This window comes from Dama dama, chromosome 13 (assembly GCF_033118175.1).
Source record: "Dama dama isolate Ldn47 chromosome 13, ASM3311817v1, whole genome shotgun sequence".
In the NCBI taxonomy this organism is placed as follows: Eukaryota; Metazoa; Chordata; class Mammalia; order Artiodactyla; family Cervidae; genus Dama; species Dama dama.
Window position 1 is genome coordinate 62,416,508 of NC_083693.1, and position 1,152,162 is coordinate 63,568,669.

The 1,152,162-nt window shown below is 44.1% G+C and overlaps 22 protein-coding genes, 3 long non-coding RNA genes, 8 other non-coding genes and 2 pseudogenes across 73 annotated transcripts; 15 read left to right on the forward strand and 20 right to left on the reverse strand.

The window, feature by feature from the left end:
- Positions 1 to 3,834: 3,834 nt before the first annotated feature.
- Positions 3,835 to 30,271, reverse strand: TGM7 (transglutaminase 7). Its single transcript, XM_061159235.1, has 13 exons — positions 30,176 to 30,271; positions 16,716 to 16,898; positions 15,621 to 15,866; positions 14,912 to 15,030; positions 12,708 to 12,836; positions 12,449 to 12,626; positions 10,034 to 10,172; positions 8,674 to 8,777; positions 7,997 to 8,239; positions 7,197 to 7,523; positions 6,664 to 6,824; positions 4,452 to 4,585; positions 3,835 to 4,201 (listed from the first exon to the last, which is right to left on the reverse strand). Coding segments are annotated over exons 1-13 (2,124 nt in total). The 5' UTR covers positions 30,177 to 30,271; the 3' UTR covers positions 3,835 to 4,041.
- Positions 30,272 to 48,269: 17,998 nt separating this feature from the next.
- On the reverse strand, positions 48,270 to 55,167 carry LCMT2 (leucine carboxyl methyltransferase 2). Of its 2 annotated transcripts, XM_061159250.1 has the most exons (3): positions 52,018 to 55,167; positions 50,097 to 50,316; positions 48,270 to 48,486 (listed from the first exon to the last, which is right to left on the reverse strand). In XM_061159250.1, exon 1 carries the CDS (start codon positions 55,165 to 55,167, stop codon positions 53,113 to 53,115), a length of 2,055 nt encoding a protein of 684 aa, XP_061015233.1. In that variant the 3' UTR covers positions 48,270 to 48,486; positions 50,097 to 50,316; positions 52,018 to 53,112. The 2 variants fall into 2 exon arrangements, with proteins under 2 accessions (XP_061015233.1, XP_061015234.1); XM_061159251.1 differs by lacking the exon at positions 50,097 to 50,316 and having other exon boundaries at positions 48,271 to 48,486.
- Positions 55,065 to 82,601, forward strand: ADAL (adenosine deaminase like). 3 transcript variants are annotated; one of them, XM_061159255.1, is made up of 13 exons: positions 55,065 to 55,203; positions 55,435 to 55,592; positions 63,053 to 63,276; positions 63,521 to 63,651; positions 64,144 to 64,204; positions 69,240 to 69,327; positions 71,235 to 71,316; positions 73,637 to 73,763; positions 74,808 to 74,888; positions 76,793 to 76,931; positions 78,507 to 78,607; positions 79,648 to 79,844; positions 82,016 to 82,601. In XM_061159255.1, the coding sequence occupies exons 3-12, from the start codon at positions 63,217 to 63,219 to the stop codon at positions 79,831 to 79,833; spliced, it is 1,056 nt and encodes a 351-aa protein (XP_061015238.1). In that variant the 5' UTR covers positions 55,065 to 55,203; positions 55,435 to 55,592; positions 63,053 to 63,216; the 3' UTR covers positions 79,834 to 79,844; positions 82,016 to 82,601. The 3 variants fall into 3 exon arrangements, with proteins under 3 accessions (XP_061015238.1, XP_061015236.1, XP_061015237.1); XM_061159253.1 differs by lacking the exon at positions 82,016 to 82,601 and having other exon boundaries at positions 79,648 to 80,227; XM_061159254.1 differs by lacking the exon at positions 82,016 to 82,601 and having other exon boundaries at positions 55,129 to 55,223; positions 79,648 to 80,227.
- Positions 60,025 to 60,131, reverse strand: LOC133068749 (U6 spliceosomal RNA). Its single transcript, XR_009695696.1, has one exon. It is a non-coding gene; the product is annotated as a U6 spliceosomal RNA (small nuclear RNA).
- Positions 81,397 to 93,869, reverse strand: ZSCAN29 (zinc finger and SCAN domain containing 29). 5 transcript variants are annotated; one of them, XM_061159247.1, is made up of 6 exons: positions 93,731 to 93,869; positions 92,097 to 92,532; positions 91,486 to 91,690; positions 88,837 to 89,532; positions 86,341 to 86,808; positions 81,397 to 84,536 (listed from the first exon to the last, which is right to left on the reverse strand). In XM_061159247.1, the coding sequence occupies exons 2-6, from the start codon at positions 92,409 to 92,411 to the stop codon at positions 83,650 to 83,652; spliced, it is 2,571 nt and encodes an 856-aa protein (XP_061015230.1). In that variant the 5' UTR covers positions 92,412 to 92,532; positions 93,731 to 93,869; the 3' UTR covers positions 81,397 to 83,649. The 5 variants fall into 5 exon arrangements, with proteins under 5 accessions (XP_061015230.1, XP_061015229.1, XP_061015227.1 ...); XM_061159246.1 differs by lacking the exon at positions 93,731 to 93,869 and adding an exon at positions 93,046 to 93,496; XM_061159244.1 differs by lacking the exon at positions 93,731 to 93,869 and adding an exon at positions 93,008 to 93,496.
- On the forward strand, positions 93,735 to 128,382 carry TUBGCP4 (tubulin gamma complex component 4). The gene is made up of 18 exons (XM_061159252.1): positions 93,735 to 93,874; positions 98,955 to 99,083; positions 102,579 to 102,701; positions 103,088 to 103,141; positions 103,559 to 103,615; positions 106,407 to 106,486; positions 108,140 to 108,341; positions 110,946 to 111,111; positions 111,355 to 111,479; positions 118,281 to 118,331; positions 118,740 to 118,845; positions 120,917 to 121,024; positions 121,447 to 121,585; positions 123,671 to 123,848; positions 124,277 to 124,411; positions 125,866 to 125,982; positions 126,606 to 126,745; positions 127,384 to 128,382. The coding sequence occupies exons 1-18, from the start codon at positions 93,797 to 93,799 to the stop codon at positions 127,394 to 127,396; spliced, it is 2,001 nt and encodes a 666-aa protein (XP_061015235.1). The 5' UTR covers positions 93,735 to 93,796; the 3' UTR covers positions 127,397 to 128,382.
- A 707-nt stretch (positions 128,383 to 129,089) lies between these two features.
- TP53BP1 (tumor protein p53 binding protein 1) lies at positions 129,090 to 217,696 on the reverse strand. Of its 6 annotated transcripts, none has more exons than XM_061159239.1 (28): positions 217,560 to 217,696; positions 197,036 to 197,220; positions 196,750 to 196,843; positions 196,436 to 196,520; positions 188,645 to 188,772; positions 187,897 to 188,055; positions 187,454 to 187,553; positions 185,762 to 185,925; positions 184,123 to 184,252; positions 183,320 to 183,414; positions 180,575 to 180,780; positions 172,417 to 173,743; positions 167,698 to 167,817; positions 166,726 to 166,929; positions 163,281 to 163,338; positions 161,049 to 161,141; positions 155,085 to 155,568; positions 151,391 to 151,543; positions 141,213 to 141,484; positions 140,423 to 140,572; positions 139,697 to 140,127; positions 136,972 to 137,163; positions 136,343 to 136,558; positions 134,398 to 134,613; positions 131,119 to 131,213; positions 130,451 to 130,650; positions 129,789 to 129,934; positions 129,090 to 129,432 (listed from the first exon to the last, which is right to left on the reverse strand). In XM_061159239.1, the coding sequence occupies exons 2-28, from the start codon at positions 197,210 to 197,212 to the stop codon at positions 129,245 to 129,247; spliced, it is 5,883 nt and encodes a 1,960-aa protein (XP_061015222.1). In that variant the 5' UTR covers positions 197,213 to 197,220; positions 217,560 to 217,696; the 3' UTR covers positions 129,090 to 129,244. The 6 variants fall into 6 exon arrangements, with proteins under 6 accessions (XP_061015222.1, XP_061015221.1, XP_061015223.1 ...); XM_061159238.1 differs by lacking the exon at positions 217,560 to 217,696 and adding an exon at positions 197,794 to 197,918; XM_061159240.1 differs by lacking the exons at positions 167,698 to 167,817; positions 217,560 to 217,696 and adding an exon at positions 197,794 to 197,918.
- Positions 129,382 to 131,241, forward strand: LOC133068156 (uncharacterized). The gene is made up of 2 exons (XR_009695456.1): positions 129,382 to 129,498; positions 131,013 to 131,241. It is a non-coding gene; the product is annotated as an uncharacterized LOC133068156 (long non-coding RNA).
- Positions 217,697 to 218,183: 487 nt separating the features above from the next.
- On the forward strand, positions 218,184 to 238,502 carry MAP1A (microtubule associated protein 1A). Its single transcript, XM_061159256.1, has 7 exons — positions 218,184 to 218,421; positions 219,382 to 219,483; positions 227,335 to 227,417; positions 227,677 to 227,817; positions 228,044 to 236,408; positions 236,542 to 236,762; positions 236,950 to 238,502. Exons 1-7 carry the CDS (start codon positions 218,184 to 218,186, stop codon positions 237,103 to 237,105), a joined length of 9,306 nt encoding a protein of 3,101 aa, XP_061015239.1. The 3' UTR covers positions 237,106 to 238,502.
- On the reverse strand, positions 219,947 to 221,474 carry LOC133068158 (uncharacterized). The gene is made up of 3 exons (XR_009695457.1): positions 220,704 to 221,474; positions 220,347 to 220,493; positions 219,947 to 220,134 (listed from the first exon to the last, which is right to left on the reverse strand). It is a non-coding gene; the product is annotated as an uncharacterized LOC133068158 (long non-coding RNA).
- A 1,215-nt stretch (positions 238,503 to 239,717) lies between the features above and the next one.
- On the reverse strand, positions 239,718 to 279,707 carry PPIP5K1 (diphosphoinositol pentakisphosphate kinase 1). 5 transcript variants are annotated; one of them, XM_061159262.1, is made up of 32 exons: positions 279,639 to 279,707; positions 274,278 to 274,373; positions 273,831 to 274,005; positions 273,201 to 273,396; positions 272,661 to 272,751; positions 272,349 to 272,434; positions 271,893 to 272,047; positions 271,660 to 271,761; positions 271,039 to 271,200; positions 270,775 to 270,896; positions 269,462 to 269,563; positions 269,154 to 269,240; positions 268,960 to 269,035; positions 268,735 to 268,844; positions 268,566 to 268,648; positions 268,049 to 268,180; positions 267,750 to 267,871; positions 267,286 to 267,468; positions 265,306 to 265,447; positions 264,889 to 265,112; positions 264,449 to 264,576; positions 264,128 to 264,242; positions 263,857 to 263,964; positions 263,123 to 263,239; positions 262,803 to 262,967; positions 259,952 to 260,042; positions 256,900 to 257,025; positions 256,128 to 256,190; positions 252,685 to 252,867; positions 251,092 to 251,229; positions 244,303 to 244,416; positions 239,718 to 241,723 (listed from the first exon to the last, which is right to left on the reverse strand). In XM_061159262.1, the coding sequence occupies exons 3-32, from the start codon at positions 273,975 to 273,977 to the stop codon at positions 240,744 to 240,746; spliced, it is 4,650 nt and encodes a 1,549-aa protein (XP_061015245.1). In that variant the 5' UTR covers positions 273,978 to 274,005; positions 274,278 to 274,373; positions 279,639 to 279,707; the 3' UTR covers positions 239,718 to 240,743. The 5 variants fall into 5 exon arrangements, with proteins under 5 accessions (XP_061015245.1, XP_061015242.1, XP_061015241.1 ...); XM_061159259.1 differs by lacking the exon at positions 252,685 to 252,867 and adding an exon at positions 277,847 to 277,937 and having other exon boundaries at positions 279,639 to 279,655; XM_061159258.1 differs by lacking the exon at positions 252,685 to 252,867 and having other exon boundaries at positions 279,639 to 279,703.
- Positions 279,708 to 284,452: 4,745 nt separating this feature from the next.
- Positions 284,453 to 290,505, forward strand: CKMT1A (creatine kinase, mitochondrial 1A). 5 transcript variants are annotated; one of them, XM_061159266.1, is made up of 11 exons: positions 284,468 to 284,646; positions 284,822 to 284,946; positions 285,419 to 285,740; positions 286,376 to 286,574; positions 286,777 to 286,872; positions 287,256 to 287,477; positions 287,628 to 287,713; positions 287,819 to 287,942; positions 289,603 to 289,737; positions 289,939 to 290,064; positions 290,260 to 290,505. In XM_061159266.1, exons 3-11 carry the CDS (start codon positions 285,592 to 285,594, stop codon positions 290,371 to 290,373), a joined length of 1,251 nt encoding a protein of 416 aa, XP_061015249.1. In that variant the 5' UTR covers positions 284,468 to 284,646; positions 284,822 to 284,946; positions 285,419 to 285,591; the 3' UTR covers positions 290,374 to 290,505. The 5 variants fall into 5 exon arrangements, with proteins under 5 accessions (XP_061015250.1, XP_061015249.1, XP_061015248.1 ...); XM_061159267.1 differs by lacking the exon at positions 284,822 to 284,946 and having other exon boundaries at positions 284,453 to 284,557; XM_061159265.1 differs by lacking the exon at positions 284,822 to 284,946 and having other exon boundaries at positions 284,468 to 284,651.
- A 261-nt stretch (positions 290,506 to 290,766) lies between these two features.
- STRC (stereocilin) lies at positions 290,767 to 308,730 on the reverse strand. Its single transcript, XM_061159684.1, has 29 exons — positions 308,688 to 308,730; positions 307,643 to 308,428; positions 307,529 to 307,553; positions 305,305 to 306,556; positions 304,034 to 304,096; positions 303,839 to 303,949; positions 303,501 to 303,667; positions 302,929 to 303,115; positions 302,676 to 302,791; positions 302,278 to 302,410; positions 301,721 to 301,903; positions 301,381 to 301,419; positions 301,067 to 301,234; positions 300,864 to 300,929; positions 299,877 to 300,002; positions 299,533 to 299,591; positions 298,621 to 298,744; positions 298,395 to 298,507; positions 295,684 to 295,819; positions 294,990 to 295,186; positions 294,715 to 294,805; positions 294,343 to 294,499; positions 293,490 to 293,659; positions 292,671 to 292,826; positions 291,925 to 292,067; positions 291,589 to 291,737; positions 291,278 to 291,375; positions 291,049 to 291,196; positions 290,767 to 290,855 (listed from the first exon to the last, which is right to left on the reverse strand). The coding sequence occupies exons 1-29, from the start codon at positions 308,728 to 308,730 to the stop codon at positions 290,767 to 290,769; spliced, it is 5,295 nt and encodes a 1,764-aa protein (XP_061015667.1).
- A 5,623-nt stretch (positions 308,731 to 314,353) lies between these two features.
- Positions 314,354 to 330,740, reverse strand: CATSPER2 (cation channel sperm associated 2). Of its 2 annotated transcripts, XR_009695458.1 has the most exons (14): positions 330,674 to 330,740; positions 329,837 to 329,983; positions 328,926 to 329,099; positions 328,262 to 328,330; positions 323,476 to 323,648; positions 322,811 to 322,966; positions 322,414 to 322,538; positions 320,853 to 321,031; positions 320,537 to 320,636; positions 320,158 to 320,214; positions 317,277 to 317,485; positions 316,740 to 316,907; positions 315,037 to 315,374; positions 314,354 to 314,932 (listed from the first exon to the last, which is right to left on the reverse strand). XR_009695458.1 is itself a non-coding variant. In XM_061159268.1 (13 exons), the coding sequence occupies exons 2-13, from the start codon at positions 329,979 to 329,981 to the stop codon at positions 315,343 to 315,345; spliced, it is 1,587 nt and encodes a 528-aa protein (XP_061015251.1). In that variant the 5' UTR covers positions 329,982 to 329,983; positions 330,674 to 330,740; the 3' UTR covers positions 314,354 to 315,342. The 2 variants fall into 2 exon arrangements, 1 of the variants encoding a protein (XP_061015251.1); XM_061159268.1 differs by having other exon boundaries at positions 314,354 to 315,374.
- Positions 330,741 to 330,869: 129 nt separating this feature from the next.
- On the forward strand, positions 330,870 to 349,966 carry PDIA3 (protein disulfide isomerase family A member 3). The gene is made up of 13 exons (XM_061159269.1): positions 330,870 to 331,160; positions 336,418 to 336,496; positions 338,557 to 338,674; positions 341,624 to 341,731; positions 343,236 to 343,365; positions 345,694 to 345,810; positions 345,964 to 346,089; positions 346,642 to 346,824; positions 347,662 to 347,770; positions 348,288 to 348,416; positions 348,944 to 349,023; positions 349,377 to 349,434; positions 349,653 to 349,966. The coding sequence occupies exons 1-13, from the start codon at positions 330,994 to 330,996 to the stop codon at positions 349,764 to 349,766; spliced, it is 1,518 nt and encodes a 505-aa protein (XP_061015252.1). The 5' UTR covers positions 330,870 to 330,993; the 3' UTR covers positions 349,767 to 349,966.
- Positions 337,246 to 337,352, forward strand: LOC133068555 (U6 spliceosomal RNA). Its single transcript, XR_009695533.1, has one exon. It is a non-coding gene; the product is annotated as a U6 spliceosomal RNA (small nuclear RNA).
- Positions 349,967 to 351,249: 1,283 nt separating the features above from the next.
- Positions 351,250 to 354,608, reverse strand: ELL3 (elongation factor for RNA polymerase II 3). Of its 3 annotated transcripts, none has more exons than XM_061159270.1 (11): positions 354,376 to 354,608; positions 354,107 to 354,142; positions 353,643 to 353,758; positions 353,315 to 353,516; positions 353,146 to 353,225; positions 352,938 to 353,013; positions 352,581 to 352,845; positions 352,449 to 352,491; positions 352,170 to 352,341; positions 351,926 to 351,970; positions 351,250 to 351,847 (listed from the first exon to the last, which is right to left on the reverse strand). In XM_061159270.1, the coding sequence occupies exons 1-11, from the start codon at positions 354,505 to 354,507 to the stop codon at positions 351,737 to 351,739; spliced, it is 1,278 nt and encodes a 425-aa protein (XP_061015253.1). In that variant the 5' UTR covers positions 354,508 to 354,608; the 3' UTR covers positions 351,250 to 351,736. The 3 variants fall into 3 exon arrangements, with proteins under 3 accessions (XP_061015253.1, XP_061015254.1, XP_061015255.1); XM_061159271.1 differs by having other exon boundaries at positions 352,581 to 352,770; positions 354,376 to 354,606; XM_061159272.1 differs by having other exon boundaries at positions 352,581 to 352,755; positions 354,376 to 354,602.
- A 13,042-nt stretch (positions 354,609 to 367,650) lies between these two features.
- On the forward strand, positions 367,651 to 369,468 carry SERF2 (small EDRK-rich factor 2). The gene is made up of 3 exons (XM_061159284.1): positions 367,651 to 367,783; positions 368,403 to 368,511; positions 369,135 to 369,468. The coding sequence occupies exons 1-3, from the start codon at positions 367,777 to 367,779 to the stop codon at positions 369,196 to 369,198; spliced, it is 180 nt and encodes a 59-aa protein (XP_061015267.1). The 5' UTR covers positions 367,651 to 367,776; the 3' UTR covers positions 369,199 to 369,468.
- Positions 369,469 to 370,459: 991 nt separating this feature from the next.
- SERINC4 (serine incorporator 4) lies at positions 370,460 to 375,438 on the reverse strand. The gene is made up of 12 exons (XM_061159119.1): positions 375,044 to 375,438; positions 374,387 to 374,563; positions 374,038 to 374,216; positions 373,529 to 373,608; positions 373,207 to 373,300; positions 372,740 to 372,951; positions 372,318 to 372,413; positions 372,070 to 372,196; positions 371,614 to 371,686; positions 371,140 to 371,188; positions 370,851 to 371,004; positions 370,460 to 370,655 (listed from the first exon to the last, which is right to left on the reverse strand). The coding sequence occupies exons 1-12, from the start codon at positions 375,143 to 375,145 to the stop codon at positions 370,460 to 370,462; spliced, it is 1,539 nt and encodes a 512-aa protein (XP_061015102.1). The 5' UTR covers positions 375,146 to 375,438.
- A 175-nt stretch (positions 375,439 to 375,613) lies between these two features.
- HYPK (huntingtin interacting protein K) lies at positions 375,614 to 376,984 on the forward strand. Its single transcript, XM_061159283.1, has 4 exons — positions 375,614 to 375,911; positions 376,245 to 376,300; positions 376,638 to 376,689; positions 376,828 to 376,984. The coding sequence occupies exons 1-4, from the start codon at positions 375,750 to 375,752 to the stop codon at positions 376,921 to 376,923; spliced, it is 366 nt and encodes a 121-aa protein (XP_061015266.1). The 5' UTR covers positions 375,614 to 375,749; the 3' UTR covers positions 376,924 to 376,984.
- Positions 376,985 to 377,387: 403 nt separating this feature from the next.
- MFAP1 (microfibril associated protein 1) lies at positions 377,388 to 389,510 on the reverse strand. The gene is made up of 9 exons (XM_061159282.1): positions 389,280 to 389,510; positions 385,470 to 385,689; positions 384,200 to 384,329; positions 383,744 to 383,931; positions 382,896 to 383,004; positions 382,632 to 382,792; positions 381,570 to 381,729; positions 379,043 to 379,132; positions 377,388 to 378,949 (listed from the first exon to the last, which is right to left on the reverse strand). Exons 1-9 carry the CDS (start codon positions 389,356 to 389,358, stop codon positions 378,767 to 378,769), a joined length of 1,320 nt encoding a protein of 439 aa, XP_061015265.1. The 5' UTR covers positions 389,359 to 389,510; the 3' UTR covers positions 377,388 to 378,766.
- An 80-nt stretch (positions 389,511 to 389,590) lies between these two features.
- WDR76 (WD repeat domain 76) lies at positions 389,591 to 444,286 on the forward strand. Of its 9 annotated transcripts, none has more exons than XM_061159274.1 (15): positions 389,591 to 389,728; positions 391,064 to 391,120; positions 391,380 to 391,480; positions 392,300 to 392,710; positions 403,573 to 403,665; positions 404,712 to 404,767; positions 415,430 to 415,556; positions 416,743 to 416,847; positions 416,935 to 416,978; positions 419,374 to 419,527; positions 426,879 to 427,037; positions 434,469 to 434,686; positions 435,333 to 435,485; positions 437,311 to 437,364; positions 442,794 to 444,286. In XM_061159274.1, the coding sequence occupies exons 3-15, from the start codon at positions 391,418 to 391,420 to the stop codon at positions 443,047 to 443,049; spliced, it is 1,893 nt and encodes a 630-aa protein (XP_061015257.1). In that variant the 5' UTR covers positions 389,591 to 389,728; positions 391,064 to 391,120; positions 391,380 to 391,417; the 3' UTR covers positions 443,050 to 444,286. The 9 variants fall into 9 exon arrangements, with proteins under 9 accessions (XP_061015257.1, XP_061015261.1, XP_061015256.1 ...); XM_061159273.1 differs by having other exon boundaries at positions 389,603 to 389,708; XM_061159276.1 differs by having other exon boundaries at positions 389,603 to 389,708; positions 391,380 to 391,474.
- Positions 444,287 to 444,452: 166 nt separating this feature from the next.
- TRNAA-CGC (transfer RNA alanine (anticodon CGC)) lies at positions 444,453 to 444,524 on the reverse strand. The gene has a single exon. It is a non-coding gene; the product is annotated as a tRNA-Ala (tRNA).
- Positions 444,525 to 446,552: 2,028 nt separating this feature from the next.
- On the reverse strand, positions 446,553 to 779,847 carry FRMD5 (FERM domain containing 5). 4 transcript variants are annotated; one of them, XM_061159286.1, is made up of 16 exons: positions 779,666 to 779,847; positions 491,741 to 491,845; positions 487,746 to 487,788; positions 487,441 to 487,519; positions 478,418 to 478,515; positions 476,021 to 476,144; positions 473,223 to 473,310; positions 465,343 to 465,431; positions 462,339 to 462,402; positions 461,707 to 461,798; positions 459,014 to 459,088; positions 458,390 to 458,458; positions 457,464 to 457,570; positions 450,832 to 451,172; positions 449,898 to 449,949; positions 446,553 to 449,556 (listed from the first exon to the last, which is right to left on the reverse strand). In XM_061159286.1, the coding sequence occupies exons 1-16, from the start codon at positions 779,765 to 779,767 to the stop codon at positions 449,480 to 449,482; spliced, it is 1,605 nt and encodes a 534-aa protein (XP_061015269.1). In that variant the 5' UTR covers positions 779,768 to 779,847; the 3' UTR covers positions 446,553 to 449,479. The 4 variants fall into 4 exon arrangements, with proteins under 4 accessions (XP_061015269.1, XP_061015270.1, XP_061015268.1 ...); XM_061159287.1 differs by having other exon boundaries at positions 446,553 to 450,652; XM_061159285.1 differs by having other exon boundaries at positions 446,555 to 451,172.
- On the forward strand, positions 503,773 to 503,874 carry LOC133068542 (U6 spliceosomal RNA). Its single transcript, XR_009695521.1, has one exon. It is a non-coding gene; the product is annotated as a U6 spliceosomal RNA (small nuclear RNA).
- LOC133068655 (5S ribosomal RNA) lies at positions 572,713 to 572,819 on the reverse strand (annotated as a pseudogene).
- On the reverse strand, positions 652,375 to 652,481 carry LOC133068767 (U6 spliceosomal RNA). Its single transcript, XR_009695713.1, has one exon. It is a non-coding gene; the product is annotated as a U6 spliceosomal RNA (small nuclear RNA).
- Positions 779,848 to 848,195: 68,348 nt separating the features above from the next.
- Positions 848,196 to 848,299, reverse strand: LOC133068559 (U6 spliceosomal RNA). The gene has a single exon (XR_009695535.1). It is a non-coding gene; the product is annotated as a U6 spliceosomal RNA (small nuclear RNA).
- Positions 848,300 to 882,957: 34,658 nt separating this feature from the next.
- On the forward strand, positions 882,958 to 940,469 carry DGLUCY (D-glutamate cyclase). The gene is given in 18 exon segments (XM_061159120.1): positions 882,958 to 883,060; positions 892,862 to 892,923; positions 893,137 to 893,282; positions 895,496 to 895,606; positions 897,086 to 897,278; positions 898,486 to 898,596; positions 898,598 to 898,637; positions 899,974 to 900,095; positions 903,542 to 903,757; positions 910,839 to 911,022; positions 918,454 to 918,553; positions 922,851 to 922,891; positions 922,894 to 922,992; positions 930,172 to 930,306; positions 933,311 to 933,340; positions 933,343 to 933,458; positions 938,370 to 938,530; positions 940,445 to 940,469. Coding segments are annotated over 18 exon segments (1,995 nt in total).
- Positions 923,767 to 924,600, forward strand: LOC133068467 (myosin regulatory light polypeptide 9-like; annotated as a pseudogene).
- Positions 940,470 to 944,758: 4,289 nt separating the features above from the next.
- GPR68 (G protein-coupled receptor 68) lies at positions 944,759 to 971,680 on the reverse strand. 3 transcript variants are annotated; one of them, XM_061159290.1, is made up of 5 exons: positions 971,655 to 971,680; positions 950,300 to 950,345; positions 948,920 to 949,101; positions 946,958 to 948,090; positions 944,759 to 946,729 (listed from the first exon to the last, which is right to left on the reverse strand). In XM_061159290.1, exons 4-5 carry the CDS (start codon positions 947,990 to 947,992, stop codon positions 946,577 to 946,579), a joined length of 1,188 nt encoding a protein of 395 aa, XP_061015273.1. In that variant the 5' UTR covers positions 947,993 to 948,090; positions 948,920 to 949,101; positions 950,300 to 950,345; positions 971,655 to 971,680; the 3' UTR covers positions 944,759 to 946,576. The 3 variants fall into 3 exon arrangements, with proteins under 3 accessions (XP_061015273.1, XP_061015272.1, XP_061015274.1); XM_061159289.1 differs by lacking the exons at positions 948,920 to 949,101; positions 950,300 to 950,345; positions 971,655 to 971,680 and adding an exon at positions 969,734 to 969,869; XM_061159291.1 differs by lacking the exons at positions 948,920 to 949,101; positions 950,300 to 950,345; positions 971,655 to 971,680 and adding an exon at positions 959,841 to 960,101 and having other exon boundaries at positions 946,598 to 948,090.
- On the forward strand, positions 970,019 to 981,738 carry LOC133068173 (uncharacterized). The gene is made up of 3 exons (XR_009695459.1): positions 970,019 to 970,180; positions 973,554 to 973,614; positions 980,606 to 981,738. It is a non-coding gene; the product is annotated as an uncharacterized LOC133068173 (long non-coding RNA).
- LOC133068557 (U6 spliceosomal RNA) lies at positions 970,667 to 970,772 on the reverse strand. The gene has a single exon (XR_009695534.1). It is a non-coding gene; the product is annotated as a U6 spliceosomal RNA (small nuclear RNA).
- A 2,222-nt stretch (positions 981,739 to 983,960) lies between the features above and the next one.
- On the reverse strand, positions 983,961 to 1,126,104 carry CCDC88C (coiled-coil domain containing 88C). 5 transcript variants are annotated; one of them, XM_061159292.1, is made up of 30 exons: positions 1,125,956 to 1,126,104; positions 1,125,094 to 1,125,194; positions 1,116,087 to 1,116,195; positions 1,063,595 to 1,063,664; positions 1,047,572 to 1,047,630; positions 1,046,721 to 1,046,804; positions 1,043,853 to 1,043,993; positions 1,043,298 to 1,043,482; positions 1,042,558 to 1,042,639; positions 1,042,012 to 1,042,170; positions 1,034,864 to 1,035,010; positions 1,034,063 to 1,034,207; positions 1,030,255 to 1,030,439; positions 1,026,163 to 1,026,300; positions 1,023,416 to 1,024,465; positions 1,021,013 to 1,021,140; positions 1,019,385 to 1,019,526; positions 1,018,796 to 1,018,984; positions 1,016,740 to 1,016,901; positions 1,015,336 to 1,015,613; positions 1,011,771 to 1,011,914; positions 1,009,462 to 1,009,648; positions 1,007,148 to 1,007,293; positions 1,004,504 to 1,004,593; positions 1,002,774 to 1,003,012; positions 997,416 to 997,604; positions 993,535 to 993,603; positions 991,280 to 991,348; positions 990,020 to 990,309; positions 983,961 to 986,195 (listed from the first exon to the last, which is right to left on the reverse strand). In XM_061159292.1, exons 1-30 carry the CDS (start codon positions 1,126,013 to 1,126,015, stop codon positions 985,197 to 985,199), a joined length of 6,036 nt encoding a protein of 2,011 aa, XP_061015275.1. In that variant the 5' UTR covers positions 1,126,016 to 1,126,104; the 3' UTR covers positions 983,961 to 985,196. The 5 variants fall into 5 exon arrangements, 3 of the variants coding, with proteins under 3 accessions (XP_061015275.1, XP_061015276.1, XP_061015277.1); XM_061159293.1 differs by lacking the exon at positions 991,280 to 991,348; XR_009695460.1 differs by lacking the exons at positions 983,961 to 986,195; positions 990,020 to 990,309; positions 991,280 to 991,348; positions 993,535 to 993,603 and adding an exon at positions 999,652 to 1,000,113 and having other exon boundaries at positions 997,464 to 997,604.
- Positions 1,126,105 to 1,137,840: 11,736 nt separating this feature from the next.
- On the forward strand, positions 1,137,841 to 1,137,913 carry TRNAE-CUC (transfer RNA glutamic acid (anticodon CUC)). Its single transcript has one exon. It is a non-coding gene; the product is annotated as a tRNA-Glu (tRNA).
- Positions 1,137,914 to 1,152,162: the final 14,249 nt, after the last annotated feature.

The following is a 1,152,162-nucleotide window of genomic DNA, read 5'->3' on the forward strand; positions in this document are numbered from 1 at the left end:
TAGGAGAAAACTTGGGAAGATTCTTGGAGGAGTTTGGGAAACAGGTAAGAGGGCGGGAATGCCAGTGATGACCTTGATTCTAGTAAGACAAATACAAGTCTTTGGAGGAAGAAAAACACAGATGGGAGAAGAGAAATGGAAGGAGCAGGGAAGGGCTCCTCATAGGGAATGGGTGGGATACTCGAAGCCCCGTGCTCCCACGTTGGCCCTACCTTTTCTTCCTATAAGACATTTTCTCCTGCTTCCCTTGCTTTCTCGGACCCTAAATTTCCCTCCGCAGGAACCTCATTTGCCAGCATCTGTCCACCCTGCTATCAGCTCTCTGTGTCCCCAGTCAGCTCCTACAGTGTGCGTATACACTTACATACACAATTGACTGTCTGACCCCCCCTGCTTCCACCTTCAGTCCAGAAAGGAACTCCTCCCCTCTCCTTTTCCTCCTGAATCTCTGGTCTTGGTGAGTGAGGACAGTGTCCACCCAGTCACTCAAGGGGAGACTCCTTATCCTTCTCTGTCTTCCTGCCCTCGCTTAGCCTAGCAGTCACTAAGCCCTATCCAGTTCAACTCCTGGTTAATCCTAGTTAATTCCTAAAACTGACCCCTCTTGCCTGTGCCCTTGGCCCTCCCTTCATTGAATCCCCTTGTCTGAACAGCAACTCCTAGCCAGTCTCCCACCCATTCTTCTTCCGAATGAGTCTTCTTCCAAACTTCCGAAATAAGTTTTCTGAAATGCCGATTCAACCAGGCTGCTCTCTGCTTTAGATCCAACAGACGGTGAAGTCCAAACTTCTTAATATCACTTTCAGAAGCCTTCAAGATCTTTCCCCTCTTGCCTGAAGTCCAGGGAGGCCAAACCCCATCAGTTCTGGCCCCCTAGTTCTCCCGTGCATGCATTGCGCTCTCTCTTCTCTCTCTGAAATCTTCACCCCTCACTTGTCTACTTTCTGCATCCAAGCTCAAGCTTCCTGACACTCTTTACCACACCAGGTGCTTCAGGCTGCTTCCTTTTACGTTCTCTATCAGTCTAATCCCACTTGACATTATAAATACTTACCTATCTTTCCCCCAGCTCCCCTTGAGGGCATGGCCTGTGTCTTATTGACATACAGGGCTTAATCATGATAGTGGTTAATAGTAAAACCACTGGAGAACTAACTAGTAATAGCTTTCAAAGAACTGTTTTGGTTTTTCATGTGCACTATCCCGCTTAATCTTCACACAGTTATCTAATGTCTTTAATATTGTGCTTCACAACTTACAGATACACTTTCTCATTTGATCCTCACAGCAACCCTCTGAGGGGAGGTAGGCAGGCACTGCTATAATTGTTGTTAGCATTTTGCACCCCGAGGGAGCCAGGACTTCATCCCAGAGTTCTTTGCTTTATATCAGCACGAACCCCAAAACCCCCTGCCAAGAGGACCTGAGAACAGTCTCCATGGACCCCTCCTGACTAGCAGTCAGGAGCCGGGGTGCTTGTCTGTTTGGGCCTCTCTGTTCCACGGCCCCAGCACTTCTTGTGCCAGTTTATCTGGGGGTGCCGTTGCCTGAGCCACCCGGCCTCACAGGGAATTAGGGTGAGGACAGAGAGGCAGGGTCGCTCAGGCCCTAACCTCAGGGTGTGAGGTGGCAGTGGGCATGGACCCATGTCCTGGGGATGGGACCTTTGAGACAGTCAAGCTTGTCCAAACAAGCTGGGGAAATGAAACCAGACAGGCTAAGCACGTGGAAACAAGAAAAGAGAACATTCAGAGTATGCTTTTTAAGCCAGCTTTTAGGTGGAGAGAGAGGAAATTATTTGAAAGGTCAACTGGGAAGGCCAAGGTGGCTAATATCCCCACCCCCTCAGAGGCCCCGGGACACCCAGGAAGAATCCAGTCTACAGTTCCCCCTCCAGTGACACAAGTGACCCAGCCAGGGAGCTCTATGCCACCAGACCTGCTGGGCGGGAGGGGCAATGACTAAACAAAGGAGGACCAGCAAGGTTTCAGATTTCTGCAGGCGCCAGCCCAGGTTCTAGGTCCCCCGCCCCAGGGGAGGGCGGGAAGCCACCCGGAACACAGCAGGGACAAGCACTTAATGGGGACGGGCGTCGCTGGCACCCAGGGTGGGGTGCAGATGTGCAGGCTCCTGCCCTACCTGCCCAAAGAAGCCTGCGAAAACAAAATAAATAAAAAGCAGAGAGGAGGAAGAGGGGAGGGGAGGAGGGTGGTGAGAGGAAGCAAGTGAAACTTCGGAGCCACCAAACAGGAGCAGGGAGGGGCGGCAGGTCAGGTCGAAGAGCCCACCCTGAGAACTCACAGGAAGGCGCTCTCTGTTTCTGTGCTTCTGGACTTTCTGTTTCCCCGCAATGGAGCTAGGTCTAATTGCAACAGTAACTTTAGTTTTTATTTTCTTATTGAGATATGATTGATATATAATATTGTAATAAGTTTAAGGTGGGCTTCGCTGGTGGCTCAGATGGTAAAGAATCTACCTACAATGCAGGAGACCCGGGTTCAGTCCCTGGGTCGGGAAGGTCCCCTGGAGAAGGGAATGGCAACCCACTCCCAGTATTCTTGCCTGGGATATCCAAGGACAGAGAGCCTGGTGGGCTACAGTCCACAGGATCACAGAGACTCGGACACAACTGAACGACTGATACACACACATGTAATGATGACTTTCAGAAACAGAATGAAAGGGGGGAAAAGACCAGAAAGATATGTGGCAAATGTTAGCAGATATTTCTTTTGGGGTGGGGAAGCGATCAGTGATTTTTCTTTTTTTTTCTTTTTCACTTTTCTATTCTTTCCCAATTATCTAAGATGAGCACACATGATCTAAAGCACTACAGGAAGAAAATACAAGAGTGGCTCCCTATCCTTAAAGTAACAAAAACACACCATATGAATGAAGGAAGAGAAGCTGAGTGTGACTTGGAAGAGGAAGAAAAGATTCGGGACAGTGAGTGGGTGAGGAAGTAAGAAGGGGAAATATGGGGCCAGGGAATGTGAGGGCCTGTTTAGGGGGCAGCCTCTACGAAGTACTTCCCAGGCATCCTGGGACCGCCCCGAGTGGGCCCTGCCTCATCGTCCCCAGGCTCTCAGGCCAGCAGCAGCTTCTGCCTGGTCCCGGCAGCGCCACGGTCACTGTCCTCCCAGAATGCGTAGGCCCTCCTCCCCAGACCTCCCTCCAGCCTCTGCTGTGGACTTGCTGAGATGATCTAAATGGAGAGAACTGGGATCCAGCATTCCAGAGAGGCTGATTTAGAGGAGATCACATTGCACTGCTGCGGGGAGCGGCTTGAAAAAGCTGACTCTGGGAGCTGCCTTGATTGATCATCAAGGGTCTGTTCGCAGACATAGCTCTCTGTCCCGCCACCCCTCTGAAATTTACTATCCAAGTTAACTCCTAACAGACCATTAGTGAGCCTTGAATGTACACAAGGTGCAGATAGATGGCTTTGCACGACTGCCCTTAAGATAAGTAAGATGCCTTTGGCGCCAGGAGAGAGCTCTGGTTATTGTTATCTTAAAGATGATGTACATGGGGAAGAATTTTCTTTGTGATGCCTCTCTTCTTGGTTTAGTATATATGTAACCCTGAGAAATAAAGAATCATCGTTGACTGCAGCGATCCTCTCGACCCCATCTGTTCTGTCTCCTTTTTTCTTAGCCTAAAGGAACGCGTAGTGTTGCTCGCTGAAATCTTCCGGCTGGCCCGGCACACTCTCTTGTGGCCGGCGCCCTTCTAGGAGGAGAGAGAACACAGGAAAGGCCTGGCCACAGAGGACTATAAGCAGTAAGTAGCTTGTTAGCACAGAAAAAGAACACGGGTGATAAATAAAGCATTTTTATTGTCTCTTCCCAAGATGCACAGAGCTTCCCTTCGCCCCCAGGTAGGCCAGGAAGAGGACAGCAAGGAACAAAGATAAAACACACCTCCAGGAGGAGAGAGCAAGGTGGGCGTGAGGGGTGGGTAGGGGGCTGAAAGGGCGTCTGGAGGTGGGGCAGGGGAGGAGCTGGGCAACTAGAGGGCCTGAGGAGGTGAGCATGAGGCTCAAGGAGCCCTGGCTGCAGCAACAAAGATGTCCTTGTATCCCTTGATCTCTTTGATCTCGTTGCTGCTGACGAGGACTTGGAGCTGGCGGGGTCCGGCTTTGATGGGGTAGAGGTCCACTTGAATTTCGATAGTGTGTCCGGCCACCAGAGTCCCGAGGCTGCGGGTCAAAAAGGGCCTGTTAGAGCCTGGAGTAACTGCTGGGGTGGGTATTCTGGATTCTGGTCTTGGTCAGTAAGCACCTCCCACCCCACCCTACCCCACCCACACCACTGACCGACCTCAACCTTTTCTGGAGGAAGGTGGGAGCAAGGAGGCATCATCCAGGAGACGAAGGACCATCCTGTGACCCCATGAGACTCCCCTTAGCAAAGACCAGCAGGAGACAGGTGGGTGGCCCTAGGACTCACTCATTTGATATCTGCCCATTGATGAGGCCACTGCCTTCCAGCACCATTGTGCAGTGACTCAGAGCCACCGAGAGGGTGTTGGTGAGCGAGACGTGGACTTTCAGTGCCTTGCCCACCTCAGCCCGCTCAGACACCTGTGTGGGGAGAAGACAAGGATATTGTGGGGATGTGGCCTCATTTCTGCACTCAGGTCAGCAAACTCCATCCATCTGTTGACCACCAGGGACTGCTTATTTAGGGGTTAAGATGCTGCAGGGGAGAGAACAGAAGCCCAGGGTATTCGTGGTTATCACATACCCTGGCCTGTCTTGGAAGCTCACAGTACTTCTGGAAGCCACCACCAATGGGGAATTGGTACCAAGTTGAAATCTATTCCCTCCCCATCATCTAGCTCAGGATGGCAATTAGATTTCAACTTTAAGTGCCAGCTCCAATCTGTTAGTTGTGACTGATAGGAATGCTGTGTTAAAAGGATCTTGAGATTATCCTTCAATTAAAAAAAAAAAATGATCTTGAGGACAATCCAGAGTCAGTGAGAGTTGTGATTGATTAGTAATGTCTGACACAGGCATGGGATAAGAAAGTGGTGTCATATGTGCCATCCATGTGCCACCAATGATGTCATTCTGAGGCCAGGGTCCCAAGAAATGTTAATGGCAGAGCCCAGACCTGACCCAGGTGTTCCAGACCCCAGCAGGATCTTTCTCCCACTCTGCCCTGTCTCCATGTACATTAGCAGACCTACTCTGAGTTTTTCCAGGTGCACTCAGTCCATCACATGTGAGGGCTGTGTCATAGGGCAATCATGACTTTGGTCTGTGAGTGGGAGGCAGGGATGCCATCCTACTCACTTCTTGAGCCATAGTGCCTAGCACAGTGCCAGCCATATGATGGCTCTCTGGTAGACAAGTGTTGAACGGAAATGACTCGACCACCCAGATCCTACTGGGAGCGTGTTCTGGCTCAATCAGAGAATCACAGAAAAGGAAGAACACACTGTGGCTCCCCTGGAACTCAAAGAAAAGAAACGAGTCCTTTATACTCTAGTGAGCGTGCCAGAGCTGAACAAGATCAAAATAGCTTTGGTATCCAGCAGAGTCATACGAATAATTCCATGGTTCCTTAGCAATGTGCTCGGTTGCTCAGTCACACCCAATTCTTTGCAGCCCCATGGACTGTAGCCTGCCAGGTTCCTCGGTCCCTGAAATTTTCTAGACAAGAATGCTGGAGTGGGTTGCCATTTCCTACTCTAGGAGATCTTCCCAACCCAGACATCGAAGCTGTCTGTGTCTCCTGCGTCTCCTGCATTGGCAGGCAGATTCTTCAACACTGAGCCACCTGGGAATCTCCTTCTTACCAACGGGGACCAGTTAATAGCCTAGTTGGCATCTGCTGTGTCTGCAGTGGATCCTGCTGTAACCAGGGCTCTGTGTGGCGGGCAGGGCCTCACTTCAGCCCCAGGCTTGCGTCTGCTCTTGTGATTCTGCCCGGTGCCCCCACGCCCCACCGTGGGAGGGTGCCTGACGACCTCACGGCCCAGGAGAAGACTGTCACGTGGCCAGATGGTTTATGACGTGGAGTCAGTCGGTTCCCATTCCCCTTGGGGTGGAGCGTGCTATTTAGGCAAATCCACCAGGTGTAGAGTCAGGTGAGGGTTAGGCTGTGGGTGAGTCTTCAGGTAAGAGGGAAAAGTGGCGGAGGGAGGCTTCAGAGGGAGGAAAACCCTGGTGATAGGAGCTGGGCATCATCCCCGCCCTCCTCCACTGACCCTTACTCCACCTATATTCATTCCTTGTGCAATGGCCTCGCCCTTCCCTCAGGCCTCTGAACTGGAGATGTGAGGCTCACCTTTCATTTGTTTCCCTCTTCCTTGTCACCCCTGTCTTATCAGATGACAAGGAATTTGGCCTGAATCTCTCTCAAACCTGTCTACTCCATCTTCCAGACACTGCCTTTCTTGTCTCTTTGCCTTAAAATGCGTTCATTTCCACCTCACTTCTCTAGAGTGTCTTCCTGTGTATCCTCCATAAAATGTCACCTCCTCTGGGAAGCCTTCCCTTTGCACAGAGCACAGAGACGACACCATACTGCACTCTAATCATCCATTTGGTGTCCAGAGCAGGGACTGTGTCTTGTTAGCTGCTGTACCCCCAGCCCCTGGGTTGGCTGAGTCAGAGGGCCCCCCAGCCCCTTCTCTGTCCAGATGCCTTACCTCAATAGATATGTGGGGAGGCTCTAGGGAGATATCTTTTAAGACCAGCATGGACTTCCCTGTCTCCTCCACTTTGGCGATGCCAGACACGCGGATCAGCTTTTCATCCGTCAGCTTGTTTCTGTAATTGTTGTAAGGTAGCGCAAGCGGCCACTGTATATCTAAGCACAGACAAAATGCATTTTGAGTCCAGAAATGGGTCTCAGAAAGAAAGAGAGTGAAAATGTGTATGTGTGTGAAAGAGAATCAGTGTGCATCTACATGTGTGTGTGTGTGTGAGAGAGAGAGAGAGAGAGAGTGCTTACCCTGCACCCCAGCCCCCTGAGGTCACTGCTGTTTCCCTGCTGGCAGCATCAGAGGTATAGTACCTGGCATTCAACCTCCTGTCAACAGCAGCTTCACTGCCTGATGTACGTGAGCATGAGTGTATGTGTGTGTGTGTGTGTGTGTGTGTGTGTGTACTGGGGGTGACTTGTTCATGGCCCCAAGCTCCCTTCCCTGTAGATGCCTTTCCAGGCCTGCCTCATACTCACCCTCCCCAAAGTCCAGGGTCAAGTGCACTTTTTGTCTCCAGAGGGGCTCCCGGGTACCACCGTTGTGCAGCAGGGTCTGTGCACAGAAGCCCACCACCAGGTGGATGGGCCCCCGGGGGTGGGCTCTGTCCGCCACCCTCCGGGCATGCAGCCTCAGCAGCAGGTCCTGGCCCCACTCAGGCTTCCTGGTCAGGTGAAGCTGCAGCTGCGCCGGCTGGCCCACAGCGCCCCCGGACCCCAGCAGATCTAGGAAGGGTGAAGAGGTCCTCCGCACACCCAGCATTTTCTGGGAGGCCTTCATAAACACAGATCGCTCCTCAGGGGATCCTGACAGAAGGGAGAGCCAGGAAAGACATCAGTGGGGAGGAGTCAAGAGGAACAATGACCTTCTTGGGGAAACAAGGCACCCAGAAACTCCCAGGCCCCCTCCCGAAGCCCCAACCCCAAGAATAGCTGCCGAAGGAGATGATACAGCCTCACAGCTGAGAACACGGGGATGGGTATTGCTAGCTGCTGGGCTCAAACCCTCGCTCCGTCATGGTCCCTTCACCTCTTGGTGCAGGGTTCTGTCACATATAACCCAGGGATATCTCCTTGCCTCATAGAGTTGCCAAAAATTGGGGTTAAATGAGTTCCTGAATATAATCACTGGACGCTATTCTTAGTTGTCTTTTGAGGAGGAGGTGGTTGGGTTAGGTGGTGATGGTTTACACGTGAGAGTCATCTTCAAACCCCTTGCCAGGCAAAGCAAAGGAGGTTACAGCTGCCCGCCTCCCTGCAAACCCTGGGGTCCCAGGCACCTTCTGGGTACTTGTAGGAGCTGGTGATGTTCTGGCGCTGGTCTGACCCTACCATCTTGGTGCTGATTTCCTTCCCGATGGAACTGGTGTTATGGGCCAGGATTTCCTGGGCCTGGCCATCCTTCAGTAGCCAAACGACTTCATCAGCGTTCACCTCGGCATACACAAATGGGGTATCGTAAGGCAGATGGACCTCCCCTTCCCTGATGGCCTTCACGGAGGCAGGGCCACAGCGGAACAGCCCTGGGCAGGGAACAGGAGTTGTGGACCACTAACTCGGCTGCTGACAGGTGGACCAGGGCCAGTGGGGCGTGGCCATGGGAGGCAGAGGAGGGAGGTGGGATGGGGAGAGGCAGTGGCGTCAATGACCCTCCTCCACACGGTGCTCTCCAGTTCCCACTAACTCATCTGATGCTCACAGCCACCCTGGGAAGCATCATCCTCATCTTCCCCCCGTTACAGGGGAGCAAACGACTGAGAGGTCCAGTGACTCACTGGCCCACCCAGCTGTCAACGGCAAAGTTAGACCCCTGACGCGAAGTTGTCTCTGCTACGACTTTGGAAAGTGGACGAAGTGGGAAAGGCATCGCTCCCTTTTGGCCTCCTGCTCACGGGGTCAGTCACTTTGATTGGCCTCCCCACAGAGCCCAGGCCCTTCCACAGTGGTCTTCACTCACCGCTGCTGGTCTGCTGGGGAGTGGGGTCCAGAACCTGCCACCCATTGTATCCTGGAGGGAGATCTTTCCGGATCATCCAGCACTCATTCCAGACATGGAAATTCCTGCAGAAGGCAGTAAGGAGAAAAGGGCTCACATTTTCAGAGGATTTGCCAGGTATCAGACCCTATACTGAGTGCTTTATATCATTGTTTCTTCTATTTTTTTTTACATTTTATTTGGAAGTAATTTCAAGCTCACAGTAAAGTTGCAAGACAAGGATAAATACCACCCATATACCCAGTTCATCTATCGTTAGCATTTTGCTCCATTTGCTTTAGCACTGGCTTTCTTTCAGGTGGAGATTTCCTAGAATAGGGATCTTCCTTTACATACTCTTATACAGTTCTCAACTTCACACATTTAGTATTCATACTTTATCTACCTTATGGTCTATATTTCAGTGTTGTCAGTTGACCTAATTATGTCCTTTATGGCATTTTTTTCCACCCAATGCAGGATCACACATTGCGTTTAGTTGTCCAATACCCTTTATGTCCTTTGAACTGGAAGAGTTCCTCAGGCTCTGTTTTTATCACACTGACAGTTTGAACACAGTCTTGATTGATTCATTTTATCAGTGTGGCCCTCATTTTGGACTCACCTGATGTTTCCTCATGATTAGGTTCAGGCTGTGTGTTCACAGACAGAATTCTACGTGAGTGTATGTCCTCCCCAGATACACTTCTGCTCATTGAGCCAGAGAAGTTTCAGCCCTCGAGGAGCTCAGAGAGGGAGGGAGTGCCAAGGACAGCAGCTAATTCTGATACAATTCAAAGGTCTTACCTGGAAACTGGCTGGAAAAGCAAAAACAGGAAATGAGATTTTGGGTAGAAGAGAGGAGAAAAGGAACCAGGGGAAGCTACCAGAGATAAAAGAATAAAGGGACACATAGAGACACACACAGATGCCAGCTGGGAGGGAGAGTAGGGCAGGCAGAGGAGAGGTCAAGAGAGATCAGAGTAAGTATGCAGAGACAGCTAGTCCTGGCTTTGCCCTGAGAGAGAAACAGAGAAATGTCCAGACAGGCAGAAAGGCTCAATGAAGGAAGAGTAAGATGAGGTCAGTATTCAGAGGGCACACAATCTGTTCATTTGGTTGCCAAACTCACAATACATTAACTCATAGTCTTCTATGTCTGAAATGAGCTTGAGGTGATGATCTGATTAGCCAGAACTGCTTTCTGGCTGAGGACTTATTCTCTGAGCACTGGCAACAAATGTATGGGGCAGTATTTCCTTAAGGCCAGAAAGCATCAGGTCAGAATTTTCCTGCCCTACCTGGAACGGAGCAGAGATCTGCAGGAGACAGTGCCCCTTACCATATTTTGTCTCGTTTCTGAGTTGGCAGCATCTCTGCATGTTGGTCATAGTAGGTGTCGATGGTCAAGTTCGCATCCGAGTTGTGTGCAGAACGGAAATTGGAAACAACACGGGTTGGAACACCTAAGCATCTCATTACTAAAGAGAGGAAAAGCATGGGGAATTACCAAATCCATTTCAAGCAGAATCACTGGTCTCACGTACATACTTTCTCAATTTTAAGCTGGAGGAGACAAAAAGGCCAAGGTGCTTGCAGATCCGTACCTATACCTCCTTTATCCTCAGAGCACCACACCCAGGCCCAGAAACCTTGTGGCCTACCTGTCCTATCCATGGTTTCCATTCCACCAGGAGAAAGAAATCACTTGAGGGTCACTTAAAACAATTAACAACAACCCAATTGATCATTTAGGGCTTTTCCCATTTAGCAGCTGTCCGAACCAAAAACAGAGAACCTACACATTTGATAAGTTGAAAGAAAAAAAAAAAAAAAATGAGACCTGTGCTGTGGTCAGAAGAGAAGAGGTGTGACCTTAAGTAGATGGCTTAACTTCTCTGGGCCTTAGTCCTTAGCTTATATGTAACAAAATGGAGCTGGACCAGATGATTTTCAGTTCTGAAATTCTGGATCTGTAACTCAATTCAAATGAAAGGGTTTGAAGGAGGTAAGAAAGAAATCAGAGTACAGATAGAAGAGCAAGATAGATTTATAGAAATACATGGAAGACATCAGCAACAAAGGAAATCTTGCATGGAGACGGAGGGAATGACCATCTTTGATAAGACAACAGCACCCTCTTGTGGCTTCTTTGGAATCACACAAAGCAGACACACCTCCTTCAAAGACACTATACCATCCTACTGCCACCCCCAGACACAGCTGATCAGGGGCAGGTGAAATTAAGCCAAGAGCCAGATGTGACCTTTGAAACATAGGTCCCCACCTCTAAAGGCAAGGTGAGGAGTTTAGAGAGAGGTTTATCCCACCCCTAAGGAGCCTGGCATGATGCAGTGCATGGGGTCACGAAGAGTCAGACATGATTTAGCGACTGAACAACAATCCTTCTTAGGAGCAAATGGTGCCCATTGAGGCTGCTATGGGGATGCCAATGCTTTGAAATGTAAGGGGACTATTAAGATTGGCCAGACTTTTTGTTTCGATTCATTCAAGAGCCCCAAAGGATGCCAACAGTCTGCAATCACCGGTCCACTCCTAGCACAGCTCCTGGGCTTTTCACAAATCTTTGGCAGGGGTGAGAGTCAGACCAGGGCTGCGAGTGGCCAGAGGTAATTTGGCAGGAGCCGCTCTCCCCTCATGTGAAGGCTGTAGATTCTAGGGCCTGGCAGTGAAGAGGCCCGGGGGTGGAGCAAAGAGGCAGACCCAGACCTTCTCCCTCTCTTCACAGAGTCTAAAGGCCTGAGCCCTCCCCCTTAACTCCTGCCTGGTCGGGGACATCCCAGCCTAAGGCAAATCTGGCTGTACTAAGTGCTGGCACTGTGCGGAGCATTTTCCAGTGAACACAGATGAGCACAGTGAGGTCACTTGATTTCAGCACTCATATTTAAACCTCTCCGCTGTCTGCAGCACCTGTCCATAACTGCCAAGCTGTGTTGCCCTTCTCATAAAACTCTAGAACTTTGGCCGCCGTCTCTGCCCTTCCCACTCTGTGCTCCCTCCTTCTCCAACTCAGAGTCAGCATATCGGTTCAGTAAACATTTCTCGAGCCTCACAGTGGGACGGGCAGCACTGTACCAGGTACCCCTGCCTCTTGGGGGAGGATAAGCAGGCACCACAGTGCTTTCCATCTTTCCCTCATATTCACAGATAATCTGACTGATGACCTGGGACTAAATTATAAATAACTGATAAATGTATAAAACATGGATGCTCCTTAAGGGTAGTTAACAAAGTAGCAAATCTCTTAATTGTAACTCCTCAAGAATCTCTCAGTGGTGTTTGGGAGGCGGCAGCTCTGCCTACAGGTGAGATCAGGTTTTCCCAGATCATCTGCTGGCACCTCAAGCTCCCCCCAACTTGCCCCTGACCCCAGGCTCATCTTGAGCTGAGGAGCCTGAGCCAGTGGCAGAAAGAAGCCAGTTTTGCCTCCACTTTGGGACCAGAAGCTCCTCTATCCAGGTGACCATTCTAATAGTCTAACTGCTCCATCAAGGAGTCTGTGGAGTGATTGCAGCAGGTCAGCCCTTCACTGGATACTGCAGGGTTCCATGAGGCTAGTGAGTGTGCTGTTTAAGAGCTGAATGTCCACGACTCCTTAGCTGTAGGGCTGTAGACAAGCCACAATTAACCAAGGTGAGATAGAGACGATCCCAGCCCGACCTCAGAGGGTTATCGTAAAGAGTCAATAAGCTAGTCTGCATTCCCACCCCGTTCCCACCCCGCCCTCCTCACTCACCCGTACACATCACAGCTGCAAAGACCCAGCACTGCCCGTACTTCACAGGCTGCCCGCCCCTGGCCGCCCACTGCCGCAGGATGGCCACGCTGCCCGTCCACGCCAGGGGGCTGACCCCCCGGGAGTAGTCCTCTCCCCAGTTCCCCTGCAGCACGCCGCTGTCGTCGTTGCTGTTGATCTAAAGGGGACAGACAGATGGGTTTCCGCGGTGCCCCTGCTGGGGACGCTGGGGCGGGGCCGGGGAAGTTTCCGGTCTTACCATGGCGCTCACCACCCTGCAGATGTACACCACGTCGTTCCGCTGCGAGTAGTCTTTGGACGGGTTCTTTAAGAAGTACAGGCTCTTGTTCAGAATCTCAAAGCAGATATCTATGATGTCTTCTTCAAACTTGCCGGGGAAGTCACGGAAGAACAAAGAGAAGAGTAAAAAAGTCTAGAATTCTGAAGCCAACTCAGTAGCACTGACTCTTAGGGATGGTGTATATGTGGTGGGGGTAGGTGCTAAATATCAGACCAGGTCCTGCCTTCAAGGAGCTTACAAGTCAAGTTGGGAATGTGTGAGATTCAGGATTTGAAGAACTAACCTGTGTGTTTCTGATGAAAAATGCAAATGTAATTTAGAGAGATGAGAGTCAATTTAAAGGAGCAGAAGACTACTGGAGCTGCTGGTCTTGGAAAGACTTAAGTAGACAGGAAGAGCTCTAGGTAGGGGTGTTCACTTGAGGTCTTTGGGTGCAGTGGGTACCCGAAACAGGCTCAGAGATTTTCTTTCTGGAGGACTTGTGGGGTTAGGAAACGATCAGATGGATAAATGTAAGGCTAGGCATGTGAGGCGTGAGAAGAGCATGGACAGCCTTGAAGGCAGGTAGAGGGTTCAGCATGGATGGTGTGGGCACAGAAGACAGTGTAGAATCAGGACATACGACATATATTTGTACATGCATCCTAACCCTTTTGACTATCAAATGCCCTGGTAGTTTTCTACGTTTCAAAAATGTATACAGGTTGTTAGGGAACAGGAAACTGATCTTCCTCAGCAAGGTTCCCTGCTTCCTGCCCCCACCCCACTCTCCCCTCCCAGGGTGTGTGGACAGGGCTGAGAAGGCAGTGGGAGGCAGAGAGAAACTATCCTAGCCATGGCTGGAGGTGGAGAGTAGAAAAGTTGCCCGGAGTCAAAGGTCCCCAGCTGTGTACTCTAACTGGATAATTAGTGTTATTAAAGAACTGCATGTATTATTTCAGTTATAACAATGGATTGTGGTTTAGTTTTTCAGAGAGTCATCATCTTTTAGAACTATAGTTGGAAGTATTAGTGAACTAAATGATGTGGTAATTTGCTTCCAAAAAATTCAGTGATGAGGTAGGAGGAATGGAGGGAAAGATACCAGGGATCAGCAGTTTTTCTGTAAAGGACCAAATAATAACTATTTTAGCCTTTACGGGCCATAGGGTCTCAGTCTCCACACGCAATTCTGCCATTGTGGCGTGAAAGTAACTACAGATGATACCTCAGTGAATGAGCATGCCTGCGTTCCAATGAAGTGAAGTGAAGTGAAGTCGCTCAGTCGTGTCTGACTCTTTGCGACCCCATGGACTGTAGCCCACCAAGCTCCTCCATCCATGGGATTCTCCTGGCAAGAGTACTGGAGTGGGTTGCCATTTCCTTCTCCAATAAAAGGGTATTATTAGACACCAAAGTTGGAACTTCATATAATTTCCATGTCAAAAAATATAGTCAGCCCTCTGTATCAGTGGGTTCCGCATCCATGGATTCAACCAATAGAATCAAAAATATTAGGGGAAAAAAATTCTGAAAAAAACAAAAAAAGAAAAAAAAAATTCTGGAAAATTCCCCAAAAGCAAAACTTGAATTTGCTGCACAATTCCAGCAGCTATTTACATAGCATTTACATATTTTTAGGTATTATAAGTATCTAGAGATGATTTAAAAGTACATGAGAAGTTGTGCATAGGTTATGTGCAAATATTATACTATGCCATTTTATATAAGGGACTTGAGCATGCTTGGTTTTGGTATATGTGGAGGCATCCTGAAACCAATGCCCTGAAAATACTGAAGGATGACTGTGTTTTGTTTTGTTTTTTAATTTTTGTTTTTTGGTAGTTTGAAAAGTATGAAAACCATTCTAAGCTCTTGGGCCATGCAAAAACAGGCAGTGGGCCACAGGCTATAGTTTGTAAATCCTTGATACAGATGAAACAAGATTCACCATAAATTGATCACTATTGAAGGTAAGAGGTTCATGGAGGTTCATTAGAGTAGCCTGTCTACTTGTATTATGCTTTAAGTTTTTCATACAAAATATTAAAAACTGAGAAGAAAAAGCATTTCCCCTTCCTTCCTTGTGCCTCTCACTCTAGCACTACACACCCTGACTTCTATTAGTGGTACTTCATGAGCTAACAGAGTTGTCTAAGGCCCACTTCAGGTGACAGTGTTACCTGCCCGTAGTTCCAGGGCCAGGGGGTGATGAATCTTTCATGACCCTTGTAAACAAAGCCATAGTCCATCATGATATATTCCTGCAGCAGTGTTTCACTTGGCAGGTAGACGTCGTCCTCTGAGCAGTTAAGAGTAGCAGAGGGGACAAAGCCCCAAACCAAAAAATAAACAGTAATAAAATTAAAAAACAGTAACAACAGTATCTTCCTGGATAATCAGAGAAGCAATGGGTTGATGGCAATAGAAATCCAGACTGGGCTCCTAAAAAGTCTATGTGCTTTTCTAGAAGCCAGCAATATAATCTATACTTTAGAAAAAGATCATCTTCTATTGGTTTTAAAAGCAGCAAGCTGATCTTAGAGATTTGGAAAATATGGATGATGGAAAGAGGACAATGAAGATCACCCCTTCCCACTACTGAGACACCCATCATTACATTTTGGTGTAACCTGTCTGCACTTTCTTTTTCTGCACATATATGTAATTAAGATCATATGTGTCCCATTTCCTAATCGATTTCATTTAACGTCAAGCCATGAACTTAATTTATCATGCCATTAAAAATTCTCTGTGAAGGTGATTTTTAGTGAGCATATGGTAACACACTGCATAGATGTCCAGCAGTTTATCTTCGGGACTTTCTAAGTAGACCCTCACAGAGCATTCCCAATGGATCAGTTAGCATTACAACCTGTGAACACGTTATACCTGCACTCCAAGGGTTAAAAAGTAGGATGAAGGTCCCCAGAGGGTGGGTCGTGCTATGACTTGGGTCCTGAGAGATCTCCATCTTCAGAGAGTAGGGACCAATGACTGCACTGGGAGGTGTGAAAAGGGAGACAAAGAGCGAGTTGGCCTGAATGGTGAAGTCAGAAGCACTCCAGCCGTTGCCTTGTCGGGCCTGGGTGAGCAAGAAGGTGGCTCGGGTTCCCAGCAGCTCCTTGGGCGCTGGTCCTGCGTAGGAGAGAACAACTCTGCAGTGAGGCTCAAAATCTATGTGACATGATTGCCGGGGAACTGGAAGGACCCTTACCTCCTCCCACAACTTGCTAATCCTTTTACTGCCACTGGGTGTCCTTGGACAGACACTTAACATCTGTGTAGTGATGGTCGTGTCTGACTCTGCAACCCCATGGACTGTAGCTCACCAGTCTCCTCTGTCCATGGGATTTCCCAGGCAAGAATACTGGAGTTGGTAGCCATTCTGTTCTCCAGGGGATCTTCCTGACTCAGGGATCAAACCCAGGTCTGTTGCACTGGAGGCAGATTCTTTATCATGTGCATGCATGCTAAGTCGCTTCAGTCGTTTCTGATTCTTTGCGACCCTATGGACCATAACCCACCAGGCTCCTCTGTCCATGGAATTATCCAGGCAAGAATACTGGAGTGTGTTGCCATGCCCTCCTCCAGGGGATCTTCCTGACCCAGGGACTGAACCCATGTTTTTTATGTCTCCTGCATTGGCAGGTGCGTTCTTTACCACTAGTGCCACCTGGGAAGCCCCTTTACAATGTAGGCCTCAGGTTTTTCTGTTTTTATTCTGTAAGATGGGATCATAGTAGTACCCACCTGAAAGTCTTGTCACGGATTAAATGAGATAATGTGCATGAATTTTTAGCACAGTGCCTGTTGCATATTTAAAAGTTGTCTGTTATTGTCACAATCTTAGTTGGCTGAGTCAGCCAGATCTTAAGTGGACTGATAGGGATCTGGGGGTCCCAGGAGAAAAGAGGGGAGGGTGGTTCAAAAAGGAGAGGCAGGGGCCCTATAGATGAACTTTGCCTTGGGGAGGGGTGAGCTTACCTGTCTCAGCCACAAAGGTGATGGAGTCCTTCTTGGAGTGGAAGGGACGGTTGAAATGCAGCTGGATGGTGAAGGACTGGCTACGGCGCACGATGAGCCGCTGGAGGCCCATTTCCTGTGTGTGATGCTCCTGGTTGTTCTTGGCGCTCTGCAGGTCAACGGACCTGAGCTCCAAGGCTGCCACTGCGGGGTGAGATGGGGCAAGGGGACAGCTGTGGCTTCCTGGGCTCAGCATCCCCAACACTTTTCGACATTTCTGTTGCACCTGGCTCTGACTCGGTTATGATTGTTGTCCAGATCTTAGACCTCTGCACCCTGCTGCCTAGTTTCAGGACTCAGAGAGCAATTCAGCACCATGATTCCAGCGACCTCTGAACCTAGCTGAAGAACTGGGGTCCCAGACAACACAACATTTCCAGGTAACTGAAAGTTAACCCTTGAAGTGCCGTCTTGTAGTCTTAATCGCTTTTGCTGACAAACTTTCTAAAAATTGCTCTATTATCCTGATGATAGAAGAAAGAGCATACTAAAATCTTGTATGAATTAAGTCAAAGACTGGCGGCTACAGTCCACAGAGTCCCAGAGAGTCAGACACGACTGAGTGACTAGCACTTTCTAAGTCAAAGAACTGACTGGAGGCTGGACCTCAGCTACAGGCAAGTCCCTGCTTGAGGATGTGGGTGCAGGTGGGTACCACAGGGTTATTTACAGCTTAATTTCTTACTTCTCAGCCACGTTCCAGGTGGATGAGGGCCCTGGCTGCTGGCTAAGATGCATACTTAGTGTATAATCTTAAAAGTCTCAAAGCATAATAGGCAAGGTGCAAGATGTCGCCATCTTGGCTGTGAGACCTTGAGCAAGTCACTTAAGGTCCCTGGACATCAGTGTCCTCGGCTGAAAAGTGGTGACAACGGTGTGCCCACCTCCTAGGGTCCACGTGGGCATTAGGTGAGGATTCACACGTAAAGACCTTAGCATAGTGGCAGGTGCAGGCTGAGCACTCAGTCATCAGCAGTTGCTCTTAGCACTGGTGGCCTCAGGTTGTGTTTGCTTTGCTGTTTTTGCTGGTGATAAAAATTCATTCAGTCCTTTCCCCCCAGTAGTACATGAGTTACCTCAGTGGTTCTAAACAGGGGAATTTTTGCCCCCTGGAGGACATTTGGCAAAATCTGGAGACGTTTTTGGTTGTCACAACTGGGGGAGAGACTGCGACAGGCATCTAGTGGGTGGTTGCCGGGGATGCTGCCAAACAGCACCTTAAAGGAAAAACTCATGTTTGCTCCAGCCAGGATTTGTGCCATTTGCAATTTGAACTCCTTTTTCACAAAGGTTCTTTACAATTTCGCTAAACGAGTTCACTTTGATGGTTTTAGCCTGTCTTTGTTACCTGGTTGAATTTTTTTTTTTTTGAGTCCTAATTCTTTCACCCAAACACTTTTTCTTGCCATCTGGGAACTGGCTAAACTGTCTTCCAGGTTGTTGTCCACGTCTTTGGTCATACGATGATTTAAACATTAAGGGTTAAGTCCAAGGCCAGTGGAGTATTACCGTTGGAGCGTCCTTCCACATTAACACTGAGCTATTAGGAAATAGTCTAAGTAGAGTTGTTCAGCTAGCTGTGACTACGTCTAATTCTTTATGTGAGGAAACTGGATTAGGTGTTTTGTTTTCTTTTTTTTTTGGATTAGGTGTTTTTATATTTTCTTCACAGTCTAAAGTCAAATCCAGCTTTCATTTTGCATCTTTCTCACAAATTTGTCAAACATCTGGCTGAAAACAGAATGTGTACAATGCCCCCTTGACCTTTCCCCCCCAGCCCAGTAACAATCTTTCCTTGAGGCAGATTCAAAGATGAATCACTGGATCAAATAGTACAAAGTTTTTCAACCTCTTAAATGTAACATAGGCACTTAAATAGTTATATTATTGGAACCAGAAAATTCAGGGCACAATCCAAGACAGATGACTGTGAATAATTAGACATCATTTTGTAAACATTTCTAACCTATTAGTAGTTTGTGAAATCAATTGAGAGAAATGTGACCAATATTTTTTTTAAAGAGTAGAATAGAAAATATCACAATGCATCCTACATTAATTATATTCACTTAAAATAATTATGCATTTAGCTCACTGAAGTGCTTTTCATGTCAGGGAGACAGTGACTTCAGAGAACCAAAGGGAGGGCCTTCAAGAGAGGAAGCAAAGATAGCCAAGAGGATCAACAAGAAATTCAACAAAACAGGAAATCAAGCAGAATTAATTAGTAAAAAAAAAACTGTAAAAAACAACATGGTAACGCCCACAAGGCTGTCTCACCTTGGCCACCAGCCCACAGGGGTTAATGACGAGTAAGATTAGAAATAAGCCGCGGCTGCATGACTCCTGGTGCTTGACTAACACAAAGACAAGGATATAGAAGGATCAAAATATATCCCCATGTATTATGAGTCTTAAAGTGAATAGAGACTTTAGAGCAGCTGTCTGCTTGCAATGAGCTCTGAGGTGCTAACCTCTTGACCTCAGAGACATCAAAACACTTGGACTGCCCATGTCCCCCTCCATGTCCCCCTCGGGTCTTGGCTCAGACGTAACCATCACACAGGGACTTTCTGACCACGATGCTCCATCCTCTGCCCTGTGATCATCTGCCATCACAGCAGCCTTTTGCCTTTCTGCAGAGCACACTTCATAGCATCTAGAATCAGTTTCAGGAAGCAGAAACCTTGGCCATCTTCTCACCCCTGGGCCCCTCCCTCATTGCCTAGAAGGAACCATTGTTCCTAATTGCTGATAATTGCAGCTGATGTTCGCTGAACGCTTACCACATGCTAGGCACTGTCTGAAGCATTTGCTGTGTCTGAAATCATTTCCGTTCTCTCAGCCACTCTGGGATGGAGGTGCTCATATTGTTGCTGCCATGCAGCAAGGACAGAGCTGGGATCAAACCCCCGTAGGCTGGCTCTAGAGCCTGCCCCCTTAACCTCCACAATCTCCTGCCTTCCCTGGTGGGTGCTCGGAGATGTTTGCGTGGATGGATGTGTGTGAAGTACAAGGAGAATAACCTGGCGGGATGACAGTGGGGCTGTAGAGAAGGAGAGAGAGAGAGGCCTTCGAGGGCAGCAGGGCCAGGATGAGGAGTGGCTTGACTCCAGGCTGAGATGCTGCTATTTGCTCAGTAGTAATGTGTGTAACGGAGAAGGAAATAGCAACCCACTCCAGTACCTTTGCCTGGAAAATCCCACGGATGGAGGCTACAGTCCATCGGGTCGCAAAGAGTCGGACACGACTGAGTTACTTCACTCACTCACTCACTCAATTTGTGTAACTCCCCCTAATGGGAGGATAAAATGTTACACCTTTTTGAGGGCAGTTTATCAACATTTCTTATGAAATGAAAGAATGCCTTGAAACAAATTCCTTTGATCCACAAATTCCTCTTCTAGAAATTTTTCCTAAGAAAAATCATAATTTGTGTGTAAAAGTATAAACATAAGGATATTCAATGCAACCCAAATATCCTACAATAAGAACTGGATGTTGTTGTTCAAGTTGCTAAGTTGTGTCCAACTCTTTACAAGCCCATGGACTGCAGCATGCCAGGCTTCACTGTCCTTCATTATCTGTCTCCTGGAGTTTGCTGAAACTCATGTCCATTGAGTCGATGATGTCATCCAACCATCTCATCCTCTGCCACCCTCTTCTTTTGCCTTCAATCTTTCCCAGCATAAGGATCTTTTCCAATGAGTCAGCTTTTCACATCAGGTGGCCAAAGTAGTGAAGCTTCGGCTTCAGCATCAGTCCTTCCAATGAATATTTAGGGTTGATTTCCTTTAGGTTTGATCTCCTTGCAGTCCAAGGGACTCTCAAGAATCTTCTCCAGCCCCACAGTTTGAAAGTATCAATTCTTTGCTACTCAGTCTTCTTTATGGTCCAACTTTCACATCCATACATGACTACTGGAAAAACCATAGCTTTGACTAGACGGAACTTTGTTGGCAAAGTGATGTCTCTTCTTTTTAAGATGCTTTCTAAGTTTGTCATAGCTTTCCTTCCAAGGAGCAAGGGTCTTTTATTTTTTTATTTTTTTTTAGCAAGTGTCTTTTAATTTCCTGACCACAGTCACTGCCCACCATGATTTTGGAGCCCCCCACAATAAAATCTGTCACTGCTTCCACTTTCTCCCCTTCTACTTGCCATAAAGTGATGGAACTGGATGTCATGATCTTAGTTTTTTTAATGTTACATTTTTAGCCAGCTTTTTCAGAATTGAATAGGTAAAGTTTATCCCTCTCATCCTAATGTAATCAACAAAAGGACAAAGGATATGGGGAAATAATTCATGCAACTTTAGAAAGCAACACAGAAAATTTAAAAAAAAAAAACAGTATGTTAACAGATTAACTGCAGGTGGTAAAATTATGGGAAATTTTTCTTTCCTTTGAGTTTTTTTCTGTCAGCCCAGTATTTGCTTTGAACATGTATTCCTTTTGTCTTTAAGGAAAAGTGTTGCTTTGATTAAAGGCAGGTTTTTGAGGAGTGTCACGATCACAGCTGTGTTTCAGAATTAATCCAGACCAGAGGGAAACAAGACTAAGCTATGGAAAAAAAAGACTAAGCTATGAAGGGCAGTAAGAATTCCATTGCAATAATCTAGGCAAAAGGCTAATGAGATCTCGGCAAAGGCTTTGGCCGGAAGAAAGGAGGAACCACCCTGGTGTATGCGAGGGACTGGTGGCCACAGGCACGCACGCTGGTAAACCTCTGGTGAAATACCTTGACTTCTTGGGCTTCCTAAGGCCTTGGCTAATTTGGATGCAGACTAGGGCAAGTTGAAAGAATTCACTGCCCATAACGTCCCAGGCAAGCAGGCTACTAATAAAGGTCAAGAAAGCTCCAGACAGAGGTAGTGAAGGGGACAAGACAGCCCCTGGTACAGTCAGCAGAGGGAGCGGGCACCTGCCATTGAATGTCAGGTGGACTCAGCTCCTTTACTTCTCCTGCCTTTGTCCCTGCAGTTAGTCCAATTCTCCATCAACGTTTTTTATTTTTCCACTTCTCATTGTTATTGTCAGTTTGGGACTTTGATTAACACTTCATTCTTTCTCATCTCTTCCCTTTTAAGAAATATGAAAGGGCACTTCTGTGTGAGAGCTTACAAAGATTCCTATGTGATGAGATTACTACTGAGCATTTCTGTATAAGGATGAAAATGTCTCACTACCTAAAGATGCAAGTCCAAATTCCTTAACCAAGCAGTCAAAGCCCTCCATGATGGGGTCCTAACACATGTATCCAGCCTTACCTCCCCACAGCCCATAAATAAACCGTACTTCCCCTGTGTGTATTGGGGCCTCCCAATAGATTGAGCCCAGCTTTACCTCTGGATGGGCCTGCCCCTCCCCACCTGTGTGTGTCCGCATTGTACCCATTCTTCAAGCAAACTCAGCATCCAATTCCTTATGAATCCTTCCCTGTTATTTTAGGATGGGGAGCACCTGTAACAAGTTTCATATCTTGCTGACATTTACTGAGTGTTATTAAGTGCTGGGCTTTATGTGTGTTATGCATTATCTCTCTCTATCCCTACAACTACCCAACAAGATATTACAAATTCCGTATTACGGGTGAACAGACAGAGGATTCAGGAGGTTAAGTAACTTGCCTGGGATCACCTACCTAGTAAGTGGCAAAATTGTCATTTAAACCTAGACAGTTTGATTGTAGAACCTAGTTCTTAAGTTGGTTTGGAGGTTTTCACTTTCTTTTACTTTCCAAATAAATGACTATTGTGCTTTATTCAAATAAAAACATAGCATACAGACCTGAGAGGAGCAACTCTGGTGGAAGAACTGGGGTGGGGGTTCCCTTGACTGCCCTGTAGAGCCCTGTGGGTCTGAAGAACACAATGGAAACTGCAGTCCCTCTTAACCTCCTCATCCTACATTGCCAGCAAATCAACGAAGAACAAGCTCCAGCACCCACCTGCCCTGCTCTTCAATTTCTTAGGCTTTGAACCACTCGTCCATCAATTAATCATGTCCTACTATGTTGTTTCTTTGAAACATTATTTTCATTTAATGGTGTCTACGTGATTATAGTGTTTGATTGCTTCCACTCAGTACTCAGCAATTCAAATGGCTGCTGGCAGGAGAAAGCGTTACTCGACTGGCTGTACAAGTTAAATTATTAGGTCTTTTACAGCAAATGTAACAAAGGATGAATATCCATTATATATAAAAGTTGCCATAAATATTAAGAAGTCTTGCTATAATCAGAGAAATGCAAATGAAAACAATAATGAGATTCCATCTTTGATCCATTCAGAAATGCTTAAAAGAATAACAATCTATTTTGTGAGGGTATATGGAAATGGACTGTCTCCTATATTTCATATATGGTGTGAGTATAAATTCATATAGACTTTGTAGAGAAAATTGATTGATACTGAAGGGTAGCAGATTATGTCATCCCCAATACACCACTTTAGGATAAAGATTATTTTGAGCTGGAGGCAATTGAGAAGCATCAGATAAAAGAAAAGCTCTCTGCCCTCTGCTATTTGCCTAAAAGCAGGACTTAATTTGTGAAGGCTCCCCAGGCTTCCCCAGTGGCTCAGTGGTAACGAATCTGCCTGCCAGTGCAGGAGATGCAAGAGACGCGGGTTCGATCCCTGGGTTCGGAAGATCCCCTGGAGCAGGAAATGGCAATCCACTCTAATATTCTTGCCTGGAAAATTCCAGGGACAGGGGAACCTGGTGGGCTATAGTCCATGGAGTCGAAAAGAGTCAGAAACAACTGACTGAGCACGCACACCCCCCTCCCCTCTCTACGAGGAAGGACAGAAGTTAATCACCAGAGACAGCTCTAGACCCTCATTAACCCAGAGATAGCCCCAGAGAAATCTATATAACAATGTATTAACTAATCCTTATCTTCCATTAGTTCCCTCCTATAATTTACCTTCCAACAATCTACTGCCCTAGAAACTCAAAGTCCTTCTCTTTTGTTCTGTCCTTTTGTCATTTTGTAAAAATGTATGTTCTCTTGTTAACATGATGTATAAGCCCAAGTTCTCACCACTCCTTTGAGTAACTCATCACAGAGTGCTTCTTTGTACATGTGCAGTGCACATGTTAATAAACTTCTTTTTTTCTGTTAATCTGTCATTTGCTGATCTAATTTATAGGTCCCCAGCCAACAAGCCTAATTGGGAGAGGGAAAAATGTTAAGTTTTCCCTCCTCTACAAATATCCATCAAAACTTAAAGTGGATATTGTATTTGGTCCAATAGTTCTTCTTTTAGAAATCTTTCACATAAATATTTGTATACATATGCAAAGTTATATCGACAGGGGCATGTATTGTAGCATTGTTTATAAGAGAAAAATATTGGAAACAATCTAAATGTCCAGGAATAAGGCATAGTACAAAAAAATAAATTTATTAAAGAAATTGTATTTATATGCCCAGAATGGAAAACTGTAATTATTTAGACCAATTGATGAACCAATATGCACCAGCCTGCAAAGATTTCCAAGATATATGATTAAGTTTTTTAAAAAGCAAGTCATCAAATAATATATATTATATAATCTTATTGTATAAAACAATTTTATATAACCCAGTGTTATTTAAAAGCAGTTAGCCAAATTGTTGACAGTTCTTTCCAATGAGGAAGGAGGAGGATTGGGAGTACGTTGTACATAAAAGGGGACTTGGGGATTTTTATCCTAAAATATGAACTTTTTACATTTTATAACAAGCATTTTTGTGTGTGTGTATTACTTGCTTAGTTAAAGCATAATATGTTAAAAGATAATATAACATTTTAGGCTTACAGTAATTGGGGATAGCCGAGGGGGGAAATACCCTAGAATTTAGCACAAGAGTACCCTGGAATCTAGCATAAGAACAAGTCTCTGGAGAAGGCTCTACTAAACTCTGGCTTATATAAAAATACCGTGCGCTTCTCTAATTCCTAATGGTTTATATAATTCCTAATAGTTTATATAATATATAATTTAGAACACAGCTTTAAGAAATGCACACTCCATCTTAGTGCGCTCCCCTGGCAGGCCCGGTGAGTCTGTCTGCCAGGCTGACCTGGCCTGCCAGGCCTTCCTTCTCAGTCCCAGCAGCAGAGTGGCTACAGCTCTGAGGGGGCCCGAGCTCAGGGCCAGGACAGCTCTGTAAGGAGCAGCCGGACCAGGAGAGATCTAGGATCCTGGAGGTGGTCCTCCCTCAGCTCCAGAGTCAGCCATGGAAACGACCTCCCGAGTACCAAAGGCACCCTGTGGGCCTCCTCAGACTTTCCAAAGTCATTCCAGTCCCAGGATGTTAAAGCAAAGATGGTCCATAGCTTCAAGGTTAAGCTGAATCCATTCAGAAGAGAAGGAATGACTGTATGATTGTGCCAAGGTCTGATCGAAGATGAGGAAACAGGAGGAAGGGGGCAGATTGAACAAAGGAAGAGCATCAATTCAGGGTCTCCTATCTCTGCTGTTCTCCTCCTACCCTCTCCAAACGCCTCCCTTCTCTTGACTTAGCACCTCAGAAAAGTCAGATTCCCAGTACTCACCCTGATCCATCTCCCTCCTTCTGTCAGCCAAGGCCTTTCAACTAATCAGCATTAAGACTCTAGACCAACTTGGCTCTCTAAGCATTTAGTCATCTCACTAGCACCTTTCCCTCCATCCTGAGGCGGGTGGGGCAACCATTTCCTCCTCCTCCTCCTAGTACTCCTCCTGTTCTTACGTTTCCCGTTGTTCCGGGTACATCTTAGCTTAAGGAAAAGAGCTTCTGTCGAAAGCCTTTTTTAAAATTGCTGAGGGATTTGTTTCTGAGGTCTCCTTTTTAAGCTGAGAGTGAAGTGATGTGGAAGGCAAGGCGTGGTTTGGATCTGTCACTTTCTGCCTTTGTCACTTCAAGGCTTGGGACCCAATTCACTCTAAGTCAAGGAGAGAGATGAGGAAGGAACGGAGCTACCCTCTGGAAGGTTATTCACGAATAGCCATAGGACCAGAGAACTTTGCATCTTGCATCTTTAATGAGTATATTAAAATGGTGTATTATTGTGCTATTGGTTAAAAATGAAGCTGACAAACTTTCCAAGGACAAGGGGGAATGCCTATAACATAAGGATAACTGGAAGAAAAAAGCAGGAAAGAAACAATGCAGCTTATTCCAATGTTGTAAAAGCTGTTATTTATGCAGGTGGACCCATTTTTAAAAGACAGAAGTAAATACCATAAACTGCTCCTTTGTGAGAGCAGATTGTAAATGATTGCGATTTCTTGATTTATACTTTTCTTAATTAAACAAATCCACAGTGCGAGGGTAGGTCTTCCCTGCTGGCTCAAATGGTAAAGAATCTGCCTGCAATGCAGGAGACCCAGGCTTGATCCTTCGGTTGAGAAGATCCCCTGGAGAAGGGAATGGCTACCCACTCCAGTATTCTTGCCTGGAGAATTCCATGGACAGAGGAGCCTGGCAGGCTACAGTCCATGGGGTCATAAAAAGTCAGACACAAATGAGTGACGAATGCACACACATAGTGCAAAGGTAACATGTTTTAATAAGGGAGGGGAAAAATTTTTTTTTTTTTTTCCTGTACCACTCAGTATGTGGGACCTTAGTTTCCTGGCCAGGGATTAAACCCATGTCCGCTGAAGCAAGCACAGAATCTTAACCACTGGACCACCAGGGACATGCCAGGAAAAAAAAAAATTTTTTTTTTTTTTTTTTTTAAGAAAAAGTGAGAAACATAGGAGGAGGACCATGGCTGGAGATCTGGGCCTGAGTATTCTACCAGACTGACAGTTTAAAGAGAGAAGCAGAAGCATCCAGTCAACAATCCTGGAGGAAGCATTTAGTTTGGTAAAATAATAGTGATGCAGAGAAAACAGAAAGATATTTACATATTTACTGATCATTGTCCAAGGTATGTAAGAGGCGCCTAATTGCCTGGGTTAATCTGTATGATTCATCACACATTTCTGTGCCTATTATAACGAAAGCTTTCTGTCCTATCCTTTGCCTTTTTAAAATGTGTTGAGTGTGTTAAGGAAATAGTCCTAGTTGGATACACTGAACTTACTTGTGTTGGAGGGCGGTATACATTTTGGTAAATTTCCTTCTCGTTATTTTGTCTATGCTGAAATGGTTTGTTTTTTTCCCATAGTTGCAGTCATCCTGTATTTTAAGATAGAACTTGTTTAAAGTGACAATTTCCATATAAGACAATTTGCCATTCTACTTGAAAATATGGCCTTAAACAATATAATGACTTTTGCCTTGTAAAATAAGCTTTTATACTTTTAAAATTTATTTGTTATTTATTCAAACCCTTCAATTCTTATTTGGGAGCTTAGGTGGGAAAAGAGGTTTTCCTAAAATAACTATAATATTTTTATCCAGGTTAACCAAACAAATTCCATTTTGTCAATCCTGTTGGCCCCATTAAGACTGAGTGTCCCAATTTCCAGTACTATTTTCCTTCCCTCCTTCCTTCATTTTTATAAGAACTGATGACTGTGATGTTGATGGCATCATTTTAGTAGTCTTGAGACACACAAAGTTATTAAAAGCTGATCTTTAACCTCTTGTTTAATATGTTGGTGGAGATAAAACACACATAAGTATTCTCTACAGAGGACCCTGCCCTGAGTAGCAGGGTCAGAACCATGGGGGTCTTTTAGGGAGGAGCTCAGGAAAGGCTTTGTGATATGTGAGTAGCCACTGGTCATGAAGGATGAAGAGGATTTGAGAAAAACAGAGAGACAGAGAGAGAGAGAGATGGTATGAAAAAGAATTTCCAGGCCAAAGGCACAGCTTAAACAAAGAAGGAAAATGGGGAAAGATAGGGCTTCTTCTGAAACTGGCATGGGAATTGTCTGCATCGACCAAAGAGAATAAAAGCAAAGGGTCAGAGGCTTGGAGTTTCAAAATTGTAAAAAAAAAAAAAAAAAGCTGTTTTTCCTTCATTGCTTTAGAAATTAGAGTCTTCTTGATGCTGGTGATTAGTTTTAAAAACTTAACATCACCCATCAAATTGAGCTCTTGATTACTCCCAGCTTTATTTATTACACTACTTACGTCAGCTTCTTCATTCTTTTTTTTAATTGAAGTATTATTGATTTACAGTGTTGTGTTAATTTCTGCTGTATGGCAAAGTGACTCTGCTATACATGCATACATATACATTCTTTTTTCTATTCTTTTCCATTATGCTTTATCCCAGGATATTAAATGTAGTTCCCACACCAGCCTCTTATATGTGCTGTCACTCCACCTGGAATGTAGCCAGGTAACTATATGGGGCAACTAATTTTTAATTAGGTTATAATCAATTGATTAAGTTATGATCAATATTCATTAGTTTTTATGGCCCAGAAATACCACTCCTGCAAATATAGCTGGACGAAACTGTAATTCAAAAAGATACATGCACCCCTATGTTCACAGCAGCTGAAACATGGAACCAACCTAAATGTCCATCGATAGATGAATGGATGAAGATGTGGTACATTATACAATGGAATACTACTCAGTCATAAAAAAGAACAAGATAATGCCATCTGTAGAAACATGGATGCAAAAAAAAAAAAGAAACATGGATGCAACTAGAGATTGTCATACTAAGTGAAGTAAGTTAGGAGGAGAAAGACAATATCATATGATATCACTTATATGTGGAATCTAAAACACGGCACAAATGAACTTATCTACAAAACAGAAACAGACTCACAGAGAACAGACTTGGGGTTGCCAAGAGGGAGGCAGGAAGAAGAGGGATGGAGCAGGAGTTTGGGGTTGGTAAGTGCAAACTACTATATGGGGAATGGATAAACAATGAGGTCCTACTGTAGGGACCTAATGTAGCACAGGGAACTATACTCAGTCTCCTGTGATAAACCATAATGGAAAAGAATACTAAAAAGAATGTATATAGTGTACAACTGAGTCACTTTACTATACAGCAGAGATTGGCACAACACTGTAAATCGACTATACTTCAATAAAAATAAAATTCGTGATGGTTTTGCAAATCATGTTCTTTGACCATATTATATTCTGTTTATAGATTTTTTTTTCCCCTTAAAGACTAATGCCCAACACAGTCAAGTTTTACATTTAGTTTCAAGGGGAAAAAAGCCCTTTAAGCATAGAATCATTTCTGTGTTGATAAAAGACTAACCTCTATTAGGGTTAATCCACTCGATTTGTCCTACAAGACAGCAAGCTCTGAGATCTTTAACTCTAAAATAAATACAGACACATTATAATCCTCTCGTGGCTCCACACCCTTAATATGTGTTTACTGGGTTCTCCACTTGAAGATCCTGCAGTCACTTCAGATTCAGTATCTTCAAAATTGAACTCGTTAGCCCCACCCATCCCCCAGAAATTCATATAATTTCTTACTCATCTTTGTAAATATTACAAAATTTCATTAGTTGTTTGGAACCTTCTGTTTGAAGGTCTTGTGACCAGCTGGAGAGAACAGAGGTGTCTGAATTAGGGAACCTGATTTAGGGTACTGCTCCAGCCCTTCTTAGATTGTTTGGCTTTATTGAACCTTGAGCAAGGAAGTACTGATGAGAGCTTCAGCCCCGTGTAAAATGGGGCTGAGAGAGTAGTGCTCAGTTCATGGAATTCCTTTGAGAATCAAGTGGATAGTGTTTGTGGAAGTGTTAAAGTGCTCTCCAAACATTAGCCAGTTTCACTGATAATAGCAATATTTATGATCCTTCAGATTGTGCGATTCATGTTGCGTGAAAGACCACGTGGCAAGATCTGTTGCTAAGATGCTCAAGGAGACATTCATGACCACAGAGAAATTGTCATAGCCAAGTCCAGCCTCTCAATCTGTCTTGTCAGTACTCCTGGCTAGATTATTCTCAAGGGAACTGAGGAACCCATGGGTAAGTAAACTGATTGGATCATACCCTTGCCTCAGACTTGTCACTGGTTTGTATTGCTCCACACGTTCTGCCACCACTTTTACCCTGACCAGATCTCCATCTGTATTGCCCTCAGTTCTACCTGATTTCTGATTTTTTTTGGTGGTTTGCTCAATTCCCAAATTAAAGTCTTTCTCCAAGCCATGCCCTTCTCTGGGCACACTTTCTACCTACTCTCTAGGTCTCAGCAAAAATGTCAGTCCCCACAGAAGCTTTTTCTAACTAGCTGAGGCCCCACACTTACTCTCTTGAAACTCTTGGATCCTTCTTCACAGCACTGATCACACTCTGAATTTGTCACCCCCTCACACTTTTCTTTCTGTGTGTCATCTGGATGATCCCACCTGATTCAACTAAGCCCGCTACAAAATAGCATTTTCTGTACTATCTGAATTAAAACAACACCAGTCCTTTCCCTATGAAATCAGCAGGAAGTCCAAGAAATTCCTGGGATCCCTTCCCCATGAGTCCTAGAGCATCCCCAGGGTTGCTTACTGTTTTCCAGAAATCCTCCTGCTCTCCTGACAGCTGATGCCTGCTTGAAGACTTGGAACTCGGCCTCACTCTTTTCAAGGATGAATTAGCTGGCTCTGCCAGGCTAGAGGTTCTTGACCAGCTCCATAAACCTGGGAGGATGGCAAAGGCCTTCAGTTATAAGGCAGGGAGGGTGGGGCAGGAGGGCTTAGTGAAATCAGCCACGCCTACTTGGGATCAGTTCCTGAACCCCTGCTGCTGAGTCTGGGTTTCTATCCAGACAGCCCCTTCCTGGTAATGAGCTGCACCTGTCTTGTCCTCACTTGCCTATCTGATCTCAGTCTGGACCACTCCAGGCCATCAAACTTGTTTTAATAACAACTAAACATCCAAGGGGAGTTAGTCATAGTTGGTCCCTGGGTACCTTTTCTTCCAGGATCTTCTCTTGCCCTTCAAAAATGATGGAGGAAGAGTAAAGGAGGAATTTTGTCTAAGCAGCTAGAACCGGGTTGGAGGTTATGCCTATCAGACCCATCCGTTTGTCCAGCCAAAAATATTTTTATTCTTTTATTAGATATGTTAATCCCATCAATTATGCTACAATCATTTTTTGTTACATCTTCAGGCTGCGCATCATCTGATTTCCTCTACTTCTTTCCATTCCCACCCCAAAGCAAACATTGTCAGATCAGTTCCCTGCTTAAACTCTTCCACATCTTCTTATTCCCCTTAGAGTAAGATCCAAAAGATATAAAGCAGTCCCCAAGGCCTTGCCTGTTCCAACTTCTGTTTTCCTTCTCCTCTCTCTCTGCTTTAGCTATCCGTTCATGTGACAAATCTTTGCCAAGCATCTAAGTGCCAGGTGCCGGGGATACAACAGAGAACAAGACTGATGATGTCTCTTCCCTCGTGGAACTTAGACTTTAGTGGGGGAGACTACATTTAAATTTAGAGTCAATGAACAATGAAGTGAATGGATAAATAGACAAAATATACTCAGGTGGGGATAACTGCTCTGAAGAAAAACAATAAACAGGGGGATGAAAGAGAGAATATTTGGAGACAAGATTCTACTTTAGATATTGATCTGAAACTAAGTGACAAAACAAACCTAGTTGTTTGAAAATAGGGGCAGGAAGCATGAAGTTCAAAGGACTTAGGCCTGGAAGCCGGGGTGCAAGGAGTATAGGGGTAAAAGAGGTGGCGAACTTTTGTAGGAAAAGGGCAGCCAGTGTGATGGGTAAGAAAGGTATGGGGAATGACTGGACGGGATCAGTGAAAAAGGAGGGGCCAGATCTCACTGTAAACTAAGGGTAGGAGTTTGGGATTTCCTCTGAGCTCCCCTGGTTCCTTGGGCACATCTGCTCTAAGCCTTCTGACATGCATTTGCCTGGATTGTTCTCCCCTCTGTGGTTCTCCTACCTAACTTCTCCTCTTTCTCAGAACTCCAGCTTAAACATCCCTTTCTCCTGAATGACTTCTTTGATAAATGTTCATGTAATTTGCATGCGTTCAAGTAATTTGCATGTAATTTTCACTTATTCATTCCACAAAGATTTATTGAGTGCCTGCAGTGTTTCAAACATTTCATGCAAAGATGGGCACAACAAAGGACAGGAAAGGCAAGGACCTAACAAAAAGCGGAAGAGATTAAGAAGAGGTAGCAAGAACACACAGAAGAACTATACAAAAAAGATCTTCATGACCCAGATAATCACAAAGGTGTGATCACTCACATAGAGCCAGACATCCTGGAGTCTGAAATCAATTGGGCCTTAAGAAGCATAACTACAAACAAAGCTAGTGGAGATGATGGAATTCCAGCTGAGCTATCACAAATCCTAAAAGATGATGCTGTTAAAATGCTGCACTCAGTATGCCAGCAAATTTGAAAAACTCAGCAGTGGCCATCAGACTGGAAAAATTCAGTTTTCATCCCAATCTCAGAGAAGGACAATGCCAAAGAATGTTCAAATTACCATACAATTGCACTCATTGCACATGCTAGCAAGATTATGCTCAAAATCCTTCAAACTAGGTTTCAGCAGTACATGAGCCAAGAACTTCCAGATGTTCAAACTAGATTTAGAAAAGGCAGAGCAACCAGAGATCAAATTGCCGACATCCACTGGATTATAGAAAAAAGCAAGGGAATTCCGAAAAGACATCTACTTCTGCTTCATTGACTATGCTTAAGCCTTTTACTATGAGAATCACAACAAACAGTGGAAAATTCTTAAAGTGATGGGAATACCGGACCACTTTATCTGTTTCCTGAGAAACCTGTATGCAGAACAAGAAGCAAAGTTAGAACTGGACATGGAACAATGGACTGGTTCAAAATTGGGAAAGGAGTACATCAAAGCTGTATATTGTCACCCTGCTTATTTAACTTATATGCAGAGTACATTATGTGAAATGCTGGGCTGGATGACTCACAAGCTGGAATCAAGATGGCTGGGAGAAATATCAACAACCTCAGATATGCAGATGATATCACTTCAATGGCAGAAAGTGAAGGGGAACTAAAGAGCCTCTTGATGAAGGTGAAAGAGGAGACTGAAAAAGCTGGCTTAAAACTCAACATTCAAAAAATGAAGATCATGGCATCCAATCCCATCACTTCATGGCAAATAGATAGGGGGAAGTGGAAACAGTGACAGGTTTTATTTTCTTGGGCTCCAAAATCACTGTGGACAGAGACTGTAGCCACGGAATTAAAAGATGTTTGCTCCTTGGAAGAAAAGCTATGACAAACCTAGACAGTTTACTAAAAAGCAGAGACATCACTTTGCCAGCAAAAGTTCATCTAGTCAAAGCTATGGTTTTTCCAGTAGTTAAAGCTATGGTTTTTCCATAGCTTTATGGATGTGAGAGTTGGACCGTAAAGAAAGCTGAGCACCAAAGAATTGATGCTTTCAAACTGTGGTGCTGGAGAAGACCCTTGAGAATCCCTTGGACAGCAAGGAGATCAAACCAGTCAATCCTAAAGGAACTCAACCCTGAATATTCATTGGAAGGACTGATGCTGAAGCTCCAGTACTTTGGCCACCTGATATGAAGAGCTGACTCATTGGAAAAGACCCTGATGCTAGGAAAGATTGAGGGCAAGAGAAGAAGGTAACAGAGGATGGTTGAATGGCATCATTTATTCAATGGACATGAGTTTGATAGTGAAAGACAGGGAAGCCTGGCATGCTGCAGTCCATGGAGTGGCAAAGAGTTGGACATGACTCAGTGGCTGAATAACATCAAATGTTTCCAAGGGTTTCCCAGGTGGCTCAGTGGTAAAAGAATCTGCCTGCCAAGGCAAGAGTCAGAAGAGATGCTGGTTCAATCCCTGGGTCGGGAAGATCCCCTGGAGGAGGAAAATGGCAACTCACTCCAGTATTCTTGCCTGGAAAATCCCATGGACAGAGGAGCCTGGAGGACTATAGTCCATAAGGTCGCAAAGAGTCAGATACGACTGAATAACTGAACACGCATGCATGCATGCTTCAAGAGGACCTCGTCAGTCTGGTGAAGGGTGAAGGGTGAGGACAGGAAAACCAAGAGGTGGTTGTCCCAATAAGCCAAACAAAGAGTGTTTCAAGAAGCAGACAGTGCTTATTGGAATGAGGTGCTGACAAGTCACCAAGTAACACAAAGTCTAAAAACTATCCATCAGTTTGTGACATAAAGACTACTATACCTTAGTGAGAGATGTTCATAATGTGATGGGGGAGAGGAAAAGATACTGGAGAGAGTTGAGGACTGCGTAAGAGGGGAGGAAATGGAGAAAGTGAATGTGGGCAAAGTAGGAATTGACTTTCTTTCCTTTTGCCAGGCTTTACCTTTGTTCTTTTAAAAATCATCAATGAAGGAGGAATTTCAGTATGTGGGTAGGTAGAGGCCAGTTGAAGGGGATTTTTTCCCACTGTCCCTTTATTTTCTATTCAAAACCATATTCAGTAATATTTAAATGTGACCCACCTTTGTTTCAGTCCTCTGTGGATGAAAATTCATGTTTTTTCTCCCTTTCCTTTTCCAAATGTTCAAGTGGACCCCATACTTTATGGGAAAAGAAATACACAGGATTTCTTACACTAGGTGATTCCTTCAAAGAGAAAGTAGAGACAGAAATTATTTATAGATATAACATTGGATCTAATACCATCTAATTCCCTCATTTGAGACCTATCATAGGCAAGACTTGCATTTTAACATGAAAGAGCAGGTTGGCATGATTTGGATAGAAATTTCTTACCAGAATTTTGGAGCGATGTTACATATTCTGCTTGTGGCAACATGAGAAATCTGTCATCTGAATAGATGTGGCAAATTTTAGTTTAACTTGCTTTTGTTTTTTGTTTCCAAAAAAGTGGAGAAAACTTCTCAACAAGATAAGATGATTTTCAGGAGAATATTAGGTATATAAAGGGCAATTTGCCCAAGAGTGTCCCCAAATAACAGCTCTTTTAAGAAGTTTGGTTGTGAGAAAGAATAGCATCTGGAGAGGTCAAAGGGGGGATTTCCCCTAAAGTTGGAGGATTGAGCATGACTAGGTGCTAATGGGAGAGAATGAGTAGGAAGGGATTGGCTACATGATAGAGGAAAGAGAAGGAATAATCCAGGAGCCTCAAACTCAAATGTCTAAGGGGCCAGTAGGTGACCTAAATGAATGATACAGTGAGAAGTAAGAAATGGAGAGTGGCAGAAACCGCAAGACTCTGGAGAGCACAGGCTCCTTCTAAATACTGGCCTAAGGCACAGGGGTGGCCTAGGGGTTGATGGAACTGTTCTTGATGGTGATGGCAGTATATACACAAATGTATGTCTTGATCAAAACTTGTGGAGTTATAGACTAAAAAGGAAAGGTTTTACCTTCAATTTTCCCTTATTTTAAGTAAAATAAAAATAAAAGGAAAAAACCTATATAGGTCAAGCATAGGATATGTCTGTGGGCCACAGCATTGTTTTATGGCCTCTGGAATGTTTGAGAGGATTGTTGTTCAGTCGCTCAGTCGTGTCTGACTCTTTGTGATCCCATGGACTGCAGCACACTAGGCTTCTCTGTCCTTCACTATCTCCCTAAGTTTGCTCACACTCATATCCATTGAGTCAGTGATGCCATCCAATCATCTCATCTTCTGTTGTCCCCTTCTCCTCCTGCCCTCCATCTTTCCCAGCATCAGGGTCTTTTCCAATGAGTCAGCTCTTCCCATCACATAGCCAAAGTATTGGAGCTTTAGCTTCAGCATCAGTCCTTCCAATGAATATACCGGGTTGATTTCTTTTAGGATTGACTGGTTTGGTTTCCTTGCTGTCTAAGGGACTCTCAAGAGTCTTCCACACCACAGTTTGAAAACATCAGTTCTTTGGTGTTCAGCCTTCTGTATGGCTCAAGTCTAACACTGAGAGGATAAGGCTCCTTAAAACATATGAGGAAGGGGACCCAGATGTCTGGTGGAGAGATTTGCTTCAGATGGAGGAGGGAAATGGTCTCCATGGTAACGGGAGGACCTGTAGTAAGGGAGTGAAAGCAAGCAGGTGAATGTGGCAGGAATCTGAGGGATTTTGGATTTGATGCCTTCAGTTTTGCCAGTGAATCAGGAAGCCCAGTCATCTGTTGACTCTGTGGTGGGAAGTGGAAAGTCACATACTGGAGAAGAGTAGCGATCGTTTGATACACAGAGATTTCAAAATGGAGTAGGGGAATGGAGTAGGGGAAAAATGATAGGATTGTCAGGCAGAATTTCACGCCCTTCTGAGGTTGGTGGTTATACTAATCAAGCTCGAGTTCAGCTGGAAATAACAAGAAAAACACACCAAAATAATGATGTCTTTAAAAAAAAATCAAAGTTTATTTCTCTTTCACACAAAGAGATTATGGAGGTAAGACTCAGTTCATTTCAGTTCAGTTCAGTCGCTCAGTCGTGTCCAACTCTTTGCAACCCCATGAATCGCAGCATGCCAGGCCTCCCTGTCCATCACAAACTCCCGGAGTTTACTCAAACTCATGCCCATCGAGTTGCTGTTGCCATCCAGCCATCTCATCCTCTGTCATCCCCTTCTCCTCCTGCCCCCAATCCCTCCCAGCATCAGGGTCTTTTCCAATGAGTCAACTCTTTGCATGAGGTGGCCAAAGTATTGGTGTTTCAGCTTCAACATCAGTCCTTCCAGTGAACACCCAGGACTGATCTCCTTTAGGATGGACTGGTTGGATCTCCTTGCAGTCCAAGGGACTCTCAAGAGTCTTCTCTAACACCATAGTTCAAGAGCATCAATTTTTCGGCACTCAGCTTTCTTCTTAGGGCTGGTATATAACTTCATCAGGGGTCAGAATGACTACTTTTTGCTTCAGCATCTTGGCTCTTGGCTTCCATCCTCAAGGTTACCTTATGGTTCAAGATGCCCTCAGGGGCCACACTGGATGGTAAGGGGTGGCTCTTCCACTGAATCAGATCTCTTACACTTTACTGCAGCAATCACACAACATTTTCCCTTGTTTTGTGTAACACAGACACTTGGCCATACCTGCGTATAACGACAGCTGGGAAATACAATACTTTATGCCTGGCAGCAGTGTTTCCAACTAGATATCAGTTCTCTAACTAAAGAATACATTTTAGAGTACGGAGTTCGTAATCTCTACCACAGTGATCTGCGCTGCCTTGTGCTTTTCTTCTCTGGTGGAGATCATCTCAGGATATGGCTTTGGAGAAACCTGGGTGTTGGTTTTACCAGGGGCTGGAGTTTTATCAGATGAATTGTAAAAAAAATAAAATAAAAGCCCTGAGGAATAAGAATCTAGAACTGCCTTGAGAGAATGACTAAAATTATGAACCATAGATCCTAAACTAGATTTGGAGACAGGTGAGGCATTGGCTTGAGCTTAGGCAAAAGCTTTACTGCTTTCACAGATATCTTGGTCTCAATCTGTTGATCCTCCATCTTTTCCCCAACCACCATTTATGACCCCATAAGTAACTATAAATAAATCAATAAAATAGAACTCCTGTGAAGGCAGAAACTTGGGATGTTCATTAGATTTGGAGACAGGTGATGGCAGGTGGAAGCTGATGGATAGAGAGAAAGTAGAAGCCTGAATTACAGACATCCTGATGCTGCGGAAAAAAAGTTCCTGTGGAAGAAATTGAGTGGGCAGGAAGTTGTGTTGGGGAGGTGAATTTAGGCTGTGGACAGACAGCCGCCAATCATCATTTTAAAGAAAGGAAATGGGACGACCACACCCTGAACCTCAAGTGAAGATCACGGAGTGAGAAGAGTCCACCAAACTTCTTTCCCATTTCTCTCTCTTCCACGTCTACTTCCTGCTTCTATGAGTCTGGATCTGTAGTATTCCAAATCAAGGGTGCACATTCAAACACTAGCTTCCGTCTCCCATTCTGCATCTTGAAGTTCACGTTAGTCCCAGATCATTCTGGGACCTGTGGAACCAGGTCTAGGCTGGACAGTATGTCAGTCTTCACTGGAGAGGCATTTCAAATACTTTGAGGAAGGCACTCCAAAGAGCAGGGCGCTCTGAGAGCCTCACTCACCCAGGTCTAAGTGTTTGAATGTGCCCTACTTGCCACACTCCATGCAACACACTTGCTTCATTTGATCCTCATAAGCCCTTTGTAAGGTGGATACTGTCATCAAACCTGTTTTACAGATGAGAAAACTGTGTCCCAGAGAGATTATGTGACTTCCCTCAGGTCACCCAGTGGTGAATCCAGGCTCTGAAATGTCTTCTCTTTCTACATCCCATATTATTTGCCCGTGAAGGGTCTTGCCTTTTCTACTTCTACTAAAAGGGCGTGTGCTATTTCTTTGCAGGAGTACGGCACTCTGCTATTTCCTCTGTTGCTGACTGAGTACATCTCACACCCAGTTTCTGTGAGTAGGTTTTGGCCATAGGCAGAAGCCCCCCTCTGATCTCTTGACAGAGGAATAGGAGACCTCCCCTGGTTTGCCTCCATGGTTTCATAGCTCCTAAACTCCTTCTCATGTCCAGGACTCCACCTGTGCCTGACAGTGCCCTGATTGTTGTCCTGGTGAGATTCAGCTCCCATGTGCAATAAACTTGAGCAGCTGCTTGAACAACTTTTAAAACCAGAGAAAGGGCCACCAGGCTTGAAGATGGAAGGTTTATTTAGTACCTGGCAGAAGGTCAGGTTACAATCACTCTGTGTAAGTCTGTGGTGATGTTAGTGATTATTCTGGTTCGAAATCTTCATTGGTTGGGACAGACTTTGGGCAAAAATCATTAGGGTAAGGTGTGGCTGTTCTCTAATCTTGGCTGATGAAACCTGGCACCTGGGCAAGAGGCCAGGTCAGAATTTAAGCACTGCTGCATGGCTAAAGCCATTGTTTCAACACTTTCGCCAAGAGCCCTAAATGAGAGATGGCTTCATCTCTTGAGAGGCGTTGGCTTGGGGTTACGCAAAAGCTTTACTGCTTTCACAGATATCTTGGTCTCAATCTGTTGCTCCTCCATCTTTTCCCCGACCACCATTTATGACGCCATAAATAACTATAAGTAAATCAATAAAATGGAACTCCTGTGAAGGCAGAAACTCGGGATGTTCATTAAAGGGAGGGCAATGGGAAGCCCCATCTCCTTGTTATCTCAGCGTCCTGAAGGAAGGAGAGCATCTGGACAGTATTCAGGAATCAAACAAGGTGTCTGGGGTGTCTGGTAACTTCGGCAACCCCTCGGGGCTGGGGCAGGGGAGGTGCTGAGTGTAACCATGAATTAGAGTCCCAAGGTTCAAAACAGCAGCTGTTCCTACTCAGCCTAAAGCCAGAGAATTTCTCACAGACCCCTGAAAATGGCACTTATCTGTGATCTCAAGAAGGGGTAGGGAAGATACCTCCCAGAAAGGTCTAGTATCAGGACAGACATCATTTTTTCTACATGGGTAGTTATCCAGGATCTGCAAGTTAGTTTCCCCTCTTAACTTTTTTAAAAAATATTATACATATGAAAGTTTTCTTATTTTATTTATTTATCGACTGGCTGTGCTGGGTCTTTGTTGTGTACACTGGCTTTCTCTCGTTGTGGTGAGCAAGAGCTACTCTTCCTTGTGGTGCGTGGTCTTCTGATTGCAGTTACTTCTCTTGATCCAGGGGCTTCCTAATGGCTCAGTGAGTAAAGCATCTGCCTGCAATGCAGGAGACGTAGGAGACGCAGGTTTGATCCCTGGGTTGGGAAGAGCCCCTGGAGAAGGAAATGGCAACCCACTCCAGTATTCTTGCTTGGAAAACCCCATGGACAGGAAGGCCTGGCAGGCCACAGTCCAAAGGGTTGCAAAGAGTCAGACATGACTAGCACACAGGCACGTTGTCTCTTGGTCCAGAGCACAGCCCTAGAGCATCTGGGCTCGGTAGTTGCAGCATATGGGCTTAGCTGCTCTGTGGCATGTGGGATCTTCCCTGACCAGGGATCAAACCCACGCCCCTGTGTTGGCAGGCGGGTTCTTAACTACTGGACCACCAGGGAAGTCCTTTAATTTTTTTTTAAGCTAGTTTTATTTTTTTTATTTTTTGGCTGTGTTGCACAACATGTGGGACCTTAGTTCCCCAACAAAGGCTGAACCCATGCCTCTTGCATTGGAAGCATGGAGTTCCAGCCACTGGACAGCCAAGGAAGTCCTCCACCCTTAACTTTTGACCTATGTAGCAAATAATGTAATAGATATGAAATGAGGAGCTAAAATGAGTCTGGTTTCTAAGGTACCTGATGGAACAGAACCAAAATTTCTGGATGAGAGAATTGACTTCCAGGCTAACTCACTCCCCAGCACTTGTCCCAAAACTTGGCCATCCCAGTTGGTTTTCATCAAGTTATGACATATAGACTGGGCACTTGGGGCGGCTGCCTGCGTCCATCAGCCCCAGGAAATACCACACATTTCCATCATAGTGTCACACTTAGCTGTTTGTCCTGGACAAAAGGACTTTGGTTCCCCCTTGATGGCTTCTGTTTGGCTGCTGCAACAGAAACCAATGTCTCGGTTGTTTGACTTCACTGTGGCATGAAATCATGGGCCTATTAAAGGAGTAGAAACAGTGAAGGGTTATGTAAGGTTTAAATCTCAAAGTCAACAGAAATGGGTTTCAGGTTGCTGGGCTGACAATGCCAAGAAGGGAGTTTTGGCATTTCAGGGGCAGGGTTGATGCTGCCTGTATGGCCTGTCTAACCAGCAGCCCATTGTCAGAGTCACTTCTGTAGGTGCCAGCGCAATTATTCCAGTTTGGATCTTTAGCTTCAAAGGCATTTTGTGGTGATGGTGGTTCTTACCAGGCAGATTAGTTCAGTGGTATGGGATTCAGTCCAAGCTTTGGAACTATCCAGAGATTGGATTACTGCAGGATTCTCAAACTTGTGTTTGAATCCATCTCTACCATTAGCCTGTATCCATGAACAAATTACATCCTTTTTTTCTAAGCCTCAGTTTCCTCATCTTCAAAGGGGACATGATAATAGTACCTCTTTACAGGGTTGTGAGGATTACAGGAGATAATACTTGAAACACTCTGGCCCACTTCTGGGCAGAAATGACTCTCAATAAATAGAAGTGATTGTGACTATTTAAAAAGCATTTGTCTGCCCAAGTAGAAGCCTTCTCTTTTCTTAACCTTCCTTATTTTTGCTGAAGAAGCTGCCAGCCAGGACTGCAGATGTTGACCTATTGGTAACATACTTCATTACCAGTCATCCCATCCCATTTCTGGGTAGTTCAGCCACTGTTCTAATTTGATTGTCTATCGTGATTATCTCAGCAAATGAGATAATTTGCTGAGGTTTTTTGGTAATAAAGAGGAAAAACTATGGGTTGTTGAGACCTTATTTGATATAATAAATAAGGAATGGTGAAGGTGTTTGTTGAGTAACCATAAGGCTGAGTCCATCATCTGAAAGTAGCTAAGACTTGTCAAGGACTTGAGATGCCACAAAAGTTTTCTGTTGAGTGCAGAACCGTGATGGTAACTTATGTGCTCTAGATTTCTAAATTCACCCTTTTTCTTGATGGAGTAAATGTCCTCAGTGACAGGAAGAGAAAATATGTTACTTAAAAAATAATTTAATCATAGTGTAAATGCAACAGAGAAGATTCAGTTTAACAAAAATAATGTTTTCAAATTCGAAGATTGGCATCACTCTCCACCCGGTTAACTAAAAGCTTAAATGTACAGATTATATCTAAGATACCCACTGTGTCCCATTAAATCCTATCCAAGTCCTGAGGAAACTGACCTGTGTTTGCCATACTGACACACTCAACTTATCCCAAACAATTCATTTCTGCTCTTAAACTGCCTCTGTCCCAACTACCTATTCTGTCGATGGTGTTACCGTTTTCTAAACCACACCTAGAGATCTTCATGAGGTCTCTAATCCTTCCACCACTTTTCTCTGTGTTCAGAAGCCACCTGCTCCCATTGCTGCATGATGGTCAAGCAGACTGGTTAAGATGGGCTTGGGACTTCCCCTCGTGGTCCAGTGCTTAAGAATCTGCTGTCCAATACAGGGGACATGTGTTTGACCCCTGGTCAGTGAATTAAGATCCCACATGCCGTGGGGCAACTGAGCCCCTGCACCTCAATTAGAGAGCCTGTGTACCACAAATTACAGAGCCCCTGTGCTGCAATGCAAGATCCCACATGCTACAACTAAGCCCAGAAGCCGCCAATAAATAAATAAGATTCTGGCACTTCTGTTTTAATGCATTACCACCTATAGCTGTGCCTTAGCCTCTCTGTACCTCAATTTCCTCATCTTTAAAATAGGAAAAATAAACATTAATTCCTCATAGAGTCGCTGTGATAAATAATTTTCAGCATACTGCCAGGACATTGTAAGTACTTGATTCAGTTCTGCTACTGATTTTATTATTACAAATAGTCTAGGATATGTTCCTTCCCATCTATTTTTATTGCAAATGCTCTATTTTAAGCCCTGTCATTTTTGGCCTGGGTTACATATTGTTATTCACTCACTAAGTCACCTGGCTTCCCAGGTAGCACGAGTGGTAAAGAACCTGTCTGTCAGTGCAGGAGACACAGGAGATGTGGGTTCAATCCCGGGTCAGGAAGATCCCCTGGAGGAGGAAATGGCAACCCACTCCAGTATTCTTGCCTGGAGAATCCCACAGACAGAGAAACCTGATGGGCTACAGTTCATAGGGTCACAAAGAGTCAGACACGGCTAAAGTGACTCAGCATAGTCACTAGTCATGTCTGACTCTTTGCGACCCCATGACCTGCAGCATGCCAGGCTTCTCTGTCCATCATTATCTCCCTGAGTTTGCTCAGACTCATGCCCACTGAGCCAGTGATACCATCCAACCATCCATCCTCTGTCACCCCGTTCTATCTTGCCCTCAATCTTTCCCAGCATCAGGGTCTTTTCCAGCGAGTCAGCTTTTCACATCAGGTGGCCAAAGCATTGGAGTTTCAGCATCAGTCCTTCCAATGAATATTCAGGGTTGAGTTCCTTTAGGATTGACTGGTTTGATCTCCTTGCTGTCCAAGGGATTCTCAAGGGTCTTCTCCAGCACCACAGTTTGAAAGCATCAATTCTTTGGTGCTCAGCTTTCTTTATGGTCCAACTCTCACATCCATTCATTACTACCAGAAAAACCATAGCTGTAACTAGATGGACCTTTGCTGGCAAAGTGATGTCTCTGCTTTTTAATACACTGTCTGGGTTTGTCACAGCTTTTCCTCCAAGAAGCAACCATCTTTTACTTTCGTGGCTGCAGTCACCATCCACAGTGATTTTGGAGCCCAAGAAAATAAAATCTGTCACTGTTTTCACTTTTTCCCATTTATTTGCCATGAAGTGATGGGACTGGATGCCATAATCTTCATTTTTGAATGTTGAGTTTTAAGCCAGGTTTTCCATTCTCCTCTTTCACCTTTATCAAGAGGTCCTTTACTTCCTCTTCACTTTCTGCCATTGAAGTGGTATCATCTACATATCTGAGGTTGTTGATATTTCTCCCAGCCATCTTGATCCCAGCTTGTGAGTCATCCAGCCCAGCATTTCACATAAGGTACTCTGCATATATAAGCAGAGTGACAATATACAGCCTTGACATACTCCTTTCCCAATTTTAAACCAGTCTATTGTTCTATGTCCAGTTCTAACTATTGCTTCTTGTCCTGCATACAGGTTTCTCGGGAGACAGATAAGGTCATCTGGTGTTCCCATCTCTTTAAGAATGTTCCACAGTTTGTTGTGATCCACACAGTCAAAGGCTTTAGCATAGTCACAGTCAATGAAGCAGAAGATGTTTTTTGGGAATTCTCTTGCGTTTTCTATAATCCAGAGCATATTGGCAATTTGTTCTCTGGTTCCTCTGCCTTTTCTCAGTCCAGTTTGTACATCTGAAAGTTCTTGGTTCACGTACTGGTGAAGCCTAGCTTGAAGGATTTTGAGCAATATCTTGCTGGCATGTGAAATGAGTGCATTTGTACAGTAATTTGAACATTCCTTGGCATTGCTCTTCTTTGGGATTGGAATGAAAACTGACCTTTTCCAGTCCTGTGGCCACTGCTGAGTTTCCAAATTTGCTTGCATAATGAGTGCAGCACTTTAACCAAATCATTTTTTAAGATTTGAAATAGCTCAAATTGAATTCCATCATCTCCATTAACTTTGTTCTTAGTAATGCTTCCTAAGGCCCACTTGACTTCACACTCTAGGATGTCTGGCTCTAGGTGAGTGACCACATCATTGTGTTTAACCACGTGGTTAATGTGGTTAATTAACATCATCGTGGGTCATTAATAGCCTTTTCGTACAGTTCTTCTGTGTATTCTTGACATCTTTTCTTAATCTCTTCTGCTTCTGTTAGGTCCTAGCCATTTTTGTCATTTATTGTGCCTATCTTTGTATGAAATGTTCCTTAGTAACTCCAGTTTTCTTGAATAGATCTCTAGTCTTTCCCATTCTGTTGTTTTCCTCTATTTCTTTGTATTGTTCACTTAGGAAGGCTTTCCTATTACTCCTTGCTATTCTCTGGAAGTCTGCATTCAGTTGGGTATATCTTTCTCTTTCCTTTGCCTTCCACTTCTCTTCTTTTCTCAGCTATTTGTAAGTCCTTCTCAGACAACCATTTTGTTTCTTGCATTTCTCTTTCTTGGGGATGGCTTTGGTCATCACCTCCTATACAATGTTATGAACCTCTGTCCATAGTTCTTCAGGTACTGTCTCTACCAGATCTAGTCCCTTGAATCTATTCATCACCTCCACTGTATAATCATAAGGGCTTTGATTTAGGTCATAACTGAATGGCCTAGTGGTTTTGCATACTTTCTTCAATTTAAGTTGGAATTTTGCAATAAGGAACTGGTTATCTGAGCTACAGTCAGCTCCAGGTCTTGTTTTTGCTGACTGTATAGAGTTTCTCCATCTTCGGCTACAAAGAAGATAATCAACCTGATTTCAGTACTGACATCTGGTGACATCCATCTGTAGAGTCATCTGTTGTGTTGTTGGAAGACAGTGTTTGCTATGACCAGTGCATTCTCTTGGCAAAACTCTGTTAGACTTTGCCCAGGTTCATTTTGTACTCCAAGGCCAAACTTACCTGTTACTCCAGGTATCTCTTGCCTTCTTACTTTTGCATTCCAGTCCCCTATGGTGAAAAGGACATCTTTATTTTGGTGTTAGTTCTAGAAGGTCTTGTAGGTCTTCATAGAGCCATTCAACTTCAGCTTCTTCAGCATTAGAAGTTGGGGAACAGACTTGGATTACTGTGATGTTGAATGGTTTGCCTTGGAAAAGAACAGAGATCATTCTGTTATTTTTGAAATTGCCACTAAGTACTGCATTTCAGGCTCTTTTGTTGACTGTGAGGGCCACTCCATTTCTTTTAAGGGATTCTTGCCCACAGTAGTAGATATATTGGTCATCTGATACTGGTGTCTTATTTACCCTGCTTCCAGATTTCCCTCTATTTTCCTGGTTAGTTCTTCAGGATGAGAAGACATTGATTCAAGCTGCTAATGAATACACATTTGCTGTGTTCCTCAGGTTTATATTTTATATCTCTTCTACCTTGGGTAAGAGTACTTTGGTTCTTCACCTGCACGTTCTTTTCCTCAGGTCTCCTGAGAGCTGACTTTATAGACCATATTTCTCATCTTGTAAAAAGCAACATGAATAATACCATATATCTTAGTTTCACAATCTTAGTAACCTAAGGGACTTGAAGTGATTCTTACCAGATATAGCAGGAGAAGGCTCTCAGTCATCAAAGAGGACATTCATCATCTGAGGAACTGTCATGCAGACACTAGCTGAACAAGAGTCATGCACAAGACCTATCCATCACTTGATTCTATGCCCCTGAAGTTAGCTTTCTTTGTGGTTATGAAAATTTTTATTTAGAACTTTTAGAAAAGCATGCAATGTGACTCCAGCATGTTTAGAAAGTCCTAGAAAATAAATGTAACAGATCTTGCTTTTTAAAATATTTCCATATGAGCATATGTACAATAAATAGCAACAATAAGGGTATTTTTTTTAATCTATAGCCTTTTAAAAAATTGAAGTATAGTTGATATACAGTGTTGTGTTAATTTCTGATATACAGCAAAGTGATTGTTATACATACATATGCATATTATTTTTTCATATTCTTTTCCATTATAGTTTATTACAGGATATTGAATATAGTTCCTCTACATATAGCTATATACAATAGGACCTTGTTGTTTCATTTTTTAATTTAATTTTTATTTTAGAGTATAGTTGATTTACAATGTTGTGTTAGTTTCACTTTATGTATAGAAAAGTGATTCAGTTATCTATTTTATGTATAGCAGCGTGTATCTGAAGAAGGAAATGGCAACCCACTCCAGTATCCTTGCCTGGAGAATCCTATTGACAGAGGAGCCTGGTCGGCTGCAGTCTATAGGGTCACAAAGAGTCGAACACGACTGAAGTGACTTAGCAGCAGCAGCAGTGTGTATCTGCTAATCCCAAACTTCTAATTTATCCCTCCCCACTCTCCCATTTGGTAACCATAAGTTTGTTTTCTCTGTCTGTGATTCTGTTTTGTAAATAAGTTCATTTTTATCATTAACAATAAGGGTTTTTTTTTTTTTTTTTTTTTAACAATAACGGTTTTTTAAATGACCTGTTGGCTAACACATAACAAGATATAGAAACTTCAGTGCTGTGTGTTCTAGTTGAATTGAAACTGGTGTGAGTCTAGGTCATCAGCTCAAACCAAAAGTGGCCATAGGCAAGTCTTAGCCAAAATGAAAAAATCAAAGGAAACTGGGATAGAGCATGAGTTTCAGGTTCAAGTCACTATGGGGTAAATCTTCATAGTTAAGAGGCAGCTAATATGATTGTCTTCTACCAAAACAAGAAAAAAAATTACCAAAATAAGAAAAAAATTTCACTGTCTGTGGTTAGGCAACTAAGGTCCCATATGCTGCAAGGCAACTAAGCCCAAGCTCTGGAGCCTATGCTCTACAGGAAGAGAAGCCTGTGCCCCACAACGAAGGCCTAGTGCAGCCAAAAAAGAAAAAAAAGATATGAGGAAGGTCTGGCTCCAAAACATCAAACCCTGACAATAAGAGATCCCTGTTCAATTCCAGTGTTGATCGTGTGCCAGGTGCTAGGAATACAATGGTGAATGAGATACTATTTCTACCCTCAAGGAGCCAGGGTAGGGGTAATACCTAGTGGGAAAATATGGGACTTCCCTGGTAGTCCAGTGGTAGAGAATCCGCCTGCCCGTGCAGGGGACACAGGTTCAATCCTTTCTCCAGGAGGATTCCACAGGCTGCAGAGCAACTAAGCCTGTGCACCGCAACTACTGAAGCCCATATGCCTAGAGTCCGTGTTCTGCAACAAGAGAAGTCTCCACAGTAAGAAACCTGTGCACTGCAACTAGAGAGTAGCCCCTGCTCCTCACAACTAGAGAAAGCCTGTGTGCAGCAACTAAGACCCAGCGCAGCCAAAAATAAATAGATAAATAATTTAATCTGTATTGACATTAGAAAAACACAATATAGATGATAGTTACAAGGTGCTCTGGCAATACAGAAAGGTAACACATTCCAGCCTGAAGGGGTAGGGGGATTAGAACCAGGGAATGCTTTCCAAAGATAAGCCTTGAGTCACGTAGGAGTTGTATGAAAAAGTTGGGATAGTGAGGTTGAGAGTACGGTCAAAGAGGCAGCATTAAAAGTCTGAACAGTAAGAACACTGTAAGTAAAAGAATGGAAGCATGTAACAGTATTCTGTCTTTAGGACCCAGGTATACCTTCTTTATAACTGGGATGTCAATAAAGAGAGATGGCATGGTAGGGGGTGCAGTTTGTGAGACAGAGAGTGTCAGATTCTAGCTTTATGAAAAAGTAGCTAATGAAGAATTACAACATATGTATAATAAAAATTAATAGAAAAAAATGAAAATCAGAAAAAAGCAAGACAATGGGGAAAGTGATGGCAAAGTTTTTTTCCTCCCTAGGTTGCTGATGTATCCAGGAATAAGAGATATCAGTTTTGCTAACTTTTCCTGAGATTCAATTCAGTTTAATTCAGTCGCTTAGTTGTGTCTGACTATTTGCGACCCCATGGACTACAGCACACCAGGCCTCCCTGTCCATCACCAACTCCCAGAATTTACTCAAATTCATGTCCATTGAGTCGTTGATGCCATCCAACCATCTCATCTTCTGTAGTCCCCTTCTCCTCCCACCTTCAATCTTTCCCAGCATCAGGGTCTTTTCTGGTGAGTCAGTTCTACGTATCAGGTGGCCAAAGTATTAGAGTTTCAGCTTCAGCATCAGTCCTTCCGATGAATATTCAGGACTGATTTCCTTTATGATTGACTGGTTCGATCTCCTTGCAGTCCAAGGGACTTTCCTGAGATAGCAAGTCTAAATGTGAATCAGAGATTGATGCTCTTTTCATTCAGTTCAGTTCAGTCGCTCAGTCGTGTCCGACTCTTGGCGACCCCATGAATCGCAGCATGCCAGGCCTCCCTGTCCATCACCAACTCTCGGAGTTTACTCAAACTCATGCCCATCGAGTCGGTGATGCCATCCAGCCATCTGATCCTCTGTCATCCCCTTCTCCTCCTGCCCCCAATCCCTCCCAGCATCAGGGTCTTTTCCAATGAGTCAACTCTTCGCATGAGGTGGCCAAACTATTGGTGTTTCAGCTTCAGCATCAGTCCTTCCAATGAACACCCAGGACTGATCTCTTTTAGGATGGACTGGTTGGATCTCCTTGCAGTCCAAGGGACTCTCAAGAGTCTTCTCCAACACCACAGTTCAAAAGCATCAATCTTTCGGCTTTTCATTAGAAAATCCTAAAAATGTGGACAAAGAGGAGGGAATGAGAAAAGCTGTATGTAGTGTAGTATCCTAAAAATCATTATTACTACAGTTTATTTCTCCATCTTAGACTGCCAATTAGGTGACAAATGACTTTTCACGTAAATATTAGGGCAAGGTCTTTCCTCTCCCTCTATTAAACTTACTTATAGAGTTCCACACCAAGTCATGCCCAGTGAAGCATCAGTACATCCTAGGAAGATCCTGTGTTTATGTGCTCAAAAGAGTATTTAATTGCACATTCCTACTCCCTCAGATTAGCCTTTTGGCAAAGTGAGCTCATTTCATTTCCAATGAATAAGATTACCATGGTCCATTGTTGAGTAAAAGGGGATGAAGATAAGCTGGAAACTCAGTCAAGGAGAAGGTTCAAGAGTATCCTGCAAAGCTAGGAGTAACACAAGAAAGTCTACTACCATTACCCAAGTCAAGGCAGTTGAATTTTAAACAGGAAATGTTTAAAACGTGAATGCCTCCCAACAACACATGGTGATTAAAGGAATTCTGACATCTACTTGTACATGGTAGGCACAATGGTAATATTCAGTAAATTTATAAAATTTATTCAAATATGAGTGTCAGATTGGACCAAGTATTTATTGAGTATCTACTATGTTGGAGATAGAGAAGTGAACTAGACATAATTCCTCCCCTTAGTCAAATAATTCCCACTTTGGGACCAGGCACTTAAGATCACTGTCCAAGAAAGATAAGAGAGTAGTCTTGTAACTAAACCATGGAATGACAGAACTTGTTTGTGTACATAATTATTGACATCCAAGGAAATCTCAGCCTACCCTAAAGCTGATTATAATTTTCATAATTTCTGCTCTATGTATTCTTTTTCTCTCTTTAAACATCAAATCCAAATATGATTAGCAAGGTCATAAATGACCTCCAAAATCACTGCAGATGGTGAGTGCAGCCATGAAATTAAAAGACATTTGCTCCTTGGAAGAAAAGCTATGAACAGCCTAGACAGCATATTAAAAAGCAGGGACATTACTTTGCCAACAAAGGTCAGTCTAGTCAAGGCTATGGTTTTTCCGATAGTCATGTATGGATGTGAGAGTTGGACTATAAGGAAAGCTGAGCACCAAAGAATTGATGTTTTTGAACTGTGGTGTTGGAGAAGACTCTTGAGAGTCCCTTGGACTGCAAGGAGATCCAACCAGTCCATCCTAAAGGAGATCAGTCCTGGGTGTTCATTGGAAGGACTGATGTTGAAGCTGAAACTCCAATACTTTGGCCACCTGATGCCACCACTCATTGGAATAGACCCTGATGCTGGGAAAGATTGGAGGCGGGAGGAGAAGGGGACGACAGAGGATGAGACTGTTGGATGGCATCACCAACTCAATGGACATGAGTTTGAGTAAACTCCGGGAGCTGGTGATGGACAGGGAGGCCTGGTGTGCTTCAGTCTACGGGGTCGCAAAGTGTCAGACACAACTGAGCAACTGAACTGAACTTGCCAGCCTAATACTATTTTATACCCCTTTCTTCATCACTGCAGTCAAAAAGCTTACTTAGTTTTAATGTCACACTAGACATCATTGAATGGTCCCTGTGATTAATAACTTACCTGTAACTAGTTCTTCTCTTAATCACCAGACTGTCCAAAGAGCACAGGCTCCTCTCGCACAGGAAGACAGTGATTGATTATATTTTGGGCTCACATACAGGAGTGTTTTCCAGAAGATATCTATTAGGATGGGTCCTAGAGTAGGTGTGAGTTGTTTGAGGGTGAATTTAGGATCACAACATGAATATGGAATAGAGCAGGACTTCAAGGTCTGAGATCACTGAAAGAGAAGGACACGCAATGCCTGGGCATTGGAACACGTCTCTTACATGTCAACTTCCTAATATCAGTAAGGAGGTTTAAATCTGCAGAATGATGAAAAATGAACATTCTGTAGCAAAATCTAGAAAACACATAAGGAAGTGACAGTTCTGGCCTTTGAAGAACATACCCTACAAGAGTTGTTCTTAACCTCATTTTCATATCCTCACTAGTATGTACAGTGTTTTTGAGATCCTGACAGAGCAGAGATGCAAAATAAGAAATTCCCTTCCTCCCTTAACTAGTTTTTCTGGTCTAAAAAGCAGCAATCATTAAATGAGGAAAAGGGCTTTTACTAACTCTCATAATTACCCCAGTGTCTCCATACCAGAATTTTAAATATTCAAAGGTGAAATGGAGAAGCAAAAGGTACAGTCCACGAATTCAGTTCTTAATCTGACCCACATCTCTTAACTATTGCAGATTACTCTTATGAAACCAGAATCCAGCACTACTGAGTGCTGCTCCAAAGGCACAGAGTTAATGTTACTGACAGAACTCTTTAAGTGTTCTAATGACTAGAGCTTGAGAAATGAGTAAGTCCTTAACTGAGTATGATGCATATATAGGGTCAGAGGTGGAGGGCATGCTTAATCTGATAATCACGCAGAAAATGTGGATAATTTCTCCGGGGAGAACAAGCCCAATTACTCATAATGCGCCATACTGGGCAGCACTTGAGAGACTAGGCATCACTAGTAATTTTTGTCTGGCATACATCCATGTTTTCCTGACATCCCCCCACTCCAACACTCCTCGCTCCCCCGGAGCTCTGTATTGCCCAAAAGTGATGATAATAATGATGGTTGATGGTACCATCTAAAAGATAGCATAATGGAAGGCATTTCCAGGACTTTGGCATTATTTCTAGTTTCAAATTCTGGTACTAACTGCTACAGAGCTGAGAACACACATTTCATCAATGTTCTGCTTTGATCTGCTTCTGAAAGCTGGAGTTAGGCTTGTGGTGAACAGTAAATACACAGCAGCCTTTTCCCTTTCTGGTCATGGTCCTACCAAGTTATTAACACTCAGTACCTAATCCACCGACAGCCTTGTTAGATGCCTAGCCATGGTAAGCTCTTTGTTTCTCAGGACTCACTAATAACTTCCCCTAAAAGGGCTCTTGCAGTCTCAGGAGAGTTGAAGTTAGAAGACAACACTTTCTTCAGCTTGTCTTCTCCTGAGAGCCTTCATGTAACAGAGCCAACAATGCCCTCTCTGTGGACTAGGCTTGTGTTTGCTACTTGGTTTTCATAGATTACTTTATATACAAAGCTGTTAATAGAAGTACTTAGGGGAAAAGGATTCTAGGTCATACTAAGTCCATCAAGATGTTAACATCGATAGTACTTGTAGAATCTCAAATTAAATTATTAAGATTTCAAGGATTGAAGATGAACAAGAAATACTGAAGTGGTAAGCTTACTTAAGCAAGGCCATTACCTTTTGAGACATGAATTTACAAGGTATACACAATTTCGATGACAAACTAAGGCTCAAGTTTTAAGAATGAATACCTAAGATGTTCTATGGATCTCAGAAGGCTCACCAGGAAAAATGGTTCTTTGAAAGGGGGTAACTGAGAAGAGTTTAATGAAGATACTAATTAAAAAGGGATGAGCAGGGTTAGGTAAACAAAGTCAAAATGGTGAAGTACCTCAGTGGAGTCCAGATCTTTCTGCAGTGATGGAAATGTTCTACGTCTGCATTGTCTAATTCTATAACAATTAGTCACATGTGGCTATTGGACACTTAAGATGTGGTTAATGCAACAAAGATGCTGAATTCTTTGGAGTGATGCCGAGTCAACTCATGGTGTGGCTTTTGACTGAAGAATGCAGCTGCTGCCAACTTTCAGCCTGCTGGGGAAACACTGGGAATAGCCTGGCTCACTCTTCCTGTCGAACCATCCTTCTCTGCTACTTGACTGATGGAACTCTCCAGGAACCAGAGAACAAGAAAACTCATTGATGCAGTTCATAAAGGTTGACCTCCTGGGGCACAGAACATAGTGAAGCATGGAGTGTAGATATGGAACAAAACATTTTCATACCATGTACAAACTGAGCTGAGAAATCAAACCGTTTTATCAGCATTTATAAATATAAACAAGTATGGAACTAGTGGCAAAAAAAAAAATTGAACAAAAGCATGTGTCTCAATAAAGTCATATAAATGTCTTATTAAAGCTATCTGAGCTCTCTGCTGAGCTAAATGGCGCAGTGCTTTAATCAAACTGCAACTGGGTTCATTTCAGGTTTCGTACATGAAGAATGAAGTCAAAACCATGTCCCTTCACCCATATTCAACCTTGTGTTCTTAGCAGGGATCTGTGTGAAACTTTTTCCAAGGTCCCATTTAAAATCACAAAGCCTGGGAGTGGGAAGTTTTTCACTTTACTTAGGCGAAAGGTCATTGTAACTCAATAAATGGGTAAACTCAGATTAGAAAGTGGGAGGAAGACCAAGAAATTAGATATGGGGATCCAAAGGCCCCCAAATCCTACTCTAGGACTATATGACCACTCCATTTTTGTACTATCTTTTGGAATTTTGGTGTGTTTAAAAAAAAAATTTCCCCCCCCCTTTCTGCACTGAATAGCAGTGCTAAGAAAAAACCAAAAACAAAAAAATGAGTGGGAAGGGGGAGTGGTACTATGCAAAGCCAGAGTCAAATCCTATTTTGGAAAGCTTTATTGTCCACTTTAGTGGGTCCTGACTATAAAGGAAGTCCAGTCTTTAAGTGCCAGTCTTTACTGTCTAGCACTTAAAGAAGAAAGGTCTAATGTCACTGTATGGGGGTTGAAGTAGGTGCCAAAGGAAAAGCAGTTTCCACCACCTCCAAGGAGCAGGAGCTGTTGCTCTTCAGGAAAGAGGATGCTGGTATGATTGTGTAACATTAATGGCCATGGCACACATGTTGTGTCAATCCGATACTCAAAGCTCAATCCTGTAGACAAATCAATAACAGTCACTCCAGGAACTGCGGAGGAATGAATCCAGACCCCTCCAACCAGCAAAAGCTTCCCATTGTCTACATGAGCTGTGTGGGAGTACCTTGGGGTAATGGGAGGCTGGATAGCTATGGATTCCCAGAGGAATCCACAAGTGATTGGTTTCAGAAAGAATACAGAGCTCAGTGGCTCCTCAGAAGCACCCAGACCTCCAGCAATGAGGGCTCCCCCTTGCCAGCTGCAGGCACTGTGGGAATGCCGACCTTCAGGTCCTTCTCCCTCCACTGGGATGCTAACCCAAGTCATTGTTCCCACGTGGAGGAAATGCCAGCCACTTAGTACAGGTTCTGCCACACTGCGGCCCCCATACACAAACAAATATTTCTGATTCTCACAGGACACTTCTGTTGTTGAATGGCGCCAACGTGACAAGGTGGAGTCTTCTGGACTGAACTTCGTGACTGTTACATTTGGGTCCTCACTGCTATTATCCTCTTTCTCACAAGAAAGTTGGAGTATCCCCAAGGCTGGAGTTACTGGGGACAGTCTCCCTCCTAGAACCAGAACCTGAGTATCTGAAAGTCTTGTCATGGTGTGATAAAGGCGTCCATCCCACTGAGCTCCAGTTCCCCAACTGCCTATCTGGTTGCCTTTCCATTCAAAGTCACTGTATCTTAAGAGCATATGAAACTTGCTCACTCGGCAATGTCGCCCCTCCTGCTCTCCAAATCCTCCTGCACTGAGAATAACGCCTGGGCTCAAAAGGACAGAGGCGTGGCCATATCTCCTAAGGCCCGGGCCCTGCGTGTCCCCAGTGACTACACTGGCAGGGAAGACTCCTGAAGGGGGAGCCGGATCTATCCGAGGCAACATCTCTGAAGGTGGAAACACCAGAGTCTGGGAGAGGCTGTCTCCCCGAGAAGCGGCTAGAATGAAATAGTGGGCACACTTCAGATGCCACTCCTCAAACTCGTCAAAAGGTTCAAGATTTTCCACGCGTCGGCGTTCTTCTGCGGGGAGAAAGCTGCGATAGAATTCATTCAGGTCCATGGCGCGACAGGCAGTCCAGCCGGCCTGGAGGAAGCGCTTCTGCTGGGCCTCCGCGTCGGGAAAGCGGTCAAGGCCATGAAGGGGAGAATTTAGGTGCCGAAAATGTTGCTGCATGAACTCGCCAAAGGCGTCCTGCGGTCTCATCTGCTCGTAGACGACGAAAATGGCATTAGAAAACCGCTGGGCGGCCCAGGCGATGAGGGCCGCGGCATCATCCGGCTCAAGGTAGGTGAGCACGGCCTCAGCCAGGAGCAGGGTCGGGGCGGCCGCGTCAAGACCGGCGGCAGCAAGGGCCTGGTCCAGCCGCTGCAGCTGCCGCAGGTCCAGGCCCAGGATGCGGTAGTCTGAGCTCTCAAAGCACAGATTGGACCCGGGGTCTCCGCGCTGGAAAGGCCCGGTTAACGCGCACAGATCCGGCGTATCTCGAATCCTCTGCGCTTTGCGCTCGGCCACGTCCGGAAAGTCCACCTCCCAGACAGCAGCCTCTGCCAGGCGGCCGGCAGTTTTGAGGCGAAAATACAGTGAGTCTGAGCCGGCGCCCAGCGACAGAATCTGCGCGCGAGGGCTGCCGGGGGCCGCGCACGTCCGCTCTACGAAGGCGCGCACGCAGTGCCGCACGGCGCGTGCGCGGACGTAGTAGCCGCGGTGGATGAGCGGCGCGCGGCGCGCCGTCCCCGGAACCAACAAGGCAGCAAAGGCATCGTGCACGTACCCGCGCGCGGCCAGGGAGCTCTTGCTGAGCGCGCTACTGTCGTTGGTGCTCTGCACTGCCTCAGCCCGACGTTCACGGCTGCGCGAGCCCATGGTCAGGGGAGTCAGGAGCTGCGGTCCGTCGGAGTGGTGAGCTGCCCTTTGGTCCGGTAGTATCCTGTACCCGCAAGTACAGCTCGCGGACTCGGTACTGGGCGGGGCCGGGGAGGGGGCGGGAAACAACGCCCCGTTTCATCTCTTCCTCGGATAGGCGGGCGTCACTTCCGGGAAGGGCGCGCCTCTCCAATCGGGATTGAGTATGCTGCAGCTGGCGCTGACAGTCGGCTGTGATTGACATTTCTTTGATTTTCTATGACCAAGGTTTCGCGGGAAGACTGACGTCTGCGGCTTTTTGTGGACACGTGGACTGTGTCGGGGAAGCGCGGATTGTCACTTTTCTACAAGCCTTCCTGGCTGAAACGAAAAATTTTCTTAAGTTTTCATAAGCTGACTCAACTGTTGACAAAAAGCTTTCAGAGGTGAGCCTGTGGGGGCTGACAACCCAGAAATCCTTGTAATGCAGCGCCTGCATTGAGTGTCTGGTAGCGACAAAGCAGGGTTAGGACCACGAATTTTAGGGGGCAGGGAAAAGAAACGGTCTTTCCTTGGATAATAACTACGAATACGGAGAGATCACATTTACGTCTGAAAACAAGTTAGTGAGGCCAGGTACAAAATAAAGAAACCTTTACAGAAGTTGTGATTCACCCAATCAGTGTTTCCCCACAAATGTATACTGTCAATTCCCTTGTATCCCAGGCTCTGTGCTAAGCTTACAGTAAGTAAACCAGTCAGCCTCTGTTTCTCAGCTGTAAAGTGATACTCCCCTCCGCGTTCAAAGTTCTGTCTTCTTGGATAGAATTGAATATGTCTGTGGAAGAGGGAATCACAGAAGAGAAGTGATTATTCTTTCTGAGTCTTGGCAGTTTAAAATAATCAAGTTTCTACTTTGAGTGTTTGGGAGTCATCACCAGTAGGAAATCACTTGCAAAGATACTTGGGGGATTTGTAACTTATTAATTGGGATTTGGTGACTGTGGGAGCTTAGAAGGAGAAGGAAATCAGGATGTCTCTTAAGTATGGTTACCTTGAAGCAGTATAGCATAATAGTGAAGGGCATGAGTTTTGGAGTCCAGCTGATTCGGATACTGGAACTGTGTCATTTAGAGCTCTTGGAATTTAAGAGCTCTTAGTGACTTTCAGTTCAGTTCAATCACTCAGTTGTGTCTGACTCTTTGCAACCCCATGGACTGCAGCATGCCAGGCCTCCCTGTCCATCACCAACTCCTGGAGTTTACTCAAACTCATGTCCATTGAGTCGGTGATGCCATCCAACCATCTCATCCTCTGTTATCCCCTCCTCCTCCCACCTTCAGTCTTTCCCAGCATCAGGATCTTTTCAGATGAGTCAGCCCTTCGCATCAAGTGGCCAAAGTATTGGAGTTTCAGCTTCAACATCAGTCCTTCCAATGAACACCCAGGACTGATCTCCTTTAAGATGGACTGGTTGGATCTCCTTGCAGTCCAAGGGACTCGCAAGAGTCTTCTCCAACACCACAGTTCAAAAGCATCAATTCTTCAGTGCTCAGCTTTCTTTATAGTCCCAACTTTCATATCCATACATGACTACTGGAAAAACCATAGCCTTGACTAGACGGACCTTTGTTGGCAAAGTAACATCTCTGCTTTTTAATATGCTGTCTAGGTTGGTCATAACTTTTCTCCCAAGGAGTAAGTGTCTTTTAATTTCATGGCTGCAGTCACCATCTGCAGTGATTTTGGAGCCCCCAAAAATAAAGTCTGCCGCTGTTTCCACTGTTTCTCCATTTGCCATGAAGTGATGGGACCAGGTGGCATGATCTTTGTTTTCTGAATGTTGAGCTTTAAGCCAACTTTTTCACTCTCCTCTTTCACTTTCATCAAGCGGCTCTTTAGTTCTTCTTCACTTTCTGCCTTCAGGGTGATGTCATCTGCATATCTGAGGTTATTGATGTTTCTCCCAGCAATCTTGATTCCAGCTTGTGCTTCATCCAGCCCATCGTTTCTCATGATGTACTCTGCATATAAGTTAAATAAGCAGGTTGACAATATACAGTCTTGACATACTCCTTTTCCTATATGGAACTAGTCTGTTGTTCCATGTCCAGTTCTAACTGTTGCTTCCTGACCTGCATACATATTTCTCAGGAGGCAGGTCAGGTGGTCTGATATTCCCATCTCTTTCAGAATTTTCCACAGTTTATTGTGATCCACACAGTCAACGGCTTTGGCATAGTCAATAAAGCAGAAATAGTTGTTTTCCTGGAACTCTCTTGCTTTTTCGATGATCCAGCAGATGTTGGCAATTTGGTCTCTGGTTCCTCTGCCTTTTCTAAATCCAGCTTGAACATCTGGAAGTTCACGGTTCACGTATTGTTGAAGCCTGGCTTGGAGAATTTTGAGCATTGCTTTACTAGCGTGTGAGACTTAGTGACTTTAGGGAGAGCAGTTTCTGTGAAACAGTAAGGGCAGAATCCATGTTTCGGTGAATTGGGAGATAAGTAAATGGAGGCAGCTCAACGAGTGTAGCTCAGAAGGAAAGAATAGACAGGTCAGTAAAGAAGAATGGGGGATAACAGAAAGTTGTGTTTTTTGTTTTTTTTTTTAAGGTGGAAGCAAGTACTGTATTTGCATATTGGTTCCCTAGGAGAAATTAGCAAGTGGAGAGAGGTTGACTTGCGGAAAAGTGAGATTAACTAGTGGAGTAATGACTTGGAATAGACAAGAAGGAATGGAATATTGGGCATAGATTAGTCTTGGGAACAGGAGACTGAATCCTCTTTCTCTGACTCATGAAGGAAGAAGGGGTATAGATACAGATAAGATTAAGTGTGAGGGAGGGCAGAGAGAAATACAGGAAATTCATGCCTAAAGGCTTTTGTTGTCTCTGTAAGGCTAGTGACTGAGTTGTAAAGTTGAGTGTGAGGCAGCTGGGTCTAGCGGAGCTCTTGAGGAGTTTAAAATTGCCCTGAAGGAAATGGGAGAAGGACTCCCCTGAGTTTGCTGGGCTTTGAGATGTTCATTTCTAAAATGAGGGGATTTTTTTTTTTTTTTTAATGCTGCTGCCACAATACAGATGTTTATTAAGGATTAAATGCCAGAGAAGTTTTAAGTATCACAAATCTTGGAGCTCTGTGGTTGTTACCCATTGTGTGATCAATTTCTAGCCCTCAATACAGTACACTCTCCATTCTCTGGACCCTGGCCGTTGTTACGAACAGCTATAATTTTGGGTGTCACACGTAACCCATATCTCTGTGCTGCCGGAGCATGTCCCGCAGATTTGTACTGTCCTGCATAGAGGAACTACAGAGACGATAATTTAGAACTTTGGTAATCAAGTGAGTTTTACTACTTGGAACTACGTGTTCATACCTAACTAGCTGTTTTGCTGACAGCAAGATGTGCCTGCCAGCTCTCTGTAAAGTGGATCTAGGTAATAAAGTCAAATTTTTCCTCTAACTTTTGACTCCAGAAAAGCTCGTTGGGTTTCTCAGTATAAAATGAGGGGATTAAGTGAAGTGTTTCAGGGTTGATTGAGAGTCAGAGAGAAAAAAAGAGGGATGTTGGACTTTGGACAAAATATATAACACTGTAGAAATAAATTTTTATATGACAAGTTAATCAGATGTACCTGATATATTAGAAATACTATATTTTTGGTAAAAAACATATCAAGAAAAGTGATTCAAGAAGAAAGAATGGAGCAAAATTTGTGAATTGGGTACCTTACAGTTGTTTTCTGGTGTGTGCGTGTGTGTGTGTTTCAACTGCACCACAGGTGTCTCCTGGAATCTTGGTTCCCTGACCAGGGATTGAACCCATGTCCTCACAGTGAAAGCACAGAGTCCTAGCTACTGAACCACCAGAGAATTCCCTCCAGTTGTTTTTTTCTCCCCTCAGGTTATTTTTAAAAAATCTGTATATTTTTCTGTAAAATGGGACAGTAATACCTCATAGATTTTATGAGAATTAAGTACAACTGCCAACTAAGACATTTAGCAGAACATCTGGCTCATACTGAGTGCTTAATAAATAGTAGCAAGTGTATTATTATTCTGAGTTCCCTTTCGGGGGCAGGGACAGAGGGTGGGGAGGAAAAAAATTCTCTGGGAAAAGAGACCACCTGATTCTGGCTTTGCTCTAATTTGATAAAATATTGGGACAAATGGATTCTGAACCACTGGACCACCAGGAAAGTCTACACTGCGATTTTCTCAGGGTATATGCCCAGTAGTGGAATTGCTGGATCATATGGTGGTTCTGTTTTTGATTTTTCAAGGAACATACTGTTTTCCACAGGATCTGTATCAGTTTACATTCTGACCAGCAGTGCAAAAGGGCTCTCTTTTCTTCACACCCTCTCCCGTATTTGTTGTTTGTAGATTTTTAAAATTATGGCCATTCTGACTGGTGCAAGGTGATATGTCATTGTAGTTTTGATTTTCATCTCTGTAATAATTTGTGCTGTTGACCATATTTTTATGTTTTTAGAAGCGTAAACTCAGTGACTGTGGATTTCTATGGCTGTCGAGTCCTGTGTTGTGTGTATGTTAGTCACTCAGTCATGTCCAACTCTGGAGGAGCCGTGGACTGTAGCCCACCAGGCTCCTCTGTCCGTGGAATTCTCCAAGCAAGAATCCTGGAGTGGGTAGTCATTTCTTCCTCCAGGGGATCTTCCTGACTCAGGGATCGAACATGGTTCTCCTTTGTTTCAAGCAGATTCTTTACGGTCTGAGCCATCAGGGAAGCATCGAGTCCTATATAAACCATTTTCTTAATTGCCCAATTTAATACCTTGGTAGCTTATTTAACCCTTCTCAGTGTCAACTGATTGATTTTTTTTTTTCTATTTTTTTTTAATTTCTTTTAAAAAATATGGAATGCTTCACGAATTTGCGTGTCATCCTTGCGCAGGGGCCATGCTAATCTTCTCTGTATCGTTCCAATTTTAGTATATGTGCTGCCGAAGCGAGCACAACTGATTGATTTTTAATGTGGTAAAAGTATGTATTTTGCAAAGTTACTGCAAGAATTAAAAATAATATTTTTAAAAGCACTTGCTACCTAACTGGTAAGCTCTGAATGGAAACTGCTATTCTTATCAACATCATCATTAATATCAGAACCCAAAGGGTCAAGGTGGCTACTTTTAAGAATCACAAAATTTCATTTCATTTGAAATGTTGTCTTAATTTATAATTGACCTTCAGAGGTAAAGGGAAATTAGGATTTATTTATCATCTACAATGTGCTGGGCACTCTGCTAGATGTGAAACTGCACTCTTTCTCTGGTGGGACCCAGCCAAAACACAAATTGGAATTCAAACCCATGGACTGGGACTTAAACCCATGATCCCCTGACTTAGGAAGGACTCGAACCCACTGTCTTTTAATTGAAACTGCTCTTACCTGGTGTTAGGATTTACTGATGCTCAGGTCCTTTTGTCTCACTGCAGAAAGAGTTCAGTGAGAGCAGAGTGGCAGGCAAAGAATGAGTGTATTAGCAGAGGACACTTGTGAGAAATGCAAATGGACGGATGAAAAGGCTCTGCCCCAGAATCACCTTCTTCCTCATTCATGGGCAGATGTCAAGACTTACATCATTAGTTCCTCCTTTGGTTCTCTGTGGTTTAACCAGGACTGTCATGGTGCTATTTAAATCATATGTGTATTAGCAAAAGGGTGGTAACATATACTAAAATATGGTAGTTCATTTCAGGTTTCAGTATAATGTCTCCTCTTACCTAGTGTGTTTCTCCTTTCACCTATATTTCTGTCTTGGCTATGTGTAGAAATGCTACTCTTCAAGGAGTATTAACTCCCTGACTTTGTATAACAAGATTCAGACCCCATATCTATGGTCTTGTGTTTTTAACTATCAGGATCTCTGGCTTGAATGTGTCTGGCACTTGGATGCACCTAGTCTTCCTTCAGGGTAAAGTAGATTGTTACCAGGTTACTGGATTCTTTTCTTGAGTGGTCTTTAGCTTACAACAGTCTCCCAAACTCCCTTAAAATTCCCTTTCTGTTTTTAATAATCCCCTAGTGGGATTTTTAAACTATGTAATTATCCTGCTCTATCCCTGGAGCTTCCCAGGTGGTGCACTGGTAAAGAATCCGCCTGCCAATGCTGGAGATGCAGGAGACACAGGTTTGATCCCTGGATCGGGAAGATCCCCTCGAGGAAGAAATGATAACCTTCTTCAGTATTCCTGCCTGAAAAATCCCATGAACAGAGGAGCCTGGCGGGCTACAGAACATGAGGTCGCAAACAGTCAGACATGACTGAGCATGCACGCACTCACCATATCCCCATCAGGTGCTGGGGAGGTAGTATAAGCCATAGTCCCTGTTTTTAGGAGGTTTATATAGTTCTGGTGAGGGAGAAAGACAAATCAGTGATGTAGACACAGTGTGATAAAATGCTGACTTAGACATGCTCACTGGGTTATCCAGGAGGATAGAGGAGGTGAATTTAAGTTACTTTATTAATCCTCCCAGCTACTCTGCTTTTTTGTTTTTGTTTTTTTTTTTTTGAAGCATAATTGCTTTACAGTGTTGTGGCGGTCTCAGACTTATATCACTGTGAATCTGTCATAATTGTGTATATATCTCCTTTCCTCTTGAGCCTCCCTCCCCCCACACCATCCTGCCCCTTGAGGTTGTTTCAGAGCGCCAGGCTGGGCTCCCTGTGTTATGGAGCAGCTTCCTGCTGGTTATCTATTTCACACATGATAGTGTATGTATCCTGAGTGTTCATTGGAAGGACTGATGTTGGAGCTGAAACTCCAAATCTTCGGCCACCTGATGCAAAGAGCTGACTCATTTGAAAAGACCCTGATGCCGGGAAAGATTTAAGACAGGCGGAGAAGGGGGCACAGAGGATGAGATGGTTGGATGGCATCACTGACTCAATGGAGTTGAGTTTGAGTAAACTCTGGGAGTTGGTGATGGACAGGGAGGCCTGGCGTACTATGCTCCATGGGGTCGCGAAGAGTTGGACACGACGAGCTACTGAACTGAACTGAAGTGTATATATGGCAGTGCTACATTCTCAATTTCTCCTAGCCTCTCCTTTCCCCAGCTGTGTCCACAAGTTCTTTCTCTACATCTGTGTCTCCATTTCTTCAATGTAAATAGGTTCATCAGTACTGTTTTTCTGGATTCTGTATATATGCATTAATACATGATGTTTGTTCTTCTTTTTCTGACTTATTTCACTCTGTATAACAGGCTCTAGATTTATCTACTCTGCATTTTTATCGAATTTTTATCCCATTTTTTTAATCCTGTTTTTACAGTTAAGGACACTGAAGCCTGAAGCTAAAAGTGACTTAGGGCCACACACCTACTAAAGGGCCGAACTGGTACAAGGATTAACTAGGTCCATCTGATTCCATTGCCTCTATCCTTTCTTTATATATTTTAAACAGTTCGAAAATGTGAACTTTTGAACCCAAAGTAGGTCTTATAAATTTCTAGTTTTAGACATAGTTTTGTAGAAAGTGCTAATAAGTAAAAGTATATACCGTACTTGTAAAGGTATACATCTTCCTGGGTTGGGAAGAGCCCCTGGAGAAGGAAGTGGCAACCCACTCCAGTATTCTTGCCTGGAGAATCCCAGGGACACAGGAACCTGGCGGTACAGTCCATGGGGTCACAAAGAGTTGGACGCAACTGAGCAAGTTAATCCTTAATCCTGTACATCCTACTAAATTTCAGATTTTAATCTCCCTCTTATCAGCTTGAGGACTTTTCTTATTTCTAGTTCAGGTTGTTGGCTCACTTAAATTATTAATAGCTTTGGAGAGCTTCTGTCGTTAGAGGAATAAATTAGCAGAACCTGTTTCTTTGCTTTTGCGTCAACATCTAAAAATGTCCACATTTGTTTAAATAGGTGAAACTGATCCCAGAACTAGGATACTGTTTATCTTATCAAAACGGGCGGAAGTAAAGCAGTCTGAAGGAAGTTCAAGGTCACCAAACTTACTGACTGAACTACATTTAGTATTCATGCCAAGAATAAGTGGCTGGGGAAAGACCTTGCTATTCTGCTAAATCATGATGGAGGCAGAAGAACAGCCATGGAAGACAACCTTTTACTCAAAATTACCTAAAGTGGTAAGAATTCAACCACAAAATTCTGGAGTGTTGCAAAGTATAATGACTTCTGTGTTGCTTCTTTTCACAAAAAGAGAAATAAATTTCATAGGTAGAATTTGCAAACTTTACATTTTACAAGTTATATAGCTGCATCTGTTAGGCCATTTGCTTAGTGCAGTCTACCAACATCAAGCACCTGCTGCAATTCTGTGACTCTAGTGGACTTGAGAAGATTTTTACTGGTTGCATTCTCCTGTTTTAGGAACTTCATGCCCACTTGAATGGATCCATTAGTTCCAATACCATAAAGAAGTTAATAGCCAAGAAACCAGATCTTAAAATCCACGATCAGATGACTATGATTGACAAGGGAAAGAGAAGAACTTTAGAAGAGTGAGTTTGAGGGAGTTTGTGGACACCCTTCTTTCTTTCTCTATTTTGCAATTGTAAATAGTATGTAAGGATTCAGATTTTTGTAGTTAAAGGAATAAGGTAGCCATCTGGTATGGAGAGTATAACTTGACAAACAGTATTTTTTCCAGCTGTCAGACTGTTGACAAATTTTAGTGATTTGTATTGTTTATGAAATTATACTATATTGGAATATTCTTTAGATTTGTAAATATAGACTTCTTGATATTTTTCCTCCCTGTTTCCTGCTTCCACTTGAGATAGGGGTTGTGGGGGTGAAGAAGGGAAACTATTGTTTTTCACTTAAAAGTAACATTTAATTTTCAGTCATTTGATGATCCATCCAGATCAGTGTAATTTTTGAGAAACCTATTGTGTTGTTCCTTATAAATATATAATTACTACTAGCCTAAAATCAATTAATTTAGTGAAGTTTTTGATGACTAAAGTATGTCAAAACTTTTCATATTGCAGATGCCTCCAGATATTTCAGATTATTCATCTACTTACTACTAGCCCTGAAGATGTTCTAATGGTGAGAAATGAAGCAGTTTTTAGACTGGTTTAAAAATTAGTAAGTAATTGATGCCCTTCTGTTGTTGCACATGACTCAAGAGTCTGATAGAAAATATTTTTTTGCCTTTTTTATGGTAACTTTTGAAAAACAACGTTAAGACATTTGCCTAACAGCTAATATCAAAAGACTATATTAATTGTAAATGATATGAGGAAAGAACCAAGATCAAAATCTTCTGTTAGGTAGAAAATTGAACAGTGTGGAGGAGAAAATCTTGTCCTTTTTTTCATATATGTATAAACTCTATATAATCATATCATATGAAATATCTGACCACAGGCTTTACCTGAATTGCTCGAGATACTTTGAACTTTCTGGGTGGACATTATAGAGAATGAAGACGTTCAAGAGGTGCTTAGAGACTGAATTATTAATCCTTTGGGAAACTGTGCCTTCCCTCTGGAGATGAAGGGCTAGAGGACTCCTCTGTGTTCCCATAGCTGGATAACTGGCTTTGTATCAGATTTGTATCATTGATCTGATTAGGATGGCATTTTTAAATGTTCTCTTTCTAATTGGAGAGAAGCAGAATCCTATCAGTGTTCTTAACCCTTAGGAAAAAAGCACAAAGTAAGAAATGCAAAATAAGAAATATAACATAATGTGTTTTTGGAGAGGTAACATTTGACTGGTCAAGAACAAATTTTTCTCCTTGGCTGAAACTGATCCTCTTGATAATTATTAAGTAAATTAATCACCTTTTGGAGGAAGGTTAATTCTAAGAGTTTAGCAGAAGTTGACAAGAGTGTCCCCAGTGTTCCAGGCACTCTTCTAGGACTGAGAGACAGAAAGATCGACGTGGTCCCTGCCCCTCAGGAATCCATAGTCAGGTTGGAGAGACAGACCCATAAAAGGATAAATCCAACATCAAGAGGTAAGCTCTGTGTTGGAAACATGCACAGGGGTTTATAGGAACCTGGGGAGCATTTGTTGTCTTATCAGCCACTCAGCAGGTCCCGTTGAACCCTGCCAGGGATGTCCACCACAGGAGGCTTTGTCTCATTCTCTGTTGTTGAGTGGAACAGAGCAAAACTGATTACATTTTAGATTCTGAGAGTTCCATGGGTATAATATGCCACACTCATTGTTTCTTTTCTTTAAAAGTTGGTAAGAAGCTTTAATAAATGAACCTTGTGTGGGAATAAGTCAAGGGATTGTTTATAGATATGGGACTGAGTGTATGAGGATCACTTAACAGTCTCGTCAGAGTGTAATCTCAAAAAGAGAAGATTGAAATGTGGCTGAAAAAGCATTAACTATTACATGTGCTAGATTCTGTGCTCAAAATGACTTTCCTGTAGTGGTCATTCTTATTGCTCCCTTTTTGCAGATGAAAAAAACTGAGGCCTAAAGAGGTTAGACCTTGTTCAAGGTCACTCACCATGATTAAAGTGGCAGAATTGACTGTTTTGTCTGATTCCAGAGTCCATGTTCTTTATTATTTGAGATGTGCAGTCTTACATCTCTGGAGTAAGCGGAAACTTAACTGTGAGGTACTCTATCTGAAGACAGAACTTGAGTCGATGTTCTCAGTCCAGAGCATAGGAGAACAAAAGAACAAAGCCCAAAGAGCCAAGAGCTGACTGCAGTACCTATTGCTGCCTGGAGCAGAAAGGACTGAATCTGGTTGACATGGGGAAGGGAAGTCACTCCCTAGAGAAGTGTTCTTGGATATGAGCTAGAGATGATTCCACAGGTCTCACTGTGGCCTAGCGAAGTCTTCCTTCCACGGCTCCCAGTCAGTACTTGCCAGCAACCTTCTGTTGTTCCTCTAGGTTTCACAGGTACCTCACCGCCAGGAAAAGGGATGCCCTGGATAGTAGATATGATCACTTCACACCTTCCCTTCACCCTCGTTGTCAATCCACACATTATCGACGGGCTTCTACAGTAGTCTCCTGTGAGCTGGGGTAGTATGAGTGGGTCTTTCTGGATCCGCTTAGTTAAGGAGTGAAGGTGAGATCTGAGTTCCTCACAACTTGCAGAGACGAGGACTGTGCTGTGGTGGTGGAGTGGCAGCAGCGTGGGGTTTCTGGAACACCAGCGCCACGGGTGGTCTAGTGCCTTTGATGGTGGTACAGAGGCTGCAGGGTCGTGCCTCGTGGTGGAGGAAGCAGCAGTGTCTTGCTTGGTCCAAGGGTGTCATGTGATTTTGAATGCATTGTGTTGTCCTTGTTACTGAGCCCAAGCTCTCTCTGCTTGCCACACAACAGGCCAATAAATTCAAGAGATGAGGGGCTGAGGCAAGGAGTATGACTTTATTGGGAAAGCTGGCAGATGGAGAAGATGGCAGACTAATGTCTCAAAGTAACCATCTTGTTGGAGTCTGGATGCCAGTTTCTTTTATAGAACAAAGATGGGGAGAGGTGAGGGATTAAGGTTAAAAATGCTGTTAATCTCACAAATATCTTCTGGAATGGCCAGCCTCCAGGAGAGGATATATTAATTTTTTTTTCTTTCTGTAGCCAGCCACAGGTGGGCAAAGTCCTGAACAAAGGCATTTTGGTTTGACATTAAGGCAGAGGTGGGCAGGGTTCCCTGAGGCAGGCCATTTTGTATGCTTATAATAACAAAAGCAACATAAAGCAAAGGTTAAAGTCGAAGAAACAGATCCAGCATGGAGTCAAAATTGGCTATTGCCTGTGACATCCTGAGCTGTGTGATCTCTAAGGCTGATTCTCCAGACCTCCTGGTGAATCTGAGCCACCTGTTATGTGCATGTTGTAATAAGTTCCATTTTGGCTTCAGTATGGAGAAAAAAGATGAGGCCCAGACCTTGGATTGCAGTGAATCCACCAAGGTGGTGCCAACCTGTCAGGCACTGTCTGTACAGTCAGCCAGCCTTGTTCCTCTGCCAGGACACTGCATCTGTGTGCCCATGTGCATGTGGGCAAAGCAGGTTAAGAGTAGGATACCAACTGTAAGGACTGACTAGGGCTGGTTGTCACAGCATTTCTAACCTGGTCCTTTTTTCTCCTAGGTTTTTACATTTTAGGTAATGGCAATGAAGGAAAACATGCCTTCAGCCTTTAGATATCATTTCTCTTGGTCGTTTAGTGATTTTTTGGATTGTTGAGTTTAGTGATTTTTGGATTGTTGAGTTTTCTATTAGATTGTTGAGTTTTCTATTAGATTGAATCGTTTTTTAACTCAAATTTTATCACCCATTTTCTTTGCCTAAAAGAATCTTTCTAAGTACATTTGGGGAGAGTTTAACCCTGCCAAAAGAAATTCTTGAAAAGTTCAACTTATCCCTAAATAACGTGAATAAGAACCTGAAGCCATGACTTTATTTTTTTTAATGTATTTTTAATTGAAGGATTATTGCTTTACAATATTGTTTTGGCTTCTGTTGTACATCAGCGTGAATCAGCCACAGGTATACATGTGTCCCCTCCCTCTTGAGCTTCCCTCCCACCTCCTGCCTCATCCCACCCCCCTAGCTTGTTACAGAGCTCTGGTTTGGGTTCCCTGAGTGACACAGCAAATTCCCATTGGCTATCTAGTTTATGTGTGGTACTGTAGTCTCCATGCTATTCTCCCCATTCGTCCCACCCTCTCCTGCTCCCCACTCCCCCACCCCGTGTCCATGAATCTTGTCCTTTACGTCTGTGTCTCCATTGCTGACCTGCAGATAGGTTCATCAGTAGCATCTTTCTGGATACCACATATATGCATAAATATGTGATATTTGTTTTAGTTTCAGACTTACTTCATTCTGTATAATAGGCTCTAGGTTCATCCACCTCATTAGAACTGACTCAGATGCATTCCTTTTTATGTCTGAATAATATTCCATTGTGTATATGTTCCACAACTTCTTTATCCATTCATCTGTTGACAGACATCTAGGTTGCTTCCATGTCCTAGCTATTATAAATAGTGCTGCATTGAACATTGAGGTACGTGTATCTTTTTCAGTTTTGGTTTCCTCAGGGTTTATGCCTACTAGTGGGATTGCTGGGTCATGTGGTGGTTTTATTTCCTAGTTTTTTAAGGAATCTCCATACCATCTTCCATAGTGACTGTATCAGTTTACATTCCCACCAGCAGTACAAGAAGGTTCCTTTTTCTCCATACCCTCTCCAGCATTTATTGTTTGTAGATTTTTTTGATGATGGCCATTCTCACCGGTTTGAGGTAATATCTCATTGTAGTTTTGATTTACATCTCTCTAATAATGAGTGATGTTGAGCATCTTTTTGTTTGTTTATTAGCTCTCTGTATGTCTTTGTTGGAGAAATGTCTGTTTAGGTCTTTTGCCCACTTTTTGTTTGGGTTGTTTGTTTTTCTTACATTGAGTTGTATGATCTGCTTGTGTATTTTGGGAATTAATCCTTTGTCAGTTGTTTCATTTGCTATTATTTTCTCCCATAATGAGGGTTGTCTTTTCACCTTGTTTATAGTTTCCTTTAGTGTGCAAAAGCTTTTCACTTTAATTAGGTCCCACGTGTTTATTTTTGTTTTTATTTCCATTACTCTAGGAGGTGGGTCATAGGGGATCTTGCTGTGATTTATGTCATACAGTGTTCTGCTTATGTTTTCCTCTGTGAGAAGCCATGACATTACATGGTACATCAGTACTGCCTAATCATTTTAGCTGCTTATTTCTATATGTAACTTTCCAGTACTATACACTCAGAGATGGTTTACTGGTTTTAGTTTTGCCTCATTTCTCTGTTTTATCAGTCTGCTGTTCACTAGGAAACAGAGAAATGGTTAAAAGGGAAGAAGAGAAACAAAAGGTGGCAGGGGGTCGTGCAGATTTGGATTTGACGTGAGAATGAGGAGGGTAAGGGAAGCTGTTGGAAACATGGTAGTTTTGTCACAGCCTCCACTAGGGGTGTGAAAAGCAGGTCGCTTTACCTTATGGGAGACTCCACCACTCCTTGCAAGTCATTTAAAGCGTGAAATAAAGCTGTAGCACGTGGCATTTTCATTGGGCCCCTTACACTGATGTTATCAGTATTCTGTGCATTGCTTTTATTACCAGGTGACAAAAGATGTCATTAAAGAATTTGCAGATGATGGTGTCAAGTATCTGGAACTAAGGAGCACACCCAGAGAAGAAAATGCTACAGGTAGAATCTAACTATTGATACTTCTCAATATATGTCTGTCTTTTTCCTTGGGCTTTGATCATGCATATGCCTGCAAAGTTGAGACTATGCAGCATTTACCGTTACACTGTTGTAAAAGTAGGGTCAAAGGTCCATATCTTCCGATGTATATTAATGACATATGTTATTGATGAGTCAGTCTGTTATTCATAAGTTAAAATACCAGGTCAGGTATTATCTGTTGAAGGGAAATTAAAAGGGCTGCAAAAATTTCGTTTATTCTTGTTTGCTCTTCTCACTCTTAAAAGAAGAACACTTGTTCCTTATAGCTGTGTGCTTAAATAGACGTTGGTTCGTGTTCCCTGCATCAAGTGCTTGTGACACAGTGCCCCTGAGAGGATGTAGAATTGCGTTTCATGACAGTCACTGAAATGAAGTTATTCAGTCTCTTCTTGAGGACTGATGGTATCTTAGGCCAGGAGCAAGCTGTGATGTGGTAAAACCTCTCTGGATGGAGATGAGTGGATCTGGATATGGTCTGGAGAAGCTTCTTGGGGCCCTCTTTCTGTTGATACAAGCAGCATCCAGAGGTATTCTGTGATGTCCTTGGATCCTGCTTAGCATTTTGTGCCCTGATAATGTGTAGCCAGCATCATTCAGGAGGTGAAATTTTAAACTACATATAGTAAAGTAAGTATTGAAATGAGATAAGCAGAAGATTCTTTTGTTTTTCATTTTTATTAGAATATAGTTGATTTACAATGTCATGTTAGTTTCTGCTCTACAGCAAAGTGAATCAGTTATACATATACATATCCACTCTTTTTTAGATTCTTTTCCCATGTAGGTCATTACAGAGTATTGAAAAGAGCTCCCTGTGCAATACAGTGGGTCCTTTTTAGTTATCTGCTTTACATGTAGTCACGTGTTATGTGTCAATCCCAATCTCCCAATTATCCCTCCCCCTGAACAAAAGATTCTTATTTCACACTTATAAATTTTAGGATCAGTTCCAAGTTATGCTGGTGAGGATAGTGAAAGGGAAGGAGAAAAGCAGTACATAGATTATTCGTGCTAGTTGACTCTTCAAATGGAGATTCAAAGGGAACTGCTAACTGAAATGTGCAGAATAGGGGAATAGTTAAAGTTTAATGGAATATTTGGTAACCATTAAAAATATGTGCAAAGACACTTTAATGACCTGAAGACATGCTCAGAATACAGTGTTAAATGAATGAATAGGATACACATACACCTAGTAGCATCTCATCTGTTCAGAATTGTATTTTTGTTGTTGTTCAGCCACCAAGTCATATCACTGTGTGTGCATGTGCGTGTGTGTGTGTATATATATATATTTGTTGTTGTTCAGTTGCTCAGTCGTGTCTCTTTGCGACCCCGTGGTCTACAGCACACCAGACTTCCCTGTCTTTCACTAACTCCCAGAAGTCTGCTCAGACTCACGTCGATTGAGTCAGTGATGCCATCCAACCATCTCATCCTCTGTTGCCCCCTTCTCCTGAACCAGGGTCGACCTCAGGTCTCCTGCATTGCAGGCAGATTCTTTACCGTCTGAGCTGCCAGGGAAGCTCATTAGGTACAAATGGCATTCACTAAAGCCTGCATATGCAGGAGACACAGATTCGACCCCTGGGTCAGGAAGATCCCTAGAAGAGGAATCAACCCACTCCAGTATTCTTGCCTGGAAAATCCCACGGACAGAGGAGCCTGGCGGGCTACAGTCCATGGGGTCGCAAAGAGTCTGACGTGGCTGAGAGACTGAGCATGCACACACGTCCGTAACTCATCTGTAACCGTACATTTGTCACACAGAAAGCGAAATGTCATTGTTCATGTAGGAATACGGTTGTTGAAGGATGAAATTGTTGATGATCTCTTTACAAATGTTTTATTTGTGTCCTTTCCAGGAATGACTAAAAAGACTTATGTGGAATCTATACTTGAAGGTATAAAACAGTCCAAAGAAGAAAACGTAGACATTGATGTTAGGTGAGAAACACTGTACCTTAATGGTCACCACTGAAAATACTAGGATGTGACAATTTTAGTCTTTTGAGCATGGGTATAACAGATCTTTATAAATCTGTTAAAGTCAAGAACTTTGTTGTTTAAAGTTGAGAATACAATTATGAATTTTTTTCCCCATGGCAGTAAGGTTCTGAGTCCTGTTGCTATAGTGAAGTGTGGCTTCTCATGGCTCTTCAACAAAAATCCAGACTTCTTCTTGGGCCCTGAAAGGTCCCACGTGCTGCCTTTCTTACTTCAGCAGCCTCATGTGTCCACTGGTCACTCACCACGCACTGACCTTCCCCCTGTTCCTCAAAGAGGCCAAGACAGTCGTCCCACGTCAGCACTTTTGTACTTCCTGTTGCTTCTGCCTAGAACACTCTACCATATCCTCGCATGGCTGGCTTCTTGTTACTCAGGTCTCATGTGGCTGTCCCTTCTTCAGAGAGGCCTTCCTTGACCACCTTATCTAACATGCCTCCCCATATCTTCTAGTTACTCCATTTATTTCCTTTATGACATTCTTCTTAACAAAATCAGAAATTTTCTTGTTTTATTTATATATATACACATTCACCCACTAGAGTGTAAATTCAGTGAGGCCAGGGACCTTGTCTTTTGATTCACCAGTACTTAGAGCTGGCACATAATTAGGGCTGAGTAAGTCCTTGAAGGAAGAAAAAAAGAAAGCTAGCTGACTTTCTGGCTATAAAATCTGTCTATAACATCTCTTAGTTAAGCTTATCTAGATTGATACCCTAATTAAAAAACAAAAACAGGCAAAAGACAAGAATTCAGAAGAGAAAACATAGAAATGGCCAATAAATGTATAGAAAACTATTTAACTTCAATAATCAAACAATTTTGTTTATTTTTTAGTATGTGTTAACTTTTTTTTTTTGGCTGCTCCAGGTCTTTATCGGCATGTGGGATCTAGTTCCCTAAGCAGGGATCAAACCTGGGCCCTCTACACTGGGAGCTTGGAGTCTTAACCACTAGACCACTAGGAAGGTCCCACTAATCAAATAATTTTTTAAAAATTACAATACCATTTCAATAGGCATCCCCCTCCCCCCCAAAAAGTAGTAACCAGTGTTTGTGAACTTGTACACTGTTGGTGAACATAGGTAATTAATAAAACTTTTCTAAAGAGCAGTGTGCATTAAGATCTATAAATGTAATTTCCATATGACTTGTCTTGGAAAAAAAAAAGTTTCAAGTATGAAAACTGTATTTCTCTCTCTGATCCAGTAATTCTTTTGTAGAAATGTATCCTAAGAAAATGGATTGATTAATGTTAAGATTCTTCATGATAGTGTTATTTATAACAAAAAGTATATAACATCCTAAAATGTCCAGCAATCAGAGGACAGTTACATTATGTTATATTCATGTGATTTATATAGTTTTCTAACATTTAGTGGCAGGGAAGATTGTTAAGTGGGAAAAAAAAGACATTGAATTTTATATATAGTTGATTCAAATTTTGTAAATAAATATATGTTGGAGGGATTTCTTTATTTTGTGAATAAATAGATAAACTAATAAATGCTGGAGGAAAATTGCACAATATTAACAGGTTCTCTGGGTATTAGATTCCTTGTAGGAATCCAGCTAATATATGAAGAATGAATTTGTATCAGCTATTGGATACATGTTAGAATACTACCAGTCTTGTAACCCATAATAAAATAAGAGATCTAAGCCTTCTGGTGAAGGAATCACCACCTATTAATTCCTCTGGCCTCTATCGAATCTGATGTGATTAAGCCTCTAGACTGGATCCAGTTTCCAATTCGTAGGAAATACAAGAGACAGGAGAACATGTTAGCAACATAGGGATTCGATCAGCAAAATCAGACTGTGGGAAACTCTACAGGACAAATGATCTGGTTTCTTCAACAAATAAATTCAAGAAAAGAGGCTGGGGAGAGGTATGAGGTGAAGGGTGGGAGAGGGGGGCGGGAAGTGGCTCTACATTACAAGAGACTTGAGACATTGACCAAAACAATGTGTGGACCTTAGTTGGATTCTGTACCAAACAGACTAAAAAACAAATACATGAACAACAACCAAAACAGGAAATAATCAGAAGTTTGAACAGTAACTAGATATCTGGTGCTGTTGAGAAATTTATGTTTCACTCCCTCTGCCAAAGTAAGATGTCAAGTCAGTCAGGCTGTACTTCTCCAATAAGATACATTGCAGGTAGCTTGCTGTACCTCTCTGGCCATCCTCAGAGTTGTCTTTTTCATCTTCACAATCAACATTCATTTTCAACTGTGTTCTTCTTGCATTAAAGGTATTTGATATCAATTGACAGAAGAGGTGGCCCTTCAGCAGCCAAGGAGGCCGTTAAACTTGCTGAAGAGTTCTTCCTTTCTACAGAGGATACAGTTCTTGGCCTTGACCTCAGTGGAGACCCTGCAGTAAGTTATTTTTCCAAAATATGTTTTATTTCTAAAAGGTAGAATCAGTTTGTGGGATAAGGATTAGCTTGGGGCACCTTGCATTCTCCAGAGGTTCAGCAGACACCCTGTGTGTATGAAGCCCTATTCTGCCCTGGATGACCGGAATGTCCACAGCAGCTGCTCTCCAGGGTTCTGTGAAAGAGTTAAGCCCTCTAAAAAAAGGAAAAGAAAAAGATTTGTATGACAATATGATTATTTTCTTCATTTTTCTAAAAATGGTACCCAACTAGTACCATTCTACATACATAGGAGAGAGAGTTGATTTATTACAGTTCATGTCTAATGCTTAATTAATACTTAACTGTGGGTAGGGCTTAATTATCTCACAGAAGACCCAGTTGAAAAAAGCTGGCCTAGAGCTTCTTGAAGGTCATATTCAAGCAGGGTGTCTCAGCTGTGGCACCTCTGACATCTCGGGCCAAAGAATTTTTGTTGTAGGAGAATGTCCTGTGTATTGTAGGATGTTTAGCGGCATCCCTGACCTCTTCCCAGTAGATCCCAGCACCTTCTTAGTTGTAACAACCAAAAATATTTGTAGACATCACCAAATGTCCCTTGAGGGGCAGAATCACTCTGGTTGAAAATCATTGAATTAGAGTCCTATGAACCTGGTTCTTACAGCTTTGACTAAACCTGGGCTGTTCTGGCCTTGTTTCATCGTCCATTTAATAGAAGCTTTCTTTACCAATCATACTTGATCCTGAATCAGGTGAGTTCTCCTTAGCTCTAGATACCTAGATAACCTTCCAGAAATAGAATTTGGGGACTGTTATATCTAGCTTAGCTGATTCACCTGAGGTTCACTGATACTTGAGATTCTTGAGGGCAAGCACAGTGGCTTTGCCAACTTTGAATTCCCTAATTTTGCTATAAACAAAATGTACAGATGAGTCCATCTGCCACTTTATTTCCTGCCATTATTCCTTTGTTTATTGAGACAGAGTAGTCAGTTGTTCAGTTTGCCTAGACTCTTATATCCTCATTTTAACTTCTATCTTCAAGGCAGGACAAGCAAAAGACTTCTTGGAACCTCTTTTAGAAGCTAAAAAATCTGGTCTGAAGTTGGCACTGCATATTTCAGAGGTAAATAATATTGTAAAATTAGGCTGGAGAGGGTAGATTACAGTGGAAAATCATTAATGGAAATTAATAATCACTTGTACATGGCTAAAGATAAACCTGTCTTGGAAAAACACTTTTAGAGGGAAAATAGAAATATTTTTATGTAAATTATAATGATAAAGGCACAACTTGCCTTAGTCCCTGGAGTTACCGTTTCTATGTTGTTATAGTCCCTGGGTTGACTTACACTACAGTTGTATCCTTAGAACAGCTCGATGACAGCTTGTTTGAGAAAATGCATGAATTTTTATCAGCAGTCTTGACATCAGCAAACCAACACTGAGAAAAGCATGAGTTTGCCTCGCGTGTCCTTACAGGGAAGGGACCCGAATGTATCACATACACTGGCAGGAAAGAAAGCAGCTCATCATCCTTTTATAAGGCCCAGAGGGAGATCGGGTGCCCTATGGCCCCCAAGTTGACAGCAAGAGTGCAGGGCAGATCATGCATGGACAGTAGCTGGAGGACAGTCACTTCCGTAGTCAGCATGTCCCTGAGAGGCAAACGAGGGCTCTCCTGCACCTTTCCATTTTATAGATAGATTTGCTTTCTTACCTCAGTCCTTCTGCCTACTTAATGCTTTCTTTTATTAACATACAAAAAGCTGTACATAATTAAGGTATACAACTTGATAAATTTGGATTTAATTGTTTCTTGAATGCAGGAAATATTACCTACTTACTGCACATGATTATTTTGAGTATGAGATGGGGTGATGATATAAAGATTGAGGCAAAAACTGGAGCTTCTTGTCAGTACTGAGTGTTTTTCATGTCTACAAGCAGAGTCAGTAATCTAGTAGCAGAACTTGAAGTCTAGGATCTATGTTTCCACACTCTGATCAAAATGATCCTTCACACAGAGGACACCCTCTAGATGACCTAGCTGATGCCAGATTGAAGCCGTCGGTCAGGGTGACAGAACAGGCAGCCTGAGGCCAGTTACCTCTGGTCTTTGCGCGCAGCGTGAGAACCTGCCCTTACCTTAGTTTCTGTTCTCTTATTTGATCTATTGGATGGAAAACGTTTCATTTCGACATGTTATGGTCATTTGTCTTTTAGGCTATCTGAGAGTTGAAGAGAATAGCTAAACACACGTTTTCGTGGTGGTTGTGGTATGCACACAGGGAGCCTTGTCCAGATGAAACATGAATGCACTGTGTGTGGATGGAGTCTAGGCCCCAGAGTCAGACAGAGCCAGGTTTCACCCTTATCTCTACCATTATGCTAGCTCTGTGAGCTTGGACAGCTTTTCTTTAAAATGCTTTATATTTGGACAGCTTTTCTTTACAATGCTTTATATTTTTAGCTACAAAAGTTTTATGTACCTGAAGAAAATCGAAGAGTAGAGAAATAGTATAAAGTAGAAGTAAATAAATAAAAAATGGAAGGTCCCCTTCAGTTCTGCTGCTGAGTTGATCCTGTTAACAGTTTTGTTTTTATGTTTTTCCAGTTCTTTTTTTAATATGTGTGAAGACATGTACACAACACAGAACACACGTATGCATATAGACTTGTGGGATTTTGTTATTGAACACTTAACTTTTTGAGTTTTGATTTCTTTGTCTTAATACTTCGTATAATTCTTGTGAGGTTTAAAGCAGAATGTATGTGAAAAGTCAATAACTACTGGCTCTTTAGTTATTATCATCATTGAAATGAATCCAGAAGAATATTGGAAAATGAACAGGAAGATCAAAGGCATAGAAGAAGGCTGGAAAGTTAAGTGACTCAGCTTTCCAGAATGTCTGCAATACCTTCTCAGAGGGACAGAGTACCTGGCTGTAAGGGAAAAAAAAAAAAAGTACTTCTAAGAACCACTGAAAGAGGTTATTGATGCCCTCATCTCCCCTTCTATTTTTTGAGATTCCAAACCAAAAAACAGAAACACAAGTACTCCTGAACCTGTTCCCTGACCGAATCGGGCATGGGACATTTCTCAACTCCTCCAAGGAAGGATCCCCGGATCTGGTGGACTTTGTGAGGCAACACCAGATACCGCTCGGTAAGGCTTCAGGTCCTCCAGGCAACTCTCTGACCCTTCCTCCCCCGCATGCAGCTTGCTACCCATATGTAGAGAAACACTGTTGTGAATATATAGATATTATTTAGAAATGAAGTGATGCTTTCTCAACCTTATCTAAGTAACAGGAAATTTTATTAATAGCTCCCATTAGAGTATAAAAGCTCCATGAGAGCAGGGCCCTCATCTGTCTTTTTCACTGTTGCATTCCCCAGTTCCTGGAACTCGGTATTTATTATATTGAAGTAATAAGGATCATCTGTCATTTTGGAATGACTTTAACCTGTTTACTTATGTTATGAAAATGTATAACATATATTTAAAGATTAAGACGTCTGCAAATTCCAAGTATATTTTTATATGTCTGTTAACATCACATACTTGTCTGCATGTGTATACCAGGAGCTATTTTTATTTAGCAACAAATATTTATGAAGTGCCTACTCCCTTCCAGTCACTATTCCAATTGCTGGGAATAGAGCAGTAAAAAAAACAGACAATGTTTCTTTCTCAAGGAACTTATATTCTAGCATGGGTAAGAGAGACAGTAAGCAAATACACAAGAAAATATCAGTGATAAGTTCTTTTCAGAATATTAAACAGGCTGGTAGAGTAGTGATAAGCTAACCACTTTTGATTGGATGGTTGGGGAAGGCCTTTCTGATGAGGGAAAGAAGCAGGTGGCTGAAGACCTTTTTACTGAATGATGAATTCACCACACTTACAAATGTAACAGTTTGTAGTAACACTTGTGTGGGTGTGCTTTTTTAACTAATTTATAGTTTTTCAGCAATTCATAATGGGTGAGATTTTTTTTTTTCTTTTTAATAAAGAAATTTTTAAACATCCACAAGAGTAAAGAATCTTGGAAACCACTTGCCTGGTGATCTTACTTGGAGTGGTGTCCCGGCTCTGCAGTCAGCAGGGGCAGGTTGGGTTTCCCATTCCTGGGACTGAGTGGCCCTGGGTCGCAGCCGCCTCAATCAAAGGAACAGATGCCATCAGTCAATTCAGCGAGGCATTTCACTCTGGCTGGAGAGCTGGGCACAGCGTCTCAAGGCAGGAGTTTTGTAATCATAGAAGGCGTTCTTAAGATAGACTTCTTTGCAGGAGGCAATGAATGGAAGGAGTTGAGACGTTTTCTTTCTTTTCGTGGAAAAGGTCCATTTCTACTCTTGGAGTTTTATAACATGCAACCCTCAAGCATTGCAACTGTTTCCTAACCTTTACTTCAGCCTCCACTGTGGAAGTGCAGCAGCCCTGTGAAGGGTCCGTTGTACTCCCCTCTCACGCTTCCCTGCCTTTGTCATGGTGACTGGCTTATCACACTCCTCTTTCCTCTCCTTTTTCATAAAAGAAAGGGGGAAAGCACATGATTGTGAAGGGGATAGTAATTCCCTGCCTGGTACAGCTGCTGCTATAAGCCACAGCACATGGTAGTTTTCACATGTAAGAAAAGGTCAACTACTAAAAATTAGCATAGCTTGGAAAGATTTCTCATGTATCTCCTAATAGGTCTTTTAATTAGAAGCTTCTTCCTTTCCCCCCTCGTTCTAGAACTTTGTTTGACCTCGAATGTCAAAAGTCAGACAGTTCCATCTTACGACCAACATCACTTTGGATTCTGGTACAGCATTGCCCATCCTGCCGTGATCTGTGTAAGGTGTTTTGCTCCCTTTTAGTCCCAGAGTTGCCATAGGTCAGGCGTTCACTGTCTAGCTGGCTGCCTTGCACGCCAGGGGGTGGTGCCCAGGGGGTGCCCAGGGGGTGGAGGAGTGAGAGAGGAAGGGGGCGTGAGAGGCTGCAAAGGTGTGACTGTGGTTTGGCTCTGCGGGGGAAGGTCCTGGAAAGGACCTGGGGGAACAACAATACCGATGCCCAACACCCACCTCTTGAGATAATGCTTTCATTGATTGGGGCTGAGTCCTGGGCACAGATGCATTTTAAAAGCTCCCTCAGTGATTTGCACATGCAGCCATGGTTGAGAGCCCCTACTCTGGTGGTCTATGTTCTTAAAAAGAATTCATTTGAATCAGTTCTAATGAGATGGATGAAACTGGAGCCTATTATACAGAGTGAAGTAAGCCAGAAAGATAAAGAACATTACAGCATACTAACACATATATATGGAATTTAGAAAGATGGTAATGATAACCCTATATGCAAAACAGAAAAAGAGACACAGAAGTACAGAACAGACTTTTGGACTCTGTGGGAGAAGGCGAGGGTGGGATGTTTCGAGAGAACAGCATCGAAACATGTATATTATCTATAGTGAAACAGATCACCAGCCCAGGTTGGATGCATGAGACAAGTGCTCGGGCCTGGTGCACTGGGAAGACTCAGAGGGATTGGGGGGGGGCGGGGGGGGGGGGCGGAATTGGGATGAGGAATACATGTAAATCCATGGCTGATTCATGTCAATGTATGACAAAACCCACTACAATATTGTAAAGTAATTAGCCTCCAACTAATAAAAATAAATGAAAAAAAAATCAATGAACAAGCAAAAAAAGAAAAGAAAAAAAAAAAAAGGATAAACAAGACTGTTCAGTTACAAATGTGCCTGGATACATTTGTAGGCCCCTGTTTAGACTCTTAAAAGCATGGTAAATAGGAAAATACTCTCAACAAAAGTTGAGAGTTATTTTTTTAAAGTCATTTCCGCGTTCATTTTGAAACTTTCTTACATTGACAGACGGATGATAAGGGTGTTTTTGCTACACACCTTTCTCAAGAGTACCAGCTGGCGGCTGAAACATTTCATCTGACCCAGTCTCAGGTGTGGGATCTGTCTTACGAATCCATCAGCTACATCTTTGCTTCTGACAGCACCAAGGCTGACCTGAAGAAGAAGTGGAGTCATCTGAAGCCCCATTTTTAAGCTGTAATGAGGTGAACTACTTTTGAGTATATATTACAACCTAGATCTTCCTGCCACATCCCACTTAGTTAGCCTTTCCTCCCTTGGAACCATAGCAGCCAAGTGCTGCGGACTCCGACACCAGCACCTTTCCAATGGTGGGTGCTCAGTAAGTCCGTCTTAAACTGCCTGAAGGCTCTGAGGGCGTCCATGGCTTACCTCCATGCTGCTTTCAGGAAGGGACTTGAATGCTGCCGCACACTGGGCTCCCCATTCTAGCAGTGGTTTTGCCTTAACAGTCCCTCTTCACTAGAGATCGTGAAACTTCAAGAAAATCAAAGTAGGAAAAGTTTTGGAATTGCTAGTCTAAATAAATTGAGGAGAGAAGGGAATACAGATTGTTACCAAAACCTTTAATCTGTCTGGCTTGTGATGACAGCTCTGTGTTTTGTTGTGCCTCCTTTAATCAGACTCCCTTCAGTATTCCCCAGAACGGTGGACTCCAGGCTACACTGCATACCATGGATTTTTGTGAATCCCAGTAGCCAGGGTTAACCTCCGTTGGGTGACCCTCGTGACAGATCAAGCTAGCTGCTGAGGTCTGCCTTTGCCCTTCTCATGATTAATCCTTCTGGAGTCAAGATACATTTTACATTTTGAGTTGAATAATGGTGAGATAACTGATCCATTCTCATGCTCATATCTCATCTTCCCTTCCGTACCTTGTCACCATAAAAATAGTTCTCTATAGAGCGGACAGGACAGCACTATACTCAGGTTACAGTAAAAGAGAAATGGCAGTGTTCTCTATGTATCTATGTATACACACACACATATACACCTGTATATATATGAACCTGTGTATATGTGTGTGTTCAGTTGTATGGCATTGGCCATAGAGAATAAACAATAAAGGGAAGAAGGATTAGCATGGGGAAAATAAAAAAGAATAGCACTAGGAAAACAACTCATGAGAACAGACACGACTGTCCAGCTCCTGCTAAGACATTCTTGCTTCCTCTGCTGCACATGCCAGCAGCCTGTCCCCAGGGCCTTACAGGAACTAAAGGGAGGGGTGCACAGATCCTCTTGCTCTCCCAGCAGCGGACTTGGCTTCTCTTTCTTAGAGCGTCAGAAGGCTATGTATTATTTCTTGCTTCTTCCATCCTCAGGAATGGCAGTCAATGGTTTGTGAGTTAGTTTGAGATAAGATTGGGTTTTCCCAGGTAAGAATTTTGCCTTTGTCTTATTCATTTTGCACATTTTCTTCATCTGGAGATTGGAGGGCTGGTCCTGGGTCTTTCAAGATGGACTCATGCTCCATGCCCAATTATGATGGGTCCCAGTGGATTGTCCTAAAGGATATGGATACAGATTCTAAGGAAGAAGTTTCATTCTGATTTGTCTTTTACCACATTCTAATTTGTCTTTCAGCCTAGAACATAAAGATTTAGACAGGCATACTTATAGCAGCCCCACACAGGGAGCCAAAAAAAGCAAGTAAAGATTTATCTTTTCTTACCAGGAATGACTTAATCATAATTTGCATATATACATTAAAAAAAACCAAAACACCTGAAGAACCACTGGGCACTTTATAATTTTTATTAACTTGGTATCCCTGAGAGTCAAATTAAGGTGTAAACATTGTTCTGCTTTACACAAAGGGAAATGGAGGCAGGCTGACTCACATGTAAAACATCAGGAACCAGAATTCATATCTGTTGATCCCACAACCAGTGCTTTTTCCACAAGACTATACACAGACATACTGAACACAGTACTCTCATTTTTTAAAAACATTACAGCACACTTCCTAAACTATCTCAGATCCTGAGGCATTGCTTTACAGTGGTATTTCTTGTTATCTCCCTGTTTAGGCAACGTAACTGAGACACCACCTCCCCTTAATTCCTAAGACTTTGGAAATTCCCTCAGCACCAGAACTCAAATTTATCATTCGTCTGCCACAGTAAGCTATGGATTTTAGAATATCCTATTTCCCCATTTCTCTCCCAGATCTCATTCCTATCTGAGAGCTCATTAACGTGACTGTGACACGCTACTTATCTCAGACCTTAGCCATTGCGCATGTTCTTTCCTTTGACCTACCAGTCGAAGTGGCTTCTCTCAGGATACTGGCTCCTGACCTTTGTCTCCCATAGGAGCTGGTCCCCTAAAACTGCTCATCTTTCTTACCCAGGGCCAGTCAGCTGTTGCCTCGTCAGTAAGTGCAGCACAGGACCTGATGTATTCATATTCTGGGGGATGGAAGCCCGTCTGTGATATTCCTGGCGCTCCACGTTTCAGCTGAAGCAAGTCCCTCTCTGCCCCCTGCGCAGCCCTTATCGTGCTCCCCCTCAGATTCTGTGCTACTCTGAGCTTTGTCTCACCTCCCCACAGTCTGCCCTTTGCCCTCTGCTCCCTTGCTCCCCGGTTTTCCCATGTCCCACCCATTCAGCATGCGGTTTTACAGTTAGTTTTGGAAAGTTCATCTTGCCCAGGAAACCTTCCCTCTGGGCACTTCCTGCTTCATGAAACCTTCCAGATTAAAGAGAAGAAAATACCTCTCATTTTTCCCCCAAACTCTAATGCTTTAGACCTTAACTTCTATGCATAGTGTTACTACCTCGCTTTCTAAGTTCCTCTAAAGCCGCTGCAGCAGTACGCGTGCGGTTTGTTCGTGTCGGTGTCACCTGCTGCAGGCTGTGAGGACAAGGAGGGGGTCTGTTTAACTTGTGCTGTACAGGCTCATACTACTGTGACTATGTGGGCGGTTAGTTCAATACCATCTTTATGATATCAGAAGTACACCTGTTTGAAGAGCTGCTTTTAAAAACAGATGTATACAGTTGAATATGTGTGCGTGTGTGTGTGTAAATATTGTCAACTCCACTGACCAAAGATAAGTTGTCCTCCTTACCATTAGGGTAAAGGGTTTTTGGCACAAAGTGGTCTGTTTTCCCAGTCTGTGGGAACATGGCAAGTGGCTTCTGCTCACTGCACGTTAGTACTGTGTCCACAGGGTGCGTGACACTCACCCAGGTGTTAGGGTGTGTGGATTATGGCAGTCCCTCTGGCAGCTCTTAACGGCTTTCCCTATGACTGCATCCACTTGCCTTCCTCTTTGGGCTTCTGGACCACAAGGGACAGACAAAATTTAGATGAGACAGACCAGAAAAAAAATCACACTAGATGCTGTAAATACCATGTTACTCTATTCCAGAGCTTCTGTGGCTTTGAAGACAGTTAGAAATCCAGGGTTCTAATGAGGTTAATGAGGTTTACACTGTTCCCCCATGTAGCACACCTAGATTCTTGACAAAATGGTTTATAGGTCAGAACCAGACTGGACACTTAAAGGCTCCTTCTTTAAGGTAAAGGAGTGTGCGTGACAAGTATATCATTCTGAGCACAGACTTAAGTGAGCAGGAAAAAAAAAAATCATTCTTTTTTGCATTTCCCTTACTGTATAAAGAGTTAGACCCACTGAGAATCCTCACTACTTCTCTGTGAAATGCTGCAGTGTGGGTTTTTCTAGTTGAAATGCGACTGAACAGCATGATGAGTAAAGGGTACACATCAAATTCACAGGGTCCACTACCGTGTCCCCTCTCTCAGGGGAACAACACAGGCTCTGAGAGGAACGGGTGTTACTGTAGAGGGAACCAATCTTCCTTTCATTCTTAACACTAGATCCAGGAGAAACACAGCAACAAGCAGTGGGGTAAATTCTAGACTGTTTCCTTAACTAGTTGGACACAGATTAGGAGATGGATCTCACTACTGGAGAACTGTTTCCAAACAATTTCAATACATGTAATGAGGCTGTTTTTCTCATAGATCCTCAAGGGCTGACTTAGGTGCTGGCTGTGACAGAAGTTTCTCTCGTGTGTGGATCTCTCGGTGCTTATTAAGAGCGGAACTTTTACTGAAGCACTTGCCACAGTCCTGACACCCGTAGGGCTTCTCTCCAGTGTGGGTTCTGTGGTGTGCACGTAAGTCAGAACTCTTGCTGAAGCTCTTCCCACAGTCGGGACACACGTGGGGTCTCTCTCCTGTGTGTATCCTCCGATGTGCACTGAAATGAGAGCTGTTATTGAAACTCTTCCCACACTCTTCACACTGATAGGGCTTTTCTCCTGTGTGGGTTCTCTGGTGAATGATAAGGCTTGAGCTCTGATTGAAGCGTTTTCCACACTCACCACACTTATACGGTTTCTCTCCTGTGTGGATTCTTCTGTGGGTGATGAAATTTGAGCTGTCACGGAAACTTTTCCCACAGTCAAGACATTGATAAGGTTTCTCTCCAGTGTGGATCCTCCGGTGTCTAATGAGGCGAGCGCTCCGACTGAAGCTTTTCCCGCAGTCGGCACATTTATATGGATTTTCCACTTGATGGGCTAGCTGATGCATAGGGTGGGAGTATGGAGCAAAGCTTTTGCCGTATCTCAGATATTTATAGGATCTCTCCCCCAAGTAAGATCTCTGGTGACTTGGAACTTGACCCAAACTCCTTTCAGGGAACGCTGGTTTTCCTTTGCTCTCTCCTGGGGTGTCTTCCCACTGTCTTCCAGGTCTGCACTCACTCTCATTGCCTTTCCTTTGATTAAGATGCCGGGGAATTCTCCTCTCAGACCTTGCAAGTAATGTCTTATGTAGTTGTACTTCCTCAGAAATATCCCGTTTTAGATTATCTTCATTCTCAAATCCAGCCTCAAAACCTAACGTAAGAAGAGAAATTTAAAAGTTACCCATTTTCTCAATTATTATGTGTGAGTGTGAAGTAAGTATGACATTGGATGACTTAACATAAAAATTAGGGTGCTCTGGATCCTAAATAACTACTGTCTGTTAAGACCTGCTATTTGGTAATCTGTCACATGCCTCTCATCTACAGGGGAACTGATGAATATGTTCTTTTAACTCTTTTTCCTGGATATCTGGTATCTTCAGAAAATCCTCTCAGTACACCAAGAAAAACCTGCCAGATTTAAGATAAAACCATCACTATGATTATGCAGGAAAGACACTTTCTAATGCTGTATTTTAGCCTCATCTCAGGCCTGTCACGGTTTACATTCTTTGCCGGTAACTAAAGGGGTAAGAAAGGAATGCCCAGGGAAACTGGGGAACTTCCTATATTGAGGAAGAGCTACATGAGTCCTTTTCACCCTCAAATTCTGTGTGTTGAGAATAAAAACAGGGTAGAAAGATATCTGTTCTCTTTCAAAGAACAAAAGGCCTTCTGAGACAGAAACTTTGGTAGGTGCTGTCTCTTTCAAACTTTCTCGTTGCCCATGAACAAATAATCACTAGATGTTCCAAAGCACTACTATAATGCCCAAACTAAGCTTTAATATTCCTCTAAGAGCCAAATGCCAGGCTTCCCAGGCCTAGGCCATGAGAATTTGTAGATACTTGCAAAGTTTCAGTTTGCAAATTTAGTTTGAATTTGTAGAATTTTCACAGGTTTCAGATAAACTCTGGATCCCAATTCCCTGGACTAAATCTGAGAACATGTGCCCCTTAAAGCACTATTTCTACCCAGAAGCCCAGTGTTAGGATTAGACCCATGAAATGGAGGTTCATTATATTAACTGAAATCTCAGAAACTTAAATATGTGACTATAAATTATGAGCCTCTGAGAGGGGTACTTAGCATCTCCTAAACCTCTAAGCTGTTATTTAGTGGAACATGTTAATAGCTCCATGGAGTTGATGCTCTGTGGAGCACACTTGAAGAATGCAGATCTAAAGAATACTTTGGAAAAGAAAACTGTTGTTTATCAAATGCCCCAGTACTGTGCTAGGTGCCTCACTGTGGTACTTCACTTACATCAATCTTGTGAGGCCGGTCTTAATATATAAGCAAAATTACAGGGTTAAGTAACTTGCTTTAAGGTACTCAACTAATAACATAGTCCATATATATACAGTCATACATACATATATATGTATGACTCCAAAATCAGAATTCTTCCTGCAAGGAGGGAAGCCATAATGAAGTTGTTTTTTGGTTTTTTTTTTCTTTCTTAAACAGATTCAAAGGGTCAGTTCCCTCAGAAATTTCAGACTTTGGGTAAGTGTGTCTGAAGAAAGATTATCAGGTTTTCATATATATGAATAAAGCAGGCATACAGATGGTATATAAGCTGAAACTAGAAGAAAAAGAAATGAGAATGAACTTTAAAAAACCAATTTCATGTACTATGTGTACATGACACGCTGTTTGGGAAATGTTAGCTTTCGGAGTCCCTGCTAGGTAACCGAGCAGCTCACATACAGATGATGGCACATTTACAAAGTCTGCAGCCGTCTCGGGTCGATGCTACAGTCAAGTGGAAAGGGGATATAAACTAGCTGCTTAGACAGGAAGCCTGGAGAAAAGAGAAGGTGGTCACAAGAAGAATCCCTGAGTATTGGGTGTAGAGGCCAGTTCTCTTGGTCCTCAATCTGATGATTTTTCTCCTGGATGCCACTGCCTTCCCTTTGCTATTTCTGCGTTAAGAAGTAAGAGGATCTTACCGCTGGGGCTCTGAAATAAGACTGGAGCACGGGTCAGTGCCTCTGGAGGTATCTCAGGATCCTCTTCATCATCTTCAGAATCATCTTCTATGGCCTCGACTGCCTGCTCGGCTTGCTTTTCAGCTTCAGCCTCACTGGTCTCCTGCACAGGGCATAAGGCTATCTCTTTTTCCTGGCCCTCACTGGGCGGGGCAGCAACCCTGGCATTCACCAAAGCATCCATCTCTTCAAAGAAGGGACAGGTCTCTGGTGCTTGGCCATTCTTGACTTTCCGATAGCTGGTCTGTAGGCTCTTAAACTTGGTCCGACACTGTTCCGGCGTCCTGAGGAAGCCATATTCCCATAACCGCTCAGCCACGGCTCCATACAACTGGCTGTTGCGGTGACAGTTCCGGAGGGCTTCGTAAAACTGAGTCTCACTAAGAATTGCAAGGTAGGTCTTCGTCTCTTCATAGCCCCAGTGCACACCTACCACCAGAAGAGAAGTTTTAGCACCACTTAATGCAGGGCTTTACAGCCTCAGTTCCTCAGTCCTAGCATCTGCATCATGAAAAGTCGCCTAAGCTTGGGCTCCTAGGTGAGAAGGTAAGAACGGCTCATGTTTCCAAATCAGTGCAGACTCTCAGGATGTTCTGCTTCTCTGGCCCATATCAATTTCACAGAGACCTTGATTCCTACATTCAATTTAAAAGGCCTTTTCACCTGATCACAGTAGTGATCAATATGTACACTGAGGCAAGTGTACAGAAGGCGTTGCCCCATCCTTCTAGTAGTTCTGGAGTTCTGATCCTAACTAGAAAATAACTGGTTAGAAGACCTACAGTAAGTCACTGTCAGCCATGAGCCATCCTTAAATTCTCTGATCAATCTTTTCCTACCAGCCCTACTTCCTTATAAATTAAGTCTCCCAAAGAATGTCTCAAAATCCCAAGGAACAGTCTCTTTCAGATTCATACTGCTGCCTAATCCACTCCCTTTTATGGCCCTTCTTCACCTGGCCACAGTCTCAAAAAGCCAGCCCAACAATAGCAAAGGCCTGAAGGGTACAAGGTAAGAACCTGTGGTCATGCACCTTCTTCTTAGTAGCAGAGGACTGGCAGAGCCAGAAGGAGGGAGGAAGCAGAGCAGAGAGCACCTCCTGGTCCCCAACGTGGGCAGAACTTCATCAGGATGACTACAGACTCTGCTCCCTGTAGGTCCCTCAAGCTAAAGGGAAGGGAGAGTCCAAGAGCCTTCCTCCCACTTGAGAGCCAGGTGGAGACGACACTGCTTCCATTATCCTCCACTCTCTGCCATGAAGCAAAAGGGAAATAATTGGAAGACAGAAGAAAAGCAGTGGAAAAAGACAAAAAGAACAGAGATAAAGAAAGTAAAGGCAGCTGGCACATGGGCCATGTTTGTGATTTACCTAAATTTATTCCAGTGACAAAAAGGGAAAGAGAATTATTTTTTTTAAAGAAAAAAGTACAAGACAAGAAGACTAGAACAGAACAAAAGTAACGACACATAATGAAAGGTGGAAGGAACAGATAACTGTTCCCAGTAGAACTGCAGCTTTGGAGTTAGCGCTCCGTAACTTAGAGTTGAGGACACAAACTGAAATGTCCCCTAGCTGATGAGTGGGCAGGGTTACAAACAAAGCCTCCTGCTTCACGTGCGGCTCTTCCCATAACAGTGTAGTTGTACAGATTACATCAATAATAATGTGATATTTAAAGATGGGTCCATAGGCAAATAATATTTCAATGGAGTGTTAAACAAGATTCTTGCTGCAAAACTGGGTCCTGTTAAAATGCCAATATGTGATGCAAATCTCATAGAGGAAACACAGAAAATATTTTCCCAACTTTAGGCAGTCCTTCCCTATGCTCTTTTAAGTAAAAGTAGTGAAGCCGCTCAGTCGTGTCCGACTCTTTGCGACCCTATGGACTGTAGCCTACCAGGCCCCTCTGTCCATGGGATTTTCCAGGCAAGAGTACTGGAGTGGGTTGCCATCTCCTTCTCCAGGGGATCTTCCTGACCCAGGGAATGAACCCAGGTCTCCAGCATTGCAGACAGATGCTTTACCATTTGAGCCACCAGGGAAGACCCCAAGGAACACATAATAAACTGAGCTTGGAGGGTACAAATAAAACACCAGTTCATATAAGGCACTCAACAGATACTGTTTCTCCTTAAAGATACTATACTGCTAAGATTTTCTCAGCCTTCAGTGATTTTATAATAGGGAAAATATATTTTAAGAAAGAAACAGAAGGAATGGTACTCCTTTTCGGGGCTCACTTGAATTTTGAGTGTATTTCTTTATAGTATCTAATATTTTCTTTACTATTAACTCACTGGTCTTCCCACAAGAGAATGAAATACATAGAGAACTGAGAAATGCCTCTATTCTCTTAAGTGACAAAGCTGGCAAGTGACATTAAGTTTCCTGACTCCACACCCAACCGCATAATTCCTCAGTCTAATCCTAAAACACCAAGAAGAAAAGCTTACCACTTGGGCTACGGAAAAGGACAGGTGTGGTGGAGCTGTCAGGGTCCTGGGAGGTGGCCTCCTGGCCCACTGCGTCACTGTCAGACTCTTCAGCCATGGCCGCGTCTCCCTCTGCATGGTGCCAGCCCTCTGGCTCTGGCTCCTCAGTCTCGGCATCACTGCCTCCCAGGCCAGAGTGAGAGGCCGCCTCCTCCAGGCCATTACTGGGCAGGGCAATGACCTGGGCACTCATCAGGGCTTCCATCTCTTCAAAGAAGGGGCAGGTCTCAGGTGGGTGACCACTCTTGACTTTCCGATAATTCTTCTGGAGACCTTTGAACTTGGTCCTACACTGCTCCAGGGTCCGGAGGAACCCAAACTCCCGGAGCCGCTCAGCCACAGCCCCATACACTTGGCTGTTGCGATGACAGTTTCGGAGAGCCTCATAAAACTCTGGCTGACTGAGAATTGCAAGGAGAGTTCTGGTCTCTTCATGGCCCCAGTGCACACCTGCCACCTTCTCATCCTCAAGGACCCAGGGATCCTGGTCCGCCCAGCTGCTTCTCTCTCTCCTGGATGGTAACAGATCAGCAGGCACTCGTCTGTCTTCTATGTGACTGCCTCTTGGGAGTTCCTTCTCCTTGGAGCCCAGATCTGGGATCCATGGCTCTCCTTGCTCCAACTTGGAGACCATGCTGGATTTAGAACATGGAAATCCTGCTTGCAGGGAAGCAAACAAAGGATATCATAGTTTGGAATGATCATAAAAAGTATCTCTTGAGTTCAGACTTGCTTTTTTTTTAATCCAAGAAGTTTATAAAGAAAAGTAAGAAAATGTTTTTAGAAAGATCAGTGGGTTGAAGAAAGTGAGGAAAATACATAAAACCTCAAAAAATGAGAAATACTTTCCAGAGCAGGGTGACAGAGGAAAGTGTCCTCTTGTGTGTTCAGAGCAGATAATTCTGCTCCAAGTTACTGCTCGGCTCTCCTGACTGCTTGTATGCAGGTCCTGGCACTGCTGAAAACAGTCACCTCCTGCCTCCTAGAGAGCTGACTCTTCAACGATGTGGGGGTTAATCCAAGTAGAGCTCACAGTAGGCCCTCTGTATCCACGTTCCTCCACATCTGCAGACTTAACCAACTACAGTACTGTAGTAATTACTATGGAAAGATAGCTGTGTATAAGTGGACCCGTGCAGTTCAAACTCATGTTGTTCAAGGGTCAGCTGTACTTGGGGCTAGAGAATTAAACTCAAGAGTGACTGCAAGGAGACTGTCTTCAACTGTTCCATTTCTCTCACACTCGGTCAGTAACTTCTAGAGGCTTTTCCCTTAGTATATCCTTTATTCCTACTGCCACCATCTAAGTCTAGACCTCTTATCTTCCCTCACCTGGGTAATGCAGCAGTCACTGCTGTACCTAACTTGGGGCTCTTGCTTCACCAGCTCACATGCTATTTGTACTGCCAAACGCTAACCTGAGTGTCTGCCATGCACAGCCCATTCATACCATACTCTTCTCTCCAGAACGCAGCACACATTCACCACTCTGCCTTGCCTTTCCTTTAACTCCCTCCCTTCTATGCACATGTAACCCATTAGTGCCCCCCTGAAGCCTTCCAAACAGCCTTCCCTTGTCTCCTACTCTACCAAGCCCCTACTGTACTCACACAACTGAGTAACAAGTCATTGTTTGGCACTGTTTCAATACAGTTCAGTTCAGCACATATTTATGTTCATTCTTACATTCTCAATCATATTGTAGGCTCTTTGAGAGGCACCTGTCTTTATTCCAAGTACCCTGTATGGTGTTGAGCACATGGTAGGTGTTCAAAAACTGATCGATTTTGCAAGTGGGGTTGAGGGACTGCATCTGGATTACTAGACAGAGACCACTACCAGCCTGGCTATAGAGAAGGCTGGTGTCTGGGATGATAACATCAGAATTCAGAACAACCTCAACAAGTTAAAGAAGTGTTCAAGGAAAACAACGTACAAAATGGAGCTCAGCAGAGTACAAAAAAGAAAAACAAGTTCCACAAAACCAAGTTTAAGAATAAGAACCAGGCACAAAGACAATCAGGAAGAGACCTGGGAGTATCAAGTGAATGATAATCATTAATTTGAGTTATACTGCAAGAAAGTATAGTGAAATACTGAAATAAAATTCTTAGTCTGCCTCTACCTGCCAAACCCTCACTGGAATAATATATATAATGTAATTCTCCACAATTAACATGATGTTTGAAGAATTTTTCAAAGGAGAATAACAAAAACTTAGTAGGTCTCAAGAATGGAGCTTCTGGGGAAAAGCTTAAAGAAACAAATCTAGTTTAATATGGAGAAAGAAAGTGACTAAAGGGAAGATATGCCAAGTATAGAAAAGAATTTTTATCTAGAAAGTTCAGACTTAGTGTCATCATTACCAGGAGAAAAGAAATTCCAAGTCCTGGTAAAAACTATAGAGAGCCATTCTCTGGCAGACTTATCAAAAGAGGAAGTATAAGAATACTTCTGGCAGCAGAGAGCTCAGCTACTTGCCTTCAGGAGGTCTGCAACAGCTCCATGCTATTTCCACCTATTCCTGAAATCCCTTTCCCACTCACTGCTCCCAACCCTACTTCCCAAATTAGAACGGCATCCTATCTTCCCAATGAATCTACTCCTCACCGCTCCTTTGAAAAGGTCTGAGCTTCTCCTTTGGGTTCATCTGCTCCTGTGGTCCCAGGTCTGGGCTTCTCGCCCTCTCTTTCTTGGGTACACCCCTGGGCTGGGGTTCCACTGACTCCTGCCGAACACTTAATAACTCTCGTGATGATTTCAGGGGTGTCATCTTCTCCAAGCGCACTTCCTGCCCCTTCACAGAGACTGTGACCTGGAAACAACCCCCATGAATTGTCACTGCAAGGTCATAATGAGGGGTATTCCCAGAGGAGTCTAATATCCCAAAAGAGATCATCCTTTTGGGACATGGCTAGGGTTGGGGTGGTGGTGGAGGGGTTGGTTAATAGAACAAGGGTCTTTCTCACTCCATTACTGTTAGCTTAGAGCACCTGGAACTCCAGAACAAAATAGTAAACCAGTTCCACACTAAAAAAGAATTCCCCTCTCATTATGCTGAAAAGTTACATTCAGGTGGCATCTCCCAATAAGCTGTCTGAAAAAGTTTGCCTTTTGAAGGACCAGAAGTAGGACATTGCTAATGGAGACTGTGCCTTAATTTGGTCTTTTATCCTGCCCCTTCCCAGTCACATACTTCTGAATTCCCTCCCCCTGCTCACCGAACGTCCAGGTCTTCCAGGCTCTCTTTCTAAGTCTTCCACCAGAGTCACTGCCTCCTCTCCACTTTCTGGACATTGCTTTTGTACCCAGTTCTGGATCTCCCCAGGTAAGACGGTCAGGAACTGCTCTAGCACCAACAATTCTACAATCTGCTCCTTGGTGCGCACCTCTGGCCTTAGCCAACGACAGCAGAGTTCCCAGAGTTGGCTGAAAGCCTCCCGGGGCCCAGCCACCTCCTGGTAATGAAACTTCCTGAAGCGCTGTCTGAAGGCCTCAGAGTTAGAGCCATTCCCTCTCAGGGTGGGTTTGGCCATGGTTCACAGCAGGAAGCAGCGTCCCTTCACTTAAAGGTCTAGGTTCCAGGGCTTACACCCATCTTCCCATGTCCTTGGAGAATCACCTGCAGATGAGTCTCTCTCTGTAAGCAGTTTCCTCCTAGGGCAGAGAGAGATGGCACTATCAGAAGGAATATATGTCTATAGAGTCTTGCCAGAGCTGGCCTGACTGCCCATATACTCCAGGGGGTCATCTGAGGTCAGGAAGTCAAAACTGAGCATGAAGGTGAGAGACCATTCAAAGGCTGCATTTCTGGGCGACACCCAGGGCAGCCCGGAGAAGCAGCAGAGGATAGAAAGTACTGTCTACTCTTCCACCGCCCCCAAATCTGACCCACTGAGCTCCCCTGACCAGTGAGTTGGAATCATTTGGGAGACGTGGAGCTCGGGAGGGTCTAAAGGCAGGTCACCATCCTGCTGAAGGTAACAAAAAGCCTCTGTCCAGCGGGTCGCAGCTGATCGCCGACCTTCCCCAGGCCTTCACAGCCCACCCCGCTCCCTGAGACTCCACCGCTGCCAATTCCCACCCCAGACAAAAACCAAGTACTGAACACTGGGTCTCTGTTTTCCCTCACAGAAGTAAGCGCTCAGTAAACATCCGGGAACTACTGACGGGAAACCTCGCGCATTGAGAAGTTGATTTTGGCTCCTGAAGCGAGGTCCGGGTGGGTTTGATGAGAGTCACACTCAGTTGGTGGAGAGAGGAATTCCGAGGGGGCAGTAGTCATGGGTCTCCTGAGGACAAGCTCGGGTGGTGGCCAGGCGCTCCGAGGCCTGCGAGGTTCGCGAGCGCGGAGCTCAGGTCTAGGAGAGGTGGGTGCTGGGTTCCGGCCTCTTTGTCTTCGTTCCCTCCGGCCAGTTCACTCTCGGAGCCGTCGTGAGTCCTTCCAGAGGCCTCCGACCGGACTAAGGCGCCCTGAGAGCACCCTGTGGCCCACACCTAAGAGCTTCTCCCTCAGGCTATCGCTCAACCCGCTCGCATCTCTGCCCACCGGCCAGCCTCACCCAGTCTGGGTCTGGCTCCAGCCCGGGCTCGCCAGCCTCCCAGTCCAGCTTGCAAACCGGAAGTCAGAGTGGGTGACACGGAAGCCAAAGGCGCATGCGCAAGGGCAGCTCCCGCGACTCTTGCGGGGCACCCGCTGCAGCCGGCGAGTGGGCCCGGCTGAGCGCGGCGCACTTCCGGGACGCGGCGCGCCGAGTGCTTCCCGTCCCGTCTCCCCTGCAGTTGTCTCGGCGGGACAGGAGGAACGGTGCGTCCCGGAGACTGTGCGCGCGTAGAGAAGGGAGCGCTCGCCTACCTGGTCGCCAGCTAAGGCTCTGGAGGAGGGTGCGACAGATATAGGGATTCGAGGTGCGCCGTGAGAATGATCCACGAACTGCTCTTGGCTCTGAGCGGGTACCCAGGGTCCATTTTCACCTGGAACAAGCGGAGTGGCCTCCAGGTACTGTCCGGCTCAGAGCGCGGGAACTAGCGAGCTCGGAATGGGTGGACCCGTGCCAGCGCTTGGGAGGAGGAGTCTGAGGGAGCAAGAAGGCGGGGCTGGCAAGGACCGAGGCGTGGGGAGCGTATCCCCGGACTGGTAACCTGAGGGCTGTGCCCTAAGGGCTTAAGGATGGTTTAGACACCTGGAGAGGGTTGGGCCTAAGCGGAAAGCGGAGGGTAGACCCCTATTGGCTCTGCCTTACGGGAGGAGGGAATCCCGGACCAGGACTAATGTTGAAGTGTCTGGGCGAGAGTTGCTGGAGAACTGATGTAAAAATGAGAGAAGCCCTTTCTCCCATCTTCATGCTTGCACAACGTTTTAAACTGAGTTTTGAAAGTTAGACCAAATACACAGTGCCTAATATACAATATGGAGAAGGAAATGGCAACCCACTCCAGTATTCTTGCCTGGAGAATCCCGTGGATGGAGACTGGTAGGCTGCAGTCCACGGGGTCGCAAAGAGTCGGACACGACTGAGGGACTTCACTTTCACTTTACAATAAGGATTCAGCCAGTTTTGTTGAATGAAAAAGTGAGTGTTTTCCTTATTACTCCTTGCCGGGAAAATTTCTGCACTAGGAGATTTGGAACGGGGGAGGCCTTTCATGTATCCAGGGATATTCAAGGTGGCTATGTATATACTATATGGTTTACCTGTATGCTTTGATCTTCACAACCACCTATCTCCATATCAGAGATTAATTCCCGTGTCAGGGATCACATAGAGATTAATAAGTTTAGGATCTTGAACCCAGTCTGTCTGACTTCAGTATTTGAACCACTCTTTCTGCTTCTGTTTCCAGTAATATTATCTAATCATTTCCATAACTTAGTAACTTAAGTAGTGTTGGCCCTAGTTTACAAAAGAGCAGACTGAAGCTCAGAGGACTTTATGGTGGCTGGTCTTAAAAAAGCAAGATTTGAAACTAGCTCTGTCTGATCACAAAGCCATGCCTGTTTGTATGAGAATTGGTAGTATAAGCTGTGGAGGAGCAGAAGAATTATATTCTTGGTTTTTACAACTTATAAATCAAACAGATTCGTCTTTTATTATTTCTTTGCACCTGTAAAACTAGCACAATGCCAGGCATGTAGGAGGAAAAGACTCAGAAAGTAATTGTGTGCGCTTGACTATGAAGAATATGGGAACAATAGCTGCCTTCCTTTTTTTCTTTTTTCATTTTTTTTCCCTTCTTTTCTTATAAAAAGTCTCAGTTGGATATTTCCCTCTTTAAGTTCTCAGTTTTAAAGTTACCGTCTAAGAAAAACTTTCTCTAACCACCTCTTTAAGTATACTTCTAATGCCATTATTTTCCATCACAGCAACTTATTTCTCTTAGAGGACATCATAGCTCATATGATTTATTGTTGTTACCTACATATATAGTCTTTCTGTCACATAGGTTGCCCATGGGATCAAAGGCCACAGTGGTCTTCATAGATGTTGCAGAAGCACTTAACAATTTCTGCCACATAGTAGCTATTAAGATATTTGTGAGGAATTTCCCTGATGGTCCAGTGGCTAAACTCCACGCTCCCAATGCAGGGAGCCTGGGTTCAATCCATGGTCCAGGAACTATATCCCACATGCCACAACTAAGAGTTTGCATGTCAAAACTAAGATGCAGCACAGCCAAATAAATTTTTTTAATTAAAAAAAAAAAAAGGTACTTGTGAAAGAAAAAATTGTACCCAAACCAGCAATTATTGCATACTTTCTTCAGAACAGTGTTTTTCACATTTGGATAAAGGGTAAAATTGTCATGAATGTTCTGTGTTGATAAAAATAATTTTATTGTAATATAGAATATGTACACACATTAAGCTAAGTATAAACTCAAGCATATTGCTCTTGAACAACTGTAAACCCAATTATCTTTACAAAGTAAATCTGTCAAATTGATAAATTCACATTGACAATCTCATGCATCTTCTCAGTGTTGGCACTATTGACATTTTGGACTGGATAATTCTTTGTTGTGGGGACTGTCCTGCGCATTATAGGGTGTTCAGCAGCATCTGTGATCACTGCTCACTAGATGCCAGCAGGACCCCTGGCAACCAAAAATACCTCCAGACATTACCCTGTCCCTTGGGAGCAAAATTGCCCCAGTTGAGAACCATTGAGCTAAAGCAGCATATACTTTTGTTTTGCTAAACCTAAATTGTCAACACTTGAGTTTAATAGTAGACTGATCTTGCTGCTGATCTGGCTATTTTCTATTTTGACTTCAGTAACTGTTCATATAAGTAGGTTATACTAAATAGTACCAATAACTTTAAGGTATCATTTGCTGTTTCAGAATAACCCAGACCTTGAACTTTTCTAAAATTCCTGCAACACTGTGAAAATGCCAATTTTAATAGTAATGTCACTTAATAACTGAATAGAGCTGTCCTAATAATAAAAAATTGCTGACATGTATTGAGCACTTGGCTGTGTGCTTGGCACATGTGATTTACATATTTAATCCTTAGAATTATTATCTCTACTTTATAGGTATGAAAGATGAGGCACAGAGGGGTATTCCTTGCCTAAGATTTCAAGGAAGTAAGAGGCAACTCAGGGATTCAAACCCAAGCATTCTGACTCCAGAGACCAGGTTCTTAAGCACTATGTCATGCTACCTCTTAAAAGTTATTAACTTGAAGATAGGGTTAACATTGTGTCATTAAGTCTACTTTAAATGGACTCGTAATCAAATTATTGTGGAATCAGTGACAGAAGAATTCTTTTTTGCCTATTTATTACATTTACTATTATATAAAAATGGCTTCCACAAAATACAATACAGTATGAATATGAAATATTCTGAGTTCCTTGTGAGTAGTAAATATATCTGACTTTGCTCTTTATTTATGGAAAGTTAGCACAGTGCCTGGGATAAGTAGGTGGTCACTAAAATTCAGTTGATTCTCCAAAGAAGATATTCAGTGGCCAGTAAACAAAAAGATGATCAATAGCATGATTCTTTAGGAAAATGCACAATGAGATATCACTTTATACCCTTTAGGATGGTTATTACCAAAAAAAACCAGAAAATAACAAGAGTTGGTGGGGATGTAGAGAAATTAGAACCCTTGTGCATTGCTGGTGGAAATGTAAAGTGGTGCAGTCCCTGGGGAAAAAGATATGGCGACTCCCCCAGAAATTAAACAGAGAATTACCAAATGATCCAGCAGTTTTATTCCTAGGTATATAACCAAAAGACGTGAAAGCAGAGACTCTGATAGGTATTTGTACACCATGTTCATAGCAGCATTATTCACAGTAGCCCAAAGGTAGAAGCAATTTGTCCATAGACAAAGGAAGTGATTAAACAAAATACAACACATATCAGTGGAATATTGTTGTTGTTAGTTAGTCTGAGTTGTGTCTAACTCTTTGGTGACCCCATGGACTGTAGCTTGCCAGGCTCCCCTATCCATGGGATTTCCCAGGTAAGAATACTGGAGTGGGTTGCCATTTCCTCCTCCAGGGGATCTTCCCAACCCAGGGATGGAACCTGCATCTCAGCATTGGCAGGCAGATCCTTTAACACTGAGCCACCTGGGAAGCCCACAGTGGAATATTATTCCAGCTTAAAAAGGAGAGATATTCTAACATGTGCTACAACATGGATGAACCTTGAAGACACTATGCTAAGTGAAATAAGCCAGTCACAAAAGAATCAATATTGTAAAGCAGTCCAGTTCATAGAGACAGAATCAGAAGGGTACTTGGCAGGGTCTGTGGGTTAAGGAACAATGGAGAGTTACAGGTACAGAGTTTTCATCTGGAAAGATGAAAGTTCTGGAGATGATGGTGGTGATGGCTGCCCAACAGGGTGAATGCAGTTAATGCCACCAAACTGTTCACTGGATAATGGCTGAAATGATAACTCTGTGCATATTTTGCCATGAATTTCTTTGTAAGTTGATTGAATGAATATATTCTCTCACTACTATTTTTCTGCTTGAACTGCTGTGAAATCTTTATATACCATACTAAGTTATCATTTGGCCATGGTTTAAATTAAAAATTTAATTTAAAAATTTTAAAATTGAATGAAAATGTGGACAGTAAATTATATGTCCAGTTTTAAGGTGCTCTTACAGATTATAATATGCTACATTAACTTTACTTTTTTTTGTTCTTTTAAGCTTTACATTTTACTGAAATGAAAACAAAATTTAAAATTTCATATAGAATTTGTAAATCCTATGAGTATGTCTGAGAAACCCCTGGAGTGTGCAGATCCAAGTTAGAGCAATATTGCTTAAGAGACTTTGTTGCAACCAGGTCAAAAACCCCATATAGCCTTATAGATCATCCCAGGAAGAAAGATTTCATAAGAAATAGGTAATATGCTCAGCCATGAAAAAGAATGAAATCTTGCCGTTTGTGACAATGTGGATGGGCCTGGAGGGTATTATGCTTAGTGAAATCAGGCAAAGACAAATACTGTATGAAGTCACTTACATATGGAATATAGAAAACAAAATGAACAAACAAACATATCAAGACAGAAACGGATGGTGTAGATACAGAGAACAAATGGCCATTTCCAGAAGGAAGAGGGGTAGGGTGAGGGATGAAATAGGTGAAGGGTATTAAGTACAAACTACCAATTATAGATGAGTCACGGGCTTGTAATGTTCAGCACAGGAATATAGTCAGTCTTTTGTAATAACTTTGTACAGTGTGTAATCTTTAAAAATACTGAGTCACTACATTGTACATCTGAAACCAATGTAACATGTATACTTCAATTAGCAAAAAAAGAAATAGGTGATAGTGGCTGCCTCTGAGAAGGTTGACTTATTTTTAATGTACACCATTTTGTATTGTTCAAATTCTTTACCATGCATTACCACCCATTTCAATAAGTGACTAATTAGGCTAGGGCTAGGGAATAAGGTCTTTGTAGTGACTTGAAAATTTTTTGTTATCCAGAACTTATCGATCTTACATAGGCATCTTGCAAAGAGAGACAGCAGTTGTAGCGAGCAGTGACTAGCAGGCATCAGCGTTCTTAGCATTCTTCTTCTCCTCCAGGTGTCACAGGACTTCCCATTTCTTCATCCCAGTGAAACCAGTGTCTTGAATCGACTCTGCCGGCTGGGCACGGACTACATTCGCTTCACCGAGTTCATAGAACAGTACACGGGCCATGTGCAGCAGCAGGTAGGTTTCTGTTCTCCAAGAATGGACACCTCCTGCGGGCAGCGGCTAAGTCAGACTTTTAGTGATTCCGTTGGTAATTCATGTGACGTGAGTGTTAAGAAGTAATGAATGTCTCACCCCTGGAATTATTCACGTGTAGGGCAGGTGACTCTACCTCCAAAAAGGGGAAAATATACGTGGGGACCAATTTAGGCAGATTGAGAAAGTATGCTTTGCCCAAGTTTTAGGAACCTAAATTAAATCAGTTTGAATTGGATCGGAGTTCCAATTCCAGAGGTGAAAACACAAGGCATCATTTTCAATTCCTTTGTTGCTCTGCTTCTAACTACCTTAGTCACATTGAGGCAGGCAATTCAAATCTTGAGGCTTCATTTTTTTCATGTGTAAATAAAGTTAAACTGGAGAAGGTTCTTGGCATGTGGTGAAACTTAATAAATATTGTTCACTAATATGAATTGGAAGTCAGTGCTTTATAGTGTAGAAGCCAAAGTTTCATGTCCTGTCCATCCCTCACTGCCTGTAGACTGCTCGGCAGCAACCTGAGGCTCGGTTTCCTCACCAATAAAATGGGGATGATAGATGGTCCCTATCTCTTAGGCTTGTGGGGATTAAAAAGGGAGTTCATGTGAAGTGCCTGGTGTACCACAGACCCACAAACGATTTTTAAGAGAAGTTTTAAAGTTCTCTTTTATTTTTAACAGTCTGCAGTTCTGTCAGTGGTAAGTAAAAAGATTGCTGTGTTGTGTGACTGATTCAGTGATGACTGTTTCCCAGTAGAAAGATTGATTCTGGTCGAAGAGAAAGGCTTCTCTTCTAGAAGGGTGCTTTTCTGAAACAAAGGCAGTCAGCACCATCTGCCCCTTCTGTAAGCACTTGTCAGACCCTTGGTGGTTTTCTATGGGGCAAAGATGTTGGAGGATAATGCCTCATAAATGTTCATTTCTGGGACAGGGATTCTGGTTCTGTCAAAGAGATTTTGTTGCAGAGAAAGTACATAAGCTAAACTTGAATTCAGAATCTAATCAATGCTAGTTTGCTATGAAACATAATAATAAGAACACAATGATCAAATTTGAAACCTATGTATATCCTGATACAGATGAAAAGGGCTCTAATTTTAAGTGTTTGTAACTTTGGGGTTTGTGTGGTGGCTCAGCAATAAACAATCTGCCTATAATGCAGGAGAGTGAAAAATTTAGCTTAAAACTCAACTCAGAAAACTAAGATCATGGCCTCTGGTCCCATCACTTCATGGTAAATAAATGGGGAAACAATGGAAACAGTGACAGACTTTACTTTTTTGGGCTCCAAAATCACTGCAGATGGTGACTGCAGCCATGAAATTAAAAGACGCTTGCTCCTTGGAAGAAAAGTTATGACCAAGCTAGATAGCATATTAAAAAGCAGAGACATTACTCTGCCAACAAAGGTCCATCTAGTCAAAGCTTTGGTTTTTCCAGTAGTCCCGTATGGATGTGAGAGTTGGACTATAAAGAATACTGAGCACCAAAGAATTGATGCTTTTCAACTATGGTGTTGGAGAAAACTCTTGAGAATTCTTGGACAGCAAGGAGGTCCAAGCAGTCCATCCTAAAGGAAATCAGTCCTCAGTATTCACTGGAAGGACTGATGCTGAAGCTGAAACTCCAATATTTTGGCCACCTGATGTGAAGAACTGACTTGTTGGAAAAGACCCTGATGCTAGGAAGGACTGAAGGCGGGAGAAGAAAGGGATGACAGAGGATGAGACGGTTGGAAGGCATCACCAACTCGATGGGCCTGAGTTTGAGTAAACTCTGGGAGTTGGTGTTGGACAGGGAGGCCTGGTATGTTGCAGTTCATGGAGTCGCAAAGAGTTGGATACGACTGAGCGATTGAACTCAACTAACAATGCAGGAGATGTGGATTCCATCCTTGAGTTGGAAAGATCCCCTAGAGAGGAAATGGCAGCCTGCTTCAGTATTCTTGACCTGGGAAATCCCATGGACAGAGGAGCCTTGCAGGCTACAATCCATGGGGTCGCAAAAGAGTCAGAAGTGACTTAGTGACTAACAACAACAATATATCACTTTAAGAAAACCTAACCTCTTCTGTATTCACGTGACTACGTAGATCTTATATGTGAATTCCTACTTTTCTAATTCCTAAAGCTATTTGTAGTACCTCTTATTTATTTATTTTTTGAAAAATAAAAAGCAATTTCTCTTTCATTTTGTGATAAATGAAGACATTCAGTTCTCTGGAATGATACAAGATCAAAAAAAAAAAAAAAAAAAAAACCTGCCTGGCTGTAAGCCAGTCTGTTTCACCCTATTCCCATGTTCTTATTATAGCTGTGAACATTTATCTCCAGGAATTTGCTAGTATCCTTTGTGGCATCCTCTGGCTACACTGTGCCTTATAACCCCTGAGCCCAAGCTTCCGACCACATTTTTTGCTTAATCGTCCTATGGTATCTACTGCCACCAGAGCCTGACCACCCAGAAAGGCTAGTCATCATGGCCTCAAGTCAGCTGTTAGCTGCAGTTCCCCCATGTAGAAGAAGAAGACTGCTTTTATAGAAAAACTGCAGCTTTATTGAAAGACAAACCATATTTGTAAATAGCCTCTTGGTGAGCTTCTTCTAACTTCCCGTGTTGGCTATCAGATTCGTGTTTTTAATGAATTGCCATGGGAGACAGGAGAAGGGTTGTTAGGAGGAGGACTGAGGTCATTTTATTTATTCAGTAAATAGTTACCCTCTCTTCAAAGAACTGTGCTAGGAAATGAAATGCAAAGATGGATAAAGTGTGAGCCCTTGCTTCATGAAGCTGTTGGTCTAGTGAGGGAACAAATAATCAAAAGTTCAATTCCAGCACTAAATAGAGATGCTATAAAAGCAACAGAGGGGAGCTATTGATTCTCTGGGGAGAGTTAGAAAGGGCTTTGCAGGGAAAAGATGTTTGAGTTGGGTCCCGCAGGAAGAGTAGGTGTTTGTCACAAGCACGAACACACAGTTATAAGCAGAACACACTCAGATTCATGGAGGTGCGAGCAAGAAATAGGGCACATTCGGGGAACTGTTGATTAATTTGGAAATAAGGATGTAAAGTTGAAAGCAGTGAAATAATTTTGGAGAGAGGGTAAGGGCCAGAATACAGAAGTCACTGTATGCTATATAGAGGAGTTTAGATATTATTCTTGGGTAAGAGGAAGCCACCAAAGGGATTTAAGCCAGAAGTTACAAGGTTAGAACTGAGTTGTTGAAAAAAATCTAGTGACAGTGTAGAAGAATACCCAGTTTGTAAAATCTGAGCCACTTGGAAATTAAAACATTATCACATTTTTAAAAGGTCAGGACTCAAAATCTGTCTCTTCAGTCAGATTTTCCTCTCATGGAAACACTATTTGGATTGGAAATTATTTAAGCAAAAATAATGCCATTAATAAAGGATAATGTCTTCCTCCGGTTTCAGGCTGTGAGCTGAAAAGCTGACTTCTCTTTGTTGATTTCAGGATCACCATCCATCTCAGCAGGGCCAAGGTGGGTCACATGGAATCTACCTCAGGGCCTTCTGCACGGGGCTGGATTCAGTTTTGCAGCCTTACCGCCAAGCACTACTTGATTTGGAACAAGAGGTGAGAAGAGACATGGGAAGCCACACCTCTGGGACTGCAGATAAGGGCATGTTCCTGATCTGAAATGTCCTCTGATATGGTCAGGTAGAGAAGAATGAGCCATTTTCTGCATGGCTAGAGGGTAAGTTTGTTCTCTGTGACTGCCCAAGCCATGGTCAGAGTGGCAGGTGGATCACGGCCGAGGTTCCTGAGTGAGTTTCGAAGAGCCCTAGCTTTGGTTTTGTTATCATCAGAAAATCAGAATTAATTATCTTCTGTAAATGATCAATTCTCAGTACCCTAAAATGAACCCTAAGCCTACTCTCAGATTCCCTTCTAGTTTTCACAGATGAAATAGACTCAAGATACTATATATGGAGCCCTAATCACAGTGTTTTTTGTTGCAGTTCCTGGCTGACCCCCATCTCTCCATATCACATGTCAATTACTCCTTAGATCAGGTAACAAATGCTTTGGAATCTGTTGATATCATTGGAATACTCTTAACTCAGGATATTATTTTTGAGAACTTTTTTCCTTCTGGTTTCAGAGCCCAGCATTTGTTATTTCATGTTTTCCTAGATCAGAGCTGTTTGAAGAGTTCCACATTTAATGAAAACTTACTCTCTGATGTTAATGCTTTATATTGGTCTCAGTATTAACAAATATGCGCCTCAGACATGGAAACTGCTTGTATCTGCCATTCTCTTTCTATCTACAGCCAACCCCCATGTCAGATTGCCTTAGGATCTTGGCTGTTCTGTGGTATTGCCATCTTTATGATAAATGGGACTGGTTAGAAACAAAGACATTTCCTGAGTTAATTTTTTTTCCTTGTGCTTGAATATATACCATCCTAATCATTCTCTACTTTGTAGTTCCAGCTCCTTTTCCCCTCTGTGATGGTTGTAGTAGAACAAATTAAAAGTCAAAAGGTGAGTACTTTTTCCTTTTGCTGGGATAAGCACCAAGGACATAATCATAATTCATTTTCCTTTACATTCATTTTTGAAGACCCTAGTTTTCAGTAGTTTTTATTTATTTATTCATTTATTATCTGCTTGGGTATCATGCTAAGTATCAGCAAAGCAAAAATAAGTTATGACCCTGCCCTTAATCATCTCCTGGTCCAAAAGCTGGGGGAAACGGTAACAGATGTCCCCAAGAGTGCTGCTGGGTAAGAGGATAAAGCTATGGATACTTGAAGGTGAGAGTTTTTTATACTAAGGATTCAGAACTTTTGGATATGGATCTTGAGAAGCAGAAAATTAATCCTTAGAAAGAAGGTAATAGTTTATTATTAGGGTGCTGGCAGCTTTCTGAGCATTGTTAAGTCATTGGGTGAAACCCAGCTAGCTGTTCATTAGTTAAATATGCCTCTTATCACAAGTTTTTATCATATGCATTGAGAAGAGGGTCTCTAGTGTCCAGAGAATGTCTTTTCTGAGTAGGATTAATAATTCTGAGATGCTTTGAGATTTTTACATTAGAAGAATCTGCTGGTTCATAATTGGATTAGAAAGGACAAATAGATTAAATATGTTTAGTTTATTCCTGTTTTTAAGCTGGTTTATTTGTGCCTTGAACATAACTAGTTAACTAGTCAGTTTGCCAGATTGCTACTTCTTTTTTTTTTTTTTGCTGTATACATCTAGAAACCTACACTCTGCTGCATTTGTTCCGTGGCAGCAAAGTCAGTGGGGACAGTGCTCTCTGACCCTGCAAAGCTGGTTGCCCTCACCAAATAACATCAAGCTTTTATTGCGCACTTGTTGTATACCAGACACTGTGCGAAGTGCTTCACATATATTATCAAGGTCAATCTCCTAAGGAATCAAATAGGTTAAGGAATGTAATTCAGGTCACATATGCATGCATGCGTGCATGCTCAGTTGCTCATTCATGTCCAATTCTTTGCAATCCCATGGACTGTAGCCCGCCAGCCTCCTCTGTCTGTGAAATTTCCCAGGCAAGAACACTATATAGGTTGCCATTTCCTCCTCCAGGGGATCTTCCCAACCCAGGGATCAAACCTGCGTCTCTTTACTTTTCCTCCGTCGGCAGTCAGATTCTTCACCACTGCACCACCGGGGAAGCCCCTCAGGGTCCTACAGAAAGTAGTCAATGGTACAGCTAGGATATAAACCCAGGGCTGTCTGAGTCCAGACTGTGCTGTTAGCTACTCTCTAAACTGTCTCCCAAAACTGGAGGGGACCTTCTAGGTAAGTGGGGTTAGCGTAAGAGTCCAGGCACGGCTGCACATCTCAGTTGACTCTGAGCTCCCATTGGGAAGGAGAGTGGAAAACGAGTAGGGGGATTGCAGATGGGCGAAGCTTCCTTCCTGCCGGGGAGGTGGTAGGAAGCTGAGTGCTAAGGCTCTAAGTAAATGAGGCTGTGGGTGCGAACAGGTGAGTGTCCACAGACACACCGGGGTCCTTTTAGAGTGATGGAAATGTTACAAACCTGGGTCATGTTGACAGTTGCACAATGCTGTAAATTTACTAAAAATTGTTGAAAGTACACTTAGGTGAATTTTTTGGTATATAAAGTATACCTCAGTAAAGCAGTTTTAAAAAAATAGAAGCAAAAGGACATTGAGAGAGGAAGCAGGTTTTTAGAAAAGTGTATACCTTATAAGTAGTCTGAATTAGGCCTTAATCTGAAGTAAAGAGCTTTCTTTACCTCTTTGCTTGGAATTTCGAAATGATTCTGGTTTCCTTAGTGCAGTAGTTCTCAAACTTCACTGTGCATTAGAATCACCTGGAGCTGATTGTTAAAAGCAGATGGCTGGGCCCCACGCCAGAGATCCTGATTCAGTAGGTCTGGAACGAGGTCCAAGAATTTGTAGCTCTTAAAAGTTTCCAGGTGATGCAGATGCTGCTGGGGATGGTGCGGGCTGGGGAAGGACAGGGAGGTGGAGGGTCCATACTTAAGAACAACTGTTGTGATGTTGTGATTTATAATAAGAAAAACAGATTTGGTCTTTTTCCCATTTCTGGCGCAGAGCTCCTAAAACTCAGGATTTCCTAAGTAATAAGAGCAATAAAGGCATCTTGATATGCATAACAAACCCCTGTTTACCACACCTGAGCTTGTTAATCAGGTGATTTTGGGAAAACACCAGAATATGGGCTGGTTGCCAGGGGAACCAACCCTGTGATTGGAAGGTTAGAACTCGCAGTCCTACGTTTCCCACTGGACCTTTGGCGAGAAAAGCGGGCAGAGGGCAGAGAGCCGGGGAGGCTCCATAAAAACCCGAGAGGATGACGTTTGGAGAGCTTCCAGGTTGGTGAACCAGAGTGCCTCTGTGTGCCACCGTGCCCCGTGAAGCTCGTTTGCTCGGGACCTCGCTGTGTGCATCCTTTCATCTGGGTGTTGATTCGTATCCTGCCGTATCCTTCCTAATAAATTGATAATCTAGTGGATAAATGGGTTTCCCGAGTTCTGTGAGCTGCTCTAGCAAATTAGGGGAACCCAGGGATTGAGTTAGATTGTAGGACCCCCAGCTGGTGTCACAGAGTTGCTTGGTGGTGTGGGGGACCCCTCACCCCCACCCCACCCATACACACACTGGAATTGGAGTCAGAATTGGAACTGTGCATAGATCTTAGGAGTTTATCCTCACTCTTCGTGGATTTTGCCCTCTGGATTGAGTATAGAATATGAGATTGTGTTATATGAACTATTAAAATGGAATTCAGCTTGACAAGGCTGTATTTTCCACAGATTCACGGCTGTCAGATCCTGGAAACAGTATACAAACACAGCTGTGGAGGCTTGCCTCCTGTTCGCAGTGCACTAGAAAAGTAAGTCGTGCTTCACTGGGGCAGGGAGCGGGGAGTGGGTGGTTAAGTGACCCGACTTGGCCCAAGTTCTGTTTCCAGGTTATCTCGGGTTCCCCTCTGGGGAAGGTTATGACCAGGATGCAAAAGCCCGTGAGTACAGGAGCCCGTGTAAGCCTTACGGTGACTCAGAAACCACAGAAAGGGGATTCCACGGTGTTGAGTGTCCAGGCTGGGACGTAGCTGCCTAGGTGACCTTGAGGCAATTCTTCAATTTTGGATCTTATTATCCTTAGAGAATTTCTATTAACTATTCCAGATGATGCTTAGCTGTGTTTAAACATGTGTATTTTGAGTAGCTTTATAATCCTCTTAAAAATTTTACTCTAACAAAATTATCCAAAAGAAGAAAATAACCATATACACAATCATTATTCATTGCAATGTTGTCTGCTACATTAAGAAATGAGAAAATTACCAGCAATAGAATGCTGAATAAAGATATATTCACTTGATAGACTATAAAGCAATTAAAATTACAAATTCTGAAACAACATGTAAAAATATTTTTATAATACTAACTGAAAAAAGGATACAAAATTCTATCTATCTTATGACTGCAACTATTAAATAAATGTGGAATGTGATCAAAGGCTTCCTGTAGAATGTTACACAGTCTGGATTTTTCTGATTATTTCCTCATGAGTAGATTCAGATTGAACATTTTTGGCAAGGATACTACCGAGGTCGTATTATTTCCTGTTACAGCGTATCAGAATGCACACAAAGCAACTCTGTCCCATTACTGGTGTAAAGCCTCATCACTAGGTTTAGGTGTTTTCCACCAGGTCTGGTTTAGAGGAACATTTTCCGCTTTGTCATTGATATGTTTTCTGAAGTGTGATCCCTTGAGACTGTGTGACTATCCCATTCTCCAACAACCTTTCTGCATTTTGTAGGATAATACTTTTTCAGGTATATCTACCTCTCACATACTGGATCTACTCTCCTTATGTGATTCCAACAAAAGTAAAAACTTACTTAATACTGTTAGCCAAAAAGAGACTCCTATGCTGCTAAGTCACTTCAGTTATGTCCGACCCTGTGCAACCCCATAGATGGCAGCCCACCAGGCTCCCCCATCCCTAGGATTCTCCAGGCAAGAACACTGGAGTGGGTTGCCATTTCCTTCTCCAGTGCATGAAAGTGAAAAGTGAAAGTGAAGTCGTTCAGTCGTGTCTGACTCTTCCAGACCCCATGGACTGCAGCCTACCAGGCTCCTCTGTCCATGGGATTTTCCAGGCAAGAGTACTGGAGTGGGGTGCCATTGCCTTCTCCAAGAGACTCTATAAGTCCATTTAATTTTAACAGGAATCATCCATTTTGAAACTTATTTTACTCGAGGGAAGAAAATGTGCCTCTTCTAAAAGACGATCAGAACCCTTAGTGAGCATTTCAGACTTCAGTATATAGGCTACGCATTTGGAAATTTAACTGCTTAGTTCATCCACAGAGATTGAAGTTAAACTAGCACATTATTTTTACCTTAATTGGTCCTTTCTCTTCTGACTGACCAAACTCTCAGGCCTCTGTTTATCCTGTAGCAGTTTAAAGCACACCATCTGGCTGTTGTCCTCTACATGAACTTCTAAGGCTGTTGCTGTCCTCTCCACTCAGGATCCTGGCCGTGTGTCACGGGGTCATGTATAAGCAGCTGTCAGCCTGGATGTTACATGGACTCCTCTTGGATCAGCACGAAGAGTTCTTTATCAAACAGGGTCCATCTTCCGGGAACGTCAGCGCCCAGCCAGAAGAGGATGAGGAGGACCTGGGCATTGGGGGACTGACAGGAAAACAGCTGAGGGAGCTCCAGGACTTGGTGAGAGCCCAGCAGGAAGCCTAGCCTGCTCCTGCCAGAAGCTGGACAAGTCGACAGCTAGATGACCTTCCAGGGACTTGCCCCCAGCTCATCATGGCCTGGGCACGTTCCATAAATTCTGTAGATGTAGACAGTTGGCTTAGCTTAATACTTGAACTTAATGCCTAACAGTGTGAGACTCTAAAGTAGAAAATACATTTGTGAGATTCCTTTTGTTTCCCCTCTTCCTGGTATATGCATTGAGGAGACTAATAATAAGTCTTGTCCCTTTAGGTAGTCTTGTTGGTACCCAGAGCTTTTACATTGCAGATTAGTTTTGATTAAGCTCCCCAAAGTCCTGTGTTGTTCTTATCCATTCACTTATCCTGTTACATTTTATTGTTCCAGGTGCCACAACTGCATAAACAAATAAAATGTAGTAGTCCCTGTCCTTAAAGAGCTTACAGTTAGTGGAAGATATATTACACTATACTAAGTGCTCTGGACGAGCGAGTGTGGGTATTCTGGGAACATGGACGTAGAGTAACTAGAGTGGAATATATGTCTTAAGTGCAAAGAGTTTGGGAGAGCGACTTCTCTGGTGGCTCAGTTGTTAAGACTGAGCTTCCAATGCAGGGGGCGGAGGTTTGATGGGAACTTCAATCCCATATGCCACATGGCCAAAAAAAAAAATTCCAGGCAGAGGGAAGGACTATGTAGAGTACAGAGGCTATGAAGGACATGGATCATTTGGGGAACCATTAGTAATTTAGTTGAGATGGTCAAGTAAATAAAGACTGAAATATAGACTGTACAGGACAGTTGGAGGGGATGTGGGAAGTGGCAGCCAGTGAAGCTTTTGAGATGAGCAGAGATAAGATCATGAAAGCCCTTGTAAATGATGGGAAGGAATTCTGACTTAAGCCTGAAAAGAGCTGGGAACCACGAAGAATTTTAGGCAACAGGTTAACACACCTCTGTATGTTACATTAGACTTCATGATAGATCACTGTAGAAACTGCGGGAAAACATTTTTTAAAAAATTAAGATTAGCAGCAAGTACAATAGTTAGGAGAATGGGACATTATATATACTCAGTTGCTTTAGTCGTGTCCTACTCTTTTCGACCCCCATGGACTGTAGCCTGCAAGGCTTCTCTGTCCATGGGATTCTCCAGGCAAGAATACTGGAGTGGGTTGCCAGTTCCTTCTCCAGGGGAGCATCCCGACCCAGGGATCAAACCCAAGTCTCCAGCGTCTCCCGCATTGCAAGCAGATTCTTTACTGTTTGAGCCATCGGTGAAGCCTGTTGGGGACATTAGCTGAAAAATAACGGTGGCCTGCACCAAGGATGGGAACAGTAAATATGCTGAAGAAGAAAGAGACTTCAGTGATATTTAGGAGGTGGAACAGGCAGGCTGTGGTGATTGATTGGCTAAGGGTCCAGAGGGAAGCATCAGGGATGATGCCCAAGTCCCTGCCTTTAGTGATAGGCGAGTGGTGATGGTAAGGGATGTGGATTGCTGATGGGAGAGGGCGGGGGAGAAGATGTGTCTTAACTCTCGACACACTGAGATACTTGTAGGAAATGACCAGTGGGCTGAGCCTGGAGCTGATGAGAACAGTCTGGCTTAAAGATAGTTTTAGGAGTTATCAGCATATGAAAGTTTCTAATCTGAGGTCCACAGGTGGCTTCAGAGGTTCTGTGAAGTGTATGTTTCCATGTTCTTCTGGAAGATCCATTGCTTTTATACTTGCAGAGAGTCCCGTGATGCAGAAAGATTAAAAATACCTGTTATGATCAGTTCAGCCTCAGAAGATGTGATTGTTTAGGAAGAGTGTGGATAGCGAGAGGGAAAAAAGGGTCTTGGGTGGTGCCCTGAGGCACACCAGCACCCAAGCCCAAAATTGAAAGGGTGGACAGCAGAGATCAAAGTCAGGAGAATGGAGCTTGGGGTTCCTTATCCGTACCCTGGATAAGGGTCAAATTAGCAGCAAGTCAGGGACCTGGTTGGTTAGATGGCAAGAATCTGGGACTTCACAGGCTAGATTAGTGGTTCTCAGACTGTAGAGTGCCCAGCATCACCTGGAGAGCGTATTAAAACATGGACTGCTGGGCCTCACCCCCCAGGTTTTCTCTAGCTCTGGGAACGGGCTTGAAATTTTGCATTTCTAACAAGCTCCCACGTGAGGCCAATGGTACTGGCCCAGGAGCCAGGTTGTGAGAACCACATGGCTATATGACTCAGGCCTCGGTAAAGAGCTGGGCAGAGCAGACATGCACAAGATGCAAACCTGGAAACAAACAGATCAGTTAGTCCATGGTACAAACAAGAAGACTGAGTTCCAGGCCTACTGCACAAGCTTTTACATAGTAGTCAAGGCAGAGTGAGAATGAAAATCCTAATGTTAATAAAACCACTGTTATTTCCACCATGCTATCTTTCTGTCTAAAAATGGAATGTCTTTCTCTAGCACTGGTGATTTAATAATTATGCAAGTTCAGATTTAAAGTCCCTGCTTCCAGAAACTGTAAATCGTGGGTTGGGAGAGCTGCCGGATATCCCCTTGTTTCCCCTTTCTCACTTCATACATTATCTCTGATGTGGGTTTTTTCCTTGCCTAGCGCCTGATAGAGGAGGAGAACATGCTGGCGCCATCTCTCAAACAATTTTCTCTGCGAGTGGAGATTCTGCCGTCCTACATTCCAGTGAGGGTTGCTGAAAAAATCCTCTTTGTGGGAGAATCTGTCCAGATGTTCGAAAATCAAAATGTAAACCTGACCAGGAAAGGTAGGAATATCCTTGCCCGAGGTTCGTCCATCCTCAAAGGCATAGTTGACATCATGCTGGACCCAGAGTCGGCCTGGGCAGAGTGGGTGGCTAGGGACCTTCACGTTGTGAGATTCCAGCACAGCCAGGATGTACATGCTTGCCCGAGAAGCAGGTGAAGGAGCAGCAGCCCCGGGAAGAGAGCCCAGTCGCCTGTGCGGGTTCCCTGTCTCCTGTTGACTTTGAGTGATTTCCTGTCCTAAGGATCCATTCTGAAGAACCAGGAGGACACTTTTGCTGCAGAGTTGCATCGTCTCAAGCAGCAGCCCCTCTTTAGCCTGGTGGACTTTGAGCAGCTGGTGGATCGTATTCGCAGTGCCGTGGCCGAGGTTGGTCTGTCTTCATATATATGTAGTTCATTTTATGTATCTAGTTGACTGCACTTGTCTTCGTTGTGGTGCATGAGTTCTTCGTTGCTGCACTCAGGCTTTCTCTGGCTGCAGTGAGCAGGGACTACTTTCTAGTGGCGCCCAGGCTCTGGGGCTCTTGGGCCTCAGTAGTGGTGGCTGCTTAAGGGGCTTAGTTGCCCCGAAGTACATGGCATCCTAGTTCGCTGCACTGGCAGGCACGTGGCATCCTAGTTCGCTGCACTGGCAGGCACGTGGCATCTTAGTTCGCTGCACTGGCAGGCACGTGGCATCTTAGTTCGCTGCATTGGCAGGCACGTGGCATCTTAGTTCGCTGCATTGGCAGGCACGTGGCATCCTAGTTCGCTGCATTGGCAGGCACGTGGCATCTTAGTTCGCTGCACTGGCAGGCACGTGGCATCTTAGTTCGCTGCATTGGCAGGCATGTGGCATCTTAGTTCGCTGCACTGGCAGGCACGTGGCATCTTAGTTCGCTGCATTGGCAGGCACGTGGCATCTTAGTTCGCTGCATTGGCAGGCACGTGGCATCCTAGTTCGCTGCATTGGCAGGCACGTGGCATCTTAGTTCGCTGCACTGGCAGGCACGTGGCATCTTAGTTCGCTGCATTGGCAGGCACGTGGCATCCTAGTTCGCTGCACTGGCAGGTGGGTTCTTAACCATTGGGCCAGCAGGGAAGTCCCCCTTAGTATATTTTCTTTGGAAGAAAACAGACTAGTTTCCTAGAAATTGAGTACTTGATTTGTTTCCTCTTGGTGTGATTAGAACTTAGCTGGGAGAGAAGTGTTTGAGAGAGTTGAAGGGCAGGAAGTAGAAAACAAAAGCATTCTCTCTGTTTTAATAATACAGGTGGAATTGCCTTAGCCTTTTCCCACCTGACCGGAGTTTGATTGTTAGCTAGTCAGTTAATTAGTAATAAAGGAAGATCTTGGTTTACATTTCGGACAGACAGCCTTTTGAGTCCATTGTATAGTCGGCAGTGACTCCAGGGAACCCACTGATTCTGACTAAATTTAGTGCCTTACTTATTATTTTAGTAATGGCCTCAGCATAATCTATCATAGGAAGGCAGAACAAGTAATATTTTTCCATTCTTTTTTTTCCTTTTTTTGCACTCCAGCATTTTAAAAATTTTTTAATTGGAAGATAATCACTTTACAATGTTGTATGAGTTTCTGTCCTATAACAGCAAGAATCAGCCATAGTTATATACATCCCTTCCCTCTTGAGCCTCTCTGTCTGCCTCCCATCCCACCCCTCTGGGTAATCACAGTGCCAGGCTGGGGTCCGTGTTATGTAGCGGCTTCCCACAAGCTCTCTGTTTTACACGTGGTACGATATGCATGTCAGTGCTACCTTCTCACTTCGTCCTACCCTCTCCTTTCCCCACTGTGTCCCCAAGTCCATTCTCTCTGTCTCAGTCTCCATTCCTCCTCTAAAAATAGGTTCATCAGTGCTGCTTTTCTAGATTCCATATATATGCATTAATATATATTTTTCTCTTTCTGACTCACTTCAATCTGTATAACGGGCTCTAGGTTCATCCACTTCAATATAGCTGACTCAAATTCATTCTCTTTTATGGCTGAGTAATATTCCATTGTCTATATGTACTGTATCTTCTTTATCCATTTGTCTGTCGATCGCCACCTAGGTTGCTTCCGTGTCCTGAAAATTGTAAATAGTGCTTCTGTAAACACTGGGGTAAATGTGTCTTTTAGAATCATGGTTTTCTCAGGGTATATGCCCAGTAGTAGGATCGCTGGGTCATATGGTAGCTTTATTCCTAATTTTTCAAGGAATCTCCATAGTGTTCACCATAGTGGCTGTATCAATTTACATTCCCATTGACGACAGGGCTCCTTTTTCTCTACACCTTCTTCAGTTCAATAGTTCAGTTGCTCAGTCGTGTCTGACTCTTTGCAACTCCATGGATTGCAGCACGCCAGGCCTCCCTGGAGTTTACTCAAACTCATGTCCATTGAGTTGGTGATGCCATCGAACCATCTCATCCTCTGTTGTCCCCTTCTCCTCCTGCCTTCAATCTTTCCCAGCATCAGGGTCTTTTCCAATGAGTCAGTTCTTCGCATCAGGTGGCCAGAGTCTTGGAGTTTCAGCTTCACATCAGTCCTGCCAGTGAATATTCAGGACTGATCTCCTTTAGGCTGGACTGGTTGCATCTCCTTGCAGTCCAAGGGACTCTGAAAAGTCTTCTCCAACACCACAGTTCAAAAGCATCAATTCTTTGGTGCTCAGCTTCCTTTATAGTCCAACTCTCACATCCATGCATGACTACTGGAAAAACCATAGCTTTGACTAGACAGACCTTTCTTGGCAGAGTAATGTCTCTGCTTCTTAATATGCTGTCTAGGTTGGTCATACTTTTTCTTCCAAGGAGCAAGCATCTTTTAATTTCATGGCTGCAGTCACCATCTGCAGTGATTTTGGAGCCCCCAAAAATAAAGTCTCTCATTGTTTCCCCATCTATTTGCCATGAAGTGATGGGACTGGATGCCATGATCTTAGTTTTCTGAATGTTTTAAGCCAACTTTTTCACTCTCCTCTTTCACTTTCATCAAGAGGCTCTTTAGTTCTTCACTTTCTGTCATAAGGGTGGTGTCATCTGCATATCTGAGGTTATTGATATTTCTCCCGTCAATCTTGATTCCAGCTTGTGCTTCATCCAGACCAGCGTGATTAACTTAACAATATAAAATAATTACATACAATTTGTGGAGGTCTAGCAGGGTGATGCGGTAAGTAGGAGTGCAGACATACACGTTTTCATCCACTCAACCAGTCTGTGTCTTTTGGTTGGTGCATTTAGTCCATTTACATTTAAGATAATTATCGGTATGTATGATCCTATTACCATTTTCTTCATTTTTTGGGGTTTATTTTCTGTTGGTCTTTTCCTTCTCTTATGTTTCTTGCCTGTAGAAGTTCCTTTAGCATATGTTGTAAAACTAGTTTGGTGGTGCTGAATTCTCTTAACTTTTCCTTGTCTGGAAAGCCTTGATTTCTCCATCAAATCTGAAGGAGAGTCTTCCTGGGTAGAGTATTCTTGGTTGTAGGTTTTTCCCCTTCATCACTTTATTCTTTTTTTTTAATCATTTTATTGTAGGTTAAAGTGAAAGTCGCTTAGTCATGTCCAACTCTTTGTGACCCCATGGACTATTAGAGTCCATGGAATTCTCCAGGCCAGAATGCTGGAGTGGGTAGCCTTTCCCTTCTCCAGGGGATCTTCCCAACCCAGGGATTGAACCCAGGTCTCCCGCACTGCAGGCAGATTCTTTACCAGTTGAGCCACAGCTCAGCCACAGGGAGTGGATGAGCCACCCTCTTCACCACTTTAAATATGTCATGGCATTCCCTTCTGGCTTGTAGAGTTTCTGTTGAGAAATCAGTTGATAGCCTGATGAGAGTTCCCTTTTATGCTGTCATTTTCCTCTTGTTTTTAATATTTTATCTCTATCTTTAATTTTTGTCAGTTTGATTACTATGTGTGTTCGGTGTGTTCCTCCTTGGGTTTATCCTGCCTTGGGACTCTGCTTCCTGGACATGGTTGACTATTTCCTTTCCCATGTTAGGGAAGTTTTCAGCTATTATTTCTTTAAATATTTTCCTCTGGTCCTTTCTTTCTCTTCTCCTTCTGGGACCCATATAATGCAAATACTGGTGCGTTTAATATTGTCCCAAAGGTCTCTTAGGCCGTCTTCATTTCTTTTCATTCTTTTTTCTATATCCTGTTCTGCGGCAGTCATTTCCACTATTCTGTCCTCCAGGTCATTTATTCATTCGTTATTCTGCTGTTGATTCCTTCTAGTGTATTATTCACCTATTTGTTTTTTCTTTGTTCTTCTAGGTCTTTGGTAAACATTTCTTTCATCTTCTCAATCTTTGCCTCCATTCTTTTTCCAAGATCCTCAATCATCTTCACTGTCATTATTCTGAATCATTTTTCTGGAAGGTTGCTTATCTCCACTTCATTTAGTTGTTTTTTGGGGGTTTTATCTTGTCCCTTCATCTGGGACATAACTTTCTGATTTTTCATCGTGATTAACTTTCTGTAATATGGTTTTTGTTTTAGCCGCTGTGAGACTGTGCTGCTGCTTGCTTCTCCTGCCTTCTGATGGAGTAGGCTAAATGGCTTGTATAATCTTCCTGATGGGAGGGGCTGGTGGTGGGAAAACCTGGATCTTGCTCTGGTGGGCGGAGCCTGGCTCAGTAAAGCTTCAATCGGTTATCTGCGGACTGATGGGGTTGCACTCCCTCCCTGATAGCTGTTTGACCTGAGGCGACCCTGCCCTGGGGTCTGCGGCCCTGTGGTAGGGCTGATGGTGAACTCCAAGAGCATTTTCGCCAAGGGGGACCTTCCAGTGCCCCTGTCCCTGTGGTGAGCCCCTGCCAACCGACCCTTTGCAGGAGGCCCTCCGAGACTGGAGTCTCTGTTTCCCCCAGTCCTGTGGAAGTTCTATAATCAAATCCCCCTGGCCCTCAAGGCCAGATTCCCTGGGGATTCCCAGTCCCTTTGTTGGATCCCCAGGCTGGGAAGCCTGACATCAGAAACTTCACAACAGTGGGAGAACTTCTTTGGTATTACTGTTGTCCAGTTTATGGGTCACGCACCTGGTGGATATGGGATTTTATTTTATTGTGACTGTGCCCCTCCTGCCGTCTCTCTACAGCTTCTTCTTTGTCTCTGGACGTGGGGCATCTTTGTTTGGTGGGTTCCAGCGTCCTCCTGTTGATGGTTGTTTAACAGCTGTTTGCAGTTTTGGTGCTCTCACAGGAGGAGATGAGCACCCATCCTTCTACTCCACCATCTTGAACTGGAAGCCTGAAATTTTTTTCATTTCTCTACTTACCATCCGTATATCTTCTTGGAAGCATCCAAACCTTTTTTCCATTTTTTATTGGAAAAACTTTACTTTTTTACTATTGAGTTTTGAGTCATTTATGTATTCTGGATTTGTAAGTCCTTTATCAGATACATGACTTACAAATATTTTCTCCCTGTGACTTGTCTTTTCATTCTCTTAACAGTCAAGAGCAGAAGGTGTTGATTTTGATTAAGTCTAGTTTTATCAGTTTCTGTTTATTTTGTGGTTTATGCTTCTGGTGTTGTGACTGAGAAACCTTTGCATAACCCAGTGTCACAAAAATGTTCACCGTTTTCTTTTAGAAAACTTATAGTTTTTAGTTTCAATTAGGTTCATAGTCATTTCTAATTAATTTTTTATGTGGTGCAAGGTATAGATCAAGTTTTAATTTTTTGTATATGCATATTCAGTTGATCCAACATCTTGGTTCTTTTTATGATTTATTTTTGTTTATATTCCTGTTATCCTTGCCTCTTAAGCATATTTATAAAGAGTATTTTAAATTTGGGGAAAAAGCAAGAGGAGGGTTTCTGGTGACCTAGTGGTTAGGATTCCAGAGCAAACAAACTGTGATGCAGTTGCAACAGAAGCCTTGGCCAGTCTTATGGAGAGTTCTGAAGCTAGAATGGCCCTTCCAGAGATGTCCCAAATTGAGGTTAGAGGGCTAGGCCATTGTTCCTCTGCATCTATCAGAAATTGGTTCCTCAGGAGGGGACCATGGGGCAAGGTAGCTCCCTTCAGCCAAAAGCACCAGTAACAGAGAGTACTCTCTGAACAGTCAGCGTATGGAATGTCTCAGTCTTACTGGGGAGATCTGGGCGGCTAACTATACTACCCCCCCCAGGCAGTTCTGAAACTTCTCCAGTGTTAGCTGCAGCAGCTGTTTAGTCACTCAGTGGTGTCCAACTCTTTGTGACCTCTGCACTGTAGCCCACCAGTCTCCTCTGTCCATGGGCTTCTCCAGGCAAGAATACTGGAGTGGGCTTCCATTTCTTTGTTCATGGGATCTTGCTGACCCAGGGAGTGAACCCACGTCTTCTGCATTAGCAGGCAGATTCTTTACCACTGAGCCACCTGGGAAGCCCATGTATTATCTAGTCTGTTGTACCTCTTTTACACCTCCCATGTCTAATTATTTTGACCCATGTGCTTACAATCCCGAGGAGGTGAGCTGTTTTGTCTAGCATTGTGTACTGGAGAAGGGCGAAAGGCCAGTTCCTAGTCTGTGTCAGTTCCAGTGAGAGAGGGCAGAGAGTATGAGCACCCAGGTAGAGATTCCAGGCACACTGAATCAACACTGATCACTTCACTGGGCAAATCCTAGTCAGGGTCCTTTGATGCGGTAATGGCTATACAGTGGATTTTTTATATTCATCATCAAGCTTGCCAGATTCTCTTACAAGTTCTAATAGTTTATGTCAGTTCTCTTGGACTTTCTATGCAGGTAGTGATATTATCTGACAACAGTAACAGTTTTGTTTCTTCCTTTTCAATTAATTTTTTTTCCCATGTTGACAAGTCTTTAGTACAATGTTGAATGACTTTAAAGGAATTTCTTCTAATGTTTTTCTGTGAAATAGGTTGTTTGCTGTGGGATTTTGGTATATACCCTTTATCAGAATAAAAAGATTTCCTTCTAGTCTTTGCTTTCTTTCTAAAATCATCAACAGATGTTGTTTTATCAAATGCTTTTTCTGCATCTACTAAGGCAATCGTGGTTTTTCTTTTTTAATCTTTAATATAGTTATTAAAGTTATTAACTTTAATAAATTATATTCATATTAAATTTTTAACACATTGCTGGATTTTCACAGAACCGTTCTTTGTAGGAGTTTTCATTGTAACGAAACTTTGACCCTGTATTGTTGGTTCTTCTCACAGCATCTCTGGAAGCTGATGGTGGAAGAGTCAGATTTACTGGGTCAACTGAAGGTAATAGCTTAGCTCTTCTTTTAACTCTTAAAATGATGCCTGTGGACAATGCCTTTATTCTCCAGCATCTCCTGAGGGCACTGGTTGCCTATCCTGACTTCTAGAGTGGCTTTTTATGTCCTCATCCAGGTGGGCAAACTCCACCTAACACTACAAATTTACTCTAGCACAAAGCTTCAGCTGTTTACTTTCTTCTGGCATAACTGTTTTTGTTGAATAAATGATATCAAAGACACGCCAGTCATCCATTACCAAGTATGCTCCTTTAAAATGCCGAAACCCCATGTCCTTTTGTAAGCTGGGCTGAAACAGATGAAACTGGAAATTATATGCATAAATTTCTTAGGATAGTGAAGAGCTCCTGGCCTTGCTGGTTTACTGAATTAAAAATTGAAATTCTTTCTGCAGATCATTAAAGACTTTTACCTTCTGGGACGTGGAGAACTGTTTCAGGCCTTCATTGATACAGCTCAACACATGTTAAAAACACCACCCACTGCAGTAACTGAACATGGTAATTGCCCCAGGGCCTGAGAATTACCAGCTTACTGAAGTCCCAGGGTTGTAGGGGATGGCTTAGCTTGCTGCTGAACCATTTAGGGCTGGTCCATATTTAAAGTAGCCTGGTGAGTTAGTGTTTCCAAAGACAGAAGGCTGCTCAGGTATGCTCACACTGTTGTCACTGGGAACGACCTCAGCTCGTGACCCTTCCTGGAAGAGGCAGTACAAGTTTTCAAATGAATATAGCAATATATTTCTTTAAGTCTGTATTGAATTTGTGACAGTATTGCTTCTGTTTATGTTTTGGTTTTTTGGCTAGGAGGCATGTGGGATCTGAGCTCCCTGACTGGGGATCAAACCTGCATCCCCTGCATTGGAAGATAAAGTCTTAACCACTGGGCCACTGGTGAAGTCCCTGTAGCCATATGTCTCTCAAGGGACATATTAGGACATTTTGTTTTGTTTTGTTTTGGCTCAGCCATGCAGCATGCTGAAACATAGTTCCCTGACCAAGGATTGATCGAACCCCTTGGTCCCTTCATTGGGAATGCAGAGTCTTAACCACTGAACCACCCAGGAAGTCCCCATATTGGGACTTATTGCCTCTTGTTGTATTAGAACTCTTTAGGTTGTCAATGATGGAAAATAACCTCGGTAGAAAGGGGGAGTTTATTTGCTATTGTATCTGTAACTCCAGTGGGATAGGGATATTTGTTGTTGTTTTAGTCGCCAAGTCATGTCTCTTTTGTGACCCCATGAACTGTAGCCCACCAGGTTCCTCTGCCCAAGGGATTTTCCAGGCAAGAATACTGGAGAGGGTTGCCATTTCCTTGTCCAGGGGATCTTCCTGCCCCAGGGCTCACACCAGTCTCCTGCATTGAAAGGTGGACCCTCTACCGCCAGGCCAGTGGGGAAGCCCGTGGGGATGTAGCTGGGCCTAAGAGCCAGGGACTGCTAGGAGTCTCTCCTACCTTGTCTGTGCCTCGTGTGTGCTCTCTGATGGCCTTCCAGTTCCATCTGGCCACATGGCCACCAGCAGCTCCCAGAACATACATCACAGTCTGATGGGGGAGTCAAACCCGGTCTCTCTGGTAGCAGGTTAAAGGATTCCAGGGAAGGGGTTTTGATTAGTCCAACTAGATCGTACATCTGTCCCTATATCAAAGGGGTCAGACATGAAGATCTGCTTATCTTGGGACTTCCCAGCAGTCCAGTGGTTAAGACTCCAAGCTTCCACTGCAGGGCGCACTGGTTTGATCGCTGGGGAATGATAATCCCACATGGCTCACAGTGCAGTCAAATTAAGTGTCAAGTTAAGTTCAATTAAGTGTTAACCATTCCCATCCGAACTACATAAGAGTTAGGTAAGGCTGAGTGTCAAAAAAGGTGTGGGAGAGGTAGGAGTGAAAACAGGGTTACCATTTTTCTAGCTCTATAAAACAATAGACGTCCAGTGTACTTACGTAGGACTTTCTAAGTTGCAGATATCAGAAAACTCAATTCAAATTCCATTCACTTCCAATTCAGATTCACTTAAGCAAAGGAAAAAAGAACTTGTTCTCATAATTGAAAAGGTCACAGGTATAATGGCTCTAGGCAGTTTGTTCCAAGGCTCACCTGATGCCTTCAAGACTTGGTGTCATTCCATCTTTCACCTCTGCCTTTTCTGAGACAGGCCTGCTCCATATGGTAGCAAGATGGCCTATAACCAAGTTCACATCTTTACTGACTTTATCTCACAAAAAAAGAGAGCTGCCCTCTTTCAGAATCTGAATAGAACCTCTGGATTGGCCTGGCTTGGGTCATGTTCATATCCCCAAACAACATAGTGTGACAAGGTAGATCACTCCTGGGTCACCGGCCCCTGCTGGAACTACATGGATTGTTGTCGGCCAAAGTGATTCTCCAGGGAAAACCAGGATGCTCTTATCAGCAAGAGAAGGAACACTTGCTAGTCAGGCAAAAGCAACGGCAGGTTACCGTATTCTGTCTTGAGATGGGCGGGCTGGGAGAGAGGCGGGGAGGAGGAGCTGGGCTGTGTCACAGAGCCAGGCCCCCACTCAGCCCGCATGTCCTCCCCGCAGACGTGAACGTGGCCTTCCAGCAGTCAGCACACAAGGTGCTGCTGGACGACGACAACCTGCTCCCCCTGCTGCACCTGGCGATCGAGTACCACGGCAAGGAGCACAGAGGTCTGCCTGCTGCACGCGTCTTCTCTGCGCCTCCTGGTCACTGTCTCTCCCGCTGCCCTCCACTTCTACAGAAACCATGTCATTTTGAACCTCAGAAATCACCTAATCCAGCGCCCTAATTTTACACAAAAGAGAAGGGAAGTCGTCAGATGCTAAGAGACAGCCAGGCCATGGTTTTGTTTTCATCATGCTGCTGGAATGGTCTGTTTATTTATAGCTGCCATTCTTTACCGCTGAAAAAAGAACCTCTGAAAGATCTCCTGCGAGAACCCCGCACGGGCGTTTTCTTGCCTCCTACAAGTCCTTTTGTGTCCCCTTTCTGCTTCTCACACTGTCGGCTCAAGCGAGCGCTCATCTCATGACTGTTCTCACCTTATTGAAACTCTGGTTCTAGATGAGCAAAGTCATCTCTCTTTTAACAGATGCTACTCAGGCAAGAGAAGGGCCTTCTCGGGAAACTTCTCCGCGGGAAGCCCCGGCATCCGGCTGGGCGGCCTTGGGTCTTTCCTACAAAGTGCAGTGGCCACTACACATTCTCTTCACCCCTGCTGTCCTGGAAAAGTGAGTATTTCTGTTTCTCACAGGTAATGTTTATCCAGCTTACTTCCACGGAAGAAAGTATCAGGAGTAGAACTGGTGGGAGCAAGAGAGCCAGCCGACAGATTAACAGTCTGTAAATCAGAGGCTGCCCACTCTGATGCCTTCAGGGGCCAGAGACAACACTAATAAGCGAAGCTGTAGGTGAGATGGCAGTGAATGCCGCAATGACTGGGAGGGTCAAACCCTTCAAGCCTTTTTTTTTTTAATTGCAAAATAAGGAGCAATTTGGGCTTCCCAGGTAGTGCAGTGATAATCTACCTGCCAAAGCAGGAGACACGGGTTCAATCCTGGGTTGGGAAGATCCCCTGGAAGAGGAAATGGCAATCCACTCCAGTATTCTTGCCAGGGAAATCCCGTGAACAGAGGACCCTGGCGGGCAACAGCCCATGGGGTTGCAAAGAGGCAGACACAACTGAGCACGCACTTAAGGAGCAATTTACAGGCGGCCAGTGTGTGGCCTCTCCTCATCCTCCCCATTCCTGTACACAAGCCTCAACTTTTGGGGGCAGAGAAGCTTAGGGTACGAGAGACTGCACAGACAGAGCTGGTTTAGGGAGAAGACAAGCCCACCTAAGTGAGCTGCCTGGACTCTCTCCTGAGAGCATCTGTAGGTCCCAGTCCACTTTTCTCCTCACTTCATAGGCTCCTAACACCCTTGAAGAAATCAAGCTCAGAAGTATTTTCTTAAACATTTTATCATGAAAATTCCCAAATAAAAACAAAAATATGGACTGTAACAAACTCCCATGGACACAGCATCCATCTCCAGTAACCAGCCATGTCATGCTGTTTGGTTCATCTTCTCTTTTTGGCCAGAGCTTTATAAAGCAAATCCCAGACATCATTTCACTCCACCACTATGCAATTCAGAGAAGGAACATTTTTTAACATAACTGCAATGCCATTATCACACCCAATAAAAGTAACAATATTGAAGTTTCCCTTATTATCTAAAAAATGTCTTTCTATGGTTGGATTTGTTCAAATCAGAATCCAAACAAGGTGTATGTACTATTTTCAGTAGATTGTTCCATTAGAAATAAACATTTTTTAAAGCCAGATGGAATCAGGTTCTTATGCAAGCCTACCTAAGAATAGGTAAATAAGCCTATTTCCACCAGGAATTGGCGGCTCTTCCCATGCATCTTCTCAATACAGGACTCAATATCAGACAGCTACTTAAGAGCTCAGTGAGGGGAGCCCTTGTTTTGTTTTTTTAATTGAAGAACAGTTGGTTTACAATGTTGTGTTTAAGTTTCAGGTGTATAGCAGTGATTCATATTTTTCATATTCTTTTCCAGTATAGGTTTTTAAAAGATATTGAATATAGTTCCCTTTACTATACAGTAGGACCTCCTTGTCTATTTTATATACAGTAGTAAGTATCTGTTTAATCCTAAACTCCTAATTTATTCTCCCCTCCCCAGGGAGCCCTTAATTTTTTCTCTTCTCTGGTCTTCAGGGACACAGAATCACAGTAACTAAAATCCTTGGTTCCCAACACATTCTTACTGGTCCATGCAAGGCCCTCCTCCCATCCTTCTTACACACACACCATAAAACCACTTCTAGAAGAAAACCTACTACACTGGTCCTAATGTCTGCCTACCTGTGTGGTCCTTCTCAGCCCTGCTTCTGTGCCTCCCTCAACCCTAAGTGACCACTATCCTAAATCCCGTGTTTTCTATCATTTTTATATAGTTTTATGTTCCCCCAAAGTATACTTTTTTCTACTTAGTTGTTATAAGCATTACCAAAAAGATATCAGGCTATATGTAGTCTTTTCAGTTTCCGTTTTTTATTCACAGTCCTATCGCTTGGAGTCATTTTGTAATGTATAGGTAAAGTTTTTTTCATTTTGATGGCTGTGCAATTTTCCATCATAGAAATAAACCAGTTTACCTGTTCACATTTCTAGCCTTTCTAATATCCTTCCTGCTTTTTGGGGACAGGTGGGTAGCACATAGTCCTAGGGTCTGTCATGTGGGCGGAGGTGGGGGAGGGGGGTGACGTTTTTATCTTCAATAGTCCGGTGTTCCTGTCCAGGTACAATGTTGTTTTCAAGTATTTGCTGAGTGTGCGCCGGGTGCAAGCTGAGCTGCAGCACTGCTGGGCCCTACAGATGCAGCGCAAGCACCTCAAGTCCAACCAGACCGATGCGGTCAAGTGGCGCCTAAGAAACCACATGGCATTCTTGGTGGATAATCTTCAGTACTACCTCCAGGTCTGTGTTGCGGGATGAACAGAAGGAAGGGGTATGAAAAATAACCCAGGTTGGCAGGAGTCACTGAAGAAGAATCCTGCAGTTGGTGAAAAACTGAGGTCTGAAAATCCATGGATTTTATCACTATATCTGTTTCTTGGGGGGCATTTAGAGGAAAGTAGAAATAAGTGGATGAAGGAGAATGAAGAGTCAAGGGCCTTAACAGTCATGCTGTATATTTACTGGTGAACCTAGTTTGCTGTAACTTTTGGGATCTCACAGGACTTAACCATGTCAATCAGTGGAGGGAATAGGGGGAAGGAGGGATCTGCCAAGACACTGGAGGTGGGCAGGGACAAAGAATTTCTATGTCATTGCTCAGGCACCTTAATGTCCTTGAGTCCTTAGACTGAGCAAGGTACTAAAATGATTTGTGTAACTATATCAAGGTAGATGTGCTGGAGTCTCAGTTCTCACAGCTGCTTCATCAAATCAATTCAACCCGAGACTTTGAAAGCATCCGATTGGCTCACGACCACTTCCTGAGCAATCTGCTGGCCCAATCCTTTATCTTGTTGAAACCTGTAAGTACAGCTGGTTGTTGCTTCTAGCCTGACTGATCACTTAGACACGCTGACTTGCCAGGATAGGGGGAACTATCATTAAGCAATTTTTCAGTCTCTGTCTTTAGACATTTTTAGCAATTTACAATTGACAAAAACTAAGAGGGAATACTAAAAAGAAACTTAAAATGTCTTTGAATTTCTGAAATATTATACCATAGGACCTGGTGAGCAGCTATAGATAATATATGCTTACCCCTCAGAAGGAAGGATTTTTGTTTTTTGCGGCATGTGGGATCTTAGTTCCCCAACCAGAGATCAAACCTGTGCCCCCGCTGTGGTGGAAGTGCAAAGTCCTAACCACTGGCCTGCCAGGGAAGTCCCAAGAAAAAAGAATTTAAAGAAATTTTTTAAAAGCTTTTTTGATACCATAGAAAGACTAATGAAAAGCACATAGAGTTTACTTTCTTAGCAATCTTTTATATCAGGATGGACCAGTTTGGAACTTTTTTTCAGACAGCTAGAGTAGTGTCTCCTTCTGTGTATGTGCGTGTGTGCCTATGTACATACATATATATCTCCTTTAGGGAGGTTATTCTCAACCTTGGCTCCACATGAGATCATCTGGGAGCTTTTTAAAAAAAAATCTAGGCCCTACAGCACTTACATTAGTAGAACCCAGGCTCCAGTTGTCACCAGTCTTAGAAAGCGTACAAGCTGATTCCAGTTCAAGGATAAAAAAGCAAAATGATTAAAAGCACCCCTAGCAATGTTTTGTTTTGCTTTCCTAGTAGTTTCTGATAGAATAGTTATGCCTTATCTCTGACGGGAGCTAATCGTTATTCCTCAGTCACACTCTTTTGTTCTGGTATTTGGGGCCATTTTTAAAGGAGAGTGAGTTCTACAGATGCCACTCCAGAGGGTTCTGTGAATTGAAAACAACCAGGAACCAGTGTGGCAGGGAGACTGTCCTCACGTGGGATGAGAGCATGCTTGGGGAAGAGCAGAGTATCAGAGCAGGTGACCATCATCAAATGTTTATTGAGTGCTTACTGTATGCAAGGCACTGGGGATACAAAGAGGTATAGTCATGGCTCTGCCCTTAAGGAGCTCACAATCTAGTTGGAGAAACAGGACTTACATACATCACAGATCAGTAACAACCACAGGGGGCCTGAACAAACGCCAAGTGGACAGTACAGTAATACAAAGGCGAGGGAAGCAAGGGGTTGCTAAAGGCTACAGTGGGAGTGGGCACAAGGGGAGCGCCCCAGGCACGGGAACAGCACTGAGAGCAGAGCTCGGTGGGCGCACGCTTGGCGGGTCCAGAGACGGCAACCGACTTATTGTGGCACAGGCGGAGGTTTCGTGCAGGGTCTTTGCCCACAAAGTGGGAATAGGTTAGCTCTTATTGTCCCAAATCTTTCACAGATGTATCTTCCTTTTTCTCCTAATGCCAACTGTTTCCTGGGTAGGTGTTTCACTGCCTGAATGAAATCTTAGATCTCTGCCACAGCTTCTGCTCACTGGTCAGTCAGAACCTGGGCCCACTGGATGAACGTGGGGCTGCCCAGCTCAGCATCCTAGTAAAGGTGAGTTAGCCTGGCCGCTGGCCAGGGGCAGCCCCGTCCAAGGGGCACAGGTGGTTCTGCATGTGGGGGATCACGGTCTTTCCCCCAGTACACACACACACAAGTAACAAGATACAAAGGTAAAAAATGTTTTATCAGTTTTTGAAGCAGGTAAGTATGTGCTGCTTTGGTGTTCAAATGCAGTTAAGCCCCAAATGGTTTATTCAGCCACCAAATACACCCTGGCTTTGTTCTTGCTTTCTAACATCCAACCTCCTTACTTCCTTGAACTAAACCCCCTATTTCACCGAGATTATAATTATCTGCCTGTAACACAGGCAGGTCTATGTTATCTGAAAACACAGGTTCTCACCAGCCCAGTACATAGCAGAATATACTCACTTAAAGCTGGCTGCTAAATTCCTACTGAGAGTGAGAGTACTTTCATGGAAATTCAGTGTTCTGTGGACTCAGTACAAAGAAGTCATTTTTGGAGTCAACAGAAATGGGGCTGTCGGAAGGCCAGTTAGTGCTGTGGAATTTTCAGGAAGACTTTTCCAACGAATCCCCTTGGACCCCTTCACTCCACATGGGTGGTTGGTAGATCTAAGAGGCATGACACAGCTTAGTCCTTCTCTCTGCAGGGTTTTAGCCGCCAATCTTCACTCCTATTCAAGATTCTCTCCAGTGTTCGCAATCATCAGATCAACTCGGATTTGGCTCAGCTACTCTTACGACTAGATTATAACAAATATTACACCCAGGCTGGTGGCACTCTGGGCAGGTAAGGACAACCGCCTCTAGGGCGCTCGGTGGATTGTGTGTGGCTTTTTAACGAATTGTAGAATTCCAGAGTTGGAAGGAGACTTTACCCATCATCTAGTCCAAACAAAGCAAGGCTCAGAGAAGAAAAAGGCTGTGTCTGATCATCAGCGAAGATTATTTTCCAGAAGTTGTTGAAGTAAATCCTTAAATTCCTAATGCTGAGATGGACTTTAGATTCTTGGCTGAGTCGTGCACTGCTGTGCTGGGAGGCGGCACGGCTTCAGTTCCCAGTTCTGACGTGAGCCAGCTGCTCGGCCTTAACGCCTCTTACCCCCGGCCTCCTTGACCCTCAGAGCTTTTGCTTCTGAAAGGAGGGAACCACTGCTTCACACTCTACACTTTCAAAAAAATCTAATAGTGATAAAAAAAAATCTAATAGATTCAGTGGTAGGTGGCTTCTCCGATGTCTGTCTCATTCAAAAAAGCACTTACTCTTTTTCTCTCTGAAATGTCAGGCAGATTCCTCCTAAGTGATTTTAGCAAAAAGAGTTTTAAGATGAGATTGTCTAGATCACAGGTTGCTGCGATTCATACTTTTTTGAAGAAAATCTCGGAAACGCATGACATTTTGATGCAGCTCTCTTTTTCTTTCTATAGTTTCGGGATGTGAGAATTTCTGGTCCACAACCTGAAATAATCCCACTGCACTGTGACAGAAGATTGAAAACAAACATCCCCTTTCTCTCACTGGCCTCCATACATCTGCAGCTACTGGAAAAGCTCTGACTTCTCTCCTAGAAGCCATTACTGAACATCCACGGGTGCAAGTCCTTCCCCTTGTTTCTGCATGGGAGGGGCCTCTGCCCCACCCCTCGGAGTTCTCAACTCACCAAGGAGGACTTGTAGCTTCGGCCCACCCACTGACCAGGCAAGGTCTGTTACACTGGGAACATTTGTTGGAGGTTACCTACTACATGCCTAGGTACTGTTCAAGCTTCGAGAGAGACAGCAGTAAGTTACACAGCTCAGAACATAATATGGCTCATGTGAAAAAGGAATTATAAATAGGTCAAATGCTGGATGTTACCACTGAGCAAGAAAAACACCAGGTAAGCTAGGTTTCCCCACAGACCTCCTTTCCTCTTTCAGAAATTGAAATGGAGAGTCTCCCATCCTTAAGGGTCTTCAGCTGTGACTCTGAAGAATTCTACTGGTAACTTCCAGTTGTTTCAGACTGTTAAGAAGGTAATTCTGCTGCTGACATATTTTTTTTTTTAACAAAGAAAAAAGGGTCCTTAAGACAAAAAACTGTTAGATCTCAAATACTGAAAGATGCAGGTCTGATTATCCCTTCTTAGAAGAATCACAGGAGTAATATGCCCAGCCATCACTGATAACCATCAATCTTCATATCAGTATGAGCCAAAATAAATATGCATTGGACAACTGCCTCCAAACTGAAAGATAATTCTGGCCTCACTGTGTAGCCACTCAGTCTGGCCCTTGTCCATCCCTACTACTACCACATATAGATGTTTATTCCCTGTAACTGTCAGCTAAAGATGACCCACTGCTGCCTCTGGAGCAGAGGTTAGCATACTATGGCCAGCCACCTGTTTTTGTAAATAAAGTTTTATTGGCACAGAGCCACACTCATTTGCTTACCTATTGTCTACGGTTGCGCTCATGCCGTCATAGCAAAGGTGAGTAGTAGTGACACGCCAAATGGCCCACAAAGCCTAAAATATTTACTATTTGGCAGGGGGGAAAACAGAAGGTATTAGAGATTTAAGCCTTGATTTAGAGGAGAGGACATTTAACAGGGATGATGCTAAGAGTAGAAAAGGAACAGCTTCCAACTGTGACAGTAATAAAATCCTGACGTCTAACTAGAGCTGCTAACATTTCCAAGTGTTATTACTGTTTCTCATGTTTATCCTTGCAGCAGGTCATCAAGTTTAGAGTCACCAGCCATTCACAACAACTGGTCCTTTTTAGCTCTGAGAGTATAGCACCCACAAGTCAGCTGTAAGTAAGTTCAACTCTAAAGAGATTTCTTTTTCACCGCCAGAAAACTAAGAGCTGTGCCCAATTCGACTCAGCTTTTGGCACAACTATAATCTGGGTCTATTATAAAATCAGATTTTGGGAAGTAACTGAATTTTAGACAACCCAGGTTAATCTTCTGACAGTGATACCACAGATAACTATAAAAAGTTCACTGTCTTACTTTCCTTGGCCTGCTGTCCTACAGCAAACAAGTCCACTGAAAACTGCAGAGAAGTTACTGTGTTTGTCTTGCTATTTGTTCTGAGCTTAAGCTCAAAGAAATGGATGAAGAAATCCCAGTTACTACAACCAAAGAGATTCAACATTTATTTTATCATAAAAGTCCAGCAAATAAAACTATATACAAGATCCATGCAAGGAATCCAGTTACACACAAGACACATTTAAAACCTGGTTAAAACACAATCGCCACAACAGCAGGGAATAAAACCAGTAAGACCAAGTATCCTTAGTGAGAAACATAATCGTGTTTATATTTTGGATGCTGCTTGAATCCAATTCTCTCCCCAACAATGAGGCACTGGATCACCCACTCTTGTGACACCACAGGCAGCTGCAATGCTTCAGCACACTTCAGCACCGAGGCTGGGCATGAGGGGTCCGTCACCACCACGTCAAACACCCCTAAAGCAATATCTGCAGGGAGCAGGGGAAGGTGGACGAGGAAAGGAGACTCAATTTAGCCCTCCAGTAAAAAGACAGGTAAGCCTTCTCACCAGTGTATCCCACTCTGCCCCAATTAAAGCCCTTCAGTCAAACACGGTCACTGATCACAAAGTGGAGAGCTGTGCTCACTAGATGCTGGCCTTCTGTTTAGCAAGTACACAGTGGACACCAGGAGAAGCACAAACAGCCCAGTGCTTCGCTCATGGTGGCTCACCTCATGAAAGGACTCTTTTTCTTCTCTCAGACTGACCTTATGTGCGTTTCTATTGGGCCTGAGACCTAGAGCTAGGACACCCTTGGCTCAGTAACACACGGTTCACAGGTACCTTTGTTATGGGCACTTGAATGGTGCTGCTTCACAGAGGCTGCCCCCCCAGTCATGAGGATCTCGGACCAGAGCTCCAGGAAATTCTGCTGTTGGTCTGATACCAAGAGTACCTTCAGATCCTGGAAAGGGTTTTCACGGGGTTGCCTACGGAGGAGTCAGGGAAACAGCATGATATCCAACAATAGATAATATCCAACAACCGCCTTTCTACATAGGGACTCGGGTACATCTGAATGCTTTCAAAAGCCCTGCTAAGGAAATCACCCCTTCCCTCTTTCTTTGAATGATGTGCCTTCTCTGGGATCCTGACCTTCTAATCTCCCCCTTCTGATTTCCAGATTTATCCTAAGGCCAAAAATCAGTCAAATCACATTTCTGGGCCTGTATTTTTAAATGTCTTGCTTAAAACTTAGTCCCCTCACCAGACAAGTTGAGAATATTGAATCTACATGAAAATCTCACATGTTGTTAAAAAGGTCCCTAACCATATACTCTAGGAAAACAAACTAAATTGCAAAAATAATCTCAAACTCAAATTCTGTCGTGTATCCTAAGACTGTTCCAGTTTCTAGAGATACTTACTCTCCCACTGAGATTCTCCCCCCCTGGAAGCTTGCCGTCTTCCTGTCTGCTGCTCTGGAGGGGCTCACAGCTACTCACCAATCCAGAATCCTTTGCTCCTCAAGGCTGTACCCAGCTGGCAGCAGGTAATTGCGGTAATTCTGGAGCTGGTTGGCATGGCAGCTGTCATGGACCCAGACATGAGACACACAAGGAATCCCACTGGCAAGGCACAGGAAGTACTTCCGGGTTCGACAGTGCTGATCCGCAATTAGGAGACACTGGTAGGCGGTGTTACACTGGAAAAGGCACAAAACCAGGGGGTCTGGTGATGGCTATGGGAAGCCGCTTAATAGATTCCTTAATGAGTCACAGAGAACAGAGCTGAACACCAGATACTATCCAAAAATGTGACTGAGTCTGTCGTCCTACTCAAGGCCTCTTCTCTCACCCAAGCAGCTTCCCTAGATCATCTCCGTGCCTCATCTGCAGCTTTCTAAATCCTCAAGGGACAACCACACCCCATGTATTTTAGCCAGTACCGTGAAAAAGATTTCCGTTAAACACAAATTTTAATCTGCTTTTGCCCCAGCAACAGAACCAATGCTATTAAATGTAACCCAAGGTTCTGACTTCTCTTCCTTATACAACATTTTGGCAGTGTCTCAGTTCCCAATCTCTACCAACTCTATCCAGCCACTTCTTGGTCCGGCAAGTGAACTTGCATTACTGCCTCTCCTGGGAAGCTACACAAAGGAACGCCTTACCTGGGCTTCATTGAAGTCTTCAAGAATGTAGCCAGCTCCTGCTCGAAGCTGGCATTCTGTGTACTGCTTGTTGAAAGGAGGAATTTCTAAAAATTCTATTAAAAAACATAACCAAGATAATAATCACTACCAGTTGGTTCATTTGCTACTTTATGCCTGCTTCTTACTGTCCTCTTTCCTACTCCCCAGTTATCTCCACAATACTGTATCCCCAAAACAGGTAAAGGGCTTCCCCGTGGGTCAGAAAGACCTGTCATGAGGCCTACAGAAATGCTGCCCAAAAAGAGGGCAGGAGCAGGAAGGGCAGGGAAGATGGGAAATGGAGGCAGGTCCTAGATCTGAGAAGAGCAAAGGTTTCTGCACTAAGAACATGTCAGGGCACTGTGCCCGGGGACCGACACGCACCCTCCAACCCATCAGGAAGTTCTTCCGTCTGTCTGCCCTAATCTCTCTTGCAGACTAAACCTATGTCCTCTAATTCTGCCTTCTGTGGAAATGAAGAATGGCCAATTAGCACTTTTTATAATGAAGCCTTCAAATGTGCCCTTCATCAGCATTTTACTCCCTATCCAGTAAAACTCTGATAAACCAAAATGCTCAAAGAAAATGGGGTTTCTAAAATATAATTAACTGGAGGTTAGCCAGAAGGGCCTAATTCAACCTTTTATTGCAAACTATCTACCTCTGATGATCTTGAAGTAGCTCAGGACACTGAACATCAGTGACTGCTCTACATTCTTGAGGGTGAAGCACAAGTTATGAGAGATGAGGCTGAAGTTGTAATGACCAAATGTATAAAAAGTTCAGTGCCAGGACCACTCCCTTCCCCCACTCATACCAGAAGGAGGACGTGCTGGAACAGACCCCCGCAGAGGCGCCCCCACCCTCTGGTGCCCTCCCTGCTGCCGGAGCTGCTCAGGCAGTGTTGGTGCCCAAACTCAAGCCTCTGTTCAGGTCTCACTGACCAGCCTATTTGCTTTTCTTGCTCTTTTCTTGATTCAGCATTCTCCATATTCTCAGAATGAAAACTCAAACTAGAAACTGACTAGCTGTAAGAAACTCAGAACCCAGCAAGACTATTTCTCAGTTTTGCCCTGGCATCCTTGGCCCTTATCAATATATCACATCACACTTTTTGGCACCAACACTCTACTGCTGAGTCACTGCCAAGACCCCCAAGGTCCTTTATTTTTCTCAAGACGTCTATTTTATGTCTCCTTATCCAGAACTGTTTCTAGTCCCGACCTGTTTAGCTTTTAATCCCCATCTATATTTCCTTCATTTGTGTAATCAAATATTACCCTACCTCGGCAGTCCATTTCTAACTTTTCTCAGTTTGGATTCAGTTTTAATTTGGACTTCATGAGTGGCCCTGGTCAATCAGAGGCTAAAATGAACAGATTTTTGCTGCATCATCTAAATCAAGGATGAAGGTACCTAACTCTGAAGTCAATCCCTGTGGCTGATGGGTCCCTGATAATGTGCCACCTAACGAGATCAGGTGCCATATTCTTAACTCATTACTAAATATGTCTCACAACATGGATTCAAATATTTTACTGAGCTCCTGATACAAATAAAAGAGATTCCTGGTTATCTGCAAGACATATCACATAGTTTCTTAAAAGCTTATTAGTAAAGGACTGTTCTAGTACAAATGTCCCCTGCTTCCTGAGATCGTGGAACCCTAAAATATACTATATACCAAAAATATCAAAGATTCTGGTACTGCTGGAGCAATGTGTAAGGATGAAGGAGCAACATAAAGCAGACATTCATCATAACTACATTTTCCACAACGAACATGGCCTGCTCCCTCTTAAAAAAAGGTCCAAATTCCTCCTCACTTGAGACATAACCTATCCCTCACTCATGGTTGTTAAGAATGAGATTAAAAATATTTGATATATCTGCAAGAGGGGATGGAAGGAATTCTCAGGTTTCTAAGATCTCACATAGGCTCACAGATTTTTAAGGAATCTGACAGTCTGTATCTCATACCAAAGTGAGTTTTCTTAGGCATTCTGTATCAATCAACAAAACATCTACAGAGCTGCATTGTGAAGTCCTAGTCTAGGAAAGGGCTAGGAGTGTGCTGGAGAATGAAGCCTAGAGTCCAGCAATATTGTGAAAGCAAAAGAAGACAAGACCACAAACATGGTTCTGATACCTTGACATACCCAATCACTTATGATCCAAATCAAACTACATCCTTGGCTAGGAAACCCCTCACACACCTGAATTCTGTCTGAAAAACTACGCCTGGATCACACTTACTCTTGAAACCCCTCCACTGGACACCCGCTCCCACACCCTAAAGCCTCAATACTGATAACCATTTATGCACCTCCAGATAGTATACACTTCAACCACAATTCCCTGACCACCCTCCCCACGTCCCCATACAGAGCTCCACAGAGCTGTAGCTGGTGAGATAAAGTTTTGGTTAATTAGGAAAATCAGCCACACACCTGAAGTGCCAACCATCCCAGATCTGCAGTTGGTGCTGTTTTCTGATAACCATGTTCCCTAATTCACTTCCCTCCTGCAAGGCCCAGCATTGGTGAGAGGTCTAACTGGGAGTGTTAGCCTCAGCAGACACACATGGATACTGCGCTGTCACTTGTATTACAATGGACGCTTGTACCTGCCCAGTTTTCTCACCTAGATCACACACTCTTTAGACAGTTTAAATAATTTTTACCTTTCCCCACTGCAGCCTTCACTCAGACCCTAAGAGACAACACAGAAATGCAATGTGTAAGGTTTAAGGTTGAAGAGACGTACAGAGGGGAAAAGGCCTAGAGGCTGCTTGTCCGAAATCACCCGGGACCCTGAGCCCACCCTGCCTAGTCTGACACACAGACTCAAGAGAACGAACTTCATTCCCACATGTGTCTTCTTGGGCCCAGAGAACCCCAATGGGAAGGGCGGCCGGGTATTCAGGAATCCGACTGTGCTGGAGAAAATGGAGTTCTCGGTCCCGAGTCCACCGCTACTGTGGGGTAAAAAGCAATTATCTGACCTCTTGTAGCTTGTTTTCTCATCTGTAAGATGGATAAGACCTACCTCCCATCTGCCTCACAAGGACTATTTTGAGGAACTGCTAACAGAAATTCTGTGAGAGCAGTCTATAAACCACAAAGCAAGCAGGGTTTTAAATTCGTTTTCCCTGACCCTGACACTAGTTGCCATGTGCCCCGCCTCCTCAACATGGTTCATGGAAAGGAAGGACGCACATGTGGGTGTTAGAGCCCCCAGGGCTTCTTAGGGCCTTACCCTCCTCTTCCTCGCTGCTTCCTGTAGGACCATCTGGCAATTTGGAGCGGCTAGCCAACTTGTCGCTTGTTGTGGCCATGGTGAGGAGAAAGGCATAGCCCAGAAACAAGGTCTTGTTGAGGGGCAGAGGCCCTCTCTGCTCTTCCAGGGCAGAGGGCTCACCCGGGTTGTCGCCACTCTCACAGGGGCTCACAAACTCTCCTGCCCCCACCGCACCTGGGAAGGACAGAGGCACAGGGTACAGACCACGGGCTGGGCACAGCAGGGTGGGCAGGCGATGTCCTGCGCAACTTTTCTGAGCTATTAACCAAAGACCAATCCTATGGCCAACAACCTGGAAACAAACTCACAAGGCAGAAGGAATTCCCTGGCAGTCCAATGGTTAGGACTCCACAGTTTCATTGCCAAGGGCCTGGTTTCAATCCCTGGTTGGGGAACTAAGATCCCGCAAGCCATGCCACTTGGCTCAGAAAAATTTAAAAAAAAAAAAAAAAAATTTTTTTTTTTTTTTTTAAACAGTGCAGAGGAATTCTATGTATTTAAATTTTACAGTCATAACAATGTATACATTGTTTTCACAACTAGCATTGTTTTTATAGAGCCAAATCAAAAACTTCTGAAGTCACCTGAAGAAAGGGTGATTCTAACACAAAGTAAAAGTGAAAAATGATTGGAAACCTTCAGCCCACATTCCCTGCCTAGTGCTATTTTGAAGCAGCCTTTAAAAAGGTGGGTTCACCAAGAAATGTCCCCAGCAGATACTCCCCCCTGTCCCTGAACCTCACCAGAACAGTGCACAGAATCCTTGGTAATAAAGTGCTTTTACATGTTGACAGAACCGTATCAAGACAGCCTGCTTCAACTGCCCCAGTTTCCAACACCTGGGAATGGGAAGTGAACCGGCCAGTCCAGGACTCCCGGAACACCCATGTGTGGAGTGCCCCAGTAGGTCCTCGAGGAAAAACACAAATACCTGGCTTGGAGAAGCTGAATCTTGGCTCATTGGGAGGCTAAGATGACAGTCAGGGTATGCCTCCCTAAAAATAAAACCAGCAGCAAGAGAACAGTCTGATGTAGCATGTACAAGCCTGGACTTCACAGTCAGACTGCCTAGGTCTGATTTCTGGATAACTGTGTCACCTTGGGAAGTAAACCAACATTCTGCCTTAGATTTTTCATCTAGAAAATGAATTCTAGCACCTGTAACTCACAGAGACTGTATGAGGTAAAATGTATGAAGCATTGAACTCCATGCCTTACATACCCTGAAACACAGCAGAGATATTAAATAGATACAGAGAAGACACAGGAAACAAAAGTGCCAGGTGCCAGGACATGTGACGATAACCAACTTCCTCAGTTTGCTAGACTTAAGAAAGCGCCCTGGGGCAGACACCGGAGACGCTACCTCTGTGTCTCCAGCATCCAGAGGCTGTGCCTGGGTCAGCACAGACCCAGTAAACAACAGATGGACTGAACTTCTCTACTAACATGCAGCTTGAGGGATTGGAAAGGGACTGTTTGGGGATTAGTGTGGAAAGGGGAGACACAGGCTAAGGTACCAGCTTTCAACAGGACATGTAGGAAAGCCAGAGGGTCCTGAACACAAGGGAGAGGGGAGCAGAACTTCCAGAGGAAGATGGTGCCAAATGAAGGAAGAGGTCCAAGAAGAACTGCATCTCCTGTGAGTCTGCCTAAAATCCACTACATATTTCCTCTCCCTCCCAGAACCGACACAGGGGTCGAGGGATGTTTCCAATCAAAGCCTGCCTTCCTTTCTGGTACCCAACTGGGCTCTGCTGGGAGATGGAGAGGTGGGTGTATGTGGGCGCCGACTCCGTAATCAGGAAGGAGCCCCTGCTTGTGCCAGGCTCCACCTCTCCAGCAGCTGACCCTACATTCTGCCGAGGTCTGGGGGAGAAGGGGGGTAACAGGGAGCACTCACCAGGCTTCACAGTGGCAGATTTCCGGCCTCGCTTGGCAGGGGACCGCTCCTCTTCAGAAGTGACGAGCTTCCTTTTGCCCGAGGGGACCCCTGTGGTGGCACGAGGACTCTCTGGGACCTTTCGGGTAGGGGTTGTACTGCTGCTGCTGGAAGTGGTGGGGGTGGCTGGGGAGTTGATGTTACTTCGCCGTTTCCGTTTCCCTTCCACCAAATTGTCTGCGATACAATGAGCCAAAGGCAGGTCATCTCCCATGGTCTGAGGCCCTGACCTCCAAGAAGCTGAGCACAGCCTGATTTAGAAACCACCACACCCTCTCCTCCACCTCCCACATGGGCAGGAAATCTCTTCCAAGGCCACCATATTTTGTTTCAGCTTCTGCCATGACTAAAGTGTGTTTGGTCCTTTACAGAACTAGGGACAGAAAAATCTGAGGACTTACTATTGAGTCCTGGCAAGAAAACAAGAGATATGCAGTGGCTCCCAATATCTGAGAGTTCATTACCATCTCACAGACCACAGAGGAATAAGACTGAAGGAAGCTTTACTTCCCCTTACTCTGAAAACCACTACTCTGCCCATGAGTAGGCCAGGGGTCCAGAGGCAGCAGTTCAGGAAGCCAAGGTCTTACCTAAGCTGATATCTGCTGCCTTGGTGAGGGGCGTTACCGCCTCATATGGGCCCAGGCCATACTGCTCTCGCAGTCTGTTTCCTTGCTCCAAGGACAGGATGACAGCCATCCGCTTGTACCACTTCCTTTGGCCTTCTTTCTCAATGCTGTAGTAGAGCTCTCCAGACTCCTTCCTGTGCCCTTTTACCACTCCTGGGTGGGGAAAAAAAACATAAAAGCAGCCTGTTTAGGCTGCTCGGCATCTTCTCAGAGCAGGCCTGAATCAGGGAGTTATAGGTGGTCCAAGAGAGGACTGAGGTTAGGACTGAGCAAACTCCTAGCCGTCAAGCCCACAGACCACCACCACTCCGGATGCATGCAGACACCATCCAGGGATTGGAACATGAAGGTTCCCAGCAGCAGGAACCCTCTAGTTACAAGATAAAGGTTCCTAAAGCCAGCCTTTATGGGTTGTTAGCAATTTCAAATGGTTCTCAAAATGAAATGCATGTGGTTTCTTAATGGTCCCATTATAACTTACTAAACCTTTCCTTCTTCGTTTCTTTGGAGGCTGGGTGTTAATTCTTGAGTTAAGTCACAGATGAAAGATGACATCATCTCAAGAGAAAGCATGAGTCTGTGTAGCAAAATCGAAGTAGAAATACAGAGCAGAGAAAGGAAGGAAATAAATCCTGCCTCTGCTCCCTAAGCTTCCCTCTTTATTATCTGCTTCTCTGATCTTGCTCTGATTCAGGACCTAAAGATAAGGCCTCCAGATCAGAAGGAACTCTGATTCAGAGTTCCAGATCAAAAGGACACTGGGCTAGAATTCAGGAGACCTGAGTCTAGGCCTAATTCTGCTGCCACCAAGCTGTGTGATCTTGGGCAAGACCCATTTCCAATGCTATGAAAAAGACACCTATGTAAAGATAAATATAAATATAAAAACAGGGCACTAATGTGAATACTTTCTCATTCCTATGAAGAGAAAAATCAGTGTATTCTTTCCTGTTAGCCAGTGCTTGAATGAAGGGTTAATAGAAACCCAGAGCATGTACCAAGGAAGTGGGGAAAAAAAAAAGGAGAAAGCAGGCCTTAGTTTTCTCCTTATCTCTGCCACAGAGTCAGTCACTCTCCCCTTGCTTGTTCATTTGCTGGCTTAAATCTCTATCACCACACTAAATCCTCAAGAACACAAGGCCAAGGTCAACAATACCCTTCACACTAATGAAGCAGTCTAGTCTAACATCAGTAGACAGCCTCAATAAATGGGACCCAGAGTCCCCTTCCCCTGAATACCACAATTCACACAGGATAGAGAACCGTCTCTGTCTTAAGAGGGCCTAGCATGGACTTCCAACAGAGGCTTTACACTGGAAAGAGGAAAAATGCATTTGACACAAACAATGTAAGTCACAGGCCATAAAAGATCTCAATCTATGTGCTACTGATGCTAAGTGAAGCTAAGTGTTACCCAGAACTAGAAGGTGAGGTGGTTCATTTAACAATGAAATAAAGCAGCAGACAGCAAACTACTGAGGAGTCCAAACAAAACAAAGTCTGAAGAGACTTCAACCGACACATTTTTGCCCAGTATCCCAATCACTGTTCCAAAAAACCCCTGTTAAAGAATGTTTTTAAATGACAAACTCAATGAAACATGTATCTCCAAATCACCTCATAGAAAAGAGGCAGTCCATTCAAAGAATGGACACATGAAATAGTCATGACAGGCAGAAATCTTTCACCATCACCAGTACAGGGGATTGGCTACTTTAGTTTAAAAAAAAAAAAAAAAGAGGCATGACTTCTCCAAACCAGAGAATAAGTGGTGAGTGTGCAGACATACAAACACAGCACTAACAACTTTTTCCTAAGTGCAAATATCTCAATATATCTGCCACTCTCACCAACTTAAGGTTCCCACCAAAACAGGTACTAAGTTTACAAGTCAGAGTTGAAAGAACAGAAAATGGAAAAGGAAAACCACTAACTTTCAATGGAGAAAGTTGGCAAACATCACCTTCACCGGTGATGAAGGTGAACATCACCAGAGATGCCCTCTGGCTGTCACCGACTCCCCTCCCACACTCAATGTGATGAGAAGGGCACTTCACTTCTGTAGCATTCTTTTCAAAAACTCACTAGCGCCAACCTAACCAAGAGAAAACATAAGACAAACCCAAACTGAAGGACATTCAAAAAATACCTGACCAGTATGTACTCCTCAAAACTGTCAGGGTCATGAAAAACAAGAAAAGGTTCAGAGATTGTTACAGATCCAAAAACAAAAGACATGTGAGGACTAAAGGCAACATAGTAATCCTGAACTGGATCCAGGAACAGAAAAAGGACACGGAAAAGCTGGTGAAATCCCTAAGTCAGGAATTGAGTTAGTGGTAAAGTACCAAGGTAGTATTCTTCACTCTCACAAAGGTGCCAGGTTAACGCAGAATGTTAACAACAGGGACGGGGACGCTGGGCGAGAGGCACAGGGGGCGTCTCCATGCTGTCAGTATCTGCGTGTTGCAGATTCTGCGTGTATATAAATTTTTTCCAAACTACAAAGTTTATTCAAAAATAAACGAAGGGAGCAAAGAACAGCAGACGACAGGGGTGAGAGGACGCAGTGTCAGGAATGAAGTTTCTGACTAGAGGACATGGAAGAGCACTGAGGCTAGAGTGAGCGCTGCTGGTGTTAAGAGGACCACAGAGGCGTAAGGAGGGGTCTGGCTTCTCCCAGTACCTGCACTGAAATACTCATCCTCCGAGAGGGCGGTCACTTCCGTGTCCAGGGGGATGGGGTCACACAGCAGGATGTCTTTGCCCAACACGTCACACTCGTACCCATCATCAAAGAGCAACTTGTACTTCCCAGCTCCGACATCTCGTGTGATTTTTCCAGAGTAAAAATAGCCATTGGATGACCACTTGGCTACAACACGGAGCCCGACAAAGCTGTTCCCTGGAGAGGAGGCATCTAAGCCATCTGAAGGGCCAGCAGCAGTCTGGAATGGAATCTCGGGAGAGTCGCTTCGACGCAAAGCACCAGCACCCGTGTCTGCCCGTCTGCTGGAGTCTGGCGCTCGAGGCATGATACGGGTGAAGGATTTATCGTCCGGCGACATGCTAGGTGAAATGTCCTCTATGCCCAAGGGGCCAGGCACAGCTGTTTCCCTAAAGTGAGATAAGAGACAGGAGAAGGCAGTGAGAATAAGCCAAGAGCAGTACGGATCTAACAATTTTCCCACTCCTCTGGCCATGGGTCTCCAGCCCGCTCGCTGCTAACCCCATCACAGGCAGAAGCCTGGTGTCTCAGGGGCCTCACTCTGATCCCGGCCCACTCCCCAGTCAGTGCGGGCCCCTCTTCTCCCTCCTGACACCCCACATACTCTCTGCTCCCCTCTCTTCTCTCTACTCCCTTTTTTTCTGAACAAGTCACAGACTAGTGTATCTCACACTACCCGGGTACCTGGTTCCAGTGGTCCGAGAAGGCGGGCGGCCCCTTCGCCCGCGCCCACGAGGCGTGACTGGAGCCTTCCCTGCCTGTCTGATGCCAAGGCCCGCATCACCATCCTCCTCACACACTGGCGTCCCTGTCTGACTGACCCCTTTTCTAGGACTAGAGAATGAAGACAGGTTAGTCTGAGAGCACCTGCTACCGGATCCTTTCTTCACAGTCTCCCCTTGGTCCTCAAGACTACATGCCAGGCCAGCAAGGGCTGAGCCTCCAGGGCAGCAGGAAGCTGGTCCACACACCCACCACCAAGTTAGCTGGGAGCGGGAATCCTTCTACATGCCAGTCTAGACCCTCCTGACAAAGCTTCCTACTGCTGCCCTCAAAAACAGCACATCCACTCCTGCCCTGCCTTCTCTTGTACTTCAGGCTCTGGGTACCTGCAGAGGAAAACAAAAGGCTAGGGCACGTGTCAGGTTGGGGCCACTACCCCGGGCTTCCTGTGCCCCCGCCGAAACCCCCAGAGGCCGCAGGAAGTGGGGGTGAGGGGCAGGAGCCTGCACCAGCCTTCCTGAGGGCCCCTCACCTGTTTTCCACAGTTTCTCAGGAGGTCTACCTCCCACAGGGCTCCCCCCACCTCCCACGCAAACCCCAAACAGGAGAGGAAGGAAAAGGGGAGGAAGAGGAGGAGCTGATCGAGCCTAGGAGGATGGGGGACTTCCCATGACTCCCCTGTTCCCGTGACAGTAACACGTCAGCAACCCTGCCCCTGCGGTGGCTCTCTCTCTGGAGACCCTGTCTGCACCTCAGCTTTCCTGGGCCTCCTCGGGAGCTGGGCAAGGCAAACTCGGCAGGCTCTGTCCCGCTGGCTTTCCCTTTGGGCTGTCCGGCTCCCCTCCCGGAGCTGCCGCTGCTGTGCATGGCGGACAGGCTCGTCCCGCTTGACGTGCGGTGTAAGCTGGAGGCCTTGGAGGAGAAGGAGCTGATGTCCCCCAGGTCCCCTGAGGAGCCTCCAGTCTGTGAAGGGGAGACTTCCGTTTCGCACTCCTGACATTCTACGATCGGCTCTTCGGTCTCCTGCAAAGAAGAAAGGGGTACAACGGCTTGGAAGCGCCACAGGAACATAATGCTCCTGTAATGACTGGAGAGTCCTAGATGGCAAGAAATTTCAGTTTAGAGAGGTGGGAATTAGGAAGGAACTTTCTGGAATAATGGAAAGGTTCTGTTATCTTGCTTGGAATTGTGGTGACATATCATTGTCAAAACCACTGAACTGAACATTTAAGACCCATGCATTCTATAGGGAATATATACTTCAAGAAAATAAATAAACAAAGGTGATACTAGATCAGGAGGAGGGGACCTCTATTACCGGGAGCTAAGTTAAATTGTCTTTTTACTGAACCAGTTCACAACCGTTGGCTGCCGAGATGCCACCAAGATCCCAACGCAGAGGAGAGAGGTAACGCCCTAGGTGAAGGAATGCAGGGGAGCAGGCAGGTTGGCGGGGGGGGGGGGAAGAGTGGTCAGGACCCCTTCTGGGTACCTGATTACAGCAGTGGGCAGCCTGACAAGTTGTTTGAAATTAGGTATTTCAATATGTGAACAAGGAAATTAAAAATCACAGGCAAAACCAGATATAAAATGGTATTACTGTTTATAAAAATGAAGACCACAAAGATAGTAAGCAAAATATATGAATTTCTGATACCTACAGAGGACAGGAATATCGAACTGACTTTATCTCACTCCTGTGCCTGCTTTGATGGATTGGTAGTGGTTGCCTGGAGCTCAGTTTGAAGCAGCCTCTGAGGCTAATCCCCAGACTTAATGAGGAAAGGCTCTAGAACCGACTGGCAATGTCCCCCCTGGCACAAGACAGAGATTATAGGGCAGTTGCTGCCCATCTGCCTCCCTCCTCTAGACTGTCCGTGCATGATCGTGCCGGCTGCCAGAGAAAAGATGGAGAGACAAGCAGAGGACAGACCCTCCCCTCAAAGAGTGTACAGTCTCTCTGGGCGACAGTACGCAATGTGCACAGGCACACACATTTAAATAATGATATTGATTAAATGATTATTTTTCACCACTCCTTTCTTGAAAATCTCTTCTCTAAAATCCATAAAGTCACTTTTTCTTCTTTTCATCCTACCTGTTCAGCTAGCTCCACTTGTTTTTGGCTCCTCTTCCTCTGCCTATTCATTTTAAATTAGTATTTCCCAGGAGTCTGTTCTCATTTCTCTCCTCACTCTTCCGTGTTTTCCCTGGCCAGCCTCACATGACTTATTCTGACCTGTCTACCAACAACACAATGACGACTCAGCGCTAAGCTCTCACATACAAATGCCTACTGAACTCTTACCCTTGGATGTACCAGGTACACCTGTATCTTAACTCCTCCAAAACTCAAACTGCTCTCCATTTCCTTGCCTTCAATGAATCCTGGATGTCCCTAGTGCCTCTCACATCCCCTGCAGCTTTCTGTAGCAGGGTCTGATTCTCCTTAACAAAACCTCAATCCCTGGTTGGGGAACTGGATCCCATACACCACAGCTAAGAGTTCACATGCCACAACTAAAGATCCTGCGTGCAGCAACTAAGACTCAGCACAGCTAAATAGATAAATAGAAATAAATATTAAAAAAAAAAAGAATTTGGAGATGAGAGGCCTCCTTGCCCCCCATTGCCATTAACAGATGATTTCTACCTCCCTGCTCCTTGCTCCTACCAAACAATCCATCATCTGCCATTCCGTTAAACTCTCTCCTTGCCTCCCTGTTACTCACCCACACCCTCCCAACCCTCTCACGCATGAACACCTTACACACCGGTTCACAGCCTCCCCTTTTTCCCCCATGTTCATCATCATTTTTGAGGCTACCAACCAACTGATGACCCATTGAGCAAGAGGCTTTCCTAATCTAATCACACCATTAACCTTTTCCTCTCCTCTACCCCAGCATCTGCATCCACCAGCATCATTACCAGAACCTGTACCACCTCCAGAAATCTCACCCCTCTCCACTCACCAACTCCTATCATTTATCTCCTACTGTAGCCAGATCTGAGTCAGGATCATCTGCCAAGGTCACTGAACTAAAGCATGTGTTGGGAGCCCAGAACTTAAGTCAACCCCTTCTCGTGAACACAGCAAGCAAGCAGGGTCAAAACCAGTCCAGTGGGCTGGGACTCCAGGCAGCTTCTCAGTCAGACAGGAGACCCAAAGAGCAGCAGTGAACTACACCTGCTTTTGCAACTGTTCAGAAGTTCAGGCCTTGCTTTTATGACGACTTAGGTCCAGGTTCCAAGTCGGCCTGTGAAGATCTTTTTAATGCATTTGCTTATTCTTTTTCCTGTGTTCTCTTACTAGATACAGAGGCCACAGTAAGACAGAGTAGCAACCATCTTCTTTCCTGGATTTATCCTCCAAATAGCACAGTGCCTGCCACAAAAGTGGCTCTAAATAATATTTACTGAAGGAAGGATCTTCTCTCATAAACCAGTGTACTATTTATATTCTCCCAGTAAATGGTACCACCATCTATTTGGCTTCCCGGATGGTTCAGTGGGTAAAGAATCCGCCTACAGTGCAGGAGACAGAGGAGACGTGGGTTCGATCCCTGGTCGGGAAGATCCCCGGAGGAGGAAATGGCAACCCACTCCTGTTTTCTTGCTTAAAGAATCCCATGGACAGAGGAGCCTGTTGGGCTACAGTCCAAACAGTCGCTAAGAGTAGGACATGACCGAGTAACAGAGCACACATCTATGTGCCCTAGCAGAAAGCCCAGGAATCATGTACGGTTCCTCCCTCTGCCAATAATCCCTGCGGTCAGGAGCTCAGCAGCCCATCAATCTCGCCTTCTGCACGTATTTTACATCTGCTTCGCTCCTCCCAATCCCTGCTGCCACTGCCCTAATCTGACACTCTCTGCCTCTGGTCAGAACTTTGCCTCTAGCCTCTCCTGTTCCAATCAACTGTTACGCTGCTCCAATTAGACCCTCCCATGCAAATCTGAGCATATCATTTCTTTCCCCCAAATTCTTTAAAGGTTCTCCGTCACACAAAAGATAAAAATCTAAAAAAAAAAAAGAAAAGATAAAAATCGAAACTCTTTTCTATGGTATAAAAGCCTCATGCTCTGGGCCCTCACCAACCTCAAGCGCACCCTCTCTCATCATTCCCTACCCTTCGTTCTTGTTGCAGCCTAAATATTCACTCAGCATGCCACGCTGTCTGCAACACTTATAAGCTCCTTCACTCTGCCTGCAATGCCCTTTCTCCCCTGCCCCTTACCCGCCACACTCGTGAGCGTACATCTTCTGCGAGGCCTCTGGCCACCTTCAGGTAAGCGAACAGGCTCTGTGCCCTCTTTCTCACACACCTTTCCACGCCTCTACTGCAGCGACCACAAGTTCTGGATTTCCTGCACGCCAAGTGTAAGCTCCTAAGAGAATAAGCACACTGTCTTTTTATCTTCGTAGTAGTGCTAGGAACACAGCAACAAAGAAGTTGCTAGTAAATAAATGAATAAAAGACGATAATCAAAGGCTACAAGAGATGAGGGGAAGTTCCCAGAATCCTCTGACCTCGACCTGTCCACCTTCACACCTTCAGCCTGGCTGCCAGCTGGACTGTTCCCACCTGTGTTCTCTTTCCTTTCGGCCTCTGCCTGTGCCCGCCAAGGCTTCTTTGTAAATGAAATGTCCTTTCCCTGAATCTCTCAATATCTAAAACCACTAAGTTAGACCTCAGTGTTCAACTAAATTACTTTCTGGCCCTCACCCAAAGGATTTGTCAAAATTCCCTTCAGACAAGTTTCTTCCTCTTCTCCACTCCTACACAGACCTTCCTTTTGACACATGTCCCTTTCACTCTTAAAGAGATCGCACACTGCAGTAGTCAGGAAGGCAGGCTCTGGAATCAGACTCCCTGGAATAAATCCCACTTCCTCTGTTTATTAGCTATATAGCAATTAAGCAAGTGATTTTAACTGCTATGCCTCAGTTTCTTGAGTGCAAAATGAGAATAATATCTACCTCATACCTTAGTTGTGAGAATTAAATAAGTTAAATCACTTAAAAGTCCTGAGAATAGTGCCAGGCATATAGCCAGTGACCAATAAATGTTCAGTTCAGTTAGATCAGTCACTCAGCCATGTCCGACTCTTTGTGAACCCGTGGACTGCAGCACGCCAGGCCTCCCTGTCCATCACTAACTCCAATAAGTGTTAGTTGCTATTGTAATTTTATTTAATTACGGCAGTGTTTCCCAAACTATGTAACATAGGGATATAATAAACATTACTGTAAAAAATGTTCAATGGTCAAATAAGTTTGGGAAATTCTGGGTTACACAATAAAATAAATATCTTTACTATAAGACTTCTAAAGGCCTTTAATGTAATATGCACTGTGAATTCCCACAGTGGGGAAAGGGATGGTTACAGTTCTTGGTATTTTCTCAAACTTAATATTTATGACCATGGTATTTTTTTCCCTCTCAGAATATCTAGCAAGCCTACTATTTCCAGATATATACTTTAAAAAGCATCATAAATGCAGTAACGAAGTAATATGTGTAACACTTAAAACAGCACCTGGCACAGACTTCTCTGTAGACTACAACAGTTACAAAAACTTGTCATGAAAGCAAATTGTTTTTCTATAAAGCTGCTAAATTAGTAATTTCTCCAAAATAGCAATAACATTGAAAAAAATTTTGTAAACATAAAATTGAAGGTAGCATTCCAGTTCAAGACGGTGGAGTAGAGGAACATGCACTCATCTCCTGCGAGAGCACCAAAATCACAACTAGCTGTTGAACAACCACTGACAGGAGGACACTGGAACCCACCAGAAAAAGATACCCCACATCCAAAGACAATGATGAGGCCGCAGTGAGATGGTAGGAGGGGCACACTCATGATAAAAATTAAACCTCACACCCACCAGGTAGGTGACCCACAGACTGGAGAAAGGTAATACCAAAGAAGTTCTCCCAGTGTGTTGTGAAATTTCTGAACCCCAAGTCAGGCTTCTCAGCCTGGGGATCCAACAAAGGGACTGGGAATCCCCAGGGAATCTGACCTTGAAGGCCAGTGGGATTTGATTATAAAGACTTCTACAGGACTGGAGGAAACAGACTCCAGTCTTAGCACAAACAAACCCTTGTGTGCATCACAAGGCTCAGAGCAAAGGAGCAGTGAGCCCACAGGAAACTGAACCAAAACTACCTGCTAGTGTGGTAGAGTCTCCTGTGGAGGCCTGGATCAGCTGGGGCTCACCACAGGGACAGGGGTGCTGGCAGCAGCTGTCTGGGAAGGTCCCCTTTGGCATAAACCCTCTTGGAGGTTGCCATTAACCCTACCAAAGAGCCCAAGGCTGGGTCACCTCAAGCCAAACATCTATCAGGAAGGAAACTCAACCCCACCCATCAGCAGATAACTGGATTAAAGCTTTACTGAGCAAGGCCTTGCCCACCAGAGCAAGACCCAAGTTTTCCCACCAGCAGTCCTTCCCATCAGGAAGCTTACACAAGCCTCTTAGCCTCCTCCATCAGAGGACAGACAGAAAGCCAAGAAGAACCACAATCACACAGTGAGTAAAACAAAACCACATTACAGAAAGTTAATCAGCATGAAAAAGCAGAAAGTTATGTCCCAGATGAAGGGACAAGATAAAACCCCAGAAAAACAAATAAATGAAGTGAAGATAGGCAATGTTCCAGAAAAAGAACTCAGAATAATGATAGTGAAAATGATTCAGGATCTCAGAAAAAGAATGGAGGCAAAGATTGAGAAGATGAAAGAAATGTTTACCAAAGACCTAGAAGAACTAAAGGAAAAAACAAAGAGGTGAATAATATACCAGAAGGAATCAACAGCAGAATAACTAAGGCAGAACCAGATAAATGACCTGGAGGACAGAAAGGTGGAAATCACTGCCACAGAACAGAGTATAGAGAAAGGAATGAAAAGAAATGAAGACAGCCTAAAAGACCTCTGGGACAACATTAAATGCACCAATATTCACATTATACAGGTCCCAGAAGGAGAAGAGAGACAAAGGACCACAGGAAAATATTTGAAGAAGTAACAGCTGAAAACTTCCCAAACATGGGAAAGGAAATAAACAAACCAAGTCCAAGAAGCACAGGGTCCCAGGCAGGATAAACCCAAGGGGGAACACACTGAGATACACAGTAATCAAACTGACAAAAATTGAAGACAGAGATAAATGTTAAAAGCAACAGTGGAAAAATGACAAATAATATACAGGGGAACTCCCACCAGGCTATCAGCTGGTTTCTCAACAGAAACGCCACAAGCCAGAAGGAAAAGGCATGATATATTTAAAGGGATGAAGGGGAAAAACCTACAACCAAGAAGACTCTACCCAGCAAGACTCTCTTTCAGATTTGATGGAGAAATCAAAAGCTTTCCAGACAAGCAAAGTTAAGAGAATTCAGCACCACCAAACCAGCTTTATAACAAACGCTAAAGGAACTTCTGTAGGCAAGAAACAGAAGAGAAGAAAAAGACCTAGAGAAAATAAACCCCAAACAATTAAGAAAACGGTAACAGGATCATATATATCGATAAATACCTTAAATGTAAATAGATTAAATGCACCAACTAAAAGACATAGACTGGCTGAGCAGATGAAAACATGTGCATGTGGAGCCCATTATACAGAGTGAAGTAAGTCAGAAAGATAAAGACCAATACAGTATACTAACGCATATATATGGAATTTAAAAAGATGGTAACGATAACCCTATATGCAAAACAGAAAAAGAGACACAGATGTACAGAACAGACTTTTGGACTCTGTGGGAGAAGGCGAGGGTGCGATGTTCTGAGAGAATAGCATTGAAACAAGTATACTATCAAGGGTGAAACAGATCACCAGCCCAGGTTGGATGCATGAGACAAGTGCTCACGGCTGGTGACCCAGAGGGATGGGATGGAGAGGAAGGTGGGAGGGGGGATCGGGATGGGGAACACATGTAAATCCATGGCTGGTTCATGTCAATGTATGGCAAAAATAATTACAATATTGTAAAGTAATTAGCCTCCAACTAATAAAAATAAATGAAAAAAAAAAGAAAACATATGTATGTATGCATTTCCACTCACCATATCACTGTGTGACCTTCCCCCAATTGTATGTAATTTAATTACATACAATTAAAATTGTATGTAATTATTTTATATTTACAGTTAATCATGTTCCCATTATGGTTTGCAACTGTAATTATATTTTATTTTTTATAATTATCTTTTGATTGTGAAAAATGATAAACTTTTTTTTTTTTTTAGCTTTCTTTTCACAAAACAGTTTATTGACCTACCTCACCTGGCCGGCCACAGGGCCCTTGGGCCAGGGGAAGTATCAGTCTAGCTGCAGTTCGGCTGGGCTACAGCCTCTGCCCTGCAAAGAGGGTGATAAACATCTTTTATTATTGTGATTATGTAACTATTACTCACCTAATACCACTGTATCATGATTGGTCAACAGAAACGTTATGTAATTCTATATCATCTAAACCATCATTTAATAGAAAAACCTGTAATCACTATTTAAAATCCATATGCATATCAGAATTACCTTGAAATTTTTTGAAAACTACAAATATCCAGGTATTGATTCTTTTTTTTTTTTCCAGAGGTCCAGGTATGTTTCTAATGGGCAGCCATGTTTAAAAATGACTGGACTATATGAGGATCTTTTACTTTTATTGTTTCAGTTTTTCTATTTCACATTCAGTGCTCCCATTTCATTCAGTTTATGTTTTCCAATTTCTCCATCTCTTTTTTTGATGTTCTTTCTCAAGCCTTTATCAAGCATAGCAGAAAAGCTTTTGTATACATATATATAATATATATATTTTATAAAACATATGAATTTTTGCCTAACTAAAAACTTTATGACATTTTGATTCCACTTGTTTGATTTAGCATGAATGGAATGCTAGATTTCTAATTAAAAAAAAGATATACAACAAGCAACAAAGGTTTACTGTCTAACACAGGGAACCTAGTCAATATCTTATAATAACCTATAATGGAAAATAATTTAAAAAATAACATACGGGTATATGTATAACTGAATCACACACACAAAAAAGAATTCTCTTTCTGAAATTTAGTAATGTTTATCTTCTTGCCAATTTTTCTAAATGTCCTATGGACATCTAATAACAATGCATGAGATACAAAATTTTAAGTATATTTCTGTAGGATATGCTTAATATAAATTAATTAATTATATTTAAATTATTGACATTAAAGATGTTCCTATTATTTCTTCACTTGATAAAATATTCTCAGAGAAATGCCAATATGTCTATGATTATATATTTTTTCTTTCCCCTTATATTTCTTCTGATATTTGCTGTATCTATCTTTCTTTGTTGTTAAAAGTGTTTAATGGTTTATGATGTCTATCTTCTTTGTGAAACTGTATCTTTTATCATTAAAAATATTCATCTTTGTTTCATTTAAAATAAAAAAAATTTTTTTTAATTGAAGGTAAACCAGCATTTTAAAAGAAATATTTCTGGCATCTGGTGTATAATGAAGAATATAAGACAATTTCTCAAACTAAAATTAAATACTTGCTGACATGAGGGCCATAATGGCCCATTAATGAATAGCAGCAATAATATGTTCCACTTAAACTACTTACCAGTTTAATTCTCCCAGAGCACAATCTCCTATATGGCTAGCTGCCAGAATTAAAGAAAAGCGCTTGACTAAGGGATAACATAGCTATGCCTCTTGTCAATTACTAAAATGGTTCCTGGAGGAACTCCCCAGTGTTCCAGGGGTTAAGAGTCAACCTGCCAGTGCCGGGGACACAGGTTCCAACCCCCGATCCCGGAGGACCTCGCATGCTACAGAGCAACAAAGCCTGCACGCCACGACTGAGGCCGCACTGTAGAGCCCTTAAGCTGCACCTGCTGAAGCCCGCAGGCCCTAGAGCCCACGCTCTGCAGTAAGAGAAACCCCCACAACGAAGAGCAGCCTCCACATGCCGCAACCAGAGAACACCCACGAGCAGCAACAAAGACCCCGTGCATCACATAAATAAATATTTAAAAAGTAAAACATTTTATCATTTTATGTACCAAGATATTAACATATGTGGGCTTCCCTGGTGGCTCAGTGGTAAAAAAAATCCACCTGCCAATGCAAATGGGTTCGATCCCTGGATCAGGAAGATTCCCTGGGGAAGGAAATGGCAACCCACTCCAGTATTCTCGCCTGGGAAACTTCATGGACAGAGGAGCCTGGCGGGCTACAGTCCATGGGGTTGCACAAGAGTCACACATGACTAAGTGATTAAATAAGAACATTAACATATACACCAGATATTAACATATGTACCAAGAAAAAAAGTGCCAGATCTTTAATTCTAGAAAATCTAACCTCAGCCACTGTTAGATCTAAACAAAGTCAGCATACAACACTGTCCACTGTAACAGTCAATAAACATCAATATTCCACTGACACTGGCAATGAGTTCATGGTGAATTCTACTAAAAAATAACTAATACTAACAGGCTCATAACCACACATGGATGGAGACCAAGATCAATGAGTAAAAAATGGTAACGTGAGAAAACAGTAAAGAAACAATGAGAAAATACATGCTGCTAAGCAGGAGATTCTAAACTTCATTAGTTTCCAAGGATTAAAAATAACACATAAAATCTTTATACATGACAGAGAATCACCACTCTGTTCTCTATAGATATGGAAAGTATGATGGGACTGGTTAAATGACCAAAGGTCAGACAGCAAACCCATGGTTGGGAAAAACAGAACTCTAACCCAGTTCTTAAATCTTTCTCACAGGAGGAGGAAGGGAAACGAAGCATTAGCAGCTAGCTGCATAGGGAAGAGGGATGGAGGCAGAAAACCAGGGTAATTTTTCTATTGAAAGAAATCTGCCACATAAACCCAAAGTATGTATTACCTCAGTTACTTTTCTTTCTACTTCTGTTCCATCCACATAATACACGTCTGTGATGACACGAGTGACAAGCGTGCGCACCTCACGAATTGTTCTCATGTGGCGATGCAAAACGTGGCCGTGCGGGGGCTGAGGCATATCAAACTCTTCCTCTCCCTATGACAGAAAACAGAGCGCACAGGCATGAGCCTCACTGCAAACTGGCAGACTCACAAGTCAACCTCTTAATGACGAGACTGTTCACAGGTCCCATGAATCTCGGGTGATGGCATTTTCCAGCTGCCTTGTTTCTATTCACTTATGGGTAACACTAGGGATGGGCCAGCTGTCTACTGTGAGGAGTTTGTATGGGTTTCACCTAACACCCTATTTCAGTCTAAATCAAAATCATAACATCTAGCATTTATATCTAGGATTTTTAAGTGAAATTTTGATCCCCTAAAAGCACATTAGAGATTGTAATCCTTCTGATCCTGTTGCTGATTATCAGCATACAATTTACACTTGCAAGAGGTCTTCAGATAAAAGAAAGGCATTCTTTAGAACTTTATATAAAACAGAATAAGATCTGAAAATCTCAGTGCAGTCTGTTTTTCCTGCATTAGTAAGTGAAAATTATGGTATATTTATTCCTGGAGCAAGACACATTGATTTCTCCTAGAATTAAATATGAAATATTTAATGTATTCCAAATAATAGATTGTAACTAAAGAGTTGAGCTAGTGTCCAGAAACAGAGGATATTAGCAAAATTAGGATTTGGTTATCTAGTTGTATCATAAACAATAATCAGTTACATAGTTTAAATGAGACCTTACATTTTTATGACTATTACATACATGTTTTCCCACAACATCTGTATCACATTCATCCGCATCCACAACCCCAGCCCTCTACACCACAGCTCTGTAGCTGTGAAAGGAAACGCACGCTTCTTTCTCCCACCTGACTTCCCCTAGGGTAGACTGATACTACTTTCCGCAATCAGTGTCAAGGTCAGTGTCAGTGTCAAGTGTCCTTCAGAAGAGTTACATGCGCCACCGCAGTAACGATGAGCTTGGTTTTTCATTACAGTGTGGTAGTAATTTACCTAAAGTAATTTATCTGAAGAATTCCCAGTCCAACTTCATGTTAGGGTGAAATATCTACGAAAATTATGTGAATAAATACAAATAAAGTGCATGGAAACTTATTCAACCAATTCCTTAAAATGCTTCTGTCTATACAAACAACTCTGGTTAATGAAGGGTCACGGGACTGGTCTGTCACACACCAGTCACCAGGGTGCCCCTGCATAAGAACCACAGCAGCCTGGACCTGCCAGCTGCCCACACGTGATGAGGCCCTCCATCACAGAAGTCTAATAGCTTTTGGTGTGCCTTACGTATATCCTTAAAATCCAGCTAAAAACCTCCCTGTAGTCTTCCATTACAACAGCCAGGTAAATGATCACATCAAGAGAAATACCTAAACAAACATGTCTAGGGGAGTAAGAAAGGAGAGAAGGGAAAGAGAGCAGATAAAAAGAAAGTTACGCTTACTCTCTTCAAATAGTATTCTGAAAAGAGGTTCCTGTAAAGATACGTAGCTTGAGGATCTTGTTATAATTAAGGGAAAACAAAATGAAAATAAAGCCACACTTCCACTTCACAGAAAACCTGGCTGCAGGCCCACCTGACACACAAATGGAAATTTAAGGAATGTCACAGGTAGGCTGCCTATGCTTTTCTCTGAGCCTGACCTGAGTCCTACCCAGACTGTAGGAGGTAAAAAAGCACCAACATTCAGATGTCCATACAGCCTTACATTTTCTAATCACTCTTCAAAAGATGGCATACCAATCCCAATTTCTGTTACAGTACCCATCATTTATATTTTTTTTATTGTGGTAAAATCTACTTAAGGTAAAAATTACTGACTTTAACCACTTTTAAATATACAGTTTGTAGCATTATGTACATTCACACTTTCACAAACATCACTGTATCCATTTCTCCGTAACTCTTTTTATCGTCCCCAACTGAAACTCTGTACCCATTCCCTATTTGTATTTTTGAGCACTCTTCTTTCCTTGGCAGGAGGAACTAGCTTTTAAATGTGCTGTTTCTCTCTGCATGACACAGGAGTAGCATAGCGTAAGTAATGTTGTGTTGGTAACAGCTGCAGTAGTGGTGTTTAAAACAATAATCAATAGGTTGTAGCAGCAGCCAGTACATACTGAGCATTTACTGTGTGTCACACCCTGTACTAAGGGCTTTGCAAACTTAATCTCATTCAACTTTCAAGACATCTAGATGACGTCTGACCCCAAAGCCTGGGCCTTAATCACTCTGGCTCACTCACTGGCTCCTCATCGTCACGACACAGGAGCAGGAATTATTTCCCTAGATGACAGAAGGAGAATATGAGGAAGTAAAGAAAGACACAATCTAGTGGCACTCATGTGATTGCTGTCTTTAAGATGCAAGTTTTAACCCTTGTTATGAAGGCAGAGAAACCAAATTATTATGTGGCAGAATACAAGCACTTTAAATTAAGGGTGAAAAAAAACAGCTGCAAAATAGGATCTGATGTGCTACAGCCCCTATATCCAAAAGGCTATGTTATTTTGAATCTGTATGAACTGATAAGGTCTTAGGTCTCAGAGAGTGTTAGTATTAAAGGCTAATGTAAACAGAATTTTTGGAGAGGCACGGATAAACAGAACAAGACTACACAAGCTATGATTAAAAAATAGAAAAGCAACATAGCATAATGAAAAGAATACCGATTCTGAAGTCAGATATGCTGAGTTCAAATTCCAGTTCTGCCACCTACTGATGGCAAAATCTTGGGCAAGTTACTTAACCTCTCTTCAGCTTGGTTTCTTTACCTGTGAAATGGGAATAACAACACCAACCTCATGGGTGGTCTTGAGCACAGTGCTGGTATACTGTAGGTGTTCAATGAATAAGAACTATATTATTCTTATAAAACAAACAACCTGGGCCATTCAAATGAGAGGTACATCACTAGTACAGCTTTCCTAGGCAGATTTCAAGTGATGATGCTCTACTGAAAAGGCAATTTAACAGTGGTTACTAATGAAATTTTATGAACTTCCTCTTGTTAGCATGTACATTACTACCACCACTTCTTACCCCTCAATTTTCACTAGTTCCTACACATCCCTACTCTATTTCCAAAAACCTGTTCTTCCAGTCTCATGTTCATCAGCCCCAATACTTTTCTTTCCACTGTATCTACTCTTAGCCTCTTTCTGCAGTCCCTGGTTACCTGGGAACTTTCCCTGTTACTGCTGTTTCCAATACTGTGATATGCTATCCTTCACACGTCTTCTAGTCCTTCTGGAAACCACAGTGAAATCAACTTGGGGGAGAAGCAGTTAGCTCTGATGGTTATAAAGAAGAATGAAAAATGACAGAAGAAGACTGAATATAGAAAAATATCACAGGACCCAAACTATACTCCTGGCTTTCTCATCCAGTAAAGACCTACTTCACAAACTCTAACACCAAAGACTGTATATAAATAGTCTGGCTATAGCTACTCATAATCTCCACCACCCTGTCTCTTACCCTGGATAAACTGTTCTTGCCTTTTAACCACTGGTCTGTATAAAACTGTTAAGAGTTACTGTTAAGCAGAAGTAGCACAGCTTGACCTCTCGGGGCCCCGGAGGCGCCCTGCGCGCTCACCTGGCTGTGGAGCGACTCCGTGTCGTCCCCAGGGGCGCCGGCCGGTCTCTCGCCACTCCCCTTCTCGGTCTGAGCTGCGGCGTCCTGCCTCCCAGAGCTCTGGTCCACTGTACTGGTCCCTTGTTCACACACGTTCTGTACAGTCTGAGTCGCTGCTGAAACAGTTTCTGGGACCCACAGGGAGCGTTCTATGGTCTGGATCCCTACGTTATTTTGGCTGGGCCTTGCAATCAAGGCCTTACTAGGCTTCTCCTGCCTGGGACTCCATTCTCCCTCCTGGCCTCCTGGCCGATCTATCTCCATTGCTTCCCCTTGAGGACTGGAGGGCTCCTGTGTGCCCATCTGCTGGGAGGGAGGGGCAGCAGGCTCTCTGACAGGACTACTGGGCTTCACGGGCTGTTGACTCTGCCTGGTTCCTTGGTCACCTTCCAACTTCCCCTTCTCCTCATCATCTTGAGTATTTGGAAAATGGAGCAAGTTTCCCCTGTAAATGAAGCACATAAAGAAACCATGTTTAAAAAAAAATATATCAAGTAAGAGTGTGTGTGTGTGTGTGAGTGTGAGTGTGTTTGTGTGTCAAGGGAGAAACCATAATTTGATGATCTGAGAAATGCAGGGAAGGGTGAAAATAAGGTGACCAAGTATGTCACCTTACAAGATTTCTCATCATAATTTCATTCCTGTGAAAAAATAATGGTACAGAGGATTAGTCCACTACAACAGTAAAATAGCCACAATATTTCTCCTCTCCATTAGCTATGGAGAGGAACTCTGAAACCTGACACAGGAAAATAAGGTCAACAAAAGATGTAAACCATTACTGAAGCCATAGACAATGAGGGCACTTTAGGGATCTACCTTAAAAGAGATCAACTAGGTCGAGATGTCTCATTTGGCTGTATTAATGGTTCCAACATTCCTTAAGTGGCTCCCAGCAATCTAGATACTGTTCATTACCCCCTTGACTAATAATTTTAGGAAAAGAAACCCAATCTTTAAAGGAAAGAGTTGTAGGTGAGATTCTAGTTTTGCTAGCTATATGGCAGCATCTACAACAAACCATTTCAGAATGATTCAGTTCTTCAGAGTATTCCTTTTCATTAATCTTCCCATTTGGCTATCAGTGATTTATCTATATGTCCCACAAGCATTTGATAAACGTCTCCTACAAACCAGATACCATGAAGCCCTGAGGCTCAAAGTAAGTGCTTAATAAATTCACTTTCAACAAAAGAATGTTCTCACAATCAATTTACTGCAAAAATCTACTTACAGATTAAATAAACTAACTGTATTTAATATAACTGTGTTCATCTAGAAAATGTCCATAATATCTTTTTAATAAATCGTAAGTTCAGACTCCATGACATAAATCACAGCAAGATCCTCTGTGATCGACCTCCTAGAGTAATGGAAATGAAAACAAAAATAAACAAGTGGAGCCTAAGTAAACTTAAAAGATTTTGCACAGCAAAGGAAACTATAAACAAGGTAAAAAGACAATCTTCAGAATGGGAGAAAATAATAGCAAATGAAACAACTGACAAAGGATTAATTTACAAAATATATAAGCAGCTCATACAACTCATATCAGAAAACCAAACAACCCAATCAAAAAGTAGGAAAAACACCTAAGTAGACATTTCTCCAAAGAAGATATACAGATGGCTAACAAACACATGAAAAGATGCTCAACATTACTCATTACTAGAGAAATGCAAATCAAAAACTACAATGAGATAGCACCTCACACCAGTCAGAATGGCCAACATCAAAAAATCTACACACAATAAATGCTGGAGAGGATGTGGAGAAATGGGAACCCTCTTGCACTGTTGGTGGGAATGTAAGTTGATACAGCCACAATGGAGAACAGTGTGGACACTCCTTAGAAAATTAGGAATAAAACTACCATATGGACCCAGCAATCCTACTACTAGGCATACACTCTGAGGAAGCCAAAACTGAAAAAGATACATGTACCCCAATGTTTACTGCAGCACTATCTACAATAGCTAGAACATGGAAGCAAGCTAGATGCCCACTGACAGATGAATGGATAAAGAAGCTGTGGTACATATGCACAATGGAACATTACTCAGCCATAAAAAGGAACACATTTGAGTCAGTTCTAATGAGGTCGATGAACCTAGAGCCTATTATACAGAGTGAATTAAGTCAGAAAGAGAAAAATAAATGTTGTATATTAATGCATATACATGGAATCTAGAACGGTGGTACTGATGAAACTATTTGCAGGGCAGCAATGGAGACACAGACATAGAGAACAGACTTATGGACACAGGGCTTGGGGAGGAAGGAGAGGATGGGATGTACAGAGATAGTAACATGGAAACTTTCATTACTATATGTAAAATAGATAGCCAATGAGAATTTGCTGTATGATGCAGGGAACTCAAATTGGGGCTCTGTGAAGAAAGCTGAGCACCGAAAAATTGATGCTTTTGAACTGTGGTGTTGGAGAAGACGCTTGAGAGTCCCTTGGACTGCAAGGAGATCCAACCAGTCCATCCTAAAGGAGATCAGTCCTGACTGTTCATTGGAAGGACTGATACTGAAACTGAAACTCCAGTACTTCGGCCACCTCATGCAAGAGTTGCCTCATTGGAAAAGACCCTGATGCTGGGAGGGATTGGGGGCAGGAGGAGAAGGGGACGACAGAGAATGAGATGGCTGGATGGCATCACCAACTTGATGGACATGGGTTTGAGTAGACTCCGGGAGTTGGTGATGGACAGGGAGGCCTGGCGTGCTGCAATTCGTGGGGTTGCAAAGAGTCGGACACGACTGAGCAACTGAACTGAACTGAACAACCTAGAGGTGTGGGATGGGACATATGTATACCTATGGCTGATTCATGTTGATGTTTGGCAGAAACTAACAATTCTGTAAAGTGGTTATCCTTCAATTAAAACATAAATTTAAAATAAAAAAAAACAAATAAGTCACAAACTCAGTGAGTTACTGTACTATGAACAACAACATACTAATGTATTTTTAGATTCCATTAAATATACAGTAGGCTCAGGATTCCCTGGTGGTCCAGTGGTAAAGAATGCCCCTGCCAATGCAAGGGACACAGGTTCTATTCCTGGTCCAGAAAGATCCCACATGCCGTGCAGCAACTAAGCCCATGAGCCACAACTACTGAATCCTGTGCACCTAGAGCCCATGCTCCGCATCTAGAGAAGCCACTGCAATAAGAAGCCCACACATAAGAGTAGCTCCTGCTGACAGCAACTAGAGAAAGCCCATGAATAGCAACGAAGACCACACGCGTGTGCGCATGTGCGTGCGCACACACACACACACACACACACACACACACCCACCCCAGAATGAGGGCTCTCCTCGTGGCTCAGACAATAAGAATCTGCTTGCAATGCAGGAGACCTGGGTTCAATCTTTGGGTTGGGAAGATCCACCGCCAGAATAAAGACAACAAAAAGAATCCATTCTGAACTAATCATAGAAAGACATCTGGAGTGTTTCAGGCTGCCATGTTTGACAAAGCATAAACTGAGATATACCCAGAAGATAAATTCAGGGTGACAAACGGTCTAGAAACTATGTATCTTGCTGCTGTAAGTGTTTGGCCACAGAAAGATAGAGGTAGCCATCTAGACAGAAAAAGCTGTCTCCAACTTGGGAGGAGCTCTCACCCTAAGAAGCTGAACGGACCTGGGCAGACAGAAAAAGGAAGCATGAAGAGTTCTTTAGGGCTTGCTCTGCATCTTGGAGAAGAAAGGAAAAAGGAGACATTTCTGAGGTTTCTATCTTGTATAGCACAGCCTACCACAACAGGAGATCAAAGCAGGGTTTACAAGAGAGTTCTGGCCAAAGAGAGCCTGGTATATTCAATGCAATTGGTTGTTAAGAGCTTGGGTCCTATCTGTCAGGAACCTCAACTGAATGAGGATATATGGCCCAGTAAAGAACAGGTAAGAGTAAAATCACCAGAAGACTGATGAGCAACACCAACCTGGTTTATAAGTGAACACACATACAAATTACTTAGCAGAGTGCTAGATACACAGCAGATGCTCAATCAGTATTAGCTGCATATGACAAAGCATGGACTGAATACACATTTGAATCTTTAAGACATCTAACATATCAACACCTAAGCAATAATAAAACTGAGCCAAAAGCTAGAAGGGATGGGATTTGACTTACCATTTTAAGAATTCAATTGTATTGTTCCCACCCCTAAACAAGCCTAGACATTTTACCTCATAAACTATTTATTTAGGGCAAAACTTCTGAATAGAATTTCAGTTTTAAAACAAAGCTTCATTTTATTTTTGACTTTTTAATTCCTAATTTGACAAATAACAGGCTGCCTTTCCCCCCAAAGCTGTTAATCAGAACAATTCCTCTCTCTCTAAAGACTAAAGGTATCTCATTGCAACAGCAGCAACATTCAGCAGATTCCAGTCAAATATCAGAATTTTGTTACTCATTTTTCTCATATTAGCATCAAATAAAGGATGTGCAAATCACACCTTCCTCCAAGAAACATCTATCACAAAGATGTGTATATTAAATCTCCCACAAAACAATAAAGAAGAAAATTTTAGCACCAGAAAAGAGACAGACAAAAGAAATTCAATAATTTTAAGAAGGACCACACTTCCCTTTCTTCATTAGTTTCGGCTACACAATTCTACTCTGGTCACTATATGTTAGTTTAGAAACTGAAGCCAAAAAAAAGCAAATTATAGCAGAAAAAGCCTGGGTAAAATTAATCCAAAGTGAAATGTGGAAGAATAAACCTCCATATTTAATAAATGTCTAACCATTCTGTTCTCAGCATAGGCAGGTCTGTCTGAGGGGGAACTGGAAACAAGATCACCTGAATTCTCAGGCCCTTCTTCCATCAAGGTTAAACAAAAATCACCAGCATCCTAGTCTATTATAAACCATCTAATAAAATAGGAAGGCAATACAATGCAATCAATAAATTTCCTAATTGCTAGGACAAGACCACACTACTTTTGAAACCATACAAGGTGGTACTTCACCTAACAAGTTTCCTGATAAAACAAAAGATGTGATCTGGACTATCTGATTCCCAAGAATACCAACAAGTTCACATGTAATCATCAGAATGTTTATAGTAAAAGCACTAATGTGCTTCTCTTAAATATTTCTACCAATAAGGAACACATAAATTATGTTGCAGGGAATCAGAACTCGAGTGCAAAGAGTGTAGGTTTAATCCCTGGTTGGAGAACTAAGACCCCCCACAAGCTAGAGAAAACAAACAAACAAACAAATTATGTTGCAAGTAACACTACTAAGAATATACCTGATGACAAAACATTATTATAGTAGCTAATTACAAATTACTGAATTCTAGATCCAAATTTCTAATGAAGATACAAACTTAATCCACTGCCATTACTTATTTCTCCTACACGAAATTTAAGAACCATACATTCCAAACAAGATATTTTTCTAATACAGAAGAAATATTTTGTAACTCAAAAAATTTTTCCAAGCTTCACAGCTGTTCTAAGAGATAATGGAGTAAAGAAATTATTGGAAAATTTTAATTCCATCAAGCCTGATAAACTTTAAATTTGAGCTGTCAAACATCCCAGTTTTGCTGTATGGGAAACTAATGGAAAATAAAAATTCTGTCCAAAACTAAGTAAAAGAGAATAATCTTAGAAATTCAGGATCATATATTTTTATAAGCTGTGAAGACTGAATCATTTTAAATTGATAGAACTGGCAGATAAAGACAAAAATCTATCTATAAAATACCTAATAAAACTCATGACATCTCATTTATAAATCTACCTAGAATATGTCACAGTCCCTCAAATAAAACAGTAAGTTCAAGTTCACAAAACAGCAGCAGTATATTCTGGATTTTGCTACCAATCATTTTGTGAATCCATATAGCCCAAAAGATGCTATGAAAATAATGCTCGCCTGATGGGTGCAGAGGAGGAATTCTGACTTCGAGCCTCATCCTCTTGCTGGGCTTCACAGACACAGCTAAACACAGACATGGTCTTCTGGGAACTAAGAAATAAATTAAAGCAATACACTGTGTTAATTGTGAAAGGAAAAGTACCTCTCTGGAAATTATCCTTTTAGATACAGAGAGAATAAAATTCTTTCTCTGAATCTGAAAAATCTGAATACCAAATATTTGATGACATTAGGAATCAATGCCAACTTCAAAAGCATGATAATAGTACTGTGGTTAAGTTCAAATTAAAGAATTCTTATCTTTTAGAGACAGCATTAAAATATTTACAGATAAAAATGATACAATGCTAGAATTAGCTTTTAAAAAATCCAGTGGAGTGGACAGTGTGGGGAGCATTTATAAATGAATCAAGACTAGCTATAAATTGGCAATTTTTGACCCTGGGTGATGAATACATGGTAGGTCATGATGCCATTCTCTTTACTTTTGTATCCGCATGAAATCTTCAATAACGAAATGTATGAGAGAGACAAGATGGAAGCAAGCAATCTGAACAGTGTCCAGCTACAGACAACACTTAAAAACAGAGTGGTATTGTTTCACCTAAACACAGAGATGGCATTTAAACTACACTAACCGAGTCCATCACCAACTCGATGGACATGAGTTTGAGCACGCTCTGGAGCTGGTGGACAGGGAAGCCTGGCATGCTGCAGTCCATGGGATCGCAAAGAGTCGGACACAACTGAACTATTGAACTGAACCGAACAGAGCTTACTTTAAACTATGGTGAACTCAAAGGTAAAGTCAAAGATTCTTAAAATCTGGATTCTCCTATGTAAAATTTGCTTCACAACAATATCACTGAATCTCATTCTGTGGATCCTCCAATCCAACCCTCTGCCTCGGGTTTTTCCCTATTTTTCCATCCCTACATTCCACCCAAAGGGTCCAGAAGGTTTTAGCAGCATATACTGTTTCCTCTTAACAAGTACATGTACAAAGGGATAACAAGTTGTGCAGAGTTTAACAATTTTGTTAAAACTGAAAGATCAAGTATGAACTCCACTTTCTTCAACACATTAGTCTTCAACTAATAAGGAGTCAAAGGTACTTACCTTTCAAATTAAATATGTAAAAAAACAAAATAATTAATCTCTCTAGACATAGCTTAGCACAAATCAAAGGATTTAGATGGATCAGACACTTACAACTGAGGATCAAATTTAGTCCACAGACAACTTGTCAACAACAATGTTAGGTAACCCACCAAGCAGGAAATTTTATTTTTAAAAATTCAGGCCACAGGATACCTGACTGTGTCCAGCAGCGCATTGTTATTTAATGTGACATAGTGACTGTATGTTTACAAAATGGAATAAACGTGTTGTATGTATAAATCTGTTAATTATAGTTTTAATAAGCATTTTTTATGAAGTATTTCATAAAAAAAATTCAGATTTCTCTTTAAAAATTTAAAGATTTCACAACAGTAAGTCTGCATGGTAATGACTGGCTGGAAATGAATACAGGCTACCCCCCTTTAAAACGAGACACACGATCAGTAGGCCATCGTTGTCAACATTTCATGCTCTTGCACCTAGACTGCTTTACTTATTTATAGCACCTGTCTAGCCTGATTTAAGAATCCTCACCTATACTTCAACAACCACTGTTAGTATTTTCATACTGGATGACTCACACAAGAAACCCATGAAACAATTCTATTCTCATGGCCACCAGATGGCAAAGCTTACCACTAGAGCCTCAGGATGGGGTCATATTCAAACTATGACAGCGCTGGTGACAAAGCAAAAACAACAGGACTGTAGCTAATTTGGCAAGCAGAAGAGAATATGGCCTGAGGCTAAGGCTGCCAAGGGCAACCCTCGGAAAGAATAAGGTCTACGGCTACCTAGTGTTAACTTCCCGTTTCCTCACCAACACTAACAACAATCTCAATCTCACACGCAGTAAAAGAAAAAAGGCACTCTCACATGAACGGAAGGAAGAAAGGGAAACACCATTAAATATCTTAGTTCTAAATGACAGCAAAAGTTTTATTAAAGTATTAATAAGAAAGCCTACGGTTAGATTCAACACACTGCTACATGGTTTATGCTCAAGTTTCATTTCAAATTTTTTTCCTCTCTTGATAAATTATCTTGCCCTCATTACCACTGGCTTTGTATATTAAACTCCTCTAAATAGCAACCAGCTCTGGTTACCTGGCAACAGCCTCAGCAACAGCAGTAGATCCATTTTTTCTTTCACCAGTTGCTGGCTCTGAATTAAAAACAAAAGAAAGGAAAGAGAAACAGAATTCAGTATCATAACTTAAGACCATCTCTTAAAAACCTGCTCAGCCCCAATGATACTCTAAAATAATGCTTGAATTTCTGAAGCTATTGAAGGCCTCTTTTCACTATGACATTAAAAAAAAAAAAAATCATAAAAATAAAAACCTGATCTACTAGTATTTGCAACAAATAAAAAAAAGGAAATAAGAATAAAAAGTGAACATGAAAAAATTTATCATTTAATGACATGTCTTTCTCACTTCCACCGATTTTGACCACTCAGTTTCTCCAGAAATACAATATAATGAATTACTAAGAAGTAAGATTTAAAAATGAAAATGAAATTTCTGAATTTCAATTCATCTCTTCTAAGTAAAAAAATATCACGTAGTAAAAAAAATTCTATTTAAAATTTTCAAAACAAACTTAAAGAAACTTCTGAGAAAGTTTATAAATCTGAAACTAACACAACATTGTAGTTCATTTCTACTTCAATAAAATCTTTTTAAAAAGAAAAAACTTTAGTAATTATGCAGGAAAATTGCACAAATTTTAAATAGTGTTAAGAGAACCCACACACAGAGGGTAGTCAAATTCTTCCCAAAGAGCTTTTGGGACAGATATTTGAAAAATAAAACAAATTTTCAAGAAAGAACCTGTAGTAAAAAATTAAAGGTCATACTGAAAAAAAATTCTATATTCTCAAAGCAATGCCACAGGATTAAAATGTGTTCATTTACCATTAGCTCTAGCCTTAGAAAAAATAATAAATACTCTAAAACAGTCATAACTCAATATGATTTGAACAGTTCATCAAGGAGGCAGCTGAAGCTTGGTGGTCAGAGGTCTGGCTCTGAAACAGAAACCTGGCTCAGGCCCTGGCTCCAGCATTTAGCGAGCCGTCCAAGCTGGGGATAAACTTCATCTTGAGTCAGTTTCTGCATCTATAAAATAAAGACAAAATAGGACCAACCCAGGGACTCCCTGGGTTTCTAGTGGTCCCTGGGTTTCTAGTGGTTAAGACTGCACTTCCACTGCTGTGGACTGGGGTTCAACCCCTGGTCTGGGAACTAAGATCCCACAAGCTACACGACCAACCCTCAAAGGTTTGTTGTGAGGATAAAATGGGGAAAACTATTAGTAGTGCCCGATTATCAGGAAAGGTAGCAAAATTTACTAATATGGTCATCTTTAACATTTAGCTCCATTTAAAGTGAAAGTGAAGTCGCTCAGTCATGTCCGACTCTTTGTGACCCCATGAACTGCAGCCCACCAGGCTCCTCCCACCACGGGATTCTCCAGGCAAGAATACAGGCAAGAATACTGGAGCGAGTTGCCATTTCCTTCTCCAGGGGATCTTCCCAACCCAGGGATCGAACCCAGGGATCAAACCCGGGTCTCCCGCATTGGAGGCAGACACTTTAACCTCTGAGCCACCAGGGAAGCCCATTTAAGGTCTTCCCAATTGTAACTTCAAATCTAAAGATTGAAAGCTATCATGTACTCTCTTGCTAAGTCCTATCTGATTTCAGAGAAGATGACAATAATGATGAAAACATGTTATACTTTATTCCTACTGAGGTTCTAAATTTTCAAATCAATAATCACTGAGAAGCAGAACTGCACTCTAATTCAGAACCAGACTTCTGGTTCTTGGAACTACTTTGAATTCAGGCTACTTCATTTTACTAGCTGTGTGACTCTAGGTAACATGCTCAACCTTTCTGTGCCTCAGTTTCCTTACCTATGAAATGATAACAATAGGATCTACTTTACAGGTTTGTTATCAGATTTAATGAGCTGTACATGTATACCATATATAGGTGGCATACAGTAAGAATTCAAAATACATAGCTAAAATTTCTTTTCTTCAATCTCATAGAATCAGAGCTCTTATCAGGTCCACCCACTCTATCTGCAGTCTTTGAAAACTCCCCTTTCATCTCTCTCTCTCTCAAGAATCTCATTTTTAACCCATTTCCCCTTTGGAGATTTCCTTTCAATCTCTAGACCTGCTTAGGTATCCCTCAGCCTAAAAAAAAAAAAAAAAAAAAAAACCTCCTTCAGTTCTATATCCCCCTCTAACTTGCTGTTATTTTCTCTTCCTTTCTTACATAAATTTCTCCAAAGTAGAATACATTTGCTGCCTCTTCTCCTCCCCTTTACTCCTCAATTACCGTCAGTACAGGTCCCACCCTAACCACTGTACTAAAATAGTTCTTTCTAGAGTCACCCAATGGATCCTAACTGCCAAGTCTAATGTACATTTCCAGATGTATCTTTCTAGACCTCACTTCTGCATGTGACAGTTTCTTTTAACTCTCCTCCTCATAGACTTCCATGGCTTTATCCTCTCCTAGCCCTCTTATCTAGGAATATTCCTTACCTAAGACAAGGAATATTCTCCTTATCTAGAGGAATATTCCTTTACAATCTCCTTGATAAAACTTTTTCCTCTCCTAACTCCATTAAACCCTATTTACAAACTTACTAGTGGAAGAATTACAAGCTTTAGAGTCAGATGGATCTGATTGAAACTCCTGCTCCACCTCTTACCAATTACTGTAACAGTAGGTTTAAAACCTCTCTTAGTCTCAGTTTTCTCATCAACAAAATGGAAATAGAGAGATTTACTACAGAGTGCTATCATGAAAACAAAATATGGATGCAAAGTCATTCTATATTTTTTCTTGTATTATTTCCATATTTAACTGGTCTCAAGATCCCCTCTATTCTGCTATTCATCTCTCAAATTCATCCCCTCATCTCTGTTCCACCACTAATGATCCCACTTCCTGGTTAAAGACTGCATTTGCCAGGCAGCAGAATAGAAAATGGGCAAGGAAAGGAATAATGCACAAATTTTTCAAACAAGCAACTGATCCTTTAAAAGAAGCAAATCTGACCATATTACTCCCCTGCTTAAAATTCTTCAGCTTTTCAGCATGATGTAACAGGCTTTTCAGAATCCAGTCCTGACTTTGCAGCCATTCCCTTGTACCTTCTCTGTATTCCAGCCATACCAAACAACTTGCAATTAATGTGGGAAAGTCAACTTAAACCTACAACCTGAATCCACAATCCTACATTTTCTAGTCACTTCTGAACTCAGACATTTCTGACTATGAATACCAATTACTTTATACAGACACAAGTTTAACACAGAGATACAAGCAGTGCCATAGAGATTATAAAATGGAGCACATTCAGTAACATGACAGTGACTAGCAAAAACAAACAATTAACATTCATGAAAATAAGCCTTTACAAATAACATTTATAAAAGTTTCAATCATTAAAACCAGAAGAAAAAAAATAATTCCAGAAGATCTGGAGTCACTAGTTACCCAAGATTAACATAAATAAAACTTACTTTCCAGGCTAAACTGCAAAGACTCTTCACTTGCCTCAGTCTCAGGACTGACCAATTTCATTCTCAGACACAACTGATCACCCATTTCTGGGGCAGCCCCAGAATCTCCTTTTTCATTCCCAGGTATGGGATCGTTGGTCTCCACCATGCTTTCTGACATGACATCACTGGTCGTTATGGTGCTTTCTGGATAGTTGCTAATACCTGAAAGAAGGGAGGTAGGGGGAAGAAAGAAAGAACACTAAAATACAAACATGAAAAATAACAATTCAAAGTCATCAATTTGTCTGTTTGGCTCCACAGCTCTGCAGGATTGAAGAGGATTCCTAGGATAGATCCTGTCACAAGTATCAACAACTACGCACTAGTACTGACACCTGGTCTTAAGAAGAGCAACAGGATTCAGTTCCACTTCTGCATCTGGACAAAGGATGCTGCATGAGCCCTCAGCCAACCCACATCTGCCAGCATCAGGCATAGGTAGCAGGAGACTCCAGACGGCATGACTGTTACCTCCCAGCACTGACTAGAGAAAACAAATAGGTTAATGTAGAAGACTACTAGCTGCTTCAGGGAAGGAGGATCTAAATTTTCTTGCCCTGTCAAGCAGCAGCAGACTGATTAGCCAGGGTCCTAAGTAAACAGTACTTCTACCCTACCTGCTGTCCCTTTCTTATAAAACAGCTCTAAACCATTGTTTAACACTCAGATACTATGGCCTTGTAAGTAACAGAATAAAATCTTCACAGATATTCTTCCTTCCTTCCTTCACTGCATCCTTTCTTTCCTTTCATCACTGCTCACATTTCCTGGGAGTTAACTCACGGAATCGGACATCATATCCTTATTCTTCCTAAGACAAAAATCAATCTCATCAGGCAGGCCCAACTCCTCAGATATAAGAGAATCACTGGCACACAGAACAGTATCTCAGAAATTCTGCTTTAAACATCATTACATTTAATCACTCACCAATAGGAGTACTGTGTCTCTTGGGCTCCAATTTTAGGTGCCCAATAAGAGGTGGAGTTGCACCAGTCAATGGTGGAATAATATCACCTTCTTTAGGCAAAGTAAAATGAAATGGCGTTTCTGGAGAAAGCAAGAAACAAACAAACAAAAAAAAACCCGATGATAAACAAAAAGGAAATCAAAACAGAAGTACAAAAAAGGCAAAAGTGAGGAGAACTGCAAGAAATCTCTCAATTACTCTTTTCCTTTGCTCCCCAATTCTGCCTCATTCCCAACCCCCCTCCCCCTCATCAGGCCTCTCAACCAATGACCTACTGTTCTCTCTGCTCATCAACAGAACTGACACAAGGTGGACAACAAGGGAGCAGGCAAACAGAGGAAGCCCAAAAGCTTGGAGGCCCTGAGGAACATGGGGTCACAAGGAACACAAACATCTGAGCGCCAAGACAGGAAGGCTGGACGGTTTCAAATCTAGACATCTTAGTTTTGTGTAATGTTATCTCAAGGAGTTCATTTATAAGCCTTACCAATCTGTAGGATTTCTCTACGTTAAAGTCTGATGTTAATACTTATAACTTGCAATCTACTCATAGAGCAGACAAAGGATTTCTTGGGCTAAAAGGACTTCAAAATACTCATTGGTTCTAGAAGAAAGATATAGGTTTCACAATTCAGCAGTACTGACCAGTTCTAGGCCACAGCAGTGCAATAGTAACTCTCACATATATGAGCATTCTCATTGTAGACATACTGATCATTATCAAACATTTGTCTAGAAACAAAACTTTATTAACTAGGTCTCCATTCCAAATTTCTAATCAGAATTAGCAAATGGCCAAAATCACATTTTCTGAATTCCTATTTATCTCTTTTAACAAAATGACTAAATTTGGGAGAAAAAAAGAATTATGCCAAACTGCTATTCTTAAACCTGGCATGTGAAAAGTTGTACTTAGTTTCCTGGAATGGCTCAGAATAACTATAATATGGCTTACCCAGTCACTATGCCTTGTGAAAATTGTTTGTCTAATGTCCTTTCCACATCACCAAGCAATTCTCTGATTCCCAGGGGACATTTAGTGGATGCCGTACAAAGTTAATCCTGACACTGTCTACCCAGTTAGTGTTAGTCACTCAGTTGTGTCTGACTCTTTGCAACCCCATGGACTGTGGCCCACCAGGCTCGTATGCATGGACTTCTCCAGGGAAGAATGCTGGAGTGGGCAGCCATTCCCTTCTCCAGGGGATCTTCCCAACCCAGGAATCCAACCCACGTCTTCTGCATTGCAGGCAGATTCTTTACCATCTGAGCCAACAGGGAAACAGAGACAGCATCAAATCTCACAAATTAAAGGCTCAGGCCCACAAGACTGCCCCCACTTCAGACACCAATCAACAGTCCAGGCTATTATCTGTGCTTCTAACCTACCAGCTCTGTATCACAGGTTCCCACAAGGATGAAAAGTTCACATGTGCTGCTTAAGAAACTGTGAGGCACAGAAGTGGAAAGTCTCAACGTCCCATCTAACTGGCAAAGAATTCCACCATAATTATAGCAAAATGAAATGGGCTGGTAGGTAAGCATTCATTTCCTGGCAATTGTTTAAAAAGTAAGTCCTTCAAATTAATAAAGAACTTAAAGATACAGAATTAAAAAACAAATACACCTCACAAAGCGTCATACACTCTAAAGACTACTTTACAGAATTTTCATTTCCAGAACAACCATCTGTTCTCTCTCTTGACAGGAACTATCCTTCACATTATGATCAACCATTCAGACTTTTTAAGATCTGTATATAATCTTTAAGTCGAGCCTTCTACATGACAAACCAGAATATGCGAATGTAATATGCAAGAATTACAGAAAATTATTTATGAAAAGTTATCTTAGCACTACTGATCTGATGCATCACTACAACCTAATAGATACTGGTTTATACAGGTAGCAGTGCCATTATCTGGTCTTCAAAGCCTAATTTCTGGATTATTACAAGAGCCTATCAATTACTTTGCCTGCCTCAAGTCTCCCTTTTTCCCCAACCCACAATTCTTTCTGTTCAACAACTAAAGCAACCTTCCTACAAAACATGACTTAGATTGATAACGGTACTTAAGATAAAATGAAACTATAAAAATCTTTAATAATACAGAACACTAGGTCACTCAAGACAGTTCTTTACCATAACTCAGCAGAATCAGAAAAACGGTATCATACAGTTTGGGGCTTCCCTGGTGGCTCAGATGGTAAAGAAGTTACCTGCAATGCGGGTGACCTGGGTTCCATCCCTGGGTTGGGAAGATTCCTCTAGAGGAGGAAATGGCAACCCACTCCAGTATTCTTGCCTGGAGAATCCCCATGGACAAGAGGAGCCTGGCAGGCTACAGTCCATGGGCTCTCAGAGTTGGACACGACTGAGCGACAAGGCACATATCATACGGTTTTTACAGGAGGTAAAAGCACAGACTTAGGAATCAGGAGACTGAGGTTCCAGTCCCACTTCAATCATTAACTACCCACATGACTTTAGGAAGAAGAGACTGAACCCAACACCCCCTAACCTCCTTTTCAGCTCCTTTTCATTTCTTGTTCTAAAAGGGGGGGAAAAATATGAACATCAAATCTAATGAAAGGGAGCAATTCTGAGATGAAAAAAGTACTAATAATCACTCCTAGACAAGAGGTATAAACTAGAACCAGGAACATTCAAAGGTATGATCACCCATACTAATAGCCATGATGCTACCTTAACACTGCTTCTCATTTCCATTATCTTTAGAAACTTGCTTTCTTAAGTCTGTGTTTTGGTTTTTTGGTTTGTTTTGTTTTTAAATTATACTGACTTCGGGCATTCAGAAAGTCTGAATTCTTTTCAGCTAATATCAGACATGATATTCTAGAAATATTTCAGAAAGAAGCTATTATTCTCATTCTGGACTGTATAAAATAGATAAAGGGACTTTCCTGGTGGTCCAGTGGTTAAGAATCTGCCTGCCAATGCAGGGGACACGGGTTCAGTCCCTGGTCTGGGAAGATTCCACATGCGGAGCAACTAGGCGACACAACTATTGAGCCCATGAGCCGAAACTGCTGAAGCCCGAGCACCCTAGAGCTACTGAGGCCCGAGCACCCTAGAACTACTGAGGCCCGAGCACCCTGGAACTAGTGAGGCCCGAGCACCCTGGAACTACTGAGGCCCGAGCACCCTAGAGCTACTGAGGCCCGGGCACCCTAGAACTACTGAGGCCCGAGCACCCTGGAACTAGTGAGGCCCGAGCACCCTGGAACTAGTGAGGCCCGAGCACCCTAGAGCTACTGAGGCCCGAGCACCCTAGAGCTACTGAGGCCCGGGCACCCTAGAGCTACTGAGGCCCGGGCACCCTAGAACTACTGAGGCCCGGGCACCCTAGAGCTACTGAGGCCCGGGCACCCTAGAGCTACTGAGGCCCGGGCACCCTAGAGCTACTGAGGCCCGGGCACCCTAGAGCTACTGAGGCCCGGGCACCCTAGAGCTACTGAGGCCCGGGCACCCTAGAGCTACTGAGGCCCGGGCACCCTAGAACTACTGAGGCCCGGGCACCCTAGAGCTACTGAGGCCCGGGCACCCTAGAGCTACTGAGGCCCGGGCACCCTAGAGCTACTGAGGCCCGGGCACCCTAGAGCTACTGAGGCCCGGGCACCCTAGAGCTACTGAGGCCCGGGCACCCTAGAGCTACTGAGGCCCGGGCACCCTAGAGCTACTGAGGCCCGGGCACCCTAGAGCTACTGAGGCCCGGGCACCCTAGAGCTACTGAGGCCCGGGCACCCTAGAGCTACTGAGGCCCGGGCACCCTAGAACTACTGAGGCCCGGGCACCCTGGAACTAGTGAGGCCCGAGCACCCTGGAACTAGTGAGGCCCGAGCACCCTGGAACTACTGAGGCCCGAGCACCCTGGAGCTACTGAGGCCCGGGCACCCTAGAGCTACTGAGGCCCGGGCACCCTAGAACTACTGAGGCCCGGGCACCCTAGAACTACTGAGGCCCGGGCACCCTAGAACTACTGAGGCCCGGGCACCCTAGAACTACTGAGGCCCGGGCACCCTAGAACTACTGAGGCCTGGGCACCCTAGAGCCAGTGCTTTGCAACAAGAGAAGCCACCACGAGAAGCCTGCTCACCACAACTACTGAAAGCCCAGCAAAGCAACAAAGACCCAGCACAGCCAAAAATAAATGAAACTTTTAAAAAATAAAATAGACAAAGCACACAAACTACAACTTTCCCAGTTAAAGGTTTAAGATGTATATACGTTGAACCAATGTCAGAAACTGAATACCCGTAAGGAAGAAACCACCACGCTTTTTTAGAACATGATTTAACTGTGTAAGGTAATCAAAAAAGGTCCCTGTACTTTAAGGCCACTGTCGAAATATAAAAATATGGAGCAAGGCTGGGACTTAAGTAGAAAATACCAGATTGGTACAATTTTCTAAATACTTAGAAAATTCATGCTAATTACACCTGAGTTCTAAAGCTGATAAAAACCTCAAATGGTCTCTGATTCCACAAATAATTAAAGCTACAAAAGAAAAAAAACCATATTTTAATTACTGGCTGCTCACAAACATAAATCCAAATTCATTTTCAGTCCTGATGTAACAAGTATGAAGTTCTTGCCTACCTTCCATTCCAAATTATACTTTGGTTGGAAACACAGAACAATTTACAATCACACTTACCACTAGAGCTTTCACAGAAGCTTTGTGAAGCCTGGGCAGAGGCTTTCTCCAGTTGCTGGGCCTCGACACCTGAGTCCACGTGCTCTGCCTTAGCCACTTTTGAGTCTTCCCTTAATGTGCTATCGGTTCTCTCTTGTGGTTGGGTCTGCTGCATTTCCTGCTCAGGTCCTGGAGTACCATCTGCTCTCACTAAGGTCAAAGGAGGCTGTGAAGAGTCTGCCTCTACAGGTTCCTTTTCTGCAGTCACTGACTTCTGATCTCCTTCATACTCTGCACTCTTTTCTTCTTGGATATCTGCTCTATTCTCAGTACACGGTTCTATTTCTGGGGCATCATCCTCCCACGACTGAGAATCTGAGCATTTCTCCACTCCCTCTAAAGGTTCAGAAGAGACATCAACTCTGGGAGATGGTTCCTTCACATCTACAATGACAACACTCGAGTCCTCTGAAGTAGCTTCTTCCCATGCTTCCTGATCCTTATGTTCCAATTCCTGTTCAAGTACTGGAAGCTTCTGGGGAGAATCAATACTTATCACACTGGCTTCAACTTCCATAGCTTCCTGGCATTCTTGTTTGGGGACTTCCTTCCGAAGACCCAGCCCTTGTGACTGAGTTTCAGTCAGAGAAAGATGCAATGTGACACTCTCTGTATTTTCTTCTTTGGGCTCCTCGCATTGACTTTCACAAGGCGTCTCAGGGATTTCTTCCACCTCAGACCCTGAAGACCCCTCCTCCGGATGATGTTCTTTAATTTCTATAGCTTCCTCCTGATCTAACACACTTGAGAGTGCCTCAGATCGAGTAGCTGGAGAGGGAACCGCCTGACTACCTGAATCACAAGTGAGATCAATACAAACGTCTTCCGCTACAGGTTCTTCTCTGCCTTTGCAACTGGCAGATAAAATACTAATGTCATCCCTGGTTTCTGTGTTATCCCCCTTTGCTTTATCATCATTCTGCTTCAGTTCTACTTGGCCCTCTTGTGCAGGATCAATCAGGATACTATCATTTTCAGCACGAACAAGTTTAGAATTGAGAACCGGAGACATGGGTTCAGTATCCTCAATCTGTGTATTTTCTCCATCTTCATCAATCCTGTGAGAACTCAAGCTTTCTATCTTTGGGGACTGGCTATACTCACTTGTAGAAAGCATTAACTTACAAGAATCCCCTGTCAAAGAAAGTCCCAGATCCTCAGTGGAATTCTTTGGTTCAGTCTCTGAAGCTTTAGAACACTCAACAGTCAAAGATGAACTATGCAAATCTCTACCCTTCTTCTCATCACTTGATCGTTCTTCCAAACTTGGAGATGGAATGAAGATATCCTAAAGAACAAAAACAGACAAATAATCATTCCTTCATAATCGTATTTCTTTTATACCTAGTCCTTCAATTCTAAAATTTCTAAATCAGTTACACAAGAACTTTAAAACTCTAGGGCCATAACCTCAGAAATACAAGTCATAATCACCAGTCTTTTTTTCATCAACACAAGGCAATGTTTAATGCTGTTCTTGTGAATCATTGATCTAGAATAAGCACAATCCAAACAAAAACCTACAAGTATTCAAGTAGGTAGAAAAACACTTAAATTTACTGCGTATCACTACTAAAACCACGCCATACCCTGTATGATGGGCCGTTAATCACGTACGAATCACGTGAACATAAGCCTACACAGTCCACTTCAGGTCTCACAAAGTGGGAACACATATTGGCGTAACTCAGAGATACTGCAGGTTCAGTTCCAGACCACCACAATAAAGCAAGTCACACAGGTTTTTAGGCTTCTCAGTGTACATAAATGTTTAAACTATGCAGTCTAAGTGTGTAATTGCATTGTGTCTTTAAAAGATGTACATACCGTAATTAAAAAAAATTTTTTTTAAATACTAAACATCGACTGACAATTCTGGATTGCCACAAATCTTCTATTGGTGAAAAAACAAATTATCTACAAAGCACAATGAAATGAGGTATGCCTGTTCTTATTTCATGTCCCACTATTTCAAAACGTGCTGGCACTCACAAAGCAAATGTTAAAATGCAAAGTTTATGATAATCACATTAGTCAACAGACACCACTACACACCAACATGGAAGGCTGAAGGCAGTAGTAAGATCACATCCTGTTGGTGAGGATGTGGAACAACTACAACTGTCAAACTGCTGGTGGCAATGCAAAAGCTACCACCACTGAGGAAGACAGTTCGGTTCTATCTTACAAAGCTAAACATACATTAGTGTTACAATACGATCCAGAAATTGTACTTGTAGTTATTAACCTCAAAGAAATAAAATCATAAGTCCACACGAAGATGTGTACACAAATGTTCACAGCAGTATCAAACATCCAAAAACTAGAAGCAACCCAAATGTTCATCAAGAGGTGAATAAATTGGGGATATCCATATCACAGAATAGTACTCAACAATAAAAAGGATTAAAATATTAATACATGCCAGAACGTGAATGAATCTCAAAAATTAGCTAGGCTAAAAAACTCACACAAATCATCATACACTTATCATTCCAATTATAAGAAATTCTTGAAAAGACAAAACTGTAGTGATGGAAGGCAGATGACGGGTTGCCCAGGGTAGAAGAGGGTATCGGGAGGGTGCGAGGAGGGATCAATTGTAAAGGATTATGAAGAAGCTTTTTAGGGTGAGGAAACTGCTCCATCCTTCGATGGGGATGATGGTTACACATTTGTATACAACTACCAAAATTCATCAAACTATACACTTAAAATGGCAGTCTCATTTTATGTAAATAACATCTTAAAAAAAATTTAACTCAAAGCTTAATGTTTTTATGTAAGAATTTACATTTAGGGTGTTGTTTTGCTCAACATAAATGCTAAAAAGCCCTAGACATAGCTGGTAAGGCATTCATTTCCTATGATTTTTAAGAGAATCAAAGTATGTTGCCAAACATTCTGTGCATTCATTAACTTCTGATATTTTAATGTTTGGTCTATTTACCCTTTCAGGTTCATATACTCCTGCATAAAATTGGTTCAACATTTCTAATGGCAATTTGACAATCCACAACAGCCTTGAAACCTTATATACTTCTAAACAAAATAATTCCATTTCCAGGAAATTATTTGATGAAAATACACTGAGATTTAGCTACAATGCTGTTCAATACTAAAATTATTTAGAAAAGGCAACAATATGAAATATCCTAAATATCTACAGGTAGGAGATTCATTTAAAAATTATGATACACCTAACACGATGGAAGACTTTATAACTTACATAAAATTGTACATGACTATTAAAAAAATATATAGAAAAACAGGCTATGCATTAAATAGAAACATTTTCTAGTTAAAGAAGTATATGAATATATATTTTATTGTGGTCTATACACTTTTACATAATTTCCATGTTTTTTAAGTTATTAATAATACATACCATTAAAAAGTTACAAGCAGTTATTTGAGACAGGATAACTGATGATCTTAGTTTCACTTTTTTGTATGTTACACACATTTTATAAGAAATTATGTATTTTTTTAAACAAAAAGTCAGTCAATTCACAAAGGCTTATAGATAAGACATTGCTAATAAAATTATAAATAACAGTTGTTTTTGAAAGTCAAACTCATATAAAAATAACTACCTCAAAGTGAGCATTTACAATGTGCAACCACCACCTCTATCTACTCTGAAAACATCTTCATCACTCCAAAAGGAAATCTGATACCCATTAAGCAGTTGCCCCCATTCTGAATATGCTTTAAGAGTTATCAAAGTAAATATTTATGTGATTTTTTTACAGAATTTTTTCAATATATGTATAATTTCTGTCAGCAAAGTAAAATTTCAGGGGCTAACCAGCCTAACAATAAACTTTATTTCTTAAAGGCTGACTGGATCTAGTATCTGGCCCCTAATAATCTCTGAAGGCTTAGTCAGAATAAAGTTAAGTGGGGGAAAAAAAAAAAACCCTCAGGGCTCTGAATAAAGACTAATGAAGAACTGTCAGGACTTTGATCAATGAGTCAACCAGTCTAGACTCAATACAGACCTAAATCCATAGTACTCAAGCAGTCAAAAACTGGTCTCACACAGAGTTTAAAAGCCACTAATAAAATTGTCTGTATGTGTATCAAGAATGAGAAAGTGTTAAATATCAAACTATTTTCTGCTAATCCTCTCCTCAGCCCTCACACCCTGGTGAAGGATCAAAAAGGCTATGCAGTTAACAAATATATTAGGGAAAAAAAGAAAGAAATACATGAAATTACCTTTATCTCAGTTTTCTCTTGAGTAATCATTTTATTATAAACAAACAGATCTTACAACATCAAAATTAGGTTGACTTGGACTCCCATAACCAATGTACAGAAAAAAAAAAACCAGATGTACAAAGGTGAGCCATTAAGAATAACATAAGGAGTTTGATACACAATGAAAAAGTATGGAGCTTCCAAATAAAAACAACGGATTTAATACATAGATTAACTTTTTTCCAAAATCCCACTAAGGAAATGGTACAGCCAATTTAAAAAAAATAAATAAATTTTCAAGAAAAAGAACACAAAGAAAAGATAACCACAGTAAAATTTTAGAAGAGTGGTCATCTATTCAGCAGACTAGTGAAAACTTAATTCCTAAGACAGCAGTGGAGAAAGCTAAGATGTAACCCAAATTACACCGCAGAATCACCATGCCCCAAAAAAGATTCAGGACTTGGCAGCAACCCAGGTAACTCCGGAAGTGGTGATGAGGGCAGAGCTAAAATCAGGAGGACTGACTGGCTGGCTGGAAATCTATTTAAGAAGCAGTTTAATCCCCAGATCCTCTCTCCCTGGCCCTTGTCCTCCCTGGAGAGAGTAAAACAGAACATCCCTGAACTGGAGGACAGGGGGCAGTTATTAGAAAGTACCATACTGGAAATAGGGAGGTTAAATGAAAATTGACATTGAATAGAACCTACACCTGTCTCTCAACACTCCCAGTCCCCTTTCATCATAGATTTCTAAAGTAATTGCAGACAAGAGGGAACCTGAACAAGATGAGATAAATCAAGATACTGACATTAGGAGACCCCAGAAACGGCCCTACAGATAACACTACAGTAAATACCAGAAACAAGAAGCACCAACCACTAATTCAGAACTTCTAATCAGTTTTCTAGGATTTCACTCTTAAAGGAGGTGGACAATCAAGGATTTACCATCACGCTCTTAAATTAGAGGAAAGCCTCTAATTTAAAAGTGAAACATACAACTAACAAAACTAAAATCTATTTGAAGAAATAGTGACCATTACAGGGAGAAAACTTCTCAAAAACTACTATTAATATCATTAGGGAGATAAGATAGTATACCCATAAAATGACAAAATGCTAATCTTTTTTTAAAAGGGAGAACATTTGAGAAAAAAAAAGAAGTATAGAAATTAAAAACCCAAGAGTAGAAATTAATAGCGCAGAGAAAGGTTAAAAGATGGTTAAACCTGGTAATTGCACTCCTAATTATATATAATGAGAGAAATAAATTATGATTACATATAATAGAAATAAAAACACACATTCACAGAGAAACTTGTGCATGAATGTACATAGCATTGTTTATAATAACCAAAAAGGGGGTAACAATCCAAATGTTCATCATCTGATAAATGGATGAATAAAATGTGGTATGTACACACATAGTTATTATTCAAAATAAAAAGGAATAAAGTTCTAATACATACCACAACACACATGAACTGTGAAAATATTACACCGAAGAAACCAATCACAAATTGTGTAATTCCACTTACTGTATATGAAATACCCAGAGCAGGCAAAGTCAGAGACACAAAGTAGATTAGTGATTGGCTAGGAGTAGGGGAAATGGAAATGATGGTTAATAAGCATGGGGTCTTTTGATTGGAAGGGCTGTGTGTGATGAAAATGTTCTAAAATTAGATTGTCTGCCATATGACCCAGCAATCCCACTCCTGGGCATACACACTGAGGAAACCAGATCTGAAAGAGACACGTGCACCCCAATGTTCATCGCAGTACTGTTTATAATAGCCAGGACATGGAAGCAACCTAGATGCCCATCAGCAGACGAATGGATAAGCAAGCTGTGGTACATATACACAATGGAATATTATTCAGCCATTAAAAAGAACTCATTTGAATCAGTTCTAATGAGATGGATAAAACTGGAGTCCATTATACAGAGTGAAGCCAGAAAGATAAACACCAATACAGCATACTAATGCATATATATGGAATTTAGAAAGATGGTAACGATAACCCTATATGCAAGACAGAAAGAGACACAGACATACAGAACAGACTTTTGGACTCTATGGGAGAAGGTGAGGGTGGGATGATCTGAGAGAACAGCATTGAAACATGTATATTATCAAGGGTGAAACAGATCGCCAGTCCAGGTTGGATGCATGAGACAAGTGCTCGGGGTGGTACACTGGGATGACCCAGAGGGACGGGATGGGGAGGGAGGTGGGAGGGGGGATCAGGATGGGGAACACATGTAAATCCATGGCCGATTCATGTCAATGTATGGCAAAAACCACTACAATATTGTAAAGTAATTAGCCTCCAACTAATAAAAATAATTGGGGAAAAATAAATAAATAAAACTAAAGGACTATATAAAAAAATAAAATAAAATTAGATTGTCGTGAATAACTGCACAGTTTATACTAAAAACCACCCAACCGTATACTTAAAAAGGCTGAACAATATGGTGCGTGAGTTAAATCTCAATAAAGTGAGGGCTTTTTAATTAAAAAAAAAAAACCAGTTGAGGAAATCATCCAGAAAGTTAAAACAAAAGGAGAGAGAGATGGGAAGTAGGGCATAAAATAATAAAAATAAAACTACAAGACTATTCTAGGAGTTTGAATACCCAAACAATAAGTATTCCATTAAAAAAAAAAAAAAAAAAAAAACAAAGGGGAAGAAATTAAATAATTAAACGTCCCTGAAATGAACAACTTGACTTTCTAGATTGAGAGAACTAACGAATACAAAATAAAAACAGACTTATGTCAAGGATCTGGAAGTTTAGAACACTGGGGATAAAAGAGAAAATGCTACAAGATTCCAGTAAGGAAAAATAACAGCTCACATATTAAAGATCAAAATCAAACTGGACAGGGACTTCCCCGGTGGTTGAGTGGTTAAGAATCCTCCTTGCAATGCAGGGGATTCGGGTTCAATCTCTGGCTGGAGAACCAAGATTCCATATGCTGCAGGGCAACTAAACCCATATGCCACCATATAGATCCCATGTGCGACTAAGACCCAGTGCAGCCAAATCAATAAATAAATACTAAAAACAAAAATCAAACTGGCCACACTTCTCAACAGCAACAATGGAACTTTGAAGATGGTGAAGCAATGCTCTCAAAAAGTTTAAAGGAAAACTATTTCCAACATAAAATTCTATACTCTTACAAACTATGAATCAAGTATGAGAGTAGAAAGTCTGCTACTACTAAAGAATGTCCTCCACCAAAATGAGGGCATAAATCAAGCACGAAGACATGGAGCCCAAGAGGAATCCAACACAAAGACAGGTAAGGACAATCTCCAAAGACAATGAAAGGGAGGTTGACAATTCTGTACCGGGATAGAAGGCAATAGCACAGATTAGAAATCAGGAGGCTCCCAAAAGTGGTTTCTTCAAAAAGAAGCTTGAGGCCCTTGAACATCTTGAAAAGAAATTTTCATTATAACAGTTGGTAGAAAGCCTAGGGTTGATTTAGTGAGAAGTTTGTGGCATTAAGCTAGAATAATGATTAATGCTACCTTTCAATTTCAAAGTAACATTTCAAGAAGTTTAAAGACATACTAGAAAACTTAAACATAAGAAGTACATCAGATATTAGGTGACTCTGGAAATGTTCTAAAGCTAGATTATCATGACAGGTGCACAAGTCTGTTGCTACTGTCGCTGCTCAGTCGCTCAGCTGCGTCTGACTCTGCAACCCCACGGACTGCAGCATGCCAGGCTTCCCTGTCCTTCACCACCTCCCACAAGTCCATAAATTCACTAAAATATCACTAAACCACACACAAAATGGGTGGGTTTTATGGATTGTAAATTATACCTCAATACAGTTGCTTAAAAAGAGACGTCAGGAGGAAAAAGCTTATTCTACAATACTCACATGGGAAAACTCAGGCTGGGACGGAATAGGAAGTGAACCCGGAGTGAAGACTGGTGTGCTCTGAGATACTGGTGTTGAGGCTTGTGGTGATATAGTGGGCTCAGGGGGGACAGGGGGGTTTTCCATCTCTGCTGGCTCATCACCTTGGAGTTTCTTCTGAAAAGACTCTCCTCCTTCAGATAACACTGACATATCCATTGGCTCATCTAGTTTAAAATAGTGAAAACAAATTGAGAAAGAAGCATTCATCAGTACTATTCATGTTCCAATACCTAGTAATTATACTCAGATATATTCATTCCTAAAAAAAAAAACAAAACAGTGACTTGATTTTTAGAAAAACTGATAGGTTAATAGAAGACTGAGTCCTAGAAATCTAGCAATACTTTATTCCCCCAGGGGAGGGAAGTCCACACTCCTTAAATAGCCTTAAATTAAAACAGGGTTCATCTAGGGACACCCATCCGTCTATCAGATAGCAAATTAACTTGGTTCCTCTGAGCCCCTTTCCTGATTATAATTCAGTTTTCATACTTTGCTCAGGAACACCCAGATTAACGGCATCTAATTTAACCACGGGCCTTGAAAGGCAGTGAACTTGCTCACCACTCTAAGTACACATCTAGAGAGGTATGAACTCATTTTATTTGTATTAACAACTGTTAGGTGCAGAGGTGGATGCTAGGACAAATAGAGGAGGGGGAAAAAATCTATCAATGTCAGTCAGTAACAATTTATTAAAGAACTAAATACAGGACACTAATCCTGGGACAAACTGCTCAGGAGGGAAACATACAAACAAAACACAAAATACTGCTTTCCCATAGTACTCTATCCACCTATAGGCTAACAGGACCTTCCTGAGTCAGCCTAGCTGGCTAGGCATTTGATTCATCAACCCTTGTTCCCCTATCTTACAACTTGAAGCCCCAAACAGGCTTCCCTTTAGACCACTCTCACATACTACCTACACCATTTAGTGTTTCCCTATAATCAGGCTCCCAGCTCCCCCCACCTCAATGCCTATCTATGCCTGCTGCTTTGCTTGATGTCACATGCACACTCCAATCGAGACAGGTTTGGGAACTGGTGCTGCAGCCCGTTATTACACTACCACAGCTGTGTTAAGTAATTTCATTATATCTTTTGATCTTCATCACCATAAAAAAGCACTTATTAAGGACTGTTCTAAGCGCTACATAAAAAAAGGCTTTAGGTTAATATTCTTAGACATTAAAAAAAAATACAAAAAGCATACACAGTCCCACAGTTATGCACATATTAAGCAAATACATTAAATCTAAAATATAATTGACAAGGGAGAATACAATATGTTACATGAAAAAAAAAAAAAAGAACACAGAATCATATGACATAACATGATCCCAAATCTGTAAACATACTTCTTTATATTCATGCATAGAAAAACTCTGAAAGGAAATAAGAATATCCAAATACTAATTACATGTGGGTTGTGGTATCACAGGTGATTTTTATTTTCTTCTCATTACTTTCCCATATGCTTTCCAAACTTTCTACTGTAAGTACTATGTTTACAGTCAGTGAGAAAGCATTTTTAATATATTTTTTACATATCTTCAGTGTTCACACTACAGATAGAAAAAAATAAGATCAAGGATAAACCAAATTTAATTTGAATTAACAGTATTTTTTGCATCAATAGAATGGATTCACTTTTATTTTTCACTGAAAGTATCTAATCCTATTATGCTTAGAATGGTATTAGTCCACTTGGATACACCTACATTGATTTCAAGAGAAAATAACCAGACACAAACTCTGTGACAGAAGAAAAGTCTAAGATTAAATTCTGTCACAGGTAAATTAAAACCCATTAACACAGGCTTTGGTGGTAGGTGCCCAAGTTCAAATCCTGACTCTATGACTTAGCTGTGAAATCTCTGTGCCTCCATTTTCTTATCTGTAAAATGGGGATAAAAGTAACACCTACTTCTCAGAACTGTTGTGAGGAATTAAAAAAAAAAAAAAATACACACAAAGAAAAGCACCTAGAACCTAAGAGAAACACAAAGAACAGTGCCTGACATAAACTAAGCATTCAATAAATATTGGCTATTGTACCATTATTGCTATGTGAAAGAAGGAAAAGGAAAAAAATCATGGAATTCACTGGAAAAGGCTTTATATAGGAGGAGGAATTTGAAATATCTTGAGTGACTAGAACAGGGCAAAAGAGGTTTAGATAATAACATAGGTAAAAAAGAAATCTCTCCTGTGAATAAAGTAATATAAAATCACTAGGTCCTCAAAGGAGGAAGGGAATGAAGTCAAAATTTCTACCACCTGCCCCTAACCACTCCGGCTAAAACTGCTTCGATAATAGCAAAATAGCCTGTAAAGAACAAAAGAACCAATGTTTGGTTCCCTCTGACTAGGAACATGTTACCATGTTGTTGGAAACCATTAGGCCAATAGTAATAAAATTCTTCATTATATTAATTCATTTGAGTTCAACTTTAACAATTTTCCCATAAGGGTCATTTCAAAAATTGTCAATACAGAACTCAGAAAAATCAGTGCGAGAAGAGCAAAGAACTGAGGAGAGCACTTCACACTAGACCACAACGCTGAAGGTTAGACTTGAGTCCTAGTAAATAGTTCAGCTCTCAGTATTCTAACGTACAAAGAAACAATACACTCTGCATGGCAGAAGAGCTACTCCACTTCTAATCTGAGATCAACAGACAGATCAAGAGAGCTCACCTTTTCTCCCTTCTTGCTCTGTGGGACTGCTAGGAACGATAAAGGGGGTGGATCGGAAAGCATCAGGGGAAGGAGCAACAAGATCTGAGGAATTCCTTTATGTAAAGAGAGAATCACAGGTTATTTCACCACAGCCACAGTTTTCCATTTGTTTTCTACTTCTCAATAACAAAAATATCTAAGTCATTCAGACAATACTTAATAGTATTTCTCTCAAACAGCTGAGATTGGTAGAAGAGCCATGAGTAATACTTCAATAACTATTTCTCATACCAGACATATCCAAAATGAGAATTAAAAAAAAGATTATGGGAAAAGCAATATAATTACAAAAGAAAGTAACTGATAGGATACAAGGACATTATGACTGAAAAGCACGATGAGAAAGTGCTAAAAAAAAAAAACCATTCAACTGCAGATGTGAGACAAATATTCACTCCTGCACACAGATAAAGAAATCCAATTATTATCAACTCTAGCATAACCCCTTCTGCACCCCTATGCCATTAAATGGGAAGAACTGTTAGTCAAATGGAGAAGCAAGCAGCTTATTTTAGACATGTAAGAGTCTCTAAATAACTGGGCAATTTCTTCGCTGGTGAAACCTTTGGGCTCCAAATGGGAAAGCAGATCCACCTGCCTTCAATAATTCCACTAAGTTCTTATTCCCCCAAATTCTTAAGCCTAGAGTTTACTTCTTTGCTTCAAAAGACTTCTGAACTACCAATTTTAGTTCTATCAACCTTAGCCTTAAGACCATGAGGCACATGTTTTCCTGAAAGGGCTATTTTCGGCTTACTCACGTGGAAAGACTCTCCTGAACAAGGGATCTCTGACCAGAGAGCTGCAGGAGGTGCAAAGTGGTAGCAGGTGTGGCGGCCAGAGAACACCCACCTTCCTCCCTTAAAGGAGTAGAGCAACCATCAGAAGCCACTGAGAAAAAAAAAAATTCCAGTTGCATTTACTTCTCATATTGACATTACTGAACTGTCAAAAAACAAAAAAACTCAGTACTACAAAAAGAGTAATATTCTTATATCCACCCATGTGGATGGGTGGCTGCCACGAAGGCAACAACTATTTTCTAATTGCAGTCCAATTAATGAATGCAAAGAATCTGCCTGCAATGCAGACCAGCGTTCAATCCCTGAGTGGGGAAGATTCCCCTGGAGATGGGAATGGCTACCAATTCCCGTATTCTTGCCTGGAGAATTCCATGGACAGAGGAGTCTGGTGGGCTACAGTCCATGGGGTCACAGAGTCAGACACAACTGAGCAACTAACAAAACGGAATGCCATTCTAACACAAATCTTGAGTAACCATTAAACACTCCCCTCCCTAATAAATTATTAATTTCTTTAAAAAAGAATTGACAAAAAGAACTCCTTAGTCCTTTCCATAATGATCGAAGCTTGGAGAAGAAAAGCCAGAATCCTTAAACCTCTCCTTGGCTGCTCTTTCTTGTGATGTTTCTATTGCAGTAAGCGAGTCTTTTATTTCAAGTTCTACCTAAGGTGAAGTAAAGTTCATGCCATGATGCAGATGAGAGAAATCAAAACAATATGCATGACACCTGATAATATGAAGGCAGCAATTTTCATGATTAGAACCTGGGCTCCTCAAAGGAGAGAAAAAACACTAATGCATAAGTAAAAAGATATATGAGCAGCTATTAGTGATTTGTACTATGAAGAGTCTCCTGTGGGTCCCTTCTCCTTAGCAATGAACCGAGTATCTGATATTTTTTTAATTGCAAAAATAAAGAAATTTCTTAAACACAACCTTGTAACTTTAGTGAGAGACCAGAAAAGGCTTCATGGTGACCCTCTGTATGTCCTACACACATTCACAACATAGTAAAGGAATATAACCTTCTCTTCTTCCCTACTTACTACCAGTACATCATAATTTGCTGATTATGACTAAAGCTTTTTGGCCCTGTGAGCTTGCACAACAGGGCACTGGTGGGGGTTAACAAAATCTGAAACAAATATCATTCTAGTCTTCTGAAAGTATTATGTTCTTTCTGCTAGATCATAACTTCCTATTTGTCATATATGAACTAATAAACTGATGAATAAGTAGACTGTTACCCAGGTGAATATAAAAATCTTCACTTAATTATCATATTATTTAACATTTGAAGATTTATGATAAGAGAAATAGCTACTCAGTCCATAACATTAAATCTGCTACATTATTAGTTATTATTATTCAATATCTCCATTTCCAAAAGAGAAAGTCATGCTAACATGTTAAATAGCAATCATTTACAAAAAGCCCTTCTCATTAATCAGCTAGAAATATACTTTCCTTCTGTATCACAAACAAGTCTGCATACCTACAAAGTGCCTTCTAACTTAAAACAGTAGCCTCAGAACAGAAATAAAAGTTCAGACATTCAGAAAAGAAGAGCTACGGCAACTAATTATTCTTTTTACCTGTTTTATTGCTCTGATCAAACAAGTCTTCCTGAGTTGACAAAACCTCAGGCTCTGGGGACTTCTGAACCTGCATCCCTCCTTCTGGAAGTTCTTGAGCAGACGTCTGTTCTTTTGCTTCCATAGCAGCAGACACTTTGGGACTAGAAGGCATGTCCTCTGACCTAGGAAATTCATATCACAAGAAAGAATTACTATGTTCATAGGCTTTCATCTTTGAAATAAGAAGCTTTTCCTGTTCTGTGTTTTCCTTTATTAATTTCAAAACCTTCAAAAACTATTTGTTAAAAGTGAAATAAGCTACTCTTGATAATGAGATAAAGCTCTCAGCCTCTTTCAAAGTGTGTCTCAGTCTCTCACACAGCAAAATCTCTTTCTCCACGCTGCTCACTGCAGTGCTACATGCTGTCCAAGATTTCTGAACAGTGGTTTAGGGATTTTTGCTATACATATTGTTATCTAGATGTGCATGAAGGTGTGTGATCGAGGCCACAACAATGCCAGAAGGAACAACGACCTTCCACAGAAAGGGCTTGGATGTAAATTATCCTCTGCATCAGCCACACACATTATCTTCTGCTCACCTTTTTTCTTTTTTAAATAATTTGTTAAGTTGTGCCAGATCTTTGTTGTGTCATGAAGGATCTTTAGCTGCAGCATGTAGGATCTAGTTCCCTGACCAGTGATCGAACCCAGGCCCCTTGCACTGGGAGCATGGAGTCTTAGCCACTGGACCATCAAGGAAGTTCCTGCTGACCTTTTTGATTTGATCTACTCAACCTAAGGCCCAAATCAAAACTCTCACTACAAATACTACTTACACATGTAAGATACTCACTGCTGGCTCCTTTCCAGAGACTTATGAGGTTTACCTACTCTGCCATTCCCCAGAGTAAACAGGATAGCAAAATCAGCTAAAGAACAATTTCCTAAAGAAGAGTGGAAAAAGTCAGCTGCAGTTTAGCTGGGTGTTTTGCATTAGAAAGCTGACCTCTCTTTACATTCAACTTTGTTCAATATCGTATTTCCCACTGTTTCTAACTGAAGGAAGAAACAACAGAATACTAAATCTTTATTCATTCCCTCCTCCAAAACAGAAACACCCCACTCGTCCTCTGCCATATCTAAACTTGAACTACTGACCAGAGATGATGCTGTTTGGGATACAGCATCACCACAGGCAGAACAGAGACCAACTGGTCACTCCTACCAAGTTAAGAGACTAAAGGACATGCGGAAAGAATACTTCCCTATTTATCTACACCATAAACTACCAGATGCAGGATACTTGAGGACACAAGGCAATCTGGGTACTGCTCAGGTATAAAAACAGTGGACTTCCAAACACAATATTCCTGTGACTCCTACAACAAAGAAGCTAGAAGGACATCCCACAGAGAGATGGTGCCTCCGCAGACAAAGAACAGTGAGGAGTAGCAACCAAGAAGTCAGGGGTCATCCTCACAATTACAACAGCAATAAACTGGATTTTTAATATGCCTAAAGATAAGGACATAATAAAAATTCATAAACAATAAATGTTTCTACTGAACCGACAATATGCCCAGGGAAGGGGGGGGGGGGGGGGCAGAAAATCAAGAATTTCTAAAAATGTTTCCACCTGACCAAGTGAAGTAAGTACAATCCGATAGCAAACACCCAAAAACACTTTCTAGGAAGAAGTTGGTTTACCTTGCAGGTGGTGAATTTTGCTCTTCAACCACAGGGACATCCTTGCTAGGCTGTTCTGCCATGGGGATATCTTCATTAGACTGTTCTTCATGCTTAATTGCTTCAAGTTTTAAAAGAAGATAGGAAGGAGATATTTAATTTTTCAAAATACTAGAAGTAGTCCCAAATGCTTTTCAAAGGGCAAAGATTTTAAAGAAAGAAATTCAAACTGAAAATATACACAGGTGTATCATTCCAAAAAGGAAAACAGCCTTTACCCACTTACCAAAAAACCTTAATATGCAAGCTATCAACTGACATGTATTTGCCAGACAACTCTGCAACTTTACTATACTTAGATTACCTTAACTTAGATAGCCATAAACTACACCAAGGAAAACACAACTAGCATGGGAGGAAAATACTTATAAGTAATTCTAAATACCAGAACACACATTACATACCAATATTAGCATCCACATCAGATAGCCGAGTATATCCAGAATTGGTGGTTACTGACTGTAGAGGCTCTCTGTCTATTTCATATGGCACAGTTTGTTCTTCAATGTCCTGGCTCTGGGAGAGTTCCAGAACCCCAAAGCCCAACTGTGATGAGGCAGGATCTAGGAAGAAAACCCCAAGAAATCAGGAATCATCCCATACTATGCGCTATGCAAGGTGCAACCCTTCAGCAAAAGAAGGCCATACTAACTAAGTCCTTCACATCAAAGCCCTGCCCCACCTCTGCAAGATTTTTCAAAATAAAACTAAGAAGAAAAGCACTGAAAGCAAAGGGGGGAAATGCATAACGAAGCAAAAAACTGTGTACTATAAAACCTTAGTTTGTAAACACCTAATAAAGGCAGACTATGTCTACTTTCTAAAGAAATACATAAGCGCCACACACGCACACACAGCAGTGTAGTTCAGATTGCAATTCCACCCTACAAGGCATACATCTCCCAAATACCTGAAAAACAAATGAATACAAAAGAAGTAGAAGTCAATATGCAGAAAGGAGGCCAAACAATGAGCTAAAAATTCCTGAACAACAAATTAGGTGGAATATCTTAGACTACTAGCAAATCTCCTAATGACTATACTTAATTTAATGATGAGACATCTACAGCCTGATGAGAAATTGAGGCGTTTGCAATGTTCATGTTAAAGGGACTAGACCACTCTATTATCCTGAAAAAGGCATAAAGCTACCTTCAGCACTAAGGGAGTGTGTGGTATCATCTGGAATATCTTCCTTTTCCTCTTTCTCCTTCTCTTCCACCTCTTCTTCCTTCTCTTCACTTACAGGAGAAGCAGATTCCACTGACATTCCCAAAACACTACACAGCAAAAAGACACAATCATGTATTCCCCCATAGGATGGGATACCCTGCTCAAAGAACTCAATTTTTCTGTGACTCCCCACACATAATACCAGTTTTTAAGTAAATGTGAAAAAACCTCACCCCATTACTGCTTCTTTCCACAGAAAGCACCTAAAAGGTTAACAACTCAAAACACTGTACAGAATTAATACAAACATGAGTCAGAAGGAGGAAACAAACATACAACATTTTTATCTTTCTCTGAAAAAGACATGAGCAGGGACAGAAAAATCTCACACTCAAGCGAATTACTGACAAGAGAAGATGCGCATTAGATGTGCAGAAAAGGGGCTCAAAAATACAGCTATTAAACAGAACACAATTAACAAAGGCATTTTTGCAAAAATTCTTAGAACACATAACATAGACCCACACAGCGTTTGAGAAAAAAATTCAGGTTAACATCACAGGTCAAAAAACGATAAACAAAAGTATAAGACATAAACAATTAGGAAAAAATATCTGCAACAATATAACAAAAAAATCATCTTCATAAAATACAAGGAATTTATAAGAAGACTAAGATATAAATGCACAACAAAAGAGACAACTCACAAAAAAACAGAAATACAAGTATCTTTAAACATGTAAGAAATCAGAGAAACCATTAGTTGCCAATGAAATTAGGAAAAAAACCATAAATATTGTCCTACTATTCAGTGCTGTTGAGGTAAGATTAGCATTATCACATACTCTTCATGACAGTATAAACTAATAGAACCTTTCTGGAGAACAACTAGAAAATATGTATCAAGAGCTCTAAAAAATTTTCATACCTAGTAATTTCAATTATAAGAAATAGCTTAAAATATGAAAAGATCCTTATACAAACTTTCAAAGTTCACTGTGACTAATAAAACCCACTGTAAGCCCAACAGTAGGTAAATAACTAATTTCATAATCCATAAAATGGAATTTATGCAGCTGTTAAATATGTTCAAAACAACCAAATACAATGTGTAAATTGTATATCTCGACAAGATACTAGACAAAATAGATATATATAATCCAAACAAAACAAAAAATTTATGTATATAAAATAAAGACATCTTTGAGACAATTGGGAAAATATGAATACAAACTATATTATCAGGTATTATGGAATCGATATTAGGTGTGCTAAGAGTATTATGATTATACAGGATAATGTATTTTCCTTAGGGGATGAATTCTAAAGTATTTGAGGGGAACTATGATTTCTGCAACTTAGCTTCAAATGATCCAGCCCCCCAAAACAGTATATTTTATACACACACAGGAAAAAAATGCGTAACTTTTACAACAAAAATCATGGGGCAAATGTTCGTAAGAGCTTTAATTGTTAGGGAAAATTAACTGCTCGTGTTGCTAAGCAAAAAGTTCAAGAAACACAAACTTTTACCTTCCACATCTCATCTATGTAAATCAAGTGCACAAAAAAAAAAAGAGAGAAAATAAGCCAAAATATTTACAGGAATTAGCCTCTGGGTGGCAGAATTATAGATGACATTTTTTGTTTCCTTTCTTTCTATCCATTTAACATTTCACATAAAGACCATTAAATGTAAGTTTAATAAGCATAAAAGAGATGAAAACATGGATATGCTAAGTTGGAAACCATGATTCAAGGAAGAGGAGGAGGGCTGAGTAAAGACTTTCACAAAATAAAATAATAGAACATTACCTACAACTGGGAGGACCAGATGCAAGACCCTGGGAAATACAGGGAAAGAAAGTCAAGAGCCTGTATGACAAAAATGTAGAAGAGCAAAAAAAGACAGCACTAATCACACACCCTGGATCTTCTTCAGCCTCTTGTGGTGGTTTTCCTCACGTCCCTAACCTCTAAATGCTGCTGGGCACAATGAGTCCTTGAACCTCTTCTTCACCTACACTCATCCCTTTAGTGATCTTATCCATACTCATGGCCTTAAATACCATCCATATGCTTATGACTCCGCAATTTTTAATCTCCAGCTTAGACCTTCCTCCTGAGCTCTAGACGTTCACATCATCAACTGCCTCCAACTGGCCATTGAAAAGGCAGCTCAACTTTGACAAGCCTGTAATTGAACTTCCCGTTCGATCTTCTCCATCTCAATCAACAGCAACTCCATTCTTCCCGTTCCCAAACGTAAAACGTGGAACCACCATTACCTCCTTCATTTCCCTCATACTTAACATCCAATCTGACTTTGAATCCTAATTTCAAAAACCCGGAAGCTCACACTTCTCATCTACTTCTACACTGGTCCAGCCACTGTCACATTTCACCTAAATATTTCAAGAGTCTCCTAGTTGGTCTTTCTGCTTCTGCCCTTGCTCTCCCTTCAGATTTTATTTTTAACTTGAATAGCTTCTTTAATTTTTATTTTTCCCAGCTTTATCCAGGTATTAGTCTATTCTTGATCCAGCGGCCAGAGTGATGCTGTTCAAATCTAAGTAACAGCATGTCATTCCTCTGATCAAAACTATTAAACACCTTCCTATCTCACTAAAAGTAACAGCCAAATGCCTCACAATGATCCATAAGGCCTTATATATTCTGGTTTCCCCCTTTACTTCTCTGACCTCTTTTCCCACTCCTCTCCAGCACGCCAAGGCAGCCACACTAACCTCCTCGTCATTTCTCAAATATTCCAGCACACTCTTCCCTCAGGGCCTTTGCATTTGCTGTTCTCTATACGCAGATTACATTCAACCAAATAATAGCAGAGATCACTTACTCAAGATTTTTCGTCAAATGTCACATCAGGGAAGCATCCCCTAAGTCACCTTGTCTAAACTTGCAACTCCATTGATGTTTCCCATCCAATTCTCCACTTTATTTTTCTCTGCGGCCCTATCAGAGTGTGAGACACTATAGATTTTTACATATCTATCAGATAACTGCTATATCCCATAAAAGAATATAAGCTACATTAAGGTCTAAAGTTTCTTATCTCTTCTGATCACTCTGTATCTCCAAAACTCAACAGTGCTTGGCATATAGGAGATACGCAGTAAATATTTGTAGAATGATTAGGTGAATCAGAGCAGATCTGAAATAAATCAGATTTTGTCCACTATCCAAAACTGATGGAAAAAGAAAACAAATGGTTAAATGTACCATTTAGAAATATAAATCTAGTCAATAAAAAAACTAACATAATTATCAAAAGTTAGGAGTATACTGGGATTTCCCTGGTGGTCCAACGGTTAGGAATCTGCCTCCCAATGCATAGGGTGCAGGTTCAATCCTCATCAAGGAACTAAGATTCCATATGCCACAACTACAGAGCCCACGCCAGAAGGAAGGCCCTACGCAGCCATAAATAAATAAACGTATCTATTTTTAAATTAGAAAAGTGTTGTTGTGAGTTAAACCTCATCTTTCATGATAGAACTCAAATGTCTTAATCTGATTAAACAAGAAATGGCAATACTGTAGTGTTACTTAGTTTTACAACAATATTAAAAGCTAAAAAGATAACCTCCAGAGAAGTAAAAACACAGACACTTAAAAAGGGTTACCTCTTTGGTAGAAAGGATTACCTCTTTCGTAAAAAGGATTACCTCTGTGAAAGGGAGCCAACAGTGGGAATGGACTCTTTAATTTTCATTATAAGTTATTTTTAAAATAATCTATGCATTTATATTTCTCTGTTAAAAGCATTTAATAGACTTCATCAAAATTAAAAACATGCTCCATGGGAAAAAAACCTCTTAAGAGAATGAAAAGACAAGCCAAAGAGAAAATATTTGCAAACCACATATCCTACAAAGAACTAATAAACAGAATATAAGAATTCTCAAAACACAATAAAATAAAACCCAATTACAAAATAGGCAAAAGATATGAACAGACACTTCCTTAAAGAGAATGTACAGATGCAAAGAAGCATGTGAAAAGATGTTCAACATCATTAGCCACTAAGGAAATGCAAATTAAAACCACAATGAGGGCTTCCCTGGTGGCTCAGTGGTAAAGATCTACCTGCCAATGCAGGACACACAGGTCCAATCCCTTATCCAGGAAGATCCCACAAGCCTCGGAGCAACGAAAGCCCTGCGCCACAACCACGGAGCCTGTGCTCTAGAGCTCTGGAACCACAACTACTGAAGCCTGCGCGCCTAGAGTCCGGGCTCTGCAACAAGAGAAGCCACTCTGCAATGAGAAGCCCACTCACCGCAATCAGAGAAAAGCCTGCACAGCCACAAAGACCCAGCACAGCCAAAATAAGTAAATAAATAAAGTTATTTTAAACACACACACACACACACAATGAGATATCACCACACACTATGAGAATGGCTAAAATAAAAGAGCGACAACACTTATCAGAATGGCTAAGAGTAACACCACCAAATGCTGGTGAGAATGGACAGAAATTGGATGTCTCATACACTGCCAGTGGGACAGTAAAATGATACAACCACTCTAGAAAACAGATCAGCATTTCTTGAAGAAAAAAAAACTAAACATGCAACTACCATGTGACCTAGCAACTGTCCCCCTGGCCATTTATCCTAGAGATATGAAGAATTATAAAAACCTGTAGGCAAACGTTCATAGCAGCTTTATTTACGCTAGCCAAAATCCAGAATCAACCCAGGTTTCCTTCAACAGGTAAATGGTTAAACAAACTGTGGTACATCCATACCATGGAACACTACTCAGCAATAAAACAAACTGCTGATACACGCAACAACTCAGATAGATCTCTAGTACACAGTTTGAAAAAATCCAACCTTCACAGATTATATACTATATGATCTTATTTACATAAGATTTTAAGTGACAAAACTTTACCAATGGAGGATGGTCTTTTATTTTTTTTGGCTGCTCCTTGCAGTATGTAGGATCTCAGTTTCTCGACCAGGGATCAAACTTGTAGACCGAGGATTGAAAGCACAGGGTTTTAACCACTGGACCACCAGGGAAGTCCCGAGGATGGTCCTAATTAATGGTTGCCAGGGGTTCAAGTGCAGGTGAAGGGGATGGATGTGGTTGTAAAAGGGCAACACTAGAGCTCCCTGTGGTGTTGGAACTGTTAGCATCTTGGTCACAGTGGTAGATAAACCTACACAGACAATTGAGCAGTATAAAAATTATACACACCTGAGTACAAGTAGAACTAGAGAACTCTGAATAATTTCACTGAATTTTAGCAATGCTGATATTCTGATTGTGAAATTATACTACAGTTCTGCAAAATGTTACCATTGGGGAAAACTGGGAAAAGTATACAAAAAATCTATGTGCTACTTCTTAAAAAAGCATGTGAACCTTTAATCATCCCGGGACTTCTCTGGTGGTCCAACGGCTATGACTTCACACTCCCAATGCAGCAGACCCAGGTCCAATCCTCGGTCAGGGAACTGGATCCCACAAGCTGCAACTCAGAGTTTGCACATCACAACTAAAGATCCCGCACACTACCACAAAGATAGAAGATCCTGCGTGCCGCAGCCCTGACGCAACCAAGACCCAGCGTGTCCAAATAATAAAAATAAATATTCATCATCTCAATTTTTTAAGCGTTTAACAGAAATAAAAATATCTTTGGCATCATATTTTACAATGCTTCATGTTTAGAACCAAAGGCTTACATCAGCAAGACAACAGATAAAGAGAGGAAGATCTTTTGGAATTTTATGTTGTATAAAACTCACAAGCAGCTTTTCAAAATGTCTGCTGTAACAAATAAAGACAACATAAAGAGATCAGTACACATGTGTTTTCTAGAGCTTTCATTCTTTTGGAATCAACCCCACATTCTTTGCAGTTTCGTGGCCTTTTCACATGCTATTCTCTCTGTCTGGAAAGTTCCTCCTCCCACATGCCACACTTCTCCCCAGCCCTTCAACTATGCCTAACAAATCTGTATTTATAATTTACGTCTTCTTCTCAAAAAGATTTCCCTTATCCCCCAGATTAGGTCATATATCCTATTTTTTCCCTCTTTACAATGATCACAATTTTCACTGATTAACTATTTATGTAATTATTCAACGTATCTCTATTAAAGTGTAAGCTCCATGATGGCAGAGATGATTTAAAACACCCGCCACAGTGCCTGCACGTTTACTGAATGCAAGCATTCAAGTTTTGTTTTTTTTTTTAAAGAAAGAGCATCATGTTCATGCAAAAAGGCAAAAGTAGTAGCATGAGAATTCTCAAAACAGAACTATCCATTTATAACAATGGGTACGCACGCATTCTGTCCTCAGTGCTTCAAACCTGGGTCCTGAGCCACAAAAACATAGATAAGTCTGGCACGTGGATCCTAAAGAGGTATCAGAAAAACTTAAACGCCTACAAAAAGTAAAGAAAGGTAACACACATGATTTAAGTGGTTGGGTTTAAGAACAAAAGCACAAGTCCTAGGAAAATGAAAAAAAGAACAGCTGGCCTCAGCGTCCAGGTACAACAGTGACTTACAGGCACTATGACAGCCCACAGCACTCATGTCCCATCTAAGCAGAGACTGGCTGCTACTCACAGATCCAGCCAACTGTTGCCAATAATACCGCAGTTGCGTTACTTCTGAACTAGTAATCCCAGAAACTGGAAATTGAAGTTCCATGTGAAATTTCCCTATTTTTAAATTCTATTAATTAATTCAAATATATTTTAACCACCATGTATGGGCCAACTAGAACCCACCTGCAGACCAAAGTAACTCCACCAATTTGCGGATTGTTCTAAAGTATCCAATTAATGATTCGAGATAAAAATTTTAAATGCAAACATAGAGTATTAAATAGAACACACACACACACACACACAAAAGTATTTATTTTTGAGATAAAAATCATGGTCTTTCACCCCAAACTAACATTCTCCTAACAACCTCCCTTTTCTATTCCACCACTCAATCTAAAACTCTAGCGTTCTTCTTTGATCTTTGAAGAATTTGGGCGCTGAATAATCATAAAAAAAGAGAGGCACTTGAATTACAAGGACTCAAAACCCAGGTCTGCCACTTACTAGCAATGTATTCTAGGGTAAGGTTTTTAACTTCTTGCCCATCACTACCCCCCTCCCCAACTAAGTAACATAATGACTAAAGTGCTTGGGTTTAAGAACAAAAGCAGTAAGTAACAGAAGTAATGTAATGTGTTCATTATACAGCTGCTTTAAGGATGAAATTAAATGGCAGTATATCAAACATCCTATCCAGTGTCTAACAGAGAATAAATTCACAAATGGGCAATGTTAAACATTTACAAGAGACAAAGTAAAAAGTGAATACTGTTAAGGGTATGAATTAAACATTCTCGGTCTAAAACTGGTGAAGATTCTTTGGCTGGTAGGTAGAAACCATGCCTAACTTTTGATAATATATCCTAATATTTTTTTTATTATTTTTCCTATTAATAAGTCGTATCCAAGCTAAGAATGAGGAATTCTTATTTTGTTTCACATGCACAAGACAGATCACAATTTGAACAACACAGGTATAAAAAAGTTGCTACCTTCATAAAAAGAGATTCCAGCTTAAATACCAATAGAATGCTAGTTAAAACAATCCTCAAGTCTAATTTCCTGCTCCACAAAAATAAATCCTTTTATCCTTAGGGCAAGACAACAGGCACAGATAAAAGAACTGATCCATTAATACATTTAAATAAATTTCTCCAAACACTAATATACCTGCTTTTCCTATTTGGCTGAGGTAACTGTTCAATGACCTGACTGATGGAACCACGTGTCTCCAAATGAGAAGAATCCATAGAGTCTGAAAAAAATAACTGGATATTAGCACAAAAGGCATTTACCACCAAACTTTAACACAAATTCAGGAATGTGTACAATAACAATCTAATCAGCTGTATTAGAAAACCAACCTTTTGAGTACCTACTACACACCAGATATTGTGCTAGACTTCCTTACATACTTCACCACAATCACATAATACTGAAATCTACCCAACTCCAATAAGAGCACCCTTGCAAAGCAATCTCACCTGCAGCTTTGTTTTCTTTCAGATGCTCATTGAAGCCACTTTTACTGTCTCCTTGTTCTTCTTCAGCTGTGTGTTCAGTATTGGACTCAACATTCTAAAAAATATACACACAATAAGATAATCCAAAATGAGATATATTTTTGTGAAAATATAGATTTCATTTTCCAACCAACTTTACCCAAAAAGATAGTGATCTCCTAAGTACCTACATTTGCAGACTGGTCTAGATTAGGGGTGGGGTGGGGTGGGAATCTACTCAATCATTTCCAAGCAACCTATCACTCACCAACACAGGGTTCTCTTTGTGCGTCTGAAGATTAGGAAGGTGTCGAGCTAGCACACTGAAGTGAGAACCAGAATCATCTTCTAGAACCTGGCTTTCAGGTTGAGAATCTTCAATTATCAGGCAAGGAGTGTCTTGCTGAGAGAAATCTGAATCCAACTGACTTCCAGTAGGGTCCATCTGCTCCCCTGGAATGGAATAACAAAAGATCAGTTCCGTGTAACCTACTAGCCTTCCTCACGCAGTCTGAGCTTAAAATAATGAGGCAGTTAAGTACGAGACCTGGAAAGGGGGACGAGTGTAGGACTCTTCCTATTATAACATTGCACACAAGCACTTTTCTGTCATACCTGCCACGGCCCGATTTCCTCCTGCTTACAATCAGCCTGCCTACCCTTCTCTCCCCTTCCATCACCTTCGCGTAGACACCCTTTCCCCTCCTTCCTAACCTCTACTCTCCCCGCCCCTTTTTTCCATCCCCCACAACTCTCCCTACGTCCTTCAGGCGCCTCTACCGCTCCCCAAAAAAGCATCTTTGGAAGACCTCTGCTCGTCTGAACCCCCACAGCCGTTCACGCTTCCTCACGAGCACCCGGGTCTTCCTCGCGAGTGCTACCCCGCCCCCTCCTTGGGGCCCTCCAACCCTTCCCCCGTCACCGCCGCCATGCTTGCCACCCCGCCCCCTCCGGTTCGCCACCCCTTCAGACGCGAAGCCCAAGCCTTCAGAGCCGACTACTCCCCCACTTTTCCCCACACGGTACCAGGCATCCCGGCGGGAGATCCCTCGCGCTCGTGCTAGAGGTCTCCGCACGCTCCCCGGGTCCCTCCAGCTCGATCCCCAGGTCGCCGCTGTAGCCACCGCCGCCACCGGCCGCGAACTCCCCCTTTCCCGTCGCGTCACGCAGTATCGGCTCGCTCATTCGCTGCTGCTGCCCGCCACTCAAGAAAGGCTGTGGGTAACTGGCGAATGAGTCGGAGTGCCCCGCCCCACGTAAGAAAAAGGAACACGGCGGCGTGTTTCCATGGCAGCCTGGACTTTGCAGGCCCTCCCTCTAGTATAGCTGGAGAATGACAGTATCCTTGAACCGAAGGGACCTTGAGAGGGCATGAAATATAGTCCCCTGCCGCTCCAGGACGGTTGTCTGTACCACTGCTCAGACATAAGAGAAAAGGCATTTTTTTTTTAATTGTTCATGCACCATAAGGCCCTACTCTCACCGTCTTCCGTGGAAAAGGAGGTTTCCTGGCTTTCTAATAAAAGGGCAAAGAAGATCCAGGATGGCTAGAATTTCAGAGCTGGTGAAACTGAGGAGAGAGAGAACTCTTTGGGGTTTGCCCGGTCAACCAGGATCCCCTTCTTGGGCCTCTACTTGAATTCAAGGGCACACATTAAATACGTCTCCGCCAGTTCTTTTTTAATTTTTTTTTTTTTTTTTTTCTATTTACCTTGTCTGAGGGCCCTGGTAAGCCATATTTTCCCCCATTGCCCTTTTCAGTCTGGAACGTAGTTCAAGCTTCACATTTGCTTATCGGTGACCTATCTTTTGTGGAATTGCAGCCTACAGAGACCATGGCCCCAGACATTTTTTGCACCTCCGTTTGAGATAATTGAGCACAGTAACTGTCGGTGGTGAAGAGAACAGCTGCTGCCCTTTAACTAAATGACCTCAAAGATCCCTCCAAGCCCTGAGAGTCTATTATCCTAATTATGGTGCCAGGGTCTTATAGAGGGTGTGGCAGCTGTGACTTGTATTACTGAAGGAGGTCCCATGAGGAATACATTGTTTGGGGAGGGTATTTTTGTTTTTAATTTAAGAGGTGGTTGGATCTGAGGTGGAATTCTAGCCAGAGCAGCTGTCAATAGGGAAAACACCTAGCACCCTGCCAAGCATATACATAGTAGGTTTTCAATAGGAAGTCGTTTTCTCTCTCTCTACCCCCAGACTCCGGTGGCTCAGAGGTTAAAGCGTCTGCCCGCAATGCGGGAGACCTGGGTTCTGATCCCTGGGTTGGGAAGATACCCTGGAGAAAGAAATGGCAACCCACTCCAGTATTCTTGCCTGGAGAATCCCATGGACGGAGGAGCCTGGTGGGCTACAGTCCAGGGGTCACTAAGAGTCAGACACGACTGAGCTACTTCACTTTCACTTTCACCCCAGACTCAGAATGACTTAAGCACAGTCCAACCATGATTCTCCAATTCTGGAAAATACCCAACACTTGATAAAGTCTAAGCTGAAGTGGAGCTTCATATCAACCAATCTTCTCCCTGGTGTTATAAATTACATTGATCATATTTTCCAAACAAAAATCAAAGCATGTCATCGGCGTATACGTTACTCGTGGGAACAAAAGGACAGACTCTTTGAAATAAAACTGTCCTGAAAAATCTAGAATCTATTGTTGCTATAACTAGAATATAATTAGGGTCCCCAGAATGTTTTATTAGTGGAGCAAAAATGGAAAGAAGCATACAGAGACATATCCCACTTCTTAATCCTCAAATCCTTTATAACTGACTCCTGTCTTCCCTCCTACTCCTAGTGTAGCAGAAGACCAGTGACCAAATAAATGCAGTTCTACAAGAACCAGGTAAGGTCAACATTGACTACATAGATAGACAAAGTGAATTCATCTGCTTGATTTAAGGGGCACAAACAATCATGTCCTGTTGTATGCAAATTTTGACCTTGATTCCCATAAAAATTCTCCATAGTCACTATATTTTGGGTCTTTTTTGTCCTGCTGTTGCATCTTCCATCTCTCAGCAAGACATAAATAGGTAGATTTTCTTGATTATTTGACAAACAACTGTATGTGTTTGTGAAAACTTATAAAACTGTACTAAAAAGGGTAAATAAAGTTCAATAAGCATGGCTTCCCAGGTGACCGCATAGTAAAGAATTTGCCTGCCAATGAAGGAGATGCAAGAGATATGGGTTCTATCCCTGGAGAAGGAAATGGGACCCCACTCGAGTATTCTTGCCTAGAAAATTCCATGAACAAGGAGCCTGCTGGGCTACACCCCATGTGGTTGCAAAGAGTCTAACACAACTGAGCACAAATGTGGCTAAAAATAGATAAATGCGCCTGAGCCATTCCCATTACCAAATAAAACAAGAGCTTTTTTAAAAAGAACTGTGAATTCCTTGTTAAGCAGGATAATTAAATTAATCATTAAATTGCCCAAAGAGATCAGAAAATGCAGGCAGGATGATTACCCACTGAGGCTGTGACTGATCAGACTTAGGTGAGCGAAAGGCCTTTATTGACTCTTAGACTGCAAACGACCATTAGCATATCTGCCTGTCTACAGGTGCATCTTTACCTAAGCAACCCCCAAGAAATCTAATCTACCTCTAAAGTTCTCCCAAACAAGAAAATTCCATCAGACCCCATGTTAAGTCACTTTGAAGTTTAACAAAACTCATTGTCAGAAATTTTTCTTTTAATCATCTAAATTTTTTATTCTAGAACTTAGAGCCATTTTCACTCAGATTGTCCTTAATTGGTAATCTTAAAACCTGGACAAATTCTTCTAAGACTAGGATCATCTCAGCTGGCCCAATAATTCTACCAATCAAACAATGAACATAAATGCTATATAATGAGCTCGATAGTCTTTTCCTGAGGACTCCTCACAGACTTCTCTAAGCAAAAGAACCCTAAATGGTTTAATCCTACCTCACAGACACTATTCACCAGCCTTTATATTTGCTTCATGGTTTTCCCTGAAGCTCAGCAGCAGAGAACTTTACTGAAGATAAGTAAATTTAATGATAAACTAAAACATATCCCTTTTAAACTGCAATATTAAATTATTACAAACTAACTTACATTTAACATATAATTGATTGACCTCTAGGCTGTCTTCTGTTGCACTTGGACCTATACAGTCATATCCAGGCATATACCAATAATATTGATATAATTAATAACTGTATTACATTTTTACTGTGTGTCCAGTATGTGCTCTGTTTTACATTCACTATCTCACCTAAAAGCTTCATAACTCTGAGGGTTACAGATGAGGACACTCAAAATTAGAGAGATAACATAATTTGCACGATGTCTCACAATCTGTGAGAACCCAATCTAACCTCAGACATTTTATATATTTGATCTACATATATATATTTTATATATATGTCTGATTTATATATACATGATTGAGGAGGAACAGTTAACAGAGAAATGGCAAAAGAGTTAATACAAAACTTTTTCATTTTAGAAGGTATTTTTGAGTACTAAATATGGGTATCCCTAGTGTCCTAGAAATTCATAATAATTAAAATAATATGAAGAGAAAAATGATATGGAGAAAAATGAAAAGTCGTCAACTTCCCGCCCTTATGAAGAAATTAAGTCAACAAAGAGGCGATGATCAAAGAAAAAAATAAAAAAAAATTAAAAAAAGAGGCGATGATCAAAATGTGAAAGCAAATTTCCTAAGGTAGTCAATAATTGCTTCTGATATATTAACTTCTTAACACCAGGCTGATATGATTAATGGGCCATGCAACCCCTGCAGCGGAAACAATCTTAACTGGTCTGTATCATCACTACAGAAAGTCCTCCTGTTAATTTTAAGGAAGTTTTTTTTTTTTTTTTTTTTAAGTTTCAGTTCAGTTCAGTTGCTCAGTCGTGTCCGACTCTTTGTGATCACATGAATCACAGCACGCCAGGCCTCCCTGTCCATCACCAACTCCCGGAGTTTACTCAAACTCATGCAGAAAAGTTACAACAAGAGTGTAATTAAAAAATAACAGTATAATGATCTCTCATAAACCCTTTCACCTAGATTCACATTTTGTTAATACTTTGCCACATGGCTCGTATTTTTTTTTTTAATTGTGGTAAAATATGTATAGCATGAAATTTACCACTTTAACCACTTTTAAAGGTACAGTTTAGTGACATTAAGTACACTGATGTACAACCATCACCACCATCCATCTCCAGAACTTCTTTAACCTCCCAAACTGAAACTCTTATCCATTCAACACTTACTTCCCCATTCTTCTCTCCCTCCAGCCCTTGGCGACCACCATGCTACTTTCTGTCCCTATGAATCTGACTATTCTAGGTACTTCATACAAATGGAATCATACAATATTTGTCTTTTTGTGTCTGGCTTATTTCACTTAGCAAAATGTCCTCAATGTACATCCATGTTTTAATTTTAATAGCAGGTGTTAGAATTTCCTTCCTTTTTAGGCCTGAATAATATTCCACTGTAGGTTCGGTTCAGTTCAGTTCAGTCGCTCAGCCATGTCCAACTCTTTGCGACCCCATGAACCGCAGCACAGCAGGCCTCCCTGTCCATCACCAACTCCCGGAATCCACCCAAACCATTTGGTCCATTGAGTCAGTGATGCCATCCAACCATCTCATCCTCTGTCGTCCCCTTCTCCTCCTGCCCTCTATCTTTCCCAGCATCAGGGTCTTTTCAAATGAGTCAGCTCTTCGCATCAGGTGGCCAAAGTATTGGAGTTTCAACTTCAACATCAGTCCTTCCAATGAACACCCAGGATTGATATCCTTTAGGATGGACTGGTTGGATCTCCTTTCAGTCCAAGGGACTCTCAAGAGTCTTCTCCAACACCACAGTTCAAAAAGATCAATTCTTCGGCGCTCAGCTTTCTTTATAGTCCACCTCTCACATCCATACATGACTACTGGAAAAACCATAGCCTTGACTAGACAGACCTTTGTTGGCAAAGTAATGTCTCTGCTTTTTAATATGCTGTCTAGGTTGGTCATAACTTTCCTTCCAAGGAGTAAGCGTCTTTTAATTTCATGGACTGGACATGGAACAACAGACTGGTTCCAAATAGGAAAAGGAGTACATCAAGGCTGTATATTGTCACCCTATTTATTTAACTTATATGCAGAGTACATAATAAGAAACGCTGGGCTGGAGGAAGCACAAGCTGGAATCAAGATTGCCAGGAGAAATATCAATAAAGTCAGATATGCAAATGACACCACCTTTATGGCAGAAAGTGAAGAACTAAAGAGCTTCTTGATGAAAGTGAAAGAGGAGAGTGAAAAAGTTGGCTTAAAGCTCAACATTCAGAAAACTGAGATCATGGCATCCGGTCCCATCACTTCATGGCAAATAGAAGGGGAGATAGTGGCTGACTTTATTTTTCTGGACTCCAAAATCACTGCAGATGGTGGTTGCAGCCATGAAATTAAAAGACACTTACTCCATTGTAGGTATGTATCACATTTTATCATCCTTGTTCATTTTAACCCACTTTTCAAACTTTTCCAGAACTCCAACTTTGCCACACCCAAGTACAGATGATGCCCTGAAGGCATATTAGCAGACTCCCACCAAGGCAGCCACCTCTTCCAGGTTGCTTAATTTTCCTGCTGACCAGTTAGCTGTAGGCCCTCTTATTGACCTGAGTCTCTCAAACACACAATATGAAGCACAATTGTGACTTCAGAATTAGCTGGAATTTCCTCCCTTCCACCTGTTGAATCCAAACTGCTTAATTCCACCAGAAGCTGCTTATCTGGAAACAGAGAGGTAGAAATAGGAAGCTGTGGGATGAGGGGGGGAATGAGATGGAATCCTCACCTACTGAACACTGACAGGGCTTGCCATGGTCCCTTCTCTGGCTTGTTCCCTCTCCTTATAGAAGTATTCAAATCACCACATCCTGGCAGCATCTCCCCTCTACTCTTCTATCAAGCTCCAGACCTTTCTTCTCTCCTTGTCCTCCAAATTCCACTTTCTCCATACTTATAACTCCATAATCCTTTACAATCTGGGTTTAATCCCCACAAATCTAGTGCCTGGAACAAAGCAGTTACTCTAAAACTGTGAACAACTGATTCTGAAATTTTCTTGTCAAGTCACCTCATTAGCTTTGGTCTCTATCATGTTTGATGGTGTTGCTGAGTCCCTCCTCTTTAAAATTCTCATCCTGTAAATAACCTAAATGACAACTAACAATGGATGAATGGATAATAAGGAAAAAAATGTGAGGCAGACAGAGAGATAGAATGGAATACTACGCAGCCATTAAAAAAAGATGCAATCTTGCCATTTATAACAACATGGATAGACCTTGAGGGTATTATGATAAGTGAAGTAAGTGAGATGGAGAAAGACAAATACCATATGATTTTAGCCATATGTGGGACAAATAAAAAATAAGTGAACAAATGAACAAATCAAACAAAACAAACACGTAAATACAGAGAACAGAATAGTGGTCACCACAGGGGAAGGGGTTGGGTGAAGACAAAGTGGCTAAGAGGGTCAACTCTATAATGATAGATGGAAACTAGACTTCCCTGGTGGCTCAGACTCTGAAGAATCTGCCTGCAATGTGGGAGACCTGGGTTCCATCCCTGGGTTGGGAAGATCCCCTGGAGGAGGCCATGGCAACCCACTTCAGTATTCTTGCCTGGAGAATCGCCATGGACAGAGGAGCCCAGGAAACAGTCTCTGTTAATGGGGTTTCCCACTTTTATAAGACACCATAAAAGTGCTACAGGAATGCATAGGAGGGAGAAATCAACAGAAAGAATTTTAGTCATGTGGTTATAATGAATATTTAGTGAGCATTTACACTATTCTAGGAGCCTGGCAGGCTATGGGGTTGCAAAGAGTCAGACACGACTGAAGCGACTTAGCACACACACATAAGCTGTTAACTCTCACTCCTTGCTTTATCTCATCCAGTCTCATACTGTAACTACCATTTATATACCAGTGACTCCCAACTTTATAGCTCCAGCCCAGACCTCTTTCCCAAATCCTGAACCTACACCTAACAGCCTAGTCAATATCTCCATTTAGATTCCAACTGACATCTCAAACTCTACATGCTTAAAACTGAATTCATTCTATCAAATCTGCTCCACTTGCAGCCTTTCCCATCTCAGTTGATGGCAACTTCAACCTTCCTGCTGTTTATAACAAAAAGCTTGGAGATACTCTTTTTTAACAGGAAGTTAAAAAATAACTTATGTACTTATCATCCAATTTCAACAATTATCAACAAGTGCATAATTGTAAAAAAATATTTTATTGAAGTACAGTTGGTTTACATGTTAATTACTACTGTACAGCAAAGTGATTCCGTTATACATATGTATATATTTTTTCATATTCTTTTCCATGTAATTTAATCATAGGATATCAAATATTCATTTCCCTCTGCTATACAGTATAAGACCTTGTTTATCCATTCTATATATAATAGTTTGCACCTGCTGCTGCTAAGTCACTTCAGTCATGTCCGACTCTGTGCGACCCCATAGACGGCAGCCCACCAGGCTCCCCCATCCCTGGGATTCTCCAGGCAAGAACACTGGAGTGGGTTGCCATTTCCTTCTCCAGTGCATGAAAGTGAAAAGTGAAGAAAAAATAAAGTGAAAGTGAAGTCACTCAGTCATGTCTGACTCTAGCGACCCCATAGACTGCAGCCTGGACAAGGCTCCTCCATCCATGGGATTTGCCAAGCAAGAGTACTGGAGTGGGTTGCCATTGCCTTCTCCGCTACTAATCCTATATTCCCAATTTATCCCTCCCCCATCTCTCCTTCTCCTTGGCTACCACATTCTTTATGTCTGTGAGTCTGTTTCTATTTTGTAGGTAAGTTCTTTGTATCACATTTTAGATTCCACATATAAGTGATATCATATAGCATTTGTCTTTCTGACTTACTTCACTAAATAATCTCTAGGTCCATCCATGTTGCTGCAAGTAGCATTACTTCATTCTTTATTACTGAGTAGTGTTCCATATATGTGCCACATCTTAACCCATTCATCTGTTGATGACATTTGGGTTGCTTCCATGTCTTTACTATTGTAAACAGGGCAGCAGTGAACACTGAGGTGCATGTGTCTTTTTGAATTATAGTTTTGTGCAGATATATGCCCAGGAGTGAGATTGCAGGATCCTACGACAACTCTAGTTTTAGTTTTTTGAGGAAACGCCATACTGTTTTTCATAGTGGCTTCCACACTTTACATTCCCACCAACAGTGTAGGAGGGTTCCCTTTTCTCCACGCCCTCTCCAGCAATAAATGCTCAATCTTTTCAACTATATCCCCACCCACTTATGCCCAAATGATCATTTATAAGAAAATCCCAGATATCATAAAACTTCATCCATAAATATTTATATGTGTTACAGAGAATCTTTTAAACATAACAACATAAAGAAAATTATAACATAACATAACATATAACATAACACCCAAAGAAAATTAACAGTAATTTTTTAATGTTATCAAATGTATAGTGTTTAAGTTTCTCCAACTGTCTCATAATTTTCTTTTACAGTTCCAAACAAGATTTGTGCATTGCATTTGGGTGACACTATCTTAGGCCTCTTTTAATCTGTAAGTTTTTCTCTTTCTTATTTCCTGCAATTTATTTGTTGATGAAACCACATCATTTGTTCTGTAAAATTTCCAACTTTGTGGATTTTTCTTATTGCGGCCCTGTGATGTCATTTACGGTATTTTCCTTTTTATTTTTTATAAATGGGCAGAGAGGTATGCTTGTTCATATTTATGTTCCTATTTTTGGCAATAATAACTGGTATCATAAACTTCCTATTGCATCTCATCAAGAAGTATATATTAATAACATTTGGTTTAATGTATTTTTATTCTGTTACAATTGACCATCAGGTTCAAATATTACCACCGTTTTACTTGATAGTTTAGCAGTCATTGATAATCATAACCAAGGTGCATTATTTCACTAGGGGCTGTAAAAAAGTGATATTCTAAAATTAACATATTACCTTCATTTATTAGCTGGAATTCTTCTATAAGAACTTATAGAATAGTCAAGTATTTCAACATTTAGAATAGTCAAGTATTTGAACATTTAGAATAGTCAAGTATTTGATTAGTGAGGGAAAGGCAGGGCTTCCCTCATAGCTTAGTTGATAAAGAATCCATCTGCAATGTAGGAGACCCCGGTTCAATTCCTTGATCTGGAAGATCCCCTGGAAAAGGGATAGGCTACCTGCTCCAGTATTCTTGGGCTTCCCTTGTGGCTCAGCTGCCTCACTTATGGCTCAGCTGGTTAAGAATCTGCCCGCAATGCAGGAGACCTGGGTTCTATCTCTGGGTTGGGAAGATCCCCTGGAGAAGGGAAAGGCTACCTACTCCAGTATTTTGGCCTGGAGAATTCCATGGACTGTATAGTCCATGGGGACACAAAGAGTCGGACATGACTGAGTGGCTTTCACTTCACTTCAGGGAAAGGCAGGACAAATGTTTCTTTCCTTTGATTTACTAGTTTTCAAAATAATAAGTTGAAGTTCTCCATGTAATATAGTTCTCTAAATAATGAGGTTTCCAGCATACCCCAAAGATTACTTAAGAGAGTTTTGTTTTTAGTATCACTATTAACTGTATTTTTTAACACATTTGGTGTGCTTCAAACCACTGCAATTATTGTTCATTTTGAAATGCATTACTGTCCCATCTTTGGACTGTGGAAGTCCTCTCAGATTAGCTCCAAAGTTCTTCTGACATGATTTCAGTACTCTTGAATGGCTTTCTTACTTTCTGGTATAACAAGATGTTCCAGGTTCATCTTGTTTATTTCCCTCCACAGATATAGAATCAGATGTTTCTCTAAGAAGCCTTGGTTCATTTAGTAGTAAATGGTATTTAAAGACTACAATCTGGACGGTTGGACTACTTACTGCTACTGAGTTGATCACTGTTTGGTTTTTTCTAACTAAATCTTAGGGTTTCAGGGTATTTATCCAACTTTTTGGATTCTATATCTGTATCTCTTTTTAGCATAATCAACAACTTGATTCCTAATAATGTTAGCACAATTTATTTTATTCCATTACATCTATAAAACTGCTTTCAAAAAACTTCCAATATTATTACTAATAAGATGACTAATGAAAACAGTTTAACATTTTTTGCAGTTTCTTTCTTTCCTTAGGGTATATCCCATAAAAATGTATACTTAAGATATATGCTACAACATGGATGAATCCTGAGGACATTATGCTAAGTGACATAAGACAGTCACAAAAAAAAAAACACAAAATACTGTGTGATTCCACTTATACAAGGCATTTAGAATAGTCAAAATCAGAGACACAGAAAGTCAAATGGTGGTTACCAGGGACTAGTGGGTATGGAGGAGCATTGGGAGTTATTATTTAATGAATATATTGAGTTTCAGTTTCACAAGATAAAAAGAAGTGTGGAGGCTATGGCCATACCCTCCTGAGTGTGCCTGATCTCATCTGATCTCAGAGGCTAAGCAGGGTTGGATCTGATTAACATAGGGATGGGAGACCACCTGGGACTATTGACTACTGTAGGTTTAAAAAAAATGGTGGGGCTCTGGAGATGAATGGTGGTGATAGTTCCACAACATGAACATATTCAATATCACTGAACTATACAATTAAAATGATTAAAATAGTAAATTCTACATGTGTTTTACCACAATAAAATTTTGTGAAAAAACGTGCAGTTAAACTACCATATTCTAAAGTCATCTGAAAGAATTCCACCAATTTAATACAGAGGTTAATTTATTTCACTTTGATTTTTATTTTTAGTGATTTCTTTATTTTTTTATTGAGGTAAAATTTAAATATAGTGAAATGCGAAGCTCTTTTTTTTTTTTTGCAAAGCTCTTAGTTGTATATTTGATGAGTTTTGATAAACATATATATCTATTAAACTTACATACCAATCAAGATATAAAAATATCTTCCTCACTCCAGAGAGTTTTTCATGGCAAATATATTCTAATTTTTATCACTATGTATTAGTTTTGCCTCAACAATTTTACTATGTATTAGTTTTGCCTCAATAATTTTACATAAAGGTAATCATACAGGGAAGGGCTTCCTGGTGGCTCAGACTGTAAAGAATCCACCTGCAATCTGGGAGACCTGGGTTCGATCCCTGGGTTGGGAAGATCCCCTGGAGGAGGGCATGGCAACCCACTCCAGTATTCTTGCTTGAAGTGGACAGAGGAGATACCTAGCAGACTATACAGTCCATGGGGTTGCAGAGTCGGACACAACTGAGAGACTAATCAAACAATCAAACAGTATGTGGTCTTTTGCATGCATCTTCTTTGCTCAATACAAAATGTTTGAGATTCATATGTGTTGTTGACATATCTGCTCTGCAGTATTCTATTGTATACATGTTCCACAATTTATCAATTTGCCTGTTGATGGATCTTTGGGTCTTGTGGACCATTATAAATAAAGCTCCTATGAACATTCATAAATAAGTCTTTTTGGGAACATACATTTTCATTTCTCTTGGGCTGATATCCAGGAGTGGAACTGCTGCAGTTAAACAAACTGCATTTCTTTAACTTTTGAGAGAGAAATGGCAAACAGCTTTCCAAAATGGTTGTATAATTTTATACTCTCACTAACAACATATCAGAGCTTCAGGTGCTGCACATTCTCACTAATGTTTGGTATCGGTAATGTGAAGTGGTATCTCATTGTGTTTTTCAGTAAATTTTATATATCATTTATGTTCAGCAAAGTGTACCTATTTTAAGTGTAGAGTTTGATAAGCTCAACAAATGTATATATGTGTATAACCACTACCATAATCAAGTACAGAACATTTTCGTCACCCCAAAAGTTTCCTTGTGTCCCCTTTGCAATCAGTTCCCATCCCCTTGCCAGCATCAGGAAACACTTATTTGCCTTCTGTCACTGTAGATAAGCTTTGCCCATTCTAGAACTCCACAAAAACTTATTCATGCAGTAGGTACTCATAGTGACCATGAATATGCACTACTGAAATCTTCTTTCAGAGAGTATATTTGGTTGATGAACCCACCTGCTGCCACTCTGGATCTACTCCCACATTTGCACCAAAGCCACACTTCCTTAGGCTGATCCCAGCCAGTGCCAGACAAGAGCAGGGCTACAAAGGCAGGCCTAATCCTGTGATTAAAAAAAATTCTTCCAACAGGTCCTTTGACTTGAAGACTCTTCATCAGCCTGACCAAACCTTTCTTGAACCTATGCTGCACCTCACTTCAAACACTTTGTAATAAAAAGGCATTGTAGCTCCCTCCTTACTTTCTGACTCTGGGAGAAGCCAGCTGCATGTCATGAGGACACTCAAGTAGACCAATGGAGAGTTCTACATGGTGAGGAGCTGAGCTTTCCTGCAAATAGCCGTTTGAATGAGCCATCTTGGAAGCAGATCATCCAGTCTGTCAAGCCTTCAGATTACTGTAACCCCAATTGACATCTTGACTACAACCTCATAGTTGTAGGACTACAATCCTAAGCCAAAACCACTCACCTAATTTGCTCCTCGATTTCAGATCCTTAGAGACTGTGTGAGTGTTACCTTGGTGGTCTAGTGGTTAAGAATCCACCTGCCAATGCAGGGGACACAAGTTCCATCCCTGGTCCCAGAAGATCCCACGTGCTGTGGAGCAACTAAGCCTGTGTGCTGCAATTATTGAGCCTGTGCTCTGCAACAAGAGAAGCCACTGCAATCAGAAATCCGGGCACAGCGATAAAGAGTAGACTGCTCCCACCTCTCCCCTGCTCACCCCAACTAGAGAGAAAACACGCAGGGAGCAACAAAGACCCAGCACAGCCAAGAATAAATAATCTTAAAAAAAAACTATGTTAGATAATACATATTCATTATTTTAGGCTGCTGAATTTTAGAGTAATTTATTTCAAAACAATAGATAACCAATATTGTCCTTGTTTAGTCACTCAATCCTGTCTGACTCTTTTGCCATGCCATGGGCTGTAGCCCACCAGGCTCATCTGATGATGGTATTTCCCAGGCAAGAGTACTGTAGTAGGTTGCCATTTCCTTCTCCAGGGGATCTTCCCAACCCCTGGAGAATTGAACCTGTGTCTCCTGTATGACAGGCAGATTCTTTACCACTGAGCCACTAGGGAAGCCAAAATAACCAATATACTCTTCTAACCAATCTCTTGCACATCTAACCACATCTTGGTATCTACTTCTCAGGAGACCAATACAACAGTCTTATGTTTTCTTTTGTTTCAGCATAATGTTTTTTTTTAATTTTTCATCTATGATGTGTATACTTGTAGTTTCTTTTTATAACTGAGTAGTATTCTATTGCATGAAGGTAACACAATTTTTTAATCCATTTTTTAATTGATGGTTGTGTTGTTTCCAGGTTTTGGCTATTATGAATAAAGTTGCTATGAAAAACTGTCACGAATCTTTTTGTGAACATATATGTGTGAATTTTTCTGGGGTTAATGCCTAAGAATGAAATTTCTGTGTTATAGGATAAAGGTTTAGATTTATAAAAAGCTCAAAGTACCTTTTATAAAGAAATTATAACATTTTATACTACTATTAGCCATATATGAGAGTTCTACACCCCTTCTAACATTTGGTATCACTGGTTTTTTAATTATTGCCATTTTGTGAATAAGTAATGTTACACTGTAGGTTTATAGATATAGATATAGATATAGATATAGTGTGTGTGGTGTGTGTGTGTGTGTGTGTGTGTGTGTGTGTGTGATGCCATGGGGCTTGTGGGATCTCAGTTCCCCAACCAGGTATTGAATCCAGTGAAAGCCTGAAACCTAACCTCCAGGCCACAAGGAGACTTCTCACTGTAGTTTTAATTTGCATTTCCCTGGGACTAATGATATTAAATAGTTTTTTGTATACTTACTGGTCATTTGTTGGAGATTTTTTAATATATTCTGGAATAGGTTATTTGTCAGATTGGTCAAGGGACTTGTTTACCACTTTATTATTTTTAACCAGGGCCCCTCAGACCCTCAGGGGTCAAAGGTCCTGGGGTGATCAGAGTCCAGAACTGGTCATGAAGAGAGTGGTTTCCCACTTTAAACCTTACAACCTTTACAGTCTATTCTCAGTACAGCAGCCAAAGTGATACTGTAAAAATCTGTCAAATTATATCACTCCTCTGTTTATTTTTTTTTATTATTATTATTTTTCACTCCTCTGTTTAAAAGCCTGCATATGGGACTTCCCTGGGTGGTCCAGTGGTTAAGAATCCACCTGCCAATGCAGGGAACACTGGTTCAATCCCTGGTCTGGGAAGATTCCACATGCAGCCAGGTGGTTAAGCCCGTGTGCCACAACTACTCTGCCCCAAGTCCATGCTCTGCAACAAGAGAAGCGCCACAACTAGAGGGTAGTCCCCACAAGTCATTGCTTGTGGCAACTAGAGAAAGCCGGCGCACAGCAACGAAGACCCAGCACAGTTACAAAAAAAAAGGCTACTATTTCCTAACAATGCCAACAAGGCCCTATGTGATCTGGCCTCTATTATTACCAATCTTATCTCCTATTTCTCTTTCACTCCTCTGCTCCGGGCACAGTGGGCTCCAGTTATGCCTTGAATGTAACAGGCATACTGCTACTTACGGACTTTGAATTGGCTATCTTCTCAGCCTACAAGACTCTCTACCACATATCCCAATGACCAAACCCCCTTACTTCCTTTAAGTCTGCTTTAGTCTCATCTTAATAAGGCCCACCCTGACCAGCCCCTTTCAAATTGCAACCTTTCCTGCCACTTCACCATTCTTCCCCATCACCACACCCTGCTCCAGCATCTCAGTCACCCTTACTTATCATGATGTTTTCTTTTCTGCCACAGCACTAATCACTTTCTGACATACTATATACCTATTTATTATTTATTATCTGTTCCCCGCCCCCGACTAGAACATAAGCTCCACAAGAGCAGGGACCTCTGTGTTTCATTTGCTGGCACACAGTAAGTGCTCAATACACATCACTGAATGAATGACTTTTTTTTTTTTTTTTTTAATGAATGACTTAAAAATGAATTCTGGGCATTCTGAGGGGAAAAGAGACAACCTGAACAGAAAGTATAAGAATGACTGAGGGAAAGGCAAGTGGCTCAGACTGACTAAATGAAGGGGTTAATGCAAGGGAAGTATTGTTAGAAAGGGAAGTTAAGACATATGATGAAGGATCAAGAACTGATAAGGAATTCCCTGGTGGCCTATTGGTTAAGAATCTGCCTGCCAGTGCAAAGGATATGGGTTAAATCCCTGGTCTGGGAAGATACCACATGCCACAGAGCAACTAAGCCTGTGTTGCACAACTACTGAGCTCACAGGCCTAGAGGCTGTGAGCCACAACTACTGAAGCCACCACAGTGAGAAACCCACCCATTGCAATGAAGAGTAGCCCCTGTTCACACCAACTAGAGAAAGCCCAAGTGCAGCAAGACCCAGTACAAACAAAAAACAAGGAAAAAGAACTGATGAGAAGACAAACTATTTCTGAGTTAACGTATATGCCGAGTACATCATGAGAAATGCTGGGCTGGGTGAAGCACAAGATGGAATCAAGATTGCCAGGAGAAATATCAATAACCTCAGATATGCATATGACACCACCCTTATGGCAGAAAGAGAAGAACTACAGAGCGTCTTGATGAAAGTGGAAGAGGAGAGTGAAAAAGTTGGCTTAAAACTCAACATTCAGAAAACTAAGATCATGGCATCTGGTATCATTACTTCATGGCAAATAGATGGGAAAACAGTGGAAACAGTGAGAGACTATTTTGCGGGGCTCCAAAATCACTGCAGATGGTGACTGCAGCCATGAAATTAAAAGACACTTGCTCCTTGAGAGAAAAGTTATGACCAATCTAGGCAGCATATTAAAAAGCAGAGACATTACTTTGGCAACAAAGGTCCATCTAGTCAAAGCTATGGTTTTTCTAGTAGTCATGTATGGATGTGAGAGTTGAACTATAACGAAAGCTGAGCACAGAAGAATTGATGCTTTTGAACTGTGGTGTTGGAGAAGACTCTTGAGAGTCCCTTGGACTGCAAGCAGATCCAACCAGTCCATCCTAAAGGAGATCAGTCCTGAATATTCACTGGCAGGACTGATGTGAAGCTGAAACTCCAATACTTTGGCCATCTGATGTGAAGAACTGACTCATTTGAAAAGATCCTGATGCTGGGAAAGACTGAAGGTGGGAGGAGAAGGGGACAACAGAGGATGAGATGGTTGGATGGCATCACCGATTCAATGGACATGAGTTTTGAGTAAACTCCGGGAGTTGGTGATGGACAGGGAAGCCTGGTGTGCTGCAGTCCATGGGGTCGCAGAGTCAGACACAACTGAGCAACTGAACTGTACTGAACTGAATGTTGTAAAGGTAACAATATTTCTGCAACCCAAGTTAAGTACTCCTTGAAGGAAGGTGACTTTATTATTTGAAATCTTGAAAAAATGATGCAAAATATAATTCACACATAGGCATGGCCTCAAAACTAAGTAATACATTTTGCGCCTCTTTACCACCATCCTCTTCATCATCACATGAAAATCCTTAGAGATTCCTATAGTAAGAGCAACTTCGTTCAGACTGAAGGAAAAGGTGGTTATCAGAGACCACAGCCAAACACTAACTTTCATTTTAGACATTAATCAAACAGAAAAGAGAAAATAATATCCATAAATGTTTCTTTTTTACTTTTGGAAATGACTTTCTTTAAGAGAAGAGTGTGGAGAGCAAGGGAAGAAAAAGTTTCTTCATGGTCCTTTTGAATGCTCTGCACAGAGAGGGGAAACCCAGTGCCCTGATCTTCCCATTACTTAGTGAACAAATAATAATTAGGAAAATTATGCAACAAATGTTTACTGTGGGCTGCTTCTGTGTGCAAGATAGAGTAGTAATAAATGCAGACTTCTTCCCCATCTCAAACTTTTTAGAGATTATTTTTACTCTGCCTCATTAGAGATTATTTCACTCAGTGCCTTTGCAGATAAACCATGCAAAAAGGTGACCCTATGGTTGCTGGTATGTATTATGACCCTAGTATTCTCCCCAAAAGCCAAGGATAAGCTTCTGACACAGCAATCCTGTAATTCAACACACCTCTCTCTTTGTAAAGAATGCTTTAATAGGCACAGCTGAGCACAGGGTAGGAATGTGAGCTGCATACAGCTCCTTTTGTATGTCTTGGTTGATAAGACCATGCAATCCAGCACAGCCAGCTGGAATTCTGCCAAATGAGCTGAGATCCCCAGAAAACTGACATTCATTGGACTAGCGGGGAGGAGCCAGTACATTTTCTTTACCAATTACCAGAGCTAGCCTAAGTCCTATGGAGACCCTAATTATTCAGAGGATGATGGTGTCTTCCTCTCTCACACATACACAATTCTAGATGAGAGTAGTTCATTCCAGTAAATTTCTCATTTTCTCATGAGGATAATTTCAATAATCTAAATACCAAAAATGAAATTATTTCCACAAAAAACATAGAAATGCCCCTCTTACTTTGCTAAGTATGTGTATAATTTACCTGTTGCTTATTTATCACCATATGAACTGACAAAGGTCTGGGCGCTGAGGATCCCTTAAGTGGTTTAAACTTAGCCAAGGCTACAGTTACCTTTCAAACCATTTACAATCTGTAATACCTTTTGCCTTGTGCCCACTCCAGTGCATACCCAAGCAAAGAGCCTGTAATGTGTCTTCCTTTGATATCTACCCTAAATTACTTTTTCAGTGATAGATCCTTAGAGACCCCTTCCACAATTCAAGAGTCCTTCATCATAAATAGTTTGGAAAGCACAGATTGTAACCACTATATTTGCCAATGCTATATGACAAGAATGTGGAAGAAACTATAGAATAGCAGAATTTCCAAAAGATCATACCTGGTCAGTTTGAGGGGTAAACAGTTAAATAAAACACTACAGTGGGCTCTATAACCATCACACACTACTGAACATGCTTCACAATCACGTATATCATAGGTTCTCAGTTGGATGGGTCTTTGAATGCTCCTGCCACAGCAAACTATTCCTAAACACAAAATAGGGTTTTAAATACTTTGAAATTCATGTATAAATGTATTTCTTTAAAATTTTTATCCAGCTTTCTATAGCCTTCTACATATATGCAATCAGAGTTTTCTGTCTGCAGTTGCAAAATTCTGGTGCATAGATACTAACATTCCAGGTTTTTTTTAGTCCCATCAGTCTGTATTTAGGGACTTCCCTGGTGGTTCAGACAGTAAAGAATCCACCTGCAATGAAGGATACCCGAGTTTGATCCCTGGGTTGGGAAGATCCCCTGAAGGGCATGGCAACCCACTCCAGTATTCTTGTCCCATGGACAGAGGAGCCTGGCAGGCTATAGTCTATGGGGTCAGGACACAACTGAGCGACTAACAGTTTCACTTTCCTTTACCAGTCTGTATTTACAGTTCTAATTAATAAAAAAGCCAATTCTAGCAGGGTCTGACATCACAGGCCTAAACTGCTGCCCCTATCATCTGATCAGTGTGCGGTCCTTCCTTACAGAATTCAGATCTATTGTCTAATCTTTGTCAAAATTGATGAAAGCAGAGCCTGTGGTTAACTGCAGATGACCGTTATACTGAGACCCTGTGCTAGTTAAAGGCCTCATCTCTACAGTTGCTATGGTAACTGTCCCCTTCCTCTCCCTACAACCTATTCTGGCTCTGCCTCCATGTGGCACTCTTTTCTGATTGCAGAAAAGGGGAGGCTTGCACATCCATTTGTGCTCTTTGCCAGATTGAGGTCTGCAAATGGGGGGCTGGGGTGGGTAGAGCAGAGCACTGTCTCATGTGTCATATAGGGTGAGGCATCCCCAACATTTTATATTCCACCGGTATTATTTCTGTTACACAAAGGATTTTCAGGGCCCTGTCCATGGTTTTTTTGTTTTTTGTTTTTTTTTAATTTGAAGTGTAACTGACATATAACATTATGTTAGTTTCAGACAGGGCCATATCCAAATTGCGGGATGGATGCTTTGCTAAACAAATGCTCCATGGCTAAGAACCAGGGCTACTGTGAGGTACTTAAAATGCAGACACTGTCCAACCCTCCTCACGGCCTCCTGAGAGGAGGTGAATCAGAAGGTGGCTCACAGAGAGCCGTGCTGAATCAGGTATTGTGCTTCTTTCTTCCCTGCACCATCCGGAAAGTGTACGGCACAGGGAACCCACAAAAGTACTGCTGGAGTCCTAGGGCGGAAGGCAAGCTCTGCTCTGTGTGATACACATACAGAATGACTCAGTATCCTGGGTAAAAGAAGATACAGGAGTGCAGAGTAGGTGGTGGAGACAGGCTGAGGAAAGGAGGGGGTGGGGGGTGGATTAGGCTTTCAGTACCACACCAAAATTTTCACAGGATGTTCCAGGCAATCATAAAACAGTGCCACCCTCCTTAGTCCTCTTTCACATCCTTTGGTTTTGGTTCTTCTTTTTTTTTTTTTTTTGAAGGACCAACCTCTTCCCTTGTTCAAACATTGTCCCTTCTGTTTTGAGAATTCCCTGGGGGAGGTAATACCATTGTCTCCCAAGGTTACCCAATTCACTGTGTCACAAGTAGTTGGGAAGGACTTTCCTGGGTTTTACTCAAACCCCCCTTGCTGCAGTCTGAGCTCACTGCACTCAGTAGAGATGGAGACAAGCCAACCTCTATCTTCGGAATAACAACTCACCAGGGACTCAGGGCCGGAAGGTCATTCTGTCCGTCCTGATACTGCACAGCCTTCCAGAGCTCACAGCCAGGGCCTGGGGCAATGAGGACAGAAAAACCGAGGACGGAATCTAGGACCCTGGCAGGCAGTGACAGGAGGGGGAAAAAAAAAAAAAAACCTCCAAACAATGATAATACAGACACACCGACTGAAGGATACACCAAACTCGGAAGCAGAGGGACAAGATGGCTCCCCTCAGTACGGGCGAGGCTGCGGAATTGCCAGACAGCACTTATCCGGGAAACAGACTACCTAGAAGCTTCTTCTGGCGCGGAAGCAACAAACTCGCCCCTCCACCCGGCCCGCAGAGCCCCCACCCCTACTCTAGTCCGAGTATCAGCTCCCTCTGGAAATCGAGTGATGACGGGGTGGGAAAGCCAACCCCCACCAGCTCGGTACCCGCCCCCCACGCCCAGCGACTCCGCAGAGCCGGAGCGTCTCGGCCGCAGCCCCGCCCCTGCGGCGCCAGTGCTCCGCCCCCTGACAGGCAGCAGCCAATGAGCGGCTTCTGCTGCCGGCCTTTAAGAACGGCGCGCACTCTCCCCGCAGCGGACGCGGCCGGCCTAGCGCGCCAACGGAGTTTCCATGGAGACCGAGGCTGGGCCCGGGCAGCCTCGCGGCGTTGCCATGGAGACAAGTCCCGGGCTAGGGCTCCGCAGCCCCGGCTCTCCGCCGGCTCAGAACCCCGCGGAGCCGCTGCGCGAGGCCGGAGCCGTGGTGGCGGCGGCACGCTGGGACCTGCGGAAGCACTCTTTGCTCATCGTGATCGGCGATATCGCTACAGAGAGTCAGCTGAGGGCCGTTCGGGCCCACCTTGAACAAGGTGAGCTGCTGCTGTCCTGGCTGCGCTCCGGACATCCTCCATCCCGTGCTTCTCTGCCGTCTGCATCCCCTATCCCTAGTGTGCATTTCCTGAAATCTGCGCGCCCTGTTAATCGGAATCATCAGCCCCTGTCACCTGCATCTTCTATGTCACGCGTTCGTATCCTCCCAAACTGCAAACATCTCACAACTCCATCCTTCCCTCACACCCCACGGCGTTCCGCAATCTCCCTGAGGCAGGGGTGGGGGTAAGGGTGGGGGAGCTGGCACTGCCTGAGTGGGGATGCCCTCTGGTTATACCCCTGTTCCCCGCAGTGTCTTGGGCCAGAGGTCCTGAAAGTCCTCACCATCCCCTGAAGGGTCCATGTCCCTACCTTAGTTTCTTCTTTAGGGTTCCTGAACAGGCACAGTATGCTTTCTGAACGCTGCAGACAGATCTCAAATATCCCAGTGCTAGCGGCCAATCTGAAAGAGTGACCTTCGTGGCCACAAGCTCTTCAGCCCTGCACTGCCTGTGGCGCAGTGCTGCGCAGCCACCTGCGGGTGGAAGCAAGCCACGGAGGAGTGGCAGCGAGGAGGGGGCCACAGGAGGAAAGTCCAGGATCCTGCTTACCTGTATTGGGAAGGCAGCCCCTAGTATCTGGGAATGGGCCCTTGGGTGTCACTTCTATCACAGTTGGGCAACTCTGCAAGAAAATTCCTACATACAAATTCACCAATGACCAAATTTAGCCTAAACTCTGCCCTCCTTCCCCTAGCTCAAGCAAAGTCCAAGAAAGGTACAGGATGGGAGCTAGACATAGGACTGGCCACCTTTCGTAAATACATTAGTGAGGCTGATCATGGCAACTATCCTTATCCCCTCCCTTTCCTTACCCCTTCTGTGAGCTTGGAAATGCTCCCCAAAGGCCAGTCCCTCTGACCTTATCTAGGTCCCTCTTTGTTTCTTTTTCTCTCACAGGCATTCTCTCCTGGAACATTGATTTATCATCCATTGACTTGAACCAACAATTGAGACTCTTCATTACCCGGCACCTAGCTCACTTCTCTTCAGAGGTCAAAGGTTAGGACTAGTGTCATTTGTCTCAGTGCTGTGGGTGAGGGATGGTCACAGAAGAGCAGAGGTCCAGTCTCTCTGGCAGAACTGATCTTGTGGGAAGTTTGGGTTGGGGAGAAGGGAGGGGCTCCTGAGGGGAATGCTGTAGGGCTCCATAGAGATCTCCACATACCCAGGTCACTTCACAGACAAACGGTATGATGGTGGAGAAACCCTGGAGAATGTAATTTCTACCTGAGAAGGGGGTGGTTTATGGACAGCCAACGTGCACTAAGGGAATGAGGTACCTCTTGAGTGATTAATCATCTCCTATGTAAAAGTTCACTCTCATTTTTGTGTTCCCCTTTCTGTATGCTCTGGGCTCCTTGCTTCCCTTTACAGAGACCCTTGAATTCCCCCACTCACCTTTCCAGATCCTTGCTTAGCACTCTCCCTCAGGCTGCATAGCCTATCCTCCAGCCTCTAGGGTTTCTGGTTCCTCCTTTGGCTCAGTCAGCAGATGTTCAGAACAGAGCAGAAACCTTGACCCAAAGGCTGATGAGCACCATTAAATGCAAAGTGGAAGCAGGGTTTCCTGGATTCACTGCTGAAAGAGCTAGCCATAGTTTGAGATTTGGCTCTGAGATTAAAGTTTGCAGGATGCAGTTTCCCATTCTGCTGTGTGGGAGAAATGGTCAGGAATTTGAGAAAAGTAACATTTTAGAAGCTATTATTCCATGACAGTATCCATGGGAAGACTTGCAGAAAGCTCTACATCCCTTTATAAAAATGCTTGGGCATCTGGTCATGCTATTGGTAAATGTCGGCAAACCAATTCATACACCAGTGTCTCTATGGAATATAAATCCACCCAATTCAACAGTCCTTACCATCAAATGACTGAATTCGTATCTTATGCAGATGATTCTCAATTATCCATTATATTAGGCAGTCACTTCCCCTTCTTTTTCTGCTCCTCCTGCTAACTGCCACATCATTGGTCATTGCCCTGATCACCTATTCCTCTAGAGCTGCTCCTGGAGAGAGAAGACAAGTTTAATGTGACTAATGCTATATTATCTTAAAACTATGTCCAACATTTCAAAAATGTGAGGCTGGCATCTTCTCGATGTGACTGGCTTCCTATGAAGCTAATCAGTCACTGTTTTGAGACTTCCTTCTGTTTAGTATACTTATGTCACGGCTTTCTCCATTAGCTCTAACGATTTGAAAATTGACAGTTTTACCATTTTATTAATCCTAGGAGCTTTGGTGCAAGGCTGGAGAAAGGGATGACAGCAGATGAAATTAATGACTCAATTGAATTTTGGGAAGTATCTGCTGATGTTATTAATTCACGCTGAATTCTTGAACCTTGTCTTGGACATGGGTGTAAGAGAAGAATGCTTTCTGGAATGATGTAAGAATGAACAGAACTTGAACCAAAAAACTTAGCCATTCTTCAGATGAAGATTTGGGGATGCTTGGGAAAATACTTACAGGGAGATGCACAGTTCCTCTCAGGGACCTCTCAGACTGATACACAAACACCTACCAGGTCTTTTCAATCAAAGACTTTTACCATGGTGTCCTCAAGGGGCTTACGGCAATTATACCCAATATCAGGGCTTACTTCTGAATTTTTTTAGGCTTGGACATTTTTCATGGTGGCCTGTTTATGTCCCTGGAGAATAGTGGATAATTTCCTGGAAAAACCCACATGGCTCAAGACAGCCACAGCCCCACCCCTACTGGCTCCTCTTTCAGCTGTCCCCACAAACAACAGTCAGCCCAGAGCAGCTGCAGACACTGCCCCTCCCTTCAGCTTCCATTAGTAGGGAAGCCAAGGGAACCAGGCTGCTGGGATGAACTCCATGGCATATGCTAGTACCTTAGGATTTTATCTTTTCTGCCCACCCCACAGGCTGGGCCACCATCTCTCTCACCTCTCCTCAAGCCCTAGGGAGAGTACAGTCATTCCTGTCACCACCCCTTACACACACACACACACACACACACACACTACACACACACTACACACACACGTAGGGAGAGTACAATCATTCCTGCCACCACCCCTTACACACACACACACACACACACACACTACACACACACACACACACACACACACACACACACACACACACACGACCCTTTGATGGAGAGTCAGTGGCCCAGCTCCTTCTAGTGGTCAAATGTGGTAAAGGCTTTCCAAGGTGAATTTTGCACCACTTTGGTCTCCAATGGTGACTTGGAGGCTTCCTTTCTAACTCCTGCAAAAGAAAAAAAAACAACTCTGGAGTTTCCAAGCATTTTAAAGCAAACCCAAAAACAATTAAAACAGTGGGAAACTGAGCTTAAATAACACTGTGACACTACTTCTACTATTGAACACATATAGGAAAGGAAGAGGGTTTCATAATTTATAATTCATGATTGATATTCTGGGACTAAAAAAGACACAGGCTGAAGGACCAGTTTGGAAGCCTTCTGTCTGATGCTGCATCACCACTGATGTGCTCAGAAAGTGCTAGTACTGTTACTTCTGCAAACATGACTATTCTGAATTAATACAGCAGCTCATTGGCCCCTAGAACTGGGGTTTGCACTGCTGTCAGAAATGGGAAAGGAGGGACCTGAACAGTATGTGAAGTCCCTTCTGACAGGCACTTTGAGTCATGGCTTTACCTGGGAGCTAAGTTACTCTAGAGTTGAGATAGTCTGGTTTAGGAGTTCCTCATTACCTAGGTGACCTCTCATAAATCTTCCACAAGAGGGAGACAGACTTCTAGTGGCATTTGTGCATTATGGGTTTATGGTTCTAGGAATGAAGCACTTTTTCATCTTTTAATGTCATTTACTCCTTGTGGCGTTATTAGAGGATGGTACTAATATTATACTCATTTTGTAATTCAGGGAGTAATCTTTCAGAAATCTTACGTGGCTTGTTTAAAAACATGATTAGTAAAATAGCAGAGTCAGATCTCAGATCCAGGACTTCTGATCTCTTTGTGTCTGAGCTCAGGCCTCTCTTCCTTGGCTTCTCACCATTTCATTGCAGCAGAGCCAAGGAACACAGCGGATGGAGGTGTGGTTGTGGTGGGTAGGCTGTTCAGAGGGTGAGGGCTGAAGGAAAACTCCATTGTGAGTTGGAACCTTGCCCAGGGTGTGGCCCTTGGGGGGTGACAGCTGAGAATAAGGGTGGGCTCTGCAATGGTCTGGGAAATGTTATTTTGTTCTCAAACCACATGTCTACTCAAGTTTCCCTCTTAGCACACTCCAGAGAGCTCTAGAAAGCAGGGAGGAGAGAGAAGGTTCGAGGTGGGAGAAAATAACTATGAAGTTGCAGAAAGGAAGTGTCTTCCTTTTGTGATGCTCGGAACTCAGCCTGGTTTGTATTGTACGTCTCTGCAGATGGCCTCCTCTATCCAAATGGGGCTGTTGCCATGTTACTGCTTTGCATCCCCGGATCTGAGCAAAGATTCCTCCCCCTCTTTAGTCCCCCCCCCCCCCACACTGGTGACTCAGCTCCTCCTCTCCTCACAGTTTACGGGGGATGGGGATACTGAGAGCAGAGACTATTTTGGCTTCTCCGACCTTCAAAAAGCAGCTCTTGGCAGCCAGGGGCAAGGGTGGAGCCGGTGCTGGGGTAAGAGTGGGTGGATGTCAATGGGAGGAAGCAGTAGGAATTGCCCGGGACTGGGGAGGGTTGATGGGAGGGAAGAGGGCAGGGAAGGACCCTGCGGGAACTTGAGCATCAGTGGTTGGAACTCAGTGCTAGAGCTCCCTAGGTCCTCTCTTTTGGTCCTAGAGCACGTGTCACCAAATCTGAGACAGAAGAAGAGACTAAGGGCAACAGGACCAATGTTAAAAGGATTAAGACCCTATAAAATGAAGACATCAGAGAGACAGCAAAGTACAGAGACAAGAACAGGGACCCAACACCCTACAAAGTCATTATAAGATCTTTTTAGTCCAAAGGGTACTTTATGTGACATTTAATAATTGGTCTATAGAAAGAAACTCTTATAGGCCTGGGGCCCTGCTGATCTTCCTTCATCCCTTTAACTATTTCACTGAAAGGTAGAATGTGCCCTGAAACTTCAGAAAATGCCTCTTCATACCCAGAGAACAAGAATTCCAAATATCAGTGCCTGTGTGGTTGCAGTGCTGTGCTGCATTGGCACAGAATTGTAGGCAGTCTTAGGGCCCCTGTGCCCCACCCCAGACAGGCTAGAGATGGACTAGGGACTGTGTGTCCACTCCAGAATTTCAAACTACCCCCCAACTTAAAATGACTTCTTTCTGCCACATTCCCTCCCCGCATGTCTACAGCTGTGGCTCAGAAGACAGCAGAGCTCAGCGCAACTGCCTCCTTTCTGTCATCCCTAGCCTTCTCAAGTAGTCCCTTCACTCCTACCCTAAGCTTTTAGGCCCCCAGCCTCTTTTGTCTCCTGCTCCTCCAGGAATTGAAGGTCATTCCCCCAGTCTGAGGGGAGAGGCAGCAGATGGTTCCTCAGAGAAAGGGGAGGGCCCAACCTTCTATATCCCCTGCAATGTGTAGTGCAGAGTTTGGGTCTTTGGCTGATGCTAAAAGAATGTATCTTAACTAAGCAGGGTTGGGGGAGAAGGACCCTGTAGGCCACTGGAGACCACCCTCACACTTTGAGCTGCTAGACGACTCCTCAGCCCCCAGCCAAGCAGAAGCACTAGAGCGCTGACACTGTGAAGGCAAAGAAACAGTTAAGTCTCTAGAGCCTCGTCATGGACCAGCCCCTCTTCCCCGCCCTGGCGCCGCCCTCACCATCAAGCGCCCCCCCCCCCCACCCCACTCCCACCCCAGTGCCGCAGACTCTTCTCTGAAGCTGCCGGCTGAGGCCGGAGCAGCAGCCTCCATGAGGGTCTCCCTCCTACATCCCCGGGTAAGAACCCAACCGGGCCAAAGGACTTGGCAAGGATCGTGGGGGATGCTGTGATGGGGAGGTGGGATGCGGGTAACGGGAAGGGAGTTGATAACCTAATCTGCTGTGTCTGGACCTAGCCTGGCGGGGGTGGGCAGGGTGGGCTGCGGAGAAGATGAACTGACTGTGGGGCCAGCCTGGACCCAGAACCAAGCGGAGGCCAGTGGGGCCGGCACTGTGACAAGCCACCGCGCGGACTGGGCTGAGCTGGGAGCAGCCGCCCAGGGGCAGCCGCAGAGGGCGGTGTCACCGGCTCTGCCCGGCGGCCTGGGGCGGCCTGGGGCTCGGACGGAGTTCGGGGCTGTGTCTCTGGTAGGGACAGAAGTATTAGAGAGAAAGGCGGATGTTGTGGGAATGCATCGAATGGGAGGGTCTCTGGGTGTCAGCTGCTGGATTGCTCAGCTGCTCCGATGCAGGGGGGTGAACGGGACCGCGAGTTTTTGCCAAGTAAGGGAAGGTGGGGGACAGTTTGGAAAAGAAGAGAGGAAAGGGTCGTTAAGACGTGGCACGCGCCTCCTCACAGACCAGCGGGTGTGCGGTGTGCTCCCCACACCCATTCCCGGCAACCAGCGAGCTTGAAACTTGGACTCGAAGCCCCCTCTTTCTGGCTGCCTCCGGGGATGGAGAGGCCGCCCAGGAGATGGGGAACGCTCGCTCCCCAGCAGCTGCCCCGCATTCCCAGTGCTGTCAACCCCGCCGGCTCCCAGTCACGGCCCCACCCCCAACCCCCATCTCCGCTTCTCTTCCCAAGATGGGGGCTCCGAACAGAGGAGCCCGTTTCTTCTCCCTCTCTGCGTCCCCCCCTTTCCCTCCCCACCCCCCATGCAGAGGCAGCCAAGAAAATGACTTGTCATGCTGGGGTGGGGGCGGGGGCGGAGCCGGAGCCGGAGCTCAGCGCGCACACTCACACACTGCGGCACACTGCAGCTGCCCGGCCCCCTCCCGCCGCCTCACTGCGGAGACACCTGCCCTCCCGGCCTCGCCGGCTCGGCTCCGCACCCGCAGCCACCCCCCGCCCCCCACTAGCCCTATCCCTGGCCTGGGGATGTGCCCCTGCCTCAAAGAAGTCCTCTCCGAAGAAAGCGGAAAAACAAGTCCGAGGGCTTCAGTGGGATTGCGAGGGGAGCAGAGGAGAGGCAGAGGGCTTCCTCCCTTCCTTCTTTTCGGGGAGGGGCGCGGGATAGAAACCACATAGTAGTGGCCAGTCACAGCCGGAGCGCCCAGGGGTGAGCCATAGGGTCTTACGCCAAGACCAGAATTGGTGATTATAAACCAGTCTAGGGGGCCGGGGTGGGGGCGATGGCAGACTGGGGGAACAGAGGTAGTGGAGAGAAAGCAAATTGGACTGTATCCCAGGATTTTTCCTTTTCTGATCCTCCTAACTTAGATGTGTTGACCTTGGGCGTTTGTGCTGGGGGCGAGGGAGGTTGTTGAACTGCCCTTCAAAATCTAAACTACTTTAGAGCTGCCTAGGGCTGGCTGCTCCCTGAACCTTTAAGTCCGTCATCCCTCACCTGTCCAAGCCTTGCCCCTGCGTGACTCCGAGGTGGTTCTCTTCCTCTGAACTGACCTCGAAGTGTCCCTCAATTCCCAAGTTAATAGAAGAGAACCCTTGAACTCCGCATGGGCCCCGCCCACCCTGCATGGGCCTTGGTCTTCTGACACCATCGGTAGTTCATTTCCCTGCAGCTGCCAGATCTGCCCGATCCTGGCACAATCGCTCTTCCGTTTAACAAAGGCCCTGGCCCCGGGGTCCTCTTGTCTGAGCCCCAGAAAGAGGAGAGAGTGCTGGGTCACAGAAGAGGGTCTGGGGGACAGGTTATGAGTCCTCCCACCAGAATCCTCCAGACAGCCCACGTCCACACCGACCACCTATTCAATTGGTGAGGGCAGGAGGAGCCAGGGCTGGCAGCACCCTTCTTCAGGATCTCCTCTCTAACCTGGCACTTTCTTTGCTGCATTGCTTGGTGTTTCATGTGAGTCTGGATAAGGGACATAGAGAGGGGATTTGAGGGTGTATTCTGTCCCCCCCACCCCACCCTCGTAGCCTGGGGAACACTCTGAACCTCTCCTATCTTAACTGTTTCTCTGTGCACCCCAGACTCCCCTCCCTATGACAGAAGGTCCATGGGAGAGGCGCAAGAATGAGAGGAGAAACTGTTGTCCTCTCGGAGAGGTCGGGTTGTGGAGAGTGAACCAGGAGCCTGGGGACGTGGAGCTGAGGTGGGAGACAGGGCGTGAAACCTTTAGTGGTGGGAACAGGATGACTGTGTGTGTTTGTAAGCACAGGCTCGGCCTCCGAGGAACCAGAAAACAGATTAAGTGGTCCTGTTTCTCCTCTGCATTGTAACTCCCTAGGGTTTAGATAGCTCAGACTGCTCTGAGTCCTTTGGAATGGGACTTCAGGCCTCGGATGGGAGTTTGAAAGGAGGATGAGTTCGTACCCACTGCCGTCTCCTTATTTCCAGGCACTCTGGCAAGAAAGCCCTGGGCAGAGGCAAGCTAGTGAGCAGAGAGCTGAGTGAGGATCAACGTCGCAGAAGCCCCTCCTCCAGCTGAGCCCCCCATCCCCAGGCAGCACCAGGAGCTTAGTGCTCCGGAGAGGGACAAAAGCTTCTTGTCAGCAGGGCAGCCTGAGGCGGGAGTTCCAGGCGGAGGGGGTGTAGATGAGGGGAGGGAGCAGACAGCCAGTGCGGGAGGAGGAAACCCTGGAAGGGAAGGGCTGCAGCCAGAGCCAGTCCCAAGACCTTACTCAGCAGGTTCCAAAATGGCTGGATCAAGGAGAGCCAGGCTACTCCTTCCCCCAGCCCCATTTTCTGATAGTGCAGTTTTTCCTCTCCTGCCCTACGCATGGCCTCTCGGCTTTAGTCTCTACCCACTTCCCTCAATACAAATTCCTGCATCTCTCCCTCAGGCCAGAGGACCCTCTGCCACCAGAGTGAGATCCTAGAGACCGTCATCCTCGTAAACCCCAGTGCCGACAGCATCAGCTCTGAGGTAAGGCCAGGGCCTGAGCCACACTGGGCCTGCTGAAAGCATCATAACCCACCCCCGCCAGTGCCAAGAACTCCCAGGCTTGGCTTTGAACCACGCTCTCTCTGCCATCTAAGCGGCCTCACAATCCCAGCCCCACCTGGAGGTGCCGAGGGGCTCCCAGTGGGTGGCATGTCCTTGCCTTACTGAGGGGGCCCTGGAACCTGCAGTGCCCTTTCCTAGGCTTCCTCCATCTGTGACCAGCCCTCTCCTTCTGCTGTAGGTTCACCACCTCCTCAGCAGCCCATCAGCTCACAAACTGCTGATCTTGAGTGGGCAGAGTTTAGAGCCTGGGGGAGACCTCATCCTACAGAGTGGCACTTACTCCTATCAAAACTTTGCCCAGGTCCTTCACAACCCAGAGGTGAGTCCTATGTCCCAGTGTCCAGGAGGAGCAGAACACAGGGTGGGACTAGATCTGTGGGGAGGGATCCAAGGAAGGGAAAATCCTATGGCCCTTGACCACCGGGGATGCTGGCAGAATGGTAGGAGATCACCTCGGAGAGAGAAGGAGACTAGCAGGTTGAATCTGAGCCGGGTTGAGACAACCCCAGTGACCTGATCAGGCCTTTTGTCTCCCATTCCTCCAGATTGCCCAACTGCTCAGCAACAAAGACCCTGGGATCCAGGCTTTCCTCACCGTGTCCTGCTTGGGGGAGGGCGACTGGAGCCACCTGGGGCTAGCTAGTTCCCAGGAGACCCTGCACCTCCGGCTAAACCCTGAGCCCACACTGCCCACCATGGACGGCGTGGCTGAATTCTCCGAGTATGTCTCTGAGACCGTGGACGTGCCGTCCCCCTTCGACCTACTGGAGCCCCCCACCTCAGGGGGCTTCCTCAAGCTCTCCAAGCCTTGCTGCTACATCTTCCCCGGCGGCCGAGGGGACTCGGCCCTCTTTGCCGTGAATGGTTTCAACATCCTGGTGGACGGTGGCTCTGACCGCAAGTCTTGCTTCTGGAAGCTGGTGCGGCACCTGGACCGCATCGACTCGGTGCTGCTCACCCACATCGGGGCCGACAACCTGCCAGGCATCAATGGGCTTCTGCAGCGCAAAGTGGCAGAACTGGAGGAGGAGCAGTCCCAGGGCTCCAGCAGCTACAGCGACTGGGTGAAGAACCTCATCTCCCCCGAGCTGGGGGTTGTCTTCTTCAACGTGCCCGATAAGCTGCGGCTGCCGGATGCCTCGCGGAAGGCCAAGCGCAGCATTGAGGAGGCCTGCCTCACTCTGCAGCACTTAAACCGCCTGGGCATCCACGCTGAGCCACTGTACCGCGTGGTCAGCAACACCATAGAGCCTCTCACCCTCTTCCACAAGATGGGTGTGGGCCGCCTGGACATGTACGTCCTCAACCCTGTCAAGGACAGCAAGGAGATGCAGTTCCTCATGCAAAAGTGGGCGGGCAACAGTAAAGCCAAGACAGGCATTGTGCTGGCTAACGGGAAGGAGGCTGAGATCTCGGTGCCCTACCTGACCTCTATCACCGCTCTGGTGGTCTGGTTGCCAGCCAACCCCACTGAGAAGATCGTGCGCGTCCTTTTCCCAGGGAATGCCCCCCAGAACAAGATCTTGGAGGGCCTGGAAAAGCTTCGACACCTGGACTTCCTGCGCTACCCCGTGGCCACACAGAAGGACCTGGCCACTGGGGCTGTGCCTGCCAACCTCAAACCCAGCAAAATCAAACAGCGGGCTGACAGCAAAGAGAGCCTCAAGGCCACGACCAAGACACCTGTGGGAAAACTGGCCAAACGGGAGGAGGTGGCCGAAGAGGGAGCCAAGGAGGCTCGCTCAGAACTGGCCAAAGAGTTAGCCAAGACAGAAAAGAAGGCAAAAGAGTCATCTGAGAAGCCCCCAGAGAAGCCCGCCAAGCCTGAGAGGGTGAAGACAGAGTCAAGCGAGGCACTGAAGGCAGAGAAGCGAAAGCTGATCAAAGACAAAGTGGGGAAGAAGCACCCGAAAGAAAAGATATCAAAGCTGGAAGAGAAAAAAGACAAAGAGAAAAAAGAGATCAAAAAGGAGAGGAAGGAGCTCAAGAAGGATGAAGGAAGAAAGGAGGAAAAGAAGGATGCCAAGAAGGAGGAGAAGAAGAAAGACACCAAACCTGAGGTCAAAAAGATTTCCAAGCCAGACCTGAAGCCCTTTACCCCTGAGGTGCGGAAGACCCTCTACAAAGCCAAGGCCCCCGGCAGAGTCAAGACAGACAAGAGCCGGGCTACCCGTGGGGACAAGGAGCTGTCCTCTGAGCCCCGGACACCCCCGGCCCAGAAGGGGGCTGCACCCCTCCCAACAAGGGAGCTGGCCTTGTCTTCACCAGAGGACCTCACACAGGACTTTGAGGAGTTGAAACGTGAGGAGAGGGAGTTGCTGACCGAACAAAGGGACACAAGACTAGGCGAGAAACCGCTCCCCCCGGACACTGCCGAGGAGGGACTCCCGAGCACAGCGGCCCTGGTGGCACCACCCTCTGTCCCTGGGCCGGAAGCAGAAGCGCCTGTGGTGAAGGAGAAAGAGGTTGTCCCAGACGTCCCTGAGGAACGAGGCGGCAAGGACAGAGGCCCGGACTCTGGGGCAGAAACAGAGGAAGAGAAAGAAACCTGGGAGGAAAAGAAGCCAAAGGAAGCCGAGGGGGTCCCTGACGGAACAGAAGCCCGAGAGGAAAGTGAACCTGAGGTAAAGGAAGATGTGATAGAGAAGGCCGAGTTAGAGGAGATGGAGGAGCTGCCCCCTTCCGATGAGGAGGAAGAGGAGGAGACAAAGGCGGAGGGTTTTTACCAAAAGCACATACAAGAAGCCTTGAAGGTGATGCCAAGGGCCAAGGAGGCTCTCGGCGGCCGGGAACCGGGACTCCAAGGCAAGGCCCCGGAGAAGGAGACCTCGTCATTCCTGAGCAGCCTGGCCACCCCGGCAGGAGCCACCGAGCACGTGTCTTACATCCAGGACGAGACGATCCCTGGCTACTCCGAGACCGAGCAGACCATCTCCGATGAAGAGATCCACGACGAGCCCGAGGAGCGCGCAGCCCCACCTAGGTTTCCGATAGGAACCTATGACCTCCCTGGGCCTGAAGGTCCCGGCCCCTTTGAGGCCAGCCAGCCTGCTGACAGCGCTGTTCCCGCCACCGCCAGCAAGGCCTACGGAGCACCCGAGACGGAACTCACCTACCCCCCCAACATGGTGGCCGCCCCTCTGGCGGAAGAGGAGCACGTGTCCTCGGCCACCTCGATCACCGAGTGTGACAAGCTCTCTTCCTTTGCTACGTCCGTGGCCGAGGACCAGTCCGTGGCTTCACTCACGGCCCCACAGACAGAGGAGACAGGCAAGAGCTCCCTGCTGCTTGACACAGTCACGAGCATCCCCTCATCCCGCACTGAAGCCACTCAGGGCCTGGACTACGTGCCATCGGCCGGCACCATCTCACCCACCTCCTCGCTGGAAGAAGACAAAGGCTTCAAGTCACCACCCTATGACGACTTCTCTGTGACCGGGGAGTCAGAGAAGAGAGGAGAGATGGTAGGGAGAGGCTTGTCTGGAGAGAGGGCCGTGGAGGAGGAAGAGGAGGAGGAGACCGCCAACATACAGATGTCAGAGAAACTGCATGGTCAGTATGGACCCCCGATGTTTGCCGCCCCTGGGCATGCCCTCCACCCAGGGGAACCAGCCCTTGGAGAGGCGGAGGAGCGCTGCCTCAGCCCGGATGACAGCACAGTGAAGATGGCCTCTCCGCCACCGTCTGGCCCACCCAGTGCCACCCACACGCCCTTTCATCAGTCCCCAGTGGAGGAAAAGTCTGAGCCCCAAGACTTTCAGGAAGCAGACTCCTGGGGAGACACTAAGAGTATCCCAGGTGTGGGCAAGGAAGTTGCTGCAGAGGAGGCCGCCAAGCCAGGGCCTGACAAGGGTACACTGGAGGAGGAAGGGAAGGCGCCTCCTCCCACGAGCCCCCAGGCCCAGGAGGCACCCATCAGCCTAGCAGGGGGACAGCCCGGCCGCACCATCCAGCTGCTGCCAGAACAGGACAAAGCCATCGTCCTCGAGACTGTGGAGGCAGGAGAGCCCGCAGGCCCGGTTCCAGAAACAGAAGCCCTACCCGGAGACTTCAGAACCTCACTCCAAGAACTTGGAGAACCTCAGAAAGAGGAGGTGCTCCAAATTCCTGACCGAGGCCTCTCCCCTGAAGAGGCAGAGTCCCTCTCTGTCCTCAGCGTGGTCTCCCCAGACACTGCCAAAAAGCAAGACACCACCCCGAGGTCTCCCTGTGGCCTGATGGAGCAGCGCCTCCACACAGACCTATGGCCGCAGGGATCTCCAGAAGACACCCGGTCACTGTCTCTCTCAGAGGAGAGTCCCAGCAAGGAGACCTCGCTGGACATCTCTTCCAAGCAGCTGTCTCCAGAAAGCCTTGGCACCCTCCAGTTTGGGGAACTAAGCCTTGGAAAGGAAGAAAAAGGGCCTCTGATGCAGGCTGAGGACACCACTTGCCACCTAGCCCCTGTGTCTATTCCAGAAGCCCGGGCAGCCACAGTGTCACCTCCCACAGATGGGACCAGTGGATACTCCGCACGGGCAGACATCACAGATGAGAGCCCCGATGGAAAATTACCCGCCAGTTCCTTCTCTCCCACTGCGCTGCTAGGAGATGGGAGGCGCTCACCCGGAGTGATCACAAGCCTGGGTGAACACATTCTCACACCTGATAGCTCCCTCACCAAGAGCCCTGAGTCCTTGCCAAGCCCTGCCATGGAGGATATCGTCATGGAGTGGGAAGGCAAAGTTCCAAAGTTGAAAGACAGACCCTCAGAGCAGAAGGAAAAGGGACCTGAGCCCACAGATGAAGTCCTTCAGCAGCAGGACAAAACCCTGGAGCAGAGGGACACTGTAATGGAGCAGAGGGACACAGCCATCTGTCAGAAAGATGAGATTCTGGAAGAGAAGGACAAGGCTGGGGAAGCACAGGATCAGGCTGTGGAACAAAAAGGTAGAGACTCAGAATATAGGGAAACAGCCCCGGAACAGAAGGACCAAGCCCCAGAAGGAAAAGACAAAGACTTAGAACCTAAAGACAGAGGCTTAGAACACAGGGACATAGCCCCAGAACAGAAGGACCAGGCCCTGGAAGGAAAAGACAAAGATTCAGAGCCTAAAGACAGAGACTCAGAACACAGGGAAACAGCCCCGGAACAGAAGGACCAGGCCCCGGAAGGAAAAGACAAAGATTTAGAGCCTGAAGACAGAGGCTTAGAACACAGGGACACAGCCCCGGAACAGAAGGACCAGGCCCCGGAAGGAAAAGACAAAGACTTAGAACCTAAAGACAGAGACTTAGAAGCAAAAGACAAGGCCCTAGAACAGGAGGACAAGGTCCCAGAAGAGAAAGATAAAATCTTAGAACAAAAAATCAGAGACTTGGAACATAAAGACACAGTTCCAGAAGAAACAGTCCCTGCACTGAAGGGCAAGGCCTTAGAACAGAAAGATGAAGCCTCTGAACAGGACAAGGCCCCAGAAGAGAAGGACAAGGCCCAGAAGGACCAGGCCCCAGAACAGAAGGACCAGGACTTAGCACAAAAATACTGGGCCCTCGAACAGAAGGCTGAAGCTCTGGAACAAACCATTAAGGCCGCTGAACAAAAAGATAAGTTTCTGGAAGAGAAGGACAAAACTCAGGAGCAGGAGAGCCCTGTGCAGGAGGATAAAACCATGGCACCGAAGGAGAAGATCCTAGAGGAAAAATCTCCAGAAAAAGTCAAGGCTGTGGAACAGAAAGAAGAAGCTGTGCTGGAGAAGAGCAAAGCTCTGGGGCTGGAAGAGAGCCCAGTGCAGGAGGACAAGGCCCGGGAGCAGGAGGAGAAGTACCAGAAGGAGCAGGATGTGGTCCAGGAGTGGCGAGAAACATCTCCAAGCAGCAGCGAGCTGGCTGGAGAACAGAAGGAGCCTGCGCGGACATGGGAGGACACATCTCCTGAGCAGGAGGACACGTACTGGAGGGGCAGGGAGGATGTGGTCCTGGGGCAGGACACGTACTGGCAGGAGCTGAGCTGTGAGCGGAAGGTCTGGTTCCCTCATGAGCTGGGGGGCCCGGGGGCCCGGCCACGGTACACAGAAGAGCGGGAGAGCACCTTCCTCGATGAGGGGCCGGACGATGAGCAGGAAGTGCCCCCCTTGGAGCACACACCCCAGAGTCCCTGGGCCTCGGACTTCAAGGGCTTTCAGGAGCCCGCACCACAGAAGGGACTGGAGGTGGAGCGCTGGCTTGCAGAGTCACCAGTCGGGCTGCCACCGGAGGAAGAGGACAAGCTGACCCGCTCGCCCTTTGAGATCATCTCTCCTCCGGCCTCCCCGCCAGAGATGGCTGGACAGAGGGTTCTGCCAGCCCTGGGGCAAGAGAGCCCCATCCCAGATCCTAACCTCCTGCCACCCGTGAGGGATGAACCCACCACCCGCTCCTGGCTGGCTGACATCCCACCATGGGTGCCCAAGGACAGACCCCTGCCCCCTGCACCCCTCTCCCCTGCTCCCGCTCCCCCGACGCCTGCCCCAGAGCCACACACTCCTGCGCCCTTCTCCTGGGGCACAGCCGAGGGGGAGGGTGTGATGGCTGCAGTGCAGGAGGGGGCAGCCGAGCTGGAAGGCGGGCCGTACTCCCCGCTAGGGAAGGACTACCGCAAGGCCGAGGGGGAAAGGGAAGAAGAAGCGGGGGTTCCTGACCACAGCCCCCGGAGCTCACAGGTCCCCAAGGCCAGCGAGAGCCATGCCTCTGAGGAGCCCGAGCAGACCGAGCCAGAGCAGAGAGAGCCCACTCCCTATCCGGACGAGCGGAGCTTCCAGTACGCAGACATCTACGAGCAGATGATGCTCACGGGGCTGGGCCCCGCCTGCCCCACTAGAGAGCCTCCGCTTGGAGCCGCTGGGGACTGGCCCCCCCACATCTCAACCAAGGAGGAAGCTGCTGGCCGAGACACGCCTGCAGAGAAGGAGCTTTCATCTCCTGTCTCACCCCATAGCCTCCAATTCGACACTCCAGCCTTCAGCTATGCAGCTCTGGCGGGACCCACTGTGCCCCCCAGGCAGGAGCCTGAGCCGGAGCCGGGCATGCACCCCAGCCTCACCCCACCTGCGGTACCCCCCCGTGCTCCTATCCCCCAGAGCCAAGGCCCAAGCCCGCCGCTGAATGGTCACATCCTGAGCTGCAGCCCAGATCGGAGAACCCCCTCCCCCAAGGAACCAGGCCGTGGTCCCTGGGATGACAGCCCGAGTGATTCGGAGCTGGAGAAGGGGGCTCGGGAGCAACCCGAAAAAGAGGCCCAGTCCCCAAGTCCCCCGTACCCCACGCCTGCTGGCCCCTCCGCCTTGTGGCCCGAAAGCGAGGCACGTACCAGCCCTTCCTCAGACTCACACCTGGGTCCTGCGCGACCCAGCCTGGACTTCCCTGCGTCAGCCTTTGGCTTCTCCTCACTGCAGCCGGCGCCTCCACAGCTGCCCTCCCCAGCGGAACCCCGCTCGGCACCCTGTGGGTCGCTTGCCTTCTCTGGGGACCGGGCTTTGGCTCTGGCTCCAGGACCCCCCGCCAGAGCCCGGCATGATGAGTACCTCGAAGTGACCAAGGCCCCCAGCCTGGACTCTTCACTGCCCCAGCTTCCGTCTCCCGGATCTCCCGGCGCCCCTCTCCTCTCCAGTCTGCCGAGGCCCGCCTCTCCCGCCCTGTCTGAAGGCTCCTCCTCGGAGGCCACCACACCTGTGATTTCAAGCGTGGCTGAGCGCTTCCCTCCCGTTCTGGGAGCTGCAGAACCAGCGTCCAGACAGCTGGTCCCAGGAATGGAAGCTGCTGCCCATGGCCTCTGGGACCTCGCTCCTCTGAGCCCAGCACCTCCAGCGTCCCTGGACTTGGCCCCAGCTCCGGCTCCGAGCCTGCCCGGGGATATGGATGACGGCACCCTGCCCTGTCGCCTGGAGTGCTCGGGGGTGGCCGCCAAGAAGCCAAGCCCCTCCCAGGGTCCCTCCGAGGATGGTGCCACCAATGGTCCAACTGAAACCAGCCCCAAGCCCCCGGGCCCTGCCCCGGCCGAGGCTGAGGCCTGCCCTGCCTGGGAGCGTGGCGCCTGGCCTGAGGGAGCCGAGAGGAGCCCCCGGCCTGACACGCTGCTGTCCCCTGAGCAGCCGACGTGTCCTGGAGCAGCCCCTGGAGACCAGCCTAGAAGCAGCTCCCCGGAGACGGAGGCTGGGCCCCAGGGCTGTGCTGCTGAACCCCGGGCCCACCGCGGGGAGCTCTCCCTCTCCTTCCTGAACCCTCCTCTGCCTCGGTCCACGGATGACAGCGACCCCTCAACTGAGGAGGCGCGGCTGGTAGGGAGAGGGGGGCGGCGCCGGGCGGGAGCCCCAGGGGCCACAGGGGGCCCGTGCCCCATGGCAGATGAGACACCCCCAACGTCAGCCAGTGACTCAGGCTCCTCACAGTCAGATTCTGACGTTCCACCAGAAACTGAGGAGTGTCCATCCATCACGGCTGAGGCAGCCCTCGACTCAGATGAAGATGGGGACTTCCTGCCTGTGGACAAAGCTGGTGGGGTCAGTGGGACTCACCATCCCAGGCCCGGCCATGATCCGCCCCCGCTCCCCCAGCCAGACCCTCGGCCAGCCCCTCCCCGACCTGACGTGTGCATGGCTGACCCCGAGGGGCTCAGCTCGGAGTCTGGAAGGGTAGAGAGGCTACGGGAGAAGGAGAAGGCACAGGGGAGAGCTGGTCGCAGGGCCCCAAGCAGGGCCAAACCAGCGTCTCCTGCCCGCCGTCTGGATCTTCGGGGAAAACGCTCACCCACCCCTGGTAAAGGGACTGCAGATCGAGCCTCCCGGGTCCCACCCCGGCCACGCAGCACTCCAAGCCAGGTCACCCCAGCAGAGGAAAAGGATGGACACAGCCCCATGTCCAAAGGCTTAGTCAACGGACTCAAGGCAGGACCAAGTAAGTATAACGTGGAGAGTGGGAGACTGGTTTGGGTCTGGGTGTGGCTGGTCAGGGGCTCCAGTGGGAGGAAGGAAGACAGTTGCCAAAAGAATTCTCTCCCTCTACAATGAGTCCTGTGTTGTCTCTACAGCGGCCTTGGGTTCCAAGAGCGGCTCTGGTGCCCCTGTATATGTGGATCTTGCCTACATCCCGAATCACTGCAGCGGCAAGACTGCCGACCTTGACTTCTTCCGACGAGTGCGTGCATCCTACTATGTGGTCAGTGGGAACGACCCTGCCAACGGCGAGCCGAGCAGGGCTGTGCTGGATGCCCTGCTGGAGGGCAAGGCCCAGTGGGGGGAGAATCTTCAGGTGAGTGGCAGGGAACACCAGGGAGGCGGTCTGGTCCGAGTTTGCTCAGAGCAACAGTGAACACAGTCTCTGTTCCCGAAAGGAGGACGGAGCCTTTCCTCTGGTCCTTCCTGAACTATCAGGTGCCCATCCCCCGACCTCCCGTCCCTCCGCATTCTCACCTGAGGCTGTCTTGTCTCCTGCCCAGGTGACTCTGATCCCTACTCATGACACGGAGGTGACGCGTGAGTGGTACCAGCAGACCCATGAGCAGCAGCAGCAGCTGAACGTTCTAGTCCTGGCCAGCAGCAGCACCGTGGTCATGCAGGACGAGTCCTTCCCTGCCTGCAAGATTGAGTTCTGAAAGAGCGACTCTCCCTTCCCCGAGGATCCGCTCCCCCAGCTCCCCTAGATGATGGCAACTGCTGAGTCCTTTGGGGTTGAGGGACATGGGAGTTGGGGGAGGGGGTGGGGTGGACAGGATGTCTTGTGGGAACTTAGGCTGGGCTTAATGGGAGGGGTCATCCTTCCCCCTCATCCACATCTGAAAGGAGTCTCCAAACCAAAGGTAACCAGGATTAGGATAGGGAGAGGATGCAAAATTAGGGCATGAGGTCATCTGATGCCTGAGGACCCTCGAGTGACACCCTCTCTTAGCACTGCCCAGTGCTGGTGATGGAGTGGAGAGTGAGGATGGGCCTCAGCGAGCAGCCTCCTCCCTCACGGAGGGAGGTCATATCCCCAGCCCCAGGGATCTCTTAATCTATTTAATTTAGCATCCCACGGAAGAACTTCCAGTAGTAATTTATGTGACCTGGGGGCAGGATACTGTCAGTGAGGTGTTCAGAGCTGCACCCTTCGGTCCATCTCCCATTCCCTTCCCCGTCAGAGTCTGGGTTCCAGCAGGGATCTGGGGGAGGCCACTGCTACACTGTCCCACTGCTTCCCTCCATGTCTGAATGTCTCAATCCAAAACTTGAAGCTCTTTTTTAACCAACAGATTGGTGAGGAGAAGAAAGGAGCTTATCCTCCCAGCCCCTGCTTCATACCATTCACATCCCAGAGCCATGCCCAGACCAGGTCTGCTGGGCAACACAAAGGAGCAAGGAGAGCCCGGCCCCACTCGCGGAATCTTTCCAAGCTCCCTGATCTTAGGAGGTTTTCACCCGCCCATTCCAACTCTCCTGATCCCTTCTCATACCTGCTTGGCTTATCTGCATGTGGTCACCTGCTGTGGCCTGGTGTGTAATGGGTTAAAAGCCACTGCCTGACGTCCAAACACTTGACACCCCGGCAACGTGTGACTCCCCCAACATTCCATTCTGCCATCCTGCAGCTGAAGTGGGAACGCTGGCTGCCTTTCCAGCTCCACACTCTTGGACAGAGGATCTGGGAGGCGGAGGACTTGGGGATAAGGAGAGGGAGGAAGGAAAGAGGGAGAGGAAGCTGAGCTAAGGCTGAACTCTGACTGAGGGAGATGAAAACAGGCCGAAAATACCACCCTGGGAGAGGACCTCACCCCAAGCAAGCCAGTAAGAGCTCTGCCAGACTGCTGCGGGACTGAGAAATCCAGACGCTCCTGTCAGGACTCGGCTTCTCTGCCAAATGACTGTGTGGAAACCAAATCGAGCCGCCTGTGTTCTTCCAGCTCCCACTCTCCCATGCTGCTGTGTTCTGCTCCTCCCCACTCTTCCCTGCTCTAGTTCCCAGCTGCTGTAACGGAGCCGCCTCCAATTCTAACAATAAATCCAGTTCATTACAGATGCTCCAGTGAGGCTTAGGCTTTTTCTGACTCTACACATTGCTCAGTTGCTGGGCCCTGGCTTCTGCCTCTCTGCTTCTACCAGCGTTGTCATTTATCTCAGTGCCTTTGATGACTGGAGGCAGTTCCAAGAGCCAGGCAGGCCTAAGAATACAGGGTGGGTGAAGGGCGAAAAAGTTATGGGAAGCCAGGATAACTTCTAAAAACAGGTGAGAGTGCCCAAGGATGGGGAATAGGAACTGAGCGTAGGGACACATGTTTGGTTTGGGGGAGGGGAGAGAAGCTAGAGGGGGGTGGGGGTGAGGGCAGTGTCTCTGAAGAAGGGGAACTGCGTACCAAGGGGTCAAGAGCTTAGGGCTGAATAACTAGCATCAGATACCTTGCACAAAGTGAAGTGAAGTCGCTCAGTCGTGTCTGACTCTGCGACTTCATGGACTGTAGCCTACCAGGCTCCTCCGTCCATGGGATTCTCCAGGCAAGAATACTGGAGTGGGTTGCCATTTCCTCCTCCAGGGGATCTTCCCAACCCAGGGATCAAACCCGGTCTCCCACATTGCAGGCAGACGCTTTACCCGCTGAGCCACCAGGGAAGCCCGAGAACCTTGCACAGGAGAACATCAAAGAGGAAAGGAGTTGAGCGGGCTCCATGAGATCCAGAGCCTGTTGAGATTGTAAACAGCTTTTACCGGTGCAGTCAGGATTTCCAGCAAGTAAACTGTTGGATTTTCCCCTGCAGTGAAACCCTTTATAGTCCTGGGTATGTCAGGAGAGGCCACATTATAAGTGTGAATACATGGACACATGGGGAGGGGGAGATTCCAGCCTTCCTAGTGTTTCCGGCTCTCCCAGTGTAAAGACATGAAAGGAATAAGAAAGAGCATAACCCCTATATATCAACTCCTCCTGACACTCCCAAGCATCAGAGTTAAAATGAGAGTGATTCCAACAATCTGGTGAGAAGGCATTGTGCCTTTGGTGCTTCACAGAGATAGAACCTCTCTTCCTGGTAACATGACTTATTTAAGAAATTTTAGGATGGTGGGCTGGTGGCCATAAGGACTTCCTGGGATGCCTGATCTCCATATTTTTATAGCCCATTTCTGCTCAACTACAATGGCTTCTGACGGGTTCAGATTAATTCAGTCAACAGACATGCTTGATCTACATTCATAATCATTCTTGAATTCACAAGGACATCATCACCACCACTATGATTCTTATTATTTCTTATTTATTGAGCACTCATAATGTTCCAGCCCTCCCCTCCAACCTCTCCTACTCATCTCCATTCCCAACCCCAGGTCTTTGGGAAAAGCTTCATAATCACATCTGGCCCTAAAGACATAATAATATAAGGACAAATCTCTTGGGGACCCTGGAGTATTTGGTCTTTGGCCAGTCTGTCCCTGGCGTGACTACAGAAATATATATATATATAATCTTTGCTCATGTCTGTACAATATTGATCTCTGCTGATTGCTTAAAATAGAACCTGATTTTTCTCTACTACAACATCTCCTAAGCCATACAGCTTCTCAACAAAAGGAGGCCCAGCTTTACAGATTAGCCAAGAATCCCACAGCATTTTAAGTAGTTTACTCTGAAATTTTCACAGCAATCTAATACCTGTTTTTCCCTAGAGCTACTGCCCAGAGGAACAGGACTAGGGCCGAGAGGGCGGTTGGGGATGATAAGGAAACACCCGTAAGCCCAATCTAAAAATTAGTGGTCATGATGGATGTTTGTTGGGGAAAGGAGCTCTCTTTTCCCAGACATTTCAGACAGCCATCCTGGGCCCACCTGAGGATGCTAACAAAGACAAGTGTCCCCCAAGTGCACATATGGTCTAAGGGTACCTTGAAAAGTTGTGAATACTTCCCAGAAAAGTGGAGAACTTGGAGTCCCTTTTGCACCCATAGATGGTGTCTTCAGCAGTTAAGTGGTATTTCCTTTACCAGTCTTGGATTTCCTGGGATGATCAGAGAATGTTAGGTAATGATAGACCCGTCTAACCCTTGAAGGAAATCGTATTCAAGTCTGATGGCTGGGTGAGAAGTCAATGGCTGCTTTGAACATGAAATTGGCTCCTCCCCATGCCCAACCCTGGCACAGATGTGCTTCAATGCCAAAAGGACTGCTTCCTCAGACACCTCTGGTGACATTCAAGGCCTTAATGCTGGCAGGTGAGTTAGGCAACAGGACAAGTTGCTAGCTCAAATGGCTGGTATGGTGTGACACCACTAATGAGAAAATGATGACTCACACGTTGCTGGTGGAAGGGGGGCGTTCTGGTCAGGGGCTAGAGACTGGCTCTGAGGGTTTGCATTGCTAGGTGGACACTGGACTTGGGGAACATCCTCTCCAGATAGCTGGCCAATCAGCTCAGGGACCACATAGGACTGCTGCTGATTCACCCACTCTGAGACCTCCTGGGCCTGCAGGGCAACCTCCCCAGGGAACTCTAGAGGCGGGTTATCAACCTCAGGTGTGTCCTGAGACAACAAATTGATTGCAGAAGCCCCTTGGGTCAGCCTGCCAATGTCCACAGAGAATTCCTGGCATGATTGGCTGAGCTCCTCAGGGATCTCTTGGGTGGGCTTGCCAGCCTCCCCAAGGACTTCCTGGGCTGGGCCATCAACCCCTACAGGGAACCCATGGACCAGCCTGCCAGTCTCTACAGGGACCCTCTGGCATGGCTGGTTGACCTCCTCAGAGTTCTCCTGGCAAAGTTCGCAAGCTTCTTTGGAGACTTTCTGGTATAGCTGGCTGGCATCCTGGCATGGTTGGCTGATCTGAGGGACCTCCTGGCATGTCTGGTTAACATCGTCGCGGTTCTCCTCGCATAGTTGGCGGATGTCGGAGAGCTGCTGGCACGGCTGGCTGACCTCTTCAGGGATGTCCTGGCATGGCTGGCTGCTGTCAGGGGCCTCCTGACATGGCTGGCTGATTTCCTCAGCTACCTCCTGGCATGGCTGGTTGGTTTCTACAGGTGGTTCCTGTGGGGACTGGTTTTGTTCAAAAGGCTCTTGCTGCCCTTCTAAAGGCGGCTCTTGTGCGCCACTCCCAGGGGCCTCCTGGAGCAGCCTGAGGTCTTGATATCCTTCAGTCATGTGTGAGCTTAGGGAGGGCTGATCACTGAAGCCGAAAGGGCAGTTACCATCCACTGCAGTAGGGGAAGAAGGACCAGCACTGGAAACAGTGCTGGAAGGGCCACTGCTGTCTGCAAAGCAAAGCCAGAGACCAAGTCAGACAAGCTGGAAGCACAGGCTCTACCGCGTCTGTAGCTCAAGTGCCAGAACAGATGGTCTTTATTACTCATGTCTTGGGGAATGAGGGTCTGAATTCTTCCTAAGTTATGCAGAGACTCCTAAGTTAGCCTAACCCTGGAACTGTTGCTCTGGCCTAATGTGTACTACTGGCGTAACACTAAGATTTCAGAGTGAGTACTGAGGCCCAATTCATCCAGTTCTTTCATAAATGTATGCCCATTCCAACTCCAAATTCCCATGATCCCTCATTCCCTCTTCGGAAGCATATGAACACTTCATATCAGTGGTTCATAATTAGGGTTACATACCAAAATTATGGGAAATTTTAAAAAAATACATATTTCCAGGTTCTATCTTCAGAAATCATAATTCTGTAGTTTTTTTTTTTTTTTTTTTTAATTCTGTAGCTTTAGAGTAAAGGTGGGGGATGTTAAAACACTCTCAGTTAAATCTGACAAACATTTTTGGTTAAGAATTATTTCTTTAAAGCTTATTTTTGGGGCAGCTGTAATCATTGTTTACTACCCAAGGAACAAGTAAGCAGGAAAATGTAGAAAAACTTTGTGAATCAGAGCATTAGGAAGCAAAGTGATTTACTCAAAGATGGAAGACTGCCACAGAACAGCAGTTCTTAATTAACCTTTCTGGAGGTCACTGATTCCTTTGAAATTCTAATGAAAGTCATAGACTATGTTCCCAGAAAAATGTGCATGTGGATATCCTCGCTAATGTTTACATATCATTCCTAGAGTTCCTAGACTTTACCCTGAAATCCATCCATAGATCCAGGGTTAGGACCCTCCAAGTTTTGGGACACACAGTGTTCCAGGTTTATGGATATTATATACATATAAAATATAAACATGAATTTCCTAGATTCTGACAGTAGTCAAATGAAAGACTTAAGTCTTTAATTACACTGTGGGACAACTACTACCCCAACTTCTACTTCTTCATTGATCCTTACAGGGAACTAATTTACCTTTCCCTTTGTAAATATTTTATTTATTGACAGTACTGCAGCTTTATATTTAAACCACTCTAATATCAACAATGATAGATTTTGGAAATAAAGGACGCCTGAATATATTGCCATCAGGAGAACTGGGAGAGTTGGTAAGCCTGAGCCTGAAAACTCAATGATTCATTAGTCATTGAGTTTAAGGAATGCCAGCTATCTCTTTTCTGTAAAGGATCATAGGAGGCATGCTTCAAGCAGAAAAAAAAGAGGAATGTGGCTTGGGGTCAACAAGGCATATTTAGGGCAGATAGACCCCAAAGAAAATGTTTATAAGTGAACTACACATCTGATGCTGAGATTTTTTTAAAAAAGGAGAAAAAAGATGTAAGCTGAGTTCACCCAAGGATGATGAAGTAGTAGCCTTAATATTCAGCTAGTAGTTTGATTCAGACAAATCATAGAATTCAGACAGAAAACAGAAGTTGAAAAAAGGTAAGATTTCTAGGGCACAGAACCTATAAACACTACTGGACAGAGAAAAAGGCTTAATGGCAAGGTGAGTGTAGAATAATTTGAAATTCAGGGGAAGAATTCTTGCTGTCAGGAAGGAAAGTTTCTTCTGCATAAAGGGTGTCAGAAGCATAAAATTTTACAAGTCTACTCCAATGCTAAAATATGCATCTTTGCTCCAGTTCTATCCAAGTAAAATAATAAAAGCCATGTTTGATTTTAGATAGTCCCTGGAGGACTCTTCCACTGCCAGTGTCTCTGCCCCTAATCCCCCAGAGATCACCACTGGTCTCTCTCCCTACCTACAATTCCCCTAAGAATTCCTTGTGGTTCCACTGTTCACCCTGTTACCAGGGATAAATAGTGATAAGCTGAGATTATAAAGAAGAGATGGGAAAAAGCAACACCTGAACTTGAAATAAGAGACAACTGGAAAGGAGGGACATGTAGAAAGTAGTAGCTGATTCTAGTTCCTTTCTCCCAGCTTTTCTAAATATCCAGGGTCCCTCCCAAGTCACTTTTACTTGAGAAGGCTGTGGACAACCAAATGGGGATCTAAGGGGAACACAGCCTTCATCTTTTCTTCCCCAAAGGACCCCCTCGGCCACTATCATTTAGGAGCCCATCCAATGAGATAAAGAATCCACCTGCAATGCAGGAGACCTGGGTTCAACTCCTGGGTTGGGAAGATCTCCTGGAGAAGGGAAATGACTGCCCACCCCAGTGTTCTTGCCTGGTGAATTCCACAGACAGAGGAGTCTGGCAGGCTACAGTCCGTAGGTTGCAAAGAGTCAGACACAACTGAGCAACTAGCACTTTCACTTTCTTCCCAGTAAGACAGAGGAGATGTGGAGGACAGAGGCGATGGACGACAGAGACGAAACAGATGTGCCCTTCATCTTGGAAGCAGCGAGTGTGACTGCCTTCCTGCCTGGTTACTCCTGGTCTTTCAGCCCTCATCTCTGTTTCCCTCCTGGGATGAGTCTCTCATTCACCAATCCCTCCACTCCCTCCATTCCCTCTCGGCCTTGCCTACACAGTTCCAAGAGAATTACTTACACCAAGGGGGCTTTTCAGAGCGCTGCTGGAGTTGTAGGGTAGGTGAATGAAGAGTGCGAGGTGGAGAAAACGGGCTGTCAGAGGCTTGGTTGCTGTGCATAGAGTCAAAGAGGGCTGGGCAGGTGAGGGAGAGAGAGGGAAGGAAAAAAAAAAGCCCATGAAGAAGAATTCAACAGCCACAGGTTCTAAATATAAGTCAAATCTGACTTACACTCCCTCAGGCTGAGAAGTAGCATGTCCTAGGGACCCTTCACACAAACCATTTTTAATATTTTAAACTACGTTATGAATATTTTCAAACATATTTTTAAAAAATACTTGAAAGACCAGTACAGTCAATACCTATATATTCATCTTCTTTATTTAACATGTTAACATTTCGCCATATTTGTTTCATCTATTTCTTCATGCTAAAGTTTTTTAAAATAAATGACAAACGTTTTGAAACATTTCACCTCTAATACTTCAGTATTCATTTCTAAAGTATGACATTGTTTCCATATAGCCATACATTAGATAAACTTAAAAATACCCTAATATCATCTAAATACCCAATCCATATTCAAATTTCCCCCAATTATTCCCAAAATGTCTTTCATAGTAAGATTCAAACACGGATCATGCATTCCATTTTATTATGTCTTCAAAGTCTCTTTTAATCTAGAATACATCTTCCCCCTATTTATTTTTTTCATAGTGACTTTTTTTTTTTCATAGTGACTTTTTGAAAAGAACAGGCCAGCTGTCTCATAGAATGTCATATTCCACTCTCTGGATTTGTCTGATTGCCTCCTCATAGAATCATTTAACTTGTTTCACTATCCCTATAAACTGGAAGTCAGATATAAAAGGCTTGATTCAATGAGTCAAGTGTTTTTCTTTTCTGTAGTATGAAAATGAATGCTTACATTTCAAATGTTTTTTAGGTGTTCATAATTTTTTAAAAAATTGAAGCATAGTTCACTTATAATGTTGTATACAACAAAGGTATACAGCAAAGCGATTCAATTATCAAAATATAAATGTATATTCTTTTTCAGATTCATTTCCACTGGAAGTGGAAGTGGCTATTTGTACTTCCACTGTGGATGTACTGTAAATCAATAGTACAAGATATTGAATATAATTCCCTGTGCTATACAGTAGGTCCCTGTTGGTTATCTACTTCATATATTGTAGTGTGTATACATTAATACCAAATTTCTAACTTATCCCTCTTCCCCCTTTCCCCTCTGGTAACCATAAGTTTGTTTTCTACATCTATGAGTCTATTTCTGTTTATAAGTAAGTTCATCTGTACCATACTTTAGATTCCACATATAAGTGATATCATATGTGATATGATATCACTAAGTGATTATTTCACTTAGTGATATATATATATATACATATACTTATATATAAGTATATATATACTTATATATATATATATACTTACATATATATACTTATATATATATATATATATACACACACACACACACCACATCTTCTTCATCCATTTATCTGAGGAACATTTAGTTGCTTCCATATCTTGGCTACTGCAAATAGTGCTGCTATGAATCCTGGGGTGCATGTATCTTTTCGAATTATGGTTTTCTCTGGATATATGCCCCAAAGTGGGATTTCTGGATCATATGGTAGTTTTATTCCTAGCTTCTGAAGGAGCCTCCATACTGTGTTCCACAGTGGCTGCACCAATTTGCATTCCTACCAACAGTCAAGGAGGGCTCCCTTTTCTCCACACTCTCCCCAGCATTTATTATTTGTAGACTTTGAAGATTGGCACTCTGACATTGCAGGCAGATTCTTTACCTTCTAAGCCACCAGGGAAGCCCCTTGGCAAGAATACTTAAAGAATATTCTTGAATATGTCCATCATATTGGAGGCACATAAAGTCTCATTATCCCACTGAGTTACGACTAAGTTGGCATGCGCGCATGCTCAGTCGTGTCCAACTCTTTGCAAGCCCATGGACTGTAGCCTGTTAGGCTCCTCTGTCCATGGAATTTTCCAGGCAAGGATACTGGAGTGGGTTGCCATTTCCTACTCCAGGGGATCTCCCCGACCCAGGGGTCAAAACAGCATCTCCTGTATCTCCTGAAATCGGTAGGCGAGGCTAAGTTTACTAATGAGGTTCAAGTAGGGCTCACAAGATCTCACCATTTAAAAGGTTTCCCCTTGTGATTATAGATGATCCTTTGGCACTGTGGAACCTGATCAACATTTCTTTGTGTTAGTATCCACTGATGATCCTTAATTATTTTATTAGGAGTGTCAAGCAGTGGTTTTCTAATTCTATTAAGTCTTCTATATTTATTAGCTGGCATATTTTTTGTAAAGAAGAACTTTCTCTCTTCAACTGGGGCCATTTGATTACATTAAAACTGCAGTTCTTACTGAACAGGTAGGATAAGGGTTTATTTCCCTTTAATTAGTTTTCAGAAGAAAGAGTTGGTAAAAAGTATTCACCAATAGTGGCAGATGATTATTATTTTTGTTCTCTTTCTTGTAAGATTCATTATGAGCTTGTGGATGTTCATATGTTTAGTGCACTTTAATAGATTATGGTAAATTATTCTTTTTAATGCTAAAATAATCCAGTTCTGGTCAGTGCGAGCCTCTTCAGGCTTGAGTGCTTCCTTGTTTTTGTTACAGCGTGCCTCAGGATCACCTTGAGCTTTCCGTGCCCTAGATAATGCATCCTCAATAAAACTGGTTCTTGGTGAAAGTGAAAAAACTTAAGATATTTCACTGGTTTGTGGTCCCTCAAATGGTGACATTACATTAACAGATATAAACTAATCTGTAGTATTAAAATTTCATGTGGTGGAGAGTGATTGGAGGGAAAGAGTCTAAAAATGCTCTATAGGATAGGATGTGATAAAAAAAAAAAAAAGGTTAAAAAACATGGACCTAGACCAAGAATACAGCCATGGAATCCTGGTTGCTTTTAGTGGGGGATGATATGTGGAAACCAAAATCTAGGTGCTAAGGGAGCTCACTTATACTGTTTGTAATGCATTAAGTTACAAAATGCATTAAAAAACAGAATTTATATTGATATTATTGATTCAAATTTATTATTACAATACTTTAAAAAGTAAGTATTTAAAATATTTAAAAATATTTTTGAATTTTTACTTGTATCTTATTTATTTTTGAAAATTCTTATTCTTGATAGGAACATAATTACTTATTTGCATTACTCTATTATATGTGTGTGTGTGCACATGACATGTACGTCACAAAATAGTATCAACCTCACTATTAACAAACCATTGAATGAGGATTATAATTATTTTATAATCCTCATTTTTTTCCACTAAAGGATTTATAGTCAAAGCACAGCACTTCAAACTTATTTGAAAAATGATTTTCCCTATGTGATTATATTAATATTTTGATATACAGTTAGGGTAATTTCTTTCCTTTTTTTTCTTTTTCGATTTTAGATTTGCTTCTTTTGATTTAGTCTTACATTCTGAAAAACATTTACAGGTTCACAAGTCAAAGATTTATAAACAGGCATACTCAGAGGAAGTTGCTTTTTCTTCATGCCGTCAGCTCCACTTCTGTTGCTCTCCAGCGGTAAACATTTTTGTTAGTTTCTGGTATTTACTTTTAGAATTTCTTTTTGCAAATATGTATATTTTCCCTGTATTTCCCCTCCTTATAAAATAGGTAATGTACTATCAACACTCTCCTACACCTTTTTTGCTTAAGTTAACAATATATCCTGGAGATTACTTCACATCAAGACACATATACTGGCCCCCTCCACAAACAACAGACCTTCCTCACTAGTTTTAACAGAGGCACAGCACTCATTTGAGTGGACATGCCACTGTTTATTCAACCACTCTTGTACTGAAGAACCTTTGGGTTGTTTCCAAAAATAATAATAGACAGCATACAATAACTGTTTACAAAACCAATACTCTGTACAAAATCAATAACTCTGTACAAATATTATTTCAACTTTGTGAACAATACCTTCAGAATAAATTCCTAAAATTGTATTATTAGAAAAGGAAGTAATTGTATCTGTAATTCTCTGAGACATTACAAAATCTACCTTCATAGGGGTTGCACCATTTTGCACCACCATCTACCTTCATGGCATTTGCACCATATGTTCCACCAACAATGTATGGAACTGCCTCTCTTGCGACAGACTTGTCAAGAGAATGTGTTATCAAACTTTTGGATTTTTTTTTTCCAAATTAATAGGTGAGATATGACATCTCAGTGTAGTTTTAATTTGCACATTTCTTATGATCAAGGTTAAGCATCATTTCATAAATGTAATGGCCACTGCATTTCTTTCTTTGTAAACTATTTTTTTTTTAAATCACACTTTTGGTCTTTTCCTTCTGACATGTTTAAGAGTTCTCTGTATTTTAGGATGATTAAGCCTAAATGTGATATAAAAAATGCAGAAAAAAAAATCTTCTTTGCTTATGATGCTGCTACTGGTTTGCAACATTTTAAAAAAATGTTTATATGACTTAAACATCATAAGCTTATATGACTTATCCATCTTTTCCTATTGTTTCCAAAATTTGAGTTTGAGTCACAATTAAGCTCTCCTTATTTTCCAGTGATAAAGGAATCTACCACCATGACCCCTGCTTACTTTTAGTACTTGCATGATTTATTTATTTTTATTATTATTATTGAAGTGAAGGCCACATAACACAAAGGTAACATCTTAAAGTATATAATTCTGTGGCCTTTAGCACATCCACAATGTGCAATTGCTACCTATATCTAGTTCCAAACATTTTCATCACAGCCCCCTACCCCCAAAGAAGAAAACCCGTATCTATTAAGAAGTCACTCATTCTAACCTACCTTCAATCCCTGGAAACCACCAATTTGCTCTCTGTCTCTGTTCTGGATCTTTCATATAAATGGAATCATACAATATGTGACTTTTTCTGGTTTCTTTCACTTCTCATGTTTTTGAGGTTCATCCATATGTCAACATGTATCAGTACTTCACTCCTTCTTATAGTTCTTATGGTACTATGAGATTATATGCGTATACCACGTTTTGTTTATCCATTCACGTACACTTCAGTCGTTTCCACCTTTTGACTATTATGAATAGTGTCACCATAAACTTTTGTGTGTAAATGTTTGTTACAGTACCTGTTTTCAGTTCTTTTGAATGTGGGAGGGGAACTTCTGAGTCAAACAGTAATACTATATTTAGGTTTTTGAGGAACTGTGAAACTGTTTTCCACAGAGGCTGCACCCTTTTACATTTCCACCAGCAGTGTACAAAAATTCTAATTTGTTCATGCCATTACCAACACTTATTTTCTGCTTGCTTTTACTCTATTTCTCTCCTTTTTACAATTATAGCCATCCTAGTGGGTGTGACTTTGATCTGTATATCCCTAATGATTACTGAGGGTGAGCAGTATTTCATGTGTTTCTTGGCTATCTATATATCTTCTCTGAAGAAGTGTCTACTCAAGTCCTTTGCTCACTTTTAAGTTGGGTTGTTTGTCTTTTTAATTAACTAATTTTTGGCTGGGTTGGGTCTTTGTTGCTGCACAGGCTTTCCTCTAGTTGCAGTGATTGGGGGCTACCCTCCATCGAGGTATGCAGGCTTCTCATTGTGGTGACTTCTCTGGTTGTGGAGCATGGGCTCTAGAGCATGGGTTCAGCAGCTATGGTGCATAGGCTTTATTGCTCCACGGCACATGGAATCTTCCCAGACCAAGGATTGAACCTGTGTCCCCTACTTTGGCAGGCAGATTTTTATCTACTGTGCCACCAGGGAAGTCTCTGCTTGTCTTTTTGTTGTTGAAGTGTTATATTCTGGATCTTTATCAGATATATGATTTGCAAATATTTTCCCCTTTTCTATAGGCTGTCTTTTCACTTCCTTTTTTTTTTCCCCATTTTTATTTACTTATTATTTTTGGCTGTGGTGGGTCTTCATTGCTACATGCAAGCTTTCTCTAGTTGCTGTGAGCAGGGGTTATACTCTAGTTGCAGTGCACGGGCTTCCCATTGCAGTGGCTTCTCTTGTTGTAGAGCACGGGCTCTAGAGTGTGCGGGCTCAGTAGTTGTGGCCCATGGATTTAGCTGCCCCATGACATGTGGGATTTTCCCAGACCAAGGATTGAACCTGTGTCCCCTGCATTGGCAGGAGGATTCTTAACCACTGAACCACCAGAGAAGTTTGCATGGTTTAATTTTTACTTGCAGTCTGATCCCAATGGAGTTTATCCTGGTATATAACATGAAGTATGGATTCAGTTTTAAATTTTGCCAAATGACTATTGAATTGTCCCAACTCCATTCCTTAAATTCTATCTTTCCCCTAGTATTTTGAAATGCTAACTTCAACTATCTCTGTATTTACTATTTTGTTCACTTGGTCTCTATCCATTCATGTACCAATACTACACTGTTTTCACTATAGATGTTTTATAAAATGTTTTAAAATCTGGTAGGGCCAACATGCCTTCATTGCTCTTCTTTGCAAGATTTCCTTGGCTATTCTTATTTGTTTGTTTTATGAGCACCTCAAAGTCAGTTTGTCTGACTTTAGAAAAACAGTAGTATTTTTACTGAGATCACATTAAATTTATAAATTAACTTTGGAAGGAGTGATAGTTCTATGCTTTTGAGTTGACCTATGCAGTTAAACATTTTTTCAAGTCTACTTTTTCGGAGTGCCTATCTTTCTAACTTACCACTCAAGCTCTGGGGAGCATGGGAGTGGGGGCAGAGATAGTGGTTCAAGATAAGAGGATTCGCTGTACCTGCAGACGCCTGTGCTTGGGCCTCAGTGTGGCGCTGGCAGACTCTACTCAAGAATTCACTCACTTGACGCAAGGAAAGGGCATTATGCAGTGTTTCCAGGGGGTAAATAGTAGGCACCATGGAGCACCCTTCAAATCCTGTTAGAAAAGAGATGGGCAAAGTCAGTGTTATTCCTGCTGGATATACTCCAACTGGCCAAGGAAGCAGGGAGAGTCTCTGAGAACCATCAGGAGTGTCTGTGGCTTTTGGAGTGTGGGCTATCCAAGATTCTCGGGAGAGGGAACTCCAGATCCCCTACAGGAGTCTATCTCTGTCACCTCCAGATTTCCTAAAAATTTCCCAACTCTGGGTGAGTGAAATCACCTCTCACCCTACCTATGGAAAGCCTGCAATGTCCCACGGAAAAATCAACACAATCCCAATAAGGTAAGCACCCATACTCTTCTTATACTTTCAGGGGTGGAGGGGGATGTGGATGGGGAATAGAACAAAGGTCCAGAGGGAAGGGGTGCAACTGTAGGTCTAAATGAGAGGTAGGGAGTCATGGAGCTGGGAAGAAACAGCAGATTCCAGGGATCACATACCAGAGAACCAGATTAAGGAGGAGGGTTCGGGATCTGAGAAGGGGTTCATGCACATTTAGGATGTGGGTAGAAAGGCTAGGATATTTGGAAGCTGGAGGGCATGCAATACATGTGAAGCTCAGCTCAGGAAAACACATGCATGAACAGGTTGGGGGATGGAAGTTCTTTCTTGGTTATTTCCATCACATCAAAGCTTCTTTCCTCTGCTCTCACTGCAGACCCCAGACTTGCTAGGATTTCTCTATTCTTTCAGGAAAATGAGGCAAACCCCCTAGAAAAAAGAATAAATACTGATTCTCTGCTCTGAACCCCACAATTCCAATGTAGATCTACATTGTAGGGTGAAGGATAAACCGACTCTAATCTCAGGGCCTGTTGATGGAAAAAAAGGTCCCGTTAGAGAATCAAGAAGCATACATCTCAACCACTTTTTCAGTCCCTCATCTTTCCTATGCTTCCTTTATAGCTCTTTAGAGGGACTAAGGGTAGGCAGGACAGCAACATTTATGCAAGACATAGCCTAGAGTCTGACAATGATTAAAACCTACATAACTCAAAAGGATTATACCTGACCATCTTCTAACCTTTGGCCCTTGGTCGCTTCAAGGATGCAACTGAGACCTCTGTGCCTCCGTTAATGGCAGGAGGGCAGGAGAGGTACAGTCCCCAGCTGCTCAGGGCAGCGAGAGAAACATCTGGATTTGAAGATGGTGGTCACAGAGATAAGAATAGATTCCAGGGCAAGAGACTGCTGCTGTACCGAATAGCACCGGGAATAGGTAACATTAGGAGGCAGTGAGGAAGGAGAGTGGGAAGAGGATGAGCAGCCAGCACTACAGCCACCAGGCAGCCTGGCCCCAGTCCCATCCAAGCAACTAAATGCAAGTCACATCACCTCAGGGCAGAGAGGAGAAAGGAGCAGGTGGGCGCTCCTGCCAGAAGTGCAAGAAGCAAAGCAGTCAGTCCCAGCCAGCGCAGTGGCAGCAGCCCGCTTGGTGGCAGGGGTACCGTAGAGGCACTCGGGGTCATCCTGGCCTGAGCGCAGCCAGTTCCGGAAGAGGCGCAGGTGGTAGGAGCACTGGTGCAGGTGATGCGCCAGCGTGGCATCCAAGGACACTGGCCGGCCCCCTGTGCAGTCAGAGGAAAAACTGCGCAGCAACCGGACCACAGGGTGCTGGTCATCCAGCAGCTCTGGAGGGGTTGGGGGACCACGGCAGGAAGCACGGAGATAAAGAGAGAGAAGAGGGAGAGACAGTGAGGAGGGGCGCTGGATGACAGAAGCATTCCTGGGAGGCGGGGCCATTCAGCTCCAAGGTGAGCTAAGAGGGAAGCAGAGACATCAGAGCCATGGTCAGAGCCACGGGGCAGCCCTCGCAGCGGGGAAGAGTACTGGCATCATGCTAAGTCTGAAAGAGGTGAGTCTAAAAGAACGGGCGAGTGAGACCCCATCGGGCAGCAGCCCCGCCCCCGCTTCTCGCTGTGCAGAATTCAGTCAGTGCTTACAGACTGCAGTCACATCTTTCTGGACCGGGTGAGCTGGCCATTCTGTAGCTGGGAACTCCAGTGTACCTGATCGTTCTTGGACAAACCCTAGTTAGGGCTTGCTTCTCAGATGAATGTATTTACAAGGTTGAGATAGAGACGAAAAGGTTCAAAGTCACTCGGAGAAGAGGGTCAAGAATGGTATAGGTGATCGAGATAAAGCCTGAAGCTAAAAGGCTCCTAAAGACTCAGACCGGGTCGTCTGGACCAGACTCTAAGCCAGCCACAGACAAGGCTGGTGTTAGGCAGCTGACATAGATGAGCAGGAAACCAGGTGACCTTCAAAACAGCATGTAAAAAATGGAATCAATATGTAAAAATGCCGATACTGATTAATCATCCTTCACTCTTGTTCAAATACACAGCCTTTAAAAAGGTACAGGGTCTTATAAACTGATGACAGGATCTAGAGAAAGTAGGATCAAGGGAGCTGAGGACAACTGCTCACAACTCCCAGACCAGGGGTGGGTTCCACAGGGTGACCTATGTGACTATGGTTCTCAAAGACTCTAGTTCGGATGTCAAGAGATTTCTGTATATCCACAGTCACACAACTGTGTGGGTCCCTAGAAGAGAATGAGCTGAGCAGATCTGGTGGGCACACTGACGCTCTGGATGAGGGAGAGCCACAGTCTCTTTCCCACTATATTAGTTCACCTTGGTAAGTTCAGCGTGCAGTTTAGTAAGGGGCCATATTTCCATACTTGAGGCAGGCAGAGGATGTGATGGCAGCTTACCAGGAATACAGGCAGGAATGGGCGGAGGGATGTTCTCCCAACAAAGCAAGGAAGTAGCATTGCCTGGCCTCCTTCTCAAAGCCAGGTCCAGTTTCTCCAGCTGCTATTTCAAAGCCACGCGTCATGGCAAAGAGATGGTGATGATGGACAGCAGGTTGGCACACTGTTGTGAACTAAGCTGCTGCAAGCAATTGCGGACAGAGCATCTGCTCTGTAATTGCTGGGTCGGTCCAGTGACATTTGGCCATGGGGTAGAGCTCTCATATTGTCTTGAGGGCCAAATTAAATCTGGATAATCTCCAGCAAGAGACATAAGAACTTCAAGTCTATTTCTCCTAGATCCCAGATTCTGGTTTCTCAGACACTTTAGCCTTCAAGCTCAAGTTCAAGAACAAAGGCCAGCACAGCCCTGAGGATGCATGCAGGGTATTGGAGGGGATCTTGAAATTACTCTCCTGCACGGTAATTGTCCAGGTCTTTCTTCCTCTCCTCCTTTTGGTAGAATTAATTCTTCTTTTCTTCAATTGGTAAAGCTGCTAACCAAGGCTTCAGGAAACCAGAGATACATACAGAGGCTTAAGGATCTATTTGGGGAATTTGGATCTTTTCTCACAAATTACTTAGGAGAGTTGTGATTTAGCTCTGAGGTCAGGGGCCCAAGTTCCTAGTACTATCTTCTGTACCCCCTCTAAGTAACAAGCCTCCAAGTCCAAACCCAAGGCTGTAGTTTGGGGGTTGGTGCATGAGATTATACTCTGGAGATGACTGTGGCATGAAGGCCAGAAGAGCTTTAGGCTAACCACAGAGTCAGGCCACTCGGAATGGGAAGATCCTGTCACAGGCATGAATGGGAGCAGGGGATGGGGGTGGGGTGTAAACTGAAGATGTATAGACTAGTCAGATTAGGGAGACCCCAGCAGTGCTGAGTGGAGAGGTATGGCTTGAACTGGCTGAAATCCAGCAGCCGCCACTGGCTAAGGAGCAGGTAATCAGTACCTGGAGTTTCTTCCAGCCAGGAGGCCAGGCTAATTTCACCTCCCTCAGAGAGTCTTAGCACTTGAACAGAAGAAAATCATATCAAACAAAATTGGATTTACCTTGAAGACAAGATACAATGCAGAGAGAAACTAAGGATACAAAGGATAAAACAAAGGGGAAGTCCTGGGCTCCTCACCATACCCTACAAATGAGACCACAGCCCTTCAGTCTGGGGTTCACACAGATCTCTAAACTCTCCCACCTTGGAGACAGTTCTTCAGTATTCTTCAGTAACAGGCAGACACTGTTCTTCAGTATTCTTGAAATATGATTTACTCCTAAGCTCCCCCAGAACCCCTAGTAGACATCTCTACTCTTTACCTCCCCTTCTCTGAGGCCACAGTGCTACAGAGAGGCTGGGGCTACATGGAAACCACATGGAAACTGTCAAGGCACAATTCTTTTTCCTGAACCTACTACCTCCTACTCCTCTCTCTCTTTTATCCCAAATCAATCTGGGCTCCTGTTTTGTAGGCCCAAGCCCTAGGTTAGTAGTAACATTAAGCAGATGTCAGGAGCACAAGAGCCACACAAAATACATACAATGGTGGGAGACAGGAATATAGAGATGGAACATGATATGCTCAAGACTAATGCCCTTTATGGGTAGGCTTGGGAACCGGGAACGCAGCACTGTTCCACAAGCAAATTAGTCGTCCACTCCAACAAAAGAACTGGTGAAAAAAATAGGAAAGTCAAAATTATATAAGCTGAGGAGTTGGGGAAAAAAAGAGAAAAGAAATGGGGATGATACAGGAAATACTACTCTCTTCCTAAGAAGGGAAACCATTATCACGTTTGTAGGAAGCCTGGCAGTCATGTGATGGGAAAGGAAGAGGTGTAACTCATGTTTTGGTGACAATGCTGAAAAAAGTGACACAGTGGTGATAAAGGTGACCACAGAAGTAAGACCTTGAGTTGCCCCAGGGATCGGGCAGCCAGGCTGTGGCTGAGACTAAGGTCTGTCACAACAAGGGATGTACCCCAGAAGGGACAATTAGTGAGTGGTTCATTCACAGACAGCAGGGTGTCAACACAGTGGAGGGAGAGGAAAGTCAGTGTCCGAACTCAGAGGTTAAGTGTCTGGCAGTGACATGGTGAGGAGGAATGACGTTGAGTCAGAAGCAAACGTACCGTTAGTCGGATGCTTTGCAAACGACACAGAAAATCGTTTTACGGCCGGGACAAACAAGAGCTCTGGGGAGAAAAGACATCACGGGGATTATACCCACTGCGGTCCCCGCCCTCTGCTCTGGAATTTGTTCACAACATACTCTGTTCTTTACTGTTAGTAACAATCTGCTCCCACCCCCACCCTGTAGGTCCCTGTCTACTGTATTTCAATCTTTTCCTTTGGATAATCTCCTCTCAGGAACCCGTGTGTCATCTCTACCACAATAAGGCCCCACAAACAGCCCTAAACTCACCACCACATCCTCTTTTTGGTCATTCAGAAATAAAAACCTTTGTAGAAACTCTCATCCCTTCCCCCAATCTCTTCCCAGATTGTTTTTCCTGCCTTGGCTGAACAACTTCCCCATCCCTGACCTCCTAGATTTTCAAGGTACCACTGCATTCTTCCTGACCATGGGTCGCCCTTTTTGGTCCTTACCCCTACAGGCCAGAATCCAGGAAAGAATACAAAGGTGGAGTAAACTGATGCGGCAGGGCTGTATGTGGGAGATTATGAAGGGATAAGCATAAATAAGTAGTATTCGTATGGCGAGAGGGAATGCAAATGGAGGGGTGGTGGGGGTCCTGGTTCTTTCTCCCCTCAATAACTGAGGCAGGAAACTTGTCATAAGGCCAGTGTCAGTGCTATTTAAGCATGAATTGTCCTTGAGCTGTGTCTTTGCTGGTGGACGCGTGAAGAAATGTGTTGCCCCCCCAAAACCCACCCACATACCATCTCGGTGCTTCAGACTGGCGGGTGGTAGCTTTTTGCCTTGGCTGCGGGCGTAGTCCTGGAGATTCGGGGCGCTGGAGGAGCCCCCCAGCACTGTGGTGCTGAACAGCCCCGTGCACTGTGAGCCTGCAAGGCCGGGAGTGCATTAGTAGCCACGCAAAGCTGCAATTACCACACAGAAGTACACACGACTTCACGTGACAACATCAGGACACACACACACATAATCATTCAGAGCCACCGCCCAGCGGCCACCTCACATAACCACAGACAGCTATCACTACTGTCCACAGCCACGCTGGGCAAGCCGAGTGAGGAGTCTCCTGAAAGTCTGCTTGGCGGATACAAGAGGCCACTATGAATACAGGGTTAGTCATATTAGGGGAACAAAGCTACTCAGAGGGATAAACTGTGCTCTCTAGGTGGCTCCCAGGAATGTTCACAGAACAGGTGGATTCCTCTTGCTCTCCCTAGACATAATTCAGTGCTCCTTATGCTCGAAATAGGGTTAGAAGAACCCAGAGATTGAGTCCCTTACATGTGTGAAAGGAAAGAGCTTTGATTGGAACTAGAGACTAAGTTTTGAGTAGTCAACTCAAATACCAAGTTCTCATAAGTTCCAATTCCTCCTAAGTTTTTCATCCAACATTCCCTCCTTTCTGTTCTCCTTTAGACTTTTTACCTTTCCCAAGAAAGTATGAGACTCACTAAATTTTTAAAGCTGGCATGGATTTAAAGATTGTCCAGTTCAAGCTCTTGATTTTAGAGATGAGGAAACTGAGGTTCAAAAAGGATGTCATTTGCTCAAGGTCATACAGTTTGTTCAGAGCTAAGCTGGACTAGAATCTGGGTCTCTTTTTTTTTTTTTTTTCTTTCTTTTTTTTTTTTTCTGAATCTGGGTCTCCTAACTCTTAGGATCGATCAACTGTGCTGTTAGAAAGGAAATCATGATTTTTCATTGGAAAGAAACAGAGCATTGTTTCTGAAGTGAAAATAGACACGGATTGAAAGGCATGTGAGGGCCCAGGTGATTTATGTAGAACACGCCTACTAACTGCTGAGCACCCTACTCAGGAAAACCTGATGAGCAGAAAAACAGCACAAATCTCATGTTTTTTTCTGCTCTTGAAAGTTTGTTGTCTTGTAAGTCCTATGCTCAATGCCAGATGCTCACAATGTAAGTTCAAAGAAAGCAAATAGAGCTCTTGCCAATAAGAGGAGTAAATAAAACTTGAAAAATCCCTGAAGCAAGTACATCAAGTGAGTCATGTCTCAAATATCTCATCAAGAGGAGGGTTGGGCCCCTCCATGGTCCCCTCTCCTACCTACTACAGCCCACATAGAGACAACGGGCAGGAGGAAACAAGATAAACATTGCAGTTTGTGGGATCTTCTCCTCCACGTCTAGATCCATCTTAGCCAAGACCCTGGGTTTGGTGTGGGAACTTGACATTCATACGGGAAATGGACAGAGGGAGAGGAGGTCGGTTTCCTTTAAGCCCATAGAGAAGGGACTTGCTTTCAGGGGCCCCAACACTTCAGGGTCATCACAGATATCAACAAGTTCTGATGGCTGAAAACTTCTACCCTGGAACCGAGCACCATTTCTCTATATGTCATTTTCTCCTACAATTCATGTGCAAACCACCTCTAGGACAGAGCTCGAGAGAGAGACAAGGACTGCTAAATATGTCTGCTTTTCTTCAGAGAAGCTGAAACTGGCTGGCTCTGTCCCAGACCACCCCCAGGCTTTGTTCTACATTCACTTCCTCCACTAGGGGATTTTTCTGGTGTTGTCCTGCCAGTGCCGTACTGTTCAGCGTTGGATCGTCTCAGGGGGTAGTCTTTACCTTACCACCACCATCTGTCCACCAGACTCAGATCTCTGCCTTCTTCTTGACAGCACTGCCCCTTAACTGGGCCAGACATACCCATCCTCTTTCCCAGCCTACCTGAAACCCAGTTTTTTATGGGACTTCTGGGAGAAAGAATTCCATAGCATAGATCTAGACACTTGTCACTTATTTTTCATGCACCAAATCATCTACCTCTTTCTAGGGCTCCAGAAGACAACCTACCCCCATACAATTAGCCTGGAAAGTTCCCCCCAAACCTTTCTTCTCCTTGCTGGTCCAAATGCTGGCCATTTGGGGGCCAGGAAATTGAGTGCCAAGGAGAAAAGTAACAGATAATGAAAGGAGCATAATGGGACAAGAGAGAAAAAAACAGAGTCTAGACCCCACAACATGTGTCTAACTGCCAGGTCTGGGTACTGGCTCACAGGCACTGTCCAAAGATAGCCCCTCCCAAGGACCACTCCCCACTCCCAAAGAATACAATACCCTCTTAGGCTTGGTCCTTCCTGTAGTCTGTGTTCTTAGGAAAGGTTGAATGATGTTCTCCACCCCTCTCCAGGAATCAAAAAAATCAAGAGACATTCCCTCAAAGTCCTGAGAGAAGCCTCTGCCACTACATCAGTCTCAGATTTGTCCCTCAATTTTCAGGAAGGAAGGAAAAAAAATTACAGGATTAGGAGAGGATGAAGGGGAGGACGTGGAGGTAGGAGGGGCCAGAGCAGGGATGTAATAAACACAGGTCTCAAAGGAAGACGTGGCACAAGTTTTCCAAATGAGGAACATGACCCCTATTGAGGTGGGGGATGGGGGAGGGGGTTCACAAGTACATCTGTTTACAGCTTTGTCTCTGATGACTCTGAACAGTCACCATCTCTATGGACCCTTAATGTCTGGGCTAGACTGAAGGGACAGATAAGGAATAAGAAGTGAAGCCAGAAAAATGCCCTCAGTCAAAGAAATGGGGGTTGGTGTAAAAAACCAAAACACAAACACCATCCTAGAATGGAGACAATCATCTGGGGTCAAAGTTCATATCTGAATATGGTTTCTCCCACTACATCCTCCCCAGCCCCATCCAACAACTCCACCAACTAGATGACCCCAACTCCCATGACTACGGTTTCCCACAACAAAACTCTAAAGAACAGACAGACACCCCTTCCCAATAACAGGTCAGAGATGCTGGAAAGCCATACCTAGGCCGCTCTGCTTCATCTCTGTCGGTGGCCGTGAAGATGAAAAGAGTCGGTACCCACCAGGCCTCGAGGAGGAAGTCTCAGAAAGCACCTGGGGAAAGAGGATTCTGTATGACCACTGAGACACTTCAGTGGAGCAGTCTAAAACTCAGGTCCTGAATTCCTGCCCCTATGAAACCAAGCAATGTCATAAAGTTTAAGAGCCAGAGTACTTTTATGGAGAAGAATACAAAGTCTAAGAATGCATTTTACAGAGGAAACTGCCCAGGGAACCCTTCTATACTAGAAAGTACTTCTGTTTCCAAGATGCCTGTCCCTGCAGCCTTCCAATCCCAAATCTGAGAAATCATTAGTCAACCATTCTCAGTTCTCAGCAGAGCACAGTTCTTCATCTTTATATCCCTATGCAGAACTCAGAAAGCCAATCACAATAGCTCAGCCACAGTAAGTAGTAAAGCCCGGCCATGCCCACTTCTTTCCATGGGACAGTTGTGGTTACAGCAACCATATTTAGTTTCTTTAAAAAAAAAAAAAAAAAATTACTTATTTGGCTTCACTGGGTCTTAGCTGCATCATGCTAGGTCTTCAATCTTCATTGTAGCATGTGGGATCTACTTCTGTGACCAGGGATTGAACTCCAGCCCCCTGCACTGGGAGCATGGAGTCTTAGCCACTGGACCTTCAGAAGTCCCCATACTTAGTTTCTTATCTGAACCAGAAGCCCTCCCCTCCACTCCTAGAGACATGAAATGAATTTCCAAAAAGCCTACAAGGGCTCAGTCACACAACCCCCAACACACACCCTCCTCAGCAGCGTTCTGAGTCCCTAAGTCCCAGAAGGCAAAGACAAAGGCAATCAAGGAAGACGAGGTACACAGGGACACCTGTGTGCAGGAGGCCAGGCGCACAGTGGACACAGCCCGGGACTGTAGGCTGATGGTGGGGGAAGGCCAGGGGAGGTCCCCTGACCTCTGGGGGTGCCCTCCCCTCAAGGGGATCAGGTCCAGGCTCGCTGTGCACTGAATGCTCATGACCTGCAATCAGGCCGGGTGGAAAACCGGTCACGGCTCCTTACACCCCAGGCTCTCCAGAGCCCTAATGCCCACTGGGCAGAGGCCGTTGTAGAGCCAGAGAGGACGATCACCTAGGGCACGGCTGCTATGAAAGTCACAGGTTTTTAATCCTAAACCAGTCCAAACACATAAGAGAAGAAGGAATGGTAAGAAGGGTCGTAGTTGATAAGAGTAAGACTACTGATGCCTATACGTGTAAAACAAGGAGAGGAACTATTAATATGAAAAGGCTGCATGAACAAACAGCAGAGAGAAGATTTTCTTGCAAAGCTGAGGAGAATATCTTGGGCAACCATCAGCCTGCAGAGCCATGGTACAAGCAGTACCAGTAACTCAGAGATAGAAATCTGATGACAACAGGGAGCTTCCTGTAAGCCTGAAAGAAAGAAATCAATTTCATCAAGTTGGGAAGATAATACACTGGGAGCTCTGCTTTGCCTATGTCTCTTGGCTGCTTAAATCGGAAGAAAAGGGGGTCCAGCACAACAGTGCCAGAGAGGCTGACACAAATGGAGAAGACACTGGATATGGAGGAGAAGTCTATTACTGGACAACTACATGTCATTCTGCCCATATGGTCTACCCACATGAGTCAGCAGGGTTCTAGTGTACTGTGGATACTAAGTTAACATATATCTCAAGGAGTGAATGACACATACCCCAGCTAAAGAAACTGAGTATCCATGACGTCAAGTCCACCTTAATCAGGAAGAAAAAGACGAGTCTAGAACAGAGGCTGAAGATTGTCTGCTCCAAAATCTGAACCATGAACCTTTGGCTGAACCTCCGTAAGCTAATCATAGATTCTTCTGACATACTTCAAAATGGAAAGGCCCGTTCCTCTAAGACAGAGAACTGGTACCAAACCAAGTGAACAGATTCATCTGTCAAAGCAGGATCCACACCAGTCATGGTCCTGAGACAGGGCTGAATCATGGGGTCAAAGAGTGTCAATGAGCCAAAGAAGGAAAGGATCTCTCCAGGAAGAAAAGACCAGAACTTTGGTGTTTACCCCAGGATAAAATGTAAGATTTACAAAAATCCTTTCTTCTAGGCTAGAACCAGGGCTAGACACAAACTCCAAGCACAGCAGAACACAGGCCCAGGTTGATAAACCTCATCCAAACAAAGGGGAGACAGACAGACCTCCAGACCTGATTTCCTTTCTGGAATGAGAGTATAGATAACTCTAAAGGGGTTAAATGAAAGTGCCATTTTTAGTAAAGTGATATTTACTACTATCAGAGCCATAATATTTACCCAAGACAACAAGAAGATGGAGAGGGCTTGGCCTTTAATCAACTGTATTGTCTTCATTGCCAACTGTTTACTGAGCATCTATATGATGAGTATTACTTGTATTTATATATTACAGATGAAAAAAATTGAGGCTTGGAGAAGCTGCCTGTCCAAGGTCACATAGCATCTATCAAACAAGATTTTAGCCCAGAGTTCATGCTGTTTCTATTACATTCTCTTCATTTTCTTTTAAAGAACTGCCTTTTCAAATGCAGCCAGAGGCCTCCTCCCCAATCTCATCTCTTGAAGTCCCTGTCTCTCAGATGGCCCTCACCAGCATCTCTTTAACTTCAGAAGGAGCCTCCAGCTTAAAGGAGCTTTATGGGGAGACCAGCTGGGAAAGTGACATTATGGGTTACATATACATCAGGGGCCGGAGGACTCTGCTTAAAAGAATTCCACTGAAGGGATTCAGAGATTCACAGATATTGTCCTACGAGCATTTCTACCACTTCCTTCTCCCAGGCCCCTCCCATTACCTCCATGGAGCCAGCTTTGCGGTTACGAATGAGGGGTGATTTCTTTGGGAGGCCAGGGCCCTCAGAGGGCAGGGGCGAGGTCTGCAATGCTCGGTCTGGCTCATCTGATGCGTTCCCGGGGCACAGGTCCTCCACGCTGCCTTGGTCTGCTTTCCTCTCCTCATTCTACCCAATAGCAGGCACAGAAGGGAGAGGTGTTAATGGCCTCCAGCCTCCTACTCCAGTCTCTCCAATCCTTTCAATTTCCCTGTACTGTTTCCAAGTTTTCCTCCACTTGGTTCCTAAATCCTCCTGTCCCAAATCCCAGTGCTCTGACCCACCTCAGAAGAGGCTGGACGGAATCCACAGCCAGTGGGGGCACTACCTTCTTCCTCAACGCCTTTCACTCCAGGGCTGAAGTGCAACTCCACGTGGAACCGCTCCTCCGACAAGGGATCCTACGGGGCATCACCAGAGGAAGGGGAAGTTGGCGAAGCTGAGTGTGGTGGTGGAAGCCCAGGTAGGGACAACGGAGGAACTCAAGAGGTCACAGCCTTGCAGGGAGGGCTGAGGTTTCAGTGTCTCACCCTCATCTACAGTAACAGCTCCCCACAGTCTAGTCTCATGGGATCCTCATGCCATCACCTCCGCGTGACTTTCCAACTTCCAGTTTGACAATGGAAGTAGAATGGGGAATCTTCCCCAACCATCTCCTGCAGGAATTCAGCTTTGCGACAGTACACACAGCAGCACATTTAAAGGTATCTTTGGGGGGCCAGATGAAGAAAGTATATGTGTAACAGTGTTTGAGAGGAGAAACATTATTTTTCTCACTATAACACTATTCAAATTCCATGCCCTCCCTAATGTCAGAGCTCTGTTCTCTGGTATCTCTCTGACTCAACATCAACCCAGAACATGTCTTTCATTCTAGGGGGAACCTCCTGGACACGCTCTGCGTGCTGCACTTAGATACTGGATTCCACAGATTCTAAGGATGAGAAAGTTTTTCCCTAAAAGGGGATGGAGGAGAAAGAAGGGGCCCTCTCCTCATCCTGCCAGGTTAGCTCCTCACCCGGGTGTTGTCCTCATAGAGCATGATGACAATCTGCGTCATGTAGTTGAGCTCTGGGATGGCACTGAGATAAGCCAAAGCTCGCTGCCACTGTGTATCCTTGGTTTCCTGCCAAACGCGAGAAGAGGCGGGCCAGGGCCCAAGGACGAGGGCGTCAGCGAATGGGCGGGGAGACAGGAGGAAGCTTGCAGTGAAAAAAAGAGTGAGGAGGAGAGTAAAAGAACGCTGGGACAGGAAGCTCATAGGCTGAGGGAAGAAGGAAGACCCTTACATCCAGAAGTCCCCCATAGCGGAAGACACTGAGTAGGGAGTGCACGTGGCTTTCGCTGGTGAAGTAGAGACGTGTTCGAACATGGCGGCCTGGAGACAGCACCCCTCGGGAGTACCTGAGACAACAGCCGGGTCACTCACGCTGTCAGCCCATTGTCTTCCCGGCCCGCCACAAACTCCCTCCCGCCTCAAAGCCTCCCTCCTTTCCATCCCAGAACCCCCTTCCATTCTTGGTTCCCCAAGGGGTCCCGGCCTGGGTTCCCCCAGAGCTCCCTGACACTCCCCCTCCCTCCATCCAGCACTCCGCCCAGCCCTCCCTCACAGGGGATGCAGCTTGTTGACAGACTCATCCTCGTGGGTTCTCTGTAGGTCAAGTAGTATCTTCCGCAACAGTGGGAGACAGAAGCCCACGGCAATTTCCAGTTTCTCCTCCCGACTGATGCCATATTCCTAGGGGCCACAAGCCAGGAATAAGCACCTCAACAAATCTCTTTTTCCTCTCGCCTCATACTCCCAGGCCCAAGGTCATGCTTGTCTTTACCTCAGGTCTCGGGCTTCTTCCCAGTTCACTGCATTCCTCCTCCCTAGGTTTCTCCCCAGTTAGCCTCTTCAGCTTCCTCAGGGCCATGATTATAGCAACTCAACTAATTCCTTCTCTAGCTTCCTCCCCCTGGTTCCCACACCATGCTTCCTTTCTGCCTCTTCTCTCCTTCCTGCCCCAGTGCTCCTGGCCCCAGACTTGATCCCTTCCATGAGACACACCTGGGGAATAACTACATCAGCCAGTGCCTTAGAGAGACGGAGCAGTTCTGCCGTGCCTTCAAGTCCCAGACTCCCATTGTGCTGGACATCATACTTGACACAGTCGTAGATGTCAGGGATCTTACTGATGTCATAGCGCCCACTCTTCTGCCGGAAGTCGCGCTCCAGCTTGCTCCAACGCTGCAGCATCAGCTCTAATGTCTCGCTGTGGTAGAGCTGCAGGTCTGGAAGGCAGACAGACAGTCAGAGAGAGCCAGAGGCTTTATTTAGCTCTAACCGAAGACCCTGGCACATCTGAAGCAGAGCCAGAGAGATGAGGATGACTTGTCTTGGACACATAGAGGAGGGCACGGGGTGGCCTGAGGAACCCGTCCACACCCAAACCCTGAAAAGGAAGACAGTAGTGTTTGAACCCACCTACAGACTTGGGGTCCTGCATCCGTTCCCGGATCTGGTGAGTGAGGTTTTCAATCAGGTCAAATACCTGATCACAGACCTTCACAGGATTCTGGATAACAGCCATGGAGCTGAGCAGGGAAGTGCTTCCAGTGGGAGCCAGCTGTGGAGAATGGAGAGATGGAGAGCAAGACAGACTCAGTGCCAACTGCCCAGGCTCCTGTGCGCTCATCACAGAGACTGTCAGCAAACTGGCTCTGTCTGTCAGCTTGCTCCAACAAGCATTCTCAGGCTTCTGGGAACACTAGCAGTTCCAATGAGGGGACTGGCCTAGCACATAGCTACCTGAGAATGGGTCATCTTAAAAGTTTTGAAGTCCAGAGGAAATAAAACAGATCTAAGTCTTCTTGGAGGTTCTAAAATACTCAGAGAAAATGCTGGGGAATAAAGATTCAACCCAAATCCCCACAGAATGTTTTCATGAGTGGATAATAGAAATGACATTATCTTATTCCCCTAAACAAGATACTAGCTTGAACCTAGAGCAGAGGTGCTGCCTCAGAACTAAGTCCAACTCAAGTATGTAGGATGGTCCCAGTCAATGAAAAACGGGGAGGGGGAGAGGACACCGCAGGTGGAAAGCACATTCTACCTCGCTTGTCACAAGTTCCATTCTTGCTGGTAAAGGGTAGCAAGGGAAAAAGGAAAGATGCCTTAGCTTTTTTTGATTTGACACTGAGCAATGAATTGGAAAATAAGGTATCAAGGTCCTGCCCCTTTATCAAGGCCTGCTCAGAGAAGAACACAGAAAATGCTATTCTCTAGAATAGACCCTAAGCATCTAGGCAACTTTAAGAAAGATCCTAAGTAAGACTAGTTGAGCCTAGAATGGAGAGTGAGAAGATAAAAATGGTTTTTGTCTTAAGTTACTGAGTTTGGGGTGGTTTTTAATACAGCAATAGACAAATTGAAAAACTCTTTTATTGAAAATCCTTGGGATAGGCTGTGTTATGGAATTGAGAATTTTTTGGACTTTAAGAAGTTAATACAGAGCATATGCCATATGTTAGATAATACCTGCAGCAGGGCCTAGGGCATAACCAAACACTGTTCTATGTATATGTATATATGTATACATATATGTACATACATATGTATATATATACAGAAGATGAGATGGCTGGATGGCATCACCAACTCCATGGGCATGGGTTTGGGTAGACTCCAGGAATTGGTGATGGACAGGGAGGCCTGGCGTGCTGCGATTCATGGGGTCGCAAAGAGTCAGACATGACTGAGCGACTGAACTGAACTGAACTGAACTGATACATATATACATATATGTATATACATATCTATGTGTATGACTATTTTACACAAGATGGGATACATAGAGATTAGAAAGAGTCTTGTCATGTTGGGTTTGCGGCCAAAGGAATCTCTTCTTTTTAAATTCACTTATTTTCAGCTGCGCTGGGTCTCTGTTGTTGGGCTTTCTCTAGTTGTGGCAAGCGGGGGCTTCTCATTGTGGTGGCTTTTCCTGTTTCCGATCACAGGCTCTAGGGCATGCGGACTTTAATAGCTGCAGCGCTCAGGTTCAGCAGTTGCAGTTCCCTGACTCTAGAGCACGGGCTCAGCAGTAGTGACACATGGATTTAACGGCTCCGAGGCATGTGGGATCTTCCTGGATCAGAGACTTAATCTGTGTCCCCTGCACTGGCAGGCGGATTCTTAACCACTGGACCACCAGGCTTCCCTGCCAAAGAAGTCTTAGCGGCAAGGTTATAAAAATCTTTCTGATTTTCAAAATTCTAGATGACAGATTGTGGACCCACAGTTACCTCAAAGGAGGGGTAAGGATTAAATTAAATGACTGAGTGTATGGAAAGCATGTAAAACAGTGCCTGGCATATCATAAGTACCATTATTGATTGCTATTATTTAAAATTCTAGGAATTTGGGAGTGGGGTGTATTGGGCACAAAGATAGGGACAGCCTGACCTGATCGTAATCCTCAGGGCCAAAGGGCGCGTCCTGCTGCAGAATGTGATGTAGCCGAGCCTTCACACGGTGCTGGCAGCTGCTCAGGGAATCCCCATCGCTGTCCAAGAGCCCGTTCATGTTGGCACTCTTCACCATTTGTACCAGAATGGGTGTCAACTCCCCTTCTAGAGCCAGAAGGCCCTGGAGGGAAAGCACAAAGTGTATCAGTTTTCCTTCTGCTCTACTTCCCCTAGGCTTCGATGGTCCTAGAGATCAAATGAGAGCCGGCTTGGGGGAGCTGGGGTGCAGATCAAGGAGCCCATCCTATTAATTATTCTCAGTAGCATAGGATGTACTCCTATGAGAAGCAGAAACTTCTCTGAGTTGGCACACAAAACCCTCTGAAATTTCCTGACTAGCTCTCCAAACTCTGCTTCTCTACCTAATGGAAGCTGGGACTGTGGGAGAACTAGAGCGAGAACCTTGGCAAAGGCTGCGGCAGTCATCTGGACTCGGCCCTCATCAGAGGCGTAAATCTTGAGATCATGGCGGAAAGTGCTATGGAGACGAAGCAGCCCACAGCCGGGAAAGCCAGCATAGTCACCTGCGGGCAAAGGGGAGGACCAGGAATGGACAGCTATACACACCCAAGAATGCTCATTTCCCCTTTAACCTCCCCAACACCTCTGTTCCTTTGTTTCCTCAACTTACTCTCTAATCATCTTATCTCGGCCCTGCTGTGTGTCTACACCCCCCACATCCCCGGTCAACAAACACTCACCCTGTCCTCCAGGGTACATGCAGCGGAAAGCTCGACCCAGCTCCTCAGCCTGAACACGGCCAGCCGGGGTCAGTTCTCCACCCCATTTCAGTACCAGCAAGAGGGATGGGGCCAGAGCCTCCCGCTGCGTATCTGCAGGAATAAGAGGGAGTGAACAGGTCTAGACCTAAGGAAAACTGTATGTGCTTAGTCATTCAGTGGTGTCTGACTCTTGCAACCCCAGGGACCGTAGCCCACTAGGCTCCTCTGTCCATGGGATTTCCCAGGCAAGAATACTGGAGTGAGTTGCCATTTCCTCCTCCAGGGGATCTTTTTGACCCAGGGACTGAATCTGCATCTCCTGCACTGCAGGCAGATTCTTTACTGTTAAGAAAATGGGGAAGCACAAGGAAAACAGTGGGGACATCTAAATGTTAAGTTTTCTGAGGAGCCCAGAAAGGTAATCTGGGAGAGAGGTCATCTGAGGATTCAAAAATAAAAGATATGAGTGGTAATGGAAAGAAGTGTTATATCTCACCTTGCCCCTCATTAGAAGCTTTTACTCCATGAGGGTAGTAAGTCAGCTGCACCTTCCGGTTGATGCCTGAGAAGTGACCGTACCTGCAGGATAAACCCACAGTTTGCTTTCTATCCCAGCACCCAATTCTTACTGCTATTGGCCCCCTTTTTCCTATTCCCTTTCTCACATCTCCAGCACGGATTTTAACTGCTCCAATTTCCCTGTCTTCTCCTCGATCTCACCACCGGGTTCTTTCTCCAGTTCAGCCAATAGCAGCCGTGTGATGTCCAGCACCTCCTGGAGGAAATAATAGGGTGTCCACGCAGGAGGCCAAGTCCTGGCTGGTTAGGCTTTCATCCTGGTCTCTGTCTTTTCATAGCACTGCTCCTGCCAGCCAGATTCATCATCTTACCTGTAGCTGCTCTGGCCGCTTCAGTTTTAATTTCCCTGTCTTGTAGCCACCATGTTTTTCGAATAGACTAAAAAATCTGAAGAAAGGAGAAGCTTCAGTATGGGCTGAGAAAGGCAAAAACCTCTGAGAGGTGCCCCTCCCCATTTCCCTTACAAAAACCTATTTGTCTAGATTAGAACACTCGGCTTTTTAACCTTGGGTGTGTCACCTCCATCTTCATCTTCTGCTTGGGTGTACGATCCCCGTGACGAATGATTGCAATGACACAACGAAGTTCCATCCTAAGATCGGGAATGCTGTTAGAGCCTCTTCCCCGTCCCACCCCACACCACCACCCATTTCATCCTACTCGCCACGTCAAAGAACACAGGAAAGACTATCTGAGATGAGGAATACAGGTAGGCTCCACCAGTCAGATGGCATGGGGGCAGAAAGTGAGCACTGGTCTGACTTAGATGTTTTAAGTGGTTACTCCAGATTTTTAACTTTTACTTTTGCTCACATAGTGCCGGAAGTGGTAGGGACAATGGGAATGTCCTCAGCCTCCATGGGGATGGACCACGGGATCTGGAACTGTGGGGCAAGCTCCCGCATTATGGTGTTTCTAGAAGGAGAAACATGAAGAACCCACATGAACATGAATGAACCAGAACTACATGTCTGAACGAAGTTCAAAAAAACTAACAATACATTAATATAAAGTCTAAAGACCTGCAAAAAAAATTCCTATATTGTAAAAAAGATTGTGTTTACCTCGGTGGGAGGGGAGGAGATGTTATTAGTAAGGGTTATGCAGGGGCTTTAACTATATGTGCTTGACTTTTTTTTTTTTGGTTGCACCACACAGCTTGTAAGATTTTAGTTCCCTAACCAGGTATTAAACCCTGGGCCCTCAGCAGTGAAAGTGCCAAGTCCTAACCACTGGGCTGCCAAGGAATTCCCTCAACTATATTCTTAATATTTTATTTCTTAAGCTCAATGGTGAATATACCGATATTCACCGTAGCCATCATTCCTTATACATTTTTGAAATTTTTACATATTAAAAAGTCAAGGTGAAAGACAGTATTATGGTATGATCATATTCAGTACAATAAGTAGTCTGTTTACATACAGAAGAAAAAGACATATTGTTATACCTAAAACAGTTAACACTAATTCCCTCTGGGGAGAGCAATGTTGGGAAGGCAAGAGAGTTGAGGAACCCTTTCTCTACTTTCCTTTTTCACTTTTAAATCATTTTTACAGCATTTAAAGTACAGGCAGACCTCAGGGACATTGAGAGTTCAGTTCCAGAGCACTGCAATATAGTGAATATCTCTGTGAAGTGAGTCACAGGAGTTTTCTTGTTCGGCAGTGCATATGAAAGTTACCGTGGTCCAGTAAGTGTGCAATAGTATTACGTCTAAAAAAACAATGTACATACCTTAATTAAAAAATACTTATTGCTCAAAAGTGCTAACCATCATCTGAGCCTTCAGCAAGTTCTAATCTTTTTGCAATAGTAACATCAAAGATCACTGATCATAAAAAAAAAAAAAAATCACTGATCACAGATCATTATGACAAGCATAATAACAATGAAAAAGCTAGAAATACTGTGAGAATTACCAAAATGTCACACAGAGACATGAAGTTAGGAAATGCTGTTAGAAAAATGGTGAAAATAGACTTGCTCAAAGGTTGCCACAAACCTTCAAAATGTAAAAAAACACAATACCTGCAAAGTTCAACAAAATAAGGTGTCTTTAAAGTAAAAACTTCGCTATCCTCTTTAAGCCGATTCTCCCCAACCCAGACCACTGTGTCCCTTACCCTAGAATCTTGGCACAGTCATCATAGTATTTCATTGAATTCTTGACAAAACTGAAGCCATTGACATCACACACAAAGGAGTGACCATTGGCACGGAGGAGATCAAAACCACAAACTGTTTGCTGCAAGAGGAAGAAGGGAAGATGAGAACAAGAGAGCCATGCTTCCTTCCCAGCTTCGCCCCGCCAACCTCTCCCTCATGCCAGAGCCCCTCCCCTGCACCCCGCTCCTGCACAACCTCCCTGCCAAGGGGCCTCTCTTCACCTTAAAAGCTACGCAGACTTTCCTGGCCACCAGCTTTTCCATGGCGGTCAGCATGACTGGATATCGAATCTCTTTCCCCTCACTGTCTCGTTCAACCTTCCCATCCAAAGCTGGAGATTTTCTGGCTTCAGCATGGGCATAGTCTGGCCCCACTGTATACACCTGCAGGTACATAGCATCACTGAGTATGCCCACAGCTCACCCTGTATGTGAGAAGGCAATATGAGCATCATGTCTGTAGGCTAGTTTCCCAGTAAACATAAACAAAACAAACAAATCCCCTGAATATTAAAAAGAAGAAGACTGACTTTTTTTTTTTACTGAGATGGAACTTCAGTATCATTAAGAAAGTTTCTCCATGGGACTCTAAAACTATCGCCTAGTCCACACTAAGAAATAACTTACCAACATTATTGCATTTTCCACATTACCCTTGCCCTCGCTCTGATAGTGACAATATAAATACCTACTTCCCCAATCCTTATCTTCACCTGCATATGAAAGCCAATCCCATTCACACTTTATTTTTTATAACTGCTTCCCTACACTTCTACTTGCTTCACAAGCACCCCACCCCACTCAGACATTTATAACCTCTTAAATCCCCGTATCCACCATAACCTTGACATCTGTGCCATCTGTTGGCATAAACTCCTCATAGATGTATGAGCCTGTCTTTCGGACGCTGCTCTCTGGAGAGTAAACACTGCTTCGGCTGCCAATCTTCAGGAGAAAAAGGAAGGGGAAGAGAAAAAAAAGGTTGCTTCTAACTTGTCCCCAAGTCTTCCAGCTTCCCTTCCCACAACTTCATTCTTGCCCATCTACTTCTCTGCCTCCCCAGATGTCTCCCACACCTTACGGAAGAGGCGCTGGCTCCCTCCACCAGCTGAGCTGGGGTAGTAGATGTAAACGTTGTGGTCCTCTGCACTCACGGGCTTCTCCACAAAGGGCTTGGGAAAGATGGCTCCATTTACCTCCACCTGGTCTTCACCCTCTATCAGGTTGCACTCTGAAAGGTAGGTGTGCGGTCATTCCTAGGGCCCAAGAATGCTTCCAACTCCCACTTCTCTGAGTTTTAATCTCCATAACGCTCAAATTTCCATGACCATACTTTAATAATAGATACGGTAACTAACATCTGTATGAGAGGTCTCAGATTCTGTCCAAAGACCTATGGCTCTAGCTTTACCCGTAGTCCAGTAACCAAAGCCTCCCAGAGACAGGTGGCACATAGCTGTCTAGAGAATGGAGAACTGGGCTCAGTCACAGAAAGCGGGGCAGCGTAGGACTGGACAAGGCCAGGTACTCACCCTCAGGCCGGGCAGGGTCACGGTTGAGCACAGCGTATCGAGGCAGGTCAATACCTTCCTCCTGCAGGATCCGGTACACCTCTCTCCTGTTACCCCCGAATAAATTAGCTGGGAGAGGTGGAGGCAGGTGACGAGGGGAGAGGCTAGGGATTTCATTCACTCAGGAATTGGGAGACACCCGTGTACAGAACTCAAGAGGGTTTGGTACAACAATTCAGCATGTTTGTTTGACTCTGCCCCTCCCAGAGTGGGTTCTCTAAAACAGGCGTGATCTCGGGGCCACCCACCCCACCAGTCAACAGAAAGCTGTACCTATCCTGGATGTAATACTGCATAGCCAGGTCATTGATAAGAAAAGGGTTTCGAAGCTTGGAGTAAGCAACAGCTTTGTCCAGGGGAAAGCCTGGGATGGAGAGAGGAAATAGAGAGGTGGAATAAAGAAAGTGAGAGAAATAGTGAGAAAACAGCAAAAGAAACAGAGAAATGTGTTAAAGCTATTCGTTGGCACTGAGCTCCACAACCCGTCCAACCCAGCCCTCATCCTCCTGCCCAACTTCTCAAGTCTAGAAAATCCATCAGGAAAAAAGCAAAACAGAAACTACTTGTAGGGTCCTTCCAGAGACCAATTCTGTCAGAGATCTGAAGAATCTTAGAGCTGTCCTGAGGTTTGAATATGGGCTTTAAACTAACCCCAGCAACTTCTCCAAGATGTAGGAAAAGCAAACCCCTTTGCACTGTTCTCTAGTGTTGGGAAGAGAGGACGACTTCTTTACTATTTGACAGTAAGAGCCTCATTTCCCAGTCCAGCATTCCCAACACCACTCCTTCCCATTTTCCTTCACAGACGCCAACCTTTGGAGTGGAAGGAGATGAGGCAATGGCAGGATGGCCAGTTTTCCACAGGTTCATTGAGGATCACGTCTTCTCCCAGGATGATAACAGTCAGGTAGTCAAACCTGCAGAGTCGCTCTAGGATCTGGGTCATTGGCTTGGACTTGGATTTCTTGGTCATGGCACAGATGCCAACAATGATCTGAGGTTCAGGAGGCTACCAGGAGGAAGTGCCGTCAGGAACTCAGGAACTTCTCACCTGAACCCGCCTTTATCAGGGAACACTGACTAATCATGTCCTTAGGGCAGAGTTTCTTGTCAGGACTTTGGACTTGGGGGGTTAAGATTGTCTCCTAACTCGGGCCTAGATTGGGGTTCCTGCAGGGATTCCTCCTGCCATGGTGTGTACTCAGGCAGAAGAGTCAGAGAACCAATAATCATGAGACAACAGGAGGCGGGCATAAGCATAAGGACTTCAAGGAGAGGCAGTCTAACCAGTCACCACTGCCCTTGCCTTTCATCAAAAGAGGGCCTGTTTATGACAGGGCGTCTAAGCATCTGGGAAGATCGGGAGGTGGCGTCTCAATCCTATGGAATCTCCACTATGGCGGGGGTCCCAACACCAAGTGACATCATGGCCCCCAGTCTTACCACTTCATCCTCCTCATCCTCGAGGAGCTCGCTGTCACTCTCTTCTGGCCTCATGCCGAGTCCACGGGGGCCCAGCCCCTCATCTCCAGCTCCGAGGAAGAAGTGGGCTGTGGCACTCTCGCCCTCACTGGCCGGCAGTGACCACATCCCCGCCGGAGCACCCGCTCATCCCGCCCTGAAATGGAGGGGATCCCCATTAGCTAAGAATCCAAGTCCCATGGTAGTGGGTGGGGATGGGGGATGGGGAATGAGAAAATAAGAGGGAACTACCGAGGGGAAACAGGAAACAAAGCTACAGCGTCAAGGATCAACAGGGAAGGAGGCATGTGGGCTGTGACTGGCAATGACTAAAGATCCCCAAGAGAAAATCAAGGTTTCCCTTTTTCTCCTTGCTCACCCCACCCCCAACCACGAGCCTGGGATGAAAATCAGTGGATTAACCCTTACCGTGCCGGCATGTCCCTGATTCTACCAGCAAGAAAAATCATTAACTCCAGCAGCAAATGGGAAAGGCAGTTCTTCATGGAGGGCCACTGGTGATTCCTAACAGAAAAGAAGGTTAGAGTGACATTTCAACTTTGGATTCATTCGAAATCTTCCCAGTCCTCCTCTACCTCCCAATGATAAAAAGCAGACACATCACTTTGCCGACAAAGATTGGTAAAGTCAAAACTATGGTTTTCCCAGGAGTTGTATATGGATGTTAGAGTTGGACCATAAAGAAAGCTGAGCACCAAAGAATTGATGCTTTTGAATTGCGATGCTAGAGAAGACTCTTGGGAGTCCCTTGGACCGCAAGGAGATCAAAACAGTCAATCCTAAAGAAAATCAACATTCATTGGAAGGACTGATGCTGAAGCTGAAGCATGCTGAAGCTAAGCTCCAACACCTTGGCCACCTGATGCGAAGAGCTGACTCACTGGAAAAGACCCTGATGCTGGGAAAGACTGAGGGCAGGAGGAGAAGTAGGTGACAGAGGATGAGATGGTTGGATGGCATCACCAACTCATTGGATATGAATTTGTGCAAACTCCAGGAGATAGTGAAGGACAGGGAAGCCTGGCATGCTGCAGTCCATGGGGTCACAAAGAGTCAGACATGATTTAGCGACTGAACAACAACAATACAAGAGCAGAGGAATGAGAGAGCTCAGTTGCTTTTGCTCTTCACCTCTACCTTCATTCCTACCAAGGACTAACTCAAAAAAACATTGATTGATTGATTGGGTGCACCGTATGTTCTAAGCGTTGTATAAGAACATTAAAATCCCTTTGCCTGCCACTCTCCTTCATCTACTTTACCTTAAGAGAAAGACACCCAATTCCAGAAAATCTGTTCAAGAAAAAAGGTCTAGTGCTAGTTGGGAAATTGAGGATACAGGCATCCATACAACAGGCCCCAACCCATTCTCAAACTGAAATTTCAGTTTTCTCTCTACTGTCACAGGGTACACAGACACAAGGCTGGTCTAGGCCAAGGTCCTTCACAACAGAAGCTACAACAAGAAAAAAAACAAAAAACAAAAAACATCCTCCCTAGAGCCATTATCAGTGAGAATATATTTTTTAAAAATAATTTTATGTATCTATTTTTGGCTGTGTTGGGTCTTCCTTGCTGAGAGGGCTTTTCTCCAGCTGCAGTGAGTGGGAGCTACACTCTAGTTGCAGTTCGAGCTTCTCATTGCAGAGGCTTTTCTTGTCTTGGAGCATGGGCTCTAGGGCACAAGGGCTTCAGTAGCTACATCATGAGGGCCCCGTAGGTGCAGTTCCTGGGCTCTAGAGCACAAGTTCAGTTGTGGTGACACAAGAGCTTTGCTGTTCTGTGGCATGTGGGATCTTCCCAGATCAGGAATCGAACCCGTGTCTCCTGCATTGGCAGGCAGATTCTTTGCCACTAAGCCATCTGGGAAGCTCTGGTAATATCTTAGTTAAAATTGAATCAGAACAACCTGGAAGTTCCATTTTTGCACACATATAGAAGTAGTGGTTCTTAACTAACTGTGATTATACTGTGCAAGAAACAACTCTCAGGAGACACTTCTGGTTATCACAGTTTGGGAAGTGCTATTGGCATCTACGGAGTAGAGGCCAGGGATGCTGGTAAACATTCTAAAAAGCATAGCATATACCTCCACAACAAAGAATTGTCCAGTCCAAAATGTGAGTGGTGCCAAGGCTGAGAAACCCCCTGTAGAGAAATTTTCCCACGTGTGTGCAGAATATTCATGACCTACTGTTGGTAAGGGTAAAACCGAAGAACAATTCAGAGGTCACAAGTTAAAGAACGATAAATATTATGCAGTATATACAAATGGCTGACTAATAGCAATTATTAAAAATGAATCAGGGGCAGGGTTCCCTAGTGGTCTAGTGGTTAAGGATCCATCTGCCAGATCAAGAGACTTGGGTTCGATCCCTAATCCAGGAAGACCCCGTGTGACTCAGAGCAGCTGAGCCTGTGGGCCACAACTATTGAGCCCGTGCTCTAGAGCCTAGGAGCCGCAAATACAGAGCCCACGTCTCACAACTGCTGAAGCCCGTGTGCCGTAGAACCTGTGCTTGGCAACGAGAGAAGCCACCACCCTGCAGCTAGAGACTAGCCCCCACTCTCCACAACTAGAGAAAAGCAAAGAAAACCCAGCACTGCCCTCCCCCCAAAAAAGAGAGAATTGGGGGATAAATTAGGAGCTTGAAGATTAAGATATACACACTCTCTATATAAAATAACTAAACAACAAGGACCAACTGCATAGCACAGGGAACTCTACTCAATATCTTGTAATAATCTATAATGAAGGGACTTTCCTGGTGGGCCAGTGCCTAAGACTCTGTGCTCCCAACGCAAGCAGCCCAGGATTGATCCCTGGTCAGGGAACTGGATCCCACATGCCAGAACTAAAGATTCCGAGTGTTGCAACTAAGACCTTGTACAGCCAAAAAACAAACAAACAAAAAAACTATAATGGAAAAGAATCTGAAAAAAGAATATATATACGTGTGTGTATGTATATGTACGTGTGTATATGTATATATATATATGGATCAGTTTGCTGAAACTAACACAACATTGTAAATTAACTATCCTTCAATTTTTAAAAAATGAATCAAAGCTATATAAAACACGAACAGCTTCCAAATGCAAACTGCAGAAATATACATGAAGGACAATTCTACTTGTACAAATAAAAATACTCCAAATGTTTACGACTGCATACATAATTAGACACATCTGTTAACACTAGATCCTGGGGATACAAGGACCTGTTATTCTTTTCTCCCAAAATGAAATTGAGTCATATCAGCAATTTTCTACATTCTGCAAAAGTTCTCAGAAACTCTGACCAATGGATCTAATGAAAGCCACAAACTCTGTAAGTAAATGGAATGATTTAGCCTTTAGTCCTCAATAATTCCTTTCTGTATTTTTATTTTAAATCCTTACACTTCAAGTGAACTCTGAAGCTTTGATTAGAAAGGCACAGCTAATCTTTATACAGATCTTGACCTTTCTAGTCTTCACTACCTGCTTTTCTCTGTTCTTCCACCACCAGACAACACTCTCCTTAGACTTAACATTTCCAGATGTGCACCGTAGGCCTTACACATACACACCCCTCCTGATTACAGGCTATTTCTTTGAACTCCTTCCTAGTGACCTGACCCAGTTTCCATGACTTGTGACATTCTCAAGGTCCTTGTACAGTTTAAGCAAGCCGAAATTTGTGGCAGGCTTTATCCTTTCTCTGAAGCAGGAGCTTTTTCTAGGTCTAAGATTCCTAACCCTTCACACTTTCTGCCACTAAGCCCTTCCTGGTCTGCTACTGAATGCACACGATCACATTCTTGAAATTCTATTTTAACTCTATAACAGGAGATGGCAATAGAATAGCAAAGGAAAACGTGTTCACAAATGTGGGGCTGAAGGAACATGAAAGGTCTAAATTCATAGTTAACAAAGCAGAAATAGAAGCCTGACAGAAATAGCTATGAAATAAGCCAGGATTTATTTAGATGTACCTCTGGGAGAAGCTGGGCTTTAACGTGGTGTTCCAACAGCCATGGCTGGTTTCTGTGCTCTTCTCCCCTTCCTCCTCCTTCCTTCCTAATACTTTGTTGCAAAAGAAAACTTCAGACTCTACAGTTGGCTAAAGGGCAAGTCTTACTGGGGCCTGAATCTATGTGGAAGGGAGTGAGGGAGAGAGGGAGGAGACAGTAGGTGAGGAGAGGGAGGGGCAGGGGCACAATCCCCTCAGGAACATCTATGTTAAATTGGATCTAGAGAAGGGATGTGGTTTCCCTGGTGGCTCAGATATTGGAGAATCTGCCTGCAACACGGAAGACCCAGGTTTTAAGAGAGGGGATAGAAGGGAGGGTGCTGTGCTATGCTTAGTCGCTTCTGACTCTTTGTGACCCCAAGGACTGTAGCCTGCCAGGCTCCTCTGTCCCTGGAATTCTCCAAGCAAGAGAATTGGAGTGAATACCCTATCCCTTCTCCAGGGGCTCTTCCTGCATTACAGGCAGATTCACTGCCAGCTGACCTACCTGGGAAGTCCAGAAGGGAGAGTAGGTGGTTCAGTCGCTAAGTTGTGTCCTACTCTAGCGACCCCATGGACTGTAGCCTGCCAGGCTCCTCTGTCCATGGAATTTCCCAGGCAAGAATACTGGAGTGGGTTGACATTTCCTTCTCCAGGGGATCTTCCCGACCCAGGAATGGAACCCGGGTCTCCTGCATTGCAGGCAGATTCTCTACCAACTGAGGGAGGGTAAACTGTGTTAATTTCTTTATCCCTTAGAATGTAGGGCTGCTTGCCTAGTCCTCTAATTTCTTTAACCACCATGCACTTGTTGCAGGGCCCCATTAGTGGTGAAAGAGAGAGGTCAGTACAGAGTCCAGGCAGAAATAATTCCAACACAGTTAAAACTCCTCAAACCATCAACATTGTCTCCTTCAACAGTGGACCCCTTAGTTCCTACTTGATGCAGTTTTTTGTTTGTTGTTGTTTGGGGTTGTTTTTTTTTTTTTTTTTTGGATGCAGACTCGAATGATTCATACATTCCCTTTTTCTGGCACCGATGAAATGTGCTGATGCCCTTGTTCTCCATTATCAGCTCCCTCATACCGCTTTCTTTTCCCTACTTGCTAAAATGACTCTTCTTGACTCCCTGAACTACCGGTCTCTCCTCCCTCACTGATCAACTGATCCAATGAACCATCCGACTAACCCTCTCCCTCACGGCCTCCCCAGCCTTAGGTAGTCGTTCAAACCCCGATGAGTCACCGCACTTGGTAACAAATGTACTTGGAACCCTCAGAGCTTTCCACCCCCTACCCCCACAGGCTGTCTGCGGGCCACTCTTTCCCCAGCCGCCCTCCCTCCAGGCTCACCTCTCTCCTCGCTACAACCCCCTTCCTCCAGCCGACTCTCCGGTCCGACTCCATTCCCACCTCGCCTCACGCGGACCTGCCCACTCTGACCCTCTCCCCTGCAGACGCCCAGGCTCGGCAGGACCCCTCTTCCTCACGCAGACCTCACGCGCCCATCTCTTCTCTCGCGGACCCCCCTCCTCTGCGCGCCTCACTCCGCTCCGGGTCCCGACTGCCACCGCCCATCCTGACTCCTCTAGCCTCTGCCCGCCCCCGCCTTCCCCGCCTCACTCTCCCTTCGCTGACATTGAGGCCTCTCCGCCGCCTCCCTTCCCAGAGCGGCCCCCCGGCCACTACCAACCAGGGCCCTCCGCACCAACGGAGCCCACTCCACCCAGCCCACCCCCTCAGATACCGCCCCCGCCGCCCCGGGCCCTCACTCACCCGCCTCCCTGCGCTCGCGCAGCCGAACCTGCCGGCAGCGACACCTGACAGCGGCCCAATCAAAGCGCAACTTCTCTTCGGTGCCACCAATCAGCGGAGGGCGCGCACCGGCTGCGGAGTCAGGCTGCGTTGGCCGGCGCTTCTGAGCGGAGGCGGGTGGCCTCTAGTGGCTCTAGGCAGGGAGTGCAACCTGACGTCCTTTCTCCGATTTCTAACTGCGTCGCCACAGTCCATATGCTTGGTCTAGACGGAGACTTTCCAGTGAGACGAAGTTGGGCGGGGAGGGGGGCGGGGGGGAAGCAAGATGCAGAGAAAAAGGCAGAGTCTGTTGCCATTGCACATCCTTGAGGACAAAACCAGGTCTTCTGTTTGTCTTGTAAAATAAAACGGGATGTGATAGATGTAGTGGTGGTTGTTCAGTCGCCGAGTCGTGTCCGACTCTTTGTGACCCCATGGACGGCAGCATGCCAGGTCTCCCTGTCCCTCACCATCTCCTGGAGTTTGCCCAAGTTCGTGTCCATTGCATCGGTGATGCCCTCCAGGCATCTCATTCTCTGACGCCGTCTTCTTCTGCCTTCAGTTTTTCCCAGCATCAGGGACTTTTTCAGTGAGTTGTCTGTTAGCATCAGATGACCAAAATACTGGAGCTTCAGCTTCAGCATCAGTCCTTCCAGTGAATATTCAGGGTTGATCTCTCTTAAGATTGACTGGTTTGATCTCCTTACTGTCCAAGGGACTTTCGGGAGTCCTCCAGCACCACAGTTCAAAGGCATCAATTCTTTGGTGTTCTGCCTTCTTTGTGGTCCAGCTGTCACAACCGTATGTGACCACTGGGAAGACGGTAGCCTTTATTATACGGACTTTTGTCTGCAGAGTAACGTCTCTGATTTTCAACACACTAGGGATCCAATAAATGTACATTGCAAATGTTAACAGAAGAGTGAAAGTGGTTCTGAAGACAAAAACAGAGACAGAAACAAATCAGAAATTTAAGAGATGGAAGAGAGACTTATTTATGAAGGAGACAATAAAATGGACAGACTTGGAAGGCTGAACAAGTTGATTCCTATCTCCACACATTGCTTGCTCTCTTGCCTTTGGTAGCTGTGCAGCCCTGGACAAGTCACTGAATTTCCCTCAGCCTCTCTTTTCTCACTTGTGAGAGAGTAGGACTAGAAACTCACAGGGTACTGATTATATGAAAGCCTCTTGCATGTGTTTGTATTGTTATCTTTGCATCCTCACTCAGGTTTCCCTGGTCAAGACAATTCCAAGTTCTTTAACAAAGCAAGTTTGTGTGCCGGAAGCTCTGTGAGGCCAAACTGAAAGGCCAGAGTTTGGAACAGAGAAAGGTTTATTGCAAGGCCAAGCAAAGAGAACAGGTGACACATGCCCCCAAACCCCAAATGCTTCAAAGGTTTTTGGGGAAAAGTGTTTATAGGCAAAATTCCCAGCGGGGGGGCTGCAGATATGTTACTGTCCTCTGATTGGTGAGTGGTGAGGTAATAGGGCGGTGCTCCAGGAATCTGTTATTCAGCCTGAAGTTACCATCTTCCACCTGGGGGCGGGGTTGGGAGGTGGCTTGTGTGTGTACTCAGTCACTCAGTTGTGTCCAATTCTTTGCAACCCCGTGGACTGTAGCCCACCAAGCTCCTCTGTCCATGGGATTTTCCTGGCACGAATACTGAAGTGGGTTGCCATTTTCTCCTCCAGGATATCTTCCCAACCAGGGAAGGTCAAACCCATGTCTGCTGCATTGGCAGGCAGATTCATAGAGAGTCCAGTGTAATCAACTTGCCACTAGGTAACTGGCAAGGGATTTTAGAAAAGCTGGTTTTAGAAAAGGCAGAGGAACCAGAGATCACATTGCCAACATCCGCTGGATCATCGAAAAAGCAAGAGAGTTCCAGAAAAACATCTATTTCTGCTTTATTGACTATGCCAAAGCCTTTGACTGTGTGGATCACAATAAACTGTGGAAAATTCTGAAAGAGATGGGAATACCAGACCACCTGACCTGCCTCTTGAGAAATCTATATGCAGGTCAGGAAACAACAGTTAGAACTGAAAATGGAACAACAGACTGGTTCCAAATAGGAAAAGGAGTACATCAAGGCTGTATATTGTCACCCTGCTTATTTAACTTATATGCAGAATACATCATGAGAAACACTGGGCTGGAAGAAGCACAAGCTGGAATTTAAGATTGCCAGGAGAAATATCAATAACCTCAGATATGCAGATGACACCACCCTTATGGCAGAAAGTGAAGAGGAACTAAAAAGCCTCTTGATGAAAGTGAAAGAGGAGAGTGAAAAAGTTGGCTTAAAGCTCAACATTCAGAAAACTAAGATCATGGCATCTGATCCCATCACTTCATGAGAAATAGATGGGGAAACAGTGGAGACAGTGCCTGACTTTATTTTGGGGGGCTCCAAAATCACTGCAGATGGTGATTGCAGCCATGAAATTAAAAGACACTTACTCCTTGGAAGGAAAGTTATGACCAACCTAGATAGCATATTAAAAAGCAGAGACATTACTTTGGCAACAAAAGTCCTTCTAGTCAAGGCTATGGTTTTTCCAGTGGTCATGTATGGATGTGAGAGTTGGACTGTGAAGAAAGCTGAGCACAGAAGAATTGATGCTTTTGAACTGTGGTGTTGGAGAAGACTCTTGAGATCCCTTGGACTGCAAGGAGATCCAACCAGTCTATCCTAAAGGAGATCAGTCCTGGGTGTTCATTGGAAGGACTGATGCTGAAGCTGAAACTCCAATACTTTGGCCACCTCATGGAAGATTTGACTCATTGGAAAAGACCCTGATGCTGGGAAGGATTGGGGGTGGGAGGAGAAGGGGACAACAGAGGATGAGATGGTTGGATGGCATCACCGACTTGATTGACATGAGTTTGAGTAAACTCTGGGAGTTGGTGATGGACAGGGAGGCCTGGCGTGCTGCAGTTCATGGGGTTGCAAAGAGTCGGACCCGACTGAGTGACTGAACTAAACTGAACTGAACTGGCAAGGGAGGAGGCTTTGTTCCTGCAGAACTAAGCATATTGTTATGTATATTCCTTTAGGAAGAACCAGGATCCTACTTTAACTGCTGCACTATAGTTTATATATATATATAGGGGGTGGGACCTTCCACCCAAGTCTCCTGCATTGGCAGGCAGATTCTTTACCACTGAGCAACCAGGGAAGGCCCTGTGAAACAGAAGGGAAGGAGGCAGGGCACAACCTTTAAAGACTGACATAGCCTGAGGGCACAACATAAACTGATTAGCATCAACAGTCCCTGGGTTGGGAAGATCGCCTGGAGAAGGGAATGACTACCCACTCCAGTATTCTTGCCTGGAGAATTCCATGGACTGAGGATCCTGGCAGGCTGCAGTCCAAGGGGTCACAAAGAGTCGACACAACTGAGCGGCTAATACTTAAAAGCTAACCAAACCACATTTTGAGGCTTCACTCGCCCTCTTCCGATGGCCCACACTCGGTAGAGTGTGTTTCTCTCTGAATAAATCCACTTCTTACGTATCACTTTGTCTCTCACTGAATTCTTTCTGTGATAAGACATCAAGAACCTGAGCCTCATTAAGTGCTGAAACCAGGTCTGTAACATCATTTGGAAGACCATGGATTTTGGCTGAGTTTGGGTCCTGACCATGTGGGTTCAAGGCCCATACTAACTTTTGGATGAGTTGGAGTCCTGGTGCACAAGTTCAAGTCCCAGTCTGAGGTAAACTGTATCACCTGCACTATAGTTTTTCATTGTTCCGCCTTTGTTTCTGCTTCCTCTCCCTTCCTTGACTAGCAACTGTTTGGGTCTACCCTTTGGAACCGAGGGAAGTTCTTGGAGGCTGAAACCTATTTCCAACAATCAAGAAACTGGGGACACAGTAAGACTTCCAGGATGCCTACCCTGGGTCCTGATTGGTCTCACCCCTTTATGAGTATGCAAGTATCCTTAGCTTAAAAATTCACCAACTTTGCCATTTGGGGAGACACTGCTTTGAGAGAGACCCCCAGGGTTCCACTTACTTGCAGCAAATGATAATAAGTCCTTCCTTCTTCTGTTCTTTGGCTTGGTTGTGTCTAATGGCTTGATACCCATCAACAGGTGAACCCAGTTTTCAGGTACACAACTGCAGAACTCCATCTAGTCTCTGATAATTACTCTCTTAGCAGGAGAAGGAATTGATGGACCGAGAACAGAGGTGATTAGCTTCTAGGGATACCCACAGAAGAGGCAGGCAGGAAATTGAGCACTAGGGAAACCTGAGAGGAATGAATGAAATGAGAGTAAAAGGATGGAATGGGGTCTCATCAGTGAGGCTGGAGGACAAGGTGAAGGGGATTTCTTCTTCTCAAAAACTCTCTTAAGATGAACAAATTTCTTACTGTCTTATAAGTACATCAAGATAGCTGACAGACTGGACTAATGCCCCCATGCCTACCCCACCTTAACTGAGCCTCCACACTGAAGCTCGTAACTCTATTTCAGCTCCAAGTATTCATTTTCCTGCCAGGACAAAGGTCAAGTCACACCCAAGTCACACTTGGAGATCGGGAACAAAACCCTCTCAAATCTGAATATGCACCATGTGAGGAGAGAGGAGAAGAGACCAAGAGGAAGGCAGAGATTCCTTGGTGACCCTTTGCCCTTGGACACCCCTCCTCCTTACACTCTGGATTAAACAGCATTAGGGAGCCAAGAGAGGAAACACATGTGGTGGTTAGAGACCTGTGCCTGCCTGTTCCCTTCCTACACCCCGTCATCTCACCACACCCTTCACCTCACCTTACACTCCCCTTCAGCTCAGGAACTGGGAGCTACAGAGAGGAGGGGAGGAGGAGGAGGAGGAAACATAATTCCCTGCCCAACTCTGGCCCCACACCCAGCACAGACAGCAGGTAGGCAAGCCTGCCGAGAATACTCAGAGGGAGACCTGGGATCAGCAAATAGGTCCGAGCCTGGAAATTTCGCTGAGAAGAGATCCAAGGTGAAGTAAGAGGTGGAGAGGAGGATGGAGAGGTGGGGGGGGGGGGGGGGAGTGGGTGATCCTAAGAAGCGGAAGAAGGACACATCAGGGCTGCAGACTTGGGGGCAAGGTGGGGTGGGGGTGGGGAAAACAGCACAGATGGAGTAAGAGTTCGTGTTTCCTTGGTTTCTCTCAGGGAATCTTTGCATAACCTTGTAAGGAGACTTGCACAGGTGTGACAGGGAGGAGCCTTGGTGCTCTTCCTGGTTCGAAGGAAGAGGTGACCTTGAGGCAGCGGGGTGTCTTTCTCAGCGTCTGCCTGTGAGGTTTCTCTGTGTGTCTTCCCCGGTATCTGCTTATGCCACGGGTTCCCCGAGGCCTCCTCCCCTAGGGAGACAGAGAGGTTGCAGGGGCAGGCCGAAAAAAAAAAAACAAACGAGAACAAGTTGGGCAGTGTCACTCTCTTCCACCCAAAAGGGCGACGAACGGGGGTTTCCGAGGAAACCGAGAGACTTAGGGAAGGGTGTTAGGGTTTCGCTGGTCCCCTTGGGTGCTGTCCTCCACTTGGTGCTGAAATCTGGGCGGCCTCACCTCCGGTGGGCCCATTCCCGGGCCTAGGGCTGCAAATCGCCAGTCTCCCTAATCCACCTGGGGGGGTGGTGCCTACCTCTGCCCCCGCACACCTAGCGCGGTGGCAGGCGGGAAGGCGGGGCCTGCACGGGCCCCACCCCTGGAGACTGCAGCGCTGCCTTCTGCGCCCGCCTGCCGCTAGCTCATTGCGCCTCTCCTGCAGTCTGATCGGCACCGGCTTTCACTCCCGCTCCAGCCTCCACTCCAGCCCCCATTTCGGCTCTAGCCTCGCCTCGCACTCAGCTCCGGCTCTCAGCCTGTCTCCATCGCCCCCCTCCTCCCGGTTCCTGAGCCAGCAGCTCCTGCCCTGAGATTTCGTAGGCAGACCCTCAAGCCATGGCTGGTCCCTTCTCTCGTCTGCTGTCTGCGCGCCCCGGGCTCAGGCTCCTGGCTTTGGCTGGAGCTGGGTCTCTCGCCGCTGGGTTTCTGCTCCGATCGGAACCTGTTCGAGCCGCCAGTGAACGAAGGAGGCTATATCCTCCGAGGTATCAGTGTCTCGGGCGCTCCGGGGGAGGGGGGTGAAGGGGGGAGGTCGGGCAGGTGGTGATAGGGGTGGAGATGAGAATCTGGGCAATAGAGAAGGGGTATAATCGCGAAGGTTCTGGAGTGGGGCGCTGTGCAGTCTGGAAACCTCACTGGGGTGGCGGTGGGGGGAGGCCAAAACCATAAGGTGAAAGCATTCCTGGGGACTTGGAACCCGCAGTTCCCGCCCTCAAGGCCAGCTCTTGGCCCTGCGAGTTCTGGCTGCACCTACTCTGCTCAAATTCCTAATTGAGAGACCAGGAACTATCCTTTCCGCTCTCCTCCATCTCCCTTTCCTGCTGTTCTCTCCGGTTTCCTGAATTCCCCTCCTTAGTCTTTCCCCTCCCCCATCCCTAATGCTGCTTCCATGGGAGAAAAGGACGGAGCAGATGCAGGAGAACTGAGCCTCCAGCCAGAGGAAGCTAGAACTCTTGGGAAAGAATAGATCCTGAAAGTCCCTAATGAGATTACCGAGGTTTAGCCCCACTCTAGCCTCCCCTCCTCCCAAGGAGCAAAGCCAGGCACGCTCCCAGCTGAGTGCACCGGGTCCAGGCCCCCTGTGCCCTCCCTCCATGGTTACTGGGTACCCCCTCCCTAGTGCTGAGTACCCAGACCTCCGAAAGCACAACAACTGCATGGCCAGTCACCTGACCCCGGCAGTCTATGCCCGGCTCTGCGACAAGACCACACCCACTGGCTGGACGCTAGATCAGTGTATCCAGACTGGCGTGGACAACCCTGGCCACCCCTTCATCAAGACTGTGGGCATGGTAGCTGGTGATGAGGAGACCTATGAGGTAGGGGGCCCCAGAGTTTCCTGGTCAAACCCTGTCCATCTTCCCGGCAATCCCAGTTCCTTCCCCCTGAAGCCCCTCACTTTCCCTTAAGACTGGACCATCCATACTCGTGTTTTCCGACCCGGTGAAATCAATCCACAATGAAAGCTTGGGAAGGGATTCCCTCTCCTTAACCACCTTCTCCCTCTCAACTCCCCCTCAGGTATTTGCTGAGCTGTTTGACCCTGTGATCCAAGAGCGACACAATGGGTATGACCCCCGAACGATGAAACATACCACCGACCTGGATGCCAGCAAGGTGGGTCAAATATCCCACTTCTGATTTGCATTGCCTTTTGGACAACATTACTGTTTTCTCCAGTCCCTTCAACCATAATTATTCCCTGACTCATAGTCATTATACTGCTGAGCTTTCAAGTCTCAGTGTGGGGAAAGAGTTGTATGTTAAGGAGCAGCGGCTGTGGAGAGGCGCAGGCGTTGAGAATGGCCACACCCCAAGGTGGGCAGTGTGGGGGAGGGTTCACAGTGAATGCCCCTTCAGTTGGAGTGTTTGCCCAATGGGCTGTCCTTCCAGTGCGGGCAATGAAGACTCCTCTAGTCCTTACGGTCTCTCCTTCCCAAGGCCCTCAGCTCCCATCCACCTTGTTTCTGTGACTTACCTTAATCTCTACTATTCCCCAGATCCGTTCTGGCTACTTTGATGAGAGGTATGTATTGTCCTCGAGAGTCAGAACTGGTCGAAGTATCCGGGGACTCAGCCTGCCTCCAGCCTGTACTCGGGCAGAGCGACGAGAGGTGGAACGTGTCGTCGTGGATGCGCTGAGTGGCCTGAAGGGTGACCTGGCTGGACGCTACTATCGGCTCAGTGAGATGACAGAGGCCGAGCAGCAGCAGCTAATTGATGTGAGAGGCTTTGAGAGGGAGCTGGGCAGGACGGGCAGATGGAAAGACAAGAGAGTCAAGGGAGGCTGGGGCCAGATGAGGTAGACGGGCTCTGAGAAGCCCGGAGACTACTGTTAAATTCTTAACCCAAGTCCCTTTAACTCTCCTCAGGACCACTTCCTGTTTGATAAGCCTGTATCCCCATTATTAACCGCAGCAGGAATGGCTCGAGACTGGCCAGATGCGCGTGGAATCTGGTATGAGGCTTAGCTTACCCCAGGCTTCCGTAAGTGCCCCTTTTTTCTCTATCTCTCCCTTGCCCTGCCTCTTAATTCCAGTCCCTCCCTCTCTCCTGCCTTCAGGCACAACAATGAAAAGAGCTTCTTGATCTGGGTGAATGAGGAGGATCATACACGGGTCATCTCCATGGAGAAGGGAGGCAACATGAAGAAAGTGTTTGAAAGATTCTGCCGAGGCCTCAAAGAGGTTGGAGAAGAATGTATAAGGGAACTAGGTGGGAGGACTTAAGGAAGAAACAAAGACTAGAATAGGTAGATGGAGGATATAATTTATCAACTAACCCAGGACACTTTTCGTGAAAGAGATTACCACCAATCACTCTAGGAGGACAATAGGTATAAATCAGAACTGTCCAGGGTATACGGTCCTGGTATATATGGACCAGGTATACATAAACCTGGGTATATGATCATCCTAAGAATAGGAAGAGAGAAAGAATGTCAGGAATCTAAGGAAGTAAATAAAGCAGTTGCCAAATAATGCAAAGAAGGAATTGAGGTGGCGAGTCAGTGCCTGGGGGATTTGTTGTGGGATGTGCAGATATAAGGGGAAGGTTTAAGCTTGGAGGACTATAGGGAGTGAGGGGTTGGTATGTCCCTGATTCTCATGTAACCACCCTTTTCTGAGCCAAGGTAGGCCTTTACTCTAGATTCTGTCATTCTCACTAAAGTAGCATGTCTAGATTTTAAGCTGATTAGGAGGGAAAACAGGGAAGGTGGAGGATGGAATGGTTGAAGTTCCAGACTGTGTGGCTCTACATGAGGGGTTGAACTGGATCCTCAGTCCTATAGGAATTAGGTTTCCATATTCGAGTCTAGATTAGAAATTCCCATAAATCCAATCCTTATTGTATGGTCTCATATATACAGTTCTGTTTCGGACTTGTAAAGGGAGAGAACTCTCCTTCTTTTAGAATCTTAGCTGGGTTCCTATTATTTTTAGAAAGTAATAGGTAACATATCTTGACTTTAAGTGGGTAGGCAGGTACTTTTGATATGTCTTAGTATTCTCATCTGTAAAATTGGGTAAGAAGACTTCCTACATTTAAGTGGTGGGGATTAAGTGAGATAACGCATATAAAGCGTGTGGCCCATAGTAAATGTTCACAAGTGTTAGCTGCAGTTATTATTCTAGATGGAAGGATTTCCTCTTGTTCAACATGTCTAATATCCCCCATGTCACAGTTCTTTCTGAACTATGAACAGGGTTCCCCTTAGGTTACATAGTGGTCTTCACGAATATTGCCCTGGCAGGTCTCCAGTCTCTTCAACTCTAGTAGTCATCTTCATGATTGGGATGTTTAAGTGGAACAAGAACATGCTTCCCACCCTCCTCCCGCACCCTCCACAAGTATGAGTCCAGCTTTTCTGCTCCATTTTCACCTTTCTGCTTTCTCTTTTTCCACAGCTAACAGGCTCTCTTGCCTCTTCCTGTTGCAAAGCCTACACCCTCATTTTCTGGCTGAAAGAATCCTTCCAAGCTCTAGCTCATTAGCAAAGTAAAGATGTCAATGCATGCAGAACTCCCTGAATAATCAATCCTTTCTCAGTTCAGTTTACCACCTCCGTTCATCTCCCTAGATCATCCTTAGCACATCATTCCCTGAAGTTTCTCTTCTTCCACACAGGATATTTTTGCACAATCTCATCATGATGGGCTTGCAACATCAAAAATATCTTTTATGCATGATAATAATGAGCCATTTCCACCGAAAAAAAAAAGCAGTGTCATTCTTTCACATGTCAAATCTTTGGTTCTAGACATATTTCTAGAGCTCCTATGGGTCCAGCTAAGGGAGGGTTTGCACAGGCCTGACATGTCCCTAACTCAGGCTTTGTGCACGCAGGTGGAGCGGCTGATCCAGGAACGTGGCTGGGAGTTCATGTGGAATGAGCGTCTGGGATACATCTTGACCTGTCCGTCTAACCTGGGCACTGGACTTCGGGCAGGAGTGCACATCAAACTGCCCCTGCTGAGCAAGGTAAAGGAGTTGTGGGGCTAGAGAGGGGTGTGAGGGAAGAAGTGGCCATGTGGGGTGGGAGAGGGATTGTGTGCTTTGGAAAGGAGCAGGCATTGTATCTTGAGTCAAGGGAAAGAGCTCTGGGCAGGTTCAGGGCTCTTTCGGGTAGGACCAGTCTCAGCCTCTATTGATCCTGCCCCCAAATCTCTATCTCCCTTCTAGGATAGCCGCTTCCCAAAGATCCTCGAGAACCTAAGGCTCCAAAAACGTGGAACTGGAGGAGTAGACACAGCTGCCACAGGCAGTGTCTTTGATATCTCTAATTTGGACCGACTGGGCAAGTCAGAGGTGAGATTCTCAGGGGTTATGGATAGGTCTGTGGGGGGTGATTTGACAAGGAGTGAGCCTCAAGAATGTAACAGAATTTGAAATGAAACTCAGGTTGGCTGGGGGAAAACTGGCAATGAGTTCCCAGAGCAGGCAAATCAGTGCTAAAGAGAGTCAGATTGTGGGAAGCAGAGATCAAGAGTCAGTATCATCCAGGTGGAGCTGGTGCAGCTGGTCATCGATGGAGTAAACTACCTGATTGACTGTGAACGGCGTCTGGAGAGAGGCCAGGATATCCGCATCCCTCCACCTCTCCCCAACAAGCATTAACTCCCGTCCCCAGCGGATGACTCAAGACTCCCAGCACCTCTGCCATTCTAATGGCAGCCCATTCTCCTTGCCCTGGGTGCCACCATCAACCCCCACCCCCCTGTCCTAGTAAAGGCTCCATGCTATGCTTCAGTTGTCTGTGTTATTTCTAATGGTGGGATGAGGAGGAACTAGCTTCCAGGAGAAAGTAAAAAGGCAATGGGATTATTTATGATGAAAAGAGACTCCAGATATGGCATGCCAGGAACACTGATTCTCAGGTGGGTGGAAAGCATTAACATTCTACCCGTATTCCATCAGCTTCCTAGGATAATTAAATTGCACTTCCATTTGCACTTTATTCATTTTACTTCAAATGTCTTTCCCAACAAATCTCTAACTGCAGAGACAGGCTCATAGCAGGTTGCCAAGGAAGCAGATGGTCAATGCCAGGGCCCAGGAGGGTTGTGACCAGTCCTGGAGACCCCAGGCTGTGCTTCGACCTGTAATGAGACAGAGAATGGAAGGAATGTCACAACTCTGCTCCCCAGGAGCCACTGAAACTTGGAGACTATTCACCTGTAGACCCCATCACTCTCAGATCTCCCTGAGGGGTTCTATGAGCCCTAACCCTGAGTTAGGGTTCTGGTTCCGGGTCAGGAGCTGGGGAGTCAGTCTGTGCAGTTAGGAACTTACCTTCCTGCTCCAGGCTCTCCATCCCCTCATACTGTGCCCACGCAACTGCTCGTCGCTGCTCGGGACTCAGAAAGGCCATTTGCTTGGGAGTGACAGCCACGGCCTGAACACTGGTGAGACTAGATAGCTGGGTGGGGCTGAACACCACCTGGGGATGGGAACGGGCATCAGGACATCCACTGTGGCCCTCTTCTGTGGTCACCTCAGACCCCATCCCATCAGTGCTTACAGCAAATTTAGGAGCAGGGATGACAGAAATGGCCAGAGGGGTAAGGCCCTGGATCTGTCCTCGCAGCAGTGCAGAGAGAGCCAAGTCTGGGATTCCAGCTGTCAAGGCAAGTGGGATGGGCCTCCAGATGTTATCCTATACTGGCCTTCTCTAACTACTCCCAAAATACTCTTCCTCAGACCTTCCCGAGCACGCCTCTAACCTCTCAACCTAAGTGTCTTCGGCTCCCACCTTAAGATTCCAGAGCAGTCCTCCACCCAGTCTGTCCATGATGTGGAACCAGCCCCAGCAGTGGCCCAGTCTCCCCATACCTGCTATTGTGCCAATTTCAGTGAAGATCTCGGGCCCCCAGTTACTGACTGGGCCAAAGCCACCAGGCAGCACCAGGAGCTCGGCCAGAACCTCCAGTTGCTCTTCAGAACATGGGAGATGCAGGTTGCCCAGGAAGAGAGCTGCTTGACTGTGGAAGCGTGGGAAGAGAAGGGAGGAGGATTCAGCCACGGTGACAGGGTCCATGGTCATGAGTTGGTGGTAGTGATGACTTTAAGGGAGATCGCTTCCTCCACGGGACCACTCCTGCATGATCCTTCCCCAGTGAGCCCACCTTCCCCACAGGACCACCGCCCACACCGTCCTCCATGTGCGACCTAAACTCCCAACTGTTGATATGCTGTAGCTCCTCAGGCCGAAGTCCACAGAGTGCGTAGCCCAGTGCAGTCAGGTGGAGGAAATCCAGGTGGCTCACGTGTCGACCACTCTGCCGCAGGAAGCTGGAGACCACCACCCGGAGCTGGGGTTGGGGTAGAGGTCACAGGATAAGGAGAAAAGTCATGAGGAATTCATGGATGGGGAACTCTCTGCTTAGGGAAGGGACAAGTGCTACTGGATTTTTTATTGGTAAGACCTGAAGAGCCAATGCTATTCTGCGCTTAGTCGCTCAGTCGTGTTGGACTCTTTGCGACCCCATGGACTGTAGCCCTCCAGGCTTCTCTGTCCATATGGATTCTCCAGGCAAGAATACTGGAGTGGGTTGCCATGCCCTCCTCTGGGGGATCTTCCCAACCTAGGGATTGAACCCAGGTCTCCTGCACTGCAGGCAGATTCTTCATCTAAGCCACCAGGGTAGTCTGAAAAACCAACAGCCATGGGGAAGGTTGAGGATCCAAAAAAAGAGGACAGGAAAAGAGGAGGCCAAGGGGAATGGAGGCAGGAAGAAGTATTATGTGTCCAGGGCCTCAGTAAATAAATCACTGCTCTAACTTCCTACTAGTATGGAGTATTAAGAAAAGATAAAATCATGGCCAGGTATGGTCACAAGACAGCCCAAGAAATTCCTTGGGCTTTAGACAGCCTGGAGGCATTCGGAAGGTGGTAGAGAGGAGGAAGATGTTACCTGGCTTGAGCTCCAGCCATCTATCTGCCCCAGGGTGCTCAGCACGCCCCAGTCCACCAGGCTCAGCTCCTGGAGTTCCCGCTCTCCTAGACCTATTAAAAGCCGACCCAGCTGCAGGATCTGCTCAGGACGAAACCCCTGGGGGGGACCCCACAACTGGAGAAAGAGAGGAATGGTGTGAATGGGAAAAGCACGGAATTAGGAGTCAGAATGCTGAGGGTCAGTCTTGCCTCCAACCTGAACTGTGTAACTCGAAGCAAATCCCTTGCTTTCTCTGGGTCTTTAGTTTCTTCAACTGTAAAATGAGAGGATTGGATGATGGTTCCTCTGACTAAGGTGTTATTGAAAGAATCTAGAGTCTCAGTAGGAAAGAATAGCAGATTCTGGTCCACGAGTTCCCATGTGCACCAGACATGGGGTTGGGGTAGCAGGGGCAAGATACAGATGCCCAGACCTGATCCTCAGAGAATCTTTCTTCAATAAGTCTACAATGGGAGCATCAAGCATTTCAAACACCTGCTCCCCAGATGGTTCTTTTTTTTTTTTTTGATGATTCTTTTTTTAATAATTTTTTCCCCAAATGATTTTGATACCTGCTAATGTTGGTAATGACCTCTAGTCCCTCTACCCATTTCACTAGCTTCCTGTCCTCAGAATCCATCCCCTCTGACTTCCTACTCAGGATCCAAACCCTCTAATTCTTTTATGTCCTATGTCCCCCATCTCTTACGCAGCTATCCGTTTCCATGTGTCCCATACCACACCCAACCAGCTTCCTATGTTCAACCTCCAACCCTGACTGGACTCTCCATCACTAACCTGTTTTGCCTTGCCCATTGCTGCCCGGAGTTCCTCAGGCCCAAGTCCTGGGTCTCCTGCAAATAGTGTGAGGCAGTCCTCAAAGTCCAAGAGCTTCATCTTTGCAATCTGGGTTACAGACCAGGCTGATGGGAATGTCCCTCGTACATCTGCACAGTTTGGCACAGGTTCTAAAGGAGGAAGGCAGTGTCAAGGGGTCCGTGTAATACTAAAGCATGCCCAGAGTGGTCAGGTCCAGGGGCATGAAGGGTGGGGGCCATGGTGGGTGGGGGCCTCATCTCGGGGGAAAAAAAAAAAGCCCAGAGAGATATCTATAGATGGAACGACCCCTCCAACCTTTAAAGGACAGGCCAATATGGGCAGTATAGCTCAAGGGATTACTGTAGTGTGAGATTTATAGGACTCACAGATATTAGAAAGGGTGACTGGGGAGGACGAGCCCCTCATTGTATAGATGGAAGACTGAAGAGCTTGACTGAGTGGGTGATCTAGGTTGAAACCCAGGTTCCTAGCCCCCAGTGTCACCTTCCTCCATCCTAAGCACCTTCCCAGCAGAAAGCGCCACACTTATCCAAGCCTAGAGCCGAGCTAGCTGTTAACAGGGCTGAGAGAGCCGGGAAAGGGGAGTCCAGCGCTAATAATGTAAAGAGTGATAAATTCACGGAGCTATAGAACCCCACAACTGGGAGAATCCTTGAAGATCATCCCTCACTGCTCTGGGCTTTATAGATTAGAAAACCCCAGCCTGGAGTGACGTTGTACAAATCTGCTCAAAGGGCACAAGTCTGATTGCGTGGTTGGCTGCTTCTTCCTGTACCCCTTGCTGGATGTATGGGCATCCGGGCAATCTCACCCGGGAGGTTCTCTGCAGCAGGCCGCACAAGCCCAGCTACCAGCGCTGCTTTCTTGGGAGCGAGCTGTGGCCCCGCACACAGCTGTCCAGCTCTGCTCTGCTCCCAGCTCCGCTGCTTCTCGAGGAGTCGCTCCAGGGTCTCCGGGCCCAAGGCCTCCTGGGAGAGAAGGTGGAGGGAGGTTGGGCAGAACCAGGCCCGTCAGGAGCAGCTGCTACAGTTGTAGTTCCGAAGTCCTCTTTTCAGCAGCCTCCCCCCGATTCAGGCTTCACATCCTTTGCTCTCAACTTCCTTGGCCTTAGCCAGCCCCTGACTGGGCCCTGCTCCCCAGTCCCCTCTCTGCTGTCACCCCCTCCCGGGTTCCTTCACCTCACCCTGGGGATCAAGGAAATAGCCTCGGGAGACAGAGTGAACACTAGGCGTCCCGCTTGCTCGACTTCATCCTGGCTCCATAACTCTGGTTTCCTGAGGGGCAGAAAGAAGATCAAGATGCTGAATGGACTGTTAAGAGAAGGAAGAGGAAAGACATGCTGAGACTGGGCACCCAGGGCTCCAAGGGCCTGTATACTGAATGGGCTGCCGCTGAGGAGGGTGGTTGAGAGGGTGGGTGTAGGATGAGTTAGAATCTGGACTTTCCGGAGGCCCATACCCAAGAACAGGCTCCTGCAGCAGCAGCCATCCCAGCTCTGTGGCAAACAGTCCTCCGAGGCAGAAGCCTTGCAGCTGACTGAGGTGGGCCAGCAGGATCTGCAGGGGGATCCGCCGTGTGCTCTCTATGCCCAGGAATCCAACCAGGGGCCCCAAGGTCTCCAGCACTTCCCTTGACACTGTTGTCTCCTTTGGGGCCTGGAGGGGGATCAGGCCTTGGGACAACACACCTCTGACTCAGAGGACCAGTCTCTTTGATCAAGACACAAAGATCTCTGACCTTGCCTCCCTCTAGCTCTCGACCCAAGATCCTATGAAGCTTATTGCCACTGTCCACATTTCTAAACTATGAGCCCAAATAGGAGCAGGTGGAAAGACTGGGAGGTGGAATCTAAGGAATTTCTAATACTCCGAGGGATATGCACAAGAAGCATGAGGCAGACTTATCAAGGAATGGAACCCAAAGGTAGATCTAGGGCCCTGAAGACAAAAACCTGCCTGGCAGCAAACGTTTAAGTCTGGGCCTAGAAGACAGAGCAATGGCCCAGGCCACAGTTCTGAGTCTGGTGGCTTAGGGTTAGGGTTAGGGTTAGGGGTTAGGGTTAGGGGTTAGGGTGAGGGTTAGGGTTAGGGTTAGGGTTAGGGCTAGGGTTAGGGTTAGGGTTAGGGTTAAGGTTAGGTGGGGAGATTCTCACCAGGTTTTGGAGTGCCCGCTCTGCCAGGGCTGCCCGGTGGAGTGGGGTCAGGGCCAACAGCTGCTCTGGAGCACCTCGTACCAGTTCCACCACTAACATGATGGATTCATTGGACAATCTATCCATCAGCTGGACTCTGTAGCAATTTGAAAACAGGAGGAATCAGAATTGAGCCAAGTTGAGAAGGGAACCACAGAATGCCCCGTTCCCCAGACAAGAAGTAACACCAGAACATGCCCTGTGGTCCTGGATAGGAACTGATACTTAACATACCCAGATCCAATTTCCACCACAGCGCTTACAGGGAGAGAATAACGGGAGAGACCTATTTCCAGTCTTCTTGAGAAGAAATGATGAACAATCCTACCTCATCTAATAGAATCAAAAAGCCCAGATGTTAAGTATCATTAAATCCCCTTCCCCATTTTATAGATTTAAAAATAGGTTCATATGGACTTTCCTGGTGGCCCAGTTATTAAGAAGCCACCTTGTGATGCAGGGGACATGAGTGTGATCTCTGATCGAGGAACTAAGATAATGCCACAGAGCAACTACTGAGCTTGTGTGTTCTGGAACCTGAGAATGACGACTAGAGAGTCTGTGCACAAGAAAGATTCCATGTAAAGTAATTAGCCTCCAACTAATAGAAATAAATGGAAAAAAAAAGAAAATGGAGAGAAAATGATATGGTAAGGGAAAAAGCAGCATATATATAGTCATTTACAAAGTTGAAATTATACTTAAGAATTTTTACATATCTTGGACACGACTGAGTGACTAACACATATGTAACTTATATATTAAAAAAGAAGTAAATTCACCTTAAACTAATACCACATTGTAAATCAATTATACCTCAATTTAAAAAATAAAGTAAAATAAAAGCTAAAAAAAAAAAAAAAGATTCCACTTGACCCCGTGAAGATCTCGAGTGCTGCAACTATGTCCCGACGCAGCCAAATTAATTAATTTAAAAAGAAGAATCCACTTTCCAATGCAGGGGACGTGGGTTCAATACCTGGTCAAGGAACTAAGATCCCACAGGCCAGGAGCTGAAATGAGGACCCAGCACAATGAAAAAAATTTTTTATTTAACTTAATTTAAAATAAACAAATAAAATAAAAATTTAAAACAGGTTCATAGAGACCAAATGATGAGGTCTTACTCTCAATTCCTATTTCCCACAGGACTACCCTTTCTCTATCTATTGTGAGAAGGCCCCTTCTGATTTGTACAGTACTATACAATTGACCCTGGAGGAGGGCATGGCCACCCATTTCAGCATTCTTGCCTGGAGAATTCCATGGATAGAGGAGGCTGGCAGGCTATATAGTTCACAGGGCTGCAAAGAGTCAGACATGACTGAAGCAACTTAGCACTCATGTACCAAAGTTCCTTTAGGTGTTATCTCATTTGATTTTTATGGCAAAACCTGGGGGTAAGAGGTATTTTGGAGAAGGAAATGGCAACCCACTCCAGTACTCTTGCCTGGAGAATCCAATGGACAAAGGAACCTGGCAGGCGATACAGTCCATGGGGTCACAAGAGTCAGACATGACTTCGTGACCAAACCACCACTACCACCAAGAGGTATTTCCTCATCTCTCTTTCATAAATGGATTTGAATGGCATTTTTAAAAAGCCATTTTTTTTTTGCAGAAAATTCAGAGTGATACTCTATACTCTACCTAAGGTTGCCAAGTCTGGAACTTGGTCAAGTAGTACAAAAGCCCAAATCTGTGGAAAGACCTTTAAAAATATAAGGATAGAGTCAGCTCCTTCCCAGAAAGACTGACTCCAACCTTTTCCTGCTCTGACTTACAGTTCAATTGGCAGTGGGTGGGGATGGGGATGATGTGGGTGGGGAAAAAAATCTGTGAGTGAGATACTCATAAACTCCGAGTCTCTAGTTTAGGAGGAGCGTTGGGTTCATCAGTCATCTCTCTCCTCACCCATACTTCAATCTGCTCTGTAACATTCCTGCTGCGGGGCCATCAAGACTAGGCTTGACTAGCTCAATGGCCAGAACTCACCACCACAATCTCCCTCATATTGTGCAAAGCTCTGATTTTCATTCACTGGTGTTAGTCCTGCCCAATGGGGCCGTTCAGAAATATGCCGATCTATTTTCTATTTGATGGCTCCTGGGGTATTTGAACACATTTATCACATGTTTCATACATTTTCTCTTTACCTGTTCCTCTGAACATACTGAGAACACAGTGCACTAGGAGACAACAGTCCTGTGGGGGTAGGATTGAACTGTTACTTCCCTCATTTTATATATTTAATGTTAATTACTTTTTTTGGCTCCCCCACACAGCTTGTGGGATCTCATAACCCCAACCAAGGACTGAACCCAGGCCATGGCAATAAAAGCCCAGAATCCTAACCACTAAGCCACCAGGGAACTCTCACTTCCCTCATTTTACATATTCTACCACTATTAATAGGGCCTAGGTTATATTAAGACTGCTTGGCAGTCACATCACAATATTGCCACCTTCAGCTGCCCCATTTTGGGGGTCTTTTTGGGAGAGCCAGTCAACACCTAGAGCAACTTTGAATAGCATCCTTCACCTTAGGCTGTAACTGATGCCAGGGAACAATCAAACAGAAAAGCACCACCTCTGGGGTGTTTCCTAAGGGCAGACTCTTCCACCCCAGGCTGAGCCTTCTGAGAATCCAGTATCTCCAGTCGTAGCCTTACGGTAAGTCCAGGAGGAGCTTGGTGTCCAGCCCACTCAGCTCTGGCCCCAGGGTTGCCAGCTCTGGCTCTGGCATTGCCATTCTCCGCTGTAGTTCTGCCCAGATACAGATCCTCTGTGGGGCAGAGTAGGGAGGCAGGTTCAGGTCAGAGCTGAACACTGAGCCTCAGTTCTCTACCCGGGGTTCCTGCCTCCCTGCTCCCCCTAATGCCCAAGCACCCATCTCACCAGGCTCCCTCGGACCCCAGTGGGCAGTTGATAGATCATGTGTACCACTTCAAGGAAGTCTGCCATCGAGTCGATCTGCTGCAGAAACTCACAGGACATGCCCCCTGCCAGTGTACCCAGAGCCCTGTAGGTGTGTGAGTAGGCACATGCTCATTCAACACATGCCACAGCCTGTCTGCTCCTTATATCAACATTCTCAACACAAGGACAGATGTTCATTTACGGTAATTTGCAGTTTGAGAAATATTTTTTTCCATAGATAATTCTCATTGGTCTCCCACATCATTACTGTTTATTAGAGAAGAAAATAAAGATTTACAGAGGTCAAGTGACAGTCCAATATCATCCAACTAGAAATGTGGTCAACTGAGGCTAGAACCACAACTTCAGAAGCCCATGGGTCTTTTGCTGGGGGTGCAGGTAAGGTGTTCCTTGATCCTGTTAATTCCTGCTTGGTCAGTGGCTCTGAGGGGTTAATCAGCAAATATCTATCAGAAGCTCACACTGGGCCAGGCACTGTGTTAAGTACCTTATATGCCTTGTCTTGTTTAATCTCTACAACTACCTATGAGGTCGGTACCATTTCAATATTTATTCTAAAGAAGGGGAAAATAAGGCTTAGAGAGGTTGAACGTCTTGTCCAAGATCACGAAGAGGTGACAGGGCTACGACCTGAATCTGGGTCTTCTGAAAATCCCTGAGATCCATTCAGGATGGATGCTATGCTCTAGAAGGGAAGGAGAGTCAGGAGAAGAGGAACCAGAAGAAGACCGACAGGCTGACCTACAGGTCACTGATCCTCATACACCTCCCATCCCCACCCCCGGATATCACATGGTGCCTGGCACACAGTAAGTGCTCCGAAAACAAAGTTAGCTGAATTAAACTCACAGCTCAATACAAGTTACTCACTGCAGATTCCTGAGAGTCAGGTTAGTGGGCACTTGCATCTTCTTCCAGAGAAACTGTGCCTACAAGAGAAAGAAAGAGGAGCTGCTTCCCAGCAGAGATGTTGCCCAGGAACCTTGGAATGCCTTGGACCCAGAGCTGCCACTCCACCCTGTGGATCCCACCAGCCTCCTACTCTCCCCAGTGCCCACTCCCTGGGAAAGAGAGACAAGAGGAGGGGGAAGGGGAGGAGAGAAAAGCATCCTAAAGGCTTCTGGGAGTAAGGTGCCCAATCTAGGGCTGAGAGATGGGTGAAGGAGGTGGAAAATGTTGAGAGAAGGGAGTTCTAGGCTAGTGGGAAGAATCACCTGCTGCTCAGACCAGGTCAGCTCCCGATAGCGCCTTCCGTCTGCCAGCAGAGCAGCAGAGTCCAGCTGTAGCAGCTTTAGCGGGAGCAGGGGCAGCAGGCAGTCCGGCCAGATGGTGGGGATGGGCTGTCGGAGGGGCAAAGCGTAGCAGTGTAGTGATAGGTGAGAGCGTCTGAACTCAGGCCTCAGGGAAGAAGGGGAACTACGGTGGCAGGCTGTTACTGCTACTGCTAAGCCACTTCAGTCGTGTCCGACCCTATGTGACCCCATAGATGACAGTCCACCAGGCTCCCCTGTCCCTGGGATTCTCCAGGCAAGAATACTGGAGTGGGTTGCCGTTTCCTTCTCCAAAAGACTTACTACTAAGTACCAAATATGAAAACATATTGGGTCCTCTGAACGTTATCAGTGTTCCTAAACAAATATGAGGGTTTGAAAAATAAAATCCAAGCATATTTAACTGTGTATGAACCAAAACATTATGGACTCCTAAACTACAAGGAACATTTTGCTGGGCTATTATGTTTAACCAAAACAACACATGGTTTTATAAAAGAGTAAGCTGGGAGTGAATAGGTCCCGAATCTAGGAGAAGGGTGGAGTGGCAGGTGCCACCCTAGCAGGGCACACTCTAGAGCCCTCGCAGTTGTGGGCAAGGGTCCCTGCCGTCGAGGCACCTGATGGACTAGACTCCCTTAGTCACTCTGAGCCTCGGTCTCTTTGTCTGAAAACAGGGTGACTGGCCTGGAGGATTCCTCAGACTCTCGGGGCTTTGACGTTCTAGGACGTTATGCCATCCTGCATCGGGACTTGGAGAGCTGCTGAGGTCTTAGAGGGCACAGAGCTAATGTAGACACTCGGGCCACTTGCAGGGGGAGAACGTGAGGCGGTGCCAGGGGAGAGGAGCTTAGTTGGCAGAAACCACACACACACACACACAGACACACACAGACACACACACACAGACACACACACACACGCACGTACCTGTCCGGGGATGCACACAGCTGCACCGGCTCCTGCTGCACCGGTATTTTTAACACCATCTTTCACCTGCATGAGAATTGGCTGTGTGTGTGTGTGTGTAAAAAGTAGGGAGGTTTGGGGGTCCTTCCCTGGCCACGGGGAAGATGACCCCTCCCAACCAGAGCCCTCCTCCCTGGTCGGCCAGCTGCCTGCGGCTCTCGTACCCGGAAGGTCTGCAGCAGCGCCGCGGTCTGGCAGGCTGAGAGGCGCGCCAGTTCAGGGGCCAGGCAGGGACAGGCCCTCAGCAGGACTCGTCTCGGGATGGCCTGGAGCGTCTGGGAGCTGAGGCCTGGAAGCAGAGGGTGCAAGGAGCAGAGTTCCTCCAAGGACAGCTGGGGAGCGAGAGAAACAAGAGGCCTGAAGAAGACGGGCCAGGTCGCAGGGAAGGGGACAATCACAGTTAGAGAGAGGCAGCAGGGGTGAGGGCCGCTGAGAGGGAGCCAGGGAGGAGGGGGACGGAAAAGTTGCTGCCACTCACATCACGCCTCGGGAGGAGCCGTCCAAGCAGCAGGACAGCCTAAGGCGGGAGGGGACAGCAAACAACAGCGCTGAGGCCTTGGCAGCCAGGTCCTCGAACAGGTTCCTAGGGCCCGACCTCCCAAACTCCCAGCACTCTCTCCACCACTCCCATGACCAGCCTGGCTCTGGGCTCTTCTTCATCTGAGCAAGAGGGATGAGGGCGTTCTTCTTGGGACAGAGGAAAAAGAGGCTTCGGGGGGTGGGGTGGGGGGGTCGGGCAACAGCATCCTTGAATGTAATTGCCTTGACTGAGGTGTTGGGGGATGGAAGACAGAAGCCAGGGAGTGGGCCAGGCCCACCTGGGCAGGGGTGATCCTGGCTCCTCGCAGGGCGGGAAGCATGGCCCTCAGCTGCGGTTCTGACAGCTCCTGCAGGAAGCGGAGGCCCAGTTGAGGGAAGAGAGGAGCCCAGACCCGGAGCTCCCGGGGGCTCAGCACCGCTCCTCCAGATGAGCGCAGCACCCCCAGAAGTTCATAGGCTACCTGTAACCAAAGAAGCTCTGGGTCTGGAGAGAAAAGACAGGCGAACCTAAAGCCTCCTCTCTAATCCCACATCTGGATATTCCAGGGCCTCGGCTGTAGCTTGGAACCAGGGATAGGACAGGAGCAGGCTGGGCTCAAGTCATCAAAGGAAATGCTGGCGATGTCGTGGACCAGAGGGAGTAGAGTTAGGAGGAGGTGGTGACAGGTAATCATGGCCATGGAGTGAGGAGATTTAGAATGAAGGTGGAAGCGGTGGGATGAGGGCTGGCTCCAGCTGTGCTCCAGCTTGGCTGACATGACTAGGCACGTCCTCCGCACGGACCACCCCCCACGGAAAGCCTGGGGTTCTTGTGGGCCTGGGCCAAGGGGCTCACCCGTCCTTGTGGGCTGAGGGTCCCGTTGGCCGCACATTCCAGCAGCCCCCGTTCTACCGGCCCCATTGGATCATTCAGGGGTACCAGGCTCTGCAGCTCCTCGGGGGTCAGGAAGCAGGCGAGGGGCCCCAGCCTGAGGAGGGCATGAAGGTGGCCTTCATGTGGTCACTGAGGCTGTTACTAAGGCAGGGACTGTGTGGGTACAGGGAACAAGCACTCTGACCGCTAAACTAGGAAACGTGGGTGCCATAAACAGGCCTCTCTCCCAGGGCCCTATGATGCCCTGGGGCCACTGCCTCCTCTCTTGCCCCTTCCCTCCTGGGACCCCACCCCAGCCTGGCAGCTGCACCCGCCTCTCCGCGGCTCTGGCTGTGATCACTGGCCCCAAAGGCACTCACCTGCGCACCTGCTCCTCTCCATCCTCGACACTCTGGTTCACCAGGCTGCGTAGCACATGTCGGGCGTGTCCTGGCCCAAGACCTGCCGCTGGCCAGCTGTCCTCCAGGGCCTGGATCTGGGGTGGGGAAGGTCAGCTCGTGATGGGATCACTGTGGGACGCTTGTGGGAAGGGGCTAACTAGGAGACAGGCCACTGACTGCCATCCCACCCGGCCGAAAGCGGGCTAGTCAAATAAACGAATCGTTCTCATACCTGGTGAGGACTGAGCTGCAGAAAGTTCTCCAGAGGGAGATGGGGGAGCAGGGGCAGCGCTGCCCACAGCAGTTCCTGGGGCCAGGCGGGCACTTCCCCAAACAGCTCAGGGGCCAGCAGTCGCCTTGCCAGAGCCTCCTTCTGTTCAGGCCTCATTCCAGGGCTGTAATCCCGGATGGCGGCCAGGCTGGGGAGAGAGTGGATCTCACCCCTTCGCCCTGTCCCCTGGCTCTGTGCAGCCCTGCTGTCACGGACAAGAAGGACTCCCTACTTTTAATAGAAGGGGCTGTTCTGGGTGTGCGGGCTTCCTTGGTGGCTCAGCTGGTAAAGAATCTGCCTGCAATGCAGGAGACCTGGGGTCAATCCCTGGGTTGGGAAGGTCTCCTGGAGAAGGGAATGGCAACCCACTCCAGTATTCTTGCCTGGAGAATCCCCATGGATAGAGGAGCCTGGTGAGCTTCAAGTCCATGGGGTTGCAAAGAGTTGGACACGACTGAGTGACTAAGCACCGCACAGCTCTGGGTGGGTGGGGTTGACCCTGACAGGATCGGGAGGAGGAGCAGAGTCCTTACACACTGTCATTGGCCAACAGGGATGGTGGGAAGCGCATCAGGTCAGAGACGGCCAAGAAGGGGATGAGTGGTGAGAGGTCAATGAAGAGCTGGGAAGTGAGGCGTGGGTACCGCTGCAGCAGCAAGGCTGTCAGGCGACCCAGGGCCTGCTCCTCAGATGGTGGCACCTGTGGGGGCACGGGAACAGATGCCAGCTTTGGAGATGCCCACTCTCCTGGCCCCGGCCCCTCTTGTGTTCCTCCTTCTGCTGGAGCAAGCCTGCTTCCCACCTGGTTCCAGGTGCTCTTGATGCCTAGGCTTCCCCCGCCACCCTTGTCCCCCTCTCCCTCCATGCGCACCTGCAGCTGGGCCCAGGAACGGTGCATGAGCGTCAGGAAGCCCTGAGCAGCCTCCTTCTCTGCTGAAAGCACCAGCTGCTGGAGGTTTTCCGGTGGCATGTGCAGGTATGCCTGGGCACGGGAGTTCATGGTGGTTATGGCCTCACTGGGCAAGGGTCACCCAGCCCGCCCACACACCCTGCCCCCATCTATTACCTGCACTAGAATCTGCAGGGCCCAAACACTCTTCTCTCTCTGCAGCAGATCCCACAGCACGGGCTGGTGGGGAGACAGACAAGATGCCAGGAGAGTTGTACCCTCTGTCCCTCCCGCAGCTTCCCCAGGTCCACTCACTGGGATGCTTGTCCTTCTTCTGTAGCTGTGCGTGTGTCTCCTTTAGGTCAGGGACCACATTCTCTAACTTCTATAGCCTTTGCCATAGCTGGCTCAGTAAATATTTGGAGATACGAACCAAATTTGGAGGAGGGCATGGCAACCCACTCCAGTATTCTTACCTGGAGAATCCTATGGACAGAGGAGCCTGGAGGGCTACTGTCCATAGAGTTGAAAAGAGTCAGACAGGACTGAAGCGACTTAGCATGCATGCACATGAACCAAATTATTACATTTCACTGGTCCCAGGAATTGAGAAAGGCAGGCCCTACCATGGAGTAAGGACTCTTTACATTCCCCACAGCATCTAGCAAAGTGCTTTACACATAACGGGAACTCAATGAATGAACTATGGTGTTCACATATTCCAGCCCCTTCACTCTACAGAGAAGAAAACAAAGCCCAGGAAAATCAAAGTAAACTGGCTAAGACCATGCTTATGGCATAGTCAAACCTAAAACTTCTGACTTGCGGTCATCCTGAATTTTTCTCATTTCTGCCTTATCTTCCTATATTTTGCCAGTTTCCAATTCTCACTCTCTAGAGACAGAATTAGAGCCCTCTAACTTGACCCTTTTCCTTTCTGGAGCAGAAAGGAGGTGAATCAGAGAGTCAGGAAGAATAATGAGATAATATTTATTACATGTTGTATATCACATACTAGCACTAAGCCCACAGCTGGTGTCATCTGATGTAATCCTTAAAGCCACCCTAAAAAGAGTGGCACCATTATTCTCCACCACTTGTTTTATCTGAGACTTTTTTGTTTGGTCATGCAACACAAATGTGGGATCTTAGTTCCCCAACAAGAGGTCGAGTCCGTGCTCTTGGAATGGAAGCATGGAGTCTTAACCACTGGATGGCCAGTAATGTCCCTCCACCATTCATTTATAAATGACAAAAGTATTGTTCAGAGAGGCTGAAAACTTGTCCAGGGTTGATCACGGAACTAAGATGTGAACCCAAGCCTGGATGACTCAGAGCTGCGGGCTTAACCACTGCCCTGCACTGCTGCCTCTCGGTGAGATGGTAGAGAATTCCCGTGGAGACCCTTCCCTCTGCTCCGGGAACTTGCACCTTGGCAGATCACTCACGCTGAAGCAGGCCAGCAGCTCCATCTTGCTTAAAGCGGGCCTGGGGCTGTCAGCGGGGTCAAAGCCCGGGGTTGGCTGCTCCTCCTGTTCCAGAAACTCCCCGACCGTCCGCAGCACGCTGCGCCGGCCCTCTGGGCGGAAGGCATCCCAGAAGGAGCAGTTGTCTGGGAGACTGGAGAGCATCAGGGCCTGACCCAGCATCCCCTGGGCCTCGTTCCCTCCGGCCCCCGGCCCCAGGAGGAAGGTCAGCAGGCGCAGGAGATAGTGTAGGCGTGTGGGGTGGGCAAGGGCTGGCACAGAGGACTGGCAGCGTGGCAGTTGGGACAGCATGCCAAGCAGGAAGGGGCCCGGGGCCAGGCAGAGTGGGGACGGTCCCAGCGGCGGCAGAGAGGGCAGAAGAGGGCCCAGTAACCCCTCCAGGAAGCAGGTGTCATTGCCCCCGCGACTTATCCTGCACTGGCCGGCTAGCCAAGGCCAGGAGGGCACCAGGGCCTCGTACATGGTGTCATTGGCACAGACCATCAGCAGGAAGCTGCCCCCATCTGGGCAGCGTTCCCCACACGGTCCGATGTAGCAAGGGGGGAAGGCCGTGACATCCGGGGTGGGGCCCTGGCACACGTGCTGCACCCAAGCCTGGTTGCTGGGGGGCACGGCCTGCAGACTCGCCTCCCCACAGAGCCGCTCGGCCCACAGAGTCTCGTTCTCCAAGAAGCAGCCCCAGAAGATCTCTGGGGTCAGGGGGACAGGGGGCAGGCCTTCAGGGCAGCTGGTGGGGGGTGGGAGCAGGCCGGCACAGAGCCGCTTTACCAGGCGGCGGTTGGGGCCCGAGAGGGTGGAAAAGGAGAGGTTGCCACAGATGGCGTCTAGGAACTGCTCAGGAAACTGGTCGTGGCAGGCCTGGAGCCAGCCTTGGGCACCTGGTGCCCACGAGACTGCATACCACACAGCTGTCTGGCAGACGGCAGGGGTGCTGGGAGGGGGCCGCGGGGTCACAGGCTTGGCGTGCTGGCAGAGCAGCTGGATGGAGAAGTTGGAGATGCTGTAGGGTGGTGCTGGGCCTGAGAGGTTCTCGCAGAGGGCCTCCACAGAGATGGCCCGCCGCTGGCGAGGGCTGATGTGGGCTGAGGGCTGGGAAGTCCTAGGCAGAGGCACCCCCGTGCTCAGGCAGTGGAGGAGGGCAGGGGGCGGGGGTGGCGATCCAGACAGAAAGCCCAGTGCCCGGACATCCCAGGAGAGGTTGTGCCGGATGCCCCTGGGAGCAGAGGGAGGAGCAGGCAAGCAGCTGGTCAGTTTGCATTTCCTCCACTTGAGGCTTCTGGCCCTGGCCCAGAGCCCTGCAGGGAGGGTGACAAGCATAGGCTTTTCCAAAAGTGAGGTCCCTGGGAGCCACGGTGTTACTGGTTTAAATGCTGGGATGGGGGAGGGGAGAGAGAGCTGTCCCGCCAAGTCACAGTCAGCCAGAGCTGCCCAGCCAGAGCCCCTCCTGTCCACCTGGCCCCCTTCTTTCTCCTTTTGGCACCCGCTTTTAGGAAGCTTAAATAAAACCATTGGTTAGCCTCAGATCGGGAAATCTGCCCAGCGACTGAATATGTCCACCTGTGGTCTGGTACTGTTGTACCCAATCAGTAAGGGGTGGAGGAATCAAACCTTGTTCTCTCTTCCCATATCCTATCTTTATTAGTTAACATTTATCAAGCACTATGTGCCAGGCACGGGCTTCCCAGGCGGCACTAATGGTAAAGAACCCGCCTACCAATGCAGGAGACATAAGAGACGGGGTTCGATCCCTGGGTCAGGAAGATCCCCTGGAGGAGGGCATGGCAACCCACTCCAGTATCCTTGCCTGGAGAATCCCATGAACAGAGGAGCCTGGAGGGCTATGGTCCATAGGGTCACAAAGAGTCAGACGTGACTGAAGCGTCTTGGCACGCACGCACTTCTTCTAGGTGGTTGACACATACAGTATCAACTCATTTAATCCCTTGCGAAAACTCAAAGGCAGTTAATATTACCCACAGTTCATGAGTGGGGAAACTGAGGCATTGAATGAGACTCTAACCTGCCCAAGGTCACATGGCTGGGAGGAGGTGAAGCTGGGTCGCCAACCACCAACAGTCACCTTCCCAAACCACTAAACCACAGCCTTCCCATCAGCTTCCTCTCCCGCCCCGGAGGCTGATGGCTCCCAGGCCCCACCCCTCAGAACTCTTCTCTCCCTACTCACCACAAGAGCAGCTGCTGAAGGTTGCCTAGGAGGGAAAGGGAAAGGAAGAGGACTACCCCGGTCTCCCCCTTGCTGGCCCTGCCACAGCCCAGCCCCGGACCTGGTAGCACTCACCTCCCTGGCACCGCCCATTGGCATCGGGCTCTGGCTGCCCCAGAATGGAAAAGACCTCATCCTGCAGGGAGTCAGTGATGCGCAGCAGCACCTCCTGGAAGGTAGCATAAAGGGGGGCCCCCACTGTGCGCAGCAGACCCCCCCAAAGAGCCTCCTCAGAGCCCAGCTCCCCCACGGGGGCAAGCAAACCCAGCAGACCCTGCAAAAGGTGGGGGGCTGGCTCCCTCCCATCGAGGCCCGTGGCGTTGGCGGGGTCCACGCCGGGCTGCACCCGCACCAGGGCCTGCCAGCGCGTGCCCTCTAACAGCAGCAGCAGAGAAGGCAACCAGTCAGCCGCCAGAACGCAGTCAGAGGGCCCGTCACGGGTGCAGGGGGGCCGGGTCGGGGCAGGGGGTCCCCCGGGAACTAAAGCTCCCAGCAGCACCTCCACAAGTCCACTCAGCACACCTGCCTGGTGCCCCAGGAAGTCCCGGGGGGTCTGCTCCTGTCCCAGCAGGGCCAGCACATCCCCTAGCAGCCCTAGCATTGGCTCCCAGTCTGGGCTGCCCCTCAGCGTCACTAAGAAATCGTGCAGCCGGAGGGCAGGGGGCTGGAGAGGTGGGGGCTCTCCCACCGGTCCCTCCCCCATCCTCCCAGGCTCAAAGGAAGAAGAAATGTTGGCCAGGAAGGCAGAGAACCGTGAGCGGCTGAGGGACCCCTGGGGAGCCTGGTCCAGAGCAGAGAGCGCTGACTTCAGGAGGGAGAGACCTGAGTCCAGGGACTGAGATCCAGTAGGGACCAGAGTCACTGTAAGGAGAAAAACCGGAAATCACCAAGGGGGGAAAAGCCTAGGACCCAAATTCAGCCCTGGCCAGGAGCCCAGTCCCTGCCTGGACGAGGTGCAAAAGATGGTGAGCTGAGTCCCTCTCAACAACCCACATTAAGTCTTGGCCTGATTTCTTAACCTTCATTTATTTTTTTCTCTAACCAGTTAATCTCTGCATTCTTAAGTCTCTTTCCAGCAGCCATCCCCATCATGCCCAGCCCAGCTCACTGTCCCCCTTACCTGCACAGGATAGCAGCAGCAGGGGCCGGAGGCTCAGAGCCATGTTTCCGGGAGCGTGCAGGTACTAGAGGTGAGTTCTGGTTATTCTTACCTTGTGTGGGAGAGCCAGGTGAGGACGGGGCACGGCAGGCGGCCCGAGGCTCCGCTGACACCGTAGTGTGGTCTTTCAGGAAACAATATCTGTAACCTGACAGCAGGTTTGTCACCTGAGCCACTGACTACCTGATCCTTTGGCTTTAGAGAAGGAGTGCCCCGTCAGAGGGACCAGTGATAGGGGATCCCAGGGGACCCTGGGAGGAACCCGAGGATATAGCTTCAGTTAGGAGCCAGGATGCAGATAAGAGGAGGCAGAGATAGAGATGGAGCAGTTCTGGAGATCAGGAATGTAATCTAGAAGGGTCTGCAGAGATATATATAACATGAAATAAACAATAATATGAGAAATATAAGGGGGAAAAAAGGGCCCAAGTAGAATTCAAGGGAATTGAGGAAGAAAGGGGGCCAGGAGAAAGGATCTGAGCAGTCAGGTGGATACAGAGAAGAGGAAGGAAGACAAAGGTCTGGTCCAAGGATGGAGCATTTGGGAAGAGAGGGGCTTTTGATTCAGTACCCAGAGCCACAAAATGTTAAGAGTTGGGCAGAACTTCAGAGATCACATAGAGCAAATCTCTCATGCCATGGATAAGAAAACAGACCCAGAGAGGAGTGACTTGCTTATTCGGTCACTCCAGGGTTTGGATTTGTCTTCTGGCCTTCTTCCTGTGGCCCAGGTGAAAGCCCTTAGAAAATTCTGAGGTGAGAAAAGAAAGAAAGAAACCAGGTTAAATTACTACGCAAGGGGGCTACTCCTCACACACACAGGTGTATGCACACAGAGAGAGGGAGAAAGGGACACTGCTCTTAGATCAGAGAGATCCATCTCTCTGATCTGGTCAGGGTGAGAAGGCTTGCCTGCCCGCCGTTTATATATCCCCAAGGCCTTCACTTGACACCAGCTCTGAAGAGTAATTCAACACCAAGGCTTCACTCAAACCATATTCTCTTCTTCTTTCCTTAGAACTCTTCTTTATTCTATCCCCCAAACCCTTATGTTCAAATCCATTATTACTGCACCTCTGTCCTAGAAGTTTCACTTAAGATCATAGACTTTTTTTCATTTATTTTTATTAGTTGGAGGTTAATTACTTTACAATATTGTAGTGGTTTTTGTCATACATTGACATGAATCAGCCATGGATTTACATGTATTCCCCATCCCGATCCCCCCTCCCACCTCCCTCTCCACCCGATTCCTCTGGGTCTTCCCAGTGTACCAGGTCCGAGCACTTGTCTCATGCATACAGCCTGGGCTGGTGATCTGTTTCACCCTAGATAATACACATGTTTCGATGCTGTTCTCTCTAAACATCCCACCCTCGCCTTCTCCCACAGAGTCCAAAATTCTGTTCTAAGACTTGAGAAATCCTCTGGTAAAAACTTCTCATTTTATGGATGAGGACATGGAGGCCCAAAGAAATGGAATAACTTGGCCCACGGCAATCAAAGGAGGTGAGGGCGGTGCTGGGATTTTCCAAAGTGAGTCAAAAAGTTAGACCAGTGAAATGATCTATTGTGTCACTTTGCCAGTATTTTCTCTTTGCTCATCAAAGTTACCACATCTAGTTTGAAAAACAGAGAGGAGAATCAGAGGAAGAATACGCCTGGGTTCCCAACAGTTTTCTATTCCTGGTTCCAACCCATCCTGTAATCCACTTAAATTTCTGCCCTTCATTCTGTAACAACCCTCTTAAAATAAATTCTCCCTTTTGCTGATAAGGTAGCAAAATATGACTTGACTGGATTCACATCCTGGCTCCCACATATACTGGCAGTGTGTCCTGGGCAGTTTCTAAACTTCTCGGTGTCACAGTGTTCTTTTCTGCCAAAATGAGAAATACTAGTATAGAGTTGTCACGAGTATTAAATTTGATAAGGCATTTAAAGTATTCAGCACAGTGCCTGGCATTCATTAAAAAAATAATAACTACCTATCATGTGCTAGGCACTGTACAGAATAAACATTCACTAAATGTGACTTATTATTAGTCTAGCTCAATATGATTCTTTTATTTGAAGCTAAAGAGTTGTAATTAATACAGAAATTGTTACCAAGAGGTAGTGTCTTGGAGTGAAAGACCTTTAGAACAAGTGTGGAACTAGCTGAGTCAAGCAGAGAAGGGAACAATGAGGACTTCCTCAAACCAGAATGGGAAATTCTTGGCAGTCCACCAGATGGTGGAGCAGATTAATCAGTCCTGTTGCTGCCAAGGATTCAGACTATGTGCCAACTGAGGGTGAAGTGCTTAGGGTTTATAGCAAATATATCAGCCTTATTCAATATAAGCAAGTTATTGCTTATAGTCTGGTAAAAGTTCAACAAAAGCAAGACAAGTTCCAATCCATGGATAAGCAAATGGTAAGAGCAATCCGGAACCAACAAACTGAAGTGACAGGGGTTCAGAGCAGGAAATTAATCATGTGCTTTGCTTAAGTGAAGTGGGTTAGATTAGTGGGGTGATTACTATGCTCTGTGATGTGGCAACTGGAATGGAGATACTTGGGAGAAGCCAAGGGAGTTGAGAGATCTGAAACATCCTCAATTTCCCAAACCAACCACAGGGCGCTTTCTGATTGGAACACAGACTTCTCTTTGTAAAGCATTTGGGATCTTAGTTCCCCGACCGATCCAGGATTGAGCCTGGGCCCCCTCCAGTGGAAGCTCGGCGTCTTAGACACTGGACTGCAGGGGAAGTCCCATTTTCCTCCCTTTCCAGTTTGCCTTTTATAACTGAGATATAGATATATACGGCTCACTAAGGACCCAAGCAACCCCCAGATCTCTTGCAGTTAGGTGGAGTCAGGTGATTAGTCTTGGCTAATGGATAGTAAATGACCAAAGAGCTTAAGAGCGAGTGAGTGAGGCTGTTGAGGTAACCTGGAAACCACAGGTTGAGACAGCAGTATCATAAGGCCAATTAGCCCCGATTTACCACGCAGCATTTAGTCAACTCTTATTTGTGAACTCTGTCTGCGGATTCCTCTGCTTACTAAAATTTATCTGTGACCCCAGAATCAGTATCCATGGCAATCTCACAGTCATTCACAAACATGAGCAGAGTGGTGAAAAATCTGAGTCGCTTGGTGTGCACATCCCTAGCTGAGGTCACACAAGGCAGTACTCCTCCGTGCCCACACTACCCTGAACGTGCTTCATCTCTTCTGATCTCGGGAGCTAGGCAGGGCCGCTGGTTGGCACTTGGATGGGAAACAAGGCAATACTCTACCTTCTTCTCACACTGTAAATACGTGTCCTTTTCACCATCTATCTAGTGCCACAATTTTAGTATTTTTTGTGCTTTTTGTTAGTAATTTCACTGTTTAAAATGGTCTCCCAGCTTCACGCTCCTAATGCACAGGAAGTCTGCAATGCAACTTACGAGAAAATGTGTGTATGATAAACATTATTCAAGTATGAGTTATAGTACTGCTGGAAGAGGCCAATGTTACTGAATCAACAACATATTATAATTAAGTAAGGTGTCTTTAAACAGAAACACCTTACACGAAAAACATCATACAGGAGGGAAGGGGAGTTTGGGGGAGAATGGACACATGTATATGTATGGCTGAGCCCCTATGCTGTCCACCTGAAACTGTCACAACATTACTAAGCAGCTATAACTCCAACACAAAATAAAGTTTAAGATAAAAACACCATGGGTAAAATAAAAACACATAACTAAAGTCATGTATCCATCCACTGATATTTGAAGATGTTTGGAGATCAAACAGGGAAACTATGGTCCAAAATTAAAGCTTATTACAAACCATATGCAAAAAAAATTTTAATTACATCACAACAGTATCTAAATCCTAACTTCTCTTCCAAAATGCTCTTGAGGAACCATCATTGTTACCTGGCATAGCGTTTGAATCTCTTCCTTGACTCAAGGATAGTTATAGATGGGCTATAGACGGGCTTCCCTGATAGCTCAGCTGGTAAAGAATCCGCCTGCAATGTGCAAGACCTGGGTTCGATCCCTGGGTTGGGAAGATCCCCTGGAGAAGGGAAAGGCTACCCACTCCAGTATTCTGGCCTGGAGAATTCCATGGGCTCTATTGTCCATGGGGTCGCAAAGAGTCCAACACAACTGAGAGATCTTTACTCACTCTTAGCAGGGATACTAGGTCAGAGCAAGGATAAAAAGGAAGCTGGAGGAGTAATGGACTCATTGCCAGCGGGGCTTGATCCTTAGGCCCTGAAATATTTTTTATTTTGTCAGAAAAAAAATGTTTTGGTCGTGCCTGTGGTGCTTGCGGAATGTAGGATCTTAGTTCCCCACCCAGGGATTGAACCTGGGCCCTCGGCAGTGAGCGTGTGGAGTCCTGACCACTGAACTGCCAGGGAACTCCCTGAGTAGCGTCTTTGAGTAGTTTTTTTGAGTAGGGTCTGAGGACCAGCAGAATTGGCTTCACTTGTTGACATGTTAGAAAGTACAGAATCTCAGGTCCCATCCTCGGGGCCTATTGAATCAAGTGTTACATACACACATTAAAATTTCAAAAGCACATTATAGCTATATGATGACTGATTCCCCTTCCCCTTTTTATATCTAACCTTCTTAAATGAATGGCCTGTGCTTGCTGCCTCATTCTTTTAACTCCTTTTATGTATGTGTATATATATATTTATTTATTTATTTGGCTGAACCAGGCCTTAGTTGCAGCATGTGGAATCTCTTAGTTGTGGCATGTGGGATCTAGTTCCCTGACCAGATCTCAAACCCGGGCTCCCTGCATTGGGAGTGCAGAGTCTTAGCCACTGGACCACCAGGGAAGTCTCCCTCTCAAACTTTTTTTTTTTTCCTCTCAGACTTCTTTCTGGCTGCTCTTTCTCCTCCTATCCTTCAAACGTTCCTGTTTCCCAGGCTTCTGACTCCAGTCCACTTTTCTTCTATTTGTGCTAATTAAATGGAAATCTTTTGTTATCTCTAATTCTGGTTGATTCCTTTGAGGTTGCTAGGTCTACAAGAGCATCTAAAATTGTATCTGTAGTTCTTCGCTCCAAATATTGATGCCATATTTCTTCTTATACGAGTTTATAATTTTATTGATTTATTTTCGGTTGTGCTGGCTGTTCATTGCTGCTTGGGCTTTTCTCTAGTTTTCTCTAGGTGATTGGGGGCCGCTCTCTAGTTGAGGTGCACAGGCTTCTCATTGTGGTGACTTCTCTTGTAGCAGAACACAGGCTCAATGGTTGTGGTATATGGGCCTAGCTGCTCTGTGGCAAGTGGGATCATCCCAGATCAAGGACTGAACCCGTGCGTTCTGCATTGGCAGGTGGATTCTTTACCACTGAGCCACCAGGGAAGTCCATTAGTACAAGATTTTAAATATAATACTGACGTTCATTTTTCAAACATTTGCATTGTGTTCCATATTTTATGGGAAATGTCTAAAATGCTTTTCCTTGAAACAATATTAGTTCTTAGTTTTAGATAATCTTTCCTTACTTTATTTTAAAAATTGAGATTTAATTCATATAAAAGTTACCATTTTAGAGTATACAATTTAGTGTTTCAAGTATTCCTCATACACATATATGTTCATACATGTTAACACTCAACAAGTGATAGAATTTTTAATAATAAACATTTCTAAAGATTTGAGTCATCCAACAGGATCCTGTCTAGATAATGTTACCAGTAACTAGAAACATCAAACATTGGATAACCCCCTTTCAGTGATGTTCTGTAAAGTCTTGCTACTTTGACGGGAGACAGATTAACTCTGAGGTCTGTTCTAACACTAAAAATCTGTGGGACATACAGATTTGCCCTGCCCCCTACAGAGTAGACTCAATGCCCTCAGAAATAGCAATGGAAAAAAGGGACTCAGTTTTGGCCTGGAAACAGGTGAAAACACTTTGATTAAAACTTTGAGTAAAGTTAACGGTGCACAGGAGAAGCAATGTTCTTAGAGTAGCAGTGGGAACGACTGTTGCTGCTGTTGAGTCGCTAAGTCACGTCCAACTCTTTTCGACCCCATGGACTGCAGCACTGGGCTTCCCTGCCCACTATCTCCCAGTTTGCTCAAATTCATGTCCCTGGAGTCAGTGATGCTGTCTAACCATTTCATCCTCTGTCACCCCCTTCTTTTGCCTTCAGTCTTTCCCAGCATCACAGTCTTTTTCCAGTGAGTTGGCTCTTTGAATCAGGTGGCCAAAGCAACGGCAACAAGAGTTTTCGATTAGTTACACTCACAGCTTCTGGGGTCTCCTCACCCCCAACCCCCAGGGACCTGTACTCACCAGTGAGGTAAATTAGGATTCTAGCAGGAAGTAGATGCTTCAGAAAAGATGGGGGCTATAGTGACAATGCCAAGGGAAGAGTGAGACTCAGGAGCTGTGGAAAGGGTAGAAAGCCAACAACTGGGGCCCCCAGCAGCATCTGAACCAACTTTCACCTGATCTTGTTATTGTTTCAGTATCCCCTCTGTCTCCGAGACAGATCACTGCACAGTTATCAACAGGATTTATTAGACTTTGAATTCTACATTTCCAGCTATTTCCTTCATTTATGTTGGCCAAAAATAGTGAAGCCATCCACTGTCAGCTTTACTTGTCTTCAAAGTTCATCAGTGCCTGCACTGTAAAGAAACAAATAGACTGTGAGGCTGGACACCTGAGAATATTCAGAACATACAAATGTTTGGTGAAGATCCTGCTTCTCTGGGTTTTAGGTTCCTACTCATCTTTACTAATCTTTACTCTAAATTAAGCTGTATGAGTCTGTCCTCTTGGCCACAGATGAATTAACCAGTATTTAAAGAAACCACCTTGCTACCTTTACCTCTCTTTCACCCTGTTCTCCCCAGAATACATGGGGAGGCAAGGCCAGGACAACTGGAAAAATGCACCATTCTGAAGTAGGCAAAACCTGTCTGACATCCTGCTCTCAATTCCATGTTTCAATGTTACAAATTCCTCTTATTGCTCTCCTGTGCCCACCTCTGGGGGGCACATTCCTCTTCCCCCATTGATATTTTCACTTTGGGTTGATTTTAGCCAGGTATTAGGAGGATAACACTAATCCATATTAAACTGTAAAAGTATAAAAATGCCCCTAACTCTTCTAGTTTTTGTATTTTTAGAGGAAAAATTCATTGATCCAAATTCATCTCCAGGTAGTGAAATCTCAAGTGAGAAATAAGGAAAGATAATTTTGAGCAGGTAATTCTCAGCTTAAATCAAACTCTGCTATTTCAATCACATATTGTCTCTGTATGGGCCGACTCTAGAAAGGACTGAAAGGAAGAGAATTCATAAATCTCTTGAGGACAGTGGGCTCTTGAGAGCTTTCTGCCAACTATCCAATCCTCACAGCTATCAAACTTGAGCCTGAGGCCCTTACTGCCTGGGTCTGAAAGGTGACCTTCAAAGAGAGGAAACACGCATTACAAAAGGGGGTGGGCTGCCCAAACAGAGCAAAAGCCCACCTTACTATGCTAATTCCCAATAGCTGGAACTGGATACTTTTCTCTTGGGAAATCAGCTCTCAGACATCACAAGATTTGAGTCCCCTACCAGGGAGATTCCCACGTGGCACAGCGGTAAAGAACCTGCCTGCTAATGCAGGAGGCACAAGAGACGCGGGTTTGACCCTTGGGTGGGGAAGATCCCCTGGAGAAGGGAATGGCAACCCACTCCGGTATTCTTGCCTGGGGAATCCCATGGACAGGGGAGGCTGGCGGGCTATGGTCCATGGGGTCACAAAGAGTCAGATATGACTTAGTGACTAAATAATAACCAGAGAAGCAGAGTTGTCAGGGCCTCACTAGGTTAGAAGAAATCAAGACACATGCCCAGAAAGTGATATGCCAAATGCTGAATTTGCCTTTTTTAGGTGTGAGGTAGAAATTCAGAGGCTGAGATGCCACAACAGCGAACATACTCTGTCTCCCCAGTTATATACGCTGTTCTGATGAACTTAACTCCTAGCATCCATGGCATACCTGCAAACTCTTGTAACCGCTTACGCTCCTCCAGGTTATACTGAAGCTCTTCTAGCAACTCAAAATACCGGAAGAGTGAATCTCTAGGCCAGACAACACGTTCATCCTGATCCATGTCCATTAGCCCAGGCAGATTCTGGTGCACGTGAGTCTCCCAGTCCAGCTGACCTGGAGGGAGGAATGCTTCTTAAAAATATATTGAGATTCATGGAAGTTGGATAAAAGCTGATAAATTCTATGGGGGTAGAGGTGGAGAAAGCAGGGATGAAAGAGGATGTGGGAAGGAGAGAAGGAAAAAATGTGTAGCACCAAGAAACCACTTTTACAGTAAACAAAGAAAGCCACACCATATTTTTAAAAACTGCAGCAGAATCACAGAGGAAATGAAGAGGTGTGAAGAAAGTAATCAAGGCCAGAACATCGGACTGGTGGAGAAAATGGGGAAATAACACACAGTGGGAGGACTCTTATTAAGATTTTGGGATGTCTCATGGAAAAGAGGGGTCTGAATTCAACTGGAAGAAACCTTCTGCTTACCGATAGGGTCATAACATCTGGAGCTAGAAATAGACGAGCAGGAGGAAGATGAAGAGGAGGAAGAGAAGGAAGATGTAGACTTTCCCCTTTTGGACAAGGACTTTGTTATTGACTTAGATGCTTCTGAACCCTTTCTAGTGGCACTCTGTTTAGACTCTTGTTTAGAAGCTTCTGTTAAGTCTGAAGCTCTCTCTCGTTGACTGGCATCTCTGTAAGTGAAAAGGGAAATTTCATTACTTCAAATACATCTACACAATATAACTAGTTCTATCACTATTCTAGTCCTGGCCCTGGCCTAAAAGTAGAACTTAAAAGCAATGAGGCATCTCTGTTGTGGCATCTCAGCCTCTGAATTTCTACCTCACACCTAAAAAACTGCTGCCAAGATCTAAGCTTAAGCATATCTGACCTAAATTAACCAATGGGATGCACTTCTATTAGTGCTCTTCACTGCATAACTTCTGTGCTCAATCTTACCCAGGCTTTCACATTCCACACTCCACCTTATTTTTCAGAGTTTTAGCCCCACCCACAGCCCTTGGCCCTATGTCTATTACACCACAACTATGCCCCCTGCCCCCTCGATTCCATCTCATTATCAGAGGGACCGTGTGCTCAGGTCTTTATATCTTCTCCATTTACAGTTGCTCCTTTGGGGATCTCATCTCCTGAGTTTAAATGCCTCCTAGATCCCTGGTGGCTCAGATGGTAAAGAATCGACATGCAATGCAGGAGACCTGTGTTTGATCCCTGGATCAGAAAGATCCCCTGGAGAAGAGAATGGCTACCCACTCCAGTATCCTCACCTGGAGAATTCCATGGACAGAGGAGCCTGGCAGGCTACAGTCCATGGGGTCACATCAGACACGACTGAGTGACTAACACTTTCACTTCAGATGCAAATTTAAGCCCCTTGTCCAGATGTCACTCCTTAAACCAGACTTGAATATATAACTTTTACTCATGTAGAAAGCTTGAATGTCTAATGGACATCTTAAATCCAATAAAAACTAAGCTCTTTTCCCACCAATCTTCCATTCACAGTCTTCCCCATCTCAGCTAACTGACCCTTCCTGCTCAGGTCAGAACTCTCATCCTTAATTCTTCTCTCATAACCTACATCCAACCCACCAAGAAATCCTGTTGATTCTACCTTCAAAATATATCTTAAAAAAAAAAAAAATATATATATATATATATATATCTTTTCTCATTAGTATTGGTGCCACTCTGGCTTGAACCATCATCTCTTGCTTGGATAGCAGCATAGCCTAACTCATCTCTACACTTCTCTTCTTGTTCTTCTTACAGTCTATCATCAACACAGCAACCAGACTAATCCTTCTCTCTTTTAAAAATATTTATTTGGCTGCACTGGGTCTGAGTTACAGTGTGTGAACTTAGTTGCCCCAACACATGTGGGATCTTACTTCCCGGAGCAGGTATCAAACCTGTGTCCTCTGCATTGCAAGGTATATTCCTAACCACTGGACCACCAGGGAAGTCACCAGACTAATCCTTCTTAAACATAAGTCATTACATGTCGTTACTCTGCTACGTTCCCCTTTTCACCCAAAATCAAAGCCTAAGTCCTTAAAGTGGTCCCCCCAACCCTATCAGGTCCCCATTGTCTTTCTGACCTCATCTCCTATCACTCTCCCCGCTGCTCACTCTGCTTCAGTCACAATAGTGTCCTTGCCATTTCTCAACCACCACCAGGCATGCTTCTTGTTTAGGACCTTGGTACTAGCTGTTCCCTCTGCCGATAACACTCCTCCCATAGATATCCACGTAGTAATGCCCTCACGTCCTCCCAGTCTTTGCTCAAATGTTACGTCCTCAATAAGGCCACTCTATCTGTTTAAAATTAAAACCCATAGTGAATCCCCACCCTATACTCCAATCCCCCTTAACCTGTTCTACATTTTACTTTTTCATAATGCTTATCATATTTTTAAATTTTTTAATTGAAGTATAGTTGATTTGCAATGTTGGGTTAATTTCTGCTGAACATTGCAAATGTTATACTCAGTTATACACAAATATACTTTTTATATTAAATGCTTATCATATTTTAACATATTAATTTTCTTTCTAATACGTTCATTGTTTATTGTCTCTTTCCTCCTACTATTTTATATAAGTTCCAATGAGAACAGGCATTATTGTCTATTTTGTTCACTGATATGTTCCAAGCAACTGATAAGTATTCAATAATTATTAGTTGATGCATTTCTTCTTTTTCTTTCTGCTCTCTTGTCTACTGCTGAATATTCAAGGCTTTGAATAGCATCTGTTTCATGGAAGGTACTTTTACTAGTTTCCTATGGTTGTGATAACAAATTACCACAAACTTGGCAGCCTAAAACAACAGAAATTTATTCTCTCACAATTCTGGAAGCTGGAAATCTGAAATCAACATGTCAACAGGGATATTGCTCCCTTTGGAAGCTCAAGGACAGAAGGTTCCTTGCTTCTTCTAGCTTCTGGTAGTTGCCTGGCATCCACTGACTTCCTTTGGCTTATGGTTGCATCACTCCAAGCTCTGTCTCTGTCTTGATAACTTCTCCTATTCTGTGTCTATGTCTTCTCTCCCATATCTTATGAGGCTCCTTGTCACTGGACTTATGGCCCACCTGGATAATCCAGGATGATCACATCTCAAGATCCTTAATTTATTTGCATCCGCAAAGACCCTTTTTCCAAATAAGGTCATGTTCGCAGGTTCCGGGGGTTAAGACATGGACATATCTTCTTGGAGGCCACCGTTCAACCCGATACAATAAGTAGTTATTGAAGGAACAGAACCCTCTCTCAAAGCCAATCTTCACCTTTGGTTTTCTACCACTTTCACAGGTGTGCATCCCACTTCACTCCTAACCTGGCATCCAGTTTGCTAATGCTTGACCTCTGTGCCTCAGGGATTAGGTTTTGTCTCCTGAAAAGAAAAAAAAATAAAAAGCAAAACAGTGAAGAGAGTTACACTGAAGCAGGAGGGTAGTAAGGAAAAAGAAGAATTCTGATCATTAAGTGAAGAAAACTGAGTGAGGAGAACAAGTTGTAGTATAGGAGTGAAAAAGAGTGGGAAAGCCCTGAAAGTGGATAAAGAATCAGGCAGTATTTTAGAGCTGGGGAATTCTAACTCTGAGGCAAATCTGTCACACAGCAGGAAATGGGATGAAGGCCAAGGAGTAGAAATAGGGGGTGAGATCAGGAAACCCTCCAGAACTGAAGGTGTGTATGAAAACAAGACAGCAGACCTCTGGATGATCTGCCGCTTGAATATGTCGGCTTTGTACTGGACCTCCAGGTGTGTCATCTCCTCGTTCAGCTCATTCCTGATATTCTGGAAGTTAGTAACTGCCCCAAAGGGCCATTAGGAGTCAGAAGGCGGCGGTGACTAGACCGGGGGAGACCGCTTGGGTGGGGAGAAACCAAGTGAAATATCCATTCCAGGGCCCACACTTTTCCTGTTACATCAGATTCTCCTCCCTCTGTAATCCAGCAAACCTAGCTTTCACTCTAACTTCTTCCCAACCTCCCCCTCCCACCAAGTTTCACCTCTTCTATGCTTACCCATCATGGCTACTATGATATTTCGAAAGATAATGGAACCAAGTAACAACCAGAGGATGACATAGATGCTGCTGAAGGCGCGACTGACCTCAGGCACCTTCCAGGTGTCCTGAAGCAGTGCATACCAGTGATCCAGGGTGAAGAGAATGAACACGGTTACTATGGAATTCAGTAGGTCCCTAAAGGAAAAGGAGATGTGTGTACAGAGGGAGCTAATTCTCTACGAAACACTATCATTCATACTCTCACAGCAACATAAGAGCACTTCTTTGCAGTTTGCTCTGACTTCGGCTCCTTTTCTACCATACTCGTTTTTTTTTTTTTAACCTAATCTTCAGTTTGAGATTGTTTTACTTGCTTTTCCCTTGTTATGAATAATCTATGAATATCTCTCAGTATTCCATCAGTGCCTGGGGCACAGTAGGTACTCAATACATAGGTATTAACTGAATGTTTAAAAATTGAATCACCAGGGAGGGGGGTTCAGGATGGGGAACACATGTACACCCATGGCTGATTCATGTGAATGTATGGCAAAAATCACCACGATACTGTAAAGTAATTAGCCTCCAATTAAAATAAATAAATTTTTAAAAATTGAATCACCAACTACACATTATTTTTGCACATTCATTCTACCCTGTCCTTCAGTGTAGTATGGACTTCACCTAGTAGAGTCACAAATTTAGCAAACATCATGCCTACTTGGTTTGCTGCATGAATTGATAGCCAAGTAAGTGGATGGATACGTGGCATAAACATGTGATTCCAGATAATGAATGATGATGAATATATCACAAAAGATCTCAGAAGATATCTAAATTTTCCCTGTTATCCCTCCATATACAAATTATTGAAAACATCAGAGCCTGAATAGAATGAATTCTATGACGTCCCTAAATCAATACTCTTACAAAACCACCTGTTAGTCTAAGATAGAGAAGTGCTGACAAGATTGGATTCCAATTCATAAATAACTTTGTCTCCTCTAAATCCAAATAGACTTTCTACTAGTAATCAGAGTTCTCTAGACAGAGATTACTAGGATTTTACTTTTGAAAGAGTGTAAGTATGTTCATGTGTAATTTCTACACTGAGAGATTGCAGTAAAACCAGTGACCAAGCTCAAGACTCATGGTAACATTTATTGATCACTAACAATGTGTGAAATGCTGTGTAAGTGCTTAAATAAATTACATCATTTATCCCTATACTCATGAAGTTATGCTACTTTTAATCCCATTTTTCAAAAGAGGTAACTGAAGCATAGAAACCAGGGCTTAACCACTGGAGTATACTGCTTTTTAAAGATAGTTGATGAGGGTAAGTTTGAATTTGCAAAACCCAGAGCAAACCAGGAACTAGCTGCCCTATTCTCAAAATTGGAGCTAATACCACTCACTATTCTTTGCTTTCTCATTCCCTCTCCCTCCAGTGTTCTATTCCCATTTCTTACAACAGACTATACTTGTATTACTGCACTTTGGGTTCGCTTCCCAGTCTCATGTCCAGATTCTCTCCCCCACCCTCCAGGCTCCCCCCCACACCCAGTCCTGCCTACGAGAAGCACTCATGATACTCCAGGTCCCGGCGAGGTGAACGGGTGTAATTCTCGAAGAAGTAGACACCAGCCACGGCAAAAATGTAGAAGAAGATGAGCAGCAACATCAGGAGGAAGGTCATGCTCTGAGGGCCATGACCTTGAGTCAGAGCTGGGCCAGACTAGGCTGATTGCCACCTGCAGCCCAGTCTGGCCCACCCTGCAAATCCCCCACCAGACCCTCGCTTCTAGCCTCAGCCCAGTCATCTCTTGAACACAGTGGCTTATCCCCAGCCCTTTCTCATGGACATTTCACAGGGTCTCTTATTGCCTTCTTTCACCCACCCAGACTGTTTCATGTTATACCCCCATGTTTTTCCACTTTGCCCACTTGATAGAGCTGCAATAGTCAAATTACCTTGAGGGCCCTGACCAGGGCCAAAATGATGACTCGAACTTGATGGAATCGTGCAAAGAGTTTAAGAGACCTTAGCACCCGGCAGATCCTCAGCAACTGGAGCCATACAGGTTGGCTTGTTACCCCTGCCAGCACCACAATCTCAGGCATCAGGGACTGTAGGAAACACAGGTTGTGAGTAAAATATACCCCTCAAAGCACCCAGTACAGCTGCCCCTTTTTTATCTCTTCTTTTTCATAGTTCTTGGGTCATCATCCTTTGAATAGCATTTTCTGGGGACTGTTTCCTATTCAGTCTCCCTATAAAAAATTACTTAAACTCTGCATTTCAACTTGCTCAGATGTAAAAAGGGGATAAATGCAGTGCTTATCTCATTGGATTACTGTGGAGCTCAAATTAAAAAAAAAAAAAAAGCAAGTAAAACAGGATAGTTCCTGACATTTAATAAGTGCCTGATAGAAGTTATTGCTGAGGTTAATGTGATTAGATTCTTCCTTGCTTCTAATAACAATTCCTGCAATGCCTGACTTTTAGTTTTAGAGAAAAAACAACCAAAATAAGGAGGTTAGGTACATTTCTATTTGTTTCTTCCTATACTGTAATTATCTTTTCTTGTCTTTCTCAGTCCAGTAAATTAATCTTCAGGATATCTATCTATCCTCACCAATACTGTGACCACAAAGTCAAAGACGTTCCAGGCATTCTTCCAGAAGAGGAAAAAGCTGGATAGCCACATAAGAAGGATCTCCAAGATGAAAACAAGCAAGATGAACCAAGCTGCCACCTCCAGAGTCAGCTTCAGTGTCTCCAATCGGGTATTTGCAGATTCGAGCAATTCTGTGAGAACAGAGCAAAGGATGAGTAAAGCTTAAAGAAGGGGGAAGTTGAATGATAGAGAATGATTAGCAACTGCTAAAAAGCCACAGTTTTGCGCACTGCTATGCCATTTTTCTTTTGGAAAATGAAGGAGTTTCTCTCCTTAATACTGTTTTGCTTCAACCTATGAAACAGAATTAATTGAACATGAAAAATAGCTTCAAGTCATCTCCTGTTGGTACTGGTACGTGTTGACAGCTACAAGTTACTGCCTTCTCACTCTGGGGTCAGAAAATCACCAAGGAATTGCTTAACTACTGCCAACGCTGCCTGCTGTCCATTGTTTGGTGTTACCAGAATACCAAACTTCACAAAGCAGCAATGGGCCGTCAGAAAAGAATGAAAATGTAGGGTCATGGTATGGAAAGTGTTTTATAACATATCTAGGCACAAGAAACCAAGTTCATGGGATGTATTAGGCTATAATAAGAAATTACCTGGTTATTTTTATTTATTTGGCTGTTATGAGTCTTCATTGGGGCACATGGGCAGCACACAGGCTTCCCAGCATAGGTGTTTCTCTCTAGGTGTGGTGCGTGGGTGGGTTTAGTCATGCAGGTGAGTTTACCTGCCTCTCAGCATCTGGGATCTTAGTTCCCTGACCAGGGACTGAACCTATGTCCCCTGTATTGGAAGGCAGAGCCTTAACCACTGGACCACCAGGAAAGTCCTTTTGTTAGTTTTAAAACTTTCCCTTTCTAGTTTGCCTAAAATTGATTTTATTCTGCAAACTGAATCCAAACTGAACCCTCTGTAGAACCTATCTATTTGCTAACTTTGACTCCTTAACTCATCTTTCAACCCTCTTCACCTCTTCTATACACTTAATAGATGTATATCATGCTGTAGGAAAAAAACATTAAGATCACATCACTCTTCTCTTTCACCCTTATCAAGAAGCTCTAGTTCTTGTTCACTATCTGCCACTAGAGTGGTATCATTTACAAATCTGAGGTTGTTGATATTTCCCCCAGAAGTCTTGATTCCAGTTTGTGATTCATCCAGCTCAGCATTTTGCATGATGTACTCTGCATATAGATTTATAATCAGAGTGACAATATACAGCCTTGTATTCCTTTACCAGTTTGGAACCAGTCAGTTTTTGGGTTCTAACTGTTGCTTCTTGGCTGGCACACAGATTTCTACGGAGAGAGGTAAGTAAGTTACCTGTTTGTTGTGATCCACACAAAGATTTTAGCGTAGTCAATGAGCAGATGTTTTTCTGTAATTCCTTTGCTTTCTCTATGATCCAACAAATGTTGGCAATTTGATCTCTGGTTCCTCTGCCTTTTCTAAACCCAGCTTGTAGATCTGGAAGTTCTTGGTTCATGTACTACTGAAACCTAGCTTGAAGGATTTTGAGTATCACCTTCCTAGCGTATGAAATGAGTGCAATCTACTGTAGTTTAACATTCTTTGGCATTGCCTTTCTTTGGGATTTGAATAAAAATTGACCTTTTCCAGCTCTGAGGCCACTGCTGAGTTTTCCAAATTTGCGGACATACTGAGTGCATCACTTCAACAGCATCATCTTTTAGGATCTTAAATAGCTCAATTGGAATTCCATCACCTCCACTAGCTTTGTTGACTCAATATATAATGCCACATAAAAATTCATTTCTAGACAAATCATATGCTTTCTTTTAAAAAAAAGCATGATCACTTATAAAATGGAAAAAGTATAAATTTACTCACATTTTATTATTAAAATTATATAACACTAAAATAAAATAGTAACATGTTACTCTAAAATATTATTTTTACTTCAGTTTATTTCTCCATATCACAGGAAAAATATGATAAAATAAAATGATTTATAATTACTAAGGAGGTTTTCAAAGTTATATATGTTTTCCTGGGAAACAAAGTCATAGGACAACAAAGATAGGGGAGCTTTGACCTAGAGAACTGTTACTTACATTACTATTTTTCTCCCTATCTCTAACAGTAATATTTATGATCTGGAAAACTGCTTTTAAAAATCTAAACAAAGTCTTAATGTTTATCACACAAATTAGTCTATTCAAAAAAACTCTGTTGTCACAAATTATTTCCCTCTGCCAAATCCCTCCTGCCTTTCTATCATGCGTGCACGCTAAGTTGCTTCAGTCCTGTCCAACTCTTTGCAACCCTATGGAATATAGCCCGCCAGGCTTCTCTGTCTGTCCATGAGATTCTGCAGGCAAGAATATTGGAGTGGGTTGCCATGCCCTCCTCCAGGGGATCTTCCCAACCCAGGGACTAAACCCTCATCTCTTACGTCTCCTGCATTGGCAGATGGGTTCTTTCCACGAGAAGGTACCTAATGATCTTGCCAGGTGGTTGCCACACAGACAGTCTACCCATCCTCTGGCACAATAATCATATTTCATATTCAGCTGTTTTACCAAAAAGAATGGTTAGTGTTGTTCTATTTTGGTTTGCCCATTAGATCCAAGGAATTCCATATATTTACTGCCCATTAGATCCAGGCAATCTCATATATTTACTTTATTCTAAGGCTTAAATCTATACTCCTAATCCTACAAGGTAAACACTTGCCAATTATCATGATTAATAAGAAACAGAAAATGTGGGTAAAATCTTCACCACAGTGGGGAGGAATTAAAAGAGTTCAAAGCATATAGTATACTGGAGTTGGCCAATGATACCAATTACTGTTGTGTCTTAAAATACTTTTGACCTGACTGCATTAAAAGACTACTGTTAAGGTGGGAAACTTCCCCCAAATAGTGATGAAACAAGGAAGTGAGTACTTTTACTATCCTTTCTGAGTGGTTTGTTTGAGATGATAATCAAATGAGTTCATTGATTTTTCCAAATATTCTTTTGCTTTTAATACATTTCATAAAATTTATGACAGGTTTTAGAGTCATTTACTCTTTAAGTCATTCTTCTGGCTCATCTAACATCTTAGTTGTACCTTTACATACATTGTGAGCTTTCTTATTTGTACTTAAATAATCTTTCTAAATCTATTTCTAAAAATGTAAATGTTGGATCACCCACTGATAGGCACTCAGTATCTCTATTAGGAGATTATTTAAAAAAAAAAACCACAGTATGTCCCCTACACACGAACCTTCAAGTTACAAACTTTCAAAGATGCCAATGTGCGTTCACACATCCAATCACGTAAGTTAGCTCATGTGTCTGGTGTACACGGTCACGCGTGTGCATCGTCTACATGCGGTTGTGCTTTTGTGTACTTTACTGTACAGTACCACACAGAGCACAGTATCTTTATTTTAACACCAGGATGTCCAGAAGCAAGTGTAAAACAGCGGTGATGTAGCTGGTACTGCTAAGAGGCACCAGAAATTGGAGGTTCAGAGGAAGGAACAAAGAGAGACAAGAGAAAGAAGTAACTGAAGAACCAGAGAGAGTCACAACGCAGGAAATGGCGAGGGGATTTTCTTTGAGATACTATTAGCTTTTGAGGCACAGAACCCGAACATAGAACAGTACACAAAAGGTTGCAGCAGCCGTTCAGAACACAATCCAGTGCCCCCGTGTCATCTGGGACAAGATTAAAAAAAAAAAGAGCTATGACCCAGACATCACTGGATCATTTCTTTCATGAGCCTAGATAGAAATGAATTCAGCAAGGAACCAGAACCTGTTCAACACCTGCCATCAACATTAGGCGTGAATGAAACTGCAGCTTGCCCTCCATCTCCTATTGTCGATGATGCTTCAGCTCTACCATTTCCCACCTCCTCTCCCTCCTCGTCAGTACCTCTTCTTGCTTGGTCACTTGATGCCAACTCCTGTGTGCCAAATCTTGTAGTGTACCTTTCAAGGTACTGTACTGTGAGATTTAAAATATTTTATTTTTTTCAGTTTTTAAATTTTTTTAAAATTTATTTTTGGCTGTGTTGGGTCTTTGTCGCTGCATGGGCTTTCTCTAATTGTGATGAACAGCGACACTTTCTAGTTGAGGTGTACAGGCTTTTTGCTGTGGTGGCTTCTCTTGTTGCAAAGCACAGGCTCTAGGGTACACAGGCTCCAGAGCACAGGCTCAATAGTTGTGGCACACAGGATTGTTCCTCCATGGCATGTGGGAGCCTCCTGGATCAGGGATCGAACCTGTGTCTCACGCGTTGGCAGATGGATTCTTTACCACTGCGCCATCAGGGAAGACCTTATTTGTTTTTTCTTTACATATTATTTGTGTGAAAAGTATTATAAACCTATTACAGTGCGGTAGCACTATATAGCAGATGGTGTTAGTTGGGTACCTTGACTAACTTTGTTGGACTTATGAATACACTCTCGGAATGACTCGTTCATATGTAGGGGACTTCCTGTATTAGACTAAACCAACACAAGAAATACAGCTGCTTCTCCCATCTCCAATTCCTTAGGCGTCTACTACCCCTACCTCTAAGTGTCTGGACTAACTTAGACTACTTTTGAGAGCCCTCCCAATGTTTCTAGGCCTTGGCAATTGCACAAATCCAGAAGACTTAATATAATTGTCACTATCACAATTCAAATAACATTCAAAAGTGTAAAATGATCAACTTGAAGGAAAAATGACTCCCATCCTTTCATTCAATGTGAGTTCTCACCTATTTCAACCATCAGCACAATTGTATTCAAAAAGATGAGGAAGATGATAAAGTTTCTGAAGATAGGACCTGTCTTCTCTTAAGAAAACATAATGAAGTTCTTTCTAATTTACGCAGGTGACATAATTAGGGCAATAAAACCCTAATGAGAAGAAAATGGAGTTTGGGAAGGAAAAAATAAGTCCTTAGAGAGATGATGAGGCAAGAGAGAGTAAAATGGGATAAAAATGAGTGGCAAGAGGAACCTCCCTGGTGGTCCAGTGGTTAAGATTCTGCCTTCTAATGCAGGGGGTGTGGGTTCAATCCCTGGTCTGAGAACTAAGGTCCCACATGCCCTGGGGTATAGCCAAAAATTAAAAAAAAAAACCAAAAAACTCTTGGTGGGGGTGGGGAGAATAGGAGGAAGGGATAGTTAGGGAGTTTGGGATCGACGTGTACACACTGTTATATTTAAAATGGACACCCAACAGGGACCTACCGCATAGCACAGGGAACTCTGCTCAATGTTTTGTGGCAGCCGGGATGGGGGCGGAGCTTGGGAGAGAATGGATATATGTATATGCATGGCTGAGTCCCTTTGCTGTCTGCTATCACCACTGTCAACTGGCCATACTCCAATAAAAAATAAAGCTTTTTTAAAAAAATAAGTGGCATGAAAGGATACGCTCAAGGACCCATCCAGCCCATAAGGAAAGAGGTGGCCTCTTGCTGCATCGCACTCGAAGGGTGCTCATTAGCCTCTGGGCATGTGTAATCCGTTCTACATGACGAGGTTTTATGGAGAAGCGCACAAGCTGGTGTTGATCTCCCAACATAAGACTCTTCAGACGGGAAGAATCTACATCAAAAATAAAAGAGATAGTGGATAAATAGAAAAAGAAATCTTTGGGAGTATCAAGAGCAGGTAGGGTTGGGGGGCAGGAACACTTGTTAAGTAATGGACTCCCCCAGACCCCCCGAGTATAAGGGCTTACCTTGCTGTTCCTTCACACAACAACTAATACTAGTTTGAAGTAAGAGCTAACCTATTGCTTATGACCAACACTGTTCCTTCCCAAGATAAGTTACAGGTTCAACCCTCAAAGTTTTGTGTCCTTGGTAGAAATATCCAGGCCAGCCAGGACTACTAGCTATCCTAGGCCTGAAAACAAGGGACATAGTTCTATCTCCTGGATTCAGAGTTTTATTTATTAAGTCTTTATCAAGTTTGGTGTAACTTTTTAAAGCTGCAACCAAACCAATCTCCCCTGAATTTTCCACCCTTAAATTTTTCTCTGCTTCCTACTCTTTGGAGGGTGTGGTTACATGTGTGTGTGTGTGTTCAGTCACTCAGCTGTGTCCCACTCTTTGCGACCCCATGGACTGTAGCCCCCTGGGCTCCTCTTCTGTCCATGGGATTTTCCAAGCAAGGATACTGGAGAGGATTGCCATTTCTTCCTCCAGGAGATCTTCCCCACCCAGGGATGAAACCTGCATCTCCTGCATTGGCAGGCAGAATTCTTTACCACTTTGCCACCTGGGAAGGGTGTGGATGGGAGCCTTAAATGCATCTTAGTGAAGAAACAGGCTGCTGACCAAGTATCTCTCGGATGGTGTGCCGTGGCACAGCTTGGCTCAAGCCTTGCAGATGCTCGATGAGAGAGAAAGTATCAATGAGCCGGGAACGAATGGCATCAGCCCGGGGTAGTTGCATGTGTCCTGATGGGTGATAAGTGGCCATGTCTGTTAAGAAAATAAAAGAGTGTCATTTCATTTTTGGAGTTGCACCAAGACTTAGAGATTCTCTTCCCTTTCTTCCAAGGTCTTCGCCCTTAAGAAGACAAATACATTGTACTCAGACTCAAGGCCTTTTGAAACAAAAGGAGACAGGAGTCATAAAAGAATCTGCGTAGTTGACTAAGCGGCCAGGCGCCTTGACCCGTGTGACAGCATTTCTAGTTAAATGCAGCAGCCACAAAAGGTAGGAGTCCTGGGGTTGGACAAAGAGGAATTCAAGCACCACCTGGACCTGAAGGAGTCAGGTAATGCAATGAGGTGGGACAGACGGAGGGCTCAGGGACAGCCCCCGAAAAGAAAAACCCAGTTCCACGAGGAACTGGGTAAAAGGCAACAGCCTGACATTTTGAAGATGTGTCCGATCCCAAGCGTGACCACTCCAACGCGCTCCCTCGGGCGCCAGCTCCTTCTCTCAATTCCCGCTCCTGGGCCTCATCTCAGCCCAGGCTCTCTTCCGCCCACTCAGCCCTGACTTCAACTCCTCCGCCTCCGGTTCTGGAGCCCCCTGAGGTCGGCTCTCCGCAGGCGGGACGAGCTCAGGGTCGGCTCCCAGCTCCGCAGCGCCATACGTCCGGCTCCCGCCCGGTCCCGCCCGGTCCCGCCCGGTCCCGGGTTCCGGCTGGCCCCCGGACCCACCCCCAGCAGCAGCCAGCGACCCGGGCCCCCCTTCGCAGCCCGGGTCGCCCCGGCGCTCGCTGCCTCGGCCCCGCCCCGCGCTCCGGCCACTCGGCGGTTACCAGCTGGTCCCGCCCGCCCGACGCAGGCGCCGCACAGCCAATCGGCGGCTGCCACACTGCGGCCCGAGCCGGGCTGGGGGGTTGGGACCTCCGGCTGCAGGTCCGCCTGGGCCAGACGCGCGATCGCAGGCTGAGGGTGCGTGGTCGCCGGCCCGGTCTCCGCAGTCCCCGCCGAGCCCCCGACCCTCCTGGCCGCCCCCCTCGCCTTACCTCGTCGCCATGCGCCTCCGCCGCCTACCGCTGTTCCCGGGCCTGGCGCTGCTCCTCGCCGCGGCCCGCCTCGCTGTTGCCTCCGATGTGCTGGAACTCACGGACGACAACTTCGAGAGTCGCATCACCGACACGGGCTCTTCGGGCCTCATGCTGGTCGAGTTCTTCGCCCCCTGGTGAGGCCACTCAGCCGGGGCGTCAGAGGGGCGGCCGGGTGGGCAGGGGGCGAAGGCGCGGGAACGGTTGGGCCTACGCAGCGTCGGCGGCCTCCATCATTCCGGAGAGCACGGCTGCGGCCGGCAGGTTTTCCGCCCACGGAGACCCGAGCTGCCTGGCCGAGAGCGGAGACGTCGGTGCTGATCCTCCTGGAAGCGAGAGCCGAGAAGGAGAAAGCGAAGGCCCCTCTCGCGCAGGGCCACATCCTTACCTCGGTGCTCCTGCCGCACTTCCTATTTGCAGAGGGTTTAACCACCCCCTCCCCCTCCACCCAGCTTCGATGGTATCTTTAGAGTTTCTGCGTGAGTCAGTGCTACTGTTTTCCATTCTACAGACTAGGCTTCGCGATACCTTATATTGAAAGCTAACGTTTCGTCAAATCCTGAGGCCCTGGGCCCCCAGGGTACTTCCTTTCTTCTTGCCCCAAGCAGCCGTTGGTATCTAGCCAAGGTCACTCAAGTGGCTGCAGAATGGTCACTTGTGCCTTCTTAAGGCAGGCAGTTATTGTGTCCATCGCCTGGTGCACACTTTATTCGTTCAACTGATGCTTCTCAGCACCAGCAGAATTCAGTTAGAAAGAATAGATGAACAGATTAATTCCACCAGAAGCTGTCTAAATGGTCAGTTTCAGTTAGGATTTCTGGAAAGTGCCAAAGAAGACCCCAATGAGAAAGTAAGCAGTGTTGGAGAAATACTGCACCTAAGGGTGACTTTACTAGGGTGTAAGTTCCTTAGGATACAACTGACTGGGGGTGGGGGTGGGGAGAGAGCAAATAGAATTTCTGGCCCAGGAAACCTGAATGTCGGCTTTTTTTTTTTTACCCCCAAGATATTTATCATAGCAAACAATGATTATCTTAACGCTGGGGACGGCTCAATATAACCATGCTAATTACAGTACTTAATTTTTCTCCTGCCACAGTGACCCTTAATTAAAAACTTTGTATTCAGAAGTCTAAGGAAAAGAAAGTTAGTGGATAACTTGCATTTACTTCTGTCAGTAACTCTGGTCTTCACTCTACAGGGGCTCAGCCGACTTGAGGGTACACTAGAAGTCCTGTAATGAAGACCACCCGAACCAGAGGGTGTGCTTATTTAGCAACACGTTTTCAACTTCTGATAGACTTGCATCTAGGGCGTTCCCATGACTAACTGGGAGTGCTGATTACACATCATAGGTGGTCTTTATACATCTCTAGAACTCCCATTCTCTCAGAAACAACTGGTCCCAATCACATAACAATGCTGTTGACTTTGAGGGGGTGTTCCTATAGTTAGAATGGCCATATGGAGCTGTATCAAAACTGGGAGGTGCCTCTGTGACTACAGGGGTGAATGTGAAGTGAATTGCTGGAGAATTGTGGGCTATCAGACAGTTTAAAGCAGATTTTTATTTTTACAATTGAGGTGTTCTGTGCTACTTTATGGGCTTCCCTGGGGGCGCTAGTGGTAAAGAACCGGCCTGCCAATGCAGGAGATACGAGAGACTCAGGTTCGATCCCTGGGTCAGGGAGATTCCCTGGAGGAGGGCATGGCAACCCACTCCAGTATTCTTGCCTGGAGAATCCCTTGGACAGAGGAGCCTGGCGGGCTACAGTCCATGGGGTTGCACAGAGTGGGACACCACCGAAGAGACTCCACACTCATGCACATGCTACTTTAAATTGTTGTATGTGCTTCGCTAAGAACTGCATGGCCCATCGTGCCCTAAACTGTCCCTAAAGTTGGGTGGACCTCTGCTATGGTGTCACCTTTTAACTGGTCTGGAAGGTAGAGTCATCCTCCACAATGCCTACAGGAAGGATCAGTTTGCTGAATGAGTAATTTGAAATCAAGGAAGTCTCCTGTTGATGATGTCCTTATTTCTTCACATTCAGCTATTTTTATTTATTAATATTTTAGCTGAAAATATTTTCCAGCTGCTATTATTCCTTTGTACTCTTGTTACACGTGAGATAGGAAAAGTTAAAGAAGCCTTGTTAAGAGTAAAATGGACCTGTTTTGAGCAAGTTGTTTTTCTCATTTGTCTTAGGGTATTTTTTCCACTTTCGTTTTACAAGTGAAAGTGACAGATTTCTTTGCAGCTGATTCTGTAGCCTATTGTTTCCATTATGAAGTCATCATCTATGTAATTTGGAAGAATGGGAGTATCTGAATTTCTGGGGGAATAAATAGAACTATTTAAATGTGATAATTTTTGAAAATTATTGGTCAGTGTGAAGTTTTAAGTCTTCAGCATCTGCGTGTGTTATAGGTTTGTGCCCTGTCCTCTGGGGCAGTAGTATTAATGATACTTGCTACTGTGTTTATAGATATAGAAAAAGATAGCATGAAGTGGAACAGTTAATATTTTTCTTACACATACTGATTTCTTTCCTTGGAATTCCCTTCCCCTCTCCCACCCCCATTTGGTCTTTTCAATAAGATTTAGCTCAATAGTTAACTTCTTGCTTCTCTGGACCACTAACTGGTTGCTCCCTCTATTGGGACCTATTGATACTATCTATCACCCCTGCCAGACTGATGTTTCTGCAGGGTTAGGACTGTATCAGTTTTTCTTCTGTCAAAAGCTAAAATAGCATATGGCACATTGCAGTCATGAAGTAATGATTGTTGGGTGAATATATGTTGGGATTCCTTAAACTACCTGGATTAGTTGCTAGGTAGCATCCCTGGTGGAGAAGGAAATGGCAACCCACTCCAGTGTTCTTGCCTGGAGAATCCCAGGGACGGAAGAGCCTGGTGGGCTGCCGTCTATGGGGTCGCACAGAGTCGGACTGAAGCGACTTAGCAGCAGCAGCAGCAGCATCCCTGAAGGGGAATGGGATTATTTGTGTTTCAGTATTATCCAGTAGTAGGTGAAAGAAGTAGTGGTAAAATTTGATGATCACCTTCAAAATCCACCTAAATTCCATTCCTGATGAATTTTAAAGAGGCAGTCTCCTCCATTGGAACTTGTCAGACAGGTCCTCCTGTTGGGTATTTGATGATATTGTGAATAGTGGCAGTGCTTAAGGTTTTTAGTCCCAGCCCAGTCCCTCTGATTATCTCCTGCGTTCCCAGAGGAATCATTCAGTAAGCCCCAGGGGGGTGCCTCACCACAAGGTTTTGGGTTTTTTTTTTAATGCTTAATTGACATTTTGTATATGCATCTGTGTTGAGACCCACTGGTCTGGCCTAATTATTTTATGCTATTTTTTCTCTTCAGATGTTTAAAGGTAGCTGAAGTGAAACTGTTCAGAAATCTGTTGCCTCAGTCTTTTTGGACAATTACTACATATGTATTCAACAGAAATCTCTTAATACATATAACACATTTACTGTCTCTTATTAAAAAAAAAGCCCTTCATAGTTCTCTTGAATGAATCATTCTTACTAGTAATTTTACTTTTGCTCTACTATTCCCTTCTCTAAAATACCCTATCCTGTCCTGTGTGAAGCCTTATATCTTTAAGACCCAGATCAGTTCTTTAATACACATTCATTTTTAACCTTTGCACCTGTATTCCCAGAAGCCTAGGTTTCTCAGCTAATTTGGTTATTTTATTAAATCAATTGGAATTTGTGTATTTTTGTTACAACCCACGTGCATGAATTTTTTAATATATTATGGAATACAGAGGATATAATGAGTAATACCATACTTTATGTCTCACAAAGAGAAATGCTACCACTGAAACCATGACGGGATTGCAAGACATATCCCAGTTTCTGATGTTCTGATTCAGTAAAATGTGCGTCCGTGAAATACAGCATAAGGAATACCATTAATTCACCACCCGCCCAGTCTAAAAAATAAAGTGAATACAGTTGAAGTCGCCTGTGTGCCCTTTCCCCATGTTACACACTCCCTTGTCCTGAATTTGGTTTTTATCATTTGGTTCTTCTATACTTTTAGTAGATATGTCTGTGACCCAAGTTCAGTTCAGTCAGTCAGTCTTGTCTGACTCTTCGCAACACCATGGACTGCAGCACGCCAGGCTTTCCTGTCCTTCACCAACTCCCGGAGCTTCCTCAAACTCATGTCCATCGAGTTGGTGATGCCATCCAACCATCTCATTCTCTGTCGTCCCTTCTGCCTTCAATCTTTCCTAGCATCAGGTTCTTTTCCAGTGAGTCAGTTCTTTGCATCAGGTGGTCAAAAAGTGTTGGAGCTTCATCTTCAGTATCAGTCATTCCAGTGAATATTCAGGGTTGATGTCCTTGCAGTCCAAGGGACTCTGCAAGAGTCTTCTCCAACACCACAGTTCAAAAGCATCAATTATTCAGCGACCCTAAGCAACATCTAATGTTATAGTTTGTTTTTAATATTACTCTTTTTTCTATGTCAGCTTTCTAATGATTATTTTTGAGTAGGACTTCTATGGACCTTGAAGAATATAAATTATTTTGTTTTAAACAAGTTTTGGGGGGCAAAATGTTTCAGAGTTACTTATTCATCCATTACTAAATAAAATATGTGACTTTTGGCTGTGAAATATATCAGCTCAAATTTCTTCCTTGTTTCCTTATGTTTTCTAATTCTATTTTTGCTGTCTGTGGGGAGGTTGAAGAACTACGCACCTTCTCTAAGGGCTCCCTCTGCAACCTGTTGGTTTTTGAAGAGATGATACATAGTGGGGCTAGCTGTGTACTGATGTACTCCTCCCCACGTTGGAAGTACAGTGTGCCTGAGGGATGGGTAGGACTTCTGGGCAGAGGAGCAGGTGTTATGATGGCCCTCTGGGAAAATACTCTAATTGACATAATGCTTTATCCTCATCAGCTGTTTTAGTCAGGTGAACTCTGTAGCCATAAAAATCAGGCTTGCTTCTTAGATACATCTCTTAAATTCTTTCCCATTATAGGTTATTACAAGATATTGAATATAGTTTGCTGTGCTATATGGTAAGCCCTTGTTTACTATATAGTATTGTGTATATGTTACTTCCAGACTCCCAGTTTATCCCCCCACCCCCATTGCACTTTTAATTGAGAAGATAGATGCTGTTCTGGACTGAGTCAGTCCTGTAGAGTAGATCACAGGCTTGAGATAATAGTACCTTTACTTCTGAGAGATCTGATTAACCTTATCAGGACTGGATTTTGTTCAGGTGATGTGTTTTCTTTTGGAAGCAGCTAATAGTCAAAAGTAGTAGGATAATTTGAAGTCCTTCCTAGAGAAACAAAATTAACAAACTTATAGGATATAAGTTTTTCTTTAATATATTTACATAGGTGTGGACACTGCAAAAAGCTTGCCCCAGAGTATGAAGCTGCAGCTACCAGATTAAAAGGAATAGTCCCATTAGCAAAGGTGAGTATAGGCAAATTCTTCATTAAAGGAAACAAAAGTATTCTAAATAGTTATTGGTTAACAATTAACATTGATTTTCTTTGTTCATACTTGCTAAGAAGAGAGAAAATGGGGTTCTGGGCAAATACACGACTGACTATTGATTATGGGTTTGAAAGATTAAAAGTGGTAAAACTAAGGGAAATACTGGCATATGAAAAAAGTAAGATATATGGTAAATAAGAATTAAGGGGCAAATATGGAAAGTAAAATTACAGTAGACAAGGTTAGAGGAAAATTATCGTTGAGTAAATGAGTTCCCTAAATTACTATACGCTAGTCACAGTGATGGGAATAGGAAGATGACAAGAGGATGTTAAGTGAGTAATTGGTCAACTGTAAACTTAGTATTTGCTTTTACAGTCAAAGTAATGCTTCCAGAATTTTGTCATTGTTGTGTCGCAGACTCCTAGTTGCTCCAGTCTAAAAGTTCATATCTTACCAGCCTCAAGTAAATAATTCATACCTATATGGGACTGTTTTTGAAAACTGATATATATATATATATATTTTTTTTTTAAATTTATTACTTTGGCTGCACTGGGTTTTAGTTGCAGCATGTGGGATCTAGTTCCCTGATGAGGGATCAAGCCCTGGCCCCCAGCATTGGGAGCATGGACTCTTAGCCACTGGATGACCAGGGAATTCCTGAAAGCTACCTTTAATCCTGATGTTCTATGGCAACTTGCCATAGGAAAAAAAAGAGTTCAGTGCTCGCTTCGGCAGTACATATACTAAAATTGGAACGATACAGAGAAAGATTAAATGACCCTTGCGCAAGGATGACACCCAGATTCGTGAAGCTTCCGTATTTGTTTACATTACCATATGTAAAATAGATAGCCAACAGGCATTTGCTGTTTGGCTCAGGAAACTCAAACCAGGGGCTCTGCATCAACCTAAAGGGGTGGGATGGGGAGGGAGATGGGAGGGAGTTTCAAAGGGGAGGGGATATATGTATATACCCATGGCTGATTCCCCTTTGTAGCTCAGACGGTAAAGCGTCTGCCTACAGTGCGGGAGACCCGAGTTCAATCCCTGAGTCGGGAAGATCCCCTGGAGAAGGAAATGGCAACCCACTCCAGTATTCTTGCCTGGAAAATCCCATGGACTGAGAAGCCTGGTGGGCTACAGTCCATGGGGTCGCAAGGAGCCGAACACGACTGAGCGACTTCACTTTCACTTTTATGGCTGATTCACGTTGAGGTTTGACAGAAAACAGCAAAATTCTGTAAAGCAACTATCCTTCAATAAAAAATAAACTAATTTAAAAAAGAAAGAGTTTCCGTCATGACTTTGTTCCTGCCTCATGTAGCTGTAGCCTACATTACTGTAGATACATTACTTTTCTGAACTTCAGTTTATGTTAAGGCATTGGGATCATGCCTCAGAATCTTGTGTAGATTAAATGAGGTAATACATGGAAAGTGCTGCCCACATTACCTTGCTTGGACTAAGTGGCTAAATAAATGGAAAATTGTTTTTTGTCTTCCTGGTAGGTCTCACCAGATCTGTCTGTCATGTTATAGTTTAGCCCAGATTCAGACTAGCTCAGGGAACTTGTTTAAATATCAGTACCTTTGCTAATAACCATTTGTAACTTGCTAAATCAAATTATACCCCACCTGATGGTTATATATCAATCCATACATCCCATTGATGATAATCATTATCAAAGCAAGCCACTGTTACTAATTTAAGTGATTTATTTCTCTCATATTCTGAGGGACGGGGAAAGGGTGGAAAACATTGCTTTAGACAATAGAGACTCCCAGGGTAGAATTTAAATAGTCATGTGTGCATTTTGTATGAGGCCTAGGAATCTAAATTTTAGAGTTCCTGTTAGGTGGTTCTGATGTAACTAGACCAGCACCAGTCTGCCTTTAAAATCTAGTGTTCTGTGGGGTGTGTGTCAGGAATTGCTTGATATTTTGGTTTGACCGCTCTTCGTGTTTTGGGAATGTGGGAAAGCCTGCAGCAGACTCTGGGATAACAAGTGGCTCACGTGTTTGCGTCTTCAGGTGGACTGTACTGCCAACACAAACACTTGTAATAAGTATGGAGTGAGCGGGTACCCCACCCTGAAGATCTTCAGAGATGGTGAGGAGTCGGGGGCCTACGATGGGCCCAGGACTGCCGGTAAGGACCCTGAGTTACGTCCTGGAAACTGTAACTGTTTGGGTCCTCTGTTCTTTGTAGTGGAAACTTGACATTTTCTATACAACATATTTAAAAATTCCTCATCTAGGAGGTCAGTGTGGACACTTGACAAAAGACTTCTCTAACTGAACAGATTATGTAAGTAATATAGAAAATACTTGAGGTTGATTTATAAGGTTTACCAGGCATTTTCTTATTTGACAAATATTTATTGAGTACTGACTGTGCCAGATCCTGAAGTATGGTGCCCAGAATTTATTGATGAATAAAGCAGCCACGGTTCTCACTTTTGTGATGCTCAGATTCTGGGCAATGAAGGCAGCACTCATACGTAGCACCATGTGCACCACATAAAATATACACAGCACTACATAAAATATACATACGTAGATAACCACATCACGTCCATTAGGATAACTACTACTAAAAAAGAAAAGAACAAGTGTTGGCAAGGATGTGGCGAAATTTGAACTCTTGTGCAATGGTGATGTGAACTTGACATAAAATAATGCATGCAGCCACTGTGGAAAACAGCACAGCGGTTCCTAAAAAAAGTAAAAATAGAATTACTGTATGATCCACCAGTTCCACTTCTGAGTATATACTTAAAAGAATTAAAAGAGTCTGGAAGAATTATATATAAATTGTACATAATACAATGGAATATTATTCAACCTTAAAAAGTTAGTTCTGATGTGCTGTGACATGGGTGAACTGTGAAGACATGCTCAGTGAGATAAGCCAGTCACAAAAAGACAAAACTATGTCATTCCACTTCTATGAAGTTCCTTGAGTGGTCAGCTTCCTAGAGACAAAGTAGAATGTGCTTCACAAGGGTGGTGGGGAGTTGTTTATAATGAAGAGAGTTTCAGTTTTGCAAGATGAAAGCGATTCATTTCTGCAGTCTGGAAATTAGTTGAACAACGGTGTGGACGTACTTGATGCCACAGAAATATGTACTTTAAAATGGTTAAGATGGCAAATTTTATGCTATGTATATTTTACCACAATTTAAAAAGTGTGTATGCTGTATTATTATACACATAAATAATCTATATGGATAAGATAAATTCAGTTAGTTATAAGAGCATTAAAAAGGAGAAAAATAAAACTGTATGATATGATAGTGATTGGGGGTGGAATACCACATTATTATAAGGGTGATTAGGGAGGTAACCTTTGAGCTGAATGCTAGGAAGGAGCTCGCCATGAGAATATGTGGACCAAAGCTTTCCAGGCAGAGGGAAAACAGGTGCAAAAAGACCCTAAGACGTCACTGAGCTTGATGTGTTCAAGGGACAGAAGGACCTTGTGGCTGGAATATAATTAGCAAGGATGACAGGAGAGGTTTAGGAGGTAAGTGGTCTGGCCCCATTGTTAGGGCCCATAATGGATGAGAAAATATATTTTGGACAGTTTTATCTTGAGTCTTAACAATTAACTGGGCATATTTTACCTTTTTATGATGAAAAACTAAGAGGAAGGTTCGCTCAGTTTGGGCATTTTAGGTGACGTGGGATTTTTTCAGCATGTATGATTGTTACTTGTACACAAAGCTCTACATACCATGGCCCCTGCCTAACTCTGACGTTTAATTAATTTGTTGGCTGTGCTGGATCTTAGTTGCTACTCGTGGACTTCTGAGTTACAGGATGCATGCGGGATCTCATTCCCCAACCAGGGATCAAACTCCCTGCATTGGGAGCCAGAGTCTTACCCACTGCACTACCAGGAAAGTCCCACTGTCTGATATTTTAAATTGCTTACTTATTTGGGGATTTAGTTGGAGATTTACTTATATTGTAAGCTTCAGGAGATCAGTAATAAACTGGTTGCTCAGCACTCCCACTATACCTCTCAGAATTTTAAATACTCAGGAAGAAAAGTAACACTTTTCATCGTACCCCTGAGGTAAAGTTCTTTATAGTAATTTATATGGTGATATAGTAATTACTGTCCCCTTGCAGGCCAAACAAATGTGACCTGATTGAGTGTACCTATTTTTAGAATGTATTCCTTTACCTTCTGCTTGCTGCACACAGGCTTTCTCTGCCTAGTGCTGGGGTGCCTCTCCAGCACAGGGGCTCGGTAGCTGCGGCTCTTGGCCCCCAGGCATGCAGGCTTCAGTAGTTGTGGGGCATGGGCTTAGTTGCTTCTCAGCATGTGGGATCTTCCCGGACAAGAAACCAAACCCTTGTCCCCTGCATTGGCAGGTGGATTCTTACCCACTCTACCCCCAGAAGATGACATTTTGAATGAAGACCTAAAGGAAGAAGTGAGGAAGGAAGCCAGGTGGTTATCTGAAAGACCGAAGCAGGGAACAGAATGCACAAGGGCATCATTTATGTGGTTGTAAACACTTTACTACAGTACTGGTAGGGATATAAATAAGTACCGTCTCATTGGGAGCCAGTTAAACAGTTATAAATGTATGTACTTTTTTTGACCCAGTGAATCCACTTTTAGGAAGTTACCGCACTCAATCATGTGTAAAAGGACATTAGTACAAGGTTGTTTATGGTAGTATCATAGCAGCAAGGAATTGGAAACAAATGTTCATCAATTGTGGCTGGTTAAATAAATTATATTACATCCATACAGTGAAATACTATGTGGCAATAAAGAGATTGAGATAACTCTTTATGTTTACTGACGTAATTATCTCTAAATTGTGTTAAATGGCAAAAACAAAATACAGAACAGCGTATGTGTATGCTGCCTTTAGAGGAGCAAAGAAAATATGTCTGGAGGGATATATAAAAAACTGACATGTTATCCTACAGGGAGGAAACTGGGTAACTAGGGACAGGAAGAAAATGTCATTGGGTATGTTTTATAACTTTTCCAACTTTAAATCATGTGAATGGTTGGTTACCTTTCAAAAATTATAAATTTGTGTTGCTATAATCTTTCATCTTGTCTTTTAAGATGGAATTGTCAGCCACCTGAAGAAACAGGCTGGACCAGCTTCAGTTCCTCTTAAGACTGAGGAAGAATTTGAAAAGTTCATTAATGATAAAGATGCTTCTGTGGTGGGTAAGTAGCAAATTTGATTGTGCCACAAAATCATCAACATGGTTTCAAAAGTCTGAGTAAACAATCAACTTAAAACTGTTTACGAAACCTTATGGGCAGTTAAAAGACAACTCGAAGAACTAGGTCAGCGTTACTATTAATGTAATATGGGGGAAAAGTGTTTTTTTATTTGAGTGGCTTGGTATTCTTACAGATGTAAAGATTTAATGTCAAAGAACTAAAATAGGAATAGCTTTAGTTTTTCCTGTTCTTAAACTCCTGAGATTTAACTCAAATAATAAGACTGAAAATGGGGCTTTAAAGGGGGAGGGTAAAAAAATAAAATAAAGGGGGAGGGTATAGGTAAATGATAAACCTCTGTAGCTGCTATTTTCATAGTTGTAGAAGAATTTACAATTAAGATTGAATTGCTGGCATTTGTATTTTTACAGTAATCTTTGCTTTTCCAGATGTTATCATATCTCATTATTTTTGAAATAACTTGAGCCAATTAAACAAGTTCTACATCTTGAGTGTTCTTTGTTTTGTTTTAAATGTAATGTATAATACATTTGACTTAAAAATAAATTTAAACATACAGTTTTGTGCTTCTCTTGATCTCGTTATTGTAATAAAACTGACTTTCTGGCAGTAGAGGATGATTTATCATTTAAGTTTGACTAAAAGTCCCTTCTTAGCCGGATTTTATTCATTCTGTGTATGTATGTGTGTTTTATTTATTTAGGCTGTTCTCCATCTTTGTTGCTATGCAGACTTTTCTCTAGTTTTTTCTCTAGTTGCAGGGGCTACTCTTTGGTTGCATGAAAGGATTTCTCATTGCAATGTCTTCTCTTGCTGCAGAGCATGGGGTCTAGGGCACTTGGGCTTTAGTAGTTACAGTTCTCGGGCTCCAAAGTGCAGGCTCAGTAATTGTGGTGTGCAGGCCTAGCCTCTCTGCGACATGTGGGATCTTCCTGGCTCAAGAATCGAACCCATTTCACCTGCATTGTAGTTGGATTTTTTACCTCTTTGCCACCTGGGAAGCCCTGAGTCTGTATTTTTTGCAAGGAGTTAACCATAAGTAGACATTTAGTAAACATTTTACTAGATTTGAAGTTCTAAAGATATTAGACATAGAAAAAATATGGTGAATTAATTTACATTTTATTTTGACATACTGCCTTATTTACTCCTCTGACACCTAAAATAGTCCCTGAAACTCTAAGGAGTTAAGTAATATGCTCAAATTTTTCAACTGTGAAAACTAGAATTAAGACTTGAACCCTGACAAATTCTCTCCCCTCGGCTTCCTCAAGAATTTTTTTTTTTAAGGGTAGAGAAAGAATTCTTATCCTAAATATTTTGTCGAATATCCTCAGTAGTCATGGCAAAGCAGAACTGATCCTTCTTCCTATCTTGCTTTGCTTATCCATAATAAAGGATTTGAAGAATAGAGGAGTTTTAAAGTTTTGAATATGTCTCAGCACTTACTGTTTCTTCCTTGTGTTTGACATTTTCTGTATAGGTTTTTTCAAGGATTTATTCAGTGAAGCTCACTCTGAGTTTCTAAAAGCAGCCAGCAACTTGAGGGATAACTACCGGTTTGCACACACCAATATTGAATCTCTGGTGAACAAATATGATGATGATGGAGAGTAAGTAACTGAGTTGAATGCCCTTATAGATATGCATCTTGACCAAGTACTATTGTGTGAACTGGTGGTGTTTTTATTTTTTATTATTTTAAGATTATTTTTTAATCTTTTGGCCATGCCTCTTGGCATACGGCATCGTAGTTTCCTGATCAGGGATCGAACCCAGCCCCCTGCATTGGAAGGTGGAATCCTAACCACTGGACTGGACTGAACTGGTGGTTTTTAAGCCTAGTTTTTCCAAAAACTTTATTGAGTACCTATTAGGCAGTAAGCTAAGTTCTGGAAACTGTTGCTGCCCTTGAGGGGCATCTAGTAGCAGGAGGTAGTAAATATATTTAAAACTACAAGTGTCAGTGAGCATTACAGGTATTGCGATAGAAATTAGGCAGGGTACCAGAAGTACATAGGAGGGATCGGGAGTAGTATCAGGAAAAAAACAATTCATAGAGAAAGTGACTCTTGAGGTGTATCTTGAAAGATAAATTTTTCTGGGCAGGTTATGGTGGGGGATAAAGATTATTCCATGTAGAGCAGCAGGAGGGAAGGCCTCGAGATGTGAAATAACCTAGGTGTGTTGGAACCTGTGTTCCTGCTGGAGCATTGTTCATAGATGAGGTCGTCATGAAAGGTGAGGTTGGAGAGGTCAGCAGAGACCAAATTAGAGAAGACCTACGTGCCATACAGAAAAGTGTAGGTTTTATCTTTTAGACATTTGAGAGCCATTGAAAGGCTTTGAGCTAGAGAGTAATGTGATGAATTTTGTGTTTCAGAGGAAAAGTCACTGGCACTCATAGAGTGGAGGTTTGAAAGGGGAGGGATGGCAAGGCAGTCAAGAGAGTCTAAGGATGACGTACAAGGAGGTTAAGCTTTACATGCTATATATACATGGCAGAACTAGGGTGGAATCTTTGCAGCCAGAAGGTCTGACTGCAGAGTTGTTGGGCTTAGCCATGAGGCTCTACTGCTCATTACTCACACCACATATCAGCTTGTTAACCTTAGGTTTGTTCCCTGTGTCTGCCTCTCACACTTGCCGTTAAAGGTGGCGATCAGCCTCTGATCAGAAGTCTTATTTAGAAGACCTTATAAGAAGGGTGTCCTAAGGCCTTCATGTGTACCCCAATGCCATATCATCATTAAAGATCACATCTGGAACTGATTACAGTTTTTTCACAGTAGCTGCTCTGAAACTGGTAACACCGCTTTAAAAAATAAAAGTCTTAGATTTAGATTCTTGGTTGCCCAGCATGTTTGTATTAGGTCCTTTTTCACTGTGTAGTTTCCCTGTATGCTATGAAAATACCTGTGTTTTAAAATTGACATAAAGTTCATAGTTAATGTTGGAAGAGTTGAGAGGGGGCTGTAAGGACTTAAAGGTGCTGACACCTAGCCCAAAACAAGTGATATAACTGTATGGGTGTGATTAGTATGGAGAGGAGGAATGAATGAAGGAGAAGCAAAAGCAAGAGGCAAGATATTAATGGTTAGAATAGTGATATTTTCTGGGAATGTTTATTAGATGTGAATCTGTGACTCAGAACCAAATTGGGGTTCGGTGTTAGCTGAATAAAAGGCTAGAAAGTAAAGAAGGAATTTCCTTCAGATGTTCAGTGGGATGAGGAAAACTTGGCTTAGGGAGAGAAGCAAAGTAGTACCAGCAAGGGAAAATTACGTAAACTGGGTTTACTGGGATAGAGAAATCTAGAACCGAGAAATTTCTAATGAACTCAGCCTAAACATTATCTATAATCATAGAATTATACCTATAGAATTTCTATAACTGGAAGGGATCTTAACTATATTTTCTCTATTGAAGTAATTTTCTTACTGTATGGGAAAGTTGAATTTTCAAGGAGAGTGTCAGGGCAAGGTACCTTCCAATAAGAGCAAGTTCTGCTTTCTCTTATTTGTACATATTAGGGCTTTGGGGTAAGTTTTGTACTTTTTTCTATTGTTTTTAAAGGTTTGGAAATTGTCTACTCTAACCCCCTTTTGTACTGATGTAAAAGCTGAAGCCCAGAAGAATTAAACTGATGCGTGGCCCAAGATCTTTGAAGTTAGTTGGTAGAATAAGAATTAGAACTAAGGTCTCCTAACTTTCCAACCTAGGTTTATTAAAACCAATTATTACACTTGAGATTAGAGTGGTTAGCTCTTCAGTGTTGATGAGAGGGTCGTGTTGCCAGGGCTGGGGTCCCAGAAGAAAGTCCTTATGGGCTTAAGTGGTGACAGTAGAGGTGGCAGCAAGTGTAGGTAGTCTGAGCTTCAAACAATAAAAGATGGGAGATAGTTCTCTGTCTACCTACTAAGTTTTGTTGTTTTTTTAAGGGGTATCACCTTGTTTCGTCCTTCCCATCTGACGAGCAAGTTTGAAGACAAGACGGTGGCATATACAGAACAGAAAATGACCAGTGGGAAGATTAAAAGATTTATTCAGGAAAACATGTGAGTACATCTTTATACTTTTTTTTGGCATTTCTTGGCTTCATTTTAGTCTTTTTAAATCTTAGTTATTAAGCATACTATCAGCTACTTAATGTTAATTTCATAATATAGATAAAAACCTGCCAGATTTGATAATGGATTTTGTCATTTCAGTTTTGGTATCTGCCCTCACATGACAGAAGACAATAAAGATTTACTACAGAACAAGGATTTACTTATCGCTTACTATGATGTGGACTATGAAAAGAATGCTAAAGGTTCCAACTACTGGAGAAACAGGTAATAAGAATAATTTTTCACCTTTGTAGACAAGTTTACGCAGTACATAAACAGTTTCTTCTAACTATCCTGTTACCATGTGTGATCATTTGAAGCTATAAGGACAGATAAACTATTTCCAAAAACTATTGGGCATATCTTCCATAGGTGTTCCTTTGCCTTATGACACAGCTGATTCCTGCCCTCCCAGAAAAGATTCAAATGCCATCTGAAGTGTCCTTGTTGCCCATTGGCACCCTCAGTGCACTTTATCCTTAGAGATTTTCCTTTTGGGTTAGTTATTGATGCCTGCAGTATTTTGTATTATATAATATGGCAGCATTCAGTGGGAATGGATTGTTTGCTTGGATACCACCAGTTTGGCAGTGAAGTTCAGTAAGACTTTGGAGTACACCCTAATCCTATGTCAGTGCACAAGAACACAAGTTCAGACTGACCCCAGAGGGCTGCAGGGACTCTTAAATGTTGCTTTCTGCTTTCTCGCTGCTTGGTTTCAGAAGTGCTCTACTGTCCTGGTGTCCTCTTGGCGTAAATCTCCCTTGTTTCCCACAGAGTGATGATGGTGGCAAAGAAATTCCTGGATGCTGGAAAGAAACTCTATTTTGCTGTAGCCAGCCGCAAAACCTTTAGCCACGAACTTTCTGATTTTGGCTTGGAAAGCACTACTGGAGAGATTCCTGTTGTTGCTATCAGAACCGCAAAAGGAGAGAAGTTTGTCATGCAGGAGGAGTTCTCGTGAGTTAAAGTTAGCGTGGATTTGGGATTTGATTCTGCAAAGACACCATTAAAGCCTTTGACACTACTGAGGATGTATAAAGAAGAACATTGGAATGTGAAGCTAGGTTAAGACCCACGACTGTTGTTTTTCTCAATTAATTAGTTATAGATATTTTAAGGATCATGATTCTTAATGAATTTTGAAAAGCAAAAAGATTGGCAGCTTGGAATTCTTACGTGACTCTTTCCACCCTGCCATTAAATATAGTAAATAGACAACACTAGATAGCGTCTTCGAGACTGATGTAATTTCAGACCAAACCAGTCCCCTCCCATCCCTACAGAATGTCTTTTTTCTTGGAATACCACCTTGGCCTAAAGTAAACTCAGGAAATTGGAGACATCTTAAGACAAAACCAGACAGTTTTGACCATCCCCTTCTGAGACTTCAGGAGATTAAAACAAGAGAAAATTTTCCTGTGAGTGAAGCCAGTAAAACAAGATACCATAAATAGGCACTGTTCTCCAGAGCAACAAAGACAGACCTGGTTCTTTTGCAGAATTGAATTTCCAGAAGGACTGACGTGTTCTTTCTCTGGCCTTTCTAATCCCCAAAGTACACACTAGAAATACAAGAAGGTGGTGGCTTCTTACTCAGTCTGTAGTTCTGCATATTGAGAAATCAGGGCTCCCTCTTTTTTTTTTTTTTTAAACTTCCAGTTACTTCCTAGCATTGAAACTTAAGCTAAAACAGAAACAATTAAGCTAAAGTGGAAACTATTCTAAAAAATTGCCTTTAGTTCTCTCATTGGTGGGAGTATGTTAAGAAGCTCATCCTTGTCTTTCTAATATCAGGCGTGATGGCAAGGCTCTTGAGAGATTCCTGCAGGATTACTTTGACGGCAACCTGAAGAGATACCTGAAGTCTGAGCCTATCCCAGAGAGCAATGATGGGCCTGTAAAGGTGAAGTGCTCACAGTGTCCCCAAGCCTCTGCACAGCTGCCTCTCCTCACTTTTTTATTCCCAAAATGCTGGGTCTAAGTGAAGACGAGGTTGGCTGTTGAGTTTCTATTTGTGCTTAACCTCTCTCATCATAAATTAAGAGCTCATAATGCTTAATAGAGGCAGGAGAATTTTATGATATTTGTATCAGGGCTCGGTGACTCTTTGGGACAGAACAAGCTAACTGCTAAGAGCAGTTTTAAGATTGTTGCTGTGAGATTATTTTAAGGAAGAGTTGGGTAGCACTTGTTTCCTGTGACTTCTTCAACTTAGTCTGACAGGTGACAGACATGGGAGTGAGTTGCTTTCTGGGGAATGGTAATATCTTAATAAAGCCTGTAAGTGCAAGTTGGATTTCAATAATGTATTTTTCGGTGGCAGCACAACAAATTTGAGAGGGATTGAGTCCAGAAACAAATACAGCTCATGAATGTATTCAACTGGCCTTACCAACTAGAGAATCTTATGTGTTTTCCAGGTAGTGGTAGCAGAGAATTTTGATGAAATAGTGAACAATGAAAATAAAGATGTGCTGATTGAGTTTTATGCTCCTTGGTGTGGTCACTGTAAGAATCTGGAGCCTAAGTATAAAGAACTGGGAGAGAAGGTAAGTGTGAACTGTATTATAAAGTTGAATTTGAGTTGGAAATTAGCATTGGCTATTGATTAATAGTTACCCTAATTAGTTCAGAACTTAAGCACTGGTGGATTTTCGTTCAACTATCTCCTGTGATCTGTCTCCTGACTGCACCCTGAGCCTACTCGGTGCCTTAGCTACCTGCTTTAACTTTCCACTCCTCGGACTCAATCTAGATTATGATTAAAAAGTACCTTGGCTTCTGAATTTGGTAATGGCATATATGAATTCATTATATTTCCCCATCTTAAATCACTTGTTTTAGCTGATGTCTTACTTAGGCCAGGTAATTTTGCAGCTGTCTGTATATAGTCTTAATATGTAGGAACCAAGAGAGAAAAGGGAAGTTTATGGAAAGTTTGAAACTTGTGAAAGTATCACTACTCTTTCCATCTCAGCAGCAAAACCTATCCAGCCGTTAATGGTTTTAAGTCCTAAATTGACTGTGTCCGTCACTGAAAGCTTGAAACTCAAAGACCTAACCTTTTTATTAACAGCTCAGAAAAGATCCAAATATTGTCATAGCCAAGATGGATGCCACAGCCAACGATGTGCCTTCTCCATATGAAGTCAGAGGGTAAGTAGATTAAAAACTGTAGAAGTGTCTAGGCAATTGATAGGAAAAAATGAGCTTGTAAACCATTTCTGTATTGGGCATAGTTTGGAGAGTCCTCCTATTCCAGTTGAACACAGAACCACCAGTGCCTTCCTGGCTTAAAGTTTCTGCAGCATGGCCCCTCATGACTGCCCCAGACCTTGTGAGCCTTCGTATTCCTGTGTTCTAATAGGATGTAACCTCGTCACTGATGGACAATAGTATCTGGTCAGATTAGAAATCATGAAGAGAAGTTATTCATGGAAACAGTTATTATGGAAGTGTATGTTAGAGTTACTCTGAAATCTGAAATTCATCTTTTCTTCTTTTCCCAGTTTTCCTACCATCTACTTTTCTCCAGCCAACAAGAAGCAAAATCCAAAGAAATATGAAGTAAGTGCATTTTCTCATCTCCCCACACATACAGACACACACATACAGATCCAGTTCTTTAACTGAGTTTATATAACTGGAAACTCAACTCTCATGGTCCATATATGTGGTTGTTAATGTGCTTTTTAAAATACAAAAGGCTTCCTATTGGGCGGGGGGCAGGAAAATTGTGGATTTTTTAAAAGGTTAAATTTTCAGACTTATCTTTCTGTTTTCAGGGTGGCCGTGAATTAAGTGATTTTATTAGCTATCTAAAGCGAGAGGCTACAAACCCCCCTGTAATTCAAGAAGAAAAACCCAAGAAGAAGAAGAAGGCACAGGAGGATCTCTAAAGCAGCAGCCAAACATCATACCACTTTGTCAAAGGACTCTTCCACCAGAGATGGGAAAACCAATGGGGAGGACTGGGACCCGTATGGAATTACTGCCTCTCAGGGCTGAGAGGGCAGAATGGTTATAATCTGAATCCTGTTAAATTTTCTCTAAACTGTTTCTTAGCTGCACTGTTTATGAAAATACCAGAACCAGTTTATGTTTGTGGTTTTGGGAAAAATTATTTGTGTTGGGGGGGAATGTTGTGGGGGTGGGGGGAATTGAGTTGGGGGGTTATTTTCTAATTTTTTTTGTACATTTGGAACAGTGACAATAAATGCGCCCCCTTTATACTGTCTTTTCTCCATGAGGTGGGGAACCAAAGGTTCTCTAGACCAGCACTATCCAGTAGAACTTTCTGCTATGATAGACATGTTCTATAATCTTCATTGCTCAATACCTATTGCTGTTGAGCATTTGAAATGGAGCTAGAACCATATTTTAGATTTTCATTAAATAGTTATGTGTAGGGCGAGTAACTACCATGATGGTCCACACAGCTGTCTGCACTGGGTCCATAGTTAATCACCTGCAAATCCTTTCCAAATTTCATCTCCTTCTATCCTTATGTGTTTATTGCACAGGACCCTAGCCTGATGATTAGAACTTTCTTGTTGGTCTGTTTCTGGCCCCCCATACCTTAAGGTTGGGTTGCTATTTATCCTTGCCATGCATGCAGCTAAGGATGTTTATACCTCCCAAGGGCTATTCTCTGCCCAGAAATGCCCTGTGTGGGTGTGGCATCAGGTTGGGGTTCATTCAAGCTGTTTTAGGAATTGCTGACACTACTGGTACAGCTCTCTCCCCCAAAGTCCAGGGTGTGGTCGTTAACTTCCTCCTCCAGTGGAAACGGGAAAGGAAACAATCATTCCTGGTTGTGAGTGAAATACTCACTTTCTTAAGTGAGGAACAAAAAGGATAGGACTGGCAAAAGAATTAAACCATTTCCCTCTTCGTTTTTTGGGTAAATCCAAATCCTATCCACAGTTATAGTTTTGAGTTACTGGATAATTCTAGATAGGAGCCCTAGTTGTAGGTGATCCTCATCTTACATGTTTGGAGAAGGAGAGTTTACTAATCCTATCCACAGTTACAGTTTTGAGTTACTGGATAATTCTAGGTAGGAGCCCTAGTTGTAGGTGATCCTCATCTTCCATGTTTTGAGGAGAGTTTACTAACGTTCCTAATGCAGAGGGCCCAGGTTTGATCTCCCTGTCCAGGGAACTAGATCCCACATGCTGCAACTGAGAGTTCACATGCCACAACCAAGACTCAGCACAGCCAAATAAAATAATAAAATATATATTTTTTAAAAAAGACCTGGGCTGGAATCTAAGGATCTAATTTTTTAGAGAGCCCAAGAAGTGGTTCATATACACAAGCAAGGGTGAGAACCACCATCTTGGAGGATTTAAGGAAAACATAAACTTGACACAGAAGCAATCAGTTTTAATTTTTTTAGCCGTGTTTGTAAAAGAATTCACTTCTAGTACATGGGTAACACCCAAGCCCTTTCCCATTATATCCTGTTGTATTACTAGTTCCTTTAGCTTTGTTACCAAAGATTTTTTCAGGGAGGCTACCAGGTAAATTCTAATGTTCTCAAGGTATCTTGTCTTGGAGATGGTGTCACTTCTCAGGATTTGAAAATGACTTGGCTGAACTAAAGGTGGAAAAGCCAAGCCTCTGCTACTTTTCCTAGTTTTCAGTTACTGGATAACTGCTGGGCACAGCTGTGGAGTCTTGGCACTGTGCCCATGCCCTAAAAGTTTAAATATGGTAATAATGAAAACCAAACTTCAAGAACCTAGAGCAGCTCTCCTACTTGCCATTACGGACTCAACAATACGAAGAGCAGACAACTGTCCTCTTAGTTAATAGCTGCTGTTTTCTTCCATATCACACTAGGGTAAAGAGCCATGTGTCCGCTTCAGCTGCCCCTGTTCTTTTCCTCAAACTCCAAGATGAGACCTTTGATGTGCGACAGTTTCTGATGCAAGTACTCACAGCGGCGCTTCTCTTCCCTGTAACCTGGGTACCGCTGCAGAGAAAAAGTGCCCATGTCAAAAAAAAAAAGTCAATTCTGCCTTCTTGCTACCATTCCCAGGCCCGGTCTTACCTTCCTGAACTTTTTATATTCCTGGATTATCTTTTCTTCCAGCACCTGAAACAGAAAATGTTAGCACTAAGTTTAACCTTGAGAAAAAAATCTCCAACTCTCTTAGGGACTAAAGTAGCTTCATATTATGCCAAATTATGCAGACTTAATTTTTCTCTCAAAACAGACAGACATAATGGGCAATTAGCAGGGAGTTTATGGCCAGTAGAACTTGAAAGCCAGCCTGGGTTCATCCAGTCCTTACCTTGTGTTCTGGAGTTCCTCGCTGAACACTGTTCATCTCAGCTGCCAGCTCTATGAACCTTTGGCTTGCAGCCCCAACACGAGCATGCAGGATGCGGTATTCAGCGTAATCTGTCTCAAAGTCCTGCTCGTAGGCATGTTGCTGTTCTGCGCTGTGGATGGCCCTGTATTGCCTGCCAGGAGCAGAGTGTTGTCACCATCAGTAACATTGACCCCCCAAAGCTTCCAGCTCCCAGGAATGTACAAGGCTTGATAAAATTGGAAATGGCAAGGGACTCACAGGAGGTAATCTGGTACTTCTTCAGGGTTTGGGGATTCAGAATCTAGAAAGGAAACAAGACATGAAGGTGATAATAACACTTTTTCTTTTCCCCCTCCCCACAATGGCAGTTTCACCCTCTCTTTAACTCACCTGCTTGAACTGAGGGACTGTGCTCCAGCCTGGGACCCACATCTTCATCTTTATCTTCTTGCTCCCAATCTTCCTCCTGTAAGTCCTGACTGGGCAGTCCTTGTAGGGGACTTGGAGCTAGAGTTCTGAGCCTCTTTTGTTTTAGTTCTACCATAGCTGCAGGCGCTGGACGTTTCTGTTGGGAACATATCTCAGGAACATAAACAGTAAGCCAGAAGCCTCCTATTGTGCCCTTCTCTTGACAATTACTTCCACATAATGAGCTCTGGGAGCATGAAAAGGATAAGCTCTCAGTTTTAAAATGTTAGCCTCATTGGACACAACTCTCTTAGAAAAACCCTTGCTATTACAACTTACCTTGTCCACATGTTTCTGGCTAGCAGAGGGAGGCAGCGCCTGATCAGGATCTCTGTTTGGAAGAAGGGTCTGGTTCCTAGGAGAGGAAATAGAGATCAAGCCCAGGGTAGGAAGGAAGTAGGGCTCCATCTCTTGTCACAGCATTTAGAGTGGCGATTAGAGAGCAATACCAGAGCGCCCTGGGTTAGTCCCACCCTGCTCCAAGTACCTCACTTCCCACTGTGCCATGTGCTCCCTCGAGGATCCTGGGAGTGACTGTCCTTGGCTGCTTGCCAGTGGATCTGGCACCTGGCAGGGAAAGTGGCAGGGGCACATGGCTCCCTAGGTTTCAGGCTTTGCCCCACCTTATCCTAACTCCCTGCACTTTCTGGCCTCACCTCTTCTAGTGCCATCTGTGACCGTGAAATTGTGTCTCCTTCAGGATAGTCTCCCACACTCTTCCAGCCCTCACGATCCCTGGCATCTCCAGTCCGGTTGTGTCTCTGAACTGAAGATGGAGCTGGGATAGAGTCCATAGCTGCCCAAATCGTGAGGCGCTCCCTGAGTGGACCCAGGCAGTGGAGACGGTTAGGCCCAGACCTGGGAAAAGGCGGTTAAAAACACACACACACACATAAAACTGAAGGGTGGAGAACTTTTAAGGAACTGTGGACATCCCCTTCCCTGACTTACCACAAATTCTTACCTGCTAGCCATTTTCCTTACCTGCCTAGGCGCTGGCATACAAGGTCCAAGCCAGGCCCACCAGCGCCCTCCTGGCCACACTGAGACGCTATGAAGGAAAAGAGGCAGGACCAGTGGGGACCTGGGAGCCTCAGGTACTGTGGGTGAAAGGAGACAGTAAACCCCATGAAAGTCAGTTCCTCCTCCCCAACCAATGCTGTTCCTCCCTGAACCAGCCGAAGACCGAAGATGGGTCCCATGGGGCTCGTTAGCACACGGGGTGCAGCTGGGCCCGAGTTCCTCAGGAGGTTAAGTCGCCGAAGTCTCTTCAACCGCAGCCTCTTGGGACCAACCCCAGCAGCCCCGATTTCCCCCATTTTGGGTTCAGTTCTCGAAACTTCATCAGACCGTGACTGCTCTCAGCCTCTCGCCCTGACGGTCCCTTCCTGAAGCCCATGTCTGTTCTCCCTGCTCTTCACCTCCACACACCCCAGACCCGCGCTTACCCCTCGGTTCCCTTGGAAAGCAATCACCGGCCGAACCTGCGGGCAGAGCACAGACTTGAGCCAAGAGCAGCAGAAGCGGCGTCCCCAGGACCGGCGTCGGGAGCCCGGGGTGGGGGGACTTGCCTAGCGGGCTTCACTTGAAGAGATGGGGAGGCCAGAGCCCGAGGATGCTGCTATCCACCCCCAGGTCCCTTCGCCGGAGTCGCCGGCTGAGGCCCGACCTCCGGAGAGGCAGAGGATAGAGAGAATGGGGCCTGGGCCAGCCGTACCTGTTGCTGATGACACTCTTGCAGCGCCCGCAGCGCTGCGTCGTTGAGCCTGAGCAGTAGGAGGCTGGTCCGGGCAGCCGGGGTGAAGCAGAGCTGGAGCTTCCCACTCAGAAGCTCCTGGGGTCCCGCCATGGCTGCGAGGTTCAGAGGCAGGTAGAGCGGGAGCCACAGACCCGGGCCACTACCACCTCGGCTGTGCAGGGCTGGGCTGGCACACCCGGGTGCCCAGGTAGGCCCCGCCCTCCGCCGGGACCCCACCCCCGGCCCCACCCACAGCCGGCGCCACCCCTGGGATTTCCCAGTCGCCGGGGGCGGCACCTCGCTCTCCCCCAGATGTTAGCAGCACCAACCCCAGCGTTTTTCTCTTGGATGGGCGGGCAGCTCTTTGGGCTTTCTCAAGAGGCTCTCTCAGTTCCGGAGAGAAAGTCTGCGGCCAGCTTCAGACGCCTCACCCGAGTCCCCAGTCCTGCCTGAGTTTTTCTACCTAATCTGAACTCAAGAGCTGCGGTCTCTAAGTGAAGCTGAACCTGCAACCCCCTAGAGGGTTTTAGATGCAGAAGGGCTGGAGATAGCGACTGGTTGCGGGGCGGGGCCAGCTCATCACGACTAGAGCCCCAAGGAACCAGAGGAGGGCAGACCCGAGGGGCGATTTCCGAGGCCAACACCTGGTGTAGCCTTTTGACTTTTCCCAGCCAGCGGTACTCCTGCTGACCCGAAACCGGCTTCTAACTAAGAATGAAGAGGAAATCGGGCCCGGTGGGTGTGGCGGCAGGAGAGAAGCTTGACTTCTCAAGCTGGAGCGCCCCACATTGATGGGCAGAGATGCGGGCAGTGGTTGATGGCAGGGGAGTTGCAGGACAGGCAAGAGACAGAACTCAGTCCCAGGTCTCCATTCCTGGCCTGTACACGGGAGATTGGTGGAGACTGGTGTGAAAGAGAGCTGGCTCACTCGCTTGGGAGGACCAAGAGGTGCCGCGAGGTTGCCATACATCCCAGAGGTTCAGATCCTGCTGCAGTGAAACCCCAGGACCAATAATCTCCTGTCGGCCCTTGACGTCTCTGCTTGGCCCTGTTTCCCAAAAGCCCTGGTGGTGTTCTCTTTCCTGGCCAGGATACCTCTGCTAAATCCCTGGTGACCTTAATGACCTTACATTTGTGAAAACTCATCAAATTGTACACTTAAAATGTATCTATTTTAATGTCTGTAAATGTACCTCGATAAAGTTGCTTGGTTACTTTTTTTTTTAAGTGAAAGCTCAGAGTCTTGACGACCAGGGAACTCCCTGAAGTTGATTTTAAATCTAACTTCAACAACAAAGCATTGACCTAGCCCTCTCCTCAGGCTGTCTGCTTCTCTGGGTAACAATTTCCTAATTTGATAAACAGTTGTGGTAGTGGGTAGAGTTGGTCTCCCAGAGTCCTTTTGATTCTCAGATATCTGTGGCCTTTTGTTGGATTTTCTTGGATTTAAACTCAAAGGAGTGATTACAGGGGTTAAAATGTCCAAAGAGGTGGGAAGAAGCAATGCTGTAAGAGGCAACTAGGGAAGACATTTGAGGAAGAGAGAAGGGAGGTGGGGAATCTAACAGAGTGTCAGGATCTCTGTATGTTACTTAATCCCTACAGCAACTTTTTAGAGTGAGTATCATTATCCACATTTTTCATTTATTCATTCAACAAATATTTACTGAGCACTTATTCTGTCCCTGACACTGTACTAGATCCTTGGGATACATCAATGAAGAGATTCTTGTTTTGGGAGCACTTATATCCTAGAGGGGAAGGAGACAGTAGATATGCATCAAAGAAATAAACATAAGAAATATAGTGAATATTATAAAAAAAAGAGAAAGAAAACTTAAAAAAATTTTTTTAAGTAAAAACAAAACAAAAAATATAGTATATGTTAAAAGGTAATAAGATAGTAAAAAAAAAAAAAAAAGAGAGAGAGAGAGCAAGGTAGAAGGTTTGGAAATGGAGGAGGAAGAAGAGGGTGGAGAGGGCTGGCTGTATATTAAGTAAGGTGATCCAAGAAGGCCTTGTGGAGAAAATGAAATTTGAGCCATGTCTTTTTTCTTTTTTCTCCCCCCCGCCTGTTTTTTTAAATGGCCATGCTTCGTGGCTTGTAGAATCTTAGTTCCCCAACCAGGTTTTGAACCCAGGCCCTCAGCAGTGAAACCACTGAGTCCTAACCACTGGATCACCAAGGAATTTACCCCACACACAGGCACCTTTTTTTTTTTTTTAGTGGGAGCAATATCTTTTTTGGGGGGGCGGGAAGCAATATCTTAAAGGAAGTGAAGGGGACTGGCCAAGCTACACAGTTGGAGGAACTGTTTTCTAGGCACAGGAGCTAACTAGCCAGTGCAAACTCTGTAAGTCAGGAGTATGTGTGGATAGTGTGAGGAATAGCCAAGGCCAGTGTAACAGGAACAAGGTAACTGAGGAAGAGAGTAGTGAGAGATGAAGTCAGGAAATTAAGAAGCAGGGGTGGGTCCTTGTGGGCCACTGTAAGGACTTTGGCTTTTACTTGGAGTGAAATGAGGAGTCAAAGTAGGGTTTTGAGCAGAGGAATCACATGAAGTCACTTCTATTTTTAAACGCTCACTGTGGTTGTTGTTAAGAATAGACTGTAGGGGAGAAGAATAAAAGTAGTGTGACCTGTTAGGAGACTATTGCAGTAATCCAAGCTAGAGATGGTGGCAACTTGCACCAGGACCAGAGGTGGGAGAAGGGATAGGGTTCTGGACATATTGAGGGTAGAGCTGACAGGATTCCCTGATGGATTGAATGTGACATGTGATAGAGAAATGGCATCAAGAATAACTGGGATTTTTGGCCAGAACAACGAGAAGGATGAAACTGTCATCAGCTGAGGTAGGAAACATTGCTGGTGCAATAAGGTTAGTTCTGAGTTGTCTATTAGAATCCACGTTGGGGTGTGGAGCATGAAGTTGTACAGATAAGTTTGGAGATGGTGAGGGATGACCAGGCTAGAGATGTAAACTTGGTAGCATTAAACAGATACATAGTATTAGGTTGGTGCAAAAGTAACTGCAGTATTGCATTGTTGAACTTTGCCATTTGATATTGGAACCACCAATTGAGAGACTCACTGAAGCTGATCCTCTTACAACTACATGAGAATTCGCTCAAGAACTCAACATCGACCATTCTACAGTCATTTGGCATTTGAAACAAACTGGAAAGGTGAAAAAGCTCGATACGTGCGTGCCTCGTGAGCTGACAGAAAATTAAAAAATCATCATTTTGAAGTGTTGTCTTTGCTTATTCTATTCAACAACAATAAACCATTTCTTGATCAGATTGTGATGTGCAACAAAAAGTGGATCATACCTAGAAGCAGTGGTTGGACTTACAAGAAGCTCCAAAGCACTTCCCAAAGCCAAACTTCCACCAAAAAGAGGTCATGGTGTTTAGTGGCCTGCTGCCAGTCTAATTCACTAGAGCTTTCTGAATCCCAGTGAAACCATTACATCCAAGAAGTATGTTCAGCAAATCGATGAGATGCACCCAAAACTGCAACACCTGCATCTGGCATTGGTCAACCGAAAGGGCCCAATTCTTCTCCACAACAATGCCTGACCACATGTCTCACATGCTTCAAAAGTTGAACAAATTGGCGTACAAAGTTTTGCCTCATCCACCATATTCAACTGATCCCTTGCCAACCAACTACCACAACTTTTTGCAGAGAAAATGCTTCCATAACCAGCAAGGAGGCAGAAAATGCTTTCCAAAAGTTCCTCAAATTCTGAAGCACATATTTTTATGCCACAGGAATAAATCAACTTATTTCTCATTGGCAAAGATGTGTTGATTGTAATGGTTCCTACTTTGATTAATAAAGATGTGTTTGGAGCCTAGTTATAATGATTTAAAATTCATAATTGAAAACCACAATTAGGTTTTCACCAACCTAATATTTAAAGCCATAGGGCTGGATGACTCATCCAAGAAGACATAGAACAGCCTCAAGGATTACACCCTAAGGGTACTCCAATCTCTAGATATAAATCAGGGGGAAGAAAAGTAAAGGCAATTGAAAGGCAGTGAGAAAGGAGGGAAAAGAGAGTGTCATGTTCTGAAAGCCAAGTGAAAACTGTGTTTCAAAGAAAAGAGAACTGTGTCAAACGCCATAGAGAGGGACTTCCCTGGTGGTCTAGTGGTGAAGTCTCTAAACTCCCAATGCAAAAATAACCACAAAACTCCCAATGCAAGGGGCCCCAGTTTGATCCCTGGCCAGGGAACTAGTTCCTACATGCCACAACTAAAGATCCCAAGTGCTACAACTAAGACATGGTGTGGCCAAATAAATAATAAATAAATTTTTTAGAATGCCACAGACAGGCCAAGTAAAATGAAGATGAAGAACTGACCACTGTGATGAAAATATTTTAAAACAGACAGTAGCGGTGGTTGCACACATCTGTGGATTACACTAAAAACCATAAAATTGTATGTACACTTCAAATGGGTTAATTGTATGATATGTGAATTAAATTTCAACAAAACCATTACAGAAGAAAAAAAGAATTGACCACTGGGTTTAGCAATGTGGGTTCATTGATAACCTTCATAAGAGCAGTTCTGGTGAAATGGTAAGGTGAAAGCCTGATTGGAGAAGATTTAAAGAGAATGATAGATAAGGCATCTACAGAGGCTATAAGGGACTTAAGCTTTGCTAAATATAGAGCAAAGAAATAGGGAGTCAATTGTTAGGGGAAATAGGATCAAGAGAAAGGTTTATGGTGAAGTAAGGGCATATTTGTATGCTGGTGAGAATTATTTGGGGAATATCCCCCAAACTTTGATGATGTAGGAAAGAGAAGAGGGTTGCTAAAGTGGCATTCTTGAGTAGGATATAGGCAGTGGGATCTATTCAGGATTGGCTTCTCAAAGGAGCATGGATGGTTCATCTATAGGAGAAGGCCACATGGACAGAGAAGGTAGGTGCAGGTGCAAAAGATTGGTAGAGGTGTGGATTTCCCTGGTGGCACAGTAGATAAAAATCTGCCTGCCAATGCAGGGGACATGGGTTCGATCCCTGGTCTGGGAAGATTTCACGTCCCATGGGGCAACTACTGAGCCTGTGTGCTACAACTATTGAAGTTCAAGTTCCTAGAGACTGTGCTCTTGCAACAAGAGAAGCCACTGCAATGAGAGGCCCAAGCACCACCACGAAGAGTAGCCCACGCTCACTGCAATTAGAGAAAGCCCGTGCAAAGCAACAAAGACCCAGTGCAGGCAAGTATAATTTTAATAAAATTATAAACAAAAAAGACTGGTAGGTGTGGAGAAAGTCTGGGGGAGTGCTCTTCTGATTGCTTCTGTCTTTTCAGTGAAGCAGGAAGCAACTGAGAAAGAGTATGAGGATGAAGGAGGAGCAATAGGAGTTGAGGGATAAAAATGGTGTGAAATAATTGCCTAGAAGGGTGAGTGAGTTAGGAATGTGCCCAATACTAAGGACTGAAGAGAAAACCGAAGTTTAGAGAAGCTTACCCAGGGTCCCGGAGCAAAGGTTCTAAACCTGTGTCTGCAGACCATAGAACTCAGGAATTCTGTGAGCTTGGAAAGGGGAAAATGACATCTTTATTTTCAGTAACCTTAATAAAATGTAACATCTCCTTCAGTTATGAATGTAGGCACAAACCACTTGTACTGGCAGTGATGTTCTCACAAAGAGAAATGAGAAGTATTTTCATTTCATATCACATTTGTTGGAGAGATATCTAAACCCCATCTGCAGTCATCACCACTTTATAATTACAATTGTTATTACCATTACAATTCTTATTGCCTCAATCTTTTATATTATGCACTGATAAAAATGCAGTTACTATACCAGAAGCATTTTAATGTTTCGATAACTACATATGAATATAATCATTTATGCCATTTATGGTCCCATGCAGTCTTAATTTTTTAATTGTGGCAAAATACACACAACAAAATTTACCATCTTCACCATTTTTTTTTCATCTTCACCATTTTTAAATGTACAGCTCAGTAGTGTTAATAGTACAGTAGTGTTAGTAGTAAGGCTTCCTAAGTGGCTCAGTGGTAGAGAAACTGCCTGTCAATACAGGAGACCCTGGAGACACAGGTTTGATCCCTGGGTCAGGAAGATCCCCTGGAAGAGGAAATGGCAACCCACTCCAGTATTTTTGACTGGAAAATCCTATGGACAGAGGAGCCTAGCAAGGTACAGTCCATGGGGTCACAAAGAGTTGGACATGACTTAGCAACTGAGCGTGCACACAGTGTTAATTGTACAGGGCTTGCACATTGCTGTGTAACCAATCTTCAGAACCCTTTTCACCTTGTAAAACTGAAACTCTGTACTTATTAAACAAGAACTCTTCATTTCCCCCTCCTCCCAGTTCCCACCGACAGAAAGTCCCTTCTTCTTCCTGTTTCACTAAATGTGACTACTTTAGATACCTCCTAAGTGCAGTCATATAGTATCTGTCTCTTTGTGACTGGCTTATTTCACTTTGCATAATGTCCTCGAGGTTCATCCATGTTGTAGCATCTGTCAGGATTTCCTTCCTTTTTAAGGCTGACTATGATTCCATTGTATGTATATCCCACATTTTCTTTGTCCATTAATCTGTCAATAGACATCTGGGTTGCTTCTTATTGCTTGGCTATTGTGAATAATATGAATATGGATGTACAGATACCTTGGGTGTGTTTTAAAAAATATTTTATTTTTGGCTGTGCTGCATCTTCATTGCTGCCCTTGGGCTTTCTCTAGTTGTGAAGAGTGGGGGCCTTGCTTTAGTTGTGGTGCGTAGGCTTCTGCTTGGGGTGGCTTTTCTTGTTGCAGATCACAGGCTCCATGGTGCTCAGTAGTTGTGGCACATGGCTTTAGTTGCTCCACAGCATGTGGAATCTTCTCGGAGCAGGTATTGAACTGATTGGCAGGTGGAGTCTTAACCACTGGACCACCATGAAAGTCCCCCATTGGTGTATTTTAAAACCTTTTTTCACAAGGGATCCTTAAGCTTTACCAGACTGCTTTTTGGCCTAATTTTCTGGACTATTTCTTCAACTTTTATCTTCCAACTCTTCTATCATATTTTTAATTTCCAAGAGCTGTTTATTTTCTGAATGTTTTGTTTTTTTTTCCTAGCTCCCCTGTTTTTGTTCAACAGCCTCTTCATTTCTAAGGCTAGTAATTACAGTCCCCTCTCCCCATCTTTTTTTTTGTTGTTGTTGTTCCTGGAATTGTTTCTAGTCCTCTTTGAGCTTACTTTCTGTTTCTGTTTTGCTTTGACCTATTTTTATGTTCAGTGTTTTCTTCAGTGCTTGCTGATCCTCGGCTATCTACTCATCTCTACAAGGCACTAAAATCTAACTAGAAGTTTAGTACTCATGGAGAGGACTGGTTGCAGTTTACAATAAATTTACTGGATTATTTCATTATGTGATCCCTCCAATTAATCTATTTATTCAAGCTTTTTCCCATCTCAGGGCCTTGGCATATGCTATTTCTATTGTTTGTCTATTGCTTAAAAAGTATTTGGAGGAAGTAACAGAAATCTGACTCAAGACACTTAACTCAAAAAACAAATATGGTGGTTTTCATAGCAGGAAGCTCAGAGAGAGAACAAATGTTACAGTTGATTTATTCAGTGGCCCAAGAGCATCAGCAAGGACCCAATTTCCTCCTGCCACTCACTTTGCTTCAACTTAAGGATTGTGCTTCAAAGAAGCCAAAAGCAGTTAAGGGCTATGTGAATGAATCCTTATTCAAGTCAAAGAGAAAGAGCTCCACAATGGAACAAAAGTCCCTCCCTTTGGTCTTGTTACCAAAAGCTAGGCCTCTCTGTACACTGGTGGCAAATCAAATCCTGGATACAGGGCTTCCCTCATGGTTCAGTGGTAAAAAATTCCTCTGCAATGCAGGAGATGCTAGGTCAGGAAGATCCCTTGGAGAAAGAAATGGCAACCCACTCCAGCAATCTTGCCTGGGAAATCACATGGTCAAAGGAGCCTGGCAGGCTACAAAGGGTTGCAAGTTACACATGACTGAGCGACTTAAAAAAACAGTAACAACAACAAAAACAAATCTTAGAGACAGAGTTTTGGGGTTGATTTTGTAGATCTTTTTTTCTTCTCTTATATTCTTGACTATATAAGTTCCTTTAACAGGACACAGAGTTTTGGAAGACGCAGAAAAGGATAGCCTTATTGATGCACTGGGCTTCTGCCTTGAAAAACCATCTGCACCCCAGAGAAGTTGATGAGGGTTTTTAAAACAGTGGGTCAAAAGTGGGGTCTGACAAGATTAGGGTATGAGCAGGGCTTGCACTCCTTTAATATCCTCTCAGGTGGTTGATCTCCTAATCTTTTTAAAAAAATCTATTTATTGTTGACTGTGCTGGGTCTTCATTATTGGGTGGGCTTTTCTCTAGTGAGGCAGGGCTCTAGGGCATGTGGGCTTTGTAGTTTCATCAGGTGGCCTTAACAGTTGCAACTCCCAGGCTCTGCAGCACAGGCTCAATAGTAGTGGTGAACGTGCTTAGTTGCTCTGAGGCATGTGGGATCTTCCTGGATCAGGGATTGAACCCGTGTCTCCTGCATCAGCATGTGGATTCTTTTACCACTGAGACACCAGGGAAGCCCCTCCTAATCTTATGAGCTTCTGCTGGTCCCTTTAGTCTTGCCTCAGGTGGTTTCTTGGCTTCTCCTCCCTCAATTCTCAAGTGTTCCAAACACGGAGGCTGGAGTCTTGCCTACAAGAAATGGGGAACACAAAGTCTTCCATCTTTGGGACCCCCACAGGACTCTGCTTGGTTTCACTCTGATCAGACCTATTTAGGTCACAGGCTAACTCCCGAACCAATAACTGTCACCAGATGAATACCATGCACGGTTTAGGGAGGGATTCCTGAGACAATCAATGCTAAGAGTGATGAATTTACTTTGATTGACTTAGCGATTCAGTTCCACCCTTGGAACTCAGGGAGGAAGGAAAGAAGTTCCTAAAACCATTGCTCTTCCTTGTTAAAGGAGGGATGTTAGAAATGTTAGGGATTCAGCTGCATGGCTGGAACCCTCTTCTACTTTTCCTACAGCTGGCTCCAGGCCTCAGTTTAAAAGTGACCACAGGGAATTGCTTGGTGGTTCAGTGGTTAGGACTCCATGCTCTAACTGCAGAGGGCCCAGATTTGATACCTGTTTGGGAAACTAAGATCTCATAAGCTGCCAAAAAAAAAAAAAAAAAAGTCAACACAGAAGTGGGGTTTTCCCATTATTCTTTGTCCTTACACTTTTGTTTCTTTTTAACACTTAAAGTAAGCTGTAATTTCATGTTGTTTGGTTTGGCTACTTGTAAATTGTTAAACATCCTCCACTAAAGTGTTGGGCTACCCTGGTGGCTCAGACAGTAAAGAATCTGCCTGCAGTGCAGGAGACCTGTGTTTGATCCCTGAGTCAGGAAGATCTGGAGAAGGGAAATGGCTACCCACTCCGGGAATCTTGCTTGGAGAATTCCATAAAGAATATGAAAGAACCCAGGAATCAATACTATCTTCCTCTCTAACTGAATCTCCAAATATATATATATATATATACATATATATTAATATTTCCTTTTATTTATTTATTTGGCTCCATTGGGTCTTACTTGTGGCACACAGGATCTTCAATCTTCATTGTGGTACGTGGGATCTTTAAGTATGTCACTCAAACTTAGCTGTGGCATGTAGGATCTAGGTTGTGAGTTCACAGTCTTAGTCTCTTGGACCACCAGGACCATTTCTCCAAAAATATATTTTGAAGCTGCACACTTTTGCCATTTCTGCTGCCACCATTTCAGCCCAAGTAACTATCTTCTGTGCCCTGATGTAATGGACATCTTTTATCTGTCTAGCATCCTCCTTTTCTGGGGAGCAAACTCTCTTTCTTTGATAAACCTGTTCCTTCCCCATACTAACCAAATGGTTAGCAGAACCAAATGGTTCTGCTGGGGGCTGCTCTCATTATATTCTGCTTCACAACCACCTCCCCACCACAAAGGTGGGCACCTAAACCATAAGAGCTCTGACCTGGGGTTTTAAACACTGAATTTAAAGGACGAGACTCAGAACTTCTCTCTTGGACATGGTGTGAAATTTGAGGGCAGGGACCATTTGAAGCCATTTCCTATCATGTCAAGGGATCGGGATCTGAGAGAACAGAGCAAAAACAAGAGATGGGGAGGCATCCCCCTGTTACTGGTTTTAGTTTCCCCTACAATCATTCACGTTGCAGCCCATGTCCTAGTTTGGTTACGTAAACCAATAAATTCCCCTTTCTGCCTAAATTGATCTTAACTTCATTTCAATGATCTGTTACCCAGTTAGGCCTAGCATCCTGGATGTCTGTGAGAGCCTCCTGACTGGCCTCCCCATTTCCATTTATCTGTTCTAACCCACTTTCTTCCCACAGAGTGATCTCTTAAAAAAAGAAATTTACATCCTGATGAATATCAGGGGCTAGGTTAAACTCTCAGCCTCACTCTTTACTGTCTGTGCTTCCTTGGGAAAGTTATTTAACCTGACTGTGCCAAAATTTCTAAATCAGTAGAAAGGGGATAATGACACCTCAAATGGTCATTGTAAGGTCCAAATAAGAAAAGTATACTTAATAAGCACTCACTTAATGTTAGCTAGTAGTGGTATTAGCAGTAGTGACTCAGAGCATATAACTACCCTGCCTACTTCCTGACCTAGTTTCATACCATGCTCACCAGGCATCAGTTGGCTTGCCTATTACTTGTCAATACTATCTATTACCTATCGACTAACCCAGGTGGCATTAGTGGTAAAGAACCCACCTCCCAATGCAGGAGACATAAGATATATGGGTTTACACAGGTTCGATTCCTGGGTTGGCATGCAACCCGATCCAGTATTCTTGTCTGGAGAATCCCATGGACAGAGAAGCCCGATGGGCTATGGTCCACAGGGTCGTAAAGAATTGAACACAACTGAAGCAACTTAGTATGCACGCATGCATGCTTATATATGTATTATATACAGAGAGAGAGCTTCTTCTTTTTCTCTATACTATATGTTCTATGAGTCTGGTGATACATATGTTTTATTCATCACTGTAAACCTAGTGACTAATACAATAGATGGTACATCCTTGGTGCAAAACACAATGAATATTTATCCAAAGAATGAGTGACTTCTTTGGCAATTTCAGGATAAGTTAGATTAGAAGGAGTTGTGGCAATCAGCCTAGGTTTTGTTAGGATTGGAAACAGACTCTCGAACAAGGGGACAGTGTTGGGTAAGTTAAATAAGAGGAGACTGGTCACAGGGTTGTTCTACTCTGTCTCTGCTGGAGCTGATAAAGAGGTAGCATGTGCCAAGAGAGAAATTGCTTCCTCATCCTGCACTATTTCACTCATCCTTGGCTAGCTAGGCTTTCTCCATGGGGCTGGCTCTGTAGTCTCTCTAAATGCAAGGGGACCATGGGAACCTGGGGCTAGGAAAGCAGAGAGTCCCACTTCTTTTTGTGAACCGTGGTCCGTCTGTGGCTCTAGGTCTACGATGCTGTCCCTATCCTTGAAGTCCAGTTTCCTCATCTACTCACTGTATATGTGGGATCCTTAAATCCCACCTCACCTCCTTCTCTGCTTCAGAGCCTTGGATCTCCATTTTCTCTAATTTAGTCCCTAACTCTCAACTCCAACTCCCAACCTGAGTTAAAGTGGAAGTACTTTCTCTACCCTCTGACTGTTGGCCAGTGACCATAGTTCTTCACCCCATGGGCCTCTCCTCCTGATACAGCAGCTGGCTCTCCATGAGCCAGTGATCCAAGAGAGAGAGGAAAGCAAAAGTCACTATGTCTTTTAGCATCAGAAGTGATGAATCACCAGATGCCGTTTTTTTAAATTTACTAAATAAATATGAATTTTGCATTATATCCTGCATTTGAAACTGATACAAGGACTTCCCTGGAGGTCTTGTAGGATTTGGTGCTTTCAGCCCAGGTTCAATCCCTGGTCAGGGAACTGAAATCCCCATAAGCACTGCAGGGCAGCACAACTTCCGCCCTCCAAATATGAAAGTTTCAAGTAATAAATAGTAGTAGTTCAGGTGATACCTGGGTATGGCAAAAATTGTGAGGATAATACTGAATGAGGTTTATTGTGCCCCTCCCTGGCCCAGTTTCACGTTGAGAGAGAAGACAGTTTGTAGTTCTAGCCTCATCTTGGTTTTACTGTGGGCACTAGCTGGAGAGGATAAGTTGAAATTTACAACTAATCCTCTCCTGTGAGATTTCCTAAGCATTTCTCCTTTATCCAGAGAAGGAAATGACAACCCACTCCAGTACTCTTGCCTGGAGAATCCTACGGACAGAAGAGCCTGCTAGCCCCAGTCCATGGGGTCGCAGAGTGGGAAACAACAGGGCAACTAACACACTTCTCCTTTATCCAGTGAATTCCTCACGACTGGTGGGGAGTCTTGTAGACATATTAGTGAATCTGGGAATGAGAGGGGGAAATCTAAGCTTCCCGCCCCATTCAACTGCCAATTAAAACCAGGTGTTGCTGGTAGATACAGTATAGCGGAGGAAACGCCAAAGGAGAAATGAACATAGTATGTGCATTTCCCAGTCTCTGAGTCCCTGATACAAGGCCACAGTCTGTGACTTTGCGGTCCTCAAATGCTGCCAAGCTACATATTTAAAGCTTCTGTGGGCAAATGAGCAGGGCCAAGATTTTTGTACATACTGGATGTGGCCGCGAATCTCTATATTGGAGTTTGGGATGGGCGAACATGTTGGAAGGCAGTTTGTTAAGTTGTTCTGGTACATGATTTTGTGCACTCAAGTGTTCAAATAGATGGTTAGTTGGGAAGGATCCTAAGTAATACCGGCGTTTTGTTCCAGTCTTGGTAACAGCACCAGTCGGACCAACTCAGCCCCCGCGAAGCCTCCCCAACTCTGTTCCCCCAGCGTTCCCTCTGGGTGAGTTTGTGTCCCAAACCGTCCCCGTATGAGGTCACTCTGCCAAGTCACGTGCCCGAGCCCGCGGGAGTGCCACATCGCCAGCCGCACCCCTCCACCTCCCCCCCGCCGACCCTGGTCACGTGACCTGGCCTACTTTCGCTCCACCCGACCTAACGACTTGCTCGGAAAGCCCCGCCCCACGCAGCGCGCTTGGCCTGCGAACCTCCCCTTCTCGTCCGCCGGACTTCCAGCGTGGCCCGCGGCCACATGTGTTTCTTCCTGACCAATAGGAATCGGCGCCAGGGCTCGAAGGGGCGGGGAGTAGAAGACGACTTCGTTACGCTGCGAGAAAGGGGCGGGGCCTGTAACGTCGTACTGAACGAGGGGACGCAACGGAGGCAGGCCGGAGCCGTTGCCGTCGCCATGACCCGTGAGCATTGAGACCCTCTCTCCTTGCCCTTTTCTCCTCCTTTACCCTGAACACGACTGCCGAACCTCGGCATTGACCTCCTTTTGGCTTCCCCAGGGAGACCTTTCTCTGGGAGCGCTCTTTAGCCACCCTCACACTCGGAGCCCGGAAATCGACCCTTTGCCCACCGCTACTTCTTGAGAACCTTCCCCCCCAACCCCCCGGCTCCTAGGCAGGCAAAGGCCCTCCTCGGTTCTCCGCGGTGTGGGAAGAGTTGCGCGCCTGTGATAGACCCAGAGCCCCCTACTCCGGATCCCTGCCCATCCCCCACAGAGACCCAGACCGTCTGCAGACACCGCCACTACCTGTCTGGGTCCTCATGCTGCGCCGAAATTCGAAACACGCCTCCAGCAGGCTCCTCAGAACCGTCCTCTGTCCACTCTCCAGTTTGACCTGCCCCGTGGCAGCTCCCCCCCTCATCTCCCCCGCCGAATCTGCAGCCCAGGCCCCGAAACGGGCCGGTGTCGGCGCCCCGGGAATGAAGTGTGGGCGCCTACTGGTGTCTCGTGAGGGGAGAGGGTCGCCGGTGTGCGGCCGGAAAGGCCCTCGCGTCTCACCTTTAATTTTTTTTTTTCACTAGGCGGTAACCAGCGCGAGCTCGCCCGCCAGAAGAACATGAAAAAGCAGAGCGACTCGGTTAAGGGAAAGCGCCGAGATGACGGGCTTTCTGCTGCCGCCCGCAAGCAGAGGTAGCCCCAGGGAGGGGAGGGGAGGGGAGGGTGGGGTGGGACCTGGGTTTAGACCGAGGGTTGTACCTGGAAAAGTTAGCTCTGAGCTCACATCTGGACTAGCCGTGAGGGGCAGAGTGCATTGTTTCCTCTAGGGTTTTATTCCTCTCACCCTCTATAAATTGTTAGTTCACAGCGTTACAGGAAGGGACTGGGACGGGTGCTGCCCTCGGTCTGGTTTCTGAGTGCCCCCGGGTCTGACCTTAAGGGCAAGGGCAGGGAGTTTCACATTTCAAATGCAGTAGTGGTTATGACAGCCCCGTACTTTTGGCCCTCCTTGCTGTTCATTTGCCCTCCCTTCTCCCAACCTTCTCACTGGTGTGGCGGGGTGTGGTACTCGGCACAGAATAGCCTTGGGCCTGTGTGGCCAGACTTCTTACCCCTTGGGCAACAGCCAGATAGAGACTGACTGCCTTTTGAGCCTCAGCTCTCTTCCTCTTGTTCTCCTAGGGTGGGAATACAGCAGCCATATGCTGAATTTTGTCCCATCCACTTCCATCTTATCCTTTGTGCCCTTCATCCCCCTGCATCTTGTCCTTTTTGCCCTCTGGTACCTCCCAGTGCCCCATCATCTCTACCCCTAGGGACTCGGAGATCATGCAGCAGAAGCAGAAAAAGGCAAACGAGAAGAAGGAGGAACCCAAGTAGCTTTGTGGCTTCGTGTCCAACCCTCTTGCCCTTCGCCTGTGTGCCTGGAGCCAGTCCCACCACGCTCGCGGTTTCTCCTGTAGTGCTCACGGGTCCCAGCACCGATGGCACTCCCTCTGCCCTGAGTCTGCAGCGGGTCCCTTTTGTGCTTCCTTCCCCTCAGGTAGCCTCTCTCCCCCTGGGCCACTCCTGGGGGTGAGGGGGTTACCCCCTCCCAGTGTTTTTTATTCCTGTGGGGCTCACCCCAAAGTATTAAAAGTAGCTTTGTAATTCCTTGAGCGCCTGGTTTGACTGGGGATTTGGGGGGGATGGGGATGGAGGAATGGCTGCCCTTTCCCACCAAAAGGGAAGGGAATTTCATACTCTGAAAGGTTGTGGATATGTAGGCTAAGTTTAAACATCACAGAAAAATTCTTTATTGTACTGCAACAGACAGACAGGTATTGGGTGTGTGGTAGAGATATCCTCTTAAGAGCTGTAGGGACCTCTTTTTTGTGGTTTTTGTCCCTCACTCAGACCTGAGACATCATCCTAAGGATGGAGTTGAGGTCCTGAGAAGGAAGGCTGCAAGACCTAAATTTATGCTCCCTCTTCCTCATTCTTCCTTAGTTTGTTCCTATGCTTGAAAGTTGGCCCAGTCCCTGCTGTTGACGGAGTTCCCATGGTTAGCTGCTCTGAAGTGTTCACATTCTCTTCTGTCATTCCTCATGGAATGAGGGTAGATTTTTGTCTTCCCATTTCCTTTGACCTCAACATCAGGATTAAAACTTAAGGTAGTCTCTGTGCGCCTTTCTTCCTATGTCCTGGTTTGTTCTAGGGTTCTGGGCTTCTTACATCCCTGTACTCAGGGGTGGACTCCTGTTTTCCTTTTTATCACCAAAGGCAAAGCCAAGTAAGTCTTTGGTCCCCTTTGGTCTTTCCCTGCCCCCATCTCTACCATGAGAGCCAGGAATGAACTGGTGCCACACTGTCTGCTGGGTTAGCAGTGATTCCTGAGCTGCTGACTTGGAAACAGGCTCTTCAGCTGGGTTGAAGAAGTAACAGTAGCTCCAGTGAGTCAGATACTCTGCCTAGGGTATTAGGGTGTGTGTGGCCACTTTTTTCAAGTCAGATGTAACTATTGACTTCAACTTAAAGGGAGGTAACTTCCCATTGTGTCTTTGAGGAATCTCTTGGGCTGGACAGCTCCTGTGAGTTAAGACTTGGGAACTCCAGTTCAAGGGAATTCCAGTTTATGAAAAGTGCCTAGATTGGATATTTGTCATTTGGCAATATTGACACGATGACAATGTCGCCTGAAGATAGGATGCTGGGGGTCTGGGGTTGGGGACCAACAGAATGGTGCTAGTAGCAGCCCCAGATAGAGGAGTACACAGGCCCAGCATGAGGCAACCTTGACCCAGAAGGTAGCCCAGCTACCTGTGGTGAAGGTCTTTTCCAGCTCTGCTCCCTCATAGCTGTGGAACCAAAGTCTCTGGTTAGAGAATCTGCAGGGCTGTGACTTTCAGAGCTTAGAGCTATTCTACTGCCCCACCAAAGAATGTGGTAGACTCATGTGTGTCTCGGGAGAACTCAGGACTGGCCTTGAAGTGCTCTTTTCCCTAAAACAACTAGGTTTTTGGAAGAGTATCCCAGGCCCCCCTCCATCCTACCTGAACCAGTTGGTGAGGGTAACCATGACATAAAGTGATGCAAGGAAGAAGACGAAGTGGAAGGCAGAATAGCTATAGGAAAGCTGCTGGACTTGCACTGGAGGAGCTGGAGAGGTCTCTTGGTCAGCTGGCCTGGCAGCCATACCGCTTGGTCCTGGAGAAAGGAAAGAACTGCTGGTAGCAGAGCTGCTCAAACACCTCTTCCTTCCCCCAGCCTCTTTGATGAAGCTTTTGCATTCTTTGCCATTCTGCAGAAATCTACACTTACGGATCCTCACTTGACACTCACCTTCCTCTGGCTCCACTGTTTTAGGGCAGCAGAAACAGAGCGAGGGCTTCTGTAAAATGAAAGGCAGCATGTTTTGGAAAAAGAATGTCTGGGTAATAGTATAGGAAACTCCTCCTCTTTAAAAAGATTGGTGTGGTGTGACAAGTGGAGGCACACCTGGGTTCAAATTCTAGCTCCAGTATATGACTGGCTATGGGAACTTTGGTAAGATGTTTAACCTTCTGTGCCTCAATTTCTCCATTTGTAAAATGGAGCAAACACCTACCTCACAGGGTTGTTGTGAGGATTAAATTAAATGAGATTGTGTATGTAAAGTTATCTAGCACAGTGCCTAGCATATTGTGGGTACTCAATAAAAGGTAACAGCAGCTAGAATCTGAGCATTTTGGGTAGAGGTTGATAGGATGTGTGTGTGTGTGTTGCTATGTGTGAGGGGGGTTGGGGTATTGGGGATATTGAGCTATCCGTCCTCACCTGGAACTCATAGCTGTAAACCTTGACAATCCACAAGGGCCCAAATACCTCAGCCAGGTAAGAAGCCTCGTTGCTGAGAAGAGACAGTTCTCAAAGTTGATACAGTCAAATAGCAGGAGGGTTACCTGATGGCATTTACTCCCAGCTGGTCCCTATTAGTAACTCAGGAGGGTAGTGATCTCCCAAAGCCCCTTTGCCCGCAAAATTTTGAAATTTTTTCATGTGGGGCCCTGAAATCTTTTGTGCTTTTAAAGTTTCTCAAGTCATTTCCCCTGTCCCCTTCTCTCATACAGATCATCTGACGGGTGCTATTCTTAGAAATTGTTTTTATGAGGAGCTTTCCTCTTACCTTCCTTTAAAGTTTAAATAAACCATGGCCCCAGACTATCTCCTAACCATCCCTGTCCTTGTGAGCATCCTCCCTTCTCACACCTTTCCCTTGACACTTTTACGCACCAAGCAAAAAGCACGCAAGCATACATGATGCCAGCACTCAACATTGCCAGAGAAGTATCTGGTGTGTGGGATTCCATTTTACTCAGGCCAGGCAGGCACAGAGTGTGATTCTGTCCTTGAAGGATTACTGAGAAAGGGCAAGGCAACAGAAGAGAAAGATGTTAAGAACAAAGAGCTAGGTATTTGGCAGGAGCGAAAAAGGTTTTAGCATGGGTAAACCTTGTTAAGAATCCAGGTCCTTTCCTTACCACTCTCTGGAGGACGGCTGGACAGCGCAGAGAATGTCAGGTACATGATATAGCAGCTGATGATAGAGGCTTGTAGAAGGCCAGAGCGAGGTTGCTCTGGGGAGAAGGGAAATCATTGCATTAGCCTACTGGGTACTAATTTTCTTCACTGCTACCCTCACCTGTGCTTCTCCCCACCCTTTGGAGGAAGCAGAGAATTGGTTGAGATTAGGGAGGCAAATGAAATTTGCTATCTGGGCTTTCCTGGTGGCTCCATGATAAATCTGCCATGGGAAAATCTCATGGACAGAGGAGCCTGGTGGGCTGTGGTCCATAGAGTTGCAAAGGGGTTGTATAGAGAGATGACTGAAGTGACTGAGTACGGTGGAGTTTGCTATACTAAAGGCCCCCCAAATCTTTAATGCTGTAAGGCATGTACCTACTGAGGCGGATGCAGGGAGCGATGGAGAGGAAGGAGAGGAGGCCACAGAAACAAAGGTGCAAACTAAGCAGCATCTTGTTGAGCAGGCAGCCGGCTGGGTGCGTGTAGTGTTGGAACAGGAGCACGGCTGCTGCACCTGCCATGCTGTAGAATCCTAGGGTGGTCAGCAGCACAGCGAGGAGCCAGCGGCAGTCTTGGGCTGCACCTGTTTGCCTAAGGGTGGGAGGTGGGCAGTGGCTTGGGGCTCCCAACTCTTGCTTTTACCCATTATCAGCTATTCCCCCTCTCCCAGAAGATTGGTGAGACTTGTCTATCCCACCTGGCCTACAGCCATCATATTCCTGAGCTTTTCCATATTGCTTAATTGGAAGCTTTGGGGTCATCAACCTGTCATGTCCTTTGCCCAACCTGACTGGGTCTAGTAATGTCAGATTTCCCAGGAAGCCTTCAGGGTTATGTGCTCCTTACCAGTTCTTGTTCCAGGAATGAGCAAAGGCAGTAATAAGCACCAACTGCAGCAGGATGAATGTGAAGCCGCCACATATGCCAATGTAATGCCAGGCTGCAAGTGAGGCACCAGTAGAAAAATGTAACTGATCATATCATTACTCCTGGTCCTCTTCCTACCCTATTTTTTTGGCTGTGCTGCGAGGCTTGTGGGTTCTTAGTTCCTCAAACAGGGATCAAACCTGCATCCCTTGCATTGGAAGCATTTGGACTGCCAGGGAAGATTTTTTTCTTAGAAAATCTTTTAGCTTACACCTGCTGATCAGGATGAAACAGAACGTACCTGGAAAGAGATGCTCATCAGGGATGCAGAAGGCAACAGCACAGAGACCTAGCAGGAATAGCAGCTTGAGGAGCCAGAAACTGGTTAAGAAGCAAAGAAAATGTCTCAGAATAGGCAAAGAAGAAAGCAGAACTATAGGAAAGGGGAGAAGAGAGACAACTAAGTAGAGGAAGGGAGGAACCAGTCCCATGTGAGAGGGGCTGGGGACAGGCTGATCACAGCCTATTCCAAACTCTGACTCTGATACCTAAATAACATCTGGACAGTGTTCTAGAGATGACAGAGGGTTTGCATATAGTAACTCCACTGTTATCTCCATTTCAGAAAACTAGAAGATCAAAGAGGGTAAGTGTGTGGCTTGTGGTTACACAGCAAGTATAGTGGAAGCAGGGACTTAAACCTGTTCTCTGTCTTTTTACAGTGCTATGACTTCATCTGGAAATTTCCTTTACTCAGCTTGTGTCTACTTCCCTCCCTGTCCTCTCCCCACCCAAAGAGTACACACAGACCTATTATGTAGCTGTGCTCTTAGGCTGGTGCGGGAGTGGAGGTCGATCAGCAGCACAGCCTGCAGCAGGTGGAAGGTGGCAGTTCCTGCACATACTCGGTATACAGCCCCAGAGCCGCTAAGCACTGGGCACTGAGAGAGGCCAAACAGATGGGCACACAGCCCTGAGGGCATCTGGATCTGGAGGGAAGGTACATGTGAGAAATGGCTGGACAAGTCGTCATGCACAGAGAAGTACCTACTCGTGGGTACGTCCACTCATGTGTCCCCTACCCTCAAGCCAAATCTCCTTTACCTCAGACTTTCTCCGTTTATCCTTTCCCGCTGCAGCCCAGCCTCCTCCCACATACCCCATGTGCCTTGCCCCAGACTCTTTCCACCACTGTCCTTGACAGCAGGAGGCAGCAGACTGCTGAGGTCCCCACGTGGAGGAGGATGTAGAACAGGCGGCTACAGGGAGACTCTGTGAGAGCGGGCCACCTGGAAGGGCAGCAGCAGGTACAGGGAACGGGCCCACAGCAGGACACCTGAGGGTAGAGCAGATGCAAGGCAGCAAGGTAGAGATTTGCTGAGGATAGGCTTACATTAATACATTTGTGAGGTAAACCCATGAGGCTGAATTCCAAAATATCCCCCTCCCCTCTCTTCTCTCATTTAGGAATTCTCAGACTGTCTGGTTCCAAGCTATTTAGGATTGCTTTCCACTGACCTCACGTAGAGCTTTCATCATAAGAGCTTAACATAACTGGCAGAACTTCCTAAGAGCCTGTCACATCTGACCTCTAATCTTTCCCAGGACCTAAACATCTGGTACCAGGAAAATAGGAGGAGAGGTTTAATGATAAGTAGTCTTAGATCCTAAGAAGCAGAAGGCCTCAGCAGCAAATGGCAAGTCTGCCATGTTTACCAGCTCCCATGGGTTTTCCTCCACAGCTTCAGCCACCATTCCCTTCCCCTTTTCAGACAGCTCTTGCTCCAGGGAGTTCTCTGCCCACGTACCCTCTCACCTGATAGAAGGGAGGACTCATTATGACACTGTTGACTCCCCTGCGTTGCGGTGCCAGGCGGAGGGAGGTGTTGGGACTTGTGACCGCTTTTGCACCCACCATCCTTATACCAGGGATTAGGCCCAGGTCCACCAGATGGAAGGCAGATGAGAAAGTAGCAGCTTTCTTTCGTCCTCAGCCCATTGGACTCCTGCTATCCCGGGCTGTTCACCCAGTTTAAGGCAGAATGGGGAGGGATACCAGGAAAAGAACACCGACCCGCCCCGGGTCGTGGAAAATGCAGATACCCTGTGAAATTACTTTCTTCCCAGGGCCCCTTGGGCTACTCAGGCTGTTCTCCCCAGATTAGGGAGCAGTTTGCCTATCTGGTCTGTAGATTAGCATTCTTAATTGGTTTAGGATTAGACGTCATTCATCTTGAACAGAGTTCCTTGGGGTGTGTGGGCTGGACCTAGTTTAAGAAAGGCTGGAATGGTCTGCAGTGGTGACGGGTCTGGGACACGGCCTGGCATAAAACACTGTACAAGCCCGAAAGAAAGTCCGAGAGCCGAACTGCTTTGCTTGCTGAAGCTTCTAGAACCAGCGCACTAAAAAAGGTGTGGCCCAGGGCCAGCCCCGCCCCCCATCCCGGCGGAAGTTGCGAGGTAGTTGCCGGAAGTCGTTCTAAGGCGGGGCCGGGCTTGTGTGGCGGCGCGTTGGGATCGATATGGCGACGGAGGGGGATGTGGAGTTGGAGTTGGAGACAGAAACGAGCGGTCCGGAGCGGCCTCCGGAGAAGCCACGGAAGCATGACAGTGGTGCGGCGGACCTGGAGCGAGTCACCGACTATGCGGAAGAGAAGGAGATCCAGAGTTCCAATCTGGAGACGGTGAGGTTGGCCGGGCAGCGTGTCTGGGAGGGCTGAGAGCAGACGGGGCTCGGAGGCCGAAACGGTAAACCTGGTTCCAGGAGGGGCCCGCATCCCGCTGGTGGGAGGAGGCGAGAGGGAAACCGTCACTAGGCCCCTCCGCTTGAGAAAAGGAGCTTGATGGAGATGGGGGTTTAAAATGGGTCTCAGGTGCGCAGAATTGAACTAAACGTAGGCCCGGGTTCCTGGTTCGCTCGTCATTATGAATCCAAACCTCACTCGCTTGTTACTGGTATTTTAGATTGTTAGGAATTGTGAGTAGCAGAGCAGTAACTAGATCTGTCTGTCCCATAGGCTATGTCCGTGATTGGAGATAGACGGTCCCGGGAGCAGAAAGCCAAACAGGAGCGGTAAGTCTTACCTACCTGCCCCACTCAGAAAAAAGCCATCGTTAGGCTTTTGTACTTCGTACTGTTCTTCAACTCTATCACCAATTTATGCAGACCTAAGATTTACGACTTTACTGTTTTGTTGGTGGAAGGAAAGACCTCCTAGCTACACCTGCTTGCTATAAATATTCCAGGGGATGCGGTGGGATGGGATGTTAGGCGAGGGAGCGGGAGTCCTTTTGTATTTTCAGTCAACAATGTTTATAAAGTCATTTGTAAGGCACAACTGGGAATGATCCTTTCTGGGAGTTTATGGTGGAGGTAGAAAATGAGGACTAAAGTACCTGAGTATTTTCAGGGAGAAGGAACTGGCAAAAGTCACCATCAAGAAGGAAGATCTGGAGCTGATAGTGAGTAGTAATCCGTAACTACTCTGTGGGTGGGGAATATGTCTTTTGTTTGCTCAAACAAGTGGAGTCCTCACGTTCTGCTGGCACCTTATTGCCCAGGAGGAGACTTCGGTAAAATCATTGATCCTTTTCCTGCAGATGACAGAGATGGAGATCTCCCGAGCAGCAGCAGAACGGAGCTTGAGGGAACACATGGGCAACGTGGTGGAAGCTCTTATTGCCCTAACCAATTGATTTGGGTTTTCTCAGACCCACTGGATTAACTTATTTCAATAAAGATGTCTTTTTTTTCTAAGTTGCAGTTTTATCATTTTGGACCAAGTATAATATATATTTTATTGTGGAAAGTTTACATCTTGGAGTATAACCCTTAATGAACCTATGTTGAGGATTAGTGTAGAAGAGTACCTCATGTTCAGATGTTAGGTAGCAGACCAGGCTCATTCGTATGACTAATTCTCGGCAATACTCAAAGTGCACTTAGCGGCTCAGTAAAGTTTACCCCATGGCATGTGTCTCTAGGGTAGCTCATCAATAGCTGAAAGGCCAGCACCTGTCTAGGAGCCACTGTATACAGATATAAGTCACCAATCCAGTTCATAAGCCACTGTGAGTTACAGTTTAGGTACTGAGGTGGGAACAGGTAACTACAATAAAATTATCAAAGGTTATGTCTTAGAATTAATTTATGAAAAGACTTTGATTTAATTACTATTTTAATTCTGAACCACAGCACTTACACCTTAAGATTCCATTTTCTAACCTAGAGAGAAAGCAGTTTAAAAGTTGATCAAGTTTGGCCAAGTCACCCTTGCTAAACTTCTGTTTCTTCAGCTGTAAAGTGATACATATCTGATAGATTGTTTTAAGAAGTGATGAGCAGGTACAAGTAGCTCTTACTTTTATTTTGGCTCTAGGGTAATTCTTAGATTGTATCTCTTGGCACATACAACAGTGACATATATATCTTTTGTGTTTATTACTTCATAGTAATTATTTGCACTCATATTTTTATCCTAGGATATTTAAGGATTTATGAATGATTCTGCTAGTGGGGCATTTAAAGATTGTGAAAAGACCTTGCCCTTCTCATTTTTAAATGCAATATAGAGATAAGTCTTCCCCCTGGGCATTCTTTATAACCCCTAGGCCTCCTAATATTCTGCCATATGCAGAGTGGTTATGTAGTACATACTAAATGAAAAATTTAACTCTGTCAGTGATATCCAGCATGATGTCACTACATTGCAGCTCAAGAGCACTTTGCCCTCCTTGGAACATGAGCTGGGCAAGCAGATACTGGTGTGCTGCTTGGATTCCGTGTTTTGTGTGTCCTGTTTTGTTCTATATACAGTTACAATTTAGACAGCAATGACAATCACATATTTGCTCACGGAATAATTCTAGGTGCCATTTACAATATAGCTTGTCTAGCATCTGTGCTTGTTCCTGAGATGAAAGGGTATGATTAAAATGTGAAACATCCTTTGCCTGGCAATTCCCTGCTGTCTTTTATCTTAGTTAATAGGTAGCTATTTGTCAGCTTGCACATTTTATTTCTGATATGCTAAAAAACTTCTTGGTGTATGATTTTTTTATTTCTTGACACTTGCACATAAATGGATCAAAAAGTATGTTTGCCTAGAAAAATTTACCCAAAAATGCAAAACAGGTTTTCAATGAACTTAGACTTCCTGTAAGGTAGAAATAATACATTGTCCACTTACATGCCCATCCATGTTTCTAACCCAAGCTCAGAGCTGGAAAAAGAAACTTGGAACAGTCCCAAGTGAATATGGGAAGCCAGAGCAGTAATAACATTCAAGATTTCTCAGAAATAGTCCTAAGTGGGAGCCTCTAATCCTACCTGGACAGTGCTTTTTTGCGGGCTTCTCAGCATGAGTCCAAACCTCACAAAGCACTTTCAAAGACTGGGTTTGCCCAGTGCCACAAGTATGGCAGTAGGTTCAGCAGGCTGGATACAGGGGCCATGTGAATAGTAGTAAAAACAAATCAAGGACCAGATGCTGAGATTTTCCCCTTGTGTCCCACAGCTGGAAGAAAAAGTAGTTGAACTCTAAGTAGTTTTCCGCTTCTTGGCAGATGGCCGTTCAAATACATCTCGTACCCCGGCTGCCTTTTGTTTAAAGAACTTTGTATTTTGGGCGCTCTCTTGGCCCCATGCTGAGTCAAAGGAGGTGGTGTCTTGATCAACGAGGTGGGTGTATTTAGTACGACCAGAGCGTCCAAAGTTCTTGACCTGTATGGATAGATGATGAGTTATACCACCAGATTTATCATGGTCCAGCCTCAATATGTTACTTTTCTCTCATGTCATTAAGGTTCCCCATACCTGCATGACTTTGGGAAGAATGGTTTTGTTGAAATGATCCTCCAGGGTAGGTGCACTGAAATCTCTCTTGTATACTTCTTCATCCTCATCCTGTAAAAAAGAGTCTTATCAATCTTGTGGTTTTATTTCTTATGTATCTCTTATTTTTCAAATCATTTAAAATTATTTTTATTTATTTATTTGGGCTGCACTGTGCAGCATATGGGAGCTTAGTTCCCTGACCAGGGATTAAACCCACACCCCACCCTGCAGTTTAAGTGCAGAGTTGTAACCACTGGACTGTCAGGGGAAGTCCCTCAAACTACAAATTCATTAAATTTTACAACAAAGGATAAAAAGAAACCAGAGGGCATTGAACCTACTGAACCAAAAGCTTACATCAAGTTGAGGAGACGATACTCCTTTTTTCCTTTGTGTTGTCTTTTCCCTTCTTAAATGTAGCTAATTCTTGAAGGTTGGTTATATTCTTTTCACTCAATATGTTCATTCACTCACATGATTTCAACTTTATACAGGCCTCTCAAACCTCCAATCCTGATTCTTCTACTGCCCAATATATATCTTAGGTATTCTGTTCGGATTTCAAACTCACAACTAAAGTGAAAACCACATCCCTGAAATTTTCCAAATCAGCCTTTTCCTGACTTAACTTCTGTAATAGGACCAACATTCTCTCTAGATTCTCATTACTTTGGTTTTTAACAGTTTTTGCCTGCAATCAATCTTACACATTTCATTAGATTAATGTGTTTCCTAAAACACAACCCTCATTATACCTTTGTCCTGCTCAAAAGCTTTCAGAGGTTCTTTCTTTTACTAAATAAGCATAATTCCTCTGTGTACTAGTCAAGGCCAAATGCTACATAGCCTTAATGTACTCCTTGCCTTTACAGATGATACTTTCTGCCTCCATTTCTTCTGGTTCCTTTCTTCCTACCACCAAATGTTAGAAAGTCTATACATCTAACATGTCATCTCTTTGATATCCTTTTCAATCCTACCAAATATAACACCTCTCTCTTCAGAAGTCCTTAAGTATGTTCACTATGTTACATACAAATATGTATCTATTTGCCTTAGCTCTATTATTAGATTGTAAGCCTTCTGAGGGCAAGGAGCTATGGCTGTGTTAAACAGTACTACCCTTCATACACTAAATGCTCAAAAGGTTTATCTAATGAACTGTATTAAACAATTATCGAGTAGTTTCAAATCAACATAAAATACAACTATAATGTTGTGATACAGACCATAAACATATATACTGAAAGAATTAAAACAGTACCATCTTAAGGAAAGTTTCACAGAAGGGCTGAATCTTTTAACCAAACAGTTTTGGGATACTCTGTTCCCGTCAGCTCTTGAAAGGCCCAATTTAAAGGTAGGCCTTTCATGAGACCAACTTTTCTCCTTGTTAGAGCCTGAGAGTCCCTCATTTAATCTCAGAAGCCATTTCCACTTCACCTTCCTTGTCTAGATGAGAAGAGTTGATATTTGAGTATGTGCACCAAAAGACTTTCACATGAACCTTCCCGTATGTATCTTAGTCAGGAATGCACTGGTTCTCTAAGGAGCTTGATTATTCAAACTGTTGAAATGCTAAAGCAATGATATCTTATGACTTTGAAGCAATCTAAGAAGTAATTAATAATCTCCACTGACTCCTATCTAGAAAGCTATGTGGGCTGGAAAACTACATAATAAGCAAACATTTCCTGCTGACTAGATAGACTGATTTTGGTGGGAGAAGAATAAGGAATCCTCCTTATTTTTCAAAGTTTTAAAATTTTACTGGTATTTACAGCAAAAGGCAGGAATTCAGCTGCAGTGGAGATACTTAAGGCTTGCTAAACAGCATCTGTAAAAGCTAGATTACTTTTTGATATAAACTTCTTTAATATCAGGAAATAATTTAACAAACCACATGCCACTGGAGTAATAAATGTCATCAATTCTCCCATTTCCTTTCCTGCTATCTCTCTATTAAGGACTTATCACTAGTGCTAATCCAAATAGTTTGGAAGCAGTCCTTTTCATTTTATACAGGGTTAACAGACTGCTGTTTTGACTTTGGTTTTTATATAAAGAACAAAGATCATGGCATTACAAATAATGGTTAGATAATTAACAACTTTCGGGTCAGATTTAGTCCCTTTCTGTCCACTGAGAATGAAGTGAATTAAACTTAAACCACCCAAACATGAGTTAATCTAAAGCTCTTTACAGAGCTTGGTTTTCTCATAACCAAAATTTCTCAGCTATGAAAAATGATATCTAAGTGATCTGGGGGACCTAAATAGTCTAGTCTAGTCTAGATCACTCTCTCTTTCAGTTCCTCAATTCTGCTGTTACATCATTTCCTCCTGAGAGCTGGGGCCAAAAGACAATAGTTGCTGCCATTTCTGAAATCCTGCTGCTAATGCTTTCCTCTGTTTGGTTTTACATTCTTCACAGGCAAAAAGCAAATGAGAAAGTTGACCACTGGTAGGAAAATGGGGGGTTATTCCAGTCTCTTTTCACTTCTTACCATGAAGAAGGCACCCCGGTGATAATACTTCTGTAGGAACTTATATTTGCCCTTAACAGCTTTGTTGGTGATGACTTTGCCATTTGCCCGAAGCTCAGCTCGCCTCTCTTCCTCAGTTAGGTTTCTCATTCGTTCAATTTCTGCTTTCTCCTTCTCAAGTCTGTTCAGAGAATGAAAACTATTTATTTCATTTTAGTTTCAGAAAGACCCAGTTATCTAAATATGACACAGTCCCACCTCCTTTCAAGCATTCTATCTTCATCAATTCTGGTTACTGTTAGGAATTAAGATCGGAAGTTTAATACATAAAAAGGTCAGGTAGTCTTCATTATGCACGAAGACCAGGTACTGCAAACTTCGGAAAGTTGATTCTAGTCTTTTTGAGGTTCAGACATACTACTACTGCTTGATTTTATAACATTATGAATTTCCCTTCCCTGAAGAGCCACCTTTGTTTAAAAAAAAAAAATCAGAATTTAATTCTGTATAAGACTTGACTGGTATTTCTTTAGTAATGTGCTTACATGTCACAAACCAAGGGTCACCGTCATTAACTAGATTGCAGCAGTTTTAACCTTTTTTGGAAGGTGCAGAGTCATAGGTCCCTTTTCTTCAAAAAAAAAAAAAGAAAAGAAAAGCATTCCCAGTAGTTTTTAGGAATGGGTGGTACAGCTCCAAGATGATTTTGCTCTAACAGTGAGTATGGTAGAGGAACTGCATAGCAGCCTCCAAAACTGTGAGAAATAATTGTTTTAAGTCACATACTTTTGGGTTGGGTTGTTATGCAACAACAGAAAACTGATTAAAGCTAGTAACTAGTTTGTGTCTACCAGGAAACTACTAAAGGGAGTATCAGCTGCACTCTTATGGAGAAACACTGACAAAATGTGTTTCTCTTCCCTGATTTTATTACAATAAGCCACATTCCAGTTATGGGGAACACACCTAGCTGTAGGAACCCTGAAGAAAGCTAGAATGGAACTCACAGTAGGTGTGGAGCCTGAGAGCTACCCTACTAGGAACCTGACCACCCAGCGGTATTAAGCTCATCCTGTTACTCACGCTTCTCTGTCTTCTCTGTCCCTCTTGATTCTCTTTAACTCCCGAACTTTCCAGGCCTCATATTCCTCCTCATCATTTTCATCATCAGTATTGAGTGCATCCAGGGCAGCCAGAGACCGCTTGTTCTCCTCCAGCTCTTTCTTGGTTTCCTCCTCTACAATCTGGATAGGGAGAACAATTCAACTGTTGGACTTCCTTATTCTCCCTCAGACAGACCGAAACACACAACTCCTCACACTCAGTCCTCACAGCCACGCCCAGCACCTTGAGTGTGTACTTGCGTCTCTCCTCAGCCATGTGTTTGGCCTCCTGCTCCAGCTCCTTCTGTTTCAATGCTTCAGCCTCACGTTCTTGAACCGTCACCCGGTCCTTCCTGCAGCACAGAGGTCCTGTTAATTACCCAAAGTCCTTAGAGTGGGGCTCTTTGTTCCCTAAATCAAGTCACATTCAAACCAGACAAAGCCAAATGGTTTCTGGCTTTATTATTTGCAAAGAGCTAAAAGTGGGAATCATTTCTGGTCTTTAGAACATCAAAATCCCATCATCTTTGAACTGCCTGAATATCAAGAAACCTGTTGGACTGTAGGATTTCTAGCCATTAGGAAAGGAATAGGAATTTGCTCTTAAGCTTGATTTTGTATTTAAAATAATATAAGACCTTGGCAGGTATGTTTTCTTTAAGTGGAAAAGGAGATGTGAAAACTAACTCGGACCATCACCAAGATGCGTGTGTGCGTGCTCAGTCACTTCACTCTTGTCTGACTCCTTGTGACCCCATGGACTGTAACCTGCCAGGCTCCTCTGTCCATGGGATTCTTCAGGCAAGAATACTGGAGTGGGTTGCCATGCCCTCCTTCAGGGGATCTTCCCAACCCAGGGATCGAACTCATGTCTCCTGCATTGGCAGTTGGGTTCTTCACCCACTGAGCCACTTGGGAAGCCCAGCACCAAGCCACTCCTCAGCAAACACTCTGCTGAGCTGGGGCACCGGGCAGAAGACTTTCACTTAGTGCCTGCATTTCAGAAGAGCATGAGCGAGAAAAGAGGCTTCCCTCTTCAGACCCAGAAAGCAGTAATTATGTGGATTCAGGCCAGGTCTGTGAAATACTTACTTCCGAATGAAGACTGGCTTAAGGCGAGGCTCCATCTCATCCTCACTGTCTGTGTACTCCTCATACTCAGACTCTGATTCAGACTCCTCCCCAGAACGTCCCTCGTCTTCCACCTCCATGACTTCCAGCTCTTCATTTTTTCTCTCCTGTGCTCTTTGGCGCATCATGCCACGGCGCCGTTCTATTTCCTATCAAGTTACATGTCCAAGCCAGTCAGCCAAACGGCCTGTGCTCTGCGGTGGCTTTTTAATCTTACCTCATCAAGCTCAACAAATTCTGGTCGAGTAAATGCAACTTAGTACCACTCTATTTCAATCCTATCCAAAACAAGTAGGGAACACTGGATCTGACTTCTGCCAAAAGCATATATCTTATGCTGCTAAGGCCTCAACAAAGGAGCACTGGCCCTAATTTCTTCTTCCACCCAGGAGAACTTCCCACTTTCCTTAATCATACCTCTTCATCAATCTCTTCTTCCTCCTCTTCACTGCTATCTTCTCGTTCCATGCGCCAAGGATCTCCTTCTACTTCGGAGTCACTTTCTCCAACCACTTCAGGTTCCACTATTTTCCGGTGTCGAGCCAACCTGAAAGACAGTGTCCGACTGTAATACCAACCTCACAAAAATGACCTTTCCTTAGTCACAGAGCACCAGGACGTGACGTTTCCTTTTACTAGTACTGAAGCCTCGAGATTAGGAAACTGAGGGGCAGCTTAAAGAAACTAACTCAGTGTCAAAAGAAACAGTCAAGTTGGACCTAAAACATTACATGTATGCTGAGGCACCCTGGGGCACTGGACCAAGCTTAGATGGGTGCCATGGGATATACTGTAAAGCTCAAAGTAGTTGACTTTCAACAGCAGATCACATTATGTTTCCTTTCAGTGGTATTGTATCTTTGTAAAATTGTTCTTTTTTTTTTTTTTTGGGCTGCTGTGATAAAAAGCAAGTTCTGCATGAAAGTCAATACAGAACTGGAAATGGGCGACAGTGTCAATGTGACTCTGAGGTTTGAGAAGTTTCAGTGCCCAAGAGGCACACAAACCCCAGTAGTAAGTAACTGTGGTTATATAAAAATGAAATAAAAATCTTTTTTCTCTTATAGGTATGAAAGTTTTCAAGTACCTAAGTTGCTAGGATATAAATATTTATTAAATCATTTAACTCTAACTACTTAATAAAATAAAAAGAACTGTTTGGGCCCACAGGGTCTGTGAAAAAACTCCTGAGACAATGTGAACTATGAAAGTTGGGAACCTCTGGCTACTCTGTAAGGTAATGTCTCAGTCAATACAAAATACACAAAATCCCTTGTTGGGAGGGGTCCTTTTCTGATGTGAGACCACTCATCAGTCCTTTTCTCCTACTTCATCGGTATCATTTCTCCTCATTAGCTTTTAGAATAACTACCTGGAAAAGATCAATTTCTCAAATTTTAGAAAACATCTCTGTGCTAAAAAGACCCCTCAACAAACCAACCAATGTTCTGTGCTTTCAATTCCCTTAATGAGTCATTTTCCAAACCCCACTCTGCTTCAGTTTCCTGGCTGGTTAAAATGGGGGATAATCTTACCCTCATAAAATCATTATGTGGATTACAACAATTAGTTAAAGTAATATACCAGGAACAGTGCCTGGTACACAGTAAGTACTACTCAAGTAATACTCAAGTATTAGCAATTGTTGCTGGGTTCACATCCAGGATAACATAGCCCTCATCATTACCTCTCCTCCACATCTTCACTAATACGGTTCTGCAAACGCCGCAGCCGAGGGTCACTAGATGAATCCTCCTCCTGTTCCTCAGGCTCTGCTTCTTGTTCTTTGGCTTTCTTAATGAACTGAAACTCTTCATCCTCCTCATCTGAGGACTCCATAGGGGCATAGTCTGGCCTCTTTCCCGACACATAACGTTTTACCTTCACTTTTTCCATCGAAATCTCACCTGGATAAGAGACAGAACTTACGTTTCAGTAACCTCTTTCCCAAAATCCTTCAACCCTTGGCCTTTCCAGGTAAAAAAGCCCTGTATTCCTGGCAAACCAAGTCCAAGCAGAAGAAGGAGCCCTGACCCAACCATCTATTCAACTATATCTTTTTCCTACAAAGGCCAAGTCATTAGAAGGTGTTCCTGTGAACACCAACACTAATGATAATGAGGTTTAGCTTGGGTACAGTGAGTGGAGGAAGGGTGGGCAGTGAAACAATACAAAATCCTTCCTAATAGGGAGACTACATCCACCTTAACTATATGCTTAAGTGAATTATTTGTAACAGTGCCCAGCACACAGTAAAGGTGACCTAAGTGGGAATATAAGATTGAAATGGTGTTCGGTCATTCTTTTAGTTCCTCAAGATATTTCTCTGGCAGTCTCTATATAATCTATTACCACATAACTTGATCTTCTAATGTTTATTTCTACCTTTTCTTTTAGCTTATGTGCTACCAAACCTGCAAGAGTAGATTATCTGTCTTTTACAATCCAATGAACAGAAAAACAGTGAAAACTAACCAACACATTTTCTAAGATGAATACAACCTGGATAACCAAGCTGGACAGTTCAAGGGAAAACTTTAGGTAGACTTCACTTACAAACATAGATACAGGCAACATAAAAACTAACCAAGAAGCCCCTCTAAGCTATAGGGATATAATTAAGATTTAGCCCAGGGCTATAAGGATGGCTTAACCTTAGAAAATTAATAGGGGAAAAACTAATGTACTTTTTAAAGTTTATATACTTACAGTCACACAATCTTAACAATAGATACAGCAAACATTATATTTAATGATAAAATATTAGAAGCACTCCTTTAAAAAACAGTGGGCATCATTAGGTTGTCCCTATCATACCTTCTAATCAATACTGTATTATGGTTTCAGGGCAATAAGAAAAGAAAGAAAAAAAAAAAGAAAAGAAGGAGATAAAAGGTAAGAATTAAAAAGGAAGAAACTTCCACAATTGGCAGCCAATATGATTACTTACGTAGAAAATACAAGATAACCAGAGAAGCTTAAAAAATTCAAGTAGAAAGGTGTATAAATGCTAGATAAAAATAAAGGTACCTGTATATTGGCTACATATAATTAGAAAATACACTTTAAAAATACTATGTACAATAGCAACTAATCTATAAGATACTAAGGAATAAATTCAACAAGTGATGTGTGAGGCTATAGGAGGAAAAATATAAAATATAATTGTTTTAAAGATATAAAAGATCAAAATAAATGAAGAAATGTATCATGTTCAAAGATGAGAAGATGGCAACTGTGCCCAAGTAGATCAATAAATGCGTGCTCTATAATTTTAATGTAATTTCATTAAAAGCTGTCCCCAGGCTGATTCTAAAATCATATGGGAGAATAGGAGGTCAAAAAGAGCCAAGACAATTCTGAAGAACAAGGTGAGGTAAAAGACCTTAACAGACACCTTGCCAAAGAAGATATACAGATGGCAAATAAGTATGTGAAAAGATGGTCCACATTTTATGTCTTTGTGCATGTTCTGTGACTTAGTCATGTCCGACTCTTTGCGACCCCATGGACTGTAGCCTGCCAGGATCCTCTGTCCGTGGGGATTCTCCAGGCAAGAATACTGGAGTGAGTTGCCATTTCCTCCTCCAGGGCATCTTCCTCACCCAGGGATCAAACCTTTGTCTTCTTCATTGGCAGTATCTTTTTAAACCACTGAGCCACCTGGGAAGCCCTTATATGTCTTCAGGGAATGAAAAAAAAAAAAAAAAGACATGCTGCTACACACAGAATGGCCAAAATCCAGAGCTCTGACAATACCAAATGCTGGGAAGAATGTGGAGCAACAGGAACTCTGATTTATTGTTGGTGGGAGTGCAAAATGGCACAACCACTTTGGAAGATAGTTTGGTGGTTTCATGCAAAACTAAGCATACTCTTACCATATGATCTAATTTCTGCTCTTTGGTATTTATACAAAGGAGCAAAACACAAAAACCTGAACATGGATATTTATTGTAGCTTTGTTCATAATTGCCAAAACTTGTAAGCAACCAAGGTGTCTTTCACGCGGTGAATGGATAAATAAACTATGGTACATTTAGATGATTGAATATTACTCAGCAACAACAAAACAAAAAGAGCTATCAAGCCATGAAAATACATACAGGAACCTTAAATGCACATTACTAAGTGAAAATACTGTGTGATATCATAACGATGGATATATATCCCTATACATTTATCTAAATCCATAGAATGTACATCAGAGTGAATTTTAATGTAAACTACTGACTGAATGATAAATGATGTGTCAATATAGATTCACACTACCCTAGTAGAAATTTTTACATAAGTGCACTAAAGAGACATGTTTAAGCACTATTTGTAAAAGGAAAAAAAGTAACAAAACAACAACTAAGTGTCCCTCAACAGGGATCAAAGTGTGGTTTAATTATACAATGGAACTTATAAGCAGTTAAAGGGCTTCCCTGGTGGCTCAGAGGTTAAGAATCCACCTGCCAATGAAGGAGACATTGGTTCTATCCCTGGGTAGGGAAGATCCCCTGGAGAAGGAAATGGCAACCTGCTCCACTTATCTTGCCTGGGAAATCCCAAGGACAGAGGAAACTGGTGAGTTACAGTCCCATGGAGTCCCAGAGTCAGACAGAACTTAGCTACTAAACAACAAGCAGTTAAAATGAATGAATAAGATCTTCATGTACCCAAAGGACACTTCTCCAAAGTCATGTTGATTTAAGAAAAAAACAACAACAACAAAAGGCAGAATACACAAAGATAGATACTGTATATTTAAAAGATAAAAAGAACTGACATTATTTCCCAAATACTTTACTGAAAAAACTAGGACTTTCAGTCTGACTCCCCAAACAAGTACAGTTTTCCTTCATCCACCTGCACTCATAAGAATCCTACTCATCCTTTAAAGATCAAGTTAAATACTCCAATCTGAAGAGATTACTCCTTCTCTGTCCTCCCAAAGCATTTCGTTTATATCAACTATGTGACAGGTTTTATAGGTGGGGAAGACCATAAACTTGTTCAGAATGTGCCTCTTTTTGTATGTCTCACATCTACAGACTATGAGTTCCTTACACCACAGTTTTACACCATTTTGTATTCAATTTAACAAATACAGTCACTGCGATGGCTGAAAGGGATAAAAAGTTTTAAGATAGAGTTCCTGCCTCAAGTAGGTTATTAACTTACGATGTAGTAGACGGAGGTGGACACGTAATTACGAGTTATAAAAGCACCATAATCAGACAATGGACAATGAAATGCCACACAACGCCATGCAAATAGCAGGCATTCACTATATTAGCCTAACTTATTGGTGGAGAGAGCACACAGGTCCTACTAACAAGATGAGATCTAAAAGTAGCACCGCGATCGGATCCGAATTTGACGGGGAAAGTCGAAGAAATAGGGGCAGGGTCTGAAGGATTGCTGGGGATAAGGTGGTGGGCCCGGGGTAAGTTTGGAATATGCTGGCGAAAGAGGTAAGATCGGACTGGAAAATCGTTCAACACAGTACCTTTCTCATTGCGAACCGGGACGGCCCCAGCCGTTGACTGAATGGGCGGTTGCTTCATGAGTGAGCTTGGGACCGACATGTTGACGACAGCGGCGGTGGCTCCCGAAACTCGACTGATTTCAAAGTGAACAGCTACAACGTCAACGAAAAGATAAAACCCTCTCCTCCTCGGACCACTGGAAACTGCTACGCGACTGATAGAAACACCACCTACGGCAGAGCTAGAAAAACCGGAAGTACGCGACCAGAGGATTGTGGGATTGTGGAGGACTTCTAGACGCCTAGGACTAGAAGGCGGAGTCTGTTACTGCGCATGTCCATAGGCTGCTCTGGCGTTTGCAGCCTCGCAGTGTTTGTACGCGTCTTCCGTGCGGGAAGCTGGTTCCACTGGGATTTGCTGTTAAGATTCTGCGACGAGGGAAGTCTCAAGTAAAGGTTTTGTTGGTTAGGTTGGTCTGAACCCGAGTATTATAGGGTAGTGATGAATAATGAAACTCAGGAGATAATGAACTGCAGTTTGTTCCGATTGTCAAATTTGAAAGCTCAGAGTTTAATCGGAATAGAAATCCCGTTAACATCACTTGATTAGCTCAGTTGATGAGGCTGAGCGGATTGTGGTGAGGTATTTTTTGGTCACTTGAGGGCAAGTGGTGGTAATTTAGGCCAGTGGCAAGAGAAAAAAAAAAAAAAAATCCCTCAAGCGGCTTAGAATAATGTCTGAAATCCGAACACTATTAAGCTTTCCGTTCTGTCCATTTCTGGAGACTCCCTATTACAACATATTCCTGGCTGGAATGTTTGTGTATGGGTCCTTAAGTAATTATTAAGCACTTGTGTTTAGCTCACTTAGGAGTATGGAATATTGTTAAAAGGCTCGTGTCCTCCAGGAACTTGAATTTTACTTTGTAAGCCTTAAAGGGTTTATAGAATAGGAACAAATAACCCCAATTTTCTAGGTGGATCGTGTTAAAAAAAAAAAAAAGTCTAGTTGGTAGAACACACGCACTGTAGAAAAGATTTTATAACTGCTGTGTAGGGAGAGAAGGGACAGTGTGAGCAAAGTCTTGAAGTCCAGAAATATGGCATATATCAGGCTCTGTGAAGTTTGATTTTATCAGTAATTTTTGAGTCTGGGAGTGAAAATTGCTGAAGGGAACTTTCCTGAAGGTACTGTTAGTAGCATTACTTCTCAAGTGGTTTCACCTGTTCTACAATTGGGCCTCAGCTGGGAGAAGAAATAAAATTGGGCAAGTCTCAATCAAAGAACAGTGCACGACACAAATTTTGAGCTACAAAGTACTGTAAAAGTAGAGTTGATAGAAATTTGTATTGTAAATATATCCGCTCCGAAATTATGCTATCCCGAGGGAGTAAATCTAATGGGAAGGCAGTTCTTTCTGCTCTTGGCAACCCAGAAAATAGAAAACAACAAAACAACTTTTCATATGACAATGACTATAAGAAATACAGTGTCCTAAAATCTTATTTATGGTACTTTGTGATACAAAAATTATTTAAGACTGTCCCCCTGTCCTTGGACTTTGTAAGGTCGTCACTAGAATCTTAGTTAACTGGTGGGTGAAGTTTTAAACCACCTTATCAGCTCTTGGGGGGAAAAAAGTCAAAATACTTCCCTTCTAAGAAGAAGAGAATATGGTAGCCATAGGGCAGAATTTTCTGGTGGGGGGATCACAAGGAACCATCGGGTCGAGGTAAAGCCGGCAGGTTGATTTCATTTCTTCTCTAGTTCATCTGGCAACTAAGTACCCCTGAATCTTTTCCAGGCTCACATTGCTAGGCGAGGTGGTTTTTCTTTAGGAGAAGCGCAAGTGGTTTTCAAGGTAAGATACAGGCATCAGCAGCGTCAAAAACCACCGGGATCCAAGGTAAAAATGTCGATTCGGTCCCTTCGCTTCCCTAAAGAATTTGAGTTTGGGGTGAGGCTGGCAAGCTTGCGTACCTAGGCGGAAATGTAATGCCCCGTGCCCCTTCGCCCTCCCGCCGGCCGGGGGCAGCGCCACCCTTCGCCGCCCGCGCCTCCCCGGCGCAGGGCTCCTCCTCGCCCCTCCCATCTCCACTCATCCCCGCCTCTCGCCGCAGTCTTGGCGGGAAGACGCCAGCAGCTGCGCTGCGGAAAGATGTCTGGGTCCCGCGCGGAGGCTGAGCAGAAGGGGGGCTCCAGACAGCGACTTCAGGTGAATGTGAGAAACCGCTTGTCCCTTTCGGGTGTGTTGCTGCCTCATTCTTCGTGAGGGATATGCCTGGCATAGGCCGGGGAGGACTTGCCAACCGGCACCTCCTCGCTGCAATACTACTTCCCGCTCTTTGGGGCATCTCTCAGTAACGGGTTTTGGGCTTTTCCGGGTGTTGCTTCAAAAGATAAGCAGGGATGCCTGTCCTGGTTTTCCTCTATGGAAACTGGGCCCTTAGCCCCAAGGAAGATGTCTCTCAGTAACCCCAGAAACAGCGTCAGGCTGGGATCAGGAAGTCTGCGTTTGTTTTTGCAGTCGTTTTGGTGAGTTTCCCACTCTTGGAACAATTCCAGTTATTCTCAATTTTTCTCAGTTTTCTCAATTACAAATTGTAGTCATTTTTATTATTGGTCTGGGGGGACTCATGGCTCAGAAATGTGCGCAGTATAATAATTCTATTTAGGTTAATGAATTAGGTATCTAGATTTTGGAGGGAAAAAAAGTTTCCTTACAGGCTGTCAGCTGGGATTTATGTTGTCATTATGAAATAGGAATTAGAAGTACTTACACAGATCTGTGGGACTTCCCAGGTGGTGCTAGTGCTAAAGAACCTGCCTGAGAATGCGGGAGACAGAAGAGAAGTGGGCTCAATCCCTGGGTTGGGAAGATAACCCTGGAGGAGGGCATGGTAACCCACTCCAGTGGTCTTGCCTGGAGAAACCCATGCATTGAGGAGCCTGGTGGTCTGTAGTCTGTGGAGTTGTAAAGAGTAAGAAAAGGCTCAGGACCTGGAATTTTAATACTGTTTTCCTTTATTGACCTGAATAGGTGAATGAATATAAGGAAAACCAAAACATCGCTGATGTATCTCTGAGACCGGTACAGACTACAGTTTTAGGAAAAACAGCTAAGGTGTATCTGGTCCCCTTTTCACTGAGTAACTACAAGGCAGGCCAACTTAAGCGCCCCAAATCCCTATTAGATAAGAATTCTAACAATGAAGTGACATGTAAGAAATCTAAGAAAGCTGAAATAAAGAAAAGTTGCAGAAGGATTTTAACTCCAAAGATGGAAGCCACATCTTCCAAGGAAGAATCCACTCTGCAAAAATCATCCTTGGATGTTCATGCTGAAAGCAACAAATGGCAGTCCAAGAGCCCTTCAGATGCAGTGGTTCTCAGTGCTGATACAGAAAGCAGCCAGGAAGGAGACAGTGATGAAGACACCACACCAGGCCTGGTAAGAATCTAATTACTAGCTTACTCAGATTTTCATGTTTAAAAATTTGGAGTTTTGTTAAGCCACAGTTATCAAGGGTCTCTTTAGCTCAAACAAATTATTTTACCATCTAATTTATACTTAAGTGAAATTTTATTTTTTAAATGTACAACAGATAATTTCCTTGAGTTTATTTGGCTCTTGTTTTTTTCCTTCTTTGGGAGGCTCTTGGTTTTGGTTTGTGAAGGAGAGGATTGACTTTGCTTCTCTCTCTTTCTCAGTTTGCTGCACTTATTTTTGAGCTTACTCCTACTTTACCGTGTCTTGCTCGCCTTCACATGTTTACGCATAGTATACCAGAAGAGGTTGACTTGTAAAGGACATATAGTACTTGAGTAACTCTCGATGTTAAGGTGGGAAAATCACCATTAATTCACTGCATTGATGTGCTGAATAATTCCCTTAATTACTTAAAGGAGACAAATGGTGTAGTAGAGAAGATATATGAAAAACACTAATTCTGTTTGAAGTGATAGTTCGAATCAGTTTAAGAATTAAGCATCTAATTCTTTTGGCTCTTATTGCCTACTGGGAATGTTGTATTTCATTTAAAGTGACAAGTTTTATGACCCTACCACGTGATAAGAAGTAGATGGAACTGGAACAGAAAATGATGGTAGGGAAAGGGAGATAGGATAATTGAGGCGGTGTTGTAATGAACCAGGACCTGTGGTGGGACAGTGTGGGCTGTCAGAAATGCATTGGACTGGGGGTTGGAAGCCTAGGTTTTAGGCATGGCCACTCTTAAGAAACTGTGTACCTTTAAGCAGGTCACTTCTATGGTGAGGGAATTAGATGAGATTGGTAGTTCTCAAACTTTAGCCTGTATTAAAATTACCTGGGGGGCTTGTTAAAACCCTGTTGCAGGGCTTCACCACCTGTTTCTGATTCAGAAGTTTTGAGTGAGTGTTGAATTTGAATGTCTAAAATAGTTTCCTAGAGACTGGTCCAGGACTGCACTTTGAGAGCCAGTGGACTGGATTCTCTCTTTTGCCTCTTAGACTCTAAGATTCTGAGTATTTAAGGCTTAATATAAAGCAGATTTTGTTTTGATGTAAAATAAAAAGGGCTTCTCCCTTTGGCTCAGCAGTAGAGAATCTGTCTGCCAATGCAGGACCCTCAGGTTCAATACCTGGTCAGGAAGATCCCCTGGAGAAGGAAATGGCAATCCACTTCAGTATTCTTGCCCGGGAAATCCCTTGGACAGAGAAGTCTGGCGGGCTACAGTCCATGGAGTCTCGAAAGAGTCAGACATGGTTAGCGACTAAACAGCAGCAACAAATAGGGTCAGAAATTAGAACATGAGATACTGAGTACTGGAGATAGTCAAACAGAGTCATAAATGCTTAGCATACCTTTTCTTATGACAAGCTGAAAGATCTCACATCTTTTTTAGAACATTTCATTCTTTTTTTCTCTTCCCTTTCGTTAATTATCGTTTAGGGGTAAAAATTTATGGTACCATGTTTTAGGAACAGTATTTAGTTTATAAGCTTATTTCTTTCTAAATGAAGGGTGGCTTTTGTCACATCAAAGACATATAATGATGTATAATGTCCCTCAGTTTGTGTTTGTTGTTGTTAAGTTAGTAGGTTGTGTCTGACCCTTTGTGACCCCATGGACTGTAGCCTGTCAGCCTCTTCTGTCCATGGGATTTCCCAGGCAAGAATTACTGGGGTGGGTTGCCATTTCCTTTTCCAGGGGATCTTCTTGACACAGGGATTGAACCCAAGTCTTCTGCTTTGGTGGTGGATTCTTTACCACTTAGCCACCTGGGAAGTCCTCAGTTTGGGTTTATCTGCTATTTTCTCATGATCAGATTAAGATTTTGCATTTTGGGGAAGGATACCACAGAAGTGAAGGTGCCCTCAGTGTATCATATCAGAGTGTACATGATGTTGATATTTTACTGGTGATGTTGACCTTCATCATTTAGCTAAAGTGGTGTCTGCCAGGATTTTCCAGTGTAAACTTAATATTTTTCCCTTGGTAATTACTGAATACTTTGAGGAAGATACTTTGAGACTATGTAAATATCTGGTTTCTCTCATCAAGCATGTATTTATTTCTTTATTAAGACAGAATTCCCATATACTAAAGTGTATAATTCAGTGTTTTTTGTGTATATACATGAAGCTGTGCAGCCATCATCACTATCCAATTTAATAAATTTTTATCACTCCAAAAAGAAACTGCATACCTGTCAGTAGTGACTGTAAACCCTTACCCCTCCCTCTCTCAGCCTTGGAAAACCACTTATCTACTTTATGTCTCTGTATATTTGCCTATTCTGGACATTTCATATAAATGGAATTATACAATATATGGCTTTTTTGGTCTGACTTCTTTCATTTAGCATGTTTTCAGAGTTCATTCATGTAGCATGTATTGGTACTTCATTTCCTTTCGTGGCTAAATAATATTCCATTGTATGGATATACCACATTTTATTTATGCATTCATCAGTTGATGGACATTTGAGTTGTTTTCACTTTTTTTTTTTGCTGTTAAGAATAATGCTGCCATGAGCATTTACTTGTGAGATTTTATGTGATGTTTTCCATTCTCTTGGGTACACACACACACACACACACACACAGACACACCTTGGAGTGAAATAGGGTAACTGTGTTTAGCTTTTTGAGGCATTGTCAAATTGTTTTCCAAAGTGACTGCCCTATTTTTACATAACCAACAGCAATGTGTGAAAAAAAAAAAATCAAATCTCTGTATACCCTCAGTAATACTTAGGTCTTTTTTAACATTTAAAATTTTTAATTGAAGTAAAATGCACAATATAAAATTCACCTCTTTGCCATTTTTAAGTGTACAGTTCAGTAGTGTTATGTAAATGTACATATTGGAAAACCAGAACTCTTTTCATCTTGCAGAACTGAAACTCTAGTCTCATAAGGGCTTCCCAAGTGGTAAAGAACCTGTCTGCCAGTGCAGGAGACATAAGAAACTCAGGTTTGATCCCTGGGTTGGGAAGATCCCCTGAAGGAGGGCATGGCAACCCACTCCAGTATTCTTGCCTGGGGAATCCCCAGGGACAGAGAAGCCTGGTGGGCTACAGTCCATAGTGTCGCAGAGTCGGACACGACTGAATCGACTTAGCACACATGCCCATACCTGTTAAAAAACTCCTCATTCCCCTACCTCTTTTCAGCCCATAACCATTCTACTTTCTGTTTGTATGGATTTGATTACTACAGGTACCATATCTAAGTGGAATCATACAATGTTTGTCTTTTTGTGACCGTTACTTCACTCCTTAACTATTTTGGTTATAGCCTTACTAGTGGATGTGAAGTGATATCTCATTGTGGTTTTGATTTGCATTTTTCTAATGACTGATCATGTTGAACATCTTTACATGTGCATACTTGCAATTTGTACTTTGGAGAAATGTCTATTTAAGTCCTTTGCCAATTTAGAAAATTAGGTCGTGCCCATCTGAGTCAGTTCTAAAGAGGTGGATGAACCTAGAACCTATTATACAGAGTGAAGTAAGTCAGAAAGAGAAATACAAATATCGTATACTGACACCTGTATATGGAATCTAGCAAGGTGGCACTGATGAATTTATTTCCAGGGCAGCGATGGAGAAACAGACAGAGAAAACAGACCTGGATATTGGGGGAGGGGCGCGGGGAGAGAATGAGGTGTATGGAGAGAGTAACATGGAAATTTAAAATACCACACGTAAAATAGATAGCCAGTAGGAATTTGCTGGGTGACTCAGGGAAGGCAAGCAGGGACTCTGTGACAGGCTGAAGGGTGGGATGTGGGGGGGAGATGGGAGGGAAGTTCAAGAGGGAGGGGAGGTGGATGTACCTATGGCTGATTATTGTTGATGTATGACAGAAAATCACAAAATTCTATAAAGCAATTATCCTTCAATTAAAAAATTAAAAAAGAATTAAGTTGTCCTTTTTTTTTTTTTTTTTTTTTTTGGTCTTTGTATTGTTGAATTGTAAGAGTTCTTTATATATTCTGGACACTGGATCTTTACTAGATATATTATTTGCAAATATTTTCTCCCATGCTGGGACTTTGTTTTCACTTTCTTGACAGGGTCCTTTGTACAAATGTTTTGAATTTTACTTTAAATTTTAAAACATTTATTTTTATTTTTGGCTGCTCTATGCATTTTTTGTCTTCGTTGCTGTTCGTGGGCTTTCTCTGGTTATGGCAGATGGGGACTACTCTTTGTTGTGTGTGGGCTTCTCATAGTGGTTTCTCTTGTGGGGCGTCAGCTCTAGGCACACAGGCTTCAGTAGTTGTGACACTTGGCAGTAGTTTTGTTGCACGGATCTGGTTGCTCCATGGCATGGGGGATCCTCTTGAACTAGGGATCGAACCCATGTCCCCTGTCCTGGCAGACAGACTCCCAACCCCTGGACCACCAGGGGAGTCCTTAAATTTAATTGTTAGAAATTTTATCAGTAGTTTTAATTTGAGTCCAGTTTTTTTTTTTCTTTTGTTGCTGATGCTCTGATGTCATATCTAGGAAACCACTGCCAAATCCAGGCTTCTGGAGACTTAACATGTATATTTTCTTCTAAGAGTTTTGTAGTTCTGGCTTTTAAATTTAGGTCTTTGATCTATTTTGAGTTAATTTTTATATATGACATGAGATAAGGATCCAAATTCATACTTTTGCATGTGGATATACATTTGTCTTAGAGCAATTTGTTGTCAAAACTCTTCTTTCCCATTGAATGGTCTGGACTTCCTTAATGAAAATAAATTCACCATAGGTGTATAGATTTATTTCTAGACTCAGATTTATTCAGTTGATCTGTCTGCCTATCCGAATGCCAGTACCACCTTCTTTTAAATACTGTTAATATTATTCTTTAGTTGCCAAGTTGTGTCTGACTCTTTGCGACCCCATGAACTGCAGCACACTTCTCTGTCCAACACTTTCTCCCTGAGTTTGCTCAGACTCATGTCCATTGAGTCAGTGATGCCATTCAACTTCTCATCCTCTGTCACCCCCTTCTCCTCTTGCCCTCAATCTTTCCTAGCATCAGGGTCTTTTCCAGTGAGTCAGCTCTTCGCATCAGGTGGCCAAAGTACTGTAGCTTTGTACTCAGTTTTAGAAATCAGGAAGTGTGAGTCTTGTAACTTGATTCTTTTTCGAGATTGTTTGGCTACTTTGGGTTCCTTTCATTTCCATATGAATTTTAGGATCAGCTTATCCATATCTGCAAAAATGACATTTAAAATTTTGACAGAGATTGTATTGAATCTATAGATCAGATTGGGGAATATTGCCATTTTAAAAATATTAAGTATTTCAGTCTATGAACATGAACTGTCTTTCCATTTATTTAGATTTTCTTTAATTTCCTTCAATGTTTCTGTGGACAAGTCTTCCACTTCTTTGGTTAATTGTGTCAAAGTATATTCTTTTTTAAAAAAATTTTATATATACTTGTGGCTGCACTGGGACTTTGTTGCTGTGTATAGTTGTGGTGACCTGTCTCTTGAGAAACCTGTGTGCAGGTCAGGAAGCAACAGTTAGAACTGGACGTGGAACAACAGACTGGTTCCAAATAGGAAAAGGAGTACGTCAAGGCTGTATATTGTCACCCTGCTTATTTAACTTATATGCAGAATACATCATGAGACACGCTGGGCTGGAAGATGCACAAGCTGGAATCAAGATTGCCAGGAGAAATATCAACAACCTCAGATATGCAGATGATACCACCCTTATGGCAGAAAGTGAAGAGGAACTAAAAAGCCTCTTGATGAAAGTGAAGGAGGACAGTGAAAAAGTTAGCTTAAAGCTTAACATTCAGAAAACTAAGATCACGGCATCTGGTCCCATCACCTCATGGGAAATAGATGGGGAGACAGTGGAAACGGTGTCAGACTTTATTTTTTTGGGCTCCAAAATCACTGCAGATGGTGACTGCAGCCATGAAATTAAATGATGCTTACTCCTTGGAAGGAAAGGAGCAACCTAGATAGCATATTAAAAAGCAGAGACATTACTTTGCCAACAAAGGTCCGTCTAGTCAAGGCTATGGTTTTTCCAGTGGTCATGTATGGATGTGAGAGTTGGACTGTGAAGAAAGCTGAGTGCTGAAAAATTAATACTTTTGAACTATGGTGTTGGAGAAGACTGTTGAGAGTCCCTTGGACTGCAAGGAGATCCAACCAGTCCATCCTGAAGGAGATAAGTCCTGGGTGTTCATTGGAAGGACTGATGCTGAAGCTGAAACTCCAATACTTTGGCCACCTCATGTGAAGAGTTGACTCGTTGGAAAACACCATGATGTTGGGAGGGATTGGGGGCAGGAGGAGAAGGGGATGACAGAGGATGAGATGGCTGGATGACATCACTGACTCGATGGGCATGAGTTTGAGTAAACTCTGGGAGTTGGTGATGGACAGGGAGGCCTGGTGTGCTGCTATTCACAGGGTCACAAAGAGTCGGACACAACTGAGCGACTGAACTGAACTGACTGGTAGTTGTGGTGCATTGGCTTCTCGTTGCAGTGGCTTCCTTTGTTGTATCTTGAGGGCTTAGTTGCCCTGCAGCTTGTGGGATCTTCCTGGATGAGGGGTGGAACCCATGTCCCTTTGACAGGCAGACACCCAACCACTGGACCACTAGGAAAGTCCCCAAAATATATTATTCTTTTTGATACTATTATGAATGGTATTTTTTTCTTAATTTCATTTTCTGATTGTTCATTGCTAATGTACAGAAACACAACTTATTTTTGTATATTGATCTTGTATCTTACAACTTTGCTGAAATTGTTTACTCTCATTTTTTTGTGTGTGGATTCTTTAAGATTTTCTACATATAAGATCATGTCATTGGCAGTAAAGATTGTTAGATTTCTTCCTTTCCCATCTGAATGTCTTTTATTTCCTTTTTTGACTAATTGCCCTGGCTAGAATTTCCAGTACAGTGTTGAATAGAAGAAGTGTGAGAGCAGACATATTTATCTTGTTCCTGAGTTTAGGGGAAAAGCTTTCAGTCTTTCACTGTTAAGTATGATGTTAGCTGAGAGACGTATATTTCTTAAAATTTTTATTTCGAAGTGTTTAACAGATGCATGCATGCATGCTAAGTCGCTTTATTCGTGTCCGACTCTGTGCAGCCCCATGGACAGCAGCCCACCAGGCTCCTCTGTCCACAGGGTTCTCTAGGCAAGAACACTGGAGTGGGTTGCCATTTCCTTCTCCATAACAGATTCATAGGAATTTGCAAAAATAGTGCAGAGTGGTCTCATCTACCCTTCACCCAGTTTTCCCCCAATGAGTACATCTTATTTTCTTTTTTATCAATTAATTAACTTTTTTGGCTGTGCCACACAGCTTGTCGCATTTTAGTTCCCTGGCCGTGAATCGAACCCGTGCAGTGACAGCGCAGAGTCCTAACCACTAGGCAGCCAGGAAATTTCCCCCAGTGAGTACCTCTTAAATAACTACACTGCAGTGTCAAAACCAGAACATTCATGTTGGTACTAGGTGTGTGTCCAGTTCTATATGATTTTATCACGTGTGTAGATTCATGTAACCACCACCACAATCGTGATACAGAACTGTTCCATCTCTATAAGGATCTCCTTTAGGCTACCGCTTTATAGTTAAGCCCGCGGCCCTCCTTCCCACCAGCCTTAACCCCTGGCAACCACTGATTTGTTTTCCATCTCTACACTGTTGTCATTTGGAGAACATTATATATGTGTCACACAGCTGGTAAATTTTTGGCATCAAGCACATTTTTAATTCAAGTTACTTTTCTTCTTTTGTTTTCTAAAGGTAGGATTTTCCTTCTTATTTTATATATGCAGTAACTGCTTAAGTGTCTCTGAAGATAAAACATTAATGGGATTAAAAACATTTCTGTTTCCTATATTTACTTTGAGAGCCCACTTTGATATTCTTTGGTTGGTCTTTGATGTTGCAAGTTCTGGAGGGGCAGGTAATGGGTGAGAATAGTTTGAATGATGCATACCTCGAAAAAAGTCTGATTTTTATTAATACATTGTCTTATTTTTTTCCTGTGGTAATTAGAATCATTTAAATTTTGTTCCTTTGATGTCCAAATGCAGCATTTTAAGATAGATTCTTGGGAAGTCCCTGATGATGGTGGGGGTAATGTTTTCCTCTGAGAGGCATTGTTCAAGGCAATGACAAAATAACCATTCACCTTTGCTGCCACTATTATGTGTGTGAGAAAAATCTTCATTTTGGTCAAATTGATACATGTACATACCTGTAAGTCATAATTCCGTGTGTGTGTGTATATATTTGTTGTTGTTCAGTTGTTCATGTCCGACTCTTTGCAACCCCATGAACTGCAGCATGCTAGGATTCTCTGTCCTTAACTGTCTCCTGAAGTTTGCTCAGACTCAAGTCCTTTGAGTCAGTGATGCTATTTAACCATCTCATTCTCTGCTGCCTGCTTCTCCTCCTGTCTTCAGTCTTTCCCAGAATCAGGGTCTTTTCCAGTGAGTCAGCTCTTTGCATCAGGTGGCCAAAGTACTGAAGCTTCAGCATCAGTCCTTCCAGTGAATATTCAGAGTTGATTTCCTTTAGGATGGACTAGATTGATCTCCTTGCAGTCCAAAGGACTCTCAAGAGTCTTCTCCAGCACCACAATTTGAAAGCATCAAGTTTTCAGTGCTCAGCCTTCTTTATGGTCCTACTCTTACATCTGTACATGACTACTGGAAAAACCATAGCTTTGACTATATGGACCTTTGTCGGCAAAGTGATGTCTCTGCTTTTTAATACGATGTCTAAGTTTGTCATAGCTTTTCTTCTAAGGAGCAAGCGTCTTCTAATTTCATGGTTATAGTCACCATACACAGTGATTTTAGAGCCCAAGAAAATAAAATCTGTCACTGTTTCCACTTTTTTCACCGTCTGTTTGCCATGAAGTGTTGGGACTGGATGCCGTGATCTTAGTTTCACACAAAGGTAATTCCTTACGTGGTGGTTGTTGAGTCGTGGTGTCATGTCCAACTCTTTGTGACCCCATGAACTGTAGCCCACCAGGCTCCTCTGTCCAGGGGATTTCCCAGGCAAGACTACTGGAGTAGGTTGCCGTTTCCTTCTCCAGGGCATCTTCCTGTTCCAGGAATTGAACCCACCTCTTCTGCATTGCAGGTGGATTCTTTACCACTGAATCAGTGGGGAAGCCCCAATTCCATATCTACACACATGTATGTATACACAGAACCAAATCAAAACAGCCAACAATTTTCTGTCACATACCTATTTGTGATTACTGCTCAACAGACAAATTATACTTTAGGCCATTTTAGCTTTTATTCCACATTACCTGTTGACTCACTATAGAAGATTAAGTTTACACATGTGTGCTGTCTCCTCCTTCCCATGTTTTACCTTCCATATTACATTTAGTCCAAGCTTTACCTGAGTTGTAAAATTTTTCTCAGTATAAGTCAAAGAATTCTAATGGCTTTATATATATTATATATATGTGTATATGTATGTATATAATTCATGAAATGTTTTCTGGGACCCTCCATCATTCTGGACTGTTTTCTCTTTCTTGGCCTTCTCTTTACTGTTTTTCTTTAAATTTCTTTTTTTCTCTCTCCTGTGTTGGACTTCTGTAGCCTGGATCCTGTCTTTCTCTTTGTTGGTTTATTGTCTAATTTTGATGGAGTGCAGCTTATAGTAACTTCCTGAAAGCTGGTGTATGACAGATAGTTTGCTGCTGGTAAGTGCTCAGTCATGTCTGACTCTTTGCAACCCCATGGACTTTAGCCTGCCAGGCTCCTCTGTCCTTGGGATTTTTTTCAGGTAAGAATACTGGAGTGGGTTGCCTTTTCCTTCTCCGGGTGATCTTCCCAGCCCAGGATTGAACCTGGGTCTCTTGCATCTGCTGCATTGGCAGGTGGATTCTTCACCGCTCGCACCACCTGGGCAGCCCAACAGATAGTTTGCATGTCTGAAAAAGTCTTTATGCTTTACATTTGATTGTTGGCATTATTGAATTTAGAATTGTAAGTTAAAAATAATTTTTCTTTAGCATTTTTAACACATTCTTCCTTTGTCTTCTAGCTTCCTGGATATTATGAAGTTATCATTCTTGGTTCTTTGTGGTCTATTTTTCCCTCTGCAAACTTTTGGGATCTTCTCTTTATTTCACTCATCTTCAGGTATTGAGAAATTTTGTGATGATATGCCTGGGCTTGAGTCTTATTTTCATTCATTGTGTTGTATACACGTTGGGCCCTTTTAATCTGGAAACTCATTTCTTCAGTTTTGAGACGCTTTCTTGTATTATTTCTTTAATGATTTTCTCTCCTCCATGTTCTCTGCTCCTTTTCCTCCCCTATGGTAACTACTGGTTGGATATCGGACCTCCAAGATTCTCTAGTTTAAAACTGTCTTTTCTGCTCATGTGATTCTCTTTTTTATTGAATTCCTTTAATCAGTGAATTTAAAAATTTCTGTTTTTGAGTTCTTTCTTGTTTTGCTTAATAAAAAGGTCACTTTGTGAAATAATACACTTAAGGGCCAGTAGGAAATAATGTGTTATTGGGCTATCCTACCTGACTTCTGATATCAGATCACCTATTATTTAATTGGGAAGCCACGCATATATCCTGCAATTATCCCAAACCCAAACTCTTTCTCTTAGTATCCAGTGCAGCAAAGCTTATGTGCTGTTTGGTAAGATAACATAAAATAACCATAGTAGGTGCAATTTGAAGGAACATATACATGTGGAGAATGCAACAATTAGTTTTGTGAGGTATTTTTGCTGTGGATTATGTAAATAACAGAATCTTTTTGGTGTGATTTTATAGGATGATTTTTCAGAATTGTCACCGTACGAAAGGAAGAGACTGAAGAACATATCAGAAAATGCTAACTTTTTTGCTTCTCTTCAGTTGTCTGAGGTTTGTTTGAAGTTTCTAATCTAAACTGAGATTCTATTCCTCTTGCTAGTAGGTCAATAAAATTCTCATAGTATCAGGTTTCATAGTGTCAAATGAGGGAGGGTAAAATTAGCAAGATTTACACTTAATACAGTTTACCGTATTTTATTGATTCCAAGACTTTTTTTTTTTCCAACTGTTGTATTAAAGCTGTAATTGGAAGCTTCCCCTCACTCCTTTCTATCCCTGGTCAGGGAGCTAAGACCCCACACACCTCGAGGCACAGCCAAAACTGAAGAAAAGAATAGAGGAGAATGTGGTTAGTATTATAAGCTTTAAGGGTTAATGGCCATAAGTATGCTAATGTTTTCTAATCATCTTTACTAAAGGTATAATTTACACTGAGGGTCTTCACACTGCAGTCAAACTTCTATGTGTGTGAGAAGAGCTGTCCAGGAGGGTGTGTGATGTTTCCCCCCAAAATACATTAAACCCTTGGCTTTATTAAATAGTTTCTGGGCATACCAAATTCCTAAATATTCAGTGTGTATTTGCATTTTGAGGGGAGGGAGGGTGAGTTAATATATGGCACTAAATTGCTGAGTCACTCACAGTTGAAAATTCATCGGAAATGGAGACAAAAATATCTCTGATTTTGACTTTAGTTAACAGAAATTACTATTGATTTATGGAAGTACAACCTGTAACTTTTCTGGAAAACACCCACAAAGGGTTGCCTGAAGTATAAGTTAAACTTGGAGCTTTGTAATAGCATATTTAATAAATGTACTTACGTAAACTTGTTAGTAGCCTGGTCCCAGGAACCAGAATGTCAGTACTTTAGACGGTATTATATACTTCTCTTTATTATTGAAGGTGTATTTGTCTCATGTCTACTACCAAGAACAGTTGTCATATCTCAAGGTTCTTTACTTCCTGTATAGATCTTGGCTTAGTGTACAGATAGTAGCAGATACTCAAATGTTTTAGAAGGTAAGCTATGTAGTTACAGTATTTTTTTTATAAGATAGTATTTTTACATGTATTATGTTTTGTGTATTTTGCAGTCAGCTGCAAGGCTCCGTGAAATGATAAAGAAGAGACAGCCTCCTGAATCCAAAAGGTAAAAGACTGGGTTTACGAAGTTTCCTATACCATGATATATTGCTGAGTTGTTTTATAATTTGAAAAAAATGGTTCTACATAGTGCAATAAGAAGCAGATCAGAAACAGTAATTTGGTTTAATCGTTTATATCTCTGAGGGAATACTATGTTTTATTAACTCTAAAGTTCTCATCTTCATCAAAGGACTGTAGAGGAAATAAAATCTTGAGAACTGAATTTTATTTATATTTATTATCACTGTTAATGGAAATCTTTTTTTAAAAATATTATTTTTTTTGGTTGTACTGGGTCTTCATTGCTACATGGGCTTTCTCTAATTGTGGCAAGCACAGGCTATTCTTTAGTTGCAGTGCATGGGTTTTTCATTGCAGTGACTTCTCTTGTTGTGGAGCATAGGTACTAGGTACACAGGCTTCAGTAGTTGTGGCACACGGGCTTTGGTTACTCCATGGCATGTGGAATCTTCTTGGACCAGGGATCGAACCCATGTGCCCTGCATTGGCAGGTGGATTCTTATCTACTGTACCACCAGGGAACTCTGAGATAAATCTTTTTTACCACTAAATTGTTCTTATTTTTCCCTAAAAAAACTATTGTTTTTAAAGATTCCTCTACTTTATTTTTTTGTTTTTTCTTTCCCATTCCTAGGATAAAAGGAAGGAAATGAACATTTGTTGCACATCTGTGAAATATAGTGCATGCATGCATGCCAAGTTACTTCAGTCGTGTCTGTGTCTTTGTGACCCTATGGACACAGACTTTGCTGTCTATGGGAGTCTCCAGGCAAGAATACTGGAGTGGGTTGCCATTTCCTTCTCTGAAATAACAGTGCAGTGACCTAAACATTTTTATCCTATATTATCTCATTTAATTCTGGCCAAAATTTTGTGAGATCTAAAACAGACTCAAAGAGGTAAAGTAATTTGCCCAAGGTCAAAGTAGCTCTTAAAGACTTCCCCAGCAGTCCAGTGGCTAAGAACTCCCCACTTCCAATGCAGGGGGTGCTGGTTCGATACCTGATGGGGGAGCTGATAGCCCACATACCATGTGGCATGGCCAAAAAAAAAAAAAGAGTTAGCTTTTAGGTGGAAGCTTCAGGATTTGACCTCCAGGATGCCTTAGGTTCTCTTCTTTGCATTTTAACAATGCTTATGTATAAATGAAGAAACTGAAAATCTTGGCATCATTAGATAATTGTTTAGTACTGGATGCTAATGTAACATCATTTAATTGATTTGATTCTGGTATAGGTCAACTAGCTTGAGAAAAGCTAAACCTTTAATTATGACCAGGTATTTGCAAGTGTGAAAAATTGTTACAAGAGGAACAAACAGCATTTAACACTGGAAGATAATAGCACCTGTCCTGTTGTCAGTTGATCATTAGCTTTATATTTGCATACATCTGTATATTTTTGGTTGCTGCTCAGTGTGGCATGTGGGATCTTACTTCCCTTTGTATATTATTTTATTAGCAAAGATTAGTGTTTTTTTTTTTTTCCTAAATCACCTAAGTCACAAAGTTCCAGCACTTAATAGTTGTGTAAAGATTAGTATCCAGCAGCTAGAGCAGAAGTTATATAGAAGAAAGAGCATAACTTTTGAAATTTGGCAAACTTGATTTCAAATTTCAATTCAGCAACTTATAACTGCGGTATTAACTTTGGACAGTTTATATAATCTTTCTTTCCTTATCTGTAAAGTTGACGTTATGCCAATATAGAGGGGTTTTTAAAAATTACTAAATATACATACAAAGAAGCACATATGAATATTTATGTAATTGAAAAAATAATAATAATTCAAGCATCCATCCATATATCTGCCATCCAGGTCAATAGAAATTTATAGTATCTTTTAAGGCTCTCCTCGAGGTAACAGTCATTATGCTGAATTTTGTGATAATCACTCCTTGCATTTATTTATAGTTTTACCACCGATGAATGTATGTTATTATAATATTAATATTAATACAGTATTTTACTTATTTTTACCTGTTTTTTATATTAACATATACTATGATGCCATTTTTATATTCTGGGATTTTCTTTTGCTCACTTTTACATCTTTATATGTTTTAAAATTCATTCATGTTGTTGTGTGCAGCTTCACTTCATCCTGTTTTTTTCTGCCCTATGAATGCACTATGTTGACTTGAATATGGACAGTTGAATTTGTCTTCGTATTTCCTTTACTTATTTATTTTTTTCCCAATTATTTTTATTAGTTGGAGGCTAATTACTTCACAATATTGTAGTGGGTTTTGCCATACACTGACATGAATCAGCCATGGATTTACATGTATTCCCCATCCTGAACCCCCCTCCCACCTCCCTCCCCACCCCATCCCTCTGGGTCATCCCAGTGCACCAGCCCCGAGCACTTGTCTCATGCATCCAACCTGGACTGGCGATCTGTTTCACACTTAATAATATACATGTTTTGATGCTGTTTTCTCAGATCATCCCACCTTAGCCTTCTCCCATAGAGTCCAAAAGTCTGTTCTATACATCGTATTTCCTTTATTATAAAGACTGCTGCTCTGATCAGTCTTAAGTTCTGTTGGTGTTGATGTGTGAAGAGTTTCTCTCTGAGGAGGATTCTCTAGGAGGATTATACATTAGAACCCAAATTTTTCCATATGCTGAGGATTTTTTTTGGTTAAGTGAGGTACTAAATGCTTAGTATAGTTTCTACCACACAGTCTACTTTAAATAGTAGTTATCACTCATCTTCTAAACAAATGTGGACTGTGGTTGAGATTTATGCATGCGAAGTTTTGGAAGTAATTTCAGAGGCTTCTCTTTCCCCAACATTTTTTAATGAACTACTTTTTTTTAAGACTTAATTTTTTAAAGAACAGTTTTAGGTTCACAGCAAAATAGGGAGATACAGAGATTTCCCATATATTCTCTACCCCTGCCCATTTGAAGCTTCCCCTATTGTAAACATCACATATTAGAATGGTACACTGGTAGATTATCAAGGTTGAACCTACACTGACACATCATAATCACTTAGAGTCCATAGTTTATCTTAGGATTTGTTGTTGGTGTTGTATTTCCTGTTGATTTTTACAAGTGTGCAATGACATGTATCCATCATTAAGATAGCATACACCGTATTTTCACTTCCCTGAAAATCCTCTGTGCTCTGCTTTTTCATCCCTCCCCACAACTACCCTCCAACAACTACTGATGTTTTTACTGTTTGCACAGTTTTGCCTTTTCTAGAATGTCATGGAATGATACAGTATGTAGCCTTTTCCGGTTGGCTTCATTGCATTTAAGTTTTCTCTGTGTCTTTTCATGGCTTGATAGCTCATTTCTTTTTAGTGCTGAATAATAGTCTGTTGTCCGCATGCACCACACTTTATATATTGGCTGTTGCCAAGTTTTGGCAGTTACGAACAAAGCTGCTGCAAACAGCCGAGTGTGTGTTTCTGTGTGTTTTCAGCTCCTTTGAGTAAATACCCAGAAGCATGGTTGCTGGATTGTATTGTAAGAGTTCGCTTAATTTTGTAAGAAACCACCAAACTGTCTTCCAAAGTGATTGTGTCATTTTACATTTGCACCAGCAATTGATGAGAGATCGTGCTGATACACATCTTTACCAGCATGTGGAGTCATCAGAACTCTGGATTCTGGCTATTCTAATATGGCTGTAGTGGTATCTCATTGTTTCAATTTGCATTTCTCTGATATATAATGTGAGGCATCTTTTCATATGCTTATTTCCCATCTGTGTATCTTCTTTGGTGATATGTTTGTTAAGGTCTTTGGCCTATTTATAAACGAAGTTTTCTTTGTTGTTGTTGAGGGTTTTTAAAAAATTTTCTAAAATTTATTTTGGCTCTGCCTGGTCTTAGTTGTGGCAGGTGGGATCTTTAGTTGCAGCATGTGGGGTCTAGTTCTGTGACCAGGATTGAATGTGGGCCCGCTGCATGGGGAGCACATAGACCACCAGGGAAATCCCTAGTTTTAGTTTTTTAAGGAACCTCCGTACTATTCTCCGTAGTGGCTGTATGAACTTACATTCCTGCCAACAGCATAAGAGGGTTCCCTTTTCTCCACACCTTCTTCAGCATTTATTGTTCGTAGGTTTTTGGTGATGGCTGCTGTCTGGTGCCGTCACATATTTAGAATCATACAGTATGTAGCCTCATTCGGATTGACTTCTTTTTCTTAGTACGATGCATTTAAACTTCCCCCATGTCTTTTCATGGCTTAATAGCTCATTTCTTTTTTTTCCCATATACTTTTATTATGAATCTTTTGTTGTTTAGATTATTTCAGCAAAAAAGACTGAGGCTAAATTACATTGAAACTGCCATTGACTAAGTAATGTGACAGACCTGCTTTTCTCCAACTGCCAGCCTTCTCTTTTTACTGAGTTCAGTTACCATAGGTCAAAGCCTTTTGGAAATAAATGTCAGTTTTAGTAATATGTGATACCAGATTTTAGTTCTGTTTATGATGCTATCATTATCTTCCTGACAGAAGATTTAGAGGACTCTGAAGTTGGCACATTACCTGTAATATTTTAATACTGTGAATTTTCATAGAGATTCCCTGGTGGCTCAGATGGTAAAGAATCTGCCTGAAATACAGGAGACCTGGGTTTGATCCCTGGGATAGGAAGATCCTCTGGAGAAGGAAATGGCAACCCACTCAAGTAGTCTTGCTTGGAGAGTCCCAGGGACAGAGGAGCCTGGTGGGCTACAGTCCATGAGTTCACAGAGTTGGACATGACGGAGCAACTAACACTTTCACTCTCATGAAAGTTAATAATGAATGTTAAATCTACCAAAGACTTCTGCAGGAATCTTTGGTAAATTTAACCAGTATTTAACTAAGTATATAGCAGGTATACCTGGTTTTGTTTTATATTAATACTTCATTGTTAAGCTAAAGTGATAACATTTATTTTTTAAATTATTTATTTTTGACTGCACTGGATCTTCTTTGCTGCATGTGGTCTTTCTCTAGTTGCAGAGATTGGGGGCTGCTCTCCAGTTGTGGTGCACGGGCGTCTCATCGCAGTAGCTTCTCTTGCTGGGGCGCACAGGCTCTGGGCACGCGGGCTTCAGTAGTGGCAGCATGTGGGCTCAGCAGTGACGGCTTGCTGGCTCTAGGGCACTCGGGCTCTAGTAGTTTCAGTGTACTGGCTTAGTTGTTCCACGGCATGTGGAATCTTCCTGGACCAGGGATTGAACAAGTGTACCCTGTGTAGGCAGGCAGATTCTTATCTGCTGTGCCACCAGGGAAGTCCTAAAGTGGTAGCATTTAAGTTAAAAGGAGCTGGTTACAGTCCTTTTAAGGCCTTGGGCAAGAAATCAGCCCAGTTTTTGGACTTCATATTAGCTTTCATAGCAGTGCAGTGTGCTGTGCTGGGCTCAGTCGCTCAGTGGTGTCTGACTCTTTGTGATGCCATGGACTGTAGCCCGCCAGGCTCCTCTGTCCATGAGGATTCTCCAGGCAAGAATTCTGGCGTTGGTTGCGATGCCCTCCTTCAGGGGATCTTCCCAACTCAGGGACTGCACCCAGGTCTCCCACATTGCAGGTCTGAGCCACCAAGGAAGCCCAGCAGTACAGTTTAAGTACATATCAATAGGTCATATACTTTATTAAATTGTGAACCTCTCTCACCAGGGGGAAAAAGCATTACCTCTGGATCCTATTTACTCAAGATCATATTAAAATTCCCAATATGTGCTCAGTTCCTGTTGACTGATCATAATAATGATGGGGATGAATGGGAAGCCAGGCTGCAATTGTAGTCCATTCTCCTAGGATTTTTTTTGTTAATGAATATGATAGTTCCATATAGATAGAATTCCAGTTGAGCTGTTTCAGATCCTAAAAGATGATGCTGTGAAAGTTCTGCACTCAGTATGCCACCAAATTTGGGAAACTCAGCAGTGGCCCCATGACTGGAAAAGGTCAGTTTTCATTCCAGTCCCAAGAAAGGCAATGCCAAAGAATGTTCAAACTACCACAAAATTGCACTCATCTCACATGCTAGCAAAGCAGTGCTCAAAATTCTCCAAGCCAGGCTTCAATAGTACGTGGACTGTGAACTTCCAGATGTTCAAGTTGGATTTAGAAAAGGCAGAGGAACCAGATCAAATTGCCAACATCCGTTGGGTCATCGAAAAAGCAAGAGAATACCAGGAAAACATCTCCTTCTGCTTTATTGATTACGCCAAAGTCTTTGACTGTATAGATCACAGCAAACTGGAAAATTCTGAAAGAGATGGGAATACCAGACCACCTTACCTGCCTCTTGAGAAATTAGTATGCAGGTCAGGAAGCAACAGTTAGAACTGTACATGGAACAACAGACTGGTTCCAAATAGGAAAAGGAGTATATAAAGTCTGTATATTGTCACCCTGCTTATTTAACTTATATGCAGAGTACATCATGTGAAATGCTGGGCTGGATGAAGCACAAGCTGGAATAAAGATTGCCAGGAGAAATATCAATAACCTCACATACACAGATGACATGACCCTTATGACAGAAAGTGAAGAAGAACTAAAGAACCTCTTGATGAGAGTGGAAGAGGAGAGTGAAAAAGCTGGCTTAAAACTCAACATTCAAAAAATGAAGATCATGGCATCCAGTCCCATCACTTCATGGCAAATAGATCAGGAAGCAATGGAAACGGTGAGAGACTTTATTTTTAGGGGCTCCAAAGTCACTGCAGATGGTGCCTGCAGCTATGAAATTTAAAAGATGCTTGCTCCTTGGAAGAAAAGCTATGACCAACCTAAATAGCAGATATTAAATATTAAATATTAAACCTAAATATTAAAAAGCAGAGCCATTACTTTGCTGGCAGAGGTCCGTCTAGTCAAAGCTGTGGTTTTTCCAGTCATGTATGTCATGTATGCATGTGAGAGTTTTACTATAAAAGAAAGCTGAGTGCTGAAGCATTGATGCTTTTGAAATGTGATATTGGAGAAGACTCTTGAGAGTCCCTTGGACAGCAAGAAGATTAAACCAGTCAATCCTAAAGGAAATCAACCCTTGATATTCATTGGAAGGACTGATGCTGAAGCTGAAACTCCAATATTTTGGCCACCTGATGTGAAGAACTGACTCATTGGAAAAGACCCTGATGCTGGGAAAGATTGCAGGCAGGAGAAGTGGACAACAGAGAATGAAATAGTTGGATGGCATCACCAATTCAATGGATGTGAGTTTGAGCAAGCTCTGGGAGTTGGTGATGGACAGGGAAGCCTGGTGTGCTGCCGTCCATGGGGTTGCAAAGAGTGGGACACTGACTGAATGACTGAACTGAATTTTCTGTTGTCTGGAAATACCCCAGTTTATTTGTCCATTGGTTTATCGAAGGATATCTTGGTTGCTTCCCAGTTTGGCAAGTTGTGAGCAAAGCTCCTATAAACATATATTATGTGTAGGTTTTTGTGTGGACTACCCTGGAGTTTTTTTTTTTATTCTGTTGCATATCTTTTTAAAAATTTATTTTTAATTAAAAAATAGAGGTATAGTTGATTTACAGTATTAATTTCAGGTGTACAACACAGTCATTTAAAATTCTTATAGACTATACTTTATATTTATAGTTATTATAAAATATTGGCTATATTTCCTGTGCTATAAATATATGCTTATAGCTTATTTTTTACAAAGTAGTTTGTACCTCTTACTCCCTTACCCTTATATTCCCCCTCCTCTCTTCCTTCTCCTTACTAGTAACCACTAATTTGTTCTCTGTATCCATCAGAGTGTTTTTGTTTTGTTATGTTCATTTATTTTATATTTTAGATTCCACATGTAAGTCATAACATACAGTATTTGTCTTTTTCTGTCTGATTTATTTCAAGTATACTGCCCTCCAGATTCAGTCATGTTGCAAATGGCAAAACTTTGTTCTTTTTTATGGCTAAGTAGTATCCCTCTGTGTGTGTGTGTGTGTGTATCCATTCATCTGTTGATGGACTTTTAGGTTGCTTTCATAATTGGGCTATTATAAAAAATGCTGCTATGAATGTTGAGGTGCATGTATCTTTTCGAATTAGTGTTTTTGTTTTCATAAGTACCTAGGGGTGGAATTGCTGGATCATATGGTAGTTCTAATCTTTTAATTTATGCTTGTTGACCATCTGTATTTCTTCCTTGGAAAAATGCCTGTTCAGATCCTCCGCCCATTGTTTAATCAGATTGGTTTTTTTTTTATATTGTGTAAGCTGTTCATATATTTGGGATATTAACCCTTTTATTTGACTGTGCCCCGTGGCATGCAGGATCTTAGTTTCCCGAGGGATTGAACCTATGTCCCTGGCAATGGAAGCTTGGAGTCTTAACCAGCTACTGGACTGCCAGGGAAGTCCCCACATATTAACCCTTTATTGGACATACCATTTTCAAAAATCTTTCCTTCAATTGTTTGCATTTTCATTTTGTGGGTTTCCTTTGCTGTGCAAAAGCTTTTAAGTTTCATTACGTCACATTTTATTGTTTGCTTTTGTTGCCCTTGCCTGAGGATACATATCTGAAAAATATTTCCAAGACCACTGTCAAAGAGTGTACTACCTATGTTTTCTTCTAGGAGTTTTATTGTTTCAGGTCTTACGTTAAAGTCTTTAATATATTTTGAGTCTGTTTTTTTATATGGTATGACAAAATGTTCTAATTTCATAATTTTATCTGTAGCTCTGTAGTTTTCCCTGGAGTTTGTCTTTTGGTTTTTAAAAAATCCTTATTTTATTTTCATTATTGATTGGGGTGCACTGGGTCTTAGTTGTGTCATGTGGGATCTTTTAGTTGGGTGTGTGGATTCTCATTCCCTGACCAGGGATTGAACCTCGGCCCCATAGATTGGGAGCGTGGAGTCTTAGCCTTGGAACTGGAATTTATAACTCTTAAGTAGTTTTGGCGTGTGGGCTCTAGGTAAGTGGTCTTCAGTAGTTGTGGCAAGGGGGCTCAGTAGTTGTGGCTCACAGGCTTAGCTGCTCTGTGGTATGGAGTCTTCCTGGAGCAGGGATTGAACTCATGTTCCCTGCATTGGGAGGAACGTTCTTATCCACTGAACCACCAGGGACATCCAAAAGCACATTGTTTTTATTTCATGATTATGGCGTGTTGTCTATGTGAAACTTTTTATTTTATTTATTATTTATTTATTGACTGTGCTGGATGTTTGTTGCTGTGCCCAGGCTTTTTTTGGTCTAGTTTCTGAGAGCAGGGGCTACTCTCTAGTTGTGGTGCATGATCTTATCATTGTATTGGTTTCTGTTGTTGCAGAATTTGGGCGCTTGGTCATGTTGGCTCAGTATTTGTGGCACATGGGCTTAGTAGTTGGAACTCAGACTATAGATCGAGAGCATCAGTAGTTACAGCACATGGGCTTAGTTGTTCCATGGCATGTTGAATCTTCCCAGATCAGGGATGGAGCCCATGTCCCCTTTTTTGGCAGATGGATTCTTAACCAGTGTATCACCAGGGTAGTTCTGAACTGTTTTTTTAAATTAATTTAGGCTGATTATAATTATTTTTTCATAGTTTTATTTAGTTTATTTACTTTCGGCTGTGCTGGGACTTTGTTGCTGCACAGGCTTTTCTCTAGTTGCTATGGGTGGGGTCTGTTCTTCGCTGTGGAGTGTGCGTTTCTTTCTGTGGTGGCTTCTCTTGTAGTGGAGCCTGGACTCTTGGCAAGCAGGCTCCAGTAGTTGCGGCATGTGGGCTCAGTAGTTGTGGCACACAGGCTTAGTTTCTCTGTGGCATGAAATCTCCCTTGAGCAGGGATCCAACCCATATTCCCTGTGTTGGCAGGAGGAATTCCTGTCCACTGTACCTCTAGGGACGTCCAAAAGCACATTGTTTTTATTTCATGATTGCTGCATCTTATCTCTCTGAGGTTTTTGATTTTTATTTTATTTATTATTTATTCATTTATTGGCTTTCTGAGTCTTCGCTGTGCACAGGTTTTGTTTTGTTTTTTTTCTCTCGTTGCAGAGCATGTATTTTGGAGTGCGTGGGTTCAGTAGTCTTGGTTCGTGGGTTCAGTAGTCTTGGTTCATGAGTTCAGTAATTGCAGTTAGCAGGGTCTAGGCTGCGAGCTTTCATAGTTGCAGGACACAGGCTTACTTGCCCCATAGCAGGTGGAATCTTCCCAACCCAGGGATTGAGCCTCTGTCCCTGCATTGGCATGTGTATTCCCACCACTGAGTCACCATGGAAGCCTCTGAACTACTTTTTTAAATGAAAAAATAATAAATAAAAAGTAGGGTATCTCTATGATTTTACAAGGTAAACTATATGGAAGCGAATGCAATGAAATAGTTAAGTCTTTTTTTGTCAAAAAGCAAATGTTACCATATTCAACATATACTGTACCTTCTCTTTTGCTTCTTATATCTTAAGAGTTCATATCGTTGCACATAGAGATCTATTTCATTCTTTTTTATGGCTGCTTAATAGTTGACTAGATATGAATGTCTTAATACCCCTTTCCTCCCCATAGTGAACAGTTATCGTGTTTCCAAACTTTTAATTAAAATTAGGTATGTATATATATCTTTGCAGTGTTTGACTGTATGTATGAGATACATTACTAGAAGTTATCACCTTGGGAGTAATAAATACATATAACTCTTTTATGAGTATAACATGGTTTTCTCTCCATCCTTAGGAAGAAGCCCAAGAAAAAAGAAAATGGAACTGGATGTAGAAGGTCAATGCGGTTACTAAAAGTTGATCCTTCAGGAGTCCCGCTGCCAGCAGCCCCAACCCAGACAGTATTAGAAGGAGATGAAAATGTAAGAAAGAGTGTAAACACAATGTATTAACTCAATAAAATACTGAAAAATTGGAAGTGTTTGAAAGTAGAGTAAAAGTAAAGTATGTTTAATTTGTACTTCATTAATTTAATACTTGACTGTAATATGGTTTAATGAGTAAGATTTCAAACTCATGAAAGACTGGATTATTTATTTCTGCAGACTTACCTATGTCAGATTGTGGGTAAACTGCTTAGCCATTCTGAGCCCCAGTTTCCCTATTTTTAAAATAGCAGCAATAACAGAAACCTCTTACAAGGGGTATTATGAGGGATTAAGGTCCTTACATTATATTGAATGTTTTATATTACTTAGTAAGTAAGCAATAAATGGTGGTATTAATAATAATATGTGATAATAATGATGGGGGTCCTATACTGTAGTTAATTTATGCTGTCAGTGAGTGGAAAGAGTTTTATTTACCAAATTTATTGTCTGAGTAAGATTATTTTTTATTCAGGAGCACCTACTGTTTTTAATACTTTTTATCTAAGTGCTTAATTATAACTTGGAAGATAGCACTCATTAGCCTGGTGCTTTGAGAGCTAATTGGAAATTAAGTTGCTAAGGATAGAGTAGCTCATTTTTTTGAAGCCTTTATGCATCCATGATAAGAAATACATTGAATCTACTCCACATGCACGCGCGCACACACACACCTGAAACAAACCTTTTGTGAAATGATATTTAACTCTTACTACATATGATATACTGTTGTATTTTCTGGTCTATTCTTTTCTCATTCAGTAAAACACACTGTTGGTTGTCACATATTAAAATGATTTCATGACTTGTGGGTTACAATCCCTGATATAAAAAAATGATAGAGAGTAATAACTTTTGAGTAATGAAACTGAACTGATCTGAATCAATTCCTAGCAACTCTGTTTATGGACAGTGTAACTTTGGACAGATTAACTTCTCTATGTTTCATTCTGCTGTCTTTGAAATGTGGTATCTCATTCACTGGATTATTAAGGGAATTAAATGAGATAATGTTATTACTTTACAGGATACTTGGCATTCATTCATTGAACAAATATTTTTGATTGCTGACTATATGTCACCCTTGTTGTAGATATTGAAAGTAAAGAGAAACCTCAAGCTTGAATTCTAGGGCAGAGTGACAACCAAGTTTTTTTTTTTTCCTTATTTTTTATAACAGCCTTTGATACCTCCTGGGCCTTTAGAAATGACTCCTGAAAATCGAGATGATGATGATGATGAACTATTTAAAGGATTTTTGCAGACTTGGGCAGAACTGAGCAAGGTATCACTTGGGAGGGTAAACCCAAGCTTTTAAGCAAATTTCAGTTCATGTGTTAATTTAGTACTTTGGTTTCTTCCATTGTTTCAGACAAGAAGTAAAAACACTGAGAAGGAATTATCTAGCATTAAAAGGTAAGTTAAAATCCCTTGCCTTTGTTTTACATTTCGTGAGATCTTTAAATTATAAAGACTATATACCATTAGAGGAAATTTGAAAATGAGGTGAAAAGCATTATCCATCATGTTTCTACCCTAACAACTGTTTTTTTTGTGTATTTCCTTTCAAATATTGCCATATACAAAACCACTGGGACACAAGCTTCATGAATGCATGAATTTTATCTCAATAGCCAGAAAAGTACATGGTGCCTAATATATATTCGTTCAGTTTTTAATAAACAAGTATAATTACATACATTTTTGCTTCATTATGTTTTAATATATGTACAGTTTTGCATTATGCTTTTCTATTAACATTGTGGTTGGATGTTACTACTCTTTAAATTTATGGAATAATTGAGTAATATTTCATTCAGTAGATGAAATTTGCTTAACCTCTTGGTATTTGGAGTTGTTTTCTATTTAGTTTTGAGTGTTTGTATGTGTGTATCTGTTGAAGATTATATTGTGATAGTGGCTTATTTCCTTAGGATAGATTCCAGAAGTGAGGTTAATGTGTCAAATATTATGGACGTTTTTAATAGCCTTTCAGTTCGGTTCAGTCGTGTCCGACTCTTTGTGACCCCATGAACCACAGCACGCCAGGCTTCCCTGTCCATCACCAGTTCCCGGAGTTTACCCACAATCGTGTCCATTGAGTTGGTGATGCCATCCAACCATCTCATCCTCTGTCGTCCCCTTCTCCTCCTGCCTTCAATCTTTCCCAGCATCAGGGTCTTTTCAAATGAATCAGCCTCTTTGCATCAGGTGACTGAAGTATTGGAGTTTCAGCTTCAACATCAGTCCTTCCAATGAACACTCAGGACTGATCTCCTTTAGGATGGACTGGTTGGATCTCCTTGCAGTTCAGGGGGCTCTCAAGAGTCTTCTCCAACACCACAGTTCAAATGCATCAATTCTTCGGTGCTCAGCTTTCCTTATAGTCCAATTCTCACATCCTTACATGACTACTGGAAAAACCACAGCCTTGACTAGATGGACCTTTGCTGGCAAAGTAATGTCTCTGCTTTTTAATATGCTGTCTAGGTTCGTCATAACTTTCCTTCCAAGGAGTAAGCATCTTTTAATTTCATGGCTACAGTCACCCTCTGCAGTGATTTTGGAGCCCAAAATACAAAGTCAGTCACCGTTTCCACTGTTTCCCCATCTATTTGCCATGAAGTAATGGGACTGGATGCCATGATCTTAGTTTTCTGAATGTTGAGCTTTAAGCCAACTTTTTCACTGTCCTCTTTCACTTTCATCAAGAGGCTCTTTAGTTCTTCACTTTCTGCCATAAGGGTCATGTCATCTGCACATCTGAGGTTATTGATATTTCTCCCGGCAATCTTGATTCCAGCTTGTGCTTCATCCAGTGTTTATCATGACATAGTCTGTATATAAGTTAAATAAGCAGGGTGACAATATACAGCCTTGACGTACTCCTTTTTCTATTTGGAACCAGTCTGTTGTTCCATGTCCAGTTCTAAATGTTGCTTCCTGACCTGCATACAGATTTCTGAGGAGGCAGGTCTGGTATTCCCATCTCTTTCAGAATTTTCCACAGTTTATTGTGATCCACACAGTCAAAGGCTTTGGCATAGTCAGTAAAGCAGAAATAGATGTTTTTCTGGAACTCTCCTGCTTTCTCAATGATCCAGCAGATGGTGGCAATTTGATCTTTGGTTCCTCTGCCTTTTCTAAAATCAGCTTGAATGTCTGGAAGTTCACGGTTCACGTATTGCTGAAGCCTGGCTTGGAGAAATTTGAGCATTACTTTACTAGTGTGTGAGATGAGTGCAATTGTGCAATAGTTTGAGCTTTCTTTGGCATTGCCTTTCTTTGGGATTGGAATGAAAACTGACCTTTTCCAGTCTTGTGGCCACTGCTGAGTTTTCCAAATTTGCTGGCATATTGAGTGCAGCACTTTAACAGCATCATCATTTAGGATTTGAAATAGCTCAACTGGAATTTGATCACCTCCACTAGCTTTGTAGTGATGCTTCCTAAGGCCCACTTCTCTTCATATTCCAGGATGTCTGGCTCTAGGTAAGTGGTCATAGCATTGTGGTTATCTGGGTCCCCCTTTAGGACATGCCAAATTGTTTTCCAAAATCTCTTTTTTTTTAATTTCTGAAAATCTTATATGAATTTACTCTGCTGTTAGTATATATGAATGTTTAACTATAGCCTGCTAACTTTAACGAGTGAAAAATAGCACCCTGTTGTTTAATTTGCTTTCCTTGATTGCCAGGAAATTGAATATTTTCCCACATTTATTGTGACTTTTCTTTTTTAAATCACCTTTCATTGTTTTGACCGTTGAGTTTGGTTTTACTTCTAAAGTTTAACTTTTTAATGTTCTCAGCTACAAAGTCAAATTAAATGGCATGGTCATTAGTGAAGATACTGTCTGTAAAGTTACCAGAGGCTCAATTACCTCAATGGCCATCCACCCATCAGAAATGAGGACTTTGGTGGCAGCTGGGGCCAAATATGGGCAAGTTGGACTTTGGGATTTGGTAAGTTATTATTTTTTTGAAGATATTGAAATTCGACTAAAGGAAATAGTCTGCGAAAGAACAGCCTAGAGCCATGTGTTTCTAGATGTTACTTGAGATTTATTGCTTTGTGATTTCAAATTTTAGAAACCTAGAGGAATTTAAATTTACTTTATAGAACTTCTGACATTTTTAGCTTGAATATCATTAGTCATCTGGGCATAAATGCCTGCCAGGAAACTTTATTACAGCTTTAAATGTATATATGAAAATATCACAGCAAGTTCTTAGTTTTCTAATTTTGTTTAAAATGTAATTTTCAAACTGGATCAAAATATCTTCCCATGGATCTTCTTAGGATGATTCTAGTCGTTTTTTGATGAGTCAGAAACTGATATTAAATTTCATTCATTGCATATATAATAACGCATTGATTGCTTTTAGTGGTTACAAAATTGAAGAAAGCCACGTTAATGTTCTCTGAATTTATTTATTTATTTATTTTTGGCCTTGCTGGGTTTCCCTTGCTGTTGGACGTTCCTTCAGGCTCGGTGAGCAGGAGCTCCTTTGTAGTTGGGAAGCTCAGGCTTCCTGTTTTGGTGGCTTGTCTTGTTGCAGGGTCTCTGTGGCTCCTGGGCTCTAGAGCACTGGCTCAGTAGCTGTGGTACACCGGCTTAGTCGCTCTGCAGCATATGGGATCTTCCCGGATCAGAGATCGAACCCATGTCTCCTGCATTGGCAGGCAGATCCTTCACCACTGAGCCACCAGGGAAGCCCTGAAGTTTATTTTCTAATTGGGGAAGTAGAACAAAGACATGAAAAATGCCTTAAGGACAGTTATTGGAGATGGAGAAGCCATTGTGACTTGTTGAGGGTTGGGGTTAATAAATAAAATGAATATTGTGAGAAGAGAAGAAATAAAAACCAAGTTCTCTTTTATTTTGAGTGCATAGGTTCTTGCTTATTTTGATAAGATGTTAGTAGGGGTAGGAGGTGAAAGGATTTGGTAAAGAAAACAGAAGAAGGGAAGTGGGAAGAGGACCAGAAATAGTATAAGGTTGTATAAGCTAAGAGATGAATTTCAAGCATGGGAGTCTGACAGGGCTTTTTTTCAGAGGAGTTAAGAAGAATGGGCGGCTTCCCTTGTAGATCAGTTGGTAAAGAATCCACCTGCAATGCAGGAGACCGGGGTTTGATTCCTGGGTTGGAAAGATCCTCCGGAGAAGGAAATGGCAACCCACTCCAGTATTCTTGCCTGGAGAATCCCAGGGACAGAGGAACCTGGAGGGCTATAGTCCATGGAGTTGCAAGAGTTGGACATGACTTAGTGACTAAACCACCACCAAAACGAATGGGAACAGAAAAAAGGGCTGTTAGTTTTGACATAGGGTCTGATGAGTGAGTTGAGAGAATAGCTTCAACAATAAGGTAAGGAAGGAACAGAGACTTTTAGGAGATTAAAAAAGTACGGGGTAGGGGACTTCCCAGGTGGTGCAGTGGATAAGAATCTGCCTGCCAATGCAGGGAACACAGGTTCGATCCCTATTCCTGGAAGATTCCACATGCTGTGGAGCAGCTAAGGCTGTGAGCCAGAACTACTGAAGCCTGAGTGCCTAGAGCCTGTGCTCTGCAACAAGAGAAGCCACCGTGATAAGAACCTTGAGCATCCCAATCAAGAGTATCCCCCACTCACTGCACTAGAGAAACCGGCATGCAGCAATGAAGACCCAGTGCAGCCAAAAATAAATAAAACAAAAATTTTAAAAATATGAATTGAAGTAGAAGAAGAAATGAAAACAGTGGATAGACTATTTGTTGAAGAATTTAGAAAAGGAAAAATAGAGAATTAGCATAGTCAAGTGAGTACCTTTTCAGGGTGGGTGTTGATGTATAGCACAGAGTTGAAGACATTTAGAACAGTCCATTTGTCATGTCTTTTCTGATGACTTCAAACATCTTTTTTACTGGATGTCTGCAGTGCAGTGTTTTTATCAACTTTCTAGTTTTTCAGGACACCTGGTTATCTCAACAGACTGAGCAAGTCTAAAGTCAGTGTCTTAGCTATCCTGTTCTCACTTCCCAACTTCCTTAGTTTTTTTTTTTTTTTAATATTTATTTTTATTATTTAACTGTGCTGAGTCTTATGGCACATGGGTTCTTTGATCTTAGCTGTGGAACGTGGGATCTTTAGTTGAAACATGTGAACTCTTAGTTTTGGCATGTGAAATCTGGTTTCCTGACCAGGGAACAAACCCGAGCCCCCTGCACAGGGCGTGGGGCATCTTAGCCACTGGACAGCCAGGGGCGTCCTCCCCTAGTTTTTGTTTTTTAAATTAGTTTTGTTGAGGTATAATTCACATTTTATAAAATCCACACATTTAAAATGTACAATTTAATGATTTTTAGTAAGTTTATTGAGTTGTGTAACCATCATCACGATTCAGTTTTAGAACATTTCATCATTCCTGTAAGACTCCTCATGGCTATTTACATTTAATCCCTGTTTCTACCCTTATCCCCAGGCAAATCTCTACAAATTTGCGCTTTTTAGCTATTTCATATAAATAGAATCATAGAATACATGGTCTTTTATGTTGGTGTTTTTCTTTTAGTATGGTTTTCAGGTGTATCTGTGTTACTATAACATGCTAGGAGATGCTAATCTGTCAGCACTTCTGTCTTTTATTGTTGAATAGTATTTCCTTGTTAGATTATACAACATTTTGTTTATGCATTTATCACTTGGTAGAAATTTGGGTTGTTTCCACTTCCTGGCTGTTCTGAATAATTCGATTTTAAATATTTGTGTACACATTTTTGTGTGGCAATGTGTTTTATTTCTTTTGAGTGGGTACCCGGGAATAGAATTGCTAGGTCATATGGTAACTGGTTAACATTTGAGGAACTGCCAAACTGCTTTCCAAAGGGTTTGCACCATCTTCTATTCCCACCAGCAATGTATGAAGGTTCCAGTTTTCCTCCATGCTTACCAACATTTATTATTGTCTTTCTGATTATAGCCTTTCAAGTGGGTGTTATCTTCCTAGTGAAGTTTTATCTCCCTGTGGTTTTGATTTGCATTTGTCTAATGAATAATGATGTTGAGGCTCTTATCCTGCCATTTGGGTGTCTTTGGTGAAATGTCTATTCAAGTCTTTTGTCAGTTTTTTTTATTAGATTGTTTGTTTTCTTGTTGAGTTATAAGAGTTCTTTGTATACTCTAGATGTGCATCCTTATCAGATACTTGATTTACAAATTTTTCTCCTTGTCTTTTCATTTTCTTAATGCTACTGAAGTGCAAAAGTTTTGAGTTTTGATGAGGTCCAATTCATCAAATTTTTAATCGATTGTGTTTTTGGTGTCATCTAAGAAATCTTCCGTGTAGCCCAAAGTCAGGAAGTTTTTCTCCTATGTATTTTTCTAAATATTTTTATAGTTTAAGCTTTCACATTTAGTTCACTGATCCACCTTGAGTTATTATTGTCTTTGAAGTATTTTTGTATATGCTCTGAAGTAAGGGCCCCAGTTCATCTTTTTATATGTGTATATCCAGTTGTCCCAGCACTGTTTGTTGAAAAGACTCCTTTACTGCATAGAATTGCCTTGGTAGTCCCTCAGTTTTCCACTTAACTGTTTGTCAGATTCCTAGTCTCACCTGGGGTCAAAAGTTGCATTGTCATTCATTTGGTCACTCATGCACCCATCCATTCATTCCACACTTACTGAGTGTTTTGTGTTAAGTACTCTTCTAATGATACCCCAGCCATATTTGTGAGGAAGGACTGTCCATGTTCTCATAGGGTTTGGAATTTAGTGGCAAAAGCAGCATGAATGAAGTAATTATATGTTTGATAAGTGGAGTGAATTATATACGGTGATTAATGGAGTGAAGGAAGAGTGATATTTTCACGTAGCAGGTAGACTGGCCTAATTTGGAGGATCAGGGAAGGCTTCCCTGAAGAAGTGAGAATTGAGTTGAGATTTGAAAGCTAAGTAGGAGTAAGTCAAGCAAACAAAGGGAAAAGAGCATTTCAGGCAAGAGGAACAGAATGTCAAGGACCTTAGGCAGTAGGGTGCCTGCTTGATACATTCAAGGACCTGAAAAAATGCCTGTGTGGCTGGAGCATGGACAACAAAGGCATAGATGGAAGGGATGAGTGGAGTTGGAGGGGGGGGGCAAATATAGAGGTGGGAAGAGGTCAGATGTGTGTCTTCATAAATTTTGTTGAGAATTTCGCTTTTTATCCTAAAAGCAAGAGGAAGCCATGGAATAGGTTGTCCCTTCATTCCTTAGGTCTAGTAAAATCCTTTAATGGTTTTGCCCCCCCTTTCCTATCCTGGCTAACACCACATTAGTGAGGGCTACATTTTCTTTTTTGGGATTACTGTAATAGTCTTTATTGGTGCTTGTACTTTCAGTTTTCATATTCCAATCCAGTGTGTACAGACAGTCATTTCTAGGCTCAAACCAAACTGGTCCTGGACTCATTTCGGTTTGAAGTCATTAGATGCACACTTGTTATTTTTGGACTGAAATGAAATTTGGACTACGGGTTTCCCTCCTCATCCAAAAGTAGAGTATTACTATGAAACTGTTTGTAAACTCAAATGGTATAATGAAAGAGGCAATTACCCTTAAGGTGTCTTGCTAATACATGCACAGAGTAAATCAAGATAAAGTTCAGATGCCATCAGACACAGTTCAGAGCTACGAGCGACTTCACGCTGAGATGCTGAGTGTAAGTTCCCTGGGCCAGAGCTTGGTGGTGCCCCTTGCTGCTTGGGGTGCGCTGCCTCTGTAACAGCTTCCTGCAAAACAAATGCTGAATGCTATTTTCATTTTTTACCTTTTCTCATAAAAATGAAAATCCTCTTGGATTCCCTTCAGTTAGCAAAAATAGGTATTAATATAGGTGTTTTGTAAGAGTGAAGTGGTATAAAGCAAAAAGCAAACTTTTGAATAGCGAGGATACCTGTGTTTATTTTTAAAGTAATTAAAATAGAAAATTCAGTTGTTCACTTGTATCAGCCACATTTCAAGTGCTTAATAGCGACACATGACTAGTGGATATCATATTGGATAGTGCATACATATATTATTTTTGTCATCTCAGAAAGTTCTTTTGGACAGTGATGCTGTGGAGTAAGTTAATAACAGCATTAATTTTGGTAAAATAAGGCTCAAAGATAAGATAACAATGGAATGAAGGAGCCAGCAAAACTAAGAAAACAAATAGAAAATCAGTGAAACTAATAGATTAGAAGGAACAGAATAGTAGACATTGCTGAAAATAAAATTACTGATATTAAAGGAAAGATTTGAGGTTATCTTAAACACAGATGAAAAAAGTTTTAAGAGAAAAGTCAGAATTGGATTGGCACATTTGAAAATGTATGCCACGTTCTCAGAAACTTTGGAGCTTAAAGGACAAAGAATTCTTCAGGTAGGAAAAACAAATTATATTCAAGGGGAGAAGTCAGGCTTGCCTCAGTTTTCTACAACATTTCATGTAATGTCTACAAAGTTCTGAGGGAAGGAAGTGTGGCCTGGAATACATAGGTAGCCCAGGATATTATTCTAATGTAAAGGCAGCAGGTAGGTATTTTCACATGTGAAAAAACTCTAGAAATTCAAGACCTGTGAGTTTATCTGGAAAAACTGCTTGATAGAAAATCTCAGCCAGTTAAAAGTAAGTCAAAATTAAGAATTCAGGAGTGAAGAAGCTTGACAGAAGAATCAATAATGAGTATTAAATCCATTTAAATGCAGAACTAATATTAAATAGCAATATGAATTATGATTACAGAACTAGATATGAAGGTTGTTAACCTGGACAAAATAAAAATAAATCTAGAGATAGAAAAAGGGAAGATTGGGTGGGGGGAATAGTGTCCTCAATCAATAGAAATCTGAAATTGAGACATACATAGTTAAATTTAAAAATAAAGCTTAATGACTGTAAGTGCTTTATGCTTTCTACTTTTTCCTTCTTAGATAACTCTTGTAAAGAAATACTCAAAATTCAAAAATTCCTTCAGCTTGCCTTTCTTTTATTATTTTAAAGTATAGTTAAATTTAATACTATTAAAAGTGGCCTTCCCCCTCCCCCAAATTTCTTCTCTATCCTATCCATATAAGTAACTACATGTAAAGACATTTATAATGATCGCTTAGTATTTCAGTGATAATTTTGGTCAATTTGGGGTTTTGAATGATTTTTCAGAACTTTTGTCTGGAGAGTATTGTTTTTGTAAAAAATATATGCTATGGACAATATATCAAAAAGTGTTAACAGTGGTTAACTCTGGGTAGGAGGAGGAGTTTGTGTTATTGTAATTTTTTTCCTTTTTTTAAAAAGATTTTTTCTTTCTTTCCTTTAAAATTTTTTTCTCTTTAAAAACTTAAAAAAGACAAAAATAATGCTTGAGTATTTCAGAACAGACTAAGCTAGATTTGGAGATGATAGTTGTTAGTTCATGATATAACATGTGGTATAGGAATATAACATGGAAATTCAAAACATGATGATTTCAGAGTTGGTAATCCAGTAGTGAAAGGATAATCTTTAGAAGCAGTAATATTACTATAGAAATTCAAATACATGCATTTTTCATGGGGTATTTAGGGGATTTTTTTTTTTTTTCCAGTTGCTAAGTTGTGTCTGACTCTTTGTGATTCCATGGACTGCAGCATGCCAGGCATCCCTGTCCTTCCCTACCTCCTGGAGTTTGCTCAAACTCACGTCCGTTGAGTCAGTGATGCTATCTAACCATCTAATCCTCTGCTGCTCCCTTCTCCTCTTGCCCTCCATCTTTCCCAGCATCAGGGTCTTTTCTAATGAGCCAGCTCTTCGCATCAGGTGGCCAGAGTATTCAGGGGATAAAATATTTAAAAAACTATCATTTTGTGCCAGAACCAAACACCTTACGAAAATTGTGCGCAGGATGATTTACTCATATAGAAGCATACTTAGCAAGCAAAGTAGAAGCAACATTGATGTATTTTAGTAGGAAGGAATTATCCTGTGTGTGAAATAAAAAGTAAATCTCACATTTCCTGAGGATTTCATGAAATGAGGTCAGAATAAGCAGTAATTATTTCCCCTCTGCATTATGAAAAACTACTTGTCTAGTTGCAAAAAACTGGGAACTATTAAAATAAATGAGACAATTCTGTTGGGTTGAAAATTAGGAAAATAGAGTATAAAGTTTCTAGTTCTGCCTTTCTAATTGGGAGGTTGGGTATAATAATAGACTGAGAAAAGACTGAATATAATACAGACATAAACATTTTAACAACTTAATGACATGGAATATATTACTATTTCTCACCAGTTTTTGTCTCTCTCCCCACCCCTAACTCTCTTCCAGACTCACCAACCTAAGGAGGATGGAGTTTATCTTTTTCAGCCCCACAGTCAACCAGTTAGCTGTCTTTACTTCTCACCTGCCAATCCGGCTCACCTACTGTCACTGAGCTATGATGGCACATTACGCTGTGGGGATTTTTCCAGGGCTGTTTTTGAAGAGGTAAATGTTAATATGTTTACATATTGACCTTAGATGATATTCTAGATTCTTTATGAAATGCCACGTGAATGATTATTATACCATCAGACTGGATGAGCTGGTATGGACAGGGACTTTAGAACTATACTGCCTAAATCCATATCCCGTCTGGTACTATTTGTTTGACCTTGGCAAGTGCCTTTACCTCTTTGTGTCTCAACTTCCTTAGTTTTGAAATGAAACAGTAATACTATTTACCTTACAGGATTGCCACAAGGATGAAGTGAGTTAATGTACTTAAAACAGAGCCTGGCACATGATAGGTTTTTTTCTCTTATTTTTTATTTTTGCAAAAATATTTGAAAGACAATAACCTATTCTTCTGTTTTAAGGCTTAAAACTTGTGTTTTATTCAGGAAAAATATGAGAATGTTATTATATTTTTGTTTATTATTTCTAGCCTTTGCAGGTATGAATTTTGTGAGGCTGAGTCTTAGATGTGACAGAAAAGACTAGAGAGAAATTCATCACATAACAAACAGTACTATAGCACATTATATGTAAAACATATGGCCAGTAATGTAACACAGAAACTATAAAATTTTTTTTGTCTTCTAGCTAAGATTTATCATGTCTTACATGCCATATATATATCTGTTAATAGATTAGCTCAGTTATTTTTGTCTGGTGAAGTTAGAATGAAATGCTGCAATTGGATGTGATAAAATTGTACTCTGGCCAAAAATGGACACCCAGGCGATTTCATTCAGAACATCTTAGGCCAGGTTTATTCATAACCACCTCTTGAGGATAAGGTCTTTTCCTGGGCTAATGTAGCCCCTATGAGGTCAGATTAAGTTGAAGTCTGTTTAAGAATAGTTGAAAGATGTTAGGCTCATACTTGTGACTATCCACCTGCCTAGAGATACTCTACCAAGATAAACAGACTTTACCCCTTGAAGGTTTTCTAATCCATTTGACCTCTGGTTGGGTAGGCCAGAAGCTTCCAAAGGCCTGAGGAATCCTCACAATATTTGATCCTAGTGATTACATTTGGTCTCCTACTTAGATATCTACTACTTAATGCTTAAAACAAACATGTCATTTCAAGTGAGCTTTCACATTTGCTTATTAACCATATTAGATTGTCTCGTTAAGAGAATTCTTATAAATTAAACCCTTTTTCAATGTGAATTTTAATCTTTGTGAAGTTTAGCATGGTTTAGATGTAGGTTTTCACCCTTTAACTTACCTTGAATGGAACTTTTGAAGTTTTTAGACATCCTCAGTATTAGGGCAATTTTATATGTGATAAACAGTGAAGAAAACACAGTATCACCACTGTTATGATTTATCATCATAAATACTAATTGATGATCTAATTTTATGTATGCCTTAATTTTTTATGTAAACTGGTACTCAAAATTAACACATTCTGATGTCTTTGTAATCATTCTAATGTTCTGTGTACAGATTATTCATAATTACTTATAGGAGTTTTTCTTAATACATATATTTATTGAAGCATAGTTGACTTACAGTGTTTCAGGTTCACAGCAAGGTGATTCAGTTATACATATATACATATTATTTTTCAGATTATTTTCCATTATAGGTTATTAAAAAATATTGATTATAGGTCTCTGTGCTATACAGTAAACCTTTGTTACTTGTTGCATCTATTTTTTTTAAATTAGAAATCTAGCATTCTCTTCATACTAAGTCAAACAAGTGGAATCAAAATGTCATAAATTTTTTACTTAGGTGAAAATTCATAAGTTTTCTAAAATACACATATATATATGGATACAAGAGCTTTTGTGCTATGCTTGATAAAGGCTTGAGAGAGAACAAAAGAAAAAAAAGATGGAGAAATTGGAAAACCTAAACTGAATGAAATGGAGCACTGAGTATGAAATAGAAAAAGTGAAACAAACTAGATGAAAGTAAAAGATCATCATATAGTCCAGTTGGATTTAAACATGGCTGCTCATTAGAAACATATCTGGAGCTTTGGACAAAAAAGCAATACCTAGGCATTTGTAATTATGATATGCATCTGGATTTTAAAAAGTGATTATAGGTTTTTCTATTAAATGGTAGCTTTGGTGATAGAGAATTCTATTATTTTTCTGTTGATCAATCACGATACAATGGTATTAAGTGAGTGATAGTTCAGTTCAGTTGCTTGGTTGTGTCCAACTCTTTGTGACTCCATGGACTGCAGCACTCCAGACTTCCCTGTCTATCACCAACTCCTGGAACTTACTCAGACTCATGTCCATCAAGTCAGTGATGCCATCCAACCATCTCATCCTCTGTTGTCCCTTTCTCCTCCTGCCTTTGATCTTTCCTAGCATCAGGGTCTTTTCCAATGAGTCCATTCTTCACATCAGGTGGCCAAAGTATTGGAGCTTCAGCATCAGATATGCAGCATCAGTCCTTCAATGAATATTCAGGACTGATTTCCTTTGGGATGGACCAGTTTGATCTCCTTGCAGTCCAACCTGTCCAACCCGCTGTTTTTTCCTAGCATCAGGATCTTTTCCAGTGAGTCATCTCTTTGCATCAGATGACCAAAGTGTTGGAGCTTCTGCTTCAGCATCAGTCCTTCCAATGAATATATACAGGGTTGATTTCCTTTAGGATGGACTCGTTTGATCTCCTTGTAGTCTAAGGGATTCCCAAAAGTCTTCTCCAGTACCACAATTTGAAAGCATCAGTTCTTCAGTACTCAGCCTTCTTTATGGTCCAACTCTCACATTTGTACATGATTACTGGAAAAACCGTATCTTTGATTATACAGATCTTGTCGGCAAAGTGATGTCTCTCTGCTTTTTAATGTGCTGTCTAGGTTTAAAAGACAGCAAGCGTCTTTTAAATTCATGGCCATTGTCATCGTCTACAGTGATTTTGGAGGCCAAGTAAATAAAATCTGTCATTATTTCCACTTTTTCCCCTTCTCCTTGCCATGAAGTGATAGGACTGGATGCCATGATCTTAGAGTTTTGAATGTTGGGTTTCAGGCCAGCTTTTTCCACTCTCCTCTTTCAGCCTCATCAAGAGGCTCTTTAGTTCCTTTTTACTTTCTGCCATTAGAATGGTATTATCTGCATATCTGAGGTTGTTGATATTTCTCCTGGCAATCTTGATTCCAGCTTGTGCTTCATCCAGTCTGGCATTTCGCATGATATACTCTGCATATAAGTTAAATAAGTAAGGTGACAGTATAAGCCTTGTCATACTCCTTTCTTAAGTTGGAACCAGTAAGTTGTTCCATGTCTGGTTCTTACTGTTGCTTCTTGACCCTCATACAGGTTTCTCAGGAGAGAAACCATCTCTTATATCAATGTATGGCAAAAACCACTACAATATTGAAAAGTAATTAGCCTCCAACTAATATGAATAAATGAAAAAAAATTAAAAAAAAAAAAAAGAATTTTCCATAGTTTGTTGTGATCCAAACAAAGACTTTAGTGTAGTCAGTGAAACGGAAGTAGCTGTTTTTCTGTAATTCCCTTGCTTTCTCTATGATCCAATGAATGTTGGCAATTTGATCTCTGGTTCCTCTGCCCTTTCTAAACCTAGCTTGTACATCGGAAAGTTCTCTATTCATATACTGCTGAAGCCTAGCTTAAAGGATTTTGAGCATAACTTTACTAGCATGTGAAATGAGTGCAGTTGTACAGTAGTCTGAACATTCTTTCTCATTGCCCTTCTTTGGGATTGGAATGAAAACTAACCTTTTCCAGTCCTGTGGTCACTGCTGACATATTTTCCAAATTTGCTGACATATTGAGTGCATCACTTTAACAGCATCATTTAGGATTTTAAATAGCTCAGCTGGAATTCCATCACCTCCACTAGCTTGTTTGTAAGTAATGCTTCCTAAGGCCCACTTGACTTTACATACTAGGGTGTCTGGCTCTAAGTGAGTAACTGTACCATTTTGGTTACCTGGGTCATTAAAATGTTTTTTTTTTTTTTGTATAGTTCTTCTGTGTATTCTTATCGCCTCTTCTTAATCTCTTCTGCTTCCATTAAGTCCATATTGTTTCTGTCCTTTATTGTGCCCATCCTTGAATGAAATGTTCCTTTGATATCTTCAGTTTTCTTATAGAGATCTTTAGTCTTTTCCATTCTGTTGATTTCCTCTACTTCTTTGCATTGTTCATTTAAAAAGGCCTTTTTATCTCTCCTTGCTGTTCTCTGGAACTCTGCATTCAGTTGGGTATATCTTTCCCTTTCTCCCTTACTTTTCACTTCTCTTCTTTCCTCAGCTGTATGTAAAGCCGCCTCAGAAAGCGATTTTGCCTTTTTGCATTTCTTTTTCTTCTGGATGGTTTTGGTCACTGCCTCTGGTACAGTGTTACAAACCTCTGTCCATAGTTTGAAGGACTATGGCACTCTGTCTACCAGATAGAATACCTTGAATCTATTCTTCACTTCCCCTGTATAATCATACGGGATTTATTTAGGTCACATCTGAATGGTCTAGTGGTTTTCCCTACTTTCTTCAAGTTAAGTATGAATTTTGCTATAAGGAACTGATGATCTGAGCCACAGTCAGTTCCAGGTCTTGTTTTTGCTGACTATATAGAGTTTCTCCATCTTTGTCTGCGAAAAATATAATCAGTCTGATTTCAACATTGACTATCTGGTGATGTCCATGTGTAGAGTGGTCTCTTGTGTTGTTGGAAGAGGGTTTTGCTGTGATCAGTGCATTCTCTTGGCAAAACTATTAGCCTTGCACTGCTTCATTTTGTACTCGAAGACCAAACTATCCTGTTACTCCAGGTATCTCTTGACTTCCTACTTTTGCATTCCAGTCCTCTATGATGAAAAGGACTTTTTTTTTTTTTTTTTGGTGTCAAATCTACAAGTTCTTGTAGGTTTTCATAGAACTGTTGAGCTTCTTTGGCATAAGTGGTTGGGGCATAGACTTGGATTATTGTGATGCTGAATGGTTTGCCTTGGAAATGAACCAAGATTATTCTTTCATTTTTGAGATTGTACGCAAGTACTGCATTTCAGACTCTTTTGTTGATTATGAGGACTACTCCTTTTTTTGTAAGGAATTCTTGCCCACAGTAGTAGATACAATGGTCATCTGGATTAAATTTGCCCATTCCTGTCCATTGTAGTTCACTGACTCCTAAGTTATCCTAAGATTAAAAAAAAAAAAAAAATTCTAGTATGTCAGTGTTGTGAACTAAGTCATAGTTTAAAGAACATGGTGAGAGTGAAGTTTATGGTATAGGAAATACTACATCTCAGTAAAACTGTAAAAAGAAATTAAGAAGGGGAAAAAAAAAGGACAGTGAGCCAAACCAAACCCACGTGCAGACTTGATTCCATCAACAGACAGCTGTTAGATGCCTTGAAGTTGAGGCAGAGGTGTCAGTAGTTAAAGCTTTAGGCTCCTGGTTTGTGGCTGAGCTTTGTTGGTCTAGTAAAATGGTGTCAAGGGTAAATAGCATCATTTTGGGGATTCTCGATCTGTAGATCAATCTTGCCATCTCCTGCTTTAGTGTGTCCAATTTACCTTGATTCATGGACCTAGCGTTCCAGGTTCCTATGCAATACTCTTCTTTGCGGCGTTGGACTTTACTTTCACCACCAGACACATCCAAAACTGAACATCATTTCTGCTTTGGCCCAGCCACTTCATTCTTTTTGGAGCTATTAGTAATTGCTCTCTGCTCTTCCCTCATAGCATGTTGGACCCTTTCTGATATGGAGGGGGGCGGTGTCTGTCTTCCGGTGTTCTATCTTTTTGCCTTTTTATACTGTTCATGGGGTTCTCCTGACAAGAGTACTGGAGTGGGTTGCCATTTCCTTCTCCAGTGGACCGTATTTTGTCAGAACTCTCCAGTGTGACCTGTCTGTCTCGGGTGGCCCCGCACAGCATGATTCATTGAGTTAAACAAGCTTCATTGAGTTAAACAAGCCCCTTCACCACGACAAGGCTGTTGTTCATGATGGAGATTTGCTTATTAGTAATTATTGTAATTATTTAAAGAATTGTCTATTTGGATCTTTTGCCTGTTTTTAATTGGGTTATCTGTGTTTTTAGTATTGAGTTGTCAAAGTTCTCAACTTATTTATGTTTTTAAAATCAGGTTTATTGAGGTATACAATACATACTGTAAAACTTACCTATTTTAGGTGTGCAGTTTTATGAATTTTGGCAAACTTATGTAACCACCACTGCAGTCAAGATACAGAAAATTTCCATCACCTGAAAAATTACCTCATAATTCTTTGCAGTTAGTCCTCTCCTCTTTCCCAAAGCCCTCGGAAAACCACTGATGTTACTACTGCCCATATAATTTTTAAAAAAATTTTTATTGGAGCATAGTGGATTTACAGTGTTATGTTTCAGATGTACAGCACAGTGAATCAGTTACACATATACATATTATCTGCTCTTTTTTTTAAAATTCTTTTCCCATATAGACCTTTACAGAATATTGAGTACAGTTCTCTGTGCTATATAGCAGGTTCTTATAGTTATCTATTTTATATATATTAGTGTGTATATGTCAGTCCCAATTTATCCATCTCCCCCATCTCCTGGTAAACACAAGTTTATTTTCTACATTCATGCCTCTACTTCTGTTTTGTAAATAAGTTCATTTGTACCCATTTTTTAGGTTCCACATGTAAGCAATATATGATATTTGTCTGTATCTGATTCACTTCACTCAGAATGCAATCTGTAGGTCCATCCATGTTGCTGCAAGTAGCATTAGTTTGTTCTTTCTTGTGGCGGACTAATATTCCATCAGGGTGTTCTGGTGGCCTAGATGGTAAAGACTGCCTGCAGTGCAGGAGACCTAGGTTCGATCCCTGGGTTGGGAAGAACCCCTGGAGAAGGGAATGGCTACCCACTCCAGTATTCTGGCCTGGAGAATTCCATGGACTTTATAGCCCATGGGGTCACAAAGAGTCAGACATGACTGAGTGACTTTCACTGAAACTGAATATTCCATCGTATATATGTACCACATGTTCTTTATCCACTCCACTGTGGATGCACCATTTAGGTTGCTTCCATGTCTTGGCTGTTGTGAACACTGGGGTGCATATATCTTTTTGAGTTTCAATTTGTACTTCAATTGAGTAGAAATCAAATTCAATCCATTTCCTAGTAAGTTTCAGAGTAGATCTGCAACTGAGGTTTATTGGGTTTAAGAGATTTGGGATGTAGCCCCAACATGGGTGGATGGGCTGTTTGATTGCAGACAAGTCTTAGAGTTGATCAGTGCCTTGATTCCATCTCTGCCAAAGAGGATGACCATTTTGTCCTGTGCTTCCTGTGGGGATGATGGGAGGATAAATGAGGTATTTGGGGTAAAGTGTTTTGTTGCTTTTTAAACAAAGAATCCATGCATTGGCTTTTTTTAAAAGAAGATTGTTACTTAAGTTAATTGTTCCTTATATCCTTAGGTATATAGAGATGAAAGAAGCAGCTTTTCCTCCTTTGACTTCTTGACAGAAGATGCCTCCACTTTAATAGTAGGTCACTGGGATGGAAGTATGTCACTAGTGGATAGGCGGACTCCTGGAACTTCTTGTGAGAAACTTCTCAAATCTTCTTTGAGCAAAATAAGAACTGTTCATGTGCACCCAGTGCATAGACAGTATTTTATCACTGCGGGATTAAGGTATGTTCTTCATAAAATTTTATGATATAGATCTTTTAACATTAGGAATAATGTTTTAGTTTGATTGACAAAAGACTTTTTTGTGATACCCACTGACCAAATAATTTTCCTTTCTATGCTAATTTGAGGGTGTTTTTTGTTGTTTTTTTTTTTTTTTGAGTTTTTTTGTGATTCTTTAAAATGAGATTTAATACATAGTGAAAATATTGAGACTTTGGGACTCTGTGGGAGAAGGTGAGGGTGGGATGAAACAAATATACGTTTTTGTTTTCCTTGGTCTCGTGCATTTACTTCAGTCTTTTGAGAAGAAAATCTGTAAAAAATACAAGTTAAATGGGACCTGCAGTTTCTTAGTCTGTGTTAACTTTTTTCTTGAAGAGATGAGAAAACCAGCTAGAATCTTTTCTATCTATACCCACCTGCTCACATATATATGCTATAATTTTGGAATTTTTCTAATTTTTAATCTATACCCATGTTTTTAAAATTAATACCGAAAAAGAAATTAATACCGAAGATTCGAGGGGCCTGTCTTAACTGTTCTTCAATGTAGTGTGTATTTGAGTGTCTAATTTACGTTCCGTGCTGTTGTAGAGGCTTACTCCGTGTACTGTGATAACACTGAGAGTTATTCCTCCTGTTACAGGGATATTCATATTTATGATGCAAGATGCCTGAATCGCAGTAGAAACCAGCCTTTGATTTCTTTAACTGAACACACAAAGAGCATCGCTTCAGCCTATTTTTCACCTCTTACTGGTAACAGAGTAGTAACCACATGTGCTGACTGCAAGCTGAGGTAAATTGGGAAGACAGAAATACGTCGTTAAGAGTCTGTAGTTACTTAGTTAACCAGTAGCTTTGTTTACTATTACTCCTTATTACATCACTAGTGTTAATTGTTTTGTAGCCATGTCTAGGTTCCCAAAGATCAACGACCTGTACTTAATGGCATTTCAGCAGTTTTGGAATCTGTAAATTTCCTTGAGATTGGCAAGGAAGGTCTGTAACTACCCTGGGGAGTGATGTCAGGTTTTCCTTTTAGCACTGAAATCTAATGAAATCAGGCTTGTGATAGCTTGTGTGAAAGTCACTCGGTCGTGTCCAGCTCTGTGACCCCATGGATTGTAACCTGTCAGGCTCCTCTGTCCATGGGATTCTCCAGGCCACATACTGGAGTGGGTAGCCTTTCAGGGGATCTTCCCAACCCAGGGATTGAACCCAGGTCTCCCGCACTGCAGGCAGATTCTGTACCAACTGAGCTACCAGGGAAGCTTTTCTGTGTGATATCTTGGATAGAAGATAATTTTAGCATAGGAAGACGCTCTTACTCTGGGGATAGTGGGATCCCTTCCACAAGTCAAGTGCTGAACTGAAGTTGCAGAGCCCTTGGCCATGGGCAGGCAGAAAAGATAGCAAAAACTGGGTTTCTGTTGGATAAATTGGATAAAATTGGATAAAATTTTATGGTTTTAGCTTTGGTACCTTTCTATAGCTACTACCTAAAAATGGATTTTAAAATGTAACATAAGCCAGTTGAACAAAAATAGAAAATAATGCCAATTTTTTAAAATGTGGAGAATGTTAATGCAACCATGAAGGAAATAAGTTTGTTCTCTTCTAAAATCCCCAATTTTGCTTAACATTGCAAGCAGTTCTCAGTTTATGAGACTTTTACCTTAAGTGATTTTGGAATGTGTTGATTATTCACTCAACAAGTGTCTGTTGAATGCATACTATGGGCTGGGCTCTAGAAAACCACCTAATTTCTGTTTAGACCCATATACTGGGAAGAGCGTGGTTTATGGTGTGTAACAGGAGCCCTGTTAATTCCTAGTAAAGTCTGTGAGCATTACCAGGTAGTATATTGAGAGATTTAATCACTGGGCAGTGTCAGCCCAGTGTCCCCTTTCCACCCATGCCATTTTCTTTGTCTTAAAGGCCACTTAATTGTCCCATTCCTGTTCCTTTGCACTGCAAACTTTACTCTTGTGATTTGGCTTTCTGGTAATCTAATTAGTTAATAAGTTCTAGTGCCAAGAAATGGCAGTGGGATAGCTAGGCACAAGGAGAAGGGCGAGGTGGTGATGACATGGCTACTTTCTGCCAGGGTGCCTCCTGGAGGCTTCTGAGCTCCTCCAGTTGCCCCGAGAGTTCCTCCCCTTAGTTACTGGCCAGTCAGTCTTGCCAGAGCCTGGAAGTGACAATATGACGCCCTCAACTGATAAGTCTCGTGGGGAAATTGCTCTTGATACATGCCTGCACTTCTAGGTTATTTGTGCATTTTCAGATGACATCTGTAATGTATGACCTATATTACTGTGGATCTGATTATAGAGTCTGGATTATCACTGTAGAATGTACATTTAAGTTTGGAATAATAGTGTTTAAATAGTTTCCACACTAAACTCTAAGCACTGAATTTTACGATATTCTTTGTCACTTTTATAAATATATTAGCTAACTGAGGTTTGTTAGAGCCTGATCCTATATATTTTAAAACAACAACCATTTCATATCATGAACCAATGAAAAGGTTGTTAAATACCCTGATGATATTTCAGAAAAATCTCAAGAAACAATAAAAAGAGTGTGCTTCTTTATTCTTGCTGTTTATTTTGCAGAATCTTTGACAGCAGCTGTATATCCTCGAAGATTCCTCTTATCACCACTATCAGGTCAGTTTCCATATGCCAAATAATGTGGACCCTGGGTTACTATGAGCTCTTTATTGGACTGCATACATTAGACATCTGATTATCAAAGAGATGTATAGGTCTGATTTTATATTACAGTGTTCCTGGTTACTTGTTCCTATCCCATCCAGAAGGGTTCTTGCTTCCAGGTTGCCTGTGTCTACAAAAAGGTTCTGTCTCTTTTAGTCTGTAGCTATTCTCTGCCTCCAAGTGGTTATTTTTGGTTAAAGTGAATGACTTTATTCAAAAACTGAATTACTCATGTTATTGTATTGAGACTAACTTGCTCGTGAGGCTAGCTGAGGCACTCTTTATTTGCGCCTGTTTGTTCTGGGCTTAGCTTCCCCATCTTCCTATTTCTTTGTTTGGTTATCCTCTTTTTGCATCTGCTGCTTTTAATATATGTGTTGTACATCAAACTACTCAGTGTCTACTTCCTACACATACTTCTTTATCAGCATTTATAAAGTTGGGGACAGGGTATGCAATATATGTTAACTGTTGCTTCATGTATAGAGGTTATATATGGAGACAGCCGTGCCAGCCCACTCCAGTACTCTTGCCTGGAAAATCCCATGGCTGGAGGAGCCTGGTAGGCTGCAGTCCATGGGGTCGCAGAGTCGGACATGACTGAGCGACTTCACTTTCACTTTTCACTTTCATGCATTGGAGAAGGAAATGGCAACCCACTCCAGTGTTCTTGCCTGGAGAATCCCAGGGACAGCGTAGCCTGGTGGGCTGCCGTCTATCGGGTCACACAGAGTCAGAAACGACTGAAGCGACTTAGCAACAACAGCAGAGGCTATATTTAATATGCTTATTTTCTTTTTCATAGAATTTCCCCTCTTCGTTTCCTTTTTCAAACTTTATTAACTCTAGTTTATTGACTTCTAGTGTGTATTTAAAAAAAAATTATCTAGGGTGATGATTTTGGGGTCAGTAGAGATAGGTCATTGAATGGCAGTGGGAAATGTGGTTCTCCATTGTTCATCCTTCTTTAATAAGAAAGGGCTGTTGGTGTTGCAATGTAGAGAATAAGAGGGCAGTGCTTTGTTTTTTGCTTTGGAGAGCAGTGAAGAGCCCCACATATATTTAAATTGTTTTTTTACCTTATTTTTAGTTGTGATTATAAACACAAAACAGTAAGTCAGCCACCTTAACTATTTGTATGTATACAGTTCATTAGCATTAGGTGTGATCACGTTGTTGTGCAACAGAGTTCTAGAATTTTTTTATCTTGCAAAACTGAACCTGGCCCATGAGACATTAATTCCGCTCTCCCTCTTTTCTAGATTGTGGCAGACATCTGTCTAGTTTGCATTTCTATGATTTTTACTACTTTAAATATTTCATATGAGTGAAATCATATAGTATTTGTTTTTTTGTGATTGGTTTATTTCACTTAGCATAATGTCCTCGATGTTCATCCATGTTTTAGCATGTAACAGGATCTCCTTCCTTTTTAAAGGCTGCATAATAACTCCATTGCACGTATATGCCATATTTTTTTTTATCCATTCACCTCTTGATGGACATTTGGGTTGTTTCTACCTCTTGGCTATTGTGAACAATGCTACAGTGAACAAATGGGTGTAAAGGTATCTCTTGAAGATCCTACTTCGAATTCTTCTGGATAATACCCAGAAAGGAGATTTTAATGGATCATCTGATAATTCTATTTTCAATTTTTTGAGGAACGTCTATACTGTTTTTCCAGTGCCAAACCATTTTACATTCCAGGAGTGCACTAGGGTTCTAATTTCTCTTTATCAATACTTATCCTGATGATTGTGAGGTAATATATCATTGTGATTCTGATTTGCATTTCTCTAATGATTAGTGATGATAAACATCTTTTCATATGCTTATTGACCATTTGTCTATCTTCTTTGGAAAATTGTCTATTTAGGTCTTTTGCTTATTTTTTTTCTTATTTTTGAATTATATCATTTTTGTTGTTGAGTTATAGGAATTCCTTACATATTCTGCATATTGGTCCCTTATCAAATATATGATTCTCAGATGTTTTCTACCATTTTGTGGTTGCCTTTTCAGCCTGTTGATTGTTTCCTTTGCACAGTTTATAAGTATGATGTAGATTTGTCTATTTTTGCTTGTGTTGCCTGTACTTTTGGTGTCATATCCAAAAAATCATTGCTAAATCCAGTGTGCTGAAACTTTCCCCTGTGTTTTCTTCTATGTTTTATTAAGAGTTCCAAGTCTTAGGTATAGGTCTTAAATCAACTTTGAGTTGATTTTAGTATATAGTATAAGGTTATGGTGGTTTAGTCACTACGTCATCTATGACTCTTGTGACCCCATGGACTGTAGCCCACCAGGCTTCTCTGTCCATGGGATTTTCCAGGCAAGAATACTGGAGTGGGTTGCCATTTTCTCCTCCAGGGGATCTTCCCGACCCAGGGATAAAACCCCCACCTCCTACATTGCAGGCAGATTCTTCACCACTGATCCATCAGGGTTACTGTCCAGTATTATTCTTTTGCATGTGGATATCCAGTTTTGCCAGCAGCATTTTTGAAGGGACTCTCCTTTCCCCATTTTGTGGTCTTGGCACCCTTGTTAAGCATCATTTGGCCAGGAACGTGCGAGTCTCCTTGTGGGCTCTCTGCCCCACCCCCTGGTCCACAGTGTCTGTCTTCATACCAGCTCCATGCTGTCATGGTGTCTGTTGCTTTGTGTAGTATATTTTTTGAAGTCAGGATATATGAGGCCCCCAACTTTGTTGTTCTTTTAAAGATTATTTTGGCTATTTGAAATCCCTTGAGCTTTCATATTAATTTTAGGATTGTTTTTTTCTATTTCTGTAAAACATGCCTTTGGGATTGATTGCATTGGTTGAATTCTATAGATCACTTTGGGTAGTACAGACATTTTAACAATATTGAGTCTTCTAATCCACAGACAATTTATTTGTGTCTTTGTTTGTATCTTATTTGTGTCTTTCCATTTATTTGTGTCTTTTTTTTTTTGTTTTGTGGCTTCCCTGGTAGCTCAGAGGATAAAGCGTCTGCCTGCAATGCAGGAGACCTGGGTTCAATCCCTGAGTTGGGAAGATCCCCTGGAGAAGGAAATGGCAACCCACTCCAGTATTCTGGCCTGGAGAATCCCATGGACAGAGGAGCCTGGCGGGCTACAGTCCACAGGAGAGCAAAGAGTCGGACACAACTGAGCGACTTCACTTTGTTTTAGTAATGCTTTGCAGTTTTCAGTGTACAGATCTTTCACATCTTTGGTTAAATTTATTCCAAAATATTTTGTTCTTGTTGATGTTATTACAGATGGGATTTAAAGAAATATATTTATTTATTTTTGACTATGCTGGATTTTTGTTGCTTTGGGCAGGCTTTCTCCAGTTGTGGCGAGCAGGGGCTACGGTACATGGGCTTCTTATTGTGGTAGCTTGTTGAGCATGGGTTCTAGAGCACAGGTTCAGTAGCTGTGGTGCACATTCTTTGTTGCCCCATGGCATGTGGATTCTTAACCACTGGACCACCAGGGAAGTCCTGGAGTTGTTTTCCCTTCTGTATTGGTCATTGTTGGTGTGTAGTAATGCAACTGATTTTTGTGTGTTGATTGTATCCTGCAAATTTGCTGAGATTTAGTTTTAACTCTGTGTGTGTGTGTGTGTGTGTGTGTGTGTGTGTGTGTGTAGTCTTTAATTCTGCCCAGTTTTCTAGTTCTACCGAATTTCTAGTGTTAAATATGTTGAATAGACGGCAAGAAAGGCATCTTTGCCTTTTACCAGATCTTACAGGAAAAGCTTTCAGTCTTTCGTCATTGAGTATGATGTTAGCTGTGCGCCTTTAACATATGACCCCTATTTTATTATGTTGAGATAGTTTCTGTCTATTCCTAGTTTGTTGAGTGTTTATCATGAAAGGGTACTGAATTTTGTCAGATGGTTTTTCAGTACCAGTTGAGAGGATCTTATGATTTTTGTCCTTCTTTCTGTTTATGTGGTATGTCAATTAATTGGGTTTTGTGTTTTGAACCTTCCTTGCATTCCAGGTATAAATTCAACCTAGTCATGGTGTATAATGTGCTGTTTAATTTTTATGCTTTTAATTTTGTGCTTTTAATGTGCTGTTTGAATTTTTTTGCTGGTATTTTCTTGAGAATCTTAACACCAGTATTCATCAGGAATATTCGTCTGTAGGGCTTTTTTTTTTTTTTTTTTTCTCCCAGTAGGGTCTTTGTCTGGCTTTGGTATTAGAAGTGTTTGCCTCATAGAATGAGTTCAGACGTGTTCCTTCCTCTTCAGTCTTTTGAAAGAGTTTGAGGAGCATTTGGTGTTGATTCTTACTTAAATGTTACATAGAAATCTTTAGTGAAGCCATCTGGTCCTGGGCTTCCTTTGATGGGAAGTTTTTGGTTATTGTTTTAATCCCCTTACTAGTTATAATTCTAGTTAGATTTTCTATTTCTTCATGATTTAGTCTTGGTAAATTTTATGTGTTTGGGAATGTATTAATTTCTTCTGGATTGTCCAGTTTATTGGTGTATGATTGTTCATAGTATTATAATCCTTTTTATTTCTGTAACATAAGTTGTAATGACCCACTTTCATTTCTTATCTTAGTTATTTGCACTTTATATTTTCTTAGTCTAGCTTGCCAGTTTTTTTCTCTTAAAAAAACCAACTATTAGTTTATTTTTTCTATTGTTTTTGTATTCTCTAATTCTTTTACCTCTAATCTTTATTATTTCCTTCCTTCTGCTAACTTTTGGTTTTGATTATTCTTCTTTTTCCAGTTCTTTGAGATGTAGTTAGAGTGTTGATTTTGAGATCTTTCTTCTTTTTTAATGTTTACTGTTAAAAATTTCCCTCTGCTTTCATAGCTCCCATAGATTTTGGTAGTTGTGTTTTCATTTTTATTTGTGTACAGATATCTTCTAATTTCCCTTGTGATTTTTTTTCTTTGAGCCCCCAAAGTACGTTTTACCTTAAGGTTGTATAGACTATAAAATGATTTCAGGGTTTGGTTATTAGGGGAATACAAATATGGGAAATAGATTCTGTTAAACAGCAATAACTTAGATCGTATATTTCTTTATTCTAGGTCTTGTATTTGCATGTGCTAAAAAAAAAAGGAGGGGAGTGCATTGAGTTAGGAAACAGTGAACAAAAAGTGCCATTTCAGTATGTTTAGTGACCATCCACTGAACACAAACCACTGTACTCAGCACTGGAGGTTCAAAAATGCAGACAACATCTCTCTCCCGAGTTTCAGTCTTGTAGGAAGGATAAGATTAGGTCGTCGATGACTCAGTAACTTGAAACTTGGCATAGAAAACCAGCATTTAGGAGCAATGCCATCTTTACCCTCTGCCCATGCTATTTTGAGTTATTTAACACTCATTGTCTTTCAAAAAAATTGTTTTTTCATTAGGCACAACACCATCACTGGGCGATGGCTGACCAGGTTCCAAGCTGTGTGGGACCCTAAACAGGAAGACTGTGTCATAGTTGGCAGCATGGCCCATCCACGGCGAGTGGAAATCTTCCACGAGACAGGAAAGTGGGTGCACTCTTTTCTGGGTGGAGAATGCCTTGCCTCTGTGTGTTCTATCAATGCTATGCACCCAACTCGGTATATTTTGGCTGGAGGTAATTCCAGTGGGAGGGTACATGTTTTTATGAATTAAGAAAGTTGTGGAGTTTTTGGTTTGGAAACACCAATTTGTTCAAATTAATCTGTCTAAGGAGCCTAGTAATTCATGTGGCTTAGTCTGTTTACTTGGTAATATGTACTATTTAGCGAATTTAAACTTGCTTTGTAAATAAGAATTATGAGCAGAATGTACTCTTAGGAAGAGGGAGGCCTTGGAGGTTGTTTCTGTAGGATGGGGAGGGCCTTGGAGGGGTGACTGTGATGCCTTCAGTACTTTTAACCAGGCAGAATGTTGAGAAATTCTCGTTATAAATTACAAAGCTTTGAGTGATCAGTGTTTTGGTTTTGTTGCCTTGATTCTATAGTCATATATAGATTTGTGGTTTATTTTACAGTTTGAAATACATATTTATTTCTAGACTTATATACACTGGAAGGGATCCTGAAAGGTTATGTCATCTGAGTGATTTTGAAACTTTTAATTTTTTAAACTGAGCACTTTTTCCCCCTTGCCTCTAAATTAAATCTTACATGAAATCCCAAGATAATTGCTGAGAAGCTGTGGTTCACTTGGGCAGGGCCTGGGTCCCTGTGTTGACCTTCTCCCCACTGCCCTCCTCTCCATGACTCCTGAGACACAGCCAGGGAGTCCCAGGGCTTGTAGGCACAGGGATGGAATATACTAATCCCTGTCACCCAGTGTGAGATTACCTTCAGACCACTGTTTCCCAGACTCTGGGTTGTAGCTATTGATGTAAGTTAAGTGACCATGACCAGTGTCTAAAAAAATGAAAAGGAGATGAATAGTATAGAATAGCAAACATAATTAGAACAAATATTCTTTTGTGAAGCTTAGTTCCATATACATACATAGCTATAGGTATACATGCATATGTATTTTATGATGTAAAATGTATTTCTTTATTACTATGGTACTGTGGGTCATGGTTAAAGAAGAGCTCCTGCCTTAGAAGGCCCCAGCCAGCTTTATGTGTCCTTGTCTTTTAAACTCTCCAGAGGAGATTTAGTAGCCTGGTAAAGTGTTATGGAATACCATTTCTGGCATTTATTCATTAAAAATGTTTGTTTTCAGAAGCTGTGGCAACTTGAATGTGTCTGTTGTTGGACACTACTAAATCAGCAACTGAGATTACTGTGTGTTATTATCTATCCAACATTTTTTGTTGTTCTTCATTGCCAAATGACTACTGAAAGACTGTTGTAAATACTTTCAGCAATATGCCTGATTTCTAAGAGGATTTTTTCAGAATTGTATGTCACAGAAATAAAGTGATATATATAATTTCCTTGAATAACTTTTTTTTTTCTTTTTTAATATTTATTTCTTTGGCTGGGCCACGTCTTAGTTGTGGCATGCAGGATCGTCAGTCTTCATTGCAGTATGCAGGATTTTTAGCTGCATTTTGTGGGATGCAGTTCCCTGACCAGGGATTGAACCTGGACCCCTGCATTGCGAGCACAGTGTCTTAACCACTGGACCACCAGGGAAGTTCCAACGTTTTTCTTAATTTCCTTCTCTGTAATTAAAGACTAAATAAGTTTTGAAGCTTATTAAAAGGTTATGGGTATTTATAAGGAATAGGGCTTCTCTCTTTTCTTGGTGCTGGAATACAAGAATTGATAAGCAAGGTGGAAATATTAATTTATGAAATACAAACTAAGGCTCTGTGAAGTTGTACAGGTGCATGTGCTTAAATGCTCAGTTCTATCAGACTCTTTGTGACCTCCTCTGTCCATGGGATTCTCTCAGCAAGAATACTGGAGTGGGTTGCCATTTTCTCCTCCAGGGGACCTTCCTGACCCAGGGATCGAACTAGAACTCGCACCTCTTAATGTCTCACTGCATTGGCGCCACCTGGGAAGCCCTGTGTGAGGTTGAGGTATGTTATAAACTGTTCTGGAAATAGTTAAATGAAGACTTTAGGCTCCCTTTCCCTTTTCTACACCAGTTAATTTTATAGATTCTAGTCGTGGCTGGTTCTGTGGGAATTGTTCTTTTTCTTAACATGTTGAAAACTACTCTTAATCAAATTAGTACTGTCATTTAAGCCTTGAATACGTCATGGTAATTGCCTGGTTTCTGCTATAAATGTTAGAAAATTCTTGATGTTTCTCACTTTTGTGGTCTCTCTTGCCATTGTAGGTTCATAAACTGTGGGTTCATAAACTGTGCTATTTATATCCATTCCAGAGTTCCGTCTTCTTGAGGCAGTGCAGGAAGGAGAGTGAGTGGGGGCCTGTTTCTTCACAGTAAGCGCTATACTGAAACAATTGTCTAAATCTAGAAAGCACATAAAGGACAGTTGTCTCCCTTCGGACATGCTTAAATGTATTCTGTTGTGAAAGGCACTTTTCCCAGAGACTTGCTTAAAGTCAAGTGGCTTCTGTAATTATGTGTATGTTATGTTTGCACTCTCTTCTTTCCGGATAAACCTTTTGTGTTAGTTGGCCTTTATGATATCTCATAACCACGTAAGCTCTGAATTCTACTGGTGTTATTTTCTTTGAGATGCCTGACTTCTTTTTTTAATGTGACATTGAGGAGGAAGGAGATGATCTCATTTGGGGTGAGTGGAGACTTGGTCAGACTAAGAGAAACTGCAAATGATTAGGGACTGATAGAATCTTAATTGCTTAAGACCTGTTTTAGTATTCTGGCTTTTGAGTTACCTTTCCACAGAGAAGACTTTGCAAAGACACTTCTCCAGGAAAGCAGAGAGCTTTAGGGCTGTGGATACAAAGATTTAAATATTTTCAGCCAGTGTACAGGGGACGAGGAGGAGGGCAGAGAAGTGCCTTCTGTATCAAACTTGAGAGGAAAAAATAGATGCCCTCTGTCTTCAGATTCCAAAAGCTTAGGCATCTCATTTGTTAGGCTGTCCCTTCTGATTTAGTACTTGTTTTGTTTTTCCTTTTTAATACAGAGTTGGGCTTCCCTTGTGGCTCAGCTGGTAAAGAATCCACCTGCAATGCAGGAGACCTGGGTTCGATGCCTGGGTTGGAAAGATCCCCTGGAGAGGGGAAAGGCTACCCACTCCAGTATTCTGGCCTAGAGAATTCTATGGACTGTATAGTCCATGGGGTTGCAAAGAGTCGGACACGACTGAGTGACGTTCACTTCACTGGTGGCCAATCGTGAGTTTTAGTTATAAGACAGCATAGACCCATAATTCTGGTTCATTTGGCTGTGTTTGACTTTTCAAATTAAAAGGTGGAGTTTTGTGAGGAAGATAACATTTAGTACAGTTACCCAGAATGAGAAATAAAACATCTTAATATATATTTTCCTAAAATAGAATCTGTGTGAGGAAATGTTTTATAAGTATCTTTGGGGTGTTTTACTTCACTCCATCAGCACGTGGTAGGGGTGTGTAGAGGAAACCTGTTCGGGAGCGAAGAGCAGAAATGTGTTCAGGTGTGGCAGCGTGGTTGTGGCTGAGGAAACCGAAGCAGTGGGAGTCTGGACAGGGGCCCTGAAAGGATGTGCACACAGGTGAGTCCTCGTCAGTTATCCAGGAAGGGCGGCAGCTGTGAATCTGTGGCATCATGGGAAGCCACTCTTATCCAGTGGTTCTCATGCTTTTTCCTTTTCAGCTCACTTTAAGCAAAGATTTTTGTCAATTAAAAAAAAAAACTTCACTGGGGACAGGATACTGGATGTCATTTTAAAGGTAATAGGAATCTCTTAAAATTTGGAGGTGACTGCTTTCAGAAGATGATCTAGTGGCAGAATGGAGGGTTGGAGGGCAGGTAGAATTGAAAACAAGATGATTAGATAATAAGTAGCACAGTGGACCTTGGTTTCATCTTTTATGCTCATGGAATTTAGAAGACCATTACCAGCCTGTAGCCATAGAGTGGTTACAGATATGAGATGAGATAGTGTTAAAGGAATGGATGCTGAAAGTACCTGTAAGTACAAGGCTTGTCACTGTAGTGGTGAGGTCATCCTGTTCCCTTTATAGGAAGTGTTTTCTGTTCTCTTTCTTACTCCAGACTTAATAGGAGTTCAGAAGTTGGACCGTCTAGGGTCTCCTCTGGGCTCTAAGACTGTGTAACCTTGGGAAAATAATTTCTTGTTTTTTCCTCATCAGAAAAACGAGGTCCAATTCATATTTAAAATCATTCCACACTTACAGCTTCTAAGTTCCTTTTTTAAAAAATTTATTTTTTGATTGAAGGATAATTGCTGGTACAGAATTTTGTTTTCTATCAAACCTCAATATGAATCAGCCATGGGTATACATATGTCCCTAAGTTCTTAATAGTATTTATCTGGGGGGGAGGAATAAGGATAATAGATGACTGTATGCAAAGTGATTCTTTTAAATAATTCCAGTCACAGACAGCAGTCAGCTGTGTAAACCCCACTGGTGTCCTTTTATCTATGGGCTGTTAACTTGAGAAAGTGAGACCGGCTGTCAGTTAAAAAGAAAAAAAGAGTCCACTCTCTTCTATGATATTTAAATATTTATTTAAGTTTAAAAATAATTTTCATGGCACCAGTGATTTTATGCTAACTACATACTGCATATGTAGAAAAAAGTACATTGCTTTGAAGGAAAATGTAACTTAGAATTTTTGGCACACGAAAGGTTAACAACTATATATATATTTTTTAATGAAACTAAGAAATTCACATTTGCAGGTAGTTTACCTTCTACTGCTTAAAGATGCAGTACACTATTCTTCAGTAAGAATTTTATTTCCTCTGATAGATGAAGCTATGGAAGCCATTGCTTTTTCTACAATGAGATCAAACTAATTTTGAGAGAAAATAGACATAGTGGAACACAGTAAAACTAGGTTAAAAAACGTGAACAACTTTTAATGATGGGGGAGATACCAAAAAAGACTAGTCACCAACAGAGGAGGTTTGTTATTCAAGCATTATGTGAAAAGCAAATTGAAGGAGACTTTTCTATCTGTATTTTGTAGGATAAGCTCTGGAAAAAAATAACCCACAAGTTTCTGTTCAGAGAGCAAATCCCGCTGTTGGAAGTGGTGTGGACTGTTGTACCGTTGGAACTCTAGATACAAGTAACATACCATGATATGGAATACTGCATCTTTCGTTAATGTGAATATGAAAGGTCAGAGTCGAGGCTATCACTCACTGCATAGAAACACCATATTCTACAGACTGAGGTAGGAACACTACACTAAAAGGTAATCTGCTATGTTGCATAAGACAGTAGATATCCAGGGTAAAACCAGCCCCCTGTCTCCTGACAGCCTTGTCCTCTTTGAGTCTACTTTTCACTCCAGTCCTCTGCTAGTAAAGCCTTTCCTGTGTAGATGACAAGTGGCAGTGGCTCTCTGGTTCTGAGTGATCCCTGATCTTTACTAGGATCTCCCTCAGTTTTTGTCTTGCCACTTGGAAAACAGATGTTTGTAATTCTGCCCAAATTGTTGCTGGTATGGAAATGATCAGACAGGCCCTCTTCCAGGCTTTGATTCTGGCTGCGTATTAGCATAACAGTTCTTCATCTTGCTCGTCATGGCATCAGACATCTCTGCTGGTTGGTTGTTCGAGCACCCTTTAAACAAGCAAGCCCAGCACCTCTACTGGAAATGATCCTGGATCTTTACCTGTCAGGAATCTGAGCAGAGCTGGCCTTCCTGCTCACACACTGGTAAGAAACAGTTCTGTTGTCTAGATCGGGGTTGGCAAATTCTGGCCTGTGGGCCAAATTCAGCTCACTGTCTTTTTTTTTTTTTTTTCACCATCTGTTTTTATAAATAAAAGAGCAAGGCTGTGTTCCAATAGGATTTTTATGTATTACCTGTGGCTGTTTTTGTGCTAAGACAGCAGAATGGAGTAGTTGCTACAGAGTATGGCCTTCAAAAACCAAAATTTAAACATATTTACCACCTGGCCCTTTACAGAAGTTTGCCGACCCTTAGTCTAGATAAAAGGGCATTTGAAATTTTGCAATACCCACCTTCAAAAAGAAGAACTCTGTTTATTCCATGGCTGTGATATTCTGTACATGGATATGGTTCTGCCACCTCAGAGGACACACTGGGGCAAAGCAGACCTGCATGTGACTCATTCTGTTCTGCGTGCCCCAGGAATCTGTCCACAGACCGTCCTGCCTACATCCTCCAGCCCCAGATGACTTGGAAATCTCTCCCTGAGATGAAAACAAGTTTTTTGTGTGAGCGGCTGTAAGTGTTGTGGAGCTTGGGCCGCAGACTCCACACTCACCCTTTACACTTCCGGCTGCTTCCACGGCTCTCAGCCAAGAGAACCAGCGCTTTCCTACAAGCTTTCATCTTCCTGGTGCAGCGGATGACCCTAGGGGGCAGTGTTTCTACAGCTAAGTGTTGGTCTTTGCCACGTTCACCTTCTTTTGGAGGCATCTCTTAGAACTCTTGTTTAAAAAAAGTGAGATTCTTTTCTTGGTCCCTTCCAAGGCTGTTTGGTTGATCTTGGAATTCTATTTTCTGAAGCTTTTCATTCTCAGGATCAGTTTCTTTCTTGCATCTTTAAGTTCATCAGGCTCTATTTTTCTTACTCCATAAAGTAAAAACAAAAGGTGAATTGATAAGAAAATAATATTTTGTTGTTAAAATATAAATTGAAATAGTCTTTTCTGGGGGGAGAGGGGTATACAAAATAAGTACTGCTGTCTGATCTCAACAGTCTCTCTGCTACCTTAGCTCTGGTTTCTGTTAACTGTACTTGGTCCAACGTCTGACAGTGCTGTCTACCCCTGGCACCACTGAATTTACCTATTGCTTCTGGAGCACTGTAAAAGTCTTGAGGTCCTTAGAAAAAAATCACGGGAGTCTAAGTTCATTATACAGAACTCATGGTGATGCTCACTAGGCTCTAGTCTAAGGGGACAGACTTACCCCACCCCTGCTGCTGTTGCTGCTTTCGTGGTGGTCCCTTCAGATGCCCACTCTGCTCAGATTTGAAAGAAAGAAAAGGAAAAGAAAATCCAACTCAGACCGTCATAAGAAGCAACTTTCCATTTAATCGTTCTACATGGATGTTTACTTTTTTTTTTTTTAAAAGCTCTGTCTGGGAAGAAAACCTAGACAGTCCCCATTGTCCCGGCCCCTGACCTGCCCCGCTGAGGCTGCAGTGATGAGTCTGCTGGGCCCCCAGCAGGGAAGCTCCTGCAGTAAACAGAAGACGCCAGCCCTCTAGTCTCCGACTAGTGTCCCGTCTGCTGGGCGACACTACTGCGAGAATCAGTAATAACAAAATAAATTATTTTTGATATTTTCAAAATAATACACATCTATGAAAAATCAAAAATCAGAACCAAAAATTATCCTGCAGATTGGGAGGATGAGAAACGGAGTTGCTGAGCCTTTCTTGAGAGAACCTCTGAAGGAAATGCGTTTTCCCAGTTAGTTTAGACAAGGCGTGTGCCTATCCCCTTTCTTCTTCTGGGAAACGACCCTCCTAGGCTGTGGACTTTTTGAGTCATGAGAGGAGGACTTGGTACATGTGCCGATGGTTCCGCGATGGGTCCCATTGCTGGGAATGGGTAGCCGGGCTCCTTGGTCCACCTGGCTAGTTATTGGGAGGATTCATGCCTTCTCAGGTGTCAATGAGCAGGCTCACCACTGAGCGGATTTTGCAGGCAAACCATCGCCTGAGGGGACAAAAGTATTGATAGTGGAATTGTTCAAACTCAGGGGTCTGGCGGATATCGCGGAAAAAGGCAATGTCAAGGTCAGACTCAGTAAGGATGATCAGGAGGAGGAGCAAAACAAAGAGGAGTCCCATGGTCACAAGGAGCAAACGGAGGACACTTAAAACAAACTTATTCACCTGTTCCTCCTCCGGCCTGCCGCGCCCCTGACACAGGGCCCTCAGCTCGCCCCCGAGGGCCTCCAGCTCGGCGGCAGTGGGGGTGCTGGCCTCGGACTCCTTCTCCTCCTCGATGCAGGTCGCCCCGTTGATCTGCCGGGAGAGCAGCATGAGTTCCAGGCTGTGCTCGGCCACAGGGGTGGGCAGCACGCTGTCCGCCGGGCTGTAGGCCTCGTCCGCGATCACGGCGACTCGCTCGTTGCTGTCTGCCCGGCTGCTTCTCACGTGAGGCAGGAAGGTGTCCCCGTGGGAGGAGGCACGTACCGGGGTGGAGTGGGCGCTGTCCCGCAGGGACTCGAGGCCTGGAAAGACAAAGGGGAAGTGAGCAGGCTTTCTGTGTACTGGCGCACACTTTGGTGGAGGCAGCTCCATTCTGTTTGGTCACTGAAGTGTTAGGAAGCCCCTCTGCAGCCCCACATGGCTAGCCGCCGTCGCTCCTGCATTCTGTTTTGATGTATCAATGGGACCAGAGAAGCAGCAGGAATCACATTGTCACTGGTTGTACATTGTTGTCCCCCCCCCCCCCCCCTTTTTGTTTATAGTTTTGGCCAATTCGTTACTGATTCTGCCTTTCCTGCCTTCGGTGTCCTGGCTCTAGCCCAAGCTGAAAGAGAATTGCATACTATCTCTGACCCAGAACTGGGGTCTTGGTTCAGGGAGCCCCGAGGGTCTTAAGAGGCAGGAATGAGGAGGAGACTGTTTTGCCCAGTGGGGCCTCATCAATTACCTATTCTGAAGCTGAGTGTCCTCCTGACACCCGAACATACTGCTCCTTGAACTTGGGAGCTCATCTTTTGGATTTCTGCAGTTGCTGTCAGTCTCTTCAGCCTCCACTTTTATCTGTACTGACCTTGAGTGGGGTGAAAACCCAACCTGCTCTTCTTAAGTGCTCGCCCTCTCTTTTCACCTTCAATTGAGCTGGGTCTAGAATAGGTAAAACCACAGAAGCTGTCAGCTTGGAGTACAGAGTGGTCTCTGAGAAGAGGACCAGTGGGAAATTCTCTTAACGTTTGTTAGGAGGAAGGGTCTTTTGGCCCTAACACTGCTCATTATTCTCTTAGAACATTTCTCTTTCTAGAGCTCGAGCTCTCTGGTAGGGAAAAACAGGAACTGGTTACTTCCCTCAACCACACAGTGGCCACCCAGGCCTGAGGATGTGGACTCAGGCTGGCCGAGTGTGGCCCCCATCAGAGTGCTCCCAAGAAAAAGGCTTCTTGCTTCAGATTCAGTGTCTGCATTTCCCACTCCTGGACACACTGGTGGTGCCGGAGTGGCTCTCCCTACCTTTGTGGTCCACATCAAGAGAAGCTTGTCCTTTTCTGTTGCTCTGAAATCGACCTTGACTGCCCCAGACTGAACCAGATTCCCAGGTAGTAAAGATCTGACCTAACCAGGGCTGCTTAGGGAGTTTTCTGGCTCAGGGTTAGCTTCAAAAGCCCAAGGTCTCTTTTAAAAGGTGCCAGTCACCTTTCAGGAGTGGTGTGTCTCATCTTCATTAGCTTCCTTGTAGGGTAGCCAGTTGCGGCCAGGCCACCTGCCTGCCCAGGCTGCTTCAGCCCGTCTCAGCGTGTCTGCAGTTACAGGTTCTCCAGAGGAACAAACGAGTGGCTGGGGTGGGTGGGGGAGACGGCAGCCTCCCGTTCTCCGCCTCTGCCCCCCATCACATCACCATTAGTGTATTTGCCACAGCTCTCAGCTCCTGCTTTCAGAAGCTTCATGGTCCTGGCTGTATTTCCTTTGTCTCTACACTCTAAACTCTTAAATCTGTATATAATGTTTTAAACATTTCAAAGCACTTTCATCTTTCAACATTCTTCCTGAACTAGAGAGGGCAAGAGGTTACAGAACTTGCCAGAATCATGTGGTTGGTTGTTACTGGCAAAGGCGACGGTAGAGTCCTAGGATCTTTCTATTCCATGGTGCTAATGACCATCCAGCTGGATTCCGGGGCGTGGAACAGCAGGCCAGGATGAATTAAGTGAACAGCCTGCACCTGCCTTAGCTTTAAGTTGCCCAAGAAACCGTCATGAAATAAGATAAGAGCCTGTCCCTTGTTGCAGCGCCTTTGATGTTGCTCTGCTCTCTGCTCCTCCCTTCCTCCCCCATTGCACGTGTAACATGAGAAACACGTACCTGGGAGTATGAAATGGGTTCCTGATAAAACAGAAACCTCTTCAGGCCCTGACTGGACAGGATGCTTGCTCAGCTCCTTTCTCAAATCCTCTTGTGGCTCTCCATTCTCTGAAACCTCTGCTCCCTTGCACCTCACAAGGACAGCTCTGATGGCAGACCTTGCAGCATATGACCAGATTAGCTGCCAGAAGCCACTTCACTGCAGTCTCAGCTTGACCTACAGTTCAGCTCTAAGCTTGCTGGGGAAGGTGAGAGGCCAAGGCCGTGGCATGAGAAGGCGTAATCAGCGGGGCCACAGAAGCCACCTCATTGTGAGTTGTTGCTGCTCTCAGTAAGCAAGACACGGGCTATGCGTGCGTTTTTTCCCTAAGGAGAGCACCCGACAGACAGAATTATTCAGTAAATATTGCTCTTCTGTTCCCCCCACAGCAGGCTTCCCTGGTGGCTCAGACGGTAAAGATTCCGTCTGCAATGCAGGAGGACCCAGGTTCGCTCCCTGGGTTGGGAAGATCCCCTGGAGAAGGGAATGGCCACCCACTCACAGACACGCCTGTGAGGTGATCTTAAATCATCATTCCTGTGCCAGTTTGGTCCTGTACAGACCTTCAGGTTTCAGTAGAAACCATCACTCGCCTCAAACCTGTTGTTCTGGGATGGCTCGGGTGGGCGGCACAGCAAGACAAAGGGTGTCTTTTTACCTTGGAGGCGCTCCAGCTGGTCGCCTTGCCTGGAGTCAGCTCCCAGTGGGCTGGGGGGCACAGCGGTCAGGAGCCTCCCCTGGAGCCGGGGCCCCAGCCTCAGGATGCGCACGCTCAGGGGCCGGAGGCAGTGATTAGTCAGCCGGAGCTGAACTCGGACGCGCGTGTGAATCTTAATCAGGCTCTTCCCCATGGTGGCTCAGAAGGCAGGCACGTCTTCAGCAGAAACCAGCTGGTCTCCTCATGGGGCCAGCCAGGAAGAGAAGGTACTGGGGCACGGATGGAAGCCCAACCAGGGACGAAGGCCTTTTCACTGATCACACGCCACGGCAGCCCCTTTACAGTGCCTCCCGTGCTGCAGACAGCAGAGCGGCTCTGAGAGGCCAAGCTTATCAGGGCCCTGGATTCAGTCAGAAGCACTTAGACCCATAAAAAGTAATGTTTTCCCAGCCCGTAGAGCTGGTTCCCTGAGGCCCGTTATCAGGGCCCCAGGCCTCTCAGAGGGTTAGGGACCGAGAAGGTAGGGGTGATGCCAGAGGGGAGAGGAAGCGGGACTGCCCCAGAAAACCCAGGATGTGAAGCCGCAGAGGCAGGGGGCCTTGTGGTGCGAGGCTGTGAGGTGTGAGGAGGGGGCTCTGCAGCTGGAAATGGGCCCTCTCCTCTGCTGGGCTCTGTGCAGTCTGGTTGCTGACTGGTGTCCCGGGGGTACAGTGAGTGACAGGAACGGACATACTTGAGTGTCCTCTCTGGGTCTGGGTCAGGCCTGTGCTAACGTGTTATCTTGGCATCCATGAGAGCAGAGGGCAGGGCCAGGCTTCTGTTTAAAGGTCTCAGTTCAGTGAGATTACATGGTTTCATTCAAACTATAATGTTACGTTAACACTTTTGCAGTTTACCCCATTTTTCGAGAAAAACAAAGCTTTCCCCTGGAAAAGGCAAAGGGTTTCTGTGATAGCAATTTACATGGTGTATGGACTGCAGGAAAGACAACCCCTGATGGAGCATGAACCCATTTCAAATGTCCATAACTTCCTGGGAGTTTTGATGGTTTGCCATTTCTCCGAGGCCCCCATCACGTCCCTCCTACCCTTCCCTGCCTGGTTGGGTGGACAGTGGGGATCAGCCATGTTAGGGGCTTTAAAGGCAAAACCTCCCTTCAGAGATGATGCAGCTGAACTCTCTCCTCCTGCAATGATCCATTCTTTATTTCACTAGGCTTCATGACCCCTGTACTTCCCAGGTGGCACAGTGGTAGAGAATCTGCCTGCCAGTGCAGGAAACAGGAGAGATGTGGGTTTGATCCCTGGGTTGGGCTCTAGTCCATGGGGTTGCAGAGAGTCAGACGTCACTGAGTGACTGCACATGGCACATACCTCTCTTCTACTCTGTTTAAGAAACCATTTACTTTCCGGGCTTCCCAGGGGCCCATGCAGGAGACATGAGAGACGCGGGTTCGATCCCTGGGTCAGGAAGATCCCCTGGAGAAGGAAATGGCAACCCACTCCAGTATTCTTGCCTGGAGAATCCCACGGACAGAGGAGCCTGGCAGGCCATGGTCCACAGGGTCGCAGACAGTCGGACATGACTGAAGCGACTAAGCATGCACGCACGCATTGGTAAGAGCCACTTAACTGCTGAAGTCTTGTATTTTTCCAAGGCAGATGTCCATCTGCCTCTTCTCATCCTGACTCTCATTCTGCCTGTGAGTTTATTCCTGCCGGGGCAGTTCTGAGCTGCCTACTCCCTCCTGGGTCTAAATGGGCCCCGGGTGGGGATGAAGGCTGTGCTTGTCTGTAGGCAGCCTGGGGCTTGGGGAGAAGCACTGGGACGGAGGCCTGCTGCGCTGTCATCTGCCAGGTGTCAAGTTCTGAGGCCGGGCCCTGGCCCTGGGGAGAGAGGGGGTTCTCTGCTCTACCAGCTTTCGCGTGGCCTCTGCATCCTCCTTGGCCATTTTGCAAGCTCAGGTGACTTTTGGATGTTGAGGAGCTTACTGCTGCTATGATGGGAGAAGTACAGGTTCTGGGAGGAGGCTGAAGGTAAAGCCAGGGCTGGCTGGGAGCTGAGGCGGCCCCATTGGTTGTCTTGGGGAAGCTTGAGGACAGTGTTCCCACCCTTGTGGAGTTGCTAACCCTGCCTGCAGTTACTCCCAATGACTTCTATCCCCACCTGGATGGGGAATGCTGGTTTTCTTGATGTTCTTCCCTGTACTGGGGAGCAGTAATGCCCGAGGCTGCTCTGTGATACTGTATTACTGCCAGCCCCCCCTGGGGGTGGCCTTCTCTCTGGGAGGACAGCTGTCCCGACTTCCTGCGGGAGTCCTGGGATGGACCTGACGGCTTCAGCCTCAGGCCAGATGGCAAGAAGGGCCTCAGAGAGGGGAGGAAGATATGTGTCCTCAAAAGATGAGAAGACATTTCACTTTGCTGAGATGCACCCCCCAGAAGAAGAGAGCCAGGCTCAGTTCTCCACTGAAGAGTAAGATAGGAGGGAAAACCAGGGGGCAGTGTCTGATGACAACTCATCGCAGTTACACTTGGTAGTTTACAAGGCCACCCCCACCCGACACCCATTCCCCTCTCTGCAGTGGGGGCAATAAGCTCAGAGAGGTCAAGCAATCTGCCCCAGAAAATGCGTGGCAGAGCTCCTGTTCTGACCTCCTCTGTGCTGTCTGGACCAGGGCTCTCTGCACTGTGCTTGCTGCTGCCCAGTAAATGCTTTCATCTCTTTAAAGTACTTGCACAGGACCTCCCTGGTGGTCCAGTGCTTGAGAATCCGCCTGCCAATGCACGGGACATGGGTTCGATCCCTTGTCCAGGAAGATCCCACATGCCTCGGAGCAACTAAACCTGTGCTCCATGACAGGAAACCACCACACTGAGAAGCTCGAACACTGCAACAAAGAATAGCACCCACTTGCCACAACTGGAGAAAGCCCACACGCAACAATGAAGATCTGGTGCCACCAAAAACAATAAAATAATATAGAAAAGTACTTGCACATACACCAGTTTCTTCACAATCCCATGGAGTTTTACAAATGGAGCACTATGATACTCTCATAATTAAGGCAGTTGATGGTGGTTGCTCGGCCAGGGTTCTTAACCCCTAGCCTGTTTGTAGTTCTGTAGCATACTTGGGTGATGCAGTCACTTACACATCATTAATTTCTAAGCACAAGCCAGGGATCCTCCCAGAGGAGCAGCAGAACAATGTCCTTCCTAACCTAAGTGATTCTCCATTTTCATTAACAAACTGCATTCCCACAGAAAGGGCAGAGGGCCTTCCCTCCCCAGCCTCCAGGACAGAGACAGGTATAAAGCAGTCGTATTCTGTGTCCTGTTCCTTGAGACCTTCTGAGGCCCTACAAAATGTCATCTTCAGAAAGGAAAGCACTCAACTTTATACCTGTATCAGGCCTGTGGGGCAACCCGGGTCAGTGACCACAGCTGGAGAGCAAGAGTCCTAGAGTCTCATGGTATTAACAGCCCAGAGATTGGAGAGGTATCAGCCTCAGCTACTGGGTGAAGATACATAGACTTTGTCTTTCTTTCTGCCTCCATCAAGAAGGCAGATTTCTACAAACGGTGGCAGCTACTGGAATGCTTCAGAACCATGCAAAATGCAAAAGAGTTTTCATTTCCTGGTTAAGTGCCTCACCCACCTTGATCCTTTAGGCTGTAGAGACCGGGTATCAGATCTGGAACACAAGTGAAAGCCTGCTATGTAGAGGGACCCTGGGTCACCTCCAGAGCTCGGGCTCACCTTCCATGATGGAGATGTGAACCGCTCTCCTGCGGGTTCTGGGGACGCTGCTCAGCCTTGGGCCGTGGGTTATGGAAGGACAGCTGCGGCTGGGGACCATCCCCGCTCTGAGGTTAAAGAAAAAGAAAGCTCTTGACTCAGTGCACAGACAGACGTAGAGTGGACTAGTTGTCTTCTAGTTACTAGAATGGCCTGGCTGGGCTTTGTTTTTGAAAATCATTATTACCTGCCTTTACCTTTAGTCCTCGGATCCCAGTCAGAGACACTACTTCAAACCTGTCAACCTCCTAATATCCCAGACCCACCGGAAGCTTTCTTTCGTGTGGCAACGGTGCCACCAGTCCCTAGGCAGTACTGTCGGGGGGTAGAGCCCAGGGTATGCGGCACTCCTAAAAAGGAGCCCAAGACCGATTCTGCAGCCTCCCCGCGCTGCTGGTGGCTGCGGCTCCGTGTGAAGGCACGAGTAACGACCTCTCCCATTCGCAGAGGTCAGGCTGGCAGCAACCCCAGCCCTCTTAGCCAATCGTCTTCTCCCTGGGTCTCATCAGGTCCTAGGAGATGGACTCCTGGACATGCCTGATTTACAGTTACACATAAAGCATGGATCCTGAAACTATTTCAGACCTAGTGTGACTGGCTTCCTTTCATGGATTGTTTACAGAACCCATGAAATCTTGCTGCTTGGGTGTGTCCTCTGAGGTCTGTGACTAATTTGAGGACTTGGGATGACATAGAGAATTACCCGCCTTGGGAAGGTGGCTCCTGGGTCCCATGTATTGTCTTGGCTGCATTCACCCACCTACCCTCATTCTCCATCAGGGCTCAGGGAACCAGGGTCAGCCCGTTCCCCAGGCCTTTGGCTGAGACTGGTCTCTTCAGCCTCCCGCCTGTTTTGGGAGCCATCATGGCTCGCCCCGGCAGCCCACCTGTGGATTTCCGGCGGCTCCCTCTTGATCTTGGCACTGGATTCCATGACTTCCTTTGCAACTCGGCCACTGTAGGTAGTAAAAGAAGACACGCAGCAGGAGGTGAGACAGCGTTCCAGGGTGCGCTTCTAAGACCTCAGAGAACTCTGGCTGCCCTGGGAAGTAGCCTCTTTGGCCTACCCCGTCCCAATGTTCAGGTCACTGAGAAGGGCTTGCTTGTGGGGGTAAAGAGCCCTAAGGCATCCTGACAGCTCTCTATCTGGAGTCTTTGGGATCTTCCGTTCTCATTTAAGAATGATTCCTCATTGTCCAGCATGTTCCAAAAATATTGCCCCCCAAAAAAGATCTTTAGACAAAAATGAGAAGCATCACTGTTACAGTTCTTATTTTGCTGCTTTTGTAAGAGCAGGAGGAGAAGATACATATTGTCAAGCCCTACAGGCAAACGGCTGCAGAGAAGGAAATAGTCAAAGGGTTAGGAGATAGGAGAACCAGATGGAAACCACAGGCTGCTCTGGAGGTTCCCAGCATCTCTGTTCTCAAGGGTAAGGACCACTGAGCCACTGTGCTCCAGGGAAGGGTCTGAAGATAGGTCCGTAGTGGTTACTTACTGTCACTATTTACCTGTATCGGAACCGGCTCCCTTTAAAGAATAAATTGCTGCTGGACACTGTGCGGACTTGGCTTGACTTCTCCAGCCTGCAGCAAGGCAAAGTCCAGTGTGACAGATGGCCTGCAAGGCCTTACAGCCTAAGGCAGTGCATCCCCAGCTCCTTCCAAAGGCTGCTTGAGGAAACCCTTTGGGGAAAGGCCCTTCACAGCCCAGCTTCTCTCCGACTCTCCTTTAGCCCCTGAGGGCCATGCTCACGGCCTCAGTGCACGGGGTGGGCAGGCTGCAACCTGCTCCCATATCAGGAGTGTAGGGGCTCCTCGAGAGTGCCGGATGGGGCTCTCCAGGGAGACCGGGAGAATAAACATTAGGGCGGGGGGCCTGGGCGAGGAAGAGAATGCCACCTGCTGAATCTCAGCCAGGCCTCTGGTTAGTAGCGTGCCCTGGGCAGGTTCTCTCCTCTCCCATTCTTCTCTATGAAACAGTGGAGCTGGGGCTGCTTTACCTCAGGAGTCCCTTCCAGACCCAGCATCGAGAGTTCATGTCGATATCTGGGTAACTGGGTGGAGAAGAGAGCAGAGTCTGCCTTCCTATTCCGTCTCCTCCTTCGAGAGAAACTATGATGTGGTATCACTTTAGAGACTCTGAAAAGTCCTGAAATGAAGAAACTAGCTGAACTTTAGTAAAAGTTCCACCATTTATTTGAACTCGGAACCATTCGCCCTCTCTCAGAATACCTATTAACACTGCTTCCGAGGCTGTGGATAGTTGAGGCGGAGACTCTGGACAGCCTGTCTATCCTCTTGAGTGACCTCTGTGACCTCTTTAGTCCTCTCACACTTAAGACAAGGAAGCTTGGGCAGAGCTCCCCAGACTGAATCCCCTAAGACCCAACTCCACCCACAACACACCCTGGGTGCGTGTCGTACTAACCCAGCTGAGAACCCATCTGGTCCAAAGCCTCTGTCCTGAGTGGTCAGCAGACACTTAGGGAGGTGTCCCTATAACCCAGGAACAGCAGTTTCCGGGACACCATCCCCACCTGGGTCAGGGCTCCACGAGGCTCTGAGCCTACCTGCCCTCCTGCCTAAGCACATTCTTTTTTTTTTGCTTCAAAATATTTAATACGTGTCAGATACGTAAAGTTACATTTTTATCTGAGCACGTTCTTGAGTCTGACCCAGCACCTTGTAAAACCCTAGGCCAGAAGCAAGGCAGGGATCTGAGCACATGGCAGATGCTCAGAGTGAGGCCAGAGTGGCTCTTGCTAGAGACTTGGGATAAATGGGGATCTGACCCAGGATGCAGGCTTCTAATACTTAATTAGTAGTCAGTGGAAAACAGTGGCAAGCAGCCCTTGTTTCCACTGTGGGTGCTGTCAAGGTATGGAGATCTATTAACGAACGGCTCAGAAACTGAGTTTGGTCACAGGTTCAGAAGCTCAATTCTCTTCCCATGGCACAGTGGGGAAAACAAAGGCAGGCCTCCAGAAATGATGCTGAGATGTTCTCCTGGCTTTCCTCGGACAGCCAGGGATTGAATAGGAGGGAAACGGGACCACATCAAAGTCTTTCGAGTGCCTTCTCCACGAGAAGAAAGAAGCCGACTCAGGTGAGAGCTCAGGCTGCCAATTCAGTTCCTCCCCCCAGTTCTGGTATCAAATGCACAGAGGTTACTACACAGCTCAGAAAGCCTGCCCAAGGAGCAGCCTCTGGGGCCCTGGTAGACATCCCACAGCAGGTAGCAGAGTCCTTGGAGTGGGGAGGATGGGGCCCCCTGACCGCCTCCCCTGCCCAGCCCCCTTCCCCTGACAGGGAGAACTATGGCCTGTCAGAGGAGGAATATACTACACATTCTGTCTTGGTGGTTCTGATCAAGATGCAGCTTATTAAGGGATAGATCATTACATTCTGTTTTAAAAACAAGACCAAGAGTTCTGGTGAAACATACTTTTTCTGGCATCACTCTGGTTTCCTGATGGGCTATTTCTTTGCTTCCTAATGCTTTTATAACCACTTTCTGAAAACTGGGCACAAAAGCCTCAGTATAACTTTACAAAATCGTTTGGTAAGCTGTGCCTTTGACCCAAAGCTGGTATCTCAGTAACAGACAAGTCCTTGCTCCCTCCAGCTACCCCAACGCTGGGCTCCTGGGCACTTGGCCTGTCACTGGCAACATCTCTGTCAGCACCATACCAGGAAGGGCTGGGCCTCACTCCAGCTCAGCATCAGGCCACCCACGGGGGAATGGGCCCCGGAGTCTCTCCAAGACTTAGGAAACTGTTCTGGGCTGTGCCTGCTCCTTCATGGAGCTGTTGTATTCTGGGCCGCCCAGGCCTCTGAATGGCTCCACAGGGCTAGCTTACAGTCAGATACCCATGGGCTTTCTCTGGCCCAAGTCTTCCCCTAGGAAGACACAGAAGTGCTCTGCCACGGGGGATGGGGGGTGTTGGCTGTCCAAGGACATCACAAGGTAGACCCCTTGGGCAGCTCTTCTGAGGCACTTTCCCAGACCTCAGCTTTGACCCTCTAGTTGGTACAACCAGTCACCCGGAAAGGGCTCTGGGGTTTATAAGGAAGCCCCGCTTTGTCATCTCATCTTCACCTTTGTCAGAGATTCTCGGTTTCCTGCCCATCATTGCTCTAAAAGTTGCTTCTCTTGACTCTGGCCCTGATCAAGGCAGTCCCCACCCCAGGTATCCACTCACTTGTAGAAGGCTTGGTTCTCGATCCCACATTTCCAGAGATGCTTGCAGGCTTCTGGAGTTGGAGCAAAATATGTGAGAATAATTTTCTTTTCCTACAAAAAATCCCACATAGGAACAGCTGAGTGTGGAGGGAGACGTGAAGGGCGAAGTGGGCCAGGACACTGACCCCGGGGCTGTCTGAGGGTTCCCTACCGCTCCTAGGGACCGGCTTCAGGTGGGGAGGGAAGCCTCAGCACCCACAGACGGAGCTCAGGTCCGTGCACAAGGGCACACCCAGCAGTCAGGTCCCGTCGGAGTGAGTCTCCGCTGGCCTAGTGTGAACCAGGCGAGGCCGCCCCAGGGTAAGCGGCACTCTCATCTGGGATTTTCTTCTTTTGGGGGGTACTTATCTTCCTGGAATTTTCATATGGAAGCGAAAGAACCTTACTCCGTACTTCCTGGAGGTATGGAACCTGAGGGGTCATCAGCGTCCCTGACGAAGCCCCTGTGCAGCAGGGCCTAGCCACCTCCATTCCTCACCTCCGGATCTTGCCCTTGGTCCTGACTTAGCCTGCAGGGGGCTTAGCTCTACCTTGGTGGACCACCTAGGTTCAGCCCCGGCCCTCCCTGAAGAGAAGGAAACTAGCACTCACCTCTTTCTGACTTACGTATAAATAAAAGGTCTTTCCTTCAAATTTCAGCTTGGTCACCTCATTCCTAGAAGCACAAAGAGAGCGCCTGTCAGCTCGCTGCGGGCCGCCCGTTCCCAGCTAAGTCTCTTGGATGCACAGCCCACCCCGACTGGAAGGGGCTCCAGGCACAGACACAGTTTTAGCCAAAATTAGAACCGAAACAAGACAGCAGCGCAGGGGCCTTAGAGAACAGTTGCTGAAACAGTTCAATCCACAGTTTTCTGGTCAATCACACCATCATAATAGGGTGATAGGAGGGTTTCGAGCTCATCAACAGTGGCTGTTAAAGGGAAATGTCTGCACGGGCAGTGAGTCTAGGTAGAGTGGTCCTGGGCCATTTCAGGATTTGGTTCATAACACAGGTGCATTATCTAGATGGGACTGTCAAATGTAAGATGCCACAGGTAGCTGATGAGGCCAAAGTTCAAGATACAGCAAATAATGAGAAACAATGCAACCGGGTTCTGAGGGAGTTGAGTCTTTCAGGTGCCACTGGATGGAGAATGCAGTTTAATGCAGACAAATGTCAGACGATCTCGGGGAGGGGGCAGGGCAACATACCAGAGAGAGGACAGATTACATGGAACAGTCATGCAGCGTACTGACCAGGAAAGGGGCTTAGGGGTTTGTGTAGAAAAATCCTTGAAGCCACCAGCCCAGTGAATGGCTGCAGTAAAAGAGGCAAACAGGATACTGGGGTACATCGCCCGCAGGACAGACACAAATCAGAAGAAGTGACATGGTTACTGTACATGGCACGGCTTCGACCTCGCCTCCACATCCTGCTCTCAGCCTTGGTGACATTTACAAAGTGGAAGAACGGACCGGGGTCTTAGCTTAGGTGGTTGTCCCTGAGAGCCAGAGGACTAGGCCTCAGCGTCGACCGAGGCCTCAACTTCCCTTCCACTGACCTGCCTGACAGCTCCCCTGTGGAGCCCGAAGGCCCCCTCCTAGCTCACTGGGGCAGAGTCCTTTATTTTTCTACCCTCTCCCCCCGCAGGGAGGTCTGACCATGCACCTCTGCCTCCACTTGGCTTCTTCCTCTTTGCGATTTCTAGGGAGCTTTCCTCAACATCCTAGAAAGGTAGACAGGAAGTGAGAACCGTGTACCCGGTTTACTCCTGGACAGAACTCGTGGGGCAGAGGAAGGGCACTCGTTCCCTGGAAGCCGCGGCCGGGTCAGGATGAGAGCCCGCACCTCTGACCACCAGTTCTGAGCTCATACGAGCCTTCCCTGTGAGGCTCCCTCCCAGGCAATCCACCTCTCATACAGAATACCGTACTTATCAATCGATTGATAAGCAAGCACATGTATCATCTCGGCTTCAACAAGCAAGGTAGAAAAGTAGAAAATTTTCTGTTGGGGGTCAGGTTAAGTTTACATCTGTTACTCTGGCGTTGAGAGAGATGAAGAGACTTTCTGAAGAAGTGGGCTGTGAGAGAAGGCAGAGAAGGAAAAGGGTCTGGGGCAGCCTGGAGAGCTGCAGTAGGGCTTCTGGAGGGTGAGGGTCCTTTAGGGACCACCGGCCCCGGTAATAGGCGAGTCCTCCATGTTTTTAGCTAAAATGTCCCCTACCAGCTGCCTCATATGACAGCTGGCCTGGTTGGAGTGTGGCCAGGATGTGGGTGCTCTGGGAACGTCAGACCACCCAGAGGCTCGATGCGGCAAGTACCCCTAACGAGGAGAGTGGTGCCTGACCCTGCGCAATGTCTGAAAAGATCTGGTTGGACAGAAGACCCCAAACCCTCACCATCTTCACCTAGAGAGTGCAGTGAGTGGGCCAACTTGGGAAGGTCAGGCAAATGGGTGTGTTGGGGTGCACCCTGGTTACGGCAGTGCAGCAGGCCTACTCGGAAGGGGTTTTCTGGGGAATGGGGCCTGGCCAGGCACGTCTGGGGAGCAGTTTCACGAGCACTCTCATGATGACTGTGTCTCCAAGCTTCACAAAAGTCATGAGGGTTGGAAAGGGGGTGTCTGGCCTGCAGCACCCCTGGCAGAAAGCTCACCACGGAGAGCTCTGTCCTCAGGTTTCCCACCGGCTCTTCTGGAGAAGGCCAAGGGGATGAGCCAGGAGCGGGCTTCCACGGCTAGCCCTGCTGGGCCAAGGAAAGCTGCTTGTCCAGGCCCCTGAGGAGCGGACCAGCTTAGACCTGGCAGCCTAAAGGGAGGTTTGGGGATTGCAGGGGCCAAGGAGAATGTGGAGCATGGTCTGATGAGGCTGCCAGGTGTCTGCGTGGGCCTGAGAAAGAGTCTCTTGGAGAGCCAAGTGTCCACCAACAAAACAGAGTCTGCGGCTTCAGCTCACAGAGCCCCACTGCAGAACAGGCCCCGGCAGACGGGCAGGGAGGAAGTGGTCCGTGCAGCTGCAGCGGGGGCTCCTGCCTGCTGGAGATGGGAGTGGGGGGGGGTACAAAGGGAGGCATGTGACTCCTGGGGGCCGAGGACCCCTAAGTCCCATAAGGGGATGGGAGACAGAGCGGCATCTGCTCCCTCAGGCACTGCCCACTGAGGGGCTCGGTCCGAGGAGGGCGTTTTGCAAAGTAACAGGGTCGCTTCTGTCTGCGCCAGGGGTCACTACAAGCCCTCCTTCACTAGGAGAGGGTATGGAGTGACCCTCTCTGTGATGCTATGGCCCCCAGTGGAGGACAGTCCCAAGGACTCTCTTCTCATGGGAACTTTGCTTCCCTGACACTGGCTCCAGCTCTAGACCTCTCATCTTACCTAGAAACCAAGTCTCCACACCTTTTCTCTCTCTGGAGAGGCTGATGGCTCTCAGGAACACCCCTTTGGAAGAATAGGATCCCTAGAAGAGACCACTACCTTCACCAGTTACCATTGCGACGCAAGGCTTAGGAGAGGGTTCAGAATCAGAACTCGCCCACTCACAGACAAAGGACATGGGAACCACAGCCCTCCCCAGCTGGTGAGGGGTAAAAAGCCTGTTTCGGAAATGAAGATACTCACCATTTAATGAAGTGGACCCTCTTGTTTCCTTGCAGAACAACAAACCCAAAAGGAGTGAAGGCTAGAAATGCAGCATTTCCTGACACGTCCTGTAACATAAACATTTCTCATCAGGGTGGTGCAGGCATAGAGCGAAAGGGTGAAGAACGCAGCTGTCCTCTGAGGATACAGGGTTAATACTTGGCAACTGGTCACAGAAGGAAGAGCTTGGCATTTGGAAGTAATAGCCAAGTTTCTTACCTTTCCTGATCCTCAGTGGCCTTAACTGAAGTTGTAGATTATAATACCAATCTTAGAAAGCTGTTGCGAATATCCAGAGAAACACATTGCTGAGGGGATTGTAAAATGGTGCAGTCACTTTGGAAGCCATTTGGGAGTTCTTCAAACTGTTAAATGTAGAGCTACTGTATGACCCAGCAATTCCACTCCTAGGTAGGTACCCAAGAGAACTGAAAACATATGTTCACACAGAAACTTGTGCATGAACGTTCAGAGCAGGATTATTCATAGCAGCTGCAAAGTGGAAATAATCCAATGTCCATCAGCTGACAGATGAATAAACAAAATGTGGCACATCCATACAATGGAATATTATTTGGCAGTAAAAAGGAATGAAGTTCTGACACCTGCAATGATACAGATGAACCTTGGAAACACTGTGCTAAGTGAAAGAAATCAGTTAATCAAAGAGCACTCAGTATACACTTGCATTTATATGACATGTCCAGAACAGGCAGATCCACAGAGACAAAAAGTGTGCTTCTGGTTGCCAGAGGCTGTGGGGAAACGGGGATGGGGAGTGACAGATAACAGGTACAGGGTTTCTTTGGATGATGGGAATGCTCTAAAATTAGATAGTTGTGACAGTTTCACAAGTGTTAACAGACTAAAAACCATCGAACTGTACACTTTGAAAAGGATGGATTGTTTTGATGTGTGAATTATATTTCGAGAAAGCTGCTCTGAGTGAGTGAGAATAGCAGTAATCAGTATCATGACGGCCTTACACGCTGGACTCCCTCAGGAAAGTTTAGCTGAAGAAAATATAAGAAGCAACCAGCCAAGTGGAACAGTTACTGCGAGCCCTGTGTCGCCTGAACCAACCAAGAGATCATCTGTCACTTTCAGCCGGTAAACACGAGGCTTGAGGCTCTGCTGGGCAGAAAGGGGAAAAGGTGCGGGAAAAGCTGTAGGTCCTGGTTCCCTCCTGTGGGAAACGGGCTCCAGAAGGCCCAGGCCTTTTCGAGGCTGGGATGGGGCCCAGAACGCTGGCTGCTGGGGTACATTCTCTCAAAGGTGCTTCCTTCCTAATAATGGCCACAGGTGAGCATCTGTTCTGCTGGGGGGTGAGTGTGTGCAGGGGGCCAGAAAATTATGCCTGGATGCTGACTGAATGGGACTGATCACAGGACAGTCATCTGAGACGCAACTCAGATGGTGCCACAGGGTCGGAGCTGGGTCCCTGGTGTGATGCATGCCAATCGGGGCTGTGGCTGTGGGGCTCTCCTAGCCTCTCCCACCTTCCGGCTTTGCCTCACTGGCGTAGACCTTCAGCCTGATCAGTCCTGAGAACAGTGGGGGCTCTGCAGGGCCTCATGGGCCTTGCCTCAAGAAAAAAGTACAGTTTTGCCTTAAAACTGTCTCTTCGAGCCAGGGTTACAGGTGTGAACATTGGGCCCAGGGAATAAACCAAATATACATTTTGCAAACATTTGAATGAATGCACAGCTGTTATTGTCCTTTCCTCGTGGTCTGTTGTGACCCCAACACTTGGCTGCAAACACCGCGTCATTCAAGCCATGGGCACAGCAAAAAGCTGTTTAAAAATAACCCGAATGGAGATACTGTGAAGCCGTGGGGCTGGGCTTCCCCCTGCCTGTCATCAGGGCTTGGTGGTGCGTGCTAACGCCTGAACACCAGCACTGCACACAATGCAAGTATGCCAGGAAACCCAGCACTAATTGGGCAGGCCGGAGGAGTTGGACCTCTGGGAGGGTCACTGTGGTGACAGAGCGAAGGGAAGGGCAGGTCCTCCCATGAGCTGCGTGGTGCTGGCTGGGTTCCTCGGTTGGCACTGGTCGCTGCACCATCCAGATACCCCAGGGCTGGCCTCTGAGTGAAGGGTGTGTTGGGCTTAGAAACAGTCTCTCCTGACCAGACTGGCTAACTAGGAAGAGGGAGCAAATGTGCTAAGAAACCCCGATTAAACGCCAGTAAATATTACTTATCATTCCAGTAAATAATAATAGCACCTGTGCTATATCCCCACCCATCCCCTCTTTTGAAGAGAGCAGTTATCCAGACTGCTTCTGATGCAACAGTTGCAGACAGAGCTGCTGAAGGGCCTGGCACCTGGCATCCACGGGCGGGGGCCAGGCAGCTGGGATACTTGCTACTTGTCTCTGCACGTGAGGAGTGGGACTGGAATGACAGCAAGAAACCTCACACCTGGACCAGCGTGAAAACACACAGGCGGCCACACCGACACCCTCTCTGGAAGCTTTCCAGTTTGTTTCTTCTACCGAGCCGTTCTCCTTGTGAGCCTGCCCTTGGGGTTTGTGTGTGCAAGGACATGTTACATGACAAGAGAAGGAATGAGGACAAGGAGAGAAGTCACACAGACAGCCGCGCCCTGATCCTCAGTCTCCCATCTCAGCCATCTTTCCTCCCTGTCCCCCTCCATCCTGACGCAATCAGCACCCATGGGATTGAGCCATTAGTGATCTGGGAAGTGGAATAAACACCCAGGTCTTGCCAGCCACACAGCAGTTATCACCAGCCCTGCTTCTCATCCCTGTGGAAGGAGCTTCAGTCCTGGTTTAGGACCCCAGCAATGCTTCTTATTTGCTCTGTAACCTCCTTGCTCCTCTGGGCCTCAGTTTCCTCATTTGTAAGATGAGGACCACCATATATACTTCAAGAAATACTTTCTTGACTTTCAGGACTTCCCTGGTGGTCCAGTGGCTAAGACTCCTCACTCCCAATGCAAAGGCCCAGTCAGGGAACTAGAGCCCACATGCCTTATCTAAGAGTTCACAAGCCGTAACTAAACCACAGCTAAAGATCCTGCACACCGCAGCAAAGATTAAAGATCCCACGTGCCCTAGCTAAGACCCAGCACACATAGGAAAAAAGAAATATTATTTCTGTCTGATTTTAGGCCTAAATGACATATTGCCAGGACAAGGCCAACGGTGTTTTTCTTGGGGAGGGGATGAGTTTGCAGAGTCATTCACGTGTTCATATGGAACCCACCATGAGACCTAACCTGCATCCATCAGTCATCAACTATTCACCCTGAGATGATCACTCTGCCCAGAAAAGGATTTTTGGAAATCAGCCCTGACAGGTTCTTGGAAATGGGGACACCTGGCCACCTTTGCCCAGACCCACCTCTGAATACAATGAAATAGGCTCTGTCTGCCACCCCCACCCCCAGAGGACATCCCGGGGGTTACTGGGTCAGGAACACAGTATTCTCAGTTGTTATGCCGCTCAAGGTCAGACAGTCCTTCCTCTGGACCCGACTGAAACTAATTCAGTGTGGGTGAATGAAGCCTCTATTATTCTTAAACAAACAAACAAAACCTTAGTAAAGAAGATTGCCCATGCTCTTCCGGATAGTGATGCCCATTCCTGAAAGAGCTTGGAGCTGGGGGACCTTCACACTAAGTCAATCATGAGAGTCACCCAGTTTCAACATACTTAAACATGGTCATGGGACTTTCCGGGTGGTTCAGTGGTTAAGACTCTGCACTTCCACTGCAGGAGGCATGGGTTTGATTCCTGGTTGGGGGACTAAGGTCCTCCAAGCCATGAGGCATGTCCAAAAAAAAAAAAAGTCTAAACAAACAAAAAACATGGCCACAAGAAGGTACAGCGGTGATAAGGACAGCAGGCGGCACCCTCGAAGAGGCTTGGCATCCACCCATGAGAGCTCAGAAATGCAAACCTTGGCAGAAACTTGCCACTTCAGTGACTTTAGTCGAGTTTTTCATTTTGGTAGTAAACCTAACATTCTCTGCATGGTAGCCAAGAGGGGCCAACCTGAGGGTGAGGCGAGTCAGCACTGATCCCTCCTGTTCTGCTTCTCTGAGGTCGGGGTGGGGGCGCGATGTGTCAAGATGGGGGGTGGCTTTACTTAGAGAGGAGCCTACGCAGCTGGGTTATGAAAGTAAACGATCCCACTTTAGGAGCAAGGAAATGGCACTAGCTTGCATTTGTGTGGTTGACTTCATCAAGATCTTGCTTTAGTCAGCTTTTTTCTTGGTCTGTATGGAACAGGCATAAAACCACCTCGTCAATTTATGTTACATTTTCCTATGATGATTTCAAAAGTCTCATAGGCCTTTTTGTCCTCTCTTGATCAGAGGTGGCTGTGAGTCCTGCTTTGTTCCTAAATAAATGCCATCTCTCCAGGTGGAAGATCATGAACGACAACTGGAAGAGCACATCATGGAGACATCGAAGCTTCGAGTCCCAGTACCATCCTTGCCAGTAACTCTGGACGTTAGTCCCTCAAAGCTCAGTGTTCTTATCTTAAAGAGAAGAATGTCTTCTTAGCAGAGTTGTAAAGATGAAATGAGACACTGTGTGTTCATGCCTGGCACGTGCCAGCTCTCAATAAATGGCACCTTCAAGACTCATGATAGGAGGGGCTCATGTGATGGGTTTGACCAGTCCATGAACCTCGGCAGGGCAGAGGGCCACAGTCTGGAGACCAGGGCAAAGCACCAGGCTCAGGCTCCCTGGAAGGAGCAAGATGGTGTCCCCCTGATGTTGGAGAGGTGTCAGGCTGCGGGGCAGGCACAAGCCTGGGCCATCAGCGCTTAGCTCCATTTTTCTCCTCCAGCAGCTGTAGGCTTGGTCTGTTGGGGGCTTCTGCCAGAAGCTGGGAAAGGCAGAGAGCTCAGGATAGCTTCTGAATTCAGGGTTCATGTATTAGTGTAAGACAGCTAGCTACTGGAGCCCTCTGGCTGTTCCACCCAGAGTTGGTAGGATCCCCTCTTCCTCGTCCCAGGGCCAGGCAAGGACACGCTGGGCAGAAAGAAACCATCAGCGTGGACAGGAAGAACAGCAGCTTCTTAATCAGTCCAGGAGCACAGAGCCCAGCCGAAGCCTTGTTCTGCTCTCATTTAATTATCGAAACGATTCTTCTTCTTCTGGCCTCCCTAGGGCTGCGTGCCCCAGATTCCCAGGGCCCAGTAATTGCCTCTCTGTTAATAGAAATCATCAGTATTTATTACACCGAGCGCTCCAGCTTACTTCGGCTCCCCTTGTAGCAACATTAAAGCGAGTGCTTGGTAGCCTATCACCAAAGTGACTCTACTTAGAGGCAAGAGGAAAGGCTCCCAGACTGTTCTCCTTGCCCAGGAGGGCTGAGGAGATCCTGAGCTGGAGCCCAAGGAGATGAGCCGTGGGGCCTGCAGCAGGGCCCTGTGTCAGCAAGAAGTATGGAGCCCAGGAACAAGGGAGTAGAAGCCCAGCGAGACGACTGCTCCCATCTTCTCCTCAAGGAAGTTTCCTGGGCGCTTCTGCTCCTTAGAGATGCACAACAGGAAGGGACCTTAGTTCATAGTCCTGCTCTGCCACTCAGGGCCTTGCACACTGTGGCCTGTTGGAATCTTCATCTTCTTGCCTATAAATCAGGAAGAATAATATCCACATCCCAGTGCTGGCATGAGGATTAAATGAGAAAATAATGTGAAAGGATTCCAGTGGGCCTGCCCGGGAAGGTGTGCCACAAGCCTCTTCTTCCTCCCTCCTTCTCGGAGTTGGTGCTGTGGGGATGAAATGATGTGATAACAAGGGACTGGGCCTCGTGCAGTGCCCGGTATGAACGCTGGTTCCTTCCTGCAGCCTCTTCACCTCTGTGTCCGAAGGTGGACAGGCTCAAAGATAGGGCAGAGCCAGGAGCCCCACAGCCCCAGGGTGTGTGTGGATTTGGGCTGGACACCAAGCGGGCCGCCCCTTAGCTTCCAGATCTCCCGAGACAACAGGAGAGAATCTTCACCCATTCCCCTCAGTTGTCACGCCCAGGCTACATGCCACCAGGTGATGGCCCTGCCCAGCGACCCTCCTCTCCTCAAGGGACCGAACAGATGTGGGGTCAAATGCAGAGGTGACCTGGCATCTTCTGTGGACCATATTCATTTTTAGGCAGCTACATCTTTTTTCCCCCCAACAAAAGGTCTCATGTGTTTATTACTAAGCCAAAAGCTCTAGTGCAGAAACACTTGACACAGAGAAAAATCATTTTCCCAATAAAACACACCCAGCAGGTCAGACAGTACGGAGGCTCTCAAAGTGATAATGATAAGATGCACGTGGCCTTGACGCAGCCTAAATGTGTGCCGCTTCATGTGTGAGGCTCCTGAAAGACCCAGCTTGGTTTCTTCTCCAGCGTTTTCTCCTGCAGTTGTACCTGATTTTATTACCAGTTTTCATTTGAATCCATTGGGAAACGGGATGATTCTGCTTTTGTTTCTTGGCCAGGAATCGCTCAGTCCTGAAAGTCTTGTGAGAAGACGCGGAACAAATTCAGCCATGCACAGGATGGCGGAGAAGAAAAGAAGGCAGCGGTGTCTCCTAAGGTCCTGAAGTGACTCAGGGGTATCTGCTGAGGGCTTTCACACGGACAAGGCAAGGGAGGCTCAGAGAAGCCTCTGAAGGCCCTAGTAAGGAGGAGGCCAGCACTAAAGCCAAGGCCGGTTGACCCCAAAGCTCTCTTTGGTCCTCTGCAGCCCTCTGCCCTTGGTATCTGAGCAATCAACGCAGGTTAAACTACGCTGGTGGTGCAGAAGGCATTATTCAGGAAGCTTTGCTAATTCATTTGCACATACCCATGTCATTTTTTTTTGTATAAACCAGCATGAATGTATTTTCTGACAGTGCTGGCCCTCAAGAACATGGGTTATCTGTTAGTAGACTGTGCTGGTGGACAAGGAACTGTGGAGCTGGGAGGGTGACCAGGTTTCTGAGTGCCAGAACGTTCTCAAAGTTAACTGAAGTTTCGGCATTTAATACTATGCAAGAGCATCTCCTCACCAAGGGGCCACCACGAGAAAAGTAATTCTGGCTTCTTTGGTTTCTGTTCTGCTCTTTCTCGTTGGAAGCCTACGCTGCCCCTCACTTTTTAGGAACGAGAGGTCAATGTTAGGAGTCAGTTTTACTGGGGTCTCTCTGGTGGTGGAGAGAAAGAGGCACAGATCCGGAAGACTGAGGCAGAGACCAGAAGCGTCAGAGCTGGAATGAGATGACATGCGGGGATCCAGCCACAGACAGACAGGAGAGAGGGCCATGGTCTCCACCGCTCTCCTCGGTGTCCACGGCTGCCCGAGCTCATCTCCCAAGTGCCAGACGCATGTGAGTTATTACAGAGGGTTTCTCCGGGCAGAGCCTCCCGGGCTGGTCCCCGTCCCGCCCTCACAGGCGCATAATGGAATTAAGTACGACTCCACTGCAGCTCTACAGTCAATAAAACCCACTCCTGGACAGAAACTAGATTACGGGTCAGGGAAGGGTGGGGCGTGCGCTGAGCTGCCTCTGATCATTCCCTGAGGGTGGGGGGGCCCCCACATTCCGCCTCTCCTTGGTTCCATCAAATTACCCACGGCTGCCAAAGGCGGGCCCTGGTTTCGGATTTGTTATCTAGATGGACTGTGCCTGTATGCTTCAGCTCTGATGTGGCACAAGATTCTGCAGCGTGGAATCCAGAGGAGTTTTCACCATGAGATGTTTTCTCTGGCCTCTGTCACTAATGAAGCCAATCATTCCAATATTGAAGGGGCAGGGGGGTGCAGGCATGAGGTCCCTCCCTGTCATCCTCTGGTGGGCAGGGGGCAAGATCAGTGCCGTCTCCAGCCACGGGGGTGCCTTACCTTACACGGGTGGGGGTCCACTCCGTACGTCTCCAATGTCTGCGCTTTCCTTAAAAAGTTCAGCTCTGAAGTTGCTGGTGTTTGACCACTGGAATAAAGAAAATGAAGCGATTCAGGATTTCCTGTTCCTATAGGTTCCCCTGAGATGAACTCAATTAAGAAGTGCCCAGGATCTCTCACGCTCTTATTTTTTTCCATGGGGTGTGCTCCCTGCTCTGTCCTAGAACCAACTTCACAGACTGTATTCTAGGGTCAAACCCTCAGATGTTTTCAGAGTGAGGCAGGCTGTGTGATGAATACATGGGCTGAGTGTAACACCATAGGGAGTGGTGGGGACTATGGCAAACTGGGAATGCTGCCCCATCTAATGAGGGAAGCTGCTCTCCAGCTCCAAGATGGTAGTGTTGGAAAGCAGGGCCCAGCATTGCTAGGTGTGATTTTTAAAGAGAATTCAGACATACTGATTTTGATGTGGCATTTCCCAGTTTTAAATATGATGGGGGCAGAAAAAAATACACCTGTAGGCTGCCTGCAGGCCATCTGATCCAGACTGAGATACTAAGACAGGACCTGTGTATCTTGTTGCCTAACCGTCTTCCTTTACCAGAAGGGAACACGGGACTGGAAGGAAAAGAGATGCAGTGAGAGACGCTGCCGAGCTCCCCAGACTCCACCATAGCTCTGCCTGCCCACAGGCTGAGGACTATGAAGAGGAAACAAACAGAAAAAGGAAGAAACCAGTGCTGGCACCAAGCCCTCTGAAGCAGCAGCCTTGAGCCTCGTCCCCCTCCTGCTGGCTCCTCAGCAGAGGCGTGGACGGGCTCCGCACAGGACCGGGGCAGGCCGGGTCACACGGGCTCTTAGCGTCCAGCGCCCTGGCAAGCTGACGTCCTTCCACTGATGTGGGGTGGGCTTCAGGGTCAGGAGGGGGTGGGCAGTTTGTGCAGTCAACAACTCCCACGGCTGCTGGACAGGACTGGAACTCTCTTAAGGTCATCATCTGCCTCAAGTCCTATGGCAGGGCGGGAAGATAAGCCCGCCCAAGGAGGAGCAGCCCCGGATTCCCGCTCCTGTCTTTCCGGAGAGGCAGCAATCCATCAACACCTCAGCAGCCTTTGGGTGGCGAGGTGTGAAACATACCACAGAATATAATGCACAGCCTGGGCCCTCAAGGATCTCAGAGCCGGAGAGAGGAAACACCAGTTTTACGTGATGAAGATGAGGCTGAGCCTGTGTGAGCAGTGAGGGCTCTGTGGACCACAGACACGTACCTCCACCAACGCACCAGGGACATGGGGAAGGCGTTGGGAAAACGCTGGCGCAGCAGGCAGAAAGCCAGGCCCCCGAGGCCACTGAGCACCCACACCCATTCCAGGGAGGCTCTGCTCCCTGTCTGGAGGCTGCAGGGCTCCGTGGGCTCCATTCACCCCTGGAGTCGGCCCAACCCTCTGGGGCCCTCCAGATGGGCATCATTTCCTGAGGGATCACCCTGACTTCTGTTAGGTTTCTGGAGGACTGTCCCCAGTGCTCTGACTTCTAAAATCTTCCTGGCAGTGCCTCCGGGCAGTTCCAGCAAACCCCGATCTCTCCTTTGAATGAGCTATGATCCGTCATCATCTGTGTCTATTCTGACTTTTACCACAAGGGGCCGCTATTCGCTAAGACTGATCGGAGGAGCCGTGGGAGGGGCTGGGATTCCACCTCTAGAGGGGTCTCCATTCCTCTAGGCAGGGTGGGGTCCAATCCGGCCATACAGAGCGGGCAGGCGGTCTGTTTATAATGATAAGGAGGTTTTGGGGACATATTTCTAGGTAAAATCTTTGAGTGCAGGTGAAGGATATTTTTGGTTTTTTTTTTTGGGGGGGGGGGCATCAGTTAGCAACTAGTTTAAGCTTAATATTATCATTAGGAATATTTTCCCCCCTCCTGTTGGGCACTGTTCTTCCCCAGAAATGTAGTTACAAAAATATGTTAGAAGATTTTTAAAAATTGTACTGTATTAATATGCTGTGTTGAATATAAATTTTTTCTTCATAGTTAACCAGTTTGGAGCATTAACTCCAGCATGCCATACAAAGGAGAGCCTAAACACCCTCTTGTTGCTTTTTTATTTTTAGATAAAAATCAACCTTTGTAGAAAACCTTATTTCATATGGATGAAAGGATGCATTAATACTATTTTATGGACTTGGGCATATTCTGGGTGAGCTAGGACAACCTGAGGAGGACAGTTACCTCCTGCTTCTAGCCGCTTCTCCCCTCCTTCCCTGGGTACAGCGGTGTGGGGTTGAGGGAGGCAGTGTTAAAGTCACACCCCCCGAACCAGGAATCTCTGGGCAACCAGAGCATCTGGCCCTGCTCAGTCCTATCCGCTGACCCAGAGTCACAGACCAGGGGTGGAGGTGGGCCCATTTTCTTAACCCGTCCTCTCTTCTCTCTGTTCTCTTTTGCTATTTCTTTTACGTTTTCCTTTCCCCCGGTTCATGCTTCTGCTCCACACACCCCTATGGGCCCCCTCTGCCCCGCCCCAGTCTCTTCATTTATCTTAGTGAAGCAAATACCTTTCAGAGGCAAATCCTTCTCCATTTTCCTTACAATATAGCATCTCTCTTGCCTTTAAGCCTCAGCCTACACCACTGTTCTTGGAGAGGGGGCCTTAGGGTTGTACCATCAGTGGATCACCGAGAACGGAACATCGTTACATCCTGGAGTGAGGAGGGCTGGGTTTACCGGAGCCGGCGCTGCGGGCATGGGCTGTGGGGGAGACGGTGGCCTGGCCTGAGCCGAGGCACACTCACCTGAGCTCTGTCTTGTGAATCTCAGCGATCTTCCTTTCCAGCTTCTCTGAATGTTTAGGGAAAAACTGGAACTTGGAGCTGTAGCCTTCGGGGTGTTTTCCTGGGTCATAATCCCCAATCTCCGCTTGCAAAAGGAAAGCAGAGGAAGACAATTGTGGAGACAGGTAAATCGTCACTGGCAACACAACAGGAGGCTAACACACACAGCGAAAGCCAGAGTCTGCACCAGATTTGCCGAGAACAGGGATCCTGAGCACGACTGTCGGTGGGGTGGGGGCGTGGGGCGGGGGGCAGAGGGCAGGTCCTCGGGAGCAGGCCCAGCTTCGTTTTCCCTCACGTGCACATGGACTGTGTTGGTTTCAGGGCCACGTGGAGAGAGTGGAGCTGAGCCTGTGTTCTGAGGCCACCACGTGTAAAACTGCTATGAAACAGCAGACCCCTGCACCATGCCCACATCCATTCAGCCACGAGGAGAGAGCCTGGGAGCGAAGCTCTCTGTGGCAGCGAAGGAAAACTGTGAGCCAGATCAGAAGATCAGAATCTTTTGGGCCTTGGCCACATCCGAAGTCTAAGTCTCGTTTTGAGGATTTTAGCAGGGACACGGCCAAATGATGACTGAGGCATGACCCAACGGAGTCATGACCCAAGTTGACTCAGAACTCAACTCTCGTCCAAATCAGATCAAGTGAATACATCTAAGTAACAAGTCACTGAGGGCTGACCAGGTGCAGGCCCCTTGGAGAAGCCTGCAGAGTGGAAGACTGGCTATGACCGGAGAGTGCCATGGGGTTCAGGAGCATCGGGTCCCCAGGCTGACTCCTCAGTTCCCTATAGGGAAGGGGGGCTTCCTGCTCCTGAAAATTTAGAGTCCATCCCCCAACTGCTGAGACCTTAGATCTGTGAACTCTGGGGGGTCAGTGGGCCCACACTACTGCTCACAGTGTATCTCCAGGTCAGAACCCAGCCTTCTCCACAGGGAGCATTCCACAGGGAACGCTGTGTGTACGTTAGGAGGAAGGATGTTGAACAGTTCGGCCGCTGTGTGGTTGTCTGTTCTCCTTCCCTAGTGAGAACCACAGCCAGTGCAGGTGAGAAGTCTAGAATGAGGAGTAAATATTAAGGGAAAAAATGTGCCCTTTTTTCACAACTGAGTCTTGTTCTGTGGCACTAGTCTCTTGATAGTATCTTCCAAATTACTTGGGAATTTCTATCATTTAGCAAGAGACTAAATGGGGCTTAATGGGGCTTAATGTCTGAAATGACCTTGAGCCATGGGGTCATTTATTATAATTTTACTTAGAAAGCTCCCAGTGGGAAACATCAGTGTTGGATATCAGTGACTTCTTTAAAACACACAAAAAAATTTCAATATGGCTGTCAGGGTAAAACTAAAGAAAAGACTAGAGTTTATAATTTCACTTAGATGGGACCAGGTTTTCCCTTAAAAACGAAAGGGATCTCTTTGGGTACCTTAAAGTTGGCAAGCACCTTCCAGACTTCCTACTTAGGTAGATTTTTAAAACAGGAGTCTCAGAAGTCAAAGTTCCAACAGAATGACTTTTACATTCATAACGCAGCTGTGACATTTTTCTTGCCGGAAGAACTTTAGTTTCTTATTGGCAAGCATTTTTTTTTTTTAAGGTTCTATTCACAAAGTAGCTTCCTGGAGTTCACAGATTTCCGATTATGAGTTCAGTTTCTTTGGTAGAAACTCCGCGATTTTAGCGCTATGATCCAAAATAACCCAGTGACAGTTTCAGGCTGAAGGACTAAGAGAAGTCCAGGAAGTGGCACTTAGGAATCTCCTGCATCTCATGAAAGGAGAAGGGATGATGTATGAAGAGTGCACACCTTTCCCTCTGTTTTGCCAAAAAAAAAAAAAAGGAAAGCCAGTCTGGGTACTGGCTGGGTACAGCCCCAATTCTTATTTGTGTGTAGAAATGGGTTTGTAACTTGGAAACATTTTCAACTTTGAGCACTCTGAATGGAGAAGTCTCTGAAACTGACACCAGAATCCCAAGACGCTTCACATCTTTGAGATTTGCACAGAAGGACAGGAAAAAATACAAAACAAAACAAACAGATTTGGATTATTCTCCAGAGGCTTAGTAACTTTATCAACCAAGGATGCAGGGAAACACGCCCCCTCCTCCCACCCTCCCCACACCAAACAGAGTCTGAATGGCTTGAAGGGGCTGCCAGAAAGACTTGAGGTACAGACAACTTGAGGCTGAGTGGTCAGAGCTTTTTGGATCAAGGGAGTCCAGGCAAAGTCCTTTAACTTGGACTCCGTTTCAAGATACTGTTTATATCCAAGAGGTAGTCATCTGTGGTAACTGAAATAATGTAATCAGTACTTAGCACGAAAAGCAAATTTATCCTGTCAAAAGTCATTACCTTGAAGGATATACGCTGCTAACAAGGCAGCATCTGATGTCTTACAGAGGAGGCGGCCGTGGTAGAGATCCCTTTTGATCTGCAGGAAGACTAAATACCTGGAGAGAAAACAGAGAATGAACTGTAAAGGATTTCTTTGATTGCTTTAAAGACATAAATATGTAATATCAGCCTATCAAAATCTCTGTCAGGACACTTTTACTACCTTAAAACAAAAATCTCAAAACATGCCCCAGAACAAATACATTTTTCATATCCCTGAGGACTAGACTCTTTCAAGCACTCTGCCCTGAACTGATTTTGAAGTTCAATTCCAAATGACCTGTCAGTTTCCTTCTGCAGCTCAAAACAGAAATGGTCTTTCCTGGTTAAAAGCACTGTGCCCAGTGTTGGGCTCTGGAAGGAGCCAACCCCAGTCACTCAGCGCCGACAAAGCAACCTGTGTCATGAGAGAGGGGCTGACGGAGCCTCTCTCTACCTCGGACCCTCGCTGACATCTCCTGAGAAGCAGGGGACTTCCTTGGTGATCCAGTGGCTAAGTCTTGGCGCTCCTCATGTAGGAGGCCCGGGTTCGATCCCTGGTCGGGCACTAGATCCCATGTGCCGCAACTAAAGATCTCGTATGCTATAACGAACGGTTATTGAAGATCCTGTGTGCTGCAACTAAGACCCAGTGCAGGTAGGTAGACAGGTAAGGAAGTAACCAATAAAGAAGCAGAAATGTGGTGAAGGAATTAGCCCTTGGGAGGGATCTGCCTCTGCTTGCCAGTGGACCTGTCCTTATGTGGAACAGCCCTCGTTATTGGCAGAGGTCAACCAGATCTCTCAGAATCTGAGTAAGGTGTGGGAAGAGGCACTGGTGAGGGATGGACAGAAACCTGTGGCCAGTATTTCTTCAACCACAGGGAGCTCTCACGTCAGGTGGAAGCAGGCCGACTCTCAAGAACAACGCATGGTAGCTGACGTGTATTGAGCACTTACCATCTGCCAGTCCAGGGATTACTGCAGCCTCTCGGCTAATTTGCACATACCACTCTGAGAACAGATACTGTTACTGTCCCCATTTTATAAGGTAAACTGAGGCTTCAGTGATTTTCTCACGGGCACATAACTGGAAGGTGGCAGAGCCAGGATTCAAGTTCAAGACCGAGGTCGGCTCTTCATCACCATGTTATTCCTCCCTCTCAGCAGTATGCCATGGCTGCTTTGTAGTCTCACAAGTGGTTGGGTGGACCCTGTGACCACAGAATTGTTGATGCTCCATTTTGAAAGATCTTTGCGAGGAGTGGAGTCTCTGATGTTCATTACATCACAGATCCCCTGAGAAGGGCAGAAGCCAGGGGTATCAAGCCCTTAAGTGAGTCACCCACCACAGCAGTTCTTTGGCCAGGGGGCATCTGTGGTGGTTTAAAACATGTCCACAGGGAAGTCCCCGGCGGTCCAGTGGTTAGGACTCCATGCTTTTACTGCTAAGGGTGTGGGTTCAATCCCTGGTTGGGGAGCTAAGATCCAACAAGCCGTACGGTGAGGCAAAAAACAAAAAAAAGTCCAGAAATTCCCTGATACTCCACATTTCCAGAGTGGAGTATTAATTTGCTCCATCTGAGTGTGGGTTGGACTCGGTGGCTTGCTTCAAACAAGCAGAGTCAAGCAGAAGTGATAATGTCTGACATCTGAGACCAGGTCATAACATCCCTTCAGCCTCCTCCTCATTCTCTCTTTCTCCTGGATCACTCATTCTGCTCGAGGACACTTAAGCAGTCCTGCCGAAAGGTCCATGTGGTGAGGAACTGAGGCCTTCTGCCAACAGCTAGAAGTGAACCCAAGCTTTCTATCAACGGCCATGTGAGCACACCATGGTGGAAGTGCATCAGTCAAGACTTCAGATGACCACAGGCCCGGCCCACCTCTTGGCTTCAACCCCAAGAAAGACCCTGAGCTGGAGCCCCCTAGCTGAAATGCCCCTGAATCCCTGACCCACAGATACTCAAAGATGAGAAATACTTGTGATTTTAAGCTAAGTTTTGTGGCATTTTGTTAAGTAGTCGTGGATAACTACAGCATCCCTACAGGAGTAATGGGAATATAGTGAAAAGTAAAAGTCACTCAGTTGTGTCCGACCCTTTGCGACCCCATGGACTACCTAGTCCATGAAATTCTCCAGGTCAGAATACTGGAGTAGGTAGCCCTTCCCTTCTCCAGGGGATCTTTCCAACCCAGGGACCAGCTGAGCCACAAGGGAAGCCCTGGGAATATAGTAAAATTCCCTTAAATTTCATTAGCTTGAACCAAAAAGAAATTAGGCTCTTCCTGGACAACTTGAGGTTTCCATGCTTCTGTTTTCAGGCTGAAAAATAACACAGAGGATTCCATGCCCCCTGGATCATGTGAGAATGCTCAAAAGAAAGCAGACCACAACTTCTAGGGTGAGGGGGGTCACCAGCAGGTGACTCAGAGCCCCGGGCTTGGTGATTCAAGTAATTGAATAGAAACGGAGTAATCGTCATTCTCTTCCAAGCCCTGCTACTCAAAGTGTAGCCCATCTTACAGAGGTATTAGCAGCAGTTGGGAGCTTGTTGGAAATGGAAAATCAAGTACATGTGAGACCTAATGAATCAGTTTAACAAGATCCCCAGGTGATCTGGACATAGATTAAAATCTATGAAGCACTGTCCCTAGGAAATTCAAAAGCATCCTTCTAACCACATTAGGATGGACCACCCTCCTCAAACCAAAGGGAAGGTGACTACTGTTGTGTGGAAGTTAATAAGAATTCCCTTCCTCTTTCCACCGACCATATCCCCGATCGACCCAGTATTTGCCAAGGAAAACTGAAGGAAAATTACGTCATGCAGTAAATAGTAATTTTTTAAACTGAATCTAGCAAATCAACCCTGAATATTCATTGGAAAGAGTGATGCTGAAGCTCCAATACTTTCGCCACCTGATGTAAAGAGCTGACTCACTGGAAAAGACCTTGATGCTGGGAAAGATTGAGGGTAGGAGGAGAACGGGGCGATGGAAGATGAAATGGTTGGATGGCATCACCGACTCAATGGACATGAGTTTGAGCAAACTCCGGGAGATACTGAAGGACCAGGAAGGCTGGCGTGCTGCAGTCCATGGGGTCGCAAAGAGTCAGACACGAGTGAGCAAGTGAACAACAACCACTACCAAATCCAGTTTGTCTACACTCTGCTTCCCATGGTGGAATGTTACAAGATGTGTGGAAGGGAGGGGCTGGGCCTTCTCTTCCTCTCGCCCCTCCAGCCCCCACCTGCCACAGGCTTTGGGAGGACGTGGCAGCAAGCCTTTGGCCTCCTGTTCGTGGATCACTTCCTGGACCTGAGTTCACGCATCACTCTGCCCACACCCCTCTGCTTGTCTGGGTCCAACATTCAGGGACAGCACATACTGGACTGAAGAAGAGGTTTCAGAGGCCCTGGGCAACGATCCTCAATGTGGTGGTGAGGAGAACATCCCCCGGGGTGGGGAGCATGTGAGTCTGGGTTTGAAAAGGCTTGTCCAGAGCTTCTGATTTGCTCCCTAAGGGGGATACACGCCTCCTCACAGCGAGAACCACAATCGGTGCAAGACAGGGTCCTCGGGTGAGTTGGAGAGGAAACAAGGCTTTCCACTGCAGGGCGGGCTTCCTTCAGCCTTCTGGAGGCAGAACAGCTACAGGGAGGTCAAGGGGCAGGCCATGGGAATATGGTCCGGTGATGGTGCGATCATAGGACGGGAGGGACAAGGGAGGGGCTCGTCAGCATCCTAAAGAAGCACACCGCAGTCTTCAGAGGACGGGAAGAGACAAGCTCATGAAAGAAGCAAATGATGGCTCCATGGAACGGAGTTACCCAGGGGGTCCCCCCTTCCTTTTCTGCCCCAGCGGCTTCCATCAAGCTTGGTGTTTTGTTCATTTGAGAAGGTAACCAATGACTCAGTGTGGTTGGTCATGAAAATCCATCTCACATGACTCATAGCATCCTTATGCCTATCCCCAAGATGCCATGACATGTTCTCCCCCGCCACACAAAGGCCTAAGGAAGACCGTCTTGTTGCCGGGGGCTCTGTCCTCAGGGCTGCTATGCTGCCAGGGGAGGGGTCAGCCTGCTGGGCTGCCCAGACCAGCTGTTCATGACGAGCAGGCAGGCTGGGTACCCAGGCTCGGAACCTCAGAGGAGGAGTCACAGAGCCTAATTCCCACATTTTAGAGCTGAGGAAACAGAAGCTTTTTCTACCTGATACTTTTTCTACCCCTGTGGTTAATTCAGTGAGCTATGGTTAGGGAGAGAAAGGTCCTAAATGAAGTCAGGAGAAATCCTTGTCATCAGAGAGAAATTCTCACTGGAAAAAAAAGAGCAATCAGCTTTAGACCAGGTTTAAGACAAAAAGGCTTGCTCTTTAGCACATGTTTTTGGTTGAATTCTGCCTCTCTCCTTTTTGCTTCAAAGAGGCTTTACCTCACCTCCAATTTTGTTTAGATGCCAAGCTGTCCTAAATGGATGGAGGACCGTGCAAAGGCAGATTGTGCGAGAGCCTAAAAGATGACAGAGGAAAACTCAAGCGTTTCTGGAACACGTACGTCCAAGGTACTAGCATTGGCATTGTGATTTCTGACATCAGAGGGTAGGGATGAATCCAGAGATATTCCCACAATTAGAGGGTCTGAACTCTGGAAAGCACTGGTGGCCTCTGAAGAGTTTCTTCCAGAAGACCCTTTGGCCCTGTCTTCCTCTCTGCCCCTGGCTTCCTCTATTTTCTGCCCTCCTTTTCCCTGACTGTGATCAAGTTTATGTCTTCCTCCCCAGTACTAGACTGTGGGCTCCTTGGAATTAGAGATTCATGTTTCATTACCTTTAACATTCTTCTAGAGAGCCTGTGACTTCCGTGGTGGCTCAGACCGTAAGGCGTCTGCCTGCAATGCGGGGACTTGGGTTTGCTCCCTGGCTTGGGAAGATCCCCTGGAGAAGGAAATGGCAACCCACTCCAGTATTCTTGCCTGGAAAATCCTGTGGACAGAGGAGCCTGGCGGGCTACAGTCCGTGGGGTCACAAAGAGTCGGGCACGACTGAGCGACGTCACTTTCACTTTCAGAGAGCTTATACATCCTATGCCTCTTCACCCTCCCTCCCTCCCTCCCACCCACCCATCCAGTTCAGAGCACCCGCCTGTACCAGGCACAGCCATAGCGGCTGAGAATACAGCAGAGAAACAAACTGAGTCCTCCTTCTATGGAGCTTACATTCCAGTGATTTACTCAGGTTTTCCTCCGTCATCTTTTAGATATGCTGTGTGCCTTTAACATGCACACTTTCATTTAATCCTCACAGCAACTCGATGAGGTGGTTACTGTTTTTAATCCCTGTCTCATACACGAGGAGAGGGAATGATCAGAGGCAGTGCTGCTTGCTTTGTCCCATATCCAGCTAAAGAACAATCTGGGATTTGAACTCAGGTCTTCTTGATGCCTTTGCCCAGGACTGGCAAACTAAGCCTGCCACCAGGGTCCCCAGTGAGATGAAACAACATTTGATTGGAACACAGCCATGCTCATTCATGTATGTGTTGTCCACGGCTGGTTTTGCATGACAATGGCAGAACAGAGTAGTTGTGACAGGGACCATATGGCCCACAAAGCCTAAAATACTTACTATCTGGCCTTTTCCGGAAAAAGTTTGCCAACCCATCTTAGCCTAAGCAAAGCTCCAATGATATTCGCTGTTGGAATAAATTACCTATACACTTTATTAACATTTTTTTTAAATGGCCTAAAAAAATCTATTAACATTTTTTGAGCACCTGTTCAAACATGTGTCGGGGCTGTTTGCTTCCTTGGAAGGTGGGGCCCAATTGGCACTCAGTTTCCTTCTATCGCTTGATCTTTCAACCAGTTCGAACACCTGCAGCCGTTGGTAAAAGCTAAATCTGGTGCCTAATCCCCATTTTCTCTGCCTGGTCTCTAGCTCAGACAAGAAAATCTATTTATTACTTTAAAAAATGACAAAAGAGATTAATCAGGATTTGGCAACTAAATTTATCATCTGGGAAGAATCCAAGAGATAAATTGAAGCACAGTTCTTTACTCCCTACTTCATCCCTCCTCTCAGCCTGGCTTTATGGGGACAGCCGAGACGGTGGTGAAATTTAGGACCAGTGTTGCCCGGAAGAAACACACTGACAGCTAAATTAGTCTGGCAGGAAGGTGGGGTGCAGGGCTCTAAGCCAGGAGTGAACTGTGGGCATTGAATGAGGCGAGGGCAGGCACCCACTTAGATGCAGCTAAGCCCAGGCCTCCAAAGAACGCCTCAGGGAGCAGGGACACAGACTCCAAAGCAGACCCAGGCGCCCTAAGAGTCACACTCCTGGCAACGCCTGGAAAAAATGTGCCCGAGGGAAGGAGGGCCGCTGAGGTGGAGAGCAGGGAGAAAACAGTAGAGCGTTGGTCCCCAACCTTTTTGGCAGCAGGAACTGGTTTCGTGAAAGACAACTTTTCCATAGACCAGGGCGGGTGGAGGGTGATGGTTTCTGGATGATTCAAGCTATCACCTTTCTTATGCACTTTACTTCTATTATTATTACCTGAGCTCCACCTCAGATCATCAGGCATTAGATCCTGGAGGCTGGGGGCCCCTGTGGAGGACGGTGGGCATACATGTGTGTGGAGCGGGGTGGAGTTCACACTCTTGCCATTGTCTTTAAAGTCTGCTGACGTGGAGAGAAGCCTGACCCTGGCTTTCTCAGGCCTCAGCTGCTTAAGTGTCCCCAGCTAGCGTCTGTGACAGAAGAGGGGTGGGGATTATCACATCAACAAGGGAGCAAAGCCAGAACTTGTGGCCTGTGCGGAGCCCCTGGGGTCCACAGGCCATGTGACGGGCCTGGCAGTGAACAGTGAGCCTTGGCTCAATGCCAGGCTCCCTGGGGGTGCATTAAGAAGTACAAGACCCCGTGCAGTGGTTAATCCTCCCGACAAAGCTGTGAGGTACTATTGCCATCCTCATTTTATAAACAGGGAACCTGAAGGTCAGAGAAGTTAAGGATTTTATGCTCAAGGCCACACAGAAGTAACAGAACAGGATCTGAGCCCCCAGGTCTCTGCTGCCTTTGGTGGGGGGCACATGAGTATTATGCAGTGACATTTGCTGTAGAAGAGTCTATGGTTAAGATCTCCTCCTAACGGCCGAGATAACTGTGTACTTTTGTCCTTCAATCAAATCGGAAGGCCGTGTCTGCCGGGCTGTTGTGGGCAGCCCTCTGGGTTGTTCGACCAATCCCTCTCACCCTCTCTAATAGTCCGGGGAGGTGTGGACGAGGTGATCCTGATGCTGGGTGTTAGGAGGCGGGGAGTCAGGCTCTCAACAAAGATGTGTTAAACGTGCCCTGACACGTGGACAGGAGCGTGGTCTTCAGGGTTGGCCCTGGCCTCCTCACCTCTTTCCAGAGAGAAGGGGGGAAGGAGGGAGGTGAGGGAAGGGGGAGGGGAGAGCTACGGCAAACACTCTGGAAGTCATGAGGAGGGTGTGCGCAGTCACTTCAGCTGTGTCTGACCCCATGGACTGTAGCCCGCCAGGCCACTCTGCCCATGGGATTCTCCAGGTAAGAATACTTGAGGGGTTGCCATTCCCTCCTCCAGAGGGATCTTCCCAACCCCGGGATCGAACCTGTGTCTCTTGCGTCCCCTGCCTTGGCAGGCAGGTTCTTTACCACTGTGCCCCCTGAGCAGGGCAGGCCAGTGCTTTGCCAAAACTCTTCTCTGCTTAAGTGGTTAAACACTGTGGTTCTCCCCTCACTCTCCTGCCTAACGCTACAGGCTTGCTCCTGAATATGGATGAGCTTGGTTTTCAAAAGCCAAGTGGGAGGCACGCCCACTTCCGTGTGGATGAGCAGGGCCTGCAGTCTGCAGGTGCCCAGTTCAGGGGCATGAGATTTGGTTCTAACTGCACAAGGCACTGTCCTCAGTGCTTTAGGCTGGGCGGGTTCAGGGTCTAGAAACAGGTCTCAAGGCCTTAGAGGACCAGCAGTCTCTGCACTGGCAACGACCTCGTCCAGTCTTTGCTGTCTCTAAGATTTTTTGGTTTTGTTTTTTGCTGCACTGCTCTGCATGTGGGATCTTAGTTACCCGGCCAGGGATTGAACCCACGCCTCCTGCAGGGGACCACTTGGAAAGTCCCTGTTGTCTCTAAGACTTTAGGGGAGGGGTTAGAGCCGGCTGGCGGAGCTGTCTCCTCCTTGGCTTGAGGACTTCCTGGCCTCACATCTTTACCGAGGGCTCCACCCTTTACAGGGAAACGTCAAGGTTTTGCTAATGTCAAAATCAGATCTTTCTAATAGAAAAATTAAGAGTCCCAGTTCAGAGAGTGCCCGAACCTTTGAGGCAAGACTTTTAGAGTGAATTCGGCTCAGATGTACCAAGCCCTCGAGGAAGCGGTGCCTCTCCTGTTCACTGAACCTCTTGTAGCGTGGCGTGGGCACAGAGGTTTTTTCTCATCCTCAAGTGCAGCTGCCTGCCTTCTCTGCAACATGATCCCCATAACGAAGAGTTTATCATGACCCTGGGCCATCAGCACCCTGGATGTCACCCACTTGAATTTAAAATCTTCAGCGTTTTCTGGCTTGTTTTTCAGTTTCTTGCTTTGCCATTTAGGCTGCTGGAGTCTATTTCAAGCCCCCCAGTAAGCAGCAACACAGCCCTCTCCCAAAACATCCCTGGTGACCACATCATTGGTGAAAGAAAAAAATGCTTTTGAGAAATTCATTACTCCAGTTACCTTTGCAGATGACCAGATTAAGATGAAGTATTCACACTTCTTGAAGGAAAGAACCATAATCTGTTGCAATTCTACTGAGGAGATGAGCAAAGAGAGCATGCGGAAGTGAAACGCAGAAGTAAGGCTATATTTAGGAAGAATTCTTGCCTAGCCGAGTTAGGAGCTTTCCAAACAGAGGACCTAGGAAGTATGGCCCCTCCATCCTATCCTTCCCAACAGGTCTTGGAGGCTGAGGGATGTAATAACCAGCCTTACCTGGTTATTTCTTCTTTCAGGGCCACAGGGTCTGCAGGGTAAAACTTCACACGGAAACACATGGTGAACGGAGGCTGGGCTGCAGAGGGAAAGAGGTGTCCATTAGCAAAGACCCTCCCCGGAAGACGACGGGACTCCCTGCCCCACTGGACGCACAGGACTCCGAACCATCAGAAGATCCTCTCATGTTTAGGGCCGACTTCCGCTCAGGACAGAGGGAGGTTCCTAAGACACACTACAAGGGGGAGGATTCCTCCCGCCCTCCCTGGGGGTGAGGCGTCCATCTTTTCATGGACAGTACTTACATCTCAACTGCTTCACCACAGACTTTGTAAACTCCAACCAATGCTGAAACAGAGAACACAGGCCAAGAAAATCCTAATGAGAAGCAGTGTCAAATATATCTTGCTGTATTCGATTTAAATAGCTAGACAGATTGTAGCCCAGGGTGAAAGCGGCTCAGGAGCCTGTGATATGTACGTTTGGAGAGTAGAGAGGGATAGGATTTTCTGAAATAAGCTCCCCACAGAACCAGCTGTGAAGGGGGGAAGAGTTCCAGCTTCAGATGCCATTTCTGGGGCTCCCTGGCAATGTCGCCTTCCAAGATGGGGCGCCAGAGTTCTGAGCCATGTTTCTGGTGTACCGATGGGCAGCAGTGAACGCTTGGGTGTGTGCTGGGGACAGAACTCCACTTGGCTTGGGTAGCAAACAGCTCGCTTTAATGGGTTGTGTGTGTCTGTGTGATGTGGTGGGGTTGTGGGGAAGTGATGAAGTGACGACACACAGAGGCTATTGGGAGCAGCTCTCGAAAGCACTGGCAGGTGGAATTTCATAAACGGTGAGAAGGCAGGGATTGGTGTGTGTTTCGTTTTTGTTTGAGCAACGCATTGCCAGCCCTCGTGTGAGGGAATACATACTCAGAATTCCTTGGCATCCAGGGATGTTTAAAATTTAAGTCTTGTAAGATACCCAACCACAACTAATGTAGTATCCTGTTTTCCCTGGATTTTCACACAGGCTGGACACAGTAGCAACACATTTTTCTTCCCCCCACGGTACTTATGTTTGGGTAAGGAAGCAAGGAGACGGGTCTATGTCAGTTTCCCACTTCTACATGGATGCCTTATAAAATGCATTATTGATGTTTACTGCTTTTGTGCTAATAAGGAAACTTGAAAATTTGCAGAGAGCTAGAAGAGCTGATATTCGGGGCTTGATTATCTGGAAGTAGCTTAAAAGCACTGACCACAAGCTCTGGGAGGGCAGGAAACTCTGCTCGGCGTTCAACGTTCAGCTGTTAGATGGATGGAGGAGCTAGTCCTCACTTCTCTTTTCTGGCGACTTCTACTCAGTCCCGGGGAGCGTCTTGGCAGAGTCCTCTCTCTGGCAGGAGAGCAGCCGGGGCCATGCAGACACATCCTGGCCTCCCTCGGTGCCCAGATCTCACCTTCTGGGCTGGGCCGTGGTTCGTGCAGTTAATGGACCCACTAAGAGCCAGCTCTCCCATCAGCTCCACGTGGATAATCTGAGCTGACACTCGGCTCTCTTGCTTTCCTCTGATCTGAGTTCCCATGAGGCTGGCAACTCATTATAGCCACTCAATGTGGTTAAGAGGTCCTTCTCACATTACACGGCCCACCGCAGCGTGGCTTCCCAGGGAAGGAAAGGCATGGGATGAAATTGCACGGAAATGACTGGGGTTCCAGGCCGTGCCTGGGAAGGCAGAGGAGGCCGGCCGGTGCAGAGCACACTGGGATTGTGGACAGTGAGATGAACACAGCACATGTCTGGGGCTCAGAAGACAGAAGGCTCGGGGCACTGGACCCATAGATTAAAATAAACAAAGGTAGATAGACTGTGGGCTGACCCGGTGGCCCAGATGGTAAAGAATCCCCCTGCAATGCAGGAGTCCTGGGTTCGATCCCTGTGTCAGGAAGATCCCCTGGAGGAGGGCATGGCAATCCACTCCAGTATTTATGCCTGGAGAATTCCATGGACAGAGGAGCCTGGTGGACTACCAGGGGGTCGCAAAGAGTCGGACACAACTGAGTGACTGACACAACAACAACAACACAACTAAGTGCAATGACAGATCCATTATCAGCAGAAGGCAGAGAGGCTGAATGACAAGAGGCTATTCCTCTTGGCAACAGGTGGAGAGAAGAGTTTGTACTGGAGTGAGACTCCTGAAAGAAGTGAGGCTGGAGGAGACTCAGAGGGGTGGGCAGGCAGTGGAAAGCTTGTCTAAGAGACTTCAAGGGTCTGGTAGAAAAATCTTGAGAGCATCCCTCAAAATATGGTGAGGGCCAGGGTGACCTTTTGCAGCTGTCTGGCTAAATCCGGGTCCCAGAATCACTAGCAAATTCATAACACTGGCTTGGGGAAGGGGGTTAGGAGAAGAGTGAAAAGAAGGTTCAGAGACGGGAGCTTCCACCTGTATTTGGGTGAGTGGACCCGTGTGGTAGTCTTCAGGTTCGGGGGCCTTGAAGGACAGGCTGAGATCAGGATGAGCCCAGGGCCTGAGGCACAACAGGGGACAGGGAGTGAGGGCAGCTCCTCCAAGTGTGGCCAGAGGAATCCCAGATCCCACAGAGACCCCCGCAGAGCAGGAAGTGATGTCATGGATGTGAGTGCCAGGTTCTGCCTCCCTGGTGCTCAGGGAAAGAGGTCTAAGGGGAGCCAGGGAGCTCACCTCCTCCATCTCTAACATGATCAGTAGATATAGAAGGACAGTTCTCTACTGGTCCGTTTCCTCACAATGCTCAAGGACCCTTGCAAGCCTCCTTGCTCTGCTTAAACCCTCAACAAAGGCACAGAATCAGGTCACCTTAGAGGTTATAGGGCAGGAATTCAGCAGAGAATCCCAGAAACCACACAGGCTCTGGCATCAGGCAGGTCCGAGCAGGAGACAGGCTTTGTCAGTTGCCTTGGGCAAGTGAAGCAACCTGCGGGAGACTGTTCACTTGTCTGGAGAGTGGATGGTCAACTGCCGGTACACATCTCATTCACAGGAAGGATGCAATAACTTATGTGAAGCTCTCAGCTTCATGCATAATACCTCAGCGCTCAACATCCATCGGCTCAAAGGTCTAGGTGTGTGCCCAGCATGAAGCCTGGCACATGGCAGTCACTCCATCAAAGTTTATTTCTCCTTTTCCTTATTTTTCTCTGTCTCCTTTGGCTTTAAATCTCTGTAATCTCAACATACTCTCTTATTATCTTCAAACACATTCTAAGTGAAAAACAATGGACAGGACACACTTCACCCTTGAACAGGATACATTTTACCCTTTTTTCTTCACACACCACTGTCTTTGGAAGGTGAAGAAGAACTGCAGGATTTGCAAGGGCCAAAAAGCCTGTATTAGTTAGGCTACATCTCTGTCCTGCCCGGAGAGGGTTGCTATGGCACTCAGGCAAGGCCCCTCCTAACCAGGCCAAGGCAAGCGTGCCCACTTACCAGGGAAGGGGCAGGACAGCCTCAGCCTGTGCCCTAGGCTCTGGGGCTACCACACCAGCCCAGCCACTCTGCCTCTAACTGGGCAGCTTTGGGCAAATCTCTTCAGCTCTCATGCATATTAAAAAGCAGAGCGGTCATTTTGCTGACAAAGGTCTGTATAGTCAGAGCTATGGTTTTTCCATTTGTTGTGTATGGATGTGAGAGCTGGACCTTAAAGAAGGCTGAACACCAAAGAATTGATGCTTTCAAACTGAGGTGCTGGAGAAGACTCCTGAGAGTCCTTTGGACAGCAAGAAGATCAAATCAGTCAATCCTAAAGGAAATGAACCCTGAATATTCCCTGGAAGGACTGATGCTAAAGCTGAAGCTTCAATACTTTGGCCCCGTGATGCAAAGCACTGACTCACTGGAAAAGACCCTGAAGCTGGGAAGGACTGAGGGCAAGAGGAGAAGAGTCGACAGAGGACTAGATGGTTGGATGATCATTGACTCAATGGACGTGAGTTTGAGCAAACTCCAGGAGATAGTGAAGAACAGGGAAGCCTGGTGTGCTGCAGTCCAAGGGGTCGCAAAGAGTCAGACACGAATGAACAACTGAACAACAACAACAACTTCAGCTCTCCAGGTTGCCATTTCAGTGTCTAACAATTGATGGACCACGCCAGGTGAGCTCTGCTGCAGGGTGTTCCAGGTCTCACAACATGATCTGAAGAGATGACACCCAACTGCCAGGTCCAGTTGGTCCCCCGACTCCTGAGACTAAACTCTGAACATGAATGACAAGGCCTCAAGGTTACCGACTGACCCTCTCCCCCATCCATGCTTTGAATATGGACTTACCCGCTGCTTATCAGGGTCCACAAAGCGGATCCCAAAATAGTCTTTCTCCAGTAGATTCAGGTGGTGGCAGAGCAGGTCAAACAGGTATTGGCCTTTGGCATCTCTCTGCAAAGAAAGCAAGCTCCACTGAGAAACGGAGTGTAACTGTGTTTTGATGGTCATTAAAGGTCACTTGTGACAGTTGCGTGAGGATGTGAAAGGGATACATGTTCATAACCGTGTCCTCCCCGTTGTGATGGATTCAACATTCTTGAGAATTCTGAAGCTTTTAGCACCTGGAAGGAGCTCAAGAATCCTTCCTTCCACAAAGATGTCAGAGAAGGCAGACAGAGTCAGGTAGGCCCAGTCCCCTCCTCAAATGCACACAGCTTTCCTTGAGACTGTTGGGTGGAACATGCCGAGTCTAGCTTGTCTCCATCCCCATCACCAACCCCACAGATGAAGCCATCACCATCTCTCACCGGGGACCCGGCCAGAGCCTTCTAGCTGGTCCTCTGCTTCCGGTCTCTCCCTCGCTCCACACGGCAGCCAGGGTGACCACCATTTAGACAAACTTTTTTTTTTTTAACTGAATAAATAATGCAGGCACATAGTAAGATATTCAACCATACAAAAGCATATACTATGAAGAGTAAGTCTCCCTTGGACCTCACTCCCTGTGCTACAGTTCCCCACCCCAGGAACAACCCCTTACTAGCTTCTTGGGTATCTTTTTAATTTTTTTTTTGGTTTTGACTTTTTTCTTTTTAATTTGAAGAGGATTATCTGGAAGAGAAGCCTGATGAGGAAACTAAGACAGAAGTAAAGAAAACTTAGTGAAAAATCACTAAGTCACGTTTCTCAACTTTTCCACCATGAAGATCCTTAAGATGTATTTTTCAAACATTTTCAACTGTAACGCTTAGTTTAGAACATTTTATACTGCAAGCCAACACATGTATCCATATGTACATGTATATGTCACTTAATATACATGTACATGTGTTATGTATATACACACATAATTAAAACAACGTTCACAAAATGCTCTCCTTACTAGCAAGATGTAGGTTGATATTTTAAGTGCTATCTATGACTTCACTAAGGTAATTTCAGAACCTCTCCTGAGTTGTGACCTACAATTTGAAATACACTGTTAGAAGTTCTCTTCCCAAAAGTTCATCTCAAACTTGGATCTTCTTCTTCTTTTCTTGTGTATCTTTAATGTGGTTATATTTTATACCCAGGCAAGCCTATATATACACATATACGTCTTCTCTTTTTTAAAAAATCAGCGGCATATTTTATACTGTATTCTGTTTCTTGGGATTTTTCCCCACGTAGGGTCTCTTGTGACTCTTCCTGTAACAGCACATATACACACGCCTCACAGTTTTAAACTGCAGTGAGCACATTGTGATCTTTAATTACATTATCGCTCCTGCATAACGCTGTCAGCAAGGGGCTTGTCTTGCTCTCAGAACAAAATCCAAACTCTGATCGTGGCCTCAAGACCCTGCATAAGCTAGTTCCGGCTTCCTCTCTGAACTCCCCCAAACCATTCTCCCTCCTCTCTGGCCACAGTCTCTCTGCTCCTGAGCATGCCGAGGCTCTTCTGCATCTTTGCGTCCTCTCTGCCTAGGATGCCCTCCCTCCATCCTCATCTCCTTGAGGTCTCAGCTCACATGTCTCTGGTGCAGAAAAGTCTTTCCCATATAGAATGACCCCTCCTCGTCTCTTTGTAGGTCCTTTATTTATCCTGTTTATTTCCTTCACGGCACTGATCACAGTCTGTCAGTGTATTTGTTCATTATTTGTTTACTGATTTATCATCTGCTCCCTTTCTAGACTACAGTTTTCATTTTTTTTTTAGTTCTACCACTTTATTGCTACCAACCCATCTCCCTCCACCCTCGTGAACACATGCTCAGTCATGTAACCCCATGGACTGCAGCCCACCAGGCTCCTCTGTCCATGCACTTTTCCAGGCAAGAATACTGGAGTGGGTTGCCATTTCCTTCTCCTAGACTACAGTTTTCATGAGGGCAGAAGCTATCCCCCAGAATCCAGCACAGGGCTTGGCATATGGCAGGGACGTCCTCAATGCTTATTTGCTGAATCAGTGAATAGCAGGTGGAGGGGTGGCCAGAAGGTTTTACAGACTGTCAGGAAATTAGGTCCCTCACTTCTAAACCCATAACCTTCTCCTTCAGGGACCTGCCTGGAATGGGCTGGGAGGAGAATGACTTGCAGGTAAGTGTCAGGACAGCGGGAGCTCTGCAAGTCAGCGTCTCTGGGCCTCTCCCCAGTGGTCTCTGCAGCTCAGCCAAGATGCTCGTCTCTGGTGGATCTGTGTTTAGTGCTGCATCGAAATCAAGGTGGTCTTGTAAGATCTGAATCATCTCACCTGGGACAAGGCCCAAGGCCATGGGGCGTTATGGGAGGGCCTGGTCCTGCTCTAAGAATGGGCAGATCTTCAAGACCTCTTCAGAAGATTTACCCCTCAGAGACTTCCCTGATGGTCCTCTGGCTAAGACTCCATGTTCCCAATGCATGGGGACCAGGTTCAATTCCTAGTCGGGGAACTAGATTCCACATGCTGCAACTAAGAGTTTGCATGCTGCATCTAAGACCCGGTACAGCCAAATAAATAAAAATACATTAAAAAAATATAAAAGAAAATAGTTTACCCCTCATTATTTCCCTTCTGCCAGCTCACCTGATACTTTTCAAAAAGAACTAGGGCAGGATAATAGATCTCTCAGCGTGTATATTAAGAAGCTTATCCTTGCAGGATTGGAAGGACGAGCGAGGGGACAGCTCAACTAAGGAAGGCGGTGTCACGTGGGCACCTCTCCCTCCTCTTCTGCAGGCCTTGCACTCCCTCTCACGACACAACCCCGAGGCAGCAGTCCCCATTCTTACACCCTTGGGTCTCCCACCAGAAAAACCTACTCTCACAACAGAGCCTTGTTGTGACTCACCCTGGAACTTCAGCGTGACGGGCCATAAAACCAGATCTTTCAAAGGACTCTAAGAACAATTGTCATTGTGGGCAGGGCTGTCAACTCTTTCCTTACTGATCGACCGGAGGGTGAGAGAAGCTTAAACTCATTTTTAAACAGAGGAAATAGGCTTAACCCTATCTCAAGCAGCATGTCCTGTACTTATTCTCTCTCTCAAAGCAATTGAAATGGAATACTAAGAGACAGCGCATATTATGAACATTTTTCTCTACCAATTTTCCTTTGTACCAAGCTGGCTACTACACTGTGATCAGCTGGGGGTGAGGTTTCTTTTTTTTTTTTTTTAATCAAAGTATAGTTGATTTATAAGATTATGTTAGTTTCAGGTGAAGAGCACAGTGATTCAGCATTTTGGCAGGTTATACCTCATGATAGGTTATTACAAGGTAATGGGTGTAATTCTCTGCATGATATAGTATATCCCTGTTGCTTACCTATTTTATATATGGTGGTGGTTTAGTCGCTAAGTCGTGTCTGAGTCTTGCGACCCCATGGGCTGTAGCCTGCCAGGCTCCACTGTCCATGGGAATTCTCCAGGCAAGAATACTGGAGTGGGTTGCTGTTTCCTTCTCCAGGGGATCTTCCTGACCCAAGAATTGAACCAGGGTCTCCTGCATTGCAGGCGGATTCTTTACCAACTGAGCTATGAGGGAAGCCCTATAGTAGTCTGTTAATCCGACACCCCTAATTTGTCTATCCTGGGGTGAGTTTTTTAGATTGATTATTTATTTATTTATTTATTTTGTGCTGGGTCGTCATTGCTGCACTTGGGCTTTCTCTAGTTGCAGGCTTCTCTTGCTGTGGAGCTGGGCTCCAGGGTGTGTGGGCTCAGCAGTCGTGGCAGACAGGCTTAGTTGGCCCTCAGCGTGTGGATCTTCCTGGACCAGGGATGGAACCTGTGCCTCCTGCGCTGGCAGGCGGATTCTTAACTTCTCTGGCCAGGGAAGTGCCCTGGGGGCAGCTTTAATAGCTGAAGAAGTTGGCTTTCTTGCACACAACAACCATACTAGCAGGAGCCTGAGGCAGCCATGGGGAAATTGTGCTTCTGTGATAGAAATCACACAGACTTTTAAATAAGAACTACGTCTTCCATAAAAACAACTTAGTCTCACAAGTTGGTGGCTCAAATACACTTGCATGGCTCTTAGCTGGTAAGAACATTAAGTTCGGTAGATCCAACCTTGGAGTTGTTCCACTTCACAGGAAGGAAAAGGAAGCACTGGCTTTTCTCCAGGTAGTCACAAAAAACAACAACAATATCAGCCACACATGTACATCCCCGTATCAGTACAAAAGGGTCTTTTCCTATTTCCCAGCATCTGGTGAAAACCCTGCTCCCCACCATGAAGTGAGAGTTCTCTCAGGTTCCTGCCTACCCTACCTGTGGTGGACGCATGGTTTTGAGCTAGTCATGGAGACTAATGAAGACAAGCATCTTCCTTGCTGTGTCTCCAAGGCTGGAGGGAAGGAGGGGAGGGAGGCGTGGGCAGAGCTCTTCCTTAGAGCAGAACCCCATGGAGTTTAAATTCCCAGCAGAAACACAAAGGCGGCACTGGGGCACCTGCCACGCAGACTTGCAGTCACCCCTCCCTTGGAGCACTGGGACTGTGGCTGGTGGCCGGGCCCCAGGCAGCCTTTGGGGGAAGTCACATTCAGGGGGACCTCGTGGTGGGTCCCCACAACAGGCCTCTGGCAGGGCCTAGCGTTTGGAGATTGAAAACTTCCTGGCCTGCACTTACAGATGCCCGCCGTGTCCCAGGAGTCCCTCTCCGTGGTCTCCGCGGCTTAAGCGGGGGGCTTTCCGGACTATTCTCTGGCAGCCAGCCTTCTCCTCTGGTGGGATGGCAAAGCCCAGTGAGCCCACCTCCTTCCCCCTTGGCCGCCGTCGCCCTGGTGCCACGCTCACCCGGGTGCTCTGTGCTGGATGTTGTGCCATTGATTACACTGGGGAAACAGGCGCTCACGCTGACAGGTGATTACTGTTTAGTCACAGAATCGGGGCTCCAAGCCCGAGGCCGTTTATCTTCGGGACAAGCGAGCCGAGGCAGAGCGCCTGAATCCAGCTAAATCTCGGAGGTTATTCTCCTCACAAGGACATGAGTAAGGGCAAAACAGCATATGCAGCACCCATCTAAGACATAAATTTACATTTTATGAACCACAGTAGTACCTACACACATATTTAAAAATGGTAGTGCATAGACAGGCAACCTCTTAATTCTGTCTAGACGGTGTCCAGAATGATGCATGAGCCCCTCAGGTCCGTTCTGCAGCTCTGAGGTCTGGAGAATTCATACTCGTGTGCCTTCCTGGAGTGCCTGGTCTGGTTCTCCACGGTTTGTCTATTCTCCAGTGAAAGCATTGAGGCAGGAGGCAGGCCTGGGCCAGTGACCTAAACTGTTCAAGGTTAATCGCATTTTCTGCCTTACAATCAATACCCCTGGGCAGGAGAACAGGCTTTTTTTTTTTTTAAACCCATCACAGGGTCGCTCCCAGGGACTCTGGCCTGGTGCACCTGAACAGAGGGGCTAACATGTAGAAAGCCCCCTACTCACTGGGCTTCACCCTGTGCAATCCCACTTATCTGGAAGGCAGGCAGACTGTAAGTGCCAACTACCTGAGTCATGAAGAGGGCAAGAGACACCAGACCCTCCCCAGATCCTGGGTCCCAGGCAGTTAAGGGGACGATACAATATATATATGCCATGGCTTCAGGGCCCTTTGAGAAGGTAGAGGGGAGATGGAGGGTTGCAGGAGGTGGCACCAGCTCCCCTGTCCCCAAAACACAAGAGTCCAGGGGTGTGGAAAGGCCATGCCAGGATGGAAGGAGCAACAGTGGAATGAGTTGTCCTTGGGGGTCTCAGAGGGATGAGGCACCGGGGTGGGAGGAAACCCTAGCCTCTGTTCTGCCTTAACTTTACATTCCTTGTGGGCCCAAGACTGGCTTTCTCATCCGTGTCCTCCAAGGGCATGAGGGCGCCACCAGCTGCCAGGTTCAGGAGCAGATGCTGAAAGTACTTTAATGTCACAGGGGGACAGCCACGTTAGCTCATCTTCTCAGGGCCAGGGCGTGAGCACGCGGAGCCGAGCAGTGTGAATCAATTCCTGCGGTGCCGTTCTGCCCTGGTGTTTGCACACTACAGCGGCCGGGCCTTCTGGGGCACAGACGTGACCAGCAGGGCCCTGGATTGCTTCACCGCTGCACTTTCCATTTCCATTTTCTTTGAAGGGCCAGAACTCCTGCCAAGCTCTGGGCCCAGGAGCCCACTTTTCTTGCTTAGTTGTAAACCAACAAAATCTGTCCAGGAACTGCTGAGGCTGCAGTTAGACAAGCAGCCGGCCTGCTCCGGGAGGAGATGGGGTGGTCGGGGGGTGGATGTTCAACTCCATGGAGAAATGCCGGGCAGATCAGGGCAGGGCCGGAGAGGGGCCCTCGCTCCTGACTCTCAGCGGAGACAGACTCCAGGGCTTGGCAGCAAGGCTGGGGCCCGTGCAGGCACTTGGTATCTAGACTGTAGCACCAGGAGGTCCCAGCACCGCCCTGGGACCAGTGGTCATGTGGCCCCTTGGGGGAGAGACCGGGGCCTAAGGAGGGAAGTCGGAGTTCAGACGGAGAAAGGAACGGCACGCACCCGGACTCCTGCAGCCACCTGCCCGGCAAGTCCTTAATAAACGCAGTGCCTTCTTGAACCAATAGCCCGCCCCTCCCCACTCTACAGGCAGACTGAGAGAGTCGGGGTGCTTTCCATGACGCAAAGAGCTATCAGTAGGTTCTGATGCCAGGCGTGGAGCCTCAGGGAGCCCCGCTGGCCGTCCTGGCTCGGGTCAGCTTGGCGCCACGTGGCGTGGTGGGCAGAGGACGTGCACGCAGGGCAGGGCAAACACATTCCATCTGCAACACGGAGGTCCCCGTGCCCAAGTCAGCGTCATGGGAGGGAGGGCTACACGTTCTGTCAGCACAGATGGCCCAAGCCAGACTCCACAGGGGCGATTAAGATCCTCTGAGCAGACCCCTCAAAGCGGCTGTCAGACAGCTCGCAAGAGCAGGGCAAAGGAGAGGGCGAAACTTATTGAGTTATCAGTGATGATGTTTCACAGCCAAGGAGCCCCTGCTCCTGTGTGGACTCCTTGTACTTGGGGAAGTTACCAGAAAGAAAGAAAAAAAAAAAATCTGAGCTGAGCCTGAAGAAGAGCAAGCGTGTCCATCTTTCCTACGCTGGGGCCACCTTTATAAGTAAAGTGACTCTTAGAAGTGTCATTGTTTCTTGCTGCTGATTGAATAAGTTTCAGTTGTATTTTTCCAGCCAGTATTGAATATCTCAGTGGACTAGTCATGTCACAGCTGTAGAACTACGAAAACTCAGCCAAGCTTGTTAGGGGAAAAAGAAACAAACAACTCAGCATTATGTGTGAAGCTCATATTCTCTCTTTCTTACACACACACACACCCTCTCATAAAACTATGCCTTCTATACAACATTATGTCAGATGTCAGGTAATTTGTAAGGAAAGCCCAGCATTTGGGGGGCAAATAAACACTCCCTTGGAATGTAAACTGGTACAGCCACTATGGAAAAGAGTGCAGAAGATCTTCAAAAAACTAAAAATAGGGTCTTCCTTGTTGGTCCAGTGGTTTCACCTTGCGAGGCAGGGGACATGGGTTTGAGAAACTTAGCCCGCATGCCACAACTACTGAAGCCCATGCTCCGTAACTGGAGTCTGTGCACAGAAGTGAAAGATCCTGCACACTGCAACTAAGACCCAACACAGCCCAAGACATAAATTAACTTAAAAAACTAAAAAAACTAAAAGTAGGGTTGCCATGGGATCTAGCAATCCCACTCCTGGGCATATATCTGTACAAAACTACAACTCAAAAGACGGTAAAGAATCTGCCTGCAATGCTGGAGATCTGAGTTTGACCCCTGGGTTGGGAAGATCTCCTGGAGGAGGGCATGGCAACCCACTCCAGTATTCTTGCCTGGAGGAGAATCCCCATGGACAGAGGGACCTGGTGGGCTACAGTCCCTCGGGCCGCAAAGAGTTGGACACGACTGAGCGACGAGGCACACATAATTCAAGAAGATAACATGCACCCCTACACTCACAAGCAGGGCTATTCACAACAGTCAAGACATGGAAACAAGCTAAAAGTCTGTTGACCCATGAATGGGTAAAGAGGACAGGCAACACACACACAAGGGAATACTACCCAGGCATAAAGGGGGAAATTCTGCCATTTGCAGCTACATGGATAGATCTAGAGATTATCATATTAAGTGAAGTCAGAAAGAGAAAGACAAATACCATAAGATATCACTTTTATGTGAACTCTAAAACATGGCACAAATGAACTTATCTGTGAAACAGAAACAGACTCACAGAGAGAACAGACTCGTGGCTGCCAAGGGGGAGGGGAGAGGGGGAATGGATTGGGAGTTTGTGACTAGCAGATGCAAACTATTATACACAGAATGGATGAACACCAGGGTCCTACTGTATAGCACAGGGAACTCTATTCAATATCTTGTGATAGACCATAATGGAAAATAATATTAATAAGAATGTATATGTGCATAACTGAATCACTATGCTATATAGCAGCAATTAGCACAACATTGTAAATCAACTACTTCAATAAAACAAATTAAAAAAAACAAATTACTTAAAAAAAAAGACATCCCCTTGCTAAAGACAGTAAACTGACAATACATTTTATTGTCTTTTTTTTTTTCCCCCCAAAGGGCAAATGCACATGCTATTTGTCAAGCCCAGGAATTTCTGGGGTTAAGGGGAGTGGCCTGTGTGGCCAGGGTCAGGAGCGCCGTGTCAAGCTCAGCATCCTCACTGGTTCTCATAATCCTGCAGCCTTTCCCTCAGCCTCTCTGACCCTCAGCAGGAAACTGTTTATTGGCCACTACCGAGAAACGTGGTGAATTCTCAGTGGGACACATCCCATGATGAAAGAGGCCAGGATTTCTAAGTCCTGTTACAATCTCCTTTTCAATTATCCTATCAGGTCACTTGTATTCCCTTGGAGTTGAGGTGGAGGCAAACAGAGCAGAGAGGGGAAGGGCTCTGGGGAGGTTCACTGAGGATGAGCCCTGGGCTTGGAGCCAAAGCCCTGCTCTGGCACTCCTCAGCTTGTGACCTCGGACCTGTCCCTTAATCTGTCTGAGCTTCTGTTTCTTTAGCTACAAAACAAGGTTAACACTACATCTCTCAAAGGATTACTACGAGGATCAAAACCAGAGACATACAGGCATAAGGACCCTGTGCATTTTTCCGACTAACTTCCTCTGCCTCCTGTAACCTCTTCTTCCTTTAGGCTGAGTGGACTTGTACATGACAAGGCCTTAGTGACGAGGCTATGTTCTCCCTGGACAAGAACACTCAGGTGAGGCCTGGCTACATGTCCACCTTTGCAGCACCCCAGAGCTTGTGGGGATGGCCACCACTTTGGAAATGTTCTCCATGGGGCTCTCAAGGCACAGATTTGCATCTTGTCCTTATCCCAAAGTTATTTTTCCCAGACAAGGTCAGAAGCAGAAAATATCAAATATATGAAATTAACCCAAACCCTTTGGAGGCTTGGCAGAACAAATAAAACTCAAAGTTAGTAGAAGGAAAGAAATCATAAAGATCAGAATAGAAAGAAAGTAGAGATGAAGAAAACAATAGAATGGATCAATGAAATTAAAATCTGGTTCTTAAAAAAGATAAACAAAATTGATAAACCTTTAGCCAGACTCATCAAGAAAAAAGACAGAGGGCTCAAATCAAGAAAATTATAAACAGAAAAGGAGAAGTTACAAGGGACAGCACAGAAATACAAAAGATCATAAGAGACTACTACAAGCAACTATAGGCCAATAAAATGGACAACCTAGAAGAAATGCACAAATTCTTAGGAAGGTACAAACTTTCAAGACTAAAGCAGGAAGAAATAGCAAATATGAACATTCCAATCACAAGTACTAATATTGAAACTGTGATTAAAAAACTCCCCCAAAAAACAAAAGTCCAAGACCAGATGGCTTCACAGATGAGTTCTATCAAATATTTAGAGAAGAGTTAACATCTATCCTTATGAAGGTCTTCCAAAAAATTGCCAAGGAAGGAACATTTCCAAGCTCATTCTTTGAGGCTATCATTACCCTGATACCAAAACAAAAGATATCACAAAAAAGAAAATTATAGGCTAATATCACTGATGAAAACAGATAGAAAAATCTTCAACAAAATACTAGCAAACCAAATTCAACAATACATTTAAAGGATCATAAACCATGATCAAGTGGGATTTATTTCAAGGATGCAAGGACTCTTTAATATATGCAAATCAATCAATGAGATACACTACATTAACCAACTGAAGAATAAAAACCATATGATCATCTAATATAGATGCAGAAAAAGCTTCTGATAAAATTCAGCATCCATTTATGTTAAAAAGTCTCCAGAAAGTGGGCAGAAAAGTTTCTCCAGAAACCTACCACAACATAATAAAAGCCATATACAACAAACTGACAGCTAACATTCTCAATGGTGAAAAACTGCAAGTATTTCCTCTAAGTTTAGGAATAAGACAAGGGCACTCATTCTCACCACTTTTATTCAACATAGTTTTGAAAGTCCTAGCCATGGCAATCAGAGAAAAATAAAAAAGAAATAAAAGGAATCCAAATTGGAAAAGAAGTAAAACTACCAACTATTTGCAGATGACATGATACTGTACATAGAAAATCCTAAAGACATGACCAGAAAACTACTAGAACTCATCAATGAATTCAGTAAAGTTGCAGGATACAAAATTAATACATAGAAATCTCTGATACTCCTATACACTGACAGTGAAAGATCAGAAAGAGAAATCAAGGAAACAATTCCATTTACTATTGCATCAAAAAGAATAAAACACCCAGAAATAAACCTAAGGAAGCAAAAGACCTGTATGCAGAAACTATAAGACACTGATGAAAGAAATAAAAGATGATACAGATAGAGAGCTATACCATGTTTTTGAATTGGAAGAATCAATATTGTCAAAATGACTGTACTACCTAAAGTAATACATAGATTCAATGTATTGTCTATCAAATTACCAATGGCATTTTTCACAGAATTAGAACAAAACATTTTACAATTTGTATGGAAACACAAAAGACTCCGAACAGCCAAAGCAATCTTAAGAAAAAAAAAAAGGAAGCTGGAGGAATCAGGATTCCTGACTTCAGACTATACTATAAAACTACACTGATCAGAACAGTTTGGTACTGGCACAAAAACAGAAATATAGATCAATGGAATATACAGACAGTCCGGAGATAAACCCACATACCTATGGTCAACTAATCTATGACAAAGGAGGCAAGAATATACAGTCTCTTCAATAAGTGGTGCTGGGAAAACTGGACAGCTACATGTAAAAAATGAAAATTAGAACACTAACTCCATACACACAAAAAATTCAAAATGGATTAAAGACCTAAATGTAAGGCCAGACACTATAAAACTCTTAAAGGAAAACATAGGCAGAACATTCTCTGACACAATTTTGCAGCAGTATCTTTTTTGATCCACTGCCTAATGAAAATAAAAACAAAAATAAACACATGGGACCTAATTAAACTTAAGTTTTTGCACAGCGAAGAAAACTATAATCAAAATGAAAAGACAACCCATAGTAGGGGAGAAATATTTGCAAATGAAGTGCCCAACAAGGGATTAATATCCAAAATATACTAACAGCTCATGCAGCTCAATATCAAAAAAACAAACAACTCAAGCAAAAATCTCTGGGGAAGGTGAAAGAGGAGAGTGAAAATGCTGGCTTAAAACTCAATATTAAAAAAACTAAGATCATGGCATCTGGTCCCATCACTCCATGGCAAATAGATGGGGGAAAAAATGGAAACAATGACAGATTTAATTTTCTTGGGCTCCAAAATCACTGCAGATGGTTACTGCAGCCACGAAATTAAAAGATACTTGCTCCTTGAAGAAAAGCTATGACCAACCTAGACAGCATATTAAAAAGCAGAGACAAAAATTGGAACGATACAGAGAAGATTAGCATGGCCCCTGCGCAAGGATGACACGCAAATTCGTGAAGCGTTCCATATTTTTAAAAAAAAAAGAAAAAAAAAAAGCAGAGACATTACTTTGCCAACAAAGGTCCATATAGTCAAAGCTATGATTTTTCCAGTAGTCACATATGGATATTAGATTTAGACCATAAAGTAGGCTGAGCACCGAAAAATTGATGCTTTCTAACCATGGTGCTGGAGAAAACTCTTGAGAGAGCTCTGGACAGCAAGGAGATCAAACCAGTCAATCCTAAATTATTCACTGGAAGGACTGATACTGAAGCTGAAGCTCCCCATACTTTAGCCACCTGATGTGAAGAGCTGATTCATTGAATAAGACCCTGATGCTGAGAAAGACTGAGGAAAGAAGGAGAAGGGGGCAACAGAGGATGAGATGTTTGGATGGCCTTGTTGAATTAATGGATGTGAGTTGGAGCAAACTCTGGGAGATAGTGAAGGACAGGGAAGCCTGGCATGCTGCAGTCCATGGGGTCGCAAAGAGTCAAGACACGACTCAGTGACTGAATAACAACAAACAAAAAGCAGGTAGGAGGTCTACATAGATATTTCTCCAAAGACCACTCAGATGGCCAAAAAACACATGAAAAATGCTCAATAATTGCTAATTATTAGAGAAATGCAAATCAAAACTATAATAAGGTATTACTTCACACCGGTCAGAATGGCAAAAAAACCTGCAAACAATAAATGCTGGAGAGGGTGTAGAGAAAAGGGAACCCTCCTACACTGTTTGTGGGAATGTAAATTGATACAACGATTATGGAGAACAGTATGGAGGTTCCTTAAAATCTAAACATAGAACTACCATATGATCACAATCCTACTCCTGAGCATATACCCAGAGAAAACCATAGTTTAAAAAGATACATGCACCCCAGTGTTCACTGACGCACTGTCTTCAATAGCCAAGACATAGAAGCAATCTACATGTCCACTGACAGGGGAGTGGCTAAAGAAGATGTGGTACATATATACGATGGAATATTACTCAGCCATAAAAAAGAACAACATAATGCCATTTGCAGCAGCATGAATGGACCTAGGGATTCTCATATTGAGTGAAGTAAGACATATAGAGAAAGACAAATATCATATGATATTGCTTATATGTGGAATCTAAAAAACAATGGTACAGATGAACTTATTTACAAAAGAGTGATAAATCAAGTCACAGATGTGGAAAACAAATTTACAGTTACCCGGGGGGAAAGGGATAAATTGGGAGATTGGGATTGATATAGACACACTACTATATATGAAATAGATAACTAATAAGGACCTTCTGTACAGCATAGGGAATTCTACTCTATACTCTCTAATAACCTAGACGGGAGAAGAATCCAGTGGACTTCCTCCTGGAGTCCGCAGATGACTGCCCATCCTGCTGTCAGGTGAAGGGGGAGGTAGGGACAAGTAGAGCTCACGGCTCCCAGTTAGGATGCCCAAGGTCCCTGGAGCTCACCCAGTCACTCACAGCTGCTGGCGTCCTTAGCTAGGACCAGACTGGTCATTCTCAAGGCTTCTCCTGAGAAGGACAGCCAGGGCCTCCCTTGAAAAGTCTCTCATCAGAGCAGACAGGACTCTGAGGGAGGGCTCCAGGGCCAGCTCTTGGTCTCTGGTCCCACTGATGGATGCCCTACCCCCTCTCCCAGCACTGAGTGGAGATAACTTCATTGGAACAGCAAAACTGGAAGTCCCAGGAGAGGGGTGAGACAGCTGGGGCCAGAAGACAAGCAGATGGTGGGAAGATGGTTTACTGTGCAAATGCTGAGGCCGGGGGAAGCAATAGGGCAAACCCCAAATCTCCCAACAGCAGCTATGTCAGTGGTGGAGCGGGGTGGAGAGGAGAGGTGAGGTAGGAGGCAACGACTAGCTCTTTTGAAAACAGAGTTTCCTTAATAAATTCAGCACCGTACCATGCTCTGGACCAGTGGTGCCAACTGGAGCCTGTACTGGAACCACCTGGAAAGTTGTTAAAACAGAATGCTATGCCCCTCTTCTAGACTATCTGGTTTTGTGGGTCTGCAGGAGGCCTAATGAGATCCAGTGATGCCAAAGCTGATGGCCTGGGGCTCACAGGGCTAGATCCACCCTTCTCCAGCACCTGTTGGTCACTAGCAGCTTACAGGGCAAAGCCTGCCGGAGTATGGGGGAGAGAAAGTAGGTATTTGAACTCCATGAAAATCCAGGTCTGTTGGTACGATTCTCACTTTTATTTATCTTTCACGTTCTCTTGTACCAAGAGTACCAACTTCAGTGCCCTAGGCTTGGGAATTTAATACTAAGAGGCACTCTGTTCCTTCCTGCCAGGTTTCCAAATTCTGCCTTTCATGACAGTGGGCAGCTGCCCAATTCTGGCTGCAAAGTTCAAGTCCCCAATTACCATCTACTTTCAATGGCTAAGTAGCACAAAATTCACTGCCCTTTTGCCATGAACTAGATCATCAGAAAATAAAGCTGGCAGGTATCATCAAACCCAATTCAGAGAAAGAGCTCCCTTCTCGCCTCAGTTCTGCCAGGGGCTGGAGTCTGTTCCAGAACTCTTCTCTCCTGGCCTCCAGGGGTCTCTTGTCCAGGAGGTGGGCTGGGAGCTGCCCCAGACCTCTGCCTGCTGCTGCCTCCTCCCCGATCTGCGCTCCTTCAGCTTCTCAGTCAGCCCTCTGTCTGGGCTGTCATGACCAACAAGTCTTCTCCTTTCTCTTTGCTGGGAGAGGATACAGACGCGCCTCTATCAGGGGATGGGGAAGTGGATGGGGATGAGATGGGTTCCATGCCAGGGATGCAAGTCTTCTGTGTTCAGCTTTGAGCAGGGAGCTGGGGCATGAGGGAGTAAGGAAAGGCAAATCCTGAGTGCCATCTCTTTGGCAAGTCATCTCTCTCTCTCAGCCTCAGTTTCCCTCTGTCTAAATGATCTCATGTCCCCTTGTGGCCCAGAGTCCTTGATTCTCTTTTCAGTTGACCAGAGTTATCACGCTCCAGGTTTGTCTTAAGTGAGGATTAAAAAAGGGAGTTGGGGAAAAAAGGGTAAATCCAGTAATTTTACAAAGTAATGTTTATTAAGACATTTATTGCTAGTTTAATTAATTTAAAAAAACTCAGGGCCATTGCTCAAAGTAAATGGGAAGAGTAACTAAACAATTCATTCAATTCTGGAAACTGCCTCTAGCAGGTCTGAGACAGTGAAGACCATTTACGTGAAACTATTATAACTCAATGAGTCTGGTCATTTTACATTCTGCTGTGAACTACGGAAAAGTCCTCTTAGATCCTTCCAGGGAAAGGGAAACACAGCTCTGCTTCCAGGAAGGTCTAGCTGGGTCCCTGCCATTGGAAAGGGAATTAAAAGTTCAATACTGGAAAAGACTAATCATTGCATCTGCGTAATTATATTGATGTGAATCTCAGAGCCAAGTTCCTTTCAGGGAGCTGATGTTGGAAAACACTGCCATGCTCCTAGGATCATGGGGAATAGAATTCAGGATGTTTTTAATTTCTGGAAATTATCAGACATCTCCCTATGGGCAAATTTCATGTCTCTAGGTGTTTCTTCTTTCTCTCACAGTTTTTCTGATGCTCTGCCTATCTTTCTAAAACACTTCCTGACACCTGGCCAAGGTGCCCAGGATCTTTGGGCTTCAGATCAACAGGTGATAAATAACATAGGATTGGATACCCGCCTTATCACTTGTCACAGGCTACACAGGAAGTGGCTCTAGAATGGGGTTTAGCACACAGGATGTTTTTAAGGAGTGCTCGTGGAATTGACACTCATGGAAAGAAAGCTGGACTGGGCAGAGGGAGAAGGCAAACTGTGAGGCAGGCCGGGTGTTGACTTGGCTGAACCACGGTGAGCTCTGGAGCTAGAATGGTCCTTCAGAACCAAAACAGCCAGGCCTTGTATACCCCTCCCTGGGCAATCACGGGATGTGGACCACTGCCAATGGCACCCCCTGGGGGATTGGGCGGGACATCAGAATCCATTATGTCACTCTCAACACAAAACCAAAATCATAATTACTGTTTCTTAAGAGAAATGTGCATAACAGTCTACAAACATTCTCTCTAATTCTAACAATTCCATTTGAAAGGTTTCTATTAATCTTATTTTACAAAAGAGGAAACCAAGGCCTAATGAGTTAAATGGCATATCTAGGACCATACAACTAGTGTACGGGGGCTCAGTTTCAGGCTTGCCTTGCCCCAGTGTTCACATCCTTCCATTATCCTGGACTCCCATCTATCAGTTTTTCTCATATGGCCCCTGTGGAAGGAACCTATGGCTCCATCCTTCCATGCACTTTAGGGTTGGATTTATATCCTTGGACTTCATGTCCAAATGCATAGCTAAAGCCCACTGCTTGAAATTTTTTATGCCTCTCAGACCTGGGCACTATTGGCCTGCTTCAAGCAGAAAACCACTTCTGGGACCTTCCCTTGTGGCCCTGTGGTTAAGAATCCAGTTTCCAATGCAGGGGACATGGGTTTGAGCCTTGGTTGGGGAACTAAGATCCCACACACTGTGGGGAAACTAAGACTGTGTGCCACAACGAAGACCCAGTGCAACCAAAATTACAAAAAAAGAAAGCCATTCCTGCTGGAAAAAGAGACGCCAGTCTTTTCCAAGAGGCTAAGCAAATGGGGAAAACTCCTCAAAACCTAACAGGAAACCAATAACTTACTCAATGGTGTTTGAAAATGATGAATAAGAAATAAGCAGCATTTAAAGCCAGATTTCTTATGTTTTTTTCTTTTAGATTTTTTGTTTTTGAGGGGATCAGAACATTTTCAAATCTTTATACACAGGAGGTTAGAGATCAGCTGGTAATGAACCCTGAATCCCCTAGATAGGGGAGCTGAGCCAGGGGCTGGGTGTCACATGAGAGGTCACACGCGCTCTTTCCATCCCCCTAAAGGCTATTATCAATCTTATTCTTCCTTTGTACACTCCAGACATCCTTAATCTTGAATACAAGTACAGGCCAGAGGAAGTCATCAGTTCATAGCAAGACATGTTGCTGCCCCAGCAAAATGATGCATTGATGGCAAGTTTATTGGGCTCTGTGGGTCTTTCTCCTCAGGTAGAGTGTCTAAACATGTTGTTCTCCAAGGTGCTCCTTTTAACTTATCAAAGGCGTCTACCTAGGAAAGCAGGTGACATCAAACTGCGTAAGAGGACAGAGCCAATGGAACGGGGTCTAAGCAGTCTCTCTGTATGGTCAAGTCCTTCCTGCACCTCATGCAAGAATTCTTTTGATGTTTTGAGAGAACAGCATTGAAACATGTATATTATCTAGGGTGAAACAGATCACCAGCCCAGGTTGGATGCATGAGACAAGTGCTCGGGGCTGGTGCACTGGGAAGACCCAGAGGGATGGGGTGGGGAGGGAGGTGGGAGGGGGGATCGGGATGGGGAACACATGTAAATCCATGGCTGATTCATGTCAATGTATGACAAAAACCACTACAATACTGTAAAGTAATTAGCCTCCAACTAATAAAAATAAATGGAAAAAAAAAGAATTCTTTTGAAGCCATATGATTGATACCTCATCTCCCTGCCCAGGAGGACTCCAGAGGTGGAAGAGTGAAGGGGTGATCCTCCCCATTTTCCCTTCACTAGAGGTGAACCTTATTTTGGCGAGAGGAAGAATTTCTCACACATCAGGAGATAAATTTCCTAACAGAGGTATGTACCGGGAAAGTGGGACGGAATGAGACTACCAGAAAGATCTCACAAAGGAAGGGACTGGAAACCGAGTCCTGTATGATGCACGGAGCTTGCCAGCCCACGAGAGGGAGAAACGCGCGGAGAGCAGCGCGTCCGGAGCAGGGCACGTCCTAGGGGCTTTACCACCTGCCGCCGCACAGGGTCTGCTGCCGGAGAGCAAGGTGAAATACAGAGAGGCAGATAAGGCTCAGGTGCTGAATGGCTGCATATGCTATGCTAAGGACTTTGTTCTGTCAGGGATGGCAAGGGGTGCCAAGATTTTAAGTGGGAATTAAGATGTAAACGGGTTTCATGTTGATGGAGGATTAGAAGATGGTAAGACTCTAAGAGAGTTTGAAATAAGTCAGAAAGAAAAAAATGAATATTGTATATTAATGCTTAATATGGAATGTAGAAAAACGGCATAGATGATCTTATTTACAAAACAGCAATAGAGACACATAGAGAACAAGTGTAAGGACACCAAAGAGGGAGGGGGTGGGGTGGGAGGAATCAGGAGATTGGGATTGACCTATATACATTATTGATACTATGTATAAAACAGATAACTAATGAGAACCTAATGTATAATTCAGGGAACTCAACTCAGGACTCTGTGGTGACCCAAATGAGAAGGAAAACCAAAAAAAGAGGGGATATGTATATATGTAGAGCTGATTTACTTTGCTGTACAGTAGAAACTAACAATATTGTAAAGCAACTATACTCCAATAAAAATTCATTTAAAAACAAGACTCTCTGTTTCAAAAAGGAAGATCAGATAGAAAGTCATTGTAACAATACACATGAGCCTTTTAAAAAAAACTATTTCCAAATTTTTGTTGGCTGTGCTGCCTAGCATGTAAGATCTTAGCTCCGCATCCAGGGATCAAACCATGCCCCCTGCAGTGGAATCACAGAGTCCTAACTACTGGATGGCCAGGGAAGTCCCCTGATGAGCTTTGATGGACACACAGACTAAGATAATGATGATGAGGATAAAAATAGGATAGATCAAAGAAATAGTTAGGTGGTAGAATACACAGTGCTTCAGTGACAAATATGAAGAGAGGTGTGACTGACAAGTAGAACTGGAAGGCAAGGTCCACTATTTCAGTTCAGTAAGGAGCCTGGGAGAATAGGTTGAAAAGTTATCTTTAAATTGAGCATTATCACAATGACTTTGGTGAGTGGGTCATTAATTCTTCCAAGACCCGACTACTGAATTAATTAAGGAAATAATTAAGAATTCTCAGATCAGTCATTAGTTTATTTTTAGAGCACAGTGGTTTTGGCAAATCTTGTCTTAAAAAAAATAAGTTTACTAGAATACATTTCCTCCTTATAGGTAACACTGTTGAATTCAATTATTAAGACACAGAAGTCATGTTTGTATGAACAGAGCTTCGTACATTTCTTTAAAGTTAGCTTTAGATGCTCTCCTGTGATTTTCCATAGTATTCTGGGCATACCACCCCTCTCAAGATGTAATGATCTACTAATTTGTCATGGGGGCAGGGTGGGGGGACAGGGACCTTGTCTTACTCCTTTGGTATGCCTGGTTCTTGAAACACAGCAGGCACTCAAGAAAAGAAATCTTGACTGAATAAAAGCTGTAAAACTAAAACTGTAAAGTGTATCTAACAAATCCCATCAAGAGTGCCTTTTCCCTGGACTGGCCTCAGCACAACTGAGACTAATTGTGCACAAAAGCCTGTGGGGATGCTCCTGTCGCGCCAGCAGCTGAGTCTCAGCACCAACTTCAAGTGTTACATCGGTGATCACTTTCACACCAAGGACAGCTGATTCCAGGCATAGGGAAATACAAAAACACATCTCATGACTTAGCCTATCAGTAGGCGCTCTGGAGGCAATGTTTTTCTCATCGCTAAGATTCTTATTCAAGAAATATATTAAGAGAATGACTGGTACTTATATTTATCGCCAAATTAGCCATGACAGCTGCAAAATGTTTTCCCTTTAAGTTGAATCTCAAACGCTTCATTTGCATTTTCTCTAACTCAGGGATATTGTTAAGAAAATGCCAGGGTGACTGGCATAAGGGTGGGGGTGGGGTGAGAGAGGATGTTTCCTTTTTGGTCCTTCTAAATTGATTTAAATATTTTAAATTAGTCATCTCTGATCTGTCATTAGGTGATTTGTCCATATACTGTTTTGTTTTGTTTTTGTTTTTTTTTTTACAAATTACAGCTGCTATGAATTTACAATTTAAGAATTTGTGAAGGTCAAAAATATGGAATTCCAACTAATCTCTGAAATGACAGCCTCAAAGACAAGAGTTTTTACCACCCCCTCCCTCTCCGAGAGCAATCTAGTACAAGGGCCACCACTGAGATGCAGGCATTTCCAAATGCAGCAACACTGAAACTCATTATAAGTTTTAACAACTAGCTTTTCAGTCTATGGGGCTTTGACAGCCTAAATTTAGGTCTCCTTAATGGAATAGCTTTGCTTTAGAGAAAAGATTATGTCAAGGGCTTTATAACCCTATTCTCCCCCAAATTCATTTAACTTTACTCATTTGGAACAATGGAAGGGAGAAATAGCCAGGAGAAGGCCAGGATTACCTAGCAGTCTTAATTTTAAATGATAATGATAACATTGAACTGTTGTTACTTCTAATGACAACATAGATAAAAGTTAAAATATAGATGAGTCATGAGTAATTAGGTATTCATCATCATAACACACAACACACTTTCCTGAATAACAGAGTTTCACGAGATAGAGAGTACCTCAATATTTAAGGGTTATTTAGACCCAGAACTTGAAGTTCTGGATATTTCATAATACTTTTTATTCACCTCTGTACTGGGTAGAAAAGTGTTCCCCTACCCCCTCAAAAATTTAGGTCTACTTAAGAACCTCAGAGGGTTTCTCAGGTGGCTCAGTGTTAAAGAATCTGCCTAAGACACAGAAATACAGAACAGACTTTTGAACTCTCTGGGAGAAGGCGAGGGTGGGATGTTTCGAGAGGAATCGGGTGGAGAGGGAGGTGGGAGCGGGGATTGGGATGGGGAAGACGTGTAAATCCATGGCTGATTCATATCAATGTATGACAAGACCCACTGAAATGTTGTGAAGTAATTAGCCTCCAACTAATAAAAAAATTAAAAAAAAAAAAAAAAAAAAAGAATCTGCCTGCCAAGCAGTAGACACGGGTTCAATCCCAGGGTCAGGAAGAACCCCTAGAGGAGGAAATGGCTACTCACTCCAGTATTCTTGCCTGGAGAATCCCATGAACTGAGGAGCCAGGTGGACTACCGTCCATGGGGTTGCAAAGAGTCGGATATGACTCAGTGACCAAACCACCACCATCAAGAACCTCAGAATGTGCCCTTATTTGGAAAAGATTTTTGCAACTAGTTAAGATGACGTCATCCTGGATTATGGAGAAGGAAATGGCAACCCACTCCAGTACGCTTGCCTGGAGAGTCCTGTGGACGGAGGAGCCTGGTGGGCTGCTGTCTATGGGGTCGCACAGAGTCGGACATGACTGAAGCGACTTAGCAACAGCAGCAGCACCCTGGATTAGGATGCGCCCTAAATTCAATGGATCGCATCCTTATAAGAAGGCCACGTAGAGACAGATGCATAGACAGAAGGCAGACAAAAGAGCCAGATGAAGATGGATGCAGGGTTGCTAGTAACCGCTAGAAGCTAGGAAGAGGAAAGGAAGGATTCTTTTAAGACTTCAGAGGGAGCAAGACCCAGTTGACACCTTAATTTCAAACTTCCAGTCTCTAGAACTGTGAGAAAGTAAATTTCTGTTGTTTCAAGCCACTCAGTCTGTGATTATTTGTTATAGCAGCCCTCGGAAACTAATGCAACTCTTTCAGGGCAAAGTCCCACTTTGCGCATGACAGACCTTTGGCCCTGAATGTGGCCTGTGTTATTTCATGTTTCCACATATACATCCTTGTTATGGTTTCATGTGTGTATGGAATTTCACTAATATCGGAAATGATGGTCTCAAAGTCAAATTTCAACCATACTTAACTTGTCCCAGCACACAGCTGCACACCAAACCAAGAGCTCAATAAATCAAGAATTTACTTGCATTATTTAAAAAAGGAGATGCTACCTAGAGAAGATATACAGTTTTGAGTTTTTAAGTCTCAGATGGGCTCCTTGGAGTCTGTCCCAGGCATGAATAGTCAAGGGTCAGCCAGAGATTTGGGGAGAATTTGTGCACAGAATCTGGGGTTCCCTTATCTGTGTCTCCTTACTAGAATTTTCTTCTTCACTTTCCAGCTGCTGTGGTTATCCCAGACTATGACCTCTGTGGGTTTGATAGAAACCATGGGTTTCTAGGAGTTTTTTCTGCCTTACATGACAGCAAATGGGACATACCCTCAAGCGAAAAGCTGTAAAAGAATGGGAAGATCCCCCACTGCTATTTTCTTCCCATCAAAGTAGACCCTCCTTCAGTTTCTGCTGCTTTCCAATCATGCCCTGGAGGCTTGAAGTGGTTGTGTCTATACTTTGTCCAGCATCTATAGTTGTTATTTGTGGCAAGTTAATTCAATAGGAAGTACTTGGCCATTAAAGGAAGCAGAAACTTTGCTTAAAAATTTTGACGCTGGGTTTTTTTTTTTTTAATAAAAAATTTTCCTGAAGGGCTTCCCTGGTGGCTCAGTGATAAAGAATCTGCCTGCCAATGCACAAGACACAGGTTTGATTCCTGGTCTGGGAAGATCCCACATGCCTCGGAGCAACTGGGCTCATGTGCCACAACTACTGAGCCTGTGCTCCGAAGCCTGGGAACCACAGCTACTGAAGCATGCGCCCTGCAACAAGGGAAGCCACTGCAACGAGAAGTCCATAACTAGAGAGGAGCCCCACTTGCCACAACTAGAGAAAAGCCCATGCAGCAATGAAGACCCAGCACAAAAGCAAAAAATATATGTTGCTTCTGAACCCAGAGAATTAGAAAGAGTACTACACAAAAGTCAAAGCCATCGCCACTTGCAAGCGGAGGGGCACTGATTTAAATTACCACTCAGGATGTCTCAATTTTTAAGAAAATATGAACTTACATTTGCCTATAACATTAAATATCAGTAGGAAGGGAAGAGGCTGCTGGAACCTGAGCCTTTGATGTCCACCACTCCTGTTTTGCGCCCACCGTGAGGACACTGATACCAAAAACACCTTCAGCATCATGTACGGTCAACTACAGGCACCCAGCTCCTAACATCCTGGAGTGTAACACAGCCCTTATGAACATTTCTTAGGGAGTGGAGTGGGGGGCTCACAGCACGACAGAGAGTAAAGCTTTCCCCAAGTCTTCTTCCAAGTCTCACTTACACAGGTAGCTAACTCAAATCCTCCCCCTCTTACATCTCCCTCTTCCAGGTCCCAACCAGCCCCCTCTCCCTTCTCTCTCTTTTGGAGATAAAGCTCTCAACTGCTTCAAATCTGCAGCTCTATCCAGTTCTCTGCTCATCACAACAAAGACAGTGCAGTCGAGCTTTTCAATGGCAGGATGCTCTTCCTTGTGGTGTGGTGGGGTGCGTCTATGTGTGTGGGTGCGCCGCATGACTGTAAATAGTTATCATTTAATAGCTTTCTCCTGTCACAGTTGCATATTTATATACATGTGGAAATAACAGGAAGGAAAGGGGAGCATTTTAGGACGACAGAGTCTGAGCTAACCGTGTGCCAGGCACTGTATGCACACACATCGTTTCCAATCCTCTCCATCTTTCAGATGAGGAACTTCAGGGTCAGAGCCCCTGTTTGTTCTCCTTTGTCCTAGCCTCTCGGATGTCACTAACGTATTAATGTAAGATGCAAAAGAAAACATGAACGCTATGTCTGGGAGTTGGTGGGAAGAGGAAACGGAGTAGAGGCTGGGCTGTCTTGGGCTCCGAATGAAGGTCTGGGGACTGGGGCAGCAGAGGGAAGAGGTTTTTTACAGGAAGAGTCCTCGATGAGGCAGGGACAGAGGGACTGATGGGGGTCTTGGTTCATCTTGTCCTCCTCGCTCCCCTTCTGGCCAGGGGTGGTCACACAGCCTCCTCTCTGTGCCTCAAACTCTCCCCCAGCTCATTTTTAAAGACAGAGGCAGGCACTATGAATGGTGACTCGATTAATTTATGCACTAAAGCTAATTAAAGTAGATACTTTGGAAGTCTCATAGGAAATTTCGGTCTTTCAAATATTGAATGACACCATTTCAAATGGTAGTTAAACTACTTCTCCTGCTTCACCACATGCTAAAGAGGACAAGTTTTTAAATTTCTAAACATCTTGTCAATTTGGGGTGAACAAGTCCAAAAGAAAACAAAAACTATCTACAGAAGTGACTGCTTGTAAATGTGTCACTTGAGTAGAATTTAATGAACACTGGTACTTAAGTGACTTCTGTTTTATTGTATGATATCCTTTAAAACCTACATTTCCTGGCATAAACGTCTTGAATGATTCATTTTTAGCAAGCCTTTCACAGGGATGACTGCTGGATATTTATCTTGGATTTGAGCATATGTGTGAAGAATATTAGCTTGAAAATATACTACTGGTAGATTACAAAAAGCCACGCATGGCTACAAAAATTACCATTTATACCGTGTTCCAAACTCCACATATTTAAAAGCTGTCATCTCGATTTCATGCTGACAACATCAAGTTGGGCAAAATATGACAGTTAAAGCTGCTTTCCCATAGAGTTTAGGTGTTGTGTGGTAAGAAGCAATTTACAAAAGAAAATCCATTCGAAATTTAAAATTCTGATTTTAAAATGGTGGTTTTTATGATCTCTGGTTTTAAGGAGGTTTCAAGGAATAAAGAAGGCATGAAAAAGAGGAAGAAGAATGAACAAGTGATGAAGGATGATGGAGACGGAGTCAAGGGAACTGGTAAGCTACATCACTGACAGAGCGATTCAGAAAGGCAAAGGCAGGACAAACCTCAGATCCAAGGAGAAAGCTCAGCTGCACATTATGCCAGAGAGAGAGAGTCATCCTGGGAAAGTTAAAGTTTTGATAAATTAAATTTTCTTGTTGATGAGGCAGAGGCAGCTGGGATATTTGAAAATTAAGAGACAACTCAAACCCTAACCACATTTCAAACCCCTCTACCCCAGCTGTTAGCAAAAGCGAAAAAGCGGCCAGGCTGCTGCTCTTCAAATAGCCATCTTCATGTTTATCCTCCTGCAGGTGGATAAGTACGAGAGGCAGGGAGGGAAGCAAAAAGAAAGTCAGCTCTGACCGAGTGTTACATGTCAGGCCCTGCATTAAGCATTTCACAAGTATTGCTTCATCGTCATGGCAACCATATGAGACAGGCATTATTATCAAGCCCATTAAACAGACGGAAAAGTTAAGGCACAGGGAAGGTTGGCAATGTGATGATTATTACACAGTCAGTGACTGAGCTGGGAGCTGGAATCAGGCAGTTTAACTATAGAACCCAAACACAAAATCACCGTGCCATATGTCATTTTCTAAAATAACCAAAAATTGGTTGACAGGATAAAAAGGGACTGCGAATGTGTGGTACTTTAACACCTGGCTGCCACCTGGAAATCTGTTAGGACATCGTGGTGGAAGTCCTGAGTCCTCCTGGAGATTAGTCTCTGATCCCCATCATTATTTTTAAGTCAAGGGAAAAAAAGAAAGAAACCTATTGGAAGCTCTTCTTCCTTCTAGAGTCAAGTATGAATAAGTGAAAGAATTTAAAATGTTTGAATTTTTGACATATTCACTTCAGTCTATTAAAATTTCTACAAAATGTCAAATACTCCTTGAGGGAAACATTTCAGTAATTTGGTGGTTGAATCATGTAGCAATTATAAGCCTAACTTCTAAAGCAGTTTCCAGAAAGAGGGTGTCATTTTTTTTGAAGCATGCATAAATATACACACATACCAATACTCTCTCCCTATAAGACATCTTCAAGCCAAGTTTCCGTTTCTTCAGGTTCTATTTATGTGCAAGCGGTTCTAAGAATTCTCAGAAAAGGACAGGCCCGACCCTGTCCCTTCGCTAACATCCCTTAGAGCGAGAGTCCTCATCCATTTTTCAGGCATGACCCACTTGAAGGGGCTGGACTCTGTGAAGAGTCACATGTGTATCCTCTGAGGCCCTGGATGGGCTGCAAACGAGATGAAATGAAAACGACTGAAATGTTCAGAGTCAGCCACCTTAGTTTCTTTTCCTATTTGCCATTTGCCCACAGATCATTAGGTTCAAATCACATTTTTGTAAATAAATATCTAGAATTCGGGGCCACTCCTCTGGCTTTACAGCCTTACAGACCCAGAGCGGCAGCAAGCAGGAGCAGGGCTACAGTGCTGGGAGCAGCGCCCACAGGGCAAGAACTCCAGGAGGCTCACAGACGGGGGCGCCGCAGGCCCCAGCGTGAGCTCACCTCCTCACGCTTGTGTGGGTGACTCAGGCCTCGCACAGCCCCCACACGGCTCCTGACAAGTTCTGTGTAACTTGCTTGCTCCTGGTAACTGCAAGCTCCTCACTCCCTGCCTTCCTCCCCTCAGGCCCATCCACACACTCACGGTTCACGTGAGGCCCCTTCACAATGGGCTTTCCATCTCTCTTCTAAATCAGTCTTAAGGTCCTCCTCCTAACCTTCCACCCAGTGCTGTGACTATTCATAAACATATTCTATGTCCCACTAGACTGTAAGCTCCCTTTAGCAGGGCCCACATCCAATCCCCTTTCTACAACTCGTGGGGCCTTGCCTAGTAGATGTTCAGTAAATACTGAATTAAATGGTTCTGCAAACGGAGAAGACACTGCAGCTCAGTGGAAATCATGGCTCTGGCCGGGCACCATGTGAGTCTCAGGAGGTTCATTCCTCGTGCAGCGCTGGAGTTGCGGGATTACTCTGCACACGCTGATGGCGTTTTCTGTACGTCTGTTTTGAATACTCACTTGTGTCCCAAAGGTGAAACAGTCCGATTAGGCAATGACTGTTTAAACACACATGAATCATGCATTAGAAGTCCTAAGTTGAATAGCGTGATACACAAGGAAAATACCTTCGACACAAGGATCCATTACAGACAGAAGTGATCACTCACGTCCTGACGTGTACATGTTTGGAAAGTGAATGCACTTCAGGGAGCTCTGCTTACTTGTAAGAAAAACAAGGATGAGAAGAGAAAGAATACAGCTGCATGCTGCGTGGAGACCACAGCTTGGCAGGGAGGCCCAGGGGCTTTGGAACGTGTATTGGCCGTCGTGATGATGAGCTGCTCCACACGAGGATGCCTCAGTGTCTCTAACCGCTTCCTTCTTCCCCTCTGGCGTGCAGCAGGACTGGGAGGCCGTCTTACACTGCAGGTTCTGATGACCAACGCCCCCACCACTCAGGGGGCTCAACCCTTCCTGCAGAGGTAGCAGCAGCTGGTGCAGCCCCTGCAGAGACCCCTCAGATCTCTGTGAGCACACAGGGTCCAGAACCTTCTGCAGGACAGTGAGCCTGGAGGGCTGAGGGCAGGAGGAGCACGTGACCAGGGAGGAGCACGTCCTCCTTGAATGAGATCCTATACCCACTCCCATTCTCAAGAGAAAGGACAGCAGGTCTTCTTTGTCTGGGGACAGACATTGGCTTCACCCTTTAAAAGATGCATTCGTGCATATGAACACCTTTGCCTGAACTACACCAGGACAGAAGCTGATGACAGATCCCTGGTGATGATGGATCTGTGCCCTCTCTCTCAGCTGTCTCAGGCATGCCTGGGGACAGGACATGTGCGGGCATGCACACACAAGCCTCTTGGCAGGGTCACAGTGAGAGAGGCACTGACTGTGCTTCTTAGCCTCAGTTTCACCTGCAGCTCCTAAATGACAGAGGCAGAGGCCAAGCATTTCCATCTGATGGAGCTGAGTCCCCCGCCCCTCAGAGCGAGCTCAGCTTGGGAACTGGCATCCTGAGATGATGAAGAGATCTTGACCAACAGGCACAGCTGGGGCATCCGTGGCAGTGACAGCAAACTCCAGATTCTCGATGGTTCTCTCCAGTTGCCTTGCTCAGCTATTTTCATAACCAGAGAGGAATCTGGGTGCTTAACACAGTGCTCCCCTAACTGCCTTTTTTGTACTTTGATTATGGGCCAAGTGATACTGATTTTGAACAAGAGGGATACATACGCTACGATATAATGCTCTTCACATAAACAGAGACTGAGTAACCTTAGTTTCTTTCCTTTAAACATGGCATGTGACCAGATAAAATTCAAGTGGGGCCATCTGGCGACCTGGGCAGAGGAAAAGCACTTAACAATATAGAGCATTCTGATTACATGTATAAGAACCAAGATGAAAACAGACTAGAAGGAAATAAGAGCAAATGATAATTATATCAGTGTTTTAAGATGCTGAGGTTGAGAGCTTTTCTCATAATTTCTAAATATTCCATGAGGTTGACTTTTTTGTGTGATGAAAAATATTTAAAGTAAAAGAATTCATAGTGCTCAGACTTCAGGTATTAGATGGCTTAGACTCTGGATAATTAAACACAGGCAACTGAATTCTTAAAGCACGTCACACACAGGAGGGGGTACAAATGTATTAAGATATTGTTGCTCCTCAGTGCTTTTGAGTATTAGGCTGCCATATCAAAAACTATTTAGAATAGCTCTTTTTCTAAAAAAAAATTTATTTTGGGCTGTGTTGGGTCTTTGTTGCTGTACACGGGCTCTCTCGGGTTGTGGCAAGTGGGGGCTACTGTCTAGTTTTGGTGTTTGGGCTTCTCACTGCAGTGGCTTAGTTGCCCCGAGGCATGTGGGATCTCCCAGGACTGGGGATTGAACCTGTGTCCCCTGCATCAGCAGGTGGATTCCTAACCACTGGATCAGCAGGGAGGTCCTAGCATGGCTCTTGTTATGGTGAGTGGTATTCAGTAGGGATAATTCACAGGCCATCAACCAAGAACATCCTTGGACTAAAAAAGAGCTTGCCCACTATACCTCTTTGAAGAAAAACACTAACCCGTGATGGATTCTGTCCCGGCCAGGCCTCTCTCCCATCCTAGAGGGAAGGCTGAACTGTGACAGCAGCACACTCGTCCAGGCCCAGCACACTCGTCAGGGCATCCGTCTGTAGGTGTGATGGTTCAGAGCCGCCCTGTGGTCGTCCTGCCACAGAGTGTCCCATCCCAGCTGGCCGAGCGGCTCCGCGGGGAGGAGCAGGATCAAGCAACAATCTGCTCAGCACAGCGAGCGACTTCCTCCCCAGGTGGGAAAATCTGACTCTCTCTCATGCCCCACATAAGCGTGAGCTGCACTAAATATATATTCCAAAGACATTTCATCAGGAAGCCAGAGAAACATCGGCATTCGTGCTCAGGCTAATGTTCTATTACATGGATCAGAGTCAACTGGAATAAAATGAATATTCTCCATCACAACTCAATTGTTCTTTATACAGCTTTTTTTTTTTTTTTAAATGAGATTGCGCCCAGTGTCACAGCAGTACTTATGTAATGACTCTATATAACTCGGCCAGCAAGGAGGGAATGAAATCTCCTTATCAGGGTATGGCAAACCAAAACCGCCTCAGCAGACTGTCTCTCTCAGCGCACTGCTGCATTTTGGATGGTCTGGGAGTGCAGCCATCATGCAGAGGGAACGCCTGGTGACCCAGGCTTCGGCACTGCAGAAAAGCTTTCAGGGATGAGGATTGCACTTTCCTGAAATGTCTCAGGAAGACATTCTATGAACATAAAGGGGGCCTGCAACCTTTGAGCTGGGTCCTCTTTCATCAAGATGGTCAAAGGGACACATGTGGCAGGGGGCACCTCAGTCGGAGGCTGCTGGAGGCAGCTGGAACCTGGACAATCCATCAGGGAAGAGGGGTGAGCAGGAGAAGTGGATGGAGTTGAAAAATAGTTTATTTGCCTCCTTGAGGAAAACTGGAGGTCAGTAGAAAGCAGAATGAAGAAAGAAAGGGCCGCTGAGAAGCACGTTAAATCTGCTTTAAGTCATCTAGATCAGGAAGATGGGTCTCTGCCTGCTACTGCTGGGGAACCTGGGAAGCCAGGGGCTAGACCTTGAAAAGTTCCACTGAGCCTCTGTCCTGTGGTCTCAGGAATGACTTTCTTCTTTACCTGCTGTTCTGCTTGGGGCCATGAGGGACAGCTCAGTCTTGGTTTCTGCTAAAGCATTCTCAGAGCATTCCCAGGGAAGCACAACTCCGGACCCTGCCGAGGTAGAGAAAGGGAGAAGGGATGGGACAGCTGCATTAAAAGCCCTCGCTCCGGGCCTTCCCTGGTGGTCCAGCAGTTAAGAATCCGCCTTCCGACTCAGGGGACACAGGTTCGATCCCTGGCCTGGGGACTAAGATCCCACGTACTGTGATGCAACTCGCGGACCCGTGTGCCACAACAGAGAGCCCTCGTGCCAAAACAAAGACCCAGCAAAGCACCCCCACTCCCTACAAAAGTCCTCACTCCTGCTTTCTGGGCTTCTCTCTGGCAGCATCACCCCATCCAAGTAAGACCCAGTCCTTGGTGGCAGAGGCGAGCACACCTAGGAAGCAAGTGCCGCTTCTACCCCACAACCTAAAGATCAACAATGAGAAGGCTTGGTCAGAGAGCCACAGGGAAACACAAATGGAGAATCTCCACTCCTTTGGTCTACACTGCAGACGCTTTGTTCTGCGCGGTTGACGTCCCGAATCAACACCACAGACCACGCTGCTCACCAAGCCTTGTAGAGCCTTCTTTGCTTCCTATGCACTTGCTCTTCACACCCATTTCCCCCCCATTACATCTTCAACTTTCCCTGCCAATAGCAACAACAATAACCTCACACCTTTGTTACAATTTACACTCCTTGTGTAAACAGAAAGACAGCTTAGCAAGTTCCCACATTGTACCTTTCATGTGTTACCTGCAGGGGTGGTATTATTTGCACTTAGGTGTGTTAACAGTAAGACTCCAGTCATAGTAATATTCAGCACATATTTAACCTTTCAAAGGGAATTCTCAGCTATTATGTGGTTTTACAGTCTCATAAAAAAATTCATGGCGACTGGCAAGGTGGGCATTCTTCCTAATTTATAAATGAAGAAAATGTAATTGACAGAAATTAAGTGACTTGGGGTCAGGTGGTAAAGGATCCGCCTGCAATGCAGGAGACCTGGGTTTGATCCCTGGGCCAGGAAGATCCCATGGAGAAGAGAATGGCTACCCAGTATTCTTGCCTGGAGAATTCCATGGACAGAGGAACCCGGCAGGCTACAGTCCATGGGATCACAAACCGTCAGACACAACTGAGCAACTAATACTTTCTAAAGTTTGTGACACGACTGAAACCAGTTCCCAGGTTTCCTGATCCTCACCCAAGGACTCATTCTATGAAAAGGTTCTGTGCTGCCTCAGTGGAATGATCATTACAGAAGCAATCTGGAAGAACTGAGCGGCTCGCGATGGGAAGAAAGCTCCTCAGCCAAGCCTGGTTAGTGGCCAGATTCAATTAAATATCACCAGGAAGAGGGCTACTCAGCTTGTGCACTTCTTATCCTGTCCTGCTCCCGTGCTGTCGTGGGGATGGGCACAGAATCACACGGACGGTGATCCAGGACTTTCTTCTGGACCAGAGACGCCTCCGTGCGTCTGCTGACGAGGAGATGGAGGTCTGCTGGAGGCTGAAGCCCGAGGCAGATGAGCAAGATCACCAACGCACATGGCATGGCCCCTGGCTTACCCAAGCACTGTGGGAGACAGTGAATCAGTGGTTGCCTTACAGACCCCAAATTATTCAGCTGCCCCATGTGATTCCTTATCCCAAACACAGGGGCTGAGCAAGAGGATGAAGTGAGAATCTGGGGGCCAAAGTAAGATGAGTAATATTAAAGGGTAGGCCAAAGAATGATTCCAAAAGGTACACAGTGCTGCTTTTTACTCACCCCGACGCCATCCCAAAATACGTTGGGTGACAATGTGTGTGGGGAAGGGGAGGTGACTCATCCTGGCTTGCCATATCTGAACAACAACTATGACATTTTACTTTGCATTTCTGTAGCACCTCTTTTCTATTGAGCTTGGCACTGGCCACATCCGCCTTCCCTAGGCTAGATGAAATAGGCTTGTCTAGCAGGGTCCTGTTAACAAGACTGTTCCTACCAACCTGCTAGGCCTAACATGAGTTTACCTTTCTTCATGAAGTCTTCTCAAATTCCTTCCAATTGTCAATGATATTTCCTTCCTTTAAAGGCTCAAAACATTTGCCTCTAAACTCATGTATTTTTTTTTTTTGGACAGACATTCGTGCAGTAGGCTCATTACCCCACAAGGAATAATCATTAAATCAGGTTTCTTGGGGGTGGGGACTGTGTCCCACTCACTGTTTGCCCACCCCAAGGCCTGCAAGTAATGCCCTGACCATGGTGAGTGCCCCGTGAATGCTGCGCAAGAGACATGGGTTAATTTTATCTCATCTATGCTGGAACCTCTCTCAGTGTTCCCCTGCTATTCTCCCAGGTAGTCTCGACCACACTGAGCTCACCTCTGTGGCAGTAACTAAGCAGAAGTAGAGTCCTCCTGTCTCAGGTGCATGGTGTAAGCAAAGCCGGACAAACTGATCAGGAGTTAGGATTAGAGGATTGCTGAAGTTCCTTCTAGTTATGAAATAATAAATCTAAAATGTTGGATAAATGAAAACAGGAGGTCAGTGAAGGCGGGGGGGCGGGGTGGTAATAAATATTGAAATAATTCATACGTGAAAAAGGAGGTGTGTATGTTGTAGGGCTTCCCTGGTGGCTCAGACGGTGAAGAATCTACATGCAATGCAGGAGACCCGGGTTCAATCCCTGGGTCCGGAAGATCCCTTGGAGAAGGAAAGGGCAACCCACTCCAGTATTCTTGCCTGGGAAATCCCATAGACAGAGGAGCCTAGCAGGCTACAGTTCATGGGGTCGCAAAGAGTTGGACACAACTGAGTGACTAATAGTAACAGTTCAGTATGTTGTAGGCTCAGGGAAAATACAAAATACTCAGGGAAGACTTTCTGGGATAATACAATTTAAGATGCTCCACAAATAATGGGAAGAACAATTCCCAGAATAAGGGAGGAGTTTCTCGTACAACAGGGTCTGGTTTGGGGAATGTCTTGAAATGAGATTAAATGCATATAAAATAGTGTTGAGTAAATCTGACAAGGAGAGTACAGGAAAGGCAATAAGACAGTCTGAAACATGACAATCTGAAAAGACAGTGAGCTCAGACACTGCGTGTGTGTGTATGCACGCGTGTAGGTAGGTAGGTGGATATGATATATTACGTATAGGTTCTGGAGTCAGATTAGTGTGGAATCCTGGCTGCCATGCTCAGTAGTGTGTGACAGTGGGTAAATTTTAAATGAAGTTTCGGTGTCTTTTATGTTTATCATGAAGATATATATGCATCTTCATGTGAAATTAAACGTGACAAATTATATAACATACTTAGCATAGCACCTAGCACTCATTCATTTAACAGATATTTACTGAGAATCTTATATGTGTTAGGTAGTTTGCTAAGCATTTTACATGAGAAATCATCAGAAAATTGAAGCTATAATTGTTATCAGCTAAAGGGACTATGCTTCCTCTTCCTGCGTCTCCTGCTGCAAATCATGTCCCTGTTGATTCTGGAACTCAGAAGGAAAAAAATGTCATTTTATTGTATATGAGAATCCACTTCTTTGTCTTTGGTATATTTTGCTTAAAAAATAAAAAAAATCCAAAATTTTGTCCCAAGCTTTAGGTGCACTGTAAATGCAAATTAAGTAGTAAGAATTTTCTTAAAATCTCAAATTTTTAACACGGTCTCTCCTTTGCGTACAGAGGCATAATAAAAAAAAGCCAAACACAGATCCTTCCCCCCTCTTGGAAAGTCACTTCTTGACATGGTACCCAAAGAGACATCTTGAAAAAGACGTGCATGGTTACGTGTCCCCTCTCAGGGGACAGTCTTCTCCCGTGGATATAAAACAGGCTTTGGCAGCTGCTCAGTATCATTAGATCAAGGGCAAGTCAACTGCTCTCTCAGGCTTAAAATAAAGTTATCATTTCAAACCAAAAATGCTAAGCATTTCACCAAGCAGAGAAAGCCAGTGGAGATTCAGTTATCATAAGGGATTTTCTGTTGATCTTATGAGCTTTCTACAGTGAATGGCTGAAAGTCTGATTTGTATTTTTGTATGCATGTAGAGTAATATGGAAAAATTGCTGAAGGGACCTGCTTTGCAGAAGGGGCTGTTTTTGTGTGTAGATCAGCAAACCATGAAACTTAAGTGAGGTTTGTCTTGCTCAGCATACAACTTCTTAATACATTTCACAAGCAATCAATCTCTGGGAAAAATATGTTAGCTTCCAATAAGGGAACACATTATTTTTCTGTTCTATATGTTGCTTGTTTTCCAATGGGCTGTATCTACTCTGGTTATAACCAAGAATAAGGTGGCAACTTCAATGACTGTTTCCCTGAGGTCTTGGATATGTGAGAGAATCCAAACGTTTTCAGAATTTCAGATGGATAACTTGGGGTTCATTTGGAGTTCGTGTATTTTGGGGGGAAGTTCTCAACAAAGAAAGCAAAGATATGAGGAAAAGTAACTGGTACATGTAAACAACAGGTCTTCAGAAAGTCACTCACAGCTACACTCATTCAAGTTTTAGATAAGAAGAAAGGAGGGCACAACTCACTATTTCACTTAATAATTTGACTATGATCCCATCACACTTAGGGCAGATCTATTTCTAAATTAATGCTTGGTTTTCTCTAATCCCTGTTTATTCTTATTTGACACAATAATCTCTAGCTAGGGTAAGGTATTTTCGCTCATAAATTTATAAACCTTTACAAAGGAAATTACTTTGGGGAAATTACTTCAAATGTCAAATAATTCAAGAGACTTAAGTCTTGGAATTTATGTTTCTATTTTTAATGTTTTAATCCAGACACATTTTTCCCCTTAATACTTGAAGGGACTGAATCAGCTCTTGTACAAAGAGCTCATCAGAAGGGAAATCAGAATTTTCCTCCACAATTTTAGTTCTTTTATATTCAGCTGTTTTGTGTAAAAAAAAATTAAATGAAATCAAACCAATTAAAATACACATGATGTGAGATGACATTTTCTGCTCCAAAGTTTTCAGCATCTCAGTTACTTAGAAACATCTGCTCAACTAAGAAAAATAGATTGAACGAAGGAATCTCAAGAAGCCATTCAATCTATGATACCATTCCTGGGTCACATGTCAACTAAAACATTCCCAAATATAACTGCCTATCTTATGGTCTCTGAACCTGAACTTGGCAACATTCCAAAGCATCAAATAAAATGAATTTGAAACCATTTTCATTTGTTAAAGATGCTACATAGCACTTTATTTGTGTGTGTCTGTCTCCTTCCCCAAAGGCTGGAAATTCTGAATCTATGAATTTTAGGAGAGGTACAAGCAAAACTCATTAATCTCTGTCCACTGTTTATATAACTTTATATTTAGGCCTTTTCTCTTTTATATCTCCAACACTGACTATGCTGTTATCAATTAATTTCTTTCAACTCTCCTCTTTGAAAACAAGAATTACCATCATCTACTCCTTATCTGTTCTTTTACCTGTACTATCAGGAGGGAGTTTAGTCAGCCTTTTTGGGGGGGAGTAAATATCTTCCCCCATTATCTCCTTAAAAAGTGATTCATACAGTGTTTTGCAGTTTACAAAGTGCATATTTATAGAAATTATCAGAGATTTTTAAATTATCCTTAATCTTCTTTATAGATATGAAAATTAAGTGAGATTGTGTGTTGCCTATTAAAGTATCTGTGATAATTTCTAGCTTGCTGTTGTTGTTTGGTTGGTGAGTCATGTCTGATTTCTTTTGTGACCCCATGGACTGTAGCCCACCAGGCTCCTCTGTCCATGGGATTTTCTAGGCAAGAATACTGGAGTGGGTTGCCATTTCCTTCTCCAGAGGAGCTTCCCAACTTAGGGAATGAATCCACATTTCCTGCATTGTAGGAATCCAAATTACCACTGAGCCACTTAAGTGCCTAGAAAGTGCTGAGCAGAGGCTCACATCCAGGTTCTCTATGTCAAATCTTTGATTCTCTCCATTGTTCCTTATGGACCTTCCAGAAGCCACGCAGGCATTTATATAACTTGATTTAGTTCTCTCAGGGCTTTAAAGGCTTGTAGCTCCAAACCAAACTAACACTCCAGTGATGTACAGTCACAGCATGACCACCTGACGTTGAATGCCACGTTCTTGCCAAACATCCTTTTAAAATAGCCTCTTTGCACTGATTATTAGTTAAACTATCAGTCTGCCTTGATTCCTTATCATTTTCCCCATGTTTCCTGTGCTAGCAAGCAAGTAAACATCACCACCTATTTACTTAGTTTACTTTTTTTTCTGAACACAGAGAAGATTTACTGAATCCTTACTGTGAGTGAGACACTGTGATTAATTCTTGTGTAACTCCATGGGGTATATATTATTATCCTATTTTATAGATGAAGAAACTAAGGCTATTTGTGATCATTTCTAGAATACATCTAAGAGGATTTGAAATTTTTATCAGATTTTTCTTCATTCCATTTATGTTACAATGTATGTTCCTTTTTATCTTACATAAATTAAAGAAGCACCAAATGCCACTCCAAAGAATGACTCACTTGTGCACACACTAGATTCAGACTATTAGTGAAAGTGAAGTCATTTAGTCATGTCTGACTCTTTGTGACTCCATGGACTATAGCCCACACCAGGCTTCTCCATCCATGGGGTTTTCCAGGCAAGAATACTGAAGTGGGTTGCCATTTCCTTTTCCAGACTCATGTTAATAAATGCTGGCACACAGATGCTGAATTAAGTACTGAGGGCTGCTCATGCTTGAGTACCATTGATGTACCTAAGTAAAAAGGTAAGGAAAAGTAATCTTGGAAGGAAAAAAAGGAAAAGGTGAAAGAAAGAGGAAGAAGGGGATAGGTTTTGCCTGCTTCTGTTGCCTCCGACATGATGCTTTTTAAAAGCAGGTTTTGTCGGCTCACACTGTTACCGAGTTGTTACTGACACCACTATTGCTTGAGGGCCTGTTCTTTCCCGCGTGGTGGTCTCTATGACTAAGGATTTTCAGAATGACAGACTTGGTAGAAACAGAACATCTTAGTGCCAGACTTTGTGTCTCTCTGCTGGCCACTCATGTTAATCCAAATCACACTGGGCATACCAGCAACACTGCGGTCAACTCTGCCATCCATTCTCTGAACAGAGTAGAAATGAGGAGGCCTTCTTTATCTTAGTACAAAGCCCACTCCCCACCATCACAGAAGACTGCTTTCTTACAAATTCAAACAACTTCTAGTGACTAATTATGTAAGAAGTCTCTCTCCTTGGACCTCGTAACTGACTACCTCAGTTCCTCTCAACGGAGCCATCTGTTAGCCAAGGACTCAACATCAAAACATTCTTTGATGAGTCACAATTAATGACAAGTACAATGTGAGTACTGCCAGGATGATAAATTTAACACTATTCAAATATTCATCATGGACTAAATAAAGAGCATTTTAGGTTTTGGAAACAAAGTATTTTAAGGTTTAAAAAACTGCTTGGCTTTAAAAATAAACCAAATACAGTCCTGGCAGTTCCAAAGAAATCGATTGATACTGAGGTAGTGTAAGCAAAACTGCCATTATGTGCCTGAAAATAATTGCAATGGACTTATTTAACTGTTGATACAGAAAACTTTGCAAATACAGCAGTGGGATGAATGCAGGGTGAACTGGGATAGGAGACCCAAGAGTTCTTAACTCTGGTTGTTCAGACGATGACCAACGTCCCTACCAGGACTAATGCTCCATCATTCTAGGGGTGTGTTTAGATCCATAGACATATGGCTGCCTTTCGGGTTCCAAGGGGACCTTACTGATAGTATTACTGTGTGTTGAGATTCCTGGCAATCCTCTAAAAATTTTTTCTGGACCTTTTCGCTTGTTAAAAGACCAGCAAAATACAATGAATGGATTTAAGTTCAATATTTCTCTTCTCTTTTAATGGGTTCTAGTTGGCAAGACCCATTACTTGGTACTAATGAAAGAGCAAGTTATTTCTATCCACACTCACTAAAATTCTCCAATGAGATGATTATTTTTAAAAAATGAGGTCCATATACTGGAAACCAACAGTTTTCCTTTGGTCTGTTTTACAATCAATAAAAGATAAGTAAAAAATGATTAGTGATAATGAGCAGTAGAAAAACAAATATAACTTGGAATTTTAGTCCCTTTTTATGACTCAAGACTGAGTAGCAAAAGTGGACAAATTGAAGACTAATCTTGTATCTGAAAAAAATGTAACCTATTTTTAAAATTGCCCTTTTAAAAGCATTTGTGAATGCAACTTCTGTTATAACCATAGATTAAATAAGATGACCACTTGCTGGTTATAGATCAATTTTAAATAGATTAGCCACAAGGGATCCATCTCAGAAATGCACTCCACACAATGGGTAGGACTCAACAATCAGAAGTCCTTATATATCATAACATGATCCTCTTATGATTTGATTTCCCCTATTCATTTCTTTGATAACTATGCATCTATTTTTTTCCCTGAGCTTTTTTCTGAACTTTTTTTTGGTTTGTTTGTTTTCAAGCATGAAAATAATACAGTATTAAATATTTTTAAAAATGGCCATAATAACAGAATCCTGATATTAACAAGGATTTTCAATAATGGCATATTAGATTTTGACCTTTTCCACATACTGATGCTTTTTCATATGTGTAAGCAAGCTCGTATCCAGAAGCATGCTCTCAAAGGAGAGAGCATGGCCAATTTCAGATTATGATAATTCTCTTTCGACCTTGTATTCTGCTAGTTTTATATCCAGAAGTATAGACAACATTGGGCTTTATGGCTGAAGACTGTCTACATCATTGTTGTGGGTCTCGTCTAGAAGAGGCAACCCTGGATCACTGAATAAATGAAAACATGATGATTTACAGCCCGTGGTTCATACTGAGCGCTGGCAAACCTAATATAACTGCAGGTAGAGAATGCGCGAGAAGTAAGTACGATCACGGTTGCTATGAGATAAAAGAGCAAGCAAAAACAGAGGGTATAACTGAGCTATGGTTTGGGTTGAGGGGGCGCCTCCAAATAAGCACTAGGGGAACTCACCTGCTACAGAATGGGACAAAAAATGGTCTGGGGACCTAGGACTTTTTAAATTGACAATTAGGGATTGCAGCTATATTTAGCCCATAATCCTTATGGCTGAGGATGTGCGAGTGCAAACAGAGAGCATCGAGGCAAGGCTTGGAGAAGGGGGTGGAGGTTTTTTCTGACTCTGTTCTATGTTTGCTGCATCCTGACCCACAAGAGCTAGATACAACCATGATCTTTCACTTTGACAATCTATCAAAACCCTATGATGTACACTAAGATATTATCTACCTTTTATTGACCAGGCACTGTACACCTATTGTGCTCAACTGTGCAAAGCAAGTATTGCTATTGCTTCCACTTTATGACTGAGGAAGATAAGGAATAAAAAGGTCATGTAAGTTGCCAGGATTTCATATAGCTAATGTGTCTAGGTTGGGATTTGAATTTGGATCTGTGGAACACGTGAGACTGAACTTTCCCCCACAACTCTACTCCGTAAGGTAGCACACAAAATTTTTTTTAAAATTGAGGTCATTTTTAAGATCTAAAAAAATACAAATGAGGGCAGTATTAAAACACTAACTATTGGCCACACCAGGGACTAAACAATTCTACTTTAGTTCAAGTGATATTTAAAAATAGCACTTATTAATATTAAAAGTTAATCAAAGTACCTGCTATATGCATAGCACAGGGTCTTGACACAAACACAAAAGTCTTAATTCTTGCCTTCTAAGAGTTTGTAATCTAATTGAACAGGCTAGGAAGAAAGTTAAATAACAGCAGGTATAACTATTTAATATAACAACGAAAGTGATATCATGACAGAACACACAATTAATTGCCAAAGCAAACATATTTAAGACTGTGAAAAAAGAGACATCATATGGTCTCAAAAGGTTTAGGAAGACATCCTGGAGGAGGAAGGATTTAGGGTGACTCTTAGGGATTGATAAAATCTGGGCGGAATACACAAACACAAACTCAAAATGGATTAAAGACCTAAGTGTAAGACCAGAAACTATAAAACTCTTGGAGGAAAACACAGGCAAAACAGTCTACGACATAAATCACAGCAAGATCTCCTATGACCCACCTGCTAGAGTAATGGAAATAAAAACAAAAACAAGAGGGACCTAATTAAACTTGAAAGCTTCTGCACAGCAAAGGAAACTATAAACAAGATGAAAAGATGGGAGAAAATAATAGCAAATGAAACAACTGACAAAGGAATAATTTCAAAAATATACAAGCAGCTCATACAACTCAATACCAGAAAACAAACAACCCAGTCAAAAAATGGACAAAAGACCTGAACAGACATTTCTCCAAAGAAGACATACAGACAGCTAACAAACACATGAAAAGGTGCTTAACATCACTCATTATTAGAGAAATGCAAATCAAAACTACAATGAAATATCAGCAGTCAGAATGGCGTCATCAAAAAACCTACAAACAATAAATGCTGGAGAGGGTGTAGAGAAAAAGGAACTCCCTTACACTGTTGGTGGGAATCTAAACTGATATACCAACCTGGAAGACAGTATGGAGATTTCTTAAAAAACTAGGAATAAAACCACCATGTAACCCAGCAATCCCACTACTAGGCATACACCTTGAGGAAAACAAAATAAAAGACACATACACCTCAATGTTCATTGCAGCGCTATTTATAACAGCTAGGACATGGAAGCAATCTAGATGTCCACTGAGAGATGAATGGATAAAGAAGCTGTGGTACATATGCACAATGGAATATTATTCAATCATAAAAAGGAATGCATTTGAGTCAGTTCTAATGAGGTGTATGAACCTAAAGCCTGTTATACGGGGTGAAGTAAGTCAGAAGAAGAAAAACAAATATCATATATTAATGCATGTATATGCAATCTAGAAAGATGGTACTGATGAACTTATGTGCAGGGCAGCAATGGAGACACAGACATCAGACATAGAGAACAGACTTACAGACACAGTAGGCTAGGGAGGAAGGAGAGGGTGGGATGTACGGAAAGAGTAACATGGAAACATACACATTACCATTTGTAAAATAGATAGCCAATGGGAATTTGCCGTATGATTCAGGTAACTCAAGCAGGGCTCTGCAACAATCTACGGGGTGGGGTAGGAGGAAGGTGGGAGGGAGGTTCAGGGGGAGGGGACATAGGGATACCTATGGCTGATTCGTGTTGATGTTTGGCAGAAACCAACCCAATATTGTAAAGTAATTATCCTTCAATTAAAATTAAATAAATTACAAAGAAAGTAAAGAGAAGATTAATGCATCCAAAGGAAAAAAAATCTGGGCAGACAGTGAGTAAAAGGGTACTGTATTCCAAGAAGAGAAATGAGGAACAAAAACATCATAGGTAAGCCTGTTGCTTGGAGCTGAAGGTTAAGAGAACATGAGCAATGTGAGGTAGCTGGAAAGGGAAATTAGAGTCCAAATGTTGGAAACTTTGAGAGGGTGGTTAGGTAAACTGGATTTAATCCTAAGGGGCAGTGGGGATCGAGGAATGTTTCTGAGCAAGGAAATCACGTGATCTAAGTGGTGTTCTAGGAAGACTTCTCTGCAAGTAGATCTCAGGAAGATTGCAGAGGGAAAGCAGGAAGATCAGTTAGGAGTTGATTAGAAGAACAACTCAGGGGCTTCCCAGGGGGTGCTAGTGGTAAAGAACCCGCCTGCCAATGCAGGAGATTTAAGAGACACAGGTTGAATCCCTGGGTTGGGAAGATCCCCTGAAGGAGGGCATGGCACCCCACTCCATTATTCTTGCCTGGAGAATCCCACGTACGGAGGAGCCTGGTGGGCTATGGTCCATAGGGTCGCAAAGAGTCAGACACGACTGAAGCGACTTAGCAGGCATGCACGCAGAGCAACAGTTCAGATCTCTGATAGAAACAGAGGGAAAGAAGATATTTCAGTTTTGTTCTGCTGCTCTAGATGTAGAAAAACTTGAGCTTGGTTCTGGATGGAACTGGTTTAATTAAATCTAAATTTGGGGAAAGTAATGCACAAATAACTTTGGATGGGTTTATAGTTCTATTAAGAATTATTTAACTTTACAGTTTTGTATAAATTTGCAAGTTACATAGTATTTTTAGAAATATTCATTCATTTATCCTTATGACACCCCACGAGCTAGGTAAGTTTTTCAGATGTTGAAACCATGGTTTGGAGACCCGAAGTAACAAACCCAAGGTCACACTGTTAGTATTGATACACTTTGGGACTGACACCTGCATAAGAAGTATTGGGCTTCTGATTCCATATTCCATGTACCTGTATTTACCATGCTAATCTCAATTTTTTTTTTTTATTTTGGAGGATTAATGTTTAGGTTTTTTAATGGAAAATTTCAAATATATACAAAAGTAGAGAGACTAGTACAATGAACTCCCATATGCATATCACCCAGCTTTATCAACAATAAACTCACAACCATTCTAGTCTCATCTGCAGTCTCCCATTCCTGATTATTTGCAGCAAATCCTTCAAATCACATGGTGATTCTTTTACGTTTAAGGCCCAGCTGATGTTTTAAGGAAGAACTCAAAATTGATTGTATTCCTTACAATGGAATATTTTCTATCTTTAACTTTAATTGAAAAACTGAGGAGGATGTATGCTGTCTTGCAGAGCACTTTTCTTACCGAGATGTGAGAAAGTGAAGAGCAAAGCAATTGACCCCTTTCTCAGAAGAATTTCCTGGGAATTTCATTTTTTGCAAGCCTCTCGTACGTGAAATATATTTCTTTTGTTCTCCTGACTCCCATTCTACTCTGTATGTTTCTCTTTTCCAAGCTGGAATGATGACAATCCATTTACTATACATAAAGTGCTAGCAGATTTCCTAAAGGCGGTTTTAATAGAATGCCTTGGATCCATCCACATTATTCTACTGTGAATGGATATGGAAGATGCAGGGCAATTTTAGGGACTAAAGGATGCTGTTTTTCTTTCTGTACTCTGAGGGAAAAATATATATCTATGTTTAACAAGTTTTTCCTAAAATTGCAAAAAGATTTCCTTTGCTTGGGGCATAATAACTTTATAATCATTTATTCTTACATTGCTCAGGAAAAATTCTATTTAGAATTTTAAAGTTAATAACTGAACGACACTGAAAAATCTTTGCTTTCACCCCAAATCCTGTTAGTTGTCTTTTTATTCTGAATTGGTACCTAAAGTAACATTACTTTAAGCTACCGGGGGTGAGACAGGACTGTGGATGAATAAGAACTGATCAATTTTATCCAGAGGCCTTAATACAGATTTAGAGGGAAGGATATACTTTGTTAAAGACACCCAAAAAAAGAGGTTTAAATTGCTTTGATTCTTTATTTGGAATTTGATAGCCTTGCAGATTCATTCATTTGATCCACATTTACTGCACCCAGGTTCTGTATGAGATTCTGAGGATGCAGATAAAGAACAAGACAGACATGGTCCTTCCCCCTAGGTGGTATTTCTCCAAATAAATGAGTGGGATTTCTACAAATTCATATTGCAATCTTTTGATTGTAATCTACAAATACAAATTGTCTCATATACTCAAAAACACTGAAAGGTCTTCTTTAAAGGGGCTCATTTTAAATGTCTTAGCCAATAAATAACTGTAACTAGGACTGAGAGGATTGTATGTGGCCTATAACCAAATCCATGACTTTCCAGATAGAACATGTGCCACTGATAAGCCTGTAACTATGGGAATAGGAAGGGCCTATACTAGTTAATTGGATGTTTTCCTGGTTAAGAAAAGATGAATGACACTAACGCTCGCTCCTAAGATTTTCTGGAGGTAAGAGCTATAATGGTTATAGATATGCTTTTGTTGGAGCAATGTAATTTCATTTCTTCTGCTAATAGGACTACCTCCTCTCTCAGATGGGGCCTTTCATCATGAAACCTGCCAACTGGCTTTAATTATTGCCAGTTTTTCTGTCCCTTCCCCAGAGTGAGGGTCTTTTTTCAGTGGGAATCAGTAGGAACTTGTGGCAAATCTCTGTCCTGGCAGCGTGTCAGCAACTGGAACAAGCCCCATAGCTGGTGAGGCACCTGGATCACACACAAGAATGAAGTCAAAGCAGACTGCTGCACACACAGTCACACGAGTGTCTTGACTGAGACACAAACTACATTTTACAAAATGCAAATCATAAAAGGGAGAGTAAGAGAAAAGGGGGAGATTGGAGTCTATGCTTAATTTTCTACAATTACTCCATTGTAATGTGATTGATGAACTAGATAAAGAGAGTTCTAAAATCAAAATGGGAACTAGGTGGAGATTTAAGATAAACCTCTATTTCCAGAAACATCACAGACAACCCGGGTTGCTAGCCTGATGCTCGTGGCCTATCTGCTGCCAGCACTTCTGACGATTCACTCTTGCTAAACTGCTTCAGGCTTCTTTTCTTTGTCTTTGAAATGTTCCTCTTCCAGTGTTGGACTGGAGACGGAACACAGCTTAGGAGTCAAAAGCACTACATCAAATGTTTGTTTTCAGCTTACGCCTTCTCCTGCTTCAACATGTATGGTATCTAGGGAAACTCACTCTTCTTGGATATAACATTTTACCCCGTCTGTTTCTGAAGCTCATTTTCAGGAGCATTTCCTCAGTCAATGAATGAGGTGTCTTTTTCCCTCAAAGATTTTAATTGCACTTTGTTTTGGTAGTATGTGGTAGTAATGCAATCAAAGAAATGAGAATGTAGAAGGTGTGAATCCCATTGGTGAGTAATCTTCTAACAGGGTGGGCGGGTGAAATCAAAATCAAATTCTGATGTGCTAGTAAGATAATTCAACTATAATTCAACGATCAGTCTAGACATTCCAGGGTAACTCACACAACCAACCCAATCCATCAGCTCAGTATAGCAGGCAAGTTTGGGTCATGGGAAGTTGAAAAAGAGAAGAACATTTTTTTTTTTTTAAATATCATATGTGGAGATACAGGGTGAAATGAAATGTTTCAATGTATAGTTTTCAAAGTGAAAGAAAGGTTGTTTTAAAGTATGTTTTCCATTTACAAAATACATAAATCTCATCCATTATTCCATCCTGCAGAGAGTAGATCTCTGTTACTATTTTGTTGTTTTGGTTCAAGAAAATTTCTATGCAACAGAGTTGAAGTGATATTATATGTACAATTTTATATCCGGCTTTTAAAAATTTACACTTAAATATAAGAATTTTTAGCACGGAACATTTGAACAGTGCTTCATCTCCAAAGAAAGATATGACCTGGCACTGGGTATGCCTCAAACATAGCAGAGCTCACACCTTGTTATTGGGAGCACTTACTAAGCATGGACAACCATCCAACTCCATCCTTCTCATCCCCTTCTGCATAGCGCAGCAAAGATGCTCATGGGGAGAGAGTCAAGGAGAACTTCGAATGCGCCAACATTTGAAAAGTATAATTAAATTATGCTCTTTGGGGTTAAATGAAATCTATTTGCTTTTTTTTTTTTTTTTTAACTTTTTCTTCTTGAATGGTAAAAGTTATCAGGGAGTTAGCAGTTACTAAGCTGTTTTCTTACCTGATGAGGAAATCTTTCTGTATCTGCTAGACATGGAGTACCTTTTGGTGAACTATATAAAGATGCCTCTTCCTCTAGGGGACCAAGGCCAGGACACATGATGTAACCACTGCAGCACTGGCTGGACATCAGCCTTAGTTGTCCCCTTGGCCAGCTGGCCTGTGCACTAACCAACCTGCACGACCATAAAGCTCGGCTCTCAGGGTGCTTTCCAGTTTCTCCCGGGAGACAGAGAAATAATCACCTCACATACTAGTCCACTGCATCGCTGAACAGTGTGGACTGTGGCAAGTTCTTGACAATGAGAAGAAATGCCTTCTTAAAAGTTCTATCCACCGATCCTAATTTTGCTTCCAAAGGAACAGAAATATCCTCTACTCAGGCTTCCACAAATTGCCCCTCAGATACGATACTATAGCACGTCTTCCCTTTCCCAGGCTGAATACCTAATTCTTATAACTGGATCTTCACATGACTTATTTCTAGGTCTTGGTGAATATCCCAGGTTATTTCCTAGTTTGCTCATGTTCTTTAACTAAGAAGATCATACTGAACATGATACTCCAAGGATATTATAACTTTCTAATACAGTAAAGCTATCAAATCTTGATCGGAACACTATAGTTCCCTTAAAAAAAAAACCCTAAACTCGTATTTGGTTTTAGAGAAACTTACATTGTTCAACTTGTGTGTATCTAGAACCCCATTTCAAGCATTCCTTTAAGCCAGACATTCCTCAATCTTCGATTTGTGCAATTAATGGCTAGAACTAAATATGGGGCTTATTATGCCTAGTACACTTCTTTACATGGATGTTAGCCTACTGTTTCAGTATATCAAGATCCTGTTGAAACATATCAAATTAACTTTTTTTTGGAAGTCACTCCACAGCTCAGCCAGAGAAAGGTCATAGGTATAGTGAATCAGGCTTTGAACAAAGCACGTCATCAAGATAGAGAGTCATCTCTTGGGTGAGTTTGATTTATAGCCATTTGAACAACCATTTTCTAAAAGGTGCTGCTTAATAGAGCAAGTAGATCTAGAGGGGAACTCTATATTTTAATCCCATCTCTTCCAGCAGGTAACGACAGAAGGCACCAGCCTACTCTCGAGGAGAGACCGTAATTCCCAGGACATGTAGGACACAGCCAGGCACATAATCGGCTTTTTCTTTTCTTAATTGAAGAATACTTGATTTACATATTAGTAGTGCACACAATCAGTTTTTGATAACTTTAACCTGGACCGTGGAGGACACGGAGACTGATCCCAATCAGGAGCAAAAAGAGAGCAAACCCCTCCTCCAGTTACTGATGCTCCCTCACAGTATTTGTCCCTCCAGCTTCAGTCCCCTCAGCATTATCCTCATCTTTAGGCTTTTTCTTTCTTTGGGCTAAACACTCCCCCTCACCACCCTTCATCTGTTCATCATTACTCATTTACTTACCACATACTTCGCTGTTATTTCATGTCTTCATCAGATACTTAATGAGTGCCTGCCACAGGCCTATACAGTGCTAGACACAGCACTGTTCAATATGATGGTGAGCAAGACGTGTCTGTGGTCTCCTGGGAGGAGACACACAAATAGAGAGGCACCTGTGATGGAGCGTGGTAAACGGAACAGTCAGGGCATATGGTAGGGTGCTATGAAAGCATGTAAGAGGGTCCCCGAGCTGAGGTGGGAAGTAAGCAGGAAAGCCTTCCCAAAGGAAATAAAATCTAAGATGAGTCCTTAAAGATGGGTGGGAGCTGGCCAAATGGAAAGGGTCATGGAAAATCTTCTAGAAGAGAAGAGTGTGAGCAAGTGTCTTGGAGCACAGAAATCTGACTGCCAGCTTCTTTCAATGTCTGTTTTTTTCGTCTCCAGTCTAGTTGTCCAGAAACCACATGTTGCAGGTATTCATCTGATTCCCTAGAGATATTCTTCCTGACCAAGTTTCTATAAGTAAAAACTGCTTGCTTTTTGTGTCTTAGAATGGTGCTACTCCTGCCTTTACCTTCCCTTTTCTTTCTCTGAGAAAGCACTGGAGTTAGTTAATTTCTGCCTACATTCTGGCATCTGTAAGCTAGAAGGACCATCCTATCTTCATCCTGATAATGCAGGTCCCTGACACGCTGCTCGGCACACAGTAAGTGCTCAACAAATGTCTGAAGTGTTGAAAAGCAAAACTTACCAATTTACAAGCTGTAATTCACATAAAGAATATTCTGTAAGACACCACCAGACCCAGGTAGCACTGATTCAGAAATCACAGAATGCCTCTTTTATAGCCTATGGAAACCAAACTTTTAAACCAAAATCAATCAACCAATGTGCAGCAATTTACAATTCTGTAAAGCAATTATCCTTCAATTAAAAAATAAATAAAAAAAATCAATCAACAAATTTTTCTTGACTAATTAGTATGGGCAGATCCCTTCCGCTGCTCAAAGCAAGTTCACAGGACAATGACTGAGGCTCTTGTGCCTTCTGACAATCACCACCCAGAGTCGCTGAGCAAGCTGCCAAGGTGCCTGTTGCCTCAAAGGTGAGAACCCCAGGCTACCCAAGTTCTGCCCAGCGATGCACAACTGTCTCTCTCTTTTAATGTGCTCAGTTGGAACAGACTCACAGAATGTACAGAGCAGTGAACCACAAGGAATGAACAGATTAGCTGAGCAAAGAGATAAACTAGGCATTGCCCAAGGGACACTGACAAGTGAAGTGACCTCCTGCTTTGCTTTCAAATCAGAGTCCTCAAAAGTTATCTCAGTTAGAACATCCAGGACACAGGAGTAAGACTGGAACTGGCAGAAAGTAGAAGAGGATAAAATTAATAAGGAAAGAAAAGATGTAAAGAGGTATCTGCACCTAAGCCTAAATTACTATACCAGTATTGAGAGCTAAACAACAACAAAAAATTAAACTATCAATAAAAACAAAAAAATAGTTGAAAAACAGGGGACCCTAAAAATATCCAAATGGAGATATTCTTGCTAAATACAACGCAGGGTCAATATGAAAGCAATCCAGGGAAGAGGAAACCTGAAGGGCCAATAATCACTCAAAAGATGCTTGATCCCAGTAGTGATCAGGGACCTCCACTAAAACCTAAACGAGATAACATTTCACATGCAAGTGATTAGCAATATTAAAAACTCTAACAATTACGCCAAAACCAACAAAACATCGCTGAGAGAAATTAAACAAGACCTGAACAAATGCAGGGATGTGTACCTGGGTTTTAAGACTCAGTATTGTTAGGATATTAATTCTCTCCAGATAGATCCATAGATTTGGTGTGACTGCTGTCAAAATCTCAGCAGGCTTTCTGAAGAATAACAAACCAATTCTAAAATTCATGTGGCAGAAGGAGGAGCCAAGATGGCGGAGGAGTAGGACGGGCAGACCACTTTCTCTCCTACAAATTCATCAAAAGAATAACTGAACGCAGAGCAAACTTCGCAAAACAACTTCTGATCGCTAGTTGAGGTCATCAGGCGCCCAGAAAAGCAGCCCATTGTCTTCGAAAGGAGGTAGGACAAAATATAAAAGATAAAAAGTGAGACAAAAGAGCTAAGGACGGAGATCCGTCCCGGGAGCTCTTAGGCGGCATTGCTTGGGGTAGGGTCCGGGCCTGAGTGCCCTGAGGACAATCGGAGGGAGCTTCTGTGAGTTGCCAACTTGAACTGTGGGAGACCAAAGGAGAGAGAGTAAATTAGCCGGCCCGAACACACTGCCGGCCGTTCGCACAACAAAGAGACCGAGAGGGTCCAGAGAGGAGCTCTCAGGCTGCGGACCGGCCCAGCCCCGCCGGAGGCAGGAGGCAGGGGGGAGGGGAAGGTCGCGGCGAGACGCAGGGCGCAGGCACCCGACCGGCGCGGGCGGGGACTGGGGCTGGGGACGCGGAGGGCAGAGGGCGCGCACACCCGACTGGCGCCAGCGGAAACTGAGACTGGGTCCGCGGAGGGGAGGGGGCGCGCCACACCTGGGGAGAGTGCGCCCACCAAGCCCCTGGCTGCCTGGACCGCTCTGACGGGGAAGGCACAGAGAGCAGGCGCAGCTTTTCCTTCCGCGCTTTTGTGGAACACCCGAGGGCTGGAACCTCGCGCAGCGCGGGGCGCGCCCCATATAGAACAGCCGGGAGCCTGAGCGGCGCAGAGGAGGGAGCGGCGTCGGCCCCTCCTGGCAGCCCCAGCCCATCCCCGCGGCGCAAGCCCCTCCCCGCAGAGCGACGGAGCTAGCTACCTGAATGGGAGTCCACCTCCGCCCGCCTGTGTCAGGGCGGAAATGAGGCTCTGAAGAGACCGGCAAACAGAAGCCAAATAAACAAAGGGAACCGCTTCAGAAGGGACTGGTGCAACAGATTAAAATCCCTCTAGGAAACATTGACTACACCGGAGGAGCCTGTAGATATCGAGAAGCGTAAGCTGGAACGAGGAGCTATCTGAAACTGAGCCGAACCCACACTGACCGCAACAGCTCCAGAGAAACTCCTAGATATAATTTTACTTTTTTCTCTTTTTTTAATTTTTTTTTCTTTTTTTCTTTTTTCTTTTTTCTCTTTTATTTTCCTTTAAAATCCCCTATTACTCCCCCATTACTCCTTAACTTTCATTTCCATAGACTTTTACGATTTTTTAATTAGGGGGGAAAAAAAAAATTTTTTTTTCCTTTTTTTTTTTTTCTTTTTTTTTCTTTTTCTTTTTTTTCTTTCCTTTTTCTCTTCTATTTTCTATTTTTCTTTTTCTCTTATTTCTTTTAAAGTCCTCTAGTACTCCTCTACTACTCCTTAATTTTCATTTTCAATACACTATAACCTTACAAAAAAAAAAAAAAAGAAGAGAAGCCCTATTTTTAAACCGAAGATTATTCTCTCCCAATCTTGACTCTCTGTTTTCTACCTCAGAACACCTCTATTTCCTCCTTTCCCTTTCTCTTCCCAATCCAATTCTGTGAATCTTTGTGGGTGTCTGGGCTACGGAGAACACTCTGGGAACAGACAGCTGTGTAGATCTGTCTCTCTCCTCTTGAGTCCCCCTTTTTCTCCTCCTGCTCATCTCTATCTCCCTCCTCCCTCTCCTCTTCTTCATGTGACTCTGTGAACCTCTCTGGGTGTCCCTAACCAGGGAGAATCTTTTCGCCATTAACCTAGAAGTTTTCTTATCAGGGCTGTATAGTTGGAGAAATCCTGAGACTACAGGAAGAATAAAACTGAAATCCAGAGGCAGGAGACTTAAGCCCAAAACCTGAGAACACCAGAAAACTCCTGACTACAAGGAACTTTAAGTAATAAGTGACTGTCCAAAAGCCTCCATACCTACACTGAAACCAACCACCACACAAGAGCCAATAAGTTTTAGAGCAAGACATACCACGCAAATTCTCCAGCAACGCAGGAACATAGCCCTGAACATCAACATACAGGCTGCCCAAGGTCACACCTAGCACATAGACCCATCTCAAAACTCATTACTGGGCACTCCATTGCTCTCCAAAGAGAAGAAATCAAGTTCCACGCACCAGAACACCGACACAAGCTTCCCTAACCAGGAAATCTCGACAAGCCAATCGTCTAACCCCACCCACTGGGTTAATCCTCCACAACAAAAAGGAACCACAGACCTCCAGAATACAGAAAGCCCACTCCAGATACAGCAATCTAAACAAGATGAAAAGGCAAAGAAATACCCAACAGGTAAAGGAACATGAAAAATGCCCACCAAGTCAAACAAAAGAGGAGGAGATAGGGAATCTACCTGAAAAAGAATTTAGAATAATGATAATAAAAATGATCCAAAATCTTGAAAACAAAATGGAATTACAGATAAATAGCCTGGAAACAAAGATTGAAAAGATTCAAGAACTGTTTAATAAAGACCTAGAAGAAATAAAAAAGAGTCAATTACAAATGAATAATGCAATGAATGAGATCAAAAACACTTTGGAGGGAACCAAGAGTAGAATAACGGAGGCAGAAGATAGGATAACTGAGGTAGAAGATAAAATGGTGGAAATAAATGAAGCAGAGAGGAAAAAAGAAAAAAGGATCAAAAGAAATGAGAACAACCTCAGGGACCTCTGGGACACTGTGAAACGCCCCAACATTCGAATCATAGGGGTTCCAGAAGAAGAAGACAAAAAGAAAGGCCATGAGAAAATACTCGAGGAGATAATAGCTGAAAACTTCCCTAAAATGGGGAAGGAAATAGCCACCCAAATCCAAGAAACCCAGAGAGTCCCAAACAGGATAAACCCAAGGCGAAACACCCCAAGACACATATTAATCAAATTAACAAAGATCAAACACAAAGAACAAATATTAAAAGCAGCAAGGGAAAAACAACAAATAACACACAAAGGGATTCCCATAAGGATAACAGCTGATCTATCAATAGAAACCCTCCAGGCCAGAAGGGAATGGCAGGACGTACTGAAAGTAATGAAAGAGAATAACCTACAACCTAGATTACTGTATCCAGCAAGGATCTCATTCAGATATGAAGGAGAATTCAAAAGCTTTACAGATAAGCAAAAGCTGAGAGAATTCAGCACCACCAAACCAGCTCTTCAACAAATGCTAAAGGATCTTCTCTAGACAGGAAATGCAGAAAGGTTGTACAAACGTGAACCCAAAACAACAAAGTAAATGGCAACGGGACCACACCTATCAATAATTACCCTAAATGTAAATGGGTTGAATGCCCCAACCAAAAGACAAAGATTGGCTGAATGGATACAAAAACAAGACCCCTATATATGCTGTCTACAAGAGACCCACCTCAAAACAAGAGACACATACAGACTAAAAGTGAAGGGCTGGAAAAAAATATTTCATGCAAACGGAGACCAAAAGAAAGCAGGAGTCGCAATACTCATATCAGATAAAATAGACTTTCAAATAAAGGAAGTGAAAAGAGACAAAGAAGGACACTACATAATGATCAAAGGATCAATCAAAAAAGAAGATGTAACAATTATAAATATATATGCACCCAACATAGGAGCACCGCAATATGTGCGGCAAACGCTAACGAGTATGAAAGAGGAAATTAATAGTAACACAATAATAGTGGGAGACTTTAATACCCCACTCACAACTATGGATAGATCAACTAAACAGAAAATTAACAAGGAAACACAAACCTTAAATGACACAATGGACCAGCTAGACCTAATTGATATCTACAGGACATTTCACCCCAAAACAATCAACTTCACCTTTTTCTCAAGTGCACACGGAACATTCTCCAGAATAGATCACATCCTGGGCCATAAATCTGGTCTTGGAAAATTCAAAAAAATTGAAATCATTCCAGTCATCTTTTCTGACCACAGTGCAGTAAGATTAGATCTCAAATACAGGGAAAAAATTGTTAAAACTTCAAACATATGGAGGCTAAATAACACGCTTCTGAATAACCAACAAATCATAGAAGAAATCAAAAAAGAAATCAAAATATGTATAGAAATGAATGAAAATGAAAACACAACAACCCAAAACCTATGGGACACTGTAAAAGCAGTGCTAAGGGGAAGGTTCATAGCATTACAGGCTTACATCAAGAAACAGGAAAAAAACCAATTAAATAACCTAACTCTACACCTAAAGCAATTAGAGAAGGAAGAAATGAAGAACCCCAGAGTTAGCAGAAGGAAAGAAATCTTAAAAATCAGGGCAGAAATAAATGCAAAAGAAACTAAAGAGACCATAGCAAAAATCAACAAAGCTAAAAGCTGGTTTTTTGAAAAAATAAACAAAATTGACAAACCATTAGCAAGACTCATTAAGAAACAAAGAGAGAAAAACCAAATTAACAAAATTAGAAATGAAAATGGAGAGATCACAACAGACAACACTGAAATACAAAGGATCATAAGAGACTACTACCAGCAGCTCTATGCCAATAAAATGGACAACTTGGATGAAATGGACAAATTCTTAGAAGAGTATAACTTTCCAAAACTGAACCAGGAAGAAATAGAAGATCTTAACAGACCCATCACAAGCAAGGAAATCGAAACTGTCATCAAAAATCTTCCAGCAAACAAAAGCCCAGGACCAGATGGCTTCACAGCTGAATTCTACCAAAAATTTAGAGAAGAGCTAACACCTATCTTACTCAAACTCTTCCAGAAAATTGCAGAAGAAGGTAAGCTTCCAAACTCATTCTATGAGGCCACCATCACCCTAATTCCAAAACCAGACAAAGATGCCACAAAAAAAGAAAACTACAGGCCAATATCACTGATGAACATAGATGCAAAAATCCTTAACAAAATTCTAGCAAACAGAATCCAACAACATATTAAAAAAATCATACACCATGACCAAGTGGGCTTTATCCCAGGAATGCAAGGATTCTTTAATATCCGCAAATCAATCAATGTAATACACCACATTAACAAATTGAAAGATAAAAACCATATGATTATCTCAATAGATGCAGAGAAAGCCTTTGACAAAATTCAACACTCATTTATGATTAAAACTCTCCAAAAAGCAGGAATAGAAGGAACATACCTCAACATAATAAAAGCTATATATGACAAACCCACAGCAAGCATCACCCTCAATGGTGAAAAATTGAAGGCATTTCCCCTGAAATCAGGAACAAGACAAGGGTGCCCACTCTCACCACTACTATTCAACATAGTGTTGGAAGTGCTGGCCACAGCAATCAGAGCAGAAAAAGAAGTAAAAGGAATCCAGATAGGAAAAGAAGAAGTAAAACTCTCTCTGTTTGCAGATGACATGATCCTCTACATAGAAAACCCTAAAGACTCTACCAGAAAATTACTAGAGCTAATCAATGAATATAGTAAAGTTGCAGGATATAAAATTAACACACAGAAATCCCTTGCATTCCTATATACTAACAATGAAAAAACAGACAGAGAAATTAAGGAAACAATACCATTCACCATTGCAACAAAAAGAATAAAATACTTAGGAGTATATCTACCTAAAGAAACAAAAGACCTATACATAGAAAACTATAAAACACTGATGAAAGAAATCAAAGAGGACACAAACAGATGGAGAAACATACCGTGTTCATGGATTGGAAGAATTAATATTGTCAAAATGGCTATTCTACCCAAAGCAGTCTACAGATTCAATGCAATCCCTATCAAGCTACCAAGGGTATTTTTCACAGAACTAGACCAAAGAATTTCACAATTTGTATGGAAATACAAAAAACCTCGAATAGCCAAAGTAATCTTGAGAAAGAAGAATGGAGCTGGAGGAATCAACCTGCCTGACTTCAGACTCTACTACAAAGCCACAGTCATCAAGACAGTATGGTACTGGCACAAAGACAGAAATATAGATCAATGGAACAGAATAGAAAGCCCAGAGATAAATCCACGAACCTATGGACACCTTATCTTTGACAAAGGAGGCAAGGATATACAATGGAAAAAAGACAACCTCTTTAACAAGTGGTGCTGGGAAAACTGGTCAACCACTTGTAAAAGAATGAAACTAGAACACTTTCTGACACCATACACAAAAATAAACTCAAAATGGATTAAAGATCTAAATGTAAGACCAGAAACTATAAAACTCCTAGAGGAGAACATAGGCAAAACACTCTCCGACATAAATCACAGCAAGATCCTCTATGACCCACCTCCCAGAATATTGGAAATAAAAGCAAAACTAAACAAATGGGACCTAATGAAACTTAAAAGCTTTTGCACTACAAAGGAAACTATAAGTAAGGTGAAAAGACAGCCCTCAGATTGGGAGAAAATAATAGCAAATGAAGAAACAGACAAAGGATTAATCTCAAAAATATACAAGCAACTCCTGCAGCTCAATTCCAGAAAAATAAATGACCCAATCAAAAAATGGGGCAAAGAACTAAACAGACATTTCTCCAAAGAAGACATACAGATGGCTAACAAACACATGAAAAGATGCTCAACATCACTCATTATTAGAGAAATGCAAATTAAAACCACAATGAGGTACCATTACACGCCAGTCAGGATGGCTGCTATCCAAAAGTCTACAAACAATAAATGCTGGAGAGGGTGTGGAGAAAAGGGAACCCTCTTACACTGTTGGTGGGAATGCAAACTAGTACAGCCGCTATGGAAAACAGTGTGGAGATTTCTTAAAAAACTGGAAATAGAACTGCCATATGACCCAGCAATCCCACTTCTGGGCATACACACTGAGGAAACCAGATCTGAAAGAGACACGTGCACCCCAATGTTCATCGCAGCACTGTTTATAATAGCCAGGACATGGAAGCAACCTAGATGCCCATCAGCAGATGAATGGATAAGGAAGCTGTGGTACATATACACCATGGAATATTACTCAGCCATGAAAAAGAATTCATTTGAACCAGTCCTAATGAGATGGATGAAGCTGGAGCCCATTATACAGAGTGAAGTAAGCCAGAAAGATAAAGAACATTACAGCATACTGACACATGTATATGGAATTTAGAAAGGTGATAACGATAACCCTATATGCAGAACAGAAAAAGAGACACAGAAATACAGAACAGACTTTTGAACTTTGTGGGAGAATGTGAGGGTGGGATATTTCAAAAGAACAGCATGTATACTATCTATGGTGAAACAGATCACCAGCCCAGGTGGGATGCACGAGACAAGTGCTCCGGCCTGGTGCACTGGGAAGACCCAGAGGAATCGGGTGGAGAGGGAGGTGGGAGGGGGGATCGGGATTGGGAATACATGTAAATCCATGGCTGATTCATATCAATGTATGACAAAACCCACTGGGAAAAAAAAAATAATAATAAAAAAAAATAAAAAATAAAAAATAAAATTCATGTGGCAATACAAAGGACCTAAAGCAGGCAAAACAATTTTGCATAAGAAGAACAAATTTGGAGGACTAATACTACCTGATTCCAAAATGTATTATGAAACTATAATAATCAGGACAGCATGGTTCTGACAAAAACAAACACAGCAGAACAAACAGCCCAGAAATAGACCCACACATTTTTCCTAGGTTGCTCTAAGCTTGCATCCTCCTGATTCATATATTGTTTGTTCATCACACTCTTTCTAAACCACCTTTGGAGAGAGAAAGCTAATTATGACTTCAGCCTTGTGTAGGTGGGAGAAAATTATTCTCCCCACATTAAATACGCAATTAGTTTTACTAGATGAAATCTGTGATTGGTTTGTACAGTGCTGTGGGCCTGTAATGATAAGGCTGATGAACAGAAACTGTCATTCTTGTCAGTGCCCGTAAGCCTGCCAGTCAGCAGGGAGAGCCTTTTCCTTACCAGCAATCAACTGAGAGTTTCCTGGGATTGTAGAAAGAATGATACTGTTTCTTTTAGTCATACGTGTGAGCACCCCCAGCCTCTCCTCATCTCTGTGGATAATGGACAAATACTGCCTCCTTAAAGCATTCTTCCATGTAGACTTCTAGGGTACTATTCTGGTTGGTGTGTCTCCTGTTTACTATTTCAGACTCTTTCTCTTTTTCACCCCTTAAAGGTTGCTGCTGTTCATGGTTTCTTCTTCTAATCTCTTTCCTTATTCTATGAAGTCTGAGATTTCCCATCCACTTCTTTTCTTTTTGGTCCCACTCTGCAGCTTGTGGGATCTTAGTTCCCCAACCACGCGCTGAATCTGGGCCTTGGCAGTGGGAGGAGAGAGTCCTAACCACTGGACTGCCAGGGAATTCCCTTCCATCTACTTCTATAGCTTCAACTGCCCCTGCTGGTGACCCATCTCTCTCCTGAACTCCAATTTAATTAATACCATCTCGGCAGTGTTTTCCTCATTCTACACATTCTTTAAAAAGAAACTTTAAGTGTTTTCATTATAAAAGTAAAACATATTTACTGTTAAAGGATTAATAAAGAAAAGAAAAATGTGTCCACAATTCCCACAATTTATCTTCTCATACAATTTTTCCAACTCAAAACATTTTCATCTTTTCTTTTCTCCTCTCACTCTTCACTCAGTTTGTAAACACAAAAATGATCCAAATTATAGCTATAAGAATAAGATCTAGTTATATGCTGGTTTCAGTAAACATGAAAGTGACATGACTTGAAGAAAGGATAAATAAAAAAATTAGTGAGTTGTGTATACAGCCTCTGAAAATGTCCAAAAGCCTACTTCAAAATCCTGTGAAACTTTCCATCAGTTCCCATATTAGCCTCTGATAATGTGATTTTCACTAACCACCACATTCAAAACTTTAAAAAACTGTATTATTTAATACTGGGTTTCTTTCTTTTTTTTTTTTTTAAACAAACTGTCCTATAACCACTTGCATTTCTGCTGTTTTTCATTACAAAAAATACAGTTCATTAGTCATTCCATGAGTTCAATGATGTTTTGTGGGCTAACCTAAAAATCTCATGACCATCTACAATATTACATCTCTGGAATAATATAGGCTTCTATAATATAAACCAATTTAGAATAAAGTTTTGGAATATAACCTATGTGTAAATGGGGGAAGTCCCTGCACTTTCATAGGCTGTGGAAAATGATAGTATTTATTATTATATCTATCTAATTTCATTTTAAAATTTTATATGATTCCAACTGAAGTTTCAGGGACTGTCCTTTTTATAATTAGCCCTATCCAAACTACTCATTTGGTGATATTTATTTCTTCTCTATAATTTATACTGATAATCCACTTTTGAGCTGGGTTATGGGAATATTTGCAATGACCACATTCTGATTCCTAATCCTATCTTTCATCTACCATTTACTCCTTCTCTAAGATTTACACTTTCTAGAATTCAGAGTCTAAGCAAATTGAGATGTGGTAGGATGTGACATCATCTCTTTTCCCTTCTCTTTCCTTTTACCCTTATGTTGCCACACTAACTAATAAATAACTGAAGATGTGTTTCTTTGTCCCTTAAGATTTTCTTCTTTAGATTTTCCTTCTCTTTTCCTTTTTGGAGACAGTCAGTCATACCTAATTGGGGGTGCCCTTCACAGGCCCATACAAACAAAGCAAGCAAATGGCTGAGGCTATTTTCCATGAATTTCAAGAGTAATGGCAACATGTCTCAGTCCACAAATGCCTTTACTATAGTGGGAAAGATAAGTGGACTTAAGGTGCGCCCTCTTTTATATAACATTTCCCTGAAAGAATTGTAAGTTAATTAGAAATTAACTGAATCATTTAAAATGCACTGAGAAAAATGGACACGATTCGCAGTTCTAACAAGGTGGATGAACCCACAGCCTATTACACAGAGTGAAGTCAGGAAGAGAAAAACAAATATCACATATTAACACATATACATGGAATCTAGAAAGACGGTACTGATGAACCTCTCTGCAGTGGAGACACAGACACAGAGAACAGACTTGTGGACACAGTAGGGGAAGAAGAGAGTGGGAAGAACTGAGAGAGTAGCATGGACACATACACGTTACCATATGTAATATTAGGTAGCCAGTGGAAATTTGCTGCTATGACGTAGGGAGCTCAAATCCGGTGCTCTGTGACAACCTAGAGGGGTGGGATGGGGTGGGAGGTGGGAGGGAGGTTCAAGAACAAGGGGACAAAAGTATACCTACGGCTAATTCTTGTTGATGTGTAGCAGAAATGAACACAACATTGTAAAGCAATTATCCTCCCATTAAAAATAAATTTAAATTTAAAAAAGAAAATTAAACAACAACAACAACAACAAAATGGACATGACTCAAGTATAGTGTCTAGGAATGCACACTGGGGTGATAAGATGATAAAAATGCAAGGAAAAGTGATTTCTACAGAAGTCAGAACAGTAGTTACTTATCAGGAAAAGAAAGGGCTATGACTGAGTGAGGGCATAGGGATGGGGACATGGACTGAGTGACCTGGATGGTTCTTTTAGCCAGCTCAGGCTGCTGTAATAAAGTTCTGGCCTACACAACAAACGTTTTATTTCTCACAGTTCTGAAGGCTGGGAAATCCGAGGTCAGGGTACCAGGATGGCTGGGAAGTGACGAGAGCCCTCCTACTGGTTCACAGATGGCTGTCTTCTTTCAGTGTCCCTACATGGCAGAGTCAGGCCATTTCTCTGTGTCTCTTCTTATAAAGGTCCTACTCCCATTCATGAGGACCCTCCCCTCATGGCCTGATTATCTCCTAAGGGCCCCAACTCCACATACCATCATATAGGGGATGGGGGCTTCAATCTATGAATTCGGGGAAGGATCAAATATTCAGTCTAAAGTGGTAGTGTTCACCTTATAATAATTTATTATGCCATACATTTGGTTTACACGGTCTTCCATGTCTGTGTTTTATTTTATAATAAGAGTTTTAAAAACTGTACCAGGAAATTTGATTTTTTTAAATAAAACATTTGCCAACTTTAAAACAAAAAGTTCTTTAATCTTCACTATTGAATAAGCATAGTTTTTACAAATGAAGTTTGCTTAAAGAAATATGAAAGTACTGTTCCCTGAAATGCCAATAAATAAGCCTGTGCTTTCCAGGGCAACACACTATTTCTGACACTGTAGAAATGGCTTCCACAAAGGGTTCAGTCTATTTCCCAAGGCATGTTCACGCAGCCTCTATAACCCTTGTTGCTGTTGTTCAGTCGCTAAGTCACGTCCGACTCTTTGTGACCCCATGGAGTGCAGCACGCCAGGCTTCTCTGTCCTTCACTATCTCCTAGGGTTTGCTCTATAATCCTGGGCTTTTATAGACATGTTCTGACCCATAATGACTTGGATTCTATTCCCAGGAGAAGGGACAGACACTAGAGTCAAGGAACTGGGAATTAAACACAGCCCTCCATGGCTTAAAAGAGGCAACCTCCTTCCAGATTCAGAATAGTTTACTCCACATGGGTTGGGGCGGCAGTCAGGGGAGGGACAGCAAATCTGCAAACATCACCACATATTGACCAGAAAGAAACCTACACAGTGATACACAAAACTATTGGGTGGCTTCGTTCTCTTGGTCCCCAAAGTCCAAACGGATTGTCATGAGGCATTAGTGGAGGTACTCTGAGTACTTTGTATATTTTCTGTTTCATTAAGAATTTATGCAGTGATCTCTGCTTACATTTACCCACTGTTCTTCACAAATGTTAGGGAAGTCTGGAAAATATCCCAGAATGATAAAATAGTGAGATAAGGGAGAATATTTCTTATTCAACAACACAAGAATTGGGCAATGATGTAAAAACCAAGGCTGAAGAACAAAATCAACCTCCAATTGGAGAATAGAGTATTTAGATAAGGGAACTGGGAAATATCAGCTTATGGATGAATTCAAAGTCCATTCACTTCTCAGACTCTCTGATGTTCCATTTGAATTCCTCCAGTTGCCACTTGGAAATACTAGTCTATAAATTCATTGATTATTAGCATGATTTCCCAAGATAATTGTTTATTCATTTTATGTAGCATTATATTGCCTTTACATTGCACATGCTAGCAAAGTAATGCCTTTCCATCTCACAGGCTAGCAAAGTAATGCTCAAAATTCTCCAAGCCAGGCTTCAACAGTATGTGAACCGTGAACTTCCAGATGTTCAAGCTGGATTTAGAAAAGGCAGAGGAACCAGAGATCAAATTGCCAACATCCTCTGGATCATCAAAAAAGCAAGAGAGTTTCCGAAAAACATCTATTTCTGCTCTATTGACTATGCCAAAGCCTTTGACTATGCACAACAAACTGTGGGAAATTCTCCAAGAGATGGGAATACCAGACCACCTGACCTGCCTCCTGAGAAACCTGTATGCAGGACAAAAAGCCACAGTTAGAACTGAACATGGAACAACAGACTGGTTCCAAATAAGAAAAGGAGCACGTCAAGGCAGTATATTGTCACCCTGCTTATTTAACATATGCAGAGTACATCATGAGAAACGCTAGGCTGGATGAAGCACAAGCTGGAATCAAGATTGCCGGGAGAAATATCAGTAACCTTAGATATGCAGATGACACTACCCTTATGGCAGAAAGCCAACAAGAACTAAAAAGCCTCTTGATGAAAGTGAAAGAGAAGAGCGAAAAAGTTGGCTTAAAATGCAACATTCAGAAAACTAAGATCATGGCATCTGGTCCCATCACTTCATGGCAAATAGATGGGGAAACAATGGAAACAGTGAGAAACTTTTATTTTTTGGGGGCTCCCAAATCACTGCAGATGGTGACTGCAGCCATGAAATTAAAAGACACTTGCTCCTTGGAAGAAAAACTATGACCAACCTAGACAGCATATTAAAAAGCAGAGACATTACTTTGCCAACAAAGGTCCGTTTAGTCAAAGCTATGGTTTTTCCAGTAGTCATGTATGGATGTGAGAGTTGGACTATAAAGCAAGCTGAACATGGAAGAACTGATGCTTTTGAGCTGTGGTGTTAGAGAAGACTCCTGAGAGTCCCTTGGACTGCAAGGAGATCCAACCAGTCCATCCTAAAGGAAATCAGTGCTAAATATTCATTGGAAGGGCTGATGCTGAAGCTAAAAGTCCAATACTTGGGCCACCTGATGCAAAGAACTGACTCATTTGAAAAGACCCTGTTGCTGGGAAAGATTGAAGGCAGGAGGAGAAGGGGACGACAGAGGATGAGATGGTTGGATGGCATCACTGACTCAAGGAACATGAGTTTGAGTAAACTCTGGGAGTTGGTGATGGACATGGAGGCCTGGTGTGCTGCAGTCCATGGGGTCTCAAAGAGTTGGACATGACTGAGCGACTGAAGTGAACTGAACTGCTTAAGTGTAAGTAGGACTCAATGGTCTCAGCTCCTGTAACAGAAAGTTCTGCCTTCCACTTGTGCAGAAGTCTTTCAGAAAATGGACAGTACTGGTTGGGCATAAAAGATTCAATCTTTAGATTATTGGCATTAGAAAAGCAAATGTGCCCTCTTTAGGAAGAGTTACTGTAAGTAAAAATAACCTATTATGTTTACCACAATATCCCCCATAAATCTTTACCATTTCCCTATTCACATCCTTATGTCTTTTCTGTTACCACTGAAGTTGTTTTGGTCCCTTAAAATCAGAGTCAAGAGAGCACTCAATTAGAACTTGCCCTGGCAGCCTCCTGGTGGCTCAGTGATAGAGAGTCTGCCTGCCAGTGCAGGAGACATGTATTCCATCCCTGATTCGGGAAGATCCCCCAAGCCGTGGGCCAACTAAGCCCATGTGCCACAGCATGTTGAGCCTGTGCTCCAGAGCCTGGGAGTTGTAACTACTGAAGCCCATGTGCGGTAACTACTGAGTGTCCTAGAGCACTTTGCAACAAGAGAAGCCACTGCAAGGAGAAGCCTGTGCACTGCAACTAGAGAGCAGCCCCCACTTGCTGCAACTAGAGAAAAGCCCATTCCGCAATGAAACCCAGCTATAAACAAATAAACAAAATTATTTTTTTAAAAAAGAACCTTCCCTGGCTCTCTCTCAATGCTCCCTGACTTAGGGTATTCCACTTTGACACCTCTCTAGTCTTTTGACTTTTTTCCCTCTTACATGTGAAACAAAGTAATCACGTGAACATATATATAAACATCCAAACCATGTATCAGAAATCAGAGTCTTCTTCATCTTAAGACTGGTTCCAGGGACTTTCCTGATTGTCCAGTGGTTAAGACTCCGTGCTTCCAATGCAGGGACCCAGGTTTGATCCCTGGTCAGGCAACTAGATCCCACAGGCTGCGACTGAGTTCGTATGCCACAATTAAAGATCCTGCCTGCTGCAACTAAGACCCAGTGCAGCCAAGTAAATTAATTTTAAAAAATAAGATTGGTTCTCAGTTGGAGGCACCCTAGGAAATTGAAGATATATGCTATTTTAATGAAGGAAAGGGGTTTCCCTGGCAGCTCAGACAGTAAAGAATCTGCCTGCAGTGTAGGAGACCTGGGTTTGATCCCTGGGTTGGGAAGATCCCCTCGAGAAGGAAATGGCAACCCACTCCAGTATTTTTGCCTGGGGAATCCCATGGACAGAGGAGCCTGGTGGCCTACAATCAGTCCATGGGGTCAAAGAGAGTAGGACACGACTGAGTGGCTAACACCTTCACTTTCAATGAATGAAAGGGTTTCATTAAAGTTAAGATTGGAGCTGACCCTGGCCAGGCACCGTGGGTACTCATTTCATGTATTCATTATATGTATACTATATGTAAAAGGCATTTATTTATTAAAAAACATTGATTCAGCACCTACCCTGACAGGTACTGTGCTTGTGGCTGCAAACAGAATAATAAGCAAAATGGTGTAACCCCTGGTGTAACTATTATTACAGTAATAATGCACAGGTCTACAGATCCTCAAATCTACTACGAAAGTTTCACACTGGAAAACTACAGGGACAACAGAAGAGAAATAATGAGGGAGACCTGACTTGGTCTGGGGGTTAGAGAAGTCTTTGAGGAAAAGCTTTAATGTGAAGGACGTATGGAAGATACCCCAGTGAAAGGAGAATGGTGAGCAGAGCCCTCCAGGCATAAAGAACAGATGTGCAAAGACCTTGAATAGAAAAGCAATGAGGTACATTCAAGGAGATGGAAGAGCAGGATGGTTGAGCCCTGAGTGGGGCAGATGTGGAAGAAGAGATAGAGGTCAGGTGCTACAGAGCCTTGGAGACAATTTTAAGGATCTGGGTTACCACCCTAAGAGCAAAAGAAAGCCACTGAAGAGTTTTTAAGCAAAGGAGTTGACAGGATCAGACTATGAGTTATCACAAAGGAACAAAATTATGGAGTCTAGTTATGTGGCTCTTTCAGGTGATGCAGTGGTAAAGGATCGGCCTGCCAAAGCAGGAGATGCAAGAGACTTAGGTTCAATTCCTGGGTCAGGAAGATCCCATGGAGTAGGAAATGGCAACCCATTATGGTATTCTTGCTTGGAAAATTCCATGGACAGAGGAGCCTGGTGGAGGACAGTCTATGGGGTCACAAAGAGTCAGACACGACTAAGCATGCAGGCCATCCATCTAGTCAATGGCTCTGGCAAAAGATGAGAAGTAGACAGATTTGACAGTTCTTTAGAAACTAAAAGAGGGCTTCCCTGGTGGCTCAGATGGTAAAGCGTCAGCCTGTAATGTGGGAGACCCAGGTTCGATCCCTGGGTTGGGAAGATTCCCCTGGAGAAGGAAATGGCAACCCACTCCAGTACTCTTGCCTGGAAAATTCCATGGACTGAGGAGCCTGTAGGTTGCAGTCCATGGGGTCACAAGCGACTTCACTTGCACTTAGAAACTAAAATGGATAGGACTTGGTGATGGAAGGATCATGAGTGGAGATGGGGAGATGGAAGGTCCATTTATTGAGATAGAGTTTGCCTAAGGATACGTCTATTGAGAAGGGGGAAAGTACATTTTCATTCTAAAACTTATACAATGTCTTAATAAATATCTATATTCTACATGAACAGTAAGATTGGGTGAGCTCTTAGAATCATCTTGTATTCTGGAGAAGAAACAGAAAAATATCTCACAGTAGCAGAAAAATTATCTGATAAGCATGTCAGAGAACTTTATAAAATGCCACATAATCTACTGTATTAAAGAAAGCATGGATCACAAGAATTTTAAAGTAGTGAAGAAAAGGTCTTACTTATAGTAAAATTAAATGCGTTCATGTAGGATAAAACCAGGACACTACAGACTTTAATCTTTTCTTTTTCCCCCATGATCATTTATCTTTGGAGAAAATTTGAAAGAAGACCTGGAAGACCTTTAAAGGTATCTTTTTACTTTAAAATTTCTCTGGAAAGACATCGCTTCCAGGAAAATCCCAGGCTTCCCAGGTGGTGCTGGTAGTAAAGAACCTGCCTACCAATGCAGGAGATGTAAGAGATGCGGGTTCAGTCCCTGGGTCAGGAAGATTCCCTAGAGGAGGAGCGAGCGCATGGCAACCCACTCCAGAAAATCCCATGGACAGAGGAGCGTGGTGGGCTACAGTCCACAGAGTCGCAAAGAGTGGCACACGACTGAAGTGACTTAGGATGAACGCATTGTTTCTGGTCCTCATTAAATCTTATGAAGAAAGTCTTTGACGATACTGTTTTGTAACTCCTGAACTAGTGACCAGCTAAAAATACCAAACTGAAACTAGATTGATCTCCGCTTCTGCAAAGTCAGGGACTAGAAAGACACAGAAAACTTCAGGTGTCTAAATAGAGCATAGAGATGGCAGGACTGCTGAGAACTAGACAGCATTCACAGAACGGGGTGAAGATACCTGGTTCTACATACAGTATAGGCTCTCTCTCTCTCTCTCAAAGTATATTCTATATACTTTGCTTTCTGTTTAGAGAACCTAGTTTCATACTTCACTGGGAAAGAAATGGGGCTTCAGGAACCCAACTAGGAGCTCAAAGAACACTTTATGGTTGTTGTTGTTGAGTCATGAAGTCATGTCCCACTCTTTTGTGACCCCATGGACTGTAGCACGCCAGGCTGCATGGGATTTCTGAGGCAATAATATGGACTGGGTAGCTCTTTCCTTCTCCAAGGGATCTTCCTGGACCAGGGAGCAAACCCATGTCTCCTGCACTGGCAGGCGGAGTGTTTACCACTGAGCTACCAGGGAAACCCCAAAGAACACTTTGACTACTCACAAATTATACTGAAAAGCTTTGAAAGAAAACAGAAAATAAAAATAAAATTATTACCTAGAATCGACTGCTGGTATGATTCCCAAAGAACAGAAGGTAACGTTTCTTTGTTTATGAGGGTATATGACTTCATGTTAAAAATATTTATTAATTGAAGCTAACCTTTACTGGGAAAGATAAAACTGAGCATTCACTTGCAAATTAAATTTCCCTAGGGTTCTTTTTCAAAACTTCTAGCTTTTTAAGGTGTTTCCTTATCATCCCAGGATTGGATGCATCTACATATAATCAAAATAGATGTCTCTGTATATTTTGTTCTGTCTTCAGGGTGAGCTGTAACTTAAATAAGTAGTGGAATCTTTTCTACAACTTCTCAGTAGGGCCTGTGAATATTTTTTAAAGAGTATGCTATGTATATTATCTATGGTGAAACAGATCACCAGCCCAGGTGGGATGCATGAGACAAGTGCTCCGGCCTGGTGCACTGGGAAGACCCAGAGGAATCGGGTGGAGAGGGAGGTGGGAGGGGGGATTGGGATGGGGAATACATGTAACTCTATGGCTGATTCATATCAATGTATGACAAAACCCACTGAAAAAATAAATAAATAAATAAAGGAGAAAAAAAAAAAAAAGAGTATGCTATTATGAAGGGGGCTTCCCAGAGGGGCTCGTGGTAAAGAATCCATCTGGCAATGCAGGAGATGCAAGTTTGATCCCTGGGGTGGAAAGATCCCTGGAGAAGGAAATGGCAACCCACTCCAGTATTCTTCCCTGGGAAATCCCATGGACAGAGGAGCCTGGTATGCTATAGTCCACGGGGTTACAAGTAGTCAGATACAACTGAGTGACTGAGCGCACACACATATATGTGCACACACACACCTGTTACTGTGAAAGGTACTCATGGATAATTCTTTACGGTTCCAGGAACTTTCTGGAAAAACTTGAGTCATAGAAAAGAATGTGGAGGGTAGAGTCTGTCACTTAATAGTTTCAGCCTGCAATGCTGACTGAGCTGGTAATGTCAGAATAAATCAGAGATGGAACACACCAGGGACGTGAAGGAGATAACATTCCAGAACTAAATCTTCCAAGGACCAAGCAAGGGCAATGACAGTCTATACAGGGAACCCACCCTCAGGGAAGCTGGGCGTGCTTTTAGAAGCTAAATGGTGTTTATACATCAGTTATGGTGAAGATGGGGAAAGACAAAACAATTTAAAAGGGGGGAAATCACCATCACCAAGGAATACTCAGTGGATTCAAACCTGATTTGCCTGTAAAACCAATCCCAGAAATACTACATTTTGGGTAAATATCCCCACCTAGAATCAATTGGATAATGAAGAACATCCTTCCTAATGCCCTGTTCATAAGACTTTCTTCCTTTGCCTCTTGAACATTTTAAGTGGACTTATTCTAAAGTTTCTTTCATATTGTTCTGTTATGTGTAGATTCTTGGTTTTGTCTGCAAATGGGTTTTGTTTTTCCTGTGAGCTCATCTCCAGGGACAGCTGCCTTTTTTAAGAATCCTTCTGGGGCCCTGAGTTGAAAAGTCATCTCAGTGGAGAGGCTGTGGCCATGGCTGTTTTTTTTGTTTTCTCCTTTAGTCTTTGGACCAGTTTTCACATTAGTTTCCTTGGCTTGGGGCTTCTGTGCTTTACAAGTAGCCTAACTCTGGGCCCGGCCCCGAGTGAGTGGACACTTACCAGAAACCGAACAGTCCCTTTCTGGCCCCTGGCGTTAGGCAAGGAGCCCAGGTCCATCGCCCAGACAGCAGGGACCTCAATTCCAGTCACACAGGACACTTTCCAAATTCCATCTTCTATTCAGTAGAAAAGTACTGATCTGGTTTCTCCAACTGTAGGAATGCAGTCCCATCTCCTCTAAAAGTCTGTCATAGAGACCAAAACTCACAACTGCCCAATCACTAGGATTTTGTATTAAAAGAAGCCTGAAAAATGTGTTTTATTATGTGCAGTACGATGCAGTCAAAACCATACTGTCCTGGGAGTCAGTAGCCCTGAGCTAGACTCTAGTCAGGTCCAGCTCCAAACAAGTCACGCGACTGTGGCCAAATCGGTTGACCTCTTGGGCTCTCAGGGGAGAAAACTAAGAATCTGGAATTGAAACACAATGTTAATACCTCTTCCAGCTCCAAAACGCCATGGTTCAATGAAATACTGTCTTTTATCCTCTGGGGTCTAGTGGGAAGCTGGGGTGGGGGCAGCATGTGCTTGAGAGAAGGTGAGAAAATGTAGAAGCAAGGCCCTGGATTTCAGCTTCACAGGAATAAGCAGCAACTCCTTCTTTAAAATGGCTACCAGACACATTAATATTTCAAACGCTGTTGCCTCTGACAGGGGAGCTCAGGGAGATTAGGAGGTAGACAAATTCTGTTTTTGTTTTTTTTCCACGCCAGGTTTAGAATGTAAACATTAACTGTTCATACACTCTCTTCGGCAATCCCCATTCATTTTTCATGAACTCATAAAACATATCAAAGGGATATATGCTTGACTCCTTAGTTCTTCTCTCGGAATGACAGACAGACTCAATTTCCTCTGTCAGCAAACCTGAAGGCTGGAGTCTTAGTTTAGTTGTAAGAATGTCTCGTGGAAATAGAAAAAGCTTCACAGACTAGGACATCCCCACCCCACCCCACGTTCCCCCGCTCCTGTCAGGCGGTGTTAGTAGTTACACAAACAGCCTCTGGAAACAAACGCTGTGTACAACTCAAGCAGATATCTAAGCACATCAGAGGCGGAAGGCTGGGCACCAGCGGGCAGGCGCAGAGCGGACAGGGTACAAGCACCAGAGCCTGACGGAACTGAAGTCCCCAAAGCTTCTCCAGGGCCCACAGCACCTGTGACGTAAAAAAATCCTGACCTCCACCCTGCCCATCCATAACAGAGAACCTTAGTTAAGCACCTCTCCTCAGAAGTTAATACACAGATTCACTCATACCAAGAAAAAAAAAAAAATACCACAGTAGAGCTTTAAGATGATAGTCAATGATTCTGATTGTGATCTAATTAATGGAAATCAGGGGGAAAGGGTACTGAATTTAGTCTGGAAACACGGGTTCCAGTTCTGTCTGTAACTATGAGACCATGGCCAAGTCATCTGGCATCTCTGTGTCTCTTTCTTTTCTCACTTCTAAAATGAGTAGGTTTAAAAATAAAATAAAATAAAATGAGTAGGTTTGACAAAATGATCTCTAACATGTGTGTCAGTTCTATTAGTTTATGATAAGGTTACTAAGAACTAGGAAGACAAGGTTTATATTATAGACCAAACCTAGCTAATTACATGGGAGCATGTTGACTCCCAGGTCCTTCCCCAGACCCTCAAAGGGCTTGGGGAGCTGTTTGTAAAACTCCTTGGAAGATCCTAACGCTGAACAATAACCAGGAACCACTGGCCTTAAGCTAACAGAACTGACTGAACTGCATGATCAAAAGGATAACTCTGAACTAGTCGAGTCAATCTGGGAGGTAATAAGGAACTGATATTCTGTGAGGATAGTTAGTATTCACATTAATGAGTGGGGAAATGTCTAATTTGCAAATACTAGTAAACTTGGGAGGGGAATCAATTCCAAAAAACTTCAGAGACTGAAGGAGTGATGCCTAGTGGAAACAAAAGTATGAAATCAAAGGGGAAAAACCTAATGTAGTATCCCTGGTGAGAAAAGAAAATATCACTATGATGAAGTTGGCAGGGCTGTAATGTCAGAAAAAGACCTTAAGTGTTAGCGTGGATAACAAACACCAGGAACCAGAATATTAGCACTGACCTGGGGTACATGTAGGAACTGAATAAGGCCATTCTTATTTTGCGTGGTTCTAAAATGCCAGAATTTCAGTTATAGTAGTTCAGCTAAATAACACAAGTTCTCCAAGAACAGGGTTCAAATTTCAGCAGCCAAGGGAGAGTAGCTGTACTTGAGAAGGTACAAATTTCACTGCTTGCTCTTCAGCTCACATATCACAGCATAAATAACGAATATGTGTCATGATTGGTGACAAATCACTTCTTCTTCCAAAGTCTGTTGGTGATTGGTCACTGTGGGTCTGTTACACACAAACAACAGAGTGTCCCATGGGGTGTCTCCTTGCCTCCCAGTGATGAACCCGATAATGGGAAAACAGAACCGGTCAACAAAGATAAACATGTAGCAAAGAATAAAAAAAGTGGCGACTTCCCTGGTAGCCCAGTGCCTGAGACTCGGCAATTCCACTTCCCTTGGTGGGGAAATCAGATCCCACATGCTGGAACTAAGAGTTCACATGCCGCAAGTAAGATCTGGTACAGCCAAAATAAATAAATAAACACACATTAAAAATAAAGAAGAGAAAAGTGATAATGCTGGAATGTAAGCGGAGTTATAGAAGAAGGAGCTAAGTGGGAGTTGTTGACACTGCTGCGTGAGACTACACACACGCGACAGGGGAACTGAGGGAAGGCAAACTAATCAACATAAATGAGGAAAGTGGCTGTGATGAGAAGCAGAAGATGTCCCAGAGGAAGGGAAGCTGGCAAAAAACTTCACATTAAAGCAGCTCTTGGAGCTATTTCATGACACTGATAGCACAAAGGAAAAAAAAAAAAAGTTGGAAGCTGATCCAGACTTAGGAAGGAGTGTACCAAATTGCCAAAGCATGCAAGGGATGTGTGCCCAGTATGCAAGTCATACGACAAGAAGGCAAGCACTACTCAAACCACTCTGGGTATGGTTTTTTGGGTTTGTTTGGTCTTGCCTCTTTCAGTATTTTTTCATCTTGGCCCTATTTATTTATCTAAGTTTTAAACAAATTTTGGCCTCGCCACTCAGAATGTGGGATCTTAGTTCCCCAACTAAGGATTAAACTCCCACCCCCTTCAGGGGAAGTGCGGAGTCTTAACCACTGGACGGCCAGGGAAGTCCCAGGAAAAGTCTTTTACACAGAAGTGAAACACTTAAATTTTTAATGTTTTAAATTATAGTATCTTAATACTAGTTAGACCATGGTTTTTTAATATCTCTGTACATATATAACCAACAGCCACAGTTTTTTTTTTAAAGGTTTCAACACACATTTATGTATCAATTTTCCCACCAGTTATTAAAACCATACTATCTAGTCTCAGACTGCATGGTCATTCTTATAGTCTCACACTACTGTGCAAAGCAATAATCTCTGGTATCTAGGAACTGAAGGTGAGTTTCTTATTATACTATGTACTTGTCAGATATTTCTACAGCACTGGATTCAGTTCAGACATTACAACCAAAGACTGACATACAGAACTTGAAGGAGAAGATGAAAACAATAATTAATAAGAGGCTAAAAAACAGGCCATCAGAAAATATGCAAAAAACCCGAGATTTCTGTCTGAAAAGAAGGTTGAAGTGCTAATTTACCTGTGGCTGATCTTCAGAGACTTTGTCATAAGAGATACTGACTAGTCATTATACATCTCCACTAAAGAATAAACCAATAAAAACCAGTTTTAACTGCAATGGGACTGATCTGGGTTCACTGAAGAATGAACTTACAAACCATGAGAAAGGTACTACATATCAGAACATTTTCCACGGAGAGCTGTGTAATTTTCTTCCTGAGGGCCTACATCACAGAACCGGTTCTTATCCATCTAGAATGGTTTAAGTTTTGAAGACAGGCAAATGGAAGATGGTCTGTATGACCTTTCAAGGTCTCTGCCAGAGCTAAGATGCTATGATTTTTTACCATTATGGGACTTTATCTTATCCTAAGTGGCCAATTATTTCTGAGCACTGTACTTAAATTGTTCTATGCTTCGTACATTCAGGGCTCTTTGTCCCGGATCCCCTCTAGTTAAAGGGTGCTAGATTGTGAGGTGGAACGCTGATGGGAAAGCAAAGCTGCAGAACAATCCTGTTTTCTATGAGGCTCTATGATGGGGACTGCAGTAGCTTAGATGAATGCAGCTCCCACTCCATCTGTGCATCCATACAAATGAGCCCTGAGTGCCTGGGACAGCTCCTTCCTGCTGCTTCCCATGCACTCAGACCAGCACTGCTTCAGAGCCCTGGGATGGGTTTGAAGCACAGATACTCACAGAAACCGATTCCCAAACCCGGCTTACAAACGCCCTCCCGGGACAAAGCATCCACAGTAAAGACAAAACCAGACCTTTTGCGCTCTCTTCAGTTCTGACAATTCTTGAACTATAACCCAGACAACTGTTGCTACAAGAAACACAATCTCTTCAACTCTAAGAATGATCAGGCCTACCAGGTGAGGGAAGACTGGGTATTTTTAAACAGGACACTGAGTTGTTCTTCATTCTCCCATTCTCCGATCTCCATTTAAATATCAGCTCTGCTAAAACTTGAGATCTACTCCAGTATTCTTCAGGAGATGGCTTGATAATAAAATCTCTAATACAGTGTAATGTCCTAGCCCTGCAACCTTCTTCGAGTTACTGGATTTCCAGGGGGAAAACATGTGATAGACAAAACCCAAACTCTGACTGCCCATAGCTCCCAGCAAGATGAAGTATGAGAGACACAGAACTTCATTAATTATGAGTTACTTGAAAATAAAGTGTCTTTGATTTAAAAAAAATACATATGATTGGAAGTAGAATACTAGCTTTCTGTTATAAATTTTGATTCAGAAATACCATAAATATTCTCCATTCTGGAGTCTCACACCAGAATTGAAATTGTTCTTTCAGCAGACTTCTAAAGGGAGGTTTTTCTGAGTTTGCTTTTGTTTTAATTTGATGTGTAGTTTCAGACTTGAGCAGTGGTCCCCAACCTTTTTGGCACCAGGGACAGGTTTCATGGAGAACAATTTTTCCACAGACTCGGGAGTGGTGGATGGTTTCAGGATGATTCAAGTGCATTACATTTATCATGTACTTTATTTCCGTTATTATTATATCAGCTCCTCCTCAGGCATTGGATCCTGGAGGCTGGGGACCCCTGGACTTGAGAATAGTCCCTACAGCAGAAACAACCCAATTTTGGCTGGACATGACCTGAGTATGACCGATTGTCTATTTGGAGAGAACGTTGTGAATTCATAAAAGAAAAAAACTTTAGATTTTAAGATTACTTCTTTTTTCTTTTAAATTTAATGTTGACATGTCACCAAACACTTTTAGAGTTTAACAGACAATGTTTTAGCCCACATCCTATCACACATGTACAAACCTTGCTTCAACATCTAACACAGGTATCTCTATTTATAAAGAACAGACAGCACTGATCAACCAATGTATTTTTTACAAGCTTACAGAACATTCTACTAGGAGATGGGAGAACAGAGTTGTCTGAAAATGACTATTATAAACTAAAACAGTTTATCTGGCCTCTTTTTGGATGAAATTTGATCTTTTTAAAACTAAGAAAACAGAATGTAACAGTTTTAGAAATAAGAGAACTTCTATTTTCAGACTGTTGTATAGAGCTGCGTCTAGAGTTTTCACAGTGCTGGCTGATAGAACTTTGCGTTAATGGAAATGTTTTATATTTGCACTCTCTAAGCCACTAACCACTTTGTGGCTTGATGCAACTTGAAATGTGGCTAATGCAACTGAGAAACTGAATTTTTTGTCTAATTTAATTTTAATTTAAATACCCACAAGTGGTTAGTGGCTAGTAACAATGCAGATTTGGGGCTTCCCTGGTGGCTCAGTGGTAAAGAACCGACCTGCCACTGCAGGAGACGTGGGTTTGATCTCTGGGTCAGGAAGATCCCCTGGAATAGGAAATGGCAACCCACTTCAGTATTCCTTCCTGGGAAATTCCATGGACAGAGGATCCTGGCAGGCTACAATCCATGGAGTTGCAGAAGTGTCAGATGCGACTTGGTGCCCAAACAACAACACAATGCCGATTTAGAATGAAGGTTCCCATATTTAATTATAGAATGGAATCAGGAGGTTCCCATATTTAGTTATAGAGTGGAATCACTAGGGGAGCCTAAAAAATATCCATGCTTGCTAGACCCTACCTCCTATTGCTTCTGACTTCCTAAGTCTGACTAGGGACCATTATTGGTCTGCTTTCTAAATTCACCAGATGATTTTATAAATTTTTACAGCAGTTTTAGATTCATAGCAAAATTAAGACTAAGATATAGAGACTTTCCATATTCCTCCTGCTCTCCAGTAAGCATAGAATCTCTCATTATCAATATCCCCCAGCAGGCTGGTACACAATTACAATGGATGAACTTAGGCTGATATAGCATAATCACCCCAGATCCATAGTTTACAAAACCCAGGATTGTTTCTCTTTGATTTTTCTGTAATGTGAAAATGATATGACTAAGTGTAGTCTTTTCTACATTTGTCTTGCTTGGTGTTCTCTAAGCTTCCTTGATCTTTGTTTTGACATTAATTTGGGACAAATTTTCAGTCATTATCATTTCAAATACTTTATTCTTTTTTTTTTCATTTGTTATTACCATTATGTGTGTTACACCTTTTGTAGCTGTCCCAAAGTCCTTAGATATACTTTTTTCCCAGTCTTTTTTTTCTCTTTGCTTTTTCACTTTTGGAGGTTTCTATTGAGAAATCCTCAAGTTCAGAGAATCTTCCCTCAGCCATGTCTAGTCTGCTAATAAACCCTTCAAAGGCATTCTTCATTTATGCCATAGCAGTTTTTATCTCTAGCATTCCTTTTTGGCTCTTAGGATTTCTATCGCTCTGCTTTCAACGTCCATCCATTCTTGCATGGGTCTATTTTATCCATTAGAGCCCTTAGCAAAATAATCACAGTTGTTTTAATTTTCCAGTATGATAATTCCACAACTACTATGTCTGGTTCTGAAGCTTGCTCTAGCTCTTAAAATTGTGTTATTTGTCTTTTAGAATGCCTTGCATTTTGTTTTTAATTGCTAGCTAGACATGATGTACTGGGTACAGGGAACTGTTATAAATAAGTTTTTAGTAATATGATGAGAAGGCATGTGTGAGGGGAAGCATACTAAACTCCTACGATTAGACCTCAGTCTCTTTGTGACCCTGTGCCTCTGGACTGTGAGCTTCAGAAGTATTTCTCAGCTTTTTCCTCCCCCTCTTTAGCTGGGATAGGATGGCTACAGTGGGTTGGAGTCGGGTATTTTCTTTCCCTAGGTCAGTTAGTCTCTGATACTATCTGAGTAGGTTGCATGTGTGGGTGCTCAGTCACTCAGTTGTGGCCGACTCTTTGGACCCCATGGACTGTAGCCCACCAGGCTCCTCTATCCATAGGTTTCCCAGACAAGAATACTGGAGTGAGTTGCCATTTCCTCCTCCAGGGGATCTTCCTGATCCAGGGATAGAACTTATGTTCCAGCAGTTGCAGGCGGGTTCTTTACCACTGAGCCACCAGGGAAGCCCCATCTGGTTAACTAGCTTCTCTTAGGGTCAGCCTTATTAAGAAGAATAGAGTGCTCTGGTGTATGTAAAAATGGTCCCTTTTCTCATCCCCACTTCCACCCCTCCTGCCTGCCTGCAGGAAACATTAGGAAATTTTTCTCTGATATTTATTGTGTGAACCTGGAGGAGATCCTGGTGGCAAATCTCACAATGTTATGGGAAACCTCCTATGTATGGGTGCCCTAGAGTTTAACTCTCATAGTTGTCCATGCTGAACTTCTTGCAATTTGTCAATTATAGTTCAGGTTTTTCTACCAGGACACTGGTCCCCTTGGCAGTTTCTGCTCTGGTAAGTTGTGACTCCCTATTTTCACTGGTCTCCCCAATCTTGGTGGCAGGGGCACTGATTTGCCCTGTATCCTCTCCTCTCCTCTCTTTTGGATCCAAGAAGAGTGGTAGAATTTTCAGACTATTCAGTTTGTTTTTTTTTTTAACTTTCAGGACAGGATGGTGACTTCTAAGCTCCTTTCATGCAGAATAGGATACGAGAAGTCTCTCCAAGTGATCCTGTTACTTGTTACTTGTCAAATTCTTATGACCAGAATTTGAGAATCCTTGTTGTAGAATACTGCTACTCAAAGTGTTCTGTATCACCTGGTAGCTTGTTAAAAATGCAGAAGCTCAGGCTCTAGCCTGGATCTACTGAAACCAGAAACTTCCGTTTAACAAGATCCCCAGATGACTCACTTGCACATCAAAGCTTGAGAATCGCTGCTCTTGAACAGAATTCTCCACTTGGGCTACACATTAGAATCATGTGGAGAGCTCTTTAAAAAATAATACATATATCAGTATTTCTTTAAAGCTCTCAGTGATTCCAGTGTGGGGTTAATGTGAGAGACACGGAGCTAGAATGCACAGACACAGCTAAGAATCGCTTGGGTGTACTCTGGTCAGGGTGGGTCCAAGGAAAAGAGAGAAGGATTGAGCTCCCAGTTTCAAGGGGGGAAACACAGGGGGCCAATCTTATGAGAAGAATGTTGCTGGCACCAGAAGGAAAATGATCTTTGTGATAATAAAGGCCTACATGGTGTCTCTCAAGTTTTATCTGGTTTTCACCAAAAATGGTATATTTCACAGCATCTTTGCTCTGTATCTCTAAAGCTGTGCTTCATTGTTGTCCTTCTGTTTGCCCACTCCTCTCCCCAAACCACACTGAAACAGTACTCTTAACATGCCTCAAGAAAACATATTTCTGGTTCTAGGAAAGCAGAATGGATCACAATAGAAATTCCTCATTCTACAGTAAGGCTGTAAAGGATATATTCTTACCAATGCATTGTCTTATATCATTCATCACATCCCCTTCAGGGTGCCTACTGGCAACAACCCAGGATGCCAGAACCGCTGATGCAACCTAGTCTTTCTCCATATAAGAAATTCTCTTCTTGCCTACAGTCTCCCTTCTCCTGCGTTTTCTTGATGTAGCTCTGTTGCCCAAGTGAATGACTATATTCCCTGGGCTTGAGCATCAGTGATAAGTCTTTGTAATGCTCAAGTCTAACAATGATAGTATTCTCCCTATAATTTAGAGGATACTTGCCAATAATAATAAGAAAACATCTCCATTCTTTCAGAAAAAACCAGGATGGTCATATACAACACAAGCAACAATCATTTCAGTTCATATGATTCTGTTGTTTTCAAACAACAACAAAAGATAACATTTCTCAAGTTTCATGAGACTGAGAAGTTCCATCCGTCTCCAGTAGGTCTTTAAAAACTTTTTCTCAAAGTAGGACGGGGAGACCACTTTCTCTCTTACAAATTCATCAAAAGAATAACTGAACGCAGAGCAAACTTCGCAAAACAACTTCTGATCGCTAGCTGAGGTCATCAGGCGCCCAGAAAAGCAGCCCATTGTCTTCGAAAGGAGGTAGGACAAAATATAAAAGATAAAAAGTGAGACAAAAGAGCTAAGGACGGAGATCCGTCCCAGGAAGGGAGTCTTAGGCGGCATTGCTTGGGGTAGGGTCCGGGCCTGAGTGCCCTGAGGACAATGGGAGGAGCTTCTAGGAGTTGCCAACTTGAACTGTGGGAGACCAAAAGAGAGAGAGAAAATTAACCGGCCGGAACACACTGCCGGCCGTTCGCAGAACAAAGGGACTGAGAGAGTCCAGAGAAGAGCTCGCAGGCTGCGGACCGGCCCAGCCCCGCCGGAGGCAGGAGGCAGGGGGGAGGGGAAGGTTGCGGCGAGACACAGGGCGCAGGCACCCGACCGGCGCGGGCGGGGACTGGGGCTGGGGACGCGGAGGGCAGAAGGCGCGCGCACCCGACTGGCGCCAGCGGAAACTGAGACTGGGTCCGCGGAAGGGAGGGGGCGCTCCACACCTGGGGAGAGTGCGCCCACCGAGCCCCTGGCTGCCTGGACCGCTCTGACGGGGAAGGCACAGAGCAGGCGCAGCTTTTTGTTCTGCGCTTTTGTGGAACACCCGAGGGCTGGAACCTCGCGCAGCGCGGGGCGCGCTCCATATAGAACAGCCGGGAGCCTGAGCAGCGCAGACGGAGAGGGCAGCGTCAGCCCCTCCCGGCAGCGCAAGCCCGTCCCCGCGGCGCCAGCCCCTCCCCGCAGAGAGACGGAACTAGCTACCTGAATAAGAGTCCACCTCCGCCCGCCTGTGTCAGGGCGGAAATGAGGCTCTGAAGAGACCTGCAAACAGAAGCCAAATAAACAAAGGGAACCGCTTCAGAAGGGACTGGTGCAACAGATTAAAATCCCTGTAGAAAACACCGACTACACTGGAGGGGGCCTGTAGATATCGAGAAGTGTAAGCTGGAACGAGGAGCTATCTGAAACTGAGCCAAACCCACACTGACCGCAACAGCTCCAGAGAAACTCCTAGATATAATTTTACTTTTTTCTTTTTTTTTTTTTTCTCTTTTATTTTCCTTTAAAATCCCCTATTACTCCCCCATTACTCCTTAACTTTCATTTCCATAGATTTTTACGATTTTTTTAATTAGGGAAAAAAATTTTTTTTTCTTTTCCTTTTTTTCTTTTTTCTTCTTTTTTTTTTCTTTCCTTTTTCTCTTCTATTTTCTATTTTTCTTTTTCTCTTATTTCTTTTAAAGTCCTCTAGTACTCCTCTACTACTCCTTAATTTTCATTTTCAATACACTATAACCTTACCAAAAAAAAAAAAAAAGAAGAGAAGCCCTATTTTTAAACTGAAGATTATTTTCTCCCAATCTTGACTCTCTGTTTTCTACCTCAGAACACCTCTATTTCCTCCTTTCCCCTTCTCTTCCCAATCCAATTCTGTGAATCTTTGTAGGTGACTGGGCTACGGAGAACACTCTGGGGACAGACAGCTGCGTAGATCTGTCTCTCTCCTCTTGAGTCCCCCTTTTTCTCCTCCTGCTCATCTCTATCTCCCTCCTCCCTCTCCTCTTCTTCATGTAACTCTGTGAACCTCTCTGGGTGTCCCTAATGGGGGAGAATCTTTTCGCCATTAACCTAGAAGTTTTCTTATCAGTGCTGTATAGTTGGAGAAGTCCTGAGACTACAGGAAGAATAAAACTGAAATCCAGAGGCAGGAGACTTAAGCCCAAAACCTGAGAACACCAGAAAACTCTTGACTACATGGAACTTTAAGTAATAAGTGACCGTCCAAAAGCCTCCATACCTACACTGAAACCAACCACCACCCAAGAGCCAATAACTTTTAGAGCAAGACATACCACACAAATTCTCCAGCAACACAGGACCATAGCCCTGAACATCAACATACAGGCTGCCCAAGGTCACACCTAGCACATAGACCCATCTCAAAACTCATTACTGGGCACTCCATTGCTCTCCAAAGAGAAGAAATCAAGTTCCACACACCAGAACACTGACGCAAGCTTCCCTAACCAGGAAACCCTGACAAGCCACTCGTCTAACCCCACCCACTGGGTTAATCCTCCACAATAAAAAGGAACCACAGACCTCCAGAATACAGAAAGGCCACTCCAGACACAGCAATCTAAACAAGATGAAAAGGCAAAGAAATACCCAACAGGTAAAGGAACATGAAAAATGCCCACCAAGTCAAACAAAAGAGGAGGAGATAGGGAATCTACCTGAAAAGAATTTAGAATAATGATAATAAAAATGATCCAAAATCTTGAAAACAAAATGGAGTTACAGATAAATAGCCTGGAAACAAAGATTGAAAAGATGCAAGAAATGTTTAATAAAGACCTAGAAGAAATAAAAAAGAGTCAATTAAAAATGAATAATGCAATGAATGAGATCAAAAACACTTTGGAGGGAACCAAGAGTAGAATAACGGAGGCAGAAGATAGGATAAGTGAGGTAGAAGATAAAATGGTGGAAATAAATGAAGCAGAGAGGAAAAAAGAAAAAAGGATCAAAAGAAATGAGGACAACCTCAGGGACCTCTGGGACAATGTGAAACGCCCCAACATTCGAATCATAGGAGTTCCAGAAGAAGAAGACAAAAAGAAAGGCCATGAGAAAATACTTGAGGAGATAATAGCTGAAAACTTCCCTAAAATGGGGAAGGAAATAGCCACCCAAGTCCAAGAAGCCCAGAGAGTCCCAAACAGGATAAACCCAAGGCGAAACACCCCAAGACACATATTAATCAAATTAACAAAGATCAAACACAAAGAACAAATATTAAAAGCAGCAAGGGAGAAACAACAAATAACACACAAAGGGATTCCCATAAGGATAACAGCTGATCTATCAATAGAAACCCTCCAGGCCAGAAGGGAATGGCAGGACGTACTGAAAGTAATGAAAGAGAATAACCTACAACCTAGATTACTGTATCCAGCAAGGATCTCATTCAGATATGAAGGAGAATTCAAAAGCTTTACAGATAAGCAAAAGCTGAGAGAATTCAGCACCACCAAACCAGCTCTTCAACAAATGCTAAAGGATCTTCTCTAGATAGGAAATGCAGTAAGGTTGTATAAACGTGAACCCAAAACAACAAAGTAAATGGCAACGGGACCACACCTATCAATAATTACCCTAAATGTAAATGGGTTGAATGCCCCAACCAAAAGACAAAGATTGGCTGAATGGATACAAAAACAAGACCCCTATATATGCTGTCTACAAGAGACCCACCTCAAAACAAGAGACACATACAGACTAAAAGTGAAGGGCTGGAAAAAAATATTTCATGCAAACGGAGACCAAAAGAAAGCAGGAGTCGCAATACTCATATCAGATAAAATAGACTTTCAAATAAAGGATGTGAAAAGAGACAAAGAAGGACACTACATAATGATCAAAGGATCAATCCAAGAAGAAGATATAACAATTATAAATATATATGCACCCAACATAGGAGCACTGCAATATGTACGGCAAACGCTAACGAGTATGAAAGAGGAAATTAATAGTAACACAATAATAGTGGGAGACTTTAATACCCCACTCACAAATATGGATAGATCAACTAAACAGAAAATTAACAAGGAAACACAAACCTTAAATGACACAATGGACCAGCTAGACCTAATTGATATCAATAGGACATTTCACCCCAAAACAATCAACTTCACCTTTTTCTCCCATCCAAGTACTAACCAGGCCCGACCCTGCTTAGCTTCCGAGATCAGACGAGATCGGGTGCGTTCAGGGTGGTATGGCCGTAGACAACTTCACCTTTTTCTCAAGTGTACACGGAACCTTCTCCAGAATAGATCACATCCTGGGCCATAAATCTGGTCTTGGAAAATTCAAAAAAATTGAAATCATTCCAGTCATCTTTTCTGACCACAGTGCAGTAAGATTAGATCTCAATTACAGGAAAAAAATTGTTAAAAATTCAAACATATGGAGGCTAAATAACACGCTTCTGAATAACCAACAAATCATAGAAGAAATCAAAAAAGAAATCAAAATATGTATAGAAATGAATGAAAATGAAAACACAACAACCCAAAACCTATGGGACACTGTAAAAGCAGTGCTAAGGGGAAGGTTCATAGCATTACAGGCTTACATCAAGAAACAAGAAAAAAACCAAATAAATAACCTAACTCTACATCTAAAGCAATTAGAGAAGGAAGAAATGAAGAACCCCAGGGTTAGCAGAAGGAAAGAAATCTTAAAAATCAGGGCAGAAATAAATGCAAAAGAAACCAAAGAGACCATAGCAAAAATCAACAAAGCTAAAAGCTGGTTTTTTGAAAAAATAAACAAAATTGACAAACCATTAGCAAGACTCATTAAGAAACAGAGAGAAGAACCAAATTAACAAAATTAGAAATGAAAATGGAGAGATCACAACAGACAACACTGAAATACAAAGGATCATAAGAGACTACTACCAGCAGCTCTATGCCAATAAAATGGACAACTTGGATGAAATGGACAAATTCTTAGAAAAGTATAACTTTCCAAAACTGAACCAGGAAGAAATAGAAGATCTTAACAGAACCATCACAAGCAAGGAAATCAAAACTGTAATCAAAAATCTTCCAGCAAACAAAAGCCCAGGACCAGATGGCTTTACAGCTGAATTCTACCAAAAATTTAGAGAAGAGCTAACACCTGTCTTACTCAAACTCTTCCAGAAAATTGCAGATGAAGGTAAGCTTCCAAACTCATTCTATGAGGCCACCATCACCCTAATTCCAAAACCAGACAAAGATGCCACAAAAAAAAGAAAACTACAGGCCAATATCACTGATGAACATAGATGCAAAAATCCTTAACAAAATTCTAGCAAACAGAATCCAACAACATATTAAAAAAATCATACACCATGACCAAGTGGGCTTTATCCCAGGAATGCAAGGATTCTTTAATATCCGCAAATCAATCAATGTAATACACCACATTAACAAATTGAAAGATAAAAACCATATGATTATCTCAATAGATGCAGAGAAAGCCTTTGACAAAATTCAACACTCATTTATGATTAAAACTCTCCAAAAAGCAGGAATAGAAGGAACATACCTCAACATAATAAAAGCTATATATGACAAACCCACAGCAAGCATCACCCTCAATGGTGAAAAATTGAAAGCATTTCCCCTGAAATCAGGAACAAGACAAGGGTGCCCACTCTCACCACTACTATTCAACATAGTGTTGGAAGTGCTGGCCACAGCAATCAGAGCAGAAAAAGAAGTAAAAGGAATCCAGATAGGAGAAGAAGAAGTGAAGCTCTCACTGTTTGCAGATGACATGATCCTCTACATAGAAAACCCTAAAGACTCTACCAGAAAATTACTAGAGCTAATCAATGAATATAGTAAAGTTGCAGGATATAAAATTAACACACAGAAATCCCTTGCATTCCTATATACTAACAATGAAAAAACAGACAGAGAAATTAAGGAAACAGTACCATTCACCATTGCAACAAAAAGAATACTTAGGAGTATATCTACCTAAAGAAACAAAAGACCTATACATAGAAAACTATAAAACACTGATGAAAGAAATCAAAGAGGTCACAAACAGATGGAGAAACATACCGTGTTCATGTTTTGGAAGAATCAATATTGTCAAAATGGCTATTCTACCCAAAGCAGTCTATAGATTCAATGCAATCCCTATGAAGCTACCAACGGTATTTTTCACAGAACTAGACCAAAGAATTTCACAATTTGTATGGAAATACAAAAAACCTCGAATAGCCAAAGTAATCTTGAGAAAGAAGAATGGAACTGGAGGAATCAACCTGCCTGACTTCAGACTCTACTACAAAGCCACAGTCATCAAGACAGTATGGTACTGGCACAAAGACAGAAATATAGATCAATGGAACAGAATAGAAAGCCCAGAGATAAATCCACGAACCTATGGACACCTTATCTTTGACAAAGGAGGCAAGGATATACAATGGAAAAAAGACAACCTCTTTAACAAGTGGTGCTGGGAAAACTGGTCAACCACTTGTAAAAGAATGAAACTAGAACACTTTCTAACACCATACACAAAAATAAACTCAAAATGGATTAAAGATCTAAATGTAAGACCAGAAACTATAAAACTCCTAGAGGAGAACATAGGCAAAACACTCTCCGACATAAATCACAGCAAGATCCTCTATGACCCACCTCCCAGAATATTGGAAATAAAAGCAAAACTAAACAAATGGGACCTAATGAAACTTAAAAGCTTTTGCACTACAAAGGAAACTATAAGTAAGGTGAAAAGACAGCCCTCAGATTGGGAGAAAATAATAGCAAATGAAGAAACAGACAAAGGTTTAATCTCAAAAATATACAAGCAACTCCTGCAGCTCAATTCCAGAAAAATAAATGACCCAATCAAAAAATGGGCCAAAGAACTAAACAGACATTTCTCCAAAGAAGACATACAGATGGCTAACAAATACATGAAAAGATGCTCAACATCACTCATTATCAGAGAAATGCAAATCAAAACCACAATGAGGTACCACTACACGCCAGTCAGGAGGGCTGCTATCCAAAAGTCTACAAACAATAAATGCTGGAGAGGGTGTGGAGAAAAGGGAACCGTCTTACACTGTTGGTGGGAATGCAAACTAGTACAGCCGCTATGGAAAACAGTGTGGAGATTTCTTAAAAAACTGGAAATAGAACTGCCATATGACCCAGCAATCCCACTTCTGGGCATACACACTGAGGAAACCAGATCTGAAAGAGACACGTGCACCCCAATGTTCATCGCAGCACTGTTTATAATAGCCAGGACATGGAAGCAACCTAGATGCCCATCAGCAGATGAATGGATAAGGAAGCTGTGGTACATATACACCATGGAATATTACTCAGCCATTAAAAAGAATTCATTTGAACCAGTCCTAATGAGATGGATGAAACTGGAGCCCCTTATACAGAGTGAAGTAAGCCAGAAAGATAAAGAACATTACAGCATACTAACACATATATATGGAATTTAGAAAGATGGTAACAATAACCCTATATGCAAAACAGAAAAAGAGACACAGAAATATAGAACAGACTTTTGAACTCTGTGGGAGTATGTGAGGGTGGGATATTTCAAAAGAACAGCATGTATACTATCTATGGTGAAACAGATCACCAGCCCAGGTGGGATGCATGAGACAAGTGCTCGGGCCTGGTGCACTGGGAAGAACCAGAGGAATCGGGAGGAGAGAGAGGTGGGAGGGGGGATCGGGATGGGGAATACGTGTAACTCTATGGCTGATTCATATCAATGTATGACAAAACCCACTGAAGTGTTGTGAAGTAATTAGCCTCCAACTAATAAAATAAAATAAAAAACAAAAACTTTTTCTCCTTGATGTTGCTTTTTTTTTTTTTAAATTAATTTTTTTTGGAGTATAGTTGCTTTACAACTTTGTGATAGGGAGAATAGTTGTGGTAGTATCTACTGTAACACAAAAGGAATCACTACACGTACACATATATCCCATTTCTTAGACTTCCTTCTCATTTAGGTCACCACAGAGCACTGAGTTCCCTGAGCTATAGAGCAGGTTCTCATCAGTTATCTATTTTACACACAGTGTGAATAATGTGTGTATGTCCATCTCTCCTGTATGTTCTGTGTGAGGTATTTCCTCCATCACAGAGACCTGGAGAGACTTTATTAGATGATTGTGATTAGTAAAACTATATTTCCTCAACTGGGTCAATGTGGAAACTCAGATACTTTCTATACCAATCCACCAGGGAAAACGGAGTCACAGCTGCTTACTGATGGTATATGATCTCAGCTATGTTTCTTTCTCTATAAAATGGGGATAAGGCTCTCTCTGTTCTGTTGTCAAGATTAAATGAGACAATGGATATACAAGGGCTTGTAAGTTACAAAGTGCTGTATGAGATTTATGCTTATTACTGGTTGGATGGAAAGAATGATGCTTCCTGGAAGATAGGCACAGAAACATTTTCCAGGGCACAGTGAAGGTATCAAAGGATAGACAGAGGCTCCTCTGATGGCAAATCTTTGGACCGGTGAACAAAGGGTTTATTTCTAGTTTCTTGTCAAAAATTAGTGCCAACACTACACACTGCCTTTGACGTTAGTTTCAAACAAGCATACCGATCAGAGACAGTATATAAGTGATCCAGCAGTTGGCAGGGAAGGTACCTGTCAGGACTGTCAGGCTCCCTGGTTCATTCACTTTAAGTACAGCCCCCCAAATCCCACTGCCAGCCACAGTGGCTGACACTGAGGCTTACACACTAAAGCGGAAACAAGGGGGTACTCTCTGAGATCTAATTACGACCAGCCAGGGGTTTCTATCTGCGGCAGCACAGCCGCTTTCTACCAGGACACTGACTTGGGCGAGGAGGGCTGATTTCAGCATTCCCAAAGTTTGCCTGCAATTTCTGAATGGAAGACTGTTTGCATTCCCAAGTTCTGCCCTGCTGTGAGATAGGCAGGCTTGTTTCTACCCAGCTGCCATTCACCATGCAAGATGACACTGCTTTCTAGAACAAACATAATCTCTGTGGACAACCTGCTGGTAATCAGGCACCAAAACATCTGCAGAAAAACTGAGCTGGGGGTCATTGAATACCGCAGATAAAAACACACAGCAATTCCATGCCTCAGCTGTTAACAGTGTTCCTGTTAGCTTTACAACTGGCTTTTAGACAAATCCCAAGTTCTTCATCTCTGATAACCAACTAAAAGTCAAGTAAAGAGCATTACTGGAGGGAAATATAAATTATTTAATTGTTCCAGGACCCAGTCCTTGGTTCTGGTCTACCTTAACTTAATCCATTGGTAGTCTTGTCAATTCTCATAGCCTTAAACTCCATTTATAATGGAGACCCCTCAATTGTTTATCTTCAGCCCAAACCTTTATCTCAAACTCCAGGATATGGTACTGTCTGTGTGACATCTCCATTTAGATGTCTGCTACTCAAACTCCATATGTCCAACACCGAACTTCTCTTTGCAATTTTTTGTTTTGAAATAATTTCAGATTTACAGAAAACTTGCAAGAATAACACTAAGAAATCCTCTATCCCCTTCACCAAGATTCCCTGTTAACATGTTTCCATATTTACTTAAGCATTCTTTCTCTACCCATATATGTGGCGATATATATCAGTGTTATTTTCTGAGCCATTCAAGAGTAAGCTGCAGACATGATGGCTCATTACTCCCCCAATACTTGTGATGTTTCCTAAGAACAAGGACATTCTTCAATATAACCACAGTGCAATTATCCAAATCAGGAAAAGTAACACTGATACAATAACATTATCTTATCTACAAGTCTTATTCATATTTAAGCTAATGCTATAGTCCCAGATTTGGCCAGTGGAATTCTTTCAAGTTTGTTCCTGTGTCTTCAACATGTCTGTATTATTATTTGAGTACTTTCTTACTTCCTGGCACAGTAAGATGTCCTGGGCTCATCTACCCTTTCTCTGACCCAGTCTGGAATCGGCTATTTCTCCAGAGTACCTGATTTCTCTAGTGGAGAATGATATTTAAAAACCTACATCTAGGTGCTGTGTGCTCGTTGTATGTGGAATGCCATTCCTTTCCAGCCTTTTCAGTGATGGAGTTAAGAAAATATGTTTGAGAATGTATATTTATATCCATTTCTATACCTATGTATCTATATATGAAAAACCGTGAGTTCATACTGATAATTACAATTCTAATCCAACATCACATGGTCCATTCCAGTCTTCCCTCTTTCCACACTTGTAACTCCCTTTTCTGACCTCACTTTTACTTATGAGCTTAATCCCAGATGCACCAAACGTAGTTTCAGAATTCCCAAGTCATGTAACACTGGGAAATTAAACTCTAGCTATTTCATTCCAAATGGGCTCCACCCACAGCCTTTTCCATCTCAGTTGATGGCAACTCTATGCTTCTAGTTGTTCAGGACAAAATCTTGTATTCAACCCTGACTCTTTCTTTCTCTCACATCAATCAGTTCAATTCAGTTGCTCAGTCGTGTCCAACTCTTTGCGACCCCATGGGCTGCAGCATACCAGGCTTCCCTGTCCATCACCAACTCCCAGAGCTTGCCCAAACTCATGTCCATCAAGTTGGTGATGCCACCCAACCATCTCATCCTCTGTCGTCCCCTTCTCCTGCCTTCAATCTTTCCCAGCATCAGGGTTTTTTCCAAGGAGTCAGTTCTTTGCCTCAGGTGGCTAAAGTATTGGAGTTTCAGCTTCAACATCAATCCTTCCAATGAATATTCAGGACTGATTTCTTTTAGGATGGACTGGTTGGATCTCCTTGCAGTCCAAGGGACTCTCAAGAGTTTTCTCCAACAACACAGTTCAAAAGCATCAATTCTTCAGTGCTCAGCTTTTTTATAGTTCAACTCTCACATCCATAAATTACTACTAGAACAACCATAGCTTTGACTAGATGGACCTTTGTTGGCAAAGTAATGTCTCTGCTTTTTAATATGCTGTCTAGGTTGGTCATAGCTTTTCTTCCAAGGAGCAAGTGTCTTTTAATTTCATGGCTTCCGTCACCATCTGCAGTGATTTTGGAGCCCCCCAAAATAAAGTCAGCCACTGTTTCCATTGTTTCCCCATCTATTTGCCATGAAGTGATGGGACTGGATGCCATGATCATAGTTTTTTTGAATGTTGAGTTTTAAGCCAGTTTTTTCATTCTCCTCTTTCACTTTCATCAGGAAGCTCTTTAGTTCTTCTTCACTTTCTGCCATAAGGATGGTATCATCTGCGTATCTGAGGTTATTGATATTTTCACCTGGCAGTCTTGATTCCAGCATGTGTTTCATCCAGCCTGGCATTATACCCTGTATCTAATCTGAGAAGAAACCTTGTCATTTCTGCCTTCAAAATACATTCACAACCCAACTACTTTCCAACACCTCCACTTCTACCAACCATGCTGATCCAAGCCACCACCATGATCTCAGGCTTAGACTTCTCCCACCTGATCTCCTTGCATCTTAATCTTACGTCAGCACAGGAGCCAGACAAAATGCAGGTCACCTATTTTATATACAGTAGTGTATACTTGTCAATTCAGTCTTCCGATTTATCCTTCCCTCCCTCCCCACTTTCCCCCCTGGTAACCATACATTTGTTTTCTGCATCTGTAACTCTATTTCTGTTTTGTAAATAAGTTCATTTGTACCCTTTTCTTAGAATCCACATACAAGGAATATAATACATTTGTCTTTTTTTGTCTGACTTACTTCACTCATAACTAATAAGGACCTATTTGATAGCACAGGGAACTCTCCTCAATACTTTGAAATGACCTACATGGGAAAAGAATCTAAAAAAGATCTAAAAATCAAAAAGATTGAAGGCAGGAGGAGAAGGGGACGACAGAGGATGAGATGGTTGGATGGCATCACCAACTTGATGGACATGAGTTTGGGCAAGCTCTGGGAGTTGGTGATGGACAGGGAAGCCTGGATATGCGCACATACATACATCACTGACGCACTTTGCTGCACGGCAGAAGATAACCCAACACTGTAAATCAACTCTAATAAAGTTTCTTTGAAAGGAAATAAAATGTAAATCACTCTTCTGCTAAAACCCTGCAATGGCTTCCCATTTCACTCAGAGTAAAAGCCAAAGTCAGTGGCCTCAAATGGCCTTACATGATCTAACAGCCTCCATGTCTCACTTTTGTCTCAGCTGTCTTTGCTGTCTGCCATACACTCCCATGTAAGCCCTTTGCTCTGCAAAAAACAATTCCTCATTTTCTTCAAGTGCTGGATCTCGCTTTCTCAATGAGGCCCACACTGACTCCTGGGTTTGAGACTACACCTCACCCACCAGGGCTATCCTCCTTATGCAGCTCTAAGTTTTTTCCTTCTCTAACAATAAGCACCTTCGCACATACCATATAATTTACTCATTTATTATGTTAATTATTTATCATCCACTGCTGGCTGTCAGCCAGAATTTAAGCTCCCTGAGAGCATGAATTCTTGTCTGTTTTGTTCACTGATGTACTCCACATGTGCCTGGCATGCAGTGGACATTCAACAAACATTTGGTGATGTTGAATGAATAAATTAGTGAGGTTCCAGCCCCAGGAATTACTTCATCTCCTATTTTGTCAGTATAGCTTGATTATAGATTTTCTGTAAGCCACAATTTGATTTTTAATGCATAACAGCAGTTCGGGCCAATGATTCTCAAATTCATTCTCCCCCAAGGAGGAAGGTGTTCTCATCAGAAATTCAGTAAGTAACATATCCATACCAGTGGTCCAAGGGGCTTCAAATAAATATCAAATAAGAGTTCCATAGAAAATTGGATTGCTTTTATATAACTTGTGTGAATCTACATATGAGGCTTCTGCTTTTAATTTCTAAATAGTGTGAGGGCCTAGAATTTCATTAGGAGTTAATGTACACATTTGATGAATTTTCTCATTTTGAGAGCACTATTTAAAAAATCTTCCACTTCTCTGTCTGCTGATAAAAATGGGAGATTAACATCCTAACACACTGCATTTCCTAGCACCTACAAGAACAGGTTTTTTTTTTAAAATTCAGTTTTAATTGGGGGATAATTGTTTTACAATATTGTGTTGGTTTCCACCATACAACAACGTGAATCAGCCACAAGTACACACATTATGTCCCCTCTCTCTTGAACCTCTTTTCCACCCCACCCCCATCCCACTCCTCTAAGTTGTCACAGAGCACCAGACTGTTCTCCCTGTGTTACACAAGCAACTTCCCACGAGCTATCTATTTTACATATGGTAATGAAGGCCAGATATTTTTCACATGGGGTACATCAGTGGTTTTTGTAGTCAAAATTTTGTATGTATCTATTTTCAGCGGTGGAAGGAGAAGTTAATAATCTCATTAAATTCTCGAAGGAGTGGTTTTCCCTGCTGGTCTAGTGGTTAAGAATCTGCCTTGTGATACACGGGACATGGGTTCAACCTCTGGTCGGGGAACTAAGATCCCACATACTGCAGAGCAACGAAGTCTGCACATCACAACTAGAGAGTCCATGCACTGCAATGAAAGAGCCCACATGACACGGTGAAGATGTTGTGATCCAATGCAGCCAAATAAACACACAAATATTTTTAACATTCTCACAGGAGTCTCTGACCTAAAAAAAGTTAAGAAACATTACATTTGACTATTTAGTGGCACTCTTCCATTAACAGTAAGTTTTCTGAGGGCAGGGACCATGTCTTTCCCATCCTCAAACCTCAGTGCCTAGCAAATAGTAAATAATGTGCTTGTTGAGCAAAAAGAAGTGAATAAGTAAAGAATAAATGAAATGAATCACTGCTGCCTTGGCTCACATTCTCTTTCCTTTCTCAAGGTTTCTGAGGAGATGAATCATAGCAGCACATCAAGGACATCTAAATGATAATGTTTCCGAGAGTAAGAACTACTCCAAGAAGTTATCGCCAGGTTTGAGTCGGGAAACCTTCATAGGAGTGGAAAAGAAATCATAGAGATGGGAGAGACATTTGTCTTTCTGTAGCTCTTTAAAGTTATGGTGTTTTTTGGTGGGTGGGCAATGGGTCCTAGGAACTTCGAGGTACTAAGGCCCAGAGTATAGTTTGCAAGAATTTGTTTCAGGTTTTAGGTTTAAGGGGAAAATGTGATAGATAATACCTTTATGTTCCTTTCTAAGTCGTTCATCAGGATAGGAAAGAAGGCAGAAATTCAAGTAAGAACCCTGTCCAGGAATAAACACTGGATTTATGATGTATCATTTTAGAACCTGAATATATTAGTCAGGGTAAACAGGCTACTCCTCTAATAGCATACCCTGAACTTCGAAGGGACTTTGAAATATTTATTACACAATTTATGCACCATGTTGGCCACAAGGATTCATTTCTATTTATAAGAGAGCCATCCACGAAGATTGATCAGATTCAATCTCTGGAATTGGCTGCATCTGTTCTGCCAAGGGAACTTTCTGCCATGGATGGCTTGGCTATGAATTATCCGAAATACTCCAGAGGGCAGCAAGTTGCCTTCTGTCCCCACTTCACACTCAGCAATAGACCAAAGTGGCTGCAGAACACGGTGGGTTGCCTGGAAATAATCATGACATAGGCTCTACATGGCTTCAGTGATGGCTAATCTCATAGAGGAAGCTGTGCAAGAACCTCCCCCCCAACATCAGACCCCACAAGCCATGTTCCTGACAGAGGCAAAGAAAGAGGCAACAGAGGTAAACCTAAGCCACATACAATGGAGAAATCTTCCATTTACCCTTTATGCTGAGTAAAAGAGCAGTAACTGGGGGCAGGCACAGTAAAGGTCACACTTCATTACTCAACACTTCCGTGAGTACCTACTAGGCATTAAAGCACGGTGCTGGGTACAGTGGGGCCCCTAGGTGAACAAGATGACAGCCCATGATCTCTCTCTGGAGAAGGAAATGGCAGCCCACTCCAGAATTCTTGCCTGGAGAATCCTGCGGACGGTGGAGCCTGGTGGGCTGCTGTCCATAGGGTCGCGTAGAGTCGGACACGACTGAAGTGACTTAGCATGCATGCACGCATTGGAGAAGGAAATGGCAACCCACTCCAGTGTTCTTGCCTGGATAATCCCAGGGACGGAGGAGTCTGCTGGGCTGCTATCTATGGGGTTGCACAGAGTCAGACACGACTAAAGCGACTTAGTAGCAGCAGCAGCAGCATCTCTCATAGTAGAGGGGAACATAAACGCTAATAACTGAAATGCAAGTGAGAGGTATCCAGACACACATGTGTTTAGAGAGGTCATGACAGTGTGTGGCCAGTGGCGGCAGAGGTCTGTGCTTGTGGCTGGTGGATCAAGGAAGGAAGGAAGGAAGGAAGGTTGTGGTCTTGGGTGCCCAGTTAAGGAGGCTTCTTCTCCTTTCTTTCTTTCCTCCCTCCCTTCATTTCTTTCTTCTTAATACTTTATGTCCTTAAAAGTTTTGACTAGAGAATTAATGATGCTCAGAGCTACTCTCCAGAGAGATTAACCCAGTAGTAACGAAGTTTGTGGGAATGGAAATTAAGCGACAGAGGCAATGGCTATTTAGGGCATACAGTCAACAGGTCCAGACTGCTGACTGCCGTGGGGATCATCAAGGTCACTTGGAGAATGCTGATGTCTCTCAAGAAAAGGGTCCCCAGGAGAGAAACAGGAGGCTTGAGAAAACAGATGTGCGGTTTTGGATATACTGAAGTGCTAAGTCGTAAAGAGTCGGACACGACTGAGCGACTGAACTGAACTGACTGAAGCTAACCTGACAGGCTGTCGGAAACGTGGGACTAAAGCCTTGGGGAGAGGTCTGGAATGCTGAAGCTACCGATGAGAGAGCATCCTGCATACAAATGGGAGCTGACACCACGAAAATGGAGGAGAGCTACCAAGGACAGACGAGGGTCAGGGGCAGAACCTGAGGGGATGCCTGCATACAGGATGAGAAAAAGGGCCGGACAAGGAAACAGAGAGAGCAGTCGTCAGGGCAATAATCGGAGACTCAGCAGACTGTCACAGGAAATAACCGAGGCAAGAGGCTCAGGAAGCCGTGGGTGGCCACCTCCGGAGGGGCACAGCGAGATGAGAGGACAGGACTTGGGGGAAGGCTGCCGGGCCTTCGAGGAGCAGTTTCACTGGACGTGGGGGTAGGGTCACAAGTCAGGTTTCAACTCCAGGGGTTAGAGAGGGAATGATGGCTGCCTAGTTTATATATACAGCAGTGTATGTACGTGAATCCCAAACTCCTAATTTATCCCCTCTCCCCCACATTTCCCCTTTGGTAACCACAAATTTGTTCTCTAAATCTGTGAGTCTGTTTTTGTTTTGTAAACAAGCTGTACCATTTTTCTAACTAGATTCTACATATGAGTGGACCTAGTGTATAGCACAGGGAACTAATATTCTGTAATAACCTACATGGGTAAAGAATCTGAAAAAGACTGAATATTTGTATATATAGAAATGAATCACTTTGCAGTGCATCTGAAACTAACACAGCACTGTAAATCAGCTATCCTCCAATAAAAATTGTTTTTTAAAAAGAGGGAACAAATGAGTTGTTCAATTCATATTTGTGAGCATCCATCTGTCTTTACTGCTTGCCTCTTCTTTTTCCTCCCTGAACTCACCATCTGTCCACTTCCACAATTATGTGCAAGTTTCTAAAGCCTCTTCCTATTAAGGATTCAATAGATACTGACAAATATTGACAAAACGAATGAGTAAGTCCCTCTAGGAATCCCCAGGCTCCTAGAAGGTTATTGCTTGTCTAGATTTTGTCCCCCAGGCGAAGAAACACCCAAGACGAATGAAATGTAGCTGTTTATTTTCACGGGCTGTGAGTCAGACAGGTCTGGATTTAAACCTTTGCACCCCTACCACTTACTACCTGTGTAATTTCACTGAGTGTCAAGTGAAAAAAAAGATGTAATCATAGTTCTCATTTCAAGGAGTTGATGGGAGGACTAAACAGGATAATGTACATGGTGCCTAATACAGAGTCAGGGCTCAATAAATTCTATCACTATTATGTCACTGGGTATTACCAAGGGCTACTTACTGAATAAGTATTTATTATTGATAGAGACAATAAGGAACACAAAAGAAGCATTTGAAATCATTTCTGGCCTCACAGGAGTTTATGATCTCATGAGAAGACTCAAGGTTGATATAGAATAGAAAATAGAGGAACACCACCTGATAAGTGTGGTAATGTCTATAAGTGAAACAGAAAATGAGGGTGAGGTGGAGATCATTGGAAATTCAAAACAGAGGTGGGATGCTTTTGATAGGCTATGGAGAGAGTGAGAAGATCAGAAAGAAAGAGACAGACAGAGAGAAAGTAGTCCAGAGGATGGGTGAACGTGTTAATGCAGAAATGCCTATGCAGGTACTGGGGTCACTTATGACCAGCTTTCTGTACATGGAAGATAAGTGATGAGGAGCAATCAGACATGAAATTGGTTATGGCAGGATGGAGCCTGTCAAGACCTTAGTACCACAGTTCTTGGTGTTTGGTGGCTATTGTTGGGAGGTCCATGCAAGTCTATTTGGAGGTGGGCAGAAAGGTCTGGTAGGGAGACCAGCCTCACTTGGTGGAGTCAGTCAGGAAGACTAAAGTCTGATGCTCATGCAAGGCTCCAGAGGACTAAATGTTTTTTTGAATGCCAGCCAGGATTGGAAGCAAAAGACTCATTCCAGACTGGACTTGCTCCTAATGAAGCAGTAAATCTGGATCTTGAGCCTTTTGGATAACAGGGAGCATCACGGGTGCTGGGGCGGAAGTGGGACAGGGAGAGATCAATGCCACAGCAAGCATGCATGTGTGCACCAATGAATGAATGACTGCGTGAGTGCAAACTTCCACAGTCTTCCTGGGTATTGCACAGACTCTAAATCTCCCTCAAGATTGCAGAGAGCATCGTTCTCTGGACAACTTTAGGTTTTGCAAAGCTACACACTTTTAATTACATTTAGTGAGGAAGCATCATAGAACTTGAGTGTATTTCAAGTCTGTAACAGAAAATGGCATTAAATGATAAAGCTTTCCTACCAAATTAAACATGCCTAGCCATCCCTATTTATAGATATAAGAAAAACATAACACAGATACACTTCTTTCAAATTCAGTGACCAATTTCCCAAACATCTGCACTGAAAAGATATGATGTTAAGAAGCGTTGGGGGAAAGAATCACAGTACATGCCACTAGTGGCATTCATTGATCTCAATTAATAGGATGTCCACTTGCCGGGGAGATAAATTAATCCAAGTTTAACATGATCATCTTTGGGGTTTACCTAAAATACTACTCCATAGACAGTGTGGGCCATCTCAAAAGGTGAGAGGTCCCAGGATACAGGGTTGTCAGTTTTTATAGGAGTGGGTAATTTTATAGGCTAATAAGTGGGAAAATTATTTCAACTATTTTGCGGAAGCAGGGGATTTCCTAAAATTGGGCCACCCCCCATTTTTGGGTCTTTTGTGGTCTGCCTTGGAGCTGTCATAGCACCTGTGGGTGTGTCGATTACCTAATGTATTACAATGAGCATATAATGAGACTCAAGGTTTAGTGGAAGTCAACTAGTCCACCATCTTAGACCTAGTTGGTTCTAACAAGCTTATGTTGTGACCTCCAGGGCTACATCATTCTTTTCAAGGTTGTGTCCTGCCCGCTTCCTGTCTCATTCCCCACCTCAGATATTTTGTAAAAGTTTGTTCTCCAATGAAAGCACACATTGATTTCTGAAAGTCAATATTTTGCAGTTTGCATTTCCAACTTTTAAATTTTTCTCAAATACCAGAAGTTAAAACTATCATTACTGGAAACATCTAAATTATGAAAAAGGTATATTCCCAGAGTTTATCAGTGCTTCTCTCATAGATAATCAATTGTGCTGTGACCATTGTTTTCAACTCAAAAAAAAAAAAAAAAATTTGTGCCAAATTTTCACCTAGGAATAGGAATTTTTAAATGGCATTATGAGGTTCTCAGTGAGAACCAAGCAAGTCCTACTGAGACTATTTTAGGAGTGTATTTTCTTCTGATAACAAAAAATATAAAATACAACTCTCTCTCTCATTTTTTTGACAGCATTGCACTATGAACAACTACTCAAAATGGGTTCCATTAAAGAGTTCCTTTCATTTCACTAAGTGAAATAAGGTCATCCTTTTTAATTTTGGAAATGTCTTTGCCCAGCCAAATGACAAATGTCATTTAAACTCCTGGCACATAAATTGCAATAATTTTTTAGACACAAACTTCAGGGTTCAACTGCCAAGTCTACATGCTTCCTTTCATGGTGTGCCAGCACAAAGAGTTACTAGGGGAAAATGTTTGTTAAATGAAAAAGGTTACATGATATTGAAGGACTGTGTGCTTAGGAATGGTTTCCTTTTGCCTGGTAGTCCAAGATCAGAGTAGCTGTCATTTCCTCCTTTACTGCAGGATTATCCTTTTAAGTAAATGAAAGGTTGATTCATATGTGCATTACCCTTATTATCTTGCTAGGGCACAGAAAAAGGTTTAGAATGCAATATTCGGGTCTAGAAAGTGACGAGATGTGAAAAAATTCCTTGTTTAGTGTCTAACAGAAAAGACTAGCCAGCTCAGAGGACCCAAAGCAGCATTGCTCTCTGCCTACCAGCTATGCTAGCAGTCCTCACCACTGTCTCATTCTCTACAGAGCAACTGCATTAAACAACATCATCTGCAAATCCAAAGTGATGACAAAATGTGACAGACCTGATCAGAGAGGGGAAAATACTAACAACCACTAAAATGGCTTAGAACACAGACCAACAAGTACCAAGCCGTGTAACAGGAATTTGTTATGCTAATGAAGTGTTTTACCAAGAAACCATTATAGTCTTTATATAAGGCAGTTAATGTTTTTATACGCAAATACTGTATTTCTTCAATATACCCTGAAATAGGTGATATTCCAACACTTGCTTCTTTGAAGAAAAGCTGTGACCAACCTAGACAGCATATTAAAAAGCAATGACATTACTTTGCCAACAAAGGTCTGTATAGTCAAAGTTACGGTTTTCCCAGTAGTCATGTATGGATGTGAGAGTTGGACTATAAAGAAAGCTGAGCGCCGAAGAACTGATGCTTTTGAACTGTGGTGTTGGAGAAGACTCTTGAGAGTCCCTTGGACGGCAAGGAGATCCAACCAGTCAATCCTAAAAGAAATCAGTCCTGAATAGTCATTGGAAGGACTGATGCTGAAGCTGAAGTTCCAGTATTTTGGCCACCTGATGCGAAGAACTGACTCCTTGGAAAAGACCCTGGTGCTGGGAAAGATTGAAGGTGGGAGCAGAAGGGGACGACAGAGGATGAGATGGTTGGATGGCATCACCAACTTGATGGACATGAGTTTGAGCAAGCTCTGGGGGTTGGTGATGGACAGGCAAGCCTGGCGTGTTGCAGTCCATGGGGTCACAAAGAGTTGGACATGACTGAGCGACTGAACTGACTGAGGTAACAGACACAGAGCAAGGCATTATGGAAACTGCACAGGCCCTGGAGTGTGATGACTTGGGTTCAAGTGTAGCTCATTAGAAACAGGGGGGCCTTGGATAAAAAGGGATGGTAATCATACCTGCTGTATCGAGTTCATAGGATTTTGGAGGAGCTCAAACAGGATCACGTATGTGCAAGTACTCTGTAAATTGTTAAGACCTTTCAGATCCAGTTCTTTATTATCATGATTATATTTGTCTGCTTACTTACTATATTAATCAGTATGGATCACAAGGTATACTGTAAATCAGTCAGCATATGTATCAAGTACTGATTTTGGCAAGTCACTGATTTAATAGCTTGAAGCCTTTGGGAAGATAAACATGGCTCTCAAATCCTGCTGTAGGCTGCAGAACAAGTCCCACTGTCTAGAAAGGCTAAATGTTCATCCATTTTGTGTAGAATGAAAGAGCAATAAGCAAATAGAACCTTGTATATCCGTATTAGCATTTAAATCAATATTTTATCTGAGAATATATTAGACAACAGGATTATTTAGGTTAATGTTATCTACTTGAAATATTTGTTCAAAGCACAGGCTGCCATCAAAGTATTTAATGTGGTTTAGATCAAGGGATTAGACTTTGAGGCTTAATGGAAATAAACTTCAAAAGACCCTTTTCACAAAAGTTAACATAAATAGAATATATAAACATAAAATATCATTTTTGTCTCAAAGGAACAGTTAAGCAGTAAACACAAATCTGCTTGTTCCATGTCTCAGTGGGATTTAGATTTTTAAAAAGGGGAGGGCCAATTCCTTTAATGTGGAGTTACTTTTAATACCTGTCTGTATGAAGTGATGAGGGACAATTTGATTAAGGTTAGGCATGTGGGTAAATAACCCTTAGCAGGAAAATCTGACTGTGGTCTGTGCATATGGAACCTTGAAAAGAAAGAATACAAGTTTGGGGCATATCATTAAAAATGTCCTGTCATGGACATGGAAGCAACCTAGATGCCCATCAGCAGAAGAATAGATAAGGAAGCTGTGGTACATATACACCATGGAATATTACTCAGCCATTAAAAAGAATTCATTTGAATCAGTTCTAATGAGATGGATGAAACTGGAGCCCATTATACAGAGTGAAGTAAGCCAGAAAGATAAAGATCATTACAGCATACTAACACATATATATGGAATTTAGAAAGATGGTAACGATAACCCTATATGCAAAACAGAAAAAGAGACACAGATGTACAGAACAGACTTTTGGACTCTGTGGGAGAAGGCGAGGGTGGGATGTTTTGAGAGAACAGCATCGAAACATGTATATTATCTAGGGTGAAACAGATCACCAGCCCAGGTTGGATGCATGAGACAAGTGCTCGGGCCTGGTGCACTGGGAAGACCCAGAGGGATCGGGTGGAGAGGGAGGTGGGAGGGGGGATCGGGATGGGGAATACATGTAAATCCATGGCTGATTCATGTCAATGTATGACAAAAACCACTACAATATTGTAAAGTAATTAGCCTCCAACTAATAAAAATAAATGGAAGAAAAAAAAAAAGTCCTGTCACTAACTTCTCAAACTATGTACTTGTTTAATACCAAGACCATAACCACCAGCCAGGGACTGTACCCCAAGAATTATAGTCTGATTTCAAGGGGTGAGACAAAGTATACAGGGGTGGAGGAGAGAGTCCTAGCTTCCTCGACCCTAATCCTCTTCTTTTCCATTATATTTTCTCTTGTAGAAAATATAGAGCTTTTCGCCCTGTACATCCCTTGACCCCCCATGTTTTGGTCCTCCTGACACAGACAGCTTATTCCAGGGAAATAATTTTTGGCAGAGTAAGACAGACTGTTAAGAGGCAGAGAGATGGCTAATAGTTTGTGTGGATATATATTCCTAATGCCTCTCTGCTGTCTATTTTTATTCTCTAACAGACTGTATTTCACCCAACTTCGTAAATCATAACGTTGACAATCTTATTAGCACAGTGAGAGTACACAGCAATCATCTATTAAATGCTTACTGATGATGATCAAATACCACCATTCAAGATGCCCTGGACAAGAAAATCTATGCTACTTCAGAGGTATTACAAAGAGTTTTTATAATCAGAAAATTTATACTATCCACAGTATCTTTAGCATCTTATTAAGAAAAAAAAAAAGAATACACATTAAAATCCTTGGCAGAGTGCCTAATACCAGTTATTACTTAATTTTCTTTTGTTCTCCAGATTAGTTAATGTAAATTGTCATTATAAGCAGATTATACACCCATTCAGTGCAAGGAATATATTTCTCTGGTATTTTCTAGAGCACCTAGAGCTGAACCTGGCAAAAGAAAAAGTTGCCAAGTATTCAGAGAAATACAGTGCATAATATATGTTTTCTTTGGGTGAAACAAATGATCTGTATAAAAATCCTTATTTCATTAAAGAGTCCTTTAACCAATATAGAAAGAAAATACATACTCAATGTGTATTATCGTATCACATCATATCTTAATAATGCTACTTTACATTTGTTTAGTGTTGCTTGTTTATAAAGCACTTTCATCTTTATTATCACCTTGGCTTTTCCCTCACCCCAGTGTGACAGTAGCTTAGGAACACTGTCCTTAATTTACAGGTGAGAAATTGAGACACTGAGAAGTTAAATGTCTTCACTTGTTCAACAAGTCAGGTATTTTCTACGTTCCCTGTTCATAGTGATGAGCAGGACAAAGTTCCTGCTCTTATGGAGCTTACTCAGTGGTGTCTGTAAGTAAGGAACTCTTTGAGTGTAAGTTTGCCATGAAGGTACGATTTAACATTTTCCTTCACTTTCACGAAGATGACAAAATTGAAATAGCAAAGTCCTATGCTGGAATGTCACTCATTTCTCAATAATCTGAGTGACTTCTTTGCTAAATTAATAGTTTTCAAATGTTAGGAGAATATTTTCTCAATTTTTGTGCTATTCATGTGACAGTCATAGACAGTAACTTATGAACATTTTATTCATCATTTTCTTAAATTCAGATCATCAACAAAACAATAAACTAGACCCTGATTTGTAGCACTGGATGATTTTGGTACTATAAATACTCCTATCATGACCAATTTTATGCTATCAGTACAAAGTCACTGAACTCAGAGTTGGGAAAAAAAAGTATAACAGCACACCACTGTAAAGTACTTCTGCCACTCAGATAATAGATGTAAATACATGCGAGAGCACAGATAATTATAAAACGGTAAGTTTTGAGCATTTTATATTTTTAAAATATAACTTAATTTTAAGCTTATATAGGTTAATTTGTAATAGCTTGCACGGTGTTTTTGTTTTGTTTCATTTTTTTTTTGTAAACAGGCAATGCACAGGAGAAAACATTGGCAAGTCACATATCAGATAAGGGATTAATATCTAGAATACGTGAAGAACTCCTAAAACTCAACAACAAAAAAGCAAACAATCCTAGTAAATAATGGGCAAGGGGTCTGAATAGAGATTTCTCCAAAGAAGATACACAAATGGCCAGTGAGCACATGAGAGGGTGTCCACTATCACTGACCATCAGGGAAATGCAGGTCAGAACCACGTGAGACATCACATCCCATCCACTAGGATAACTCCTGGTACACAAAAAACTCAAAACAGAAAAACCAGAAATAACAAGCGCTGGCAAGGGTACAGAGAAACTGCAACTCTCACACACTGTAAACAGGAACGTAAGATGGTTTAACCGTAGTGGAGAACAGTATGATGGTCCCTCAAAAGTTAAACACAGAATTATCATATGACCCAGCAATTCTACTTCTAGCCATATACCCAAGCGAACTGAACAATATGTGAACCAGTGTTCTTGGGAGCATTATTTGCAGTACTCAAAAAGTGGAACAATGGGGAAACAATGGAAACAGTGAGAAAGTTCATTTTGGTGGGCTCCAAAATCACTGCAGATGGTGACCTCATCCATGAAATTAAAAGATGCTTGTTCCTCGGAAGAAAAATTATGACCAACCTAGACAGCATATTAAAAAGCAGAGACATTACTTTGCCAACAAAGATCCATCTAGTCTAAGATATGGTTTTTCTAGTAGTCATGTATGGATGTGAGAGTTGGACTATAAAGAAAGCTGAGCATTGAAGAACTCATGCTTTTGAACTGTGGTGCTGGAGAATACCCCTGAGAGTCCCTTGGACTGCAAGGAGATCAAACTAGTCCATCCTAAAAGAAATCAGTCCTGAATATTCATTGGAAGGACTGATGCTGAAGCTGAAACTCCAATACTTTGGCCACCTGATGTGAAGAACTGACTCATTGGAAAAGACCCTGATGCTGGGAAAGATTGAAGACAGGAGGAGAAGGGGGCAACAGAGGGTAAGATGGTTGGATGGCATCACCAACTCAATGGACATGAGTTTGAGTAAACTCTGGGATTTGGTGATGGACAGGAAAACCTGGTGTGCTGTAGTCCATGGGGTTGCAAAGAGTCAGACACGACTAAATGACTGGACTGAACTGAACTGAAAAGTGGAAACCTAGAGGGGTGGGATGGGGTGGAAGGTGGGAGGGAGGTTCAAGAGGGAGGGGACATGTGTAAATCTATAGTTGATTCATGGTTATATATGGCAGAAACCAACACAGCATTGTAAAGCAATTATCCTCCAAATAAAAATAAACAGATTTTTGAAAAAAGAAAGTAGCATAACTGTTACCAGGGGCTCAGGGGAAGGGAGAAGGGGAATTATTGTTCAATGAATACAGAGTTTCAGTTCAAGATAATGAAAAGTTTCTGGAGCTGGAAAGTGGTAATGGTTGTTCAATAATGTGAATATACTTAATGTCACAGACTTAAAAATTATTAAAATAAAAATTTTATGTATTATATATATAAATTTCAACACAATTTAAAAAAGAGCAAGAAATAAAATAAGGAGTATTCTGATGCCTGAATAATTGAAAAAAAAAAAAAAAGCAACAGCTGACAAAGTTACTGAAAATTTAATAATCAGATTTTGTGAGTCAGGACAGGCTGGCTCCAGCATACCAATGAGCTTGCCTTCCTTCTAACAGGGAGGCGTAAAAGAGACTGGCTCAGGGTCATACATAAAATGGAAGATCCAGTCCAACTCTAGATCCTCCAGTGGTCTAGCCCTATTTCTACAGTAGCAAAAGACCCTGATACCAGCCAAGATCAACGGCAAAAGGAGAAGAGGGTGGCAGAGGACAAGATGGTTAGATAGCATCACCCACTCAATGGACATGAATCTGAGCAAACTCCAGGAGACAGTGAAGGACAGGGGAGCCTGGTGCGCTGCAGTCCATGGGGTCGCAAAGAGTCCGACACGACTCAGCGACTGAACGACAACATACTGTTTTCCATACAAGCAAATAACTATCAGATTAGTATCAGAAAGTTCCAAGGTATATCTGATTGTCATAGGATGGCTGCATGGAGATCAGAAAAAAAATGCCTCAAAGGTAAAGATGGTGAATTTGGGAAAAAAGGATGCAGCAAGTTCTGGAGAGAATCAAGATGGGAGAGTAGAACAGAAGGAGTCAGTAGGTCTAGTAGCTGCTCAATCTGTAGATATGCAGGAATGTTGCAATAGGGAGAAGGAAGAAGTCCCCTTCTAAATGGGTTCTGATTAAACTCAAAAGGAAAAAAAATTGTAGCACAGCCAAGGAAACCATCAACAAAACAAAAAGACAACCTAAAGAACGGGAAAGGGTCTTCCCCGATGGTCCAGTGGTTAAGAATCACCTTCCAATGCAGGGGGCATGGGTTCGATCCCACATCGAGCTAAGACCACACACCACAACCAGAGAACCCCTTGTGCCGTGATTCGAGAGGAGCAACATGGATGGACCTGGAGATTATCATACTAAGTGAAGTGAATCAGATGGAGAAAGACCAATATATGCTATCACTCATATGTGGAATCTAATTTTTTTTAAGTGATACAAATGAATTTATTTACAAAACTGAAATATAGACTTAGAGAATGAACTTATGGTTACCAGGGAGAAAGGGTGTGGGGGGTATAGATTGGGAGTTTGGGATTGACATATATACACTACTATATTTAATTAATCTTTTGGCCACACTGCACAGCATGTGGGATCTTAGTTCCCCAGTCAGGGATCGAACCTGTGCTCTCTGCAGTGGAAGCATGGAGTCCTAACCACTGGACCACCAGGAAATCCCCTATACTACTATATTTAAAATAAGGATCTACTGTATAGCCCTTGTCTCAATATTCTACAATAACCTAAATGGGAAAAGAATTTTAAAAAGAATGGATACCTGTATGGATATAACTGGATCACTTTGCTGTAACCTGTAACTAACACAACATTATTAATCAATTATACTCCAATATAAAATAAAAATTAAAAAAAGACATACAGATGGCCAAAAAGCACATGAAAAGATGCTCAACATCACTAATTACCAGAGGAATGCAAATGAAAACTATAATGATATAATACTTCACCTGGTCAGAGTGGCCATCATTAAAAAGTCTATAAACAATAAATGCTGGAGAGGGTGTGGAGAAAAGGGAACCCACTTAAACTGTTGGTAGGTATGTAAACTGGTACAGTCACTATGGAGAACAGTATAGAGGTTTCTTCAGAAACTAAAAATATAATAGAGTTACCATATGACCCAGCAATCCCACTCCTGGACATACATGTAGACAAAACTAATTCCAAAAACACGTGCACCCCAATGTCCAATGCAGCACTATTAACAATGACCAAGACATGGAAGCAACCTAAATGTCCATCGACAGAGAAATGGATAAAGAATATGTGGTACATATTTATAACGTAATATCACTCAACCATAAAAAAGAATCAAATAACACCATTTCCAGCAACATGGATGACCCTACAGATTATTATATTAAGTACACCACACTTATGGCAGAAAGTGAAGAAGAACTAAAAAGCCTCTTGATAAAAGTGAAAGAAGAGAGTGAAAAAGTTGGCTTAAAGCTCAGCATTCAGAAAACTAAGATCATGGCATCCGGTCCCATCACTTCATGGCAGATAGACGGGCAAACAGTGGAAACAGTGGCTGACTTTATTTTTCTGGGCTCCAAAATCACTGTGGATGGTGATTGCAGTCATGAAATTAAATGATGCTTGCTCCTTGAAAGGAAAGCTATGACCAACCTAGACAGCATATTAAAAAGCAGAGACATTACTTTGCCAACAAAGGTCAAGGCTACAGTTTTCCCAGTAGTCATGTATGGATATGAGAGTTGGACTATAAAGAAAGCTGAGCGCAGAAGAATTGATGCTTTTGAACTGTGGTGTTAGAGGAGACTCTTGAGAGTTCCCTGGACTGCAAGGAGATCCAACCAGTCCATCCTAAAGGAGATCAGTCCTGAGTGTTCATTGGAAGGACTGATGTTGAAACTGAAATGCCAACACTTTGGCCACCTGATATGGAGAGCTGACTCATTTGAAAAGACCCTGAAGCTGGGAAAGATTGAGGACAGGAGGAAAAGGGGATGACAGAGGATGAGATGGTTGGATGGCATCACCGACACAATGGACATGGGTTTGGGTAAACTCTGGGAGTTGGTGATGGACAGGGAGGCCTGGTGTACTGCGGATCATGGGGTCGCAAAGAATCGGACACAACTGAGCGACTGAACTGAACTGAAGTCAAGTCAAACAAAGACAAATGTCACATAATATCACTCATATGTGGAATGTAATTTTTTTAAAAAAGTGATATAAATGAACTTATTCAAAAAACAGAAACAGACTTACAGATATTGGAAACAAACTAATGGTTACAAAGGGGATGAACATTCACACACTACTATATATGAGATAAGATAATCAGCAAAGACCTCCTATGTACCACAGGGAACTCCATTCAATATTCTGTGACAACCTACATGAGAAAAGAGTCTAAAAAAGAATGAATACATGTATAATTGAATCACCTTGCTGTACATCTGAAACTTACACACCACTGTAAATCAGATATACTCCAATTTTAAAAAACCCAATTAAAAAATGGGCAGAAGATCTGAATATTTTTCCAAAACAGGCAGACAGATGGCTAAGAGATATACAGATGGCTAATGAAAAGATGCTCAACATCACTATTTATTAGAGAAACGCAAATCAAGACTACAATGAGAAATCACTTCATACCTGTCAGAATGGTTATCATCGAGTCTACAAATAACAAATGTTGGAGATGATATTAAGGGTAGGGTACCCTTGTACACTGTTGGTGGGAATGTAATTGATGCAGCCACTGTGGAAAACAGTCTGGAGGCTTCTTTAAAAACTAAACATATAACTACCACATGACCTAGCAATTCCACTCCAGGGTATATATCTAGAAAAAAAACAAAAACACTAATTTTAAAAGAAATATGTACCCCAATGTTCATTGTATTATATTCTATGAAAGTGAAAATCGCTCAGTCATGTCCAACTCTTTGCAATCCCATGGACTATACAAGCCATGGAATTCTCCAGGCCAGAATACTGGAGTGGATAGCCTTTCCCTTCTCCAGGGGATTTTCCCAACCCAGGGATTGAACCCAGGTCTCCTGCATTGCAGGTGGATTCTTTACCAGCTGAGCCACAAGGGAAACCCAAGAATACTGGAGTGGGTAGCCTATCCCTTCTCCAGTGGATCTTACTGACCCATTAAACTGGGTTCTCCTGCATTGCAGGCGGATTCTTTACCAACAGAGCTACCAGGGAAGCCCACTATATACTATGGAAGCAACCCATATATGCCTCGACAGATGATTTCATTTAGAAGATGTCTCTGTCTCTCTCTGTCTCTCTCTCTCTCTCTCTCTCACACACACACACACACAGGAATATTACTCAGCCATAAAAAGATCAAATACCGCCATTTGTAGCAATGTGGATGGATCTAAAGAATATTATGCTAAGTGAAATAAGTTGGAGAAAGACAAATACTATATGATATCACTTACATGTGGACTTCAAATATAATACAAATGAATATATACGCAAAAATATAGACTCACAGATAAAGAAAACAAACTTGTGATTACCAGAGGGGAGAAGGAAGTGGGGAGAGACAAATTAGGGGTAGTAAAATGACAGATACAAACTACTATATATAAAATAGATAAGCAACAAGGGTTTACTGCATAGCACAAGGAATTACACTTACTATCTTTTAATAACTAATAATGGAGTATAATCTGCAAAAACACTGAATCACTATGCCGTACACCTGAAACTAACACAATATTATAAATCAACTAAACTTCAATTTTTTAAAAAAGCCCCTTTCTTTGGTCTTCACCAATTATGCACACTCCTAGGTTGTGATCAAGGATTTTCTGAGAGATGTCCCTGCCTTGTCAATGTAGCTACTACCAAGGATATCTTTATCTCTCCTAAATTTCCTCAGGTCTCCCAGCACCTCCTATCTGGAGGGTGTCTTAGGAAATGCTGCATATGAGGCATTACCAGTGATAGCCTGATAAAGGAGTCCTAAGCGACGATGTTGAGAAAAAACATTCTGTTCAGAGAAAATGGTATGTACAAAGGCTCAGAGGCAAGAACAAGAAAGCGAAGGGCTTTGGATATAAAATAGCTTTGCCAGAACAGGGAGATAGCAACAGGCAAACCACTGCAAAGCACTCTGAACCTTGTGATGAAGAACATGTCTTATTGTGAGAAAGAGATTGTTTTATCACATTTTTTATCTATTTTCTGTAGGAAATAAGTCTCTCTCTCAACATTTGTTTACATCTAGACTTAAAAAACCGTAGACTGAATTTTGAAAACCCTCTTTAAAGGAAGTTGGACTTATTTATGGTCCACATACCCCCAACAAAGCGTTGATCCTTCCAAGGAAGGATGAAAGGAAAATTAAATTATGAGGGGGATTAACAAATATGAAAGTCTTTGAGAATATAACTTTGGCAGCATTTGAGTTTCACTTTTTACTGATATTAAACTAGGCTCTTCTGAGAGATCAAGTTATTAGCTGATTGTAAAATATGGAACATTAATGCTTTCAATATACAAAGGTAATACTTAGTGCATTTCTGAGAATCAGCATGATCAAAAAAGAAGACATACTTTACCTCCTTGGGCCTCATTTACTAGCTGGTCTAACAATACCTGCATTGTAGGGTTGTTGGAAAAACAGTGTGTGAAGTAAATATAGCACCTAGGAATAAGAAAGCATTCAGCATACTGTGACTGCTGTTAGCACTGTGCACACACATGTTTAATTCAAAAAACAATTATTAGGTGTTACAATGTACAAAACTTGGTCTAAAATCTGAGCTTTGTTTCATCTTTTATTCTGTTATAAAATATTTCAGTCACAGGAAAAAAAGAGAAGAACCCTCCAGATATCTGGCAAACCATTTGTTTTCACTCCCTGTGATTTTCAACTTTATGAAAATACTACAATTTATCCAATTCCCCAAATAATACTGGTACTGAACATGCCTCCTAGGAGACTCTCCCTAGGGTATACATCTAAAGGTGGAATTGCTGGTCACAGGGTATGATCATCTTCCTACCACAAATTGCTCTCCAGATTGTATATTATCCTCTTTTGCATCCAACATTGTAGGAGCATTTTCATTCACCAACACTAGATGTCAGGCATTTTAATATTTGCCAACCCTATGGGTATGAAGTAGTATCTCATTGCTTTAATTTACATTTCCCTAATTATTAAAGAGGTTGAATATCATTTCATGTGTTTTTGTCTGTTATAGGGTTCTCCTTCAGTAAACTTCCTGCTCATGTTTTTAATTAGGAAGTTGGTCTTTTCCTTATTGCTTATATTCTGGCTCTCAATTCTTTTCCAGTTACACATACCATAAATATCTTTCAAAGTCTATTCCCTGACTTTTTAGCTTTGTTCACTGTGAACTATAATCATCTGCAAATGGAGAAGATAACATTACCTCATATGATAATGTACCTGAAAGCTCCGACTCAAGCATCAGGTACCGATTAAATATTTAGTAAAAGTTGAATTTCCTCCATTCTCCCTCAACTCACAATCTTAAGAAGGTCATAACTTAGTAACAGAGGAGTGATTATAAGCACTTGTTCTGGAGTTGAGGAGACTCTACCATATTTAGCTCTATGATCTTGGCCCACCTTGCTTAAGCTCTTTTAGCATCAATTTCCTCATTTGTAAAAGTGAGATGATAATATACTTAACTCACAGAGTTATTGTGAGGTATAAGGGCTTCCTGGGTGGCCTGGGTGGTAAAGAATTTGCCTGCTAATGCAGGAGACGCAGGAGACATGGGCTCAATCCCTGGGTCAGGAAGATTCCATGGAGCGGGAAATGGCAACTCACTCCAATATTCTTGCCTGGAAAATTCCATGGGCAGAGGAATCTGGCAGGCTCTTGTTCATGGGATTGCAGAGTCGGACATGACTGAGCACACCCGTTATATAAAGTGTTAGCCCAGGGGCTGGCAAGCAGAAAGGTCTCAACATATGGTAGCTGCTATCACCATCAACATTATGAGGAGAGATACACAATGAATGCAGATAACTGTAATATAGAGTCAAGTATAACTAACATTTCTATGAGAAAAACAGTGATTCAGTGCTAGCAGAGTGCAGAGATAAGAGTGATAACATCCAGCTGGGGTTCAGAAGAAGTGACCAAGGCTCCACAGAGAAATGGTGTATGAACAGGCCTTGGAGGAAGATAGAAATGAAAGAGCCCCCTGTTCCAGCAGACAAAGCAGAGAGGCATGGAAATTAGATACATCTATCTCCAGTCCGCCAAGTTATAGGGACAACTGACTCAGAAACCAAGCATTCATTTTTCTGGTTAACAGAGTATTCTATGCACTGAGAGGTAATTCATGGCTTAGGTATATTCTGAGTATAAATATGGAATCCTGTTGGCTTTGGAATAAAATATGGTGCACAAGACTCAGTGGAAGAATTACTCAGAGAAAGGTGGGTTAGGCGAATAGGAGACAGAGCATCTGACTGGCACAGAGGCAGCAAATAGATGCAGATGGCAAATGAGTGACGGGCGAGGGGGCTGCTGGTCCAGAGAGCCAGGTTTGGTGGCTGCTCACTTGCTGACTTTCTGGGGATCAGCAAGGTATGATTTTTCTTTCTTAAACAAGGTGCATTCTGAAATTTGACCAAGAAAAAAATACAGCCTTTACTCATGGTCTTTGCTTATATAGGCCCAGGCGATCATTCCCAGTCTGTTTTTTTTTAAATGAAACAAATTTCATTAAGTATGTTTTGTTTTGAATAAAATGTGCTCCACTTATACTTTTATCTACTTATAATTTAAAATAGCATTTGACTGTACTGGAATATACCAGAATATCTATTACTATATTTCTCATGAGCTAGTTGGTTTCTTTCCACATTCATAGCACATGATCAATTATTTTAGAAATGATTCAGCAGCAGCAGGCCTTACTTTACTCTTTTTTTAGGTTATAATTTAGTTACTCATAAGGTTTGTAGGTCAGTTATCAGATCCAGCTGTAAAGTTTGTCCAGCACAACATAGTATCTGAAGCTGGACTTCAAAAATATTAGGACTGTTATTTTTGTCCTCGAACCTAAGTTTGTGTGCCTGATGCACAGTGGGACCACACAAACAGAAATGTTGGAGTCTGGAGCCGAGAAAGGTTTAATCCAAGAACCCAGCAAGGAGCATGATGGGCGGCTCATGCTCAGAAGACCCGAACTCCCTGACTGTTTTCAGGAAAGAGTTTTAAAAGGCAATATTTGGAGCAGGTGCTGCAAGGATGTGACTTTCTTTTGATTGGCTGATGGTGAGGTAACAGGGTGGCGTCTCCAGAATCCTAACCTTCTGGTTCCAACCTGTCTGGGCTCTGTGTACTTGTGGTCAGCATGCACTCACTGTTCTCCACCTGGGTGGGGGTCTTAGTTTTTGCAGAATAACTCAAAGATATGCATCAGATTGCTATCTATATCCCTTCAGGAGGAACTAGGGGTCCTGTGACTTTGCTGTCTTGTCAGTGCTTGAGTCTGCTCTCTGGAACTCACTGAAGGCCTAAAAGAGAGCCTCAAACATTTTTTTTCCCTACAAACAACAGGGAACACAGAGGGGTTTTGGTACCCAGGAGGGCCCCACTCAGTTTCCTAGTTTTTTTTTTTTTTCTTACCAAATCTCAGGTTTGAGCATGGAGAAATGCTTTTCCTCAAACAGAAAATAGTGGGCAGTTCTGTATGCAAAGCCAGAAATGAACCACAGCAGCAGGGAAATCTTCCAATCGCTCAAACCCAGCAGAACCCTAAGCATCTCTAAAGGAAAAAGCTACTACATTTTCCTACCTTTTCCAAAATTTGTCTGCTCGAGGTGATTACTGCCTGGGCACAGGTGCAGCCAAAATAATCACTGTGGGACCAACAGTTCTTTCCTCATTGTCTCCCAGTTCTTCTGTTTCCCTCTGCTGTAAGCAAACAAACAGCAGGTGTGTTCACCGCTAAGTTAGTCTTACCTGCTTGCAAATCCCTAAAATACAATAGGATGAAAAATAGCAAGAAGAATCCTTGCTGTTTGATGGAATCTGAGCTCAATCAAACAATAAGGACAGAAGGATCCTGTGGTTGGTCACAAACCATGGACCATAACTCTAAGACCACAGCACAGAAGTTACTGGCCACTGTATGAGGTTTGGAGAAGGAAATGGCAGCCCACTCCAGTATTCTTGCCTGGAAAATTCCATGGACAGAGGAGCCTGGTAGGCTATAGTCCATGGAGTCACAGAGTCGGACACAGCTGAGCACATGCACAGGTATGAAGTTAACACCCTCTTCTACATATTACTTCTCTGTAACAATATAACCTCAAAATGTTACTTTCTTTTTATAATCACTAATTGTCACTTGCATGTGCTGTATGCACAGAATACAGCATCATGTATATATGGTGTGTGTGTGTATATATATATATATATATATATATACACACAGTGATGATTACTTTTTTCTTTTGGAGCAAATAACCCCAAAAGCAAAACACACACAAAATCAAAAACAAACAAAACCCAAAATATCACAGTTTGTTTTCCATATTAAGTTTCTCTCTTCATGTAACCAGGCAATATTTTGAAAAGAATTCAGATGCTTTATTCTTTTGCCTTTCTGAATGCATAACCTTCACCCTTTCTAGCTCAAGGTGTCCATCTGCTTGGGGAGAGATAACGATTTATTAGGGAAGGAATATAAATAGAAAGAAGGAAGTGACATTTGGCTTTTGATATGCAAAACTTTATGGAGTATATTAGTCAGCTTTGTTGTACAGCAACAAATAACCCCAAATCTCAGTGGCTGAAAGCAACAAAATTTTATTTCCTACTTACATTAGAGCCTGGCTGCAGGCCAGGGTCAGCTTGTTGTGTGACCCAGGCTGACAGAGAAGCTCCTGTTTTGGTGGTGCCCCCTCATGGAAGAAGGAACAGAACAAGAGGGCTGGTGGAACCAGCACCGACTCGCAAGGCTTCTGCTCAGATGCGGCCCCTATCACACCGGCTCACACGCCACTGACCAACGAAAGCACTGGTCTCCGCCCCACATCAACGGGGCAAGGCTGTGCACTCCTCTCGTAGGAGGCGCCGCAAGCCACATGGCAACAGGAATGGAGAATGAATAGCTGCACACAACAACAGAATGGACAACCTGCCTGAAGACAGCAGCCTTGCAAGCCAAGTTGTTTTGCAAGAGGATTTTCCGCAATCCTTTACCGCTCCCTTTGCTTTATTAACCAACAAGCCTACCGGAAAAGAGAATGTAGAGAAGATATCCCATCTAGCTCTTCAGCCACAGGAGGTCTATGGAGAGAGGAGGATATAATGTCAGAGAAAGCCCTGTCCTTGCAGAGCCTGGGAGATCTGGGGAAGGGCAGCAAGGCAGCTCTGATTTCCCTATCCTGCAGGGCCTGTTAAGTGAGGAGGAAACCAGCGGCTGAGTGCCTGCTCTCTCTTCTTGCTTGTCTGAGACTCTAGGACAAGATCAATTCTCAGGTGGCCTCCACTACCACACGGGGCACCGATCTGGCAACTCAGTGTTACAATGGGGCTGGCAGAGAAGAGTCTGATGCTTAGGGTCCTGAGACCCCATAGGTCCCCTGAGGCTCAGACTCTGTGAGATGACAAGAGGAAGAAGACTCAGGGGTATGCAACCGGAAGAAGTCAAGGTGAAGCCCAGCCAGCCAGAGTGAGCTGGGCAGGGTTCTGAGCAGGCAGCCGCCAGCCATACTTCAGCCGCGATGCCCGCAGAGCAGGCAGCACTTAAGTGTATGAGGGACAGTTCCCCCAGGACCCAAAGACCAACAGGCTTGTTATTTGTGTGACACAACCTCAAGGGACTGTTGGAATCATTGTGTCAGCTGAAGATTTAAAGTGGATTGGATATGTAGGTGGTTTGTCTTCCCTGCCAATCAGTGGTAGAAGCTCAGAAGGATGGACATCGTGATATTGACAAAATAATGAAGCTACTTTTTTCTCTCGGGAAGGCTCAAAGAAATAAGCTGAACAACTTCTACTTTGTCCACTGTTATATCCACAGCCCTAATACAGTGCCCGATATAAGGATTCAAGAAATGTTCACTGAATGAAGGAATGAATGAGAGGCCACATGTGAGAGGAGATGGATTAACAGGTAACGCTGTCAGCCAGGCAGACTGAAGTCAGAAGACAATGCCAGTTTCTTCGTGGCCTCAAGCCAACGCACCCCCCACTTCATTCCTGAAACAAGCTTATAATCTTTATGACATGGCTCCTATCACCATATTTAACTTACATCTGCTTCCCTGTTTCAAAGCCCTTCGGATAACTGCTACACCTTTTGCCTCAAGGGAAAAACAAAACAAAACAAAACATGAATAGCTGTGTAGGATTCAACCTCGCAGTCACAACAGGAGAGCACTGAGGGTTATGGAACCCGAATGGGTGATGTCTGAATCAATAAACTAACTCTGGCATTTCGTGGCAACTTGATTTTTACTGCCCCAAGATAATTTCAGTGCTGGAGCTACTGAGCCTGTAGGCACCATTGTGGCTAGGATTCATACGCAGCACATCACAAGGAATGACAGAGAAAACACGGTAAATAAAATACAAGGTTACACAGGATTGAGGTGGGGATGTGTGCTCACTGAAACAATCAACTACCACAACGAACTCTGCTTCTCAGTATTCTAGCTGTATACCAGGATCACCTGTGAAGCTTAAAAAAAATCAAACAGATGCCTGGCAGTTCTGACTAAGCAGGGCGGGGCCTGAGCAATACTAATTTTTAAAAGCCCTACAGGTCATTCTGACCAGAGTGTTCTGCAAGTGAGAACGCCTGAGAACATGATCAGCAAGGACTGCATTTATGAATGAATGAAAAGGCTCCTTGAGATTATAAATTCTTTGTGCGTATGGACTACGTCTTATTTTTGTGTGCTAAACTCCAGTGTGTCTTGTAATGAATGAATAAATGGATGAATGAGTCACAAATACTCTGCCTTGGTAACCTGATCTCTCAGGAAATTTTGAACATGGGAAACAAATAAAAAAGTTGATAGCAGATATATACTGTATATACTTCCTAACAGAATTCCTAGCAGAATATCAGACAGACTAAATGAGAATGAACATACGTGGTCATTGTTCATTCCCACAGACAGATACAACTGAGTGACTAACACACACACACGTGGCCATTACAACAGTCAGTTTTTAAAAAACTAAATGAAATGAATTTTTGTTGAACTTGCAGGGTTAAGGGAGGGGAACCAAGGAAATTGGTGTTTTGATAAGATTTGCGTAACGCAATCCTACACTGGGGTATGACAAAGAGTAGAATCACAAAGCTGCCTCATTCTATCATTTGTTTATTTTTCTATTTACTTCTCCTTGGACAGCAGTGTAAGGTACAGCGGAAAATACCTGGTGTTACTGATACGATTTACGATATAAGGCACCTGTGCTTTTAGAAATGTTTGATGTGTTAATGACTCCAAAGCCCTGGATGAGTGAAGCAAACCTGGATGGGCTCACTGCAGTTTCGAGCTCCTTGCACTTTATGCTCAAGCTTTGTGGTAACAGAAGCCGATGCTGGGAAAAAGCAGCACGTTTCGCTTTCTAAGCCTTCCTAGTTAGATGCTAAATCACAGGCAATTCTGCCTGCCAGCAAAGCTCAGCCACACCACAGATCCCACTCTGTCCCCCCAAAAAGAGGAGGTGAAGGAGGAGGCTGGCACGGTGTGACCCTGGGGAGAGTCTGAGGGCGGCTCTCAGTCTGTCACACGGAGCTTACACGGAAGGGACGAGGGATGCCGAACAAAAGAAGGTGAAGTCTGAGGCAGGCCGGCGAGAGAAGAAAGGCTTGGAACCAAAGAGGGAGAAGAAATCTATTCTTGGCTAATAAGACAGGAGCTTTCGGACTACAGGCTTTTTCAAAAGAGGCCGGTGTAAGGAGGGAAGGAAGGAGAAGCCCTGAGCATGCAGGAGGGCTGTTAGTTTGACTGAGTGTCCTAATCAGAAGGCCTGGCAGGGTGATTAGACCCCCACGTGCTCTGGGCCCTGCCTGCCTGGTGGCACACGTGCCCACCTGCCCTGGCTGATGAAAGCAATCACACAAGGCAGTGCCCATGAAGGCTGTCTTTGAATTCCTCGAAATAAGCAAGAATCTGAGTCTGCCTGGGGCCCCTCATCTGCAGGAACACAAACTGTGGAAATGACAGCTATTCCATTATTTCCCTACGAAAACACAGAAACAAAATCAATAATGTTAGTGCTCTTTTGTTCTATTTCGTGTACTTCAGTATTTGGTGGCTGTATCTGTGGCATTCCTTAATCACTGTACACCTTCTTCCGCATTAACTTTAAGATTACCTGAATGTTTCAAAGACATTAGAGAAACTAAAGACAGGGATTTCTTCTTTTGTTTATCTCAACCGATGACTCTGTCCCTGTTCTACAGATAACATGGCCAGAAGCAGGCTGTATACTAGCCAGCTCAGTCTCTTGAGAAGCTTTTTAAATATTCCAGCAGGCCAGAAAACAGACTATTAAAGCTTCTCAAACTGACAATAAAGGACAAATTCTCTTCTAAGTGTCTCAACAAATACCACAAATGATAGTTTTTACATAAGTCTCTTTCTTGATACTGCGTTAGTGAGCGCTATGCTTAATATTTTCATGTGTTATGATCTGCACTGTGCATATTCAATAGAGGCTTTCATTTATCCCATTATTTCCTTTTGCTTTGTGAGATTTTTTTCCCTCAGGAAACTACATAGCTAAACATTTCTAATATCTAAAAAATGGTCTTAGTTCTGACTTAATTTCAAAAGTAGAGAGATGAAAGGCAATGGAATACAATGATTAAAATCATAGGCACTGCAGTCAAACTCCTTGAGTTCAGATTCTGGTCCTTTTACTAACTTGGTGACTTTGGGCAAATTATTTGAGCTAAGTCTAGCTTTCTCTATAACATAGGGAAAATGGTTTATCCCTAAAGATCTATAAAAAATTAAACAAGGTCATTCATGTTTGGGGCTTAGCACAGTGTGCCATATCTAGTAAATGTTTAGTAAATGATGATTATGACTCATTTGCACCTGCTCGATGTAGAGTATAAATTTTCCCTGCAGCACTCACAACGTACAGGAAAACACAACAGGCCACAGATACAGCGTATCTGAAGTTGGTGGTTAGAAAGATTTCAGGAGTATGCCTGGTCACACAGGATTCTGGAATTTAGCCAGGCTGCAGAGTCGAAGTTTCTGCTCTTGCTTCCTTGGCAATAGTCTGGGCATGAAAAGATTCCAATTTTGATAATCAAAAGTCAATGAAAATATACTTTTCAGGCAGGTGTCTAATTGAATCTGGTTTACTTGAAAAGAACAGTGACAGAATTTGTCATAATAGGATCTTAAAGGTCACCAGTCATGCAGGGAAGACTACTGTTCATTCAACCCTCCTTCTCCAGCTAAGTAATTTAGGTTCTCAGGTCTTCCAGTTAGAATGATCAGACTACTGACTTAAATGCTTTGTTAGCCTGACCAAGTAATGTCTGTGTATTTTCCTTGGAGGCCCGCTTGGCCTATGCTCAAGTTTACGGACTTCTATAGACAGGTAAATGGAGTGATGTTGCCCTCACTGACCACCTGCCTTAGCACCTGTTTCTGCATCAATTTCACAGTAAGGGATTATAGAGGGAAAGCTGTATCCCCTTTCTTATTCCTTTGGGTGTTAATGGGCTTATGTGTGCGTCTATCTCAGAGAAAGTATCTCCCCCTTAGTTAGCACTGTTTGGGGTAGGGAGATAGAGGGCTTGCCTGTTTCTATGTCCCTCCACCCCCAGCCTCAATCTCCATACCAAATCCTCAGAAACATCAGCTATCTCAAATCTAGCTCTTTCTCTAGGGTTTGGGTCAGTGTGAAGTTTGGGAGCTGAGAGGCAAGAGACTTAAGAAGCCCTATTCAAAGGGTAGGAACAGAAACGCAGAGGTAGAGAACAGACATGTGGACACGGGGGAGGGGTAGGGGGGAAGGACAAATCGTGAGAGTAGCACTGACATATACACCCTACCACGCATACAACAGATAGCGAGTGGGAAGCTTCTGCACAACATAGGGAGCTCAGCTCTGGGCTCTGTGATGACCCAGGGGCGTGGGATGGGGGTGGGGTGGAAGGGAGGCTCAGGAGGGAGGGGATATATGTGTACACATAGCTGATCCACATTGTTGTACAACAGAAACTAACACTGTAAAGCAATTATATTCCAATAATAATAAAAAAAAAAAAGCAGCCCTGGTTCAATACTAACGAGTTCAGTTATCAGGCTCAGTCGAGCTCTAACCTAGCAGGTGGTTGCCTGGAATCAGGAGTCCATTTTCCCTGAACCCAAGTTACAGAGCCTGTCTCCCCCCCATCTGCCTGTGCATCTGTCCCCTCTTTTGGCGATCTCTGGCCCTGAAGACGACTCCCTGAAAAACTGAATGAGGCTGACTCGAAGAGTCCCCATTGCCACTGCTTTATGCTGATACCACTTCTCGCTAGAATTCTCCTCTTCCCCCTTTCCACTTTTGCCAACGACCTGTCCTACCTCTAGAAGGGCCAACTTCCTCCCAGCACACGCAACAGGTTCCAGACTCCATTCCACGCCCCGAGGAGCTGGCAGCCACCCTGCCACCGGAGGCTCTTCTTGTAACTGGCTGAGTTACAAGACGCAGTGCCCATCCCCAGAGGACCCTCTCCATAAACCCACAGTTTACATTTTTTGTTGTTGTTGTCTTGCCATGGCAAGCTGACAGAAGGCCACAAGAAATTTATAATCACGAAGCAATGAAATCAACCCTGGAGTAGGTTGAATACCACCAAGGCTCGGTCTGAGTTCGGGTTTGAACGCATACTACACCGGGCACATGGTCCTACGTGCTACCCCGGTGGTGTCAGGGAGGACCCCTGAGTCTGTGCATGTGCCTGGCTGGCTGTGAGCCAGGCACACAGCCTCCTGGCTGACTGAGACGCTGGCATTTGCTGGAATGTCTTCTGCCAAATTCTTCTGGCGTTTGCTTGGAGGTGTCAAAATGTGTTGTGTCTCCTGAAGGATATTTTACTTTCTTATCCAAAGAAGGTCTGTTGATTATTATCTGCCTACTAGTGTTGTTAGCCCACAGAAGGAACAGGATTTGGAGACTCCTTGCCATCTACACCATCAGTGATGTGCAATCGTGCGGCTGCTTCCCTGGTTAGGGCTTGGTGCCTTACTCTATTTTCCTTCGAACCAACTGCCAACCGAACAAGGCTGAGCCTAAGTCGAAAGATCTATTTTCTGTCTATGTATCACAAACCCGAGAAGAAGCTCTGTGCCATCTTCGAGTCTCTCAGGAAGTTGAGGTCAGTCTGGTATTTCTTATTCATCAGCCGAGAGGCTCTTATTCTGTCCTAGAGCCAACTAAACAGAATGACTCAAAAATGTCACATGGGTGCCCCTGACAGACCTTCCCCATAGTAAACCCTCTCTGAAGGCACTGCTTGGCTGAACTAAGTGAGAAATGTGTGCTGACCTGAGAGAAGCCTCTGGCGAGAGCAGCTGAGTCACACGTCACAAAAATTACAGGCAAAGCTCCTAACAGAGCACTGCCCTTCACAGCCGGTCAGAGAGCGCTCGTCAGCGGGGTAGAACACCACCAGAAACGCCGTCCTCCAAACTCCACAGTCTGCTCAGCCAGCACCACTCTTGACCGAGTGTCAGTGGAGGACACATCCTTTCTCCCTACCAAGGTCGAATGTGACCTGAGGTGGTTCTTTTTTTTGTTAATCTCATTTTTTTTTTTCTGTCTCCTTCAGACCTAAGTTCCATTAATCGGTCTCTCTCATTCCCATCACTCACACGCTCACTCAACATTCACCTATCTCTTTAAAAAAAAAAAACTCAAAAAAAGCTCTCCTTGTATCCTGGGTCTCTTCTAACTACTCTGTCCCTTATCTCTGAGGACAGTGGGGAGCAGTGGTTAAGAGTTTGGGTCCCGCAGCTGGACAAGCCTGGACTCAAGTCCTTTTACCCACGTGGCTGTGTGACTGTGCTAGTTACGTAACCTCTCTGTACCACCATTTCCTTATCAATAGAATAGGGATGATCACTGTACTTCAGTGTAGTTACTAAGAGGAATAAACAAGATGAATACATGCCAAGGACGTGGAAGAAAAACCAAACTCTGATTTTTATATATTCTTGTACTCAGTAGTTTGTAGAGTCTCTTGGATTTTTCTACTAGAAAAAAAGAAAAACTGCATCATCTCTAACAATGTTACTTTTGTCTCTTTCTAAGCCTTGCTCTTCTGTGTTTTTGTTTTGCTTTATTCAGGGGCTTCCAGTGAGGAGAAGCAGTGCTGTTCAGAATCCTTAGATACTAACTCTGCTCTTCAGTCCTGTGTTTTAATGGGGACCCCTGCCCCACGATGCCACTAAAAGGTTCTGACAAAGTCCATTAATATCCTCCTTGCTGTTAAATCCAACAGGCGCATCTCAATCATCATGTTCCCTGTTAAGTATCATGCAACATTGATGACTACAGTTTTTTTTTAAACTCTTGCTTCCCTTGCTTCCCATGAACACATGCCTACTTCTGAATATTCTGTCTCAACTCCTTCGATGACTACACTTCCTCTGATGCTTAAACATAACCTGCAACACACAACAGCTCACAGTGCAACTCAGATTTGGAAAGAAAAACAAAATTCCTTTATTTTGCTTAGAACTAATCTGACTTTCCTTCCAAGCCTACACTCACTCGTTAGTGGGAAAAATTAGTTGAACTATCCAATTCAGTTTATAGTCTTATAATTTACAAAATCCTATACCTCAGAGAGGGCAGGCCCTCACTTTGGGCTTCCCTTGTGGCTCAGCTGGTAAAGAATCCGCCTGAAATGCTGGAGACCTGGGTTCGATCCCTGGGTTGGGAAGATCCCCTGGAGAAGGGAATGGCTACCCACTCCAGTATCCTGGCCTGGAGAATTCCATGGACTGTGTAGTCCATGGGATCGCAAAGAGTTGGACATGACTGAGCAACTATCACTCATTCATCAGGGAGTTAGAATTCAGTCTCTCTAGGATTAGACAGATGTGTCCAGGAAAGCAATTCTTCTTCTCCAGGAGGATTAGAAGTGGCATTACTGAATAATTAGCAAACTTCATCATTTTTTCCTAGATAGTTTTCATTTTAACCTTAGATTTTTAGATACGGCATTTATGGAAAGGACTTTCTCCTGTCATGCGTCTTTTCTAACAGAAGAGAAATGGCTAACACGTTATGACAGATTCACTCCCCGCCTCTGGTGTGTATCGTGTATTCTGACTATGCTTAAATGATTCATGCCAAAAGACTGCTCAACCCACGTCAACAGTAGTTAAAACAATTTAAAATGGTAAAAGAGAATGGGAAAATGGAATAAAAAGTGGATTATGTTTATGTCCATATTTATCTATATGTCCTTTAAGCTCAATATGGAAAACCAGACAATTTCTTCAGAAATATCAGTGATAATAAAACTAGTAATGTAGACTATCCTTCAATAGACAGTATATAGGTAGGAGGAGAAATAAAGCTGAGATAGGAAAGGTCAGAAAGAACATTTAGAGGATAAGAAAAGGGCAGAAGGAGAAGAGTAGAGAGGAGAAATACAGTGTTTGTCATCCACTCTCTTTGATATATGAATACATTGCTGTTATATCCTGAATATGAGAACAGCTGGCTTTAACATCAGGTCAAAGCACTATCTTACCCTTGGGAAATGCAGTCATTCTTCAGCTCATGATTAGGGCCTGAACAGGGTCTGCTGCCATTTGTCACTGTCACAGAGAGTTCAATGGAATTATCTCTCTCTCTCACCTACAACAGTCTTGTCTCTTTGCTGCTACCATCATTCACAGCACTGTGATGTTACATTAAACCGTGTTGCAGAGTTCAGCTTTGTAGTAATCTCCTTGACTATTTTTAGAAAAACCTGCAGCCTAGCCCAATGCCTGAATGGTCTAGTGGTTTTCCCTACTTTCTTCAAATTAAGTTTCAGTTTGGCAATAAGGAGTTTATGATCTGAGCCACAGTCAGCTCCTGGTCTTGTTTTTGCTAACTGGATAGAGCTTCTCCATCTTTGGCTGCAAAGAATATAATCAATCTGATTTTGGTATTGACCATCTGGTGATGTCCATGTGTAGAGTCTTCTCTTGTGTTGTTGGAAGAAGGTGTTTGTTTGTTATGACCAGCGCGTTCTCTTGGCAGAACTCTATTAGCCTTTGCCTTGCTTCATTCTGTACTCCACGGCCAAATTTGCCTGTTACTCCAGGTGTTTCTTGACTTCCTACTTTTGCATTCCAGTCCCCTCTGATGAAGAGGACATCTTTTTTGGGTGTTAGTTCTAGAAGGTTTTGTAGGTCTTCATAGAACCGTTCAACTTCAGCTTCTTCAGCATTACTGGTCGGGGCATAGACTTGGATTACTGTGATACTGAATGGTTTGCCTTAAAAACGAACAGAGATCATTCTGTTGTTTTTGAGACTGCATCCAAGTACTGCATTTCGGACTCTTGTTGACTATGAGGGCTACTCCATTTCTTCTAAGGGATTCTTGCCAACAGTAGTAGATATAATGGTCATCTGAGTTAAATTCACCCATTCCAGTTCATTTTAGTTCACTGATTCCTAAACTGTCAATGTTCACTCTTGCCATCTCCTGTTTTGCCACTTCCAATTTGCCTTGATTCATGGACCTAACATTCCAGGTTCCTATGCAATGTTGCTCTTTACTTCCATCACCAGTCACATCCACAACTGGGTGCTGTTTTTGCCTTGGCTCCATCTCTTTATTCTTTCTGGAGTTATTTCTCCACTGATCTCCAGTAGCATATTGGGCACCTACCGACTTAGGGAGTTCATCTTTCAGTGTCCTATCTTTTTGCCTTTTCATACTGTTCATGGAGTTCTCAAGGCAAGAATACTGAAGTGGTTCACCATTCCCTTGTCTAATGGACCACATTTTGTCAGAACTCTCCACCATGACCCATCCATCTTGGGTGGCCCTACATGGCACAGCTCACAGTTTCACTGAGTTAGACAAGGCTGTGGTCCATGCAATCAGATTGGTTAGTTTTCTGTGATTGTGGTTTTCAGTCTGTCTGTCCTCTGATGGAGAAGGATAAGAGGCTTATGGAAGCTTCCTGCTGGGAGAGACTGACTGAGGGGGAAACTGGGTCTTATTCTGATGGGTGTGGCCATGCTCAGTTCAGTTCAGTTGCTCAGTTGTGTCTAACACTTTGTGACCCCGTGGACTGAAGCACACCAGGCCTCCCTGTCCATCACCAACTCCCAGAGTTTACTCAAACTCATCACTGAGTCGGTGCCATCCAACCATCTCATCCTCTGTCGTCCCCTTCTCCTCCTGCCTTCAATCTTTCCCAGCATCAGGGTCTTTTCCAATGAGTCAGTTCTTCATATCAGGTGGCCAAAGTATTGGAGTTTTAGCTTCAGTCCTTCCAGTGAATATTCAGGACTGATTTCATTTAGGATGGACTGGTTGGATCTCCTTGCAATCCAGGGACTCTTAAGAGTCTTCTCCAACGCCATGGTTCAAAAGCATCAATTCTTTGGTGCTCAGTTTTCTTTATAGTCCAACTCTCACATCCATACATGACTACTGGAAAAACCATTGCTTTGACTAGACCCTTGTTGGCAAAGTAATGTCTCTGCTTTTTAGTATGCTGTCTAGGTTGGTCATAACTTTCCTTCCAAGGAGTAGGCGTCTTTTAATTTCATGGCTGCAGTCACCATCTGCAGTGATCTGGGAGCCCCCCAAAATAAAATCTGTCACTGTTTCCACTGTTGCCCCATCTATCTGCCATGAAGTGATGGGGCCATGCTCAGTAAATCTTCAATCCAATTTTCTGTGGATGGGTGGGGCTGTGTTCCCTCCCTGTTATTTACCTGGGGCCAAACTATGGTGGAGGTAATGAAGATAATGACAACCTCCTTCAAAAGGTCCCATGCAGGCACTGGTACACTCAGTGTCCAACACTGCAGCAGGTCACCCCTGACCCACGCCTCCGCTGGAGACTCCTGGACTCTCCCGGGCAAGTCTGGGTCAGTCTCTTGTGGGGTCACTGCTTCTTTCTCTTGGGTCCAGGTGCACACAAGGGTCTGTTTGTGCCCTCAAAGAGTCAGTTTCCCCAGTCCTGTGTAAGTTCTGGGAGCTCTATGGTGGGGTTAATGGCGACCTCCTTCAAGAGGGCTTATGCCACACCCAAGTTTGCTGCACCCAGAGCCCTGTCCCTGTGGCAGTCCACTGCTGACCCATACCTCCTCAGGAGACACTCAAACACAGTCTGTCTCAGTCGCCGTGGGGTCTCTGGGTTCTGGTGTGCACAAGGTTTGTTTGAGCCCTCTGAGCATCTCTGGCAGGTGTGGGGTTTGATTCTAAACATGATTTCACCCCTCGTACCATCTTCCTAGGGCTTCCCCTTTGTTCTTGGACGTGGGGTTTCTCCTCAAAGTTGCTCCAGTGCCAAGCAGCTGCCACTCCAGTGCCTACTGTCTTGTTGGGACTTCTCTGCCCGTGAACAAGGGGCATCTCCTCCGTGGAAGTGAGAAATAGATTCAAGGGATTAGATCTGATAGACAGAGTGCCTGAAGAACTATGGACAGAGGTTTATGACATTGTACAGGAGGCAGGGATTAAGACCATTCCCAAGAAAAAGAAATGCAAAAAGGCAAAATGGTTGTCTGAGGAGGGCTTACAAATAGCTGAGAAAAGAGAAGTGAAAGGCAAAGCAGAAAAGGAAAGATATACCCATTTGAATGCAGAGTTCCAAAGAACATCAAGGAGAGACAAGAAAGCCTTCCTCAGAGATCAATGCAAAGAAACAGAGGAAAACAACAGAATTGGAAAGACTATAGATCTCTTTAAGAAAATTACAGATTTTTTTTAAGGGAACATTTCATGCAAAGATGGGCACAATAAAGGACAGAAACGGTATGGACCTAACAGAAGCAGAAGATATTAAGAAAACGTGGTAAGAATACATGGAAGAACTATACAAAAAAAAAATCTTCATGATCCAGATAACCATGATGGTATGATCACTCACCTAGAGCCAGACATCCTGGAAAGCGATCTTAAGTGGGCCTTAGGAAGCCTCACTACAAACAAACAAAGCTAGTGGAGGTGATGGAATTCCAGTTGAGCTATTTCAAATCCTAAAAGATGATGCTGTGAAAATGCTGCATTCAATATGTCAGCAAATTTGGAGAACTCAGCAGTGGCCACAGGACTGGAAAAGGTCAATTTTCATTTCAATCCCAAAGAAAGGCAATGCCAAAGAATGCTCAAACTACCGCACAATTGAACTCATCTCACACGCTAGTAAAGTAATGCTCAAAATTCTCCAAGCCAGGCTTCAACAATACACGAAACGTGAACTTCCAGATGTTCAAGCTGGTTTTAGAAAAGGCAGAGGAACCAGAGATCAAATTGCCAACAAGCATTGTATCATCGAAAAACCAAGAGAGTTCCAGAAAAACATCTATTTCTGCTTTATTGACTACGCCAAAGCTTTTGACCGTGTGGATCACAATAAACTGTGGAAAATTCTTCAAGAGAGGGGAATACCAGACCACCTGACCTGCCTCTTGAGAAATCTGTATGCAGGTCAGGAAGTAACAGTTAGAACCGGACATGGAACAACAGACTGGTTCCAAATTGGGAAATGAGTACGTCAAGGCTGTATATTGTCATCCTGCTTATTTTAACTTATATGCAGAGCACATCCAGCCCACATGAGAAATGCTGGGCTGGATGAAGCACAAGCTGGAATCAAGAGTGCCAGGAGAAATATCAATAATCTCAGATATGCAGATGACACCACCCTTATGGCAGAATGTGAAGAGGAACAAGAGAGCCTCTTGATGAAAGGGAAAGAGGAGAGTGAAAAAGTTGGCTTAAAATGCAACATTCAGAAAACTAAGATCATGGCATCTGGTCCCATCACTTCATGGCAAATAGATGGAGATAGTAACAGACTTCATTTTGGGGGGCTCCCAAATCACTGCAGATGATGACTGCAGCCACAAAATTAAAAGACACTTGCTCCTTGGAAGAAGAGTTATGACCAACCTAGACAGCATACTAAAAAGCAGAGACATTACTTTGCTGACAAAGGTCCATCTAGTCAAAGCCATGGTTTTTCCAGTAGTCATGTGTGGATGTGAGCGTTGGACTGCAAATAAAGCTGAGCGCTGAAGAATTTATGCTTTTGAATCATGGTGTTGGAGAAGACTCTTGAGTGTCCCTTGGACTGCAAGGAGATCCAACCAGTCCATCCTAAAGGAAATCAGTCCTAAATATTCATTGAAAGGGCTGATGCTGAAGCTGAAACTCCAATACTTTGGCCACCTGATATGAAGAACTGACTCATTTGAAAAGACCCTGATGCTGGGAAAGACTGAAGGTGGGAGGAAAAGGGGACGACAGAGGACGAGATGGTTGGATGGCATCACCGACACAATGGACATGAGTTTGAGTAAACTCTAGGAGTTGGTGATGGACAGGGAAGCCTGGCGTGCTGCAGTCCATGGTGTTGCAAAGAGTCGGACCCAACTGAGAGACCTAACTGAACTGACTAAACCTAATGCCTTGCAGAGAGCAGACACTCAATAAACAATTCCTGAATGAATGAATGAATGAGGATCTCCTTTCATTGAAGCAGGAAGAGAGGTGTCTAATTCTTCTCTTCTTCAATGTTCTACAAAAGGAAAAGCTTTGACATGTTTAATTTAGCTCTTAACAGAGACCAAGTAGGAGAGAAATCAAAGAAAATGAAGAGGAAAAAATAACAAATAGTTACAACTGTACTATTATGTTATATTAAAAATGGAAGTAGATAAATCATACATCCAGCATAAATAATGTTTCAAGACACATAATGGAAAATGTATTAAGAGCTTTATTGCTACAAGGATATTTTCAATATGGTATGCATTTTCACCTGTTTCCTTAATTCAACATCTAATTACCAAAGTCAATTCAAGGCAAATAGAAAAGTACAATGGACCACACACAAAAGTACTGACTCAAGAGGCTAATATTAATTTAATTTCCTAATTTTCCTTCCTAGCAGCTTTCCTGGCATTTGCAAGGTTACTTGACATAGTTTCTGTTGGCTCTGGAACTGAAATAAAATGTTGGTGTAATTACTTTTCTAAGAATAGCAATGGTCACTACAATGTTTCTAAGCAGTTCCTAACCTTTTCACATTTTTGGAATTTGCTAATTCTTGGAAACTACACAGTGTATAAATTTAATACATTTGAAAGCTGTATTAAGGTTAGCCAAATTCAATTTCCCTTAATTCTAAAATTCGAGAAGTAGAGCATCCGTGCAGGCTGAGAAAGGATGAGAAAGGACTTCCCTGTAACTTTTGCATACCAATACTAGATGCAACCATTTTAAAGAAAACATTTATTTAGAGTTAGTTGTACTTGTCCAGCATGCCAGTACAGTCTCTACGCTGAGGACAACAGCTTTATTGACATAGACGTACTTCATATACTTTGTGCATGCTTAATTGCTCAGTCGTGTCCGACTCTTTGCGACTCCATGGACTGCAGCCCGCCAGGTTCTTCAGTCCATGGGGATTCTCCAGGCATGAATACTGGAACAGGTTGCCACACCCTCCTCATAAAACCCAGGTCTCCTGCATTGCAGGTTGATTCTTTAATTCACCATATAAAGTATATAATTAAGTGGTAGTATATTCACAAGATTGTACAACCATCATCAGGATCTAATTTTAGAACACTTTATCTCCCCTAAAAGAAACCCCATATCCATTAACAGCTAATTCTCATTCCTCCCAATAACTACCAGCCCCTGGAAACCACTAATCTACTTTGAATCTCTATGGATTTGCCTATTCTGGACATTTCATATAAATGGAATCATATAACACATGACCTCTGGGGGGGGGTGTCTGGCTTCTTTTCACTTATGTTTTTGAGGTTCATCCATGTTGCAGAATGGATGAGTACTTTCTTTTTATTGACAAACAATATTCTACTACATGGATACACCACATTCAGTTTAACTATTTCTCAGCTAATAGACATTTGAGTTGTTTCCACTTTTAGGCTATTATGAATAAAGTTGCTATGAACATTTGTGTACAAGTTTTTGTGTGGACATATGCTTTCATTTCACTTGGGTATGGACCTATGAGTTGTATTGCTGGATCATATGGTAACTTTCTATATATTTAACTTTTTGAGGAACTGCCAGACTGTTTTCCAAAATGGCTGTACCATTTTTTATTCTCACCAATCATACAGAAGGGTTACAGTTACTCCACACCCTCACAAGGCTTGTACTATCTCTCTTTTTTATTATTATATCCATCCGAGGGAGTGTGAAACAGCATCTCATTCTGGTTTTGATTTGATTTTAATTTCCCTAAGATCTAATGATACTTAGCACTTTTTCATGTGCTTATTGGCCATTTGTATATCTTATTTTGAAAACTTTCTTGATGGTATCATTTATACCACAAAAGTTTCTTATTTTAATGAAGTCTAAGTGCATATACGCTCAGTCGTGTCTGACTCTTTGCAACCTCATGGGCTGCAGCCCTAGAGGCTCCTCTGTCCATGGAATTTTCCAGGCAAGAACACTAGAGTGGGTTCCCATTTCCTACTCCAAGGGATCTTCTCGACCCAGGAATTGAACCCACATCTCTTGTGTCTCCTGCATTGGCAGGCAGGTTCTTTAACACTGTGCTACTTGGGAAGCCCAATGAAGTCTAATGTACCTATCTTTTATTTTGTAACTTTTGGTTTTGGTGCTTTATCTATGCTAGTTTTTATTATAGCTGTATCCCTACAAATCCACCATTAAAGTACTTTGTATTTCTGGGGGAAAAGCAGGATGCATTATTGTTACTACTTGTAGATTAAAAATTTGGATCACTTAAAAAAACAACAACTAAATTACAATAGTGCAATGATGGAAAACCTCCTAAAAATGGCTGAGATGTGCTATTAGTTACCTCTTAAAGATCCATAGAAATGAGAGAAAGAACCCATATAACTGAAATCCACAGATGATACGCAATGTTTATTTTAGGCAGTTTTAACCTCCTTCACCAAACTCCGGGAGTTGATGATGGACAGGGAGGCCTGGCGTGCTGTGGTTCATGGGGTCGCAAAGAGTCGGACACGACTGAGCAGCTGAACTGTACTTAACTGAACCTCCTCCACCAGAACCCTGATCAGAGTTACTTAGAAGCAGAAGACTCATTTGATTTTTATTTTTCTCCCTGAATCTGTACCACTATGGTAGAGAGTTCCACAAGCCTTAAAGTAGTCCAAAGAAAAAAGGCAAACAAAAGTATAAGTAGCCAGAATAAATCTCAGCCTGGACAGTGGGCTCCAGAAAAACAGAACCCTCTGATTGAATAGAAGACTGGTTCTGCTCCTCCACTCCATATCCTAGCCATTGTAAAAACCTTTGCAAATAATATATTTGTAAATGATATATTTGTTGAGATGTAAGAATGGAAAGTGACAAAATCAAATTAACTCATGTGTTAACTAAAGAATCAACTTGGCAAAGAAAAAATAAGATACACCGAGACACTGGGCTTCTATCACGTTGTTAAAAGCAACAGGTAGGACTAAAAGGTCTTTCCTTCCTCCCATCTCTGCATTTACAAAGTCTTCAGTCATCCAACAAATGTTATTGAATACCTACTATGTGCAAGATGTACACAAATTAATAATACATAACCTCTGCTTTAGTGGAGTCTGCAATTATTTAAGACCAAGTCAAACTACTATTTCTTTCATGAGTCCTATTTGGAGTAACCTCTCTTCCACTAATTATCTTGGATAGTACTTTATCTACACCTTTACTGGAAAGTTACAGACTTCTACCAAAGAATAAAGTTGCTGATAAACATATCTTGTCTCCAGCACTAAATGATAAAACTCTTTGTGAGCAGGATCTGTGTATAAGTTGCATTCCTGACCACCATATCACCCTGTATGTGAACACACAAACAACTTTAGTTGAGTGAATGGAGTTTTTAAAATATCAAATTTAGAAACACCAGTAGAAGATTAATATAAACCACATTTTCACAAAAAATTACATCCATGAATTGCTAATGCTGAAGCTTATTACCTTAGTCTGAAATACCAGCTATTCTAGTTTCCATATAAATGGTTTCTTCTCAACTTCAGCAGAGTGCCAAAAAGGGGGTGGTTACATTTTTAGACTTTTTCAGCTCATGTGAAAGAAACTCAAAACGCTAGAAACAGAAAATTATGGGTGAGTTATACTTGAGGGATATCTGATGAATAAAGGGTATTTTCCTTTAAGAAAAACTTATCCAAAATCTACCCCAAGTGGGCCACAGACAAACCTACAAAGCAAACAATTAGATCCTAAACTGATGATTTCTTATTGACCCTGAAATTCACAGTGTTCTCTAACTCTTCCCCATCTTTCATCTCCTAATTAGTTTATATATTCAGCTACATTTTAAAAAGAACATTTAAATAATTTAAAACATTTTTAGAACAGTTTTAGAGCTACAGAAATTTGCAAAAACAGTGCATTTATCCTGTACCCAGTTTCTTCTCCCATTAAACCATTCTACATTAGTACGGCACATTTATCACGATTAATGAACAAATATTGATACATTATTTTTAACCAAAATCTACATTTTATTCATATTTTCCTAGTTTTAACCTAATGTTCTTTTTTTTCTGTTCCAGAACCCCATCCAAGGAAACATTTTACATTTTATAATCATGTCTCCTTAAGTTCCTCTTAGCTGTGACAATTTTTAACTTTTAAGATCTTCCTTGTTTTCTATGATCTTCCTATTTGTAGGAATATTGGTCAGGTACTTTGCAGAATGTCTCTCAATTGGGATTTGTCTAAAGTCTTCCTCATGATCATTCTGGGGTTACAAATGTGGGGGAGGAAAACCAGAGAGTTAAAGTGCCATTCTCATCACATCATACCAAAGTGCATATTATGAACACTACCGGTCACTGTTGATATTAATCTTTATCACCCGGTAAAGGTGCTGTTTGTCAAGGTTCCATACTATAAAGTTACTCTTTCCCTCCCTCCCATTCTACGCTGTACCCTTTGGAAGGAAGTCACTATAAACAACACACCCTAAGTGTGGGAGTGGGGATTTATGCTTCATCTCCTTGACAGCCAAGGAGATACAAAAATTACTTGGGCTCTCTTGCATGGGAGATTTGTCCTTCCATCATCATTCATTTATTACAGATTTTTCTATTTTCTCCCATTTCTTGAGGTATTCATTTATTTGTATCAGTATAGACTCATGTATATTTATTTATTTCATACCTTGGGTTATGATACAATACTATTTTACTTTGCTGCTCAAGCTGACCATTAGGAACTCATTGCATTGGCTACTGTGTCCCTTTAATATCATACCACGGATGAGTTTCTCTTGAGCACTTTCTTACTCTCCAGCACTAAAAGATGCTCCAGGCTCATCTTGTATATTTCCTGCCCCAGTCCTGGAATCAGCCACTTCTCCAAGGATCTTTGGTGCTGGAGAAAGGATTAGCATCCAAAAACTGTGTGCTAGTTACACTTGTTGTGTGCTAGTCGCTACTTGAGTGCCACTGTTTCTACAGCCACTTCTTTTTATACATTTCTCTCCATTTTCAGAATCAGAATGTTCAGGGCACCCTGTGATAGAGTCTAGGAATGATATTAGAGACCAGTAAGCCTTCTCTGATCTCTAGGAAGCCTCACTCCCATGGATCAGTTTCCATCTCAACAAAAGATATTGTTACCATTTCTCACAAAGGGTGAACAATTAGACTTCAGCAATACTTACCTAGTGGCATACTTACCCAGAGGCATTCTGCCTCTTACAGAATCATAGGATGTAAGGACCAGAAAAGGCTTTAGAAAGTATGTATCAAATTTGTTGGGTCACTCATTCACAAACACATATGAAGGACCTACTATGTGCTGGGTACAATCCTAGATGTGCTGATATAATAGTACATAAAACAAGACACAGTCCATGATATGAAGCTCACGGTCTGGTGAGAATGATGAATATTAATTTTATTTTATTTTTTATTTTTTTATTAGTTGGAGGCTAATTACTTCACAACATTTCAGTGGGTTTTGTCATACATTGATATGAATCAGCCATAGAGTTACACGTATTCCCCATCCCGATCCCCCCTCCCACCTCCCTCTCCACCCGATTCCTCTGGGTCTTCCCAGTGCACCAGGCCGGAGCACTTGTCTCATGCATCCAACCTGGGCTGGTGATCTGTTTCACCATAGATAATATACATGCTGTTCTTTCGAAACATCCCACCCTCACCTTCTCCCACAGAGTTCAAAAGTCTGTTCTGTACATCTGTGTCTTTTTTTCTGTTTTGCATATAGGGTTATCGTTACCATCTTTCTAAATTCCATATATATGTGTCAGTATGCTGTAATGTTCTTTATCTTTCTGGCTTACTTCACTCTGTATAAGGGGCTCCAGTTTCATCCATCTCATTAGGACTGGTTCAAATGAATTCTTTTTAATGGCTGAGTAATATTCCATGGTATATATGTACCACAGCTTCCTTATGCATTCGTCTGCTGATGGGCATCTAGGTTGCTTCCATGTCCTGGCTATTATAAACAGTGCTGCGGTGAACATTGGGGTGCACGTGTCTCTTTCAGATCTGGTTTCCTCAGTGTGTATGCCCAGAAGTGGTATTGCTGGGTCATATGGCAGTTCTATTTCCAGTTTTTTAAGAAATCTCCATACTGTTTTCCATAGCGGCTGTACTAGTTTGCATTCCCACCAACAGTGTAAGAGGGTTCCCTTTTCTCCACACCCTCTCCAGCATTTATTGCTTGTAGACTTTTGGATAGCAGCCATCCTGACTGGCGTGTAATGGTACCTCATTGTGGTTTTGATTTGCATTTCTCTGATGATGAGTGATGTTGAGCATCTTTTCATGTGTTTGTTAGCCATCTGTATGTCTTCTTTGGAGAAATGTCTGTTTAGTTCTTTGGCCCATGAATATTAATTTTAAAATATCACACAAATAAGTATAGCACTGCAACTGTGCTAGGTGCATGCGTGCATGCTAAGTCACTTCAGTCCTGTCCAATTCTTTGTGACCTTATGGACTGTAACCTTCCAGGCTCTTCTCTCCATGGGATTCTCCAGGCAAGAATACAGGAGTGGGTTGCCATGCCCTCCTCTAGGGGACCTTCTCAACCTGGGAATCGAGTCTCTTATGTCTCCTGCATTGGCAGGCAGGTTTTTTTTTGTTTTGTTTTGTTTTTTTTACCACTAGCACCACCTGAGAAGCCCATGTAGTCAGGTGCATAAGAAGAGAAAGAAGATAGTATGAGAGAGTATTGTAGGGAGTCCAGATATGCTGGGGGTTTAGGATTCATGGTACTAAAACCAGGTAGAGTAGCAGGTAACTAGGTGACAGGCAGCAAGAAGACAAATCCAAGCAAAGGGAAAGCATGTACAATGGTCAGGGGCAGGAGGGGACGTGGTATATTAAAAAGCCCAGAGAAGAGCACTCAGGAACCTGGCAAAAGAGGAGAATGGAAGTGAAGCAGGGACTATATCACACGTCCTTACCAAATAAAAGATTTGGTCTCTATTTTAAGAGGAAAGAGAAGTTCCTGAAGTAAAACTCATTAGGGTTTTAAGCAGGGAAGAGGTAGGAAGTGACCTTTTGAGATTTGTGTTTTGTAAAGATCATTCTGGATGTTGTGTGGAGAATAGATTATGGGTGGGCAAGAAACTCTAGTATGAGGCGAACAATTGTGAAGCTGCTGGAGCAGGATGAAGAAATGATGCTGGAGAGCTTGGGCTGGAGGAGTGACAGTGGAAACAGAGAGAAGTGGGCATATTTGAGGACTGCATAGGAAGCAAAATTGAACGAACTGTGACACTTGGGGTATGAGGCAAGAGAAAGAACAGTTTCAGGGCAAGAACCGAGTTTCTGGTTTTGCACAGTTGGATGGTGGATGGTGATGTCATTCCCTAATAAGGAAAGTACTGGAAGAGCACCAGGTTTCACAGGGAGGCCACGAGTTCAGTTTTGGATTTGTTGAATGTGAGGTATTTATGAGACATCCCAGTGGAGAGGCCAAAAATATCACTGGATTAAAAAAAATCTAGAGCTCAGGGTTGGTGACATAAATTTGATTCAGCTGGGTGATAACTGAAGCCACGAACATACACAGATTAGCATAGGAAAGGATACCGTACCGGAGAGGAGCCGCACTGGGCAAGTCAAGTTACAAAATGAGATTAATAACAATTCCTGTTTCACAGACTTGCAGTCAGGATTAAATGGCATCACTAATGTAAAAGCAAATGGCAAACTGTAAGCCCCAACTACGCTAGTTACTGCCATTAATATTGTGTGTTTCATAGAAGACACTCCAATGGGATACGTGCACAGGTGTTTACCTCCTTGTGCCTTAACAAGACATAAAGTGTATACCATTACTCATTACTCGAAAAACACAAAATCTCTGGTAGTTATGGTAAAAGACTAACAGCTATTAATGATATGAAGAGTAATATTGGTTTAATGTCATTTTGTTTTCCTACTTACTGACTTATAGGTAGAAAATGAGGCATTGAGGGAAGAAAGAATTAAGGTGCAGGAACGGCCCATGTCCCAGGCTCTATATTCTCTTCCCTGCAATTGTCTGCCCTCCAGAGACATTTGAAACCACAAAAATCGGAACCTCTGTAACTTGAAAAGATTGCCAGATTTTACCTAAATTCTATTCAAATACACATTAACTAACTAAACATAAGTGACAAAGTAACATCTTTTTAGCAACTGATTTGAATGAATGAGAAAACATTTAGTACAAAGAATTATTTAATAGATTGTGATCAAGTGCTATTTTCACAGGGGTGTCCTCCAGAAAATGGAATTAGCTTCTTTATAGAGAACTGGACATGGTTTTAAAAATTGGATTCTACCCATATTTAATGAGATGCAAACTCTTTAGGATATAATTTTAACATGTCAGTTTTCATAAACATAATCCTAAAATCACAAAGGTGAAGGGTATACAAAAACGTTGAGCTGCCTCCAAAAACACTGAGCTGTCTCCCAAGATTTCACAGTTTGTGAATTGCCCGAGGCACCTGGTCATGGGGGTCTGAAATTCAGCCCATGTTCCTCTCATAAAGTCTTGTGACCAGCGGAAGGGCTAGGAGAGCTTGAATAAAGATAGGGTGTGTGTTGTAGGAAGGGAGGCGGAGAGGCATTTTATTTTGTTTGGCCCAGAATTGATGCCATTGGCACCAATATGCTATAGAAGCATTGCAGAAGGATCGTACAAGAGAAACTGCTTGAACTCCAGACAAATATCTTTAAGATCAGATCTGGGTTTACATATGGTCTTGAAAAGAAGCTTATGAGAAAAGCAACCATTAAAATTCTTTTATTAAACTATTAATGGTCTCCTTGGCTATGAAGTTGGCTTGATTTTCTTGATGAAGCCTTTCCATTGATACTACACTATTAGTATGAAGTCATTATATAAATTCTAAGCTCTAATGCCCAATGTATTTGGAGACATTAAAAGTAAATAAAGGGCTTCCCTGGTGGCTCAGTGGTAAAGAATCCTCCTGCCAATGTAGGAAACACGGGTTCCATTCCTGGCCCATGGGTTCCATTCCTGGTCCAGGAAGATTCCCTCATGATGTGGAGCAACTAACCTGTGTGCCACAACTACTGAGCCTGTGCTCTAGAGCCCATGCTCTGCAACAAGAGGAGCCGCCACAGCTAGGAGACCGCATACCGCAACTAGAGAGTAGCCCCCACTCCCTGCAACTAGAGAAAAGCCCACACAACAACCAAGATCCACCATAGCCAAAATAAATAAATAAAATTTTTAAATAAATAAAAGTAAATAAAAAGTCAAAAACCTTTCATTTTACCAAATACAGTGGTAAAAAGAAAAAAAAAAAAAAAAAACCAAAACACCAAATAGTAAAAATAACTCTGTAGAAGTCTTTAGGAAAAGAAGCGAGGAACATTCTTAGAGGAGATGTGGTACTTTGTGGTACAAAGTAGCTGAAGAACAACCATCCGCCTGAAGAACTGACTCCAAACCTTGGATCTGAGCCTGTTGTTTGGCCTTGAGTCACTCAACCTCTTTCAGCCTCATTTTCTTCACTTGCATAAACTGGATTGAACTAAATTATTTCTAAAGCCTCCTCCAGCTCTGAAATTCTCTGATTCTACTAATGTTACTGTTACAAAAATCTCCTTTTCTCTGTGTGATCTTCATTTTCTATACCACAGTTACCATTTAACCACTGTTTTTGGCCTCCTTGTCATGGTATTTCTTACCATTTGTTCCCACACTGAAACAACCTCCTCTTTTATTCATTAATTAATATATGATCCTCTCATCTCCAAACCTTTCCAAGCTCACTTTAAAATTTTCATTAGCTATTATTCACTGAAAAGCTTAAAGATTTAATCATATCTTTGTCCACTGTCAAGATTCTGCTGGACAATTTAGCCCAAACCTAGTACTCCATCCAACCCATGTTTAGACAGTCAACAAGCAATTTTAACTCTAGGAAGCAGGAGAATTTATAAAAAGCAAATGACATTTAGGGTGAAAATTAGCATAGAATCAAACTAGGAGAGAAAAATTCTGAAGTGATATATAAATGAGAGAAAGTAGGGTAAATATAGTGAAAGCAAATTGTAAGAGATCAGAGCAGAAGAAATCTCAATATAGGTTGGAGAAGAATAAGAATTTAACTGGCAGAGGAGATCTCTCCATGTGGAACAACCTATACAGAAATGTAGGTACTGAGCAATTTTAATTATGCAAAGTCTTTCCAGGTGTTTTCTACACTGTAGAGAAGAGAGGTGGTCAATAGTACAAGTTTCCTAACTAAAGGTTTTTGTTACGGGTTTCTAAATATTCAATACTCTGAAGAGTCTCAACCACAGCAACATGAAAAAACATCTCGTTAGAACAAAGACGGTCACTGTCAATCTAAATAAATCCTTCAGATGTATTAGCTCATGAATGACTTCAGGAGCCTAAGCTAGGAAGGATATTATCCTGCCAAGATATAAAACATAACTTCTGTTGTGTGTCGTGTTAGTTTCTCAGTCATGTCTAAGACTCTTTGCGATCCCATGGACAGTAGCCTGCCAGGCTCCTCTGTCCTTGGGATTCTTCAGGCAAGAATACTGGAGTGGGTTGCCATTCCCTTCTCCAGGGAATCTTCCTGACCCAGGGATCAAACCCAGGTCTCCTGCATTGCAGGCAGATTCTTTACCAACTGAGCCACTAGCTTCTGCACCTCCTCAATTCCCCTCCAGACCACTGGCTCATTGTCCCTGAAGCCAAGCAGGGACGCTGCTGGGGACAGAAGATCCTCCCCGTTGACTGCTAACTAGCCATGTACACTGAGTTTCTAGATTCTCCTACCACTTTCGAACTTGGATAAAATTCTACCTGAGGCATGGAATCTGGCTTTCCAAGTGATTATCAGTGAGGCAGGATGACACAGTTCGGAACCGTGAATTAACTCACCACAAGGTGACCTCTGATAATCAGAAACAACTGCAGAAAGGGTCCAGGCAGATACACACCCTCTCCCTCCCTGCTCCCACGAACTGTCCATCTATCCTGTCTGGAGACACCACATAAAGTCGAGCATACACACCTGCTGATCAACCAGTGTAATCCCTTTGAGGCTCGTCATGACACAGCGCAATCCAATCCCTTTGTTTCTCAAAGCGTCTCCCTTCTCATTGCTTTTCTCTTACTCTCACTGCTCTGGGATTGTACCTCCCAGTAAATCTTCACTGAACCCCTGCCCTCAGGCTCTGGCTTCTAGAGAACCCAGGCTAAAACAGCAGTCAGGCCAAAAAGAAGTAAAAGAAAGAACCTTGGATTGGTAACTGAGATACACAGGTTCTAATCTTGCTGTAACTGGCTCTATTAATTAACTAGTTGACCTTCTGAGATTTGTAACATTCTGAGACCTGTGAAATGGGATAGGAGTCAGAGAAAGAGATTAAACCGTGACTGCTGGGTCACGTCCAGCTCTAAAGCTTTATGATCCTTAGGATTATACAGTCCAAAGCCTCAAATAACCCACTAGAACATGGGTCAGTGTGAAAACCACTGAGTCCTACTGTATCCCATTTCATTTGATCACAGCAATAGTGTGAAGCAGACTGATGAAATATAACTTTAACTGAATCTTGTGCAAAATTCTCTTGGCTCTGAAACAGGGCCATTTTCAATACCATCAGCAGTCAGTGTTATTTGATGTGTGACAGTATATTTTGCAACTTAACCAAATATCACAAATCCAATAAAAGTAGGCCACAGAAGGAGTTATGAGTGTTCTAAGACCACATCTGTTTTGTGGAAAGTTATAAATACAAGTCTTTTTAAAAATCAGTAGTATCAAGTGAAAAAAGTCAATCACAAAAGACCACATATAGTATGATTCCATTTACATGAAATGTCTGGCATAGGCAAGTCTGTAGAGACAGAAAGTAGATTCTTGATCACCTAGAACTGGAAACTGGGGAAATGGAGAATGACTAATAATGAGCACGGGATTTCTTTTGGAGATGATGAAAATATCCTAAAATTAGTTTATGGGGATGGTTGCACAAGTCTGTGAATATACTAAAAAACACTGAATTATTTACTCTAAATGTGTGAACTGTATACTATGTGAACTATACCTCAATAAGGCTATTTAAAAAGTAGTGGGCCTGTTTTATTGTGGGGAGTGCACTGGCTCAGAGACAAAAAAAATTGTGTGAAGAACAAATGAGCATTTATCCCTAAGGACAGAGATCTGTAAAGAACTTATTTATATCTTAAAAAAGGCTGTAGAAGAGGATGTACAGAGTAACTTTTTCTGGTTTCTGTTTGACACTAAGTTCCCCTAAGCAGCAAAATAGCCAGACTCTTTGGAGACAGAGTGTAGGAAGAATTTAGGAATTTGGGCAACTGGCAGAGGAGATTCAGTGTGAGCAAGTGTGAAATGACCCAAGTGGGAGATGCCCTCATCTAGCCTCAGGCTCAAACTACAAAAGGCACCTGGGAGGCAGAGTGGGTTATTCACGTCAACAGAACAGTTTGGGGACAGCTATTAGATACAAGGTACTGTTTTAAGAGCAGTAGTAAAGCAGGAAATTAAAAAGTGACACCAGTATATACCCATTCTCTCCTCTTCAAAGAGCCCCTAACATGCTAAGAGAGAACATGCATACTGTGAGGCCAGGTGAATAAATGCTGTGATAGAGTCTGAACAGACACTAGGAAGGTTTAGCAAGACTCCAACGGAAGAGCGGGTCTTTTCTCTTGGCCTCAAACATTTGAGAATATCAATCCAATATGCTGCCATACTTTGAAAAATTAAATAATGGGATCCATTCAAGAAGGGTTGAGAAACATGAACACTAAATTAGGATGACCACACTTCGCAAGATATAGAATAAAATTTCATTTATATGGAGACAAGTCACTTGATAAGTCCATGGCTTCAAGTTCAGAAGCATCTTCTTTTCTTAACGTATTTAAGGTTCAGAGGCTACAAAAACTAGGCTCTAAAAACAGGCCAAAGTGCTAAAGAGCTGCAGGCTGATCAGATGGCTATTTGTAGGAAAAGCCTTTCTCTGATTTACTGACAATGTCCATGAGCACAAAGGAGAAGAGAAAGGATAGGAAAAGATAAGAAGTGAAGGGGAAAGAGCTGTCAGACAGCTACAGAGACTGGAAGCAGAAGCAGAGATGGCAAACAATGACAGATTAGGTGGCAAGGTCGCAAGTGGCAGACTTTGGCACAGAAGAAAGCCAGTTGCAGAAAGAGGCCCAAACGAAATTCATTCTACAGTCTAAGCCAACAAAGAGTTACCAGCTCACCAACAGCCCGGGAAGGCAGGGGAGAAAGAGAAAGCAAAAAAAGCCTAAGGACACGCACATCCATCCAGAAGCCTGTCAACCAAGGCAATTCAAGGGGCCCTGGGGAAAAGGGGCTGTTCATAGCCAGAGCTCTGTTGTTAAGTTGCTAGGTCGTGTCTGACTCTTTTGCGACCCCCATGGACTGTAGTCCGCTGGGTTCCTCTGTCCATGGCATTTCCCAGGCAAGAATGCTAGAGTGGGTTGCCAGGGCATCTTCCCAACCCATGTCTCCTGCTTGGCAGATGGATTCTTTACCACTAAGGCCCACCTGGGAAGCCCACAGAGCTTTTGTAGCTGCAGACTAAATAAATCAGCTCCATGTCCCATGCCCCATAGATACGCACAGCACAAAACACTGACATTCCTAAACATGACCCTGAGTCAAGAAGAGATCAAGTCAAGATAAACACTTCCTGTTTAGGGACTTCCCTGGTGGTCCAGCAGTTAACTCTGTGCTCCCTGGCCAAGGAACTAAGATCTCACATACCTTTTGGCCAAAAAACCTCTCTGTTTAAAAAGGCACATCTCAGAAACAATTTCATTCAAAATTAAAGTAAAAAATTGGGAACATACATCATCAAATCCTCAACTATACAGCAAACTTATTTTTTAGGCCCCGAATTGCTTATTCCCTAATGACCTGGCACAATAGAAATTTCATTCCATAACAGAATAAGAAGATAGAAGCGATCATTCTATGAGGAGAAGGAAAAGAAGTAAGAAATGGGAACCCACTCCAGTATTTCTGCCTGGAAAATTCCATGGACAGAGGAGCCTGGCGGGCTGCAGTCCACAGGGTCGCAAAGAGGAGAAAACGACTGACGCGGCTTAAGATGCACACATCCTATGAGGCCGATCTAAAAAAAGTCAAGGTCGGAAGACATGTAACTACACAAAGTAAGAAAAAAAAATCCCTGGAATACTAATTTATTCTCCAAATCTGAATCTCAGAACACTTGGTTTAAGAGCCTGTGCTCTAGAGAGTGGATGAGACAGGCTCCTATGTGAAAACATTTTACATCCCTTTAAAAATATAAGCTCAGTGAAGGAAGAAAGTGATGTTTCTATCATCCATAGTTCTTGGACATCCTCTCTTGCATGTAATATAACTTTCCAAACTACTGCACTCTTCCCTGCATTTAACAACTGAAGCTCTCACTATGTACTAGCTACTGCTTTTGATTAGCTCAGATGAGTTCAACAGTATCCTCCCACATTGTCAGCTCTTGACTCAAAGATACATCAATGGGGAAATCCCACATCTCTCACCTCACTCCCCCAAGTGCTTTACAAATGTGATTTTATCATAGTGCTCTTTTCTCCCAACTCCCAAACATGCCAGCTTCTCTCAACATCACAGTGACTTAACTCTGACTCCCCCGCAGTCAAAATCTAGGGGCAGATTTTTGGGACAGGTTTCAAGCCATTTGAGAGAGTTTGTAATATCAGTTTGGGATCTAAGAAGGCAAACTGTAATGCCCCTGGGTTACTCCCAGAGGCTCAGTCCTAAAGAGAAGTTGTGGGGTAATCCCAGGCTTCACCAAGATAAAAAGCAGTCAAGGGTGCCCATGGTCTGCCACTATTAGACTCACCCTTTGTAGAGTGTTATCATTATCCCCTGTACTCTGAAGCGTCTAAGACTTCTGTTAGGTCATAAATGTGTGATCATTCATCCCGGCTGTCCCCCACTCCAGTTTACACCTGCCATCAGGAATTCCATAGAGTCTGATATTTGATTCAGAGTATCTACTTTTCAAAGAGTATTTTTTTTTCACCACAATAAAATAAGCTTGGATAGGCTGTGACAGGTCTAGTAGGCTCTTTATTTTGAACTCTGCAGCCTCTTCCATGGTCTTGTCAAGTGGTGAGATACATTTTCTGTATGTTGTTTAATCTGCAAGGTGATCAGCAATCATTTTGCACCATCGTTTCCTGATACAAACAACTAGCACTGCCCTTTCAGAGACATCATGCAAGGTGCCTGCTGGTAAAATGAAATGTGCAGGAACACAGTGGCTAAGCACAATTCATCCCGTCCTGTCTTGACGGTCACAGAAGTATTTGATGCTGCTGCCCACTGCCATCCACCTGCTATACAAGCCAATCACGCTGTAACCCATGCCATCCATGTGTTATGAGATACACGAAGTTGCCAGGCTTCCAGGGTCAGTGGGAAATATAATCAGCAACAGGCTAGATATAAGTGAAGAAAACACAGTCTAAGTCCCATTGTAAAGTATTTAAACAGTAGAGCATTCCTTCTATCATTAATTTTCCTGGAGTAAACAAAGACTGTATTTTACTGTTTGGGGGTGCTTTTTCATTTTGCAATATCTTGCAAAATTTTTCATTTTTTATTTCAGCAACAATAAGCTTTTAAAATGTGCATGCTTAATGAAAAATTAAGTCCCAAATTCCTTTCTCAAGTAAGTGGATTATGAGCAGGCACCCTACACAAAATATTTGTTGACATCTTCCATCTACCAGAGGTGGCGGGTAGAGATATCACTGCCCAAACTAAAACTAGAAGATATGACCTTTATGAAGAAATATTGGCATTTACTTCCAAAGTTAGTAGCCGCACATACAGAGGAGTCGAGTGAATAAGTAAATGAATGGTGGATGGTGGGATTCAGGTTTCCTACTATCAGAAAGGACGCAAGGGAGGCAGGCCAAAGTAAGCCATGTAGGACTAAGAGTTAAAAAAAAAAAAAAGAGTTAAAAATATTATAAATATTAGAGTCAAAGACATGAATATAAACTCATGTTCAGCTTAATATACATGAAGATAGATACAGAATAATAATATATATGTCTTAGACGTTTCCTAGCTCTGTTTGCTGAGAGACCCTAGGAGCAGCCACACTCTCCTACAGTAAGCACACCTAGGGCCCAGATCTTGGTTTTTTTTTTATTTATTTATTTTTTTTATTTTTTTTTTTTTAATTTTTTTTATTATTATTATTATTTTTTTCCAGTGGGTTTTGTCATACATTGATATGAATCAGCCATGGATTTACATGTATTCCCAATCCCGATCCCCCCTCCCACCTCCCTCTCCACCCGATTCCTCTGGGTCTTCCCAGTGCACGAGGCCGGAGTACTTGTCTCGTGCATCCCTCCTGGGCTGGTGATCTGTTTCACCATAGATAGTATACATGCTGTTCTTTTGAAATATCCCACCCTCACATTCTCCCACAAAGTTCAAAAGTCTGTTCTGTATTTCTGTGTCTCTTTTTCTGTTCTGCATATAGGGTTATCGTTATCACCTTTCTAAATTCCATATACATGTGTCAGTATGCTGTAATGTTCTTTATCTTTCTGGCTTACTTCACTCTGTATAATGGGCTCCAGCTTCATCCATCTCATTAGGACTGGTTCAAATGAATTCTTTTTAATGGCTGAGTAATATTCCATGGTGTATATGTACCACAGCTTCCTTATCCATTCATCTGCTGATGGGCATCTAGGTTGCTTCCATGTCCTGGCTATTATAAACAGTGCTGCGATGAACATTGGGGTGCACGTGTCTCTTTCAGATCTGGTTTCCTCAGTGTGTATGCCCAGAAGTGGGATTGCTGGGTCATATGGCAGTTCTATGTCCAGTTTTTTAAGAAATCTCCACACTGTTTTCCATAGCGGCTGTACTAGTTTGCCAGATCTTGGTTTTTAAACACCATTCTATGATAAAAGAAACCAGAGTTCCTTGGGTAGATAAATGATTCTAAGGCTGGGGCAAAAACGCAAGATAAGCCCAGAGCAAATAGCAGTACCATAAGGTAAGGAAGTACTTAAAAAAACAAAAGGACAGGGGCATGTTAAAGGAATTTAGAGCCAACCCAAAAGAATGACTAAAGCTCAAACAATCCGAACAATAAAATAAATAACATAGTTTGGTTTACAACACAAAGTAGAATATAAATAGGCCTGAGCTGATACTGACATAAATAGATAAATAAATAAATGGGAGAGAGAAGATAAATCCTCCTTATAAAAGAACTCTAAATAATTTACAGAGACACTGCCACCCCCCTGCACCCCGCGCCCCCGCCCACTGCAGGAGGTACAGCTTAATTCTTCCCTCCTCTCTCTTGAGTGTGAGCTGGACTTAGTGAGTGACTTGGTTCCAAAGAAGCATGACAAATAGTAGTGGTAGACTGGGGTGGGGGGTGGGGGGAGGGCTGGTGGACAGGGAAGGATAAGTTACTTCACGGTGTAGAAATCTGGCAAACACTGCTTTGGTCAGGTGACAAGTTTTACATCACCAGTAGTAAGTCATGCTGATAGCATGCATACGCCTTTAAGTTATTTCATAAGAACATTTCAAATCTGGGTGGTCTTCCCCCTCCCCAGCTTTACTGAGATATTACTGACATAGAACATTTATCAGTTTAGGGTGTACATTGTGAAGATTTCTAAAATATATATATATATATATATATATATATATATGTGTGTGTGTGTGTTTATATGTATATGCACAGTTAAATGATTACAATAAAGTTAGTTAATACATCCATTCCCCACACAATTACATGTGCATGCAATTAGTTATCTTTAACAACTTTTAAGTATATAATATAGTATTGTTAATCAGTCACCACTATGTACATTCAGTTCAATTCAGTCGCTCAGTCATGTCTGACTCTTTCCAACTCCATGGACTGCAACACGCCAGGCTTCCCTATCCACCACCAACTCCTGGAGCTGATTCAAACTCAAGTCCATCGAGTCAGTGATACCATCCAACCATCTTACCCTCTGTCACTCCCTTCTCCTCCTGCCTTCAATCTTTCCCAGCATCAGGGTCTTTTCCAATTAGTCAGTTCTTTGCATAAGGTGGCCAAAGTATTGGAGTTTCGGCCTCAGCATCAGTCCTTCCAATGAATATTCAGGACTGATTTCCTTTAGGACGGACTGGTTGGATCACCTTGCAGTCCAAGGGACTCTCAAGAGTCTTCTCCAACACCACAGTTCAAAAGCATCAATTCTTTGGCGCTCAGCTTTCTTTATAGTCCAACTCTCATATCCATACATGACCACTGGAAAAACCATAGCTTTGACTAGACGGACCTTTGTTGGCAAAGTAACGTCTCTGCTTTTTAATGTGATGTCTAGGTTGGTCATAGTTTTTCTTCCAAGGAGCAAGTGTCTTTTAATTTCATGGCTGCAGTCACCATCTGTAGTGATTCTGGAGCCCAAAATCGCCTGAGTTGTTCCCAACTCAGGGATCAAACCCAGGTTTCCTGCATCAAAAAAAGATTCTTTACCATCTGAGCCACCAGGGAAGCCAAGCCACCAGCTTCTAGCCAACAAGTTAGTAGCTGTTGTAAAAACAAAGAAAAAAAACTTGTGCCTGAAAAAATTAAGTGCAGCTGCAGAAAATACATAAGATATATAATATTCTGTGATGCATGACCTTTCAGTTAGATCAATGACTATTCTAAATTAATTTTGCTCACTTTCAATAGTGAAATTATTTTCGTTCGTTTCCATTCTGGACAGAAAATTAGTTAATTCCAATAATGGAAGTTTGTTCTCAAGTGTATTTTGAAAAATCTCAACTTGTGGGGAGAATCTTTAGCTGGTACACCTAATTTTAATTAGATGAATTTATGTTCTGCACTAGAATAGAATAAAATTGAAAAAGCATATAGTTTCACAGCATCTAAATTGAACATTAAAAAGAATCATAGATACAGCTTATTTGTTTTGTAATAATATTTGTCTAAGAAGGTATTCTGAATGGAGGCAAAGAGAATGTTTATGAAAATATTTGGGTTGAAATATTTCTACTTTTAAACTTCTATAGGTATAGTTTATTGACAATATTTCACACCTTGATAGTACTGATGTATACATTCAATAAGTTTTGACTCACTGTATACAGTCACGTAACAATCATCACAATTAAGATATAAAGCATTCACAACACTCCAGAAAGTTCTCTTGTATCCTTTGCAGTCAATCCTTTCACCACTCTCCAGTTCCTGGAAACCACTGGTGTGTTCTGTGTCCCCATGGTTTTGCCTTTTCTAGAATTTCATAAAAATTGGATAGTACAGTATATGATCCTTTGTTTCTGGCTTCTTTTATCATAATGCTTTTGCAATTCATCCATCCTGTAGCCTTTATCAGGAGTTTCTGCCTTAGTAACTGCTGAGTAGTATTCTACTATATGAATTTATTGCAGTTTACCTGCTGAAAAACGTTTGGGCTATTTCCATTTTGGGACTATCATGAATAAAGCTGTTATGCACTGAACTGATCTGATGCACATTTGCATATAAATCTTTACATAGACATACATTAGGAGTGAGACTGAAGAGTCATATTCTTAGAATATGTTCACCTTCCTAAGAAATGGCCAAACTGCTTTCCAAAGAGGGTGTATCACACTGCCCTCCTGCCAGTAGTATACAATAATTGTATTAGCTCCAGATTCTCAACAACATTTGCTATTATAAATCTTTAATTATAGTCATTCTAGTGGGTGTGATTGCCGTATCATGTGGTCTTAATGTGCATTTGCCTGATGACTAACAATACTGAGGATCTTTTCAAGTGGGTATTGGCCATTTGTATATCTCCACTGGTAAAGAGTTTTAAAAACTGAGCTTATAGTCTTAATGATCTGTGATATTGATATATTCTGGACATAAGTCCATTATCAGACATATGTTTTATAAAGCTTTCTCTGCCTGTGGTTTGTCTTTTCATTTTCTTACCACTGTATTTCAAAGGGCAAAAGTTACAAATTTTAATTGAGTTCAAGTTATTAATTTTTTTCCTTTTATGATGTGTGCCTTTTATGTGTCCTTTCAAAGAATTCTCTGCCTAACCCATCATTACGAAGATTTTCTCCTATATTCTCTCCTAGAAATTTTAGCTCTTATGTTTAGGACTATGACCCATTTTGAAGTAATTTTGTATAAGGAGTGTGATAAGGTTGAGGTTTTATTTATCGTACTTAGATATCCAATTTTTCCATGGTACCTTTGTTGAAAATCAAATGACTGTTTTGTGTGGGTCCATTTCTAGACTCTGAACTCTGTTCCACTGATGTATATATATTGACATTTATTCTTGAGTCTAAAGCATATCATCTTGATTAACTGTAGCTTTACATTAAGTCTTAAAATCAAGTAGTATAAGACCTCCATCTCCACTGTTCCTTCTCAAAGTTGTTTTGGCTATTCCTGGCTCTATGCATTTCAATACAACTTTTAGCATCAGTTTGTCAGTTTCTTCTTTAAAAAGCCACCCAGGAAGAGTTTGTTTACAACTGTAAAATTTATCACTATATCTACCTAGGACTAGATGATTTTTTTTCCTGGTTTCAAGATTTTTAACTATCAGTTGAATTTTTTAAAAAGATATGAGGCTACTCCAGTTATTTCTTCCTGGATGTCTCAAGAAATTTGTCATCTCATTTACATTGTCAAACTCATTGGCATGATTTTATTCATGTACTTAAATACTTTAATACAAAAACAAAAACAGACTCCATTTAATAGAATTTGTTCTGAGTTTATCAAGTATCTCAGCACCTTAGAGGAAGTATTTTTTTCAGTTAATAATATTGTGGTTTATATAGAAGAGTCAATAATGCTACATTTATGAGCCATACAATGCAACTTTGAAGACAAGCATGAGCAATTTTGTAAAAACACTAAAAACAATAAGGTCATTTAAAACATATTCTTCAGAAAAAGACCAATGACATGCTAATAGATAAAGTTTTTAGAGTGAGTATGCCAAGAATAACTGTTTTGATTGTTATTTCTGAAAGTTCAGATAATCAATACATAGCTTTTAAAATTTATTTTAACATATATGTATTATATATTTTAGAAAAAAAATATTTTAGGAAAATGGTTTTTGAACAGGTTGTCTTATAGTCCAATGTAATAAAACCAATTTTCAGTCAAGAAGTAAATATTTTGAAAATTATGTAATTTTAATTATCTTAAGAATACACTTTCATTCTCAAAAGTGAATTAGGATGATAAATTATATTGTCAATGTAGGCAAAACTCACTGCCTCATATCAGTATCAGGATGACTTTCTAAGCTTTTCCTACCACTTTAGTGACCTTGAAAATCATCTTCAACAACCCTAAAAAAAAAAACAAAGAAAAAGCATAATACAATCAAACAGGCATGGTCCTTGGCATATGACAGAGGAAAGATTTCAAAGAATCAGAGAAAGGATGAATTGTTGAATAAATGGATGAGATAACAGGCTTTTCATTTGCAAACTCACACACAAAATTATATGTGTTATAATTAGAGCTCTACCCTATATTTTACACAAAAATAAATACCAAATAGGTAGAAGGGCCTAAATTTGAGGTATAAAACTTTAAAACTAGTACAGGGAAATCTTTATTCAGCATAGACACCTTAATGGATTTCTTAAATAAGGCATATTTTAAAAGGCTTATAAAGTTGATCACATTAAAAGTATAAATTTTTATACAATCAATTTACATCAAAAATGAAGTTAAAAAGAAAAGCAATATAAACAAGGACCTACTGTACAGTTCAGGGAACTAAATTCAATATCTTGCAACAACCTATATGGAAAACAGTCTGCAAAAGAATATGTGTGTGTGTGTATAATTTCTATACACATATAACTGAATCACTTTGCGGTGCACTTGAAACTAACAATTTACTATACCTCGATGAAAAAAAGAAAGAAAGATAAGGAATAAACTGGGAGAAATCCTTTGCAAGATATATAACAAAGAATTAATATCCAGACTTTGTGATGAACTACCACAAATCAACAAGAAAATTAAGTTATTCATGGAAGATGGAACTCATGTGGCCAGTAAATATGAAAAGATGATCAGCCTCATTAGTAATTAGAGAACTGCAAATTAAATCCACCAGACCAGACTGGCAAATGTTAAAAAAGCTTGACAATTTTTAATTGCAGGTGAAAAAAATAGAAATAAAGGGAATCCCTATATATGCTTGGCGGAAGAATAAACCAGCATAATCGTTTTGAAGAGTAATTTGGCAATATAGTTGACCCTTGAATAATACAGGAGTTAGGGTCTCTGACCCACTGCACAGTGACAAATGTATAGACCTCCCTGTAATGGCTCCTCTATGTCCAAGGTTCCACAACTGCGGGTTCCACCATTCTGAGGTTGGTGTAGTACTGCAGTATTTGTTACCTTTTTGTTTTTATTATTTATTTTCTCTTTGGTTGTGCCACATGGCTTGCAGGTTCTTAGTTCCCTGACCAGGTATTGAACCCAGGCCCACGGTCTTGAAAACACAAAGTCTAACCCCCGGACCATCAGGGAATTTCCCATTGTTGAAAAAACCCCACATGTAAGCGGACCCACGGTTCAAAACCCAAGTTGTTCAAGGGTCAACTGTATCTAGCAAAGTTGAAAATGAGTATATCCTATACGCAAAAAGAATCTAAAAAAGAGTGGATATATGTATATGTGTAACTGATTCACTTTGCTGTACTGCAGAAACAGTGTAAATCAACTACACTCCAGTGAAAATTTAAAAATAAGGTAAGTTTGAGAGATAAGGCCCCAAAGCAGAATTTCTCAAAAGGTGTGATATGGCAAGATGGTCCTGATGTGCTTAAATAATGACTCCTTCAGCCACTGGGATGGCAGTTGGGCTTAGCCAGAGACCCTGCCATTTACCTCTTGTCTGTTTACCAGTTTGCCATGCAAAAATTCTGTCTTTGACTTGACAGACAAAAAGTTTGGGAAGCCCTGACCTAGAAAACCTCTCACACAGGTACATAAAAAGACAGGTACATAAAGAATGTCCATTGAAGAACCATCCATAGGAGATGAAAAAATGAGGGGAGCAGCCCTAATATCTTTCTGTGGAAGGTGACATGAATTGTGATATATTCACATTACTGGATACAATATATATTCCTCCCTCAGTATCTGTGGGGGATTGATTCTAGGACTACAGGGACACCAAAATCTGTGGAAGTTCATTTCCCTTGTATAAAATGACATAATATTTGCATATAATCTATAATACCCTCTTGTACACTTTGAATCATCTCTAGGTTACTTGTAATACCTAATACAATATAAATGATAAACAAAGAATTATATATACAAAGTAAAAGGTATGTAAATAGTTGTAGGAGCGAGGCAAATTCAAGTTTTACTTGTTGAAACTTTTTAGAAAATTGTTTTCCCAAAATGTTTTTGATCTGCATCAGGTAGGATGAGTAGATATGAAGCCCACAGAAATGGAGGGCCCACTGCAGTACTAAAGATGTTTTAACTAGACCTGAAGATATTGGCATGGCCAGATCCTGATGCTAGTTGTTAACTTCAGGGAAGAAAACAAAGTAATAGAACTGGGAAGAGAACACAGGTGACTTCAACTATATAATTTTAGTTTTTAAAAATTTCCAAAGTATGAAAAAAAAATGAGCATTATTTTGGGTGACTGGTATATGAGAGTATGTTTTATTATCTTTGTACTTTTTTGTATTTAGAGAGTTATTTTTTAAGAAAAACAAACCCATTGCAACCAAAACAGAAATAAAAGCACATACAATTTCAAATTAAACCGAAATATATAGAATTTAAAAGTCCTACTTCATTCCTTCCCTCCATCTCAGTCTTTTTCCTAGAGTTAACCATAGTTGACAGCTTGGTGTATATGATTCCAAATAATTTTCTATACATTTACAAATATACTTTCTATATATTAATAGGTTCTTAAGGTGAAAAAATATTGAACATATTTCTGGGACTTGCTCTTTTTACACTAGTAAATTATATTCTGCACATCCTTCCTTGTGAGAACATATCTATTTAGCTTGTTCTTTTTATTTATTTATTTATTGATGTTTTAGCTCATTCTTTTTAATTGCTACTTATTATTTCCTATCCAGATACTTATAATGTATTTAAAAGTAGTGGTAGAAAATTGGATAGTACTTTTACCTGACGATAAAGCAAAGGTTCCTTAAGAAGTTTTAAAACTTATATTTATTTTTCTCCCATCCAGTAAGTTTGATATAAAGAAAATCTGAAAATTGCCTCTACCTCTCCCTTCAGAGAGGCATAAGTAGATAAACAGCTTAGAAGAAGTAAAACTGAAATAGCATACTGCACCATTACTTCCATTTCAAATCCAACTTTTAAAAAAAGAACTATTTTGGGTCTCCAAATAACAAATATATTTTAAGCCCCAGAATTTAAAGATCACTGAATAATGAAAATTATGTAATGCCTTGTACCCAGGATGCTCTGGAAATTATTTTTGAATTCCCACACCATTATCATTAATGGACACCAGCTGTGGGCTCATAGTATCCTGGGTACATTACACAACAAAAACATAGACAGGATGTCACTGCACATATGCGATGTGCACAGCTTGGTTCTAATTAGCATCACTGTGAATACATATTTATTGCAGAAAATGGTGTGGTGGTTGGAAGCACAGACCCTGGAGTCAGACTGCCTGGGTTCCAGTCTTGGCTCAGCCACCTATGTAATGTGTGACCTTGAGCCAACTATTGAAGCAGCATTTTCTCCTTTGAAAAGAGAGGAGAGTATCTCACAAACTTGCTACGAGAATTAAAAGGAATAATAGGTACACATTGTTTAGGAAAGTGTCTACTCCTTAGCAAGCACTCAACAGATAAAAGGGATTGTCATGATTAGTATTATTGAATAACGGCAATACCAAAGGAGTTCTGTTAGGGAAAAGGTTACCAAAAAAAAAAAAACAGTTTCCTGGATTTCAAGAGCTTACAATTTAGAAACAAATTTGAATATTCCAAAAAGATAAAGTAAGAAGAGCATCACATTCCTATTCAGCCCTAAAAATGCAAACAAAATCAATTCTCAGTTATCCTATCCAAACAGGGAAATATTTAATCAATTTACCTTATTGGAATACCTAATAGATACTATTAGAAACCTAATATTCTGCATATAAAAGAGGTGTGAATACATTCTAGTGTATGGGTTGACCTAAAAGTTTTTCAGTATAAAAATTTGAAATTAGGTTTATCCTTGAGTACACACAGATTTTGATCATATTGATTTCATGACCCACAAATTCATTAAGAGTTGCTTCAAAAGGCAGTTGAGAGACCACCACTACCCACCAACTAGTTGCATATAAAATTGAACCACACTTTGCAGGAAATACTTTTAAACTTTTAAAGGTAAATTTATATATATTACTTTATAGGTTACAAAGTTCCTGCAAATCACTACTTCCTTTCTCCATAATTGAGAAGTGACCATGACATCCTTCATAACAATTCAGGGCCATGTTTCTGAACAGATGATTCAATTTGTCACATAAGGTGACTCTATATCATTCTCTACTCAACTGGTTCCACTGTATACGTGTGTGTGTGTTTGCATGCATGTGTATTTTACCCTTGGGGTTTTGAAAATAAAGCATACATCTGCTAAGCAATGATTAGTTTTAAAACCGACACTCAGAAAAATGAGGTTTTGAGTTTGTACTCTGAGTCACTGTAAAGCTAAAGCATAAATTACCTGCTCGGCTTCACCAGTCCCTGTCCACCTCATGTTTTCTGCCTTATCTTTTCCAGATTTTTCTCCAAGGATGTGGATGGCCCTGGTTCTTGTTTTCAACTCAAATTTCATTAGGTCAAGAGATACTTACTGAGTACCTACTAGTTCGAAAGCTCTGTCTGGTTACTAGAGAAGATCCAAAGGTAGACAAGCTACTGGTTTCTGCCTTCAGAGAGCTTACAATCCATTTTTTAAAACATTTTTTATTTTGTTTTGGGGTATAGCCGATTAACAATGTTGTGATAGTTTCAAGTGAACAGCGAAGGGACTCAGCCATACATTTACATGTATCTATTCTCCCCCAAACCCCCCTCCCATCCAGGCTGTTACATAACATTGAGCAGAGTTCCATGTCCTATACAGCAAGTAATAAGGGTCACACTGAACTTTGCAATGCGGTAGAGATTTAAAGATTATAGAGTGCCCTCTGGTGGAAGGGGGAGGAGATGTTGAAAAAAGACGCATTCTAGTAAAGACAATTTTCATTGTAAAGAGTCAGGAAAACAGGCATTCTGAAGAGCAGACTCTAGACAGGAAACTAAAGAGCTATGTTCAGGGCAGGGTTGACAGGATATTACAAAGACTCTGAATTAAATTAGTCTGAGGAGTCCTGGGGATAACTCGGTATTAAATGAGTCATCAAAAGTTTTTAGACTGGAGAGTTAGGTGAGACGAACTTCATTTTGGGAAGATTTATATGATGGAAAGTGTGTACAATGAGTCAAAGTGGGAGACTCGGGACTTGGAGACCACTGAAAAGGTTACTGCAATATTTCAGATGAGGCAAGACAGCTCCTTCAAGATGAAAAGGAAAAGTCAAAGAGGTTGTTAGGTTTAAGGAAAAATAAAACTTGGGAATGTTCCCCTCCCTATTTTTCTTTAAAGGGGAAACAGGGAGCTGAGGTTATATGAAGGGAGAAAAGAAAGAAGAGTAGAGGAGAGATTATTGATGCTAGAAGGGAGAGAAAGGCCAGTCATTGAAAAAAAAGTCTAAGAAGAGGGGATGAAATAAATAGCCCAGATGGAGGTGTTCATCTTAAAAAGGAAAAGCAAAACTTTTCTCTCCAAAAGAGAACGTGACAAGAGGAGGGAGAATGAAAAGTAGAAACTTAAGAAGTTGGGACCAAGGAAGCTGGGGAATTTATGGCAAGTAATCACAGCCTTCTCAGAAAGTCAGAGGCAGGTTTATCTGCATCTACCAAAGGAACTAGGAGGAGACTAAGTTTTTACTGTCAATGGGGGGCACTTGGAAAAGATCAAAGTGGGCATAATAAAGAGTAAAAGAACACTGCTTAAAAATTGCTTAAGGCACAAAAGCAACCAAAGGAGAAATAGTTAAAATGAGCTTATTAAAAATTAACAACCTTTGTGATTCCAAGGAACATCATTAAGAAAGTGAAAAGACAAGCTACAGAATGGGAGAAAATCTTTGTAAATCCACTGATAAAGGTCTAGCATCCAGAATATAAATATAAAACTTTTATAATTCAACAAGTTAAAAATGGTCAAAGGATGTGAATAGACATTTCTCCAAAGTAATACAAATATCCAACCACAACATGTAAAAATATTCAACATCATTAGTCATTAGGGAAATGCAAATCACAATGGTATCATCTCACACCCATTAGAATGATCATAAAAAAAAAAAAATAGAATGATCATAGATTCATGTTGATGTTTGGCAGAAACCAACACAATTCTGTAAAGCAATTATCCTTCAATGAACAGATAAATAAATTTAAAATTTTTTAAAATGGATGTAATAAAAATAACAAGAATTGGTGAAGGTGAAGAGAAATGTACTGCTGGTGGAAATGTCAAATGGTGCAGCCATTCTGAGAAAGTTTAGCATTTTCTCAAACAGTTAAACATAAGAATTACCATATGACATAGCAATTTCATTCCTAGGTATATCTCAAAAGAAGTGAAAATGTATATCCACACAAAAATTTATACACAATATCCATAGCAGCATTCTTCATAATAGACAAAGAGTAGAAATATTAACTGACTAATGGCTAAACAAAATGTGGGATAGCCATATAACAGAGTATTATTCAGTCATAAAAAGGAATGACATACTGATATCAGGTACAACATGGATGAACCTTGAAAACATTATGTTAATTGAGAGAGGCTAGACACAAAGGGCACGTATTAGATGACTGAATTATATTAAATGTTCAGAATAGGTAAATCCACGGGGACAGATAGTAAGATTAGTGGTTTCCAGGAACTAGAGGGATGGGAGAATAGGGGAATTCAGAGCGACTGTAATAGGAACACGGTTTCTTTCTCGTAGTGATGAAAATATTCTGGAATTACACAGCATAATGTTTGTACAACTTTGGGGACATACTAGAAATCAATGATTTGTACAATTTAACCAAGTGAATTTTATGACATGTGACTTGTGTCTAAGAAAAAAGATTGTTAGGAAGCTGTCAATTCAGACGACCTGTATTTTGCTCTACATCTCTTCAGAATGGAATCGTGACTTTTCCAGGCTCTTAAAAAGTCACACAAGTCAGACTACGGGAGTTACCCTGAGCAGGGAATTGGCAAGGCAGGTATGACAGAAGGAATGAAGAGCACTTTGTTGAAATGGAAATCTCTATAGAAACTCGGGGTCTTTCAAACCAAACTGTAAAAATGCAAACAATCCAATCAGGAAATGGAGGAGGGGGAAGAACAGACATTTCACTGAAGAGAATATACATGTGGCAAATAAGCATATGAAAGGATTTTCACTGTCATTAGCCACGAGGGAAATGTAAATTAAAACCACAATGAGCTATCACTACACATCTCTTAGAATAAAATAAATAATAATGACAACACCAAATGCTGGCAAGGATGCAAAGAACGGGGCTATTTATACTTGGTTGATAGGACTGTAAAATGGTACAGTCACTGTAATAAACAGTTGGGCGGTTTCTTATAAAACAAAATACCAACCTATCATATAACCTAGCAATTGCACTCACAGACATTTCTCTCAGAGAAATTTAAAAAAAAAAAAGTTTACTCAAATGTTTATAACAGCCTTATTCAGTAATCGAAAACTGGAAACAACCCAGATGTCCTTTAACAGGTAACGGTTAAACAACCTGGATACCATGGATATTTCTGGGCAATAAAAAGAAAACTACTGTTACCCTGCACCAACCTGGACGAATCTCCAAGGAATTTATGCTGAGTGAAGAGAAACAACCCCAAAATGTTATATATGGTATGATCTCACTTATATGACATTCTTAAAATAACAAGAAGTATAGAAGTGAGGAATAGATTAGTGGTTGTCAGAGCAAGGGATAGGAGGGTGAAAGAGAGCAAAGTACAATAAGAGGGATCCCTGAGGTAATGGAAACGTTCTGTATCTTGACTATATCCATGTCAATACCCTCCTTGTGATACTGTGCAATAGGTTTGCAAGCTACTACTGTGGGTAAACTGGGTAGAGAGTACATTGGATATCTCTTATTATTTTTTTAAAACTGCATGTGAATCTACAACTGTGTCAAAATAAAAAGTTCAATTAAAAAATAGTTCGGTTTGGGCTGCAGGTAGATAAAAATTTACATACAATTTTCACATTTATAATACAGGGATTGGAACACCTACCAAGGAGAAATTTTAAAATATATATATAAAGTGAGTAGATTCTGGAACAAGAGTTCTCTTAATGATAAACAGGTAGTTTAATATCATGTTGACCATTCCTGAAATGGCTCAGAAATTGCATATGGCTGTCTATTTCCAGAGGATTTATTATCAAGGACCATGAATGCACACGGGCTTGCAGGGCACATTCATGACACCTAAATCCCACAAGAAACCAGACCCCCAAATGCAAGCTCGGCTCTCTTACTGAGAGACTCCTTCTGTTCAGAAATGTTTTAAGTCATGAAAAAAGGACCTAAATGGATCTAATACATATTTATGTGAGTCAGAGAACTGCAGTTAAGGGTCAGCTGAGGCACAGAAATTAGCAAAACTGCCTCTGGAGGCAGATCGCCCTGGATTTGAATCCCACCTCACCAGGTACTAACACATGACCATAGGCAAAAAAACAAGTGGTCCTCTGGGTCTCGGCCTCCTCATGTATTTTAAGAATCAAAGAGGTAATACATATACATGCTACTTCAGCACAGCACTCCATAAGTACTCAATAAATGTTAGTTCTTATTTGCAATTAAAAGTTGCTACAATAACGAACTAGTGGAACCCAACCCTTCCTGCACAGAAGGAATTACCTCTACATTCCCAGTCTTTGCTTGAACACATCTAGTGATGGGCAGCTCACTGCTTTTCAAGGCAGTCTATTTCAATTTTAGGCAGGTGCAATCACTAAGAAGTTGTTGCTTCTATTTTTATTTCAAATCTTTCCTCCAACTTCCAAATATTGGTCTTGCTTCCGACTTTTCAAGCTAGGAAAGACATGGGCCCCCTTCCACACAGCAGGTCATGTGCTGGGCACCTGCTCTCTCATCATGTAGCACTTTTGGAAACCAGTCTGCTCCTGTCTTGTCCCCGTGACCCAGGACAGTTTCCTCATGTCAAAAGTAAGAGTCCCAGATTAAATAATCCCTAGGGTTTTTTCCCCCCAGAGGCAAGAACCATGATTTTACTCATGCTTTTGCCCAGTTATTCTGATTCAGTCTCTCAGGCACTTTTTAGTCCCCTCATTACCCCATCCTTCCAGTCTGCCTCAGTTGGTCAACACCCTTCTTAAAATGTAACCCCCAGAATGGAACACAAAACTAATGTTCTGACAATAACACTCAAGGTACTATAAAACTCTCTCCTCCCTATTTGATGCAACTTAATATAAGCATTTGGGGCTAATGTCTTACTACTTTGTTTTACAATGAGCTTATTATAATTAACTAAAATCTCTTGGCTGGGGCAGGGGTGGGGGGGTTGGCCATAAAATGCTATTGTCTCCATCTTGTATACCCAGAGTTGATTTTTGGAACCTAAGTTCAGGATTTTATATTTATTTCTGCTTAAGCATGTCTTGAAGCATCTCTTTAAGCTTTGCTCCATCATTTCAGCCCATCAAGTTTTATTTGAATCTGTGTCATGCATTGTCTTAATGAAGGTATACTAATCGTGTTCTTAATAATCAGAAAAAGCATTTAAAAAATCTTTTAATATTCCAGTACACACACAAGTTGGGGCTGCTAAGTCGCTTCAGTCGTGTCTGACTCTGTGCAGCCCCATAGACGGCAGCCCACCAGTCTCCCCCGGCCCTGGGAATCTCCAGGCAAGAACACTGGAGTGCCATGTCCTTCTCCAATGCATGAAAGTGAAAAGTGAAAGTGAAGTCACTCAGTCATGTCCGACTCTTTGCAACCCCATGGACTGCAGCCTACCAGGCTCCTCCGTCCATGGGATTTTCCAGGAAAGAGTACTGGAGTGGGTTGCCATTGCCTTCTCCACACACACAAGTGCTTATATGCAAAAACTGCGTCTTTACTATTAATGCTGGATTTTCTTTTTAACTTCAAGATATTTCTTAAGAGTTGACTGTACAAATAGTCAGAGAACATGTTTTGGACTTATTAACTTCATCAAAACCCAGCAGTTCTGTGTGTGACATAAAACAGTCAGAGAGCAAAGAGCAGGGCATGCCTCGCAGTGTGTGGGAACTGCCTGGTGGAAAAGGAGCTCAGCCCACCCCACCTTGCAAATGTTTGCACCTTCCTGCTACTTGTCACAACACTGCCTGCAAGACTTTCCTTTGTTAATTAAATACAGGAATTTGAAACAAGCTAGACCATCTTGTCCTTCAGAGGTGAGAAAGGTAAAAATTATCATGGAAACTTGCTGTCATAGGCAATTTAACCAGATCTAAAAAGCTTAGAATTGGTGACTGCTAATGTCCACTATAAAAGCTTTCAGTGAGAAGCTCTCGTGTTTGATTTTGTAGGACTCCAGAATTTGCCGTGTTGTATTTCTCTTTTCCATACTAACATCCAAATGACGATGCTCAGGTTGGAAGAGGTTCATTTCACTAATTGGATTATGATTCTGGATGTCAGATACTGTCTCTTTCAAAGATAACATTGTCCCAAATTTTTCCTAGCAAAAAAAAAAAAATTATAACCTATGCTTTTTACTGTCTATAAATTATAGTTCAGTAACATTTTAAAACATGAAAATTGTAAAAATTTCATCTCTCAGGTAAATTTTGGTATTTCTCTTCCCATTGTATGATTTCCTCTCTATTCTCTGCACAAATAGGGACTTGTGATTAACATTTTTGATATTCAAGTTTTACTGACCATCTATTAATATGCTGACATGTGAATATGTAACAGTAAAAATGCAAAACATCACAGACACTAGAATCCTGACCCACTTCAAACCCTTGATGTTGCTTCACTGTATAGTTTCACCCCCGGTTTTCTCTGTCGGCTTTATACAAAGGCCAATGCTGTTGGTTCTCGAGTCAATCTGTGCTGGGGCCACAGCCTGATCTTAAGTTGATGATATGTTCCCTCAAGCAAGTCCCTCTCTTGGGGCCATAAGGGGGTGTTCCTGCATCCTTCTCAGACAAAATGGGTCCTCTATGACACCTATTCAAATGAATTATTTTTACCTTATAGAATTCTGGATCCATTATCAACGAAACATTAGTATGAACTATGAGCTAGATCATGGGGATATGCAATTACATTATATGCAACTAAGTATGAGATAATAAAGCATGTGTTAAAATGGGATTTTACTTGTAACCTATTCTAATCAGCACAATCCAAACAGTATTCATAAAAGAGAGCCAGTAGCTTAAGCCTTCATTCCAGAATATCTTCTCTAAGCCCTAGCCTATATACCCACTAGACACTTCACACTGGGAAATGGGAATCAGTTAGTCTGACTTTGCCAATAAATCATTTCACCCTAATTCCTTACACTTTAACAAGTTTATAAGATACGTAGGTTAGACTAAATCATTAATTTTTAGTATAGATGCTCACACTCATAGGAGACTTCCAAAAAGTAATACTGGGCTGTAAAATATTTTTATTTCAAAAAGTTTATTTGCTACATCATCTAAATAAAATGTCAAATTTCTTTTTTTCTGAGTTGGAACTACAGTCTTAACTAACCATGATTTTCTCATGTAGACTAGAAATCCTGGTTGGTTTCAGTCAATAAAATAAGAAAACAAATCAATTATTACTTGATCAAGGCAGGGCAGGATATCTTTTAAATTTCGGAGGCCATGGGAAACAAAATTAATTTAAAAGATCTTTGGCAAAGGAAAAAAATGCAAATCACAGAGCTAGGTCACTGAATTATTCTTTCAGCTAATATTCACTGTATATTTACCTGAGCCAGGTTTTCCTCTAGGCCTTAGTATTACAGGGTTAACATTGAGACGTCCATGGTCACAATCCAATAAAGGAGATAATTGATTAGGTGCCTTCCAACTGCCGTATGCAAAGTCTATTTATTTGTTAATGGGGAAGTTGGTTGTTGGTGGGGTGGTATTTTAATTTATGATTTCCCCCTTAACTGTAGTTAGGATACAAGAAAATTTCAACTTTCTCACAAAATGCACATCTCCTGCCCACTATTTATAATGATGTCAGCTTTAACGCACTCACTAGGCATTCCTAGGTGTACATTTCAGAAATCTAGAACTTATACCTCAAACACAAAGAAATGGAGCACTGAGGGGTCCCTCATGAGGCTCCAGTCTGAACTAAAGCAAGGACTGAGGCAGTTCAGGGTGACGACCAGCCAGCTTTTCTGTGCCTAGGCCTCAGTACAAGTGAATCCTGAGGGAAGAGGGTGATTCTTAGGTCCTAAATAGTATAAAACAGAACCTGCTTGCTTCTCCCTTCTACATAATAAATCTTTGAAAAACCACACAGGCCTTGGAAGGTTACTAGATATTGATGGTTTGGTACAGAGCCATCATGTGTAGGCCCAGAAAACATCATTTCCCTGGCTTGGAGAACAACAATTTTAAAGTATTGGGTGGAAATGTAGTCTTAGCCAAGTAGACCTCAAACTGAAAATTCTAAGTGGTATCCATTTTAATGGAAAATAAATTGCTTCTAACAAGACACTGCTCAACCCTTGAATGGTTAGAGTTTATTACATATATTAAAGGATCGAAGTTTCTTAATCCTCTATTTCCAAATACAGAGTTTAAGCATCATAAAAGAACACATTTCCCCTCTTAATTTAAGTGAGTTTTGATCCAATATGCTTTTTGAAACTTATAATGAAAAACATAGTGACAAATACTCAAATGATGATATGACCATAGAACACTATCCTCTTACTTTAGACAGTATGTTCCTTTTACATAGGTTCTAACGTATCAAAGAAAACAAACACATATGTATCCATGTAAACATTCAGAGTTGCTTCCCCTGTAAGTCCTCTATTTGACCCATTTCTTCTATAGAAGTTCCATATGGAAAGTCATAGTCCCATTCAAAAAACCAACTCTCTAAATTCAGTCATTCCTTCCCCTGGTGAGAGGGCAGGAATTTGTGAGAACATAAGTCCTGATAGGCAGAGGAAAATGCTCTGAAAAATTAAAAACCCTATGAACAAGAATAGAAAGTTCCTGGACTCTGAGTGTAAAACAATCCTTCTTCTAGTCATCTCCCAGTCTGAGATGTTCAGAAATGGGTATCTGATAGAGGCCCATAGTTGTCACCAGAAATCTCAATTCCAGCCATCACATATACTCAGAAATGCTGGCTTCATCTGCTTGGCTAGCAGAGATTTGCTCTTGGATATAGACTGCTAGAGGGAAAAGTTGTGACGTCTGAAATCACAACACTCTTGCCCTGATTCTTTCCCCAGAAAGCATTTCTTTTGCTCACTGTCCTGGAACATTTCCCCTGGGGAGATCTATAAGCCAAGGATGACAGGTTGTAGCACATCCATGTCAATGGTAAGTGAACACAGTTTAAGAGTAAACTGTCATTACCTATCATGGCTTTATGTTTATGTAAATCAAAGAAGCCACCTTCCACTTAACACACACACACACAATCATTTTTCCTTTTCTTCTCAGGAATGATGGTGTACCATTCTGGGACAGGAGATATTACTAAAGCAGCTGAGGTTTTGTTTGAGAAAAATCATTATGAGGGAATGGGAATTTCTTTTTTTTTTTTTTTAAATATGGAACGCTTCACGAATTTGCGTGTCATCCTTGCGCACGGGCCATGCTAATCTTCTCTGTATCGTTCCAATTTTAGTATATGTGCTGCCGAAGCGAGCACTCTTTTTTTTTTTTTCACTTATTTTTATTAGTTGGAGGCTAATTACTTTACAATATTGTAGTGATTTTTGCCATACAGTGACATGAATCAGCCAAGGATTTACATGTGTCCCCCATCCTGATCCCCTCTCCCACCTCCCTCCCCATCCCATCCCTCTGGGTCTTCCCAGTGCACCAGCCCTGAGCACTTGTCTCATGCATCCAACCTGGGCTGGTGATCTGTTTCACCCTTGATAGTATACTTGTTTCAATGCTATTCTCTCAGAACATCCCACCCTCGCCTTCTCCCACAGAGTTCAAAAGTCTATTCTGTACATCTGTGTCTCTTTTTCTGTTTTGCATATAGGGTTATCGTTACCATCTTTTTAAATTCCATATATATGTGTTAGTATACTGTATTGGTGTTTATCTTTCTGGCTTCCTTCACTCTGTATAATGGGCTCCAGTTTCATCCATCTCATTAGAACTGATTCAAATGAATTCTTTTTAATGGCTGAGTAATATTCCATGGTGTATATGTACCACAGCTTCCTTATCCATTCGTCTGCTGATGGGCATCTAGGTTGCTTCCATGTCCTGGCAATTGTAAACAGTGCTGTGATGAACACTGGGGTGCACGTGTCTCTTTCAGATCTGGTTTCCTCGGTGTGTATGCCCAGGAGTGGCATTGTTGGGTCATATGGAAGTTCTATTTCCAGTTTTTTAAGGAATCTCCACACTGTTTTCCATAGCGGCTGTACTAGTTCGCATTCCCACCAACAGTGTAAGAGGGTTCCCTTTTCTCCACACCCTCTCCAGCATTTATTGCTTGTAGACTTTTGGATAGCAGGCATCCTGACTGATGTGTAATGGTACCTCATTGTGGTTTTGATTTGCATTTCTCTGATAATGAGTGATGTTGAGCATCTTTTCATGTGTTTGTTAGCCATCTGTATGTCTTTTTTGGAGAAATGTCTGTTTAGTTCTTTGGCCCACTTTTTGATTGGGTCATTTATTTTTCTGGAATTGAGGTGCAGGAGTTGCTTGTATATTTTTGAGATTAAACCTTTGTCTGTTTCTTCATTTGCTATTATTTTCTCCCATTCTGAGGGCTGTCTTTTCACCTTGCTTATAGTTTCCTTTGTTGTGCAAAAGCTTTTAAGTTTCATTAGGTCCCATTTGTTTATTTTTGCTTTTATTTCCAATATTCTGGGAGGTGGATCATAGAGGATCCTGCTGTGATTTATGTAGGAGAGTGTTTTGCCTATGTTATCCTCTAGGAGTTTTATAGTTTCTGGTCTTACATTTAGATCTTTAATCCATTTTGAGTTTATTTTTGTGTATGGTGTTAGAAAGTGTTCTAGTTTCATTCTTTTACAAGTGGTTGACCAGTTTTCCCAGCACCACTTGTTAAAGAGGTTGTCTTTTTTCCATTGTATATTCTTGCCTCCTTTGTCAAAGATAAGGTGTCCATAGGTACGTGGATTTATCTCTGGGCTTTCTATTCTGTTCCATTGATCTATATTTCTGTCTTTGTGCCAGTACCATACTGTCTTGATGACTGTGGCTTTGTAGTAGAGCCTGAAGTCAGGCATGTTGATTCCTCCAGTTCCATTCTTCTTTCTCAAGATTGTTTTGGCTTTTCGAGTTTTTTTGTATTTGGGAATTTCTTTAAAATATTCTTAAATATAGAAGAAAAATGTTCAATTGTGATACAGCAAAAATATGAATCATAACTATAAGAGATTGTAAAAATAAATAGCAGAAGACCATTTTGACATATTGGATTAGCAAAGTTTAGAAAGCCAACACTGTTCTTGGGACAACTTTTATATTGGGCATTTTGGCTATATGTTCCAAAACTTTATAAAGCTCATAACCGCTGACGCATTAATTCTACATAGGCACATTTAAAGAAATGATTAGATACATATATAAAGATTTATAAATACAAATGTTTACCTGAAGGATTATTGTAATAGAAAAATCTTTCTATTTTTTATAGGGATAGGGAGTTGGATAAATAAAATATGGTACAGCTATGAAAAAATATTATGCAACAATTTTTTAAGGATATATTCTACCATATTGAATGCCTTCAAAAACTCCTTACTGAACAGTTACTATCTGCCAGACTTACATTTGTGTACATACACATACCCCAAATTATATATACATATATATAAAGAAAAGGCTACAATGCAATACACTAATAATTTTATCACTATTACTGTCATGGTATGATATGTGTAATTTAAAGTTTCATCTTGATTTCCCAGATTTCCAAAAGAAGACATACTGCTTTTATATGTAGAAGAAACAATGAATCACAATAGTAACAAAAGTCATATTTAATTGAGTACTTATTTTGTGCCAGATTGAATAAATAAGCACTTTTCAGTAATTATCTCATTTAATTCTCACCAAAATTTTATGAGATTATAATTATTCCCATTTTGAAACTCTAGTAGTGGCAAAGCTGGGACTTGAACACAGGTCTAACTCCAAAGTTATATCCTTGACTACCGTTAATCACTAAGGGACACCACATCTCTGAGTTAACTTTCCTGGAAGCAAGTTTTCCAAAAAGCACTATCACATTCAGTCTCAACTGGAAAGAGAAAAATAGAAAATAAAGAGTTTCTGGAATTCTCTGTGCTGAAAGGACAAGGATTGTACATTAATGACTATATATGGAATCAAGAAAGGTGGTACTGGTGAACATATCTGCAGGGCAGCAATGGAAACATAGACATAGATAACAGACTTATGGACATGGGGAGGTGGGGAAGGAGAGGGTGGGACTAATGGAGAGAGTAACATGGGAACATATACACTACTATATATCAGTTCAGTTCAGTCGCTCAGTCGTGTCCGACTCTTTGTGACCCCATGAATCGCAGCACGCCAGGCCTCCCTGTCTATCACCACCTCCCGGAGCTTACTCAAACTCATGCCCATTGAGTCGGTGATGCCATCCAGCCATCTCATTCTCTGTTGTCCCCTTCTCCTCCTGCCCCCAATCCCTCCCAGCATCAGGGTCTTTTAAATGAGTTAACTCTTCGCATGAGGTGGCCAAAGTACTGGAGTTTCAGCTTCAGCATCAGTCCTTCCAATGAACACCCAGGACTGATCTCCTTTAGGATGGACTGGTTGGATCTCCTTGCAGGCCAAGGGACTCTCAAGAGTCTTCTCCAACACCATATATAGCCAGTGGGAATTTGCTATATGACTCTGGGAACTCAAACTCTGTGACAACCTAGAAAGATGGGATGGGGTGGGAGGCTGGGGGGAAGTTCAAGAGGGAGGGGGCATATGTACGCTTATGGCTGATTCATGTTGATGGATGGCAGAAACTGTAAAGCAGTTTAAAAAAATTTTTAAAAAGGACAAGGAATCCCTTTATAGGCTAAATTTTGGTAGCTGACAATTTTGTAAGCCCATGATAATAATGAAACTAGCTATCTAAATTCACCAAGCAACTCAGACGAGTGGTCCAGGAATCTCTAAAGTATAGTCTGTATGCACTTAGTTCTCTTGTATTACATATTAATGATGGTGAATAAACAGTAATTGTTGACAATGATGATAAAGGAAATTTCAGTGACACAAACCACAGTTCATTTGGGTTTCGCTAAAATTGGAAAATGTCTTTGATCCAGAAGATTGAACCAAACCTCAAGCAGTGTCAGCTCAGTCAGTGTGCACTCTGCGGGTCTTTAAGGCCTCTGAACTGGGGGAAAGACCACATTTTTACATGGGTGAACCGTCCCAGACATCTAAAACATACATTTTACGGACCACTTCACATATTTTGATGGAGATATTCACACCTTTAAAAATCTACGCATTGATCTTTCACTGAATATTTTTAAATGTTTTTTTAAAAAACCTTAAGTACACACATGTATTTAAATATGTGTCTTTTCATTTAAAAAAGTATTTTATGTTTCTTGTATCCAGATCATAGCTTTATAGCATGGTAAAATAAATCATTTCCCATTAATTTTTGTCTTTTTTCCACTGCTCCTGTAGCCAAACTAGATCAACCATGCAGTGAGACCAGTTACTCTGCAATAACTCATTATAATTGAAAAAATTCAAGTGGTCAAATTGGACTTACAGATAACAACCTGTCTTAAATATACAAGTTACACAGTATCTATTAAAATACCTACAACATTTTGAACTTACTGGAAACTAATCAGGTAAAATTGATGTGGTTGCCACCTTTAATGAGCAAGTTAAATTCCACAGTATTTTGAAAACTGGCAAGATCTCCACAACCTCTAATTGTGAGTGAGATATGTGGATGGTCAGGCTTATTCCAAAAAGAGGATACCATGACCTGAATGGTAGAGGAGATACCAGTAAAAAGGGTAGAGATACTCCAGATTTCCCCAAGATAGAGCTGGTCTTACTCTACCTGCTGAAGAGGATTCAAAGAACTTCTTACACGCATTATGATCAAAAAATGATCATAAGTGATCAGATAAGTAACAGCAAAATGAAAAAAGATTTGCAGCATGCTGGAGTCCAAAGCCAAAGGAAATTTGACAATTTAAACAAATTTACAGGAAAATATAAACTTCTCACTTTTTACCAAAGTGATTAAACAGAGTCCGGAATACTCAAAAACATGATCACTAACAAATTTAATAAGTACTTTTCCTTTGGATAGGGAAGAGAGAAAACTAGACATACTGAGCAACTTTAAGTCCGAAAAGTTCTTTCAAACACTGCCTATTATCAGACAGGACAAAATAGATGTGAATTATTTTTTAAATTTCATTGAAAAACAATTAACAAACACCTGCTTCAGAAAATAATGATGTAGACTTCATGAAGGCTATGAATATGAGAGGAACTTATCTAAAAGTTATCATGATTTATGTATCCTTAAACAACAAAAGGCAGCCCCTAAAGATTTAGGTAATTTTTCATAGCTTGCATATTACACACATATGTTATATAGACTGTTACAGACAAATCTCCCAATCTTATCCATTTGCAAAGTAAAAAATAAGATTATTGAGAAAACAGAGGGTGGAGGGAGGGGAACAGATACAAAGTTTACTCTCAGGGTAAATGCTAAGTATTTTCCAACTAGAGTTGTTTGCTTTTTTTTTTTTTTAAGTCACTAAAGACATGTTAACCTCTTCTTTAATGTGTTTTTCTCTAGAAAGGAAATATATTTTCCAAATCCTATATCCTATAACCCCTTTCTTCTAAGGGCTTAAAGAAAACCATACAGCCCTACATTGGCTTAAATCATCAGACCTTGCATACTCTAAACTCAGATAAGCAGGAGAGGATTACCTCAAAAGGAAATTTATATACAAATGTCAAAGACTTTCTATAAAATATCTCAAAGGCCATAAGTAAGTATGTCACTATCTTAAAATTCATACGGAAGCTCAAGGGAACTGGAATAGCTAAAACAATCTTGAAAAAGAAGAACAAAGTTGAAGACTCCACATGTCCAAATTTTAAAACTTACTATGGGTGGTGCTAGTGGTAAAGAACCTGCCTGCCAATGCAGGAGACACAGGAGATGTGGGTTCAATCCCTGGGCCAGAAAGAGCCCCTAGAGAAGGGCATGGCAACCTACTCCAGTATTCTTGCCTGGAAAATCCCATGGACAGAGGAACCTGACAAGCAACAGTCCATAAGGTTGCAAAGAATCGGACACGACTTAGCACACACATGTAGCTACATGCTACATACAGGTCAGGAAGTAACAGTTACAACTGGACATGGAACAACAGACTGGTTTCAAATAGGGAAAGGAGTACATCAAGGCTGTATATTGTCACCCTGCTTATTTAACTTATATGCAGAGCACATCATGAGAAACGCTGGGCTGGATGAAGCACAAGCTGGAATCAAGATCTCTGGGAGAAATGTCAATAACCTCAGATGACACCACCCTTATGGCAGAAAGTGAAGAAGAACTAAAGAGCCTCTTGATGAAAGTGAAAGAGAAGACTGAAAAAGTTGGCTTAAAACTCAACATTCAGAAAGCTAAGATCAGGGCATCTAGTCCCATCACTTCATAGCAAATGGATGGGGAAACAATGGAAACAGTGAGAGACTTTATTTTTTGGGGCTCTAAAATCACTGCAGATGGTAATGGCAGCCATGAAATTAAAATACACTTACTCCTTGGAAGAAAAGTTATGACCAACCTAGACAGTATATCAAAAAGCAGAGACATTATTTTTTCAACAAAGGCCCATCTAGTCAAAGCTATGGTTTTTCCAGTAGTCATGTATGGATATGAGAGTTGGACTATAAAGAAAGCTGAGCACCAAAGAATTGATGCTTTTGAACTGTGGTGTTGGAGAAGACTCTTGAGAGTCCCTTAGACTGCAAGGAGATCCAACCAGTCCATCCTAAAGGAAATCAGTCCTGAATATTCATTGGAAGGACTGATGCTGAAGCTGAAACTCCAATATTTTGGCCACCTGATGCAAAGAGGTGACTCACTTGAAAAGATTCTGTTGCTGGGAAAGATTGAAAGTGGGAGAAGGGGATGACAGAGGATGAGATGGTTGGATGGCATCACCGACTCAATGGACATGAGTTGGGGTAAACTCTAGGAGTTGGCAATGGACAGGAAGGCCTGGCGTCCTGCAGTCCATGGGGTCGCAAAGAACTGGACACGACTGAGCAACTGAACTGAACTGATAGCTACAGTACAAGATCAAAACAGTGTGGTACTTGCATAAGGAACAGACCAATGGAACAGAATCGAGAGCCCAAAAATGAACCCTCGCATATATGGTAAAACAATTTACAACAAAGGTGCCAAAACTGTTCACTGGGAAAAGGATAGTCTCTTAAACAAATGATGTTGAGATATTTGTGGGTAAAAGAATGACGTTGGACCCTTATCTTACACCATACACAAAGGACAATTCAAAATAGATCAAAGACCTAAGTATAAGAGGTAAAACTACAACAGTCTTAGAAAAAAACATAGGGGAAAAGCTTATGACTGGATTTGGCAATAATTTCTTGGATAGGACAACCAAAAGTTCAGTCAACAAAAGCAAAAATGGATAAATTTGACTTCATCAAAATTAAAAACTTTTGTGCATCAAAAAAACACTATAAATGGATTGAAAAGGTAACCCACAAAACGGGAGAAAATATTTGCAAGTCATATCTGAGAAAGGATTAATATCCAGAGTATATAAAGAACTCCTACAACTCAACAACAAAAAATAATCCAATTTAAAAATGGGAACAAGACTTGAATAGACATTTCTCCCCCCACCCGCGCAAAAAAAAAAAACAAGAAAAAATAGATGGCTCATAAGAACATGAAGAGACACCCAGCAACACTCATCACTAGGGAAATGCAAATCAAAACCACAATGAGATGACTTCCCTGGCGGTACAGTGGATAAGAATCTGCCTGCCAGTGCAAGGGACACAGGTTCATACCTGGTCTGGGAAGATTCCACATGCCACAGAGCAACTAAGCCCATAAGCCACAGCTACTGAGCCCACATGCTACAGCTATTGAAGCCCATGCACCTCAAGTATGCGCTCTGCAATGAGAAGCCAGCCCTGCACAATGAAGTAAGCCCTCACTCGCCGCAACTAGAGAAAGCCCATGCATAGCAACAAAGACTCATTGCAACCAAAAATACATAAGTTATATTTTAAAAAACCACAATGAGATATCACCTCACACCTATTAGAATGGCTATTATTCAAAAATCAGGAAATAAAAAGTGGTGGCAAGAACATGGAGAAATTGGAGCCCTTTTCATTGGTCATGAGAATGCAAGATGGGCAGTCACTCTGAAAAAAATATGGTTATTTCCTAAACAAATTAAACGTAGCATTACCATATGATCCAGCAGTTCTATTTCTAGATATATACCCAAAGGAACTGAAAAACCAGGGACTTGAACAGATATTTGTATACTCATTATTCAAAATAGCCAAAAGGTGGAAGCAGACCAAATGTCCATAAACAGATGAATGGGTAAACAAAATGTGGTATTTAGGAATATCATTCTGACACATGCTGCAACACAGAAGAAACTTTAAGACATTATGCTAAGTGAAATAAGCCAATCACAAAAGAAAAAATATGATTTTACATAAATGGGGTACTTAGAGGAATCAAATTCAGAGAGACAGAAGACAGAATGGAAAATTATTATTTAACAGGTACAGAGTTTCAGTTTGGGAAGGTGAAAAAGTTCTGAAGATGGATAGTGGTGATGTTGTCATAACAATGTGAATGTACTTAGTGGAACTTAGCTACACCCCTAAAAGTGATTAAAATGGCATGTATGTTTTACCACAGTTTAAAAAAATGTAAAGCATGTGTCTTAGTATCTTTGGGCCACTGTAACAAGATACCACTAATTGAGTAGCTTGTAAACAAAACAAATTTATTTCTCATAGTTTTGGAGGCTAGGTATTCCAAGATCAAGATGCCAGCAGATCTGGTTTCTGGTAAGGGCCTAATTTCTGGTTCACAGACTACTGTCTTCTGTGTCCTCACACGGCAGAAGGGGCAAGGGAGCTCCCAGGGCTATCTTTTATAAAGGCACTAATCGCATTCATGAAGACTTCACTCTCATGACTTAATCACCTCCCAAAGGCCCCAAACTATCACACTGGGGATTTGGTTTCAACATAAGAATTTGGGGAGGACACAAACATTCAATCTATAATAGTATGTCTCTGAGATCACAAGTAAATAAAATTTTGTAAATCTTTTATTTGTAAAATTTTGTATGTATTTCCAAACCTAACTTTTAAATTAAGAGTTCATATATGCACTGTTTATCTTTCAAAACTTGACAGGATTTTAGAGAGTCTGTCCTTTTCATAAAGGATTTGTGTGTATAGGAGATTGTGTATGTATATTTGTTGATGTTTTTAGTCACTAAGTTGTGTCCAGCTCCTTGCGACCCCATGAACTGCAGCACACCATGCTTCCCTGTCCTTCATTATCTTCTGGTGTGTGTTAGTCACTCAGTCATGTCTGACTCTTCGTGAGTCCCATGAACTGTAGCCCACCAGGTTCCTCTGTCCGTGGAATTCCCAGGCAAGAATACTAGAGTAAGCTGCCATTTAGTTCTTCAGGGGATCTTCCAGACCCCGGGAACAAACCCAGGTCTCCTGCACTGCAGGCGTATGCCTTACCATCTGAGCTATTAGGGAAGCCATTACCTCCTGGAGTTTGCTCAAACTCATGTCCATTGAGTCCATGATGCCATCCAACCATCTCATCCTCTGTTGACCCCTTCTTTTCCTGCCCTCAATCTTTCCCAGCATCTGGGTCTTTTCCAATGAGTTGGCTCTTTGCATCAGGTGGCCAAGGTAGCTTCAACATCAGTCTTTCCAATGAATATTCAATAGGGTTGATTTCCTTTAGGATTGACTGGTTTGGTCTCCTGGCTGTTCAAGGGAGTCTCAAGAGTCTTCTCCAGTACCACAATTTGAAGTATCAATTCTTTGGTGCTTAGCCTCATTTACGGTAAAACTCTCACATTCGTACTCCAGGGGATCTTCCCAACCCAGGAATCGAACCTGGGTCTACCATCTGAGCCACCAGGGAAGCCCATATCTATATTTAATAAATATAATTTCCCATGGATTTAAAAGTTTTAAATTCTATATTTACTACTCAAATAAACAAAAGCTTTGAGGAAACAAACCACTTGTGTGTGTGTTTTTCTAGGTTTCTAACTACCTCTGATGTAACCAGAAAATCAAAGTTTACATTTCTTTCCCTGCTCAAAAGTTAATGGCATCCATAGATGAATGGCTAAGTAAACATGGTATACACATACGGCAGAATATTCAGTTCAGTTCAGTCGCTCAGTCGTGTCCAACTCTTTGCGACCCCATGGACTGCAGCACACCAGGCTTCCCTGTCCATCACCAACTCCCGGAGCCTACTCAAACTCATGTCCATCACATCAGTGATGCCATCCAACCATCTCATCCTCTATCATCTCCTTCTTTTCTCACCTTCAATCCTTCCCAGCATCAGGGTCTTTTCAAATGAGTCACCTCTTCGCATCAGGTAGCCAAAGAATTGGAGTTTCAGCTTCAGCATCAGTCCTTCCAGTGAACACCCAGGACTGACCTCCTTCAGGATGGACTGGTTGGACCTCCTTGCAGTCCAAGGTACTCTCAAGAGTCTTCTCCAACACCACAGTTCAAAAGCATCAATTCTTCAGCGCTCAGCTTTCTTTATAGTCCAACTCTCACATCCATACATGACTACTGGAAAAACCACAGCTTTGACTAGATGGATCTTTGTTGGCAAAGTAATGTCTCTTCTTTTTAATATGCTGTCTAGGTTGGTCATAGCTTTTTCTTCCAAGGAGCAAGAGTCTTTTAATTTCATGGCTGCAGTCACCATCTGCAGTGATTTTGGAGCCCAAAAAAATAAAGTCTGTCACTGTTTCCATTGTTTCCCCATTTATTTGCCATGAAGGGATGGGACCAGATGCCATGATCTTAGTTTTCTGAATGTTGAGTTTTAAGTCAACGTTTTCACTCTCCTCCTTCACTTTCATCAAGAGGCTCTTTAGCTCTTCTTCACTTTCTGCCATAAAAGAGGTTTCATCTGCATATCTGAGGTTATTTCTCCCAGCAATCTTGATTCCAGTTTGTGCTTTATCCAGTCTAGTATTTTGCATGATGAACTCTGCATATAAGTTAAATAAGCAGGGTGACAATATACAGCCTTGACATACTCCTTTCTCTATTTGGAACCAGTCTGTTGTTCCATGTCCAGTTCTAACTGTTGCTTCTTGACCTGCATACAGATTTCTCAGGAGGCAGTTCAGGTGGTCTGGTATTCCCATCTCTTTCAGAATTTTCCACAGTCTGTTGTGATCCACACAGTCAAAGGCTTTGGCGTAGTCAATAAAGCAAAAGTAGATGTTTTCCTGGAACTCTCTTGCTTTTTCGATGATCCAGCGGATGTTGCCAATTGGATCTCTGGTTCCTCTGCCTTTTCTAAATCCAGCTTGAACATCTGGATGTTCACGGTTCACGTACTGTTGAAGTTTGGCTTGAACATTATTCAGTCTTAATAGCGAAGGAAATTCTGATACAAGCTATGAACATGGGTGAATCTTGATGATATGCTAAGTGAAATAAGCCAGTCACAAAAAGACAAATACTGTACAATTCCACTTACATGAGGTATTTAGAATAGTCAAATTCATACAGACAGAAAGTAGAATGGTAGTTGCCAGGGCTGGAGGGAGGAAAGTGTAGGAAGTTATTTTTAAGCAGGTAATGGAGATGGATGGTGGTGATGGTTGTATAATAGTATCAAGGTATTTAATACCACTAAACTGTACACTTGAAAATGGTTAAGATGGTAAGTTTTAAGTTGCACATATTTTTACCATAATTTTAAAAACTGGAGGAAAAGTTGAAGGGAGAACTCCCAAATGTGGTGGACCCTTCAGATCTGGGCCTCAAGAAAGAAGACAGGACTAAAGACAAATATGTAGGAGTCTTCTGTCACTGGAGTATCATTTTGTACCTCTGTCTTTTTTTTTTTTTTTTAATTAATTAATTTATTTATTTTTTCAGTGGGTTTTGTCATACATTGACATGAATCAGCAATAGATTTACACGTATTCCCCATCCCGATCCCCCCTCCCACCTCCCTCTCCACCCGATTCCTCTGGGTCTTCCCAGTGCACCAGGCCCGAGCACTTGTCTCATGCATCCCACCTGGGCTGGTGACCTGTTTCACCATAGATAATATACATGCTGTTCTTTCAAAACATCCCACCCTCACCTTCTCCCACACAGTTCAAAAGTCTGTTCTGTATTTCTGTGTCTCTTTTTCTGTTTTGCATATAGGGTTGTCATTACCATCTTTCTAAATTCCATATATATGTGTTAGTATGCTGTAATGTTCTTTATCTTTCTGGCTTACTTCACTCTGTATAAGGGGCTCCAGTTTCATCCATCTCATTAGAACTGGTTCAAATGAATTCTTTTTAACGGCTGAGTAATATTCCATGGTGTATATGTACCACAGCTTCCTTATCCATTCATCTGCTGATGGGCATCTAGGTTGCTTCCATGTCCTGGCTATTATAAACAGTGCTGCGATGAACATTGGGGTGCACATGTCTCTTTCAGATCTGGTTTCCTCAGTGTGTATGCCCAGAAGTGGTATTGCTGGGTCATATGGCAGTTCTATTTCCAGTTTTTTAAGGAATCTCCACACTGTTCTCCATAGCGGCTGTACTAGTTAGCATTCCCACCAACAGTGTAAGAGGGTTCCCTTTTCTCCACACCCTCTCCAGCATTTATTGCTTGTAGACTTTTGGATAGCAGCCATCCTGACTGGCGTGTAATGGTACCTCATTGTGGTTTTGATTTGCATTTCTCTGATAATGAGTGATGTTGAGCATCTTTTCATGTGTTTGTTAGCCATCTGTATGTCTTCTTTGGAGAAATGTCTGTTTAGTTCTTTGGCCCATTTTTTGATTGGGTCATTTATTTTTCTGGAATTGAGCTTCAAGAGTTGCCTCTGTCTGTTATACTGTGTACTGGTCTCAGCCTCCATAATAGACTGGAAACTCTTAAAGGGCAATGGAATGAATGCCTTACTCAGCTCTTTGTCCCATGCAGCATTAGCACATCACTAGAAAAGGGGTTCAATAAATATTTAAAAAAATTTAACTGCATCTGAGCAATGGATAGAACCTACAGTCTTTCTCCATCTGGTCTACCTAGACCTGAAATATACAGATTTCATCTAAATCCTGGCTAATTATTCTGGTCCATTTGTAAATGGAAGGTCAGAGGTTTACACCTGGACCATAATGTCTTATTTCAGAACGCATTTTACTACATGAACATCATTCGGTAAAAAGTACAAACCAGAACCTTCCCCTTTTGGAGTCACGTGGCTCTGGACTGTCCTGGTACGTCCATCTCTTCTTGAGAATACTGGCACAGGTTTTCACAGACAAAAATAAGGCACAAGGTCAAGCATCTCCTTCTGCAGAGAGGATATTCCCTCCCTTCCTTCTGGAAACACTTCAGCTAACCTTGTTTTAGTTTGGCTGCTTTGCCTCACTTCAAAAATATTTCATTATACTCCATAGTCCTTCCCTTGATGCCCTAGTTAATTAAGTTTACATAATTTCCTACTGATTGGTTTTGAACAGCTTGCACTGGATTTTTCGCTCCTTTAATTTTCTGCCTTCACTGACTGCTTAAAATCCTCCACTATGAACCTGGAGAAGTAAGTGTAGCTGCAAAATTCACTGTTCCACACAATGAAAAGCAAATCAGTATTGTGATTCTTTAAGACATCTGAGATCACCTTTCCAGGAAACAAAGAGACTGTTAGGTGGAATCCAGCAATAAGCCAGTAATAATAAACACGAAGAAGTCACTAGTTATAATCTTTCCCATACAAAAGTGAACCACGGCTCATTTCCTTATTTATAATGTATATAACGGGCTTCCCTGGTGGCTCAGACAGTCAAGAATCTGCCTGCAATGCAGGAGACCTGGCTTTGATCCCCGAGTTAGGAAGATCCCCTGGAGGAGGGCATGGCAACCCACTCCAGTATTCTTGCCTGGAGAATCCCCATGGATAGAGGAGCCTAGTGGGCTACAGTCCATGGGGTCGCAAAGAGTTGGACACAACTGAGGGACTAAGCATAGCGCATAATTTATTTCACATTTACTAAGATCCTTTGAGATTCCTTCTCTGTGCTTAGGAACTTGAGGATTAATAAAAAAATTATTAGTATGTGTTTAAAAATTATTGCTCAAGTTGATTTAGGTCCCTTCTCAAATAAAATTCTGAATCAACATTTCTGTGTTTTTGTGCCATAACTGAATGGCTTATAAGGTGTTGAAAAATCCATTTATTTTGGCCATCTTAGTGGCTGCTGTGAATTGCAGCACAACCAATGAAAGTTTCTAATAATGAACACGGTCAAAATTAATGGGTCAGCTGTGCCACAAGCTGGTCCATCTGCTGCATATACACAGCTTCAGAGGACAATGAGGAGGGAAAGTGAACCCGGAACATCACCATCAACATCCTAAGATCTTTCACGACCGCCACAGGCTTTGAAATTACTCTGAAACTTGCCTTTTCCATTAATTCTTTCATGGAAATAATGTGGAGACAACAAAACAATTTATTTTCATATTTTGGTCATTCTGAACACTGATCAAAGTTCAATGCAAATTTTTTTCTTGCTCATGTTAACTCTGAAAAACAAAGTCAAGAGCCCCCTTCCTCCACTAGCTCATATCAGAACACAGACAGAGTTTTAGGGTTGCAGCAAATCTCCTTCAAATACACTCGATCCACCAATCACGAATAAGTCTGAAATGGCAATACCAAACAAATGCATTGTTTTGAAAGTCCTCTCGGGTGACTTTTCTGGTGTGATATCGTCCCACCCTCCCCTCACCCCAGAGTGTGACCCATGCTGGGTCAGCCAGGATTCCTGCCGAGTGACAACCAGCCCTCCTCCCTGGAGGGATCAGTGCTTTATCTCTGGTGATCTTCTCTGTAACTGACAGTCAAATGTGTTGACTTTTCAGAAACATGTTTGTACAAATCTCATTCCAGTATCTTTTATTTCTGTTGAAGATTATCTTGTTTCATATGCCAAGAAACACTGTAAGGTGGGAGTTTTCTTTAAAAATTAAAAAAAAAAAAAATCAGTTTCCACATACAGCCTGCAGATTTTTTTTACCCAGACATTAATAATCACTTCCTGAAAGCATAGCTGAAGGTCATATTATGCAGTGATGAGATGTCAAGCAAAGGAATACATACATTTCAATTTACAAGCTCACAAACAAGTGTCGGTACTTGGAGGGAAAAAATTCATAGGCGTGGGAATGAAAGATAAGATATGGAACACTGGCTAATTGGTTAATTCACAAGGATAGCTTCTCCTTGGAACAAGCATAATTCCCATTATGATAAGCACTTTGCAGGTGTGCTGAAAGGAGGCGAGATAAAGTTTGGCAATTAAGTTAGTGTTTTCCCCAGTGACTTCTGACTCCAACGAATGGTACCAAAGGAGTGTGATGCAATTATGAAACAAAATTTCTCAGGATTCTGTGGCTGAAGATACTCTGTCAACGATTTACTGAAAACATCATAATTCATGAGAGGCTTCTCAAACGCTTTCTGATCATACTTTTTTTTTTTTTTTTTAAGCATTTTTAGGCATTGCTTTATTTTATTATTATTATTTTAGAATTTATTAATTTTTGGCTGTGCTGGGTCTTTACTGCTGCACTGGCTTTTCTCTGGTTGCCGCAGGTAGGGGCTACTCTCTAGTGGTGGTGCGTGGGCTTCTCTCATTACGAAGCAGGGACTCCAGGGTGTACAGGCTTCTGAAGTTGCGGCACGTGGGTTCAGTAGTCGCGGCTCCAGGGCTCCAGAGCACAGACTCAGTAGCTGTGGTACACAGGCTTAGCTGCCCCATGGCATGTGGGATCTTTCCTGGTCAGGGATCAAACCTCCATTGGCAGGCGTATCTTTACTGCTGAGCCACCAGGGAAGCCCTCATCATACTCTTTAAAGGAGAGATCAAGATGCCCTTCTTTTCACCTTTGGACCTCAGTGGACATACGTAAGTAGCACAGGGTATTTCAAGTAAAGAAAACTAGAAATATGCAAACTAATACTCTCTTGAGGATGCTGTGGGGAAGATGAAGATATGCAGTCCCACAGAAAAGAGCAGGAGGGAATCAAGATGTCCCCAGGACCCTAAACAGCATCCATTTTAAGGGAGAAAACTTATTTGATAAACTCCTCTTAAAATATTCAAAATAATGATCAAGATTAGATTTCATTTCTCATGCCAGTCTTACCTGGTTACTAACTGTTACAATATCCTCAGGCTCTGTGCCTAAATTTGGGAGGCAGAACTGCCGTCTGCTCACAGTCTGGCACATCTGAGTATAACCTGACCACCTCGGTGGTCCTGCACAGGCCTCCTAACCGGCTGGCAAGCTCCTAGCAGGGTTTCCACTGAGCGCAGGATTTTTCCCCCCACTGTTTTTATTTCATTGCTCTTGAATGCTTTACTGGTTTTTTTTTTTTTTTTTTTACTTCTATCAGTGTTAGAAGTTTTGAATCCTTTGCTGTTCAGTGCATCTGCTGTGTGTGTTAACACTTAAGACACTCAGATAAAGGTGAACCTAGAACAAAACAAGATCCATGGGACCAAACTATGAAAATAACAGGACGTTCAAAAACAATGATGAAGGCAAAGACAGAAAGAAACATACAGACACAGAGCACAGTTTAGAGGGCCACACTGTGTCAGATCAATGGTTCATTCAGTTCAATATCTTCTGGCAGCGGCACCAGGGTGAGTTTTGTGGTAAAGCTTGTCATTCACGCTTTTTTATTTTGCCCTCTAAAGGTTAGAAAGACATCCTGAACATATCTAGCTTTCATTAATAATACATCTGGTTATGACCAGATCCTTGGATCTGTCAGTATTTCTATCCAGTAAGTTATTTGTGCTTTCTCTAATTGTTGACATGAATAATTCTTTTCTTTATTTTAAAACAACATGGATCCTAGTCCAGACTCTGCCACTCACTGAGCATTTGACCTTGGGTAGAAGCAGTGTCAGACTTTATTTTTTTGGGCTCCAAAATCACTGCAGATGGTGATTGCAGTCATGAAATTAAAAGATGCTTACTCCTTGGAAGGAAAGATATGACCAAACTAGACAGCATATTAAAAAGCAGAGACACTACTTTGCCAATAAAGGTCTGTCTAATCAAGGCTATGGTTTTTCCAGTGGTCATGTATGGATGTGAGTGTTGGACTGTAAAGAAAGATGAGCGCCAAAAGATTGATGCTTTTGAACTATGGTTTTGGAGAAGACTCTTGAGAGTCCATTGGACTGCAAGGAGATCCAATCAGTCCATCCTAAAGGAGATCAGTCCTGGGTGTTCATTGGAAGGACTGATGCTGAAGCTGAAGTTCCAGTACTTTGGCCACCTCATGCGAAGAGTTGACTCATTTAAAAGACCCTGATGCTGGGAGGGATTGGGGGCAGGAGGAGAAGGGGACAACAGAGGATGAGATGGCTGGATGGCATCACCGACTCGATGGACATGAGTTTGAGTAGGCTCCGGGAGTTGGTGATGGACAGGGAGGCCTGGCGTGCTGTGATTCATGGGTCGCAAAGAGTCGGACATGACTGAGTGACTGAACTGAACTGACCTGAAGGTGAATAAACTCTGTATCTGTATCCCCATCTATATAATAAGGGGACATAGGTGAAGTGATTAATGAGGTCCCTCACTGCTCTGAAGTTTAAAGATTTGGCTACCAAATTTCAAGAGTATGATCATGCACCTATTTTTACCTTTTACACGCCCACTGTTTTCCAGGCTGTTATTTAGCTTCCTCCACCTTTGTTTTCTCTAGACGTCAAAATAGCAGTTTCTTGTGGTTGAAAGGAACCTCAAAAATCATCTAATACAACTCACAGGATGCTGAATCACTTGAACAGAATTCCCTACTAGCAGTCGTCTTGCTCCTGTTTGGATACTATTATTGACAGAGAATTATACGAACTCCCAAGGCAGCCCAATTCATTTGCAACTAACTCCAATTGTCAGAAACTATTCTGATATGAATTCAGATATAAATATTGGAACACATCTATCTCCTTGTAACTTCCTGCTTCTTCCCTCTGGGACAAGACAGCCCATCTCTAAACCTTTCTTTTCTATAGGATCTACACGATAGATATTCTAATACGACAGAAGCTACCACACTCTTCTAAGTCTTCTCTCCAGACCAATCACTGGAGAATATAAGCTTTAATCCTATTTCATGGTGTTCAAGCCTTTCATTGGCTGCTCTTCACTGAACAAACTCTAAGTTGACAGTATCTGTCTTAATGTACATCATCCTAGATAGAAACTAATATTTTAGCCATGGGATAGTTAAGTAGTGAGGACAAATGCATTATATCTTCCCTTGTTTCAAACGCCTATTTAGATGTTTCTATTAACATAACTAAGATCACATAACTTATGAGATTGACACTTTTTAATATTTTTAATGCATTGCTATCCAGCTCCCTGTCCCCCACCGTCTATTTGTAGCTAGATACAACTGGCAGCTGAGAAGCTCAGTGAGTAATGGCCACTACAGGTGTTAGAAGACACAATCTTTATTAGCTGTGTAACCATTGACAAACAAGTTTAATTTCCTGTGCCTCGATTTTCTCATTTCTAAAATGGAGAGAAGAACAATTCTAAAAATCTAAGATATTATAAAAATAAGCCAGGAGATTCAAGTATTATTTTCTTAAATTAAAAGAACCATGAAAAAATAATCTGGCAGCTCCTAAAATGGTTAAACATAGAGGTATCATATGACCCAAGTATATACATGAGAGAAATGAAAATATACATCCACCAAAAAATCCCCTTGTATACACATGTTCATAGCAGCATTACTTATATTAGCTAAAAGTAGAAACAACTTAAATAGCCAGCAATGGATGAACAGATAAACACCATGTGGAATATTCATACGATGGAATATTTTTCAGCCTCTAAAAGGAACTGACACGTACAACATGGATGACTCTCAAACATGCTAAGTAAAATAAGCCAGACCCAAACTACATTTTGTATAAATTCATTTTCATGAAATGTCCACAACAGGCAAATTCATACAGACGTGAAGTAGATTAATGGTGACCAGGTTGAGGGAAGAGGAGACCAGGAAATGACTAAAAATAAATACAAGGGGAGCATAAAATGTTCCAAAACTGATTGGGAGGATGGTTGCACAACTCAGTGGATCTACTGAGACACTGAACATACAGTTAAAATGCATGAATTGTATGGTATATGTGTTATACCTCAGTAGAGTTTTTTTTTTTTAAGAACTATGGAAATGTAAGACATTATTTTAATTACTATGTCTCTAGCGAGTAACTGACAGCAACTCTAAGGGTACCTCCCTGAATATAAAACTCAGAGGCCATCACTCACATGGGAATTATATTTATAATTCTGCTGAAATATTGTGACTAGAGTACACAGTCTGGGGAAGCAGCATGTGTAAACCACATCCAGGGATCAGGCTACATAAATTCCTGTGATCTGAGTACAAAGACATCTACCCTTGGAAATCTAATACGGCCACTGGGAAATGTTCCCATATGAACAAACTTCACTTAGCAGCTGTCATTTATATAGATTATTATTTAACAACTACAGCTAGTAGTTTGTTGTGAATTTTTAAAAATTCACAAGTCTTCCAAATAAACACTGTAGCCTGGAGAATGCTCATTAATTCACTAAACGTATTATATAACAGCTGAGTCCCAGACCCTAGGAATATAAAGATGAATTGACCCCAGTTTCAGGCCCAGAGGAGTCCTGTATGAAGGCAAAGGGAAGAGATAGGAGATGAGATGAGAACTATAAAAAGGACTTTTTATTTATGACAATAGAGGGAATTTGAAAAGCTTCCTTGAAACTATCTCAGTGAAACTCAGAATAAAATACAGTAAAGATTCTTTTAAATATATAGCCAAGTTTTCAAGGAAATAATCGAATTCCTCAGAGACCAAAATAAAACATTAAGTTAAAAAAAACAGAAGAGTAAACAAATGACTTGATGCTAAGGAAGCCCTGTGGATGGGGGTGTGTAGACCTGGTCATGAAAATATTAGGGTCCACACAGGACGGAAGCCATATAAGAGGGTCTCGAATTAAGTTAAGGAGTCTGGACATTGTCTGGAAGACATAGAGAGTTTTAAAAGGACATAAAGTAACAGTTGTCAAATGATAGCTCAGTAAACCTGAAAACATGTAGGGAGGCAACACAGTCAGGTTTGCATTTTAGGAAAATTATTCTTGCAGCAATATGGCTAGTGGATCTGAGAAAACCAAACCTGAGAAAGACAGACAGGTTAGAAGACTCTTGACAACAGCTACATTCACCGAGTCCTCACGTGACAACATAAAGCTAAGAGCATGGCCTATATCAATATTATCTCACTTTATTATTACTGTACCTCTATATGGAGATTCTTCCCCCACTTTATCAATAACGAAACTGAGACACCAAGGATAACTTGCTCAAGTCACATAATCAGCAATTGGTTTGGTAAGATACATTAAGAGTCTGATGGCTTAAATGAAGTTGAGAAAAGGGGTTTCAGAGGTATGATTAAGAAGACCTTCTAAGATCCCCTGGAGGAGGGCATGGCAACCCACTCCAGTATTCTTGCCTGGAGAATCTCATGGACAGAGGAGCCTGGAGGACCACAGTCCACAGGGTCACATGGAGTTGGACACAACTCAAGTGACTTAGCACGTACTCACGCACTAATCAATTAGCTCTAGGAAAGAAAGGGAGGTATTTAATTACAAGTAGCAATATCATTATGGGTTATACAATATATGTAACATTATAGAAGGGATATTGAAAATTCTTCAATAAACTAAATATAAAATAACCATATGACACAGCAATTCCACATCTAGGCATATACGCAAATGAACTAAAAAGAGGTGTTCAAACAAATACTTGTACACAAATGCTCATAGGAGCTCTAGTCACAACAGCCAAAGTGTGGAAAGAATTCAAGTGCCTATCAACAGATGAATGGATAAGCATATGTGGTATATTCATACGGGGGCATATCATTCAGCTATAAAAAGGAACGATGTACTAATACAAGCCACAGAGTGGATGAATCTTAAAAACATTATGCAAAGTGAAAGATACCAGACACCAAAGGCAACATATTGTATGTTTCCATTATATGAAATATCCAGGATGGGTGAATCCATAGAGACAGAAAGGAGATTAGTGGTTGCCTGTGTAGGAGAGAACAGGAAGGGACAGCTTAATGAAAAAGGGATCTCCTTTTGGGATCAAGAAAATGTTCTAGAACTACATAGTGGTGATGGTGGTGGTGGTTACACAACATTGTAAATGTACTTAATGCCACTGAATTGCACATTTAAAAATTATCACAATGGTAAATTTTATATGTCTCTTACCACAGTTTTTTAAAAGGGGGACTGGCCTATTGAGGGAACACTTCCATGAAGATATTGAAAAGGTAGAACTGGTAGGGGTGAGGGAGGATGACAGTGTCATTAAAAAAGCAGAAATTATAACTTTTAAGAAACATCATATTGCAAGAGGGATAGTGGCCTTCCAAGAGCGCTACTCTGAAGAGGATTTCCATTCATTGCACAAAATCATCATTCACAGCATTGACAATATAAGGGCCACACAGAGTCAGGGTTAGACAGAGATCAAGTGCTAGTCCCCACCCCACCAGTTTTACCATCAAGCTTAGTAAGCAGGATTTACAGAAAATAATAATATACTAACGAAAAACAACCTAAGATAAAATTTAAGAACATGGGGAGGGGGGATCAGGATGGGGAACACATGTAAATCCATGGCTGATTCATGTCAATGTATGGCAAAAACCACTACAATATTGTAAAGTAATTAGCCTCCAACGAATAAAAATAAATGAAAAAAAAAATTAAGAACATATAATCGACATATACCATGAATTCAGAGGGAAAAGTACTCAGGACACAGGACAGCTCCTCTGAAATATGCAAAGTGAAACATTATAAGGAACAACTTAATGCAATAGTTAAAAGCATGGGTTTTTAGGTGGTGCACAGAGGATTTTTAGGGCAGTGAGACAACTATATTTGATACTTCAATGATGGAAATATGTCCTTAAACATTTATCCAAAGCTATAGAATGTCCAGTATCAACAGTGAACCTTAATACATACCATGGGCTTTGGCTAGCAATGATGTGTCCTATAGGTTCACTAATTGCTAATAGATGTTCCATTCTGTATAGTATGATATTGTAGATAAACTGTCATATTAATCCTATTTTTTTTAATATACTGACATTAAAAACTCAGAATTCTAGAGAAAGTTAAAAGCTGGCTGGCTGATAGAAAGAATATATCAACAAAGGACAGAAAGGCAGTGACCCTGGTCTCCAGATCTACCTATATTTCCCAGATTTATTTTTGCTATCAGCGCTAACCTACTTCACAATCTCAGACAGGCTTTGAAGTTTTTCTCTGTGGGTCCAAACTTCTAAGTAAAATATGAAGAAAGCCGACATAAAGCTATTACAAGGGTTATAAGTATATATACAATGTGGAACTGCCACTCCTTGTCAATACCAGGGATCCCAGGAGATAAACAAGCATGCTCCTGCTTATCCTTTAAAAAGTTGATCACCTTCTAACAGGTGGCATTTTTTTTTTTTTTTGGAAAGCATTTTTTTTTTTTAATTATTATTATTTTTTTTTTCCAGTGGGTTTTGTCATACATTGATATGAATCAGCCATAGATTTACACGTATTCCCAATCCCGATCCCCCCTCCCACCTCCCTCTCCACCCGATTCCTCTGGGTCTTCCCAGTGCACCAGGCCGGAGCACTTGTCTCGTGCATCCCACCTGGGCTGGTGATCTAACAGGTGGCATTTTATTGGGGTGGATTTTAACAGTCAGAGCAAGCAGAGGAAAATAATTGTGACGGTCAGGAACAGTAACACTTTCTTTGGAGGATGCCCACAGTACATGCAGCCAGCTAAGTCAAGACAACAGAACTGCATATTATAAGGCTGGAGAGATGAGAAAGCAGATGATTAGATCTAAGGGCCTAGTAACATTTTCTCTTCCACCCATCCTCCTCTAAAGAGACAGCAAAGACTACCAACACTGTCCCTCAGCAGTGTACACACAAATGTGTTTTGCACACACACATACTCAATGCACCCTCAATTTACTTGAACTAAATTTGTGAGTTAGGGAGCTCCTCCTCCAGTCTCCATCTCCATGTGAAACTCAGTGAGTCTGGAGTTAAAGCCAGAGGCAGACTATGGTGATGCCAGGAATCTAAAAACCTGTGGTATTGGTCAACGTCAGCTACATCAGGGTACAAGTTTAGACCGCACTTCTGAGCTGCAGGGCCATAAGAAAGTTAACTCCTCTCTTAGAGCTTCAAAAGACTCACCTGTGAAATTACTGAGATGACATAAATAAAATACCTAGTGAGTACTTCTCACTTTAGACACCCCACATATGTTACCAACTCTAATTATGTGTATTACAGCCAGATTTTACATTCTGATGTGTAACTCTATTTCAGCACATACAATATTTAGCCACAACAGCCAGCTCAGCCAGCTCAAGATACTTTTTTACTAAAGACAAAATGCAGCGGAAGCCTTCTCTGAATTACTGGAGGGAAGAATAACCACAATTTTCCCCTGAAGGTGCGAGTCTTTAAATTAAGTCTTATTGTACTCATTTCCAAAGGAAAGGCTATATTTTAATCACTCTACCTTCCTTGTTTTGAATCTTTAAAAAGAGCATTGTGAATCCCTAGCACAACTACTAAATTCTTTCCATTGCTATAGACGGCAAATATGCAATCTGAGAAAATGGGCAATTTGAGACTATCTAACACAACCAGCTCAGGGACCCTGCGCAAAGGGCGCTGTAACTATGGAAACACTTGGCACTGGAGTTACAGCATAAATCAAAGAACCTGTGTCATTATTCAAGTACCAAGCAATTGAGATCAATTTATAGCAACTGTAAGCTACTAATAATTGTATTCTATTTAATTTGTCAAACATGATTTTCTCTCTCAATGAGATCTGTAGGAAATCCTTAAGTGTTTTCCTTAAGGAGAAGAAAATGATAAATTAAATCCACTTAAGTGGTGCGGTGTACCTGACTGATGGTTTTGCTCCATTTATGAAGCAGATACTATGAAAACAGGCTCATTTGGCACTTAGCATATGCTTTGTAATATTATTTACTTCATATATGTATGTTTTTCTGTTTCCTCAACTAGAATTATAAATTCCTCAAGTGCAAGAAAACTGAACTGACTTCTCATTACTAGTACCTAGCAGAGGGCCTACGATCCTTAATGAAAGCTTCTCTTAGTCATTTTCCTCCACCTTCTTAAACACAAGTGGCTTTGAAAGAAGATAAATCACAGCACATGAATGTGAACAAGACTTTATGAGGGGGAAAAACATGGGTATCAGTGACTGAAAGCATCGTACCATAGTAAGTCCCAGAAAGTTATCTTCAGGAGATTTACAATCTATACCCTTATAAAAAGGGTGGCTGCTTCATTAAAAACTCATTTTTTCCACAAACATTTTTGTTGTTATTGGAGAAAGGAAACCATAGGCCAGTTGCAGCTCTTATCTTAATTTTCTTCTGCATAGAGCAAGTTTTTGTAACTGACAGTTTTTGTGTGTTTTTCTTTAGAACAGTGTGCTGCCTCAGCCCTTCCTTCCCTTTCTCCTGTTCCCCCCCTCAGTCAAGAGAAGAAGGGGAAAATACAGAGAGTGCCCATGGATCAAAGAATTCTAGGATAAAGTTCGGGCCTGACATCCTCCATGGAACATCGAGGGAGAGGCTCACTGTCTGAAGACACAGGGCCACAGGCAAGCAGACTTTGAAGTATATATTTTTAAAAATTGCTTCTGGGATTTCCCTGGTGGTCCAGGGGCTAAGATTCTACACTCCCATTGCAGAGGGGCCAAAGTTCGATTCCTGATCAGGGAAATAGATACGGCATGCCGCAAAAGAAAAAAAAAAAAAAAAGATCCCATGGGTCAAAGCTAAGATCCAGCACAGCCAAATTTTTCTTTTTTTTTAATCACTTGATTGATCTAGGTTAAATGTTCTCAACGTTTAATTTAAAAAGTCAGGTGAATAAAATATTTCCTATTTTTCTCTTATAAAACAATAATTTTCAGGTTTTGCAATGGTCCTCAATCGCTTTAGGAACCCAAGTCCTTAAATGAAAAGGTCTCCTTCCCTCTGGTGTATCTGGCCCTTCAGATTCTACCCCCATGGTATCTTGCAGGCAGCCTCCATCCTTTCTGTTCTAGCTGAGAGGTCTTCATCAATTCTCATCCAAACTAGTGTATTCATCTCCAAATTGCTCTTGGAGTTTCCAGTCTTCCCCTGTAACTCATTCTATCTGGTGCTGTTAGATCAATGTTGCTAAAAAATGGTTTTGATCATTCATGGAGTCACGAATACTTGTTAAGCACACATTCTTTATATCAGATGCAATGGCAGATGCTAAAAATTCAGAGAAAAGGGCACGCTGGTTTTTTACCTTACAGAGCTTACATTCTAATGATGTATTTCTTCTATCCAAAATCTGTCAATGGCTCCCTACTGCCAATGGAATTAAGTGTAATTTCTTTACTCTGTGCAACTCAGATTGGGACTTGAACCCACAGTCTTTTCAATGAGATCACACACCTGGTCTCAGGATTCAATGAAGTTCAGGTTCTTAATGTCTCACTGCGGGAAAAAAGTCAGCGAGAGACAAAAAGATAGGAAAGGAGCGGATTTATTTAGAGAAAAACACACTCCACAGACAGAGCCTCAGTCATTTTATAGGCTGAGTAATTTCATAGGCTAATGAATGGGAGGATTATTCTATTTCAGGGAAGGGGTGGGGGTTTCCAGGAATTGGACCACTGACCACTTTTTGACCTTTTAAGGTCAGCCTCAGAACAGTCATGGTGCTAGGGGATGTGTCATTTTAATGTGAAAGCAACACAATGAGTGGATAATGAGGCTCAGGGTCCACTGGAAGAGGAATATTCTGCCATCTTGGACCTAGATGGCTCTAACCAGTTTTTGTCATATCCTATGACTATGTCATTCTTTCAAAGGTTGTGCCCCCTTCTGTCCTATTTCAACTCTGCCCAAAGAAGGATACCCTAAGCGACCTTTTCTAGATTATTCTCCGAATGCAGCTTTACCCTCTGTTCTAGTGAAACAAATTCTGCACACCTTGAATTCAGATACATCTATGTTTCTATTTATTCTGACCTCTGTAACTAGGATCCTCTCTCTGTTGCCATTTCAACCTCCAGAAAGTCAACTTGTATTTCAAGGTCTGTCTCGAGGAAAATCCCCTTCATAGAGACTTCCAGTAATCCCATATCCTTATGTTATCTCCTATACCATTCTTCTGGAACTTCTATTTTGCTTTATATTATAGTAATTGCTGGGTTTCCTTGGTGGCTCAGCAGTAAAGAATTTGCCTGCCAAGCAGGAGATCTGGGTTCAATCCCTGGGTCAGGAAGATTCCCGGGAAAAGAAATGGCAACCCTCTTCAGTATTCTTGCCTGGGAAATCTCAAGGACAGAGGAGCCTGGTGGGCTATAATCTAAGGGGTTGCAAAGAGTCAGACACAACTTTGAGACTAAATGACAACAATAACAATTGTGCATTTGTTCTAGCTCTGTCTTGCTCTTTTATTAGCATGGAAATTTGTATAAATTAGGTAGGAAGTACAAAGCCTAGGGTTTGTTTTCAAGGATATGCACATTTCCAAACTTTATCCTTTCCTCCCTCAATCCAAAAATACTTCATCTCATCAGGGATAAGGGAAGGGAAGGATATATATAAAAGCAAGGAAAACTGACTGATGAGTTCTCCTAAAAAGAGTCATTTAATCTGAAACTTGAACATGAATAGGGATCAATCAGATGAAGAAAGGCAGGAATGATAAAATCTGTTAGTATATGAAAAAGGACAGAGAAGCTATACCTTAGTGATAAAACACTGCCACCATGCTGATATCTTAATGGAGAAATACAATTTAGTTCCATTGGGAAAAGAAAAGTCACAGAAATCTTCAGCAATATATATCACAGTAACTGTGTTTTGGGGTAAGCAGATCACCTCACAAGGATCCTCCTTTCTCAGGGATCACATCTCCACCTCCCACCCTGTATTTCCAGAGACATATGGACTCTGGCATCCCTGTATCTACCATGAGCCCAGGGAGGCACCCTGACTCAAGTCAGGCCCATTAGATTTCCCCTCCTGAGAGTGTGGAGCAAGAACCACAAGCAAGTCAAGGAAGGTCTCCATGAGGCTGGAACTGTAACAGGGCTGACATAGTAACTTAGCCACCATCGGGGTAGTCATTTTTATACCAAGTGGATGGTGGTGCAGAGAAACAAGTCCACACACAGATAAGAAAGAAGCAGATGGGCAAACAAAAAAACAGGAAGAAGGAGCACAAGAACCACAGGTCTGGACTGGCTTCCTATTTGTCCCCTAGTTGCGTTATCTGTCTAAGGCCCAGCTGCTCTCTTGTTCTCGGTCTGCCAACCCCTATATCCTTATCACAAACCCCTCTTTCTGCTAAGGCTTGCTCAAGTTCTTTCAGACACCTATAGCCAGCTACTCCTAAGATATAAACAATGTACTAAGCCACAAAATTCCTTCTTACCAGTGTGTTAGAAACCCTTCACTGTTGATCAAGCTGCTACAACTCATAAGTTATCTACCATCAGTGTATTGAATTCTAAGAGATTTATTTTCCATTCTATTTAACTTTTTTATCATAGTAGAAATCATTTTCGGTTACACATATTTAGAAGCTTTATGTCCATAATGTAAGTCCAAAGCCTAGGATTGCTGTTTCATTTTATAGCCAGTGTTCACTCTGAGGTGCTGATATAGGGACATGAATATTCTGAAAGGCATTTTGAAAGATGAAGGGGCAATGAGTTCAGAGAAGTCATTTTTTTCTGCCTTTAATTAGACCAAGTTCATCTAGCAAATTTCAAGTGGGCTGATAAAAAGTTCTAGGAAAATTCATTGAGGGACATATTGAATTGGCCTCTTTGGGAAGCATCAAAGGAATTATCACATCTATTGATTTAATATTACCATGATGCAGTGATTCACTGTTCATCACTCACAGGGACCCCTGAAGAGCCAGCCAACACAGCCATCTAACAAAATAAACGTATTCCAGCTGCAGTGTTTCCCAAAATCACCCAGTCCTAAGACTCACCTGGAGGACTGGTAAACATAGATTTCAGGAGCAGCTCTCAGACCAACGAGTCATAATCTCTGAGGAACAGGCCGAGGATGCTACACTGAGGATCCCCAGAGGACTCTGTTTCTCCAGATGGTTAGGTGTGACTTTAAGAACGACCCCTGACTTCACATCCAAGAGAAAGCCCCTGTCAGATGTGGCTGAACAGGGCTCTGATTCCCCTATACTTCATCTTCTCTCCGGCTCATGCTTTCTGACCTTCACTAAACCCTCTGGATCCTCTCCAAGCACACCCTCCTGCAGCAAGGCTCTGGAGCTTTCTCAGAGCTCAGCAACATTGTTTCTCCTGGTCTGCCCAACTGGAAAACCCAGTCATGAAGGACCTGCCCCTTTATGCTTTCCCCTTCTTGCCAGAGCCCCTCCAATTGTATGCTGCCCTCAAGGCAGCCCTGATGGGATATGGCCTGGCCTTGACAGCCCACCCTGATGCAAAGCAGACCCCAGGAAGGCTGCACAACATGCCATCCATACACCTGAGAGTAAATGATGTCGATCATTCCCACTCAAAGTGATCTATTTGATCAAATAGGCAGAACTCTTCCTGTATGTACATTTTAAAAATACTGACTGAAGCAAATTCCCCAGCATACTACTGAAGAATTGATTTAGTAGTTTCTTTGAAATAAATTTTGTAGATGGGAGTTTTCAAAAGGGCAGTCCTTGGTCAGCCCATTTCATAAACCACAAATTGTGCTTAAGGTCACTGTGCAAACAGTCAGGACTGTTTCCCACATGTCCACTACTCACTGGGACACAACAGAAGCAAGAAGAGAGGCAGTGAGGGGGGGTGGCAGTGAGTGACCCTCGTCACATCTGATTAGGCGCTCCCGACCACAAAGTGTGGGGTCTGCTTTGGAAAGTGCAAAAAACATGATAGTTGAATCAGCCGCCAAAAATTAGAGGATGGATATCAAGAGGAGTTTATTCACAGACTCATTGATATCATGTAAATTTTTATGCCATCGTTTTAGTTTATGGAACACAGGATTTTCTTTCTCTCCACAAAAGATAGGGAGAGAACAAGAAGTCCAAAAAACCACCCCATTGTCTTAAGATGGGATTTCTGATGGTAAAATCCACTTTGGCAGGACTGACGAGTGAGAGAGCTTCCTTGGTGGCTCAGTCAGTAAAGAATCCACCTGCAATGCAGGAGACCCAGGTTTGATTCCTGGGTCGGGAAGACCCCGTAAAGAAGGAAATGGCAAACCCACTCCAATATTTTTGCTGGGAAATCTCATGGACGAAGAGCCCAGCGGGCTATAGTCCACAGGGTCACAAGCGTAGGACATGACTTAGTGACTAAACCACCACCATCCAAGGGGAGAAAAGAACTAGCTCTTCTCACCTGGTAGAACCACAGGCTTAATGACAAATTCTAAGGTGTCAATCTCCTCTGCAACTGTGCTGTCTGGAGGACACTGGGGAGGCAGTCTGGGCTGTAAGACTTACTTGAGCCCAGACTGCAACAGCTGGAATGATGTGGCCACGCAGGCAAGAAGCGGAGCACCAGCAGGCTGACACGGATACTAACCTTGGAAGAAATATAAGGTGCTGCTAGTGCCAACTACAGAGAGGCTCTCTGAAGAAAGCAAGGCAGCCCGGGGGAGGCTCTGTCTTCGGTGCTCTATAGTGATAATACACAAGTGTGTATACAAACAAATACACCTGTGGGAATGATCTGCGTGTGTCCTAGAGATTCAGACTAGTAACTTGTCAACTGAGTGCAACTCCTTCTGTGGACAAAAGGACTGCTTATGTGTGTCCGGATGGGTACAAGGACAAATTACGCTTGCCAGAGAAATCATGCCAGATATTTCCCCCAAACCACTGATTTTAGCTTGTTCTTGTTTTCCTTCAACAACAGCCTAACACACTGTTTCAGACAGGCATTTGACTTTTCAAATATTTGCATGCAACCATGGCAAACTCAGTGAGTCCCTGTGTTCTGGGAGCTGCGGAATGGCCTTTGAATGACATGTGTCCTGCATCCTGATGTAAAATGTCATCTTCTTAAAGGACAGGAGGAAGGCCCCGCAACGGCCCAGACCTGGTGTGACCCTGTGGTATGTGCATCAGTGGAAGCCAGATGCCTAAAGCAGCCAAAAAAAGAAATGTCATACTCCCCAAAGTTCAGAGTAACAAAAAAACAAACCAAATCAAAAGTCTAAGCTTCAGTCCTAATTCATGTGAGTCTCCCTGGTCACTGGACTCTTCACTGAACAGAAACCACACTCTCTAGAAAAGAAGACACCAACAGAAAAACAATCCAGGAGGGAGCTTCTGCCCAGCCTCAGGTCTCCCTCCACTCACAGGGTTGGATGACTGTGAACCCCAAATGCAGATGTACCATTTCCCCACCAACAGTTATCTGATATTTCTGATGCCTCATAAAGAGATCCTGTCACAACTGTGGGCTTCCCTATTGGCTCAGTTGGTAAAGAATCCGCCTGCATTGCAGGAGATCCAGGTTTGATCCCTGGGTTGGGAAGATCTCTTGGAGAAGGAAATGGCAACCCACTTCAGTATTCTTGCCTGGAGAATTATATAGACAGAGCAGCCTGACAGACTACACAACTGTGACCTAAAGTGAGCCCCTACTCCTTACCTTACTGCCCATATTTTTTTTTACACTCATTTAATTCCTTTAAAAATCATATCTTATAGTAATTAGACATATGCATCAGGCATAATTAAAGGTGGCAAAAGCCACCTTTTGCCAACAAATTACATACTTAGTGCAGAACAAAACTTTATATAAAAATTATCTTTCGTGTTTCTAAAATCAACTATTTGCTAGAGTAAATTTGCTTGCTTTGCAGATGAAGAACAGGGAACTGCTTTCCACTTTCTCAATGTATCAAAGTAGAGCAGGATATCCAAAATATGACATTATCCTTCAGGTTCCCAAGTTAAGGGCAGTATCATCAGAAATGGTTTATGCTGGGGGTTACAAGGCTTCTGTATGGAAGTCAATCATTCCCACATATAAACACTTCCCTCACATCAATATGTTGTAGTTCCAGTAAGTTCTGGCAAGATCACAGACGTTTTAATGATCAAAAGAGGTTGGAAAGTAGTGTGTTCATGATCAATAAAATAAGTACTAGCCATAATTCTCTATGTCAGTACTTCTCAAACTTTAACATGCATACAAATCATTAGGAGATTTTTCTTTCCATTTTTTGTGGCCACACAGCATGTGGGATCTTAATTCCCCGACAAGGAATTGAACCCATGCATGCCCCTTTCATTGGAAGCTCAGAGTCTTAACCATTAAACTGCCAGGGAAGTCCTGAGGATCTTTTTAAAATACAGATTGTGATTCAGTGGGTCTGGGAAGGGGATTATGGAGTATAACAAAGTCCCAAGTGATGACGGTGCTGCTAGGATGTGGACCACATTTTGAGTACAAACCACAGCCTTCTACCATGCCCCGTCTTGGGAGACTGATGTAATTTCTCTGGCCCACATGAATTTCGATCATGTGACTGTCAGAAGAAAAAAAGGCACTAAACCAAGTGTAGTCCAGTTCTACAGAACAGGAAAAAGAGGCCAAGTTGGGATCTTGGGCTATGTTTTGACTCATACCGTCATCCTATTTTCCTTTCCATAAAACTGACTGGGTAGGAGAGATGGAGATTGTTTGTTGCCCGGGCTCACCAGTATCCGAGATACAAAATCATTGTCTTTCATTGTCTACTTGCAACTACTACAAAGAGGCTAGCCCTAGGATGGCCTCTGGCTTGCCATGAAAGCAGCCATAAGACTGTCTCTGGCGTTAGACACACATCTAAACAACCCTGAACTGTCTCTGAAGAACCACCGAGTTCTACAACATTTAAAAAGATAACCTTGTGTTAGTTTAACCAAACTACTGTGATTAAGCAATTTTTGCTGGTTTTGCCTCTTGGTGGCTTAGCGTATTTAACAGTCTGAAACCCGTCCTAAATTCTGAGTCTAGCCACAGTAGGAACACAACATCAGAGGATATACAAGTCTCATTTTATTTTTTTTTATTTGTCTCATAGAGTCTTTATTTATTTATTTTTGGCTTGTTTGTTTTCAGTACTTTATTTATGATAGAGGACTGAGGGGAAAAGTTTACGTTTTATTCACTAGAGATGAAACCCAGTCACCCTGACTATATCTGCTGCCTCCTTAATTACTATTTTGCATCCCAAACATCCACATTGTCACCTAGCAGCAAACGGAATCCAAAGTACTAGAAATAATTAGGGTACATCAGAGCACTCACAGAGGCATGAAAGTCACTAATAATGAAGCACATGCCCCTATGAACACAATATACTTTCTCCTAGTACAACTTTTGAAAATATAAGCTGTTGACAAGTTAATCCTCGGAACTAAAAACCACCTACATTATTAATTTTACTGACCTCACATCACACCCAAGGCCTCTTGGGTACCAAAGAAGGTAACCAAAGAAAGCAACAACCTTGTCAATGAGACAGCAAATGAGGACCTGATATCTCCTAAGACAGATGGGAGCAACAGGCAGCCTCACTTTTGAGCTTGAGATTCTGCCTCCCGAAGAAGGTGCCGTACAGAAAGAATTATGATTTTTCTGGATTCTTTTTATTTGTTGGACTAAAAGGTCTAGACCAGAGAACTAGCTCCTGCGGTTATAAATAAGCTAGCCCTTCAGGCTTTGCAGTGCCACGCGGGAGAAGCCAGCTTTGTGACCCGGCGGCTATTCATATAACTCTGTGGGACTTTCCCCCAGAAAGGGGGAGCGGAGAGAAAGCTTGCAGATAGCAAGCAGTGTACGAAATCAAAACAAATCAAGTCAGAATGTTAGAGGATATACGTCTGCCCCCAAACGCAGGCATAGTGCAGTATCTTAAACAATGTGAAACAACTCTAACACCATAACCTCATTAACTAACCTACTTACTATATATTTCTTGCTGCTAATTCCCATGGGTGCCTCTGAATTCCAGGCCTTTTACAGATGATTCTGAAACTCCTGTGAAGGCAGAAATAGACCAATAGAACTGGTATGCTTGCTTCCGTTAGATCTTCACTATAAAGAATGGTAACGGATGTATTTGTTCCCAGGGCGAGGATGAACAAATATAAGGTGATGAGTGCTGTGTCATTTCAGAAATAGATATATTCCAGGTCCCAGGTAATATACACCATATTTTACAAATTACCATTAGTTTTTCCTTATTCCCTAGGGATCTAGCCTATAACTAAGTGAAGTGAGGTAAAAGTCACTCAGTCATGTCCGACTTTTTGTGACTCCATGGACTATATAGTCCATGGGATTCTCCAGGCCAGAATTCTGGAGTAAGTAGCCTTTTCCCTTCTCCAGGGGGATCTTCCCAACCCAGGGACCGAACCCAGGTCTCCCACATTGCAGGTGGATTCTTTATTGGCTGAGCCACAAGGGAAGCCCAGCTTAATTCTGGAGCAGGTAGTCTTTCTCTTCTCCAGGGGATCTTCCCAGCTCAGGGATCAAACCCAGGTCTCCCACATTGCAGGTGGATTCTTTACCAGCTGAGCCACCAGGGAAGCCCAGCTTATAACTAAAGAAAAGGGGATTGTAATACTGTTGGCTCTGAGGGTGATAAATGGAACAACTGCATCAGAATCATTTGGATGGGTTTTTTTTAATTCAAATTCCTGGGCCCCACTCAAGAGACCACGAGTTGCAGGTTTGGAGGGAATCCAGAATTCTATTTTAAACCATTACCTTTAGTTATTCTGCACTCTCTAGAGAACCCTGACTTAAGGTACTACAGGGCTGAACAATACCGACAAGTTGAAAAGCCTTGTTAATTGATTTTTATAGTGATTGCCACATCAAACACAATGGCAGGAGCAGTCCACTTGGCACCATTATCTATCCTTTAAAAAAATTTTTTTTAACTGTGGTAAAAGTCACATAATATAAAACATACTATTTCAACCATATTTAACTGTACAGATTAGTGGTACCAAGTACATTCGCATCATTGTGCAACTCTCACTGTCAACCATCTCCCGAGTTTTTCACTTTCCTAAACTGAACTGTCCCCATTAGATGCAAAGTCCTCATTCCCCATCTTCCCACCCCCAGTCTCTAGCTTCTACCAGTGTACTTTCGACTCCATGAATTTGACTATTCTATATACCTCTAACAAGTGGAGTCAAACAGTATTTGCCTGCACCTGCTATAGGCTGGAGTGCATGTTTTAAAGTCTGTATTGAATTTGTGACAATATTGCTTCTGTTTTATGGTTTTTTGGCTGGGAGGTATGTGAGATCACAGCTCCCCGACCAGGGATCAAGCCCTCAGCCCCTGCACTGGAAAGTGACGGTCTTAACCACTGAACTGCCAGGGAAGTCCCTGGAGTGCATTTTTAAGGTTAACTTAATACCAATATCCATTATTCGCAGGTGTCTTTAACCTGTTGGACACACCCAGCACCCTGGACCACAAGGTCTAGATATATACAAGATGCAGTTGGTCATGCATCCATATGTAGAGCCTTAAGAGAATACTCCAATTAGGGGATGAGAGTTCATTGCAAGAGACAAAGATGGATCTGTTGAAAGAAGTAATCCTTGGTGCTTTAGTGTGAGAAAAGGTTGAATTCACTAAGCATCAGTTCAGTTCCAGTCCAAGGAAGTGAGTTTTGAGAAGGAGAGAGAGGTCTGGAGCATTATTACTAATGTAAAGTAGAATGCAGACTGTGGATTTGGGCTTGAAGGAGGTCCTCAGTTTATAAGAGTGTTATTTCCAGTAAACAAATCTGGCAAATCAATAGAAATGAAAGCTAAATTGAAAGAGCCATGGATAAATCAGGGTAAGAAATGAAGACTACTCTTTGATAGGAAAAGGAAAGGAAGAAATTGACCTCGCTTGAAATGAAATGTAGTTTTATTTGCTTGTTTGTTTGAAGATAAGAGACTTGCCAGAAATTCCCAAGCAATCTTCCATTCTGTCTTACAGACAAAAAAGAATCCAAAGGTAACTCTGTATGAGTTCAGAAGGTTTTCTAGTCCAGTCTACTCACCCCACTAATCAAATGGATGGTTAGCATTGGACTTAGGGGCTCACTGACTCACTTGGGGATCACTTAGACAAGCAATAAGACAGAGAGCGTGGCTGGGTTCCCAGCTGTCCACTGTGTGTGCCTGAAAGAGTGAACAAGTCAGAAAAGGTCACCAGTCACAATCTTTTGGTCCAAGGCTTAGAGCCCTAGAAAGAATGAAGAAGGGAAATGGACAAAAGGAGAGAGATGATGACTTTGGAACAAAACTTACACCTACCCTCATACCCTGGGAGACTGGAGAGGGATAGAAAAGAATTCCAGAAGATGTGGTTGGAAGGTCTTCCTTCTGTTATCCAAGAGAGAGAGACCTGGCTAAGACAATGAGACACATATGATCAATCAAAGAAAAACCTCCTTGTGGCCAATAGATTGACTAGCTCATCCTCATGTCACTTGCCCAAACCTAAATATAGCTTTTGGAACAAAGCCAGGTCAGGTATCCACGGCTCCAACAGTGCAAGTCTCTGAGACTTTGTTGGATCAATATAGACCTGCCAGGGTTCAAAGTTTCTCCAGAAGGAAAAAAATACCAGGAATTAAATATTAATAAAATGACCACACAATATAGGGGCTTTTAACCTTCCATGGGGAAAATTTCTATTCAAATTATGAAGTAGTTTTACGGAAGAATTTTGATGAGACTTACTCCGAACTACATCAGTTCAGTTCAGTTCAGTTGCTCACTTGTGTCTGACTATTTTCAACCCCATGAATGGCAGCACGCCAGGCCTCCCTGTCCATCACCAACTCCCGGACTTTACTCAAACACATGTCCATCAAGTCGGTGATGCCATCCAGCCATCTCATCTTCTGTCATCCCCTTCTCCTCCTGCCCCCAATCCCTTCCAGCATCAGGGTCTTTTCCAATGAGTCAACTCTTCGCATGAGGTGGCCAAAGTATTGGAGTTTCAGTTTCAGCATCAGTCCTTCCAATGAGCACCCAGGACTGATCTCCTTTAGGATGGACTGGTTTGATCTCCTCACTGTCCAAGGGACTTTCAAGAGTCTTCTCCAACACCACGGTTCAAAAGCATCAATTTTTCGGTGCTCAGCTTTCTTCACAGTCCAACTCTCACATCCATACGTGACCACTGGAAAAACCATAGCCTTGACTAGACGGACTTTTGTTGGCAAAGTAATGTATCCGAACTATATAGACTTTAGCTTTTTACCTCCCTTCACAACATGCATTTTCAAACCCTTCAGTCTTCAAATTACCGATCTAACTGTTGAGATAAGAGAGAGATGGATGGATAGATCAAATCAGTTTATTTAGATATAACTCACACTTCCCTGGTGGCTCATATGGTAAAGAATCTGCCCACAATGCAGGAGACCCACGTTCAATCCCTGGGTCAGGAAGATCCACTGGAGAAGAGAATGGCAACCCACTCCAGTATTCTTGCCTGGAGAATTTCAAGGACAGAGGAGCCTAGAGGACCATAGTCTGTCATGTCACAAAGAGCTGAACGTGACTGAGTGACTGACACTCTTCACTTTCACACGAATTCACTTATTTAAAGCATATATAATTCAATGAGTTTAAGTATATACACAGGATTGTGAAAACTTTGCCACAATCAGTTTTAGAACATTTTTATCATCCCAAAATAAGCCCCTCACCATTACTACTGATTTCCCAACTTCACCCCGCCTCCACCCCAGATAACCAGTAATCTACTTCCTGAATCTGCTTCCTGTCTCCGTGATTTGCCTAATCTGGACATTTCATACAAATGGAGTCATACAGTGTACAGTCTTATGTGACTGATTTCTTTCTCTTAGCATGATGTTTTCAATGCTCATTCATGCTGCAATGTATATTTCTTTTTATTGCCAAATAATATTCCATTGCATGGATATGCCACATTTTATTTACCTAGTTTCTCAGTGGATGGACATTTGGGTTGTTTCTACTTTTAGAGTATTATGAATAATGTTGCTAAAACATTCATAATAAATAGTACCTTATTAGAAGTCAAGAGCCTATCACTCAAGTTAAAAAATTTTTTTTTTAATATTTATTTTGGCTGTGCCAGGTCTTAGGTGTGGCACGTGGGATCTTTAGCTATGGCATGCAAACTCTTAGCTGTGACATGAAAAGTCTCAGTTGCAGTATGTGGGATCTAGTTCCCTGACCAGGGATGGAACCCAGGCCCTCTGCATTGGAATCGCGGAGTCTTAGCCACTGGACCACCAGGGAAGACCCGCCTATCACTCAAATTAGTTCAAAGTTCAGAAAAGCAAAATGTCTAAAAAATGAAATGCGCTAGTTGTAAGAAACTGTCAGAGTTAGACTTAAATGGCTGTAAAACAAAACAAAACAAAACAAAAAGATACAGATTTGCTAACATGTTTTGTCATTTGTTGCTGAGCTGAGTTTGAGGATTTAAAGATTGATTCATCTGTCCACTATTTATGTGTCACTTGTCATTCTTTCTTTCCTGGATACCCTACTTAGCTCTAGCAGTTCTCAATTTGGCCTTTCAAAAACTGGAAATATTTTTTACATTCATTAGCTTTAACAAGAAAATACATCATTATTACTGCCCATTAGAACTAAATGGATGGTGAATATTTACCACACGATTTCTTCCTATTAAGTTCATTACTGTGTTTTTAAAGTTGTGGTTAAATTTATTTCACAGAAAAATAAAATTAAATGCTTTCCAAAAAAAAACCACAAACTTCAAAAGTGCTTTTCAGTTTGGAGTAAAACAACTGTATACTAAAGCTTATTTTTCTGCCTATTGTTTCAAGGTATCACAAAGCCTATTAGAAACCAATATTTACAAACAAACATTGAAAGACATTAAGCCCTTGATTTTAAAACAAAAGTATAAACCCACATACAGACAACACAAAGCAGAGGATGCACTAGAAGGTCACTGGTAGAAAACTAAACAGAAAGACAAAGTCACGATATGGAAGAAGCTAATTTCATACTCATTCATGCAGAAATCTTTGAATTGCCACATATACCAAGTAAGGGTTATGACCCGGTTTACACATATATCTTCATAACCCATATCTGAAGCTTCCAAGTGGTTATTTTCACAGAAGCCTATTAAGATCCCATTTGTTAAATGTCTATCAACAAATGTTAATAAAAGGGCTTTATTGTCAGAGTATAAGCCAGAGACTGACTTTTATCATCTGAGTTGTATCTATAAAAGCTCTGTGCATCTCAACATAAGGATCTTCCTTTATTGAGGTATAACTCACACAACCAGAAATATCACCCCTTCAAACTGCACACTTCAGTAGTTTCCAGCACATTCACAGAGCTAGTTTTCATTTTTGAGAACAGTTTTGTAACTAGCTGTTCACCTCTCAGACCTTCCTCCTTTCCTTTTGTATGAGAGGTGCGAGGGCATACTGGTGAAGAGTGCCGATTCTGGAGGAAGGCTGCCTGCACTTAATATCGTTTCACCCTCTAGATAGCTATGCATCCTTAACCTCTTTGAGCTTTCATTTTCTCATATGTAAAACGAGGATGACTACAAAGTATTGATATGTGTGAAATATTTAGAAGTTAATCTGACACTTATTAGCTCTTATTATTTTAATAAACCAAACTCTTCAAGTATAGAAAAAAGCATTAAAACCGAATATGTGCTTGAAAAAATTTAAAAAGTCCTCTCCTTTCTAGGACATCCTAAAAGGCCAGAAATGGCTAAGGTCTCTTTAGCCTCCAGCTGCCACCCTTCTGACCTCAGCTCCATCCTCCGTGAGACCCACCTGACGCTCGGTAACACTGACTGGCTGTGTCTGCCCGCACACACTGCACTCGTCTTCATTCTTCGGTTTCTGCTGCTTCTTTGAGAATGTTCATCATGTCCTCCACCTAGCTAACTTGTTCTCATTTTTAAAATCAGTGGTTCAGTGGTCAACTCCTCTGGGAAGCCTTAGCAGACATGGTTCTAACTTCTCACTGATCCCTTCTACTACTATTACCATAATCACAATTAGCTAAGTGTCCTTCTCTCTGGATTCTCATATGTGAATCTGTACTTACTGCCTCCAACTATACTTATTCTTTGAAGAGTCTGTCTTCTCCACTAAACTGTGAGGGTTTGTTTTTTTTTTTTCCAGCTTTACTGAAATATCAATGTAATGAACATATAAAATTATTAGCAATTTTATTAAAGTGTACATAGGGTTGATTTGATATAGACATATATTACGAAAGGATGCCCCATCTAATTAACACACCACACCTACCACCTTACTTTTTGAATGTGTGTGAGAGAACACTTAAGTTCTATTCTCTTAGCAGATTTATATTTCTAAAGCCATTTATACTGCTTACAAATGACTAAGGATTTTAAAAGCTTTTGTTTATATGGGATATCAATAAATAACTACCACATTAGAAGTTAAAACTGATAAACTTGGAAAACATATATTAATCCAAGACATAAGTAACTCTGAGCATTACTACGAAAATAACTGACTCCCAGGATTCTCTGAAAGGGTCTCGGGAACCCCAAGGACCCAGACCATAATATATGGTATAGTGAAGTTTTTGTTTCTTAAATTATAAATGTATTTTCATTCATATAATAGTTACAGTATTTGAGAGGAGTGAGGGGCAAATGAAAAGATCTCAGACGGGAAGGAAGAGACAACCTTATCACGGTTAGGGAAAATTACTGGCGACAAGAAGGCAAAGAAAAGGAAGAGTAATAATAAAGTATAATACACCAGCACCAGTATTCAGAGAAATAATAAAGAAGCTATAAGTAACTGTGCAAACAAAACCAAAAACAAGAACAATGCTGCAGGCCAAAAGTTGAACAAAAGCTTAAATAAAAATTGATCTCTTAGGTATGAAATGCACCATTTTGACAATTCCATTTCATCCCATTTTCACTTCTTTGGCATTCTCAACCCTCTTGTGCTCTTTTTTACAGGACTCTTCTCTGTGGAACTGTTCTCTCTTGCCTTACACCACTGGCTGAAAAAAGCTGTTCAAATGCTGTATGGTCAGGGGGTAAAAAGAGACAGCTCTGATGGAACTCCATGATTGGAATCCAACTGATAAAATTTTAACATCCTATTAGATCATAAAAATGGTAAGATTTTAAAATAGGAAGGCTGAAGTTATTTTTACATGCTGAAAATGCATTAAAAATTAGTGTCCTTAAAAATATGCTACATGAAGGCCAGGACTGGAAAGTAATACGGACTTGGTTACACTGCTATTTCATTAACATCATGATATTATCCTTTCTACAGCAACAAAAGCCATGAAAGTAGGACAATTAGTTTTCAACTTGCATTTGCTTTTGGTCTTTTACACAAACTTTTCAGGGATATACAACTGGCTTGAATTTTGTTAAGCAGTCTTATGTGCAGAGGTCAAACACTCAAGGTCAAGACCAGATGCAGGTCAAATACAGACAGACCCAGGCCAAATTCAGCCTGCAGACTGCTTTTGTGTAGTCCTCAGACTAAGAATAGTTTTCACACTTTTAAAAAGTATGCAGAAACAAAACAAAATCATCCAACAAACAAAAACCAAAGAGCAATATGCAAAAGAAACTGCATGTGACCTGCAAAGCCAAAACTATTTCCTGTCCACTACCAAAAAAGTTGCGAATGCATTCATCACAGTGTCTGGTCCATAATATATGCTAAATAAATGTTAGTTACTAGAGGAACCTGGTGGGCTACGGTCCCTGGGGTCACAAAGAGTCGGATACGACTGAGCGACTAACACTTCAACTTTCATTATTCTTATTAATTTTGATATTGTTATTCCTGTAATTTATTATCCTTAATAAGCATGCTCCTTGAATAATTTTAGCTTCTCAATACTGAAGACATGGCTTGAACCTTATTTAATCACATTAACCATGACGTATTACTGTCACTAATTTTTTTCATTCTTTTCATCCTGCCTATTCTCGAAAAATCTTGATTTCTTCTTTTTTCTTAAACTGTAGTAAAATATACATTTAAAAAGTTACCAGTTTTTCCTTTAAATTTTAATTGTTAAGAACACTCAACATGAGACCTACCCTCTTAAATTTTTAAGTGCACAATATAGTATTAATTATAGGTACAATGTTGCCCAGAAGATCTCTAGAACTTACTAATCTTGCTTATGCAAGACTATATATCCATTGATTAGTAACTCCCCAAGTTTCCTTTCCCCTAGCCTCTGGCACCCACCATTCCACGTTTTGTTTCTACAAATTTTACTATTTTAGATATATCATTTAAATGGAATCATGCAGTATTTGTCTGTTGCTAGCTCATTTCACTCAACATAATGTCCTCAAGATTCATCCATGTTGTTAATATTGCAGAATTTCCTTCCTTTTAAAGAATGAATAATAATCCATTATGGTCTTCCCAAGTGGCGTAGTGACAAAGAACTCACCAGCCAATATAGGAGACGCAAGAGATGGTGGGTTCAATCCCTGGGTTGGGAAGATCCTCTGGGGTAGGAAATGGCAACCCACTACAGTGTTCCTGCCTGGAAAATTATATGGACAGAGAAGCCTGGCAGGTTACAGTCCACGGGGTTAAAAATAACTGGACACTGCTGGCGACTGAGCACATACACACACAGTAATCCACTGGATGTACATAATACATTCTCTTTAACTATTAACATTTATCTGTTGATGGGTGTTTAGATTATTTCCAAGTCACAGCTATTGGAAATAGTGCTGTATTGAACACAGGAGTGCCAGCATCTCTTTGAGATCCTGATTTCAATTCTTATGAATAAATATCCAGAAGTGGGACTGTTGAATCATATAGTAGCTCTATTTTTCAAAGAATCTCCATGCTGTTTTCCATAGTGATTGTACCATTTTGCATTCCTACCAACAGTGCACAAAGGGTCCAAATTCCTCACAGTCTCATCAACACTTGTTGTCTTTTGCTGCTCTTTTTATAATAGCCATTCTGACAGGTATGAAGTGATTTATTACGGTTTTGATTTGCATCTCTCTGATGATTAGTGATGGTTTACATTTTTTTAAATGTATCTATTAGCCATTTGCATGTCTTCTTTGGAGCAATGTCTATTTAAATCCTTAACTAATTTTTAACTGGGTTATTAGGTGGTTTTTTTTTCCTGCTATTGAGTTGTTGGAGTTTCTCACATGTTTTGGAAATTAAACTCTTATTAGATATATGATTTGCAAATATTTCCTGCCACTCCATAGGTTTCCTTTTCACTATGTTGTTTCTTTTGCTATGTAGAAGTTTTTTTTTTTTAAATTTTGATATAGTTCCACTCATTTATTTTTGCTTTTGCTATCTGTCCTCTTGGTGTCATAGCCATGAAATCATTGCCGAGACCAATCTCATGAAACTTTTCTCCTATGTTTTTCTTCCAAGAGTTTATTTATAGTTTCAGGTCTCAAGTTTAAGACTTTAATCCATTTTGTGTTGTATCTGCCTAAGGGTGTTGAATTTTATTAAATGTTTTTCCTGCCTCTATTGAGATGATCATACAGTTTTTATCCTGTATTCTGTTAATATATTGCATTACATTAACTGATTTTTGCATGTTGAATCATCTTCACACTGCAGGGATAAATCCCATTTGTTCATGCTATGTGATCCTTTTAACGTACTGTTAGATTTAGCTTGCTGGTATTTTATCGAGGATTTTTCCACCAATATTCATCAGGGATATTGGCTTGTGGTTTTCTTTTCTTATGGTTGTAACCTAACATGTAATCTGTCCTGAAGAAAGTTCTATGCGCTCTTGAGAAAAATGTATATTCTTCTGCTATTGGATGGAATATTCTATATATGACCTTATTTCCATTGTAATCCAAATCCATTGTTTCTTTGACTTTGCTTTCAGGGTAATACTGGCCTCATAAAATGAGTTTGGAGCTATTCTCTCCTCTTTTTTTTTTTTTTTTGGAAGAGTTTGAGAAGACTTGGCATTTATTCTTCTTTAAATATTTGCTAGAAATCACCAGTGAAGGCATCTGATCCTGGGCTTTTCTTTGTTGGGAGGTTTTGGATTCCTGATTCAATCTCCACACTAGTTATAGGTTTGTTCAGACTTTCTATTTCTTCATATTTAGTCTTGATAGGTTGCATGTTTCTAGGAATTCATCCAATTGTTATCAGTTATCTAGTTTCTTGGCATGTAATTTTTCATAGTTATCTCTTATCCTTTTTATTTCTGTGGCATAATTGTAATGCCTCTTCTTTCATTTTGGACATTATTTATTCTTCTCTGCATTTTTCTTAGCTAGTCTAGCTGAGAGTTTGTCAATTTTTTTTAAACCAACTCTTGGTTTCATTGATTTTTTTTCTTTTGTCTGTTTTCTATTTCATTTGTTTCTGCTCTAATCTGTGTAATTTTCTTCCTTCTGCTAACTTCGAGTTTAGTCTGTCCTAAAGACTAAGGAGTCTAAGAATCTTTCTAGCTCTAAAAAGTATAAAGTTGTGTTGTTTGAGATTTTCTTTTTTTAATGTAGGCAGGTATCACAAATTTCCTTCTTAGTACTGCTTTTGCTATTGGTATGTTTTGTTTTGTTTTCATTTGTGCTGGGTATTTTCTAATTTTCTTTTTCTTCACCCACTAGTTGTTCAAGAGTATGTTATTTAATTTACACATATTTGTGAATTTTCAAATTTTTATTCTGCTACTGAATTCTAGTTTCATTCCATTTGATCAGAATAAATACTTGGTATGATTTCAGTCTTAACTATTTGAAGACTTGATTTATAACCTAATATGCTATCTATCCTGAAGAAAGTTCTGCATGCACTTGAGAAGAATGAATATTCTGCTGCTGTTGGATGGAATGTTCTGCATATGACCTTATTTCCATTGCAATCCAAATCTAATGTTTCCTTACTGATTTTCTATCTGAATATTCTATCCATTAATGAAAGTAGAGTACTGAAGTCCTCCGCTGTTATTATATTATTGTCTATTTCTCTCTTCAGTTTTGTCAATGTTTGCTTTACATATGTAGGTGCTCTGACATTAGGTGCAGAAACAATTTTTCTTTCTTCCTAGAGGACTGACCTTTATTATTTAATATCCTGTTTCTTGTGTCAGTTTTTTTTTTTTTCTCTCAGCGTTTTAAAGATGTCATTCATTGTCTTCTGACTTGCCAAGTTTCTGACTAGAAGTCTGCTCTAATTAATATCTCTGCTTCTGCATATAATGTGCCTTTTTTCTTTGGCTGCCTTCAAGATTTTCACTTCATCTTTGGTTTTCAGAAATTTGAATATGATATGTCTAGCTAGGATGTGTGTATTCTGTTTGGCATTTATCCTACTTGGGATTCTCTGAGCTTTTTGGAGCCATGGTTTAATGTCCTCCATTTCATTAATTTTGTAAAACTCTCAACCGTATATCTTCTAATATTTCTTCTGCACATTGTCTTTTTCTTCTGGGATTTCAATTATACGGCATATTAAAATATTAGACCATGTGATATTGTCCTTGAGCTCTTGCATGCTCTGTTCTGTTTTGGGGTGTTTTTTCCCATTCTTTTTTCTCTTTCTGTTTTTGATTTAAGTAGTTTCTGTTGATTATCTTCAAGTTCACTGATTCTTTCCTCAGCTATGGAAAGTCTACTGATGAGCTCATGAAAGGCGTTCAATACTATGACTGTGTTTTTAATGTTTACTATTGCCATTTGATTCTTTCTTAGAGCTCTACCTCTGTGCTGAAACTCCCGACTTATTCATGTATGTTGTCCATCTTTTCCACTAGATCCTTTAACTTATCAATCACAGTTATTTTAAATTCCCTGTATAATTATTAAAACATCTAGGTCATTTCTAAGTCTTGTTCTGTTGATTGCTTTGTCTCTTGAAAGTGGGCTTTTTTCTTCCCCCCTTGTCTTTTTGTATATTTCATAACTTTCTGTATTGAATATATCATGTAGAAGACTTTTAATGGTCTGGATCCCAGATTGTTCCCCCTTATTCCCTCATAGTTACAAAGTACTTTATTTTCTTTTTCCCCAACCACAAAGGGTTTCTGCCTGTCCACTGGGACAAAAAGATGAAGGCCTTTTTTTTTTTCTTCTTAGAGAAGGGTATGAGTAGAGCTTTGTATCTTATCCACAGCAGCAGCTGGTCCCCTCCCCAGTCCTGCAGAACTGAGGCAGGATTTCTCTGGTCTGCCACCCCTGCTCCCAAACTTTCCAACGAATATACAAAAGAAGATCCTGATGTGAACTGTAAGTAGGCACAAATACCCTTTGTGTCTGCAACTTTTAGGTGTTCTATATGTTCATCCTTGCCCACACTCCACCTTTAAAAATTTGTCATAATTTATAGCTGAGTTCTTATTCACTTCTGTGGTGGTCCCATCCTCTTCCCATGCTCTGCCACAGGTAAGCCAGTGCTTGCATCCTGTCCCTTCCTGGAGGTACTTGTATATCCCTATATTTTAGACTAGTTGATTGCTCACAACCTCAGCTCTCTAATAGGTTCAAGAAAAGTTATGGTCTTGTATATTATCTGACTTTTTTCGGTTGGTGGTATGAGAACAACACTCTTTCTAGTTTTCTACATACTAGACCCATCTGTATGTCTGTCCCATCTTATTCTTGAATACGCCGGTTATGAACAGCTCACAGACACTTTATAATTACCTTCGCTCTTCTAATCTATTTTACAGATATACTGAATGTCATCGTGCACCAAGAGCAAATCTGTACCATGGAGTACACATCCTATTGCAATAATAAGCAGGTATTTATTCATTATGATGCCCCAAACTATTTTTAAGTTGCTACTATTATTATTCTGGCAAAGCAAATTCTTTCATGTTACCTATGTTTCTAAGAATTTCATATATTTCACAACTACAGTACAGATAATCCTCAATTTACTGCCATTCTGCTAAGTACATCACTTATACAACCCTCTGGGAAAAACATCCCATTATTGCTTTCAAACCAGCAAAAGCACAGACCATTTGTCCTTTTCCATCATAATCCATCTAGCCTCAGTTTTTTTCATTGCTCCTTATACCTCTCTCTGAAACTCTCAAGGAGTAAGCATTTCCTAATCCCTTTAATGAAGCCATGCTGCAGTGCTTCCTGGCCCTATGGTCTTCCTCAGATTATTGAACCTCTCCAAACTTCAGTCTGCTCATTTGCAAAATGAAGATAACAGTGTGAGGAATTAAATGAGAAAATGTGTTATCTTTGAAAAGTGACTGGCCATCATTATTACAGTTTTCTATCATTAATAGCTGATTAAGTATTACAGTTAGAGCCAATTGTATAAAGACTCAGGTATCTCTCCTCTAGTCAAGGATATAACCCTTATAATAATGTTACTGTAAAAAGAAAGCTAAATTAAAATAAAAAATCATTTCCACTTAAAATGCCTTTTCCAGGAATGCAACCCACTGCAAATATAATGTCTTCTTAAGCACTACATAATATTTTTTCTTTCTTAACTCTCATATATGGGCTTCCCTGGTGGCTCAGTGGTAAACAATCTGCCTGCCAATGCGGGAGATGCAGGTTCAAGCCCTGGGTTGGGAAGATCTCCTGGAGAAGGAAATGGCAACCCACTCAAATATTCTTGCCTGGGAAATACCATAGGCAGAGGAGACTGGCAGGCTACAGTCTGTGGGGCCACAAAGAGTCAGACATGACTGAGCATGCAAGCAAACATATATATACGCACGCACACATACACACACACACACATATATATATGTAGCACATACATGTGCTTCTATATATGAGCCTGATGATTGGCAACTGACTGCCCCTGCTCATCTGGCCTTCCATCTGCAACAGAGACAGTGCCAGGCACAGTGCTTAGCTCATTTTTTCTTGGACAGACTCCATTACCCACTCATTTATTTCACTGACTCTAAAAGAACCAAGCAAATGATCTGATGGTTTTGGTAATTAAAAAACTTCCTGCCAGCATGCATTTTCAGAAATTGCCAAAGGTATTGCAGAATGATAAATTGTTCCTGCAAGGGCTTGATCAGTTTTTTTTTCTCTTGATCTTCAGTTTTCATCCTGTCTATAAACAAAGTCCCTACGAATATTTTGATGCAGCTGCTAGCAGTATCCTTGAGGTACTGAGCGTGTGTTCTTTCATAATGGTAATCCTAAGACTAAAAGACTATTAAAAATAAGATCTCTAGATCTAAAAATGCTGTCCTATGGACATTAAAATTTTTTAATGTCCATAGGAGAGCGCTTATTTACGAAGACATGTCTATTTGTCTTAGTATCATCTGGAAATGCATTTGGTAGCATTTGCAGATCATTTGAAGGTTTTTCCCTTAAAGTAACTTGCATGTCAAAAAGTTCCACACTTTTGAAGGTAGTCTCAAATTTTTACTAAAGCTAAAGTATATACAAATCTAGTAATCATTTCAGACTTCATGGAAAACAAATTTTCCATGCCTACAAAGGTTTCAGCCACCAAGATTAGAATGATGACCTTGCTGCAGTAGAGACTAGTAGACTAGTAATTTTAATTATGATTTATATATATGCACTGAAAGTAAACTAATTCAGCTATACATTTCAAAGATTTCAAATACATACCAGTCAATAAAGACATAGAGTTTAAGCTTCTCTGTAAATCTCAAGGTCACTAGGCCTATGGAAGCTAGATTCCAACTTTATTTCAACTCTAATAAAATATTTAGTTATTCTTAATCACTCATTCTAACATGTTGAAAAAGTAAAACAAGCATCTTGTTTCTAGTCTCTACAAAATAAATAGATGCTACTTCAGTGCTCCCCCCATTCTCAGTCATTTGGGGTGTAATAATAAGCTAGGAAATATATTCGCCAACTTGGAAATCCATATGCCAGAAAAATGATTTGTTGAATACTTCTTCCTCCCTTTTCATACAAAAATGCCAGAAGTCCCTGGAGACAGAAATATATATCATTTTTATATTTAAAGGTTTTGCTATAATGACTATCTTAAGAGTACAGGAATTAGAATGAACTCATAATAAAATTAGTTTTATACAAAAATCTTTCCATTATATAATTTTAGAAATAATTTTAAGAGAATAAAAGGCCTAAAGGGAATATCGGCATTCTTATATTAGGCTTATTGTTCATCATTTTAAAATTCATAACTCAATCTTCTCAGTATCTTGAAAAAAATTTTAATGAGCAAAGAATCCCCCATCTACCATCACATCCCTTCTGATTTGTCCCTTCTGTCTTATTTTGAAACCGTCTTTTAAAATAAAAATGCTTCAGGGACAAGTGAAGCTTTACTAGTGACTATCTTTGTGTCTAGCCAGATGAGAAGAGAGTCTTTACAGAAACGGTTCTGTAAAAAAAATCTCTCTTCAGCTTTTGTCCTGCAGCTGCTCTGACAGGACCAGAGGTACCTAATATGCAAGACTCTCACCAACAGACTGCAGCTACCTCTCTGAGAAACCCTCATGTGGCATTCTGTACCACTTATAGCCTGCTGTCACCACAGGAGCACAAAAGACCTTCAAATGAACAATCTGCACTTTAGGATCACAGCTCCTTATAGTTTCTCAATCACTGAGGTCACTGTCTGATTCTACTTATCTTCTGGCCTCCAGACTACTGCTTATTTTGGAAACAAGGACTTGAAATGAGATAATCCTGGTGTAGGGCTTCCCTGGTAGCTCAGCTGGTAAAGAATCTGCCTGCAATCCAGGAGACCCCAGTTCGATCTCTAGGTCAGAAAGATATGCTGGAGAAGGGACAGGCTACCCACTCCAGTAGTCTTGGGCCTCCCTGGTAGCTCAGCTGGTAAGGAATCTGCCTGCATTGCATGAGACCTGGGTTCAATCCGTGGGTTGGGAAGATCCCCTGGAGAAGGGAATGGCTACCCACTCCAGTATTCTGGCCTGGAGAATTCCATAGACTGTATAATCATGGTATAATTCTCAACTCCACTGCATACTAGTTTTTTGACCTTAAGCAAGTCACTTACATGTTCTGATCATCAACTTCTTCATTTTCAAAAATGAAGATCATCATATGCTGAGGACTGACACAGGGACTGAAAGGGATAAAATAACATATGTGAACTATATTGGGCGGACTCTGAAGTATTAAACAAATGCTGGTTTAATCAGCACATAAGAACAAAGATTACACAGAGCTTGGAAGATGAAAACAGAACACAAATCTAGAAAGGGTAAACATAATGGATGGCATTAGTCCTGTGTAAAAGTCATCCATCATAAAGAGGCCATTTGCGCCCCTCTACTTCAGGTCCAGTAAGATGATTAGGTAGCTCAGCAAAAATGATTTATTTGAAATAAAGTTGTAACCTAATGTTACTGAAATTTGTATGAAGAAAGAATGTGTTAAAAGAAGACGGCAGGGACTTTCTTGGTGCTCCAGTGGCTAGGACTCTGTGATTCCAATGCAGGAGCCTTGAGTTCGATCCCTGGTTGGGAAGATCCCACATTCCACAACTGCTGCTGCTGTTGTTCATTCGCTAACTGGTTTCTGACTCTTCGCGACCCCAAGGACTATAGCCTGCCAGGCTCCTCTGACCTTGGGATCTTCCAGGTAAGAAATACCACAGTGGGTTGCCATTTCCTTCTCCAAAGGATCTTCCTGACCCAAGGATCGAACCCACACCTCCAGCTTGGCAGGCAGATTCTTTATCATGAGCCACCTGAGAAGCCATGGTACAACCAAGACCAAATAAATAATTTTTTTTAAAAAGAAGATGGCAGTATAAGTGGATTTTCTAGAAAGGTGAGGGAGGTGTTACAAAGAAGAATATGGCAGTATTTACCCTGCCTTGACTAAGGGAAATGGATACTGACTCAGCAGGCATTATGATTTTGAGAGAGAGATGTTCTATATTATAAAGCAATTTTAACATGTCAGTTTCCACTGAAATATAATATAATGTGCTTTCACGACTACTTGGAGATTCACATACTTTCAAAACAAACGTATTGGTTACCAAAGGGGAAAGAAAGGTGGAGAGGGTGATAAATTAGGAGTTTAGGATTAGCAAATACACATTACTATATACAAGCAGATAGACAGTCCTACAGCAAAGTATGGGGAACTCTACTGAATGTTCTGTAATAACTCACATGGGAAAAGAATCTGAAAAAGAATGGATATATGTGTATGTATAAATTAACCACTTTGCTGTACATCTGTAATAAAACATTGTAAGTCAACTATATACCTCATATAAAATAAAAATTAAATTTAAAAAAAAAAAAAACTACTTGCAGTCCTTTACTCTGATTCAATGTTCACCAAGCTATCTTTGGATTACTAACTGGATCAATAAAAGTAGAAACTAGAATTAAACTGATGTGATCCCCACCACGACACGGTGGGTGAGAAGCCAGCCTTTCTCTTGACTTCTCTGTTGGTTCCTCTTTCTAATTCCAACATTAGCTAACTTTATTGAGGAGGTCCTTGTGTATTTATCAAGAGCCATATAACTGTTTTCACTTTTCTGAATCCATACGCTTGCTGCTAGGGTATAATGCCAACATGGAAAAAATATGTTTACTAAGTTGAAAATCACAGGATTATATACACTTTAAAAAAAAACGAAGGAAAATGATCATTATAGTACACTTACTCTACAGATATTTCTTAATAATTTAAAACAATGGTTACAAAGACTACACAGAGCAGGGGTCACAAACTCAAATGCCCACAGGACCAGGAAAGAAAGGATTAAAATAGAAACAGACTGGTTTAAGAGACAACAGAGAATGAGGAAGACTATGGTGAACTCCTAGCCAATGAGGGCAGCCACCGCCGCCACTCATTCACTGCCATGGGAGAAAGAGGATCCAATGCTGCCAAATCTTTTGATTTTTCAAAAGAATCTGGAAGTCAAAATCTCTTTGAAAATCTCTTTAAAATATTTTGACATCAGACATTGACAATTCAATCTAAAAAAACAAACACTGAGTGAGCCAATATTATGAGAGTCAAACAAACATGAGTACAACCTGGATTTGGCCTGGAGTCTGCCACTTTGAACCCTGCCCTGCAACTTTGAAAAATGCTTGTGTTATAACGTTTAAAAGCACAAAATGCTAGAACATAAGCCAAATTATACAAATGCAATGTACTCTTCCCATAAGCAGATCTATCCTAATACCGTCCATGTGTCACATGGACTATAAATCAGGAAAAGGGCTTCCCTCGTGGCTCAGTGGTGGAGAGTTTGCCTGCCAATGGAGGAGATGCAGGTCTGATCCCTGATCCAGGAAGCTTCCACATGCCATGGGGCAACCAAGCCCATGTGCCACTCCTGTGCCCTAGAGCCCAGAAGCTGCAACTACGGAAGCCCAAGTGCCCTAGTGTCCATGACTGGCAACAAGAGAATCCATCGCAAAGAGAAACCTGCACACTGCAACTAGAGAGGAGTCCGTGTTAGCTGCAACTTGAGAGTAGCCCCTGCTAGCCACAACTAGAGAAAAAGCCCTCACAGTAGCAAAGACTCAGCACAGCCAAATATAAATAAATTTGTAAAATCTTTAAATCAGGAAAACAGTTTGTTATCAATATCAACTTTTATCTCCATGAAAACAGTAGTCATTTGCACTACTCAGACATTTATGTCATGCTGCACTTTATTCTTTTAAATCTAGGACTGCCTTACAAAGTCAACTTAATATATTCGATAGTTTTTAATATGCTTGAGCTGGAAATGTGTTTCTTTCTAGCAAAGAAAACTATGAATAATGTTCAGATTTTTAATAATGTTTTGAGTCAATCACACATAGAGGGTAACATTAAGCAAAGCCATGGAAATATATGTAAAATAATAAAAACTAAGACTGGATTGAGATAACAGACCTTACACACATCAAAACTAAACCCCTTTCTATTCTAAAGCCAATGAGATGAAAGAAAATACTTTAAAAGAATGAATTCAGAATTCCAGTGAAAGCAAGGAAGAGTGCTAAGCAGATCACAAATTTTGAGGCTTTCTTAAAGGATAGGAAGCAGGTGGACTCAGATCAGAGAAACAAGATCAGAGGAAAGCTGAGTTCTAAACACATGCAGGAAAAAAAGCTGCTGTGAAGGTAGGTGCAGTTTCAGGGGGCTTCAAACTTAGAGTCAATGGAATAAGGAGCAGATAGAGGTTCTGAGGCAATCATCATGATGAGAAAGTACACGAGGTACAGTAAGACAAGCCTTTCCTTCTCTGGATTATGCTAATAAGATGACTGATCAAAGCAGCTAATATGATCATTGAAGTCTAAGCTATCGCTTGTTGCCAGTTCAGGTTCTCTCCCATCACTTGTATCTGCCTTCTTCAATGTGACATGCTAATATAATATATATGTGCTCACCAAGGGAAGTGGAGGGGATAAAGAAGAGAAGGAAAGATGATTTATTTGGGAATATGGAAGAATATTTCAATATATATTTATTTTTTCTTAATAATTGGCAGAGCCTGCACCCTATGAGGCTTTAACAGCCAGAGGATCTGAATGTGTCAGTTAGATGTGATGCTGCCAGCATAACAGACTTCTGTTAACCAGCTAAAGGGTTCAAGAAGGAACCTGTTCCTTGCAGCTGAACAGGGTGGGAGAGAGGGAGAACAAGCTAGCGTTATCTCCTTTATGCTCCCATTTCCCCTGTTGCTGGTTACTGCTCTCTTCTGTCTGCATCCTTCCTCCCTTGGACCCAGAAAATAGAATTCCTGGATCCTCAAAGCAACTTATATAACCACGACAAGATTTATTAAAGTGCGAATGCACTCCTCGGAGAAGAGGGAGATGACAAAACTCATTTTGTCTCCACCCATTCAACTTGCCCCTCACCCCTTTCACAGCCGGCTAAGGAAAGTTCTGTTTTGTAATGCCCAGTTTGCCAGGACTTATTGTGATTCAGAATCACAAGAATGAACAGAGAAGGGCAGAACTGGAGAGGAAATCGGGAAGCATTTCTGCCTATTCTGTCAGTTTCTGCATTTATCTTTCTTGTAGACAATGTAATGTAGAGAATGTAATATAATGGACAAGGAATGGAGAAAAATAATTAAAGAAGCTAGAAAGACTAAGTCTGCCTATCTAATAAAGAGTGTAGAGACTACCTGAAAACAAAAACAATCAGGTTGAAACATAGCTCAGTCTTTAAGTAAGGAAGGGATGTCCCGAGCAGCCCTAAGGTAAAAGATCTGGAGAAAAGAATAGAGGGGATTGCAAGAAACATAACTAGATTTTTATTTCATATTCTTTGAGAGAAGCAAGTCAAGACTGAGATCCCTTTTTAATTCCTCCTGGTTGCTGGACTGTGCTTCCATGTATGCAACTCTGCAGAGATGGTCCAGCAGTATCTATTTCATGAAGATGAGGGACTTGGCGTGGCCAGGACAGATGAAAAGGAAAATGATGTAGGTACAGTCAGGAGTTCTAGCAGCTATTTGTACTTCTTGCCCAAGATACTTATGTCGCAAACATTAAAATTAAAAGGCATTTCTAAATATAGCAGCAGTTTCAATCACTAATATGTCTTCTACCTTCTTCAAATGTGCACACAGCGTTAACGGTCTGCTTTGAGGAATTAGAGGAAGGAATAAATAATGGATTCCATTTCAATTTTTTTTGTCACTGTTCTTTGCAGAAACAAATATCTCAAAGATTAATGAAGCTTGCTAGGGCTAGAGATTGAGGAGGCTTCATATATTCTAGTAGCTCTCCACTTGTAATTTAGAATAAAACTATGAGGAAGAAATTAAAGAAACAATTATGAAAACTTCTTTAATAGGTCCCAGATAACTCCATATTATTAATAGTACATAACTCCAGAGCACAGTCTACCCTAAGCCAGATTTCAAGGTAGACCAAGTTAGTCAACAAAGAGCCTAAGTTTTTTTCTTCCTACATATATGCATTGCCCAAGGCCAAAGACGTTTAAAAGGATGTTCGGCCTAGTAAATGGAAAATATACTCTAAAGCAGAGGGAGGTGTCTCTCTCAAGCTCTGAAAAATCCAAAACATGTTGATGGTCTCCTCCTCTGACCACTGCAAGGCCAACTTTGCTTAATACTGTTTACTATTTTATCATAGGTGCTTCATTTGTAATTTCTGCAGTATCTTATCTTCATATTCAATCACTTTCTTGCTGCTCCCCATACTCACGTTCCCAAGAACCTCTCTTTTCTTCCCTTCCAACCCTTATATTTTTCACTTTACTGAATTCTTACCTCCATTTATCAGCTTATTTACTTCTCTTATTCAAAATCGAATTCAAGCCCAAACCCCAAGCAGAAAATCTTCATAAACTAGGCAGTCATAAGCTCAGAATCAATCAGATACCCAATGGGATACATAAAGGTGTTACAGAGAACTTTGTACAGAGCCTGTCCTCTAAGAATAGTTTTAAATTATTATCGTTGATTTATTACAATTTATTAGATTTATATGGCACTTTTCCTCCCAAATGGCTTACCAACCTTCCCAAGATCCAAGAAAAGAAAGTAAACAGTATTTTTGTCCCTAGCTGACAACTAGGAATAAAGAAGTAGTATGAATGGGCTCAAGGTTCTCATGAAATAAGTCACAATGTTAAAAACTGAAGGCCACTGACTTCAGACTCAGAGTGACTACACCTTAACCTAACTGGTTCTATTTCAGGATCCTTTTTCTTTCTTTCTGTTTTTTTTCCAGTTTTAACAGTATTGAAAAATGCAGATTGTTCCAAAATTTAAACTTGATTTTAAGCGATTTGATGCAAGTATAAGGTTTCTCTGGCCTTTTTGGAATGGAATATTCCTGGGAAGGATGGTACTTAAACTCTCATTTTTACCCTCTATAAAAGGAGTAAGTTTCCGTTCCTTTCATGAAAACAGGTTTTGATAATGGATGAGAGAGAGGGCAATTTATGCATTAGCAGTGACACTGTCTCCTGGGGAGGATATGAGAAGAAAGGCCCTGAATAGATATGCTAGAATCACAGAGGCTAACTTCCTCTACTTCATACTGAATTTAAGAAAAAGTTGGTTTCTTTCTTTTTTTTTTTTTAATGGATAAGACATTGTGAAAGGACAAAGGCACCTAACCCAGTTCTAGTTCTACCAGAATGTAAAGTTCCATGAGGGCAGAGATTCTGGTCTGTTTTATTCATTACTATCTCTGACATCTGAAACATGCCTAGCACACAACATGTAGTAAAAAATACTGAATGAATGAATGAGCTTCTCAAAGGATATGAGTAAGTAAAGAAGAGAAAGCATAACTCAAGGGAACAGAATGTGCAGACACAAAGTAGGAATAGTCAAGAGATGTACAGATAATTCAATATGGCCTGAGCATAAAACACCTGTCAGGGAAGGCCAGGACACAATGTGGACAGGTATGGAGGATTCCAATCATTAAGGGACCTATGGATCATGCTAAGGAGTCTGGGCTTTATTCTGACAATAATAAAACCATTAAAGGATTCCCAAGAAAAAGAATGACATTAGCATACGGAGTTTTAGGAAGATCTCTCTGGAATCACTGTATAGATTAATTAGGAAATGGCTGTCCAGAGGCAAGAAGCCGAGATAAGAAGCTACTGAAATTCAGGCATGAATGAGGAAGACCTTAAATAAGAAAGTAGCAAAGAGGGTAGGGTGTGTGGGCCAAGTTTAAGAGAGATTTAAAGAGGAAACACAGAATGTGGTAACAGATTGATGCCTAAGTGAGACAGAAGGATTATAGGATAAGTTACACACTTGGCTTAGGTAACTAGATGGACAATAAAGATGTTCTCTCAAAACAGTGATTATGTCAGTGCAGCAGATCTTGAAGGTATGATGATGAGTTCAATCTGGATGTGCTGAGTTTGAGTGTACATATCTTGTGCTTAGGAACACAACCTGAACTCAATAAACTTACAGGTCAGGTAGTCATCAGTATCTTAAGTGGTAGTGGAAACTGAGGCCAAGGGTAAGATTACCCAGAAAGAAAATAAAGAGAGAAACAGAAATTCAAGTGCAGACCTCTGTGAATCTCCAACGCGGAGAAAGTAAAAAGAACTTGCAAAAAAAAAAAAAAAAAAAAAACAATTCAGAGAAGTGGAAAAGGATGAACAGAAAAAGAGAAATGTTTAGACTGATTTAGGGGAAAGCATCAAATAAGAAATGGTTAGCTGTGTCATATGTTAGCTGTTGCAGAAAGGCCAATTAGGATAAGGGTTGAAAAGTTATCTTCAGCATCTAGTAGTTAGATCACTGGTGACATTAACTAGGGCTTTTCTGTAGAATGGGGGCAAAAGCCAGATGTCAGGGGTGTGAAGTGAATAAATGTCAAAGAAGTAAAAACAACCAAAGGAGGAGGCATTTTTCAAACTGGCTATGGAAGAAAGAACAACAAACAACAATTAGAGGGAGAAAAGCACTTTCACAAAGTGGGAAAGGCCACTAAAAAAGTTACTGCCGCACTAGTGTTGAAATATCAATCTGGTTTCAATCTTCAAGTAGTAGGACTAAGTCTAGGAGTCTCCAATAGGTGGACAAGGGTCCAACCACCAAGTCTCTAAAGCTTGTTTCTTAACTTCTTGTTCCCTGCCCTCTTCGCCTTCTGCCAGACCCTTTCCTGGTAAATTCTATAACTTGCTGTATCTTTCCTGAATGTCTCCAGGCTTCATGGGAAAAGATTCTTAAAAAATATTCTTTATATGATGGTTAAAATAGTCTAGACAATATCATGCTTTTCATTATAAGATATAAAATAAATGTATTCAAACTGCATTCTTGATTTATAGTGACATGTAACTAAAAGATGTAGAGAAAAATAAAAATTCATTAACAAAAGGTAAAAACCTTTAACAAAATTTAAGATATTTAAGGAAAGAGATTAATTGTTGATGGCAGAATACAAGAAGACATTAATTAGTAAAAAGCTATACTTCAAGCTGATAAGGCTAATAACCATTGCAAAGATAATAAAGCTCCTAAATGAAAAATAAGTTTAGTTTAACACCAGTTAAAATATTTTTGTGTTTTCATGGATTATCAGCCTGATGAAACATGGAAAATAAGATGGCAAGAAGTATTTATGAAAAAAATTATGGATACAATGAAGTAAACATTAATCAAAATAATAAGAAACAGACTTAATAAGTGATCCACAAAATGGGACAGATTCATTTGATATTGCTTATTTAATATAGAACAAGTGAGAAATCAATAGTAACTCATCATTTGGGAAAAGAAATCACCACTTAAATGTTGGAATAACTGAACATTAGTACAATTAGTACAAAAAATTTGGAGACACACCTTGCCTAGTATATTGGTATATTTCTATGAATATTTTTAAAATAATAAAATAAACCAGAAAATTAATCTTTTGTGGTGATTAAGAAAACATCTCAGAGAAAAAAAATTTAAATACATCAGTTTACTAAACTATAACAGTGATACAGAAAGGAATACAAATTTTTAAAAAGTGGTAAACATTTCTTGTAGACGAAATATATAATAAGGACAAAACAAAAACCACAAGTGGTCAAAGAAGAAAATTTTTGAAAAGGAAAATACAAATGGGAAAGTAATCATGTGGGAAAATACATCAATAGAAATTAAAGAAATGCTCATTAAAATAGGCTGTAAATACTACTGCTTCACTAGCAAAACAGAAATTATAGAAGTCTGATGCTGAGTAAACTATTTCAGACGTAGTGACATCATTTGTTAGCTCCATCTTTCTGAAAAATAATCAGTAACAGGTAATCAGTAAGAATTATAAAACTGTTCACATTTTATGATCCAATAATTCCAGGTGGCAATATAAAGAATGTAAAGAAATACTCAGTGCCCTAAAGAAAGAAAGAAGGGGGAAGAAATGAGAGAAGGAAGAAAGGAAGAATAAAGAAAAAATACAGTTGGCCCTCAAAACATGCAAATGCAGAACTCACGGATATGGGGGGTCAACTGTACCGTGCCATTTAATACAAAATAGTTGAGCATCCATGGGTTCTGGTGTGAAATAGAATCCATGAGATAGACTATTTCATCTGTGTCTATGGGTCTTTTGTCCTGTTACAGAACAGGAAATGGATCTGACATGACTGATTTTCAGAGTCATTTTGATTACTGCCCTAGTACCTTGTGTTCTTGTAAGTGACAGACGATTTGTTCAGTTTCTTTCTAAATGCTGAGGTTAAGCTGACTTTTTAAAATTCCTTTACTTTACTTTGAGGCCTTTGGAACTTAGGATGAAGCTTCAGCTATTAACTTCTGAGATCTTAAAATTCTTAGACATTAGAAGGGAGAAGGGTGGTCTGATGAATACTAACTACTTTTGATCTGACATTCAGATGAAATAAAAGCTTTTTTCTGCTAAAGAAAGAAAAAGAATACGAAGATGATAAAATCTCACTCTTTCTCATCAAGCTTCAAAATTCCACCATCATCTTTATGACCTCTTCTGTGTGTCAATGGTCCACGGATAAAGCACTGGGCACCAATCATGCCCTAGCAATTCTATTTTTGCTTTCATTTAGAACTGACTCACTGCTACACTGCCACCACTGACTACAGGATAAGCACATTAACGGTAAAGCCCTGGACATCCTGGCCTTTCCTGAGTGTATCTAAAAGCAATAGGAAGCTTTTTAAAATGTAAGTGGTCTTATCAGTAAGTTCCATAAATTACCTTTCACTTGAAGAAATTCCCACAGAGTTGTAAGCAGATGCTATCAAAAAACCAATATAAGTCAGGTCAGCTACTGCAATGATTTTGTGTATCATAAGCACACCAAAGTCTCATTAAAAGTTCACCTTCCTTAACCTGCTTCCCAGTGATAATCAGTACCAGGATCACATTGTCCTTTTACCTGATATATATGTTACCATGTTAAAATGACACAATCCAGCATGGTCAGTTTAAAAAAAGTTTTTCAAGAAACATGGCTCCAACTGACAGCTCAGAAAACCAGGCTGAGTGTTAAAGATAACAGTATTTCCTTAAGATGGGTGTTACTTTCTACAAATTTGGATTTCACTTCTTCTTTACTGTAATAAGCACTTTAGATTAAACATTGTGATAAAAACTAGAATGCATAAATTAATACAATAAATCCTTGAAATAACCTAAGTCTGTATGTGATTATATCAGAGCAGGCCATCTGAGACTGTATGTCACAGTTTTAGAGACTATAATGTATTCAAGGAAGTGTCATAATAAAATGTGGAAGTCAACAAAACAAAACAAAACAAAACACACAGCTTCTTTTTCCTTACACTGGTGAGATCCTTTCATATACTTTTGCAGGAACATCATATTATCCTATTGACCAACTCCATCATCTGAGTTTCACATTCCTGTCACTGCTCTTCAAGGACCCTCATCTCTTCTTACTCGCCTATAGACCCTTTTCCTCATTAAAATGTATTTAAACCTAATCCTCTTCACCAGTCCATCATTTTATCCTGTCTCTTGCCTGTCTCACACACTACGGCCCTCCTACTCTCAGCGGACCAACCCTTCAACCAGCCATCACTTAAATCACTGTGGAAATCAGTGTTCTTCACAAAGAAATTTCCAAGTAACAAAGAGTGAAGGAAACATCCAGCCACTAGACTGTTAAACTAATAAAATTCCCTCAGACCAGTCACTGGGGATGACTGCATTCATGCATTATAAACACTTCAAGTACCTATATGTTGTTTGATCCTAATGAGAGCTCAAGCCGTGACTGTTCACTTTAAAACACAAACACCCAGAAAGGAGCACTCTCTCCACATAGCACAAAACAGAACATGTTCACATACAGTCATTTAACAAATGCTTTTTTATTATGGAAGTCATAAGAGAGAAATATCCAAATCCCAATCTGCTGTGTTCAGCGACCATTGCCAAAACTGAAAGGCACTGACTAACCAACACCACCTCCCACTTCCGTGACTACTGAACGCTCCCAACTTCATTGTTGGCTCTTTTTTTCCCTTAAATGAGACCCATTAATAAAAAATAACCCACCAGATGTTATTGTCATTTTAAGAGAACTTTACGACTATGAAGGAGGCAGCTGGAGGAATCTGGCTTTCCCACTCTGCCTCCATTTTTAATTACACTTCAACTTTTAATTAATTTCTTCAGCAGCTGTGCCAAGGTACAAGAAAAGGTAATTTCACCCCCAATGTACAGATGGAATCATTGCAGTCATATTTTAATGATTCCTCTGAGGGAAAAAAGGGGTAATCATCCCAAATTGCCCAAGATGGGCAGCTATTTTTAATAATAATTATTTAGTACTAAAGAATTATGAAATTAATTTTCAGAAAGAAGTATCATTGGAAAAAAGAACAGGATTATAAAATTAAGACATAGAAGCAGAATGTTAGTCAAGCTCTAACACTCTTACAGAGACAAAAGTCAACAGTACTGGGCATAAAACATTTCTACATTATAAAAAAATCTCAAGTTTTATTTTGAGAAAGATAACACAACTGAGACTACAGACTAACCCTAATCCAAGTAGTCCTGAAGGATCAAGGTCAATTTTACTGGAAAAATGTGCAATCTAAAATGAACAAACAGATGCCTACTTACATGCCATTTTAAAAAGTTAGGGCTGGTGCTCTGGGATGACCCTGAGGGGTGGGATGGGGAGGGAAGTGGGAGGGGGGTTCAGGATGGGGAACACATGTGCACCCAGGGCTGATTCATGTCAGTGTGTGGCAAAACCCTACAGTATTGTAATTAGCCTCCAATTAAAATAAATAAAAAAAAATAAAAAGTCAATTCAAGGGAGAGAGGCCCAAAGGGAGGGTATATACGTATACTTACGGCTAATTCACATTGTTGTACTGCAGAAACCAATGCAACATTGTAAAGCAATTATCCTCCAATTAAAGAGAATTTTTTAAAAAATCAATTCAAGAAACTCCATCTAGTAAAAAGCAATTTTGTGTCTAAAGTAAAAACTCCAGTTTTTGTGCACTTTAATAACCACTGCATAAGCTTGGAACCTGACCATTTTGATTTACCAGAAGTCAAACTCTACAAGTGCAAGAATCATTGTCCCAAAAATGTAATAAGCAAAGGAATCACAGACATTATCCCTAGGGCTATGGAACTTTAGCAACAACTCTGGGCTGTGACTGAAGAATCCAGTGAGGAGTGACAGCAATTCCTGTAATTATGTCTTTACCCTGCCATCCATACCTCAAAGGCATTTTTTTTTATTTAAAATAAACAAAAAGTGAAAGTAATCCTTAGAGATTCCCTGCAGTCCCCAGATGACAATATAACTCAATTTCCTCCTCAATATCCCATTAGCTCCAAACAAGGAGAGACAGCTTAAAGTCATTTCCAAGGACATCAAGAGATTCTGCAGGATAAGCTTAAAGGATAAAGCTCCTCACAACAGTCCACACCACAAAAATAGACCTAACTAGAGTCCAGAACAGAACCCAGAACCTTTTCCTCTCTGATTTTCCCAGCACTGCTCTTTCTCCAGCAGGAAGGTCAGTCTAGAAGCCCTGACTTGCAGCATTTCCCCAGGTGAGGGTCTAGGATCCTTCTGGCAAGGGAACAAATGAGCCATGGATAACACAAATGACTCAGCAAACTTCTGTAATAGGTGTTCCTTGAAGAATCCCAGCTTGGGGAGCTCACCCAAGGATTCTCAATGTCAATGTCCTACAGTGTGGGTGCTCTCTCCCACACAAATCCCTCCCTTCCCTGTGAAGATGATGGGGCGGCTTGGGCCTCGCTAGATAATTACTATGATCGCCCCTCCTGCAGCCAACGGCACCAGCTCCATGCGGGCTACGCCGCTACCAGAATCATCCTCTCGCCCCTCAATCCATCACACCTCCGCAGGTCACTTCCACCTGCCATCATTACCAGGCCTGTGCCCCACGCCGAGTGAGACCCGTGACAGACTGGCATTCCCATCACCCCCAGAGGCAGCACAACTCACCCACTGGCCCTCAACAAGCAGCTCCGCTTCCCCTTCACAGCCGTCTATCCCACACGGGCAATGCGGATTGGAGCCCTCCCCAGGACCCGGCCTACATTCCTGTCTACCTATGTTCCCAGGGATTATACTTCTGTCTCACCACCCCAGAAAAGTCCCAAGTGAGACATCCCACCTACAGAGGGAGAGCTGTTCTCGGGTGACTCGAGGAAACTAAAGAGAAAACAGGGAAGTGTGGTGCAGGGCGGGCAAAGTGGACCTGTGCTAAACTCCAGCAAATGACTCTGGGAGAAGAAATCTTTCCATACTGTGTATTACTTGTTAGAGTTGTGAGGCCTACTTGGGAATTTGTAAAATCAGCACTTCACAAGGTGCCTATTTCTTCCAAACTTTGAGTAGCTAACACAAGTTATAGCATAGAAACTGGTTTACAACTATGGAGCCACTGGAGATAAACAAAAAGGGAGAGAATATAGCCGCATCTCTTGTGTAGCTTTTCGCAATTAGAACTTCAAAGAACAGGGTGCAGAGACATACATATAGATGTATTTACAACCCTGACTCAAGCAAACAGGAAACCAGCTTGGCCTGAACGTGTTGGTGTTAACATTGAAAGGAAATTCTTATTTCTATGCTACAAATTTCACAGTAATGTCACTATCAGTAAGTAAATAAGTAAATAAGACTTTGTTTCTTTGGCACAGATGACCTCTACTGACCAAAGGATGAATCCAAGCCAGGTTTCAGCCTTATATAGTTATCCAAACTTTATGTCTATCCAAACCCCCTTCTGGTCTAATGTTTCTAATCTCATTTCTCACTGCTGGTTTCCTTGCTCCCTCCGTTCTGGCCACAGTAACCTTCTTGCTGTTTCTCGCTTAGGCATCCTGCCAACTCAGGACCTTTGCATCTGCTGTTACTTCAGGGCCTCTCCCCCAGAGCCCGCATCCCCATCTCAGTCAAGTCTCTGCTCAAATGCCTCCTCAGAAAGGCCTTCAGTGATTATCTAAATAGTATTTCTATCCTCTCACACTGCTTTATTTCTTTAAAGTACTATCATCACTGAATATTATATCCTATATTTATTTGTTGTCTATTTACACCACTAGAATGTAAGTACCTTAAAAGCAAAGATTTTGTCTGCTTGGTTCACTGCTACATGCTCAGTGCCTAGATCAGAACCTGGGGCACAGTAGGTGCTCAAAGAACGAACTGATTTAAGTGGTCCCTTACCATCTGTATGGAGTTGGAGAGTCCCCAAGTCCATATAAATGACATCTCAGAATATTTTTTTTTTAATGTACAGATATGTTGTTCACAGAACCATTGTCAATAATTTTTTACAATTTACAAAAAACTAGAGTAGTGCCAAAGCCTAGAGATAAATGTTTTCCTAGTTTTCACAAATGGAGGAGAGGAAAGGCAGGTTCCAGAAACAAGGAGTCAAAACAAGTCTACTCTAAACAAAACAAGCCCTCTAGAATGCATCATCTCTTTCCAATTTTTTTCATATTTCTTTCCAGTCCTTAGTCCTGCACATAAATAATTTTTCAAAGTAGTAATTATAATGTTGACATGTTGTTAAGGCCTAATTGTTTTAGATTTCACCGTATTATAAACATTTCTCTGTGTTGTGACTCTGGCACAATTTTTTAAATAATTGCAAGGGAAAGGGAACCATGAGACAAGTTGTAAATGAGGCATAACATTTAAAAGACATTTCTGCCTATTTCCCTAATTGGAGTCACAATATTATTCAAAATGCATACCTGATACAGGTAAGTTCTGGTGACCACAAAGACATGTGAGAAAAATTATGAAAGGAAGATTTTCTGTCAAATGCAAGTAACATTTTCATAATGTTACTGGAATTTCAGGAATTCCAGAAGAGTCTTAAAAAGATGGATAGAGTGAATATTTGCTTTTACTCTATAAATCCTAGGAAAGAGTTTTATTTCTCTAGGTCTATAACTAGCAAACTGGCTATGATAATAATAAAAGTAGATAGAAAACAGAGAGGGTAACTATATGGTGTTTTCTACTTTTTGGTCATATTAATTCATCATAATCTTCAAAGAACATACTATTTAATTAACTTCCAATGGCAGAAAGACATGCTACATCTTCTAAATGTCTTTAGGCCAATCAAACTGCACTGGAACCTTGAATATATACTGTCTTCTTTCTCCTCAAGGGTAACAGCCACCATTTTATTTCAGTTTTATAATGTTATGGTTCAGAAAACTATATAAATCAGAAGAGTTTTACATGCTCAGGACCTAAAAGAAATTACTTGGAATTGAAAAACAACACAAGAGAAAGAGAGTTTGAATAAGATATTCGTGTAAGTTCGCACTTTAAGGCCACATGACTCCCTCCACCTCCGTACCCAACCTCAGTATTCCTGCACTATTCACATAACAGCAATACACAAAAAATAAAACAGTAAAAAATGTAAAATCCTAGCTGCCATATTAGTTAGGGTTCAGTTGCAGGTATGAAAATCTTCTGGTACTTTAAGCAGAAGCAGATTTCATACTTAGATGCTAGCAAAATAACTAGGAGGGTTGGAAGAACACCCTCTATACTAACCCTAAGGAACAAGTCTCAGAGTCCACCCAGAAACGGCCTGCCAAGGGAACTGCCACCTTGGCCACGATCAGACAGTTAAGGAAGCGGGGTGCTGCTGTGCCAAGTCCTGGACCAGATTCTACCTCCTTACCCACAGTCCAGAAATTAGGCAGCCACCAGTGTGACTGCTGGCTCAAAGAACACGATGCCTTTGCTTCAGTTAGAGAGATCAGAAAGTTGCTGCCAGGAATGTCGGCTCTAGGGAACTAAGGTCTACAATGTGGGGAACATAAATAGCCACAAAATTTAAGCCACTGGATTTGCTCCAGCAAAACTTACGTCAGACGTACTACCGTTGTTCCATTTGCTTAGTGGTGTCTGACTCTTTGTGACCCCATGGACTACAGCATGCCAGGCTTCCTGTCTGTCACTGACTCTTGGAGTTTGCTCAAGCTCATGTCCACTGAGCCAACGATGCCATCCAACCATCTCATCCTTTGTCACGCCCTTCTCCTCCTGCCCTCAATCTTTTCCAGCATCAGATATCCTTTCTCTATACTATATACTACACTTAACTCGGTTCTGAATTCAAGTTTCACAGAAGTGAATATAATCAATACAATCCAAATCACATCAGGAATTCTAGATGTAAGGAAACATGTTGCAAAATATTTATTTTTCAGTCTGTGTGATAAAGGAAGGCATACTAGAAGGAGACTGAAACATATACTCAGTTATTTCCTCTACCAGATATACCAAATTCTCCAAGCCAGGCTTCAACAGTATGTGAACTTCCAGATGTTCAAGCTGGATTTAGAAAGGGCAGAGGAACCAGAGATCAAATTGTCAACATCCACTGGATCATTGAAAAAGCAAGAGAATTCCAGAAAAACATTTACTTCTGCTTTATTGACTACACCAAAGCGTCTGTGTGGATCACAACAAACTATGGAATATTCTTTAAGAGATAAGAATACCAGACCACCTGACCTGCCTCCTGAAATATGTATGCAGGTCAAGAAGCAACAGTTAGAACCAGATATGGGGAAATAGACTGGTTCCAAATTAGGAAAGGAGTACGTCAAGGCTGTATATTGTCACCCTGCTTATTTAACTTCTATGCAGAGTACCTTATGTGAAATGCTGGGTTGGATGAAGCACAAGCTGGAATCAAGATTGCTGGGAGAAATATCAATAACCTCAGATAAGCAGATGACACCACCCTTATGGCAGAAAGTGAAGAAGAACTAAACAGCCTCGTGATGAAAGTGAAAGAGAATAGTAAAAAAGTTGGCTTAAAAAAAAAAAAAAAAAAGTTGGCTTAAAACTCAACATTCAGAAAATTAAGATCATGGCATCTGGTTCCATCACTTCATGGCAAATAGATGGGAAAACAATAGAAACAGTGAGAGATTTTATTTTGGGGGGCTCCCAAATCATTGCAGACGGTGACTGCAGCCATGAAATTAAAAGACACTTACTCCTTGGAAGAAAAGCTATGACCAACCTAGAGAGCTTATTAAAAATCAGAGACATTACTTTGCCAACAAAGGTCCGTCTAGTCAAAGCTATGGTTTTTCCAGTAGCCATGTATGGATGTGAGAGTTGGACTATGAAGAAACCTGAGCACCAAAGAATTGATGCTTTTGAACTGCAATGTTGGAGAAGACTGTTGAGAGTTCCTTGGACTGCAGGCAGATCCAACCAGTCAGTCCTCAAGGAAATCAGTCCTAAATATTCATTGGAAGGACTGATGCTGAAGCTGAAACTCCAATACTTTGGCCATCTGATGTGAAGAACTGACTCACTGGAAAAGGCCCTGATGCTGGGAAAGACTGAAGACAGGGCAGGAGGAGAAGGGGAAGACAGAGGATGAGATGGTTGGATGGCATCACTGACTCGATGCACATGAGTTTGAGCAAGCTCCAAGAGTTGGTGATGGACATGGAAGCCTGGCGTGCTACAGTCCATGGGGTCGCAAAGAGTCAGACACAACTGAGTGACTGAACTGAACTGAAGATATGCCAAAGCCATACCTTGGGATATGACAGTAAATCTTATTAAATTCTATTGTAATTTTTGCTGTTGTTCAGTTGTTGACTGGTTTGATCTCCTTGCTGTCCAAGGGACTCTCCAGAGTCTTCTCCAACACCACAGTTCAAAAGCATCAGTTCTTCGGTGCTCAGCCTTCTTTATGGTCTATTGCAATACATTAGTTAAAATAAATATTTTCAGAGATTTCCCTGGAGATTCAGCAGCTGGGACTCAGTGCTTCCACTGCAGGGGGCATGGGTTCAATCTCTGGTTGGTAAACTAAGGTCCTATGTGTTGCACGGCACAGCCGAAAAGTAAAAATTAAATAAATACATAAATATTTCCAGGGACTATAAATGGAACAGAAACACAAAGCAGTAAGTGAGGTCTAATGAGCTCCAGGTCTAGAAACAAGGAAAGAGGGCCAGGAATTCAGCTTCTGTAGGTTAATGAGAATTAAAAGTGCCTCACTTAAGGCATGGAACTGGAGCCAGGCTCATTGCTTAAAACCAGGGAGTGGGCAGAACTCCAGAAATGAGACTGAAGGAAATAAAGCAGTTTACGTAAAACTCTACACCAAGAGAGGCAGGATCCAAGCCAGCTCACTTGCTTGCTCGGTGGCTGTTGTACATTATCACCATTATTATGAAGATAAGGAATCCAGAGTTACCTAGTGCAACCAGATGGAGGCATTCACAAAAGCAGTAGGTTGGACTTGGTAAGGTGAGATGGGTAATAATTCTCACTCAAGTTAAGATGTCAAAGCAAAACTTCAAAATACATGAAGAAAACTGACATCCCAATTACCAAGAAAATCAACTATTGAGAAATTAATTCACTCAGGACAAAATGAAAATAATAGAACAATCTGAAATGACCTTAAAATATCAGGATCCTCAAAGAGATAAGGAAAGGGAAAGCATCCATAAAACACAGGCATTCAAAGTGCAGTCTCAGTACCAATCAGGATAAACACAAATAAATCCACACTGAGACATATCGTGAAACTGCAGAACATCAAGGTGCCAAAAAAAATATCACCTAGTCAAAAATAACAATTAGACTGACAGCAGATACTTTATCAGCAATAATAGATGCCTTGAAGAAAATGGAATTATATGTTCAAAGTGTTAAAAGAACACTCAAGCTAGAATCCAATGTCCAGGTAATGTTCATAAGAATGAGGGCAAAATAAAGACATTTTGAGACCTGCAATGACTCTGAGTTTTCCACTAACAGATTCTCAGTAAGGAATTGATACATTTTAGGATGTACTTCAGAAAGAAGAGCTCAAAGAAGGAAGCAAGGTATGCTGATGGTCCCACAAACTGATAAAATGCTTTATCAAATGTATATAATTATACATTATAAATAAAATAACTTTTTTCATGATTAAAAACAGTGGTAATGTGAATGAACCTTTGAAAATAGGCTATGTGAAAGAAGCCAGTAACAAACAAAATCACATATTATATAATTCCAATTATATGAAATGTTCAGAATAGGTATATCTAAAAACAAAGTAAATGAGTGGTTGCCTGGATTGGGAGGACAGAAGAGGGAATGGAGAGTAGGCCAGGGAACAGAATTTCTCTCAAGGGGGACAGAAGTGTTATAAAATTAGATCATGGAGAAGGCTGAACAACTCTATGAATAAACTAAAAAAACACTGAATTGTACATTTAAATGTATGAACTGGAAGATATGCAAATTATACCTTAAGCAGTTTTTACAAGTGGAACTAGAAAAGAAGGAGATGTTCAAGTATACCAAGATCCTTTTAAACTCTGATATAAAATTTTGTAGTTATGTGTGAATGTTAAAGGATGCTCAACATCGCTCATTATTAGAGAAATGCAAAGCAAAACTATAATGAGATATCACCTCACACCAGTCAGAATGACCATTATCAAAAAGTCTACAAACAATGAACGCCTGAGAGGGTACGGGGAAAAGGGAACCCTCTTGCACTGTTGGTGGGAATGTAAATTGAGATAGCCACTATGGAAGACAGCATGTAGATTTCCTTCAAAAACTAGGAATAAAACCACCATATGCCCCAACAATCCCACTACTAGGCATATAACCTGAGGAAACCAAAATTGAAAAAGACCCACATACCCCAATATTCATTTAGCACTATTTACAATAGCTAGAACATGGAAGCAACCTAGATGTCCATCGACAGATGAATGGATAAAGAAGCTGTGGTACATATATACAATGGAATATTACTCAGCCACAAAAATTAATGTATTTGAGTGAGTTCTAATGAGTTGGATGGACCTAGAGTCTGTTATACAGAGTGAAGTAAGTCAGAAAGAGAAAAAGAAATATCATATACTAATGTATATATATGGAATCTAGAAAGATGGTACTGATGAAAATTATTTGCAGAGGAGCAATGGAGACACAGACATAGAGAACAGACTTATGGACATGGTGGGGGATGGGCAGAGTAACATGGAAACGTACATCACCTTGTAAAATAGATAGTCAATGGGAATTTGCTATATGACACAGGGGACTCAAACTGGGGCTCTGTAACAACCTAGAGGGGTGGGAGGGAGGTGGGAGGGGACACATGTATATCTATGGCTGATTCATGTTGATGTTTGGCAGAAACCAACCCAATATTGTAAAACAATTATCCTTCAATTTAAAAATTTTTTTTAAAACTTAGGAATGATCATACAAAAACAAAAATGCCATCTATGGCTTCTAAAATCAGTGGAGGAACCAAAAAAAGATACTGACAATTTTATAAGTTTAAATTTCAAAAGTAGTACAAAAGAAATTAAGAAAATAAAGAGAAAATAAAAATGGCAAAAGGAGTTCAGTTCTCTCTACACACATACACACACACTCATTTATTAAAAGACAGTCTATCAGACTACTTAACAAATCCAACTAATGACATATCTAAAGCAAAATGATCCAGAAAATATGAAAATAGATGGTGAAAAAATATATCAGGTAAATATTAAACAAAGGAAAGCTGTCAAAACAATCTTAACAGACAAAATAGAACTTAAAATATAAAATAAAAATAAGAACAAAAGAGACTATATAATGATAAAAGATACTCTACAAAGATAAAATGGACTTGTAGTCAATTATATAGTCTCTTCAAATGTGTAGGAAATGAAAACATATGCAATTAACAAGGATAAAGTAACAAAACTACAACTGTGAGATTAACATTCCACTATCAGAAAATGACAAGCTAAGCAGACAAAAATTCCCTAACAATACAGCAAATTAAACACAATACGAAGTTTGATACTGGGGCTCCTGGTGGCTCAGTGGTAAAGAACCCGTCTGCCAGTGCAGGAGACGTGGGTTCAATCCCTGGGTTGGGAAGATCCCCTGGAAAAGGAAATGACAATCTACTCCAATATTCTTGCCTGGGAAATCCCATGGACAGAGAAGCCTGGTGGGCTACAGTCCATGGGGTCACAAAAGAGTCAGACGTGACTTAGCAACTAAACAACAACAACAACGTTTGATGTTATGTAGACACACACACACACAACCAAACACCAAACAGAAAAAGAATAAACACATACATAAGACATTTAATATTGGTCTATGAATTAGGTTTCAATGGTAGCATCAACTAATTTCTAAGAATAAATCTCATACTAATCACATTCCTCAAGTACAATATAGATAATCAAAAACACAAACAGTAAATAAAGAACAATCATATGTTTAGAAAATGTTAAATGTACTAAAAAATAAATTATACTCATAAATAAAATGGACTCATAGAGATGGAATCAAAATAGAAATTATGAAATACTAGAACTGAACAATAATGAAAGTAGTACACATCAAACTTTGTAAAAATGCAGCTAAAGGAGTAAAGAGAGATAATCGAGAATGACAATGTCCATTACTACCACTTCTAGTCAACATTGTTTTGAAGATCCCAGACAGTAATGAAGAAAAAGTACAAGATAAAAGAATTTAAAAGGAAATGTCAAAGCTGTCATTATTTGCATGTTATCACCACTCTCATAAAAAAATCCAAGGGAATCAGCAATCAGAATTAACGGAGAATTCAGTAAGGTTGCTGAGTATGTAATCAACTTACAAAAATCGACTGTTCTGGCTTTCCCTTGTGGCACAGGAGATAGCAATCCACCTGCCAATGCTGGGGACATGAGTTCAATCCTTGGTCCAAGAAGATTCCACATGCTGTGGAATAACTAAGACCCTGAGCCACAGCTGCTGAGCTTGCATGTTGCAACTACTGAAGCCCATGTGTCTAGATTCTGAACTCTGCAACAAGAGAAGCCACCATAATGAGAATCCTGCGCATTGCAATGAAGAGTAGCCCCGGCCTCTGCAACTAGAGAAAGCCCTCATACAACAATGAAGACCTGGTGCAACCAAAAATTAACTAATTATAAAACTGATGGTGTTCTTAAATACCAGTAGTAACTAATTCAAAATGTAATTTTAAAAAAGAAATTAAAAAAATAAAATAAAAAAGAAATTAAGTATAACAGCAATAAACACTATAAGGCAATTGGAAATAAATTCAACAAATTATGTGTGTGAATCTGACAAAGTATAAAACTGTATTAAAGTCTCAAACGAGGAACTAAAGAAATATACAATGTACATAAACAGGAATACCTGAAGGAATTGTTATCAATTCTCAAATTACTCCATTTAAAAAAATCAACACAATTCCAGCAAAAATTCTGATAGGGAATTTTTAGAGAACTTAATAAGCTCATTCTAAAATTCACATGGAAGAATGAAAAGCCAAGGATAGCCAAGATAATTTTGAATAAAATGGTAAAATAATCAAAACCAGGGATTATGATCATATCCCATACTAACCCAGGGATAGACAGGCAAACCAACAGAAAGACGCTCAAGTGCATACACTGTAACAATATTGGACAGTGATGACATTTCAATTTTAGGGGGAAAATAGATTATTCAATAAAAGGTGCTGGAATAACTGGCAATTAATGGCAAATTAGATCCCTACCATACAGCCAAGTAAAACTGATGGGAAGAAAAAAAAATTAAATGTGAAAAGCAGAACCAGAGAACTTCCGAAAGGCGTTACAACACTGTGGTTCCTCTGACTTCCCCTCCTGATTCCATTTCTAAATTCTAAACAATCCTAGCTGCTCTCCTTGAGGGCACTCTGAACTCTCCTTGTAACCGCATTCTCCTTGTAATTTGGAAGCTGTAGGGTTGGAGCATCACTTTCCCAGTCCTGTTATTAGACTGCTGTAACACAGCCTACCTAAGACCACACTAGCTTTACTTGGTTACTACAGTACAGAACTGATGGAGGCAGTACATGCCATCTGTCAATATTAAACTTCTAAATCATTTCATGCCTGCTACACTTCAGCAAATTGCTCCACTGGGGGTTTATTTGCATAGGGTTTTTTATTTCCTCCACATGGAAGGCTTTATTCTTAAATCTATTTAATGCTATCATTAATTCAGTTGTCTTTGTCTGTGGTGACCTTTTCTATATCTTCCTATGTCATCCAATGCATTCATTACCCTTTTCCATACTATGTCATCCATAAAATCTACAAGCATGACTTTTAAGGATGGTTTTATCCAAAGAACTAACAAAAATGTTGATCAAGAAGTTCTAAACAGAGAACCCTATAGGTATGATAACAGAAAATTTCCTCCATAGACTCATTAATACTCATCTGCCTATTTATATTAGCAGTCTGCATTCTTCCATCTCACCTTAAAAATATTATGACATGTGGGTACATGTTCTACTGAGTTTTAGAGAAACTGTTCTTATTGCATTGCCATGATCTTTCAACCTACTAAACCTTTCTGAGAAGAAGTAACATGAATTCTGACATAACTTGGTTTTGGTAAACAATGGTAGCATCAGATAACTTGTGCTGCTTCTCTCAGATGCTCATAGTTTATTAAGAATTTCATAAGCATATTCATTAGAAATTAGTATAAATTACAAAAGACCAAATTATGAGGACTCCACACTGTTATAACATAGTTACCATAATCTCTATGGAAGACATAATGTATCTCGCCAAATGTGTAGGCCAGAATCACATAATGATAACTTTAAACTAGTAACTCTAAGAAATGGAGCCCTGTGGGGTAGGAAGCGTATGGGGAGGGTGATAAATATAAAAGGATACCTAGCGGACTCCCTTGGTGGTACACTGGGTGAGAATCCGCCAGCCAATGCAGGGGACACGCAGTCAATCCCTGGTCCAGGAAGATTTCACATGCTGCAGAGCAATTAAGCCCGAGTGCCACAACTACTGAGCCAGCACTAGAGCCCATGAGCCGCGACTACTGAAGCCTGGGGCCTCACAGTCAACCTCTAGCCTGTGCTCCCCAAGGAGAGAAACCACCACAACGAGAAGCTCGTGCACTGCAACCAAGAGTAACCTCTGCTCCCCATAGCTACAAGCCCACGCACAGCGACAAAGACTCAGCACAACAACAACAAAAATAAGTAAAATAAAAAGATAACTGAATTCATAAGAATTACTTTGACTATTTAAATTAGGAGAAGGTGTACTGGACATGACTAGGCAAATTCTGTACTTCTTCCTAAGTGGAGGGTAAATGATGTGCCCCAATCCAGAAAGAGTTAGAAAACTCAGCTCCAAGACAACAGGAGACACTCTGCCTGACCACAGAGAAAGCATCACTCACAGTGTACCCCGAACACTGAAACTGGAGATTAGAAATTACTCTGCCATCCTCGTACATCCCCCAACTTTGAACCACTTCTCATTTGATCTTCCTGTTGAGTTCACACATGAGCACTTAAGAGATTTACTTCCAGTTAGCTTTCTTGGCATCTCTAAATACAGACTTGTCCACTCTGGGACTGAAAACTCAGCTGTCTATAAAGATACTGTGTATATAGAGAGGGACACACAATCAAAAGTTTTCACTTCCCATAAAGTGAGTTAGAATAAATTAGTTAGAATAAATATTTTGTTACTTAAAGTACCTTCCCAGGGGCTCCATTAATAATCAAGATGTTATCAGAGAATTATTAGAGGACAAGCAAGATATTGTTAATCAAGATATTGTTAGAGAATTATTAACTGCAAAAACCAAGTCTGGAGACAAAGAAATAGGTATTTCCCAACAAACTATACCAGAGGGATCTAGTACAATACTGGATTGGAGACAGTATTACCTTTGCCTAAAGCTCTTTTTCTTGATTGTGAATGAGAAATGGAAATACAGAAGCCCTAAAGCTAACCACGATAGCCAGTTACTATGCATGACTATGGAAGTCTCCCAGAGCCTACTAGTGTCTAATACCATATGCATTCATAGTGTTGTACTTTGTCTGTTTCTGTGCAATAACTTCCTTTCCACCAGGAGCTAAGCAACATCACTGCAGATAGTGACTGCAGCCATGAAATTAAAAGATGCTTGCTCCCTGGAAGAAAAGCTATGACCAACCTAGACAGCATATTAAAAAGCAGAGACATTACTTTGCTGACAAAGGTCAGCTAGTCAAAACTATGGTTTTTCCACTAGTCAAGTGTGGATATGAGAGTTGGACCATATAAAGAAAGCTGAGTGCTAAAGAATTGATGCTTTTGAACTGTGGTACTGGAGAAGACTCTTGAGAGTCCCGTGGACTGCAGGGAGATCCAACCAGTCCATCCTAAGGGAAATCAGTCCTGAATACTCATTGGAAGGACTGATGCTGAAACTCCAATACTGTGACCACCTGTCGAGAAGAGCTGACTCATTGGAAAAGACCCTGAAAAGATTGAAGGCAGGAGGAGAAGGGGACGGCAGAGGATGAGATGGCTGGATGGCATCACTGACTCGATGGACATGAGTTTGAGCAAGCTCCAGGAGTTGGTGATGGACAGGGAAGCCTGGTGAACTGCAGTCCGTGGGGTCGAAACATGACTGAGCAACTGAACTGAACTGTGCAGCAATTTCTTTTATACCAGAAGCTAAACGAGGACTGAATCATTTAGATGTCATGATTACCACACAACACTTAGTTTCTTAGAGATATCAGTAGAATCTGAGAACAGAAGGATAATCTAGAAGCCACCTAATGTAACCACCTAAACTTTAAAGAGGAAACAAAAGACCCAAAGAATTTGAGAGCCCAAAGTCTCATGATTACTTCATAACAGAACTGGAGCAAGAACCCGGGTCGTGAGGCTCCACTATCACGAGCACAGTCTTGGTTTTCCAGGGTCTAACTCTTTCAAGTAGGACTTATCCTTTTTCATCCTTCTCAAGCTTCACTGGCCTTCATCACACACCACAACGACATTTCACAAACCCTTACAACTCTAGGAAGGTGCAGAATACACTGGGTGCTATGGTCAGAGTATCTGGGAACTGGAGTAATCCGTAGATTGTCCCTCCATATCTCTGCCTCTTACACATAAACAGAGTTTAAGGCATTGGTACAGGCTCCCAATGTGGAGCACAAAATCAGAGTTTAAAACTAACTGTACTGATGCCCAGGTCAGTGTTCTTCACACCTCATTGCAGGGTTTCTCTTCTCTTTGCTTTCCCTTAAAAAAAAAAAAAAAAAAGCAAAACAAAACACAAAAAAAACATAGCTTCTGCTTAAGAACAAGAACTCTGTATGTTGAGGATATATAGAAAGTCATATTGTTTTTATAAATATCTCTTTTTTAAAAAAAAAAAAGCAAAACCCCTCTGGAAAAGGAACTTGTAAATACATAAACAATGCCCACTCGGCCTCTGATTCTATCAGCCTTTGGGCTGACTGCTCACTGCCTCTCATCCAACTAGACATGGACAGTGGGCAGTGCTGAGACATGGGAGAGACAAAAGTCTGGCAATGAATCAGTGAGCAGAGGCAAGAACTGCTTCACTCAGGGGACTTCATGTGATGCAAAACTAAGCTATCAAGTGTCTTGGGCCCAGAGGACTTGGTGGTTCAGGCACCTTAAAGGATTCTAGGCGATAACAACTTCTCTTCGCAGGTACATCCTGAGCTAAATGGTGTCTGTGGATTAGCTTGAAAATGTAACCACCTTTTAGCACAAATCTATTTCAAACACATCTTCCCATAAGCAGCTTGACATTTGAATGCTTGCATAATTCATAAATATTCGACAGTTATATTTAAGACATTCCATTCCTTCTTCTCTAAACAAAATCCTTCTAGAAGGGAGAACTTGCAATGCAGTGCATCAAGTTCATATGGCATCCAAGCCTTCCAAACTCTGAGAAGACTGAGGAAGCCCATGCTGTTCCCTTACTGTGTGTGTATGTGTGTGTGCGCGCGCGTGCATGTGTGCTCAGTCAAGTCCAACTCTGCGACCATCTGGACTATAGCCGGCCAGGTTCCTCTGTCCATGAAATTCTCTAGGCAAGAATACTGGAGTGGGCTGCCATCTCCCTTTCCAGGGGCTCTTCCTGACCCAGGGATCGAATTCACATCTCTTGAGTCTCCTGCATTGGCAGGCGGGTTCTTCATTACTGTGCCACCTGGGAAGCCCTCCCTTATTATGCCAGGCTGCAAAGAAAGCTGGTGTTTGGTGAAAGACAAGAGAGGAAAGAGTTCGAGGTGAAACCTGACCAGAGTCACAGCATCAAAGACTTATGAATTTATCCTGGTAAGTTGTTCTAGAGGCAGAAAGCTCTTACTCTTTTCAGTTTACTAAGATTTACAATAAAAATGTCTAGTGTAGACTCCCATGAGGATATATAAGCTACAGCAGTTTCCTTCTCTGTTACTGCTGCTTCACTACAGATTCTGGTTGACAGACCTACCCGGAAAGTCCTCCTGCAAACATCTGTCCTGCAGCCCTAATGCCCCAGGCCATCAGAGAGCTGGCAGATAGCAAGGCTGAACAGAACCCAATGCACCAGCGACTCCCCACAGGCTAAGGTGGGAATAAGAAATGATCATCTGTCATGTCACCATCACCCTGTGTGCCCATTAACACTTAACTCTCTCAAGTCTAACATCTCTTTAAAATCGTTGTTTCAGTTAGTATATTACTTCTCACTATGGTATTTGCTTGAACTTGAATGAAAGTTTCATAAATGCTGGGCTGGTAAAGTATCTGTCTGCAAGGCAGGAGACCTGGGTTGGGAAGATCCCCTGGAGAAGGGAATGGCTACCCACTCCAGTACTCTTGCCTGGAGAATTTCACGAACAGATGAGTCTAGCAGACTGCAGTCCGTGGGGTCACACAGAATCAGACACGACTGAGTGACTAACAATTCATACTGTGTTTGCTTGAGCAAAAGTTTCATAAATGGAGTGTTCTTATATCACTAAACCTACCAGGGCTTAGTTGCTGGTAAGAGTTTAGAATAAGGTTTGTCAGGACAAGGTAAATGGAAACGTACATTACCAAACAGAAAATCTGGAGTGAAATCCATTTCAGGGAACATTTATCTGAACAGGACTCCAGTTCTAAGAAACCCAGCCCTAGATGTCACTACTGAGAGTCTGGGATTTGGCAGCATGTTGCTCAGTTACAGTTCTGATCATCCACTAGCAGTCCAACGATGTTGAATAAGCATCAGGGACACATGGTTACCAAGGATAATTCTGCCAAACTGAATGATAAAGTTCAAGATTTAATACATGTAATGTAGTGAACACATTTGGCCACTAATATAATTGGCCCCTTTTCTTTCATTTTAATCATCTTTATTAGAAAAAATGTGTATCATACTAAAGGAGTTCACCATATGGAAATGGCAACTTAAAATTTAATGCTCTATTACCATATAGAAAATTAATACATTATGATTTTTCATAATGAGAATGGAATTGAATTATCACTTTGATGCGAACTTAACTTGAAATAATTTTGTCTTTTAACATGACTTAGAAAATGGGTGTCAAGAACAGACCAACCTATTCAGTACCCAAATTTTTTGGTTTTCCCTAATTACCATGTTACTTCTTTATCTGTTTACATGTTTGGTTACTTAGGAAACCAAAAGCTTTTTCTTCGAGATTAATTCGAGTTTCAATCCTACTCAATAGTATAAAACAGTATTTATGATTTATAATCAGAGCACATTTATAAGAGGGTTCTGAGTGAAAATGGCTTGGTATATACTGCTAATTAAGTTTTAGGGAACTGTTTTCATTGCAAAACAGGCAACACTTTATGGATAAAGCCTTTATCGCAACCAGTATATAATGTCTTTTCTGTCTGTCCTGATAATTCATACTCTGATACATTATAAAGAAGGGCCTGTATGAAGCAAATTCTATAAAGTTATGACAGCTTTAAAAGATGAAGAGCCCTAAATATCTCACAGAAAAATTACAGAAAGCACAGTTCTTTCCTAATTGTTTCTTAGATCTTCTGGCTTCTATAAAATCCTTATTTACCCTCAATCCCATTCCAAGAGATAATAACACTCAGTATTGACTATGGTTCCTTCAACAATGAAATTCAAACTGAAATATATTCTATGAAATGAGAATCCAAAACTTAGTACTTATTACTCACTGATTCTTGGCTCCCGTCTTTCCTGTCCTCACATACCATTTTACTGAAGAGCATGACCACTTAGAAATCTTTCTCAAACTGTGTTCCTTGAAACAAAGGTATGCCACAGGAATGTATGTTCAACACGATAGACGTTAGCAATGTTTATTTTAAATTTTATTTAAATATATATCTAATCAAAAGAGTGAACACCTTTACAAGTAATTGCTGAATGCAAATCTTTTAAGAAATAATGCACAACCCAAGAGAGAGAAAACCTGTTCTGGCACACAGAAACTTATATACAAATGCTCATAGCAGCATAATTTATAATAGCCAAAAAGCGAAAGCAACCCAAATGCCCATCAATGTTTAAAAAAAAGAAGACAGTATATCCAGAAAACAGAATATTACTCAGTAATAAAAGAGTACTGATACATGATGAAATATAGATGAACCTCAAAATCATTATGTGGAGTGAAAGCAGCCAATCACAGAGGACTTCATATTGTATGATTCCATTTATAGGAAATGTCCAACAGGTAAATCTATAGAGACAGAAAGTAGATTAGTGGTTGCCATGGGCCCAGGACAGGCAGGGAGGAGTGTGCTGAGAAGGAAGAGTTGGATGGCGACAGCTAAGGAGTGCAAGGTTTCTTTTAGGCACAAAGAAAAATTCTAAAATTGATGTGGTGATGAAGATACAGTTCTGTGAACATACTAAAAGCCATTGAATTGTACCCTTTAAATGTGTGACTAGTATAGTATGTGAATTATGCCTCAGTAAAGCTACATGTAAAAAGAAGAAAAAAAAGTATTTGAACAGATACTTCACTAAAAGGACATCCAAAAAAACCATCCGTAAACACATGGAAAAGGTGACCAAATTTAGTAGGTATCAGAGAAAAATAAAATTAACACCAAAATGAGACACCACCACCAGACTTACCAGAACTAAAATAAAAGATGGATAATATCATGTGGTGGTGAGAAGGTAGCACAGCAGACATATTCTACTGAAAAACATTTAAGTGCTAAAGCCACATAGGAAAGCTATTTGGTAGGATCTATTAAAGTTTTATATAAATATACTGTATGTCCTGGCAATTCTATTCCTAGATATATATACCATGCATACATATATCAAAAAATGCATAAGAATGTCCATAGCAGAATTATTTGTAATAGCTTGAAACTGAGAACAAAAGTTCATTATAAACTATGGTATACTTATACACTGGAATATAACAGTAATTAAGATAAACTACCAACATATACAGCAGCATAGATAAACTGGATTAATAATATGTTGAGGAAAAAACAGATACAAAAGACATATGATAAAGTAATTTAAAATGGGCAAAAGTAACGTGTCACTATTAGGACAGTGATTACCTTTTGGTAGGAAGAAAGGCAGTAATGAGGGAGAAGGGTTAGTCACGAGGGAGGCTTCTGGGGTGTTAAGTTTTATTTCTTGATCTGGGTGCTAGTTACATGGACATGTTTACCTTGTGATAACTCTTCTAGTTACACATTTATTATTTGCATTTTCCTTTATAAATATGTGCACATAAAAATACTATATTTTGGCTTGAAAGTTTATTTTTAAAAAGTGAGGGAAAAAAGAAATGGTACACAATAGCACCATACTTGACAATGCCAAGAAACTGTGACCAATTGTTTACCCAGAAATTTTCCAACAAACAGTTACACAGAACATGTATAGCTACTTCAATAAATGCTGGTCTGTGTTGTGAATTCTGTCATTCTGTTTCAGCTATATTTGTGGTATTTTATTATACTGAATATTTATACCACATAGACCTATGGCTAGTTCAGAATCCATATATGATGACCCAAGTGACCAAAAAGCCAGAACACTTCAATGTGAAGTTAATAATCACAGCACTTGGTTTCTAAAAAAGTGGAAGTTGAGCTGTCCAACATGAAATAATCTATAATTTTTAGAGCTGCATACTTCAAGAGCAGTAGATGATTGAAAACCTGAAGCTCATGTTCTCTCCTTTGTTATAAGAAGTCTTTCTGAAATGGGCTTATGCTATAAGAAACAAAATTAATGAACAGGTTTGATGTTACATCTGCTATGAGGATCAGATTAAGCAACATGGTTCCTAAGAGTAAACAGTAGGTATGGATAAAAATACAAAATACTATTTTCATTTTTAACTTGGTTTTTAAAACCAAAAACTATAAAATATTTTTATCTTATAATTTTTTACTCTTTTTGTTCTTAACTAAATTTTTTGCTTGTGAACTAACTCTATATATTTATAACAAAGAAAAAAGCAAAAGATTCAAATTCTGATTTCCAACAGTAACTAATGCTTCTGTAAAACAGTTTTGCATTAATTATACATCACATATATTTCATTTTTACATTTTAAAATGTTCCATGGTCAACATGTTTGGGAAACTCTGACCTAGAATGATTTTCTCAATTTTAAAATATCCCTAAACCTTCATCCATTAACAACCATCTTCTATGCTCTCAAAAGTTTAAATATTTTTAATTCACTAACTTAACCTCTCCCCCACTTTTTTACAGTGACCACTGTTTAGATGCAATAAGGAGTATAATGAAACATGCAGACAGTTCTCCAAAGGAAAGGAGAAAAAAAAAGTTGCTAGTAGTGATAAACAGTATAGTATCATAAAAGCAGAACCAGTGAGGCAAAGATTAAAGCCTTCCGTGTACTGAAAAAGACCATGTTTCATCTCAGTGGACATAAGCCAGTCAACTATATGCCAATTGCAAAAAAAAAAGTACATATATTAATAATTTTTTAAACTGCAAATATGGCTCAAAGATTGTTCTTTATAAAGTAGGCACAAAGTTCAGGATTTTGTGGTAACTTCTGGCACTTAATATTTTTCTTTGAGGTTCACCATTTGACTTTTATATGTGTTCCAGTAACACATAATGTAAGAAAGTTGAAAAATACCTATATGTCCTCAGTATAGGCTCCTGCTTCTAAAGCAAAGTCTCATCTTTCCCTTGCCATTTGGAAGTATGAAAATGGAATTCTGTTTGGCACTGTGATGAATACTGAGAATACACCTTTTAAACTGACACTTCGAGACACACGAGAAGCTAGTAACAGTAGCTGCCACTGAGAGGGCAAGCCAGGAGACTGGAGGTCAGGGATGGGACAGAGATCAACTCTTCATTCTATTCTCAAATTTTAAAATGTCATTATGATTACATCTTCCACATCATGTTAAACCTACACAATAGTTTTTGCATACACTAATTATCTTTATGTTGAGCTGAACTCAAACGCCTTCAGATACGTTTCATTCTTAAGTCTCTGTATGAAGCCTCCTTTCTTCAGAAGTCCGCATCCTCAGCTTCTTATAAAGCACAGGTCATGCTGCCAAACACTTAAAGGATCCAAAGTACTCCCCACTGGCCAAATGTTCAAGAATAACTCATCAGCATCAGGGTAAGGCATACTCTATATTTGTGATCTATGAGGTTCCTTCACATTAAGGACTAACTCTTCATAATTACTCCTCTTTAAATAGCTGTGCATCATTTGATTATATGAATGTCCTAATAGATGTTTAAATTATTAGTACCACCATAGTTCCCTGCAGGCAACAGTGCCTATATGCTTTCTTTCTTGAAAAGCATTTCCTCTAAATTGTACATACTTCTAGACAAATAAATCAACAAAATTACAGTATCAGCTTTGTTCAGAAAATAAAAACATCTTTACACTAAGTGGTTTTGATAAGCACTCTAGAAGAAAGGATTCCTGTTGAACACCCTTCTACTGAGTTGCTACTTACTTTTTAAATGACGTATTTGGGGAGCAAAAAGACATTCAGTTACATCAATGTACAATGTGACCCTAAATTACTAGTGGATAAATTAGGCTAAATCTTAGAGATAGGCATTTAAAAATAACCATCAGGTTCTTTCATCCATATTTAAGTTAGAGAGCTAAAAAACACACAAAAAAAGAAAAGAATCTAAGTAACAATGACGACATAGAAAGTCCTAAACAGGTAATCACACTAAGTCACTACTATTTCAATGTGTTGAAATAGAAATTTCTAAATGTGTTGTGAAAACTACTAAGTCATTATATCATAAATCATAAATCCACAATACCACTAGTTCTACAATATGAAAATGTACCATCTAATTTCACTTTACTCTCAACTTCCTTTTTCCGCTAGACACCAAATAGGAAAGAAAATGAGAGTATAATTCAAGAGTTGAAAGAAAAAGGAAATGCAGGAACCTCAATCAGATCTGCATGACTCATGTTGTGTCAATTGCAAATTTCTAATTTCAAGCCTTTAAAAAAAGAAACTTCAAGGACCCTTCAAATTATGTGCAAGTCAGATGCCTGATTAGACAATTGAATCACTCTACTGGACTACATTTTTCTTGATTCAGATCTTCTCTCTTGCTGCCACAAATATGTTTGTTCAGTGTAAATGGAGTGATGAAGATTGACCTTTCTAGCCAAGCAGCTGGCTGAACAGGATTTTAAATGATATGCTTAGGATTTTACTCCACTCAATTTAAAGCAAATGGAAGTGCAATAAAAGTGCATGGATGATAGATCCACATACCTAAGTTTTATTCTAGGAATTTTAGAGCCTCTGTCCCACTCCTTCTGACAAAATCAGAATTTCACATCAGAGTGAGGTTATAAGCAGAAGTGAAACACTGAACTACCACCACGAAAAGCTCAGGGCTCCAAAACAAAATTGGTAGTGGCTCTGTCTTTTAAGAACTGCCCCTGTCTATTTTCCGGTTCTTGAGAGAAAAAACTCAACAGAAGAGAAAAAAGCAATTGCCGTGCCCTTAAGCCCTGCCTACTATCTTGACTCATTCCAATGTCTTTTCTCTGAATTTCCATCCAATAGCACCAAAGTAAGATGCCCATTCCTGGAGGAAGGCATGGCAACCCACTCCAGTATTCTTGCCTAGAGAATCCTCATGGACAGAGGAGCCCAGAAGGCTACAGTGCCTAGGGTCATGCGCAGTCGGACACGACTGAAGCGACTTAGCACGCATGCAAGATGCCCATTTCCCTCTTTCATGCTTCATAACTTGACAAAACAGTAGTCTTGGAAACTCACTATCCTTTTTTTCAAACATTAAACTTTTATTTTATATTAGGGTATAGCTGATTAACCATGTTGTGGTAATTCCAGGTGAACAGCGGAAGGACTCAGCCATACATATACATGTATCCATTCTCCCCCAAATCCCTCCTCCCATCCAGGTTGGCACATAACATTGAGCAGGGTTCCCTGTGCTATACAGTAGGTCCTTGCTGGTTATCCATTTTGAATGTAGCAGTGTGTACATGACCTTCCCAAATTCTCTAACTATCCCTTCCCCCCCAGCAACCATCTGTGAGTCTCTTTCTGCAAAACTCACTATTCTGGATACTGAAGACCACACATACATGCAGCATTTTGTAAAATTTTCATTCCCTGTAATTCTTAGCACGCACTCCCCCCCACCCCAGTTACTGTTTACTCCTAACTCAGCCCATCACTCTCTAAAATCATAAACAGGAGACTGTGTGCAACTGCCTGAGAAATTACCTACTCAAAGCAGCCCTCAAAAACAAATTTCCATGAATAGCTAATGGAAAGAAGAAAGAGCCTATATTTATGAAATTTCTTTTAGACCTGCTACCTGATTTTCATTCAAAGCTAGCAAGTGAGCAAGTGCTAATTTGCATAGCTGATAGGAAGCTGAGTCCAATCATTTATTCACAGCAGGCACGGTGCTGGAAGCTAAGGATGCGGAGATAAAAGACTCTTCATTCAAAGTCAGACTTGTCATTCAAAGAACTCAAAGGTCTAGTGGAAAAGAACCTCATAAGTCAACAATCATAATATCATAGATACGTCATGACAGGTGTATGTCCAGAGTGGCATGGGAAGACAAAAAAGCAAGCATCAAACTCAAGTTTAAAGAATTGGGTTAAGTTTCTCAGATGAGGTGGCATTAGATTTAAGTGTGGAGAGATACTGAGAAGGAATCCAGGTGGGAATGGTGAGGACAGGGCATTCTACTTGGAGGAAGCCAGCATGTAAAAGACACAGCAGTTCAGGGAATTCTCTGGCAGTGCAGGGGTTAGGACTCTGCATTTCCACTGCAGGGGCATGGGTTCCATCCCTGGTCAGGGAACAAAGATCTTGCATGCCACGCAGTGAGACAAAAAAAGACATAACAGTTCTGTTTGGGATGATGATAAAAAGACCTGGAAATAGACAGTGGTGATGGTTACACAATATTGTGAATGTACTTGATGCCATTGAATTGTACATTTTTTTAATGGTAAAAAAAAAAAAAAATTATGTGTGTCTTACCACAATTTAAAAAGACACAGATGGGGCTTCCTTGGTGGCCCCGTGGTAAAGAACCTGCCTGCCATTGCAGGAGACACAGGTTCGATCTCTGAGCTGGGAAGATCCCACATGCTATAAAGCAACTAAGCCTGTGTGCTACAACCACTGAGCCTGTGCTCAAGAGCCCAGGAGCCGCAACTACTGAAGCCTGAGTACCCTAGAGCCCGTGCTCTGCGACAAGAGGAGCCACACCACGAGAAGACTGCACACCGCAACTAGAGAGTAGCCCTCTGCAACTAAGGAGAAGTCCTCACAGCAAGGAACTCCCAGCACAGCCAAATTCAATTTTAAAATGCTAAAAAAGAAATAAAGACAGATGTCTGAGTGTGTAGAAACACCGAATAAGGTATCTATAGAGAAGACTGAGTGGCAGGAAAAATGATGGTGCTGTATCAGGGCTAGACCATAAAATGGAAGTGAAAGTCGCTCAGTCATGTCCAACTCTTTGCAATCCCTGGACTGTATATAGTCCATGGAATTCTCCAGGCCAGAATACTGGACTGTGTAGCCTTCCCCTTCTCCAGGGGATCTTCCCAACCCAGGGATTGAACCCAGGTCTCCCACATTGCAGGCGGATAGTTTACCAGCTGAACCACAAGGGAAGCCCTGGGCTAGACCGTAAAGGGCTATATATTCCATGCTAATGGAGTATAAAAGATAACTAGAAGAGGAGAAAGACTGGAAGATTCCTAAGTGATTAGGAGGCTATTAATATAAACCAGAGGAAAAATCAAAGTCTGAACTCTGGAGAAGCAGTGGATACAAAAAGAATTAACAGATTTCCAAGATGGAATGACAGAAGAATAAAGTAAACTTGGAGGCTAAATGTGAAGGAATGGGAGGAGTCTGGAATGCCTCTCAGGTTTCTGGCTGGAGCAAAGGCACTCTCTGATGCCCTTCACTCAGAGAGTGAAAGTAGGTGGACTGGGGAGCATGGTAACTTCTGGTTCGGTCTTCCAAATTTGAACCTTTCTGAATGAAGGATGAAGACCAGCAGTTAGAGGAACTGCAGGATTTCTTAAGTGTGTCTGAGGACTTCTGCATCAAAGTCCAGCTCTGTGGAGAAGCCACTTTTCCACATCTCTGAACAGAGCCCAGCACCTCTCTGTCACGCCAAAATTAAGGGCTTTGATAGACTCATGCAGATAGAGGTAACTGTCAAAGCCCTGAGGTTCTCAGCAGTACCTTCAGGGAGGCTCATCAAGGGCAGCATCTATTAACAAAGGTGAGTCAAAGACAAACAACAAGGCTGCCACTTCATGGCGGCCACTGTCACATTTAGGACTCTCAGAAATAACTGGGAAGTCTCACAGGATAGAAAGGAATCTGACAGGTTGGGAAGGAAAGGGCAAGATGAGTTATTGTCATTGGGAGAACCCAGGTGGCGCTAGTGGTAAAGAACCCACCTCCCAATGCAGGAGACCTAAGAGTTGGGGGTTCAATCCCTGGGTCAGGAAGTTTCCGTGGAAGAGGGCATGACAACCCACGCCAGTATTCTTGCCTGGAGAATCGTACGGATAGAGGAGCCTGGAGGGCTGCAGCCCATAGGGTTGCAAAGAGTTGGACACAACTTAGCACATAGCATAACAAGTACAGAACATAAAAAGGACCTATTTTATTCTTCCAGGCTACTGAGGCCTGTATCAGTTAATACACATTTTAGAGAAGTGATACAATGTTATTCACTAACCCTTTTGCAGGCTACTCTTGGACATTTAGCAACAGGGTGAGCATCTATGTCATAACACTCATCCATAACTTCATATTTAAGGCTAAACAGTATCTGATTATATGCCATGATTTATTCAATCAATCCCCTATTGTTGGACATTCAGGTTTGAGTAGAGCTTTTCAAATTATTAAGCATTAAAGCCATCATCACCAATTAAGCACATTTTCATGACAACTAGGAACATCTAACTATTTTATTTGAAGATTCTTTGTCCATGAAATTCTTTGGATTTTTTTTTTTTAAAACCTATATAACCAGCTAAAAAGAATACATAGAAATTTACAAGGCCTGATTTTATAAGAAAGTAAATTGCTCACTTGTTGCAGGTATGTTAATTTTATCAAGCCACTAGCGTACCATATTGTACAATGGAAGAGGCAGGTAATTCACTAAATGACCCCCTGGTGGCACAAAAGAATAAATGCATCTCCAGTAAGTGAACCATGTGCTCTTTGTCAGCAGGATCAAGGGTACTGATTTTTATGTCCTTTCCTATCCCATGGACACTTACTGAGTAGGCCTTCCTGAGTTAGCAATGCTTGCATGCTAAGTGGCTTTAGTCATATCCAACTCTTTGCAACCCTATAGACTGTAGCCTCTGTCCATGGGATTCTCCACGCAAAAATAGTGGAGTGGGTTGCCATGCCCTCCTCCAAGGGATCTTCTTTACCCGAGTAGCGGACCCACATCTCTTATGTCTCCTGCACTGGCAGGAGGGTTCTTTACCAGTACCACCTGGGAAGCCAATTTGGCAATACATGTAGGTAAAGATGCCTCCATCTGTGTCCATGCCATTCTTTCTATCTGTAATGTCCTTCAGCTCCCTCAATTTCTGTGCTTAACCAGCTCCTACTTATTTTTTTTTATTCATTTATTTGGCTGCACCAGGTCTTAGTTGCAGCATGTGGGATCTAGTTCCCTGACCAGGGATCGAACCTGGGCCCCCTGCATTGGGAGCTCAGAATCTTAACCACTGGGCCAACAGGGAAGTCCCCAGCTCCTACTTATTATTTGAGACATTTCAACTGTTATTTCTTCTAGAAAGCCGACCCTGATCACTCCATCCTGAGCCAAGTGTTCCCCAAGTGTCCTGTTCATACCTCTGAATACTCAGCACAGTTTATTAGGGTGATTTGATATTCACTCACCTGATTAGGAGCCTTTTTAGGCTGAAACCTTGGCTTTCAAAGTAATACTCAGGGTCCAGCACATGGCTTCATTAAATGATTGCTAAAAAATGCTACGATTTAAAAAGTGCCACAAAGTCTCACCTGAATATCAACACTCTAACCCACCAGTAATACTTTCTATTAAGAATAACTGAACAACATGCCTAACTATGAAGGTTAAGTACAGTTTTCTAATAAATTAAAAGGTAACAATAATTTGACAGTACATAATCATTATTGTGATGCATGGTAATTAAGCAAACAATAAGTGATTGTATAAATTACTACCGTTGGTAATTTCCTGGAAGGCATTGGGATGGCATACTTCCATTGGTTGGTGGTGATCAACTTCTTTCTCCATCAGAGATGGGACTGATCTCAACTAGTTCTGCTTCTATTTCAATGGCCCCCCCAAATTAAAATAAATGTCCCAAACTCCAAAACTGCTCCCTATTCCAACATTCCTTTCCCACCTTCTACAAACCCTCCACTAAATTCATTATTTTCTCTGGAAACGAGGTTCAGCCAAGAGACTTTCTCCTCTGATTTTGTAATGAACTGTCTGTCACCTTTATGGGCCTTATGATCTGCCATTCTTTCCTGGGATTTTTAAGTAGAGACACTTCCTTAAAGAGCTATAAGAACCTCAGACTCCTCTCCTTTACTTCCCCACTTGAAGTATCTTTTTTAAATAAAGAGGTGCAGTAGGTTGAGCGGTATGAATGAAGAAAAACTGTCCTGCCTCAAAAATCTCTCCTTTAGATTACTAAGCATTTCCATCATTTACATCTTCATTCAGGCTCGCGCGCACACACATACACACACACCCACAGCCCCCTGAATGAAGAAAACCTGTCCTGCCTCAAAATCTCTCCTTTAGATTACTAAGCATTTCCATCATTTACAGTTTCATTCAGGTTAACACACACACACACACACACACACACACACACACACACACACACACACACACACACACACACACACACACACACACACACACACACCTGCCACCAAAAAACAAACAAACTAAGCAAGATAGGTTTGTTGGTCACTTAGGTGGGTGAAACATGCTGACAATTCATCGTATCAGGGGCAGAGTTTTGAGGGAAAGTGAGGAAGAGGAGCACGTGGAACTGTTGTCAGAAAGCTCTGGTGATGAGAGAAGGAATGACAACAGAAAGAGGAAAGAAACTGGGTGAAGACCCCAAATTAACTTTAAATATCAATCTACAGCTGCCCAAGCATCCCTCCTTTCTTTCCCTCTTTTCTAAAATCCAACTTCCAGGAATTCTCTGGTTGTCCAATGGCTAGGACTCTGTGCTTCTGCACTGCAGGGGACATGGGTTTGAGCCCTGTTCGGGAATCCCAAAGCCACACAGTATGGCCAAAACAAATAAAAGCCAATTCCTATCCCCTGAACCTGCCGTGTGAAGAGATCTTTTAACTTTCATTGGTCTTAACTGTTACATATTCATTTACTTTTCACAACAATACTTAGAGCTACACAAAGTCTTCTCATCTCCAAAATGGGGATAATACCACCTGCTCACAGGCCAAGAGAAGCAGGTGATTGCCCAGGGACACATTAACATTATCTCATCAATCTCAGAGATGTGCTTAAAATACAAGTACAAAGTTCATTCTTCCTCATCATGATTGAAATATTTCAGATTGAAAGTAAATTCTAGTATACAAATGTTCACAGCAGAACATAACAGCCAAAGAGTGGAAATGATCCAGTGTCCACCAAATGATGACTTGGTGAACAAAATGTGGTATGTCCATACAGTGGACTATTATTCAGCAAAAAAAAAAAAAAAGTATGAAGTAGAACAATGTGAATGTACCTAATGCCACAGAACTGATCATTCAAAATTGTTAAGATGCTGAACTTTCTATTATGTATGTTTTACAATTTTTTTTTAAAGAAAATGAAGTACTGACACATGCTACAAGTAGGTGAACTTTGGAAACATTATGCTAGTAAAAGAAGTCTTTCACAAAAGGCCACGTACATTAATATATGATTCTATTTATATGAAATTTCCCCAAACAGGCAAATTCATAGAAATGGAAAATAGATTAGTGGTTGCCAGGATCTGGTGATAGGAGGTGATAGGCTGTGACTGCTAACAGGTAAAGGGTTTCTTTTGGGGGTGGCAAGAATAAAAATATAAAGTGGAAACAGACAATTTTATGAATATTCTAAAAACCAGTGAACTGTACTCTTAAAAAGGGTGAATTGTATAGAAACTAAATTATGTCTCATATTTTGCTTTTTAAAAGACAAATGCTGGTAAACAAAGCATGCTGATGTACATCTGGGACATTTAAGAACATTTAGAAAGTCAGGATGAAGGTAAGGCCTCAGGAACTGCATAAGCGATCTATTTGTGTATAAGAAACAGCCATAAGGTACAAAGCACAGACTCGACCACCATCAGGAAACTAACAACAAATACTGATACGTCATTTAAAAAAATAAGACTGCCAAGATGCTAACCAAACCTGCATGAAATACCCAAGTGTTCATTCTTTACCGGACCCGAAAGAGAAGAAAGCAAATGTCTAGTAAGTAACAACGTTTGCAGGGGCTCATGTAAGGGTAAAAAGCGGCCCTGTCTCCCGCTCCTCTCCACTGTGTGGGATTTTTCACGAGGCCACCTCTCTTGCTGCATAAGGAAACTATGCAGCTGATTAGAGCCCTGAAGGCTGCGTAGTCAATGCCTCCACTTCAAGTCGTAACAACCAAATTAAATGTTGATAGACATCATCATCCATTTCTAACCCCACGTTCTCTACCTCTGCCTTTCTTCTAACAAGAAGCCTCTCAGATCTGAGTGCTCCATTTTAAGCTGCTCCTCAGCCTCCGCACCATCTCCTAGGAAAGCAAGACGAGAGGCTTCTCTACCTCCTGCTCCTCACTGTCCTCGCCACTCTTCATTTCTGCAGCCTCACTTCCTCCCAAACAGTATCTGCCCATCCCCATCGTGAATTCTTCAGTTTTCCTGAACATCCTTACTTACGAGTGCCTGTGGTGATTACCTTAGCAAATCCCTAGAAGACAAGGCCAAGATTTCTCTCAATTCATCTTTCGAAACGATAGTCTACTGATGCATTTCCAAATGATGATCTAGCTTGAGATTCCACCAATTGATCATGGTACATTCCTTTTGTGTACTGATTATTTTTGTATTTTTAAGCACATTTTTTGGTTATAAGAAAAACATACTCTTTCTAACTTTTATGGATTTAACAACATTTACTGACTACTTGGCCTTCCCAGGTGGCGCTAGTGGTAAAGAACCTGCCTGCCAATGTAGGAGATGCAAGAGACCTGGGTTCGACCCCTGGGTCAGGAAGATCCCCTGGAGAAGAAAAACGGCAACCCATTCCAGTATTCTTGCCTGGAAAATTCCATGGACAGAGAAGCCTGGTGGGCTACAGTCCACGGAGTTGGAAAGAGTCAGACACAACTGAGTGCGCGCGCGCACACACACACACACACTGACTACTTACCATGTTCAAAGCATACATTATTGGTCATTCTTTGCAGATTCAGAACTATTCTTTAAAGTCAGCCTATATTATCAGAAAAGCAAGAAATGACAAATGTTTGTAAGGAGGTAGAGAAAAGGGAAACTTCACGCACTGTTGGTGGGGATGCAAATTGGTGCAGCCACTATGAAAAATAATACAGAGATTCTTCCAAAAATTAAGGATAGAACTACCACATGACCCAGTTATTCCACTTCTGGGTATTAATCTGAAGAACATGAAAAAATATTCAAAAAGATACATGCACTCCTATGCTCATGGTAGCACTGTTTATAGTACCAAGATACGAAAACAACCTAAATGTCCATCAGCAGATGAATGAATGAATAAGATGTGGTGTCTGTGTATAAATACAAATATGCAATAGAATACCACTCAGCCATAAAAAAGATAAAATCTTGCCATTTGTGACAATATGAATGAATTTTGAGGGTATTATGCCAAGTGAGAGAAGTCAGATGGAGAAAGACAAATATATGATTTCACTTCTACACGGGGCATAAAAAATAAGTAAAAATAAATGAACAAACAAAAACAAACACATAGATACCAAAAAACAGAGTAGTGGTTACCAGGTGGGGTGGGACATCAGAGGGGAGAGAGAGATGGGTAAGGGGGACCAACGGTATGGTGATAGACAGAAACAAGACTTCCAGTGGTGAGCACACTGTATGGTGTTAAAATACACTGTTGTGCATGTGAAACTTAATATAATGTTATAAACTAATATTGTCTCAATAAATAAAATTTTAAAAGAAAAAAAATTAGTCTTAATAATGGAGAAAGCTACATGTTTATGGGAAATCCCTCTACCTTCCTCTCCATTTTGCCAGAAACCTAAAACTGCTCTAAGATAAAAATAATAGAGGCTTTCAGAAATTAGCCTGTAGATCAGTGATCATATATGAAACTGGACTGTGGCATACTCAAAAAGAGTATCATACAATAATAAAAATTAACAGAATGTTAGCCTATTCACTAGCAGGATAAGGGCTACAGAAAGTAAAGTTTAAAACTTATCCCATATTTTGATGCATAGACATAATGGATTTTTCTGCCTTCTAACTTTATGAGTCTTGGTGGGGGATACTATAGAAACTGAAAATGTGAGATCTCACTTTCCTAGCCTTCCTTGTAGCTAGAATAGAGCACATGACTTCCACTTGGCCAATCAAACACTTCTGCCCTGGACCTTGACTCTGAAGCTGACACAGGCATCTAAGAAGGTTATGGCACCAATATGGAGTGTATAGTGGCAGCAATGTGGCCCTGGCACCTAGCTTCAGTAGCCTGGCAACAGTGGGGCAACGTGTGGCATCACAGACAGAGGCAGCAGGGTCCTCTCCAGACAGCCTCTATGGTGTTATTCTTGGTTCTGGGTGCTGCCTACCCTGCCTTGCTGCTGTCCATTTTCCAAACCTGCTTTGCACCTCTCTTATATAAATTTTCTGAGCTAGCCAATGTCTTTTCACTATATTTCTCTCTGACTGTTCAAATCAGCCAAAGTCAGTTCTGTTGCTTGCAACTAAAAACTTTGACACCATGGGCTAATGGTTAACAGGTAGCAGACATTAATCGAAGCACAGTTAATATTTTTTTTGAGGACCCACTTACAGCTCTTTTTTGGTCAGATTCAGTGGAACAAAATTTACAAAAAGTAAAAGTCACCTTTTTCAAGTAATATGTTTTGACAAATGTTACAGTCATATAGTCACCAGCACAATCAAGATATAGAACGTTTTCCATCATCTAAAACAGTTGCCATGTTAGTTTGTAGACAATTCCTTCTCTCTGTCCCAAATCCCTGGTAATCCCTGATGTGATTTCTGTTCCTACATTTTTGCTGTTTCCAGAATGTCATAGCCTGTAGTTATGTAGCATGTAACCCTTTTGTATCTGGCTTCTTTCACTTAGCGGAATGCATTTGAAATTCATCACGTTGCTGCATAATCAATGGTTAGTTACTTTCTATTGCTAAATACTATTTCATTTTATGGCTGTTCCACAGTTTGCTTATCCATTCACTAGTTGATGGATATTTGAGCTCTCACCTACAGGAAAGAGGATAAAATTATTTTGATAAATTTCTATGTTTTTATCAAAATAGTTATACTCTACCTTCTGGAAGCTTAAATGGTAGGAATCTTAAGACAATAAAGAGGAGATAAGGTACTTTTCTCCAGGATAAAACATTTTTTCTTTTTTTCCATTTATTTTTATTCATTGGAGGCTAATTACTTTACAATATTGTAGTGGGTTTTGCCATACATTGACATGACTCAGCCATGGATTTACATGTGTTCCCCATCCCGATTCCCCCTCCCGCCTCCCTCTCCATCCCATCCCTCTGGGTCTTCCCAGTGCACCAGCCCTGAGCACTCGTCTCATGCATCCAACCTGGGCTGGTGATCTGTTTCACCCTTGATAGGGTGGGATGTTCGGAGAAAACATTTTTTCAAGCATAAAACTGATTTTATTTTAAAGACTGATATATGCTCAGATATATATATATTTAATTTTTCTTCAAGTATCCCCTTTGGCACATTTGTAAAAATAAAGATAGCATCCCTCTCAATTTCACAAGAAAATTATAAGAAAAATTGTTCAGGAAAAAATTAAATAAATATATATATATATAAAAGTTCACTTTTGTTTCTCCTTTGCCAGCAGTATCATTATGGCAGGATACAATAAAAAGCAGAATGCTACTTCAGCAGTACCTTCTCTCTTAAATTAACTAGGTTCCTAACTCAACAGCAACTCCAAGCTGCAACTAGTTTTCATCTTGTGGTAATTCATTCTACAGGAGAAAAATCATTCTCCAAACCTATTTTCGTGACTCTCAAGTTTATAAAAACATGGCCAAGGGCTGTTCCAATCCATTCAGCCTCTAAGTATTAAAAGAGGTAAAGTTAAGATACATGTTTCAATATGTATAAAAAATGCTAGCTCAGAAAAAAAATCTTAACACTTCTATGTGAAATACAGAATTCTAATCCTAACTCTGCTGACACAGTTTGAGCATGAAAGGTCGACCTCTGCACTTACTTCCCTCTGGTCATACTACAAAGTAAGCACCCTTGTCCTGTCAGAATCCTACTATCTTTTGCAAGACCTTTTGAAGTTCTCAAAATTATAGATTTGCTTAACCCTATTATTTTGTGGTCATTTTGCAAGCATGTTTCCCAAGTTTTAACACATGAATTCCAGTCTAAGGCATTGATCATAATTAAATGTAATTTAATGCTTAAAATAATATTAAAATTCCCAGGCATTCAGTGTATATATTTATACCCATACTAAGGAAAGTCAACTTAAAATAGCTAGAGTTGGTGAAATAATACTATTTTAATGATGAATAATACTATCCACTTAAAATAGCTAGTATTGGTGAAATAGCACTATTCTGGATAAATTATGGAGATATTATCCAATATGCATGAAATCAGGGGAAGCTAGATACTGCAGCCTATAATAAACCTCACAAATGAACTCTTGAACTTGGTTATATCACACTTACTGTTTGAGGCAGGAAATCTTCCTGCTCTGTTATAACTCTAGCGTAAAATGTAACACAAAGGAAATACTTGTTAAATTTTATTTTACATTTGTTATATGTGACTTGTCAATGGCCACCTTGACATTTAACAAAGCAAAATAACCTAAAGAATCAAAATCCACTCTCTACCTCACAAGCTAACCATTTTTTTTATGTAGTCTCAAACCTAATATTAAAGTTCCCCCTCATTTGCTTTACTTCTTAAAAAAAGGCCTTGGGGAATTCAAAGGAGAAGAGAAGAGCAGGGTTTCACAAAAGTGGCAACAGTAGCAATATTAGTCATAGAAATCTTCAGCTGGACGGGAATAATTTCAACCCTCTAGCAACCTGGGGTACCTAACTCCAGCGTGATCCTGGAAATGAATGAAGATACCTTCAAGAAGTACCAAATCTGAGTAGAAATGAATAGGTCAGACTCTATTTGCACCTACGGTTATAAACACAGCTGAGTTTCCCTGTCTTTACGTCCTAAAATTTCACCACATTGCTACCTGTCCATCAAAATGAAACGGAACACTTGCTTCTTTCAAAAGTTAGAAGACAGTTTAAGCAAAGTTAAAAGTGAGTTAAAGATGAAAGGTAAATCGGGGTACCTAATAATATAAAAACAGAAATTCTAAATGATATCCAAAAGTTAAAGGATACTGATAAAAGTACAGATGGTTTTATCAAAGATAAAGAAACTTACAAGTTTAATTTTTGATTCAACAGTTAATTTTGTAGGTAATACTCATACTACACTTCCCTAAGAAAGAGAAGAATAATTAAAATACCTACTAAAAACATTTTAAGAAATAAATTCTAAGGGTGTTCTTAACCCAGAGTTCTTATAAAATTTAGGAATAAAGATGTCAATTAAAGACACTCCATGGAGAAGGAAATGGCAGCCCACTCCAGTGTTCTTGCCTGGAGAATCCCAGGGATGGGGTCACACAGAGTTGGACACGACTGAAGTGACTTAGCAGTAGCAGCAGTAAGATTAAGGCCACTTTTGCCTAGGATGAGTACTACGGTCCCTGGTGGAATGGGGCCTCGGATCCCAGTAGGGATTGCTAAACGAGGATCCGATTCACTAATCTGAACAGTTACTCTGACTGGGAGGTCCAACCCAGCACCTCTGCTGGTAGCAGCTGAAAGACACTCCAGCAAACAGAATAGTAGTGATAATCTATGATGTATTTTCAATATTTTAAAGAGCCCAATGAAAATTCTCTATTGACTCAAGATTTCTTTGATTTGGTTATTCATAATAATTAGAAATTCTAGTTGACATGTACATATGTCCTTCATTAATTAAAATGGTAAAATCAATTATTACTAAATATAGTTTAGTGGTTGAAAGTCTTTAAAAAGCAATCCATGGCAGGCCAAATAATAATGGAGTTCTATTTAACTGTCTTGATAGGGTACCACTTCTAAATCAAACCATCATAAAATTGAAGGGGAAAAGAGTCACACTTTTAATATTTTTAAATCCCTTCTGAACCTCCAAATAGAGTGACCTGATAGTCAAAGAATTTAAAAAGTTTAAATCCTGTCTGGTTCAGGTTAAGAGAAGCTCATGGAGTTAATATTTCCCTGAGCCTTCCTAGAAGACAAGGGTATAAGAAATAAAATTTAAATCCTCCATAATCACAATACCCAGAGATAAAAACCATTAAAATTTTGATGTGTAACCTTCTGTAATAGGCTGAATAACTGCCCCCAAAGATATCAGTTCTAATCCCTGGAACCAGAAAATGTTACTTTATTTGGAAAAGGTCTTTACAGATGTGATTAAGTCACATTCAGGAGATTATTCTTAATTTTCCAAGTGGGCCATGAATGCATAAAACACAAGTGCCCTTATGCAAGAGAGGCAAAGGGAGGTTTCACACGGAAGAAGAGACGAAGGCAAAATAACTGGACTGTAGTGATGCAGCCACAAGCTAAGGAATGCCAGCAGAGGCAAGGGACAGATTTTCCCCTCGGGCCTCTGGAGGGAGATACAGACTGGCCAGCATCTTGATTTCAGCCCAGTGATACTAATTTTGAATCTCTGGCCTCCAGAACTTGAAAGAATAAATGTTTACTGTTTTCAATCACCAAGTTTGTGGTAACAACAACAGTTAACAGGAAATTAATATATCTTTATATATTTTCTATGACTTATTTTCTACAGTTCAGATTATAATATACATTTAAATTTTTATTAAATTACCTTCTGAATTATCAGATTTTTGCAAACATGATTCAGTTCAGTTCAGTTGCTCAGTCATGTCCGACTCTTTGCAACCCCATGAACTGCAGCACGCCAGGCCTCCCTGTCCATCACCAATTCCTGGAGTCCACCGAAACCCATGTCCATCGAACTGGTGATGCCATCCAACCATCTCATCCTCTGTCATCCCCTTCTCATCCTGCCCTCAATCTTTCCCAGCATCAGGGTCTTTTCAAATGAGTCAGCTCTTTGCATCAGGTGGCCAAAGTATTGGAGTTTCAGCTTCAACATCAGTCTTTCCAATGGAACACCCAGGACTGATCCCCTTTAGGATGGACTAGTTGGATCTCCTTGCAGTCCAAGGGACTCTCAAGAGTCTTCTCCAACACCACAGCTCAAAAGCATCAACTCTTTGGCACTCAGCTTTCTTCACAGTCCAACTCTCACATCCATAAATGACCACTGGAAAAACCATAGCCTTGACTAGACGGACCTTTGTTGGCAAAGTAATGTCTCTGCTTTTTAATATGCTGTCTAAGTTGGTCATAACTTTCCTTCCAAGGAGTAAGCGTCTTTTAATTTCATGGCTGCAATCACCATCTGCAGTGATTTTGGAGCCCAGAAAAATAAAGTCTGTCACTGTTTCCACTGTTTCCCCATCTATTTGCCATGAAGTGATGGGACTGGATGCCATGATCTTAGTTTTCTGAATGTTGAGCTTTAAGCCAACTTTTTCACTCTCCTCTCTCACTTTCATCAAGAATACACAGAAGAACTATATAAAAAGATCTTCACAACCCAGATAATCACGATGGTGTGATCACTCAACCTAGAGCCAGACATCCTAGAATGTGAAGTCAAGTGGGCCTTAGGAAGTATCACTACGAACAAAGCTAGTGGAGGTGATGGAATTTCAGTTGAGCTATTTCAAACCCTAGATGATGCTGTGAAGGTGCTGCACTCAGTTCAGTTGCTCAGTCATGTCCGACTCTTTGCAACCCCATGAACCGCAGCACACCAAGCCTCCCTGTCCATCACCAACTCCAGGAGTTCACCCAAACCCATGTCCATTGAGTCAGTGATGCCATCCAACCGTCTCATCCTCTGTCGTCCCATTCTCATTCTGCCCTCAATCTTTCCCAGCATCAGGGTCTTTTCAAATGAGTCAGCTCTTTGCATCAGGTGGCCAAAGTATTGGAATTTCAGCTTCAGCATCAGTCCTTCCAATGAACACCCAGGACTGATCTCCTTTAGGATGGACTGGTTGGATATTCTTGCCATCCAAAGGACTCTCAAGAGTCTTCTCCAATACCACAGTTCAAAAGCATCAATTCTTCGGCACTCAGCTTTCTTTATAGTCCAACTCTCACATCTATACATGACCACTGGAAAAACTATAGCCTTGACTAGACGGACCTTTGTTGGCAAAGTAATGTCTCTGTTTTTTAACATGCTGTTTCAGTTGGTCATAACTTTCCTTCCAAGGAGTAAGCGTCTTTTAATTTCATGGCTGCAATCATCCAATATGTCAGCAAATTTGGAAAACTCAGCAGTGGCCACAGGACTGGAAAAGGTCAATTTTCATTTCAATCCCAAAGAAAGGCAATGCCAAAGAATGCTCAAACTACTGCACAATTGCACTCATCTCCCACGCTAGTAAAGTAATGCTCAAAATTCTCCAAGCCAGGCTTCAGCAATATGTGAACCGTGAACCTCCAGATGTTCAAGCTGATTTTAGAAAATGCAGAGAAACCAGAGATCAAATTGCCAACATCCGCTGGATCATCAAAAAAGCAAGAGAGTTTCATAAAAACATCTATTTCTGCTTTATTGACTATGTCAAAGCCTTTGACTGTGTGGATCACAATAAACTGGAAAATTCTAAATTTTTGCTTACCATTTAGCTTTTGCTTTTGATGCTTCTGACATGATGAAATTTTCAATTTTCATGTGATTCATCTTTTGATCTCTTCCTTTTTAACTTCCTCCATTATCTTTCTTAGAAAGTTTTCCCTATGCAAAAATTAAACAAATACTTCTAATTTCTTCTAGTGACTCCTACTACTGCTAATTTAGAAATTAAAGTTTATCCAAAGTGAGAAATTGCCTTCTGACTTTGCTTTTAGTAAACTTTGTCAGTTTGCTTCTGAGTAAACTCATTGATATTTCTGAAAGTCAATGAATCATCCCAATTGATACAAAGACCAAAGGTTTAATATCTTTTGGCCTCTTTCAGTCTAATTTACTCCATAATTTGTAACTTTTTTCTAATAAAACAGTCCTTACCAATTGGGCTTTTCAATATAATAATAAATAGACAAAAGGGCCAACAGGTTGCACTGCCAAGCAACTGGTATGGGCTGCCCAGTGCACTGGGTTAAGAAAAGTGCTCAGCAGGAGAGAGTACTCACATTACTAACAATGGTCCAAAAAGGAGAGGACAGCAACAAGGCTCTCTGGCAACGACACCTGGTGACCCTGACTTCCTTCATTCTTCATCCTCTGTACTTGGCCTGGTGTCTGGCATATCAGAGATATCTATTGGGTATCTTATGAGTGACCACATGATATTCATTCCAAGGCCCCTCTCTCTGAGGCTTTCTAAGCAATTTAATAAGGCTCTGTACTAATAAAATTTAACTTCAAATGTATAGTGAAGTCACTGAAAGTCCATGTTCAACAAAGCAGAACACCGACGCTATTTAACCTCTGTTCTAAGAAATCTGATGCTAATATCAATGAATAGTTCAATCTTCTAATCAAGTAACTAGAAACTCTATTGCCAATTAAAAATAAACAACCTTTCATTGAAAGCGGGGTGGTAATTTATTTAACTACTAGGACAAGTGTTAGAATAAACCAAATTGTTTACACTGAGAAAGCATACCTCTTGCAGCAAGCGATTACACAGAAAAGAACGGACCATGACATAGTCTATACAGCTGTTTAAATATAAGTCTCAGGCTGACTGAGTGATTCCTCAATTAAGAGGAAATTAATGTTCTCATTCAATTAATATCATTTTTCAATCTCCACAACTCTGAAGTCAAACCACATTGTGTATGAGGATCCTTCCGAGTTTATAGTTCTTTCACACATAGATCACGCACTTAATTAAGCTCTCACAAGGACTGGTAGGAAAATCACGTGCATACAAACTTGCTCACTGCCCAATTCAAAGAAATTTCACAATTCTTGTGTTTGATTTTTATGTGTTACAGCCAGTTTTATTTTTGGTGGCAAACACTACTGAAACAATAGTAGTAGTGACAAGAACAGTTATTTGGTGTAAAACCTTTTTTTGTGAACAGCTCTACTACCTGATAATGAACATAAACTATATTTTTACTGCCCAATCAGAATCCAGGAATCTATTTACATGTATTAATATACGGGAGTTAATAAGAGTTAAAATTATACATGCATTTATATTTGGAGGCTGGGACAATACAAAGAATTGGAATTGACTAGTTTCCCGAAGACACTTCGTTTTTGATGGTCCAAGTTTTACACTGAATCCACCTCTACACACCCTTTATCTGATTTCCTCCTAGGTGCTGATCTTAATACCCTAGTTCCTCTTCTGCCAAGCCAACTAAATAAGTGCTATTCCATCATACACTCACCTGCTGCTACAGGCCTCCTTTACTTCAAAGATTTCTTTTCTCCCTGTTGTTCACTGATCGATATCATGTCAAGATCTCCTAGGCTACTCCTCCCCATCACTTACTATTTCAAATTGCTCTGTTTGATCTCTCCTGCACTCATGTGCAATCACTGGCCAGAGAATTCACATGGAAAATGCACAAGCCCTGGATGAGGGAGCTTTAATATTATTCAATAGAAATTGATAAGTATAAAACATATGCACCTAATAAAACACATATTTCTGTGTTACAGTTGAATCTACTCCCTTCATCTCCAATTACTCCAGGCTTCCTGTAAGGCTTTAATCATCTCTTAACACTCACCCCGCCTGTAATCCTTCAGGACATGTGACATCCTTTGTCTTCCATCAGGAAAATATAAAATGATCTCCAAGATTCTCCTCCATTCCTCCAGACCCTACATGAAGATTACCTTTAACTAAATGACTCCTTTGGAACTGGAATCCCAAAAAAATATTTTGAGGAGACTTTTTTTAAAAAAAATCTCTGAGATCTAAGATCACCAAGTAGAAGGAGTTTAGAGAAATCAAATTTCTAAGAAAATAGAGTTGAAAGGAAGGAAAGAAACTGGCAGAGAGCTGCTGAGAACAGTTATCCTGAAAACACTCAAGTACACATCTCTTCCAAGTAAATGCAGGTGTCACATGAAGCCACCCCAGGACCTACTCAGTCAGTTTTATAGGAATTTACTTGACAGCAGGAGATTGCTGGAGACCCTTGCTTCATCACCATGCATCAAAATACGTGAATTCCAATATGATACAAAGACAAAATGAGGAATTTCTTAGCCACAAGTATGGTAGCTATTTATATATAATTTCTAACACCAAATTTAGATTATCTGAATATACTCATTAAAAAATACAGTAACTATAACTATTTCCCTGTTTATATACAGTACTAAAACTCCTTTCCATACAGAAGTAATACTACAGAAAAGTAATACTGTCATTACTGAAATCCCTGCAGAGGTAGAATATTCAGTCTTGCCTACTGCCTTGCATACAGCAACTGCATGCCCCTTTATGCCTGCAGAGAATACAGAATCAGTGCATAAACTGTTCCTTCTGATTTTAAATGTTACTTTTATAGGTTTTCCTCTCAAATATAGATTTTCCAAAACTTACTTTTCCCACCATTTTTTAAAACTGCCTAATTGTTCTCAGCTATCTCTTTAAACATGGAAATAAATCTCCATTTTCCCAAGACTTTTCCCTTTTGGTAGAGTTGGGAGTCCTTATATTTACTCATTTTCTCTTTGGCCCCCAAAGCATTTCAAGGCCCAGGATCACTGGCAAACAAATCAGGCTCTCTCTTTGACCCCTACCAGCAACTTCTGATGGAGCTTACGCCCTTAGATAAGCTACTGGCTTTTGTCTGCTATTCCAAAAAGAGTTATTTTACCTAGCTGGTTATACAACACCTATACCATGAAAACTAGGTTGAGCTATATATTACTTTATATATGATTTTTCATTTAACTATAGGATTTGCCACAGATTTTCATGAATAGTTCGTTTAAAAATGCTTCCATATTCTCCCAATCTGAGGGCTGTCTTTTCACCTTGCTTATAGTTTCCTTTGTTGTGCAAAAGCTTTAAGTTTCATTAGGTCCCATTTGTGTATTTTTGTTTTTATTTCCAATATTCTGGGAGGTGGGTCATAGAGGATCCTGCTGTGATTTATGTCGGAGAGTGTTTTGCCTGTGTTCTCCTTTAGGAGTTTTATAGTTTCTGGTCTTACATTTAGATCTTTAATCTATTTTGAGTTTATTTTTGTGTATGGTGTTAGAAAGTGTTCTAGTTTCATTCTTTTACAAGTGGTTGACCAGTTTTCCCAGCACCACTTGTTAAAGAGGTTGTCTTTTTTCCATTGTATATCCTTGCCTCCTTTGTCGAAGATAAGGTGTCCATAGTTCGTGGATTTATCTCTGGGCTTTCTATACTGTTCCATTGATCTATATTTCTGTCTTTGTGCCAGTACCATACTGTCTTGATGACTGTGGCTTTGTAGTAGAGTCTGAAGTCAGGCAGGTTGATTCCTCCAGTTCCATTCTTCTTTCTCAAGATTACTTTGGCTATTCGAGGTTTTTTGTATTTCCATACAAATTGTGAAATTATTTGTTCTAGTTCTGTGAAAAATACCACTGGTAGCTTCATAGGGATTGCACTGAATCTATAGATTGCTTTGGGTAGTATAGCCATTTTGACAATACTGATTCTTCCAATCCATGAACACAGTATATTTCTCCATCTGTTTGTGTCCTCTTTGATTTCTTTCATCAGTGTTTTATAGTTTTCTATATATAGGTCTTTTGTTTCTTTAGGTAGATATACTCCTAAGTATTTTATTCTTTTTGTTGCAATGGTGAATGATATTGTTTCCTTAATTTTTCTTTCTGTTTTCTCATTGTTAGTGTATAGGAATGCAAGGGATTTCTGTGTGTTAATTTTATATCCTGCAACTTTACTATATTCGTTGATTAGCTCTAGTAATTTTCTGGTAGAGTCTTTAGGGTTTTCTATGTAGAGGATCATGTCATCTGTGAACAGCGAGAGTTTCACTTCTTCTTTTCCTTTCTGGATTCCTTTTACTTCTTTTTCTGCTCTGATTGCTGTGGCCAAAACTTCCAACACTATGTTGAATAGTAGTGTTGAGAGTGGGCACCCTTGTCTTGTTCCTGACTTCAGGGGAAATGCTTTCAATTTTTCACCATTGAGGGTAATGCTTGCTGTGGGTTTGTCATATATAGCTTTTATTATGTTGAAGTATGTTCCTTCTATTCCTGCTTTCTGGAGAGTTTTAATCATAAACGGATGTTGAATTTTGTCAAAGGCTACAGACAAAGGATTAATCTCAAAAATATACAAGCAGCTCCTGCAGCTCAATTCCAGAAAAATAAATGACCCAATCAAAAAATGGGCCAAAGAACTAAACAGATATTTCTCCAAAGAAGACATACAGATGGCTAACAAACACATGAAAAGATGCTCAACATCACTCATTATCAGAGAAATGCAAATCAAAACCACAATGAGGTGCCATTACACGCCAGTCAGGATGGCTGCTATCCAAAAGTCTACAAACAATAAATGCTGGAGAGGGTGTGGAGAAAAGGGAACCCTCTTACACTGTTGGTGGGAATGCAAACCAGTACAGCCACTATGGAAAACAGTGTGGAGATTTCTTAAAAAACTGGAATTAGAACTGCCATATGACCCAGCAATCCCACTTCTGGGCATACACACTGAGGAGACCAGATCTGAAAGAGACACGTGCACCCCAATGTTCATCGCAGCACTGTTTATAATAGCCAGGACATGGAAGCAACCTAGATGCCCATCAGCAGATGAATGGATAAGGAAGCTGTGGTACATATACACCATGGAATATTACTCAGCCATTAAAAAGAATTCATTTGAATCAGTTCTAATGAGATGGATGAAACTGGAGCCCATTATACAGCGTGAAGTAAGCCAGAAAGATAAAGACCAATACAGTATACTAACGCATGTATATGGAATTTAGAAAGATGGTAATGATAACCCTATATGCAAAACAGAAAAAGAGACACCGATGTACAGAACAGAATTTTGGACTCTGTGGGAGAAGGCAAGGGTGGGATGTTTTGAGAGAACCGCATTGAAACATGTATATTATCTAGGGTGAAACAGATCACCAGCCCAGACTGGATGCATGAGACAAGTGCTCGGGCCTGATGCACTGGGAAGACCCAGAGGAATCGGGTGGAGCGGGAGGTGGGAGGGGGGATCGGGATGGGGAACACATGTAAATCCATGGCTGATTCATGTCAGTGTATGGCAAAAACCACTACAATATTGTAAAGTAATTAGCCTCCAACTAATAAAAATAATTGGAAAAAAAAATTTTTAATAAATAAATAAAAATGAAAAAAAAAATGCTTCCATTTACAATCAATTTTTTTAAAAAGTCATCTATTCTGTGGCTCAAGATATACTTACATTAGTTGACATATCCCATTCATGTGGCTCTGTTTAAAACACACACAGACACACAACTATTAAAATCTACAGTACTCACAGCTTGGTCACAAGCTCACAGAGATGCCCTATAGTCCTAAGCAGAAGAACCTGCTCTTCTTAAATTGTTAGTGCACATTTTTTTTTTTGCATAAAACATCTAAATACAAAACACACTGTTACCACAAAATGGTGACACTTTCAGAATACAATTTAATGTATAGATTAGGGAAAAACATGAAAGCCATGTTATAATTCCCACTATAACTAAGCCTAAGTGATATTTTAGAGAAGTCATTCTATTGGCAACCAAACTACTGATCAAGCTGTTCAAACTGCCCAATTTTACTGGTTATGAATTTCTCTGATCTACTTAGTATTCAAAACTGTGAGCTTTTGGTTATAATTAAAAGGCTGTATTTTGGGATCCAGCATTTCTGGTTTTGTTTTTAATATACTATGGAGCATACAATAATGCATACTGAGAATGCTGCCTCTGTAGTATTTTTAGAAATTAGATTTCTCTAGGCCAAGATATAATTTTCCCCTAAATATGAATGATTAAAGCATATGCCAACCTTTGAATTCCCAGTGAGGAATTCAACTGGCACATGCACCTTCATCTACTCCATTCCAGGCTCTGTCTTCCCAACCCCCAAGAAAGACTGCTGTGAACAAAATGACCCTAGAATATCATCACTGAAGAGAATACTGCTACCTGCTGCCTTTTAACACAGTATGCCTATGTATCATTTTTTTTTCCTACATATCATTTTTCTTGTTATTAAAGTACAGATGATTTACAATGCTGCATTAATTTCAGGTATATAGCAAATTAATTCAGTTTCATATTACATCTGTTCTTTTTCAGATTCTTTTCTGTTACAGTTATTACAAAATACTGAATATAGTTCCCCATGCTATAAAGTAGGTCTTTGTTTTTTATTTTATATATAGTATGTATAAGTCCTTGTTGTTTATCTATTTTATATATAGTAGTATGTTAATCTCAAACTCCTAACCTATAAATCCTTTTTATTTAAGTATATTAATGGTGTTTTCTAAAATACAAAGTGTAACATAACCCAGTAGTAACTCAAAATAAATTATGAATACACTAGTATTTCTATTCCTTTGCTTTTAAAATTAAATTCACTGACTTTTTAAAAAAATTAGCCTCTAATTTTAAAAAATGACACATGTTATTTTCAAATTACTTCAAATGATGAAGGCAAACCTAAGAAAGAAGTGTTAATAAATCTCACAATGAAGCAGTATTTCAATAATATTTAAATTATACAACTTTTTAAAAATTAACTTGAATAAAAAGAAATTAATAAATCTATGGCCGATTCATGTTGATGTATGGCAAAAAACCATCACAATATTGTAATTATCCTCCAATTAAAATAACTTAATTTAAAAAAAGAAATTAATAAGACAGACAGTGAGTAGCCACTCAAAATGACTTTGAAAATTCTCAGGTAAAATTTTTCTCTTCTCTTAATCAGGAAGGAAAAGAAAGAATGCTATGATTGACAACTTCATCAGCTCAGATATCAGAAATGGAAGATACTTCCATCTCACCAACAGAGAAGGCAGCTGTTTCCAGTGTCTACAGTTTCTGAAGACTGACAAAGACCCTTAACTCCATCTAAGACAGAGGAGCCAGATCAGCAAATGAAATCTCTCTTTGACAGTACTGGGGGAGTGGAAATGTATGACTCCACCATTCATGTCCACAAAGTAAATCTTGATAAGGTATCTGATTACTATTATAAACTAACAAATGGACTTAACCGAGGTAAAGGTATATTAGGTGTCAAACACACCTGAAGGGAGCAGATAGCCCAGAGGAAACCCAGTAAGTAGTACAAGAAACTCTACAACCGTGAGGGAGGGAAATTCAATACCAAATTTTAAAAATCTATGTGCAGCCTATAGCTTTAATACTTCAGCCAGGCTTGTTAAGCAAAATATCTGTACAAAATAAAAGATAGGTCATCTTTTCTTTAAGATGAAACTAAGACAGTCATCTCCTCTAATAGACACCAATGAGGAAGGGTCATCTATTTGAAAGAAAAAGAAGAGGACTAAGGAAGAGGAAAACTTACCATAGAAACTAAAGGAATGAGACAGAAGCAAAAAGAATCTAAGTACTGTAATAAACAAATAGAACCTAACTAAACTTAAAAGTTTTTGCACAGCAAAGGAAACTATAAAGAAAATGAAAAGACAACCTATGGAATGGGAGAAAATATTTGTGAATGATTTGACCGACAAGAGATTAATTTCCAAAATATACAAACAGCATAATATCAAAAAAACCAAACAACCCAATCAAAAACTGGGCAAAAGACTTGAACAGACATTTCTCCAAAGAAGACATACAAATGGCCAATGGGCACATGAAAAGATGCCTAGCATCAGTAATTATTAAAGAAATGCAAATCAAAACTACAATGAGGTATTTCCTATCCCCTCACACCAGTCATGATGGCCATCATTAAAAAGTCTACAAATAATAAATGCTGGAGAGGGTGTGGAGAAAAGGGAACCCTTTTAAACTGTTGGTGGGAAAGCAAATTAGTACAGAAACTATGGGAAACATGGAGGTTCCTCTAAAAAACTAAAAATAGAGCTACCATATGACCCACCAATCCCACTCCTGGGCATTATCTGGAAAAGATGAAAACTAATTTGAAAAGATACATGCACCCATATGTTCACAGAAGCACTGCTTACAAAAGCCAAGACAAGGAAGGAATCTAATTGTCCATGGACAGAAGAATGGATAAAGAAGATGTATACATATAGACACACACACATACGCAAAATGGAATATTACTCGGCCATAAAAAAGAACAAAATAATGCAATTTGCAGCAACAAGGATGGACCTAAAGATTTATACTAAGTGAAGTAAGTTAAAGACAAATATGATATGCTCTCACTTATATATGGAAGTTTAAAAAATGACATAAATGAACTTATTTACAAAACAGAAGTGGACTCACAGGCGTAGAAAACAAATTTGTGGTTAGCAGGGGCATAAATTAGGAGTTTTGGATTAACAGATACACACTACTATAAACAACAAGGACCTACTGTACTCAGAGTCTTACAATTACCTATAATGGAAAAGAATCTGAAAAAAATGATATATATGAAACAATCACTTTGCTCTATACCTGATATAACAACACTGTAAATCAACTGCACTTCAATTAAAAAAAAAAAGCAAGTAACTCATGGCCAAATATCAGGAAGAAAAACCATTTAAAAATCCTGCATATATCAAAATTCTAAAAATTTTTATAACACTATATCTGAATAATACTTTTAAATTTACAAAGTACTTTCATATTTTTTCCTGATTTTTTTTTTCTCTCCTTATACAACTATGAAAAGTAGGCTGGGTGGATATCACTGTCATCCCTTACAATTGAATTAAAAAAAAAACACACATGAAAAAGTCACAGAAGTAACTCATTCAAGGTCACAAATGTGAAATGAAGCAGAACTAAGATTTGAGTTTTAAGTTTTCTGAGTCCAAATATGATGCACCTTTAACAATACCATTACTAAATAAAACTTCTACTCAAATCCACCGAAGGCATTCTAATAAAATTCTGCTCAATGTAATCATGCACTGCTTACTCATCAGTCCTGAAGCCAATCTCAAGACTGTCAGCATAGAATTGCTTTCACACTCTAGTAATTTCTGGGAAAATCTCAATAAAGGAAGGATTTCAGAACTGAACCCTTCTTCTAAAACATAACTTATTCTAACCATTATGATTGCACCTAATGAATTCAATTTTACCCTTTCAACATTGATGAGCCATTGCTGGTATTTGTCAAAACTGATAACAAAATATAATGTCTGTTTCCCCAAGGTAAATCCCTTCTTGTTCCCTCACCTATTTTCATAATGTATTGTCATTTATAACCTCTGACAGTTGTGCCACATTTTCAACACCACTTAGAAACTAAGCACAATAATTTTAAAAGGTTTTGTACTATAAATTGGTTTCCTAAAGGAAGAAGAAGAAAAAAAACACTTTGAGTGCAGCTAACTCATGAAAGATGACTTAGTTTTGATGTACTATTTTTCAGTATAAGAGAAACCTGTTTTTTAAATATTTATGATTTAAACAAATCTTAATGAGGCTTTTTATCATAATTCTTCCTCAAGCCAATAAATACTAGAATTTTAGAGTCATTACAAGATAATACTTTGCAAAATAAAGATCACTGGATTATAAGCCTACGCCAGACTAACTATATGACCTTAAGTCAATTTACCTCTCCGGGTCTCAATTTTGTCCTCTAGGAAAAGAATTCTTTAGCTTTCAAACATTTGTTTTTTTTTCCACAGAGGTATCTCTTTTCTAATAACATATTACATGGGAATTCAACATAAAAATGGGAAAAGGAGAGTTCTTCTGGGCAGGGAGCTCAGATCCACACCCACTCAGAATGCTCCTAGGTCCCCCAACCTCCAAGCCCAGCCTCAGACAGCCCATGAAATATATCTGAGGAACACAACATAAAAACCAAGAATGAACTCTTTCATGTCTATTCCAACTCCAAAAGTTTAGGATTTCATGAACCTTACGATCCGTAGCATATATCATTAGAGAAATGAAAATGAAAATTTCAATGAAATACCACTACACACCTATCAAAATACTTTAAAAAACAACACCTAATAATACCAAGTGCTGGTTAGGGCTTGGAGCAAAGGAAACTCTTATTTATTGCTGGTGGGAATGCAAAATAGTATAACTACTTTGGAAAACAGCTTGGTAGTTTCTTATAAAGGTAAACATATACTTACGCACAACCAGCAATTCCATTTTTAGGTATTTACTCAAATGAAATGAAAACGCATGTTTAAATAAAAACCTACATGTGAATGACTTCCCTGATGGCTCAGATGGTAAAGCATCTGTCTACAATGCGGGAGACCCGGGTTCTATCCCTAGGTTGGGAAGATCCCCTGGAGAGGGAAATGGCAATCCACTCCAGTACTATTGCCTGGAAAATCCCATGGACAAGGGAGCCTGGTAGGCTACAGTCCATGGGGTCGCAAAGAGTCGAACACGACTGAGCGACTTCACTTTCACTTTCACATGTGAGTATCATTTACAGCTTTATCCATAATTGCCAAAAAAATAGAATTAACCCAAATGTCCATCAATTGGTTAATGGATAAACAAACTGTGATATAATCCATAAAATGGAATAGTACTTTGCAATGAAAAGGAACAAAATGCTGACACATGCACTAATGTGAAGATATCTCAAAAGCACTATGCTTACACTGAAAAACTACAAAACATTGTTTTAAAAAATCAAAATAAATTGAAATACACCCCATGTTCATATATCAGAAGACTTAACACTGTTAAGGGGATGGCAACACTCCCCAAACTGATCTACAGGTTCAGTACAAAATTCCATCTGGATTTTTTTGTGTGTGTGCAGAAATTGACAAGCAAATCCTAAAATTCATAAAGAAATGCAATGGACTAAGAGTCAAAATAATCTTTAAAAATAACACAGTTGATGGATTCACATTTCCCAATTTCAAAACTTACCACAAAGCTAAAGCAACCCAAACAGTGAGACGGTGTGGTACTGGCATAAAGATAGATCAATGGAATATAAGAATCCAGATATAAACACATGCATTTATGGTCTTACTAAGCCTCAGCCAAAGGGACCAAGACAATTTGATGGGGAAAGAATAGTCTCTCCAACCAAAACTACTGGACAATTGGATGTCAACATGTAAAAGTACAAATTTAGGCCCCTACTTCACATTACACATAAAAATTAACTCTATTTGGACCATAGATCCAAATGTAACAGTTAACACCACAAAACTCTTAGAAGAAAATACAGGAGTAAACCCTGATCTGGAGTTAGGTCAGTGATTCCTTAAATTTGACACCCAAAGCTCAAGCAATAAGAAAGATTAAAGTTGGATTTCATCAAAATTAAAACCTCTGGGTCTTCCCTGGAGGTCCAATGGTTAAGACTCCACTCTCCCAACGCAGGGAGCCCAGGTTTAATCCCTGGTCAGGGAACTATACCCGCATGCCATAACTAAGACCCAGTGCAGCCAAATAAATTCAGTTAAATAAATTAAAACCTTTTATGCTTCAAAAGATATCACCGGGAAAATAAAAGACAACCCACAAAATAGGATAAAATATCTGCAAATCATCTATCTGATAAAGGCTCATATCCATAATGAACTCTTACAACTCAATAACAAAGACAACCCATTTAAAAAATGGGCAAAAGAGATGAATAGACAGTTCTCAGAAAGACACACAAATGGCTAATAAGCACATGAAAAGATATTCAGCATCTTTAGTCATCGGGGAAGCGCAAATTAAAACCACAATGAGATCCTACTTCACACTCATAGAATGGCTATAATCAAAAAGACAATAGTGAGTGGAAAGGATGTGGAGAAATTGGATCTCTCATGCAGTCACTCTGAAAAACTGCTTGGCAATTCCTTAAACACTAAACATCAAGTCACCATAGAACCCAGTAACTCCACTCCTAGGTATCTATCCAAGAGAAATAAAAACATATTTCCACACAAGAACTTGTATGTAAATGTTCACAGCATATCCAAGAGAAATGAAAACATACAACCACAGAAAAACTTGTACATAAATGATCATAGCATTTTTTATAAAAGCCAAAAAGCCCAAAATAAAATAAAGCTTTATAAAAGCCAAAAAGAATACAAATTTCCATCAACCAATGAATGATAAAAGGAAATGTGATACGTCCATACAACGGAAAATCATTTGGTGATAAAAAAGAAGTACCTATATAAGTTACTACTTGGATGAGCCTCCAAAACATTATGCCAAGTGAAAGAAGTCAGTTACAAAAGACCATATATACAGTAATACCATCTATTTGAAATGTCCAGAATCTATAGACAGAAAGGAGACTGGTGCTTGCCAAGGGCAGAGAGTTGGGAGGAGGAGACTGGAAATGAGGATGACAGCTAATTGGAAGTTATATCAATGCTCTAAAATTAGACTATGCTGATTATTGTACAACTCTGTAAATATACTAAAAATTGTTTAATTGTATCCTTTAAACAGACTAACTTTATGATATATAATTTGCATTGAGATCTCAAAAAAGCATTATGCTAAGTGAAAGAAAAAAAGTGACAGTCACTCAGTCATGTCTGAGTCTTTGTGACCCCATAGACTGTAGCCCACTCAGCTCCTCTGTCCATGGAATTCTCCAGGCAAGAATACTGGAGTGGGTTGCCATTTCCTTCTCCAGGGGATCTTTCCGAACCAAGGATCAAACCTGGGTCTCCTGCATTGCAGGCAGATTCTTTACCATGTCAGATTCAAAAGATTATATATTGTATGATCCTATTTCTACAACATTGTAGAAGAGGCAGAACTATAAGGACAGAAACCCAATTAGTGCATGACAGAGATCCAGGGAAGTGGGAGGGAAGAGACCATAAAAGGGCATGGGAAATTTTATGGGATAGTGGAAATAATTCTATATATGTTCGTTATACAACTGTACATATTTGTTAAAATTCAAAGAACTGTACACCTATAAAAGAGTGAATTTTTACTCTATGTAAAGAATATCCCAATAATCTGAATAATCTGACTTTTTAAAAAGGCAGGTTTATATTGTAGGCAAAGTGGAAAACAGTATCTGGAAACTTGAGAGCAAATAAAATAGTGGAAACCTTTAAAACACATCAGAATTGACTCTTAAGTTCCACAGCATATATGGAGTATGCCTCCTATGGATATCATTGAGATTACATAGACTGTAGCCCACAGCATATATGGAGTATGCCTCCTATGGATATCATTGAGATTACATGGACTGTAGCCCACTCGGCTCCTCTGTCCATGGAATTCTCCATACCACTCTATATGGCAGAGTGGTATTTGAGGACTATGGCAGAATTCCCCCCTTAACATTTGAGATCAGTTTTTTAAAAAGGCCTCCTTCTAAAAGACAAACATAATAACAATTTCTCTGGCCAAGTCGACTAATTTAGGAGGGAAAAATGGCATTTCGGGCAGAGTCTTAAGAAACATCCAAACAGAATATCATCTAGAATATACCTCAAAAAAACTTTACAAAACACTTAAGTTGCATTATTAACATATGTACAATAACCTACATGAAGTGGGCAGAAGTGGGCAAAGGGCTAAAGAGAAGACCATGAGCATTCAGTAAGCATCATTCAAGGGAGATAGAAAAGCTGATTCTGGTAGATACACAATTACTAGAACCCTACTATGGAGCAGAGAGACAGCTTACAAGGCTTTGGCACAACCTAGAAGGATGTCCCTCAAAATCATCTGATTTTCTCTGTCTTCCAAAATAGCTTCTAATTTGGGTTTCCAAAGTCTCTGATTCAAAAAGAAGTTTCTTCAATGGCAGAAACTAGTTTTCAGTACCTTACTATATGATTAACAAACAGATTCTGGATTACCGAAAAAAGTTCTTAGGACTTGATGAGCATAAGTCAATCCCCCAGATCTAATTGTTGAATCAGTACAGAAAATCATATTTTGTGTTCTGCAAAACACAGGGCCAGAACATAGACTGCAGCAGTCACCAAGTTCTTTTTTGACATCTCTTTCTTTAAAAGGAATATCTGCATTTATAAAGAATATCCTTCAAAGAGGGAACATGAAGAAAAACACTACTGAGACGTGGACAAATGTTTGTGCTAAAAGAGACTTGAGGGGTTTTCTATTTGAGTCTCATTTTGCAGATGAGAGGCTCAGTTGTGTCTTAAAGCTTAAGTTACCTGTTCAAGGCCTCAGAGTAAATCAGTCACAGTCAGGCATTTAACACAGGGCTCCTGACTCCCCCATCTCAGTGTTTTTCCCACTGGACTATATTACTTGCTTCATCATAGAGCAGTGAGTAAGAACAACTCTGAGGTCAGAGACACAAGTTCAAATCCTAGCTCCTGTACTGACTAGCTATGTAACACTGGATGAGTTATTTAACACCTCTAAGCCTTATTGTACTGAGTAAATGAAATGATGCACATAAAGTGCTCATCACAGAGCCCAGAACACAGTAAGTACTCAATAAAATTTTAAATGGATCAATTAACACATATTACAGTTAAGGTACATAATATGGACACTATATCAAGTAACTCTCTAACACATAAGAATGGCACCATGTTATGATACGCATAATTTGTCAGTACATTCATTTTAATTGTAATTAATCATGTCATAAAAACATAAAGAGAGGAACAGAAAATCATATGGAAAAAAGGATGCAAAAAAAGACTACTGAGATATCATTTCTATCCCTTAATTTGTCTTATTAGAATATAATTGAAAACATTTTATTTTCAAGTGTCATATGACAAAATGTATCTATCTGCTTATTAAAAACTCTACATAATTTTGAAAAGTAACTGGATCCTAATCAAGCGAGGAAACTTTCTAGTCATTCTAAACCATAAATCCTAACTAAACAATAAATATATTTGCTCATGAAAACTAATTTAACCACTTTAAAACTTTTTATTATATCATGATAGAAAACATTGTAAGGACAGTATAAAGATGTCCCATGTGTCCTTCACCCAACTTCCCCCAATGGTAACATTTTATATAACTATAGTAAATTGTCAAAACTAAGAAGTTGACATGTGAATTGAGATAAAATTCACATCATAAGATTACCATTTTAAAGTGTACAGTTCAGCGGCTTTTAGTATATATCTAGAGTTGTGAAGCTAGCATCACTAAATAACCACCTTTTAAGTCACCAGAACATATCTCTAAAGACAAGAAAATCTGTTCATTTTTAAAAATCTATTTATTTCAAGTCAGAGGTAACCTTACATTTGCATTATTAATAATCCCCTTTATCAGAGCTAACATTTTCATTCATGCACATCTATTATCAATATTTATTGGACCCCAAGGTGAGACTTTACATACTAACTGTACAAAAATATAACCTCTGCCCTTCTAACAGTTCACAGTCTAGTGAAAGGAAGATGTGTAAGTGAACATTGACAATTTAGTGTGGTAGGTCTGCAATAAGGTCCCCCCAAGGCACTACCAAGCAACACTGGCTATCTACCCTGGAATAAGGAGGTGATGAGAGACCGATTCATGCAGTAGGAGAAAACGCACATGGAGGATGGCAGGAGACAAGGCTGGAAGAGTGTCAGCAGAGATGACAGAAGGCCTCCTATATCGTGCCAAAGGCCTAACTAAATAATAAATGCGTAGGCAATGGGAAAAGCTCAAAGGATTTGATCAGAGTTGCATTTGGAGGCACTTTCACCCTAGACCTTTAAAGACCCTGTATCTGACAAGCACAAATGGAGAGTCAGGCAAGACAATGGAGGGGCCCTGATTCCTGCCATTACCAAGGCTACAGTCCAAAGAGAAAGACTGAATTCATCCAGAGTACTATCATGCCTCAAAAATGCAGAGCTCCTGTGACTTCTTGGAAGTTCCCATCTCATTCCACCTAACAGAAGAAGCCCAAGGGAGTGAGGAGTGAATTCAGCTTGGCATGCTATCAATAAGACTGTGATGATCACAGAAATATTGAAATCTCTCTCTACCAGTTAACAAATAGCCATTGCCCTCAGAGGCTTCTCCTTTCTTCCCTGGGACCAACCCCAACCCCATCTCCCATGATTCAGCACTAAATATTTACTGTCTGGACCCAGTAGAGGACCCTAGACCCAACTTCAGTGCTCTTTGGCAGAGTCTTGGTCAGGGAGGTAGACATCTTAAATACCACCTCTACATGGGGACCAAGCCCAGAAGCCTCCTTTAAACCATTAAGCCTCTTCTCATATTCAGCTGCAACAACAAAAAAACAGATCTCCAATATGCTTTCATTATCCCCATCCTGCTTCCCCAGATTCTCCCTCCAAATTCTGACCAGATATTTGTGCTTATGGCTCATCTTGCTTTATCCCAACAGTTTCTCTGGTTTTAATCTTTTATTTCTCCCTCTAGTCAACAATTTTAACTCTCTCTCCAGTTTCACCAACTTTAGCTGTCCACTATAAAGACTTTCCTGGCCATGGACAGCCCTACCATGTCCATCCAGGCCTCAAGAACCAGACCTGAAGTTACAGTAGACATTGGGTCTATTAATCCATTGTGAGCGTGTGTGTGTGTGTGTGAGTGAGTCACTCAGTCACATTCAACTCTGCGATCCCATGGACTGTAGCCCCTCAGGCTCCTCTGTCCATGGAATTTTCCAGGCAAGATTACTGGAGTGGGTAATCATTCCCTTCTCCAGGGGATCTTCATGATTCAGGGATCAAACCCAGTTCTCCTGTGTTGCAGGCAGATTCTTTACCATCTGAGCCACCAGGGAAGCCCATTAACTATAAATAATTGCAGAAAATTAATAGAAAATCTAAACATACAATATTCAGTCCAGCCTCAAAATATCACTTTATACAATACAGATTTTCATTTGTTTGCACTATCTCAAATTCTAATTAACCTACATACATTTTTATGTTAAACAACAAAATTAAAGGTTATGGATCACATTATGCTTCAGTGTATTTACATACAATCATACTTATTTTTCCTAATACGTCCCACCACCAATAGAAGGTGTGGCCACCACACAAAGAATCTGACCACAAGCAAAGGTATAACTTGTCAGTGATGCCAATTAAAAGTGGTGATAAGAGAATGTATTAAATGAATGGCCTAGAGTATAAATTAGCATAAAACAAAGAACATACTAAGAGATGGACAGAAGAGCTATGTCAGAAAAGATGGAAGGAAAATTGTGGAAATCAAGAAGTGAAGACAAAGTAAAGTTTTTCAATTTCTTTTGCCATTTTCTTTTGACCAGAAGCTAAAGGGATCATATATGAGACACATTATTAGTAGAAATAGTTCATAACATTTTATGACATACTAAAAGATATAATTTGCAGCAAGACAATATAATATCATTATATCTGTCTCTTTCAAATAATCAGACTGTCTAGCACCAATATCAAAAATTGGAATACAGGTAATATGTGTTCTCCTTTACCATAAAATTATTAGAAAACAATTCCTAGATGTGTTTTCTGTACTACAGCTATTCATTTAAAGAAGCTAAATTACCTAAATTATCCAAGGTGTATCTAAAAATAAGCAAAGGAAATGTTGATCAGCTATTCTGCTTATAAAATCTGACATGACAATAGTCAGCTCAAACTTATGTCCCATAGTTACAGCAAGCAAATGCTCACTTTTGTTTTTTTAACTTACTGCACATGTACTAGAATCTGAAACTGGGCATAGATTGAAGATTTAGATTTTTGCTTATGGTCAAATTCTTTGTGTGGTGACCGGTGGAGGGAAGTGTTAAAAAAAAAAAAGGTGTGATTGTGGTGTATGTAAATATACACTGAAGCATAATGTAATCCACATCCTTTAATATATGGAACTACCTTATGTTTTGATCAGACTTTTCTCTCTCACAGGCAGATTCCTTCTCAGTGGCCTCCCAGAGTGCTGATGGGATATTCCGTTGTACAGATGAGTGTGTACTGGGAAAATGCAGATTCAAGATAACATCCCAGGCATCACTGCCAGTCCATAGGTCCTTCTGACCTATGAACCTCTAATTCCAAAACAACCTCAGGGAGTTTTAGAATTTTCTAGAGGCAAAAATCTGAAAGAGGGCAGGCTGGGTGTCTTCTCCAGCCTCAGTCATCCCCTAGAAGTACTTGAGATCCTTCAGTGAATTGATTATTTCTCTGCTTCCTTGTGTGGTGATCAATGTTCCTACCTGCTTGGCTTACCTCTTGTGTGACAAAATAAGAATCTTCTAACACCTCCTGCCTAGAGCATCTGGAATCTTCTGGGGCTCCTGGAGTCAACTCTTCCACCTAGGTGTCCTCAGAATTAGGCTAGGGCCCAGACTAAAGGCCCTTGAGTTAAAATCAGGCTACAGAGAAACAGGCTCTGCATCTGTTTGGAGGCAAAGGATAATGTGCCAGACTTTGAAGGGCCAGAATGAGTACCAGACTAAGAGGGTTCAGCTGAAGACCGAAGAATTGACGCTTCTGAACTGTGGTGTTGGAGAAGACTCTTGAAAGTCCCTTGGACTGGAAGGAGTTCCAACCAGTCCATCCTAAAGGAGATCAGTCCTGAGTGCTCATTGGAAGGACTGGTGTTGAAGCTGAAACTCCAATACTTCGGCCACCTGATGTGAAGAGCTGACTCATTTGAAAAGACCCTGATGATGGCAAAGAGTGAAGGCGTGAGAAGGGGACGACAGGATGAGATGGTTGAATGGCATCACCATCTCAATGGACATGAGTCTCAGTAAACTCCGGGAGTTGGTGATGGACAGGGAGGCCTGGCGTGCTGCAGTCCATGGGGTTGCAGAGTCTGACACGACTGAGCAACTGAACTGAACTGAATGATCTGGCTTTTTCCTACCACAAATTCAATGAAAATGGCCAGACATCTGAGCGTGCCCGGGGGCATGCTGCTTTGAGGCACCACTATTTCTTTCAGGTCTTGGGCCCATGGGCTTTTGCTAATTTATCTGGCTCCCATAACACCACTTCACAGCAAGCCTCCTTAATCTCTCCAACAATATGCGGTGCTCATATTGTCAGTCATTCCCCTATTCATCAGTCTGTAGACTATCCCTCCTTTTTCTCCTTTTCCAGAGCAAAATAACCGATTAGCATTGGCATTCTGCCGAACATTGATTGCCCAAATGCCAAACAGTGCTTTCTTGGAGGTTCCCATCCCCAAAGCTCCAGCCTGGCATTGTGCTGAGTGCTAAAAGTGCACCCTGTGTAGGGCTGGGAACTTTGGAGCTGGCAGGCAGGGGCACATGGAAGAATCCAGGGAAGTACTCTTCTGTCCTCTAGAAAAGCTATTTGGGGTGGCCACTTGGGTTAGAAATGCTAAAAAAAAAAAAAAAAAAAATGTGCCTCTTAGGGCTCCATGGGTCACATTTCCAGACTCTTAATACACGATCTAGGCTACACTGTATCGGTCAAAGGATTTTCAAACATTAGCTGGATGTTAGAATTTGATACCCTCTTTTTTTGTCAGGTAACAAATTGATGCCAAAGATGACATTTCCTGAAAATAAAATTCACATGCGCTTGCTGCAGCCACAGAATTAAGACTGCTATCCCAATGCACGTTTTCTTTATATGATGCCATTGCTTTATGAGGAATCTTAATTTGTGTTACAGTTTTGGAATTAGATTTCATTCAATGCCAGCTTTATGCATTTATTTTTAGTTTAGATTCACTCCTCTGAGCTTGTCAAGAATGACTGAAATTCAATGACAGTAATTTTTCCTAGGCAAGTAGATTCCTGTTGTTTGACTCAACTGTACCAGACCAAGTCAGATCAACATAGTAAAAGAAAGATTAAGTATATTTGGCTTTACACTTCTAGCTTTTCTACCTAGAGGGAGCCTGCTGCTACCTCAGCCTGGAATGCCCTTTACCCATCCCCATAGCCCATTTTCTGCTTTTGGCAACTTTTCATGACCCAGTTCAAACCTCACCTCCTTTGAAAAATATTTATTAGTCTCAAATCCCCCACATTTGCACTGCCACAGCATATCACCTTGTATAAGCCCTGAATTTTCTGATGTTTTATAGTTTGCTATTTACATGTTTGCAGTCCCTCTCTAGACTGTAAGACCTTGGACGACAGGGACCTTTACAACTCCTGTCCCCCTAGTGCTTTAAGTTGTGAAGATTTCTTTTGAAAAACAGTATACAAATATGAAATAATCATATTGTTTGTAGGTCAGAGAAGATGAATAATAAAATAATCGATAATGTAAGAGCATCAAATTGGAATTAAGACCCATCTTTAGACTCCTGCCCACTTGAAAATGGGTATGCATATCTGCAAATAACCTTTTACCTTTCAAAGTTAGAGAATCAGTTAAGGCCATTCAGAAATAGAAAGTTAGAAATATGAGATTCACTCTTGGCTTCTCCTTCTCCTGCACTTTTAATATCCAATTAATCAACAATACTTATCAGTGTTCCCTACTAAATATGTGTGTGACCCGGGAGAGATCCTCAATCTTCAGCAAGCTAAGTGTCAGTTGGAAGACTTCTTAAAGCAAACAGCTAATCTCCAGCCCCCAACTTTCTGATTCACTGGATCTGCAGCGGAGCCAAGAATTTGCATTTCTAACAAGCACCCAGGTGAAACTGGCGCTGTTCATCCAGGAACCACACTTTGAGAACCATTGCTTTAAACCACTGGAGAAGGAAATGACAACCCACTCCAGTATTCTTGCCTGGAGAATCCCAGGGATGGGGGAGCCTGGAAGGCTACAGTCCATGGGGTCACTAAGAGTCGGACACGACTGAGTGACTTCATTTTCACTTTTCACTTTCATGCATTGGAAAGGGAAATGGCAACCCACTCCAGTGTTCTTGCCTGGAGAATCCCAGGGACAGAGGAACCTGGTGGGCTGCCGTCTATGGGGTCGCACAGAGTTGGACACGACTGAAGCGACTTAGCAGCAGCAGCTTTAAACCACCCACTCTCCTTACTTTTAACATGGTTCATGACTTCTACAAAAAGAAATGAGCCCCTGAGTTGTGACACAGTAAGACGGCTCAAATAAGGTAGAAGGATAGCTAGGTTTGGTCCTTATCCTGGGTCCTGGCTTCCCTGGGTAGGCAGTGGTTACCTAACCTGAAATGATCTTGAACATATGAGAGAAAGTCCTAAAGCATTTCTGGAGTGGTCCAGAGTGCCTCTAAATACAGAGCAACAGATGAGGTCATGGTAATGCAGGGAGTCAGAAGCAGAGGGGGGCACGAAAGCTATAATCACTTGTCAAAGGGGTGTTTTCTGTAGACAAGTGAATGGAGCTATTGTACACAGACTCGGTGGTTGCCAAGCATGTGGCCCAATTATTTTGCCTGTATGAGCATGGCACGGAAGGATCTCCTTAGAGGACTTCACATAAGCTGATGTTTAGTCCGGCAGTAGCAAGCAAAGGCTGGGAGAATCTGAACCTAAGAATCTTCTCAAGTTCCTACCTGCCAAATCTAGGATGTGAGACAATTAAGCTGGAAGGACCACAAAAGTAAAACACCTGAAAACAGTACAGCAATTATAATTGGTCAAAGACCAAAAAGGGGCCTATCTTGTTCAAAATATTGGCAATAATGAGGATCACATGGCTGCCTTGGGAGGCAAGAGGTCCATAATTTAAATCTGGGGATTATCCTCCCAGAGAAACTGCTCACCCCAGTCTACCTCTGGCTCTACCCAAATGTAAAATGTCTGTCAAAATTCAGAATGACCTATTGGCCACCATGGCTTAGGGTCTTAAAAGAATGGAAGGCCTGCTTCAGTAGCTAGAATGGACATATGACAAGGTGTTCTGCTTTCTTAGGAGAAACACCATTCACTTTACAACATAGGATGGAGATGCTTTGTGCATGCTAAGTCGTTTCAGTCGTGTCTGACTCTTCGAGACCCCATGGACTGTAGCCCATCAGGTTCCTCTGTCCATGGGGTCCTCCAGGCAAGAATACTGGAGTGGTTGCCATTTCCTTCTCTAGGGGATCTTCCCGACCCAGGGATCAAACCTGCATCTCCTACGCCCCCTGTAACAGCAAGCAGGTTCTTTACCACTAGCGCCACCTGGACAGAGATGCTTTAGTACTCTTCAAATTTCTCCACTGCATGAGAAAACCATTCAGGTGGTTGGCTTGAGCCCCAGGGATCAAGACCGTAAAACAAAGGAGCAACAACTGCCCTCTTGGCCTCCGAGAGAGCAGCACCATCCTCCCCAGGCACCATGCAGGTGAGATACAGAAGCTGTAAGGTTGCTGCCACTCCTCCATGACATCCCCATCTCTTGTACAAGCTCTGGCTAGGCACAGCTGAGGGAGAGACACCCACAGGAAGCTGCTCTGGGAAACAGCGTCTGCAGAGCCCAACAGAATGTTGCAGATGAGCCCATCAGCGAGAGCATGAATTCAACTTGAAATAGGCATAAGTAGAAACAGATTGGCAAGCATGGTTCACTTCCTGTCCGGGCAAGAGGTTAGGAAATGAGACTGTGAGGAGGTTGTCTTATGCAGTCCTGACGTCAGGGAAAGGAGTGAAGGAGATTTCTGTGGCTGTGGTGATACCTATACTCAGTGTGCTAATTCTAGCAGACCTCTATCCATGTACACTGTACTACACCGTGAAACACTGTACTACCCCCATGTACACTGTACCCCATCCATATATACTGTACAACACCCATGTACACTGTACTACCCCATGAAGCACTGCCCTACACCCATGCACACTGTACTACACCGTATTCATCTGATGCAAGCCTTCTAAACCTGCAGAGATGGGGGAAGTGAGGGCACCTGAAAGGCTTGACATCCTAAGAGACAAAGGAAAAAAATCATAGTGGTTTTGGACTGAAGTCCCACTAATTCCACAAAGGACAATGACAAAAAGTTATCAGGCTTCATAAAATACCACATTTACATACTGTAATTTCTCATCAGAAAGAGGGGGGCTACACAGCAAAATGGTTTGAAATGGAATGGGTTGAAACTACAGAAAGGGTTACGTTGATACAACTGTTAGAGAAAATGCTTATTGTTTTCAGGTATAATAACTTTTAAAGTGTTTTAGTTAACCCAGCAGTCCCGTAGCACAAATTAGAAAAAGTATTTACTGAACTAAAACTATGCAAGGCACTAAACTAGGTGCTGTAATTCTCAGGGTTTAAGATTTATAGCCTCCGCTTACTCTCTCTTTTATAGATTAAAGTGTGATCTATCAGAAAATAAATTTCTTAAAATAATCAAAAATATTTTAATATAGCATTGGCAAATTGCCTCTAAAATAATGTCATGCTTCTTGTTGTGGGTTACACATTTTAAGACCTCTACATAAAACACTACAAACATGAAAAACTACTGTTTTTTTGCCCCAGGTTGTCTGATTTTATTTTGGCAAACACTTCCTTTTTTAAAGTATGACATTAATATCACAGACATGATACATTGTCTCTGGACAATGTAACAGAGGACTCAAAAGCCACATTTTATTTTATTATACCCTATATTGAATTGCCTCATCTAGCATACTCATTCCAAGCTTTTAACAAAATGCAAATTCATACAAATACCCTTGAGTAAAATCTTCTGTAGTGATTGCTTCTAGGTTCCTCTTGGATGAACACTGACACTTCCTTAAACAGGACTTCTTCGAAATCAAAAAGAATGAAAACATAAATACACGCCTAGAATTTATCTTCTGTATCAAACAGACTGACTTGCATTACTTTTATACAATAAATGTTTTAATGCACTAATTAAGAAACAGAATACAAGTGCTTTTAGGATCCTAGGAAGCAACTTTGGAACTTAGTTTTAAGAATTAGATTCTAACTGACTTGCTATTATAACAGAGATCCTGAGACTGAATAATTACTTTTTAAAATAAAGTTTTAAAAAACCAATATTCATGAAAATACAACAGCTCTGTGTTTTCGTCTGTTAATAAAATTACCCTAATTCTCTAAGAACATCCCTTTTGCATTAATGAAACCAAGGATTCCACTTACCAAGAAGTTCTTAGAAAAGACAAGCCATGGTTCAAGCAATAAACATCCCTCTAAAGCCAAAGACCTTGTAGAGTAGAAGGAAAGCAAACCTGAACTCTTGATTTTAAAGAAGAGTTCTAACAAAGATTTCACTTATGCCAGCACAGGATTTTACAATTTTATTGAAATTAATCATAAAACATTTTAAAAGCACTTACAGCTGAAGTTCATTTATTTTTCTAAAACAGTAAAACATTTCTCAGTTCTATTTCTGAATTGAATAGACTAAAGAACAATGTAAGTACAGTAGGCTATTTAAGTGTTCTTTATTATTTGTAGTAATTTTCCAAGTAACTTTGTCTTTACTGTGATGTAAGTATTAAATTTCCATTTTATAGATGAAGAAATTAAGGTACAGACAGGTGAAGTGCCTTAAGGAGTCAGAATGGAGAAAAGGAACAAAGATGGGATTTAGAAGCAAAAGGACTGGGATTTAAATACAGTACAGCCACCCAGTAGCTTTGAGCAAGTTCCTTCATCTGGGATTTTCATCTGTAAAATAAGGACAATACCACCTACCTCTCAGTGGTTGATGTAAGGTAGAAGCAAAGCAGCTGGCAGGAAACTAGTACACAGTTAGCCATTCAACCAATACAGGCTCTCCCATCAATCCACAATCCCATTTTCTTTAGCTGGTACAATGAGTCTATAATCAACCCATAACACTGATGTGAGGAAAATGAGATAATAATACAGGCAAGGCACCTGGCAGGTGCAAGGATCAACACGTTTGTTCTCCCCCTCAATATTCCCTTCCTTACTCCAGGTCCCACAGTTACTAAGTGGCTGAGCCACAATCAAATCCGCATCTTGGTTCCACTTTAGAACTGCCTCTGCATGTACATTTCATTTGTGGTTGCACCTTATTTAACTGGAAAAGCTAATCTAACCTAACTGCTTAATCAGTTGTTATTTCAGTATGTTCCCAGTAAAATCGGATTCATTTCTCGGGTAGCTTTACTTTTCATCAACAACCAAAAAAGGTGATTAATATTTCTGACTTGGCAATATATATTTTTGATACATACTTCTACGGGCATTTCTGCAATAGTCTTAATATTTTATAAACTATTATAGCCTGAAAGATAGTTTAAAAATCTATTCTTGAGGATATTACATGCCTAAGCATCTAAATGACTCCATTTGGGGAGTTCAAAAATACTAGGTAGCCTTTTCATTTTTCCTATTTTCTTCCAAATAAAGTAATAAGGTAAGGTAGTAAATGTGGTAACTAAATAAATATGTGATTAAGAGAAAGAGATTTGTGAAAAATATGGACCAGATTTGCACTTATGAGGCAATGACCTTCAAAACTGGCAGGGAACTCTTAACAATGTTCTTCACAAGGAGGCAATTATACTACAACCCTTCTATGTATACTTTCATTTCTCATGGTCCACAAATATACTTGCATATCAGAAAGAATAAAAGAACAGGCTGGTAACTGTGGCAACCTTCATTGAGAGGCTATAAGGAATTTTTATTACCTTAATAATCACATCATAAATGCCAGATCAGTATAACTGCTGCAATACAAAAGGCTAGACCAACACTTTGACAGAATTTCCTACAAACTGAAATTTACCAAATGTAACTAACACTCTAAGCCAATAATACACTTCTGGTTCTGTAATACCCTATGTGGTCTCTGATCACCTCAAGAAGTACTGAAATTTAGATACCTTATTTTCAAGAAAAACACGGACATATAATACTTTTAGGAAAAGGAGTTTAAACTATCACCAATTTTTTAATATAATATATGGTACTGTAATTCCTAAATGATGTAAATATTGCTTTAATTTAATAAGTGACGCACACTGATTTAAAAAAAAAAAGACCCTGTGCCCAGTGTTTGACAAATAAGTACATGTGTGCGCTCTCTCGCTCTCTCTCACACACACACATAATAGAAATATACAACGGGGAAAAGTTGCTAAGAAAAGCTCAATCTCTAAATGCTCAAAAAAGGTATATGCTCAAAATATTAATTTCACATAAAATACTGTCTTATCCACATTTCCTCACATGGGTAAAAACAAAAGCAATTCACAGTAGTAGCACCAAAGAATGACAATAATACATATACTTTAGAATTCCTGTGTTTTTAAATTTTCATAAAAGAAACACAATGCACAGTCATTGACACATCTAGATAGTGAACACTTATGACAGTATGGGCATATTACACCAGGCTTAATTTTTAAGCAGCCTAAATTTTTATAACATATTAAATTGTAACAATGTAAAATTAAGACCAGCAGGAAAATAAACACAACCACAGTAGCACGCAGAAAGCATAAAACCAATAACTCCTGCTCAACTTAAAAATATTTTCCTCAACAGTAATAAAAACTACCCACAAGTATAATACCAATCTGCCAACTGAATTTTCCACTAACTGGGGAAAAATAACTAGTTGCCTTGTTGTGATACCTTAAAACCACAAGGTTATCACTAAATGGAGAGGTGTTCTATCTGTACTTTCTATCTCGGCAAAAGTTAATAATCTGCTCCAGAAATTTTATCTCACCATATATCCCGAAAGTATTTTTAAACTCATAAAATCTAAATCTCACACTGCCCTTGATATGCTATTGTGTAAATGCTTTAAATTTTAAAATAAAGATTTTTAAAGCTCTACACAATGTATTCAAATAGTAAACATGTCAACTCAATCTATGTTTTCTCTGGTTCCCCCCACTCCCACCAAAAACAAAACACTTGTACATGACACATAAAGATACAATAGAAACAAAAAGTAGCATGTCACTCATTCAGTAAGGATATAATACACAACATCTCTCTATCATATTCTACTACAAAAATCCTTTCACTTTATGGCTAGCATCTTTATGACTGCTTAATCTGTATTTAAGGGGCCTGAAAAAGAGATTTTGTTCTCCTTCCCTACCCTCATAAATCTTTGGCAGAGGTCAGCACTTATGCCCAGAGCTGGGTTTTGGAGGTGGGAGAAAAAGGAAAGTGGAGAGAAGGCAGAACTGAGCACGGAGTCAGCAGACAGCAGCTGCTCGCATATACTATCCAGCGTCTTTCTCACACACCGCTATTTTCCGCTATTGAGCATTGTCAGCAAAAAAAAAAAAAAAAATAATTAATGGGGGTTGGGGGGAGGCGGGGAGGGAGACAAAGAGAGTAGGACCCGGGCAGACAGTTCTTGCCTGCCACATCTGAGATGAGAAGCTCTCTCGGGCTTTTGCTGCAGAGGCGAGGGATCAGGTGAGACCCTCCGGGTCCGACTCAATCTGCTTCTCCAGAAAGAGCAGTTTGGGGCAGGTGAACACAGGACCCTCTTGACTGTGAACTACGCGCCGGAGCATTGTCAGCGGTTTCTATTTCTGACTTTATAAAGGAGCAGAGAGGGCTGCGACTGCATTCCTGGGCAAGACTACTACTCCTGACGTGCCACCCAGCAGGAGGTTGTAAAAATCCCTTCAGAATCACCGGGTTCCCAAGAATGCCGTGCAGCATTACCGTATTGTTGGCGTTTTTTTCCTTTTTTTTTTTTGGAAGTCACCGATTCTCGCCAATGCCAACCCTCAAATCGCTGGGACTTGTTGCTAAATCTTTACCTCGCGCCCCCCAGAATTGCCCAGCTGAATAAGATTTGGGGAGCGAAAAGCCGGGGAGATAGGGGGGTTAAATCTTTAAAGCCCAAGGGGCTGGGTTCCCTTCAACAGGCCACTCTGTATGGGCTACGCGTTCAATTCTACCTTCGGAGAGCTCTGACTCACAAATGCTGGGGGGGAGATTATGACATACACCATCATCCTTCCAGTCAAAGAGATAGAGAAAAGCCGCCAGCCGTCCTTGCCCGGCCAGAAAGCCAAAGCCTGCACCTCTCCCCCACCCCCGCCCCGTCCCCCGACGGGGCGGCCGGGGAAAGAGCCTCCCGCCCTCTCCGCCCCCCTCCTGACGCCCGCGGAAGGTGCTCACCACATCTGCGGGTTCGAGGAGCCAGGCTGGGGCGCCCTCACCTCGGGAGAGCGCAGGGGACGAGCTGGGGGGTCCAGGACGCCCGGACTCGCGCCGCAGCGGCGCCGAGCTCCGGGTACCCAACCCCGGACCCGGGCTCAGGCGCCCTGCACCGGCGGGGCCGTCCGCCGCAGGCAGCGGCGGACAAAGCGCTGGGGTCTGGGGCGACCCCCGGGGGCGGCCGCGGGCCGAGCCGGCTAGACTCGGGGAAGAGGGGCCCCGGCGGCGGCGGCGCGCACTGACCTGGATGGTGCAGGTGTACTCGCTGTCGTCCAGCAGCCGCACGGTGCAGCTGTACTCGCGCTCCAGGCTCCTGCTGCTGCCGCTCATCAACCTGCTCAGCATCTTCCCGCCCGCCCGCCTCCGGGGGAGACGCGGCGGCGCTGCGGACCCCGGACCAGGCGCCCCTCAGCCGGGCAGCTCCGCGCCGGCCCCAAGCACCTGCACCATCACCCCAGCGCGATCGCCGCCGCTGCCTCCTGCCCGCCGGGCTCCTCCTCCTTCTCCTCCTCCTTCTCCGCCACCGCCTTCCCCCAGCCCAGAGCCAGCGCCGGACTCGCTCTGCTCCGCGCCCCACTGCCCGTGTCCTGCTTGTGGGGCGGGGACTCGGCCGGAGGGAGGCCAATGGGGGTCAGCGCGGCGGAACCGAGTGGCAGACAGAAGAGCCAATAGAAACAGAACACTGCGATGATAGACAGGTCAGGGAAGCAATCGCGGCAAAGCAGTCGGACCGAGGAGTCAGACCCGCCCTCTGGCGTCCCAAACCAGGGGCTCCTTTTCTCTCTGCGGTTCGGATAGATGCTGTTTTTTCCCTCCCCCGGGCCAGGTGCGGGCAATCGGCTTGATCAATGTCAGCTGTTTGGAATATATTTGGCCTCGTCTTCAGGGCCCAGGTCGCACGCTCTGCAACGCCGCGGTTCCCGCCTCTCTGGTGCCTGAGCGCTGAGAGCTCACAGTCCCCGCACCTGCAGAATGCAGGCACCTTCGGCTCTGGACCAGGCGGCTGCCCCCACCTGCGCTGCTGAACCCCACGACAGCCGGACGGTCTTCTCTGCTCCACTCCTCTTATTTTGGAGAACATCTGTTTTACAGGGGCTACTTAAGTAAAAGCTGCAAGGTTCGCGGAGGGGCTGAAGCACCAGGGTTTAACCCCTAGAAACCCTCCACTCAAACACCGTTTGCCTCCTCCTTTTATTTTCGCAAGACAAAAGGAAGAGACTGAGACGTGGTCCTTCAGCCGATATAATGCAGAGGAAACGATGGATCCTTTATCTACACCTTTAGGACTAGAATTATCATATTTTCGTACTTCCTCAACAAAACAGCAGAGTATGTAAGGAGGTACACATCACAAAGGAAAAAAATTATCTCCTGCCTTCTCTGACCTCATATCTAAAGACTTCATGTTCTTTACAAAAATTTCACTGAGACAGTATTCTCCCAAAAGATTTTGGGAGGAAATGTTGCAAAAGGATCAAAGCAATAAAGAACATTTATAAATATATTAATTGAAAAATAATGAAATACAATAATTTCCTGTTATTTTCAATTATGCTATTGTTTGCAGGTATAGCATAACAATAATAAAACCCTACATTAACCAAGAAAAATGTTCAACCATTAAGGTATGCTTCTTCTCTAGTATCTTTGTATTCCAGGGTTTATTCCCCCTCCTCCCCTCTTTATTTTCTGCATCTGACCCACCCTATCCTCCTTTGTATCTTGGATTGCTCTCCACTCTAGTAGCATTCTCCCTAATGGCATTCAGGTGCTGTAAGAGGAGGTTCATAGTGCAATTCTGGAAGCATTATTTTAGAAACTAGAACCAGTAAGCCAAGTGGTCTATCCATAAAACCAGGTGTGAGCTCTTCTATTTTGTAGCTCCAGCAGATAGCCTAGCCCTGCAGCATAATATTAATACTCAATAAATGTTTTTTAAATGAAGTAAATGGAATTGATAGATATTTTACTGCATCTAAACCTCAAGAGAAGAAACTAAGAGAATTTCAGAAAGGTCTTAGAGACAAGTGCAATTGTTAATGCATCAAAGTGATATTCCATAGAGTTCAACTTTGTTGTGTAGTTGGGAGAAGATGATGAAAGTCTTCAGATGGGCAAACTTTTATTGAAGGGAAAGTTTATATTTGATGTAAAATCTACACAAGCAAGAAAAAATGTCCAAAAAGCTAGAGGAAGACCAGTAGTGTGATGACAGGAAAGCATCTTTAACAGGTTATGCAAATAAGCAGCTGTTAGAATAAAAAGACAAAGCACCATGAATCCAGGATAGCTCTACAGAGCTGAATGCAGTATTTTTTCAAAGTATGACCGTAAATACAATCGACAGGGATGAGACTGTGGCTGCTATGCCAGTGCATTAAGTAACATTCCTGCCTAACCTAAGAAAATCATGTCAGCTCACCTCATTGAAAGACCAGTCAGATACTCATCATGCTAATGCATAATATCCAGAAAGAACTTAAAACCCTCCCTTACTCTCTGATACAGAACATTTTGTGAAGAAAACAGAGGATGGAAAAATAATAGAAGAAAAGCGAGAGTCCATCAGTTAGTTTCTGGTTTCTCCTATGCCTCTACAAAAAGGCTCAAGTACCGAAGCCTAAGAGGAACAAAAAAAGAACGGGCTTGTGTAAAATCAAATAGAGGAATACTTCATTTTCCTTTGTATTTCTCAAGCCTATTGAGCAGGATACCCAGAATGGGAAGGGTTTGCTCAATAAAAGGCCTTGTATGCCCTTGAAAATCAGAGTATCATAGTGTTCATGAATTTTCGACTATAAAGGAAGTCATATTTAAAATAAAATTCCCCTCAAAAATATCCCCAGCTACAATAGCTCTGAGTTCCCACCTTTCAAATTGCCAGGATGTCAGCCCACCCCCTTTGGAGTTTCCCTCCCTTCTCTACTACAGAGGAGTCTGTGGGAGAGGTGCCGTCACCCACAGATTCCTGAAATAACTGGACTATTCTTGCCTCTGCTTCAGATGTCCCACACCCTGGCGTTCTGGGACACTGCGCTCTCTCCAGCCAATGCCATCTTCAGCGTTGCCTTGGGATTTGGCAGGAAGGGGTACTGCCCTCTCTTCACCAGGACATCACTAACACGGGTATGACATGGCTGCTCTCAGAGCCCTGTGGACTAGATCAGGCCTGCCTTACTGTTGAGTTTCCAGCCTGGGTCCATATGTCTGGGTCCATGCAGCTCCCCTCTCAATCAAGAGTTCCCTTAGCCATGTCTGGAGCATCCAGGCCCAGCCACTGTAAAGCTCAGAGAAGAAAACAACTCTCTTCACCCAGTTTAAGGTCCACTTTCAAAGGCCGATTTTTTGTCCCAGGTATCATGTCTCCCTTGGATGACAGACCATAGGAATATCTGCTCTTTCAGAGGAAACCGCATCCTCCAGCCCCAGGACTGTGACCTTGACCTCTGACCCAACTAGGCTATCACCTTAGAACACAGCAGTCCAACGACAGTGCATTTCTCACAAAGACTGACTTAGTCTTTGTAGGTAGAGTCTCACCAAAGCCAGTTTGGTACCATGCATAATTGTTTCTCCAGGAAGCAGTAGGGATCATGCCTGTCTTTGCTTTAATGTATCCTTTAGACCTCAGCTTCTGTTCCCCTAGACCGTGGGCTCAAGCAAGGATATCCATATCTCTATAGAAGCAACAATATATTGACATATGAGTGAGAGAGTTAAAGTCGCTCAGTGTTGTCCGTCTCTTTGTGACCCCATGGACTATACAGTCCATGGAATTCTCGGGCCAGTATACTAGAGTGGGTAGCCTTTCCCTTCTCCAGGGGATCTTCCCGACCCAGGAATCGAACGGGGTCTTCTGCATTGCAGACAGATTCTTTACCAACTGAGCTATCAGGGAAACCCATGTTGACACATATATGGTCTGAGTCAACAGAGGGAAGAAACAGTTCTGTTGTTGTCCACATCGGTGTCTGGGGAAGCAGGCTCCTTCTCCACACCCAAAGACGTGCATATCCAAATGGAGTACTGCTTTGCAGTGTAAAGCATCTACAATCAGGGTAATGGTTACTTTATAGTTTTCTAAGAGTAATATACGTATACTTGTTTTAATTTGAGGAGCTAAACAAATCACAGAATTTTCCCAGAGCAGTCTACCTCTAAAGACTTCTCTTTTATCAGGACAGAGAACCGCAGCTTAAGAGACAGATTTTCTACCTTCTACCAACCTTTAGTATTTTCAGTTGAGCCCTCATTACTTAAAATAACTATTTTTACATGGAAATGTAAGAAATGCACGTACTTTTTAAATTCCAAGCTATAGACATCCATCGAGCATTTACTATGTGTCAGGCACATTCTCTGTGACAGCTTTCTAGAATACATAAGACACAGCCCAAAGGATACGGGGAAAGGAAATGTACAAACCAAGAAGATCATGAGCGAGGAGACAGTGTTTGATACATGTCCAATTAGCTATAATGCAATAAATGGAGGGGCTTCCCTGGTGGCTCAATGGTAAAATATTTGCCTGCCGATGCAGGAGATGAAGCTTTGATCCCTGGGTTGGGAAGATCCCCTGGAGAAGGAAATGGCAACCCACTCCAGTATTCTTACCTGGGAAATCCCATGGACAGAGGAACCTAGTGGGCTACAGTCAGTGGGGTTTCGAATAGTCAGACATGACTTAGTGACTAAACAATACAATAAATGGAGCATGAGCAAGTACTACAGAAGAACAGCAGGGTTGTCCCTGGTGGTTCTGTGGTTAAGAATCTGCCTGCTAATGCAGAGGACTCAGGTTCAATCCCCTGTCCAGGAACTAAGATGCCATGTGCCATGGGGCAACTTACCCCCTCACGGCAGCTACTGAGCCCTCCCACTCTAGAGCCCATGCTCCACAGCTAGAGAATGCCTGAGCATCACAATGAAGACCCAGCACAGTCAAAATTTTTTAAATATAATAGAAAGAAAGAAGAACCACAAACAGTACAGTTATTTAAGCATGGCAGACAGTAAAGCCTAACAGAGAAAGTAATGGAGTTGGGTTCTAAGGAAAGGAGTAGTATCATGATGGTTGCTGACAGCAAGAAAAGAGAAGGATATGGGGTGAAAAGTGACATTTTAAGTAGAGGAAGCAACATGAGCAAAGATATAGAAGCACAAATGTATATCAGTCAGTCAGTCAGTTCAATCGCTCAGTGGTGTCCGACTCTTTGCGACCCTATGAACCGCAGCACACCAGGCCTCCCTGTCCATCACCAACTCCCGGAGTCCACCCAAACCCATGTCCATTGAGTCAGTGATGCCATCCAACCATCTCATTCTCGTACATGGCATGTTCCAAAACTTGCAAGTACTCCTGAATGGATAACATGTGAGGTGCGTTGGCTGGGAAGAGATGGACTGAGGCCAGGTCACATAAGACCTTCAGTGCTATGCACAGGAATTTGGATTCTGTTTTATAGACAGTAGGGGAGCATGGGAGGTTTTTAAGCAGAGAAGTGACAGGATCAGAGCTGAGTTTGGAAATGATCATTCTGAAAGCTGTATGAATGATTAAATTAGAGTGAGCAGAGATTATTTACTGGGGAAAAATGCATTCTGAAAACAATAGAATGTCTTTAATGAGGCATCAGAAACATTTATAATAGGTCTCTCAGATGTGGGTGACAGGCTTTATCGTATTCTCCAATTATGGTTCATTTTCCTTATATTTCCAGCCAGCCATTGTTCTAGCAACAAAATGTATATGAAACAAAGCAAATTAATTCATTTATTCAAAAAAATTTACTGATGATCTACTATATGCAAGTTTCTATGCCAGGTGCTGAGAGAATTCAAAGATGAATAAAACATATTCCCAATCTTCAAGAATTTACAGTCCCATGAAGTCTGCAAAATGGCCTCAACAACATTTATTAAGTATTCAGTTTATGTAGATTAATATTCAATGCATATTGGCTTAAAAAAGGATATAAAGGGGAGCAGCAGCAAAGATATGAAAAATAGCCCAAAAATATGGGCAAAGAAAATACAAAAACAAACAAAAAAAATCAGTACAGCCCATATTTCTTGATTAATAGTGTCAATTGACTACCTGTTCAGCAAAATGAGGTAATTAACATTATTATACTTCCTCCCACCCTCTGTACTTCAACTCCCAATTTTTGTGGTTTATACCGTTTCTATTTTGTCAGGGTTTATAACATTTATAGTTTTTGGCAACCATGTTTAGTTGTTTAGTCTCACTTCTGTATTCAAATGAATTCAGTGCTTACCACCAATTCTTTTATCCGAGTATCATCATTCCTGGGTTTTTAATTTTTTATTCACAACCTGAATGGGTGGGATTTCTTTACTAAATAGTTTTTTCAAGAATGGTTAATGGCCACATTCCCTGAGTTCTTTTTTGTCTGCCTGTTGCCTTGAGCAAATACTTGAGCAGAAATACTACTTGTGGCTCACATTTTCTTCACATTCCTTCTCTCAGAATTTTGTAGCCATGACTCTTGTGTCTTTTTTTTCCCTGACATTTGCTCTGAAGAAGTCTGAGTTGAGTCAAAATTTTTCTATTATAGGTGATTTTCTTTTCTTCCAAGATTCCTGAAGGCTGTATACAGTTAAACCTGAAGTTCAAGAACTCAATGAGAATATAATGTATCTCTATGTTAATTGTTCTAAATAAATTTTCCCTCATGTAGATGGTGGGGGATTTGGTATAATACCTCATTATTTTGAATTTGTTGAGTTCTCTTCTTCTGAGACTCCAATTAGCCCTGTATTGGATTATATTTGACTATATCTTTCATTTCTTTCAAATTCTTAAATCTCTATGCCTTTTCACTCTTTATTCACTGTGATTGCCACAAGTCTTTCCTCCATGCTATTAATCTTATTAGTTCTGCTCTCTTGTAAAATGGTCAGTTTCAGCCCAGTATAACCAAGCAGGGGCGTATTATACGCTTGTGTATTTTGTATCAGTTTTGCTCAACTTGGTTACCTGGGAAGTAGAAAGCTCTCAGTTCAGTTCAGTTCAGTCACTCAGTTGTGTCCGACTCTTTGCAACCCCATGAATCGCAGCACGCCAGGCCTCCCTGTCCATCACCACCTCCCAGAGTTTACTCAAACTCATGCCCATCGAGTCGGTGATGCCATCCAGCCATCTCAACCTCTGTCGTCCCCTTCTCCTCCTGCCCTCAATCCCTCCCAGCATCAGGGTCTTTTTCCAATGAGTCAACTCTTCGTATGAGTATTGGAGTTTCAGCTTCAGCATCAGTCCTTCCAGTGAACACCCAAAACTGATCTCCTTTAGGATGGACTGGTTGGATCTCCTTGCAGTCCAAGGGACTCTCAAGAGTCTTCTCCAACACCACAGTTCAAAAGCATCAATTCTTCGGTGCTCAGCTTTCTTCACAGTCCAACTCTCACATCCATAAATGACCACTGGAAAAACCATAGCCTTGACTAGACGGACCTTTGTTGGCAAAGTAATGTCTCTGCTTTTTAATATGCTATCTAGGTTGGTCATAACTTTCCTTCCAAAGAGTAAGCGTCTTTTAATTTCATGGCTGCAGTCACCATCCACAGTGATTTTGGAGCCCCCCCCCCCAAAAAAAAAGAAAGCTCTAGAGGCCCTTATAATCTCTGCTGAGGTACCATGGTGGTTTATGGAGACTTCCATTCTAAAACAATTTTCTTGTGTACCCCCATTTCTTCACTCATTCCCTTGTCTACACCCTCAGAATTCTTCACAAATTAGTGAAGGCATGATAGAGAACCTCAGAATGTTGTCAAATCCCCTACCCTCAGGGGGAGGGATAAATTGGGAGATTGTGATTGACACATACATGATACTATATATAAAATAGATAACTGATAAGGACCTACTCTATAGCACAGGGAGCTGTATCCAGTACTCTGTAATGACCTATATGGGAATAGAATCTAAAAACAATGGATACTTATATATATATACACACACACAGAGGATGAGATGGTTGGATGGCATCACTGACTCAATGGACAGGAGTCTGAGCAAACTCTGGGAGATAGTAAAAAAAACAAGGAAGTTTAGAGTGCTGCAGCCCATACAGCTGCAAAGAGATGGACAGGACTTAGCGACTGAACAATGACAACAACAACAACACACACACACACACACACACACACACACACACATATCTGACTCACTTTGCTATACCGCAAAAACTAACACAACATTGTAATCAAATATACTCCAATAAAAAACTAATTTCAAAAAACCCACACTTTTTTCCTCTTGTTCTTCTTCTGAGGAATCGGGACAGAGAGAGAAGCCACACCTGACCACCAGAATACTCTGTTTCACTTATCAGTAATTTATAACGTTTGTTTCATTTATGAGCAAGGTTTCATTCTTTACCTTGTTTTAGCTGCTGGTGAATTTGGGGCTTTGTAAATGCTTTTTGGTTGCTGTTAATTATGTTGATGGACAGAAAAATCTATGACCCTGCCCAATTCTTCTATCCTTACTCAGAAATTTGTCATCTAAGCTCAACTAGTTTTGGAGTAGATATTAATCAAAGATGTTTTCATTAAGAGGTTCACATAGAAGAGAAAGGAAGAATAAACATTCCACAGTGCACATGCTAATTATTCAGTAAATGTCTGCAGAATTAATTTAAAAGTTTCCCTGAACATAGTTCAGTTAATTAAAACTGCAAATCATTATTATATCTTATCATTTCAATTTTTCCATTACAGTAATAAGGGAGCACTCACTATATGCCAGAAGCTCTGCTGAGTACTTTACATATATTGTCTAATTGAATCCTAAAAACACTGTCATGAGGTTGTGCTGTTGATATCCTCCCCATTGTATAAGTGAGGAATTTTCATTGTAGTGAGACTAAACAATTTGTCAAAAGAATACAGCTATCAAGAGGCAAAACCTGGACTCATACCCACGTCTCTTGTGCCAAACATCGTGCTTTTAACAACGACACTATACAGCTTTCTTTTTTAGGAATTTAGTGGAAAGAGCATTGAACTTGGAGTCAAATGACCAGAATGAATACAAGCCCTAGATCCAGCATTACATGCTGCATAATCCTGACAAGTCATTTGAATTCTGTTTCCCCTTAAAAAAAAAAAATGGGGATAATAACGTCTTCCCTGGTTGTTCACAGAGTCATAAGACTTTTGCTTAAAAATAGTAGGTTGAGCACATGCATTTACCTCTACATTCATTCCAAATTTATTAAAACAATAGTAAGGGATTTTTTAAAAGTATAAACCTACAAGACCAATGTGAAATGAGCCACAGTAATACCATTCTGGGAACCACAGTAATACCATTCTGGGAACCAGAAAGCATATGGGTGAGTTAATAATTGAGCAGACCCAAGAAAGTTGAATCCAAATCTAGCAAAGGAGAAGGCTGAGAAGCAATCTGATTTGCATGTAGAACTCACAAAATATTTAGAAACTGATGCAACAGGTGCTTTAGGAAGTGGAGACAAAATTGAAAGCAGGAAGATTGTTTGAAAGTCCATTTAAGAAACCATTCTCTGTGCAGCCAAGAGACTTCCTTTCTCCACTTGCTGGAAAATAATTTTCTGAAAAGGGCAAAATAGCATTTCTGAACTAGGGATGGGATCATCAGAAATTCAAGGAGTTTAAGTAATTACTCTAACATAAAATATAGGAGCCAAAACAAAAAGGGAAGAGGAAACTTGAAGGATGAAAAGACTAAGCAGGAAAAAGGAAATGTTCAAAAAGCAAATTATTAGTAAATGTCCTAAAAGAGGGGCTTCGCAGATAGCTAAGTAGTCAAGAATCTGCCTGCAGTGTAGGAGCCGCAGGAGACGCCGGTTTGATCCCTAGTTTGGGGAGATCCCCTAGAGGAAAACATGCCAACCCACTTCAGTATTCTTGCCCAGAGAATCCCCATGGACAGAGAATCCTGGAGGGCTACCGTCCATGGGGTCGCAGAGTCAGACATGACTGAAGCGACTGAGCTTAAGCACAGGTATCCTAATAGAAACAGGAGAAGGCATTGCATTCTTTAAGTAAGTGTCAAACGCCATTTAGAAAAAAACACATTCAGATAATTTAAAAGAGCCTTTCTAAGAATAAAATAAGATAGGAGACGTGACAATAGATGTGAATAGAAATAGGGGTAAAATGGTGGAGGGCAGGAAATTATCAAAGGTATAATTCAAGAAAATTTTCTAAACTGAAGGACATAAATTCCCAAATTTAGAGAGTCTGTCAAGTATCCAGCACAATGGATGGAAACAAGTCCACACTGACACACCACTGTGAAATTTCAGATCAGTGGGAACAAAAATAAACTTCCAGAAGGGAAAAAGGTTATAAACAAGCATTAGGGTTACATTGGACTTCTAAACAGCAACACTGGAATCAAGAAGACAGCAAAGCAATACCCATAAATTCTGAGAAAAAAAAAATCATTTCAATCTAAAATTCTATATCTAAATTAGCTGTTAGCTGGTTAAAAGGGATATTTTAGACATACAGGATCTCAACAAATTTAGCTCTTATGCACCCTTCTTCAGAAAGCTTTTGGAGGATGGCTGTCCAAAAATGTGGGAGCAAATGAAGAAGGAACACATAGTAGGTTGTGTTATGTGTTCAGAATATGCCCTGCCCTTCTCCATCAGAAATACTATTTTATTATATTTCCCCTCCCACTGACATCAAACTTGGCTATTACTTTGCTTTGAACAATTAAATGGAAATGGAAATTATGGATATCTTTGCTCTTTTCTTTCCCAAAAGGCGGGTGTGGGCCAGATCAGGACTGCTCCTGGATCCTGGAAAGAAGCTAACACGGAGCAGAGCTACAGCCAACCTACAGAGGATATCTACTGAAAGTGAGAAAAAAACCTTTTTTTATTGTTAGTCCTTGAAATATTGGAATCATCATTGGAAAAAAAGAGATAAAAGAAAGGAAAAAACATCAAAAGCTAAGACATGTAGGATTCTGGGAATGAGATCTGACACAAGAAAGAGACATGTAAACTCTCAGAATAATGGTGAAGTTCGATCCCAGAATGACAACTGTGCAGCAAGTCTAGAGAAGCATCAAAGTCAAAATGGTGAAAACCAGAAGGCTCTCACGTGTCTCAAAGAAGGTGAAATTGATAGACTACCTAATGTGTCCGACTACATTGAAAAGAAATACACCTTTAGCAGAGAATTTGGCTATGAGCTAGTGATAATTGAAATGAAGTGAAAAGTAAAAACAAAGTGTGTGTTTATAACTCTATGTATTAGTCCTCAGTCGCATCAGCCATGTCTGACTCTTTGACCCCATGGACTGCAGCCCACCAGACTCCTCTGTCCATGGGATTCTCCAGGCACGAATACTGGAGTGGGCTGCCATGCCCTCCTCCAAGGGATCTTCCTGAACCAGGGACTGAGCCCACGTCTCCTGCTTTGCAGGTGGATTCTTTACCACTGAGCCACCAGAGATGCCCCATCTATAACTCCATGAAAAACAGAAAGGAAAGGTAATCATAGTATGTAGGCATTTACATAGTCATAATAACATACATATGATTTGACTTAACCAACAAAATGATATAACTGTATTGGAAGAATGGATAGAAAAGTGTGTAAGTGTCCAATTGGAGTAGGCTGAGGTTGAAGTAGTTGAAAGTAGCAATATAAGCATATTATTTAGAAATGCTGAAACAAATACCAAAAGAAACAGCTGAAGTAGCTGACAGTTATTGACTCTGGGGGAGGGGGCCGAGAATGTCGGGGCCTAGGGAATTGCTGTTTTCTTTAATAGACCTTGTAGAACTTTTTGACTTCAGAACATTGCAGCACAGGGCACCTTGAGGCTTAAGAATCCAAAAGATACAAGAAGAAAATTAATGTAATAGACCAATGTGGTACACATTTATACACACACACATACACACACACAAAGGAAGAAGGTAGGAAGGGAGGGAAGGAGGAAGAGGGAGAATGAAAACATTTGTAAACTATAGAGCACTGGGGAAATTGGGTCATTTGTAGAGACATGATAGACCTAGAGACTGTCAAACAAAGTGAAGTAAGTCAGAAAAACAAATATCATATATTAATGAATATAGGTGGAATCTGAAAAAAAAATTGTTATAGATGATCTTATTTACAAAGCAGAAATAGAGACACGGACACAGAGAACAAATGTATGGATGCCAAGGGGGAAAGTAGGGAGGGGCTGAATTGGGAGATTGGGATTGACAGATACACTATTGGTATTATGTACAAAATGGATAACCAATGAGAACTGTATAGCACAGGGACCTCTACTCAGTGCTCTGTGGTGAGCTAAGGGGGAAGGAAATCCCAAAAAAGAGGGCATATATGAGTACGTATAGCTGATTCGCTTTGGGGTGCAGCAGCAGCTAACACAAAGTTGTAAAGCAACTCTACTCCAATAAAATTTCTTCTAAAACTATAAAGTACTGGGAACATTTACAGTGACTGGAATCAAGTTAGAAGTCTGAGTAGCGTGGAAGCAGGAAAGTGTAATGGTAAGAGCACACTCTCTAGTTTCAGACAGCCCATGGTTCAAATTCTAGCTCTGCTCCATACTGTGACCATGAGACTACTGCTAAACCTCGGGTTTTTCAAGGATAAGAGACCTTCTCTTATAGAGTTGCTGTGAGAATGAAATGAAGAAAATACTGGAAAACTTTTCGCTAACATTAATCTTTTGTTCCCTTATCTTCCCTATGGGTTAATAGACATTAAATGGATGACTAAAGGACAATCAGTAGGAGGGAACATTTGAAGCAAAAATCTGAGGTGATATGAAAACTGGAGAACCAGCCTCAGAATAATTAAAAAGTGTATTGTGGTCGCTTCAGCAGCAGTAATTGTTATGCCAGCTGCCTTAGAGCTACAGCTGTTTCTTTCCTCTCCCTGCCCCTTTCCCTTTCCTTTTCCTCCTTCATTTCTAACCATTGTCATCACCATGATCTTGTAATGCACGCTGAACATCTCATTCATTCAGCAAATGTTAATTGACTACCGAGTACACTCCTTAGAGTCTCTGATTTCCAAATGCTCAGTTTATCTGCCTACATGATTTAGACACAGATTATGATTGTAGGTATGAAAAGGAATTCTTTTCTGCAACAAGAAATAGTTATGATCAGTGATAGTTAGGGAGGCTCATTAACTCAAGAGCAACCACAATGATATTTGAGCAGTATCCACCTCTCATAGTTGGAGAAGGGGGCAAGAGAGGATGAGATGGTTGGATAGCATCACTGACTCAATGGACTTGAGTTTGTGCAAACTCTGGGAGGTAGTGAAGGACAGAAGCTTGGTGTGCTGCAGTCCATGGGGTCACAAAGAGTTGTACACAACTGAGTGACTGAACAACAACAATTCTCATAGAAGATCAGTTTCCTTTGCAACTAGTGCAATTCTGACTCCAAAAGCCATTGTGCTTCCCTAATCTTGATGAGCAAAAAATATGAATTTTCAAAGTAGGTTTTTATGGCATGCTAAATAAGCCTAGTTCTTCCTTGCATGTTAGGAAGCAGTTTTTTCCTGGACATAAGAGAAAGGGAGAGAGAGAAGGAAGCTTTCAATCTCTTAGAGTTTACTGCCTGGAGAAATCTAATAATTCTGTAGGAGCATAGTTCTTTTTATTTTGTTTCTCATACCTATCACTCAGACATGTTGCCCGGACTGATGTAAGGTATTCCTAAAGATCTCCATTCCTTCATTGAGAAAATATCCAGAAGATCAATGGTGCTTTCTGTTCCACACAGTTTAGAAGATGAAAGAAACTACTTAAAGGACTACTTCACTCCTTCATAAACATCCTGGTATTCTTTTCTTCCTCCCCCTTCCAGTTGGACATGAAGGTTCTACACAAACCACCCCTAGGACCATCCTAACCAAGCTGTACCCCAACGTCCAGTGTAATTTGCCATTGCTTCTGTGGTTCCAGTAACACACTCCAATTCTGACACAGATTACCTGGATTACCTAAATACAATTTAAGTAAACTCTCTAACCAGAGTTATTTCTCCTTGTCATCAACTGCCTCCCCAGGACACCCTCACTTCCCTATTTCCATGTCTTTCCGATGTGTATCAGTGAGGCAAGGATTTCCTCCCAGAGCCTGCAGTTGGGTCCACTTTGTACTATCTTGACCCAGTGTACCTTGTCCACTTACTGTTAACCAGAACATGCTGGCCCTGTCTCAAGATAAGACAGTCATTCAGCCAACCTACTGGGACGGATGGGTTTCTCATAAGGAAGTAGGAAGCCTGATCTTTGAGATCAAGGCAGCATATACATGCATGACTCTATACCCCTCCTTACCCATACTGGTCTGCCTGTAAAAAGGCAGACGTATGTTTATTTCCATACTTTGAATCACTAACTGGGTTTGACAGGATATTGCACTAATTGGAATAATTAGTTCCACTGGCTGAAATTTTAGGAAAACAATAAGATTTTGCATATTGGGGTATAATGATGACTAATGATACTGTATGTATGTATGTATACATACTGTATGTATGTATGTATGCTGTGTGTGTTCGTCACTCGGTCATGTCCGACTCTTTGCGACCCCATGGACTGTAACAGCCCACCAGGCTCCTCTGTCCATGGACTTTTCCAGGCAAGAATACTGGAGTGGGTAGCCTATCCCTTCTCCAGGGGATCTTCCAACCCAGGAATCAAACCCGGGTTTCCTGCATTGCAGGCAGATTCTTTACTGTCTGAGCCACCAGGCAAGCTAGGCGCCATATTAAGTGCTATAAACAAACTCATTTAATCCTCACAACTGGCCACTGAAGTGGGCACTGTTTTATCCCCATTTCACAAGTGAGAAGATGAAAGCACAGAGTGGTCAAGTAACTTACCAGGTCACACAGCTGGTGGAACTGGGTGTTAAACCAAGCAATCCTCAAGGTCCACCAAGCTCTACCGCCCCTAGGAAACTAAGACGATCTAAACTAAGAAGATCTTTAGATCTTCCTTCAGAATGGTCTTTGTAATCCTTAAAATAAAGTCCAAAATGATTTCTCTCAGTGAATCAAGCAACTCCTAGTGCATCTGACTTCATCTTTACAATACATTTGCTAATGTAAACAGGAAAGCAGCCAACTACTACTAAAGTGTGTATTGTATTTATTAACAATACTATAAAATTCTGATGAAAACCCCTATTGTAATTCAGACTTGTGGGGTTTTTTTGTTGGCGTTCAGAAACTGGTCCAGCTGTTTCTCCAGCTGCCTGGTAATTCGACAGGAACAAAATCAGTGAATCTGTTAAAATTCTAAATTTTGAAAAGGACAATGCATTTCCTTTTGTCTTCATAAGACACCTACATTTAAATTACAATGCAAAAGCAACCAGACACTGTGTGAACACATTTGCATAATTGGTGTCAGGGGTCTGAAGCAGAAGCAAAAGGGGGCCAGAAATTAATGGAACTGATAGAGCTGATTATTCTATCCACCTTACCATCTTTTCAAACCCTTTATAATGGAGACATTAAATTGCTATGCAAATCTCCTTTAAATCTAGCTATATTATTAAGGGCTTAATTAGGTTAAAGAAGGAAAAATGCAACCATAAGGTTTTGCATGTTTGGATCTTTGCCTTTTTGTTTCGAACATGTATGGTAAAACATGTGCCCATTGCTGCAAAGATTTCATGCCATTCAGCACTTCTTTCTGACCCATTTGCTCACAAAGCCTGCTGCATCTGTTATACTAAACAGCCAGTCCATCGACCAGAAGGCTAATGTGGATAATTTAAAGCAAAATTTTAAGAAGCTGAACATCTGCAGTAAATGTGGCCTATGTCCTTCATAGATTTTAGCTGTTCGTTGTGGAGAACACTCGTAATCAAGGATAATTGCTCAGAAGGAACAGAGACCCACTGAAATTAGCTCAAGCACGAGGGGTAATGATTAAATGGATACAGGAGTATCTTGTAGAACCAAGGATGATGGGACAACCAGGTCTTGACATGGAACTTCACATGCAAGGGACTTGACCTGGAACTCTAAAGTCATGGACTAAAGGTAGTCTTTTCATCTCTTCTAAGCTCAATAATATCTTTTTTTCTTCTCTTGAAGATTGGCTTTCTCTGCTGCAGTCTCTTGGTAGACAACAGCAGTCTAGCCCCAGCTCTTTGTCACTTACTAGCTCCACTGCCCAAGATAAACTAGATAGAGATAATATCCCAATTCCAAATATCCAGGAGAGGGGATATAATTAGCCCAACCTCACTCAGGACAAGATTCTACTTCTTGCCCAATGAGCTATGGTTTTGGGAGCAGCATCATATGACACTCAGTTGCTCTCCTCCCTTTAGTGAGTGGGCACCGTAGGCATTTTGAAAAGGATTTATTATAATATAATGTTGTCTTTCTTGTGAATTGGATAATGATGAATCACAGATGAGTTAGCATTTAAACTTTCTTAGATTCACATTTTATCCCTCTCTGCATCTATCTACCCTGTCTCTATAGATAACCTTAAACACTTGATTTTCTCATTTCTGCATGTGCCTAAATCATCAACAAAGTGTTGACAAGCTAGTTGTGAGCATTTATCAACTTGTACAACTGATGCTGACTCTCTCCTTCTCATGAAGAATTTCCTAGAAATTTTGCTTTCCAGCTTCAAGAAATTTCACAAGTAATGCCTGCAAATATCTCCACCCTTTGCCCTTAAACTAAGTGCTCTGTGAACAAAAATAACAAGGAAGATAATCTACACCTTTTAGTCAGAACCTCCAAAAAAGTGAGACCAGTGTAAATGCCATCTCTTGTGAAGATATATAAAAGGAAAATATAAAGTGATATCCTTTTTAATCAATACTTTATAATTTTGATTTCTTGGCTGGAAATGGAGTCACTTCGTTAAAATACAGACATATCACTGTCAATTCCAAGTGACATTTCAGGAAAGAATAAGTGATGGTACATCTATCTAATGACTGAATTCGGCCATGATAATCCTTCGCCACTGTTATTTAGCTACCAAGATCCCTTTTTAAGAATAATAAAGGGCTTTATCTTCTTAATTTTCAAAAAAATTATGTAAGTTTTAGTTTGCACAATCTATGTGAAAGTGTCCCCCTGGCATCTAGAATTCCCCTGGGTATAGAGGATAAAGAAGATTCCATGCTGAATAGCTTTTTAACTCAGTAAGAATTTAAAGTTTTAGGAGCTGAAGATAGAGATGATTTCTAAATTGCATCTATGCAGAAAATGCTGACTATGGGTACTAACCCAGGAATAACTACAGCCATATTTTCCCCTTCTTGTGTTTTCCAAATGAGTCATAAAAGACCCTCTGCATTCAAATAGTGTGTCATGAAATGGGAAAGATAAGATACAGAAATTGGACATTGCTGTCTCTCCTTGATGAATCCAGCTTTTTGTTACCTGGTGTGAGGCCAGAATAGCCCTTCTAAAATAGAAGTGAGTTGTACTCCACGCCAACCATTTCCAGCACACTGTGCCATTTCTCTGCTATTTATGTGGTATCTCTCCTGGGGAAAGAAATGCTGCTTTGTCTTAGAGAATGTCTGGTCCAGTGGTTTTTAACCCCATCTGCGAATAGGATTACCTGGGAGCTTTTAAAAAAGTACCAAAATGTGGATTCTACCAGTTAAATTAGAATCTCTGAGAACCACATTTGGGTATCAGTGTTTTTAAAAAGCTCTCCAGGAGCTTCAAATATGCTACCAGAATTGAGAATCTCTGGATTAGACTCTTTAAAGATAGGCTGACCATTACTTTTTGCCAACAGACCAGTGTTTCTCAACCTTTATTTCATTATTGTATCCCAATGAGCATTTTTAGACTTTTTTTTCCTAGTTCTCCACCCCATGTGCTTAGTTGCTCAGTTGTGTCTGACTCTTTGCAGCCGCACAGACTGTAGCCCTCCAGGCGCCTCTGTCCATGGGGATTCTCCAGACAAGAACACTGGAGTGGGTTGCCACACCCTCCTCCAGGGAATCTTCCCAACCCAGGGATCGAACCCAGGTCTCTCGCATTGTAGGCGGATTCCTTCCTGTCCGAGACACCAGAAAAGCCTCTAGGGAAACCCAGTTCCCCACCCCTAGCCCCTTGAAAATTTAATACCACAGATACATTGTATATTTGTTACGTATTGTATGTATATCTCTGCTTTATACATAACAATAAGGCTCTTCTGCCCTCTAAGAATCGACTTGTGCCCCATTGGGGGCAATATTCTTTCCTTTGAGAATGTATGTAATAGACTGAACAAATCAGTCCAGTTGGATGGGCCAGTTGTGCTGCAGTGACAAGCGACCCCAAAATTTTAGTGGCTTAAAACAATAAAAGTTCACGTCTTGTTTGCACAACAGGGGCAATAGAGGCCAAAAAAGGAGACTGGCTCTACATCACAAACCTTTACTCTAGCACCCAGGCTGCTGGAGCAACTTCTATCTGGAATATTACTGGTAATCATGGCAGAGGAAAAAGGGAACATGAACAAAATGAAAAAAGCCTGCTTTGACTCTTAAAACTTATGCCAGAAGAGCCCCCAAAGCCTCCACTCACATATCAAAGGCCAGAGTAAGACATGGTGACATCTGAGTTCATGAGGATGGGTAAATGTGATTCCCCCCACAAGAAGGGGAACCAGATATTGATGAGCAATCTACCAAGCAGGAAATCTTCTTAGATGATGAATCATACACGCTCTTACTGATCACTAAGAGCATCTTCCTTGGTTACTGAGCACCTGGCTCCAGAGCAAAGAAGGGCATGACAGGACACTGGCATTGCTCTTCCCTTCTTGGTTTTTACACTAATCTTTCACTTGAATTCAGGTGAAATTAAGAGGACACAGTGGTCTTTTTAAAAATACTTTTTCATAGTCCTACTAACTCTGTGGTAATGATCATGGCATTCTGCCTGCATTATTGACAAGATTCCTTTCACGGGCCTCTCCTATAGTGTCTTGGAGCACATCAAGTTTTCCTCATTGATTTCTGATCAGGTTTCATATTTCCAATTTGAGGTTTGGGATTGCTTACATTATATATACCCTGTGCAAAACTTATTGTAGCTTCAAACCCAGAAAATGCAGGTCAACATCTCATTTCTTTTGTTTATTAATCAAGTTTCTGCCAGGACTAGGCAGAAATTAGGATTTCTAAGCCTCATGAAGGAAATGGTCAGAATTATAAGCCATGATGACTGGACACATTGCCAACTGCCCTAACATAGAGTGAAGTTCGGATACCGTATGCCAAAAAAAAAAGAATGTAACTTCATAGTTGAAATCAGGCACATCATTTGGAAATCACTAGGGTGCCTTAAATATTGTGAGTCTCAAAACGTCAATTCAACTCTTCCCTGCCAAAGAATCTGCCTGCCAGTGCTGGAGATGCAGGAGACATGGGTTTGATCCCTGGGTTGGGAAGATCCCCTGGAGGAGGGCAAGGCAACCCACTCCAGTATTCTTGCCTGGAGAATCCCATGGACAGAGGAGCCTGACGTGCTACAGTCCATGGGGTCATGAAGAATTGGAAGCGACTTAGCGACTGAACAACAACAGGCGGTCCTAAAATGAAAAATGCTCGTAGAAAGTAAGGATTTTAACTTGAACTGACGTCATCACTCATGATATTTAATATGATGTCTGTCTAGCTTCTTGTTGCAGTTAGGCACAGCGTCTGCCACTGGTTACCAAAAAACCTTTTGAACTATAAGTTAGTTGATCTAAGAGCTTGGAAGGTTTTAGACAGTCTTTTGATTCTGAAAAGCAAAACCGAGTTCTTGGTCCTTGCTCTATGTTCTGTGTTGGAGAATAAACCCTTTACTTCAAAGGATCCCAAACAGATCACTATATTTCAAAGTTATTAGAGATTTTTCTGGCAAAGTCCATCATGTGTTTCCCACATATCTCTTTTACTCTGGTTTGCCTGGGTTCTCCATGGGGATAGAATTCCCTTCCATAACCCTTTTCACTCATATTCCATTCCTTGCCCCAGGTCCCATCCCTGCTTCAATAATCTCAAGGCTCTAAGGACATTAAAAAGAGTTTTCTTCCTAAGATCTGATCACATTATGACTTTCTTCAGTTGCATCCCCTCCTAGGTCATGGAGAAGCCCATTTCTGAACATCACAAAGAAGGGTCATTCTCTTCTTTAAAGATGTCTCCAGTTATAAACTTTTCATTCTAGAAGATACATTTTATTACATAGAAATTATTTTCCTTATGAATCTAGAATTTAGTGACAAAAACTAGAACACGTTTATTTATCATCTGTTCCCAGCTGGGAATCTACAAGGTTTGAGAAACCCAAACATGATCCCCTCAACACATTTTACAAAGGCACTATCAAAAGATCCAGGCTTTTTTTCTAGCAGCCCACATCCTCCTGGAGCCACAGGGATACCATAGAAGCCTTTAACCGCGTCCTACAGCCTCAGATCAGTCTGTTGCAAAAGGAAATTTTTGTGCATGACAGAGTTGGATGCACATTTTCACAAAACTGGACCCAGCCCTTTATACCTCCACAGAGAGGGGTAACCCATAGGTTTCCAGAAAGCCCCTTGCCTTGTGCTTCCATTGGTTGCCTCAGACCTTGATCTATGCCCACTGTTTGTCCATACAGTTACAGCTCTGTCTGGTGTGGTTCTTTGTTCACTTCTGGTTTTCATCCTGGATCAGGAATCCTTAATGGGGCATTTTAGTGAAAGGGCCTGATTCTTCTCTGGGAGGGTCTGAGTCTTCAAAGTCTACCCTGGATAATTAGGGAAGTCTAGCTGGTGGCTCAAACAGTAAAAAATCTGCCTGCAATGCAGGAGACCTAGGTTCAATCTCAGGGTCAGTTAGATCCCCCGGAGAGGGAAATGGCAGCCCACTCTTGCATGGAGAATTCCGTGGACAGAGGAGCCTGGCAGGCTACACAGTCCAGGGGATCTTACAGAGTCAGACACAACTGAGTGACTTTCACTTTTTTTTCCATCAGGCCTTGGGGAGATTGTTGAAGAGTAAGCAATACTGCCGCCTTGTGGAAGATAATGGTTATACTCTTTGTGGAGAAAATTTTTTTAAAAGCAACCTTTGAAAGTGAGATTTGAAGTGGTGTTGGAGATTTGCTTGTCATTTTATACCTTTGTGCATTGCTTGGATTTTTGTCATTTATATAATGGATCATATTCTAAAGTAAGTTTAGTCCATTGCGTGCGTTAGTCGCTCAGTCATGTCTAACTCTTGAGACCAGGTGGACTGTAGTCTGCCGAGCTCCTCTGTTCATGGGATTCTCCGGGCAAGAATACTGGAGTGGGCAGCCATTCCTGTTTCCCAGGGATCTTCCCGACCCACGAATCCAACCCTCATCTTCTGCATTGCAGGCAGATTCTTTACCATCTGAGCCATTAGTTCATCAATAAGTGAATTAAATTTCAAAAAGTAAAAAAAGTAGGGTATTTTAAAATATCCAATCATTTGTCATTTAAAGTTTATCCTGGCTCTATCTCTGTGTAACTTAAATAATGTGAGTCTGTTTCCTCATTAATAAATTGTGGGATTTGGCTTTGATGACACAATAATTATTATTACTATTATTATAAATAATTATTTGGGCTTCCCTCTATTATCTTTCAATTAATTTTTTTCCTAGTCTTCTTTTTACCAGATATAGTAAACATAAATTGATATGTTTGAAACTCACGTAACAGAAAAATGGAAATTTTTGTATTGAAAGTTAAATCAAGAAAGTCATTTTCACCTGGTGGTTCTCAAACCTAATATGCTAGCTACATATTAGAATCCTTCTGGGAAGCTTTAAAAATGTTAATACCTGGGTCCCATTGTGGACCAATTATATTAGAATCTCTGAAAGTGGGGTCTTGGCAATAGACATCTTTTAAAAGCTTGATTCTAACGTACAACTAAAACTGAAAACTACCGCTTAAAGTTTTTGTTTAGTCACTAAGTAACATCTGATGCTTTGGGACCCCACGGACTGTAGCCTGCCAGGCTCCTCTGTCCATGGTATTTCCCAGGCAAGAATACTGGAGTGGGTTGGCGTTTCCTTTTCCAGGTGTCTTCCTGACCCAAGGATTGGACCCATGTCAACTCATGTCTTCTGCATGGGCAGGAGATTCTTTACCACTGAGCCACCAGGCAAAATTGCTCCCTGACCTAAAAAACATCTCCTATACAGAGTTTAAAATTCCACTACCAAGTCACAAGTTAGATTAATGATTATCCTGTTTTCAAAGTAAATATACCCAGAAAGACAAAATTAAGTAAACGCTTCAATTCAAATTAGCTTAGTAAGAGTACTTTCTTCCTAACACCTAGCTAAGGTCAGTCCCAAGAAGAGGTTGAGAGTTTAAATAAGGTTAGAGGAAAAGATAACTCAGTATATTATTCAATACCTTGGGAGAGATTAAGTCTGAAAAGACTGTTGCAGGAAGAAATGAGCAACCAGAAATCATCATGAGAACGCCACGAATATGGAAGAGAATGAACCAGGGAGCAGCTGAAGAATGAAAAGGAACAGACGAGTGAATCAAAGACTAATTGCAACTACTTAAAAATTTGTCTAGGTCAAAGGGTACAAACTTACAGTTATAAGATTAATAAGTTCTGGGGGTCTAAGTGTAGAGCTTGGAGATTATATTTAATAATACCATATTATATACTTGTAAGTTGCTAAGAGAGAAGATATTAAACGTTCTCACAAGAAAAAAAGAAATGGTAATTATGTGATGTGATGATACTTTTGGCTAAAGCTACGTTACTTTGCTGACAAAGGTCTGTCTGGTCAAAGCTATGGTTTTTCCAGTAGTTGTGCATGGATGTGAGAGTTGGGCTATAAAGAAGGCTGAGTGCTGAAGAATTGATGCTTTTGAACTGTGGTGTTGGAGAAGACTCTTGAGAGTCCCTTGGACTGCAAGGAGATCAAACCAGTCAGTCCTAAAGGAAATCAGTCCTGAATATTCATTGGAAGGACTGATGCTGAAGCTGAAGCTCCAATACTTTGGCCACCTGATGCAAAGAGCTGACTCATTGGAAAAGACCCTGATGCTGGGAAAGATTGAAGGCAGGAGAAGAAGGGGATGACAGAGGATGAGATTGTTGGATGGCATGACCAACTCAATGGACATGAGTGTGAGTAAACCCTGGGAGTTGGTGATGGATAGGGAGGCCTGGCGTGCTGCAGTTCGTGGGGTCCCAAAGAGTCAGACGTGACTGAGCGACTGAACCAGACTGAACTGAACTGAAGGTGATAATCATTATGTAATATATACATACATCAGTCAACATACATACACCTTAAAATTACAATGTTATATGCCAATTATATTTCAGTAAAACTGGAAAATTTTTATCTAAAAATTTCCCTTAATCCAATCTGTAATGTAATCATTTCTTTAATAATATCAAATCTTTCAGGTTGAGTAGAGGAGATTAGCTATGCAAAGCTAGTTTTCAGAGCATCTTAGTATGATTTCTATATATTATTTTAGTAGTCAAATATTTATGTACTTTTTAAATATAGCATTTAAAAAATTTAATCTGTACAATTTCATGAAGTACATGTTATTATCCCCACTTTACAGATGAGAACACTGGGTTTAAAGGAAATGGTATCAACCTTTTTGTTTTGTCACAGTGAAAAGAAGCTTGATCGAAAGGTGATTATAGGGCTTCCCTGGTGGCTCAGTGGTAAAGAATCCGCCTGCCAAAACAGCAGGAGCAACTGAGTCCTCCCCTACCCCGAGCAATGTGACTGTTGAGTCTGTGCTCTAGAGTCTGGGAGGCAGAAGAGAAGACCAAGCTCTGCAACTAGAAAGTAGCCCCTGCTCACCGCAACTAGAGAAATGCCCACGCAGCAATGAAGACCCAGCACAGCCAAAAATAAGAAAAATTATTTTTTGAAGTAATTATATTGTAATATTTGGTAACTGAAAGCATATAGATATAGATACAGGTATACCTACCAGCTGCCCTGGATAATTACGCCTTAGATAATTGGCTGTTGCCGTCTGCTAATTTTTTTAAAAAATATTCAAAACATTTTCTAATGTATTGTTAATTATGCTCATTTCAAGGTAAAAATGTGAAAAAGAAGAAATTATCCTTGACTTTTCTTCTTGAATCACACCTATGCATACCCATTACAATGCTTCCCTTTTTGATGGTAAATGGTTATCTTGAAATTAAAAAAAAATACTAAGATACAAAATAATCAAATTTCACACCTGGAATATGATTTTCTACCTTCGCAAAAGGTGAAAAGCATAGGCCGTTGTTTTTATGTAGTAAGCTAATGGAGAGATTTTATTTGCATACTTTGAAACATTAGCAACCAAAGCAGCAGCCAGCTAGTGAGAAAGTATGAGCTTCCTTCCTCAAAGCGGAAAGGAATGTCATCTCCACCAATACCTGACAACTGACCTTTGCAGGGGAGTTTCGCATAAAATGTAGCTGGCAGTAGTTTTAGCTACAGCAGTTTCTTCCTGATATGGAATCTCCAGGAATCACCTAAATAAGTATAGTTAGCTCATCAGACCCTGGGACTCAGAGACCTGAGGAGGTCACCGGGAGGAGAACGCCCGACTGTTTGAAATGTCTTCCTGACATTGTCTTGTGATTTACATGTGATGTGTCAATTAACATACTTCAGTTCAAGAAGCATTTCTGTAACTAACTATACTGGACAGAAGCCCTCGCGCTCAACATTGTGGGACCTATGAAGATCCAATTATCTAAATCACCTTTGTCTCTTGTTTGGATTATTACCAAAAAACAAACAAACAAAACCAGTCCTAACCTCTCCTCTCCCCCTCAAAAAACCCCTAAACAACTGACATTCCCACATCTACTCATGGCTCCAATCTATTCTTCATATTGCAGTCATGTGCACTTTTAACAACATAATTCTGACCTCCTCATTCCCCTGATTAAAAACTCCAGTATCCTATTCCCCATAGGATAAAATAATAAATTATTAGGACTGCATGAGCTAGCTCCTGACTACTTCTATAGGCCTCACATCAAGTCACACCTCCTCATTCATTAAATCCTCATAACCCTGACTTTTTCCAGTACTTAGAACATATCATTATTTCTGAAGTCTCATATTTCTTAGAGACTGTTCCCATGCACTTTTTCAATTTCCTTCCCACTTTCACCTAGCTATTTCCTACTCTCTGTTAGAATTTGCTATAAACATTATTATTTCTTCCAGGAAGCACTCCCTAATTCCTCAGACTAAATTTTGTCCCCATATTACATGCTCTTGTTAAAATCGGCACTTCTGGGACTTCCTTGGTGGTCTGTCTGCCAATGCAGGGAACATGGATTCAATTCCTAGTCTGGGAAGATCCCACATGCCATGCAGCAACAAAGGCCGTGTACCCTACAGCCCATGCTCCATGACAAGAGGAGCAACTGCAGTGAGAAGCCTGCGCAGCACAATGGAGAGTGGCCCACCTCGCTCAATGCAACCAGAAAAAGTCAGTGCGCAGCAACAAAGATCCAGGGCAGCCAAAAATTTTAAAATAAAAAAAATTTAATATATTTTTAAAAAATCTGCATTTCTCCATCATTATACTCAACATACTTATAATTATTGGTTAATGTCTGACTTTTCTGATTGACCAGAAATTTCATGAGTGCATTTAAGACAGAGGCTGTCCCCATTCATTATTGAATGAATAAAATTAATTAAAAATTGGTTCACTGCTCTCAGAAACCCTCAGTGTAGTTGAGCAAACACACACACACACACACACACATCACTCTTAATTTTATTTATTTATTTTTTTCACTTATTTTTATTAGTTGGAGGCTAATTACTTTACAATATTGTAGTGGTTTTTGCCATACATTGACATGAATCAGCCACGGATTTACATGTGTTCCCCATCCCAAGCCCCCCTCCCGCCTCCCTCCCCATCCCATCCCTCTGGGTCTTCCCAGTGCACCAGCCCTGAGCACTTGTCTCATGCATCCAATCTGGGCTGGTGATCTGTTTCACTCTTAATTTTAATACAAGATAAACTAAGTGTAGGAGGGACACAATATGCAAAGAAAATGGTAGAAAAATAAGGAAGGGAGACATTAGCTCTTACTAAGAAGATGTAAAATAGCAGTACTTGGTGGGAGGAAATCCATCGAAAGGATGATGGCAAAGGACTCCACAAGGAAGAAGGAGCCAAGGTATGGAGAGAAGAGACTACAGGGAGATTTGGGCAAAGGCAAGTACTCCACTGTGACTGAGGAATGGCATTTTTGGAAGGGTGTGGTGCAAGATAAAGCTGGAAATTTAGGCTAGCTTTATCAAACTGAGTCAGACTGTGCTATTTGTACCTGATTCCACAGGCAGGAGTATCAGATCTGGCTTTGAAGAGGATATTCTCTATAGTGTAGAATTAAATCTCTTAGGGACTATCTAGAGATCTAGTTCCAGTAGATAGCAGTCTCTCCACACTCTCCATATGTCTGTAAACATTTCAAACACACAAACGATAAAGAAACCTCCATTCTACCACACATGAGCATTTCCAGGGAAATATAGGTCATCCTATGGATACTACAGATGAGAATTCCAGGAGAAGGAAGGATCTAGTCAGCTCAATTGATGCTGAGAGGTGCAGGTTGCAATATATGAGTGGTTTTCTCAGGTTCTTATTTTTTTCAGCTTATTGATAGATAATTGACAAAGTTGTAACATATTTTAAATGTGCATTATAATGATTTAATGTATATACGTGTACCCATTGTGAAAGAATTCCCCCCAAAGGATAAATTGACATATCCATCACCTCACGTATTTGTCTCTTTTTGAGTCTGAGAATATCCAAGTTCCACTCTCTTAGCAAATTTCAGTTATACAATACAGTATTATCAACTGTAGTCACTATGCTATATGTTGGCTCCTCAGGCCTTATTCATCTTATAACTGAAAAAATGTTTGCACCCTTTTACAAAACTTTCCCTGTTCCCCCACCCAGCAAGCCCTGACAACCACTTTTCTACTCTCATATTCTGTGAGTTTGACCTTTTTTAAAAAATAATTTAGATTCATTTAAGTGATACCACATAGTATTTGAAACAGATGTGGGGTTTTTTGGCCATACCGCACACCATGTGGGATCTTAGTTCCCAAACCAAGGATCAAACTCTAAAGCCTTGCATCGGAAGCACTGAATCTTAACCAGTAGACCACCAGGAAAGTCCCAAAACAGATTTTTATCAGGGCTAAATAATACTATCTCCAGTAACAATGTTGGTCTTTCATTTAGAGAACAATATGCCTCAATTATGTAAAGAAAAGAAGCTGATCTGGCTTTTGAGAACAAAAGTAATAGTAGAGAGTCAAATTATTTAAAACTCTTTCCCTATTTCAGGAAAATGAATTCTCATATGCAGCTGGTATGACCACAATCTATCCAAAAAACCAATTTGGCAATGTTTCCTACAAGCAAAAGACAGTTGGTAATATTTCCATTCTCTCTGACATAGTGCCTTATGCATGAATCCATAACACAAGCCTCTCACGAGTTTGAAATTTCTTGTATCTTTCCCAAAGAATTTGACTCTTTTTCTTACTTTCAGGTGCTTTGTTTGGTGTATGATGGGCATTCCTTCTGCATGAATGTCAATGACAGAATGCAACACAGCTTTGCTTATTGTGGGGGTCTTTATTTCCAAGGTCCTTATAAAGTATTTGTGAAAAACTATGAAATTGTACTTCCTTCAAGGATGAATATGGGTTCATCTATATAAAATGTATGTTTCACTGCTTTACTGCAGATAAAATAAGCTTTTATTTCAGTTCTGAATCATGATGTAACTATGACTAATTTTAAATGGCAATTAAACTTAATATATTGGAGTAGGAAATGGCAACTCACTCTAGTATTCTTGCCTGAAAAATGCCATGGACAGAGGAGCCTGGCGGGCTACAGTCCACAGGGTCACAGAGTCAGACACAACTAAACACAGACACAAACTTAATATATGTATTTCAAATAATACCTACAATTTAAGCATCAGTAATATGAATGGTATGACGAAGGTCATGCACGCATGGACAGGCATTGGCAACTACGATAGGCTGCCATTTGGCTGTGAACAGTTTTATGACAATACCTTGATTTCAGAAATACATCCTGATTTCAGAGATACTAATATGCGGGGAAAATGAAGTAGATTGTCGAGTCAATGAAATACAGTAAGTTCTGCCTCCCCAACTAGATTATGTTTTTCAAAGTTGGAACCTGCATCCAAGTGGGATGTTCTCTGTAAATATTATAATCTCACCTTGATTCAAACTGACCTAATAAGAAAGTAGATGGGTTCACAAAACTGGAAAGCCAGAGTGATGTGGGAGAATCTTTCAGGGTCGGTTAACCCCATGGAAAAATTGTGATCAAGGACTCAAGTTTTTTCCATAGGTCTTGCCTTCCTTAATAACAGCTCCATTCTCAGGCTACCCTCTCTTCTTCAGTAGTCTTAAGATGGTTGTCAATGGCTTTTGAGGCTACATGCTACTCCTTAACATCCTGCCAGATCAATGAATTCCCATTTCCAGAAGCTTCCACAAACACCTATGACTTGTTAAAATTGGTTCACAAACCTCTTTTTAAGTCAATTATATGAAAAGGGGAGGGATTATCCTGATGGGCTTCCTTTATAGCTCAGTTGAGAAAGAATCTGCCAGGAATGCAGGAGACCCGGGTTCGATTCCTGGGGTGGGACAATCCCCTGGAGAAGGAAATAGCAACCCACTTCAGTATTCTTGCCTGGAGAATCTCATGGACAGAGGAGCCTGGCGGGCTATAGTCCATGGGGTTGCAAGAGTCGGACACGACTTAGTGACTAAACCACCACCTATCCTGATTAATTAGATTAGTTAATTAATTAATTAATTAATCAAGTATCCAACAAAGAATTGAATTTCTTTCTCCTGAGGCATATGGAAGAGTGAATTCTTGGTCAAAATCAGAGTTCTGTTAGTAAGGAAAATCAGGATAATAATTTGTCTACTCCAGAACCCTCCTGAATACTTTTGTGTCTCTACTAGTCTCTAGAATGTGACACAGTAATGGTAATTTCTTTAAGACCAAGGACTGTGCCTTATTTATCTTTTCTACTATCTTTAATTTCCTGCACATTGTTGATGCATAATGAATTCATTATTATTGTGTGTAATAGTGGTTATGTTCCTTGCCAAAAGAATCTTGAAATGACATATAGTTTCCTTTGCTTTTTTATTCAGTGGTAAGGCCCTGTATCAATAGAAAGAAAACAAAAATTTTGCTTATAAAATCTAGCCCAGTAAAATTCTTGATATTCTCAAGAATATCATGGACACAGAAGATTATCCATGAAAGCAAAGTTGAAGATGTGTAATAGATAAATAGTGAAACTTAAGGAAAAAAACAAGATATATTCAGCAAAGCTGTTTATCAAGAACTTTAGACAAAATTCAGGAAAGAAACTTCCCTGGTGGTCCAGTGGTTAAGATTCTGCCTTGCAATGCAGGGGACATGGATTCCATCCTTGGTCTGGGAACAAAGGTCTCACAGGCTACAAAGCAACTAAAGCAACTCAGCCCAGATTCCACAGTGCAGCCGAATAAATAAACCTAAAAAAAGAAGAAAAAAAAAAACCTTAAAGAAAAGATTCAGGGGAAGGTAAGCTTATGTCCACATCAAAAGATTGCCTTTTGTAGAACTCTACTCCAAGGAAGACAGAAAGAGTGGATAGTCTAACTTTTATTTTCTTTTTATTCTGATTCTACTCCAATATGAATCACTTCTTATTCTAAACTATTCTGTTCTAAATTATTCATTTGATACCTCAGATCTGATGATAAAAATAGGTAAGATTTATTTGGCTAGCTAATCCTTTTCTTCTAAGTACACAGAGCTTCATGCTTTAGAGACTTTTTCCTCCTATTTTTACCATTTTAAGTGTCTCAAAGACACCAGAACGTGAGCTCCACAAAGGCAAAGACTTTGTATTGTTCCAGTATCTGCAGTTCCTACTACTGGGCCAAAGAAAGTGTTTACTAATTTTTAAAATAATGCAATAAATGAATGAGAAGAATGCCATTAAGAAGAAATGATGTTACTATATAATGAACAGTGGAATAGTAATACTATATTGTATTTTCCACCTAGCAAATTCTGTTAGAATTTTCATGAGAGATGTTTGGAAAATGTACAATGAGAAATTTCACGGTAATCATTTCCCTATAGAAAATTGATATCTTCAAGGCACAGATCTGGAAAAACTCCAAATCTTGATTTTCAATAAAGTAGAGATGTATAACTCAGTTTTACATGTGGTTTATAAAAAGATCTTAGAATTAAATTAGCCCAGGTGGGATGCATGAGACAAGTGCTCCGACCTGGTGCACTGGGAAGACCCAGAGGAATCGGGTGGAGAGGGAGGTGGGAGGGGGGATCGGGATGGGGAATATGTGTAAATCTATGGCTGATTCATATCAATGTATGACAAAACCCACTGAAATGTTGTGAAGTAATTAGCCTCCAACTAATAAAAATAAATAAATAAATAAATGTAAAAAAAAAAAAAGATCTTAGAATTAAATTAGCAAAATTTCTTGCACAAAGGAGGCATTTTAGTGACTACGTTAATCACATTGTCCTATAAGCTAAGTGGTAAGAGGTCAAGAGATAAGTAGATGATTTGTTAAAAGACACTGGCAAGCTGAACTGGAGAGTTTTCCTGCTGAAATGCCTCTGGTTACTCTATTTCAACTGTGTACAGATAATGCCCCCAATCCCTAGAGGGATTATTATGTATGCAGCACTTAGCACTTAGGGGACAGACAGCAAATGAAAGGGGAAGGTGTTGGAAGTGGACACTCATCAGTTTCATTAGTCAGAAAAATCTAATTACAATTTTAAGGAAAAGGCTTGGTACTTAATAATATTCCCAAAGTGATTTCTAGACTCTGGGAATGGCAAAGTCTATCAGATGCTCTTATAGCCATAATCTAATATACCTTCCGACACCCACAGAAGGAAAACGTCTACTTCTGTGCTGCTTGTTATGTATGCTTGAAGAAACCTTTTTTTTTTTTTAATTACTTATTTATTTATTTTTGGTTGTGCTGGGTCTTTGTTGTTGCATGGGCTTTCTTTAGTCGTGGTGCATAGGCTTCTGATTCTTGTGGCTTCTTTTGTTGCGGAGAACTGGCTCCAGAGCTCAGGGCTTTAGTAGGTGCAACACGTGGGCTCAGTATTTGGGGCTCCCGGACTTTACAGCACAGGCTCAACAGTTGGGGGGCACATGCTCAGTTGCTCTTCAGCATGTGGGTCTGAAATCACTGCAGATGGTGACTGCAGCCATGAAATTAAAAGACACTTGCTCCTTGGAAGGAAAGTTATGATCAACCTAGACAGCATATTAAAAAGCAGAGACATTACTTTGTCAACAAAGGTCCATCTAGTCAAGGCTATGGTTTTTCCAGTAGTCATGTATGGATGTGAGAGCTGGACTATAAAGAAAGCTGAGCACCGAAGAACTGATGCTTTTGAACTGTGGGGTGGGAGAAGACTCTTGAGAGTCCCTTGGACTGCAAGGAGATCCAACCAGTTCATCCTAAAGGAGATCAGTCCTGGGTGTTCACTGGAAGGACTGATGTTGAAGCTGAAACTCCAATCCTTTGGCCACCTGATGCGAAGAGTTGACTCATTTGAAAAGACCCTGATGTTGGGAAAGATTGAGGGCAGGAGGAGATGGGGATGATAGAGGATGAGATGGTTGGATGGCATCACTGACTCAATGAACATGAGTTTGTGTACACTCCAGGAGTTGGTGACGATAGGGAGGCCTGGTGTGCTGTTGTCTATGGGGTCGCAAAGATTTGGACACGACTAAGCGACTGAACTTAACTGAACTGAACTGATGTGGGATCTTCCCAGATCAGGGATCGATTGTGTTTCCTGAATTGGCAGGCAGATTCTTTACCTCTGAGCTACCAGGGAAGCCCTTGAAGGAAGATTTTGAAAGAGGATGACCAACTCCTTTCAGTTTGCTAAGACTTTCCCAATTATACAAGTCATGTGTGCCAAGGAATTCCCCAGTCTCAGGAAAACCGGGACAATTGATCATGCTACTTTGAAAATGCCTTTTAAAAAATAACAGAAGACTTACTTGGACCTACCCAGGTTTCCTAATGCACTTTTCTCCTTCCTGTCTTTTCCCAATTGCTCTATTACAATCCTAAAATGTTTCTCCATTATACCTCTGCTGACTTGTTTCCCCTCAACTTGTCATGGACTTACAAGCCAAAGTTTTGGTGTATAGCTTAATATCTATTATATTTGTTAACTTCTAGTTGTTAGATGACCTCCATGAATTCTGAATTTTCAAAAAAGGAGATATGCCTACACTGAAAGGACTTCTTTTATTAGCCCTAGCCTTTCTAATGAGGAATCCTAGAATAAAAAAAAAAAGCTAACAGAACTGTGCTTTATGGATTTAAAAATACAAGTGTATGACAATCTTTAATGGCATAAGGATACCTCTTTTGGGGGGATTCTCTCTCAGGTTTTTAAAAAAGTGATTCAACTTAAATTTTCTGTAGCCTAGTATATCCCAATCTGGGGATACACTGGAGATAATTTTAAATGATATGTGGTGATGACATCTTAACTATCTTGGGCAATGAGAAAATTATTTCCCTTTCACCTCTCTTATAATAACACTGGTTTTGACAAGAAAAAAAATCTCATTTTAACATCATTATGTCTTAACACCTCTCTAACATCTACCAATCTGCTTCGATAACACAGAGTGAGCCAAGTAGGGCTCAGAGACCGAAAGTATCTAGCTGGAATTTGATGAGAAGGTTTTGTTTTTGTTACATTTATATTCATGGCTACATTCTACTTATGGCAACAGAAACGGGATTTTTCTATTTTCAGGAGTAATATAGAGTCATTTTTCCTTTTAGGTAAATGTATGTAAATAAAAATAATCAATTTAAAAGAAAAATAGTTGGCTAAAACCATGAGGTGAGATAAGAATTACTTAAGCACAGGCACCCTTGCCCAGCTATCTTCACATATACTCGAGGAGTGATAGAGGATCACGTGGAAGAGGGCAGCATCTCAAGCTCCTCTTCCCCTAGATACATACAAGCTGAGGTTTTGGTGTATAGCTTAATATCTATTATATTTGTTAACTTCTAAGTAGGTAGATATTAGAAAGCAGAGACATTACTTTGCCAACAAAGGTCCATCTAGTCAAGGCTATGGTTTTTCCAGTAGTCATGTATGGATGTGAGAGTTGGATTATAAAGAAAGCTGAGCGCAGAAGAATTGATGCTTTTGTACTGTGGGGTTGGAGAAGACTCTTGAGAGTCCCTTGGACTGCAAGGAGATCTAACCAGTCCATCCTAAAGGAGATCAGTCCTGAGTGTTCATTGGACAGACTGATGTTGAAGCTGAAACTCCAATACTTTGGTAACCTGATGTGAAGAGCTGACTCATTTGAAAAGACCCTGATGCTGGGAAAGATTGAGGGCATGAGGAGAAGGGGATGACAGAGGATGAGATGGTTGGATGACATCACCGACACAATGGACATGGGTTTGGGTGGACTCCGGGAGTTGGTGATGAACAGGGAGGCCTGGCATGCTGCGGTTCATGGGGTTGCAAAGAGTCGGACACACAACTGAGCGACTGAACTGAACTGAACTGAAGTAGGTAGATGACCCCCATGAATTCTGAGTTTTCAGAAAAAAAGATGTGAGCTATTTCCCTAAGGAAGAACGAAATAAAACAGTGTGGCACACTATGTCAAGGCATACAACCTCAGATTTCCACTAGGATTTGAAAGGAAAGCACTTTATAGTCTTGGTCTGTTTTTCTCATAGCAGAATGCCTTTCTTAGCATCCAACACAGCTAGCACTGCAGTTGGGCCTAACAGATTTCTCTACATTTTCAGGTCTTGGCATGTCTGGAACCTGGACACATCGTGTGGGAGAGCAGCCATGCACTCGCCATGGTATTAATGTTGGAAGGATTGAAAGGAACATCTTTGAGCTTACTTGTTGAGCTGGCTTTTAGAAAGAGAAACTTTAGGTGTTGCTTGGTTTCTGTAATTTCTCATTCTCTTTTATGAAACTTTTTTTTTATCACACTCAAATAAGAAAAATATAAATCTGGGAGAGAGTTTTCATCAATGGCAAACTTCATATTCAAATAAATGATATTGAGACATTTAGTCAAGGAGACAGACAATATAATCTGACATTTGATTAAGTTATTTGGAAATATTACAGGTCTTTTCTTGGATCAAGATTTGAGAAAGCTGTGTTTCCCAAAACACCAACTTCATCAAATTAGCTTCTACAGTAGTAATCAACCAGGTGTTTTTGAGCTTCTATTATGTACTCAGCTCACTCAGACACAGAAGAACATACAGACTTGTAACTCATGTAGTCTTCTCTTAATGATATATGATACAAATAGGGAGACTATACTAACTAACCCACATAAAATAATTGTATTGTAATAAATTGGAGTAAATACTTAAATGCTAAGTAGAATAATAAAGATTTTATATGGAAGTTATATAAGTTTACAAGGGAGTTATATGAAGAAGACAGAAATAAATGAAGTTTCAAAAGTCCAAGGAAGTTTCATGACAGGACTCTGCTTTCTTTTTAAAAGATAGGGAGAGACTTCCCTGGTGATCCAATGGCTAAAACTCTGTGCTCCCAATGCAGGGAGCCTGGGTGTGATCCCTGGTCAGGGAACTAGATCCCATGTGTTACAACTCAGAGGTCACATGCTACAACTAGGACCCAGCACAGCCAAGGAAATAAAATAAATACTTTTTTAAAAAAGATGGGGAAACTCTGACTCTGTGGGAGAAGACGAGGGTGGGATGTTCTGAGAGAATAGCATTGAAACAAGTATACTATCAAGGGTGAAACAGATCACCAGCCCAGGTTGGATGCATGAGACAAGTGCTCAGGGCTGGTGCACTGGGAAGACCCAGAGGGACCGTCGGATGGGGAGGGAGGCGGGAGGTGGGATCGGGATGGGGAACACGTGTAAATCCATGGCTGATTCATGTCAATGTATGGCAAAAACCACTACAATACTGTAAAGTAATTAGCCTCCAACTAATAAAAATAAATGAAAAAAAATAAATAAAAGATGGGGAAACTCTGAAGTAAAAAGACATATAAAGGTGTTTCATGATTGAGACCGTAACTGACACAGGGTTTGGGATAGTATCAGGAGTGGGTATGAAGGAAAATATGTAGAACTAGTGCTACCAGCTCAGAGTGAAGCATGGAGTTCGTGAGGGGTGTTGGTGAGAGAAAATACTGGCCTAAGTAGAGTGCGACCAGACCGGGAAGACTTTGAAAACTAGTCTTAGAGGGTAAACTGCTACTTATAAACTCCACAGCTACAAAAGCACCACAAACTGTAGAGAAATCACCCTCCTAGCATTGCTGTAAGAATTAAATGAGGTAATATTTGGGCATAAAAATGGTATTTTAGGAACATTTGTGTAGTATTAACAGGTAAACTATATTAAAATTAAAGAAGAACACTGGCTTCCCTGATAGCTCAGTTGGTAAAGAATCCGCCTGCAATGCAGGAGGCCCGGCTGGACTCCTCAGTTGGGAAGATCTGCTGGAGAAGGGCCAGGCTACCCGCTCCAGTATTTTTGGACTTCCCTTGTGGTTCAGCTGGTGGGAGATCTGGGTTTGATCCCTGGGTTGGGAAGATCCCCTGGAGAAGGAAAAGGCTACCGGCTCCAGTATTCTGGCCTGCAGAATTCCATGGACTGTATAGTCCATGGGGTCTCAAGGAGTCAGACACGACTGAGTGACTTTCACTTTCACTTTAAGGAGCCAGATAGAAAGCTATTTCAATATTCTGGACACAATCAATGAGAATCTGCACTAAGGCAGTATGATTAGGGATTTAAAAAAGAGGAAAATCTAACACATATAAAATGAACATTTAGCAATTTTCATCCAATCATCATTCAACATTTACTGAGCAAGTACTATGTGCTAGGCACTGAGCCAGGAACATGCAGAATTGAGGGAACACAGGAAGATTTTGTACATGAGAAATTCATTAGTGGTGTCAAAGGTTTCTGAACTAGGAGGAGGAATTGAGAAAGGGTATGGATAATCAGCTCCAATTTGGCATTTGAAGTTTGAAGAGAATATGTATTGTCCATCACCATTTATTTACCAAACACTGGGCTAGATGCTAAAGCTACAGGAGATGTAAGAGAAGGTCCTTATCTTGAAAGAGCTTACACTTAAACCAGGAAGAGAAGACAATAGGGGCTGCCCAGGTGGCTCAGTGGTAAAGCAACCACCTGCCACTGCAGGAGACGTGGGTTCAGTTGCTGGGTTGCGAAGATTCCCTAGAGGAGGAAATGGCAACCCACTCCAGTATCCTTGCCTGGAAAATTCCATGGATGGAGGAGCCTGGTAGACTGCAGCACATGGGGTCACAAAGAGTCAGACACAACTGAATGACTGAGCACAAATGACAATACACAGTGATATAAGCTAACTGTCAAATAAATGGTACAGATAACAAATGCTATTAATACAAAAGTTCAGAAGAGGAAGGTAGCACTTTGCTTGGAGCAACCCCAGCCTGCTTTGTGCTTAGTAGTATTTGTGCTAAATGCAGAAGATCTGGTGGTAACAATAATGGAATAACTATTCTTTGTTAACTGTTTACTTTGTTTATACTATCTCCTTCACATACATTGCCTCATTTAATCCTTACAGCAGTCTTATGATATAGATACAGATAAGGAGACGGCTTGGAGAGATGAAGTACATTAATAGGAGGTCATATGGTTTTGGTAAGAAGTAGAACTGAAATGCTAACTCATGTTTGACTCAAATGACCATACTCTTAGCCACTTCTCTACAAGGAAAAGAGAGGAGCTGTAGGAATTGAAAGTAAGAAATAGATTGAAGGAGCATGCAAGTGAAGATGTACTGAGAGCAGATTAAAAAAATTGATCTAGAATCTAATGATTGTCAATATTTATATAGTATGTAACAGTTACAGGCATCATTCTATGCATATTAATGAGCTTACTTAATTCTCCAATAATCCAATGAAGTTAAGTTTTATTATTATTCCCATTTTACATACAGGGAAATTGGGGGGACACTGCCAGTAAGTAGAAGAGCCAGGATTTGAATTCAGACATTCTGACACTAGAATCCATGCTTTTAACCTGCACATAATTGTGCCTTTTGAATTAAGCACAGGTTAAAGGTTAAGTCTTAGAATTTCAGAGAAGAAGATATAGAGGAAATAGGAGGAACAAAAAAATGAACAAGAGAATAAATACAAAGTCAGGTCAAGGACACCACTTTAGAGTCATACACAAGTGGGGATTGAAAGAGGGGAGGCAGGCTGACAAAGGAAATAATGATGGACCGTGAAAAGACACTAAAGGAGAGGTTTGTCCATCAGAGTATGTGGTCATAAGAATATGTGCAGAAAAGAGAATATGAGCTAAATAAAATTGAAAAGAAAAAAGAACACCGGTTGTCTTACAGAAAGCACTCTCAGGGATGGAAGTCAAAGTTCAAGAAGAGACTAAGAGGATAGGAAAGAAGGAGGTAGGGACAGTGAGTGTGGACCACACATTTTATTTTTTTTTCATTGGAATTTAATTGCTTTTTAGTTTCTACTATATAGCAAAGTGAATCAACTTTATGTATACATACGTCCCCTCCCTCTTGGGTCTTCCTCTCACATGTCTCACACATTTTAGGAGTTGACAGTGGAAGGAGAGAGAGAAAAGGCCTGAGCTAATGGCGTTAGGGAGACCAGTTCACTCTGCTGCCCTTAGGGACTTGATCATAGACAGTTACCCCACTCCTTCCAACCGTAAGTTGGAAGAGAATGTCCAGAACAGTTCCTCCTTTAATAAGTCAAATGGAAGTGATGCGTTAGTAAAGGGACAAACAGGACCTCATTGTGAGCTCCTCTGATCCTTTCAAGGCAACTCTGTTCTGCACTCCTCATTCTAGCCTTTCTTCATATACTCTTTTCAGTTGTAGCTTATTATAAGATACTGCTACTAGTAGGCTGTTTCATGCCTCTGAGCTTTTCCACTTATTTTTCTGTTTATATTCTCCAAGGTTTGTCTCAAATGCCACAGCCTTTTGGAGGCCCTCTCTGACCCCAGTCTGCATGAGACTATATCCCCGCACTGAACCCTCTTCCCACCCTATCACAGCACTTGCTGCATTTCCCTGTAACTGTTAGCATTAAAAAAAAATAATTTATTTAATTGGAGGCTAATTACTTTATAATATTGTAGTGGTTTTTGCCATACATTGATAAGAATCAGCCATGGGTGTACAAGTGTCCCCCATACTGAAGCCCCCTCCCACCTCCCTCCCCATCCCATCCCTCAGGGTTGTCCCAGTGCACCAGCCCTGAGCGTCCTGTTTCATGGGTCAAACCTGGACTGGCCATCTATTTCTCATATGGTAATATACTATTGGTCTGCTAATACAGACAACAAGCTCTTGTGGGAAGAGAGTAAGGTTTTCATTGCTGGTTTCCCAGTGCCAAACACAGGCCTGACATAAAATAGGCATTTGTAAATGTTCATTGAACAAAGGAGTAAATAAAGGAAAGTAGGATGAGAAAGCATCAAGTACTGCTTCATTTGGCCATCGGTCATCCTAGCTGATAACTAACAAGCTCAGTACTGGGCTTCTAGTAGGCACTTGACGTTTTAAATTTTTTTAAAATAATTTTATTTATTTATTGGCTATGCTGGGTCTTAATTGCTGCTCGGGCTTTTCTCTAGCTGCAGAAAGCAGCGGCTACTCTCCAGTGGCGCATAGTCTTCTCCTTGCGGTGGCTTCTCTTGCTGCGGAGCAAGCCTGTGTTCTAGAACACAGGCTCAAAAGCTGTGGCACACAAGCTTAGTTGCTTCTTGGCTTGTGGGATCTTCCTGACCCAATCGAGCACATGTCTCCTGCATTAGCAGGCGGAGTCTGTACCACTGAGCCATCAGGGAAGCCTAACTTTAGTAATTTTTAATTTAATATTTTCTTGAAGTATAGTTGATTTATAATATTACATTAGTTTCAGGTGTAATCATAGTGATTCAATATTTTTACATATTGTACTGTACTAAAAGTTTCTGTAAAATAGAAAGGAGATCAAATCAGTCAATCCTAGAGGAAATCAACCATGAATATTCATTGGAAGGACTGGTGCTGAAGCTGAAGCTCCAGTATGTTGGCCACCTGATGGGAAGAGCTGACTCATTGGAAAAAGACCCTGATGCTGGGAAAGAGTGAAGGCAGGAGGAGAAGGGGACGCAGAGGAGGAGATAGCTGGATGGCATTGCCGACTCAATGGACATGAGTTTGAGCAAGCTCCAGGAGATGGTGAAGGACAGGGGAGCCTGGCGTGCTGCAGTTCATGGGGTCTCAAAGAGTCGGACATGAGTTAGCAACCGAACAACAAGTCTGTACTTCTTAATCCTTTCCTCCTATCTTGCCCCCGCCCCCCGCCCCCTTTTCCTCCCACTGGTAAATGCTAGTTTGTTCTCTGTATCTGTAAGTCTATTTTTGTTTTGTTGTATTCATTTGTTTGTTTTGTTTTTTAGATTCCACATGCATTTGGCTTTATAGTAGCACATCCTACCAAGTTCCTCACACATAAGATAAAGTCTTCTTAGTCCCCAGAAACAGAAAAATAGGGATTTTTAAACCTTGTAACTTCTTTTCACCATGTCTCTGAAACAGAAGTGGAGGTGGAACTAAGCATTCTCACTGCCTGTCACAGACAAGGCAGAAAGCTGTAGAGTAACTGCACACAGCTCATCTCCTTCACACTTAGGACCTCAGTGTCTCTCAAGAATTAGACGGTTTGCTCAGTCTGTGCTGTTTCTAGATGAGACTGGCCTGTGACTCTTTCTCTTGCTCCTCCACCAGTCACCTCAATGGTCATCATCACCCCATGACTGGCTCCTACTCCCACAACCCAATATTCTGCCTTGGGCAAATCTGTCCCAATGTCAGTTACATAGTTGCTTGCAAAAGCATCACACAAACATTCTCAGGAATCTTCCTATTAGCCAGGGCTCTTCCCCAAATGGGCCCATTCTTGTCTTGCAGATCTGAATCACCAAAGGCTAGGCCTTTGTCATGTAGAAGTCTGCAACAAAGGGTAGAGCGCATGGGAATTGTGATGTACAAACAATTGAATGAGTTTGTGTTTATCTGATCCATTTTCTTTAATCCATGGGAGATGAGCTAAACAAATTGTTCACCTGGTATCTGTTCCCTGAGGCTTGGGCATTAAAATATACTAAATAAATGATTCACCACAAAACTCCAGTTCTGTCCATTTGTAAACCCCACAGAACACTTAGGTTAAGTGAGCTGTGCTCTTTGCTGATTTGAAAGTTTTAAGGCCGTTGGGTGTCTGGCTCCACTTAGTGCTGAAATGTCATAGTGCAGCCTGGTTACAGTTCCACAGCCACAAAAATCAAGGAAGGGGTGAACTATTGACCACTTTTTGGTTTTAGGCAGGTATGTGGAGATCATATTGAATTTGAGAATTAGAAGTTCAAAGCCTTCAGAGTTTGTGCTGAAAACAATAAAAAAAAAAATTGGGGCAAGAAATATGAGGCCAGAGTTGGGATCAAGAGGAGAGGCTCTGGCTACTATGTGGTAAACCAGTTTGGGTTCCTGATCTGTGTTCTTTGCTTTCTTGATAATGCTGCAGTTCCTTTCAAAATCACTGCTTTAATGCCATTGCTAAGACTTCATTGTTGTTGTTGTTCAGTTGCTCAGTCATGTCCAACTGTTTGTGACCCCACAGACTGCAGCACACCAGGCTTCTCTGTCCTTCACCATCTCCTGGAGCTTGTTCAAACTCATGTCCATTGAGTGGGTGACACCATCCAACCATCTCATCCTCTGTCATCCCCTTCTCCTCCTGCCCTCAATCTTTGCCAGCATCAGGGTCTTTTCCAGTGACTCAGTTCTTCACATCAGGTGGCCAACATACTGGAGCTTCAGCTTCAGCATCAGTCCTTCCAATGAATATTCAGGGTTGATTTCCTTTAGGACAGACTGGTTTGATCTCTTGCAGTCCAGGGGATTCTCAAGACTTCATGGGGGAGGGAAAAGGGCCCAGAGCAAGGCTAGAATCAGAAGCTGTAAGTTTTCAATAGTATCACTGTATTAGCCCAATTTTTAGTTTATTATACACAAAAGATTAGATGGTATATTACTGGGTTATTTTAGATTTGCTAAACCATAAAGGGGCACTATGTGCTGCTAATAAACATTTTTTAAAGGATTAATAATGTTCTGTTGTTGGGGTCCTTTAATGGACCGGAACCTTGCGGTATGGAGTCGACGATAAAGTGAAAGAGAGAAAGAGAGAGAGAGAGAGACAAAAAAGACCAGGGGACCTAAGCTCTGGTGGAGCAAAGGTGCTTTAATGATTTTTCTATGAGTATATATAGGCTGCAGTACAAGAAACTTCTTTCGGGAATGATAGAGATCAGAAAACCAAATGTACAGCAACCGTTACCAAGGGAACAAGGGGTAACGTTAGTCACAAGGTCAGGAGACAATGTATATCTCAAGTAAGGGGAAGGAGATTAAGCTGTTTTGTCCTAAGGAGAATGTTTACTAAAGGAGACTCATGCTTGCCTCACACAATGACCTCAGTCCCTGGGAGCAGCGTGCTGTTCCACTTGAAGAGGGACAAAGGACTCATGAGAGACAGCACGTAGGAATCCTCCCGTCAAACATTCCCTGACATTCTGTGTCAAATTTCTTTCAAACATTGTACCATAAAACACTCATTTGATCTTCAGAGTCATTCTCTGTCCATCAAGAATTGGATCAAGTCAAACATTAGAGTTTGAAGTAGGCAATAAGACATTGGATAAAAAAAAGAGAGGAGAGGGCAGCCCAGCGGTTAAGACTTTGCCTTCCATTGCCAGGGTGTGGGTTCCATCCCTAGTTGGAGAGCTAAGATCCCACACATCTTGGGGCCAAAAAACCAGAACATAAACAACAGAAGCAATAGTGTAACAAATTCAATAAAGACTTTAAAAAAAAGAAGAGAAAGAAAGAAAAAAGAGAGGAGAACAAGAAAAGGGGCCACAAAAAAAGAGAAAACAAAGCTCTTCTCCATTGATCTTGGTTTTTTTTGGTTCACTCTGTCTTTTCCTGGCTCCCATGTAAGTTTCTCTGTAGTCACATTATATGTATTCTCTTAAGCTTTAGATTCCAACTTGATTTGAGAAAGCCCCATTAAAACTATTTCCTTCTTTAGCTTCAAGTTCCAGAAATGATGGGTAGGTTTCACTCTGGCCAAGGGCAGCTACAACTGCTGTTACCTCCTGGGTGTTTGCCTGCAGCAGGTATTGTTTGTATGTTATGGGTGCTCCATTAATCTCACCAATCGATGAACAGGCAGGGGTGATCGCTCTGAGCAAACAACCAGACTCCCCAACTTGAATTGTTTCCATATGATGGTTTATATTTGTTGAGTGAACATATTGCATGGCTTTGGGAAAAAAAATAATTTGATCCTGACATAGTTTTATTTTAATAAGGACAAGGGCTTCATTTTATGTCTGAAAGACAGAGGGGTCATGCTTATTACAAGCATACTCCTTGGGTTTTCTGAATGAATAGAGTTATAGATGTGAAACAACATCTGAGTAAATACTTTAATCCAGTTCCAGGCTCATTTTTTTTGGCTAGCACAATTTCAATTGTTCATTATTCTCCCTTGAATGAACCTCTCTGTGTAACCATAAAAACATTTTCTTAACAACCAGTACCAGATAATTAAAGGGATAGGATACAGAGCTCTTGTACTATGATACAGAGATAACTCTATAACTTTTATATAAAACTTTATTAATAATAAGGTACTTTTAAAATCTTATGACATTTATCTAATCTTTATGACTTCACAAAGCAAATATCATTACTATCATCACTATTTTATAGAAGGGTAAACTAAGACTTACAGAGGCTGGGCAACTTGCCCATGGGCATAAGTAAAAAAGGAATAGGAAAGCAAGCCCTGTCCACATAGATCTTATCCTCTTTCCCGTTTCAGTATATTTTTCACACCTTGACCTTTCAGTGTAATTTGGGATATTCATAATGTCTGAATGATAAGAGTAAAGAAAGGAAAAAAAAAAAAAAAAGGTTAAAATGTCAACCAGGAAGAAAATAATAAGAATTTCATGAAAAGATAACCTCCTAAACGACAGTGTCTTTTAGGTTTACATAAAAATTATACACACAGTGCCAGAAAGTAAGGAAAGGCTCCCTCACTGAGAAAAGGAAAAGAGGTAGAAGCATGTCAAAAGGACACAGGAAGTGATCTGAAAGTGCTCCCAATGGCCAGAGCTAGAATAATTTATAGTCAATAAAGTAAAAAATTATAACATTACATTAGGGCTTTCCGGTGGTGCTGTAACAGAAGGGAAAGGGGCAGGGCACAACTTTTGAAAGAATGACATAGTCCAAGGACACAACGTAAACCAATTAGAATCAAATGGGACCAAGATGGCAGACAAGACTAGGCCTTAATCCTCAACAAGTGAAACCACACACCCAGAGGTGCCATGGCAGGTCCACTGTTAAAAGACCACAGGTGGGCAGTGGCCCAAATCCTAGAAATCTCTACCCCTTCCCAAGAATAGTTGGAATAATCCTCCCACTCATTAGCATATGAAATTACCCAGCCTATAAAAACTAACCACACCAAATTTTGCTGCCGCATTCCCCCTCTGCGAAGGCCCACACTCTGTCTGTGGAGTGAGCTTCTCTCTGTATCTGAATAAATCCACTTCTTACCTATCACTTTGTCTGTCACTGAATTTTTTCTGTGATGAGACATCAAGAACCTGAGCTTCATTAGTTCCTGAAACCAGGTACTGTGGGGTTTGGCTGGGTTCAAGTCCCAAGCAGAGTTCTGGCTGGGTTCGAGTCCCAGCCATGTGGGTTCAAGTCCCAATCCGAGGTAAACGATTTCTGCGCTAGTGGTAAAGAATCCACTTGCCAGTGCAGGAAACGAACGAGACCCAGGTTTGATCCGTGGGTTGGAAAGATCCCCTGGAGTAGGAAATGGCAACCTGCTCCAATATTCTTGCCTGGAAAATTCCATGGACAGAGGAGCCTGGTGGGTTGCAAAGAGTCGGACACAATTGAGCACAGCACAGCATTATAACCTGAAGAGTAGAATAAATATCCATGAGTCCACACTGATATACATAAATGATTAAATAAACAAATAAAAGGGTGAGGAGGAACAACTCTTCCTTTCAGAAGTATTCCAATTAATTATATTTTAAAAATGAGGGAAATAGAAAATCACCATTAGAACACCACAGTAACAATTGCTATAGGCAAGATCATCAAATGTCAAAATCATTGAAAGAAATAGTAAAATCGAAATGAAGTATGGAGCTTATTCAACAGTAATGTATCAATGCTGGCTCAATAGCTGTGATAAATGTATATGTAGGGAGTTAAAAATAGGGGGAAATGAGTGGGGTATAGAAGAACCCTATGTACTATCTTTGCAACCTTTCTGTAAATTTTCAATTATTCTTAACTATTGTGGAACATTACAAAGACAAGATTCCAATTCTCAGTTACAAAGAGAAAAAAAATAGTAACCTTGCAGTAGAGAAACCTGGCAGACAGCACCTTAACCAAATAATCAAGGTTGATATTGCCAGTAATTAAACATGACAGTATCACATAACCCTGATAAAGGATGCTCTGAGAAGTTTTTCTCCAAAATTTTTAACATCAATCTTATAATGAGAGAACATCATACAAACCTAAATTGAGGGACAGTTTACAAAATTTCTGATTAGTACTACTCAAAAGTGTCAAGGTCATGAAAGACAAAGAAGGACTGAAGAACTGTCAGGGATTAGAGGAGACTAAAAGAGGCATGACAGCTAAATGCAATGTTGGAGCCTAGATTGGATCCTGGATCAGAAAAGGTATACTAGTGGAAAACTGCTGATATCCTGATTAAGTCTATGTTCAGGTAAAAGTATGTACGAATGGTAATATCCCAGTTTTGAAAAATGTACCATGGCTACATGCCAACATTAGGGGAACCTAGCAAGAAGGTATATAGGAATTTCCATGTAGGTGTATAGGAAGGGTATAAGGAATATAGATTTGTGCTATCTTTGCAACTCTTCTATAAGCCTAAAATTATTTTTTATTTAATTAAAAAACTAAAAACTGTATGTGAATAATACACAAATTAGTTCTCTTCTTCCTATGCCTGAATTGTACCTTCTGGAAAGTCCTGTTAGGTTTTAATACTCTGTGTGGTATAACTTAATGAACATAATCCCTAAGTATAAAATCTTCTCTTCAGAAAGACAAATACTATTAGATCATAAGCTCCTTGAGAGCAGGGACCATATTTTATTTATCCTGCGTGCTTGATGCCTGACACATAGGAAGTACTGAATACTTAATAGATGCCTATTGAATTGAACTATGCTATATAGACACATGGTGGAGGTGGTTTAGTTGCTCAGTCATGCCTGATTTTTGAGACCCCATAGACCGTAGCCTGCCAGTCTCCTCTGTCCATGGGATTTCCCAGGCAAGAAGACTGGAGTGGGTTGCCATTTCCTTCTCTAGGGGATCTTCCCGACCCACGGATTGAACCCCCATCTCCTGCACTGCAGGGGGACTTTTCACTGCTGAGCCATGAGGAAAGCCCATATAGATACACATATAGATGTATATTATATACACACACTCATACACAAAAATACATATGCATACCAAGGTAAGAGGGAAGTAAAAGGTTGCAGCCATAAAGACATGTGTTCCTGAAACTGAAGAGCCAAATACAAAAAATAAACGTCCCATGAATTAAATGAGCATGTTGTATAAGCTCTGATGCTACAAACCCATCTGTCTGATAAGTTTTTGGGCTACTCAACAGAACACATTTTCCTGTGCCACCTGGTGACAGGATGGCAGTAGTGGCCCTGGCTGACAGCCTCTCTGTTTTTCTCCTATGAGACTCCTCCCACAAAATGCCCAGAGTTCCCTGTGTCACCTAAAAGAGCATCTCTTGATGGCTCCTGCCAGCTGACAGCAACATGATGTGACTTAGAAAGGAAATAACGCGGTGGGAAATAATGAACTGACTTTTTGTTCATCCTCTGTGTCTCCCACCGAGCATGAATAAAAGAATAGGGACTAAAAGAGGGAAATGAGTACAAGATTGAATATTTTACCCAATTTTCCAGTGAGAGGTAGAAAGGACAGATGGTGGATGGATCAGATGGAAGTTGTTTTTATCTTTTCTTTTTCTAAATCCTTTTCCTGTGTGTATATGTGAGAGAGAGAGAGAGAGAGATACAGAGAAAGGGGAAAAACTGAGATTCGTTTCTGAATGTGTGTAAGAAGCCATATGCAGCCACAGTTATACACAGACACTTAGAGGTGTAGATAGAATTGGAGACAAAACCGCCTGCCTGCCAATTTTTCTAAATAAATATGTTCACAGATTTCATAGCATTAATGAGCTGAAAAAATAATCACATATTGAAGCTGGATGCAACTGTCTATGCTAAGTTTAAGAATACTTTAAGTGAGTATTAAATGAACAATATAAATTAGAGAGGCCAAATTCTCAAAGATGCTTGAATAAGGTGCCAGTTAACATATCAGAAGAGGAGTACATGATTTGGATATCAGATGTTAGATACATGGGTATTCATTATAACTTTATAATTTCCATATATGATACTGTGTTTTATGAGTTAAAATGTATGTCCTGAGAGTATGGTAAAAAGATAATAAGAAAAGAATTTTAATTGGTTTATAAGCAACTATAAATGTTTCAAGTTCAAAAGTTGAGGCACAAGCTACCGTTATGCTGCACAAGTAATGATGCTGACCTATCATTATGTTATGATCAATGATGTTGACTAACACAATGTCTGCACGTTGTTGTGATAGCTTTGACACATTCCTAAGCAGGGCTGAGAAACATCCATTATGATGTCAACATACCTGTGCAGTGCTGAATTTTAATATTAATTTTAGTAATAAAGACATTCTTGTTACTGTGGACTAGAAGTAACAGATGGTTGATGAAAACAGACAAAAACTAGCCCAGATTCTTCTAATGGCCCAACTGATAGAAAATGGCAGAAATAAACTCCAATTTAAGTCTGACTCCACAGCCCAAGTTTTCCCCACTATGTTATATCCTTTCAAAGTGCTAGTGCCAGTAAATGTGCTGTGCTTAGTCACTTAGTTGTGTCTCTTTGTGACCCCATGGACTGCAGCCCGCCAGGCTCATCTTTCAGTGGGGATTCTCCAGGCAAGAATACTGGAGTGGGTTGCCATGCCCTCCTCCAGGGGATCTTCCCAACCCAGGAATTGAACCAAGGTCTCCCGCATTGCTGGTGGATTCTTTACCAAATGACCCACCAGGGAAGCCCCAGTGCCAGTCAAGTTCTCACTAAACATCTTCCTAGTGAAGCCTAGCTGAAAGTCAGCCTTAGGAGAGAGATAAAAGCGCCACTTGATACATTGATTCTATAAGTTAAGTAGAAATACAAAGTAGCAAAAGCAACCAAGACCCTTGTAAAGAACCAGAAAAGAGAATTTATTCTCCCAGATATAAAGACAGTATGAAACTATAAGAATTAAGACAGTGTGGTGTTGGTGCAAGGATAGACAAATGGAATGGAATAGAGCTCGTACATTGATCAACATCTGATTTTCACAAAGACAGTGGTGCAGAGAAGTGCAGATTGAACAGTCTTTTCAATAAATAATAGTAGAATCTTAGAAAAAAAGAAACTTAATCTTTACCTCATACCATACATAAAGACCAGGGCTTCCCAGTTGGCACTAGCGGTAAAGAACCCGCCTGCCAATACAGGAGCCTAAGAGAGTCTAGTTCAATCCCTAGGTAAGGAAGATCCCCTGGGGGAGGGCATGGCAGTTCACTCCATTATCCTTGTCTGGAGGATCCCATGGACAGAGGAGCCTAGTGGGCTACAGACCATAGGGTTGCATAGAGTTAGACACGACTGAAGAGATTTAGCATGCATGCATACATAAAGATCAATTCAAGATGGATTGTAGATATAAATTTAAAAGCTAAAAAAAAATTTCTAGAGAATAATACAGAACATTTTCATGATTTTGGTGTAAGAAAACATAAAAAACACAACACATAAATTTAAATATAAATTTGAAAGTTGGAAAAGTTGGAAAATTTGACTCAAGTTAATATTAAGAACTTCTATTCATCAGGACAGGGAAGCCTGGAGTGCTGTAGTCCATGGGGTCACAAAGAGTCGGACACGACTGAGTGACTGAACTGACTGAACTGATTCATCACAAGACATTATTAAGAGAATGAAAAGACAAGCAACAAAAAGATAACAGAAATTTATATTATATATCACTGAGAGAAGGCTTGAATCCAGAGTATATGACTACTAGAAATCAATTAAAAATATGGTAAACAATCCATTTGAAAAATATGCAAGAGATCTGAACAGGCATTTCACACACAAAAAAATGTAAAATAGTCAATAAGCCAATAGCCAATAAAATAGCCAAAGGATGTAAAATTTGCCCAGGCTCATTAGTAATCAGGGAATGCAAATTAAAACTGCAATTGGATAATATTACATATTCACTAGTATAGTTAAACTTAAATAGATTAACCATAACAATGGTTGGTAAGGAGGTGAAGCCCTGGAGATTTTCATACTCTGCTGGCAGAAGTGATACAACCAAATCTGACTTTACTAAAGTTAAAGACATAACCCATGACCCAGCAATTCAACTGTACGACACACAATAGAAATGTATGCACATGTATACCAAAGAGACATGTACATAAATGTTCATGAAAGTATTATTTGTATTCTCTCCAAACTGGAAACAACACAAATATGACATCAACAGTGGAATGAATAAATATGTAATGTGATATATTCATATAATGGAAAGATATACAGCAAATTAAAATGAGCAGATTATAACCTACATTATGGATAAATCTCACAAACATAAAGATGAATAAAAGAAACTACTACCAAAGAATACATAATGTGTTATTCCATTTGTAGAAAGTTTTTTTTAAAAAAACAGGGAAGACTAAACAACAGGGTTTTAGAGCACATGCTTGGAGAAGTCAAGAAAATGGTTACCTTTGGGAGGATGAAGGAGACAATAATTGAGAGAGGCTTGCTGGTGATGTTCTTTTTCTTGAGCTGGACAGTGGTTACATGGGAGTTTGCTTTGGGATAATTTGCTGAGCTATTCATTTTTGTATTGTGCACTTGGCTAAATGAGAGTCCTATTACACAACAAAAAAAAGGTTGTTGTTATTATTATTGTTTTTTAAAGAGCAGAATCTTTTATCCCTATTATATTCTATAGGAGGAAGAAAAGTATTGACTGCTTCTATGTTAGTTTTGGTGCTCCTCTAGGGACGCCAAGGGGAGGATAGGATTTAAAGATGCGTGTCCACAAGTCCGTTCTCCATGTTTGCATCTCCACTGCTGTCCTGCAAATAGGTTCATCAGTACCTTTTTTCTAGATGCTGTACACATGTGGGGAAGAGAGAAGGTGGGATGAACTGAGAGAGTAGCATGGAATCATACACATTACCGTATGTAAAATAGAGAGCCAGTGGGAATTAGCTGTGTGAAACAGGGAGCTCAACCCAGTGCTCTGTGACAACCTAGAGGGGCGGGATGGGGTGGGAGATGGGAGAGAGGTTCAAAGGGAGGGGACATATGATCCCTGTGACTGATTCATAGTTTTCTAACTCTTCGCCAGCCCAACTCTTTGGACTGCAGCACACCAGGTTTGCCTGTCCATCACCAACTCCTGGAGCTTGCTCAAACTCATGTCCATCGAGTTGGTGATGCCATCCAACCATCTTATCCTCTGTTATCCCCTTCTCCTCCTGCCTTCAATCCTTCCCAGCATCAGGGTCTTTTCCAATGAGTCAGTTCTTCACATCAAGTGGCCAAAGTACTGGAGTTTCAGCTTCACCATCAGTTCTTTCAATGAGTATTCAGGACAGATTTCCTTTAGGGTAGACTGGTTGGATCTCCTTACAGTCCAAGGGACTCTCAAGAGTCTTCTCCAACACCACAGTTCAAAAACATCAATTCTTCGGCACTCAGCTTTCTTTTTGCACCAACTCTCACATCTATATGTGACTACTGGAAAAACGATAGCTTGGACTAGATGGACCTTTGTTGGCAATGTGTCTGCTTTTTATTTTTTTTATTTTTTGTCTGCTTTTTAATATGTTGTCTAGGTTGGTCATAGTTTTTCTTCCAAGGAGCAAGCGTCTTTTAATTTCATGGCTGCAGTCACCATCTGCAGTGATTTGGGAGCCCAAGAAAATAAAGTCTGTCACTGTTTCCATTGTTTCCCCATCTATTTGCCATGAAGTGATGGGACCGGATGCCATGATCTTCATTTTTTGAATGTTGAGTTTTAAGCCAGCTTTTTCACTCTCCTCTTTCACTTTCATTAAGAGGCCCTTTAGTTCCTCTTCAATTTCTGTCATAAGGGTGGTATCATCTGTGTATCTGAGGTTATCGATATTTCTCCCGGCAATCTTGGTTCCAGCTTGCGCTTCATCTAGCCTGGCATTTCGCATGACGTACTCTTCATATAAGTTAAATAAGCAGGATGATGATATACAGCCTTGACATACTCCTTTCCCAATTTGGAACCAGTCTATTGTTCCACATTAGCCTCCAGTAAAAAAATTTAGAAAAAAGATACACCTCATGATTCCTGTCCTTGAGAAACTTACAATCTTAAAAAGATGAGAGATACACAAAGTGTTACAAGGTAGGATTAAATGAGCAACAAATAAAGATACTATTTTGCTATTTGCATTAGTTGGGTTCCTACTAAATGTTACATTATCTAAAAATTGCATTATAAAAGTGTCTCCACTTCTGCATATATATCTGATTCGTATTACTCACTCAGTCTCCAACTCTTTGAGACCCCATGGACTGTAGCCAGCCAGGCTACTCTGTCCATGGGATTCTCCAGGCAAGAATACTGGAGTGGGTTGCCATTTCCTTCTCCAGGGGATCTTCCCACCCTGGAATCCAACCCAGATCTCCCACAATGCAGGCAGACTCTTTACTGTCTGAGCCATCAGGGAAGCCCAGGGATTTATATCTGAAAAACACTCATTTGAAAAGGTACATGTACTCCAATGTTCATAGCAGCATTATTGACAATTGCCAAGATATAAAAGCAATCTAAATGTCCACCAACAGATGTATGGACAAAGAAGATATGGTGTATATATATACAATAGAATACTACTCAGCCATAAAAAAGAATGAAATTATGCTATTTGCAGCAGCATGTATGGACTTGGAGGGTATCATGCTAAATGAAAGAAGTCAGAAACAGAAAGACAAATACTATATAAAATCACTTCTATGTGGTACCTAAAAAATATAAACCAGTGAATATAATGAGAAAGAATCAGGCACAGATATATCAAACTAGTGATTACCAGCGGAGAAAGGGAAAGGAGAAGGAAATTATGAGGTACAAATTATTATGTATAAAATAAGTTTTAAGGATATAGGATGCCATATGGGGAATAGAGCCAATATTTTATAATAACCATACATGGAGTAAATAAAACCTTTAAAAATTGTGAATCACTATATCATACACATGTAATTTATATAATAGTTTACATCAACTGTATGTCAATAAAAAATATTTAAGTGACTATTTCAGTGAGAAGAATTGAGATATAACAAAGAAAAATAATAAAGTTATTGCTCTTTAGAATTTTCAGTAATGAAGATGTTTTTGTTATTTTGGCCTAAAATAACAGATTGGTTGATTAAAACAGAAAAAATAAAAACAAGGCTGAACCTTTCTCATGGTCCTTTAACTTCACACACTGAAGCTTTTAAATTTCTGGCATCATCTTTGGCACTGAAGTTTTCCAAGCACTTATGTTTCAGAAAGATAATTTTTCAACTCATTTATTCTAATGATATGAATCCAACACTCTAATGACATTGCATATCTTTTGAAAGATCCTATTACCCTTGACTTTTGCGCAAGTCATGGCCTTTATTTTCCTAGCTGTACACAATATTATCATTAATCCAGCACTTCTTATACACAGTTATCCCTTTTATTACCCATTGTGATAAAAGATATAACACATAAGTGAAATAAGAGGCAAAACAAATTCCAGTCCAGTTCATGAACTGAGCCGCCAGCCATTCGTTCAGCCATACATTCCTACAGCAACACAAGCGGCAGCAGTTTCCTAGCTGCCAAGAACCTGCAGCTAGTCTAGGCACTGCAATTCACATTCTCTACATATTGAATTACATCTAGTTTGAAGTATGAAAGCCAATTGTAGGTGAAATGTCTATGTATGTAAGTTGCTATGGAAACACAGAGAGGGAAATGTCTAATACCTTCTTGGAGGGAAATTGAAGTTCAGGGTAGTTTTCACATTTGATCTGTGTTTTAGGTAAAGAAAAAGGTGTCTGCAGATGTTGAAGATGAATAGGCACCTCCAGATCAGGATGTAGTGGGAACCTTGGCAGGAAATGTATGTTCGAAAGCCCAGAGAATAGGAATTAAAATGCACAGTTGAAACAGGGTTTTTTGAAAGAAAGTCTTCAAAATCTTTTAAAACTATACAAATGCATATCCATCTCATTTGTAGAACTAGTGTATCTTATTTCTGCATAATAGATGCTGTTGCTCCTCAGTCATTTCTCAAGGACTTATTTATTTAGTTGCTTTCACTGCAGTGAATCTGCATTCATTTTCTTCCCATTAGACATTTCCCCTTTATAAAAATGACTATAATTCAAAAAAGGCATCAGCAGTCTCTGATAAAAATATATCTCTATGGACAGGCTTTAGAATGATTTATTTAGCAACATGAATACCAAACTCTGAGTAGGATATCTTGGTTCTGGTCCTGGCACATCCTTCAGGGAACTCTGTGATCTTGGTCAAGTCACAAAACCTGTTTTGACCTCAACTTGGGCTTCCCTGATGGCTTGGGCTTACCATCTGATGGCTCAGATAGTAAAGAGTTTGCCTGCAAAGCAGGAAACCTGGGTTTGATTCCCAGGTTGGGCAGATCCCCTGGAGAAGGAAATGGCAACCCACTCCAGTATCCTTGCCTGGAGAATCCCATGGACAGAGGAGCCTGGTGGGCTACAGTCCATGGGGTCACAAAGAGTTGGACACGACTGAGTAAGGCTTAATCCTTATATACTTGTAAAACAAGATATCCAAGATCCCCCTTTGTTTTTTTGGCTGTGCTGAGTCTTCGTTGCCGCACTGGGGCTTTCGCTAGTTGCGACGAGCAGGGGCTACCCTTTCGTTGCGGTTCTTCATTGTGGTGGTCTCTATTGTTGCAGAGCACTGGCTCTAGGGTGCCCGGGCTTCAGTGTTGCTGTGTGGGGGGCTCAGTTCCAAGATCCCTTCTGTTACAATGGTCCTTATAATGGTGAGCCATGAGCTAATCAGCAACCTTTGAGGCTAGGAGGTCTGCCTCAACACAGAAATTAAAATATTTGCTTTCCAAGAAATGGACTTTCAGACAGAGCTCCTTAGACAGTGCTAAGGGAAGGGAAAGAATCTCAGTCTAGGTACATGACATATAGTAGTAATGCTCATCTCATTACTGTTATTGAAGTTTTGCTAAATTAGATTCAGAAATCTCTATTCTTGACCAATACTATGCTTTTGAAAATGATCGTAGTAAAACATAAAAAACATGAAGTTTACCTTTTTAACGGTTGTTAAGTGAACAATTCAGTGGCGTGATACACATTATCAATGTTGAATAACCATCACAACTGTTTATTAAATGCTATAATTTTGTGTTTTTTCTTCTCCCCCCTAGTTTCCTTGCCTGCATGCTCAGTTGTGTCCTACTCTTTGCGACCCCATGAACTGTAGCCATCCAGGCTCCTCTGTCTATGGGATTCTCCAGGCAAGAATACTGGAGTAGGTTGCCATTTCCTCCTCCGGGGGATCTTCCCAACCCAGGGATCAAACCCGTGTGTTCCGCATCTCCTGCACTGCAGGCAGATGCTTTACCACTGAGCCACCAGGGAAGTCCTTAACTTTTATTTTAAATACATTTTCTCTTTCTCTAAACTGAGTTAAAAGATAAAAGACATTTCATGCCTCTATTGCAGTGGTACTAATTTAGGGGTCGTTTTACCCCTCAAGGGATATTCGGCAATGTCTGGAGACACTTTTTGTTGTCATAATTGAGGGGAGGGGATCCTATTTACATTTAATGGGTACAAGCTAGGAATATATGCACAGGACAACCCCGCACGGAGACCTCATACCCTCAAATTTCATTAGTATCAATTTAAAAACACTTTCTCTTTCAGAATCAACGTGGGATTCAATGCATCTCACTCTTGTCAATGGAGAGGCATGGTAGCAACAAAAATGGGAAAGCTTTAAAACAAAATACAGCAAGGCTCGGGCAGAAAAAGAGTAGAAACCAGATAAGGATGAGCTGTGAACATTTCTCCCGGCGATGCCCTCGTTGTTCCGTTCTCTGATTCTGTGGTTGTTGTTCAGTCGCCAAGTTGTGTTCAACTCTTTGCAACCTCATGGATTGCAGCATGCCAGGCTTCCCTGTCTTTCACTATCTCTCAGAGTTTGCTCAAGCTCATGTCCATTGAGTCGATGATGCCGTCCAACCATCTCATCCTCTGTCGCCCCCTTCTCCTCCTGCCATCAATCTATCCCAGCATCAGGGTCTTTTCAAATGAGTCAGTTCTTTGCATCAGGTGGCCAAGTATGTAGTTTCAGCTTCAGCATCAATCCTTCCAATGAATATTCATGGTTGATCTCATTTAGGATGGACTGGTTTGATCTCCTTGTTGTCCAAATGACTCTCAAGCGTCTTCTCCAGCACCACAGTTCAAAAACATCAATTCTTCAGAGTTCAGCTTTCTTTATAGTTCAACTCTCACATCGATACATGACTACTGGAAAAACCACAGCTTTCTCTTAACATATACTTTATGTATATATTATAAATTAATTATATTATTTATTATATAAATTATTTATTATATGTTAATTTGGTATACAATATGTATTATATTATATTGTATATATTAATTATATATTATACATAATATATATTATATTAATATTATAACATATATTATATATTTATATAATACATTTATATATTATTGTATATATTCTATATCTATATATTAATATATTATACATTTATATATTTATAAATTTATACATTATTATGTATATCATATATATTTATATTTATATAGTTATATATTATACATTTATATAATTTTAATATATATTTTATATATTTATGTTTATATAAACATTTATATTTATATATATTTATATATATTATTTATATCATTATATTTATTTATATCATTATATATATTTAATTATATATTTATATATAAATATATATAATATACATATTTATATATACAATATATAAATATATAATAAATATAATATATAATATTGTATTATATAATATGTAACATGTAATATGATATGTAATATAATATGTAATATATAAATTAATATACATTATATGTAATATATATACATAATATATATTTATTATATAAATATAAATATAATAAATATATATTATATAAGTGGTATTATAATATAATATTATATATTATTATAATAATTCTTAATATAATTATAATAATATATAGAATACATTCTATATAATAAAATTATTATAATTATATTTATATATTATATTTATATATTTATAAAATATTGATATATAATCTATATATTATATATAGATATGTATTTATTCATATATTTTTATATATTAATTTATATATTACATATTATATTACATATCATATAATATATGTTATTTAATATATTATATATTATATTTATTATATATTTATATAAATATAATATGTACTTATAATGTATATTGTATATAAATATATATTTATATATTAAATACATATTAGATAAATATATAAATATAATTATATATAATTATATAATATAATTATAATATATAATAGATAAATTATTTATATATATAATTGTAATTAGTGTAATATATATTATAATATATAAATATATTAAATATATAATCTATAATACATATAATATATACTTAATATATATAATATTATGTATTATATAATTATAATATAACATATAATATAATTATATGTAATAGATGTAATTAAATTATATATAAATCTTTAAAAATTATTAAATCATATATATTAAGTTATATATAGAGAAATTATTAAATTACATGTATATTGTATATTATATTTAATTTTAATTATATATAAATAAATATATTTATTTAATTATAAATTATCATTAGATGAATTATGAATTAATTAAATTAATTATAAATTAATTAATTTATTTATATAAACTATATATATATAAACTATATAAATATATAACCTAAGTGCTGTAATACAGGTATAATAAGTGTACTATCAGACATGTAAGTTAGGTGTAGTAGGACACAAGAAATCACTGGGGAAGATATGTTCAAATAGGATCACAGGGAATTCCCTGGTGGTTCAGTGGTTAGGACTCCACACCTTCAATGCAGGGGGAATGGGTTCTGCGAACTAAACAGGATCACTAAAGGCTTAGAGAATGAAAACAGAACGCTTTCAAGGAAAGAGAATGAAACAGGATGTGTTCAAGGCATGAAGTAGCATACTGTGTACAGGGTGTCATCTAGTCACATACAATTTGCAATAGGTTACATGGCTATGGAAATGAAGATTTTTAAAAGATTTTTAAAGAGTTTTAAAAATTTTTTAAGATTTTTAAAGATTTTCTTTAAAATAGCAGTGATTTTTAACATAGGCTTTAAACAATCCTAATAAGGCCCAGATGGTAAAAGAAAGAACATTGTGAACACTGATATAATGTTAATAAGAAAGTGTTCACAGACATATTTCAAAACATATTACTATTTCAAAGTTACTACACTACTCTGTTGAAAAATGTGTTCTTTTGCAAACACTGGCTTCTGTTCTGTCTTGGGATGCCATGTACTGCCTCTTCTGTTCAGTTCAGCCACTCAGTCGTGTCTGACTCTGTGACGCCATGGACTGCAGCACGCCAGGCTTTCCTGTCCATCACCAACTCCCAGAGCTTACTCAAACTCACATCCATTGCATCGGTGATGCCATCCATCACCATCGTCTCATCACCATAATCTCATCATCCATCGTCCCCTTCTACTCCTGACTTCAATCTTTCCCAGCATTAGGATCTTCTCCAATGAGTTAGTTCTTCATATCAGGTGGTCAAAGTATGGGAGCTTCAGCTTCAGCATCAGTCTTCCCAATGAATATTCAGGACAGATTTCCTTTAGGATGGACTGGTTTGATTTTCTTGCAGTCCAAGGGACTCTCAAGAATCTTCTCCAACACCACAGCTCAAAAGCATCAATTCTTCAGCACTCAGCTTCCTTTATAGTCCAACTCTCACATCCATACATGACTACTGGAAAAATCATAGCTCTGACTAGATGGACCTTTGTCGGCAAACTAATATCTCTGCTTTTTAATATGCTGTCTAGGTTGGTCATAGCTTTTTTCCCAAGGAGCAAGTGTCTTTTAATTTCAAGGCTGCAGTCACCATCTGCAGTGATTTTGGAGCCCCCCCAAATAAAGTCTGTCACTGTTTCCATTGTTTCCCCATCTATTCATTATGAAGTGATGGGACCAGATGCCATGATCTTGGTTTGCTGAATGTTGAGTTTTAAGCCAGCTTTTTCACTCTCCTCTTTCACTTTCATCAATAGGCCCTTTAGTTCCTCTTCACTTTCTGCTATAAGTGTGGTATCATCTGCATATCTGAGGTTATTGATATTTCTCCCAGCAATCTTGATTCCAGCTTGTGCTTCATCCAGCCCGGCATTTTGCATGATGTACTCTGCATAGAAGTTAAATAAGCAAGGTGACAAAATGGCCTTGATGTACTCCTTTCCTGATTTGGAACCAGTGTGCTGTCCCATGTCCAGTTCTAACTGTTGCTTCCTAACCTGCATACAGGTTTCTCAGGAGGCAGGTCAGGTGGTCTGGTATTCCCATCTCTTGAAGAATTTTCCACAGTTTGTTGTGATCCACACAAAGGCTTTGGCGTAGTCAATAAAGGAGAAATAGATGTTTTCTGGAACTCTCTTACTATTTTGATGATCCAGCAGATGTTGGCAATTGGATCTCTGGTTCCTCTGCCTTTACTAAATCCAGCTTGAACTGGAAGTTCATGGTTCATGTCCTGTTGAAGCCTGGCTTGGAGAATTTTGAGCATTACTTTGCTAGCGTGTGAGATGAGTGCAATTGTGCAGTAGTTTGAACATTCTCTGGCATTGCCTTTCTTTGGGATTGGAATGAAAACTGATCTTTTTCAGTCCTGTGGCCACTTCTGAGTTTTCCAAACTTGCTGATATATTGAGCACAGGACTTTCACAGCATCATCTTTTAGGATTTGAATTAGTTCAATTGAAATTTCATCACCTCCACTAGCTTTGTTCGTAGTGAGGCTTCTTAAGGCCCACTTGACCTCACCTTTCAAGATGTCTAGCTCTAGGTGGGTGATCACACCATCATGGTTTCTGGGTCATGAAGCTCTTTTTTGTATAGTCTGTGTATTCTTGCCACCTCTTCCTAATATCTTCTGCTTCTATTAGGTCCATACCATTTCTGTCTTTTATTGAGCCCATCTTTGCATGAAATGTTCCCTTGGTATCTCTAGTTTTCTTGAAGAGATCTTTAGACTTTGCCATTCTATTATTTTCCTCTATTTCTCTTCATTGATCACTGAGGAAGGCTTTATCTCTCCTTGCTATTCTTTGGTACTCTGCATTTGAAGGGTTATATCTTTCCTTTTCTCCTTTGCTTTTCACTTCCTTTCTATTCTCAGCTATTTGTAAGGCCTCCTCAGACAACCATTTTGTCTTTTTGCACTTCTTTTTCTTGGGGATGGTTTTGATCACTGCCTCCTGTATGATGTCACGAACCTCCATCCATAGTTCTTCAGGCACTCTGTGTATCAGATCTAATCCCTTAATCCATTTGTCACTTCCACTGTATAATCATTAGGGATTTGATTTAGGTCATACCTGAATGGTCTAGTGGTTTTCCCTACTTTCTTCAATTTAAGTCTGAATTTGGCAATAACAAGTTCATGATCTGAGCCACAATCAGGTCCCAGTCTTGTTTTTGCTGACTGTATAGAGCTTCTCCATCTTTGGCTGCAAAGAATATAATCAATCCGATTTCAGTATTGACCATATGGGGATATCCAAGTGTAGAGTCTTCTCCTGTGTTTTTGGAAGCAGGTGTTTGCTATGAGCAGTGTGTTCTCTTGGCAAAACTCTGTTAGCCTTTGCCCTGCTTCATTTTGTACTCCAAGGCCAAATTTTCCTGTTATTCCAGGAACCTCTTGACTTCCTACTTTTACATTCCAGTCCCCTATGATAAAAAGGACATCTTTTGGGGATGTTAGTTTTAGAAGGTCTTTTAGGTTTTCATAGAACCATTCACCTTCAGCTTCTTCAGCATTACTGGTTGGAGCATAGACTTGGATTACTGTGATATTGAATGGTTTGCCTTGGAAACGAACAGAGATCATTCTGCAGTTTTTGAGATTGTACCCAAGTACTGCAGTTCGGAATCTCTGTTGACTATGATGGCTACTCCATTTCTTCTAAGGGATTCTTGCCCACAGTAGTAGATATAATGGTCATCTGAGTTAAATTCACCCATTTCAGTCCAGTTTAGTTCACTGATTCCTAAAATGTCAATGTTCACTCTTGCCATCTCCTGCTTGACCGCTTCTAATTTACTTTGATTCATGGACCTAACATTCCAGGTCCCTATGCAATATTGCTCTTTACAGCATCAAACTTTACTTCCATCACCAGTCACACCCACAACAGGGTGTTGTTTTGTCTTTGGCTCCATCTCTTCATTCTTTCTGGAGTTATTTCTCCACTCTTCTCCAGGAGCATATTGGGCACCTATCAATCTGGGGAGTTCATCTTTCAGCGTCATATCTTTTTGCCTTTTCATACTGTTTGTGGGGTTCTCAAGGCAAGAATACTGAATACTGAAGTGGTTTGGCATTCCATTCTCCAGTGGACCACGTTTTGTCAGAACTCTCCACTATCACCCGTCTGTCTTGAGTGGCCCTACATGCCATGGCTCAAAGTTTCATTGAGTTGTCAGTATCTCCAAGATACTGACAAATCAAAACACAGTACCTGAACAGGAACAGTGAAGTGAGTTCAATCCATCATCATGTTTACTTGATATAGATCAGGGGACTGCACTGCTGAGAACAACACAAACATGCTGAAATTAACAGATTCAGTGAAAAATTATGTAGGTTAAGAAAAAAGCTTTTAGCTTCTACTTAGAGCATAGACAATGGCTAAACGAGGATCTGTTTAAAGAGCATTAGATGACATATGACTAGCCCTGCTCATAGCTGTGTCTTCTGCCTGAATGTCAGTGCAGGATGATTTATTGGGGTGCCATACTAGCAACAGCAGCAAGTACACTGTATCAGGGGGCGAAAATTAACAAACATAGGTTTGGAAAATTACAGGATGATCACTTGAAATTAGCCTCACATAAAGTTTCACTACATTAAATGGGACCATATTTAATTGGGTGACTAAAGAACAATGTCTAGCAGAGAAAGCCACCAAACAGCTAGAAGATTAGATGAACTGCAGTACCAAAAAAAAGGGGGGGGGGTGGCAGAAACCTTGAATTTTCTGCCAAGTCCAGAAAAAAAAAATACATTGTGGCAGTCTGTGCAGAGGCATGACAATCTTTCCATTGGCTGCCAAGAATCTAAGTCTGGTTTTTAAAATTTACAAAGGAAATGGAAGCAAAATGTTAAGGAACAAGACCCACTCTATTTTGGAAAGACATGTGAGAAGTGCTGATTAATGAGTAAAAATAGTTACTGAATTCCTACTGCAAGTCTACTATCTACTGTGTTACCTGATAAGAGAGAAAATAAAAGTGACAAAATCTGTCTTATGTGGAGTTTATAGTTAACTGGCCAGGCAAGATACATCAATGTGAAAGAACAAAGTAACAATGTAAGGTCAAATGATTTTTGCCAAAGTGATGCGGTTGTAGACAATTAGTGCATAATTCAGAAGAGAAAGATATGAACTGAGCTGGAACTTGAAGGAAGATCTCAGACAGAGAGGATTCACACTGGATCTTGAAGAAATTTTGGATTTTAATCTGAGGTCAGTCTTTAACCATTAGAATAGTTTTGAGTAAGTCACATTATTTCTCTTGATTTTCATCTTCATTTACAAAATGAAAGTTTCAAATTAAGCAGTCTTTAAAACCCCTTCCTGTTCTAAAATCCCATAATTCCAGAATATTTTTTAGAGGTGAAATGGTTAAGAGTATTCAGAAAGTGTTTCAGACAAATTCAAAGAAACCGGGAAGAAAGAAGTGGGCTGTTATTGGAAGTGGGAAGAGAGCATAATGATATGATGTCAAAACAAAATCACAGCCTACTCCATACTATCAGTTAATATTGTCCTTCAGAAAATACTTACTAATATTAAAAGTCTAGTAGCAGGCAGATATGTCATGGCAAAATAAACTGCTATGGTAGAAACCTAAAGAACATCGCAGAGGCACAGTAAGATAGTAGTCATTCCTACTTGGGAGCACCAAGGCATGGGAGGTGTCAAAAACGTTTTAAAGGAGGTAGACTGAGTAGTTTCTTCATTGTGTGTTGGTAAAGGAAGAAAAGACTAAAAGCTTCAGGAGGATCTTTCTGGCTCTGTTGTGTGCTCTGAGACCCCCTCCTACCTACAACATTATTTCATTACACAGCAGGCACTCAACATTTGATTAAGTAATTAGTGAATTTAATTAATGCACACTCCATGATATAAAGCCTTGAACAAAGTAGGATTCCAATAACATAACACCATAATAGTGAATTTTTTAAATTTTTCATTTAATTCCAGGCTCTTGGAATGGAAAAATTAATGTTGTTAAAATAGCTATACTACCCAAAGCATTCTACAGTTTTAATGCCATCCCTATCAAAATACCCATGATGTTTTCACAGAATTAGAATGAATAATCATTAAATCTATATAGAACCAGAAAAGGCCCAGAATTTCCAAGGCTATCCTGAGGAAAAGGAACAAAGCTGGAGTGATAACCATTCCAGACTTCAGATTATACTACAAAGCTACACTAATCAAAGCAGAGTGATATGGCACAAAAACAGACATATGGATCAATGGGACATAATAGAAGGCCCAGAAATAAATATATGCACCTATGGTCAATTAATCTATGACAAAGAAGGCAAGAATATACAGTGGAGAAAAGATCATCTCTTTAACAAGTGATGTTGGGAAAACTGGACAGCTGCATGTAAACTGATAAAATTAGAAGACTCCTTCACACCATATACAAAAATAAAACTCAAAATTATTTAAATACCAAAACATAAGATATGACACCATAAAATTCCTATAAGAGAACATAGCCAAAACATTCTCTGATGTGAATCACAGCAATACCTTCTTAGATCAGTCTTCTAGAGTGAAAAAAGACAAAAAATAACAAATGGGCCTAATCAAACTACCTTTTGCACAGTGAAGAAAATCATCAACAAAATGAAAAGACAACCTACACAATTGGAGAAAGTATTTGCAAATGATGCAACAGACAAGAGGTTGATATCCAAAATATACAAAGAGCTCATACAACTCAATATTGAAAAAACAAACAATCCAATCAAAAAATCAACCGAGGATCTAAATAAACATCTTTCCAAAGAAGATGTGCAGATGGCCGACAGGCACATGAAAAGATGCTCAACATTTGCTAATTATTGGAGAAATGCAAATCAAAATCACAATGAGATATCACCTTATACCAGTTAGAATAGCTATCATCAAAAAGTCTACCAACACCAGTCATCTTTTCTGACCACAGTGCAGTAAGATTAGATCTCAAATACAGGGAAAAAAATTGTTAAAACTTCAAACATATGGAGGCTAAATAACACGCTTCTGAATAACCAACAAATCATAGAAGAAATCAAAAAAGAAATCAAAATATGTATAGAAATGAATGAAAATGAAAACACAACAACCCAAAACCTATGGGACACTGTAAAAGCAGTGCTAAGGGGAAGGTTCATAGCATTACAGGCTTACATCAAGAAACAGGAAAAAAACCAATTAAATAACCTAACTCTACACCTAAAGCAATTAGAGAAGGAAGAAATGAAGAACCCCAGAGTTAGCAGAAGGAAAGAAATCTTAAAAATCAGGGCAGAAATAAATGCAAAAGAAACCAAAGAGACCATAGCAAAAATCAACAAAGCTAAAAGCTGGTTTTTTGAAAAAATAAACAAAATTGACAAACCATTAGCAAGACTCATTAAGAAACAAAGAGAGAAGAACCAAATTAACAAAATTAGAAATGAAAATGGAGAGATCACAACAGACAACACTGAAATACAAAGGATCATAAGAGACTACTACCAGCAGCTCTATGCCAATAAAATGGACAACTTGGATGAAATGGACAAATTCTTAGAAGAGTATAACTTTCCAAAACTGAACCAGGAAGAAATAGAAGATCTTAACAGACCCATCACAAGCAAGGAAATCAAAACTGTCATCAAAAATCTTCCAGCAAACAAAAGCCCAGGACCAGATGGCTTCACAGCTGAATTCTACCAAAAATTTAGAGAAGAGCTAACACCTATCTTACTCAAACTCTTCCAGAAAATTGCAGAAGAAGGTAAGCTTCCAAACTCATTCTATGAGGCCACCATCACCCTAATTCCAAAACCAGACAAAGATGCCACAAAAAAAGAAAACTACAGGCCAATATCACTGATGAACATAGATGCAAAAATCCTTAACAAAATTCTAGCAAACAGAATCCAACAACATATTAAAAAAATCATACACCATGACCAAGTGGGCTTTATCCCAGGAATGCAAGGATTCTTTAATATCCGCAAATCAATCAATGTAATACACCACATTAACAAATTGAAAGATAAAAACCATATGATTATCTCAATAGATGCAGAGAAAGCCTTTGACAAAATTCAACACTCATTTATGATTAAAACTCTCCAAAAAGCAGGAATAGAAGGAACATACCTCAACATAATAAAAGCTATATATGACAAACCCACAGCAAGCATCACCCTCAATGGTGAAAAATTGAAGGCATTTCCCCTGAAATCAGGAACAAGACAAGGGTGCCCACTCTCACCACTACTATTCAACATAGTGTTGGAAGTTCTGGCCACAGCAATCAGAGCAGAAAAAGAAGTAAAAGGAATCCAGATAGGAAAAGAAGAAGTAAAACTCTCACTGTTTGCAGATGACATGATCCTCTACATAGAAAACCCTAAAGACTCTACCAGAAAATTACTAGAGCTAATCAATGAATATAGTAAAGTTGCAGGATATAAAATTAACACACAGAAATCCCTTGCATTCCTATATACTAACAATGAAAAAACAGACAGAGAAATTAAGGAAACAATACCATTCACCATTGCAACAAAAAGAATAAAATACTTAGGAGTATATCTACCTAAAGAAACAAAGGACCTATACATAGAAAACTATAAAACACTGATGAAAGAAATCAAAGAGGTCACAAACAGATGGAGAAACATACCGTGTTCGTGGATTGGAAGAATTAATATTGTCAAAATGGCTATTCTACCCAAAGCAGTCTATAGATTCAATGCAATCCCTATCAAGCTACCAACGGTATTTTTCACAGAACTAGACCAAAGAATTTCACAATTTGTATGGAAATACAAAAAACCTCGAATAGCCAAAGTAATCTTGAGAAAGAAGAATGGAACTGGAGGAATCAACCTGCCTGACTTCAGACTCTACTACAAAGCCACAGTCATCAAGACAGTATGGTACTGGCACAAAGACAGAAATATAGATCAATGGAACAGAATAGAAAGCCCAGAGATAAATCCACGAACTATGGACACCTTATCTTCGACAAAGGAGGCAAGGATATACAATGGAAAAAAGACAACCTCTTTAACAAGTGGTGCTGGGAAAACTGGTCAACCACTTGTAAAAGAATGAAACTAGAACGCATTCTAACACCATACACAAAAATAAACTCAAAATGGATTAAAGATCTAAATGTAAGACCAGAAACTATAAAACTCCTAGAGGAGAACATAGGCAAAACACTCTCCGACATAAATCACAGCAAGATCCTCTATGACCCACCTCCCAGAATATTGGAAATAAAAGCAAAACTAAACAAATGGGACCTAATGAAACTTAAAAGCTTTTGCACTACAAAGGAAACTATAAGTAAGGTGAAAAGACAGCCCTCAGATTGGGAGAAAATAATAGCAAATGAAGAAACAGACAAAGGATTAATCTCAAAAATATACAAGCAACTCCTGCAGCTCAATTCCAGAAAAATAAATGACCCAATCAAAAAATGGGCCAAAGAACTAAACAGACATTTCTCCAAAGAAGACATACAGATGGCTAACAAACACATGAAAAGATGCTCAACATCACTCATTATTAGAGAAATGCAAATCAAAACCACAATGAGGTACCATTACACGCCAGTCAGGATGGCTGCTATCCAAAAGTCTAAAAGCAATAAATGCTGGAGAGGGTGTGGAGAAAAGGGAACCCTCTTACACTGTTGGTGGGAATGCAAACTAGTACAGCCACTATGGAAAACAGTGTGGAGATTTCTTAAAAAACTGGAAATAGAACTGCCATATGACCCAGCAATACCACTTCTGGGCATACACACTGAGGAAACCAGATCTGAAAGAGACACGTGCACCCCAATGTTCATCGCAGCACTGTTTATAATAGCCAGGACATGGAAGCAACCTAGATGCCCATCAGCAGATGAATGGATAAGGAAGCTGTGGTACATATACACCATGGAATATTACTCAGCCATTAAAAAGAATTCATTTGAACCAGTCCTAATGAGATGGATGAAGCTGGAGCCCATTATACAGAGTGAAGTAAGCCAGAAAGATAAAGAACATTACAGCATACTGACACATGTATATGGAATTTAGAAAGGTGATAACGATAACCCTATATGCAGAACAGAAAAAGAGACACAGAAATACAGAACAGACTTTTGAACTTTGTGGGAGAATGTGAGGGTGGGATATTTCAAAAGAACAGCATGTATACTATCTATGGTGAAACAGATCACCAGCCCAGGTGGGATGCACGAGACAAGTGCTCGGGCCTGGTGCACTGGGAAGACCCAGAGGAATCGGGTGGAGAGGGAGGTGGGAGGGGGGATCGGGATTGGGAATACATGTAAATCCATGGCTGATTCATATCAATGTATGACAAAACCCATTGGAAAAAAAAGTAATAATAATAAAAATTAAAAAAAAAATAAAAAATAAAAGTTTCAATGGAGAAATTCCTCCTTAAAAAAAAAAAAAAAAGTCTACCAACAATAAATGCTGGAGAGGGTGTGGAGAAAGAGAATTCTGGTATAATGTTGGTAAGAATGTAAATTGGTGCACCCACTAGGGAAAATAGTATGGAGTGCCTTAAAAAGCTAAAAATAAAGCTTCTGTATGAACCAGCAATCCCACTCCTGGATATATATCTGGAAAAAAATGAAAACTCTAATTTGAAAAGATATGTGCACACCAGTGTTCATAGCAGCACTGTTTATAATAGCCAAGACATGGAAAGAACCCAAGTGCCCATCAACAGATGACTGGCTTAAGAAGATGTGGTATGTATGCATGCATGCTAAATTGCTTCAGTTGTGTCTGATTCTTTGCGACCCCATGGGCCATAGCCCACCAGGCTCCTCTGTCCATGGCATTCTCCAGGCGGGAATACTGAAGTGGGTTGCCGTGCCCTCCTCCAGGGGATCCTCCAAACCCAGGGATCAAACCCGTGTCTCTTATGTCTCCTGCATTGGCAGGTGAGTTCTTTACCATTAGTGCCAGCTGGGAAGTCCGTGGTACGTACATATGTGCATATATACGATGGAATATTACTCAGCATAAAAAATGAAATATTGCCATTTGCAGCAACATGGATGGACATAAGGAGTATTATAGTGAAGTAAGTCAGATAAAGACAAATACTATGTGATATCATTTACACATGGAATCTAAAAAATAATACAAATGAATCTATATATGAAACAAATAGACTCAGACATAGAAAGCAAACTTATGGTTACCAAAGTGAAGAGGGAAGGAGAAACAAATTAGCAGCACTGGATTAAGAGATACAAACTTCTATACATCAAAAAGATAAGTAACAAGGATTTACTGTATAACACAGGGAATTATATTCAATATCTTGTAATAACCTATAACATAATATAATCTGAAAAATATATATAACTGAAACACACTGCATACCCTAAACAAATGCAATGTTGTGAATCAACTATACTTCAATAAAAAAATAATTTTCATTTAGAAGATGACTCACTTCAAAATAAAATTTTCAAGTGAGTATTTTCTCAATCAACAATTATAGTAATAATATAATTGTGATCATAAGGGTATCTGAGAGATTTGTACTACTGTAATTAATAATAGAGAAATTCATCAATAAATTGTAATGAAAAAAGAAAGTAAGTTGGGGAAGCTTTCCAATATGAAACAAACAAAGGGTCAGAGACATAATATAGCCTGAAAAACAGGATATCCTTAGAGCTAGGGCATAAGATAGAGGGAAAAAATAAGGCTGGAAAGGCTGATAGATGCTGGGTTGCGGTCTTACTAAAACCACAACACTTTAGGTTTGAGATTACCAATATTTTGACTCTAAGAACTTCTTTTATAATGTCAGCAACTGCACAGATAGTTTATACTCATGTGAGAGTAAGTATATATATATAGTGTTCACTGATTAAGAAAATATATAATGGAAAAGGTTATGAAGTCACTAGTAATTTTTTTAAGGTTTTTATTTTATTCATCACCATAGCATCTCAGACTTTTTTTTAAAAAGTGGTGAGATTATGCAGAAATTATTTATTCAATATACAGACAAAGGTTAGTGAACAAAGATTCATTCATGCCCCCACTACAAACTGAAAACCACTGCTATAGTAATAGCAACAGTAGTAGCAACATTATTTTTATTAATTTTTATTGGGTTATGGTTGTTTTACAAGGTTGTGTTAGTTTCTGCTGCATAGCAAAGTTAATGAGCTATACATATACATATACCCCCTCTTTTTTTTACTTCCTTTGCATTTAAGTCAGCACAGGGTACCAAGCAGAGTTCCCTGTGCTAGACTGTATGTTCTCATTAGTTAACTATTTTATACAAATACCAATAACGTATATTTGTCAATCCCAATCTCCTGATTGCTCCCACCCCTCCTTTCCCCTATGATATCCATACATTTATTCTCTATGCTTTGCAAATAAGATAACCTATACCATTTTTCTAGATTCCACATATATGCATTAAAGATGGTATTTGTTTTGCTCTTTCTGACTTATTTCGCTGTCTCTAGGTCCATCCATGTCTCTACAAAAACTTACGGAATGGTTCATGAATTTGCGTGTCATCCTTGCACAGAGGCTAGGCTCATCTCTGCATTGTTCAAATTTTAGTATGTGTGCCGCCAAAGTGAGCACAGCAGTAGCAACATTTATTGAATATTTGCCAAGTGCCTGTTCTAAGTGCTGAACATGTATAACTAATTTAATTCACACAACGACCATATGAGATAAACATTATGATTACCCTATTTATAACAGTTTGTTTTTGCTTCCTTATACTTTCCTTCTCTTTTCCTTTACTAAAAGACCCTCATTTTCAAATGAGGATATTACTGCTGGAAGATATATTTCCTTGCCTCCTTGGTCTCTGGGGAGGGGGTGTGATGACTGTGTGACTAAGTTTAGAGCCATTAGAAATAAATGAAAATGTACATTTGGAGAGGTCTTCTTAAATGTTGGAGGAAGGCATACCCTTTCTCCTTCCTGCTTCCTGGACCAAAAATGTCTGGAAGTGAAGATGAGGTCCATACACTAGGGACGATAGAGCAGTGATCTGGAAGAAGCCTGCCATACCAGTCCTACATGGCTTGCTTCTGGATTTATTTTATGTGAAAAAGAAGAAAATCCTATCTCATTTAAGTTACTATTTTCCCCCCTTATATGGAGTCGAACTTTATCCTAACTGATATGCCATTTTGAAAATGAGAACACTGAGGTTCTGAGTTTAAGTAACTAGCTTGATGTTACAAAATTATTGAGAACAAAGGGAGAATTTTAATTCACACATTCTTACTCCAGAGCCCACATTACCCCTTATAGTATATTGCCTCTTGCTATACAACTGTAGGAAGTGGGTCTAATAAAGGGAAGTAACTTAACAAATTTGTGTGTTCTCGTGACGACTACTGGCTGCCATGGGAAGGGGGCATTCTCTTCGCAAGGCAATGCTTTTCAACTGAAGTAATTCTGAGAGGGGGCTGATAACTGAATGCTATCTGTGGACAGCACTCCCAGCAGGTAGGGGGAAAAGTCCTTCTTTTCTGAAAGGGGATTTGGGTGGTGCATTGTGGTGGCCATCACCCATGCTAATATCATGCCATTTCCTGTGCCTGTTACCTTTCCCCTTAACTATCCAAAACCTTGTCCGTGTTGGGGTATAAAAGTCTGGACCCATCCAACTCAGGACAACTCTAAAGGGTCATCCCAGCTTCAGAGCTCTTCAGAGAGTTGGCTGAGGCTTTCACTGACTTCACAGCAGCCCAACTTCTCCCTCTGCCCATCCTTTCTTTCTGTGGAAAGTTTTAAGGAACACTGCCTTAAAAATAAACAAACAAATAAAGACCTTCCTATTACTGAACTCAATCTCAGAGTTTGTTTCCTGGGGAACCCAACCTGTGACCTCATCATGTCTTTATTCAATCACTGACCTTAATTGGAAGGGAGGTAATACACATCAAGAAAAAGAAAACTGTGGAAATTCCCTGGTGGTCCAGGGTTAGGAGCTGGCACTTTCACTGCTGGGGGACCCAGGCTCAATCTCTGTTTGGGGAACTAAGATCCTGCAAGCCACGACATTATTTGTTTTGGTCTACCCAGCACTCTTTCTGTTTCTTGGTATCAGACTGCCCACTGGCAACAGAGGAGTGTCAATGGGTCAATCATAACACCTCACTTCTCTGGCCGCAGTGATGGGTACAAGAGGCATGCACATGATCAGGCTTGGACACTAGAATCCTTCCCTGGTCATTTTTGTACTGAAAGCTAGAAAACAGAACTCGCTTGCTTCTCAGATCATGGGACTGACAGGATGTATCCTTAAGGATGCTGGGGCTACATTTTCTGTCTGCAAGAAAAAAGGCCCTCTGAAGTGAGAGAGAATAAATTCAAGCAGAGGGCAGAAAAAGAAAAACTCAGTTCATGCTGCTCATCCAACAGTACTGTGAATTATCCTAGTATCCATCTATTTGATGCTTTTGAGCTGTGGTGTTGGAGAAGACTCTCGAGAGTCCCTTGGACTGCAAGGAGATCCAACCAGTCCATCCTACAGGAGATCAGACCTGGGTATTCATTGAAAGGACTAATGCTGAAGCTGAAACTCCAATACTTTGGCTACCTGATGCGAAGAGCTGACTCATTTGAAAAGACCCTGATACTGGGAAAGATTGAGGGCAGGAGGAGAAGGGGACGACAGAGGATGAGATGGTTGGATGGCATCACCGACTCGATGGACATGGGTTTGGGTGGACTCCGGGGGTTGGTGATGGACAGGGAGGTCTGGCGTGCTGCGATTCATGGGGTTGCAAAGCGTTGGACACGACTGAGCAATTGAACTGAACTGAATCTATTTACACACACAAACACACACAACTTTACTTATTTATTTATTGCTTAAACCATTTTGTTTCTTCTTTTTCATTTGCAATGGAAACAACTTGCCTAGACATCTGTGTATTTTCTATGAGCTGCCACCTCCTTTAACCTAGTCCTACTCAATATCCTAAATATTGAAGAATAAGCAATAAAATAATCTACTTTGCTCAAATCCGGGAAGTTAAATTTTTTATGAGTCAACATATATTGAAAACAATACCTGCCAGTGTTTTGAGTTCAAGATAATTTCAGAGTTGTAAAAGAGAAATAAATGACATAATTTTTGCCTTTAAGGAAGACTCCATATAAAAACAAAATTCCTATGATTTAATCTCCCTTGCTACTCTATAATAGCTTCTTACCCTTCCCTTAAATCTTAAAACATTGTTTGTCTGTGATTATACTGCCTTTCCAATTATATGAATATATTTATGTCTGTATTTGGTATCATAAAAGATATCCCCCAATAGGAACTTTTTTAAACTAATTTTTAAAAGTTTAGAAATACAGAAAATCTGTAAAAATATGATTTCCCATATACTCAACATCTAGTCACCTATGTTTTTAACATCCTATAATAGCATGGTAGATTTGTGACAATCAACCAATAAAACATTATTATTAATTAAAGTCCAAGTTTATTAAAATTTCCTTAGTTTTTACCTAAAGTTCTTTTTCCATTCCAGAATCCTATCTAGGATACCACATAACATTGTTTTGGCTGTGAAAGTTTTTCAGACTTTCCTTCTTTTTGTTGACTTTGATAGCATGTAGGATTATTACTGATCAGGCATTTTTCAGAATGTCCCTCAGTTGAGAATTGTCTGATGTTTTCCTTGTGATTAGATAGGGTTACAGGGTTTTGGGGAGGAAGACCACAGAGCGCTCCTCTCAGCACATCATATCAAAGGTACATACTACCAACACAACTTATCAGTGTTGCTGTTAATCTTGACCACCTGGTTTAAGGAGCTGATTTTTACCTCAACTTGTTGAATACCGAATTCAGAACCATCTATGTTGTCTTGTTGTTTAGTTCCTAAGTCATGTCCAAGTCTTTTTTAACCCCTGTGGACTGTAGCCCACCAGGCTTCTCTGTCCATGGAATTCTCCAGGCAAGAATACTGGACTGGGTTGCTATTTTCTTCTTCAGGGCATCTGCCTGACCCAGGGATCAAACCTACATCTCCTGCATTGCACAAGGATTTCTATCACTGAGCTACCTGGGAAGCCCCTAAATAGAGCACTTGTACACTGTCTTGGTAATATCTGATTTGGGCTGTTTAATAGGGAGAAGAACTTGAAGAAGTAAGCATCAAAGCAGATTAAAAATAAGTTTTTTTCCCTGGGGAAAGGGTGGAAAGAGGATTGGTTTTCTAGCTTCAGCCCTGCCACTTTCTAGATGTATGACTCTGGGCAAGTTACTTCCACGTCTGTAAAATGGAATAATGGTAGCAAAGAGTTAAGCAACTGGTGAAAAAATGTACGTGAATGTGAAAGTCATAATACACTTTTACATGCTAGAATCTCATATAAAAATGAAAACACTTTCTATAAAGAAAGAGTAACATCTTAAGCAGTTAACATCACTTTACAGATTAATTTTCATTGGCTGGGCTAAGCAAAGCAAGGCCAATATGAAATTGAAGAAAGGATAGGTGTCCACTATAATCAAGGATTTCCCATTTTTGGCCTTGCTTTTTTTTTTTTGCTTGCCAAAGTCTGGTTGTCCTTTCTTGGATCTTACGAAGCCAGAGCAAAGGACTCAAGCTAGATGTAAAGTAAATACTAAAAATTTTGGGTTTTTTTTTTTTGGCATCTGTGAGAGAGAAATCATCACTCTTTGAGGGTGTAATAATTTTTCCAGGCTACTCTAGGACTATTAGGCTGGTAACTTTATTTTTGAAATGGATAGGAAGCACAGAATAATTATTCTATGACAAGTCTTCCTGCCTCAAAATCATACCACTCTGATTTGAATGAAAATACCAAAGTTTTTGCATTTGGGGGGTTTTATACACATGTACTTTCTTGAACCTGATGCCTGAAAAAATAAATCAGCTCCATCTTCTCCTTAAACAGGATAGAGTCAATAACTTTTAAAACTTTCATGTAAGGACAAAGGAAATATGCAGAAAAAACAAGAAGTAGGGGCTTTTTCTGCATCACTGTAATTAAAGCTGAACATATAGCAACAGTTAGCCTCGTAGCCTCTTAGAACGCAAAGAGCAAAGATGTTAGATACCAATGATCCGAATCCAAGCCTAATTCTGTCTCAAGATACAGGACTTTGCAAAAGTTTCTGGGACATATTTGTGCTCATCCATAAAACTGTGTTGCTGAGAGGATAACATGGAAAAGGGTTTCCCTTGTGACTCAGATGGTAAAACATCTGTCTGCCAACGCGGGAGACACTAGTTCAATCCTTGGGCCAGGAAGGTTCCCTGGAGAAGATGGCAACCCACACCCAATATTCTTGCCTGGAAAATCCATGGGATTTTGGGATCCATGGGATCCCAAAAGAATGGGACACGAATTTTTGACTAAACAACAACAAAGCACGCAGAAACAATTTGTAAGAGAGCTATTATCTCTCTCCTAGAATGTGCTTGCTATTAGCAACAGCATGAGTTATTATTCATTGTGGGCAGCTCTGGACTTTCTATTTGGAAGCCTAGCTCGAGGCAAAAGCAAAAGTGAGTTTAGGAACAGTTTCTAAAAGCTCACCCTTTCTGAAGTTCTTTCCCTTAGTGTGAAGGCAGTAATCTTGGAAACCAGGCTGGCACCGCCCCTTTCAGTCATAAAGCTTAGTTCTAGTTCTTCTTCCTTTTCTCTGTAATTTGGGACGCTGCTATTTCATGGTCATTTTCTTTTGGTTGTTTTCTTCTCTTCACAATGTCAGCACAAGCGAGAAAATCTACTGAAGCAAGTACAAAATCTTTCTTGTCTCCCCTTCTGCTGCGGCTCACCTAAGTTTTCCCTACAGGGCAGTCGCAGCCTCAGACGTCCTCAAAAACAAAAACTCTTATGAGGGCCTAAACCGTGGGTCAAGGACATTCACCAGGTAAAAGCCAAAGACATTCCGGTTCAGGTACAAGAGCTAGCCCAGACAACCAAACGGACCACACACTTCCACACAGAGATAAACCGCGCGAGATAAGACTGAAAGAAGCGAGACAAGTCCACTTTCTCGCGAGAAGAGGAGGCGTCGACAGTTCAGTTCAGTTCAGCAGTTCAGTCCTGTAGAGCTCTTCGTGACCCCATGGACTGTAGCACGCCAGGCTTCCCTGTCCATCACCAACTCCCATAGCTTACTCAAACTCAGGTCCATCGAGTCAGTGATGCCATCCAATCATCTCGTCCTCTGTCGTCCCCTTCTCCTCCCACCTTCAGTCTTGCCTAGCATCAGGGTCTTTTCCAATAAGTCAGTTCTTCACATAAGGTAGCCAAAGTATTGGAGTTTCAGCTTCAGCATCAGTCCTTTCAATGAATATTCAGGACTGATTTCCTTTAGGATGGACTGGTTGGATCTCCTTGCAGTCCAAGAGACTCTCAAGAGTCTTCTCCAACACCACAGTTCAAAAGCATCAATTCTTCTGCGCTCAGCTTTCTTTATAGTCCAACTCTCATATCCATACATGACTAGTGGAAAAACCATAGATTTGACTAGGTGGATCTTTGTCAGCAAACTAATGTCTCTGCTTTTTAATATGCTGTCTAGGTTGATCATAGTTTTTCTTCCAAGGAGCAAGCATCTTTTAATTTCATGGCTGCAGTCACCGTCTGCAGTAATTTTGGAGCCCCCAAAGATAAAGTCTGTCACTGTTTCCATTGTTTCCCTATCTATTTGCCATGAAGTGATGGGACCGGATGCAATAATCTTAGTTTTCTGAATGTTGAGCCTTAAGCCAACTTTTTCACTCTCCTCTTTCACTCTCATCAAGAGACTTTTTAGTTCTTCACTTTCTGCCATAAATGTGGTGTCATCTGCATATCTGAGGTTGTTTATATTTCTCCTGGCAATCTTGATTCCAGCTTATGCTTCATCCAGCCCAGCATTTCGCATGATGTACTCTGCATAGAAGTTAAATAAGCAGGGTGACAACATACAGCCTTGATGTACTCCTTTCCCAATTTGGAACCAGTCTGTTCTTCCATGTCCAGTTCTAACTTGCTTCTTGACCTACATACAGATTTCTCAGGAGGCAGGTAAGGCAGTCTGGTATTCCCATCTCTTGAAGAATTTTCCACAGTTTGTTGTGATCTACACAGTCAAAGGCTTTGGCATAACCAATAAGGCAGAGGTAGATATTTTTCTGCTATTTCCTTGCTTTTTCCATGATCCAACATATGTTGGCAATTGGATCTCTGGTTCCTCTGCCTTTACTAAATCCAGCTTGAACATCTGGAAGTTCATGGTTCATGTCCTGTTGAAGCCTGGCTTGGAGAATTTTGAGCATTACTTTGCTAGCATGTGAGATGAGTGCAATTGTGCGGTAGTTTGAACATTCTCTGGCATTGCCTTTCTTTGGGATTGGAATGAAAACTGAATTTTCCAGTCCTGTGGCCACTGCTGAGTTTTCCAAATTTGCTGGCATATTGAGCACAGCACTTTCACAGCATCATCTTTTAGGATTTGAATTAGCTCAACTGAAATTTCATCACCTCCACTAGCTTTGTTCATAGTGAGGCTTCTTAAGGCCCACTTTACCTCACCTTTCAGGATGTCTGGCTCTAGGTGGGTGATCACGCCTTCGTGGTTATCTGGGTCATGAAGCTCTTTTTTGTATAGTTCTTCTTGTATTCTTGCCACCTCTTCTTAATATCTTCTGCTTCTGTTAGGTCCATACCATTTCTGTCCTTTATTGTGCCCATCTTTGCATGAAATTTTCCCTTGGTATCTCTAATTTTCTTGACGAGATCTTGTCTTTCCTATTCTATTATTTTACTCTATTTCTTTGCATTGATCAATGAGGAAGGCTTTCCTATCTCCTTGCTATTCTTTGGAACTCTGCATTCAGATGGGTATATCTTTCCTTTTCTCCTCTGCCTTTAGCTTCTCTTCTTTTCTCAGCTATTTGTAAGACCTCCTCAGACAACCATTTTGCCGTTTTGCGTTTCTTTTTCTTGGGGATGGTCTTGATCACTGCCTCTTGTACAGTGTTATGAACCTCCATCCATAGTTCTTCAGGCACTTTGTCTATCAGATCTAATCCCTTTAATCCATTTGTCACTTCCACTGTATAATCGTAAGGGATTTGATTTAGGTCATAACCTGAATGGTCTAGTGGTTTTCCCTACTTTCTTCAATTTAAGTCTGAATTTGACAATAAGAAGGTCATGATGTGAGGCACAGTCAGGGGAACCTAGGAAAGGTCTCCCTTGGCGACCCCAGCCAATGGTTGGGGCCAGAATTAAGCCCACCTGCTTCCGGTTTCTTTCCCGCCTCCTAACCCTGAGTTGTTGGGCCTGGGGTGCGGGCTGCCGGGTTCTCCTGGTCCCGCCCAGCTGGTGCGGGGTCTAGTTGAAAGCCTAGGGAACGGCCTTTGGCAGGATTTGAAGGGGGGACGGGGAGGGGCCTACTGCTTGCGGCCCCGCCCCCTTCGCCTGTCCGCCCGCGGGCGGATCCGCCGGCCTCCAGCTTCAGTGGGCGCTGGGTCAGTGTCCCCGAGGCAACTCATCAGCCGAGGCATGGGCTTCTGCCCGCAAGTGTCGGCGCCTAGGCACGGGGGCACAGCCTGGTTCGGTCCCATGATGGGCTTCGGGGCGAACCGGCGGGCCGGCCGCCTTGCCCTCCTTCGTTCTGGTGGTCCTGCTGGTGGTGATCACGGTCCTCGCCTTCAATTGCTGGAGCATCGCCTCCCGCCACGTCCTGCTTCAGAAGTGCAGGGCCGGGTCCTGCGCACCGAGGGGGTCCGCGGGCGCCAGGAAAACCCAGTTCGGGCCTCCTGCTGTAGGTGGACTGGCACGAGAAACAGACTGACCAGAAAGAGGCCGATTACGGCCGCCTCAGCAGCCGGCTGCAGACCAGGGAGGGCCTGGGGAAAAGATGTGAGGATGACAGGGTAAGGACGAACCCTTTTCCGTCAACCCCCGTAGTTTCTTTCAGCTCCGTGGTGGGGGTGTTCGCCTGGCTGTGGCTGCCTCTGCCTTCCAGAATTGCAGCCTTGGAGGCTCTCTTTACTGCTAACAACCCTACTTCTGTCAGGCTTTAATTGGTTTACCACTGCCTGCTAGATGAAACTTTTAAGTGTTGGTTTCTCAGGAGTGGAGTCTACCTGGATGCCGCCTTTTCTCCAAGTTCAGCTGCTGATCATCTCGCCTATCTATGTGGCTGGACGCCTTACCTTTACAGATACACAGATCTAGAGACTGCCAGATTTGGTGTGAGTATTGTTGCCTTATCCTTTATTCCGTGCACACTGATCATTATTAATTTCTTTATTTAAAGAATGTGGCCTCCTCTAACCCTTATACTTATGGCGATCACCATATATTTTTTAAGCAGTCTAACTTCTCTTAAATCTCTATAGGGCTATGTATTAAGCAGTTAGAGAATCAGAATTGCTGCCTTTTTTTGTGATCAAAATATTTTTATAGGTGGGTTGTGAAGCCATATATGAGCTACACTTGTAACTTGGATATAAGTAATTCAAAATTATGCACTCAGTTTGAATTGTTCGTGAAATTAGCCCAAAAGAATCTAAAAATACATTCTAAGCAACAGAATCTCATATCATTGTCCTGAAAGTGAAAGAAAGTGAAGTTGCTCAGTCGTGTCCGACTCTGCGACCCCATGGACTGTAGCCTACAAGGCTCTTCCAACCATGGGTTTCTCCAGGCAAGAATACTGCAGTGGGTTGTCTAACTGATCTCAAAAGGAAATAATAATGCAATTTTGTATGCTTAACTTTTAGGGTTACTGTTGGGAAGCCATACTTGGTTTAAATTGTGAAAGTTTAAGGCTAGACTGTAACTAGACCCATGCTGAGTAGTCTTTGTGCTCACCAGCATATTGGGAACTGTATTATTAACTTATGATGTATGTAATTTTTGTTGATATACCAGACCTGTGAAAATTTCTGGATGGGATAAGTATAATACATACCTTTCTTTCTGGACCCTCTTAATCTTCACATTGTTTTTGTGTGTGTCTGTGTGTGTTTCCATTATAAGTTTTTATTTTGTATGTCAATTATTTATAGTTAATCATTATAAATTAAAATCTCCTGAGCTCCCAGCTTTCTTATTGTCACCAACCTCTACCTTGCTTCTTATTTCATGAAGATTGAGGCCCTCAGGTAAGTACTTTTCAACAGGATACACCTTCACCATAACATAGCTTCTGAGAGAGAGGAGTAACAGATCAGCAAACTTAGCTACACAGTGAACAATTCTCTTGGGTGGAATATGCAGAAATCCATGAAATTTTGGAGTATTAAAAGGAGATCTTCAGACTTGGATGGTTAGGCATTACTAGTCAAATTCTCTACAATCTGTAAAGAAAGATAAGTCTTTTCTAGTAATTTATACTCTGGATTTCATTTCTTCCATCTATTGGACTGTGATTATCAGTTTCTTTCAGTAGGTTTTCACTTTTACCTTCAACCGTATGTAGGTGTTTGCTGTTCTAAAATTTTTTGTATTCTTCTATATACTCCGTTCTCCCAATCAACCAATGTCTTTGTTTTTACTTTCACTGCTAAACTCTAGTTAGGGGTGGTCTATAAATGTTTCATGTATTTCTTTTTTCATCCCCATCCTAACTTTTTTCATTCTGTATACCATCCTTCTTTCCTCCTCTTTTCTGAAGCTCTTTGCTTGAAGGTCACAAATGGCAGTCTTCCTGGTCAAATCAAAAAGCATTTTTATTCTTATTTTGTTAAGTTTCTCAATTGATTGCTCTGTAATATTTTGGAAACTATCTCCTTTCTTGCATCTTTATCATTGAATTCTCTGGATTTGCTTCCTATCTTCTTCAGTATGCTTATTCCTTTCTGGATATCCCCACCACCACCCCGCAACTGTCTAATAATAATAAACTGTATTCTTGGGTCTTTGTTTTCCCCTTACAGTAGTATTTCTCAAGGTGGTGTTAAATAAAATACTGTCCTAGAAATTGTTCATAGATGGTCAGGACAAAAAAGGAAAACCTTCTTTTTGGAGGAAAATGTTGAACAGTGTAAGTCGTATATCCTCCTCTTGGAATTTATAATCCTGCTAGCATATAAAGGCTCTGAGAGATGTGATAGTAAAGAAGCCCATTTAATTTTGTTTAACTTATTCTGTATCAGTTAATTTGATCACAGACTACTATTTTCATGGCCTGCTTGTTACCATGGTACAGAAGAATGTAGCAAAGCATGCTAGTTTGGGAAACGTTGCCCTAGGTATCTAGATGATCCATAGATGACATTTTTCTTTTTTTTTTTTTTTTCTTTCTTTCTTTCTTTATTTTTTCAGTGGGTTTTGTCATACATTGATATGAATCAGCCATAGATTTACACATATTCCCCATCCCGATTTCTTTTAGAGGTGTTTCCTTTATTCCTGCTGCTCCCTCAAGAGCTGAGAAGAGAGATTTATCATGTGTAAATGATCTAAAATCCTTCTGGATGGTGATAATGTTGGAGAAAGAAGTAAATTTGACAATTAGTGTCTTTCTTTTTAAACTAGATTTGTTTTAATGTTTAATCATGTTAATGTAGTCTCTTTAAAGCAAAGGCTCTCTCTGCCTTTCAGGGTTTTTACATATAGCGCACACTGGTGCTGACCCCTTCAGTAGTTATTTGTACCCCTTTGGTTTTGTATATATCCTTCCTGATGACTCAGGGTATGTCCTGATTGGTCTAAACTGAATGGTAATTTCATTATTCCCAGTGATTAGTGTATGAAGGGGTTGGCAATGAGTTGTGAGGGGAAACTTCCTTGCTCCTTGAAAGAGCGGTACATGCACCTCTGTGATATTCTTCCCCCAAATCAAAAATCTCCAATCTAATCATAAGAAAGCATCAGACAAACTCACATTTAGGGACATTCTACTAAATACCTGAGAAGTACTCTTCAAAGAGTCACACTTGAAGAGGCAGTCTCTTCTGCCAGATGTTGTTGCTTCACCACGTTATACCTGAAATCAGAGTAACCAGAGTGCCAGAAAAGTTAGCTAAGAAATGGCTGAGGCACTGAAGATGAAGATGGCAGAGTGTTACAACAGCAAATTGGGACAAATAAAGAAAAATTCTTGGGGGCTTCCCTGGTGGCTCAGTGGTAAACAATCCGCCTGCCAATGCAGGAGACATGGGTTCGATCCATGACCTGGGAACATCCCACATGCTTTGGAGCAACTAAGCCCGTGCAACCACAACTCCTGAGCCTGTCTTCTAGAGCCCAGGAACCAGTGCATCCTAGAGCCTGTGCTCCTCAGTAGGAGGAGAAGCTGCCGCAGTGAGAAGCCCGAGCGCTGCAACGAGAAAGTAGCCCTGCTTGCCACAACTAGAGAAAAGTCAGAGCAGTATTGAAGACCCAGCACAGCCAAAAATAAATAAACAAAATTTAAAAAAATTTCCTATTGTATAAGCCAGTCACGTTGAGAGTTCCTTAGTTACAGCCTAACTAAGGTATCCTGACTATTAAGTTTCTCATTGTCACAGTGGTTAGATGTGACATCTGAGAGGTAGGTTAGATCTTCTATATCCCCAGGGAAGTGTGGGCAGCGGCCTCAAATCTGCATGTGGTTTGAGGGTTCCTCAAGGGACTTTATCTTAAGATCAATAGTGGTGTTTGGATGCCTGACTTGGTACTTGCTTCACAGTCTTTTGGAGATCAGGATCCTTAGGTCACATTACCTCCCTGTATACCCTTCCCCACTCCGTGGATGTTCCAAACCAAAACTCCCTTTGCCCTGATGAGATAGCTGCCTTAGGTATGATGTGTGTGTAGGGAGTTTTGGCAAGGTGGCCCTTGTTCAAATTACCTTTAAAAAAAAAGTTATTTTAGAACATTTAAGATCTATGAGATTATTGCAAAGATAGTACAGTTTCCTCATACCCCACACCTAGTTTTTCCTGTTATTAACATTTCACATTAACGTGGCACATTTGTGATAATTAATCAATCCCTATTGATGCATTAAAAAAACTAAGATCATGGCAATGGGTCCCATCACTTCATGGCAAATAGATGGAGAAACAATGGAAACTGACAGACTTTATTTTCTTGGGCTCCAAAATCATTGTAGACAGTGACTGCAGCCCTGAAATTAAAAGACGCTTGCTCCTTGGAAGAAAAGCTGTGACCAACCTAGATAGCATATTAAAAAGCAGAGGCATCACTTTGCCAACAAAGGTCCAAATAGTCAGAGCTATGGTTTTTCCAGCAGTCAAGTACAGATATGAAAGTTGGACCATGAAGAAGGCTGAGCATTGAAGAATTGATGCTTTCAAACTGTGGTATTGGAGAAGACTCTTGAGAGTCCCGAGATCAAACCAGTCAATCCAAAAGGAAATCAACCCTGAATACTCATTGAAAGGACTAATGCTGAAGCTGAATCTCCAATGCTTTGGCCACCTCATGTGAACAGCCGACTCGTTGAAAAAGACCCTGATGCTGGGAAAGATTGAAGGCAGGAGGAAAAGGGGACAACCGAGGGTGAGATGGTTGGATGGCATCACCCATTCAATGGACATGAATTTGGGCAAACTCTGGGAGATAGTGAAGGACAGAGGAGCCTGGCATGCTGCAGTCATGGCGTGGCAAAGAGTCGGACATGGCTGAGTGACTGAACACCACAATTGATGCATTATTAATAATTGAAGTCCATACTTTATTTAGATTTTCTCAGTTTTTCCCTAATGCCCTTTTTCTGTTCCAGGATCCCATCTAAGATTCTACATTACATTTAGTTGTCATGTCTCTTTAGGCTTCTTTTAGTTTTTTCCAGTTATTTTCGGACTTTATTTTTTATGATCTTGACAGGTTTTTTTTTGTAATTTTTATTTATTTAGTTAGTTATTTTTGGCCGTACTGGGTCTTTGTTGCTGCATGAGCTTGTCTCTAGTTGCAGCGAGTGGGGCTACTCTCTAATTGCAGTGCTCGGACTTCTCATTGCAGTGGCTTCTCTTATTGTGGAGCACGGGCTCTAGGGTGTGCGGGCTTCATTAGATGCAGCATGTGGGCTTAGTAATTGTGGCTTCCAGACTCTGGAGCCCAGGCTTAGTTGCTCCGTGCCATGTGGGATCTTCCTGGATCAGGGATCAAACCTACATCTCCTGCATTGGCAGGCGGATTCTTTCCTACTGAGCCACTAGGGAAGCCCTGATCTTGACAGTTTTGACGATTACTGGTTAGGTGTTTCGTAGACTGCCACTCTACTGGGATTTGTTTGATTCTTTTCTCAGGATTAGTCTCAGGTTTTGGTTTGGGGGAGGAAGATGGCAGAGTAAAGTACAGTTCTCATCATATCAAGAGAACGTCTCTCAAAATGACTTATCTCTCAATGTTGACCTTGATCACCTGACTTGAGGTAGTGTTTGTCAGGTTTCTTCACTGTAAAGTTACTCTTTTTTCCCCCTTTTCCGTGCTGTACTCTTTGAAAGGAGATTGCTATGTGTAGCCAACGCTTAATGAGTTGGGAGTTATATTCTGTCTCCTTAAGGGCAGAGTATCTATGTAAATTACTTGCAGTTTTTCTGCATGGACCTTTGTCTCTTCTCCCTTATTTATTATTCAGTTCTCTATTTATCTCAGTATGAACTCATGGATATTTATTTTATACTTTAGTTTATATCCACTGCTACTTTATTTTGTTGCTCAAATTGTTCCAGCTTTGGCCATTGGGAGCTCTTTCATTTGCCTCTGGACATAATACCCCATCATTGTCACAAACCCCTTCCTTAGTTTCTGTCACTACAAGATGCTCTGGCTTATTTTGTATACTTCCTGCCCTAGTCCTAGAATCCTTCTCCACAAAGCCCTAGTTCCTTTTATTGGAAAACAGTATTAGGGACAAAGTCTAGGTGCTAGGTGTACTGATTGCTACTATCAGACAATCTTTGGAAATCTTGAAATCCCTGCTTCATAAATACCAGGAAGGTGACATTGTGTATCTTCCAATTTATTATTCTGAATTGCCATTTTCGGTTTGTTAACTGGGCTGTTAGACCACAGAAATTCTTTTTTTCCCCTACACTTTGAACTTTTTATTTTATATTGAAGTATAGCCTGATGCTGGGAGGGATTGGGGGCAGGAGGAGAAGGGGACGACAGAAGATGAGATGGTTGGATGGCATCACCAACTCAATGGTTGTGAGTTTGAGTAAACTCCGGGAGTTGGTGATGGACAGGGAAGCCTGGCGTGCTGCGATTCATGGAGTCGCAATGAGTCAGACACAACTGAGCGACTGAACTGAACCGAACTGATAGCCGATTAACAGTGTTATAGTAGTTGCAGGTGAACAGTGAAGGGACTCAGCCATACGTGTACATGTATCCATTCTTCCTTAAACCTCCCTCCCATCCAGGCTGCCACATAATATTGAGCAGAGTTTCCTGTGCTATATATAGTTAGGTCCTTGTTGGCTATCCATTTTAAATATAGCAGTATGTACATGGCCATCCCAAACTCTCTAACTATCCCTTCCCTCTAGCAATCATAAGAACACAGAAATTCTTTAAGGGAGCCTGAAATTGTCCTTGGAAGTGAGAGACAAGGTCCACTTCTCTGGGATTCCCCCCATATTTACCTTGGTTTTTTTTTTTAAACTTCCTCCCCAAAGTGTTTCAGTCTAGAGGGGTGTGTTAGTTGTCTACAGCTACCATACAAAACAGCACAGACTGGTTGGCTAAAAGCAGCAGAAATTTATGTTCTGCTGGTCCTGGAGTCTAGAAACCCAAGGTTGACATACTAGCAGGTTGGTTTCTTCTGGAGCCTCTCTCCTTGGCTTGCGGATGGCCTCCTTCTTGCTGCTTTGTCATCACATGGTTATCCTTCTGTGCTCCTGAATCCCTGGGGTTCTTCCTCTTCTTATAAGGGCACCAGTCATATTGGATTAGGGTCCCACCCTAATGGCCTCCTTGTAACTTAATTACCTCTTTAAAGACCTTATTTCCAAATAGGTCACATTCTGAGGTACTAGGTGCTGAGACTTCAGTGTGTGGGTCTGCAGGGACACAGTTCAGCCCATGACAAGAGGGAATCTATGACACACACGCTGCTTTTTCTTTCCTCATTCTGTGAGAAAGACCCTTCCTTCTGTTTCCTGGGTATGGGTTATTTCTCCTATCCTAACTTGAATTCTTCCTGCCTGTATCTTGTACCAAAGTTATGGTGGGCCAAGGCAAGCTCTTGATAAATCAAAGCTGTTTGAATACAGAAAAAATCCTTCCCCAAACTGTTGTTTTGTTACAAATGGAAAAAAAAGAAAATCAATTTTGAGTTTTGAAGCCGAACAGTAAATGACCTCTTTTCCCTTTAACAACCATAATCCTCCTTGAGGCATTACATACGTTTGCTTGAACAGGAAAAAGGTCACATGCCAGAAGGAGGGTGGGAAACATATTGCTTTTTTTTTAATACCCTTACTGTGTGTGTATGTACACAATGCTCATATACATAACAAATGCATATATGTAAAAACCATGGCTTGGAATGTGTTCATTACCATGATCTCAAGTCCTGACTATGACATTTAATATGTGTAGAACATTGGGCAAGTCACTTCTCTGTGCCTTGGTTCCACATCTATAAAATGAGGACAATAATAGTTACCTCTCTCATTCTTGTGAAGTTTAAATAAATGAATTCATTAAATGCTTTGAACAGTGTCTACAACATTGTTTAACAACAGCAAAAAAAGAAACGTTTAGTGTTAAGTTAGCTATTATTCCACAACTACTTCCTTATTTCTGACCTGCCTTCTTTCCAGGATGGGATTCTGTCTATGTTCCTGCTTAAGATCCCGTCCCAGTTCTAGCCAGCCTGCCTTGCCCTTTGCTCCTGGTTGTCTGACTCTCCTCTTGCCACCTTTCCTGGTCCATTTCTAAATAGGCATAGTTGACTTCTCTCATGCCAGTCTCCGCTGACTCCCTGACACCTGCCTTTTTATTGTTGTTTAGTTGTAAAGTGTCTGACTCTTTGCAACCCCAGGGACTGTGGTCCACCAGGCTCCTCTGTCCATGGGATTTCCCAGACAAGAATCCCAGAGTGGGTTGCCATTTCCTCCTTCACTGATGCGTGCCTCTGTAATTTGAAAATCAGCCTTGTGCAGTTCTTCTAACACTCTGCACATGAAAATTCCTGCCTTTGCCTCCCCCGTCATAATTTGGCCAAATTCTAGCTGTCATTTAATTGCTACATCAAATTATTCATAAACCATACAGAGCTCATGCCTCCTTTCCAGACTGCATCCCTTTCCTACCTTCTTGGTCCCTGTAATGCTCATGCAGCCATTATTGAGACTGAGGTTAGAAATTTTGGTATCATCTTTGGTACCTTGAGCGTCTCAGACTCAGTGATTCAACATGCAAAGGCATTATTTGATCAAATTGAGTTAAAAAAAAATCACTCTGGTTGCAGAATAGAGAATTGATTGGAAAGGAAGCAGGAGCTTCCTAACTAGTCTTCTTGCCCTGAACTCTTTGAGTTAGTCCTACCCCGTTAAGCAAACCAGATCTCCCTCCAACCTTACTTTTGGAATAGTTGTATCACTCACTGTGTCAACTCAGAATTCTGCTGTCTAACCTTTAAGGTCTTCCATGGAGGGCCTCCATCTACTTTTGTCTCCCACTGTCTCCTGACTCAAACTGTTCCAGATGTGTTGCTTTGCTAACCTTTGTCTCCTCACCTGCCTTTCTATGTCATGTCAGTTCCTGTTTCTGTACTTCTGTTTGTGTTTTTGACTCATAGCTTCTTGCCTCTTTTCTGTTATACCAGCCTTTTGGAACATCAACCACAAAGCCCTCTGACTTCTGACCTGGCATGTGCTTTTTTTTTATACCCAGTTAGCATTTATTGTTTGAACCACTCTAAATTATTTTGTTTTTCATTTTTCACTGATAGCTTCTTAGATGTTAACTTTGACTTGTCAACCAAATTTTAAGTTCCTTGAGGAAGGACCATATTTAAAATTTTTTCCAATGAGTTCTTGATAGTCCTTAGTGCCGATACAAAGTGTTACAGGTTACAGGATTACAGTGGACTCTAATCCAGTTTCTTGTGTCCTTATAAGAAGAGGAAATTTGGATACATAAAGAAACACAGGGGAGAAGGCCACATAGAGATGGAGGCCTTGACTGGGAGTGATGCATTTATAAGCCAAGGAATGCCAAGGATTGTCAGAAACCACTAGAAGCTAAGAGACTGTAGCCCCCCAGGCTCCTCTGTCCATGGGTTTTCCCAGGCAAGAATTCTGGTACTTTGCTGTAATGGCTCTAGGAAACTAATATAAGATTCAATAAAAACTCTGGCAGACTTCTGAAAGTTATTTTATTTTTATAGAAATTGACAAGCTGATTCTAAAATATATGGAAATGCAAATAACCTAGAATAACCAAAACAAGTTTAAAAAGAACAAAGTAGGAGAACTTAATATTCCCTGATTTTAAGACTTATTATATAGTAATATCAGAGAGGGCAATGGCACCCCACTCCAGCACTCTTGCCTGGAAAATCCCATTGATGGAGGAGCCCGGTAGGCTGTGCTCTATAGGGTCGCTAAGAGTCAGATATGACTGAGTGACTTCACTTTCACTTTTTACTTTCATGCATTGGAGAAGGAAATGGCAACCCACTCCAGTGTTCTTGCCTGGAGAGTCCCAGGGATGGGGGACGTCTATGGGGTTGCACAGAGTCGAACACAACTGAAGTGACTTAGCAGCAGCAGCAGCATATAGTAATATAATACTATATAGATATAGTAATCAAGACTGTGGAGTTATTGAAAAAAATAGGCATATAAATCACTGGGATGGAATAGAGTGCGCAAATAGACCTACAGATATATGGTCAATTAATTTTTGGCGAAAGTGCCAAGGAAGTTTAATGGGGAAAGGGAAGTCTTTTCAACAAAAGATACTAAAGCAACTGGATATCTTTATGGTGGTGGGGTGGGGTGCTCTTATATAACTTGTGCTACTTCACAACATAAACAAATAAAATTAACTTGGATCATGGACCTAAATGTAAAAGGTAAATGTAAAATCTTCTAGAAGACAAAACAGGAGAAAATATTTGTGACTGGATTGGCGTGGGTTTTTGAGGACACAAAAAACTTGAACCATAAAGAGAAAAATAGATAAATTTGACTATCAAAATTAAAACCTTTGCTCCACAAAAAGCACTACTTAAAAAAAAAGAAGGAAAGAAAAAGCAAGTCATGGGTTGGAAGACATATTCAGAATACATTTATCAGATAGGAGAATTATATCAGTGCAGCCCCCTGTACCAGCAGACCCAGCCCACCTACCAACAGGTCAGCACCAGCCTGCTGAGCATCAGGCCACCACCAGCTCTAAGACCCCAGGGCTGTACAATCAGAGACCCAGGAACCCTGCTCAGCCTACTAGCACGTTATCACTAGTCTCTGGGACCTCTTGGGCCCCAAACTACCAGCAGGCCAATACCACCTTCAACCCCTTAGCTAGCTACCCTAGTATCCAGCCCCACTCACTAGTGGGCCAGCACCAGCTTTGAGACACCCTAGACCCTGCAACCTGCTGTGTCAGGAATTGGTCCCACCCACCAGTGGGCCAACACTAGCCTTAGGATCCCAGGCCCCTCAGCCAGTAGCCTGTGACCCAGCCTCACCAACCAGGGGCCAGCAGCCTCCACACAAGGAAAGGCCTGGTAACCAATGGAACTGGGGGCCAGCCGTACCTATCAGACTGCCCACAGTAGACCACCAACAACAGAAGGACCCACGTGGCCCAGATAGGGGGCTCCCCTACAGCATGTCGCTCTGAAGACCAGAGGGGAGTGTGCTGTTAGGATGCATAGGACATCTACAAAAGCCCACTTTTCCAAGGTTGGGAAATGAAACCAACCTACCAGATACTTAGAAATAAAAACAGTAAAGTAGGCAAAATGAGGCAGCAGAAGAGTATCTTCCAAATGAAGGAGCAAGATAAAACCCCAAAAGAGCTCAGTGAAGTGGAGATGGGCAATCTGCCCAGTAGAGAGTTCAAGGTAATGAGCATAAAGATGTTCAAAGAACTCGGGAGAAGATTGAATGAGCAGAGTGAGATGTTAGAAGTTTTTAACAAAGAGTGAGAAATTATATAAAAAGGAACCAAACAGATGAAGAATGCAATAACTGAAATGAAAAGTACACTAGAAGGAATCAACAGTAGATTAGATGATACAAAGGAAAGGATCAGTGAACTGGAAGGCAGGATAGTGGAAATCACTGAAGCTGAACAGAAAAAGGAAAACACTAAGAGAAACTTAAAGCATCATGAGAAACTAAAATTACTGCATGCCTTGCCTGTGCCAAGAGGAACACAAACTTTAGTCAAAGGGAACGTTAATTCTCTTACAAAGAAGAAGCCAAAATGTGGAAACCTTTGGTCTTCATTCACAAAAGATAGTTCCTTGCTTAATGAAGTTACAGTTCAAGTATTCCTTGTTGCATCAGAGGACATATACCACATCGCCACATCATATGAATTGCTTCTTTTCTTCTATGGAGTGAGTGGAAGGAATCTCCTTGAATGTTCTTTTAGGATTTTCTGTTTAAGTTGTAGCCAACATTTTTCAAGAATCAATTTTATGATCTTCATGGAACTTCATGAGATTACTCTGACCCTTATCATGGGAGCAAGAAGAAGCAGAGAAATAAGGAAATAAGAAAGGAAGACAAAAAAGAAAAGTGGAAACATGTGTTTAAGATCTTTGTAGTAGGAGTACATTAGCCTCTGGGAGGTTGCCCACGGATCTCACATGGCTGGCAGGTGACTGAGTTGGAATTTGAACTCAGGTTCTGTCTGACTCCAGAGACCGGAATAAATGCTCCGCTATGAAGGAGCTTCTCAGGTGGCGCTAGTGGTAAAGAACTAGGTGGCCAATGCAAGAGACATAATAGACAAGGGTTCAATCCCTGGTTGGGGAAGATCCCCTGGAGGAGGCGCTCGCTCCATACTGGAGGCAACCCACTCCACTATTCTGGCCTGGAGAATCTCATGGACAGAGGAGGCTGGCAGGCTGTAGTCCATGGGGCCATAAAAAGCTGGACATGACTGAAGTGATTTAGCACGGAGGGTGACCTTGAATTAGGGGGAACCTCCCGTGGAGCTCTTTGGCCTAGTGGATCCCTTCCCAAAGAGAATCCACAGTGCTCCCAGGAGAGTGCCTGATCACTGTTGTTGGCATGAACACAGATCCTTTCTTGGGTCACCTGTGTTGACTGATGGCACCACCCCTCCCCCCTCCTGCCCACCTCTTCCCCCCTCCTGCAATACCTGAACAAGCCCCAGAGGAGTCATTTCCTGTGTGGGCTCCCCTCCACCCACAGGAATTTTATATTTGCAGCGAGTAGAGAGCAAACGTCCTGGAACCTCGGGACACATTCCCCCCAAGATAGTGCAGATGCCGATAGCAAGCCTTTTATTTTTTTAAAGGCCACCTCCAACATGGAAACTGGGAACGCGAAAGGTCCATGTGAGCAATCTTAAGGTACCACAGCAGCTTCAGGAGAAGGTGACTGCAGGAAAGTGGACTCCCCGCTTTCCTTTATGTTCTGTTTTTAGCCCGTGTTTTTCAGAGCGAGTAGGTGCCATGGTGCTGGTGCCAGAGAAGTAGATGGGGCACAGCACCCAGTGCGGGGCGGTGGAGCCGGCCGTTCCCATGGAAACGCACCACCACTGGGGAGAACCCGGGACTCAGCTGTGTTCTGGCTACAGTGCAGTGCAGGCCCCTGAAGGACCGACTCCTGACCTGTCACCCTTGTGGCCAGGGGAGAAGACGCTGCTTTAGGGTGGCCCCTTGAGGCTTCCAACATTCTGCTCACGATTGTCTGAGCTCCCTGATTGCACACCTGCCTCCAAGGGCACCCCAGGGGCCTCTCTCTGAGTCAACCCACAGACTGCTTATGTAGCTCTGGCTTTCATCAGGGCCAACCGTGCAGTTCTCAGTTGCTCAGTCCTGTCTGACTCTTTGCGACCCCATGGATTGTAGCCCACCAGGCTCCTCTGCCCATGGGATTCTTCAGGCAAAAATACTGGAGTGGGTTGCCATTTCATCCTCCAGGAGATCTTCCTGACCCAGGGATCAAACCCATATGCCCTGAGTCTGCTGCCATTGGTAGGTGAATTCTTTACCACTGAGCCACCCAGGAAGCAATCTGGGCCGATAGTGACCTCTGAGCTAACACTGCCAAGGTCCCTGTCACCACTGATGGGAGCGCCCTGTCCCCATCCTGACTGGGTGGGGAACTGTGTCAGGTTTTATACAATGGTAATAAAGAGCTTTCACAACTGGGATCAAATCCCAGACATTTGATGGCCAGCAATACTCATAAAATGAAATCTCAGAGGATCTCAACCAGAAAGCAGAGCAGGGAGGGGAATATTAACGTCTCAGGTTGTGCTTTCAGTTTCTGAACCCTCCCTCGGGCAGTACAGACTCAGGCCCGGTCTCTGCTGTTTCTGCATGCACTGAAACACCCTCTGAAAGAACTGGTTGAGCCCTCCTGTAACCGTCTCAGCATCCCTGTCTGCGAGGTACACGCTGAGTTGCTTCAGCTGTATCCAACTCTTTGAAATCCCGTGGACTGTAGCCCGCCAGGCTCCTCTGTCCGTGCGATTCTCCAGGCAAGAGCACTGGAGTGGGTTGCCATTCCCTTCTCCAGGAGATCTTCCCATCCCAGGGATCTAACCCCCTTCTCCTGTGGCCCCTGCATTGCTGGTGGGTTCTTTACCCCTGAGCTGTTGGGGAAGCCCATTGCTGTCTATCAGTTCAGTTCAGTTCAGTCGCTCAGTCATGTCCGACTCTTTGCGACCCCATGAATCACAGCACTCCAGGCCTCCCTATCCATCACCAACTCCCGGAGTTTACTCAGACTCATGTCTATCGAGTCGGTGATGCCATCCAGCCATCTCATCCTCTGTCGTCCCCTTCTCCTCCTGTCTCCAATCCCTCCCAGCATCAGGGTCTTTCCTAGTGAGTCAACTCTTCGCATGAGGTGGCCAAAGTATTGGAGTTTCAGCTTCAGCATCAGTCCTTCCAATGAACACCCAGGACTGATCTCCTTTAGGATGGACTGGTTGGATCTCCTTGCTGTCTATAGATGTATGTAAATGATCCTTTTGGAACTCAGCTTGTTTTTGTTTGGATTTAGGCCAATTATACATCTTCCGAAATATAACCCATATGTACAAATGCCCTTTAAACTGAACTGTCTTATATTAGACCTGGCATAAGAGGATTAAGTTTAAAGGACTTATGTTATATGTGTCCCATCATATATTCTTCTGCAATAGCGCTCTATTATATATGTTTGTTTCCATACATTTACACTGTCAGATGGCATACATCCTTCAGGGCAGCATGACTATAATTCTGGATTAAAGTATACTTCTAAGACTAGTAATTCTAAGTAATGACCAATTCAAGATAATTTTATTCTCAATTAAAAAAACACACACATACTCTTAAGAAATGAATTTTTTTAAAAAAATTGGTAATCATACCACCATCAACTCATAAATTACTGCCTAGGTAATTACAGATTATGAAAATCATAGCACTGGGGGACTTCCCTGGTGACCCAACGATTAAGACCTGCACTCCCAAAGAAGGGAGCACAGGTTCAATCCCTGGTCAGGGAACTAAGATCCCACATGCCAAACAAACAAAGAGAAAATCATAGCATTGGAAGGTTCTAAAGCAGTGTCTATCCTGGCATATCTGAGACTTGAAATGATGAGGCTAAGCCTCAGTGAATCGAAGTGCTTGGCTGTTTAGCTCAGCATATCTTCTGTGGATGCAGGCAGTGTGTCTGGTCATTATCACTCGGCCAGTCCTTTCCCAAGCAGTGGACATGCATGGAGCCTTCCGCTCCTCCAGCTAGCGAGTGGTGACCTTGAAGGAGGCTTGTAGGTCGTGCCATTGATGGATCTGTGCAGTGGAAGGGTAGTCAGACAATAAAGCAACTTCCTGGATTATCCCTAGGACTCATCCATGAAACCACGTGACTCCACACTCACTGTTAGTAGCATCGTACATGTAAACTGCCTCTGGGTGCCCTGTGTCCTACTTTGTGGTTACAGGAATTTGGTGTGACCAAGCACTGCAGAATCTCTGAACTCAATAAGCAAACATGTGTGCTGTAGTTTTTCAGGCCAAGCAACCTCTGAAACAGACAGACTTGCCTTTCTCGCCCATTGTACTGTCATACCTTGGAGTTCTGCCACTGGGTTGGATTGCTTTATTTGGCTTAGTAACTACAAGCAGATTTGCTTTGAAGAACAAGGCTCTCAAATCTTCTGTAACTCTCTAAGAATGGACATTCACAGTCAGGTTTGGCAGAAAGAGTTTTCCCAAATTTTCAGAGTGATAAAGTTAATGTTTGGCCATGTGAAATATAAACACAGAAACCTTCCTTTCCAAGATAAGATTCTTTCTATGATGTTGGAACAGGAAGCCTGAGTTAGAGACTATTTGATATTTAATTCAAGACACACATAAACTCAGGTGTCGATTTTCCCACCAACAATTTGAAACTAAACATTTATTGTGAATGTAACTTAGCGATCAGTTTCCCTTTTTAATTTTTATTGTGAGAAATATGTATATATAACACAAAACTTAACATCTTAACCAGTTTTAAGTGTACAGTTCAGTGACATTGAGTACACACACATTGTACAACCGTCCCCACCATCCACCTCCAGATCTTTTTCTTCATCCCTGTCTTAAAATTCATCCCCATTAAGCACTAATTCCCCATTCCCCCGCCCCCCTAGCTTTATGTTACCAACCAGAGCTCTTGGCCTTCCTCAGTCAATAAAAATTGACTATGGGGAAAAAGTGGAAACAATAACAATTTTTTTTATTTTCTTGGACTGCAAAATCACTGCCGACAGTGACTACAGTCATGAAATTAAAAGACGCTTGCTCCTTGGAAGAAAAGCTATGATAAATCTATATGGCATATTAAAAAGCAGAGATATCACTTTGCCGACAAAGGTCCGTAAAGTCAAAGCTGTGGTTTTTCCAAACGTCATGGATGGATGTGAGAGTTGGACCATAAAGAAGGCTGAGTGCCAAAGAACTGATGCTTTTGAACTGTGGTGTTGGAGAAGACTCTTGAGAATTCCTTGGACAGCAAGATCAAACCAATCAATCCTAAAGGAAATCAGTCCTGAACATTTTTTGGAAGGACTGATCCTGAAGCTGAAACTCCAATACCTTGGCCACCTGATGCAAAGAGCCGACTCATTGGAAAAGACCATGATGCTGGGAAAGATTGAAGGAAGGAGGAGAAGGGGACCACAGAAGAGAAGATGAGATGGTTGGATGGCGTCACTGACTCAATGGACATGAGTTTGAGTGAAATGTGGGAGACAGTGAAGGACAGGGAAACCTGGCATGCTGCAGTCTATGAGGTCACAGAGAGTTGGACATGACTTAGCCATTGAACAACAGAGGCCAGACAAGAAATTGACTAGAGGCCAAGCAAGGCTTTACTGGGGCCCCTGCTTCAGCAGGGGAAGTGAGAACAAACAACAGGATCCCTTGATTGCTTGCTCCCTGAGGTGTGGGTGAGCTGGTTCTTTATATGGAATAAGGGTAGGGGAGTGTCCAGGGGTCCAGCCGGAGGGGTGGCTTAGGTATTTTGCCCACCTCTTGGGTGGTGTTGAGTGCAAGGGGCATGAACAGTACCCTATTTTAGCTCCCAACATCCTGTTTTTGTTCTAAGCTCTTCAGAAGTAGCAGGTGGGTTTTTTTTTGGTTTTTTTTTTTTTTGTCTCTTTGTATCTTTTTGGGTCCAGAATTTGCCCCAATTGCACAGACATGAAGTTATTTTCAGTCTCATAATTTTTTTTGCATTTTGTTGCTCTAGAAGAGGTGTGTCCAGGTGCAAGCATTGCAGCACTGCAGCAAAGAGTCCCATGTCCCAAGCCTATCTCACCTCGGCAACCACTCTTCTGTTTTCTGTCTCTGTGAGTTTGGCTATTCTCGTATCCCATATAAATAGAACCACATGGTGTTTGTCCTTTTGTGACTGACTTACTTCTCTTATTTCACTAGGGCTTCCCTGGTGGCTCAGCTGGTAAAGAATCTGCCTGCAATGCGGGAGACCTGGGTTTGATCCCTGGGGTAGGAAGATCCCCTGGAGAAGGGAAAGGTGACCCACTCCAGGATTCTGGCCTGGAGAATTCCATGAACTGTATAGTCCATGGGGTCACAAAGAGTCAGACACGACTGGGTGACTTTCACCTGCTCACCTGCTATTTCACTTAACATAATGTCCTCAAAATTCACCCATGTTGTCTCATGTGACAGGGTTGCCTTCCTTGTAAAGGCTAAATAATAGTCCATTGTATGTATATACCACACTTTGTTTACCTACCATTTAAATTTTCTGTATTTCTTATCATTTAAAAATTTTGAAACAGTCACCAAGTGACAGAAAAATTGCAAGGACAGTTTGAGAATAAGATACCCTGATCCTCATCATGTTTTCATACTTTCTTTTTTTTAATATAAATTTATTTATTTTAATTGGAGGCTAATTACTTTGCAATATTGTGTTGGTTTTGCCAAACATTGACATGGATCCGCCATGGGTGTACATGTGTTCCCCATCCTGAACCCCCCTCCCATCTCCCTCCCCATCCCATCCCTCTGGGTCATCCCAGTGCACCAGCCCCAAGCTTTCTTGTGTTTTTCTATAAACAAAAATACTCTTCCACCTCATCGAACAACCACTAACACCAGGAAGTTCACACAGATTCATAGCCACCGTGGAAGCCTCAGACTCCATCCAGGGTTTGCCAGTCATCGCAATAGTGTCTTTTATCACAAAAGGATCCAATTCAGAATCACTCTTGCATGAAGTGATATCTTTTGGTCTCCTGCAGGCTGGAAGAACAGCCCCTCAGTCTATCCTTGACTTTCATGACCTTGACATTTTGAAGATCACAGACTTTGTAGAATGTCTTTCTAAGGTTTCCTCTTGGTCAGATTCAGGTGATGCATCTCTGGCAGAAATGTCACAGCAGTGACACTGCCTTCTTCTTCTTACACCCTGCCAAGAGGTTCAATGTTTTGATTTGTACCTATACTAATGATGAGTGCTTTGATCCCATGATTTAAGGTGGTGTCTACCAGGGTTCTCCATTATAAAGTTAGTCTTTACCTCTTTGTAATTAATAGGTATTTTATGGGGAGATACTTGGAACCTAGGTAAACATCCCATGCCTCATCAGCTTTATTTTTATATCCTTGTGGACTTACGGATTCCTATATTAGTGAGTTATATTCCATTCCCATCATTATTTATTTTATTTATTTATTTTTTCTTCATTGTCTCTTTTAAAGGTCACTTTATTCCCAGTTGGACTAGTGAGAACACCTTTGATCTATGCCCTTCCTACATGGACCCATCATTCATTGAGCACATCCTCACTTTCTGGAATGACAAGATGTTATAGGCTCATCTTTTGTCCTTGTCCCAGTTCTAGAATCAGCCATTTTTCCAAGGAGACTTAATTCATTTAAAAAATCAAGTCAATGTATGGCAAAACCAATACAATGTTGTAAAGTAAAATAAGTAAATTAATTAATTAAAAAAATTTTCTGACATGTACACATTGCTATATTTATTTGTATTTATTTTTTTAATTTATTTTTGGCTGCATGTGGGCTTTCTCTAGTTGCAGACAGCAGGGGCTACTCTCTAGTTACAGTGCATGGGCTTTTTGTTGCAGTGGCTTCTCTTATTGCAGAGCACAGGCTCTAGGCACATGGGGTTTAGTAATTGCGACTTGCTGGCTCTAGGGTGTGCGGGCTTCAGGAGTTGTAGTGTCTGGGCTTAGTTGCTCCATAGCTTGTGGAATCTTCCCGGATGGGACACAATCCTGTGTCCCCAGGATTAACAAGCAGATTGTTATCTACTGAGCCATAAGGGAAGTCCCACATTTTAATGGAAAATGGTATTTAGAATCCAAGTTCTGGACAGTAGATGTGCTCATTCCTATTGAGATGTTGCTGGTCCCAGGCAAAGCTAAGGAATATACATTACCCTGTGTACACATATATACACAGATACACTCCTTACCCTCTGATACCACATTCCAGGCTACCATTCTTCAGCCTTCTGAAGAATCCCTTCCTTACCCTGATCAGCTGGTGATAGCACAGGCCAGGCCACCCTCCCTGCATAAGTCCTCCTTGTCACTTGGGCTCTGACCCCCACTTTGGGCCTTCATGACTTCCTGCCCTCCATCCCCACCAGGAACTCCTACCTCTCTGCTCCACCTAATGACTTTAGCACTGAATTGTTTAGGAGGAAGAAGTAAAAGGGACCACTACTGACTTTGGTTCAAAGTATTGATACTTGTTATTGTTAACAGTTGTTTGCATATTGGGTGTACTTGTATCTGACCTATTAATTAGACAATACTAATAATGACTGCCATCATTTCCCCAATCCTTTGTCTCTGCTATTGTAATGAAAAAATTTTTATGAACTATTTATACAGCTAGGATGCCTTCTTCCTTATAGCAACATATATTTTGCAAATTCGCAGTTGTATTTAGGCAACTTTCTTGGCAAACACTGAGCAAGTCCTACCTCAAGAATTAATGAGTGAAAACAAGGTCTGTAAACCTATTTATTCCATGCTTACATTATCAAGTTATAGGACTCTTGTGAAGTGATCCAGGGGACAGCTACAGAAATCAGAAATAGAGTTTTGTAATACTGTGATAGAGCTTCCCTGGTGGCTCAGACGGTAAAGCGTCTGCTTTACCCTGCAATGTGGGAGGCCCAGGTTTGATCCCTAGGTTGGGAAGATCCCCTGGAGAAAGGAAATGGCAACCCATTCCAGTACTCTTGCCTGGAAAATTCTATGTACAGAGGAGCCTGGTAGGCTATAGTTCATGGGGTTGCAAAGAGTCAGACACAACTGAGCGACTTCACTTTCTTTTTTTCCTTTAAATACTGTGAACTATGTTGTGAGTAATGAGATCTTCCTGACTAGACAGTGAACATCAAGGAAATGGGCTATGTCTTCTACTATTTTTGTACCCCTCAAGGTCGGGTCCTAAATATGATCTGTATGTGTTTGTATGTGATGTTCCCTGTGCTTGTTGGCTGACAGAGCTGTGACAACATTGTCACAGTAGTAGAGTTACAAAATCTGATGGACGCCTATTGAACTTTATCCTCCCTTTTTTCTATTTGGCTGTGCTGGGACTTTGTTATGGCAAGCAGGCCTCTTTAGTTTCAGCAAGAGGCTTCTCTAGTTGGGGTGCATGGGCTGTAGAGCGCAGGCTCAGTAATTACAACGTTCCGGCTTAGTTGCCCTGCGGCTTGTGGGATCTTAGTTCCTCGACCAGGGATCAAACTATCGTCCCTTGCATTGGAAGGCAGGTTCTTAATGACTGGACTGCCAGGGAAGATTTTATCCTCCTTGAAATTTGTGACCACAGATCGATCCTTGAAATACTTGCTTGTTTGGCTGCTGAGCCTCATGGTTTATTTCCTGCCTCCCTGGTTGCATCCTCTTGATTGCCCTCGTACATCCTATTTGCTCTGGCCATCCCCACCTCCCCGATGGTGAGCATTTATTGGGTGCCTTCAATGGGCCAGGCCCTGTTGTTGGCACTGGAGATACAGCAAGGAGTAAAACAGACCAAAAGGCCTGTCCTGGCAGAACTGAAGAGAAACAGAAAGCCTTCTCCCTTGTGCGTATGATCCCTTGTCCCCACTTCACAGGAGTAACCTCTGCTGAGCATGGGCTGGTCCAGCAGGGCACATGAAGGGGTTAAGGCAGCCTCTGTCCTGCAAGGTTGTTTTCTGGGAGGGAGACTTTCTAGATGCTCATTTCTCTGACCTGGCGCCCTCTCTCATCTGCCTGCTTCCAGCTTTGCCTACCCTGCAGTCAATGCTACCTGCAGTCAGAGCCATCTTCATAAAAGGCAAGTCTTACTGAGTCACTCTGTTGCTGAAAACCTTTGTGAGTTCCCATTGCTCTGGGGGTAAATCTGAATTCCTTCACGAGCTGGCCTCTGCTTACCCTTCCAGCCCTTGCTCCCAGCACCTCCTCCCTTGCATCATACACTCCAACAGCACCAGAAGCTAGTTCCCTCCACGTGCTTCCGTGCCTTTGCCTGAGCTGTGCCCTGGCCTAGAACACCCTGCCTCCCCACCCTTCTGCTAGTCGAACCCCAACTCTTCCTTTAGGCTCAGCCATTTTTCCTCTTCCACCTGCAGTCCTTATGGCCCAGGAGCGCTCAGTGGTAATAGTTACCTATTTATTTTTCTGACTCTCCCTTGGAGACAGACACAATGGTAATGATGTGTTTGATGTCTGTCTCCAGGGATGGTAAACCCTCTGTGCATGTGGGCTGTGGCTGTCTCATTCCTGCTGTATCTGTAGCATGCTGGGCTGGGCGAGGACTAATAAACACACACAATACTTGCACGGTGAGCCCAGACAGGAATTGTGCTAAGAACCTCACAAGTGTCAGCTAATTTCATCCTTACCACAACTCGATGAGGAATAAACTGTTATTAGTCCCTGTTTACAGGTGAGAAAATAGACACAGAGGGTTAATGATCCCCTCTTAAAAGTACAGGCAGGCTTAGCATCCAGTCAGCCAGCCCCAAAACTGTGCTCTGGACCTCAATGCCTATTGCATGGACCCTGGGCTCCCAGCAGGCGCTCAGTGAGTGATAGCTGATGATATTCACACTCTCAGGCATACGTGCCTTTCACATAGGAGTAAGGTCTCTTTTACTCACCTCAGTGTACTCAGCATACCCTACATGGTTGGAGCTAAATAAATATTTCCTGAATGAATGAAAAAAATAAGTGAATCCTCAGAAGTATAAGGAATAACTTATTTTATTATTATGACCTGAGTACCTTCCGTGCATAAGTTTAAATTTAAATTTCATTTTTTATTAGTTAATACTTATGTGTTGTGCTAGTCAAGGTTGCAGAGTCCTTTTTCCACCAGGACCACCTCATGGCACAACTCCAGAGGGTGCCATTCACAAAAAATAGTGTGGCAGCCACTACTCCTGCTCAGGCTCCCATCCACCCAATTTCCCTCCCTGGAGCCACCACCAATACCAAACTTCTCCATCCTTCCAGAGCTGGTCTCCATGCATTTGAACTGATTGATTGTGTGGGTGTTACTCAACATGGACTTCTTCGTCTTGCCTTGTTCATTTTACACCTTTGGGAGATTGTTTCATTTGAGGTGTATAGAGTAGGCTCATTCTTTTAATTATTAAGTTGCATATTATCTATGTATGGTATGGACAGATGATATGGATGTAACAGAATTTAGCTATTCCTCTGTTTAACCAGTCCTCCGTATATTTAATCATCCTCTATTTGTTTTTTCTAAATTGTTTTTACTACAAATAGTGCTGCCACTTGCTGTTATTATCCCATCCACTTTTTAAACACATCTGAAGGTTATATTTGCAGAATTGGATTGCTTGGATAAAGCAGAGGAATGACTTGCTAACAGAATTTCAGTCATCTGTGACAGGCATGGATGAGATGTATTTACATTGGGGCTTTGAGTATGTCAGATTCTGCTGGGAATTGATGGTCCGTCCCCTTGCCTCCATATAGTCCACGCTGGGGAATTATATTTGTGGATTTGATGATTTGTTATCCATTAAAGAGAAAAGAAAGATATCACAGAAAGCCACAGAAAGGTGGCTTCTTGAAGTCTGACCAAGGCTCACTGGTTGGATCCCATCCTACCTCACTTCTAGAGTAAGACCTTGCTAGACAACACAGCACCTGTGCCACTGAGCAGTAAGTTCACCGGAGGTCCAGAGAAGCCTGAGTTCAGGGATCATTCCACAAAGAAACATGTTTGAACTCTAGCCCCAGAGTCACCTTGTAAGGAAGAGGGAGAAGGTCTTGCTGTTCCTGAGACTCTGAGGATGTGATTCCTATTAACACCACAGGATAGATGATGGATAGGTAGATGAATGGATGAATGGGAGGTGGGATGGACACATAGATGCATAGATATAGATAAGTAGGTATCGATCATGTAAGCATGAACTTAGACTTATTTTGAATTTGTGCTCTGGCACTTCCTCTTTATGTGACTTTAAGTAACTTCTCTGATCTCTCTGAGCTCCAATTTCCTTGTTTATAGTGGGACTGTCTTCATTGTGAAGCAGTGCCAATGGTTATAAACCAATGAGGGTAAATGGCCTAGCACAGTGCCTGGCCCACAGTGGTCTCCTCTGGGTGGTTGTAGTTGCTATAATTTATTTAATGATTGGACAGTCTCTGGATGGTATATTGAGGGCATCTCTTTGGCAGGAGTCAATGAACATGTACTTCATGCTCTGTTTGGCCCCTGCCTTCAAAGGAATGAACCTGTAGGGTGTGGTTCTTGGCCTTCTTTCCCTCTCAGCATGCTTGGCCTGTGACATTCAAGTGCTTGGCACTCACCCAGCATGCATTGCACAGGGCAGGATTTCTAACTACACTCATATATCTCCAGGCTAGGAAAGTAATGTTATAGGAATTACCCAGATCCACTGAAATTTATATTAAAACAATAAATAAATAAAGGAAAGGCAGTTACCCTTAGATTTGGGTCTCCTGGATACAATTTATTTGCAAAACAATATTAAGCTTGCACCTGCTGCCTTATAGAGCAATGATGGGGGGTGATGGCTAACAGATACTTGTGGGGTGTCTCCTTCCATTGGGTTTGTGTAAACTCCATTCACTCTCCAGATGCGAAGTGAGGTCGGTTATCACTGGGGTCCAGCCACTGTTCCCACATGACTATTGAATGGTTCTCTGTTGTAAGAGGTCAGTTTGTTGAGTGTCTGACTTGAGGTGCTAACCTCGCCCCCCCGCAGGGACCTCAGGGAACCGCAGACATCAGGGCCTTAGCTGGTGCCTTGGCTGTTTGGGTAAAGATCAGGCTTGCCAGGCCCAGGTGGGCTCTCTCAGTCCAGCAGGTAAACACAGGCTTGGCCTGCCAAAGAAGCTACTTTAAGCCCCTGTGTCTTCAACTAAGGTGTGGAAACCAACCTCACCTGACCCTCCCAGCAACCCCACCCCAGCCCATGGGGACCTAGTGTTCTCTCCTCTATGCCCTCACAGCACGTTGTTCCTGCAGCTATTAAAACACCTGCTGTAAGTTTTAAATACATCTCTACATCACTTTGCCGACAAAGGTTCATAAAGTCAAAGCTATGGTTTTTCCAGTAGTCATGGATGGATGTGAGAGTTGGACCATAAAGAAGGCTGAGTGCCGAAGAATTGATGCTTTTGAACTGTGGTGCTAGAGAAGACTCTTGAGAGTCCCTTGGACAGCAAGGAGATCAAATCAGTCAATCCTAAAGGAAATCAGCCCTGAATATTCTTTGGAAGGACTGGTGTTGATGCTGAAGCTACAATACTTTGGCCACCTGATGAGAAGAGCTAACTCACTGGAAAAGATCCTGACACTGGGAAAGACTGAAGGAGGAGAAGGGGACAACAGAGAATGAGATGGTTGAATGGCATCACCAATTCAATGGACACGGGTTTGAGCAAACTCTGGGAGATAGTAAAGAACAGGGAAGCCTGGCGTGCTGCAGTCCATGGGGTCTTGAAGAGTCAGACACTACTAAGCGACTGAGCAACAACAACACCTTCCAAGGCAGTATTTTTTATATTTCATTTGTTAGAGATTTTATAAAATCTTGAATTCTTCATGAAAATGGCCATGGGGTTTACATGATCTTCTATCTGGGAGGCTAGAGTTGAAAACAACACATTGGTGGTTTGGAATTCCACTGGGCTCTTCTCTGTAGATAGAAAGAATTGTGGGAAATCAAGCTTGTACAGAACCTTCGCTATGAACACTGCTCTTGAATCCCACTTTCATCCATTCTGCAGTCAGTCGTTCATTCAACAAACACCTATCAACTCTCACTTTTGTGCCAGACACTACACTAGGCATATGGTGTAATTATATGAGGAAGACACATGCTGTGCCTTGGTGGCCAACACAATGTGGCCACCTAAATTTTGATAGGCCACCTATCTAGCCCTGAATTTTGCTGATATATTGACACCTCTTTCCAGAATATAAGAAGTCAATTTATAAAATTACTTTCGGAGCATAATTTCCTAGAGCTTTGCTGCTGCTGCTGTTGCTAAGTCGCTTCAGTCATGTCTGACTCTGTGCGACCCCATAGACGGCAGCCCACCAGGCTCCCCTGTCCTTGGGATTCTCCAGGCAAAAACACTGGAGTGGGTTGCCATTTCCTTCTCCAATGCAGGAAAGTGAAAAGTGAAAGTGAAGTCGCTCAGTTGTGTCCGACTCTTAGCAACCCCATGGACCACAGCCCACCAAGCTCCTCCGTCCATGGGATTTTCCAGGCAAGAGTACTGGAGTGGGGTGCCATTGCCTTCTCCACCTAGAGCTTTGAGACTCTCTATTTTTAAATTTACAGTATGTATTCATTCACCAAAAATCTGTGTAAGACACTGTGTCTATAGTAGTGGTGAGAGGGGGATATAAAGAAGAAAACATAAAATCTCTACTTTCTAGGACCCAAATCTAAGTAACAGAAGTCATATGTAGACAGAAAGTCCAGCCTGTTAATTCCTTTGCGACTGCATGTGGCATTGACTCATTTCTTCATTTTCTCATAAGTATGTTTGATGTGTGCTGTGTGCTCAAGCTGTGATAAGGGCCTGTGGAAGAATTCTAAAATGTAGTCTTGCCCTCTAGGCACTCTGGGGTCTCCCCAGGAGAGAGAAATGAGATTCAGATTCAAGCAGAACATCTGGCCATTTATACCTGCAGACCAAAATCAGTGGCTCAAAGAATGTTTTTGTGGCAAGGCAGCCCAGCATCAGCCAGTGTGAGCCTGTTGGATGCTTCGTGGGGGCAGAAGATTCTGAACCAGTTCTGAGGAATACAAAGGCCTTCAGGAGAGAGGCAGGGAGGACAGTCCAGGCCAGGGCAAGGGCATAAGCAAAGCTCTTGAAGTGTCAGAAATTTCTCTTTAGAAATGGAGACATGAAGGGATAGAGTAGGCGGAAACTTGCTCCAAAGAGCAGCCATCCCAGAGCAGTGCCAGGAGCAGCCCAGGGTGGATTGGGAGGTGGTCCTGATGCTGAATCTGCCCCCTTTTGGGGAGCTGTGGGTTCTCATCTATTCCTCTCTGTCCATTCCTCAGGTCCTCTGTGGCCCATTCAGGGATGACATAATGATCTTCACATTCCACCTGAAGTCCTGCCTTCCCTCTGCCTTAAGGAGTTTGATTCTACAAAAGAAACCAAACACCAGAAACATGTCCAACATGAGTAGGGGCGAATGGTGCTAGGTGTTGAAAAAAATTCCCTGGAAATACCAGCCATGTCCGTTCCCAGAAACTCTCAAGACTCCCAGCTTCTAACTGGGAGACAGAAAGTCAGAGCAGAAGGAGATTCTCCTTGGTTACTGCTTAATTCTCTAGAAGGAGCTAATGCCTTGGACCAGACTCAGGTGTGAAGTCTAGTAAGGCCCAGCTCTGCTTGGTACCCTCAGATCCTCAGGGAGAACCCCCAATGACCTCTGATGATGAGAAGGTTTTCCCTCCTGGGAGAAGTTTCCCCAGATTATGTCACATTTTAGTTTAGTTTTGATTGAGACCAAGTTACCCCGTGTGGGCTGGTCTTTTTCGGGTGGCACCCATCCCTACACTATCTCCCAGGAGTGACACCCAAGGCTCCAAAAGGCCCTGAAAGAGAAAATGGGTATCCATGTTGTCACCAACCTAAATCCCAGCAAAATTTCACAATAACAAAGACATTTCTGGTTATGGTGGAATCACCAGCAACATAGACTAGAGTACTAAAGCAGGACAATTTTCATTGTTTGTGGACATGTCTGTCCTCTGTTGCCATTTGTGGGCCAACAGTTATCTATTGTTGCCTGTCAAAGCACCCCCCAAACTTGGTGGCTTAAACCATAATTCTCATAATCTACACTGAGGCTAGACTCAGCAGGGTGGTTCTTCTGCTCCACATGGTGTCTCCTGGGCTAGCCCACCAAGCTGGTGTCTTCCTCACATGTCTGGAGTGTCATGGCTGGAACCACTGGGACCAGCCTCACATTTCTCTCTCTAGGAAGCCTGTCCATCAGTGGAGGCCAGAATTCTTTACAGAGTAGCTCAGGCCTCTGTGGGAGATATTCCAGGAGAACAAGCTCTAATGCACATATCCAGCCTCTGCTTGCTTCATACCCCCTAAAGTCCTGTTAGTAAAGCAAGTCATGTGGCCCAGGCCAGTGAAGTGAAGGGGACTCCCAGTTGTGAATACTGGGAAGCATGCTTTATAGTCAGCACATAACAGTGGCCCACAGCTCTTCATTTACATGATGGACCAACAAACACCAGCTTCACCAGATCAACCTCCACTCACTAGAACCTGGGGGACCAAGGGAACAGCAGGGCTTCTTACTGGCCATCTCTGGGGGCAGACTGTGTTACCTCTCTAAGCCTCACCTGTTAGAAAGTAACCACAGAACCTTGCCCATGGAGCTGACATAGATGAGGTGCTGGACCCATATTAGCTGTCCACCTGAAGCTGAAACTCCAGTACTTCGGCCACCTCATGTGAAGAGTTGACTCATTGGAAAAGACCCTGATGCTGGGAGGGATTGGGGGCAGGAGGAGAAGGGGACAACAGAGGATAAGATGGCTGGATGGCATCACCGACTCGATGGACATGAGTTTGAGTAAACTCCGGGAATTTGTGATGGACAGGGAGGCCTGGCGTGCTGCGATTCATGAGGTTGCCCAGAGTTGGCCACAACTGAGCGACTGAGCTGAACTGAACTGATGGTGGATTCTCCACAAAGAAAGCGGCTGTTTCTGTGGGCCAGCTGGAGCTCTCCAGCTTGGAGAGCTGTCTTCCAGGCCTTTAAATCAAATTAGGACTGTTAAAAGGCTTTTGCGTCTTCATTTTCTCTCTCTCTCATTATTAAGTTTAAAAAAAAAGAGGAAAACATTGTTCTTTGGGTAAAAAGGACCCAGAGGACTCATTTCATTTCTCTCTGCAAAGAAAAGGCTAACATGACTTTAGATAGAGGTAGACAGGGCAGACCGTAAAGTACCCCTGCCTCATGTGTCCACAGCCCCTTCCAAAAGGGCATCACGGAGGCCTCTAGTCCATGTCCTGTTACTGATGAGGGTGATGCGGAGACTTTCTATGACCAGCAGTAGAGGTGAACAAAACCAAAACACAAAGCCTTCAGAAGTGCGCTTAATTAAGAAGGAAACAGAGAAGCTTTGTGTGCATAATACCTCGTGATTTATGGTAGTCATCCAATTTGCTCTGGAAACAGGCTTCAGAGGTAAGAGAGGGGTGGCTAGGGATTGGGAGGCCTCCAGGCTGGCTGAATTCCCTTCCACTCACTCTAGATTATTTTTGAAACACGCTGGGCTTGCTCGAGCCATGAACCCAGCTTCTTTGGGCTTTCAGCAGCAGGGGGTGTCCAGTTTGTCCTCGTTTGGAAAGTCTATAGCATTGGCAGGCACTATAGGCTTTGAAGTAATGAATTCCAGGTAGTTTGAGTGGGGACCAGTCCCAGACTTTCCCTGCAGAGGATTGTATCTGTTTTATTGCTCTATTCTAGAGGAGGAAGTTGCCAGAGATGGTGATGGACCCATCCTGGTTGGTGGTGGGGGGGCATGCCTGCAGCCCAGTGATGACCTGAGAGGACCTCAGGGGTCACCTGTCTGAGGCTTGACTCCTGACTGTGCCACATACCAGCTGTGTAACCCTGGGAAAGTCACTCCATCTCTCTAAGCCTTATTCTACTTGCCTCTTGTATAAAGTACAGGTGATTCCACACATAAATTTCTGAGCACAGAGACTCTGGCATATAATAAGCATTCAGAAGAATATTAACTGATAAATATTACTGCAAAAAAAGAAATGTCCACACGTTGATAGAGCAAGTCTGGCACTTAGGAGATTTGTCACCGAGATTATTTCTCCAAAAGAGTACAATTATGTTTTTCTTTGGGATGATCTTCTTTTTAAAGGAAATAGCCTTTTTTTTTTTTTTTTGGAAACATAACTTTTCTTGTTTGTTTTTCCTCCAGTTACAGATTGATACCTGTTTATTGCATAATTTTTAGCATATTAAGGAAACCATAAAAAAGAAAATTAAAATCACCCACAATCTTGTCAGTGGAGATAATCATGATGAACATGAAGATGTGTTTCCTTCTGGTTCTTTTTTTTTAATTAATTTATTTTTTATCAAAGGATAATTGCTTTACAGAATTTTGTTGTTTTCTGTCAAACCTCAACATGAATCAGCCATAGGTATACATAGATCCCCTTCCTTTTGAACCTCCCTCCCATCTCCCATACCATCCCACCCTAGGTGGATACAGAGGCCCTGTTTGGTTTCCTGAGCCATACAGCAAATTCCCATTGGCTATGTATTTTGCATATGATAATGTAAGTTTCCATGTTACTCTTTCCATACATCTCACCCTCTCTTCCCCTCTCCGCATGTCCATAAGTCTATTTTTTATGTCTGTTTCTCCACTGCTTCCCTGTAAATAAATTATTCAGTACCATTCTTCTAGATTCTGTATATATGCGTTAGAATACAATATTTGTCTTTCTCTTTCTGACTTACTTCACTCTGTATAGTAGGTTCTAGGTTCATCCACCTCATTAGGACTGATTCAAATGCATTCCTTTTTATGGCTGAGTAATAGTCCATTGTGTATATGTACTTCTTTATCCATTCATCTGTCAGTGGACATCTAGATTGCTTCCATGTTCTAGCTATTGTAAATAGTGCTGTAATGAACAAAGGGATATATGTGTCTTTTTCAATTTTGGTTTCCTTGGGGTATATGCCTAGGAGTGGGATTGCTGGGTCATATGGTGGTTTTATTCCTAGTTTTTAAGGAATCTCCATACCATCTTCCATAGTGGCTGTTCCAATTTCCATTCCCCCCAACAGTGCAAGAGGGTTCCCTTTTCTCCACACCCTCTCCAGCATTTATTGTTTGTAGACTTTCTGATGATGGCCATTCTGACTGGTGTGAGGTGATAATCTCATTGTACTTTTGATTTGCATTTCTCTAAAAATGAGCAATGTTGAGCATCTTTTAATGTGTCTGTTAGCCATCTGTATGTCTTCTTTGGAGAAATATCTGTTTAGGTCTTTTTCCCACTTTTTGATTGGGTTGTTTGTTTTTCTGGTATTGAGTTGTATGAGCTGCTTGTATATTTTGGAAATTAGTCCTTTGTCAGTTGTTTCATTTGCTATTATTTTCTTCCATTCTGAGGGCTGTCTTTTCACCTTGCTTATAGTTTCCTTTGCTTTGCAAAAGCTTTTAAGTTTAATCAGGTCCCACTTGTTTACTTTTGTTTTTGTTTCCATTACTCAAGGAGGTGGGCCATAGAGGATCTTGCCTTGATTTATGTCATCGAGTGTTCTGCCTATGTTTTCCTCTAAGAGTTCTATAGTTTCTGGTCTTACATTTAGGTCTTTAATCCATTTTGAGTTTATCTTTGTGTATGGTGTTAGGAAGTGTTCTAATTTCATTCTTTTACATGTAGCTGTCCAGTTTCCCAGCACCATTTATTGAAGAGGTTGTCTTTGCCCCATTGTATATTCTTGCCTCATTTGTCAAAAATAAGGTACCCATAGGTGCATGGGTTTATTTCTGGGCTTTCTATCTTGTTCCATTGGTTTATATTTCTATTTTTGTGCCAGTACCATACTCTCTTGATGACTGAAGCTTTGTAGTATAATCTGAAGTCAGGAAGGTTGATTCCTCCAGCTCCATTCTTCTTTCTCAAGACTGCTTTGGCTGTTTGGGGTCTTTTGTGTTTCCATATGAATTATGAAATTTTTTTGTTCTAATTCTGTGAAAAATGTCGATAATTTGATAGGGATCACATTGAATCTGTAGATTGCATTTGATAGTATAGTCATTTTCACAATATTGATTCTTCCTACCCATGAACATGGAGTATTTTTCCATCTGTTTATGTCATCTTTGATTTCTTTCATTAATGTCTTGTAATTTTCTGTGTACAGTTCTTTTGTCTCCCTAGGTAAGTTTATTCCTAGATATTTAATTCTTTTTGTTGCAGTGGTGAATGGGATTGATTCCTTAATTTCTCTGATTTTTCATTGTTAGTATATAGAAATGCAAGTGATTTCTGTGTTTTGATTTTGTATCCTGCAACTTTGCTAAATTCACTGATTAGCTCTAGTGATTTTCTGACACTATCTTTAGGGTTTTCTATGTACAGTATGTCATCTGCAAACAGTGAGAGCTTTACTTCTTCTTTTCCAATCTGGATTCCTTTTATTTCTTTTTCTTCTCTGATTGCTATAGCTAGGACTTCCAGAACTATGTTGAATAATAGTGGTGAAAGTGGACACACTTACTTTATTCCTGATCTTAGGGGGAATGCTTTCAGTTTTTTCACCATTGAGAAAAATGTTTGCTGTAGGATTATCATATATAGCTTTTACTATGTTGAGGTAGGTTCCTTCTATGCCCATTTTTTAATCATAAATGGGTGTTGAATTTTGTCAAAGGCTTTTTCTGCATGTGTTGAGATTATCATATGGTTTTGATCTTTCAATTTGTTAATATGGTGTATCACATTGATTGATTTGCCTATACTGAAGAATCCTTGCATCCCTGGAATAAACCCAACTTGATCATGGTGTATGAGCTTTTTGATGTGTTGCTAAACTCTGTTTGCTAAAATTTTGTTGAGGATTTTTGCATCTATTTCATCAGTGATATTGGCCTTAGTTTTCTTTTTTTGTGTTGTCTTTGTCTGGTTTTGGTATCGGAGTGATGGTGGCCTCGTAGAATGAGTTTGGAAGTCTTTCTTCCTCTGCAATTGTTTGAAAGAGTTTTAGAAGGATAGACATTAACTTTTCTCTAAATATTTGATAGATTTCTCCTGTGAAGCCATCTGGTCCTGGGCTTTTGTTTTTTGGGAGATTTTTGATCACTGCTTAAATTTCAGTAATTGGGTTGTGCATAATTTCTATTTCTTCCTAGTTTAGTCTTGGAAGATTGACCTTTTCTAAGAATCTGTCTATTTCTTCCAGGTTATCCATTTTATTACCAGTTTAACAGCTGATTTTTCAGTAGAAACTCTGCAGGCCAGAAGGGAATGGCAGCATATATTTAAAGTACTGAAAGGGAAACATCGACAACCAAGATTACTCTTCCCAGCAAGGATCTCATTCAAAACTGATGGAGAAATAAAAAGGTTTTCAGACAAGCAAAAATTAAGAGAATTCAGTACCACCAAACCAGCTTTACAGCAAATGTTAAAGGGACTTATACAGTCAAGAAATACAAGAGAAGAAAAAAGATCTACAAAATCAACCCCAACAAATTAAGAAAATGGCAATAAGAACATGTATATCAATAATTACTTTAAATGTAAATGGATTAAATGCTCCAACCAAAAGACACAGACTAGCTGAATGGATACAAAAACAAGACCCATGTATATGCTGTCTACAAGAAACCCACTTCAGACCTAAAGACACATATAGACTGAAAGTGAGAGGATGGAAAAATATATTCCATTCAAATGGGAAGCAAAAGAAAGCTGGAGTAGCAATCCTCATATCAGACAAAATAGACCTTACAATAAAGATGATTACAAGAGATAAGGAAGGACACTACATAATGATCAAGGGATCAATTCAAGAGGAAGACATAACAATTGTAAATATCTATGCACTCAACATAGTACCTCAAAACATAAGACAAACATTACAGACATAACAGGAGAAATTGACAGTAACATAATAATAGTAGGAGACTTTAACACCCCACTCACACCAAGGGACAGATCATCAAAACAGAAAATTTATAAGGAATGTCTTAAATGATACATTAGATGAGATGGATCTCATTGATATCTTCAGGACATTCCATCCAAATGCAGAAGAATACACCTTCTTCTCAAGTGCACATAGAACATTCTCCAGGATCAATCACATCTTGGGTCACAAATCAAACCCCAGTAAATTTAAGAAAATTGAAATCATATCAAACATCATCTCCAACCACAATGCTATGAGACTAGATATCAATTACAGGGGAAAAAAACTGTAAGAAACACAAGCACATGGAGATTAAACAATACATTTCTAAGTAACCAACAGGTTACTGAAGAAATAAAAATGGAAATGAAAAAATTTCTAGAAGCAAATGACAATGAAAACACGACAATTCAAAACCTATGGGATACAGCAAAAGCAGTTCTAAGAGGGAAGTTTATAGCAGTACAATCCTATCTCAAGAAACAAGAAAAGCATCGAATAAACAACTTAACTTCACACCTAAAACAGCTGGAAAAAGAAGAACAAAAAAAAATCCAAAATTAGTAGAAGGAAAGAAATCATAAAGATCCGAGCAGAAGTAGATGAAAAAGAAATGACAGAAATAATAGTGAGATTAATAAAACTAAGTGCTGGTTCTTTGAGAAGATAAGCAAAATTGACAAACCTTTAGCCAGACTCATCAAGAAAAAAAGAAGAATCAAATCAACAAAATTAGAAGTGAAAAAGGAGAGGTTACAACAGACAATACAGAAATACAAAGGATTATAAGAGACTATTGTGAACAACTATATGGCAATAAAATGGATATCCTTCTCGTTCTTTCTCTTATCTTCTTTAAAAAGAAGAATATGCTGAGAATACTATTTTCCTACCTAGTAATGTTCCTTTAATGATGCATCCCAAACATCTTTTAATATCATTAAATATTTCTTCTTTACCATAATCTTATTTTATTTTATTGGCCGTGCCATGTGGCATGTGGGATCTTAGTTCCCTAAGTGGGGATCAAACCTGAGCCCCCTTCATTGGAACCACTAGACCCCCAGGAAAATCCTTATACAATAATTTTAAATGTCCTCACAAGATTCACTGGATGAATGTAACTCCAACCCCTCCTTCCTGAGCACCCATGTGTTGGGTAATTCACATATAGGAAAGGACTCACAGAGTCCTCTTTGAGGTATGTATGATCACTATCATCTCATCCACAGCAAAAGCAAACCTGGGGTCATAGCACTGGTCAGAGGCAGAATTGGGACTCAAATCCGGTTTGTTTGCCTCCAGAACCAAAGGACTTCCCTTTCCAGAGATGGGCTGGTTGCCCCCAGAGGAGAATGTGGCCTGCAAGTGGTAGGCATGGCAGGGTGATCTTCCTCTAAAACTATCTCTTTGGAGGCAGTCAAGGATTCTTTGAGCCTGCTCAATTAAGAACCTGTCCAAACAAAAAATGTGAACCGTCTCTTTCCCAAAAAGGATACCCAAATGGGCAATAAAACATACAAAAAGGCACTCATTTGTATTACTCATTGGGGCAATGCAAATTAAAATCACCATTTGATGCCACTGGAAAGGCTTGAATGAAAAAGGCAGGCAATACCAAGTGTTGAAGAGGATACGGAGCAACCAAGAGCTCACACGCCCCTGTTGGGTATGTCAATCCGTGAAACAGACAGACTGGGACCTGGGACCCGGTGCTGTAGTGCTGGACTGCTTGTACCCGGACAAACATCTCCTCAAGCAACAACATGCAAAGAAACTACATGGGACTAAAAACAACTGCATGCATGTGCAGCTGGGGTAAATTCTGGGCAAAAAAATACAAAAAAGGCCAAAGCACCCAACTGCCACTTCTAAAGAGCTGGGAGAAAAAATTGTGTGTCAGGAGCAAAAGCAGGGTACTGCACATGCCCCCTGCAGTCAACACCATAAAGAGGTGGGCAAAACACCGAAGCCACTGTCCTGCCTGACCCCTGGACACACCCCTACCTTCACCCCATATAAGAAACCAGCTCACCCAGCCTCAGGGAGCGAGCCAAGGGACCTATTACTTGCTTTCGCTCCCTCCTGCAACCACAGGAACACCAATAAAGCCTTTTCTGAGTGTCTTGGTCTGGCCTCTTATCAATTTCTGTTGACTGGGGAAGACCAAGAACCCTGGTCAGTATCACAACCACTTTGGAATCTGCTTAGCCGTATTGGCTCAGATGGTAAAGTGTCTGCCTACAATGTGGGAGACCTGGGTTTGATCCCTGGGTCGGGAAGATCCCCTGGAGAAGGAAATGGCAACCCACTCCAGTACTCTTGCCTGGAAAATCCCTTGGACGGAGGAGCCTGGTAGGCTACAGTCCATGGGGTCGCAAAGAGTCAGACACGACTGAGCGACTTCACTTTCACTTTTCACCAAAGCTGAGCAATCGTAGGTGTGTGCCAGACAGCATTGAGCATGTGTGTGCCCAAAACGCACGTACTAAAGTGTTCTTGGTGGTACCATTGGTAACAACCCTGCACTGGAAAGGATTCCAATGTCCATCAGCAATGGGTTGGGATAAAAGCAGTGTGGTAATAAGTGTACCTAAAGAAAATCAATCCTGAATATTCGCTTGAAGGACTGATGCTGAAGCTGAAGCTCCAATACTTCGGCCATCTGATGGAAAGAGCTGAGTCACTGGAAAAGACCCTCATGCTGGTAAAGATTGAAAGTAACAAGAGAAAGGGACGACAGAGGATGAGATGGTTGGATGACGTCACCTACCCCATGGACATGAGTTTGAGCAAACTGCGGGAGATGGTGAAGGACAGGGAAGGTGTGCTGCAGTCCATGGGGTCTCAAAGAGTCGGACAGGACTGAGCGACTGAACAACAAGTAGTGTACCACACATCAGCGAGAATGAACCTGCTATTGGTGAGCAAAGAGAGGTAGCCTCAAAAGACACATACCGTATGAATCCCAGGAAGAATACTTATGAAGAACAGGCAAACATGATCTGTGGTGTTAGAAGTCAGGGTAGTGGTCACCCTTATGAGGGCTGTGGAGGGGGCTGACTGGAAGGGGAATGGGGGGCAGGATCGTGGGATGATGGTAACACTCTGTGTCTTGACCAGGATGCTGGTTCCACAGGTCTGTTCATCTCATGAAGGTTCATTAACCTGTACACATAGGTGCATTTTTCTGTGTGTGTGTTATGCTTCAATAAAAAGTTGAATTATAAAGGCTCTACAAAGAAGGAATAGACTGCATTCTTCCCTTTTCTCAGCAAACCCAGGGCTCTAGCCAGCCAGTGTGGTGGTCCTGCCCAGGCCCCTTGCTCTGGCCTTTGAAAAGTTCTGCCAAGCTTTCCAGGTGGTACTAGTGGTAAAGAACCCACCTGCCAATGCAGGAGACATAAGAGACGTGGGTTCGATCCCTAGGTTGGGAAGTTCCCCTGGAGGAGGACATGGCAACCCACTCCAGTATTCTTGCCTGGAGAATCCCATGGACAGAGGAGCCTAGCAGGCTACAGTCCATGGGATCGCAGAGTCAGACATGACTTGGCACAAATGCCAAGCCAACAGTGGCCCTCTGCTGCTGCTGGGCCAAAGCGAGCCAGACAAGTGGACATTGCCCACCCTGGCCCATTCTAGGCACCAGGGAAAACACCTGAGTTCCAGGGTTAAGGCTTGGGAGTGGCCAGATGCTGTAGCCAGGTGCGTCTGTCACCAGGGATCTCTCTGTCCTGCCTTCAGAACCGCGTGGTGCCCGGCACAGAGCCTCACTCATGACTTGCGCAGGAAGGAGCTGCCCTCCCTATGTTTCCACTCCTACCCTTGTCCTCTGCCAGGTCAAGAAATTCAGGGAAGGCTTTATTGGTGTTGACACGACTGAGAGACTAAGCACATTACCAACACCCAGAGATGGACACTGTTAACGTTGTCATGAGTGCTCTCCCAGCCTTTTTTAAAAGCTAACTATGTTTATTTTTGACTGTGCTGGGTCTTCGTTGCTGCTTGGGCATTTCCTCTAGTTGTGGAGCACCAGAGCAGGGGCTACTCCCTAATTGCAGCGTGAGGGCTTCTCATTGCAGCAGCTTTTCTTGTTGTGGAGCACTGGCTCTAGGGTGCCAGGGCTGCAGTAGTTGTGGCTCCCGGGCCCTAGAGCACAGGCTCAATAGCTGTGGTACAGGGGCTTAGCTGCTCCATGGCACGTCGGATCTTCCCAGACCAAGGATGGAACCCGAGTCTCCTGCATTGGCAGGCCGATTCTTTACCTCGGAGCCACCAGGGAAGCCCTCGCCCAGCCTTTTAAAATACAGCCTATGGAATAAAGGGCCCCACTGACTGCTTCCATGGTAGTGCTCCGGGGAGCCCGTGTTTCTCTGGGCGTCCTGGCTCAGGCTCACATCCCTCTCCCTAAACTCCTAGGACGTCTTAGTTGCTCTCCTGGTCCCACTCACTCCCTCCTCCTCTCTCCCCCACCCCACATTCCCATTGGTGTCTCTCCCACTGGAGTGACTTTTTCTGCACTGATCCTGTGACTTCCTCATTTCAAGTTCCGCAGTGCCTTCTCGTGGCTCTTACTTTACTGGGTATCAGGCCAGTAGTGACCACGCCCTGGCTCAGTGCTTACCCCACCCCGACACTCCAGTCATACCTAACGCTCTCCCCATAGAGAAGCCCCCAGAAGCACTCTTCTGTTATCATTTGTGGATTCCAGGAGTGGAAGGGTGCTTCAGAGCCCCCACATAAGCCCGAGGTCACCTCCTTGACTTGTCCCTCCCACACTGCCATCTCAGGGGCTCCGCAGGGCTCGATGCCTCCATGCTGTTTACATGCTGCTCCCGTGGCCTAGGATGTGCTTTCTTCTTCCTCCGGCTGGTGAACTCCTATTCATCCCTCAGAACCCGTCCATTTGTGGGAGAGAATGGATTTCTCCCTTCTCTGAGTCACTCCTCTATCTAGGCAGTTGGCACTCACTGCGCTGTATTGCAAGCATCTGATTTCAATGGCATCTCAGCTGCCGATGTAGGATTTCAAGCTTCTGAAAGTCTGGCTGGTGTCCTGTCCATCCCTAGAGTCGTCACCTGACCTGCGTCAGGCAAGGTGGGATGACTCAGCAAAATGGTTTTGGAGTGAATGAAGAATAGGCTTATAGCCAAAGATTTCAACCCTGTAGAGTTTTTCTGAGAAAGAGAAGGTCTTTCCACTGTTGGCACTGAGAGCTTCCTCATCCCTTTGGTCTGTGGGTCCTGCTTCCATGGCAGAGAGGACACCATTGTTTTTTTCTTGCTGGTTTGGCTGGTTTCTGGTCCAGGTTCCAGGAAATATAATAGAGTGGAGACAGGAGCAACATTATCTTCACGCTGATTTAATAGTTCCCAGTCTGGCAAGATTTGAAAGATACCAACAAAGCCCTCTGTTCAACCCTACGCTCCCCGCCTTGATGCTGGTACCTGAAATTTCAGCCCTGGACATCCTCTTCTCTCTCCCCAGCTCTTTTTAAAAATGCATTATCCAGTGATTCCACTTCCATGAGGTTCCAGGAAGAGGCAAATTCATAGACAGAAAGTAGAACTGGGGTTACCAGGAGCCAGGGAGGGTGGCGCAATTGGAGAGTTATTGTTTAAGCACAGAGTTTCTGTCTGGGATGATGAAACAGTTTTGGAAATAAATGGTGATGACAGTTGCACAATTTTCTGAATGTAATTAATGCTCTGGAATTGTATACTTTAAAATTGTTAAAATGGTGAATTTTATGATAGAGGTATATATACATATACATATTGTCACAATTTTTCTTAAAAAGCTTTCATCTGATAAATAAGAAAAAATGCATTTCAGAGTCCATATTGAGTCTGGGGACCTACAGGCTTTCCTTTGTGTCCCCAGGACGGGCTGTCCCCAGTTTGGGGAGTGTGATTCAGCGTGTACACGGGTAGCCTGCTCTCACTGTCCTCGGAGCAGCTGAAGGACATGGTGACCTTCCTCCTGGTGGCAGCTTCTCCCTGGGAGCGGAGGGGCTCCCCGCATACAAGGTAGGGACTGATCCATGGGTGCAAACTGAGTTGAAAATGTGGATTATCTTATATTTTCCTGTGGTGGGGAGAACACTGTCACAGGAGGAAGGAGACCTAAGCTCTGGCCCCTTCCTAGCTGTGCAACCCAGGACAAGCAGTGAGCCTCTCTGAGCTTATTCCCTCATCTGGAAAATGGGACCACCAGTCTCTCCCCTGCCCACCGCTGGGTCTGCTGTGAGCACCCAGCCTGCCTTTGAGCGCAGGGGTCCAGCCCTTCTGGACAGATCACTGTGCTGTGTAAACCAAGCCTGCTGGGAATTTATCTGGCTCCTTTGACTTCGGGCATCGCAATGAGGCTTCTGAAAAAGCTCCCTGGCTGGGTAAATGCCCAGGGATTTGTGGTGGAGCCTTGGGCAGGCTGCTCACTGCTGGGTGATGTCTCTGTCAGGGAAGCTGGGCACGTTGTTGGCCGGAGACAGCCGCTGGTGGTCACAAGCACAGCGTGGCCGTGTCTCCGGAACGTGCCTGCCATGGGGCCACCTCCCTGCTGTGTCTCTGAGGTTTCATTCCAGCCACTGCCTGTCATGGAGGGGAGAGAACCAGGGCCCTCACTCCGCTGACCCCTTCTGGACGCTCGTGTGAAGTCTGGGAATTCACTCTGCTGAGTGGATGGGCAGCCTGGGTCAACAGCCCGCCCCAGGTTTCTTTCTTCCCTTTTTGACATTTTTGCCATGTGTCATGGCAAGTGGGATCTGATTTCCCCAACCAGGGATCGAACCCACACTCCCTGCATTGGAAGTGGAGTCTTAACCACTGGAACACTCAGAAAGCCCCCAGGTTTCTTTATGGAGGTATCAGATCGGAGATTTCATCTTGGGTCCAAGACATTTATTAAAACTTGCCAGGAGAAGAACTCCCTGACTAGGATCCCACAAGCTGTATACTGTGGCCAAAAAAAAGAAAACAAAAACCTATTGAGATTATAAAGATTAATTAATGAAAACGAAACTTGCTGGGTTTGGGGTCCTGCCAGAAGAGCCCGAGCTGCCTTTAATGAGGAACAAGTCTGCCCACAGTATGCACTGCTTTTCGTGTGTGAACACTGTATCTGAGCGGTTTTCTTGAAGGTTAGGAAGGATGGGGGCAGAACCGCAGCTGCTGGCTGCTACATACCACAAACATACCACTGTTTGTAGCAGGTAGGAGCTGAAAGGCGCTCGAGGTTCATTGTGGGCAGCCTTTCATTTTATTTTAGTATTAAATAATTTATTTAATAAATAAATTTAAATTTTATTTTAATTGGAGGATAATTACTTTACAATATTGAGATTTTTTTTTTTGCCATACATCAATATGAACCAGCTGTAGGGGCACGTGTGTCCCCCCATCCTGAACGCCCCCCACCTCCCTCCCCACCCTATCCCTCCAGGTGTCACAGAGCATCGGCTTTGGGTGCCCTGCTTCATACATCCAACTCACACTGGCCTTTCATTTTAGATGCAGAAACGGAGGCTCGAGAGAGAAAGGAACTTGCCCAAATCCCAAAGCCAGGCTGGAACCCAGGACTCCTGGCTCCCATCTGCGAAATGCCCAGAGTGGAGGTGTGACGATTACCAAGATGCTTGGCACAGAGGTGTCCATCGCTACCCACGGGAAGTGCTTGGCAGAGCATGGCTTAGCCACACCTCAGGTCAGTGCTTACCAGGTAGCTTTCTGTTTAACACTGACTCCTCTGCTGGGAGAAATGGCCAGGCTGCCATGCGGATTCAGTTGATGGCCTTGAGGGGATGCAGTGAGCACCCCGCCCCCCAAGGAGGTTCCTTGGCTTCAGGGAGCGCTGCCTGTCTCCTGTGAGCCTCCCTGACATGTGCCCTGCCTAAGTGCTGTTAGTCAGACCCGAACCTGGCAAGCACGCCAAGGTTTCATCCTGCTGCTGACAGGGTGCTAACAGCAAGCCCTTCAGGCGGCTGCCAGGACCGTCCCGGTGGTTTAGCCTCCTGGCCATGTACTAAATCTTTCATAAACCCCACTACAGGGACCAGAAACCATTCAGAGAGGAAAAAAAGAACAACCTCATCAGTGAAAGTCACACAGGTCACCCTGGGCAACTTCTACTGAGGCAAGAGGAGTGAGCAGGGGTCTGTGCACGCAGCGGGGCAGAGGAGACCCTGGGTCCCCTTTGGAGATTCCCACTCCCTACGGACTCCCTGCCTCTGATTCTCCAGAGGTCTTCATGGGCTCCTTAAGGTCTATGGAGAAAATTCAGAGGATCCATTAAATTGGGTGGGAAGAAAATTTGCTTTTTAATTTTCATAGCCCCAAACTAAAATTGAGCTTTCCCTTTCATTATGAATGCAGGGAAAACGCCACACCAGGTCAGCAGGCCTGGTGATTTTGTGGCTGTCCAGAGAAATCAAGCATTTTCACATCACACTGAAGTTCCTTCCTGATATCGCAGAAATATCCTATACCCTGATCACTATTTCAAAATTCCAGGCAGAGGTCTACCATTTTGTTCCTTCAGTTGCTAATGAAGACACATACAAATTGCCATATCAGTTTTTTTCATAATTTGATAACTGCATTTGCAATGTAATTGATTTCCTTTGTAATCCTATGCATTTCCTTTTATGCAGTTAAAAATATGACTTCCAAAAAAATATGACTTCCATAGCTGCATTAGACTACCAAAGGGGCACATACAATGTTAAGATTCTGTTTTAGACAGATAATTACCAGCAATCTTCCTCATCTCTACATCACATAAAAGTAGAAACTGTGTTCTCGTTGATAGCTTCTTGGACTTCTTCCTTCTACTGCCTTGAACTCAGTGCTGAGGGTTTTGATCTATGCTAATTCTTTTTTTTTTACATTTATTTCACTTGATTTCTTGGCAGACAGCTGTGTCTTGTGCCATCATCGCTGGCTTTTGCTGCCCTCTTGTGATCACAATGATGCCCGCTCCCAAGGACAAGCTGGGAAGGCTGGTGCAGGCCACTTGGTCCATGCGGGGGTGAGCAAGGACAACCCATTCACAGTGGCAACCCAGGTCAATGTCCACTCTCATTCATGGTTCTGACAGCTGCACTTGGACTCCAGCCCAAGAAGACAGGAACTTGCTGTGTTCCTGAGTTCCCCTGATTTGTCCTTATCTTTCCCAGAGGTCTCAGAAGTTAAGGTCCTGGACAAGACCCAGATTCCAGCGGTGGAACTAGGGCTGGGCTTACAGATGCCCTTCAGGTTTGAAGGCGATGCCTTTGGTTGTAGAGCCAGCCTCATCCATTAGTCCCTCTGAACGTCAAATGAAGCTGGAGTAGGGGAAGCAGGTGGTAGGGAATGTCAGCTGAGCTGTTTGTCTTGAGACTTGAAATCATAGTAACCACTAATCTAGGCTATTGTTTGGTGGCGTATTTGAGCAGGGGATGGCTCCTTCCAAATGTTAACTTGAACTGAAAGCCATGGATCCCCAGTGTATTAACTCAATCTGACAGCAAGTGAACAACAGATGCAAGCATGGAATCTTCCCAGGCCTCTTGGAGGCTCTCAGAGGCCTGATGAGAGCTCGGGATTTGGGCCTCGGGTGAGAGTCAGAGTTCAGCATAATTGAACTCGCTCAGCTGCATAACAGACAAGATCAGACAAGGCCCGCATTCTGGAAAAATGCAGTTGGCACTTGCCAACTTGCTCACAGAAAGATGGTCTCAGGACTACCCAAAGCAAAGGGTCTGCTGAGTTGTTTTATCATTAGTGGATGGATGGTATCCAACACACCCATCTTTGCTGTCCTTTATGAGCACTGATGGCCAGCCATTGGTAGGGACACTGTTGGTGGTCAAGCCACGGAGTTTCTTTCTGGGTCATGTGACAGTCTGTAGCAAGATAAATTCAAAATCGCTGGCTTTGTTAGCAGTCTGTATGATAGCAATGTTGAGAAAAAACTGCCCCCAAGTCTGCCCCAGAAATCACACTAGGCATGTAAGATTCCATGCTCTGAAACTGGGGCTTCCCTGGCGGCTCAGATGGTAAAGAATCTGCCTGCATTGTGGGACACCCGGGTTTGATCCCTGGGTCAGGAAGATCCCCTGGAGAAGGGAATGGCAACCCAGTTCAGTATTCTTGCCTGGAGAATCCCATGGACAGAGGAGCCTGGCGGGCTATAGTCGCAGCTATTCTTCTCAAAATGGATTAGAAGTCAGCACACGTCCTGGGCTGTTAAAGACCTGACTTCTGGCGTCCTCCCCATCCTTCTCCAATACAATTTATATCAATTCTGTGACTAGAGTTCCTCTTGGAGAAAGAACCATAAACTACTCAGTGGGTCCAAATTGGATTGTACCAGCCAGTACAAAACCCCGTGGGATTCACTTTCTTTTTTCCATCAGAAGAACTGCTGGGCATCAAAGATCTTTCCAAACCTGACTGCGGGGAGGTTGTGGTGTGTCAGTCTGGGCTTGTTCCAGTGTTCTGGCCTTCTCTGCTGACCAGTCTTGAAGCTGTCGGCAGCTGCGTTATATCTGGGCTTAAGGGGGCTGTTACTCTGACCTAGGAGAGAATTGGGTGGGTCTCCAGTTCCTGAGTGAATAAGGCTTATGGTGCAATGACTTAAGGGGCTTCCCTGGTGGCTCAGGTGGTAAAGAATCTAGCCTGCAATGCAGGAGACCTGAGTTCGATCCGTGGGTAGGGAAGATCCCCTGGAGAAGGGAATGGCAACCCACTCCAGTATTCTTGCCTGGAGAATCCCATGGGCAGAGGAGCCTGGTGGGCTGCAGTCCATGGGGTCGCAAAGGGTTGGACACGATGGAGTGGCTAAGCACAGCAGTGACTTAAGAAATAAAGTCATAAAACACTGGAGTGCAGCCCACAATGAAGATCTGTTTTCATTCTTTTCATTCCAATGCTGGGCCCTAGCATAAGAACTTGACTTTCAGCTCAAATATGGGTGTTTTTTTTTTTTTTTAATTGAAATATAGTTGATTTATTGGGTTGGCCAAAAAGTTTGTTTGTTTGTTTTTCATGCCATCTTACAGAACCAAACACAAACTTTTTGGCCAGCCCCGTACAATATCATATTAGTTTCTGGTATATATCTATGAGCAAAGGCTCACAGCCCATTCTAACAGAAGGACCAAAGTGTTGCTTGACCTTTGGAGACATTTTTGGAGGTTGGTGGAGCTTTGAAAGCCAAGGTGAAGGCAAGCAACTCGAAGGAAGCATTTCACATGGTATTTGTCAGATACCTGTCAGTCCATTTTTTCGAAGGCTGAGGGTGATATTACAATAAAGTGACACAGGAGGGCGCCCTAGCTAGCACACAGGTAGGGATGTGACGGAAACATTGAAAATAACTGTTGCAGCCCATTGTCATAGACAGACAAAAATTCTAGCCAGGTCAGCCTGGCTTGCATTACAAATAATAGAATTTAGTGCTATTTTCAGTTTCTTTTTTCAAGCATTCATGGAAGCTTGGCTATCCGAATGACCTCATGAGAGGGGAAGATTATCTCTAAATGGTGATGAGACATAAACACCAATATCCACAGGATTCTATTCATTTGTTTATTTCATGTAAATGTATTGGAAACCTACTCTGTGCCCAGATCTTAGGAATAAGAAGCTGCAGGAGACAGGATGTAGTCCTCAGGGAGCTTGTGGTCATTTCCGAGTGTGTACTCACTCATCCGCCCGGTGGCAGTAAATAAATATCCTCCCACACGTTGGTCTCAGCCCTCTCCTTCCCCCTGCCAGGGGAATACCCTGCAGAAGGGCTCTCACTGCTGCCAGGATCCCAGCACGTGGTAACACTTCAGTTCTGGATTTCAGTAGCATGAAAGTGAAAGTGAAGTCTCTCCGTCATGTCTGACTCTTTGCGACCCCATGAACTGTAGCCTACCAGGTTCCTCTGTCCATGGGATTTTCCAGGCAAGAATAGTGGAGTGGGTTGCCATTTCCTTCTCCAGGAGACCTTCCCTACTCAGGGACTGAACCCGGGTCTCTCTCGTTGTAGGCAGATGCTTTACCGTCTGAGCCACCAGGACTTCAATTGATTGTAAATGAGAACAAATGACATCATTGGTCAGGGATCACCTTGAATCTGTCTGATGATGTTCAGGCGCTAAGTCGTGTCTGACTCTTTGCGACCTCTTGGACTGCAGCACTCCAGGCTTCCCTGTCCTCCACTATCTCCCGGAATTTGCTCAAACTCATGTCTGCTGAGTCGGTGATGCCATACAACCATCTCATCCTCTGTCGTCCCCTTCTCTTCCTGCCTTTAATCTTTCCCAGCATCAGGATCTTTTCCAATGAGTCAGTTCTTGGCATCAGGTGGCCAAAGTATCGGAGTTTCAGCTTCAGCATCAGTCCTTCCAGTGAATATTCAGGGTTGATTGCCTTTAGAATTGGCTAGTTTGATCTCCTTGCTGTTCAAGGGACTCTCAGGAAAAATCCTGCTCAAACTTCAGTATTTAAACTTTTATTAGCAACAGATTAAGTGCTACACATCTCACAACTGATGGATCAAAACCCAGTGTCACACTCTGAACTGATTGTTCTAATGTGTGATGGCTTTAGAGTGACCAATTTCAGGCTCTGTCCAAAGCACATAAAACCAATGATTGGATTCATCAAAATCCTTAGTTCTTATCCTTTACATCAAGGCTAAAAACTAAGTTAGAACATTTGATGGGTCTGTCAATAGGTTTTCCTTCTGAAGTTGCCTGACTTCGGCTTTCTGTCAGGTCTGAGAAATTTTACTGTTTTCTGTGAGACCCAGAATGCTGTTACTTACTCAGTTCATATCTGCATTCACAGAGCACTTACTGTGTGCACTTGTGAGATGAAAAGGCAATGGTCCCTCTTCCCTGAAAACGCACAGCGGAGTTGAGATGGAGTACTCAAGGATAATAATGACACCGAAGAAAGCAGAAGGTCTAAATGAAGTATAGTGAGGATTAAGCATCTGACAGGCCAGGGTCAAGGACACGAGAATGAATAAGATCAGCACCTGGTTCAGCAATGCAAACCTTCGCTTACTGAGGGCTTACACTGGACCAGGCGCTTTGTTAAACACTTTCACGTGCACTTTCCAGTTCAGTTCTTAAAACAACCATATGAGGCATTATCACTTTATAGTTAAGGAGGCAGGTTTAGAGAGGTCAGAGTCACATCTCAAGCTCAAGTGTATTTGCCACGCTAAAGCCATGTTCTTAATAACTACACTACAGTGTATCACACTGCCGGGGGTCTAGTAGGGAAGAGTTTTTAAAAGCACAAAATTAGCATAAACCAAAGCAAAATATATGGGATATGAGAAAAATAGAAGCTGTGTTCAGAGAGAGTTGCATGTGTGTGTGCTAAGTCATTTCAGTCATGTCCAACTCTTTGTGACCCTATGGACTGTAGCCCACCAGGCTTCTCTGTCCAAGAGGATTCTCCAGGTAAGAATACTAGAGTGGGTTGCCATGCCCTCCTCCAGGGGATCTTCCCGACCCAGGGATCGAACCCACATCTCCTGCGACTCCTACACTGCAGGTGGATTCTTTTCCACTGAGCCACTGCGGAAGCCCCTAGAGAAACCTATCTGTTAGCAAACTTAACATCTGCTGCAAAGTAAAGTTAGGTTGCTTGATGCATTGTAAGGGTTCAGCAGGTCCTTTATGATATCCGTGGGATTGCATTGGAATCCTAGAGCCCCTAGAGCCCCAGCGGTGGCGGTGGGTACCTCATTTCTTTCCCCACACTTAACATATCATCACTTTCCTGAAACTAGGGGTCCCCTGTTAAAATGGAACTTGATTTAGCCATAAGCCAACTTGCTCTGCCCTGGTGCCCGTAAGTGGTGTAAGGAGTGCTAACAGCTGAGTCCGGGCAGGGGTGTCATCTTTTCCCAACAATTTGATGGAACGGACACGTTTGATGAAGTGGTCTGGGTTCAGTCGCTCCTGTTGTGTGCTTTAGAGACCCCACTGGCTTTCACCCGCGCGCCAAGGTTGCACAGTTACGACCGACCTGAAGGGTACAGCAACTCCAGCCAGACATCTCACCCCTGAGGGAATTCCAGAGATCCACCGCGTTTCCCAGGATCCTTTGCACCACAGCATGGCATCAGCTTCAGCCATTCAGAGAATCAGCGAACTGAAGGTGATAAGTGCCATCGACCCAGGTAACAAACCAGTCACACCCACAGACATAGAGAACAGACCTGTGGACACAGACAGGGAAGGAGAGTGTGGGACAAAATTGAGCGAGTAGCGTTGAAACACATGTATATATATCATGTGTAAGATTAGATAGCCAGTGGAAATTTGCTGTAGCACACCGGGAGCTCAAATCCGGGGCTGTGACAACCTAGAGCAGTGGGATGGAGTGGGAGGTGGGAGGGAGGTGCAAGAAGGAAGGGACACATGTATTCCTACGGCTGATTCATGTTGTACGGCAGAAACCAGCATAATCTTGTAAAGCAATTATCCTCCAATTAAATATATTTAAATTAAAAAAAACCCAGAAACCAAGAAGTTATACCTCAAAGACCTAGAAAAATTCATCAATGTTGTAATGTTCAGGGGGGAAAGCAGCCTGCAAACTCTATTTACAGTACGATGTTTTTTAATGCTAATATTATGTATGAATCCTGAAAAGAGGTAAATGCACCAAAATACTAATGGTGGTGATTGTGATTGTGGATGATTTTTGTTTTCTTCTTTTGTTTTTCTCCCAAATTTTAAACACTAAACATATAAGAGAGTTTGAGAGGTGGGCACCTTCCCATCCAGAACTAAACTGGGGTTGAATAAGGAGGAAAAGGGGGTAAATGTTTCCTACATAGTCAACTGCCACTGTTTACCCAGTGTCATCAGTTATATAATAATGTCCCTAATCTTTCTCTTTTATGCCCTTTTCCGGGGTTGGATGTAGTCCAGATTTTGTGTACCAAGCAGCTGAGACAGGGCTGGAGGGTTGAGTTTCTTCTCTTTGGGGGATCCTGGTGGGGCGGGACCCTGCAGAGACAGCCTTATAACAGTTTGCAGCCAACATGCATATTGTTTATGGTGCCTCGGAGGACAGTCCTTTGAGAACTTCTGACTTTCTAAACATGATATAGCATTGGTGGAGTCCAGTAGGGGTCTGCTGGTTCCAGTTAGGAGGAGGTTTGCTGAGACCTGGTTGAGGGTCTTTGAACTCCCAGCAGCATCTTCATTTGAGAGCTGAATTGCTAATCCCAGATGGCCAGCAGAGGGCACCATTGTGCATAGAAAAATTCAATCCGTTTTGCTGGCAAAGGCTCAGGAAAGAAAGAAGGTGTGGATTTCACAGCCACTCCCCACCTGTTTCCTCATCAGTGTAACAGGGGTAATGAAAATTATTCCTCCTTCTTGAGGTTGTAATAGGCAATAAGAATAATAGGTATCATCTAATGAGTTTCACTCTAGGCCAGGCATATGCTTAAAGTATTTACATGTTTCAACTTATTATACTATCCCAGTGACTTGATGAGGCAGCTATTATTAACCTCCTTTAACAGATGAGGAGACTAAGGCATATAAGGCTAATAAATTTATCCAAGTCCACATACCTAGATGGTTGAGGCAGAACCTGAACCCATGCCCACTGACTCCAAGGCCCACGATCAATAGGTATCGAATATTGCATATTAAAAAGCAAAGACATCCTTTTGCCAACAAAGGTCCATCTAGTCAAAGCTATGGTTTTTCCAGTAGTCGTGTATGAATGTGAGAGTTGGACCATAAAGAAAGCTGAGCGCCAAAGAATAGATGCTTTTGAACTGTGGTGGAGAAGACTCTTGAGAGTCCATTGGACTGCAAGGAGATCAAACCAGTCAATCCTAAAGGAGATCAGTCCTGAATATTCATTGGAAGGACTGATCCTGAAGCTGAAGCTCCAATACTTTGGCCACCTGATACAAAGAGCTGACTCATTGGAAAAGACCCTGATGCTGGGAAAGATTGAAAGCAAAAGGAATAAAGGGCGGCAGAGGATGAGATGCTTCGACAGGATCACTGACTCAGTGGACATGAGTTTGAGCAAACTCTGGGAGATACTGAAGGACAAGGAAACCTGGCATGCTACAGTTCATGGGGTCTCAAAGAGTTGGACCCAACTCAGCGACTGAAGAACAACAACATTGGAATCTAAGTCCAAATGCTGTGTCACAGTCTCGCCTGGGCAGTGAAAAGAATCCTCTTGGCTCACACCTCATTTCTTCTTCTGTACCTTCTGTGGGCTGTGGTTCCAGAACTGCGAGTTCTTTGCACTTTGAATGTTTGGAGAAGGCACTGGTGACCTCCCTGCTGGCCCACCTGACACCTGTTTCCTGAACAGATACGTGCTTGATGGTGATGAGGGCCCTGTGGAGAGCAGAGTGGTGAAGCCAACTGGGGAATTTGATCGTCCGGGCCAGGCTCCCAGGACCCAGGCAGAGCCGACCATGGTGGTGTTAGGGTGGCAGCCACTTAGAGAGACCATGCCTGTGCCGGGCTGTGGAGTGGTCAGCCAGAGTGCCCTTTGCTGTTGGCCAGCACTTGCCCAGAAACCGACAGTGCAGGCCAGCCTTAAAAACGTCTGCTCTCTAGAGGACAGGCTTGTGGACACAGTGGGGGAAAGAGAGGGTAGGATGAATTGAGAGAGTAGCATTGAAACATGTGCATTACCGTATGTAAAGTCAGACAGCCAGGGGAAATTTGCTGTATGCTGCAGGCAGCTCGCATGCAGTGCTCTGTGACAACCTAGAAGGGTGGAAGGGAGGGTCAAGAGTGAGGGGACATATGTGTACCTCTGGCTGATTCATGTCGATGTATGGCAGAAACCAACCCAATATTGCAAAGCAATTACCCTCTGATTAAAAATAAATAAAATTTAAATTTTAAAAAGTAAGTCCCCAAAAATAAGATGTCTGCTCTCTTCTCTGGGCCTGGAAGCCAAGGTTGCCCCCCAGTTACAAGGGGTCTGCAATAACAAAGCTTCCTGTGAAGTCACAGGGCACAGTTTCTTGCTTGTCCATTTGTTAGGTTGTTCATTCATTCATTCTGCGGAGAACACAGTTTCCTTTACACACAAAAGCACAGTAAATGTGGGATACGTGCCCCAAATACACCTCTCAGGACTCATGCATACAGAGAGGTGACTGCTCATGGCTGCGTAGACACAGCATCTGACATAGTTGGCCTTCTGGGTGAATACATTTAGAAAATCTGCAGCGCTTGCTCTCTCACCAACATTCTCATCCAAGCTGATGGCCCTCCTGCTCACTACAAGTGTCACGAGGGAAAATGTATTCCTAATTCTTCCATTGGCTCAGATTTTTTAAAAAAAATAACTGGAAAGTAAATTCACTGCAGACCCAGGGCTCCGGCTGCTTAATACAAACGATCCGGGAGGTTGTCCACAGCAGCCCCCTCAGCGCTTGTGCAGACGGTGCGTCAAGTCTTGAGGGAGGCTCGGGGGAGAGGCAGATTAATGACTGTCCGGATGTGCCAATATTGACTTTTAAGGAACATCTTTAATCCTCAAGAACAACAGAGCCTCCTGATTCCCACTGTATTAAATAAGCAGACGTAAGATTGATGGCCGTGTACTGAACCCTAGTCGCTCGGCATAATAATAGAGCCACTCAGTCATTTTTGAGAGGATGGTGGCTGGCATTTGAGGTGTCTGGAGAAGATGAAGAAGTGCTGGGTTGATCATCGTGATGTTTGTATTAATAATAACATCATCATAGGTGGAGGGTTTGCTTTCAAGCTGACAAGGTTCAAGTTCCCTATTCTCTCTATTGGCGCTCACCACATCCTATGAAAGGGGTTATGTTCCCATTTTTTTCCCTTAAAATGTTATATTCTTCTCCCCACTTATCAACAGTGGGGAGAAACATTAATCCATGTTTATTGTAGAAATATCAGAATCATGAAAGAAACAAGGCAACAAAGATTACTAGGATCCCATCACGATTAATCATTATTAACATTATTATTTGTTAATAGTAACCATTAAATAACCATTATTTTATGTTTGTCCTTAAAATCTTTTTCTTCAGTCTTGACCCTATAATATGATCCTTTATATGTGTGTTGTGTGTTAGTCACTCAGTCACGTCTGACTCTTTGCGACCCTATGGAATATGGAATCCAGCCTGCCAGGCTCCTCTGTCCAGGGGATTTCCCAGGCAAGAATACTGGAGTGGGTAGCCATTTCCTTCTCCAGGAGATCCTCCTGACCCAGGGATTGAACCCAGGTCTCCTGCATTGCAGGGAAATTCTTTACCGTCTGAGCCACCAGGGAACCACTATATATATGTATGTGTGTCTCTCTCTATATATGTATATATATACACACACACACATATATATACATGTATGTATGTATATATAGGAATCATTGTTGTTATTGTTTAGTCACTAAGTCATGTCCAACTCTTTGTGACCCCATGCACTGTAGCCCACTAGGCTCCTCTGTCCATGGGATTTCCCAGGCAAGAACACTGGAGTGAGTTGTCATTTCCACAGTGGAATCATACTGTGATCCTATTTTAGAACTTTCTTCTATCCCTTTTAAAATATTTTAAACATCCTTCCATATCATTAAGTAGTCTCCACAACACCCTTCATAATGTTTGCACAGAATGCTATTTCATGAATGTTCTACCATTTTATTAATAGCAGATTGTTTGACACCACAACCAGTGCTGCAGAGACCAACTTTATGACCACATTTGCATACCCATGAGCACTTTATTAGAATAAATACCCATGAGCACTTTAGTAGGATAAATTCCTGGAAGTGAATTGCTGGCTCCAGTGGAATGTACACTCTAAGGTATGAATCACCCTCCAGGAAAATGTTCCCATTTCCACTCCCTCAGGCAGTATGTGAGGGGCCCTGGCCTCACAGTCTTCCTTCACCTGGAGCGCTCTCTAGCTCCATGTAGGAAAACCGACGTTCAGAGCAGTCTAGGGATGAGGCCAGGATTGAACAGCTGCCCAGGGATGAGGCCAGGGTCACAGAGCCATAAAGCGTCAGCGACTGGACTTGAATGTGTGAGTTTCCAGATGCTGAACCTGGAGCTACTCCTCTATAACCAGGATCCACACCCTGTGTTCTTCCACGTTGTCCATGCACCTTGAATGCAAGCCCACTTGGTCCCTCCCCTTTCTATCAGCCGCTGCTGGGGTGGGTGGGAGTTCTAAGTCACATTGCCTCCTTCCACGGCACAGATATGCCCCGAGGTGTCCTGAGCGTAGACAAAGGCACCCTGGTGTGTGATGAGCCTCTGGAGGCTGTGCTGCCTTCTGGGACTGGCTTGGCAGCCACAGTGACATCTGTAACATGCAGCTAGTGCCCTGCCCGAACCCCTGGGTTCACTGCAGCTGCAGTGGGTGCTCCCAGCACATGGGCTTCCCGCCTGGGCCTCAGGCCTCTCTGCTCCTCCAGCAGGGCAGGCACAGCCAAAAAAGTTGGGCATCCACACCCTGACAGGCAGCCTTCACCCAGTAGGGATGGAGGTGGTGCATACAGCCCAGTCTCTCTGTCCTCCGGCAGGACCATCCCCACGGACTGGCTAAGGTACCACACAGTTTCTCGGAAGATTTCAAGCAGGATCAAGCCCCAGTTGCCTTCAGAGTTAACTCAGTCACTCACACATCCTTCGGTGGCTTTTCACCTTCTTCCACCTTCTGACTTCTTTCCTGGGCTCACTCCCCACTGAAATTCATGCGCTCAAGCCCTTGTCTTAGGGTCTGGTTTGGGGGACTCCCCAACTGAGACAGCCCTGGCTCCCTTTCTCGTTCTGTGTTCCCTGCATGGATTGTTGTTGGTTAGTTATTCAGTCGTGTCTGACTCTTTTGTGACCCCGTGGACTGTAGCCCACCAGGCTCCTCTGTCCATGGACTTTCCCAGGCAAGAATACTGGAGTGGGTTGCCATTTCTTTCTCCAGAGGGTCTTCCTGCATCTTGTGAATCTGCATCTTGTCCATTGCAGGCGGATTCTTTTCCACTGAGCCACCTGGGAAGCCATCTGTTTTGGTCACAGTTTGCTAAACGGCTCTAACAAATGATTCCCAAAAGGCTTTGTGCAAACACAGCAAAAATGTGTGCCTCTCACGCAAGAGTCCAGGGCGGGTCCTCCAGGGTGAGTCCTGCAGGGTGAGTGTTCTAGCTCAGCAGGAAGGGGATCTGATTCCCGGTCACTCAGGGACCCAGCAGCTCTGCATCTCGTCCTGAAACCCCCAGGGGGCGCTAGTTGTCAACATCCCAGTCCCCGGAAGCGGTGGGAGCTTGGAGGAGAGCCTGGAACTGTGTGTGTCCAGGCAGGGAGGAGGCCACGTGACTCTACCCACGCCCCCTTCCCACAGCTCTCTGAGTGTTTCCAGGAGAGAATCTGGTCTTGAGGCCATGCATACATGCTAAGTCGCTTCAGTGGTGTCCGATTTTTTTCGACCCTATGGACTGTAGCCTGCCAGGCTCCTCTATCCATGAGGATTCTCCAGGCAAGAATAATGGAGTGGATTGCCATGCCCTCCTCCAGGGCATCTTCCCAACCCAGGGAGCAAAACCACATCTCTTAGGTCTCCTGCATTAAGCAGGCGGGCTCTTTACCACCATTGCCACCTGGGAATCCCAGTCTCGAGGCCACACTTAACTAAAAGAGAGGCTGGTGGGCCCCTTACCCAGTGATCATTCTCGACTGGACCAGGAGGAGTCTGCCCCACCCCCAAATCCACTTTGCAAACGAAGAAAAAACCGAGTAAGTGTTCACATAAGAGTCTACTTGGAACACAGTTGCCTGATTTTGTGATTTTACAGTAAGTCTCCTACATACAAACAAGTTCTGTTCCAAGAGTGTGTTCATAAGTCCAACAACGTTCGCCTAGGTACCCAGTTAACACAAACAGCTATTCAGTACTGTACTGTAATAATAGGTTTATAATGCTTTTCACACAAGTAATACATTAAAAAAACAAACAAAAAATAAACATTTTTAATCTTACCGTACACGAGTCCTGTACAAGAGCTGGCATACAGGGGCTGGCATCGAGTGAACAGGCAAGAAGAGGTACTGACTGAGGAGGAAGAGGAGGTGGGAGATGGTGGAGCTAAAGGATCGTTAACAATAGGAGATGGAGGGCAGAATGCAATGTCACTCACGCCAGACATAGACGGAATATGCGTTCGCGTCTTTGAAAGTTCGCAACTATAATGTTCAAATGTAGGGGACTTACTGTATTTCATTTTTGTGTCATTTCAGGCAGTGGGGAGATTGGTGAACTGTCCAGGTGAGCTGCTGCAGGCTTCCCAGGCACGATCCCACGTCCATTCTGTGCTCCTCACCACCGCCTTCCTGCAGGCCTTGGAGAGGGGGGCCTCCATGGTCGTCGACCAGAGAGCCTTGAGTTTGCACAAGGAGCTTGTTGATGAGGTTGCCAAGCAGGGTGAAGTGAGAGGACAGGGTCCCTCTACACAGACAAGCCTTTGTGGGTGGAGGTGGAGGGAATCAGCGTTTGTGGAACTTCCGCCCGGTACCAGGCACAGTACTATGCACTTCACACGGGGCGTTTTCCTTAACACTTAGAACACCTCTTTGATATAAACTGTATTACCCCATTTTGGGCTTCCCATGTGGCACTAGTGTTAAAGAACCCAACTGCCAATGCAGGAGACATAAGAGACGTGGGTTTGATCCCTGGGTCAAGAAGATCTCCTGGAGAAGGGCATGGCAACCCACTCCGGTGTTCTCACCTGGAGAATCCCATGGACTGAGGAGTCTAGCGGGCTACAGTCCATGCGGTCATTAAGAGTCAGATACAAGTGAAGCGACTTTCACTTCACTTTCGTCCCCATTTTACAGATGAAGAGACTGAGACTCTGAGAGGTCCAGGTGATTTACCCAGGTGGGGATGATGAGCTGGAATTTGAACCCAGGTCCACCAGACTCCATGATCCCACCTGTGCACGTGCCGCCCTGTGAGAGGCAGGGGTGACCTGCAGAGGACACTCGGCAACCTGGGACAACCCTAGACCCCCAAGTTAGGTGGTAGAATAGTCGAGGATAGAGGGGTCAAAAGACTGAGACAACCAGGGCACAAGGCCCAGATGGGTGGGTTGCCCCAAGCTGCCCAGGTTCCCGGAGCACCAAGGTGGGCATCTGGGCTGAGAGTACTGCCCATGTGGGGCTGGGATGCTGGTGTCTGTGTGCTGGGACCACCTCGGCTGCAGGGTGGACAGCTGCCGCTCATCACTCTCCTTTCTGCGGCGACCCTCGGGCAGCAGCTGGGGGCCTGGTGCCTCCAACCTGCTTCCCACTGCCTGTCTCTCTGTATCCATTCAAAATGCATCTTTCAGAGAAGTACTTTTGTCCTCTTAGCCTCTGAAAAGGACTCCCACCCATTAAGCATATCCTGAAGCACCTGCTTCACTCACTGCTCTTCTTCCTGTTCAGTCACTCAGTCGTAACCGACTCTTTGAGGCCCCATGGACTGCATGGACTGCAGCACACCAGGCTTCCCTGTCTTTCACCATCTCCCAGAATTTGCTCAAACTCATATCCATTAAGTTGATGATGCCATCCAACCATCTCATCCTCTGTCGTCCCCTTCTCCTCCTACCTTCAATCTTTCTCACATCAGGGTCTTTTCTAATGAGTCAGCTCTTTGCATCGTGTGGCCAAAGTATTGGAGCTTCAGCTTCAGCAACAGTCTTTCCAAATGAGTGTTCAGGACTGATTTCCTTTAGGATTGACTGGCTTGGTCTCCTTTTCCCTGCTACATTAGAAGCTGCAAAAAGGCTGTGTCTGGACATACAGAGTCCATTTCATACAACAAGTAGGTATTGAGTACCTACTATGAGCCAGGCACTATTTAAGGCTCTCGAGACCCACGGCTGAACCAGACTGACAACCTTCCTGCCCTCATGGAGTATATAGTCTAAAGTGAAGTCACTCAGCAGTGTCCGACTCTTTGCGACCCTGTGGACTGTAGCCCACCAGGCTTCTCCGTCCATGGGATTCTCCAGGCAAGAATACTGGAGTAGGTTGCCAGTTCCTTCTCCAGGGGATCTTCCTGACCCAGGGATCGAACCCAGGTCTCCTGCATTGTAGGCAGACGCTTTAACCTCTGAGCCACCAGGGAAGCCCATATATTCTAAAGGAGACCATAAACAGCATAGGAAAAGAATACAGTGCGTACATAGAGTGTTAAAAGTTGAGACACTATGGGGGAAAGTGGACCAGGACCAGGAGAATGGGGATCAATAGGCCATGGGGTGGGATTGGGGGGTGGGCTGCTCTCTTAAACAAGAGGGTCAGGGAAGGCCTCCTGGAGAGGGTGCCTCCTTGAAGGGGATGCAGAAGCGAGGCCTGGGCCGGCTGCAGGAAGAGTGTCCCTGGCTGTGATAATGGCCATCAGGGAGAGTAGAGGCCTGGCAGACTTAAGACAAGACAGCAGGCAGACGACGGGCCTGGGGCGGAAGAGGAGGAGAGGAGTGGATGGAGGGCAGAGGTCACAGGGTCAGATGGGGGAGGGACTTGAGGGCCACTGTAAGTAGCTGGGCTGCCTTGGAGCCACAGGGTGGAGGAGGGTGGTGCCAGCTTAGGTTCTAAAGGATCCCCGGGTGGCCGCAGGGCCGAGGGGAGGGACAGGAGATGGGCCGGGTTGCTGCGGGCCGGAGATGAGATGGGTGCCCTGTGGCCAGTCCTTCTGTTCCCCGGTGATTTCAGCCACAGCTGCGCTGCAAGCTCTGAGTCACACTGACCTGACCAGGCCTGCGCCCTTGGGGGATTCACCCCGCCAGGAAGTGTGGGGGCTAATGCCGCCAGGGTCCCCTCAACCTGTGGCGGGTGAGAGTCAAGACCCGCCTCCCCAACTTTGGGAGACATGCTGATCCCGGAGGAACTGAGATCCCGGAGGAACTGAGACCCCGTAGCCTGGAGCAGTGAGCTTGGAAATGCATGAACCCTCCTGTAGGCTTTCCCTCCTTCCTGTCCTCACAGTCCCTGCTCCCTTCTGGGCTCGTCTCTCAAATAAACCACCTGCACCCAAGTCTTTGTCTCAGACTCTGGTTTCAGGGGACCCCAGGGAGACGAATGGTATGGGTGGAGGTGGTGAGAAGTAGCCAGATTGGTCTCTGTTTTTGAAGGTAGACTTTTGATTTCTAGCTGTGTTGGAGGCAGGGGTGAGACCGGAGAATGGAGATTGCTGGGAGGTTCGGGCAGGGTTACTGAGAGGATGGAGCTGCTGTGAACTGGGATGGGGAAGACTATGGAGCAAGCCTGAACTTGTGCGGTGTTGGTGGGGGTGTGAAAGGGGCGGCCGCTGTGGAAAACCGTATGGTAGTTCCTCAAAAAATTAAAAATAGAAAATACCGTATGATTCAGTAACTCCTTTTCTGGGTATATACCCAAAAGAACTGAAAGCAGGGACTCAAATAGACATTTCCATACCCATTTCCACACCCAGCTGTAGTGTTCACAATAGGCAAAAGGTGGAAATGCCCCAAGCGTCCATTAACAAATGAATGGGTAAACACAATTGGTCTATACAAACAATGGAATATTAGGCAGCCTTAATAAGGTAGGGACTTCTCTGGTGGTCCAGTGGTCAAGATTGTGCTTACAATGCAAAGGGTTCAATCCCTAGTCAGGGAACTGATATCCCACATGCTGTGTGGCTCAGCCAAAAAATGGAAAAAAAAAAAAAAAAGTTGAAAAGAAAGGGAAATAAATGTCTTTTAAAAAGGGAAGGAAATTCTGACACATGCCCCAGCACAATGAACCTTGCGAATATTGTTGTTAGTCGCTCAGTCATGTCAGACTCTTTGGGACCCCATGGACTGTGGCCCACCAGGCTCCTCTGCCCATGGGATTTCTCAGGCAAGGATAATGAAGTGGGTTGCCATTTCCTTCTCCAAGGGATCTTCCCGACCCAGGGATGGAACCTGGCATTGCAGGCAGATTCTTTACCATCTGGGCCACCAGGGAAGCCCACACAGAGTAATTAAAATCACAGGGACAAAAAGGAGAATGGCGGTTGCTGGGGACTGGGGGTGGGGACTGGGCATGGGAGGTAGTGTTTAGTGGGTTCAGGGCTTCAGTTTGGGAAGATGTAAAAGATCTGGGGATCGATGATGGTGATATTGCACAATGATGTGAAAGTCCTTAATGCCAGAGAACGTACTCTTAAAAATAGATAAGATGGTAAATTATATGTGTTAGAAAATGCCGCGGGAGGGAAAAAGCCGCCTCTAAGGACCGGTGGTAAAGGCCTTTATTAAGCGTCGCTCTCGGGCAGAACTCCCGGGGGCGGGTGAGTGAGGAGACAAAGGGAGTCTGCGAGGTATGAGGGGTGGGGAGGGGTTTTGTAGCCAGGGTCGGCGTCCAAGCCAGGTCTTTTCATATAAGAAAGAAAGCGCGGGCTACAGCGGTGGTCAGTGTCCGAGGGCTCTGTGTTGGTACCTGACTGGACCAGGCTGCAGGGGGTCGGTCCCTGGAAGTTTAGCCAGCCTCCGGAATTTGCCTTGCAGCACTTTCCCGGGACATGCCCCGACCTTTCAATATGTTACGCATTTTACCACAGTTATAATTTTAAAAATTTTTTAAAAGAGTGCAAGTTGAGTTCAGGTAACTGTAAGTGTGGGTACCTATTAGACTTGCAAGTGGGAAAGGCAGCAGGCAGTCAGATCTACGAGTCAAGTTCAGGAGAGCTGTATGGGCCGAAAAGAGAAACTGTAAAGCGGTTGGCATATTGATGGCTTCAAAGTCAAGACGCTGGATGAGATCATGGAGGAAATGAGTGGAGGCTGAGAGCAGGACCCTGATGGCACCCTGGGACACTCCATACCCGGGGTCGAGAGGAAGAGAGGGGGGCCTTCCTCTGAGAAGCACTGAAGAAGGAGGAAAACTAAGGACTCTGTTGTCACCAAGGAGAAGGGCCGGCTGGCTGCGCCCACTGCTTCACAGACCAGCGGGGCGGGGGTAGGGGGGTTCTCTTCCATTTGACAGGGGGTTTCAGCTGCCCACTTTCTCAGATGTCACTCTGCCCTCCTGTTCACCTGACCGCCAAGCCTCAAACTGGACCTCAGCTCAGAACTGGGTCTTGCCCAAGTGGCAAGACCGAAGTGGCTTCGAACTTGGAATTGACTGTATGAGATTTTGCAGAATTTTTGTTTCATGTGGATGGAGAAAGTGGAAGCAATTTGAGCTTTTAATGACAATGATTTCCTATCTTTTTAGAACTGAAGCCTGGGAGATGTTTAAAGAAGAATGCTCAGTCATTGATTCCCGGCTTGAAGATAAAGTGATACATCGATTCTTTGCAGATTAGTCTTGCCCTGACCTTCCTTGCCCAAGGTTCTTTATCTCTGTGTGGCCCCCTTGGGGATATGTTATGTTCCCCATCCTGTAAAGCTCTCTGGTTCCCTGTCTTACTAGTATCCTGTATCCTCTGTTCAATGTCAAAGAAATGAAGAGCCAGGCTTTACTCAGCACCTGCTTTTTGCCAGGCCCCCAGCCCAGTGCTCCACACACAGCACACCGCTGGGTCCACAGCAGTCCTGGGACTGGGCATGATACACCCTATTCTGCAGAGGGGGAACCAAAGCTCAGAGAGGTTCCATGACTTGTCCAAGGTCACACAGCCAGGAACTGTTGTTTGGCTCTGCTCAGCCCCCTTGCCAGGCCAACAGGCTCCCCCTCACAGCACACAGAGGAGCTGGGTCTTTCCGACTTATCATGACTGCCCCTCACCCCCGGGGTGTCATGTCACACACACTACTGGAATGAGCCTTGCGAGTATCCCCTGATGGACCGACCGGCCTCCTTTTCTTTCCCCCTAGCAGGGGGGAGGTGCTGAAGAGGGGGCGCTTTAGGATCTCTGACAGTGATCTGACTTCCTCACCCTCACCCTGTCCCATCGACTCACTGGAGTGGCAGCGACAGCTCCCAAATGGCTTGGGGGAGCTGGGGTGGGAAGCAGCTGTCTCAAGGCCATATGGGTTTTTCTATATAATTTTAATTTATTTTTTTGGCTGTGCTGGATCTTTGTTGCTTTGCTCGGGCTTTTCTCTAGTTGCGGTGTGCAGGCTTCTTATCGCAGTGGCTTCTTTTGTTGCAGAGCACGGGCTCAAGAGCACACGGGTTTCAGTAGTCGTGGCTCCCGGACTCTAGAGAACAGGCTCAAGAGTTGTGGCGCACGGGCTTAGTTGCTCTGCAGTATGTGGGATCTTCCTGGCTCAGGGGTCGAACCGGTGTCTCCTACACTGGCAGATGGATTCTCTACCACTGAGCCACCAAGGAAGTCCCAGCCATATGGTTTGAACATAGACAACATGCTTGTTTGGGTTGGCTTTATGTGAGGAGGTGAGGGGCTGGTGATGGAGCTTATGGGGGTGACCAGATCTCCCCCAAACTGCCCCTTGGCACTGCTGCTGGGCCATGGAGCAGTCCAGGAGCTCCTGTAGAACCAGCGGGACCATGAGTACTGGGTCCACTCTCCCGTCCCAGGCCCTCACAAGCTCAGGCTGGACAAGACTTTATCCTGGACCAGCAAATGCACAGAGATCCTGCCCCAAACAGCTATGAGGGGTTTAGTGAACAAAAACCCTTATCTACTTTATTTTATTTTGGTATTTGTGTGTGTGTTCCACATATTCTACAACCACATGTCTTATTATTATAATTAGAAAGTGTGCTATTTTTAAGAGTCAAGTTCACTTTGGAAATCACTTTGATGCCAGCAGCTAACTCAAGACCAGACTCTGAGACTTTTCCTCTATTTTCTTGAACTTCCCTGACAATAGTCAGCGGGTAGGGCTGTGGAGCAGATGAGAACTTAAGTTGGGAACTAGAGTCATGACGCCAACCTACATACTTGACTTTGCTCAAATTATTTAGCATTTCTGAGCCTCAGTTTTCCTTCTCTGTAAAATGAGGGAAATAATAGTTCTTATACATAATTGTTGTGAGAATTAATCGGGAGCATGGATGTCACATACTTAGTAGAGGGCTGGCTCTCTGTCACCATGAGCACCTAAAAGTGTCCCTGGCACGCACAACAGCAGTGGGTCAGAATAGACCTCTGATCACATGGCTCTCTGGACGTCTGTATGCAGCATCTTTGCTCATTCGCAAGACTGGTGACACTAGCCTGACTCCACTTACATGCTGGCCAATTCTAGGGTTTACTCAGGACTAAAAGTAAATGTTTATGAGTCGACTCATTGGAGAAGGAAACGGCAACCCACTCCAGTACTCTTGCCTGGAAAATCCCATGGACAGAGGAGCTTGGTAGGCTGCAGTCCATGGGGTCACTGAAGGTCGGACACAACTGAGTGACTTCACTTTCACTTTTCACTTTCGTGTATTGAAGAAGAAAATGGCAACCCACTCCAGTGTCCTTGCCTGGAGAATCCCAGGGACGGGGGAGCCTGGTGGGCTGCCGTCTATGGGGTCGCACAGAGTCAGACACGACTGAAGCGACTTAGCAGCAGCAGCATTGGAAAAAACCCTGATGCTGGGAAAGATTGAGGGCAGGAAGAGAAGGGGGCAACAGAGAATAAGAGGGTTGGATGGAATCATTGATTCAATGGACATGAGTTTGAGCTAACTCAGGAGATAGTGAAGGACGGGGAAGCCTGGTGTGCTGCAGTCCATGGGGGTCGCAAAGAGTTGGACACGACTAAGTGACTGAACAACAAGAAAAGTAAACTTAAGTGTTCTCCGTGTCAAATCTTGGCTTACCTAGCAAAGTACTCTACAGGTTGACGTCATTCAGTAAAGGTAATGATGCTTTCTGAAGAAGCTCTTGAAAAGCCAGTGTTCCCCAAATGTAACACTAGCGCTGATGGCTCCACCCTTTGCCTTTATTTTCAAAGCGTTCTAAAGAGGTCGATCTAAATATTAACTTACCAGGGCAGATCAGTAGGAGATGATCAGGCATTTCTGTGCAGAGACGGGGACCCCAAGTCACCCAGGCATGTGTGTCTCATCCCAGTTTAAGTGGGTGACAGAGGAGAAGCCCAGGTGCTGTTAACTTTGACAACAAAATATCTGCACACCTCAGCCCTCCAGAGAGGACACAGCCAGGAGCCCAGGGTTCTGATGGGCCGGACTCACCAATGAGGCACCGGGGAAGTGCAGGTAGGGAGTGTTCAAGGTGTCTAGGGGCTTTGCAGAGGATCTCTGGAAATCTCAAGTCTCTGAAAGGTGGCTAATAAATGGAGAAAATAGGAAAATTATTTTAAAAAAGACTAGCAGTTTCTCAAACTGAGTTATGACCCATTAGAAAGAAGTGAAATCATTTCAGTGGGGGTTAACCAACACCTTTGGAAAATGAAATAGAAATATTGTTGTATTGCGTGTGTAGTAATGGTAAGTACTCTCTGGTGAAACTTTGTGTATTTTTTCACTGTCCAGTGGTCAGATATCTTGAAAAATACTTCTTAATTATATGCTCTTTCCTGCATGCTTGTGCATGCTCACTTGTGTCTGATTCTTTGCAATCTCATGGACTGTAACCCGCCAGGGTCCTCTGTCCATGGGATTTTCCAGGCAGCAATACTAGAGTGGGTTGCCATTTCCATCTTCGGGGGATCTTCTCAATCCAGGGACCAAACCTGTGTCTCCTGCATTGGCAGGTGGGTTCTTTACCACCAGCACAACCTGGGAAGCCCGTGATGTATATTAGAAATGCTTATACTCTCCAAATTGTTGGCATACAGTCAAAGCTCTGGCAACTCAGAGCGAAACTAGAAAATTCTCCTGGGTGGGACCCTGATGCCAGATAATACCAGTGTTGCTCTGTTTGCCGAGTGGAGGGAGGTGAGCCCGATCTGATAGTGGGGAGAGAGGATTTCGCTTTTTTTGGACAAAATGCATTAACTCCTCCCAGGAAGCAGGCTTCCCAGGACTCGATTACTTCCCACTGTAGTAATCTTCCCACTTATGGCCTATAAGTGTAGTAACTTCCCACTTATGGCCTAAAAACATCAATCCACCTTCACGTGATATGAAACGAGTTCCCCGAAGGGAAAGTTCAGAACAGAAGATATATTCATCTCAACTGGAGCTCTTGTTCTGAACTGCCTTTTCATCACCATTGATGTAAGTCTAGCCAGAATTCAGGGTCAGAGCTCCTTCCTCTTCCTGTTTCTGCTTCTCAGAAAAAGGGGCTGCCTTTTCCAACACTGGACATGTAGCCTCAGGACCACATTCTAACACCTACTCTGTGGCCTGCCATCCAAGCATACATGATACACCATCTTCCAGCACAACACAAGGACATGGACAGGCATGTAGATTTTGTTTTCGTATTTTTTATTGGCTGTTCTGGGTCTTCGTTGCTCAAGAGCCTTTGGCGGTCACAGCAAGTGGAGGCTACTGTCCAGTTGCAGTGCGGGGGCTTTTCACTGCAGTGGTTTCCCCTCTTGCGGAGCACTGGCTTAGGTGCACAGGCTTCAGTAGTTGCGGCTCACCGGCATAGTGTCTTGCGGCATGTGGGATCTTCCTGGACCAGGGATAGAACCTGTGTCCCCTGCAATTGGAAGGCAGATTCTTTACCACTGAGCCACCACCAGGGAAGCCCAATTTTGTTCTTTTAAACATATCCAGAAAAAAGCACTCAGAGGTCAGACTTTTTTATATTGTGTTACTGATGAAACAAGCATAATGTAAATCTTTAACTATTTTTTAGTGTGTGGTTCAGTGATAATAAGGTATATTCACATCGTTGTGAACTGTCACCACCATCCATCTCTTGAACTTTTCCATCTTCCCAAACTGGAACTCTGTCCCCATTAAGGAATAACCCCCCTACCGCCAGTCCCTGGAAACCACCATCTTACTTTGTGCCTCCAAGAATTTGACTATTTTAGTCTCCCACATAAGTGAAATCATCCAGTGTTTGTCATTTTGGTGATTCGCTTATTTCACTTAGCAAAATATCCTCAAAATTCATGCATGTTACACCATACCTGCCTCCCGGGAAAGCTGTATGCAGGTCAAGAAGCAACAGTTAGAACCAGACATGGAAGAACAAACTGGTTCCAAATTGAGAAAGGAGTGTGTCAAGGCTGTATATTGTCACACTGCTTATTTAACTTATATGAAGAGTACATCATGAGAAATGCTGGGCTGGATGAAGCACAAGCTGGAATCAAGATTGCCAGACCTCAGACATACAGATGACACCATGCTTATGGCAGAAAGCAAAGAGGAACTGAAGAGCCTCTTGATGAAAGTGAAAGAGGAGAGTGAAAAAGCTGGCTTAAAACTTTCACCAATCAAAAACAAAGATCATGGCATCTAATCCCATCACCTCATGGCAAATAGAATGGAAACAGTGACAGACTTTATTTTCTTGGGCTCCAAAATCACTGCAGATGGTGACTGCAGCCATGAAATTAAAAGACGCTTGCTCCTTAGAAGAAAAGCTATGACCAACCTAGACAGCACATTAAATAGCAGAGACATTACTTTGCCGAAAAAGGGCCGTCTAGTCAAAGCTATGGTTTTTCCAGTAGTCTTGTATGGATGTGAGAGTTGGACCATAAAGAAAGATGAGTACTGAAGAATTGATGCTTTTGAACTGTGGTGTTGAAGACTGTTGAGAGTTCCTTGGATTGCAAGGAGATCCAACCAGTTCATCCTAAATGAAATCAGTCTGAATAGTCATTAGAAGGACTGATGCTGAAGCTGAAGCTCCAATACTCTGGCCACCTGATACAAATAACTGACTCCTTAGAAAAGACCCTGATGCTGGGAAATATTGAAGGCAGGAGGAGAAGGAGATGACAGAGGATGAGATGGTTGGATGGCATACCAACTCGATGGACATGACTTTGAGCAAGCTCCGGGAGTTGGTGATGGACAGGGAAGCCTGGTGTGCTGCAGTCCATGGGGTCACAAAGAGTAGGACACGACTGAGTGACTGAACTGAACTGAAATGAATGACATGTCAGAATTCCCTTCCTCTTTAAGGATGAATAATGGTCCTTTGTATGTACAGACCAATTCTGCTTATTTGTTCATCCATTAGTGTACATGTGGATAGAATCCACCTTCTGCTTAATGTGAATCAGGCTGCTACAGGTGCATCAATACTTCTTTGAAACTCAGCTTTCAATTCTTTGGGGTTTCAAACAATACTCTGGCATCTGTACCCAGAAGTGGAACTGTTGGATCATATGGGTTTTTTGAGTAATCTCTGTACCGTTTTCCATAGCAGTTAAGATTTTAAAGAATTCCATCATGGGGGTATTTAAAGAGATATAAAAGTGCAATTTTCATGTTCTTAGATGATTAAAACAGTCTTTCTCCTAATCGTGATAGAAGCCACAACCACTGACACTGAGCCCTGGGTAGGTGTGGAGGTCTACGCTCTCATACGTTTTCTCACCTAACCCTTTCGACACTGTATGAGGCAGGTACTATTGTTAGGTTATCTTGCCTATGCAGAAACTGAAGGTTCAAGGGTTTAACTACTCACCCAAGGCCAGCGGCATCAGGACCTAGAAACTACACAATCTGATTCCACAACCCACTTTCTTGACCACTGTCACATCTGTGCCCCTTCTTTCTCTCTCTCCTTCTGTCTAAAAAAGATTATCTTGTATTACAGTCATCTGTCTTCCATTTCGATTCCTTTTTCGTCTGTTTTGAGGGCGTCACAGGTGGTACTAGTAATAGAGAACCTGCCTGCCGAATCAGGAGATGTAAGAGATGCGGGTTTGATCCTTGGGTCAGGAAGATCCCCAAGAGTAAGGAAGGGCAACCAACTCCAGTATTCTTGCCTGGAGAATCCCATGGACAGAGGAGCCTGGCGGGCTACGGTCCATAAGGTCACAAAGAGTCAGACATGACTGAAACAATTTAGTCTGTTCTGTGTCTGTAAAGTGAACAAGATCCTGGAAGAGGGCAACAATGGGCCAGTAGCAGCCAACACTCACCCCACTGGGTTTTGGCTGCCCAGCTGGTTAACAGAGACCTGGGTGGGGTACCAGCAGCGTCCACCACGGTGACCCTGACCGCCAGCCTCCCTGGTCTCACAGCCTCTGACTCTAACGCAGTGCTAAAGATTCTGATGCTGTTTCTCAAGTTGATCTGATAGGGAAACACCCAGCACAGGCTCTGGCACACAGTGGAGGTTCAACCAAGTTCTGCAGGAATAAAAAAAGAAAGAAGGGCCCTTCACGCACAAACACAGGAAAGTGTGATCCTGCCAGGCACCTGGCTCTCCACAAGGACCCTGTGCCCTTGCCCCCCCCCCGGCAGGTTTGACCATCTGGTGGCTTTTGAGCATGCAGAAAAGGCTGCCACTACTACAATGCGAGGAAGAGGAACGTCGAGCACGTGGGGGACCCTATTGATGACCTTTTCCTTAGGGCACACAAGATTCCTGGAATCTCGTCAACTGGTAAGCAAGGAGCACTGAGAATTTGACAAGAAAATGTCAGCACGAAATCCCTTTTTTATTGACTGTTGAACAAATGACAGGAAGGAGTTATATGGGACCATTGTTTTCCACTCCAGAAAGGGTCTTTGTTTATTCTGGTCGGTATAGGCAATAACGACTCTGAAATTCAGTGTTTACAAGAGCAGGAAAGGGAAATGACGTTTAACCGAGCATATTCTATTTGTCCAACTCTAAAGCATCAAAACTAATAATAATGACTACTAAAATCAAGGCCTGGCATATTATTTCAGTCATACAAGATGAATACACCATATGTGTTCTATGTCATCTTATGAAGTATATTAATTTTAAGGATATTTTAAATTTATGATCAGTGTGATATTTTGATAGCTCATAATGTAATAATGTGATCATTTGTGTTTGTACAGAACTTTATAGTATTCAAAGAGGTTTCATAAAAAATTGTATTGATTAAGCCACTTTTAAAACCTGTATGGGACTTCCCTCGTGGTCCAGTGGTTATGACTTTGCCTTTCAATGCAGGGGGTGTGAGTTTGATCCCTGGTTGGGGAGCTAAGACCCCACATGCCTCATGGCCAGAAAACCAACACAAAAGAGAAACAATATTGTAACAAATTCAATAAGAATGTTAAAAATGGTCCACATAAAAAAAAATCTTCAGGGCCTGAAATGTCGGTTTGTACAGTCTCTGGGAGTGGAAGGGAGTTGGTAGCGGCAGCTGGGGGCAGCAAGGAGGTTCCAGACACTCTCGGATTCTTGCGGCAGAGTTAGGGATTTAACTGCCACCATGTCGAGCAAAAGAGCAAAGACCAAGACCACCAAGAAGCGCCCCCAGCGCGCGACCTCCAACGTGTTTGCCATGTTTGACCAGTCCCAGATTCAGGAGTTCAAGGAGGCCTTCAACATGATCGACCAGAACAGGGACGGGTTCATCGACAAGGAAGACTTGCATGACATGCTTGCTTCCCTGGGAAAAAAATCCAACTGATAAGTATCTGGATGCCATGATGAATGAGGCTCCAGGTCCCATAAATTTTACCATGTTTCTCACGATGTTTGGTGAAAAGTTAAATGGAACAGATCCAGAAGATGTCATCAGAAATGCTTTCGCTTGCTTTGACGAAGAGGCAACTGGCACCATACAGGAGGATTACCTGAGAGAACTGCTGACCACAATGGGAGACCAGTTTACAGATGAGGAAGTGGACGAGCTGTACAGAGAAGCACCTATTGACAAAAAGGGGAATTTCAATTACATCAAGTTCACGCGCATCCTTAAGCATGGAGCGAAAGACAAAGACGACTAAAAAGAACTTCAAACTCCAGCCAAACGTTCCTTGTTGCCACTCTGGGTATTTCTGAGACTTTCTCTTAGAGCCTGTTGCATGCCCTTAGCTTTACAGCTTCTGCCTTTCTTGTTGTATTTATTCTCAGCCATTTGGGGCACATGCATCTCTATAATCAGACTGATGTGGGACTTCTTGTCATTTTAAGAATAGAAAATAGGGTAATTTAACTTACCAGCTGCCGTCTACCCTCCCCGCCCCCAGTAACTGCAGTCTACCGAGTCAATATATTTTTTCAGAGAAGGTTATTCACTCAATTTTTTCTGAACCATAATTAAACTTTATGATAAAAAAAAAATCTTCAAATACTTATTTAACAGAATGAATAAATACATAAATCTGTAGGTAAGGAAGTTTCCAAAAGTGAGGCCTAGGGTGGTGTCTCACAGTTCCCTAGTTAATTAGGAGTAGGGGTCAGACTGACATACTTCATGGGATCAGGTTACCTCTATGAATTTCTGAAAGGCTTGATGTAACTGGAACACCAGCGTGCCTCCCCTGGGGTGGAAATCAGCCTGTGGGGGCGATTAAGGCGTGTTTGTCGTTCCATATTTACTTGTTCTCTGCATTCAAACAGTTCTGAGTGTTTCCCAGACTCATTAGTTGCCTTTGGCTTTTTGAGGTTTTGATGAGACAATGAAAGCCTTCCTGGCTGGGTAGAAAATTTCTGCCAGTCTCCCAGGTCTTTCCCAGAAGAGGCCTTGGGTGTGGTGCCCACAGCGAAACTGGCTTCCTCCTTTCCTGCCTCTTAGGGCCGGGTAGGCGAGGACCTGAGGCCTGGGGGGAAGCCTCTCAGGGTAGGATGGGGGGAAGGAGATTCTGCATTGGAAGGGACCCAGGGGGTCCAAAGGAGCCCTCACTTAATGGCCCCCTGGATCTGTGCGATTCCCCCTAATAAGGCCCCCAAGATCCAGGAGGAAGCAGGTGAAGCTGGCTGTTGGCGCTCCCAAGCTACCGACTTTGTGGACCCTTCTCTTGGCCTCAGGATCCCCGGCCCCTCCTGTGGCTGCCCAGCCCCCTGCTCGGCCCACTACCCCTCCCCGGGGTGATCCTTTCTCTCCTCCATTCCATCAACACCCCGATTCCTCAGCTCCACAGGCAGTTGCCTTGTCATGGAATCGCACTCAACTGAGAATGAGGACACCCACCTCCCACTCACTGCCTGGGCCCTGTCCTTCTCAGAGACCCCGTGGAGTGAGGAGATCAAGGGCACAGACGGGACAGACCTCAGGAGTGAACAAGATGAATTTAAGACGCTGAAGGGCAGAGACAGGAACAGACAAGATACCAATGCTGTGTCGTTACTTTCTTTCGTTCAGTGGGCTGTTGTGGATCTAGAAAACTGTTCTGAGAAAATTCCTCAGGGTGTGGACCTGAGGCGCCTGGTCATTCACAACGACCACAAGGTACCAGGTCTCTGAAGCCCCCGGTGAGCTGGCTCCAGACCTCTCTCCACCATCACACAGCGAATTCTCGTCTCTGGTGGTTCTTCCACATAGTTGTAGAAACAGACACAAAAACCATCCTACAACAGGTTGGGGGTGGTGGTGGGAGGGGGTGTGGGTGGTGGACCATCTGTCCTTGAGGCACTGGTGTAACCAGGGGGGGTTAATTTTGAATTTACGCTGGATCTGTTTGTTTAGCCGTGTCTGACTCTTTATGAGCCCATCTACTGTAGCTCGCCAGGCTCCTTCATCCATGGAATTTTCCAGGCAAGAATACTGGAGTGGGTTGCCATTCCCTTCTCCAGGGGATCTTCTCGACCCAGGAATCGAACCCAGGTCTCCTCCATTGTGGGCAGATTCCTTACTGTCTGAGCCACAAGCACCTTGGTGAACAGTTATCTAGAGGCAGCTGCAACCACCTTCTGGAGGCAGGATCAGCTGACCTCTAGTCTACAGAATCCTCCAGAAATACCTGGACGCAGGACCAGATGGTGTTCCTAGGGAGCCACCTGAAAGGGTACAGGCTACAGGGCTTGTTATTAATAGATTTTTTCATTTTCTGGCAAAAGTGGCATTGCCTGGTAATTATTTTTAGCCAATTATTATTAGGCAATTATTTTTAGCCAGTTCACCTATCTTGAACACCATTTATTTCACCAATGAATTAAATAATTTCTGACACTTACTTATTCTGACACATTTATTCTAGTATTTATTATGCTAATTAACAAACCTTCTGGTGCCTATCAGATGGGTCTTTCAATTGTGGTCTCTTTCAAATGCTAACCGGCCACCCGTGGGGTGTGAATTTCTGATCAGGCTACTTTACATATTAACCAGGCGTCCATCTGGTGTAAATTAAAATTAACTGACACACATACATTTCACATACTTGAGACAGAAGCCTTTTAATTACAGAACTGACTTAACAACCTATGCCAGTTCCCGTCTGCAAATGGAATGCTGTCTGGTCAAACTAATGGGACTCGGGGTCTTGTGGCCCCACCCAGTGCAGGAGCCACTAGAGAGGAGACCAAGTCCTGGGTGTCACCATCTCCCATGGACCTGGCTCCTTCAGCATAGAGGGCACTCCATCTGTGACTGGAGAATGTGATCTAAAAGGGGATACAGCCACACTGTGGAGTTCCAAACCTCTACTCATTTTTTATTAATTAATTAATTTTTGGCTGCGCTTGGGTCTTCATTGCTGTGCGTGGGCTTTATCTAGTTGCGGTGAGCAGGGGCTACTCTCGAGTTAACGGTGCGTCGGTTTCTCGTTGCAGTGGCTTCCCGTTATTTAAGCACAGGCTCCAATGGTGCAGGCTTCAGTAGTTGGTGCTCAGGCTTAGAAACTGTAGCCCCGAGGCATGTGGAATCTTCCCAGACCAGGGATCGAACCCATGTTGCCTGCATTCGGGTGGATTCTTTTTTTTTTTTTTTTTGCATACAGGATTTATTTATTTATTTATTTTTTTCAGTGGGTTTTGTCATACATTGATATGAATCAGCCATGGATTTACACGTATTCCCCATCCCGATTCCCGCTCCCACCTCCCTCTCCACCCGATTCCCCCGGGTCCTCCCAGTGCACCAGGCTGGAGCACTTGTCTCATGCATCCCACCTGGGCTGGTGATCTGTTTCACCATAGATAGTATACATGCTGTTCTTTTGAAACATCCCACCCTCACATTCTCCCACAGAGTTCAAAAGTCTGTTCTGTACATCTGTGTCTCTTTTTCTGTTTTGCATATAGGGTTATCATTACCATCTTTCTAAATTCCATATATATGTGTTAGTATGCTGTAATGTTCTTTATCTTTCTGGCTTACTTCACTCTGTATAAGGGGCTCCAGCTTCATCCATCTCATTAGGACTGGTTCAAATGAATTCTTTTTAACGGCTGAGTAATATTCCATGGTGTATATGTACCACAGCTTCCTTATCCATTCGTCTGCTGATGGGCATCTAGGTTGCTTCCATGTCCTGGCTATTATAAACAGTGCTGCGATGAACATTGGGGTGCACATGTCTCTTTCAGATCTGGTTTCCTCAGTGTGTATGCCCAGAAGTGGGATTGTTGGGTCATATGGCAGTTCTATTTCCAGTTTTTTAAGAAATCTCCACACTGTTTTCCATAGCGGCTGTACTAGTTTGCATTCCCACCAACAGTGTAAGAGGGTTCCCTTTTCTCCACACCCTCTCCAGCATTTATTGCTTGTAGACTTTTGGATAGCAGCCATCCTGACTGGCGTGTAATGGTACTTCATTGTGGTTTTGATTTGCATTTCTCTGATAATGAGTGATGTTGAGCATCTTTTCATGTGTTTGTTAGCCATCTGTATGTCTTCTTTGGAGAAATGTCTGTTTAGTTCTTTGGCCCATTTTTTGATTGGGTCATTTATTTTTCTGGAATTGAGCTGCAGGAGTTGCTTGTATATTTTTGAGATTAATCCTTTGTCTGTTTCTTCATTTGCTATTATTTTCTCCCAATCTGAGGGCTGTCTTTTCACCTTACTTATAGTTTCCTTTGTAGTGCAAAAGCTTTTAAGTTTCATTAGGTCCCATTTGTTTAGCTTTGCTTTTATTTCCAATATTCTGGGAGGTGGGTCATAGAGGATCTTGCTGTGATTTATGTCGGAGAGTGTTTTGCCTATGTTCTCCTCTAGGAGTTTTATAGTTTCTGGTCTTACATTTAGATCTTTAATCCATTTTGAGTTTATTTTTGTGTATGGTGTTAGAAAGTGTTCTAGTTTCATTCTTTTACAAGTGGTTGACCAGTTTTCCCAGCACCACTTGTTAAAGAGGTTGTCTTTTTTCCATTGTATATCCTTGCCTCCTTTGTCAAAGATAAGGTGTCCATAGGTTTGTGGATTTATCTCTGGGCTTTCTATTCTGTTCCATTGATCTATATTTCTGTCTTTGTGCCAGTACCATACTGTCTTGATGACTGTGGCTTTGTAGTAGAGTCTGAAGTCAGGCAGGTTGATTCCTCCAGTTCCATTCTTCTTTCTCAAGATTACTTTGGCTATTCGAGGTTTTTTGTATTTCCATACAAATTGTAAAATTCTTTGTTCTAGTTCTGTGAAAAATACCGTTGGTAGCTTGATAGGGATTGCATTGAATCTATAGACTGCTTTGGGTAGAATAGCCATTTTGACAATATTGATTCTTCCAATCCATGAACACGGTATGTTTCTCCATCTGTTTGTGTCCTCTTTCGGGTGGATTCTTAACCACTGGACCACCAGGGTAGTCCATCAACTTGTCTTTGTTTAATTTTTTTTTAAATTTTTTATTTTTTTCCCCATTTATTTTTATTAGTTGGAGGCTAATTACTTTACAATATTGTAGTGGTTTTTGCCATACATTGACATGAATCAGCCATGGATTTACAAGTATTCACCATCCTGATCCCCCCTCCCACCTCCCTTAATTTTTAATTGAAGGATAATTGCTTCACATTGTGTTGGTTTCTGCCGTACATCACCATGAATCAGCCATCGGTGTGTGTATATGTCCCCTCCCTCTTGAACCTCCCTCCCACCTCCTACCCCATCCTGTTACTGGCCCAAATCTTGGCTTTCTCTGCCCACCGAAGCCAAGTAAAAATTACAGAGACAGAGTTTGGAGGAAATAGAAAGGTGGCTTTAATTCTCAACTGGTGGAGAGGGGAACCCAGTAGGCTCATACCTCCAGAACTGTCCCCTCCAACCCCCACGAGGAGTCTAGGGGCTGATATAAGATGAGGGCTCGCAGTCAGGAGTCAGTAATGAGCAACAAAGGTGTTAGGATCTTGGTTTCTTCCTCTTGTATTGTTTCAAAGACAGTCAGGCTGGAATCAGTAACCCAGTAATTGAGTCTGGCAGTCCAGTGGCTCTGTGACCTCCTTTCTGATATGTAACTACAAGGGGAAGGGTGTTGTAAGGGGAAACATCAGATGCAAGATGTATCTAGCATAGAGTCAAAGGAAAAATAGGTGCAAAATGTCGCTCCTACAGAGTTAGGGGACAGAAAAGTAAACTTAGTTACAGACATGCAGAGTTAACAGCAGGACTGTTCAGTCCTGCTCACTCACTGTTCTTTTTATCCTCTTCGTTTTCAGGAAAGGGAAAGAGAAAACTCATTCCTCTTTTTTTCTTTTCCACTGCGACAATTCCACCCCTCTAGGTTGTCACTGAGCCTTCAACTTGTCTTTAACTAGAGAAGTTTCTAGAATTATGGAAGAAGTACAGCATCTCCTGGTTGTCTGAAATATATCTGGGCCAACCCCTTTCCCCACCCTGAGGCACATGGGAAGGAGCTGCCCTGCCCCACAACCACCCATCATTTTACCTAATCCTGTTCCCTGACTCGGTGTCACCTCCAGGAGTCAGTTACAAAGGCAACAAGCTTGGGATGGACAAAGTCAAGGAGGCCATGAAGAGGTACATACGAAATGGGGACATCCTCACCTGTGACATGGAGGCTGACTTTGCAGTCATCGCGGCTAAGTGCTCAGATGGTCAGCCAGTCAGGCAAGGCTGCCCAAGGGGAGGGGCCTGGCTTGGAGCCTGTCTAGCCAGAAACTCATCTCCTCCATGAGTGGAGTCTTGAGACACCAGGGGAGAAGGGAACCTGGTTCTTAGCCTCTGGCCTCTCATTCAGTCGTTCAACAAACATTTACTGTGTGCTAGGTGTTGCTCTGTGTGCTGAGGTAGGAGCAGCTCTCTGCTCTACAGAGTGCCTGCTCTGGTGTTGGGAGATGGACAATGAACCCTAACAAACAAACACACCAGAGTGTGCTAAACAGGCTTCCCTGGTGGCTCAGATGGTAAAGAATCTGCCTGCAATGCGGGAGACCCAGGTCCTATCCCTGGGTGGGGAAGATCCAGAGGAACCTGGTGGGCTACAGTCCATAGGGTCACAAAGAGTCAGGCATGACTGAGCAGCTAACACACACACATACACATTATGCTAAACAGTGATGAGAGGTACAGGTAGAAGAGAGACAGGCCACTTTAGATCAGCGGTCAGGAAAGCCTCTCTGAGGAGGGGTCATCTCTGTTTTTATTTGTGCTTCCTGTGTGATGGAAAGGAAGAGAACAATCCAGCAAATTCCCAGCAGCTGTCCTTCCCATCAGGACCAACCTTTCCTGTGTCCGGGTCCTTCCAGGCCCCACTCTTCCTCTTTGATGGCTTCACAAGTTTCAGGAATTTTGACTGATACCTGAGACCAGCCCTCTCCCTTTTCATCATCAAAAACAACCCCAGAGAGAAGCAGAAACCTCGAGGGGACCAGTGCCTGGGTAAGAACAGATCAACAAATTGCTGGAAGCTTTGTGTGGGCAAGTCTGAGAGTTAGAAGATCCAGGGGGACCTCGTCATAGGGGGCTCCCACACTTCCGTGAGTGTTACCTCCAGGGACTCTACCAGGTCCACGCTGAACACTAAAGAAAAGTCCCCTCATGCTTTAGGTAGAGGAGGAGGAAAGGGGCCACTTGAAATACACCGGAGCACTCTTTTCTGAACAAGGCCTGCCCTCAGAAGAAACTATTTTACCAGCACCTAGCCTGCTGGGGGGCTTCCCAGGTAGCAGGTAGCACTAGTGGTAAAGAAACTGCCTACCAGTGCAGGAGATGTAAGTAAGAGACGCGGGTTCAATCCCTGGGTCAGGAAATTCCCTGGAGGAGGGCATGGCAACCCCCCTCCAGTGTTCATGCCTGGAGAATTCCATGGACAGAGAGGCCTGGCGGGCTGTGGTCCATAGGGTTACAAAGAGTCGGACACAAGTGAGCAACTAAACAACAACAGTGTCAACTCCATGTCAATAAAACTGAAGGGAAAAAATTTAAAACTTCTGCTCCGCAAAGAACCATGTCAAGAGGACAAGAAGACAAGGCATAGACTGGAAGAAAACACTTACAAAAGATGTTTTCGATGAAAGACTATACAAACTATACAAAGAACTCTTAGAACTCGCCAGTAATAAAATAAATGGCCCAATTTAAAAATGGACAAAAGACCTAAACAGACACCTCACCAAAGAATATGTACAGATGGCAAAATATGAAGATGTGTTCAACATCCTTTGTTTCTGGTCTCCACCCTGGATTAGTTCTTTGGTTGGGTCACCCAGACAATCCCCACCCTCAGGCCCCTCGAGCTTGTCTTCTTATTACAAACACCTGAAGATGCTTGGGTCTACTGGAAATGGCTTATACCACATTCAGAAAAAGAGAAATTATGCTATGAGGAAATGTATGTTTCTAGAAACAAATTATTTCTAATAATATATGTAAAAATACATTATACATTATGAAATGTATTTGAAATTGCTGTTGTAACAAACAGTTTACAATTGCTTACTTCTTTGTTTTCGCTAGAAATTAAGGTTTCTAAGGCTTCCCTGGTGGCTCAGATGGTCAAAGAATCTGCCTGCAATGTAGGAGCCCCAGGTTCAATCCATCCCCAACTCAAGGATCAAACTTGAGTCTCCTCCATTGCAGGCAGATTCTTTATTGTCTGAGCCACCAGGGAAGCCCCATATGTACCATAAAACTACTAAAAAAAATAAGGAAAACATCTTCATATGTAAGGAAAAAATTTTTAAAGTATAAGGAGTGGGAATGCATTTTGTTAAGGGAAGATAAAGTAAAAAACTTAAAAAAAGAGGGAAAGCATAGGACAAAGTCTGAATATTGGAGGAGGGGGAGGGAGTTATAGAAAGTTTATGGGAAAGGAACCCTGAGAAAAGAGTTCTCTGTGTGATCAGGACTGGCTAAGATTAGAGTATATTTAATCAGACTTCCCTGGTGGTCCAGTGGCTAAAAATCTGCCTGTCAATGCAGGGGACAGGGATCTGAGTCCTGGTCGGGGAAGATCCCACGTGCCGTGGGCAACTAAGCCCACGCACCACAACTACTGAAACCCTCAGTTTAGAGCCTGTGCAACAAGAGGAGGCGCTGCACCGCAACTAGAGAGTAACCCTGCTCACCGCAGAGAAAGCCAGTGCCGCTAAAAAGAAAATAAAAATAATAAAATTTTTAAAAAGTAAGCCGATACAAAATTAGAATTCTGTTTCCCCTCTGTATTAAAAATACAAAATCTGCTCTTGACAAAGAATTAATAAAATGTTTGTCTTTACATTTGAGTAGCCTGTCTACAAAGAAGGGACTTTATGTTTTATAAGAACAGTTTACTATATTGTTTTTATGAGGTCTTTGATCATTCATTTGGCCCCAAACCCGTGCTCCCCAAAATCCAGTTTTCTTTAGCTGAAGATGGTATTGTATGTAAGGTGAGGGCTTCAGCGGTTTTTGGTTCAGCCCTCCTTTTCGGTTCTCCTGGGTTTCTCCCGTGTATACGAATTATTAAACTTTTGTTTGATTTTCTCCTGTTACTCTATTGCATATCAGTTTAACTGTTAGACCAGTCAGGAGCACCTAGAAGAGCAGAGGAAAATTTCTTCCTCTAAGGCAAACTACATGACTTTCCAGCCCTATGATGAAGTCTTTTTTTCGTTCCAGGTGACTCTGACTGGGGAGGTGATTATGCCTTGACCTGTACTTCCTGAACTTGTGTGGGGTCCACAGGCGTTACCTGAGGAAAGTGACTTGGCGCTTCAGACCACCTGGGGAACAGAACTGGACCCAGGCCCTCCCATCTGTCACTAAGGTAACGTAGCCCAGCAAACCACTCTCGGGGATGAAACTTTTCCTCCGGATGAAAAGTAGACATGGTATTTCAAGCCATAAACCAGGGGCCAGCACCACTGAGGAAAAAAACTCCTGGAAATCAGGAACCAGGTCTTTCATATCTGCTTTCCCCAGCAACCAGTGGAGGGAAACCCAGTGCTTAATAAATCCTTGTTGAATGAATGAATATAGTGCTTTATTAGAGCGGTGATTCTTTCAACTCTAGAGGCATCAGCATCGCCTCAGGGGCATCTGAAGCCGCCCAGGGTGGGGGGCAAGTGGGGATCAGGGTTCCTGATTCGGGCGATCTGTGTTGGGCTGGAGAGTCTGCATCTCTGACAAGTTCCTAGGTAACGTTATCGCCTCTCCTGCCTTGGGGACCACCCTTTGAGACCCTGGATTAGAAGGTTGGTTCCCAGCATTGTGGAAGAGGCTGGTGTGGGGAGATGGGGAGGCAAATCAGGAGGCAGGAAGGTTCCTGAGCATGGAGCCTGGAGACAGCAGCTGAGATGGGCTGGTGCTTTGCACATCCTCCAGCCAGCCAGCTGAGGCCCCGGAGACCCTCGCCAGTGAGAAGCATTAGCATCCAGAGGCCCTCGCTGCCTCCTTCCTGTCCTGCCTTTACATTGTCTTGTACCTTTTCTGCTCCCTTTCTCCTTCCACCTGTCTTTTTACTCTCTCTCTCTCTCCCTCCTGTGTGTGTGCATGCTAAGTCGCTTGAGTCTTGTCCTGTTTGCAACCCTATGGACTGCAGCCCACCAGACTCCTCTGTCCATGGAATTTCCCAGGCAAGAATACTAGAGTGGGTTTCCATGCCCTCCTCCAAGGGATCTTCCTGACACAGGGATCGAACCTGCATCTCCTTAGTCTCCTGCATTAGCAGGTGGATTCTTTACCATTGAACCACTGGGGAAGCCCCTCCCCGCTACCCCTGCCCCCATTTCTCTCCAGCACCTCCCTGGACTGGCTTGTTATCCCCCTTTTACAGAGAGGGAAGGTGGCTTGCCCAAAGTCACCCGACCAAGAAGCAGAGCAGAGATCTGGCTCTGGATCTCTGACTCCGTACTCTGGGTCCTTCCCAACGAGATGCAGAAGTTTCCAGTTCCTGGCAGTGCCAGGGTGCAGGAGGGGAGCGGAGGGGGAGTCAGGCAGCTGAAGTGACATTTTCAGAGGAAATGCTCTGCTCTAAAGGAGCCCAGGGAGCCTTCTCTGCTTTCTCTGCACTTCCTGGATCTGAACTGGAAAAAAGCACTCAGAGAGCCATCTCGCACATGATTTCTGATTCACACAGACACAAAAGACTGAACCCAGCCAAGCAAGCTCATGCAGCCCCACACTTACCCTCTGGGGATGGAAATTCTCCTTCCAGATTTCCACCAAATCTTTCATAAATATATTAATAATGCGCCGCCCTTGAAAAGAAAAGGAAACATCATTATAGCAAAATTACAAGCACAGTTTCATATAGCCCCTTCTCTGGGCCCGGCCTGAGCTTGCTCTGGAGACAACGATGGAGGGGTACAGAACTCAGGGTCCATGAGCGGAGGTGATTGCAGGAGCTTGGGTAGAAGTATGCGTGCTGCTTGTGAGGATACAGAGAATAGGTGCTTGGCTGGTTCCAAGAGCTCAAGCAAGCCTGCCGGTAAGAGGTGGCTCTGAACTGGGTCTTGGAGAGTGAGTAGGATATAAGAGCCAGGTGAGGAAGGGTAGGAAGGACCTTTCAGACAGCAGGGCGCACAGAAGCGAAGGTGCAGAGACATGAAGCAGCGCAGGGGATAACTGGAGATGTCATCCTGGAGTTCTGGGTGTCACTGGGACCCCAGGGTCATCAAGAGATGCCAGACAGAGCCATGGCCTGAGCTTTGGTGAAGCTTGGCTGGCTAGATGCAGAAGAATGTCTCTCTTCTCTCTTCTTGCATTGCTTATAAGAAGGGCCTCCCATACTCAGGGGATCTGATCGTGACTGTAGCAGAAGTGGGCACTCTGTTGAAGAGCCCGGGGGAGGATGGCACCACCATCCAGGGCACACCCTGCCCCCTCTGGCCCTTGGCTGTGCCCCAGGGGCTTTACTTGAGGGCAAAATAAATGGTCAGAGGGCATTTCCCAGAGCTTGTCAGGAGCCAAGAGCTGATTGATGATGTCTTACAGGAAGGACTAAAAAAGGAAGGCAGGATGGATGGATGGATAGATGGACAGACTGCTGGTGGGCTGGCTAGCTGGATGAATGGATAGATTTATAGCCTGATGGATGACTGGATAATGGATGGATGGATGATGCAGAGAGGCAGGAGAGGCCTCTAGCTCTCATTCTCTTCCAGCACTTTCATCCCACTCTACTTTAAATCTTTTTTTTTTTAATTGAGATATAACTAAAAGTTTGCATAACCTTAAGTGTACAGTGGGTGAATTTTTACACACGTGTGTAAAAATTTTTACACCTGTGCAGCCACTAGCAAGGTCATAGTGTAGAATAGTTCAGCTTCCCAGGAGGCTCCTCTCTCCCCTCTCTCCACCCCATTCTGAACAGCAATATCACCTAACCATGAACATCAGCCCATTATGCTCCAAGCCTGAATCAATAGTGACCACCCACATACTCAGCCTCTAAGCCCAAAAGTCATCCTGGGGCTTCATCCCCCATCCACAATTAACCAGGCCCTGGATCCAGTCCACTCTGCCCACTTGAGTCCTCCGCTCCCACCCCTCTGTCTCAGTCTGGACTGGTGTAGAAGCCCCCAGACTCTCTGCCCCCAGCTGCTCCCTGGTCAGTTCTCTTCCTCCACCCACCCACCCGCTCTTGGCAGGGCCTCTTGAAGATGGTGTGGTCATTCGGGGATTCCCGGGAATTTGCAGGCCTTCATGGTTGGTTCAGCTGGTCCCCACAGCTCTTAGAGGCTGAGTGCCAGCCAGTTCCTGAACTGTTGACTGATCACGTGCACCCTGAGGATCCTCAGGGCCCTCTCTGGACCAGAAGTATGTGAATGGTGAGGGCAGGCAGGGTGTGGGAGGAAATGGTCCCATGGTCCCAGAAGCACTGCCCTGTAAAGAGTGGATATGATCCAATGGAGAAGAGAAATGGGAGAATAAAGTCCAAACAAATGGCTGAAAATGTCACTCTGGGCTGGGTACCCCTGGGCAGGGGCCCTTGGACAAAGGGCTTGCCTGGAAATGCTTTTGGGCCTCCCTCCCACCTTGGTCCCTTGGGAAGAAAGGACATGCAGGTTCTCAGGCCGGTTGCCAGTAGAGACAGGTCCTGAGTGACATTTGCTGACACTTGCTTCCTGTGTTGAAAAGTTTTCACGGGACTTCTCTGGTGGTCCAGAAGCTGAGACTCCATGCTCCCAATGCAGGGGGCCCAGGATTGGATCCCTGGTCTGGGGACTAGATCCTGCATGCCACAGTTAAGACCTGACACAGCCAAATAAATTAATAAATAAGAATCTTTAAAAAGAAAATTTTTCAGTGAGTGGCCTCCATGGCCCCTGGCTTGGCTAACTCCTGCTTTTAACACCTGTGGTCCTAGCTGTCCCTCATCCAGAAAGTCTTTCTTGAGCCACTCCAATAAATTGGGTTGGGTGCCCCTGCTGTGTGCCATGGTCCCCACGGACTGTGCTTGCCCGATCACTCATCTAGAATGTGATACCTCTGGGGGTGAGGTGGAGGTGCAGGGGCTGTATCACATTCACCACTGTATCCCTGCTTCAGGGCCTGGCACATAGCAGGTGCTCAGTAAAACTGATGGGTGATGGAATGAATGTGCAAATGCTTGATTGTGAAGATGAGCGCCTTCCTGGCGTGTCTCCTAATCTTCCTGGTCTAGATCCCTTTTGTCCCCTTCCTTTGTTTGTGGAGGAGAAAGAGAGTGTACTTGATTTCTTCCCCTCAGGCACCTCTCTCCTGTGTCTTCACCTAAGATCCTCCTTTCTCTGGGGAACTTGAACTATTTAACAGGGACAGACATGTTAGTAGCTTAAACAAGTGGTTCTCTGGGACCTTGTTTTTGGAGAGAGGTAGAAGGAAGCAAAGCAAATCACTTAAAAAAAAAAAAATCAGCAGGTAAGTCAAAGGAATAAAGCTCTGGGCAGAAGGCCAGGGGCCCCAGCCCTGCCGACGATAATCCACCTCATTTCATGAGTACCTACTGTGTGCCAAGGACCACGTGAGGTGCTTTACTTGCATTATCTCATTTAATCCTCACAACAACCCTCCAAAGAGGCATTGTTACTATCATCCACCTCCCCATTATACAGATGAGGACACTGAGGCAGAGAGAGGTTGACACCTCTGCCAGGAAAGACCCAAGTCTAATCTGGCTGATTGCAAACCATTCTGCCTGCTGGGCCCAGGATGGGGCTGCATTTTCTCCATGGTTCTGCTCCCTCAGCCACACGGGGGTAATACCCAGAAGGTGACTACAGTGAGATCTGGTCCATCCCCCAGTGGAGGCTAACAGTGGGGCTACAGGAGGAACAGGGGCCTTCCTGGCACCAAAGCCAATGCAGATAGTGCAGAGCTGGGCAGGGCTGGCTTGGCAGGAAGTAGGCATGCTGCCCCTGCAGAAATGAATCTGTAGTGTCAAGAAAATGGAGATTTCCAGGAAAAGCATACTATTTAGTTACATGAAGAAACAGCCCAAACTGTTCAAAGTGGCGGGTTCTGGGGAGTGGATCTGGGGGCCCACGAGGCGTGATGTAGGACGCAGTTATTTTTCACTATGAATCTTCCAGTGGCATTAGTATTTTTACCCAAAGTTTTATTTTTAAAAAAGAGACCATGTCAAGTCAAATGCTCTTTTTCCACTTATAAATGTAGGTTGTGTGGTTTTTTTTTTTTTTCCATTTTTTTTCTCCTTCTCCACTACTTTTACCTCTGTCCCCTTTTTTTTTTCCAGGAAGAAAAACTGCTGGGCCTTCTGGTGCAGCATGGAGTCTGGAACAGACTCTCAGGCACCCTGGGCACAGAGGTGTAGAGGCTGCTCTTCCATGGCACTCATGCCCAGATGAGCCAGAAACTGATGGGCATCACCATGCCCATTACAGATGTGGGAGTTGGGTACCAGATGGTTCCACCTGGTTCTAGGGAGGAGCTCCCTGAGGGTCCTGGTTTCCTTCCACAAGAGTCGTGCAAATAAACACCGGCCCTGAGTGAACAACGTGCTCCACGCAGTCCTGGGTCACTGCATGCTTACCTCCTGGGGACATGGGAGTCATGGTAGTGATGAGGACCAAGGAAAACAGTTCTCTGGGGTTCCCAGTTTTTGCTTTTATTCCTAAGTTCTAGGAGGCCTTGATTCCAGCCTCCTCACCCCAGCTTCTTTGGGCCACCCATGTGGTCTGGAACTGTACACAATTAATTTTATTATCAAATAATAAAATTTTATTATCAAATAATTGGTGTTCTGACCAATCACTAATGGGGATGCCAGCGAGCAATGAACTGCCAGGTAGACATAGAGGGCCCTGAATAATCCCTCTGGTAAATTAAGAAACAGAAAATATACAAATGGGTAGTGTACATTACAAAATTCGAGGGTTCACTAAAGGTTTACTCATCACTACCACTGACAAAATATTTATATGTTGGAAATGCTCTCTTTTTCAAACAGCATTTCATTTATTTAGGCAAAAGATCCCTCGAAACTCACATTTATCACCGTCACCTCTCCTCTGCTCCTCCCTTTTCCTCACCCCTACACATCCTGAGACCCCACCGCAGAGCCTGACACATCTCCCACCTCCTTCCCATCTGTTCACCCGCCACTCTGAAGCCAGACTCTAGCCTTCTTGCATAGGAGGGCAACCGCATTCCCAGAGCCCAGGCTGAGTGGATCAGGACCTTCCAGAGCTTAGATCACTCACAGAGTCCTGGACGACTCATCAGCTTGTCCTTATCTCCTGCACAACTTCCCACTGTACGTGCCCCAAGAAAATCCAAAGCAGAGTCACTGACCACATCCCATTACATTCCCGTATTGAATCAGTACAGTGTCTTGCACTGGCTCATCTGGGTGTGGTGGTGTAAGCAGTTATTTGCCATAAAGAGATCTCTGCAAGAGGCCCCTTTTGTCTTGTTGCTTTAGCAAAACTATATTGTAAGTAATGTTAAACTAGGCACCTACAACATTCTACTCATCTCTGACCCAAGCGCACCTTTCAGATCTTTTGCTCACATAATACCTTGCCTAAGCTGTTGGTTCTTCCCTAGATCAAAGAAGTAAACATGAAGAATAATTAACAGATGACCCGATCGTTTCCCAGCTTCCCTTTGAGTAATCTTGAGAACAAACTGCGTCGATAAGATAGCATCTAAAGAAAGATCACAGGAGTTGGTGAGCCTTCACGCAGTGGGAGATGTCTTATGAGTCTGATCCCTTTTCTCAATGATTAACTGAAATTACTTTCCCCTTTCCCTTTAAAAACTTTGAAGCCTAAGCAGCATCTTCAGTATTGGTTTTGAGGACACTAGTCCACCTTCTCCCCAGATGGCAGGCTTTCTGATTAAAAGCAACATTTCCCATTTCTACCAACACTTGCCTGTCAAGTGTTGATCTTTGATATTGATCTTTGAGCAATAAGCAGCCAGATTAGAATTCAGTAACAGTAGTCCTTTCCAGCTAGGGCCCCAAGTGTTTATTGTGTCTGTTTGATTTCCTTAAACATGTCAAGTTTGATTCTTTTAGGAGTATTAGTTGTAAAGCATGGAACACATACTGTAGAAATTGACTCTAAATCGTACACTGAACAGTCAACCCTAAGCGTAGAGTTCGGTGATCAGGGGTTAACTTGCAATGCTGCCTATGCAGGATGTGGTAAAGTCTTTGGCCAGGAGTAGCTGGGGTGGGGGCTGTCCTGATGTCCCTTTGTTATTCTGGTGGGGAGTCCCCACCTTTGTGTCTGTAATCCTGCTGGGGTGGCATCAGGGCCATTGTAATGTGCTCGTAGTCCCTGTCCATCTGTGACTTCTCAGGTCGGTGGTCCCACCTCAGCTCTAAGCCTCACTGGCCAGGTCTCCAGTTACAATTTGCAGAGTCTGGGTCCGCAGAGCTCCATGTAATGGGGGTCTCTGACTGAGAGTGCACCCTGGCATTGTTGAAATCCGATGGCTAAAGAGACAGGAAACATCATCTGCAAAGGCTGCCAGCATTCTTCTGACTCAAATTTTAGGGGAATACACTAATGGGCCTTTGGTTTTGCAAAAGTAATAGCAGAATTCTATTCTGCCTGGAGAAGTCTGAGGCATGACTGTGTAATAGGTTATCTTCCCTGTGGGCAGAAGTTTATGGGGAGATGATTAAGTTGTTTGGGAAAGAGACTAAGACCTAGGTGGAGCCCAGAGAAGGCTGAGAGTACAGGTCCTAGGTCGGGAGTGAAGAATCCAAAGCCCCTACCCCCACCTCCCATGCAGGGAGAGACAGGCTTGTGGCCCTACAGTAAGGGCTAAGGTGGAAGGAAGGGCCAGGAGAAGACTTAGCATGATCCAGCTCAGGGACCATTGGAGCACTGAGCTCTAGGATCCAATTTTATGCTTTTATGTTCCACAATATGATTCCTGTTCTGGTCTTTAGTAAAGTTTTGCTCATTTCATCCTAGTCATCTTTTGTCCTTTGGGGAGGGACCTGTGTCCACATCTGAGGTGGCGTGGTGAGCTTGGCTGTGACCTGGAGAAGCTGGTTACAGGGGGACAAGAGGTGACCTACAGGAATGATGGGGAGGCCCAGGGTGAGAGATGAGCTAGGGTATCAACCAGTCAATCCTAAAGGAAATCAACCCTCAATATTCACTGGAAGGACTGATGCTGATACTGAAGCTCCAACACTTTGGCCACCTGATGTGAAGAGCCAACCATTGGAAAAGACCCTGATGCTGGGAAAGATTGAAGGCAAAAGGAGAAGGGGGCGGCAGAGGGTGAGATGCTTAGATAGCATCACTGACTCAATGGACATGAGTTTGAGCAAACTCTGGGAGATAGTGTAGGACAGGGAAGCCTGGTGTGGTGCAGTTCAGGGGTCACAGGGAGTCGGACACAACTTAGCAACTGAACAACAGCAACAATCCACCAGGATGGATTCCTGGGGCATAGGAGCATCCCCGGGCATTTCCAAGAATATCAAGGGCAGATCCTGATAAGTAATACCCGGATCTCTGTGGATCTTCAAGGGAAGGCTGGTGAACGTCAGACCTTGGGTACATTGAGGTGCACATGCCCCTCAGACTCTGCAGGTGGGATTGGAAGATAAGCGAGCCAGGGATCAGGGCTCCTTAGCCCCTGTGGCCATCCTCTGGCCAAGTGCCACCCCATTGCTCCACTAAGCAAGGCAATCCTCTGAAGTCATTTCCTGCCTTTCATTACACAGGCTCTGCTGACCACCAGCCCCACCTTAGTCCAGCCCACTACATTCTACTACTCTCCACCTATTCCGTGTGGGTTCCACTGGCTCCACAAAGTCTAACTTTCAGATTCAAAAGGCCACTTCTCAGAAATTCCCCAGAAGTCCAGTTGTTAGGACTCTTAGCGCTCACTGCCAGGGGCCTGGGTTTGATCCTAGGTCAGGGAACTAAGATACTGCAAGCTGCATGGCATAGCCAAAAAACAAAACAAGACAGACCAACCCCAAAAGCCAGTGCTCACATAAACTCAGTATATTTCAGTGATGTGATGTGCTTGCCAGAGAGGCCGTTGCATCAGTAGAAGCATAGTGAGGTAACTGATCTGTGTCTCCTCTGCACAGGTTGGACAGATCTAATCTCGCTTCAGATCCAAGCATCACATTTGAAGATGTGAGTGTTGTTCAGATGAGGTACAGGAAGGTGAACGCTTAAGTGGAGGTGTTAAGCAGAGCTGTTAAGTGGAGGTAGCTTGAAAAGTTGTATGTCTGTGACTGGCCAGATGCTCACAAATTCTGCTTCTTCCTTCACACACAGGAAAACTACATTTCCCAGCCTCCCTTATAGTTCTCTTGGGGCCATGTGACAGATCTGGCCAACAGAGTGTGAGTGTCGGGAATACTAACCAATTCAGATTTCAACTCTGAGTCAGATTCAACTAACTAATTCAGATCTCCCATAACCCCTTGTGAGATTCTTTTCGTCCTGCTTTCCCTACCTGTGTGGATGGAAGAGGAAGACCCCAAGATGGTAGAATCTCTTAATGCATGAATCCTGAGTCACTGCCATCACTTGGGGGGAAAAAAAATGCCAGAAAGTAGTTGCTCATCTGACCCTTGCATGAACAGGAGATAGACTTGTATTGTTTTAAGGCAGTATGATTTGGGGGTATATTTCTTATTGTAGTATAATCCAGCCTTGTCTAACACAAGCTTTGGAGATTTAACACTGAGAAGTAGAATGTGAGAGTTGTATCTAAAGGTACCTAAAGGGCTTCCCTGGTGGCTCAGAGGGTAAAGAATCTGCCTGCAATACAAAAGACCTGGGTTTAATCCCTGGGTCAGGAAGATCCCCTGGTGAAGGGAATGGCAACCCACTCCAGTATTCTTGCCTGGAGAATCTGATGGACAGAGGAGCCTGAAAGGCTACAATCCATGAGGTCACAAAGAGTGGGACACAACTGAGTGACTAAGAACACACACACACCAGTGCCTAAAGGGTCACTTGACTCCAGAGGCCAGAACTAAGGCCAGTGAGAAAAATGCTTCCACTTTGGCTCATTCAGAATTAAGATTTTCTGCCCAACCTTGGAATGACTTGTGTTGGATAGTAGTGAGTTGGTATCCATGGTATTATTTGCAGAGAAACTGGGCTATCATTTTAGGGGAGATGGTGAAGGGAAGCCTGGCATGCTGCAGTCGTTGGGGTCACAAAGAGTTGGACCCAACTTAGTGACTGGACAACAACAGGGGATAATTCACAGCGAAGGAACTGGAGATCATGACCTCTGTGGGACTTCCAACACTGTTATCTATGTTAATCTACCAACGTCTTTCTTATATTTGTTGACCCACCATTTCCCCAGAACACTGGGCACCATTGTGATCCCAGGGTTATTGCCATCGAAGACCATCATCTTGCCAGATGAATTCCTGGAAGCTGCAGGATCACCAGCTGCAAGAAGCACATTTTTCAAAAAAACATTGAACCAAGAAGGGCCAGATTCTGGCTCTCTCTTGATTGTACCAGCCAGAGAAAAGCAGCAGATGGAATGTATTTTGTGCTGCAAATCTCTCCCACACTTGTCTAGCCAACCCACAGACCAGTGTGTGTAAACAGGAAGATGAGCCCTCATCTTGCTAAGCAACACTGGTGAATGAGAAAGGAATCTAATGGCTCTTGCCATCTCCAGTCCAAACCAGATGGACCTTTTCTTTCCCCCACTTCTCTTAGGAGAGGAAGAAGTCTTAATCTCCAGTAATACCTTTAGTCTGTCTGAAGGATCGATTCTTCCGGAGCACTCCAGAACTCCAGGAATCTGACCCAGAGAGGGATTAAGTGACTAAAACCAAATTTGCTTTTTTTCTTCTTTTCCAAATTTGCTTTTTAACATGATGCATTTAATCCTGTGATAAACACGCAGTCCACCACTGTTGAAAAGATGCTCCAGCTTAAAAATGCTGATCACTAAATGGGGGGGCTCCTCAAACAAAATCCAGACTGTGAGGATAAGGAGAGCCCCCGAGAGGTGGGTACAACCAGTGTTCCTGCTTTGGCAGTTTTCACTAGTGAGGAGAGGACAGTCTGATCCAGCTCTCTCTTGGGTGTTGTGCTCCGTCATGTCTGACTCTTTGTGACCCCATGGACTGTTGCCTGCCACGCTCCTCTATGGAATTTTCCAGGCAAGAATACTGGAGTGGGTTGCCATTCCTACTCCAGGGGATCTTCCCAACCCAGGGGTTGAATCCACAACTCTTGCATCTCCTGCATCGGCAAGCAGATTCTTTACCACTAGGGCCACCTGGAGTAGGATAGAATGGGCTCCTGTGTCCAAGAACAGGGAATGATGGTCTCCAAACTGCAGGGCTGAGGTGCATCCCCAGAGTCAAGGGGTGACCAAGTTAAGTCCCAGAGTGGATTTGCAACAATGTGCTGCAGCGTTTAGGACACTTCATGAATCTCAAGAGGACGGAGAAAAGCCTTCATTTTAAGGCTTCATCTTTCTTGGCCACTACTGGGTAATCAAGGGCAAATTCTCTAATTGACCTGTTTGAATTTTCTCTGAGAAAGTCAATCCCTGGACCTTTCTGACTCTGCTGGGTACTTCATGGGCCCTCTAGATTTCTCTGGTTTCGGAAGACCCTCCCTCCCCACATGAACTGAAACACACTCCAACTGTGCCTGGTTAGGTTTTTATTTGCAGACTCAAGTTTGCTACATAAATCCACTGCATGGTCCAACACATGTATACTTGGCATAAAAGAAAGGACAATACAAAAATACAACTCTTGATAATAAATGAAACTGCCTTCAGCTCATGCCAGTTTATCCCAGTGGGAATGCCCATGTTTAAGATCAAAATAGGAGGAAATTTGAAATGGGGAGGCATGGAGGGCTCAACCAGTGCCATTGTCTCTATAAGATCCTGGGTTTTTCTTAGCCGTATGGTCATTTTTTCCACCTTCAGACCCGGTCACTTCCTCCTCTATGAAGGGGAAGAGAACCTCCCCAGGTTATGAAAGAACCTCCAGAAGGAGCTAGGGCAGAGATTACACACAGTCAGAATCAAGTGTAGACTTGGAAGCCCACTTCCTTAGGGCACATCCAGCCTGGGCTATCAGCCTCTGGATGCCTCTGAAGAGAGGGTTAAGAAACTCGGGGTGGATCTATCTCTGGGAGAGGGGAAGAGAGACACAAGGAGAGACTGAAGATGTTCTCTGTGATCCCTCTTCAGCAGATTCCAGAAATGTCCCACTGATACCAGTTTCTATCTTCCCATCCCTGGTCCCTCCCCAGGTTTGCGCCCACCAAGATCCTTGGCTGTAAGAGCTCAGATTCCAGGTCTCTGAAGGAAGTCAGAACTGGTGCCAGTCCACTGACCAGGAAATCTAAAGGGCTAGCATTTCTCAAAGGTGGGCAGCTCCCTGGAGTAGCAAGATGCTCTTCTGGTCCTTGGTATATTCCCCAGGCAGGAGCTTAACATGACTGGGTGGGAAGCTGCAGGAGAGAGGAGCCCTGTAACCAGTCTTCTAGGACAGAACAAGAGACAACATGTAGCCAATGGGCCATCCTGTCACTCTCCAGGTGGGTGAGGGGGAACATCTGGGTAGAGGAGTGGGGATGGAGGACCAAGGAGGCAAGGCAAGCCCAGGGCCTTTTCCTCTCTTTGGCACAGGGGCTATTTAAACCACAGTGGAGCTTCACCCCAGCCCTTTGGGCTGAAAGATGCCAGAGAATTCATCTCTTGTTTGTTTTGCTCCATCTAAGAACTTGGGGAGAGTGTCATGCTCCTCTCAAAGACTGCTAGGCACCCTAGTCTGTGTCCATGGCAGCTAACACTACCAGCCGTCCTGTGACCTCAGTGAGCCTCAGTGTCTCGGAGCAGAGCTGTCATGGAGACCTGGCATTCTAACCACGGACACACACACACACACACACACACACACACACACACACACACACACACACACAGAGTCCCAGACTTCTGGGTCTTGTATACTTTGGGGCAGACAGCAACAGAAGTTGAACTGGGAGCAATCTTTCGGGAACTCGGTTGAACACACTGCTTTAGGCCTCTGGCCTGACATTTGAACTTCAGTGCTGACTTTAAAGGATTATAGACATCACCCCCCAGAGCCCCACGGAGCCCTAGGATTGGTCGTGCATCAGTGCTGGGGCTTGGAGAATCCGCTCGAATCTCCCTGCCCGTGAAAACTGTGAGTTGGCTGGACCTGGGGTCTCTCCTCTGCCTGTCTCGCCCCCACCGTCCCCGCCACACACACTCTCAGTGCCTCAACCCCTCCCCACGTTCCTTCTCCCCATCCAACCTCCACGGGGTGGGGCTCAAGTGGTAAGGATGATAACACACCTTCCTGCGTCCTCTTCTCAGATCACACCAGGGCATTGGGACAAGCGTCACCTCTGGCGTTGGAAGGCCCCGGCAGGTGGGCACCTGGGTACCCCCGTCATCTCCCAGGCCCCTCTCTCCACGGGCTCACACTCTGATCCCCCACGAGCTCCTCTGAAAACCTCCTGGAGGTGACCAGGTCTTCTTCCCACCAGCAGCAGATGACCCCCACGTGCTGTCAAGGCTCATCCCCACGCTTGGCCAGCAGCCCTGTTGGACTCGGCAATCACAGCAGGCTCCCTGGAAACCAGCGAGGTCGTGTTATGGCCCAGTCCTAGGGCCCAGCGGCCCCAGCCCCTCTAGCAGCAAGAGGCAGCTGCCTTGGCCAAATGGGCAGCAGCCGTGGAGCAGGCTCAGGCCTCGCACGTGGGTGATGGGGTGACCCAGCTAGGACAGCCCGCCTGCGGGGGACCCTCCCACTCCAGGCGGGTGGGGGGTCTGGAAGGCCGGGTGGAGCTTTGTCAGGACCTCGGGATCCTCGCTCTTCCCAGAGGCCTCGGGGGCGCCCAGCGGGTAGGTCTCCCGGGCGCGGCCGGTCCTGGCGCAGGTGAGGAAGGCCAGGCAGGCCCCGCAGAGGCGGGCCAGGTCCCTGTGCGTGGTCTCACTGACGAAGCAGTAGAGCACGGGGTCGGCCACGCAGTTGAAGCTGGTGAGGAGCAGGGAAAAGTGGTAGGCGTTGAAGATGCCCTTGGCGAAGTCGCAGCTGGACTCCCAGAGGCTGCGCACCAGCAGCAGCGCGTGGTAGGGCAGGAAGCAGGCCAGGAAGATGACCACGGTGCTGAGCACCAGCCGCTGGATCTGGTCCTTGCGGCTCTTCTGGGTCCCGTGGCTGCGGCGCACGGCCCGCAGGATGCCCCGGTAGGAGGCCAGCAGCAGGCAGATGGGGAAGAGGAAGCCCACGAGGAAGCGGTAGTAGTTGATGCCGCGCTGCCGCGGCTCCAGCGGGTAATGCTCAAAGCAGACGCGGTGCCGGTCGGCGTCCTCCACCACCTCCTCATGCATGAGGAAGTAGACGCTGGTCAGCAGCTCCTTGGCCCAGATGAGCGCGCTGACGCCCATGGCGGCCTTCAAGGTGCGGAACTGGTGGAAGCGGAAGGGGTGGGCCACGGCCAGGTAGCGGTCGATGGAGATGCAGCAGAGGAAGCCCACGCTGATGTAGATGTTCTCGTAGAGCAGGATCCCGCACACCTGGCAGGACAGGTCGTCGTGGGACCAGTGGTCGTGCTGCAGCACGTACTGCAGCCAGAAGGGCAGGGAGCAGATGTAGAAGAGGTCGGCCACCGTCAGGTTGCACAGGTACACGCCCAGCTCGTTCCGGGCCTTGATCTGCAGGTAGCCGTAGTAGAGGGACAGGCAGTTGGCCGGGAAGCCCAACACCAGCACCGTGATGTAGACCACCGGGGCCAGCGTCTGGTGGATGGTGTGGTCGATGTCACAGTTCATTGAGGTGTTGTCTGCCGTGATGTTCCCCATCTTTGGGCCTGCCGGGGCCTCACCCCCCATATGCTCAGGAATACGCCAGTCTCTCTATGGCCATCTTGTTTCTAGGATGTGGTTCAAGTTGTGGTGAAGGCTTGGCCTCACTGGTGATGCGTAAGCCCCTGAAAGTCAAAGGCAGAAAGGCTTAGGATAAAAGAAGCTAACATTTATATAGCACCTACCATGTGTCAGGCATTGCTCTAAGTGCCTCACTTAATTTTTTTTCCCTAATGATTATTAGTTTGATGCACACAGTTTTAACATCAATTCTTTTGATATTTTTTGCTTGTTTTAAAAAGGACACATTCATCCGAATTCCATGCAAGCATTTTTTTTCCTATTACAAGGTACTTCTCTTTAAGATATGCGATGTTGTCATTTCTGTGCAAAAAACACACAACACATAGTTGTTTAATGAGGAGCTATTTGGGCATCATAAGCAGATAAAGAGTAAACCTTAGGACAGTATAACCTAGACAGCGCTTGACATAACAGTCGTCCTACTGAGCTTAAATAATGGTGACAGAACAAGCATTTCAAGCTGACAGCTCATTCATGTCTCTGGATCCACTGCTCATTGCAGGGCAGAAGGCAGCTGAGTGATCATGCTTATGCCTTTCACACTGGCATAGTGTCTCACAATTTAGAAGATGATGCAGCCAGCCAACTCCAACTCAACTGCACTGAATATACAGAATGCACAGACCAAGACACTGACATGTGATCTCTGTCTCTCCATTCCCCTTCCCTGGCCTCCTGTTCCTTATTTATTTTCCTGGTCCCTCAGTCCAGCAAGCAAGGCCTGGAGCTCTTGTGAATACCATCCCATCCCGAGCTGGCTCTCCAAGGTAAAGATCAAGTTCAACCCACAAAACAGCACGGGCCCCAGACACTCTCTTCTGCAACATTCAGCACCATCCATGTTTTTCCTTCTTGCTCACAGGAATGTACCAGATCAGTCAACACTGAGGCCTGGGGGCCTCTTCAGACAGCACGAAAGAGACCCAACTTTGTCCACATCCTGCTGTGCAGTGACAGACTTTATTTTCTTGGGCTCCAAAATCACTGCAGATGGTGATGGCAGCCATGAAATTAAAAGACGCTTGCTCCTTGGAAGAAAAGCTGTGACCAGCCTAGACAGCATATTAAAAAGAAGAGACGTTAGTTTGCCAACAAAGGTCCGTCTAGTCAAAGCTATGGTTTTTCCAGTAGTCATGTATGGATGTGAGAGTTGGACCATAAAGAAAGCTGAGCGCCAAAGAATTGATGCTTTTGAACTCTGATGTTGGACAAGACTCTTGAGAGTCCCTTGGATCGCAAGGAGATCCAACCAGTTCATCCTAAAGGAAACCAACCCTGAATATTCATTAGAAGCACTGATGTTGAACCTGAAACTCCAATACTTTGGCCACCTGATGCAAAGAACAGACTCCTTGGAGAAGAGCCTGATGCTGGGAAAGATGGAAGGCAGGAGGAGAAGGGGAAGACGGAGGATAAGATGGTTGGACGGCATCACTGACTGGATGGACGTGAGTTTGAGCAAGCTCTGGGAGTTGGTGATGGACAGGGGAGCCTGGTGTGCTGCAGTCGCAAAGAGTTGGATGTGACTGAGCGACTGAACTGCACTACTGTGCTCTGGCAAGAAAACAGGCCAAGCTTCCACAGGGCACTGCTACTTCTCCTCCGTGGAATCAGGAACCCAGTACAGGGTAGAAGGCACCGAGACATGAGCCCCAGGCTAGGGTCAGCAGCTCACAAGCTGTGCAAGTCTTTACCCTTAGCTTGTTTCCTCATCTATAAAATGGGGTAGACACTTGCCCTCAGGGTCAATATCAGGGCCACATAAAATATGTCAAAATGCATGGCATTCTTTCTCCAGAGGTAAATAATCAGAATAAAAGATGACAGTCTTCCTTGCAGTAGCGAAAAGTTCATATTGTTGAGAATTTAACTAAAAAAATGCTATTGCTGGGCTTCCCTGGTGGCCCAGTGGTTGAGAAACCGCCTGCCAATGCAGGGGACATGAGTTCAATCCGTGGTCTGGGAAGACCCCACATGCTGCAGGGCAACAAAGCCCTTGCACAACTACTGAGCCTGCGCCCTAGAACCCATCCTCCACAACAAGAGAAGTCACTGCAGTGAGAAGCTCGTGCACCACAATGAAGAGCAGCCCCCGCGTGCTGCAACTAGAGAAAGCCTGAGCACGGCAATGATGACCCAAAGCAGCCAAAAAAACAAAGATTAAAAAAATAGAATAAAAGAAAATGCTGTTGCTATATATACAAATGCATTTGAACAAGAGAGAATAAAAAATTTTTGTTGTAGGCCTACCTTACAGATTGGGCTTCCCTGGTGGCTCAGCTGGTAAAGAATCCACCTGCAATGCGGGAGAACTGCGTTTGATCCCTGGGTTGGGAAGATCCCCTGGGAGAAAGGCTATACCCACTACAGTATTCTGGCCTGAAGAATTCCTTGGACTGTAGAGTCCATGGGGTCACAAAGAGTCAGACATGACTGAGCGATTTTCACTTTCACTTTACCTTTTAGATTAATATACCAAAATGAAAAGCCTGAGCAGTTCTATTGATTTAAGACTCCTGGCTCAGATGAAAAACCTCACTGTGTCTAAATCAACCTTGTTGTTGTTCGTAATCATCCTCCCAAGGAGATTTTTTAGACATATTTTTTTCCTAATCACCTGCCCCCATAAAATGTTAATATCCTTAGACGTATAGAGTATCTGTTTATGTACCATGGCCTTTTGGAGGGTGACAAATCACTGTAATACTATATCTAAGATTATTTTCACCCCACCCAAGAACCAATCTCCCCCCGGCCCCTGAGAATGTATGGTCTGTATGGCTGCAAATTCCAAGTGAATGGAGTCTGCATTAAGTTGTTTTGTAGTTTTGGCAGATCAGTCTTGCCCTTTGCTCTCTCTTCACCATATATAGTCAAGCCGGGACTCATGGACCAGGAGGGAAACCCCTTCCACAACTGACGATGTCTCATCACCCTCCCTCTCCAGCCTCCCTCCTGTGGGCTCCTAACTGGCCCTGTGGGCACCGGAGCCAGGGCTCAGCCTGAAAACTGACAGAGCCTGCTGGGAAGGGTCTCAGAGATATCCCAGCCCAGCAGTTCCAGTCCTGGGGCTCATGGAGGATAAACTTGAGGGGTTCCCCTGAAATCACATGCTCCATCTTGTAAATATTTAAGTATGTGCATTTTTCCTGGAAAAGGGTCCCGTGGCTTTCATAAGTCTCTAAAATAGGCAAGAGATGGGTCCAACCCAAAGCTGCACCCTCTTACCTGGATTCCCTGTGGCTCTCTCCGTGGCCAAGCCACCCCCACTCCTGTGCTTAGTCACTTAGTCGTGTCTGATTCTGCAATCCCTTGGACTGTAGCCCACCAGGCTCCACTGTTTTGGGGGATTCTCCAGGCAAGAACACTGGAATGGGTTGCCATGCCCTCCTCCAGGGGATCTTCCCAACCCAGGGATCGAACGCAGGTCTCCTGCATTGAAGGCAAATTCTTTACCATCTGAGCCAACAGGGAAGATCAAGAATACTGGAGTGGGTAGCCTATCCCTTCTCCAGGGGATCTTCCTGACCCAGGAATCGAACCCAGGTCTCCTGCATTGAAGGCAGATTCTTTACCATCTGAGCCAACAGGGAAGATCAAGAATACTGGAGTGGGTAGCCTATCCCTTCTCCAGGGGATCTTCCTGACCCAGGAATCGAACCCAGGTCTCCTGCATTGAAGGCAGATTCTTTACTGTCTGAGCCACCAGGGAAGATCAAGAATACTAGAGTGGGTAGCCTATCCCTTCTCCAGGGGATCTTCCTGACCCAGGAATCGAACCCAGGTCTCCTGCATTGAAGGCAGATTCTTTACCATCTGAGCCAACAGGGAAGATCAAGAATACTGGAGTGGGTAGCCTATCCCTTCTCCAGGGGATCTTCCTGACCCAGGAATCGAACCCAGGTCTCCTGCATTGAAGGCAGATTCTTTACCGTCTGAGCCACCAGGGAAGCCCAATCCCAGCGTTCTCATTTTTCCCTGACCATTATTCCCCGGGGCAGCCACAGTGATCATTCCAAAATCCAAACCGCATCCTCCTCTTCCTTGTTTAAAACCCACTGAGACAGTTTCACAGTGAGTTATCACACCCCCAGAAAAACCCCCAAACTCCTACAAGGCCCAGCGTGATCCAGCCCCAGCTCCTCCTACCTTCCCGCCACCAGCACATCGGCCAGCTTTCTGTGCCCTTCAGCTACTGGCTTTGCTCCGGGAGCTCCAGGAGTGCCGCCCCCTGCCAACCCCCCCCTCCACCCCCACAGCAGGGCTAGCTCCTCTGCCGCCAGGTCTCAGCTTAAACACCACCCCCTCGTGAGGCCCTCCCTGACCATCCCACTAGGACGGCCCCCTCCCCCAGCACCATCACTCCTTCCTATGTGCCAGCTCTGCAGAGTTCCCATCAGTATCTGAGATTTGTTTGTTTACTTGTCTGCTTGTTGATGATCTGTCTCCTCCACGAGGATGTACTGGGTTGGCTAAAAAGTTCATTTGGTTTTTTCCATAAGATGGTACAGAAAAATCCGAATGAACTTTATGGCCAATTCAATAAATTCCAAGAGGGCCTTGTGCACCTTGAACAGTGCCTGGTACATCACAGGCACTCCTAAGGACTTCTGGAATGAATAAGTGGGTGCCACTTCCCCATCTCACAGATGAGGAAACTTGAGGTTCAAAAGGGGAAGGGACGAGCCCAAAGCCAGCCTGTTGAAGGAAGCATGGGCATTAGAATCCAGGTCTTCTTGTTCCAAGACCCACCTCCCTGCCACAACCAGTCCCCACCTGAGCCTTGGCCCCAACCTCTCAGTCCCTGAAGATGAGGACTCCAGGAGGGCCCACCTCTCCAACCTTTCCAGGATACAAGCCTGGATTTCAGTGATGGTGGTGGAGGGAGTTGCTTCTTGGTGCCATTTTCAGTTGTGGTTTAATATACATGACAGAGCTTCCCTGGTGGCTCAGATAGTAAACAACCTGTCTGCAATGCAGGAGACCCAGGTTTGATCCCTGGGTGGGGAAGATCCCTGGAGAAGCGAATGGCTACCCACTCCAGTATTCTTGCCTGGAGAATTCCATGAACAGAGGAGCCTGGAGGGCTACAGACCATGGGTGGCAAAGAGTTGGACATCACTGAGTGACTAATATTTCACTTTCATACATAATATAAAATTTACCTTGTTAACCATTTTTTTTTGTTAACCATTTTTTAATGTACAATTCAGTGGTAATTAGGTACACTTAAACTGTCATGCAACCATCACCACCATCTACCTCCAGAACTTTTTCAGTTTCTCCAGCTGAAAATCTGTTCCCGTTAAACACTAACTCCCCATCCTCCCTTCACTCAGGCTGTGGCAAACAGCAGTCCACTGTCTGTCTGTGAATTTGACCACTCTAGATACCTTATGTACTTCCCTGGAGGCTCAGACGGTAAGCTGAGTGATACAGCATTTGTCTTGTTGTGTCTTATTTCACTTAGCATCATGTCCCCAAGGTGCATCCATGTTGTAGAATGTTATCAGAAGCGCCTTCCTTTTTAAGGCATAATAATACTCCATCATACATATATACTGTATTTTATTTTTCCATTTGTCAATGGACATTTGGGTGGCTTCTACCTTCTGGCGATCACGAATAGCGCTGCTCTGAACATGATTATATTACTTGAGTCCCCGCTTTCAGTTTTTTTGGGTATAGATCCAGAAGTGGAAACGCTGGATCATATGGTAGTTCTATTTTTAATTTTTTGAGGAACCGCATTCTGTTTTTCCATAGTGGCTGCACCATTTTACATTCCTACCAACAGTGCAGGGATGTTTTCTTATTTTTTGCTTTTCGTGTTTTGGTTTATATGTTTTGATGGCGAGAAGAAGGGGCAAAGGGGAAGCTGAGGACTGTGACCTCTGAACCTTGCACAGTCCCATGAGTCAAAATTTGGCCTCACTCCTCCTCCTCTTGCCAGCTCTCCTGTCCCTGAATCCCAGGCCCACACTGGAGGGTCCAAATGGTTCACCTGGCTCACACGTGAGGAAGTCCCTGAGCGGTTCCCAGGGACACTGGCCCTGGAGGTCCGTGTCTCTGAATTTATCTAAGGTTCTCTACAGTCCACACAAAATTACCCTCAGGAAGATAAAAACTCATTCATCAGCACAGGCTCCCAGGCACCAACAAAAACGGGCAAAAGAAACCAAGTGAAAACACGTCCTGTCTGGTCTCAGGAATTTGTTGAGAGTCATCTGGCCGAAGCCTGTTGTTTGCTGGTGGTGAGTGTGCGCATGTGTGGGACAGGCTGGGGTGACCACTGATAAATTCCTATTTCCCAGGACAACAACAAGCAAATTCTGGCAACCAAAGTCAGAAATATTCAAGTCTGCAGAGCAAAGAAGAAACATAGACGATGCTTAAGTGAAAGCACCTCCTATGTCCACTTTGCAGCCAAAAGAGGTTTGGGGGATTCTAGAGCCGTGGTTCTTAAACTTAGGTGCACCTGAGTCACCTGGAGGATTTGTTGAAACAGATTACAGAGCCCCACCTTCACAGTTCCTGACTCAGTGGGTCTGACGTAGGGCTGGAGAATCTGCGACCACCCACCAGGTGATGCTGGTGCTGCAGGGCCACGGACCACACTCTGAGCAGCAAAGCATCCACAGGTCTAGAGGCTCTGGAGTTTCACTCCTGACCGAGTGTCATCCATGAGTTCCCAGGTCAAAGGACAGAACAGCTCGAAGGGGAATGTAAGACCCAGCAGAACTCGGTGGGCAGAACCAGGATGCAGCCCTTGGGAGGTCAGCAGCCTGACTCAGGCTCTTAAGACAAGTGAGTGCATCTCTTCGGTACTCACACTCGGTATTTGCCAGATCTCCCACAGTTGACATAGCATTTCACATCTGCCCTCCTGTCCCATCTTTGCAACAGCCCTACTGTCCCCCCATTTTAGGGATGAGGAAACTGAGGCCCAGAGGGATACAGTGGCTTGTCCAACAGTCTGGTATCTCCTGGTTTCATTCCACAAGTATCTCTGGAGCATGGGTTCACAGCACCAGACTGGACATGGGGGACTTAGAGATAAAGAAGAAGAAATGGCTCCCACCCTCAGGGAGCCTCTGATCTCATAAGGCAGGAACAAGTCAGCACCACTCAAGGTCACGTGTGGCAGGTACTAGGGGCATCCCTCCCACTGACATTTAAAGCTGACTTGTTCTTTTCACTCAACACACACACACTGCACCTCCTCCATGGTTTCGACCCCCCAACACTGATGACTCCCAGATGTCCTCCCCACCCCCCAGGGGGAAGGCTTACAGAACCAGCTTCTTCCTGCCACATAGGGCATGCTTAGGGAGGCCACCCTGCTTCCACTGTTGCCTCCACCAGTCTGTTCTTGGAGGTAGCCTCGCCACCTGCCCAGTCTCTTGTGTTGGATGGCTGTGTTGGCTGGTTGATCTTTATCTTCATCCAAGCATCCACTCAATTACTCAGTTCTACCGTTTCCAAATCTTAAATATTCCCCACATTGTCTCCTCCTCTTTAGCTCCCTCCCCAGTGCCCCAGATTGGCTTGGTCAAGGCTTCCTCCCCAGAATCAATGCATGGTCTCCTACGGGATTCCCTGTCTCCATCTCACCATCCTCAAAGCCATCTTCTAAAACACAAATCTAACCTAATCACTCTTGTTTCAAACCCTTCAATGGCTCTCCAATCATCCACCCACTCACCGACCAGAGCAGATGCTTACTGAGCATCTATTATATGGAAGGCGCTGCACTAGACACTGGCCCCTAGGGTAGCTCAAGTTGCTTTTAGTCTCATGGGAGACGGGAAAAGAAAAGAGAGGATTAGCTCCTAAGGAGAGTACAAGACATTAAGTTCTGAGTTCATAGGAGGTGACTTAGCCAGAAAAGCCTTTCTAAGCAGCATGATACTCTAAGATCAGGAGAAGAGAGAGGGGCAGCCAGGGAAGAAAAGAGTTTCTGCCTGTGGAAACAATACATTCTTACAGGCAAATGCCAGATAGAGAGAGAACGCGCATCAGTAAGGAACTGAATGTGAGGAGGGTATGACCAGAGAGGGGACAAGAAGCTACAGAAATATTACTGCACCCGTGCTGGCTCTGCTCACCGCATGACAGGTCAATGAATGGGAGATGAGGTGTAGAGACAAGGAATATGACTTTATTCAGAGAGCTGGCTGACTGAGAAGACTAATGTCTCTAAACAACCATCTTGTCGGGCTGACTGAAAAGACGGCAGACTAATGTCTCTAAACAACCATCTTGTCGGATGCCAGTTGTTGTTTTGTTTTAATAGAACCAGAGAGAAAAGGGCTGAGGAACTCAAGTCAAAAGGCAGAATAGAGAGGAAGAGGCAGTAAGAAAGTAAAATAAAATGGGTCTTCAGTCTTGCAAAACATCTCCAGGAAGGGGTGTGTTAATCTCTTCTTTCCTGCAGCCTTCACAGGTGGGCAAGGTCAGATTATCTCCCTGTGAGCTACAAAGGCACTGCAGTTTATCAGTCAGGCAGAGGGACAGAGTCCTCTGAGGCAGGCTATTATGTATGATGATAATAACAAAAGCAATGAAAAGCAAGTCAAAGAAACAGTTCCATCATGGAGTCAGAATTAGCTTCTCCCTGGAACAGGAACTGCTGACTAATTAGGAGGAGCTGAGCACAGTCAGGGACAAATCTGAGATGTAGCTCATAATTTCCCCTAAATTATTTGTTAAAATGGATGGATGCACGGAGAGGTAGGTGGGTTGGGTGGACGGACACAGGAGTAGGCAGATGAATAAGATGGGTAAATAGAAGGATAAGGGGGTAGATAGACAGATGGGTGAGTAAATGGGTGGATAGATGGGTGGGTGCATGAATGGATGGGTAGAGGGTTTTGAGGTCAGGTGCTGGGACAGACGATGGAAATATCATTAACTCATTAATGGAAACAGAAGAGTGAGAGGGAGGAATCATTATGGCCTCCTCTTCAGCCTGTGGCATCTGTTTAAGTTACCTGAGCTGGTTGCAAAGGACCCTGCTTTGTCACCCAGGCCTCATCACAGCCAGCTCTCCCTTCTGCCACTCCCGGAGGAAAGGTACCCCTCCATGGAAATTGCATTTTGCCACGAGTGTCCCCTCTCTACCTGCTCTCCACAGAAAGCCTGCTCCCCAACAAAGGCAAAGGCACAGTGGATGCACGGTGTTCTGTAAATGGAAAAATGTGGCTGGAACAAAAGGACCAGGCCATACCAGGTAAGAGCCCTCCACGTGCCAGGAACATTTCTGCACATTCATTCTCTCTCTCACCACTACTCTCACCAGCACCCATTTTCCAGATGAAAAACCGAGGCTGCTCAAGATTCTAAACCCGTGTGGGACCCTGAGGAGCTTGCAGGCACGAAAGACTTTTTTTGTTCCCCGCTTTCTTATAGGCAAGACTCCAGCCTCCACGATCTTCCCTTAGTTCTGAAGGGCAGATTTGAACAGTTGCTAATCAAGAGAGGGGCAGACGAGAAACCACCTCAGGCAAGATTATACTGGAGGAGAGAAGCTCATCATTAGGAGACTGACCATCTGAGATGAAGTTAAGGGCGTGAAGGCAGGAGAAGAAGGGGACAACAGAGGATGAGACGGTTGGAAGGCATCACTGGCTCAATGGACATGAATTTGAGCAAATTCTGGGAGATTGTCAAGGACAGGGAAGCCTGGAGTGCTACCGTCCATGGGGTTGCAGAGTCGGACACGACTGAGCGACTGAACAACTGAACGATGACAACAGGCCCTGCTCATACCTAATCTTATCAGAGACCTCACCCTTGAACCACTAATAAAAAACCCTTCATCAAATCCTCTGGGGCTGCAACACATAGTTTTTCAAGGTGAGAGCCTCCAGTGTCCCTCTTTATCTGGCAAAGTAATACAGTTATCCGTTTGTGTGTGTGTGGTAGTCACTCAGACATGTCCAACTCTTTGCAACTCCATGGACTGTAGCCCGCCAGGCTCCTCTAATCATGGGATTTTCCAGGCAAGAATACTGGAGTGGATTGCCATTGCCTTCTCCAGGGGATCTTCCCGTCTCAGGGATCGAACCCAGATCTCTTGCATTGCAGGCAGATGATTTACTGTCTGAGCCACCAGGGAAGCCCTTTTTCCTTTTCTACTTCACCCAAAACTCTGTCTCAAGAGTCAATTCAGCACCAGTGTATAGAGAAGCTGAGCTTTCAGCAATAATTCTGCAGCTGTGATGTAAGCCGGGGCTTCCATGGTGGCTCAGTGGTAAAGGAACCACCTGCAATGCAGGACATGCAGGTTCGATCCCTGGGTCGGGAAAATCCCCTGGAGGAGGGAATGGCAACCCACTCCAGGATTCTTGCCCAGAAAATGCCATGGACAGAAGAGCCTGGCGGGCTATAGTCCATGGGGTTGCAAGAGTCGAATTCAGCAACTAAACAACAACAACAACAAATGATGCAAGCCAGGTTTTGAGCTCAGATTGGTCCATGCTTTCCTTTACATCACACTTCCTGATCATCACAGTTGTTACAGAGCAACCACTCCCCACTTCCAGGCTTTGCCAGGCTCCAGTTCACCCAGATGCCACCAGGAGGCCAACAGGCTTGGGCCTGGGTCAGCTCCACCCCTACCCCTCCACTCCCACCACACCTGGCATGTCAACCATTTTCTCACCACTCAAGGAGAGGAACCTACTGTGTGACCAGGGCTTGGATCCCCAAGGTGGAGGGGGTTGGGACAAAGAATCAAAACACAGAGCCACTGTGTCTGCCTCATGTTACCCTTTAGCTAAGAAACAGAGGGGCTTCCCTGGTGGCTCAGTGGTTAAAAACAAAAAAACCCCACCTGCCAATGCAGGTTCGATTCCTGGGTTGGGAAGAGTCCCTGGAGAAGGAAATGGTACCCCACTCCAGTATTCTTGCCTGGGAAATCCCATGGACAGAGGAGCCTGGCGGGCTACAGTCCATGGAGTCTCGAAAGAATCAAACACCACTTAGTGACTAAACAAGAAACTGAGACACTACATGTGAAGCAACCCAACACCTAAGAGCAAACCTTTAGACAAATGCCCATCAGCATAGAGGCCTCCTAAGATTTGGACATCCAAGAGCAGTTAAATCCCCAAAGGCAGGAAGGGCTTCTGACTCGAGCTGGGAGCCCCATGCACGTTCTAGGCACCAGCTGCTGAGCTGGTGCATAAACAGTGGTCTAATCTGTCACCCCTCTCTTCCAAGTGGTGGCTTGATCGCACACCCACAGTCACTCACGGGCTGGGCAGCTCTGCTGAGGGAGCCACCAGCACAGCAAGCTGGGGGATTTCCTCCGTGCCCAGCTTCCCTTCCCTTTGGCTGGTCAAACTTCCACACGCTTTAAACACTTCCTAAAAGTGCCCTTTTCAGAGGCTGTTGATGTCTCCTTCTGGGGCGGGAGGAGAATCAGACTGCATTTTCCCCTTAGTCCCCAGCTTTTCCCTAAATAGCCTCACTCCAGCAAAAGCAAGGAGACAACCTCAGTTCTAAAGCCCTCGTCACTGTTTCAACATTCAATCCCATGGGGAGCTCACAAAGGCACTGTGAGTCGGTGGGGCTGGCACTGTGAACCTATTTCACAGAACCTGAAGCCCTGAGTGGCTAACCTAGTTGCTCATGTCCATACAGTAAATTGGGTGATCTGAATCCAGAACCCTGGCCACTAGGCAACAACCCGCTGCCTTTGAGCTCTTTCCATTGTAAATCACAGCAAGGAATGCACTTGACACATAGAGACACCAGAGACACATGGACCCGGAGCAGTACTTACCTTATCACTGGTGATGCACTCGGATCATTTCTACCCTATTTTGTTTTTCTAAGGGTCGTGAGCTGATAAATCGATTTTCTGACCTGCTCTTGTGTCAGGATCCCACCTCTGTCTGCCCAGGCTCCAGACCCCAGGAAGGGGACGGTCGCTGCTGTCAGGTGGGGAGGAGCAGACAGCGAGGCAGGGAGCGGCAGCCTCGGGAGATCTGGGTCCTCTCAGACTCTGCGGGCTGGCCTGAGCTCAGCCCTCAAACCTCCACCAGCCGGCTTCCTCCGGCGCTTGCAGAGGAAGGACCCCGCAGCCAGGACCCAAGCTCCCCCTCCCGCGATTTCCCGGAGGCCACGCCCCCGACAGGCCACGCCCCCTAGCTCAGTCTAGAAAATCCCAGCGGGAGGCTCTGCCCATTCCCGAGCTGAGGCAGGATCATGTGTACTCGGAGCTGGTGTCAGGCTGGATGGCTGTTGAGGAAAGCTCGCCCACCACTGGATGAAGGCGGCGGGACAGCTCCCTCCAGGCGCCCTAAGCCTGCCTTCCATACACCCCAGACATAGTGGACGACCTTGCTGAGAATGCTAAAGCCTCCATTATGGGCAGGGACTCCAAGGACTTGGGGGGATTCAGGAGGAGACGGGTGTGCTAATTCTACCCACGCAACCACCTTTGAGCACCTGCAAGACATCAAGAGATTCAGGAATGTTGAACCCCTAAGCCAGAGGTCTTGATTTGAGCCAGACAGGCTGATGCTCAGATAACTAGAAAGTACAGACCTGCCTGCCAACGCAGGAGACCGGGGTTCAATCCCTGGGTTGGGAAGATCCCTCGGAGGAGGAAGTGGCAACCCACTCCAGTATTCTTGCCTGGAAAATCCCATGGACAAAGGAGCCTGGTGGGCTCCAGTCCACGGGGTCACAAAGAGTCGGACACAACTGATCGACTAAACAACAACGACAGACACGAGAGCGACAGGACAGCAGACACGGTGGAGGAAGCTGACTATTTCCACTCCCACCCCCAGGCTGTCACCCTTCAGCAGCCAGCATCTGGGTCAGTAGGTCACAACTACATGAGCAAAAAACTGGGCAGCTTATAAAAAATAACACCACTGCCCGGGCCCCACCCCAGACGAATTAAATCATATTTTCTGGAGATGAGAGTGACTAGCACTTCACTTCAATCTTAGTTGCAGCATTCAAGATCTTCAGTCCTCATGGTGGCATGTGGGATATTTAGTTGCGGCATGCAGAATCCAGTTCCCTGACTAGGGATTGGACCCGGGCCCCGACTCACTGGAAAAGACCCTGATGCTGGGAAAGATTGAGGACAGGAGGGAAAGGGGACAACAGAGCATGAGATGGTTGGATGGCATCACTGACTCAGTGGACATGAGTTTGAGCAGACTTCAGGAGATTAATGAAGGACAGGGACGCCTGCAGGCGTGCTGTAGTCCATGGGTTCGCAAAGGATTGGACATGACTTAGCAACTGAACAACAACCCTGCATTGGGGGCATGCAGCCTTGTCCTCTGGACCACCAGGCAAGTCTCGAGTACCCATGTTTTTTAAACAGCAGGGCCCCGAGCAGGGAGCAAGCATGAGGCTCTGGCTTCATGGGGTCTTCTGGCTCTCAGGACCATTTCCTAAACTCCCTCAGCCCAGCAGAGCCGACAGGATCCCTGGAGGTGACCTAGCCCAGCCTGTTCCCTTTACAGATGGGGAAACTCAGGCCCAAAGGGGCAAAGGTTCTAGATGCCTCTTACTAAGTGATAGAGCCATGATTCTCCAAATGGCCTACCGTGCTATTTCAGTTTAACCCCCTCTCTCTGTGGTGTCTCCTTGGAAGCTGATTGCAAGAACATTGCTGGAGCCAGAAAACCAATATCCACCACGGGGGTTGGGGGTGGATTTTCTATTCTCTATTATGTTGGGTGATTTGTGATTTCATCTTCTCCAGTGAGTGAACTGCTACAGTCCTACTGGGAGGCTGTACTGATAGAGGGCCCAGAAAAAATCCTCCTCTGTGTGGCCTGGGCCTCCAAGCAAATGCTCCTCCTCTGTGACAGCAGAAGCCTTGTCACAGTGCAGCAGTGTGTGTGGACACAGAGTGGAGAGGTCTGTGGGCTCTTCCTGATGCCGTATGAAAGGACAGATGGGGAAGGAGTGCAGGATTGACCTAAGCGTAAAAATCTGGCTACCCTCAGGACACACCCAGCAAAGAGAGCACCCCTGACTCTCTTTACAGGATGCATACACACAGGCTGTCTATACCATCAGCATCCATCCCTGCAGGACCACTGATGGCAGTGGGTACCCCCCTTTCGCCAGGGACCCCCAACCTCCCTTCCTATTGGGCCTTTGGAACTGCAGATGGAGAGATGACACTGACTTCAGATCAGTGAGCCCAGATCCTCTGTGAAATGCCCGCTCGGGAAGAGAAAAAAGAACCTGTGTGTATTCTACTTTGGTGCTGATTTTTTTTTCTTTAATATAAAACAGGAAGGAAGGACTAGAAACCATGATGACATCAAGCACCAAGCAGTGGCCTGATGCGTCCTACAGACTCCATCGTAACCTCAGTCCCCCCACAACTTCTCCAAGTAAACCTACAACCAAGTAAAAGCAGTGAGCTTGTGATTAAAATACCACCTCAGGAGAAGCCCACCTCTCCCAGTTCAGACTTCTCTCCTTAAGCCTAAAGTGAGCATAATGTCGGAGCTGCCACCGTTGAGAGGGAGGCATCTGGTGAGGGGTGAGAATGCCTGAGTCCTCTAGGATTCCAGGGCTGCCTCTGTGGCTCTTTCCTGCCTGGAGAGACATAAGGGCCGAAATTGGGCCAGGCTTGCCACCTGAATTCATTTGCTCAGTCTCTCTCTTCCAGCCCCAGGAGAGCAGTCATGAAGCGCTATAGACCCACTGGGATGACAGCCCCGGAAACCTGGATGAGCCCCATGCCGCGCTGGGCTTAGTCGCTCAGTTGTGTCTGACTCTTTGTGACTCCATGGACTGTAGCCTGCCAGGCTCCTCTGTCCATGGGGATTCTCCAGGCAAGAATACTGGAGTGGGTTGCCATGCCCTCCTCCAGGGGATCTTCCCAAGCCAGGGATCGAGCCCAAGTTTCCCGCATTGCAGATGGATTCTTTACCATCAGAGCCACCAGGGAAACCCAGGATAAGCCCTGGGCATCTCTATTGTGTCCTCAGCATAAACACCTGCTTCATGAACCTAGAGGCTTGGAAGGGCTGGTGGACTTTTCTGGGCTGCTCTAGAGGTCACCAAGAGGGCAACAGGGCCCCAGACCTCAAAGCCTTTGGGCATCTACTGCCGCTCCCCTAGAGGTCCAGACAGCCTGGGAGTCATCAGAAGGAGGGTTCTGGAGTGGGCCCTGAGTTGGTGACAGAATGCAAGTTCCTCCAGCACATGACAGTCACACGGAGCGGTTAAGAACAGAAACTCTGGGCCAGACTGTGGAAGTTAAGGCCCCATGCTGCTACTGTCTGACTATGTGACCTTGAGAAACTCCATTCCTGGATGACCAGTTGGCACTTGTGAGAATCAAAGATGAGGTCCAGCAAATGCCTGGCACACAGTAGGTCAGTGGTAGTGAGGATGCACTGATGATGAGAATGGTGGTGGTGATGGTGATGGCCCAACTCCCTCGAGCTGGAAGGTCCTGCCCCTCCCTCCGAGTCTCCCTAGAGAGGGTGAAGGATGGGCAGGCCAGCTTGGTAGGATGCTTGTCACGGTGTCCGCTGTATTCCCCACAGGTACTCTACTGATATGGGGCTAGCTGGGGTAAAGGTCTTGGAGGCTCCCCAAGGGCTCCGAAAAATAGAAGAAATGTCTATCATGAGATGTCTGCTGTTTGACTGAAGGGATGACTTGTGCACTGAAAACTGGTCTTGGCCTTCCCAGCCGCACACTGCAGCACACACCTGCATCAGAGGAGCTGACGCAAGGCATTGCACTGCTGCAAGTTCCAAGTGGCCACGTATGAATTAGGATGGCTTCAAGGACCCAGAGAAGGACCAGCAGAGAACCTCCCACAGTGCCTGGCTCTGCTGCCCTCCCTCGTGGGGTCAGGATCAGGGAGCACAGGAAGTGCCATTTTGGGCGCACGTGCTGAGTGCCTTCCGAATGTCTCCCATTTTAACCTTCACCTCAACTCTTCCCATTTTAACCTTCACCTCAGCTCTCTTTGATAGGCAAGGCAACTGAGACTCAGAGGGGGCCAGCATCTTGCCCAGGGTCACATAGCGGGCAAAATGCAGTGCGGTTTGACTCCAAAGAGAGGGCTCTAGACTAGCTTCCTGTTGCTGCTGAAACGAATTACCACAAACTTAGCTTAAGACAACACACATTTCTTATAGTCTGGTGGTCAAAAGTGGGTCTTAAAGAGGGCTTCTCTCTTCGCTCACTGGTGAAGAATCTGCCTGCCAATGCAGGAGACATCAGTTCGATCCCTAGTCTGGGAGGATCCCACATACCTTGGAGCCACTAAGCCCATCAGCCACAACTACCAAGCTCTAGAGCCTGGGAGCTGCAACTACTGAAGCCTGAGCACCCTAGAGCCCATGCTCTGCAACAAGAGAAGCTACTGCAATAAGAAGCCCTCACACCACAACTAGAGAGTGGCCCGCATAGCAACTGAAGATGCAGCACAGCCAAAAGGACATAAAATTATTCAAAAAACAAAAAAGTTGGGACTTCCCTGGCGGTCCAGTGGTTAAGACTCCATGCTTGGAAAATGCAGGGGAACTAAGGTCCCACATATTGCGAGGTGTGGTTAAAAAAAAAAAAGTGGGTCTTGCTGGGCTAAAATCAGAGTGTCAGCAGGCCTGCCTTTCTTCTGGAGGGTATGGGGGAAAACCCACTTCCTTGCCTTTTCCAGCTTCTAAAGGCTTCTGGCATCCCTTGGCTTGTGCCCCTTTCCGCCTTCAAAGCCAGCAGTGGCAGGCTGAGTCCATCTCACATTGCACCACACTGACCTCTGCTCCTATCTTCACATCTTCTTCTCTGCCCCACCCCAGCCCCCTTTTCCTATTAAGGACCCTGTGATCACACTGGGCCCACCTAGATAATCCAGGACAATCTCCCTATTTGAAGGTCAGCTGATTAGCAACCTTAATTCCACCTGCTACCTTAATGTCCTTTTGGCATGTAAGGTAACATATTCACAGACTTCAGGGATCAGGAACTGGACATCATCTGGGGGCGATTATTCTGTCTACCACAACCCCCACGTTGTATTTCAGGCCCTGTTGAGCAGCACTGCTCAAATGTCACTAAGTCTTGTCCGATTCTTTGTGACCCCATGAACTGTAGCCCAGCAGGCTTCTCTGTCCATGGGATTTCCCAGCCAAAAATACTAGAGTGGGTTGCCATTTCCTGCCCTAGGGGATCTTCCCCACCTGCATTGGCAGGCAGGTTCTTTACCACTGACCCACCAGGGAAGCCCCCCAAGAAGCTGTACTTTGACCAATTCCCTTGGGTTTTTCTGACACACAGCAATTTGAAAACCACTGTTTTAAGGGTGACTCAAATGCCACTTTCTCCACACAGCCCTCGCTGACACCCACGGGATAAGCAAACCTCCCTCCCCATCCCACCCGATGGCATTAACCAGAGCCTTCCTTGGGTTCTTTTCATCTTTACCTGGCCAACTTGCCCTTCGGAGTGGAGATGCCTGGGTGTTTGATCACTATGGCTGCCAGGGAGCTAGGACCAGAGCTCCTCATACAGACAGAAGGTGGCCTGTGAGATCAGAATGATAAGTGGACATGGGACAAGGGCACTGGCATGGGTGGTTACATGCTTTGAGCTTCCCACAATGTGCAAGGCACTGTGCTTCCATAAGGTAGGTGCCTTGATAATGCTGCACAGCAACCCTGACAGGAAATTATTATTATCCCACTGAAGACACCAAGGATCACCTGGCTGGCAACAGGCAGCGCTGGGATTCAAGTCAAGGTCTGAATTAATAGCATTTTAATAATTCCCCAGGCAGTGCATGGGAATTTGTATGATTATGTCTTATGCCCATCTCTCCCTCCAGACCACAAGCTGCATGAGAAGGGAGGAGCTGGGTCTATTTTGTTTTCTGTCGGTTTGGTCCAAAAGAAAGAAAAGAAAGTGAAGTCACTCAGTCGTGTCCAAATCTTTGTGACCCCATGGTCTGTAGCCCACCAGGCTCCTCTCCATGGGATTTTCCAGGCAAGAGTACTGGAGTGGGTAGCCATTTCCTTCTCCAGGGGATCTTCCTGACTCAGGGATTGAACCCGGGTCTCCGCATTGTAGGCAGATCCTCTACTGTCTGAGCCACCAGGGAAGTCCGAAAGGCACAAGGAAAATGTGTTGGACATTGGAATGAATAAATGAGTCTAAACTCTGTTTCTTTCTGCAGTCTGCCTGGAAGGCCAGCATGGCTGAAACTGAAGTTAGGAGCTAACAAACCGGGGGAGGCAGTCAGGATATGGATGGGGCAACAGGAAGAAGGTTGGTTTTGACTCCCAGGGTGTATGCGTGGGTCTGTTTGTGAAAATGCATTACAACAGAAACCCGAAAGACAGACTCTGGTCTCTCTTTGGAGAATCTGTCTGTCTGAGAAGGTCTGAGCTGTCTGGGCCATCCTTCCCGTTCTGAGGCCAGAGCACAAACCACAGGCCGCAAAGTTGCCATGACAACCCTCCCCGCACCTGCCTCTCCCACCAGCTTCCTGCCTCTAGCCCCAGAGTGCTCCAACCCATCAATTAATAACCTAATAGTGTCTGACAACAATCACTCCAAACACCCAGGCAGCAACCCTCTTGAGAAACAGACTTCTCCAGGGAGCAAGAGCTACAAAGATGCTCATTACAGTCAGCCTGGGCCACCTGCTAAAATCTAGTTTTCTGAATTCAAATGACTCTCTCTTTCTGGCTTCTTCCTCTTGCTTTAAGGGTATGAGGTTGGCAGAGCTGATGACTGAAGCCTCAGAGGTTCCAGGGAAACAGACTCTAGAGAAGCTGCCATGCAGCATGCCTGCTCCCTCAACTCAGAATCAGACCCAGAGAAACTGATCCTGACCAAATGGGTTCTGGGATAAGGCCCTAGTCTTGGATGGTTGTATCTCTGCTGGTCTTCTCCTAGGAGAAGCCTATGTCTTCTGCAAAGATTAATTAATTTGTTACCATGGCACTCAGAAAAAAACAAAACAAAACAAAGGAAAGACTTTCAAGTTGTGGTAGATTCAAGATGGTTGGAAATTATGTGATATTCTTCTCATGGAGAGATATGTCAGTCCCCTCCCCTTGAATCTAGGTGGGCTCTGTGACTAGTGACCAGTAAAATGATCCAGAAGCTACAGTGTATCAGCTTCTGAGTCCAAGTCTAAAGAGACTGGGGGCTCCCTCTTCCTGTCTTTTGGGATAGTAGCTCTTGAAACCTAGGTGCCATGCTGTGAGAAAGCCCAAGTAGCCTCAGAGAGGCCCACTGAGAGGAACCTAGACCCTGAGCGACAGCCCCAGCTGACAGCCAGAATCAACTGGCTTACCACACAAATGTGTGATTTTGGAAGAAGACCCTCTAGCCCCAGCTGGGCCATCTCAGCTGATGCTGCAAGTAGTAGAAAAAAGCTATATCCACCAAGCTGTGACCAAATTGCAGATTCGTGAGCAAAACAGGTGAGTTATTTTAAGCCACTATCTTTTGAAGTGGTTTTTTAACAAAAGATAAATGGAATACGTCTTTTTTTCTCCCCCCTGCAAAATCATGAAAGGACTTTTTACAGTGTGTGAGGTAAGTATAATAATCTCCATTTTCCCCATGAGATACTAAGGTTCAGTTTGCCGACAAAGATCCTATAGTCAAAGCTATGGTTTTTCTAGTGGTCATGTACGGATGTGAGAGCTGGACCATAAAGAAGGCTGAGGAAGAACTGATGCTTTTGAACTGTGGTGCTGGAGAAGACTCTTGAGTGTCCCTTGGACAGCAAGGAGATCAAACCAGTCAATCCTAAAGGAAATCAACCCTGAATACTCACTGGAAGGACTGATGCTGAAGCTGAAGCTCCAATAGTTTGGCCACCTGATGCAAAGAGCTGATTCAGGGAAAGACTGAAGGAAAAGACCCTGATGCTGGAAAAGACTTAGAGCAGGAGGAGAAGAGGACGACAGAGGATGAGATGGTTGGATGGCATCACCAACTCGATGGGCACGAGTCTGAATGAGCTGTGGGAGATGGTGAAGGACAGGGAAGCCTGGCGTGCTGCAGTCCATGGGGTTGCAAAGAGTCCAACGTGACTGAGAGACGGAACAACTCTAAGGCTCAGAGAGCTAAGGTATCGTTTGAGACCAGCCCGATAGGAAGGATGAAACTGTTTTCCACTCTTTGCTATTCAATGAGTCTTCTTTCTCTACAATGTGTGCTGTACCCAGAAGGGTGCAATATAATAGTAACAACATGAATACTCAGAATTGGGGCTTCCTAGTCGTCCAGTGGTTAAGAATCTATTTTCCAATCAATGCAGGGGATATGGGTTTGACTCTTGGTCAGGGAATTAAGATCCCACATGCTGCAACCATTGAGCCTGTGCACGCTAGAGTCCACGCACCACAACCAGAGAGAAACCCGCATGCCCCAAGGAAGATCTCAAGTGCCACAACTAAGACCTGATGCAGCCAAATAAATAAATAAATATTTAGAAAGAAAAAGAAGAAGAAGAATACTCCAAGCTAACATTTAGGGAGGACTGCAAAGTTTTTAAGGCAGGATCCTTACCTGCATGATCTCATGCTCTAGGAAGTATACTGTATTATCATACTCATTTCACAGATGGTGCCACTGAGGCTTAAAAGGAGGGTATGTGACTTGTCCAAGGTAAGAGCTCTAAGTGGAAGAGTCCAGATTTGAACTCACAATGTCTCGTTCTGAAACTAGGCTCTTGTGGGCAGATATTCTCATCTGTACAGCCTAAAGCATCCATACTGCTCCAGCCCTGCTTCCTCTGTTAGGCTCAGGAATTCTCCTCCCTCCTTCCTTCTTCTGGAAACTCATGTGCGTTGGTGGGCGGCGGGGGTGAAGCCAAACCCTAACCATATCATCTCAGCTTTGCAGAATATCAAACCATCCCCATATCTTTTTTTGTTCTCACAACGCTTCTGTGAAGTGGCAGCTAGTAGTCATCTCCGGTTTACAGACGCTCAGCCACAGCAAGTGACCTTCCCAAAGCCACACAGCCTCTGGCTCCAAGTCCGTGCTCTCTCCTCCGTCCACCGCTAAACCCCAAAGAGCCTTCCCGCGCCGTGCGCGGTTCTCCAGCTCCAGGACTAACTGGGCCGGCTTCATTGCAGGCCGAGATCCAGGCCAACCAGCCACCCCACCTGGCATTTATTCGGCCAATCGCGGGCAGGTTCCCCCCTCCCCTCGGTGGCAGGGGGGCTTATTCTGGCCCCTGTAATCCCGCCCTATATTTGATGGAGCTGCCTGTCGCGGGAGAGGAACCGCGCGTAGACTTGGGGCCAGGCAAGGAAAGCCTTTGTGGATCACCTGTGCTTTGCAGCTCTAGGAGGAGACGGGTTAGCTGTCTGACTTTTCTGATAGGGAGGCGGCCGGGGAAGGCAGTAATTACCAGGTGGCCACGGAGCTAGCCCAGGGGGTGGCGGCAACCGCAGGCGGAGACATCCTGCCGGGCAGCCTCGCCTGCCCGCCGCCGTCACGCACCCGCCCGGCCCCCGCTCTTGGCCTCCCCACGCGCACGTGGGGCCCGGTTTCCCCCGACCCTCTCCGCGCGCTCGCGGGCCGCGCTGGGGGCGGCTCGGAGCTGGATGCCGGGAACCGGGGGCGGCCGCTGCCCGCACGCGCGCCGGCGACCCCACCGCGGTGGCGAGGAGAGGACGGGCTCCGGGGATGAGGGGCACGTACCTGCGCTGCGAGAGGCCGGGGCGCAGTCACCCGCGTCCTCTTACAGCCGGCGCGCGGCCAGCGGGGTGGACACTGCGTCGGGGGCTGCTGAAGGGGGTGGTCGGGGGAAGCTGGAGGTCCGCTTCCCGGTCAGACTCTCCTCCTCCTCGAATTTGGAGCCACAGCCTGCCCCGATCTCCCCTCCCCCAGCCCCTCCTCCCGCCCCCGTCGGGCACACCCAGCCTCGCCCCAGCTCCCCGCCTTTCTCTGCGACCACAGGCTTGGCGCCGGACGGGAAGAGCCGCGGTCGGTCGCGCAGACCCGTCCTGGAGGCTCAGCTCTCCCCCGCCCCCACTACTATCCTGCCCCCGGGGACAGGAGCCCGAGCCGCCAGCGGGGGGCTCACCCACCCTGGGCCCGGCTGCAAAAGCTCGAGGGTCTTTCTCCAGCCTCATCAGGAACCCCTAGGTAAGGAGAGCCCCTGAAACGGCCCTTCTGTGCTGTTCACCTCTGTGTCCCCAGCGCCAGCACATCAGTAGCCATCCAGTAGACTCAGTGTCCCCTGGCTGTCAGGGCCTCTCTCCAGCGCGCAGGGACCTCAGAAATGAGGCCCAGATAGAGGGGGCGAGGGGTGGGGTGAGGGGGGGGGGTCTGCCCTTGGGTTTGATGTCTCCTGGATCCCTACACTGGTGCCTTAGACCGCCTGAGTGTGCCTACAGCAGGGGTGGCCAGGGACAGCTCAGAGGACCTCCTACTGGTTTTGTTGAGAATGCAAGGAGGTTTCAGGGCCCTTTGCTCCACAAACTCCCAGACAAAAACAGTACCAATAGTCATAACTCGGGGCTTTTGAGTATTAATACTTACTGGGTGCCAAGCACTGTTCTAAGGACTTAAATGAATGAACTCATTTGATTCTCACTGCTCTATGAGGCAGATACTCTTTTTTTTTTTTTTTTAAATATGGAACGCTTCACGAATTTGCGTGTCATCCTTGCGCAGAGGCCATGCTAATCTTCTCTGGGTAGATACTCTTATTTACTTTTATTATCCCCATTTTACACATAGGGGAATGAGGCCCAGAGAGCTCAAGTTATCTTGCCAAAGGTCAGTCAGTCAGTTCAGTCGCTCAGTCCTGTCTGACTCTTTGTGACCCCATGAACTGCAACATTCCAGGCTTCCCTGTCCATCACCAACTCCCAGAGCTTGCTCAAACTCATGTCCATCAAATTGGTGATACCATCCAACCATCTCATCCTCTGTCGCCCCCTTCTCCTGCCTTCAATCTTGCCCAGCATCAGGGTCTTTTGCAATGAGTCAGCTCTTCACATCAGGTGGCCAAAGTATTGGAGCTTCAGCATCAGTCCTTCCAATGAATATTCAGGACTGATTTCCTTTAGGATGGACCGGTTTGATCTCCTTGCAGTCCAAGGGACTCTCAAGAGTCTTCTCCAACACCACAGTTCAAAAGCATCAATTCTTCGGCGCTCAGCTTTCTTTATGGTCCAACTCTCACATCCATACATGACTACTGGAAAACCCATAGCTTTGACTAGACTGACATTTGTCAACAAAATAATGTCTCTTGATTTTTTAAGTGGGGGCAATGAAATCCAAACCCAGGCAGCTGAGTCCAGAGCCCCCATCACCACCTGCATCCTATCCCAAGCCACCCTTTGCTGGCCCCTCAGCATCTTCTCTTTCATATCTGCGCACCTTACCTCCTGTGTCCCTGTCCGCTCAGAAGACCTCCTGCCCTGCGTCCTGGACTCTTGCCGAAGTTGTAAGACCGGAAACTCACCTGCCCTATCAGGTCTGCTTGGCTGTCCCAGGCAATTTGTGCTGAGTCCCTCCCCCTGCTCATTGGCTCCCTTCCCAGCATCGCCCACTGGGGTCACTGGCCCACAGCCATCTCTCTGCAGGACCCTCGTTCCCTACCCTGTACCTCGCTGAGAGCAGGGCACTCTGTTCCTCTTTGTGAACTGCCTGTCTGGGACTGGTTGCTGCAGGAGTCCATAGAAGCTCGTGTGGTTGGTGGTCAGATGGATGGTTGGGGGTTAGGGATGGCCGGCAGCTGGAGTGCAGGCAGACAGAGGCAGACTGATGGCTCATTTTCTGCTAACGGCTCTGGGGGCTCAAAGCTCCACACTTCGTGACTGAGCCACTAGGTGAATCTCTGGAAGGAAAGGGACTGTGGGCAGGAGGGCAGAAGATACCCTGGCAGGGCAGCAGGGAGAGCAGGGGGAGGCAAGGCATTTTGCTTTTCCTGTTGGGCACATGCCCAGCAACCTCCCAGCAGGCTCTTCTGCTGGTCCTCATTTTGAAATTCCTCCTTCTTGTGAAACCTTCACAAATGGAGTCTTCTGGACTAACTACTCATGCCACAAAAATGCACAGATAAACTTTTTTAAAGATTGTCATACTGAAAGTGGTTGTTAAGAGTTTGGCTTGGAGAGCCAGAGTGCCTGAATTCCAGAGTGTGAATTCCGTCTCTGCACCTGTTAGTAGAGTAACCTTGAACAGATCCCTGGACTCCTCTGTGCTGGGTTCCCGGTGTGTGAAATGGGGACGCAGCTTCAAACGGAGGTTGAGGTGATTGCACGAGTTAAATCAAGCCCTTAGCTCAGCACCCGGCACATACTAGGGTTCAGTAGATGTTAGGTGTTATTGTTGTTCACTCCAAATACCCTCTTATATATAGCTGTTATTATGGTCCATTCAAATACCCTCTTGGCTCTTACCCTTTGAATACTGTGGTTTTATTCTCTGCCTTTCGCAGATCGGGAAACTGAGTTTTAGTGAATTGCCTAAGGCCACTCAGTTCTGGGTGTCTGAGCCTGGCTGTGAAGCTGCTTCCTGCAGTGATTACATTCTGCCTCATCCTATCCCTCCTGGACAGAAGCGGGGTATTAAAGCCCATCATCAGTTGCTAGGTCCAGGATTCCGACTCTCAGGGGTACAGTGCTTGTGACGTAGAAAGTTTATTGCAAAGTGAATCCTTCGAGGGCTGTCATATTGCCCACTTCCAGGGGTGGGAACACACTATAATCTATCAGGTGGGGGCCTCTGGAGTGGGGCTATGTGGCAGTACTCTGTGGTCCTGCCTCCCTGCTTCTCTTTTTCTAGTCTACAATCTCTGCTTACAGATGTCCAGACATATCTGGAACCTTTCACAGTCTTCAATTAAAACAAACTCCATTTCAACTCACACTTCATTTTTTAGTGTGACGGAACAGCATGGTACCTATGTTGTTGTTGTTTAGTTGCTCAGTCGTGTCTGACTCTTTGCAACCCCATGGACTATAGCCTGCCAGGTTCCTCTGTCCAGAGGGTTTTCCCAGGCAAGAGTAATGGAGTGGGTTCCCATTGCCTTCTTCTGGGGATCTTCCTGACCCAGGGATCAAACCCGCCTCTCCTGCATTGGCAAGCAGATTCTTTACCGCTGAGCCACCAGGGGAAGCCTTCATGGTACCTATACCGCTTACTTAAAGATCCAGAATAGGCCTGTGGAATAGGGGGATGGGCACTTCTGGCTCTCCCTGAGAAAATGCTAGGTTTGGAGAAGCAAAGAGATTCATTGCACCGCCTGCAGAGTCAGTGGCTTTTGGCTAGACTTTACTGTATTTCTTGGTGTCAAGATGTCCAGACCTTGGCAGGGTCAGCAGAATTTGTAAACAAAATCTGGCACTGGCCATATATAAACAACAAAGAGCTCATTTAGTTAAAATGAGGCATGCGTTGTTTTCCAGAACCTTTTGGGACCTAGAGAATGGTAAATTATGGCCCATGCTCTTGGAATGCTGATTTGAGATGCTGTGCTAATAACTGTCTTTCTTGCCCACAGAAATCCTCTCCCACATTGGGCTGGGCTCCAGAGACATGGTCAGAATTTCTCCATAGCCGGTGTAAGTAACGATTATGTCCATGTCTTCTTTTTCAGTCTCTCATAGGTTTTTGGTCTTGGCACTGGCATTTTCCGGTGTCAAGCCCAAGGAGGCACAGTGGCAGGGGCTCAGAAATGGCAGCTGATGGAAAGCATGGAAGAGCTGGTTGCCTCCATGCAGATCCATTCTTCACCCTTCTCCATCCTACTCTACTGACTATATCACAGCGCTCCCTCACTCTCTGGCTTCTCTGTCGGGTTGGGCAAGCGGAAGCACTCACTGGGATCAGAGGGTCGCCAGAGACTGGGATCAGGGGAGTCCAGGTCACTTCAGACTGGCCGTCCCTTTACTGCAGTCATCAGCTCCTGTTGGAGTCTCTCTCCTGTGCTGTTCACCCCCTTCCTCCTCCAGGTCTGGGGACAGTAACAGTAACAGCTCCCCAGAGATGCTAGTCTCGGGGTGCTGCACCATCCTGCGTTGGTTCCCTTAATCTTCCCCAATCCCTTCAAAACCGTCCCTATGTCACCGTCTCCCCAGTCACCCCGCCGGAGTGGCCTCTGCTTCCTGCCGAGACACTCGCTGGTGCAGATATGGGTGTTTCCAGATGTTTCTTCACAGTGAGCTCACACTAATGGAAGGATGTGTGCCTACTTCAGAATGTGTACAGACTGTTTACTTAAAAACAACCAAAAAAAACCTAATGTTTTTCCAGTTCATTCTTCTAATTAGCACAGCTGGCCGGCCTCAGAGGAAATCTCTCTTTATCCCCCAAATGACGGGACTGAGTCCCTAACTTCCTCACTCGGCTCCGACACTGGCTCATCTCCGCCCCAGGCCTCCTCTTGCAGACTCCCCTGCCCTGTGCTTCGTCGCTGGGAGCTTCCTAGCTCCTCCTTAAGGTGCGCAACTTTCGAGAAATACTCATCACTGCTGAGTCCAGCAACTCCCAGGATGGTTTCAGGCAACAAGGGGCTGGTTTCTCTGAAAATGATCTTTTCTGGCATCAACCAACCACACACCAGCAGGCTCTGACCTGAGCTGATTCATCAGTTGACCCAGGGCCTGATTAACGCCACAATGTTGCTTCTGCCCCCACTCAGATCATCTGTGGGTGCTCAGACAGAGCGTGACTAACCTGGACACCCGAAGGCAGGAAAATCTGAGCTCAAGTCCAGTTGAAGCATCAGCACACACATCTGGAAAGCTGGGGAACCCGCGTCACCTTCCCGGCGAGGCCATGGACTCCTGGAGGGGGCCTGCAGGCTGGGCTTGCTCAGGCTGAGTTGGGAGCATCTAAATGTCTGGGTTCAAATCCCAAATCTATTGTGCTCTGGTTGTTACAGCTCTGGCAAGTCTGAGCCCAGAGGCTCAGTTTCTTCTTTAAAATGGGGTTAATAATGAAGGTTGGTGTAAGAATGAAATATAACGGTGCTCTCAAGAAATCTGGTTGACCTAGAAAGTGGGACCCCAGCCTCACAGGTGCAAAGGGAGCAGATTATGCTGAGAAGGCACGAAAGAGGACTTGGCTGACTGAAATGGGGTGAGACAGGGCAGGCTGGGGTTGATCAGCTTCTTGCTCGTGGAGAGTGGGTAAAATCCTGGCTCTTCACACTGGCTGTGTGACCTCAGAAACTTACATGACCTCTCTGTGCCTCGGTTTCCTCATCTGTGAAATGGGGATAGTAACAGTACCTCACAGAGTTGTTGTATTAAATGAGTTAATAAGAAAAAAATCCTTTACAACCATGCCTACCTTTAGTGGGTGCTCAATAAATGTTAGGACACCCTCTTATCCAATGCCTGCAGAAGGCTTATGTGTGCCCCTCTGGTTTAGGTTCCCAAACTCTTCCAGACTTAGCTGTCTGCAGCCCCTAAAAGGAACCCTTAGGGAACATGCTTCAACTTCCCCAGATAAGCTTAGGTGCCTCTGATCGGGGGTGAGTGTTAGGTTGGGGAGAAAGGGCTGAAATGAGAGGGAACTGGCAAAGTATGTATAGTCTATGTGGTGTCTCACCCAGAAAATCTTGGTGAAAATTCTCCCTCAGTGTTGGGCTTCAGACCTTGCCTGGGCTGCTCCCAGGCTGTCGACTTGTATCCTGGGTTGATCATGGTGCCGGAGAAGGTAGCCTCAAAATGAGGAGATGCTCCCTGGAGCCAGACAGCCTGGGTTCAAACCCCAGCTCAGCCTCTTGCCAAGTTATTTAACCTCTTAGGGCGTCATCCATGAAGTGAGGTGAATAAGAATGGCACCTTCCTCCCAGAATATTGGGTAATGTGCTCTGAACAGTTCTGGGCCAAGCTTAAATGCTCAGTAAATGTCAGCTACTGTTAATATACCACCACCCGCAGTGTCCTCTGCCTACCAGGGGATAGCTGTTGTAGTAGCCAGAATAATGGTCTCTTTTGAGGATGCCCACGTCCTAATCCTCAGAACCTATAAATACGTTGCCTTACATGGGGAAGGGAACTGTGCAGATCTGGAGTTAAGGATCTGGAGACGGGGAGATTATTCTGGGTTATCTGGGTGAGCCCAATGCAATCACAAGGGTGAAAGATGGAAGCAGAAGAGGGAGACTGTCAGAGTGGTGCGGGGTGGGAGAGACTGGACCAGCCGTTGTTGGCTTTGAGGATGGGAGCTGGCCAAGAGCTGGGAAATGCAGGCCGCTTCTAGAAGGTGAAAAAGGCAATGGAATGGATTTTCTCCTATAGCCTCCACGATGGAACTCAGCCATCAATCCCATTTCTGACTTCTGGACTTGTTAAGATAATCAGCTCATGTTGTTGGAAGTCACTGAGCTTGTGGTCAGATTGTTACAGCAGCAACGGGGAACTCTTACAGCTGCCGAGACAGCTACATCCTTGAAGGAGGCACCGTGTGGAGTCACTGTGGTGGTTATTGAGCACCTGTGGCATCACCCCCTTCTTCTCGCCTTCTGGACATGTGGGGAACACACTGGACTCTGGAACTGAACTTCCCCTGGGCATAGGCACTGCCAGGGATGGACTATTAAGAGGCAGGATTGCTGAGGGTGGTTGAACAAAGCCTCCTGGGGAAGCAGAGCCCTCAGCAGGGCCTTGGAGGATGGAGCATGCTGAGTTTGACAGGAGGAAGAGAAAGGAAAGGCATGGCTGGAAGCAGCCCAGTAGGATCAAAGTCAAGGAGGTCAGCCTACTTATTCATTAATTATTCATTCATCTGTTCATTCACCACCTGTGCTTCAGGCCCTGTGGGGGGTACCTGGATAGTGGAGTGAGTCAGATAGACCTGGTGGAAGCCAATATGCCATTACGATAAAACATGACAAGCCTTACAGCAGGACAAGACCGGCTTGTAAAGGGGGCACATCAGGATGGGTTTCCTGAAGAAAGAGAGAGAGCCTTCATCACAGGATGAGCTGAAGCTTTATAGCTTTAGGCTATCTGTGGTACTCTGCACTCCGCAGGTGCTGACTGATAGGAATTTAGCCATGTAAAGATTGTTATTCCCAGTCCAATTCTGTCCTAATCTATTTTATTACACGAAGGAGAAAGTCTCAGGTGGGTGCCATCATTTCTCAAGCACCACTTTAATTCTTGCTAAGCTTCCCACGTGGCTCAGTGGTAAAGAATCTGCCTGCCAATACAGGAGATTCAGGTTTGATCCCTGGTCAGGAAGATCCCCTGAAGAAGGAAATGGCAACCCATTCCAGCATTGCCTGGGAAATCCTATGGATAGAGGAGCCTGGAGGGCTACAATCCATCAGGTCCCAAAGAGTCAGACACGACTGAGCAACTAAACAGCAACAACAATCTCCCTTTGTAACCTAGAGAGTCAGCCTCAGGTGTATTCTGCAGGTAACAGGTGCTAATTCAAGCTTAATACCACTGCTTTTTGTTTAATTACCTTCCTTTTGTGGCCAGGGGCACTGATTTTCCATTTCTGGGAGTAGAACACAATTTCTATTAAATTTTTCTTAAATGTAAAGTATAATTTCCCTGGTGGTCTAGTGGCTAAGACTCCACATTCCCAATGCAGGGGGATAATAGTATAATAGAGCCATGAGTCGAGGGTTCTTTCTCTTGCCCTGGAGTTGACCACTGGGGTCCAGTTGAGGACAAAGAGGCAATAACTGTCCCTCAGCAATGGATCTGACCCGCCTTCAGGACCTCCCCATCCTAATCCCCACCCCTAACACACGCACTCTCAGTACTGGGGAGGGCGGAGAAGGAACTGGGATCGGAGGTGAGCAGTGATTGGCTGTGAGATTCTCCAGAAGTCTCCTAGAGCTGGGGGTGGGGCTGCCACAGCGAGAGGAGCCCAGGGGACACGGTCTGCTCTGGCAGGGGACACTCAATCTGTTCAGGGTGCCTTTTGGGACAGGAAGAGACGAAACCTGGAGAGAAACAAGAGGCAGCCCCAGTGGACAGTGAGTGGCCTAACGCCCTCCAATCATCATGCAGGACTGTGTGGCTGAGTGGATGAGAAGGAAAGGAGCTGACATCTCCCAGGAGGACTGTCTGACAGCGGGGTGGGAGCCAGGAGCCATGGAGGAGGCGGTGCTGCAGCCAAGGCTCCCATGTCAGGGATCTGGCCAGCAGGGAGGCCCCAGTGCACCTCTGAAGAATTTTTGTCTTGTGCCCCTAAGGGGGCAGCAGGGCCAGTGCTGGGTGGCCGGTGAGAAGAGATGACCAAGGGCAAGGGGACCTCATGTGGTACGCTACATCATGGGGCACGGACTCCTGTCCCTCTCTCTCCTGTCCCCAAGGCACTGAGGGAGGCAGGCCCTGGAGGAGTGGAGAAGGGCGGGAGGCTGTTCTCTCTTTAGAATGTGGGTTCTTAGACCCTCTTCATCCTCCACTGGGGACCAGTTGGGGACCCTAGGCGTTATTCTAAGGTATCAGGGTTTGGACCCAAGGTAACAAAAAAAGTGATGGACCCTGCCCAAGAAACTGTGGAGGAGCACAGGGGAGATCTGAAAATAGAAATGGCAAGTTTCAAGTTTCTATTACTCTGAATAGAGGTTCTGCAGTAACCCGGTCTCCAGAGTAAACTATTCAAAGGAAAACACCATAAGGGGCTTCCCTGGTGGTCCAGTGGCCAAGACACCACACTCCCAGTGCAGGGGGCCTGGGTTAGGTTCCTGGTCAGGGAACTAGATCCCACAAGGCGCCACTAAGAGTTTGCATGCCACAACTAAAGATCCTGCATGACACAACTAGGAAAAAAAAGATCAAAGGGAAAACATCATGCATATAACAAAATGAAACTTGAATGTCTGAATTTTCGAAACTCAGAAGGTAAGACTGGGACTGACACAGCAACTACAGTACTCTGCTAACAGCTATGATTGAAGGGTGATGGGCAGGAGGAGCCACACTGTGGGACCCCAATGTACAAAAAGCATCTGATCAAGAGGAGGCAGTCAGGGCAGCCTTCCTGGAAGAGGTGTATTCTAAACTGAAGCCTGCAAGGCTAACCTATCCTAGTCCCCTGCAAGGGGACTATTGGGATAATTAGGAATTATCCCAATGACTGGTGTACATGGTGCTGTGGATACAGAAGGGGCCCTTTGAGTACTGATGGTGGGGATATGGGGGTCTCTAATTAGTCCGGGGTGTATGGCTGGGGACAGGTGTCCCGCAGTTAGCTTAGTCATCTGGGGCAAGAAGGAGAAGCAAGGTGTACGTCCCACCAGTCACTTCTTGAATTTGAGTCTGTCTCCCCAGCTACAGTGTGAGTGGTCTGGGCAGGAACCAGCTCCCTCCACCTGGGGCTACCACATAGGGGACAGCCGATGGGCTGAAGGACAGGATGGATGGAAAGATCATTTGAGACAGCTACAGGAGATGACGCCTCTGAAGCCAGGGACCAGCAGGAGACACTAGATGGTAGTCGGCCCCTACTCACCTCCCTCTCAGAAAAGCGCCCAGCCTGGGACTGGGTCCTTGGACTCCTCTCCCAGGGCACAAACCGACCCCCTTCCCGGGCCCCTCCCTCTTAGCTGCAGTTACCCAGGGTCGGGCCATGCCCCAGGGGAGCTGGACAGTTGGACAGTGTTAGACTTCGAGATCAGCCTCCAGGGTCCCTGGACAGGGCAACCCCCTCTGGCCCGCAGCACCCCACACGCCACCCTCGCGGCACGCCCTCTGGGCGGGAGGACCTGGACCCCACCAGCACTATCAATTTGGACCCTGGAATGATAAGGACCTCCCTCCCGGCCTTTCTCCTCTCTCCACGCCCCCGGCGGCTCCCGCCCCCCGCCCCCCGCCCCCGGGCCTTTGTCGGAGACTGGATTTTGCATTTTCCTTTCCAGGTAGGCGGTGGGGGGTGGGGGGTGGGGGACCGGCCTTGCTGAACGTCGGTGGTTCCCTCGGCCGGGCGGCAGCCGCTGTCCCAGCCTTACCCGACCCATCCGGGCGCACTCACCTCTCTCGGGTCCGGGTGCCGGAGGCCAGGCCGCGGCTCCGTCCCGCCCGGCTGGGCCCGACGCCGGCTGGCGGGAGGGAAGGACTGCCGCGAGGCGGCGGCGCCGGGACCCGGGTCCGGCGGGGGCGTGGTGCGAACGGCCCTGCGCTCCGGCTCCGGCTCCCGCTCGCCCGCGCGCCGCGCCGCCACCTGGAGGCGGAGGAGAGGGCGGAGGCTCGCGGCGGCCGGGGCGGCCAGGGCAGGGTGCGGCTTCCAGGAGGGCTCCTCAGGGCCATTGCTCTCCCGTGCGGAACGCGGAGGGGCCCGGAGGCTTCTCCTCCACCTGCTTATTTGGGGTCTCTTGCGGGGAGGGGCAGTGGGGAGCAGGTGGCTCGTTTGCTTCTGCCAGAGCTCAGGCTGCGTGTGTCGTGTGACTTGGTGAACTTGACCTCGGTGGGCTGGGCCCCAAAGCCCGAGCTTGGGAAGGGGAGGGCATTTCTGAACCCTGCCCCGACCCCCACCTCTTCCCAGGCCCCTCCCAGGCCCGCCAGGACCCTCCCTTCCCCCACTCCCCACCCGCGGGCTCCTGCCCGACTTCCTGTTGCCCACTCTGCCCCCCCTTTACAGATGGAGAGGTCCCCCATGCTGTCAGCCTCCCCAGGCCCACTCCTCCTGCCTTAGCTCCATGGAGAAGGGCGAGAAGAGAGAATGGAAGAAATGAGAAGCCGGCGGCAGCCCCCAGCCTTGACCCGAATGGCCTCTGTGTGCCCTTGTGCGGAGGAACGCTGCGCACACCTGCGTCTGCCAGGACGGTCCGCGCTGCACACCAGCTGCTCTTCTCTCGGATGTTCCTGCTTCTTGGCCCCTTCTTCTCAGTTGTTCTGTCTCATCCGTTTTTCAGCCCATCCCTAAAAGGCGGTGCTCCCAGTGGTGCGCTGCAGCCAACCTGTACTAGCTTGTGAGAGCAGGTTAGTGAATTTCCCAGAATTTTCCAAGCCAGTTGTTAAACACGGCCGTCATTAAAAACGAGTTTATGTAAATCTGCACGTAATTTATGTTAAAAACCATAGTAATAAACACTCAAAATGTGCCTCTTCTTATTTTACTCTTTGTTACCTGTGCTCTTCAGGTTATTTGCACCTGTTTCCATCTGCATGGAGGCACTATATTACAGGGTACACTGCACGTCTCCTTCCACTTCTGTGGTTAGTAACACCATGGCTGCAGCTTGAAATCGGCCATGGCCAGAGTATTTCCGCCACGGAAATTGGCAAGTGTTACCAATCAGGGCTTGATTTATGTCTTCTGCAGTGTCTAGACTCTCTAGACTTGATTGAGAAAGTGATAGGGAAAATGTGAATTGTGCAGATTAAATTTAGAGGTGTATTGGGTGAATATAGTGTGTAGACTATATTTCTTTTTTTTTTAATGTGCTATGTCTGTAAGCCATCACAATGTGAGCAGCACAAAAAAATCGAGGAAATTTGGCCAGCATTCAGCAACTACTACCTGACTGAGCAATTGCTCATGTCATCAATGAGTGAAGTTCTGATATACATCTTTGGCGTGTTTCACTTTCATCTTACTTGCTAACATAAAACATCAACTGACATTCACATTGGAACTACACTCATTCATCTCTTGCAGGCATAGGCTGGCTATAAATACATAGGCTTGGCAAAAATCAGTGAGAGCATTCTAAGAGAATCCATTGACTGTATGGATTTTATAATAAAAGTATGTATTTTATATATAGTTTATTTGTAAATTATGTGTCATAGTCCTTTATATCTGTAAATATGTGCGTGTGTATGTATATTCCCTCACCCTGGTTGGTTGATAAATATTTTGGCTGGATGTTTAATGTTGGCTGGTGCTTCCTAAGGTTTGCCCTATGCTTTCTCATTTTCTCACTTTAATGTATTCCACAGGGTAGCCCTTTGTCCCACGTGCATGCATGCTAAGTCACTTCAGTCATGTCCGATTCTTTGTGACCCTGTGGACTGTAGCTCCTCTGTCCATGGGATTCTCCAGGAAAGAGTACTGGAGTAGGTTGCCATCCCCTCCTCCAGGGGATCTTCCTGACCCAGGGATCGAACCTGTGTCTCTTGCATCTCCTGCATTTATCACTAGCGCCGCCTGGGAGCGCCACAGATGATCCCAAGTCTCCCTCCAGGCAGCAGTGGGCATGAAAATCCAGTGGCCACTTAGATATTTCCCAGACACTGGGTCACATGTCTCCCAGGCCAGTGCAGAGAGGGTGGGGCCTGGGAGCGCAGAAACAGCATGATCTGCGGTGCCCCCCTCAGCAACAGGGCCCAGGGTACCGTCCAAAGGACCATCCCCTAGGGCTGGCAGTGTATGAGTGAGGTGTGGAGCCAACTGATGGAGTGATGGATAGGGTATGGGGAGGAGGGGGGGGGGGGCGTCAAAGGCTGTCTGGAGGGACGAGATGGGGGGAGGACAGGGAATTGTGTGTTGAGCACTTTGAGTTGGCAGTGTCTTGGGACTTTCCAGCTGAGAACAGATCTGGAGGTTTCCGGTGAGAGGTTGGGACTGGAGGGAAGTTTGGAGCCTCTGCGAACAGATTGGAATGAAAGTTGTGGATGTGTATGAACTTGTCTGGGGCCAAAGGAGGTAGTGAGAAGAGGGCTGGGTGAACCTCGAGGCGAGCCCAAGGGCCAACCAAACCACAAAGGGCTGGGTGTGGCAGGTGTGGCGGTCAACTGGGGTGAATGTCCTGAGGTGCTATGAGGGCTGAGCTGTCTGAGGCTGGCAGACGAGTTGGCAGACTCCCGCCAACACCCAGGGTCAGGGGTGTGTGTGTGTGACCTAGGGTGAGAATAGCTGGCTGAGACGAGGACACCAGAGTCCACAGGCACTCTCAGGTGCAGGATGTGATCCGTGAAACATGGGATGTGAAGAGATGAGCGGTCAGGCCCACATCACAGAGGGCTGTGCTTGTGTGACAGCTTGGTGTCGCTGGAGGAGCCGGGGGGAGGAGCTGAGGAAGCCTGGTGTCCAGGTGGGGGCTCTGAGGGGCAGTGAGCACTTGGGAGTGGGGCAGGGGGCCAGCGCTGAAGGGGATCAAGGGGGAAGAGGTCTGGAAGGCGGAGCCTAGGACTTGGGACATAGGAAGCTTCCAGTGAACCTCTGTGGAAGGAATAAGTGAATGAATGAGGGGTTAGCAAGTCAGCGCCGAAGAGCCGTACCACAGTGGGGAGAATTGGGAGACAGAGAGAGGATTCCAAGGGGTGACTGGCCAGGCTACATGGCACGAAGCCTGCAAGGTGGCCACTGTTCATATGCTAGAGGTAGCTCTGCAGAGTGGTCAGATGCACAGTTCACAGAGGCTGGGGAAAGAACGGGCAAAGAGACAAGAGGAGACCCTTTGTGTGATTTTATTTTTTGGCCACACCAAGAGGCATGTGGGTTCTTACTTCCCTGAACAGGGGTCGAACCTGCGCCCCCTGCACTGGACGCTTGGAGTCTTAACTACTGGACCCCTGGGGAAGTCCTGAGAGGAGATCCTCTTAAAGAAGTCTGGTGAAAAAGGAAAGGAGACACTGAGGCAGCAGCTGGACAGAAATCTACTGGAAAAAAAGTTTGATGTATGGATATTTATACACCTTCCTTCCTTCTGACGTCCACCAACCCTCCCCCCTGACCCCACCCCCCCATATCCATCCATCTGATTACTTTCTAGTTTGGTAGCCTTGGGGACATCCAAAGGACCATTTTAAGCTGAGCTCCTGCCAGACACAAATACCAAATCGAAATAGGATTCAGTTTACACTAAGTTAAAATAAAATTCAAGTCTGGGGGGAAAAAAAAAGCTGCTGTAAAGAGAAAAACCTTGCTTTCCACATTCTCTGATCTAGTGGCCAGTGGATTCCAGTGGCCAGGGCTAAGGCAGGGACCCTGAGCTCCCAGCGCCTGGTCAATGATGCCATGATGAATGGTGAGGAAAACTAGGACTCAGTACTGGTCCATGTCCTTTTATTACAATCCTGTCCTGGGTTCCAGAATGAATGGCTTTTTAATAAACAACCCAAAGCACTCTGAAAAGCGATCGTAACTTCCCATTTCTTTCTCAGTATATAGAATCTAAAGGGGAAAAGTAAAAAATCACCAGGTTTAGTACATCCCAGAAAAAGCACCTTTACTAAACAGGAAATAAAACGTGCCAGGAATCTGACCAAAGAGACGAAGCAGCAGGTGAGATTCCTAATAGGAAAGAATGACTCCCAACGGAACATAAATAGATTCCCCTCAAAGTACATACATTTCACATGGGTGTGTACATACATAGTAATATATTAAAGGAAATTTGGTTTCTACCATGAGAAGTTTACTCAGAAATAATGAATCAACATCTCACCTGAGACGGGGAGGTCGGGGTGCTGCAGCCACGGTATAAATCGAGGTGCACCTCACTGCTGCACACGCCTCCCCTCTTTACACTATATACACTTGCTGGGTGGGGGGCTGGGGCGGGGGTTTCTTCCTGCCCCTCCCCTGGACCAGCAGATCCAGTGTTTGTAGAAAAGTGAGCAGGGAAGGCAGGTGGCTATATGGCCCGGGAGCCCAACCTGCAGAGCCCAGGAGCTGGCTCCAGCGGGGGGAGGCAAATGTCTGAGGCCACCCCCACCTACCTGGAGAGCCGCTTGGCTCTGGGGTGAAGAGAAGCGCTCAGGACCCCACAACGGCATGACAGCGAGCCTGCCTCTGGGGTCCACCCACGGCCTCCAGATTTTTGTAGTTTGGCCAGTGGGGGCTTCTCCTGGGATCAAACAGCTTTGGGAAATAGAGTTTCCAGACCCACCAGGGCTCAGCCCTGGGAATGTGTGTACGTGTGTGTGCACACGCCCACATACACACGTGCTTCAGTGGAGGTCAGCAAGTTGCAAACAAAAGTGTTCTACGGGGGGCGCGCTCAAATAGTGTCTGCTTCGGGGGCTGCCTCGTCACTGCGTTCTGAGTGTCCCCATGCCAAAGTGGATTTGTTCAAAAGATACTGGTTGCTGGAGGCTACAGATACAGAAGATAGGTTGCACACCAACGGGGTGCAACCCTCTCAGGCCTTGGCACAGCATTTTTAGCAACAGAACAGAAGACACGCACGGGAACCCTCTCCTCCTCCTCAAACCCTTTCCTGGCGCGGCAGGCAGACAGGGAGAAGGCCGTGGTGACCAGCAGGTGCAGTCCAGGAGCCAGGTCACACGCAGCCGTACTCGTACCACACCGTCTGCTGGTCCCCTCCCGGCTCGGGGGACGCCGGCGTGCTCTTGGAGCTGCTCCCACGCCCGAAGTCCTCAGGGGCCCGGCTGCCCTGGGGAGCCAGGTCCGGAGACCTGCCCGGGCCCTTAGCAGGGAGGCCCTCGCTGTGACCCTGCCCCGGGACCCCATCCCCTTCCGAGGGGCTGAGCCCTCCTCGGACGGGGGGGATGGTGGCCACCTCCCCCGGGTGCAGCGGGGCTTGGGGCTTAGTCCTGGCTGCCTGGGCTGCAGTGGGTGAGAAGTGCTGGAGCTGCAAACTGCTGCCGCCACCGCCTCCAGTGGCGATGGCTGGGGACGTGGCGGATTGCTGCAGGGGGGCCAGCCTCTCCTCCTTTGGGGGAGCCAGTGAGAAGCGCCTCAGGTCCAGTGGCCGGCTTCGGGGGCCGGGGCCCTGACAGGAGCCGCCAGCCTTTCCCACAAGCGGGGTCCGCTCACGGGCCAGGCCGTGGGAGCCAGGGGCAGTGGAGCTCTGCAGGTTGTGGCTGCCTGGGTCTCTGCCCCCCGAGGCCTCGGGACCCGCCAGCTCCTGTTTGCAGGCCTCCGGCCCGCTGGCCCGGAGGAGGTCAGCGGAGGCCAGACTGAAGGCCCGGTTTAGGGATGCGCTCCGGCCGGCAGGCGTGTGGGAAGCGGGGGGCATCGTGGCCTGCCGGGCTCTGCCCAGGGACAGGCTCTGGGGTGGCTGGGCCTGCCTCTGGGGGACACTGGGTGCAGCCTCGGCCTCAGCGGCTCTGAAGTTCGGCTTTACATACTGCCCAGGCTTCAGCGGCTTTCCCTCGGAGGTGGAGACGGGCATCTTGATGGTGGGGGCCACAAAGCTGGTGGGCATCTTGGCCCCTTCTTTCCTGGGCGGTGGGCCTGGCTGGCCTCCAATGGACGGGAGATCACCGGCCTTTCTGAAGTAATCACTCAGCAGGTCATCCCGGCAACTGGGAGCGTCCTACAGGAAAGAGAAGAACTGAATGAGTCTGGGGGTGGGGTGAGGGGGGTGGTCCTTGGAGTTCCCTCCTCCCACCCAGGATGTCCCCTGTGTTGCCCACACGGCCGGGACTGAAGTTTCTTGCTTGGCCTGTTGAAGGCCTAATGTCCCCACTGTACACACTGCTCCGGTCAGGTGGGGGGTGGGGGTCGAGGCAAAACAAGGATCATTAGGGAGCAGACCCAGGTATCACTCAGTCCGAACGTCACAGGCAAGAAAGACCCAGAGAGGAAACCCACCAAGCTCATCCATTTTATGAAAGGATCAGGACAACCGTTTCGACCTGGGTCTCCTTTTCCACTAGGCAGCAGAAAGCTGATGGACAGGACTGGACCTTCTTTGTCAGCCCACCAGGCTCAGACAAGCTGCAAGCACCTTCCAGTGGGCCACAGAGAGGAAGAGAAACAAGGCCAGCTCCGCAGAAGCCAGAACCAACCACACTGCTCACTGCCTCTCAGATCTTTCTCCTGATGGGAGGAAGGGGAGAGGCAGGCACAAGGGGCAGAGGAGGGCAGAGAGAACCAGAGGTCCAGGAGAAGGCAGAGGCAGCCTAGCCCTCCAGAATATCCCCCGTGCCAGACAGTCACCACCTGGGCTTCCCCTGGCCAGGGAACCAGTGTCCTTTGTCACCATCCTGGGGGCAGGCAGAGCCCCTGGAGCCAACAAGCTTGGTGGGCCTGTTCAGGTCAACTTCAGCCTTTTGCCAGCACCTCCCAGCCTAGAGGATCCCAGACAGACGTTTCTCCTGAGGCTGGGTATGGAGCAGGGGAAAGGTCAGGGCCGAGAGCTGCTGCACTCAGACCCCAGCCTGCTGGGAGGGAGGGAGTCAGCCTGCAGGATGGGTCAGCAGCTCAGGAACCACCTGCCAACAACTCCTGGCCCCTGAAACCATGTGGATGCTCAACTTGACAGAGGTACACTCTGCTGTTTCATGTTAGCTTGAAGCCTTACTCTTGGGTGTGTGTGCGTGCAGTAAGACCCTGGGTCATCAATATGGACAAGAACCATTTATTTATCAAGTACTTTCCACATGTCAGGCACCGTGCTGGGAACCAGGGATGTAATCCAAAAAACTCAGTTTAAATTTGAAAGCAACCTTGTGCAAGAGTTGTTTAAGGCTGTATTAAAACATCACTTAATATGTAAGAAAGGACTTCCCAGGTGGCTCAGTAAGTGGTAAAGAATCCGCCTACCAATGCAGGAGACGTAGGTTTGATCCCTGGGTCGGGAAGATGCCCTGGAGTAGGAAATGGCAATCCACTCCAGTATTCTTGCCTGGGAAACCCCATGGATGGAGGAGCCTGGCAGGCTATAGTCTACGGGGAGGCAAAGAGGTGGACACGACTTTGTGACTAAACAACAAATATGTAAGAAAACTGAGGTCACAGAGATTAGGCATCTGAAGAACAGAGACTGAGGATTAGAACCTACGGCTGTTTGACTCTGGAGCTGTCTGCTCTACCTCCTGGCCCCTTTCTGCACGTTTCTAATTAGCCTCTTCATCCCCACTTTCAGGAGGCCACCCAGGGAGCCCACTGTGTGACCCTGCTCTCCGAGCATCACCAGCACTCGGGGAGTGGAGGCATGGGTGGCTTCTCTAGGCCTGATCAGGGGAAGATAGAAGTGTCAGGTGGGGCTCGTGGGGTGAGCACCTGGGCCGATGGAGGGGGAAGGAGGTGGCTCTCAGAGGCTGAGCATCAGCTTCCAACAGAAACTGCTGCAGTGAGACAGCTTTGGCCTCATTCAGGCTGAAAAGCGACATGTGCTGACAGCAGCCTCAGCGACAGTGTCTGGATAGGTCTAAGCTGAGTGCGGAGGGGCTGTGCCCCTTGTGAGCAAGGGGACCTGACCCCTGAGATCTGCCCAGGAATAGGACACCCACTGGGACAGGCACACAATCAGAAATGGATTGAGGAGAAGAGACATCCAACGGCAGACACCCTCGATTTCTGGACTTTTCTCGTTTGTTCCATCAGGTCAGTGCTCCTCAGCCTGTGATGCCTGGACCCCCAGTGACAGTGAGAGCACCATCTGGGAACTCGGCAGAGATGCAAAAATCTCAGAATCCCTGGGGTCCAGCCTGTGTCCTGCCAGGCGAGTCTGATAAACGCTAGAGTTTAACAGCCACTGCGTCAGACTATAAACTTCTGGAGGGCAAGGTTTTGGTCCTTCTCAGCTTGGTTTCCCTAGTTTCTAGCCCACAGTAAGTGTTTGATAGACAAATAAATGAAGACAGGGGAGGGGCCATGTTTTATAATTCTTTGGCACCAACCACAAGACCAAGCACCTAGCAAGTATGCGATAAAAATTGGCCCATTTGCTTTGTTTTTTGAGAGCAGGTACCATACATACTGCCTAAGACACAGTAGCTGCTCAATACATATCTTCAAGACAAATATTTTGTGTTCTCTGTGTCAATGTGACGGATTAATGTGGTTCACAGAGTTTACCATGTGGCTACAGAAAGTTCAACTGTATTCACTGAAAGGAATGAGATGCAGTCACTAAAGCATTAAACCTTAAAAGACTTCAATTATGGAAAAGACCATGACGCTGGGAAACATTGAGGGCAAGAGGAGAAGGAGGCGACAGAGGATGAGATGGTTGCATGGCATCATTGACTCAATGGACATGAGTTTGAGCAAATTCTAGGAGATAGTAAAGGACAGGGAAGCCTGGTGTGCTGCAGTTCATGGGTTGCAAAGAGTTAGACATGACTTAGTGACTAAACAACAACAAGACAGTATATAAGCCAATAAGTTCAATAACCCAATAGCTCATGGGACTGAATTCAGACAGCATATGTAAAAAAAAAAAAAGACAACCCACTCCAGTATTCTTGCTGGGAAAATCCCATGGACAGAGGAGCCTTGCGGGCTACAGTCCATAGGGTCTCAAAGAGTCAGACACAACTAATTACGCACATACACACATGTGAAAAAAACAGATGCTCAGCTTCAGAAAAGCTAAATGGAGACACTGGAAAGGTGACATGGGAGAGAATACAGGGGGTGTCTGCAGGTTAGATACAGATCTAACCTAATACAGGTTAGATCTGTAGAACAGAGGCTAGCAACCCAGAGCTGTGGGCCAGGTCCACTGTGCTGCCCTTCTTTGTATGGCCTGTGAGCTAAGCATAGTTTTTATACTTTTAAACGATTGCAAAAAACTTTTTTTTTAAAGAACAATCTTTTGGGACATGAGACAACTGCATGAAATTCAAACGTCTATGTCCATAAGTCAAGTTTTATTGGAACACAGCCATGCCGACTCATTGACAGATGGTCTAGAGCTGCTTTCCTACTAAAATGGCAGCGTTGAGTGGCTGCAACAGAGACCGTCCTGCCTGGGAAGCCTAAAATATTTACTCTCTGGCTCTTTATAGAAGAAACTGATCTCCGCTGGTGAGGGCTCAGGGGAAGTGGGCACGCAGAGCTCTGCCTCAAAACCTGATGAGATGCTAACCCCAGAGTGGGTGCTGGGCACATCTCTCAAGAAGCTCGTAGTGGTGGGCACACACCATCCCCGCCCTCCATGCCGGCACCAGGCTCTGCCCACTCACTCCACAGATGGAGCAAACAGCCTCTGAGGTCTGGGGCTGGCTGCCAGCCCCGGGATCTGTAGGCTCGTGGGCTTCCTCCCCATCTAAGGAGCCCCACACCTAGGCTGCCCCCCGAGCCATCCCTGTATCTCTGCCACCACAGTTTCCGCCTGCTATCCCAATCCAGGGAGTGTGCAAGGGATGATGGACCTGCTGTGTCCCTTTGAGCCCCAGGGCCACTCACGGGGGACGGGGAGTCCCGATTGCTCTCCTCTAGGAACTCCTCCAGGGTGACCATCTCGCTGCTCGGGGAGGTGGAGCAGGGCCGCACCCCGCCGTGGGGCTGGGCTGCGCTCCTCTTCTGGACGCCCTCCTGGGGGAGAGGCCCATTCCGCGGTGGGGGGTACTCATGGCGGCTGAGGGGGGGGCGCCCCGGGGTGCTGGCATCCCGTGGCAGAGTGGCCGTGTCCCGGCTGGGGATCAGGTCTTCGCTGCTGAAGCTCTCGGACCTGCCGTGGAGCTGGTCGGAGGAACCTGGGGTCAGGGCAGGCGACACAGAACACATCAGTCCCCCTCTGCCTCCAGTGGGCTCCATGCTGCCTGCCGCTCACCTAGAAGAGGACCCTGCCCGAGAATCCAGGGCACACTTCTCCCAGGCTGGGATTCTCCACGTGAAGAACACTCTGGGATGCTCAGAATTCGGAACAAAATAATTTGAGATAAACATGGAAAGTTTCTGCTAAAGTTCATACTGTTAATAGTGCTAAGGTCCTGGGTGGCTCAGCTGGTAAAGAATCCACCTGCCATGCAGGAGACCAGGGTTCGATGCCTGGGTTGGGAAGATCCCTTGGAGAAGGGAACAACAGCTACCCACTCCAGCATTCTGGCCAGGAGAATGCCATGGACTGTATAGTCTATGGGGTCGCAAAGAGCTGGACATGACTGAGCGACTTTCACTTTCTTTCACCACACTCATTAGCTGTCATCCATTCATATATTTAAAAGCTTTACTGAGCACTTGCTATATGCCAGATGGTCACGTGGACACTAAGAAGTGAAAAAAAAAATCTGTGTAAGAGTTTATGGTCCTGGGACAACAAACACATTCTTTTCAGACGTACAGGAAACATTCATTAAGACAGACTATATTTTGCACTATAAAATCAACTTAAAAAACCCCTGAGAATCAAAGCCACTCTGTTCTCTGACCACAGTGGAATGGAATTAGTGTCACGATCCCCCTTCTAAAGATGAAGTAACTTGGATTCAGAGGGTGGGTGACTCGCCTAGGTGCCCAGACTCTGTCAGTGGGGGTGAAGGGATTTGAACTGAAATCCATTTAAACTCCTGGCCTGCACTTGAAACCACATGATGTGGCCTTGGAATGCAACGAATGCCGAACGTATGGAAGATCTTGGGGAACAGTATGTTAAAAATTACAAATATGATATAAACACAAAGACCCACAGACACTGCAGAGCGCCCAGAAGGAGGGCCGGCTCACCTTTCAGGTTAAGAGGTGAGCTGTCGCTGGACGCATTTCTACTGCTCTCCAAGCTCCCCGGCCGGGATGCTGAAAGGAAATGCCAACATTCAATCGAAAGGCCCATGACCAGGTCTAGCCTGGAGCAAACCATCTAATCTGAGAAAAATTATGGAACAAAGTCACTCTGCCAAAGTGGAGCTGAGCACGCCCTGGAAGGATGGGCCTCGGAACACCCCATGTTTTCCCATGATGGCTAACTTCCCCGAGGGCCAGGTATGGTCGCCCAGAAATGACAGTGTGCAGTTTTTGTTTTTTTTTTTAAAGTTAGGTCTAGGGCTATGGCTTAAAACAATTTTGTTAAAGAAGAAACTCTCATGCAGAACTGAAAAAGCAGATGAAAAAAGGGCTGCTCCAGATCAGCCAAGGGTTGGGTACAGGTTCCCACCCCTATTCCTGCACAGATCTTACTGGAACACATGTGAAATCTCCCGCCTAGATGACAGTGCACCTTGGTGAGGGCGGGAGCCAGGAAATGGTGGTATGTGCACACGTGTGTACCTGTGTGCAACTTCAGTTCCCTGATTCCAGGAGGAGGAGCTGGGACCCTCAGCAGGACAGGGAGCACTCGCTTTTCCCAGCTGTCTGCTGTCCTTCAGCTCGTCCGTCTCAAATGCACATCTGCCCCAGAGGGAACAAGTGACCTTTCTGGTGACAAGTGCTGGAGGGAACCAGGCCTGAGGGATGCTGTCTGCGCCGAGCGTGTCTGCGGTGGCTCTTGGATCAGAGCCTGAGTGCCAGGACCAGGGAGGGTGCCCCCCCCGGCCCTGCCAAGGGCAGGCTGTGCCTTCAAGGCCTGTAGGCCACCCCTCTGGGTTTCCTCCACCGGTTTCACTGGGCACCATCACTCTTATCAGCCTGCCCTGTATCACTGTTTGTCCTGCTGGACCACGAACCCCCGGGGGACAGGCCCTGTGTTTCTGTCATCTCTGCATCCTCCCAGCACACAGCTGGTGTTGAGCGCGCTGAGAACTGGAGACACGCTGCTTACAAGCCACCTCCCCCCACCGCCTGCAAGTTTGCTCTTGTTCTTCTGGGTCTTTAGGGCACCTAGTTCCCAAGTGCTGATGTGTTTGCTGCAAATAGCATGCATCTGGAAAACACTTACTAGCAAACGGGGTTTGGGGACGAGCCAAAAAATACACGGATTTTGTGCATGGTATAAAAGCAAAATAAGTCCTCTTGTTGAGAAGGGAATTTTTTGAAATTTAAAAATGCACATCCCTCTTTAGAAAGGAAATTAAGTTTCATTAAAAGAAAACCGTGATACAAATCAACAGGACCCAAAAGCACTTTTATCTAAGTGTTGCATCGAAACCCCCTTCCCCTTCTTTCTCCTGATTAGAGAAGCTCAAGGAATCAAATACTTAGGAAGAAAACCCTTCTGGTCAGCTGACAGGCATAAACCAGGCTACTCCAGTTTACCAAACGTTGCAGGAGATCCTTCCTATTGTGTTGCCCACAATATGTCTGTGTCAGTGCACAGATATAAGGGCTCCTGTGTCAACCTATGTCACCACAGAGCCTGTAACTGGAAATGTCTCTATCCGTATCATAAAATTTTTAAGAGATGCTAGCTAGTTCCCACACACTGTTGATCAGAAGTAAACTGAAATAAATGCAAACTGAGTTTTTTTTTTTTTAAGAATTATCTTCCAACCTTCCTATGACTTCTGTTTTGCAAAATTAAAAAAAAAAAACAACAAAAAAACCCAAAGCCACTTTTAATTTTTTGAGAAAGTTAGTATAATTTTGGTTTCCCTTCTGCAGTAATTTACAATATGCCTAACTCAAATGGCAAGTACTTTTAACAGTTTCTAAGACTAAATGTAACTTGGAGCCATTCTGCAAGTGCGGGCAGCGAGAGATCTTCCTGAAGTCAATGCTCCCTGGGTGGGTCACTGGAACATCCTGGCAAACATGAGGGGTGCTTTAAGGCGAGGGAAATTAAAGTCTCCAGAAGAGGGATGCTTGATAAGTAGTGAGTTCCTCATCATTGGAGGTATGTAAGCAGAAGTCAGATGCTCAGGCTCCTGGGGAGGGGAAGGAAGGAGCCTGGATGAACTGTGGACCCATCTCCACTTCATACAACACCTCCATTTTCACCTGTTTTGTGTATTGGACTTCCGTACAGGACTTAGCTTGAGGAAAAGGCACTATTGATAAGAATAAGACTGAGAATCCAGGTGGAAGGGCGTGTAGCACCGATCACTCACCATACTGCCTGGGGTGAAGGAACTCGAGCTCCAAGGACTGCTCGCAGAGGCTGTCTTCGGAATTACAGCCTGTGGTGAAAACAGGACAATGAGTCAGGGGTTCTGGAACATCCATGGGGAAACTCGGGCTGTCTGCCAGATAGCCACCTCTGAACCTTGCCTGGCATCTGTGTCGGGGTAGCCCCTGGCTTTCGGGGGTGTAGGGGGGGGCGAGGGAGGGGAGCGTGGACCACACCTCTTCTGTGCCTCCTGCTGGTATAACTCTCACACTCCTGACTCCTATTCGATTTAACTTTAAATCCCCTTTCTGCCTGTGCAGTGACTGGGGCTTGAAGGTTACAGCAGTGATCTGGCCTAAGGACAACACAGTAAAAGGAGCTGAATATTTAGGGCCTTGGGGACCACTTCCCAACCTCCAAGGCCAGGCCGTGCCGGCAATTCTGGTCTGGGGGCCACACTGCCTTCGGGTCGTAGGAGGAGGGCAAAGGAAAGATTCCAGCACCTGACGGGAGGCCGACTCCCTGGAGATAGCCTGCCCTGGCAGCTCCAGAAATAGACCGGAAGCACACGCCAGCCATCCACGGCCCTGTCCCTGAGAGGGACTCAAATGCCCTATGCCTCAGATCTGCGAGTTTCTCTCTAACAGTAGACCCTGGGTCCCTCCAAAGTGGCAAAAGGGTTTCCAACCCACCCTCGATTCCTGTTATCAAAATTCTGGTAGTGAGATACACTCAAAGTTAGGTACAATCTTCACACTACTATAAATAACTATAGATAACTAATAAGGACCTACTGTATAGCACAGGGACCTCTACTTAATACTCTGTAATGGTCGATTTGGGAAAAGAATCTAAAAAAGAGTGAATATATGTATAATTGATTCATTCTGATGTACCACAGAAACTGACAAACACACCATTGTAAATCAACTATGCTCCAATAAATTTTTTATTAAGTTAGATATGATCTAATGGCTTCCTTTGCAGGTTCTGTCTCCCAAGAGACGACAGCAGGACAACTCCTTTTTTTAATTCACTGAAGGTGGGAGAATTCTACTTTTTGTGTTCACTCTTAATGCCCAATGGGCTTCCCTGGTGGCTCAGTGGTAAAGACTTCGCCTGCCAATGCAGGAGACACAGGTTTGATCCCTGAGTCAGGAAGATCCCCTGGAGAAGGAAATTGGCAACCCACACCAGTAAACTCGCCTGGGAAATCCCATGGACAGAGGAGCCTGGCGGGCTCATGTCCATGGGGTCATGAAAGAGTCGGACACGACTTAGCGACTAAACAACCTAATGCCCAACTCAAAGTAGTGACTTAATTAAAACTTGCTGCCTTGATTACAATAATAAAATATGGCTAGTGATATGTAGGCTCTTGGTCATTAAACCTAGCTAATTATCAGAATTTTCTGAAGAACCTTTAAAAAATATGGAATCTTATTTAGGAGAAGTATATTTGTATTTGTCTTTTGACCCAGCAATCCTAATTCTAGGAATCAACTCTGGGGACTAATTGGTTGTATACCGTCATATCAACATTTTAATTATTGTGTGCTTATACAAAGAATGAGAAAGATCTCTATGACATATGTCAAAGTGAAAAAAAAAAAAAACCAAGATGCAATATTTTAATTTTTTTTTTTGCCAAAAGAAACACAAAGTATAAATAAGGAACTAAAAAAAAGGTTATCTATACGGTGATTTTGGAATGTAATGGAGGGGAAAGGGAGAGATGTGAGGCTTAGAAATCTAAGCATGCCTTTTTATGTAATTTAGCTTTAAATTATGTAAATGTTTTATGTAGTTAAAAACAGAATTTAACAAAGAAAAAATTCTAAAATTGAAGACAGAAACAAATAAACCTTAGTGTATATCAAACCACTAACATAATCCATAAAAGAAAAAATTCCAGTGAATTTTGAATATAAAACTCTGTGCATCTTTAATGAGATTTAATCTAAGCACTAGAAGAATTACAAAGGAAATAAACATCACTTGGTGATTTTGTTAGTAGCAGTATTAGTATTAAAATTTTTAACCATCACTGCATATTTTCAGGAAATATAAGGAAATGTTTTAAGAGAGAAGATGTCTGTGGAAGAAGAGGATGCACATATGAAATCGAAGGAAAAAAAAAAAATCCCTGTAATATTAAAATAGAACTGCAGAAAGAATTTCTTTACTGAAAGGGTGCAGAAGTAATGACAACTCTGCCATGCCCAGATCTTGATTATGAAATTCTACTCTAAAAGGAACTAGATTTACTTAAAGAAACCCTGGTCCCGGGGGGTGGGGGAGGGCAGTTTCCATTTTGATGATGGTTATACAGCCATCCGCCGTGACTGCCCAGAATGCGAGAGCCAGGCTGCCAAGGAATTGCTGTGGGCAGGGTGAGGGCGCCATTGGTGACAGACAGACCCTTGTGCTTGCTCTGCAGGCCAGTGACGATTCCAGGATGGTCCAGGCCTGGGCTCCGGTTCAGCGATGGGATCCAGGCTGACAGAGCCTGAGACTCAAGGGCTGGACCTTGAGTCACAGAGATCCCCAAAACCCTGAGGGAAGATGGTGTTCCCAGCTCTTCCCCAGGACCAGGCAGGGCCTCTGCACCCCAGAGCTCCAGAAACCAGGGGGTACTGATGGCTGTGGACGATACCCTTGCCATGCGGGCTCAGGGCATGGCTCTCCCAGACAGCTCATGGTACAGCTCCACTGACGCCCAACAGTAAGTGACTGCCAGCAGTGGGGAGAGGCTGCCCATTTCTCCTGTGCCCACCCCACTCACCTTCTCCCCTGGGGGGCTTCCTACTTATAAGCAACCGGGACAAGGGCAGGGACCCTGTCTGTCTTTGCTTGTCAAACCAAGGTTGTGCAAGCCCCTGGTTTTAAGAGCCGAGGGGGTGCTATTACTGTGAAAAATAACAACCACTTCTCGTTCTCCAACTTCTAACACCTCAGAGGCAATTACTTTCAGTCCTTTTAGCTGTTTCTTTGGATGTCTCCTATCTTTAAATTATCAGCCGAAGGTCTTTTTTGGTTTTAAGCTTTACCTGTTCCTCCTTGCATATCTTAAATTTTCCAATACTTTCCCCTCTCTTTTAGTAGCACCCTATTCTTGTTTCATGGGTACAACAGCTTTGCTCATCTCTGACTACGTTAATGACGGGCATCGTAAAGTTTCCATCTTATGTCTGTTGCCTCTCACACTGGTTTTGGTCTGTTACTAGAGGCTCTAGAGGTGTCCCTGGGCTTCACCTGGCAAGATCGGATGGAGACATTCAGCTGGGATCTTCTTAAGCTGATCAGATGACTGGAACACTATTTTAATCTCATGTCTAAAGGTGTGAACAAGTGCATGGCTATTGGCAACCTGGGAGACCTTCAGTTTGTAAATCCTTCCCAACAACCCCCTTGCTTTTCATTTGAGAAACTTGCCTTCCACTCTTGTCAACCCACCTCCGGTTCAGAGACCCTCTTGTGTATCCTCCACAGAGAATGAACCTCCAGACTTCTACCAAGGTGGGCTGGAGAGGATGCCTCCTTTTAGCACAGATGCTAGCTTACCTCCCTTCTAGATCTACTGGGCGCCTCCGAGTTCTGCATGGTGGTGGTGGGAGTGGGTCCTGGGGCTTCCCCTCCAGTGGCTTGAGATCAGGCCTCTAAATGGTGACCTTATCAATCCAGTCACCCACCCAGCTGGCAGGCAGGGCTGAAGTCTGAACTTGTGTCTGGGTGATGCCAGAGCCTGCCCACAATTTAACCACCCTGCTCACTACCTCTCAGCCCGGGACCCCTCCTCCCACCGAGAGTCTGGGGTCTTTAAGAAGGACCCTGAGCCCCAGATGCTCAGCCCTCTTGTTTCTGGAGAGGCCCATGACTCACCTTTGGTGCGGCCTGGGTGCCGGGAGATGGAGCTGGAGCTGGAAGGGGTTGTAGTGATGGCTGAGGTCGAACAGGGCCGGGGGCCCAGCTCCATGGGCCAGGGTTTCAGGGCTGGGTCAGTGGAGGCATCCTTGCGGTCCAGGCTGCCTCGGTGTGGGGACCCTCGCTTTGGCTTTAGGTCCCCAGGGCCTGGGGCAGAAAAGGACATTGAGAGACTGGGCGGCAGAATCCTGGGCTCAGGCTGGGCGACCACACGGAGGCCTAGAAGCAAGGGCAGCAGGGCACACAGACCACAGGGACGAAAAGCTGAGCTGCCCCCCACCCAGGCACCCCCCGACCCCGGGCTGTGGTTTAAACAGGAGGGCCCTGGCTACAGGCCTGTATCAGAGACCCCAGCTCCACTGACGGGGCATATTGCAAGCCCTGGAATTTTGGCTGGGAGACAATAAAGGAAAAACTCAGGAGGACAGACAAAATGTTGGTAGAAGTCCAACATATTAACTACAGGGCACGCCTGCCACCTAGCACTGTGTATCACGCAAATCCCTGATGTAAAAAGATCCTGGCAGAAGAAAATCCAAAAAAGAGGGGATATGTGTATACGTACAGCTGATTTGCTTTGCTGCACGGTAGAAACTAACAAATTGTAAAGCAACTATTCTCCAGTAAAAATTGAATCTAAAATTAAAATAAAAAAGATTCTCGTATATATCCGCTCAGGATCACTGCTGCCTGAGGCTGAGGCCCTGAAGGTCCAGGACGTGCATCTTGCCAACTGGCTTCAGATATAATCTCAGGAAAAGTTTATTGTCACCTTAACAATAATTTAAGAGATCTTTAATGTCTGCATGGTGAGACTGACTACCAGAAGGATTTTTACCTTTTGTCTTATGCATTTTTGCAATCTCGAAGTTTTCTACCATGAAGATATACTCTTGTCAAAGTTAAGTAAAATCCTATATAAAAACATTTTTAAAACATCCAACCCTCCACCTATCTTGTAGTAAGAAAGGGAATGGGCTTTCCAAATAGGAGACAAAAATGAACGCAGCTGGGGTTCCTGTGAGCATTAAGATGATGCTGTCTCCCATGAGGTCTCACTCCAGGTACCCCAAGGCTGCAGACCCAGAGCCACGCCCACTGACAGGCTCTCAGGCCCCTCCCCTCCCCTCTTCCATAGACCTGACCCCGCCGGCCCCTTGGCCACTCAAGTCTGGATTCATGGTGAAGTTTTAATCGCCTATGTCTTATCATGACTTGAAATCAAGGTAGAATTTGGATTCTGAAAGATAACCTTGATGAGAAGCAAGATTCAAGTCTGGTGGGATGCATGGGGCAGACATCCAACAGGTGAAGTTAGGAGGAGGAGAGGGTGGCGGGGAGGTGGAGATGACCAAACAGTTAGCACGAACAGCAGAGAAGCAGCACCGTCCCAGCAGCATGCTCAGAGGATGGGGGGCCGGGACCACAGCAGCCCAGGGCTCCCAAGGCGGTGAGCGAGACAGGAAGTCGGCACCACGTCCGCCGACTTCAGCATTTCAATACATGTGGACTTATTTTTTATATAGTTACCTTGTTTTTAATGGTACTGGCTTTCCATTTACAGTACAGGTAATAATCTATCCTTGGAGGATAAATTTAAGTGGAAACGGTGGGTCAGTTCAAGGGGAAAGATGTCAGTAACCACACAGGTGATGGACAGAGGTGGCAAAAATCATGAAGATGGGACAAGAATGATTGAAGACAGAAAGAAACTGCAGTAGCTAAAGGCCTCTCTCGACCAGCCTTTCCCCCGCTCTGGGCGTGACTGGCCTGCTGATGCTCTTTCTGCCCACTGCAGCTTTAACTTCAGCACCCGAGATGTTCAGAGAACGACAGCACAGTCATAAAGCTTCATTCTGGGCTGGCCTCTGGCTGGGCATCATCGATGCAATTATTCAAAACGCTTGAATGGAGCACAGTAAATCCTTCAAAAGATCCAACACCTCTAAAACGGACCTTATTTGGCAAAAGCCATCAATTCGGGGCTCTGACAAAGAAAGAGGAGAAAAGGGCAGCGGATTTAAATTTAGCTGCTTCTAGATAAGCCTCAAGGAAAAGAAAAAAAAAAGTCACTTGACAGAGGCCGTATATTTTAGGAAGCATAGCGACACTGACCAGCTCTGCTTTATTCTTGAGCATTGACAAAAGCCTGCAGGTGCGAGGGTGGGGGACAGCACACGGCCACTGGACTTACTCAGCACGGACATCCTGGCCCCAGGACCTGTGCACGGATGTCCCGAGGCGCCCCTACAACTGTGCTGTGCTGGAGAAATGGTCCAGAGGATGTGGCAACTCATCTTCTCTTTTGAAATCACAATCCACGCTGGCTACTTTAAAGTTTGGCCTGGAATTGGTGTTGGGAGGAGGGGTCCGCTAGGGGTCATCTGGCCTTTAGGTACTGGGTTTTTTTGTTTTTTTTTTTTTCCATTTGTTTGAATTTCAGAAATGAAGGAGGATACACGATGAAGACATATGGTAAAGAAAAAGGATTAGAAGTCTCCAATTTCTGAAAAGGGGAGAGGCTCGTTAGGAGAGGATGGGATGTCAGAGGAAGACCAGAACCGCAGGCGTTTAGAGAGAGCCGGGTGGGCCGTTGGAGACTTGTCTTTGTCCTTGCTTTTGCTTCTCAAAAAGGGACTCTTTTTGCGCTGAGTTGCTAAATCGTTATCCCCAGGATAACCCGAGAGAGGAAGAAAGAAAAAAAAACACAACAAATAAATGAAATGAATAATAACACGTAACTCTAAATTAGCTCAATGTACTTGGGAAATCAGAATCCAGTCCAGTCCAGGAAAGATGGAAACAAAAAGCACGACAAGACTGGAATCAGGACTCAGTGAATCATTTATGCACTGCCTCAATTTAATTAACTTAGCGGCATCTTAGTGCCAACACTTTACTCAGCACGTGAAGAGAACTACATATTGCTCAAGGAGCCAAGGGCTTAGATGATTTTCAATTTCAATGTGTTAAATTATTAAATAAGAATGTTCATTAATTTAGGACCCAGCTTCTCTTACTCATCCATTTTAATGACTGACTCCCTGACAGTTTGGCTCATGTGTTACTCTCATCCCTGTTCAAAGACCTTGGAAACAACACTTTTCTGGCCTGCTGTAATGGAACAGTCTGCCTGACTATTATTCACCAATAATTCTTATACATCTGAAATAACCTTTTTTGGCAGGATGAGTTGAAAAATAACGAAAATACCTCTTTTTCACACTCCAAAGCCCTCAGCACCAAGAATTACCATACCCTTTCTTCTAATACATGACTTTTAAATTAGAAGGGCTTATCAGAGCAGACAGTTGGTCTAACTTTTTGAACACGTCATACAGAAACATAGCCAATATATCCAGTTTCTGATTTAGAACTAAATTTGGAACCAGAACCTCCATTATTTCTTCCTCCACAGCACCACCTGGTGGTCAATATTCACACCATAGGTAAGGGACTGACTATGTGATTCTGGGGCCCTTAGCTCTGCTGGGGGCATGCCTAACACGCCTGTTAGGCAGCATGTTTTTTCAGCTTTCACTGCAGGCAGTGCACTTGGTGGTGAAGCGCTCAGATTCCAGAGGTAACAGGCCTGTGTTCAAATCTAAGCTCTGTCACTTATTATAGCAGAAAGTGTTTCATCTTGTCAAGCCTCACTTTCTCAGCTCTGAAAAGGGGATGATTAATCATGCCTACCTCACAGGGCAGTTAGGACTAAATGAGGCAGATAAAGTAAATTAAAAAGGTGCTGACGGTCCCCCAAAAGGCATTCAATGAATGACTGCTGTTATTAATAACCATCGCTGACTTGCTCACTCACGGATTGGTACAAGCAATTTTTTCCCTTGAAAGTTTTCCTGACTCAGTAGGGCTGATTATGGTTAATTAAGGACTTCCCTGGTGGCTCAGTGGTAAAGAATCTGCCTGCAATGCAGGAGATGTGGGTTCAGTCCCTGGGTGGGGAAGATCCCCTGGAGGAGGAAATGGCAACCTGCTCCGGTAGAGTTAATTAAGCCAACTTTAATACAAGTTGAGGCAATGAATGTCAAAACAATTATATAGCCAATATGAAAACTAGAGACCAGAGAACCTGCCTAGATGAAAACAAATGTTGTTTCATCATCACTGACCTGAACAAGAGCCTTTTACATAATGTGACCTCCTGTGAAGAATGGGAGTGCAAATGTTAGTCCCCAAAAAACGTGTGAAAGCACTTGCTTTTGTGCATTTGAAAGTGACAGGACAGTACGTGAAGTGGTGAACACGGCCTCCCGAAAGGCCTGTGCACGTCCCACCCAGCAGAGGGTGGCCTGCCACTGGCTCCTAACGCTGTAATGGCAGCCCCATCCCTGAGAATCTTCAGAAAGTCCTGGTGTCTTTCATAAAAACTTAAATTATTCAGGCTGTAGGTTTGGTATAAATAATCCGAGCAATGGTATTTGAAAGTAAATTTGGAAACTGAACAATGTTTGAAGTAACTGCCACATTTAGTCAGTTCTAAGATGTACATCTCCCACCCCCAAATCTTAAAATCACTGAAATCAGGGTGCAGCTTCCACAGCATCTTAAGAGTCACCACTGGGGGGTCCAGACGAAATGGTGACAAAATTGTCGCTGCCGCGACCAATATATTTTATTTATATTTTCCTTTTATGAAAAGGAAATTTTCCTTTCCTTTTATCTTAAGTCCTTTAGAAGAGCTTGTCAACCAGAGCATGATAAAAGTCCTAAGTGGTAAAGCTCTGCATCATTGGATTGCCAGTGGTATGTACAGTAACTGTGCCTCTTAGATTTGACAACATGAAGCACATTCAACTAGAAGTCCATTTCAGAACCTCTGGCAAACTCAGAATGACAGCCCTCATGGAAAGATAAGCCAAGCCCTGGCTGGCAGGGCTGAAGGCCAGGTCAGGCTGAGAAGAAAATCTGCCTGCCTTTCCAAGTTATGAAAAGACTGGAAACCACATGCGGACTTGCTGAGATCCCATATATGCACATTACCCAGGAAATGTGCCTGGGATCTCCCTACAGAGACAGCTTACTCTAAATCTCTCACCTGTACAAGGAAACCCCCAAGGCTATGCTACTGAGCTTGCTTTTGGTGCCTGTGTTGTCAGTTTTGGCTCGAGTCCCTCTCCTCGTCTATAGGATTAGTGATGCTTCTTATCTGACATGGGTTTGTATTTTCCTGGCTATTAACGCACCCCTTTCAGGCTCTTACACACACATGTACACATCTACATGCCACCTCCCTCTACCCTGTCCAATGAGAGGGTCCCTTAGGCCTACCTCCGCCAGCCAGGTCAGCACACCTACCTTTTCCCAAGGGCCCATTGTGGGTGTCACGCTCTTCTGGGCAGCTTGAGCCCGACGGGGTGGACTCAGGGTTCTCGGGCTGAGATCTGAGCGGCTGAGAAGCAGATGGTAAGGTTGGGTCTGGGGATTCCAGCTGCCGGGGAGGGCTGTCTGTGGTTGACTTCAAGCGTTCTCTGGAACCCTCTTTCTTTGGTTTGATGAGTTTGACTAAGGCTTTGGCTCCAATCCAGTGGTTTTTCCTAATGAGAAGTAGATTTTTAGGACACAGTCAACCCTCACTGCCTGCTCCAGCAGGTCACTGGGCACAGTGTCCTAACATGGGCTGGTGTCCCCATCACCAGCCTGGGAAGGTGGCCAGTAACTGGGGTTTAGAATAATGGTGCTCTTCATCACCACCGTGACCACTGTATTTGGGGCTCAGGAGACAGAACAGAATTCTCAACCAGGTACAGCTCAGGGACGGTAGAACCACGTATGGGTGCAGAAATCCACCCCCACTCTCTTGCAAAAACAGAACTTCAAATGTACCCATTAACTCTTTTTCTTTTTTAAAATGTGGACCACTTAAAAAGTCTTTATTTGACTTTCTTGCAATATTGCTTCTGTGGCTTATGTTCTGGATTTTTGGCCAGGAGGCATGTAGGATCTTAGCTTCCCAACCAGGGGCTGAACCCACACCCCCTGTGTTGGAAGGCACTGGACCACAAGGGAAGTCTCTGTCTAGTTGCTAAGTCGTGTCCAACTCTTCGTGGCCCCATGGACTGCCCCTGCCAGGCTCCTCTGTCCATGGGATTTCCCAGGTAAGAATACTGGAGTGGGTTGCCATTTCCTTCTCCAGGGGATCTTCTTGACCAGGGACTGAACCCCCATCTCCTGCATGGGCAGGCAGATTCTTTACCACTGAGCCACCCAGGAAGCCCTTGCCCATTAACTCTTGATTACCTCTGTGAAATAAAAGAAGTGCTCTGCTAATGTGATCTATTAGGTGGCCATTTTCCTGCCAAAATGCCATTTTCAGCATCACATTCCTCCTCATTCCCTGCTAAGGCTCACAGGAAGTGTAACAATAAGCTGGCATTCCCTGACCACTCCCGGCACTGAGGAATCTGGGCGTAGCGGCAGAGGGCAGTGAAGAGTGGGCCGTGTGAATGAAAAACAGGGAATATAATGAGTAACTGATAAAAGCTGTAGCTAACAGGAAGCAGAGAAGGCTTCTGCTGTATCAAAAAGAGAACCACATCCGGGTTCTCCTCCTGCGCTGAACCGCACTGAACTGTGTTTACACAACTCGCTCCACTTCCGCATCTGGGCCTCACCGTCTCCATCTGCCAAAGGGAACCCTGAGACTGAGGTTCTGAAACTCTGTGGTTCTGTGATTTTAACAGAGAGGCCGTTACGGATGCACAGCGATTCTGACTTCAAGGCTGGGCTGGGCCAGGACTATCTGTAGGGCCCAACTCCTGGAGCCCAGGCCCGGGGAAGCGGTGCTTGATGGATGAGGCCAGCAGCCTCGGGGGATGGAGCTAGTCCTACAACCCAGCACAGGGCTGAAAGAAATTCTACAGTCTTTCTTCTGTGGGAGGGATGTGCACAGGGGTGCCCCGCCAGCGTGGACGACACTGGCCCGACAGACCGGGCGGGGCTCCTGACAGCTACTGCTTTCACCCTGAGCATGAACAAGGAATGTTTGCTGTTCTGTGTTTCAGCCCCTGACACTTAAGTCAACTCACTTCTTTGGAGCAGGATCATAGAATTTGTACTGATCCATGATTTTTTCTTCTAGTTTTTCCTTGTGTCTCCGTAAGGCATTTAATTTGTCTCTGTGGAGAGAGGGGACAGACCATCAAGTCAGGTTTAAGTCAGACAAATGAAGTCACTCGTCAGCTCGGCCTGGGACCTGGCCCAGCACACATCCTGCGGGCCACCCTGGTTACTGAGTCAGGAATATGTGAACGGAAACACGGGATACAGGCCCCGGAGGTCCTAACGCCTTGAGGCGGCCTGCGAGCACCCAGGACCCAGCTGTGAGTGACTTCAAAGAAGATAACTCCTGACCGTCTGAAAACCCAGCTCAGAAGCAAGGACTTTCCGGCCTGGTCAATCAGGACATGGGACACCCCAGGATTACACTCAGGGCCAGCTCCTGGGCTTGCATATCAACCAGACCTCGGTGGTGGGGTGAAGTGTGCCTTCAGATGCTAGGTGGGCAGTCAGGGTGGAAAAAGTCATCTTAGCGAGAGCAGACCTCTGACTCGGACCCATTCCAACGTTGGGTTTCTGATTACACTTTTGTGGAAACAAACTTGAAAGCTTCCAGGGGCCAGAAAGAAAAGATGAGGAGCACAGCGGGCCTGGAAAGACCAGGGAGGACGGTGTAGCCTGAGGCACGGTGAGCCGCCTGGGATTGCTGCCATGTCGGAATGAATGCAGACCTGGGTCAGGGGATGGGGTGTATCTTCTCATTTCCCAGAGAAGCCAGAAACTCAAGATCGTGAAGCAAATTCTCCCAGCTTGTACATGCTGGAAACCAGTTCCTATTTCCAAAAGCACAGAAAAGATCAGAGAGACACCTCCTGAACCTTGGGCTGCCAGAGAGCGCCTCTGCTTCCTGGGAGAGAGACGCTGGCCTTCCTGATTCACAGGATGTGCTTTTATCTCAGGGAGTCCTGCAGGCGGACTCCGTACAACACCGCCCACAGGGCCACCGACTGCTGTCCCCTCCAGCCTCTCACCACCTGGGTGGTCTCTTCACAGCTCGGACCCTCGGTTTCCTCACTGGAAAATGAGGCTTCTGGGCCAGAGGCAACGGCTCAGGCTTCTTCCTATCAAGGCGCTGCCAAGGCGCCACCCAAACCGGGGACTTTCCCGAGCATTCCCCACAAAGGAAACGCCTCATGAAGAGGGGCAGCTTCTGCAACCACTGGGTCCCAACCACCAACCCTTCGCTGCTTGAGTCAGCCCCCTTGACTCGACGCCTGTGATCTGTTCCTCTGTCTTCATGGCCGTGCTGTGCGGCCTTAAGCCTGGAGGGCTTCTGTGGCTGGGTTCGCCCCACAGATTCATGCAAAGTCAGAGAGCAGGCTTAGGTTCCTCCCGGCCCCCGGAACAGTGCTCTGCTCTGCTCGAAGCAGCCTCCGGGAAGCCTGCCAACCCCTGGCCCTCTGCAGACGCTCTCTAATGCAGAACTGTCATCCAACCATCCCCCTGGGGTCCAGGTGCCTCCTCTTCTAGTTAGCACCTGCCCGGCGTCTGCAGCGCTTATTATCCACTGGATTACAGAGGACCAACTTCAGGCAACGGTCGTTTCTACCCCCAAAATTATGGTGTGGTTTTTGATGCAAAGCATTTTCTGGTAGGTGGTGAGCCACCTCTGAACGTGGAGATGAAACCAGGAGGATAACAAACAAGCCTCATGACACTTGAGAACTGGGATGAAACCACGCCCCTCTACAACCATCTCCTACCTTCCTTCCCCAAGCCGGCCAGGCACTCCCGCCCACAGCCAGGACAATCCAACCATCACAGCAGAGCAGTGGAAACCCCCTGAATCCACGGACCCATCCTGGGTTATTTCACATCTGCACCTCATCTCAATAGCAAGCTCCTCCTCTTGAGCTCATCTCTGGCAGCTTCCTAGGTCTGGCTGGACCAGCATCCTGTAACACTTTCCGGTGCATCCCGACTCGTAAGCCAGGCAACATCGGTGCCTCGTCTGCTGGGGCTCCTCCACGTTCCCTGCACCCAGGCCCTGCCATGCTACACCTCCACATCCCCCCATCTGACCTGCTTGTCTCTGATCTGCTTGTCCCTATCCTGCATCAGCAGCATTAACCCCATCTCTTCCTTCTCCATCTCCCTGAAGCTCTTCAACCTCTGGTACGGACACAGCTCTGGTCATATCCCATCGGTCCCACCAGTTCCTGTTCACCAGATCGCTATGCACCCCGCAGGCCCCATGTAAAGCCGGTAGAAATAAATACTGTGGCATACTGGTCACCCACCCTCCAGACAATCATCGAACACAGACATGAGTGACAGAAAGAGTCCTGCGATGGCATCTGTGCTCAGCCTTCGATGTGAATTCTTTCCCTGAGCTGCTTCTCGATGGCACGCCTGTATTTTTAGAAGTGCATTAATTCCAAAAGCAGAGTAAGAAGCTTCTGGCGGTGGGCAGCACGTTTAAAAAGCTAACAGAAGCCAACCGCCACCACCTGCAGAAACCCAGAACCACTCCAGGGCAAGAGAGAGGACAGGCTGGTAACATGGCCTGCCCCTGCCCTCAGGACATTGACGGGCCCTGGGGCTGTTCTGGCCCAGCACAGAGAAGCCAGGATTCTGGTGTCGACAGGCGCCCCCATCACCCGGGCCCCTTACATGTATTGCTTCTGTTCTTCATGGTACTGCTCCTTGTTCTCCAGGTTCTGTTCTAGAAGCATCTGGTTCTGCTGGCTCAACAGCTGGATCTGGCTCAAGAGGTGATGGTTTTCTTCCTCCAAGTTCCCCTTGAGTCGGGACAGCAGCTGAAATACAGATCAACAGTGTCTTAAAAATGGTGTGACCCCGTGAGTCTGCCGCTGGGAGTTTGGCTTCCGAAAGAAGGAAAAGGCCACGTGCGCCAAGACGTCCAACTCGGGCCTCCCCGGTGGCTCAGTGGTAAAGAGTCTGCCTGCTGATGCAGGAAACAAAGGTTCGATCCCTGGTCCGGGAGGACCCCACAAGCAACAGAACAACTGAGCCCGTGGGCCACAACTACTGAGCCTGTGCTATAGAGCCCGGGAGCTGCAACTACTGAGCCAGCACGCCCGAGGGCCCGTGCTTCCCAGCAAGAGAAACCACCACAATGAGAAGCCTGAGCACCTAAGTGGAGAGTGGCCCCTGCTCAATGCAAGTAGAGAAAAGCCTGAGCGCTAGAGTAGACCCAGCACAGCCGAAAGAAAAAAAAAAAAAAACAGACACCCATCTCAGTATTATCCAACTGGTGACAATGTGAAAGGACCCAAAAGGCCACTGCTCAATCTGACAGCCGTGGGCAACACATGGCTGCTGAGCACTTAAAATCAGCCCGAAAAACAAACAAAAACAACATAGCCAGTCCTCGCTGAGATGAGCAGGGCAAATACGGCAGGTCCTAAAGACTTAACTGAAAAACGGATGTGAAATATCTCATTAATGAGATTTTTTGTGGTTACACGTGGAATGATAATATTTTAGGAATACTGTGCCAATAAAATGTATTACTTAGGATTAATTCCACCTGCTTCCTTTCACTTTTTAAACGTGGCTAACTTGACGATTTTACATTACATCTGGTAGCCACATCATTGTTTCTAGGCGACAACTCTGTTCTAGCTGAGGGTCAGCACACTTCTCTTGTAAAGAGCCAGGCAGCAAATATTTCAGGCTTTCCAGGCCAGATGGTGGTCTTTGTTGCAAGCATTCAACTCTGCTGTTGCAACAGGTGAGAGACAGAGACAAGACGTACATGCACAGGTGTGCCCGACCTCCAATAAAACTTGACTTACAGACGCTGACATTTAAGTGTCACAGCATTTGCACTTGCCACAAAAAAAAAAAATTTTTTTTTTTCCACTTTCTCAACCATTATAAAAATGCAAAAGTCATTCTGAGTTCACAGCAATATAGAAACAGGTTTATGGGCTGGACTTGAGTTTTGGGCTGAGGACGGACAGCTCTTGCTCCAGAGTATGTTTATGATGGTTGGCGTACAGCAAAACGACAAGCTTTGGCTTCAGACAGGTTGGGTGGCAGCAGGCTCTGGCCTGAAGTCCCTACGGAGACCCTGAAGCATGGCCCTGTGTGGCACAGACCATGGCGGCGGGGCCCCCCGGGACAGTGTCTGCCTGTGTCGTGGCCCCCGCCTCCTCCACAGGCCCCAGTCCCAGCCCAGAGGGGCCTTCGGGCGTCTTGGCACCCTGGCCTCTTCTTCCTCAGCTGTGACGCCCCATGGGACTACCGAGAGCCCAAAGGAGCCCTCTGGAGTGTTTCTCAACAAACAAAGGGCAAGAGGAGCTGTGTCCAGGGTCCTGGCCGTCCTGGGCCATCCCGGGGCTGGGGCGGGACCCGGCCACTCCTCCCCACCCTGTCTACTCTGTCTTACTGTCCTGGGCTCTGCTTACAACTCCATCTGAGAGAGGTCTGCTGCCGAACACAGTACTTTCCAACCGAGTGCACCAGAAGGCAGGGCTCTGCTCCTTTGGAGACTGGGGGAATGTGTGTGTAAGCTGCAACCTGACCACCCTGGGATCAGGAGCCACGCAGCCAAACCCCAGCATGGAAAAAAAAAAACAAAACAAAAACCAAAAACCTGTGACATTTCTCTAGAAGACTGTAGCTACTACATGAAAAGAAATGGAAAAATAGCATGGACACAGCCAAGAGGGCAGGAATAACACAGCATTTGGCTGTATGGCTGCACCTGCTCAGACCCTTTGCAAAAGGCAAAGATCAGATGCAATGGTGCCTCTGTATGCATCCTGACCAGTCGAGATGTCTGTTCCCCCACCCAGACACCTCTGGCCTCCTCTCAGCCTCTGGACCACCTTCACTCATGTCCTCAGAGCACATGCACCAAGAAGGACCCATCTCAACCCTGCTGAACCAGAGGGCTGTCACCCCAGGGGACTCGTTCTGGTGTCCTGGGGCCCCAGTACCCAGCCCCAGGCCTCACCTCGCAGTGGTTGTCCAGCTTGGTCAGCGAGATGTCCATGTTCTGATGCTGCTCCTTCAGCTGGTCGAACCGGGCCTGCCAGCGGTTCAGCTCCAGCTGTGAGCTGTTGAGCGAGGTCTTCAGCTCCTTGGTGTGGGTGTGTAGTTCCTCGTACTCCCCCTTCAGCTGGTGGTGCAGGAAATTGACCCTGGGGGTGGTGGTGGGGGGGAGCGGAGAGCCACAGGGCTCAGGGCCGAAGAGCCTTCCCAGGCCTTGTCCCAGCTGTGCGACCTTAGACCAAACCACAACCTCTCTGGGCCTCAAAACGAGGGAGTTGAACAAAACCAGTGGTTTTCAAGCTGGATTCTTTGGGGTCCTGTGAAGGTAGCCCTGGTGCCCCCACCCTGTGCCGGGGCAGACAGCACAGGCAGGCTCAGACACCCACTCCGACAGAGCATCACTGTTATGATCTCTTCTGTAGTTAAGGCTCTGGCATATCTGCCTCCTTGGAAAAAAGGGTTCTGCTGCTGAAAGATTTTTTTAAACACTGAACCAGAAGATGCTCTAAAACTCTTTGTCTATGCTCAGCTCTTCTTCCCAGTTCCAAGCTCCTTTTCTAATTTCAACTCTCGAGATAAATAAAGTACGAGATGCTGGGGTATTATGTAAATCTGCTAAAATTATCATCATCATCATAACTATTATCTAACTGGGCTTTCTCAGGGGAGGATGTATAACAGAAAGCTCAAAGTACCAGGAGCTCAGGGACTCGATTTAGACGCAGATGGGTCTTTAGCTCACTGATTAAATGAATTAGGGGGTCAACATTTAAAATTGTGGAAGTTTCACATCAACATTCAAATGTCCACCTTCTTTTAAGACAACAAGCACAAACAAGAGGATAATCTGGAGGCCCAGGCCTGCCTACCAGCTGACCACCTTGAGACCGAGTGGCTTCTCCATGTTGCTGTCTGGTCTATGGCTGGCACTCATTACCCACGTGCCTGACCTGCCTGGCACCTGAGCCCACAGTCCTCTGTACCCATGAAGACAAGGATGTGGGGAGGAAGTGGCATCATGTGGCCCTGCCAGAGACCCGATTCAAATCCTGTCTCTGCCACTGACTACAAGCATCGGCCCCAGACAAGCCATTCAATCCCAGCTTGCTCCCTCATCTATTTTCAAAAAATGGATGATAATAATTCTATGACGGCTAAGAATCTGCCTGCTATGCAGAAGACCTGGGTTTTATCACTGGGTCGGGAAGATCCCCTGGACAACCCACTCCAGTATTCTTGCCTGGAGAATCCCATGGACGGAGGAGCCTGGCAGGCTACAGTCCATGGGGTTGCAAAGAGCTGGACACGACTCAGCGACTAACACACACAATGATTCTGTAGATTCCTGTTACTCTTGGTGGTAACAGTCTAAGGTCCCCAAGACACTAAACCAGCTCTTAGGGAGAAACGTGGGGGTGTGTTCCCATGAACCTGGTCACACATTTGTGTCAGCTGGTCAAGACACACCTCATTCAGTGTGGTTTCTGCCTGTGATGTGCTCACAGCCACCAGCAATGTACTCATGCCTGAAGGAAGCTTATCCACCACACCTGTCCTCTCTGCAGTGTGCATCACAGCCCGGTACTTGGGAACAGGAGACGGCATCCAACCTGGGGGCCATTCACATCATTGCCTGGGGGAGTTCTGCAGAAACTAATGCCTGTGGCCGGCGATTTGTTATTTAAGTGAATAATGAAACATCTCTGGTCAATAATGTTTAGGTAATAAAAGACGTTATTAATACAACTCCCATTAATAAGTTGTTGAATGGCGAAACTGTCACCAAAAAGTACAAACCCACGAAAACCATGGTTCTAAACAGGCCACGAAAAGGACGCTCGTTTGCAGCATGGGCTGCGGGGATCAAATACCTTGGGCATTCTTAGCTGGAAACGTGTGTGTCAGGCACCTCGAATGTCCCGCCACCCTGGGCATGTCCTCAAAAGCGCCACAAGTGCTGATTTGGGGCTTACAGATGGAGGTGAGTTCATAAACAGGGAGCCCGTGAGATGATGAATGTGCCTGTGGCTGACACAATCGTCATCTCAGGGCGGGAGGTGAGGACCGCCAGCTTATTGGACACACTGGCCCAGGAACCACACTGGTCCTTCCATCCCAGCACCATTCCTGGTGACCTCATTACCAACCAGCTGTTAGCATGATGGGCTGTAAAACACACAATGACCAGGAATACCCTTGACCTCAGGGGGCGCTGAGTGGGTGAGATGCCGCTGCCCACAGGCAGGCGGGCCCCGGGGCCCCAGCATTTACCTGTCCAGCTCCTCCCGCAGCCTCTGGTTCTCGCTCGCGGCCATGGCGCTCGTTCTCTGCTCCTGCTGCAGGGCTTCCCTCTCGGCCCTCAAAACCTTCTCCAGCTCGTCCAGCTCCGCCTTGTGCTTCAGCATGTCGCTGTGCCTGCGGGAGGGGACACCTTGCTGGCAGCCCGTTCCCCAGCCTTTTGGCCCCACAGGTAACACACACCCCGGAAGACCTGAGCCTCCTCCACGGGGACCGAGGCTTAGATGGCAGGGAATCAGGAGGGTGGCGGCTGAGAGGAGTCCGAGCCAGCAGCCAGCGAGGCAGTGCCCAGTGGGGCGGTTTGGGGGTCTCTTCCAGCCCCAGAGCCAGGAGGTCCCTTCCTCCCACCCGACAAGCCTCCATAGTCCCCTCGATCCCCTGTCATCGCACCCTTCCTCCCTTGGCTCACCTGGAACTCCAGAACAATGTCTTCTAAATCCTATGCCCTTCTCTTAGGGATTATAAATAAGCAGGTGGTTCACTAAGAAAGTGTTAGTCGCTCAGTCGTGTCCGACTCTCTGCGACCCCATGGACTGTAGCCCACCAGGCTCCTTTGTCCATGGGATTCTCCAGGCAAGGATACTGGAGTGGGCAGCCATTCCCTTCTCCAGGGGATCTTCCTGACCCTGGGATTGAACCCCAGTCTCCTGTACTGCAGACAGATTCTTACCATCTGAGCCACTTATTCAGCTAGGTTCACTAAACACAAATAGATTTCAAAGAAATCACAAAATGAACAGCTGGCTTCCAGTACAGGTAACAGCTAATAAAGCTGCGAATCCCTGCTTGCCAGGGATGGGGGTGGGGTGGGGGATCCCTTCCTGCTCCTGTCTAGCCTCGCCCTGAGGTCGGGGAGCAGAGGCTTCCCGGGGAGGGGGGGCGGTGTCTGGGCAGCTGCCAGAGGTCAGTAGTTCTCACACTCACACACCAGACACTCCCCTGACCCAGACTTCACCCTCCCCCTCCACATGCCTCCTTAATACTTCTCCTCTGTCTCTGCACAGCCATCTCTGGAGCTCAGCAGAGCACAAGGATGGAGTTCCTGATAAGCCCTGGTTGCCCCTTCTATCTGCTGGAACCTTCTGAGCTCATGAAGACCTAAGAGTCCCCAAGTCCAGGCTTTTCCAGTCTTCGTTTCTAGACTCGCCGCCCACCCCGCCTCCCACCCCCCATCAGCAGTACATGGACCATGTGACTGGAGCCCAGGCTTCTGCCTGTATGGGCGGGAATCAAGCTCGAGACCTGCTCCGGCCTCTGTTTAGAAAGGCAGACATTTGTGTGGCCTTTACAGGGCACAGGCTCTTTGATGTGGTGCTGAGTGTGCGGCTCTGCCTGGCTTTCTGGGGTGATCTTTCTCAGGCAGGTTAATGATTCTGGGAAAAGTCATCCCAAGTCTGACAAACCAGGGCTGTGGGCTGACCATGAGGGTCCCTGGCTCCTACTTCCCTGTTGTAGCGCCTTGGGACAGCGCACTGATCCAGCATCTCTCTGACCATCGGTCACCACCCCACTGCAGGACAGGGCCCGGGCGAGTCTGGCTCATCACCAAGTCCCCAGTGGAAGGAGGCACCGCGTTCAATAAATACGTGTTAAGAGAATGAAAGAGCAAGTGTCAAAGTTGCTTTTTAGTTGCTTTTTAGAAAGATTTTAGTGTCAAAGGAAATGAATGTAGAGCCTTTGTCCCTGTGTGCCAGGGACCCAGACTCCTGAACCTGGCGTCCCACCGCAGACAGACCCAAAGAGCCTCTAGCCTGTCCAACAAGCACTGGCTAACCATTGGCTCTGTGCTGCACTGAGCCAAGGGCTACAGGAAAACCAACGAAGAACTCCAGCCCAAATGCCACCTGCAAAGCCTTCCCCCGCTGAACACACATGAAGAGTATCATAAGACGTTATTATAACACAGAACAGGAGAGGTGAGAGCTGGGCATCGTGCTAGCTTCAGAGCTGAGTGAACACTTCCCACTCCACATTGTTAGTAAATAGGGTGCCTCCCCTACCCGTCTAGACTCAGCACCAAGCACGCTGCAGGTGTGTACAAAGGACCGCGTGGGTATGGAAGGCACAAGGAGGCTGGAAGGAGCAGTCTCACAGGAGCAGACGTTTCAGCAGGCCCTCAAGGACGGTGATCTGGGTGGATCAAGCGAGTGGAGGACTCCAGACAGAGGCAAAAAGGAAGCACCAGGTGAGTGGATGAATGAATGTCATCACCCCTGGCCCACAGCAGCATCAGGCACCCTCACGCAGCTTTGCTGGCTCCACACCCTCCCCTTGGTCTGTGATGAAACGCTCTGCACTGCGGCTTCGCTGAGCATCGTAGGGCTGAGTCAAGGGAAACACTGCCAGCCGGGCCATCTCACAAGCGGATGGCGAGGACAAGTGCTTCTGCTCACCCAACCCACTCGCCCTCACCAAGTGTTAGAGAGACTCTCCCTCCTGCATTAGAGCCATGTGCACATCACACCTGTCCCCGGGTGTGATGGGCCCTGCCACCCCTGCCCAGGAGCCTGGGACAATCACTGATTTGCCGGGCAAGCGCTCAGGCGATGCTGGTTGACTGAATGTACACAAAACCCAGGACCCACGAGCTGTGAACAGTGCAAAGTGAAGACTTGTGCATTTCAATGTATGTAAATTCTATCTTAAAGTGTAGGGCTAGAGTGGAAAGTAAAGATGAAACAAAGATGGCAAAAGAGCGCTCACTGCCGAGGCCAGTCATGGGTCTACAGAGGCTTCACTATACCATTCTGTTTACTTTCTTATATACTTAAAATTAAAAGTTGTTTTCAAACTCTTGGTGCTGGAGGAGATTCTTTAGGAGTCTCTCTGACAGCAAGGAGATCAAACCGGTCAATCCTAAAGGACATCAACCCTGAATATTCATTAGAAGGACTCATGCTGAAGCGCCAATACTTTGGCCACCTGATGCGAAGAGCTGACTCATTAGAAGAGACTGTTTCTGGGAAAGATTGAGGGAAGGAAGAGAAGAGGGTAACAGAGGACAAGATGGTTGGACGGCATCATTGACTTAATGGACATGAGTTTGAGTAAGCTCTGGGAGATGGTGAAGGACAGGGAAGCCTGGCGTGCTGCAGTCCATGGGGTCACAAAGAGTAGGACACGACTGAGCGACCCCACAGCAAAAGGTTAAAAAAAAAATGCAGCTCAGACCTTGAAAGGCAAGAAAAGAACTGAGAAGGCGGGGTGAGAGGCATCACTGTACATGAGCTGCTATGGTGAACTTCCTCCTTATTCTTGGTTTGGAGAGAAGAGAGAGGGAAGAAGAGACTCCGCAGGGGAGCAGGGACCCCAGGCCAACAAGCAGTCTCCCTCAGCCGGGACTGGCCGCGACCCCCCTTCTTCCCTGGGGATCCTCCGGCCACTCGCTCTCCAGGGGCTCTCACTACAAACCGCCGAGGGAGACTTTGGTTTACTTCCCTTTGGGGAAAGTTCCAGTGCCCAGACGGCGTGAAGCCGCAGGCCAAGAGGGGACGCGAGGGGCATGGAGGGGCACAGCCCGGGGGCCGCCGGCACGCACCTCTCCCCCAGCTCCTTGTGCTCCAGCTCCAGGCTGCGGTGCAGGGTCTTCAGGCAGCTGTGCTGCTGGATGAGCGCCTCGTACTCGGCGGCCTGCCGCTCGTGCAGCGCCCCCAGGTGCTCGTGATCCTGCAGCAGCGCCTGGTAGGCGGCCGCCAGCTGCTCCTGCTGCTTCTGCAGGTTCTCGTGCTCGCTCTCCTTGGCCGTCTGCTGGCTCTGCAGCAGTGCGTACTGGGCGCTGAGCGAGGCGCTCTGGGAGGTCAGGGTGGAGTTCTCCACCTGCCGAGAGGGAGGCGGGGACAGAGGCTGACACGGAGGCAGCGGGGACCCCCACCACCCCGGGGCAGGTAAAGACCCAGCTGGGACCGAGGACCGTTCTACCCAGACTTGAGGAATGGCTGGGGGAGGCCGGACGGTGTAACAGACTGTCACATGATGCTTGGTCCTGAAGCCTCTCCACAGATGTGACTTTCGGTGGCAAATGAGGCCCTACCTATGAATAAGCTCCTTGGATACCATCTTTGAATACTCTTAAAAGCCTAGTTTTAAAAGAGCATCACTGAAGATACAGAATACCTGAACAACCTACCTTAACCTAATTGATAGCTACAGAACACCCACCCAACATCCAAAATTATGAGGAACTGCAGAGAAGGGAACACTTCCTAACTCATTCTGACATCAGAATTAATTACCTTAACATCAAGATGAGACAAAGAGCCAACAACCACAACCAAAAACCCCAACAAAACAAAACTATGAACCAATACCCTATTTCTGTATTTTGCTAGAACAAATCCCAACCTCTTTGCCAGTCTCTTGTTTATTGTCCCTGACCCATAAGTTACATACTTTCAAATCCCTTTCTCAGAAACTGCAATGAATAATTCTTTTCACAATCTATTAACTGTTAATAAATATCCACATCTTAAAATGCACGGTCTAGAACACTCGTTTGGCTAGATGCTCGCAACAGACACTTGATGCTCCATTTCACTCGTGGAGATGAAAAATTTACATTTGCTTCAGAAAGACTCTGCCAGGTCCTAGGGTAAAGAAACGTGCTTGACTCGGTTGAACTCAACTTATTTGATTCCAGAATCTCTTTTTCCAAGAAATTCCTAAGAACATCTCAAGAAAGAGATTTTGGGAAACAGACAAGACTGCAAGTAAAAGCAGGGAAATGAAGTTTTTTTTAGCCTGGGCAGCCATGTGGTTCAATCACTGAAAACTACTTTCAAAGATCCTGAGACTAGGAACCATGGTGTACAACGCATCTGCTAAAAATGAAACCCCAAACTCTCCCTCTGCTTTGTCCTGCTGGCTGGGAGTCGTGAGAGGGCTGGGCCGGTCTCTAGGAGACAAGGAGCGTCCTCCCTGTGGGGCTGGCCCCACCGGCCCTCACCTGCAGCTTGGCCGTCTGCGTCTGCAGTGTGGTGTTATGCTCCTGTAGGAAGGTGCTCTGCTTCTGCAGGGTCAGGATCTGGCTGCTGAAGGCCGTGTTCTGGGTCTCCAAGTGCTGCAGCTGTTCCTTGAGCAGCTGCTTCTCAGCCTGCAGGGCTGCATTCTGGGGGAGGGAAAAGCATGGGACCAATCAGATGCCAGTTCTGTACCTGCTTCCCTTTGTGGCTCAACTGGTAAAGAATCCACCTGCAATGCGGCGCACGTGGGTTTGATCCCTGGGTTGCTAAGATCCCCTGGAGAAAAAAGGCTACCCACTCCAGTATTGTGGCCTGGAGAATTCCATGGACTGTATATAGTCCATGGGGTTGTAAAAAGTTGGACACACCTGAGTGACTTTCACTTCACTTCTTCTGTACCTGCTAACTGGTGGCGGGGACCTGAGTTGTTGGGAATGGGAACCCTCAAGAGTTAATGTTTTGGGGGCCAAAGCCGGAACCCATCAAGTAAGAGAAGTAACACTTTCCCTCTTAGAAAGACAACAGAATCAGAAAAAAAAAGTTTTTGTCCATGTTTTCATGATAGAAATGAATACACACGATGGGGAATATTGCAAGGAACCTGAGCACGTGAGTGTGCGACAAGGGTGAGCTGGAGTCACAGCTGCTTTCTTTAAAGCTTTCTGTCTTTAATGCATCTCTGTTTTCTGTCACTCACCCTGAGAATGCATGTCTGAGCTCTCAGAGGACAGAGAGTCAGGGCCTGTGGCCACAGCTTCATCCCACTCGGGTGACAGCAGGTAGGTTAAGGCGGTTCATGCTCTGTGAGGCAAATAAAGGCCAAGCAAAATACACCACCAACTGAGCTGGGACGTGTGGGTTGTGGTCGTGGCCTGTCCCTTACCAGTACAGGGCTTAGGGTCGAGTTTCTTACACTCTATCTCATCTTTTTCATCTGTCAAATGAAAACCATCACTATCTACTTCATAAGGCCATTGGGGGACATCAAAGGATGTCAAGGGTTTACACATGCACAGACAAGTTTGTTCTGTAAAGGGCTGCTGATGCTGCTGCTAAGTCGCTTCAGTCGTGTCCGACTCTATGCGACCGCATAGACAGAAGCCCACCGGGCTCCTCCGTCCCTGGGATTCTCCAGGCAAGAATACTGGAGTGGGTTGCCATTTCCTTCTCCAATGCATGAAAGTGAAAAGTGAAAGGGAAGTCGCTCAGTCATGTCCGACTCTTAGCGACCCCATGGACTGCAGCCCACCAGGCTCCTCCGTCCATGGGATTTTCCAGGCAAGAGTCCTGGAGTGGGGTGCCATTGCCTTCTCTGCTGTAAAGGGCTAGACAGAAAATATTTGGGGGTTTGCTGGTCGTGTGGTCTCTGTTTCAACACTGAACCCCACCATCACCATGGGAAGGGAGGTCCACACAACATGGAAGCCAAGGGTGTGTCTGTGGGCCAATAAAATCTTATTCATGAAAACAGGTGGAGGACCGTGGTGGACGGGCAGTCAACCCCACGCAGAGCACTGAACGACAGAACCCCATGGAAACAGTGTGCGTGTAGACGCTCCAGGCCCAGTGATGTGCTGGGAGGCAGAGAGTGCACTTCAGGGAAGATGGGCACACACCCTTTCAGTTAGAAAGCCTGAAGGCAGACCTCCCTGGTGGTCCAGTGGTTAAGAATCTGCCTTCCCACATGGGGGACACAGGTTTGATCCCTGGTCAGTGAGCGAAGATTCCACGTGCTATGGGGCAACTATGCCATGTACCACAACTACCGAGCTCGTGTGCCAAAACTAACATCTGACATAACCAGAAATAAATGAACAATTTAAAATAAATAAATCAAATGCTCACTAAAAAAAAAGAAGACAAAAAGGCTGAAGGGATCTCAAGTGGAAAGGAGCTCACAGGACCTGCCAGGAAATACAATAAGTGGCTGATGAGACCTGCGTCAATCTCAACAGCTCCTGCCGCCCCGGGGTCCTTCCTGGTGATAGGAATTCCTGCTCCACCTATGTGACCATTCATGGACGGCCTCTCCCTACTCACATTGCGCTCCAGCTCGATGGCCCGGTCCTTCACACGCAGCAGCTCCATCGTGGCCTCCTTGTGGATAGGCGCCCAGGGCTCCTTCCCTGGGTGACCCTCAACTGACGTCCCCATGGGGTGTTTGAAAGAGTTCTGCGCCTGTGTCCCTCCTTCCTGGCTCTGCTTGAGGATCTCACACTCCTTCTTCAGCTGCAGGAACAAGGAAAGTGGACTTGGGGGAGGAAGGGGCCTGGCTGGGGGCCCCCCGCACCAAACCATGTCCACACCCGACACTGGCGTGGACCCGCCAGGCACCCGCCTCTGCTCCTGGGGGGAGCGCACACAGCCTCCATTCCACATGTTACCCCCTCCCTGTAGACGGGGCTGAAGGGCAGCGCTGGGACCCAGCCCCGACTTCAGCTACATGACCGTGGCCAGTCTCCTCCCTCCCGAGCCTTGGGCATCCACTCCATGAACATCTGCTCCAGGAAACGGGCATCCAGGCTGCCCCTCTGCCACCCAGGTGAGGGTCTGAGAAAGGTGAGGCAGGCATCTCACAGCCACGACCCCTGGCCCGTCTTGGGGCGGGTCGGGGGGACGCTGCTCTTACCACCTGGATCTCGTTCTGCAGCTGGTGATTCAGGCTGGCTTTCTCTTCTACCTGCGCTTCTAAGAAAGCAATCTTTTCTTCTTTCATGGCGAGTGTTGTTTTCAAAGCTGATTCATTTATGCTCTCCAAAATCTTGTATTTCCTGAAAAATAAAAATGCATGGTAGTATTTATCTGTCTCTTCTTCCCACAAGCTCCCGGTCTCCCAGCTGCCCACAAGGCCCTCCTGCATTAAGCTGGTTTCTTCATCTCATTGCAGGATGTGGCCCAGAAGGACTGTAGGAGCCAAACACCATCACCCAGAGCCCTTCCCTGGACTCCTGATATAGACACATCTGGGACACTCTTAAATGAAACATCATGGCTATAGTTTTCCAGGTGCCATCTTAGAGAAGTATTATTGTGGCCATTTTACAGATGGGGAAACTGAGTCTCAGAAAGGTTAAGGAATCCATCCAAGATCATAGTGCTAGGTAAGTGGTAAATCTCTGTGGACTTGTCACCACACCAAAAGGACATCATGTTGGTTACAAGTCCAGCAAAAGTCCAAGATGCTGGATTTCCTGGAAAAGCGAAATGATTCAGGAAAGCACTGCAGGCAAAGTAGCAACAGTTCAACTTTAAAAATCAAAGGGTTGGGTCCAGTGGTTAAGAATCCTCCTGCCAATGCAGGGGACACCAGTTTGATCCTTGATCTGGGAAGATCTTGCATGCTGCGGGGCAACTAAGCCCGTGGGCCACAACTACTGAGCCCACGTGCTGCAACTACTGAAGCCCGCTCGCCCTTGCGCCCGTGCTCCACAAGAGAAGCCACCGCAGTGCGCAGCCCATGCACGGCAAGTAGAGAGGAGCCCCTGTTCACTGAAGCTAGAGAGGAGCCCCTGTTCACTGCAGCTAGAGAGGAGTCCCTGTTCAATGCAGCTAGAGAGGAGCCCCTGTTCACTGCAGCTAGAGAAAGCCCAATAAAGACCCAGCATGGGGGGCGGAGGGAGAGAGTGAAAGAAAGAAAAAGAGAAGGACAGGAGAGAAGGAAAGAGAGAAAGAAAGAATTGCAGGCTGAGTTTAAAAAAAATCAAAGGGCTGGTGGAAGAAGGGAACAGGTGGAACACAGAGGACCCTTAGGGCAGTGAAAACACTCTGTATGACCCCAGAGGGGTGGATACATGTCATTATATATTTGTCAAAACCCACAGAACATGCAACACCAAGAGTGACCCCAATGTCACCTGTGAACTCTGGGTGATGATGCCCTGTCGGTGTAACGTATGTACCATTCTGGTGGGAGGGGTGTTGATGGCTGGAAAGGGTGCGCATGTCAGGGGGCAGGGGTCTACAGGAAATCTCTGTACCTGCCCCTCAGTTTTGTTGTGAATTTAAAACTACCCTGAAAGAGCCTAACTAGAAAAAAAAACCAGGAAGCCTTTTTATTGGACAAAAGAAGAAATCGCCTTCCACTCCGCACTTGGAACCTCCAGGAAGGAGGCCTGGGATAGAAGGCCCCATGTGACAACAGGCCCTCGGGTGTGGAGAGTAAATGCAGCACGGGGGGCGGGGTGGGGTGTGGAGCCTGCGGGGTGCGGGGCACACGAACTGCTGCAGCCACCCGGGGTGGGGCGGGGGAATCCTCACGTGTCACCGTTGCTGTTGTCATCCTGCAGCAGCAGCTCTTTGTGGAGGCCGACCTTCTCCAGCTCCTGGCTCAGTCTGTCCAGCTCACTGCTCAGCTGCTGGCTCTTCAGCTTCTCCTGCACCAGGTCCTGTGGGGACAGTGAGGACGAGTGTGGGCCAGGAGCCCAGCAGATGCGGCAAGAGAGACAGACACAGGCCCATCTTAGGGCGGAGCAGCCATCTTCTCGAGTCACGGCCAGCTCGGGTGTCTTGAGGGCCGAGTGGGTGGTTCTATGTGGACAGCTGACCCCAAGGATGTCTTAAAGGGAAGGGATGAACACCCCTTCCCAGGCCCCGGGGTTCAGGACACCAGACCACGCAGCAGTGTGTCCGGGAAGGACTGAACATCCTCCAAACACATCCAGACATGCTTCTGAGATACCATTTATGGTGACCTTGGAGGAGTAGGTTTGAATTCTTCCAACACGACTGCCTTTTCTATGAAGTGATGTAATTAAATGCCCACTGCAGGGAATTTAGAATATAAGAAAAAAGTATAAAGGGGAGAAAGATTTTACTTTTAGACTTAGGTTTTGATTTACATTTCGAAACTGGACATTGACCTCACCTAGGAGTTCACTTACTCTGGTCCACACCTCTGTAGTTTTCCAGGCAGCTACCAATTTCTGCCCGGTGACATAGCTACATGCCCTCACATGGACACGTACCACACCCCAAGGCCTGGAACCCCTACCACATTGGGTGATGTTCGCCGAATGTTCCCCAGGTGTGATGTTCGCCGAATGTTCCCCAGGTGTGGCATGGAAGGGCCAGTGGATGACCTTCCAGCTGCCTCACCTCTGCTGCGGGAACCGCCCTAACTCCACGTTGAGATGGGGGAGCCATAAGATCAAAGCAGACTGGACTACTGAGCCCCAGCAGAGGACAGGCTCCCTGGAGAGTCACCTGGACTCGCACGAGAAACCAGCCTTGGAGGAGATAAGCCCCTGAGACTCTGGGGTCGATCGTTACTGCAGCAAACCCTAACCAACGCTTATGGAGGCAGGGGCTACTGCCTGAGCTGGTGTGTCGTCTCTCCCCCACAGCATGGTGATCTGCCTGCACTGACAGTCAGTAATATATATATATATATTTAACACAGAAAACTTTCTGTGTTCTCAAATTTCCTTTTCTTCCTTAGCACACGGATAGAACGTTTCTCAGCTTCCCCAGCAGTTAGGTACAGCTCTGCGACCCAGTTCTGCCCCATGAAGTGCGGTCCTTCTTTTCCGCATCCACCTGCTGCAGGTAGGTCCAGCGTGGGACAGCTGAGCCACAGGTGCCTGTGAACAGCCACAGTGAACTCCCACATGTGGGGAGACCCAGCTTCTGTGACGGGCCAGGCAGATGCTGAAGTCATTTACCAGAGCAGCGACTCATCCTAACACATGCAGGAAAGCCCAGATGACCACGCAAAAAAAAATACCAGGGAGAAGACAGACAGGTGTTCACCAAGACTTAAAAATTTGGACCCTTTTAAGTGTAATTGCACTTCGAGGTGTATGTCCTAAGAAAACAGGTTATCTGTGAAGGTGTACGTGCGCAAGGATGTCCAGTGTTATTTAAAATAGTAGGAGGGACTTCCTTGGTGGTCCAGTGCGGGGGTGTGGCTTCCCTGGTTCCCAGCTCTGCCTGGTCAGGGAGCTAAGATCCACATGCCTCTCGGCCAAAACACCAAAACACAAACAGAAACAATACTGCAATGAACTCAATAAAGACTTTACAAAAATAAATAAAACAGTGGGAAAACTCAGAAATAATCTGATTGTCCAGAAAATGTGTGTCAGTGTGTGTTAGTCGCTCAGTCGTGTCTGACTCTTTGCGACCCCATGGAATGCAGCCCACCAGGCTCCTCTGTCCACAGAATTCTCCAGGCAAGCATGTTGGAGTGGGCTGCCATTCCCTTTTCCAGGGAATCTTCCTGACCCAGGAATTGAACCAAGGTCTCCTGCACTGCAGGCAGATTCTTTACTGTCTGAGCGGCCAGGGAAGTAATCACAGTAAATCTACAGAATTAATCACAGTAAATCTACCTCAAAGCCATTAGAAATTGTGGCTTGAAAGCTATTTAGTGTAACGAGAAAGGTAAAGTAAGTGAAAAACAGAATAGGGCTGAGGTGTAGAAAGTAGGGTACCAAGTGAGTGTATACACAAATGCACAGGAAAAGAATGGAATAAAATATCCCAGGCACTGGTTGTCTCCGGGCAGTCAGATCCTAACAGGTCACGTCTATCTCCTCTTCATGCTCTTGGGTGTCATTCTGGTTCGAAGCGGGGGGCACACGCCAGGGGCCTCCCGCCGTCCCACCTCTATCCCACAGCGCGCACCATGTATCACGCCGACCCCGCCGGCCCCCGGCTCACCTCCCTCAGGGTGGTCAGCGTCCTCGTGTGCATGGTGACCTGCTTGGTGAGGTCCCGGTTGTCCTTCTCCAGCTCCTTGAGCTTGCCGGCCGCGTCCCGGCAGCGGGCCAGCTCCTTGTCCAGCGCGCGGCTCTCCCTCTCTGCGGCGGACAGCTTGGCGGAGCTGTCATCCAGGACGGCGTCCTTGAGCTCCACCTGCTGCCAGAGCCGCCGAGCCTCCTTCTCCAGCAGCTTCTTGTCCTTCTCCAGCTGGGCCACCTCCTGCTCCAGCGCCTTCCGCTCCTGCTCAGCCCGCTCGAGCTGCCGGTGGGCCAGCCGGAGGGCCTCCAGGTCCCGCCGCAGGCCCTGGTTCTCGGCCTCCAGCTGCCCCAGCTCCCGCTCCAGGGCCTGCGCCTTCTGGCCGCCGCTGTCCAGGCTCTGCTGCAGCCGCAGGTTCTCGGCGCTCAGGCTCTGGTAGCTGAGCTCCAGGCGCTCCGACTTCTTGCCCAGCGCCTTGAGCAGCTCCACGCTCTTCCTCAGCTCCTGCTTCTCACGCTCCAGCTCCTGGTTCTCGCGCTCCATCTGGGCCACCTTGGCGCCCGTGAAGCGCATGGCCTCCACCATCCGGCGCAGCTCCAGGTTCTCCTCGTCCAGCTGCCGGTTGTCCCGCTCCAGGCCGGCCAGCTGCACCGACACGTTCTGCAGGGCGTCCAGGGACTTGCGCAACTGCCGGTTCTCCAGCGCCAGCCCGTGGCTCTCGCGCTCCGCGGCCTCTGCCCGCTCGCCCGCCACCTGCAGGGCGCTGGCCCTCTGCTCCAGCCGCCCCAGCTCCTGCTCCAGCGCCTCGGCCCGGCCCGCCTTCTCCTGCGCCTGCTCCAGCGCCCGCTGAAGCTGCTGCTGCTCCCGCTCCAGCCTGCTCAGCCGGCCGCTGGTCTCCGCCACCGTCCTGAGCAGGGCTTTGTTCTCCTGCTCCACATCCTTGGCGCGGGCCTCGCTGCCCACCTGCGACCTCTCCCGCAGCGTCCACACCGCCTGGTTGAGATGGTCCTTTTCTTGCTCAAGGTCCTTGATCTGGGGGAAGACACGATGGGAGAGACATTGGCTGTTGCACAAGCATATTGTGGTGCTCTGGGGCTGAAGTCTGGTTTAATCTGGTGACTGAAGCCCAGGCCCTAAAAGACCATTCCCTGCTGAAGTCCTAATGGTATTACTATACAGCACAGGGAACTATCTCCAATAACTTGTAATAACCTACAATGGAAAAAGAGTATAGAAAAAGTATATGCATATATGTGTACATATATTTTTTTATACACACACACTGCACATACAGGCTTCCCCGGTGGCTCAGCAGTAAAGACTCTGCCTGTCATGCAGAAGATGCAGGAGACCCGAGTTCGATCCCTGGGTTGGGAAGATCCCCTGGAGGATGGCATAGCAACCCACTCCAGTATTCTCACCTGGAGAACCCCATGGACAGAGGAACCTGGCGGGGTATGGTTCACAGGGTTGCAAAGAGTGGGACATGACTAAAGCAACTAAGCAGAGACCCATGCACGCATGCACATGTATATCTGAATCACTCTGCTGTGCGCCAGAACTGAACTATAGTTCAATTGAAAAAAATCCCTGAAGTTCCTAGGGGCGAACATGGACACGAGGTGAAGAGCATGGAGACCCTTAGGAAGACAGTTCAAGTGAGAATGCCTTCAGGGCAGCCAGGAAGATGTAGAGACGGAAACCCAGCTCTCCCTCTTACTGAAAACGATGGCAATTGATTGCCTAGGCACGCTCATCCTGGCCGCCCACCTCTGCGGGCTCCCGAGGCCAGTCCTCACCCGCAGCCCCTGTACACCGTCTTCCCTCTGCCCTGGACGGTCCTCCCCTGGCCTTCAGCATCCCCGACTCCTCCCCGTCCTCCAGGGCTCAGCGTATGAGCGGCAGCCCCTCAGGGACAGCCTTGCACCCCGACTCCTCAGCGCCTGCACCCAGCAGGATTCTCTCCGTTTACTCCCTCCAGAGCACATGCCTGGGATCACCTGGCTTGTCACCTTCTGCCTTCCACGTAAGCCACATCCGGCCAGGGACCCCGCCTGTCTTTTCACCAAACATGGCACTATCCCATCCCCTCTATTTTGCTCCAGCTCAGCAGCTGAAAAATTCAAATACTTGAAACCCCAGCCTCCCCTCGCAGGTAGGGGGTAGTCACGTGTTGGGTGTGACCAGTGAAGGTAACAGAGGGACCCAGGGGGTGGGGGGGTGCCCCTCTGCTCCTCACCCTCCAGTTCTTTCTCCCGTTCCTTGAGGGCACGCGGCAGCCCCAGCTAAGACTGGCAGAGGAGGAGGAGAGCCGGGTACCTGCCCGGCATCACAGAGCCCCCGCACCAGCCCTGGACTGCCTCCCACCAATAAACCTCAGGGGCTCAGCATGGTGCTATGGACACCTGGAGCTGGATCCTCCTTGGTTATGCGGGGCTGTCCTGTGTGATGCTGGACGTATAGCTCTGCCCGCCACATGCCAAGAGCATCTCCTCTCTCCTCCCGTCATGACACTCATTTTCAGGTTCGGCCAGCGTCCCCACTGGGGTGGGGAGGGGGCACACCCACCCCAGCGCTGACTGAGAGCATCTGGTTTGAGCTGCAGCTAAGCCAGATGCCTGGTCACCCGCGTTTCCTCTACAGAGTCCCGGAAAATGGCTAAATCCTGGACTACTCTCCCTCCTGCAGGCGGGAGCTCCAGAAGAGGCATCCGTTCCCAGGGGACCTACCTGCCGGGCTCTGTCGGCCTTCAGGGTCTCCATGTCGTTCTGCAGCTGCTCCTTCTCTTTAATGAGCTCCTCACTCAGGGTTTCCAAATCTTGGTTACTCTGCTTCTCTCTCTCCAGCTGGGTCTGTAACTTCTCAATCTGCGGAGCCAGAAGACCCAGACGGGCAGCAGTGAGCCTCACAAAGCAATCTATGTTTTAAAACCAACTCAAAACCCGTCAGCCCCACCAAACACTTGAATGGGGCCTTTTTCTCGAGGGAAAGCGGCTCGGCCTTGCTCTGAAGGGACCTCCAGACACCCTCGACTCTCAGCCCCCAGCCCACGGCTTGCATTTCCAGCTCATAGAAGTGAAAGGCCATGGGCACCATCGGTCAGCTTCTTTCCAGCCCACCTCTCCTCATCCTCGATGCCATGGGCCCAAGTGCCCCTGGGCCTCCTTTCTCCCATCTCAGGCCTTGTCCCTTGTCCTGAGGGTCAGACCACATGCCTGGGGCCACCACCACTGGACGCCCCGCAGACTTAACTCGGTGACTCTCCGGTTCACCCAGATGTGCAGAGAGGTCTGCGGACACACCCCTCCTTCCTCTTTCACCCTCCAGTAATTCTGTCCCCAAGCCCTGCCCTCTCTACCCAATCTTCTCTATTGCCGCTGCCTGCCCGGGGCCAGACCCCCTTCCCTCTGCCCCGGAAAACCACCATCACTTCCCTGACACCAAGCCCTTCTGCTGAGATCCACTAGCCTGACCTTCCTAAAACAGAAACTACTACTGTATGGTGCCTAACACCTGGATGAGGTGGTGGACGCAAGCTCTTACTCAGTGGTCCAGGGCAGCACCTGAGACTGGGCTCCCAGGAGAAGCCCCTGCTGCTGCCTGCAGGGAGGGTGTCCAGGCTGCTTGTCCCCTTCCCACCAACACCAAACCCCTCAGCATGGGGGACTGGAACTTGGAAAGAGGCATGACTCTGGTGCTACAGGGATAGAGTTCAGATTCCAGTCCCTCCCTACTAACAACGTGACCACAAGCAAGTTTCTGTAACTGATGCAGGATCAGCAGCAAGCATCCTCATGAGCCTGTCACTGCATCATGCTTGGCATGTGCTGGCAGGCAGCGGGTGCAGCGGTGTTCACTGCCCCTTCCTGCGAGAGCGTGGCCTCACCACCTATAGACCTTCTGACCAGCCGGTTTGCATTCTGACATGGTCCTAAGGGATTCTGGAAGAGGAAATGGCAACCCACTCCAGTATTCAGGTCTGCGAAATCCCATGGACAGAGGAGCCTAGAAGGCTACAGTCCAAGGGATCGCAAACAGCTGGACATGACTGAGCAACTAAACAATAAGGGATCCTGATATGCTGGTTTGGGACAGCTCTTCTAAAAAGATAGATCGCAAACACCAGATGGGTCTCAAAGCTTTGAAAGATCTCGGACCCCAGGCCATCAATCAACCTCTGGGGTAAGACCCCGAGATGTCCAGTGACACCGGTGAGCTGCAGGCCTGGATCTGCTGCAGTTCAGCCCGTCTGAGCCGGGGCCTTGCACAGAGAGGTATCCAAAGCTCCTGAAGGATCGCTGCCCGTGGGCAGACTCTGTCTACTTGTCCACAGGTGGCGCGGAGTGGGGGGTGCCTTTCCTTCCTGGCTCATGGGTCTGGGAGCTCTCAAACCTCCACGGGAGGAAGCAGTGGGCACGCTTCTTCCCCCACCAGCGGGGAGACTTGGGCTGAGCAGGGCTCATACTCATGTCGTCACATCACCTTGCCAGCACCTCAGCCCCCTACCTCAAGCCAGGGACCCCAAGACGGGGGAGCCTGCCCCAGCTGGGGCCAACAGAAAAGTACAGTATGATGTGGCATGTGTCTGAGTCATCCTCAAAAGAGGAGTGCAGGGTAGGGGTTGACCTGTGGGGGTGTATTCCAGCCCTGCTGTGTCCTCACTGTGAGGCTCAGGCAAGTCACTGAGCTCCTCTGGGCCCGTGACCTTCTGGGTGGGGAATGCGAGAGCCGGGCTGGCCCCCATTAGACTTGGGGTCTCACCGATTGACTGAGGAGTGCCAGCTGGTGCCCAGACACACTGCATGGGGAGACCAGGACGGTGGGATGGCTGGGGCCAGGGAAAGGAAATTCTGACAAACTGAACCGGATGAGGGTCCAGGGGGCCTGGGGGTGAGTCCTCCAGCCGGGGCTGTGGTGTCTGCCCATCCATCATCAGGGGGCACCTGTCAGTGCCGGACTCGGGGTGTGTGTGTGGCGGGAGGAAGGGGGGCGCGGAGAACATGAAACCACACCTGCTGCGCCAGGACAGGGTCAGTCAGATGGAGGGCAGGCCAAGTAAGATGGCAAGAGGTACTCTGGTGGGCAGAAGGCCACCTCCCAGGGCTCCCAGCATTGGCCACAGCATGGGTCTGGGAACTGTGACACCTCCCTCCTGCTAGGGACTCTGTGCCAAGCCCTGTCTCTTAAGGCCTGTGGCAGGAGAGGGCTGGTGTCCCACCAGGGAACCGACCCTGGAGGAAGCAGGAGGGTGGGACCAGAGAGACGGGGGCTGAGGAGTACGGCCAGGTGGGCACACCCACTGCACCTCCTCTGTGCAGGGGTGCGGGGCCGGCGTGGACCACCAGGGCTGAGAAAAGCGTAAGCGGTCATCTATCTCAGTGGCCTGCTGGGAGCCAGGCCAGTGCTATTACATCATGGGCTTTGTGCAGCAGACCTGTGAGGACCTGCGGAGCCAATGGTTCTCATCTTTCTAAAGGTGGATTCTTTCCCTCTTGGCTGAGGTTGAAATGCCACTTATAAAGACATGTCCTGTGCTAGGCCCCTGTGAATCTAAAAAACCTAAACCATCTAGCTGCCTTCCCCATGCTGTTCTGCATTGAGACATGGCATGAGATGGGATGGGGTGGGGGTTATCTATCATCCTACGAAGCCGGGACAAAATATTTGTGGGCTGACATGCTGCAAGGCACACAGGCTTCAAAGGGATGAGAAGAGTGAGTAATCGAGCCTGGGAGGTCCCATGAGGGGGCTCCAGAGACCCAGTCACAGGAGGAGGGGCTGTCCCAAGTCTAGCCCAGAGATAAGGGACCAGCAGAGTCAGGACCAGTGGAGCCCAGGTCTCTGCCTGTGGCCAGTGTCTCTCACTGCCCATGCAGCCTCAGTAAATGATGCTGGCAGGACTCACGGGCAGGTGGGACAGCTGAAAGCACCAGGCCTGCATGGTGGTCAGCAAGCAAGCACGCTCACGCGCTCACCCTCAGCTGGACGCTGACAGCTACTGTGCTCAGAGCCTTCAGTGTGATTGTGCCATGGCACTGTGATGTACAGATGCCCTCTGACCTGGAGTGGCCAAAGCCACGGAAGCCATCCCTAGCCTCTCAATGGCCCTCCCCGCACCTGAGACTGAATCCCTGGTGCAAATGGGGATCCCTGTAACCAGAGAACGAAGACTGGTCTGTAAGCCTCTGTCTGCCCTCCCAGATGTCTGGGATCTGCCGTGCTCCTGGGAAGACCCAGCAGCTGTCCCGAAAGGCAAATGCAGTTTGGCCCTCTCTTCTTCTCCATCCCATAAACCCAGATGGAGGGGTGGGCACTGCTCCTGTTTACCATTAGCAGGGCCCAAAAATGTCCACCAATGGTCCCTACCCCCCATACATATATGTGTGTATGTCTTACATCATTGCTTCCTCTCCCCTATGCCCCATCCTAAGGTTTTTTTTTATTTTCAAAGAGTCCACTGGTTTCTTCTCACTGAACACTTATTACATACCAGACCCCTCACATACACTAACCCATCAAGTCCTCGCAACATGTGTTAGATGGGAAGCCCATGAACCCCATTTCAGAGATGAAGACAAGGAGGCACACAGAGGTCACACCTTCAAGGTTGTGCAAGCACAAGCCCCGCTGTCTCCTGACTGCTTTCTATGACTGCTCTTGTTCTTGTGTTATAATCAACTGTGGCTGCACTGGCTTCTGCTCTCCTCCCAGCTGAGCATCCTCACTTATACCTGTCTCCCTACCAGCCTCCAGACAGCATATCAGACTGGAGGAGGGGTATCCACCTGCCCGACATCCCCCCCGACTCCCGGCCTGGTTACCTTCTTGCTGAGCTGCTGGTTCTCCTTCTGCAGCTCCCCGCACTTGAGGCTGCTCTCCTCCAGCGCCAGGGACGCATCCCGCAGTCCCTGGATGGTGCTCTGGAGGCTCTGGTTCTCCTTCTCCAGCTTCAGGATGCGGCTGGAGGCGCACTCATTCAGCTCGAACACAAACGACTTCCTGGAGGCTGAAGCACAAAGCCGAGTCGGCTCCGGGCTCCAGCCGCGAGCCAGGGGCATCAGGCGCCCCATGCCGCGGTTTCAGGGGCCAGGAAGGGGGTCCCAGGGGCTGGCTGGGGGGTCCCCTCCATTTCACATGGTACTGTCACAGGTAGTGCCTGAAAGTCCCCCCGACAGTGACAGTCCTCTGCTAGCTCAGCTGGGCCCAGAGCTTCAGAGGAAAGCAGGTTACAGCGAAGACGCCAATGGAAAAGTTAAAGATCGTGTCAACTGCTGGGAACCATTTTTTACCAAGCGGCTCACATGACCATACAACTCTAGGATCTTAGAAACTAAGAGAGATGGGAAATAGACAACATTTTCCATGCCAGCTCTGAGAGCAACGGGAGTCTGGGTGGCTCAGCAGAAGGGGCACGGTAATCGACTAGTTATGTCTGCCACGGGTGGCAGAAGGCTCCGTGGGTACGTATGCCCAGTACTTGCCATCCCTGGGTAAGGTCCCCTGAACGGAGATTTCATTTTGTAATTTCATGATTACATTGGGGGAAGAAATGCGAGAGTGTATGTAAATTGCTTTAAAAATTCTAAGTATGGCTGATTCATGTCAATGTATGGCAAAAACTACTACAATATTGTAAAGTAATTAGCCTCCAACTAATAAAAATAAATGGAAAAAAAATAAATAAATAAAAATAAAAATTCTAAGTGTAAGAAGGAAATCTAAAAAAGGGGGGATATATGTATATGGATAGCTGATTTACTGTGCTGTACAACAGAAACTATCACAACACTGGAAAGCAACTACATGCCAATAAAAATTTAAAAAATAAATCTCACCCTTTACAAGTACAAAAAAGAAAATTAACACAAACATTATTAATTTTACTTTTCTAGTATTTCTAGTATAAGTTTCCTTCCACAAACTGATATACCCATAGTACAAATTTTCTACGTATGATTCAGTTGTTTCCTAATCCCTATTTGATTATTTTCTTTGATTGAGGGGTTTCTTAAGGGTATATTAATTCATTTTCAAATATTTGGTTGTTTTCTAAAAAAACACAAAAAACAAAAAAACACCTAAATGTGATGAAAATATAAGCTAAAGATAGAAAGAGGAAGATTGTTTATTCCAGCAGTCCCCAACCTTTTTGGCAGCGGGACTGGTCTCATGGAAGACAATTTCTCCACAAACCAGGGTAGGAGAGGGGACGGGGACCAGTACCAGTCCGTGACCTGGGGGCTGGGGAATCCTTAGCTGGTTCCTTTCAAATAGCTCAAATGCATACGGAGAAAGGGGGCGCGGTGCGGAAGAACGGGAGTTCTCAGTTTCTTCCTGCCACCAGCGAGTGCAAGACTTTAGGTAAGTCATGGGACTTATTCAGGAGGAGAAATGAACGTGAACGAAAGCTCTCAAAAGAAAGGGCTGAGGTTGTGTCACGGACTCAGCTCTGGGAGCCTGATGTGAAAAGAGGGCTGCACCCTTACCTGCTTCTCACTCATCATTCCCAGGGGCAAGGATACGTGCAGCACGAAGGCTTCCACAGTGAGCACATCGAACCAGACACGAGCGTGTGTGCTCAGATCCTCTGGGCGGATATCCTAAGATCTAAGAGGCATCTGCCACTCTCTCTGAGTTCTCATCCTCCACCAAGAACAGCAGTTCAGAACCCACCAGCCTGAACGTCCTCAAGACCCAAGCAAAAACAGGCAGCACAGCAGGGGAAGTGGACACAGGTCCGCAGCCCAGGTCCAGCACTGACACACAGAAGCACATGTGCTCGCCACACATGAAAACTATGTTACAAACAAACCTCAACTGAAACTCCATTAATTCAGAGCCTGTGATCATCTGGATGCTACCATGGCATTTGTGAAAAATGAACATTTTTCTGTTGGGGTAAAATATTATAACATAAAATTCACCCTTCTGTAGCATTAGATGCATTCCCATTGATGCGCAACCATCTTTACTATCCACCTCCACACCTTTTCATCATCCCAGACTGAAACTCTGTACCCATGGGGAATAATTTCTAAGGTTCTACCACTTCAACAACACGGCTGACCACAAGCCTCCTTCCCTCTTCCATAAAAGCCAGTGCTTCGAGGACGATCATGAACACACAACAGCTCATTACTGAGTGCTATGCTCATTAGCACCCAAGCAATCAGAGAAATGGGATCTATTTCAGTGAGACAGTGGCCGTAAGAATAGCATCCTTTACTGTGCCCGTGGGCCAGGCAAGGCATCGTGCTTCACTGTCGCCTCCTGTGAAGCAGCTCTGTTATCTCCACTTTGCAGATAAGGAAATTGAGTTCTAAAAGAGGTCACCCAGCTAGAGAAGCCGGGACTTTAAGCCAGGTCTTTCTTGACTCAAGAAGCCACCACACCACATGAAAAAGTGCACTCAGGCTCTGCTTGCATTATGCCTTCATTCAAGCCAATGTTCAGTAGCTCCCAGCTAGGCACTAGGAGTTGGGAACATCGAGAATAAATCATGCTCACTGACCTGAAAGGGCTTATACACCATACTGAGTAGTCGTCTGACGGAGCAAGGCTTTCCAAACCCACAGGCCACTGTGGTCTCATAGAGAAACACTCTCATTAGGTCTGGGACTGTCCCTAGCAGCCTGCACCACCTCTCTGCTCCACCAGGGGGCAGTGATCCTCCCTGATGGACCTACTCCCCTCCCAGGGCCAGGAATCGGGGTGATCCCACCCTCAGCCCCCAGCACAGGGTACAGGCCCCAAAGCATAGATAAAACTAACTCCCCTCACAGGCTGGTAGTTTACCAAACTAATGTTTGGTTTGGAGCTGATGGGACACTCGTCGAAGAAAAGATGTTTTCCAGCTACGTTCAACAAACTTTCCATTGTTTGGGGGCATGCTTTTGAGAATTGAAAAAAGCGACTCCCAGAGCAGGCGAAAGCCCTACCTCGCTCTGCACAGCTCTAAGTAAACAATAACTCGCTCCATCACAGGCACGTGTGCTATTTCTGAACACAGGAACTGGCTTATTGTTTGCTGGGCGCCGAAGCTTCCCTCTGCAGTGCTGACCGCTGCCCCACCCACCTTCCCCTGGCTGAGATGCCCCGTCTGTTTCGAGCAGAGGCAGCGGTGCAAGCCAGAAGAGGCCTGGGTCCTGGGAGAAGCAGCCACTTAGCAGCCCCCGCCCGAGGTGACAGAGAACAGACTGCATCCGTCTTGCCCAATTATGCAAATGAACGGGAAAATAATGCCCAGGGTACATTCATAGCGGGGATGAGTGACCACTGGGGATGTCTCCTGCCATCCAGGGCTTTCAACCGTCCACAGATAGGTCTCTGATGCCCTCCGGGTGTCAGCACGCGGTAATCTGCAAGCTCCCGGGACTGTCCATATGGGAACTGGGAAACCTGGCAACACTTAATTTGTGTTTCACGTCCTGACATCAAGGCTGCCAGACCCCTCCTGCTCTCCTTGGGGAGAAGGGTAATGAAACAGTTCCAAATGGCACTTGAAGGAAATCCTATTTACTTGGGGTGAATGGATGGCCTGACACGGAAGATTTAGAGCCCAGAGCTCCGCTCCCTGGATGAGGAAGCGGCCGCGGGCTGGCCGGCTCCCGAGCACCGGGCGCCCCCTACCGTCCGACAGGTCTGCGTTCTTGGACAGCTGCTCCAGCTCCCAGCCGAGGTGGGCGGACTCATTCATGCTCTGCTTCTGAGCAATCTCCAGGACCATGTTCTCCTCCAGCAGCTCCTCTATTCGCTTCTTATCCGTGTCCCGGTCCTAGGGCGGGAAGAAAATACAGAGTGAGAACGTGGCCGGGGGATGCCTCTGGACAGGTCCTGGCCCCCATGTATCCAACCCCCCTGCCCATTCCTGAAGAATGGAAGGACTTCTGGGTTCCTGCTTGCTTCCCCGAAGACCAAATGAATCTAGCCCAGGGCCCAGCTCAGAGTTACGGCCACTGAAAGATACAATGACTAGCAACGGAGGGTGATGAGCGTGCCCAGGTCTCTAACTGAACGCTGTCTGAACAAAGTGACTTATGGCCCAGTGCTTTAAAGCAAGTACCCTGGTGACAGGCGGCTTCATGGCTCCAGGGCACCTAACATGCTTTGAGAAGCCTGGAAAGGAACTCAGGGATCTCAGCTCGGACCTCACCATAAAAGCCAGCAGAGGCTCTTCTTGCAAAAGACACACACATGAGCTCATCCATACATGAGCGGTCCAGCATGGTGGTCTTGTCCTGTCCGTCTGTGGGTGCCCAGCGGGGTCCACCCCAGTCGCCGAGCTGAGCCAGCTACTCTCCGCAGTCAGCGAGTTACGGTGTTGGCAGCGGGACCAAAACCAGTGACGGAAAAAATCAGAGAAGGGTATGGCACGACCCGAAACCGCCCCAAGCTGTTCAGACAGGTTTGTGTGGCAGCAGCCCGCAATACCAATTCCAGGTCGTGAAGCTTCGATTTCAGCTGCAGGTTCTCTTTCTCCAGCTCGTGAACTTTATCGCCCCGGGCCCGAGCAGCCGTCAGCTGTTCCTCCAGCATGGCCTTGGTTTCAATTAAAATGATATTATCTTCTCTCAGCTCCTGAGCAGCAAAAACACACAGGAGAACCATCAGATAAAGGTACTGGCTTCGTGACGACAGCTCGTCCAGGTCCCTGGACCAAAACAAACAATCCAGGGGAAAGGCTGCTGCCTCGAGAGAGTTCTGTCCCCACTTTTGAGCATCTCCACCTTTTTCATTAGGTCAGGCCGCATGGACTTTCTTGACTGAAAGAAAACATTCATGAGTTATCTGACATATGCACACACTGTTGCTTAGTCACTAAGTTGTGTCCAGCTCTTTTGCAACCTCATGGACTGTAGCCTGCCACGCTCCTCTGTCCAAGGGATCCTTCAGGCAAGAACACTGGAGTGGGTTGCTGTTTCTGTCTCCAGGGGATCTTCCCAACTGAACTGGGCCACACAATCCCACAGTGTGGGATCAAACCCAGATCTTCTGCTTGGCAGGTGGATTCTTTGCCACTGAACCACCAGGGATGCCCAATATACACACTACCCAGTGTAAAATAGAGAGTCAGTGGGAAGTTGCTATGTAACACAGGGAGCTTGGCTTGGTGCTCTGTGATTACCCTGAGGGGTGGGACGTGTGGGTGGGAGGGAGGTCCAAGAAGGAGGCGATATACGGATACTTAATAGCTGATTCACTTTGTTGTTCAGCAGAAACTAACACAACATTGTAAAGCAATTCTACTCCAGTTAAAAAAAAATAATAAATGAAATCAATCCAGGAAGGTAACACTTTCTATGCCAGCCACAGCGAACAGGCATATGAAGTCTAAAACCTCATCTGGTTGGACAAGTGGACTCCACTGACAGCTCCAGGACCTCGCTGGGCCTCCATTTCCTTAACATGGAAGGAGTGGGGTTAAGAGTCTGTCCCAGTTCAAGGGCTAAGTCTAATCCTCTCAGCTCAACATTCATTCCATTGATCAGGGTGTTGGGGAAGCTGTTCTTTCATTCAATCAACAGCTTGTATGTAAGCATTTTACACATATGCTCTTGGAAAAACAACCGTTCTCAGCCATTTCCTGGAAACGGGGAGTCTTTAAGACAGTGAAGTCACAAACACACGTGAACCCCACAAACAAGTTCCAGGCACATGCTGGGTGTGGAATGCTATGGCTGCCCCCTGGCAGAGTAGTCCATCATGCAGCCCAGCACCACTCAGCATCTCGTGGGGACCAAGAGTCCCCTGAATGCTTTCATCTCATGAACATGCACACAGGGAATGTTTCTCCCAGTGGGCAGTATTCTGAGGCTGGCCCCGCGTGTGGATTCTAACCACGGAGAGCTGGGTCAGGAGCTGTGATATCCACTGCACGTCCACTCGCCCTGCACAGGCCAGAATCCAAGATTCCTGGTAGAGGGGAAACTGCAAGCCTTCCGGTCAGCGGATACGGTTCTGATCAAAGCCTGACAGCCATAAAAGGCATAACCATTAAAACTCTAAATTCCCCTGGGCACCCTCTCTTCTGGAGATGACATCCACCGTGTGGCCAGCCCCGCACCAGGGGCTCCCTGCCCCCGCCCCACTCACTCTTCACCATAGCCTGGAGGGGGAGGCAGAACAGTGCCTTCCTATGGAAAGAGGCCGATTTGGGTAAATTAAGGAATAAACTCCAAATCATAAAGCCAGCAAGGGGTAAAACTGGGATTTGAACATGGGCCAGAGAGCTGAGACTGCCTGCAACCCATCCTCAAGGGGCTCATGTGGGTAAGAGGCTCAGACTACCAAAAACAGTGTGAGGCACAGCAAAAGAGGGGTTTCAAGCAGGAAGAAGACCTGGTCCTCCTCTCTGATCACCGCCTCCACTGTTCACACCTGTGTTCCAACAGGTCTGCCCACCAGCACTCCCAGCCCTGAGTTCCAAAACACAGGCCGTCCTTTCATCCTCACAACAAACTCCTATTCAACCCCCAAAGCCCAGCCTGAGCTGCCCCTTTTGAGAAGGGCTTGCAGATTCCCACTGTCCCACTGGTTGGGTCAGCTACCTGAGCCCCCAGGGCACCCTGGGTATACTGTGAGACAATGGTGTGCTGGCCTGTCCTCCTCCCCCAGACTGTGAACTCCTCAGGGCAGGCCTATTCCACTTCTGCTCTTGTGGGCCTCACAGGAATATTCACTAAACACCTGTCAGCTGAATCATGCTGTGAGGGGGGATCACAGGTGATATTCAAGGGGGCCTCGATTTCTGACAGGCAGGGATAAACAAGGGCGACCAGGGGAGCAGAATACGATACAGGATAACTGCTAACTACTACTCAAAAATGTCCCAATTTCCTGGTGGTAACCACTCAACCATACATTAGACGACAGAAATAACTAGTCTTGCACACATCCTTACCACAGAAGTGAGAAGCCTGCAAGAAGCTAAGCCCACGCTGCCACAGAGCCCAGGACTCTGCCCCCAGGCAGACGCCCGCCTCCCCACCTCTGGGGCAGCTGTCGAGGCCAGCCCGCTCCTGAGGCCATGACCCCAGGTGAAGCAGGTGGCCATTTAAGGGCTAACCCAGCCCGGCAAACAGCTGAGGGGCCACGTTTAGAAGTCACAGTCCAGGCCTGACGGTCGGTCCCCACGTGGCTCGAGAGCTGCCCCTGCCCGTCTGTGAGGTGACCAGCAACGTGGGCTGCCGGCTCAGGTCCCAGGTCTGCCGCGTGTGCTGCCAACCGTGGGGCCCGGAGCAGACACCTTTTTCTGATCGTGGATCCCACCTTCCTCTGCTGGACATAAAACAGGGCTGAGGTAGGGGTCGGATGGGATAAGGCACGCGAAATGGTCTGTGCACGGCGTCTGGGCCCCAGGAAGCAGGCCGGCTGCTGACTACCGTCTCTTTATGCCCCCGTGAGACACTGTTCAGGCTGGTACTCACTGAGCATCACCAGCATCAAGCTAACAGTTGTTTCAGGGATGCCTTATGTCCCCCCTCCCAAAAAGCACCAAAATCCAGAAGGAGGGGTAAAAATCAAAGCAACTACCAGCTCCTGCCCACTGCCCTCAGGACCACCCAACGGATCCCTAAGGTGTCCAGAGCCAGCCCCGAGGGGTCCTCAGAGGAGGGAGCCCTGGGTTACCCTAAGCAGCGGCCTCCCACTCAGGAAGGACCACCCCTCCCTAATCTCTGCCCACCCACCCCATTCCACTGGAGCGCCTGAGGCTTCACCAAGGACCTGCCTGCTTTTAGACTTCGCCCGACTCAGGAGCGTGGTGGGCTGAATCATAAAGCAAGCATCGGGTCTGTCCTGCGCTAACTTCGTGCACCAGACTTTACCACAACTCCCAGAAGTCATTAGGAAACAGTCCCAACGGGAACAGAGAGTCTGCCCTCGTAAGGTGATCTTAGTCCCCTGCATGGGGACAAGACTTGCTCATCAACAACCAGCAAGGTGAGGTGGCAGCTGTCCTAGCTGGGCACTATGTCTCCGCCTCTCAAGCTACTGTTCATTTCAGAGTCAGCACAGAGCAGGAAGCAACACATCTCAGCGAGGAGAGGAGACAGGCCTGCCTGGTTTTCACCCTGCTCAGACACACACGGCATTCTTCCTCTACCCTTGCTATCGGGGATCAGACAATGAAACATGGGACAACAGGAATCTCCCAGGCAATCTTTCTGCCTCTGTCCTCCTCCCACGTGGCCCTCTGGACAGCAACCCCTGTGCCCTGATGGCAGTGAGGTGCCACCACCCTTTGCAAAACAACTCAAGGGTCGCCCTGTGCATCTACCCCACACGCCCCACTGCACCTAGGGCGCACTCCTCTCCTTGCTGTTTTAATCCTGACATAAATAGACTAGGACCCACATAATAGCTAACAGAAGTTGAAAAACAAAACATGGAAATTTGTGTTCCATATTGTTGTTTAGTCGCTCAGTCCGTGTCCAACTCGTTGCGACCCCAAGGACTGCAGCCCACCAGGCGCCGCTGTCCATGGGATTCTCCAGGCAAGAATATTGGAGTGCGTTGCCACTCCCTTCTCTAGGGGATCTTCCCAACCCAGGTCTCCTGCCCTGCAGGCAGATTCTTTATTATCTGAGCCACCACAGACCCACATAAAAGCAGACAGAAGTTGAAAAACAAAACATGGAAATTTGTGTTCCATATTATTCTAACCAAAACTGACCTTGCCCTCGCCCTGAACTCCAGTTCTTTATGCTTCCTCCCATGCGGCACTAACACACTCTCTCTTCCGCGATGTCTAGCCATTTCTCAGCGGTGAGACTAGACAGACGCCAGGGGAGGGCAGCTGGACGGCCTGTCGCTCCCCCTGGACCCAAAGAAGCATGCCCCTCGCATGGCGGCTGTCCACAGACGTGAGCTGGCTGGACAGCGTGACCACGTGCCTCTCTTTGTCCTGCTGCCCATCACACCTAATGCTGCCTTGTTCCCAAGGAGACAAAGACTCACGCTTCTTGTCCATCCTTCTCCCCAGACCACAAGTCTGTTCATTACTGAGCAATGGTTTTTTACTTGCCTTGCGCAGTGATTTCTAAGTTCTCTGTGTGTGCCAGGCCCTGGGCATGCAGTCAGGTAAGAGCCAGGCCCTGTCCTTAGGGCTCATGGTCCACATGAAGTGTCTGGCCACGCACGGCAGACGGCAGGTCTGCACACAGCTCGCAAGGCCACTGCATCGACTCCAATCAAAGGAGGCATGCGTAGGTGCTCTTTTTCTCCGTTCTCGAGATGCCAACATTATGGGCATCGCAGAAGAGCACGGCTCATCCTCTCTCTCTAGCAGCCTGGACTCCCTGGACCAAGCCCAATCGCCAGCCAGCCTCGGGTGCAAAGTGTCTGCAGACTCGCGTGCGTCACTGCCTGTCCACCCAAGAAGCATCCTACACAGACACTACAGGGCTTTTTCCTGTGACAACGAGCGCACGCATAATTTGAGGCATTGCTAACTGCATGGTAACTTTACTATGAAAGTCATTCGTTAGCAATGAAAACACTGGGGTTTCCCTGGTGGCTCCGTGGTAAAGAATCTGCCTGCCAATGCAGGAAACATGGATTCAATCCCTGATCTGGGAAGATCCCACAGGCCATGGAGCAGCTAAGCTTGCTCATGGGCCACAACCTCTGAGCTTGTAGAGCCTGGGAGTCGCAACAATCGAGCCCACGCATGGAGACTACGGAGCTCAAGCACCGCAGAGCCCATGCTCCGCCACAAGAGAAGCCACTGCAATGAGAAGCCCCTGCATGGCAACTAATGAGTTGCCCCCATGCAGCAATGAAGACCCAGCACAGACGTAAACAAATTATAAAGTAAAATGGAAAACACTGCTGTCGCCACACAGAGGCATAACATTTGAGAAGAGGGAAAAAGGGTTCCCATGTGAAACCACCCCCCAAAGGCAGGAAGCACCCTGAACGCAGGGAGCAAGTCTCATCTGTGCCCATATCCCCTGCTCCTGGTCCAGGGCTTGGCCCCACACAGGCGCCGAGCCCCTGTGTCTGCCCGACTGAGCGAAGTTGCTTGGACTTCGCCAGGAATGAACAGAGTCTAAAGAAAGGACACTGAAACCCACTCCCTCCAAGGATGGCTGTCAGGGTGAGCTGTGGGAACTGCACTCCGTCTGTGATCCCACTCGGGGGCTGCGTGAGGACCCCCGGTGCAGGTGGGGCTGGATGGCTGCTGGGGCAGCAGTCGGGGGAAACTCGCACATGACTGTCCCCGGCTCTCCCGAGGGTGGCACGTACAGCCAGCCGTGACAGCCCTGTGATGCATCCTGGAACCTGTCTGTGCTGGGATTCATGGGTTTCAAACTCAGCAGGGCCAGTGGACCATCTCAGGACAAAGCCCAGAGCTGGTCTCCCACCCACACCCTCACTGGGGCCAGGGTTGCCTTCCCGGAGCACCCAGTGCCGGCCCCATGTCACCGACAGTCCTCAGGGAACAGACACTCCTTGAGTAGGTCTGAGGAGCAAACGGGCCCTGGACCACAGGCTTCTCCATCCCACTTCCGCTCGCCCCAGGGACCCCAGGGCCCATCTATGTGGTAGAGCAGGTTGGGGTCAAACAGCCGTCCCCACGCACGCTGGCCAGCAGCTCGGCAGGAGGCCGTGGGCAGAGAGAGGGCAACGCCATCCCCTGAGACCTATGTTCAGTCTCTCGGAAGCCTCCTCGGCGGCAAGAAGACTTGAGGACCTTTTCGTATGCGCTGACGCTCAGATCTCACCCTGCTCATTAAAGTGTTAGTCGCTCAGTCGTGTCTGACACTTTGCAACCCCAAGGGCTGTGGCCTGCCAGGCTCCTCTGTCCGTGGAATTCTCCAGGCAAGAACACTGGACTGGGTTGCCATTCCCTTCTCCAGGGGATCTTCCCCACCCAGGGAATCAAACTCGGGTCTCCCGCATTGCAGGCAGATTCTTTACTGCCTGAGCCACCAGGGAAGCCCCGGCTCATTAAAACCACCTCTGAACTCCAAGATTTAACATGGCGGCAAAACCCCTCAATTCTCAGAAAAGAGGGTTCTGGAAGCTGCTGCTGATGAACACAGAAGGGTGAAGGGTGGGAGGTCAAAGCATCAGTGACTCCCCCTGGATCCTGGTCTCTGTTCCCCCTTCAGTCCCAACACCCTCCCTTGCAGCTCCCCACAACCTGGGTATCAAAGGAGGGCTCACCATGGAGGGCTTACTATGGCATTTGCTCAAACACGAGGCATTTCACCTCTTTCATCTTAGAAGCCTCATGAAGTAGCACCATTATCTCTACTCTATAGATGAGAAAGGGGTTGGCCTTAGCAAGGTTTAGCCATAGATACCGCGAGAAGTCTAAAAAAAAGAAGACAGGTGAACCGAAGCCCATCACTGTGACGTGATGTTGGAGAAAGAAAGAAGCCCATCTGACACCTCGAGATGGAGGAGAAGCAGAGCGGGAGGCCCCTGGAGAGGGACAGGCGGGTGAGGGGCAGGGACGGCGCCAGCTGCCGAAACCTGCTGGCTCCTCGTCCCCAAACCACCAGGACAGAGAATCAGCAGGTCCTTCTCAGGACAGGCCCGGCGAGCCCACCCCGAGGCTGGGCGCCTACCTCCATGCGGGCCTTGTAGAAGTCCACGTCGTGCAGCTTCTCCCGGCAGCGCGTCAGCTCCATCTCCAGCCTCTCCACGCGGTTCGCCTTCTCCCTCAGCGAGTCCAGCTCGTCCCGGTAGGCGCGAGCGGACCGCGCGTCCGCCGCCAGCTGGATGTTCTGGGAGACGGGCAAAGACAGGGGAGCCTGGCGTGGGGGCGCCCCTCTGGGGAGGGAAGACACGGCCACGGCTCTGAAGTGCGGCGTCTCCAGGACATCCCGGTGGCCGAGGGGCGCTCCTTGCAGGCCACTGCATGGGGGGCCCACCCGCTGCCACTAAGAAACGGTCACCCCCACAGCCATTCTCAGGACAACCAGCTCTTGGCAGTGTCACTTTGAGTGGGAAGGAAAGCAGCCTTTGCTGGGAGCTCCCAATGCTGTATTCCTGAACCCCTGGGCCACAGTTACTGGGGCATCCCAGCCACCCTGCCCTCTTGGCATGCACACACACCACACATGCACACACGCACACCACACATGCGCACACACACACACCTTCCCGCTCACCTCCTGCTTGACCTTCTGCAGCTCCAGCACCAGCTGATCCACCTCATGCCTGGTGTCCACGAGCTGCTCTGTCTTCTCCTCCCTGGGGAGCAATCAGAGCGACCAGAAAACAGTGAGAGGGCCTGCTGGGCATGCAGCCCACCACCCCCCAAGACCCCAGCGGGGGAAGGAAAGGAAACTGGGTTTCTGGTGGGGTGGAGGGGTGAAACCAGCACATGATGTTTGCAAAAATGTTCCTGATTTCCGTTCTTTTCCATTTTTCAGTTTATAACACCCACCACCCTCAAACTACCTCCACTGGGCACCCAGGGGGCTTCCCTCAGAGGGTACAGAAAGTTAAGGAGACGCTGGACACAGAGGCACCACCTCACTGCCAGGCAGGCAGCAGCGCCCACTGGTGAGAGGCAGGCAGCCTCCAAGACGATGGGCAAAGTGGCATTCCCCCGCTGCAGGAAAGGGGAACAGGCTCACCAGACGGGGCAAGCCACACCCCCTCTCCAGCCCCAAACCATACCAGTGTATGGTCACCTGAGTCCAGAGGGGGCCTGGGTGTGGACTGGCGGGAGCCCTAACCTCTTGGGAGAACCCCGCCTTGTGCCAGCCCCGGGAGGCTAGCTGAGGGTGCTCAGTGTGGAGTCAGAGCCCTCCTGCTCCCCGCACCACACAAGCTGACAGAAACATGTGTTCGCAGCCCGCGGCACAAGAGCGGAACCAACGGCCCAGCCGAGTGGGGGACTCACAGCTCCTGCCTGACGCGGCGCAGCCTGGCCTTGGTGTCCGCCAGCTCCACGGCCAGGTGCTGCTTGTCCTCACTGGAGAGGCTGCTGGTGGGGCTGGGGGTGGACTCGGCGCTGGAGGATTTGAGTGGGCTGGGGGGGTGCTGCGCCTGGAGGTAGTCCCGCTCCTGGGTGAGGTCCACGATCAGCTGCAGAGCGGGGTGGGAGAGGGAAGGGAGAGCTTACGCCCTAACTCGGTGCACAACGGTCCACAGACAAGAGGAGCTGGCTGGGAACCAGAAACCCGGAGGAAGCAGGAGACACGGGATGTACGTTTTCGAAAAGAGACGAAATATCGAGTGGGGCAGAAACCAGGAGGGGCTCGGAGCTCTGCGCTTTGATGAATGTCCCCCTGCGCACGGGGGTCTCAGAGGTGGCCGTTCATTCGCTGCAGGGCAAGCGCCCCCCAGCCTCCCATCCCCACCGAAAACCAGAGGACCAGGGGGCCTCAGGTTGGAGACGAAGCGTCAGGACGAGGAGCTGTCCCTCCTGGACCCGCCAGGCTGCCCGCAGACGCACCTCCGTGCACTCGTCCCGCTCGTCGATGAGCCGCCGCAGGTGGAAGACCATGTTCCGAGACAGGGCCTCCAGCTCCTCCGGGGCCACGTCCGGGAGCTCCAGCCACTGCAGGTCGAACACGTTCTCCTGGTTCTGGGTTACCTGCGGGCACGGGTCAGGTGCTGCAGAGGGCGGGCAGGGCGTAGCCGGGAGTCCCGGGAGCATCCCCTCCCTGTGACCGGGGGGCAGAGCCCCCGCTGACTGGTCCTCCGGACAGATTTCTGACTGGCAGGGGGCATCTCCAGTCTGTGCAGACGGCCCTTAGCGAAACTCCACTAGCGAGTCAGGCCTGCTCTCAACACCCGCTCCGAGAGGACATGGATCTTTTTATTTTTAAATAACAGCACACTGTACAACTCAGAAGAACTTCCCTAACAGAAACCATCCTCAGATATTCTTATTGTAGCATCAATTTACAACACAAAGAAAGTAAGTCCCAGGGATAAAGAGAGAACGATGTGTTATTTCTTATAATCTAATACGAATACAGCAAATGTTAAAAATCTTACATTAGAATGTTGGGTATGTAACAGTCTTACATTGCTTTTTGGGAAATATTTCCTAATTTAAAACAATTTGTTGGTGTGGGGGGGTGGTCAGTGGGGAACCTCCCTGGCAGTCTAGTAGTTAAGACTCTGTGCTTCCATTGCAAGGGGCACAGGTCGAGCCCTGGTTGGGGAACTAAGATCCCACATGCTGCATGGGGCAGTCACAAAAAACAAAACAATTTTCAGGCAAGCCTGTGTCTCATCCCCAACAGGCCACATAAGATTGGTGGTTTTTCCCTTTCTGTCAGGTATGAGCGGAAACCCACAGCCAGGCCTACACTGGACAGCCTCTTCAACCTTCAACTACTCTGCCGACCTGACCTTCTCAACCCGACACCCCCAGACCTGCCAAAGGAGGTAGAAGATCTATTTTGAGACCCCACCCTCTCCATTTAGAAAAGTGAGTATTAGCACACTCAAGCCTCAACAAGGGAGAAAGCAAAAAGAAACCAGGGATTATCCACTCAGAGAGGCACACCAAGTATTTAAATTTTTCAGTAGCAAAGAGAAAGAAAGAATGGTTCAAACACAAATAACAACAACAAAAAAAACACAAATAACAACAGAAAACAAAGACAGAACCCTTCAGTTTCTTAAAAGACACCCGCTTTCTTACCCCTCCCCACCTTACGAGGAAAATTTGGGGATTTCCCTGGTGGTCCAGTGGCTAAGACTCTGAGCTCCCAATGCAGGGGGCCTGGGCTCCATCCGTGCTCAGGGAACTAGATCCCATATGCTGCCATCAAGAGTTTGGATGCCACGACAAAGACATAGCACAGCCAAATAAATTTTAAAAAACGGGGATTCAGCAAATCTCAGAGAATGAGGAGGAATCTCACCCCATTGTACAGGGCATCCTAAAGGCATGAACTGGGATCTAGAGGCTGGGTTCCAGGCCTGCTTTACGGAAAGGCCTCTGTAAAGGGGGTTCAGGGGTACAACCGCAGTTGCACACCAGTAACCCCAGGAGCTTGTAACGAAAGGCTTATGTCTCTCCTCCCCATTCTGACACTGGGTTTCCTGTGAGGCCCGGGCACCTGAACGTTTAAGAAACACCCGACTAATTTCAAAACCCAGTCCCCAAGCGAGCCACCGACTTTGATAATCATGCAGGACTTCTTTCTGGGCGCATACCTTTTTGTCTTTTAATATCCTGCTGGTGGAACGGGGGAGACAGTGAGCGGCAAAGTCCTAGCTAGTCTCCAGGACCTAGCCCCCAGATACAGTTTCAAAACACAGAGACACACAAGGAAAATCAAAAGGCAGAATGGTTCTATGGCTAGCAGGTCACTGACACAAATGGCTGAGAATATTTCCTAAAAACACTTGACTGGCTCTGCTGGTCGTCCTTCCCACAACAAGCCGCATCCGTCTCCTGCATTCAAATCCTGACTCGGAGCTCACCACCCACAGGGCCCTGGCCGGCTGTGGAAGCCCGGCAGCTGCACTCCCCCCACCCAGAGCTGGTGAGGGGAGCTCCGTGTTCAGCTGCCTCTGCCAGTCACACACCTGCTCCGACGTGCTTCTGCTCATGTCTTTTTCATGCATTTATCTCAGCTGTCCAATTGGACGGAAGGCTGAACTGTATCTCCTAAGATAATTAAAACACACAAGGCTTCTTTTGCAGGAGGGTGGGGTGGAGGTCAGGGCAGTAAGTTTCAGAGGGGGCTCAGTTTCCAGGAAAACTGTCCCCCTAAGTGGATACTACCTCTGCCAAGGTCAACAGCACAGGGGCCACCCTCAGCGCAGAGCCCCGCCCCCCAACCCCACCCAGAGGGGTTGAGTGTCCAGAGACAGCCCTTCTGAGACTAGCTGGTTTTCAGCTTTCCAAGGGGTGGCGGTTGTTTCTCTGCCATGTCACTGACAGGAGCAGCGATTCTCTCTCTCCATAAAGATCAGCCATTCGAAACGGGGTGACATTTGCCAGAATACATTTTCAGGGACTGTAAATCAAATTCTGAGCCTAAACTGCTTGACAGCTCTTAAAAATAGTCTGAGTCCATATTAGGCAAGAAGAAGAGGCAAAAGAAGACTTGATTGAAGTTTTAAAAAAAAAAAAAATCTTTTTTTTTTTGTTTCAAACCCCCATTTTAGCTTGCTGACAGCTACCTTTCCAAATAGGATCCATTTGTCGGTGGTGTCTGAAACCTTAAATTAGCCAAATCACTCATGGGTGATGTGTTCTTTAGCCTTTTCACTAGGGGGGGGAAGAGAGCCTGCCTCCTGGGTGATCCAGGAACAACGGTCCACAGCTAAGCACCTCCCCAGAGCCCCCACTTACCTCCTGTATATGAGCTACGATCCCCGCCTGGGTCTCAATGTCCAGCTGCTTGATCCTTTCAATAAATTCCTCTTTCCTCTCACACTGCGGGGGGTTACAAGTGTTAATGAAAGCATTTAACAACGAGGGCCACCTGAGGCCACCAGAGTCACAGAAATACAGTTTCAAAAGGAGCCCCGCGCCTGACTTTTTCTTTTATAACCAAGAAAGCTCTGCACCACCACCCACCCCACTGATGTTTCTCTGTAAGTGGCTCAAACTACCTGTATCACAATCACCTGGGGTGGGGGTGGGGGGGTGCTGTCTTTAAAAACACCAGTGGGTGGTACACAAACAAACTTTCCAGGGGATTCTTAAACAAGTAAAGACCAAGAATAGCTGGTTTAGGCCAGTGAGGGGGCAAACTTCATCTGTAAAGGGCCAGATGGTCAAAATCTCAGTCTGGAGAGGCCATTCGTCTAAGCTCATGCCATAGGATGCAAGCAGCCACAGGTCCCATGTGAAGGAACCAGCATGGCTGTGTCCCCATGACACTGTGTTTACAAAAACAGGTGGCAAGTCGAATTTGGCCCACAGACTGCCTGCTGATCCTTGCTCTAGATGTTCCGACACTGGGGACAATTTGCTAAGGACACCTGGCCCCAGGGATCCCCACCTGACCTCTTGCCCAAGATGCCCGGGGCTAAAAATGGTTGCTACCCAAGATGCTAGCACGTCTCTCACGGGAACCCTTTGACCTTCTGTCCCGCTGGGCTGAAAGTAGCTTCCCTCCTACATCACCGAAGCGAGGGCATCATCCCCACAAACCAAACACAAGAGCAGCCCTCTCCACCCACCTGCCCGAGCCCTACCTGGACGGCACAGCCGAGAACCAGCAGCAGCACCTTCTTAATCTCCTCCATGCTCTTCCCTAGATCAAAACCGCAACACAGTTAACTAAGCTCCACTGTCTGAAAAGTTTCACCAGTGATATACACACACCTGCAGCAGGGGGGAAAAGCAGACAAGCCAAAAACAAAGCTCTCTGCCCAGTGATGTCCACTTAAGGCGTACACACTTCATCTGTTTCCTGCATATGGGTTTGTTTATTTCTTAAACCAAATAAGAATCCTTGTCCCGCACTCCTTGGGGCCCTTTTCCATTCAGATGTATCATAAACTCTTTCCATGATGATCAGTGAATATAAGCATCCCTTTCTAGTGTGTGTGGTCAGCCAGGTACAATGGAAGAGAACCGTCCCCCCACAGGGAATACTCGGTCGACCCTGAAATAAAACTGGACTTAACCGTTCCCTTCCACCACACAAAATCTCCAACACGTGAGGGAGAAGAGTAAAGTGAACCCTCCGCTCATCACCCGCTTCACATCATCAACATTTTAAACGTCTGTTCCATCCCCTGACCCCTGCCTTTGTTCTCAATTTCAATGTCTGGCTGGAGCACTCCGAAAAGCAAGTCCCAGACACCACACACATCATTTTTGATGGTCTCCTACTTACTTTGTACAAAAGCCACAAATGAATTCAACTACCCCCTTTCCAGAGATCTGACTTTTTGATATTTTAATCTAAATGATACCACAAAGAACATCTTCTGGCTAATTCTTTTATCCGTACTTCCCTCTTTAGGATAAACTCGCCTTGCAAGGTTTTCCCACTTTCAAAGAGCTCTGCAGAAAGGCTCTACCATTTTACTCCCTCACAACTAATATATGATAAGCCCCATGTCCCCACACCCAGACCAAGACAGTTTTACTGCTCTTCCTCAGCTTTGCCAACAAGGCCAAAAAAATCACATTTCATCATTTTACTTCATGTCTCTTTCACTATACTTGAGGCTGTCGACTTAAAAAATAGCCACAACCTAAAAGTTGAAGAGTTATATTTTATTTGGTGAGACTTTTTAGGACTTCAAGCCTGGGAGACAGCATCTCAAGTGACCCTGAGAGAACTGCTCTGAGGAAGAGAGGGGAGGAGTCAGATTATATAGAAGTCTGCAACAAAGGGCAGGTAGTCTGAGCATCCAAAGTATTTTTGTGAATTAAAGAAAACCAGATATCCCAAGGAATTTAGTGCTTGTCTATGTATGGGAAGATGCAAGAGTCTGGGCTCACTGAAATAATTTCTTTCATACGCATGAAATGAAAGCTATCTGGGGCCAGTATCCTGTGTTTTTCACATCCCGAATTTCTCAGTGCTCACTGCAGGGAGTGGCGGCAGCCTGAATTCTGTCAGACGGAGCAGGTATCCTTCTCCTTCCTAGTTGCCCTGGAGGGCTGGAATCGCTGATGACTGTGACATCCTTGTCTACCGATAAGACAGAAAATATCCCATTTTTCAAGGCTAAGTGTGCCTTCATCTTATCAGTTTCAATCGCTTAAACAGAGTCAGGATGTAGCCACTCCAGACTTGATTTGTTCACCAGGAGGCCCCCTGATCCCAACAAGCAGTACTCTGTTTCCCAGACTTAGTTTCCACATCTGTGAAAGGGAGGTAGCCAGCCTCGCAGCCAGCCTTGCAGGGTGGTTTTCAGGTGGGAAGTTCTCCAGTTTCCTGCATTTCCCATTATATACTCTATTCTATTGATGTTTAGTGGAGAAGGAAATGGCAACCCACTCTAGTATCCCTGCCTGGGGAATCCCATGGACGGAGGTGCCTGGCAGGCTACAGTCCATGGGGTCCTAAGAGTTGGACACAACTTAGCGACTAAACCACCACCACCACCACTGATATTTAGGGGAGACGTGACACGCCAGAAAAAAAGCATCATTTTCCTGAAAGACTTGCCAACACCCACTTACACTGGGCTAAAATGGTCCAAAGCATCATCAGTTACCCAGGGATGAAGAAAACCAAGGCTCATGTCCCAGAACCAGTGCCGTGGTTCATTTCGGGTCCTTGGGCGTAAGGTATATACAGAGTAGCCTGTGACCCCATCCTAATACCTCTCAACTGAGACACAGCTCAAAACAGCTTTTCCTGAGATGACAGCATGGTGGTCAAGTCTCACAACCAGGGGCTGGGCATCCGCCTTCCTACCTCCCAGGCTGGAGGTGGGCAGGATGGGCTGGACCATGGGGTCCCCGCAGAGCACTCAGATCCCACACTCTGTTTTCAAAAAAACTTCTTGATTTATTCTGGCTGTGCTGGGTCTTCGTTGCTGTGCGCAAGCTTTCTCTAGCTGCAGCGAGGAGGGCTCCTCTCTAGCTGCAGTGCTCAGCTGCTCACTGCGGTGGTGTCTCTTATCGCAGAGCACAGGTTTAAGGTGCACGGGCTTCGTTGCTCTGGGGCATGTGGAATCTTCCCGGACCAGGGATGGAACTGGTGTCCTCTGCACTGCAAGACAAATTCCTAACCACTGGACCACGTGGGAAGCCCAGACTCCACACTCTGTAAAGAATCAGGTTTGGGGTTGCAGATCAGTCATGGTGACCAAATCTTCTCTTTGCTGGTAAGTGTAGAATTTCACCCATGTTTAAAATGAATAAAATCCTCAAAGACGTGTGTAGATTTTTTTCACCTGAGGCCTTTAATTTGGCCTGAGACTCTAATCCATAGACGTAAGTACATGGAACACTACACTGACTCACTTCTCTATTAAGGCTGAGTGGTGATCAGTCACGATTTTAGTTCTGATAAAAAAGAAAAGGAAATGCCCACCTGAGTATTAAAAACCTCCAATGAGTCTCACCAAAATCTTCCCCCGGCTTCAGTGCTCACGCCAGCCCATGTGGCTGTCCTCACCTCTGTGCCTTCAGGGCCAGTCCCCAGAGGCCTGGCAAGGGTCCCTGGTAAGCCCTTTGGTGGATTTAACAAGTACAGACCCCTTCCAGCCATCACGGGCTCCTCTTCCTGCATTAATTCAGCTTTCACAGGCCATGTACCTGGGGCTGAAGCTAGCGGAGCTGACACACAGGAAGAAAGCATTTTAAGAGCCTTGGAGCAGCTCAAACAGAAGTCAGGGTTCAGAGGATCTTTATATACTGTTCACAGCTAAGGCCCCAGAGGACCTAATTATATCATACTTTGGATAACTTAAACAACTTGGATGATCCCTTCTCCCAGCCTACAGCAGATAAAAACAGCAAATTCAAAGTGGACAGGAGCTCAAGACTGACCCACCGTGAGGAGCTACAGGGTAAGCAGGTTATCTGAAAGCAAGGAAGAGACAAGAGGCCCTGCACAAATACACGAGAGCCACAGTCTGAGGCTGTTCAGGGAAAGAATGAAGGCCTCTGCTCCCTCAGCCTCCTGCAGGGGCACACAATGACAACCAGGACTCGTTCATTCCTTCCTTCCTTCAATCACACCCATCACACACCAAGAGAAATCTCAATCTGATCCAGAGACCTACTGGGAGGGTACGGAATTCCAGTGGGCTAATTTTATAACAAAGGTAAAAAAAAAGGATCTTAAAAGTAGAGAATTCGTTTATTCATTTTAGAAATAAGGTCAGAGAATAATTATTTAAAATAAGCTTTTGGGGGACTTCCCTGGTGGTCCAGTGACTAAGACTTAAGACTGCCTACTCCCATTGCAGAAGGCCCAGGTTTGATCCCTGCTCAGGGAACTAGATCCCACGTGCTGCAATTTGAAGGGAAAAAAAAAAAAAAAAAAGGTCTCATATGCCTCAATGAAGATTAAAGATTCCGTATGCTGCAACTAAGACGCGGCATAGCCAAATAAAGTAATAAAATAAAATTTAAATTAGCCAAGCATTTTGGTGGGTAGCAGGGCACTAGGAAGATCACCCCTGCCCTCAGTCACATGAAGCAGTGCCGTGCTCATTCTCACCAAGCTAAGTGAATAAAAACATTTGCTATAACAAATGTATCCTGCGATTTTTACCCATACACAGATTCCTAGCAAATTAAAAAAAAAAAAAAAAGAGTAAGAGAGAAAAGCAGAAGTTCACTCATTTCTCATGGGAAGCTGATGCCCAATTTCTCTCAGGATTTCTGCTATTTTCAAAAGCTACCAGATTGTGGGTTTTGAATAGTTTCACAACATAACAGAGAAGACTCTCTGCTGGGTCCCTGCCAGCAAGGGCAGCTCTGTGACACAGTTAGGCAGGCAAAGAAAGAACAGACAACTCCCTCCCCAACACCTACTGGATGCTGGGTCCTTGCTGAGCACATTCCATAGTCAACGCAGTTCTCTGAGCTCAGCCCAAGTGTGATCCGTCGTGTCTGACTCTGTGACCCGATGGACTGGGGCCTGCCAGGCTCCTCTGCCCACGGAATTTTCCAGGCGAGAATACTGGAGTGGGTTGCCATTTCCTACTCCAGGGGATCTTTGACTCAGGGATCGAACCCGCATCTCTTAGGTCTCCTGCACTCACAGGAGGGTTCTTTTACCACCAGCGCCACCTGGGAAGCCCAAGAAAGCTTGGCTAAAACCAAGAAAACTGGCAATTTTAAAAAGCTGATAAATGCTATGGGAACCCAAGGGAGGGACACCTCGTCTGCAGTAAGGATCAGGCAAGGCTCCTTGGAAGAAAAGCTATGACAAACCTAGACAGTGTATTAAAAAGCAGAGACATTATTTTGCCAACAAAGGTCCATATAATCAAAGCTATGGTTTTTCCAGCAGTCATATATGGATGTGAGAGCTGGACCATAAATATGGTTGAGCACCAAAGAACTGATGCTTTTGAATTGTGGGGCTGAGGAAGACTCTTGAGAGAGTCCCTTGGACTGTAAGGAGATCAAACCAGTCAACCTTAAAGGAAATCAACCCTGAATATTCACTGGAAGGACTGATGCTGAAGCTCCAATAGTCATATCACATCTGATGTGAAGAGTCGACTCACTGGAAAAGACTTGATGCTGGGAAAGACTGAGGGTGGGGGAGAAGAAGACGACAGAGGATAAGATGGCTAGATGGCATCACTGACCCAGTGGACAAGAGTTTGAGCAAACTCTGGGAGATAGTGAAGGACAGGGATGCCTGGAGTGCTGCAGTCCATGGGGTTGCAAACAGCTGGACACAACTTAGCAACTTCCAAAGTTGCTTCCAAAGGCTTCCAAAAGGAAATGACTTCTGAGCTGAGACCCCAGGAAGAAGAGAGGTAGGTATGGGGGGCTTTTCAGGGAACAGCATATGTAAAGGCCTAGATGTAAGAGAACATGGTACTTGTCAAGTTATAAATGCTTTGGTCTTAAGTTGGGGGTGGGTTTTCATGAGAAATGGGAGGCGGGTAGGAAACAATATGGACATCTGTACCTAGTGAGTCATAAGCAGCCAATGGGTGGGGGGAGGGTCAAACACATCAGACACCCTCTGCACCAACCCACAAACCCAGGGGAAATCCCAGGACAGGCTGAGCTAGTAGTTGAGTCTACGAAAAATCTTAACTTTACTATCTGCTTCCTGGAGTCCTGACATAGAGAAACTCCCTCCAGCCTTTCTTAGTAGAAACGGAATGCACGTAGGCTGACCTAAGCTATAAATAAATCTACAGATGTGTGCAGCCATCAGCTTCCAAAACAGAAGGGAAACTAATACTGCACATGGGATAAAGGTGGACCTGGGGACAGAAATGTAGTGGGACGATTAAAGTACACCAACCTTTAAAATGTGGAGGCTGAATAAGAACAAGGTTGGAAAATTTCCTGACTTCCTAATCTCACATCTGCGGCAAACATGACTAGTCAATCACAACACTTTTGTTTTTACCGAGCCTGGAAGGAAGCCTCGGAACCCTTCTGAACACAGCACTCTCCACACAGCCAGTGCCAATCAATAAACATTGGCACATGAAATGAAACCCGTCTTCCGTGCCTGGTACCTAATTTCTAGGGTCCTTTTGGTGCCAGTCTTTGATGCTCTAAGATGCCATCATTCGAAAGTTCATACATCCTCTGGATATGGAAAACCAATCTTATGTGTCAGTGATCACCTGGGTATGAACACAGGGATTTAGATAAAGGAAGGCAAACAACTCTTTCCAAGAGCAAGCTCTTCCTGCTGCAAACTGCATACTGTCTTGCTGAGGTTGGAAGGCACAGTGACTTGCCCACAGAGACAGGGGTCAGAGGAACGCAGCCACCCCACTACCACCGAGGCCCCGGGTCCGTGAGTCTGAGTGTTGAACCCTCACAACCTGGAAGGACTGACCTCCTGGAGTTAATCCTGCCCTCCCCGTGTGCCCTTGCCCCTACAGACCATTCCAGTCCTTTCATGTAACACTCTATCATTTGGCTTAATCCCCAGAGCAATTCCCAAAGGCTGGTATTATCTGCGTTTTACAAACAAGAAGAGGCTCAGACAGGCTGAGCCACAGATCTGAGATTTGGTCACCACCTGCTCGCTCCTAACTCACTACCGCCCCCTCCCCGAAACTGCTGCTATTTCTGTGCATTTCCTAGCAGAGTGGGGCTCCCTCTGTCTACATTTCTGATCTCAGTGCCACGGGGCAGGTATTTCAGCCAGAATCTGCTGACTGAGGGACTGCCGGTAACTGTGAACATCACGTCTGTGTAGAAGAACAAAGAACACAGTTTCCATTTGATTTCTTGTTGGGATGGAGACACACACATTTTTCTTTTTTTTTTTTTCACATTTTTCTTAATATTTTTACATTCTATTCTCTCCTAACTTATGTGCCGGAATGAACCGCTCACTGTGCTTTCCCTGGTTTCTGAGTTTAAAACCAGTCATTTCATACAGATGATTATGGGGGCTGCCTCACTGATTTGAAAATAGCACTGCACTGAACATGACCCCGCTTCTCAAGGTAATAATGACATCTCAAGACTCCCCCACACGGGCACAGCTCTGTGGGCCCTCCTGGGGGCTCTGCTTACACTGAGAAGACCTGTTATTATTTTAACAAGGTTACCTTGGGTTCCATACGGAACAGTATGGGCACATGGGGACCCTCCATTAATACCTGCCCTGGGTCACGGGATAGGAGGAGAGGGCACCTCTACACATCGCCTCACAGCCCGGAGGGCGAGTCCTGCAAAACCCTCACCAAGATCTCTTACACCTGGAACGTTACACTTGTAACGCCCATCAGGCACTCCCCCATTTATTTAATTAGTCATTCAACAAATGTTTATCACAGGTGGACTCTGCAGGCACCGAGTTGCACATCCACGTGAAATAGTGCAGGGGTGCTCCAGAGTGCACCCCCCCTTGTCCCCCCTTCTCTCCTGCACCCCCAGCCCAAGTCTGCCCCCATCCGCAGGGATCCCCCCACCACCTCGTGCGGGTAACGAGAACCTCTGCGCGGGTGACTCACGGCAGCCGTTCCCTGGTCACAGAGACAATCTGGAACAGCCACATCAAGCCCCTCAGACCAGCACCGCCAGAAATGACTCCCAAGCCCAGCCTGCCCGGGGCACAGAAGCTGAGAGCTAATTCATTTCCCAGCACCAAACAACTGAGGATCAGAAAGGGAGAATGAACCCCAGGAAGGCAGTGGGTCTGCACTGGCTGGAGGTGAGGCGATGGCAGAGGCAGGAGACGATCAGAGAAAGGGTCCCCCCGCCACGCGCCAGGCGGAAAACGCAAAGCCCAAACATCATGGGGGAACACAGAGACCTTTGACAAATAACAGCTCATCCCTCCTCCTCGAACGGCCAGGGCCACAGAGAGCAGACCCGGCGGACGCCATGCGTGCTCTCGCAGCCGGGAGTCCCTCTCTGTGTATGGCCCATCGCTAGGAGGCGACCAAACAAAGTCCGGTTTCCAGGCAGGCCCCGCGGCTGCTCCAAAGGCTGGCATCCAGCCGTGCCTGAATGCTCGCTGGGCTTGGTAGCGTTACTCAAGCGCTTCACGTTCCTGGAAGAGCCAAGTGCTGGCTCTCGGCTCCGGCGCCCAGCAGCCCCCTCGCTCTGGATGGACCAGAGACTCATTTCTGAGTCCAGCGGGGCAGCAGAGAGCTGAAGGAGCAGGCTGCGAGCCACGCCACATGAACTGGCGCATGGGCACTTTTCTGAACCTGTTCCTTTAAGAATGAATGGGAAACACGAACAGGATCAAGGCCCGCGAGATGAACTTTTACTAACTTCTTCCCTCCTCATCTGAAGGACCTATGTGCATGCGTCAAGTCACTCAGTCGTGTCCGACTCTCTATGACCCCATGGACTGTAGCCCCCCAGGCTCCTCTGTCCATGGGATTCTCCAGGCAAGAACACTGGAGTGGGTTTCCATGCTCTCCTCCAGGGGATCTTCCCGACCCAGGGATCGAACCTGTCTCACATCTCCTGCATTGGTAGGTGGGGTCTTTACCACTAGCGCCCCCTGGGAAATCCTAAAGGACTTAAGGTTTTTGCAAATGCAAACATAAAAATACACACCTGGGGTAAGAATTCAGGAGAACTAAAAAAAAAACAGCTCAAGTTTGGGAGAAAGAACACAAGAACTGCATCGCTCATTAGCCTCTAAGGGCAGACCCTTGACTCCCCTATGTTGCTTGGCAAGTAGGGCGCTGGGGGCGGGGTGGGCGGGGGGACACAGGGCCCAGGATAGTGGCCGGGAAGGGAAGACCACTGCCTGCTTTCTCAAACAATCTCGGAGGCAGGAAGACTTCTCATGATCAACCAGACCTGGAGCTCTCTCCCTGTCCTAGGGCTGGAGGGGAGCCAGCCCGCTGGCCCACCAGCCCTCAGAGGTTCCAGCTTGTCATCAAAGGCGGAGCTGTGCCTTGAGGGAAGGTTTCTATGGGATCCAAGAAGCACTTCAAGGACGTCCTTGACAAGCAAGCAAGTAAACACTGAGAGGGTTAAATATTAAATTCCAAGGAGTCTCAGGAGTTCCGTTTCCGCTGGCCTTTGAAACCTAAACTTCAGCCGTGACAGAACACTTCCTCCATGCGCCCTGGGCTCGCTGCTCCTCCTGGGACTGCCGGCACATTCCCCCTCCCCCAAGCTCGGCCCACCTGGACACTCGCCCTCTGCTGGTCTGTTGAGAGTTCCTTGAGGCCCTGCCACATACCGCCTCCTCCAGGAAGCCTTCCTGATCTGCCCAGGGAAGAATTCATTACCCGCCTTGCATTCTGTGGGAAGCACACTCACACAGCTTCTCGCCCTGGAGCAGGCTAGTGATGGACCCCATCTTCCTCCCCTCTTGCCCCAACACAGACTGGGGGCTCCATGAGCAGACACAGCCTGTTCATCTCCATGGCCCCTGGACCCACAGTGGGCGTTTTACAGGGAGAGCTTGAGGCTGGCTTGGGCTGAGCTCCTCTGAGCCTCTGGCCCAGGGGTGCCACTCAGAGGAGGAAGGAAGCAAGGGTGTTCTCATCTTCTATCTGGGAGGGTCAGAAATCGACCTTCTGGTTCCTTCAGCTGGAGCAGCAGGAGCCCAGAGGCCTGCACGAGCTGTGAAGGAAGGATGTTCACAGCATCGGTGGGCAAAGACGCCCTGACTCCTCAAGGGGCTTCCCCTGTCCCTGGACGCCCCTTCTGTCACCGTGGTGACAGCAAAAAGACTGAGGACAAGGACCAGATCACTGAACAGCAAAGAACAGAATCCCCAAGGCTATCCTCCAAGATCCCAGCCATATTCACAGACAGGACCCCGTAAGGTGTAAACACAGGGTCAGCGCCTCCAGGGACCCAGGAATCTTGCCTTGCATTTAGAACTTGAGAAACTCCAGGCAGAATAATGACGATGGCGGGTCATATATAACCATCTGCATGACTTACGGTGATACACACATCTCTGCATCTCTTACCTATAGGACCGCCATGCTGTGTGCCTCTGAATGAGTTCCCTCCCCTCTCTGGGCTGGGTTTCTGTACCTACACGGCTCCCGCCTTTCCAGTCTAAACAGCTTGGGAGCGATCGGCAAATTCACAAGTCTGAAACCCACTACTGCGCTTGGATACAAACCTTGGAAGACAACACAGTGCCCTCTTCCAGCATGACTGCTCTATGATTCATCGCAGAAATTAATTTGCTAACACCCTGGCTTCTTGTCAGACCAATCTAGTCTTTTTCATGTGCGTGGCATGGTGACAAGCCTGGCTGCAGAGAAATCAGGGCTTGGCACTCGGGCAAGCACTTTACAGATGCTGCAGACACTGGGATCCCTTGGTTCTCATGTGGAAAACACTCTTCAATAAACCAGGTTAATATGTTTCATGGAAGCATAGCCAGCCAGGCAAGGGTGTGAGCAGCTTCCAGGGCAGCATCACCAGCCTAGGGCAGCCGCACACGTGGTGTGAAGCAGAGGTCGACTCTCACTTGACCCTGACCGCTGACACTTAATAGTTTTATCTGTGGGAGCACGTGACTAACATCTGTAAGGAGCACTAGCTTGATGGAAGAACAAAGTGGGGACAGGACAGACTAGATAAAGCCCATTTCCAGCACTTAAGCTCTGTTGATTCAGCACCTACTATGTGCCAGGCACTGCTCTTAGATACTTAGAAGACACTGGTGGGGACTTCCCTGGCGGCCCAGTGGCTGAGATTTTTGCACGCTGAACAAAGATCGAAGATCCCACGTGCCACAACTAAGACATGGCAGAGCCAATCAATCAGTCAATAAACACTATTACAAAAAAAAAACCCAAAAAAACCCCAAACTACACAAGACATTGGCAACAACAAATCCCCTAGGATTCCTGCCTTCATGACAGATTACATCCTAGAGGGGGAAAAAACAAGCAATGGGGGAAAAAAACAAGCAATGCAGCAGACAGGGAAAAATAAGTAAATGAGAGAGCATTGTGGAGGGTGATAAATGTTATGAAAGAAAAGAAGGCAAAGCAGAAGGGGAGGACTGGAAGTCCCAAGGGAGGAGGAGGATACAGCTACACACAGGGAGGTCATGAGGATGGGGAGCACCGAGGAGACACTCGAGCAACGACTTGAAGCATCTATTCCTTCTTCCAGTATCACATATGGATGTGAGGGTTGGACCATAAGGAAAGCTGAGCGCCGAAGAATTGATGCTTTTGAACGGTGGTGTTGGAGGAGACTCCTGAGAGTCCCTTGGACTGCAAGAAGATCCAACCAGTCCATCCTAAAGGACATCAGTCCTGAATATTCATTGGAAAAACTGGTGCTGAAGCTGAAACTCCAATACTTTGGCCATCTGATGCAAAGAACTGACTCACTGGAAAAGATCCTGATGCTGAGAAAGATTGAAGGCAGGAGGGGAAGGGGACGACAGAGGATGAGATGATTGGATGGCAACACCAACTCAATATAAGTGAATTTGAGTAAGCTCTAGGAGTTGGTGATGGACAGGGAGGCCTGGTGTGCTGCAGTCCATGGGGTTGCAAAGAGTGGGACACAACTGAGCGACTGAACTGAAGTGATTCCTGTTAATATCTGGGAAAAGCGTTCCAGGCCAAGGGAACAGTTAGAAGGCCACCCAGGTGCTAGCCAGGAGAAGGATGGTGGCCGCTAGAACCAGGGCAGTGGGGCAGGAGAAGAGAAATGCACGGCTCTGTTGCAAGTAGAGCCAGGGCACCTGCCCGAGGGACGGGAGTGGGGTCGGACAGAAGGATCAGACATGGCCACCTGGACACAAGACAAAAGACACCCTGCAACACCAGTCCCGGCAGTCTGCACTCGGCCCAGCCGCCGGGGAAGGCTCTTCTGCTATGCACCCGTGTATGAATGTGAGAAGGCTACAGCAGGGTCCTATGGGACCCCAGGCCAGGCTCCAAGAAGAGGGGTCTACAGTAATGAGGCGCCAGACAAGATGCTTCCCCAGGGACAGGTATCCAAGGAGATGGTAGCAAAATCACGCACAGTCAGAGAGGAAATCCAGAGATGATTCGAGGCACAAACAGGAAAGCAGAGAAGGGGGACTGGAGGCCGGGAGGGCAGCCACCGAGGACAGATTTTAATATATATCAAGTGTTTTCTCATATTCACTGAACTGCCCCTGAATCCCACCTGAGGTAGGAAAAAAGAGAACATCTTGTCCGGTGGGTGCAGGATGACAGACATACAGAAATATCTCATGGTATGAGTCGGGACATCTCCCTTTTTTAGGTCAGAGGAAGGGGGACAAGTGACTGGTGTTCTGGGATCATTCAGTGTCACTGTGTATCTGTCTGTCTCTCCACAGAGGTGCATTTACCAAAAACAAAAAATAACCCCAAACTGAAATGTTATAAATAACGGTTCAGTGTCAGCATCAGCTAAAAAGAACACAGGTGTGCTCCTGAGCTGGGTGACAGAATTTGTTAAAAAAAAAAAAAAAAAAAAAAAAAGCCTCCCCATTCACCCCCTTCTAGGCAACCGCACAAGAAAGAAACCAACTTTGTTCTTTATTTTAAATGAAATCCCAATTGCTTCACCCACCTATTTTTAAAATTTAAAACAGAAAACACCATTCCACAAATGTGTCTCAGGCACTCATGTTTGTGTCTTCTTGCTGGTGCCTCTCCCCTCCCAACCTCCTTGCTCTGAGTCCCCCTGAGACTCCTGCCAAAACCTACCCATGCGTGCTCCCAGCTCTCATCCCTCCAGGCTTCTCCGGGGGAGGCAGCCCATCCGCTCTCAGCAAAGCCCCCAGAAGCCTCCATCAGTCAGCCCTGCCTGCTGTGGGCCCTCTGAGATTGCTGCACGGGGGGGATTCTCATCCTTAACTTTCCCAGAGGCCCCCATCTCATCTTAACAACTTCTCCATTGAACTGGGGTCGGAACCTCTTCGACTGATACACACTGATTCCATACGGCCCTAGGGACTCGGAGACATTCCGTTCACCTGTCGGTTTAAAGGGCTTCCCTGGTGGCTCAGATGGTAAAGAATCCGCTTGCAACGCAGGAGACCTGGGTTCTATTCCTGGGTCAGGAAGATCCCCTGGAGGAGAGCATGGCAACCCACTCCAGTATTGCCTGGAGAATCCCCATGGACAGAGGAACCTGGTGGGCTACACAGTCCATGGGGTCGCAAAGAGTCGGACATGACTGAGTTTAAAATCCGTTTAAATTTTAAACTGAGTTTAAAATCAGCTTCCCGAGAGTGTTCTCAAACTGGATTGTGAGGAAGACTGCACCACTCTGTACATTTATGGGGAAAAAAAATCACTGAACTGTATACTTAAAATAGGTGAATTTTGGACTTCCCTGACAGTCCAGTAACTAAGATTTCATGCTCCCAATGCAGGGGGCACAGGTTCGATCCCCAGTGGGGGAAGATCCCACATGCTGTGTGGTGTGGCAAAAAAAAAAAAAAAAGCTAATTTCATGGTATGCAAATTATACTTTAATACAGCTATTTAAAAATCAGTGTCCACATCTTTGCAGGTGTTTCTGTTCATTGCCAGACCCAAGGTGGGACCAGGGCTCCCTGCATATGGATAGTCTCTCTCCCCGTGTGGTTCAGAGAGTCTGGAACAGAGAGGCTCTGAAGGCAGGGCTGGAGCCACGGTTCTGGTGAGCAGAGGTGCCTTGCGGAGAAGGGGCCCCCCTGAGGGCAGGATTCCAGACAGCAGTGGGAAGGGAGGGGCCAACACAGGAAGGTGGCAAACTACGCAGTATGATGGGGTGATGGGGTGACACGGTGGGGGAGGAATACGTGTTTAGCACTAGACTGACTCATAAACGTTAGTCACTCAATCGTGTCCAACTCTTTGCAACCCCATGCACTGTAGCCCACCAGGCTCCTCTGTCCATGGGGATTCTCCAGGCAAGTGGGTTGCCATTCCCTTCTCCAGGGGATCTTCCCGACCCAGGGACCAAACCCGGGTCTCCTGCATTGCAGGCAGATTTTTTACCATCTGAGCCACCACATTAACTCATGCGTCACTGTCATTTTTTGTAGGTCAAAATGGTTAGGCACTGGCAACTGCCTGACACTTGTTCATGTGTGATATGGACCAGAGCTCAGGCCCAGGGTTTAGGTGGAACAAATTGCCACTCAAACTCCCCTCTGCTCATGGGTTAAGTGGCTGAGGGCTTGTCACTTCAACCCTGTGGCCTGCCGTTCTCTCATCTATAAATGCAACGGCACGGCCACACCCCAGGAGCACATTTTCACTTCCGCTTTTAAATACACGTCCGGTGCCTAGCACACGGTGGGTCACCGAGGGCTCAGGCAGGAGCCTTCTTTCCTGCTCCTCCGCTCTCCTCTCCTCATCTGACAACGCTGTCTCTAGAGCAGGAGGAACAGCAGAACTACGCCCGAACCACCGACCTCTCTGGGCACCTCTCTCTTAACACCAGTCCCCCAAATAAGGCAGGACAAGCAGCACACTTCTGCTAAGCAAGGCAGACCCTCAGTGCAACCCCATGGACTGTAACCTGCCAGGCTCCTCTATCCATGGGGTTCTCCAGGAAAGAATACTGGGGTGGATTGCCATTTCCTTCTACCTGGGGGAACCATGAAATAAACCCAGAAAACAAATGGCCCCAGGGCAGAGACGGGGAGAGCGCAGACCAAGGGTTCCCTGTTACTAACACGTCAAGTAGAGAAGGGCGTTACTGCCAGGGGCTGCCAGGTGGGTCTGGGTGTATCCTGAAGAACCAATGTGATGCTCATGGGCCCGTGGCACTGGAGACGAACAGGAGATCAAAGAAACCCTTTCTTTTGGCTCTCGCAGAGAACAGGGGAGTGGGGGTCCAAGAAGGACCCCTCCCCATGAGCAAAGTGATTTCATGCTCAGCTTCCCTTGACCCAGTGCCCCCAGAAGCTGCTGCTGCCACTCTCAGGGCCAGGGCTCCTCTACGAGGAACATCCTCGGCGGGTTACAAAGTGTACCTCTCCTCTGCGTGCCAGACGACCTGAGCTCATGAGGACAGGAGCGAGGATGGTCAGGCTCCCATGAGAGCAGGGCGAGGAGGTACCCATAGAGGCAAGCTTCAGCTCCTCCTGCGAAAGCCTCTCATGGTGGGATCCTTCCCGCATGGCCTGACCCCACACCCAGTCCAGGAGGCTCACAAGGTCTCCACGGGAACCAGGGGAGTCCCAGCCAGCAGGCACATCTGTCCCTGGGGCCCACAGGTTTCCATCCACGAGCCACAGGTGCAGGTCAATGCACAAGACCGTGGAGGGGAAGAGAGTCAGCACCCCATTTAACTTACAGAGTGTGTTAACTGTCAGGCTGGAACTAAGCTCTGGCTTTCTGTAAGGTGTCCGGGAGGACATTTCAGTCTTTTAAAGTCATACCAAGTGTCCAAGACCAGGACTTAGGACCTTACCCACTCGGGCCCCAGAGACTAGCGGGAGATGTGAGAACAGGTGGTCCCAGTGAAATGTACGTGGGGAAATAAACCAGCACAGGATGCCAGCAGAATCCTTCCTATTATATATAATAGGAATATATAGGAATTTAATATTATATATATAATATATATGTAATTCCCTTGGGGAATTAGTTCCCTCCAAAGATTCTTTCCTAGGTGGCTCAGAGGGTGAAGGATCTGCCTTCAAGGCAGGAGACCTGGGTTCGATCCCTGGGTCGGGAAGATCCCCTGGAGATGGGCATGGCAACCCACTCCAGTGTTCTTGCCCGGTGAATCCCAAATGGACAGAGGAGCCTGGTGGGCTACATTCCATGGGGTCGAAAAGAGTCAGACACGACTGAGCGACTAACATTTTCCCTTTCAAAGATTTTTTTCTTGTCAATAGGGACCACACCCCATGATGGGACGAGGAGAGACCCCTGGGCAGTTGGGGCGTGGGGGGGCACCATATTTCTTAAGACCCGAAGAGCAAGGAAGCAGTGGCCTCACCTGCCTTGGAACTCCATCTGAGGGGTTGTGAGGATATATTCTTAAGGAAGAAATGTGCTCTTGGCGTAAAGCCTTGGGGTTGTAAGCCCACCGTTTACAATCACACCCAAATGAGCACATGTTTTCACTGGGCTGGCTCCAGGCTGGCAGCCAGAGCCCTGCCTCCAACAGCTGCCCAGGGCTCAGCCCAGGCTCCACGGGGGGCAAGGGCTGCCTCCACTCACCAGACAGCGGGTCCTTGCCAATCATCAAGACATTAGGCAAATTCATGACGATCAGCTGCTGGAGAACTTCCTACGGAAACAAAGGGGAAAGGATACCATTAAGAACAGAAAATAAAGTAAAGACTGATTAAGAAAATTATAGTGTACCAAGTCACTGGAGGAGTGTGCAGTCATTATGAAAACCGTTGCTATGAAAATACCATATACATATATAATAGGAAGGAAAATGTAAGATATAAATAAATGAAAAGTCAAAACAGCTAACTGTGCTTCTGCCTTGATTATTACTAAACAAAAATTATGTCTGCACGTGTACAGAGACTTTAGGGGAAAAGAAGATATATTAGATGCCATATTAGTAGGACTAGCAGTGAGTTTCTTTTAAAGGATGTCTTTATTTTTATTGTATGATTTGCTTGTGCAACTAAAAAATGCAGAATAAACATGAAAAGGGCTTCCCTTGTGGCTCAGCTGGTAAAGAATCTGCCTGCAATGTGGGAGACCTGGGTTGGATCCCTGGGTTGGGAAGATCCCCTTGGAGGAGGGAAAGGCTACCCACTCCAGTATTCTGGCCTGGAGAATTCCATGGACTGTATAGTCAGTCCATGGGGTCGCAAAGAGTTAGACATGACTGAGTGACTTTTTCACTTTGAAACATGAAGAGAGATGTTACCGAGTCTTTACAAGCTGACAATTCAGGACTCTGGCATTCAGCAGGTCTTTGGTACAAGCTGTAAATAAAGAGACTTCTCTTTTTTCCGCAGTGACTCCTCTGTTGCTGTTGTCCGGTCACTCAGTCGTGTCTGACTCTCTGTGACCCCATGGACTGGAGCGTGCAGTCCTTCCCTGGGGGAGGGATAAGTCAGAGCTAATCTGCAGCCCCCCCCACCCCTCCAGAGACGTGGCAGACAGGAAATGTCCGGCCTCCTGCCCTCACGCCAAGGGCCCCTGAAAGAAGGCCCAGGCACCAGCCATCGACATGCCCCTGTCGTGCGGGTTTTAACAAGTTCCCCTCCGAATGTGCTGGCCCATCGCTCACATTTTCCAGGGTATTTCTCGCAGTATTTCTGGGCAGGTTGGTCTTCCCTGCCCAGATGTGCCTTGTTTCTCACAAGAAGATAAAATATCTAATTCTACAGAAGACAAGCAAGGCAGTAGGATTCAGTGATATTCTCGGTCTTTCGAAAGTGGTCACCATAGAAACTCTTGACCAACAAAGCTCCACTTACACCTTAAAAAAAAGTTTCCATTGAGAGACAACTTTTTTCCCCCGCAGTCACTACTGCACGGTGTGAGGACTCTCTGAACTCAGGACACTGCCAACCAGCGCTGATGAATAAAAGGGGACAGTGAACACAATTGGCTAATCCCGCAGGGCCCAGCTGATCACCTCAGAGCTCTCTGAATCCTCAGATGGGAATGGCGGCCTTGGCAAGCTCGCCAGGAGAGGCCGACACCTTCACAGTGTCAGCTACAGACTGGCGCTTGCCATCGACCTCTACAAGGATTAAATCCTGAGCTGCTGCAGCCGCTGATTTCCAACACCCCCTGAAAGGCGTTCGGGGTGGTGGGGAGAAGGGAGGCACTCTGTGCTTGGGGGAAAAACTGGCAGGACGGGTCTTCAAATAATTAGGTATTTTCAGGAGCTGATTTTCTGAGCCCAATTCTTGTATCTCCCCATGTCTAGAAAAGCACAAAAATTCTTCATGGTGACAACCGTTCCTCATGACTAGCAGAACGCTTCACCAGACTAGCAGAAGCCTTCTGGAAAAATATGTGCTTGACTGCATGTACTCCCCCTTCACCCAAATCACGTACACACTGACCTCCCCCCACCCCTTGGGAGCAGCTTCTCAGAGCTATCTGAGGTGCTGTCTCCTGGGCTGCAGTCCTCATTCTGCCCCAGGTAAAATTTAATTCTCAGACTCAGTGTGTGTTTTTTGACAGCAGAATGTACAAAATGATCTGCTCCACCCTCCTTATTATCCTTCCACGGCTCCCACCACACGAGAAATTGAGGAGGTGTACCCCACTCCCAAACACTCCGGGCCCATCTGTGCTCAGTGCTGGAGGACATCTTTCTTTACTATCTGAGGTCGCATGTCGCTGCATCCGAGACGGCCAGTGTTTTCTCAAGCCAAGTCTCAGTGCTGGGCAGAGTCTGAGTTGTGTAACAGCCTCAGCCTTCCTTCAGGGCTGGGAAAAGTCAACGCAGTTTCTCAACTGGATGTGCTCACCAAAGGATTCCGCAGTAGCACCCTTGGGCAAAACACACACAGCCAGGAAAATCAGATAAATCCACTTCCAGCAAAAGGAAGGACTCCCAGCCAAGTCAGCTGTTCTGTCACGGCTTCCCTGGTGGCTCAGGCAGTAAAGAATCTGTCTGCAATGCAACATCCCCGGTTCAACTCCCGGATTGGGAAGATCCCCTGGAGAAGGAAATGGCAACCCACTTCAGTATACAGTCCATGGCATTGCCAAGAGTCAGACCGACTTAGGGATTAAACCACCAAGAACTGCTGCTGCTGCTGCTTAAGTCACTTCAGTCCTGTCCAACTCTTTGCGACCCCATGGACTGCAGCCTACCAGGCTCCTCCGTCCCTGGGATTTTCCAGGCAAGAGTACTGGAGTGGGTTGCCATTGCCTTCTCCGCCAAGAACTGCTAAGTCACATCAAAACTAAGTCACTTTAACTTGGGGACATTCAATAAACAATAACATTGCTAGCAATGTCATGCAGTCCCTATCTGGTCTCAATGCTAAACTGAAGTGCTCAGCCCAGCTTCTAGAAGATTTCCTTGTTATCACTGTCAACCAACTACATTCCCTTCTGGAGTCTTCGCTGGTTTCTGCTCTGCTGTGGTGCAAGTGTCTGGAGCACCAGCCCTATTATCAGGATGCTTGAAGAGGGTGCACGTTTATAAAGGAAATTTGTTGTTGTTCAGTTGCTCAGTCGTGTCCGACTCTTTGACCCCATGGACTGCCACATCCCAGGCTTTCCTGTCCTTCAATATTTCCTAGAGTCTGCACAAACTCATGTCCATTGAGTTGATGATGCCATCCAACCATCTCATCCTCTGTCAGCCCCTTCTCCTGCCTTCAATCTTTCCCAGCATCAGTGTCTTTTCCGAGTCGGCTCTTCGTATCAAGTGGCCAAAGTACTGGAGCTTTGGCTTCAACATCAGTCCTTCCAAAGAATATTTAGGACTGATTTTCTTTAGAATTGGCTGGTTTGATCTCCCTGCTATCCAAGGGACTCTCAAGAGTCTTCTCCAACACCACAGTTCAAAAACATCCATTGTTTGGCACTCAGCCTTTTTTATGGTCCAACTCTCACATCCATACTTGACTACTGGATAAACCACAGCTTTGACTAAACGGACCTTTGTTGGCAAAGTGATGTCTCTGCTTTTTAATAAGTTGTCTTTTCTTCCAAGGAGCAAGCGTCTTCTAAGTTCATGGCTGCAGTCACCACCTGCAGTGATTTTGGAGCCCAAAAAATCAAAGTCTGTCACTGTTTCCATTGTTTCCCCATCTATTTGCCATGAAGTGATGGGACCAGATGCTGTGATCTTAGTTTTTTGAATGCTGAGTTTTAAGGCAGCTTTTTCACTGTCCTCTTTCACCTTCATCAAGAAGCTTTTTAGTTTCCCCTTCACTTTCTGCCATTAGGCTGGTGTCATCTGCATATCTGAAGTTACTGATATTTCTCCTGGCAATCTTGATTTCAGCTTGAGCTTCATGCAGCCTGGCATCCTTCATGATGTACTCTGCATATAAGTTAAATAAACAGGGTGACAATATACAGCCTAGACATACTCCTTTTCTGATTTGGAACCAGTCTGTTGTTCCATGTTCGGTTCTAACTGTTGCATCTTGATCTACACACAGGTTTCTCAGGAGGCAGGTCTGGTGGTCTGGTATTCCCATCTCTTCAAGAATTTTCCACAGTTTGTTATGAAGCAGATACAGAATGTGAAATCATCTTGAAGGTCTCCACAATAATGTAAAGCTGAATTATTATGCTAATAATAACCCAAGCAAAAGACTGCTGGAAAATACTGCTGGGAAAACCATGTATTCTCCTTCTAAAACTGGATGTTTATCTAATCTGGGCTTTTTAATTTTCCCACAATATGTATCACTTGCACAGTTAGGAAGTAATGTTTCATGAACAATGTTTTATTGATGTGTTCTTTTCAAAGCCTCATGGGTCTCCTAAGATTTAATCCTGTGGCCCAAAATACCCCTAAGATCTTAACTGCTCCCCTCAAAGGACCATTAATCGTATTCCAGCAAAAATAGCCTTGGAGGTTTGAGTACCATGGTGAGAACTGTCTAGCAGAAATACATGGGAAACGTTCATTTCGAATGTTCCGTATACCTGAGGCTGATTGATGTTGATGTATGGCAGAGGCCAACACAATACTGTAAAGCTATTATCCCCCAATTTAAAAAAAGTAAAAGAAACAAATGACAACATACAAATAATATAGCTTAATTAAACCAACATTTCCAAAATATTATTGCTTCACCACCGAATCAACATACACCATGAAAGAGATGATTTCACACTTTTTTTTTCACACTAAGTCTTTGAAATCCACTGTGTAGTTTACACTCACAGCACATCGGAATCTGAATGCCAAATTGTCATTGGAAACAGGATCTGAATAAGTAGATTCGCACACCCAAGTTGTTCCAAACACACTTAGAATTCTTCCAATAACTGAATCTAGTCTCGGTTTTTCAATCTAAGTACATGAAAAATTCACTTCCTCTGTCACACACCAGCCACATTCTGGAGGCCGTGCCAGCCACACGTGGCTAGTGGCCGTCATGCTCCACAACACCGGAGACAGGGGAGCTAAGCAAATGCGTCTCCTCGGGGTGGCGGGGCCTCCAGGGCGACGGGCCAGACCCTCATCTAGTGGGGACGTGAGGAGGCTGCTGACGACTGGACCCTCCCGCCTGCTACTCAGAACAGAAGGCCACTGTGGAGACTGCAGCTGACACTGGGCGGGCGATGGTCACACCCCCGCTGGCTGCAGGCGTGGACAAGTATGGAGATGGGCCCTGAGCAGTCCTCAAATTTGCCAACAAGCCTTCCCGGTGCCTCGTGGGCCTCTGCGAAGGCAGAAACAAAGGCCACTGTCGCATCCTGAGGCCACGATGAGGCGCGAGGGCACACATAAGCCTTGCGGCCTCTCATGTCACCCCATCCTTCTTGTAGCCTGACAGCGAGAGGGAAGAGTCAGGCCTGGGGTGCAGCCATCGTGGAGACCCCCTCCCTCTGCAGAGAACTGGGCTAGGGCCAGTGAAGGCGGAGGGTGCAGGCGAGGGGGATTTAAGCTCTGAGATCCAGACAGACTTTGTACACCCCTCCCCTCTCTGCCCTGCACCTCCTTTAGGTTTGGTCTGAGATGCTAGGATAAAATGTGGGGGAAACCTCAGATTTCCCTTTTCCTAAGAGAAAGTGCACTAACTGCATCTTGGAAGGACCTCGTTGCTAACCACTTTAAACAGATGAAAAGAAAAGTCACGAAAGTAGGTCAGAGGAGGGTGGTGGCACTTGGATTCTCAGCAGCAAGGGGCTGGGGCGAGAAAGGGCTTTGTAACATAAAAGGGGAAAGAGCCCACTGGACCTGATCCAGGCTGCAAACCTAAAATTTAGGAGGAATTGATAGTTTTGAACTGTGGTGTTGGAGAAGACTCTTGAGAGTGCCCTGGACTGCAAGGAGATCCAACCAGTCCATCCTAAAGGAGATCAGTCCTGAATATTCATTAGAAGGACTGACGCTGAAGTTGAAACTCCAGTACTTTGGCCACTTGATGCGAAGAACCGACTCACTGGAAAAGACCCTGATGCTGGAAAGATCGAAGGCAAGAGGAGAAGGGGATGACAGAGGATGAGATGGTTGGATGGCATCATCGACTCAATGGACATGAGTTTGACATCAACTCCTCGAGTTGATGACGGACAGGGAAGCCTGGTGTGCTGCAGTCCATGGGGTCGAAAACAGTCGGACACGACTGAGCGACTGGACTGAACTGATCAACGCGGAAGTTCCTTCTAGGGCTGTGCTGACAGAAACAAGGCCTGACACCTGGGGGAGGGACCGACTGAGCAGGACAGGCTCCAGGAAGCGTCTGGCACCCCAGCTGGGGGTCGCAGTGGCAGCATCTGGCTTCACACAGTGTCAATAAGCTCAGAGACTCTGACTGCCCTCAGACTGCCAGCTTTCTGATCCGGACTCTCCAGAGGCCACCTCGAGGGGACTCAGGGAGTGACAAGGGGCCGTCCGGAGGCCAGGGCACTGGCTCCCACGGGTCACGGGTGGACAGAAGCTCTCAGAACCAGGAAGCTGAGGGGAAGGAAGACGCTCCCTTCCTCCAAGAATCCTCTTGGGACAAGAACAGATGTACCCGGGGGGAAAACCCAGAACACGGGAGAGGGTGCCCCACTCTAGGCTTCACAGGTGACGGGGCTCTGCCAGTGGCAGGAAGCATGACACAAGAGAGGGACAGCAGACTCCAGAGGCACCTGGCGTGCACAGAACTCAGATGTGCTCACAGCTACGCAAGTGGTCGTGGTGGTGGGGGGACCTCCTGGCCTCCCCACAGCAAACAAGACCAGCACCCGGGCTCGTAGCTCCACTGAGCCCACGATGCCAAACGCCTCAAGCCCATAATGCCAAACACTTGCGCCTACGATGCCAAATGCTTGACCCCACTAGTCAGCACTGCTCCCAACACAGGGCCCAGGCTGCCATTCCAGGCTGGCTCCAGGGGTCACCCGAGCCCTCGAGATCTGTCCTGTCACCAGCCTTCACATGGGCCAGCGCTTCAAGTTACAAATTTGTCATCCCTCCCAAACTTACTCAAACCTTACTCCTCCCAAGGGAGCTCTGCAGTTTCCCGAATGCCTGCACTTTACGGATGTCAGCACTAAGTCTTAGGATAACAAGATGGAGCTCTGTCACTGTCCTCTGGATGAGGGGGACTCTGGAAGAGGCGGGGGGGGAGGCAGAGGCTGGGGGCAGCACAGCAGGGGCTCGGAGGGACACCAGGGTAGGCCTGGATGCCTCAGTCTACCTGGTCTGTCCCTCGGGCCCAAGGTGACCTGTGGCTCCCGGAGTTGGTGTTCAGTGAAGCTCACTTTCAGCGTGTCACTCAGCAGCCTCCAGTGGGTCCCTGTGGGGTCAGGCCTCCTAATTCCTTTCTAGCCAGTCTCTATCCAGAACTTATAAATAGTGCACCCACTCAGTCATGGCAGACGAATGTCTTGGAAGCCCTCAAAAAATGAGCCTGTGCCTCCTAACCCTAACCCTCCCTTGGTTTGGAACAGGAGGACTCAGCTCAGTCCCCCACCCCGCAAAATGACCCCCTCAACTCACCTCTGAGAATAAATGTGTGTATCCCCAAACTCTTAGTAAGCTGTCTGCCATAAAACTGTCAACAGCAGAAGAGTAAACAGAAGCTCTATAACACTCCCATCAAAGCTTCACCCCCAAGTACGGCAGGGTGTGTGATGAGGGAGCCACACTTTAATAATTATGCCACAAACGGACATTGGGGAGTGGTTGGGTAATGGACGATACAGTCACTACCCTTGTTGGGAAGATGGCAGAAAATGCTTAAATGAATAAAAGAATACCTAACTGGGTGCAGAAAATTAAAGATATGCCAAAGGGAAGGAATCCTCAAAGAAAAATATACCAAAATGACAGAACTCTATTAGAGTGGTCAGGACAAGAGCAAGTTTTCCCAACATTTTGACAAGATTCTGGGATTCCCCTGGTGGCACAGTGGATAAGAATCCACCTGCCAATGCAGGGGACGGGGGTTTGATCCCCGGTCCGGGAAGATCCCACATGCCATGGAGCAACTAAGCCCATGCACCACGACTCGCAACGAATGAAGCCTGAGTGCCCACAGCCTGTGCGCCGCAGCAAGAGAAGCCGCTGCGATACGAAGCCCGTGCACCGAAACGAAGAATATAGAGCCCAAGAGCTGCAACTAGAGAAAGCCAGGCTCAGCAATGAAGACCCAGCACAACCAAAAATAAATAAAAAAAAAAGGTTCTATAAATGTGGTTCTATCCCCTTAAATCATTTTAACCCCGTGGCGTGGCTTCCCACAAAGAATGTATGATCAGCAGTATCTCTCTATCAGTTACGGAACTGTGAACATGACAGATCCATTAAAAAAAAAATTATCCTTTCTCCTGAGACAATTCACAATGCAACATGAAAAATAATGTGGATTATTGGTTTCTTAAAAATCACCCACTCCAAATCAAACAGTACCCCACCATCCCCCATCAAGAAGTACAAAGCCGCCATCAGCTGGGAAGAGACATGAGCCAGAGGAACCCAGGGATGATGGCGGAGGCTGGCTTGCATCTCTGGTGCCTGTGCTGATGCCAGAGGCAGGAAGCCCTGTGGGAAGGGAAGGGTGGGGTGGAGGATCAGCTCCGAGAGCATCAGCCCCTGGAAAACAGAGGCTCAAGGATCCCAGAGATGTTCACCCACCACCTGCGGCAATGTAGGGGCCTCACTGAAAAGGCTTAAAATGCTGCCACAGCTCCTGCCAACCTCTGTGCATGCTCAAATAGAAAGGTCACTTTCTCCGCTGGTGGAAGAAACAAAAAGGTCCCAGAAAAGTTGCCGGGTGCAAACACTTTCCGTATCTGCGGCAAAGGTTATCTTCAGTTTCCACTGCAAACACTGGGACTACTGGATCAAGAACAATGATTTCATGAAGAAAGAAAGAAATCTTTTTCTCTTGCCAAATGAAACAATTTTACAGTCTGACATTTTGTCAGGAAGGAGAAACAAATGCTGCTAAATGTCATGAGTTTAGGTCCGTGGAATGACCCTCCATGAGGGTTTGAAAAGGAGCCGTTAATGCAGAGCCAATGAGAGAGAGATCCCAGAGAAGTTAAGACAAACACTCCAGGAGAGGCATCCAGGAAAAAGATGATGCTCATGGTTTCCAAGGAGACCAGGATGGTCCAGACAGCAAAATGTGCCTTCCACACAGCCAGAGAAACACAAAGACCTATCCAATACTAAGAATCAGAAACACGAGTGGTGGCTGCTTTGAGTATGCATCCAGCACGCGTGTGCACACACGCGCACACACACACACACAGAGCAGACCTTAAGTCTTGGGTTCAGAGTCAAAACCACACACAGAGCACCTTGCTGTGTCCTGACCAGTCACCCAGCACAGCACCAGGTACACTGCAAACTTCCCAGAGGTGGGCCCTTGTGAGCTAGGCTGTGCAGAATGCTTAGGAGTTCCACAGGTAAAGGTGGGAGCCAGGAAATGTATTAGCTACCATGTGTGGCCAGCGAGTCAAGCCATTGGTTACACTGTTCTGTGCATACTGTACATTTTCCACTGGGCGCTATTTCTGCCTCACACCATGCCAGCCCCAGTTGCCACCAGATCAGAACTCTATCCATCCTCCAAAGCTCAGTGAAAATGCCACCTCCTCCAGGAAGCCAGCCTTGATGCCTTTAGTCACACATGACTGCCTTTCCCCTCAACTCTTAATGCTTCACCTGCCCACGCCTGCAACACTTTCACATTTTGCCTCATCAGTCAGCTCCTCCCATGCAGAGACAGCAAAGAGGCAGCAGCTAAGTGACCGCTGACAAAATGAGACTGACTCAACTCATGGCAAAGTGCTTGGTTTTATTCTTTTTAAAGTCTCTTTTTTGGAAGTGGTGTCTTCTCTTTCTCACATGAACAAAGGGACCGAGTTCTGAAAACCAACTACTTTGCTCCACTACTGTGAGTTACTTTAGTCCCCTGTTAAGTTGCTTCTTATGCCTTCAAGTATTTTACCTGGCAAAATCAGCCACCACGTGTCTGAAGATCCCACATTTAACATGCCTGTAGATGAAAACCAAAGTTACAAACACCTCACAGTGAATTTGTAATGCCGGTTTGAATATATCAGGCTTTCCAATGGTAAAATCCCAAATGTGACAGTTTTATGAGCAAGTGAAGAAAAGGAAGGGGAATTTAAAATTCCTCAATAGGGCTTCCTCAGTGGCTCAGCGGAAAAGAATCCGCTTGCCAATGTCGGAGACGTGGGTCTGAACCCTGGTCCAGAGATCCTACACGCCTCAGAGCAACTAAGCCCACTCGCCAGAACTACTGAGCCTGTGAGCCACAACTACTGAGTCCATGTGCTGCAACGACCGAAGCTCACGCGCCTAGAGCCCGTGCTCAACAAGAGAGTACCCCCCGTTTGCCCAACTAGACAACAGCCCATGAAGCAAAGACCCAGCACAGCCAAAAATAAAATTTATTTTAAAAATTAAAACATAAAATTCCTAAACAAAAGAAGTGACTCAGACAGGAAAGGCAGCACACGTATGCAATGACCCCAGCATCTATTCCAGGGCCCCAAGAGAGGAGGCGAGACTGCAAAGCCCAGAGCCCTAACTCTTCCAGAAACCACAAGGCTAAGGTTCACGCAGGTGAGGCGCCTCTGTGATCCCGAAAGGCTGAGGCGCTCATAGGGCGCCCCATGGAGAGACCCGGGAAGTCAGGGCTAGTATTCCAGGGAGCCTCTGCACACATCGTGAGGTTTATGCTCCTGCCATCAATTAGCGCTCCTCCAAAGCTGCCCCTTTGATGGGGCCAAGAGGGGTTCCTGAACACCCTTCAATAGCATGCTGGCCCAAACAAAAACTGCCTGACAACCTGGATGGCAAACACATACATACCCAAACACAGGGGAAGGTCCCCTCTCCCCGAACCTACCTCCTCCTCACATCACGTGAGGGGACCAGGACAAGAATTACCAGAATTTTCAATTGGAAAGAACCATGGTACATGCTGTAATGCAGTTTAACGGCAGGAAGCAGAGCAATGGCCAAGCCGGGCCCTCTGGGCTGGTGAGCTTTCCCTGAGACCCCACCCCAAACTGGGGCAATTCTAGGGTGATGTTTGTCTCATACTTTCCATAGCGACAGCCTGCAGACCCCGTCCCCAACCAATCAATATTCCCATGACGTCACATCATCTAATAGCAACAGGGACCTGACCCCCAACCCCCACGGCACTGCCCACTTTTGGTGACGTTACAGCCAGGAGAACAATCCTGTAAATTTAGCTACTGTGCAGAGACATAAGCCTGATGAATTATCCCCCGCCGCCTGTTCAGAGGCGGGCCGTCGGCCACGTGCCTGTGATTCCATCTGGATGGGGTTGGGGGACTCCCGTTTCGGCCACATTCCCTCCGACTCAGGCAGGGAGCCCCGGCGGAAGGAGTGGGTAATGAAGTGCTTTTATGTTAAGAGGCTGTCACGTAAAGCTGCTGATAGACTCAATCCATCTGTTCCACCTCATTTCAATTAATCCTGGGGTCCCCGGCGCTTGAAACCAGCTCGGGTCTACACAAGCCCAGGAGCACCGGCTCCCCTAATGAGGCCAACACTGCATCTCAGGACTCAGCGACTGAAGGCCACCAACCCAGCCCGCCTGCGGGTCCCAGACTGTCAGAAACCCCCACCCCTGAACACTTGGCAACTGCCGGTCCTCGTGGCTGTGTTCACAGAAATGAACCAAGCCCAGCCTTTGTTCTCAGAAAGGAAAACAAATATTTCCTTTGAGCTGACCCAGGAGGAGGGAGCACCTCCTGTGGGAGGGAGCACCCGGAAACGCAAACACCACCAAGTGAGGGCAAAGCTACTTGCTGTGTGACCTCAGGCAAGTCGCAGACCCTCTCTGAGCCACACCATCTATAAAAGGAAGAGGATCATCTCTAAAAGATGTCTGGCTCCTTTAGACAGAGGCTGGCACAGAGACTCAGCACCTTGCTACAGTTACTAACTCTGGGCTGCCAACTCTGAAAACAGGCAAGTGCCCACACATCCCTGAAGAACCTGGGGAAACCCACAGGGACGGGATTGTAGGACACCCTCAAGTGTCACTGAGAACGCCTGCCACCTTCCCATTGTGTTGCTCTGTGGGTGGACTTATCTGATGCTAGGAAGCGCCTGTTCCGAGTCCCTGCACCAAGGAAAGTGGTAGGGGCAGCCCCAAGAGCACAGGCAGGCACCGCATTCAACTCTTCCGAGAAGAACTTCTGCCCACAGACGGTGTCCCAGGAACCGTATTACAAGACAGATTCAAGCCTGGCCACCAGCAGCTAACGCTGGGCTCCAGGCCTGAATGTCTGCGGGCAGGCCACTAGCAGCCAAAGGTGCAGTGGCAGGGGGGGCGGGTGCCAAGTTGGACCCGTACCATCCCAGCTAACAGCAGAAGGTGCAAGAATCAGCATTTTAAAACCAGAAGAGCCTTACAGATTATCTGTAATGCGGAATACAGACACTGAGGACAGGAGAGGAACACCACAAGGGTGCAGGGCCCCATCTGAGTCTAGAAAGCCAGGATTCCTCAGGTCCACCCTCTGGCTCCTCCCACTGCCTCAAGGAGCTCACTTCTATTCCAAAGTGTCTCCTGAGGGCCAGGCTGCAGGGTTTTGGTTGGCAGGGGGTGGGGGGTGGGGGGTGACCTGCCTGCCAGTGCAGGAGATGGAGAGACACAGGTTCCATCCCTGGGTTGGGAAGATCTCCTGGAGGAGGGCACAGCAACCGATTCCAGTATTCAGGTCTGAAGAATCCCATGGATGGAGGAGCCTGGCTGGCTACAGTTGCACAGAATCAGACACGACTGAAGCGACTTAGCACGCACGCAACCAAGAAGGATTTAAGGGATTAGGCAGGCCAGGGAGGCAGGGGTGGTCCTGTTCTTGCACTTCAATGCCTGGAGTGCCTCAGGGCCGCCCTGTCCTCTCTTCCCGGCAGAGCAGCAGCATCTGTGCTTAGAGGTGACGCAAAGAACCCTATTTTTATGGTGGCGAGGGATCATGAGGCTGCAGAGTTCCTTTCTTTGGGCCTCGTGCAAAAGTCAACCTTTTTGGCAATGGGCAGGCAAGGGAGGGTGTGTGGCTCACAACAGCCAGAGCATAGAGTGAGGGATCACAGCAAGGGTGGGGACACCCGCGAAGTCACCAACCCCAGGGTCCCCAGGTCGTGGGCCCCAAACTGCTCCCCTGCACCCTCGCCAGCTGGGGGCTCTAGGCTGGCGTCCTGGCACCTTCTGCCCCGGGCACGCCCACAGAGCTCAGTGGGAGAGGCGTGGCCGTTCCTCACCCCCTGCCTCGGTCCCAGCAAGCAGCTGGGCTGGGAGCATGTGTCTGGGCCGCGGCTGTGCCCCCCAACGCTCCACCCACCACTCAGGCCAGGCAGGGCCGGGGCGGGCACCACCCTTGGCAGCCCCTCACCCGCTAGCTGCCAGTGCTGCCGCACCAGCTCACTCACTCCCAGGGGACACGTGGGAGCAGGTGGGGCCAAGTGTGCCTGGGAGCCACCCACGGCAGGTGGCAGCCTGCCGGGACCTGTGAGGGCGGGGAGAGGCAGGCCTGAAGCCAGGGCCCCCCCGGCCTCCCCACCAAAGAGCATGAGCGCCACGGGCCATAGGGCATCGCTGCTCCTGAGTCAGCCCGCCAGGCCTAACGCCTGGCAGGGGCAGGGGGCTGGCGGGCAGGGAGAGCAGAAGGGCAGCCATTAACACTTGGACTTATACCACGGTATTTCCAGGGACGTGAACTTGAACAAACTCTGGGAGATAGTGAAGGACTGGGGAGCCTGGCGTGCTGCAGCCCACGGGTCACAAAGGGTCAGACACGACTGAGCGACTGAACCACCAGAGGTTTCCTGGGCACCTACGGAGTGTGAGGTGGTATGCTGGTCAGATGGTGGGGTAAACAGACAAGATCTGTGTCCTCAAATCTAAGAAATGCAAATGGACAGACAAGCTCAACAAAACCGAGAGGGAGCAGAAAGCGTGTCCAGAGTGTGTGCCTGGGGCAGGGCCTGGCTCTCAGGGAGCCCACAGCCTGGCAGGAGCCAGGCCTGTGGGCAAGTCTGATGCCCTTACAGAGGGGATGTGAGGCATCTGAGCTGGGGGACAGTGGGAGCACGTGGGAGGACTAATCCAGAAAGGCTTCCAAGAGGAGGTGGCGCTGAGCTAAAATGGAAACAAAGAGCAGGTGCTGTCTGGGAGGCAACAGAGACAAAGGCAGCAGCAGAAGGCACTCCCCCATCGCCTGTCTCCCACCCCAGGTGCGGGAATCACACTTCCACCCCCTACTGCAGTCTCAGGATGGAGAGGCAGGACCCTGCAAGGGGAGGTGGGGCCTGGCACCCGCTCTGGGCTTCTCTCGCCAGGGGCAGCCGGGTCCACCACCAGCCTGTCACTGCTTCAAGCCCTGCCACGTGGCTGGGCAGGCGGGCATCACACCTAACCCACAGGAGACAGACCGAGCACAACGCCTGGCCCTACTCAGGCCCGTGGTGGGTGCGGCCCCAGACACGCTCAGGGAGAACACGCATGCCTGCTGCCTGCTTCAAGGGTCCCAACTTCGCACAGCCCTGCGGTGCACACAGGCAAGAGGCCTGCAGCAACTTGAAAGGGAAACCCATAAAGGAGATGGCCACAGTGACTGGGGTGTGGGGGTTTGCCCTGGAGGTCCCCAGGCCTGGGGAAATCCACTCCACTTCCAGGCTCACCCACACCCCTTTCCTGCCCTAACCCTTGAGGTTCAGAACCAGGCAGGAGGGGCTGAGCGGGAACCTCTGAATGCGCCCCTGACCCCACCTGCTTAAAACTCTTTCCCTCTGGTCTCAGGAGAAGCACACACAGGACAGTTTGTACTGTGAAGGGTGACAGAGGTTTCAACTTCGAAGGGCTGGCGGGCCGCCAGGCTGAGAGCTCTAAGGGCAGGTTGGTGCTGGGGGGAGGTGGAGCGTGCACGGTGGATTAGCGATGCCTGCCTTGGACACAGTGACAGCCCTTGAGCCTCAGAGGAAAGGCTGGAGAGTGGGGGGCAAGTTCTGTGGATGCATGGAGGGAGCCAGCAAAGTCAGACTGTATTACCACCTCCCTCACCCCCACTGGGCCCCCCGAAAAAGCCACACACGAAACGAGCAAGCAAACAAGCCCTGCAAACCAGCTACTTCTCATTGTCATAGGGGTTTGCAACAAACGATCAGACTTCACCCAGAGAGCAAGAAACTCTAGAGGGTTCTTTAGTTCTATCACCAAGAACTTAATTCTCTAAGCAGGAAACTGGGGGAGGGCAACTCAGGACACAGTTGAAAAACCAGGGAGGAGGAAGGTTAAGAAATGACTCGTTTGTAATAACCACCATCTCAGCAGGAAGTGAGAATCTCAACAGATGGTATCGACTCCAAGGGCAGCTGTCCATGCTGGGGGGTGGGGTGGGGGGGGGGGAGATGCACCTAACACAATCCTTGCCCCCACCATGCCCACCTCCAGCACCTCCTTCCCTGCCCAGATCCCTTGGCTAGAAATCATCACTGCCATCTGGGCCTCCCGAACCCTGCAACAGTGTACCCCACTTTCGAGGTGACTAGGAATATCAGGGTCCGGGGGTAGACCCTGCCATGTGCTCGAATCTGAATCCCCTCCACCCCTGGCCTCCGCATACACTGCCCACAGCAGACGCTCGCCAGCTGCCAGCTCAACCGAAACACTGATCACAGGGACGAAGGGTCGCAACCGAACACGCCCTGCCCCTCCTGCTAGAGCGCAAGGAGCCCTTTCTTTGGAACGATGATGAAGCAGAGCCTGTACCCAACACTTTGTACCCATCTCATTTTTGTACTATCTCATTTAATCCTAACTGGCAGCGGCTATGCCTGGCCCACTAGGATTTGCGACCACAAGATCCATTTGATCCACAAGTGTTTTTGATTACTGGAGACGCCATAGTACATGAGAGAGCCAAAGAGGTAAAAGAATATGTCGTGTGATGTGCCAGGAAGTACGAAATGCTAACAAGAAAAATAAGGGTGGGTCAACCCAAGAGATAAGGAAAATGAAACTATCACAGACAGGTGGTCAAAGAGGGTCCGCCGACTAAGGAACAGTTGAACAAGCAAGCCAGGTGGACACGTGGAATAAGACCGCCGGGCAGAGGGAGCAGCAAGTGGAAGGTCTGTGTCTGGAGAATGCTTTGCGGTCCCACGGAGCCTAGAACTGGGGGCAGCCCAGCCTAACCACCGCCAGCAGTGCAGTGGGCCCCCACGGTCAGACGTCCCATTCTGAAACAGGGAGCTCTCACACGAGTAACTCACCATGACAGCAAGGGCTCAGGCCCAGGTGCCAGGCACAGGCTACTGGTAGAACTAACAGCATCTGGAGTGCTGTGTTGAGAAGGATTCTGAAGCCAGGTCTGGGCTCAGAGGCAGGGAAACAGACACAAATTCGTGATGTCTGCCTGAGCCAGGATGTAAGCTGCGATGGCGCGCCCTTGGGTAACCCAGCGTGATAAGCGCTGTTAACATGTTTAGGGTATAAAATGCTGAGGGGGTGTGAGGGAGGGACCAGCAATCCTCTGCCTCTAGTTATAAAGGTGCAGCCTGGGTGTCCTCTGCGAAGCCAGCTTCACTTCTCAAGTCTCCTGACCAGGCTGTGGGCTGCCCAGGGCGAGCACCTGGACTGTCCCCCTCCCCTTTGCCCCCCAGCGTCTGTCACAAGGAGGGGCTCACTTGGCATTTGTCAGAGGAGCTAATGAAGGGCCAGGAGCCCCAGGCTGACGCGTGTGTTCACAGGGTGGACTTTAAATGTGGATCCAGAAACAATGGTCCATGATTAGAACACAGGGCCCCTACTGGGTGAGGCTCTGATCTGAAGATGGGGGGAAAAAAAGCCCCCCTTTATTTGTTTGGTTCTTTTTAAAAAATTTTATCCTCTTTAATTTTATCCTTTTTCACTTAATTATCCTCTTTAAACTTATCCCATTTATTTAAAATTTTTTCTTTATTTAAATTTTCTATTGAAGTAGAGTTGATCACAATGCTGTGCAAAATGACTCAGTTACACACATAAAAACATTCTTTTTTCATATTCTTTTCCACTATGGTTGATCACAGTATTTTTTTTTTTTTGCAATTATAACTTTTTAAAGTATCTAGCAATTATTTATGGATTTGTTTATTTTTGGCCACACCATGTAGCATGTGGGATCTTAGTTCCCCAACCAGAAATCAAACCCATACCCCCTGCATTGGAAGCACAGAGTCTTCACCCCTGGACCGCCAGGGAAGTCCCTATCACAGGACAGTGAATCAAGTTCCCTGTGCTATCCAGGAGGACCTTATTGCTTATTCCTCCTGAACATAATAGTTTACACCTGCTAACTTGCATTCTTTTGAACAAAAGAAAAGGGAAGCTTTTCTTCAGATGTGAGCAAGGTGGGTGTGTGGGCTGGCAGATTCAAAGAACACACCAGAAGAGGCAGGAGAAAGAAGGAAGGCATGCAGAGCCTCCCTGGCACCTGGGCACAAGGCGGGCAGCTGCCCGGCCTCCCGAAGGGCCAGCTGAGAACCCACACTTCAAGTAAATAACAGGCACCCTCACCAGCTGTCCCTGCCCCCAAACTGACACTCCCGGCCAATCTCGCCACCACAGCAAATGGACTCTTCCAAGCTAAGCCAAAAAAGCAGCAGCTCAACTCTGCACATTAAGTGGGCACACAGTCACATGTAAGGTTCCGCGAGGCATTGGGGGGTCGGGTGTATGCACGAAGAACATCTCACTCCAGCCCGAGACTCTCCGGCGTGCCCACGTCATCTTGTGTGCAGTGGGGCAGGTGTCTGACTGTGACCTAGCAATGCACTGAGACGCCCGGTTGGACCTTGGGTCCTGGGGCAAATGATGAGCAAGCTGGGGCAGGAACCTAGGGCGTTCACAGCATGGTTGGTGAGAAGAGACACTGACACGGTGAGCCTGCAGCCCGGGGGCGTCCTCAGGGGGACCCAGAGGAGTTGGGAGGTGGAGCGGTCCCTGCAGGCTATAGCTGCCAGGAAAGGCTTCATGGGTCACTCAGGCCCCAGGAGAGGCTGTCAATAAACACGTCAGGCTTCTCATCCTGAGCTACCTGTCCTGTCCTCTCAGAGCCTCAAAATACCTAAGTGCGTCTCTTAGGGCATTTCTACAGCTGGCTTTGGGGGGCTTCTCTGTTTGCACCCGTCTCCCCAAACTCAGCCATGGTTCTCTGTGCTCTCACAAACTGCCTCGATCTTATGTTCACTCCTTCATTCATCCATACATTCAATAAGTATTTACTTGTTAAAACAAGCCCGGGGGCTTCCCGGGTTGCTCAGTGGTAAAGAATTCACCTGCCAATGCAGGAGACACAGGTTCGATCCCTGGTCCAAGAAGATCCCACATGCTGCGGAGCAACTAAGCCCGTGCACCTCAAATACTGAACCTGTGCTCTGGAGCCTGCGAGCCACAACTACTGAAGCCTGCGCTCCACAACAAGAGAAGCCACCGCAGTGAGAAGCCTAGCACTGCACCTAGAGAGTAGCCCCCATTTGTGGCAACTAGAGAAAAGCCCATATAGCAATGAAGACCCAACACAGCCAAAAGTGGATAGTTCAGTTCAGTCACTCAGTCGTGTCCAACTCTTTGCGATCCCATGGACTGCAGCACGCCAGGCTTCCCTGTCCATCACCAACTCCTGGAGCTTACTCAAACTCATGTCCACTGAGTCGGTGATGCCATCCAACCATCTCATCCTCTGTCGTCCCGAACAAGTAAATGATAAGTAAATAAGCCTGGGTCTATTCCAGGCAGCGTGCTAGGAGTCAGGGTGTGATGATGCATGAAAGCAGACGGGCTTTCTGCTCCCTGGAACTCAAGATTCGTGGTGGAGACAGGCATTTATCAACCATCCTCACTACTGAGCTCCGAGTCAGGAATGGGGCTCTGGTCGGGCATGGGACATGCTTCCTGAATGAATGCAAAGGAGAGAATGACTGCTGGAAAGCCAGCAGTCAGTCTTCATAAATACGCTGGAGCAGAGAGGAAAGATGCAGAAAACGAGGTACATGGGGCGCCCAGGCTGGGGCCAGGAGCTGGGGTTTGACCGTGGCCATAGGATAAGCCATGGCTGACGGCCCACAGACACCCTAGGCCTGCTGAGATAGGAAAGGCCTCTTCTGCCAACGGGGACGCAGCTGGTCCCCTGGCCACTCAGACCCAGGAAATCAAAGTCGAATGCCAGACGTGGTACAGAACCACGCCGGGCAGGCCCGGCTCTGGCTGGAGCTCCCGCACACATGAGCCCACGCACACGAGCGGCCCCCTCCATGGCCACCTCTCACAGGCCCCTGCACAGAGCGGCTCTCACCCTGGGTCCACTGAAGGCGGCGTGCTAGGGGAGAAAAAATAAAAAAAAAATAAAGAGGAACAGAAGCTACAATAAAGCACCCCCAGCTGAAAAAGCCAGCTCAGCTCATCTCAGACTGTCCACCCCGAACTTTCTCCTGAAAGAGGGGTCACAGTGTCCCCTCTGTGGCAGAGGGGCAGCAGCATCAGGCTGGGGACACCTTCAATAGGCACAGATTTGTCATGGGGACCGCAAGTCCATTCCTGGAAAGTGAGGCTGCTGCAGGGGGCAGGCCTCAAGGAGAGCTCACAACCCTGGAGTAGAGATGGCTGTGAAAGTTACAGCACGAGCCTCGAGTGTCTGGGGCACACGGCCTGGGACGGCCGGCCATCAACTGGATAGCTGACCATCCACGCTGCTTTGACTCTGCTGTGTCAGGCAGGGTTCCCAACTCCCTGACCGAGTCGAGTTCAGGGGAGTTAAGTGACTTGACCTGGTCACCCGCAGGTGAGTGGTGCACGGGACCCAGCAACAGCTCCTTGGAGTCCAGGTGCCCATATTGGTGCAGCTGACCCTTCTAATCCACAGGACTTGCGGAGCAATCATTATGCACTCACAGTGCTCACAACCACAGATGCTGGTAGTTCATATGCTGTACCCCTAAGAATTATAGTCTCTGTGAGCAACGAAGACCTGGACCTAGATAGGGACCTCCCTGGGGGGGTTAAGACATCAGAAGAAAAGCAGACCGTAAGAGCTCCCCACCCAAGGGTGTCAGGGACCTGGGTGTCTGGGCAGCAGGAAGGAGGAAGCAGGGAGAAAGGCACGCTGCCACCTCCTCTTAGGAAGACTTGTCAGAAGTGGCGCTCGACACTGCCACTGACGTCTCCCTGGGTGGTGAGGCCAGGCGCTCCTTGATTAAGGAAGACAGGGCATGTGAACGGGAGCAGGGGAGTAATCTGCCACATAAGAGGAGAGAAAACGTGACCCCTGGCCTGGGGGAAACTACCATCACCTTAGAAAGATATACACACATGTGGAACGATTACTGGGTGAGGCCATTTATTACGAGGCACTGATTGTGTGACACGGATAGGAAGCAAGCAGTTAAGGATGAGCAAAGCCACAAGCCGGCCGAAGCCACTCCAGCCGGTGAGCACCGAGGAGGAGGGAGGCTGGGGCTGGATGGACAGGCCGCCGACAGAAGGCCGGCGGGCTGGGGAGGGTGGTGAGGATGTCAGCCACGGGAAAGGAGGCTCAGTAAGCACTGAGGCATCACAGCATCACAGCTTCTGCTGAAATGAACTTAGGGTGAGCGTGGGGGCATGTTGGACCTAACATGCACACAACTGGGTTAATTATTCACCACAGTCCTTGGCTCCTGACATTCATCTGTCGTCGGCCATGACTCACTTTTACTTCCTTTGCACAATGTAATAACCACCTGCAAATCGCCCACCCCAAACAAAGGCTGGGCCCTTGACCAAAACCTGCATCTAGCTAGATGGTGCCCCATTCCACGCCCTGCCCCCTTCCATCCAAGATACTCCCAACTTCAATTAGAAATGCACATTCTCTTGCCCCTTCCCCCGTTTCTTGTTTGGTTGTTTTGGTTTTTTTTTTGCGGTTTTACTGCAGCTGTAAAACTTTCCTAAAAAGCACATTTATTTTAGCTCCTTCTGAATTCTCAAAGAAAAGGATAGTGTTGTATGTAATCTTTGGAAGCAAAGCCTCTTTTTAGCTAATATTTATGACACTGCTAAAATTCATCTACATCGTTGAGTGCTGCTGCAGTTAATTTGTTTGGACAGCTGTATAATATTCCATTGTGTGGTCACGTCTCAGCGTATTCATCCATTCCCCTACTGATGGGCATCTGGGCTGCTTCCAGCCTTTTGCTGCCGTGCACAGAAATGCTGTGACCATTCTTGTCCACGTCTCCCGGAGTCCACGCACAGGAGTTTCTCTCGGGTATACACTTCAGCGTGAAATCAGCTGGGCGATCAGGCAAGCGGGTGTGGGACTTAGCCTTTCATGCCAGACTGTTTCCCAAAATGCCTGCATCAATTTGCATTCCCACCGTGGTGGATAAGAAACGGAACAGTGAATGCTTGTGGCACATTAGCCACCAAGAGCTTCACTCCCTCCCATCTCCCTGGGTCAGTGCCCCCTACACAGGGTGCAAACGATGACCCAGCACCACAAACTATTCTGTGCAGAAGCCGGATCTTGACCCCCGGCGAATACAACTCTCAAACTCCCCGATCGGGGCCACCCACTCCACAGGCCGACTCCTGTTGGAGGGAGGGGGCTGGAAGGACAAGGATGACGTTGCAGTCAGAGGATTACATCAAGGACGACACCCCAGTGGGGTCAAGGGCTGAAGGACAAACACCCCAGGCCCATCTGTGTACAGGATCCGGCCTTTGTCTCCTGGGGCCCACGGCACGAGCCACTGTGAGGTCTGACCTGGTCTCGCATGGCCAGCACTTTCTCACTCCGTCCTTCACAGCCCCTGACTCCATCACCTCCTCGCAGCGAGCCCATCTGAGCAGGATGCCAATGGCGGCCCCAAGAGTGGACTCGGTGAGCTCCCCTCCTTCCACTCCCTTCCAGCACCGTCCCCCGTTGGCACCAAGTGCCCAAGATGGGGCCTTCCACGGCCAGGTCTGTACCTATGCTGGCGCCCGTGCCTCCTATTAGACTGCCTTATGCCTTCCCCATTTTCACTGGACCCACCTGAAACCAAAATGAAAAAAAAATCATCTTTCTCTGCCCCTGAGAAGTTTAATTACTAGAAACGGGTTTAGCCTGAGAACAGGATGAGAAAACCTAAATAAAGGCAAAGGGGCTTGTGTGTGGTTGAATACAGGTGTTACAGTCTACCAAGACAGAGTGAGGGGACTTCCCTGGTGGTCCAGTGGCTAAGACTTCGTGATCCCAACGCAGGGGGCCTGGGTTTCATCCCTGCTCCGGGAACTAGATCCCACATGCCACAGATGACAGTTTGCATGCTGCAACTAAAGGTCCCGCATGCCACAATAAAGATCAAAGATCCTGTGGGCCACAAGACCTGGCACAGCCAAATAAATACACAAATATTCTTTAAAGTCTGATTAAAATAATAAAGTGAGATATTGTGGCCTGGGCCCACTATGACCAAGCACCTCCATGCTACGGGGTGAGCCCTAAAAGGACCCACAACTCCCAGCTCCTTGTTGATCTTGAGAGTGGCAGGGCCCTTCCCCACAACATTCATTTCCTCGTATGTGTTCCTTCTTCATACATGGATGCTCGATAAATATTCATCCAACAAAAACAAAACTCACACTACTATTTATACAAGAATACCCCAAACCTTTCTAAAATGTTATTGACAGAGTTCTGGCCATGTTGGGGTGGCTGAATGTACTGCAACTTTTCAGAAAACATTACACAAAGGAGCGCATTAGTTTCAGCAAGCAGGAGGAAGAAGCAAGGGCCCAGAGGAAAAGTGCCACGTGTCAGTTGGACACGCATCTCTAAGCAGTTTTACAGAAGAGCACCAAAAATTATACACATAAAGTTCTCAGTAGAATCCTGTACACTTTAAACACTGTTAATGTGAAAAACTTAAGATGTAAATAAAAGGAGAGACAGTAGTACAATAACCCCCCACAACCCCTCACGCCAGTTCAACAGTGAGCAAGATTTGCTTTGTCCATCTTTTTTTTTCCCTTTGTCATAAAACCAAGAAAGAATTTAAAGCAAACTCTAGCACCTTGTCATCTCACCCCTCCATCAGAAGGCATCTCTGAAGAATACTAGGGTTTTTCTTACATAACCCACAATTACGTGCTTTAAATTTTTTTTCCCTATGTGCTTCTTAAAATGAAGCTCTCTGTACGTTTTTGGAGGCCAGCCCAGAAGTGGGAGAGAGGGGCAGTGGGGGGAAGAGGGAGAAGGGGTGGGCAGAGCGTGGACACAGCATTCCCATTGGTGAACCTGCAGAGGCTCCAGGCAAGGTCTGTGATTTGCTCATCCCGAGCGGGTCTCTGTGACTCCAACCACTGGCCGAGGAGACCGTGAAATTGGCAGAATGACAGGCAAGGAGGAGTGGCTGGTGGGAAAAAAATCAAGCAACTCCTGTCCTCATCCAGCAAAAGAAATGAGCTAAAAACTAAGACGTGAAGCAGTATGTGCCTGGATCCACCCTTGATTCAACGCGCTGACAGGAGCTGCTCCCATCACAGAAAATGCCACACCTGCATCGCACAAAGTCTCCCAGAGAAGCACCGGCTGGCGAAGTTCAAGGTGCAGGGGCTACTCCGTGGGGAGCCTGCCCTGTGATGCGGGCTGTGACCCACAAGACCCATCACACGCTGGCCAAGGGGCTGAGCGGGGAGCACACCCCAAGTCTAAACACCACCAGTGCACAGGCGCCGGGCACACGGCAGGTGCGACAAGCCAGCAAACGGCAAACGTGGGGAAGAATCCTCGGGGGTTAGGATTTTGTCTCCTCTGCATGCCCAGGAGGTCACCCCGTTCTTCCTGCTCCTGAGAGAAAGGGTTTTAAAACCTGATGCATCGAGAGCCGAAGGTGGCGGCTTTTGCACTTTCTGCCCACAGCCTTGGGGGAGGGTCCTCACGGAGGGGTCTCAGAACTGTCTTTCGCCCAAATTGGACCTTTTGTGCAAGACCCCGCCCTCTCCTCTCTCCCGTCAAAGCCCATCTCTCTGCCTCCATGCTGACCTTCTCTATGGTGTAGGGTGTATTTTGCTTATTTTTCAAAGTTATTTACTTATTTTTGGCTGTGCTGGGTCTTCACTGCAGGGCACAAGCTTTCTCCAGCTGCAGTGAGTGGGCTTCACATCACAGCGCCTCCCCCTGTTGCGGAGCACAGGCTCTAGGGTGCGCGGGCTTCAGTGGTTACAGTGGGCGGGCTCAGTGGCTCTCAGGCTGAGTTGTCCCAGGACTTGTGGGATCTTCCCTGATCCCACTGGGGATCAAGCTGTGTCCCCTGCACTGGCAGGCGGATTCCCAACCACTGGACCACCGGGGAGGTCCATATGGTGTCTTTTCTGAAGAGCCCAGTCTCATACTTGCTCCTCGCTGCTTCACACTTGTCTGCCTGGCCTCTCACAAAGCTGGGCTTTTCAGCGTCAGCACCGTGGAAAGAGCACTGGGTGGGGAGCAGCAGCCTCAGGTTCCGGTTCCAGACCCTCCAAACACAGACAGGCCACAACGTCTCTGGGCCTCGGTTTTTTTCATGTGCGTAAGCAGAGATAACACACTGCGCACGGAACACCGCTCCCCTCCGCTGCCCGTCTCCACGGCAGACAGCACTAATAGATTACAGCACCCCTGCCCCCAGGTCCAGGGCAAGGCCGCCTAGCCCTTCTCAGCACAGCACTCTGAGCAGTCACAACCAATCCACCTGCACCCAAGAGTAAACCCACCTGCCATTCCCTGGACTAGGTGGTTTCTATTAAAAAAGCAGAGACATCATTTTGCCAGCAAAGGTCCATCTAATCAAAGCTATGGCTTTTCCAGTAGTCATGTATGGTTGTGAGAGTTGGACCATAAAGAAGGCTGAGCACCAAAGAACTGATGCTTTCAAATTGTGGTGCTGGAGAAGACTCTTGAGAGTCCCTTGGACAGCAAGGAAATCAAGCCAGTCAATCCCAAAGGAAATCAGCCCTGAATATTCACTGGAAGGACTGATGCTGAAACTAAAGCTTCAATACTTTGGCCACCTGATGTGAAGAGCTGACTCACTGGAAAAGACCCAGATGCTGGGAAAGATTGAGGGCAAGAGGAGAAGGGGGCAACAGAGGATGCGATGGTTGGATGGCATCACTGACTCAATGGAATTTGAGCAAACTCTGGGAGATAGTGAAGAACAGGGAAGCCTGGCATGCTGCAGTCCATGAGGTCACAGAGAGTCAGACACGACTTAGTGACGGAACAAGGACGCTGTAAATATGGTGGCCCCACAACACAGCGCCTAGGAGAAGACGATGCAAAGAGGAACAGTTCATCCCTCCCTGGACTCTGAACTGGTTTTGGGGAATGAAGGCCCTTACAAAGCGGCGTCATCTCCAGATCAGCCTCTGCAACATCCCGCAGTAACCCTGAGCTCCTCCAGGGCCAGGAGGACATCTGCCCATCTCACCATCCCTCCTCGGGGCCCTGGGCCAAGCTGATCCACGCTGGGCCTTGAGGAAGCCATCCAGCAGGTAAGAGAGAGAAGAGGAGGAGAGACACAGCCCCCAAGGTTAGGGAATAAAACCAAATCTGACTTCAGCCTGAGAAGTGGGTGCAAGCTCAAGTGGGTGGTCCTTGGGTCCCACACACTGTCCGGTCGCCTACAGGAAACTCAAGGGGAGACCACAGCCTTCCTGGACGTGAGGCTCAGACTCAGCCCTACCCTCCAAACCTGGCCCTGCCACCACCGGGTTTACATCCTGACCTATCCCACTCAGTCGGACCTACGCTTACTGCTTGGAAGGAAAGTTATGAACCGACCTAGACAGCATATTAAAAGCAGAGACATTACTTTGTCAACAAAGGTCTGTCTAGTCAAGGCTGTGGTTTCTCCAGTGGTCATGCATGGATGTGAGAGTTGGACTATAAAGAAAGCTGAGCACCAAAGAATTGATGCTTTTGAACTGTGGTGTTGGAGAAGACTCTTGAGAGCCCTTGGACTGCAAGAAGATCCAACCAGTCCATCCTAAAAGGAGATCAGTCCTGGGTGTTCACTGGAAAGACTGATGTTGAAGCTGAAACTCCAATCCTTTGGACACCTGATGCAAAGAGCTGACTCATTGAAAAGACCCTGATGCTGGGAAAGATTGAGGGCAGGAGGAGAAGGGGACGACGGAGGATGAGATGGTTGGACGGCATCACCGACACAATGGACATGGGTTTGGATGGACTCCAGGAGTTGGTGATGGACAGGAGGCCTGGCCTGCTGCAGTCCATGCGGTCGCAAAGAGTTGGACACGACTGAGCGACTGAACTGAACTGAGCCCCACTCAGGACACATGGCATCACCCAGACTGGGCCTCTCTAACACCCTGTGGTATACATGCCTGTGGTCCCCCTCAAGCGCTCTGCGAGAGGAGGCCCTGTCCCCCGAAACCCCTGCCCTGCCCCTCGCAAGGCTGGGGCTGTCCTCCCTCCCCACATTCCCTTCAGGTACTGACCACAGCCTCCGAGGTGAGGCTGAGACTCTCGCTAAAGGGCCCCAGGGGCTCTGGCTCCCGTGCTCCACTGCAGCCCCTTCTCAGCACCTGTCAGGCTCCCGAACCCCAGGAGGGCCTTTCTGACAAACCAAGCAAAAAGCTTATGAGCCCATAGCCACCGACAGGAGCCCCTTCTCGCCATCAGCTGCAGAGCTGGAGGTGGGAGTGACACATTCCCCCCTGTGCCTAGAGCAGTTAAGTGGACAGACAGGCCCATCTCCCCCTTAAGGAGTCTGCTTAAGGCCCAGGCCCGCCCTGTTCCAGTGGCGGGGCTGGGGAGGGTGGGGGGTGTCCAGCCAGGAACTTCAGGGGCCACAGTGAGCCCCAGGCAAGGCTGGCTTTGTTTGATGGCGCGAGCCCTCCTCCCCACTCAGAGGAAAGGGGAAGCCGTTCCTCCTCCTGCTTGCCCACTCAAGCGTTAAGGAGCAGGAGGAGTGAGGAGCCAGGGCCACTGGGCCTCCTCAAAGGTCCGCCAGTAACTTATTAAGCCGCCTCATCCTTATTCACCCTGGATACCGGCCGAGGTATCAGTTTACTTGGTAAAACCAGTTCTCACTGCTTAAGGACGGTGTGGGGCCTGGTGAATGGCAGGAGGAAACTGGACACTCCTGGGAACAGCACTGTTCTTGGGGAAATGAAGCGCTGAGAAAAGACACAAGCACTCCCGCAGGTTGTGAAGCATTTTATTGTCGGCTGTGTGCTGGGACAGGGAGCCAGAGTCACCAGTGGAGAGGACGCGCCCCCGAAATGCGATCACCTCAAACTGCACGAGGCCCATTTTCCCCATGGCGAGGCAAACACATTTCTCTGTGTGTAAACTTTTCCAGTAACAGGTGATGCTCTGAAACCGGCAGAAAGGCGGATCCCTCTCTCCAAACTATGAAGGCCAATTCTGCATCCCGTGTGAAGGAAAGGCCTTCTGGAGAGCCACACCTGGGGACCACAGCGCCCTGTGCATCCTGGGAAGACATCCCACACCTGGGGAGTATGTGCACTGGTGCATCCTGGGAAGACATTCCAAGGGCACCACACCTGGGGACCACAGCACCCTGTGCATCCTGGGAAGACATCCCACATCTGGGGACCACGGCGCCCTGTGCATCCTAGGAAGACACCCCACACCTGGGGACCACAGCATCCTGTGCATCCTGGGAAGACATCCCACATCGGGGGACCACGGCACCCTGTGCATCCTGGGAAGATATCCCACACTGGGGACCACATGCACTGGTGCAGCCAGGAAGACTGAAGTGAGAGAATCAAAGAGTCAAAGCCCATGCCATGAGGCCATCCAAGTATCTTCTGGAGGAAAGACCCTGACTTTCACTACTATGCTGTGAACTGTGCACTAACAGGGAAGCAGGTGGCTTCCCTCCATTGCACACCTCAGACCCCATCAGCCCCTCTCTCCTGCACCTCCGGCTGCTCCACGAGCCAGCTGGTGACCTAAGCTGGTCAGTGCAGTGCTAAGAGCCACATGCTGGGCCCTGGGACCTGAGAGCCTTGCTTTCCTGGTCACAGACAGCCCCTGGTAAAGCCAGGTCCACTGGTGCACCCCTGGCCACCAGAGAAGGACCCATGGCTGCATCTGATGCTCTGAATCCTGTCCCTCAAATCCACAACATGAGGGTGGCTCTTAGGTCACCATCCACCAGTGAAGGACAGGACAGTCCCTACTCTCTTTTAGAGTAGGGACTCTAAAAAAATAAACTTTTTCTTTCAAAGTAACATCTCCCCATAAAGCACTGCAATGTGATCACCTAGACCCCCAAAAGCCTCTTCTAATGAGCTGCCTGGTGAGACAAGTGCCCACACGTCCTCCCTTTCTAACCCAGGAAAGGACCACCAGGACTACAGCGCCCCAGGCTGGTTTTGCTCTGAGGTTTAGGTTCGCAGGTCAGTAGGACCCCAAAGCTCAGAAGCCCAGGCGAAAAGTGCAGGGTGTTGGCCAGGGATTTGATCCATAGGACTCCGGAGATTTCTAACAATCTTGGGGAAAAAAGTAGTCTGCCAACAAATGTCATCCAACCACAGTCAGGAGCCAACACGCCTTTCCATCTCTCCTGTATTTAGAGTTCTGCTGTTCCATGGAAACAAGGAACTTGAACAGGGGAAAAGACCCCAGGGCTGCACTCCCTGTCACCCCCAATCCAGGGGCCCAACGCCCCCACCACCTCCAGTTCTGACAGACAGTGGTACCCAGGCGCGCATCACGAAGGCAGGAACCTTCTGCAGACTCAACGAGAAAGTAAGCCAACAGGCAGGAACAAGACCTGTGCCTGGAGACAGACTTCATGTCAACAGGTGGTGGGTGGCTTTGAAGGCAGGGAGCTGTGCCCTTTCTGGGTACTCCAGGGTGTGCCAAACAGGGGTCTGGATATCCTGGGGCTTTAAAATCCATCTGTTTTTGTCCTGGATGGGGTACCCGGCTTACTGCTTAAGGCACATCTCCGCCACTTCCTCATCTCCTAGAAAACTACCCACATGTGTTATTTCCGAGACTGTGCGGTGTAGAAGAAAACACTGCACTAGGAGCAAAAAGGCGTGGGTGCCAATCTCAGGCCTGACACCCACTAGCTGCGTGTGACCCTGAGCAAGGCAGTTAACATCCCAGGACCTCACTGCCTCATCTGACAAATGGGGGTAATAACACCTGAACCATCTGCCTCATACTTTTTATAGGTCCTTTGATGTCTGAGCGTTCTCTCTCCTATGACGAACCTACAATTATAAAAGTAAATGCAGCAGCAGACTCATGTCAGGACCCACAGGGCCTGTGTCTATTTGCACATGTGGGCACACATACATCCTCGTCATGGTCACAGCTGGATTCCCACCCCACCCTACCCTTGCCTGGGAGGCTAACCAGTGTGTTTTCTGCCCACGCAGCCCAGGGGGCATGCGTGACACCCGCATCATGACACCCGCATCATGGTGTGGGACATGACGGTTCAAATGGGTGGGAGTCCTCACTGATTTCTGAGGCCAGCAGCCTTCCTCCTCACACCCAGAGGCGGGATGACCTGAGGGATCCAGAGCTCTGCTGTCTGGGCTATAAACCAGTCTAGCCCCCTAGACCAGCCAGGGGTCTGAAAGCCTACTGAGGCACCAGGAGGCACCAATCTTCAAGTCCAGCATGTGTTTTCCGGCCTCCCTGGAAGCTCAGTTGGTTAAGAATCTGCCTGCAACGCGGGAGACCTCGGTTCAATTCCTGGGTCGGGAAGATCGGGCTGGAGAAGAGATAGACTGCCCACTCCAGTGTTCTTGGGCTTCCCTGGTGGTTCAGCTGGTAAACAATCCACCTGCAATGCAGGAGACCTGGGTTTGATCTCTAGGTTAGGAAGATACCCTGGAGAAGGGAAAGGCTACCCACTCTAGTATGCTGGCCTGGGCCGCAAAGAGTCAGACACAACTGAGCGACGTTCGCTTTTCTATGCTCACTACTGGCGGCTTGACAATGGACCAGTCAGAGTCAAAGGCCCAAGTTGAGAAGGTGAGCCCCTGGGGGTGGCTGCGGCCCCCCACGCTCTCCTGACCGCCGTGCTGGGCCCACCAGGCCAGGTTCTAGCTCGGGGAGGCCTGGCCTGTGGGCGCCACACATGTTCTCCCAGCGACCTGCTCAGGCCCAGCCTCCAGGGCAGCGCACCCTGTGTGTTCTCCCCAGAGTTCAAAGCCCAATGCAAACAGAAAGCCCTGAGCTCTCCTGCCCCACCTGTCAGGCTGGTAGAGGCACCAGGAACAGATTCAGGTGTTCCCCGGTCCACCTGCCCACACCGGGCTCACAAGCCAAAGTCCCTCCAGCGACTTTCCATAAGGTTTTCACAGCCACGTGAAGATCCCTGGCCAATGTCTGGACGCCTGCTCTGGCGGCAAGGTCAGGAGCAGAAGAAGTGACCGCAGGGACCAGGAGCCCAGACCCCAGGTCCTAGACTCAGCTGCCTGCAGCTTGGAATCACTGACAGGAACAAAGGGAACCCCTCGGTGGCCGGAGTTTCTCTTTTTCCATTTGTTACTGAGGAGCAAGAGGAAGAGGACGAGGGGCTCCCAGCCCGGCTGCATATCAGCGTCATCTCACCAGAAGCACCTCTGAGAGCTTTCGGGCTTCCCTGGTGGCTCAGCGGGAAAGAAACCACCTGCCATTGCAGGGGACGCGGGTTCGATCCCTGGGTCGCGAAGATCCCCTGGAGAAGGAAATGGCAACCCACTCCAGTATCCTTGCCTAGAGAATCCCACAGAAACAGAGGAGCCTGGAGGGCTACAGCCTATGGGGTCACAAAAGAGTCTGATTGAGCAACTAAACAACAACAGCAAAAGAGAGCTTTTAAACGACACTGATATTCTAGCCCTTCGACCAGTTACATACGAATCTCGCACTCTCTGGGAAGGGCGCCACATGCTGCATGGAAGGAGATCCCAGGGGTCAGGCTGGGGGGCTGAGAGGCTAGAACCACCCCACGGCCACTTCTGGCTTTAACACTCCACCAGCCACATGCCATCGGGGCTTGTTCTAAACCCTCCATTAGAGTCACCTGAGCCTTAACAACACAGAGGAACGTTTACCAAGCCCCAGGGATGTCCCGACTGTGTCCCTGGCCAGCAAGAGGGAGAGGACAGGGCAGTAAATGAGGGAGGGGGCGGTAAAAGAGCCCCAACTATGACCAGATTTCCATCACGTCGCATGAAAACTGGCTTCCGGCTCTGCTATTAACTCGCCATGTGGCCACGGCCCATCTCCCCATTCCCCCCACCGAATCCCCTCCCTGCTGCCCTGGGTCACCTCAGCCCAGCTTTCCGCCTCTCTGGATGCCTCCTCTAACCCCTGAGGTCGGGGCGGGTAACCAGGGGGCACCTGCTCTGGAAACGCCCCAGGCCAGGGTGTCTGTCATCTCTGCCGCAGGGTCTCTAGACCCTGACCGCGGGCCACAGCAGCCTCGAAGAACAGCCCGAGACAGCGCCTGGGCTCAGGCTTGGCTCAGATGCCCACAGTAAGCCCTCAGATTGGTCCGTCAACAAAGGATACACACGGCAAAGTCGTCAGCCAGTTGTGGAACACAGAAGCAAAACACCATGGAGCAAAACCCTCCGACACGTGATGTTTCAACCAAACGAAGACAGAGATGTGCTCTCAGGGTGGGCCATGGCCCAGAAGCACGCTTGCAGCGGGGAGGAAGATGTGAACCCCTCCCCTCCGGGGTCGGCAGAGGACTTCCTCAGGGTATTAATAGCCGTCAGCTGTCCCCGCGAAAGCCACAGATTCCCTTCCCAGGGAATGGCTGCAGGCTCGGAAGGACACTGAACTATGGACCGCTTTAATGTGCTGAGGTGGCAGGATGGAGGGGGTTGCCGAACATCTGCCTTCTCTCTTCAGAGGTAAAGTTTGATCCTGATGACTATCATTTATGGGATAAAAACATGAGGCGGAAAAGAAAACATCCAGGTTCCTGATTCTGCAACTGTGGGCCAAGGACTTCTTCACAGGGTGGGGGAAGTTCATTTCTAGAGAGAATATGACCTCTCCCCCAGCAACTGCTCACCAGCCCGAGGCATGATACCAGTCTGGATGCCAGGACAGCATCAAATTCTAGGAAAACCGAGTGTGCAGGAAATGCTCCAGTCCTCAGCTTAGTTCATTTTTTTTAAACTGGAGGATAACTGCTTTACAACACTGCAGTGGTCTCTGCCGTACATCCACAAGAATCAGTCATCACTATATAGAAGGGGACAAGAGAGGACGGGATGGTTGGGAGGCATCACTGACTCAATGGACATGAGTTTGAAGAAACTCTAAGAGATGGTGAAGGACAGGGAAGCCTGGCGTGCTGCAGTCTATGGGGTCGCAAAGAGTAGGACACGACGAAACAACACTATCCCCTTCCTCTTAGCCTCCCTCCATCCTCCATTCCACTGCATTTTACAGCCTCAGCAGCTAACAGTCACGTAGAGTGAGGCCTTTACAGGCCAGGTAGCGGTGGGTAAGGAGAAAGAGCGCCTCCATCAGCCCTCCCTTGGAGTACAGACACTAGAATGGGAACGGGGGCACTGTGCATCCTGACCTCTGCCACCGCCTTTCTCTTCGTCCTCCCCAGCTTCACCAGAGGCAAGTCATCAAATGCTCTTCTAGACAGATATGATTCCAAATCCCAAAGCTGACATCACTGACCTAGACCCAAGGATCTCATGAAGAAAGGCATGCATCCATGTATGCAGACAAAACTCTAATCCAGAAAGATACAGGCCATCCCTGCATTCATAGCAACTCTATTCACAAGAGCCAAGCTATGACGACAACCCACGTGTCCATTAACAAAGGAATGGGAAAGATGTGGCACATGCATACAGTGGACTACCACTCAGCCATAAAAAGAATCAAATAATGTCATTTGCGGCAACATGAATGCAACTAGAGATTATCTCACTAAGTAAATCAGAAAGAAAAAGACAAGTATCACACGTTATCACTTTTATGTGGAATTTAAAACATGACACAAATGAGCATATCGATGAAACAGAAGCAAAGTCAAGGCTATAGAGAAGAGACTTGTGGTTGCCAAGGGGAAGGCATGAGGGGAGGGATGAAACAGGCTGGGATTAAAGCAAGAGAGTTCCAGAAAAACATCTATTTCTGCTTTATTGGCTATGCCAAAGCCTTTGACTGTGTGGATCACAATAAACTGTGGAAAATTCTGAAAGAGATGGGAATACCAGACCACCCGACCTGCCTCTTGAGAAACCTATGTGCAGGTCAGGAAGCAATAGTTAGAACTGGACATGGAACAACAGACTGGTTCCAAATAGGAAAAAGAGTACGTCAAGGCTGTATATTGTCACCCTCGTTATTTAACTTATATGCAGAGTACATCATGAGACACGCTGGGCTGGAAGATGCACAAGCTGGAATCAAGATTGCCGGGAGAAATATCAATAACCTCAGATATGCAGATGACACCACCCTTATGGCAGAAAGTGAAGAGGAACTAAAAAGCCTCTTGATGAAAGTGAAAGAGGAGAGTGAAAAAGTTGGCTTAAAGCTCAACATTCAGAAAACTAAGATCATGGCATCCGGTCCTATCACTTCATGGGAAATAGATGGGGAAACAATGGAAACAGTGTCAGACTTTATTTTTTTGGGCTCCAAAATCACTGCAGATGGTGACTATAGCCATGAAATTAAAAGACACTTACTCCTTGGAAGGAAAGCTATGACCAACCTAGATAGCATATTAAAAAGCAGAGACATTACTTTGCCAACAAAGGTCCGTCTAGTCAAGGCTATGGTTTTTCCAGTGGTCATGTATGGATGTGAGAGTTGGACTGTGAAGAAAGCTGAGCGCCGAAGAATTGATGCTTTTGAATTGTGCTGTTGGAGAAGACTCTTGAGAGAGTCCCTTAGACTGCAAGGAGATCCAACCAGTCCATCCTAAAGGAGACCAGTCCTGGGTGTTCATTGGAAGGACTGATGCTGAAGCTGAAACTCCAATACTTTGGCCACCTCATGCGAAGAGTTGACTCACTAGAAAAGACCCTGATGCTGGGAGGGATTGGGAGGAGGAGGAGAAGGGGATGACAGAGGATGAGATGGCTGGATGGCATCACCAACTCGATGGACATGAATTTGAGTAATCTCCGGGAGTTGGTGATGGACAGGGAGGCCTGGCGTGCTACGATTCATGGGGTCGCAAAGAGTCAGACATGACTGAGCGACTGAACTGAACTGAGCAGTTGTGAAGTATTATACATAGAATGGATAAATGACAAGGTCCTTCTGTACAGCACAGAGAATTATATTACGATTATCTTATGATAAACCATAATGGGAAAAAATAGGGGACACATAGTTTTCGAGGCAGGAGCCTGCTGTGTCCCCCTTTGCCTAGCAAAGTGACAAAGCTATCCTCTTCTGCTTCATCCAAAAAAAATATTAAAAAAGAGAGAGTGTGTGTATAACTGAATCACTGCTGTAGACCAGAAATTAACCCATTATAAGTCAACTATAGTGGAATTTAAAAAATAAAGTTTCCTGAGCATCAAAATAAGAAGAGAAAGGGATGATTCTGTTTCTGACAGGTTAATCCCGGTTTGATTTAAAGCATGAAACAGCTAAGAGGTCCTCATGCCCTAGGACTACCCTTCACCAACAGGAGTGTCCTGGCTGTTGGGACTTAAGATTGAGTGCTTCATCGTGGAAAAACCTCTATGCTGACTCCAAGAGTAAAAAGGATTTTTCTTTAAAACAAACAAGCAAAAAGAGCAAAAAAAGAAAAGGGGGAAGGGAGAAATGCTGAGTTACTCTGTCCAACTAGCCATGTATGGTCATTCAGCCACTAAGTGGGACAGACTCGCCACTTTTAAAGCTGGGGCTGGGGTTCCACGCCCTCAGTGATTAACATCACGGACATTCTTACTAGATGCCCTTTTCATTCCTTAAGAAAATAACTGAGACCAGCATTTGGCACACAGCCACATGTGAGGGTTCAGTCCCTTTTTTGGGTATAATTATGATAGAATACACATAACAGAAAACCAGATAAAATACACACTAGCATTTACAGTCTTAACCAATTTTAAGCGTGCAATTCAGCAGTGTTGAGTGCATTCACATTACTGTACCAGTCTCTAGAATTCTCTCATCTTACAAAACTAAACTCCATCGCATTAACTAATAACTTTCCACTCTCTCCCCCAACCCCTGGCAATCACCATTCTACCTTTTGTCTCTCTGAATTTGACCTACGAACCTCACAGAAGTAGAACCTAACAGGATTTGTCTTTTCGTGGCTGACTTATTTCACTCAGCATAATGTCCCCACAGTCCATCCATGTGGGAGCATGTGTCAGGATCCCCTTCCTTTTTAAGGCTGAATAATATTCCATTGTATGCATGTACCACATTCTGTTAATCCATTCATCCACAGATGGACACTTGTGTGCTTCCACCTTTGGCTTCTGTGAGTAATGCTATGAATGTGGGTGTAGTTCCTTTATTTTTAAAAGTCAAAGATGATTTCCAAATCAGGCAGCTTCCTAAAAGACCAAAAGTTAAGTTTTTGTAAGCATACCATATTCCTCTTTACTTACCTATTTTTGGTCTACTCTGGAATAAAGTCTAGTTAACCCTCCTCACACTTCCTAAACTGTTTCCAACCAGATCTGAACATGCACTTGGATTTTAATAACATGGGGTGAATTTACCTCCCAACTCCATGTATCTTCACCCAAGCCTTCTGGGACCTCTCAGGGTGGCGGCCACTGAGGCCACCACAGCCGCTGTCCTGCAGACCCTATTCCCACCAACCCGGCCATCTCCTAGGGGTTCAAGCCCCCCTTCTTGAGACTGTACCTAGGAGGAGTTCAAAAATACCTGGCGATTTAAATGATCTGTGAATGTAGGCACTGGATCACCCTTTTTCAAATATATCCCCAAGTCGCCCAAAAACCCAACCCAGTAAACTTGAGTTTGGTGACAGTTATAGCCATGTGACTCCAAGGTCCTGACTTCAACCTCCCAGAGCAGGGGAGGATACCTCAGTCAGAACCTTTCCTTCCAAAGTGGGAAAAAAAGAGAGGAAGGCTTCACTGGTCCCATGTCCAGTTACTTTCTATTTAAAAAAGGATGAGACTAAAAGGCTAATAGTGGAAACAGTGACACACTTCATTTTCTGGGGCTTCAAAATTACTGCAGACAGTGACTGCAGCCATGTAATTAAAAGACACTTGCTCCTGAGAAGAAAAGCTATGACAAATCTAGGATTGCCTAGGATCTGCCTGTATTAAAAAGCAGAGACGTTACTTTGCTGACAAAGGTCTGTCTAGTTAAAGCACAGTTTTTCCAGTAGTCATGTAGAGATATGAGAGTTGAACCATAGAGAAGACTGAGCATTGAAGAATTGATGCTTTCAAACTGTGGTGCTGGAGAAGACTCTTGAGAGTCCCTTGGACAGCAATGAGATCAAACCTGTCAATCCTAAGAGAAATCAACCCTGAATAAACATTGGAAGGACTGATGCTGAAGTTCCAATACTTTGGCCACCTGATGTGAAGAGGTGACCCAGTGGAAAATATCCTGATGCTAGGAAAGAGTGGAAGATAGGAGAAGGGGACAACAGAGGATGAGACGGTTGGATGGCATCACCAACTCATAGACATGAGTTTGAGCAACCTCTGGGAGACGGTGAACGGCAGGGAAGCCTGGCATGCTGCCATCCATGGGGCCTCAAAGAGCTGAACACAATTTAGTGACTGAACAACAACAACAAAAGGCTAATCAAAGTGTCTTTGCCTTAAGAAATCAATTTATCCCACCTTTTGAACTCCAGCGTTGATAAAGACCCAGGGTTTCCATACAGGCAGTATATTAAAGTAGGAACATTTGAGAGTCCAGCCCATCACATAAACCTGCCCCAGGGAGGAACCCCAGGCAAGGCAGGCACAGCTGGGCCAGTCACACTTGCTTCTTTCAGACCCCAGCAGCTCAGCTGGTAAAGAATTCACCTGCAGTGCAGGAGACCCTGGTTCGATTCCTGGGTCGTGAAGAACCCCTAGAGAAGGGATAGGCTGCCCACTCCAGTATTCGTGGGCTTCCCTAGTGATTCAGATGGTAAAGAATCCACCTGCTACGCGGGAGACCTGGGCTCGATCCCTGGGTTAGGAAGATCCCCTGGAGGCGGGCATGGCAACCCACTCCAGTATTCTTGCCTGAAGAATCCCCATGGACAGAGGAGTCTGGCAGGCTACAGTCCATGGGGTTGCAAAGAGTCAGACACGAGTGAGTGTCAAAGCGCAGCACGCAGCACCAGGGCAGCCCGTCAGCTGGCATTCACTGTGCTCCCTGACCCTGGGAGGACAAAGGGCACCAGAGTCCTTGCCCCGAGGGAGCCTGCAAATCTGGTGCAGGACCCAGAGAAAGCAGACGAGAGGTGAAAGGTGTGATGATGGTGATAATGACGAAAATTAAACTCAGGTCCAGAACATCCCACCAGCTTCACAAAGTCAGACGAAGGAAAGGTACTCAGGGCGGGAGAAAGCACCCCGGCCCGAAGGATAAGTGCGGAGGACAGGACAGCACTGCAGTCCGGGAGCCAGCAGCGCCCACCGCACCAGCTCTGCAGCGCCCCCACGCTGGGCATTTCACATGCACGCTCTCTCTCTGAATCGTCACTACGCAGGGCATCATCTGTTATCACCTGCTATTCCCACTGGAGAAAGATGACTTGGAGGGGTCAGGCTGTTTGTCCCAGGTCACATTGGTGTGTGTGGTGTTGGGAGGGGTGGAGAGAGGACTGCAGGAGAAACAGGAGCCCCTGGAGAGGCTGGCAGGCCAGCTGCTGGCCCGAGGCTCCCCGGGGCTGCAGCTGAGGGGCTGACAAGGTAAAGGCAGCCTGAGACGAGTATTCCTCCCCGGAAGAAACCAGGATAAAGGTGGGTGAGGAGAAAAGCAGGACAGACCCGCGCACGGCCATCCTCCAGGGCGACCCACCCCTCGGTCCTCCTCCACTTTGCTCTGAAAGTCTGGGCAAGCTTCAGTCTCAGGGGGCTCCAGACGAGCTTGAAGTTATCAGCAACCACCAGTTCTTCTTTCGGCATCTCGAGCTTAGGATGGCCTCAGTTGCGACTCAGTCCATTTCCGTTGGAAAAGACCAATTTTGGAAGCTCTACTCTATAAGCTCAAATGTCACAAATTCTCACCCCAACAATGCTGGGCGGAGGTTGTTGAGAACAGGGGTCCCCCACCTCTGAGCCGGGGACCGGAATCCTATCAGGTCAGCGGGGGCATTATATTAGAAATAAAGCACACGATTAATGTGATGTGCCTGAATCATCCCAAAACCGTTCCCCTACCCCTGGTCCATGGAAAAACTGTCTCCCATGAAACCGGTCCCTGGTGCCAAAAAGCCTGGGGACCGCTGGTTGAGAAGACCCACTTTGCACAAAAATGCGAGAACTGCTTTAGAGTCTCTGCTATCTCATGCAGCCACAAGTTCGCGCTGTAAGGGGAAAAAACGATCCTGACTGGTCCCAAGAGCAGGACAGCCTGCTTGGTTACTGCGCTTTGGAAAAGCAGGCATTTATTTTTAAAGTTTCGAAGTCTTTAAGCTGAAACACTGGCAAGCTCAAGGGAGCCAAGCTGGCTAGACAAAGTTGAAAACAATCAATTTAACTTCCACCCCCCCGGGACTGAGCCTCCCCGGTACCTGACATATGGCTTTTCCAGCAACAAAGCAAACACCACATGAAAAGCCTGCAGGTTGGCGTGAAAGCAGCGGGGGTTGGGGGGTGGGGGGAGGACCTCTGTAAGGGCGAGATTCAAAGGCTCCAGCCCTCCGCTTTGCCCTGCATCTCCACCCTGGTTTGCCCCCACTGACCCCCTAAAACAATCAGGTCCTGAGTCTCTGATGCATGTGTCAGGCACTCAAGGAACACAGACTTAGTAGAGGAGGGCCCTGTCCTCCAATTACCCCACTGTCTAGAAACAGGGAACGAGCCAGGGTCTTTACAGAGTTATTTTAGCCTAGAGATACGATCCTGGCCAGTAATACCTGCCCCGAAGGCAATGACTTATCCTCTCTGAACTACTCTGAGTCATGGCTTCTGTTTGTGTCCTGTCAGTAACACACACTGACTCTGGCAGGCATGTCTCCACGCTGTTGGGGTGAGAGGTGAACAGAGAAAGAAATGCGGAACCTGCTTTTAAGGAGTTTCATTGCCGATGGGAGAGGAAAATCAAGAGACTGCCAAGCGATGGTGTGCCTAAGACACTCAGTTCCCTGGAAGCACATGGTATGCTTAAAGTTAAAAAATCACACAGGAGGACTTCCCTGGTGGTCCAGTGGTTAAGAATCCACCTGCCAATGCAGGGGACAAGGGTTCAATCCCTGGTCTGGGAAGATACCACATGCTATGGAGCAACTAAGCCCATGAACCACAACGACTGAGACTATGAACCACAAATACTGAAGCCCGAGTACCTAAGAGCCTGTGCTCTGCAACAAGAGGAGTCACCACAATCAAAAGCCCCGGCACTCCACAACTGGAGAAAGCCTGCATGCAACAAAGACCCAATGCAACCAAAATACTTTCTAAAAATCATACAGGAGAAAAACGGGCAGGGCAAGAGTTAAGCATGTACGTGCACATGTACGGGATTAATCCAAGCAATTCAGAGTGTAACTCCCAGAAGGGCCCCTCTATAATCCGCTCCATAATAAACGAAGTAAGCATGGCCCAGAGAGGTGGGTCTGTGTAAAGACCCCCATGTCTACTAGACCGTCTGGTGGGCATCGTATCAGTGCCAGCATGAAGCAGTCCAACACCTTTGATGCAATACTCAGGCTGACACTATTAACATGCCCACTTTTCAGGTAAAAGAAGACTCTTGAAACCGCCCAAGGCCACAGCTCTGAGGGGTGAGCTCAAAGGAGCCCACGACTCTTTATCTTCTGCCTCTGAAGACAAAGGGGCCTGCAGCTGCTTTTCTTCCTCTCTTCCTACTTGTACTTAGATATGTGTGTCTCCCATCCTCTGCCTACGCAAGTGACATGGCCCCTCCACCTGCAGAGCATGGACACGCAGGACAGTCCTGCAAAGTCAGCCCAGAGGACGAGCTAGCGCTATTACTGTGCCCTGATGACTCAAAACCTAGGTGCGATTCTGAGTCGCATGCCAACCTGTAATATGGTGTTACCATATTTTATAGGTGAAATCAAATGATACACCAAAGTCACACTGCTAGAACAATGACACACAAGCTTCTAGATCCTTGAAAGAATGAAATGACTCCTCCTTCCTGCTGCACTCCCACTTCCCATCTTGTTCTTCGCCCTCCGCCTTCACCTTCCTGACCTTCTAGGGCAGTGGTACCCAACCTTTTTGGCACCAGGGACCGGTTTTGTGGAAGACAACTTTTCCATGGATGGGGCAGAGGTGGGGGGGGGGTGGTTTCGGGATGATTCCAGTGCATTACTTTAGTTTTATTATTAATACACCAGTCCCACCTCAGATCACCAGACATTAGATCTGGGAGGTTGGGGACCTTTGTTCTTGGGAACAGGAGAAACCACCCAGCTCATCCTCTTCCATGGGGCAGTGGCTAAGCTCCTACCCCCAGCTGAGAAAGCAAACCTGACTTCTCCCTACGAAGCTGGAGCCAATGCCAGGGCCAGCCCCAGGGGATGGGCAGCGAGGGAAGCAATGGCAGGTGTCTCCGTGAAGTTGCACTGGACTCTCTCTTCCCATGGGGAGTCCCATACTCTCCCCTTAAGTTGCTGAAAAAGTGAAAGTGTTAGTCACTCAGGCGTGTCTGACTCTTTCTGACCCCACGGACTGTAGCCCGCCAGGCTTCTCTGTCCATGGAACTTCCCAGGTAAGAATACTGGAGTGGGTTGCCATTTCATCCTCCAGGGGATCTTTCGACCCAGACATCGAACCTGGGTCTCCCCACTGCAGGCATATTCTTCACCATCTGAGCCACCAGGGAAGCCCAACCTGATGAAACCCAATCCCAAACCAATGAAGCCCTTGCAGCATTCAGCTGGCAGCCTCTTTACCCTTCTGAAACCTCCACCTCCTCTCAAAACATCACCAACAGACTCAGAATTGGGGGAACAAGGTGCGGCCTCCTCAATAATTCCAGCTGAGCCCATCAACTTCAGACAAGCGCTTCCTCATCCTCATACTTCATCGTCCTCCTTCCTAGAAAAATAGGACTAAAGTTACACTGGAAAGGACCACGGCCCTGAATGCAATGGCAAAGGAGCAGAGAAACTGCCTTTCCACAAAGAACAGGCTGAATAAGAAAAACTGTTATTAGCCCTGGACGCAGGCCATGCAGCCGGCTTTATGGAGCGCAGAGCCTGCCCAGGCAAGTTCTCCCATGAGTCCTTCTCACAAACTAGTTATAACATCAAACACGCTGATCCTGGCATTTAACCCCAAAACCTAAGGCAAGGGAGAGATTCCTTTTCTTTTTAAAAGTTTGAGAAATTCCATTTCCCTCCTTTCTGTTGCCAGAGGACTTGATACCTCTTACCACTTCCTACCTCTCTGGGGTGTGGAGTAGCCTGTGATGTGTTTCTAAACTCATTCATGTGCAACCCGTGATTCTCACAGCTTGAGCCATGCTGGTCCTGATTCTGCAACGAACAAAACGCAAGGCCGGGCACCTCCATCGGAAAGCAGCGTGGCTCCCTCTCGGCCTCTGAGAGCTACACATGGAGGTTTTCACTCCTTTTCTGCCCGAGGTGCAGGCTTGGACCTCAGGCCTGACGACCAGGTGACCATCCAGCTTTCCACCCTGACACAGACTTGCTCTCTATTGCATGGACCTTCCGTGAAGCGCTCGAAAACTGAATGCCTTAAGAAATAGCCATGGATTAAGAGAAACATCGAGGAAGAGATAAAAAAGTAAACACGTGGTGAGAGAACACATAACAGAAACACTGAGAAAGTCCGGATCTGTACATCTGAGGAGGTCTTAGGGCCACTATGAACTGGGCATCTGGGCTCAGCTCCATGAAGAACAGATCAAAGCCAGGCAGCAGCCCTCAGGAGCCATCGTGGGCACAAAGGGGAGACTCCAAACGTACACTGCTTCCTTTCCTTCAAGGCAAAGGAGAACCCAGCAGCTCAGAGATAGAAGGGAAACCCCAGCAAATCAAAGTCTGGACTCAAGGCCAGAAGGAGGAGCCCATGGAGCCGAGAAGGAGAAATGGGGTTTCCCTGTTCGCTCAGTGGTAAAGAATCCACCTGCAATGCAGGAGATGCAGGTTCAATCCCTGGGTCAGGAAGATCCCCGGGAGCAGGCAATAGAAACCCACTCCAGTATTTTTGCCTGGGAAATCCCATGGATGGGGAGCTCCCAGGCTCCAGTGCATGCGGTTGCAAGAGTGGACGGGACTTAGCTACGAAAAAAAGAGAAACATACAAGAAATATCCCAGGACATCCCTATGTGCAGAACCTAAAAAGAAATGATACAAATGAACTTACTTGCAAAACAGAAACAGACTCACAGACTTAGAGAACAAACATACGGTTGCCAAGGGGGCTGAATGGGGGGCAGGGATACTTAGGGAGTTTGGGATGGATATGTATATACACTGCCATATTTAAATTGGATAACCAACAAGGACCTACTGTATATATAACACTCTGCTCAATGTTATAAGGCAGACTGGGTGGAAGGGGAGTTTGCAGGAGAAAGGATACATGTGTAAAATATGGATGGGTCACTTTGCTGTCCATCTGAAACTATCACAACATTGTTAATTGGCTATACTCTAATACAAAATAAAGAGCAAAAAAGAAAAAGAAAGACTGTCTTCACCCGTGTGTGCATACACACACACACACACACACAGAGACACACTCCTACCTCGTGGCCTTAAGCCGTCAGGGCCTGGCCAAATTCCAGCTCTGCTAATTGCATCAGACCCACCTTTCACCCCTCCTCACCCTCTGCAATTAGCCCAGATTCTCCGCTTCCTGCTGCTCTGGGGGAGGAGGGGCGGGGGTGCAGGGTGAAGTCTGAGGCCAGCTGCTCCCTCGGTCCCACCCACAGCCCAGCCCCGGAAGTGCTGGTTTCAGAAGGTGCCTGAAGCAATCTAGCCCCTTCCTCTGGGGCTCCCGGCTTAACATGGGGGAGCCCAAGCAGGAGACCTTGGGGAAGCAGCGCTCCCAGCCTGGCCCCACCGGCAGGGGAGGCTTCTGGCTCAGGACCCGGGAATGGCCTGGCCCACCTGCACACCACGGCTGGTCTGCCCACAGCAAGCCACATCCCTCCAGGACTGCAGAAAGCAGCCAATGACCACGACAGCTTAAGCTCTCTGGGGCTTCCCTACTTTACTCCACCAGCCTCACTTGCCTAATCTGTAAAATGGGGACAGCAATTTCTTCCTCACAGTGACAGGGCTGAAAGCTCCTAGCACAGTGCCAAGCTTATAGCCATCCAGCTATCTTCTTTCTCTCAGCCTTCTGACAGGGGCACAGGGCTGAGTCCCAAAGTTCCTGCTTGCTATTCAATACGGCTCTATAGCATTTCTTCTAAAAACAGAAGAGGAAAAAAAGAAAACCAAGTCCAACCGGCAGCTGCTCTCACGCGCTACAAAAACAAAACCCTGCCTCTGGGTAGCTGTGGGGCTGCGTGGCCCGTGACCAGGTGTCCACAGTCCTGTCGGCTCTGTCCCTGGCAGCAGGTCAGGTCAGGAGCACACGCCTTCTGCTTGGTGTGGAGAAAGGGAATTCAGGTGGACCTGAAGCTGCCGTCTTCCTGCAGCCCCCCCGCCCCACTTCCAGCCCCAGACAGGCTGACTCGGAGCCGCTGTCCTGAAGCCCGGCAGGCCAGCACCCTGCTGCAGGGCTCTGCTCTCCCAGGCCTCAGAAAGCATTTTATCCTCCCCCTGATGTTCCCTCTGGGCAGGGGACCTAGCAACTGCTGCCCACAGCCCCCTGAGCCTCTTGGGCTTGTCCCCTCTCCCCTCTACCCCAGCTTTGGTCCAGGCTTCCATGACCTGTCCTGACTCCCCAACTCCCTCCTGAAGCCAATCCACTCTCAATATGGGTGTCAAGAGTTTTCTTTTTTTAAACTTTCCTCTTTCAAAAGGCTATAGACACTCCCAAGTCCCTCTGGGATGAAGTTCAAATTCGTGAGCCTGGCATTCGCCCTCGGGAACCTCCCTACCTTTTGAGCCTCACCCATCACCACTCCCCACCGAAGCCCCAACCTCCAGCCACTCAGAGGTGACTTGCTCAGCCCTCAGGCTGCTCTGTGCCTCTCTGGTTATGCAGGTGCTGTTGCTCCCCCAGGACACCCCCCCATGCACCCCACTTTCTGCCAGACTAGCTCCGTGCCCATTCTTCAGGACTCAGGCTAAGCACCACCCCCTTCGCAAGCTCTCCTTGGGCACTGGCCCTCCCCTGGCTGGGGCACTCCTGCCCGTGGCCTGTGACATCCGTGGCCTGTGCCCACAGGTGTTCCGGCGGCTGGTTTGCCTGGCATGTCTCCCACCCCACCAGACACGAGCATCTCAGGCATGGAGAACGGCCTTAAGAACGAGGAGGAGGAACAGACACGAGAACCGGGGGACTCCCAGCGGGTCACACCCACCTCTCTGGGCCACCAGAGTTTCCATGTCCCATATTTCATCACCCGATTCCAGAGAGAACAGGGGACAGGAAGGGAGAGGAAGGAAAGAGGAAAGGAGGGGTCCACGCAGACCACCGCCCTCCCCAGCCTCACTTCCCAACATGGTCTGGAAGTCTCTCCCTTAAACTTTAGACTGAGAGCAAACATTCACGGGGAAGTCGGTCATCTCCTGGGTCAAGTCCGTGGCAGACAAAGGCTCCCAGCTCTGAAACGGGGCCGGGGTGCTGGGACCCCTCTGATGAAGGCCTCCCAGGCCTGGGGCTGGACCGCCCGGCCTCACCACTGCCATTTGGTCACCATGTCACAGCCCTGCTGGAGACTCCAAACCAGCATCTAGTGACACACCAACAAGGAAGTTTGCCCAGATGTCCGGTAAAATTAATCTCAGACCTCCATTCGCACGGCAGAGACACAGAAATCTTCAGCATTCAGCAGCAACACAGAACACAGCATTTTTAATGGGGGAAGGACACAAAGGGGCAATTCAGCAAAGAAAAACAAAAGGCCCATAAAGAAGGCAATTTTGGCAATAAGTAGCAAAAGTCCTCAAAGTATTCATGCCCTCTGACCCGGGAATTCCATGCTAGGAATTTATCCTAAGGACATAAAAACAGTTGTTGAAAGATTTATGGACAAAGGTTGTTCATGGTGGCATTATTTATAATTCTAAGACAGAAATAACTCAGTATCAATGAGAGTGGTATAGCCACATGACGAAGTGCCATGTAGACACTAAAATGCATTTACGAAAGAATATGAAAAAGGATATGAGAAAATGCTCACTGCCCAGTAAATGAAAAGAAAGGTTTCGTACGATCCACACCCTGAAACACACATAGGCACAAAGTTAGAAAGCATAAATATCAAAATGTTAACAATGATATGCCTAGGTGGTAAGAGAGTGGGCAGATTTAATTTTCTTTGTGTTTCCCAGTCTGCAATCAGAAAATATAATCAAAAATATTACCTTTAATTTCCTCAAAACATAGAGATAAGTTACATCCAGAATACCCTTCTTACCATAAGAAAAAATGCAAAAGAAAAAAAAAAACCCCATCTCACAGCCTTTCTCTTTTAAGAGTGGAGAGTCTGTCATACAGAGTAAAATGAGTCAGGAAGAGAAAAACAAATATTGTATATTAACGCATATATATGGAATCTAGAAAAGTGGCATAGATGAGTCTATCTGCAGGGCAGGAATAGAGATGCAGACGTAGAAAACAGACCTGGGGATGAAGGCAGGAAGGGAGGGCGGGGTGCAGTGGGAGAACAGCACTGACACATACACTCTGGGGCTTCCCTTGTGGCTCAGCGGTAAAGGATCTACCTGCAACGCAGAAGACCCAGGTTCGATCCCTGGGTCGGGTCGATCCCCTGGAGTAGGAAATGGCAACCCACTCCAGTATTCTTGCCTGGGAAATCCCAGGGACAGAGGAGCCTGTTCATGGGGTCGAAGAGTCGGACAATGTGTAAAATAGACAAGCTAGTGGTAAACTGCTGTGTGGCAGAGGGCTCAGCTTAGTGCTCTGTGATGACCTCTGTGATGAGTGGTGAGAGGGAAGTGGGTGGGAGGGAGACTCAAGAGGAAGGGGATATATGTATACTTATAGCTGATTCACTTTTGTACAGGAGAAACTAACCCAACATTTGAAAGCATTGAGATTGAAAAAGCTGGCTTAAAACTCAACATTCAAAAAACTAAAATCATGGCATCCAGTCCCATCACCTCATGGCAAATAGATGGGGAAACAACAGAAACAGTGACAGACTATTTTCTTGGGCTCCAAAATCACCGAAGATGGTGACTGCAGCCATAAAATTAAAAGACGCTTGCTCCTTGGAAGAAAAGCTATGACCAACCTAGACAGCTTATTAAAAAGCATAGATATTACTTTGCCAACAAAGGTCCATATAGTCAAAGCTAAGGTTTTTCCAGTAGTCGTGTATGGATATGAGAGTTGGACCATAAAGAAGGCTGAGTGCCGAGGAATTGATGCTTTCCAATCTGTGGTGTTGGAGAAGACTCTTGTGAGTCCCTTGGACTACAAGGAGATCCAACCAGTTCATCCTAAAGGAATCAGTCCTGAATACTCATTGGAAGGACTGATGCTGAAGCTCCAATACTTTGGCCACCTGATGCGAAGAGATGACTCATTGGAAAAGACCCTGATGCTGGGAAAGACTGAAGGCAGGAAAAGGGGCCGACAGAGGATGAGATGGTTGGATGGCATCATCAACTCAATGGACATGAGTTTGAGCAAACTCTGGGAAATAGTGAAGGACAGAGAAGCCTGTTTTGCTGCAGTCCATGGGGTCACAAAGAGCCAGACACAACTGAGTGACTGAACAACAACAAATACTCCAATAATAAAATAGAGTAGAGAAAGCAACTTCTCCCTTACAAATTCAAAACACTATTATTCATAAAGCAAATCCCCCTGGTACCTGTAGACAGGGCCTGATCAGTTAAGTTCCCTTGAACACTGTCTCTATCCACCAAAGCACATCACATCTACCTAAAGAGACTTCACTTTATCTAAAAAGCCTCCAGACCACATGAATTAAGAGTTCACTTTGTTGCCACCAACAGAGTCAAATATACGCTTCCTTCTATTTTTACTTTTGACAAAAGTCTTTCATTTCTTTTAACTGTGCACATTTCTAAAGATAATTCTAGCAGTCAGCCCATGCTTATCTAATATAAACACCACGGAAAATTGACAGATCCCCAAAGCAAGGTGGAGTGGGCAAGAGGTACAGGCAGTAATATGGAGGTTTAATGTGAAGATGTGACACAAAACCATATGTACACACACACAGAAATTAACCACAGGAGTTACCTCCAGGGAGGCAGGTAAGGATAACTGGATGAAGCAAGAGAAACACCAGGGACTTCAGTCAGAAAAAAACTCTTAGAAGAAAGGTCTGAAGCAAATATGAAAAATATTCACCTATGTTCATATTTATTTTGGGCAGATACACAGGTGTTCCTTAAAACCATTTGTACTGTTTCATTTTTAATCTTTTCAAAGCAATGAAGGAGAAAAGAGATTACAGAAGATATTACAACCCAGGACTGTTGCTTCTGCAACAAAGACCAATATTGTGGGTCTGTTCTGGCCTTCAACCACGTGACAGACCAGAAGTCAGAAGAGCCAAGTTCCAAGAACTTGCAATACAGAACTTCCTCGAGGTGATCTGAAACTAAAATCTTGGTGGTCGCCAGCCGCCACGCAACTATGGAATTTCAGAACCACAAGAGCCCACCCTCTTCTGGACAGATGAACGCTCAGGAGGCCCACAGCAGGAAAGCAGCACGTCCCAGGGCTCGGCCAGCGAGGGGAGGCGCCAGGAGCAGCTCGGCCAATTCCCCATTTCAGAGTCAGACCTGCAGGTGGGTGCCCATTTCAGGATGGACATCCACATGCAACACAACAGTGAAGACGTACATCTCCACCAACACACGCTGAACTCGTCCGGGCCGCTGTGTGAAGTATTTCCCACTTGCAGAAAACTCAGAAATTTCACATGACAATTAGGCCCCAGGTGTCATGAGAAGAAGCTGGCTCACAGGTGTCCTCAGGGCACGGGAGGACCGTGGACACCACGCACAACCCCGAGGATAAACACGCATCAGCCAGCTGCCGCACCAGGGATTTCTGCATCTACTACTGGCCAGGTTTTCCCACGGGTTCTGCGATCAAATGAATGTGCACTCAACACCCACACTCAAGGCTCTGGATGTGACAAATGAACCATTCTATATATTCAAATTTTAACTTAAAAGGACTCCGATGAAAAAGAGTTTGGCTGTTGAATGAGTCAAACAAGTCTCATGCGATGCTCTGGAGAAGGGAATGGCAACCCATTCCAGTATTCTTTCCTGGGAAATCCCATGGACAGAGAAGCCTGGCGGGCGACAGTCCATGGGGTGGCAAAGAGTCGGACACGACTTGGCAACTAAACAATAAAACAACACGTGATGCTGGGCTCAATGCTGACCAGCCCAGGGGCTCGAGGCAGGGTACGCTTCTGATCTAGGCCCGCCTTCCTTCCAGGTGTCTTCACAGGTGAATCGATTGCGGGTGTTCATCCTGATCCGCCTCTCCTTTAAAATTCAGAGACTGAATTGGGTGCTCTGCCCAAGGACATGTCCAACTCTGGCTTCCCAGCAGCCCCCTCAATGACACCCGTTCCCCCAGGTCGCCTTCTCATCGCTGCAGCCTCTCTTCCACCTGTCCTGCGGCAGATGAGATATGCCTCCACTTTATGTGATGCACGGGAGTCACCCGAGTTCTCACTGAGCTCTCTCTGCCCCCGGAGGCCTGGCTGACTGGGCCTCTCCCCGACATCACCAGAAACGCTCTAAACCACTAGGTTCCCACGAGCATGCATCAGAATCACCTGGAGGGCTTGTTAAGCTATAGACGGCCAGACCTCGGCAGAAGGTCTGGGGAAGGGGCCTGACCCACACCTCTAATGAGTCCCCAGGTGGCACGGGTGCTGCTGGTCTGGGGACCACACTGAGGGGGCCACCTCTCTAGCCCACTGACGGCCCCTCCTGGTGGAAGGACGTAAAGACTTAAAATAGCTGGGGAAGCTCTGAAAAAGCAGATTCTAGATGCCAATCCCAGAAGAGTCAGAGCAGCAGGTCAGAGGGAGGCCCGAGACACCGGTGGTCAGACTGAACCAGGCCACGCTGGTTCTCACCCACTGTCTGTCCTCTGCCCCAGAAGAAGGTCAAAGATCCTTTTTTGTCTCCGCAGGTTTTCAGGAACAAAACTTGAGCTTCCTTGTGAAAGAAGCCCATGCTATTCACGAGAGGCCCTGTCCCTCCTGACTCTCCCAGCCCCATGTGCCTCAGAAAAGAAGGGGACGGCCTGGGGAGTGAAAGCAAACCACTGCTGGGCAAACAAGACCCGGGGCTGGATTCGGTGACCCCGCTGTGTCTACTGAAACACCACGGCAAGAGGAAGTCCCTGTCCCGGAAGGGTGACCTCCCACCCTCCCCAGCCACCCTGGCCAGAGGAAGAACCTCACTGGTCTCACATCACCTCAAGACCTCACAATCTGCAGGACCTCTCTCAAAAGGGGACGCTGGGCAGTACTTCTTTGGAAAACTTTTCTTGAATGTCACTTGACAATAATAACCGATTATGTTTATGCTACAATTGTCAGGTGGGAGGGAAAAAAGGCAGGATATGCAATTGTATATAAGGCATGACTACCACGGAATAAAACACAAAAACTATTCATGCAAAAACTGGAAGGAAGCACTAAAAATGTTAATAGTGATTGTCTCTGGGTGCTGGGGTTCTGCGCGGTTCTTTTCTTTTTGCAACTTGTTTTCTAAGGGGTTGTTTATAAAGAGCACATATTATTTACATAACCAGAACTAAGCTTTATTTTACAATAAGTTGGAAGGAAAAAACAACAGAACGCTGCCCACACCTAAGCTGTGTCAGTGCAAAAGGGCAATGTCCTGCCAGCTTCCTCCAAGTGCGCGGGGCTGACCGAGGGGCAGGGACGGCTCACGGCCTCCAGAGAGTGCTTTCAGCAAACACTGCTCCGGGCTGGGGGTTGAGGCTGTCCATGCACACCAGCCCTGCCCTCAAAGAGCTAGGAGCTCAGAAACAGAACGATGCAGGGGTCTTCTTTTCTACCTGTAAGTCCTTCGGGGCCCTGAGAACGGACTAGTGATCGTATCCTTCCAGAGACGGCTGCCCATCTTGTAGAACTCGGCTCAGTGACCCCAAGAACAGCAAACTGCCTCCAAGTACTGTAGAGGGTCTCAGGCCCTTTGGACGACCCAGAGTGGGCTGTCAGAGCTGATGGGCACCACCGGCATGCGTACTCCTGGGCCGGCAAGCCCGGAGGGCAGTACCCGCCAGGCCAAGCAGCCCGCAGTAAGCGCCTGAGTGCCGCAAGCCACACACAGACCCAGAAATCTCACCTCCATCCCAACCCTTCACCACGGCCATCAGGGAGGGTTACCACCTCCCAGCCACACCTGGGGCGGGAGACACACCTGTCCAGAGTTGGGGATCTCGTCTCCAACTGTGATGACCACCCACTTCCCCTGGCACTTGCACACAGCGCGGAAAGCACTGCGTGAGTGCTAAATCGCTTCAGTCATGTCTGACTCTGTGCGACCCCATGGACTGTAGCCCGCCAGGCTCCTCTGTCCATGGGATTCTCCAGGCAAGAATACTGGAGTGGGTTGCCATGCCCTTCTCCAGGGGATCTTCCTGACCCAGGGATCGAATCCACATCTCTTACCTCTACTGCCCGACAGCCAGCATGGCCATCAGACAGCCTGCTCCACACCCAGACCCAAGTTCACGGGCAGCACCAGGTTCTGCAGAATGTGGCTGTCACGTGGGAAGCACTAGCTGAGACCCACCAGCTGACAGTATTCCTGGCCCTGGGCGTGGCTCTCCTAGCAAGGAAACAAACCCTCGCCAGCCCCCAGACGCAGCTCGTGCAGGGCGGCCCCCAGCCCTTCCTCAGCACAACCAGCATCTGTTACTAAAAGCATGGACCTGCTCAGCCACCCAGAGGCTGCTCAGAGTGCCCACGGTGCTGGGCTACCAACGGGCCCTGGAACGAGCACCGGGGGGGCTGGCGGAACTGACCATAAAGCAGAGACAACCAGCACCCCCACCCCAGAGGGAGGAAGATGGAAATTATCATCTCAGAAAACCCATGACATGTCCACTCCCTCCTTCACCCATCTTTTCTCAAACTCAGCAGCACCCGCAGCCCTCTGCAGGAAGCGGACAAGCACACGGCCCGACGCCTCGGCGCAAACTTCATCCGGCCGCCTGTCCAGCGACCTTGGTGACCTCGGGACCCGCACGGCCGCACGAGGGCAGAGAGGGGAGCCACAGCTGGCCGGAGGGCTTCCTCAAGGCGACAGGGACCTCATCGCTCTGAAGATGCTCCCAAGCCCCAGAACCGAGACGAAGTTACAGCCCAGGAGGCAGAGGGCTCCGTGAAACCCCAGCATGAATCCGGAAGGGACGGGCTCTTGAGCAGTGGCTCTCAAACTGTGCCCCTGGGGTCCTGAGAACCCCCCAGAGACGCCCCGGAGGGCGAGGAGGGGGCTGAGCAGAGGGCATTCGAGCCCCCAAGTCACTCAGAGTTGCCAGGGCTTCCCTTGGGGGCTCGAGAAAATTCACATGGGGCTAAAAAGTTTCACAGCTAAGTTTGACAAGCCCGGGCTCCAAAGTGCACACTTTAAATCTACTTCCCGTCAATGCCTCCACATAAAGATCATGAACATCAAAGATCCTCGCCCAACTGGCCCAAAGCTAGGATAGGGGTTTCATAGCCCTTCCCCTTCGGGCCCTCTTGCCTGACCCACCCACTGGCAAGCTGAGATATGGGGAGCCTTTCACAGGCAGACACCCCAACCCTGAACCCCGGTACTTCTGTCTGCCAGCTGGGGGCTGGTTGATTTCATATTTGGCCCGAACACAACCCTTCTGTGGTCCTTCTCGCCCTCAACCCCTTGAATCACTTTTGTACAGACTCGCCGAGCTGTGGGTGATAACCATGCAGGGTGCCCCTCCCAGAGCTCTCCCCAGCCAGGCCCCCCGCGACTGTGAGCTGGGGCTGCGGCTGCGGACCACGGCTCGTCTCCGGGTCCCCCGGCACCAGGCGCAGTGCGGTGACCACGACTCAAAGCACGTTCCCCGGGCAGAGCAAAGCGATCCCACCTCTGACCCTTCTCACAATGCCAGAGAAAAGATGCATGTGCAAACACGCCAAGTGTCAACAGGCAGCTGCCTGGCCACCACTTCCTCTCGGCTTCCTGTGGGGAAACCGTTCGTTCGTAGGAAGGTATTGCCGGATGCACAGCAGGACTCGGGGGGGTGAGAGTGGGGAGGACCCCCTTACCTGGTAGTAGGTCTTGATGTTTCTCACCAAGATGGTCAAGTTCTGAATGCGAAGGTTCACATCGTTGTTGACGTGCTTGTTGATGCGTTGATTTGTTGGCCTGGGATCTCTAGTGGGGGGGGGGTAAAAAATGATGAGAATGGAAATTGCACCTCTCAGCCCCTGCCACACCCCATCCTACCCCCGAGTGCCGAGTCCTCTCCAAGCCTAGGTCACTATGCAGCTGTGACGAGTGTAGCTCAGGTCAAATCCTAAGTCTGCTACTGCCCAGCCGTGGAACCCTCAGGGGAGACACACTACTTTCTGTGCCCCATCCCCAAGCACCAAACCCACCACCGCCTGCCCTTAATCAATATTATTTTTGCCCCCACGGCTGGCAGCAGCCATAAACAACCAGGTGTCAATGCAGACCCAAAATGACACTGTATAAAAGTCAGTGTTTGTTTCTCAGTCTGTAAGTCGTGTCCGACTCCTTTGAGACCCCCATGGACTGTATAGCCTGCCAGGCTCCTCTGATCATGGGATTTCCCAGGCAAGAATACTGGAGTAGGTTGCCATTTCCTTCTCTAGGGGATCTTCTCAACCCAGGGATTGAACTCCTGTCTCCTAGCACTGACAGGTGGATTTTTCTTTTTTTTTTAACCACTGAGCCACCAATAACCTACCCCAAAATATATTTCAAGATTAAAGAGAATAGGACTTCCCTGATGGTACAGTGGATAGGAGTCCGCCTGTCAGTGCAGGGGACACGGGTTCGATCCCTGTTCTGGGACGATCCCACATGCCGTGGGACAACTAAAGTACATGTGCCCCGACTCCTGAAGCCCGTGCGCTTAGAGCCCCGTGTCTGCAGCAAGAGAAGTCAGCACATGAGAAGCCTGTGCACCCCACTGGAGGGCACCCCCTGCTCACTGCAAGTAGAGAAAGGCCGCAGGCAGCAACAGAGACCCAGTGTAAGCAGACATAAATAAATATTGTTAAAAAATTGAGAGAGCCAACTTATTACATAAAAGATAAAAAAGGATTAAAAGCTAAAAGCCAAACCAAGCAAACTGTGTGAAACATCAAGAAAGGGGGGAAAATGGTACATTTTCTGACTTCATAAAAATGAGCAAAATCATCAACGTTCCACTTCACATGGGTCTCTTGCGTGTGTCAGAGTGTTCGTGCCTGTGATTTACATTCCAGGCAGACACTTCTGGCTCAAAAAACCGCACCGTGAGTCTGACACTATGTCGGGTATGCCACACCCTACAACAAATGCTAAGAGACACAGATAATTGATGTGGGGAATCCCCAAAGTGTCATTTCTTTTCCAAACTTCAGGCAAAAGGCAGGTCTGGTTGTGATGAAACTAAAAATCTGAATCAAGTGATTTATTTATCACTCATCTACATACAGGACATTTCTCAAAAATTCCCAGTGTTAAAGATGTTTTCTATTTGGAGAACAGACTCGACAAGAATGGATTTTCACTCCCCTCTCCCCAACACTGCTTTCTTTTCCTAACAAAGTCCTCCCGCCCATTCGACTGTCCCAAGACACCATGAAGGATGTCTCATTCAAATAAGGGCTGTCTTCATGGTTTCATCTGTCATCCGAGCCCTGTGATGAGGGTGCTGAGCCTCCTGGGGGCTGGTGTGACGGGAGACAGATTTCTTCCCTCTTCCTTGGTACCCAGGCCCCTCATTGATGATCGTGGGAGCACAGGAAGGGGAATTTGGGGAGTAAAGCAAATCAATCTCAATGCCATTCAGCTCTTTCAAAGCCAATAATTTATACAAGATTAACCAATAGGGAAAAAAAATCTACAAACTGAAATTATTTCAAATATCACTGCAGGCACAATTTCTTAATAACACAAGCTGTTTAAAATTCAACCATTAAGTAAATATTTGATATAAACACTATGAGTCCCGACACTGTATTGCATGTGTGCAAACCCCTTTATGAATCACACTGCCATAATCAGCCATGGATTTTATTCAGTCATCCTGCCTCCCCTAAAACAGTCATATATGAACACACTGGGGCAACCAGAGGACCTCTTTTCAACTGTCCCAACATTTTTCCTGGGATAACATTTCTTACTGTCCCTACATAGTACAGAGTCCTGCCAAGCCATTTACATGTCTCTTCTGGAGCCATTCATTACTGAGAAAATAAAGGTTAACAGTTGCGTGGAAATTAATTTAGCTATAGAGAAGGCATTCAGAATTTAAACCACAAAGGCAATTTAGCTACAGAAGTGTACCTAGCATGACAAAATAATTTATCTTAAGCGTGCAATTCTCCTTTTACTATAGAGACCTGAAGAGATAAGAGGCAATTTCATAAAGTGATGAATGTGCTTCTTACAACAGGAGAACTCAGGGCTTCCCAGGTGGCTCAGTGGTAAAGAATCTGCCTGCCGGTGCAGGAGACACGGGTTCGATCCCTGGGAAGATTCCACATGCCGCAGGGCAATTAAACCCGTGTGCCACAACTACTGAGCCTGTGCCCTAGGGCCCAGGAGCCAAAGCAGAGAAGCTCCTGCAATGAGAAGCCTACGCATCACAACTAAGACCCAGCAGCATTAATAAATACATATTTTTTTTAAAAAAATAGAACTTAGAGAAGATGCAGGTCCCAGTTTTCATTCAGTCAGACGGGACCACCTGAAGAGTACCAGGAGCTGGAGGACCTTAACAAACACATGGATGTTCATTGCACAAGCAAAGGCAAAACACACACCCAGGGTTTGGGCTGGGAGGCAATTAGGTGACCGGGGGAGCCTCTGACCATCCCCGCTCTTGTTAACCTCCAGTTCTGGGAAGCAACAGCTAATGGAAACAACATTCCAAAAGAGCTCACGTTTAGTATATGAATAATTAGACTAACTATCTTGATCATGATATCAGCACGCCTTCCTTTAACTAAGGCTCTCAAGGTAAAGAGAGATTAGGAAATAAATCGAACAGCAGGCAACTCTGGTTAAGGAAGGCCTATCCCCTCTTGGTTCAGCATTGCATAACCCCCTCCCGTCCCGGAGCAAGAAATGGGTCAGTAGCCACTGATTCTGGTCTGGAAATGGGGCCCAGGATGGGCCAAAGTTCTCTAGGCCCCATTGGGCTCATCTGCCAGGTGACCACAGGACCCTTGCAGCCCTAATACCGTTCTAGGAAGGCCAGGGCTGTATTGACCAATGTGGTTCTTGATCCCAGGAAAATCAAAGAACTACTGCAAGACTGTCTCCCTGAAAGCCATCACCAACAACAAGGATCTTCTTTATATGACAGTCCTAGAACACAAAAGCCTGACAGCCCCACATCACGATGTGTGGGACACACACAGGACAGGAGAGAGACAAGGGTGCAAGAAAGTGTCTAGTAGCTTGTCCGAACTTGGAGACAAATAAGTCAAAAGTGCAGGGCCCTGAGGGCTTTCTTCTTGTAAAAAAAAAAAAAAAAGAAATCACTCTCCCTAAAATTTCAAAGAGAACTATAATTTAGACTTATAGCAACCTTGCCTCCCTCCTTTGAGAAAAGGTCAGCCCCCAACTTTTCATCATATTCCAACGACTCCTAAATTTAAAATTGAATCCAGGAAAAAAAAAAAACCTGAATCAAGAAACCATGTTTGGGGACTTCCCTGGCAGTCCAGTGGTTAGGACTCCAGGCTTCCAACGCAGGGTGCACAGGTTCAATCCCTGGTCGGGGAACTAAGATCCCACATGCCATGTGGTAAGGCCAAGAAATTTTAAAAATAAAGAAGAAATTATGTTTGATACAGATGATAGAGATATTGATAATCTATCATAGATTTAAAAAAAGGTTGAGCCCAACTTTGTATAAAAATACATCAGGAAGATGTATGTATAAACCACAGACGACATCTGGGAGACACCACAATATTACTACTACTACCTTGACATGGTAAAATTATAGGCAATTTTTGTTTTGCTCATCTATATCTTCTTCCTGGAGGAGGAAATGGCAATGCACTCCAGTAGCCCAACAGACAGGGGAGGCTGGTGGGCTACAGCCCATGAGGTTGCAAAGAGTCAGACGTGACTGAGCATACACAAGCATCTCTATGTTCCTACCTTCCTACAATGAACATGAATTTTTTCACTTAATTTTTACAGACTCAAGGCTCCATGAAGAGTGTCACATGCTGCAGCCATGAAAGAATATCACTTAAGTTCATGAGTAAAAATCTATTTTGCTGCAACGCTTTAGCACCAACACAAACTCATTCAACTAACAAGTATCTGCCTCTTTAGCCTCAGCTTTAACATCTGCAAAATGGGAACATAACTCCTCTTCCAGCACACTAAGGAAAAAACTTACCCTTCAAATGTTTTTTTATTTTTCTTTACTCCTGAGTAAATCACTTTTAAAAGATTTACTTTTTTTTACTTGGAGGGTAACTGCTTTCCAATGTTGTGTTGGTTTCTGTCATGCAGCAATGTGAGTCAGCCGTAGTTATACATAAGTCGCCTCATTCTTAAACCTCCCTCCCACCCCACCCTACCCCACCCCACCCCACCCCACCCCTCAAGGTTGTCCCAGAGCACCAGGCTGAGCTCCCTGCGTCCTACGACAAATTCCCACCGGCTATCTAGTTTACATACGGCGATGTATATGTGTCAACGCTCAACTGGTCCCAACCAATGCTCTCGATTGGTCCCAACCTTTCCTTCCCTTACATAAGGTAACGTGTATGTTTCAATGCTGCTCTCTCAATTCATCGCACTCTCTCCTCCCTGCCCCACCCAGCTCCTGCTGTGTCCACAAGTCTGTTATCTATGTCTGTGTCTCTATTGCTGCCCCACATATAGGGTCATCAGAACCATTTTTCTAGATTTCATATATATGCATTAATATACAATACTCCAAATGCTTTTTAGAAGCTTAAGGAACTCTTCCACTCGCCTGAGGATATTTCCAACTTCTGAATAATGAATATATTATCCGTAATTTTGCAGCTAGCACAATGAGTTAGAAAGGAGTCTGAACAAAGCAAATAGTATTGGATTTAATGTAGGCTTTGCCCAGGTACAAGCTTTCAGTTCCAGTTTCCAACTGCACTCAACAGCCACTGCATCAACTCAGGTGTCCACTCTCACATGGACAGATGCACACCAGCACACACGTGTGACTACACACACAAAGCCAGCTTCAGGCCTCACTAACAATAATGATGACCGACATGACTGACATTCATTGGGCATTTCCTATACATGCATAATCGTATTTAATCTTCCCCAAATCTATAAAATACCATCCCGTTTATTACAGGTCAGGAAATTGAGGCTTAGAGAGTTTAAGTAACTTGCCCAACGTAACAGAACTAGTATAGCAGAGGGAAGATTTGAATTTGTCTGCCTGATGCTAGAGTCAGAGCCCTTTTCTTTTCTTTTTTTTTTTTTTTAAGTATTTTCTTTTGGGCTTCCCTGATAGCTCAGTTGGTAAAGAATCCGCCTGCAATGCGGGAGACCCCAGTTCGATTCCTGGATCAGCAAGATCGACTGGAGAAGGGATAGTCTACCCACTCCAGTATTCTTGGGTTTCCCTTGTGACTCAGTTGATAAAGAATCAACCTGCAATGTGGGAGACGTGGGTTCAATCCCTGGGTTGGGAAGATCCCCTGCAGAAGGGAAAGGCTTCCCACTCCAGTATTCTGGCCTGGAGAATTCCATGGACTGTATAGTCCATGGGGTCGTAAAGAGTCAGACAGGACTGAGCGACTTTCACAGTTTAAAGTCTTTATTGAATTTATTACAATACTGCGTCTGTTTTATGTTTTAGCTTTTTGGCTGTAAGACATGTGGGATCTCAGCTTCCTAACCAAGAATCGAACCTGCACCCTCTGCCTTGGAAGGCAAAGTCTCAACCACTGGACCACTGGGGAAGTCCCTGGAGTCAGAGCTCTTAATTTTCCTATGAGACTGTGAAAAGCATGTCCAAAGTGAATTAGACACCTTGTTTTCCCCTTGGGGACCAGTAGGTACCCAGGGAAAGTGCATCCACAGAGGAGCTATTCAGCAAGTTTTCCCAAGCTGCTCCATCCACGCCGCTCAATGCCTCACTTTCATTCAGGTCTTCTCCTGGACCTGGGCCTCCCCTGAAAGCTGAGCCCACAGGGCTTTCCTGCTTTCAGGCACTGATGTCACCCAGAGGCCTGGCCGAGAGACTACCACTCCAGCCTTCTTCAGTTGCCGGAGACAATGCCCAGGTGCAGTCACGTGACCCCCAGCCAGCCCCCATATGGCTCTCAGTGTTAGGTAACACGCCTCTTGTCTGAGCTCTGGCAACACATTAGCACATTGCTCTCTGCAATTTTCTCAGCTCCTACCAACCTGGAGAGAGTTTGTCTAAATAGGCGAACTACACACAGTAGGGGCTACCAGCATGGGAGATAAGGCAGAACAGCCTTATCGCTTACCCGCTAGTTAGCCTGACACTCGGCAGAAGTGAAAACAGGCTTGGCTTAAGTACAGTGTTAGATGTGGGGCTAGGATGTGGGTCCCAGAGTCCAGTTTTGCCCTCCATCTCATTAGAAGAGGGCTAAGACTTTAGAATTACTAAGAGACTAAGAACATAGGGGGAAAGTAGACTGAAAAAAAAAAAAAAAAAAGAACTTTTAAGCAGTGACACAACTCCTTTCTGGATTAAGAAGGGAGATACATAACTACATAACTGACACCAACACTTACTAGGTGGCAGGCATTGTGTTAATTGCTAACACATCACTCATTTCATCCTCACAACCATCTCTTAAGGGAGGTACTTTCCTTCCCATTCTACAGATGAGGAAACTGACATGGTAAATGATGTGCCCAGCGGCACAGGGCTAGCATGAGACCTAGGGTTTGAACAAGCGGGTTACACAGGCTTTTGACACTAGGGCTGAAACTTTCTTTTTAAACTGAGGTCCTTTTTACACAGGGTGAAATGCATGTATCTTAAGTTACAGCTTGATGAGTTTTGAAAACTGAAATATACTCCAGTCAATACATGGACCATTTTTACCGCCCTTAGAAGTTCCCCTGTGGACCTCCCTGGTGGTCCAGTGGCTAAGACTCCATACTCCCAATGCAGGGGGCTCCGGTTCGACCCCTGGGTCAGGGAACTAGATCTCACATGCCAGAACCAAGACCTGGACCAGCCAGCCAAATAAATAAATAAATATTAAAGAAAAGAAGTTCCCTTGTGCCCCCTTTTCGATCAACCCCTACCTACTTCCAAGAGAAAACAATGCTGATTTGTCCACTGGAACAGGGTTATTTTGATCACCCACTCAGTAAACCGCATGCAAGTGGCACCTCTCCCTCCTCATGTCCTTCTAGAAAGTCACCCAGCTTCCCCACTGCTCTCTTTCTTGGTGCCTAACTCTGGCCAGAGGACCCAGAACCATTGCTTGAGGCCTGAGAAGCTGCAAACATATCAGTTCTCACTTGCAGGACCATTACCTTGGCACATCAGAGGAGAAAGTAACATTGAAAATTGTCAAGGGGAAGGGAGAAGCCCTTCAAACTGCATTCAGCTGTGGGGCCAAGTGTGAACAAGCGATGAGCTGGCATTTCTCAAAGGAATGGTCCAACAGGCTTTCCTGATTTACAAGCAAGTGGTAAACGCTTTAGGAATTCCAAAGGTCAGGGAAGAAAGAGAAACAGTCCCAGGGCTTTTGTTCTCCCCTCGCCTGGGTGTAAAACCCTGAATGAAAAAGCCAGGGTTACTGCTGGTTTTTTTAATTAAACAGGACAGGTTGAAATTTCACTGGCTGTTGCACCAATTGGAATCCAATAATTTTGGGGGGTCTAACAGAATGAAGCTAGGAAATAGTTGCCAGAACTTGAATATGCCATGAGACAACCCCAGGAAAACTCCTTCTTATGAACCAAGAAGTGCTGCCAAGCTGACAAGAGATTCGCCATTTTAGAATCTAATCAAACTCAAGACAGGTAACATTGGTAGTGTCTTAAAAAACATTAAGACTGAGATGTCTCTGCCACAGCATGACATCAAGTAACTTATTACGCCACAGGAGCAATGTTCTCAGGAAATTGTTTAAAATAGATCTTTGTAGGTAGATCTATTTAAACCTCTTTCGGAATACACCAAGGCTGACCGCTCCTCCTCCCACAGGGGCCACAAAGGCAGCTGATTCTCATCAGCTAATGAGTTCCTGCTCAAGATGACAACTTGCTTAGTTGCAGGTGAGTAGGTGCACACCGGGGCCTGATCCACAGAGAACATTTGCTCCAAGTGCCTGTGAATCATACAGATAAACTCAGTTCCAATATGTTCCCTGCACTTTCTGAGTTAAAAACAGAACGCAGTGGCAGGAGCCAACACCTACATGTGACAGGCTGTCAATCAGACAGGCGCTGCAAAATGCAGCAACAGGAAAGGATGTGGTCAGACAAACATGCTAGCAGGTGTAACCTCCACCAAAACTCCGTTTAAACCCACACCTCAAGACAAACAGTACCAAAGCATTCTGGCTCCCCAGGCCTCTCCCAACACAGGGACTTTTAAATCCAGTTTATAAGAAGGAACTTAACCAATTGCACTTGCTCTGGGGCAACTGGAAATACAAGATGAAAGGGAGGCAGAAACACAGGTGTCCTGACCTCCAATGAAACCTTATAGTCACTCACGGATGCTCTGGTCCCACCCGACACTTCCTGTAACCAGACACTCTCCGTTACAGCTCCTTGCCCCCCAAAGAAAGGTTGTTTTGTGTGTGTGTGTCAAACAACACTTAAGTCCCTGAGTTTGAAGTCAATTGCAACATGTGGATGACAGTCACTCAATTTCAAATTCCTTTCATCAAACATCCGATCAAACCACTGTCCTCGAGTTCTTCACAACCAATAAACCAGGAAAAGACACCATTAATACCGAAATACCAGTGGGCCCACGTGCAGAGAACACTGCAACTTCACATTCCATTTCTACAACCTTAAATTCGACTTTCCGAGAAATCATTCCTTCCTTCCCCCCGGAAGGTAACTCACATTTGCAACATGATTTGGTTCAGAAAGATGCCATCCGCTAAATCCATGTACATGGTCAGGTTGTCCTGGTTGCCGCTTCCGAATGGGCCAAAAGTTTTCACCTGCGGGGAGGGGAACGCGGAGAGTAAGGCAGTAAAAGTCACCCCCGCGCGCTCAGTCTAAAGCTCTCCAGGCTGGCAGAACCCCTGGGGGCAGAAGGGAGTCACCCACGGCCACCCACCCTTCTCCCGGGCCTCGCTCCCCCTCCCCGTGCCAGGCAACAGAAGCGAGACAGCAGAAAGAAAACTTCCTCGCCACTTTTCTGCGGCGGCTCAGAGTGGAAAGAAAATAAAATAAATAAAGGGGACTTTTCAATAAATTTCTCACGTCTCAGACCTATTGGAAATCACAGCGCCCACCCTAGCCTGTACACGTTCTTACTCGAAACCCCCTAATCCCCACTGCCCTACACCCGCTGGTTTCAAGGGCTCAGAAACTACACGAGGCTATTTTAGGGGAGTGGGTCCTTTTTCCGAGCGGTCAAGCCATGCGCTCAGAGTGACCACTAGGACCCTGTCGCTCCAGGGCCGCCGGCCCAACGCCCTGGCGGGAACAGGTGTACCCGCTCAGCCCCCTTGCCCGGCCGAGAGTGAGGCGGGGTCCTGCACCCGGCTCGCCGGCTCCAGAGTTGGAAATAACCCCAGACCCCGGGACACTGACCCCGACGCTGGCTGGGGCGGGGGGTGGGCGGAGGGCACTTGATGAGTCCTCTGGGTCCAAGGGTTACCCGGGGCCCCGGCTGGGTCGGGTCTAACTGCGACCGCCAGCGGGCGGGAGAGGAGCCGGTGCCCCAACAATGGGGCGGGGAGCCAGGCACACTCACCCAGGTCACCAGCGGGCTCTGCAGGAAGAGCTCCATGAGCTCCGAGACCGTCACGTCCATGCTGAGGCTGCGCCCGCCGGCTCCGCGCCCCGCGTCCCCGTCCCCCGCGCCTAGGCACAAAGCGGCTCTGGCAGCGAGCGGCGGGCGCGGGGCTGCGGCGGCTCGCGCCCGGGAGACAAAGGCGGGGCGCGAGCCCACGTTCCGCGGCTTCGGCGGCCCCGCGCCCCGCCCGGGGCTGGGGGAAGGGGAGGGCCCGCCGCTCGGGGAGGAACAATGCGGGCGGCGGCCCCGCCCCTTGGCGGCCCTGGGCGATCGGCGCGCCGCCTCGCGGTGCCGGAGCCGGGAGTCCGGGCGCGGGCGCGGGCGCGGGCGCGGGCGCGCCGGCGGCCCGCACGTGTGCAGGGGGAGGGGGCGTCCCGGCCGCCCGCACGTGGGGCCGCCGCCGCGCGCAGATGCAGAGAGCGCGGCCTCGGCGGGCCCGGGGCCCCAACACGTGGCTCCTCGCTGCGCGCGTGCGTCGGTCACCCGGCCCCGGCGCCCGGTGCGGGCCCGAGCGCCAAAGAGCGTGGGTCCCGCCCTCTGCCTCCCCGGGTGCGCGCGTAGGAGACCGAGGGGCACCGGGGCGCGCTGCCCACCCAGGTCGATTCGGGCACAGCGCACCCTGGGGGCCCAGCGGAGCCCACCACCACCAGACTGGCGGCCCTCAAGCAGGTGCAGCCCATCGGTCGCGCGGAGCCTCCCACGTGCCGCCGTGGCCCCCGCCCGGCTCCGTGGCCACAGGCCCAAGCCCGCCGGCCTCAGGTGCTGGGGTCGGCCTCGTGGGCAGGTGGGGCGCAGGCCCGGAAGTCAGAGGAGGAAAGTTGGTGTTGAGTTTAAGCCGTAGGAGCGCGACCTCTTGCGCCCCACCGTACCACCTCCCAGGCTGCTAGCCTTCTAGAAGTTCCCGCAGAAAAACGGGTGTTGTGGCCGCCCCGACCTGGATCCTCCCCAACTGGGACACCCCCTCCCTCCAACCCCAACACCACCGCCGCTTTGCCAAGAGAGAAGCCAGATTCCGGATTCCTACTTGGGAGGACGTGGCAGCAGCTTGGTGGTAGGCGACAGGAAAAAGGACAAGTGCCCCAACTGGATGGAAAGCTAGCCCTGGGCCCAGACCCACACCTCCCTGCTGAGACAGCTGCGGTGGATCGGGCGGTCTCTGCCACCTCACCTTGGGCCGGTAATAATTTCACACTACGATTCAGTCATTGTTTAAAACATTTTACACAGTTAAACTAGTCGAATCCTTAAGAGTTTCCCAGGTGAGCCCACCGGTGCAGTATTGACCTGAAAGCGCCTAGCATAATTGGTGGCAAGTATACAGTAGGCGCCAAATGGCTGCTGGTTTGCATGTGAAAGTTGACGCTGTCAAGCGTTGGCGTTGCGGCATCTGCCGGTGAAGTGTGGAATTGCAGTCGAGTTCTGTGGTAGTTGAGCGGGTGACGGAGTGAGATTTGTGGCCCTTGCCAGGCTCCTCTGTCCATGGAAATTCCCAAGAATACTGGAGTTAGTTTCATGTTTCCTCCTCCAGGGGATCTTCCTGACCCAGGGATGGAACCCGGGTTTCCTGCTTTGGCAGGCGGATATTTTACCACTGAGCCACCCGGAAAGCCAGCCAAGTCGACTAGGGGATCCCTAAAAAGAACTGCCGAATTTTGATGGAAGGAAAAATGGGAGACTGCAGAAGAACTAAAATTTCGAGCTTATGTGGTTTTCTTGTGCACCAGAAATTCAATAATTCATAATTGCCTATATCATGAAATCTGTTGGAAAATAGATAAAATATTTATTTATGCCCACCTCTGTTTAAAAAGCCCCTGTTCTGTGCAGCTGGGATTTTTTTTTTTTTTTATATTGATCCCAACTATTCTGAAAAGACAAGGAGACAATCTTTAAAATTATTAGATAAACATAATCTTTCACACTAGGAAATACATTGGACAAACGCTTTTCTGACATTTGTTGCTGAGGACATTGACACCTCCTGGGCACAAATGTGTCAGGAATTTCTGTTTGGGGGTCAGTTAGCTGCTGTGTCGATTCATTGTCATTGATGTATCTGCAGTTCATTGGCTCAACCCCATTTCATTCCGTTCGGAAGGAGCTGACTGAGCATCCTTGTTCCCTGGTGAGGCAGGGTGTTAGGTAAACTGGATGGTGCCCAGGTTGCAAAGGTGGAAGGCTTCACAGGATTGGATGACCTGAACAAGGCACTTCCTAGAAATCCTCTCACTCCATAAAATCAGAATAAGGAGTTTCCTGTATGACTTTACAGGGTAATTTTGAAATTCAGATGATGGTGTGTAAACGGGTCTATAAAGGAATCTTCCTCACTGTCTCCTCCTCATCTGTTGCCACTCCCCACCCCCTGCCCCCGTCTACCATTATTTTAATAAGAATTGTTTCCCTATGTCTCCATCCAGTTGGCCATAAACTTCAGGAAGCAAACACACAGACCGTCTATTAACCACTAAGCAGTAACCGTCCGTCCCCTGTCCATCCAGACCAACCCTTGGATTTCACTCTTAACTGAGACTTAACTGCTGCTGCTGCTAAGTCACTTCAGTCGTGTCTGACTCTGTGCGACCTCATGGATGGCAGCCCACCAGGCTCCCCCGTCCCTGGGTTTCTCCAGGCAAGAACAGTGGAGTGGGTTGCCATTTCCTTCTCCAGTGCGTGAAAGTGAAGTCCCTCAGTCATGTCTGACTCTTAGCGACCCCTGGGACTGCAGCCTACCAGGTTCCTCCGTGCATGGGATTTTCCAGGGAAGAGTACTGGAGTGGTTTGCCATTGCCTTCTCCAGAGACTTAACTATTTATTTACAATTTTTTCTTGTTCATTCTGTATGAAAAGTAATGCTTTGTGTATTGCTTCCTAGACAGAAGCAGTACTTTAATTATGTTCATTCTGATAAAGAAATTTTCTCCCTTTCTCAGAAAAAAATGCTGGCTCAGCTGTGTAATCTAATGACATCTCTGTAATTTGATAGGAGTTTTAAATAATTTGTACAACTTTAAGGAGCTGGGGAAGTGGCTCTTTGTTAATGTCTTTGTAATTAACTTGTTACAAGGAGCATGTATTAATTTCATAATTAAATGTTTGCGTTAAAATACACATAACATAAAATTTACCATCTTAACGTTTTTAAGTGTACAGTTCAATAGTATTAAGACCATTCACTTTGTTGTGCAGTCCTTGCCACCATCCATCCCCGTAACTCTTTTCATCCTGTAAATCTGACAATACCTATAACTTTCCATTCTCCCCTGCTCTAGCCCCTGGCAAACCTAATTCTGTTTTCTGTCTTTATTATTTTGACTACTCTAAGTGGAATCATAGAGTATTTGTCTTTTTGTAACCGGCTTATTTCACTCAGTATCATGTCCTTAAGTTTCATCCATGTTGTAGCATATTACAGAATATCTTTCCGTTTTTAAAGCTGAATAATACTCGTGTGTGTGTGTTGAATTTTGCTTATCCATTCATCCGTGGATGGACACGTGGGTTGCTTCCATGTTTTAGCTATTGTGAGTAATGCTGCTATGAACATGGGTGTACAGGTATCTCTGTAAGACCCTGCTTTTAATTCTTTTGGATACATAGCCTGAAGTGGCTGCATCATTTGCTTAATCTGTATTTTTTTAGGAACCTCCATACTGTTTTGCATAGTGGCTCTACCAGTTTACAGTCCCACCAACTGTGCCCGAGGGTCCTTTTCTTCACATCTTTGCCACCATTTGTTATCTCTTATCTTTCTAAGTTTCACCATTCTAGCAGGTGTGATGTGATCACTTGGGTTTTTTATTTCCTTTTCCCTAATGATAGTGATGTTGACCATCTTTTCATGTACCTATTGGCTATTCATATATCTTCTTTGGAAAAATGTCTGTTCAAGTCCTTTGCCCATTTTAAAAATTGGATTATGTGTTGCTTTTTCCTGTGAGTTGTATGAGTTTTTATATGTATATACACATACCTATATACACACACACATATATAGGGTTTTAACCCCATTATCAGATATATCATTAGCAAGTATTTTCTCCCATTCTATAGGTTGTCTTTCATCTTGTTGATTTTCTTTACTGTGCCAAACCTTTTTAGCCTGAATTTAACTTTTGTTGCCTTTGCTTTTGGTATCAGATCTAGAAAATCATGGCCAAGATTGATGTCAAGAACCATACATGGCAACGTTTTCTTCTGAGAATCTTTTTGTTGTCAGGTGTTACATTCAGCTAAATCTATTCTGAGTTAATTTGTGTGGATGGTGTAAGATAGGAGTTTAGTTTCATTCTTTTGCATGTAGCTGTTCAGTTTTCCCGACACCATTTATTGAAGAGGCTGTCCTTTCCTCATTGCGTATTTTTGGCTCCTTTGTCATAAAATAATTGACCATACATGGATGGGTTTATTTCTGGACTCTCTGTTCAGTTGAATTGACATATGTGATGTTTTTATTCAATACCATTCTATTTTGATTACTACAGCATTGTAATATAGTTTGAAATCTGGAAGCATCATGCCTCCAGCTTTGTGTTGTTCTTTCTCAAGATTGCTTTAACTATTCATGGTCTTTGTAGTTTCATATAAATTTTAGAAACTTTCCTGTTTCTGTGGAAAGTGCCTTTGGAATTTTGACAGGGGTTCCATTCAGTCTGTTAATTGCTTTGGGTAGTTTGGACATTTAAACAATATTAAATCTTCCAATCCACGAATGTGGAATATCTTTCCATTTTATTTGTATCTTTGATTTTCCTCATCAATGTTTTTATAGTTTTCAGCATATAGGTCTTTCACTTCCTTGGTTAAATTTATTCCTAAGTTTTTTTTTTTTTTGGTTGCAGTTTTAAGTGGGATCATTTCCTTAATTTATCTTTCTGATAGTTATTGAGGTGTCGAAACACAATGATTTTTGTATATTGATTCTGTATCCTGCAGCTTTACTGAATTTATTTATTATTTTAATACTTTTTTGGTGGGATCTTTTGGATTTTCTATGTATGTCATCTGCTAACAGTAATGGTTTTACTTCTTCCTTCCCAATTTGGATACCTTTTATTTCTTTTTCTTGCCTAATTGTCCTGGCTAGGACTTCTAATACCATGTTGAAAAAAAGTCGTGAGCAAAGGCATCTTTATCTCCTTGCTCATCTTAGAGGAAAAGCTTTCAGCTTTTCACCATTGAGAATGATGTTGGCTGTGGCCTTGTCATCGTGCTCGATTGAGTCTGATTCTTTGCAACCCCATGGACCGTAGCCCACCAGACTTCTCTGTCCATGGGATTTCCCGGCAAGAATACTGGAATGGGTTGCCATTTCCTACTCCAGCCGGATCTTGCTCACCCAAGGATCTCATGTCTCCTGTATTGGCAGGCAGATTCTTTCCCACTAGCGCCCCCTGGGAAGCCTGGCCTTGTCATAGATGGCCTTTCTTATGTTGAGGGATATTTCCTCTCTATCCACTTTGTTGAGGGTTTTTTAATAAACAGATGTTGAATTTTGTCAAATGCTTTTTCTGCACATATGATTTTGATCCTTCATTTTGTTAATGTGGCATATCACACTAACTGATTTGCAGACACTAAACTGTGATTGCGTCCCTGGAATGACCCCACTCAGTAATGGATATGATCCTTCCTTTAATTTCTTGTGAGAATTACATGGTTTTAGCTCTTAGGCTAAATCCAGTATGAGTAAATTTTTGTATGAGATGAGGCACAGTTTCATCCTTTAGCATGTGGCTATGTGTTGTTTCAGCACCATTTGTTGAAAAGCACCATTTCAGCACCATTTTCCCATTGAGTGATCTTGGTGTCTGTATTAATCAATGTTCTTCAGAGGTCCAAACCAATAAGATGTATGTATGTGTCTATTTATGTCTATCTGTAGTATATAGAGAGACAAGATGGGGAGAGAGAAAGGGAGAGAGAGATTTAAGGAATCGGCTCATGCAGTTTGGGGGCTGGCAAACCCAAATCTTCAGGGCAGGCCCGCAGACTTGAGACCCAAAGGAGCATTGATGTTGCAGCTCGGGTCCAAAGACAAACTGGAAGCAGAGCCCCTTCTCCCTTTGGGGACCTCAGTCTGTGTTCTCTTCAGGGTTTCAACTCATTGGATGAATCCCACCCACATTTAGAAGGTAATCTGCTTTACTCAGAGTCCACTGATTTAAATATTAATCTCATCTAAAAAATATCTTTACAGCAACGTTCAGACATTTCATGAAATCTCTGGGTATGTTAGCCTAGCTCAGTTGACGCATACAATTAACCATGACAAATGTAACCCTTATCGCCTTGGTGCCCAGAAACAACTCCTTAAACCATGCTTGATCTCTGAATAAAGACAATACCTAACATGCCAATAGTCACTCTGCATACAATCAAAAATGTACTATTTCCCCAGAAGAGGATGCAAAATTCGTGGGTAATATTCACTGTTCTCCTTGAAATCCTGTAATGTAAATACTATGATGCAGTTAACAACACTTAAAAGTCAGAATATCTTATGTGATAAGGGAATAACAAAAGGGAAAACAGATAGTTGTGACATACACACACACACACATTGTTCAGTTGCTCAGTCACGTCCAACTCTTTGCCACCTCATGGACGGCAGGGTGCCAGGTTTCCCTGTCCTCCACTGTCTCCCAGAATTTGCTGAAACTCATGTCCATTGAGTCAGTGATGCCATCCAGCCATCTCATTCTCTGTCGTCCCTTTCTCCTTCCTCCCTCAATCTTTCCTAGCATCTGAGTCTTTTCCAATGAGTCGGCTCTTTGAATCAGTTAGCCAGTATACACACACACACACACACACACACACACACACACACACACACCCCAACACACACATATATCTATGTATATATATACACATGTATATACACACAAACATACACATACACATGGACACACACAAAATAAGGAAGGAGTAAATACTCGTGGCCATTACAGTCCTCATTTTTGTAACTGATCACACGGTCAAAGCTGGTGTTTATAACTAGGTTCTTCCAGTACCCATTGCATATGCCTTTTGCTGTCAGCAGTTTCCTCAGATGGCCGTGGCTCCTGACCTTCATTAGTTGGGTGAAGTGAGTCAAACCTTCATTCCTGAAGGATCCAGGCCATTAGAAGTCTTGCCTGAATTGTATGCTAGAAGTTCCATCAACTTTAATCACAGGGACAGTAATATGACTAAGAGGTGACTTAAGGGTTCTTCTTTATTCCAGATACTCTCTTCCTTACTTCCATTGTGGACAAATAATACAGTTTCTCCCAGGTAGTCAGGTTCAATCACCCCAGTCAGCACAAAACTCCATTCTTTACCTGTTGATCCAGAGGCATGAAGAGCCCAAAGTGGCCGATTGGCAGGCTTAACAGTTTAATGGACTCCTCCTTCCTTTGAAACTAAGACTCAGCAGAGCGGAAGGTTTTAGGGACAGGAAGCAAAATTTTGCTGGTGGTGTTATAGCCACGCTTTCCGGGAAACAGACTCACTCAGAAGGACAATGCAGATAGTGGAGTGCAGTTTATTACACCGGCGGGCCCAAGGCAGAGTCTCCTCTTAGCCAAGGGCCCCGACCAGCATTTGTGAAAATCTTTTATACCCCATGTGTACGTGTCCAAACCCACCACCTACTCCATGTGTACGTGTCCAAATAGTCAATAAGCCCACAGTTACATTTCAAATAGTTAATAACCGATAATCCTGTGCTTACATTCTGATAGATAGTGTCCGGAGGCAGGGGTGATTAGTGTCTGTTTTCTCTTAGGTGGTGAGTAACCTGGATGTGATCTTCAAGATTCCCCTGTCTGGAGGGGGTCTTATCCTTCCATTATCGTTCCCACAGGCACTAAGCAGAGAGTTCAGAGTCCACTGGAGAGGCAGCCGAGCATGACCAGCACGGACAGGCCTGAGATGGAGTCCAGGCCCTATGAATTCCTTCTTCAGTGGGTCCCTAGGAGTTAGTAGTCATGCCACTCCCATCTCCAGCCCTTTATTGCTGGAGCCTTGAATCCTGTCTGTTGGAGAAACAGCAAGCATTCAGATCAGAACATGTGTAGCTGACTAGAGACCTTTGCCCCACCCCTACATGGTACTGCTAGCTAGCCGATGCTGTAACTGAGTCTTCCAAAGGCCATTCCAGCATCTATCTAGCCAACTGCTTCAGGATGGTAGGGAACCTGGTCAGAGCACTGAACTCTGTGATTATAAGCCCATGCATTTGGAGAAGACCGAAAGACTCACTGGAAAACACCCTGTTGCCGGGAGATTAAAGGCGAAAGGAGAAAAGGGAGGCAGAGGATGAGATAGTTGGATAGCAATCACCAACTCAAGGGACACGAACTTGAGCCAACCCCTGGAGATAGTGGAGGACAGAGAAGCCTGGCGTGTTGCAGTGGATGGAGTGGCAAATATTCGGACACGACTGAGTGACTGAACACAGCAGCAAGCCCATGCATTTACCTCACTTGCTGTGAAGTGAGCTCCTTGATCAGAAGCAGTGTGTGTGGAGTACCATGACCATGGGTGAGGCATTCTGTAAGTCCACAGGTGGCAGTTTCGGCAGAAACATTGTGTGCAGGGAAGACAGGTCTATATCCAGAGTAAATGTCCATTCCAACAAGAACAAAACGTTGCCCCTGCCATGGTGGAAGCTGTCCAGAGTAATTAACTGTCTGCAAGGTAGGTAGCTGGCTGATCATTCCAGGAAATGGTGCGCTATTCATCAGGGACTCACTGTTGGTCTCTGATTGGACACAGATTGGACACTGACAGATTGGACACTCAGACGTGACTGTAGCCAGGTTGACCTGGTGAGTAGACGTCCATGTTGCTGAGCCTTTACGTAACCTCCTGCCCTGCCACCATGCCCACTTTGCTCATGAGCCCACTTGGTGATGACAGGGTTGACGGGGGAAGGAAGCTGACAGGTATCCACTGAATGTGAAAGTCGCTCAGTCATGTCTGGCTCTTTGCGACCCCATGGACTATACAGTCCATGAAATTCTCCATGCCAGAATACTGGAGTGGGTAGCCTTTCCTTTCTCCAGGAGATCTTCCTAACCCAGGGATTGAACGCAGCTCTTTTGCATTGCAGGCGGATTCTTTACCAGCTCAGCCACCAGAGAAGCCCAAGAACCCTGGAGTGGGTAGCCTATCTCTTCTCCAGGGGATCTTCCCGACCCAGGAATTGAACCGGAGTCTCCTGCATTGCAGGCAGATTCTTTATCGACTGGGCTATCAGGGAAGCCCTATCCACAGACTGGGTCCTCCTATTCCCTTGATTACATCTCCCTCTGCTGAAGTCCGTCTTTGGTGAATGTTCCTGGGGGAGACAAATATCACTGTGGCTTTTGCTCATTCATAGAGGTTTGCTCAGGTACCTCTCTCCAGACTTCCTTGTTACCAGTGCTCCAGTCATGTTCCTTCCAAGTCCCTGACCATCCAGCCACACCATTGCTTACAGCTCATGAACTGGTATATAATCACATACCTGGCCATTTCTCCTCCCACACAGAATGGACGGCTAGGTTCACTGCTCCAGGTTCTGTCCACTGTGGGGATTTCCCTTGGCCCCCACCACTCCGGGATCCAGTGACTCCTGTCTCACTTAGATTGCCCAATTTAGTGGCAGCAGCTCCCACCAAAATTTCTGACCTACAGAAAAGAGTAAAGTCCTTGGGTGTAGTAAAAGGTGTATCATATCCACCCAGGGTAAGTGAGCAGATCTCTTTTTTTCCCTAATATTTATTTATTTGGTTGTGTTAGGTCTTAGTTGTGATGCATGGACTCAGTATCCCTGTGACATGTGGGATCTTGGTTCGCCAACCAGGGTTTGAACCTGTGTCCCCTGCATTGGAAGACGGATTCTTTCTTTATTTTTAGTTGAAGGATAATTGCTTTACAGTATTGTGTTGGTTTCTTCCATACAGCGACATGGATCAGCCATAGGTATATATGTGTGTGTATATATATATGTCCCGTTCCTGTCGAACCCCCTCTCCCACCTCGTCCAACCCCGTCCCACCATCTAGGTTGTCACAGAGCCCCGGTTTGAGTTCCCCGAGTCATGCAGCAGATTCCCCCGGCTCCCTATTTCACATGTGATCATGTATGTTTCCATGCTACTCTCCCCGTTCGTCGCCCTCTCTCCTTCTCTGCCCTTCACCCACATGCACGAGTCTGTTCTCCATGTCCACATCTCCACAGCTGCCTTGCAGATAGTTTCATCAGTACCATCTTGCTAGGTTCCATGCTGTTGCTGCTGCTAAGTCACATGAGTCGTGTCCAACTCTGTGTGACCCCATAGACGACAGCCCACTAGGCTCCCATCCTTGGGATTCTCCAGGCAAGAATACTGGAGTGGGCTGCCATCTCCTTCTCCAGTGCATGAAAGTGAAAAGTGAAAGTGAAGTTTCTCAGTCATGTCCGACTCTTCGAGACCCCATGGACTGTGGCCTACCAGGCTCCTCTGTCCATGGAATTTTCCAGGCAAGAGGACTGGAGTGGGGTGCCATTGCCTTCTCTGTATATATGCATTAATAGACAATATTTATATTTCTCTTCCTGACTTTACTTCACTCTGTATAATAAGCTCTAGGTTCATCCACCTCATTAGCACTGACTCAGTGTTCCTTTTTGTGGCTGAGTAATATTCCATTGTGTATATGTACCACTGCTTCTTTATCCATTCATCTGTCAGTGGACATCTAGGTTGCTTCCGTGTCTTATGGAAGGCGGATTCTTAACCACTGGACCACCAGGGAAGTCCCAAGTGAGCAGATCTTAAATGACAAATGTCCCTAACATTCTAGTCTCCCTAATCCTTCAGATCCTTTCCTCTGTAGTATCTCAAGGAAGGTCTGACATTTCAACTTCACTTACTGTAGCCACTTTTTGGTTGGGTTTTCAGCCAGCCAAACTGTTAGAACCCTTTTTAATCCCCCTGCAGTACAACATTAAATTCCGAACCTCTGCCTAGCGGACCCCTATAGATAAATTGGGCTTGTTTCAACTTGTTCCACCCATTATCCCATACTCTAATATCCATTCCCATACACATCCCCAGATTCTATATTTGGAAAATTTACTCTGTATTTGGTCCTTTTTGGAAGAGTGCACCTTGTCATAGGCCACTTTTTACCTCACCTCTAGGAGCCTGAAGGGCCTTGAGTCTAGTTACAGACCTGAAGCAAAGGCAAGGTGGGTGGGACCCTGAGGTGAGGGTGCAGTGTCTTGCAAGGCAGCTACCTCAAGGGCGGCCGTTACAGATTTCTCTTAGGGTTAATATTCTTAGTCTGGCAGAGAAGACTCATCAGAACCAAGGCTGGGTTCTCTGCTCCCAAACTCATTCGGATCTCTGCATATATCCCACTCCTGCTGTCAGTGAAAATAATAAGCAGTCTGTAATAGGAACAGAAGGAAAGAGTTTTGTTTGAGCCAAACTGAGGACTATGGGCTTCCCAAGTGGCGCTAGTGGTAAAGAACCCGCCTGCCAATGCAGGAGACGAGAAAGAGACTTAGGTTCAATCCCTGAGTCAGAAAGATCTCCTGGAGGAGGGCATAGCAACCCACTCCAGTATTCTTGCCTAGAGAATCCTGCAGACAGAGGAGCCTGGTGGGCTACAGTCCATAAGGTTGCAAAGTGTCAGACACGACAAAGCGATTTAGCATACACCCATGCACACGAGGACTATGGCCTGGAAGACAGCCTCTCGGATAACTGAGGAAATGCTCCAGAGAAGCACCGCTTCGGCAGTTTTATGTCTTGTCAGAACAAAGAACATCAAACACGTCAAGAACACATTCCTTCAGGGTTTCAAGGAAAAACACATCAGGGGACTTCCCTGGTGGTCTGGTGGCTAAGACTCTGTGCTCTCAATGCAGGGGGCCCAGGTTCAATCCCTGGTCGGGGAACTAGATCCCACATGCTTCAGCTAAGACCCAGCACAGCCAAATAAGCAAATGCACACACACAGTGAGTCTGTGTGGCCTCGGCACCTGGGAAAAGGAGTCCTGCTCTTCCTGGAAGGAAGAGCAGCATGGGTTTCTCAAGAATGGAGGCATTTAACCTGTATTTTTAACGTAGACATTCTTTACTTCTGCTCAGTACCTCCTTTTCTTTAATAATTGAAGCAAATATCCGGGGTGTGTTTGACAGGCCACAAACAGGCTGTTTTTGTCAGCATAAAGTTAAAGTTAACTCATGAGTAAGTCATTATGACTTCCTCATACCTCAATATGTGAGAATATCTTTGATCACAGCTTTCAGAATCACATTCCTTTCCAGTTGTGTTAGTCTGCTCAGGCAGCCATAACAAAATACCACAGACTGGGCAGCTTAAAATTGCAGAAATATATTTTCTCACAGTTCTGGAGTCTAGAAGTCCAAGATCAAGACGCCAAGGCAAATTTGATTTCTGGTGAGTGCTGACGTCTTCCTGGCTCACGGATGGCCACACGTCACTGTGGCCTCACGTGGCCTTCCCTCTTCACACGTGCAGAGAGAGCGCCACTGTTCCTCTTATAAAGGCATCAGCCCAATCAGGTCAGGGACCTCCCCTATGACTTCATTTAAGTATAATTACCTCCCTAGTTCCAAATGCAGTCACACTGGGGGTGAGGCTTTAACATGGGAATTCTGAGGGGAGACCATCTAGTCTGCTTCACTGCTGGCTCAGATGGTAAAGAATCTGCTTGCAAAGCAGGAGTCATAGGTTCAATCCTCGGGTTGGGAAGATCCCCTGGAGGAGGGCATGGCAACCCACTCCAGTATGCTTGCCTGGAGACTTCCATGGACAGAGGAGTCTGGCTGGCTACAGTCCATAGGGTCATAAATTGTCGGCCACAACTGGAGCAACTTCCACTTAACGTTACCTAATCTAACCTTCAACGCCAATCAATGCTCAAGCTTTAATGGTATACACTCTGTGAGGTTCAGAATTTAACCTGCATTGTAATTCATCCTCTCACAGCACAAGGGTCTGGGTTTTATTTTCTGCCATGTTGGCTTTACAGATACAGGAGGAACGTATCTCTTTCAGGCAGACACAGAGGCATCTGAGTCATTTATGTGGAATTTGAACTGGAAATTTGAATTCCTGAGCTTATCTTTGTCTTTGCCTACTTTGTTCAGAGAAATTAGGAACAAGCAGCCAATCTTTATGATATTTCTTCGTTTGACAGAAAATGTTCCAAGGTATCATATACATGATTGCCCAGAACCTTGCCTCTTACAAGTATGTGATTAGAAGTGTCCACTGGTGATATTTTGAATATCTCCATGCCACCTTATACCACGGACTATTTGTGCATTCTTTACTTCTGGAAATTGAGTCATTAATGCCTTTAAGTCTAATCAGATAAGAGAACCAATTCCAGAAATCTTAGAAGAATTAGATTTAGAATGATTAAATTAGAAAATTTATCCTTAAGATTCTGTTCTCTAGAATGACTCTTGCTACCAAAACCTTTATTAGTTTGTTAGGTCTGCCATAATGAAGTACCACAAATTAAGTGGCTTAAACACCAGAAATTTATTTTCTCACAGTCCTGGAGGCTTAAGTCCGAGATCATAGTGTCAGTAGGCTTGGCTTCTATTGAGGCCCCTCTTCTTGGCCTAAAGATAGTTGTCTTCCCTCTGTGTATATCTGTGTCCTAGTATCCTCTTCTTAGAGGATGCCAAATATGTTGGGTTAGTTGTTCAGTCACTCAGTTCTGTCCAACTCTTTGCAACTTTGTGGACTGAGGCATGCCAGGTTTCCCTGTCCTTCACTATCTCCCTAAGCTTGCTCAAACTCATGTCTATCGAGTCGGTGATGCCATCCAACCATCTCACCCTCTGTCTTCCCCTTCTCCTCCTGCTTTCAATCTTTCCCAGCATCAGGGACTTTTCCACTGAGTCAGCTCTTCGAATCAGGTGGCCAAATTATTGGAGCTTCAGTGTTAGTCCTTCCAATGAATATTCAGGATTGATTTCCTTTAGGATTGACTGGTTTGCTTTCCTTGCAGTCCAGGGGACTCTCAAGAGTCTTCTCCAGCACCACAATTTGAAAGCATCAATCCGTCAGTGCTCAGCCTTCTTTATGGTCCAACTTTCATATCCATACATGACTACTGGACAAACTGTAACTTGGACTAGAGAGACCTTTGTTGGCAAACTAATATCTGTGCCTTTTAATTTGCTGTCTAGATTTGTCATAGCTTTTCTTCCAAGGAGTAAGCGCCTTTTAATTTCATGCTACAGTCACTATCTGCAATGATTTTGGAGCCCAAGAAAATAGTCTGTCACTGTTTCCATTGTTTCCCCATCTATTTGCCATGAAGTGATGGGACCGGATGCCATGATCTTTGTTTTTTTGAGTGTTGAGTTTTAAGCCAGCTTTTTCACTCTCCTCTTTCACTTTCATCAAAAGGTTCCTTAGTTCCTTTTCGCTTTCTGCCATAAGAGTGGTATCATCTGCATATCTGAGGTTACTGATATTTCTCCCAGCCTGTGCTTCATCCAGCCTTGCATTTCGCTTGATGTATTCCGTATAGAAGTTAAGTAAGCAGGATGACAACATACAGTCTTGATGTACTTACTCCTTTCCCAATTTGGAACCAGTCCATTGTTCCATGTTGGGTTTCAACTGTTGCTTTTTGACCTGCGTACAGATTTCTCAGGAGGCAGGTAAGGTGGTCTGGTATTCCCATCTCTTTCAGAATTTTCCACAGTTTATTGTGATCCACACAGTCAAAGGCTTTGGCAAAGTCAATAAAGCAGAAGTAAATGTTTTTCTGGAATTATTTTGCTTCTTATATGATCCAACAGATGTTGGTGATTTGATCTCTGGTTCCTCTGCCTTTTTGAAATCCAGCTTGTACATCTGGAAGTTCTCAGTTCATGTCCTATTGAAGCCTAGCTTAGAGAATTTTGAGCATTACTTTGCTAGCATGTGAAATGAGTGCAATTATTTGGGAGTTTGAACTTTCTTTGGCATTGCCCTTCTTTGGGATTGGAATGAAAACTGACCTTTTCCAGTCCTGTGGCCACTGCTGAGTTTTCCAAATTTGCTGGCATATTGAGTGCAGCACTTTCACAGCATCATCTTTTAGGATTTGAAATCGCTCAGCTGGAATTCCATCACCTCCACTAGCATTGTTTGTAGTGCTGCTTCCCAAGGCCCACTTGTCTTCTCACTCTAGGATGTCTGGCTCTAGGTGAGAGATCACATCATCGTGGTTTTCTGGGTCATGAAGATCTTGTTTGTATACTTCTTCTCTATATTCTTGCCACGTCTTCTTAATATCTTCTCCTGCCAGATATCCTTCTCCTCCTCCTCACCCTAAAACCTCATTTTAACACCAAAATAGCAACTAGCTGCTGAACAACCATCAACAGGAGAATGTTGGATCCCACCAAAAAAAGATACCCCATGTCCACGGGCTGAGGAGAAGCCCCACCAAGATGGTAGGAGGGGCGCAATTGCACTTGATCAAATCTCGGACCCACCAGAGACGCTCGGAGGGTGCAAACCAAACCTTGTACGCATCCAGGACTGAGAGAGGAGCAGTGACCCCACAGGAGCCTGAGCCGGACCTGCCTTTGTGTGTGCGTGTCTCCTGCGGAGGCACAGGTCGGCGGTGACCTGCGTGGGGACAGGGACTGGTTGCAGCAGACCTGGGAGGTGCGGCGTGTGGCCTCAGTCCTCTTGGAGGAGGTTCCCATCAGCCCCGCCATAGAGCCGCCTAGCAGGCGACCCACAAACTGCAGAACAATTATACCAAACAAGTTCCTGCACTGTTGTGAAAGGTCTGGGGTCCACAACAGATTACCTAACCTGGGGATCTGGCAAAGGGACTGAGAACCCCAAAGGAAACAGACTCTTGGAGGGCACAACAAAAACTTGTGCCCATCAGGACCCAGGAGAAAGGAGCAGTGACCCCACAAGAGACTGAGCCAGACTTGCCTGTGAGTGTCCGGGAGTCTCCAGCGAAGGCGTGGGTCAGCAGTGGCCTGCCTTGGGGTCAGGGGTGCTGACTGCAACAGACCAGGGAGCAGCAGCATGCTGGCAGAAGTCCTTTAGGAGCCGGATCATTACCCCTACCATAGTTTGGCCACAGGCCAAAGTACAAGGAGGGAACACAGCCCCACTCATCAGCAGAAAATTGGATTAAAGATTTACTGAGCATGGCCTTGTCCACCAGAGCAAGACCCAATTTTACCCACAGCCAATCCCTCCCACCAGGAAGCTTCTACAAGCCTCTTATCCTTATCCATCAGAGGGCAGACAGAATGAAAACCATAATTGCAGAAAACTAACCAAACTGATCACATGGGTCACAGGCTTGTCTAACTCAATGAAACTATGAGCCATGCCATGTAGGGCCACCCAAGACAGATGGGTCTTGGTGGAGAGTTCTGACCAAAGATGGTCCACTGGAGAAGGGAATGGCAAACCACTTCAGCATTCTTGCCTTGAGAACCCCACGAACAGTACGAAAAGGCAGAAACGATATGTCAGGTTAGGACTCACCCTAAAACCTCATTTTAAGTTAGCTATCTTTTGAAAGAGCCAGACAGCTGCAATCTGAGATACTTGGGCTGAAGACTTTATTTTCTGGGTCTGGGGAACATGGCTCAGCTAATAACAGTATCCTTGTTGAAAGTCAGTTGCCCATAGAGATGTGGTTTTACTCCTGAACTCTTGAATCTCTTTCATTGATCTGTATTTCCATATATTAGTACCATACTCTCTTGATTATTGTTGCTTTCTAGTAAATTTTGAAATCTCAGAGTGCGTGTCCTCCGACTTTATTTTTTCTTTTTGAAGATTGCTTTAGCCATGTGGAGCTTCCCTGATGGCTCAAAGGGTAAAGAATCGGCCTGCAATGCAGGAGACTCAGGTTCGATCCCTGGTTCAGGAAGATCCCCTGGTGGAGGAAATGGGAACCCACTCCACTATTCTTGCCTGGAAAATCCAAAGGACAGAGGAGCCTGGCGGGTTACAGTTCAAAGGGTCGCAGAGTCAGACACAGCTAAGCGTGCACGTTGGGCTGTGGTTAGCCATTTAGGGTCCCCTGCAATTCCATATACATGTCACAGGCAGCTTTTCAGTTTCTATAAGGAAGTCAGATTGGGAACTCAGATGGGGATTGCATTGAATCTGTAGATCAGTTTGAAGAGTATTGTGGAATTTACAATATTGCCTTTTAATTCTAAGTGTGAGAGGTTTCCCATTTATTTAGATGTTTCTTTCTAGTGTTTTTATAGTTTTCACGTTATACACTCTGCTTTTCTTTTGTTAAATTTGCTCCTAATTTCACATACTGTTGTAAACGGAATTGTTTCCTTTTGTACTGTTCATTGCAAATGTATAGAAATAACAGTTGATTTTGTTTATTGATTTTGTATCCTGAAACTTTGCTGAACCCATTTATTAGTTCTAATAGTTTTATAGTGGATTCCTTAGTATTTTCTATATGTAATATTGTGTCATCTACAGAGAGTTTTGCTTTCTCCTTACCAATCTGGATGCCTTTTATTTTCTTGCCTAATTGCCCTGGCTAGAACCTCCAGTACATGTTGAATTAATAAAAACAGATATCCAGGTCTTGTTTTTTATCTTAGATGGAAACTATTCTTTCATCATTAAGTGAAATATTAAGCTATAGTTTTCGTAGATGTCGTTTATCAGGTTAAGGAAGTTTCCTCTCCCCAGAGTGTTGAGGGTTTTTATCATGAAAGTGGGTTGACTTTTCCCAAATGCTTTTTTCTGCATCTGTGAAGATGATCATGTAGGTTTTGTATTTCATCATTTCGATGTGGTGTATTACACTGATTTTTCAAATGTTAAACAACCATGCATTCCTGGGGTAAAATCCCTTTAGTCATGGTGTCTAGTTCTTTTTATTTATTGCTAGATTCATTTCTTAGTATTCTGCTGAGAATTTTTATGACCGTATGCACAAGATACTGTTTTATAGTTTTCTGGTGATATCTTTGTCTGGATTTGGTATCAGGGAATACTGGCCTCATAGAATGAGTTGGGAAGTGATCCCTCCTCTTCTGTTTTTGGGAAGAATTTGTGAAAAATTGAAGAATTCAGTTTTGAATCCATTTGGGCCATATGACTTTTCTTTATGGGTAGTTTTTTGATCACTAATCCAGTCTCTTCATGTATTATTAGTATATAGATCTGTTCAAACAGTCTAGTGCTTTTTTCTTATTGGTATAATGACACATGACATTATATGAGTTTCAGGTATACATCAGTTAAGTCGCTCAGTCGTGCTATTGGAATTTTGGTAGGGATTACAATGAATCTGTAGATTACTTTGGGTAGTATGGACATTTTAACAATATTATTTATTCCAGTCCATGAACACAGGCTGTCTTTCCATTCATTTGGGTATTTAATTTCATATGCCAGTGGTGCCAGTTTTACTTTACTTTATGATTTGTATGGCGCTTACTTCTTTTCTTGCTTAATTGTTCTGGATAGGACTTCCAATACTATATTGAATTAAAATGATTAGAGTGGGCATCCTTGTCTTGTTCCAGATATTAGAAGAAAAGCTTTCGGCTTTTTACCATTGCGTATGAGGTTAACTGTGGGCTTGTCATATATGGCCTTTATAATGATGAGATACATTCCCTCTATATTCATTTTGTTGAGAGTTATCGTAAATGGCAGGAGGAGAAGGGGACGACAGAGGATGAGATGGTAGCGTGGCATCACCGACTCAATGGACATGAGTTTGAGTAAACTCCGGGACTTGGTGATGGACAGGGAGGCCTGGCGTGCTGCAGTCCATGGGGTCGCAGAGTTGGACACGACTGAGCGACTGAACTGATCATAAATGGGCTTCCCAGGTGGCGCTAGTGGTAAAGAACCCACCTGCCAATGCAGGATACATAAGAGACGTGGGTTCAGTCTCCAGGTCGGAAAGATCCCCTGGAGAAGGGCACGGCAACCCACTCCAGTATTCCTGCATGGAGAATCCCATGGACAGAGGACCCTGATGGGCTACAGTCCATAGGATCGCAAAAAGTCAGACACGACTGAAGTGACTTAGCACACAGCAGCACACATTATAAATGGATGTTGAATTTTGTTAAATCCTTTTTCATCTATTGAGATACTTGATTTTTATCCTTCATCTCATTAATGTGACTGAACACATTTATTTACAGATGTTGAACTATCTTTGCACCTTAAGAATAAATCCCATTTGACCATGGATGTGATCCTTTTAATGCATTGTTGGATTTGGTTTGCTAATATTTTGTTGAGGATTTTTGCATCTATGTTTATCAAGGATATGATCTATAATTTTATTTTTGTGTGTATGGTATCCATCTCTGGTTTTGATATCAGGATAATGCTAGCCTCATAAAATGAATTAGAAGTGTTTCCTCTTCTTCTATACTTTGAACAAGTTTTAGAAGGAATGGTATTAATATTTTTAAATGTTTGGTAGAATTCACTAGCGAACCCATCTGGTCCTAGACTTTTGCTAGGAAGTTTTTGATTACCAATTCAACCTACTTGCTAATAATTGGTCTGTTCAATTTTTTTTCTGTTCTTCCTGAGTTTATGTCTTGCTATGATTTTGCCCATTATTCAGTCAGTTCAGTCGCTCAGTCATGTCCGACTCTTTGTGACCCCATGAACTGCAGCACACCAGGCTTCCCTGTCCATCACCAACTCCCAGAGCTTACTCAAACTCATGTCCATTGAGTTGGTAATGCCATCCAACCATTGCATCCTCTGTCGTCCCCTTCTCCTCCTGACTTCAATCTTTTCCAGCATCAGTGTCTTTTCAAATGAGGCAGTTATTTGCATCAGGTGACCAAAGTATTGGAGTTTCAGCTTCAACATCAGTCCTTCCAATGAACATTCAGGACTGATTTCCTTTAGGATGGACTGGTTGGATCTCCTTGCAGTCCAAGGGACTCTTTCAAGAGTCTTCTCCAACACCACACAATTCAAAAGCATCAATTCTTTGGTGCTCAGCTTTCTTTATAGTCCAACTCTCACATCCATACATGACTACTGGAAAAACCATGTTTGACTAGACGGACCTTTGTTGGCAAAGTAATGCCTCTGCTTTTTAGTATGCTGTCTAGGTTGGTCATAGCTTTTCTTCCAAGGAGCAAGCGTCTTTTAAATTTCATGGCTGCAGTCACCATCTGCAGTGATTTTGGAGCCCCCCAAAATAAAGTCTGACACTGTTTCCAGTTTCCCCATCTATTTCCTGTGAAGTGGTGGGACCAGATGCCATGATCTTAGTTTTCTGAATGTTGAGCTTTAAGCCAACTTTTTCACTCTCCTCTTTCACTTTCATCAAGAGGCTTTTTAGTTTCTCTTCACTTTCTGCCATAAGGATGGTGTCATCTGCATATCTGAGGTTATTGATATTTTTCCCAGCAATCTTGATTCCAGCTTGTTCTTCATCCACCCCAGCATTTCTCATGATGTACTCTGCATATAAGTTAAATAAGCAGGGTGACAGTGTAAAGCCTCGATGTACCCCTTCCCCAATTTGGAACCAGTCTGTTGTTCCATGTCCAGTTTTAACTGTTGCTTCCTGACCTGCACACAGATTTCTCAGGAGGCAGGTCAGGTGGTCTGGTATTCCCATCTCTTTCAGAAATTTCCAGTTTGTTGTGATCCACACAGACAAAGGCTTTGACATAGTCAATAAAGCAGATGTTTTTCTGGAACTCTCTCACTTTTTTGATGATCCAATGGATGTTGGTAATTATTCCTTTATAATCCTTTTCATTCCTATAACAATGTCCTGACTAAATATCTTGCATTTCTGATTTTTGTAATGTGAACCCTCTATTTTTCTTAAGCAATCAAGCGTGTGTGTTGTTTTTCCTCCACTGTAATCAAGTTTGCCACTTCCAGTAGTGGAACTGCTTGGTTTCACAGCTGTTCTGCATTGGTAGGACTACCTAGCTGGTTCAGCTGAGGGCATAGCAGAAGGTGGGCATGGGAGCGACCGCAGGCCCAGATGTCAGACTCTCACTTTTTACCGTAAAGATTCCTGAATGTACTCGTCTCAATTTGTTATATGCCTTTGGCTAATTTCTAGAGTCCTGAAATAGTTGGTTTTAACAATTCTTAAATTGTCAGTTTTTAAATTCAATACTTTAAAAATTTTAAATACCCAGTTTTTAAATTAGTTTTCATGGGGGAGATGTGCCAAGTTCATCATGTTGCCAGTGCTGAATGTAAATTTTTACCCAATATTTTGGGTATTGACAACCTCCGTCACCGTATAGACTGAATTGACTCATGAAAACGGATAGTTTTAAGTTTTAAAGATAAAATTATCATAGCCATTTCCTTCCATTTTGGACTATATTAATATGTTACATAGCTACCATATATTGAATATTGGGATAATTGCTTTATCTACACACACACACAGATACACACACATTCATTCTACAGTCCTCACACTTGACTTGTAATGTTACTCTCATCACAGACGGGGAAACCAAGCCTTGAAGAACTTGTCTAAGGTACTCAGTAGCGGAGTAATAATTCACTCAGGCCATTCTGACTATGCTGTTGCCATTATACCTGTTTCTGCAGTTGTTCACCACTTCCTCCAAGGAAGTGTGTTCTTGGTATCAATTTGATTCAATCAGTTCAGTCGCTCAGTCGTGTCCGACTCCTTGTGATCCCATGTACTGCAGCACGCCAGGCTTCCCTGTCCATCACCAATTCCCGGAGCTTGCTCAAACTCATGTCCATCGGGTTGGTGATGCTATCCTCTGTCGTCCCCTTCTCCTTCTGCCTTAAAACTTTCCCTGCATCATGGTCTTTTCCAGTGAGTCAGTTCTTCACCTCAGGTGGCCAAAGTATTGGAGCTTCAGCTTCAGCATCAGTCCTTCCAATGAGTATTCAGGACTGATTTCCTTTAGGATTCACTGGTTGGATCTCCTTGCTGTCCAAGGGACTCTCAAGTCTTCTCCAACACCACAGTTCAAAAACATCAATTCTTTGGCACTTAGCTTTCTTTATAGTCCAACTCTCCCATCCATACACGACTACTTGAAAAATCATAGCTTTCACTAGACGGACCTTTGTTGGCAAAGTAGTCTCTGCTCTTCAGTATGCTGTCTAGGTTGGTCATAGCTTTTCTTCCAAGGAGCAAGCGTCTTTTAATTTCATGGCTGCAGTTACCACTGCAGTGATTTTGGAGCCCAAGAAAATAGTCTGTCACTGTTTCCACTGTTTCCCCATCTATTTGCCATGAAGTGATGGGACTGGATGCTATGATGTTCATTTTTTGAATGTTGAGTTTTAAGCCAACTTTTTCACTTTCATCAGGTTCTTTAGTTCTTCTTTGCTGTCCTAAGTGTGGTGTCCTCTGCATATCTGAGGTTACTGATATTTCTCCAGCAATCTTGATTCCAGCTTGTGCTTCATCCAGCCTCGCATTTCACATGATGTACTCTGCATGTAAGTTAAAGAAGCAGGGTGACAGTACACAGCCTTGATGTACTCCTTTCCCAATTTGGAACCAGTCCCTTGTTTCATGTCTGGTTCTAACTGTTGCTTCTTGACCTGCAGACAGATTTCTCAGGAGGCAGGTCAGGTATTCCCATTTCTCTAAGAATTTTCCATAGTTTGTTGGGATCCACACAGTCAAAGGCTTTGGCATAGTCAATGAAGCAGATGTTTTCCTGGAATTCTCTTGCTTTTTCTATGATCCAGCAGATGTTATATCCAGCGGCAATTTGATCTCTGGTTCCTCGGTCTTTTCTAAATCCAGCTTGTACATCTGGAAGTTCTCAGTTCATGTACTGTTGAAGCCTTGAATTTTGAGCATTACTTTGCTAGCGTGTGAGTGCAATTGTGTAGTAGTTTGAACATTCTAATCAACTTGATTAATCAACATGTGTAGAGCATATATTGTTAGTTTCTTGAGTCTCATTCAACCTCGTTTGTTCTGTCCCCAACCTCCCTCACCGCATTCTAGTCTTCCAATGTAGGTCCATGAAGAACTTGAATTGGGAGGGCTTAGGGTGAAAGGTTTTCACTAATAATTCAAATAACATTCAGACCCTTTTTGAAAGCTGCCTGCGTATTCTAAAAGCCACTTTTTTTTCTCAACTCTTGGTTTTGATGGGGCACCTACTTCCCACAATGAGCCAAAAAAGAACCATCTAGGTTCTTAATAAAATTTCATTATTTCCTTATCTTTTTCCAGAATACTACTTTATAGAATGCTGTACAATTTGAATGATCACATTCATCAGGCTCTTTATCAGAAACGTTATTCTTTCAGAAATGAAATGCATCCGTCTTACTATTCTTGTGAAGTGCTCATTCATTCGACACAGAAAATCTATCTACCCAACCAATCTACCTACATACCCGATCATATAAACCTGGTCTTCCTTCTGGGAACTCACATCTCAAGAAATAGACCAGGATACAAAAGTTTAAGTGCATTAGATAAATAAACATGCAGACCAATAGATGTGAAATCTACAGCCTTTGGCTAAGTCTAGCTATAAAAGGCAGGGGTCTGTATGTACATGTAAAATACTATGACCAACACATCAGTAAGAGAATTAGAGGTGCTGGAGTTCAGGATGAACAGACCAGGAAAGCTTAAGTACAATTTTAATAGTTGTTAAAATGATTCAAGATGGGCTAATTGTATGAACCTAAAATTCCTCCTTTGTCACTAATCTAAGGCTCACAGGCATAAAGGACAGGACAAAGGTCTTGAGTCCTCTCCCTTTACATCCACAAAGAGAATTTTATGGTCAAGAATGAGTCAGACTTGACTGTGTAGGGGTGTCTGCTAAGACTTTCCCAGTCTGTATATTGTATGTACATTACTCAGTGTTTCCTTCATTTACCCACTAAACATTTGAAGATTCATCTGTAGACTATGTATCATGTTAGACACTAAGTTGAAAAAGATAATAACTCTTCCTTCAAGGTCAGAGTCCCTAAGTGTCAGGGGAACAGTTCCAAACAATAAATGAGTTCGTCAGCAGGCAAGGCAAGAGCACTCAGAGGTACAAGACGTGCACACACTGCCGTATTTAAAATACCTAACCAGTCATCACTAAGGACCCAGTGTATAGCACATGGAACTCTGCTAAATGTTACCTGGCAGCCTGGTTGGAAGGGGGTTTAAGGAAGAATGGATACATGTATGGCTGAGCTCCTTTGCCTGAAACTATCACAACATTGTTAATCAGCTATACCCCAACACAAAATAAAAAGTTCAAAAGGGAAAAAAAAAAAAAAAAGAGGTATATGATAGGCAGTCTTTCAGGGCACAGAACAAATGGATAGGGACATAAAAGTAATGTGGCTTGATGGGAAGATGAGTACCCTAATGAATCCCAGCAGTGGTCAAGCAGGGAGCTATCAAACAGTAGAAAGGTCAGTAGTGTTAAAGCACATGTTCGAGCAGCCAAGAGAATAAGGTATCAAGAAGACAATGGATAGTCGCCAATGCTGCCTAGGTGTCCAGTAATATAAACTGGATAGGGGCCGCTGATGTGATAGGTGACCTACACCATGGTGGAAACGAAGAAATTAAGCCCAGTTAGCATCATGTTGAAGGGATCACTATGTCTTTGGGAGATCTTACCTATAAGAGCAAAAAGGTCAAGGAAAGTTGTCTCTAACAAGAGTTATTTTAAGGACCAAGACACCCGACTCCAGCAGTTAGGACATTTGTCTATTTGAAGAGAGTCTCTAGTTTCCTTTCAAAAGAGCCAAGATAAATTAAGGCCAAAGGGAAAAAATCAAACTAATCTAGCACTGAGTACCCCAGTATACTGATGACTGCCACATTTCCTCGTGTGTCAATGTCCCATATGATGGTAGGCAATACTCCATCCCATAAACAAGTTTTTATAATCCTCTTGCTTGAAATATTACGGCAGTTAATACAACCTTGTATGTACGAATTTTGAAGGTCCTAAATTTTCCCCCAAAGGAATTTTTGATATGGTAAATACTAGAGATTGGTAACTTTTAAGTTCTCCACTTAAATCTTCCAGTGTAAACTCCTTGCTATTCTAATCTGGCAAGCTTTGCAAAGGCCAATGCTTAAATTAAGAATTAAAAAAGAGACACATTCTCCCCTGCTCCATGCCTCCCCTTCATTCCCAAAACTGACTTGCACATTGGCCTTCCAAAGAAAATGACATGCAGAATCTGAGTACAAACAAGAGAAAACCCATCAGGCTTCATTCTATCAAAAAAATGCCGAGTAAGATTTCTTGACAAGATGGATATCAAGGTGTTTTCTCTAACAATTACAGATTTTTTTTCAGAAATTGCTAGGTAATCACTGAGAGGTGAAATGTGTTTTTCCTTTTATAAAATGAGCAAAAGAACCAATGCATAGCATTAAAATATGTGAATACTTACATTATATTGACACTGGTTGTCAAGATAGCATTTATACTCAAAAGCATGGATTTTTGAGTCAGATGGAACTGTGTCAATTCAAGTGTTGTTTTTCTAGTAATTTATTGCTAATAGTCTTCCTCCATGAAACTTTTCTCCTATTGTAGCAACTTGTATGAAGTTTCTGCTTTAGTAACCAATCTGTGCATCATTGAAAGGGCATCTCTTAAATGTTGAAGGTCAATAGTTAATACCTTTTTTTTTTTTTTTAAATATACTGGACCACAATTCATGAAAATTAAGGGGTGGTTCTTCCCACCACCCAAGAACTCCCAGGATACCAAGACAAGTAAGTGTTGCATCAGTCAATCAGAAAGGTCAGTTTAAACTGTATGTTTAAGGCACAGACATTTCACATGGACTTTCTAGGTAATAAAGGAAGACATAATATAATTAAGTTAGATCCTATTAAGTTTTGTTATCTTTATTTACAACATAAATTGATTAAAATTATTAATTGCCAGAACTTGTGACCCAGAAGTATCTCTATAGTGTAGTGAAATACACTTAACTCTTATAGTTAATAATGCACCCAAAGTTTCATTAAAAAAAAAAAAAAAATTAGTCAACAATAAGACTCTTTCATGACTGTACCAAGTTGTTGATTTCTGGTTTTCTATTCACCTGTTCCATGTAACCTTGTTTTTGGTACCACAATGTACTGAGGGCTAGCAAAGGAGCTAAGGTAGAAGCACACAGTGCTCGCTAGATTAT

Excerpts from the sequence above, each read along its gene's own strand:
- TGM7 (XM_061159235.1), bottom strand. Across the intron at positions 12,627-12,707 it reads GCAGGGTGGTGAGCGCCATG|ATCAACAGCAACGACGACAG; the intron begins GTAAGACCGGAA and ends TGTCCCCTTTAG. Across the intron at positions 4,586-6,663 it reads CTCCCCACATATCTATTGAG|GTGTCTGAGCGGGCTGAGGT; the intron begins GTAAGGCATCTG and ends CTCCCCACACAG.
- LCMT2 (XM_061159250.1), bottom strand. The coding sequence starts at position 55,167 with ATGGGCTCGCGCAGCCGTGAACGTCGGGCTGAGGCAGTGCAGAGCACC.
- ADAL (XM_061159255.1), top strand. The coding sequence starts at position 63,217 with ATGATGGAGGCAGAAGAACAGCCATGGAAGACAACCTTTTACTCAAAA. Across the intron at positions 63,277-63,520 it reads ACTCAAAATTACCTAAAGTG|GAACTTCATGCCCACTTGAA; the intron begins GTAAGAATTCAA and ends CTCCTGTTTTAG. Across the intron at positions 69,328-71,234 it reads CAGAGAAGAAAATGCTACAG|GAATGACTAAAAAGACTTAT; the intron begins GTAGAATCTAAC and ends TGTCCTTTCCAG.
- ZSCAN29 (XM_061159247.1), bottom strand. The coding sequence starts at position 92,411 with ATGGCCAAACCCACCCTGAGAGGGAATGGCTCTAACTCTGAGGCCTTC. Across the intron at positions 91,691-92,096 it reads CTGGAAGACCTGGACGTTCG|GTCACAGTCTCTGTGAAGGG; the intron begins GTGAGCAGGGGG and ends GGTTGTTTCCAG. Across the intron at positions 84,537-86,340 it reads CTTATTTCAGAGCCCCAGCG|GTTTTGAGGCTGGATTTGAG; the intron begins GTAAGATCCTCT and ends TTCTTACGTTAG.
- TUBGCP4 (XM_061159252.1), top strand. The coding sequence starts at position 93,797 with ATGATCCACGAACTGCTCTTGGCTCTGAGCGGGTACCCAGGGTCCATT. Across the intron at positions 102,702-103,087 it reads TACTTGATTTGGAACAAGAG|TTCCTGGCTGACCCCCATCT; the intron begins GTGAGAAGAGAC and ends TTTTTGTTGCAG. Across the intron at positions 106,487-108,139 it reads GTTCGCAGTGCACTAGAAAA|GATCCTGGCCGTGTGTCACG; the intron begins GTAAGTCGTGCT and ends CTCTCCACTCAG.
- TP53BP1 (XM_061159238.1), bottom strand. Across the intron at positions 137,164-139,696 it reads GGATGAGTATTTCAGTGCAG|GAGTGGTAAAAGGGCACAGG; the intron begins GTACTGGGAGAA and ends TTCCCCACCCAG. Across the intron at positions 131,214-134,397 it reads AAGCAGCGAGGAAGAGGAGG|AATTTTTAGAAATTCCTCCT; the intron begins GTAAGGCCCTAA and ends GTTTTTTAATAG.
- MAP1A (XM_061159256.1), top strand. The coding sequence starts at position 218,184 with ATGGAGACCGAGGCTGGGCCCGGGCAGCCTCGCGGCGTTGCCATGGAG. Across the intron at positions 218,422-219,381 it reads TCGGGCCCACCTTGAACAAG|GCATTCTCTCCTGGAACATT; the intron begins GTGAGCTGCTGC and ends TTTCTCTCACAG. Across the intron at positions 236,409-236,541 it reads CGGACTCAAGGCAGGACCAA|CGGCCTTGGGTTCCAAGAGC; the intron begins GTAAGTATAACG and ends TTGTCTCTACAG.
- PPIP5K1 (XM_061159262.1), bottom strand. The coding sequence starts at position 273,977 with ATGTGGTCACTGCCGGCCAGTGAGGGCGAGAGTGCCACAGCCCACTTC. Across the intron at positions 269,241-269,461 it reads CCTACCACTTCCGGCACTAT|GATGGAACTTCGTTGTGTCA; the intron begins GTGAGCAAAAGT and ends TCCCGATCTTAG. Across the intron at positions 260,043-262,802 it reads GCAAAGCTGGCTCCATGGAG|GTGCTTTCTGAGACTTCCTC; the intron begins GTAATGGGAGGG and ends CTCTTTCCCCAG.
- CKMT1A (XM_061159267.1), top strand. The coding sequence starts at position 285,592 with ATGGCTGGTCCCTTCTCTCGTCTGCTGTCTGCGCGCCCCGGGCTCAGG. Across the intron at positions 286,575-286,776 it reads GTGATGAGGAGACCTATGAG|GTATTTGCTGAGCTGTTTGA; the intron begins GTAGGGGGCCCC and ends ACTCCCCCTCAG. Across the intron at positions 287,943-289,602 it reads TCTGCCGAGGCCTCAAAGAG|GTGGAGCGGCTGATCCAGGA; the intron begins GTTGGAGAAGAA and ends TTGTGCACGCAG.
- STRC (XM_061159684.1), bottom strand. The coding sequence starts at position 308,730 with ATGGCTCTGAGCCTCCGGCCCCTGCTGCTGCTATCCTGTGCAG. Across the intron at positions 301,235-301,380 it reads GGCTCCTCCCGAGGCGTGAT|CTGTCCTTGGAGGAACTCTG; the intron begins GTGAGTGGCAGC and ends CTCGCTCCCCAG. Across the intron at positions 300,930-301,066 it reads CGCTGCTGCAGACCTTCCGG|GTGAAAGATGGTGTTAAAAA; the intron begins GTACGAGAGCCG and ends ATTCTCATGCAG.
- CATSPER2 (XM_061159268.1), bottom strand. The coding sequence starts at position 329,981 with ATGGCCACTTATCACCCATCAGGACACATGCAACTACCCCGGGCTGAT. Across the intron at positions 322,967-323,475 it reads ACTTTGTGGTCACAGTATTG|TCCCTGATGCCTGAGATTGT; the intron begins GTGAGGATAGAT and ends TGTTTCCTACAG. Across the intron at positions 316,908-317,276 it reads CAGATGTTATGACCCTATCG|GTCAGCTGGACTGGGAGACT; the intron begins GTAAGCAGAAGG and ends TCCTCCCTCCAG.
- PDIA3 (XM_061159269.1), top strand. The coding sequence starts at position 330,994 with ATGCGCCTCCGCCGCCTACCGCTGTTCCCGGGCCTGGCGCTGCTCCTC. Across the intron at positions 331,161-336,417 it reads GTCGAGTTCTTCGCCCCCTG|GTGTGGACACTGCAAAAAGC; the intron begins GTGAGGCCACTC and ends ATATTTACATAG. Across the intron at positions 346,825-347,661 it reads GTCATGCAGGAGGAGTTCTC|GCGTGATGGCAAGGCTCTTG; the intron begins GTGAGTTAAAGT and ends TTCTAATATCAG.
- ELL3 (XM_061159270.1), bottom strand. The coding sequence starts at position 354,507 with ATGGCGGGACCCCAGGAGCTTCTGAGTGGGAAGCTCCAGCTCTGCTTC. Across the intron at positions 353,517-353,642 it reads GTATGCCAGCGCCTAGGCAG|GTCTGGGCCTAACCGTCTCC; the intron begins GTAAGGAAAATG and ends GCCTTTTCCCAG. Across the intron at positions 353,014-353,145 it reads ATGGCACAGTGGGAAGTGAG|GAACCAGACCCTTCTTCCAA; the intron begins GTACTTGGAGCA and ends TTCCTCTCCTAG.
- SERF2 (XM_061159284.1), top strand. Across the intron at positions 368,512-369,134 it reads GCTGCCGCCCGCAAGCAGAG|GGACTCGGAGATCATGCAGC; the intron begins GTAGCCCCAGGG and ends CTCTACCCCTAG.
- SERINC4 (XM_061159119.1), bottom strand. The coding sequence starts at position 375,145 with ATGGTGGGTGCAAAAGCGGTCACAAGTCCCAACACCTCCCTCCGCCTG. Across the intron at positions 371,189-371,613 it reads TTTACAGCTATGAGTTCCAG|AAGCCCTCGCTCTGTTTCTG; the intron begins GTGAGGACGGAT and ends TTCATTTTACAG. Across the intron at positions 371,005-371,139 it reads AACAGTGGAGCCAGAGGAAG|GACCAAGCGGTATGGCTGCC; the intron begins GTGAGTGTCAAG and ends TCCTTTCTCCAG.
- HYPK (XM_061159283.1), top strand. The coding sequence starts at position 375,750 with ATGGCGACGGAGGGGGATGTGGAGTTGGAGTTGGAGACAGAAACGAGC. Across the intron at positions 375,912-376,244 it reads AGAGTTCCAATCTGGAGACG|GCTATGTCCGTGATTGGAGA; the intron begins GTGAGGTTGGCC and ends TCTGTCCCATAG. Across the intron at positions 376,690-376,827 it reads AGGAAGATCTGGAGCTGATA|ATGACAGAGATGGAGATCTC; the intron begins GTGAGTAGTAAT and ends CTTTTCCTGCAG.
- MFAP1 (XM_061159282.1), bottom strand. The coding sequence starts at position 389,358 with ATGTCGGTCCCAAGCTCACTCATGAAGCAACCGCCCATTCAGTCAACG. Across the intron at positions 385,690-389,279 it reads CCCGGTTCGCAATGAGAAAG|GTGAGATTTCGATGGAAAAA; the intron begins GTACTGTGTTGA and ends TCTCTTATCCAG. Across the intron at positions 384,330-385,469 it reads AGTGAAGATGTGGAGGAGAG|GTTGGCTCGACACCGGAAAA; the intron begins GTAATGATGAGG and ends ACTGTCTTTCAG.
- WDR76 (XM_061159274.1), top strand. The coding sequence starts at position 391,418 with ATGTCTGGGTCCCGCGCGGAGGCTGAGCAGAAGGGGGGCTCCAGACAG. Across the intron at positions 391,481-392,299 it reads GACAGCGACTTCAGGTGAAT|GTGAATGAATATAAGGAAAA; the intron begins GTGAGAAACCGC and ends TGACCTGAATAG. Across the intron at positions 434,687-435,332 it reads TTTATCACTGCGGGATTAAG|GGATATTCATATTTATGATG; the intron begins GTATGTTCTTCA and ends CTCCTGTTACAG.
- FRMD5 (XM_061159285.1), bottom strand. The coding sequence starts at position 779,767 with ATGCTGAGCAGGTTGATGAGCGGCAGCAGCAGGAGCCTGGAGCGCGAG. Across the intron at positions 487,789-491,740 it reads TGGACCCTGATAAGCAGCGG|CATTGGTTGGAGTTTACAAA; the intron begins GTAAGTCCATAT and ends TCTCTGTTTCAG. Across the intron at positions 476,145-478,417 it reads AGCAGCGTATATCCTTCAAG|CGGAGATTGGGGATTATGAC; the intron begins GTAATGACTTTT and ends TCCTTTTGCAAG.
- GPR68 (XM_061159290.1), bottom strand. The coding sequence starts at position 947,992 with ATGGGGGGTGAGGCCCCGGCAGGCCCAAAGATGGGGAACATCACGGCA. Across the intron at positions 946,730-946,957 it reads GGAAGAGCGAGGATCCCGAG|GGAGCCTGCTGTGATTGCCG; the intron begins GTCCTGACAAAG and ends GCTGGTTTCCAG.
- CCDC88C (XM_061159292.1), bottom strand. The coding sequence starts at position 1,126,015 with ATGGACGTGACGGTCTCGGAGCTCATGGAGCTCTTCCTGCAGAGCCCG. Across the intron at positions 1,019,527-1,021,012 it reads GACAACAGCAACGGTGACAC|GAAATACAAGATTTTGGAGA; the intron begins GTGAGGATTCCC and ends TTTATTTTTCAG. Across the intron at positions 1,007,294-1,009,461 it reads AGCTGGACAACCACTGCGAG|CTGCTGTCCCGACTCAAGGG; the intron begins GTGAGGCCTGGG and ends TCTGTATTTCAG.